Source organism: Zalophus californianus, chromosome 10, assembly GCF_009762305.2.
Source record: "Zalophus californianus isolate mZalCal1 chromosome 10, mZalCal1.pri.v2, whole genome shotgun sequence".
Classification (NCBI taxonomy): Eukaryota; Metazoa; Chordata; class Mammalia; order Carnivora; family Otariidae; genus Zalophus; species Zalophus californianus.
In genome coordinates this window covers 43,891,119-45,044,551 of record NC_045604.1, presented here as the reverse complement: position 1 = coordinate 45,044,551, position 1,153,433 = coordinate 43,891,119, and the positions used below count along the sequence as shown (strand labels likewise).

At 41.9% G+C, this 1,153,433-nt stretch overlaps 10 protein-coding genes and 2 long non-coding RNA genes across 53 annotated transcripts; 6 read left to right on the top strand and 6 right to left on the bottom strand.

Annotated features, from left to right (window-relative positions):
• Positions 1-79,634: 79,634 nt before the first annotated feature.
• On the bottom strand, positions 79,635-236,037 carry TSEN15 (tRNA splicing endonuclease subunit 15). Of its 5 annotated transcripts, XM_035722476.1 has the most exons (7): positions 235,701-236,037; positions 233,492-233,573; positions 233,084-233,219; positions 209,423-209,547; positions 90,432-90,522; positions 85,054-85,352; positions 79,635-83,675 (listed from the first exon to the last, which is right to left on the bottom strand). In XM_035722476.1, exons 1-7 carry the CDS (start codon positions 235,833-235,835, stop codon positions 83,653-83,655), a joined length of 891 nt encoding a protein of 296 aa, XP_035578369.1. In that variant the 5' UTR covers positions 235,836-236,037; the 3' UTR covers positions 79,635-83,652. The 5 variants fall into 5 exon arrangements, with proteins under 5 accessions (XP_035578369.1, XP_027468810.1, XP_027468808.1 ...); XM_027613009.2 differs by lacking the exons at positions 79,635-83,675; positions 85,054-85,352; positions 90,432-90,522 and adding exons at positions 145,344-146,066; positions 149,479-149,554 and having other exon boundaries at positions 235,701-236,001; XM_027613007.2 differs by lacking the exons at positions 79,635-83,675; positions 85,054-85,352; positions 90,432-90,522 and adding exons at positions 145,344-146,101; positions 149,479-149,554 and having other exon boundaries at positions 235,701-236,000.
• Positions 151,865-193,759, top strand: LOC113933170. 6 transcript variants are annotated; one of them, XR_003523263.2, is made up of 7 exons: positions 151,865-151,903; positions 180,735-180,798; positions 180,907-180,986; positions 184,496-184,589; positions 185,131-185,250; positions 186,998-187,184; positions 193,528-193,759. It is a non-coding gene; the product is annotated as an uncharacterized LOC113933170 (long non-coding RNA). The 6 variants fall into 6 exon arrangements; XR_003523264.2 differs by having other exon boundaries at positions 184,368-184,589; positions 186,998-187,150; XR_003523261.2 differs by having other exon boundaries at positions 184,368-184,589.
• A 10,378-nt stretch (positions 236,038-246,415) lies between the features above and the next one.
• On the top strand, positions 246,416-352,804 carry COLGALT2 (collagen beta(1-O)galactosyltransferase 2). The gene is made up of 12 exons (XM_027613716.2): positions 246,416-246,722; positions 305,136-305,246; positions 307,920-308,037; positions 310,503-310,637; positions 314,553-314,757; positions 320,092-320,211; positions 330,901-330,977; positions 335,190-335,296; positions 343,204-343,336; positions 344,441-344,568; positions 348,153-348,359; positions 349,925-352,804. Exons 1-12 carry the CDS (start codon positions 246,460-246,462, stop codon positions 350,199-350,201), a joined length of 1,881 nt encoding a protein of 626 aa, XP_027469517.1. The 5' UTR covers positions 246,416-246,459; the 3' UTR covers positions 350,202-352,804.
• Positions 352,805-358,281: 5,477 nt separating this feature from the next.
• On the bottom strand, positions 358,282-604,753 carry RGL1 (ral guanine nucleotide dissociation stimulator like 1). 5 transcript variants are annotated; one of them, XM_027610452.2, is made up of 19 exons: positions 604,612-604,753; positions 519,920-520,083; positions 481,597-481,707; positions 444,686-444,894; positions 421,959-422,036; positions 405,599-405,783; positions 400,700-400,824; positions 399,092-399,307; positions 395,502-395,605; positions 392,149-392,233; positions 386,077-386,166; positions 383,262-383,348; positions 381,896-381,928; positions 379,793-379,914; positions 377,163-377,252; positions 371,849-372,035; positions 367,540-367,794; positions 363,465-363,579; positions 358,282-360,738 (listed from the first exon to the last, which is right to left on the bottom strand). In XM_027610452.2, the coding sequence occupies exons 2-19, from the start codon at positions 520,049-520,051 to the stop codon at positions 360,551-360,553; spliced, it is 2,412 nt and encodes an 803-aa protein (XP_027466253.1). In that variant the 5' UTR covers positions 520,052-520,083; positions 604,612-604,753; the 3' UTR covers positions 358,282-360,550. The 5 variants fall into 5 exon arrangements, with proteins under 5 accessions (XP_027466253.1, XP_027466255.1, XP_027466252.1 ...); XM_027610454.2 differs by lacking the exon at positions 604,612-604,753 and adding an exon at positions 552,494-552,513; XM_027610451.2 differs by lacking the exon at positions 604,612-604,753 and adding an exon at positions 525,667-525,819.
• On the bottom strand, positions 499,928-501,991 carry LOC113932057. Its single transcript, XR_003522951.1, has 3 exons — positions 501,925-501,991; positions 501,316-501,463; positions 499,928-500,053 (listed from the first exon to the last, which is right to left on the bottom strand). It is a non-coding gene; the product is annotated as an uncharacterized LOC113932057 (long non-coding RNA).
• On the top strand, positions 589,274-595,861 carry APOBEC4 (apolipoprotein B mRNA editing enzyme catalytic polypeptide like 4). 2 transcript variants are annotated; one of them, XM_027610457.2, is made up of 3 exons: positions 589,274-589,497; positions 593,168-593,222; positions 593,553-595,861. In XM_027610457.2, exon 3 carries the CDS (start codon positions 593,583-593,585, stop codon positions 594,687-594,689), a length of 1,107 nt encoding a protein of 368 aa, XP_027466258.1. In that variant the 5' UTR covers positions 589,274-589,497; positions 593,168-593,222; positions 593,553-593,582; the 3' UTR covers positions 594,690-595,861. The 2 variants fall into 2 exon arrangements, with proteins under 2 accessions (XP_027466258.1, XP_027466257.1); XM_027610456.2 differs by lacking the exon at positions 593,168-593,222.
• A 490-nt stretch (positions 604,754-605,243) lies between the features above and the next one.
• Positions 605,244-613,391, top strand: ARPC5 (actin related protein 2/3 complex subunit 5). Of its 4 annotated transcripts, none has more exons than XM_027612010.2 (6): positions 605,244-605,523; positions 607,160-607,316; positions 607,771-607,838; positions 607,950-608,020; positions 610,047-610,223; positions 612,007-613,391. In XM_027612010.2, the coding sequence occupies exons 1-6, from the start codon at positions 605,505-605,507 to the stop codon at positions 612,067-612,069; spliced, it is 555 nt and encodes a 184-aa protein (XP_027467811.1). In that variant the 5' UTR covers positions 605,244-605,504; the 3' UTR covers positions 612,070-613,391. The 4 variants fall into 4 exon arrangements, with proteins under 4 accessions (XP_027467811.1, XP_027467812.1, XP_027467815.1 ...); XM_027612011.2 differs by having other exon boundaries at positions 605,245-605,523; positions 607,227-607,316; XM_027612014.2 differs by lacking the exon at positions 607,160-607,316 and having other exon boundaries at positions 605,247-605,523.
• A 27,811-nt stretch (positions 613,392-641,202) lies between these two features.
• Positions 641,203-672,367, top strand: NCF2 (neutrophil cytosolic factor 2). 2 transcript variants are annotated; one of them, XM_027610325.2, is made up of 15 exons: positions 641,203-641,581; positions 643,208-643,290; positions 649,922-650,030; positions 654,199-654,333; positions 654,997-655,104; positions 656,184-656,243; positions 657,554-657,597; positions 659,044-659,185; positions 659,416-659,484; positions 660,469-660,544; positions 662,247-662,272; positions 662,894-663,045; positions 663,162-663,273; positions 667,617-667,794; positions 670,305-672,367. In XM_027610325.2, exons 1-15 carry the CDS (start codon positions 641,408-641,410, stop codon positions 670,415-670,417), a joined length of 1,581 nt encoding a protein of 526 aa, XP_027466126.1. In that variant the 5' UTR covers positions 641,203-641,407; the 3' UTR covers positions 670,418-672,367. The 2 variants fall into 2 exon arrangements, with proteins under 2 accessions (XP_027466126.1, XP_027466125.1); XM_027610324.2 differs by lacking the exons at positions 641,203-641,581; positions 643,208-643,290 and adding exons at positions 647,830-647,887; positions 649,420-649,642.
• Positions 671,835-756,763, bottom strand: SMG7 (SMG7 nonsense mediated mRNA decay factor). 11 transcript variants are annotated; one of them, XM_027610310.2, is made up of 25 exons: positions 756,540-756,659; positions 726,589-726,662; positions 726,176-726,314; positions 710,895-710,926; positions 708,486-708,603; positions 706,651-706,783; positions 697,975-698,146; positions 696,697-696,768; positions 695,730-695,880; positions 695,208-695,343; positions 691,079-691,241; positions 690,370-690,526; positions 689,227-689,297; positions 687,937-687,997; positions 685,103-685,222; positions 683,822-684,248; positions 681,676-681,820; positions 680,811-681,190; positions 679,814-680,185; positions 678,892-679,041; positions 676,868-676,948; positions 676,211-676,370; positions 675,136-675,306; positions 674,871-675,016; positions 671,835-674,258 (listed from the first exon to the last, which is right to left on the bottom strand). In XM_027610310.2, exons 1-25 carry the CDS (start codon positions 756,566-756,568, stop codon positions 674,145-674,147), a joined length of 3,774 nt encoding a protein of 1,257 aa, XP_027466111.1. In that variant the 5' UTR covers positions 756,569-756,659; the 3' UTR covers positions 671,835-674,144. The 11 variants fall into 11 exon arrangements, with proteins under 11 accessions (XP_027466111.1, XP_027466112.1, XP_027466114.1 ...); XM_027610311.2 differs by having other exon boundaries at positions 680,811-681,100; XM_027610313.2 differs by having other exon boundaries at positions 683,960-684,248.
• On the top strand, positions 756,567-963,574 carry NMNAT2 (nicotinamide nucleotide adenylyltransferase 2). 12 transcript variants are annotated; one of them, XM_027610335.2, is made up of 14 exons: positions 756,567-756,704; positions 759,273-759,401; positions 781,322-781,979; positions 795,530-795,675; positions 906,374-906,462; positions 907,264-907,331; positions 909,360-909,438; positions 912,180-912,306; positions 913,733-913,813; positions 915,020-915,064; positions 919,226-919,302; positions 931,979-932,080; positions 932,253-932,320; positions 934,629-942,837. In XM_027610335.2, exons 4-14 carry the CDS (start codon positions 795,591-795,593, stop codon positions 934,729-934,731), a joined length of 924 nt encoding a protein of 307 aa, XP_027466136.1. In that variant the 5' UTR covers positions 756,567-756,704; positions 759,273-759,401; positions 781,322-781,979; positions 795,530-795,590; the 3' UTR covers positions 934,732-942,837. The 12 variants fall into 12 exon arrangements, 11 of the variants coding, with proteins under 11 accessions (XP_027466136.1, XP_027466133.1, XP_027466138.1 ...); XM_027610332.2 differs by lacking the exon at positions 756,567-756,704 and adding an exon at positions 757,413-757,498; XM_027610337.2 differs by lacking the exon at positions 756,567-756,704 and adding an exon at positions 757,655-757,993 and having other exon boundaries at positions 781,722-781,979.
• Positions 942,968-997,905, bottom strand: LAMC2 (laminin subunit gamma 2). Of its 2 annotated transcripts, XM_027610322.2 has the most exons (24): positions 997,633-997,905; positions 996,810-997,014; positions 978,652-978,840; positions 970,438-970,573; positions 967,081-967,179; positions 964,548-964,684; positions 963,428-963,550; positions 962,405-962,594; positions 961,206-961,318; positions 960,036-960,254; positions 959,238-959,420; positions 958,057-958,302; positions 955,725-955,870; positions 954,543-954,699; positions 954,053-954,258; positions 952,484-952,563; positions 951,244-951,393; positions 950,600-950,744; positions 949,740-949,889; positions 949,075-949,189; positions 947,930-948,129; positions 946,517-946,675; positions 946,324-946,423; positions 942,968-943,466 (listed from the first exon to the last, which is right to left on the bottom strand). In XM_027610322.2, the coding sequence occupies exons 2-24, from the start codon at positions 996,886-996,888 to the stop codon at positions 943,213-943,215; spliced, it is 3,576 nt and encodes a 1,191-aa protein (XP_027466123.1). In that variant the 5' UTR covers positions 996,889-997,014; positions 997,633-997,905; the 3' UTR covers positions 942,968-943,212. The 2 variants fall into 2 exon arrangements, with proteins under 2 accessions (XP_027466123.1, XP_027466124.1); XM_027610323.2 differs by lacking the exon at positions 997,633-997,905 and having other exon boundaries at positions 996,810-997,065.
• A 30,599-nt stretch (positions 997,906-1,028,504) lies between these two features.
• LAMC1 (laminin subunit gamma 1) lies at positions 1,028,505-1,152,854 on the bottom strand. 2 transcript variants are annotated; one of them, XM_027610543.2, is made up of 28 exons: positions 1,151,969-1,152,383; positions 1,071,838-1,072,142; positions 1,067,039-1,067,169; positions 1,064,946-1,065,112; positions 1,062,334-1,062,522; positions 1,061,401-1,061,518; positions 1,060,722-1,060,820; positions 1,060,458-1,060,594; positions 1,059,514-1,059,636; positions 1,059,233-1,059,422; positions 1,058,814-1,058,926; positions 1,056,594-1,056,815; positions 1,056,283-1,056,471; positions 1,050,481-1,050,726; positions 1,049,989-1,050,142; positions 1,049,240-1,049,382; positions 1,047,832-1,048,010; positions 1,046,573-1,046,729; positions 1,042,895-1,043,100; positions 1,042,376-1,042,455; positions 1,040,668-1,040,805; positions 1,040,001-1,040,145; positions 1,038,766-1,038,915; positions 1,038,391-1,038,505; positions 1,037,205-1,037,404; positions 1,035,690-1,035,848; positions 1,033,382-1,033,481; positions 1,028,505-1,031,550 (listed from the first exon to the last, which is right to left on the bottom strand). In XM_027610543.2, the coding sequence occupies exons 1-28, from the start codon at positions 1,152,381-1,152,383 to the stop codon at positions 1,031,294-1,031,296; spliced, it is 4,827 nt and encodes a 1,608-aa protein (XP_027466344.2). In that variant the 3' UTR covers positions 1,028,505-1,031,293. The 2 variants fall into 2 exon arrangements, with proteins under 2 accessions (XP_027466344.2, XP_027466345.2); XM_027610544.2 differs by lacking the exon at positions 1,033,382-1,033,481 and having other exon boundaries at positions 1,031,379-1,031,550; positions 1,151,969-1,152,854.
• Between the last annotated feature and the right edge of the window lie 579 nt (positions 1,152,855-1,153,433).

Sequence of the window (1,153,433 nt, the reverse complement as noted above, 5' to 3'; positions counted from 1 at the left end):
CCATGATAATCTCCCTAGTTGACTAGCTGATTAGCAAATTTAACTCCATCTGCATCTTTAATTCTTCTTTGCCATGTATCATAACATAGTCACAGACACCAGGGATTAAGACAGGAACATCTTTGGGAGTCATTATTCTGCCTACCATACATAGTAAGTGTTATATAAGTGTTAGCCTTTCTTGGTATTATTATCACTATTATTACTAAAGATCCTTAGACAGAGTTAAAGACTTGCATTCAAATCCTGGCTTTTCCACTTACCAGATGGGTGGTCTTGGGCAAGTTCATCCTTTTTTGGGAATTTCCATTTTCTTAGCTGTGAAATTTCAGACATTGTATCAGCCATCTTCACAGAACTGTTTGTGACAACAATTGAGACAGGGTAAGTGAGGGCTGTATTTACTACCAAAGCAAACACATCTATTTCCAATTAAAACAGTAAATTAAACACACCAAATCATCTTATCGCCCTATGGGAGCCCCACTAAAGTGAAGTAAAGGAATCAAAATGTGAGCAAAAAATGCCAGCATTTGTTGATAGAGGGGTCAGTGAAGCCATGACCTATGTCCTAGCAGAAAGAACACTGCTGAGAAATGCACTCACTTGCCCGGCAGGCCTCTGGGGAGGGGAAGGCTGAGAGGCACCAGCTATACAAGGTGGGGATGAAGCCCCAGGCTAGAAATAAGAGGATTGGTGGAAAATCTGTTAGACTCCTAAGCCTTTCTCAGGACAGTTTATTCCCTAGAGACATGGAATCAGAGTGGTATATGGTGCCGAGCAAAGGAAATAGTTATCATTGGAACACTTGAAGGGCCCCAGATCCGTATATTAGCCCCACCCCCACTCCACATAGGAATACAAAGGTAAAGAAGTTTCCTCTGCAGAAACCAAGTGTTCCCAGAGAAAAGACTTTAAGATACTGACATATAAGTTTCCCTCATAAGAGTGCCAACTGGCCTGATCACTGTGCAATAATATGAACTTCCAGCCAAATTTTTAGTGCCTTGCTCCTGAACATCAACAGACAGTCAAGGATCATAGATATTTGATGGAAGTCTTCAACATGAAGGGCAGAGAAGAAAACAAATAAAGAAGAAAGAGCTTGGATGAAACAGAAGAGGCAGGGAGCCGAATAAAACTGAAAATAATCGTACATTCTCAGAGAAAGAAGATACTGCATTGATTAGGAAGAACGAGATACTGCAAAAACACAAAGTCAAAGAACAAAAAGTTCTTGCATATTCAAAATATAATTGCTAAAAATAGAACTAAACTCTTACCTACTATAATTGGAAAGCAATAGATAATGTCAAAATTTATAAACCAGTAGATGCCAGTACACTATAAGCATGTTATTTGGAAATATGCAGCAAATATCTAAATAATCAGTTACCTAAAAACCAAAGGTTTAACTGGAAGCTTTTGGACTAGAGAACTGGGAGTTACAGATCAGTGGAGCAGAGCTCAGCTACTCTATTACACTTCGACTTTAAAGATTTTTACTTCCATTTGTCTTTTTAAAAAATTTATTATGGTAAATTGCACATCACATAAAATTTACCATTAACAATATTTACTACATTCACAAAGTTGTGCAACCATCACCATTATCTCATCCCCAGAATATTTTCGTCAATCCAAAAGGAAATCTTGTAACCCATTAAGCAGTCATTCCCTACTCCTCACTCCTCTCAGCCCCTGGCAATCACGAATCTACTTCTTGTCTCTATGAATTTGTGGACTCTGGATATTTCATATAAATGGAATCGAACAATATATGGCTTTTTGTAAGTTGCTTCTTTCAATTAGTGTAATGATTTAAATGTTCATCCACACTGTAGCACATATTAGTACTTCATTTCTTTTTATGACTGAATACTATTCCATTGTATGGATATACCACATTGTGCTCATCCATTCATCAGCTGATGGACATTTGGGTTTGTTTCCACCTTTTAGCTATTGTGAATAACACTGCTGTGAACATTTTGTGCAGGTATTTGTTTGAACACCTGTTTGCAGTACTTTAGCATATACGCCCAGAAGTGGAATTCCTGGGTCATTTGGCAATTCCAGGTTTAACTTGATGTGAACCCACCAACATTTTCCACAGTGGCTGCACCATTTTACATTCCAACCAGCGATGTCCAAGCAGTCCGATTTCTTTACCTTCTCCCCCATACTTGTCCATTTGTCTTTTATAGAATTAAAAACTTATGGAACTCTTAATAGAGCTAAAAACTATATGTATGTAGCAATGTGATAAATCAGAATTATTAAAATAAAACCAAAAGATATCATTAATAAGAGCCATAAAGATGAGAGAAAAATTGGGGGACTATCAGAGCCTTACCAGGCATATTAATTCCCTGTTGCTGCTATAACAAATCACCACAATCTTCAAGGCTTAATCCAATAGAAATTTATTCTCTGCAGGTCAGAAGTATGAAATGGGTCTAAAATCAAGGGGTTGTTAAGGCTGTGTTCCTTTCTAGAGGTTCTGGGGAGAACCCATTTTCTTGCCTTGACTTCCTTGTCTACTTCTAGAGATTGTCAGCATCTCTTAACTGTGGTCCCTTCCTCCATATATGGAGGCAGCAGTGCAGTATCTTCTCTCTTCTCTGACCTCTGTTTCCATCCTCATATCTCCTTTCTCTGAGTCTGGTCGTCCTGCCCCCTCCTTACAGGTACTCTGTGGTTATATAAGGCTCATGAATCAACCAGGATAATTTCCCCATGTCAAAATCCTTGCCTTAATCACATCTGCAAAATCACTTTTGCCATGTAAGGTTCCATATTTACAGGTTCTGGGCATTTGGATGTGGGCATCTTTGGAAGGATCTTATTCAGCCTACCACACCACGAAAACCACTGTAGACTAAGGTCTTCCTCATGGAGAAGCAGAAAGAAAGGGTTCTGTCAAGTAGAAAGTGGCAAAGTGACTTGGAGAAGTGTTCAACCTTCCAAACTTTACTTTTTTTTTTCAACCTTCCAAGCTTTATTTTTCTGTTTTGTAAAGGGATAAACATGCTATCTAATGTACATGTTGAGCAGATAAAATAAGAAAAGTACACGCCTATGCTACTCAAATTTCCACCAAGCACTCTTAATGCTCTTAGCAGGCTACAGGCAAAGCTCACAGCTGCAAATTTTAGGCATGACATTTCTTTGAAGTCTCATGTTTTATCTGAGAAATTCATGTGAATTATGCATTATATTTAATAACAGATGTGTTTGTTTTAATACAAAGTAACATTTTAAATGTCTCACCAGCAGGAACAATAAATGGATGCTCTTTATTCTTTGATCTTGTATACCCCCTGTCACATCTTGGATTATCTCTGTTTGAAAAACAACATTATATAAAAGAAAGCACATTGTAAGCTATAAGGAGCAACAACAACTCATATTATTAGATTCAAATATCAAGTATTGAGAGCATCATATCGGTCTCAGCTCCACATAGTGAATCTTAGGAGATGAAGGGCAATTTTTTTCCCCAAAAGTTAGGCAAAGTAGAACTCTACAAAATGTATGATTCCTAGAATTTACCTTTTATTAATACAGAAGGACCTATTCTTGAGGGAATAGGTGAAAGACCTACTGCAGTAGGTTTTTTCAGTTTGACTGTCAGAGAGGTGTATAGGGGTTAGTATCAAGAAGAAATATGTAAAGGGAGATAAATGCCAATGTATGTGAGTTTGAGAGATACTGGGGTGCTATGCCCCATAATCTCCATAAGCCTCTTAAACATCATTCTTAGAGATGGCCAACTGATGTTTTCTTAATCTTCTTTGGAAATTTGTGCACCTTCAATTTTCCCTCTCCAAATCACTACTCTCTAAAAATTCCAGTGCCATCATTTTTTTAAATTTTATTTTAAAGATTTAATTAACTTATTTATTTAGAGAAAGAGAAAGACAGAACACGCGAGCAGGGAGAGGGACAGAGGGAGAGGAAGAGAGAACCCCAAGCAGAAGGTGCTGAGTGCGTGGAGCCCGAGATGGGGCTCTATCCTACGACCCCAAGATCACGACCTGAGCCGAAACCAAGATTTGGATGTTTAACTGACTGAGACACCCAGGTGCCCCTCCAGTGCCTTCCTTTTTAAATCAATAAGATCAGTATTCACAAGGGCACTATGACAAGAGGATCTGGGATCCCCAAGACCTCTTGCATAATGGCAAAGAATTGAGTAATGAGGACTGCTGGACGCCCTTCCAGAGAGCTGTGGGACTGGTGTGTATTTTCTTCATTCAGTCTTAAAGTGGCCTTGGATCTGGTCACCCGATTAGCCAGGAAAACAAGTGAAAAGGAGCAGATTCCATCAGGGAACCCAGAAATCATTTCCATAATGAACATCACTGGAGGAATATCTCATCTGCTTACAACTTCTTTTATCTCTTTTATTTCTATTAGAGAGTATAATAAGGACTTGGAACATGGCCCCTTCTCAAGAAATCCTTAAAGAAAACAACCCCCCCGCACCACCCGACAGTTAGAAAATGCACAGTAATGTTGTTCTTAGAAGGATATTGTTTTAACACATTAAAGGATAGAGCTACATCACAACAATTGCATCTTTTATTGAGAAAATTACTATCTAATTTTGGCAAATAGATGAGCTGGATAATATTCTAAAATGTGTAGTCAGGGTTTAAATGGCTGAAAAATTGAAGTCTAATGAGGATTTGTTACTGGAGGAGAGGAGGAGCTTGGACAGTGCACACAGAATTGCTAACGGGACAGTGTCAAAACAAGCATTCATGAGGGCTGATTGAGAATCCACAGAATAAAACAAGCAGACACGGCCTTTGTGAGTTCCTGTGATTAAGCAGCTATAGGGTAGTCGGGTCTGCGAGGCAAAGGCTGCTTAAGAAGGCGAAAATGAGTAGCTTACAGCAGGAATTTAAAAATATTATTCCTGCCAAATAACCCTCTGATTATTTTTCAAAACACAAAAAATGTTGCATGTTTTGATTCGTGCTATGTGGGAAAATAAATCCCAATTCTTTTGCCTTCTACTGTGTAATAAATTATCAGTTTGCTTTTGCTTCTTTTTGGTAAAATGAACAAGTCCTAAAATGCTCCGAACTCCATTCTGATTCAAACTCTGTTCTCCAGCAAAATAAACTCGTTTACTCTCTGTCCTCCAATAACCCGACCAGTGCTCTATTTTTATGTCTGAGTCCTAAAATAAATTCAGCTCTCAATTTGAATTTTCCTCACCTTGTCCGTGTTCTAAGTAAACATGGTGATGTCTGCGTTTGGTTCACTAGTCACAGAACAATTCCCACCAACTGGTGACTCCTTTGAGCTTCACTTTGGGTTTCCATTATTCATACATCAAATTGCTTCTAGGAGTATGACACTCTGGACGTGATAGGAAGGCCAAGTGAAAAATATTTAGCAGTGTCACATGACAAGGCCACTTAGACAAAAGGACTTTGTCCATGTGACTTCACACGATGGAAAATCATGAACTTTTTCTCACCCTGTGAGTGGCATTGTGCCAGAGTAAACTTAGAAGCTACCCTCTGGCTTGCTTCTGGAAATCTTTTCAGTTCTGATAAGTGGAGTTCTTATACTAAAATATAAATTAACATTTGGAAGAACTCAGTTATTTTCCATGGAATAAAACTATATGAGCTCGTAAATCTTGTTCAAGAACACCAGCTTCTTAGAGACTGGAAATTTCACTCATTACTAACATTTTATTTGTTTATGGGGCATGTTTTCCACATATGGAAACACATGTAAAAGATAAGAGCATTATAAAGCAATAAGTGGAAAAAAACAAGAGAGTAGATTTAAATTCATTGTTCATTTAAGTGAATGTTGTTCTTTCAGAAAACAACCTTTTTCATTTAAAAAATGTATTTCTGGAGCCCCCATTGCATGCTCTGAACTGCACCGGGTGTTAAAGGAGAAATCAGGGGACTCCTACAACATAGATTCTACTTTCAAGATTAGTTTTGTAGAAAAAGGCAGTGTAGGGGCGCCTGGGTGGCTCAGTTGGTTAAGTGGCTGCCTTCAGCTCAGGTCATGATCTCAGGGTCCTGGGACTGAGTCCCGCATCAGGCTTCCCTGCTCAGTGAGGAGTCTGCTTCTCCCTCTGCCCCTCCCCCTGTTCATGCTCCCCCACCCCATATGAATAGATAAAATCTTAAAAAAAAAAGGCAGTGTAATAAAAATAAGAAAAAAACTGGCAACCTGCAGTTAAATTTAGTACATACCAGACATTTTATATACTTTGTCTTTTATCTTCACAATCTTGCAAAGATATTATCCTTCTCAATTTATTAAGTAAGGACAAATGGTTTGAGAAGGTGAACTAACTTCCCTGAGGTCACTTAGCTGGTAAGTTGCCAAAGCAGGATTCACATTCAGATGTTTCTAGCTTTAGAGAACCAAGTGCTTTTCACTGTGCCCAACCACCCCTATTTCTGGCATACCACTTTGTTTCCTAGAATGAGTCACTCAATCATTTCATGTATTAGTTTCCTAGACTTTGTCTTTCTTTTTTTTATTACGTTATGTTAATCACCATACATTACATCATCAGTTTTTTTTTTAAAGATTTATTTATTTATTTGAGAGAGCGAGAATGAGAGAGAGAGTACACGAGAGGGGTGAGGGCCAGAGGGAGAAGCAGGCTCCTCGCCGAGCAGGGAGCCCGATGTGGGACTCGGCAGGGAGCCCGATGTGGGACTCGATCCCGGGACTCCGGGATCATGACCCGAGCCGAAGGCAGTTGCTTAACCAACTGAGCCACCCAGGCGCCCACATCATCAGTTTTTGATGTAGTGTTCCATGATTCATTGTTTGCGTAATGAAGAGGTTTCTTTTCCTATAGTGGACATAGATTCTTTTTTTTTTTTTTAATATTTTATTTGACAGAGAGAGAGAGCACAAGCAGGGGGGAGTGGGAGAAGGAGAAGCAGGCTCCCCGCTGAGCAGGGAGCCCGACGCAGAGTTCCATCCCAGGACCCTGGGATCCCGATCTGAGCCAAAGGCAGATGCTTAACCGACTGAGCCACCCAGGTGCCCCAAGTAGACATAGATTCTATTGTTTCTAGACTAACCCATGAAGCACTGAGAGACCAATACCAGATGGGATGTCTAGGTGGGCTCCCCAGCCTCCACACTCAGGACCAGGGCCATTAGTAAAGGGAACTCACAAATTCTTGGTAAATGAATTAATGTGTGAGAGGCATGCAGAATTACTCAGTTTTCCAGAAGGGTTAATGAATTTGCCCTGAGCTACCCATTACCATCTGGTTCTCTTAGGAAAACTCTCTTAGACCTCTATGTGTGACAGAGGGGCTGACTGACGGTACCTTGTGTGACTGTGAATGTCATTCCTCTAGGGGTAAGGCTTAGCCTGGTGCCAGCCTGTTGATGGCCATGTTCTAGCCAACTTAGCTGAAGGATATGTGGGTGAGCATCACCACTCCGTAGCATAAAGTACTGCTGTTCATGCTATCACAAGAGCTATAGTCTACTCAGTGAGAAAATGGCAGAGGGGAATGAGATGTGGAATAGTTTGTCCTTTAGGATTCCCACAATGCAAAATAATACTTAAGGATGGAAATCACAAACCCTTACACACAAAAGCAAATTGGGGCACCTGGGTGGCTCCGTTGGCTCCACGCTAAGTGGGGAGTCTGTTTGAGATTCTCCCTCGCCCTCTGCCCCTCCCCCAGCACATGCATGCTCTCTTCTTCTCCCTTTCTCTCTAAAATAAATAAATAAATCTTAAAAAAACCCAAAAGCAAATTATTTATGTTGATGAATCATAATATAAGTGAAAAGTAGTTATTCAAGGCAATATTTAAATACAGCCATGAAGGAAACAGATCCAAACCCTGCCCTCATGGAGCTTACACTGTAGTGGTAAAAGATAGATAATAAAGAGCAACAAAAAAAAGAATTTTTTCAAAATATAAGGTCAGTTATCTCAGCGTATTACTTACTTCACCCACGGTTTTGAAAGCCTCTTCCATCATTATCAAGTTACCCTATGCTACGTGTAAGGGTACAAATGAAATATCCATTCTGCTTCCTGGTGCTATGTGCCTATTTCTGCCTACACTCTGGATTACTATATAACTTTAGAGTAAAATCTGATGTGTGTTATAGCAAGACTCCCAAATCATTTTTCTACAAAAGTAGCTTAGCTATCTTTATTCCATGTTCCTCAATATAAATTTCAGGGTCAGTTTGTCAGATCCCACAAACACTCCCTGTTGGGTTTTGATCAGAACTGCATTGTGTTTATAGACTAATTTGGAAAACAACGCTATCTCTATGATAACATTTTCACCCAGGATAATGGTAAATTTCTCTAACATCTTTCATTATATTTTTATAATGTTCTTCATAAGTTCTTGCACATCTTTTATTGGATTTTTTCTTTCTAACTTTTGATGATGTTGATGTTGATGTTATTTATTGTGAAACTACTTTTTCTAAGTGTTTATCACTACTATGTAGGAATGTGATTTTTAAAAAATATTGATTTTTTTTAAACTAACTAACTTTGCTGAATTCAAATATTAATTCTGATACTTTTGGAGCAGATTCTCTGGGATTTTCTATGTTGATAATCATATCATCTTAGAGCAGTGCTTCATTCCTGGGGGTGATTTTGTTCACAAGGGGACAGTTGGGCATGTCTGGAGACAGTTTTGGTTGTCACAACTGGGGATGTCAAAAATTCTATAATCATCTCCTCCCTAATTATTTGGTGAAGTCCTATTGTATATCAGGTCCTATTTGAGGAGCTGAGTATTCAATGGTATTCAAAACAAATATGTTCCTATCCACTGCAAACTCAGGGCCTAGTTTATACCTTGCATGCATTCATGGAAATACAGAAAGTACAGAAAGTAATTATATAATAGACCAAAATAAAAATGGACAATGTTCTGAAGGACAGAAGTTGTATAAAATACACTTTTACCACTATTAATAATAAATGTCTAAACAAACAACCCCTTGCCAATCAGAGATCATGTGTCCTTACATGCTTTATATACACACACACACACACATATATATATATATGTTAAAGATTTTATTTATTTATTTGACAGAGAGAGAGCACAAGCAGGGGGAGTGGCAGGCAGAGGGAGAAGCAGGCTCCCCGCTGAGCCAAAATCAAGAGTCAGACGCTTAACTGACTGAGCCACCCAGGAATCCCTCTAATTTTTAATTGTCATAAAAATCATAACAACAAAATGCAGTGTTTGGAATGCGCTATGAACTTGTAAAATGGTCACTATTGCTATTACTAATACCGATAATAAAACCTAACAAAAATAGGATAAAAAGAAATGAACTAATATATTTTAAAATTCTCAATGATTTAACAACCAACTGAACTAGAAAAAAATCTGAAAAGAATAATCCATCACCCCAAGTAGAAAATATCAGTTTGGTTTAATATTAGAACATTTATTGTTATCATATCATATTGATTGGTCAAAAAGAAAAATCATATGATCATTAAATTTTGAAAGGCATTGATAAAGTATTACAGTGATTTCTAAAGGGAAAAAAATCTTTTTGTTACTTATAATTGAAGATTAATTCCTTAACACATTAAAGAATATTTTACACTGACAGCTTATATCATTATTTATTGTGAAAATACCAATACAGACATTTCTATTAACATCAGGAATAAAACAAGAATGTCTGCTATCTTTCCTATTATTTAATATTATTTTATAAGTTTTGGTCACAGCAGAAAGCAGAAATAAGAAGTGTGGTTACTGGAAAAGAGAAAACAAAGTTATCATTTTTTTGCAGATGATATGATCATATGCCTAGAAAAACCCTAGAGAATCAGCTAAAAAATAATTAAAAGTGAGCTCAGCAAGATGAACGAACATAAGAATCAGTGGACTTTAAACACACCAGCCACAGTCAGAAGATATAATGAGAAAAAAAAAAATCTCTTTTGCAATAGTAACAGAAATATAAAACACCTAGAAATATAAGTTTAATAAGAAATGTGTCAGGCCTTTGTGAAAAATACTGCAGAACTATACCAAGAAACATAAAATAAGACTTTAATCAAAGGAAGGCATGCAGTGTGTCTGTCAGGACTGTTATAGATTTATCAATTTTAAACACATCAATTTTTAGGTTTAATGCAATCCAATACACTTTCAATGGAATTTTTCTTTGGGAGCTTTGCTAGAGGAATAAACATATGAGAATAGCAGAAGAAAATTTGGAAAGGAAAGCTAACGAGGAGGGGTGAAGTTGTTCTACCAAACAGAAGATATATTGCAAAGCTGCAGTAAGGAGTGGTACTCTCAGGAGTGGGATCAACAAAAGAGAATAGCCCTCAACCAAGAAATCACCCTATTAGGCACCATGGGTTGAGAAACCATAAAGGTGATATTACAAAGCAAAAGAAAGGATGGATTACCCAATAAATGGGATGTGGGAAATAGCAAGCTGGACCCTTACCTCGTGCCATATGTCACACCTGGTAATCAATTCCAGCCATATCTGTATAATACAGTTGCACATAAAACAACACAAAGACTGGAAGAAAACAAGGATTACTCTCAGAAGAAGGACCTTCAGAACAAAGAAAAGATGAATAGATTCGATGACAGGACGTTTTTAACATTGGATATTGAAACTATCATTTCTTAAACTGAAAAGAAAATACCATAGAAAACATGAAGTGACAAACGTGGAGAAATGGTGGCCACTGATGGCAGGCAAAGAGTTGGCAATATTTGTGTTCAGTTTTTATAAAGCTGTAAGGAAAATACTAGCACTTCTACAGGAAAAAAAAAGTGGATAAAAGGGCATAGGCAATTTATGGAGGAATTACAAATGGTTACTAAAAAGGAGAAAGTTAAATGTCCTTAATATTCTAACAAATCTAAGCATCACCTCTCATCTATTTAATTGTCAAGTCAGGGCTAGAGAGGGTCGGGAAGCAGACAGTGTCAGGTAATCTGGGTGGGGGGAGTCTCCCATGTTGCCATCTTCCTGGGAAGGTATTCAGTGGTATGTTTCAGGAGTCTCGAAGCCCCTGGTCATTACCCAGGGATTCTGCTAGAATTCTGTCATTACAAATGAGAAAGAGGGGTACCTGGCTGGCTCAGTTAGTAGAGCATGTGACAGTTGATCTTGGGGTTGTGAGTTCGAGCCCCATGTCGGGTATTGAGATTACATAAAAATAAGATCTTAAAAAACAGAAATGAAAAAGAGATGTGGACAATGCTTTTGGCACAGGAATGTTCTTTATATTCTATTTATCATATCAAAAACTGGAAAGAAATTAAATGAGAAATTCTATTGGAATGGTTAGACTATGGTACATTGATGGTTCTGAAAAAATTCTCATTTTGAAGAACTTTAATGATATGGTAATGTTTGCAACATAATTTTTAAGTTAAAGTACAGAACTCAAAAGTGCATCCTAGAGAGGTTGTCTCTAGAATTTAGGGTAGGGTATTTTTGTTGGAATCCTTATTTGCATTTTTAATACTTGAATGTTTCTACAATAAGGTGCATTGCTTCCAGAATCAAAAAAAAATAGTGTATGTGGGTCTAGATGTATTTAAGATGCAATGTGTGTACTCAGTCAGGATGCTCTTCAAGAAATTAACTGAACTTTGAAAATTGGAAGTGGACTTCATTGGCATTTCAGGATGTTTTCTATTTTATTTTGAAATAAACACTCTTTTCCCTCTCTCTCCAGACTTGTTCTGCTTTCTCCAAGAAACATGATCCTATGTGCAGCCCTTTATACTTATCCCCTCATTTTTGTCTTTAAGAGAGAGGAATATATTTAAGTTTGGCTTTTCCTTTTTACAAGTTTATTAAAAGATTTTGAGATTTCACTTGGCTAAAAATGAAAAGATGTTAGAGAAAAAAACCATACTTTGTTGCCTAGGTAGCAGGAATGCTAACGCTATCAAATATAAGATTTCTAAATAAACCTAGGCCTAAATTAAAGTGGTATTTCCAGATGGTTAAAGAGTTAAAACGACACGGAGAGAGCTAAAGGGTAGAATCAGGTAGGGACTTGGAAGGAGGAAGTGCCGAGCAGATATTCACATGAGAGCAGTTCACATGAGATGGCAAACACGGGGATAATCTTCACTGGAGCATCTTGGGAACATATTTTGTTAATTTTCAGACTTTTACAAATTTCTATAATAAATAGAAAAAAGTGACAGATATAGGAAGATACAAAGATAAAAAATCATCACCAACAACCCTATCTTCTGTTTATGTGGGGTTACTTCCAATTTCTCTTCTCTCTTTCTCTTTCCACAACCTCCCCACACACATAATTTTTTGAAATTGTTTACTTGTGACTCTAAATAAAATTCTGTATCTCAAGTGCTTTTCAGAACGAACTCTTTGGGTGTCCATTTACTTCTGCAATCTCTCATCTGAGTCTCCCGGTACATGGCTAGCTGCCCTAAATCAACCACTCAGCCTACAGTGAGGTCTTGACAGTCGACAAGCCCTAGACATGCAGAGGGAGGTTTATAGACTCTTCCCTCCTTTCTTGAATATGAAGCAGAGATTTATTTAACAAATATTAATTTATTTATTTTAAAAGATTTATTTATTTATTTTAGAGAGAGAGAGAGAATGCAGGGGGAAGGGGCAGAGGGAGAGGGAGAGAGAGAATCTCAAACAGACTCCCTGTGGAGTGTGGAGCCTGAAGCAGGGCTCAATACCAAGACCCTGAGATCATGACCTGAGCCAAAATCAAGAGTCGAAGGCTTACCCGGCTGAGCCACACAAGCACCACTACCCCCTTTTTTTTTTAGATTTATTTATTTATTTTAGACAGAGAGCATGAGCAGGAGGGGTGGCGGGGGGGAGAGAGAATCTCAAGTAGACTCCTCGCTGAGGGCAGAGCTGGTCACAAGGCTTGATCCCATCACCCTGAGCTCACGACCTGAGCTGAAACCAAGAGTCTGAAGCTCAACCAACTGTGCCAGTCAGGTGCCCCAACAAATATTTATTAAATACTTACTAGGAGCCAGATGGAGTTCTGGGCATACGATGGTGAACAAAACAGACCTAAATCCCTGTCCTCTTGAAGCTTACATTCTAGTGATGGAGGAGGGGAAAAAAAAATAAGTGAATTATTCAGTGTTTAAGAGATTGATAGGTGCTCTGAACAAAAATAAAGTAAGGAAGGAAGAGAGAATGAGTGCTGGGGCATATCTACAACTTCCGCTAGGTGGTCAAGGAAGGTCTCACTCAGATGATGATATTTGTACAAAGATACTAGATAATCACTATAAATTAAATAGTGAAATATATAAATTCCTATAAAAAAAGAACCTACTGAATGACAAGGAGGCTAAGTGAATGTTTGTACCCACCTAGACATACCTGTGAGAAATCTGGGATGTGAGATAATAGAGTTTCCAGGCGTGGGAGTAGGATTGGAAGGTGGGGGGAGGGTCATATACAAATGGATGAGATCTAGATTGGCATCAACTTTTTCAACAGTAATAGTGAATACTAAAAGAAAATGGATCAATATCTTTGTAGTGTGAGAGAAAATGTTTTCAATCTAGAATATAATGTTCAGCCACATAATCAGTCCACTAATAAAACATATTCAGATATACCAGTGCATTGAAAATCTACTTCCCCATGCATTCTTTTCAGGAAGTTACCTGAAGATGAGCTCTTCAATAAATTGAGGGTATAAGCTAAGGAAGAGTATAGATGGAAAAATAAGTTTAGGTAGATCCAACAGAGGAAATAAAAATAAGTATTGTATTAATCAGAGTCTTCCAGAAAAACAGACCCAGTGGGATATATCTATACATCTAGAGATTTATTGTGTGGTATTCGCTCACCCAATTATGAAGGCTGAGAAGTCCCACAATCTGTAAGCTGGAGAACCATGAGAGCTGGAGGTGTTATCTGAAGGCCTGAGAACCAGGAGCACCGAGGGCAGGTTAGATGTCCCATATCCAGCAGTCAGGCAGAGGGAAGGGCCATCCAAACTTCCTCTGCCTTTTTGTTCTATTCAGGCCCTCAGTGGGTTGGATAAGGCCCACCCAAAAGGGGGAGGACTATCTGTTTTTCTCAATTCACCAATTCAAATGCTAATTTCTTCTAGAAACACCCTCATAGACACACCCAGAAATAATGTTTACTCAGATATCTGGATATCCCATGGCCCAGCCAAGCTGACACATAAAACTAATCATCACAACTACTTAGGGAAAAAGAGCGATAAGAGGTAAATTATGGACTTGCTTCAGCAGAAAGGCGATAACTAATCTAATACTAATGTTGATCAGTCAAGAAATAATGGAAATACATAAGCAGAGAGATCATGGTAACCATCTCCACCAATGACGTTTGTGATGATCTTGTCAATGGAAACTTTAGAGCAATGTTTCACCATCCAACTGGCTGTCAGTAGTGAAGCGCTAGGTGAAGAAGCAGAACACAGGAGAGGGATGAAGCAAATATTGCAGACGGGATATCGGGGCTAGATGGTTTGAAGTTAAGTAGAACAGAATTTCCTGAACTGAAAGGGAGAGTACTTACCAAAACCTTTTCTCGAGAGTGTGGGGCCTAGGAAAGGAAAGAGGGCTTAAGGGCATTTTCCCTGTGAGACCATCGTGCTGATGTGAATATAGAAAAGATAAAATAGCAGGCACCTGGGTGGCTCAGTCGTTAAGGGTCTGCCTTTGGCTCAGGTCGTGATCTTGAGTCCTGGGATCGAGCCCCGCATCAGGCTCCCTGCTCAGCAGGAAGCCTGCTTCTCCCTCTCCCACTCCCCCTGCCTGTGTTCCCTCTCTCCTGTCTCTCTCTGTGTCAAATAAATAAATAAAATCTTAAAAAAAAAAAGAAAGAAAAGATAAAATACCCTCATACATTATTTTGCTTGTAGTTTAAATTTACACAATACCGCGAAAGCTAATGTATCAATATTTCCCTCATTAATTCAAGATTTTTTATGCCCACTATCTATCAGTCACTATTGGACCGCTAGAACAATAAAAAAAAAAACAAAACTTCTCTTCCAGTAAAGATAAAAGTAATCATGTGAGGGACTCTGGTGAGGGGAGATAGGCATATAATGATTAAATTCTATAAAGTGTTACAGATGCTGGGACAGAAATATGTTCAGGGTTCAAAAAAGACACCAAGAAAGAAATGGTCCATGTCTTGTTTGTGGGGAAGGAAAATTCAGGACTAACTGGCTGATAGTTGTCCTGCCTTGAAAAAGAGCTCACCTCCATGTGTTTGAAAATACAGACTATGGACTCTGAGAAACAAACTGAGGGTTCTAGAGGGGAGCAGGAGCAGGGTGGGGGGATGGGTTAGCCCAGTGATGGGTATTGAGCAGGGCACATATTGAATGGAGCGCTGAGTGTTATATGCAAACAATGAATCATGGAACACTACATCAAAAACTAATGATGTGATGTATGGTGATTAACATAACATAATAAAATTAAAATAAAATAAAATAAAATAAAATAAAATAAAATAAAATAAAAAAGAAAATACAGTTACTCTCTTATGACTCCACCCAAAGAGAGTAATCTTAAACAAGGAAAAGGAGTAAGCAAAATCAAATCAAAGCAAAGCAAAACAAACGAAAACCTTTTCGGTGAATCAGCTTTAAAAATAGCCTATAGCACTTATCCTCAAATCAATCCCCCGTATTGAATAACCCTTGAGCTCGTGCAGTTTCTTCATCAGTGTATTGGAGATAATAATGCCTATTCTAAGGATTATGGTGAGAATTAGAAATAATATACGTATAGTTCTTAGCATATAATTGATACTCCGTGAAAGTTTCTGGGATGATGATGATGGAAATGTATCTATAAATCAGCAGTGGTGCCGACGTGTCAAGAGTGAACTTGGCATTCTATGTAAGGGCCTTGCAGGGAATCACAGAAGCTGGGAAGGCTAGAGCTGGCATGGGTCTTAGGGACGGAGCCCATCTTTCTTCTTTTTAAAAAAAAAAATTATTTTATTTATTTATTGTGGGGGGAGGGGCAGAGGGAGAGGATCTCAAGCAGATTTTGAGTTGAGCATGGAGACCAATGCGGGGCTCAATCTCAGGACCCTGAGATCATGACCTAAGCCGAAACCAAGAGTCAGACGCTCAACCAACTAACCTACCCAGGTCCCCCGAGACCAGTCCATCTTGTGTGTGTGTGTGTATGTGAAACTGAGAGACACAGAAGTTAAATAATTTGCCAGAGAAATCTGCATGAATCCTCAGAACATTACATTCAAGACCTTGAACAAAGACGTATGTGTTCTGAGGCAAGAAATGCTAGTGAATTTGAGAGCCCTTCACTTTTTCCAAATTATTTAAATAATGTGTCAGCAGAGTCCTGTTTACAAATCACAGACACAATGTATTTTGGGAATCTTTTATCTTCCTTTGAAATGAGTTATTGACCCATCAGTCATGTGTCAATTGTGTTACGAGCTAAATTCAGAATAATCAAAACTCGCATCTTGGGGTATAAGCACTGCCTGGATCAAAGTGCTGTTTTCCTCCTTTTTAGCATTAGGTCTTAGTTTTAGGCCATTTCCTACCGTGTTTCTATAATCGACTATGTCCCGCAGTTGGTGAGGGCTTCACGGAGACAGCAGTGATCTAATAGAACTTTAAAAAGGAAAACATTATAAATTTTACTATTACCTTTCCTTTTGTCATACCTGACAAAGAGGGAAGAAATGAACTTCAGTCACTATGAATGGGGGTCGACATAACTCATGGGGATAGCTGTGATCTCTTCACTGCAGTACTGCAGTCAACGGGAGGAAGCGATGAATAAATGTTGGCCCAGCTCACGCATCCCTTCGGCCTTTCTCTCAGCCTGTGTCCCCTTCAAGAGGAATTCTGCCTCTCTTATTTGTACTTCCTTTCTCCAAAGTGCTAAAAATACAGGAGTTTCCATTCTTTGAACTTCAGTTTCTTCCACTCTAAAATGGAGGATAGTAATATCTTTATTAGTGGTTTGCTGGGGTAATTTAATTAATCTAAATAGTAAAAGCGATTGGATCTATCTATCCATCTATGACAAATACTACTTTCCTTCCTGCCCCTCCTTCCCTGCTTCCGTCCTCCCTCCTTTATTCCTTCTTTTTTTCCCCTTCTTCCTCCCTTTCTCTCCCTTTCTTTCCTCCACCTTCATGCTGCCCAAATGCATTAATCCCACCCCCAGGATCCCGAAATGATCATGAGTCACACAAGCCATAGTCCCTACTCTTATTGGGCTACATCTTCCATTTTGTAAACTGCAAGAGAAGGGGCACCTGGGTGAGTCAGTTGGTTAACTGTCTGCCTTTGGCTCAGGTCATGATCCCAGAGTCCTGGGATCGAGTCCCACATCGGGCTCCCTGCTCCGCAGGGAGTCTGCTTCTCCCTCTCCCTCTGCCTCTCCCCTCGGCTTGTGCATTATTTATTTGACAGAGAGAGACACAGCGAGAGAGGGAACACAAGCAGGGGGAGTGGGAGAGGGAGAAGCAGGCTTCCTGCGGAACAGGGAGCCTGATGTGGGGCTCCATCCCAGGACTCTGGGATCATGACCTGAGCCGAAGGCAGACGCTTAACGGCTGAGTCACCCAGGTGCCCCAATAAATAAAATCTTTTAAAAGAAAACTGCAAGAGAAGCAACTGTTTAGAGGCTTGGACCAAGACCCTTCCATCTCTAAAATTCTACAATTCTTTTTTTATGGCACCAAAATATCCGGTGTTAATTGTAGGTGTGTTTCTAGGGACAGTTTGGTTATAAAAATTTTTGCTTTGGAATTTGGGATTTAAACAGCTTCTGATCAGAATCATTCATTCTACTTTTTTAAAAAAGAATTCAAAATCTGCCTAGGTGGGAAAGAGCACACATTTCCAATGGTGATTTTTCACATTGTTCTGAAGGCAAGAAACTTAGATTTCTATTTCTTCATTTTCTAAAAAGAAGGATGGATGTTCCATGCACACTTTTTACCTACGGTGGATTTGGGGTTGAAATAATTCTTCAAAAAGATATATGTCTTGAGAACTAGCCCGGAAGTTTGATGTAAGTGGATTGTATTTGTACCAGATTTTTCATTAGTTCAGCTGCCCATTAAACTACACGGTATTGCTCTATGGTATTTAGTGTTTCATTATTCTTTTCCTCCTAAGAGTTGGGGACTTAGAGTTATGAAACAGAATGAACAAAAAAGGGAGGCTTTCTTTGGAATATTTTTGAAGTAGAAAATTATTTAGTTAGGTTAATACTGTGTTTCTTTGCACCTATTGCAGGGACAGGATATGGACTCAAATATATCATGACAGCAAGAGATGTATCATGAGCATGGGAAATGAAAATGGGGTGTTAAGAAGAAAAAAATTTTCCTCTCCCCTTCAAGCTTGTCTAAGAATTAAATCCACATGAGACAGATTAACGGGAGAAAATCACATTTAATTACGTACATATGGGCAATTCAAATAAACATGAAGGACTCCAAAGACAGGCAAAATGAAATATGTATGTCATTCTGGACTAAGGAGAAGGGAGTAGGGGCTTGGGGCTTCAAAGAGAAGGGAGACAATTCACAGGAAAAATGGAACGAGTAAATGTTTGGTGATCAAATGTTTGTTTTGGGCCCTCCAGAGACAATGGGACACAGAGGGGAGTTTTAACAAACAGCCTTCGCTAAGTTCCTCCCTGTCTACCACACCTAATTCCTAGTAAACTGTGGTTATCTGTGGTGACGGCTCCCTTCCTCCAACAGGTACTCTCTCTAAATTCTTTTTGGCAGTTACGGGGAAAGGTCAAAAAGAAAAACTTCTCGAGTCTTCTGTTTCTTAAAAATAATCAGCCTACAATAATCCACATGCCAAAGAGTCACATTTTGGGGTGGCCAGTGGGGGACAAAAGACACAGGTGAAGGAAAACAGATTCTTTCCTAACCTAACCTTTCCTAATGCTCAACCATCAACATCCAAGCTTCGCATTGGGAAGAATTTAAAACTCACAGTAAATATTATTTACCTTCTCCTCACACTGGGTGGTGGCCTAACCTAATGTCAGGATGAAAGCTGGGGTTTCAGGTTCGGGTTTGACCTTTTGCTGCTTAAATGATACAGAGGAAGGAAAAGATAATAAGCAAAAAGTGCTGGATGATAGACAGGAAAACGTGAGGAGAAGGTGCTGGGGGAGATAATGCTTTGTCCACCTGGCGCTAAGTTTTCCTTGGGGGTCCTCTGTTCCTCAACCTCAAACCCCAGAAGGAGCTTCTGATGGAAGATGGTCTCAGTTATATTTTTGCCCAATCGTCTATACAATCAAAATGATCTGTCCAGATGAATATATGAGCAAAAGGTGCTATGTACATACGACAGAACAGTATTCAGTGACACCCGCCACAACATGGAGGAACCTTGAGGACATTATGCTGAGTGAATTAAGCCAGTCACAGAAGGATACATACTGTATGATTCCACTTTCATGAGGTACCTAGAGGAGTCCAATTCTTAGAGACAGAGAGGAGGATGGCGGTTGCCAGGGGCTGCAGGAGGAGGAAATGGGGACTTAGTGTTTAATAGGTACAGAGGTCTTGTTTGGAAAGATGAAAATGTTCCAGGGATGGATGGTGGTGACCATTGTGTAACAATGTGAATGTTACTGTTGAATGGTACACTGAAAAACTGTTAGAGTAGTAAATTTTATGTTGTGTGAGTTTTACCACAATTAAAATACTAATACTAGTAATATATTACCTGTCCAGGCCAGAAAGAGTAGCAATGGAGAAACGTGCTTTACAGAAATAAGCTGCCTCCAGATGAACTCACACAAGGAAGTGAAGGGAAAGAGAATCACTTTTACTGTAAAAGGTTCCTGCTATTTCAAATATTGTGTTCTTGTTACCTCACTCAGCAAAAACTCTGGAGGGCAAATGTCATTAGGAAACCAAGCAAGGCTCAGAGGTTAGTAGCCTGCCCCTGCTTCTAGCCTGGGGGTGGGCCACATAAGGAATTTGATGCCAAGCCGGTGTCCGTGACAAAGCCCACACTCTATTTTGCACTGCACTTTTTTTAAAGGGCTAGTTTTCACCAAGTTTGAAATACTGAAGATCATAACTCCATATGTAGGAACATTTAAGAAAATGCAAACATTGCTCGAGTGTGGGAAGAGAATGCAGGAAGAAAGGATCCCTAACAAAATAAGAGAGATGGATAATCTATGGCAGCATAAGAAAGTCCCTGTTAACTTCTAGAGATCATTTTGGGTTTCTTACCTCTCTTGACTTTGGAATTTGAAAGCTCAATAGCACATATGCCTACCGCTTTCCTAATCTGGCAAAAGGTGAAACAGGAGATCGAGCCAGCATTTTCTGGATGTTCTAAGGATAATGGGGGGGGTTGGCATTAGTTTTGATTTTAGAGGGAAAAGAGGACCAATTCAAAGAAAAGACAGCAGAGCTCAAAATTGAATTAAAAACTTAGGGATGAGGCCTCACCTTAATATCAGCTATCTTCCCAATGGTCTTAATAAAATGAGTAAATGTTCTGTGATAGAAAGAGCACCAACACTGGAATCATAGAATGAGATTTGTCTGTCATTCGATATTTTCCAGTTATATCTCTTTGAACTCCTCCCTTAACTTCTGTGAACCTCAGTTTCCTAATACATAAAATGGGAATAATAATGCCTAATTTGCAAGATTGTTGAAGGACCGAATTACATTAAAGAAGATGATTATTCCTGAAGTGGTTGGCACATTTTGACTTAATATGAAGTGGTGGATGATTCAGTAGGAAAAAGATAATTATTTTTCAAGCCATTAGTCTTCTGTGTGTCAAAATAAAGGTAAGCAAGTTCAACACTCTCAGATCCCAAATAAAGCTACTGGTAAGGAAGGGAAATGTTTAATAATAAAAGAAAAATTAAACCTTCCCATGCTTTGAGGTGAAAAGGTAACCTGAAGAATATTAACACCAAATGGAGACCCAATGAACAAAATTAGGCAGTGTCTGGCCATCATGTTGCCCTTAGGCTGGTTATTCTAAAACTCTCCCCATCTAAAATCTTTAGGAGAATTGATGGGTATTTATAAGAGATACTTCATAGTACAAATATTTTATTTATTAGCATTCCACATGCATAGCGAAAGGAATAGTTCACTTGACTTGAGCCAAGGAGTCACTGGGCAGATTCAGAACACATCAGTTAAAAGTGAGATTAATAATTAAAATATAAAGCCACCATTTCTTTTTAAGATACAATCATTGCCTTCAGTGGAGTGAAAATTCTCCAAGCAACTGGCTTTTCCAGTCTCATTAATTGCTTTTCAGTAAATGAGGGTGGTTTAAAAAAACTAGTTTTGAACTCCCGGTCGGAGCTAGTCAGTCAGTGTCACTGGGCTTAAGTGAGCCAGAGAATGGAAAAGTTGATGTATTTTTAAAATTTTTCATTATTATTAAAATGTTCTCTGTCTGTATTCCTAATTTGCACATGGGCACTAAGATAGGCAGAATTGCAGATTCCATCCAGCATGACAGCGATCTTCCACGTGGCTAATTACCCGTCTTACTTCACAGAGTGGGAATCATGGCTGGGAAGAAAATAATAACAAACCTGTAGCGAACTGGGAAAACAGTACGAGTTCCGTACATGCGTAGCTGTTAGCATGCTCACAATCATGGAACTCATTTGCTGTTTACTGGCAATATGTTTTGTTAGACTGCCCTCTTAGAAGGTGGCAATGTTACAGAGTATTTTAAGTGTGGGACAAAGCTGGCTTGCCAGCATTTTTAAGAAAGAAGAAGCCATCCTGTGTCCTGCTTATTCATACGACAATTCAGACACATTGGATCTCTGGGTTAGAAAGTCCGTTAACATGCCTAAGAGAAAAAAAAGAGCAGAAGAATTTATTTTTTTCTCCTTTGTCAATGAACATTTAGCATTGATGCCAATCATAGGGACTAAATACAACGGTGGCAACTGTGCTTCTCTGTGGATTATGGGGAAATCGTGATTTACTTCTTTACTGTTAACAGCCATTTGAGATCATCTGGAAATCTGATAATTTTTGGCTGGCTATTTTTCATGAAAATATCTTAGTCATTTTCAGTTTTGATATTCATACTGCCTAGGAGTCAGAGGGAGGGAAGCAAGCCAAAAATAAAAATTATGGACACTTTTCCCCCCTTGTCTAATTTTAATATGTCAAAATGTTCCTGATAAAATCAGGTCCGTCTCTCTTTTCCTCACTCTCTGCCTGCTTCATGCCCGAGATGGGTGATAGCAGTTCAGGACCTGAGCTGAATGTGACATCTTAATTTTATCACCCGAGTCTTTTGGAATCTGCTGACTGCCAAAATTCCAGTGATGATTTGGCATGTGTTAAAAAGCCACTAAATAAGGAAATAATTTTATCTTACTTCTTATCCTCCCTTTTTGCTCAACTGGCTACTTCACTGCTGGTTCGGTCTTCTGTTCCATTCTAAGACCCAAGAGCCACACCTTGACCCCACCTCTCTGGGATCTCATTCCCTTCTCTGGTTCATTTTACATTTAAACAGACCTCAATGAATCCCCTTCTACATTTCTGGAAGAATGTATTTTTAACTAGATGCCAAATGATGAAAACTAATGTCACCAGCTTTTTTTTTTTCTACCATTAACTGCTCGTTCCTTATTGTAGTTTGATATTGTTATTCAACTACTGTAAATAAATGCTAATTAACAAAATGTCAATTGACTTTCAAAGCAGCTGCAGATGGCTTTTACTTTTCAAGAAACAGTTTCATCTTTATCAGCAACAGATGAAGAACCACCATATCTGACAACACAGTGATCCATTATGGCTCCAACATATGCATTTTAAATTCGGCTCAATACAATGTCTACTGAATGATATATTTTAACTGATTTAATAATGCCTAATGGGATTGTAATAAATGGGCCTCATTGGGTGGATTCTAAATGTAGTTAAAAGATATTTTTTAAAGGAGTCACAAAAGAAAGGGAGAGATAGCGATGGGCATATGAACAGATTTACATAGAATCGTCACATATTTTCTTCATTTTGAAAAAAAAGTGTAGGCTCGAAAGGACCAAGAAATTATTGGGGCCAAATAAATGTTTGCAGATTAAATAAGAAAATTCCATTTCTGAACAGCGGGGAGAACCTCACTAAATTAGAGAAATTTAGAAATTAGTAGAGATTAACCTGAAACTTGAAAACACAGATGAAGGAAATGTGTCTTTCCAGACATTGGACTAGAAGCCCACACCACAGGTAACATATCATGGCCACATTCTCTTACTTGAAGGTCTGGGCATATTCAGAAGTATGATCTGGATAGGCTTAGGGCTAAAGTAATGAAGCCATAAGACATTTAAGTAGTATTGGAAGAAGATTCTTATGTATCTGAGATGGGATCTAGAGCCAAATTTTTCTTGTACCTGACAAAAGAGAAAGATGAAAGCAGAGCAATAAAAATTTTGTGTTTCTATTATAGGAAGCATATCCTACTTCTCGTTATGACGCAGTGTCTCACAGACCAAGTCTCCTGTTGAAGACACCTAGAAAATCCATATAAAACACAAAAGACACATTTTTATAAGGTATCAAAGAGCAGCCAAAATGTCTAGGACTTAAAGGGTCAAGATCCAAGAAAGAGAGAAGCTTATTGAGGTGAGTCTAATATTCTTTGTGCCACATTCAGGAAATTTGACAATTTTTCCCATGGAAGGAAATGCTGAGGCTTGGACAGATGATGGATGCTAAGAGGCAGAGATTTCATCAGAGCTGTGAGTGGTCTCACACAGCTAGAGGGACACAAATTGGAGTTGCAGGGCTGCTGAAGCAGACAGGTCCTAAGGAGTCAAGAACTCAGAGAGAAGAGGTGTAGAGGCTTTCATCTGGAAGCATTTGTTAAATTCTTAAGGTGCATAGGCAGGAGGAGAAGACGTCAAGCAGAAAGCATGTGAAAAGCCAAAAAGAGTTTGAGGCAGTGTCATGAGGGTGAGGCGATAAAAACTGGAGCCTAGGATTTGCCAAGGAGGAGGATCTCTAGGAAATACCCCAGGGTTTTGGTTGCTATGCCAGAGGTATACTAAATCTTACAAAGATGACAAATTGCTTGAATCATCCCACTCTCTGGAGTTTTCTACAGCTGTCTGCCAGAGGATAGGATAAATCTCCTCTGGAGAAGCATGACATCATCCTGAACCTCTACAGTTTTCCATAAGTAGTTGTTATACATTCAATAAAATATTACTAGACATACCAAGAAATAGAATAAAAAACAAAACCAACAATAGAAGCAGATCCATAGTTAACTTAGGTATTAGGTTTAGGAGACAGAAATTAAAAAATAAAAAAAGCTGATTAATATGTTCGAGAAAAATAGATGTCAAAAGGGAGAATTCTACCAGAAAACTGAAGTCTGTAAAAGCATCAAATGGAACTTCTACAACTAAAGAATGTAATAACTGAAATTAAGATCTCAATAAAAGGTTTAACTGCATATTGGACCCAAAAAAGGAGGATGTGTTAACTGGATGATAGGTCAGTTAAAATATTCAGATTGAAGTACAGAGAGGAAAAGTATGAAGAATGCAGAAGTTCACATAAACAATATACGGAACATGGAGGAAAGATACAACATGCATATAATTGGAGTCACAGAAAGCCTGGAGAGAGATAATAGTGCAGAAGCAATATTTGAAAAAATGATAGCTGAGATCTTTTCCAAAATTAATGAAATATATCAAAGAAACATTATAAACTCCAAGCTAGATAAATAAAAAGGAACCACAATTAAGCTCATAACTGTAAAATTTCTGCAAACCAAAGTCTTAAAGGCATCCAGAGAAAATAGACACATTACTTTTAAGGGAGTATGAATCAGACTGATAGCTATTTTATCAAAAGAGAAATAAAAGGCAGAAGGCAATGCAACAACATCTTTAAAGTGCTGAAAGAAAAACAAAAACAAAAACAAAAATGTCACACTGGAATTATTTATCCAGCGAAAATCCCCTTCGAATGTATAAGTGAAATAAACATTTTCTAGACAAACTCAAGCAGCGAATTCATCACCGGGAGACCTGCACTGAGAGAAATGTTGAAGGGAATCCTTCAGACAGGAGGCAAGTTATTTCAGAAATCCAAGGACGAATGAAGAACAACAGAATGAATAGATGGTAAATCTAATGTGTATTGGTAGTTTTGCAGGGCTTAAAATATATGGAGAATTAAAATTCGTGAAAACCATAACAGAAAATTAGGACAGATGTTTCAATTGGACCATAGTCTATCATAGGAAGCAAAAAAAGGAAAAAAATCCTATTGAATTGGTCAAGTCTTTAGAATCCATATGAAGGCATCTGGGCAGTGGTCAATCACTGTGAAGTTAGTTATAAAAGGGGTTGAGGGACCTTGGGAGCTACAAGGAATATCAGGCTAAGGGCAGCATCAGGGCTGTTTGAGGAATATGATTGTGCAGCCCTCTCTCTGAGCAGTGGGGCTACCAGTGGAACTAATGTTCTCATGTAGAGATTTTTACTTTATTCATTCATTTATTTATTTATTAGATTTATTTATTTATTTTAGCGATAGAGAGTGAGCCAGAGCGCTTAGGGTGGATGTGGGGGAGGGGCAGAGGGAGAGAGAGAATCCCCAGCAGACTCCCTGCGACCACAGACCCCACATAGGACTGGATCCCATGACCTTGAGATCATGACCCGAGCCTATATCAAGAGTCAGACACTCAACTGACTGAGCCACCCAGGCACCCCATCATGTAAAGACTTTTAAATAGTTTTAGATGAAGAAATATATTAATTAGCAGTTTTTTCATTGTTTCCCCCCCCTCCTTATTCTCAACTCTGTTCATATTTGGTTATTAAACACAAGGGCCCTTTGATCAGTAGCAGACTGTTCTTCCTTCACTTCATTATCTACAGCAAACTGAAACTCAGGGTAAGAACTTGAATTCCTCTGTGGCAGATCAAGTGAATTTGGTCACAAGATCAAAATTCCTAGATAGGACAAAGACATCAATGTCTTGGTGGCCTGGTGAGGAATTTGTAGTTAGGAGGCAGAATGTGGCACCAAAACGGGACTGAAAATTGTCAGTTTGAAGTGAGTAAGAGAAGGTGAATTTTCCTCTCTCCCTTAGCAATACAAACACCTATGACCACAAAGTCGGCCAAGATTGAAAAGTTTGTGGGACTTTGGGTTCCAAAGAGATATAGTTATCACTTTGGGATACTTACTAATAGGGGGATATTGGGCACCTCTTTTCAAAAAAATGGGGTTGCTAATATCTCACGATTTCCTTCGGTGTGTCGAGTCTGCTGTTAAAAACTTCTATTAAGTTTTAAATTCTGGTTATTTCATTTTCCCTTTTTATAAGTTCATTGGTTCTTTAAAGAAAAATTTAGAGTCATTTTTTTTTTATGGCTTTCTGCTCTCAAGCCTGTTCTTTTTTTCCCCCCTTTAAGAATAGTAAACACTCTTGTTCTGTAACCTATATCTGATAATTCTACTAGCTAAATATTTGCAAATCTGTTCTAGTTGACATCATGTTACTTTGTTGAATTGGGCACCTAATTTTCTTGACTCTATGCTAGGCCCTTGTGCTTGGAAAATCATTCATAGGAGTAATTTGAGGCCCAGGATGAATTTTATGTACCTTCCTCCGGAAAGAATTAATACTTGTTTCTGAAAGATGTTTGAAGGAACAACCACCTTAAACCAAAGTTCAAGGTTTGAGGGTCCTTGCCCCACCTGCTTATTTGCAAGAAAGCCACTTCACTTCTGGCTCTTTTTTACCCTACGGGTTATTTCTTTGAGGTTCAACTTTATTGTAGGGGTGATTTATTGGTAGACTTTGTGGCTCATACAGCCTCTAGGCTTTGATTTCTGTGAAATCACCTATGAAGTCACCAAAATGAAAGTTCCATTTTGCCAGGATCAGCAAATAGTATCAGGGCAAAAGTTGCTTCTGTGCTTCCTTGATAATTTCCTTCCATTTGGGTCTGGTAGTTCCTTTCTAACGTATTAGTTTTCGGATGCTTTTAGGCAGATGCTTTTTGAATTATACTTAGCATTTTTGGTTGTTTTTAGTGGGATGGTTGGTCTGGATAACGTACCTGCTTATTCCCAGAAACTTAAAATCCAAAATAAAAAATTATCTGCAATATGATGATATTATCTCACAGAATTCACAGTTCAAGTAGATAATATGCACCTTATAAGCTGAAAATAGCTGTTAAATTGTCAGTTATTATTATTGTTAGAAAGTGGAAGAAATAGACCCAATTATTATGTGTTGGCTACCATCTTATGTGGGGAATGTGTCATCCCCTCAGAATGACTTTGGTTTTGCAAGCTCCCGCTAACTGTTTAGCCTAAGAAGAAAATGTATTAAGACTTTACTACAGAGCAGAGATCAGCAAACCATGACCTAGGAGTCAAATCTGGTCTGTGGCCTATTGTTATTTATAAATAAAGTTTTATTAGAACACAGACACACTCATCCATTTGCATATCTGTCTTTGTGTCACAAGGACAGAGATGAATAGTTGAAGCAGAGCCTGCATGGCCCACAAAACATGCAATACTTAGACTTTGGCCCCCAGCAGGAAAAGTTCGCCAGACGTATTTGAGTTTGCTAGGAGGTCTGCCTGATCAGTTTACATGCTGGGAGCGGCAACACTACCCACTTCTTTTCTGCATTTTCTCCATGCAATTTTAATTCCTGGAAGCTTGGACTCAATATGATAGAGTTTTCAGTCACACTGAGAAATTTACATAGAAAAGCCTACAAAAGAGCAAGGTATCTTCCAATACGTAACACAGAGATGAAATCATTCCTCTTAAACAGTTCAGAAAAAGAATTTGTTTTCCTTGCATAGGCATTAGTTCACTTAGTTTCTGCTTCTTGAGAAAATGCATTTTCCTCTTCATTTCTAAAGTTAAATTCTTTGTTTGTTTGTTTTTTTCAGGAACCTGTACTTCTCCGGGCTATGTTGTGTAGAGAAGGCTTAGAGGGAATTTACAAGGAGCAAGGGAAGACAAAGAGAGGCAGGCACAGAGCATCTGTGATGGAGTGGATTTTAGCAGGAGCTCAGCCCTCCGTGGGGCAGGGGGAACCAGCAGGGGTTTCCACCAAAGAGCACTCTACCCTTTGAGACAGTTCCTGCTTCTCAGGAGTGAGAGGAGAGACCTTAGCGTAAAAAAAAATCAAAGAAAAAGAAACTGGAAGGGGCAGTTCTATCCAAAGCCAGGCCTCGCGTTGCTTTTTTTCTCAGCACCAGCTCAAAGGAACAGATTCCCTGGTCCTGTGTATGATGTCAGTTAGGCCACTGCTTCGGGCCCCAACTGCGCGCAGGTTTTCTATACATAGAGGTGATATCATGCACGCTGTCGGTGTTAAGGCTGCATCACCGTCTCTATGCAGGATTTCGGTTTAACAGCGAATCGCCACAGAGTGGAGATGACCAGGTTGAGACGCATCTTTCTGAGCTGAATCAGGAGTCTTGGAAAACGCACTACCCCCTGGTGAAAGGGTTTGCGTTGCTAGAGCAAAAACAACGAACACAGTAGTTCCCGCCCCCCGCCCCCCCCCCCCCCCCCCCCCCGGGACCCAGGGTCCTGTTGGACAGATGCCTTTCAAGATGTGGAGGAGAGAGAGTATCCTAGGCAGTGGACTCAGAAGGGAGGAATAGAGAAATAATGAAATCAATTCTTTATAGAGAATCAGCTGCCTTACATGCAGGCCACTTTATTAAGCCATCTGAAATTCCCTGGGGATTTGGAGCTGGCTTTCTTCCTGCTGATGAGTCTGTAACTCTGTGACAATGAACTGTAATGGCTTGGAGACAGACCCTTCTAAATCACCGCCGGGTCCCGGCGCTGCCAAAGCCGCCTGCACCTGGGTGGCTGGCTAACAGCACCCCCATTTTATTCCACTTTCCGTGCGGAATCCACTGTCCTCTGTCTTCGCCGGAGAGCCAAGACCGGCTCTAAATTCCCTTCTGTGATGGGGAGTGGCAGGAAAGGAGAGGCTGCAGCCCCCGAGGGGCGGGCGGGGGGTGGCCACGTGGGAAAAGCGAAGGGGCTCTCTTCTCCAGGATCCGGACACAAAAAGCCCCTCTGTTCCCGACCACCTGGGCACACCAGGCTCGTTCTGTGGGAATCCGAGGCTTGCCCAGGCAGTCAGAGGGCCCAGGAGCGTCCGAGAAGGGAGTTCCTATGCGGCCATCCCCGGTGGTGCCGGGTGGGAACTGTGTGAGTTCGCTGGTAATTTTCCGGGCGCTCAGCAGGCACCGCGGTGCCCCTCACACAGGCGCGAGCACAGTGGCCACGTGGCCGGGGAGCCAGATGGGCTCTATTCTGGGCAAAGGCGGACAAGGGACCACAGAGTCGGGATTTGCTGAACTCTTTGCCTTGCTGCTGGCCCTCTAGCTTCCCAAGCTGGATTTACCTTTCAGTGATCCCCAGAGGGAGGGCACATCCCCGCAGGTCCCCTGGAAGCTGTAGACTGGCTGATTTGCACCCTTCTTGTGCATATTTTTATGTGGGCTGGGAAAACAGATGGCGCCATCCAAGTTGCTGAAAACCCAGCTGGTTGCTGCACTAGAATGACCTGAGTTTGGGGATCTGAGTTTTCCCTGCCAGGGCCCTGGGCAAGTTGGGAAATGTGCCTTTCTGAATTGAGCACAGACAGATGAGGCCTGAATCACTGCATCCCACCCTCTCCTGTGTGCTCTGGGGAGCCCAGGAATGGTGACATTAAACACAACACATTACACCCAGCACCCCTGCTCCCTTACAGCCTTTGTTTGAATTGGGCGGGTTAAAAATTAATTTTAAAATAACAAACCCACGATAGAGTCATTTTCCTTTCTTTTCCCCTTTTTATTCATTTTTTATTTTTTTAAAAAGATTTTATTTATTTATTTAACAAGAGAGACACAGCGAGAGAGGGAACACAAGCAAGGGGGAATGGGAGGGGGAGAAGCAGGCTTCCCGCCGAGCAGGGAGCCCAATGCGGGGCTCGATCCCAGGAGCCTGAGACCATGACCTGAGCCGAAGGCAGACGCTTAACTACTGAGCCACCCAGGAGCTCCTCTTTCCCGCATTTTAAACCAAATCTGCACCCCTGCCCCCCATTTCTAGGTAAGGATGACATAGACTTTCATAAAAGAAATTCAGAAATCATTTCAGTCCAACCTTTACTGAGCACCTATTTTATTCCAGGCATGATGGTAGGTGCTGGAAATACAAAACTGAATAATACGTGGCCTCTATAATCGGAGAGCTCACAGTCTAGCTAGAAGAAGAGATACGTGTGAAAAGAAGACATCTATTAAAAAAAGAAGACAGAAGCACTGTCATAGGAGTAGGTAGGGAGTGGCATGAACACATAAGGAGGGATTAGCAGGACCAGCCCTGCAGTGGTGACACATGGGGGCAAGTAGGACTTTGGGGCAGATGTAGGGAGAGTTGCAGCTGTGAAATGTGGAGGTCGGACCCCGCGGGCTGGTACGGCATCCAGTGTTCCCAGCTCATCCTATCTAACTAACCTCCATCTATGCCGGTGGTGACCTCTGCGCCCATGATCCTGGAGAGGGTGACCCCTTCTCAGCTTCAGGGGTGGATCCCAATCCGTCTAAGATAATCATGGACGTCACATTCCTGTGTAGGTTGCATTGAGAAATGGGTATATGACTAAACTGTGGCCAATGACACATGACGTCTCCTGTGGTGTATCTCGGAAAAGCTTCCTTCCTCCTAAGAATACAACACTTGAAGACTGGGCTCCCCCTCTCTTCCCACAGATGTCGCCTTGTCTCCGCTAAGCAAAGGGAAGATGTTCCCCAGGGGAGAGATGTGGGGTTCAAGTGCAGCCAGAGCAGGAAGCACCACTTTGAAGTAGCCAGAAATACCTGCCAGAGGGCCTTGGAGGCATCAGGGGTTCTGCTTCCTAGGGTGGGTGATGGGGTTATCCCCGTAGTCATGGCCATGGCTCAGCAGCAAGGAAGCATCTTGACTCAAGCTGACCTTGTGCTGGGATAAAAAAAAAAAAAAAAAAAAAATGGTGCAGGCAGGTGAGATGGCGCAACTCTAAACACAGAGGTGGCTCCTTGTTAGCAAAGACTGTGCCCGAATGCGACCTTCTATGGAAATCCTGAAGCTGCACATCAGCCTTTTCCACCACTTCTGTTATAATCACGCACCATTAAAATATGTAAGGTGCTTGGTGTAGTACCACCTACACAGCAAGTGCTCCGTGCATGTCAGCTACCAGCACAGATCGCAAAGGGGCCTTTCTGGACGGCGAGGATAGCAGAATAATTTATACAAATAATCCCGGGGGCTCCGTCTCCCCTTCTCTGCCTGTTAGGAAGTCGGTTTGCCTCGCTGCATTGTTACTTCATTTATAACACTTGTCTTCTCTCCATCAGTTCTTCCTCTAACCGCTGGGCCAACTGGAGTGGTGTCTTGCCTGCGGGGCCCCGGCTGCTGGCTGCACTTGGCCTTCCTGGTCCAAATCCACAAGTTTAGTTTGCCGATCACACAAAGTGCGAACCTTTTGGCTTGGTGTCTGGGCCTCTTTGCTTTCGGTTACACAGGAAACCAGGGTTGGCCAAACCTCCAAGGTTTCAGATGGGCCTTCTGTTCAGATAAGCTTCCAAGGATGTTTCTGCTTGGGAACAGTAAGCGCTCAAGTTCTTTCCTGGGTTTCAACTTGTGCCTCTGTGACATACCAACAGATTTAGAACTGACGTTATAATTGGAGTGAAAATGCCCACATGTGACTTGAATTAAACAGATCTCCGTGGATCAGAGATGCAAGGCTAACTAATCTCAGGGTGTTAAGCTGAAATTCTCTGAGAGGCACCAAACAATCTACTTTGTCAGAGATAAGTCTTTGGCCTCTGGGCTTATTTTTAATTGAGTTCAGTTTTGCTTTGGGATACAGAAGTGGTTTCCTTAGCATCTTAAAGCGGCCGCACAGTCAGGTGGGGAGATTTGCTTTGGGTCGTTCTGCCCTGAGTTCAAATCCCTGCTCTGTCCCTTATCAAGTGGGGCCAAGTGATTTCATTTCTCTGATCCTCAGTTTCTAGTACCTTTCTCATAGGATCACTGTGAGGACTATAATTAGATATGTGTCAAATGCCCAGAACATAATACATGCTCAATAAGTGGTAGGTATTGTTTCTAGGTCCCCATGGAGGGGAGATTGCTATTGTACAAATTTATTTTATGAGTTCAGAAAAAATTCATGATAATAAAAATAATGAAATCTGGAATGGAGAACTGACTATATGCTAGGCTTTCCTCTACACATTTACATGTTATGACTCATTGAATCCTCATAACACTCTTTTAAAAAAAATGATTTTATTTATTTATTTGTGAGAAAGAGTGAGTGAGAAAGAGAGCACACAAGCAGGGGCAGAGGGAGAAGGAGAAGCAGGCTCCCTGCTGAGCAGGGAGCCCAACACGGGGCTCGATCCCAGGACCCTAAGATCACGACCTGAACCGAAGGCAGATGCTTAATTGACTGACCACCTCATAGCACTCTTTATTGTCCCTGTTTTATAGATGAGGAAACTCAGGCACTAAGAGTTAGAAATGGTGCCTCTATAATGATTATTCAAAATACGCCTTAGTAGACCACTTGATGGGCCAGTTTGCTCAAGAGAACAAATTTTTTCAGACGTTCTCATTATACTTGATTCTCTCTGGATCTTTCGAATTGGTTACCCAGTCTTAAGAATTTCCCAGCGTCCCCTAGAAGCAATACGTTAGGGAGAAGTTCTTTCAAGCATCGCTAAAGTTACTATTATTGAGTTTTTCAGCTCAGTTTGGAAGAATGAACATAGTCTTGGAGAAAGGAATTTCCTATTTACCTTTGCAATATATTCAGCTTTATCAAAAGGCACAAGAAAAGAAACTAATATTCAAAAAACCTAACTATAAACAAATCAACAAAGAGAGAATCTCTGTCACCATTCAGCGTTTGTCCCTTTTGGAAACAGGGCAGGTACCCTAGGCAGACATGGAGATCTCTTCATTCAGGTTCAGATTCACTGAAATGTGTGAAGTCACAGTATCTGTGAGGATTTGTTCAGTGAACGATCTTGAGCACCTACATTGTGCGCACAACATTGTGTCCACCTACGATGTGCACAACATTGAAAGGTTCAGTGATTGTAGAGAAAGAGTATGTGTGTTTGGTCAGATTGGAACTTGAAGGATTCTAAAGTGAGGCATTTTCAGCCAAGAAACCAAAATTCAAGATTCAAGAATGCTCAGTTAGGGGTGCCTGGGTGGCTCAGTTGGTTAAGTGTCTGCCTTTGGCTCAGGTCATGGTCTCAGGGTCTTGGGATCGAGTCCCGCATTAGGCTCCCTGCTCAGTGGGTTCTGCTTCTCCCTCTTCCTCTGCCAACCCCACCCCCCTACCCCCCTGGCTCATGCTCTCTCTCTCAAAAAAAGAAAAAAAAAATCTTAAGAAAAAAAAAAAAAAAGAATGTCCAATTCCAAGAAGCCCCATGCATCCAGACTCTCGGGGCTGGCCCTCTCCAGAACATGAGCCAGAGTTATCTCTCATCCATTCTTCTGCCTCTCCTTGTCCTACTGGAGTCCTTCAATTTTGTTTTCACTTTATCAATTATCTGAAAAATGGCTCTCAAAATATAATTCATGGGACTCCAATTGGTAAGACTAGTTCCTTAAAGTTTAATGTGTTTATGCTTAAAATTGGACAGTAACAATTGCTTATTTTATCCCATGCTTTCAAATCCCATGCAAGTGGCTCCTTTTAGCATTATTACTCTCCTGCACCATTTTCCTCATTCCCCAATACTCTGCAAGGTCCTCCCTCTTCCTGCCAAAGTATCTTGTATCAAGGTCCTGATTCTGGGAACACTTCCATAAACCATAGCTGAAATAAATTAAAACATTTTTTGCTATTATAATGTTACTCTATTCTCCCCATCAATGTAGCTGAGGTGCTGAAATGCTTTTGAAGGTGAGCTGTTGCTTGGTAGCATCCTTTCTCCTTCAAATCTGCCTGAGGTTAGAAACCACTAAGAGCAAGCGGTCTAATAACCCCCACCTGCCAAGATTGTCTTGGGTAACTGTAATCAAGTGGGCTTCTGTGAAATGCCACAGGAGAGGTGTGATGCATTTATCACTAATTGGGTCGTTCTAGTCGATATGTGGGACTAGCTGGCATTGTTTATGGCTCAGATGAGCACATTTTAATGATCCAAAGAAAATGAACACAAATTGCCACTGCCAGTAAATATTAATTTTAATAACTAAGTGCAAATGGAATTTTTGGTGAAAATGAATTCCTTTGATTGCAGCCTGCCACATTTACTTTTACTGTAGTGAGCACTCTTGCTAAAGGTCGAAAGAACCATTCCTGTTGGAGATGAAAGCCACCTTTCACCTCCAATCCACTCTGGAAGGTGTGAGTGTATCCTGGGTAGGGCTCTAGACATCCAATGTCCCAAACAAGAATATATCCCATCCTAGCCAGGAAACCCCAGAGATCCGCATCCTCAAAAACATGACAGTTGCTTCTATGACAACATTGGAAACATGCAAATAGTTTGCAGTTAGCAAAATCCCACATGGTAGAGAGCAAACTCCTGGCTGAGATGTTTGACAGGATTCAGTTTTACTTGACATATTTCTTTCAAGTTTAGCTTTTCAAGCAAAAAAGGAAATTGGTTGCCTGAGGTCAAGCTTTTCCTTCTCCAACATCCTAAAGGGAATTATCTGCAAGAATTTGCTACCAGGACTTTGTTCAAAAACTCTCAATGCCTTCTTTTTTTCCACAAAAAGTCCAACCCCTTGAGGCCTGCGCAACCTGGTACCAATGAACCTTTCTTCCTTCCATATGTTCTGCTACTCCTTCCCTTTTCCTAATACCATATGCTCCAACTAAATGATACGTAACTGACTTCACTGGGTTGTTTCCTTTCCTATCCCATCAACGTACCCACACCCCTCCCAGCCCACTCTCTCCAGCCTGCCAGCTGGGTGGCTCTGTTCATATCCTTTGTCAGCAGATGATGCCCTCCCCTCTATTGCATGCCTCATATCCTGCCTGTCCTCAAGCTCATCTCAGTATCATCTCTCAAGGACGTCTACCCCCACCGCTCGCATCCCCACTTACCTCTTCCTTCCCTGGTTTCCTTCTACATTAGCTTCTACCATGACTGCTCAGCGTTCCCTAAACATCACATATGTTTTAGTGTCTTCTCCCCAACCTGACTGTAAGCTCTTGAGACAATGTATAATAGTTCTTTTGTACTTCTCACTTTGTTGGAGAAGTACATCCTTGTTGGCTGGGTGGAGCAAGAAGGAGAGTAGCAAGTAGATTTAGGGTAAGCAGTTGGGATGGGCTCAGACAATGAATTAAAGAAGCATTTTAGGGAAAAAACAAATGCAAATAGGGAGCCATTATAGATTCTTTTGTTTTAATTTAATTTTATTTATATTCAATTAATTAACATATAGTGCAGTATTAGCTTCAGAGGTAGAGTTCAATGATTCAGTTGATTGCCGCACCCAGTGCTCATTACATCACATGCCCTTCTTACTGCCCGTCCCCTAGTTACCCCATCCACCTCCCCTACAGCAATCCTCAGTTTGTTTCCTATACTTAAGAGTCTCTTATGGTTTGTTGTTTGGCATTGCTTTGCCGTTCTCCCGTAGGTGCGGGATGACGGATGGGGCACAATCTACAGCATCGTGCTGGCAAACAGATTACAAAACCTATTATGCCAATCATCAGTACCCATTTAGTGCCTCTGGTTCTCAGCTCTATTCAACTTTCGGCTTGTTTCATTTTTTCCCTCTCTTCCCCCATGATCCTCTGCCTTGTTTCTCAAATTCCACATATGCGGGAAATCATATGATAATTGTCCTTTTCTAATTGACTTACTTTATTCAGCATAATAGCCTCTAGTTCCATACCATAATAGATTCTTGAGCAAGTGAAGGCAAAAGCAAGCCCTTCCCTCTATGGAGATTAGTGTGGAAGCAGATTGCAAAATTGGGTGGCGGTCAGAGACCACCAACGGCAAGATGAGGAGGTGGCCAATAGTGCCTTGTAAGAGGCAGGAAGGAGGTCAAGGCCTAGGATGGCAGGGGACCACGTGCAGACTTGAGAATGACCACAAGAAGAAAGGACTCCCTATGGGAAGTAAATGGAGGAAGCATCATTTTAGCTGGGGAAATTTTGTAGCAAAGAAGAGTGACTTGTTTTTTCTTTAGGGGATACTGAGAAATAGTCTTTCTCAGAACATAATGTTTTGGGAGGATGTCTGGACAATTATCTATTAAGTATATATTGATCAAAGCTTATCAAGTGTCTCTAACCTATGTTCTGTGAATTCAGAAGTAAATAAGCACAATTTCTGTCCGCAAGGAGTCCAAACTTAGTGGAACTCAATGTGGTCATAGGGAGGAGCAGTAGATATTGTCAGGACACTGAGGTTCTAAAGAAGGCCTTCTGAAGGAGGTGCCTTGAAGGATGACCAGGAGATGATGAGGCAAAGAGGGTGGTTGTCAACGAACCCTCCAGGTTGAGGCAGAAGCTTGAACAAAGTTGAATAGAGCTGAGAACCAGAGGCACTAAATGGGTACTGATGATTGGCATAATAGGTTTTGTAATCTGTTTGCCAGCACGATGCTGTAGATTGTGCCCCATCCGTCATCCCGCACCTACGGGAGAACGGCAAAGCAATGCCAAACAACAACAACAACAACAACAAAACTCAAGTATAAGTGGAAGCAAAGAATCCAGCTCTGAAATTTGTCATAAACAGTGAAAGAGATTGCTGTTTATCTCTTCTCCAATTGATCTTGAACTATTTAATGACGTTTATACAGACAAGGTGAAAACATCTGACAGTGAGAATACATATGTGAGCCCTTTGTTTGACAGATGAGGGAGGGCAGGAAAACTGTACTTGGAAATGAATTTCTGTAAATCTATACTACAGCCAGTAGCTCCTATGGAAATGAAAATTGATTTAATGTTACTCCCTTTCCAGGTTCCAAATAAATTACCCAAATACCATCTAAGCGTCTTGTGGGTTAAAATTTTCAGGGGCACAATGGAGGATTGCCCATCAGTTAACAGAAACATACTGAACTCCGACCAGGTGCTGTGACAAAATCACATGGGTTGAGGCAATTGTAATAGAGTAAATGAACGTCAAGACTGATTGCAACCAATTTTTTGGCCGACAACTCATTGAGGGCAGATGTTCCTTGGTTACATCAGATAATCAAAGCTAATGAAAGGACATTGCATAAAACATGCTTATCATAGGCGTGAACAAGCCTATCATCTCGACAAGAAGAGGGTTTTCCAAGGAGAGTGATCTATGTTAGGAACATGGTATTTGTAAGCTGCAGTTTTTCTGTTCTTTCATGATTCTTCTGATGTTTTGTGTGTTTTAAGTCGATTTGCTACTGGAAGCATATAAGTGGTTCATGGTACAGTCTATAGCATAAGGAAATTCCTCCTGAAAGCCCAGAGATCCCAATTTGATTCGTCTCGGATGAGGTCTGGACATCAGTATTTTTTAAAAACCTCCCCAGCTGGTTGCAAAATGCAGCCAGGGTTGAGAACCAGTTCTGACCAAGAGCACTGCTGGAAGGTAGACATTTGCACCTGGGGTGTTAGCCTTACAGCTGAAATCCGTGGGGCCATTCCTGGGCTCCCACACTCCATGCACCCTGACCCCTTGCGCCTGAACCAGGCCGAGTCACTCACAACCAGGCAGTGATGAATGGGAGCCATGGCGTCTAGAGTTCTGTTTTCCAACCATTAGCTCAGATTGCTCCGCATGTCTTCTACTCTTGCTCCCAATCTGTGGTTCCTCCAGGGAAAAGGTGCAGGGTGGAGAGACTGGGGGTGGGACACTGAGGCTAGTACTCTCAGTTGCAAGTCACCCTTTGGGGCTTTTTTGGAGACATGCTGACTGCAGCCGGCTGGCAGCCTCTAAAGAAGCATCGTCACTGGAAGGGGAAGCTTTTCTGTAGGTACTTCTCCCCTCCCATTTTTTAAAAAGATTTTATTTATTTATTAGTGAGAGAGAGCACAAGTGGGGAGGAGAGGGAGAAGCAGGCTCCCCACAAGCGGGGAGCCCGATGCAGGGCTCGATTCCAGGACCCAGGATCATGACCTGAGCCGAAGGAGGACGCTTAACCGACTGAGCCACCGAGGCGCACTCCGCTCCCATTATCACATGGGTCTCATGCCCTCAGGTGAGTAGTAGCCAGTGCCTGCAGGTACGGATGACTGGCATCTCTTTGGGAGCAGATAAATTCACATTCCCATCCCCCCTGCTCCAAGTGGAAGAAGCAAGTTTTCATGGCAGCATGGATGGCGCAGGGGGGAAAGGGCTCCAGGTGGGAGAATCAGCTTATAATTTCTGAAGATGGAGACCTGAAGTATCATTTAAACACAAACTTTAAAGGTTGGTTTTATTTATTTTTCTGAATTCTGCTCTGTTTGGAAAAAGCTTTCTACTGCACTGCTTTTGCTTCAGCAAAATATCTTAGTCTTCAGTCTCAGCCTTTTTTTCCCCCTTCTTCTTTTTTTTCTTTTTTTTTAAGATTTTATTTATTTATTAGAGAGAGAGAGCATGATGGGGGTAGGCAGAGGGAGAGGGAGACACAGGCTTCCCACTGAGCAAGGAGCCCGATGCTGGCTCAATCCCAGGACCCTGGGATCATGACCTGAGCCGAAGGCAGACGCTTAACGACTGAGCCACCCAGGCGCCCCTTTTTTCTCTTATTCTGTCTCACTTAAGGAAAACAGAGATTCTTAATAGGTGGGCATAGAATTAAAATGAGTGACAAAGTTACTGCCTAGTTTCCTCTCCTTCTGGATTATAAAAATACTGTGAGGCCCCAGGAGACCTGATGACTCAGCTAAGCCTCCATCCTCATTTTACAGACCAGGGAATGGAGCTCCTGAGAGTTGCAGTGACTCGTCTAAAGTCACACAGGTAGTGGGTGCCAGACCCGTCTCCTTTAACCTCCCTTCATAGGTTTTATTTTCCAGCCCTTCGATCATCTTGACAACTTTCCTCTGAAGCCTGTCCAAAATCTACTGCCCTTCTCAGTGCAGCTCCTGGAATTAGACACATGACCCCGGAAGGGCTGATTTTATCTGAGTATAAAGAGAAGATTGCTCTGGTGTTCCCACATTCGAGGTATGCATTCCAATACCTCACTTGCTCCAGTGGTTATTTCTGACGATGACCCTCTGGTCTATTTCCGACGTGCTTGAGCACACTCTCCCCTCATGTGTCTCGAGGCTGGTTTTCTGCCCTAAGTGTAACGATGCCCTTATTGAGTCACACTGTGGAAATGATAAAACCTCAGATGTTCAAAACAGCTTTCTTTTTGGAAACACAAAGCACCTTTCTGAGACTACCAGCCTCCTTGATGCTTCTGGAAGGGAAGGTACACTGCCAAATTCCTACTTTGTGAACAGACAGATTGAAGCCTAAAGTTTAATTGATTTAACCTCAATCATCTATGGAGATGGATGAAAATTATTCTGGAAATTATTCTGCATGTATCCTATTGTCTTGTACTTGCTCACCAGTCTCTCCCGCTGCCCCCCTCCTCCCCGCTCCAGGGTCCAGACTGGCAGCTGCAGCCTGCAGGGTTGCGTGCGATGATGGTCCGTGCATGTTTGTGGAATGCATGCATGCCCCAGGAAGGCCCCTCTGCAGGCCTCTGCCCCCACCTCTGGGTGCCACAAGTCTGCTTTCCTGCGTGTGTCCCAGGGGAACAGAAAAGCATTCCCTGTGTGGAGCTTGTGGGTTCTGCTGACGAGTTTGGATTCTGCTTCATCCATAAGCCCATGAATCCGACTGATTCTCCCAGGGAGCAGCCGTCTCTGACATTTAGAGCTGATGCCCGTCCCCATTGTCGCATGTCAAAGGGTCATGGGATAGATATTAAGCAACTGTGACCACTGTGGGGAGTGGGGAGTAAATGGCCACGGAGCTGACTCCAAGCATTGGAGGATTTCGGCTCCCAGCCAAGCTGCCTTGGAGAAAGGACATGTCCAATCAGTGCTTCTTGACGATTGTGACTATAATCTCTTCATTGCCTCCCTCGAAACCCTCTGAGGAAGGCTCCTGTCTGCAGCAGTTTCTCTTGCTTCATAAAGTCTAAACCAGACTGCTGAGGACACAGCATTCTAAACACCGAGCTCTCTTGGGATGGTGCCCAGAGCGAGGTTCTGAGAACACACAGTATTTCTATAATCCCTGGGGTGAAGCTACTGATGGAAGCAGCCGAGGTGAAGTCTCAGCTTGGGGCTGTGATTCCTCAGCCTCTGTCCTCTCCCTTCCAGCAGGGCTATAAGTAAAGCCAGCGGCCAGCCCTCTGGAGCTCCTCCTCAAAGGGACAGGTGGCCATTATTGTTGGCCAAGGACTGCTGTAAATTTACATGTGAGAAGATAATGTCACTAAAATAATCCTGTGCCTGGCTGACCTTCATTGAGCAATTGTGATGAGCTGGGCTTAGCATGAGGGTTATTTGATTTAATGCAACCCTATCGAGTGGGTACTTTTATATCTGAGTCACAGATGAAGAGGGTACGTGAATTTCCCAGTGTCACACAGTTGAATAAACAGCAGAATTGGGAATTCTACCCTGTATAGACCAGGTGTCCACAGGCCATCCTGTTTCCATGTCATGGCACAGCCCCTCCGATGGTTGGCAAGGTAGCCTTGGGGGGATCAGGTCTAAAGGAATCACCAAGGTGGCAGGATGGAAAGGGAGCAGAATCAAGAGTTCACATAGGGAAAACTGGAAAGGTACCATGAAAGCTTTATCCAACAGACGAATCTCCCATGTGGTGACACGATACTCATGAAGCTTCTTTTTTTTTTTTTAAAGATTTTATTTATTTATTTGAGAGAGAGAATGAGAGAGAGAGAGGAGCACATGAGAGGGGGGAGGGTCAGAGGGAGAAGCAGACTCCCCGCTGAGCAGGGAACCCGATGTGGGACTTGATCCCGGGACTCCAGGATCATGACCTGAGCCAAAGGCAGTCGCTTAACCAACTGAGCCACCCAGGCACGCACTCATGAAGCTTCTTAAGCAAAAATGTTTCCTTGGGGAAGCCCAGGGGTGGGGGCACGGCCCTGGAAGGCGTTCCAGGAATTTAAGATGCATGGGTGTATGCATGCGTGCACACGCACACACACACGCGCGCGCACACACACACACACACACACACTCAACATGAAACAGAGTTCACTGACATCAAAGGCACAGACAGCTTTCTCTTCCCTTCTGTTTTCTGGATTTCTAGCAATTTGCAATGTGTCCAGACAGAATTCAACAGACTGAAATTGCAAGAGGAAAGTCAGTGGCAAGACTCAGAGAGGAAGTTTCAAATGAGAAACTCTTTGCCTTCTACCTGGAAAGTTCAAGAGAAAAACAAAGTCTTTTCTTCCAAGCCATTTGAGCCAAAAGGAGAGCCAGTGAAGAACGAGGCAACATGAAATATTGGATCTGAGAAAGGATTTTTCAGCTGCAGTCACACCACCACTGACTCCCTCCGCCTCGGAGCTGACCACATCTTCCCTGGCTCCCACTGCAGCTTCTCGACTCTGTGTAAGCAAGTCCTGCAATATTTTCTTGGACCGATTTGTTACTATTCAGTCTCCCCCTTTTAAACCACAAGCTGCCTAAGGGGTGAGATTTTACCTCCCATCCTTCACCTGGTGACTACAGACATGAAAACTTCGCAGTCATTTGCAGTCATTTGTAGACCTTGTTGATTTTTGCTTTGTTTTGTTTTGTTGTTGGCCTTTTATCGACCAAGCCGGACAGAACATTCTGCTTCTTCCTCTACCTGAAATCTATATTTCAGTATCATGAACTTGAACTGATGTGGACCTAGAAGGTTTTCCTTCAAGGTGGTCAGGAAATGAGCCCAGGCTTGGAGGTCAGACAGTGCTTGGTTTGGGTTTAATTCCTGGCTCTGCCACTCAAAGTTTACTTGATTTTTCCACCCTTCAGTTTCTTGTTCATAAAATGGGAATTCCAGGAACCTCAGAGGACTATTGCAAGGTACAGTATTATTATGAACACAATATAATCATAATGATTCTTTAAAAATATACATTAGACATGTCACCTGTCTGCTCAAATCTGTGAAGTATTTATTATTTCACTCAGAATAAAAATTAAACTCTTTCCATTGACCTACAAGGCCATGCAGGATCTGGCCCCCATTACTACTCTCCTCTGCCCTGCCATGCTGGCCTCCTTTGACCCCCAAACACTCCGAGCACCCATTTTCTTAAGGCCTTTCCATTGGCTGTTCCTTCGGCATGGAGCCGCCTTCTCCAAGATACCCATGCAGCCCATATCTTCAACTGTTTCAGGTGTCACCTTCTCCTCAGGGAGGCCTACCACCATCACCTCCTGATTTAAAATTGCAAACTGACCCTTATACCCATAGTCCTGATCCACTGTGCTTTGATCTATTTTTTTCCAAAGCACTTTTCCCCTTCTAACATACTCTCTACTTCCCTATGTGTGTGTGTGTATTGTCTGGGGGTCTCCAGTGCCACTCTTGCCCCCAAATATGGCTTCATGGGGGTCAGGATTTATGTGTGCTTTGTGCACTGATGTGTCCCAAGTGCCTAGAACAGTTCCTGGCACACAGTGCTCAGCAAATGATTTTTGAATGAATAATGTTTGAGTAAAGATAGGATGGTGCCAGGCACACCGAAAATCTCAATAATGGAAGCCATCATCACTACCACGACCATGGTAATTGTCGTGATCAACCTCATCCTCATCACTAAAAGAGTGAAGGTATATAATGCATCTAGCACAGGGCTGATACACCGTAAGTACTTGTAAGTATTATTTCCTTTTCTCTTCTCTTTTGTGGCTTTTTATGTAGTTCCCTTTTAATGGAGGACCCCCGGGACATAGTTGTAAAGCAAAACCAACTACCCAGACCACAGAGAAGTGTCACGGGGAGCTATTTACAGAAAACTTTGGAACTGTTGATTATTACTATTATTAGCTGAGCATCAAAATTGAATTTCTGTGACTTTGCATTCTCTAGATCATGATTCTCTATATTAAGCACATATCCTGCTACTTTTTCTAGAAATAATGAAGAAGGAGATGGAGGAGAAGGAGAAGTAAAAAATACATTTTTGTTTTCATACTGTCTGGGTTTATACATATACCAGGGGGAAATATATCTGTAGAAAAAGAAAATTAAATTATCAGTTTATAGTTAAGCATTCTTTAGAAAGTTCTAGAAGCATAAAAATCATAGACGTTTTCATGCTAGTGGCTAGAAATATCAAGCTATAGATGCTTTAAGCCAGAGAAATATCAACTCTTTGTTTTATAATGTTTTTTCTCTTTCCTATGTCAGTGTAAAGGGGATTAATTCCAATGTTAGGCATGTGCTGATGTGCTAACTCTGCCTGATGGTAGTTAGCATAAAATACAGGAATGACACCTTGTTTTCCCTGCCTCTTGGAAATTGCAGAGGATGCCCAGAATGCAGAGATCTTGGGTAAACAGGCATCATCAGGATGAGTTCCCATTAGTTGTCAAATGCAATGTTCACTTTAGGCTGGAAATGGACCCCCATTGCCCTTCCTTCCTTAAAACTCCAGACATTAGTGTATGGCTCGCTCCTCCTTACAGTTTCATATAGCATATTACTTATCTTCCCCCCCCCCCCAAATCAAGCAATTGTTGAATGCTGCATGGAACACTGTTGATGGAATTGTCTTCACTGTCAGCCTCGTGTTGTGCTATTCTGTTTTTCTGTAAAATGCTTTTACAAGAAGCCATGTTTATCATGTCACATTAGAAAATCAAATGGCTCGTTTAGAAATTCTAGACTTCTTTGGTTGGAAATCATACCCAGATGCCAACTCTTTCATCGCGCCAATAAATGTATCTTTCTACATAAAATGTGAATTATCCTAATTTCCGACCTGCCAACCTTTCCCCCAATTTAGGGGATGTCCAGGGTTGATATCCAAGTGATAGCCAAGTATATTTTTTAGGGGTGGTTTCCTGGGCACAAAGCTAGGGTGGGATTCATACCCATGTTGAAGTACAGTCCAAGTTTGAATGGTAAACAAATGCAAACATTAGTCCTAAAGGTCAGAGGCAGGGCTGAAGTTAGGATCCTACAGCCAGGAGTGGGACGTACATGGAACTACAGTGAACCAAGGACAATGGTGTGGCCTGGAGCATAATTATCTCAGAAGCTAGAGACTGCAAAAGCTAGTGAGTGAGTGGGTTAATCTATCCCAAGGTGTCAGAAGCAAGGCAGAGGTGAAAGGTAAGCCTATTGAGCAGTGCTTAAGACTGAGAATGGACAGTTTTTAGGTTTTTTTTTTTTCAAATAGAACGTATTGAACACCACAGAAAATGGATTAAAGATTTAAATGTAAGACCTGAAACTCCTGGAAGAAAACATTAGGGAAAAACTTCTTGGCAATGATTTCTTTGGATATGATGCCAAAAGCACAGACAATGAAAGCAAAACTAAACAAGTGGGACTAAGTTAAACTAAAACGTTTCTGCACAGCAAACAATGTAACAGAGTAAAGAGGCAACCTATGGAAAGGGAGAAAATATTTGCAAGCCACATATCGATAAGAAGTTAATAATCAAAATATATAAGGAACTCCTCTGATTCAAAAGCATCAAACAAATAACTTGATTTGAAAATGAGCCAAGGATTTGAATAGACATTTTTCCAAAGAAGACATAAGTGACCAAGAGGTAAATGAAAAGACATTTAACATCACTAATCATCAGGGAAATACCAACCAATGCCTCAGTGAGGTATTACCTCATACCTGTCAGGATGGCTACTATCAAAAAAACAAAAGATAACAAGTTTATGAAGATGTGGAAAAAAAGAACCTTTGTACGTTGTTGGTGGGAATGTGAAATGGTACAGCCACTCTGGAAAACATGGATGTCCCTAAAAAAATTAAAATAAAATAGCATATGATCCAGAAATCCCATTTCTGAGTATTTATCCCAAAGGATTGAAATCCGGATCTAAAGAGATACTTGCATTCCCCTATTCATTCCAGTGTTACTTTCGAAGGCCAAGAAGTGGAAACAACCTAAGCGTCCATCAACAGATGAAGGCACAAAAAAAATGTGGTCTATACACACAAAGGAGTATTATTCAGCCTTAAAAATGAAGGAAATTCTGCCACGCGCAACAGCAAGAATGTACTTTGAGGACATTATGGTAAGTGAAATACACCAATCACAGAAGGAAAAATACTGTATGATTCCACTTATATGAGATGTCTAAAATAGTCAAACATGTAGAAACAAAGAGTACAATGCCAACTGCTCAAGCTGGGGGGAGGTAGGAGAGGAGAGTTGCTATTCAATGCATATAAAGTTTTAGCTATACAAGATAATTGAGGGATCTGTTGTATAACACGATGCCTCTAGTTAACAATCCTATATTTTACCTTTAAAGATTTGTTAAGAGGGAAGATCTCATATTAAGTCTTCTTACCACCATAAAAAATCTTTACTGATTTTCTCATCACACCTGCATGATCTTTATAGAAAATTTGGAAAATATTTTAGGCAAAACAAAGAAAACACAAATCATCCACAATTCTATCAGTAATTCCAATCACCAGAGAAGGCCACACCTACCACTTGAAAAATGATATATTTCTAGACAGCAGCATCATACTGATTATCATCATGGTTTCTTGAACACTTACTACGCGGAGAACACTGATTTAATGGCTTTACATGTAATTATTTCATTCAATTCTGAAAACACTCCTGTGAGGTAGGAACTTTTATTAACACCATTTTGCACGTGAGGAAACAGGCAGAGTTTAGGAAACATTATAACACTGCCCAGCTAATAAATGGTGGAGTCAGGAATCAGAACGAGATTGACTCTAGTGTACCCACATCAAAAAATCTAATTTTAGAATAAACGTATTTCATAAATCAAAAAATGTAAAAAAAGTATATAATAAAAGGTTTCACTCCCACCTCTGTCCCCATCTGTCCCATGCCTGCACTGTCATAGGTAACCACTTTTATCCGTTTTTGGAGTACCGTCAAGTGTTTCTTATGCAAATATGAACAAATACAAATACATTCTTTATTTTGTTTGTTTTTGCTTTGCTTTTTTCAAAAATAGACTTTATTTTGAAGAGCAGTTTCTCTTCTCAGAGAAGATCTCCCTGTCTCCCCTAAGTGATAATGCTTCCCTCTCTTGCTCATTCTCATAGCTCCTTAGACCTTGACTTTGTATGACCTACAATCCCTAATTCATATGATGATCTGTCTGCCATTGTTCCATGATGGCAGTGACCTTATTAATGACGTCTATCTTATTCCACCATATCCTTGGCACCCAGCCCAAGGATTTAAAGCAGTAAGTAATTGATAAATATTTGTAGAGTGAATGAACTTCAGATCACTAGGCAACTGTCTCCTTGTTCTTCAGATCAATTCCATCTGTCAAAAAAATGTTTAAAATTTTTAAAGTCTTGCTTGCATTAAGTCAGGTTTGAGAAAAAGCAAACTCCTCAGTTGGCTCTGGATCAGGAGACATGACACTTTCAGACAGACAAGTGAAGCATTAGCAACTGGAGTCAAGACAGCATCAGCTTGTACGTTTTCCAGAGACCCTTAGAGTGGCCATCAATGGAAACAGTACCTGGGCACTAGTCAGCCTTAGTTTCTAAACATCTCTTGCATACCAGTCCCTTGTCCATGTCTCAGCTCTGGTCTACAGATTGGGATCGCTACTTTATATCCTGGCATTATGATTGCAAATCTCTGGTAACTTCTGAAGGAATGAGTTGAGGGGAGTGAATACGCATGGTATGGCCAAATGGACTGGTGACAGAAAAGTTTAGGAGGAAAAACAACTGGAATTTCGCCTCCACATAACTATAGTCTTCCCAGGAGAGAGAGAGGAGTCACATATTCAGGTCTTGGGCAAATCCGAACCTTCTCATCAACAGCTGAATGCAAAGCTGTAACTATCGTGACAAGCAATCCTTGCTGAGCTCTGGGCAATGTCCAAAGGAATTCCACAGAGAAAATGGATGGCATTTGTTGTTATCAAAGTTCATGTTTCCGAATATTAGGGAAAAAAGAGATCACAAAAGATACTGCCAGATCTCCTCTGCCGATGTTCTGTATAAACTTATTTATTCTGATGCTGGACCAATGGCATGGTCTTTTTCCAAACACTTTTTCTTTCACATAACAGAAAATGACTCATGAACTACTCCAGAAGAGTTCAATGATTCGGTTTAATTACTTCTCCAGGGGCATGAGGAGAAGCTCAGCTAAAGAAAGATGGTTTTCTGTAAGAGAGCAAGCATGCATATTACCGCCTCTCCCCCAGAGGCCCTGAACCACAGAAGAGGGAAAAGGAAACCCTTGTTCCTTTCTGTCTCCTATTCGGCATCCATATTTCAAGGATTAAGAAGCTACTTCTTATTAGAGCTCCAGAGGGTCGGGGAACTTCAAATGAAATCAGATTCGATGTTGACAGGGTGTTTCCCCCCAGGAAGATCATTTCAAAATGTACAAGACTTCCTTGGCTCTGCCTTTCCTTCCCTAGCACAGGTCTATAGAATACATATTATGTGACATGCAATGAGGTTTTTATAACCCATTTGTTATTACCTATTTGTATATGTAGCTTAAGCTATTGAGAGTCCTGTCTGTGTTAGGCACAGGTAGAGGCAGCTTATGGGTGTGATGAGAGCGTAGATTTGGGAGGGCGGGCAGACGTGCGTCACCTCCCACCCTGGGAACATGGGCCACTTCCATAGCCTTTGGGAGATTTAGTGTTTCCATCTGTAAAACTGGATTGTTTGGGGGGCGCCTGGGTGGCTCAGTTGGTTAAGTATCGGCCTTCTGCTCAGATCTTGGTCCCCATGATCCCAGGGTCTGGGATGGAGCACGTGTTGGGCTCCCTGCTCAGTGGGGGAGTCTGCTTCTCCCTCTCCCTCTGCCCCTCTCCCCACCCTCCTCCCCACCCTCCTCCCCACCACCTCCTCCCCACCACCTCCTCTCCACTCGTGCTTTCTCGAGCATACACTCTCTCTCTCAAATAAATAAATTAAAATCTTAAAAAAAAAACCCAAATTGGATTGTTTGTATGGATTAAATAAAACAATGGATATAAAGTGTTTACCAGCCTACCTGGCATATAATCAGCAGCTATTCTTACTGTTAGTATTATGAGGCATTGAAGAGAAGACATGCCCCGCCGCCAGTGGCAACAATGCAAAAATCCAGTGGCAAGATGAGCCTGGGCCAGTATGAGGGTAACTAGAAGTACAAGGTCCTGCACAATCCCTGCCGCCGATTCTTGGAGTGAGGTAGCAGCATATCTTGCCACAAAGTCTGAAATTTTTATGCCGTAGCAGATGGAATAGGATCAACATTTTATATCCTATTGCTATTTTATCTCAACTCTTGGAATTATTAAAAATTTTGCCTCCTCTGGAAACTTGGGCAGGGGTTACACCTAGCCTCCTTCCTCACTCTGTGTTGATGGCATCTTTTTTTCTAATTAATTTCAGTTAACTGCAATGTGATTTGAGCCCACTAGGTCACTATATTAGGTAAAATGCATTCTGTTAGATGTATTGGGCGTTATAAGAATAAGCACAATATGTTAGGAGAGGTGTGAGAAGGTAGTACATTCATAAAGAAGGATAGGATGCTCTGTCAGTTCTAGTCTTCTGGGAAGATAAAGCCAGGATAAAGTAAAAACCATAAGAGATATACTGGGGATTCATGCCTATGAAAGATAAAGGGGAGAGGGAACAGGAGTAGGTAAAGAGTTTTTAGTCTGTGATGCAGGTCTAATAGCTTTGAAAGGAGAAAGGAGGAGCTTCAGACTGCAGGGTAATCTGAGAATGTCTCAGCCAGCCCCCTGGGTTATTTCCAGTTGACAGAATTGACCAGACTCTTGGGTCCCCACCTTGCTCAGTCATCACCTGGGAGCTCCCAGTGAGGGAAGATTCGGGGTGGTTGCTGTGGTGGCTTCCAAAGCTACTGCACGTGAGGCTTTCAGTCAACACTACTTCCAGCAGGTTCTGCTCCGAGACAGATGGGAGAGATACACTCCCATAGCTGCCCTCCCCGGGGTCCACAAAACGGAACAATTGGAGAAGAAAGAGCTCTCAGAGATTAAGTGACATTCAATCGAAGGATTGAAAATTCAAGTTGAGAAAATCTCTCAAAATGTAGAGTAGGTCAAAGAAACAGAAAATACAAAATATATAAAATTTTAAAACGCGACCTTCGAATAGTAATCCAGGAAAGCCATTGTTTATTAATAACAGCTTCAGAAAAGGGGAGGAGAGGTAAGAAAGGAAATTATATTCCAAATTTCTAGAACTGAAAACTACGTAGAGTCCTCAGCACAACGAAGCCTGGATGCATTCTCATAAAATCGCCGACACTGAAAAGAGAACATCCTCCAAAGCTTTCAGAGAGATACAACAGTTCACACGTGAGGGGATGAGAATCAGACTGTCATCAGACTTCTAGAGAGTCTGGCTGGACGCTACAACACAAAAGATGCAGTGCTTGGAAGATGTTAAAGAAAATTACCTTCATCCCCAAATTCTGGCCAATAGTGAGAGAAGATTTCAGCATGAAAGCACTTAGAAAATGTAACTTGCAAACAATTTGTCTTAGTTCCTGGAGGATGTACTGCAGCATAATTGGAATAAAAAAGAAAAAGAAAGACATAGGATTCAAGAAACAGTCAATCCAACCAAGTCAAAGGATGAAGGGAATTTTCAGGGTGACATTTGTAGCAGATCTAGAACCTCAGTCCCAACTAGAGCAAGAGGCCAGATGGGACCAGAAGGGAAGTCTCAATGGAATCAAATATGAGATTAAAAATGGCAGTAACTGAGAATATTAATAAAAGGCTGAAATGCCAGCCTCTTATCACATGAGAGAGGGCAAAAAAGACTCTGAGAGAGTTTGCAGCAAGATGGCGGAGGAGTAGGAGACCTAGATTTCATCTGGTCTCAGGAATTCAGCTGAATAGGGATCAAACCATTCTGAACACCTACGAACTCAACAGGAGATCGAAGAGGAGAGTAGCAACAACTCTCTGAACAGAGAAGCAACCACTTACTGGAAGGTAGGATGTGTGGAGAAGTGAATCCAAGGCGATATTCGGGAGGATAGACGGCGGGGGAGGGGGCCTCCGCTGGCCACTTCTGGCAAGTGATAGAGCCGCAGAGCACAAAATCGGACCTTTAAGAAGTCGGCTCTGCTGAGGGATGTCGCTGCAGTGGCTAAGCAGGGGGTGGAATCCTCCCAGAACAGTGTGGTCTCAGGACCCTCGGGGTCACAGAAAGACCGGGGGTGCCTGAGTGTGGCAGAGCTCCCAGGTATCGGAGCAGGGAAGCCAGCTGCAGAGACGGAGCCGAGGCGCGGGCTCTCAGCTTGGGGTGACCATAAACTGTGATCCGCGGCCCAGTCGGGCCACTGCTCCTCCAGCAGGGACCCAACAAGCGGCAGATCCAGGGAGACTCCCCTTCCTCCCCCAGGAGGAGCGGCGCAGGAACGCACCGCAGGGATCTGCTGGGTTTGGAGACTCCACACGGGGTCGGGTGCCAGAGATAGCAACGCTTGGTCACAGGCCGGGTGAGCACGGAGTGCGGCCTGAGACCAGGGAGATGGGAGTGACTGCTTTTCTCTGGGGGCGCACTGAGGAGCGGGGCCCCGAGTTCTCAGCTCCTCTGGGTGGAGATTGGGAGGCCACCATTTTTGCCCTGGTCCTCCAAAGCTGTACCGAGAGCTTGCAGGGAACAAAAGCTCCTGAGAGCAAACCAGAGCAGCTTCCTTAGCCCGGACCGACAAGGGCAGGGCAATTCAGCCTCCAGCAAAGACATTTGGGAACCACGGCAACAGGCCCCTCCCCCAGAAGATCAGCACGAACAGCCAGCAAGCCAAGACCAAGTTTACCAATCAAGGAGAATGGGAGAACTCCAGCGCTAGGGGAATACTGCACATAGAATTCATGGCTTTTTTTTACCATGATTCATTAGTTCATCAAAGTTAATTTTTGTTGACTGTTTTTTTTTATTTTTCTTTTTCCCTTTTCAACCAACATCTTATCAATCCCTTTTTTAAAAAAAAACACATTTTTTATTTTTCATTTTTAGAGTCATATTTTATCCCTTCATAGTAGTTACGCTTATTTTTGGCATATATATATATATATATATATAAGTTGTTCTCTCTTTAAAATTTTGAGATACAGTTTCTTCTAACAGATCAAAATATACCCTAAATCACTAGTGTATGGCTTTGTTCTAGTCTCCTGCCTGATCACATTCTCTCCCTTTTTCCTTTTTTTTTCTCTTAAATTTTCTTTCTTTTTTCAAACAACTTCTTATCTTATCAAGTCCTTTTATAAAATCTTTTATAATTTTCATCTTTACAGTCATCTTCCATCCCTTCATTGTATCAACCCTTATTTTGTACATATATGTCTTTCTTCCTTTAAAATTTTAGGAGGCACTTTTTTCTAACAGACCAAAATACGCCCAAAATCTAGTGTGTGGCACTGATCTATGCACTAGCCTGATCATATTTGATCATATTCTGCTTTTTTTGTATTGTTCTGTTTTTGTTTTTATCTTTTTTTCTTTTTTTCTCTCTTTCTTTTTTCTTTCTTTCCCTTTCTTTTCCCCTCGTTTCAGGTCTTTTCTGATTTGTATACAGTATATTTGCTGGGGACATTGTAACCCTGTTAGCATTTTGTTCTCTCATTCATCTATTCTCCTCTGGACAAAATGACAAGACGAAAAAAATCACCTCAGCAAAAAGAACAAGAGGTAGTACCGTCAGCCAGGGACCTACTCAATACAGACATTAGTACGATATCGGACCTAGAGTTCAGAAGCATGACTTTAAAGATACTACCTGGGCTTGAAAAAAGCGTGGAAGTTATTAGAGAAACGCTTTCTGGAGAAATAAAGAACTAAAATCTAACCAAGTCGAAATCAAAAAGGCTATTGATGAGGTGCAATCAAAAATGGGGGCACTAAATGCTAGGATAAATGAGGCAGAAGAGAGAATCAGTGATATAGAAGACCAAATGATGGAAAATAAAGAGGCTGAGAAAAAGAGAGAGAAACAACTACAGGATCACGAGGGCAGAATTCGAGAGATAAGTGATACAATAAGACGAAACAACATTAGAATAATTGGGATCCCAGAAGAAGAAGAGAGAGAGAGAGAGGGGCAGAAGGTATATTGGAGCAAATAATAGCAGAGAACTTCCCTAATGTGAGGGAGGAAACAGGCATCAAAATCCAGGAGGCACAGAGAACCCCTCTCAAAATCAATAATAATAGGTCAACACCCCGACATCTAATAGTAAAACTTACGAGTCTCAGAGACAAAGAGAAAATCCTGAAAGCAGCTCGGGAGAAGAGATATGTAACCTACAATGGTAGAAACATTAGATTGGCAACAGATCTATCCACAGAGACTTGGCAGGCCAGAAAGGACTGGCAAGATATCTTCAGAGCACTAAACGAGAAAAATATGCAGCCAAGAATACTATATCCAGCTAGGCTGTCATTGAAAATAGAAGGAGAGATAAAAAGCTTCCAGAACAAACAAAAACTAAAGGAATTTGCAAACACGAAACCAGCCCTCCAAGAAATATTGAAAGGGGTCCTCTAAGCAAAGAGAGAGCCTAAAAGCAGCAAAGATCAGAAAGGAACACAGACAACATACAGTTAACAGTCACCTTACAGGCGATACAATGGCACTAAATTCATACCTTTCAATAGTTACCCTGAATGTAAATGGGCTAAATGACCCAATCAAAAGACACAGGCTATCAGATTGGATTATGAAACAAGACCCATCAATATGCTGTCTGCAAGAGACTCATTTTAGACCCAAAGACACCCCCAGATTGAAAGTGAGGGGGTGGAAAACCATTTACCATGCTAATGGACACCAAAAGAAAGCTGGGGTGGCAATCCTTATATCAGACAAACTAGATTTTAAAACAAAGACTGTAGGGGCGCCTGGGTGGCTCAGTTGGTTAAGCGACTGCCTTCGGCTCAGGTCATGATCCTGGAGTCCCGGGATCGAGCCCCACATCGGGCTCCCTGCTCACCAGGGAGTCTGCTTCTCCCTCTGACCCTCCCCCCTCTCGTGTTCTCTCTCTCATTCTCTCTCTCTCTCTCTCTCAAATAAATAAATAAAATCTTAAAAAAAATAAAAAAATAAAATAAAACAAAGACTGTAATAAGAGATGAGGAAGGACACTATATCCTACTTAAAGGGTCTCTCCAACAAGAAGATCTAACAATTGTAAGTATCTATGCCCCCAACATGGGAGCAGCCAATTATATAAGGCAATTAATAAAAAAAGTGAAGAAACACATTGACAACAATACAATAATAGTGGGGGACTTTAACACCTCCCTCACTGAAATGGACAGATCATCTAAGCAAAAGATCAACAAGGAAATAAAGACTTTAAATGACACACTGGACCAAATGGACTTCACAGACATATTCAGAACATTCCATCCCAAAGCAACGGAATACACATTCTTCTCTAGTGCCCATGGAACATTCTCCAGAATTGATCACATCCTAGGTCACAAATCAGGTCTCAACCGGTACCAAAAGATTGGGATCATTCCCTGCATATTTTCAGACCACAATGCTTTGAAACTAGAACTCAATCACAAGAGGAAAGTCGGAAAGAACTCAAATACATGGAGGCTAAAGAGCATCCTACTAAAGAATGAATGGGTCAACCAGGAAATTAAAGAAGAATTAAAAAAATTCATGGAAACCAATGAAAATGAAAACACAACTGTTCAAAATCTTTGGGATACAGCAAAGGCAGTCCTGAGAGGAAAGTATATAGCAATACAAGCCTTTCTCAAGAAACAAGAAAGGTCTCAAATACACAACCTAACCCTACACCTAAAGGAGCTGGAGAAAGAACAGCAAATAAAGCCTAAACCCAGCAGGAGAAGAGAAATAATAAAGATCAGAGCAGAAATCAATGAACTAGAAACAAAAAGAACAGTAGAACAGATCAACGAAACTAGGAGCTGGTTCTTTGAAAGAATTCACAAGATTGATAAACCCCTGGCCAGACTGATCAAAAAGAAAAGAGAAATGACCCAAATCAACAAAATCATGAATGAAAGAGGAGAGATCACAACCAACACCAAAGAAATACAAACAATTATAAGAACATATTATGAGCAACTCTATGCCAGCAAATTAGATAACCTGGAAGAAATGGGTGCATTCCTAGAGACGTATCAACTACCAAAATTGAACCAGGAAGAAATAGAAAACCTGAACAGACCTATAACCACTAAGGAAATTGAAGCAGTCATCAAAAATCTCCCAAGAAACAAAAGCCCAGGGCCAGGTGGCTTCCCAGGGGAATTCTATCAGACATTTAAAGAAGAATTAATACCTATTCTCCTGAAACTGTTCCAAAAAATAGAAATGGAAGGAAACCTTCCAAACTCATTTTATGAGGCCAGCATTACCTTGATCCCAAAACCAGACAAAGACCCCATCAAAAAGGAGAATTACAGACCAATATCCTTGATGAACATGGATGCAAAAATTCTCACCAAAATACTAGCCAATAGGATCCCACAGTACATTAAAAGGATTATTCACCACGACCAAGTGGGATTTATCCCTGGGCTGCAAGGCTGGTTCAACATCTGCAAATCAATCAACGTGATACAATACATTAACAAAAGAAAGAACAAGAATCATATGATCCTCTCAATAGATGCAGAAAAAGCATTTGACAAAGTACAGCATCCTTTCTTGATCAAAACTCTTCAGAGTATAGGGTTAGAGGGTACATACCTCAATATCATAAAAGCCATCTATGAAAAACCTACAGCGAATATCATTCCCAATGGGGAAAAGCTGAGAGCTTTTCCCCTAAGGTCAGGAACGCGGCAGCGATGTCCACTCTCACCACTGCTATTCAACATTGTATTAGAAGTCCTAGCCACAGCAATCAGACCACAAAAAGAAATCAAAGGCATCCAAATCGGCAAAGAGGAAGTCAAACTCTCACTCTTTGCAGATGATATGATACTGTATGTGGAAAACCCAAAAGACTCCACCCCAAAACTGCTAGAACTCATACAGGAATTCAGTAAAGTAGCAGGATATAAAATCAATGCACAGAAATCAGTGGCATTCCTATACACCAACAACAAGACAGAAGAGAGACAAATCAAGGAGTCGATCCCATTTACAATTGCACCCAAAACCATAAGATACCTAGGAATAAATTTAACCAAAGAGGCAAATGATCTGTACTCAGAAAACTATAAAATACTCATGAAAGAAATTGAAGAAGACACAAAGAAATGGAAAAACGTTCCATGCTCATGGATTGGGAGAACCAACATTGTGAAGATGTCAATGCTACCTAGAGTAATCTACACATTCAATGCAATCCCCATCAAAATACCATCCACTTTTTTCAAAGAAATGGAACAAATAATCCTAAAATTTGTATGGAACCAGAAGAGACCCCGAATAGCCAGAGGGGTATTGAAAAAGAAAAGCAAAGCTGGCGGCATCACAATTCCGGACTTCCAGGTCTATTACAAAGCTGTCATCATCAAGACAGTATGGTACTGGCACAAAAACAGACACGTAGATCAATGGAACAGAATCGAGAGCCCAGAAATGGACCCTCAACTCTATGGTCAACTTATCTTTGACAAAGCAGGAAAGAATGTCCAATGGAAAAAAGACAGTCTCTTCAACAATGGTGTTGGGAAAATTGGACAGCCACATGCAGAAGAATGAAACTGGACCATTTCCTTACACCACACACAAAAATAGACTCCAAATGGTTGAAAGACCTAAACGTGAGACAGGAGTCGATCAACATCCTAAAGGAGAACACAGGTAGCAACCTCTTCGACCTCAGCCGCAGCAACTTCTTCCTAGAAACATCGCCAAAGGCACGGGAAGCCAGGGCAAAAATGAACTATTGGGATTTCATCAAGATAAAAAACTTTTGCACAGCAAAAGAAACAGTCCACAAAACCAAAAGACAACCGACAGAATGGGAGAAAATATTTGCAAATGACAGATCAGATAAAGGGCTAGTATCCAAAATCTATAAAGAACTTATCAAACTCAACACCCAAAGAACAAATAATCCAATCAAGAAATGGGCAGAAGACATGAACAGACATTTTCCCAAAGAAGACATCCAAATGGCCAACAGGCACATGAAAAAGTGCTCAACATCGCTCGGCATCAGGGAAATCCAAATCAAAACCTCAATGAGATACCACCTCACATCCGTCAGAATGGCTAAAATTAACAAGTCAGGCAACGACAGATGTTGGCGGGGGTGTGGAGAAAGGGGAACCCTCCTACACTGTTGGTGGGAATGCAAGCTGGTGCAATCACTCTGGAAAACAGTATGGAGGTTCCTCAAACAGTTGAAATTAGAGCTACCATTCGATCCAGCAATTGCACTAGTGGGTATTTACCACAAAGATACAAACGTAGGGACCTGAAGGGGTAAGTGCACCCCAATGTTTATAGCAGCAATGTCCACAATAGCCAAACTGTGGAAAGAGCCAAGATGTCCATCGACAGATGAATGGATAAAGAAGAAGTGGTATATATACACAATGGAATATTATGCAGCCATCAAAAGGAATGAGATCTTGCCATTTGCAACGACGTGGTTGGAACTGGAGGGTGTTATGCTGAGTGATAAGTCAATCAGAGAAAGACATGTATCATATGACCTCACTGATATGAGGAATTCTGAATCTCAGGAAACAAACTGGGTGTTACTGGAGTGGTGAGGGGTGGGAGGGATGGGGTGGCTGGGTGATAGGCATTGGGGAGGGTATGTGCTATGGTGAGCGCTGTGAATTGTGCAAGACTGTTGAATGACAGATCTGTACTTCTGAAACAAATAACGCAACATATTTTAAGAAAAAAGAAAAAGAAGAAGATAACAGGAGAGGAAGAATGAAAGGGAGTAAGTCAGAGGGGGAGATGAAGCATGAGAGAGGATATACTCTGAAAAACAAACTGAGGGTTCTAGAGGGGAGGAGGGTAGGGGGATGGGTTAGCCTGGTGATGGGTATTAAAGAGGGCACATTCTGCATGGAGCACTGGGTGTTATGAACAAACAATGAATTATGGAACACTACATCAAAAACTAATGATGTAATGTATGGTGATTAACATAACAATAAAAAAATTTAAAAAGAAAAAAAAAGACTCTGAGAAAAACAAAGACTATAAGAGAAGTGGGGCTCAATAAGAGGCAATCCAAAATGTGGTGTCTATTTAAGCAAATGACGTGGCAGAAAAAGGGAAATCTTTTTGGCTTTGACCCTAGGAAGAGCCTCTTTAAAGTGGCTCCCCCCTGGCACTATAAAACCTAAAGAAATGAAAAGTAATCCTCACATACCACCTTGCCAAGCAGCAGACAATATTTACATTTTATATGAATGTAAACACTATTTATTCATTTTTAAATTTCAGAGTCAATCCATAAACAAAGCAGGAATATTGGTGACTTTTCAGGGCAAAATGTAATTATTAATGAGTATTTGATCATGTAAAATAATAGCTGAGAAGGGGAAGTGGGGTGGGGGACACATTCAGAGGAAGGACGAGGCTATTTTCCAAATTGGAATGACACAGTAGAAAATCAATGGAAACAAATAATTTAATCGTATTATTTCATGTTACAAAAGTATCTAATGGAAGAAATAAAAATAAGATGAATATTAAATATTGGAAAGAGGATGCGAAAGAAGAGGCTAATATGAGGTGAATTTTCGTTTCTTATGTGTTAATTAATCACGATTATAAATGATAATAAGAATATAGAGTTATAATGATAATAACTACACTTGTGGAAATAACTAGCTAAAGAATTAAATACAGAAGCAGCAGAGATGAAAATATATCAAGAGGTGGCTGGGGAAATATCAAGTCTTCTGAATTCTTTATTATTTGATTTTTACCACATACAATCATTATTTCAACAAAAACTAAAATTAAAAACAAAAGAAATCCTTAAATCTTGTAGTGTTTAAGGCAATCGTGGTTGCCATAGCAACATATTATATCATGTAGATGTCAAACACTTTAGGTTCTCTGTCCCTTCAGTGGGGCGGAAGATTGTGTAACTCATGGGTTCACTTCTTCCCCTGCTGCATGCACCCCCCTCCTTCCCCTGCTCTATCCCTCTGCCCCCTGGCACTGCTCCCCACCATGTTCCAGATGGACAAGAAAATTGGCACATTTCTTAAGGAGACAAAAATATAGTAGTCACCATTTTGAACTTCCTGTCATAATTAAATTATTATTTCATGTCCTAAATAAAAATGTGCCGACATTGGCATATTGTGAGCATTAAATCTATAAGTGACAAAACAATTAGAAGAGTATTCTGTACTCACTGACCTGGACATCATCCAGGTCTCAAGCCCGTTTCTTATTTAGTCCTCTCTTCAGGCTTTTCAAGGCTCGGGAAAAAAATGTATAGTTTTTAATCTCATTTTTGGGTCAGTAGTCAACCTGGTTAGGGAAATGGCTGTCATTGCTAACATCATCATCGTAGCACATAAGAACAGCTTCTCTGTCATTCAGAAGAAGGGCACCTTGCTCCTAATTTCCTTCTACAGCATAAAATGGTTGGATCCCAGAAAATCTAGAGTATGAGCTTACACCTGTGCAATGGGGCCACTTGAAGCATGACTAGCACAATGACAGATATCCTTTCCATATAGCTTGACTTTTACACGTTTGTAGGAGCCAGAAAGAAAATCCTTTGCCACACCCCCTACCAAGATTTAATCTATGAGAAGGATACTAGCCATTTTCTTTTGGTCTGCTATTGAGGGGTGTGTCTATGTGTCATGTATCATGGGAGGCAATTTGCTTGTATTATCTCATTTAATTTTCACAATAATCCTGGAAGGCAAGAACCATTATTAGAGCTGTTTTTTCAAACATGAGACTGAGACTTCAGGGAATCAAATAGGTATTAAGTGATGAAATCAGGATTTAAATCCTGTGTGCCAGTTCCAAATTCTAGACTGAAAAAGAACATCTGGTCTACTGTAAGCTTATGGTTGAAGATTATCTTCATTCTCTTGCTATGTATTAATATAAAAGCTCTTTACCTCAGAGATACTTTATCAAATATACTATTCTTCTCTGTTTATATCATCTTGTTTCATTCCTATAGGCTCATCCTTTAACAAATTTTTTTAGTAGAACTGACCAAAATAACTTCATAGGCTTGCTTGCTACCATCGTGTTTTTTTGTTTGTTTATTTTACATTTAAGCTGTTGAGCTTGAAAGCACTTTTTTAAAAGATTTTATTTATTTATTTTTGAGAGAGAGAGAGAGAGAGCACAAGTGGGGGAAAGGCAGAGGGAGAAGCAGATTCTCTACTGAGTGGGGAGCCTGATGCCAGACTCCAACCCAGGACTCTGGGATCATGACCTGAGCTGACGCTTAACCTACTGAGCCACCCAGGGGCCCACTACCATTGTTTTGTGCACTGAGACTATCTCCCCTCTGCCCTTTTCTAGCATTTTGTTAACCATTAATTTTACATCACAAAACTTCAACCAGAATCTGCCTTCATCTACAGCTAACGCATTTCTTTGGAAGGGAAGGACTAATTCCAAACCATCATATCTGTTAAGTGATTTAAAGCATTTTTCTCCCATATGAATTACCTAAAAATCTGTCTGTATTGGATAAAATTCTCAGAACACTTCTAAAACGTAAGTTAAAATTTTGCATCACTTCCAAAATACTGAAGTTTTAACTTTTTAAATAATTGAGCAAGAAACAAAATGGCAAATTATAAACACAACGTGTTGGTTTTATAGCAATTTCATATTCATTGATAATGTATGAATATTTAAAAAGTGGAATTTTATATAATCTGCATTTTAACATATAGTAACAATAATATATCCAATGAGTAGATGTAGAAACGGTGCCATTCCATTAAGAGATTAAATATTGAGTGGCAGGAGAAGATGTGTAGTTGGGTGTATTTTGTGTGAGTGAACTTGACTACCCTGAGGTCTGCTATTAAATAAGGGGGAAAAGGCAAATAACATGTCATTTGTGTGTCTAAATTTTTCATTTGTGGTCCAGTTTATTCTTTTGCAGGAAGGAACAGAAATTGGATTTCTATGAATAAAAATATAAAGACTAAAGGCATGAAAATGAGATAGAAAATAAATTAGGATGTTTGAAGTGTTATCTTGACTAAGTATTATCTCTAGTTTTGTAAGTCAACTTTATTTAGAAAAAATTTGCACACAATAAGATGTACACATTTTAAGTATACAACATGATGAGTTTTGACAAATGAGTACAGCCATCAGACACCCTCATGGTCAACCCATAGAATATCATTCTAAAAGTTCTCTTGCGATTCTTTCCAGTCAAACTTCTCTCTCCAGTCCCAGACCCAGGGAAGCACTGGTATGTTTTTCAACAGTATGCATTAGATTTGTCTTTTCACACATCATACCCGGTAGTTTGACTATAATGTGTCTACACATCACATGTGTCTACATATGGTTTTCTTTATATGCTTAATAATCAATATACTACTTGGAATTGACTATGCTTCTGGGATCTGTAAGTCAATGTTAATCATCAAATCTAGGAAAATTTGAACCATTACTTTTACACAATGTTTTTATGTATCTTCTTCACTTTCTTTTCTTTCTAGCATTTCAATTACACAAAAGTCAGAATGTTTTACAATATCCTACATATCCCTGAGACTTGGTTTTTCTTTACATTTTTACTTAATGTTCTTAATATTTGATATATGCTATTAATCTGTCTTCAAGCTCACTGATTATTTTTTCTGTCATTTCCATTCAGCTATGAATACTTTCCAGTGAACTTTTCATTTAAGTTGTACATTTTAGTTCTAGATTTTTTATGTTTTTTAGAAATAGTTTTCACTCCTCTGTTGAGATTCTCTATCTGATAGCTCATTAAGACCATATTATATTTTAAATCTTTGAAAATATTTATGATTGCTGCATTAAATCTTTGCAAATCAAATATTTGGACTTGTAGTCAATTTTTCTTTTCTTTTCCTTTTTTGGGCAGGAGGGCAGAGAGAGTGGGGAAGATAGAATCTTTTTTTTTAAGATTTTATTTATTTATTTGAGAGAGAGAGAGGGAGAGAGCATGCAAGCTGGGAGGAGGCAGGGAGAGGGAGATGCAGACTCCCCACTGAGCAGGGAGCTTGATGCAGGGCTCGATCTTAGGACCCTGGGATCATGACTTGAGCCGAAGGCAGACGTTTAACCCACTGAGGCACCCAGGCACCCCGGGAAAAGAAAATATTAAGCAGGCTCCACACCCAGTGTGGAGCCCAATGCAGGGCTCCATCTCACAACCCTGAGATCACGATGTGAGCCAAAATCAAGAGTTGGGTACTTAACCAATTGAGCCACCCCAGGCGTCCCTCAATTTTTATTTTCTATAATCTTCCTTCGAAGAGTGTTGAGTTTTGTTCCAGGAGGTGATTTAATTGCTAGCTGAGCACCTTGAATTTATGTAGACTTGTTTTATGCTTTGTTATGGTAGATATATAGTAAGTGCTGGTGTTCACTAAGATGCCATAATCTGGGTAGAGTCAACTTCCTGACTCTGATGACTCTACAGATCTTAAGTCTTGTTTTTAGGTTTTATTAGGGTGTGCCTATTGTAGGCTTTGCTATATCACGGTCCTTACTCCTAAAGCATGTCTCAGGTGTTTCTCGTGTCTCAGCTGGGTACCCAGAGTGTTAATGAGGTCTCTACTGTCTGGCTGGGCTGGACACTAATATTTCCCAGCTTCATCCCTAACATGCCTTTCGCCCACTCTCATAGCAACCACTCTCTGGTAAACCTAGTGTGCTCTTACCCAGAACATGCACAGCCCAGTCCTTAGCCACGGTCTCATGAAGAATCCTCTCTCAGACTACTGAGTCTCATTTCTACGCAGCTTCTCCCTACCTAGTAGCCTGTTGTGTTTGGTTTTTTTTTTCTATTTTTATTCTAAAAATCCTAACCAGTTCAACATCTCCAAACTCTGAAATCATCCCCAGGCAGGGAGATGACAATTGTCGGGATCACCTGGTGAATTTTCCTGGTTTCAAGGATCACAGACTTGTGTTGTCTATTGCCCAATGCTTGAAAACCGTTGCTTATGCATTTTGTACAGTTTTATAGTTGTTTATGGAAGGAAGGCTAATGCCATACCTGTTGTTCCATCATGGCTCAAGTCTTATCTACAGTTTTAAAGAGCTACCTAATGATATCTGAGATCCATTAATAAGAGCCTCTGAGGGGCCCCTGGGTGGCTCTGTTGGTTAAACATCTGCCTTCGGCTCAGGTCATGATCCCAGGGTCCTGGGATCAAGCCCCGCATTGGGCTCCCTGCTCAGCGGGAAGCCTGCTTTTCCCTCTCCCTCTCCCCCTGCTTGTGTTCCCTCTCTCACTGTGTCTCTCTCTGTCAAATAAATAAATAAAATCTTAAAAAAAAAAAGAACCTCTGAGGTTTTATGGTGATATTCAGGAGAATGAAAAAGGAAGGTGTAATAACTGAATTTAAAAAAAAAGAAATGAGAGTCAAATTATGGACCAGAAAATCATGAGGCCTCTTAAAATGTGCATTATATTTCTGTCTTATCTGTGTATCTTTTTTGAAACAAGCATCCTCTCTCCACTTCCTGGGTTAGGAATGGTTTTCAATTATGGTGCCAGCCTAACCACTCCCTGTCACAAATGTGGGCATGTTTGTCCAGGCTGAGCCAATCAAAATGTTGCACACTAGACCTCAGTGATTGGTGCAGGCATGAGCACCTAAATAGTGTCAGAATATTTCCTGAGCTTAACACATGCATATTGTTAGAGAGATGTTCTCTTTCTGTTGGGGTTGCTACCTGGTAAACTTTGAGCTGGATCTCTTGATAACTTGTCCACCCAAAGGATAGTGTCTGTATAATAGACATTTGTCTGTCTTGGACTGCTCAGCATCCAAACCCTCTTCCAATTTAAAATCTCTATTGTGTGACCCTTAGTAGGCGGCTGCATCCTTTCACCCACCCTAGTAACCAAACATTCTCTCTCTTTGCCCTCTGGAAGCTATGATTCAACCAATCAGACTGAGTCTCGTCAATCCAAGTCTTCTACCCAAGACCGCAGATATGAGGGTTGTGATGTAAAGATGGAGAGAGAGAGTTGGGACCATTTGTACGGCAGTAGAGGAGTAGAAAATGTGAGGAGAGTAGTTAAGTGTCCAGTGATGGCGCTTCAGATGTATTTGGAGATCCGGGCGTGGCCCTGGCAGGAGCATAAGCTTCCTGGGCCATTTCTTGGGCATGAACTTGGTGGTGCTCAGAGCTGTCTGGGAACCCTTAGGTGTTTGCTTGCTTTTCTATTCCTGGTTCTCAAGCCCTCCTGATGATCCTGTAAGCTGCCCAATAGCCTTCTGTAAATTCCTTTTTTGTTAACGTGTGTTTGGCAGATGGCTAGTTGTCCCTCAAAATGTGAGTGTAAGTAGCTGGAGAAAGTTAGATGGAGATTATATATATATATATATATATATATATATATATATATATATGTATACGATGTACGTACACATATATATGTGTGGCGTGTATATATATCTGTATACGATGTACGTACACATATATGTGTGTGGCGTGTATATATATCTGTATACAATGTACGTACACATATATGTGTGTGGCGTGTATATATATCTGTATATGATGCACGTACATATATATATATGGTGGAGGAAGAAAAGGAGAGAAGGAGGAAAGGAATGAGAGAGAGAGAAAAGAGGAAAACTTTTGCTTTTGACTTTCCATTATTGCTTACTGCTTAAATATTTCAGAATAATAAGCATGTATCTTTCTTAACCTTTTTAGAAAAAAATCAAGTGAAGAAGTTTACCTTGACCTCAATTATCCAGACTTCAGTTGCTGTGTGTCTAAAAATGCCCTTGTTATTTCTTTACCAGGGAAATTATTCTACAGATAAATGCAATGCAGAGCCTTGGAGGACAGTTCTTCCCAAACTTCACTTTGAAAAAGAGAGCAACTGCTCTCTGTGAGGTCCTTCCTTCCAGACACTTCAGAGGTAAGGATTTATAGACTTCTGTGTTCCGAGGAAGGAGAAAGAATTTCTTCTACATTGAGTTTTCTTTGGAAGGCTTTCCCATTTGCAAAAATGCTCTTTCCTCTACAACTCTGTGTTTCTCTCTCTCTCTCTCTCACAAGAAATTTCTCCACTGTGCAGAAAGCTCTTTTCCCAGAGCCAGTATTTAGCCAAGCTGGTGGTTTTGTCTGTTTGGTTGGTAATTTTTTCATGCACCTGGCATGTGAGGGACCAATGCACACATATTGGTTTCTTTGCTCTCCCTCCTATTTGGACCTATACCTGCATTTTTGTTATTGGAAAAATGGTGTGATGTGTCTGGGTAAGCACTGACAAGATGAAAAGTGATACAGAACCTATATACACTGCCAGACTAACATTTTGTCCAGGATGTGAGGCTGACCACCACTATGTTTATTCATAAAGTCCTGGTGAAATGACAGGAAAGTTATGATTCCTTTATGGCTAAACCCTTTGCGTCAGTGCTGTTGTCATTGCTGTGACTAAATGAAATCCTCCCTGGTCCATATATTTTTGTGTATATATGGTACCTCTTGATTTTTATTAGCTGTACATGCACCTATTCTATAGTATAATTTCATAGGTAGGACTTCCTTCAGGCCTTGCAGCTCCAAAATATTTCCCCATAAATTCCACCTGTAGATTAATTTGGACTAAACTAGCTATTTGAAAATACACATGCCTTGCTCCATTTCTCCTTCAGTAAGAATTATTTAACTAAATAATATGTGTGTATAGTCTGCCTCTGCAGACCAGTTATGTACCTTTCTCCACCTGCTTCATGTCCTGAGACCCTGATTTTTATTGTCCACATCAACCCGCTCCTTTGCCTTCTGGACTGGGGAGGTTTTGTCAATGGGCAGTGCTGGGAGGAGATCGAAGAGTGGAAGGAGAGGTTAGGGTATTTGTTCTCCTGCTTCTTTCCTCCTGGGTCATCATTTGGCACTGGCTGTGTTTTCACCTAAGGCCACAGTCCTCACCCGGTTCTAGTAACTGCTTCCTCCAATCCTTGATCCTTTCTGCTATTATTGTCTTTAAGGTGTTTCATTATCCCTTGCTGGTTTCCTTTAACCCTGCCCACATCTTTGTAAATTGCCCCGTCATTAAATGTTTTCCAATCATCCCGTTTGAATGTGCCATGTGTTTTTTGGCAGGACCCAGACTGATGCAGTAATCCCACTATGAATGGCTTCAAGAAATAGATCTCCAAAATTGTATATTGGGATTGTATTGTGTCGTAGGCAGAATGATGTCCTCCCCCAAGTGTCCACATCTTAATCCCTGGAATCCATATGAATATGTTATGTGGTAAAAGGGAATTAAGGTTGCAGGTAGAATTAAGGTTGCTTATTAGCTGACCTCAAGATAGGAAGATTATTCTGGATTATTCAGGTGGACCCAATGTAATCACAAGGGTCCTTAAAGTGGAAGAGAAAGGCAGAAGAATCAGTGTCAGAGTGGTGTAAGGTAAGAAAGACTGACCAACCATTTCTGATTTTGAACATGGAAGGGGGTCGTGAGCCATGAAAAGCAGGCAACCTCTGGAAATGGAAAAGTCAAGGAAACAGATCCTCTCCTAGAGTCTTCAGTAAGAATACAGCCCTGCTGATACCTTGATTTTAGCCCAGTGAGACCTGTGTGATTTTTGACCTACAGAGCTGTAAGATAATAAATATGCATTGTTTCAAGTCGGTAAGTTCATGGTAATTTGTTACAGTAGCAATTGGAAACTGATACAGATTGCTAACATATGTGATGAGAACATAGAACTTTCTTGATGTGGGAAAATGGAATATGCATAATCCATAGTATGTTATTCAAATTATTACTAGTAACAGAGATTGGGATGCAGTGCAGGTGGAGGGCAAGGTATTGAAAAATCAATTAGCTATGGTCATTAGGTGAAACGATGACTGGAAATTTTTAAGACAGTGGTGTGAGTTGGCTTTTTCTGTCAGTCCTAAATAAAGTTCACAGAGAAAGGTGCTGATTCGAAGTCTAGTCAGGGAACAAGTAGAAAATTAGAAAAGCTCTTAGCTGCTTTGAAAATGGTGCTTACCCTCTTTAGTACATGTTTGTTATAAGTAAGGATCAATCTAGAGTCTGGCAGTTGCAACATCAGTGTCTGATTTATTAAGGAGCAGAGGAGGGAAAGGGACCTTGAGACATAGGATGGGAACATTGGGGTAGGTGCAGACAAGACTAGGAACTTTGAACGCCAAACTGTCTTAAAACTTTCTTGTGTATAAGCACCCTGATCCAGTTGAGAGGTGGTAGATGAAAGAAGCTATGCTTCTCAACTTAGTCCTCACGTTAGCCTCAGAACCAGGACTGTGCAACTATGTTTTATGTTAGTCATTTTTCCTCTACTTTATTTCTCTGCAACCTTATAATACAGGCACTGGCAGTGGCTAACATCTTAGGTTTAGGTGGGAGTTTGAATTCATATCACCTATAATGAATGGTAGCTGTGGGTCCTCTGAATTGACAACACCATTTTTTTTAAAGATTCACTTATTCATTTTATGAGAGAGAGAGCAGGGAGAGGGGCAGAGGGAGAGAGAGAGAGAGAGAGGCAGAGAAGAAGACTCCTTGCTGAGCACAGAGCCTGACGTGGGGTTCGATCCCAGGACCCCAAGATCATGACCTGAACTGAAATCAAGAGTCAGACGCTTAACTGACTGGGCCACTGGGTGCCCCACAGGTTTTTTTTTTTTTTTTGTACCCAGATAAAAGGATGCTGAGGTGAAATGTGTCTCAAGGTGAAAGTGTGTCTCCACTTTTCTCCACCCTGCATTGTGTCCTGAGAAGCTTACCTGTATGGATGGCATCAACCAGGCTTCCTTGTCCTCTGCCTTCTGGCTAGGTTTGGCCAATTCAAGGCACTGGCAGGAGATTAGGAGGTTAGTTGGGAGGGAAAAGACAGGGTATTTCCTCTCCTGGCTCCCTCCTTGCAGGGTTACAGTTGACTGTGTCAGGCACAGCCCTTATTTTAGAAGAATAGCTAGAGATCCCAGCCTGTGCTGGACAGCCATTCTCCACAGCTTGCTCTTGTTTCTAGCCCTGGGGTCCTTCAACCTAACCCTTTCTGGGTTTCCTTAAACTTGCCCTTATTTTTCTAAATAATCCCTTCATCAATCTCTTCAAATACCCCCTTTTCTTTTGCTGGAACCCTCACTGATACCATCATCATCATTGCTATCATCATCAGAGCACTTATTATGTCCCCACCACTGTGCCCAAACACTTCACATGAATTAGCTTATTTTATCCCTACTGCAACTCTATGATGTACATGACTATTGTTACTCCATTTTAGAGATGAGGAAATTGACATTTAGAAATTGGTACACAGCTTTCCCAAACTTACCTAGCCTGATAAGATTGGAATCCGGTCTGCAGCAGTTGAGAGAGCATGGCAGAATAAGTATAGAAGACAGGTTTTGGAGTCAGAGAGACCTGGTGACAAGTATCAAATGGGGACCTGAGCCAAAAACACGTAATTCCTCTGAGCTTAGGTTTCCTTATTTCCTAAATGAGAACTACATTGCCTCTGCTAGTTAGGGTTTTTTGTTTGCAAGCAACAGAAACAACATTAGCCAATCAAAATGACAGGATTCCAGAGAGTTCTAAAAGTAGTAACATTTAATGAACCCTTCTTCAAGGCTTCCATGTTGTCAGTTCCAACAATTTTCTATCCATGGCTGACTGCTCAAGACTCAAATTCCCTGAAGAAGCTACTGATCTGGCCTTGCCCATGCTACTTTCCACACGGTAGGGATATGTCATCACATCTGCATTCAGTGATGGAGCGTTAGTGTCTTTAGGATAACTGGTGTGTTTTTACCTGAAAATGGGGTAAGGGATGCTGTGAAGACAAAAAGGAAATGAACACTATAAAACGTGGTTTCATGCATGCTACAAAAAGTAAAGAAGGTAATTTAGGCAAAGAACTTGACACAGGAATCAGGTCTTTCTCTTCCCTCCCGGCTGAGCATTCAGAAAAGAGGCATTTAATTGTAGTGAGAGAAATGATATTGAATAGAATTTATCCTTCACTGGCTGTTTCTATTGTCTACCTCCTGATAGTCTCTCACTGCAACTATCTGATGTTAACTTCCCTCTTATTCTGCGCAGTGACTGCCAACTTCATCCCATAATGCCTGTGTTTATACAGATTTCTCCCCATTGCTTATGGGCATCTTCCAACGGTCTGTCCATGACCTAACTTGCTAATCTGATTCAGCTCATTGTTGAACATCCTATTTTTTCTCCAGTTACATTTTGAAGAATTTCGAACATATACAAAAATTGAAAGAATCAGAGAGTGAGCACCCATAAACATGCCACCTAGATTCTACCATTAATCTTTTAGGTTATTTGCTTTATGGCATATCTATCCAGCTGTCTGTTTGCTCATGCATCCATTCAAACTCCCATTTGACAACATTGTATCTTAATGGATTAATAAAGATTTTTTTTTTACAATGAACCGAAATCTCTTATATCAATGTTAGCAAAGACCTACTGACAGAGGTCTCAGCAACATCTAGGGGTTGGGCCAGTTTGTCATGGTTAATGCTTTGAATAGAAGAGGTTTTTAAAGCATTTGTTTCTCACAAAATGTAACCATCTGTTCTTTTTGACAGGTTCCTTGACTTCTATCATTTCTAACTGTGTCTCTAAAATAGATTTTTCAGAGAACTGCTTTTGGAATGACTGGGGAAGTGTTCTTAGGAAGAATTCACTGACTGAAGTGAGCCAAAACCAAAAGACTATGTGGATGGAGCATTTCCTAGATAATAATAGGTTTAATAATTTAATAATAATAATAATATAATTTAATAATAATAATAGGTTTTGAAAAATGTCTGAACTCTGTTTCACAATTAACCACAGAGATTTTCATATCTGATCACCAAATCCTAGAGGAGTCAAAGACCCTAAGAGGGATAGTCCCAATCTTGAGCATCAGATAAACATCCCAACTCCTGAGGGCTATTGAAATACCAAGATAATTTACACACCCCACATTGCATTCCATTCTTTTTTTTTTTAAAAGAGATTATATTTATTTATTTGAGAGAGAGAGCGCACACAAGTGGGAGTAGGGGCAGAGGGAGAGGAACAAGCAGACTCCCTGCTGAGCAGGGAGCCCAAAGAGAACCTGGGCTCCATCCCAGGACCTTGGGATCATGACCTGAGCTGAAGGCAGATGCTTAACCGACTGAGCCACATAGGCACCCCTGCATTCTATTCTTATTGACTAGATTTCACTGAGAGATTTGTGGTTTTCATTCAAGCTCCTGAATTCAAAATTCAAACATCTGGATTCTTGTTGAATTGCTTACTTATTGAAAGGAGATGTTGAGCCAGTGCTGGTCAAATTTTTGATGCAAAGGTAATAAAGTGGAAAACACATAACATAGCCATTTTTGAAGTGTAAACACAAGTCAGTTCACATTTAAGTCTAAAATATGGAATGTCTATTCCTGGGGCACCTGGGTGGCTCAGTCGTTAAGCGTCTGCCTTCAGCTCAGGTCATGATCCCAGGATCCTGGGATCAAGCCCCGCATCGGGCTCCCTGCTCAGGGGGAAGCCTGCTTCCCCCTCCCCCACTCTCCCTGCTTGTGTTCCTGCTCTGGCTATCTCTCTCTCTGTCAAATAAATAAATAAAATATTTAAAATAAAATAAAATATGGAATGTCTACTCTTGGTGTCATTTGTCTGTGTTCCAGCATGATGGGTGAGTAGAGGTGGAAGAGTGTGTTTGGGGAGTTCTAAGGTGGAATTAGCAGGTAGCTGGGGAAAACTTGCTGAGAAGAAAGGAGTTGGAGGAATAATCCTGCCAGTAGGGGAGAGAGGGCTATACTGTACTGCAAAGAATATTGGAACATAAACAGAATCTTGGGATGTGTCAAAGAAGAAGAAATAAAGATGAAAAGGGGGTGACATAGGCGAGAAGAGCAAGCAATAGCTAAATGAGTGAATACAGACTGAATGGAGAAGAGACATCTCTGAGTTTAGCTGAGGAATTCTCAAGTAACCAGGTATGATATGATAAGGCCTGGCCTGGGGTGATAGGATATACTAAAAAAGAAATGAGTACGATGGGCAGGTAAAATACCCCCAGAGAAGCTGATGCAACCCAGAGCCCCAGGGATGAGTTTCTACACGTTTAAGCCCATCAGCAGAGCCCATCAGCCTGACCCTAGTCAACTTAGACATGGCTACATAGTCTTCATTAAAATGCTTGGAAAGAAAAGTACTCTCTCCTGGTTGGTGTGCTGTGTGGACTTAAAGTTTGGGATCGCTGCAGCCATGTTGATACCATGAGGGAAGACAGCCTTATGATGACGCTTACCCATGGAAGGCAGAAAAATCAGGTCATCGAGGACAACATTGAGCCACTGAATCAACCTCCTCTGAAATTCAAACAATCCCAGGATTTAACAAATTCAATCTCATCATTGAATAGCTACAAATTGATACTGGTGTTGGTGTAGTCCAGAAGGCATCACTAACAAAGTTAATAGTGCAAATTTTACATCCTTCTTGGAAAATAATCTCCTACCACATCCTCTGGCACATAGAAAATGTTCAGTTAAAATATAAATGGAGGGCAAAAATCTCATTTCACCCAATATATATTGTTGCGAAAAACCAAAGTTAAAAGTGAAGGTAAGATACCATGTTTGTGGTAGCAAGGGAGAGTGTTGGGCGGGAGTGGGGGGTTGTGGCCATGTGCAGGTAAGGAGGAATTAAAGAGAAAAATTATATATGATATAGTTTTCCCATTCACCCTCTGTAACAGAGATAAAGCAGGTTCCTACCTACCTGAGGAGGTAGGAACAGTGATCAGTAAACAGGTTTTCTCACATTTTCTCAGCTGCTCTTTCAGATTCTTTCTATTCTTGATGGCCAGCAATTCGCAAGATGAGGAAGATAGTATACTTCTCTTCTAATTTTTCAGGGCAGAGGGAACTACCTAAAAAAGGAAATTAATATTCAATAGTGGAGTATGGGAGCTCAGTTCTGACGGTGACTTTTCTAAGGAACCGAGGTATACCCAAATAATCTCTCTCTACCTTTGGTAACTGTGCCCCCTTCTCCAAAGCAGGGATGATAAACTAATAAAATCTTGCTGAGATGCTTGGAAAATTTGCAAAATGCAAACTACTTGAGAAATATTCAGATACTAACTGGGTAGAGAAAAGAAATTTCACCCTAGAGGAAGTAAAAACAGCATTTTCCCTAATTTTTATTTCCAAGGTTTGTGTGTAAGGCTAGCCTTTGTCAGTGAGTGACACCCTGGGGCCCTTTCCCTAATGACCCTAAACAAATTTCAGAGATCAAACAGAGCATCATTCTGGCTAATAAACAAGGTCATAAAGAGAATACACCAGTTTCCAAGCTACTGTTGTGTGGGGGAAGATTTATTCGTTATGAACCAAACACATTAACTTTTATGGTGGCTGATTTCCTTCTGAGAGCAGTCATGTATCCCATTTATCAAGGCTGTGTGTAACTTGAGATGTGTGTGTTTTATTGCTGGGAGACAGGGAGTTAATAAATATGATGCAAATTAAAGAGAGGCTCACCTATGGGGAGGAATAAATGAGATGAACAGAGTGATTAAAGAAAGAAAGCGTCTTACTCAAACTGAGTACTGAGGCAAGATTCCCTAAGAGCTACAAAGAGGGATGGGTGCTAATAGCAGAAAGGACAGAGATTAGCTACCAAGTAAATACTTGGTGTCTTCTAGAGCTGAGCCTGGAAGCATAGAGAGGCTGAGGCTATCATTAAAGCAATGTATGCATAAAGTACATAAAGAGGTGAATGAGAGAGTCTCTGCCCTCCTGAGATTTACACTCTAGGAAGATTTATACTCTTAGGAAGACAGATTATGTACATAGAAAGATGCTATAGCATGCCCAATATCGACACATTAGGGCTAAAGGAGTTACAGTCCTAATGTTGCGGGAGCTCGGAGGATTGCTGTAGGCTTGAGTAGTCAGGGAGAAGGAGGCGGGTTTGAGTTGGGCTTTGTAGATAGAGTAGTTCTGAATGGTTGGGTGGTGAAAATGTGTGTGAGGGGGAAGTCAGAAAGTAGAGGGGAAAGACAGATGAGATGGCCCCCTGCATAGTCTGGGACATCTATAGACCCCTCATCCTTCCTTTTCAAGCAACAATACTGTATTTAAAGGAAGATGATCTGAATGAATAAAAAGAACAAGCGCCAAGGAGGTCTCCTAGAGATCCATAAAAGGAACAATTCTACTGTAGTTCTGGCTTTCTGTTATTTATATGTATATATTTGCTATATCAATGCAGAAGTTATGAAAAAAAGAAAAATGTAGACTCTAATCATAATCATGATGGTAACTGACTAAAATTCAAGAGCAATTCTTCCCAGGAATTTAAGAATAGCAGGTACATCATCATCTGAGACTCGAATTCGCTTCAGGCACAAAGTCAAATATTATAAAAAAATTTTTCTGGACATGTACTCTGGTCAGAAATTACATTAAGGAATTAGATATTAAGCTCCAGGCAAATCCATTCACATGTCAACCTTTGTGGTCATCTGTCATATTGCCAACATGGACCTTAACATCACCGTGTGGACAGAAGGGAAAAAATTTTAATATGGGAAATGATGAGTACATCCTCTATAAGTATCAAAGATCTCAGAGACCTTTCCTGGAATCACTGAATGATTTCCATCTTCTTAGTGAGCAATACCTCTTTAGGAAGTCAGTAGTTGATGTCATCTGGACTGTAGAGTCCTATTAAAGAAGAGTTCAACTCTTTTAAATAATAATGCTCTCATTGCTTGAAATATTCAAGCCATGTGTACAAAGCTTATGTCATGATATTATCCCTTTAATTTCTTCCCTTACCCATAGCAATTTCCCCTAACCTCCCATCCTGGAGAATGACACCACCAACTATCCAGGGACCTAAGCCAATAACCTAGATTCATATGTTTTTTCCTCACTGCAATTCCTGCTTCTTTCATTTTCACTCCCTTAGCATTTCTCCTGTCTGTGTCCGCCACCCTATCCCTACTACCGCCATTAATCAGATTCTCACCATTGCACAACTGGAATAGTACAGCAGTCTCCTAACTGGCCTCCTTTGCTTTTCTATAACCTATTTTCCATAGTGAATCAGGAGTTATCATTCAAAAGTACAATTCTGTTAATGGTACTCCCATAGGTTAAATCTTTCAGTACATAGAAAAGTCTCATGATCTGACCCCTGCTTACTTCATGAACCTTATCTCTTATCTTACATCCCATTTCTTTTTTTTCATTTTTTTATTATTATGTTATGTTAATCACCATATATTACATCATTAGTTTTTGATGTAGTGTTCCATGATTTATTGTTTGCATATAACACCCAGTGCTCCATGCAGAACGTGCCCTCCTTAATACCCATCACCAGGTTAACACATCCCCCCACCCCCCTCCCCTCTAGAACCCTCAGTTTGTTTTTCAGAGTCCATTGTCTTTCATGGTTCGTCTACCCCTCCGATTTCCCCCCCTTCATTCTTCCCTTCCTGCAATCTGTTTCCTTTTTTTTTTTAACATATAATGTATTATTTGTTTCAGAGGTACAGGTCTGTGATTCAACAATCTTACACAATTCACAGCGCTCACAATAGCACATACCATCCCCAATGTCTATCACCCAGCCACCCCATCCCTCCCACCCCCCACCACTCCAGCAACACTCAGTTTGTTTCCTGAGGTTAAGAATTCCTCATATCAGTGAGATCATACGATACATGTCTTTCTCTGATTGACTTATTTCGCTCAGCATAACACCCTCCAGTTCCATCCATGTCGTTGCAAATGGCAAGATTTTGTTCCTTTTGATGGCTGAATAATATTCCATTGTGTGTGTGTGTGTGTGTGTGTGTGTGTGTGTGTGTGTGTATACACACACACCACATCTTCATTATCCATTTATCTGTCAATGGACATCTTGGCTCTTTCCACAGTTTGGCTATTGTGGACATTGCTGCTATAAACATTGGGGTGCACTTACCCCTTCGGATCCCTACATTTGTATCTTTGGGGTAAATACCCAGTAGTGCAATTGCTGGATCATATGATAGCTCTATTTTCAAATTTTTGAGGAACCTCCATACTGTTTTCCAGAGTGGCTGCACCAGCTTGCATTCCCACCAATAGTGTAGGAGGGTTCCCCTTTCTCCGCATCCCGGCCAACATCTGTCATTTCCCGACTTGTTAATTTTAGCCATTCTGACTGGTGTGAGGTGGTATCTCATTGAGGTTTTGATTTGGATTTACCTGATGCCGAGTGATGCTGAGCACTTTTTCATGTGTCTTTTGGCCATTTGGACATCTTCTTTGGAAAAATGTCAGTTCATGTCTTCTGCCCATTTCTTGATTGGATCATTTGTTCTTTGGGTGTTGAGTTTGATAAGTTCTTTATAGATTTTGGATACTAACCCTTTATCTGATATGTCATTTGCAAATATTTTCTCCCATTCTGTAGGTTGTCTTTTGGTTTTGTGGACTGTTTCTTTTGCTGTGCAAAAGCTTTTTATCTTGATGAAGTCTCAATAGTTCATTTTTGCCCTTGCTTCCCTTGCCTTTGGTGATGTTTCTAGGAAGAAGTTGCTGCGGCTGAGGTCGAAGAGGTTGCTGCCTGTGTTCTCCTTTAGGATTGTGATGGACTCCTGTCTCACGTTTAGGTCTTTCAACCATTTTGAGTCTATTTTTGTGTGTGGTGTAAGGAAATGGTCCAGTTTCATTCTTCTGCATGTGGCTGTCCGATTTTCCCAACACCATTTGTTGAAGAGGCTGCTTTTTTCCACTGGACATTCTTTCCTGCTTCGTCGAAGATTAGTTGACCATGGAGTTGAGGGTCAACTTCTGGGCTCTCTCTTCTGTTCCATTGATCTGTGTGTCTGTTTTTGTGCCAGTACAATACTGTCTCGATGATTACGCTTTGTAATAGAGCTTGAAGTCTGGAATTGTGATGCCGCCAGCTTTGCTTTTCTTTTTCAACATTCCTCTGGCTATTCGGGGTCTTTTCTGGTTCCATACAAATTTTGGGATTATTTGTTCCATTTCTTTGAAAAAAGGTGATGGTATTTTGATGGGGATTGCATTGAATGTGTAGATTGCTCTAGGTAGCATTGACATCTTCACAATATTTGTTCTTCCAGTCCATGAGCATGGAACGTTTTCCCATTTCTTTGTGTCTTCCTCAATTTCTTTCATGAGTGTTTTATAGTTTTCTGAGTACAGATTCTTTGCCTCTTTGATTAGATTTATTCCTAGGTATCTTATGGTTTTGGGTGCATTTGTAAATGGGATCGACTCCTTAATTTCTCTTTCTTCTGTCTTGTTTCTTATGTCCCATTTCTTATCCCACAGTCCAGCCAGGCTGAATTGTCTTTATGATCTCTGAATGCATCCCACTCCTATGTTGAGGCTGTTCTTGTATGGAATATTCCCTTCAGTGACCATGTCCACCTGGTCAACAAAGCCCTATTCTCTTTCAGATTTATTTATTGGGGATGCCTGGGTGGCTCAGTCAGTTAAGTGTCTGCTTTTGGCTCTGGTCATGATCCCAGAGTCCTGGGATCGAGCCCCATGTTGGACTCCCTGCTCAGTGGGGAGTCTGCTTCTCCCTCCCCCTCTGTTTCACACCCTACTCTAAATAAATAAATATTTATTTATTTGAGAGAGAGAGAGAGAGACAGTGAGCATGAGTAGGGGGAGGAGCAAAGACATAGGGAGAGAGAGAATCCACAAGTAGACTCCCTGATGAGTGCAGAGCCCAATGCGGGGCTCGTTGATCCCAGGACCCTGAGATCATGATCTGAGCCAAAATCAAGAGTCAGCCACTCAACTGACTGAGCCAACCAGGCACCCCAACAAAGCATACTTTTGAAGGCTCAGCTGAAGAATGATCTAGGAAGTCTTTCCTGTCCATTCCTTTAAAAGGAATCACTTCTAAATAGTGCTCCCCTTAAGCCTGCACAGTCCTCTGGTATCACCTAAACCCATTGTGCTTTCTGGCTTCCATGTCTGTCTTCCCTTTTAGGCTGAAGATGAGGGATGATGATGCCATATTTATTCTTGTTTGTATTCATATTTGTACTGCCAACTGGTTCCAAATTAGGCTCTGCCAAAGAGAGCCCTAGAAAGAAGTTGCAAGACTGGAGGAGGAAGAAGGGACTTGCTCCTTCCTCTCTGCCACTTTTTGGCTTCTTGTCTGCTTCCTGTTCCCGTGAGCAGCACTCCAGCAATACTTCCTTGCCTTCCTGAAGAAGCAGCTTAATACCATTTGCAATTTCTCCAACTCTTGCAGAACCAGCCTCATTGTGTCCTTTAAAGGGATCCAGCTTGAGCCAGGAACCCCTTCTTGGAGGTCTGGGTTCCAGTCCCCAAGAAATCCTTCCCCAAGCCTCCAAGTTTGAATAATTCCAATTTCTTTCCCTTTTCTCCCAGGCTTGGAGGTGGGAGCCGCTTCCTGCAGTTGCTTCCTCCATGGTAGTGTAGAGTTCTCTGTTTTACTTTTAGTGATCTAGTTAACAGCCATATCTGGTTAACAATTCCTTATATTAAGTTTACTGTGTGGTTTCCTTTTTTTTAATTTTTTTTAAAGATTTTATTTATTTATTTGACAGAGAGAGACACAGCGAGAGAGGGAACACAAGCAGGGGGAGTGGGAGAGGGAGAAGCAGGCTCCCCGCGGAACAGGGAGCCCGATGTGGGGCTCGACCCCAGGACCCCAGGATCACGACCTGAGCCAAAGGCAGACGCTCAACCAGCTGAGCCACCCAGCCCTGTGGTTTCCATTTTTGACTGCACCCTGACTGACACAGTTACTGAACCAAAGAACTCCTTTAGTGTGAGGGTGTCTAATTCAGATTTCTTCCCATAACAATACCAATGAAGTAAAAAAGATTTTATAAAATATGGAGCCATCACAAAAACCTTAACTCCAGGGATGCCTGGCTGGCTCAGTCGGCAGAGCATGCAACTCCTGATCTTGGAGTCATGAGTTCGAACCCCACATTGGAGGTAGACATTACTTAAAAAAATCAAATCTTAAGAAAAAAAGCTTACCTTCAAAACATGCAATGAATTAGTAATGTTTTTTCAGGTAGCTTTATTCAGTACACCTTTAATCTCTAGGTCTTAAATTTGACATTATTGTTTCAGAGAACACCTGGCTAATTCATATTGGTCACTTCCCACAGGGCCTAGACCAAAATCTTGTGACTAGTCGCACCCTGGACCAACCATGCTCTTTCTTCTCATTGCAACCCCATGATGACTGAGCCTATCATCTTGAGCATCTGAACATATTCTCTACTGGTTTGTCATTTGTATATGTGTTCTGCCCTTTCCTCTCCCAGCCTGAGAGCAGGATTATTTCATCTGTTTCTGTGAATCCCCCAAAGCTCGGTAAATGTTATATAAACAAACACATGAAGGAATGAAGTGAATAATCAGCAAAGGGAAAATCCATTTGCATTCAGTTACCACTTTTTATTGATTGAAAGACCTTGAGCAAAATAGCAATTGATAAAGATTGCTGATTCATCTTTCACCAGCATAATGTATGATCCCAGTTTCTCGTGAGTGCTCCTGACTGCTTTAAAATTGTTATTTGGATCTAGATCTCTTCTAGGAAACATTATTTTAATTTCTATTAATAGTGACAGGGGAGGTCATAGCCAGAAGAATATGAGCTGGAGTCAGAAAAAATTAGATATAGATTCTGAATCTGCCACCTGTTTGAGCTTGGGGATAAGTTACTTAAGCTCTTAGAGCCTCAATATCTTCTTCTGTAAATTGGAGTAATAATAATAATAATAATAATCACCTATTCATTGTTTTATGCCAGATATGTTCTAAGTGTCATACATATATTAACTAATTTAATCCTTATGACAACTCCATGAGGTATTTACTATTATTACCCCCATTTTACAGACAAGAAGACAGATCTCAGACAGGTTGAATAGTTTGTCTAAGATCATCCAGCTAGGAATTCTTGGAGCCCAGTCTGGCTCCAGAGCCCAGCTTCTTAACCGTCTGCTCTCTTGCCTCTTTCCTTTCGTGATTACCAGGAATCCCATTCAGTGAGCTAATATACGTTGAGGGCATGGCCCATATACGTGCTGCATAAATCGTGCTATTCTTATACCCTGGAAGGGAAGTCAGAAAGAGCTTGGATTCAGGAGTGTAGGTTCAGATTAGATTTACCATTGAAATGACCTGGCTGGTATGAACTATTATTTTTGTTAGGAACAATTTGGCCAAAGCCTTGGCCTCAAATAGTAGCAGAACATTTTCCTACCATCCTCAGTGGTCAACGTGGTGAAAGGTATGTAGTTCTGTAATGTTTATTCTGTGTTCCGTTGCTAAGGAAAAGGTGATGTAGTCATATCCTACGGCAAGAGGCAACAGCTGAGCCACGTGAAGGCGTTGTCCTGAGCGAGCCTTCTCTAAACTAGCACTCTAAGCTAGCAGAGCCTTTCCCCAGCTCTGTCCCCTCCCAGCACCTCTCATTGCTTAGCATCATAAACTTGTTTATGATGTCTGTCCTCCCACCAAAATGTAGGCTCCATAGAGTCCGAACTTGATCTGTTTGGGTCCCTGCTCCATGATCTTTGCCCAAACCAGCGTCCCGCTGAGAGGGGGTCCCCAGTCCCTGTTGCACAAACCATGGGCAGTGTCTTCAGTACCAGTTTTCCAGCAAATACAGGACGATGCTTCATACACATACCCGTTCCTGACAGGGCTTGAGGACATGATCTTAAAATGTACCTAAGAGCAAGCAGGTCCAAAGACAGTGCAGAACTAGAGCTCGGATCTCCTTTGGCGCTGGAGTGAGGTTGTGGTTCTGGAAGGGACTGCCAGACAGGAGCTCTCAGAGGGCAGATCTGAGGGAAACATGCAGGTGGTGCTGATGTTGGCACCTCGAATAAGTCCAATTCGAGAATTCCTCTCAGAATTTAGTGCCAGGGAAAATGTCTCTCTCAAACAACAACGAGGACTCCATAACTCTGTGATGTACTATTTTGCTTTGGCTGCTTGGAAGCTGAGGACCCACCTTAATGCTCAGAAGTAATAGTGAGAATGGCTTACGCCACAGATTTAATATCGCTCTCTGATACAGATTTGATATTTATTATGTTTAATATAATAAATAATAAATATTTACCATGTGTTATTTCTTAAGCTTAACATAATAAGTAATAGATTTGATATATATGATCTATGCCTTCTGATATGGATGCAATCTGGTTTTATTTTAATAAATTGATTATATATTTGTCTTATTGGAAAGAACTTCAAATTTACAAAGTAGGATATAAATGTAGGTACCGACATAAAAAGGAAGCCAGAGGAATCCTGAAGCAAACCAGGCATAGCAGGTCAGGATGGTGACCCTGGAAGAAACTTCCCATTCCTAGTCCCCTGCCTGGCATGTACTTTTAACCCTTGCCGCGACCCTGCCCTGCCCTCCAATCTTGTCCCTCACTCTGGAATGGCAAGGAATGTTCCCACCCAGCACATTTCTCTCCTTCTACCTCTTTTTCTATGTCACCGGTACCAGCCACACATCCAGCAAATCTGATCCTGGGCTCTTCCATTTTACCTTCTTCGGGACTCCCCACTGCTCAGCAGAGAACAAGTCACTGAGCCAAGTAAACTCTTCAGCCACTTTCCATGTCATGTCCCTCTCCACAATGATGTTTGTTTACGTGATTCTGTTTATAAAAATGGACTGAATATCTCCTACCTGCCTGGCACCGTGTCCTGGGCTTATGGAACAGTGAGGCTTAGCTCTCTCTGGGAAGTCCCCTTGACGCCCTTGAGTTAATTGCTTCTCCATGGATCCTGCCTTGTGTACCCTGTGTATTCTTTGATTATTTTGCTCCAATCCACACTGTCGGACAGGGACTTGCTAAGGTTTACTCTTTATTTCCAAATTGTGTGTTCATGGAAAGCAGGAGAGATTACTCATTTGTCTCCATGATTCCAGAATATAGGAGCAGGCACACAGTGGGTGCTGATAAACATATATGTGTGTATCGAATAATTTTTTAACTGAGGAAATTAAAGGCGCAAGAAAACCTACTCAGGACAGTACCTCTCACACAGTATATACTCACTAAATGTTTGTGTATTAGAAGAGAACATGAGGGCCAGAGATACCCAGTAACTAAGGGCAGGGTGGTGAAGGGGATGCATGAGAATATACATGTGTGGGAATCCCATGTTTTGGAAGAACAGTGACTGAGCTTTTGAATGTGTGTATTTAGTTTTTGATTCAATAAGTGTTTCTTAAACATCAACTATAAATAGGAAAGCTGACTGGGCAGCTGGGGTTGGAGCGACAACGAAAACATGATTCGGACTCGTGAATTGCATTCCAAGCGTGGATTCTGGAACCAGATGAACCCTGGTCCCATCTCGGCTCCACCGATTACCAACCACGTACTTTGGGCAAGTTACTTACCCTTTCCAAACCTTGGTTTCCTGAATGAAATAAGAATAAAAATTACCTAATTCACAGGTTTTATAAGTTTGAAATGAGACAATTCATGTGGTATGTAAGGTACATAGAAAGGATACCACAAATAAGTGTTTGCGGTCAGTACCAATAACCAAATAAGAGAGCAAAGCTAGGCCCCAGATTTAGCTTCTAATTCACAGAAAGAGCCACATTAACTTTTCAGGCAAGTATAGAGATGTTTACCAAACACCACGATGTTTAAGTTGAACCATATGAAGTAATCAATAGCCAACTGGTTTTTGACTGAGTAAGTCGGTAATATCTTTTTATGGCCCAATATTTCCTGGATGGTCCAGTCGGTCACAGGCCATGCACAGGCACATTACTTAATTTCCTCCGTCGGCTCCGACCTCTTTCCTCTCAGCCAACTTGTTCATTTATGCTTGTTTACAATGCATGCCCTGCTCTCTTCCAGAAAGGACCTGGGGAGGCTCCACTCCCATAGCCACGAGGTGGGCTGTGTCCTGTGTCGTTCATTCAGCCATTAATCACACTCCGCCCTGTGACAAATCCTCCGTTACCTTGAACGGTTATGTAACTCTGGTACTGGTTTTGGCTTTTGCAGGCCAAAAGCTGTTAATGGGGAGAGAGAACAACTTGGCCGCTTTCGAAGCTGACTGGAGAAGGTACCCGGTGTGTTGCAGGGCACTGGCGGCAGGAGCTGGGACCAGGAGCAGGTGAGGGGGAGACGTCAAGAGCTGTCACCAGCATCCAGACAATGGCCCGTGGAAGAAAAAGGACTTATTCTCTTCAACTTCAAGATGTAAAGGGGTGGGATCAACCCAGAGGGTCTTGAGCAGGAGGGTGGGAGGTGCCTCACCTCTTGTAAGAAGTAAAGAGAGCCTTTGTTCAAGACTGATGTCCAGGAGACAGCCCGACAGATCAATGGAAAATGGAATCTAAACAGCGAGCTGCCCAAGGGGATATGGCATGTGTGAAAGGCGGAAAACGAGTGGATCAGAAGATGCTGCATGTTTTCTAGTTTGCAGACTGTTGATCCCAGGCTGCTCTGCGCATACATCCTTGTTCTCAGGGTGGTGGGCACACCTCCCTGCCCCGCCAGTCCCAGGGGCTACGGAACAGGGGAGCTCCGGCCCAGGAAACTGCATGTGGCAGCACCAAGGCAGGGGGCGGGGGTGACCAGGAGGGCTGGCTGGAGGGAGGCGAGATGATCTTACTGATTCATTTTCAGGGTCTGAGCCTAGAACCTGCCTCTCAAATCTTGCCCAAACCTCCTTTTTAGCTACTGTCTTCACAGCCACACCCGGCCCCTGGCTTCAAAATGCTACATATGCTCCCCCTCATTAATATGTGATGCCGCGTCTCACACTTTCGGGGCTGTCTCTCTGTAGAGTGAAAGGCAGATGACAAGGGAGCTTTTTGTCTTTCATATGCCATCTAGATTGTGACATGCCCCAGTGGACAATCCAGGCGGCAGTGGGTCTCTCCCTTCGGTGCGAGATGTGACATGTGTCAGAAAAGTGAGCTGGCTCCCTCTTCAAAAGCTTGCTTCTTGCCCAGTGTCTGGGAGAGTGACCAGGTGGCTCACTTTGTCTGCTGGGCGAACAAAGGTGAGGCAGATCCACTCCCTTCCCCCAGCTAACCCCAAAGCAACAGCCCTTCTCAGCAGGGGAACTGGGTATGAAAGATCTGGGCCTCCTGGTCTCAGCCCAACACCCAATTTAAACTGTGGCCTTAAGCCAGTTACCAAAGCCCTCTATGCCTCTGCTTCCCCAGTTGTACAATAGCAGTCCTGATGTTTATAAGTAGTCCTGGGCAAGAGTTAATAAAATGAATGGTGATTATACATCAGTCAATATTAATCGAAGCTGATGACGATGATGGTTTTGCAAGCATAAAAGTGCCCTCGGAAGGAAAGGACTGCCTGATTCTTCTGAGTGATTTCCAGAACGTTGGGCTGGCTCCCAGATAATATTATGGAACTGTTACACAAAGAAGCTGGTTTTTGCACTTTATCCTCTTAGCTCATCCTGCTTTATTTGTATTTAGATGGCTGTCTAAGGGGAGGCCATCAATATCTTGTTAATTACAACCGGGAAAAAGGTGTCTCTGTGTCAGGGTATGTCTGTCTGTGGCATCAGTATCTTGGCAACATCAGCATGGCCCCCAACCGGGATGTCAGGGGGTTGGGCTGCATACATCCCACTGGGGAATACAGTGGATCATTAACAGACCAGGAGCTTCCCAGTCCAAGATTCTAGTAAACCCCAGAAGTTGGAATGCAGGCTTTGACAATATATGCTCCTTGAGGAGAGAAACATGGGCAAGAAGTTCAAAGCCTTTTGTCCCTAGTTTTTTGTTTTGTTTTGTTCTTTTTGAGTTCAAGAAAGTCTGCTGCTGAATTTAAATTAAAGAATTTTTTCCAAGGCTGAAGTTACTTATGCACTCAGGAATCTTTCACTGAGCATGTTCTGTGCACTGTGAGCACCTCTCCTGAGCGCTGGAGTTGTTAAGGATGAGAAAAACACGATGCCTGAATGCAAGGAGCTTACAGTCCCGTCACGAGGATTGACAGAGGTCGACAATCTTAGTACCGGGCGGCAGGTGCTGTGGAGAGGTTAAGTCCGGTGTGCGGCGGGAGACGGACGAGAGGCATCCAGATGCAGTAGGAGGAATGACTCCTCACCAAAGATCACCAGGCAGCTCCATGTGGTTAACTCGTCTCTCTCCTGAGACCTAAGAGAGTGAGAATTAATTACAACCAATGATTATCATGAAATCAGATTGTGAGTATAAACCTGCCATGATGTTGGAAAGGGGAAAAGTGCCTTCAGACAAGAGACTTCACAAAGCAATGGAAGGAAGAAAGTGGATACAGAAGGGATACTGGGGAATTAGGGTGGAGGACCTGGGTGCCCAGAGCACCGAAGGGGGGGCGGTGAGAGAGGGGATCGAGCGGGAGGACATGACTGAGAAGAGAGGTTCAGAAAGGCTCAGAAGTTAAGACTCAGGCCTGACAGAACTGAGCCAGCAGGAAACAGGAGGGTTCACCTGAAGTCTTTATGAGAGAGACTCTTTATGAGACCACCCTACTCCCCTCCAGCATATTCAGCAACTGAGTATCCATCTCTAAAATAAATGAGAGTGTCCTTCAAAGCCCTGCATGGCCCCAGAGAGCAGACCTGCACCTTCTAGCATTTAGAAGTCTGTCCAAGGAAAGTGGGGCCTTCTACCCCAACACCTCATGCGGTGGTTCTTGGCAGTGAGTATTTTGCCCCGCAGGGGACATTTGGTAGTGCCTGGAGAAGATTTTTGGGTGTCTGGGTGGACAACAAACTTGGAGGATGTGCTCAGCAGGCCAGGGGTGCTGCTAAACACCCTGCAATGCACAGGAGAGAGCCACACCACAAGGGATGACCTGGCCCAAAATGCCACCAGTGCTGAGTTTGAGACACCCTGCTCAGACATAAAGCCCTCCAGCTTATCAACCCCGCACAGTGCTCCATCACCATTTCCGCAACATCCCATTTCAGACACCAAAGGTCAACTTAACCCAGTGCCTGACCGGTGCTAGGTGCTGTGAGAGATGCATCATGGCAGATCCAGGAGCCTGTCATTGGGAGCAGGGTGGTGTGGGGTATCTCAGTGTTGCTTGTAAAACTCTGAGACTATCCAACCAACTGTTTTAAAAAAGAAGGAAGAGAAAGCATGAGAATCAGGAAAGAGCAAAGGAACAGAGCTCCTGTTGCATGCTATGCATGACAATGGGGACCCTTGGATGGCTACTGGGGGCAGCTGGGGCAAAGAGCAGGAGGAGGAGACTTTCGGCTCTCCAAGGAGACCATTCTACGGATGAGAAGTCAGGATCAGAAGCCAGGAGTTCACCCGGAATTACAAGCCAGAAATGGGGAAGGCAATCGCGCTCACAGACTCCAGGACAACAGCACGGATTTCACGTGGTTGAGAGATGAGACATCGAAGAACCGGGAAGCCAGGGCGGATTGGCCTGGGGACGGCATGGTGCTTTGGCTGAGAGAGCCCGATGCATTGCCAGGTACCGGGCTCACAATGGAGCAATGCCTTCAGGTGGCAACTGGGTGCTTGTGGTGCTCACCTCCGCCCCATCTTGGCCTCTTTTGCTTCTTATATGTCCAGTGCCTGGTGCAGCAATCAGAGGACAGGAGAGAGGATGTCTCCACAGGCCATGCGGTGACGTGAGTGCATCTAGGAGAGGTGAATTCAGAGCTGGTGGGAAAGTGGAATGCTGGCTTGGGTTGGAAGCGGGCCATTCCTTGTGCTGGTTCCTGCCAATGGGTCCGAGGACGGCCCTGTAAATCCAGCCCCGCATGGCAGTGCGTTTCGACTGCACAAACCTCCTTTTGATGACAAGTCACCCTGCAGGTGCTTTTGGTTCTGTAGAAATAAAGCAAGAAAGAAGAGTGAAAATACCTCTAGGGGAGTTTTCAGGGAAGGCCTGGAGGTATTCTGGGACAACAAAAGTGAAGTTCTCATGATCAACAAAATACCAGAGCCACCTTCCAGTCTTCATTTTTATCATCACTGAGGAGTTACTCATTCTCCAAGTGTATTTCATGGATGTCTGAAATAGAATCAAGTGTGAACATCTCAGGAAATCTCCCTTATTCATGGTGTACATCTAGCCAAGCGGGTGATGAGAAGGTTGAATGGCCAAGAATTTGGGCTGGAGCTGGTCTAGCTTCTATGGTGCTTATAGGGTACAAAATGCTGATCTATTCTGGAAACATAATTAAACGGCAACATGATTTGCCATTTTAAAAAACACTTTTGGCCTAATTTTTGTCAGAACCAGAAATAAAAACCCTCCCATACCAAAAAAGTAGGAGAAGGAACTGCATGTTATTTAAGTGCTGGGCACTGTCCTAAGGACTTTCTTTGTTCTGGTATTTAATCCTGAGAACAGCCGTTTGAGGTAATATTACTATGCTACTTTACAGATAAACCAAGGTTCTAAGATATCGCTATAATAACCGAATGCGGCTTTATTAATTATTAAGCCTTCTATGTCAGGGACTGAGCTATGCTCTGGGAGAAATAGACAAAATGCCACAGTGTCTCCCCTGTCTGTAGGATATGGATATGTTCACTGTCAGTTACATACTAGAAAGAGTATAATGGAAGTGAGAGCTCCTGGGATCTGCCCAAAGGAGTCAGGGACAATGTGACACCAAGTGACTCTTGAAGGAATAGGGATTTTCTAGTCCTTCTGCCTTCCCGATGCCTTTCTCCTGTCCTATTGAAAAATGGTATCTTCAATTTCCATAGGAACTCCCTGCAAGCTAATTAGAGTCCAGCTTTAAATTTCAAATAGGTAGAGCTTGATAATTCTCTGATGCATGCCAGTGTCTACTTCCTGTTGGTAGAATTCCATAGCCCAGCAAGAACCTTTTGCAGATCCTCCAGAAAGACTGATGAAATAGCTTACCAGCTAGATGTCACCACTCTTTCTTTTTATAATACTACATGGGGCAACTGAGCCACCAATCTCTTCCACTTGCCCTACTGTTGTCACTTTGGGGCAAAAGTGCTCTCTGCCCCTTGGCTGGTGTTCTCAGATCAGCCTTGGCCAGCTTGCCACTGGCCTTGTCTGAGCCTGCTCACTGGAGTCGATTTCTGGAAGACAGGAAGAGAGGCTAATGTCAGTGGAGACCTGCATAGTTCATGATGGGAGAACCTCTGAACCAGAAATGCTATGATTTCTCCAGTAATCAGCATTTCTTTTCAAACATGAGTGGAAGTTGAAAAGAGAAGTCGGGGCTGGATGTGAGAAAGCAGATTTTCATCCTGGATGTTGCATGGTGGTGATTGCTTCCATCACAGAGCCAGGTCACTGTGCCATTATTAGCCAGAAGAATATTTATTATCATGATACATGTCAAAGCATCCTCATTCCATTGGATTACTTTGAATAAAATGTTTGTTCAGGGACTCCGGGGTGGCTCACTTGGTTAAGCGCCTGACTCTTGGTTTTGGCTCAGGTCTAGGTCACAATCTCATGGGTTGTGGGATTGAGCCCCAGGTCGGGCTCCGAGCTCAGCCGGGAGTCTGCTCGAAAGGTTCTCTCCGTCTACCCTTCCCAACAGGTGCATGTGTGCACTTGCTCTCTCTCTAAAATAAATAAATAAATCTTAAAAAAAAAGTCAAATAAAATGTTAGTTCACTGTATGTGCTCTAACTTCTTTTAAAGACTTTTAGTCAAGCATTATTGGTGAAGAAGTCAGTGCAAGGGCGCAAGCTGTGTGGTTAAGGTGGCTCATGGACTTTAGCTCTATAGAAATAAGAAAAAGCTGAAACCCCTTTAGCTTGCCTGGAGACCTTACAGAATATTCATGGAATGGGTTCATAATAGGCAATGTAGTTCATTTTAATTAGGATCCCACAATCCTAGAAATTAAGTTGAAAAAGAGCTATTAGGTCATCTGGCCTATCACCTTCCCTATTCCCTCCTCAATGCAGGATTGTTCCCTGGGGTCTGCTTGGAAATGCATGGTTCAGTCTAAATTTAAATGACTGCAAAACTATGAGGTTTATGTCATTCCCCTTGGGAAACTATTACACAGTCTAATGGATTTCACCATGAATTTTTTTTCCCCAGAGATTCAGCCCAAATTTCTCTTTGCTTGAGTTTGTCACATTTTTTTCTCATTATACACTCAGATTCAGAAAAACCACAAAAACGACAGTAAGAATGATCAAATCTATTTTCTACTCTTTAGTGATAAAGATGGGAATGTCGGCCCAGAGCACTTTCTCAGTTTCACATTTGTAGGTGAGCTGGGACATTACTAACCTTTTTTAACCATGTCAGATACTCTCCTTTCCTCATAAAAGGAATCCACAGACTCACCAGGGTGATGACAATTTTGAGTTCCAGTGGCAGTGGTGCATTTGACATGATTCTCACCACCCTGCCTTGTCCAATCCGCCATATAGAAATGAGGATATATTTGCGAAGATTTGAGATGCTCTCTGTATCTTATTGAACAAAGAAAATCATTCTGGCTTTTGGGGGCTGGAACTTAAGACTCTACCTTTATTAGCACCATTACCAACCAATTAAGCTACCATATTACATTTCCTTGGATGATACCCAGAGAATCTTAGAACTGCAAGCTGGCTAGGTGAATAAAGAGGTATAAATCTTCATGTCATGTATTTCACATATGTTGATATGCACGTACAGAGAGAAGTCACAGCACCAGGAGAAACAGCAGTAGGACTGCAAGAGGAAACACCCCTACGCTCACAACCCTTTATTTATAAAGGAGAATCGAGTCACCTGCATGGTGGGACTGTGACTCATTAAAACACCTTAAGGGGCGCCTGGGTGGCTCAGTTGGTTAAGCGACTGCCTTCGGCTCAGGTCATGATCCTGGAGTCCCGGGATCGAGTCCCACATCGGGCTCCCTGCTCAGCAGGGAGTCTGCTTCTCCCTCTGACCCTCTTCCCTCTTGTGCTCTCTGTCTCTCATTCTCTCCCTCTCAAATAAATAAATAAAATCTTTAAAAAAATAATAAAAATAAAACACCTTAATTAAAGAGACAGGCCTCCCTGGTGAGTTTACTTCCTTGGGTTTGTTTTTGATTATTATTATTATTACTATAATATGAGAAAGACAGCAATGCCCTAATCTAAGAGAGGATCATTCTTCTGAGTCCCCCACCATGCTGGAGAAACACTAATGAATTCAGAGCACAGCCAGGACTGATTTGCAAGCAGTGGCCCCTAAAGGTAATCCCCCCAAATTATTATAGTAGCTGGCAACTCAGGCTGAGTGACAGGGATGGGAGGAAAATGACTCTCCCCGTGTGATTTAATGACAGAAGAGGCAGAGTGAACATATGACCAGGACTCGATTTCTAAGGATAGGCCCCTTTATCCATTCATTTTTCCCATCTTCATTGACTTTATGTCCTCCTGGAGCCAGGCATTGTGGTAGGTACTAGGGATCATTGTCCTGGGCTGTTGGAAGGAGGGGGCAGGTCATACATTAGCACTTGAGTGGCAAATAGTTATGCTTCATCTTCCTGTACGTTGGAAGTAAAAGCCAGTTTAGAAGGGCCTGGGCGGCTCAGTCGGTTAGGCAGCTGCCTTCGGCTCAGGTCATGATCCCAGGGTCCTGGGATCGAGCCCCGCATCGGGCTCCCTGCTCAGTGGGGAGTCTGCTTCTCCCTCCCCCTGCTCTTGTGTTCTCTCTTGCTCTCTCTCCCTCTCAAATAAATAAATAAAATCTTCTAAAAAAAATGTTTAAAAGGCCAATTTAAAATCTTTTAAATGGACACAAAATCCTGCAAAGATGTACAAAGTGAGAGAAAATAACATAATGAACACTTGCATGTCCACTATCTAACTTTATCAAATCTGAACATTTTGACTTATCTACTTTAGATTTTTTAAAAGATTTTATTTATTTATTTGACAGAGAGAGAGCACAAGCGGGGGGGGGGGTGGCAGGCAGAGGGAGAGGGATGTTTTAGTTGTTGTTCTCTAGTCTATTGGTCTATTTTTCTATTTCTGCACCAGTACCATCTCTCTTCATTGCTGTAACACTATAAGAAAACTTGATATTTGGCAAGGCAAGTTTCCTAATTTTTTTTTCCCAAACTACCTCTCTTGATCCTTTGTCCTGTGCTCTTCCATATAAATTTTTAAGATCAGCCCGTCAAATGCCATCAGGCAATGAATAGACTAGACCCATAACTCGATTCATCTAAGCTAGTTTATTTTCGCTCTGACTGCTATTACTGTACTAAGCAATAAAGAAACGTCAGACATAACTCTAAGTGCTCTGTATACATTTACTCATTTAAACCTCACACAACCCTATGAGGTAGGTACTAATTATTACTCCCTTGTTCTAGTTAAAGGGACTGGTGATTGATGGTATTAGGTAATCTGGCCAAGGTCCCCGGGATATTATGAGGCATAGCCAGAGCCCACCCGTTAAACTCATTCTGATCATATGCCAGGCCTTACCTGGACATTCAAACGCTTAAAAATCATTTTGCACTTACTGACAATGCAAGCAAATTAAAATTAGTGTCTTTTTTATTTTACCAAAGAAGAAACTAAAGCGTAGACCAGGTACATGATTTGTCTGGTAGCCTATATGATGTCCATTTACAGAATGCAACTTACATCCTCTGACTTCCCCACGTGGGGAAACCCTTTCCTCTCCTACCTTCTGTTCCTGCCCACCAGCTCCCGCCACTGTGCCTTCCAGGCCAGACACCTGGAATGCACCAGCAAGAGGCTACAGAGAAATCCTTGTCCCCATTGCCTGCTCATTAACCCTCAGTGGCCCGTGGCACTGAGCAAGTGGAAATGAACTCCAAAGATGAAATGGCTTCATCAACCTGTGGTTTCTGGGATGCTTCGGGAAACTTTCATTTCATTTTGAAAAACCAGTAGTGATGTGGGAGTGGAGACCGACATAACAGAGATCTCTCTTACCTGTGACAGTGCTTGCCAAATGACAGAGCATGCACATTTTGAAGGAAATGCGTGAAGGAGGCAGGCAACGTTGGCATCAATGAGGGCAAGTCTGGAGGAGCAGATTACACGAGAAGTCATTAAATAAGACAACATTGGTCAGGCACTTATGAAGGGAGCCAAAGAGAAAAATATGTCAGAAAGAGATACTCCTCAGCCCAGGCTGCTGGTCAGAGGACAGACTCTCTCATCAGCAGCTTTCCATATAAACTTGACTTGGCCACCACCTGCTGCTCAGTGACTCAAGCAAGTCCCTCCAGACAGCCTGGATGTCTCTGTTCCCTTCTCACGAGAGGAGGCCCAGGGGGGCTTTTATTAAGGTAAGGAAATCAATGTGGTCTGGAAGAAAGAGCATAAGCAGCTCCAGGGGGGGTCTTGCCCTGCCAGGGTTATGGGGGACACCTAACCTTTTGAAGCCTGCAAGTGAGGAGGGCAATGAAGGAGAGTCACAAAAATAAACCAAGTGTACTTTGGGTTCGTCCAAGGACAGTTTGTATGCCTGAGATCTTGATCTCCTCCCACATTTTCTTTCACTGTCTTCTACTGCAAACAAGTTTGGGCAAGTCACGTCATTTCTACACATGTCAGTCCTTCATCACTACAGTAGATGACAGTTCTGCCGGCCCTAACGTGGGGCAGCCCGTGTGCAGGCTACCGTCAGGCACTATGATGTCAGCACCTACAGCCATTAGAGGAAGGTGAGGACCAGAAGTGGGATCAGCTGGGGCTCTCCGGTGGTCGCAGCTCCTCTCCCACAGCTGCAGGGACTGGAGAAAGATTGTAAGCCAGTCCCACACCTCAGAGGAATTACAAGGCTGGCCAGAGGCTTCTCCAAGGAGCCTGGCCCGGCCCCGCCCTCGGGAATGAGCCTGTTTCCTACTGGTTTTGATATTAATGAGGTAATTATTGTGTGTGCTTATGCACCTGTGCCTTATTCTCAGCCTCTCTGCATTTCTTCTCCAAGCAATGTGCTTTCCTTCTGCCCTTAACTTCTTCCAGCAGGAGGAGATTAAAAGGGACGGGGAAGAAAAGAAGGTTTTCTTTTCTTTAATTTTAGCTTTAACTTCCGGCTTTTATCTCTGGTCATATGTATAGTCTTAGCCACCATAATAGTAGCCACTATTTACTTTACTGTTTGAGTACCTACTCAGATCTCGGAGAATCAAATGAAGTTTCAGGGGCGCCTGGAAGGCTCAGTCGTGAAGCGTCTGCTTTCGGCTCAGGTCATGATCCCAGGGTCCTGGGATCGAGCCCCACATCGGGCTCCCTGCTCAGAGGGGAGCCTGCTTCACCCTTTCCCATTCCCCCTGCTTGTGTTCCCTCTCTCGCTGTATCTTTATCTGTCAAATAAATAAATAAAATCTTTTTTAAAAAATGAAGTTTCAAACCATTCTCACATGTACCTTGCTCTTCCAGATAATCTATGCGCAAGTGAGACCCCATAGGCCTATGGTTCTATAAGCAGCACTATGCCCCAGTAAGCAAATGGGGAGTCCTCCCAAGGGCAGTAGGCATCGAGCTGGTGTTCTTTGAGCTCTGCACATAGTAGGAGCTGTGGCCACGTGACAGGTTGCCTATGAAGCAACAGCCAGAGCCAAGGTGGTGAATAGTGATTTACTCGGTTACTGAGCCAGGAATTATTTGGCGTTAGCTATGTGCAAGGAGCGCTGTAAAGCAAGAAATGAAGATGTACTAGATGAGATCCCTTCCCTCAAGGACTTTCCTCACTGGTAGTGGAGATCACACATGCGTGTGCACACACGCAAAAAGGTAACCAGACACCCTAGACTATGATGTCTTACAAGTGACACAAACCAAGTGCCCTAGGCCTGAAGAGGGGAGAGAAGTCAGGGACAGCACCCTGGAGGAGTGAGGACCTTTAGGCCCTAAGAAAAAGGATTCAGAGCTGACAGTTGACAGTAAGGGACACAAATCAAAGAAAGATGACTAGAATACAGGATTCCCAAAGCAGAGGGGTAAGACTAGAAATAGGTTAAGAGAAATGGCTTGTAGGCTGGGTTAGATTATGAGTTTATCAGGTAGGTAATAAGGAGTCACTGGAAAATCTCAAGGAAGAGAAGTCACACAGTGTAGGGCCTTTGTTGAGGGCTTGGGGAAGAGAGAAAGCCATCCATCAGAGACGACTATAAAAGAAACAGATGTTTAGAAAGATATACTATCTAAGAGTCCAGGGTAAAGAGGGAATACAGCTGTGGCAGGAGGATTCCTGGTGTGTCTGAAGCCAAAGTGAGGTAGAAGGGCTACTGTGGGAACCGACTAGAAAGGAGGGAAATGGGAATTGGGGGCAAACAGAAGGGATTTTCCCTGTAGCATAGGGGAGAAGCCTGCCCCTCACAGGCCCAGGAGATTGACCCCTGGAGGAGAAGACAGGACTCAGAATGAAAGGTCTGACTCTGCTGGCTCTGCGGGTTCTTGGCAGTGTGGCCTCGTCAAGCACGGAAACCAGGGGGGAGGCTTGGCTTTCTCACACCCAAGATGGCGGTTATCACTCCCAAACATTAGGAATGGTGAATTGCTTTCCTCGTGTGGGGCTGAGGGGGCGAGGTGCCAGGTACTGGCTACATGCTGAAGGGGCGTCAGGGCGCACAGCTCTGGTTTGTGCCAAAAAAAAAAAAAGTGACCAGAAACGCTGAGTGGAGGTTGCCTGGGCAGGAATCTGTCCAATGGGAGCACTTCTGTTTCCTGTGGGTAGGAAATGGGCCCTGTCACTGAACAGGAAGAGAAGCGGGGAGTCAGATGATGCTTGATTGTTGGGTGGAGGACCAGCATACTGAATGTGGTGCTTTGAGGAACGCTTTGTCCTCAGGCCTCACCCTGAGAAAAATTTACAGTCAAATGTACAATCATTCCAAAGCAAGAACCATGCCCATGGCCTGCCTGCCCTCTAATCCTGAGCAACTGACATGGCATTCCCAAATCCTTGAGGATTCTGGAGGTCATGTGCCCCAGGAGACCCCCAGGATCTTGGCAGTAGAGGAAATCCAACCAGTGACCCAGCTTCTGCCCCAAACCAGCATCTCCTGAAAGAGGATGTGCCAGTTAGCACCAGGCGCTCGGTTTAGGTCCCTGTCCTTCAGAGTTTTCTGGCCACCCACGGGACATAATATAGAGATGCCATCCAGATAGGTAAAAATGCCCTTCATGTCCAAAAGGATGACCTAGAGTCATAACGGACAACACAGTCCAAAATTACTGAATGATACCAAACTATTCAAATTATAACTCCTGGAATTTAACTTTGCATGCCATGGATATTTCAAACTAATATGGTACATATGCAAATTCTTAAATAAGAAAACTACCATGCCTACCAGCAGATGGTTCAGAGAATGACCAGGTTAATCAAGAATTAAAAGGGGCTGGTGAATATTGACATTATAAACTGAAAATGTAAATTAGAAGCAATGCCGTGGGCCAAAGGAGGCAGAAGGTAGATATATATGGAAGTAGATAATTAGGTTTTGGCTACTTCTAAGAAATCAGCACAGGCCAGATCTCATTAAAACTGACACCGTTAGACTGGAAATCTGTGTATTAGCAAAATTATTCAAAAGCCCCTGGTTGGCCCCTTTTTGTGTAAGGCAATGGACAGATTGCTGGTGGTCTAGACTGGATGATAAACTGACTCTTCCTCAGTTCTCTCCTTAACAAGATGACAAATCTCTGCCTACTGACTCAGTCTGCACATCTGTCAAATGGGGATAGTAATGCCTGACCTGCCTCCTAATGCAGGAAAAAAATGAGAAAATGCTATCACATCACTACAAACCTAGTAAAAACTAGCATTCATTCTCATGTAGTACTGACAAAGCATTTCCAAATAGTTCAGACCATTTGATCCTCACAATAAAGCAGTGGGTAAGACTCTTTCAGATGCTAGACACCCTTTATATAACAAGTATTTTGCAATGTCCTCTTTAGTATTACAAAGTGAAATTAACTGAAAATACAACTTCAATACATATGGTTTTTAAAAAGATAATTTTCTAATAAAAGGAAAACGATTCATTAAATGTGCGTTCAGGAACTCAACCCAGTTCTTCTGAGGGCACTGCCATTATATTTCCAGAATCTTCTGAAGTTATTTTTTAAATTAAAGACAATTAAAATTAATGTTTAAGAATTCCCTAAGGCTACAATTTTTCTCTTCTCAGAAAATAGGATGATACTGCTTTTTCATCATGGTACCTTTTTCTAGCAAGCCTGGTCTGGCTATATCAGGCACTTCTACTATAGTGACAAATAACCCCCCAACTCTCAGTTGCTTACAGCTGACTTACTCATGTCACTGAAGGTTGTGGGTTGGCTGCTATTTTATACAATGTCTGGCTCAGCTCCAACCTGTAAATCAGCTGCTGGTCTGCACCACGTGTCCTCCTACTGCGATCCAGGCTGATGGATCACGGGCTATGTTATTCCCATGGCAGAGGGAAAGAGGCAGACAACCGGGGATAACCCACAATGCCTCTTAAGAGCATCTGTTTCAATAATCTGCTCATAGTCACAGGGCAATGGTTCCGAGACGTCTAATCCTCTTATAGGAAAATGGAGGTGAATAATTACAAGCTGCAAAGCAATCTTTCATAACTGATCAGATCCATTACGATACCCCAGGCAGTCCTACTAACAGACTTGAGTTGGCACATAGAAACACTGGCTTGCCATCTTTCTTGAGACCAGGCGTCACAGATTCAACCATTCATGAGAAGTGGTAGAAACTGTGGCAAAGAGGCCTTACCTCACTGAAAAGCGCAGCCCCTGTCAGCCCCAGTATGATGTGCAAATGAAAGCCTGAGTCCTCTGATTTCTTAAGAAAAGTCAGAAAATCTGCTGTTTATGTAAAACCTCCTATTTTAAAAAAATTTTGGCAATTATTTTCATTTTTTTAAAAAACAGCACGACTTGCAGGCCAAACAAAACAACCCAAATCCAAATTTGGACCACAACTTCAAAGTTTTCATACTCTGCTTTAGGGAAGTTTTGAGGATATGACCAACTGGGCAGGGGCACTGCTGTCCCAGTGAGGAGGTGAACAGATTTTTTTCTGACGTGTTTCAATGACTCAGAGAGAGTCAGTGCTCAACCCGGCCCAGAATCCCTCAGACTCCATTAATTGACTCAGGACTCGGGTCACGGTCTTAGTCATGGCCTTTAGTTTTCCTGTCCTGGGCTTGGCTCTCTGAGCTGTGCCATCTCCCCAGAGACACCTTTCAGGCTGATTGACTTAAAAATTAGAGCTCAGATGGCAAAAGAAGAGGGGAATAATAGGGCGAGAGATTGCACTCATTTGCCTCTTTAAATTTTAATACGGAGTGCGATTTGTTAACAAGGGGGAGGTCCCGAGGTAGTGAGGGGCATCAATAATTCAGCAGAGGCTGTCAAGCTGCAAATAGCCCCACAGTGCCCAGCTGAGGCTACTGTTTGTGACACTGGCCACCTTTTCGAGCTCTAAGAGAAAGGGTCAGGTTCCCATCATCCAGCCCATTCCAGTCCTGTCTTTTCCTGTCTCCCAATCCCTAATGAAACTGGAGACCACTCTACTAGAGGCTGTGACCATGTACAGACCCTGAGGCTAACAGTCCATAATGCTAAACTGATCGCAGTTTAAACACAAAAATCCCCTAAGCACAATGTTGGATGCAGGAGCTCCCCTTTGGTAGGATCTGTAGTGTTCATGCTACCTCCCAATCCCACGCATTTCGTGCCCAGGGTTTAATAGATCCCTATTCCCCCAACCCCAAAGTGAACGTCTCTCCTTCCTGTTGGCCAGATCTCATTTCTCTCCTTCTTCAAAACCAAACTCAAAACTCACCTGGACCTGGCCACTGACTTTCCTGGATGATGGCACCCCTGGCCAGGGCAGAGGGACATAATGGGTCCCAGCCTAAGATATTGGAACATTTAGGCCTGGAATCACATAAATCCTTATGCCCCCTCCCACCAACATGTATGACTTTGGGCAAATTTCTAAAGACTTTGAGCTTCAGCTTTTTCATCTTTAAAACAAGGATAAAAATACCTATCTCATTTAAGGATCAGATAAGATATCACATGTAAATTTATTATGATTATCATTACAACTTACTGGATGTATGTACAACTTTCAGTTGTCTCCTTCCTTACCCTCTCCATGCTGTCATTTAAGGCCCGATGTCCCATGGGTGAGACTGGGCATCTTTATGCAAAAGCACCAATGACTCAACTTCTGTTTTTGATCATGAGGAGGAGAAATAGATAAAATTAATGCCAGTCAAACGGTACTAGGGACTGCCTCGGGCTTTTGTCCTAGAAAAGTGGGTGATAACCAAACTCATAGTGTCCATAAACTCAGCTTTCTTTGGAAGGCCCACCAAATGTCAGTCCCAAAGGGCATTTAGCAATGTCAAGAAGGCAATAATTTCCTATCACTGTTGCTGGGCAGACACGAAGCTTTGGATCCTATAGAGCCTCTTCACATAGCAAGATGGGTCCAATAACGTGGAGAGAGCAGGAAAGGGGGCAAATGTTAACCCAGTGGGTTCTGCTTAATGTACCACATTGGCTGGGATGGATTTCATAAAACATTAGCAGTTGATGCTATTAGCCAGCAGTAGGTCTGGGAAATGCTGCTCAATATTTTTTCCATTTCTGAGTTAAAGAGAGAGCTGAGAGAATAATACCGTAATCAGGAAAGCTTTGCTCTTGGCAAAGGGCATATCTTCTCCCCCATTGTTGTTTGGTCACTCGCTCGAGAACAAGAAACAGAAGCAGGGCTGGGGATGAGAGTGGAGCAGAGGGAAGCATTTGTTCTTTGGAGAAAGGTAAAAATGTTAGTCTAGATTTTTAATGATTTGCTCTTCTATCTTACAATTCCCTTTGGCTAATTTAATGCTTCAGTAAAGTGTGAGGTCCCTGTATCACTTGGAGAAGTGGTGTCATGTAGAATAAAGGTATGGAAAAGTATCGGAGAATTTTCTTCTCCCCTGCTCACACCTTCACTGGTCCGTTGGTCAAGGAAGCAGAATCTTATCCCCTGGTCCAGGATTTCCAGGTAGTGAACGTCAGTGAGGGGAATGGCAGCCAGTAGCAGGCCAGGGAGTGGCAGTTAGAAATATCAGGAAGTGGACAATGAGCCCTCTTGTTTCCTAACACATACGTGGGAAGATAAGGAACACAGAGAATAAGGGTTGTCAGGAAGAAAGGGCTGATGTTGGGGTTATACATTCATAGTCATATATAGAAGACCAACATATGAAGGATAAAATAAGCATGATTTTATACTTTAAATATGATTTTTACTTCTCCCTGTAAAGTTTTCTGTATCCAGAAAGATCTCTACTGGCCTGTCACAGTGCCTACAATTCCATTATTAAGTTGAATTTTTTAGTTTACAAAGAACTTCCACTTGGAAAAAAAACTACATATTGCCTTTGACTTATGACAAATATGGGTGGATTTCTCAGTCCGTCCAGTGTGTCCATTCCCCTGCCACTCGTTCATTGTCTCTCTTGCCATCCTTGCTAGGTTAGTATAACAGCTTCCTTCCTCACTGGCTTCCCTGCCTCTGATCATGCTCCCTTTGAGCTTCTTCTCCACAGCACAGCCCAAATGGTCTCTACTAAAGGCTAGTCCATATCTCACCCACCTGCTTCAAACCTCAAAGGCTTTTTAGTGATTTCAGGAAAAACACTAAACTGAACAATATGGGTTGCAACAGTCCCTGCTACCTCTCCAGATCACTCATCATCACCCCCATTCTGTGAACTGTTTGCAGCCCCAGCTCTTGTCCCCAAGTCTCCATATCTGTGGTTCTGTCTGCCCAGTGTGCTCTTCCTATTCTCCTACCTCCCCTGAACAAGCCCAATGAATCCTCCTGGTCTGGATATGGGGCTCCTCCCACAGATTCCTGTGGGATTCTGCACAAATTCGATCACAGCTTAGGTTGCTTTCTTGTTGTTATGGCTGTCTCATTGTCCATATCTCCATTTAGACTGTATATTCCTTGAATGAAGCATTTGCTTATTTCTCTCCAGCATCTATGTATGACATAAGGTTGTTCACAGTAAATAATTTTTGGATGAGTAAAGGCATTGCTATAATAAGAAAATTAATGCTCAGTGGAATGTGAGGCTTACTCAGCATCACTCAAGCTATTTTATTACTTGAGTCAGGCCATCATCTGTAGTTTTTCTAGTTAAGATATTAATCTTTTCTTCCTAAACAAGACACAAAACCCATAGCCATGAAGGAATTGTTTGTCTACATGACAGAAGATACCGTAATTGGAGTTAACATAGTTGTGAAGGATTGGAAGAAAATATTTGCAGCATATATAAAAGGCAAAGATTAAAAGCCTCAATATCTAAAAAGCACCTATGTCAATAAGAAAGAATATCATCAACCTCGTATAGAAATAAGGACAGATAAATATTCCACTTGTAAATAAGGAAGAAAGCATGTAAAAAGATTCTCAAGCTCAAGAACAAAGAGATAGTAATTTTTCACCCAACTAAATTACTAAAAATGAAGAAGATTGATGAAATCCAGTGATGGTGGTGGTATTAGGAAATGGGCTTTCTCTTATACTAGTGATAAAATTGTAAATTGAAACACTTTCCTAAAATTTTATTTAATTTTTTTTGGTTGGAGCCATTTTCATTATCCATCAAAATGTATTTATTTATTAATTTGTTTAAAAGATTTTGTTTATTTAAGAGCGAGAGAGAAAGAGTGTGCGTGTAAGTGGGGGGAGGGGCAGAGGGAGAGGAACAAGCAGGCTCCCCACTGAGCAGGGAGCCCAACATGGGGTTCCATCCCAGGGCCCTGAGATCATGATCTGAGCTGAAGTCAGTTGCTAACCAACTGAGCCACCCAGGTGCCCCAACCATCAAAATATAAATACATATTCCCTAGGGCCCAGTATAATGGTTTTCTGTGGCTCCTGTTTTAAATTACTACCAATTTAGTTACTTAAAGCAACATAAATTTTTTATCTTTCATTTCTGTAGTTCAGAAGAATGAAATGAGTTTCACTGACCTAAAATCAAGGTATTGGCAGGATTCCACTCCTTTCTGGAGTCGTGAGGGGAGGATCTGTTTGGTTCTTGTCCTTTCCAACTTCTAGAGAGCACCCACATTCTTTGGCTTGTGGACCTCTTCCTCCATCTTCAAAGCCAGGAACTACAGGCATAGCCCTTCTCACACAGAGATCTCTCTCGTTCTGTCTTTTGACCCTTCTTCTACTTTTAAGGACACACAACATTACAGCAGGCCCGCTTCAGATTAAGAATTTTAATTCTATCTGGGGCACCTGACTGGCTCACTTGGTTAACTGGCCCACTCTTGGTTTCAACTCAGGTCATGATCTCAGGGTTCTGGGATTGAGTCCTGTGTTGGGTTCCATGCTCAGCTGGGAGTCTGCCTGAGGATTCTCTCTCTTTACCTCTGCCCCTCCGCCCACTTGCACTCTCTCAAATAAATAAATAAGTCTTAAAAAAAAAAAGAATCTTAATTCCATCTGCAACATTAGTTTCCCTTTGCCCTGCAACCTAACATATTCACAGGCTCCAGGGTTTAGGAGATTAGACATTTTGGAGAGGAAGGACATTATTCTACCTACCACTCCAAGAAATTCCTCTTTTAGGGATATACCCTAGAGAAATACACACACATGTGCCCAAGAATGTATGATCCAAAAATTTATATTGAAATGATATTTCTAATGGTAAAAAAAAAAGGAAAAAACCCAACTATCCATCAAAAGTAGAATAATTGCATAAATCCCATGTGATGGTTAATTTCAGTTGTTAACTTGACTGGGTCATGGGTACCCAGATATTTGGTCAAACAGTATTTAAAGTGTCTCTGTGAGAGTGTTTTTGAATGCAATTAACGTTTTAATTGATAGAATGAGGGAAGCAGGTAGTCCTCCCTAATGTGCATGGCCCTCATCCAATCACTTGAAAGTCTGACTAGAACAAAAAGGCTCACTTTCGCCCTAGTAAAGGAGAATTCTTGCCCGATGGCCTTCTAACTAGGACATAGATTTTTCCCTGTCTCTGGACTCACACTAACACATCAGCTCTTCTTGGGGCTCGAGCCTACAGGCCTTCAGACTGGAACTAAACCATTGGTTCTCCTGAGTCTCCCGCATGCTAACTCACCCTCAAGATCTTGGGACTTTCCAGCCTCCACTATCACGTGAACTACTTCCTTATAATAAACCTCTCCCCTCCCCAACCAGGTCTCTAATACATACACTGTCCTGGTTCTGTTTCTCTAGAGAATTCTGGCTAAAAATCCTATAAAAAAAACATGCAGCCATAAGAAATAAGAAGGCAGAGCTTTGTGCACCAATGTAGAAGGATTTTCATGGGATAGAGTTCCGTGCAAAAGGGAAATGTTTAATATGATCTTATTTGTATAAAAATTGAAAGAGACTTTTATAAATATATAAACGCATACATCTCTCTATCTAAATGCATAGAAAAGGACTGAAAGCTGCATATTGGACTCATAACAATGCTTATCTCTGAGACTGGGAGTCGGATGGGGACCTGGTGGTGAAAGGGGCTTTTGTGTATACTTATTTCAACTATTTGAATCTCTTACAATGAGAAAGTATATACAACTTATTTGTGTGATTTTAAAAAACCAAGGCAATCAAAACTCAAAAAATTCATTCAACTCTGTATAGGAGAATTCTTCCCAGCTGATCAAATTGAAAAGAAATTGGCTTAAAAGCTTCAATACCAATAAATTTACAAGAAGGAAGTTTTCTTTCTAGTGACTGGAATACCCGTATCTCATATCAAGAGAATATTTTTCTAATAAAAAAACATGTTAAGAAGCCAAATTAGTGAACAGAAGGGACGTGTTAAGCATGAAATTGGAGCACAGAAAGTCAGATGTCCTTGAGGGATGTTCTATCTTAGCTGAGGTTTTAACTCCAATGAATTACCCAACTGACCCTAACACTTGGGCCTCTAGGCACAGTCTCTCTTTCTGATAATAGCTGTCTCTCTCTGCTCTCAAGAGTCACTTGAGAATTCCTGGCAAACTCTCACTCTCCCACTGTCATTTTGAGAATCAACATTAGACCCACCTTTCCTATTTGCACACAGCACTGCACCATGTCCACTCTCTTTCTTAACAGATTCTACCGGACGATCTTCCATCGCTTTTGCTGCTTTTAGTTTCCCGGCAGTAGACAGGTCATTTGCGTGCCCCCAGTGAACAAAGAATAGAATGGGTAACTTCATTTTCTGCTAAACAACTGTCTCCATTCATGGTGGGGCTTTTTCTTGGCCTTCCCAACCTTGTCTCTAGATCTATGTTTCCAACTTACTTTGGGAAACTGAACTTCTATTGACTCAACTGAATCATCTTCCTGGTGACAAGCCAGACCTTAGGTAATGTCATGTCTCTTTGCCATACTTGTTCGTTTATTTCTTTTTATCTAAGACAAGGAAATTGGGGCTACTGCTATCCCCAATAGGAAATAACACTCAATTTTTGCCACCTTGCAGCACCATTGAGAGGTTACAATGAGGAAACATTTACCCACTCGGTGAAAGTTTGTTGAGGTCCTTTCCTCTGCTCAACTCCATGCTTGGTTCTGGGGATGCAAAAAAGAATAAGACAGTCCCTGCCTTCATAGTGCTCCCAGTCTTGTGGGAAAGACACAAAATGATAAATGGTAACATACGGTGTTCTGTTATACCCTGGAGGGGGTAGGGTTAAGTAAGACTTGGGGAGATAACTCTTGAGCAGAACCTTGAAGAAAGAGCAGGAAATAGGCCAGGGTGAGAAAGCCATTCAAGACCAAAAGGACAGCGTGTGAAAGACAAGGAAGCAGGGACAGACTGGCAAGAGTTTGATCAGACATAGAGTACGGCAGATCAAAGATAGCCCTAAATTCTTTGACACTCTCCATAGAGGCAGGGTTCCATTTGAATCTGGGTGGGCCCTGTGACTGCTTGACCAATAGAAGTAACGCTGTGCCAGTTTTCAGGCCCAGGCCCTAAGAGACCAGCATACTCCACTTCCTGTCTCTTGAAATACTGTTAGAACCCAGCCACCACACTGCACTGGGAGGAACCCAAAGGAGTCCTCTATGGAGAGGAACTGAGGCTCCCTGGTCAAGTGCCCTGGGTAAGCAACCTGCTGACCACCAGCACCATCTTGCCAGCCAGGTAGTGAGTCATCTTGGAAATGGATCCAGTCCAGGTATAGCAGGTTTGGTGAGTAGAGAGAGGGAGGGCAGGCATCGGAGGGGAATAATAAGTTCAGACTGGGACCGATTGAGCTTGAAGGGCAGTGGGCTATCCTGGTAGAGATAGATGGTGTAGTTGGACATATAGATCTAAAGCTGAAGAGAGCGCCTGGACTAGAGCTAGAGATTTACAAACGATTATTGGTGGAAGGAGAATGTGTGATCACGGATACAAACTCTTATGGGAAATACGCACAGTGAGAAGAGCAGAGGGTTCCAAGGGGACCATCACACCGAAGGGGTATGCAGAAAAAAAAAAAGAAAAAAGAAAAAAATCAATGAAGAACCCTCAAGAGTAGGGAAGTGGTGCAAAAAGTTCACTCTTTCTACTCCAGAGGAGCAGCGCCGCTGGTCAGCAAGGAGAGGTTTCGGGGAGCAACCCAGGTTCTTGCTTCATACTGAACAGGAATCCACTACCGGCAAGCCTCCAGGACGGGCAAGCTTTGGCTCCCTGGGCCCTGCTTTATTACTGAAACTGGGAGCATTACAACCAGCAAGGCAATCCCTAGTTTCCCCTTACAAAGGCGGCAGGGCTTCTCCCCATCCCGGAGCCCACGGAGACTGCCCTTCGGGAAAAGGACAAGAAACCCCGATGTGCGTTGGTGTTCTGCCTCTGAGCCAGACGTGGGAAAAGCCTCTTCCATTTTGTGTGGAGCTTTTCTTCTTGGAGCTGCACACCTAAACAGATGGGGGAGCCGTGGTTTTACTGATGCAGCGGAACAGTAACCGCAGGAAAGAGTGGATGAATATTTCATGGGCGCCCGTGGCAGTTAATAAATCATGAGGTGCTACAGATGAGTGCGTCGTTCATTCCACCCTGGACGATGGTTGCTCAGCTCTAGTCAAGTGGAACCTCCTTTTCTGGCATTGTCCAATCCGTCCTGAGTGTTGCGGGGAAGCTGGTGCGTCATTTCTTTGGGCCTTGATTTCTCAATTCGGTATATAGAAAGGATGGCCAGCCATTCCATTTTTAGCCAACTAGATGGATATGATGTAGGGGGAATTCAGAGAAAATTAACTTAGGAATCAGATTTGGTTTCTGGTCCCAGGTCTGCTAGCTATGTGACACTGGACAATATATTTAATCTCTCTGAACGATAGGTTCCTATCTCTAAAATAAAGGAACGGGTGGATGGGTCGTCTTGAGGTTTCGTGTCAGTTTTCTGATTTTCTGAAACAATGGGTTTCTTGAAGTAATAGTTACTGACTCATGATGTTGAGTGATTGTTTCATAAGTAATTACTGATACAAGTGTGTGTGCTGTGTGCTTTGCGCGAAAGGAGCATTGACCCGCCTTCTGCATCTAGAGACGAGTACTCATGCCTAACTTTTTGTTTTTTAATGTTGATCATTGATTTCCAATCTATTAGGATAGAAACCCACTGTAAGCAGCTGATATGCCTAACTTTTTAAAAAGACAAGAAAAGCCCAAACACAGACCTACTCAATAATGAGCTTTGGAAACAGTGTCATTTGGCCAGACTCAATATTGGAGGTCCATTTATTTATCTATTGATGATTTAAAACTTCATATCCAAAAGTTAATTTTAGCTGAGTACACCGGTAATGAAAACAGCAACATCTGGTCACATAAACCGAAGTTTCAGCATTGTTAAAATTGCCAGTTTTAGTAACAAAAATAATACCACCGCTATTGAATGTTTACTCTGTGCTAACCCTTACATAGAGTATTTTACAAACATTATTCTAGTTATTTCTCATTAGTCCCCAAATAATGGCACACCAATGCGAAAATTGGGCTGAGAAAGATGAATTTCCTGGCTCAAGATCACCCAATTAGTGAGTGACTGAGATGAGATTCAAACCCTAGGCTGACTGCTTGCAAATACGCTATTATTGTAACAATACATCATAGCTAAAATTTACTTTGCATTTACTATGAACTAGAAAGTAATCAGCTCACCCATCTGGATAATCCCCATCTTTCATCTTCTTTGAGCTATTCTGCAACCCTGTACGTTGCAGGATAATAATGCAAATGATGCTCACCTATAGAAATGCAAATAAATTGATTATTGCCCAGTGGGTGGGCACATCTTGCATCTCTTAGTAAATTCATTTCTGAAGTCTTTCCCCCCTATTTCTATGTGGTTCTTGGAACTCCTTAAAGCAGCAGAAATACCTTCTTGGTTCCCTCATTTATTAAATTAAGCACAATATTTGACATGTCTTCATTTTCTATTTGTACTTTTTAAAATACTCTTTAACAATATATTACACGCACTCACAGGATCCTCAGAGGGGGAGAGAGTGACACAGTTCTGCAATGCCGCTGCGGCTGGTGTGAGCAGAGCGGGAGATGAGAGGCCTGGGACACCTCCTCAACCTTTTCTGCCCTCCTAGGAGGTGGTGGTGGGGACTGTTGCTAACCAGGCTGCTTGCAATCAGTGGCTTGGCTGCTCTCTGGGCGGCCTGTCTGATGATGGTGCCCACACCTTTCATTGTGGCCAGAGCATCACCTAGTACCGCCTCCTACCCTGCAGGTCCTTTGTAGGGTCTTTCCATGGTCTTCCAGAGCCCTGCTCTCTCCAAGGGCACTAAGGACAAGGAAAGTAGAGACTGAAGGACAGAATCACCCAGCTTCCTGGGACCATCCCTTTTCTTTTCCATAAATTGCCTTTCAGATTTAAAGATCATGAAGCCCCACATCAGGAGCCTAGGACTGTGGACTATCACAATCAAATCACCACAGCAGTGTTTCTCATACTGCGTGCCATGGAACGCTGGTGCTCCACAAACAGTCTGCAGAAGTGAGTAAATGGGAAGATACTTTCAAGTCTTATGATTAATAATTATTTTATCATGACAGTGAAAAACAGTGAAGGAATTTTATTTCCTTACCTTTCGAGATCAAATTACTTATTTTTTTTCACCATATATTACTCTGGGGTTTTTGTTGTTATCCTAACAGAATAAAGAGTTTTTAAAGAGAAACACTTTAGGGCGCCTGGGTGGCTCAGTTGGTTAAGCGACTGCCTTCGGCTCAGGTCATGATCCCGGCGTCCTGGGATCGAGTCCCACATCGGGCTTCCCCTTCTCTGTGGGGAGCCTGCTTCTCCCTCTGCCTCTGCCTGCCACTCCCCCTGCTTGTGCTCACTCTGTCTCTCTCTCTATGTCAAATAAATAAATAAAATCTTTAAAGAGAAACACTTTATAACCCTATGCATAAAAATATTATCAGCTGGTGTTTTGTGATATCAAAACCTTAAGAAATGCTCTGTTACAGACCAGGCGGCACTTTGTCATGTAATAGAGAAGGTATAAAAGTATAAGACTTCTGAGAAGAAATGGAGCTCTTTTTAGCAGCACAAAAGTTGTATATCCTTCTCTCCTTTCAGTTTGGGAACCATAAAAACATTCCTGCTCCTGTCCTCACCACAGGACAGACTAGAGTGGGAACACCACATGCCCCTTATCAGCAGGCTGCTGCAATTCATTGACAATAGGTTTTGGGTTTTTGTGTTTTTTTAAGATTTTATGTATTTATTTTTGAGAGAGAGAGAGAGAGAAAGAGAGAATGCTCAAGCAGGGGTAGGGGCAGAGGCAGAAGGAGAAGCAGACTCCCCACTGAGCAGGGAGCCTGATGCGGAGCTCGATCCCAGGACTCCAGGATCAAGACCTTGAGCCAAAGACAGATACTTAACCAACTGAGCTACCCAGGCGCCCGGCAATGGATTTAGTAAAAAAAAAAAAATGATGTTCCAACCAGATCTTGGAAACGTTGAAAACAGTTGCTGAAGATACTGTTCTCAAAACCAGAACTTTGAACAATTGTAAACAGGAAGATAGACTTCTCTGCAGTTGGCATTTAAATCCTGAAACAGGAGAATCACCATTCCGGTGCAAATCAGCTTGGAAACAGAAGAGAAGGCACAAAAGGAACGGACTCTTGAATGTTGGCCATCTTTAAGAATCTGGAATGAGTCCTCTGTCTCTGTTATATGCTCTCTTTCTAGGATTTTAAGTCACTCCCTAGACTTCAACCACCTTCTGTATGAAACGGAATTCCCCTCCAATCTCCAGCCCAGATTGTTTGCCTTCATGGCAACCCTGCAGGGCAGCGGTTTGGATGTCATTCAGACATTAATATTTTTCTTTTATCCTCCCCAACCAGTTCTTCCCCTTACATTCTGTGTTTTGGAGAATGACACCATCATCCACTAAAAACATGGGAATCATTCACTCCGTTACTAAATCTCACTTATTCTACTTCCAAGTATGTCTCCAGTGTCTCCCTTCCTCTTCACCTCCACTTGCCTTTATATGCGATCAGAGCCTCCTAAGCTGTTGCTTGGTTCCTGAAAGTTCATTTTCACTGGCTTCCCTGCTGTACACTGCTTTTTAGTGAATTCTCACCAATGGCAGATCAACCTCTCTGCGGTGTAGATTTGATAATGATAATGTCACTCGCCTTGTGGCTTCCCATTGCTTTTAAGATGGTGTATTTCATGATCCGAACCCAGTTTGCCAGCTTAACCTCATATTTTGCCAACTTTCCATTCTACCATAAATTATACTTCAGCCACACTAAATTGCTTGCAGATCCCCAAATATGATATGTCCTCTCTCATGCCTATGGCCCTTTATCATTCTACTTTCTCTGCCCCCCTGCACTCCCCTAGCCACTCAGCTATCTCCTTCCTCCGGAAAGCCTTCCCTGAACCTCCCAGTCAGCTTTAAGTGCCCCCTCATGTCCCCTCTACCAAAGCCCTTCACACACTCTACTGGAATTGCCCATATGGAGGGAAAGCATTTAGGAAAAAACCTGTACTTCTTTCCCTCATGTTCTCTGATAGCCTTGTTCTTTCCCCATTTAGAGCAGAGGGGCAGTCTATACTCACTACCCTCCAGAGTTAGGCTGTTCAATAAAAAATTCAAAGAGCAGGAAATGAGTTAATATAGCTTTTTGAGTTTCCCAAAATAGACCCAAGTTGGCAGTTCATGGCTTAAAGGAGAATATTTTTAAGAATCAAAGGCCTAGGTCTTCAATGTTTCACAGCACAAAGGTGTTTTTTCCCCTAAACAACTGATTTGGAAGATCCTGTGGACCAGAGCTAGAGAAAAGGGAGGTAGGAGCGAGAGACAGCAAGCCATGGGTACGTGACACTGAGGTCGCATGAGGGTGGGCTGAGGTGCCCAAGGAGAGGCTACGGGAGAGGTGGCCCAGGAGGGTAGGAGAGCACGGAGAGTTTCACTTCATATATCCAGGAAGGGAACCCAATTGCTGGGAATGGGTTGGTGAAGGGGCCTCTCAGTGGGAAATGGTAACTGGAAATCAGGCAGGAGCCCACATATCACCACTGATGCCCACGTGCTAGACAATGATGCTCCTTCCACTGATGTAGAACTCGTGGGATCTGAATGCAGCCCCAGGGAGGAAGGCAAGAGGGAAGCCCTGAACTGTCTGTGACTGTGCATTGACCAAGAGTAAACTTCTCACTACAAATACAGTGAGGGGTCAAGATAGAAATGAAATGGGATTAGAGAAAAAAAGCTAACAATTTTTGCTATCCTGAATTTATGGCCCAGGACTCCCACCTGTGGCACCTATTTAAAAGGCAGCTCTTGGGGTGCCTGGGTGGCTCAGCTGGTTAAGCATCTGCCTTTGGCTCAGGTCATGATCCCGGGGTCCTGGGATCGAGTCCCAGCATCGGGCTCCTTGCTCAGTGGGGAGCCTGCTTCTCCCTCTGCCTGCCCCTCCCCCTGCTTGTGCTCTCTCTCTCTCTGATAGATAAATAGATAGATAGATAAATAAATAAATAAATAAATAAATAAATAAATAAATAAATAAATGGCAGCTCTCCACTTGTCTGGAGATTCGCCGGGGACAGGAACCAGTTACATTCATCTTTGTAACCTCAGTCTGGGCAGAGAGTAGAGACTCAGTAAATGTTGGTCAAGTGGAAAAAATGAATGAATGAGCAAACCTGGATGATGAAGGATGAGGATCTGGACAGAAGGAGGTAGAGTCATTTCGCTTGGTCTGATGTGATGTCCTTTAACGGAACTGGAGTAGAATATCAAACAAATGGTATATTATCTGAGTTTTGTCTATTAAGTTTGTTCAAATTAGCTATTAATGAGTTCTTTTGTTCTAATTATTTTTCCACATATAATGTGCATTTAATCCTTCTCATTTAATCCTCTTATGGACATTATTATGACAACTAAATTGAAGATTTGTTTTATTGTCCACTTGTTACTCTAAAAAGTATTTACTCTAAAATACTTCAGCGTAAGTAATATAAGTGTGAGTGTTGGCATTAATCTGTATGCTAGGGGTACCTGACTAACATTCCTAATCTGGGATAAACTGCCAAGAGGTGCTTAGTTAAAATTTTAAAAGGCCCACTCAGGAGTCCACACTCCAGAGAACTATGAGTACTTTAACTATCTCTATCTCCATCTGTAGTCAAGGGGTTACTCATTAGCATAAGTGGAGTTAGAAGTAACTTTTCAAAGATGATGTGAATAGTGTTCAGTATATGTGAACTATCGAGGTACAGACAACCCCACTTGGGCGTGAAGCTGTCTCGCTCAGCAGCCCAGTACCTCTCAGCATGATGCCACAACCTAGAAGTCCCCTTCGGCCCTGTGTCCCATCTCTTACGGGAGGATGTATTGTCTGATTCTGACTAGATGGCTAGACGATCCTCCCTAAAGAATACTGCTGTATCTGCCATGAGTGAAATTGTCACGAAAAGGAACCAGCAGAGGGAAGGAGGGAGGGAGCCAATAAGAGCGTATTGTGTGACTCTGTGTTTGTGTGCTAATAAATGTTTATGTTTGTGTTGTAGCATTTGGTCTGAAGTTTGCTTTCCTTGTAACTTACCACTTGGTAGCAAGTTTGTTGGGAACAAGACCTAGACCCTTCTTCTACCTTCAGTCACAGGAGGTTACCATTATTTGTTAAAAGAACCCAACAGTTGCGAATGACTGAATTGGTTTAGTTGACAACACAGCACCTAATACAATGCACATTATCAATGCTTTTTCCTGATAATATTTTCGTTTTCTGTAAAGATATAGATACACACAGATATCACAACTAAAAAATTCCCATATTATTTCTCTTCTTAATATCCTCTTATATTTTCATAGCATGGCTGACCCTTGGATATGTCATCCACTGGAATATCACTGCACTCCTCATTCAAATTGTTTTCTGGCTTGAGACTTTATATTTACCTTTGATTGAGCCCACTACAATATCTCACTAGGATCAAGCCCTCATCATTAAATGTTTGCTGGCTGGAACGTCAAACAAGATAGATGAACGACTCTTGTTGGTATCAGAGTCTTCCTCATTGCAAAGTTTTATTACCCACTGGGATCACAGCTAACACCTACCAGAGAGAAAGGGAAAGACAGTATTGTCACGAGGTGGTAGACCTAGGTCCAAAGTAATTGGGGGCAGAATTACAGAACAGATGCCGTGTGACCATCAGTTGGAGAGAGAGAGAGAGCAGACTCTGCTCTGATCACTGGGTAGACAGCCGACTAAGAGAAGTATTGCTTAGCTTTGCTGGGAGTAAGGAGAGCACCATGGAGAAGGGATGGGTATCCCAGGAGAGCATCTTTGTAACGAGTAGGTTTTTTCACCTGGTAGCCGCATCTGTCAATAAAATATGAGGTTGCAGTATTACTGTTCTACTCACCACAAGTCTGTGCAGAAAGCCTGACAGTTTGTCATCACTGGACTGCTGTTGCAAGTCCCTGAAGAAGGCAGAATAGGCCCCAAGAGAACAAATCTGGCTGCAGAGGCCCGCATGGAGGCCCAGAAAGAGAGGAGGTAAGGCATAGCTCAGTCACAAGTCACTGGACAGCCAGCAGCTGGTGCAAGGCATTGCTTTGATTAAAGCCATTTGGGTTACAAACCTACCCAGCCTGTCTTAAGAAAAGGAGGCAATTCGTGGAAAAGCTCACAGTGGGAATTTGAGCCAGGCTGTAAGAGAGAACCAGGAATGGCTGTTCCGATAAGCAGCCGTTCTTTCCGTTTACCCACAGTCCCATGGTCGTTCATGCGGGATTGCTGGTTCCTGCCCACGAGCCTCACTATTCACTCTTGCATTCGATTCATCTCCCCAAATTGAGTGTGCTTTGCTTTCTCAAACACAGTGGTAGGGGCTGGACACAGACTGTCACACCCTGGGAGAGATGTTAAAAAGCAAAGATGAGCCCTGACAGTGGGGGCTCAACTCTCGACCTAAGTCACTCTGTGGATCATTCAAACCCCATCCCCTCCCTAATCACTACCACCCATACCACCAAACACGCCACTGAGCAGTCATTCTAGAACAGCATTTCCTGCATTTGCCAGATCATCACAGTCACCTGGGGATACATATTAAAAGTACACCTCCTCTAGCTCCTCCCTGGAAATTGTGGGGTGGGGCCCAGGAACCTCTATTTTTATTATGCATCCCCAGATGCTTAATATGGAATTAAACCATTCCATAATCAGGCAAACTTGAGGACTGCACTGGAGCAGTTCCAGAATTTTATTTAGTTAGCATCAGAATAAACTGGGTGCTTATTACAATGCAGATTCTTCCCCCAGAACCCCCACAAAAGAGTATACTTCAAAAGCTCTGGGGTGGGACTCTAGGCCTCTGCAATTTAATAAACACTCCTAAGTGATTCTGATAAAGGGGTTCCTTGGCTACACTTTGAGAAGCATTATTTTAGAAACCCCATCTAGTTTCAGACTTTCAGCCTACAGCCAGTATGATCTGGGAGTGGCCCTTTTCCCTTCCCATTCTGTAATGGAAGGACTTTGGCCCTTGGGGGAATCCCAGAGCCCTAGAACCAAAACCACTGGGCTGGACAGAGAGTCCGCAGAAGGGTCACAGAAGTAAGGCACAGCATTAAAGGTAGATCTCACACTTAAACAAAAGACACAAAAAGCTACATTTAAATCAGAGGTGGGTAAACCAACCTTTATAAATACTCTAATAAGAAGACTAACATAGTGAGCCCTTACTGTGCGCTAAGTGCTTGAGCTATGCTATCTCATTTAATACTTGCAACAATTTTAATTTGTATTTTCGAGAGGATAATAAACTCATTCAAACACAGAGCAAGTAAGTGGCAGAGCCTGGTCTCAAATCTCGGTCTTGTTGAAGTCAAAGAACATGGTTTTAACTGCCATGATGCACCGTGGCTGGGGACATGGATTACTTCTGAAGTCAAGACAAAGAAATCCACAAATGTGAAGTTATATACACCACAGAGGATGATGGATTAATAAAAGGGACCCTGAATTTGATCACAAAATCCTTTTGTGGTAAAAACTAATAATAATAGGGGCGCCTGGGTGGCTAAGTCGTTGGGCATCTGCCTTCAGTTCGGGTCCTGATCCCAGAGTCCTAGGATCGAGCCCCGCATCGGGCTCCCTGCTCAGCGGGAGGCCTGCTTCTCCCTCTCCCACTCCCCCTGCTTGTGTTCCTGCTCTCGCTATCTCTCTCTCTATGTCAAATAAATAAATAAAATCTTAAAAAATAATAGTAATAATAATCCATCCCCATAATTTGCCAATTTTGTAAGCTCAGATTTTAATAAGTGGTGTTTTATTAAAAGTACACACCTGTATGGTCTCGGAGGGCCCCAGAGCTCCCCCAAAGTGCAAATAATTGAAAGACGCGGAAATTATGTAAGAGCAAACCAGCGAAGGATCTGAGAAGAAACAATTTGCCGTTCCCGCGGAAACACAATAAGCCAGACAGCTGTTGCGGCCGCGGTGGGCCCTCCGCCTTCCTGGAGCGCACCTGCTTGGTCGTTCCTCCCGCAGCGCCCGCTCTGTCCGCACCACAGCCCATGCCGCTCCCCCAGGTGCCACGGCGGCGCCCCAAAGCCGCAGGGCTCAGGGCTGTGTCCCACCCCCCACCGCCCCATCCGCCCGGTCCCGCGCAGCGTTTGCAGTAGCTGCACGAGGCCTCGGGGGCAGCAAGAGGAGGCAGCACCTGACCTCTAGTTTAGCTCACAAGTGCTAAAGGCACGGTTCGAGATCCTCATCTTGGAAGCAGAGTCCTTTAAGATATAAACGTAGAGGGGGCTGTCAGGGGTGGAAGAACAAACAAGGCCGCAAAGTGTGCCGGCTGGAGGACAAAGGCGCGCTGTAAATTAGATGTGTCTCCAGCTCCACTTCTGGCCCTGCCCTCCCTCCCTCCCCCCCCGCCCCCCTCGCCCCCCTCCCCCTGCCTGCCCGGCAGGTCCTAGTCGCAGAGAGGACTGTGGATCCCTGGAAAAGCCCCTTCGTGCGTTTTTGGTCCAATCGGATCAGAAGCACAGAGGAGAAACAACGAAGTGCTCCCTGGAGCAGCGGGTTTCCTTCAACTCTCTGACAATGGGTGACGAGAATGATAGCATACAAGTCATCCCTAAACCACAGATAACCCCAAACCTCCCTACTGTCAGGGGACAGCCTGAATAATGGTTTCCTAAGCAGCTGGCCTCTCTGGTTCTTTCATTAAGTCACTCTATTAACAAGGATTTATGCGCCACCAACTGTAAACGCAGCACTGAATTGAGTAAGAATCAGAAATACAAAAGCTGGGTATGCCTGCAAGAATGTGTTTAGAGGAGAAGGTCCTATAATAATTAGGGGACAAGGCACAGCAGTAGGATTTGAGTGATACCTTGCAGAGAACTAAAGATACTGGCTTTTCCTTCAGAAAAAGAAAAAAAAAAAAGATTAAGACGGACCAGAGGTATCAAGGGAATCTTCATTGGTGGAGGCAGGCCCTGAACTTATTAGGATTTGGAGAGCAAGAGAAAAAAGGGTGGAGGACATTCCAGTAGCGGAGAACAGGGTGAAAGGCATCTATCTCTTCTTTCCAGGCCAGTTCAGATCTGACTTGCTTCTTGCATCTTCCACCATGAGGGATGTGAAGATTAAAACCTCCAGATTTCTTTGAGTCTTCAGAGAAAACAAGCCTGGTATATGCACAGTTACCTAAACATCAATGGGATTACATTACATCGACTGCAATTAAAGTATTATAGACTTTTAAAAAAGATATGGAACAGCATAGAATTTAGAAAGCTAGCCACCAAATACCTTTCACCTTTCTCTTTGCTTGGATACATTTAAAATATTAACTTCTAGAGGAAATAATTAATTGGGTTGATAAGAGGAAAAATGCCTTTCTATACGTGGTGGTTTATTTCCTCTGCACTGTCTCAACCACACAGCTGCATTTAGAGCAGATACATGAGACTCCACTATAATTATACACATTCCTAACCTGCCATTTTTATGAACATTTGAAACATCAAAAGTGGAGCTGCAAAGATCATTGGCATCCTATTTGATTTTAAAGAAGCAGTATTCCATGATGTTAGGTGAAAGCTATATTGAAACCTTACACCTGCTTGCAAATAGAATTTTAAGTGGCAATTTGGCTTCTAGGTAGCGTATTATGACTTATAAAATAATCTTTTTTCTTTCATAGGGAACACAAGGCCACAATCAATGCCAAGTCTCTTCCCCAGAATTGCTTGGCAGTGTTCCCAGAGGTTCCAACAGCCTTATAGCAGAAGCTTTCCAATCTATTTGCTAGGTGGTGCTTTAATTTTTTTCTTTCAGTTTAATAACTTGCAATATGTCCCATCCTTCCTGGTATCATTGGACAATAGTGTTTTCAACTCTCCCTTAATGTCTTATTTTCCCCGACCTGAGGTCTTTCTAAGATTGACCTCGTTATTCGAGACTGTTACACTCTTTGGTGCCACGTAGTTCTATTAATCCATCCAACAGGCAAATCAAGTGCTAGTAGATTCAGCTTCCACTTAAAAGGTGTTCTCTAGCCCGCAAGTTTCTCAAGATATTAATAAATATTCGATGAACTAAAGGTTCTGTTGTCAAATAAATGAAGGAAAGTCTGCAGACCCTCTATAGTCTCTATCTGGGGATTTATAATGCCCATTATCTGGGAAAAACTTAGAGAAATCAAGCAGGAAATCTATTTTGGTTAAGAAAAACTGATTGGATTACAGAATCCATTCCTTTTCTCTTTCTTTCTCCCTCTCTTTCTTTCCTTCTTTCTTTCTATAAGATCCCTAGAACATAATAGTTATAACAACAATAATAATAATAACAGCTAACTTTTATAGCTATTTCTATCCCTTTAATGATTATCCTAGAAATTTTAGCATGCATAATTAACAGAGTTTAATATTACCAGTTTTACTCTTCTTTGGAACCATCTAAGAATCAGAATGTTTCAAGCCAATCATCACCCTCCCTAAGTTATGTGTTATTCTCTCTTGATATGTAGACTCACATTAGACATTAATTTTGCCATTGTACATAGTCAATATTTATGCTTTCCATTTTCATGTATCATAGATCTTCCTTCTGATGCGATATACCTTCATTGGAAGTTTCTTTTGGTAGTAAACTTTTTGGGCTTGTGTCTGAATATGTCTTTATTTTGCCTTTATTTTTGGAAGATAGTATCATTAAATACAGTTGACCCTTGAAAACCATAGGAGTTAGGGATGTTGACAGTTGAAAATCTGGGTATAACTTTTGACTACCCCCAGACTTAACTACTAAATACCCTACTGTTGACCAGAAGCCTTACCAATAACACAAACAGTTGGTTAACACATGTTCTGTAGGTTATATGTATTATATACTCTATTCTTATGATAAAGAAAGCCAGAGAGAAGAAAATGTTATTAAAACCATAAGGAAAATACATTTAAGGTACTCTACTGTAAAAAAACGGTAACTAAATAGACACATGTGTTCCAACCCATGTTGTCTAAGGATTAACTATATAGAATTCTAGGTTGAAACTTATTTTCTGACAGTACTTTGAAAATCTATTTTCAATTCTTTTGGGTTCCACTCTTGTTTCTGAGAAGTCAGCTATCAGTCATCCCTCCTTTTTTTTTTTTCCCTGTTTGCTGCTTCTATTATCTTCTCTGTGTTTTCATTGTTTTGAATTTGTCACTCGGGTGTATTTGTTTTTGCTTATGGTGTTTGGCACTTTGGGGAACTTCCTTGGTTTGAGGTTTGGTGTTCTTAATCCCCTCTGGAAAACACTCAGTCATTGTGTCTTTTAATATCGTGTGTCCCCCATTATTATTTCTTCTTGGAACTCAGATTATATGTATGTTAGGCCTGCTGACTCTTCCCTCCATGTTTCTTAATATCTTTTTCATATTTTCCTTTGCTTTTTCTCTGTCCCACATTATGTGTAACTTCTTCAGTTTTACCTTCCAAATCACTAATTGTTTCTTTAACTGTGTTTAATATAATGTTAAATCAATTCATCCAGATTCTACTTTCAGTTATTATAATTTTCATTTCTGTAGATTCTTCCCAGATGCTTTTTTATTTTTTTTTAAGATTTTATTTATTTATTTGAGATTAGGAAGACTCTGCACAAGGAGGCAGAGTGCCAGGCAGAGGGAAAGGGAGAAGCAAACTCCCCACCAAGCAGGGAGCCTAACGTGGGGCTCAATCCCAGGACCCTGGGACCATGACCCAAGCCGAAGGCAGCCACTTAACTGACTGAGCCACCCAGGTGCCTCAGAATGCTTTTTTCTAATTCTATTTCTTTATATATGTTAATTTATACATATTTATTTATTATTATATATTTGGTATCTGATAATTATAATATCAGTTTTTGCAAGTCTGATTCTGTGGTTTGTTATTTTTGTTGAATCTCATTTATGGTTGTGTATTTCCTATGTGTGCAGTAATATTTTGGTGAGTGCATGGAACATGGAACCTTAACTATGGGATTTCTTTGAGGTTTGGTTGGGTTAAAACAGAAAACCACAAACCCAAAATGGAATCAGTTATGCTAGGCCAAGTCACCAACTGGGGCTTAATACCTAATCCAATCGCAGTTTTGATCTCCCCCAGAAATGTAGTCTTAACCAGTCAGTCAGGAATTTTCTGGTCAGCAGCAATGAGGTAATCTGTCACATGGATCCCCTCTAGCCACCCCCAAAAGATGAGGTAATCCATTTAACAACACTCCTTTCCCCCTAAGGGAAGGTGACCTTGCCTGAAACAATCCTTTCTTTTCTTTTTCTAATTGTTCTGCCCCATTTCTGCCTATAAAATCTTTCCATGTTTGTACAGCTCCCCAGACCTCCCCTCTACTTGTTAGATGGGATGTTGTTCAATGCATGAATCAACTAATAAACCAATTATATCTTTAAAATGTTCTCAGTTGAATTTTTGTCCCTTAATAATTATAAAATTTGCTCCCTCAAAGAGGATTTGTTCATTTCTAGCAGACACGGACACTTGCCCTACCAAATATGATACTTGTCATAAAGCTATAGTAATTAAGAAGATGTGGTGTTGGCACAGGGATAGACAAATAGAGCTTAGAAACAGACATTCACATTTATGGAAAGTTGACATATGATAGACACTAACTAGCATTGCAGACACTAACTAGGCAAAATACTGTCTATGCAATAATGATGCATGATAATAAAGAAAAAGAGATCCAAATGGGATTACATCGGAAAATTTACCCTAACCACATCTAGCTTTTGATGAGGAGAAAGTTAAGAGAGCTAAAGTAAACAGCAATCATTCTTACATTGAGAACCATCTATTGGTTTCAGGATCGGTATGAACCCAAATTGTATGTGAAAAGCTTACATGTATATGCATTAAAAAATTGTAGAAAAAATAAAGATTACATATGCAAAAAGTTTTAAACTGATTTCTAGTAATCAAAACTGGTAGTGGTAATATTAGCACTGCTTTTCTGTGACTGTTATGTATGTCATATGAAATAGAGCAAATGAATAGTTGTGGGATGTTCTAATTGTATTTTCCCCTGTATTTTTGAGAACCAGAATTCTCAGTGTGGAAGAAAGGAGATAGAGATGTAATACAGAAGAGGTTAAATACAAAACCTGTGTTTCTGAATTTAATTGGAAATACCAGAATAAATAGCATAAACTCCCTTCCTTCCTTCCTTCCTTCCTTCCTTCCTTCCTTCCCTTTTTCTTTCCTCTTTTCTCTTTCTTTCTTTCTTTCTTTTTTCTTTTTCTCTTTCTTTTTCTTTTTCTTTCTTTCTTTCTTTCTTTCTTTTTCTTTCTTTCTTTCTTTTCTTTCTTTCTTTCTTTTTTCTTCTTTCTTTCTTTCTTTCTCTTTCTTTCTTTCTCTTTCTTTCTTTCTTTCTTTCTTTCTTTCTTTTCTCTTTTTTTCTTCTTTCTTTCTTTCTTCTTTCTTTTCTTCTTTCTTTCTTTCTTTCTTTCTTTCTTTCTTTTCTATCTAATCTATTCACTGAAAATGCCTAGAAGCAATGACCAACCAGTAACATCTTTCATACCTGTATTCAGATTGTAGTCTTGAAATGTCATTTCATATTTTTAAAAAACCCAGTATTTCATGAAGAAATGGTTGACTCTAGGTATGGGGCAGGAAGTTAATAAGACTAAACCTGGAACATCTTGAAATACCAGGTATCAAAAAAGCAAAGACCACTAGGGTTATGTCAAAATGACTGGGAAGCCAACGTAAAGAGGCTCCCACTTCATTCCATTCCATTGCATTCCATTCCTACATCCTAGCACAATTTGAATTTCAAGAAGGATATGAATTGCAATGTACTGGAACCATTAAATGTTTTAAGTCCCTGGTGGCATTTTTGAATAATAAGCAACTTACAGATTAAATAAAAGGAAAGACTCAAACACTTATCCTTGCTTTTCCTTAAGAACTGTATCATTGGAACACTAAATAGCAGATGAAGAGAAGCTTCTCTTTATAAAAATATTCTGGTCAGTAAAATGATAAAATTAGGACATCACCATTTTGCTAACATTATAAAAGAACAATAACTAGACATTTGGGGTCTATTGATGAAAAAACATGCCATCCTTTGATTCCAAAGAAATCAAATCTGAGTCTGACCAAGCCCCTGGATCTAGCTTCTAATTTGCAAGAAATATATGGGTCATGTTGAACTGGACCCTGAGTAGGATCAGCAAAATCCACTGTAGGAAACTGCAATTCAAATGGCCTAGTTTCTTCAAGAGATGGATGGAGGAGCAGTAACCTGTAGATTAAAAGGCACTCAAAACACATAACAAGTTTAAAAAGGAGTCATACAGTATGTATATGTTTTGTGTTTTGCTTCTTTCCTTCAGAATAATGTTCCTGAGATTCATTCTATTCTGCTGTGTATCAAAAGTTCATTTTTGTTTATTACTGAGTAGTCCATTGTGTAAATATATTACAATTTGTTTATCCATTCACTTATTGATGGACATTTTGGGTTGTTTCCAAGTTTTGGCTACATAAATAAAGTTACCATGAAAATCTGTGTACATTTTATACAGTTGTGTATATTGTGGGATATGTTTTCATTTCTCTTAGGGAAGTACCTAGAATTGTTGGTTTGTGTGTATGGTAAGTGTATATTGAACTTTATAAGAAACTGCCAAACTGTTTTCCAAAGGGTCATGTCACTTTACTTTCTCACCAGCAATATATTAGAATTACAATTGCTCCACATTTGCACCAATATTTGTCAGTATTTTTGGTCATTTTATGGGTTTGTAGTGGTATAAAATTGTGGTTTTAATTTTAATTTCCCTATTTTTCAATTAATGTTAAGCATTTTTTCATGGGCTTATTGAGCATTCTTCCATTGTGTGTGTGTGTGTGTACTGATTGATATGAGAGAGTTCTTTGTCTATTCAGGAAAGTTCTTTGTGTATTCTGGATATAAGTCTTATGTCAGATAAGTGTATTGTAAATATTTTCTCCCTGTTTGTGGCTTGTCTTTTCATTTTCTTGAAGGTGTCTTTGAAAGAGCAGAAGTTTTTTATTTTGATAAAGTCCAATTGATCACTTTTTTCATTTAGGGTTTATGCTTTTTTTTTGAATGAAGAAATCTTTGACTATCTGAAAGCCATGAAGATGGTTGCCTATATTTCCTCCTAAAAAGTTTTTTCTTGTTATCCTTTTAATATCTGAAGGTATGCAGTGATGCCTTCTCCTGTTACTGACATTAGTAATTTGTGGTTTCTTTCTTTTTTAATCTTAATAATTCTGGTAAGAGGTTTATCAATTTTATTGATTAAAGAAATTGCTTTGATCTCATTGACTGTTTTCTAATTTTTTTCTATGTTCTATAACATTTTCAATTTACTCTTCTTTTTCTAGATTTTTACATTGGAAGCTTAAATAATGATTTTAGTCCTTTCCTCTTTTTAAATATAAGCTTTTAAAGCTATGAATTTCCCTCTAAGAGTGTTTTGCACACTAAACAGCTAAGTGTTTTAGCTTTGTCTCTCAACTTTTGACATGTTGCACTTTCATTGTTATTCAGTTCTAAATATTTTCTGAATTCTCTTGTGGTTTCTTCTCTGACCATGGGTTATTTAGAAATGCTTATTTAATTTCCAACTATCCAGATACTTTCTTTTTATTATTTATGATTTAATTCCCATTATAGACAGAGAACATGGTTTTTTTATTTCTATTTTTTTAATTTATTGAGATTTACTTTATGCCCCAGAAAATAGCTTATTTTAGTGAATGTTCCAGAAACACTAGAAAAGAATGTGAATTCTGCTGTTAGGTGGAGTGTTCTATAAATGTTGATTAGGCCAAGTTGGTTGACAAAGTTGCTCAAGGCTTTAATATCTTTGTTAATTTTTTATATACTTGCTGTGTCAATTACTGAGAGAGAAAAATTGAAATCTCCAACCATACTTATGGATTTTCCTATTTCAATTTTAGTTTGGTCAACTTTTGCTTCATGTATTTGGAACTCGATTTTTGGGTGTAAATACATTAAGACTGTTATATCTGCATGGTAAATTGACTCATCATAAAATAGTTCCCCTTTATCCCTAGTAATATTTTTATTCCAAAGTCTACTTTGGCTTTGTTTTATTAGTTTTTGCATGGCATAACTTTTCTTCCATCATTTTATTATTTTATAACAGCTTTATTGAGATATAATTCATATATCATACAATTAACTCATTTTAAAATGTATAATTCAATAGTTTTTAGCATGTTCACAGCTGTGCAAGCATCACCACAACTGATTTTAGAACATTTTCACCACCTTGAAAAGAAACCATATATCCTTTAGCAGTCATTCCCCATATTTCCCACCCTATTCATCCAGCCCTTGGCAAACACTAATCTACTTTCTGTTTCTGCAGATTTTCCTATTCTGAACATTTCATAGAAATAGAATAATACAATATGTAGCCTTTTGTGTCTGCCTTATATTCTCAAGGTTCATTCATGTTGTAGATTGTATCAGTATTTTATTCCTTTTAATCATTAAATATTCTACTATATGGATTTACCACATTTTATTTATACGTTCATTATTTGATGGATATTTTGAGTTGTTTTAGCTATTGTGAATAATGTTATGAGTACTTATGTACAAGTTTTTGTGTGGATATATGTTTTCATTTCTCTTGGATATATACCTAGAGTTGTTGAGTCACACGATAATTCCATGTTTAACATTTTGAGGAACTGCCATATTGTTTTCCAAAGTGGCTTCAGCATTTTACATTTCCACCAGCAGCATATAAGGGTTCTAATTTCTCCACATTCTTATCAACTTTTTATTGTCTTTTTAATTCTCACCATGCTAATGGGTGTGAAGTAATACCTCACTGTGGTTTTGATTTGCACTTCCATGATGGCTAATGATGTTGGGCATCTTTTCATGTGCTTAATGGCCATTTGTATATCTTCTTTGGAAAAATGTCTATTCAGATCCCTTCCCACTTTAAAAACGGGTTATCTTTCAAATATTGAGTTGTAACAGTTTATATAGCCTAAATACAAGTCCCTTATAAGAGACACAATTTACAAATAATTTGTCCCATACCATGGATTGTCTTTCACATTTGATGGTATCCTTTGAAGCAAAAAGATTTAATTTTGATGATGTCCAACTGATCTATTTTTTCTTTTGTTGCTTGTGTCAAATCTTCCATTATTTACCTTTAATGTATCTGTGTCCTTACATGTAACATGGGTTTCTTATAGATAGTGTATGATTGGATCTTGCATCTTTATTCAGTCTGAGAATTTGTCTTTTAATTGGAGTATTTGGACAATTTACATTTAATTCAATTTTCAGTATATTTGGGTTTAAAACTATATAGTTGTTATTTTTTTACTCATTCTATCTGCTATCTATTTTCTCTTTGCCTTTTTGGGTTTAATTCATTATGTTTTAGCATTGACTTTTATCTCTATTAACAATTTAGCCTATAAATTTTATTTTATTTATTTACTATCTTATTACCTATACTTAAAAGAAAAATTGGTTGCCCTAGGGTTTATGACATACATATTTAATTTATCAAAACTGCCTTCAAAGAATATTATATTAATTGACATATAAGACTCTTACATTATGTTTCCACTTCCCTCCTCCTTTCTTTGATGCCCTTATTGCCATTTGTTTTATTTGTACATCTGTTATAAAGCATAGAACACATTATTATTATTATTACTGTAAAAGGTTAATGATATTTTAAAGAAATTTAAAAATAAGAAAATAATTTTTTATATTTATCTACATATTTATTATTACTGATCCTCTTAATTCTTTTAAATAAATTCACATTTCCATCTTGTGTCATTGTCTCCTGTTGGAGCAACTTTTCTTCTTTTTTTTAATTTTATTTATTCATTTATTCATTTATTTTAGAGAGAGAGAACGAGCATGAATGGGGGAAGGGCAGAGGGAGAGGGAGAAAGAGAATCTCAAGCAGACCCCAGGCAGAGCCTAGAGCCCAGTGAAGGGCTTGATCTCATAGCCCTGAGAGCATGACTGAGCCAAAATCAAGAGTTGGATGCCCAACCTACTGAGCCACCCAAGTGCCCCTTTTTCTAACTTTCTTATAATGTAGTTCTCTTGATGATTAATTGTCACAACTTTTATCTAAAAAAAAAAGACTATATTTTGAAGAATATTTTAGTTACATATGGATTTCTAGGTTGACAATATTTTCCCCCTTTTAGTATTTTAAAGATGCCAGTTCATTGTCTTCTGGTTTACCTAGTTTCTGACCACAGGGATTAATAATTCTTAGCTTTGTTTCTCTATATAGACTATCTTTTCACTGGCAGCTGCTAAAATATTTTTCTTTATCACTAGTTTTCAGCACTTTATGATGTGTCTTATGTCACTCTGTATGTGGGGGTGATATCTTGTGTGAGGTCATTTGAACTTCTTGGATCTGTGGAAATCTTCTTGGATCAAATTGGAAATGTTTCTGCCATTGATTCTTCCAATATATTTGCTTTTCTTACCTTTCTCTCCTTATTTTGTGATTCCTATTACATGTACTTGGAATTCTTGATACTGTCTCACAGGTCACTAAGCTTTTGTTCATTTTTTAAAGTTATTTTTCCCTCTACATCATTTTGGATAGATTATATTGCTATATCTTCAAAGTCATTAGTTTTTTTCTTCTGCAAGGTAAAATTTATTGTTAATCCTATCCAGTGGTTTTTTTCATTTCAAACATTTAATTTTTCCATTCCTGAAGTTCATTCTAATTTATTCTTTTTTATATTTTCCCTCTCTCTTCTTACATGTTCATGTCTTTCTTCATATTCTTGAACATTATATTAATAACTGTTCTATCATCTGTTACTTCCAACATTTCTGTAATTTCTGAATCTGTTTCTATTGATTGTTTTTTTTCCTGGTTAGAGATCACATTTGCCTCCTTCTTATTATATCTAGTTAAGGAAAACTTATTTGCTCTGGACATTGTAGATCATGCATTGTTGAGAGTCTGGGTTCTGTTGTGTTCTTTTAAAGAGGGTTGGGTTTTGTATTCATAGATGCTTATGTCACTCTCAAATCAAAGTAATCTTCCTGAGGACTGTTTTTGAGCTTTTCTAATTACTGCTAAAATAGTTTTCACTCCTGGAATAGTTTAGTCCTACTTCTAAGGTGTGACTTTTCAAGACTGACTACTAACTGTCCCGAGTGATCTCCCGTGATTCTCCACCATGGATGATCAAGTTTGAAAACCTTCATCTCTGTGCAAGCTGACAACTCCTTAGCATTCTTTGAACAGTTTGTGCAATTTCAGTCTGTGCATGTGTAGCCCAGTACTTACCAAAGATTCGAAGGAATCTTTATACAGATTTCTGGAGTTTTTGGGTTTTCTCCCCCAAAGCTTCCTCATTCCTGAATATGTTAATAAAATTCAATAAATTAAATTCATAAACAATCATTATTTCTTAAAAGTACCCTATTACAAACAATGAATCTGATTATCATTCAAATGATAACATGCATGACTATGTTATTCATATTGATAATTTACATATATTTAAGTCAATAACATAAGTGAAGAAATGAAATATTATTTCTTTGGTATTTACCAACTGAGAAGTGATTTTATTATTATCCAAATGATAAAATACATTACCAGTCTCAGCCTTGCCATATCACTTCATATAGCTCAGTGACAATTTTTAGGTGGCAGCAGCAGCTGTTAGCTCAGAAATTCTGCAGCTCCGAATATTTGCTCTCTTTAAGAGCAAATGTAGGCTCAAGCCATTCCAGGTAGCAAAATATGCCCCTATCTCAGTTTGGATTCCCCCAAATCAGAATCTGAGTAAAGAAATTTCAGTACAAGTAATTTATTTGGGAAGTGATTCTAGGAAGAAAATTGTGGGGGTAGGAAAATGACATAAAAGGGATAAAGCCAATAAATTGTGAGTTAATGAATTGTGGGTGGCTGGGGCTTAATATTTCTGGGGATATTATAAGGAAATGGATGGAATACACCTGAGAACTGTCCCTGTAAGGGAACAAAAACCTGAATTCTTTATTTACTTACTTCCATTCCTCATTGGTTGAGGGCAGCTCCTGGAGCATTGGCTCCCAGCATTGTTGGCCTGCTCCAGTGCTTACAGCATCAGGGAACATGGCTAAGCTTTGTCCTAAAGCTAGACAATGCTCTCAGGCGGAGCCACCGGAATCCACCAAAAGTGTGTGGGAACCACTGGTAGGTGACATTCAGGGTGGATGAAGGGGATATGGGTGGGGTATCATCAGGGCTCCCCCTTTCCTTGGAAACAGGAAACTCATTCAAATCTCCTTTTCTGTTTCCCTTAATCAAGCATAACCACATCAAACACCAAAAAAGAAGAAGGGTAATATAAGTCACTGATGGACACTTTGACCCTGAACAACACTATCAGGTAAGGAGAGAGACAAAACAGTTACTAACAGTTGCTGAATGGGCAAAGGTTAAAAGAAATAGCCTGTAAGCAAACCAAACTTTTGGCCTCTTCAGCAGATTCTTTCCTTTAACCTTCTGTTCATCTTGCATAAGGTTTGTGGTGCAGCTGGGTCTCCATGGCAGTCAGACTCATGGCTATTGTATTTATATTAGCAGTGGGTATACGTAGTATGCTTTTTTAAGGAAGGGACATAGCCCTTAAGTCTGTTCCCAGAGAATAGTTGTGGCCATTGTTCTCTCAGCTCTTCATGTTTTGCCCCAAGGGATGTGAAGTTGATGGGGAGGGGGAAGACTTCCTATAGCATACAGGTGGCACAAAGACTAGTCAAGCCAATGGCCATTATGATCAACTTATTTTAATGCCTGAAAGGATCCTGTCCAAACTAAAGCAATATAGTCATCCTTTTATCATTAATTTTAATTTTTAGATGAAATCTTAAAGAAATAGTATCAGTATAAATCCATATGAAGGCAGAATCAGGGACTCCAGGAAGAATAATTTCATGGATACATTCACCTTCACCATATCTAAGTCCTGAAGTTTTTTGATAGGAGAGATACCTTTATTTTTCCAATGAGAAATAAGTCTTAATTATAAGTAGGCCTGCAGGGGTGCCTGGGAGGCTCAGTCGTTAAGTGTCTGCCTTCAGCTCAGGTCATGGTCCCGGGGTCCTGGGATCAAGCCCCACATTGGGCTCCCTGCTTCGTGGGGAGCCTGCTTCTCCCTCTCCTACTCCCCCTGCTTGTGTTCCCTCTCGCTATCTCTCTCTGTCAAATAAATAAATAAAAATCTTAAAAAAAAATAAGTAGGCCTGCAATAAGTAACAGTCTGATTTAACTTCATTCATTCATTCATTCATTCATTCATTCATTCAATAATGTCAAGCATTGTTTGAGGTGCTGGGGATATTATAGTGAACAAAATAACCAAAATCCCTGACTTCTTGTGGCTCATAATTAATTGGGGGAGACCAACAATAAATAACTAAATGTAATAATCAAGGATTATAATCACTAAGGCTTAAAATAAATCAAGATATAGGGTATCAGGAATACATAAATGCTGTGTTGTTATTTATAGTAGATGGTTTATCTAATAAGGTGAGTTTTGAGCACAGCAAAAATTAAGTAAAGTAAGAGTGGATGCCAGTCATGCACATATCTGGGGAAGAGTGTTCCAGACTGAGAGATAGCACATGCAAAGACCCTGAGGTAGGGATATGACTCAATTCAAGAACAGCAAACAAAGCAAGTGAGCTAAGAGAAGTTATAGGAGAGAGAGGTCAGAGAGATATTTGGGTGGGGTTAAAACACTTGCAAAGCACATAGAGCCTATGAACCGGTGAAGGAATTTGATCATTGCTCTGAGTGACATATGAAGCCATTGAAGAATTTTTACTTATACTTTTAAAAGAGCCCTCTACCTGTTGCAGGGAAGTAGGGTTGGAATCCCAGAGCAATTCAGATACCATTAAAACAATCCAGGCAAGATGGTAGAGTCTTGGACCAGATCAGTGCAATAATTGTGAAGATGGTAAGAAGGCATTGAATTGTAGATGTAGTTGATAGTAGAGCCACAGAATTTGTTCAAATGAATATGGGGTAAAGAGAAGAATCAAGGATGATTTCAAGATTCTTAACTTAAGCAACTGGAAGGATGGAGTTGCCATTTACGGATGTGGGGAGGACTGTGGGCAAAACAAGTTTGATAGGAGAAATCACACCTTTGGCTTTGGTCATGTATGTTTGAAATGTCACTTAGATATATATCCAAGTGGAAATGTCAAGTAGATAACTAACTATACATGTCTGGACTTCTGGGACAAAGTCCTGACTGGACATATAAATTCAGACATCATATTTAAAGTCATGTAACTAAAAGGAATCACCAAGGGAGTGAGTGTAGTTATGGAAGAGAAGAGGTCCTATAACCAAATCCTGGGCTTAGAGTTAGGGAAAAGAGAAGGAACCAATAAAAGAGACAGTGAAGTAGCAACCATTGAGATAGAAGGAAATTCAAGAGAGAATAGTGCACCAGAAACCAAAGGAAGAAAAGATTTCCAAGGAGGAAGGGAGATAGAGAGATCACTTATATCAAATGCTGCTGATGGGACAAACAAGAGGAAGATGGAGAACTGAACATTGGATTTGATATCAGTATCATTTGGATGTCTGTGGTCTTGACAATTAAGGGGTAAATGACTAACACAGGATCTTTTCCTGAAAATGGATTTCTTTATTAAAAAAAGAGAGAGAGAGAATTGAGCACTTGAAATGGAGTGAAGAGGAAGAAGATAAAGAATTATGAAGAAGGAAGTTTGAAGACAAATACAACAAACTTCAATAACTATATGCAAGTTCCCTCACCTCCCTTGGCCTTAATACTGAGAAGTGCCCAATGAGAGAGTTAGTCTCTATCTTCAGATTTCTCTTCTGAATAATGGGAATATTGATTATACCCACCTTATAGGGTTATGCTTGGGATTCAATGAGTAAAAGTATATGAATTATTAGAATACTTCCTGGACATAGTAAGTTCTTAATAAATGTTTGCTATAATCATTGTATTATCATCATGTTTAATATTCTTGTTTTCCCTTTAGCTTGGAAATTTCATGACTCTATGTCATCATTATCATCTTGTTAGAACTAACCACCCCTGACAGCTAGTTCTAGTTTTGTATGCCATGTAGGGCGGATTTGCTTCCTGCCCAAATATTACTCATGGCTTTCTTGTTGTCTTCTCAGTGAGAGTCAATTATAGATCAGAGTAAAGTAAGTTAAAAAAAAAAAAGGAGTTGGGATACTTTTCCCTTGGATGAGAGGTCCTTTATTGATAACCATGGATTCGTAGATACAACAGGCTTTAATGTTACGGTTTTAATCTTAGGTCCACTTGGCTTGAGATAAAACATTCTCTTGGAAAACTGGTTCCTGCATTTGCTGTGGCTTTGGAAATGGCTGCTCTCCACAGTTTATATTTTTTTGCCTGGTTGTTTCTGAAGTGTTTACACTGCCCTCTCCAGCTAAAATTGCTGGGCTGACTTTATTTCATCTGGACTTTATATTACACCATGATGATTAATCCACTTGGTCCGTGCCAAAATCAGCTAGCATCTAAGTACCACTTGTAGTTTCCACATCCAATGAAGTAATTCATCCCAGCCTGGAGTTTGTACTTGATAAATGTCTAATCCTTGTCTACAGTATACCTGGGACCTTTGGCATAACATCATGATGGTGAGAAATTTTTAAAGTTAATTTCTTGCTCTCTTTCCCCCTCTCTCCATTTTTCAAATTTGAGGGAAGGTCTTTATGGATGTGGGACTGGTATTGATAAAACTCACAGCAAAAGAAAGGGCCAAGAGAAGGTGATGATTTAGCTGGTTTCTCACTGAATTTGATCTGTCTTCCCTCCCTGAGGCAAGGATGGTAACAGGCAGCTGCCCTTTGCCAAGGCACACAGTCAGGTGAGTGCTGCTACAGAGCAGGGAATGGGTAGGAACCTTTGGCTTCCACTGACCTGGTTCTTCAGGACACTGTCCAGACTCTTTGAGGAGTGTGTGTGTGTGTGTGTGTGTGTGTGTGTGTGTGTGTGTGTTGTGGTATCTTTATTTGTATTTTCTAGATGTGGAAATGAGGTTCACAGAGAACTATGTGAGGAGTCACACAACCAGTAGGTAGTAAAGTCAGGATTTGTACTCAGGTCAGCCTAATTCCGAAGTCTATGTTCTTATTAAACCCTATTCCCTACTGCCTCCTGACTCAATCTTACTTGTTTAAGTGTACAAGTAAGTGGGGTTTAGTATATTGAAGAGTTGTGCCAACATTGCCACAATCAATTTTACAATATTTTCATTGCCAAATAGAGACTGTGTATCTTTTATCCAACACCCCTAAACCTACTATTCTGCCAACCCTAGGCAACCACTAACCTACTTTCTGTCTGCAGATTTGCTTATTCTGAACATTTCATATAAATGGAATCATACAATATTGGTCTTTTGTGGCTGGTTTTTTTAATTAGCATAATTTTTAAATAAAGACAATTTTTTACGAGCAGTTTTAGGTTCAGAGAAAGATTAAGAGTTCAATACAGAAAATTCCCATGTACTCCCAGCCCCTACAAATAAAAGCCTTCCCCATTACCAATATCCCCCACCAGATTGGTACATTTGTTACAACTAATAAACCTACACTGACACGGCATAATCACCCCAAGTCCATATTTACATTAGGATTCACTCTCAATGTTATTCATTCCCTGGGTTTAAACAAACGTATAATGACATACATCCATCATAATAGTATCATACAGAGTATTTTCAGTGCCCCATTTATTCATCCCTCCCTCCCTGCCCCCCCCCCCGATCTTTTCACTGTCTCCATAATTTTACCTTTTTCAGAAAGGTAAAATAGTTGCCATACAGCATATTGCCTTTTCAGATTGGCTTCTTTCACTTAGTAATATCATTTGTTTCCTTCATGTCTTTTCATGGCTGGATAGGTTGTTTCCTTTTAGCGCTGGGTAATACCTATTGTCTAGATGTACCACAGTTTATTTACCCATTCATCTACTGAAGAACATCTTTGTTGCTTCCAAGTTTGGGCAATGATGAATAAAGATGCTATAAACATCTGTGCACAGGGTTTTCTGTGGACAAAAATTTTTAACTCCTTTAGGTAAATACCAAGAAGCATGATTGCTGGATCATATGGTAAGAGTGTGTTTAGTTTCATAAGAGACTGCCAAACTGTCTTCCAAAGTGACTGTACCATTTTGCACTCACAGCAATGAATGAGAATTTCTGTTGCTCTATATTCTTGTCTGCATTTGGTGTCGTCCGTGTTCTGGATTTTGGTCATTTTAATAGGTATGCAGTGGTATCTCATTGTTGTTTTAATTTTCATTTCCCTAATAATATATGATGTGGAGCATCTTTTCATGTATGTATTTGCTAGCTGTATATCATCTTTGGTGAGGTGTCTGTTAAAGTCTTTGGCCATTTTTTTAATCTGGTTGTTAGTTTTCTTATTGTTGAGTTTAAAGAGTTCCTTGCATATTTCAGATAACCGTTCTTTATCAGGCATGTCTTTGCAAATATTTTCTCCCAGGCTATGGTTTGTCTTCTAATTCCCATGACATCGTCTTTCACAGAGGACAAGTATTTAATTTTAATGAAGTCCAGCTTATCAATTATTTGTTTCATAGATCATGCCTTTGGTGTTGTATCTAAAAAGTCCTTGCCATACCCAAGATGATCTAGGTTTTCTCCAGTTGTATTCTAGTTGTATAGTTTTGTATTCTACATTTGGGTCTCTGGTCTATTCTGAATTAATTTTTTTGTGAAGAGTGTAAGGTCTGTGTCTAGATTTATTTTTTTGCCTGTGGATATCCAGTTGGTCCAGCACCATTTGTTGGAAAGACTATCTTTTACTATATTGCTTTTACTCCTTTGCCAAACATCAGTTAACTGTATCTATTTGGATATATTGATGGACTTTCTATTCTGTTGCATTGATCTATTTGTGCTTTCACCAATACCGCACTGTCTTGGTTATTGTAGCTTCATAGTGAATCCTGAAGTTGGGTAGTGTCAGTCCTCTGACTTTCTTCTTTTCCTTCAATATCATGTTGGCTATTCTGAGTTTTTTACCTCTCTCTATAATTTTATTTTTTTTTGTGATTTTATTTATTTGAGAGAGAGAAAGCTAGAGAGATCACAGAGGGAGAGGGAGAAGCAGATTCACTGCGGACTGAGCAGAGAGCCCAATGTGGGCTCAATCTCAGGACTGTGAGATCATGACCTGAGCCAAATGCAGCCGCTTAACTGATTGAGCCACCCAGTAGCCCCTCTCTCTATAAATTTTAGAATCAGTTTATCCATATCCACAAGACAACTTGCTGGGATTTTGATTTGGATTGTATTGAATTTATATGTCAGGTTGGGAAGAACTGACATCTTGATAATACTGAATATTTCTACATTAGTTTATAAACTAAATTAGTTTATTTAGTTCTTTGATTTCATTCATCAGAGTTTTGTAGTTTCCTCATAAAGATCTTGTCCAGTTTTCTTAGATTTATACCTAAGTATTCATTTTTGGGAGTGCCAATAAAAATGGTTATGTTTTTAATTTCAAATTCCACTTGTAATTTCTGGTATATAGAAAAGTCATTGACTTTTTAATATTAACTTTGTATCCTAAAGCCTGCTATAAGCATTTATTAGCTCTAGGAGTTTTTTTTTTCTTATTGGTTCTTTCTGATTTTCTACATAGATAATCATGTCATCTGCAGACAAAGACAGTTTTATTTCGTCCTTCCCAATGTTTATACCTTTTATTTTTTTCTTGTCTTATTACATTAATTAGGAATTCCAGTACAATGTTTAAAAGCAGTAGTGAGAGGAAACTTCCTTACCTTGTTCTTTTTTTTAAATTCAAATTCTAGGTAGGTGACATAGAGTTCAATATTGGTTTCAGTAGTAGAGTTCAATGGTTCATCGGATACATATGATACCCAGTGCTCATCTTAACAAGTGCCCTCCTTAATACCCATCACCCACCTATCTTCCTTAGCACCAATCACCCATCTATCTTCCTTACCTGATTCTGATTTTTGTGGGAAAGCTTCATTTATCACCATTAAATAGGATGTTAACTGTAGGGTTTTTTTGTAGATACTCTTTATCAAGCTGAGGAAGTTCCTCTCTATTTCTAGTTTCCCAAGCATTTTTATCACAAGTGGGTACTGGATTTTGTCAAATGCTTTTCTGCATCTATTGACATGATCATGCAATTTTCCTTCTTTAGCTTCTTGATATGATGGATTACATTAATTCATTTTTAAATGGTGAACCAGCCTTACATACTTGGATAAATCCTACTTGTTCATGGTATATAATTCTTTTTTATACATTGTTAAACTCTCTAAATTTTGTTGAGGATTTTTCCATCTATGTTCATGAGAAATACTGTAGTTTTCTTTTTCTTGTAATCGCTTTGATTTTGGAATTAGGGTTACAGTGGCCTAATAGAATGAGGTAATAAGTATTCCCTTTGCTTCTATTCTCCGAAAGAGATTGTAGAAAATTGGCATAATTTCTTCCTTAAATGTTTGGTAGAATTCACCAGTGAGTCCATCTGGTTAAATAAGTATCCCAGAACACAGAGCAAGAAAGCAGAGAAGTGAATTATGAGAATGAAAAAATATGGAGAAGTAATATAAAAGAGCATAAATCTACTCAGTACGATTTTTAAAAGGTCAATAATTTATCAAAAAAAAATAATGGAGGAAATTTTTCCATAGCTGAAGACAAATAAGAATCTTATGAATGGAGGCACCTATAAGGTACCCAGCACAATTAATATAAAAAAGTTCACACTTAAATATATCTTTGTAAAATGTCTTAAGCCAAGGCTAAAGATAATAATACTTCATGATTATGTGGTGGTGAGTGAGCAGGGCAAGTTAGACTTGCTGGAGTAAAACATGGTGGCTTCAAGCTTTTCCATTGGGATAAGAGAGAAACATCTTCAAAGTTCTGATAGAAATTGTTTTTGAACAATTCTATAACCACTAAAACTGTCAATGAATGGAGAGTAAGATGGTAAAAATAAAGTCCTTATCTGAATATGATGCTTCTTGAAATAATGATTTGAGAATTTATTCCAGCAGGATAAAGGGAGCAGTTCAAATAACAATTGACCAGCTGCTTAATACAAGGCAAAACTGGAAAAAAAAAAAAAAACACAAAAATTCATGCAATAAAAAACAAAACCCAACCCCCCGCCGAAAATGATATTGAAAAGCAGGATTCAAAAGTTAGCAACCCAGATAAGGTGAGCAAATGAGGAGGCCCTGGAAAGAATAGCTTCAAGAAGAAATAAATTTTCTCTAAAGTGCTGCAGAGTGTAGATTATTATTTTAGTGAGAAAGTGAAGGCATATGATAAGAATACATTATAAAAATTCAGTACCCTGCTTCCTCTACTTCCTCCTTCCTCCTCCCAGCTTACATATGTGCATTTCTTTTTCTATCAGCACAGGTAAAATGAAATAGTTTCATCACTTTTACTCTGAGTCCACATACACATTAAAATGTAAGCTCGTGAAGGCAGGGATTTTTTTTCTCTGTTCTCTTCATTGATATATTCCCTAGCACTTAACACAGTGCTGGTGCAGCATATCAATCAATATACATATTTTTTTATTTGAATAGAATAAAATTGTATGATCAATAGTATTCACTTAATTAAATATTATAAATTCTGGCTATTTTTAGACTTAACAAACAGCCAAAACACAGAAAAATTAATTCTATCAGAAAAAATAAATTCTATGAATTTTGACAATGTAAATTAACTATATGATGAACTGAAGCTGTGACACCGGGGATGGCCATGAGAGAAGGAGGGAAGGGGGGGGAGGGGGCTATTCAATCTCTCATTATCTTAGAGGGAAGTCATGAGATCCTGCCTAAAATCGATGGATCGAGAAATGGAGGGTTGAATATATTGGATGTATCTAAAGGAACAATAAAAAATAAAATATATCTGGCAGTGGTTGTTGAAGGAAAGTATAAATGAGCCAAGATCCTCATCTTTCATAAGGGGGTCCATCAGCTGTACTTTGACACATCAAAACTAAAGGGATAATAAATTATTGTTGTGAGGTTTGCTTCAGAAGGATTAAACATAGAAAACTTTTAAGCTGTTACTTCTGGGGAAAGCCACTGAGAAAAACCTTTTTTAAAAAAAATAATTACTCTCTAGTACCAATTGAATTTTTATTGCCATGTGACCATATTTTAAAAGTGATATTTTTAATTTAAAAATAGTTTCTAGAAAAGAGAAGAATTTTTAGGACAGAAAAAATGATCCAACTGTTTGCAATTACATACTGTCTACCAGCAAGGACCATCAAACATTTTGCAAACATTATCTGATGGTGAGTGTCAGAATCTACATTTGCCAGATGGAGGCATTCAGACAAAGATGGAAGTGACTTACCCATTTCCAGTGCATCTGTGACCAGCCAGTGATAAAACCCAGGCTTCCCGGATTTGGAGGCCAAAGATAGATTTGGATTGATTTCTTCTTGAAAAAACCACCACATATTAGTGTGAGGATAGTTAAGGAAGAAATCCAAACTAATAGATGGCACACTCTGTGTTTAGGGCTTGGAAAATGCCTGTAGTTTTTCCATCTGATAATCTGGTGCCAAAATGCACATTGCCTGTCAAGAAAAAGGCCAGTGCTTCTCTGAAGCACCTGATGGGAATATATATCATTTCAAGAAGTTGTGCCTGCAAAGATTAAAAAATCACCATCACTGTAACAACTGCAATTAATTTTTAAATCTCACTGTATATATAAAGATTTTCTGCCATTTTGTGGCTACTTAGGAAAACTATATATGGTTAATTAGCCTGATGACTAATTGTGATGATTCTGCCATATGCCTCTATTATTAGTTCAGACTACCAACACAGGTGGAAAGGAGGAAAAATATTTGACTGATCTGGATCATTTTACTTATTGATTTTACTCTTAATGTGAATTTTAAAATACATATTTATTTATTTGCCTGGCATCCCATTTAATTAAAACACTGGAAGTGAGAGAAGGGAAGCCATTAAATGGTCAGAGTAGATTCCTCTTGTTTGGTCAGTACAAACCCTCTTCCAACCTACTCCTAAAACTACACACAAACTCTTTTGAAAACTGGTCTATATCAGATGATACTGGCCCAGTGGCCAAAATGAGTACTGGATCAAAGCAGCTGCAGAATTTCCATGAGAATTTGAAAGAGGGAGTTGTGAGAGCCAGACTCAATTTGGCAGTTTTTTGAGAAAAGGAGAGCTGTTTAAGGTCGGGAGCTATTGGCGGCCATATTTTCTAGTGTGTGGTTGGGAACAGAGGAAGAGAAGAAAAGTCAATGTACAGAGAGGAGCAGAGGTGAGAGATGAATATAGTGGACCATGCATTAACCTTTTTTGTATTGTGGTAGAATATGTGTAATGTAGAGTTTACCATTGGAATTCTTTTTTCTTTTTTTTTAGAGAGAGTGTGTGCTTGTGCATGGGCATCTGAGAGGGGGAGGGGCAGAGAGCAAGGGAGAGAGAGAATCCCAAGCAGGCTCCAAACTCAGTGTGGAGCCCAACACAGGGCTCGATGTCCCAATTCTGAGATCATGACCAGAGCCAGAATCAAGAGTTAGACGCTCAACCGACTGAGACATCCAGGCGCCACCATTGTAATCCTTTTTGAATGTACAATTCAGTGGGCATTAAGTACATTACATTGTTGTATTGTTGTACAATCATCACCACCATCCATCTCCAGAACTTTTTCATTGTCCCAAACTGAAACACTGTACCCATTAAACAATACTTCTCCATTTCCCCCATACTCCCAGCCTTTCATAAATACTCTTCTGTATTCTTTCTCTATGAATCTGACTATTCTGGGAATTAATCATTCTTACCAGGGTACCGTTGAAACCTGCATCAGCAATTTATTGTCTCTCAGAGCCCATACAGGATCCGCAATAATGGATGGAATTCCTTTAAGCATTTCTCCTCTACAAAGAGCACCTGTTGAGCTTTCTCAGTAGAAGGTACTAGAGGGATAATACAGGAGGAAGGGACCTCCTGCTGGTTCTGGCAGCCACACTATCAGCTGGTGGTACTCTGGTCCAGCCACAGGCCCAGAACTCATGGTCCCTTGGTGACTTTACAACCTCAGTCTGGCCAGTGATCATCTTCCTGTTGTCTTCTTGACATGGACACCATATATTGCAGGTCTCCTGTCTGCAGTGGCACCCTATCTCTCTGCATGCCCATGTGCCAGACCACTGGCTGCAGTTGAAGTTCTATGCCCCAGAAAATTGCTTCCTGCTTGCCCACAGATTGCAGACCAGCTCTGGTCTGGGCAAATCTCTCTGCCATCCAGTGGTTGCAATCCCAGCCTTGGGAAAGGGGGGGGGTCCTTTTTATATCTGTACCTCCTTGGGTACTCTCCCTCAGCCCTAGGGTGCCATATAGAGTTCTCTTTTTTTTAATAAGTGTTCTTTTATCAAAAATTTAAAAATACTCATATTAAACTTCCCTTATTTAAGTCACGGTATTGTTTCTGCCTGATGTTTACATCTGACAGATATAAACCAGGATAGTTCTACACAAACTCGAGTGTGTGGTTGCCTTCTCTAGAGATGGGAGGGAAAGTCCTGACTGCATTTGAAAATCTGGCGCTAGTTTTTTCTGAAGTCTATTATCTACCTCCTAACTACTATCTTCCTGAGACCAAATTTGTTTCTTAAAATAAATTCTAGCTTTGTCTTTAAGAGAGCTTAAGTGTGCTTCTGTTACTTGAAACCAAGAAAGTTATCACTGATAAAAATGTAGTTTCACATTCCTTCAAATATGGCTCAGTAAAAGGGATAGAGGGATAAAAAAAAGACTACTCTAAAGGCAGAAAAAATAGAGGAAGGAAGACTATGCCGAGGATTAACATGACAGCAAATTCTCAATTGAGCTTGATGTTGATGTTAGGTTCTGTGACTCACCTCTCTTGTCACCACTGGGGAACTCACCCAAAGGGAGCTAAATGGGGTACTGGCCCAGTGATTCTGAAGGCAAAAGAACATGGCTGAAGTCAAGTGAAGCCTCCGACTCCCACTGCAACCAGACTTTGGGATCTGCTCACCCAGTGTGTATCTGAGAGTTGGCTGGGAAGAGCCAAGACAAGTTCACTCACCAGGCAGCTGTAAGGACCAGGGCTGTCTCACACCCTTAACTACCAGAGGGTAGAGTAGGAGCCCACTAGCTGGGAGCACACTTCCGGTGAAGGGAACATTCTGGACTGGTTTTTGCTCAGGAAAGTCCCTCCCCCATTAGTAAAGCATGTCTTAGTAAATGTCAGACTTTTGCCAATCACATTTGCCATTTTTGTCAGAAGGAGTGAGCAATGAGGAGGAGAGAGACAGGTAAAACTCCCTCCTCTGCATTTCTCCTCATATGAAGAAACTACCAAAATGTTAATGGTAATTCCCTCCTCCATAAGCCAAGATGGGAATTTAGGGAGACAAAAGGAATACAAAGGTCCTTCCTTCCAATAGTTACTTTTCCTTTACCTATCCAATAAGGTTTGTTTTTTTAAATAGAAGTCAGCACAGTATTTGATGAATCATACTAATGAATTATACTAATTCATAAATTATGCTATCACATAGAATCATTTTTATCTTTCAAAGTGCCTTTTTTCACAGCAAAAAAAAAAAAAAAAAGTCATACATCAACCCTCGACAGAGTGTGCAACTTGAGATGCTTTTGCTATGAATGGAGTGAATCTATGTGGATCTATCCACCCTCTTTCATCTAGAAGTACACAGTTGGACAAGATATAGTCTGCCTTTTCAGAAGTGGGGCACTTCCACTCATACTGTGCTTCTCTTGGCTTTGCCTTGGAGAAAGATAATGAAGTTTGACTCCGACCAATCAGAATGGATTGTGAAACAAGAATGGGTGTTACGACCAATCAGAACAGATGCTGCAGCGAAGGGCAGGGATGCTGGCTGGAAACGGTTGATCAGGCTCTATGGTATGTTCCACGTGGATACAGCGCCGAATCTGTGAGAATCCAAGTCTCAGATGGTAGAAAGGACTGCAGGAGAGCCCCTACTGTTCTCACTGAAGTCGTATCTTCATTGGTCTAAATTCATTGCATCTAAAGATACTGAAAAAGAAAATCCTGCCAGGCAGTTAGGGATTTACCAAGAATATTTTCCCTGAAACCTACTCTTCTCATAGCTTTAATCATATCAGTACGTTGCAACATAGTTTTTCTAGTTACTCTGGCCAAAGCTCTGGAGTCAACCATCTCTCATCTTTTTACCCTAATATCCCACATTAGCATGGTCAGCAAATCCTGGTCATTCCACCTTCAGAATATGCCCATTATCTGACTATTTCTCAACACTACTATTACTATTTTCCAGGCCATGCCACCACTGTTTTTTGCCTGCGTGGCTGCTGTAGTCTCCTCACTGTCTGCTTCCCCACTTCGGTCTATTCTTAACCTGACGGCCAGAGTGATTCCATTAAAATAGAAGTTAGGTGGTGTTACTCTTCTCCTGGAAACCTTCCAGTGACTTCTCATCTCATAGTAAAAGCCAAAGGACTTACACTGGCCTGCAAAGCCCTACACTATCTAGATTCCCATTACCTTTCTGACTTTATCTCCCACTAGCTCAATGTGGTAGATTCATGACAAAAAACTGGTCCTAATTTTCCACCTTTCACTATATTCACAACCTTTGCAGTGTGACTTTGAGAGTCTCCCCATAAAGAAGTGGAGTTTCTTCTCCATCCCTGGAAACTAAGCTGGTCTCATGAATTGCTTTGGTCAATAAAAATGTGGTATAAGTGCCATTGTTTCCGTTCTAAACCCAGACCTTAAGAGGACTTGTGTGTACTCTCCCTCCTCCCCATCTCCTCTCTCTCTCTTTCACTCTCCTTCTCTTCTCCTCTCTCTTTCTTTCTTTCTCTTTTTCCTTTCTCTCCTCTCCCTCCATACTCCCGCTATGACATGAGAACAGAACATCATCCTACTAGAGGATGTGAGGCACAGAAGCATATGGAGCAGAGCTAAGTCAACCCAGCTGTCTTATTCAAGCCTGAGACATGTGAAAGAGTGCAGGCAAAGTCAGCAAAATTGTGCCGACTTCAGCTGACTGCACAGGTATGAGTGAGCCCTCACAAGCTTAGCTCATCTCAACAGAACCACTCAGATGATCTTTAGACTCATGAGTAAAACTAAATGCTATTGTGTACCACTGAGGTTGCCTGTTACTCACCATTCTTGTGGGATAGATGACTGATATATTCCCCTTCCCCATTCTTCTCCAGCCATAATAGCCCTCCAGAAAACGCCAGTCACATTCGTACCTCAGAGGCTGTGTACATGCTGTTCCCTCTGGCTAGAATCCTCTTCTCTGACCCACCTCACTCCCAAGAGCCACAAGTCTTGATCCCAAACCTCTTTCAGATCTTTTCTTGAATGTTGCCTCCTTAGTGAGGTCTTGCATAACATATATAACTCAATCTTCTTCTAACACATCCTATTCTTCCTTTTCAACATTAACTTCCTCCTTAGCATTTGTCACTAAATATATTATACATATTCCTTATCTTTCTTGCTTATTGTCTAACTCCCTCACAAGCACCTTGGAAGCAGGGACTTGGGCCTGTTTTTATTTGCTACTATATTCCCACGCCTAGAATAGTGCCTGGCACATAAAAATAAAACAACACACGTATTTATCAAAGAAGCAAATGAATGAATGTGAATTCTCCCTGGAATGGTAGAGGTGACCAAACAATGGTTTAAAATTTTTAAAAACTGGCAAAAGTAAAAATCCCTGAATTGGATTTGTGTTATTTAACTTTTCTTCTTCTCCACCACCATGACCCTAGTCATAGCCACCCTGAGTTCTGTCTGGATTGCTGCAATTGCTTCCCATATTTTTACAGGTGAGAAAACTGAAGCTCAAAAGACCTGCTTTTGTCCAAGGCTACATGGTACCTGGTGAAGAGCAGTGACTAAGGTGCACTCGAGGCTTTGGACTTAATAGTTTAATTAAGCTAATACTTTATTAGCTTGTGTCCTTGGTCAAGTCCTAGAACTTCTCAGTGCTTCATTTTCTGCAATAAAAAAAAAAATGGAACTAGTAGCGTTCCCACTCCATACAATCCATCACAGCCAGGGTGGTCTTTTTAAAGAGAAAACCTGATTGAGACTGAAATCCTTAGTATTGCCGAACAGGACCTGCAAGATCTAGCTCCTCCCTACCTTTCCAGCTTCAACTCATACATGTTCTTCTCATTCTCCTTGCTGGCTTACCAGTCCTAAGGTTTCTTAACATTGCCCTGACCCTTCCTGCCTCAGGACCTTTCCGTAAACTGTTCTGGCTCCCTGGGAATGTTCTACATCATCCCTTGGCCTAGTTAACCCCTAAATGAGATTCCCCAGGGAAGGGGCTATGAAGAATAGAGGCTAAGAACGCAGCATTTCCTCAGGAAAGCCGCCCTGATTCAGTGCTTTTTCTTTAAGGCACACAATACAGTTGATAATGGTAAGTTTGTGTAACTTGTTTAACGTCTGCTTTTCCCAACATACTGTAAACTCAGTGAGGACCTAAACTTTTCACCAGGTCATTTGGCGAAGTTTGGCCTCAGATCCAGATAAGCCCTTCGTAGTTGAGAGACTGGCAGTGTCAAACAGGAAACCCATGAAGAAAAGATCTTTTTCATAATGAGTTGAGTCTTCCAGGAAAAGCTCAGTCCCAATGACATTTTTGTTCCTTTCTAAAGCCACAAAGGGCTATAAACCTCTCCTCTCCATGACCACCACCAGTCCATTAGCAGTAGAAGCTGGAGAGAATATTTACATTCTACGGGGTTTGTATTGAAGAACGGCACCTCTTGTCATTCTTGCATTGTCATGATTTATGCAATGGAGTATTGCTTTAGAGGACAGCCATTAGCAACAGAAATGAGCACAGCAGAAACAGCAGAAGCAGTAATGATCAACTCTAGCTAGGATTTTAGTCTTCTAGTGCTGTGAACGAATCGCCACAAACCCTAAGTAGATTAAAGCAAAACGAGTTTATTATCTTACAGTTTTGTGGATCAGGAGTCTGAGCACAGCTTCTCTGGATCCCGGCTCACGGTCTCACAAGGCTGTAGGTGGGATTGGGCTGCAGTTCTTACCTGAGACTTGAGGCCCTCATCTGAGCTTGTCCAGAGTGTTGGAAGAATTCTGTTCCTTGTGGCTGCAGGAATGAGTTCCCCATTTTCTTGCTAGCCGTGGGCTGGGAGTCATGCTCAGCTTTCGGAGGCCACTGGCTTTCCTTGCCACATGGTCCCCATAGGCCATTCACAACATGGATGTTGATATTTTTCAAGGCCAGCTGGAACGCACTTTTCTGACTTCTTCCCTGGGACCAGCAGAGAAAGCTCTCTGCTTTTAAAGGGCTGACCTGACCAGGTCAGGTCCACTCTGATAAGCTCCCTTCTGCCCCTATAACATAACATAATCATGGGGGGTGATACCTTATCATATTCAGAGGTCCCACTGTACTCGAGGGGATTATACAGGGGGGGTCACACGGGGGGGATCCTGCCTACTTCAGGCAGCAAGGACAGCTGATAGTAATAACAAAACACTACTGAGTATTCATGGCCAGCACTGTGCTAAGTGCTTCACAGCATTTAACATTTAAAACCACCTATGAGGTAAGTTCTATTACTTTCCTTGTTTTATAGGTGAAGAAACTGATGCTCAGAGGCCGGCTGACTTTGTCCAATTTCACACAATCTGTAAGAAGCGTAACCTACATTTTGAACTCTGGTCTTTCTGAGTCCAGAACCCATTCTTATCCACTTTACCTCATGGAACCTGGTTCTCCGTAACCAGTAGAATGATGATTATCACTGTTTTATGGCTGTAAACACTGATAGTCCTGCCCACACCTCAGGAAATAGTTCCTCATAACAAATGTTCTTAATTAACCTTTAATTAATTAAAATGTGTCACCCATATCCTATGAAGAACCCTAACTGATAATTACTTTAAACTCTTAATGGAATTATTGACTCAGGAATAAACTGGTGGTAAGGGCTTTAGGCATATGGTTATTGGGGCACTGGACACTTGTATAGTATTGCCAAAATAACACCACACTGTTTACCTCCTAGCCACAAGGATGAAAACTTCATGCCTCAAGGGAAGGATAAGACTGCCCTTTGCTTTAAGTGGTCAATGCTAGGTCAATCGGAACATACTTATGACAAAATGCAGTACGAAGTTCACATCTCCTATGATACAAGCTAGCTAACAAGGCTTAGCCTGAATTCATTATGCCTTTGTGTTTCACTTCCAGTTTATAAGAAAAAAGTGGGCTAGAGAAATAAGCTAAATAATACCACAGAGAAGCAACTAGCCAAATCCAGAAGTTGGGATGTTTTATAGATAATTGCCCAAATCCATTTAACAAGCATGATATCATGTCTATGCTTGGCAAAAGAGCTTAAGAAATACCCATGCAATGATAATGATATATATCCATGCCTGAATTGGTCCCTAATTGGACAAACCAGCTAGAAAGGACATTTGGGGGATGATTTAGGTAGACCAGGTATTAGATAAGATGTACTGACATGGAAAGTTTCAGATTATTCACCTAAAAAAGAAAGCAGTTACAAAATAGTTTGTGACAACTAAAAAAATTGTATTTTTCTCATTTTGGAAAAGATGTAAAAATACATTAAAAATTCTGGAAGGATATACAGTAAGATTAACACTGGTAATCTCTAGTTGGTGGAACTAGTGTTTTTATTTTATTTTTGTTTACCTGCACATGTGATGCTTTGTAATTATAAGAGATTTTTAATTTAATAAGAAGGGAAGAAAGTCATCAGTATATAAGTTTTAGCCGAAGCCGTGGGAGTAAATGAGATTCCCCAGGGAAGGGGCTATGAAGAGTAAGTGGGCTAAGATCGTAGCATTTCAGAAACGTCAAAATTTCAGAGAGAAGACTGGGGAAGGAGAGCTGCTCAGAGACTGAGGAGGAGCCATGAGGGAACAGAAGAAGCAGGGAGGCCAGGGAAGGAGAGTGTTTCCAGAAGGAAGGGATAGGCAGCTGTATCAAATGCTAAGGATGGGCAAGCAGGAGGAGGTGTAAGAGGCCACCGACTTCAGTCAAGGCATGTGGAGGAATAAGGAATGAGAGATGGTTTGTTTTTTTTTTTTAAAGATTTTATTTATTTGACAGAGAGAGAGACAGCGAGAGAGGGAACACAAGCAGGGGGAGTGGGAGAGGGAGAAGCAGGCCTCCCGCCGAGCAGGGAGCCCGATGCGGGGCTCGATCCCAGAACCCCGGAATCATGACCTGAGCCGAAGGCAGACGCTTCACGACTGAGCTACCCAGGCGCCCCGAGAGATGGTTCTTGTAAGGAGTTGGTAATGTGGGGAGAGACACAAGACAGTAACCAGAGGGAAGCAACAGTGCCCATAGTTCCGGGTAAAGGAACCAACCCCCCCCCCCGCCCCCCCACTCCTTTATCCGGAGAGAGTGGCGTCCCCTGGCGGATGAAAAGGGAAGGCTCTATGAGGCAGGCAGAGGGAAGAGTTGGAGGCCAGTGGGAATGAAGAAATTGAAAACCCAAGAGGAGAAGGATCATTTATGGCAATGATGCCCAGGTGACAGAGGAGGGAACCAGGCAGAGAGCAGTGGAGGCCGATGAGCCTGTGTGGGACTGAGGCGGGCTTCCCTTGAATCAGAGTGAACATTCAGGAGCCAGGACCCAAACCAGGCAACTCTCAGCTTCTGTTCAAGTCACCAAACTGGTGATGATTAAGTTATAAATATAGTTGGAAAGCAGATTTTCCAAGGGGCGGTGTGCTGGCTTTGGAGTTCTGCAAAGCCCCATTAGCAGGCACCAGATCATGTGGGCCTCACACATTATTGGGGCAGGAGGCTGCCAACAGGATGGGATTTGAGGGGTGGCCGAAGGCCCATCACCCTGGGAATATCTCCCAAGGGTTCTTCCTTAATGACAGGTGGTGTGATGAAGTGAATAGACAGTGCGAGATCTGGGGACCGCAGACGAGTTTACTGTCCATCCCCTCTGTCACGTATACTTTTTGACAGTTTGACTTGTTTCAGTGAACATTTATCAAATACCCACAGGGTGAAAAGGGCACTGTTTTCTGTACAGCCCACGACATTTCATTTGATCCAGAATCTATTTGGAGAAGGGGCTGGAATATTCTGGGGCTGTGCCTGCAATAATATACCACAGTTCTTGTGTGCCTGGGTCAGAGAACGGCCTCCCTGAAAAACATAAGCCTGAAGGAAGAACAAAGGTGCAATCTTCAGTCTGATCATTTCCTTTCCCTCTCTGTACTCTCTTTCCATTGCCCCATCACTCGATCAGAAAGTCCGTGTCTTCTGACCCCTTCTGCCCCACCCAGTCCTGCCCTGGTGCTGCTGACCACAACAGCAAACTGTCCCCGGGTCAGCAGGTCTCAGATGTGCATGCAACACTCCAAACTGGGGCTTCACAGAGACCACAGCCGTCTTCCAGGGGATCCGGCAGCTGCTCAGGTCGGGCAGCTCAGAGTGCATTAATCAAATGTTGTTATTCCCCACCGCTCTGCTTGCTGTGTCAGTTAGATCTGGGACAAGCTGATGGTCAGAGGGTTTTCTCCCCGGTGCCTGTTTGTAGACACTCATCTTTCCAATTTATCCTTCAGGCAACACTTTGTAGGACAAGAGCGGCATCCCCCGTTTCCCTCACAGCTTTAGGAGCTCTGGGGCTTTGCACAAATGTGTGCCAAGTGGAGAGACTCCAGCCAAGAGAGAAGAGAGGGAAGGAAAATTGCAACGGCAGGGCAAGCTGAAAGGTGCAGGGCCATTAATTACAGCTCAGTGGGACAGGGGAAGGAAACAGCAACTCAGAGGGGAGCTCCAGAGCAAAAGCAAACAGGAAGGTTTTAATGAGAAAGTCCCTGAGAGGAAATGACTCAATGGTTTGGAAAGAGTGGGCTCCAGCGGGGCTGGAGGCAACACGTGGATAGCCCCATCCAGAGGGAAGGAGGGGAGTCAGCCCGGGGAGGGGAGGGGCACCTCGGAGGGGCGGGACTTTCTTTTTGGCGCCAAGACAAAGCAGCTCGCCTCACTGTTCACTCAGGGTTTTTGCCCCACATGCCCCTGGAATGGGGGCTGGAGAAGGGAGTCTCAGGGCTGTTCCATCTACTGCAAGGTTGAGAAAAGCATCTTGACTGTCCATATGGGAGGGGAGGTTGAGATTGCGAGGTCAGGGATCTGTTTGGAGAAGGGGCTAGGATATCCTGGGGCCGCGCTGCAATGAAGGGCGCACAACAGCATTTCCAGGACCTGGAACAGAGAACGGCCTCCCTAAAAAAAATGCCGATAGAAGAACCAGGACCATCACGTGATAGATTTGGTGTGTGCATCACAGAGAGAAGCATTTTCTGATTCAAAAATCCCAGGGCATGGCATACAAGAAAACTTTTTTCTGCTTTCTGAATTTTTGTACTTGGAATGCCTTAAAATGGTATAAAATGCAATCAGACTGATCATAAATGTAAAAAATGGATTTATTACAAATTATAACATTGTACGAAATTGGAAGTGTCCTGGAGAATCTGGCATGAATGCACACTTTTTGTTTGTTTTAAAGATTTTATTTATTTATTTGACAGAGAGAGACACAGCGAGAGAGGGAACACAAGCGGGGGGAGTGGGAGAGGGAGAAGCAGGCCTCCTGCGGAGCAGGGTGCCCGATGCAGGGCTCGATCCCAGGACCCTGAGATCATGACCTGAGCTGAAGGCAGATGCTTAACGACTGAGCCACCCAGGAGCCCCTGCACTCTGTGTTTTGAACTGAAGCCTATCTGAGCAGAGCTAAGGAAAAAAACTCTTTATATATCATGAATTTGTTAGTTTCTTCATGAATCAGGAGTTGGGGGGAAGGGAAGGGGGAGAACAACTTCCCTTCTGCAGCGTGGGGGTGTGGACGGAGAGGCTAATGTCCCTCTGGATACTGGGGCCAGGGACCTAGACTTGAGCCCTTGCTCTTCACCATCCTAGTTGTGTCCCAGGCAAATCTGGGGTCCCTGATTTGCAAAGCCAGGACAGGACTGAGCCCACCAGGGGGCTGTGAGAACTCCAGCCATTCCACTGGGCACCTAGTCCAGTATCTGGCATGGCTGGGGCATGTATAAATATCAGCTCCTTGCCTCCCTCCACCCCACCTCCGCGATGCATGGAAGGATGCCCCAGCTTTGGAAGGGGCCTGTCTCTGAAAACACCTTGCAATGTAGCAGACATCTGGGGACTCCTTCAGAAGCACTCCTTCTCTCAGGCAAGATGGTGAGGAGAGAACACCGCGCAAGTCATGCTGTCGGCTGCCCGGTGCCCACCACAAACCAGCAATGGCCTGGGCTTCTCACTGGCTGGAAAACAGCACGGAGAGGAAGCAGCAGAGAGTCTGGGAGGAAACAAAGTCTCCTGTTCAATGAGGGGCAATAAAAGGGGGGGAATGTGAACCCAACGGAACTGCAGAGTGCCCCTGGGGCATTCTATCTGACCCCCGGAGCAGCCTGCCCAGAAAGAATGTGCGAACCTCAATTAAGTTACAAATGATCACGAGGAACTTGCAGCCTTCACTGATCCAGCAGGCAGCTCTTTTCAGCAACTTAAAAGGGCATTTAAAAGCCACTCACCAAGGCGCTCCTACAAGGGGGGTGGGGGAGGACTTGTCATTTCCACCCAAACCCAGCTTTCGGTGCTGTCACTTCTGCATACCCGGACTTTTTCTAAAAAGGTCTTGTCTTTGAAATTTCATCATTTACACCACTTGCTTCAGTGATTCTGAACTTGGCATGCTGCTCCATGATTTTGCTTCTTTCTGAATCACATGCTTTTACCTACATTACTTAGTGGGGCTTGGAGTCCAGCCTCAGAATGAGGTTGCCAATGCCTCCCCTTCCTTTCCCAAGGCTAGCCAGTGACACATGTTGTCAGAAACTTTCTCTTCCTCCAAGTCTCTTTTTCTAATTCTAGATAATCCTTGAAGAAAGATCCCAGGCTGGGCCATGACTACCTAAGAGTTGAAAACAATTGAGATGACTACCTATTTGGGCATCTACTCTATGCCAGGTATGATGGGGGGGGTTCCAAGGTGAGGACCCCTAGCTTCTACTCTAAAGGGCCTTGCTGCCTATAGGGGAACAATATATAGGGTCAGTGGGGAGACCAACTGCTACAGGCTATGAGTAGAGGCAGACTGGCACAACGCAAACAGGTCACTGTTCTTTTATTCATTCAAAACATATTTGTTGAGTACCTACTATGTGCTAGAAACTTTTTGATACTCTGGGGATACCATAGGAACAAGAATGTGGGGTCTGAGGTCAGATAGCCCTGAATCAAAGCCCTGCCTCCGATGCAAATAATTGTGTTTTAGGCAAGTTTCTTTTTTTTATATGTCTTTTTTAAATTATTTATTTATTTATTTGAGAGCGCGTGCAAGAGAGAGCATGAGCGAGGGGAAGGGGCCGAGGGAGAGGGAGAAGTAGGCTCCCTGTGGAGGAAAGAGCCCAAAGCAGGACTCAATCCTAGGACCCCAAGATCATGACCTGAGCCGAAGGCAGACGCTTAACCGACTGAGCTGCCCGGGTGCCCCTTATGCAAGTTTCTTAAACTAAGCTCACTGAGTTCCAGATTTCTCGTCTTAAAAATGGAATCACAATAACAATGATATTATTTATAGAGTTCTTAAGAAATTGAGAAGCAGTTATGGTAGATACTCAATAAATGTTGGTGACTGTTCTAGAAGAGATGAATAAATACGTCTAATGTTTAGATATGCGAGTGGGGGAGGTAAAGACAATTAGCTTGATTTCTTTCTGGATATGAGAAAATGCACAAGGGGGAGAGATGAAGCTGTCTACAGACAGAGGCGGGATTCCACACCCACCTGTGCTTGCAGCCGTGTTTCCTCAAGGATTCACAGATTTTCTAAGAGCATGTTTTAATTTTTTATCTTCAAATTAAGTGTTGATTATTTCATATAGATATATGCATACATATGTATACATAATACATATATATTCTTACAAGCTTATATATTTCGAGTTATCTAAATGTCGAATCCAATCACTGAGTGATTTCAGCCACATTTGTGTTTGTGATCACGTTAATGCCAAGTGAAGTTGCTTTATTTATTTTCTCCTAATGAGGAGAGAATAGAGGTTGGGTTAATGTATAAATGCGTTTGTATTTGCTGAAAGCTGAAAGAAAGCTGAAAGAAAGCAGCCAGGCACATTTTATCGGAAGGATGGAAGGTTTAGAAGTAGTTTGAATTGAGGAAAGCCGAGCATGAGAGGTTGTCCGTGCCTGGCCGGTGGTAATGTCAATGGGCTGATCTGGAAAGAGCCTGGGTTTGGACAGTGTACCACATTGTGTGATGAAGAGAGATAGGGTTTTAGCAAAACAATCTCATGTCACATTTCATTCCTATTATTTTAATTTTACTGGTTTTGTACATTTTACTGGTTTTTTTGGTGTTTGAATCAGAAATTTGTTTTAGTGTTTATTAAGCATTAAAGTAAAATGGATTAATACTGGGTGTTTTATTGTACAAGTTTAAATGGATAAAGAAGATGCGGTATATATATATACAATGGAATATTATGCAGCCATCAAAAGGAACGAAATCTTGCCATTTGCAACAACGTGGATGGAACTAGAGGGTATTATGCTAAGCAAAATAAGTCAATCAGAGAAAGACATGTATCATATGATCTCACTGATCTGAGGAATTCTTAATCTCAGGAAACAAACTGAGGGTTGGTGGAGTGGGAGGGGGTGGGAGGGATGGGGTGGCTGGGTGATAGACATTGGGGAGGGTATGTGCTATGGTGGGCGCTGTGAATTGCGTAAGACTGATGAGTCACAGACCTGTACCTCTGAAACAAATAGTACATTATATGTTAAAAAAAAAAAAGAGAGAGAGAAGCTAGTAGGAAGGGAAAAATGAAGGGGGGGATATTGGAGGGGGAGACGAACCATGAGAGACTATGGACTCTGAGAAACCAACTGAGGGTTTTAGAGGGGAGGGGGCGGGGGGATGGGTTAGCCCTATGATGGGTATTAAGGAGGGCACGTTCTGCATGGAGCACTGGGTGTTATACGCAAACAATGAATCATGAAACACTACATCAAAAACTAATGATGTAATATATGGTGACTAACATAATAAAATAAAATTTAAAAAATAACATATTAATAAAAATAATTTAAGCCTAACCAAGAACTCTGCTAGATGTCTTCAAGGCAGGGCATGTCCCAGGTACAAGAGCGGGCTGCTGGAACTCCAGCCTGGGTGTGGGGGAAGGGCTGACGGGAAATGCCACTTTTCCAGGATACGGCTTGTGGCCACAGATTCCTGGGAACTATAAGCAGGTTCCAGGAAGTGTGATCACAGAGGAGTTTGGAAGCGTTCAAAAGAGCACGTGTTACTGAGAACAGATCTTCTTTTCCCAACTTTCTCCTGCTTAACCTCCTGGCTCACAGAGACCGTGATCACGTCCTATTGCTTCTCTCGACTTGATTCACTTATTCAACAAGCAGCCAATCTGCCATGTGTCAGCTCCTGCACTAGCAGAGGGATAAGCATGAGCATGATGGGCTCAGTCCTTGCCCCCAAGGAACCAGCACTGGCGTGGACCATTGTATTTCAACTCTACTCTCAACTTTGCACCCTTTTGCACAGACTAGCTCTTTAGAATCCTGCACAGAATTCCCACCCCGACTTTTTGCAAACAAACCATCAAGCTTCCTTTGATTTGTTCAACCATATACCTGGAAGGGGACATGGATCCGGTGTGTCATTTTCTCCAGACATTTTCTCGGTTCTGTCTGATTCTAGGCCAGGAACCTGCAAAAAGCGAGAACTCTGGAATTAGGGAGCCATGGATTGGGAGGGTGCAGTGCCTCACAGCGGTGGATCAGTCTTTCCAAGGGATTTCGGGCAAGAGCAAGTGTTAGGGAGCATTAGTAGAGGCAGCGCGTAAGAGGGCATGATTGGATAGGAAGCTGGGCATTTCCTGATAAAGCAAGTAGGTCTTCTTTTCTTTCTTTCTTTTTTTAAGATTTTATTTATTTATTTGACAGAGAGAGACACAGCGAGAGAGGGAACACAAGCAGGGGGAGTCGGAGAGGGAGAAGCAGGCTTCCTGCCAAGCAGGGAACCTGAGGTGGGGCTTGATCCAGGATCCTGGGATCCTGACCTGAGCTGAAGGCAGGTGCTTAACCAGCTGAGCCACCCAGGCATCCCCAGGTCTTATTTTCTAGGGTAAGGTAAGCTAGCTGAAGTTTAGTTGGGGGATTGTAATGGTGTTAAGTTTCCTTGACAAGTGCTTCCCGTAACTGCAGGCTGACTTAGGTTCAGATTTGTGATGTGGGCAGGGCCAGTGAGGTGGCCTCCATTTCATGGGTCCCGATATACTCATTAGTTTTACCACATCTTAGGTTGAGTTCTTTAGAAGCAGAGTCTGAGGCAAAGTTCTGGGGACATGTGATTTATTGATTTAATCAGGAAAAACTTGGAACTGAAGAAGGGAAGCAGAAAAGTGAAGGGAAGAGTGGAGCAAGGCTATGGTCTCAAAAAAAGCCAGACTTGATCCATAGAAGACTCTGGGGCATAAGTGGTATCACAGATATATTCCCACCATGAGGCGTGAGGGCCAGACTTCTGCAGGTTGGGAAGGTGTGTGTGTGTGTGTGTGTGTGTGTGTACGTGTTGTGGAAGCATGACCTCACAGCTGGGGCATCTCCCATCAACTGTAAGGGTACTGTCTAGAGAAAAGGGATGCTGTGAGCTGTTAGCATACTGCTGCTGTAGGATGGACGCACCAGTCCAGTAACAGGGATCTGGGTGGGACACCAAATGAATCCATCACACAAAGGTTCAAATGCAGGGTTCACCATCACAAGTTAGCATGCCCATTATATGAGGTGATTGGGAAAAGTACCCGGTACAGTAACTGTCCTTTCTTCTCCCTTCAGGCATTAAGAGGCAGAAGTTCTTGACAGATGGGGCCAATCCAAAAATCTACCGGATTCATACCCTGGCTTGGGGAGAAAATAAACCCATCACTGAAACCTTTTTCCTCTGCACCTCCATCCCCAACCACATGGAGGAATCCAACCTGCACCTGGTCTCCTGCTCACCCAGGGCCTTGGCTATTGTCATTGCCCCTAAAGAATTAGTGTCTTTCCTGTCTACAAATCAGTCCTTTTGATACCTTTGAGCAGTGAAGTGTTTTGCAAACTGTAGTCCATTAAGCTCTAGGTTAATGGAAGTTAGGGAATGAAGGTTGTGGAAGGCAGAATACTGTCACGCCTAAGGATGTCCACACCCTAATTCCTGGAACCTATGACTGTGTTGACTTACATGGCAAATGGAATGTTGCAGATGTGACTAAGAGTACAGACCTTGAGATGAGGAGATTATCCTTGATTATCCAAGTGGGTCTAATCTAACACATGAGTCCTTATGTTGAGCATTTCCTTGGCTGTGGTCCAAGAGAGATAAGACAGAAGAAGAAGGAGGAAAGGTTCAAAGTTTGAGAGGGATTCAACCCATCACTGCAGACATTGAAGATAAGAGAAGAGCCCAGGAGCCAAGGAATTCAGGCAGCCTGTAGAAGCTGGGAATGCCCCTCAGCCATCAAGGAAATGGAAATCTCACTCCTGTAACCACAAGGAATTCAATTCTACCAAGAATGGGAATGACTAGGAAGTAGATAGATCCTCTCACTGAACCTAGAGAAGGGAACACGGCCATGCTGACAACTTCATCTTATCCTGGTGAGACCCACATCAAACTTCTGATCTACAGACTATATAATAATACCTTTGTGTTGTTTAAGCTGTTAAGTTTGTGATAATTTGTTACAGCAACAATAGAAAACTAATACGGAGGTCTTGATCAAATTAATTTGGGAAATGGTGCTATAGATTACAGAACAGCCTACTCATCTTGTTATGAGAGAATCATAGTAAAAACAAAACCGATAACAAAACATTAATTGAATCAAATAGCGGATTACTTGTTCACTACAAAGGCAGAGGCTGACGCTATCCTGATTCATAATTCTGTGTTCTGATAGCATCACATGTTGTGTGCAAATAGAGGGCTGCTGCAGACCCACAGCATCACGTTCCGTTGTCATAGTTACTCTCTGAAAAAAAAGATGCCCTGACAAAGACCAGATTGGCTGCGGTAAGTGGTGGGAAGGTACCCTGAGGGTGGCCAGATGCTTCTACATTCATGTCAGAGACATTTTTCTGAAATTTGTATTCATCAGCTCTGCCCTCAATGGAAACATGGTCATTTACATTTAGAAAACAGGAAGCCTATATTAATGATGGAGAGAATCTGACAAATCTGAGAATTTGTCCTTCCATCCTAACACTTGGGGAAACAAATACCAACAAAAACAAGGTTTTGAAATGTATTTTGCCTCAAATTAAGCACAACTACTAACAACTTCTTGTACTACATTTTCTACCCTTCTCGAACTCAATCCTTACACTCCAGCTACATTGGGCTTCCTGTTTGAATACACCAAGCTTATCCCTCTGCAGGGACTTTATACCTGCTCTTCCCTCAGCCTGGATTGCCCTTCCTCCAGATGTTTGCATGCTTTACTCCCTACCTCCGTTCATTCAGGCCTCTGCTCAAATGTTCCCACCTCAAAGAGGTCTTCCCTAAGTACTTTATCTTAAAATAGACACTCTCTCCAATATTGTCAGTGTCCTTTCTAACTTTGTAGTTCCTAATGGCATTTCTGTATTTGAGTAGCTGGTCATTGTCTCCCTACCAGAGTGTAACCTACATGAAAGCCAGGACCTTGCCTCTTACTCACTGTGTATCCCCAGTTTCTGGCTCATGGTGAGTACCCAAGGAGGTTCAACATTTGTTGACTGTATGAAGGAATTTCTTGGCATCTTGGTTCTCCACTGCCATGCTAACTCTCTAGCACTCAAATACTAGCTACCCAACCTTGCCCAATTTCTTCCAAACCCAAGTTCTTCCCCTAGTCCAATGCAGATGGTATGGAAGATTGTATATTTCAAAGATAGTCACCATAATGTATATCCCATTTCACGTGCCCCTCTTATAAATTGATGTCGATACTTCTTTGAGGAGTGTGTCTATGTTCTCTCCTCTTGAATCTAGGCTGGTCTGTGACTATTATGGGACTACAACTGGACACCATGTGACTTCTAAGGCTAGGTGTGTAGCCACTTTCTTTCAACCTTCATGCTAGGGTGATTAGGTGAAACATACTTATCTTCAGGAATAGTGCTTAGAAAAGTGTGTGTGTGTACATATATATATCAAGATTTTCCTATTATCATAATTCAGAATTCACTTAGATTTAGCCACTCTGAAGATTAATAAGTTACCCAGGACAGCTGGATTAATGAGCTTCACCCCAATGTCTGTCTTCTCAGTCCTAGTCCCATGCCAGTCCCTGGTGGTAGTTCCTTTCCCAGCAGCCCTTGTCAGACGAAAGACAGGTTCTGTGCATCTCCAGTCAAACTCACCTCTGCAGCTGGGGCAACCTCTCCTAAGGCTGCTCAGCTGCTTCTGCCAACCAGTACTTACTCAAGGCAGGGGCAAGTCCCAGGCCCCATTACCTCACTGGGCTGTTGCTGGCCCAATTTGGGGGTGGGTATTTAGTCACAGTGGGTGAGTAACAAACTTGTGGTCAGAACCCCTCAAATGCAGTTAAGCATTGAGTCTGGAAAATAAGATGGAGATGGAAATATATGCAAAAAAATCCAATGTCTATGGCTTGGGGGAGAAAACAGGGAGACTGGCTGGGTAGGGCACATAGAATGGGTCAGCATGATGGTAATAGTTATGATCCTGAGGTCTGGTTTCAGGTGGGCCTGAGTTCTAAATCTGACTCTACAAGTCCCTCAGCCTCTCTAAGCCTCAGTTTCCTTAGCTGTGAAGTGGAACTAGGACTAGAACTGTCCTCATAGGGATGTCATATGGACAAAACAAATGGTGCATGTGCAAGCGAGCTGAAAACTGGCACACGGGAAGCCCTCAGTGAACAGGAGCCCTTGTCTTTCACAGACACAGATCCACAAGGCCGTAAGGGTCTATGCAGTAATTTATGGAGCCAGAGTGGGGAGCTCTGAAATGGGCGAGGCCATCACATTGCCTCAGGGATGCTAGGGAAGAGTCTTGGGCCTTTTATAGTCCTTTTCCCCCTCGTGCCAGGACTTCCACCACCCCCTCTGCAGTTGCCACCCTTGGATGACTTTTGAGCCACTAAAAAGTGTGGGCCCCTGGGACTAACACCCTGGGAAAACACTGCCTCCATCCTCTCCCCTAGCTCATGTGAAGGTTGGCTGAAGGGCCAACTCACAACACTTAACATAAACACCAGAAAATCCACTTAATGCCCTTGGTTTCCCACGAACTAGTGGTGGAACAGTGGCATTTGCACAAAACGGCTTGTACTAAAATAGGCAGCTTGAAATATTCCTGGCAGATGGGGCTAAATATAGACACAGTGACAGATTGGCCCCATAGCTCTTCCCCTGAGCGTTAAGAACGTGCTGGAGCAAGAAGCTTCTCTTTTCCGGAAGACTGTGGCAACAGCCCCAGGATCTCACCCTGCCAGGGAGCTGCGAAGGTGTAGAGAAGGGAGGTAGCTCTGAGAGCGAACACCAGCCCCATGGTAAGAGGTTCCCACATGCCACAAGTGCTGGGATGAAGAAAAGGGTGCAGATATGGTCTGATGAACCGGAATTTATTTATTAGACCTTCTGAAGGATCAACTACTCCTCCAAGAGGTGTCTTTCATGAGCAAAAATTTGCTGAATGAAAGAAGAAGCAGGGGTGCCTGGGTGGCTCAGTTGGTTAAGCGACTGCCTTCGGCTCAGGTCATGATCCTGGAGTCCCAGGATCGAGTCCCGCATCGGGCTCCCTGCTCAGCAGGGAGTCTGCTTCTCCCTCTGACCCTCCCCCCCTCATGTGCTCTCTCTCTCTCAAATAAATAAATAAAATATTTAAAAAATAAAAAGGAAGAAAGAAGAAGCAGTATAATACAATGGTTAAGAGTGGAGGTTTGGGGGTTCACAGTGCTCAGGCTTGAACCCTGGTTTTGCTCCTTACTAGCTATAGGAGCTTGGCCAATTTTCTTAACCTTCTGGTGCCTCAGTTTTTTGTTTTTTTTTTTAATCTGCAGAATGGGATAATAATACTCTCCATCTCATGTCAAGATTAAATAACCTAATGTATGTAAAGGCCATGCACAAAGTCTGGTACCAAGTAACTGCTGTGTGGATGGGAGCCATTTTATTCAGCAGACTAGGAAGGAGAGAGAGGTACCTAAAATGGCTGAACAGTGTTAAGGTTTGGAGGTGTTAAGAAACAAAGCTCAACTGAGTAAATTTTAAAGATCTTACTGGCTTTATTCAAGGATTCATGAAATAGGCAGCATCCCATCTAGCAGATAGGAAGGAGCTCCAAGGAGCTGTACAAAATGAAAGGTGCTTACAGGCAGAAGGGAGCAGGACTAGTTAGCAAAATGGTTGTGGTCAGGTCACCTTTCTTTTTACTTTTGTTCCTTTCTGTTGCAAAAGTTAATGTGTATCATCAAAACAGCTTCTTAAGGGGAATGATTAAGAACCAGTGCTCCACAATGGCACCTCCTTAAGTTTTTCAAAATTGTCAATGGCCAGATGTTCAAAAATAATAATTGGAAGTATCATCTGCAGCTTGGTTACCATTTCACCCAATTTAAAAAAAAATTATTTTATTTAAAAAAAAATTTTTTTTAAAGATTTTATTTATTTATTTGAGAGAGAGAGTGAGTGAGAGCATGGGAGACAGTCAGAGGGAGAGGGAGAAGCAGACTCCCTGCCAAGCAGGGACCCCGATGCGGGGCTCAATCCCAGGACCCTGAGATCATGACTTGAGCAGAAAGCAGCCACTTAACTGACTGAGCCACCCAGGTGCCCCCCCAAAAATATATTTTAAGGTCACCTTTCTTTAGGGGATGGCAGGGAACTATCAGGCAGATTAGCCCACTCATGCTGACTGGGTAATTCCAGATTGAGTGGTTTAAGATTCCATTCTGGGGAGAGGCTAATTAAGTAGTAATTCTGGGTTTGGTGATGTGGGGCTTAGCATAAGTGACTCCATTTTGAGCCTACTGTCTCTTTTTAACAGAGGAATACTTTGGATAAGAACGACAGCAGAATTAAAAATAAAGTCAGGTTGCAAATTCTTTTAATAGTTTCTATATCCACTGAGATTATATTTGGAATGGGCATTACTATAAATAGCTACCCAGTGGAAAGTGATCACTCAGTGGGTAAGGTGTTGGTGTGTGAGAGACTGGCTTCCATGGGAGAGAGGAGATGTTGAGAAAGGGCTCCGTCATCATCTTAAAAGGGAAGGCAAATCTCTCTCTTCATAACTGATAAGGACTGGGACTTTGAACATTGTGAAATTTGCTAACTGACTTCCATACAAACATTTAAAAACCAGGAGGATTTTCTCTTAGACTGTAATGACAGCATATGCCAGTCTGTGGCAGGTGAAAGTAAGGGGCCTAGAAGATGGTCCTGTGTTCTGGTTCTGTTTCTGCTGCATGTTGGGCTCTGTTGTAGCTATGTGCCTGGTTTCTCTCTATCCAATTTTGTTCACTTCAAAATCTGGAGTTAGAATTTCTCAGTATTTTTTCCTCTGTGTGCTGCTAGGACCATGTCTCACAGGCCAAGAGAAATGTTGGCTTTTGAATTGTCCTTGCAAGAGTAGAATACTCCCAACAGCCTAAGTACTCCCCCCTGGAGTTAGAGGATTCTTTTCTAGAGGGTTTTCTCAGTGGGGGATTATAGTAACAACCACCTCTGCAGGAGAATTATGGGACTATATTCAGGGCTCTGGATCCAGAAATAATAGGCCAGTGCATGTTCTCATGGTACAGACTTACCTATATCCTTACATCCTATATTAGTTAAAGTAGGCTAACTGCAGGGGCAGACAAGCCCCAACATTTCAGAGGCTTAGAAGAGTGGAAACTTATTTCTCTCAAACAAAGCCCATTGGCATTGAGATGGGGAAGAGTAAGCGTGGGATTTCTTTGCTCCATACAGTTCTTAGCAGGCTAACAGAGGCCCTGCAATTTTCAACTTGTGGTTTTCAAGCTTGCTTGGGTGTCATTATCCAGCTAACAGAGAAGGTGCATGGAGAGCCATGGTGGGACGTTCTCATGGGTCAAGCCTAGAAGAGGTGTATGCTGCATTACTTCCACTCACATTCCCTTGACTAGAACATAGTCACATGACCATATAGCCTGCAAAGGAGGCTGAGAAGCGCAGTCTATCTGTGTGCCCATGGAGGAGAGGAAGATCAGGAAATGTTGGTGATCGGTGAGCACTGTGTCACACTTCTTAAAGCCAATTCAAAAGACCAAGAGACCTTTTGAAGCAACATTTTGAAGAAATCATAGAACTTTGTTTTCTAATTCTCTGTGGTGTTTTCACTCAATTTTTGAATTAGATTTCTTAAATAATTCCTTCTAATCTACATCTCTTCCTAGTAAGTCATTTTTTAAAAGATTTATTTATTTATTTTAGAGAGAGAGAGAGAGAGAGAGAGCATGTGTGCAAGAGAGGGAGAGCAGGGGTAGATGCAGAGGGAAAGGAAGAGAGAGAATCTCCAGCAAACTCTGCACTGAGCATGGAGCCTGACTTGGGGCTCAATCTTATGACCCTAAGATCAATCAAGAGTCGGATGCTTAACTGACCAGGCACCCCTATTAAGTCTTACAGTCAAAGAACATCCCAGCTTCCCTACAATAAAAGTGGAGCTGATCTGTCTCTCACAGTCTAAGTTTCCTTGTGAGCGGCATGGTGAATGAGTACTTTCTTTGAAGAAGAAAACACTGCTATTCTTTAAAAGAAAGCTTGTTTCCCTCAATGTAAGACTCAGAGTATTGCACATGGCATCATTGCTGGGGTTTTAGTAGAAACTGCTATGAATATTCCTGCAATGCTGTTTGAACCTGTTGTATCAATAGGCTGCCAAAGAGCCTAGTAGACAAAGGAAAAAAAGAAAAGGAGAGAACACTTTCATTTACGAGAGGCCCAGTCCCGTAATGACCATGTAATAGGCTCCACAGGGTTTACCTAGGACCTGCCAGATGCTTTCCTCATTCATACTAAAGTAAGTGACATGCACAAATATCATGACATTTTTATGTTCAGAGAATTCTCTTACCTTTATGATCATTTATAAAGCCATTAAAATTTCTCCAATATTAATGAAACTAAATCATACTTCTAAGGCTTTAAAGCCCTATCACAAAACTCCATTATGGTTGAAAATTGCAATAATATTGTTGAATGTACAGTCTACTGCTATAGTAAGATATGTATATAATAAAATTTAATAGACACTCTACCCTGTGCATACTTCTATTTGACACCTCTTACACTCTACTACATTTAAGTTTCTCACTAAATTTTTTTATATAGACGAATAGTTCTAAAACTTTTTTGTGCTTCATAATCACACAGAGAGTTTGTGGAAGCCCCTGGAAACTACCCTGGACCTGCTGAATATGAGGGGTGAGATTGGGGCAGATGTATTTTTAACCAGTTTGCCAGGTGGTTCTGATGCACACCAAAGCTGGAGAAAAATGCCTGGTGTGTCTTAACACTTCCAGCATCTGGCATATAGTAGGCACTAAATACATATTTAGTGGATGGAGGAGTGAGTGGATGAACCCAATAAAATAGTACTCTTACAAAGAAACTTGTTACCGAGTCTAAAGCAATAAAATAAAAATTCATTGAGAATTTACTGCCACAAACATTAAACACAAAAGTGAGAAATAATTTGATTCCTAGGAATGGTGCACTAATAATTCAACTTCATTTGTACAATCCTTGTTTGCCATGCTTCACTGATATCAAGTATTCAGATTACTCCTAGAATGCCAAAGTCGTAGATGGATAATAGGGCCATCAGGAAAGGCTATTTCACACTTAAAGAGGGACACAAGAATTAGAGTACTTTTGATGAAAACACAGCATCTTAATAACACAAAACTTCATCCTTCCAGTGTTCTAGATACCTCTGGCTGAACTTCTTATCAAGTGTCAAGAACAATTTCAAGATCATCCACTTGATGAGAATTTCCAATTAAATGACAGACACTTTACTAAGACTTAGGCTTCCCCAAAGCAAGTTGTGTCATGAGAATGGTAAGTTTTCAGAGAGCTGACAAATACTTTCCTGTATATAATATCCTCCCACCTTTCCTCCTCCCTCTCTGGACACTCCTCTTTCTTTTCAGGCTCATTGTCCTCTACTCAGCCATTAAGAGTTAAATTCCTCAAAGTTTTGACCTAGGCACTCTCCTCCTCCCATTCTCTAGGGCATATTATCTATTCCTACAGCTTTAATTATAACGTATTTATACATGGTCCCCAAACTGGTGTTTCCAGCCCAGACCTCTCCTCTGAGCTCCAGTTCGTTACACAGACCTTATAAGAGCAGTCTACAAAACTTAGGCCTAACTTTAAATGAGTAGAAGAAAAAAATCAGTCAATCTATTTTGCACTGATTAAGCATATAGACATGTAAAGTATCTAATATGCCAGATACACATGAAACGTATCATATGCCAAGCACTCAATAAATATTACACACCGGGTTTTTTTTTCTTTCTGATTTTGTTGTATAATATAGCCCTCCAAAGCAGGATAAACATAAAAGTTCAAAGCTACCTCAGGTGTACATCCGAGGAGATACTGTCAATCATGCATAAGATGGAATGATATTTGGCTGGGATCCTGACCACCCCATCTTGGACCAGCCACCCACCTCTCTCACGTTCAGGAAGGAAACCTACATGTAGGAGAAAACCATTCTGTTTATTACTCTGAAGTTTTAGCCCCACCTTGCCCTCTCCACTCGGGAATTAACCCCCAATGAGCTACACAGGGTTGAGCTACACAGGGCCACCTGATGTCAGTGGGATTCCTTTGCCTGGAGAAGGAAGCCAAATAGCCAGGATCAAAATCAAGCACAGTGGCCTATTTCCTCAACACCTACATGTAATCTTGGTTCTCGAGTGCCTACCAATTTTATGACTAGAAAATGCAAGGAAGGATAAATCCAAAGGAAAACATATGGGGAGAGGGAGAGTCTCCACTTGTGGCCAAAAGCATGGGTACCCCTTACATCTCCCACCCTTTGCCCTGAATCTATCTCAGTATTCCCATTGGCATTGACCCATTTCAGATCTCCACCAGATGGTGGGGATGAGTTTTGCACTTGCCCAAGAGAATAGGGGGTGCCTTTTATTTTGTAATGTCTTTATTCATCCAACAAATATTTGTGTGTGACCAATATGTGTTAGGCACCACTAAAGGTGTCAGAAACACAGCAGTGATGAAAAATGGCAAAAATCCCTGCCATCATGGCACCTATATATTCTAGCATATAAGTAAAATATATACTAGATCAGATGATGGTAAGTCCTATGGAGAAAAATAAAACAGGGAGGGTGGACAGGGAGTGTAAGCTATTACAACAACCTAAGCAAGAGATGATGGTGTTCAAAAATGGTAGTTGGAGATTTTAATACTCCACTCTCAATAATTGATAGAACAATTAGACAGAAAATCAGCAAGCATATAGAAAATGTAAATAACACTTGACCTCGCTGGTATTTATAAAACATTCCACCCAATGACAGCAGAACAGACATTCTTTTCAAACACACATGGAACATTCTCCAGAATGGACCGTATGTTAGACTGTATGTTAGGACATAAAACAAGTTTCAATAAATTTAAAAGGTTTGAAATAATACAAAGTGTGTTCTCTAGCTATGCAATTAAATTAGAAATCAACAACAGAAGGAAATTGGGGGGGTAGTTAGCAAATACTTGGAAATTAAAGAAAACTCTTTTTAATAACTCATTTGTCAAACAAAAACACCAGAAGGAAATTTTAAAAATATTTTGAGCTGAATGAAAATGAAAAGTCAACATATAAAAATTTATGGGATGTAGTTAATGCAGTGATTAGAGGGAAATATATAGCTATAAATGCCTGCATTATAACAGAATAAAGATCTTGAATCAATTACTTAAACATCCACCATAAGAAACGAGAAATAGAGGGATTAACTAAATCCAAATATTTAGAAAACAGTGAAGTAGAAAACAGAAAAATAATAGAAAAAAATGAATGAAACCAAAAATTGGTTCTTTGAAAAGATCAACAAAATTGATAAATCTTTGCCTAGACTGACCAAGAAATAGGATGAGAAGACAAGAATTATCAAAAATCAGAAAAACAGAGGAACAATTTTTACCACCATCCCTACAAAAAAATGAAAGGATTATAAGTGACTATGATGAACCACTTTGTATCAAATCAGACAACTTATGTGAAATGGACAAATTTCTAGAAAGAGACAAAGTACCTAAACTAACTCAAGAAGGAATAGAAAATCTGAATAGAATATTAAAAATTGAATTAGTAATTTAAAATCTTCCCACATATACATCTATATCTATACATATCTTTACATATACATATAGATATATAATGGAATATTAGTCATCAAAAAGAAGGAAATTTTGCCATTTGCAATGACGTGGATGGAACTAGAGAGTATTATGCTAAGTGAAATAAGTCAGTCAGAGAAAGACAAATACCATATGACTTCACTCATGAGGAATTTAAGAAACAAAACAGATGAACACAGGGGAAGGGAAGGAAAAATAAAATAAGAGGAAAACAGAGAGGGAGACAAACCGTAAGAGACTCTTAACTATAGGAAACAAACTGAGGGTTGTTGGAAGGGAAGTGGATGATGGGCATTAAGGGGGATGGCACGTGATGTAATGAGCACTGGGTGTTATATGCAACTTATGAATTACTAAATTCTACCCCTGAAACTAATAATACAGTATATGTTAACTAAATTGAATTTAAATAAAAATTTTTTAAAAATCTTCCTACAATGACAAAGTTAGGTTGAAATGGATTCGTTGGTAAATTCTACAAAATATTTTTAAAAAGAAATAATTCTAATGATTTACAAATACTGAAAACAGAGGATAAGAAAACACTTCCAAACACATACTATGAGCCTGGTTTACCCTGATATAAAAGTCAGGCAAAGATATTTCAAGCAAAGAAGCCCACAGACCACTATCTCTCATGAAAATAGATGCAAAAATCCTTAGAATTTTAACAAAGTGAGTCCAGGAACGTATAAAAAGAATTATAAGCCCTCACCAAGTAGAATTTATATAAGGTTGGCTTAGCGTTCAAAAATCAATTTATGTACTATGCCACATTAATAGAATAAAGGACAAAACCCACAGGATCATATCTGTAGGTGCAGAAAAAGCGATAGATCAACGTATTGATAAAAACAATAACTGTGCTTTTTTTCCTCCACCATGGATGTTACTGCAGATCTCTGTTTCTTAGGAAATTCTGGGAAAATATAAAGAGAATATTTGCATTCAAATACCATGAAGACCCTTGGCATGAAGGCCCCCAGCTCTATCACTGGGGTCCTCAGACGTGAAGCTGAGTAAGCTAGCACTCAAAATGCAGTAAGTTCTCCTTGGACTCTGATATGAGTCTCTTGACTGAAGTCCAGAAGGTGGATCTAATTGAAGGAGGCTGAAACAATGTTTGCAGGAGGACTGCAGAGTCCTCTGAAGGGGTGGGGGGTGAGGAAAGATACATTACTTTTTATAAATCATGACAGGGTAACTCAGTCGGTCCAGGGCATCTCACTCACAGCCAAATCCTCATCTAGGCCCCCAAGTCCTTGGGGCCTTCTATGATTTGTCCTCATGATCTCTTAGGCCTCATTCCTTAATATTTCGCCCCTCTCTCTCCTCCAGCCACACCGTCCTCCTCGGTATTCCCTTAACCCACCAACATGCCCTGCCTCAGGGCATCTGCATTGGCTGTTTCCCCTCCTTGGAATGTTCTGACCCCCAATATCCATTAACCTAAACTCTCTCACTTTCTTCAGGATTTGACTCAAAAAACCACCATTTCAGTAGAACTTCTCTGCTGACCCCATTTAAAACTGTATTCCTGTAACTCCTCCAGTCTCCCTTCCCTGCTTTATTTTTGTAATACTATTTACCATCAACTGACATACGAGGCATTTTCCTTTGTTATCTTTTTAATCGTCTATCTTTAGTGGATAATCTGTCTAGAGACTGTCTTTAGAATCTTTAGAATATAAGAATATATTCTTAACCCTTTAGAATGCAAGTTCCACGAGGGCAGATATTTTTGCCCTGTTGATTCATAGCCATTCACCCAGAGTCTGTGACAGTATCTGTCATTCAACAGGCCCTCAATAAGTACCTGTTGCAAGAATGAGCAGTTGACAAGCAGAGGACAGAAAGCAGTGGTGCTCAAGCCAGGGCACTTACAGTGTTGCCCTAGAGGCCCTTTGACCTGAGTCACTTTCTACACCCAGGGAGCTCTGCTCGCTCACACCCCCATGCCAACCCCATCAGCAACACCTCACATCTCATGCCAGTGTGTTTCAATAAGTGACTCCGATCTCCAATCCTCTGGAGACCAGACAATATTTTCACCTTATCTTAACATCTTGTGAAAGCTCAGTCTTGAAACAAGTTGGTTAAGAGCACCTCCTGGGAGTCACACCATTCACTCAACTCCTGCTATGCTGATGGTTTTTATTTTTGTTTTATACTTTGTCTTTAGAACTGTGCTCTGTTCTTTTGCCTTTCTGACTGAAAGAATGAAGTGTCTCTCACTTGCCATCTTTTAAGAATCCAGCAACCAAAAGCATGACAACTGTATTTTTTAAACCCATGTGTTAGCAGGAGAATGGTTTTCTTGTCTCCTTATGGCATTGCGTTGCCCCACGTGCTCCCATAGTTGTGGTGTTTACAACTACACCCAGCCTGACAGCTCACTGTGTAACAGCCCTGATATGGATCTGGGGCCTGCTGGGGGACCACCTACAATGTCAAGCTCTTTGCCTACCCCACAGACTCCCAGAGTGTGTAAAAATCTTTGGAGACTGGTTTCCCATTAATTTTTTTTTAAGGCAAGAAAAAGAAAAATAGAACAATCCTAATGTAAAATCCTACAAACCCTATTTCCGTCCCATCAGCAACATGCAGCTTTTTATCTTTTCATTTGCTGCATACACTACCCCCTCCCCCCACTCTCCGCCCCCCCCCCCCCCCCCCCCCCCCGCCACATGTTCATTTTTTCGCTTGCTTGTTTGGAGCTAGTTTCCAGTCCCAAATGTTGGAGTTGGATTCTACATTCAATTTATTAGTGTCACTGCAGAAGCCACACATCTTCCTGAGCTCATTCATCATTCCTCCTCCTCTCTCTGCCTTGCGTTAAATATGCAAGGTCTCATTACAGGCAGAGCTGGTTTGGTCTGCAAAAGGAAATAAAGGAAAGATCGCAGGAATACAATGTTAAGACAATCTGCCTTGGACTCAGTCGTTCATTTTCCATGTAGCCAGAAAATTTGTAGTAAGTTACTAACTAATTTGTGAAGGTCCCCATTAGTAAGTTACTAACTAATTTGTGGAGGTGCTTCACAAATGCTAAGATACAAAACTCTTTACCTTCAAGGAATTTCCTGGCAGGTAGGGGACATGAGAGAGAGATGAAAGAAACAGATAATAGGCACCCGAGTGCATCGGGGATTCCAGAGAGCGTAAGATCACTTCAGCTGGTCTACTGAGGGGAGGTCTCATGGAGACAGTGGTTTGGTGGTGGCATTTGAACTGGGACTTGCAGGATAAATAAGGCTTTGAAAGACAGAGAAAGGGGGGCGACTTAGTGGCTCAGTTGGTTAAGCATCTGTCTTTGGCTCAGGTCATGAAGCCTGGGTCCTGGGATTGAGCCCTGCTTCGGGCTCCCTGCTCAGCGGGGAGCCTGCTTCTCCCTCTGCCTCTGCTCCCCCTGTTTGTGCTCTCTCGCTCTCTCTCTCTGTCAAATAAATAAGTAAAATCTTAAAAAGATAAAAGAAAAGCAGAGAAAGGAAGGAAAAGGAGAAGGAGTTTTAAGAGGAGGGAGCAGTATGAACAAAACCATGGAAGCAGAAAGGCTTAAATTGTGTTTGAGAATGATAAAGTTAATTTGTATATGGGGACCCAAAAAAGGAGGCCATTCCAGTGGCCCTGCCCACATCACCAATCTAAACCTAAGTCAGCCTGCACTTAAGGGAAACACCTGTCAAGGAAACCTAACATACACCAATCACCAATACTGAGTCGGAACTCAGTTTTAGCTAGCTTACCTTGCCCTAGAAAAGAAAACCTGGTGGTCTTATCAGGGAATCTCCGAACTCCTAGCCAACCATGCCCTGTTTCTGAGTCACCTCTTCTAATGCTCTGTAACACCTGCTCTTGCCCAAAATCTCTTGGGAAGAGTGTCCCACTGCTTGTGAGGCATTGCATGACCCCATCCATGGACTGTTTTCCCTCGGATAAAGGACATCCAACTCATTCCTAAGTTGTTTTTGTCTTGTCATTTGGCAAGGACAGGACATCATCAAGACCAGAGGCTACTTCATTTGAAGTACCCAGAAAACAGCAACAACATAGATTCCCGCATCTCACCCAGAGAGTCTGCAGGAATGCTCTTCCCGCTTCTCTCTGTAGGACTAGCTCCTTTTCATCCTTTGACTCTCAGGTTCTATGTCACCTCCTCAAAAGAGACTTTCTCTGACCATCTATCTGCAAGTGGACTCCTTCCTGCCAATGTTCTCTCTCTCTCAGTGTCCCTTCTTTTAAGTCATAACATGTATCAGAGTTTAGAGTCATTATGTTGATACATTTACTTGCCTGTCTCTAACAGTTGCATCTAAAGTTTCTTTTCTTTTTTTTTTTTAAGGATTTTATTTATTTATTTGAGAGAGACCACGAGCAGGTAGAGGGGGAGAGGGAGAAGCAGACTCCTCACTGAGCAGGGAGCCCAATGTGGGACTCGATCCCAGAACCCTGGGATCATGACCTGAGCCAAAGGCAGATGCTTAAGTGACTGTGCCACCCAGCACCCACATCTAAAGTTTCTGATGACAGAGACCATATCTGTTTGCTTGATGCCTGGAAAATAGTAGGAGCTTAATTAATATTCATTGGTTGAATGAATGAAAAGCCAGGGCTGCATCATGACTTTCAAGATCCTTAGGTACTTTTTGCTTTCATTGGCTCATTCCTCCATAGAATATATTTCAAATTATGTTTTATAACTGCGTTGGTATAAATATGAATATAATCCAAGCTGGAAAATATTTTTTGCTGTTCTGATTTGAAAGAAATGAAAATATTTCCATGTAGATGAAAATATTTTATGGACCCCAAAAAGTACTGTGGGCCTCCTGTGCCCAATGGATAAGTCAACCCTGTGAACAGTGGAGCATTTTTTTTAAAGATTTTATTTATTTATTTGACAGAGAGATAGAACACAAGTAGGCAAAGTGGCAGGCAGAGGGCGAAGGAGAAGCAGACTCCCCACTGAGCAGGGAGCTCCACACAGGGCTTTATCCCAGGACCCTGGGATCATGACCTGAGCCAAAGGCAGACGCTCAACCAACTGAGCCACCCAGGTGCCCCTAGCAGAGCATTTTTAAAGGATTATTAGGTAGCAAGTCTAGACAAATAATATGGAATATGATTATGGAAGGTCTTGTACATCTGACTTTGAATTTTATACATTTGAGCTTTATTTAGTAGGTATGATATTGTACTTTATAATAGGAAATATATATTTGGTCTTCCTCCATGTTTCTGACACAGGGCTCCTAAAACCCTTGCAATTTCCTAAGTGATGAACACAACAAAGGTATTTTTATTATGTTGATAAGGTAACTTTAAGAAAGCCCCACATATCCAAAAGGTAAGGTTGTGGTGCCAGAGGAGCCAACCACAAGATTAGAAGGTTGGAACTTCCCATCCCAACCTCCTCCAGAGAGGGGAGAGGGGCCAGAGACTGAGTTCAATTGCCAAAGGCCAATAATTTAATCAGTCACGACAATGTAATGAAGTCCCCATAAAAAACTGGAAGGATGGGGTTCAGAGAACCTACAGGTTGATGAACCAGAACACTTCCAAGTGCCAGCGTCTGGCCCCAAACTCCAGAAGGACTGAGGTTCCTTTGTTCAGGAACTTGTACTTTGTTTCTCTTCATCTGGCTGTTGACTGGTATCCTTTAACATCTTTTGTAATAAACTGGTAATCTAGTGAGTAAACCGGTTTCCTGAGTTTTGTAAGCTGCTCTAGCAAATTAATCAAAGGCAAGCTGGAAGTCATGGGAACCTCTTATTTATAGCCAGTCTGTCAGAAGTATAAGTGAAAATCTGGATGTGGAGTTGGCGTCTGAAGTGGAGAGCAGTCTTGAGGGACTGAGTCCTCAACCTGTGGAGTCTGATGCTGCTCTGGGTAGACAGTGTCAGAAATGAGTTGAATTGTAGGACACCCAGTTGTTGTCAGAGAATTCTTGGTGGTGTGGGTAAAAAAATCCCCCGCCCCCTACACACACACACACACACACACACACACACACACACACACACACACACACACTAGAATTGAGAGCAGAATCTTTTAGTAGGCAATAAAAATCATGAGAGATTCTGAGCTAAAGAATAATATCGTTTCAATCTCCCAGAGCCATGGTAAGAAAAAGCCAGAGGATGAACAAAGGAAGGAGACATTAGTCAGGAAGGTTCCAGAATGTGGTCCAGACTCCATAAGGTGGAAAGGAATCTGAACTGTGGTACTGATAGTGGTGGTAGTATTGGATAAATAAAAGCAGAGCTGGGAGAACTTGTGAACTTCTCTCAGAGCCAACTAGGGATGGTACATTCAAAGGTGGCTGTGATTCTGAGCCTAGCCTGGAGAATGGTGTGATCCTGAACAGAAAGAGTGTCATCCAGAGAAGACAGTCTTGGTGGGAAACATGATGGGTTTGCTTTGGGACATATTTTGGAGATGGGATGCTGGCAGACGAATCAAATGGAACTTAGCAGTCAAACAGAAATGTAGGTCTGGAACTCTGGAGCTCCACATTTTTAAAAAATCCTCAGCCAACTTCAATGTTATTAAAATCATAGTATAAGAATAATGAACTCAGAAAAGAGCATTTCTAACCAACCATTCAAATATGGTGTCCTCTTTGGGCTGGCTGATTTGTCCCTGTCACTAGGCCCAGTTAGGGGGTCCCTCAAGTCTCCTGCCTCTTTGTTCTTCTTAGCCAAGGAAATGAAATTCTAATGAGTTCTATTATAACAGAGAATAAATTCAGTGAGTTCACCCTTATTCTAAATCGACTCTAATTAAAAGAGCTAACTGACCGTAGATGGTTAGCATTATATTTTTAATTAGTAGAGGCTTAAAAACTCCTATTTCTATAAACCTGTCAGGCAAGTATGAGTCCTGCAGCATTTCAATAGGATCCTGCCAAAGAAAAAGTTGGTTGGGAGAAGGGCAACTTCTTCATTAGAGGCTGGGCCCTATGAACAAAGCTGGACTGATGGGGCTTCATGATCCCCAGTCTCAATGTCTGCATCCTGTGAAAGAGACTCCAGGGCAAGCGATTTCACCCAAGTTCCCTTCCTACCCTAACTTACCAGGCTGGCATGAACTTTTAATCAAGCAGTAAGGAGTGATGGCTTCCCTCTGGGTGGGATTTGAGCAATCTGTCCTTTCCTGGAAAGTTCTTCTGAGATACTAACATTTTTACATTTTACCATGAACCCAGGATGTGATATCACAGGTCTTCTTAAGCAATCTGTGCCTCTGTTACCCTATTTGTAAAGTGGAGGAAATATTGTACATCTCATGGGATCGTGGTAAAGGTTCAGTGAGTTACTTTATATGCAACACTTTATGTCTTATGGTAATTTATGTATAAGAGACTGCCTGGTTCATAGTAAGTGGTCAATAAATATTAGCTTTTTTTAAAAGATCTTATTTATTTATTTCAGGGAGAGAGAGCATGCCTGCACTTAAGCGGGGGGAAGGGCAGAGGGAGAGGGAGAGAGAGAGAATCTTAATCAGGCTCCATGTTCAGAGTGGAGCCTGACTCAGGGCTTGATCCCATGACCCTGAGATCATGACCTGAGCCAAAATCAAGAGTTGGCTGCTCAACCAACTGAGGCACCCAGGCACTCCATACATGTTAGCTTTTTAATTTTGATCACAGTAGCTCTCTTCTCTTCTACTGCATTTCCCCCCTAAAAATAGAAATTGTACATATGTGCATCAAAGTCACTTAAGTGTTTGTTTGAATGCAGAGTCCTGGGCACCACCCAAGACCAATGAAATAGTGATCTCTAGGAATGGAGCCCAGAAATCTGCTTTTGAACAAATTTTCTAAGAGATTTTAGTGTTCCTGGAGCTTGAGACCCACTAGTCTGCTGGGTTTACAGGAAATACAGGTGAAATTTCTGCCTTGGGCCTCCATGTCCTGCTGCCTGGATCAGCTACAGAATGTATTTTTTCATCATCTAGAAAACCCAAGACCTGAGATGTGCTGAATTTCTCGAGGCATGGTGGAGCCTGGGTCGGGATAAGGTCAACAAGATCACTCTAAAGAATACCTGATTCCTGCTCCACCCTTCAGTCTTGTTCCAGAAATCTACCTCATGATCTGTTATGATCAATTCCCAGCCTGCAGCTGCTGGAGGGAGCCACCCATAACCATTAGTTTTCCTAGAAGGAGGTCTGTTTAGGGAGCCTGGTGATGCTTTGAATACATCTGTTGCCACATCAATCAAGGCTTATGCACAACATACATGACTCCGGCTGCCTCCTGGCTGTATGTCCTCTGATTCCCTGGCATGTCAGTGTAGGAGATGATTAATTTTGAACCACAAGCTCACTGGATGTGCCATTCAAATTTGACCCCACTGAGCAACCCTACCCCACAACAGCTATTGCAGGCCTCATACTTGAAATATGAGAATCTTGCCATATCATCATGGCAAACATAATACAATAAGAAGGACAATAAGTCCTTCTGTTTCTATAGGATTTTATGGTTAGTTATCAAAGAACTTCCACAGCCATTACCTAGCATGCCCTTACAATGGGGGTTAGCAAAAAATAGGAGTCCTTTCCCCTCAAGGAGTTTGTGATTTACCTAAACTCACCTAACAGATTGGAGGCTAACAGGACGGGTGATCTCCATGCTCTGCCCCCTGGCATGGGTTTGTCCTGCTAACCCACACTGCCTCCAGCCATTGTAGTCCCAGGGTAGAGAGGCGGTAAGAGCACTAGCTTTGGGGTCACATTCGAATTCTTGAGTCCATCACTCACTAGCTGTGTGACCTTGAGAAAATCTACTTCGTGGGGGTGAGAGAGGGGTAAAATGTAAAGCACTGTGCCTGGCACACAGTGCAATGCTCCATAGTTGTTTTATGTCATATGTTTTATGTTTTATTAAAACTGTAGATATCCCTGACAGTCAGTAATGGTGGTTTTGATTAAAATGGCAATGATTTTGTCTTCTCTCCTACATACCCTTTTTGAGTTAGAGGACAAAATAGTTATTATATTCCATTTTTCTTTTTCTTTCTTTCTTTCTTTCTTTCTTTCGTTCGTTCGTTCTTTTCTTTTTTTGCTCTGATAAAACAGAGAAACCTTTTGGGACTTATTCTCCAGTTTTCAAAAACTTTAGACTAACTTACTATTATGTGATATTATGTTTGACTCAGGGAATAAATTTTTTTTTCCCCAGAGAACTGAACTTAAACTTTTATCCCAAATCCAATGAGTTCAGCTACTCTGCTTTGTTCCATTAACTTTTTGACCAATGTTAAAAGTAAATGCTTAAGAGACACACTGGATCAAATCAGCGGGTGAGCTATGATCAGGCAAGAAAAAGATGTTTGTTTCCCTGAGGTCTGATTGATTTGGTGATTTGGTCCCTGACCAATTTCTAAACAACATCTCGAAACTCGGAATGAAATATTAAATAAAGAAATAAATTAAAAGGTTGACACTCAGGGAACCATCTGCCTTGGATGATAGAATTATCACTGTGAGTTAATTACAGTCAGAGAGGTTTTATGCCTTTTCTCACAACCACTTCCCGCTAACAATTCCATTCACTGCCACACCTTACACTTTTCTGTTCCACACACAGCACCCTCCAGGAACGTCATCGGCCCTGGGGGAGACTGCAAAGCGACAGAGATGAATGAGCTACCTGTCAGGCTAAGGGCCATGGAGGTTCTGAGTGCAGAACAAATCCCTGACACAGGCTCCACCTGAGGGGATAAAGCATATTAAGGCAACAGCCTGTATTCTCTCTAATTCTAATGAGGATGGTCCTCTTCCCACCTGCCCCTGCCTCTCCCCTGCAACTCCCAGAAGCTGCTGGAACCAGGGGAATTTGCTCACCTCCAGACAAACGAAAGCATGAGACAACAGAAGACTGGGAACATCAGAGCAGCCATCTGACATGCAGAGAAGTGACCCGCGAGGGGAATGGAACCCAAGAAAATAACTCATAAGAAAACAAAAAGGTTCCCAGCAGCACTATTTTTAAGGGGGAAAAAAAAAACCCATAAAGAACTAAAAACCATGCCAGTGTGTAGAAGGGCCAGAAATATCCTGGTGGAACAGCATACAGCTATTAAACATAACAAGTTTAAGGACTACAAACACGTAGAAATGTTTATATAGAATGGTACAAAGTGGAGAGTCACAACTAACAATGTCAAAATTAATTTATAGGACTGCATTTAAGTGCTGACCATGGCTATAAAAAAAATTCACAACCCAAGAGATTAGAATCTTTATGAGTTTATCCTTATCTCAACTTAAACAGATCGCACAACTCTATGACTGCATTTCTTTAGTAAGTTCATTTTCCCAGTCTTGTTAACTGCTCTGTATTTCCTCCACTAGGCTCAAACTTCCCAGCTCTCTCGTAAGAGAATCCTAGGAGGCATCTGTGACTTTTGTTCTGCCTGCCCGTATTTGGCAACATGATCCTTCTTTCCTGTGTTCCAGCTTTAGTGGCCTCTTGGTCTTTGAATTTGCTAAGTGCTCTCCTTTCTCAAGGGTTTCCCTTATGTTCTTCCTGCTGCCTTGAAGGCCCTTGTCAGTCAACTCAACCAAGTATCATATTTAAGTACCTCCGCTATTATCCTCACTCATGGCCGTATACCCTTCTTCCTCACAACACCTAGTACACTTTGCATTTGCATGATTATTGGTTTACAGTGTCCCCCTCCCCTAAATAGACTGTCAGGTCCATGAGGAATAATATCTGAACTGTTCATGATCGTCTATCTATCTAGCCCAACACAGCACCTGGTGCCCAGGTTCCTTGTCTCATAAAACTTGGCTGAATGAATGAATAGGTTGGATGAATGGGTGAATGAATGAAATGATGTGAATATAATGTAATATTCATTAGGTTTTATTTTTTCCACAAAAATAACCACATGGTGTAGATTCCTGAATAATACTTTGCTCTCATTTTAGTATTTTCTATTTTTCAAAGCATTTGCACATACAATAATAAGATTTTTGATTTCATAGAACCCTATGAGGTAGACGTTATTCCAGGTTCACGTTTGAGAACATGGAGGTTCTGAGAAATTAAGTAATTGGCCCAAGCCAACCTAAGAGGTAGAGAGAGGTCTAGAATCCAGACCTGCTAGATTCAGGCCAAGGATTTGGACCCTCTGTGGCTCCACGTATGTCACAGTGTCCACTGTAAGGCACACTGGGAGCACTGGAGGGCTGGCAGGTGCAGAGGCACCATCTTCATAGGTCTTTGCTGCTCAGGAATGATGGGAGGTGCTAGTGCTCCAGTTTGGGGAGAGGGTCCTGGCCCCAACCAGGTGGGATTGGAATGGCGAGCCAGTGGGCTGTGAGCCTCAGATGTGGCTGTCAGGTCACTGGATCACATGCAACCTCCAGTTGTTCAATGCTTCCCTGTCCTTGTTCCTCGGGCAATCATATCAAACTATTGATTAATGATCACTGCACAGGTGGTTTCATAGTCACTAAACTCAGAGGCAACACAACAGCATGGATAGAGCATGGGCCTGGGTTGAATGCCAAAGGTGCGGTCAGAAAAGTCGAGTCGCCCAGAGAAGTTAGAGAGCCAACATGTATATGTCAACACCGGCTGTCACTCTGGCAAAGACATGACCCTATTATCATATTGTTTGTCTTGTCTGAATATTTACAAAAATATAAGCTCAAAGGGCAGAGATGTGGTGGGAGAGGGAGGAAGGTATAAGAAGACGAGTAAGCAAACGAAGGCCTAATGCTAAGGCAGAAAGTCCTTCCTCCTGCCATATGCCTTCAGTGCACACTTGTCATCATTTCCACTCGTGCATCCTGTTTGAGCCCTCACTTCTTCAGCCCTTGGCCACAGCAGCTTTCCATAAAGAGCTTGATGACAGCTGTGCCTATTGGGAAAACCAAAGCCTCATTTTTCTCTCTTCAGAAGTATCTAAGGATGGTGATACGTGCCACCACTTAACAAGGCAGAGTAGTAAGACCAGCAGTGTTGAGGCTGGTGATTTCTTCCCTTACGCAGAATGCCGTACCTCCAGAATTTTTTAATTCCTGCAGCTGCCTCTAGGCAAACGGCAGGTGTTACCTGATGTTGACTGCACAGGACCAAGGCTGAGAGTCACCCCAAAGAACAACTAAAGCAAATTAGGAGTTGAATGCTCATTGCCTCTCTTAAAGCTTTTTGTATTATCAAATTACTATTTTTTTTCGCATTATGCTTTTGTATTACTAAAAGAATGACATGGTTGTTATTAATAACATAATTACTTGAGGGGACCCTGTAAGATTAAAACAAATCCAGTAATGAAAATAGCTACCATTTTTAACACCTTGTCTCTGTTACATTTTTCATTTCTCACAATAACCCTTTTTACTAGTAAGGACAATGAGATTTGGGATGCTAAAATAGACTTAACCCAGTAGGGAGTGGAGTTGGAAGTCAGGATTGTCTCTTTGCAACTGTGTTATTAAGTAGCTGTGTGGCGTTAGGTAAGTCACTTTACCTCTCTGGCCTTCTCTTTCCTTCCTAGAGAAAGGAAGAGTGAGTTAGACTTAGAGATGGTGCAGGTCCCTTCTTGCTCTGAGTGTTGTTCCGTGTTGAATTTTATTGCTTTCCTTCATCAGTGATGGTTCTAGTTCTTGTTTGGGGTTTTTGTTTGTTTTTGTTTTTCTTAATCCACATAACTTTCTCATCATCCTACTCTCAACCTGTCACTCAGAGAGTTTCCCTGACCAATCCTGCTAAAATAGCCTGTCCACCCTCCTCCACTCTTTATTACAAATCCTAAACACCTCAGCATGGTATACACAGTCACCATAACTTAGCCCCCATTTTCTCTATCAGAACCCAGAAAATGATCAACAAATCTTTGTTGATTGACTTAATGAATATATCCAATGTGTTACAAATTCTTTGGATTCTGCCACAGAAAACTCTAGTTCTGTGCTGTTCAATGTGGCTGTTCACAGGTGGCTATTTAAATTTAAATTAATTAAAATTAAAATTTCAGTCCCTTAGTCTCACTAGCCACATTTCAAGTACTCAAGAGCCACATGTGGTTAGTGGCTAGTGTAAGGGACTAGTGGCGAACAGAACACTTCTATCACTGCAGAGAGTTCTACTGGACGGTGCTGGTCTAAATACTGGCCCTTCCTCTTTAACCCCACTGAGGTCCTTCACCCGGATTCTTAGGTCTCAGCCTCTTAATGGGGCTGACTAGCCCTTGCTAGTCCATTTTCTACTCTGCCTTATTCATTGAGTTCACTGATTCATGCAGCAGATATTTAGGGAGGACCTTCTACATGCCAAGTCTCCGCAGTAGACTGAGCGGCGCACCAGTCAGACCTAGTCCTGACTCAGTGAACTTCCAGTCTAGATACTGAGTGTGTCAGTCCCATGCTCAAAAGCCATTGTTGGGTCCTCTTAGCAAAGCACCTTATAGTGTTTCCAGAGTGCTGGGCTCTGGAGGGTACAACAGAGAGAGTCCACTCTACTCTCAGGAAGGGGCTAACCGAAACAACAGTTCGTGTGCGTGTGTGCGTGTGTGTGTGTGTGTGTGTGTGTGTGTGTAGGGCCTGGACCCCGTGAGGTGCGCTTGTAACTTCTGGCCCCTGAGGTGGGTCTCAGAGGCACACTGGAGGGTGGAGGGTGGAGGGCCTCCTCGTGCCCTGCGGTTTCCTCCCCCTCACCTCTCCTTCACCTTCTGTAGCCAGCGCTGTGTCCCATCGCTTTACCCCTGTTCCCTGTCCTCTGCCTGCCCAGTCCTGCCTCGGTACTGTTGCACAGCCTCTCCCTCAGTGGGGTTTCCTCTCTCGTTCTTTTCACCTGGTGAATTCTCATCCATCCTTTAAAGCCCACTTCGTGTCCCTCTCCATGAACTCTTTCCCAGCAACCCCAGAGGAGTCAGGGGTCCTTTTCCCTGTGTGCCCATAGCTACCTGTTGTTAAATCTCGTACAGCACTTACATTTAACCCTGACCAGCTATTTATATATGCCTCCCTCCAGCTGACCAGAATTCCTCCAGATGAAGGACTTCTTACTCATCCTCAAAGCTCCAGGGCCTGAAATATAAGAGGCCCCTAGTAAATGATTTGGGACAGATGATTAACAAACGAATAAATGAGTGAATAAATGTATGAATATTATGAAAGTGCTTGGCCTGTCTGCACTGGTTCTAGAACTTCTAGAGCTTCTATGGTCTAAATAAAAAGACCATAACCGTCTACTTACTCTTATCAAAGAGAAAATGTTACCTTTCCTAACATTCTTATTTTTAACCTACTCTAAATGTCCCTTTGCCTTTTTTCCATAGGGTAGGTTTTTTTTTTTTTCTTTTCTGTCCCCACAAGCTTCCCTTTGTGGTTAACCAAAGCTTAAGGATCAAATGCTTCCATTCTAAATCCATGTGTCCCGGCGTCTCTTTCTTCTGATTGGAGATGGCGTTGTGCTACTTATTGGCTCCTCCTTACTTGCTATCAAAACTGCTGTATGCAAAATACACAACTTCTTCAATAAACATTACACCACTAGGTGAGTGTTTCAATAACTAATCGGAAGCAGGTCTAACGTTCCTTGATTTTTCCCGAACCTTTAAGAACACAGTAAAACCAAAGAGAAAAATTCATGAAATATTTCCACAGAGGTTCCCTTCCCTGGGTGTGACCCTTGATTCACCCGACCAGTTTGTTACTTCCGTGGTTCTTCAGAGGAGAGGAAAAGGTGTCCCCTAAAACCCCTCAACAAGCCAGTTTGACACATGAAATATTGATCAACCCATTCAACTGCCTCACAAATTTTCTGAGATTCAAATCTGCTTTTCTTGCTATGTCAGGATATTTTAAGTAAGAAGATTAATCTCCCTCACATCTGCTTCTCCAAATGACTCTGCTGACACATCATCCTGAGAAGGGAACCTGGCTGTCTTTACCAAAAGTATACAGCCCCAGCTTCTTGCTTTCCCCAGTGGTTGGAGCTCCATGCCTCTTATTATAGGCTAAGGAAGAAAAACTAGGTTGGGATACGTCTATAATCACCATTCCTGAGAATTACTTCTGTTAAATTTGCTAGTGTCAATCACACAAGAACAGTATTTCATCACTAGAAAATCCTAGTTGCTGAAATCTTTTTAGTAACTTAATCAGCAATACTCAGACCCTAAGCCACATCTAGCTCTTGCAACACCCAAGATTTTGTTACAATCCCCAGACTTTTTAGATTATTTTCTGGTAAGCTCCTGTTCTGATTTTAGAAATGATTCAATAACGTGCATAGCTGTGATCAAGTTTACATAAAAGGTGTTGGGTATGCGTGTGTGCGTGTGTGCATGTGTGTGTGATATCCTCAGGGTTTCAGCAGGTATTAAACCACAACCAGGTGAGGGAGTTTTTGTTAAAAAAATAAAGGCTTGCCAAAAGCTCAGGACTTCCCAGCTTTTGAGGTCTCTTCTTTTATGACTCCATATTAACTATATGTGTGGCTCATGTGACAGCAAGTGTGAAATGACTTAATAAACAACCCTGGGCTGTTGCACTTCCTATGAGTATTTGATGGCAGTGGTTGTCTTAGTCTGTTGGAATTGCTATAAAAGCATACCATAGACTGGTTGGTTTATAAACAACAGAAATGTATTTTTCATAGTTCTGAAGGCTGGGAGTCTGAGACTGGGGTGCCAGCGTGGTTGGGTCCTCTTCTGGGTTGTAGACTTCTCCTCACATGGTGGAAAAAGCAGAGAAAGGAAGCAAGCTCTTTCATGACTCTCAACAGTTCCATCCTCATGACCCCATCTCATTCCAAATACCTCCCAAAGGCCTCATCTCCTAATACCATGACGTGGAAGGGTAGGGTTTCAACATAGGAATTTTGGCGAGGGGAAGGACACAACATTCAGTCTTTAACAGCACTTGGCTACTCAATAGCCTTTTCCCTCCGTCCTTGCACACAAATTCCACTTCCAGTATGGAAGCCAGTAACCCTCCCAGCTGCATTACCGGCCGCACAGGCATGTGACCCTATCCTGACCCATGATACTAAGGGGAAATTTGCTAGGGGGTATATTTTTTGGAAAAGTTTTCCTCCCTATTTAAAAAAAGGAGGGAACTCCAAGGGGATGAGCTTTCTCCTTGTCTTCCTTTGGATGTTGTAGTGTGAAGACAAAGAATAACAGATAAGTCAATCTGGAATCTCATTAACCTTGTTACTGTATTCGTCATGCTCAAAAAACAGATACCTCCTTGTTTAAGCTGGCAGTTAGTTAGATATTCTGTTTACTGAATCTGATGACTCCAATAGACTACGGTGTTACAAAGACTGTTCTATGGCACGTGGCAGGGAATCCATATTTAGCTGCAGTTTATTCTTCCCTTCACCAGCAAAAAAGTGTTTATTATTTTTTTCCTCACTACACAGAAGACCAAAGAAAGAATATAAGGAGCAGGGCACCAAGACATAAAGAACATCTAGTGCTGGGCTTGGAAAAACACAGGAGCATCAGCAAATAAGCTGGCAAACCAACAAAGTAAATAGTATTCTGCCATGCATTAGAAAGAATCAAATTCTCCTTTGTAGAGAAAGGTTGTATATAAAGGGAAGATTGGATAAGAGCATAAACAAAAACTTATCAAACTCAACACCCAAAGAACAAATAATCCAATCAAGAAATGGGCAGAAGACATGAACAGACATTTTTCCAAAGAAGACATCCAAATGGCCAACAGACACATTAAAAAAAGTGCTCAACATTGCTCGGCATCAGGGAAATCCAAATCAAAACCTCAAAGAGATACCACCTCACACCAGTCAGAATGGCTAAAATTAACAAGTCAGGAAACGACAGATGTTGGCGGGGATGCGGAGAAAGGGGAACCCTCCTACACTGTTGGTGGGAATGCAAGCTGGTGCAACCACTCTGGAAAACAGTATGGAGGTTCCTCAAACAGTTGAAAATAGAGCTACCATTCGATCCAGCAATTGCACTACTGGGTATTTACCACAAAGATACAAATGTAGGGATCCGAAGGGGTACGTGCACCCCAATGTTTATAGCAGCAATGTCCACAATAGCCAAACTGTGGAAAGAGCCCAGATGTCCATCGACAGATGAATGGATAAAGAAGTGGTATATATACACAATGGAATATTATGCAGCCATCAAAAGGAATGAGATCTTGCCATTTGCAACGACGTGGATGGAACTGGAGGGTGTTATGCTGAGTGAAATAAGTCAATCAGAGAAAGACATGTATCATATGACCTCACTGATATGAGGAATTCTTAATCTCAGGAAACAAACTGAGGGTTGCTGAGTGGTGGGGGGTGGGAGGGATGGGGTGGCTGGGTGATAGACATTGGGTAGGGTATGTGCTATGGTGAGTGCTGTGAATTGTGCAAGACTGTTGAATCACAGATCTGTACTTCTGAAACAAATAATGCAAGATATGTTAAGAAAAAAGAAAAAGAAGAAGATAGCAGGAGAGGAAGAATGAAGGGGAGTAAGTCGGAGGGGGAGACGAACCATGAGAGACGATGGACTCTGAAAAACAAACTGAGGGTTCTAGAGGGGAGGAGGGTGAGGGGATGGGTTAGCCTGGTGATGGGTATTAAGGAGGGCACGTTCTGCGTGGAGCACTGGGTGTTATGCACAAACAATGAATCATGGAACACTACATCAAGAACTAATGATGTAATGTATGGTGATTAACATAAGAATAAAAAAATTAAAAAAAAAGAGCATAAACAAAGACTGAAGACTCTGGAGATGGAAGGGTCCAGAAGCAAGAAGGCAGTAACTCAGGGGAGACCAGAGTAGGACACCAGCAGTGTAAGCTAAGAAGAGGATCAATGAAATCCAGAAAAAGAGAAACTTAAAGGTTTACCTCAGAACACTGTCTTCTCTCAACTAAGCTCTTTGGGTTTCAGTAATTCTCAACTAAGTTTTTGCTTTTCTTGTAAAGACCCAAAGTAAAGTGCCCCGCAACATACTGCTATAGATAGATACCAGGTATGTGTGGGGTCTGCTTTGATTGTTGGAATAAAGATTCTGGTACTCTATTATCAGATTTTTCTATCCAGGTGAACCTTTTTCTGGCAGTATTTTAAGTTAGATATTTATTAAGCACTTGTGTTAGCTGGTGGTATGACAGCCACCTCCAGAGATGGTTAAACAGGCACAGCCAAGGAAGGGAAGATGGCCCCATCTGTCCACTAACAACGCTGGCAGCCCCAAGAGAGAGGTCCAGGCATGGGGCAATCTGTCACATCCCAGCTATGGGTGTCCCGTGGTACTTTTAACAGGAACCAAAGTGCTACACTAGTCAACTGGCCCCTAAGAATGGGACTCCTTGACCTGAGGCAACTAGAATTAAACCACTTCACCAGAAAAGAAAAAATGGATTCCTTGATATGGCCTACGCCCTTCCTCACATTCACATGCCAGTTTCTTTAAAAAGGGAACCTCAAGTTCCTAACACGAAATTGATCCTAATGTTTTGTAAAAAATCATGTGAAAACACAAACAAACAAAAAAAACAACCCTCAGAACTATGAATGAATGTGTATGAAAGTCCTCATACACTGAAGCCCATGTGAAATATGGCTGATCCAACCCATCAGGAAATAGTGAGTCTTCCCACAGGGCCCAGTTTGCTTTAGAGCTAAAGATGGAACTAGAAACTCCAATTCATATCATCTGATTCTGATCAAGGGCAGAGTCTTTCGGCCATTCTCTCAGCATTCAAAAACTGTGGTGTTATTCCCTCGATAGCACACAAACCCCCCATGAGTCGCAGAGTCCCAGTGGGGATGTAAGTGTTTGCCTCTGGTGAAAATGGGATTTTCCATGGAAAATGTGACACAAACACTACCTTTCAGATCTCAAATGAATCAGGTTTTATACCAGAAAGACTTTTCCCATTAAAACTGTACTTTGGAGAATTGGCTTTCAAAGGGCCTGTGGGCTTCCTGATGGTCCCCTCGGGACTTCCTGGGGCCCCATGGCCTGTTCTGTTCTGTTCAAGTTTAAAAAGGGGAAAAATGCAGAACAGTGGGAAGAGTATGGAGTTGTGGAGTCAGATCTGGGTTGAAATTTGGAGGCTGCTGCTTCCTCATTATATGATATTGGACCAATTAACTAATTTTTCTGAGTACCTACCATAGGGGGTTGATGTGAAACAGTACATGTCATGTACCTAAGAAAACATAAAGGATCATCGTGTTAAAGCAGACTCATAAAAATAGAGATCTTACCTAGTATCAAGCTTTGCTACTAACTTCAGGGCAGGAAGCAATCACAAAGCTCAGGTAAAGCAGCCAATGGTCTGGAACTAATGCAGCTCCCTAGGCCTTTCATGCCACAGCAAGATATTCTCTTGCCCGGATTCACAGAAAATCTCTGAGCCACGTATGTGGCCACATCACCTACACATCAAGTTTCCTCCCATTATATTCAGGTAGTTACATAATTTACTTCACCTTTTCCCAGGACCTGTGCCCAATACATCCATGGATTCCAAGTTTGCTGCAAACGAGCAACCCAGGCAGGCCAGGTACCTCCTTCTACAAGCATTTCATAGATAAGAACCCTACACTAGCAAATATCATTAGTGTGTTCACATGAAGATTTGATTGTTACCTTCCTTCTTTCTTTCCCATAGGCTTCCCCCTGGTAAAAGGAGAGAGGATGGATTGCAGGCTTATTACTAAACATTTCTTGCCCAGCACCTAACCCAGACTGGTACGTGACAGGTAGTAGCTTTTATCACATCATTTAAAATAATAACTATAACATGACTATGCTTATCCTTCCATTTCTGCCTGACTTTCCAGGTCTTGCATGATTCAGCCTCTCTATTTTCTGCCACTACTCATCTAGGTCTCCTTTCCCCAACTGATACAATTCTCATCTATGCCTTTTCTGCTCTCTCTCTTTTAAGACTTTGTTTATTTATTTGACAGAGAGTGAGAAAGCATAAGCAGGAGGAAGGACAGAGGGAGAGGGAGAGGAAGAAGCAGACTCCCCGCTGAGCAGGGAGTTCCATACAGGACTGGATCCCAGGACCCTGGGATCATGATCTGAGCTGAAGGCAGACACTTAACCAACTGAGCCACCAGTGACCCCTGCCTTTTCTCCTCTTCTTCTATTCCACTGTTCTACCCGCCTCTCAAGGACAGTTATGTGCCCCTCCCTCCTGGAAAACCTCCATGCCCACTTCTGCCCTCTGATTTTGCCCTCTCTACCATCTATAATCCATGTTCTAACACTGAACCTGGAGCGTCTTATATCATACTATTTCTTACTAGTGCATGTGTGACAGTGTTCTTTCTCCAAATAGCTTATAAATCCTATTAGAGCTGAGAACTCTAACTTCATCTGAGTCACTTATACCAGGAAGCATCCCTTGATCTACCTCCCCAGCAGACATGGTCTCCCTGGTACTGCCCTCAACAGCACCCCACTTACCATATTAAGATGCTATCATAATTTCTTGTAATTTCTGATTTCATTGTTGCCTCTTTTTATGAGCAACAAGCTTCAGGAAGACAGGGTCATGCCTCTCTTGCTCACTATTTTTTTTTCTCTTGCTAACTCATATCCCAATATTGTATCCCTAGATACAATACCTGCCAAAGAGTAGATAATTAATAAATATTTTTTAAAGAAATAGGTTTTCTAGTAGTACAACTGGTAGAGCAAGGAAGCCTGTTAATTTAGACACTGAACACATTGAGCATCTACTCTGGGTACTTGGGATGCACAGACAAACAGGATTTCGGTCACCTGATCTCTGGACTGGGCAAGTTTGAGTGAACTTCTTTATTATCATTATCTGGGGTGTCCAGATATGTACAAAATAGCCATGCAGATATAATCAAAGCCGGATCCCATCAGTGAAGCCTGATGAGTTAATGGGATGAAAGGAGAAAACCAAAGGCATGTATTTCCGAAGGGGTATGAATGGTTTCCAGAAGACTTCCTGCTTCTGCTGGCCCTTCTTCCTCCCCAAATGGCCTTTATATAAGATTTACTACTGACCCCTATTCATGTGAAAATCTTATAGCAATCCTTAAACTGAGCTTTAATTAGTAGCTAGTAGATCTCTCTCCTGCCCTTCATCTCCCGTTCCTTGTGAGCAGTACTACATTTGGGTAGGCATATGCTAGGACACCTTTCTGGAAACTTATTTTTAGAATGACACAGTCTGAACAGCATTCCAACTTGTTCATAACAGATTTCGGCCACCAGCATAACAAATTCAAAGCTACATGCTAATTCACTACAATGTTCAAACCGTATCATAGTATGTATGGTATTTAATTTTATCCATCTTAATATCACCCTATATAATAAAAGACATCATAGTGTCATTGCTTTTCTTAAGTCAGCGCACTTCTCATGGGTTTAATGCAAGGTCAGTCCATTCCCCAATCTTCTGAAAAACAAGGGAGACAATGATTTCAGTGTTGATTAGTTGTATCTTATAAATGTTAAAGAGAAACTCTGGTAGACCAATCTCTGAACTCCTTCTGGGAAGAGGGCTTGGAATTATGAAATAGAGGCAGCTGTTCATATATGATATTTTCTCAAGCTGGTGATTTTCTTTCTTCCTTCCCTCCCCTCCTCCCTTCCTCCCTCCCTCCCTTCCTTCCTTCCATGCTCCCTTGGCCAAATGATTATGTAGGACAGCTCAAGATGAGAAAGGTTCTTCCACTCAGGCTTTCACCTACTGATGCTACCTTCCTAGTGCCCAACCTAAACTTGTCTGCAATCTACACCAACATTACCAGCTGCCTTCATCCATACATCAAAAAGATTGATTCTCTCAAAAACCACCTGCTGACTGCTTCTTTTTGGTCATTACATCTTCCCTCCCACTAATGCTCCTCTCTTTTTCTTTCCTCCTGGAAGGTCACTCTATATCCTTTGGTACGCTCTTCAAAGACTTTCTCTGTGCTCTGTCCTCCTCTGTGGCCATGTGTTAGGAATGAGTTCTCTGCTCTCCCACTAAATGGGAGCTCTTTGAAGGCAGGATCTGTGTCTCATTTGCCTTAGCATTCCCACTGCCTTTAAAAGGGTCTGGAACCTGGTGAGTGTTGAGTAAATGTTTGGATTTAATGAATACATTGAATTAACATTGAATCAAAGAACAACTGGGAGAGACAAAAAGAAGTGAGTTTAATGATCCATATTTTAGCACTTCATTCATCTGGGACAGAGGAATAAATGGCAAGAAATCTTCTAGGCAACAACATCTTACCCTGTGAAGGCAGTTTGACGGAGAGGCAGTAACAGTAAAGGACAATAGAAGTTTCGACCGTGCCTTATGTAGTCTCTGAGGACAGGTGGACAACACTGATTTAAAGAGAAACTTGAGGGAAAAAACGACAAAAGAATCCATCCCTTCAACTGCTTTCAATTAAGCCAATGTAACCCCCTTCCGATTTATCAGAAGTCACATTTTTTTCGCTCTTTCTACACCATTTAGAACTCTGACCAATGATTCCAGATGGTTCTGCTTTCCCAAATAGATTTCAGTACCATCTCCAACACAATAATTTGGATTGAAAATGAAAACAAAAAGAACTGCAATTGCTTGAGTGGCCTCTTCTTCCCCTGCCCCATCTGCTTCTAGGAGGTCTGAGGCCCAGAAGCCCGCCTGCAGGGGCCTGACAGAGGTATCGTGAAGGAATGCAAACAACATTCAGAAAACAGAACCTCAGAGTTTTGGTGAAAGAATGGAGTTTCGGGAGGTCCCTCTCCCTGATGTGCCCATGAATCAGAGTTAGCTGGACTTTGAAAAAGCCATTATTACTTAAGGCCTACTTGAAGTAAAATCTGTCTTGTACTGTAAACTCAACCCTGCAATTCTTAACACCGACCAGCCTGGCCTGTTTCCAGACAGCAGAGCCTAAACTACAGAGAGGGGGGAACAGACACAATTGTCTTATTTTATTAGTGCCCCTTGGCGCACGGTCCTGGCCTCAGATATTCCCTCAGCTCATCCTCAGGATGCAGACATTTGCCTGACGGATAAGTAGTTGGCATCAGCACATAAAGCTCCTCAGAGGAAAGATACAGTCCTATTATTTGACACAAGTTATTATGCCTTTTACACAGAAACAGGATTGGAAAATTTCAGCGAGTGCTGTTTGCCTTCTTTCAATGTCCTCGAGTTCTCCTCAGAAGCTTAAAGTGGATTTTCAGACTTTTGGTATCAGGATTTCCAGATTCTCTTTCTCTTCTAGTAAGGCAGGTATTCTTATTCGAGGCGATAATAATGACAAGAGCTGCTCTTCATGAATCTACCCCTGTGTCGGGTTCTGCGGCAAAGCCCTTCACGTGAGTTACCTCTGTATTAGTCTGCTAGGGTTTCCATAACAAAAGCCACGGCCTGGGTGGCTTAAGCAACAGAAACCAATTTTCTGATACTTTTGGCAGCTAGAAGTCTAAGACCAAGGTGCCAGAAAATCTGGTATCCTGTGAGGCTTTTCTTCCTGGCTTGCTGTGTCCTCACAAGGCTTTTCCTCTTTGCCCAGGAGAGAGAAAGAGACCTCTGGTGTCTCTTCCTCTTTTTGTAAAGACACCAGTCCTATTGGATTAAGTCCTCACCATACAACCTCGTTTTAACTTGATTATCTCCTTATAGGCCCTGACTTCAGATGCAGTCATACTGGGGGTTAGAGCTTCAGGATATGAATTTTGGGTGGAGGGGGGGTACACAATTCAGTTCGTAACCACCTCACTGAGCCCTTACTCCAAGCTCAGGAAGTCAGGGGAATTCTCTACTTTTTATTACTGAGTAAACTGGGAGTTAAGTAATTTGTCCAAAGTCTCACTGCCGATAAATATCTTGGTGATGGTGCTGTTTCTTTTCTTATAGGAGAAGTGGTGATACGGAGAGCTCATTGGTATGAATGCAGGCTCGCTCATACAAAAGTCAGAAAGGAACTCACAGGCGAAAAGGAGAGCAGAGGACTGGACTCATGGCAGTTCTACTCAGGTGGGTCCCTTGTGCTGAAGCTCTGGGGACACAGACAAGAAGACATAGTCACTGTCTTCCCGGAGCTCACTGTCTCAGCAGCACTGAATGGAGTCTTCTTTCCCAGGCCCTGATCTGCATAAAACTAGGAAACAAGAAAATGTCCCCTTGGACCCCTTCCTTCTCTGAGAGACCCTTCTGGGTCCCCCTTTGGTGTCACTCTCCCTAGAGGCTCCCCTTTGTGTCCATCTGCCACATGGTAGCTAGCACCACAGTTTACCTAGGGTCTTCACTGGTGGTGACTCATTTCTTAATGGTTCTTCCTTTACTTTCACTCCTGTCCAGAGCTTTTTTTTTCCTTCCAGGAAAACATCTTTGTTCCAGTCCCATTCCCTAGAGGCAAGCCTCTCAGCTAGGAAAGGAAAGAATTGTCATAGCTCATTTTTTCATCCCCCTGGGTAGTGTACTGACATTTTACTGGTGGTCTCTGGAGAACTGGGGACGTACAACACACATCTCAGGCACCACAGTGGGGATTTTTTGAGGGTAGGCAGGTCTGTCTGTAGACATTAAACCCATAGTGAGTGGGACGTCATGCATCCATCTTGGGCTTTTCACAAATAAGGCTGTTCCTGCTACTGCACAGAACTCTGCTGAAGGGTATGTCATAGACCCTGTCAATGCTTCACTCATATGGCTTAGACCTCACATTTCAGAATGAGGAAGGCCATGCTGCTTCTGGGTGCCGGCCAAGGACATCCCTGGGAGTAACCCTCAATCAATGACTCTCCAGAGAGGGCGTATAAATACCTCAGCTCCCTCATCCCTGGGTGGGGGATCATTCTGAGGCATGGGTTTTATACTGTGACCTCACATTTCCCTGTGGAGTTTCGGTCACTCACTGTGGGAAATAGCACAGGAACATACCTATTACTGGCTGTCTTCCCTTCTCCAGATTACTTCTCCACTACCAAATGGCAGATGGTGTTTCCTGTGTTTCACAGATCAGCTACTTGCACTAAAATCCGTTTTTTATTGTCAGCTTCTGGAGAGACCCAAATGGAGACAGGAGTGCAGCTGGACAGTGTGCAGGACTGGCTCTCTCGTCATGCCATGTGGTTGGCCGCCCTCCACTCTTCCCCGCTCTGCATGGCTACAGAAAGAGCATGGAAAGCCCACACCAGAGCTGGTCTGCCTGTTGAGATGTTTGCAGAGGGCAGTCCCAGATTATGGTGTTTTCTTAACCATACACCCTAATTCTCTGAGTGGAATCTTAACTAGGGTTGGTTTTGCCAGGGCATGTACAGGGCTCTGGGAATTAATCTGTTTCAACAGAATGCATGGGATTTGTAGTCAGAAATTCCTTATTTGGATTCCAGCTCTACCATATATGAGCTATGTGGCTAAACTTCTCTATACCTTAGTTTCCTCATCCATAAAATGGAATAATAATTACTCTCTCAAAGGACTGTTCCAAGGATGACAGTCATAGCTAGTAAGGTTCCAAGAGGCTTACATGAAGTTAAGGTAACTCAAAATAACCTTAGGAGGGTGTATCACAGATCCCTTATCCAAAACCCTTGGACCCTGATGAGTTTTGGAATTCAGAATTCAGGTTTAATAAAGATAACAGGGTAGATGTAATATATATGGCAGGACCCCCATCAGGGGCTGAGGGAGTTCCCTAGACTCAATATTTCTGCACCAAAAATAGGAAGATCTATAGTGCGTGGTAACACTCATGGAAAGTATCATTTTGGAATTGCAGATAAAGGTTATGTCGCAGAGAAGTTAAGCAACTTTTTAACTTCAAGATCACACACTAGGATTCGAACCCCAAGGACTAGTGCCAGAGTCCCTGCTCTAACCATTACACAGCACTGCCTCCAGCAATGAGACCCTCTTACCAGAATGAATGAAGGTAATAAGGGACTTGTATCTGATTCATAAGAAAGGTGAGAGCTGCTTTTTATTAATATCATAAATAAATTTATATAGATTATTTCTCCCAGAAACAAAATTAAAGATGTGGTCACATTTGAAACATTAATACTATAAAATATCAGCCTACAAAAAATAATAGCTACCATTTCTTGAAAATGTACTGAGTATATATAGTCATTTTCTTTAACCCTCATAAGAACCGTAGAGACAGGTTTTTTTTAGTATCACCCATTTTCTAGATGAAGTTGAGTAGCTTACCCAAGGTCACCCTGAAATAAGTGTGGGGCAGGAGATCCAATCTGGGTCTGCTGATGCCTTTCAAACTCATTTTCATCTTTTTGAAATATGAGGGTTCATATTTGGTCTGTGGGGTAGGACACTGCCCTGCCTCCAGTGGGCAGGTATATGCTGCTGACCATCACTGTGTAGTCTGCTGAAGGTCACAGGAGAGCTAGCATCCAAAGCATCGACTACCTTGGACTTGCTACCTTGAAGGTCTTGCAGTGATTGACTTCTGCTTTGGAAAGTGCCACAGCTCAATATAATTTCTTTCTGCTGCCTACTCTCGCCACTTTGACAAAAGAACAGTACCTAGTGTTCACTAGAAGATGCAAGGGAATTGATTGGAAAGAAAATTTTATCTTATTCCAGTCCTGTCCATAGTGTTGTACCATTCTATATTTAGATAAATGCTCTGCGCCGCCAAAGAGACAATAAAAACAAGCTGAAAAGGTACTAGGCTCATGCCGGGAAACAATAAGAAGCTGAAAGTTCTCATTGTTTGCCCAGAGAATGACTATTTAAAAAACAACAGATAATCAAAACAAGCTGTCTCTGCAAACACTGCTTTAACGTCTGGGCGGTATCATACTGGCAAGTCAGTTGAAGAAGGAGGAGAGCAGGGTCCTCTTATGCCTTTATAAAAATGAGGCTGTAAGAGGGGAACCTATTCAAGTCTCAGCCCGGACTACTTGTAAAGTTAGGGAAGAAAGTCAATAGAGAAGTCACAGGCTGGCTGGAGGGACACCCTCTATGCTACTACCCCACAGACCAAATATGAACCCTCATATTTCAAAAAGATGAAAATGAGTTTGAAAGACAACTGAGGTTCATTCATTCATGAGTCTGAGGACTTGACAGGTAACCAAGGTCCAAGCCCCCCTTTCCCCTTGAGAACTCTACTCTGGGTTCTCCTAGAAGGTTGTAATTCTTCCATTATTTAAAGGAACATGTTTCAATCATTGACTGTCTTCCACCACAGTTATTTGTACACATCTACTTCTTCTTCTTCCTTTTTTTAAAGTAAATTACAAACTCTTTGAGGGTAGAGAACAATCCCTAGTTATTTTATAACCTCTATGGAAGCTAACATAGCATCTACTAAACAGATTTTTAAGTGGAACTCTGTTGCTCGAAGCCTTTTTCAGGCGTATCTTCTACTAGTTGGGGTCAATAAGTAGTTTTCTTTTCTGGTCCCGTGAAGTATCACATTTCTGGACTCTACCTAGTCTCTTTCATTTCTATTCTCAAACAAACCAAATCTTGCCTGAGCAGATCTGTCTTGTTATACCTTGCTAAACACAATAAGTGACAACCAGCCTCTGGGGACAAAAAGCTTCTCCAGCACTTGGCCTGCTTTTAAATTATCACCAGCAACAGATTTGCCAAATGCTTTGCTATCATTTCCATGGGTCTCCACCTTCCCAGCCTTCCAGATCAGTGTCTGAGCCACGTACCATCCAACTGGAGGCAATGCAACATATTTTAGGTTTCTCTTCCATTAACCCCTCACCTCAAAGTGCCAATTTCTAAATTTACTAGATATAATAAACAAACCCTGGGATTTCAGGGACCTAACACAAAATAAGCTTGTTTCTTCCAACACAGGTGTTGCTGGTGACAGAGATGGTGGCGAAGGCACGCCCTCTTCTAAAATTCTTACCCCAAGAGTGACACACGGCAGTCATGTTCCATGGTTTCCATGTCACAAGTCCACACTTAGATGCAAGAACAGGCTGGTGGCTGTTATTGCCACCAGAGTCTAATAATCATCACAGCTAGAATATATTCTGCATCTTCATTTTGTAAATTGTGTACTTTAATTATTTCATAAAATATACACAACAACCCTAAAAAGTAGGAATTATCATCACTTTTTTAGAAATAAAAAAGTACATAATATATATATCAATCACTAAACCTCAGTGACTATATATATATATACATACACACACTGGGGCTCAGAGAGGATAAATAACTTGCTCAAAGTCACATAGCAAACGGCAGGTCAAACGTGAATGCAGACTTGTATGACTCTCAAGCTCCTTTCCCTTCTTTTGTATCATGTAGCAAGAAATACACAGATCTGTTTTGAGACTGGTCAGTGGAAAGGATTAGGGTCAATGACTCAAGCTGGACTTTGAAAGGTAAGCATTTGACCAGCCAGAGAGGAATTAAGACTGGAGAATGGCACTCCTGGTTGAAGCAATATTATGTGCAAAGGTACTGAGGCCTGAATGAACATGGTATGTCTGTGGAAGATATATCTTAGAAATAATTACGATGTTTAGATGGCATTTACCCAAGGGTCCTAGAAATACCCAAATCATGTCCTAAACCTTAGTTACCCCTCTCCCAAATACCACTGAGGGAGCTATCTACCTACAGAACAAAGGTAAAGGAAAGCGAAGTAAGTGTCCTATTCTCAGCTGAAGTCGGGCTCCTATGCCATTTATCCATCCACCTATTGATGCAGAGCCTTTGTAAGCTAGGCTTAGAGCACAAGGCTGAGAGCTCAGAGCAGGAACACTTTTTCTCCCCATAAGCCCAAACCCAACTTCAAGATTTCACCACCCCTCATCTACCATAAATGGAGATAGAAATGTTTGATGATTCGAGGTGGGAGCCAAAACTTGGCTGGCTATGTCCCAAGCAGGAAGGCCCTGTCCTTCTCCCCATTTATGCCACATGGAAGCAGAAAGGAGAGCTAGGTCTAGTAACTGCTTCTGCAGCACAGGTGAAAAAGGTACAGGAGGAGAGAACGATACTCTTTGTACATAACCCTTGTGTTTAAATGAACTGTACTAAGGTATAATTTACATAAAATAATATACACTTGTTTTAAGTGTAAGTTTGGCAAATTTTGAAACTCTAACTGCACATGTAGTAACCTCCACCACAATCAAGATAGAGATCGCTTCTGTCACCCACTGCTGCCCCCAAATTCCTTCATGCTTTTTTTGTATTCCACGCCTACCATCCCAAGCTCTAAGCAGTCGTGGATATATTTTCAGTCACCATAGATTAGATTTGGCTCTTCTAGGAGTTCACATAAATTGAATCATATAGTATCAACTCTTTGGGCTCTGACTTTTGTTCAACAGAATGTTTTGTGTGTCATTCATGTTCTTGTGTATATCATAATTTTTGTTCCTTATTGCTGAGTACTAGTCCATTGTATGGATATACTACTGTTCATTTGTCTATTCCCCTACTGATGAACATTCAAGTTGTTTCCAGGTTTTGCTTATTAAGAATAAAACTTCTATGAATACCTGTGTATAAGTCTTTGTGTAGACAATGTGCACAATCTTTTAATGAACAGTCCATGATCTTTTAATGGACCTATGGGCAAACATGGTCCAGTGTCCTAGAATCTCACCAATCTATAGCAACTCTGTCCATAGGTAGGAAAGAGGGAAGAAGAATAAGGAGGTGATGAGAGAGCATCGCCTCTCTTCTACAAACCTAAGGCACATAGCTCCATAATATCCATGGGTAATGCATAATAAATCCATTTAACCCATGTATTTCTCTCCCATTTTCCCTCACTGGTTTTCCTCTTGTATTTTCTATTTTACTTCATTCTTCAATTTTTATAAAGAAATGTTTAGTTTTGAGCACTGGAAAAAGTAACATTTTTCCATCATAAGACCTAATACTCTCATAAATGACTTTAATGTTTCATTTTGTTATTAAATACAGATCTGCTTTAAATTATCTTCCAGCTTATTAGAAGAATCATCACCAAAATATGTCCAATTGCATATTTAACTACTCCTGTCTCATCCCAATTCTGAGGCCTGAATCTGCCGGGGGGATATATCATTTTCCATGTGGTCTGCCATTTTAGGTCCCAGAAGAATGAAGTTTCTCAATACCTCCTGTAGGTCTGTCCACCTTCCAAATATGAAATTAATCAACAAATAAGGTCTGACCCATTGTAGAAAGGGAATAAAAACAAAGAAGCAAGCAAACAAACAGAAACAATCCACACAAACAATGGTGGTTACAGTAGGAAACATAAGTAGAAAAATATAAGAAAGCATGATATATAATGATATAAAGCATTCAGACCAATGTCAAAAATTGGTGGACTGTGGGCTGGGAGCCCACAGACATATTTGGTTTGGTTTGCAGCATTTAAATAAAATTTTTCCAATATTTAAAAGTCAGAAAACGTCACAAAAAAATTCACATGCACAAAAAGATCAGAATATCTGGCAACTAGACTCTTGTTGCCACTTCACAAAAATCTCCTAGCAATGAGTGGCAGCAACTCCCTTTGGCTGAGCCCACTGTGCGTGCTCTGCATTCACTTCACTTCTCTAGATGATCTGCGTGACCCCTGCAGGCATTTCAGTTTGCAACCCCTGCACTAAGGCATCATTTCTAGTAATGAAGAGGAAGTGGTTGGACACACTTCACTCACAGGATAGGTTCTATCAGAGGTGGAGACAACCACATTCCAGGACAGGAATTCTTAACTTCTGATGCCTAATCTGGATACTTTCTCCTCCTCGATTCCCCATCCCCCAACACAATGTGCAGGCAGAGGGGCCCCTTTCCCTCCTCTAAGATGACTCCTTGGTGTGGCTCCCATAGCATCTCCCCTGCTCCCAAGCAACTGGGTCATCAGGCTAGGAAAGCAGGCCTCCCAGACTGGTGCCCACTGCTCAGAGGCCTATACCTGTGGTGCTTCTGCTCCTTCCTCCTCAGCTAATTCTGCCTCCACAATGAGCAACTGAGAGACTGGAACTCTCCAAAGTGCTCTGTAGTTTCATAGTGATGTTACATAGAAGGAAGAAGCTCAGTGATGATTCTACTTGAAGCTGGGATTTTTCTGCTAAGCTCCGTATTTACCTATCTAGTTCTCTATGAGAGATCTCTCTCTCTCCTGCACAATTATCTCAATCAAAACTTTTCCAAATCTACATATGTAATCTTCCCTTGCCATCTTCCCAGGGCAAAATATATTGTGTCCTGTATTTCCTTTTTATATCCTGTCAATCACCCAAGCCTTGGAATCATTCTAGGTTTCTCTCTCTTCTGACCTCCTACTTCCCAACATCTAAGTGATCACTGAACCAAGTACAAACCCACCTCCTTGCTTTCTATCTTACTTACATCTTCTCTTCTCCATCTTCATTGTAACGAGCCTCGTTCAAACTCTCACACAGAATATTCCAACAGTCTCTTAGGCCAGTCATGCCTGCTCATTCCTCCAGGTCCTAAACACAGGTAGCCAGAGTGATTTTTAAAATAGAAGTCTGATCATACTACTCTTCAGCTTAAGGCTTTTATTGGGCCCATCATTTGCATATTGGATTGTGCCCAAGGTTCTTTCTCAGTGACCTGTTTCTGGCCTAGCTCTCTAGACTTAAACTGTCCAATATGGTGACCACTAGCCACATGTTGCTACCGAGCACCTGAAACAGTGCTAATCCAAAGTAAAGGGTGCTATAAGTTTAAAATGCACATCAGATTCCAAGGGGTTAGTAGAGAGAAAAAAGAATATAAAATATCTCATTAATAACTTTTATATTGAGTATATGTAAAATGAGAATATTTTGCCTATATTGGACTAACAACATATTAAAATTAATTGTACCTGTTTCTTTTTACATCTTCCAATGTGGCTACTAGAAAACTTAAGATTACATTGTGGCTCACATTACCTTCTAGATATTTTGCTCACCACATCCTCCTACCCTTCATCTTTTCCACCCTGTACTCTGCTAAACATCAGGCATGCTAGATGACTAACAAAGCAGGCCACAGTATTCTATCTTTCTATTCTTATACAGTTCACTTCAAATGAAAATTAGAAAGCCCTTGAACTATCACACCCCATTCTACCTGTGGTGGTTGAAAAATATATCCACAGTCTCCTTTCAGAAGGTAGACTCTAATTTTCCTCCCCTGCAGTATGGTCTGTACTTAGTGACATGTTTCTGTGAATGAATAGAAGAAAGCTGAAGTGTCATGTATATCATAAAAGGCATTCTCTCTCCTCCACTCTCTCTCTCCCTCTCCTTCTTTCTCTCTCTCTGTCTCTGTCTCTATCTCTCTCAGATCATTCACTCAGGAAGCCAGCTGCCACATTGTAGAGAAAATCAAATAGGCATATGGAGAGTTCCATGCAACAAGGTACTGAGGCCTCCTGCCAATCATCTTGGATGCCCCAGCCAGTCCCGGTCAAGCCTTCAGACGACCAAAGTTCCAGCCAGCGTCTTTAAGATAACTTCATGAGAGATGCTGAGCCAGAGCCACCCAGCTAAGCAGGTCCCAAATTTCTAAATCACAGAAACTGTAAGATAATAAATGTTACATGTCTTAAGCAGATGAGTTGTGGAATAATTTGTTACACAGCGATAAATAACTAGTATACTACGCGTGCCCCACATCCCCTCCCCACTCCCACATTAGAACAGGAAAATAAGAGAGAAGTTGCTAAAAGCCCAAACTTATGCTTCACTTACTTAGATTTCGTTCAAAATCATCCCCTCTATGAAGCCTTTCCTAAAAAACCCCAGCCAATTCTCTATGTCTATACTTATTTTTTTTATTTAGAAAATTTTGTGTACATTTTGAACTCAGGGTCTTAAAGACATATTTCAGTTTGTAAATTAACTTTTTAAAAATATTTTTTTCTGAATATAAAAGGGATATATACATGTGGTAGAATTTTTGCAATATTCTTTTTTTTCAATTTTTTTTTTAAGATTTTATTTATTTATTTGACAGAGAGAGAGAGAGAGAGAGAGCACAAGTAGGCAGGCAGGCAGGCAGAGGCAGAGGGAGAAGCAGGCTCCCCGCCGAGCAGGGAGCCCGATGTGGGGCTCGATCCCAGGACCCTGGGACCACGACCCGAGCCGAAGGCAGACGCTTAACCGACTGAGCCACCCAGGCGCCCCGAATTTTTGCAATATTCTGAAGAGAATCTAAATTAGCTAAAATGTGACCTTACTGAGGAAGACATTATTAATATTTTTAATATCCATATTTGCATACATATTTTATATAGATAAGATTATTTTGCATATGCAGTTTTTTATCCTCTTTTTCTCATGCAATGATTTCATCTCTCAGTTCCATGACCACCTCATTTTAGCTACTGACTCCGTGATCAAGCTCTAGTTTGAATCCTTGCTACTGAAAGTGTGGTTCACAGAACCAGCTACACTGGCAACACCTGAGAGCTTATTAGAAATGCAGAATATAGGGCAGAGCAAGATGGCAGAGGGGTAGGAGACCTGGATTTCATCTGGTCTCAGGAATTCAGCTGAATAGGGATCAAACCATTCTGAACACCTTCGAACTCAACAGGAGATCGAAGAAAAGAATAGCAACAACTCTCCGAACAGAGAAGCGACCACTTACTGGAAGGTAGGACGTGCGGAGAAGTGAATCCGAGGCGATATTCGGGAGGATAGACAGCAGGGCAGGGGGCCTCCGTCAGCCGCTTCTGGCAAGTGATAGAGCCGCGGAGCATAAAATCGGAACTTTGAGAAGTTGGCTCCGCTGAGGGACGTCGCTCGAGTGGCTAAGCTGAGGGTGGAACCCTCGCGGGACAGTGTGTTCTCAGGACCCTCGGGGTCACAGAAACACCGGGGGTGCCTGAGTGTGGCAGAGCTCCCAGGTATCGGAGCAGGGAAGCCGGCTGCCGAGACGGAGCCGAGGCACGGGCTCTCAGCTTGGGGTTGCCATAAACCATGATCCGCGGCCCAGTCAGGCCACTGCTCCTCCAGCAGGGACCCAACAAGTGGCAGATCCGGGGAGACTCTCCTTCCTCCCCCCGGGGAGGAGCGGTGCAGGAGCACACCGCAGGGATCTGCTGGGTTTGGAGACTCCACACGGGGTCGGGTGCCAGAGATAGAAAACACTCAGTCACAGGCCGGGTGAGCATGGAGTGCAGCTGGAGACGGGGGAGACGGGAGTGATTGACTGCTTTTCTCTGGGGGCGCACTGAGGAAGGGGGCCCCGAGTCCTCGGCTCCTCTGGGTGGAGATTGGGAGGCCACCATTTTCACTCTCATCCTCCAAAGCTGTACTGAGAACTTGCAGGGAACAAAAGTTCCCGAGAGCAAACCCGAGCAGATTGCTTAGCCCAGACCGACAAGGGCAGGGCAATTCCGCCTCTGGCAAAGACATTTGGGAACCACGGCAACAGGCCCCTCCCCCAGAAGATCAGCAGGAATAGCCAGCCAAGACCAAGTTTACCGATGAAGGAGAACGGGAGAACTCCAGCGCTAGGGGAATACTGCTCATAGAATTCATGGCTTTTTTACCATGATTCATTAGTTTTTCAAAGTTAATTTTTTTAACTGTTTTTTTTTTTTAATTTTTCTTTTTCCCTTTTTCAACCAATATCTTATCAATCCCTTTTTAAAAAAAAAATTTTTATTTTTCATTTTTAGAGTCATATTCTATCCCTTCATAGTAGTTACCCATATTTTTGGTATATATATATATATATATATAAGTTGTTCTCTCTTTAAAATTTTGAGATAGTTTCTTCTAACAGATCAAAATGTACCCTAAATCACTAGTGTATGGCTTTGTTCTAGTCTCCTGCCTGATCACATTCTCTCCCTTTTTTTTTAAAATCTTCTTTCTTTTTTCAAACAACTTCTTATCAATTCCTTTTATAAAATATTTTATAATTTTCATCTTTACAGTCATCTTCCAACCCTTCATTGCATCAACCCTTATTTTGTACATATATAAGTCTTTCTCTCTTTAAAATTTTAGGAGGCACTTTCTTCTAACAGACCAAAATACACCCAAAATCTAGTGTGTGGCACAGACCTGTGCACTAGCCTGATCATATTTGATCATATTCTGTTTTTTTTGTTTTGTTCTGTTTTTGTTTGTTTTTATCTTTTTCTTTTTTTTTTCCTCTTTCTTTCCCTTTCTTTTCCCCTGGTTTCAGGTTTTTTCTGATTTGTTTAGAGTAAACTTGCTGGGGACATTGTTAACCTGTTAGCATTTTGTTCTCTCATTCATCTATTCTCCTCTGGACAAAATGACAAGACAAATAAAATCACCTCAGCAAAAAGAACAAAAGGTAGTACTGTCTGCCAGGGATCTACTCAATACGGACATTAGTACGATGTCAGACCTAGAGTTCAGAATCATGATTTTAAAGATACTAGCTGGACTTGAAAAAAGCATGGAAGTTATTAGAGACACCCTTCCTGAAGAAATAAAAGAACTAAAATCTAACCAAACCAAAATCAAAAAGGCTATTAATGAGGTACAATCAAAAATGGGGGCACTAACTACTAGGATAAATGAGGCAGAAGAGAGAATCAGCGATACAGAAGACCAAATGATGGAAAATAAAGAAGCTGAGAAAAAGAGAGATAAACAACTACTGGATCACGAGGGCAGAATTTGAGAGATAAGCGATACGATAAGACGAAACAACATTAGAATAATTGGGATCCCAGAAGAAGAAGAAAGAGAGAGAGAGGCAGAAGGTATATTGGAGCAAATTATAGCAGAGAACTTCCCTAATGTGGGGAAGGAAACAGGCATCAAAATCCAGGAGGCACAGAGAACCCCTCTCAAAATCAATAATAATAGGTCAACACCCAAAACTTACGAGTCTCAGAGACAAAGAGAAAATCTTGAAAGCAGCTCGGGAGAAGAGATATGTAACCTATAATGGTAGAAACATTAGATTGGCAACAGACCTATCCACAGAGACCTGGCAGGCCAGAAAGGACTGGCATGGTATCTTCAGAGCACTAAACGAGAAAAATATGCAGCCAAGAATACTATATCCAGCTAGGCTGTCATTGAAAATTGAAGGAGAGATAAAAAGCTTCCAGGACAAACAAAAACTAAAGGAATTTGCAAACATGAAACCAGCCCTCCAAGAAATATTGAAAGGGGTCCTCTAAGCAAAGAGAGAGCCTAAAAGCAGCATAGACCAAAAGGAACACAGACAATATACAGTAACAGTCACCTTACAGGCAATACAATGGCACTAAATTCATACCTTTCAATAGTTACCCTGAATGTAAATGGGCTAAATGCCCCAATCAAAAGATACAGGCTATCAGATTGGATTAAAAAACAAGACCCATCAATATGCTGTCTGCAAGTGACTCATTTTAGACCCAAAGACACCCGCACATTGAAAGTGAGGGAGTGGAAAACCATTTACCATGCTAATGGACACCAAAAGAAGCTGGGGTGGCAATCCTTCTATCAGACAAATTAGATTTTAAAACAAAGACTGTAATAAGAGATGAGGAAGGACACTATATCCTACTTAAAGGGTCTATCCAACAAGAAGATCTAACAATTATAAATATCTATGCCCCTAACATGGGAGCAGCCAATTACATAAGGCAATTAATAATAAAAGCAAAGAAACACATTGACAACAATACAATAATAGTGGGGGATTTTAACATCCCCCCTCACTGAAATGGACAGATCATCTAAGCAAAAGATCAACAAGGAAATAAAGACTTTAAATGACACACTGGACCAAATGGACTTCATAGACACACTCAGAACATTCCATCCCAAAGCAACGGAATACACATTCTTCTCTAGTGCCCATGGAACATTCTCCAGAAGAGATCACATCCTAGGTCACAAATCAGGTCTCAACCACTACCAAAAGATTGGGATTATTCCCTGCATATTTTCAGACCACAGTGCTTTGAAACTAGAACTCAATCACAAGAGGAAAGTCAGAAAGAACTCAAATACATGGAGGCTAAAGAGCATCCTACTAAAGAATGAATGGGTCAACCAGGAAATTAAAGAAGAATTAAAAAAATTCATGGAAACCAATGAAAATGAAAACACAACTGTTCAAAATCTTTGGGACACAGCCAAGGCAGTCCTAAGAGGAAAGTATATAGCAATACAAGCCTTTCTCAAGAAACAAGAAAGGTCTCAAATACATAACCTAACCCTACACCTAAAGGAGCTGGAGAAAAAACAGCAAATAAAGCCTAAACCCAGCAGGAGAAGAGAAAAAATAAAGATCAGAGCAGAAATCAAAGATATAGAAACCAAAAGAACAGTAGAACAGATCAACGAAACTAGGAGCTGGTTCTTTGAAAGAATTCACAGGATTGATAAACTCCCAGCCAGACTTATCAAAAAGAAAAGAGAAATGACCCAAATCAACAAAATCATGAATGAAAGAGGAGAGATCACAACCAACACCAAAGAAATACAAACAATTAGAAGAACATATAATGAGCAAGTATATGCCAGCAAATTAGATAACCTGGGAGAAATGGGTGCATTCCTAGAGAGGTATCAACTACCAAAATTGAACCAGGAAGAAATAGAAAACCTGAACAGACCTATAACCACTAAGGAAATCGAAGCAGTCATCAAAAATCTCCCAAGAAACAAAAGCCCAGGGCCAGATGGCTTCCCAGGGGAATTCTATCAGACATTTAAAGAAGAATTAATACCTATTCTCCTGAAACTGTTCCAAAAAATAGAAATGGAAGGAAAACTTCTGAACTCATTTTATGAGGCCAGCATTACCTTGATCCCAAAACCAGACAAAGACCCCATCAAAAAGGAGAATTACAGACCAATATCCTTGATGAACATGGATGCAAAAATTCTCACCAAAATACTAGCCAGTAGGATCCAACAGTACATTAAAAGGATTATTCACCACGACCAAGTGGGATTTATCCCTGGGCTGCAAGGTTGGTTCAACATCCGCAAATCAATCAACGTGATACAATATTATTAACAAAAGAAAGAACAAGAATCATATGATCCTCTCAATAGATGCAGAAAAAGCATTTGACAAAGTACAGCATCCTTTCTTGATCAAAACTCTTCAGAGTATAGGGATAGAGGGTACATACCTCAATATCATAAAAGCCATCTATGAAAAACCTACAGTGAATATCATTCTCAATAGGGAAAAGGTGAGAGCTTTCCCCCTAAGGTCAGGAACGCGGCAGGGACGTCCACTATCACCACTGCTATTCAACATAGCATTAGAAGTCCTAGCCACAGCAGTCAGACAACAAAAAGAAATCAAAGGCATCCAAATCGGCAAAGAGGAAGTCAAACTCTCACTCTTTGCAGATGATATGATACTGTATGTGGAAAACCCAAAAGACTCCACCCCAAAACTGCTAGAACTCATACAGTAAAGTGGCAGGATATAAAATCAATGCACAGAAATCAGTGGCATTCCTATACACCAACAAGACAGAAGAGAGAAATTAAGGAGTCAATCTCATTTACAATTGCAGCCAAAACCATAAGATACATAGGAATAAATCTAACCAAAGAGGCAAAGGATCTGTACTCAGAAAACTATAAAATACTCATGAAAGAAATTGAAGAAGACACAAAGAAATGGAAAAACGTTCCCTGCTCATGGATTGGAAGAACAAACATTGTGAAGATGTCAATGTTACTTAGAGCAATCTACACATTCAATGCCATCTGCATCAAAATACCATCCACTTTTTTCAAAGAAATGTAACAAATAATCCTAAAATTTGTATGGAACCAGAAGAGACCCCGAATAGCCAGAGGAATGTTGAAAAAGAAAAGCAAAGCTGGCGGCATCACAATTCCGGACTTCCAGCTCTATTACAAAGCTGTCATCATCAAGACAGTATGGTACTGGCACAAAAACAGACACATAGATCAATGGAACAGAATAGAGAGCCCAGAAATGGACCCTCAACTCGATGGTCAACTCATCTTTGACAAAGCAGGAAAGAATGTCCAATGGAAAAAAGACAGTCTCTTCAACAAATGATGTTGGGAAAATTGGACAGCCACATGCAGAAGAATGAAACTGGACCATTTCCTTAGACCACACACAAAAAAAAGACTCCAAATGGTTGAAAGACCTAAACGTGAGACAGGAGTCTATCACAATCCTAAAGGAGAACACAGGCAGCAACCTCTTTGACCTCAGCCGCAGCAACTTCTTCCTAGAAACATCGCCAAAGGCAAGGGAAGCAAGGGCAAAAATGAACTATTGGGATTTTATCAAGATAAAAAGCTTTTGCACAGCAAAAGAAAGAGTCCACAAAACCAAAAGACAACTGACAGAATGGGAGAAAATATTTGCAAATGACATATCAGATAAAGGGCTAGTATCCAAAAATCTATAAAGAACTTATCAAACTCAACACCCAAAGAACAAATAATCCAATCAAGAAATGGGCAGAAGACATGAACAGACATTTTTCCAAAGAAGACATCCAAATGGCCAATAGACACATGAAAAAGTGCTCAACATCGCTCGGCATCAGGGAAATCCAAATCGAAACCTCAATGAGATACCACCTCACACCAGTCAGAATGGCTAAAATTAACAAGTCAGGAAATGACAGATGTTGGCCGGGATGCGGAGAAAGGGGAACCCTCCTACACTGTTGGTGGGAATGCAAGCTGGTGCAACCACTCTGGAAAACAGTATGGAGGTTCCTCAAACAGTTGAAAATAGAGCTACTATACAATCCAGCAATTGCACTACTGGGTATTTACCCCAAAGATACAAATGCAGGGATCTGAAGGGGTACGTGCACCCCAATGTTTATAGCAGCAATGTCCACAATAGCCAAACTGTGGAAAGAGCCAAGATGTCCATCGACAGATGAATGGATAAAGAAGAAGTGGTATATATACACAATGGAATATTATGCAGCCATCAAAAGGAATGAGATCTTGCCATTTGCAATGACGTGGTTGGAACTGGAGGGTGTTATGCTGAGTGAAATAAGTCAATCAGAGAAAGACATGTATCAAATGACCTCACTGATATGAGGAATTCTGAATCTCAGGAAACAAACTGAAGGTTGCTGGAGTAGTGGGGGGGTGGGAGGGATGGGGTGGCTGGGTGATAGACATTGGGTAGGGTATGTGCTATGGTGAGCGTTGTGAATTGTGCAAGAATGTTGAATCACAGATCTGTACTTCTGAAACAAATAATGCAATATATGTTAAGAAAAAAAAAAGAAGAAGAAGATAGCAGGAGGGGAAGAATGAAGGGGGGTAAATCGGAGGGGGAGATGAACCATGAGAGATGATGGACACTGAAAAACAAACTGAGGGTTCTAGAGGGGAGGGGGGTGGGGGGATGGGTTAGCCTGATGATGGGTATTAAAGAGGGCACGTTCTGCATAGAGCACTGGGTGTTATGCACAAACAATGAATCATGGAACACTACATGAAAAACTAATGATGTAATGTATGGTGATTAACATAACAATAAAAAAATTTAAAAAGAAGTTAACCAAAAAAAAAGAAAAGAAAAGAAAAGAAATGCAGAATCTACAGCGCCTGGGTGGCTCAGACGGTTAAGCGTCTGGCTTTGGCTGGGGTCATGATCCCAGGGTCCTGGGATTGAGCCCCGCATCGGGCTTCCTGCTCCGTGGGGAGCCTACTTCTCCCTCTGCCTGCCGCTCCCCCCTGCTTATGCTCTTTCTCTCTTTCTCAAAAATAAATGAAATCTTAAAAAAAAAAAAAAAGAAATGCAGAATCTAAGATGCCACTCATCATGCTTTCACTTCAGGACACTTGCACGTGCTGTTCCCTTTGTATACAAGGGGCTAATCCTCCAGTTATTTACATGTCTCACTCCTTCACTGGATTCTGGTCTCTGCTCCAATGTCGTGTGCAGAAAAAAGCCATTCCTGACCAGCCTACCTGGAGTTGCATTCTCATTGCACCCTGTTCCCTTACCCTGTTTTACTTTCTTCAAGTATTATCATCACTTGACATTATTTTTATGTATTCATTTTTTTTTATTTCCTTCCACAAATATTTTTGGAACCCCACTCTGTGTCAGGCAATATTCTAAGCTCTGGGAATACAGAAGAGAACAAAATAAAACCCCATACATCCTCCACTCTAAAGTAAGCAAGCATGCTATACAGATACAAGTTGTTACTATTTCATGTTTCTTTACTTATTCATTCCTTCAAGAAGAGGCCCAATACTCACCATCAACAGAAGGCTCCATGCCAGGTTCCATGACTTAAACCCACCCTGAACAGTACAGCTTCTATTTAGAGGGTATTTTTCAATGTGCTTTTGTGCCGTGTTGAGCTAAGTTTAACTTGGTTGTTTTTACTCCCCATGAATTGTCCCAATACAGCTCCCCTGCAGTGGAAACTTCCCCTACTTGATGTAAGCTTCCAACTACATAGCTAATCTTACTCTTGTGCAATTATTTGAATTCAAAGGGTTTCCCAAAATGGGACCAAAAAATTTTATTGTCGTTGTCATCATCATCATCATCATCATCATCATCAATCATCATCATCATCACCACCAGCAGCTATAGCAGCAGCAGGGTTAGGCCTGGTAACATTTTCAAAGGGCAGAGTTTATCTTTGGTGACCTCCCACTTAATCTCGCACCTTCTTTCTACCCTCCTGTACATCTGGGTTCCATTTCTTGGAGGCCTGGCTCTCAGCTGGTTATCATATATTCCCTCCTAACGTGGCAGTGTGCCCCTCAACAGGAAGGGCTTGGAGACTGCAAAGGGAAGGGAATACCAGGCTCCATTATCCCCCACAAGCACTTCAATGTGTGAGGAAAACACAACCTAGAAGGACATACTCTGTCCATCATTTTCCAGAAGAGAAACTGAGGCTCAAGGAAATTATATAACTCTCCCACATCGCCCTGAATGGTCTAAAGTCAAAGCTCTGCCTTCCAATCCCGAGCCTCAAAAATTCAAAGGAGCACATTTCTGATGATGGATTATCAAAGCCCAGGATGAAAGGAGTTTTTTCAAAACCAGGGGGAGGTGGGAGAGAGTGACGAAGGAGTTCATGAAAAGGGAGGCCCACCAAAGTGCAGAGACAGACTCTATCTCAGGGAGTGCCTGCAGTAACTTCTTCATTTTGCAGAAGTGGAATAGCAAGGTCCCATGGGGGTGAATTACACTCATTTAAACCTGAAGGATTAAGATGAGAACCTGCAGTCCAGGAAAAGCATACCTACATGATTATATTTACAGGAACCACATTTTCTAATAGGGGATGAGAGAAGAGATGACCAATTTTTGCCCATTTATAAAATCACAGTATCCCCTCTGTAGTCATTAAGAGAAGTATAATCACCATAATTTTATAGTTGAGTTGGGAATTACCATTTCTAAGCAGAATTTCTAAATTTAGCAGTGTTCACATGTCTTCGTTTCCCCCCAAAATTATTAGATAAATAAAAATGAATAGCTTTAGCATAGAACAGAATGTGTAATAAAATACTAAGTAAGCTTTTCAGGCAGATATACTTTTGTTTAGAAATCCCTGTCTTGATTTCTCAAAATTACTAAGGCAAAGGATCAAAATATAATAGATCTCATAGCATAAGCACGTTTACAAGAGCATACAGCATGGGATGAGGTCTCTCTGGTGGCCCAAGGAACTTAGGGCTCCTCTTTCTACGTGCGGTTGACAGGGCAGAGAGGCAGCCAATCTGTGTCCTGTCCTGCTAATGGCAAGAATATGACAGGGTGAGGAGTGGTTTGTCTCTGAGCATTTGAATGCTATCCAATAAAACATTTACTGAGCTCCTACTCTGTGCCAAGTACTGCAGCACTGATAGGTAGGATGGAGTTTGATGGGTAAAATAAGATGTACACTCAGAAAATTAGATAGTTCCTGTGAGTATAAATATGCATGTTAATGTTAATTAACACCTTCTGTTTGTGACTGTCACAGGATAATATTTTGATATATTAAATGGTATGTTTTCCCTTCTTGGTTATTCTTGTTACCTGTGAACTGTTTCCCATACAGGATTTCTTGGCATGCTGCCTCAGGGATGGGATTATACTCCAGAACAAAAGAGGCAAATTCTTGCCTTTTGAATTTCAAAACCTGAAATCTTGGCAAAAACAATATGTTTGGAAGAAAAATAGATCTGGAAATGGTTATAGTTTTTCTACCCCTAAGGTAAGATGAAACTAGGGGGAAATTGCAGGAAGAGGGGAGAGCAAAAGCAGAAGAGCTAGACAACTGAATGGGTCACTAAGCAGAGACCTGTGTTCTGTTCCCTGCACCCTGTCCCATCGGGCTGAGTTCCTGGGGGCAGAGGAGACACAATAGATACTCTAGGTAATTGTGCCAATTCCCTCATCCCTGTGAGGGGAATTTGTGGCCAGCACCCAGCCTCTCACCTCTGGCTGCTGCCTCCAGGCTCAGGTAAAGCCTCACAGACCCTAGGCCCTTAGGGTCACTTACCCCACATTCGGGGAAGTCAGCAGAGAAGAGAGCCTGGCTGAGAAAGCGTGTCTAGATGAAGAGGACCCAAGGAAGCCTGAAAGTTACCCCACTTGCCCACGGAGTTCAGGGATAGAACCAAATATTTTCCAAGCGCCCAAGAGGAGTATCTGAAAGAAACTCAGAGCTGGGAGATCTTGTGGCCAGGGACTGGGAAGACACACTGGTGACTTGTATGGAACACAGTCACTGCGGCATGATGCTCCATTCAGTAGATGCCAGCAAGGACTGGTGAGAAACCCTAAGGACTGGTATCTACCCCCCAATTTTCTCTCCCCATCCCATGCTCATGTACCCTGACAGCCCCCTACATCTATCCAAATAGTTCAGGTTCATGATCCCACTAGATAATTCTCCATCCCAGAAAAGAAGCCCCCTGGGTTCTTTCTCACAAACCCAGCCCCATCCATTTACCCATGTTTAGCTAGCTTCCTTCAGAAATAGTCTCACAGGGTTCAACTACACCCCCTACACTGTAAGCACACGTGCTCTTTTTTTTTTTTTCATTCTTAGGAACTAAAGAAAAGACCAGGCAACATATTCTGTGTAACAACCCGTGGAAGAGGATAAGGGTAGGTCTACAGTGATCCTAGGTTCCTGATAACATACCATATCTCCCTTCTTAGCTCAGATACTAAATCCAGAACCTGAGCAGAAGAGTGGGGAAAAGTTTGTCTTCCAAGCTCTCCCCTCCTTGCCAGTCTCCTAAGTTGGCCCTTTTCCCACTTTGGGTGTGCCTAGCACCCTGTCCTTCTTGCAATGTCCTCTATCTTCCCACTGTAACCTGAAACTCATTCACATTAAAGTCAGACTCAGAACAGCTTGAGGTTTAATGCCCCCCCCCCGCCCCTTTTCCACAGCTAATCAGCTGTTAAGCCGACCTCCTTGCTATCTCTCCTCTCCTTCCTCTTATCTGGAAATGCTGTTCTCTATTTCTTCTTCTCAGTCCAGGAACATGGTACAATTTGTACTTCCTCTCCTTCTTAAAGTTGATCATGGCCAGCCATATGACTTGCTTTGGCTGAGAGAAGTTGGGCAGGGGTGATATATGTTGCTTTTGGTGGAAGTATCTAGTTGCAGTATGTGACACTACCACACTTTTTTCTTCCTGCCACTGGACCTGACCACATTCCAGATGGCAGAGGCTCTGTTGACTTGATTCCCAGAGCAAGGACTCTAAAGTCTATGTACAATGGATTTGTAATGTGAGCAAGAAATAAACATTTGTTAAACTAATTCACTGGTTATTACAGCATGTCATCAAGAGGACATGACCACTGGTTGACCCAAGAGCTGGACCCAAGGTAATCGGAGGCTCCTCACCCTCTCCCTTATCCTTGGCATGTACACTCTGCCCACCATTCCCACAGTGGGAGTCATTTTCAAGGAGGCGACTTTGAGAGAGCAATGTGTTATTGAAACTATCTGAACGGTAGATGTGACTGAATCAAGTTCAGGCCTCTACAGAAATGTCTATGATTCTGGCAGGGTGGGTGGGGAGACCTACTCATCTTGCAGCCACCCAAGATAAGCCCTATATTTAAGTTCCCTTGCTTATTAAAACTGCCATTTACCAATCTGGAGTGGTCTGTCTCTCTTTTGTTTTCTCCCTACCCCCTGTGGATGGGGCCAGTTTCAGATTTCTCCCAGGGAAATTCTTGGGTTGTGAACCAACAGCATCATAATCTAGTGCATCCTAATATATCTAGGCTACTGGTGGGGTTCAAGCTCTCATCACTTCTCACCTGAGCTCTAACACACGCTAGTCAAAGTGTGGTCTGCACAGGCTATCAATCCACAAAATATTGCCAACCTGCAATGAAGTAAGTACAAAAACTGAGAATAAACATTTAGAAATTCTTTTAACAATTTATCAGATTAATTTTATCTGTTGAGTCTAATAATAAAATATTTGGGCTTATAGTCTCTTCAAATCTTAGTATTGTGCCTTACCCCATGGGGTGCTATAAAACTGTCAAATTAAATTGGATCAAAGTTTCATGTTTAAGAAGTAGAATTATGGTAGGATTTCAAGCAACAGCAAGCAGGACTAGGGGGATATTTAGGGTGTAAGACCCTTTCTCATCGAGTGTGAAACCATCATTTAAAAGTTCCTAGAGTCTAAGCTTTGTGCCAGCACAAAATTTAGCTCCAACAAGCAGGGAACCTTCCTGAGCTCTTTCTCTCTCTCCCTTAACATGAAACGTAATTTTAAGTTTGTCGGCATAAAAGCATGGACATGAATGTATTTGGTCTTTGGAATAAAACTTTGTAAATATATTGCCTATGAATACGGTTTCCCAAACTATCTACAAACAGCTTGACATTTTCACACATTTGTTCAAGAGTACAAGAAGTTAATCTAACTGATCCCTACCTAAATCACTTCCCAACTCCCTCCAGGACTAACTGGAGCTACCTTTTTCTTCCCAAAGGTTCTTTGATGTTAATATATTTCCCTGCACCATACGTGGTATGGTATCCTGAAAAGAACAGTGAGCTAGGTGTTGGGAGACCTGGTTCTAGCCCTCATTATCCACTCACCTGCTACTACACGAAGCCATTGCTTAACGACTTGGTGTGCTAATTTCTCCATCTATTAAATGAGGATAATAAGTTAATAATAACAAGTACATGATATCAGCTCTACACAATGGTAACTCAGCATTCATAGATAACACTGCCTTGAAATGCTCTCAAATTATCTCATACACATAGTTTTTCTCCTTTCTAGCCAGACAGTAAGTCCTGAGAGAAGCATTGTATAATATTGCTTTGTATGCTTCCAGTGTTCAGTCCTTTGGGACAAATATACATACCATGATTGTTTGAAAACAGTTTAATTTACCAAAAGTTGTTGAACCCCTTTACCACCAAGTAAAATGCATGAACTTCATAAACATACACTGCATGACAGGTGCTCCTCACTCACATTGACACCCTTTTAGAGTTCTGGTTAAGGAGAGTTGTATTGCTTATCTGAGTTCCTTGAGGGCACAGGTCATATCTCATTAACCTTTGTATCCCGCATTTACCTTAGTCATGCAAGCACACAGAAGGAGCCCAGCAATGTCTGCAAATAATTAATAAATGTATGAAGTGAACTTTACTTAAATACTTCCTAATACTACCTCCATTCAGTCACCCAGAAACCTAAAAAGCCAATCTTTGTTTGATTTTGGTTAAGTTGGTTTTTAATTTTGCAGAATCATCTAAGCATTTTATGAGTACACCTCCCCAGTAAGTCCCATGATTTTTCTCTCCTCTTTCCTTTGTAAGCACAAGCAGTTCTTATTCAAAGATCATTAAAAGGATTAGGCTGCAGGAGTGAGAGTGGTAAGGACCGGAATAGCTATTGGTCTGAAAGAAAGGAAAATGGTACTAATTGTTCAGATACAACGTCATTCTGCACATTAAACATAAATACGGCAGCTGAATAAAGAGCTTCTATAGAGAGCTCTAGGCTCTGGCAGGAACACTGGGCTGCACCAGTAAAAGGCCTCCTGCTAGGGCCGCAGTGGAAAATGTGACCTCAGAGAGGAATTCAGAACAGAAAAGGCTTAGAACAAGATGACACACCATGAAGTTTTGGTTAAGTCATTTGGTTCCAGGCATATAAAAGTTTTCAGTTAAAAAATAATGCAGACTACATGAACTTTGTCAGAGATGGCTATTCTCAGTAGAGCTTAGAATTCCAAAGTGCCTCTGCCCTCGTGTTCTTCACAAGAGCTCGATACCATTTAGGAACACATTCATCTAGAAAGGCCCGGAGGCCTGGGAAGCAAAATAGGTTAGTCAGGACTCCTGAGACCTAGATCACCCATTGTTCCACTGAGCCCTTCCAGCGCAGAGGGGACACTGACTAAGGACTCCAAAAAGCAAAGGCAAAGACAGCGCTAGAGAGAAGTCAGCAATGTCCTTCCCCCCTTCCTGCTCCCACCCAGAGAGGGCTCCTGTTATGGGAAAAGCCTGTGTTTATGACGGCAGCAATCTATGTCTTTCACCACCGGTATGTAGCCAGTTCAGCGTTTCAGAGCTGGGGATTCTTGCTATGGAATAGGATCCCGAAGTTTAGTAAGTTAGGCTTTTGCAAGAAAAAAAATGGAATACATCATTTCATATGGTTATGAACAAAACCACAGTCTAGAAAAAACACCCATCCCACCGACCCTTGCCCCAAACAAGCTTTTATTGTTAAATATAGATCTATATTTTGAGCAAAGCATGAATCAAGCCACATATTTAATGTCAGTAAAGTATAATTTTAGAGGCATGCCAGAAAGGAGAAGGGGGGATGTTAGCACATAAAACTTATTTATATTTTTATTTATGCCTATTTCCCACAGATTGAAAATAAATTTTCAAGAGCACCACTTCTCAAGCTAACCAACCTACTCCTTGAGTCTGAAAATTTGGTGCTTATTTAGCACTGCCCTCTGGTGTCCAAATGGATCACTTTAGTTTGCCTTGAGGCAAAGAGTAAAAGCTACTATGCAATTAAACAAGTCTACAATCTACATTCATTCATTCACTAAACATTTATTGAGAGTCTAGTGTGTGTGAATTTGTGGAAGGTGGTGGGATACACAGATGTAAGTAAAGACTTGGTTCCTTGCTGTGTTCTTAAGCGGCCCACAGTCTAACGAGAGACAAAATTAACTGCAATTCCACAGTTACTTGATCATACAAGAGAAATCACTTTACCTATTATTGAGACAGTCACAGCTGGCTTGCCTCCCTTTCCAAACTGTTCTGGACCATTATTCATATTAACAGGTATCGGGCTGGCTTTGGGCCGAATAGCTTTGGTGAAGTACACAAGGAACATTCTGAAACAGAGGAGATACCCCAGGACATACAATGAGATGGAGGCCTAATTTTAAGGATTTCTGTGGGAACGCTCTTTTTGAGTCAACTCCAGAAGATACTTCTGGTCTTGTAGTTACCTAGGGGCTCACTGGTCACCAGATCAGACATACAAATCTAATGTTCATTAAGTCTTAAATTTCTTTCTGAAAATGCAGACTGTTTTTCTCGCACTGTGATAAAAAGCTTCAAAAGGAATCAAATGGCAGAGACCCCAAGAATTGATCATAAATTGTTTTAGGATCCTTAGGTCTGCAAAGTGCCAACCAGAGTCACAGAAACACACATTGTTCTGAATGGGTACATCTTCAGACCTTCTGAGAAAGCAGAGGGAGTCCAAAGGAATTGCCAAGATGTTCCATCAAGAATAAAAGTGAAATTCAAATATCAGCAAAGGAAAGGAGTCAAAAACTACTGCAGACCGAGAATGATGCTTTACACCATTTTATAATGTTCTTACTTTTTCCCATTTTTCCATTCTTGGTTCCTGTTGTTTTCTAGAGTAGTTAGCCTTGACTTGCTTCTAACCAATAGGACATGGCAAAAGTGACAGGATTACCTGACTACATTGCTTAAGATTATGAGATCCATCTTGCTGAAACTGTCTCCCTTGCTGGCTTTGAGGAAGCAACCAGTTGTGCTGGCAAGGCCCGTGTGGCAAAGAGTGGAAGGGTGGCCTCTTGCCAACAGCCCCCTAGAAACTGAGACCATCAGTCCAACAGCCCACAGGGCATTGAAAGCTTCAAACAACCACATGAGGGAGGAAGGTGACCCTTGCCCAGACAAGTCTCAGTGGAGACTGGCTTGACTGAAGCCAACTTTGAGATATTAAATGTGTGTTGCTATAGTTGCTAAGTTTGTGGTAATATTATGCAATGACAGAAACTAATATAGATCTCAAGATATTTTTTTAATTTTAAAACATTATTATAAAAGTAATACAAATAAAGAAAAAATACACTAAATACTAAAGAAAGACAAAGTCATCCATTTATTGCTCTGCCACCCTATTATAAGAACAGTTAGTAATTTATTTTGTCACCCTTTTATTATATACTTGGTGTGTTATTTATAGCCATGAACTTACCCATTCACACACTTTCATATCTTGCTTTTTTAATTATTTTCTCATGTTTTTCATTTATTCATTACTAATTTTTAATGAGTACATAATGTACCATTCATTGGCTATCTATATGTGTTTATTAACTATTTCCTTATACCAGGGATTGGCAAACTATGGCCCTGCATTTGTAAATAAAGTTTTATTAGAACACAGCCATGCCCATTTATTTACATATTGTCCATGGTTATTTTTGTACTACAAATGGCACATTTGAGAAGTTTTAAGAGAGACTGTATGGTTTGCGAAGCCTAAAATATTTCTTTTCTGCCCTTTACAGAAAAAGTTTGGTGACCCCTTCCTAAAACTTTTAAGTGATTATTATTTTGGCTATTACAATTAATGTCACTTGGAATCTTTGTGCATATAATTTTTTATACTTTAGGCAACATAACTGGGAGGTATTAACAAAAGTGGAATAACTGGGTCTACTTAATAAAGATGTCTTTAAAGCTGACACCGTTTCTCACCATCTCACATAATATTCTAACCATGATATAATAAGGGTGGTGGTAATAAGAATGGAAAGGAAGGCCCCGTACTTCCTTTACTTAGGTAGGAAGTAACTCATTGGTAGCACTCCTCTGGTCCCTATTAGTCTGACAGGGATGTAATTTTATACTCTGGATGAGCATATCTTTACTTTTGACTTAAAGTCAACAGTAAATGCCACATAAAAACCAATAGAAAGAAAACTGTTACTTTCTATTGGGGATTTAAAAGGAGACTGAGCAAACTCTCCAAGTGTCCAGGTATCTATGAAACACCACCGCAGGCTAGCTGTAGTGGCCAAAAGGCACTGAGAGGGTTGAATTAGAGAAAGGTAAGTCTCAACAATGTGTTAGCAGTGGCAGCAATGAACAATGAGGCAGCTATGAGTGGCAGATGACAGAAGAAACACACGTGTTCCACCCCTCTGAACACATCCTAAGCATCAACTTGTATTTAACTGTAATTAAACTGTCTCCAGGTAAGAAAGTTCTAGAGCAACTACCCTATATTTATCAACAAAAAAATTCTTCTATCTGGGAAAGTTTTATTCTTCAAAAAGAAAAACTTATGGAATAGGACCAGCTAAGTCAACCCTAACCACCTCTTGAGATAAAAGATGAACCAGGCTGACGGATCTCAAATCCACTCTCACAGTAAGCTTCAGGAAGTATAGGTGTCATCTTCTAAGGGAAATATTCTGCAACACACACAAAAAAAAAAAAAAAAAAAAAAGATCAGGATGGACTTTTCCCCCAATATTAAATAAGGTAATTTAAAAGCAAAATCAGAAAGATATTTAATGTAATTATCCCAAATACACCAACAAAGTATATAAGGAAATCATACATAACACATTTATTTTATTAAAAGGTTCCTGTCAAACTGTCAACCAATTTAACATTTTCTAAAGAAGTGTTCTTTTGGCTAAAGTTATTATAAGCCTTCACATTCCACCTCAGTTAATTCTCAAACAATATCAAGAATTTATGAAGTACTCTGGGAGACTATGAAATTCTCCAAAGAGTAAAAAAAAAAGTCTAATTATTTCTGTAGAAACTAGGAACATATTACTTTAAACAAAACAGCCAAGTTTCTGAGGTGTGAAAATCAGGTCATAATTTTCTTAAATTTTCATATGGCAAAGGAAGCTAAATGGCTTGATTTGCACTTAAAATCATGTTATCATTTTCCTCTTTTTTTTAACTGTTTGCTGATAGTTGCCTCAAAACTGACCTGAGGGTCTGGCAGCATAAATCCATCAGTAAGTTTATAATAGACTATTGTGGAATCGGACTCCACTATGGCCAAAGTAAAAGACATTGGCAAATCTGGATCACCTTGCAATTTTCGAGATGCCTTCAAGATCTCCCTTATCCTGAAAATAAAGCCACAGTACATTTAGGATTCACAGTCACTCAATTAATAATAAGATCAAACACTGTAAAATCTTGGGGAAGAGGTAGGTAATAACATTATATCCATAATACTGACTAAGGAAATGTCTGAAGGCTCAAATATAAACATCTAAAGTTGTCTCATATAGAAAATCCTGCAAATAAGAGCCATCTACTGACTTTCAGTCCTCTTTTGGATTTACCCATCTCTCCTGATATCACACATGATAGAATCAGACTGTATTCAGGAACCTCCAGAATGGTGTACTAACAGTGTTCAGTGCACCTATGGTCTATGGATCCTGAGTATTCATTTTCCAACTTGGTATCATAGAGTGGAACAATATGGTATTCAGATTTGCTTCAAAAAAAATAGATAATAAACATTTCCATGTTTCTACATGGTGTTCATCATTACTATCTTTAAATGGCTATATATTATCCATTGAGTCAAAATTTACCCAATCATTCCCCTATTCCTATAGAGTTCTCTCAGGCCTTTCGTGGGGAGAAGGGCACTAATAAAGATGTGATGATGATTCTTCTGTAGGTAATTGTTTCTGTTCGGTCTTTCCAAGGTCGGAATTATTAGATATGAGTATAGATATTTTTATGGCTTTCAATATGTATTCTGATACTTAGTAGAAGCTAAGAGAAAAATGTAGAGAGAAAACTTTTTCTTGTAAAGTTATATATCAAGCATCAATGTTATAAAGGGTTTCAGTTTGCTTGTTATGGAAAATAATCTACCAAATCTAGTATCTCCTAGATACTTCAAAGTGCTATTAGCTTTTGTTTACCAGAAACTAAAAATCCTTATTACCTACGCAATAAAGCTTGTGTTCAGTAATTCGGTAAAATGTAACCTCCAGAGGAGCGTTCTTAAAAAGGCAAATAAAAAATGATGGATGGAGCTAGAGCATATAATGCTAAGTGAAATAAGTCAGAGAAGGGTGCCTGGGTGGCTCAGAGGGTTGTGTCTGCCTTCGGCTCAGGTCATGATCTCCAGGTCCTGGGACTGAGCCCCAAGTTGGGCTCCCAGCTCAGCAGGGAGTCTGCTTCACCCTCTGCCTCTCCTCCTGCTTGTGCTCTCTCTGTTTCTCTCTCTTTCTCAAATGAATAAGTAAAATCTTTATTAAAAAAATAAGTCAGGGGCACCTGGGTGGCTCAGTCGTTGAGCGTCTGCCTTCGGCTCAGGTCATGGTCCCAGGGTCCTGGGATCGAGCCCCGCATCGGGCTCCCCGCTCCGCGGGAAGCCTGCTTCTCCCTCTCCCACTCCCCCTGCTTGTGTTCCCTCTCTCACTGTGTCTCTCTCTGTCAAATAAATGAATAAAATCTTTAAAAAAAAAAAAATAAGTCAGTCAGAGAAAGAAATACCACATGATTTCACTCATATGTGGAATTTAAGAAACAAAACAAACAAGCAAAGGAAAAAAGAGAGAGACAGAGAGACAAACCAAGAAACAGACTTTAAATTATAGAGAACTATGGTTACCAGAGGGGAGGGGTTGGGGGTGGGTTACATAGGTGATAGGGATTAAGGCATGCACTTGCTGTGGTGAGCGCTGGGTGTTGTATGGAAATGTTGAATCACTGTATTATACACCTGAAACTAATATAACACTGTATGTTAACTAACTGAAATTAAAATAAAACACTTAAAAAAAATAATTTTCTTTAAATATCCCTAGCTGGCAGAGTATGACAAGGATGGGACACAGATGGAAGGAAAAAAACCTATTGAGGCAACTTTTACACAGTTCCCATTTCTTAAGATATGATATTGTTTAAATCAGAAACATACATGTGTGTGCGTGCGTACATGTGTAGTTTTTTCCAAGGTAAACTGGGAATTCTAGCCCATATACTCAACTTTAGGATAGAAATTTCCACCTCATTCATATTTGTTTCCAGAGTTCTTTAATATAAACAGCAAAACACTTTCAAATTTACTTAAAACACCCATGTGGGAAACTAATATTTGAAAATTAGCTCAGAGTTGTAAAAGGGGTTTTGTCTTCAGAGTTGAGGGAAACCCTGTCAAAAATGAAATGGAACTTCCCATCTCAGAGCCCCTATTTGGTTGTGTGTGGGGGAAAACTACCAGTGAATTTTCTCAGTAATTACATAATAAAATAGTTTATCTGCTTCTGTTACTGAAAGCACACTAAGGAAAGCTTACAAAGATTCTTGTTCAGGATCGCTTCTGGTCTATTTTTAACATATGTTTAAAGTAATGCCATCAAGACCTCTTGTTTGTTTCTTTTATGGGACACTGATAAACTCCTAAAAATGTTTACTTTGCCTTTAAGTCAACAGACTGCACTTTCTCAATCTAACAGCAAGAACACAACAAAAGGTTCCAAAGCTCTACTTTAAAAATCACACACAACTGTAAAGATGCTGAGAACAATGAGGTACCACTAAAATACTATAATCTCACTTAACTTCTAACAAGCTTACAGCTTGAAGTTTTAATTCAGAAACCACATGTAAAATTTTTTAAAGCTCAGTTCTTTGGAAATATTTGGTAGCGATGCTTCATCACATAAATCTAAAATAACTTAAGATAATAAAATTATTTATAGTTCATATTTGATAAAAATCCATATATGAAAAACATAACCTATGTATTCATAAGAAGTTCAGGTTCTCAAGTTTATTACATTTCAAAGGAAAAACCTAAAGAAAGAAATCAGTAATAATCATAATTGCTGATCAGCAGTAAGGAAGTTAATGTTTATAACAGGTTTTCCTGCTCATAACTGTTCAGAGAGGACCTCAACATACTGAACACAGAGTAATTCCGAAGTTTAATAAAGCTCACTTGAAAAAGCCTGCGGCAAACACATAGGTAACATTATCTGGCTACTACCCTCCCTCCAAGCTATATAATGCCTTCCATAAATCTTAGCATTCATTTTTTTGTGATGATCCTGTAACAGAGACTAAGTAATCTCTGAAGATTGGTACAGAGGACAAGCAAGTTGAAAACATTATTTTTAACTTAAATGTTGTTAAAATAAAATGCATCATGGGTTAAAATTCAACCCACAGAAAGCAGTATCTCCTGTCCTCTTCCATATGGCCAAACTGGTACATACTGTAGACTTAGCAATGAATGAAACACTTCTTGATCTGCCTCATTATGATATACTGGAACAGCACATCATAATGTAACTCTGAACACAATGCAAAGTGAAATTGGTGCCCAAGGTACCAAAGAAGCCTTACTCATCCACAGGCTCAATCCTAAAGAAGAGTTTCAAGGATAATAGACCACTTCCTTGGGAATCATGCCAATGCCTTCCTAGTTTAAAAAAAAAAAAAAAAAATCAAGGCAGCTAAAGTTCCAGGGTTGGATTAGTGAATAATTAAGTGCCTGTGTGGCCATTCACCCCAGTGGGAAGCCATTCTGCCAAAATAAACTGTAAGCTTTTTTTTTTTTTTTGAGGCTGTGTCAGTTGCAAGACACTGCTGGAATTGGGGGTTTCACCAGCCTCAGATTTCCAACGGAGGTAGTATGAGGACACACATTTTGATATGCAGGGAGACCAAATGACAGAAATTATTTTACCAGTTATTAGACTTCAGGCCTCAAATAAAATAATGGTCACTAAATGCATTTGTAATAAAGAATATACCTTTGGAGAAAAGAAATATTTTTTGATTACAGGAAAATAATGGAGTATCTTTCAAAAAAAATATGTAGCACTTCAGGATCAAATCTTGTAACTAAGAACATCTTTAAAAATGTCCTAAAAAGAAAATTCAATTAGTTCTGGTAATTCTTTACTCCACCATTAATGTAAGGAAAAAGAAGGGTTGAAAGGTGGCTGGAGGGAGAGGTGGGGAGGATATACACGAAAAAGAATTTAACTAAAAGGTAAGGAGGCTATTCATAGCCTTGGCGGAGTGCCTCTTCAGACCTGTGAGTGTTCTCTATCTGCAGATGCATATATAGTTACAGCGTAAAGAGTGGGAGATAGTAATAAATCTTGCAAGTGGATAGATTCTGCAGACATCCTAATTTTCTTTTGGAAACTCTTGGAAGGTTGCTCGTAGCATATCCTTATGTTCTTTAAAATGTTATTTAGCAAGTTTCTGCTGTAAGAACTGAGCAGTCTAAGAGAGTTCATTCATTCAACAAATACTTATTTAAGACCAAGTACTAGGTACCGAGCTAGACACTGGGACAATAGCAATAAAAAGAGCAAAGTTCCTGCTTTCATGGAGGTTATTTTCTAGTGGAGGAAGGAAGATAGGAAACAATCAAAGACAACCAAATATATAAAATATTGAGCAGCAATAAATGTGGTAAGTGTTATAAAGGAGGACTACTTCATAGGCTGTGATTGTACAGGGAGTGAGATGATAGTAGCTTACACCGGAGTAATGACAGTATAGCAGAAGTGGTGAGAAATGGTAGATTTTGGATATATTTTTAAGAAAGAACTGCCAGAATTTGTTGATGTATTAATTTGGGGTATGAGAACTGGATGGACTAAAATTAATAAGAGATTATATACCAAGGTTACAGGATACAAACTTAATATACAAAAGTCAAGTGCTTTCTTATATACCAGCAATGAACAATTGTAATTTGAAATAAAAAGGACAACACCATTTACATTTGCATAAAAAAATGATATACTTAGACATAAACCTAGCAAAAATATGTACAGGATCTGTATAAGGAAAACTAGAAAACTCTGATGAAAAAAAATCAAAGGAGATCTCAATAAATAGAGAGATAGTCCATGATCCTGGATAGGAAGGCTCACTATTATTACGATGCCAATTCTTCCCAATGAGATCTACAGATTAAGCACAATCCCAAAGCTCTAACAAGTTATTTTGTGGATATGGACAAACTGATTCTAAAGTTTTTTATATGGAAAGGCAAAAGACCCAGAATAACACAATAGGGGAGAAGAACAAAGTGAGAGGACTGACATTACCTGACTTCCAGACTTATAAAGCTAAAGTATTAAGACCATGTGGTACTGGTGAAGGAAAAGACAAACAGGTTAATGGACTAGAATAGAGAGCCCAGAACTGACCCACACAAAAATAGTCAACTGATCTTTGACAAAGGAGCAAAAGCCGGTCAATAGAGAAAGAATAGTCTTTTCAACGAATGGTGCTGGAACAACCAAATTATCAACATAGAAAAAAAAATGAATCTAGACATACTCCTTACACTTTTCACCAAAATTAACTCAAAGATGATCACAGATATAATTGTAAAACACTAAACCATAAAACTTTTAGAAGACAACATGGCAGAGAATCTAAGTGACCTTGGGTTTGGTGATGAGTTTTTAGATACAACACCAAAAGTGTGATCCACAAAAGAAAAAATTATTTAGTTGGACTCTATTAAAATTAAAAACTTCTGTTCTGCAAAAGACACTATGAAGAGAATAAAAAGATAAGCCACAGTGGGGGAGAAAATATTTGCAAAACACATATTTGATAAAAGGACTTGTATCCAAAATACATAAACCCTTAAAACTCAACAAAAAGAAAAAAAAAAGCTCAAATAAAAAATGGGCAAAAGATCTGAACAGTCACCTCACCAAAAAAGATATACAGATGGCACATAAACATACGAAAAGATACTCAATATCATATGTCATTAGGAAACTGCAAATTAAAAAATTAGATACTGCTTATGTACCTATTAGCATAGCTAAAACTCAAAAAACTAACAATGCATGGTGATGAGGATGCACATTGCTAAGTGGAAGAAGCCAAGGCAACATACTATATGATGTCAACTATGTAACATTCTGGAAGAGGCAAAACTATATAGAAAGTTAAAAGTTCAGGGGCTACTGGGGGTTCAGGGTAGGGGAAAAGGGATGAATACATGGAGCATAGGGGATTTTTAGGGTGGTGAAACTATTCTGTGTTTCATGGTGGATACATGACATTATGAATTTGTCAAAATCAAGAGAATTATACAATAAAGAATGAACCCTAATGTAAACTACAGGCTTTAAGATAATGTATCAATATTGGTTCATTAATTATAACAAATGTACCACACTAATGCAAGATGTTAATAATAACACTAATAAACACTAAAAAACAGTGTTGGGCTGGGGCTCATATGGGAAATCTTTGTACTATCTGCTCAATTGTTCCATAAATCTAAAATTATTTTCAAAAATAAAGTCTACCTATACAGAAAATGACTCCAAGGGTTTTGGCCTGAGTTTCAGAATGAATAGAGTTGCCATTGGTTGACATGGGGAAAACTGCAGAAGGACCAGTTTAGGGTGCAAATCCAGAGTTCTTCTTAGATATGTTAGTTTAAGATACCTTTTAGATTCCAGTGGAGGGATCAAATAGGCAGTCAAATATGAGTCTTAGGTTCAAGAAGAGGCTGAGGTAGAGACATAAATTTGGGGGTCCTCAATATATCAATGATATTTAAAACCATGGAACCAGATGAGGCTGTCTAGGGAGTATGAAGAATAGAAAAAAGCTCAGAGATCTGTGCCCCAGCGAACTTTAACATTTAGAGGCTAGAAACCTGAAAATGTTCAGCAAAGGAAGCAGAGAAATGGGAAGTGCTGGAGAGTGGCTTAACCTTCTCAAATCCCCAAGTTATGCTCTTGCACTAATAGGTGATCATTTCCTACATTCTCAGACTTGTGTATTTATTTCTCTCAGTCTTGAGAGAAACCGGACACAAGCAATTACAATTACAATTATGTGAATTCTCATTCACATAATTTCCCCACCTTTGTTTCAGAATATACCTGTGTCCCTCAAAGACATCCAAGCGGCAAAGCTCTTCCTCTTTCTCTATCTTTGAATTCCTTAATCCATTACGCCTCTCCTGATCTATTACTGCCTACCAGACAGTGGTTACTTTTCTCATATTCTCTGTCTCTCCTTCCCCATTCTCCTGGTCCCATCTCTCTCTCCCTCTCTCCCTCTCTTTCTTTCTCTCTCACACACACACACGCACATGCACACCTTGTTCTAGGGCTTTCTCACCAGTTGCATGCAGGTACTCCCTCTGCCATTACTAATACCCAGTCATAATGAACCATTTGCAACTTTCAGGCTCTCTCAGCCCTCAATATCTTGCTCATGATATTACTTCTGTCAGGAACATCCATTCCCATCCCCATTCTATATGGAATGCCTACAGATATTTCAAACAACTTGTCCTGCAGGAAGATTTCTCAGTCTCCCCCGCCTCTCACACTACCAGCCAAGGTCGGATCTCCCCCCTCTGCAGTTTTCCTCAGTGCTCTGTACCTATCCCTTGTTCCATTTATCACACTAGACATAAATGCCTGTCCATCTGAGCTCTAGACTGTGAGCATCATGGGGGCGAGGACTGTGATACTTTGTACCCCTTAAGTCTGGTACACAACAGGCACCCAATAAATGAATGGGAAACCTAGAATATATTGAAGTAATCTGCAATTTGCCTTTTTATCTACCTCTAAAACCAAAACATGCTTCTACTTTGCCTCGAGATAGTCTATATATATTCATTATATTTAATGCTTAAATAAAAAGCATAATTATATACATTTTTAACATTTTTACTGAAAGGCATATTATTTTGGTGTAAGAACAATAAATAAAATTTTAATTTTCCCTACACATCTCAGTGTTTTAAAATATGGGTTCTCTTTATTCTCCCTATAAGAACACTGATAGAACATATTTAAAGATAAACAATTAGTCCATTTTTATTATCTGGGTTAATGCTGTGATAACACATGAACAGCTAATATTTTAAAAGTAATCATGTTCTTTAAAAAGGGAAAATTACTATTAATAGTTTTTAAACAGAATAGTAAAAGCTACATTAGTTCTGACAAAGGAAAAAGAACTGCAGTTTTTTTGATTCAACATAGGAAGAAGGGAGAGTATATTCTTTTGAAAACAATGGTGTAGGAAACAGGTTGATATGGCTTAATAAGCTGAGCATCAGATTTTAAAAATTAGACTCACATGTGGAATTCAAGAAAGAAAACAGATGAACATATGGGAAGGGGGAAAAGAAAAAAAGGAGAAAGGGAAATAAGCCATAAGTGACTTTTTTTTTTTTTAAGATTTTATTTATTTGTCAGAGAGACAGAGAGAGCACAAGCAGGGGGAGGCAGGCAGAGGGAGAAGCAGGCTCCCCGCTGAGCAGGGAGCCCAATGTGGGACTCAATCCCAGGACCTGAGCCGAAGGCAGACACTTAACTGACTGAGCCACCCAGGCAACCTGCCATAAGTGACTATTAAGGACAGAGAACAAAAGGGTTGCTGGAGGGGGGTGGCTGGGGCTGGGCTAGATGGGTGATGGGTATTAAGGAGGGAACTTGTGATGAGCACTGAGAGTTGTATATGATTGTAAGTAATTGAATTCTACTCCTGAAACCAATATTGTACTGTATGTTCACTAAAAAATTTAAATTAAAAAAAATCACAGACTAGGAATCCTAACTTTGGTTGTGACACTCATTTCTATATGTAATGAACTGTTTTCAATTCTCTTACCACATAAATTAGCCTTAACTGTAGAATCATGAAACCAAATGACTAAAGTTCTTAGACCGTTGCCTTACAGCTGCTGAACTAGCAGATGACCAATTTGGTATACAGAATGTTGAAGCCTTTTTCTAAGTTTCTAAAGTAATATTCAGATTGGAAGGTGCAAAGAAAGAGAACATTCAGAAAAAATTTCTCTCAGATAAAAAGGCTGAGGGCACCCATTTTCAAGAGGTTCTCAATCACCACAAATCAAAATAAATGCTATTAATTTGCGGGAGTGGGAGGATAAAACAGCCGCTGGAGAAGCTCCATCCTCACACAAGCTATCCACTGTCCTCTAGCACCAAGAGAGGACTGTTTATAATTTAATCAGGTCTCAAAAGGGTGAATAATTCATTCATATTACTAAGCAAGGAATTATGATCCTTTGTAACACAGGAGATTTATAGATCGTTTCAAAAAACAGTATCTTAACTGTCCATGGATTTCATAATTGCACAAAAACTTCACTTAGCTTTTTTTGAAACTTGTAACATCTATAAACACAGATAAGCTTAAAATGTGGTAACTGTGGTTTTAATTTTCAGCACATCTTTCACATTTTACTGAAGAAACTAAATTGACAATGAAACTGAGAGATGACGTAGGCTCTATTAGAAAAAAACCTTCATAGTTAAAAAACAGAAAAACGGAGGTGCCTGGCTGGCTCAGTGAGTAGAGCATGTGACTCTTGATGTCAGGGTTGTGAGTTCAAGCCCCATATTGGGCACAGAGATTACTTAAAATAAATAAATAAATAAATAAATAAATAAATAAATAAATAAATAAATAAATAAAATTTTCCTCATAATTTGCTATGTGTCCTCGTGTGAGTTAGTTAAGATATTTTCCTATTTACAACTACCTGTAATACTATTACAGAAACCTGTAATACTATTATCCTAACTTTGTTATAATATACTTCTCCCATTTAGGGACATTGAACAAATATCAATGGCCAAAAAGAAGCTAATCAAACTATCTGAACATAAATCTGACTTCATCTGCTACCTTAGCACTGAAAAAGGCCTCTGGCTTTCATTAAGATTCTTCTGGTTGTCTCATCTTTAAATTCATCAGATCTCTTTGACCTCAATGAATTTATTATATGATTTTATATCATTGCTGTGTCTGGGGAAACTGTACTCGTAACATTTACTGTCATTTACCAAACTTGCTACATGGATTCCTAGATTCACTTTAGTAAGAAATAATCTAGAGTACTCTCCATATGCATATCCCATCCAAATATATAACTTAATATAGTATTTTAAAATGTAAGCTAAAAATTTTACATTAGCTTTAAGAAGTATTTTTAGATGAGAGAAAAATTTAGATGAGAGAAAACATTTCCCTTCAAGAAAAACAAACAACCTCCTACTCCATCAGCATAATTTTCCTCCTAGATAGTCATATGTGGGCTCTCTACCAATTCTATTCTCCCACTGGAGATCAGCAATTAGTATTAAATCAATATTTTCAAAAGGGACTATTATACACAAGACCTTCTGAGACTTGAAATATATGTCAAAGTGTTTTAAATAAGAACATATATTATGTATAACCGCTTTACAGATATCACCAGTCCCAAACCGCACTTTTGCTCAAAGTAATGCATTCACTCACTTCCATTCAAATACACACTCATCCTACACTCTTGCCAGAAACTATGTAAATTAAACCAGGTCCAAAGCCTGGAAAAACAGGAGGGAAATGGATACAAAAATTGTTTAGGCATTCTTAGAAATTCACACAGATATATCATTACATGCTGACTAGAACTGTTACCTCTTTAGGAGTCAACAAACATAAACACATCATAAAATAAATAATGGAAAAAATAAGCCATGTGAATACATATGCTACTTGGCTACTCAGTAGTCAAGCAGCAAGGTAGCTACTGAAGTGACTATAAGAGATAGAGGGAGATTGTTTATTGTCATCACTGGGGAAATATTTTATAGCTAAGTTGTAGTTACCTACGTAAATGATACAGAGTTTAGTGCAGTTTTACAAACAACAGACTCCAAAATTTAGGACTTAAATAAAGGAGACAGCTATTATGCCTCACATGCTGTATGTCTTTTGTAAACAACATGAGCTCTCACGCCCAGCAAATTACGAATTCCTCTGGCTCTCCTGCTTTGTATACTACCCAGATTCCTTAGTAATAAAAATGTTATTTAATATTTTTGAGGGATACAAAGCATTAAAACACACACACACACACACACACACACACACACACACACACCATATATCAAGTAACTAAGCAGCATACAACAGGATAGTGATTTACTACTGGTGTGTTCAGGTAGATTGTGCAGTGTGTGACAGGTAATGTGTTTCTAACAATAAAGTACCAAAGTTGGCAGATTATGTTTTAATATAAAATTAATATTCCCTATATCATCATTCTCATCCACTCACATTCCACCATGCTTTCCTGAGTGAGAGTCAAATGGGAAAGTCAGCACCAAGAGGTTCTGGGAACAATATATGACCAAAGCCTATAATATTAATACTATGCATCTATGCTGTAGTCCAAGGGAAGTGAACTGGAATCATGAGTCAGAACAATAGTGATAACAAAGGTTAAAACCACCAGTAAATGCTAGGCATTAAGTATCAATAGTTACCAAGATTACACAGAGAGAGGTAATCAGACATTATATGCCTACTGATCAAAGAACAGACCACCAGCTACTTGATGGTCTTACTAATGTGATCAAATTAAATCTATCAACCCTCTGGTTCCAGCTGCCAATGTGCAGAAAAGGCAGAGGACAGAGAAACGTCTTGCAGTGCACCATGAATGAGCAGTTGGCAAACCGAGACTATGGGAGAGGATGCAGGTCAAATGGCCCAGGTTCTTTAACAGGAAAACTGTAAAGAAAAGAAAGGGATAGAGGCAGAACCCATACATCAGGGGTTAGTAAACTACTGGTCTGTGAGCCAAATCTGAACTGCCCTCTATTTTTTATAAATGAAGTTATAAGAACACAGCCACACCCATGTGTTTGCATATTGTCTACGGCTGCTTTCACACTAACACGGCAGAGCTGAGTTATTACAGAGACAAAATAGCCTGTAAAACCAAAAATAGTTGCTATCCAGAGCTTTATGGAAAAGGTTTGCCAATCTCTACTGCAGATTAATGGAGATTTATAAGATATAACAAAAAAATTTTTTAATGGGCAAAATTTGTGACACAAATAACTCTACAAATTATTTGTAGAGATAAAGCTGATTTTAAATTTTATATGGAAAATAAAAGGACCTAGTATAGCCCCCCCAAAAAAACTCTGAAAAAGTTGGAGGACTTATATTACCTGATTTCAAGTCTTCCTAACAAAGTTATAGTCAAGATAGTATGACACTGACAGAAGGTTAGACGCATAGATCAAGAGTATAGACTAGAGTCCAGAAATAGACGTACACACAGGGTCAAGTGATTTTCAATAGAGGTGCTGCAGCAATTAAATCACGCTGGAACTACTGGACATGCATTTGCAAAAAGAAAAAAAGGAAAAAGAATCTTAAACCTCTTAGCTCATACCGTATATAAAGTTCAACTCAAATTAATCACAGGCCTAAAAGTAAAAACTAGAACTATAAAATGTTGAAAAGAAAATGTAGGAGAAAATTTTATGACTGTGGATTAAGCACACATTTCTTACATAGAATACAAAAACTACAAACTGTAAAAGAAAAAATGATAAATTGAACATCAATCAAAATTAAAACCTTCTGTTCTTCCAAAGAAATTAAGACAAGTCATAGACTGGAAGAAAATATTTTCAAAAGAATACTTGATAAAGGAATTGTATCTAGAACACATAAAGAACTCTTACAATTTATGAAGAATACAAATAACACAATCTTTAAAATATAAGCAATAGATCTGAACTGATCCTTGACCAAATAAGAGCTATGGGTGGCAAATATGTACATCAAAAGTTGCTCAACATCATTAGTCATTAGGGAAATACAAATTTAAAGCCACAATGAGATATCTCTACATACTTAACCGAATGACTGAAATTAAATAAACTGATAATCCAAAATGTTGCCAAGTTGTGGAGCAACTAGAACTTCTATACTTTGCTGGTGGGCACAGAAAATAGCACAGTAGCTTTGGAAGATATCTGGCAGTTTCTTATAAAGTTAAAAATACATTTATCATATGAACTAGTTAGTAATTCAGTGCCTAAATATTCACTCAGGAGAACTGCAGGCATATGTCTACACAAAGACCTAAAGAGAATGTTTATAGCTTTCATCCATGAAAGCCAAAAACCAGAAACAATCCAAATATCCAACAACTGGTGATTGGTTAAACAAACTTTGGCACGTCCACACAATGTAATACTACTCAGCAATAAAAAGGGGCACGCTACTGATACATGCAACAACATGGAATAATCTCCAAAGCATCATGCTAAGGGATAGAAGCATGACACAAAGGCTATGATTCTATCGATATGACACTCTGGAAAAGATAAAACTATAGGAATTAATGACAGAGGAGCATGAGGGAAGTTTTGGGGGAATTGTGTATTGGTTACATGACTATATACATTTATTAAAAACTCACATGTCTGTTTCCCTAACATGAGTGATTTTTACTGTATATAAGTTTTACCTCAATAAGCCTGACTTAACAAAAAAAGGCACAACTGGGGTATCTGGGTGGCTCAGTCGGTTAAGTGTCTGACTTTGGCTCAGGTCATAATTTTGGGGTCCTGGGATCGAGCCCCACATCGGGCTCCCTGCTCAGCAGGGAATCTGCTTCTCCCTCTGCCCCTCTCCCCTGCTCATGCTCTCTCTCTCTCAAATAAATAAAATCTTTTTTTCTTAAGATTTTATTTGTTTATTTGAGAGAAAGCGTGAGAGAGAGAGAGAGAGTGCATGAGAGGGGGAAGGGGTAGAGGGTAGAGGGAGAAGAAGCTCCACGGAGCAGGGAGCCCAATGCAGGACTCAATCTCAGAACCCTGGGATCATGACCCCAAGCAGAAGGCAGACAATCAACTGAGCCACACAGGCGCCCCTCAAATAAATAAAATCTTAAAAAAAAAGACACAACTAAATTACAGAGAAACACAAGGAAATTATTACTATAAAAGTATGAATAACAGCTACTTTTGTGGGAAAGAGAGGGTTATGCTTGGAACAAAGCACATGGAAGGGGCTTGGGGATGACTGGAAAACTTCTATTTCTTGACTTGATGGTAGTTACTAGGATTCAAGATGTTTACCATATAACTCAATCTATACATTTTTGTTGTGTGGTTTTCTGTATCTGGTTTTATTTTACAATAAAAGATTTAAGACAAGAAACATGTTGGCAAGGATGTGGAGAAAAGGGAACCCTTGTGCACTGCTGGGAAGGTAAATTGGTGTAGCTAGTATGGAAGATAGTATGGAGGTTCCTCAAAAAATTAAAAATAGAATTACCCTATGATTCAGTAATTCCACTACTGGGTATTTAGCCAAAGAAAATGAAAATACTAATTCAAAAAGATATATGTACCCCTATGTTTAATGCAGCATTATTTATAATAGCCAAGATATGGAGGCAACCCAAGTGTCCACCAATAGATGATGGATAAAGATGTAGGGGGTGTGTGTGTATGTGTGTGCATATATAATATACATGATGGAACATTATTCAGCTATAAAAAAGAACGAAATCTTGGTATTCATAACAATATGGGTGAACCTAGAATATATTAAGCTAAATGAAATAAGCCAGAAAACGATAAATATCATGATTTCACTTAAATGTGCAATCTAAAAAACAAAACAACAAACAAATAAACATAAGCCCAGAAATAGACTTATAAATAGAGGACAAACTGGTGGTTGCCAGAGAGAGGGGGGTGGGGAGATGTGTGAAATAGGTGAAGGGGATTAAGGGGTACAAATTTCCAGTAATAAAATAAATAAATCATCGGGAATGAAAATATAGTCAACATAGAGAATATAAGTCAACAATATTATAATTACTTTGTATGGTGACACATGCTAACTACACTTACCGTGGTGAACATTTTGTAATGTATATAACTCTCGAATCACAATGTTATACCCCTGAAACTTAAATAATACCGTATATTAACTATACATCAATAAAAAAAGATATTAAAAACACCAATAGAAATAGAAAGAAAGAAACAGAACTCTAATAGCAATGAGACTTTGTTATCTACTATGAGACTGATGCAGCTCACTTAATCCCGCATAATCTTCTGGAAACAGCAGAGTATAAATAAAGGTACATTTTTAACCTCAGCTTTTTACATGTGAAATTAGATAAAAGAAATACCCTATAAACCATTCAGAATTTTAGTGCTGATGAAATGAGAGTACACTTAGGAATGTACTTTGAAACACTGTAACATTGACTACAAATGCAAAATACTCTTACAACCCCAGGGAATCATCTACAGTATCACTCTCCCGCCTAAAGCCTTTCAGTGACACCATCCACATAGCAGCAATTTTTAGTGTTCTTTGTGGAAAGCCAGGACTCAATAAACATGCTTCAGGGACAGGGAATTGTGTATACTGCACAGACTGTGCCTTGCATGGGAGTGCCTGGTGCGAGTGGGTCTGAAATCCCGCTTGTGCAGCTTGCCACGGCTTCAACCCGGAGAAGAGACTTTTTTGTCTCTTTCTACTTCACTCAAGGTACTCTCTGACCTAGCTGTACCCCTATTCCAAGATTCCACCGTAAGCTAATACCTTCTTTTTGTCACACAATAACAATGTAAACTGTCTGAAAAGCTTCTGCATAATTAAGACAAACCACGAATGAGCACATTTTATATTTCTATTTCCCTGATTATACATGGATTTGAGCCGTTTGAGATCCTTTTCTGTGAATTGCCTGTTTCTGTCCATGTTTTTTGTTGGGTTGTTTTTCCTTGAGTCACAGAAGTTATGTATATACTAGGAATTAATCTTTGTCAGTTATAGGTCAGTAAATCTCTTCTCCTACTCTATGAAAACTTACATATTGTGAGACTATAAACTGATAACTATTCATTGAGCAATTTAGTAAGAACCAGTAAAGAGGAAGGTGTAGATGCTTGAAGTCCCAGCCATTCCACCTCTAGACTTCCACCCTGGAGAAGCTGTCATACATGAGAACAAAGATATACTTACAAGGTTATTCATTACAGTATAATTTTTAATAGCAAAACATTGAAATCAGTGATGGCCTTCATGATCACGGTAACATTTCCCACCTCACTTCCCATCCTTCCCTATTTCCTCATGAGTTCTATATACTCATTTATTCATTAGCTGCCTTACCCAACATTATAAAGCACCTGCTCTGAACTAGACACCATACTTATAGGCAGGCAATCATGCTTAACTACTTGCAGTTGTCCTGCTAAAACAGTCTCCTACCACCTACAGGAGATTTTTCCTGTCCTTCCTCTGGGTCTTGCTGCAACCTTCTATAAAGTACTTATCAGTACTCCATTGTCCTTTTTATTCAACTACCTAACAATCAAGTAAGTGGAGGCAGTCCCAAATTACACAGTTACTGAGTCTCAGAACAAAGGGAAATTCTGTTTTTATTAGATCCCATCCAACAATTACCAAAAAATGAAATAAAATTTATTTTCCAAGCCAACATTTAGTACCAGAACACTATTTTCAAGAGGCTGCCTTAAATACCATATGATCTCATTTATACCTGGAATCCTAAAAAAAAAAAAAAAAAAAAGTGTTCATAGATACAGAGAACAGATTGCTGGCTGTCAAAGGCAGGAGGTGGGGAGTGGACAAAATGGGTTGAAGGAGGCAAAAGGCGCAAACTTCCAGTTATAAAATAAATAAATTATAGGAATATAATGTATAGCACAGCAACTACAGTTAATAACACTGTATTGCACATATGAAAGTGATTAAGAAAGTAGATCTTAAAAGCTCTCACCACAAGAAAACAAATTCGGTAACGACGTATGGTGACAGATCTTAACTAGGCTTCTCGTGATGATCATTTCACAATATATACAAATACCAAATCATTTTATTGTACACCTGAAACCTAATATAATGTCATATGTCACTGATACCAAAAAAGGGAGTTGTCTCGATCAACATGGTATCCCCACACTTAGATCATTGCCTGACACATGATAGTCACTCAATAATATTTGGTAAGTAAAGACTAAAAAGCCTCAACAATATTATCTGAGAAAAAAATGCTGTTTAAAAGTGAACACAGTGATTTATTTTTGTAGATGATTTATTACTGAATAAAGTAAGCTGTTAGCTTTCTTATATAAAACATTCTATTTATTCATTTAGTTATTTATTTGGTGAACTAGCCTCACAAAGTCCTACCCAAATACTTTTAGGACATGAATTTCTTCCCTATGCAAGGCTGCCAAAGATTCAAAGTCAACCATTTTCTTCTCTGTGTTACTAATGAAGGAAAATTCCTACATTACAAACAAATGTCTGAAATCATATATCTGTTAGATATATAACATTTTATATACAAAATATGCATGGAGGCAAAAATAGATAAAAGTATGCCTACTACCTAAAAATATCACTCCTGTTAAAGACTGAGGAATGAAATTAAATACACACTTTCTCATTCACACACACACACACACACAATTTATTTGTTAAAAAGTTATTTGCATACTTTGAGTTGAGAAAATTTTATGCCATAAATGGCATAATAAATCTACTGGGTATTGGGCCTCATTTGTGCTATTTTCTATATTATTATTCCACTGCATAATATAATTATGAATATTTATATAAAAAGCAAGATACAAAGATATAAGCCCTCTGAGTTATTAAATGCAAGAGGGTAAAAATGGCTTACTAATTTATCCTCCCAACTAATTCTATTTAAAGAGGAAAACAAGCTTTATGTAATAAGGCTGGAAAATCAATAATCGCCAATTGGAAAAAACTAGAAAGTAATAGGACTTAAATTTCTACCTCTAGACTTATGAATCATTTTGATTCAAATAGACTACCAATTTTATTTTTTAGGATTAAATTCAGGTTAATTCCAAATGGTAGTTCCTATTCCCAACAAATATTATAACAATAGTAGTAAACTGGTATGATATTTGTGGCAGTAACTAAAAGACACAAAGGGGGAGTTTTAATGAATGAATTATTAAGTCTTCTAGACATAGAGAGGCTTGGAACTCATGCTAGTAAAAAACAGAAAGTATCAGTGATCAAATTTGATGTCAACTCTATCCACTATTTGTGATTCTGAAACACAGAAAAATCTCACAGTAAAGAGCCTCTCAGAGTATGACTAGCCTGATATATCGAAAAAAAAATTCTTATAATGAATTATACAAAACTGTACCAAAAATACTAACAGAAATCTAAAAATTAGTTTAATATAGTTTTATGGAATACACTATTGAAAATAATGAATTATGGGGCGCCTGGGTGGCTCATTCGTTAAGGGTCTGCCTTCGGCTCAGGTCATGATCCCAGGGTCCTGGGGTCAAGCCCTGCATCGGGCTCCCTGCTCCACGGGAAGCCTGCTTCTCCCTCTCCCACTCCCCCTGCTTGTGTTCCCTCTCTCACTGTGTCTCTGTCTGTCAAATAAATAAATTAAAAAAAAAAAAATCTTAAAAAAAAAAAAGAACGAATTATGGTAGCTTTGATTTGGAGAGGATCTTACATATTATCCACTGACAATCTAAATCCCTCAATGAAGGACAAAGAAACTGAAACCCAGAGAAATTAGGTGTGTCACCAATCATCAAACAAAATGTTAAGTGTCAGTGCCAAGATCAGAACCCAGGTCTTAAGGCTTCAGCCCAGTGCTCTTTTACTTCAATCACAGTAAATGAGAAAAACAAAGGTATTCATTAAAGCCCTTCATGTTGGAATTTAAGGTACTCTGCTCTCTTCTAATACGCATTTACCCATCCAAATATAGCTCTGTTTTCATCTGTCCTTTCTTAACTGCCTCACAATCTCAGAAGTCGAGATCCTCCTCCTTTAGCTCAATATTAATCTTTTCAACTATCTTCTGGAATCCACCCCTCCCCATCTCTCAAGAATCTTGCTCCATCAATAGTTACTTTTACTCCTCTATTTTCAGCCATTCTAAATGACAGTTCACAGGGCAGCTGGCTTTCCTCAGAACAAGCAAGTGAGAGACAGTACCCAAGACAGAAGCCATAGTCTTTTGTAATGTCAACTTAAAAGGAACATCCCATCATTTTTGCCTCATTTTATTTGTTAAAAGCAAGTCAGCAAGTACAGACTACACTCAAGGAAAGGGAATTATACAAGGGTGGGACTACCAGAAGGCTGGAGTCCAAGAAGCCATCTTAGAGGCTGCCTGCTACAGCTTCAAAGAAGAAAAGCAGAAAAGATGACTTGATAGCCAGATACCAGGGGTATCAGGACTTCTTGTGAAGCAGGAATTAAGAAAATGTGATAGTGGCACAAGGATAGATATATTGACTAATGGAATATAAAGAGAGCTCAGAAGCAAGTCAGTGCACAGATGGAGCTTTGGAAAATGACAGAGGTGATATGCCACATAATGAGGAAAAAGGAGACTATTCAGCAAATGGAAGTAGAAAAAAATGATTATCCACATGAAAACAAGGTCCCTAACCTTCTTCTCACAACATGAAAAAAAAAAACTTTAAAACTCTTAGTGAAAATATAGGTGAGTTTTCCTTAGACCTTTTGATAGGAAATATTTCTTAACCTAGACACAAAGACATTGATTATAAAAATGTATAGATATGATTATATTCAAATTAAAAACTATTATTCATCAAAAAGTACTTGAAAACAGATTTAAGAACTGGGAAACATAACCAAAAGGATTATTGTCAAGAATATATAAAGAACTCCTACAAGTCAATGAGAAAACTGCAAACAATCCAATAGGCAAAGGATATGAATAGAAATTTCTCAAGAGAGGAAACGATAAATATATAAAGAAATGTTCAATATATCAGAGATCAGAAAAATACAAATTAAGACCACCATGAGATAACCTATTCAACTGACAAAAATTTCAAAGTCTTACAGTACTAAATGTCAGAGACAATACAACTTCAAGAGATCTTGTTTACACTGCAAGTGGAAAGTAAAGTGAGGCAACCACTTTGGAAAATAGTTTGAAATTATCCCCTCAAGTCAAACATTAGCAACTCTCCATCAACAGGAAAGCAGATGTGAAAACTAGGGTACAATCATGCGATGGAATATGATATGGCAGCCAAAACCAAATACACAATGGACTAACCTCAGCAATATAATACTGAGTGTATAGAGTCAGTGTCAAAAGATTATATGCTCTTTATAAAGTTAAAAAGATCTAAAATTAAACAATTCCAATGAATATGGACAGTGGAAGCAAAGGAGGGGACCCATATAGTTAGATATAAGTTACTGCCAAGAATCTAGTTGTGTTTTGTGAGGTTGATTTGTAGAATGTGTCATGAAATAAAGATATGTTTAATCCAATTCTGTGTAGCGAAGATTTTTTTAAAAAGATCCCATGAACTGCATGACACTTTCTTTGATTTCAACTTGCATATGAAGCACACTCTTCACCACTATCTATAGCAAATATAATTTGTATCAATTATTATGGTACATCTTAAAATACCTGTGTTTCAAGTACAATGGTCTTGCCTCCTTATAAGAATGAAAACATTTTCTGTTTCCTTGATGTAGTATTTCTATCATATCTATTCCTTCTCTGAAAAGAATACTGACAATACAGTAAGTGCTAAATACTTGTTAAATGCTCGTATTTAACTTATTCTCAAATAACCAAGAGTAAAGCTATGATCCCTGTACCCTATATTCCTTTAAAAATATATTACTGCCCCGAATTAAATGATCCCCAGTGGAAAGGAAGTAACATGTTGAAGACCAAAATCACGTGCCCACCTGTTATGGCTGAGGGAAGCCCTGATGGGTGTAGGCACCACCGTCTGTAACCCTTCTCCTTCTATCTCTGTACCGACAAGGCAGATGAGCTGGAGATCTGGTAATCCAACACAATTTACTTCATGCCAACTTTTACCTAAAAGTGCATCATTGAATGGACAATGTTTATCAAAATAAAAGATAAAATTCTAAATTTCTACCGAATACTCCGCTGAGCAAACATCACCCAGAATATTATCTTCTCTTCACTTTCCTAGTATTTTCTGTTACCCAGTAATTCCCAAGGTAAATGAAGAAATTACAAAACAGACAAAATTAACAGAAAATGCTTAAGATACCATATCCCAACCCAACTCCCCATTCCCCCACCAAAGCCCCAACAACAGAACAATAAAATAAACAACTTACTCTCCATGAGGTCCAGGTAAACCAAGAATGCTATGTAAACTTGGCTGGCATCTCCTATATCTAATTCCATCATTTCTAAATACTGGAAATCAAAATGTAATTGTCAGAGAAGGAAGAATCTCTTAATATTTTCTTTCACTCAATCAACAACTACTCATTAAATATATATATATATATATATATATATGTAGAAGACTCTCTTCTAGGTACTGTGGGAGTTAGAAAGCAATTAATACCTGATCCCCATCTCTAAAAACATGAGACAACAAGTCAGAGGAGCTCTACTCGGATGGCTTGGTTGGTCAATGTTTTATGGCAGAGGTGGATACAGATTGGGCCCTGAATGGCAGATATGATTTGAGTAAATACAGAAGGCTGGGTAACAGTGTGAGTAATCACACATAGGTGGGAATACACACATATTCAAGGACCTATAAAGAAATCTATCTGCCAGGAGTAAAGACATATTTTAATAGGATTTCTACTGCAGCACATTACCGAGAGCCACTATTTCCAAGGTCTCTGTTTGCCTGTGAAGAAAGTCCGCTAAAAAACTACTCCCGACTTCTTTCAGACTTGCTGGTCAGCACTGGAGAACATTCTTCAGTGGACTACCTCTGCAAGGGAAGCCTGAGGTTTTCCAGCTATCCCAGTGACTCAGTGGGTAAGCAGGCCTAATGCAGAGGTGAGGCATTAGCCGACCTGCATGGGTACAGACCTGCGGTCATATTCTCCCACTAGCTTCATCATTAAGTATGGACAGGTGCAGGAGAACGGGGTATTATTAGTTGTAGTGTGAAGAGGTTCACACTACAAATGTGTTTGAAAATGACACTGAAAGTAATTGATAACTAGAGACCAGGTTGCAAGGTCTTGATAGTCAAGCTGAAAGTCTGAATTTTACCCATAAAGAAACACTGAGGATTTCTAAGCATGAGAATAATGAAATTAATGTTGCATACTATATATGTTATATTTTATATATATATACATTATATAGTGCTTACTATATGTCAAATGTTTTACAAATATTAACTGATTTAATCCTGTAACAACCCTCTAAGGTAAGTACTATTATTATCCCTATTTTACAGATGAGGAAACTAAGGAACAAAGAGATTTTTTTAAACTTGCAAAAAAAAAAAAAAGAACCCACAAAGCTAGTGACCTAACAGGGTTGTCAAACTCAAGCAGTCTACTTAAAGTCTCACGCAGAACTATTGGGTTCAGGCTACTTAATGGTGTTCTAGTTCTTTTTTATGGCACCGAGTAACATATCCATGCTTGTTTTTCTCACCTTGACGGGTAATGAGGAGATAGAGGAGGAGAATAAAATCAAAAAAGAAAACATGAAAAGGGATTGGCTCTTTTCAGACTTACATCTTCGAAATTTTTCTTTTCTTGACTGTTTTTAGATAATGATCTATGAAATACTGCTTCGCAGCAGACGACTGCAACCGTATTAAAATAACTAGACCAGTCTCTGAGATTCCTACAAAACCCCCATCTCCATTCACTGTCCATTCATTGCTGGGGACATTACTGGTCCAAGGCAGCAATTTGCCAAGCAGAAGCAAGCAAAGGAACTATACCTCTTTGCTGCTGTACAAAAAAACCCAAAAAGCAAACAAACAAAAAACACCCAAATGTCTGCTTTGGAGAAGAACCTATTCAAACTTTACAAGAAATGAGAAAAGTCAGGAAATTGCACTTCGGCAAAATCACAACGCACACTCTGGGCTCAAGGCTAAGTGCAAATGTGGCTGTGCTTAAGCCTTGATCTTTTTATCTAACCGAGGCCCGCAAGCTGTTTTTTGCTGTGGGTACTGTGGTTACTTGGTTACTGCGAGGATTAAAGGAGACCATGCCTTAGACAGCAAAACTCAGAAATTGGTGCAACGGTTATTATTGGGCTCTGCCTGGGGAGGCGCTCGGTTTAATGTCCTGCTCTGGAAAGGATTGGATGGGTGTGTGTGTCCGGGGCTGGGGTGGGGGGTGGGGGTGTCAGAACAATAGTTCACCTCATCTAAACAAACAAAACCAAGACTGCTCGCCACGGGCGGTGTGCACGCGGGTCCCCTTCCGTGAGGTTCGCGCGCAAACTCTGCGACCCGGCCCCGCAGGGACGCGAGGGCCGAGGAGACGGCGGCGGCCTTCCACCTGGGGAAGGGCCCCGGTTCGGCGCCCTGCTCCTTTCGCGCCTTCTGACCTTTGGGTGGGTGCCCATCCAGGCGTCCTCCGGGGCCCATGAGTGGGCGCCGCCGCCGCCGCCGCCGCCGAGAACGCCGCCCGGGCCCAGACCGCTGCAACCCGGGGTGGGCTCGGAATCGCCGCGCTCCGCCATGCCGGGCAGGGCGGCGAGCGGGTGGTGCCGGACGAGCCGGTGTTGCACCGCGGCCCGCGCCCGGCCAGAAGCAGGGGCACGCGCGTCCGGGTTCCGCTGCCCCCGCGCGCGCCGCCTGCGTGCCGAGGGCCGCACACACCCGGAGGAAAGCGAGAGGAGCTCCTCCCTCTGGCAGACATAGCTAGAACCTGAGCCCACACGCTCCAGTTTCGCTCGGCGTTTATTCACATCTGGGCGGACACCAGGGGAAAGAAAGTTCGAGTACCCTTAGCTCAGAAGCCCTCAATGCTCCTCCCATCGGTGCTGTTTGCAGCCCCGTTGAGAGAGTGGGAAATACTGAAGGCCTCTGGGCCATCAGCCTTGACTCCGGGTCTCCAATTCCTGGTAACAAGAAAAGCCTCGTTCCGTTCCCTGTCAGGTGAGTTTTCAAGTGTGGAAGTCGATGAGATCTCTGTAGAAGAAAGTGGAAAGAAGAAAGACCAGACTGCCGAGAACCATGTTTTTAGGCCGGGCCCACGTTTCAGGATTAGAGGAGAAAGAGTAAACACGACTTATTGAATGAGCGGTCAGAAAAGTAAGATGCAAACCCTCGTGAGCATGTGACCTGGAAACCAAGGAGGCGGAGTTTCAGAGAGGCAGAGTAGGACATTTGAAGCATTTATGCAATAGAATCCAGAACCTCTACAACTTATTCATAAAATCCAAGCTATGATTCAAAATGTCGAGAAAATGGGTCACATTTTTTTTTTAGTTTGACCCTGAAACCGACCGATAAGGATTTTGAACTATTTTAACACTCCTCAATAAAGTAAAACAAAATATGTTTTGAGTAGTTGAAAATCTCAGGAGACAAAAATCTCATGAGAGAAAAAGAAAAAAGAGCAAACGGAAATTCTGAAAGATTAAAATTTCAGAAATAAAAAAACAAACTTCACTGGGTGGATTTAACAGCCAAATGGAAATTACAGAGGAAAAATTAAGTGAATTTGAAGGTAGAGTAATCAAGAAATCATCCAAGATAAACAACAAACAGAAAAATCATTTTAAAAAATGGATAGAACCTCAGAGACCTGCTGCATGACATCAAACAATCCAACATACATGTAAATGGAATACCAGAAGGAGAAAAAATACCAGTAGGAAAAAAAATTGAAGAAATAAAAAATTGCCCCAGATTTGATGAAAGAGAAACTTGCAGGTACAAAATGCTACATGAATAACAAGCAAAAGAAACATGGCGAAGTCCCCACTGAAGTCAACTTGTTAAAAGCCACATGAAAAGTTTGAATGCATGGGGGGGGGGGGAGGAAGTATGGGAGGGAAAAAGAAAAAAGAAAGCAGTGCCTTCCATACAGGGAAAGGAAGTGCATCTATTCTTGATGTGAGGGAAAACCACACATGAAGATTCGTAAATTGCCCCAGAATGTATTTCATTTGAATGAAGCCGTTAAACTTTATTTCCACAAAGCAGCTGCTAACCCCCAAAGAAGAAAAGGACACTGAAATTAGTAGGCTCCCTGAAGCACTGAACAGTGACACTAATTCAAGTAATTAGAAGTAAATAAATCTCTCTGACTCCTAAAGTTCCCAATGAGTTCCAGTGATGGTATTTATAGAAGCATTAACATTTTGTTCCTAATATGAGTAGAGGGGAAATTTTATAAATCAGTAAGGAGATCCAGTGGAATTAGGTACATGTGAACAAGGCTCAAACATCTTCAGGGGAAGGTGTTTCCCTTCAGCTTAAGCTTAAGGGAAAAGGGGAGTTAAGGAATCCAGAAGAATGCAGAAAGAACCATAGACTAAAAAAGCAACAGGCTAATGCTACCCTTTGGCAAATAAATGAAGTTCTATACCCTAGAAAAAGCATGATACATTTAAGCATGATTCTGACTTTTAATGTCATTGTCCAGTACAAAGAGTTGAAGACTGAAAGTGGACAGTATCTTGGCTTCCATTTTAAACAATAAAAACATAAATAATTCTTGGTGATTGGGAGTGCCTAAGACAGAAACCAAAGGATTTGGGGAAACTTAAACTTAGTGTTTAAAGTATAGACTCAAAATGAATATTGTGGCCATCTAGAGTGAAATCCACCAGAGAACTGGTTAGAGTTTTGGCTTCTCACAGACTGAAGAATTTCTCCTTTTATAAATGCTTCAATAGTTCACTATTTTAGAGAAATTAAGTGGTTAGGAAGAAGCTAGGTAAATAACAACAAATAAAATTCTTGAGTATACTGAATGAGATAGAAATTCAATGTAATCTGGCACTTGCTCTACTGATTTCCCATTTTGATATCTGAGCCAGACCATTTTATTCCTATTTAAAAAAAAAAAGCCTTTAATGTCTAGGCAGAGACATTTTAATTCAACTAGAGTCTCAAGGGAAAAAATGAACTTTGAATTGTGATGTGAATTTTTAGTGTTTTAAAAAGAAAAAGCTTCTTACACAGCATCGTATAAGACAATGATCTCAAGCTGAAAAATGGAGGCTAGCATTCTGGATCAGCTTTTAATACACTGGTTGTAAGAATGCTCATACATATTTTGTTCCTTCTTTTGCACATAAAGCATACAATTTTCCCATTCTCTGTATTTTGAGGAGAATATGTGAGATGTTTATACCTTTAGTAAAATATTTAGAATGTTATATTTTATCATTCATGTGTATGAGCATATATGAGGAACTGCTATCATATAGAAAAGAATTTAGAATGATCCAAAATATTATCCCCAGTTTCTCATAAATTTAAGAGTACAATCTAAACCCCTCACTTACAAAATCAGGATATAGTATATTTATTTTTAAAATACTCCTTCCATTTGGAACAAAAACAACAATAAAAATAAGGTACCAAGGATAAAGAGGAGCAACACTTTATAAGTGTTATTGAAGATCATTAGAGAAGACCTAAATAAATGGACAGACATACTATACTTCTGGAGAGAAAAATTCAGTATTGTAAAGGTGGTAATTCCCCCTAAATTAGTCTATAAATTCTAACAACTCTAATCACAATTCCAACAGGGATTTCCCTAATATCTGATAAGCTGATTCTGAAATGGGGCATAAAGGGGTCAATAATAATGAAGACCCTTCTGATGAACAAGTAGAGGGAACTTATTATAAAGGCCTATAATTAAGAGTATGCGATATTGGTACAGATATGTGATAGATAAACCAATGGAACCAAATACAGAGTCATACAAATATGGACAGAGATGATGTTGTAGATGTGGGGAGAAGTTGAAGAACTATATATATATATATTTGGATTCCTAATTGCACTATAAACAAAATCAATTCCGGATATCTTAAAGGCTTAAAGTGAAATCCAAATAAGTGAAGATTTTAGGAGGAAATGTAAAAGAATTTTTACAAACCCCCAAGATAGAAAAGAATTTCCTAAGTAAAACACAAAAAATAACAACTATATGAAAAACGTTTGCTACATTTGACTATATTTCAATTAAGAATTTCTGACACAAAGATAGTGTGGGGGAAAAAAGCCATCGACTTGGAGAAGGCATCTGTGATACATAAGTGAAAGAAAGGATTCACATCCAGAATATATAAAGAACTCCTAAAAACCAATTAAGAAATGAAACAAAACACTCTATAGAAAAAAAATGAGAATAAATTTAAAAAGGATATAAATGGCTAGCAAACATGAATTGGTACTCAACTATAATGGTGGAAGGAGAAAGTGTAAATTGAGACAGGAGGATACCATAAAATACTCATGAGATTGGTAACAAAAGCCAAGAGTTGGCCAAAATGTAGAGCAAAGGAAAGATGCACAAATCCTATGATTTGGTGATCCTACGCCCTCATACGTAGCCTAGAGTGGTATTTTTCAAATGGAGGGCCAGGATCCTTAGAGGTTGTGAAATAAATTGAGTGACTTGGGCCCAGTTTTTAAAAAAGAATTATTTGAAATAGAAGAGAAAGTATCAGTGTACATTGCATGTGGTTAGAATAACTAAGTATTGCTTTAGGAACACTTTGTTTCAGTTATATATTTGTACTATACCATGATATCCAGTGGATTTCTCCCTGAAGGTTATGGTAAAAAAAAATTATCTTCTGTGGACCAGGAGACTTTACAAGAATATTTATGGAAGTATTCGTTGGAATAGAAAAAACTAAGACAACCCAAATATCTATCGAAGTAGAATAGATACATCTATTATTGTGTAATCATATAACATATTACTGTGTGAAAATAATGAGCCCTAGCTTCAGTCAAGAACTTGGATGAATATCAAAAAACCCTGATGTACAGTCAAAAATATGAGTCACAGAATAATATATAAAATATGATTTGATTTACATAAAATTCAAATACAACTTGTACATGGATGTTCACAGCAGCATTATTCGTGATAACCCAAAAGCAGAAACAACCCAAAGGTCCATTATTTGATGACTATATAAATAAAATGTAGTTTGTCCATACGATGGAATATCATTCAGCAAGGAAAAGGAATGAAGTACTGATATGTGTGTTAGAACATGGATGGACCTTGAAAACAAATGCTAAGAATAATGTTTTCATTAATAGAAGACAGTCACAAAGGACCGCATGTTATATAATTCCATTTATATGAAATGTCTAGAATAGGCAAATCTATAGGGACAGAGTAGAGTAGCTGTTTCCTAGGGCTAGGGTTAGCTGTTCCTAGAGCTAGGAAATGGGGATTGACTGCTAATAAATATGAGATTTCTTTTGGGGGTGATGAAAATGTTCTAAAATTAATGATGATGATGTTGCATAACTCTGTAAGTACACTAAAAGCCATTGGATTGCATACTTTAAGTAGGAAAAAAAATTCAAAGGTGGGCAACACTAATACATAGTTAGGAGGTGTTTTAGCCAGGGTTATCCAGAGGAACAGAATCGATAGGATGTACGTGTGCATGTATACACACACGCGCACACACACACACACACACACGAGAGAGACTCAGAGACAGAGAGAGAGATATTAAGGAGCTGGCTCATGCAATTGTGGGGACTGGCAAATCCAAAATTCGTAGGGCAGGCTGGCAGCCATGATACCCAGAGAAGAGTCGATGCTGCAGTCTTGAGTTCAAAGGCAGCCTGGAGATTGAGTTATTTCCTTCTCAGGAGACCTCAGTCTTTTCTCTTAAGGCCTTCAACTGATTGAATGAGGGCCACTACACTATGAAAGGTAATCTGTTTTACTCAAAGTTTACTGATTTGATTATTAGTCGCATCTAAAAAAACATCTCACAGCAACATCTAGATTGGTTTGACCTAAGTACTGGGTACCTCAGCCTAGCCAAATTGACACATAAAATTTACCATCACTGGAGAGTGATGGTAAATAAAATTTATATTAAGAGACTGATTAATTAAGAGACTGATTAATACAAAATTCAGTCTAGTGCTTGTCTCTGGGGAGTAGAGCAGAGTATTGTGACAGGAAGGGATACCCAGAGGGTGTGAAAGTTGAAGGTTCATGTTCTGTTTCTCAAGATGGGTGCTGGGTACATGGACTTTGACTTTATTTGTAGTATTTAAATATATATTAAATAGATAAGGTATATATTCCATGTTTATTAAATATTTTATTTTAGGCTTTGTCTAAGAATTAGATTAAAAGGGATAATAAGTTGGTAATTTCTGTATATAGAATATGTAAACAGCTGCAGATATGTAGTCTTAAGTAATACTTGGCTTTGTAAATGTGAAAAGGCACCAAAAGCAATTCTCCGTCCAAAAAACATCCCATCTCTGTCTCTAGATATGTATTCACATTTGCTATCAACATGAGTGTTGAATTTCCCTAGCAGGATTGAGAACAAACCCACAGTTAAAACACCCAAATTGAAAAGGCCATATTAAAATTATCCCAAAATGTTTAACAGTGGTTGTGGTGGGTAGTGGATTTGTGATAGTTTTTTTTTTCTTTTTCCACTTTCAACATATTTTTTTTCCTGTTAGTAAAATAGATTTCAATAAATCACTGAATTTGGAGCCATTGGCATAGAAGGACTAAATCCACCCTACACGTTCATGTTAAAATATGCCTGCCAATGTACTTAGCTTGTTTTAAATGTCCCTTCCTGTTTCCTTCCATCCCTCCCTCTATTCCTGCCTTCTCTCTCCCCCTTCTCTTCTCCTTCCTTCCCTCCCTCCTTCCCTTCTTCCCTCCCCCCTTCCTCACTCGCTCCCTTCCTTCCTTCTTTATTGCCCTATCTAAAACATCCACTACAATATTGAATGGAAATGCTGAGTTAGGACATTCTTGTTCATGATCTTAGGAGGAAAACTATCGTTCTTTCACCATTAAGTATGATGTTAGGTGTAGGGTTTTTGCATATGGCCTTTATCAGGCTGAGTGAGTTCCCTTTTATTCCTGCATGACCAAGACTGCATTTTGGATTTTGCAAAATTCTTTTGATTGATTTTTAAAATGTTAAACCAACCTTGCATTAAGATCTATTCTATTGGCAACTTTCAAGTGTATAATATGGTATTCTTAACTGTAGTCACCATGTTGTACATTACATCCCCAGAACTTATTCATCTTATAAACAGAAGGTTGTACCCTTTGATCACCTTCACCCATTCCCCCCCTCAATCCCCCAATCCTGGCAACCACCATTCTACTCTCTGTTTCTGTGAGATTGGCTTTTTTAGATTCCACATATAACTATATAACAGATTTCTCTGTTTGATTTATTTCTCTTAGCATAATGCCCTCAAAGTTCACCCATGTTGTCACAAATGAAGGGATTTCCTTCTCTTTACATATGTATATTTCATGCATATATATATATATATATATATACATACATACATATATATGCCGCATTTTCTTTATCCATTCATCCTCCAACAGACACTTAGGTTTTCATGTCTTGGCTACTGTAGATAATGGTGCAATGACTATGTGGGTGCAGGTATGTTTTTGAGACTGCCATTTCATTTCCTTCACATCTAAAACCAGAAGTGGAAACAATGGATCATATGATCTACTTTTAATTTTTTGAGAAATCTCCATATTGTTTTCCATAATGGCTATCTCAATTTACATTCCCACCAACAGTGTACAAAGTGTTTCCTTTTCTCCACATTGTTGACAGCATTTGTTACCTATTATCTTTTTGATTATAGTCCTTCAAATAGGTGTGAGGTGATATGTCATTGTGGTTTTGATTTGTATTTCCCTGATGATGCTGAGCACCTTTTCATGTACCTGTTGGCCATTTGTATATCTTCTTTGGGAAAATGTCTATTCAGGTCTTTGCCCATTTAAAAATAGGATTATTTGTGTACTATTGAGTTGCATGAGTTCCTTGTGTATTTTGGATATTAACCCCCTTATCAGATATATGGTTTGGAAATATTTTCTCTATTCCACAGGTTGTCTTTCATCTTGTTGATCATTTCTTTTGCAGTATAGAGGCATTTTAATTTAAGGTACTCCCACTCGTTTATTTTTCCTTTTGTTGCCTGTGCCTTTGGTATCATACTGAAAAAAATCATTATCAAGACCAATGTCAAGGAGCTTTCTCCTGCATTTTCTTGTAGGAATTATATAGTTCCAGATCTTACATTTAAGTCTTCACTTGTTTCATGTTAATTTTTCAAGTGGTGTAAGGGTCCAGTTTTATTCTTTTGTGTGCAAATATCTAGTTTTCCCAATACCATTTATTGAAGAGGTGATCTTTTTCCATTGAGCATTCATGGCTCCTTTGTCAAATACTAGTTGAATATACATGGATTTATTTCTGGGCTCTCAATTCTGTTCTATTGGTCTCTGTGTCTTTTACGCCAGTAGCTTACCCTTTTAACTATTATAGCTTTGTAATATAGTTTGAAACTAGGAAGTGTGATGCCTCCATCTTTGTTCTTTCTCAAGATTATTTTGGTTATTCAGGGTCTTTTGTTGTTCCATATGAATTTTAGGATTTTTTTTCTTTTTCTCTAAAATTGTCACTGAAATCTTGATAGGAACAGCATGGAATCTATAGATGGTTTTGATTAGTATGGACATTTTAACAATATTAAAGTCATCCAATCCATGAACATGGGATATATTTCCATTTATTTTTGTCATCTTCAATTTCTTTCATCAATAGTTTTCAATGTACAGATCTTTCACTTCATTAAATTTATTCCCAGACATTTTATTGTTTTTGATGTCACTGAAGATTGGATTATTTTATTTTTTTCAGGTAGTTTGTTGTTAGTGTATATAAAGGCGACTTATTTTTGCATATTGATTTTGTATCTTGTAATTTTACTGAATTCATTAGTTAGCTCAATGAGTAATAGAGTTTTGCAAAGTTTGTGTAATCTGTTGTGGAATCTACTTCTGCACCAAGCTTTGTCTGCAGACTAATTAAATCTACACTACATTTCACATATATAAACTACTGTTTCCATATTTTATATCTGTTCTTATGATTAGTAAAATACACATTCTGTGAATGTGTATTCACAGAATGTGTATTTTACAAATCTGCCACAATCAGGGAAAATCTCATTTTCTTTGCCATGCCATAACTAATTAACAGGTTCTTTTTGTAATCAGCAAGGTTTCAGAAAACTTTGTGATCAGCAAGCTCAGAAAACTGAATACACCCAGCAGTACTAAGCTCCAGGAATGCCAGCAACTGTCCATCAATCCCATCTCACTCCAGGGAAGGGGCACTGTCCAAAAGTCCCTGTGGCCTATATGCAGGATAGCAATAGCAGTTTCCAAAGAAGGATGGAGGAGAAGGAAATGTGTGTAGGCCACTGGATATAAAAGTTTAAATGTCAGAGAAGAGGTTAGAGCAGGAGACATAGATTTGGAAGATGCAATTATGCTGAGAGACCATATGGTGCTAGAAGAGTAGCACATTGTGAAGGGGCACCCAGTGAAGGGGCGCAAACACAAGTAGAAACAGGTCCAGGAAGGTGAGAACCGAAGAGAGGTCACTGAATCTTCCAACGCTGAGGTCATCTGTGGCTTTGCCCGAACAGCCTCTGTGAAGAAGTAGAAGTGGGAGATGAAGAAGTGGATAAAGCTTTTTGAAGGAGCTTGGCCAAGACAGAGGGGATTGCTAGAAGGAGATACAGGATTAAAACAACATTTTTTTTTTTTTATTCAAGGATAGGAGAGGACTAAGTTTTTAGCTTGACGGGAGGAGCTGGTGGAGAGGGACCAGTTGTAGATTTGGTAGAGAGTAGAGATAAATGATGGAGCAAAGCAAAGTCATGGACGAGAATGGAGAGGATGGGGATGTTAGGAATAGGTGCCTGCAGGTAAGGAGGGCACTGGTAGGGATATTAGAGACAAGGCTGTTGAGGGAGTTCAGTAAAGGAGGTGATATTCTTCTGAGGAGGTGAGGGGGTGGGAGGAGAGTAAGGAAGCCTTCTAATAGTTGCAGAGAAGGAGGGACACAAGAAGTAAAAATCTGTGGGACAGGGCTGAGGGCGAACTGGGGTTGAAGGTCATGAATGTGCAGTGGTACCAACCCATCCTGTATATAGAGAGATCAAAGGCTACACAACCCCACAAAGAAGGAACTCCAGATTTCATTCCTAGCTTTCCTGTGTTATGTTCAAGAGTAAAGATCCTGTGGCAGCGTATCCTAGCAATTTCATTTTATGTGCTAATTGTGTTCTTCTTTCAGCACTTCTTCTCTTCTTCCTTATCTCTTTCTCTCTCTCCTACTCCAACACCTATGAATTTTCCCTGTATTTGGGTTACTCTTTGTTAGTTTGGGTCATTAAGGAAAAATAAAACCATTTAGATGAAACCTGTCTTTTATGACATCCTGTCAGGAAGCTCAGGACCTTAGGGGGGAAAGGGAGAGGAGTAGGGCTTCAGAACAATGTCCCATCAGGGGCTTCCCCTTAATTGCAAGGGTTCTGTCTATCTCTCAAATTCTCCAAGTCTCCAAGCTTGGTGTAATGGGGGTCTACTCAGTCAAGGATGAACTTCAAGAGAAACTGAGTGTATAGGCAAATGCAAACACTCTGCCTTTGTGGAAGTTTAAAAAAAATGTTTACCGTGGTAATGGACAGCTGGGTGACTTTCCATTTTAGAACTCTACCCGTCTAGTCAATAGGTGCGTTATGCAAAACTGGATACATTGCATCACTGTGAAGGACTTCAGACTGCGGTTTGCAAAAGCAGAATAAATTTTCTCGGAGTTGCACCGTTATGTACACACACACACACACACACACACACACACACTCACACGCCCATTGGCAGCGACGGCCACACCTCACGGCTCCGGGGGGAAGCCACAGACCTCAGCTGTACGAGCTGAGCCTGGACTAGAGGAACTTTCCGCGGGACTCAGGACGCACAGCCTTCTCCCCCCCGCCCCCAACATACACACACACGCGGCTGTCGGCGAGCGGGAGCTCCAGGCGAGCGCGGCGGCGGCAGGTCCTCGGGGCGCCCCCGCGTCAGGGCCTGGGCAGTGCGGCGGCCGCGGCGGCGGCGGGAGGCTCCCGGGCCGCAGGGCCCGGTGCCAGTGTGCGCGCGCCAGCCGGCCCCGGCAGCCGCGTCCCCCGTCCGGCCCTCGCAGCCCGCCTCTGCGCCCTCGGGCCGCCAGTCTCCCGCCGCGCGCCGCGGCCCCGAACATGGCTGCGCGCCGCGCAGCCACCCTTGCCTGCTCGCTGCTGCTCCTGTCCGCCGCTCTGCTCCGCGGCGGCTGCCGGGCGCGCTTTGCCGCGGAGCCCGACTCGGAGCACGACGAAGAGGAGCCGGAGGTTTTCCCCGAGTCGCCGGTTCAGAGACCCACGGTGCTAGTGGCCATCCTCGCCCGCAACGCTGCGCACGCGCTGCCTCACTTCCTCGGCTGCCTGGAGCGGCTGGACTACCCTAAAAGCAGGATGGCCATCTGGTGAGCGCGCGAAGCTGCGGCCGCCGGGCCCCGGAGCGTGGGGCACGCGCCGAGCGCGGTGCGCACACCTCCGGCCGCCCGCGCCGCTCCGGGGCGGATGAGATCCCGAGGTCGTGTTGGGGAAGGACGCGTGGGGCTGGGTGCGCCTGCGGTGCCAATGGGGATGGCCAGCCCGCCCCGAGCTCCGGGGTGTGCGTGGGGATGTGGATCGGGGTGGCCTTGTCCCTTTCCCCGATAGGGGCTTGTGGGCACCCCGCAAGAGGGCTAGCGGCGCCCCTTTCCAACTCGCGAGGTTTCCTTTTTCCCGCCTCGTACCCCTAGCCCTGGGGAGAGGGAATAGGGGTGCCCATCGCCGCCTAGTCGTCCAGACGCGGCGGGAAGCCTCATTGTGGCCGGCAAGGGGGCTCCGGAGTGGCTAGGCGGCGTGGCTTCCCGGTGTCCAGCTCCTGCTCTCTCACCTCGGAGGCTAGAACAGTGGCTCCTGGTTCACCCGAGGACGGTGGGGTGGGAGCTCGGGGGTGGAGAGGGGATATGGACTCAGAGTTTGAGGTTAGGTGGGGCCCACGGTGTCTTCCCAACCGCGCCGCCACGGTGGGCCTGTTGCCTCCGCCTGCTCCGGGCTGTCCGCGCCTGTGCATCCTCCTGGGGCTCATTCCTCGCCGCAGCTGCAAACCACGCGGGGTGCCCTGGGGGGTACTGTGTCCTGGGCACGGAGCTGCCTTGGAGAAGGCAGACAGTTTTGTTGCCCCGGGATGGAGCCCCGCGCCTGGGACTGTGTTTGTTGCGGGGAGGGCTAGGACATCAGTGCGAGTGGCTGCCCGCACCAACTTTTAGAACTCGGTCTAGTCTCGCACCTTTTAGAAACGCGGGCATCAGAGGGCGAGACGTTGGTAGTCAGGGGAGCCCCGCTAAAAGGCCTGAGGAGGAGGAGGAGGTGGACGCTGGCCTCGGGAGACAGGCAGCCGGGAACGTGGACAAGAAGACTCTGGTCCTCCGAGGAAGACAGAGCCCAGGTCAGTCCGGAGCAGTTTCTATCTTGCGTTGATAAAGGGAGCCATCCTCAGACAAGACACATCCTTAAAGCTGCGGCTGGGCAGAAAGAGAGAAGGGAGGATAAAGCAGTAGCTGGAATTGGCAGCCTGACGGTAGCTGGTGGGAGAGGTGCGGAGGTGAGAAAGCAAACAGGAGATACAGTGCAGCGCTGTGCTATACACTGCTTTACTATTACCCTGTTATACGTGCCGGCTGCCACGGAGAAGGGCACGGCGTGTGCAAAGGGAGAACGGGTGCAGCCAGGTTTTAAACCAGAAGGAAGAAGGATTTTTTTTTAACCACTTCAATACCAAAGAAGATTTCACAAATGTCAGTTCTTAGATGCTTTCTTCAAGAGAGATGTTTTACAACATGGTCTTGGTCTTTATGCACTGTTTGGTTTTAAAGAACATTGTTTGGTTTTAATTTACTATAGGAAATTAGTGAAGGCTGAAGCAGGTAGGAGGGGCACAGGTTTTGCTACCTAACGTATAGGTATATATATATATAACTCTTCTAGCATGGGGTGAACTTTTAAAAGGGATACGAGGATCCCTATTTTACAAATGAAGCAACTGCGACTTCCATCAGTTCAATAACTCCCTTAAAGTCACAGAATTAATAAATGGTAAAACTGGAATTGGAACTCAAGTTTGTCCCTAAAGTCTACCCCACAAAAATAGTGGTGGCAACATGATATAAACAAAATTTATATAAACCTACAGGCTACAAATTAGGAGGCAAGTGGTTTGTCACTAGCTTGATATGTGGCTTTGGGCCAGTTGCTTGGGGTCCATAGACATCAGTTTCCTCATCAGTAAAATGAAGGAATTGGAAGAAATGATTTCCAAAATTCTTTCCAGGTCTTAAATTCCATGGATTCTGTGATATCAAAATGAAGCAGCAATGATTGTGCATCCTAAGTCCTCTGGATGTTCCATATTTTGTGGATGTTGATGTTCTTTTCAGATGGCTAGTATTCCAATGCTTCACTGAGTTTTGGGATCTATTTTCCCTTAACCTTGTTAATAGTCCATGTAACTGTACCTTGTCTCTTATGGCCAGTGTTGCAAAGTTAAGGAAAAAACCCAAAGTTTGAATAAGCCTTGGGCAACCACTGCATTAGCCACTAAAGACTCTTCTTTGAATTCTGGTTTAGAAATCTTATATCATTTATTAGGTAATAATAAACAAAAGGGCAGTTTCAAAATGGTCCTCTACAGCTCTCAAAGTACTTTCATTAACTATGTCATCTCATTTGATCCTTACTACCATTCTGTAAATAAATAAACTTATTTCCATTTTATAGAAGAAGACATTGTATCTAAAGTAACTGACTTAAAGGCACCTGGGTGGCTCAGTCGTTAAGTGTCTGCCTTCGGCTCAGGTCATGATCCCAGGGTCCTGGGATCGAGCCCCGCACTGGGCTTCCTCCTCAGCCGGAAGCTTGCTTCTCCCGCTCCCACTCCCCCTGCTTGCGTTCCCTCTCCCCCTTGTCTCTCTCTGTCAAACAAATAAATAAAATCTTTAAAAAAATAAAGTAACTGACTTAAGATTACACTTATTTATCAATTTCACAAATACTTAATAATAAGAGCCCACAGTTATTCTAAGCACTTTACATTCACTATCAGGTATGTATTGTGATCATACCCTTTTACAGATGAGAAAACTGAGGTACAGAGAGGTTCTGCAAGCACACACTCCTAATGACCAGCTTTTGTGAGATCGAGGCACTATGCCAGGTTCCAGCTGAAATAAAGTTGAGTAAGGTGTGGCTTTTCACAGACAAATATAGCTCCTTTTACTGGGCAGTGTAAGGTGATCTGAATGGCATGTATAGGGTTTAGGGGAGTGACAAAGGACTTCTAGATCAGATTGCATGGTCTTGGAAGCCTCCTTGAGGAGAGTTGACACTTAGTTGGAACCCAGTTATGCAAGACAAATAGGAATCTACTAAAACCTGGGAAGTAAGGAGGGTTCCAGGAAGAGGGAACAGTGAGGGAGGAAAAAAAGACACTGGGACATTAACCACAGTTTCCTGTCAGGACAATAAAGCAGGTGGCAGGTTTATTGAGTGCAAATCTCCAAACTCATTGCATTGTACCACCGAAGTTGCTAACTTTGAGACTGGCGCTAGGCGAGTATTTGGCTGTGAAGGTTATGGGATATTACCCACCAGGAGGAAGCGGTAACTCAATTTAGGATGCTACAAGGAGCTTCTGCCAACTACTTCCTTTTAGTCTCACAGTTGAAAGCTCTATTCAACATTCTGAGATGCCAAACTGACTAGTATCCACTCTGCAAAGCCGGCATACACTAATGTCAAAGATGGTCAGTGTCAAAAATGGTGTTAGCTACCCAGAACTTTACACAAAGAACCAGGTGGTATATAGAATCTGGGCTGCTAGCTTCCATTTAATCTTATCTCCCAAGCTCTGTGCACACTCAACTTTCTCATTCATCTACTTACCTTTATCACTGGCTAGTGATAAAGGTATCAGAGGAACATCTGATAAGACTTCTTTCCTGTACGAGTGAGAGGTGTGGTTCATTGAACACATTCAGACTTCCTGTTGCTGTAATTTTTTTTGCCCACTGAAAGTTCTGGACCATATTTGCAGGCAGTACCAATAAATTGTCCCGAAAACTTTGACTGTCAGAGACTGAGTACAGTTATCTCAGTTAGCATTAAGTTTATTTGGATTGGATTGAATTAAGGAAAGTTTATGTTTTAGAGATATTTTGTACTAGGCAAAGAGAAAACATGTCACGTGTACCTGTCTGATCTCAAAACCCCCATCAAGCAAACTGTTTTCCTTCAAATATAATAACAATAATAAGGAACTAATGTTCCTCGTGTTCTAATTAAAACCTGCACTGAGTTGATGGGAATCACTGCTGTGCCGAGATGAAGAGAACTGTTTGGCATGTGGCGTGTGGCATATGCACTGCAGTGGGTGCACTTTACTTCAATGGAGCCATGAACGGTGGCCTTAGCGACGGAGGGAAGGCTGACCTCACCCCCCTTCCCAAACCTATGATTAAGGGGAGGAGTGCCAAGTTGCCATGATAATGAAAAATGGAGCAGGACACAAGGAAAAACATTTGACCCAAAAGACGCATTCAGTTTGTCTCGTGGAGCCTGTGGGAAGACAGTGGGGACTCAGAGTCTGTGCCATCATAAGGCAGTAACTGCCATGTAATTACACAAAGATTTGGGCATTACATTTGGGAGGTTTGAAAAGTAGCATACTACACTGGAAACCATTGTATGGCTTTCTAAATCAGGAGATGGTTTTCTGTTGACATCGACATTAACATTGGTGGGCTTCTGCTTGTTCTGGGGTGTCGATCCCCATATTTTGCACACTACTTCATCGCTGCAGTGTTTGGGGGATTACCTTGGATTATTCTCCACTTCTTGATGCTCAACAAGTCGCATTTTGGTGAATGATTAACTAGACACACTAATATAAGTGTGTTTGTAAAATGTTTCAAACTACTACTAGTGATAGTTTTCAGCACCAGCAAGAACAGTGTTACATTTTATCATTACAGTCTTGACATTCAATGCTTATGTTATCCCTATGGGTAGAAGTTTCAGCTCCTTGGCGAAAAACTAGATGATACTTTGGTTCCCTTCTCTCCATTAGTCTGTTTTCATCACTTTTCCACCTTCTTTTTCTTATTTTTTTTCCCCAGCCTGGTGGTTTAGTAGTACCGGGGAGGGGAGTATCCAAGCTTATAGTCAGGTATGCTAAGGTTTGAATATCCTGTGTGATTGTGGGCACATCAGTGAACCTCTAACCAAGCCTACCTTCTTCATCTGGAAATAACCAATTACAACAGCTACCTCCAAGATTTTTTTTTAACAAGTTTTTAAACAAGTGAAATAATGTATGGACTATGTCTTTCACGTAAATGTTAATAAATAGACAATAGTTGCTATTTCCTATCCATCTTTTCCTTTTGGCCCCATCTCCTTCACCTTTCTCTTTCTAAATGAAGATTTTCAAAACAATATATTCGCAAGGCACTCTCTCTTCCTTCCAACAAAACAAATTATTAGCAGAATGAAAACTAACATTCATTTACTAATGAAAACTAAACACTTTGATAAGATAACTAATTTAACCCTGACAACAACCCTGGGCAAGAGATGCTATGACTCTCCTCACTTTACACAGAAGGAAACTGAGGCACAAGGAATTTCAATAACTTGCCTAAGGTCACAAGGCTAGTGCATGGTGGAGCAAGGATGTGACCCAAGCAGCTAATGTCCCAGACTGAGTACAGATGGTCTGTTTAAGATCAAGAAAGGACCAATTAGTTCTAGTTTTTGCTTCTGTCAGTTGACCCAACTTAGGAAGATAAGAGTGCCAGTGTTTCTTCCAAACAAGAATGGCCCCTTCTGCTTGAATGACACAAGGGACTCAGTGGTTCCCTTCCGCTGTCTTGATAATTTCATCACTTAGCTTAGCCACTTTGTAGTTACCGAACTCGGCTTTATGTTGGTGGATTTCATAGGTACAGAGTGAGACTAAATATACGAATTGTACATAAATACAGATCACTTGCTATGATCACAGCTACATAGCAAAAGAAAGAAATTTATCCAGTGTTGTTGGTAGCAAATGAATAAGGCAGCACTATTCATAGGCACGATGGCTGCAGCATCTTGGGTTCGTACTGGTAAAACAGGTTCAGTTTTTTAGCCTTTTTAATTAGTGGTCTTAGACTTAGTTGACCTTTAAACTCAACCTTCTTCCAAATGGTTGGAGAAAACTATCATCTTCCCACCCTCCAATTTCAAAACATGATTGGGCCTCAGGATTATGTATTTCCTTTGAGTAAAAACTGAAATGACTGATAAGAGGATGCCTAAATTCCCCTGGTTCTATTTTATTAATTGATGTCCATGGATGGGGAAACCAAAATATAGGGCAATTAAAGGATTTTCCCCTAGCATATTATACAGTGAATAAGTCGTGGGATGAGATAACAGATTTCTAGATTTTAAACCCAGGGTGGCTGTTTAATGTTGATTTTTTTTTTTTAGATTTTATTTATTTATTTATTTATTTATTTATTTATTTATTTAGCACAAGTTGGGGGAGTGGCAGAGGGAGAGGAAAGAGAATTTCAAGGAGACTCCACGTTGAGCATGGCGCCCGACGCGGGACTCAATCTCACGACCCTGAGATCATGACCTGAGCCGAAATCAAGAGTCGGGTGCTTAACCGACTGAGCCGTGCAGGCGCCTCTTGATTACTTTATGACAAATATAACTCAGGGTTTAAGGCACATGCCAGTTATTCTAATCAGGGTTTGGTTTTTACAGGTTTGTCTTCAGCGACTTTCTCTAGGTGATTCTACCCCTGAGCTTCTTTGTGGCTCCAGGTACATAAGCAGGCTTCTTGTGGCCCTCTCCCTTGACTGTCTCTGGTGGTCGTAGGAATGAACAATGGAAGCTTTGTAACCAGGGAGGCTGCTGGTTGTGCCTGGGCCCCTTTTCCAACACTTAAGGGTACACATGGGTCGTATCACTGTGTGGAACTGTCTTCAAGTCTTTGGCACAGTATAGTAGAACCATTATAAGGCTTACATAGGGACAATAGTAGGACTATTCTAAGGCTTGTTTCTGCACATTTCTTTAAATAATTTAACAACAGAGTATACAGTTGAGATAATGTCTGAAAAAAATTGATTAGGGGCACCTGGGTGGTGCAGTCAGTTAAGTATCTGACTCTTGGATTTGGCTCAGGTCATGATCTCAGGGTCATGGGATCGAGCCCTGAGTGGGGCTCTGTGATCAACGTGGAGTCTGCTTAAGACTCTCTTTCTCCCTCTCCTTCAGCCCCTCCCTCCTCAAATAAATAATCTTTAAAAAAAATTGATTAGCCTATAATATGGTTGTTTGTCCTGTTCCCCAGTTACAATATTCTGAAGACGGTTCACTATATGTGTTTAAATCATAGCTATTATTCATCAGGAATTACAACATGTGTCTACTGTATATGTCTTGACTTCTTATTCTCAAAGGAGTAACTTGTTCATTTAACTACACTTACAGTGTGAACATATCAAAAATTGCTGATTTAAAAAATTCTGAAATCCCTTAGGGGCCTTGTAGATTTATTTAATAGTGATTTAATTATTTTAAGAACTTTCCTGATGTTTTTCTCTTTTCAACTGAAACAATAATATCCTCCTATAATAAAGATTCAAACAGGATGACTAGAAACATGATAAAAAGTAAATCTCCCGTCTACTCTATGCCACCTGCCAGAGACAACCAATGTTAACAGTTTCTTGTACATTCTTCTAGAAACTTTCTGTGCATGTACATATATTCTTTTAATGTCAACCCAAATAGGAGTGTTTTATATATCCTGTTCTGCATAAGTTTTAAAATCTCTGTTTCTAATCCCAGCTTTTTAAAACTCTGCCAGCCCACCTATACTCATGCCCTGGGTGGCTCAGTAAAAACCAGTTTAACACAACACCCATTTCAGGTAGTTACTCTGAACACTTCCTTAATTACACTCATCCTATTCTCTTCTCCTTGTGTCTCTGACCCCAGAAAATCTGGCCCTGAGCCCATTTAAAAACAAAACAACACTTTTTAAATGAAGTATAATATGCATCCCAAAAGTGCTTATATCATAAATGTATAACTGGATAACTTTTCGCAAACTGAACAAAACTGTGTAATCAGCACCTGCCTCTCCAGGCCTACATTTGTACACAACAGTGATTGTTGGGGCCGCGTAGCCACTGTCCCTTGGCCTTTGTCCAGCAGTCACGTCCCCATCAGGCCCATCCTTTGTGCAGTTATGATTACCCCTCCACTGTCCGGCTGTTTGACGTGGCTTGCCTGGCCCTTGTAGAAATTTGGGTGGTGACCCTTGCTCAGATGCTTCAGGAGCCCTAAGACTCAAGCTTTCTAGAATGAGCAGGCCCGGCAAGCTGCCAGTGAATGACCTAGTGGTAAAAGATCATATTACTTTCCCCTCAGCTCTCCATTCTGCTGGTGGAAAAGCTGTGTGTTAATGTTCATAAAAGTAAAAAAGAATCCCATTATAGGTAATAATTGAAAAGCCACGTGGAATATAAATAGAGTGGCTGTAATTAATTCACTGGAACATGCTGCCGTTCAGATCCTTGAAAATGCAGCGTTTGTGGTTGGTGGCATTAGCCAAGTCTCTTGCATGAATTAAACCTTAGGTCTGTCTGGAGGGCATTTCTTTTCCTCTCTAGGAGCACCATACAGTAATCTTTTCAGACTTAGACTTCCAATAATAACTTCATGACATCCTGCCAGGGCTGAACTTAGGACTTCCTAACACATCTCATTTAATTGAGGCAACAATTGTTATTATTTTAGTTGTTTGTCAAATTCATCAAGCTGAGGACTGTCCCTGACTTGTTGGTTTAGCCGGTGGGATTTCTTCCTCTGCAAACGTAATAAAAAATAACCCCTTCCACCCCTCAGCATTTCTGATTAATGTTTCAAGACCCCTTAGAAGATGTGCATTTTGGAAATACAAATAACAATGTAAGTAATGATCCTGGACTGCATATGCCCTAGGAATATGGCAGAAGGCTGAGTGTGGGGTTGGGTCTGCTGTTAAAGCATTCTCATGAGTACCTGCTTTAAGTGATAAATTGGCTGCATTGGAAGAATTCTTTACCCTCTAGGTTGAAGTACTTAAATGTCTATTGAAGGACTTGTCAGGCTTATCGGTGGCAACTTTCACCACTTTGGTTGTTGCCATGGTCTCAATGTTTGTGCCCCTCCCCCCTGTCCTGCCTCAAAATTCATGTGTTGAAATCCTAACCCCCAAAGATGATGGTATTAGGAAGTGGGGCCTATGGGAGGTGCATAAGTCATATGGGTGGAGCTCTCATGAATAGGATTAGTGCCCTTGGAATAAGGGGCTCCAGAGAGATTCCTTACCCTTCTACCATGTGAGGACACAGAGAGAAGACTGCATCCTGAAAGAGGGTCTTTGCCAGAACCTGACCATGCTGGTATCCTGATCTTGGACTTGTAGCTCCCAGAGCAGTGAAAAACCTGTTGTTTATAAGCCACCCAGTCTGTGGTATGTTCTTATAGCAGCTTAAGTCTGTTAGAACAGACAAAGACAGCAGTTAAGCCCAAGAAAACCAAGACAGGTAGCTAAAAGTGCCTACATTTGAGACAACAGGGAAGTAGCACTCTTTTTTTCCATTCCCCATTCTTTCTCAAAGAGTGATCGTATATATTTTGGAGGTGGGGAGGGGAGTGGGCTATAGCAAGCTTCCTATTCTCGTAGGACTAGAGATGATTCTGAGACGGGGGATATAATGAAGGTACATTGATCGGCATTTTCCCTAAAAAGTCATGTTAAGTGAGAAACTGCTGCATTTCAGGGTCTTAGGAAAGGCAAAATTTTCTGGAGACTAAGACTGGAACTTAAATTCCTGGGATATCTGTGAGAAATGTGGACATCTGGGGCTGTGGCGTTTCCAACACAGAGTCCCTTGCTGGACCACTGGACTGCTTTTTAGTTTCTTGGTTTCCAGCCAGCCCCATAATCTGTTCAAGCTCCACACACCACAGTGATTATGGTTGAGACCCGCCAAGATAGTGGAAAGTTACTGCCAAGTGGAATCAGGATTTTTCATGTCATCACCACACCATTGAACAGTAAGCTTAATGCAGCCCCCACATTACTGCATTCCCTCAGCTGGAAGCATGGGGTAAGGGAGGGGGCGCTGGGAGAGCATTCAGACAGTCAGACCGTGTCTGGGGTTTCAGATGGATTCTGTGGAGTTGGCATGGAAGGCTTGAAACAGTCAGCACACTAAAATATTTTAGAAAATTATAAATCTTTTTGCCTTTTCTGTCTTCCTAGACTTTAAGATGAATTGGGCACATTGATTTCCATCCTAGAAATTTTTTCTTTATTGAGATAAACTATGAATTTGTAAAGCAATGGACTAAAAATTATTATGCACATTCTTTTATTTATTTGGCCATCACCGATTGTCTATGTGGATGAATCCAGGCGATCAGGTTGAAATTAGTAGTTGAGGTGGCCTAAAAGTGACTCACCTCCATTGGTCAAGTTCATTGGCCATAGGTGGACATGGCCCTCATCACTGTCCTGTGGACCTTTTGGTTTAAGGCTGCTGGGCTTCAACTAGTGGTTCCTAAATACTAACTAGTTCAGGGCCACAACACCTAGGACATTTATTAGTTACATGGACTTCTCGGCTCCTTTTCAACCGCATTCAATCAGATGGCCTGTGGGAGTGGCCTGGGAATTTGTATCTTAAACATGTATATGAATGATTTGGATGCACCTGTGGATTTAGGAATTACAAGGGCTGAACTCCCAGAAGACCCTGGGAGGAGTGGAGGCACTCTCAGGAAAGGTCTGAAGGCTGTGTATCCATCTAAGGTACAGGCCATAGGATTTTCAGAACTCGGAAAGTTGGCGTACTGTGGGCTCTTCAAAACTCGGGATCCAGATGCTTAAGCAATCAAGGAATGCCAAAGGGTTTTCTTATTAAGAGAAGTAGTAAGGTACAGGATTACAAGGGATAGGCTCTGCCAGGCATGCATCCTTTGTGTTTTTTATTGAGTCAAGTGCATGTGCTCTCCATCCTTCCAACAGTGGCTATTTTTAAACAAGTTATGTTTTGTTTTGTGTTTTAAAGGCGGTGCGCCACGCTGCCCACTCTATGGAGTGCCTTGCACTGGGGCTCAGTATAAAATGACACTCCTTCAAACCCTTCTCTTTGTTCAGTGTATTTCACATCTTGAGCTCATCAAGCATTTAGTTTCATAGAAGAAAAGACATCCAGTGATGAACATCTCTTAATAGAGTGGAGGGAAATCAAATCAGTGCGTTTCTTTTAAATAAAAAGTGGTCATTTGAACCACTTCAGTCCTCATATTCCAAAGGCTTGGTTCCTTTGTTGTTTGTAATTAGTTTTCTTACCTTTGATTTTCTCTTTGGCATGTCATGAAAACCTCCTCCCTTCATTTGTGAAAAATATAAACAATCTATTAAATTAGCCTAGCTTCTAGTAGTTGGCAGTTCGGCTTTAATTATATGATATTATAAAGTCCCTAAGCCCCAGGTCTTCACTACTTATGAAATAAAAATCTAACTTTTTGGGAATTCACACCGTTCTAGTCTGCTGTACAAAGGATTGTTCTGAGTTGGTTGCTGCTACGCCAAGTTATGTTCTAACTTGGTAGAGTTGCGTTTCCTCAAGTGCATGTGCAGGCAGCCTTCTCTGGGATAGATCACAACTCAGTTGCTAAATGTCCCGCTGTTCCACATCCTAATTTTACTGTGTTCTTTTGGTGACAGGTCTGTGAAATATTCCATAGCAAAAGTTCTCAAATTATGCATCCATTTTTCTCTTTTAGTCCTTTTTCTTCCCAAGGATGTGAGCTGTGTTCTACCGTTTAGTGCCTCCCACCGAGAAATAACAGTTATCTGGGGAGGAAGGTGTGGCCTGGTGTACCTGGGTGTCTCCAGGACAGTTGCCCCTAGCCAAGAGCAGCCGCGTCCATTTTTCCCCACGGTGTGCAAATATCATCCTTTCGTTCTTTTTGTTGTCTCGTGAAAGGGCTGGAGGCATTGCCTATGCTGTATCATTTTGTACAAGCTCTTTATTCTCTCTGGGCCTCAGTTTCCTCTCCTATAACAAAAGAGGAACATGCTAGAGTTGAGCTTCTCAAATGTGGCTGCTTATTCGAATCATTTGATGAGGTTTGGAAAGACACTGATGCCGGCCTCCCCTCCCCCAGACCATTCAAGTCTGAATTTCTGGGGTAGGATCAGGGCAAGTGACATATTTAAAAACTTCCCAAGGGGCACAACTGTGCTCAGCCTTGAGAACTTTGGATGAGATGTTCTCTGGAGTGCCTGCCCGATCTGACAGTAGTATGCCCTTCATGGGGGTGACCATATCCGGAGAACATTCATGAATTGTAACGCTGCACAACTGGTGTTTCCTGGACCCTCTGCCTAAGCTCAGATCTTTTTGGAGTGGCCTAAAAAGAAAAAATCTCCATCTTCTCAGAAGCTCATTGTACTTCACCCTATTGTATAGTGTGCCCAAAGGTGTTCACTGAGAATGTGGTCTCTGGCAGAAGACGGGTACAGGGATGACAGAATTGCCAAGGGATAGCGACAAGAGGGCTGGCTTTGCAGGGGCACGTACCGGAGCTTCTCACGAAGGGACTGCATGCACCAGGTGCAGAGACAGCCGCAGCGCAGGGCTTCCTGCCCGTGGTGTACAGATGCTGCCCCTTGGCTAAGGAAGCTGCATATATCAAGGCTTCTAAGCACATCTTGCCAAGCTCCGGCCACTCAGGATTCCTTCCCGCAGTATGTGTTTTGGTGTGTTGCCCGGCCTTGCTTTTTAGGCGTTCTGTTTCATACTGGTGCAGAGCTTCTAATCATCTCTGGGTATTAAATTTCTGATGCTACTTTTAATGGCTTTGGATTTTCGCTTCTTTTGTTTCTCGATTTGCATAAACAGTGCCGCCTTTGTTCTGTGATCTTGACTCAGCTTCAAAGCCTCGTCTGGGCACCAAAGACACACTGGATCCTCATTTCTTAGGCATTAGATTGCAGCAGCGCCAGCAGGTGCCTGAAGGTTACAGCCCCACTTCTGGGCCAGTCTTCTGTCTCCCAAAGAAGATTAGATTCTGCCAAGTCCCCTTCGATAATGGTGCTGAATCTTAATAGCTTTTCCTAAGGCCTGTGCCAATCCTGGTGAACTGAAGGAGAAGTGCTGGCATTTGAAGAGGAAAGGACAGGAACTCACCAAGATGGACTGGACTCCCCTTCCCCATGAAAGGCAGGTTATTAAGGGTCCCTCTGGGAAGCATGGAAGCCCAAGCTCACTGGTCAGCCTTAGCTGATGTTGGCATGGTAAAGGCCAACCCTTACTTTCCTGTGCATCTTATCAAAATAAAGACAGTAATTGGACTCTCAGTTATCCGTGATGGGATTATCTATATGTTGGATATACCGAGGCCAGCTTTTGGTAACAGGTCAGTTTGGTACAATCCACCAGCACACCCATGAGCTGCGTCTCTCTCTGTGCTGCCCAAGAGTTGTGTGTTTAGACAACAGAGAGTAATTTGTATCTCAGTTCAGAAAATAAGTTGGAAGGTATTCTGGCACATTCCACACAGGGCATTTCAGTAGCAGTTGTATCTGGCCTCTTAGCTGTTTGCTTTTTTGTGCCCTCTGTGCCCTGCTCTGCCATATTTTCAGATTTTCTTGAATTCTTTGCCTTGCCTTGGTCTCTTCATCTATACAATAAGTGCTGGATAGCTTGATCTTGAAAAGCTTTTCTAGCCACAGCATGCTAGGTATTTGTAGTTCTACCACTGACACCATGTAAAATGAAGTAACTTCCTCTGTTGCCGAGTTATTGGGGATGCCCCTTGGGCCTTCATCTCTTTATTTGTACTTATATTTTACTTATTCAGTAGTTTTGACTTATCCATGTCTCATATCCTTGGTGCACAGACTAATGGTTCATCGCTACATGAAATTATAAAATTAAAAAAAAAATGTTTGCCCTTTGTGATGGCTAATTTTATATGTCAACTTGGCTGGGCCAGAGTGCCTGGATAGGTGGTCAGACATTATTCTGGATGTTTCCAAGAGGCTGTTTTTAGAGATTTATGTCTAAATCAGTGAACTTTGTGTAAAAGTTGCTTTTCAGTTGCCTTCCATAATGTGGGTGGACCTCATCCAATCAGTTGAAGGTATGACTAAAACAAAAGACTGACTATCTCGACCAAGAAGGAATTTTGCTTGCTATTAAACTGACTTTGGCCTTGAACTGCAACATCAGCTCCTCCCTGAATCTCCAGTCTGCTGGCCCACCACACGGACTTTGAACTTGCCAATCTCCACAATTGCCGGGAATTGTGAGCCAGTTCTGTAAAATCTCTCTCTCATATATATATATATATATATATATATATATATATATATATATGAGCATTGACTAATATAACCTCTAATTTGAAAGAAAATACCGTCTCTTTATGAACAACAGCCAAAATAAGGGCTGTGATGAGAAAGAAAGGAACCCAGAAAATTATGTCAGAAGAGATCGTTCCTAACCTGAAACACCGGGAAAATCAGTACCATGGACGCTTGGGGTGGAGTATTTGTGGTACAAGTATCCATATAGCAAATGGTTCATTAAACTTGACTTTCCTCATGCCTGCAAAAATAAGTGTAAGTCTGCCCTAGAAGGTCCCCTGGGTTTTGGAAAAGGCGAAAATGGGAGTTTGCCGTTTGCCGTCGTGATGGGAAACAATATATGTTTATTTTTGCAGAAGCTTCTGGCCAGCCTCCGAATTGTATGTTTTGCTCCGTCTGTCATGTGAGGAAAGTAGCTTGCATGCACAATTTGGACATTGGGAGAACCTACCGGTTGGAGGCCAAGTTTCACCAGGCTACTGGATTATTGCATGGAAGTGTTAGCTCTTCCCCAGGGAGAGGCTTTACCGCACAGTGGTGTCCTTATATGGTAGAGATGCTGAAGATTGGTCTGAATTGATGCCTTGCGAGGCCAGGAACATGAGTGCCCAGAAAAGGCGCCTGTAATGTGAAGCCGGGTGGGGCCGTGTCCTTCCCTGCCGCTGCTAGAGTGTGGGGGCTCCAGAATAAGTGAGGGGAGTGGACACAGGGGAGATGGAATCCCTTGTCTCCTGATTTTGATTTTATGTGCTACGGAAAGATAAAACCAAGAAGGCAACAATTTTTTTTTCCCAAAGAGCCTTCCCATTGGTGATTCTTTGACTTAACATTCTTGGGGTTCAGTCTCTAAAATTGAACTCTTTTTGGAGCTGTAACCAGCAAATAAAAAAGCAAAGCCTTCCACTGGATCAGAATTATCTTAATAAAGCACAGCTCTTTGGCTATTTCTGTCAGCTCTCTCTGATTTTGGCTACTAGCTAGCTGCCTTGGTTCCCTACAATCCAACGCCAGATGTCTTGAGCCTCTGAAGTAGACACGTCTCTCCTAGGATACCTTAGTTAACACTGGGGCTCAGGCCCAGTAGCATAAAATGCCCTAATGAGCTTTTCTTCTGATATAACAGTAAATGTGCTTTTAAGGGACAGAGGGTCAAACAATTTCTGCCCTGAAGTCAAGTGGATTTTGAAGCTTTTCCTCTCCTCTATGTAATAAGGTATCTGAGATTTGGTGGCTTCCACTGACCTGTATATCAGCCATCAAGTTTTAGAAAATAAATTGCACTGACATTCTGTAGCTTTGAACTAGAAAGCAAATAGTTTCCCTAAAAGGAACACTTGATCTTTTGGATGTGCAAGGAGCAGAAGATAAATAAACCATAGTCTGGGTTTCACCTTCTGAAACCATTTCTCTGTAGCAGATTTTTGGAGTTCTCATTCTAATTAAACCACACCGCTTTTACTCCTACTCTTACTCATGTGGTGAATTTCATTCCATTTTCTCTTTTCCAGTTCTTTCCTTTTTATTTTTTCAAAGAGGCATTTTTCTAGGTAGGTTTTTGTTAATTTATTGATGGATTGCTCTTGTTTATTTATGGATAGAGTTGGCAGTACTAGAAACTCAGGTATCTTATAATTAGGAGAAGCTATTCTTCATATCACCCTGTAAAAAAATGATTAGTACTTAACAGAATCCAGACAGGTTTATTCTTGTTTTGAGCAACTTTAAAAAAAATATCGTTTGCCTTCCTTGGCCTTTGATCCCTGAAAAGACCAAGGTTACACATGGCTACAGTCTGTAGTTAATTTCACCCTGGGTGGTAAAATAATACACTATGGTTTCCAGACCCCTGGACAATCAGCTGTTAACCAGTGAGCTCATTTTTGGTAGAAGAATCGCATATGTCATTGTCTCAGAAGAGACATGGGCTGCAGATCCTGTCTGGGGACCTGCTTCCAAAGACTTGTTTGAACTGTTCCCAGCTTAATTTGAACTTGGCCTTCCTTTTGCTTTTATATTTCAAAGAGCTTGAGGGCTGCACATCCACAACTAAATAGACAGTAAAACAAAAACCCAGTAACCTGTTGTGAAACGAAAAGTGAGAGGGACAACAGTTGTTATTTTATGATTCTTTTCATTTAATTCTGTCACTGAGAAGAAATTCATACTTTCTTCAGGCTCCATAGAAAAGTAGAAAACGGTGATTGTGTCTTTAAAAGTATTTTTAAAATTGAAGTCTTATGTAAAAATGAGGTGCATATCCATGAGGTGCATGGATATTTTCTTGCCTTACCTTAAAAGCCTGCTTTTTTTTTAAGATTTTATTTTTTTTGAGAGAGAGAATGAGCAGGAGCGGGGAGGAGGGGCAGAAGGAGAGGGAGAAGCAGAATCCCTGCTGAGCAGGGAGCCCAGCGTGGGACTTGATCCCAGGACCCTGGGATCATGACCTGAGCTGAAGGCAGATGCTTAACCAACTGGGCCACCCAGGCACTCCTAAAGGCCTGTTTTTTTTAATAGTAAACTGTAACCAGCAAGATGGTAACCAAGCTCCATGATGGCCCCAAATGATCCTTGCCTCCTGGTGGTCAACCCTTTAGTAGTCTTCTCCCATGCTAAACCATGTGACCAAAAGTACAGGTGGTAGTGAGTGTTGAGCATTGCCTTTTCTGCCATCATCTCATGGATTGCTTGCTCCATGCCATGAGGACACTGAAAGAGTCCCAAGGAGAAGACTATGGGAGGAGGAGCTAAGGCCCGTAACCAACAGCCAGCACCACCTTGCTGCCATGTGAGTGATCTACCTAGGAAGTGGATCTTCCAGCCCAGTCTGGCTTTCAGATGACATCTAAGTAGGAACTCCTGAGAGACTCCAAGCAAGAATATCATAAACTCCTGACCCACACAGTCTAAGAACACAATGAACATCATTGTCGAAGGTGCTGGGTGTGCAGATAGAGATCCTGCTCCCATGGAGCTTGTGTTGTACTGGGGGACAGTGATGATAAACAAGTACATAAAGAAACAAGATGATTTCAAAAGATAGGTGTTAAGGAGAAAGTAAAACAGGGTAATGGGGTATATGTGAAGACTTGGATAGGAGATATAGGATACTTCATATATAAGGTGGTGAGAAGGGCTTGTGGGGAAGGTGATATTTGAGCCGAGTTCTGAATGATGGGGAGCTACCTTGTCAAGATGGTGGAGAGGAGAGAAAGGGAAACAGTCAGGTTTCTTTCTTTCTTTCTTTCTTTTAAAAAGATTTTATTTATTTGTTGGACAGAGAGAGAGACAGCAAGAGAGGGGACACAAGCAGGGGGAGTGGGAGAGGGAGAAACAGGCTTCCCTAAGAGCAAGGAGCCTGATGTGGGGCTCGATCCCAGGACCCTGGGATCATGACCTGAGCCAAAGGCAGATGCTTAACGACTGAGCCACCCATGTGCCCCACCAGTCAGGTTTCTAAGAAAAGATTTCACTTGTTGAAAGAGAGCCAAGAAGGCTGGTATAGCTAGTCTATTTTGGACAGATGTCCATTTTGCCTTCTGAATGATGCTCCATTCTTCTTTGAGCTTCTTCTTGGGGGAAATATGGTCAGTTTTCAATATCATCAACAAACGTAGAACATGTTTTTATTTTAATTCTTACGGATCCATTTAACTACATAGTTGAAGTGCCACTAGTTAGTAGAAATAAGTATTATTTGTACTACTAGCCTTTGAGTGTTGTCAAAGGTCAGTAAATTAGAATGTCAGCGAATTCCTTACTTTAGCATCCTCTGCATCCTGATTTCACGGTGGAATGTTCTCAAAAGACTTTTTGTCCCCTCTGTTGTCATCAGTGGAAATGCCATCCATTAACAGGATTCAGAGGGCCAGTACTCATAAAAAATTAAAGTGCTTTACTTGAAAATAACAAAATAAAACTAAACAAAACATGCAATTCTTACAATAAATGAGGACATTTTACACAGCCATCCAAAGAGTCTAAAAAACAAGTGAGTGCTGGACATCATCAGATCTGCATTCATCTCTTACAGCGTAGGTTCGGGGTGTTGAAAGGACCTGCTAACATTACATTACTTAGTTTTAGGTGAATTATTTGCTGTACTTTAATTTGTTTTCTTCAGGCATGAAGCAAAAATTTGCAAAAATATGGATCAATGTTCTAGATCTCACTCTCCATCTTTCCACAGAAATCATTTGAACACAGTCCACTTTTGATAGCCCTGGTCCCTTAGTTGACATCATAGTACATCTCATCTTGATTAAAAAGAACATTTCTCAGATTAGCTCTGGGCTAAACAGAGCAATTTGTTTTGGGTTTGCTTCAGTTTACGCTTAATTTCTGAGTTTCAACTGTGGGATGTTAAGTCCTTAACAACTCTTCTGTCAGTTTCAATTGTTGGAGGCTTTGACTTCTTTATCTCGTAAGTGAGGAATGAGATCACCAAACATAAAGAATGTGAATTAAAAACAATCTGCTTTGGTTGAATATTTATTTTCTTTTTAATCTTCTACTTTGTCAATTAATGTAACCGAAAACTTTGTGAGGCCCAAGTACAAAGGGTACTGATGACTGATTTAAAAAGAAAAGCCCCATAAACCAATATTCAAATTATGTTTCCTGCATAAACCCATTAGTTCTGTCCTGGGGAAAAGTCTCAATGAGTAATTATTTCAGACCAGTGAGCTCATAGTTGTCTGCTTGGCAATGCTCAGCTCTGGTTCCTTCATGAAAAATAAGATGACTGCCAGGATTTTTCTGTCTCATACCTGAGCCCTCACAAATGCTGCTTTTCACCCCTCACGATTTAGATTCTTTAGGTCAGTGACATTTTCTCCACCTTCATATGGTGCAACTGAAAAGCGAGTTGATACTGAGAAGCCACAAATCAGAATAGAGAAAAATGACTCATTTATTTTCAAAGGGAGGGGCATATTCGCAGGGACTATAAGAAAGGATCCTAGTCATTCAAATTCAAGTGTTCACATTCAAGATGTTTCAAAAACTAATCTCTAATAAAATAATAATTGTAGTCTGGTTTGCTTTAAGCAGATGTATGTTTCCACAATGATCCCTATTTTTTAAAAGCTTCCCCTACTCCCCTACTTTTGGCATTTTTACTGCTTGCAACTGGCAGAAAATACTTCTTCCTTCTCAATGTATTCTGATCCCTGCTGTCTGGAGCATCTTCCAGAATACTAATTTATGACTTTGAAAGATCACATATTTATTTTTGTAAGGGCCTCCATGTCAAATTTTGCTCTAAAATATCTTAGGTCTTCTCGATTAAATATTTTTGTGTGCGTAATTGCATGTATATTTTAGCAAACATCTACAGTTTTAAGGTATGGCAAAGAATGTGTGTAGTCTGAAAAAGGTTGGTACTATTCCTTGATTTTATTAGCAATAAAAAGATTCCTATGAATGAAATCGTTGTTAAGATTTGTTTTACCTTTTGTTTACTTTGCTTCTGAAGGTATTTTGAAACCTTGATTTCTGGGAATGGAAACTTGATATGCTTCCTAGGGAAGGCAATATAACACACCATTTAGAATAATTAATACTAGAAAAGATATATCCTTCTTCCCCTTATAACACAATAGTGCAACAAATCACCCATCCCCCAGGTCAGACATAGTGAGATGGGAAGGAGGGGTGTTCAGTTTGTATGAGTTAAATCTCTAAAAATATGATTTTTTTTAAATTTATTTTTAAGTAATCTCTACACCCAACGTGGGGCTCGAACTTATAACCCTGAGATCAAGAATCACAGGCTCCACCGACTGAGCCAGCCAGATGCCCCTCAACATATTATTTTTAAAAGTAGTTTCATTGTTTCCAGATATACTTGGTAATTTAGGATAATGCTCTTGCTATCCCTGGAGAATCATTTTTAATTAATATATGACAGTTGTGTCTGCTTAATGTCTTTATTGTTGGTATATGAATGATTTTTCTAAAGAGTTAATTATATTGTATAGTACTCTGCACTCTAATACCCTTCACTTAATAATGAGAGCTAATATTTATTGGATACTTACTGTGTACCAAGTAAATAAATAAATAAGTAAATAAATTCATGTAGAGATCACAACAACCGCGTTAGACACCTATTGTTATTAGTGGCCTCATCTGACCAAGGGAAAATGAAGTCCAGACAAATTAAGATTTTTCATCTGATCAATGGCAGAGCCACGACCTGACCCAGGCCCAGATGCGGGTTGACTGTGGAGCTAATGAAGCTTGAACTCCAGTCCCCCTGCTAGGGGGCCCATTGCAATGTATTCAACAGCTGTTTTGGTAAAACGTGCAAAAGGAAAACAGGTTATCAGCAATTGGCTAAGACCACTCAGCCAGTTTCCCCTCCAGCACACTTGCTCTTATTTTGAGTGGTATTGGAGTGGCGTTGGGTGCTCCTGGGATCTGGTTAAGGGGAAGCTGACTTGGGGATACATTTAGTTTGGGGTTAGGGGAATAATGTGGTTCGGAGTCACTTCCACATATATATTTTCTTGCCCTTATGGTCTACTTGACACACAGGTGAAGAACCAAAGGCTCTATTGTGCCGCCGGTATCAGAAGGAAGCGAGGTTTGGAGGAGAAACAATGATTGAAACTTGTCTCTAGAAACTACTTCCCATCATCAGACGTGAACACTTCTTAAAGAATGATTTAGTTCTCATTAGCTGCTGGGAAAACTAGACTTCTCTTCTATCAGAAACATTTGTGATAATGCAGTGAATAGAATTGAATATAATTGGAAACCTATGGGACACTCCTTTTTTTCTTTTTCACATGAAATAGACTATATCAGAATCGCTGTGTCTGAAGGGCGCAAACCTCTGGTAGTGTGTCTCAGGACACACCTGGGTTCTGCAGGGCAGCGAGCTCGCATTGTGTTCCAGCAGACCTAATGCATCTGGATCAGACAAAGTCTGGCTATTCCAGTTGAAATGGCACACAAAAATGTCACACAGGTAGTAAAATGGCTTGAGAGTTTTCTAAACTATTAATAATAAAAAGCAAATTGCAATCAATTTTGGTTGAGGAAAGACCAAATTATATTTGTATTCTCTCTATATGAAGAGCTGTAGTAAAATAATTGTCCTATGAAGAGGTATGATTTACATATAGAGAGTGTGTAAACAAAAATCTAAGAAGGTATATTTATAGAAGTATGTTAGGTAGTTAGTTAATAAAATATTTTTCTGAATTTTGGACATTCATGGCATTTCTTAGCTCTTGAAAATTTTTCTTAGTTAATTATAACTATACCTTAATTACTAATTATATTTATATAGTAATTTATATTTATTTATATTTAATTATATTTTAATAATTATAATTAGTTACAAAACAATTTATTAATTTGTTATAATTATTTGGATTGTTATCTTATTATAAATAAATATTCAATAAGATATTTAATATTCAATATAAATAAGTATTACATAAAATTTAATATTAATTTTACATCTGGAACTTTAGATTCCTTTTTTTTTTAAGTAAATTCTGCCCCCAACGTGGCGTTCAAACTCACGACCCTCAGATTAAGAGTCGCATGCTGTACCGACTGAGCCAGGCAAGCACCCACCCCTATATTTTTTTCTTAAAATGAGTTCCCCCAAGTTATATAAGCTTCAGGCCCCACAAAACTTTGATATAACCCTAAGTCCTTAGATTTCAAACCCAACTCCTGCCCTCCTGCAGCACCCAGCCACTGGAATGGTACGTAGTCCCTTTAAAACCTTGTTTTTACTTTTAATTGTCTCACAAACCAGCTGTTCTTTCAATTAAAGTTTCATGGTAGTGCTTTCTGAATTAATGAAGTCTATCCTTATTTAACATTTAAAAAAATAGCATCCCCAAATTTGTAGTTATAAGTAGCATTTTAACACCCGGACTCATTTCCCACAATAAAATGCTTTGAAAACATTCTGTACAGCTGCTTTTGCCACACTGAAGGGCAATTCTTAGCACAACACGCCCACCCCAGGCTGGCTATATAATTCCCTCCTGGATCTTTGTTTTAATTCAATGAATGATATAAATTTTAGTGACTGATAATTTATAATCACAGTGGAAATTTTTAAATCATTTTGACTCTGAGATAAATTTAGTAATTAAGGGTCACTTAGTCCATAAAAAAACCTATTTTGTCATAATTTATTAACTTTGTATGGCCTCAGAAACCACCATGTACCTATAAATAATGCTCCATGACAGTTTGAGGCTTGGAATAAAAATTCATTTTCATAACATCACCTTTGACATTTTACGTTTTTCAGCATATTCCCTAGAGTTAACAGTGACTGTCAAGAAATTATAATGAGTTAGAATTTCCAATATGCCTGAATTCCACACACCTCTCTGATGTCCACAGCTGGGACTTTAGGAGCTCTTCATAGTTTCACGCATATAGCCTTTTATTTAGTTTACCAAATCCTTCTCTACACCTCTCAGGAGGTGCCCTGTGAACTCTGGCTTGTCACCTGCTGCAGAAGCATCCCTTCTTCTGATCAGCCACGTGGTTCCCTCTGCAGCTTCTTTCCTAATCTGCCATGTAATGACTTCATGACCCAGGGCCAGGGATCTGCCATGTGGATCTCTGAACCAGGAATGTTCCATATGGACCTCTGCAGGGAAAGTGAGCAAATAGTCTGCGTTTCACCAAATTAGAAGTCATGCAAACACATGGAGGTATTTTTTTTTATTATTATTCATTCACCAAAGATATCAAGAATCTTTCCAATGGCAGGCACCAAGCTCTTAGAAAGTGAGAAAATACTGCCTCTCTCCCCCCTCTGGCAGCTCAGCATCACACACAAAAAAAAGCATAGTGGGTTCAGGAACAAGGCAGCATTCTGAGAGCTCGGCGGGGCATTGAGACAAAGCTGGAGGAGTTGGCTATGGCTCCACTGTAAGAGCCATACAGAAAAGTAATCGGATTACATGTGTATTTACCCTACATCTACATAGAATTTCCCCTTTATAATGAGTCCTCAGTTCTCACTCTGCCGTGTCCTCTGCAATCTTTGTCCTCTTTGACACCTCACTGATCATTGTACTTGCTACCAAAGCCCTTTGGTCGTCAGTTCCTTCTAACCTGGACCAATTGCAGATACCCTAGATGCCTTTGTCTTTTTGTTCCACCCATCTAGAAAATGCCCAATCCCAGGTCAGCCCTCCTGCAGTCTCTACGTTGGGGCACTGTGCACCCCCCATCCCTCGACACACACTCATGCTAACTCTGCCACAGAGGTTGAGCTCTCTGCCTTCAGGTGGCCCCTCAGCTGCCTAGGGATCCTTTGTTTCCCCAGGTTTTCTGGTTCTCTTCCCCACTTTTCTAAGGCTCCTTACTTCATCATCTCCACTGCCATTTTCAGCAGATCACCTTGCTTCTGAATTCATCAAGAATAGGGAAGCCACTCAATGACAATTATTTCCATTTCCTTGCCTCCTCTAATCTTGTTGTTGTTTTTTTTTTATTATTATGTTCAGTTAGCCAACATATAATACATCATTGGTTTTTGATGTAGGGTTCAACGATTCATTAATTGCATATAACACCCAGTGCTCATCACAACACGTGGCCTCCTTAATACCCATCCCCCGGTTTCCCCATCCCTCCACCCCCCTCCCTTCTGTAACCCTCAGTTTGTTTCCTGGAGTCCAGAGTCTCTCATGGTTTGTCTCCCTTTCTGATTTCTTCCCATTCAGTTCTCCCTCCCTTCCCCTGTGGTCCCCCACACTATTCCTTATGTTCCACATATGAGTGAAACCATATGATAATTGTCTCTCTCTGCTTGACTTATTTCACTTAGCATCATCTTATTTTGATGGAAGAGAGATTCCCTCTTGTCTAAAGTCAGCTTCTCAATTTCTACCCTGGATCCCATCCTCTTGCTTGAGTCTCTCCTCCCAGTAGCTTTTGCCTCATCTTCTTCCCTTTAACTGAGCATTAATTTGACAGCTGTTTATCACTTGTCATGTGTTAGACCTGAGGATACTAGAGTATCAGCCCTCAAGGACTTAGAGTTAAACTTTCTGAGAGGATGGTCTGCATTGGCCACTTTTGCATTCTCTCTTGACATTCATTCCTCTTCTGGTTTCCACAGTTGGCACTCCATGGAAAATTTCCTTGCCAAGATCACCAGCAATCCCTGTCATTCAATCCAGTGGCACTTTTGCAACCTATCTACAGCGATCTTTCTGTTGCATTTAATCATGTGGACCACACTTTACTTTTCTACAACAGTGTCTTCGGTCGGATCCATAATTCCTCTCTCTTAATTTTCTTTTTGTTGCCTTCTTTTTGACTTACTTCTTTCTCTTTGCATGTTTCTTAAAAAGTGGTGTTCCCCAGGGATCTAGATGTGACACTCTCAATGAACAACCTCACTGGTCTTGTCCATTCCTGTATTTTCAGTTACCATGTATGTGCCCACGACTCCTGATTCTTTATTCTATCCCTGATCGTTTCTCCTGCACTCTAGACCTAGTACCCTCCTTGACATCCTCATGTGAATGGTCCATAGATTCCTCTAGTTTGTAAGTCTCACGCTTAACTCACTGCCTTCTCCTATCTTTTCTCAGTCAGCTCCAGATCCCGTGTTCCCATCACCGAGCACCCATTTGCCCAAAATGGAAACATAGAGCTTTCATCACCATTCACATAAAGTTATTACTTAAATTCTCTCAGTCTTTCTTCCTAATCCTCTAGTTTTTTGCTTTTTTCTGTCCTGTCTGTCACTTCCTTAGTTCAAGTCACATCATCTCCCATGTCCTAATGGATTGCTCTGCCCTCACTTGCAACCCCCTAGACATCCATTACCCACACTGAACGTGACATGATCTTTCTCTAGATAAAATTTGGCCATGCTACTCCCAAACCTTCAGTGGCTTTGGAGGGTAAAATCTGTATATCTTGAAATGGCATTCAAGGCCCCTCAAGATAGGGGGATTCTGATAGCTTCTCCAGCCCCAATCTTCTCCACTCCTCCCTAATGCCCCAGGGTGTAATCACATGGAACAGCCTTCCAGGAGACCACAACTCCTCCTGGCTTCTAGGTCTTTGTAAATGCCCTTTGCTAGATCCAGTCTGCCTCTCTCCACTCTTACTTGCCTATTTGTCAAGGGTTGTAACAGACCTTACTCTAATAGGTCCTCCCACGGACTGAAATCTGGGCAAGACCTCATTTGTGTGGTCTCATGCATCTCCCAGAGCATTCTTGTAACAGTTTTTGATTACCTGTATGCTTTTTGTATCTGCCCCCTAGGTTCAGTGTCTTGAGAATAGGGCTTGTCCTGACACTTTTTATTGTATCCCAGGATTCTGGCATTGAGGTACCTAGTAGGAAGGGACCTAATTAATATTTGAGAAAGGGTAAATAAGGTATTTTAATAGATTCTTACATCAATACCCTTTTCATTTATATTTAAAGATAAAACTAAGGTCCCCAAAGACAACCAACAGTTTCCTCCCAGTTTCTCAGGGGCCTATCTGGTTACAAAGTCAGGACCCAAACTGAGAATTTAATGCTTTTTTTTCCCAGAAGCAGGGGAATTGAAATTCTCTTCTGTGGGATCCTTTCCCTTATTTTGTTTATTTGATAATGAGAATAGATGCATTTTGAAGAGCACTGAGAGGATACATTTCACATTTATTAGAATCCCACATCCACACTGAAAACCTATAGTTTCTTTATCACGATACCAAGTTCAACAAACACAAACTGGTTCATTGTTTCAAAGAATGAGCCACATTCATTATGAAAATTAAATTATGAAAATTAAATTCAATCTTTTTTTCTCCCTCTTAAGAAAAAGGATCTTGAAATGTGACCCACTGTTGTGTTTTCATTTGGTTTTAGTGGAAAACAGTTTTCTCCTCCAATAATCCTAGATGCTGTGGGATACCACACACACAGTTTGATTCAGATTTAGTGACTGCCAAAACGTTCATTAAGGAGCTTCTTTTTTTTTTTTTTTTTTTTTTCTGGTTAGAAGTTTCTGTACTCTGTATTTGCAGGTAACCTTTTACAGTGTTTTTAAATATGTATAAGTACATTTGCATAACAATGCTTGTAAGGATAGTAGATTAAAAAATCATTTGCACTCACCATCCTAAAGAAGGAGGAAGCAGAAATGCTGTAGGGCTGTGGATACCCGGTGGGCTGGCCGAAGCAGAGATCTTGGGAAATCTCTACTCTCTTTCTTCCCTTTGCTGTTCTATTTTAATTTCTTCTTTTTGGGATTGAAGAGTCTGAGAAATGCGTTCTCAGCAGGGCATGAGGAAGGACAAAGAAATACCATTCTTTTCCGTCTTTTTCCGTATATTCTTCTTGGAGATAACAATATCCTGAATTATAAGAAATTATTTTATAATAAAAGCCAGTGCAAGTGCAGAGAATTTGTATGATTTGCATTTCCTGCCAAACCATATTGGTCACATTTATTATGGTTTATATAACAGTTTGGGAACATATTAGTCAATAGATCAGACTTTGGCCCACTTGTGCCTCACATAGAGATTTTTTTTTTAAAGATTTTATTTATTTATTTGAGAGAGAGAGAATGAGAGACAGAGAGCACGAGAGGGAAGAGGGTCAGAGGGAGAAGCAGACTCCCCGCTGAGCAGGGAGCCTGACGTGGGACTCGATCCTGGGACTCCAGGATCATGACCTGAGCTGAAACCAACTGAGCCACCCAGGCGCCCTCACATAGAGATTTTATACATAGGGTTGACACACTCTAAATGTGAGACAAGACAGATGGTGAAGGCAACCGCATAATGCTCGTAACTACATAATTACATTGAGAGCAAAAGGGAAGTTGAAGATTGTGACACCTCAGCCCCTGACCATATATCAAATATCATGACAGCTAATTGGAACAAACTGGTTTTGCACATACTGGCTGGCCCTTTAATAAGAATTAGTAGTAGAGATGAAGGCTGCTTGGGTTTCTGGGTAGCAGATAGTAGCAAAGAGGAGAAAGGACTTCAGCACACAGGTTTGAAAATAACTGGAGGTTGGCATGACTCTAGAATGAGCTGGAAAGAGACAGGAGATTGTGAACAGCAAAATGATTGTCAGTCCACTATCTCTTTCTGGATAATTTCTCTTTCCCAGTTAAATCATCAGAGAACTATGTTGGAGAAGGGATGCAGAAATGAAAGCTTGACTGGTCCAGATTCCTGCTTTCATTAAATCAGCTCCCAAAACAAACCATGTGGCCAGCACTTGCATAACTAACATTCACTTAGAAGTGTTCACACTGTCTGGTGTGTTCAACTCGAGGTCGAGACATGCACTAAAGAGGGAGATGAAATATGAATGTTATTGTCCTGGCCAGGTTTTGAATTGTTCCTTGAAAAGGCTCAACAACCCTTGGATTTCCAGTAGCTTCCGCAATAGGTTGCTGCCATGGGTAATTATATGTCAAGTAATGGCTTTCTCCCAACTCACAGCCCTTTGCTGAGCTGCTGCATGGTGCCACCAAAAATTAAAAACAGAGTTTCCTTCCCACTAGCCTGTTGTATTTGCTTATGCTGGCTGTAGGGCACCATCAGCTCCCTGCTCAGTGGCTGTGATCCCTCTCCTGGGAGCTGATGATCATTTGTTTCGGTTGCCCAAAATCTGGCCAGGAGTGCCACTGTGACAGGTGGCCAGTACTTTTGGAGCAAAGGCTGACTCAAGTCCAGAGTCTTTCCTCCATGAGTTGGTCAAAAGCAGGGTATTTGGCAACTTTAGGCTCAGGTTTTTAGTTGCTCTGCAATTTCCTTTCTGTCCTTACAATAATCACTGTTCTGATGGACTACAGAACATGAGTAAGAGTGGAATGAATATAAATTATGTCCAAAAATTAGGGAGAGGAGTCATATTTTAAAATACCATGGTATGAGGTGCCTGGGTACATTAGTCGGTTAAGCGTCTGACTCTTGATTTCAGCTCATGTCATGATTTCAGAGTTGTGAGATCAAGCCCTAAGTTGGGCTCTGCACTAGGCATGGAGCCTTGTTTAAGATTCTCTCTCTCCCTCTCCCTTTGGCCCTCCCTGCTCCGTCTCTAAAAATAATAATGATAATAAATAAAATACCATAGTAATCACAAATTTTAAATGTAAGCCAAAATCTTTTTTGTTTTTAACTCTCTCTGTCTCTGTTGACTTCTTGAATTATCACTATCAGTGCTCTGGATGTTCAATGATTTGAAAAAATAGTGTCATCTCCAGTCAACTGTATGAATATAATTCCCGAGATGATCTACTTGTAACTCTCCTTTGGAAATCCAAAAGAAGCAAAGGGGCACCTGGGTGGCCCAGTTGGTTAAATGTCCAACTCTTGATTTTGGCTCAGGTCATGATCTCATGGGTTGTGCGATTGAGTCCTGCATCAGGCTCCATGCTTAGCAGGGAGTCTGCTTGATAAATAAATCTTTAAAAAATAAAATGAAGTAAAATCCAAAAGAAGCACAAAGACTTATGTCTAGAGGAAGGAATAGAGATTAATATGAAGGGCAGAGTACAAAACAAGTATATAAAATTTGAAGAGTTGCCATTTACAACCCAGCATTGTGAAGCTTCTGGAATAATTGGCCAAATGTAATGCATATGTCTGAGAAAGACCAAAATAAGAATCATACATCGGTTAATTTACTGATACCTCACCTATTTCCAAAAAGGATTTGCAGGGAATTATGTTAATTATGAAAATGTCAATCTCTTAATAAAATGTAATTTGAAAAAATGCTGCAACAGAGGGAAATTTTATTGATCTTAATTCTCATTTAATGAATCATGTTTAATGTTGACAAATTCCTCTCTGATCTTGACTTCTTCATTCAGGTTCATTTCTCAAGATCTGGAGATTAATGTGTTGGAACTCCTAACAGCAGAGTTTGCAACTTTACTTGCCTATAGCTCTTATTAGATTTTTTTCTCTCAGCTTAAGACTCGAGTTCTCTTTAATTGTACTATAACCTTATAAATATAGACAAAAAATTTCTTGTGAATTATCTATTTTTTACTTTTTATTTTGAAATAATTTGAAACATTACAGGAAAGTTATAAGAATAATACAAAGAACTCTCATATACCAACATTTTATTATATCTGCATTGTCATTCTCTCTCTGTGTGTATACGTATTTTTATTTTTTATACTATTTGAGATTGCCTACCTCCTTTACCTCAAAATACTTGTGTATTTTTCCTAGGAACAAGAATATTTTCTTGTATATCTGCAGGTTAGTTATCAAATGTGGGAAATTTAACATCATACAATTCTTTAATCTGCAATCTACATTTCAATTTCATGGATTGGTCTGCTCGTGTCTTTCATAGAATTTTCTGTCTTTTTTTTTAAATTTTAGAACATGATTGTTTTTTGCATTTAGCCATTCTCTTAGCCCCCTTTAATCTGAATAAATATTTAATATCAGCCTCTCTTTTTCTTTCATATCTTTGACATTTAAAAATATATATAGGCCAGTAATTTACAAAATGTCTCCCCCTTTAGTTTCTCTGATGTTTCCTCATGGTTAGCTTCTTCTGGCCATGCATTTTGGGTTGCAGTAGTGCATAAGTCATGTGTCTTCACTATCTATCTGGAGGCTGATGACTGCTCCTTTCTGCTGATGTTACTTTTGATCTTTTGGTTGACAGGTTTCCAATTTCTTCATTTATAGTAGTATTTTCCTTTTGAAATTAATAAGTAAGTTGTCTTCTTGGATTTTAAGTCCCTGGTCAACATGAAGCATTCTGTGTTCCCCCAGTGTACCTCCAGTGCTGAGCATGAGACCTGGCGATAGTGGGTCTAGAATGTTTGTTGGGTAAAATGGATATGAGCATGTATTTCTACTTTAGTCATTCTGAGAGTTTTTTTTTTTTTAAGATAAAGGGGTTAACTTTTGGTAAAGGAAAGATTAAAGAAGACTCTCAGGGTAGGGCTCTTTTCAAAATATTTGTTGGAGGGCCCTAGGTCTCACCTGAGGAACCCGGGAGTCTATGGCCACTGTAATCCAGTTTCACAGAACTCTACACCAAATGGAGCTGTGGTCTTGAATCTCAGAGAAGCTGCAATCCCCAGGAAACATGCCCCTGGTTCTAATTCTTCTTCAAAGAACGACAACATATAAGGAAGGAATGACACATTAATAAGAAAAGACATGATTCGTTGCAAGTATAAAATATTAAAAAATTGTTGAGTATGCTGATAATGTTAAAATATGGTGTTTCATCAAATCTAAGCTATGCCATCACTTCATGTATTACAGAGAAAGAAAAAGCTGCAAGCCAAACTATTACATAATTTTTCTTATCACCTAAAATTTTTATGTTAGGATTACTCAAAGAGCTCTTTTAGAGTTACTTATACATAAATGTTTGTCTCTGTGAACACATAAAAAGGAAAATATAAGAGGAAAAATATAAGAGGAAAAACATAAGAGAAACAAATACAAATATGAGAGAATCACTTTTGTCTCGGAGTTATGGCGGTCTGTGTGTTCACACATGCTATTATTCTCTGTGCCATCAGGAGTTTGGGGCTGCAACTTTGCAGAAAGTGTGCTCTGCTTTTGGTTACAGGATTTTCTTCCAAGCCACATACACCTGGCCTGCTCATTTTAATGCTGCCTCTGTCGATCTTACCAGAATATGTTAGGATCCGGGACTCACGGGGCGCTTGGGTGGCTCAGTCATTAAGTGTCTGCCTTCGGATCAGGTCATGATCCCAGGGTCCTGGGACTGAGCCCCGCATCGGGCTCCCTGCTCAGCAGGAAGCCTGCTTCTCCCTCTCCCACTCCCCCTGCTTGTGTTCCCTCCCTCGCTGTGTCTCTCTCTGTAAAATAAATAAATAAAATCTTTAAAAAAAAAGATCCGGGACTCACATTTCTTCCCCAAGTGGTCCCCAGAAGTGCTTTGAGGAATGGTAGTCAGCCAATCCTAAAGTCAGAACGAACAGCCACATTCACTCATCATGGGTAGGTACGAAGTTGTGATTGTTGTTCGGTATAGACGGACTAGCCGGCAGATTCCAGCTGTTGTAGGATGCGGCGGAGAAACAGAGTTTTAGAATCGTTGAGGTGCAACTTGTGGATCATGAGTTTAAAAGTAACTTGCAGAACTAAAACAATAATAATCATGCAAAGCATGCGGATGTGAAATCAGGCTTAGGCCCTCTTACACTTTTTTCTCAGTAGTGTAAATTTTTCCCCTCTGGAGGATGGTTTAATGATGTGTATAAATAGCCTTGATTGTGTTGGTGTCCTTTGCCCTCATAATCTTATTTTTTGAGCTCTATTCTAAGACAATAACAAGAGATGCAGTTAAAGATTTATGAGCCAAATATTCATTCCATCATTATTTTTAAAAAACGTAAAATTGGAAACGTTCAACATATGGGAACAGAATAAAGTAATGTTTTTAGAGAATTTTTAACAAAATGAACAAGAGTCCCCTAAAAGATACAGAACTGTACATATAGTATGTTCCCAATTTTGTTTAACCATATGTTAGAAGGGTAGAGACAGATAGCAGGATAGGGAAAGAAACTGGTGCCAACATGGTTTCTTTTCAATAACTCAGACAGCATGGGAAGGCCTTCCACCCTCTTATATGCCCCTAAACCCTTCCCAAGTTCCCCTGATGGCAGCAACAGATTACAGTCCCCACTGGCTTCTTTGGCTTTCTCTTATGCAGTGACTTTCTCATTCATCCATAACTTGTGGTTTCTTCCTCAAACATGTTGTAATGGATGCTGCACTTGGCCCATGGTTGTCTACTGTCACTTGCTGGGAATTTAGGTATGGCTGGACTCATCTGGAGAACTTGTGAGATAAGTGTCTTAGTCAGCTTGCGTTGTCATAACAAATTACCACAGACTGGGTGGCTTCAACAACGAACATTTATTTCTGTGTTTGGAAGTCTTAGAGTCTGTGAAGTCCAAGATCAAGGCTCCAGGAGACTCTCTGTCTGATGAGGACCTGCTTCCTGGCTTGTAGATGGCTCATTGTATCTTCAGATGGTAGAGAGCAGATAGCAGGAACAAGCTCTTAGGTCTTTTCTTATAAGAGAAAAGAAGGCTCCACCCTCATGAGCTGATTACCTCCTGGGGATCCCAGCTCCTAATACTATCACACTGGGGGTTAGAATGTCAACATATGAATTTGGGGATGGAAGGGACACAGACATTCAGTCCATGATAACAGGCCTCACGGAGGAGAGGTCCGATGATTTACACCAGGGCTGAGGAGTCTCCTGGGAAGTAACTCAAGTTATATCGGCATCCAGGGACCAGATCTGCATGGCATGCAGCGGCTGGGTGGGGTGGAGGTAGTGAGGCACAGTGTGGGTGGGATGTGCAGGAGGCTGAGAAAACTTCCAGAAGAAAAGTTATTATATCAAACTTGTTCCAGGCAGGAGGGGTAGCTGGGGGGCAATTCTGAGTATAACTGGGTGGCTCTTTTTCAAATCTGTAGTCAGCCCAGATCCCAGAGACCTGTCTGGGCCTCAGAGACCACATTCTATAATGCACTGGAGAAGAAGCAGCACCACTTTGGAGCCCACTCACCAGGAATATCCCCACTCCTGGTCATCCTACCACCGACGAAGGAGTGCAATGGTAGGGGTGTGATGAAGCACCTAGGAGAGATTAAGACAAGCAGCTCACATGGGGTGATGGGGTCAGGGGGACCTCAGCAGGAACTGGAGGTCCTGTGTGAGAAGGTGAAGAATAAAGTAGGGCAATTTGGACACTTGACACTTATTGATGGGTTTATGTCGATAGACTGGGAAAGCCTGGAGAAGTTTGAGGATTCCTTGCTATTCATTCATTCATTCATTCATTCATTCATCAGCAAATGTTTCTGGAGCCCTTGCTCTGTGCTACTCTGCATTGGGTTATTGGTCTGTCCTGGTTACAGTTAGCCGAGGGTAAACGGGCACCTGCTGAGCATTTTTGTAGCAACTTTGCTCCAACATTCCATCAGTTAAGAACTTCAATTGCTCTGCTTTATGATTTCTATTCATATTTCCTGGTACCGTTTGGAATAAATTCTCCGAGTTACTGGTTACATCCCACTCACTTTCTCCATTAACTTTACAGTTTAGTAAAGTGGATAGGTAAGGGTTTTCTTTTTCTGTCATTACCAGGTTTCAGGACACTTGTATGAATTCCAAGATGCATGCTTTCCTGTAATAAGTGGGGGAGAGTGACTGACAGCCTTCCCCAGAGATGAGATTCTCTTCTGAATGCCAATGCCTGCCTTGGCATGACTGGATAGGGGTTCAAGACTCTGGCTAGCTTGCTGTTTTGAAGACATAAAGAGAAAGTTGTAATCAACATGCACCTTAATCTATATTAAAATAATGTCATTTTAGATCCTGGGCACCGAGTTAAATGATGGTAATTTTTTAAATTAATAATTTATTGTTGAAAAGAAAATACTGATGAATGTGTTATGTTGAAATACTGTAGTTGCTAAAGTTGGTAACATGTTATCTAATTTTAAAAGCTTAGAATATTATCTTCATCTTCCATTTTTTTAAATTCAATTATTTAATATATAATGTATTATTAGTTTCAGAAGTAGAGGTCAGTGATTTATCAGTCTTGTATAACACCCAGTGCTCATTACATCGCGTGCCCTCCTTAATGTCCATCACCCAGTTACCCCATCCCCCCACCCACCTCCCCTCCAGCAACCCTCAGTTTGTTTCCCACGATTAAGAGTCTCTTGGGGCACCTGGGTGGCTCAGTCGTTAAGCATCTGCCTTCGGCTCAGGTCACGGTCCCAGGGTCCTGGGATCGAGCCCTGCATCAGGCTCCCTGCTCAGCGGGAAGCCTGCTTCTCCCTCTCCCCTCCCACTCCCCCTGCTTGTGTTCCCTCTCTTGCTGTGTCTGTCTGTCAAATAAATAAATATATAAAATCTTTAAAAAAAAAAAGAGTCTCTTATGGTTTGTCTCCCTCTCTGATTTTGTCTTGTTTCATTTTTTTCCTCTCTTCCCCTATGATCCTCTGTTTTGTTTCTTAATTTCCACATATGAGTGAGATCATATGATCATTGTGTTTCTCTGACTTATTTCGCTTAGCATAATACCCTCTAGTTCCATCCATGTAGTTGCAGATGGCAAGATCTCTTTTTTTTTTTTTTTGATGGCTGAGTATTATCTTTGTCATCTTTGGACTTTTTAGCACATGTGCTCAATGGAATTTAGGCTTTTAGAATCATGTTGCTAGTTGGAACTGGCAGACCTGCTTGTTTATGTCTCATACATCTTCCTAACAAATGTCCTTTTTTCATACATACTAGAAAAATTCAACAATACTGCTCATGTAAAAGAGAAATTACAGTGGTATGAAAAAGCATACAGTGAAAACTAAGTCTTTTCCCTTCTCTAGATCTCCTGTCTCATCTCCAAGAACAACTGAGGTTAATGGCTTTATTGTGTGGTCTTCCTAAATTTTTTATACACATAAAAACTATGTTATTTCTGTGCAATAGACCACCCCAAACTTAGTGACATAAAAAGACAACAATTTCACTGGGCTCGTCAATTGCATGGTCCACATACTCATAAAGGGCATAGCAGGGATGACTTCTCTGCTCCACGATATCTGGATCCTTAGCTCAAAAGACCTGAATGCTAGGGGCCTGGAATCATCTGAAGGCTCGTTTACTCCCATGTCTGGTCCCTGGAAAGGGCAGACTTGGAAGACGGACTGCTAAGCAGAGCACCTACCTCTCCACGTGGCCTGGGTTCCTCACAGCAGGGCAGTCTTTACATGGCAACTTTGGAGTCTGGGCTTGAGTCTTTTGGTCTACAAGGAACAAGCTGCCTCACCTTTCCTACTAAGCCTTGGGAGTCACATAGTGTCGCTTTTGCTGTCCAGATTCAAGAGGAGGAAACCAGCCCCCATCTCTTGATGGGAGGAATGTCACATCAGGAGATGGGAAACAATGTTGTGGCTGTCTTTGGGAAACACAGTATATCATCTTTCTCCCCCCAAATAGGAATTCATTCCATTTGGAGATTATTCCATATAGATCTCTCAGGCTAACTGCTGCACAGTAATACACTGCTTGAGTACAAATCACTTACTTATCCAGTCACCTGCTGTTGAACTTTTAGTTTGTTTCCAGTTTTTTGATATCACAAACAATGATGCAATAGATATTTTTGATTGTATCTTTTATGCACATCTCCCAGCACATTTTTTGGGTATATTTTTAGAAGAGGGGTTGCTAGGTCAAAGAAATGTGAAATTTTAATTTTGGTAGATATGAGGCTTAGTTCTTTGCATTGTGATTAGGCTTGGTTGAGTGTGATTAAAAAAAAAAAAACCTCAAAATAATAACTACCTTAAACACACTAGAAAATTCTTCTTCCCCCATAAAGGAGTTTGGAAATAAAAGAGCCCCAGGCCAGTATGGTGTTTCTGTGGTATCATTAGGAACCCAGTCTTCTTCCAACTCTCTGCTCTGAATCCCCACTTTGATTTGAATCAAAGATAAATATGTCTTTTGTCTTCCTAATTCTAAGTGGCTGCTCTCCACCACATCCGAGTTCTAGGCCGCAGGATGGACTAATGAAGGAAGAAAGGTGACCCACTTCCCTTCCTTTAAGATCACTTCGTGGAAATCATGTGCAACATTTCTTATATATCATTAGCCCAAACTTATACATACACAGGTACATGATTGGGGAGAGTGTCTCCTTTTATCCGAGTGGTGATGTGCCCAGATACAACCGCAGTTCTTATTACTAGGGAAGAAGGGGAGAATGGAGAGTGGAGAGCAGGTACCTAGCAACTTATATCATTTCATTATATGTGTCCTCTTTGATTCTCACAAAGGCATAGTTATTATTATGCCACTTTTTCAGTGGAGGGAGCTGGAGCTCAGAAATGGCCAGAAACTTGCACAGGGTCTGAAAGATAGGAAAAAGAATTCAGACTTAAGTCCTTTTTCTACTATGCCAAACTGGAATAGGACTTCAGGTTACAAACTCAGCATTTACTCTGCATGTTCTAAAATACTACCGCTCGGGTCACCAGAACGGCTCAGTTGGTTAAGGGTCCGACTCCTGATTTCCACTCAGGTCATGATCTCAGGGTCATGAGATCAAGCCCCGCAGTGGGCTCCACGCTCAGTGGGGAGTCTTCTTGAGATTCTCTCTCCCTCTGCCTCTGCCCCTCCCCCCCTGCTCTCTCTCTCTCTCTCTCTCTCAAAATAAATAAAATCTTAAAAAAAAAAAAAAACTATTACTGCTCTTCTCTGAGATCCCAATAAGGTGATTTGGTTTTGTTTTGTTTTTGTGGTGTTTGCATTGTGTGCAAAGATGAACTTTATCACAATGATTGTTCTTTTAGTGGAAAATTCTCTTTCTGCCGCTACAAAGCAACAACAGCCTAGAATAGCCCCTCTGGCACCTTGGTTTCAGATCTCCCAGCCCGCTGCTCCTCACACAGTGAATCCTTTCATAAAGAAAAGCTGAGTCACGAAAGGGAATGCAGATGGCCACAAGCTTATTTACAGGCCTGGAGTCCAAGCCAGGTTTCTCCTCACAGCCTGCAGTGGCCCTCACCTGACAGCCGTCCACCGCAGGCCAAGCGGACCCTGCTTGCTGTTGGTCTCAGGCTCACAAACACGGCTGTGAGTAGGAACACCGCCAGTGGGAGCCCAGGACAGCCGTGCACTGAGCACTGGGCGTCCATCCCAGGCTCCTGGTGGATCAGTGTTTGCTTTCTGTAGCAGTGAAATGGGAAAATCACAGTCTTCAAAATAGAGTGTAGAGGAGAAAAGAGGAGCCCATAGGGTAGCACAGTTAGACGGTTTCAATTTTGTCGTTCCAAATCTCTAATTGGAAGAACCTTATAAAGAAATGAAGTTTTGTGCCAGAGAAGTATAAAGCCCAAACCTGCACACCTGTGAGGTATTCTTGACTGTAACTAAGGGTTTCGACTTCTGACTTGACCTAAGAAGATTATAATGACTTTGAGATTCAGGGGAAAGAAGATTCTGGAGCAGGGCGTTTCATGGGATTTTACAGATGAGACAGAATATTTCTATATGATTCTAGCAGACTTTCCTAATAACAAAGAGACTCATATGCCAAGTTCAATAATAATTTTAAAAATACATGAATTGCATTGGCCTATAATGGAAGTGTTTTGGAAAAGTGTGATTCTCTGACTATATAAAATGTAAAATAGGGATGTATTAGTCATTTCTAGAAATAAATGATGCTTTAGGTTAGAAATACAGAGTAAGTACAGTGTAAGGGTGAGTTAATAAACTGGAAAACAGAGTTGAAGAATTACCCTGAATCAGTATACAAAGTCAGAGAGATGGAAAATATGAAAGAGAGGCTTAGATGTATGCAGGAAAGGATGAGATTTAATATATGTTTGTTGGAATTCCAGAAGTAGATTTTTAAAAGAATAGGGGAGAGGCAATATTTGGATAGAAAATGGCTGAGAATTTTCCAGAATCTGTAAAAGACACCAATCTTCAGATTCAGATTCCAGTGAATCCCAACCAAAATAAATAAAAAGAAATGCACAGTTTGATATATCATAGTTAAACTGCCAAATATAGTTTTAAAAAAGATGAGACCTTAAAAACAGCACAGAGAAAAGATAGAGTACTAAAAAAGAACAGCACACTACAGCTGACTTTTCAAGAGTGAAAATCAAAGCCAGAATAACATCTTTAAGGTGCTAAAATAAAACCGCCATCCTAGATTTCTTTACCTATCAAAGCTTCCTTTCAGCAAGAAGCATCAATGGAAACATTTTCAGACAAACAAAAATTAAGAGAATTTACTATCAGTATCCATTTGCTAAAGAAGCATCTAAATGAATGTAATTCAAGAAGAAAGAAAATAGTACCAGATACAGATAGACACAGAAAGCAATGGTGAGCAAGGATAATGTTAAACATGCAGGTGAATTTTAATAAATTATTTTATAAAATGATAACAATAATGCCTAACTTAGAGGATTAAAAATCAAGCTAGATCTAAAATATAATATTACAGTTACATTTAGTTTGGGATGTAGAGTGATTAGAGTTAAATCATTCTAACCTCCTAATATTGGTTTGCAGAGAGTAAAAATGTTTATTACATTTTAAGCTTATTAGGTCAGATACCTATATTCTAATTTCTAACTATGTAACCACTAACTATTGGAAGAGAAATAATGAAATGAGTGGAAAATAGTTCAATCTAAAGTAAGTCAGGGGAGCAAAATTGGGAGGAAAAAAAAGAACAAAAAACAAAACAAAACAAAATTACCATAGCGGCAGAACACATATGCTTTCTCAGACGCATATGGAATATTGACAAAAATTAAACATGTTAATGCTAAATAGCAAGCTTCAAAAAATTTAAAAGAACTGGTATCATACAAACCACATTCTCAGATTATAGCACAACTAGACAGATATCAACAACCAAAAGATGACTCAAAACTTGCCATATATTTTGAAAATAAAAATTACAATTGTAGATAACTCATGAGTTAAGGAAGAAATAATAATGGAAATTTAGAAGACATTGAGGATGAGCACTACTAAATAAGCTAATTAGCGAATTTAAGACACTAAGGAAAAACAAAACAAAACAAAATAAAGCCAATGAGAGATGAAGGAAGAAAGTAATGCATGTAAAGACAGAAATTAATCAAATTGAAACTGAAGATATAATAAAGAGGATAAATAAATCCAATATATGATTTTCCAAAGAGATTAATACAATCAACAAAATTGGGCAGGACTGATTATACAAAAAGTATAGGAAATGAAAAAGAATATATAAATAATGATGCAACTAATATTAACAACATAAAAGAGTGTTAAGAACTAAAAGCAACTTTGTACTAATAAATTTGAGAAATTAGGTAAGATATTAAAAAATCTTAGGAAAAAATAACAATTATGACTCATGAAAAAAGAGAACTCAATAAAGATATTAATTTTCTTCAAACTGATCTATAGATTTAATGCAATTCTTTTTTTTTTTTTATTTGACAGAGAGAGACACAGCGAGAGAGGGAACACAAGCAGGGGGAGTGGGAGATGGAGAAGCAGGCTTCCCGCTGAGCAGGGAGCCCGATGCAGGGCTCGATCCCAGGACCCTGAGATCATGATCTGAGCTGAAAGCAGACGCTTAACGACTGAGCCACCCAGACGCCCCAGATTTAATGCAATTCTAATCAAAGTCCTAAGAGGATTTTTCATGAACTTTGACAAGCTGATTATAAGATTTATTTGAAAGAGCAAAAGACCGGGAATATCTAAGTCATTCCTAAAGCAAAAGATAAATAGTGGAGGGGGGCATTTTAATCAAAAGTCCCCATAAAAATAGTGGGAAAATATTTTACAACTGACAGAGGAATAGTATTGAGAACAAATAAAGAATACTTATGAGTTAATAAGAAAAATCAAAAAACCCAATAGAAAAATGGGCAAATAACATGAACAAATACCCACAAAAAAGAAAATATAAATGACCACAAAGATATGAAACATTGTACTACCTGATCAGTAATAAAGGAAATGGAGATAAATACCACAGTAAAATATCCTTTCTTGCCAGTCAGGTTAGCCAAAATGTTAAGGCCTGACAATACCAAGTATTGCTGGGAATGTACAACAAGAGCTTACATATCCTGCTGATGATCAGTGCAACTACTTTGAAGACAACTTGGTGTTCCCTAGTGACGTTGACCATTCTCAGACCTCTGGCCCAGGAATTCCACTCCCAACTTCACTATTGTTTCTGTCCGTCAGAGGATACATACAACCAAGGTCATAGCAGCATTGTTCTAATATCAAAAATCTGGAAACACCCTAAATGTGCATTGACATTCAAATAGATCACTATAGTAGAGCATTGACAATGAATTAACTATAGATATAAACATCAACATGTCTGAATTTTAAAGTCAAAGAGAAGACCACAGAAAACACATATTGCATGAGTCTATATAAAGTTCAATAATAGTCCAAACTATTCTTTGTTTAGTATTACATACATTTGTAGTGAAACTGTAAAGTAAAATAATTAATAACCAAAAATTCAGACTAGAGATAAAGGAATAACTAGGGAAGGAACATCAGGGACTTCAAGGATATTGATAATGCTTTCCCTCTTTCAAAGGTGAGGTGTACATGGGTACATTTCCTATTCTTTTAAACATATGTTGTATTCACTCTTGTATGATATCACTTACAGTAAAAAATATGACAATTTATAATTTTTTACCTCTATATAATGCTGTCCAATGAACATTTTTGTCTTACATTTATCTTACATTTATCTTCATAGTACCTCTGTTAAGAAAAGACAGTTTTATTGTACAAACAATAAATTTGAGTTGTAAATTTATTTGCTTGAAATTCCATACTAGGTTGGCTGGGGGCAGATGCCAAGCCTCTTGTTCTATGGAGATGTTTCTGTGACTTGCCATCTTCCCATGCCATGAATTCATTTGTTCATTGATTTGCTCAGCTATTCACTCACTCACTTAATATGTACAGCCCCCCTTCTTGATTCGGGCACTGTACTATTGAAATTCATGGTACTATTTATCAAGGGGATAAAGCTCAAGAATGTAAAAAACTTAAATAGTTAATATTTTGATTATCTGAGAGGCAGTGGCTTCTGGCTACATATTCACCCCATTTCCAATAGTCATCTCTTTCAGCCTACACAGTATTTTCTTTCTTCAGTATCACGGACACCTGCTGTGTGTCCAAAGCCAACCTTCACTTTGTCACAGCAGGTATTTCTCACTTGAGAGAGAACTGCAGTCTCCTCCACTCAATACCCTTGCCTGTGTTTAAAGAAAGCCAGTGCACTGAGGTTCGAAGGCAGATAAGCAGCATGTCAGCTCGCAGGTCCTCATCTCCAGACAGGCAAGCCTTTGTTCACAAGGTGGAGAATTTACTGAGCCTGCAGGAATGTCATAACATTTATTTTTGTCTCCAGAGAGATAGCTTGGTTGAAAATATCTTTCCCTTTATGGGACTTCAGGATCCTGTGTATCGAGCTACGTCTTTGTATTGCATTCTCACAGAGTTTTCTCTTCACTTGTCTCATTGGTCCTGATTTTTGGGCCTCTTTATTGAACATGGAAACCCAATCACTATCTATACCTATAATCACCTGATTATTAGATGGACTTTCCCAGCTTCTAGTGGCTTCTAAACATTATCTTACATCCCCTTCCTCATATAGTTTTTCTTTTGTTATCCCAAAGGGATCACAGAAGTCTCTCATGGGCCTGGCACTGTATTAGGCATTGGAATGTCAAACTAGTTAGGATAAGGCTGAAAAATAGTACTAAAATATTAAAAATAAAAGAACAGATTTGCATAATGAGATAACTGAGAGATAAATAGTTTTTAAAAAACCCAGTACATCTGAAAAATTAAAAACTTACATCTATCGGAGCTGAGATTGAAGATTAAGGATGAGGAATAAGAAGTAAGAAATTAGGAGTAAAGAAAAAATAAAAAGGGTTAAAGTTTCTTGCGACATAAGCTTGGAAATGTTATATGTTCAAAAAAGGTGACCATTGATGTTATACATTAGTGTTATTATTTTTCTCCATTCTCTTTCTTTTTATTAAGTTCATTCTTTCCATTTGTCATTTCTTAGTCTTTACAACAAGACAGACGAGGAAGCAAAGGCTTAGACATGTCAGGTAATTGAGCCAGGATTAAACAGCTGAAGGAGTCTAGAACCTACCTCAGTTACACAGGCTTCTAGGTACAACGGAATCCTTCTGCACACAGTGTACTCAGATATACTTGATTTTATTTTCTAGATTTTAAAATTCTGATCTCATATCAAATTCTTGATTTTATGCTAGGTATTTTATTACTCCTGTCCTTTAGATCTTATCACAAGGAGATCTCTACACCCACTGTTTTTGGAAAATTCACCTTTAATTTATGGGTTACTTATGCCAGAATCCTGGGTCCATCACTTACTAGCTCTGTGACTGATTTCTCATCCATAAGGTGGAAAGAATACCTACTTTCTAGGGTATTGTGAAGATTAAATGAGAAAATATGTGTGATTCATTTTAGCAAATCTTGAGTCCTACATTGTATTAAAGATCTTCTGTTAGGTCTTCATATAGATAGTAGCCCTGTTCCTCTCAGGCTCTGCTCTAATCCTCTACCAAAGGAACTTGGGACAGTGAGTTTGAATCTCATTCTGGTAATGCGTGATTCCCTCTGGTAATGTCTCCTATGTGGGAATGAAAATGAGAATTTCACCAGTGACATGTTATGAGATGGTTTACAGAAGTAACTGAAAAATTGGTCAGGAGGCTCTGGAGAAATGAACTCTGAACATTGGATATCATTGACTTCCTTCCCATGTACCTCCAGAAGAACATGGCGGCAACTAAAGACTAAAGCCTGCCTGAGACATGGTCTGACCTGAGGCTGAGGAAGGAAGGGCAGTAAGAGTTGCCTTTGGCCTGCTTGGTCCTGGGGAAGCCATTGTACCCTCTTTGAGGTCTGAAAGGGAAGTTGTCACCTTTTCCCTGCATCGGTTGGAACTAGACTCTATAAGGTTGAGTGCCAAGTCCTTTTGCTGGATTTCTAATTTGGCTCGAAGGACACACCCTGATGGAAGCCAGGAAGAATGACTCGCCTGTTGCAATATTTACCATCGACCACAATTACATCTGCTTGAACATCTGCCCTCGCCAAATGTCTCCTGGGTGCTGCCTTCAAAGCAGCTGCTCACATTCCCCACTTCCTCCCAGACAGGTTATTGGGCTCCCCCAGAGCCTCCCGAGAGCTCAGTACCAAACAGCATCTGACTCCTGCCTGTTTCTGGGGCCCACTTGAAAGTCGAGCTTTCTGGATATGGATTATAAAACAGGAAGTGCCCCAAAAGGTATTTCCCAATACTGTCTGATTATGTGTTTCATTTTTACAGGTAGATTATCCAAGTTTTAAATATTTAGTGATTAAAAAGGAGGGTGGAGACAGCAATCTTGCGTTCAATTATTCACTTAGCAGCACGTGACTCCATGCTGACAACACATGCCATCCTGGGCTTCCCATTACAATGATGAGCAAAGACAAACAAACATATTCTTGCCCTGCACGGCTCATAGACCAGAAGGGGAGAAACACATCACTCAATACCGTAGAAATAAATACAGAATTGCAGCTCTGATAAGTACTCAGAATAAGAGGTACATGGTATGAAAAGAACTTAGAGCCAGGGGATTTGACCCATGTGGGGAGATAGGGAGGTTGTAGCACCTTGCAAATCTAAGATCCAGGGTCCCAGCCCTACCTTCCAGAGTCAACAGATGAAATTTGGGGTGGGTTTTTTTAAAAAGCGAGTGTCTCAGTCATCCTTTCCCTCAACCCCACTTCTCCACTCATAGAAAGGGAAAAAAAGACCCTTATGGTGACCTATTAGAGCAGAGATAACCAAGGGAACACAAAGTTTTGGGAAACATTACAGAAATCAATCAGTTATTGTTAAGTGCCCTTTGCTCTTTGAGACATTATTCAAAATTATGGGCGCCGGGTTAGGTATGTTTGTTCCCGAGGCACGAAGACAAGAGGACCCGTGACCCATGGGGGCTCTAAAATAATGTTAAGTATCCTGCGACTGCAGCAGTTTTACTAATGACATAAAGCTTGTCGCTATGTCTAGCACTTTGAAGACAAGATTGCAATTTACTCCTCACCTTCTTTAAAATATTTCCTTCTGTCTTAAATTTCATTCCAGAAATATGATCTCAAATCCAGACTCTTAGAATAGGGATTAACAAGACAATCATCTGAGGCCCAGTGTCTGCCTTCAAGCCTGGTTCTGACTCTTCCTGCCCTCTGAGAACTTGGGGCCTGATGTGTCCCCTTTATGGGCCTGAGTGTCCTCACTTTATAATGGGGTTAAGAAGAGCGTTACGTCATTGGGTTGTGGTGAAGAGTTGGTGAGATGTTACAATGCAAGGGTCCCTGTCTGGGGCCCGACAGGCATGTGGGCTCAGGTGTTTGCCCTTGCTGCCCATCTCTGTGGAAGTATGGTGAGAAAGCAAGGTAGTAGGAAAACATGCACATCCTGTGTATTGGTGCATGTTCACCTCGTCCGGAGCATGTTACAAAGCCACACAGACCCTTGGAAATGTTAGGAGCACAGAATGTTCCTTCTCTCCAACAGTAATTTTCCATAATAAAGATGGGGGAAAAATACCATCCAAATAGCCTCCTGTTTGCCTCTGACAGCATGAATAAGAGGAAAAGAACTCAGAACTCCTAAAAAATATTTCTTAGGACTCTACGATTAGCATGAGTGTGAGTATAAAATATGAACCTGGATCTAACACCTGCTAAACATGGTCCCTGCCCCCACATCCCTTTAAAGAAACCGCAAATGAAGTGATGTGGGGACGCCAGACTTAACACTGTTCAAAGCAGGTAAGTTCAAGGCAAACATTTTCTCTCTCCTTCTGAGCTGCCTGGAGTGTTATTCCTGGACCCAAGACAACAGCTATCGGGTAACCATGATGGACCGGACAGAGATTTTCGTCAGCTAGAGCCAAGTTCTCATTCTAAGTGACTCTGTGGGAAAACAGCCTTGAATTCGATTTGCAAGTTGGACACTTTCTGACTTTGTTCATGTTCCTAGCCCAATTTTTTCAATGGGGAAACAAGTACTATAGCAGGAAGAAGTTTGATGACTTTGGGGAAAAAAATCAAAATGCTTTATATGGGTTTAGTATTATGCTGTTACATTTGCTGCTTGTTTTGCTTCAGGAGTAGACCCTTGTTTTTATTTTGTCATCCATTTCTGCAGGTATTTATTTACTCACTTCATCATTCGACAAGCACATGCTAAATGCTTACTATGTACTGGGCACAGTTTTGGAGTGGGAAATTTGGACACATGGACTGAGAAGTATAAATGAACTTTTGAAGAAAACGGGTCAGAATGTTAGAAATCACACTTTTCCCAGAAAACCCATTATATATGGCAGCAGAATGAAGTGGGTCAGTGCTTCACATGTATTTTGAGCATTCCCTTTGAGGAATTCAAAGAATAGATTCTATAGCATCTGTCTGTAGATGCTAAAGGTATTACCTGTCACAATGTGGCAAAATATATTATTTCAGAGAATTATTCACCCGTTTATTTTTTTTAAGCGGGGCAAGATGCTGGGGACCCAGAAAAGTGGGACACACATCTTCATTGCTCCTCCCTTTCCCAAGGGACAGTTAAGTCATCCCTAGCCTTTTGCAACCATGTCACCCCTTTGACCTATAAGGTGTAGACCAACAAAATTGCACGTAGCTCTGAGAACACGGCATGCTGTGTTCGCATGCTTTTCTGCCTCCACACATATTATTCCTTCTTCTGGAATGCTCTATATACCTTCCACATCCTTATAAATATCTGCTCATTCTTCAGATTTCACTTCAGCCTTCTCAGCCTTCGACCTTCCACATCTTGCCAGCCACACTCTCCTCTCTGGCACTTGCCCACCTTGTTATGTATCCACTGTCTCAAACATCACATCAAATTACAATGATTTCTTTATATACCTGTATTTTCTTTTAAACGATGAGGAACTAGGAGCACCTTAACATCAGTGACAAAGTGTTGTTTTCCAGAAGGTGCCATGATGCCTGGCACAGACGAGATGCATAGGAGATGCACAGGTGTCTATCAAAATGAGAGAGGCATGCAGGGGTCTTCTAGTTCTTCTGAGGTTAGAAGTTTGCTGAGAAAGGAACCATTCAACAGATAATTGTTGAACACATACTATGTCCTAGGCACTCTTTTAAGTGCTGGGGATAGAGTGATGAACAGAGCAAATATCCTAGCTGTCATGGAGCTTACAATGTACTCCTTAAGTTGGATGGTCACATGCTATTCCTAGGGAAGAGGAGGAAGGCTGATACAGAGACAATTAGCAGTCATTGTCATACTATTCTTTCATGTTCTCTGTATGTAAATGGCGGATGTATTTTTATTCTTAAAAAACGGTATACTGTGGTAGTTCTGGTTTGTTCGCCTTAAATGCGTGTGTTGAATTTTGTTGTGTGCATCTTTAAGAGCCTATTCAACAGGCTGTCTAATTTCTTATTTGCAGATGTGTGTGTGCGCATGTATGTGCGTGCATGTGTGCATGTGTGTGTTGGGGACAGCTAGGGAAAGGCCAGCTTTCAAAGAAAGTGTTCTTTTTTTTTTTTTAAAGATTTTATTTATTTATTTGAGAGAGAGAGAGAATGAGAGATAGAAAGCACGAGAGGGAAGAGGGTCAGAGGGAGAAGCAGACTCCCCGCTGAGCAGGAAGCCCGACGCGGGACTCGATCCTGGGACTCCAGGATCATGACCTGAGCCGAAGGCAGTCGCTTAACCAACTGAGCCACCCAGGCGCCCTTTCAAAGAAAGTGTTCTTGAAAGCTCCTTCCCATGCCGCCAACTCTTCACAATAACTCGCTGAGCTAGGTATGTACAACAGGTGTTATTATTCCATTTTACAGATGGAAAAACAAGGTACAGAGGGTTCAAGTAAATTCATTCAGATTATAGAGCTAGTTGGCAGAAGAGCCATGTCTCCTGACTTCATACTTTTTTACTTCATTAAGAATGTGGTTAAGGGGCGCCTGGGTGGCTCAGTCGTTAAGCATGTGCCTTCAGCTCAAGTCATGATCCCAGGGTCCTGGGATCGAGCCCTGCATCGGGCTCCCTGCTCGGTGGGAAGCCTGCTTCTCCCTCTCCCACTCCCCCCCGTTTGTGTTCCCTCTCTCGCTGTGTCCTTCTCTGTCAAATAAATAAATAAAATCTTAAAAAAAAAAAAAAGAATGTGGTTAGTCACTCAGGAAACGACACATGTTGGCAAGGATGGGGAGAAAGGGGAACTCTCTTACGCTGTTGGTGGGAGTGCAAGCAGGACTCTGGAAAACAGTATGGAGGTTCCTCAAAAAATTGAAAATAGGGGTACCGTATGACCCAGCAATTGCTCTACTAGGTATTTACCCCCAAAATACAAATGTAGTGATCCGAAGGGGTACATGCACCCCAATGTTTAAAGCAGCAATGTCCACAATAGCCAAACTATGGAAAGAGCCCAGATGCCCATCGGCAGATGAATGGGTAAAGAAGATGTGGTATATATACACAATGGAATATTACTCAGCCATCAAAAGGAATGAAATCTTGCCATTTGCAACGACATGGTTGGAACTAGAGGGTATTATGCTAAGCAAAATAAGTCAGTCAGAGAAATAATTATCGTATGGTCTCACTGGTATGTGGAATTTAAGAAACAAAACAGAGGATCATAGGGGAAGAGAGGAAAAAATAAAACAAGACGAAACCAGAGAGGGAGACAAACCATAAGAGACTCTTAATGATAGGAAACAAACTGAGGGCTGCTGGAGGGGAGGGGGGTGGGGGAATGGGGTAACTGGGTGATAGACATTAAGGAGGGCACGGGATGTAATGAGCACTGGGTGTTATATACAACTGATGAATCTATTAGTTTCAGAATACATCTGAAAATTATAAGACACTCTATGTTAACTGAATTTAAATAAAAAATATACATATTAAAAAAACTGAAAAAGAAATAATGTGGTTAGTCAAATAGTAGTGTCAAGTAACTCAGAATCAATGGGTGACTAAAGTATTTACTGTCATTTTTAAGTACAGTGAAAAGCCTACAGAAACAAATGAACCAAACTAAACCTTTCTGTGTAGAACATGACCACTTCTTTCAGCTTTCTCCTGATTCTCCACTCGAACGACCACTTTGCCTTCACATTTCGAGCCCAGTTCAGCCAGCTTTCCTTTCCACACAGACAGTGGCTCCAAGGGCGAGGTCCTCCATAGTGCTTCATTTAGCAAGCCCAGTCCTCGGGCTGTGACTTTCTCTGTGGTCACACTGGCCCCCGTTCATCATGACCTCATGGCTCATGGGTTCTGTGTTTTGCCAGGGCATCGCCCTGCCAGGCCCGACAGTTGACTGTTTACATTGGTGGCACCTGCCCTGCTCATCTGCTGAGACCCGACACTTCTTGCATACTTGCCCCTGCCCCCACATTCCTGTGTCACATCGGCTCATGTCACCTGAAATAAATATATATGGATACAGGAGAGTAAAGGTCCCTCTTGGCTGCATTGGAACAAAAACTGAGAATTTCAGAAATGGAAAAAAATACATATCAGAGATGAAGTATAAGTGAAAAGAGAATAAGCTTTGGGAGAAAGTCTCTGAGCCTCAGATTCCTTCTCTGTAAAATGAGAATAATAGTACCTTCTTTGAGAATTACCATAAGGATTAGAGTTGTATATGTAAAATGCCCAGCTTGTGCCTGTGACAGAGTGTAGTCCATAAATGGTAGAGAATAAAATAAAAGATATTTTCTTCATTTTCCATAATATTTTAAATGTAGGCAGCAATCCCAAGGAAAATGAAAATATAGGTCCACACAAAAACTCGTCCATGAATGTTCATAACAGCAGTATTCATAATAAATAAAAAGTAAAAACAGCCCAAACGTCCATTAAATAATGGATGGATAAACACACTGTGGTGTATCCATACCATGGAGTATTATTCAGACATAAAAATAAAGGAATTGCTGATACATGCTGCAACATGAACCCTGAAAGCATGCTGAGTGAAACAGTCAGACATGAAAGGCCACAAAATGGTATGATTTCATTTATATGCAATGTCCAGAAAAGGCAAATTCACAGAGACAAGAAGTGGAACTGTGGTTACCAGGGGCTAGAGCGGGGAAGAATGCAAAGCGATTTCTTTTGGGGGTGCTGAAAATGCTCTGAAATTAGATCATGGCGATGGCTGTGCAACTCTGTGAATATACTAAAAAACACTGACTTGTATGCTTTAACTGGGTGAATGTTAGATATATGAATTATATCTCAGTAAAGTTATTATTTAAAAAAAAATTGGGCAATAAGTATGCCTTCGTTGCTATGCAAAGAGAGGTTCTGTGTGGTGTTTGTGTCAAGCGCAGCCTATGCTCACTCCATGCTGGCTGTTTTCTGCTTCTATTTCTATTTGAATCCGAGAATTATTTAGACCTTGCCCAACCTGTGCATGTTTGTTTTTCCTTTTTCATTGAAAATGCTTTCATTGTTTGTGAAAGCAAGGCAGTGACATTGCTATCCTCCCAGCCATGTTTGAAATATTTAATTACTGAACTATGTGCCCCGAGTGTGAACAGATGGATGGACTGTGGCTATTAAGAGCTGACATAATGTGGCCTTTGTGTCAGGTCCCTGGTTTCCAGAGATCCCTTGTCAGGCCGGAACGTGTTCACAGCATTTCAGCCTAACAGTTCTTATAGGATATTAACAGACCTTTATCTCTAAAATCTGGATATCTGACTTCTCTTGAAACAACAGAAAAATCTAGCCTTTCTAGACACACATTCTAACATGGCAACAATCTGATGGAGCCTGCAGGTGTTCCTTCTCATACATACATGGTCCCTTTCACTCCTTGACGTTATCTGTGTTCAGCCTTTGTAGGCATTTGGGTTGGATTGGGGAAAGTTTTCTTGAATTCTTCATTCATTCATTTATTCACCAGGCCCATGGTTAGTGCCTGTTTTACACAGTCAACTCTCTTAGGTGCTGGATGCTCCTATCCTCAGGGAAGAGAATCTGGTAAATGGAGAGAGACAGAAAAATGCAATGCCGGAAGTATGGGTAGAGAATCAATGTGTAATTAGAGATTTCAGGCATCCCATCCAGCCTGAGGTGTTTGGGGGGTGGAGAGCCTTAGGGCTCCCGGAGAATGTGTCCCTAGATCCTGTGTGTCTTCTCTTTAGTATCAGGACTCCAGTTGTTGTCTATGCAGGAATATATTCCACTGGTAATTCCATTTCTTTAGGACACACCCACATAACAAAAAACTCAACAGATCTGGAAAATCCAGCAAAGAAGAGAAAAAAGGAAATGAGGAGTGGGTAAAAAGAGCAGGGTGAAGAAAAAACAAAGGGCAAAGGGGAAGAAACACAGGAAAAAGAGTATTTACACAAACGAGAAACATCTTTATCTTGTCTCAGACACTGCCGCTGATATTTGCACAGAATTCCAGGAGTTTTGACTCCAAGGAAAATGATGCTGAAGCGAACCTCAACAAAGCGTGGTGACAGATGTTAGCTGCATTTGTGGTGAGCACAGCATAACGTGTAGAGCTGTTGAATCACTGTGTCAAACCAATGTAACATTGTGTGCCAACTCTACTTCAGTTAAGAACAAAAGCTCATAGGGAACTAATGGATCTTCCTGTTTTCTTGCTTTGTTTCCTGCTGGAACAAGTCCATCCTTTCATTCAGAGATGATCACTCTGGTCCTATTGATTAATTTCCTTGACAAGACAGAGAATTCCTTCCAATCCGACAGGCGTACTTCCACTCTCTGTGGGTGAGCGTGCTGGGGGAGTTTGCACTAGGGTTGGGATGGGCATCTGAGGCCTGAAAGGAAATGTCTAGGCTCTAAGATCCACCATTTGCATGACTTGAGCAAGTCATAGCCTTTCATCCTCAGTTTTCTCTTCTATATGATGGAGAGATAAAAATAATGCTACCTGGGCTAATTATAGGGTTCAACATGGGATAGTGCATGACACACAGGTGAGGGGTTCTTGACATTGAGAGAGGCAAACCATACCTCAGAATCAAAAGTGTCAAGGAATGGCTCTTCTGTAATGTTTAATTAAGTTCCTCTTCACTTTAATACGATGGTATTGGGCTTTTGAATTAACTTTTAACTGGTCAATTGGCAATTTTTACCATTTCTCTTTCCTACCCGTTAGGAATGAAATTGATTCATCGATTGATTTCATTTCCAGAAACAGGTTTTTTTTTTTTTACATCACTCTTACCCAGTCTTCAGATGTGTAATGCCTATGATTGTTTCTGGGATAAAAATGGGACTTATCGAGGAGGGATTTTGAGGGAGTAGAAACATTTATTTTGTTGGTGAGGAGGGTTTCGTGAGAAGTGAGTTTTCCTGATTTCTTAGTTCATTAGGAAGAATCGCTACTGATTGACTTGGTGAGACCTAGGAAAAGGCTTTTGTTGGGAGAAATCCCCAGCCCCCCAGTCCATGTCCATATCCTTAACCGTATCCAGATCTAGTTTTCACCCAGCAGACAGATTCTAAATCTTTAAACAACTCTACACAGTAACCAAGAAGCAAGAATCCATCAGCATATTTTGCCAAGTGGCTAAGCATATCTCTTTCCCTTGGCAGAGCAGTTGCTGGTGAGGCTTTCCTGAGAGCAGAGACTGAGGTGGTAGGACTTGATGACATAAGCTTTCTTGAAGAAAATTTCATTAGTTGCTTCAAAAAGGGAACCTTATTTTTAGGTGGGAGCTCTTTATGTTCTACACTGGTGAGTCTTTCCTTGAGGCAGTTAAGAGGGTAGTTCAGTTTTTGAAGTCCCAAGTTGGAAAATTCACTTTTGCCAACTTACTAGTCATGGCGTGAATCGTCGAGGTGATGACTAACCTTGCTATTCATTCCATCACTGTTCCCGTGAGCCTCTGGGGTTTGTATTTTGCAGGTTCTGGGGCAGCAAAGAGCAGGCACTGCTCAGTGTTGCCTTCATCCTGGCCCACTGATTGCAGTCCTGTTGTTCTATCTCATCAGAAGTCTAGGCTTTCTGGGGTGCAGGGAAGCTGAGAACAATCCCAGAAGGTCAGGGCAGATGGAAGTAATCAGGAGTACTGTGTCCTCAACATCTGTGTTTCACCTGCTGAGAGAGCGAATCTGCATCTTTACCATGGCTCAGGTGGCGCCACGCTCACTGATGTTGAGTTTAGCCCTCACAAGCTCAGGACTTGTGGTAAAAATAAATGAGTCAGTTCTAATTATTTCAAGTTGGCTGTTAGTGTAAGAGCCAAGACTGAGGAATGAAAACTGACCTTCTGGAACAAGGAGAAATGTCAGTGTGTGTAGCCATTGCCAGAGAAATCGCAATGTTTCTTTTTTGACACAGCCAAGTAGTAAAATTGTATCATCCCGCAGACATGTTTATTTATTAGTCTGCTCTATGAGCTCTCACTTTTCCCTGTTAACAGTGACAGTGCACTTGCTGGCCCCGGGGGACTTCCTTCACCAAGGAGATGCCCTGCACTCTGCTGTTGATTGCATTTGCAGTATGTGTTTATCTCTGTCCTAATGTGACTTTGAATCTGAGACTCAAGGGCCTTTGCTGATGGGCACAGCTAGAGGAGAGGGGACGGGACCTAGAAGCAGAATCCGAGAGAAAGTGGATGGGCAGGCAGCATTATGGTGAGTAATGGCCCAAACATTCCTCTGAGGCCACGTGGATGTCGCACTTGTGTCTACCAGCTCTTCCATTTCAAATACTAGCTCCAGAGACAGCCAGGAAGTACCGATGCACAGAGAGGGGACTGATCACGAGCACTGTGGGCATATTGGGGCGACAGCTCTGCCAAAGGTGGAGGGAGACCTGCTGGTGGCTTGGTGCTTTTTAGAGGTAAAGGGAAGCCACTGTCGAATCACGGCCTTAAAAGAAGATTAATTATGTGAGGACTGGCTTGGCTCAAGAGCTGAGTGCACCTTGCTGTCTTATCCCAAGCCAGAGAGCCCCAGGGAAGCGAGGGAGGGGCTTGTTGTTTTAAGCGCACCTGCACTCAGCTGGGAGCATTGTGGCAAATATCAACAGGCTTCGCTTCCAGGGAGCGTGTTCTTCCAGCTAGTGCCTGCTTGTGTTTCCACGAGTTTGACTAGCCACTGGCAGTCCCATGCAGATCACCTCTGCAGATGTCTCCTCACATCATTTGTTTTCTTCAAGGACCCCCTGAGCGACGTCTGTTACCTTGGCGGGTGCCTTTCCTGGTCTGATGGGAGAAGCAAGCCGACCCGAGGCTCTTTTTCTGTGGGACTGGAAAGAGTTTTCAGTTGGGAGAGATGCCTCGACTTTCCCTGAAGGGGGTCACACATTCTGACTCCTCATCTTCTTACCTTGATGGAAAAATCCTCGTCCGCTGCAGCGTTGTCTGTGTCTAGTTCCTTACGGAGACTCTCAACAGGATAGGCATCACACTGTTGCATTGTGCTGCAGGGCTCTGAAAATAGCGCCGCTAACTCAAGCCTCCTGTTTCCTCCCGGGACCTCACATCTGTGCCTTTGCTATCTCTCTGTCCAACCCTCCGACTAGACCAGCGCCCTCGGGCTATTGTGATGGAGTATTCAAACAGAAACACTTTTTTTTTTTTTTTTTGCCCGGGTTGGGGGGGTCGGTCAGAGGGATGAAAAAGACAGCAGTTAGAAGTGTCTACCTGGATTTCTGTTTATTTGCCTGGGCCAGGGGAGTGGAGGGGCGGGACAGTTGGTCTGGAGCGGGGAATGCAAGTCTTCCTCAGTGGGCTGGTGGGGTCAACACGGCTCTCCCTCTGGGACAGTGCAGGAGATTGACGCTGCACATCAAACACCGGTGTCCGTGGACCTCCGACCACAGCTGGAGGATTTGTGCATTTCCCAGGAAGCCTGAGAACAAAGAGCATCTTAACAATTTGGGGAAGTAACGGAATAGGAAACTGTTTTCACTCCATAAGGAGAGTATTTTAAATCTGTGCTTCTGTTTTTAATTAGACACCTTTGTCTTTGCGTACACTCAAGCAGCTCATTTCTGAGGATGTTTGTGAATAGTGGATCCTTAAACAGACTTTGGAGTTGTTTAGTCTGGACAGCAGGAAAATAAATTTCATACAGTGAGACCGACTTTGTTAAAAGTCAGAAAGGCATCAATGCAGGGAGGGCAAAGAGAATGTAAGTCCTGCGTAATGAAGAACCAGAAACCAAGGAAAGAAGTAGATGCTGTGGCAATTCTCCTACACTTTACAGTAATTTGGGAATAATGTATAATTCCCATAATTTTTAGCTAATACTGCAATCAAGATATTTTTTATTTTGTTTTGTTTTAATTTACTCGTGCTCATAATATGTTGAGCAAAGACTCATGGCCATTTGAGCTGATTCTCAGTTTCAGGAATTGCTCTATATATGCTTCCTACAGTGAGATGAGTGGTTTGACCCTCAAAGTGCCCTTCAGGGCTACTTCGCTGGACATGGGTGGCTGGTGGCCATGAGTCACAGTGGATGTGATTGTCACTAACATTCTTCACTTCTCAGTATAATCACAGCTAGATGGAGCCCGTGACCCTCTCCCACATTGCTTTCTGGCCCACTTCCCTTCCTCCTTATGTTACCCCATTTTTGTCCATAGGTGCTCACCTGGTGTCCCTCAACACCAGCTGCACACTATTACTGCTTTCTCTCTCCAGGTAGTGGAATTTCTGGTGGGCCTGTGGGTCTCCTCCCTTCTAGACCTTGTTCTGAAGGGAGGAGCTGATTCTAATCTGATTTCCAGAAGAGACTTGAAAGTAGATCAAGGGGCGCCCGGGTGACTCAGTTGGTTAAGTCTCCAACTCTTGATTTCGGCTCAGGTCATGATCTCAGGGTCGTGAGATCAAGCTCGGTATCGAGCCCTGCATTGGGCTCCTTGCTCAGCGTGGAGTCTGCTTGAGATTCTCTCTCCCTCTCTCCCTCCCACTCATGCTCTCTCTCTCTCTCTTTCTCTCTAAGATAAATAAATAAATCCTAGAAAGAAAGAAAGATCAAATTGGCAATTGGCATCAGATCCTGATCTTCTATTTTTTGGAATAATATTTTCAATAAGGCTAGTTTTAGTTCAAATATACATTTTATTAAATAAGATTTTCGAATATTAGGCCTATACTTCTATCCCCCATTTTTCTATACGCTATGACATAAGTTACATAGTTTCGAGTTACTTGGTGTTTTATAGAAATTTACTCTCTATGTAACATGGGGCTCCACTCTGCTTTGCTTAACTATTTTTTTCTCTTGAACATTTCTTAATATTCTCTTCCTTAAAGATTTTGTTACTTTTGGCAGAGCAGTGACTTCCAAAAGCTCAAATAGGAAGAACAAAAGCCATCACAGATTGGATTTAACAAAATCGTATTGACTGAAATTGCCGATATAGGGAAGAAGCAACCACTGTTCACATCTCTTCATTTGCTCTTGCCAAGGCCATGTTCCCAGGGAACCACTACTGTTGAGGATGGCTCTGGCTTCTCCTTCCAGGAGGGACTGCTAAATTGCTCATAAATTCTAAGCATTTTTACTCCCTTTTAAGAGTCTCAGGCACCTCTGTCTTTCCATGACTCCTGTTTACTGTCCCTTTCTTCCCTTCTTCCCTTCCTTTCTTCCTTCCTGTTTTAATTTTATTCAGTGTGGTTTTTAAAAATCAGGAATAGATGTTGAATTTTATTAAAGGCCTTTTTAGCATTTACAGAAGTAATTATATGATTTTTCTTCAGGTCTGTTAATATATGTGAATTATATTAATGGATTTCCTTTTATAATGAACAATCCTAGTCTATGCTATGTAATATTTTCTTAATAGGATTTTGGATTCTGTTTGCTAATATTATATTGAGGATTTTTGCAGCATATTCATTAAAAGATATTGGTCTGTAGTTGTGTGTGTGTCTTCTTCAGGTTTAGATATTAATATTGTACTTGCATTATTAAAAGAACTTGGAATTTTCATTTGTTTCTCCTACGCTCTGGAGAGCAAGCTACATAGCACTGGAATTACGTAGTCTACTAAGATATCTGGTAGAATTCCCCTGTGAAACCATCTGGGCTTAATATTTTCTTTTTTCTCTTTCTTCATTTCTTTCTTGCTAATTGTTCTGTTTAAGTTTTATATCTCTACTGAAGTCAATTTTGCTAACATGCATCTTCTTAGGAAATCCTCCATTATATCCAGTTTTCGAATTTACTTTTCATTGAGTTGTGCAAGGTAATTAAATAATTTCTTTCCTACCAATCATATTCCCTGCATCCTTGTCAGTTCTTATTTTACATATCTGTGTTGTCTCGATAGATTAATAAATGGTTGCTTTGTTGGTTTTCCTCAACAAAAGCAAAATTTTAGGGGAGTTTGCTGGGAGGATGGGTGAAATGGCTGACGGGGATTAAGAGAACACATATCACAATGAGCACCGAGTAAAGTAGTGTTGAATCACAATATTGTACACCTGAAACTAACATAACATTGTATGTTAATTATACTGGCGTTGTACAAAAATAAAAAAATTTTTTAAAAAGCAAAATTTTAATTTATTAGTTCTATCCTTTTTCTGTTTTATGCTTCTGGACTTTCTTCCTTTATTATTTTTTTCTTTATGCTTGTTTGTTTTGTTGCTCTTTTCCTAGCTTCCTAGCAGGAATTTAACTCACTTATTTTTATTAATTGAAGGGTATAAAACTGAATTTTTCTGTGATCATTGCTTTAATTGTATCTAAAAATTCTGACACATAGTGTTTCCACGATTTATTTTTAGAATTTCTGAAATTGATTTGTATTTCTTCTTTCACTCAATAGTTGTTTAATAGAGAATTCTTACTGGAATTTTTTGTTTTTTTATTTTATTACCAATTTCTAGTTTTATTGCTTTATTATCACAGAATGTTGTTTATATTCTTTCAATTTTGTGGAGGCTTTCTGTGTAGTATAATTGTTGGTCAATTGTTGTGAAGGTTCCACTTGAACATGAGAAAAAAGCATATCCTTTCTCGCTGTGTTCTTTTTTTTAAACTCTTTTTTTTATGTTATGTTAATCACCATACATTACAACATTAGTTTTTGATGCAGTGTTCCATGATTCATTGTTTGCTTATAACACCCAGTGCTCCATTCAGTACGTGCCCTCTTTAATACCCAGATCCTCTGTATATTTACTTCCTCCCATTTCACCATCGTCACTGAAAGTGGTATGGTATGTGACTCTTCATCTTGGGGTTGTAAGTTGGAGCCCAATGGGGTGTAGAGATTACTTAAAAAATAAAATCTTGGGCTCCTGGGTGGCTCAGATGGTTAAGCATCTGCCTTTGGCTCAGGTCATGATCCCAGGGTCCTGGGATCGAGTTCTGCATCAGGTTCCCTGCTCCTTGGGAGCCTGCTTCTCCCTCTGCCTCTCTCTCTCTCTCTGTCTCTCATGAATAAATAAATAAATTAATTAAAAAAATAAAATACTTAAAAAAGTGGTATGCTAACATCTCTTATTATTGGTGTTTCTGTTTTTCCTTGCAATTTCCATCCTTTCCATTATATCAAGGGTTGACAAACTACAGCCTGTAGATCTATTGCTTATTCTTATACATAAAGCTTTATTGGGATACAGCAATGCACATTTATTTACATATTGTTTGTGGCTGTGTTCCTGCTACAAAGGCTGAGTTAAGTAGTTGCAACAGAGAGGGTATGGCCTGCAAGCCTGAAATATTTACTGTCTTGCTCTTAAAGAAAATTTGCCAACCCCTGTACTATATGAAGGTATGTGAAATGTTAACATTTATTGTGTCTTTGATGTGAATTGTGTCCTTTAGCATTATAAAGTATTGCTTTTTGTCATGGCCACAATTCTACCTTATTTGATGTCAGGATTATAACTCTTGCTTTCTTTCTCTTTCCCAATTAACTGATATGTCTCTTCATTTTTAGTGTTCTGAATTACTTTGTTTTAGATATGTATCTTATATACAGCATGAGCTTGCTTTGCGATACAATTTGAAAATATTTTCTAATAAGTGAGTTAAGCTCCTTTATAAGTAGATCAATCTGTTAAACTTTTACAGTAGAAACCAGTTTTGTATACATTATTTGAAGACTTTTGAAGGTACTCTAGTTTGTATAAGTAATGGTAACATTAATCCAAAATAGGTAAAGATAACTTAGCTTTTTGAGTTTTATATTGGAAACTGTTGCTTTTCCCCCTGGAGTGTGTGTGATGACAGTACCACTGATTAGCAATTTTGTTGTGATCTGAAAAGAAACTTGAAAGGAAAATGCAACTGAATTATTGCTTAAATTGATGGTAGTTGTCAGGGAAGTTAAAAGGCAGAGTTTACATCTTGGATAACTAAATATTAAGCCAAATAGAAAAATTTCCAAAAAAAGATTAGTTAGCTTACTCTTAATTCATTTTCTGCTTATACAGTTTTAGTACAACCACTTATTGATTCTGCTATTGGCTGAGCCCTGTTTTAAGGATCTAATGACACAAAAATGATTTTAAGCAGTATCTCTCACTTCAGGAATCTGTTGTCTAGTTTGGACCATGAGGGATTCATTTTCATATGTACATTTTTTTTTTCTTCTCAGAACTGGCCATTCTCCTTTCAATTAATCTGGGGTCTTTGGGATGTCTCCCTCTTTCTTTGGATGGCAACTGAGCTATATTGTACTTTCTCTCATGCAGGGCAGCCACTGATCACAATGTGGATAATACAACAGAAATACTCAGGGAGTGGTTGAAAAATGTACAGAGATTCTATCACTATGTCGAGTGGAGGCCTATGGATGAACCAGAGTGAGTAGTAAGACAACATTTTGTGAACTTCATTTATCCCCCTTCCCTTAACCAGTTTTCCAGCCATTCAGGTGTCTAATCTTGGAGGCCCATATGACTTCTTGGTTATCTCTGTATCTAGTAAGTTATAAGGACCTGCCTTGTAACTGCCTCTCTTCCTCTTTACTCCTGCAGCCACCAGCCAAGTCAATAAATAACAAATAAATTGCCACAGTATATATTTAAAAATATTGATATTATTTATTCATATTTTGAGTATAAGTCTTTCATATTTGGTGGAGCATAGTGAAAAGTTTGCATACTTTTTATATATACTATGCTATTTTACTTATCGTATTTTTATCATCATTCCATAGCAATAGTTAAGGGGTTTCTTCATTATTTCTATGACTGCATAGTATCCATTATATGGATGTACCATAATCATAATGAGTAGTCAATTCCCTACTGATGGGCATTTAGGTTACTTCTTCTCTTAACCATAGCAATTTCTTAGTTACTTCCATCTTCAAGATCATCCTACGTACCATACTGTCAAATCAACTTACCTAAAATGCTAATGACATGGTTTAATTTCTCTGTTAAAAGGACTCCAGTGACTCTCCAGTACCCACAGAACAAAGTTCAAATAATTCAGACTTAAACACTTTTTAAAAATTCCATGAACTTAACACCAGCAGTTATGCACCCATATCTCTTGCTTCTTCCCAAAAGAAAACTGCTTTGTCTAGAATGTACCTTTTACTTTCAACCCCAAGCTGTTACCCATGCAGGTTTGTTCTCCAGGAAGGCCCTTTCTGTCTTTGTAACCAGCTCATATGCCAAACCCCACCTACTACAGAAAGCTGTTCCTAATCATTCAAGCTCCAAAGATCTACCTTTCTCGCAACACTTGTATTGCTTATTTCCTACATCATCCTTTTTGACATAGCAATACACGTAACTAACTTTGTTAATTAACTGTGTAATTTATGCATTTCTTCGAAGTGATTTTTGGGTTCTTTGGCAGAGGTTACAGTATACAAATACTTCATATTTTCCTCCAGTGCTATGTTCTTGGCAGGCACTAAATTAATACTTGTTGCATGAACAAATGAGCAAATGACAACATGAATAAGTGTATTTAAAATGGACTATTGTAAATGTTCCCAAGGCTATTGCAATTCTAGCTTAAGAAATTGTAGAAGTAGAATAAATTGAGTTGCCTGAATTTTTGCCCAGGATAAATCATTTGTTGAAAGCCAAATTTGTATAATAATAATAATAAATGCCATTCCAGAACAGATTTTTTTAGTCTCTTTATATATAATAGTTTTGTTATATATGTATATACATATATATTTCAAATCCCAGCATATGGTCCATATATCAAGCAAAATTTAACAATGAAATTTGAACACTATAAAAGATTTTGAATGCTTTTTTTGGAGTCTCTTATAATGGAATTGGGCCTAACTAGAACAGTCAAAAAGATTATGTACCTACCTTGTATCCTGGTAATTTTCTCTGTGCCCAAATCTTGACTAAATATATTATATGCCAAGGTCAGTGTGAAAAATGTTAGTGAAGGCATTTTGGGGGCAATATATTGAGAAAAACAGGACTCCACTGATTTTCACTGAAGCAATAATTAGAAAGACATCTTAGAGAGCCCCGGTTCAGGACATAGTTTTATTAATCTTATTTATATAATTATATTTTCATAATTATACAAGTATATATAGGTACTGTTAACACAGCTAGAAGAATTTGAAATGATGGCTCCTGAGACAGTATCAACACCCACACCAGCTGGAAGCTTTCAGAAGGGTTCTCGAGGGTATGCCAACCCACTTGCTAATGTTGCCACGTGAGAGTCCGGCCCTGGCTGTTTCGTAGATGTTGATAGAGATTCCAATGACATTATGCATCCACTCCATGATCTCACTCTACCTGGGATAAATCAGTGTGTTAGGCTCTGTGGAATCCTTTACTGATACTTGATCAAGTGAATTTAACCTTTGGTTTTTTTCCTGGGAAACTCATATTTTTATGCTGCAAAATTTTTAAATTTATTTGATGGCAGAATATATTTTTTAAAGGTTTTATTTATTTATTTGAGAGAGAGAATGAGAGAGAGAGCAGGAGAGGGGGGAAGGTCAGAGGGAGAAGCAGACTCCCCACTGAGCAGGGAGCCCGAAGCGGGACTCGATCCTGGGACTCCAGGATCATGACCTGAGCCGAAGGCAGTCGCTTAACCAACTGAGCCACCCAGGCGCCCCTGATGGCAGAGTATATTAAAAAGTGCTTAGGAACATGAACTTTGGGGATTTAAATTCTAACTGTGCCGCTTATTAACGTGTAGCATTAGGCAAATGACTTAACCACTCTGCACCAATTTCCTCATCTGTGAAATGGAGAATATTAACCTTGTAAGGACTCCATAGGTTCTTCTTAGAAGCCACTGAAATATTTCATTTAAGGATTCTTGTGTACTGTAAGCCACGTTACTTAATCTCTGCTTCCTTATCTGTAATATGAGGAAGATGATAACAATAATAGTACCCACGCCCTAGGGTTGTTGGAAGTTGAAATGAGTTAGTGCATATAAACATTTAGGACAGAGCCTGGAATATATAGGCACTCAATAATTATAAGCTATTATTGTTATTATTACTATTATTATTATTTTAGATCTTACCCTGATGAAATTGGACCAAAGCATTGGCCAGGCTCCCGTTTTGCCCATGTGATGAAACTACGGCAGGCGGCCCTTCGAACTGCGAGGGAAAAATGGTCAGACTATATTCTGGTAAAAAAAAGATGTTTGATTTCTTGACAACTGTTATCTAGAATGTGTCCAAATCAACTGTCCAAAACTTAAGACTGTGGGAGCTATTAAAAAACCCTTTTGTTTGAGAACCAGCTCCCCCACCACTTTTTCTATGTGGGGCTTGAACTCACAACCCTGAGATCAACACCTGTCAAGACCTGAGCTGAGATCAAGAGTTGGAGTCTTCAAAAAAAAACAAAAAAAACAAAAACAAAAACAAAAAAACAGTTGGAGACTTAATGACTGAGCCACCAAGGAGCCTCTCCTCTACTTTTTAATAAACACACAAGGAAAAACTTGGGGAACTTAATATTGGGGTACCTGGATTTCATCTCAAACCACTCTTGACATGCATTTTCAGTGAGCAAGTGAATAAACTCCTGGATTATTTGATCTCTTTCATGTAATAAGGATAAGAAATCTGAATCCTTTCAGTTCATAGGGAATGCACGGGAAGTTTCTTTTTTGTTTTTTTAAAGATTTATTCATTTATTTTAGAGAAAGGAGGGGCAAAGGGAGAGAATCTTCAAGCAGACTCCCCACTGAGCATGGAACCCAATGAGGGGCTCAGTCTCACAACCCATGAGATCATGACCTGAGCCAAAACCAAGAGTCAGAGGCTTAGCTGACTGAGCCACCCAGGCGCATGCCCCCTTTTTTTAAAGATTTATTAGGGAAGATTCTTAATAACTCTTTAGAAATTTTTTTCAGATATAAGAAAATAATTATATAAAAAAGGATTCAAATTAACAGCTCTGAAACTCCATTCCCTTTTGTTCCTCAGTGATCTGGGGGACTGTCATCTCTCTTTTTTTTAAGAGACAATGGATTATTACTTAACAGTAAATAGCATGTCTACCAGCATGCTTGTGGCACTTCCCCTGACCCCCACTTCTCACACGGGTGATGTCATGGGCTGAGATGGATGCTCTGTATCCAGCGGTTTTGTATCACAGCTGAGGAACCCAGAGCTCAGGGAACGTACTGCTTTTATAGCAAGCAGTCAGCATACCTGCTCTTTCTCTGGAAAATATGTTACCTCATCTTTCAAGGTTACCAGCTTCACAAACAACCCTGAGAAATGGCCCAGTTAAAGGAGCAGTTGAGACCTTGCAGCCCTGGCAGGGGAATGGCATCTCTTGCTTGGCTTCTTGATTGCTCCTAATTATGCTAGGTTCTCATGGAGAATTTCTCTCTGTGGAGAGGTTCCATCACTTTTCTTAGAACTTTCAGAATGGTCCAGAAAAATGCTGGACTCAATGACTAGGAACCAGTGTTATCTTCTGTCCTTGTCCTCCAGGAACCTAACTTAATTGGAAAGGAGGACAGCTTCCTAGGCGGCAAGTTGCTACAGTCCGCATTTCCCTTCTGAAAGTTGACAGGCGCTTTTTTTCTTTGCAAGTTTATGGGAATCAAGTTCTCCATCTGTAGCTCCCAAAATCCATTTAATTCTTTTGGTGGGCATTTTCCAGTACAATCCTAGAAATAATACCAATAAAGCAAAGACAATATGGTTTCATTAGACTTGTCAATATCTGCTCTCCATCACTAAACTCTGATTCCTAAAAGGAATACTTTTGACCTACGGCCATCCCCAGCCCATAACCACGACAAAAATCAACCCAATAATTTATCTCATGCACCTGTCCAATACAAATAATTTCATATACGTTTTCAAGTTGATGATATTTAACATGATAAAGCTGTTTAAATGTCATTGAAGCATACAAATACTGAGTCCCAAATTTTTGGATAAACAGATTGACTATCATAAGAATGAAAGCTTCTGATTATTTATGTGTGTGTGGTAAAATATACATAACATAAAACCTACCATTTTAATTTTTTAAGTGTACAGTTCAGTGAGATTATTTATTTTATATAATACAATCTATTGTTAAACTATCCCTATACTTGAATCAGTGTTAACATGGACTTCTGCTAAGAGAGGGATAAGCTTCATGGGTTGATATAATGTATGTTCAACACAAATTCTACTTGTAACATTAAAATGGCATTGATAGATCTGTTTTGGGCCATTTTGGCATTACTATGGACAACCTAAATAAGTCTGTTCGTTTGTACCTAGGCTGGGCACTCAATGAGTGTTTTTGGATGATTCTTTAAGAGCTCTTGGGAGCTGTTAGTGGTTAATAACCACTAACCAAGGTGTGGCTTGGGTGCTGGTTGAGTGTGTACCCAGTATGGCAATATCGATTTATTGCTTGGTGCCTTATGCAGAGCTAGACATGTGGAAGTGAGTCTAAATGTATTTTGCCCAAATGAATGCCATCTGGCTTCAGCAAGTTTCAATAAGGAGAACATAAATAACTGGTTCCATGTCTCATGGGCAAGTTTCTGTGATCCTTCAGAAGTGCTGGGTTAGTCTTGAACCCAATACAGAAAAGTACTCTTTCACCCGACATTATCTTTTGTTTTCCTAGTTCATAGATGTCGACAACTTCCTGACTAATCCACAGACCCTCAATCTAATGATTGCAGAAAACAAAACCATTGTGGCACCCATGCTGGAGTCTCGGGGCCTGTACTCTAATTTCTGGTGCGGAATCACACCTCAGGCAAGTCTTCTGGCTGATGGATTAAGGCTATGGGTTTTAACAAGGCAGCCCTTATGTCAGCCATGGCCCCATTCACCTTTTTCCTTACTTCCTCCCTTGAAATGTGCGTGTCATGGTGTTACAGGAGTAAGCATGTTCAGGAAAGGAGAAAAATCCATATCTAATGCATAATCCAATGAGTTCTTTTATATTAATGAATTATGAAGAAAATATTCTAGTGAGCTTAGCCTTAGAAGCTTTAACTTAACCAATAAAGCTTACTGATATTTGTATTTTGTTCCTCTCTGATTCTGAGATTTTTTTTAAAAAAAGGACTTTTTGGTATTAAAACATAAGAACACTATAGAAAAATTTGGAAATGGAAAAAAGTAAAAAGAAAAAATTATGTGACTCCCCACGACTCTAACATCATGGATAACAGCATGTTGTTAGTAACTATATCATCAAGTGGCTATAATGCAAATTACTTACCTTTTTCTTAGTTTAAAATTATTCAAGTTGCTTGCAACTTTTAACTATTATAATGCCCATGATGGTTAATGTACATTTTTCTGTATTTAATATTATGACCTTAGGATAGCTTCTTAGAAGTAGAATTACTGAGTCAAAGAGTATACATATTTTAATGACCTTTGATATATGTTGCCAAATTTATTTCCAAAGACATCTAATAATCAGAGCTGCTATGGTAGCTGGCTCTTACAAAATTCAAGTGAAAAACAAAATTTTAAATTTCCATCATCTCTTTTCCGTTGTAAAAATCTTCGAAGTCTAGAACTCTGTTACAGTGAATACTTCTGGCTGATTGTATTTTTAATTCTCCAGCTAATAAATTAGATAAATTAAAGAGATAAACTGATCAGTGTAGTATCAATATGGAATAAAGCTGTGCTAAGGGGAAAAAATGTCTCATGCTCAAAGGTCTAAATTTTGAGTCCCTCTTTTATATTTGGTTTTGTTTTGGATGCAGAATGAGTCCAGTGGTGTGCTGATAAATGTTTAATAACTGGCTCTCCATGGGGGGAAAAACCCTGATTGGTCTCATTTGCCAGCTTTAATAGTGTAGGTACTCTCGCCATGTAAACAACTTAAATGCTGTCGAACTGAGGGAAAGTTGAGTAATTGCAGTGTAGCCACTTGGTGATATAATGACAAAAAATATACAAAGCTACCGTCTGTGGTATTTTAGAATGGTGGGAATTAACATGATTTTTTTTAACAGATTTTAAGCTACCAAAATGTCAACTGGCTTGCAAAATTTCTGAAAATTTAACAAACAGTAGCTTTAGCACACTGCTGGATGAGCCATTCCTCTTTGGTTACAATTTTTTTCCTGCAGTTCTGAGAGATCTTGAATGCATGTTATCCACCTCTCTTTTAAGGAGACATTAAGTTCATATTTACAAAAGACATTCAGTTCCTTGGGGAGAGAATGTTTTATTAAGTTCATTTAAATTCATACACTCTCAGTTAGTAATCTGCAGTGTTTCAGATGATAGAATCCACTCGAGGGCTGTTTTTAATGAGTTATGCGTTGACATCAGGAAAAAGGCTGGATTACCCTAGTAACTACAGCCTCTAGGTTTTTATTATCTCCTTATTTGCTTCAGTCATTAAAAGCAAACAGGAGAAATGTGCTCACTTATTTTGCACAGTAAAATAGAGAGCAACTTAGGGGCAATTCTAATTTTTTCTATCTTTTTTTTTGGCTTTCTACCATTCTTAGTCAGGCTTCTGCTAGGGTAGGAACAGAAACAGCCAATGACTTCATAAACTAAAAGCAGGCCCTGGTTTCCAGAGACTTTAAACACATCCAAAACAAAATGACCCTGGTGTTGTCTGGCCAAGAACAGGAATTATTTATTATCAACAACATTCATTTTTTTTTTTGTCAAAAAAGATCCATCTGTCATCTGCCTGTCTGCAGAAGGCATATTCATTCTCTCTCTCTCTCTCTCTCTCCCTCTTTCTCTCTCATTTTCTCACCTTCCTTCTGCTCACCCTCAGGATATTCAATGATTCATCATCATGAGTTTTGCAAACTTCTCATTCTGAGAATATTGTTCCTAAGTAGTCTAGAACTTTGTATTTGACATGCGTTCTTAGGCAGTCCTTCAAAGAACCAGTGTTTCCTTTATCCCTTGGAAGAATGCTCATAAATTGAAGGATGTTAAGCAATCCTTGAGTGAAAGGGTAATAGAACACTGTAGCAATAATACTACCTCATATAATGAATTACAGTTGTCAAAGTATCTTCATAGACCTTATCACATGTGATCCATTCTACAATCCCATGAGATAGACGCATCAGCTGTTATCCCATTTTTCAGGAGAAGAAAGTCAGCTTAAAGCCGTTAAGCATGGGCTGAGATCAAACAGTTAAAGGAAGGTTAAGATGACTCTAACACTCACATCTTTTAAGTTCTTAATTTGTGATCCTTCTACGTTATTACACGGTCAGTGTTAGGGTGAGCTCAGCCAGAACACCTACCTGGGCCCTGAAGGAAGTGTCAGAGAAATAGAAGAGGCTGCAGTGCCTAATGTGTGGTCACTGACATCACAACATAAAATGTGACCATAAAATAAGGTGACTGATCAATAAACATGGGAGAAGTTCTCTGTCCACTGAGTATTCTGCCCTTCAGGGTGCTGGCTCACACCCATTCCATGAGCCTGCTGTCACCTAGAACATTTTTGGAAATGCATTTCAAAGCTTCCACATACATTTAACATCTTCATACATACATCATGCATCTTCTTTTCTGGAACAGATTTGAGCTTTGGCAGTAGTCAGGTTATAATTGGTGCCCCTGGAGTGTAAGCTCCAGTGGATTCCATACTTCGTGAGGGCTAAGGCTGGGGATGCTTATTTACTGCTGAGTCTCCAGCATCTAAACACAGTGCCTGGGATATAGCAAGCACTCAGTAGATGTTTTTTGAATGAACAGTTAAGTTTGGGGGCAGGGGGAAGCTGGGTTATTCCAAACCAGTGTGTTCAAAACCACAGAGTAAGGAGGTTGGTTGTCCTGTGTGCTCATCCAGAAAGAACTTTCTAAAGGAGAATCCCCAAAAGAGTGTGGAGCAGTGGGGGCACCTTCACCAGAATATTGAATAAGTAGCTGCACTGAAGGACCCTCTTTGTATGTTTAAGTACTACAGATTTCATTAAAAATATTAGCCAGATAATGTAGTAATTTTAGTATTAGCCAGTATATTTTTATGCTTTCTTAGTGCTAGGCACTATTCTAAGCATTTTTCAGATTTTACCTTACCTAATTTTTTCACGCAACCCCATGGAGTAGACCGTGCCGTCATTCCTGGTTTACAGATGAGGGAATAGGCACAGCAAAGTTGAGTCACCTGACAGGTACTTCCAGACAATTAGTTGCTGAGATAGAATTTGAATTTGGGCAGCCAGACACCAGAACCTGTGCTTTTAACTTCTCTGCTTCACCACCTCTTAATACTTTTCTTCACATTCAATCACACATCAATATAAAATATACTTTTATGAGATCATTAAACCCAGAGATAGGCTGAAACCAAAATTATTTCTTATTTTATTTTATTTTATTATGTTATGTTAGTCACCATACAGTACATCATTAGTTTTTGATGTAGTGTTCCATGATTCATTGTTTGCGTATAATACCCAGTGCTCCATGCAATACACGCCCTCCTTAATACTAAAATTATTTGTGATAACAGGACCCTTTAAGTGTTATTTTTCTATGCAAATAGCATTTCTTGAGCTCTGCTGGAAATTCTTAGACCAAGATAAGAATAGCGGAAGTGACTTTGCTTGGGGACTTCTCCTCAACTGGCGGTGGCTTAGAAGGAGGGAGCCTAGCCCAAGACTGGGAAGGATAAAGGCCTCAGATCAGAGAACAAAGCCCACCTATTTCTCTTTTCCAGGGCTTCTATAAACGCACCCCAGACTACCTTCAGATCAGAGAATGGAAGCGGATGGGCTGCTTTCCCGTTCCCATGGTTCACTCCACCTTCCTAATTGACCTCAGGAAGGAGGCCTCTGACAAGCTGATGTTCTATCCCCCGCACCAGGACTATACCTGGACCTTTGATGACATCATCGTCTTTGCCTTCTCCAGCAGGCAAGCAGGTACTGGTTGTGTTCAGTTGTCCTGTCACCATGGAAACACTGCAAATAACCAGGTCCTCTGTTTTGTGCATCTTCGTATAAAACAGACCTATATAAACCTGTTCTTTCAGGTAGTATTAGAGACAATTGTTTGCAATTCAGGACCCTCTGTTTCTGTCCCTGTGAACATCAATGACCCAGAGCCAGGGCTGGCCCCTCCTCAGAAATCCACTCTCCATTTTTTGAGTGCTGGGGAGACCGTGCAGGTGGTAGCCGCCATGAGCAGGTGATTGCTTCTCTGTGGTGCTGCTGCATCATTTTGTTCACTATAGGAATTTTTTATTAATGGGAAACTGTGACAGAAGCCCAAAACAACATTGGCAAAGACCCCAGACTTTAAAAATAGAAGTTTATCTCTTCTTAAAAAAGTCTGAGCTGGCAGAGTGACACTGTTCCCCAAAGTTTTCAGAGCCCCTGGCTCCTTCTCTGTTGCTTCCTCATCCTCCATGAGTATTGTCCCTAATTGGATGACCCAAGACATCTCATCAGTATGGATGCATTCTAGCCAATGAGTAAATGCTGGAGAGGGAAGGGCACTCCTTCATTTTAGGACTTGAACATGTCACTTCCATGCATATCCCCTTAGCCAGAATTTAGTCACAGGTCAACTCGTAGCTGGAAGCAGGGCTCAAAATGTGCTCTTTATTCTCTGCAGTCTAGAGCCCCAGTTCTCTTACTCTAAAGGAGGAGGGGACAGATCTAGGGAGGCAACCAGCAGTCTCTGCCACAGTCCCCATGCAAGGAAAGGCAGAGCCAGAGCCTTTCAAGAACCACTGGGAAGTGTTTCCGGTGGGGCCCGTAGGCTTTTTGAGGAAGACGAGTCAGTAGGAGGGTAAGTGATTTCTCTTGTGTCACCTTGCACATGCCATCAGGGAGGCTTTCATTCACTATGGCAACTCAGCAGGAAGATACATGACATTCCTAAAGCAAAGCTGTATTCTCAAGATCATTCAGACCTTCCTGAGAGAAGTCAGGTCCCATTATCCATGAGCCAGAAACATGTCATTTCACCACTAGCAAAAGTGAGCTCAGAAACCAGGCACATGGTGAATAAACTCATGTGGCCGTATACATAGTGGAGCTGAGACCAGGCAGCTGAGGCAAGTTGCTGGCAGGTGAGAATGTTAATACAAACTCAAGGTACAGCTCACACAGCAGGCCATCTCTAAAGCCATTGGTGTCCCACTCATCAGTTGTAGACTTGGTAGGAATGAGAATATTTGGTGGAAATATGGAAGGCTGATTATTTTTCCTTGCTGCTAGAGCCATTTAGACCCTTGGGCCAGGTGTAGGCATTCTTGAGCCCCATGTCAGGGCAAAAGCAGGGTTCCTATCCTCATCTGGATTGGGAGTTTCTTTTAACTCGGTCTGTGATTTGCTCTGACTTCTCCAGGATGAGAAGCAGACTCGGGACCTTGTCATTCCTTTGGGTCGTGCCAGTCCCTTTGCTTCCGAGCCTGCAGTAAGGATGTTCCAAGAAAGTGAACTATTCACAATTATGGTAATTGTCCTTGCCTAACAGAGTCCTCTCTGATAGTCAGTGCATAAGGTATTATTGTGACCCATGCACTCAATTATTAGAATATATTTTTTTAAACGAAGAACTGGATTTGGGGCTGGAAGAGTGACACAGGCTGGATAGGAATTTTTCAGCTCTGTCCTTTCCTTGGCCTGTTCACTCAGACTTCATTTTTTATGGGTCAGACTCCCATAGGCTTTCCCAGGACATTGCAAACAGACGGATAGGCCCAAAGCTGTTTGGTGATTCAACTGGGGAGAGAAGAGGTAGAAAAGAAAGGAGAGGGAATCAATATTCTAGGCCTTGCCTTCCTGCCTGGCATCGTGTTAGGTTCCGTGTTACTTGGAGAGATAAGGTCTTTGCATGTGGAAATGTGAGTAGTAGTTGTGAAGCAGGGAAAGCTGAGGGTCACACCGGTGGTATAAACCATGCACCCATCAGGGGGCAAGCAGGAAAGAATCACTGTCATTTGGGGAAAATGAAAGAGCTTTTCTAAGAGCCCTGTGGCTCCAAGGTGGCACTTGAACTTCTCTTGAAGTATTTCCAGGAGAGACAAGAATGAGCCTGGGAGCCCTGTGCAGCCCATGGAAGATTTGGAGATCCAAAGCAAAGCATTCCCCTTCTCCCTTGATGAAAGATGATTTGCGTTCTCTTGTTCTCACTCTGTGAATCTCCCTAGCTGTGTTTCCTCCACTGAAGCATCATTTGTTAAATGTCCAACAGGCAATTAAGGGTCTGCAGATACCCGGCAGGACCGTCTCACCGCAGACCTTGATCCTTAACCTTTCACCTCGGACTCCAGTCATTGCCACATGAGGGTTGATGAGTGAGAGGGGCAATCCAAGTGTGCTGGCGCACTGGGGTGTGGCTGCTGAGCTAGCCCCCGAGGAGAACACAGGGTCATAGGCGAGTCTCTGAGGCTATAATGAAGCCAAGGTCAGGAGTTCACTTCCCATTGTGGCCAGGGGTGTCGGCTCTGTATCCACAGGAGCCATCTCTGGCGCCGGCCAGTCATCTTCCGAATGTCTGCTGTTGAGTCAAAAAAGGCAAGCAATGTGGGTGACGGGCAGGCAGATCTGCCTCCTACATGGCACTGGTAGTAATCAAAGTGCCTCCCATGTGTGAGAATGGCAACTCCGAGTTATTACTGGTTCTGAGACTTGGCTTTGGAACCCTGGGCAGATAAGAAAATACTTGGCTTTGGCTCTTTAGGGACAAAGGTTTCATGCTAATGACTTACTGTGTGACCTTGGACAAGTCCTAGCCCTCCTGAATCTGATTTGTCATCATCAAGGATAAAAATAAGCATATCAATTTGCCTTGTTAAGGTACTATGTGAGAACAAGGAAATGTCGGATATTTTCACAAGACAAGTACAGAGCTTTGAGGTATAGTTTCATTTACCAATCTTTTCCAAAGGGAAAGAAAACTGTTTTCTCCAGAAGTAGGTTTCATTGAGAGTACCAGTTTCCTTTATAGATTTTAACTAATGATCAACACATTTCCTTTTAAAATGTTTATGTTTTTAACAAATTATCCATGTACGTAGTTGAAAGAGTTCAAAGAGTCCTCCAAGATTTATTATAAAATTAGAAGTCCCCTACACATCACCCCCTTGTACCTCATTTCCCTCTTCTAGAAGACAAACACTTTTAACTCTAACAGATGATGGTAGACGTGTAATATTATATCCGTGCTTCTAAATAATATGCTCGTGTTGCTACTTCTTGATTCTCTGGTTTTGCTTGAGGCATTATCTATTGAGTGTCCACTGCGGAAGATGAGGAGTTAGCTCTCTCCCCTCCCTTTGCTCCGTCAGTGCAAACACGGTCTTCCCAATACCCTGCCCTCTTGATAGAATTACATGGTGATTTAAGATAGATCATGGCCAGTGCTTTTGTTGTTCGAGTTATACGAACCTAATTCCAGGCTGAGCCACTTATAGACTATGGTTAGTTTGCTTTCCATATTCAACTTAAAAATGCCCCCCCTTTTTTTTTGCTTAGTTTTATTACTCCAAATACAATCTCAAACTAAGCCCTAGTTGTCTAAAACCTCTCTTAGAATAGTCCAATTTTTCAGATGTTCTTTTTGCACGTTTGTGAAGCTGTCTCTCCTGGAGCCTTCCGATGTACTTGCATCTGAGTGGTGCCACACCTATTGACCCCAAACCGGGATGCCCTTCTCCTCCCTCCCTCCCGCCCACATGGACACCCCTGTCAATTATGTCTCAGGTCTCCCTTGTTTTCTGTGATCCGCCCCCTCCTCTTCTCCTTCCCCTTACTCCTCCCCCTTCTCTTTCTCCTGCGTCATCCAGTCACTTTTTGAGAAAGTGCCATGGTAAGTAAATACTTATGACCTTGCATGTGTGAAAATGCCTTTCTTGTCCCTCCACACATGATGGACACTTTGGCTAAGTCTCATCTCCCCTTTTTACTGAAGCTTTGGAAAGGTGAATGGTAAAATGATTTACCTAATTACGATCGAGAGGCAACTGAAACATGAAATCACTTTCCTTCCATTTTCTGATCGCATCATGACTTTGCAAGAGGCTACGTTTTGGTTCGAAGTTCTGCTGAAGGATCGTGTAGGCAAACAGCAGAGTTAGTGAGTTCACTTGGTCAAGCAAGAGAAGGGACAGCGCATGCTGGACCAGCCCTGGTTTGAGCCAGATTCAGCAAAAGGAGGATAAAGGCCCTTTTCTTTCCCCAGCTCTTCTCTGTTAATGCCGTGAGACAGCTTCACCTGATTTGGCAGGTGATAGAGCTGACTGGAGGAAATTTCATCTGCACAACATAGAGAAGTCACTCTGCAGGTAATTCTGTCTCTGGAAAGCATAGATGAGTACAGCAATTAACCAGTCAGAAGCTTGGACCCATGGACCAGTGCTTGGCAGACTCATCCTTTTCATTAGGATTAATTCATTAATCCTATAAATTAATCCCATTAATTTCATTAATCTTTTCTTTAGGTGGGACTGTCAATTGTTGGATCTCTATGAGACCATCTGATTCCTATAGTCCTAGCTGTCTGGTTAAACAGAGATGCTGTACAACTCTTGGAGTTAGCCATCTGGGGCCTGGAAACCCAGTGTTGAATTCAAGAGGACGGGGCATTTTTCTGGTATTGTCACACTGAAGGTTCTTACCAGGACTTGAAATGCAGACTCTTTTGTCCCTTTATGAATCTGTTATACAAGTTTCACGTCTGTTGCTTGACTCCAAATTCATGCCTGCTAAGAGAAGAAATAAAACCATGGAGAGCCATGGAGAATTCTAAATTTCCTTTGTTTTTTGTTCTCCCTATGCCTAGATTTAGCTTTAATAATCTGTCAGCCTCACAGGATTTTCCTGTTTGCTTTCATATCAAATGTGCATTTTATTCCTCATTTTCTTGTTATTTCCTGTAGGCGGATTACAGTGTTCCACTCTGTTCTCTGGAATGGGAATTCCTTGCCTCCTTTTGATTCCTTCAAGCCTTTAGTGTTCATTTCAGACCACGAGTATGCTTTTTCTTTGGAAAGAAAAAAAATCAATTTCCTCTGAGCTGAAGAATGGCCCACGGTTTTTATTAGCCCCCAACGCTGTGTTAAATTTTCTTAATAAAGAGCATTTTTGAGGTCTACAGACAGCGTCTGAAACAACTACTGTTCGGTTTCAGTGCCAAACTCAGCTTCAGCCACGGTCCAAGCATTTTTTTTTTCCCTTAGTTGTCTATAGGGAACCAAGAACTATGTTTTCTGATTGGTTGCTTTTGTTGCTCTCTTGGGTCCTCAGGCATCCAGATGTACCTCTGCAACCGAGAGCACTATGGCTACCTGCCCATCCCCCTGAAGCCCCATCAGACCCTGCAGGAGGACATCGAGAACCTCATCCATGTGCAGATAGAAGCGATGAGTGAGTGATCCCGGAGCCTCTAGTTCCCTTGCCACCGTGACCATACCAGCCACTCCTCCCCTCTCCCAGGACTGAGATCTCACAGCCACCGGTCTGCCTTGGCTGAAACATTCATTTGTTCATTCATTCTTAAACTTCTCCTATGCGACATACCAATATGGCAAGGTCTGCCCTTAGGGAGCTTCCGATCCAGGTGCCGAAGCTGGATACACAGTAAATACATCTCACATAAGGTCATAAGGGCTAGAATGGTGTTTTGTGGTGTGGACTTAAACTCTAAACTTTTACTGCTTTCTAATTATATGATTTTCGTAAAGCAGTCTAACCTTAGTTGTGAAATGGAGATAAAACCTTAGGGCTGGGGGCAAATTCTCCATGATATATATCAGAAGTCCAATAACAATAATTATGATTTCAACTTAATAATAACTTATCATGTAACAGATACTAGGCTAAGCATTTTTTGTCCATAGTCTCATTAATCCTTACAACACTCAATGAAAGGGTTTTTATTATCCCCATATCACAGATGAAGAAGTGCAGTGTCAGCAACTTGCCCTAGATCACTTTGCTAAACAAATGACAGCTTGGGACTTGAACCAGTCTTGCAATCTGCAAAGCTCATGTCCTTAAACACGGCATCCTTATTGCCTCTGTGTCTAGCATGAAGTCAGAATTGGTAAATGCTCAATAATTGGTCACCATACTAATTATGGTGTATAATGTGCAGTGGTGGCTAAAGGAGAAGGTAATGGATAAACCCTGCCCAAGGAAGGATGTTGGAAATGGCTTCCCAAAGGACGAAATATTTACACTTCATTTTCACGCAGCATCTGAGAAATTCTGTTATTTGTCACGGGAGTGTAGGATGTGTGTGTGGGGGGCAGTGGGGATGACTGGGGAGGCACAGCAGGAAGTGAGGCTGGAAAGTGGGCAGGAGCCCAGCCAGAAGGACCTCTGATGTATATAAGAAGGTGTTTGGACTTTTTCTGAAAGGAGAGGGAACTCTTAAAGAGATTTTTAGCAGAGAAATGTCTGATTGAAATCTGGATTTAGACGGTTTCTCTCACGGTAAGAGAAGTATGGCTGGAGTAGGGTGGGGCAGGGGATGGTTGGGCTCAGGCCAGAGGTGAAGAGGACATTTTGGACATTACATGGTAAACTAGGCAAGAGATGGTGAGGATCCGAGCTAGGGCAGGACCAGGGAGAATGGAGAGGAAGGAAGAGATTAAGAGAAACTCGTGACATAGGCTTGAAGGGACTCAGCCAAGAATCTGTGGCTGAACAAAAGGGAAGCAGAGAAAAACTTCTAAGTTCTGACTTGAGTGCTTTGGAATCACTGTAGGAGCTTTAAATGGTATAGAGCACTCAGAATAAAGGGGACGTTTGCAAGGAAAAGTCATGAGTTCATTTTTAGACCCACTGAATTGCCTGCGAATATCTATTTCTTGCTCCCCACCTTCAGACAGTAAATGCCTTGTTCATCATATTTGTCTCAAAGTATAGTCCTTTGCCTGTCACCTAGTAGGCACCCAGTAAATATTTGTTGAATAATTGAATGAATAAATGAGTGAATTGAGTTTAGGTTGAAATGTCTAGTGAAGAGATGGAGAGATGAATCTATCAAGCCTAAAGATGTTGAGTTGAGATTCCATCAACAAGATAATGTGACATCCCAGAATTTCAATAAAACAGGAGTGTGAGATGTGGAAGGAACTTCAATTAAGATAAAGACTGGAGATCCAATGGGTTTTTCAGCTAATGCCCATAACAAGGATGGTTTCAAAAAGGCTGAATCAGAATTCAAAGTGTTTGAGAAGTAACTAAGAAGCAAGGAAATAGAGAAAAAGGAGAGTTTTTTTTTTTTTTTAAAGAAACATGGTTGGGACCCGATAGTAAGAAAGACAATAATAATTTAAAAGATTCATCTGAAGATTCCTTTAAATAGCAGGCTCTCCTACTGTATTTATATAAGCTTCTTTTTGCAAACTATCAGTCAGCTCAATATACCCGGAGCATATCAGTGGTGCTGAGTAAAGTACGTCCACAGACTATACTTGGGATGAGGAGAGGAGCACTCCTACCATCACAAGCTTTGCATGCTGATGTGCATGATAGTTTGTAAGCCATCCAATCTTTCCTCATCTCAGTGTCCCTGGGTTTGAAAAAAGCAACAAGAGATACTATTGCTCTCTAAGTATATAGAGAATAATAGGGATAATGAACAAAAATTCCAGCCTTCCATGGAGGGGGGGATGAGAATTGAATAGGGAGCTGGTTCATTGTGACAGTATTTCTTGAACCAGCCCTTAGGAATTTCTTTTGTGAATTTCTTTAATACATACTGTTTCTGCCTATTGTCTATGTTCTAGACAAGGGCAGTATCTTACTGCCTTTTATCCCAAGCACCTAGGACAGTGCATGATATATGGTTGCTACCAAACAAATAGTTGCTGAATGTATGACAAAACAAGTGAAAGAATGAGTAAGGGAAAACATGAAAACTGTATTGCAAAGAGCACTGAACCTGAATCCAAAATAATGAATTTCAACCCAAGCTCTGTCACTTAGGAAGGGGGAATTCACCTCTTGGAGCTTTAGTTCCTTTATCTGTGGAGTAAGGATAATAGCACTTATTTTGCAGGGATAGGAGAGGCAAATAAAATAATGGACATCAACTCCATAAAATATTGAAGGATTGTGGTTATTAGGACTCAGTTTGACCCTTGGTAATGTGCGTCCCCTTATCACCCCTGTTTCATTGCCATCAGACTTGACTCCAAGTAGATGGCAGCTCAGAGAGGGATGGTGAGAACCTTGCCTTCTCTTGTTTCCCCACATAGAACGGAGAGCACAGAAGCTTCCCTGTACATAGAAGCACACACATTGTCAATAAAGTTTTTAATTATTATAAATTACAATCATGCACAACACCATGCGATGTAAGTAGAATTCATCTGAAAAGAACCTATAATTTATAGCTGTCATTATTGATCTCCCAATGCATACCAAGTCTAATGTTAGGTACTTTATATACGCCATTTTATTATTCCATTTACCTTCTTTAGTTATAATTTTGTTAAAATTTCAGATTCTGAATTTTAAAAAATAGAACATAATTGGAGTAAGAAAAATGATTAGAAAAATAAACCTTTGAGGGTAATAATGCAGAAATACAGACTGGAGGCCACTGTAGGATTAAGAAAAGGATAATCATGAAATCATATCTGTCAAGTGTCCTCAGGAAAGATAAGCCAGATATTAAAACATTTGGCACAGCATCTGGAATCTGGCTGCTATTAGACTATCCCAATTGCAGCATTAGAACAAGAATTATATCTATGTACAAACATTGAATGCCTTCCTACAATCTATGAGTCACTCTATGAAGGATTCAAAACATTTTACAACCAATTCTCTGTTTTGGGTTTATCTATTTAACTGGAGACACAGGACAACCATTAAAAGATGCCAATAGTTCAGTACAGTGCTTTGTAAGAGGAGCACATATAAGAGCAGTTGGAGTTTGGAATTGGGAGAAATTGCTGTGGGCAGGTGTGTTCTAGGAGAGTCCACCAAGCCCTGGTGGTTCTCAAGCTGGGCTTTGCTAGAAGTTTAAACAGAAGGAGTGATACAGTGAGGGCACTATAGGCAGAGGAAACAGACTGAGCAAAGATATCATCCAAAAAGCATTCTCACCCTGGAAGAGAGTTGGCTTTGAATAGTAGAAGTAAATAAAATTTGAGGGTTAGGGTGGCTTAATTGTTGTGGCCCTTGAATTGCCCAGCTAAGGCAGAATGCCCACCCTGAAAGCAGTAAGGAAGCAAGGAAAATTTTAGAAGAGAGAGTCAGGCTGTTAAGTACTGATTAAACACTTACTATATTCCATGGATCGTTCAAGATGCTGGAGATAAAACAGTGAGCGAAATCAGCAGGAGCTTCACCCTCAAGGAATTTATATTCCAACACAGAGAGATAGACAATCTACTGAGGGAACAGCCACATGAATACTTGGGGGAAGAGTGTTCCAAGTAGAAAGACCTACAGGGGTGCCTGGGTGGCTCAGTCGGTTAAGTGTCTGACTCTTGATCTAAGCTCAGGTCTTGATCTCAGGGTCATGAGTTCAAGCCCTGCATTGGGCTCCACACTGGGCAGGGAGCCTACTTAAAACATAACAAAACAAAACAAAACAACAACAACAACAAAAAACCCCAAAAAACTACAAAGGTTGTTAGGAGAAACTGTGATGATCCACGAACAGCAGGCCAATGTGGTCAGAGTACAGAGGAGTTGAGTAGAAGGAGTTGAGGTCGTGAAGGAAGATGTGTCCGGATCAAGCAGAGCCTTGCGGCCACAGCAAAGAATTCAGATTTTATTTTAAGAGTAATGGGATAACATGTGGAGTGGGGTGGGGGGAGTGGCATGATGTGATGTATGCATTTAGAAAGATTACTCAGTCTGTGGTGTGGACATTTGAGTATAGGAGGAGCAGTTCCTCTCTCTTGGTGAGAGAAGATGGTGGTTGGGATGCAAGATGTAGCAGGGAGGTGATGAGAAGCCGATGGAGTTAGGATATATTTTGTTGGTAGAGCCAACAGGACTTACAGAGACCTGGATGCAGCCAACAAAGGAAAGGAAGGAATCCAGGTGACACCAGGATTTGGGCCTGGGATACCCTTTAATGAAATAGGAAAAGATTTGGGGAGGGAAGTTTTGGTCATGTAAGCTTATGATATTTTTAAAATATCTCAGTGAAGAAGTTAAGAGATATTTGGATATGAGTCTGGAGTTCAGGGACGATACTCCAGCTGGAGACAGACATTTGAAAGTCATCAGCATTAAAAGGACATTTGAAGTCATGGAACAGCGTGAACTTGTTTAGTAGAAGATCATAGAAAGAGAAGAGGGGAGGGAACAGAACAGATCCCTGGGGGAGACAAACAGCCAAGAAGCTGGAAGGAAAAATTGAGAAGTGTCTCAGGAAGGAGCCAGCTGTGGCTGAGAAGTCCAGTGACATGAAGATAGGGAATTTAACATTGGTTCTGTCAAGAGAAAGATCTGTGACGACCTTGACAAGAGCTACTACGGTGCAATAATGGGGACACAAGCCCACTGGAGTAGACCAAAGGGAGGCCCATGGGGAGATGAGAAAGTGGAAGCTTGTTGCGATGGGGATAGAGAAGTAGGGTGGTGGCTGAAAGGGAATGAGAGATCAAAGGAGAAGTTGTTTTGTGTTGTTTTTTAGCATATTCATATACTAACAAGATTTTAGCATTTTCATATACTGACAAGAAAGATTCAGTATATGAGGAGAACCAGATGATGTAGAAGAGAAGGAGGCAGTTGTGAGGCTGAAGTCCTTGAGAAAACAAGAGGCGTTGTAACCTAAGACAGTATTGGAGAAGTTGTCCGAGGTGGGAACAGAGAGGCTTCTTCCCCCCCACCGAGCAGATGGGAATGCAGAATGTGTAGGTACAGATGCAGCTGGGTTTGTGGACTTGAGGTGGAAGGAAAAGGCAGGTCTACTTTGACTATTTTTTTTTATGAGGTATGTAGTCCATCAGCTTGAGAGAGATGCTGGAGGTGTCAGGAAAGAGGACAAGGCATAAAACAGATTGCTCGGAGAGTGGGAAAGTAAATTTACTATGGAAGCATAACTGCATCATTTGGCAGTGTCGAGTGCCAAAGTGACATCTGTGGTTGTAATTTTAAAGTGATTCAGTCAACACAATTGTGTGAATTTCTCTTGCAGTATTCTTGGGGCTAAGTGGATAATCAACTTTAAGCAGGATTGGGATTTTACCAAGCAAGATCAGTGGAAGCAGATCAAGAGTCTTTACAGGGGGGTGGTTAGAGTGCTAGCCCAAGAAATCTAGGTTCGGTACCAATGGACACAAGGACATGAAAGAGGTGATGGAGACAGACATGGTAGTGGGCCACTGAAAGAATGATTGTTAGTACAGGACCTAGAAGCCCCGTCGTCAGGTGGATCACCGTGTGGATGCTAAAGTTTTAAGAATGATGGCAGGAACAACGAGATTATGAGCCAAAGGCTGTCATCATCAGTGGCTGAGGGGGGCGTGGCTAGGGGGCAGAGGGTGCTAACATACACTTCAAAGAAGCTGGGGGTTTTGAGGGTTGAAAGGGAAACAGTTTGGGAGTGAATTGGAGGAGATAAGAAAAATCAGCTACTACCCTGACAGGTGAAAGAGAAGCAGTGTCCTCCAAGGAAAGCCAAATTTTAGTTAAAATACAAAGGTAAAGAGACATTCAGAGAAAGTAAGAGACTAAAAATGTCAAAGAGTTGATGAATTACAGACTGGAGTGTCAGAGAGCAGAGTGAGGAGCTGGGGTGGGGTGGGAGAAGGGGTGTAGCACCAGTTAAGGTGCACAGGCAGCACTCTGCCCATCATTCTACATGTATTTACTCACTTCATATGTTAGGAGCTGTACAAAAAATTTGAGAATGTGCTTTCTGTACAGAAAATTGGGGGATGGATGACAGGAGGCTAGATCTTGTCAAGGTGAAAGAAGTCAATGGGTTATATAAAAGGCATGAGGGGATTGGTCTTGCAGGTCAGGGCATGAGGTGATGGGAGATCTCACGTGCCCTTCTTGGTAACAACATTCTGGAGCCATAGAATGTCATGTAAAGATTATTAAGATTATTGGACATGAAGTCGGAAGGTCCAATAATATTACCAATCACTCACTATTGGATCTTGGCACCAATGACTCCCTATTTGACCTTGGGCAAGTCTACATCTGGGTAGGTCTCAATTTCTTCATCTATAAAAACAACCGAAAGATAAATGAAGACAAATGATGTCATGAATATGAAAGCACTTAACAAATTGCAAAGTGTTGAGTGTGACTGTTGTGGTCAAGACCAGCACTGTGCTTGAAGAAGAAGATTATTTTGACAATAGTGTGCATAACGAGTTAGAATGAAGCAAGACCAAGTGCATGAGAGTTTGAAAAATATTAAAACAGCCCAAGCATGGGGGCACCTGGGTGGCTCAGTCGGTTAAGCGTCTGACTCTTGATTTTGGCTCAGGTCATGATCTCAGGGTCATGAGATTGAGCCGAGCATTGGGCTCTGTGCTGAATGTGGAGCCTGCTTAAGATTCTCTCTCCCTCTCCCTCTGCCCCTCCCCACCAGCTCATGCCTCTCTCTCTTAAATTAATTAATTAATTAATAAAATTTAAAAAAAACCCTGCCCAATCATGGTGAGTGAGGATCTGAGCTAGGGTGGTGGCTACAGAAATCCAAGGAGTTCAGGACAACCTCAGGATTATGATTAAATGATTATGATTTAGTTAGGATTTAGTACAAGCATGATCTCTCAAATATTTTGGGGGGCATGACTGAGCTGGCGCATTGTGCACTGCTGGATAGTGTGTGCTCCAGTGTAGACTACAGATAAAGCAACAAGTGATGGTCACCCAGGAGCAACGACTTAGCTAACTGAGCTTCTGTGAATTCAGCCCAGTTGCCAAGACCAACTTGATGCCAATGGCTACGCTACCAAGGACCAGCTTTGGGGGCAGGCCGAGTGGGGGTAAAGGGTTCAGGAGTCAGACTTAGGTTCAAGTACCAGCTCGGTCAGCTCTGTGACCTTGGGCAAGTTGTTGAAGCCTTTGTTTCTTTATCTGTAAAAATGGAGACACTCATACTTATCCCATGGTACATGTCGTGAAAATTAAGTAACTGTGATTATGTATGTCAAGAGTGTAACCCAGAGTTCAGTGAATAATAAGATCTCTATCATAGTAGTTGTGATTATTATTCCTAGGTCTTGAAACTATCCAGTAGCCAGTAAAACATATTGTCTCAATGGGTGTGGCACAGTGAGGGGCTATGTCTAGGGAGGGATTCAATGAGGGGCTGATAAATTATGAACGATGGAGTCAGAAATGACCCCAACCAAAGCTGGGATATACCTGACCTTCAACTCTGATGAGGCAAAGACACATCCCTTCTCCTTGCACAGTAAATTTCTTAGGTCTAACTTGTATCATTCCCTGTCTTTCCCAGTGGCTTTGCTCTGTCCTTGGGGACAAAACCCAGACATATTTCTCATATTTTTGCTCAATGGTGGCTTTCAGAAGCCAGCTACTTGTGGCTTGTGGGGGACACTTGTCCTGTGATTGCAATGACTGCCCATGTTTGATGGAAGCAAAATGGCTAAAAGCAGTCTCTTTGGCTGAAATGTTAAAGCCACGCAGGCCATGTGAGTGCCAAACAGAGACCAACAGTGTGAAAAGGGGAACTCAAAATATAACCCCCTCCCAACTCCAAGACCCAAGGAGGGAGAGCCAGACAGCTCCTCAAACAACATTATAAACAAAAAGGAGTTTGTATGCTAAGTTTCTTTCTCTCAAAAGCCTAACTCTGTACCTGGTGGCTCTTCCATCAATATTTGTTGATTTAAAAAAAAAATTAATGAGGAGTGGGGTGGAGCAGAAAGGAGCAAAATATTCTGGGCTTCTAATGGAAACAGAAACACATGCACTGTGTATTCACAGAAATGTGACCATAGGGGTCAGGCTTGAAGGAATGAGACCAACTCTTGTGTTCGGCTTAGGAAACCAGTCTCACTACCTTCTAGAACTTCACATCATTCGATCGTAAGTGAAACTGGATGTCATGGTTTCTCTTTAATATCCCAGGGAAGGGTAAGTTAAACAAATAGTACTCTTTGGACAGTATCTCAGTCAGAAGGATGAAAAGGTTATGCTGGGATGTCAAATAGTGATAAAATCTAGCTGGCTTAAGATGTCCATCGACAGATGAATGGATAAAGAAGATGTGGTATATATACACAATGGAATATTATGCAGCCATCAAAAGGAATGAGATCTTGCCATTTGCAATGACATGGATGGAACTGGAGGGTGTTATGCTTAGTGAAATAAGTCAATCAGAGAAAGACATGTATCATATGACCTCACTGATATGAGGAATTCTTAATCTCAGGAAACAAACTGAGGGTTGCTGGAGTGGTCGGGGGTGGGAGGGATGGGGTGGCTGGGTGATAGACATTGGGGAGGGTATGTGCTACGGTGAGCACTGTGAATTGTGTAAGACTGTTGAATCACAGATCTGTACTTCTGAAACAAATAACGCAACATATTTTAAGAAAAAAGAAAAAGAAGAAGATAGCAGGAGAGGAAGAATGAAGGGGAGTAAGTCAGAGGGGGAGACGAACCAGGAGAGATGATGGACTCTGAAAAACAAACTGAGGGTTCTAGAGGGGAGGGGGGTGGGGGGATGGGTTAGCCTGGTGATGGGTATTAAGGAGGGCACGTTCTGCATGGAGCACTGGGTGTTATGAACAAACAATGAATCATGGAACAGTACACCAAAACAAATGATGTAATATATGGTGATTAACATAACAATAAAAAATTTTTTAAAAAATCTAGCTGGCTTCCTACAGCAATGGCATATTTCTTGCAATTCAAAGTCCACAGTGGTCCCGGCATCCTTCTGGGCAGCTGTCTTCCCAATACTGGCACATCATTCTAGGCTGCTTCAAATATGCGGCTTCTCCATTATCAACATCTGCTGTGACCGTTGTGGTGGGCAAGGGTGGGAATGGAAGGAGGGCTTGGAGAGCTGAGCAGTAGCAGTTCACAAGGCCATGACCAACTTCAAGGGTGAGGAAGTGATTCCTCTCATCTGCCTGGACTGGAGGAGATGGGTAATGCTGAATAGTGGTGATGGCCACCACCAACAGTTCCTCAAACCACCCAAGTTACCAGCTCTCACTGTGTTTTCTTTGTGTTACCCCTTTAAGGAAAACCAAATGAGTACTTTGGATTTGCAATTCCAAAAATCTTCAAGACCTTTCCAGATTCTCCACTCAGCATTACTTCCGAACTTTCAAATGTATAGTTTGTAAAGAAAACTTTTTTTTCGAGTATGAAATAAATGAAACTTTTATTACTTAAGATGCAGTGTGCCTCCCATCTGGAAATTTACCTGTTAGCCCTGTACCAAGTTTTGGGATGTGGACTGGCCCTTAAAAGCAAGTTCCTGTTAAAATAAAGGACCTTTGCATACCTGTAGCTAAACCTGCCTGAATGGGATAAAAATAGTCCCAGACTAGTCCCCTTTAAAATATACAGAGAAAGCATTATTTAGAAGAAGTCTGGCCTACTTCTGAGGTCTTTCATTATGAGCCACAGTAAGTAATAGCTTAAAAGTTACTGAGTTTTTACTATGTCAATTTACTGGTGGTGAGTGCTTTGCATGCAGGTCTCATTTAAATTTCACAACACCCCCAAGAGATACACTTTTATTATCCTGATTTTACACATGAAGAGACGGGCTTGGAGAGGTCACTTAACTCTTCCAGACCTTCCCAGACCAAGGTTTGGACCCAGATCATCTGACTCCAGAGCCTTCACTCTTAACCGGCATCCTAGACTGACTCTCATCTCCTCTGAAAATAAGTCTTAAGGGAAATGGAGTGAATACTGCAGTCTGCGTATGAACAAGCATTCTGGAAGCCCTGGCCATCAGGGTTCTTGTGTATCCGCTCAGTCCTGGAGAACTGCTGAGCAGTTATCCCCTGCCCCAGACATCCAGACTGTGTTCCTAGACATCAGGTGTGTGGATGGAATTCTGTTCCCTGAGCCTTTCACTAACAAAGCACTCTGTGTGTTTCTTGTGTCTTCCAGTTGACGGTCCTCCAGTGGAACCCTCCCAGTTTGTTTCAGTTGTCCCTAAATATCCAGACAAGATGGGATTTGATGAGGTAGGAAAGGTGCCTGTGTGTGCACATGCACACACGTGCACGTATGCGGCATGCTTACGTGTTTATATTGGAGTGTGAGCCTGATCTTACATCGGACAGTCAGCAAAACTGGGTTGGCTGCTGAAAAGGCACCGAGGTCTTGGGAAAACAACTCAATTTGTGTCATGTCTCAGCTTTCTTATCTTAAAAAAGGAGCATTTGGGGTGCTTGGCCGGCTCAGTCAGTGGAGCATGCGACTCTTGGACTCGGGGTCATGAGTTCAAGCCTCATGTTGGGTGTGGAGCCTACTTAAAAAAGTAGAAATAAAAATAAAGGATAAAAAAATGAGAATCACATGTACCTGAAACTAACACGATATTGTGTGTCAACTATATTCAAATAAATAATTTTTTTAAAAGGTAAAAGGTAAAAACAAATTAATCATTGGGTTAGAAAGAAGTTAGTATTTAATCATGAGTGAATTTTGTGTTTTCTAGGAGCAGATGCTGCTATATTTTGTAAACCTTCCTATAAAGATTCAAGGGTAAAGAAGATAATGTTTTAAGATTTTATTTATTTATTTGAGAGAAAGAGAGAATGAGAGATAGACAGCACGAGAGGGAAGAGGGTCAGAGGGAGAAGCAGACTCCCCGCCGAGCAGGGAGCCCGATGTGGGACTCGATCCCGGGACTCCAGGATCATGACCTGAGCCGAAGGCAGTCGCTCAACCAACTGAGCCACCCAGGCACCCAAGAAGATAATGTTTTAAGCATTAGAGGACCTTAACTTTATTCTGAGTGGATAGAAACCATTCTGGAACAGTCTGTGCTTTCTTTTCTCTGTGCTGTTCTTCCATGGAAAAAAGCTGAGGGCAGGGTTGAGAGGAAAAAGAAAAAGAGGAAAAAGGAAACCTGTTGTAAAATTCTGCCTTTCAGTGGACAAGAACTTCATAATAGCACTCCAAGGGCCATATTTAATATAAAGTTTTGATTGCGTGAAGAAGGAAGCAAGAATATAAAGAAATACCTCTCTTGGTAATATACACAACAGCTACTTGGGAGTGGCCGAAGTGTGACTCCAAGTCACTGAATCCTTTGCGGGTCCCTTATGTCGTGTAGCTGCTGATCAGTACTCAAGACTCTGGTGATCTAAAGGGTAGGATGGTGCCTCAGGAATCCACACACTGAGATAGAACTTTTCCATGGGTTCTGGGTATGTTACAGGCCAGGTTTTGCGCTGTGTGCTCTTGCCATCGCTCCAGTGAAAGAAAAAGCCTTGCTTATCATTCTGTGCTGGGTCACGCATGTCCCCAGGTATAGCCATCTAAAAGCTCCTGGGATGGGCATTGGTATTTCTTTTAAAAAATTGATGTGAATCTGGGCTTCAGGAATGGGAAAGAGTATTTCATGAATACTAAATAGAAAGAGTTAGCAGCTATGATGCTGTTTCCACAGAGGGCAGAATGAGAAGAGATGATTTTTTTTTTTTTAAAGATTTTATTTATTTATTCGAGAGAGAGAGAATGAGAGATAGAGAGCATGAGAGGGGGGAGGGTCAGAGGGAGAAGCAGACTCCCTGCTGAGCAGGGAGCCCGATGTGGGACTCGATCCCGGGACTCCAGGATCATGACCCGAGCCGAAGGCAGTCGCTTAACCAACTGAGCCACCCAGGCGCCCGAGAAGAGATGATTTTAATGTGGAAGAGAGGAATTAGAATAAAGAGCAAATAATTTTTAAAAACAACTGGGGCTGCGGAAAAGTTTGGTCCACACCACGCACTGTCCCAACTTCCACATCTTACTAACGCTGTCCTTCCCTGCAACCCTCATCAGCCTTCAGTTCTCCAGGTGAAAGAACACAAGTATCTTCACATAGATTCATTTTTCTGGTTAAACACATTCCTATGGGGACCAAGCCGAAGGAAATCAAATGGGGCAAAACCAGGATCTTCTAGCTCTGGTCTTCCATTTGGATGGGGGTGTAAGGACTGGGTCACCCTAGAAGTCTTTTGGAAAATGCCAACTCTAGGAGGTGATACAGGTGCAGGAAATAATTACCCTGGGCTCTAGAACAGAGATAAGATGGTGGAAAAAGGGATTTTCACCGGCCTTTCTCATTCTCCCAGAACTCCCTGACCTTGTTGGTAGTGTCTGGGCTGCATTTGGCTCTGTGGCTCTTTCTCTGTTTACTATTCACTAAGTATGAGCAAGCTGTCTGTGTTTTTCCTTATGGTTACAATTTTCACTGCACTTGTCCTGGCAGAAGCTGGGACTGAATTATTATTTACAAAAGTCTTCCCAGACTAGAGGTCTCTGGTTTGAGGGGACTTTTTGTTGTATTTCTGTTCATTTGGGGGGGGGGGTTGATTTGGGTTTGTTTTTGTTCTCCTGGAATGACCTCGGGCAGCTCCATGTACACACAGGAGGAAATGCCCCTTCCTTTCCATATCTTTTAAAATTGTGGGATGAAACATGGCCCATCACACTGTGATCCTAAACAGGAAGAATGTGAAATGTAAAAGAACACAACCCATTAAGTTATGAAGTCCCAAGTAACAAGGCAAGTACAGTCACCACAGAAATTATGTTTAAAAAAAAATACTCAGGTAATCAAGAGAAGTAATGAAATCATGATGCACCGAATTCACTTTGCCCTAAATTAGGTGGATAATTTCTTTCAAGAGGACATCTTGTTTTCCCATCATTTTCTTTGCTCAAAGCTTTACACATGGATGGAAGTGAGAATATTTTGGAAGGAAGGGTTGAAATTTTAGTGTAGCTTTTGATCCAGTAAAACATAGAACATTAGTGACGATTACATTCAGGATGACTGTGAACCAAAGCTTCATCTCCAGTAAAGTCTGAACGCCAGGCTGGTTACAAGACATAGTTTCTTCTTTATTCTAGGCATGGCATAAAGCAAGCTTTATCTAAACCACATATCATAGGCATTTTAATCTGTGTTGTACTTGCGAGATGAAATTGTTCAACGCCCCCTTTAATGAACAAGCGAACTGGACCCTGAAGCATTCACTGTCTTCCTCAAAGTCATCTGGTGGTTAAGTCAGGATGAAGCCAATGTCATTCAGCTTATTCCTATGGGTTTCTCCTTTTCCATGCTACGTGTCATCAGTATTTCTTGCTGGCAGCTGAAGTCTCGTACCTTAGAGGACTAATTTAATGTTCAGAGCGAGTTTGTTACTGCTTGTAGCAAAAGGACCTTGGGAATACACATATTTACCTGTTAACAGTGTTCATGAGTCTTGAGGTATTTCTGTGGCTCCTTAAATCTGAGAGTAGTCAGGACTGTCTCACTCTCCATAACTCCCTGCCATGGCTTCATGATATGTATGTGTTTAGGGCAGCCATCAGGAATGTAGGGGCTAAGATGAGGGACTAAAGATGGACCCAACCCCCTTGGGCAGGAATCTGGATGCATATTCTTGGGGACTTCATGGACTAGTATGATGTGGAAATGATGCTTTTCCATTTCTCCCTTCCATCAAAGGGCTGACTCCAAAGGTAGGGTCCCTTCTCTTTACTTCTTTCAGAGAAATTCCCTTATCTCTAGGGAAGTTGAACAATTCTGGTCAAGAAGCTCTTAACATTGAGACCTTGATAATTCTGTTTGGAACCTTTGGAAATGCAAGGAATGTGTTAAGACTAGATTTTTCTCATTCCTTGAATTACTTTATTAGAGTGGATATGAACTTTAAGAATAGCTAATATTTAGAACCCATGAGATAGGACCAGTATCAACCCAGTTTTACAGATGAGGAAACTGAGGCATGGGAATTGGGCCAAGGCAGACACTTAGTAAATAACAGTCAGGATGTAGACTTAGGTCAGCTGACAAATCTAACACACTTGCCCAATTGCCTCCTACCTCGGAGTCTTCTATTTGGGGTTTAATTCACACTTGGCCTCCTGAAGGGTAATTTTTTTGAACTTTCCTATCTCAAGAACACGGCAAACCTGTCCACCAACAAGCGTCAGAGAAACAAAGAGAGGGTGAAGTCACCACAGATGGTTCAGTTTTGAAAGTCATTCTGTTTGAATTAATATCATTTGACTTGATATGAAATATAAACAGATCTTCACCACGGTTTTCCCTATTTTCTTCCACTCCTTATTCTAATTAAAACTTTGGTCCTTACATTTACTTAACTTTTCAAACAGCCTAAAGTAAGACTTGAATAATCTGTGTTTCTTTTCCTTTTTTCTTTCTGTGTTAGATTTTCATGATCAACCTCAAGCGCAGAAAGGACAGGCGGGACCGGATGTTACGCACCCTGTACGAGCAAGAGATTGAGGTCAAGATTGTCGAGGCTGTGGATGGAAAGTGGGTTGGGTTTTTTCTTGAATCCTTGCAGATATGGCTGGAGTGGGGAGATGCCCTCTCTGACAGAGGGTTAGTGCTCAGCAGGAGGAATCTAGAGTCATTAGAAGATGGACACATTGTTACAATGGCCACATGCAGCCTACTTTGGGAAAAGCTTTATGAATGATAGCAGCATTTAAATTAATTTCACCATGTAGAGTAGGCCGGAAATCCACTCACCATCCAGCGAACTCTGGCCTTCATTATGCTGAAGGCTCACAGTGGAAGTGATTTTCCCCTTTCTCTGGGGGTTTTTGCAATGGTTGTGGTGGTTTCCAGCTTTCCAACGTGTACTGGAAGGAATGCATTTAGAGTTGCATTTAGAGCCTGATTTAGAGCAAAGTGGCCAAACTTGGGCCACCTGAGGAGAATAAGTGAGGAAAAATGCATAACCATCTGTATATCCTGTTGTGTGAGATCTTACCATAGCCTGCCTGGGCTGATCACCTTTCCCAAGAATATGGCAGGAAAATCCCACAGGGAACTTCGTTGAATTCCTTCAAGAGTTTTGCTATAGCTGTTGTTTATTATTTTGCTTTCCTTTACCCTTTTATTTGACACTTTATTTCAAGGCATAGATTTTTGCAAAACCTACAGTTCCATGTTTTTTGTTAGTTTGGAATGTGAATGGTTCTAAGGAGTATGGCTAGAAGCTATTGTGAAGCTTCTTATGACTTTTAGAGCATTTAATCAGAGTTTCTCAAAATGTGGCCTGGACACCCATGTCAGGTCTCCAGGGTTAAGAGAGAGCAGCTTCCTGAGTCCCAGCCCAGGGCTGCTGAATCAGGACCTGGGAATCTGAACTTGAGAAGCCTCAAGGTGATTCTTAGGTAAGGTTGCCACATAAAATATAGGACACTCAGTTAAATTCATCCCAAACATTGCATGGGCTTACACTAAGAAATTATTCATTGTTTATATGAAATTTAAATTTGACTGGATGGTCCATGTTTTACTTGCTAAATCTGGCAACATTTTCTTTGGTGCATGAGAGTTTGGGAACCACTGCTTCAAATACCTGAGAGCCCAAATTTTATTTATAGGCCACATGGACCAGGGGAAACTAGTTGAATTGTAAGAGTTCTTTATTTGTTCCTCATACAAGTCTCTTGTCAGATACAAAATTTGCAAATATTTTCTCCTATGTGTTGTCTTTTCAATTCATAATGGCATCCATTGCAAAACAAGTTTTTTATTTTGATGAAGCCCAATATACATTTTTGTTGTTGCTTCCACTTTTGGTGTTATATCTAAGAATCCATTGCCAAATCCAAAGTCACAAAAACTTATTTCTATCTTTTCTTCTAAGAGTTTTATAGTTCTGCCTCATAGAGCTCTCTTCACATTCAATTTTTGCTCCATTTTGAGTTAATATTTTATATGGTGTGAGATAGGGATTCAGATTCCTTCTTTTGCACATAGTTTGGGTCTCTTAGCACTATTTGTTAAAAAGACTATTCTGCCCCAACTGCCCCCGTTAAACTGTCATCACCCTTCTCAAAATCAATTGACTATAAATATAAGGGTTGATTTCTAGACTCTCAGTTGGATTCCACTGATGTATTATGTCAATCCTTATGTCATACCACACTATCATTTGACTGTAACTTTATATGTAAGAAAGTCTGAGTCCTTTAACTTTCTTATTCTTTTTCAAGATGGTTTAGGCTATTCTAGATCCCTTGCATTTCCATATGAATTTTAGCATCAGCTTGTCATTTTACACAAAGAAAAGATAGCTGGGATTTTTATTGGAATTGCATTGAATCTGTGGATCAGCTGGGGGGACCATTTCTATCATAATAACTTGAAGTCTTCTGGTTCATGATCATGAGATATCTTTCCATTTATTTAGATCTTTAATTCTTTGAATGATTTTTTATAGTTTTTAGTATGTAGAAGTCTTGTGTTTCTTTTGTTAAATTTATTCCTAAGTATTTTACTCTTTTTGGTGTTATGGTAAATGAAGTTGTTTCTCTAATTTCATTTTTAGATTGCTCACTGCTAAGTATATAGAAATAGAATTGATTTTTACATATTGATCTTATATTCTGCATCCTTGCTGAACTCACTTACTAGTTCCAACCCAGTGTGTGTTTGTGTGTGTGTGTGTGTGTGTGTGTGTGTGTGTGTGTGTGTATTCCTCCTCAGGATTTTTATATACAAGACTATGTCATCTGCAAATGTAGATAGTGTTACTTCCTCTTTTCTAATCTGAATATCATTTACTTATTTTGTTTGCCTAATTTCTCTGGTTAGATCCTCAAGTAAATGTTGAACAGAAATAGTGTGGACATCCTTGTCTTGCTCCTGATATTAGGGGAAGCACTCAATCTTTCACCATTAAGTATGATATTAGTGTGTGGTGGGTTTTCATAGTTGGCCTTTCCTGAATAGAAGAAGTTCTCTTTTATTCCTATTTAATGGAGTGCTTTTATCGTGAAAGGGTGTTGGTGTCTTTGTCAGTTTGGGTTGCTTTAACAAATTACCATAGGCTAGGGGCTTAAAAACAAACATTTATTTCTCATAGTTCTGGAGGCTGAGAAGTCCAGGAGCAGGGTGCCAGTGTGGTTGGATTCTGGCGAGAGGCCCCTTTTATGATTTGTAGATGCTATTTTCTTGCTGTTCCCTTAACACAGCCAAGAGAAGAGAGAGAAGAAGCACCCTCTCCCATGTCTCTTTTTATAAAGGCACTAATCTCATTTATGAGAGTTTCACCATCATGACTTGGGGCCCTACCTCCTAATACCATCAACTTATGAACTTGGGGTGAATATAAACATTCAATCCGTATATAGTTGGATTTTGTCAAATGCTTTTTCTGTGCCTATTGAGATGATTGTGTAGCCATGTGATCTTTTTGTCTATTGATACGCTGTATTATATTGATTGATTTTCACATGGGAAACAAGTCTGACAATCCTGAATAAATCCCATTTGATCATGGTGTATAATCGTTTTGATATGTTGCTGAATTCTGTTTGCTAGTATTTTCTTGAGAATTTTGGGTCTATATTAATAAAGGATATTGGTCTATAGTTTTCTTGTGATGTCTTTTTCTAGTTTTGGTATCAGGATAATACTAGCTTCATTGAATGAGTTGGGAAATGTTCCTACCTCTTCTGTCTTTTGGAAAAGTTTGTGAAAGATTTGTGTTAATTCTTTAGATGCTTGGCAAAATTCCCCAAAGAAGCTAACTGATTATGGGTCTTTCTTTGTGGGAAATTTTATTACTAACTCAACTGCTTTACTTGTTATAGGTGTATTCAGAATGTCTATTCCTTTTTGAGTCATCGATTTGTAATTTTCTAACAATTCATCAGTTTTTTTCTAGGTTATCTAAGTTGTTGGCATACAATTGTTCATAGTATTATCTTATAATCCTTTATATTTCCCTAAGGTCAATAAGAGTCTGCCCACTCTTTCATTCCTTTTTTTAAATAATTTGAGTCTACCTTTTTTTTTTCTTCTTGATCAGCTTAGCTAAAGGTTTATCAGTTTTGTTGATCTTTTCAAAGAACCAACTCTTTGGTTTTGTTGATTTTTTTCTATCGTTTGTCTATTCTCTATTTCACTTATTTCCACTCTAGTCCTAATTTTTTCCTTCTGCTTGCTTTGGGTTTACTTTGCCTTCCTTTTTCTCATTTCTTAAAATGGAAGATCAGATTATTCATTTGAGGTATTCTTTTTTAATATAGGCATTTATGACCATAGCTAACCTTCCCAAGTACTACACTAAGTGCATCCTGTAAGTTTTGGTATGCCTTGTTTTCATTTTCATTCATCTCTAACTATTGTCTCGTTTCTTTTGTGATTTCTTCTTTGACCCATTAGCTATTTGGGAGTGTGTTGTTTAATTTCACATATTTGTGAATTTTCCAAATTTCCGATTGTTATTGATTTTTAATTAATTCCATTGTGGTCAGAGAACATGCCTTATATGATTACTGAGGCTTAATTTATGATCTATACAGTTTTTATGGTTTAACACAAGGTTTTTCTTAGAGAATGTTGCATGTGAACTTGAGAAGAATGTGTATTTTGCTGCTATTGGGTGTAATGTTCTATAGTATCTGTCAGGTCTAGTTGGTTTGTGGTGTTGTTCAAGTCTTCTGTTTCTTTGTTGTTCTTCTGCCTTGTTGTTCTACCCATTATTTATAGTGCCTTATTAAAGTCTCCCAGTATTATTATTATTATTATTAAAGATTTTATTTATTTATTTGAGAGAGAGAATGAGAGACAGAGAGCACGAGAGGGAAGAGGGTCAGAGGGAGAAGCAGACCCCCCGCTGAGCAAGGAGCCTGATGTGGGACTCGATCCTGGGACTCTAGGATCATGACCTGAGCCGAAGGCAGTCGCTCAACCAACTGAGCCACCCAGGCGCCCCAGTCTCCCAGTATTAGTGTTAAATAGTCTCTTTCTTTTCAGTTTCTCAGTTTTTGCTTCATGTTTTTGCTCTGGTGTAAGGTGCATGTATAATTACAATTTTTGTCTTTCTGATGGGTTGATTTTTTATTAATCTTTATCTCTAATAATTGCTTTTGTTTAAAAGTTTACTTTGTCAAATATTAATATAGCTCCTTCAACTCTCTTGTGGCTACTGGTTATATCCTTTTTCATCCTTTCACTTTAAACCTATTTGTGTCTTTGAATCTAGTCTGTCTCTTGTAGACAGCACATAGTTGAATCATGTTCCTAAAAACTCATTCTGCTAAGCTCTGCCTTTGATTGTAGGGTTTAATTCATTCATATTTAGTGTAATTACTGATAGGGTAGGATTTAGGTCTGCCAGTCTCCATTTGTTTTCTATATGTCTTACGTCTTTTTTGTCACTCTGTTCTTCATTATTGCCTTCTTGTATTAAAAAGATACCTTCTACTCTATCATTTTAATTCTCTTGTTTCTTTTACTATATATTTTTAGTTATTTTCTCAGTGACTGTCATGGAGATTACAATTACCATTTCAATGTATAGCAATCTGGTTTATATTAATACAAACCTCCTATAAGAAAACATATGGGTTAAGGTCCTCAACGTTATTTGTGCCAATGTTTGTTTTTTTTTTTTTGGATTTGACACCAAAAGCAAAAATAAACAAGTGGGACTACATAGTAAAAGAAATTATCGACAAAATGAAAAGGCAACCTACCTAATGGGAGAAAATATTTGCAAATCATATACCTGATAAGGGGCTAATTTCCACAATATATAAAGACTCATACAACTCAATGAAGACTCATACAACAACAAAACCCAAATGACTTGATTTAAAAAATGGGCAAAGGATCTAAGTAGACATTTTTCTAAAGAAGACATTCTTTGGACAACAGGTACATTAAAGGGTAGACGACAGGCACATTAAAAGGTACTAAACCTCACTAATTACCAGGGGAAGGCAAAGCCAAACCACAGTGAGATATCACCTCATATTTTCAGAGTGGCAATTATCAAAAAGACGAGAAATAACAAGTGGTGACAAAGATGTAACGAAAGGGGAACACTGATATACTGTTGATAGGAATGTGAATTGGTGCAGGCACTATGGAAAACAGTATGGAGGTTCCTCAAAAAATTAAAAATAGAACTACCCTATGACCCAGCAGCTCCACTTTTGGGGATTTATCCAAAGAAAATGAAAAAACAACCTCAAAAAAGAAAAAAACATATGTACCCCCATGTTTCTTGCAGCAGTATTTACAATAGCCAACCTAAGAGTCCTATCAGTGGATGAATGGATAAAAAAGATGTGGTGTTGCAGCCATCAAAAGGAAGGAGATCTTGCCATTTGCAACGACGTGGATGGAACCAGAGGGTGTTATGCTGAGTGAAATAAGTCAATCAGAGAAAGACATGTATCAAATGACCTCACTGATATGAGGAATTCTTAATCTCAGGAAACAAACTGAGGGTTGCTGGACTAGGGGTGGGGTGGGAGGGATGGGGTGGCTGGGTGATAGACATTGGGGAGGGTATGTGCTATGGTGAGTGCTGTGAATTGTGCAAGACTGTTGAATCACAGATCTGTACCTCTGAAACAAATAATGCAATATATGTTAAGAAAAAAAAGAAGAAGAAGAAGATAGCAGGAGGGGAAGAATGAAGGGGAGTAAATCGGAGGGGGAGATGAACCATGAGAGACGATGGACTCTGAAAAACAAACTGAGGGTTCTAGAGGGGAGGGGGGTGGGGGGATGGGTTAGCCTGGTGATGGGTATTAAAGAGGGCACGTTCTGCGTGGAGCACTGGGTGTTATGCACAAACAATGAATCATGGAACACTACATCAAAAACTAATGATGTAATGTATGGTGATTAACATAACAATAAAAAAATTTTGAAAAAGATGTGGTGTATATAAATATATACAATGAAATATTCATCCATTAAAAAAGGAAGTCCTGCCATTTGTAAGAACATAGATGGCTTTTGAGGGCATTATGCTAAGTGAAATAGGTCAGACAGAAAAAGACAAATACCAGATGGTCTCATTTATAAGTGGAATCTAAAGAGAAAAAAACCCCAAATTCATAGATACAGAAAACAGAGGTGATTGCCAGGGGCAGTGTTGGAAGGTGGGTAACATGGATGAAGGGAGGTGAGTCGATACAAACTTCCAGTTATAAAATAAATAAGTCGTGGGGCTGTTGTGCACAGCATGGTGACTGCAGTTAACAACACTGCGTTGCTTATTTGAATGTTGCTAAGAGAGTAGGTCTTAAAAGTTCTCATCACGGGAAAAAAATTTTTTAACTATGTGGGGTGACGGATGTTAACTAGACCTAGTGCGGTGATCATTCCATAATATATACAAATATCAAGTCAATATATATCTGAAACTAATATAATGTTATATGTCAATTATATCTTGATTAAAAGAACCAATTGAGTGTCAGTGGTCTACAAAAGCTTAGCTTCTATACTGCTTCATTCCTTTCACCATCCTTTGTTCTATTGTTGTCAAACAATTTACTTCTTTCTATATTACATGCCCTTTAACAGAGACTTACAATTAGTGCTTTACACAGCTATAATTTAAATCAGAAAATTTAAAGAGAAAAAAAGAGTTATCAATGAAAAACATTTATACTGTCATTTATATCTACCTATGCAGTCACATGTCCCCATGCTCTTTATTTCTTTATATGGATTTATGTCACTCTCTAATTTCTTTCATATCGGCCTTAGAACTCCCTTTGGTGTTTCTTGTAGAGTGGATCTGCTAGTGACAAATGCTGTTTGTTTATGTGGAAATATTTTAATTTCTCCTTTATTTTTGAAGGATAGTTTGACGAGATATAGAATTTTTGGTTGACAGTGTTTTTCAGGGTAGCACTTTGAATATGTCAACCCACTGCCTTCTGGCCTCCATGGTTTCTGAGAATCAGCTGTTAATCTTGTTGAGAATACTTTGTATGTAGGGAGTCACTTCTCTCTTTCTGCTCACAAGATCGTCTCTGCTAGTTTTGTTCTTACCTTCAAAAAAAAAAAAATTAGGTCCAAAGGAAAGACATGCCCACGTACACAGTTCTTCCTATCCCCATCCCCTCCAGTATTTAATGCTATTAGCCACTTGTCCTTCGTTAGGAAAATACTTTTTCAAAGCTGTCAAAAAACTGGTAATACTTAGAAATACGTTGGCAATTGTGAGGGATATAACCAAGTATAAGACATCCTCTTGTCTTTGGCAAGCTTGTAATGCTGCCATGACACGTTAACCCTGAGGGGCTCCTAAGAGCTGATGGGAAACCTGAGAAGTCTTCCTCAATGCGCAGAAGGGCTTTGAGGAACATCCAGGACTCTCTCTTTCTGGCTTCTGTAGGGGGAACATCTCAACTTGTTAATTTTCAGACATGTTCTCTGTCTTGCAGAGCACTCAACACAAGTCAGCTGAAGGCCCTGAATATTGAAATGCTGCCTGGATATCGAGATCCCTACTCCTCTAGGCCTCTCACCAGGGGTGAAATCGGCTGCTTTCTCAGCCACTACTCTGTCTGGAAAGAGGTAAATAATGCTTGTTTTAGATATGCGGTTTTATAATAAGGAGGAAGGAAAGTGGGACTTTGTAGGTGAATTACAGCCAGATAGTGAAGCCGTAACTGTTCTGGAAGTATGCTTGGAAGTTTCTGTTGCCTCGTGTCTCCCTCTGACACAAGGCCAGCAACAAACAGGGAGAGGGAGCCTTGTTGCCGCTTGAGATGATAACGGGAAGATACCCATGTTCAGGAGGCCACACTCCTTTTGATGTATCCTTATCCTTAGTAGGAATGCCTTGTATTGTATGTATCTAGCATGTCATCATTTATTAAACGATTTCATACAAGAAGTCACACAGATCGTATGAAGTGGGTCAGGATGCATGGGTTCATTTTATCCAAGAGAAAATGAGTAAATATCTTGTCTAGGTAAGAAGGGGCAAAGCCAGGACTTGAACCCATGGCTTAGATGGAGGGAGGCATTGGAGTGTGGGGCTCTTGATTAAGGGTCAGTTCCCACAAGAAAAGAGAAAGTCCCTAAAGAAGGACCCCTTGATTGCCTTCCCTCTTTGAACGACCCAGTCTATGCCTATGTTTTTTCTTTAAACTTTAGGTGAAATGTAATAGAGACATACAAAATTAAATAAATCGTAAAATACAGGCCAATGAAATTTCACAAATGAAATAAAAATACAGCCGTGTCAACCAGCACCCAGCTCAAGAAACAGGTTACCAGCACCCCAGAAGCACGTGCTCCATATTTCCTTCTAGGGGACAGTCCCCAAGGGTAATCACCATCTTGACTTCTAACAGCACAGAATAGTTTTTTCTGCTTTTGTACTTTTGTTCGTATGAATGGAACCATAGGGTATTGAGGTATATAGCCTCTCAGGATTACATTCGGGAGATTCACCCATAACATTGCATTTAATTGTAGATCGTACATCCTCACTGCTGAAAATATATCCCAGTTTATTTATCCACTCTACCACTGATGACGTTTGCTTGGACTCCAGTTATGAGCTATTACATACTGTGCTACTATACTCTTGACTTTTTAATGTCTATTCACCTAATAAAAAGTAGGTATTGGACTTCTCATAAGGTCTCTTCCCACTGATGATCTTTACAGGTGATTGACCGAGAGCTGGAGAAGACTCTGGTTATTGAGGATGATGTGCGCTTTGAACATCAGTTTAAGAAGAAGCTGATGAAGCTGATGGATGACATTGACCAGGCTCAGCTGGATTGGGAACTGATGTGAGTGGCAAGACAAGTTTATCCCAGAGCACTGAGAGGACTCAGTCCTGTTCAAGGGGCAACAAGCTCCACCTCCCCAGCTGATAGGAGATAGAGCTCGTGCTTCCACTTTGCCAACTTTCTCTCCATAAATGTTCCCACAAACAAGAAGTGAGTGGAGGACAGGCCCTGGTTTCTGCATCTATATACTCTGTGGGCTGAGAAAGAAACGGTGGGAGATTCTTGGTGAGACCTGGAGCCTGCCTGCTGGTCAGGGGTCTTCAGCCTGAGCGCTCACGTGGGAGCACAGCAGAAATCCCACGAGTGAAGCAACAGGTGCATGGAGAGGTGTGAAGAGAGAGGGGGAGGCATTCATTCAAGGGCAAGAGTCCTGTGTTACACTTGAGAGCAGGTTTCCTCTGTAGCCTCTGAGAGTATGGGGGCTGAAGGTCAGCATGAGAGTGCCTCTCTTGGGAAGGGAAGTGTGCAAAGGCTTACCAGGGTAATGCTGGTTCTGAATTGACATTTAGTTAATGGTCTGGTAGCTGTCTCTGGGAATTAAATGTCTCTCTGTCTCTCTCTCTCTGTTTCTCTCTCTCTCTCTCCCCTTCTTCCTCTCCTTCCCCCTCCCTCCCTCCGCCTCGTGCTGTCTCCCCCTCCCTCCCTCTGTCTCTCACCCCCCTCTCTCATTTTCTTTTTAAACCAAATGACACTTTTTACTTCTCTCCAGTGAGGCAGAAAGTTCCCAAGCATTATGTACACTGCCCAGCTGCGTGTCGAAGGCAATTTCATCAAATCAGAGCCTGTTCCTTTGGAGTGGCTGCAGCAGACAAGCTGTCCCTACTCCTCCCATCCTCGGAGGGAAACTTAACTATGGGCCCAAGTGGAATACTTGTTCTCTCAGAAAACATACCATTCTGAGCCCAAAAGAAACCTAGTAGTGACTCAACTAATCCATGGGGAAGAGACCCAGAAATCAGTATGGTGTAATAAAAAGAGACTGGCTCCCTGTCAGATGTCAGCCCTGTGATTAGATTCTGCACTGTCCCTTAGGATCCTTGCCTGTTCCTATAAGCCTCCAGAAGTCCCCACACCTCAGTCTGAGTCTGTAGCTCTGCAGCCTGTGGCTACGCCTCACGGGCATGGAGCCTGGAAGCCATTTTGTGCTCACATGACCTGCAAAGACAACTTTCACTTAAGCCTCGGAATCAGAGGACTGGGCTTGGGAAGTCTAAGACTTATGATTGACGCATGTCCTTGTCCACTTGTGGCTCAGCTGGTGCATTTCTTGGGACAAGGAACCAACAGATTTGGGGCGCCTGGGTGGCTCAGTCGTTAAGCGTCTGCCTTCCGCTCAGGTCATGGTCCCAGGGTCCTGGGATCGAGCCCCGCATCGGGCTCCTTGCTCGGCAGGGAGCCTGCTTCTCCCTCTCCCTCTGCCCCTGCCCCCGCTTGTGCTCTCTCTCTCTCTCTCTCTGACAAATAAATAAATAAATAATCTCAAAAAAAAAAAAAAATGACAGAGCCAAGAAAGCAGAATGATTGGATAAGGATATGGGTACAAGGAATGATAGGGATACAAAACAAAAATCTTTTCTAAATTTCACAGACTGATCAAGGGAAAATATGCCATTAATATCAATTATATACTATTCAAGAATGACAGTGGTCTCAAATTTTTGTCTTTCTTTCTTTCTTTCTTTCTTGAGACAGAAAGAGCATGCAAGCCATTTGGGGTGGTAGAGAGAGAGGGAGAGAGAGAATCTTAAGCAGACTCTGCACTGAGCACGAAGCCCAACACGGGGCTCGATCTCACAACACTGAGATCCTGACCTGAGCTGAAATCAAGAGTCGGACACCTATCTGACTAAGCCACTCAGGCGCCCCTTCCCTATCTCTTTCTAAAACGAACAAAAACAAATGTTACTGAAACTCAAACATGAAAGCTGATAAGCTGTCCATGGCTGCTATGTTACATTTCTCCAGAAAAGGAAATAGTAAATGGGAAGAGTAGAACAAACCATTGGAGTGCTGTCCAACAGTAACATAACATGAGCCACATACATCATTTGAAATTTTGTAGTGATCCCATTCAAATGGTAAAAAATACATTAGGAGAATTTAATAATACATTTTATTTACCCCAATGTCTCTGAATCTTATTACTTTAATATGTAATCAATATTTAAAAACTGTTAATGAGATAGTCTACATTGTTTTTTGTTTTTATTTTTGTTTGAAAACTTTTTCATTTTTTGTTTGTTTGTTTAGAGGGAGAGAGAGAGAGAGAGAGAGGCAGAGGGAGAGGGCAAAAGAGAATCTCAAGCAGGCTCCACGCCCAGTGCGGAGCCCAGCATGGGGCTGGGTCTCAGGACCCTGAGATCATGACCTGAGCCAGAACCAAGAGTCCGACACTTAACCGACTGAGCCTCTCGGTGCCCCTTTTCTACCATCTTTAACATCCAGTGTGTATTTTATGCTCACAACACGTCTAAGTCTAGATGCTGTTTTCAGCCGCTGCAATAGACTGCAGTCCTACCGAAACAACGGTGTTTAATGGAAAAAATATTTTACACATCTTCAATTTTATTTTAAAATTTCAATTTGAACTATGTAAAATGAACCCGTTGAGTACAAACTCCGGTCCTGTCACTCTAGCCACTTGTCAAAGGCTCAGTGGGAGTTTCTCTTCCACTTGATGGTACCTGAGAGAAATTCAGACGCTTTAGTCTGAAGGGACGGTGGCTGAGAGGATCTGTGTTTGGTGTCCTGAGAAGGTGAACAACGACTCATGCCACCAATCCTGAGATGTCTTGACAAGAGCAGTCCTTTAAATGTTGAAAGAGAGAGTCTTAAGGCAAAACAGAGGAAGGCAGGGCTTTACCCCCAGGCAGGAAGCCCTCACCTCCTCAGCTTGCTCCAGGCAGGTGGAAAGCAAGTGGGGTCCAGACAAAAGTGACGGATCACAGGTCTGTGAGTAGACTGTGGGGAAGCTGGAATGGCTGTTGCAGAAGCTCTTCGAGAAGGCCAGGTGCTTTTCTCAGAGCAAAATGAGGGCGGAGCTAGGTGCATGTGAGGAAGAGAAAGCCAGGCAGGCTTTGTCACTCACTCTTCCCAGGAAGGACCCACTTGGGGCCCCTGGGGTTCCCGGGTCTTTGACTGTAGACTGTGTCTTCCCCACAGTGTTTTCTGTCCTGTGTTTACCGTCAGCATCTGGAGAGCTATCCGGAGACCATCGAAGGCTGAAACTCTAGGGATCTCACCTCTGAGCCCTTTTTGTCCACTTCCAACCTCTGTAAACACATACTGTCTTTGGGAAATGATCGGAAGGATCTTTTAGTCTCTCTAGAGTTTAACTTCCAGGCTGGAGCACAGTGCTAGGCAAGAGCAGTTGGGATGTTGGTAGATGGAGCCAGGAAAATGGCCCCCCTCATGGCAGGTGCCAGTCATTGCTGGGGATGGGACGCATGTTGTGGTGATACTTTTGATGTAAGACACAGTTGGTCCCAGCGTTCAAAAGTATCCACAAACCTGTGCTCTGCTCTGTTCTTCCGGATGTCTAATATTCAAATTGGAATTTTGCTCCTCCATCCGCTTCCTTCTAGTTATATTGGCAGGAAGAGGATGCAGGTGAAAGAGCCCGAGAAAGCGGTACCCAATGTGGGAAATCTGGTCGAAGCTGACTACTCCTATTGGACGCTGGGCTATGTCATCTCTCTGGAAGGAGCACAGAAGCTGGTTGGAGCCGATCCCTTTGGGAAGATGCTGCCAGTGGATGAGTTCCTGCCCATCATGTACAACAAGCATCCTGTGTGAGTCTCCCCACACTGCCTGCCCTTTGAGGGCTCACCCCACTCATATATCGTGCTCCTCAGATTCTCGGTAGTGCGTGGTATTTTCTAAAGCATGCCCTGCTTTCCTAAATGATCTTTCCATAATCACAACTCAGAGAGGCTGACTGGAGTGACTATCCCCTTGTACAGATGGGGAAGCCGAGGCTGAAAGGGCGAGTCTTGCGTGGCAGCCCTCTGTAATACCCCGTGTGTAGTTTACCTGGACATAATATGCTCGGTCCTCTCCTTGTTTTGATCTTCTTATTTCCAAAAACTCATACACCTGAAGGTGAAGGTCATCTTCCTGAGCACCTTCAAGTGTTCAGTTCATTTCTTAGTCCGCTGTGTGTACTTGTTGGGCAGGCAGGGGTCCCCCTCCCTGCAGAGCTTACGGTCTGGTCGGGAATTCAGACTCACGAACGGTCCTCGTGATGTACTTACTGTGAGACTGCAGCCACAGAGGTGCGTTAGAAGCTCGGGGAGGGTGGAGGTGGCCCCTGAGCAGGGTATCTATGGAAGAAGGCAGTGTGATGCTCAGGGCTCCCCTTACGCAGGAGCTTACTCTGACCTAGCGTTGTTTGAAGGGTGTGGAGATGGGTGGTTTACGAGTCAGTCTCCCCACTAACCTGTGAGCCCACTGAGGCAGGAACAGTCTCACATCCCTGTGTCCTGAGAACCTAGTCCCAACTCTACCCATAATAGCTGCTCAGTCAATGGGTCCTAAATTCATTAATGGAGGAGGAGACCAGATTCTAACCTCGGCTCCTTCTCTCAGTTGCTGGGTGATCTCCTTACTAGCTGGGCCTCATTTTAGTGGTTGAGAATTCCTATCCTGCATCTGGCTCATTTGGTCTCCCGGCCTCAGCAAAGACGGATCTCCTCACCCTCTTTGATAGAGCTGACTGTATATCCGTGTCCTAGTAGGAACATGGAGGTCAACCATCATCCCTGTAACAGAAAGGAAACTAACAGGCACGGTGCACTGAGTGAGCTCAGAGCCAAGCAGATGTCACCTCGTGTGATCTGCACAGGAGCCCCGGGGGGGGGGGGGGGCGAGTTGTCCTCCCCTTTACACTCATGGGGAGCTGGGGTGCAGGGCCAAGCCGGCCTGCCTCCAAGCCTGCACAGTGTGACTGTGTAGACTGCTGTTCAGATCTCAACTAATTTATTCATCCAAGAACAGGGCATCTTCCACAAAGTGATCACATTGCCCTCTCGTGATGGTCCAACAGAGCTTAAGTGTCAGCTTTTAGAGTAAGACCTGAAATTCATGTTTTAAACAAGTCCAACCAAATACAACAGAAATATCCTGACCTTTCTCTTCGTATGTTTGTTTAGATCATCTGAAAGCTTGTAATGAAACTGTTACTGTGTTTGTAGACTAAACTTTTCCCCAAAGGACACAACTTTAAAAATCATCAAAGGCCCCCATGGCAATGTAAGAGAGGACCAGCAGGGCCCCTCTGCTCCCCCCCCCGCCACCCCCGGTCCCCGTTCGCTAAACGCCCTACCTCCTCACACACCTGCACTCCTCTTGTTTGCAGAGCTGAGTACAAGGAGTATTATGAATCCAGGGACCTGAAGGCCTTCTCCGCCGAACCCTTGCTCATCTACCCCACACACTACACAGGCCAGCCGGGGTATCTGAGTGACACGGAGACCTCGACCATCTGGGACAATGAGACAGTGGCCACCGACTGGGACAGGACCCATTCCTGGAAGTCCCGGAAGCAAGGTCACATCCACCGCAACGCCAAGAACACAGAGGCCCTGCCGTCACCAACCTCCCTGGACGCTGTGCCTTCGAGGGATGAGCTATGAAGGCTCCGTGGGGGATTCACCACCCTTGAATTTTCTAACGGGCTATTTGTCTGTTTGCTCCAGCTTCTTCTAGTGGTCACAGTCCTCTAACCAAAGTGGTCTACTGTGATTGAGCAAAATTAATATATTCTTGACAGGGGAGGATAAGAAGGAAACTTAACCTAAATTTCCTAAGATGGCTAGAAGATAGGCTTTATGGCAACCATCGAGATAAACTTCAATCCAGACACCTAGCCCTTCAGTCTTTATTCGTGTGATACTGCTTCCTACATTAAGGATGAACAGTATGGCCCAGAGACTCATCCCTGAGAAAGGCAGTCACATCAATAAATGGGCAGGCAGGGCAGTCGAACCAACTGGACCACATCCGTTGGTCTCGTGTGACCTTGAAAACTTGTGTATGTAACAAGTTTGCGGGGGGGGGGGGGGTTAAATCATTTAAAAGCAAATTAATTGGGCTTTGGTTTAAAGGAACTCTCTCAGGAGCCAGAGTGACCTGTTCACCTTAGTCTTTGTCATCCAATAGGGATCCAGTATTTGGGTCTGTCTGAGACTTGGCCTTTGACGATCATGGCAACTGAAGGGCTCCTAAAGAGGCGTCAAGTTTGCCATGCGGGTAGAGTTTAGTAGATATTTGAAGGTTTGTGTAGATATTTGAGGAAAAAAAGAACTCAGACTTTGGCCTTGTATTGTGGTCACTTGAGTTAGGATGCTCTATTTATGAAGATAAATTTAATATATAAAGGGGTTCGGGCTGGTGTCTAAATTGTGTCCCAGGGGGCTCTGTGCTGCTGCGACATGTCACGCTCTCCCCTCCACGCCTGAGCCTGGGAACGAACTGGGAGTGTGAGTTTTATGAGTCACTGTTAGGAGGCAGAGCACATTTTCAGGCCAGCAACTGGCCTTGCCTGGGTTTTTCGTTCTATTTTGAATTATTTATTCTACAAAATGTGGGGAAAATGTAAGATAAGGCAGAGAAACAGATTTTTCAAGCTTTCATAGCACCCTGGGGAGTAGTGAGTGTGCAATCTGGTTCTCCTGCATTTCCCAGCCTGGCTCTTGCAGGGAGGCCTATGGAGTGGGAGATTCTCACCATCTGGAAACAAATGCTTTTCCATTTCAGTATACGTGCTGCCGAAGCGAGCACAATGCTTTTCCGTTTCAGATGACAGACTTGATCAGAAACAATGGACTGATCCACTGATTTAGGCCAACATCCAGGGAAGCTCTCAGAGTCAGCGCCCTGGGCAGATGACCTCCCCGCTTTCCTCACAGAGTGATTTTCTGGAAAGTGCAGTGTTGGGCTACATATTCTCTGCCAGTTCCACAATCTGTGTTCCTCAGATATCTCATGATGGTTTGCCTCAGGTTTGTGTTCGCCCGCCTGCACGCAGTCAGACTTTGCCTCCAGAAATACCCTCCCCACACATTCCTCCCTGAGCTTCACACTTTGGGGCAGAGCCCATGGGCAGGGTTGCTGCGTGAACGCAGCTCAGTGCTCCCTGGTGAGGGCCCCCAGGCTGCGGGACAACAAGGCAGCTCGCCTTCCACAGAACACCAGCCTCAGCCTTCCTGCTTGACTTATCGTTGATACTCTTCCACACCGACTAGTAAGCAACGAGGCTGAGGAGGGGGATCTCAGCCGACCTCAGTCTTCACTGCTTAGACATACCTGTCAGAGCCTGACTCATTTTTTTTTTCTAGAAAAACAGAAAGAGCATCTGGGGAGCTAGTGAAAAACCCTTGGGTGGTCCCTAAGGTTTCCTTGGGTATTTTGTATTTTGTTTGCATATTTGAGTGCGTGCCAGTGTGCCTGACTTTCACGATATATTTTTTTAATAGGGTGGGAGGTGGTCGGGAGATTGGGAGTGGAGAAAGATTGAGTTGACTTTTGTGTGGTTTTGTTTAATAGAGAACTTTTTGTTTTCCTTTTGCTGTCAGCTGGTCTGATGGGTTTATGAATTCTCATTCTTAAAAGATATTGGTCTTAAATTCTAGAATTTTAGATTAGGACTGTTCTACTGTGAATAAAGTTCTGGCTCTGTTAGCCCAGCCTTTGCTTCCGCCTGCTCGGGTCTGGGATCCCAAGCAGTGCTCTTTCGTTGTGAACATTGTGCTCTGCACACACCTGCATTTGTTTTTAAAAAATCGTCTCTTCAACAATCCTAGGGTTCCTTGACCTCATTATTCTTCCTGCGTCCCCTCCAGTCTTAAGTCAAGACATTTGACCTTTGCAGCATCAGAGGCCTTTGCCTCCGCCATGGCACCTGCTCTTTGCCTCTGGAAGTTAAACATGGTCTGGAATCCCGATCTGGATCCCTCTCTGGATCTCGGGATCCAAGGTGGGATCTTCTGGACGATGAGCCTGACTTCAGCAGTGCTGGTGCTGCTGAGTGTGGACTGAGCACCTACGATTTGCAGAGGATACACTCCCCGGCCCTGCTTTGGGTTCCCTGGGCCCTTCTGCAGGAACTCTGGAGGATGAGAAAGAGCCGGCATCCCAGCATCCTACATTGCCTATCATGCCGTGTCATTTCAGGGAGGGGAAATGATAAACTACTTGCCTTCTAGAGATCTTTGTGAAAAATTAAAAAAAAAAAATAGCTCAACACTGTGATTATTTACTGGTTCTGCCAACACTAACCAATGGCCAACGCTGCTGGACCTTCCCGGACCTTGGCACTGGACCAAGGACGTCAGAGGCCAGAGATGACCATCAGTGCTGCTCAGCCCCATGGCAGACAAGAAAAGATGGTCACCGACCTTCCTGTTCGGTGGGAGTTGTTTTAGACTGCTGGGGGAGAGGTGGGTAAGCGGAAAAACTTTCTAGGCTGGAGAAACATAGGAGTCCCCAGTGGGAGGGTGGTAAGGGAGGGCCCATCTTGTAGTTTTGTGCTATAGGTCAGTCTAACCATTCATCGAAAGATACCAGCTTGTCCAAGGCCAAAGAACCTGATCCTGGGGCAAAAAAAAAAAAAAAAAAAAAGAGAGAGAGAGAGAGAAAATCCATGTTGGCCTCTGTGACCCCTCAAATTTCAGATCAAGCTTCCCCCAAACCAAGTGTGAGCACTGCCTTGTTTCAGGCCCTGTGCTGGGCACCAAGAATCTCAGAGGACGAGGAAAGATCCCCACTGCTGGGGGCGTCCACACGCCGGTGGAGCAGCCATGCAAGCAGGAATCAGGAAACCCGCTTCTGCCCAGGAACACTGTTGGGGCAGCTTTGCTGGGAAGGTGGCCGGGAAGGTGACAGTTGTGTTGGCTGTGGGGGTGTGAATGGGCATTTAGAGAGGAGGGTTGGGTCTGCTTTCTAGGCACTGCGAAGGTGTGGGGCTAGGAAGGGGCCTGCTGGGGAGCGATGGGAGACTGGAGGTTCTGAGAAGTCGGGGATGTGTTGGGGTAGGCGACAGGAAACAAGTTGAGACCCGGTCACAATGGCAAGGTACGTCAGCTACCCTCCCTTCCGGGGTTATCATCTGTTATGAATACAGAGGCCATTGTTTCTGGGGGAATTCTAGATTTGGTTACTTTCCTGACAAACAGTGCCGCGGTTTCCAGGAAAACGCTGGTGCCTAAAACAAGAGAAGTTCCCTTTCAGCTACAGACTCGGGGATCTTTTCCCTTACAGTGAAATAAGTGTAAAATAAAGGTGAGTTTTCCCAAGAGGTTCCTACAATGTGCTTTTGAGACATTCTCCCCAAGTAAACGGAGTAGTAGAGAAATGATCCAGAAGTTATATCCATGAACGGAGCGCCTGGGTGGCTCGGTCGGTGGTCGAGCACCCGACTCTTGATCTCGCTCCGTTCTTGATCTCAGGGTTGTGAGTTCGAGCCCCACGTTGGGCCCTGTGCTGGGCACGGAGCCAACTTCAAAAAAAAAAATGATATCCACGATTGACAAGAGATCAATTCATTGAGGAGTTAACTGACGACAAGGTGCAAATCAAAATGAGGCTGGTCATTCCATAAGAAAGTAGTCATGGGTGACGGGAAAAAAAGAATAGGCAGCTTTGGAGAGAATCATTATGCCCATGTTGTATGTTTTGGGGTGAGGTTTATTATTTTACAGAGAACCTTCCCTCCAGGGCGTTCGGATTAAATGTGGCAGAGGGAGGAGGGCCAGGAGAGGGCCGTCGCCTGTGAGGGGGTCTGTCCGTGCGCAGGCTGAGGGCGGCCTCGGGTCCGCGCCGGGCAGTGAGACCAAGCTGAAGAGTCTGACGCGTGGTGGCCCGGAAGTCCTTTCTGGCTGGTTGGAAAAGAGAGAAAGCACACTTTGTCACACCCCCAGAGTGTGAAGGCACCGTGGAAAAGCCTCGCCCGCGGCTGGTCTGGGGAGAGGCTGACTGCGCGCAGCGCGCGGGGGCCGGCGGCCATGATGGTGGCCCCCTGGCTGCTGCGCGCTCCCGGGGGGAGCGACCCGCTGGTGTAAAGCCGCCCTGTCTGAGCTGAGGGTCCCTCCCGGGAAAGAGCTGGGCTGCCACACAGAGCGGGCGGGGGCTCCCGTGAGGGCCTCCACCGGATTCCTTCTGCGGTTGGGGGACACTTTTCTCACCAGGAGGCCCGCTCCCTGCTCCTCCGTCCGCCCTCCTCTGCGCTCCCCTGGGGAAGGGGCCCTCTGTGCCCATGGCCCTGGTCAGGGACGATTTCCACGCACAAGGAGGTGCTGCTGTTCCACAGGCACGGGGGGCGAGGTGGGGGGCAACGGGCCTCCGGCCTTTTCCTCTGGTTCCTCGGCAGGCCCTTCAGCTCAGCAAATCCTCTGTCGCTGTGAGCACCGGGCGCTCCACTCGAACCCTCTCCTGTATGATTTTCCCCTCCGGGTCCCTCCCTACTTCTCCTGGCAGGTGCCCCGGCCTCACTCCCTCTGCTGCAGGGCCTGAACTTGTCTTTTGCTCCCCTGTCCTCGCACCTCTCTCCTGGGCTCTGTGTGCCAGGGCCTGGAAGCCACCTCTGCCCGCTGCCCTCAAATTCCCGGCCACCCCCCCCTCCCAACACACTCCCCTCTGCACAGGGCTTCCTCCCTGGGGCCAGTCTGAACAGTAATAGCCCCTTCAAGTCTTCACAGTCAGGGCTGGTGGTTTCCAAGGCAACTAAGACCCTGCAGATCACACCATCAACATTCAGACATCTCAACTCCTGCCAGGGGGCACGGTGGGGGCTTCTCTAAACTGCCAGTTGTACTTTGGGAAGAGGACACGTTGTCGTCGATTATTTTCTAAGCTTCTCTGAAGACCAGAGAGAGGGTGCTATCCATTACACTCTGAAAATCAAGTCCCCCCCCCACCCCAAGCAAGAACCCAGATGTCTGTCCAGTCTCCCCTAGGATGGGAAACAGCAGGGGAGCCCCCCCTCTGGACCAGCGGGGGTGGAAGCTGGCCCCAGAATTGCTCCAACGTGAGATTTTATGAAAACGCCCATTCCAGAGGGAGCCAAGCTGAAGAAACTACAGGGAGGGACATAAAAATAAACCCAGCAAATTAAAAATAAAGACAAAACCAATGCTCAGAGGCAATTCTTCGTTCTTTCCACCCTTTTTGTGGGCAGATGGGAAAATGGCTTTGGGTGGGTGCAGCTCAGCCGGTGTCACCCAAGCGACCTGTTTCTTTTCTAACATCTAACGTTTTTCATCTCTGTCTCTCTCTCTCACACAGAGCCCAATCCACAATGGCTCGGCAGGACCAACCCCAGATCCACAAAATCTCACATATTGATTATTAGCTGATCAAACTTGATTCCTTGATGACATTTTGCTGGAGGCTTGCGTGTCAGATATTGTATAAACAAGGATCACAAATATATGTCTGGGGGTGAGCTAACAGTCTCATTTAGAATGCTTCTCCCATTTTGAAAATGGTGTCTTGATTTTTTTTAAATGGCTGCAGCAATCCAGAAGTTTATTCACTTTTTTAAAAAATTTGATTTACTGGTACCCTTTGTGTAAGAAATTGGAACTGTACCACAAACTGTTGCTTTGGGATTAAACAATGGTGGGAATAAAAATGATTGTTTCTGAGAAGCCTAAGATAAAGGACTTGGGTACTGATAACTGGCTTACAGAGAGGCTGAGCCCGGTTCCAGTGCTCCTGGATGGCACCCAAGCCCTGGTCACATCCACTCCTCCTCTAACTCCTCATCCAGTTGGCGCTTTTTGCAGGAGGCTCTTCCCCTGCACCCACCCCATCCCCCAGTTGTGGGGGGGGGGGGTGCAGCGCAAGTTCATGGATCAGCAATGGATCCCAGTCATAGCTGGGGATCAAACTTTCAATGTCATCCTGATCCTTACGGCTTTGCTTCCTCAGCTGTGAGATGGAATAACGCCCAGGAAAACAGGTAGCAGTGCTCTGAGCAGCCGCAGGACGTTCCTTGGAGACTTTAAAGAAACAACCAGGTGTCCATCGAACCAAGGCAGCTTGTGTGAATTCTCATCCTCAGAAGGCTGGGAATGGAGCCAACAGACTCACACTCCACGCATTCTCTTCCGTTCTATGAGACTGTGAAGGAATATCTGTCAAGAGAGCCTCCTGGATTCGGTGCCCAGCCCAGTGTGACATGCACACAGCGGGGTTCTGATAATTCAGAGCTTTGCCCCCTAACCTTGGGCGACTGACTTGACTGCTCTGGGCCTCAGCCCCCATATCTGTAGTCTGAGGGGATTGACTACAATTTATAAGATGGCTTCCAACTCTTAAGGAAATGTCAAATTCACTGGATTCCTCAAACTGTTAGATAAGTGAATTGCTTCCTCAGTTTTCTGGGTAGGGATGCTGAGAAACCACACCAAATCCTGGATTTCAAAATCTGAGCCTATAAGAATTAAATTTGCCTGGCTTCTATTTCATCTCAGATGAAAGAGATGGAAGAGTGGCAAGATGGATGCTGCCCGGCTCCTGGAGCCACTGTGAGGGCACAGTCCCTACGGAGAGCTGCCCGATTTGCATTACACCATGACGGGACAAAGCATAAAACTGTCGTTAAGTTACTGAGGTTTCATGGTTTTTTACTTCAGCTCAACCAAACCTAGCCTAACCCATCCCCTCTTCCAGAAGTATTTTGTTCTCAGATTCTAGCGGAAACAGCAGTGCAAAGGACGATGGAAGTAACTTCTCATCGTGGAACCTGGGGTACCTGCTGCAACCAGTGCCACTGCAGGAGCATCTGTAGAACAAGAGGATTGGCATCAGGGAACCTTCTTGATGCCACAGGTATCAGGGATGGAGCAACACTGTCTGCCTCCTCATGGTCTTGTGCTGCGTGATGTATTTGAAAAGGCTCCAAAGAAGGAAGTTTTAAGACACTATGTCTTTGGGCAGAAAGTAACTAAGCCCAGCTTCTAGAGGCAAAACAAGGAGACCAGTTTTCTAGAATGATCTTAAAAAATATGATCTTAAAATGATCTTAAAAAAAATGATCTTAAAAAAATAGTCACCTAGTGCCAGAGACAGAAATCCCATTTCTTTTTCTGGTCCCACCCCATATTATCAATGATTGAAACACCTCGTTGGCTCTCTCCAAAATCCCACAAGGGTCCAGAAAATTTGAGGATTTGGATCCATTTAAGAATCCAGTGGACAATAATTCTGTAAACTCTTTGGAAATATGATGAAATGACAATAATGCGCCTCTGTCGAGGGGAGTTGGACTGGTTCTGATTGTCTTCTGGGAAAACTTCTTTCCTCCCTTCATAGAGGCTCTCCTGGCTTCTAGAGCACCACGAATGGTTTCAAGAATTACACAGATGGTAGCAATTGCAGACCAGGGAAAAGGCTGTCGGAAAGGAGGCAAAGTACTACCTTGGATCCTAAGTTCAGGTTTTTCTTTAAGTGTCTCCCACCACATGACTCCTAAGCACGGCAATCTGGCAAGGCATCATACCGGATTGCAGTTTCCTAAGGATGTCACTCTCTCCCCCAAATGCTCGTGACATCACCAGTGGAGAGGATCCCCTCCTAACTCCACTGGCTGTCCCTCTGCTCCCCCCGAGCCATAGTGGGCTTGCGACAAGCTTACGGACACATCTGGATTCCAGAACCACCCCATGAATACTCCGAATACGAACTCAGAATGCACCTGATGAATACTCCAGATACAATCCCTTTGGGTCCGGCAGCACATGCCAACCAAGTCCCAAACCAGTTTATTAGTTTAACCAAAAGGTAAACAGACGATGGAGATGCAGAAAGACAAGCATGCGAGCAGCTAAAAGCATTACCCAGCTGTCCACCAGGAAACAAATTTAAGACATTGAAAGTGGCATTAAATAAATGAGGCTATGTTTTATCTACGTGGAATTTCCACTGTCTTTAAAAAAGGAAAATATATATATATATATATTTTTACATTGCAGTATATAAATCTAGACTCTACATATACAGTACAATACACAGGGCGAGCACATAGGCGCAACACCTAGGTCTTTGCAGCCACACCCTAAACCAGGCCAAGGGTCCTATATTTTGTGACCCGCAAACCAAGAAATTCAGGCTGAGGATACATTTACTTCAATCTCCATGATGTCTAGCACTCTGGCCATCTCTCCTCCAAGCACAGAAGTACAAATCGGACGAGGCTTGCAAACTGAAGAAAGTGCTTTTTGACCAGCTGAAACCTAGTCCATCTTCTAATGCACAGTCTCCTAGATCTCCTAGAAAGACCTAAAGGAAATGCGAGGCCTTCCTGGCTCATTCTTTGGTCCACTGCCACACATCTCTAAACTTTCCCTGGTGTTTCTTGCAGATTTCATATGGCTATTTACATGACATAAATCTCACGTAACCTTGGGGAGCTGTCTTAACAGGATTAGGAAAAAGGAAGAAAAAAAGCTTCATGTTACAATCTATACTTCGTATCTGGGTTGGTTCTTTTTATTTTTGGAATAAAAACTGGTATTTTGAGAATTTTTTTTTTCTTAAAAAGGACATTCTGAAAGTGCTTCTTACACATGTCGATATCCCACATTATGGCTTTTTAGTTCAAACCCCCAGCACAGCTCAGATTTGGAAGAGAGAGGGTGATGGTGTTCCTAGAGACAAAAACGTCATTTAACAGTAACACTGTGACAGCAATGGGGACCTGAAAAAAAAAAATGTTATTGATTCCATCTGGAAGAAATGTACCTCATTAGAAAGGATTTAGATGATATACGTAGCCCCATTTCTTTCCCCGTGACTAGGCACAGTAATGCTATAGAAGTTAGTAAGTTAAACAGGACGCTGCTATGAGCAGGGAACATCTTCCAAGGGGCTACTGACAGAGCGCTCGCTGTTCAGAAAGCTTTCACAGGCTCAAAATGATCCAACAGAGTCCATTGCAGTAGGAATTTCTACACCTGAGGAACAAATTGCACGTAACAGAGAGGTACTAGGATCCAGATGGCAACAGACTCCAGACATACAGTTTTACATGCAAAAGGCGGCGATCAGAAATGGCAACGAAGTAGTGGCATTCCGAGACAGCTAAGAGTCCAAACGAGTCACCATTCTTTTGTGCTTTCTTTTCCGGCTGAGAAGCTACCAAAGAGCATGGCTACTTGCGCCGTAATGATTGTGGTCTGTTCGTTGGGGGGGGCCGGGGGAACAGAAACACAATGCCAGAAATCAAAATGGGCTTGTGTTGACTCCAGAGGTGTCATGATGGCTGGACCGGCGGGTCAGATGGGCCTCCGAAGCTCCTCGTCGCCCTCCCTCCCTGGGGTCGCAGAAAGTGGCAGATGCGGGCAGAGGTCGAAAGCCCACTGGCTCATCCAAACCCTTTCGGAAGCGGCCTTTCATTCAGCCGTGGCTGTTCCGGCCTCTGCAGCGCAGGTGTTCTGGTGGCACTTGATGGAGAAGGGAATTCTTCCCCTTTATAAACGTGGTTGGACTTCTTATAATACTGGCACAAAGGACACTCTGTATTCCTAGGATTGATTCCATTTATTTGGAAGGTAGGAGACTCGGTTTTCAGTTCTTTCTATTTCCCTGTAAAAAGTGACCTCAACATCCCAGGCCATTGTGCAAATTCCTTTTTCCATAGTCCAGAATATCCCATAAGTCCCTCATATATTTATACATATATACACATACATCCCTAATATGTGTATACATATATATATATATATTTATAAAAGTGGATAGTTTTGCATTTCAGTCTCAAATAGGTCAAAGAGAATCAGTGAAACATTCAACCATTCCTTGTCAAACTCACCCCCGATTTTCCCACAATGCCTATCTTGGTGCCTTGCACACCATAGGTACTCAGTAAGTATCTGTTGACTTCACCAATGATCCTCTAACACTGGATGGTCGTTGCAATCACCACGGCCTGCTCTCAGCCCCACGCTGCGTTGGGCTAGTGAGGGGCCACCGGTCCCTCCGTTCAGAGGGTGATTTTGCTGTGCCTGTTGTTCCAGCAGCCCCGTTTAGCTGTCCTGGGCAGTGTCAAGCTGGTCCGGCTACGCAATTTCACTTGTTCTTCCATGGAGTTCTTTTTGCGCAAAATGAAGTCAAAGTTCACTTGGCTGTTCATGGCATAAAAGACGTTGGCCGAGTCCGGGATCACGAGTTCTAAAAGAGATCAGGAGAGAGAAGGCAGTCAGCTGGTGTAGGTCAGCCCAGCACTGACCGTGGCAGGTGGAGATTTTGCCCAGCCACAAGGCAGGGACTCTGGTCCCGTGTCCCTGGGATGTGAACGGAACCAGGCAATGACTACCACCCCCAAAGCTGGCTCGCTCGACTCCTCAATCCCAATTTTAAAAAATGAAGGGCAAATACGACCTTAGAAATTTGACCCATGAACTAAATGTCCAATTGCAGACTATTCTAGCTAGAAGAAAGTGCAGCGGAAAACAAAGGCCAAGCGACATGAAATGATACTCCCAGCATCGCAGCCAGGCAATGGCAGAACCGGGACTCCAACCCAGGTGTCCTTCCTCCCACGGTCCACTTGCTACTCCAGCATGCAGCCTTTCTCAGATACTGAGAGACTCCAGTGACATGGAGGAGAAAAGAAAAATCTACAGGTTTTTCCAGAACTTTCTACTTGGAATATTGAAATATTTTTTGAAGTAATCCCAAATCAAACCAGTTTAATACTGAACACCATCCAAATAAGAATGTGTATATCTGTTAACATTTAAAGTGTATCTACTTCAGTGATTCCCAACCAGATAGCCACAATTTCTGAACAAGGACAATGCAAGTATAAGATGAAATCATCAGGCAAAGTTATTTTAATTCATTTTTACATTTTTAAAAGAAGGTATATACTACTTAGCACTCAGGGGTAATGGGTATCTAAGGAAACCAAACAGGGGATAAAAGAGGGGAGATGGGCAAGTCTACATCGGTGGCAGTGGAGAGTGGGGGGGGCCAGCAGCAGAGGCATCTGCTTGCAGGTTCAGTGAGGCTGATGTTAACTTCAAACACGGACATTCTATGGCAGGACTGATGCAATCAGGTTCTCAGTGACTCTAGTACATTTTGCACAAATGTTCCACAAAGAATAACTCCCTTAAAGTGTGCCCAATCTCCTGCCCACATATTTCTGGGTAAGTAATAATTCACCTCACAGCTAAATGTCACTTAGCACACCTCCAAAGTACTTGTGGGCACCTTATTTCTTGTTATCCTCACAACCACCCTGTGATGTATGAAGCTCTAGTAGGGTACTGCCTCCTTTTCACTGAGGCCCAAGGCCCGAGGAGGTCAAGCAGCCCACCTAAGACCACCCAAGTGGTGAAGAAAGCTGGGCCCAGACTACACCTCGGGGCTCCTGGTTCTTCAGAATCACCGGCCTCCCCTTAGCGTTGTTTTGTGGGCAACATGGTCAAACTCAAGAGACTACACTTTAGGCCTAGAATTTTAACTATAACGACAATAAAAGATATAACTGACAGGGGTTTGCCCCTCAACCGAGGGCTCAGCTGAACGAATGAGCAAACTCCCAAGAGGTAATTGAAAAATAATTTCCTCAGGGGCTACAGCTTTTCGTCTCTAGGAAAAGATACAGCCACTCTTCTCTGGGCCCAAGTTACAGCCCTGGCTGATCTGTTGGCCAAATGGAGTGTGAAGAGCTGCTCCCTTCCCGTATCCCCAACTTATATAATCCTTCTTTTCATGATAGGGTGGCTGCTTGTTGGTGAATAGCCTTATTAAGATGCTTGAATTGGTTAGTGTTGGGTCTGTCGGCAGATAGGGTTGGCCTCAGTCAACAATTGTCCTGGGAAAGAGACTTAGTGTGACTGAGTTTCTGTGATGTGACAGGGTCCAGAGAAGTCACCTACCAGCCTGTCTCCTCCTCTCAACAAATACAATCCCAATTCAAACCAGCAAAATATAGATACATTTTGGGTATTTTCCCAGTGTTTCCATAAAAGGAATTTCTGCAAAGAGTGGGTTCCTAGGCATCCTGAAGTACGATCGCCAGTTCTTTGCCTCAGTAATTGTGAGGTAAAGAGTCTTCAGATTCTAGGAGCACCTGGGTGGCTCTCCCTGATCAGCGGGGAGCCTGCTTCTCCCTCTCCCTCTCCCTCTCTCTCGCTCAAATAAATAAATAAAATCTTTAAAAAAAAAAAGAGTCTTCAGATTCTGGAGTTAGAAGCTTTTGCTACTTGAAGATCAATCACGAATAAAGATAAACTGAAAGATGAACCTAGAAGCCTCTCGCACATGATTCACTGAAAAAAATGAGAAATTATTACAAGGACCGCTATGTTTCAGATGCACATACAACTTAGACATTATTATTGGGTAAAGAAGGTGCAAGGCCATCTGCAAAGACCCAATAGAACCACCTCCCCCCGACCTTCTGACACAGGGAGAGATCTCTTCCTAGAAGAATGCGTGATACACAGTTTACAGAGAATGGGCAGGAGGGTGCTCAGCAAAACTGTAGAAAAACGAGGGTTGTGGCGGGGGTAGCTTGAGATGCTTCACTCTACGAGTGAGGTGATGGCATGGATCCCCCACACAACACCACTCTTGCACAATTAAAAACCCCTACTTGGTTCCATAAAAAAGCCAAAAAACACAGAAAGGGACGCCTGGGTGGCTCAGTTGGTTAAGCGTCTGCCTTCGGCTCAGGTCATGGTCCCAGGGTCCTGGGATTGAGCCCCACATCAGGCTCCCTGCTCAGCGGGGAGCCTGCTCCCTCTCCCTCTGCCCCTCCCTTGTGCTCTCTCTCTCAAATAAATAAATAGAATCTTAAAAAAAAAAAACCCACAAAGACATTGCGTTCATTTTCTAACTTCTAAAACCAGGGTAACCTGCCACAAGCAGCAGCACGTACCCACCTTTGCCCTCCGAGATGACCTGCACCAGCTCATACTCCTCGGCTGGGTCTGAGTCCAGATTGTGCTTCAGCATTGCCCTCTGGATCACGGCAGGGGTTTTGTCCTGGCTTGTCAACTGGAAAGACAACGGATGGGTCTCTAAGTAGTTCACCTCATGTTTCCTGAAAGAGTTCTCTCAACCCTCCCATTTTTGCTGCCTTGTGCCTTCTTGGGAGTAATGGGCCAGTGGAATGAGAACAGGACCAGGAGCCAGAACTCCTGGGTTCTAGTTCTGGTTCCACCCTTAGTAGGCAAATGATGATGGGCTACCTACTCTCTCAGATCAAGTGTCTTCTCTTAGTAAAATAGAACGTGTGCCTTGCCTATGTCCTCCACATGGGTTGAGGTTCCAGTGTGGGGGGAAAAAGAGGAGGGTATGGTGAGAAATGCATAGGATTTTGGTCCTGGGCCAAAATTAGCCTTACCTGTTGAGCACTGGTCACAACCTGTGGGTTAGAAATGCTCACAGTTCTGCAGACTGACCATTTCAAAAAGCACAAGGGTCTCCAAGACCCAACAATCTCGCTCATAGGTATTTACCAAGAGAAATGAAAACCCGTGTCCACAAAAGGACTTCTACTACAGAAATGTTCACAGCAGATTCGTTCGTAACAGCCCCAAACTGGAATCAATCCAAATCTCCCTCAACAGGGGAGAAGAGGGGAATGGACAACAGACTATAATACATCCCTGACAGAATACAACTTAGCCATTATAAACTAAGAACTGACATATGCAACAACGTGGATGGATCGCAAAAGCATCATGTTGAGCAAAAAAAAAAAAAAAAAAGACCCAAAAGATTACATGCTGCAGGAGTCTATTTGAAAAACAGGCCACACTCATCTATAGTGTTAGCAAACTAACAGCAAACCTTAACCTTCATTAAGGTTAAGGGGGGAACTGATTGGAAGGGGCACAGGGAATTTTGAGGGGGGGATGAAAAATGTTCTTTATTAGATTTGGGGTGAGAGTTACACAGATATAATAGAACTAACCACTTAAGATCTGTGTATGTAATGTATGTAAATTAGGCTTCAATAAAAATCAGCTTCTAAATGTTTAAGAAGAATAAATCTAACATTTTGTTAGTGCAAGTAAAGGCCCTCCTCACCTCCAATTCTGACTTTCTCCTCTTGATCCCTGCACATCAGCCAACTATTTGGAGGATGCTCAGGGCAAGGGGAAAAGAAGGCTGACTTTTATGCCATCTCTGATTTCTTTACATTAGAAAGAATGCAAAAGAAAACACAGATTATTGTTCTCATCAGGGGATAAGAAGACAGAGGAAGGAGGAAAAGGAAGAACGACCTCCAAGAAACTGTCCTCGAGGGCCCGAAGGTGACAGGGCCTAGATGTCTCCCTTTGGTCTGGAGCAGCAGTTGGCGTTTGTGATTCAGTAAACAACATGCATTACAATGGGGTCCTTGTAAGCATGTTGCAAGCAGGGGTCCTTGTAAGCAACCAAGACCTTGTTCATTTGTCTATTACCTAAACATCTGGCGTATTCATTTCCAAGGGAGAAACAGATGCACACAAAATTCGGAAAGAGGAAATATGTGTTTTGAGAGTCTAAAGAAAATACTCCCACAGCCGGATCAAAGCGGACCGGAAGCATGAAGCTAAAGAGAAAGGATCCCACTCCGGGGATGTCTGTTGGGCTGAGGTGACTCATGTTAGGCGAAGTTGTCAACTTTAAACTTACCTAAGGAGAAAGCCAGGCAACCCTTATTTTCTTGACCTTAAGCTTCCCCAGGTGTGTCCAATCGAGGTGGGATATGGCCAAGGGCTTTCCTGGGGTGTTTATTCCTCTGTCCCATCAAAGGGACAGTGCAGTGGAGGATCACAATTAGCATCAACAGCTCACATACGGAACCAGCACCGTCCAGTAGAGAGACATAATGAAAGCCTCGTTTCTAATTCTAAGTGTCTATATTAAGGTTTGTTGTTAGTTTTCTAACACTATAGATGAGTGTGTCCTGAGCCATATTAAAAAAGTATTTTTAGAAGGGAAATCAATTTTAATATTTTATTTAATCCCATACATCCAAACTATTATTTCAGCATATAATCCAGACAAAAATTGCCAATGAGAAATTCTTTCTTTTGTACTAAGTCTTCAAAATCTGGTGTATATTTTACACTCAGGGCACATCTCAATTTGGACTACTCCCACTTTAAATGCTCAACTGCCACAAGTGGCTAGTGGCTACTGTACGGATGGCGCAGTATCAAGTGACGCTGGGGTATCACCTTCATGGACCTTAAATACAGAAGGCAAGGAATTCCCTGTGCCTCTTCCCTGAGCTTCACTTCTAATCCCACAGGTTAGTTTCGCCTGTTTTTGAAAGGAAAGACTCCTGCGGCATGTAATACTTTGTCTGGGTTCTTTAGCTCAATATGGTGTTTTAGAGATCCATCCCCATAGCCGCACGTGTCAGACGTGGGACTTGCTTCTCTGGTCGGCACATGTAAGAGAAGCCATGTGAGGAAGCCCCACGGAGAACGCAATAATAACATCGATGACACGGGTTCCTGGTGGTTCTCCCACCTCTCTCTCGCTCCCTGTGTGGCCCTGTCCACCCAATGGGCCAGATGACTCCCTCCCAGTATTTAACCCCAGAACCAGCCTGGCACCAACAGGGCTTCTGCCCATCTATCAGACAATGTCCCACCGGTCCCTCCAATTTCAGCACCCTCAAACCCCCCTTTTCCAGTAGTTCATACCTCACTTAATAGGACCACCAACCACCAAGCTGCCTGGACAGCCTTCAGCTTTCCCTCTTCCTCATCCCCCATCACAGTAACATGAAGTTGATGACTAAACTAATGGATTCTACAGTTATACCTCACAAAAATCTTTCAAAAATCCATCTTGTCTCCAGCCACATGACCGTCATTCAAGCCCTTATCATCCTCCACAAGGACTATGATAACAGCTTCTTATCTCGCTTCCTCACTTCCAATCTACCCCCACACCCCAGCACCATCTCCACAATGTCAGCTACTTTTTCCAGTGAACAAATCTGATGACAACTTAAAAGCCTTCAACGAGACGCTATTGCCTGTAGGACATAAACTCCTTCATGAGGGCTGCAGGCCCTTTACAATCTGGTCCGACTTCTAGTAGAGAATTCAGTACATTTTCAATAATGCTTTATGATCTCCCTTTTGATTGTTAAGCTCCTCAAAGACAGAAATGCCCCACTCATCTCCCCACCACAGAGCCTGGCCCAGTGACTCGCACACAACTAATGTTCAAGAAATATTTTGATTTGATGAATGACATAGGAAAGCTTTCCTTTGGAATGTGAGAAGACAGTGAGTGCCTCCATATTACTTATGTCATATTCAGAGCTGAGCTTATAAGCTCTCAGTGCATCCCCCAAGAAGGCGAGTGATGAAAATGAGGGAAGACAGAGAATTAGCTGTCAATGAGAACCTGTTCTTTAATACGTGACATGTCCTATAAACAAAGGAGTCTCTTCCTGTGACGACACCCCCAAGGTTACTACCAGGAGAGGCTCTGAATGCACTCCAAAAAGCTTGCCATTAATCCAAACATTTTTGAGATTGTGTCACAAACACGGTTTTTACAAGAAGCGCAAAAAGGTCAGTCTTGTGAACTCAAACCGCACTTCCAGTTCGATCATTCACCTTACTAAGTTTGATTCCAAATGACGAAAGGAGAAAAATGTGGGAGTACGGAGGTGACTGCTGAGAATGCATGGGAATTCACGATAAACGCAGACATGGGATACCCCAGGGAGACTGCCGATGCAGGAGTGGCATCTTCCCTGGAATACATTTCTACACTCATTCAAATTGATCGTTTTGAAAAAAGCAACACTGACCAGGATGAGTAAGTTTTAGTAAATTTTAAGATGTGAAAATTGTATCTTATGGGCACTGCTGGTATGAAGATTTTTTTTTTTAATATATATAAATCCATTACTGGCGTCTACCCAGGGAGCTTGGGTGTGTATTCATTCTGGGCGAATGCATAAGCATTCGGGTGTGGGTCCGAGTGCCTTACCATGATGCTCTTGTACATGTTCCCGTTGTTGTCCTCGACACTGATGCGGATTATGCAGGTGTCTTCATTCTGTTGGTTGTAAACAGGAGGCAGCACTGTCGAGGTAATGGATGTCACAGAGACGGAGCGCTTGTGGATTTTAGGGTTGTTGTTGCAGGATGGAGGGGAGGAGAGGGGGTTCATTAAGGACGACATCCCTGAGGAAGTTGTGTCCATGGAATGGATAGAGGAACATGATGAGGAAGACTCAGAGAGCTGAAACAGTAAACATACCCCAGAAGAAAACATTAGTGTTAGAACCTTGGCCAATGGGGTGCCTCATGACTGTCAAAGCAGAGGTACATGCTAACTGAGGTGAATAAACGTCCATTACTTCCTCCCTAACAGCCCACAGCACACACGGATCTTGTCCCTGGTGCAAGCACCCTTTTGGCAGATGCTTATTAGCGACTCTGCACTTGCCCTGGTCCCTCGCATCCAGGTCTCACAATTCCCCGGTTTTTAGCTGCTTTTAAGGAAGTGGCCAGCAGATGGCAGCAAATACCAGAAACTAGAGGCAATATGGACTCCGTGAGGAAGTCGGAGGCTTCAGGGCTGGAGGAAAGCCTTACTTACCAACAGTTTATCCAGTCCTACTGCCCTGAGTGGGAACGCTGCTTAACAAGCCCAACCAAGATCATTCCCATCCTGACTCCACTTCACAATCAGATTATGTAGCAGGAGAGAAATGTCTGTACTTTTAGAAGCTTCTAAGATAAGGACCACAGATTATACAGCTCTGCATGGACTATTAGTCCTAGAAAGGCTCCTGCGTATCACCCAGCCCCAGTGGCACTCTACAGCTGAGGAACCTGAGGCCAAAGAAAAAACTGTCGGCAGCATCACCATGACACGCTCCCAAGTTCCCTGACTCCCACGGCCAGGTTCACAGGGTGAGCACCTAGCCAAGGCTCAGTCGAAAGTTGATGGGAAGTGGTAAATGAACACAGTACATCACTACCTTGGTGGCAGTTAGCACTGTGATGTTTGTGATGAGCTTTCATATATCTCATCTCATGTTGCTCTCACAACTGTCTTGTGAACAAAATACAGAGCATGATAAAAAGGGAAAAAAGACTCTTCAGAGAAATAGAGTGACTTGCCCAAAGGGAACACAGCCTTTAAGCAGGTTCCATTACTTTCTACATTTGCTTCTAGAACCAACTATATGCATTTTCACGTCCTATATCAAGGACAATTAAGGAATGAGGTGCTATAGTTAATGTGTTTTCCGATTAACTACATAGTTACCATAAACAATATAAAATTCATTACCAAAGAAATAGGAGGCCCAAAACTCAGCAGGTTGTGTTAAAAAAAAAAAAAAGTCATTAAATGGAATCATTTGAAATATCAATTCTTGCTGTTGAAAATTACAAATAATTTCTCAGAGTGTGTGAAGCTAAATTATACCACATTAATCCTATCAAATATTTTGGAAGTCATTTAAAAAATAAATAACTTACAAATGTCTCTCATACCTGTCTGCCTTTCCATGGAAACAGAACAGAAATTTAGCATTCTGATTCTCTAGCTTCCAAGTAAAATGGAGTTTACTCTATTTTATGTCCTATAGACCTCTTCCTATGGCATAACTGTACAGGAAATTCCACTGTATGATTAGTTTAATTAGAACCAGCAAGCTGATTTGACCTCCCTAACTGTGGCTCTATCACAGTACGGTTTAGTAACATTTTTGGTCTATTTTTACAAGTGAATCAACTTTGTGGCTCAATTTGGGGGCCGATGGTGCAGTTTTAATAGCATCACTTTGCTTGAAGGTGTGCCACACAGTAGCAAAGATGGTCCATTTTCCAATTATTGGTTCAATTCTTTCACCTCCTTTTTCTCTATATAAATCTTTCTCCCTCTGTTACATTTTCCCTAATTTTAATGACTTTTATGATTAAGATAAACTGTTGTAGATATGGGTTATAGCAGCTTTAAATGGATCACCTGATGAAGCCCAGTTCTTACTGAGAATTTACTATGAGAAGCAAGTGTAAAAATAAATGTTTAGAGGGCACCTGGACGGCTCAGTCCTTAAGCGTCTGCCTTTGGCTCAGGTCATGATCCCGGGGTCCTGGGATCAAGTCCTACATCAGGCTCCCTGCTCAGCGGGGAGTGTGCTTCTCCCTCTCCCTCTGCCCCACCCCCTGATTGTGCTCTCTCTCTCTCTCTCTCTCTAATAAATAAATAAAACCTTTTAAAAACAGAAAGAAAATAAATATTTAGAAATCATGATCAGGGGGTTGAAGAAAAAGGAATGCAAAGTCTACTTCACTGAAAAGAGCAACCCCTGGGGAAGGCACGGGAGGATCCAGGGTAGAGGGAGACTAGGGAGGTCATCCAGGTCCCACTATGCAGTGAGCAAGGGGAACTGAAGCCTCTCCAGTTGACATTCAGGAAGACTGTAGCCCAGCAACTACTTGCATCCAAGTCAATGAGATTCAGCTTTAAACCTAGAGAAATTCCTGACTCTGAAAGGTTCATCAGAAGAATAAAAATTCATGACTTGTGTAAGAAATTGAAGCACCCGTGTGATAAGGGAGGAGACAAAAAGGATACAGCAAGGGGTGTGCAAATGACACGCACTGGGCTTCTGGGTAGTTTTCAAAGGCTCGATCGGGACCTGCGCACACATCCAATGCACCGACAGCTGTGAGGGTGAGTTCATCCCTCCCTGGACAGGGAGGAATCCCCCAAGGTGTGTGCATGACCTCTATTGTCACTTGTGTACGATGTCTACAATCAGAAAAGGGGGCTACAAAGCATAAGAACCTGTCAACAGGTGAATAATGAGACTTCACTCCAGATTTTAAACAAATTCAATGCTGCATGTCGAGTCACAGAGAATGACTCTATCGCTGGTTTAGGAAATATGCCTGAGAAAACAGCGAACAGACTCATAGGTGTTTGCAGAGCTTTTCCTTCAATGTTTGGAGGATGTGTCTCTGGATTTCCAAGTAGAAAGGTAAGAAATCCAGCAGGGGCAGCACCTGAGACATCTCAGCCTGGTGACTCCTGAGTAAGATGTTGTCCGTCCTGGGTCGGCTACACTATGACAAGGTCACTTGAGGGTTTCCATACTGCTGTTGTTTGTAACACAATGTGAAACGGTACACCGATCCCCTGACAGAATGGCAGATACAAACAAAATGGAGGAATTCTTCCCAACACTCCACCTCATTGGCCTACGCATAAGCTAAGGGGCCAACAGTCACTCACACAGAAAGTCTGGCTGGCCAAAAATCTCCCCCAAATGGTGCAAATTCTAGTCACGTCACAGTTGACATCTCTGACCCAAGCTTCTGGACCAACAGACTGAAGCAGATGTATACAGAAGATTAAGACAAATCTTGTTTCCTTGTTATTTCTTTATGAAACCATGGAACATGGAAACTTTCTATAGGAATGGGAATTCTTTTATCATCCCTCATCACTTTCTCTTTTTGGGGACATGGCAGATTGTATAATTGCTACCAATTCTTGATTCTCCTCAGCATCCATGCCCTTTGCCCTGTGACTCCACAGTTCCTCCCATTGTAAGGAGTTCCCTGTCTCATTTATTTAGATGAGATTTGGCCACATGATTTGCTTTGGGCAATGGAATGTTGGTGGGTATGACTGAAGTAGAGGCTTGATACATACTTGTGGGGTTGGGCTTGCTCTCCTGCTCATTTGTCTTAGCATACTAACAGCATGGCCTGGGGAGCCTCATTACTCCGAGAAGAATGAGAGGCAGGGAGAGCACACTTGGACCAAATCCATGGCCTAGGGCCAAGCCCAACCCACATCAACCAACCTATAGATGCATGAGAGAGAATAAGTGGTTGTTGTTTTAAGTCACTGAGTTTAGGAGTGGTTTGCTATGTAAGATTACTGGATAAAAGCGTGGCAAAGACAAGGTATGACACCAAGAGGTTGACACATCTCTGCCTCTTGACTTTTCACTCCTTCTAAGAAAATCCAACGCCTCCTAAATAAAGCATACCTCATGTTACAGGCCACAACCCTTCAGTCACCATTGGATGTGGGTCCAGAACAATATTTTCAAGGCCAGATGAATAAACCAACATGCTCATTATTTTTAGACCTGTCTCTATAAATAACAGGTCCCCAGACTGGACTCTGCTTTGACAGCTCTTATAAACATGACTTTCAAAACACCGTAGAGTGATAAACTTGAAAACAGACATTCTCGTGTGGCAAACACTAAATTATGTCAGGTGTCTATATTAGGAATTATGGGAAGGGAATAAGCATATACCTTTTTTTGAGGCTCATCAGGTGTGTCCATGGGCGTGATAGAGCCCTCCTCAGCCTCTGAGTGGTTTGACTCGCAGGATGACACACTGACAGAGTCCATGCTTTCGCCAGAGCTCCCACTGGCAGTGGACTTGGGCTGCTCTTTGGTGGGAGTGCTACTGGTAATGATGTCCGACCCCAGAAACAGTCTGCAAGAAACATAATGCCAGGCATTTGGGCTCTTACAAATCTGGAATCCATGATTAAGCGAATGTTTTGTGTTAATTAGCCCCTTAGCTGCTTTGTCAATCTTGCATGCCCTGTCATCATTGGACAGTGTTTCCTATAAAGTATCTCACAGATCATAGTAAACATCTTATCCAAACAGGCAATTTCCAACCTCAAAGAACACACAAGATTGCTTAGCTGAATGAGAGGCCATAGTAATCTGAGGTCCTTCTAGATCAACAGTTCTTTATTTTTTAACATGCTATAGACCACTTTGGCAGGATCAAAATACCATCGCTGCATCCCCTATCACTTCCCACCATAAAATGAACTATGAATGAGGCTAAGGAAGAAGGCTGGCTCTGCTCTGGTCAAGAAACCAAAGAGAAGGGGCGCCTGGGTGGCTCAGTCGTTAAGCGTCTGCCTTCGGCTCAGGTCATGATCTCAGGGTCCTGGGATCAAGCCCCACATCGGGCTCCCTGCTCAGTGAGAAGCCTGCTTCTCCCTCTCCCACTCCCCCTGCTTGTGTTCCTCTCTCGCTGTCTCTCTCTCTGTCAAATAAATAAATAAATAATCTTAAAAAAAAAAAAAAAAAGAAACCAAAGAGGACAACTTCTGTTTCCAAACATCTGGTGAACTACAGGAAGCTAAACCACTTCACTATAAAACAACTAGAAAAGAAACATTTAAAACTCTTCTTTAAAGTTGAGCTTGCAAGACAGTAAGGAAAATCCCTACAGGCCATAAATGAACAGGGAACTGAAAACCAGAAGCAACATGAGCTAATTCTGCAGCTGCTCTGGATGCGGATTGGGAAGTACAGATCTTGGTAAACGAGGGACAAGGGTTTTAACACAGATACAGACCCAAAGATGAGGGCTTCTGTTTATGGTGCGATGCTGAAACCGAAACCCCTTATACAGAGCCAAGACCCTCAAAGGGCTATACATGTATAAGAAGATGGGCTAGAAAAATATCTTCCTACTGGCACAGGAAGACAACAAGGAAGCTTATCTGCCTTGGCCGGCACTTGGGTGAAAGGAAAATGTCTCCCCTGAAATCATGTGTGATCTTGGCCAGCATCTCACTCAGATTCGCTACCAATGTGACCTAGGAACTAGGAACTCTCAGACCAGTAATACTCCTGTGCAAACTAGAATTAAAAACAAAACAAAACAAAACCCAAAAACTTTCTGGAGGAATCTACCTTCAAACCAGGATGTAGAAGATTTTCTGATAAAGATGAGCTCATAATATAAAATTACAAAATATACACAAGGAAATATCCCACCCAAAGGGAGTTAAACAAGCATAACAAATAGCAGGTTTAGACTCCTGAGAATTTCAGAACTTCTGACCTACAATAAGACTTATCAGAGAGAAACTAATAATTTAGTCATTAATTTGACAAATATTTGAGGGTCTACCATGGGCCAGGCTATAAAATAAATATGCTTAAGATATTAAAGACATAAGAAAGGAAATTGAAAACAGAAGTTAAGAACAAGATATCCTGACAAAATAACAGGAAGACAGTTTGAAAAAAAAAAATCACTTCTGGAGTGAAAAATGTAGTGATTTAAATGAAAAACTCAGTGGAAGGATTAAATAACTGTTGAAGAGAAAAACTGTGAACAAGATGATAGATCTGAAGAAAAACTTCAGAAATCAGCATCAAAATATAAAGACATGAAAATAAGAAAGGTTAAAAGACATGGAGATTGGAATAAGAAACGCTGACATGTGTGTAAGAAGAGTTCCAAGAGAAGACAATTGAGAGAATGGAAGAGTGACCTTATCTAAGGAGATGGTGGCTGAGAAGATTCCAGAACTAATGAACTGCATGAATCCTCAGACCCAGGAACCACGTCTTGAATAGGATAAATAAGACTCAATCCTCACTTCAACTGTCTAACAGGATATCAAAGACAAAAGTAGTTCTTAAAAGCAACAAGGTGGGGGGCATAAAACAAAGGAACAGTAAATAAACAGATACCAGACATCTCAAAAGCAACAACAGAAATCAGAAGACAGGGAATAATGTCTTCAAAGTGCTGAGTGTAAAGAACGGTCCTCCTTGAATTCTATACCCAGCTAAAAGAACTCTGAGAGTGAGCACAAAATAAAGACATTCTCAGACACAGATGGAGAGGGTTTACATTAACAGACGACAGGGAGAGGAGTAAAAGGAGGGAAGGGTAAGATGCAAGAAGGAAAGGCATGTAAAGAAACTAGCAAATGCAGCCAACCCCAAACAAGCACTGACTGTATAAAATAACAATAGTAGCAACAATGAGCTTGATTTTTCATTAAATATTTCAGGCATTATCCCTCAAGTTCCAAGACCTGAAGCATATCTTTGTTCTGCCTCATCTCCACCCCCCGCCCCTCCCCACCTCTTGCCCGTTTTCCATGTCGTCTCCTTTCTGGGACCTCCAGGCACTAATGAGGATAGAGGGAAAGAGCTAAACTCTGATCACAATTCACAGGAGAAAAAATAATGCCACTGTTGTACTGCTCCATAAATTCTGAGGAGTAGACTGCTGAAGGCTGTGGACTCATGGTCCTCAGCCCATCATCTGAGAATCTAGCTTAGAATGAAATTGTTCAAAGACTAAATAAGGTTCTTCCAATTGTATAACTCTATGAGGTCAGTTCTGCTTTGTAAAGGTTAATTCTAGCTCAATACTAGGCATCTCTGACCTTCAGACCAAGCATGGTCTTTCCCAAAGGCCCCCAAATTCTTTCCAATTCTTTGGAAAATGGGTCATTAAATGTGGGGAGAGCAAAAAGTACATTTGCCACATTTTTAAAAATGCTAAGACGATAAAATATTTTGGAAATCAACAGGTATACAAACACCCTTATATGTACAAGAAATACGATGGGTGACATTGGAGCCTGTTTTATTCATGATAAACGTTCAAACTCAACTGCAGATACCAAAGGTTAAATTCAAGCATCTCGGCAAGATTTCACCAAGGAGAGACATGTCCTCAATTTCGACCACACTTTATGCAGGGCACTGAGCCCTGATGATCCCGCTTCTCCTGGATTTCATGGGACTGTCCCTGCAGAGTTTGTGCATGAGCCAGAGTTGGCGCAGAGAGAGCACCCAGCACAATACAGATGGATGGCTGGGTTGGAGAGGGGTAGTGGGAAGCAGTTATATAAAAACTCATCTGCAGTGGCTACTGCCTAAGAACAGGGAAGAAAAAGCAAGAGGGCAAAGTAGTAGCACTTAGGATTGTATCTACCTGTGCAGAATTCTGACTGCCATAGCAGGTCCAGAAATTTCCAATTATTTCTGATGCAGATGACCATCAGGATGCCTGGCATTCCTTGACTCACCTTGCAGGGAGCCTGATTCCCTGTATAGCTGTCAATCTTACCAGCTGACAAGGCTTGGTCAGGCCCTTGGGTCATCTCAAAAGAGAGTTCATTCTCCTCCATAATTGCCATGATGAAAAGATAGCAAGATACTATGGAAAATTCTATAGAGGTCAATCTACAAGCTCATAAATCTACTGTGCAGGAGGGCCAAATTAGGCATCTGAACAGAGAGAGGTGTGGCAAGAGGTCAAGATTACCTTTAAAATGCTTTCTACAAAATCACATGTCCCAACCTCATCTTCAAATGTCACCTGATGTCAGGTGGAAGCCTGAGCAGTTTCTGTTAGTGGGAATATGGCAATATCTAAGTCCCTCTCCCTTGTCTTCCTTCCCTCCCTCTTCTCCCTCCTCCACTTTTTACCTACTGCTCCATCTTTCCTTCCTCTCTCCCTTCAGAAAGCATTTTTCCCCACAGGCAATATGGCAAAAAAGTTACAACCTGGGCTCTACAGCCAAATCTTGGGTTTGAATCCAGATCTTCCAGTAACTAACACACTACTTCCCCTGTCTGTGCCTTACTTTGCTGATTTATAAAGTCAGTATAAGAGTAGGAACTACCACTTAGGTTATTTTGTGGATTGGATGAGAAATACATGTATTGTTCTTAAAACAGTGTTGGCACATGGCTCAATGTATTCATTCAATAAATATTTATTAATTATCTACCATGTGCCAGGCACCATTCTAGGTCCTGGGGATATAGCAATGAGCAAAAACCAGACATACATGCCTGCCTTCATGGAGTTTGCATTCTAGATAATAAAGAGACACACACAACATATAGTATGTCATGTGGAGGTAAAGGCAATGGAGAAATGCAAACCAGGTACAGGTGAGAGAGGATGCTATGGGCAGGTAAGGCGGATACGTTATAGTAGCAAATAAGGTGGTTGGGGGAAGGCTCACTGAGAAGGTGACATTTCAACAAACATCTGAAGGGAGTGAGGAGTAAGTCCTCGGGCCACCTGGGGACCAGTGTTCTAAGCAGAAGGAATGGCACACCGAGCACGTTCAGCAAGGTCTGGGTGGCTGGAATGCAGACTACAGCGAGCCAGGAAAAATAAGGACAGACAGGCATGGGACGGGCAGGCAGGCCTGGGATGACACTGCAGTTCCCGAAGAGTCTTGAGGGCCCCGGTAAGGACTCCTGATTTTACTCAAAGGGAGGCAGGTATTATGAAGTTAGCTGTGGAGTGTATCTTGCACGCCTAGCACCGAGTGGGGCATACAGCCACGAGTATCATGGACAAGGTTCCTGCTCTCTGGTGGCGAATGTTCTACCATGGGAAAGAGCCAGCGTGACTGAGAGGGATGGGGGCAGGCAGCAGCATCAGAGAGGGTGCTCTCTCAGGAGGTGACACCGGTGCCCACACCTGAAGGAGCCAGCCACAGAGAAAGAGCATGTCAGGCCAAAGAAATATCCCGTGCAAAGGCCCTGAGGCAGAAACAAGCCTGGTGTGGTTGGTGGATGGCTACCAGGTGGGCGTGGCTGGATCCTGGTGAACAAGGGGCAAGGCTGGATGGGCGGAAGGTGGTCAAGAAGGTTGGGGAAGATCATGAAAGTCCTCCTAAGCTAGGACAAGGAATCAGGGTGCTATATTCAAATAAACCATCGGAGGCCTTTAAGCAAGGAGGTATAATCCTATAATCCGGTGTACGTTTTAAGAGACTACCAGGCTATTTGGTGGAGAAAGGATCAAGGAGGCAACACTCACAGGCTGAGCCTCTTCACCATGCTCTTCCGAGGCTTGGGCGACGTGGCGCCGGCTTCAGCAGCTGCTTCGATCTCACAGGACAGGGCGTAGCTGGGGAAGAGGAGGGGGGTGTGGTGAGGCCAGAGCTGGAGAACTGAAGAACGGGTTGAAATTCACATGACTTGCCAATTTTGTTTTAGAGGAAGTCTCCGATGGTTCAAAGTAAAGATGCATGTACCATGTTGTTCCATCACCAGTATCAGAGGGGATGGACTCAATGACCAGATTTTACAAATTTACATGTGCACCTCCTGCTCTAATCCCCGTCCTGGCCTGAGGACTGAGGCCCTTTAGTGCTGTGTGCCTCAAAGAGGGACTTGTGCGCTTTGGCAGCATCGAAGGCCGACTCCACTCTGTTTCCTGATCATTCTCACCCCACTACTGAGCCAGGGGGAGAATTATTTCTTGTCTGCTACTTCCCCCCATTACTCTGTGTGTGTGCACACGTGCCCAACTTTTTATCTAAGAGAAATGAAAGAAGAGACTTTTGCAAACTATCTAATCTCTAGTGAATAGACATTGGCAGTTATATTATTGGTAAAGATATTTGAATATGATTTTTAATTGTCAAAACACCCTAAATTTAAAAGGCTCCAAATTCAGACATCTATATGCCAGGCAGACAGAACTTCCATAAGCACAAACGGGATTTATATCTGACTTGAAATGTCTTTTATGAAAGCTTGTAGCTCTAACTTGTAGATGTATTTGGCTCTGGATAGGTGCAGAAGGGTGAGTGCAGTAAATAGTAGCTTAGTAATTTGTTAATTACATGTACTTTTTTTTAAACCTAAAGATGTATCTAGATATTTGCTCATGTGTGGGCATTCACTGATAAAGGAATTTTTCAAATATCAACTTAAGCTCTAGAGGTGGTTGTAAATAGGAAGGAAAAATGGGATATATTTAGCAAGATTCCTCTAATCATTAAAAAGTCAATTAATACAATTGACAAAAAGTTCATTATTACAGCTGATATTGTGAGCTTAGACTTTCTGATCCATATCACCAGCCATGGTATGTATGTTCCATATGTGAGAAGGATGAACACATAGAGAGAAATTAACTCATATACACTGATCATCAGACCAGAAATGTAAGGTGAGGCAGTAACTGCTTTATTTTCTACATGGCAAAGAAAAAAATCTTCACCAACAAAGGAGTACTGAATCACATGTTTTGTTTAATGTAACAGGACCAATCTACTCTGGGATAAAAAAAAAAAGGACCTCAGAAATCATCTATCTTCCAAATGAGGGTACCGAGGCTTACAGAGGTTATACGATTTGCTCAACATCATACGACCACCTTGAGAGCTTAGGTTGTAGGGTCAAGAAGATCAGAATTTAAATCCAAGCTCTATCACTGACTAGAGTCAGTTATTCTCTGAATCTCAATTTCCTCATTGGCAAAATACTTATTTTGCTGTCGATTTTGCTCTCCCTGCTGATAAACTTTCAAGGAAATCCCCTGGTCCATGGCAGGGGTTAGCAAATATTTTCTGTAAAGGACCAGATGGCAAATATTTTAGGCTTTGCAGACTATATGGTCTCTCTTCCAACTACTTAACTGCCTTTAAAGCATGAAAGCAACCATAAATAAGACGTAAATGAATGGGCTGTATTCCAATAAAACTTTATTTATGGATACTAAAACTTGAATGTCAAATAACTATTCCATGTTATAATCTCCCTTTCTTTTTTGCCCCCCAACCATTTAAAAATATAAAAATATGTGGTGGGCTGGATAGGGCCTGCAGACTCTAATCTGCTGGACTACAGGGTAAAGACTACACCCCCGCTGGGTGGACATTCAAGGCACTGGAGTTAACGTGCTTTTCCGTGCTCGTCAACTATGATTTTGAAACCTGTCCCTTGTGTCCTAGCCACAACAGAGTTCTCACTGTTCTTCCAAATGCCAGCCATGTCAGGCCACTAAGCCTTTGTTCACGTTCTTCCCTCTGTCTAGAATGTTCTCTTCCAGTTCTCCTGGTGAGATCTTAGCTCTCCTTCACAGCCTAGTCCAAACGTTCACACCTTTCCGATGATCTTCCCTACCTCCCCCCATCCTTGACCAAATTGCTCCCGCCCGTAGATCCTGCAGCACTTCAGCTACCCGCCAGATTTCAGTTCTTCATGAATCTGTCTCTCCTTCCCAACTGAAAGCTCCCTGGAAAGCTGGTCCCAATGAGCAAAAATGACAAACACGGTGACGATGGAGGCAGTAGCGGTGGTGATGAGGAGGACAATGATGATCGGCACTTGAACAGTGCTTTTCCAAATACAATTTCATTTAATCCTCACAAACACTTTATGGATAAGCATCCTGAAGATCAGGAAGAATCAGTGACTTGTTCAAGGTTACAAAGATAAAAAAAAAAAAAATGGTAGAGCAAGAATCTGAAAGCACATGTTCTGATGCCATCCATCCACCTCTCCTGCTATACCATTATCCTCTGAAAACTGAGGTTATAGAATCTACTAGCTGCTCACTAAATAGTTGCTGAAAAAATGGCCCAATGAGGAAAATGGAGGTAGTATTCTTCTCACCAACATCGAAGCTCCACCCTGATGGACAATATGAGCACCTACCTCTCCTCCTCTGTTAGGAGCTGCTGCCTCTGGAACCACTGGATGAACTTTGGGTCTGGTGTCATACAATAGCTGTTGCAGGCAGATTGCAAGAGCTTTATTTGAGCAATCACTTCAAATTCCTACAGCAGACAGAACACCAAAAAGAAAGTAAATAATAAGGCCGACCCAATATATCTCTTTTCAACATGAATTCACACCACATTAGGAAATACAATGGAGAAAACCATCTAGGATGACTCTGAAGTCCTGCCTTTCTTAGGAATAAAAGAACTGAATAACTCTTATAAATTCTAACTCTGAATCCCTGTCTTTGTATGCTTAATTGTCAATTCCCACCCCCCCTTGAAAAAGCAAATTGATATAACTAAAACAGGCTAGCAGAGCAACCCAAACTCGTTATTACCTAAAGCCATAGTGGCTCCATTTTTCTCTTTTAGGTTTTCATTCTAGGGATAGAAAACTTATTTTTTAAAGTTGTGTACTTTTAAAGTATATTTTCAATTTCCATTTCTATTTCTTAAAAGAGAGAGAAAAAAATTAAGTCAGGAGGCTCCTAAGTTCCCCATTGCCATCTTCTTCAACCCTTACCCTTCAGTAAATTAAGTTTTGGTAGGGTTGAATATCTAAACAATCCAGGGCCTCATAAACTTGAATGTTTGGATTTCCCAAATCCTTGGGTTTTTACTACTCCAGTAAATCCTTTAACTAAATCTTTTAAAGCTCACAAGAGAAGCAAGTATATAATTATGTCCAAAATTATTTATACTTCTTTAGATGTTTCAATAAAGTTTTTTTTTTAAGTCAGCAAAGGGTATAAGCCTTAGCTTTAGGTTTTATACTCAAATTTTCCAGAAGTTTAACATGCTAGGCTTAAAAGGAAAGAGAGAGGCATCCAGGGTGATTCTGAAGTTAAAGGACAAAGATGGGTAACTCTGGAGGCCAGTAAGTGAATTTGTTTTATTGTTACAGGACGTGAAAGAAGAAACTCAACAACAGGCAGGTTCTGTGGGTATCAACTTCCCATCCAACAACCTCAGCTCTTGGTCTCAATAACCTCAAGGAATATTTATCATCATGCTAAAGTGTACTCTACCAGGGACAGAAGGTTTACATTTGTCTATTTCTCTATGTTAACATGAGCTCAGCCTGGTTGGCTCCTGAAGGTTTGGTTTTAACCCAATTTCATTTCCTCCTGGAAGTTTCTCTGACCCCACAAGTTGGGGACTGATGCCCTTCCTACGTCTTCCTATGCTATCCACGACTTCTGCTCACAAGACCTTATCAGTTGTGTTAGAACTGCTGACTTATTTGTCTACCTTCCTCCTGGACTGTGAAGTTTATGAGGGCAGGGAGTGCTGGGTTTTCTCTGCAGCAACCCCCAAACCTATCAGAGTGCTTGGCCCATGTGAGGTAACGCCATCAATTTTTGGGGAGTAAAAGAATGAAAGAACGACGGACTGAGTAAGCTTCCTTAGTCATAAGTGTTATGAGGTGAAGGCATTCCTTTGTTCACTCATTTTCCTTTGCATCATTTATCTATTTAAACACACCATTTTTACACTAAAACCATAGCAAATTTTCAAAGCTCTGTTTTCTCTTTTTTTTTTTAGTGCTACGCAAAGCCATCCACTATTCTCTCCACAGAAAAATTCACCCCTTCCCATGCTGACAGGAAAGGAAGAGAGTTATCGACATGTCACAGTGAACACCTTTCCTTTCTTCACCATCTTTAACTCTTCCATATGTCATTTACTCTTTCGAAACCCCTTCTCTTTCATAGGATGAACCGGCTGTTGCCCAGGCTGATTATAAAGAAGAGATGAGGAAGGGTGAGGAAAGAAATGTGGGCCTTGCAGCAGCATGACTGGGTCTGGGGGCCAGCTTCTGCACCTGGGAATTGAGGAAGATAAAACCTACTTCACAGCACTCTGGGGGAGTAATACACAGGACTGGACAAGGTACAGTCGTATATGGTAAGTGTTTGATAAATGCAAATTCTTTGTTTTTTTGCCTCTACAAAAAAAGGCTTAAGTCCCTGCTTCTCTTTTTTCATGCCCAAATGAAGTAAAATGGAACACTGCAGCCAAGGCCTCTACTCACCCTTCTCCTTTTCTCAAAGTTTATCAGTCCACCCTGAAAGAAATTCAATTAAAAAAATAGTGAGAAACCAAGCTACTTTGAAATACGGCCCTGTATTGTTCTATGAATCATTAAAATAGATCACAGGGATGATAAAGTCACAATGATCAATGACACTACAATTATGGCTACTGTGTAGGAAGAGACGCACCATTTGCTTCAAGAAAAACATTCTTTGAATTCTAATAGGGACAGGACAGGCATACAGCCTTCTTATAAAATGTCCAAAACCAACTAAAATAGTAATGATAAGGAAGTTACAATTCAGAATCCAAATACATTTGTAGAGCCAATACGGGCAAAAGCTTGAGTAAATAGTCCATTACACTTTATTTCTTGACCCAAAGCAACAAAAACTAGATGGTCATTGACTCATACTGGAATCCAAATTGTTAATGGTTTATTAAAAGGGAAGTCACTTCTACATATAGCTTCGTGAAAAGTTACGTTTCAATTCTTCATCCCCCAGCTCCTGTTCTCAGTAGGCTGAATATAACTTCTAAATCATCAGTCACTCCCCAAAAAATTCCCCAGTGCTAATGAGTGTTTCCTGAGATAAGCTGAGGCAGAGGACATGAAGAGACAGAGCTCAGGAAATGCAAAATAAATGCACATGCCCACAACATCATGACGAGCTTGGAGGTAGGTACACACAGAACCACCACCAGGCCTGCTAACTCTGATAGAGTAGAAGCAGACTCATCACATGTGAGAACAAGGGAGGGGACAGAAACTTAGATTTACAAGCAATCCTTAAATCTCACTTCAAATGTCAAATTTCTTCTCCACTTAATATTTTATTACAGCTACTAACAAGTAGCTTAACTTTCACTTCTCTTCCCCCTGAGAGAGAAAGAATGCACACACGAGAGAAAACACAAGAGCACCTCAGGGCAGGTAATTATATGAAAAAAGAAAAGAACAATTAAAAATCCACAAATTTGACCACCTCCCTACCCCACCAAGTAGAATATTAGGGCATATCAACCCCTCAGCCCTACCTGCCCAAATGCTACTCAAAATCAAGGTCGTTCTCAAACCCACTCCTTCTGTAAGGCCCTGCCATCACCCCCCCCCCGCATATGGGACGGATGGTGACCTCCCCTCATCTCTCACTGCATTTCTGTCTGAATTCCTAGTATTTCCACAGTCACTGCCGGCCTCGATACATAGCTTCCACTGGCTTGTGAGTCACTTCCGGTGTTACTCTGCTTTGTATTCCTCACAGCACCTAACACAGTGCCGCGTTCATAATGGGCCCTCAACAGACACTAATAAAGTGAAATTCTCTCTTGGGTATCCAAGTCACCACATCCAAACAACTCACCTCAATATAGTCCTGAAGAGCAGTGTCGAGCATGGTGAGGTCAGTCAGGAAGGTGCCCAAGTAGGGCACAGTCCCCTGCATCACACCCTGAAGAGCAAGCACAGCAAAACGGTCTTTGTTGTTACTAAAAAGTGGAAGGGTTTCAGGAGCCTCCACGCTGGAGCAAATGCGCCTATTGTTGGCTAAATTTGGCAAAGTGACCGTTCATAGATGAAGGCAGCAATCGTTGGCCAGATAAGCCCTGACAGCATTCAGAGAAAATGAAGGACCATTGAAGACCATTATTGTTAACCTCCATGAATGAAATTTTTAAAGATTTTTAAAAAGGATGGGAATTATTATCACCTAATCTTTTTTTTTTTTAAGATTTTATTTATTTATTTGACAGAGAGAGACACAGCGAGAGAGGGAACACAAGCAGGGGGAGTGGGAGAGGGAGAAGCAGACTTCCTGCGGAGCAGGGAGCCCAATGCGGGGCTCGATCCCAGGACCCCGGGATCGTGACCTGAGCCGAAGGCAGATGCTTAACAACTGAGCCACCCAGGCACCCCTCTAACTTTCCAAAGTTAGGAAAACAAGCCTCAAAGGCCAGGAGATCATACAAGTATGCTCAAGAGTGTTCACAGAGGATTCGTATTTTGCTTAGGCTGTTTCAAGGGATGGCTTTTCTCTTTCAGAGTGTGTGGATACTCCTGGGGGTCTGGAATGGCTTCACCATTGGTAAAGGAGGGCAACTGTACATTGAGGAAGAGTGTATACCACAAGAGCATGGGGTGTTACTATGAAAATGGTCTCTTGGGGGGCACCTGGGCGGCTCAGTCAGTTAAGCATCTGCCTTCAGCTCAGGTCATGATCCCAGGGTCCTGGGATCGAGTCCCGCACTGGGCTCCCTGCTCAGTGGGGAGCCTGCTTCTCCCTCTCCCCCTGCTTGTTCTCTCTCTCTCTCTCAAATAAATAAATAAAATCCTTTTAAAAAATGGGCTAGACTTTGTGGCTCACTTCCAAAGGATAGAAGCGGGAAAGGGAAAAATGGTAACTTTAAAGTGGAAAGTCTGGCAAAATACTACTTTAACTAAGTGATGAAGGTTAATATCACCAGTGACTCTTTGATGGGATGTGACGAGAATGGCACTTCATTTCTGTGATATCCTTCCCCCAAATCCATAATCTCAGCCTATTCACTAGAAAACAACAGACGCACTGTGATTGTGGGACATTCTAAAGATACCCAGGACGGTATTCCAGAAGACTGTCAAGGTAAGGAGCAACAAGGAAGGCTGAGCTCTCACAGAGCAGAGAGGCCTGGGGAGACAGGACAGCATCTTACAGCATGGTCCCCTGACCTGGCTCCTGGAGCAGAAAGAGCGTCCTCATGCAAAAGTGGTGAAATCCCAATCAAGTCTGGATTTCAGTTCACAGTTCACACCAGCACTGAGGTGTTGGTGCCTCGGGCTTGACAGATGGGCCATGGCCAGAGAGGGTGTTGACAATGGGGGACACAGGCTGAGGGCTTCAGGGAAACTCCGTGTACTATCTGGAACTTATCCGTAAACTCAGAGTAAAAAGTCTATTTTTTTTTTTAATTGTCCCTTGGAAATGAAGACAGAATCACTTCAACTGCAGGTATACGCAGTATTAATCTCATGAAATTTCCTTTGAGATCATCTCAATTCTCCGTAAGGCCGCTGAGGCACTAACTTCCATGGATACCTTCTCCTCACTTCCATTCAGGCACTTAGGATATTCTGGAAGAAAACACAGCCCCAGCCAAGGCAGGACCAGGTTGCTCCATGGGAGGCCAGCTGTCTCCTTGGCCAGAACTAACTGGAGAGGTTCACGCCGAGGACTCTCTCTCAGGCACAGTTCGTCCTTCCCTGTTATGTGCACAAGGTCTCATCCTGAACTAAAATAATCTTTTTTTAGCAGCTATTTTTAACTTATCTTTGAACAACTAAAAAAAAGTCTGAAATGCTGTGAAATGTTTCATAGGCTTTATGGTACAGACGAGTCCTATCATTCAAACACAACATTTCTGATTTATGTCCAGCCTTCCAAAGAAGGAGAAAATCCTCCCAAAGCAGGGATGAGACGACCTAGAGGTTGTCAGTTTCTTAATCTCCTCTCTCTCTGGTTTTCCCTCTTCCATGCTAAAAGGAGAGTTTTTAAAATAAAGCTTTAAGATAAAGCTAAAGATGGTAACTATCTTTCAGTCTTAAGGAAGGAGGTACGGTATTCCTTTGAGTATTGAAAAACTAGAAAAAGGTTTGGCTAGTCCTTGGGATTAGTATGGAAAGCTGGAAAATGGAGAGAGGGCTTGGAACAAATGAAAAGATCTGCCAGTACACAGACTAAGTCCTCCTGGGAGCAGACGCTCTTTCCTCGGCACCCATGTGCTAGGGCACCAGGTGTCCAAAGTTGACTACAGTAGGCATTCCTGTTGGGGAACCGAAGCCCAGGAGGTCTCAAGGCCAAGGTAGCAGCAGCTTCTAAGTGCAGGAGTGGATGGAGGAAGACAGCAAGAGGGAGGAAGTCTACCTCCTGCAGACTTTTCTCCTTACCTCTAGAGGAAAAAATGTTCCAGAGAACGCTATGCTTTGCAAGTGTAAGGGTTTATTTCCCACTGGGTCAAATGGGAGTGATAATATGTCTCCTACAGACCTCCCAGGGCTGTGGAGAATAAATAAAGGATGGAGAGCATTCCTGGAAGCAGGGGTGCCCTGCAGATCAAAGGTGCTGGGGCCATGCAGGAGCCCCACCACCCACACAGGGCTGCTTTCTGATGGGTCCTGAGGGAAGACTGAGGGCCGGTACATACCATATCCTTCTGGAGCTGAAGCCTCCTCTGGGTCCGCTTCTGGTTTTCTTTCACACTGCTGTCCAGGTTTGCAAACTTTGAGGTTCCTTCCTAAGAAACAGAAGCACACACAGAGGAGGGCAATGGAGAGTGGCAGCAGAAGGAAGAGAAGGGGCACAAAGCTTCTGGTCCGGAACCTCTGCACAATGGCCTGCATGCCGTGCAAAAGCAAGAGGCCTCCAGCAGGCTCTGGGCTGAATTATGTCAATGTTCAGCCGGCTTGTCGCGAGCGGTCTATGTGCAATAAGGTCTGGTGGCCTCGGGTGATCCCAATATCCCCCCTGCTTTGTAAGAAGAACCCCTGATTTGTGGTTCAAATCAATGGTCAATACCAGGCCCGAAGTTCCCAGAACCGAGGCAATTTTTTGCATATCCTACATTTCACTGGGACTAATCACATGCCCCGGAAATGAAGATCTCTTCCTCAGTACATTTTGTGATTTCTTGCTCTTTGCCTGAAACACATGTGCCAGCATTCTGTGAAAGAAACGGGATTCTTTCTGTGGTTATTTCTTAGCTAAATGAAACTTTTGTACCGGAAGTTTTCTGAGGAAGCCCCGTATCGTGGAGCAGCACTAACCTATGAAAGCCAGACCTTCGCCTATTTTTTCTCCCCCATTTTCCTCCCCCCAACCTATCCTCCTGAGTTGCTTTTCTCAGGTCTGGAACTCTTACAAGTCAATCCTTCCTCCTGGGGCCTGGGGACGGATGGCTACCCTTCCTCGGCTCCTGTCTGTTGTCACAACAAACTCTTCCACGATGGTGACTAAACTCCAGTCTGCTGACTGAACACAGTGCTTTGGGGTTTTGTGGTTTCAGGGTCTTTTGAGTTCTCATTTTCCAGGAACTGTATGAATGGGAGGCAAATTTCACAATTTGGTCGGGGACAAGTGCTCCGGTAGCTTTTCCTTGGTCAGTCTTCCTGGGGTTTATGTTACCACGGCCTGTGACCTTCCCTGATCACACAGAGCAGCGGCGTCTTCTGCAGACTTGGCCTTCCCGATGTCAGCGAGGCACCAAGATCTCCTAGCATTCACCAGCCCTCACCTGGGTCCAGAGCCCACAGTGACTCATGATCTATTTTAATTCTCCCTATCACAAATGATGATAAGGAGCAGTACTGTTTAGCCACCTCCTGCATACAGCTTTTCCTGGGCATGAATGAAAGCTGCCTAAAATGTTCCATTTCCCAAGCAAGGGGGTGGTGAGTCCTCCCAAATTCTTGAGAATTTGCTTGGAGTGAGCAATCACTTCTGTCTGACTTGAAGGCAAGTGTCCATCCCTTCCCTGTGTGGGTCCCTCTGGTCCCCTTCCAGCTTCTCAATCACTGGAAGAGGTATCATGTGTGGAAGTTGTGGAAGGCAGCCCTCAAATTCTTAAGAAGGATTTCTGACAAGTTAAAAGGCTCCCGAGAGCCACAGAATAGCAGAGGCAGAAAGGAAGAGCACTTGGGACAGCCTCCCTGCTGGCAGGGAGGGTGAAGACCTGAGGTGAGAGCTCGCAGACTTGCGGATTTCATGACTTCATGATTTCAAGAGAGTTAGACTCTGCTCCTCGCTGGGTCACGGAAGAGATGGCTAGTGCAACTTCTTCCAGATAAGGTGTCAACCGAAAACCTACTATTTGCCACATCCAGTGGTACCCATTTTCCCTTCTTGGCCCTAAATCTTCTGCTCTGTTCTCACACCACCGATCCCTTGAAACCCCTTGGAACTTTTCACAGGTTTGCTGATGGTATCACACTGGTTCCTTCCTTCTGACTCCTTTGCTGGCCACACTCATGCTCCTAGTGTCTCTTCATTCTGCCAAAGTCACCTTCTTGTTTTTTGCTATAACTGGGTCTTTGGAAACGTCATCCTTAATGATTGCCTATGTTTGGATGAATTCCAAATGGCTCCCTCTCCCTCCATCAACCTCCTGCTCCCCTCCTATATCTTTCCCCTTCTCTCTCTCTCTCTCCTCCCTCTCTCTCTCTCTCCTTCCTCTCTCTCTCTCTCCTTCCTCTCTCTCTCCTTCCTCTCTCTCTCTCTCTCCTTCCTCTCTCTCTCTCTCCCTCATTCCTCTCTCTCTCTCCCTCCTTCCTCTCTCTCTCTCCCCCTCCTTCCTCTCTCTCTCCCTCCTCCCTCTCTCTCTCCCTCCTCCCTCTCTCTCTCTCCTTCCTCTCCCTCCTTCCTCTCTCTCTCCCTCCCTCCTCCCTCTCTCTCTCTCCTTCCTCTCTCTCCTTCCTCTCTCTCTCCTTCCTCTCTCTCTCTCTCCTTCCTCCCTCTCTCTCTCCTTCCTCCCTCTCTCTCTCCTTCCTCCCTCTCTCTCTCCTTCCTCTCTCTCTCTCTCTCCTTCCTCTCTCTCTCTCTCCCTCCTTCCTCTCTCTCTCTCTCCCTCCTCCCTCTCTCTCCCTCCTCCCTCTCTCTCTCTCCTTCCTCTCCCTCCTTCCTCTCTCTCTCCCTCCCTCCTCCCTCTCTCTCTCTCCTTCCTCTCTCTCCTTCCTCTCTCTCTCCTTCCTCTCTCTCTCTCTCCTTCCTCTCTCTCTCTCTCCTTCCTCCCTCTCTCTCTCCTTCCTCTCTCTCTCTCTCTCCTTCCTCTCTCTCCCTCCTTCCTCTCTCTCTCTCTCCTTCCTCTCTCTCTCTCTCCTTCCTCTCTCTCTCTCCTTCCTCTCTCTCTCCTTCCTCTCTCTCTCCTTCCTCTCTCTCTCTCTCCTTCCTCTCTCTCTCCTTCCTCTCTCTCTCTCCTTCCTCTCTCTCTCTCTCCTTCCTCTCTCTCTCTCTCCTTCCTCTCTCTCTCTCCTTCCTCTCTCTCTCTCTCCTTCCTCTCTCTCTCTCTCCTTCCTCTCTCTCTCTCTCTCCTTCCTCTCTCTCTCCTTCCTCTCTCTCTCCTTCCTCTCTCTCTCTCTCCTTCCTCTCTCTCTCTCTCCTTCCTCTCTCTCTCTCCTTCCTCTCTCTCTCTCCTTCCTCTCTCTCTCTCTCTCCTTCCTCTCTCTCTCTCTCTCCTTCCTCTCTCTCTCTCTCCTTCCTCTCTCTCTCTAGTGAAAATTCCTCACTTGAGGCCCATCTATTCTCCACCTCCATGAGTTCAGCCGCCTCATCCATCCTGCTCCTGGGCCTTGGGTGTATGCAGCCACTGGATTCTTCTCAGTCAGTGTTGGGTACTTTATTGCTCAGAAGTTAGTGGTAGCGATCCGAATGGGCCTTCAGAGTCCTAACAGTCCTGCTCCAACCGCGACTTGAGTATGTTTCAGAGCTTCACTACACGTACGTTTTCACCAGAGCCAAATTCCTGGGCCTTTCTCACAGTTTTTATGTAATTCCACCAGGGAGAGTTCTCATCCAAGAGTCGCAAGAACCAGGACAATCTGGTGGCAGTCTGCTTTTCTGCTGCTTTAAAATTTATGGACTCTACAATTCAACCGCTCGGAGTGATCTAAGTTCATCATCACAGGTTTCAGATAATCTTTGAGAAAAATAAAAACAATTTTTTCCCCAACAGTTACAATGAAAACCTTAGATTCTTTTTTTTTTTTAGATTTTTGTTAATTATTATGTTGCCTCAGCCAGAATATCATAGAGGTGGAACATTACATCTACCCGGAAATGAAGGAGAAGACCAGTCTTTAAGACTAAGATTACCCAACTGTAAATCAGTGTGAGTCCAGGAATGCCATATTAGAAACAGAGGCCTGCAATTTTTCTCTGTGGTTCTTTTGAGAACATAACTACCTTGATTCCTTTTTTTTTTTTTACAACCATGCTGAGAATTAACACTCAGACTTATATACTTCATATGAAGAATGATCAACAAAGGTGACTGGAAAGGGACCTACATATACATACGGCCTGCCCAAAACACATCACACCATTGTAATGATAATGCACAGACCACAGGAATTCATAGCCAAGTTTTTCATTTCTTTGGGATTGGAGCCATGTAGAAGAAATTTAACTTAGAGCACAAGGGCCAACTTCTACATTTAAGAAAGGTTTACGGGACCTTTAATGTCTAGATATGGCTTTGCTTCTAAGGTTTTGGCCAGAACACCGCCACCAGGCAATGGGCTGCACGGCACTGAATTTATCTATGTTGGAAGGATGACTCAGAGCTATTGGGATTTGAATGTGTGGCTCCAGTTAGTCTAGCTTTGTATTCCTGACAGGGAGACGACTAAGCCATCTCCTTCCAGCCAGATGAGTTTCCATTTAAAGTCTGCAAATCCAGGGGGACATGAAGCAGGGAGTAACACGATCTCAGCAAGCACTGGTTAGTGTGCAGCTAATCAGGTAGGCCAAATCCGGAGCTGGACATCAGCACAAACTGCCTTGTTCCTATCACTGACTCCAAGAAGGACCAAGAGTAGGCAGCTTCTCAAAGTCACATGAGTCCGAAGGCCCACCAATTCATGCAGTTGTACAGAGTTTCTGAACATTTGCTGCATCCCAGGCACTGTGTCAGGCATTAAGGATAGAACAGTGACAAAAAGGACCCAGTTCCTGCCTGCAAGAGGCTTGCAGGCCAGCAGGGAGACAGGCTGGGTCCCCGGCAGAGCCCATGATGAGAGAGACATGCAGGAAGAGCAGGACTTAGGAGGACAACCGTCAGGAAGACCATAACAGATGCCCTTACAGGAATGACTAATCTAACAGGTGTTAGGTGGATGCCCTTTCGTAGGGACGCCACCTCCACTGGACTTTCATCCCTCCTCCAAGTGTGTGCTCTGAGCTTGTGTATGTAGCCCATACTTTACTCACTTTGATTTGTTATGCATACTTTGGCTTCGTGTGCACACAGCATGCCAAATACTAAAAACACATTTGCATAGGGCTTTCAAATATTTTATCTTAGTCAATCTTCAAATTAATTCTGTGAAGTCAGTGGACTAAATACTATTATCTCTACAGATAATACAGTCTCTTATGCAGAGAAAGAGACTAACGACAAGGATCATACCCTCTAACTGCCCAGTTCAGGGCTATGGTAGTGCATACCCTATGATTTTATAATTGTCTACTTCTCTACCTGGCCCCCATGAGATGCGATCTCTTTCAGATCTGAGACTGCCTTCAGTGTGGTTGCACCTCGGACACCCAGCACATCGCGAACGCTCAATCAACTGTTGTTCAGTTACTGATTTACCTTCTCTGTGAAGTTTTCTCTGCTCTATCCTGCCCCCTACTACCAAGTGGCCAGAAGAAACAGTTTCATGCCTCTGTGATGAAAGCACAGGCTTTAGAGTCTCACCAGGTAAGGTTCACATACTAATGACCTACCAGGCGCGTGACTTACGACACAGGGCTTACCTCTCTGAGTCTTGGCTATCTGCAAAACAAGGATGATAAAATCTACTTTATAGAAAGGTTGTGATGATCACATCTGGCCTATGTGCCCCTCTGATGACCATTCACAACCTGTTATTTGTACCTTTATTTGACTACTTATTCTCAGTTAGTGCCTCCATCCACCAGCCAGAGGGTGAATTCTTGAAAACAGGTTCTGGGTTAGTCGCCTTCATATTCCTAGAGGCCGCTCCAGTGCTTTACGGATATTGGACATTCAACAAATGTCTGGGGAAATGAAATCAACCGAGCTATACTTCTACCTTCTACAGTTCTAAAGTCAGCACTCACTTGGCATTCACTAAATATTGCTGATGAGCCCGTGCAACTTGGTCCAAATACAGGATATGGAATTGTGGGCTTGGCCTCTGTCACTCTAGAAGATGTTCTGCTGAGAAGGAATATTCCAGGGCCTCTCACCCACCTTGCCACCAGCACTTGGTGTCCGCAGAGCGGCTCGTTAAAGAGATACACTCGTGAGCACAAGTTTCACAATCTGGTTGTGTAACTGTGAAGCTCCGGAGCTGGACATTCAGTTTTCTCAGCCTCGAGCTTCTTTGATTTGCCAGCAAAAACAAAAATGCTGCCTTCTAGTCGCTGCAGGCTTTCTCCTGGGACTGCAGGAATGTGGGGAGCCCTCAAGCCACTCTCCCCTTGAAGGGATTCCAGAGCTATCCGCAATGCGGCCCGGTGCCCCCACCAAGAGCCTCACCTTCATCAGAAGTTCCCGGCTGGTCAAATGGTTGTTATGGTCGGAGAAGATATCTGAAAGTTCTTCAAACATCAGCATCCGGTCCCTGGGAGAGGGATGAAGAAAACATTCACAAATAAAGAGTCAGTGAAAGGCCCACACCTTCAGCCCTGCTGCCCTCCGTTACCTGTGGCTACAGAGGGATTGGACTGATCTCAGGAGCAGAGAGGAAGCCAATGACTTTGTTCATGCAGCTTTTTTTTTTTTTTAAGATTTTATTTATTTAGTTGACAGAGAGAGACACAGCGAGAGAGGGAACACAAGCAGAGAGAGGGGGAGAAGGAGAAACAGGCTCCCCGCTGAGCAGGGAGCCCGATGCGGGGCTTGATCCCAGGACCCTGGGATCACAACCTGAGCTGAAGGCAGATGCTTAACGACTGAGCCACCCAGGCGTTCCTCTTTTTTTTTTTTAAAGGTACACACAGTCACCTATGTGAAGAGGGGGGTTTTCCTAACCACCTATGTTATAATCATAAATAAGATTGCTAAATTGGGGCATCAAGTTGTTCAAATGGGACATGTTCTTTAAAAAAAATCTGTCTTAGCAATACACACACAGCCCCGTGGGGACCGAGAAATCATGCTGGCCAGTTCCCTCATTTAGAGATGAAGATGCCAGGGTCAGGGATTTGCTGACATTTCCATCGCTAAGTTTTGAGCATGGCAGGTGTAGAAGCCAAATTTCCTGAGTCACAGGCCAGTGCTCTCAAATCAGAGTCAGATTAGATGGCAGCTGAACGGGCTCTGGTCAGGGGCGGGGGGTTCAAATCCCCACTCTGCCCCTCCCTCCCCAAGGGCTCTTGGGCCCTTTGCTTAACCATCCTGAGCTTCCATTTTCTTACCTATACAAGGAACATCCTAGGAGTCCCCTTGAGGGACCGCAGTGAAGGTCAGCAGGATCATATATATAAAGTGGCTACTCTGCCCTCTCTCTTCCAGAGGCCCTGTCCCTCTCCACGGGCCTCAGGCTTTTCTCCCCAGCCCTCTAGGGTTACTGAGTGGAGGACTCCAGAGGCAGAGAATTGACGGGGCCATATCATTCCCCAGTCAGCATGTCATGATCACGGGAAAGCCATTATTAACTTATTTGTTTTATAATGAGGGTAATATTATTCTTGTCATAAAGAAAACCACTAAAGCTATTTGTATTTTGGAAAAAATAATTAAGAACTTAATTACACGTGGGCCTAAATAAAGAGAAATAAATAGACGTCTTCTCTGTCCACTGAAAAGTGATTAGCATTAAGGATTACAGGGAAAGTGATAACCAAATAAGGTATCCTAACTCTGTCCCTTGAATTTAGCAATGAAAACTATGGAAAGCTGATATGAAAGCATCTTCTCATGACATTTCTGCAGCATCCCTGCTAAAACATGAACCGACCAACTAAGAAACAAACCAGACACCCACACTGTACAGAATGAGGCTTTGAGGTTTGTTTTGAGGTGAAATCATTTAAAAAGCCAGCTGGAAGAATGGGTCTCATATGGTAACCAAGAGATTAAGATACAACTCCACTCATTTTTTTTTATTTGTGTTTTAACCTCAAATTTGCTGTGGAAGAAATCTTTGTCTGGCTAACTGACTTTCCACGGTATGCTATTTATCAACCACCAAAGAAAGATAGGATTACCTTTCATTGCAATCAGAGAAGGTTGCAATCAAGCACAGGAGCTATTTCAGCACCTGAGCCCCCTTTGATTTTATTTTGATACCATGACCAGGGAGTACTGATGAGGGGAAGGAGAGGGGCCCGTGCTATTGAGGATGAGGACTCTGTATGCATCTGATTTTCCCGAGGCCTATCATCTCATGATTTTATATGACCCATCTCTTTCATAAGATTTATATGCAAAGGAAAACCAATCAACTAATCTTTCTTTCACATACAGAGTCAGTTGGATTATTCAAACTTATGAAGAGAAGAAAGAACCTAAGGAGTAAGTGGTGATCAAAAAAATTTCACTGGACTTTGGAAAGCCCATCTACCAGGTTTTCTCCTGGTAGATAACAGTGTTGTAAACAGAGCATGAGCTTTGGCGTCTCCAAGTGCCTATGGCTTCTCCGGCTCTGTAACACCAGGCATTACGATCAGCCACTTCGATTTTTTTCTACTGACTCATCAAAGCCTTATGTAATAAATAATTTGACTTCCCCCAAGTAGCCTTTCTTCTGATTGGGAATAGGAGCCCACTGGTATGTGTGAGTACTCTGGCACTTATTTTTCAGCATAAACTTACGAAATTCTGGTATACCGATCTGGGTCTCTTGCAAGTTTGGATAGTGTCGGTCCCTTAGGGCTTAATCAGCTCTAAGTAAACTGATGAAACCGAATGCCTAGACCTTCCACTCCTAAGGACTAAAGCCACCAATCCCACAAAGGCAGGCCTGCCTGGGGAGCCAGCTGGCTCCCCTCCTGGCTGAAACTGACTATACCGCATACAGTATAGACTGTAAACAGTTTACACATTCTTCCCCGATACAGCCTGACTTTTTGATTAAAGCTCAAACCCAGGTAGACCTGTTGAATGTAATTGGCCTAGTGTGTAGCCATGACACATTCCCCAGCTTCTAAATCTGTACTGATAGGGAACCAGAGCTGCCTCCTCATTCACCTTTCCCTCCTCTGCAAAAAGTTCTCTGGTCTACAAGGGAAGCTCTGGAACTAGGGGAAGAAAGAGAGTAAAATAATAAGGACAATAAATTGTTAACTGTTCCAAAGCTTCCACCAAGAAGTATGAAAAACAATATAAAATGAAAACAGTATAAAAAAATACAAAATGAAAAACTATATGAAATGTGGCCAGTTGATAACTTTAGTCAGGTGCCTAGGAAGGAACACTTGGCGGTTTTGAATATCACTCAGATGGCTTTTAACACGCTGAAACAGAAGCGAACTGAATAGATTCTTGCTGAACAGCAAGAACTAATGTCCTATCTACGCACACGATCCCTCACATCTTGGCACAGCTTAGGGCTTTGGAATGTGGCTGAGAAATAACCAGAAGGAATAGCAAACTGCTATAACTTCATCACTCCACAAACTTACCCCTCGGAATCTAGATCATAAGCACATCCTTAAAATCATCCCCAAAGCCAATAACTTGGCTTCGACACACTTTGTCTGTGGCAGCCCCTCTCAAAACTCATTAATGATTCCATGTAAAGAGCACCCTGCCTGGGACACACAGAGGCTTTCAAACACGTTTCTCTAGTTATGTAATATGAGCTTTGAAGGCAAGGACCCGCACCCTTGATACAGCGACCAGTCGCCCCAGCCAAAGAAAGCAGGGCAGGACACTTGGGAACTTACTTGGGGACGGCGGCCCAGGTCTTTTTTAACCTATAGATGGAATTGGACTGCAGTGCAGAAATGATGGCCCTCAAGGAGGAAAAATTCTTCAGGATCCTACATTCCTGTGCGGAGAGTGATTAAAACATAAAAGGCATTTAAATCTCAATAATACAGTGAGCTGGTGGTTTCCTGTTTTAGAGGTACCACAGCTGCTATGAATTCTTACCACTAAATAGGCAGCTGTATAAATACTGAACATCAAAAAGTGGCTCCTTACTCCCACCCCAGTCACTGAAACACTTTATAGGTTTTGGCACCATATGCTTGTTTTTCTCCCTTTAATATATTTTTTGCGTTGTTGTTACAGTTTTATGGTTTCCAGCTTTCCCAGTAAAACATGAATGGAGGTGAGTCTGCAGTGCTGTGCTCGGAAGAGCAAGTTTGCTTCTGCAGAAAGCACACAGATGCCCTAAAAACACACGTGAACCATCACTGTATCCTTCAGACAGCCTCTGTGAGGTCAGGTGGTATCGAACGTCTCATGGCCAACCTTTGCCCAGAGAGGTGTATATAACTTGGCAATAAAAACTCACCACGAGTTGAACTTTGGCTTTTATGCTCTTTGCCAAGAGGGAATATTTTTATACACATTCGTTTGGTTTCAAATTGGCTTGGGCCACGATCATAAACATTCAGAAACACCTTGGTTCCCTCGGTGTTTCCAAAATAACTTGGGCTTTTAAAATAAAATTTGCTTTGGCAGCATTTGAGAAAACAAAATAGAAAGAGAACAGGAAATATTCTGGATGGCATTTTCTGGGTAAGGAGAAAAGCTCTCTGATCCTGAAATTGAAGCTACCGCACGGAGTCTACAGCCTCAGCAGCCAGTGACCCTGGAGTCAACATCCTGCTGATGAATGGCGGGGACAGTGGAACAGTAAGGGAGAGAGCCCCAGTCTTGGCAACATGGGGAGAGTGGGCTATGCCTTATGTCAAAGGAGATGTTTCAATATACAGGCATTTGGGAGTGTAATATATCCACTGAGTACACTGTGTGAGCACGGGTTTGGCTTTGTGCAGAACATCTGAAGCAAGAGATGCCAGGGTGGTTGGGCATAAATGCACATTGCTTCTAAGGTCACTTCATGAAGTCATGCTAATCCTGAATAGGAAGGAAAAACAGCCCTCTCTAACTTAGCTTGCCAAAATCTGGCTACTTAAAACTATGCCAAACAAACAAACAAACCTCCAAACATTTTTTTCTTAGAGTCAGTGCCAAAGTATTTTACAAAAGTCATGCCCACTCTTTTTAAATTTCTCAATGCTCTCCCCTTACTTGAGAAGAGCGAGCAAGCGAGAAAGAGAGAGAGAGCACTCTGAAATAAGGTCAGTCTGGAAACCCAAGCCCACGAGAGCATGGTTCAACAAAGGTTCAGAATCCAAAAGTCATGTTCCAAAAATCAAGAAACTTGCAATAAATAAAGGAACTCAGGCACAGATACTTCATACAAATTGTAATAGACATATGGAACACATTATCCAGAAAGAGGCTTCAGTTAAGGGTTTAAAGGAGTACAAGAGACATTTGGCCCCATTTCCAGAAAGGGAGGTATCTTCCAGGAGATGCAAAAGTAAAATAAAAACATAGCAGCCAGGCCAGTCCAAGATAATATGATCACATTAGGTCACAAACATTTTCTGTGCAAAATTTTTATCGTTTTTCAAATATCCTCTCGATAGAAATTAACTGTGATTAATGCAGGAAAAGTAAAATAAATCTTGGCAGGAAACCACCTATGAGTTTCATTATTTTATTAAATTACTCCACACAATTTCAAGGGACACGACATGCTCAATATTAGGAAACTACATTGCCAAGAACAAGGACCCCTGGCTTTTAAGCATGTGCTATGGGATTTGGAATAGACCTCAAATTGTTCAACTTGTATTTCTTATTATCACATAAATGCACAATTTATATTTAATTCGGACCAAAAGTCATGGTTTGAGCCACATCGTCAAACACACAAATGCTGTATTCTCGCTATAGATTTTCTAAGCAGATGAATGGATTAAAGGATATAGCATTTATGGCAAAAAATATATATTTTTTTCTTATCATTTTAAGAAGACAGAAATTCCATGCTCTGTTCCACTCTATCAGAACTTCTTTTGTAGCTCTTGAGAAATAAGCTCAATTCAGAATAGGAGAAATCTAAGTTGTAAGATAGTATTTTCCTACTTTTTTATATACTAAAACATCTGTGGTAACAGACCACCTAACAATTCAAAATAAGGCAAATTTCCTAGCACAATTATGGCCCTGCTCTTTAATTAAAGACAACAAAAGAGAATGTTAAAGAGAGGGAGAGAGGGAGAGAGAGAGAAGAGTGTGTGTGTGAAAATTTAAGCACTATGCCCTGAACATGAGGGCTTAATGAAAGAAATACACATTAGCATAGAAAGCAAAATGGGTTTTGGTTGAGGGCTGACCCATATAAACCAGAACACTGACTAATAAGAGATTTACATAATACTTATGTTTCAAAGTCGTTAATTACATAGCTCTTGCTGATGTAATTTCTTCTGCCTACAAAAAAAAAAAATCTTACCCAATCTTCAAATACCAAAAATTATATCTAGTATTCAAAGCTAAATCCAAATGTCATCCTATCTGTGAAGCCTTCCTTGACCCCCCCAGTCAGAAGTGAGTTCTCCCTCCTCCACAGCTGTAGCTTATCTCATGGGGCCCCACTCCTCTTTTGCTTCAGCTGAGATCATTCCAGTCTATCTTAACTTTCTTATTTGACTATAGGCTCCTGTAAGACCACATTGATTGTGCTTATCCTAATGATGTCCCCAAAGTACATAAAACTGTAGCTCACGTGCATTTAAGAGCTCATGAATTACCTGGTGACCAAGTGACTGAATACTGTTCACCTTTTCTGAATCATGAAGATGCTGATTAGTGAAGGTCATACAGTATGTAAGCGGCTGACCCAAGAGACCAGACTGACACTCAGCAGAATGTAACCAGGCCTAGAAATAAACTCTGTCCCTCCAACTTCGGATAGAAGGCCCTCCTGATAAGCCCCAGATCAATGTGAAATCTGTGCATCTCAGTCCTTTGGAAAAGAGATTCAGGATTCTGAGAACGTACCAGCTCTTTCTATCGGTAGAAGATATAATGCTTCCGGGTGCTGGAAGGGTACTTAGGTAGGTAATCATTCTGCATTGAAGAGTAGTCTAACACTCAGACTATCATCAAGTTCTATTTACTGAACATGGGCACAACTGACTCAGTTTGTGAAAATAAGGGGAAAAGCAGATGGATGTCCTACCCTGGAGACACAGCAGTGTGCAGGCCCATGAGCAGAAAGAAGTGTGCAAGGGACCAACTTTCTTTAAAGAGCAAAAATAAGCTAAGTTAAAAAGGCAATTTTTCTTCTTACTTTGGAGGAACAACAATAACAGCAACAAAAACCCAGTGGTCCCTCACATATGGTCATTTGATTGCCTTGCAAAACGCATAGACCCCTTTAAACAGAGAGATGGAGTGGTCTCCAATATCTACTAAATACAAAGAATATTTTTAAAAAGACAATTACATGAGCAATGTTAATCCACTTCTCAATGACTTTGGCTCTCTGCTGAGTTTTGAGTTCTTTGCCCCCCAGGATGGTACTGACAACGCATTTGGTGAGCGTGTTAAACTGAGAGATGGTAGCACGGATCGTAGGAGCCAAATGTTTGTTTTCCTTCTTATCCCTTCGAGACCAAATGCAGCCCAGGCAGTGGTGAGGCACTACTTTCTTGAATAGTTGCTAGAACAAAAGAGAAACGGACTTTCAGGACACAGACATTTCATATGGCAAAGCACATCATCTGGGTCATCTGTGAATTAGTATTTTGTAAATGGACAAACAACCCTTTTCTACTTGACTTGCCTCATCGTGTCTATTTCAATGGACAAAAGTAAATAATTAATATGTTAACTGGTCAGAAAAGCCCACATTTTCCTTCTAAATCTGCTCGACTGCACAAACGGAACACAATGACCAAAAGAAAATTTTAAATGACCGACCACATTTTGACTTTTCTATCTCGAATGACAGGTACAAATCTATACAGTGGTCGAGAGGGTTTTGACCTCAGAATCATATCGAGGGTATGTTCTGGGCACTCACGATCATGAATTGAGTACAATGCATATGGATGCCCAGTGACCACCTGACGGGTGATCCAAAGAAGGACAGGGCATGTGGCGTTACCATCAATGTGTTCTACAGGATTTCTAAAATGAAGAAAGTAAGCATATAAAAGCCAATACCATTCAACGTCACAGAGTAAAAGGAAGAAAGGAAGTTACAGCCTGGTTTCCAGGTCTTTGCCTAAAAGTCATCACCAATGAGGTTTCCTATCTTTCTTTGATGCTGTCAATTGTGGAACAAAATCAAAGCAAATTCGCTGACCAAATCTGATTCTCATCTGTATGACAATTCAATACAAGGGTTTGTATGAAAGAGAACATCAGGATTTACTTTACATAGACTCTCTGATTTGCTTCTGATAATTTATTTGCATGCTCCCTAGATGGAAACTCTGTCACTTTCTATGCTGCTTTCTTCAAAGTGGTAAGTACAGAAGAGCTAAAACCATCATGATAATTTATAATAGCCCTCTTTTCTTTAACTGGTATTTACCAGCTAACATTGCGCTAAGACACGTGACCAATGTCGTCAACTATGCATGGCTAACAAACATATTCAAAAGTACAGGAAACACACATAGACATGAACTGCCAGAGTCACATGTGGATTCAGTGAACTTATTTTATCCTAATTTATACTTTGACCGCTTTACAACCTTCCAAATAAACAGTTCAGATCTTGAAATATTTATGAGTCTGCAGGGAGAGAAATACCCATGGAACAGGGTGGATTTTGTTTCATGAGAATTAGAATTCTTATTTCCCTCTGCGTATGGAGTGCCAAGGAAAAAGCACCTTCACCCAGAATTGCAAGAAGAGCTTGGGCCTGAATTATTCAGATGATTGATTCAAGTCACATCTTCATTCTGCATTTACAGGCACGGCCTCTCTCAAGGATCACAAAAGACTTAAATCACACACCCCCACTGGCCTCCCCAGGCCACCAGTACTGTCAGTCCCCACATTTTAAGTGGAAGCCCATCTAGGGCACAGAGAGAAGACCTACTGCATCCATATAGGTCAGCTGCTCTGCCACGAGATCCTCTGGGAAGCACGTGAATTCTGCAGGCCCTCCACCTTCCAGTTCCTCTTCCTCTTCCAGGCTGAAGAAGATGGTGCTAGGAAACCCATCTGTTCACAGATGGAAAAAAAAATAGCATTTTGGTGCCACTGTTTATGATCTTGTTAGTAGAGTTAAACTGCACTTCCTTCATTTAGAAAGAAGAGGGCTAACCCTTCAGAAAACCCACAGGGGGAAATGCTAAGCACAATGAATCTGAGTGAAATGGAGGTCTGCTTAATCTCTGTACGTTCTTTATTAAGTTCAGAGGCCTCATGTTATCCCTTTGATAAGCCAGATTCTTAGGCCAGGGACACAGCCAGATGAGGCAAAGTCTAGAGAAGCAAAGTTGGGCTACATTCTGGGGGTTTCCCTCATCTTGGGCTCTCTCATACTCTCTGCTCAGCTTAAGGACTCATCAAGCCACTTCCTAAGCCCCAACTATGCAATTCGTAATTACTGGCCAATTATAACCAGAAGCCTGGAAAGACCGGGCATAAAAGCAGGCCAGGCTTTGGGGCGTAGAATGGGCCATGTTGGTGTCAGAAATGCTGATGAAGTCCTCAGAATTCTAAGACAGTTCTTAGAATTCTCAAGATGTTTGGAGTAGCTTTCAGTTTCCCACCTAAAGTTATGTGTGAAGCAGAACAGCCTGAAACTAAATTCACCTGAGCCTTATTATAGATAAGGTCCTCAATTCGGCAATTACACAGGACACAGACTGAAGAAGTGAGGAAAAAAATCACTATAATAACTATTTGGATTCCAAATCAAAAGCTGAAGGACTCAGCCCATGGATTAGGAACTCCAGACTCCATTCTGAAAGACTATTTAACTGGATGAAGTCGAACTTGAACCCCAGCCTCCCTTCCCTGGAACCTTTCCTGATTCCTGGGTGGTTTTCCAACCTCATCCCCCACCTCATCCCCTTCACACTCCTTGCTCTCCTGTCAAATCTGTTCTCAAAAAAACAAAAACAAAAAACCCAGCTGCATGACTTATTTCACTTAGCATAATCTCCTCCAGTCCCATCCATGTTGATATAAAAGTTGGGTATTTATCCTTTCTGATGGCTGAGTACTCTTCCATTGTATATATGGACCACATCTTCTTTATCCATTCATCTGTTGAAGGGCATCTCGGCTCTTTCCATAGTTTGGCTATTGCAGACATTGCTGCTATGAACATTGGGGTGCATATGACCCTTCTTTTCACTACATCTGTGTCTTTGGGGTAAATACCCAGTAGTGCAGTTGCTGGGTCATAGGGTAGCTCTATTTTTAATTTTTTGAGGAACCTCCACACTGTTTTCCAAAGTGGCTGTACCAACTTGCATTCCCACTAACAGTGTAAGAGGGTTCCCCTTTCTCCACAACCTCTCCAAAATTTGTTGTTTCTTGCCTTGTCAATTTTTGCTATTCTAACTGGTGCAAGGTATCTCAATGTGATTTTGATTTGAATTTCCCTGATGGCTAATGATGATGAACATTTTTTCATGTGTCTGTCAGCCATTTGTATGTTTTCTTTTGAGAAGTGTCTCTTCATGTGTCTTCTGCCCATTTTTTGACTTGATTATGTTTTGGGTGTTGAGTTTGAGAAGTTCTTTATAGATCTTGGAAATCAGCGCTTTGCTTGTAGTGTTATTTGCAAATATCTTCTCCCATTCTATGGGTTGCCTCTTTGTTTTATTAACTGTTTCCTTTGCTGTGCAGAAGCTTTTTATCTTCATGAAGTCACAAAAGTTCATTTTTGCTTTTGTTTCACTAGCCTTTGGAGATGTATCTTGAAAGAAGTTGCTGTGGCCAATGTCAAAGAGGTTACTGCCTATGTTCTCCTCTAGGATTTTGATGGATTCCTGTCTCACATTGAGGTCTTTCATCCATTTTGAGTTTATCTTTGTGTATGGTTTTAGAGAATGGCCAAGTTTCATTCTTCTGTATATAGCTGTCCAATTCTCCCAGCACCATTTATTGAAGAGACTGTCTTTTTTCCACTGCATATTTTTTCCTGCTTTGTCGAAGATTATTTGACCATAGAGTTGAGGGTCCATATCTGGGCTCTCAATTATCATATGGTTTCACTTATTTGTGGCACATAAAGAATAGCATGGAGGACACTAGGAGAAGGGAGGGGAAAATGAAGGGGGGGGAATCGGAGGGGGAGACGAACCATGAGAGACTGTGGACTCTGAGAGACAAACTGAGGGTTCTAGAGGGGAGGTGGGTAGGGGGATGAGTTAGCCTGGTGATGGGTATTAAGGAGGGCACGTTCTGCATGGAGCACTGGGTGTTATACGAAAACAATGAATCATGGATCACCACATCAAAAACTAATGATGTATTGTATGGTGACTAACATAACATAATAAAATAAAATTTAAAAAAAATCTAGCTGCATTCAGTTATATCTTATCTTGGCAGAAATGTAAATCAGTGTGTTACTACTCCTGCAGGATATTTACATTTTAAGCTTTTTCTCTTTTTCTTTGTAGAAGAAGACTTTTACACATCCTGGGTCAAGTTGGGGGTGGCCTTTTCTTTTTCTTGGTTTCCCAGGGGAAAGGGGTGCTGAGAGTGGACATTACATCACTCCCCCTATCAGAGCACCACGTGGGGACTTGCCAACTCCGGGGTTAGGCATGGGATTTAAGGGTGCCCCCCCGCAACAATCCCCTCCCTACCACAGGCAAGCTGAAGATGCTGATGCTAGCGGGCTTGGGTTATGACTGGAGGAGGTAGGAGGAATCACTGCCTGTCTCCAGAGTCTGAAACACAAACAGGCACGAGCTCAGGAGAGCTAAAACCCTATGACTTCACCATCCTGCCTCCAAGCAACTCTGGGGGTACTCTTCAATTCAGTGGAGGATGAAGAAATTTGAAATCCCAAACAAAGCTCCAGAATGGGCCTCCCATCCCTCTTGTTAGCTACTATGTCAATCTATCCCAGTAGCTCTGGAATGCAGAGGCTGACCCACTTCAGCCAAAGAGGATGTGTGGTAAGGTCAGATCCTCTCACTCAGCCAACAAACACTCACAGTGACCCATATGTGCCCAGGATGTTGCTGTGGGTGAAGATTACGTGGTCCTGTCTCTCCGGGGCCTAAGCCATGCCTTCACTGTTTCTGCTTTTGGCTCCTTCCCAGAGGTAAGGGAAGTAAAAACTCGAAGCAAAATTTTACTATTGGAAAACAATGTAGGTGAACTTTTGCTTTTGCCAGCATGAAATTGGGCAAAACACGCCCATGAGAACCAAGCTCCTAAAAGTCCTTTTTCAATAACGACCCCTGGACTTCATAAACAGAGAGTTTAGAGCTTTCTTGATTAAAATTTTCCAAACTCAGGAAAAATCCATTTTCGAGCACTGCCTAAAAGCCTTTCCAAAGTCAGGCAATCTCCCTCTCCCCTGCCTCAGCCTGCCAAATGAGCTCTGCCTTCCAGTCGCTGGGTCGGAAACAATGAACGACTGGTCCCACCGGTTCCCCAATTAGGCCCGGAGCCAGGGGCAGCCCCAGTGGGGAGAGCTGGGCTCTCACACAGCATTTTCCACTCCGGCTCAGAGACAGGCGGGGAGGCCCTGAAGGGAGTGGAGGTCCGGCAGCTGGAGGAGTGCCCTTGGTATTCCAACATTCCCGGCAGATGAAGTCATCTGAGATACAGAGTACTTGGCAGTCGGCTTCTCAGGATGCGATTGCATGTTCCCCCGGCTCTGATCCCCCAAACGTAAAACAATTCCACAGGTACTGTTTGGAATGTAAGGTTATTTTCTTTGGCACTGATACAGCTTCCCTTATCGGTCGTGAGGAACCGCTTCCTTTCCCTCACTGAGGAAATCGGGCGTCACTTCAGGGAAATGCCTGTCAAAAGCTCCAAGTGGGTCAGCCGCCATGGCAACCATCAGCCAGCAAGCCAGCGAGGGGATAAATCGTCAGGCTGAAAGCCTGTCCTAACCTCACTCTGACTTTCTTCAAAGATTTCAAGCGGCCCACGACCTGCAGTTGGTGGCCCTTCCTCTGTCCTTGAAAACAGGCAGTCAGTTCCTCCAATAGGAAAAAACAGCCACAGAAACTTCCTCTGACAAGACAAGGCCACTGGCGAGCTCAGTGACAGTAATGTCTTCCAGCTTGACAGAGAAACACCTTTTTGGGGCTTTTTGAACTTTTCTGAGGGCAGGAGCACAACTGGATTTAATTCTTTGCCTGCTCAATGGGGGTGGTGGTGAGGGGTTTCCATTCATTAGACAGAGGAGCCAGGAGACAGATAATAAAAAGCTAAATCAAGTTCAGCGTGGGACATGTTGACAAGAGAAGGTAAAAGATCCTCTTTATGGTATTAGAAGAAACTGAAGGAAATCACTTCGCTTCTCAGAGTCAGTTTCCTCTTCTATAAAGTGAGAGCACCAGACTAGGTGGTCTTAAAAATCTCCTTGGCTCTAGAAGGCTGAGGCTCTGTAATTAGCACTTTGATAAACTTTAGAATTTTTATCCACCACCAATCCCCTAGCAGCTTGTCTCTCTGAGACAAACCGAGGTCATTCATCAAGTATAGGGAGAACAGTCTGGGGCGGCTGGGTAGCTCTGTTGGTTAAACCTCCAACTCTTGGTTTTGGCTCAGGTCATGATCTCAGGGTCGTGAAATCGAGCCCCACGTCAGGCTGTGCGCTCAGTGAGGAGTCTGCTTGAGATTCTCTCTCCCTCTCCCCTTCCCTCCTGCACTCTCTCTCTCTCCCTCTCTCTCCAACAACTAAATAAATTTTAAAAAAAGAAAAAGTATAGGGAGAACCTATCTTCAACATGGAGCCTGCAGAATCAGAATCTAGCTTGTTCTCTGGAACCAAGCAAGTACTCACTGTCAGTTTCCACTTCTTGCTTGTGAAACTGCTCAAGAAGATTTTGTGCCCTTCTCTCTGGATCAGAGCCTGGCATCATCCGTTTGAGATAATCCAGCAGTTTCTGTAAGCAAGGGAAGTGAGGGGGCTCCCGGAAGTCCTCTGCACACTGGTCAAGCCAGGCCCTCAGGATGGAGGCGATGGCACTGAGAAATAGAAAGGGAGAGTCACTGCACCCAACTGGCTGTGGGGACTCAAAACAGGGCCTGGACACCATGGCCTCACCCAGAACACTCCACAGGACTTGGGGTCAACAGAGAATTCATTCCAAATTCCTGGCAATGTCAGTGAAGTTAAAGTGCTAGAAAACAAGCTGGTTACATTTTTATTGTTTTAAGTGGTGGCTGTATAGCACGGGAGAGACTGATAAGTTCCAAAAAGACAAAGGACCATCAACTTATCAACTTTGGAAAAACCCGCACAGGGGGGGAAAAAAGGGCACGTGGAAGAAGATTTAGTGAGTCCCGAAGCAACTTCAAAGCAATCTGTGACAGTGAGATTATGGGTTTCCAATTCTGGCTTCACTCAAATCAGAGACCACAAAATCAACTGGACCGACATTTTAGAAAATCACTGACAGTGGGCCCGAAATCGGTCTACTGACAGGAAGTACCTATGTTGGGAAAAGATAAAAGCACTGATTTAATTTTACAAAGATTCCCAGGGGTTCAGCCTAAGTGCCAAAAAACGTCCTCCCCCAATTATCCTTCTGCTTCTCGAATTACAAGAGGAGAATCTGTGGGAGAAACAGCACCTCTTAGAGAAGTAGGTCTTTGAAAGGTAAGGGAGAAAACATGGAGATGCAAAGCCCCCGTGGAGGGGATTCCCTCCGATGGCTCAGCAGGGTCTGTGTCAGGTGAGACAGGGGCCGGGGCACGAGGAGCCATGGCCACCACCCCCCCGCCCCCACGCTACTAATAACACGACTGTGCTGTCTTTAGGTGAGGGGCAGCCCCTCATCCAGGGGAAGCAACAGCTGACTGGCAAAAAGGATAAAAAGTCTTGAGTGCTGTGATTCTACGCTTCACCTTCAAAGAGGACGTGCTGGGCTGTGTCTGCCAGGAAGGACAGTACTTTGCCTCTTTACTGACCAGCCACCCCCATGGCTAAGGCAAATGCACTGATGCTGGCTGCAGGTGGTGGGGGCTATAAATTAATCCACATGTTAGTGACAGTGACGGGACACTTCGTATTAGCTGAAGACCCCACTGACCAAAATTTTTCAGCTGACAAAAAAATATGTTAGCACCTTTAGAAATGATCATTTAAGTATACTTCAAACAAATTGTTTACTTAGTTAACAAACTATAAAGAGACCACAAGGTAATATTATCCGTCGATGTGGACCTGCAGGCTGGGCTTTCGCAGGCATGTCTAAATTCTACACGTCCCAATTTCCTACCACGGAGCAAGACTACAATCCAGCCATACATACAACTAAAGCCAATTCAAGGCTTAACTTCTGGAAGTAGAGTGCAAACAAAAGAAAAATAAATTTACTGTTTTCACCGCTATGGATATTGTTGCTTTACCAATGAGGACATGAAGGTGTCTGGAACTTTAATATTTACATGCGTACGTCGGAAGTAGGTGACATAAAGCCATCAAATAAATGCTGGAATTTAAAGCCACAGAAATGATTAAAATATGCTCTAAATCTTTAGTACAGATTAAATAAATTAAATAAAAAGCCAAGCAAAAGTTTCCCTTCCTTCTAAAAAGTTCGAAGAAATTAATATGAGCTCTGGGATTAAATGAAAACCTAAGTGAAATGAACAGGCTTCTAGTCAGTGGACCTGCGATTCTTGGTTTGCCGTTGCTTCATCTGTTCCATGGATATGCCTGTGTCCCCCCGCCATTCATATGGTGAAACCCTCCCCCCCGCCAAAATTGATGGACTTCTACTTTCTGACAGCCCACACAAAGCATTCATTATTTCTCCTTTCTTCACAAAAAACAAGTATCATGAATTAAAGAAGAAAATGAAGTGGCATTCTGATATGTCATTTTTCTAAGGAATGGGACTATTTTCCTACGAATTCTTTCTCTTCTTGGCTGACAAGCACCGAGCCCAGAACCGGGTTAGGCACACAGGTGGGTTCATAACCTGGAAGGCAGGAAAACCTGACATTTGCCTCTGTCACATTGATTCTTACATACACTTTTGTCCTTCTCAAAAGAAGGGTGAATTGATTTCATGAGTAGAACTACTCATTTAATATTTAATACTTCAGTGAGAGGATACTCTTCCAACGATACTGATGGAAGAACAGTCATGGAGGGATGATAATGCACATCAATCAATAAAAGTAAAAAGAGCTTCCACCTAACAACAAGAACAGCAACGCAATGACCCTAGTGACTCCTCGGTTTCATGACTTGAAAGAAAACCGAGGCAGAAATCCAGAATCACAGGTAAAAGACAGATAGGAAAAGATATTAATATATCATTGCCTTCTTGGCCTCCCATAATTGTTAATTTTAAAATTACAAAGCTGATTCTTTATTGCAAAAAAGTAAATATTACAAATGTATACAAACTAAAACAGCAAAATACCTATGTCCTCTTCATTCTAATCCCATTTCCATGACTACCTATCAGCAGTTTGGAGTATATCCTTCTAGACTTTTCAACAGATATGTATATATACTTAAATAAGTATGCTATGTATGTATAAGCCAACATGGATTTTTTTTCCCCACTGAATAGTATGAAACCGACACCTCTCCATTGGAGATCTAACTTACTGTTTCCCAGAGTTACATATACTATTCCACTGCATGGACACACCATCATTAATGTAAGCATTCTTCTACTAGTGTGCAAATATTCAAGTTATTTTCATGTTCTCACAATCACAAACAATCACAAAATATGCATCCTTGTTTACATCTCTGAATACTTATGCATTTCTATGGGACACATTATTTAGAGCTTATTCTCATGGAAGTTGCAGCCTGGAAGGGCTAGGGGAGTTCTGAAGAGGGACTTGAGTCCAGATTCGACTTGCCTTTAGGTACACATTTCGTCCTCCTCAGTCTGATGTTTTTAACTAGCGCTGGTAATCTATTCCTTCTACCCTTTGTGACAGTGCCCTCCCCACAGCTTAGCCTAAGAGGACTTCGAAAGTTCACTATAGACCCAGACACTGACTTGGTTAGAAAAAGCAATTTCACAGAAAAGAGGAATGAAGCGGGGGAGGAAGAAGGAAGAGAAGAAGGGAAGGAAACACACAAACAGCACAACACAAGGCAGACACCTGCCCTCGTATCAGCAGGGTGGTTATCAGCATGCCAGGAAGGGAGGTTTTCTGGGAAGACCTGGACATGTGCCCAAAGCTCACGGTAGCTTTATGTTTACCAGTCCTGGGAGGAAACTTCCCGTTCCTGATAGGCTATAAAGCAGATAAAATGTGAAACATTTAATATTTCAAAAAGGAAAGCAACATCACAAATCATGGCAGCCAACAGGATTGCTGGCCAACGCCTTTCCATCTCACCCTTCATGGCTCCACCCCAAAGATGGAACTTATGTCCCAACCAGAACTGGTTGTTTGGGAGAATGTAAAGAACCTCCATACTGAAGGGAAATCTGGTTTAAAATCACAAACTTACAGGAAAGGTGCGACTATTAAGCTAGAGAAGCTACTTGGCTCTGCACCAGAACAAGGAAGGAGGATGAAGGAGGAAAACCAGCTGGGATGGGTCCCAGTTGTGCCACCTGTGAACAAAGGGAGTTGGCCAGGTCCCTCAACCTCTACTGACCCCCACCTGGAGGAGACACGCAGTAATACCTGCCTGCAGCTCCCTGACACCGTTCAGTGCTTTCACCCCACAGCATGGCAATACGGGCATTTCCAGGTTCCTACAGAGAAACCTAACTGTTGGCAGTCTTTTTTTTTTTTTTAAGATTTTATTTATTTATTCATGAGAGACAGAGAGAGAGAGAGAGAGAGGCAGAGGGAGAAGCAGGCTCCCAAGGAGCAGGGAGCCCAATGCGGGACTCGATCCCAGGACCCTGGGATCATGACCTGAGCCGAAGGCAGACGCTCAACCATCGGAGCCACCCAGGCGCCCTAACTGTTGGCGGTCTTAAAACTACTTGCCATAAATCACAAAAGGAAGGGACTGAAAAAGGTAAAAGGGCTCAGTGAAAATCAATCAGCACTCATGGACATCACTCAGAGAATCCTCTAACACAGAAAAGATGACATGGAATCCACACCGTGGTACACCACGTGTGGCCCCAGTCCTGCTGCAGGAAGAGTCATTGGAAACAGACTATGCACATGTGCGCACCCCCCCCCCCCGCCCCACGTAAGACAACCTTGTCGGGACAGATCAACTCAGGGACCCCAAACTCTAATACAAACCACAAGACGTGCTTCTTGAATGACTTGTGAAGACTGAAGAAGTACTTTGTGATACCGAGTGGAAAGATCGCGATTGTGACATAATCTAAACCCAGTAAGGAGGAAAGGCCATGAGCTCCTTTTCTGAAGTCATCTTTAATGCGTTACAGAGCAACACCCCCTCGGTCCCAAGTAAGCATGCTGGGTGGGTGGCCAGGGGCAGGAGCCCAAACTGATAGTCGAGGGGGTGACCAGGATTGCTTTTTCTACCTCAGGCAGTCCTGGCCACCCTCTCCAACCTACCACGATGGTCTGTAAGGGACAGGAAGACATGCTCAGACATCCATGCATGAAACTGAAGGACACAGCGTCTAAGGCTTTTACTTCTAAGGAAACAGACCCGTGGGGAGATTTAATTCACTAATTACACTCACAGTATTTGAGTGCACTTTGTTTTCCATATTCACAAAAACCACGTATGTGAACAACATCACAATAGGGAATCCCACAGAAGGATTTAGGAAACAATGGTCAGGTGAGATCTCAGGTACAAGGAAGAGTTACTGGGGTGAAGACTGTGGCAACAGCGTGAGCAAAGATCCTGAGGTGAGAGAGGGCAAAACAGTTTCAGGGGATGTACAGAAGACCTGTTTAAAGAACAGGAAGGGAGGGGAGGAATGCAGCACAGTGAGATTTGCTATACTCATTTCTCAGCCAAAGAGAAATCACACTTAGTAATACCTGGCTTCCTGGAAAATATGAGACAGATGCCTTTGCTGAGAGGGACAAGGAACCAGTACTGAGAGCCACCATGGGGACCTTCAGTGCAGAGTAACTGGGCTGCCTGAGGTGAGCGTCTAGGCTGCCAGGATGCTCAAACCACAGATTTTTAAATACATACAGGGATTTGAATGCACAGGTACTAAATCATATTAAAATCTCATTGGTAGTAAAATATTCTCTAATTGGTCAAAGGCTTAATAAATTTTCAAAATATGAAGTCATCTCTCCCATGATGTGTAACCTCCAAGCCAAGAAATAGGATTATTAGGACAAAAATAATAACTCTGTCCATTTAGAGCTCTTTTCTCTCCCCAGAAATCCGAGATAATTTATTGTTACTTAATAAGACATGGAACCATTTTTTTCAAAGGCAGCAAAATGTTTTTTTCTATGTTTGGATATTCTCCAAAAACTGGATCTTTTCCTACTATAGATAAAAGATAAGAAAATCCATGTGGAGGGTGGGCCTCTGAATCAACGTGGCAGGTGACAGCGCCAAGCCCTGAGGGTGGGAGCCAATGGCGCCTTGCTCTTCAGGGAAAGAAAGGAAAGTGACCTTGACACTGACTCTAAGCTAGACACCCCCCCTCCCGCCTTGTTCTCCTAGTCACTGAGGGGATTTTCCTTTTCAGAGAAGGCTGCCAGATAGAGGCTGCCTCGGAGACCCCTAGCAAGATGGTTTCCCTGACAAGAAAGAACAAAGGAAGGTACAGAGAATTTGTTTCCCTTTGTTTTTCTGAAAAAGCCTGGAAGAGACGGAAACGTGACTACCTGGACTTGTCAAGGTCATCTTGCAATGCTTTCTTGTATTTTCCATTGTGCATTTTTGGTGCAGAGGCTGAGCAGGGATTAGAAGGCTGGGAGGGAAAGTGAAAGAGGAATGCTGAGAGGCTCAGGGAAATCAAGGCAAACAGGGCCAGATTCAGAGCTAAGCAGCGGGCAAGTACAGGGCACAGAAGCCAGCGAGAGGCCAGGAGGCAGTGCAAGAGAAAAAGCTCCAAGGTGAGGAGGAGGAGAAGGAAGACTGTGATAGGGAGGACACCCAGAAATACCCAGTAAATATGGGTGGGGAAGGCCCCAGAGGAGGAGGAGAGGAGCCCGAAACCAATTATCCAAAGTCAGGAGTGTTTACACACCTGTCTTTTATTCCCAAACTAGATGTGCAGGCCCTGGCATCTGAAGGCAGATTTACAGAAACTGAAGAGAATTACTGTGTACAGACCTAACCCCGTATCACCAAACCTTACTCAGTGTGTCAGTGTCTGCGCTCCATTAGAAAAGGGAAAAAAAAAAACTAAGAGGGCTCTGAAATGCCTGCTTTTTCATGAGCAGCTCAGCCAATGTGGCTAAACAGTCTCTGGAGGGCCTAACGGGGGCCCCGGTTCGGTGGCTCATTAGCTGCGAGCTAGCCTCTGTATGCCTCAGCTTCCTCACCTATAAAATGGGTACAATAATGGATGCCTCCTCATAGGATCGTGAGGCCAAGAGCTAATTATGCGAAGTATTTAGAAGAGTTCCTAGGACATAGTGAGTCCTCAAAAAATATTAGCTATTTTTATTGTTTTAAAACAGAAGAATGGCAGTCTATTAGACTAAGGACTAGATAAGCACCATATTCTAGTTGATAAAGTTGTTTCCTACCGGGTACAAGTCAACAACTCTGATACTGCCATCCAAGTATCCTGAAACTGAACAACTAAGCAAATGCATGGCAGATGGTGGATGCCACTTTTCTCGCTGTTGCAGAGGGAATTTACAAATAAGCAAAGGGAACAGGCTAAAACCGTCTATGCGGTCATGGATTAGGGTTGGAGACATCAGTAGGAACTCGTGTTTAACATAATATTGATACAGATGGTTATACATAAATATTCCTAGATGTGTGTATTTACATAATTAGTGTAAACATAAATCTCCTAGCCCTATCAGCTGAGAGGGCTAAAAAGAAATGACATCCTAGCACCCAGATCCTGGTTTCCGATACTATTCTGCAATGAAAAGAACCAGGTCTCCTTGAAGAAATGGCTGATTCTAGGACTGGGGCAAGAAACATACAAGCTGAGCCTGGAGCACCTTTTCGTGCCAGAAGGTAAGAAGGGCTTGAACAACTGCACACACCCACAATTATAGAGATGCCTATCAAAGTGACATACGAGTCAATCAAAAGAGCTCCCAATGGCCCAAACTGGAACAATCTGAGCAACAAATAAACTAGCATTGTATTATGACCCACAGCATAAAAAAAATTTACTCACGGAGTCTAAACTGATAAAAATGTTTAAATAAATAAATGGGGGAAACAAATCTCCCATGCAGAAGTTTTCCAAATACATTGATTAGATACCTTACCCTCACAGAGGGGGAGAATAATCCCTACTCTTTAATTGGGGGTTATGCACTGTGACTTCCTTCCAAACAATATAGTATGGGAAGATGTTTTCCATGGAGAAATCTGAAAACTACTACTCCAGCCAGGTGATCAAGACCAATGACAGTCATAAATCATATTGATAGTATGGACCCTTGATAGCATGTGATGAGAATGACATTCTACCTCTGTAATAGTCCTCTCAAAAACTCGTAAATTCAGTCTAATTATGAGAAAAATAGTCTAGTTATGAGAAAAATTCCAACAAAGGGGTATCCTATAATACATCTGACTTCAAAACCATAAAGGTCATGGAAACCCAGAAGAGTCTGAGAAACTGTCACAGCCAAGAGGAGCGTAGGTTGATAAGACAGTTCAATGTAATATGGTATCCTGAGTGGAATCCTGGAACAGAAAAAGGACATGAGGTAAAAAGTAGGGAAATGTGAATAAACTCCGGATTTCAGTTAATAATGTGTCATACTGGTTCATTAATTGTAAGAAATGTACTATAGTCACATAAGAACAGTAAGGGAATCTATGAGGAAGGCATATGGGAACTCTGCTGTATTATCTGTTCAGTTTTTACATAAATCTAAAACTGTTCTGAAAAACATCTTTCTTTTTTTTTAAAGATTTCATTTATTTATTTGACAGAGACAGAGATAGCGAGAGCAGGAACACAAGCAGCGGGAGTGGGAGAGGGAGAGCAGGCTTCCTACCGAGTAGGGAGCCCGATGTGGGACTCGATCCCAGGACCCCCGGATCATGACCTGAGCTGAAGGCAGACGCTTAATGACTGAGCCACCCAGGCGCCCTCCGGGGGCCTCTTAAGCGGGGCGCCTGGGTGGCTCAGTCGGTTAAGCGTCTGCCTTCGGCTCAGGTCATGATCTCGGGGTCCTGGGATAGAGCCGTACATCCAGCTCCCAGCTTAGTGGGGAGCTGCTTCTCCCTCTCCCTCTGTCCCTCTCCCTGCTCATGCTATCTCTCTTTCAAATAAATAAATAAAACCTTAAAAAAAAAAAAAAGAAAAGAAAAACCTCTTACTTTTAAGAAAAAAGCATGAACAGGAGAGTCTGACTTCAGTTCTTAAGAGAAATCGTCTCCTTTTTATCACAGGGGAAGAAGCAGAGGACACAGAGTGTAGAGGGCAAGGCGTGGGTTGAAATCCCAGCTTTCCCTTATTCCCTGTGTGACCTTGGACATGCTCCTTAACCTTTCTCTGTCTCAGACCCCTCATGTGTAAGAGAGGAGTAAGAATACATAGGGTTATTATGGGAATAATAAAAGGATATACACAGGGACTATCCCTACTAAGCATCCATGAATTCTAGCTCTTGCTGTTGGAAAGGGACACTGCCACTCCCACCCCAATTATTTCTCAGGGACCTCTGCAGCTCCGTATTCTCCAATTCCTCACTGTCTGAGGCGGGTGTTTTTGTTATAAATGGGCCTCGAATGAAAAAACTGCTGAGGCCTTCTCCATTTTTCACCATTAGAATGGAGTAAGTTGGTAAATTGGTAAGGAAAGACGCAACAAGGCCCCAAGAGCAGGAAGCAGGCACTCAGATCCATGGGCCCGACCCGTCTAATCTTCCTTCTTCTTTCCTCATATCCTGCAACCCATCTCCTTCCCCAGGAAACAAGCCTAACTTCCCCATTTCTAACAGCTGTCTGGGGACCTGGCTCAGGCTGTTCATTCAGTAATAAAGCCAGGCAAAACAACATAGGATAAAGTAAATAATCCCAAATTAGAAAATGTCAGGATGCTAACACACTAAAACACTAATCACAATGGTGATAATATGCCTCAGCTCTTCATGGACTTCTAGCTGCAACCAGATTACTGTGATCTAGGCATATGTGAGCTGGAAAGGCACCTGAGATCCCGATGCTCTTCTGAAATGGCAGGCCCAAGAGCAAAGTGGTGAGAAGCCCAGGTCTGGGACCTGAGTTCAAATACCAGAGCTCACTTAACCAGCTGGTTGACATTAGTCAAAGTATGTAACTTTTCTGGAGCTTCCATTTACACACCGATAAAATGAGGACAATAGCTCACAGCAAATCTGCGATGGTAAAGGAAGATACAAGGCCCCTCGCAGAAGGGGTCGTGCTAGTAAGCACACCATACACTGCGGCCAGGGGTAGTGGCCAGGCTGGTGATGGCGGTATCATCACTGTCATCCCCTGCCAGGCTGCAGGGTCAGTCAATGACGGGGTCTGATCGAGATGCCTGTTTGCCTTTCTCTAACACTTCGAGAACTCCAAGAGATTCTTAAGTGACTGATTTTTCTTCTTTCTGAACCACTGATCATCGACATTGTTTTACTCCTCCTGAATTTTCAGAAAACTAATTTCTGCTTTGGGGACCTACTCTCTTCCCAAATTTTGATTCAAGATTTCAATTTTGCTTCAAGATTTCATTGACTTTTAAAACGTCAATTTCTACTTTTCTTTGTCCAGTATGGATATTTTAAAGACAATACCAGGATCTTTAATGTAGTGTATTATTTCTCCATTTCTTCTTTATTCTCACGCTACTTTAACTTTTTAAAAATACTCCTTTCACTGTATAGCCTTTCATTCTTTTAAATTTCAAGTTTTAAATCTTATTTTTGCTCTGTTCTTTACCCCTTTCTTTGCCCCATTTTTGTTAAAATAGCCAAATTAATTTCCACTGCCTTCTTAGGGTATTTGAGTTTGCTGGAAGGAATATTGATTGCAAACTCTCTCGGAAGATTTTTTTAGTACTTTCCACTGTAAAGTTTCTCGGGCATCAAGGAATCACAGCCAGGCTTCTTTAACTCATCTCCCTTTTCTTTAAAGTGGTTCCAATGTCTTGGATTACTACTATTCATGTGATTCTTTACTGGACTAAAATCTGGTGTCACTATTTACAACTTCTGGGAAAAGAGTACAAGAATGGCATTCATATCGTCTGAATATGCAGAGATGAAAGCAGAATGATTTCAACAGTTTAAAGCACTGCGGTGGCAAAGAGTTTGAGAAGACAAAACACAGCGCTCCAGAAGGGAAGTGCAGAGAGTCAAAAAAAGAAAAGGAAACAGAACTATTTCAGTATTATAATAATAGTCATTAAAGGAAAGAAAAAAGTGTCATTTCCTGAGGAGTCTTAAACCTCTTTAAATAAAGCATATTACATAGATAGATAGATAGATAGATAGATAGATATTCTAATTTCAGATCCATCCCAGAGAATGAAGATTCACCGTGTCAAGTTTCCATATGGTTAATATCCCTTCTTTACGTTCTCTTCACTTCTGAATTCAATGATTGTAATAAATCTGCACAAGGGAAAGCTTCCTTTCCCATCTGGTTCTGATTTTTTTATTCTAAATAGACAGCGTTTTATCATATAAAAGTGTCAGCAACAAGGAGGAAAAGGGCACAGGTAGGACAGATGTGGGCAGAAATGTTGTTTCCTGTCACAGGAAGTGAGTGTCCTGATTTCCAAATAGTGGCAAGTTTAGGGATTGTAGAAATAAACATTGGATGCCTTATTATATACAACAGTCCAGCGCTAACATCAGAAATCACTGTGCGGCAGATTCCAACACCTAGAAGCCTTGGAAGTTGCCTTCCTCGCAACGGAAGGAATTCGTGTTTTGGCTAGATGACTTTAAAGGCCCCCAATATTGCACAAAGCCCGAACTGGGCACACTCGGGCCTGGAATTACAAGTGGGAGTCACAGCACAATCTGACACTTTTTGAAATTCATGAAGAACACTAGTCAGTTGCAGTCCAAGACACCAGAAGCCAATCTTTCATCTCGACGGTTCCATCTGTACTTCCCCATTTCTCTTTCTTCTAAGTTCTTTTATCCTCTGAAAGGTTGATTAGATCCATATTTAGAAATACAGGGAAGACTGTTATCTTGGGATTTGGGACCCTGTATGAAACGTAAGCCCTGCTCTAACGCTTTACGTTAAAAACTGAAAAGCCAAAAGAGAGTTGAGGATTTTTCCGTTCGGGGTTAAACCTCGCAGTAATTCTGCCCCCCCCCAACCCACACCACTCCCCATCTGCAAAACTGCAGGCATCTGCCCTAAAACAGGATGTTTACTTCTTAGAAAGTTACATTCCTGCCGTCGGTTTCCCACCTGAAATCACAAGAACACAGATTCACAGCAAAAGAAAACAATAGGCATTTTGCACCCCAACCCCCCATTTCGACCCCACAATACAAAGCTTTAGCTCATCTCTGTACTGAGAAGCACAGTGAGCAGCTGTGATGTCACGATTAATAACGAGCAAGTCAAAGAAGCTGTCTGTTTTGTTTTCCTATTTTATCAAAACTGGTGGCACAGCCCCTCCGACTGAAAAAAGCAGTCAAGGGCACCTCTCAAAAATTCAATATAGTATTTGGGCCATACTCTGTTTCTTTCTTTCTTTTTTTTAGCATTTGATTTATTTCACAGAGAGGGCGAGAACGAGAGAGCATGAGTGGGGGGGGAGGGGCAGAGGGAGAAGGAGACTCCCCTCTGGGCAGGGAGCTCTCAACGCAGGGCTCCATCCCAGGACTCTGGGATCAGGACCTGAGCCGAGGGCAGACCTTAACCAACTGAGCCATCCAGGTGCCCCAGTATCTCCATTTCTGATTTTCATTCTCACTTTTGGAGAGATGAAAACTAAACAAGTTTTATCCCAGCGGTCATTAAACTTGAAAGGACGCCAGGGATCCTACATTCTGAGCACTCATTTTTCAGGTCAAGAAACTGAAAGTGAGAGAGAGATGAAGTGACCAGGTCATATGGCTGGGAAGTGACAGTGACTGGTGAGGGACTCGAATCTGAGTTCTCCAGGCTCCTTATCCAGGGCCCTTCACCTTCTCTGAGGCCGGCTCCTGGGCGACCTCTGCATTGGATTCACCTCATTCGAAGATGGGATATGAATAAATAAATAAATCCCCAAATACGCATGGTCCTATTTTTATAGACTTCTAGATATTCATAAGTAAAGAGCTTGCACTTGAGGACTGCAGTCCTCACCATGTAGCAGAGCTTCTTACCTGCGCACTATTGATATTTAGAGGCAGCGCATTCTTTGTTGGAGGGCGGTGTTTTGCGCACTGTAGACTGTTTCACAACGATCCTGGCCTCTACCTACCAGATATCAATAGCATCCCCCCACCAAGTTAAGACAAAAATTTCTCCAGATGTTGCCAAAATCCTCTGCGGACAAAACCAGCCCACTGAGAACGGCCATAGAGCCATATCTCCTACACATGCACCAGCCATCAGGAAGCCTTCGGTCATGGCTTCATGTCAGAGGCCAGAGCTCTGGGATGGTGGAGGAATTCTCCATATGTTACAGATGGAATGAAGAAGGTGCTACCCTGATTTCCTCTCAGAAAGACAGAGCAGTGACCCTAACCAGCCACAGAAATGATTAGGAGAAGGGTAACTTCCAAAAGAGAGAGCAAAAAGATAATGGTGAAATGAGATGAAAAATAATAAAAGGAGAAATGGGGGGAGGGTGGGGAGGAAGCAGTACGAAAGAAGGAAAATGCAAGGAAGAAAGAGGTCAGCTGAGAGAAGGGATTTTAGCATTCCAGTATTTGTAGGACAGAGTGGCCCATTATAAGATAAAGTGGCGTATTTTCATCAGGCATAAATTTTTTAAAAGGCAAGTCAGTCTGAGGAAAAGGGTCAAGTACTTTCTACCAATTCATTGTGAGGCTTTAGGAAAGGACCATTGTCCCCAGATGATGGACCCCCTCAGGGGAGTTCTATGTGAAGCTCTTTGTTAAGGACTCATACGCTTAAAACTGGAAAGCCCTTTAAAACAGCTTATCCTGGAGTTTCACCCACATTACACTGTTCCCGGTGTACAATGAAGTTGAATAAAGTTTTATAATAGGACTTTAAAATAATGAGCATGATTCTTCACATCCAGGGTACAAACTAATTTTCTTTAACGTGCGACTTCCCAGAAACCTACTTAATCTCAAAACACCCCCTGGGAAACAGAAAAGCTCTGGATATTTTTCAGACTGTTACTCTCCCTGGAGTGTTCAGGTGGCTAGTTGAATGGCAGCTCCAAATCTGACTCAATTCCAAAATTTGTGGAGAACAACACACTTATTTCTGAATCTGGTCACAGGGGGAGGTTACATGTGACAAGGTGGCCACTCAGGTCTCCTTTCGTATATGCTTTAAAGGACTAATTCTAAAAAGGTTCTTTTCAAAAAATTATTATTTCAGTAAGTTTTCGGGGATAAACACAATTAACAACAAAACCTCTCTAGTCCTATGATTCTCAAACCCTTAAGGTGCATAAGAATCACTCACGGATCTTACTGAAATGCAGGTTTTAATCTAGGTCTGTGGTGAGGCCTGATATTCTGCATTTCTAATACGCTCCCTGGTGGTGCTGATGCTCCTGGTCTGTGTACCACAGTCTAAGTAGGAAGTCTGTAAGTCTATTCCATCCCCCCACACCACCTATTTGATGATACTGTTTCCGTCCTACAAAAACTTTTCAGGGCTGACTGTCTACTGCTTACCAGGGAAGGTCCTTATTCTCTTGGGAAAATGAACCCCCTTCGAAATAGCTTCGGCTCTACAGCTCCCCTCGACCTGGTACATATGCCATCATGAAGCGGCCACACCCAGTCCGTGTTGTTCCCAAATATATTTCCCCAATATGGTCCCACCGTTCCCCCTGCTTGGGTGGCTCTACCACCAAAATCTTCACCCTCCTTCAGGACCTACCTGAAATGTCAACTCCTCCAAGAAGCCCCCCCAAGCCCTCTAAGAATAAAGGTATTTGTTCGCTCACCACACGCCTTGCATTTGACATTCAAATATCTATATTGGTGTGTCTGGTTTTCTGGAAGGTTATGGTCCATCCAATAAAATAATAAAACTGCCTCACTCAGGACTTAAAAAGATACTCAATTTTCTAACCTTCATATCCCTGGCTTCTGAAGAAAGGATTCCATCAGTCAATCCTCTGAGGAGTTAAAATATTCCACAGGATTAACTGCCTGGACTTTTGGCCCCAAGATGAATATTTAGTAAGAGAACTTTCAAGGACCCTGGCATATATCCCATTGACTCAAGAACATCACTCCTAGAGTGGCCTGCACCCCTACATCATGGATTATTCTTCAGTGTCTCCTAGATTATTCTCATCAGATTAAACCATCACCCAGGTTTAACAAACACATACAAAATGAAAAAAACCCTCCTTTGTCCCAGATCATCCTCTAGCCCATTTCTCTTCTCTTACAGCAAAACTCCTCCAAACTTCTGTCTTCTCCTGACCCAGACCTCCATCCACCAAAACTACATCTGTCAAGGGGACCAAAGACCACCGTGTTGCAAAAGCAGTAGTCTCTTCCCAGGCTCCTCTCACTTGATGTAAGAGCAGTGTTAGACATGGTTGGTCACGTCCCCCCAAAACTCCTTCACTTGACTTCTGGACACAACTTCTTCTTTCTTCTTGTTCCCCGCTAGCTCCTCTGTTCCAACCTCCTCTTGCTGGACCCTCTACTTTCCTAATCTGAACACTGGAAGGAACCAAGGCTCAGTCTTTGGACCTTCCTCTTCTCTATAGCCTTGTTCCCACGGGGGGCACACCCAGCCCCATAGCTTTAAATACCATGTCTAAACTAAGGATGCCCAGATTTATGCCTCCCAACCAGACTGCTCCCTGAACTCTAGACTCAGCCAATTGTCTCAAAGTGAGTATGTCTACGATGAAATAACTGACACATGCTCCCTACCATACCTGCTCCTCCTCACCAGTCTTTCTTATCTCACAAAACCAAGGTTCTGTTCTATCAGTTGCTCACACCACAACCCTTGGAGGTGCCCGTGCCTCCTCTTTTCCTCTCATATGCCCCAAGCACTTCATCAGTACAACCTGCCAGCAATACCTTCAAGATCTCCGCAGCTCTTCCTACTACAAGTTACTCCTACTTTTACTACTATCACTACCACCAAAACCAACACCACCACCATCACCATTATTACCATCATCTCCTCCTCCTCCTCCTCCAGTTCATGCTCCCAGAATCCCTTGCCTGGGTCTTTGTAAGGGTCCTGACCAGGCTCCTTGCTGCCACTCTTGCCCCCCATCCCACTGCCAGAGTCTATTTTCCACATAGAGCTAGAGCAAGCCTTTTGAAATATAAATCAGGCCATAGCACTGCTCTCCTCAAAATCTTCTAAATGCTTCTTATCTTCCTTAGAATAAAATTTAACACCCTGCCCAAGGCCTTCAAGTCCTCATGTGATCTGGGACCTATATGACCTTACAGATCTCATCCTCTAGCACTTGTCACTTCATGTGCTCTGCTCCAGTCTCATTCACTCATCTGCCTCACAGCTTTGTCCACATTTTTCCTGCTTGGATATTCACCAAGCCCGGCCTGTACCCCATTCAGCACTCTGCTGCAATGTCACCAGATCAGAAAGCCCGTTCCTGGCACCCTATGTGAATCAAACTCTCCATCAGGATCTAGCCCCCTTGCCCTACTTCATTCTTCCTTTGTGTGGATTCTTTGTGTCTCTGCTAAAATCCAAACTTCTTAAGAGCTGAGACTTATTTATTTTGTTCATAGTTGTTTCCCTTAGCACAGGGCCTGGCACATGGTAGGTGCCTGATACATTTTTACTGGATGAATAAATGACTATCACTGGATAGTCAAAAAATAATTCTATGATTTTACACATTATGGGGGAAAATAACAACATAAAAAGGAATTTTTAAAAACTCTACTAAATTACATCCCTTTAGGATAATAAGTCTTGACTGAGAGATTGTAATGCATAGGAAAGGCACACTTACTTCCTGATCACCGTCTTAGACTCTGATGAACTTGGGCTTCCATCTTCTTCACAGTTTGGGCTTGTCAGGTTTCCATACCTTTACAAATAAAAACAAACAAACAAACAAACAAAAAAAAAACAACAACCCCAGTCAGTGGTGTGGGAAAGCAACTCTATTCCATTTCAAACATGAGATAACAGTTTCTACTTCTCAGCAGTAATTAAGGAAAGAAATATTTATGAAGTAGCATCAAAAAGTGATATTGTGTGATATTAACTTAATGGATATATGGATAGTCTTAAACAAAAAAGGGATTTCACAATGAATCACACTACTTAAACTAACTCTTAAACTTTCTCTTAAGAGTTAGCATTTTTTTGGAATCCTTTAGATGAAATTAGGCTTTTCCTCTTAGCAGGAGGATGGGGTATTACATGATGCAAAGATGGCAGATCCCTCACGGACTGGAGCGCCCAAAGCTATACCACTGCCCCTCTGCTCTGTCTCCTGAAGGAAGCATGGCCGTGTGTGGGTAGCTTTCACACTTGCACCAACGTAAGCACACAAGGACAGCTCCATGCTCTGTGATGAGGCTGGTCTCCGCGGGGATAAGTCCATTAGGAGAAGGGTTATGGAAGCCATTTTGGACCCTCAAGGAATGACTGAGACAAGGACTGAAGAACAGGATTTGTATGCTACGAGGAGAGAGGCTGTGGGGACATGGAGGCCGACAACTGGGCAAGGGGACACAGGGGGACGACTTTTTAGAAAGCGATAGGTGCTTAAATTTTTAAATGTGTCTCATTGTAAACTCAAAATTTACTAAACAATCAGTCCCTAATTGCAGTTAGCTGTTTTTCCAACTCCATATGTAAGCAAGCTTATTGCATACAAATATATCACATTTTGTTTGGTCCCAACAGTACACTTTAAATTCTTGAGAAGATGGCTTTTTATTAACTTATAATGAATGCCCTGACGATTTCTGCAGTTTCTCCTCCCCTCAGTGAAGAATCCCGAGATTCCTTGGTGTTTCACAAGCTGGTACTCTGTCCCAAAGTGTTGATAATAGAAATTCTATAATTGGTGGGTTTACATTTTTAAAGAGAACACTTTTGTCTTCTACTAATGGGATTAAAGGCCCCAGTACCCTTATGTTCCTTGTTCCTAGGATTTACAAATCCTTTTAGAAATAAAAGCCCACCATCTGGTTTGACTGAATGCCAGCCCGTCTGGTCTCCCTACCACCCTATCCCCGTAGTTTCCAGTCTGCACCCTGCGGCATTAGCCCCCCTCCCCTCCACCTGCTCCTCTCTCGAGCTCATCAGCCTTATGGACTTCTTGGCCTCTCAAACCTATTTTCCACTGGCCTCCACCCTCCCTATTCCTCTCCATTCTGTCTGCACCTGTTATTTAGAGGGCTTCCAGGGCCACCCTTTGCTTTTCCTGAGATAAGAACTTAGTCAGATTAAGATTTATTCAGCCCCATGTGAGCAAGGCAGGGATGCAAAATGAGATTTCTCCTAAACAAACAAGAGTTTTTGGCTCTCTCCCTGGCCACCATCATAGTCAACCATGTCTCCCTCTTCTCTCACAACAGGCTTTGTGGTTTATGTAAGCAGGAAAGATTAGGGCAGGTGCAGTGGAGAGTGGGGCTCTGGGAGAGCCGCGGTACCTTCCACCTATCTGACGAGACAGAGCCATAAACTCTTCTCCTGCCAGCCCTCAGCAACTAAATGTGGGACCTAATCTTTGTTTTTGTCATATTCCGTGTTAGTTCATTAATTCTCTCTGGTTATCCAGGAAATACGGCACCTTTTATCGCCCAACTGGAAGCTGGGAAAGATATGCGCCTGATATTTTTCTTTTTTAGACGTGTTTCTACTAAAAATCTCCTGGTCTTCCTCTTCCTTGTCTTCACTTCAGCTTCTCAGACTCTACTGCTCTTTCTCTACATTTTTCAGACTCCGGAGCTGAGCTGCTGGTTGGGATGACACGAGCACCTATCCCAGGTCCCCTCCAAGAATGGGATGCCACAGAAGGAGTCAGGTGCTGTCAAGACGGACTAAGCAACTTATACTGGTGAATGATGTTCGCTCTCATTAATTAATCTGGTACCATCTGCTCAGAACATGTGCTCAGAAGACCCCATGCATACTTCTCTCAGCCGCCAGAGTTGTCTACAGAGTCCTAATCAGGACCAGAATGACTGGTTGACGATACTCTGGAGACCAGTGAGGACCATCAAGAAGAAGGCAAGGGATGTCTGGTAGCGTGCGCTACGCTCCGGGTGCTCAGGCTGGTCTCCACCCAACCCACCAAGAAATCCTTTTGGCTCTGCCTTTATGACATACCCTGAATCCAAACCCTTCTCATCACTTCTACCCTCGCTCAAACTACCACCACCTTTAGTCTAGATCAATGCAATAGCCACCTAACTAGTCTCCTGGCTTCAGCTCAGCGCGATCCTGGGCGATGTAAATCCCACCACGTCACTGCTGGGCGCAGAACCCTCCCATGGCTCCCGTTCCACTCTGAAGAAAGGCCAAAGTCATACCTGCCTCATGAGGCCCTAAAGGACTTGCTCTGATACCTCTGACCAAGTCTCCCACGCCCACTCAGTCTCCCTCAGCCTCACTGGCCCCCCTTGCTGCTCCACCCACACCTGGGCATCCTCCTGGCTCAGAATCTCTGCGCTCCTCTCTCTGCCCCTGCGAGCAGCACCTCCCTTGGCTCCTGTGGGGCTCTGCTCAAATGGCACTTTCTCAGCGAGGCCTCCCTTGTCCAACCTATGTAAGACCAACACTCACGACACTGTTTTATTTTCCTCCACAGCCTTTAGCACCTTCTCATATACGGTCTTATTTAGTTACTGTGTTCATTGTCCATTGGAACATAAACTCCATGAGAACAAGATTCCTGTCTCTTTTGCGCACCCAGTAGGCATGCTGATGGCTTCTTGTTTGGGGGCAAATGAATGGCCTGGTGGGGTTCCCTAAGCAGACATGAAGAGACTTCTCAACTACGAGGCTCGGATCTGTTGTTGCAAGGGCACCATCTGGCTTTTTGCTTATACAAGTGTCTTAACCTGTCTGTGCCTTCATTCCTAAAGTCTAGGATCATAAAAAAGCTTTAGGATAGCTGTGATCCAAAAATCTAAAACCAAAATGCAAAAGAAATAAAGTTTTAAGATCTTAAAGCTGAGATCTTGGAGGTATAAGCAATATGGAATGGCAAAAACCCAAAATGTATATACGGTTTTACAAAGGAGACCTTCAGAAGCAAGATAAAATTAAAGAGCCTGTAACCCTCTGGAATTTCATGGGGAGGGGATGATTATTTACCCCTGCACTTTTCTAATCATTAGAGAGAATTAATGCCTTACAGAAAAGAAACTAGACGAGCACTGGAATTAAGAACTCTTTAATGTTCAAGCTAGGTCAGTTGAGAGTTAGTTTTACTAGATTAAGAGCATTTCTTTGATGTTTCCTGGACCCTCTCATAGCTTCCCATCAAAAACCAAAGTCAAGTTCAATTCATTTACTCCAGGGGAGTAAATAAAAAGGGGGTGTGTGTTTAATTAATGGCAGTAGAATAGCTACAGACGAACCTGTCAACAATGTCACCCCCTATTTCTGCAAAGTCTCCCCAGGATTTAAGATCAAAGCGTCAATCTCTTAAGAAGGCTTGCCAATGAGAAACTGGCCTTCTTTAAATGGTAACTCATAAAACTTAAAATACAAATTGTCAGAATGACTTTGGACATGGTTTCCCATGTATCACAAGGCAAAGGAAAGATTTACAGATGCCTCTTAAAGTACAGTCTTAAGCAATTATTTGCTGCGGCCTAAAAATTACTAGAAAAAGAAAAACAAAACCATGTTTAAATGGTTGCTGATATTTTAACAGGAAACAGTTTTTTCCAGAGGGGACAGATATTATTGTTGGGAGCCTATCTGGGCAAATGAAATGTTTAATATGTGTTTGAAGGGAGGACAGGAGTATTTGCGGTTCAAAGAAATCCTAAGATAAAGCTGTCCTCAGGGACAGTCTTTCTGGTTCAGGGACACTTTCGAACTTTTGCTCCCTAATGGAAAAGGGAGTAATACCAGACCAGGATGGGGGTAATCCTGAGGAACTTTTCAGGCTCCACTTGATTCCAGCAAGTGATCCAATAACAATAGCATATAATAATTACTGAGTGCAGACCACATGCCAGGTCCTGCGCTAAGCACTTTATATGGATGGTTTCATTGAATTCTCAAATTAATCCTATGTGATATTATTATTCATATTTTACAAATGAGAAAATGAGGCCCAGAGAGCTGAGGTAATTTGCCTTCGAAGACACAGCTAATACGTGGAACAGAGATTGGAATCATGACAGTCGGACTCTAGAGCCCAGTCTCCAAGTCACTACCAGATCACATGAGCTTGAGTTATTTTATTAATTTTATGTCCTCCGATGCACTAGATTATAACTTCTTTGAGGTCAGAAACCTTATTCTTTGCATTCATTTACCCAATCCTTCATCCTTTTACGCATTTAGTCCCCATTCAAGGAATATTTGTTAAGGCCTATGTTCAGGTACTGTTCTTGGCATTGGGGATACGGGCTGTGAACAAACCAAAGGCCCTGTTTTCAGGGAGCGGACACTGTAGTGGGGGGAGGTAGACGATAAAATAATAATTAGTTAATATATACCAAGTCAGAGAGTGAAAAGTGCAATGGAGAAAAATAAAGCAGGTAGGGATGATCAGACATGGCTCCCTCACACAAGGTTATTCAGACAAGGCCCGAGGTGAACGTGCCCATGATGTAACATCCTCCAGAAGGTGAGGGAGTGGGCTCTACAGATCTCTAAAGAGTCTTCCACGCAGAGGGGGGAGCCATGGCAGAGGCCGTAGCCCAGTGGCAGAATAGTGTGCTTGAGAAGCATCAAGAACGCCACGACGGAAGTAAAGGGAAGGCAGGAGATGGGGTGCAGAGGTGACAGGGACCATTCAGGAGGCTTGATAGGCCATGGTGAGGACTTTGGTTTCATTCTCTTATCTTGCTCACTGCTATATCCCCTGAGGCAGCAATGGAGCCCGCTCTTAGGGGACACTCAATAAACATTTGCTAAATGAATGAACTAATACCATCTCCTGTGGAAAGAAAGGAAAGGCTGGGGAGGAAGGAGAAGGGAGGAAGTCACTGACTGGGGATAGATGAAAGAACACAGAGGAAGAAGCAAAGGGAAGCGAGACCTCACATGAAGCTGCTGACTCCAGGACCTCTGGGAGTCTCTGTTCCTCTAATAAACCCCAGCCCGTGAACACACAAGGCGGTTTTCTTTAACTGACCCATGGGAACACAGATCAGGTATGAGGAAAATGTTCAGAAGCTGACCTTGACTCAGGAGGATACGGGTGAAAGAGCCGGCAGATGTCTGGAACACCAAGGAAGCTTTGATTACGACTGGGGATCGTATCCCACAGATCAGTAAGAGGGATGTTTTTAATCACTCTAAATAATATCCTTCAGAGCAGGCACTCTCCACCCAAGTCTGACCTCAGAACTGGGTCACTGCCACCAAGTCTACCTTGGAAAGGTCTTGTTACCACCATGGAGCTGGTTATTCAAGGAGAAAACAAAGGTCAAAGACTCTCTGTTCTCTTGCAAGGGGCCAGTGATGCTAAGCATGGAATGTGCTTTCCAGTCATAAGAGCTGGTTCTCCAGGCACTTTTACCATGATGAGAAAAACCTAGAAGACCCAGAAAGAGCTACCGTCCTCCCCTCTAGGCCTTTGCTGGGAAGGGCCCTCCATCTTTGATGCTCTTCCATTCTCCACATTACCACCATGGTATCCCTGACAGTTAAGGCACCATTAAAGCAAAGAGTACCTAGTCTTTCTGTTGCACTTCACAGTTTCAAAATGTTTCACAGTTATAAAATTTTCCTTGAGAAGAATACCTTCACCCCTTGCCCCAACCCACAACTGTCTGAAGAGGAGACCAAAAGGACAAAGGTCTTACAACCCCTGTTCTTCCAGAGAAAGAAAACCAAAAGGTCTCTCTTGCTATAACTTGCTTCCATCCAACTTTAGAATTATTCCCTAAGTATGATGGGTTTCACACCCTTGCTGTAAGGTTTCTTCTATTTTCCTCTCCAAGTCCTGGTCATCCATTTCTCTTCTTTGGTCCATTTTTCCCCCATCACAGCTCAGTGGCTCATCAGTATTTCCTCCTTCCACTTCTAGTGTGTAGCAACTGCAAACAATCAACTGCAAATACATCTGGGTAGTATCCTACAGTGGCCGCGGCCACAGTGAAAGACAACAGAAGAAATGTGGTTACATCTGGGGTGGCGAGCAGGCAACACTCGGACAACCACAGAGTCTGTTATCCCCCCTAACAGGGGGGATATTCATTCCTACCCACAATGAATATGAGGGTAGGACTGTGGTTTCCTATCATTCATTTTTAGGATTCCTTTTCTCCCCTATGCCTACAAAAACTCAATAGAGCATCAATTTATATGTCATTCTCAAGGGCTAAGTTCTCTCCTGCACACAGAGACACACACACACACACACACACACACACACACACACACACACACACACGTAAAAAAAGGCAAATGTCAAGTAAGAGAAAAGTGATAAACTAAAACTAACTAAAAAACAGTCCTTTAACTTTGATTCAGACACACCTTTTTTAAACCATTTAATTTACTTTAATGAAATTAATGAATTTAATTTCCAGAACCATACTTATCTGCCCCATCATGATATAAGGTAGGAGCAGGGCCTTCCTCTGACTCATAATGGCCACCTATGTGTTGTGTCCCATCGTCCATGCTAGAGAGCCTATGCCTGGAGGGTCCTTGGATGAACCAATGGGAGTCTAGGAATCCCAAGCAGTATGCAAAATTTGATGATGTGCTTTTTTTCTATATGGCTGATCCATAGTTTCTAGCAAATTCCTAAAGGGGCTTGTGATCAAGCCCTCCCACCACCTGCTGGAAAATGGCCAAGACCACTTCTTTAGATTATCAAAGCTGAACTGAAACTGGAATACATTCCAGTTACTCTTCAGGATATATGTACCTTGCCTTTCAGTTTTTCTGTCAGTTTTGTTTTGTGGTTTCCAAACAAATGCACATTAAAAAAACAACCCCTGCTGAGCAATTTGGTATTCTTTTCTACAAAAGAAGGATAATTGCATGTCCTCTCTCCCTTTGTCAAGTGAAATGAGAAAGAAAGAAAAAAAGAAAAGAAGGAAGGAAGAAAAGCTACTTCACAGAAACATTTTTATCTCATCTCAAGAGAATACAGCTAGCCCAGTTATAACCTGAGGTGAAGTCTTCAACAGCATCCCTTCAGGGTCTACTTCTCAGAACCATCACTACCAGCCCAGAAAGCTAGGGTTCTACAGTCACCACAGTTCCCACAGAGAATTCCCACAGTGCTTCTGGGTGAAAGTTAGGTCCATTTGGCAAACATGAACAAGGATTTACCAAAGACTGCCAACCCAGCAAGGAAGAGAACTTACTTTCATTTCCCCTCAAGTTATTATGGTTGGGCATAATTCTTAAACTGTACCAAATGAAATTTTTCTCGTTAACCTAAAGCAGTGGTGTCATCACACAGACAGAAGAGTAACAGTGTTTGTCTTGTTGAGGCTAAGCCCTGTCCTGTCTCCTGCCATGCTTCCCAGGGCTGAGTGAGCCATGGGTGCTCAGGGCATGATGTTCTGGACAGAACAAAGGTGAAGGTGAATCAACACCTGACCTTCAGCTTCCTTGAGCTGCCTAGGAGCATCAGATTTTGGAGTCAATCTCCCTGACGAGAATTCTCTGTTTTTATCAAATTGTGAACTTCTCCAACAGACCAAAAATTTTATTGATGTTGTATTCGTTTTCTATTGCTGCCATAACAATTACAGACTCAGTGGCTTAAACAACACAAATTTATTCTTTTATAGTTGCATAGGTCAGAAGTCCAACACATGGTATCAGCATGACTGTGTTCCTTTCTAGAGGTTCTAGGAGAGAATCCATTTAATTGCTTTTCCTAGCTTCTAGAGGCTGCCCATACTTGACCTATTGTCCCCTTCTTACATCTTCAAAGTCAGCCACACAGCATCTCTCTGATCCTGTTTCCATCCTCACCTCTTTTTCTCTGATTCTCTTTCACCTCCACCTTTCACTGTCTCTTGCTGAGAGACAGCAAGAGAGAGAGAGAGAGAGAGAGAGAGAGAGAGAGAGAGAGAGAGCACAGGCAGGGGGAGTGGCAGGCAGAGGGAGAGAGAGAAGCAGGCTCCTTGCTGAGCCAGGAGCCTGACACGGGGCTCAATCCCAGGACCCTGGGATCATGACTTGAGCTGAAGACAGATGCTTAACCAACTGAGCCACCCAGATGCCCTTCCACCTTTCACTTTTAAGGACCCTTGTGATTACATTGAACCCACTCAGATAATCCACGATAATCTCCTTATTTTAAGGTCAGCTAATTAGCAACCTTAATTCTGCTTTGCCTGGAACCCAGCATATTCATATTCCAGGGATTAATACTGGACATCTTGGGGGGGGCATTATTCTGCCTGCCATGGATGGTTATGTAAGTTATTATAGATGTTATATCTTTTATCATTTTATGAGCTAAACTGTTTTTCTCCACCTGATAAAGCATGAACCAGCAAGAGCATGGGGCCTTTCATGAGGACATGCCTTATAAAAGTTTTTCAATGCTTTTTCAAAACTTTTATAAAAGTTTTCAATGCTCTTTTCAATGTTAGAAACACTGATACCAAAAGATTCTCACAGCCCTTGTCATAATCCTCTTTTCTATCAGCAAATATTTTTATCTTCCTAATAGTCACAGTAAATAAGATATGAGTCCAATTTATCTTTCAACAAACTGCCTTTTTTTTTCCTAAACCCATAACATCTACACCATCCAAGGGTTTTCTTGCCTGTGGGGTCATCAACACTCAAACCTAGAGAAAATCTATTTAAACTCATCTGATATAAAACAATTCTAAGAAATAGCTTTCATTTTTTAAGAAATTCTCACTCTAGCGGGATATCCAGTATGTCTGTATTTTAAGCTGGAAAAGGAAACAAAGGAATGTTATGATTTCCTGAAAGCTTTCCCACTATATGAACGTGATGAGCATCCTGGAGCCAAATGACCAATAAATCTCAACTTTTTCATGGATTCTCGGATAAAAGACTCAATAAGTGAACCACTCTATTTGTTTCCACTTGATTTTGTAGTGAGTTGGAGAGGGGAATTACTAAAATAAATGAAGAGAATGGTACATCATTATTTTGACAAACTTTTCTATGTAAGTGACAGAAGTTAGATATAAGTAAATTTCAGAAGCAAAAGTGTAGGAAAAATCACATTATGAGTTTAATAATAACATTTAATACACATGTTACTACTGTGAGAGACCAGCAACTGGAGTTGACTTATGGTTACCACTGTAAGATGCTATGAGGCCCTAGTCTAAAGAGGTTAGATTCCAGTATCTGCTCAGAGTTCTTTGTTCATAACCCTCTGTCCTTGGACCTGAAAGAACAGAGGGAAGATATTAGAAACTCTGCCTCCCACTAAAAGAAAAGGAAGTAATGAAATCTTATGAGCAATGCATACAAGCACAAATCTAGGAAAACTGGGCAAGTGCATAGTTCCATTTCAGAACTAAATTTCAGAATTATTTTAAAATGAGGTTTAATATCTCAAAAAATCTCAAAATGCTTACCCAGCTCCTCATGCTAAGAAAGCATTTGAGAGCTGAATGTATTTGTGTTATGAGCTTTTGAAAGGATGTTTACTATGACCACCTCACAGTTCCCAGGGGCAACAAAGATTTTTTTGAAAAGTGTACATTCACTCAAAAAATGAGAAGAAAGCCACAAAGAGGTAGAAAATATTTTCAAAAGACATATATTATAAAGATTTTTATCCAAAATATACAAACTCTCCTAAAATTCAACAGTAAGAAATTGAACAACATGATTAAAAAATGGGCAGAAAAGAACTTCCAGTTTTCAGTCCAGCAGGAGCTTACAAGTAACCACTCCATCCTCACAAGTGAAAAGCTGACTAAACTGGAAAATGAACAACTATTCTTAGATCCATCAGAAAAGTGAGTTCACAGGGCAAACCACTGCTCCTCATAACTGAAGAGCAGACAGGCAGATAAAAGAATCACAACTTGTCAGAGCAGAAATTCCATGGAAACCAGTGCCAGGGTAGGAAAACCTGAACTGTAATTATTGAATTGCTGGAGGCTCAGTGAGGACAAGACTGAGAAAAACTACAGGGGGACCCAGTCACAGATGTACTGCCACACTTTTGTGAGTTTTACCTGTAGGAGACTGACCAGGTTCCCACAGTAAATATCAGAGAAAAATCTCCTGGTACAGGGGCACCTGGGTGGATCAGTCAGTTAAGCATCTGGCTTCAGTTCAGGTCATGATCTTGGGGTCCTGGCATCAAGCCCCATATCAGGCTCCCTGCTCAGTGGGGAGTCTGCTTCTCCCTCTCCCTCTACCCCCTCCCCCACGATCATGCTCTCTCTCTCTCTCTGTCAAATAAATAAATAAAATCTTAAAAAAAAATGTCTCCTGGTACTTCGAGCAAGGGAAGGTGAAAAGGAACCATCTTGAAATACACCAGAGTATTCTGTTCTTCTTAAGAACACCTGCTCTCAAGACAAGCTATTTTACCAGAGCTTAATCTACCCAGGGAAAGGAAAATGCTGCTCTAGCCTTTTCTAGCCTTCCATGTGGGGGAAGGGAAATACCCATCTTGAGGCCCATCCTGGCCATCCTTTCACTAAGGGAGAGGGGGGAGAAAAAACAACTAAGAAACACTGGTGAAGTTCACAGTCCAGGGGCACAGGTTCACCATTAGATTGAAACCTAATCATAGGATTACAGAAAGCTTCCCTTCCCCCTACATTTCAAGTACATCAGGAAAGACCAATTTCCTTTTACTGGGTACATAATATCCATCTTTCATCAAAATGTTACAAGACAAGCTAAAAAGCAAAACAAAACAAAACAAAACAACCAAACACATTGTGAAGAAACTGGACAAGCATCAGAACCAGAGTCAGATATAGCAGGAATGGCAGAAATAGCAGATTGGGAATTTTTTAAAACTATGATTAACTTGTTAAGGAAAAAGTAGACCATATACAAGGATAGATAATATAAGCAGAGAAATGGAAATAAAGGATAAGAAAGAAATGCTAGAAATCAAAAATATTGTAACAGAAATGAAGAATGCCTTTTAGGGACCCATTAGTAGATTCTGTAGAGAAAGAATCTCTACACTTGAGAATATGAAAATAGATACTTCTAAAACTGAGACACAAACAAACAAACACAAATACACAAAAACAAATTAAAAATCCTCCCCAAAAGAACAGAATATTAAGCATTATGGGACAATTACAAAAGGTATAACATATGTGTAAATGGGAATACCAGAAGGAGAGAAAACAGAAACAATATCTAAGGAATAAAAAAGAAAAAATGAATGAGAATTTCCCCAAATTAATGTCAGACACAAAACCACAAATTCAAGAAGCTCAAAAAACACCAAGAAAGATAAATGCCCAAAGCACTACACCGTGGCATATCATGTTCAAACTTCAGAAAGTCAAAAACAGAAAAAAAAACTTGAAAAAAGTCACAGCGAACAAAACAAAACAAGAACACCTTACCTATAAAGAGCAAAAATCAGAATTATATCCAAGTTCTCAGAAGCTATGCAGGCGAGAAGAGAGTGAAATGCAATACCTAAAATGTTGAGAGAAAAACCCACCAACCTGGAATTCTGTACTCTTCAAAACTATCCTTCAAAAGTGAAGGAGAAATAAAGACTTTCTCAAATGAACAAAAACAAAAATCAAGGGAATTTTTAGCCAGTAGAACTGCCTTGGAAGAAAGGTTTAAAAAAGTTCCTCAGAGAGAAGGAATATGAGATAGGTCAGAAATCGTATCTACATAAAATTCACACAAGAATAAACAGACAATCTGAATAGGCCTATATTTGTTAAAGAAGGTTATTGATCAATAATCAATAACCTTCCAAAACAGAAATACTAGGTCCAGATGGGATCCCTGGTAAGTTCTACCAAACATTTAAGGAAGAAATTATACTGATTCTCTACAACGTCTTTCAAAGGTAGGATCAGAGGGACTACTTCCTAACTCATTCTATAAGGCAAGTATTAACCTAATACCAAAACCAGAGAAAGACATTATAAGAAAACTACAGACCAATATCTCTCATGAATATAGATGCAAAAACTCTCAAAAGAAAAAAACAAATTGAATCCAACAATGTAAACAAAGAATTATACACCATAAACAAGTTGGATTTATTCCAAGTATACAAAACGGGTTCAACATTTGAAAATCAGTTCATGTAATCCATAACATCAATAGTTAATGAAGAAAAATCACATGATCATATCAATAGATACAGAAAAGGTATATGACAAAATCAAACACTCATTCATGATAAAACTCTCAACAGACCAGGAATAGGGAAAAATTTCCTCAACTTGATAAATAACATCTACAAAAATCTACAGGTAATATCATACTTAACAATGAGAAACTCAAAGCTTTCCCACTCACATCAGGAACAAGGCAAGATGTCCCCTCTCACCACTGCATTTAAACATTGTTTTGGAAATCCTAGCTAATACAAAAAGCAAAAACAAAAAACAAGAAAAGGAAATAAAGGGAAAACAGATTGAGAAGAAGGAAATAAAACCATCTTGGTTTGCAGATAACATGATTATCTATGTGGAAAATCTGAAAAAAAACATCAACCAAAAACTCTGGGAACTAATAAGTGATTACAGTAAGATTGCAGAATACAAGGTTAACATACAAAAGTTAATTGCTTTCCTATATACTAGCAATGAGCAAGTGGAATTTGAAATAAAAAACACATAAACCCTTCACATTAGCACCGGCCCCAAAATGAAATATTATGTATAAATCTAAAAAAAATGTAAAAGATTTATATGAGCTAAACTATGAAACCCTTATGAAAGATATCAAAGAAGAACTAAATAGAGAAATGTTCCATGTTCATGGATAGGAAGACTCAATATTGTCAAAATGTCAGTTCTCAACTTGATCTATAAATTCAATGCACGCTCAACCAAAATCCCAGCAAGTTATTTTGTGGACATTGACAAATGGATTTTAAAGTTTATTTGGAGAGGCAAAAGACCCAGAATAACCAACTCAATTTTGAAAGAGAACAAAGTCATAGGATTGATGCTACCTGATTTCAAGACTTGCTGTATAAGGCTACAGTAATCAAGACTGTATGGTAATGGTGAAAACAGATAAACAGATCAATGGAGCAGAAGAGAGAATCCAAAAATAGACCCACATGAATACAGTCAACTGATCTTCGACAAAGGAGCAAAAGCAATACAATGGAGCTGTAGTCTTTTCAACAAATGATGAGTGATAGAACAACTGAATATTCACATGCAAAAAAATGAAATCTAGATACAGACCTTATACCTTTCACAAAATTCAACTCAACAGACCTAAATGTAAAACATGAAACTATAAAACTTCTAGACGATAACATAGGAGAAGACTTAGATGATCTTGGGTATGTCCTTTTCTTTTTTTTTTTTTTTAAGATTCTATTTGTAAGTAATCTCTGTACCTAATGTGGGGCTCAAACCCACAATCCCTAGAGATCAAGAGTTGCATGCTCCACTGACTGAGACAGCTAGGTGCCGCAACAATGTCCTTTTAAATTCAACAGCAAAGGCACAAATCATGATAGAAAATATTGATAAGCTGGATGTCATTAAAATTAAAAACTTCTGCACTGCAAAAGACAATGTTAAGAAATGAGAAGACAAGCCAGAGACTTGGAGAAAACATTTGCAAAACTCATATCTGATAAAGGACTGTTATCCAAAATGTACAAAGAACTCTAAAAACTCAACAATAAGAAAACAAACAACACAATTAAAAAATGGGCAAAAGACCTAAATAGACACGTTGCCAAAGAAGATACACAGATGAGAAATAAGCACATGAAAAGATATCATATGTCATTATGGAACTGCAAATCTAAAATACAATGAGATACCATTACACACCTATCAGAATGGTCAAAATCTACAACACTGACGATACCAAATACTGACAAGGATGTGGAGCAACAGGAACTCTTGTTGACTGGGGTGGGAATGCATCCACTTTGAAAGACAGTTTAGCAATTTCTTATAAAACTAAACACACTCTTCCCCCATGATCCAGCATCTTTGCTCCTCGATATTTACCCAAAGGAGCCAAAAACTTAGATCCACACAAAAACCTATAGATGGGTGTTTATAGCACTTTTATTTTATTTTATTATTTAATTGCCAAAACTTAGAAACAACCAAGATACCTGCCCTTTAGTAGCTGAATAAATAGACTGTGGTACATTCAGACAATGGAATTTATTTGGCACTAAAAAGAAATGAGCTATTAAGCCATGAAAAGACAGTGGAGGAGCCTTAATTTCATGCTACTAAGTGAAAGAAGCCAATCTGAAATGGCTACATACTGAATGATTCCAACCATGTGACATTCTGGAAAAGGCAAAACTATGGGGGCAGTAAAAAAATCAGTGATTGCCAGGGATTGGGGTGGGGAGAGGGAGAGATGAATAGGCAGAGCACAGAGGATTTTTAGGGCAGTGTTACTATTCTGTATGATACTATAATGATGGATACATGTCATTATACATTCGTCTGAACCCACAGAATGTACAATACCAAGTGTGAACCCTAATTTAACTACGGACCTTGGTTGATAATGACATGTCTGTCAATGACTGTAACAAATGTACCACTCTAGTGCGGGATGTTGATAGTGGGGGCATGTGTGGGGGAAGGAGGTATGTGGGAACTCGCGGTACTTCCCACAATTTTGCTATGAATCTTAAATTCTATAAAAAAAAGTCTTTCTTTTTAAAGTACATATTGAGCCTTCACTGCCTTGACAGTAATGGTACAAGTCTTTAGATTTATTTGTCTGTCCCACTAAATGGAGGCAGACGCTGGGTAATATTTACGGTTGTACCTTCCAATGTGAGTGCTCATAATAGGCATGAATAATATATAAACCATTATTTATCCATCGGACAGATAGTTCCTAAGCACCTACTGCCAGATACCATTCCTAAGGATACAGCCATGAACAGGATAGGCATGGTCACTAAGTGGGGGAATAGGGGAGACAGTCAAGAAATAAGCAAGATAAATAAAAAAGGGAATTTCCAATAGTAGAAAGTTCCATGAAGAAAGAAAAACTAACAGTAATTTCCTAAGCACTTAATATTTGCCAGCCACTATACTAAGAACTTTATATTATCAAGCTTAAACCTCATAATAACTCTGTAAATGTTAGGGTTATTTTTCATTCTAACATTATAGATACGGAAACTGAAGCTAGTAAGATAAAGTAACTTGCCCAATGTTGCAGAGCAAGTAAGAAGTGCAAAACTGGAATCAAATTCATTTTCTCACTCCTGAGCTCATGCTCTAAACCATTACATTCTATTCATTACATGAATCTCATGACTAAAAGAAAGACAGGAAAACTGCTTTTCCCATAAATATCGTAAAACTCTGAAAGGAAACAGAAGCATATTTGGCACTTATGACAAAGTCTATGGAAATAAATAAAACATTTTCAAGCTTTATATTAAGTTTTTAATTCCAGTTAGTTAACATACAGTGTTATAGTAGTTTAAGGTGTACGATATAGTGACTCATCACTTCCATACAACACCCTGTGCTCGTCCCAAGTGCACGCCTTCATTCCCACCACCTATTTCACCCATCACCCCACCCCCGCCCCTCTGGTAACCATCAATTTGTTCTCTACAATTAAGTCTGTATCTGGATTTGTCTCTCTCTCTCATTTTCTCCCTTTGTTTTGTTTCTCAAATTTTACATATGAGTGAAATCATATGGTATGTGTCTTTCTCTGACTGACTTATCTTGTCAAGCTTTATAGTTGATCGACTCTTGCCTGTGCTGTGGAGGAACTGGTTTCACTCAGCAAGGTCAGCTCCATTCTTGCTGGTTATTGGTACAGCATCTTTTACATAGGAAGGTGTTACTACTCCAGGTGTCATAATGTATGGGTTTAAGATTACTATCTCCATAGTGGTAATATATTTGCATAAATCCTCCCAAGCTTTCTCATTTACTATACCCCTGTCCTCCAAGAAGGGTCCTCGTTGGGAAGTAGCAGATTCAGGTCAGTGGATTTGGCCTGAGCACATCAAATAAACAGAAATACTCTAGACACTCAAGACACTCAGACCCAAGAGTGACTTTGATGGTCCATGACCTATTTAACCACCCTACTTTGCTGGCCAACATCCAGTTTTGTTTGGGTAATATCCATCTCCCAAATCCTCTCTTAAGGATTAAACTTAACTAAGAAGTAAAAGAACTGAGAAAGAACTCTGTCTGTCTCTGTCATAGAATCTAGTTCTTATGTCCCAAGGATTGTACAAATTTTGATTATATACATTTATTTGTATGGTGATTTAATGTTACTTTTCCCCCATTAGCTATTAAATATGAAGAGTACAGGAGTCATGAACAGTTTGTCCACCATTATATACACAGCACCTTGTGCAGTAAAGTACATGGTACATATGAAACATCTGGTAACTATCATTTGAACAGATGAACAAATAGGAATATTGATGTCCAAGTGAATTGCTCACAACTACATGAAGAGAGTAATGTAGTTTCCAAGGAAAGTCCATTGAGTATAGCTGAGGGGGATCCCCAAATCACCCTTTCTTTTAAAATGGCAATAACAGATCATGGAAAGTAATATGGTATGCTTGGAAAAAGATTCCAACTCAGAAAGAGGTAAGTTTTAATTCCAGCTCTGACACTTAATGATTCAATGTTTCTGAGCCTCAATTTTCTTATCTGTAAACAGGGAAGTAATGTAATGATAAATAAACTGAGATGAAGTCTGTGAAAATGCATGGCAAGAAAACATAGAAAGAAGAGATAAGTTCAGAGACCCCCTGAATTAGTCTCCTCTCTGTGACCTAAGCAAGCAAATTTAAGTCAGATTGGTCTTGAAGTAAAATGTATATGGATGCCTTTAACCTTTATCCTCTCCAAAAGTCCTCCACTGGGAGAATTCACTTGAAATGAAGGGGTATCTTTTGTTGATTTCACAAAAGATAAAAAAAAACAGATGTGCTCGGTTCTTTCCAAACTGTGAACTGAGTGTCAACAGTGCCTTAGCAAAAGTTTCTGGAGACACATTCACCCCTATTCTGCTTGTCCCTGGCATTCTGATTACTTTTGATATGAAGGATATGGATCAGAGAAAGACAGAATGATCAAGAAATGGCCCAAAAGTAGCTAATATGACAGGTGTCTGAAGAAAAATCTAGGTATGTGTATAAACATTTCATGGTCCTCAGGGAAGATCACTAGTTGAAGTAGGTTTCGCCCTACATTTGAGGTTGGGTATTTTCAATGGGACCTAACTCCCTTACTTTTTTTTAATGGTATGGTGGGAAGAATATATGTTTAAGTGGAATGTATGTTTGAAGTTAAGAGAAAATAAATTCTCAAAGCATTAACACAAACAGCTGAGCCACAATTCAAAACTTTCTCTTAGGTTAAAAGGATGTCAGCGAGCCCTAGAATTAACTGAGGCATGGTGACAAGCACAGAAAACAGGATTCCTGGTGAACCTCTGATAACCCCAAGCAAGAGAAAAAGCAAACACATGGAATTAGCTATATATGACTTCAAACCACTGTCTATTGGTGAGACACAAAGACTCATATTAGCAGAATGAAAAAACTTTATAAAAAGATTTTTTTTTAAACCACATAAAGTTCCATATAAGAAAAGTCACAGGATTGGAAGTTTTAAGGAAAATCAAAGCTTGACTTCAAATAAGCTTTCCTCAACAACAAAAAACAAATAAGCTTTCCTCTGGGGGTAAATAAAGACCGCAGCATCTGCCTTCAATCCATTCTTGACTGGTTAGGATTAGCACATCCTATAATAACTCCTCAGTGTTGATTTCACAAAAGATAAGCAATCTACTATCAAGAAACCAAGAGAAATCATAAAAAAGTTACATCAGAGACTCACAAACAACCCTACCACGATTTACTAACAAGAAAAGAGTATATAAAATTTATCTTCAGAGAAGGTAAGTTTGTGCAATTTAATTACTTACCTCCCAATTACAGACATTAAAACTCCCAACAAGCAATTTAAGAACCCAGTGTTCCACAGTATCTGCATTTTGGTTAAAATTAAACAAAGATTAACATCTGGCCACAAGACCTAAGTGAGTAGGAAATGGGAGAAAGAAATATTCATGTTGGAGTTTGTACATACATGGACAAATCAAATTTCCACAGAGGAAGCAAAATAAATGAGATTTACTTCTCCAAATTTCTACAGAACATGTTAGAGTTTCATTTTTACACCATCTGAAGTGGTTGCCTACTTGTTTTATGAGTGTAAGCCTTATCTTTTGCAGTAAAATATTAAGTTCTCGGGGTAGATTCAGGTTTTTGCAGAGCATATGGAATTTGAAGGGCCCTCTCTAAGAAAAAGAATACAAAATTGTGAATACAAATTATGTAAGAGAGTATTGCAAGTAAGTGAATGACCCTGGAGGTTAAGTACCAACAGCTTCACAGTAAATTCACCACAAGGGTGAGAACCAACCAAGTCTTGTATTTCTGTTTCTTACAAATGCTGTCTTGCAGAGTACTGGGTATTTTATAGGCATTCAGTGCTTGTTGATTCCACTCATTCCAGAGGCAAGCAAAGGATAGGACTAGGAGATGAAATTTAAGGCCAAGCATGGCCCATCCAAACAGGTCAAGATAAATCTTAACTCTTTTGTTCAGTTATACCTTAAATGATAGTTTGAACTAAATTAAATTTGAATTCTGAATTCAAATTATGAATTTGAATTCATGCTGATTGTGTTATTTATTAACTGTCATCCAGTTAATCTTTTAAAAATCCAAAAATGTGTATCTCCTATAATAGAACAAAGAGAAGATTTTAAAAATCATCAGATAAAAGCTGGATGTACATGAGTCACAGACTAAACACTCTAGTTCCTGTGTGTATGTCCACTACTTAGGATGAACAGCTGGATTCATGTGCACTCCTTTACTGACTGTGGACATCTGTGGCCTATTATCAGTAGAGTTGCCCCATAAGTAGAAGAGGTTGCCAATTCCAAAGGAAAACTTGTAGGAGTTTTTGATGGGCTGACCTATTTCCCCATATACTGTTGGCCAACCGTATACTGCATATACGGTATCCTTTATATACACATGAAATAGCAAAAAGAAAAGTCATATAATTATCCAAGTTCTACTTATAGGTGTGAGATACTATACAAGCAAACAAACCATGAAAGAAATGACTCACTAATCCCACAGGTTCATACTCCAAGCTTAACATTTTAAGTGCTGCCATGCAAAAAACTACAGAACTTTCTATCTATGCTGAAGTCCAGAGTTATCCTTTCCAGATCAATGCACGATAAAGGATAGACAGACATTTTGTCAATGTTCCTGAATATGAACATATGAATAACCATCAGTCCAAATGATGTTACTCTGCCTTGCATCTACTGAGGAAAATATCTTGAGAAGAACTCACTGTTATCAATAACCTTAATCACACTGGAATAGAGCTTTATTATTAAAGGCCTTACTTAAGACTGATAGATATGACTGCATAAAAAATTGCTTTAAATGTCTCCATGAAAAATATTAATAAACAACTTTTATTTTTTTAATATTTATTTATTTGAGAGAGAGAGAGTACATGAGTGAGCGTGGGAGGGAAGGGCAGAGGGAGAAAGAAACTTAAACAGACTCTGAGAACCAAGAGTCCAACACCCAACCCAGGTGACCCATTAATAAGCAACTCTTAAAACCAAGGGACAGGGTCGCCTGGGTAGCTCAATCAGTTAAGCATCTGCCTTCGGCTCAGGTCACGATCCCGAGGTCCTGTGATCTAGCTCTGCGTCGGGCTCCCTGCTCAGCAGGAAATCTGCTTGCTTTTCCCTCTAACTCGCCTCCCTGCTCCCCAACCCCTCCTCTGCTTATGCTCTATCTCTCTCTTTCTCTTAAATAAATAAATGAATAAATGAATTAATAAATAAAATAAATGAATTAATAAATATAATAAATAAAACCAAGGGACAAATTAGGAAAAATATTTCTAACATATGATAGGCAAAAAACAAATTTCATAATATTAAAGAATTATAATCAGATGATCAATAATCAGATGACAATATTTCAAAACAAAAATAAGAAAAGGATATGAACAGACATAAACAGAAAACACAAATGCCCAGTATATGTTTTAAAGATGCTAAACCTCATTCACAAATATAAGAAACATAAACTTAAAAGCAATGAGCTATTTTTCAATGGACAGATCATGATAGAGATGGTTTCAATGGCAGAGGTGAAAACATCCATAGTTCACAAGGGTGTGGGGAAAGCGAAGGAACAGGCAACTCTCATTGTCTGTGACAGGAATGTGGCTGATACAGCCTTCTGGAGGGTGATTTAGCAACACCTTTCACATTTTAAAATGTTTATATATTTTGTCCCATTGATCACTCTTCTGTGAAATTATCCTACAGAATTCTCAAAGATACATATTCAAAGATACTCTTTGCAGCATTGTTTAAAAATTTAAAAAATAAATTAAAAAACTAGAGAGAGCTTAACTGTCCATCCATAGAATAATCTATTCAATAAATACTATAAGGCCACTAAAAAGAATATGGTAATCCATCTATATGTGATTTTGAAATAACAGTATCTTACATTTCTTGAGCTTTCAATATGCCAGCCACTATTCTAAGCTTTTTGCACATGTTAATTCTCTTAATGAATAAAAAGTCTCTAAGATGGGGTGCCTGGGTGGCTCAGTCATTTGAGCATCGGACTCTTGGTTTTGGCTCAGGAATGATCTCAGGGTCATGAGATTGAGCTCCACATTGGTCTCTGGGCTCATCGGGGAGTCTGCTTGAGATTCTCTCCCTCTCCTTCTGCCCCTCCCCTGACATGTGCTCTCTAATAAAATAAATAAATCTTTAAAAAAAAATCTCCAAGACAGGTAAGTAAAAAAACAAAACAAAACAAATTTGCAGAACAGACTGTGTACTATGATTCTATTTATATCATATAAAAATATTTTTGACAAATATCAAATAGGAACAAATATTATACATATTTATATAAGGATATGTGTGTGTGTATATATGTATATATGCCCAGAAAAATTGGGGAAGAATACAAAAGGAATGGTCTACAGTGATTACCTAGGAGGAGTGGGACGTGGGGGAAAAGAAGATGTTTACTTTCATAATTTTCTGAATTGTTTGAAATTTTCACTATATATATATATATATATATGGATTACTTCTTTTTTTAAAGATTTTATTTATTTATTTGAGAGAGAGAGACAGACATAGTGACAGAGATAGCGAGAGAGAGCACGAGCAGGGGGAAAGGGACAGAGAGAGAGGGAGAAGACACGGGGTTTGATCCCAGGACCCTGGGATCATGACTTGACCAAAGGCAGACGCTTAACCAACTGAGCCACCCAAGGGCCTCTATTACTTCTATTTTTAAAATGTTAATACGTGTTATCTGCCTAACTAGATTATGGTCTATTTAATTTTTTCTTTCTACTTCTACAATTTTTTTAAAAAACCTAATAAAAGATATCTGGGAAAATGTAGCAATATGAGAAAACATGAATGTTTCTTTTTATACCCTTCTATGAGCACATGAGCGTATAATACTTTCAAAATTTTTTTAAAACCTAGCTAAAAGTCAGCATTCAACTACTCCAACAAAAACATCCTATCTCATTTCCTTTCTTATGCAGGAAACCCCAGAATATAAGGATTTAGATGAGAACTCTCATGTCTCTAGAACAATTGTCTGAATCATGACTTTCTTCCTCCCAGTATCGTCAATTTAATAATAACTTATTAAAAGGCCAAACTTAATTATAAATAAAGCAAAAATGAGGGGGAAAATACAATTATCGGTGTGAATTATAATATACACTGCTCTGCTATGTGTAACATGTGACTTAACAACATAATCTGAGGATAATATTTATGTGCATGTCCCTAAAGCAGTCGATGCGCAATAATTGTTAATAATATCATCACCATCATCATTGAAGCTACCATCCATTAGCTTCTTCCTACGGGTCTAATACTGAACTCCATGCTTCACATATATTAGCATATTTAATTCTCCCAGCAACCCCATAAGATTCCTGGTTACTGATTATTTACTAGAATAATATCAAATTATTAACATATGGAGAAAATTTTAGGGTGGCAAATAGTAACTGAAACCTACACGCAACTGAGTCTAGATTTACAGCATGTACTCCTAAATATTTTATAGATTTTTTATAAGGTATTTCTACCAGAAATAAACCATAAAGTGGGTCCTGAATGGCCTTCGTGCCACTTGTTCCAAAAGCTATTCCTTCCAGTTAATCCTTTCTCACGCATCCCACTCGGCATATTGAGCACAGGTGAATCCGAAACGCACGCCTTCCCTCTGCAGAAAGCCTTTCTCGTGTTTCTTTCATCTCACAAACTCCGTTAGAGTCTTACCTGTCCAGCAGCAGTTCGAGCACCTCTTTAGTGGAGGCAAAGCCTCTGTACGTTGACAGGAAGATGCTGATATAGGTAAAGTCATTGTCTCCAAAAGCCGTCAGCAGGTTCTCCACCAGCTTCTCCAAGGTGCCGGCTTTGATGGTCCTGATCTTACAGGTTTCATACTGACTGACTGTATGTCCTGGAGGCAGCTGGTCCCCTTCAACCTGTACAATGAATTCATGATTAGGATCAGGCGAAATGGCTCCCCAAGGTAAAACCGAGAATACTGAAACAATTGAAACACAACCTGTCACGTTTTCCCTGCTTTTATTTCATTTCCCTACGAGCCATGTAAGGCAATTCTCTCACCTGTGAGTGTAGCAGACCGAGGTGGTGGCGGGGGTGAGGGGGGTGTTACTTTACTTCATGGTGCTTACACTTGCTTCTACTTGATCCCCTGTCAAGAACCCGGTTGCCGGCCTAGAGAGGATGTTTCCCGTTGACCCCAGAATCAAGCTCAGCAGAAGTTAATCGATCATTTCCTTTGTATTGTTCCATGGAAAGCTGTCAAACTCATTCTTTTTTTTTTTATTTTATTTTATTATGTTATGTTAATCACCATACATTACACCATTAGTTTTTGATGTAGTGTTCCATGATTCATTGATGTCAAACTCATTCTTAAAGACAGCTCCTATGGCGGTGTGCTGGAGCTGACACATATTGGCTTTGAAGAGGTGACTGTTAGGCTTTTAGGATTTGTGTGAGCCAGCTGACACTGTTACTAGGCTGAAAGACCAGCCTTGGTAGGAGTATGATCCCCATGGAAATCTCTGGAGATCTAACCATGGTCTGATATTCTTCAACCCACAAGAAGCAACAGCCTTCCTGATTCAGTATCATCGGCAATCAAGGGAATTGACCCAGAAGTGGCTGGACCAAGGAGCCCTGGGCTAATCTCTGGGGAGTGGTGGAAAGGGTGGGTGGGTATATGACCCCTGCCTCCTGGAGACTTGCAATGAATAAGAAAAGACATGGGCTCCTGAGAAGTAGCTATCACAGGAGAACGACACTGTGGATGGCATTGGCAGGTATAACCGCACCTTGGGAGACATAAAACTTACCAACTGATTATGGATAAGATACGCAAAGCTTAAAATTGAGTCTGAGGGAAGAGAATTAAACTGAAGAAAAATAGGAATGTACCTTACCTCCTGCCATAAATCTCTGCCTCACAAATTCTATAGAGATGCAATTTTCAGCTTATCTTGTCCTTCACACGCACGAAGACGACCTACTGAGAGGATCTCTTTCTAAAGCAAACCATCACTGTCAGTGAGGCAAACAATCACCAGGTGGTTTTTCACAACAGTAAGTTTGAATTGTTGCATATCAGATTTTCCTAAACTGAAATAGCCAGAAATAGCCAGACGTGTGAAAATCGAGGAAGAGGAGCAAAGAAGAGAGAACCGATCTTTAAATGATGACCCTGCACTCACGAAGCCTCACGTTTGCTTTTCTTCACCTGGCCTGTCAGATGTTCAACCACTGGAAGGAAATTAACTGGCAAGACTGCTTCCAGTAGGACCAAAGTGGTGGCTATCACTTTCAGAAAAGGGTGAGGGTAGCTCAACGTCATGATGTCTAAGTGCTAACGGGAATGAATAGTAAGACTCCACCTTCCACAGCGAATGACTTTATTTCTTTATTTCCTTCTGGAAGGATACTTTGACTTTACTAAGGGGAGGGATCTGGTTCAGGCAAAACACCAAACATTTCTGTAGGCCTCTTTGGCCTGCTGACTCAGATCATGGCCTAACAACTGTCCTTTATCACTCTATACGTAGTTTTAAAACAGGCCTAATAGTATCCGTCTGTCCTCCCAGGAGTGTCAATCCACTTTAAGCAGAAACAATAAATGGAAAGGATATACGGCTTCAAAGTCTAATTACTTTTTTACTAGTTAGCACAGTGTTGCCCTACATGGGTGCTGTAAACACGAGTTCTAAAACAAAAGGTCCTGTGGCCAAGTTTGGGAACTCCAGAGTAAAACAAAGTCAAATACATTTCTTTACTGCAGATTTGTCTTTAACATGCTAACGTGTTATGAAACTCTAAGAGACGGATGTGATACATGATCCTTCCAAATGGACTTCCCTTTATTCTCACGGCATCTTGCAGACCATCAGAATGAACATATTTTGGAAAATGTTAGCTTAGTAAGTCACTGTAGTGCATTTAAGCCATATTTCACTTCTGCCACTTTTCGCTTAAAAAAAAGACATGATGACATACAATAATGTTAATTTTTATGTTCCAACATCCCTATCCATTTGACCTCTTTCTTAATACCAAAATGTAGGGATGTTTTCTATGTTTTACTTTGTCACTTCAAAAGAGCTGGTTCCAGAAAAATGATCAGCCTGATAATATTAAAAAGTGTTAAAAAACATGCTTCGATGTCAAATGTTAACATCAACATTGAAAGGCATGGCTTCTCATTCTTGAGGGATATTCAAGCTCTAATTCTAAATCAAGTTTCTTTACCTTGTGACACTGTTTCCTTACCAAACAGTCTTGTAATTTGAGGGTTCTTATTTTACTCACCACGTAAATCCCGCTTTAAATCTTTTCTTCATTGAAAGCAAAAACGACTTAAAAGAACTAATTTTTCCCTGAGCACCGATGTAGCCAAAAATTCAAACACAGAGAAAAAATACTTGTCAAAGGACCTGATGAAGGGGGTCCCCTTTCCTGCCAGAAAGCAGATTTGGCAGGAAGCCAAGTCCCTCCCTCGGGAATGGAGTCCTGCTACTCATTAACCCAGTCACTTCCTTTGGTCCTCCTTTTCCTCTGGAAAAAAGGATCTCTATACGCATGCCTGATCCCCATACCTCCCTCTAATGGTTTTTGTTCCTCAGTGTTTGCATCTGTACATTAGGAAGAACCATGTTTGACCTAACAGAATAGCTCATAAAATACTTTGATTATTTAGATGTTAAGAATTATTCTCTAAGTGCGATGAGTGAGCATGAATGACAATATCAAATGAACTACGGGAATTGCTCTGGTACCTACAATCATTCTCACAAAAATTCACAATGCGTGTTAAGGTGTCAGAGCACTCGCTTCATGTCATGTTCTGCACATTTGCTAAGCACCCTAATATCAACTTGCTAGAGCAGAGGGAAGGTTTCTGAAGACAAGTTCTAATTTACCAACCCTCAAACAGAGTACATTTTTGTGAAACAGAAATTTTGAAATTATCTGCTTATTCCTGGAATTACATGGAAATAAAATTATACAAAACTGAAACAGAAAACCTAAATCTGCTGTATGATTCACACTGGAGAAGCTAAAATCTTCGTTTAATTTTTGCAGCAAAATATCCACTAGCTACAGGACCCTTTCAAGAGACTTTAGGATCTGTTTTTATATATAATATCTCAATACCTTTGAATTCTAGTTTAAAAGGAAAGTGGGGGAGGCAAGGGGAGAGATTTGGCAGACAAGTGTTTAATAACCCAGACTCGGAGAGGAATACATGGAGGGCTGAGCCTGCCCTCTGGGTTAGCACACTAACAGGAAACAGCTCAATCTGGATCTAATCAGAGACCATCATTTTACTGACAAGATCATGATACGGAGGCCACAAAAATGTTTCAGGATTTTTTTTTATGGTGGTGGGGGGGGACAGCAATCTCTTTGCCATTAGAATTCAGTGTTTCCTGAGAGAACATGTCTGACTCCTATGGGGTAAATATCTAAAACTCTGCCCAACTGTCCTAGCTGAGGAATTTCCATAATTATCCATTTGGCACGAGGAGGACGGGAGAAAAGACATGGAGAAAGACTCTTTCACCTTCTAAAAACATAAACTGTTAACAACTTGGGTGTTTCTAACTTGGAAAAAAAAAAATGTCCTTCAATCAAAATAATACTTCAGTCATCTGATACTTTAATAGGGGACATGCTAAGTAAACAATCTCATTAAACTGGAGACAGTACTTCTCCAAGCCATGCTCAACCTTCAGTACATCAGTTCTGGGGCATCCTGGCCTCAGAAGGAATGTCAACTGCGAGTCCTTTTCCAGTCATAACTCTCTAACAAAATCTAAAACCCACATCCCGGGTTTTACAGATTTTAAGAAGGTACACACTGCTAATTCTACATTCAGCCCAGAGCACCAAGGGGTACATGTAATATTCTCTTTTCAAAACAGTGCACCATCCAGCCACACGAAATGCTGCACAAATAGGCTCTGACCATCTGTCTAGACTGCCCAGATATATATAGATTAAATGTCCTTGCCATGCAAAGGAAAACACGCATGTAGGTAATGGTACACAGCACAGTGTTACGGCAAGGCCCGTGCACGTGAGTATTGTGAGCTATGCACACATAAGACATTCAGAGATGTAAGGCACAGTCTGTACACAAAAGTGTACAAAAGTCTGCAAGTAATGTCAAGCTCAGTGTGAGCTTCTGCATTGTGTGAACTACTTCAGACGTGAACTCATTTTTTTTTTTGGCTAGGTTAAGGTTGCCAGGATGCTCAGTTAAATTTTAATTTCAAATAACTAATGAATAACAGGATACTTGTAGTATTTAGGACCAACTCATACTAAAACGTTATTTGTTGTGTATATGAATTTCAAATTCAACCTGGCATCCTGTATCTTTAACTTTATTTGGGAAGGCTAAGCTAAGTGCATACAGGGAGGAAAACATGGATCTCTCTTTTATTTATTTAGCCACATATAAACTAACAGTGCTATGTGCCAGGCACTGTACAAGGGAATAGAAACAAAAAGGTAAAGAGCATGCAGTTCTGACACCAGGGTTGCTTGGTCTAATGGAGGAAACAGACACAAAGAAACCATAATGATGCAAAGTGAGTTAAAAAAAAAAAACAAAAACAAAAAACACAGAGCAGAGATAGATAGGCAGATTCATGGAAGAACCAGGAGGGACCCAGCCTAAATGTGGCATCAGAAAAGACATCCTATGTAGGGGATGCTTGCACCAGCTTTTAAGTTATGAGTAGGAGTTAACAATGTTGGGGAGGATGTAGCAGAGACACCAGAACAAACAAAGGCATTGAGAAAAGAGGTGTGACAGTGGTGGGGGAGAGCAGGAAGATGATAGAGTGCTTACAGGAGCAATAAGACCAAAGGAATGGACAGCTCAGCCAAAGAGTCAGCAGGGAACTACCTGATAATAGAGGATGCTGGTCAAAGCGTAAAAAGCTTAGACACCATTTCCTATAGTTTCCAGCGTGGTCAGAGAAATCACAGTGTGGAGGGCAGATCTGATGGGAAGTTTTAAAGTTGAGAAAATCAGTAAGAAAGTTGTTGATACTCCAGGTGAGCAATTGTAAGGGCCTTAACTTGCGTAACGATGACAGGGGTAGGGAAAGGGGTGGGGGCAGGGGGGTATATTTAGGGGATACTCAGGAATTGTCAAGACTTGCTGAAGAGCTGGACACAGAGGATGAAGATGAGGGAAAAGAATCAGGAACACTTCCCTGATTTTTAGTGTGGATGACCGGGACGATAACAGCACCACCCATATGAAAGAAAATTGAGGAAGTGAAGCCAGATTTTTCTGGAGCAGAGGTATTGAATTCCACCTTAGAGACATAGAACTTGAAGTATCTTTGGGATTTTCCAATAGTACAGTCCAACAGGCAGTTAGAGTCTCAAAGCTGGGCACAGGGGTCTAAGACGGAAATATGTAGACATTACGTCAATTAAAATGGCTTCACTGTCCCAAGCAGACTGTGTGGAACAGGAAGAATAGAGGACTGAGGATGGCATCTGGAAGAAGACCAAAATTCAGCAGGTCCCAAGGGCAGAGATGGCAAGCACCAGAAGAAGTACCTGCACACGTGACAAATGTACACATCGCCTGATCTCTGGTAACATTTCTGGGTAGAGAACTCAGAAGTCTTCACTGGCATATTTATACACATGCCAACATAACCTTCCATCTAATTATGCAAACACACAAGGTCCAGCCAGTGGTGTGCTGGAACCGGCGTGCCCCGCTTGCAAGAGCCAACTGTGCACACCCCTTCTAAGTTCTACGTTAATGACATGGCGTTGGTATTGTGAATTCAGTCATCCTGGAAAGATTTACACATAGAAATTGGCAGATTGGGTACAAATCGGGGCATTTGTTCTGGAGAGCTGATTTATCAGCATGCCACTGCCCAGGAGTCCTTCCCAGATGATGTCAATGGTAAATGCAGTAGAGACCCTCACACTGGTTGAACATTTTTCTCTGTGTTGTCACTGTGATTTCTGACCTCAGGGAAGGTAGAAATTCTGCCTCTGAACTAAGAAAAAAGTAGGTATGTGAAGGAAGAAGAGGTAGAGGAGCATGTCCATGACACATGAATGTGCCCTAAAAACAATGACAAGATCCCCAAGAGTTGACTTTACTTGAAGCCACATGTCACAATGTGGTCAGGCTTCTATGATGAGTACCCTCCATCCTCAGGAAAATGCTGAGAGCTGTAACAACAAACAAAGGCTGTTGTTTTATCACACAGAATCCCCAGATCCCGCCACCATCCTGTCTCAGCAGGGCTCCTTAGATTCCCCCCTTCAGAGTCCAGGAACTCTCCTGGGGGAAACAGGAAGTTGTGTTTTCCATCGCCTAAAAACAGTAGTCCTCCTGGCTGTGAAGCTGCTCAATCCAATGTTAACCCATCACAGACTCCATCTTCCCTGACGCAAGTCCCTAGGTCTGACATGCTGGTCCTCTTGGGAGGATTCCAAAGTCTTTACAGAGACAGATTCAAAAAGCAAATGGATGTCAGGGAGTTTGCTACATTGGCTACGTTTTCCAAAAAGATCATTTCACTTTTATATGCTACTTTTGTGCTTAAAACTCAGAATGCTATGATTAAGATGTTTTGAATTAACCTGGGCTCCATCCCCATTTCTGAGGCCAAGTTACTATGGAGTCTAGGACAACAACTTAAGGCCTCAATATCTTGCCCATCTACCTTACAAAATTTAGAAATCACGCGTTACTTTGAGAAGTTCAAGGATTTAGAGCTGCATGAGGAGAGGGAGGTCTGAACTAAACTAGTCTGCTGCATTTACCAAATCATATCACAAATCATCACAGTTTAGTATCCAGAATAAACTTGCAAAATGTATAATTTCCGCCTTTCTCTCTCGTTCAGAGCCTCAAATGCCCAAGGTCATCATATTCTGAGGTCACAAGTTAACAGGTGCCCTGGCTTTCTGAAACTCGTTCTGTTTTTGTGCAGTCCAGCCAACCTCTGTCTGGAAAGGTCAGTAGGGGGTAGTGAGCTTCCGTGTGACCTAATATTCTCTGTGAATGAAGCCGGCTATGAATGGAAAAGCTTCCCCACAGCTCAGAAGCTTTCCCAGCCCCCCATAAAGCCCACAGACAGTTCCATGGGGCTTTATCTCCTTCTCAGGCTTAAAGGGCTCCTTCACCAATCCTTGGGGCGTGAGGGGAAGGGGTGGATGGCAGGGGTTGGCGACTGCCTGATGTTTCCGAACATAGTCCTGAGTTTGATTCTTACTCTATGCACCACATTAAGGAACCCCTGCCCCTCCCCTATGGGATTAGTTCCGTTTTAAGCAGAGTAAACATTTCTTTCCCACTGTTATTATCCCCTTTATAATGATAAAGCCTAAAAATCAAAGCCCCATTATCAAAATGCCAGTAAATCATTACTCCCCCTGGATTTCCGAATTCAAGTAATGACTGTCTAACTCGGTTCTTCTCCCCTCCAAAACTAAATCTTTAAAGTCTATGCGGGGCGCCTGGGTGGCTCAGTCGTTGGGTGTCTGCCTTCGGCTCGGGTCATGATCCCAGGGTCCTGGGATCGGGCCCCGTGTCGGGCTCCCTGCTTGGCAGGGAGCTGCTTCTCCCTCTCCCACTTGCCCTGCTTGTGTTCCCTCTCTCGCTGTCTCTCTCTGTCAAATAAATAAACAAAATCTTTAAAAAAAAAAAAGTCTATGTGGACTTACAAATTCAAAGGTAAAGCTTAACTTTACTGTTCCCACAAAGCTCTAGAACATAGAGCCTCTGGCAAATACCGTAGTCCTCAGAGCTGCATTTGACACAGGTGATATTCCTAGGTCATGGATTTGTAGACATGGCCACCTACAGAGCAAGCAGGTGTCTTTCAACATACTATCAGGTGATCAAATCTAGGGCAAGGTGGGAAGAACCATTTAGTTTATCTTGAGTACATCTCTCTGAAAGATATACTGAAATAAATGGGCTTTTTTTCTCAGGAGATTTGCCTCCTCATAATCTGTAAACCGATTCTAAGGAAACCATCCTCATGCCCTAAAGGAAAAGGAAGAGAAGAGAGGGTTAATAGATATTTATTGGGCACTCGTGGGTCAGATGCTCAATCTTTACAATAATTCTCCGGTACGAGAATTATTCTCATTTTACTAAAGGAACCTGAGGTTTGGAGAGGTCTGGCCCAAAGTTACCCAGCCCATTAGCACAATGAACAGAGTCAGGATATAAAACCAGCCCTGTCTCTCTATAGAGGGTGTTGTGTTAAAACACAAAGCAACACAGTATGCAGTATTCCATGTCCATATTTGTATACCCAGGACCATCAGGACTATCAAGAGCCCAGAATCTCCATACTTCATACGTTGTCGTAAGAAAGATAAAATGAGAACAGATCTGAAGGCCTGTTGAACAGTTACAAGAACTACTCAGGATTCTACAGATAAAAGAAAATATTGTATGTTATACTAAAATCCTCTTTCCAATTTTTCCCCTACCTCAATTACTTTCACCAAAAGTTAGGTCTTACTGCATCAAAGGCTTTGTAGTAGTATGCCTCCTACCTCCTGACACTGACCGAAAGCTTTAACAGCTAAGGGGGGAAAGCATTGTTTTTGGGCTAAACACCCTCTCTGGAGGAAAACAAAAATCCCCCATCCCCCTCATTATTACAGTTTCTTAAATGAGTAAATTAAGCCTCAGAAAGACAAATGACTTCACCCAAGAGCTCAAAAGAAGCCAGGAAAATAATGTTAGTAAGCTGTTTGAGAAGCTACTGGATAATAGCCTAAGAACCCATGGGGGATACTAATGTGCTCCTCTGATTTCCAGATTATTAATTAATTTTCCTACCTGCTAGGTTTATAAATCTCTCTAGCCAAGAGATCATTTCCTTCTATCTTTAGAAAGAAAGGAAAATGAAAGTAGAATGACAATATGATTGACTACGGGATTTAGCCCAAGTGGCAGGTTTGTAAATGCTGACACTTAATAAAAATAAAGGAGAAGGTAGAGTATAGAAAGGACTGATAGCTGGCAAAACATAGATCCAATTTCTCAAACGAACAGAAACTAAAAAAGCAACCATTCTGTTCAATAGATTTAGTGTGTCAAAAATATATGTAAAAAGACAGGCATGTCAATCATAAAGAAAATATTTATCTTCCTAATAATATGCTCATCATTCCCATGGGTCATGACCCATTCTTGATATCAAGTCAGTAAAAACAGTATTAAAAGAACTTCCACTGTGCAAAGAACCCAAATGAGGTGCTAAGGGAATCTACAAAGGAAATAAAGGACTGTATTCTTTAAAAACCTAACAGTGGAGATTATATCATTTATATATCAATTTATATATCAATTTATCAATCATTGATAAATATGATTTATCATGTTCATGATATCATGATATCATGATATCATATCAAATATCATGATGATATTTATCATATTCACATGATAAATATCAATCATTTATATATCAATTATATATCATATCATATATGAATGTGAATCTTCTCATTTGATGGCATGTAAGGGAAGGGATGTACAGAACTTAAGGCTAGGGCATATTTTTATTAAATAATGCCAGGTAAATAACAGGGGCCTTACAGTGAGAATTTCAGATAAAGCCCTCTTGAGTCGATGGTAAAGAAGGAGAATCAATGGTAAGGAAGAAGAGCAGGGGGTGGGGGAAATCCCACAGAACTAGACTGTTTCTAGTTCCAGTTCAGTTAATCATCGAGTACTTGTCAGTGCCTTCTATTTCTCTCAGCGGTAGGCTAGAATAACTCTTTTTAACTTGGTTGTGTTTGATAGTTCCTAAATACACTTGAGTGGATTCATTCATTCAACAAGTATTTGTTGAGTCCCTACTATGTGGCTGCTGGAAGCCAGAAGTAAAAACAGAACCAGACAGACAGGATGCCAACTCACACAGAAAAATCCACCTCCCCTACAACTAAAGGAGAAGAAAGTGATTTATGAGCCATCACTGACTGGACCTGGGCTTGCTCTAATGGAGTCCATCCCCTAGCATCAGAGTCTTCAAGTTACCTGATCCTGAGAGTTTTATGCTGCTCCACTAGAAATACCATAGAGAGATATGGTTGATTTTATTATCACATGAAAATAGAAGCTCTGAATACAGAGAAAGAAACTCTTTCTAATACCATATATATATATATATATATATGCTTACTATATATAGTAACTAATATATAATATGTATAAGTAACTAATATATATATTTATATACTTGTAAACTTATATACATATAAGTTTACTATATACAGTAATTGCAGATGGAACCATTGACCAAACTGAAGTAAACAGAGAGAGTTCTTGGCCATAGCTTCTCCATGACACCCCCAGCAGTGCTATGGTAACACAACAATAAAATGTCCTATTCATTTGTATAGGTCAAATCAGTTTTACTTTCAAGCCCAAAGATACTACTCCATTTCACAAAGTTAATAAATCAGACAATATGTTTGGAAAGGGTACTAAAGTTTTAGTTACAGTAGTTTGAGTTTCTGAATATAAAATACTTGAATATTTTTTTGTGTGAATAATGTCACTAAGAACAATGTACACTTGGGGATTTATTTCTCTGTTTCCTTGAACACACTAAACAGTTTCAAAAGAATCACTTGGAGTGCTGGCAAAATCACTGATTCCTGAGCCCGTATTTGCAGAGACTTTGATCAGTCGACCTAGAATAAAGCCAAGGGATCTGCATTTTAGCCAGCATCCCCAGGGATTCTAAATGCATAAGATTCCTTGATTACCCTTTGAGGAATCCTGTGCTTGACAATGCTAAAAGGGAGATGAGTAAGTTCTACTGATGGGATAAAGGAGAAGCTGATTAATATAAGCTTAGACAAAGCCATGGGATTTCTCTTAGTCTCAGGGTCCTCATCTGTCAACTGGGAATAATGTTACCTTTACCTTCCTTAACTCATCTTGATGTTGTGCGGATGATCCGAAAAAAAAAAAAATGTGGGATGCACTTTGAACTGCTTGAGATAAAAGAGCTATATAATAAACCAAGCTATTAACACTCATGTCAATGACCTGAGATGCTCTCAAGCAAACCATGTGATCTTTCTGACATGTTTATGCTCTGAAATTCAATGGACCTTCCTACACGAAGGGAAGGTACTAAGACTTGCCTATAGATTTTACTTCTGCCCTCAGTATTCTTCCACCTGGTCGTCAATCCTATGAAAATGCTCCCACACTTCCCTCCTGCAGTCTCCCTATAGAACGGGCACCACTCATTCCCTCCTGGAACTCTCTGCCCCTTTAGTTTATGAACATCCCTTTCTCAACAACAACAACTAATAATTTTAAGCACGCTTTATGTATCCCATAATAACCTTACAAAGCAGATACATTTATTATCACCATTTTACAGATATTTTACAGACAACTGAGGCCGAGAAAGACTAAGTGACTTCTCCCAGGGCACACAGCTAAAAGGTGGCCAAAGCCAGGAGTAAATCTAGGTGGTCTGGACCCAGAGTCACACTTTACCAGAATTCTAGCTCATCTCCCTCAAGGCTCTCCTTCCATACTACAGGCTGATCACTGGTTCCTCATCCTTCACTTACCATCAAGAGGGAAACATTTCTAACATCCAGCCTCTTCTTAGTCTGCATAATCTTTTCAGTCGTCTCATACATATATCCCTACAGTTTTGCCTAACATAAGTTATATTAACCTCCAGATCTTTATCTCGAGTTCTTACTTTCCTTTGAACTTTTCTTCTTCTTCTGGATAATCCATTAGGAACTCTAATTCAACATGTGCAAAGAGAAACTCATTTAATTCCTCTAAAATTTCACCCCTTCTCTAGCCTCTGACTTAGCCTTGACTTAGTCAAGGTACAAGTCATAAAACTGCCAATCATCCTTGTCTCCACCTTATCTTCCCCTCGACTCCAAAATCCAACCTGTCCCATTCCCTAAACTGCTCCCCATGACCATTAAGGCATGGTCTTGCCTTAATTTAGACCTCATTTCTTAATCGGGTAGTGTAACAAGCACTGAACGACGCTTGCTTGCCTCCAGTCTTGCCAAAATGTTCTTTCTAAAGCACAAATTCTACTCTTAGAATAAAGTCCAAGTATTCACTAAAGCCAAACATGCCTATCCTATGATTCAGCAATTCCATTCCTAGGTATATTCCCAAAAGAAATGATTGTGTATGTCCACCAAGAGACAGACAGAAACATCTGTGGTAGTCACACGTTTTCCATAGTATGTTGTCAGCATTTCGTTACTTCCAGGCATCCTCCAGTAGACTGTGAAATCTTTAAAGGCAAAGACTAGTCATATTTGTATTTATATCTCCAGAAATTAGCCTATAACCACATCAACAAGCACTTCATGAGTATTAAATGAATGTTTTTAAGATAGGAATGAGTTTTTTATCTAACAAATTTAACATTATGTTCCCTAAACCAACTTTGATTACTCCAAATTCAGTCAAATAAAAAAGTCTGTACATATAAATAAGAAAAGTGTGTACATACACAGCAAAAGTATGTAATGTTTGATCATCACCTCTTAGCTGGACTGCTAAAGCAAATGCCTTTTTAAAATTGTTCTTATGGCATCCACAGTGATCTTTTTTTTTAAGGACTTTATTTTTAAGTAATCTCTACGCCCAACTCAGGGCTGGAACTTACAACCCCAAGATCAAAAGTCATATGCTCTACCACCTGAGCCAGCCAGGGTCCCACCACAGTGATCTCTTAAAAACACAAATCAGATCATGTCACTCCCCTGCTTAAAATCTCTCACTGGCTTCCCATAATACTTGGAATAATATGCAGATTTCCGTCATGGCCCACAAGGCCCCTCTGCCTACCTCCTTGACCTCACCACCAAAACCATCTCCTTCCCTCTCTAAGCCCCAGACACATGTCTTTCAGTTCTCAAAACACAGCAAGCTCATTCACACTAATGGGCTCTGCATTTGCCCCTCTGCCTAAAATGCTACTCGGCCTGACTTTCTTATGGTGGATCCTTCCTCTCATTTACTTCTTTTGAGCTGGAGTACCTCCTCAGTGTCATGCGACCCATCTTCCTCCGCTAGACCAGATCATGTGATCTACGTTAATTTCTTAACAGCACTGACTTGTTTATTTGTTTACTCTCTGTCAACTCCACAACAGCAGAGCCCTTTATCTATCTTGTTCACTCATGTATCGCTGGCGTACAGAATGATGTTCAACAATGATTGCATGTTTGTAGTAATGAGTGAAAAACTAATTAATGCAATTAAGTTGCAGATGACTTAGAAATCTGAATTAAAGGCTTAGTAAACTCCAAAGATGTACCAAAACATACAAAACTCTGTCCTCTGAACTAAAAATCTTAGGTAAAAACAAAGATCTCTTCATAGCAGGTGAGAACCTTGGTGAATTTATCAAAATAACTATTCTGGGCTTTTTTTGAATCTCAATTCCATACCTGATTATCATGATTTTAAAAATTACTAAAATCATGGATTTTTTTTTTCTCCAGAATCCCTTTCCCATCAAGATTGAGATGCTGAATCAAACTACATGGAACAAGGATCTCTCATTCTCTGAGACTGACATTGCCTTCATTGTTCTATTAGATATAAAAGCCATTGAGCCAATTGCTTGCTTTGAAAACAGAGAGTGGGAATATGCACTTGTTTTCATTTCTTACAGCTCCAAGTGGGAGTATCAGAAAATGAATACACAAACTCATCAACCAGCTACATGATATAATACACTGTAAAAAGTTTACATGTGGGGTGTTGGACAACCAAGAAGCTTCCAATACTTCCTGCCTGAAAGACATGGTATAAAGTAAGTAAGGATTTCATTTGAAGTCTTTTAACTTCCCCTTTCTCCCATGCCAGGTTTTAAGCCTTAAACACTAAGACCATTGTCTGAGGTCTCTATTTATAATAATTTTTATTACTGAAACAAGTAAGTGTTCTAAACATCTCATTCTAGAATGCTAAGCGAGGATGGTTTCCACCTTATAACAAAGTCCATTTGCAACCCCAGTCATTAAACTTAAGTGCAGGTCTAGAGCAGAGTTTCTTTACCACAAATCCCACTTTCATTCATTTATTCAAAAGTACTTGAGCTTGCCATATGTTCATGGTACTATTAAAAGACACCACGGATACAGAAATGAACACAGACATGGTCCCTATCCTCACGAAGCCACCATTCAAGCAAAGACAAATATTAAACAGATGATTCAGCAGTTTGCTATCTAATGACAGTAGAGATCATTGCTTCCCCAAAGAGGTGCTAAAAGAACATAAGAGAATGGGGTCAGATTTTGTCACAGTGATCGGGGAAAGTTTCTCGGAGGAAACAGAGACTAGGACAATTGGTAGGTGTTCACCTGGTAAAGGTGAGAGAGAACAATTTCAGGTGAGGGAACTGCAGGTGCAAATGACATGAAGCAGGAAGAAACTGGGCATACCACAAGGCTAGAGAGAAGGCGATGTGGTCAAAGGAGAGTGAACCACAGTGGCAAGAGATAAGCTTAGCCAGAAAAATTCTGATCCTTAACCGAGTATCAGTGGAAAGCCACTAAAAGGTTTTAGGCAGTAAGTACACCATGATCAAATGTGACATGGGTCTACATGAAGAACAAACTGTAGCAAAGCAAGAATGGATTCAGTTAGAAGACTACTACTAGAGAAGGCAAGTTTCTCAAAATGTGGACCATGGTCCGCCGGCATCAGAACCACCTGGGGAACATGTTAAAAGCAGATTCATGGACACAACCTCCAAGCTACTAAATCCAAATCCTTGTAACTGGGGAATCTGCAGTAAGTCCCAGATTATTATAAGAAACATTAATAATTAAAAAGCACAGTAACAACACCAGAGGAATTCCAATGACCATTAAATGAAATAAACCATGATTGGAGTAAAATAATCTGCTTTTACTTAGGCACGAATTCCCTCTTCTTAAAATTTTGGTGTTACTACTCTCCTCTCCAACTCCCTTTCTTCCTTACCCTAGCAAGGGACCAATTTTATCCTTTTTCCACTGTCATCAGCTGACATTAGCTTTATTCAAAGTAGAGGCATACATATACTGACTTTGAAATGTTTCTGACTGAAGCAGATCAGAGCAAGTGAACACTTAACATTAACTATCCAAGTTCAATTCTGACTAGAAAAATTCAGATTGTGAACACTCTTATCTTTTGTTTGTGTGACCCTTTTTTTCTTCTTTTTTTAAAGATTTTATTTGTTTATTTATTTGAGAGGGGGGAGAGAGAGAGAGAAAGCACAAGCGCAAGTAGGGGGAGGGGCAGAGGAAGAAGGAGAGAAACTCCAGCAGACTCCCTGCTCAGTGCAGACCCCAACGACCCTGAGATCATGACCTGAGCTGAAATCAAGAGTCAGACGTGATGTGTGGCCCTTTCTAATACCAAGGCTCTTTTAGACACACACATTTGATCCCCCACAACAACCCCAATTTAAAGATGAGGGCACTGAGGCTCAAAGGTCTAAGTAACTTACCCAGTCACATTGCTTGTAACTGACAGAATCCAGAGTCAAGCCCAGAACCCCTGTACTCCAAAGCCACACTGAAGGAGCAACGCCAGATGGCTCCAGTAGGTGAGACCCCCATCTGCTCCCTGAAGGTCCCCCACGCACCCTGCATTTAACATACGGCAAATAGTGAGAGCCTACTCGATGTCAGGTGCTGCGAATGAATCACAGACTCTCAGGTCCTACACTCAACAGCAAGTCCAAATTCCCTCTGTGAGTTATTGGGAGGGAAAAGACACCAGTGTGGGCAAACTAGGACATGGCTGATCCATGTCAGTACAGCTACTTCAAGGCAAATATTTGGACTTCATTTTATTAGGAGAGCAGTCACGATGGGAGATTATATGTAACTGTCTTCATCGAACAAAATATAAAACTTTTCTTGTCAACGAGGTGTAATGCTCATGTCGTCAGTGGTAACCGTATGTTTGGATTTTCAAAAATGCATTCTCCTCTCCCATTAAAAAAAAAAAAAAGCTACAACATTTTCCTTTCCAGGAATGTGATTTAACTTCATAGCTAAGCTAATAATCACTAGCTGCTTATTCTCGGGAACAAAGGAAGTCCTGTCTCCACAAGTGGACACCATGGTCCTGAATGTGAGATGGGTTAAGGATCTGGCTGAGGGTGACCATTACCTTATGTAATGCGCCCAGCTATGTGGATGCCCGCCATGATGCCATGCTGCCATGTCACTTGAATAAAAGTGGGGGCAGGGGGCTTCCCCTTCCCCTCGAACCACTCTCCTCGCTCGCTTCCAGAACTTGTAAGGTTGAAAAACTTTAAATTAGACAGATCCCGGGAAACGTGTGTAAATGGTTATTGTGTCCAAAGTAAATAACGCACAAGGGGAATCAGAAAGAAATGCTTCTTCAAGGACTAACAGGCAACTTGGAAGAGGGTTACAAGTGCAGGCAGCGGCCAGGCTAGGATTGGACTGAAGAGCTATGCTTTGTAGCTATGTCTTAATTGGAGAGGAAATAGAGCATTTTTCAAACCGACCCGCGGGATTTGATGGGCACCTAGCAGGTAGTGAGAAGTCCACACTCATTCATTTTGCCAAGAAAGCATGAGAGGTAGCCCCCACAGACTCCTCCGCAGCCGCAGCCTCTCGCTAATTCCACACCTCTGGTCAAAGGCCTCTGAGACTAGGAAGGAAGGAACCTGTCATATTTATTTCGGGCGGAGCTGGAAGGAAGTTGTTCGGGGTTTGAATGTGGAAAAGGAAAAATCCAATCTTTAAGAAGGCAGTATAGCTGGCCTTCGAACAAGACAGGCCTGAGCTGTGGCGGGTCCACTTCTGCGCAGAACTCTTTGATTAATACAACACCATAAATGATTTTCCTAATATGCTTTTCTTTTCTCTAGCTTACTTTATTAGAAGAATATGATATATAATACAGATGACATATAAAATATGCGCTATCCACTGTTTATGTTATCGGCAAGGCTTCCAGTCAACAGTAGGCTGTAAGTAGTTAAGTTTTGGGAGAGTCAAAAGTTATACACAGATTTTCAGCTCTGTGGGTGGTCAACGCCCTTAACCCCTGTTGCTGTTCAAGGGTCAGCTGAACATTTAAATCACATAATAGCAATCCTACATGGGGAAATGTAATGTTCAACACAGAAGGAACTGTTTTCCCAATGAGGGGCCTTTTAAACACTAGTATTTTAAAAGCTTTATTTATTTGCCGGGAATGTTTCTGAAATGTGTTATTTTTCGGCCTTCAGAAGTAGAATGTCCTAAGCATAATTTAACCTTTCATTCATAGCTCAGCAGGCCACCAATGCTGCAAGGGACTAGAGCATCTGCCCCCGGAGACACTGACCTAGAGATTAGGGCTTATTCCAAACTAAATGATCCCAAATACCTACACCTTCCTAGTTCACATGCATGTATAATCATCTTTACTTTCTTACATTCATTTATTCAACAAATACATGTTGTGTCTTCTACCTGCGAGGTGCTGTTCTAGACTCTGGGAAGGCAGCAGGGGGAGAAACAAGCAACACCCAATGCATGGAACCTGCATTCTAATGCAGGAGAGAGGCAGAGAGGCAATCAATCAATAACAAATAAAAGGGTATACTAGACAGTTGTTAAGAGGCAAGACGGGATCCACGACAGGGGTGGGGGTGCAATTTAAATGAGTAATTAGAGAAGGCCTCACTGAGAGGTGACATCTGAACAACCTACCACTGGGATAGTTTTCGTCTTATGAGCACGTCTGCCTCACTCTCTTCAAATGTGCCACATCTACTCAACTGTAAACAAAAACCTTCATTATGACTATATATAAATAAGCCAACTTTGCTAAGGAATTAACATGGTATGTATTAAGAATGATGGACCTTCCCCCAGAGTGAGCTATTTGGGTTACTCAAAGAACTTTTTCATTAACTTTCAGTTTTTAAATCTGCTCTGGAAAGCTGAAATAACCAAAAGCAAGAGGATGTTACTCTTGTTTCTTAGGGTACATAAGCCTCCAAACATCTGAAAACGTTGGCCTCCCCTGTATCCTATGATAACCAACTAGCCTGCTTCTCCCCCTTACCTCTCTAACTGTGCTTTTTCTGCCCCCTGGACTAACCGCTCTCCACCTTCTTGCCTCCTGAGTGTGCATTATGCAGGCTTGGCCCTCAGCCTCCTTCCATTTTCCATATCACTCTTTCTTACTGCTTCACTCACCTACGTGTGAATGGTACCCAAACGCATCTCTCTGATCCCGAATCTCTTCCAATCAGAAAACTGCCCCATCATGCCATGTCTGAACTTGAAATCAGCATGCCCTACCAGCACCACAAAGAAGTTCTTCCTCCCAGCATCCCTGTTTCTGCTAATGACACAACTATTCTCTCAGAACCGTCTCTGAATCCCTTTCTCACTGTACAAGCAGGTACCATGGCTAGGTTTGTATCTGCTCTGCTGACTGAAGGAAGTAAAAACAGCTATTATTCCAGAAACGATCGTGATCACTAATGAAAAGTGATTGCTGAAGAATGCATAGAAACCTTGGGAAAAAGGGATTCTGTTCTCCTAGAAGTGTCAGAGAGCTGGCCCAGGTGTTAGGAGAAGAATACTTTTTCAAAGTCAGCATTAGACGTTTACTCTAACAGGGAAGAGGATTCAAGAAAGGTAGGACAAATATTCCAAATATGAAATAAAAGCAAGCAACTAAAGAGGTCAAGGATTTCCAAGTGATTGGAGGTAGAAAGAAGGCCCCGTGCTTAAAGCTATCTACTTAGGGTAGCACAGATCGAAAAGCATGGCCCCGTGAAAAGATAACAGTCATAATGAACTGAGTCTTGTGAAAATGGTAAGGTCAAGTAAAAGAGCTTTTTTCAGCTGTATTGGGAGCAAGAATGAGGAAGGAGGCTCATTGCTGATGGGAGTTAATGCTAACTGATAACAGAGAAAAGAGAACTACTTCACTCCTCTTATGCGTCTATCTTCACTATCAAGGAAAATAATCTGCAAACTGGAAAGGGTAGGACCAACATGGTAAAGAGGAAACTAGAGCCCAAGATAGAGAAGGTGATAATAAGAAAGCACTTAGTTAGCCCTTTAAGTAATTTTGTGTCTCCAGAGCCAGATAAGCAATCTGAAAAGGCACTGAAAGATCCAGCAGATGTGATCATAATATTAATGAGTGGAATCTTCACAGAAGCACAGAATCATAGAAGTGTCTGAAGACTGGCAACAAGAAAACACACCAATTTTCAGACAGAAATTAAGGTAGACTGGAAACAATGGACTGGTTGGCCTGCCAACCATTGTTGCCAATATCCCAGATGGTTTATAAGCCACGATCGCAAGGAGCAAACATAAATTATGAGGAAAAAATCATATCAAACTAACTTTTCATCTTGTTCTGACCCTAGGCAAGTAACATGGAATGCTCCAGACATATTCACAGACTCAAAACACCATTCCACCAGCTTTCCCCTTAGATCTTTATAAATACGATGGAGCTCTATGAGTTGAACAAATGTAGAGTTGGCTAGATGTGTATCCAAACCAAATAGTCAAGAGATGCTAACTGGGGAAGCAATGTGAACTCTGAAGCATTGCTAGGAGTGGAGAATGTCTCCAGAAAGAGAACATGGTTTTGTCTTTGGCCATGTTGATTAACTCATGTTAACAAATGACATAGGTAATTATACAAAATTGCCAGTATTCAACCATTTTTAACTTTATAAACACGGCAATCTCATTTGGTTTGACCTAATGCAAGATTACATGTGATGTCACAAGAGAAGTAGAGTGTGCTGGAGTTCAGAAAAGGATAATTTACCACCATTTGGGCGACTGGAGTGGATTCACGGGAGCAGTGGCATGTGAGCTGGGATTTAAACAGAAGAATATTTGGGGAAAGGAAGGCATTTCAGACAGAGGCAACAGTGGGGGGAAAAAGACTCCAGGGCAGGGAAGTAGCCTTGTTAGGTTAAAGCAGGGAGCACGTAAAGGTGGGACCCAGGAAATAACATTAGAGGGGGGGTTAGAACTAGACCTTAAAGACCCTCCAATCCACCGCGATCAGTGCTCTAAAATTCTGTGATTTTTCCCACAAAGGCCAAGCGCAAATATTTGGCACCTAATATGGGCTCAAATTTAAATGAACAACTGAATGAATGAATGAATGAATGGACTGATCTGTGATAAGTACAGAACAACAAGAGGTCGACATAAACACAGTTCCTTACTGCCAACTCAGACGGTTGTTGGAATCACAGTACTTTCCGTCTTGAAGGTCATTTCATCTAACTCCCTCAAAATTTCTGGGTGACTAAGCAACAGGACTGGAAATACTCAAGCAAAATAAAGGCAAAAGGCTGCCTGGCCCTCCGCCAGTTCCTACGGTAATCTAATTCACCAGGGCAAAAATCTCCAAAAAAGATTTCGGTTCAATAACTCCTAAGTATTGTGCTTTTGGTCTTTCCTGAAAGTGATGCCATCTAAGTCGACAAGTTTCAGAAACAAATGTTTGGTGGCTTTTGTGGGCAACTGTTTTTAAAACATCAAGCACGGCTAAGGTATAATTTTAAAGAATCTGGCTCCAGGAGAAAACGCTGAAGCATTAGTCACGTGTCTTACATTTCTTCCTCTTGCCTGCCAGATTTTTTTTTTTTAATTAAGAAAGGAAAAATGGGTCAGCCCCAAAGAATTTTTACAACTTTCAGAATAAATACAAGGCCCATGCAACCCCATAAACTTCATTTTTGGAGCCTTTTCCCCACTCCTCTCTCTGTGGCTTTCGGGGTCCTTTATTTAGAACCCAGGCACAGACAGCGCCCTGGTAACTGCCCCCCCTCCATCTTGTGTACTGTAAGGACATGTTTTCTCTCAGGAGGGAAGAGGACTGGTGTGGTCCTAGATTACAGTACAGCCTCTTCTGATTTCAACAGGACATGGTGGGTGGAAGATCTACGGGCCAAAGAGAAACTTGCCCAACCCAGCTTGGCTCCAAGGTCATTAAGAAACCACCCTGCTTCTTAGAAAGTATCACCACCCACCAAGGAGACCATTTTGAGGAAGTTTCTAGAAGAAACGAATCAGACAAAGCCACTCCCTACTCCAGGGACACTTTAGTGCTGGGCAACACAGGTCCTGACGTCAGATGGCAGAATGGCAGCCGTCCTTGGTTGACCCTTCCCTCTGGGCTGGTCCTGCTACGGCTTTTAGATGAGATTTATTCTGATGCTCGGTCTGGTTTAGTTGAAAAGTTCTAGAAGAGCTTCCACCAACCAGACCTGAAATCTATATGGTATTCATGGTACCAACCTGTCCTCTTACAGAGCAGACCAGGCCTCCTGGTAATGCTTTAAATTAAGCTGGACCACCCTAGAACAGTGATTTTCAACCTTTTTAATGACAATTCATAGCAAAAAGAAAAGATACGTTTTACAAGTGACTCAGTAAACACATGCACGTATTTAAAACAAGAAGTTTCAGGGTGCCTGGGTGGCTCAGACGGTTAAGCGTCTGCCTTCGGCTCAGGTCGTGATCCCAGGGTCCTGGGATCGAGTCCCGCATCAGGCTCCCTGCTCCTTGGGAGCCTGCTTCTCCCTCTGCTTCTCTCTCTCTCTCTCTCTCTCTCCCTCTGTCTCTCATGAATGAATAAATAAAAAATCTTTAAAAAATAAAATAAAATAAAATAAACAAGAAGTTTCAGAATAATACCATTCTGATATTTTCTATTCCATTCTGTTCCAATTTTAAAATACCAATTTTTGACCCACTGAATTTATTTGCAGAACACACTATTAAACTACATCCTGCATTTTTAAATGCGAGGCCCTAGAACAACTGACCGATAGAAATATGCCAGTCACAATATGTAATTTTAAATTTGCTAGTAGCCACATTTGAAAAAAAGTAAAAAGAAACAGATGAAATGAATTTTAACAATATATTTTATTTAATTCATTACATCAAAATATTACGATTTCAACATGTGATCACTACAGAAACTCACTGAGCTATTTTACATGATGGGTTTGCATGCACAGAGCATTTCAATTTGGACTAGCCACATGTCCAAATGCCCAAGAGGCACATGTGGCTAGTAGCTACCATATTGAATAGTGTAGCCCTGGAGAGTTCTGGTCCCACACCCAGAGCAGAGCACACAATGGTGTTCAGCCGAAGAAAGGGGTGCGTTCCACTCCTCACATGCCCTCATCTCATTGTACTATCAGGCTCCTCATAAAAGCTCCACAGTCCTGATAAAGGATAGGAGATTTCACAGGAAAAAGGACAGAATTGAAGCTCATTAACCAATAACAGATAGGCACTATCACCTTGAAACTCCTCAAACACAAAGTCCAAATGCAGTCTTTTGTGACATGAGAAATACAACAAATGTCACAAAAGATTCAAACTTGAAAGTAACTTCTAGAGAATTTGTTCTGAAAAATATATCTTGCTGATTACAAAACTGAATAAATGGCAAGACTGCAACTATGTGGATGAAGACTAGAAGATAAAGAGCCAACGTATAAACAACTGTGTTATACGGTAGGATTATGATCCTTTTAAAAAAATATATGGATAATGTTGTTGCATCACTTTTTTAAGAATAACTTTAAGAATATTGCTTAAAAAGGTCTTCCTTCTGTCCAAAGCAAACATAGATGCCATCGAATCCCTATACACAGAAAAAGGTGAGGAAAGCATGCTCTATAAAAAGGCAAGAAAGATCAGAAGCAGTCAGAAAATTTGCTCTTGCCAGAGCCAATGACACCAGCAGAGTCGGAATGAAAACACCTAACAACAGCTAGAACCCTGAAAACTTCCAGCATAGGCTTTGCATTTTGCATGAAGCAGAAATTCAAGAGTTAAGAATGTAAGACCACAGAGAAGAAGAAAGTTGGAGAGGGTAAGAGAGCAAAGGGAGCTGAGTTTTACTTGTGAACACTGAAAAGTATACAGATAATATGTTTATAGAATAACATATAATTTACTTCACATATTTTTCCCTTTTTGCCAGTGAATCCTGGTAAGGAACAGCACATACCCCGAGAGAGTGCCCTACACAACAAGCCTGCCACAAAGATCTCAGACAGCCTTCATCATGATGTGCATAACCCTAGTGGTCATGTGCGTGGAGGGTGTCAGATCCTTTTACAAAAATGTGTTGCACAGAGCATAGCCAAATCGGCTTGACACTGGGTCGATGCAAGCTTGAAGCAAATTGGAACCATCAGATTAAGATATAATAAGATATGTGAAAACCCCAAGTAAAACAACTTTGAAATCCAAAGAGAAATTACGTTCCCAAAAGTCTATATTTGACCCGTGACTCAAACCTATATGTCACCACAAAACTTAGGGATTAACTCTAAATACCACGTCATCCCATCTATAGAGGTCACCATCACAGTTAAGTCAAGTTTTGTAAGATTGTGAAATGTGTCCATCAAACAATGATAACAAAAATGAGGCAAAAGCAGCATCTTCCTTTTTCGTTGTGTCATTTGGGGACATATAAATTAGAAATTAAATCTAGCTTACTTATTTCATATTTTCCTTTTTGTTTCAAAATATAAGATTTACAATATCACCAAATGGCAAAAAAATAAAAAAGAAGTCATAAAGATACGTGTTTTATAATAGAGATAAGGCCAAACAATTTATAAGGTGCTTACTGGGTACCGAGTGTGGCTCAGACATGGTCCCAGGGGATGGGAGTACAAAGATTGATTCAACGGGGTCCCCACCCCCGAAGCACACAAAGGAACAGGGCAGAGAGGAAAAAAATAAATAAAAGGATATGTTGTGATAAGTGCTATAAGAGAGCTTTTGGTAAAGTGCTAAGGAGACCCAGATGAAAGGGTAATTATCCCAGAAGAGGGATCAGGAAGGGTAGAAGAGTAAAGATGACATTTGAGCTGGGACTTGAAAGGTAAGTGGGAGTTCATCAGTCAGTCAATCAGGGAACAGAAAGCACTACAGGCTGATTCAGTGGCAGAAGCAGTGACAGGAGGGTGACAGAGCTGCTCAGAAACACGGACGTCGCTAGGGATAATGAAATCTACAAGCCTGGATTCTCCAGGAGGGATACAGCTAGTTCTTTTCTTGGAGATATATCCACATAGGGAGCTGGGGCGACAAATGGAAGGAAATCTTTTCACCCTTCATCAACCCTGTTGCTGGAACTCTCAGCGAAACAGGGAGCTCAGGTTAGGACTGGGGGCTGCTATCAGAGCTACTGCTCACCTGCACTTTTTGGCCCAGCCATCTAAAGTTGCACACAGGATAAACCCTCAAGCAGACCCTCATCTGTGGACGGTCTAGGTCAACATTGGGTAGAAAGTCATTTTTGTAAAGAATATCATAATCCTCCAACTCTAACCAAAGAATGTTCATAAAGAAACATTTTCATCAACTTTAACTCCCTGAGAAACGCTTCTGTGGGAGCGCAACGACCGCCGATCCCTCTGGGATGCCCACACCAGCGAGCTGGAAGAACGCTGCTTCCTGGGGTTCCCCTGATCGTGCAGTCACTGCTTTGCACGTAGATGAATATTAAACTTGCACCTCGAAGTCAGTGCCCAAGAGTTCCTTCTCCTTGAGCACCACACACAGAGTCAGCAGATGTGGGGAGAAGTCAGAGTTTGTCAGTGACACTTAACGTGAACAAAGCACTTGCTCAGCATCTTTGTACAAGAGATTTAATTTTCATTTAGAGCTCTGAGTACAAGGGTCAGTTAGTCCATAAGTCAGCTGAGAATGGGTGCTAATAACAGGGAATGGGTGCAGGGGTTCGAGTGCCTTGAGAGAGGAGGAAAGGATCTTCAGATGCTCAGGGGGAACTCTATATGAATAGAAGGAAGGTCAGCTTCATGTGCAAGCGGCCAGAGACCCTGGAGACTATTTTTAATCCCGAAGAAGGACAGGAAGGAACAGGAACAACAATAAAAAAGGAACTCACCCAGGAGACATGGAAAGCAAGAAGGAAGTAACAGTAACAAGCAAATGGAAAGGAAGTGAGAAAACAAGATCTGAAAACTAAAATTGTATTCCTAACAGGGAAGCCAGGAACGCTGTAGGAAAAGGCTGAAAGAGGAGAAAAACAGAAAGTAACAATAGGACTACTCAGAGGAAGTATTTTAAATGCCTAATCTTATGAGGGTCAGTGTGGGTCGGCTGGTAACATTCTTGCCTCTGGCATTAGGTCATGAGTTCAAGTCCCACATCAGGATTTGGCCTCAAACCAAGCTTTGATTTTCCAGCAGCTCTGGAAGGCTGGAAGCATTTTCCATTCCTTGGTGCATTAACTTTACCACCCTGCTCTCCACCAAATTAAAAGTACCAGAAAGAAAGGGAGAATCAAAGAAAACTAACAGCCATTATCTCAAAAAAAAAAAAAAAATCATACTGGAGAGAGTAAGGAAAGAAAGAGAAAAGTTTTCATTTTCATATGTAAAATATTCACTGCATTTGTCTTTAGACTCCTGTGAATATGGGGTATTTATTTCCCCACATCCGAACTATAGAGAGAAGCCCTGTCTACGTTTTCAATGCACCTACAAATCCAGGAATATCAATGGTGGTAGCAGAGGAAACACTACTCCTTGCTGAACATGAAGATATCATTAAGTAAACAGCAAGTGGGGAGAAAAAAACACAGAAAAGAGTCTCTCTGGGATGAGGGAAGAAAAGGAGGACTAATGAACAGACCATATGCCCATCGAACACTTAGGCAGTGAGGAAAGAGAGAAAAAAAAATGACTTTAGGTTAAATAACAACAAGAAGACTACCCTTATATTTGTATAATTATTTACATATTAAAAAGTACTTTTATACATTAACTCAGATGATCCTGACAAAACCTACAGGCAGAAAGAAAAGCAGGTATTTGCCCCACGTCAGAGGTAAGGAAAGTGAAGATTTACTCTCTGAAAGTCACAACCTCAGGAGCAATTCAGCTCATTCCTAGTTTGGGGCTCAAGTACTACATTAGCTAATCGACGTGCGGTACAGTGGGAAATTTTTATCTTTATTTGAACTTCTGAAGTTGAATCGGAACTTGAAATTCACGGGGCAAGCACAGTTTGCTAACATCCTAAGTTATGCCCAACAAAGAATGATCAGCATAATGTTTACCAATGTAGAAAAGTGGTTTCCTACCCTCCTGTTCTTTCAGTCAGAAATAGCAAATATAATTTTTAAGTAGTAAAATATTTTTAAGGCATTAAAATAAGCACACCAACCAATTAACTATATAGGAAAACTGGAGGAATTTAAAATGCAAAATATTGGAGCCCAAGTGATAATTGCCCTTCACTGTACAGGCAGCCAGACGAAGAAAACACAATAGATATTGCTTCTAATAAACAAGGATTACCAAACACCGCCGTGGTCCTTCCTCCCAGATGTGCAAAAGGAGAAAGTGATGTCAGGAACATGCCTTAAAGCCTTGCTAATGCTGCTTCTTACACAATCTGGTTTATATACAACCCCAGGCTTTGGGGGACTCGGGTAGGAAAGGCACCCACGCTTCTACAAGGTTCCACGGCAGGGTTCAAAAGAGGGCCCCGACAGTGAGGTCCCAATGAGAGCCCCACCCTCAGAGGGCATCCCATAACCTAGGCACCGTGCCAAGCGCCTTATATACACGACTCATTCATTCCTCACAGTCCTTCTGTCAAGAAGGCACTGCTGGTGTCCTCTCTACGAGTGCAAGGATCGTCACGTCACAGCTCAAGCCCACACTGCTCACACGTGGCACAGACGAGTTCTGAATTCAGGTCAGCCTGGCTCCAGAGCCCGGGCTCTCTCTTTTCCTTTGTTAACTGAAGTACAGTTGACATACAATATTGTGTCAGCCTCAGGTGTACAACACCGTGATTCGACAATTCTGTACATTTCAAAAATGCTCACCACAAAAAGCGTAGTGACCGTCTGTTACCCATACAAAGTTTTTACAATATGACTGACTAGTGGCTCTTCAGCAGTGCCCTACGACCTCCCTCAACCTGAGCTCCTGCTGAAAACACCCGTGAGAAGGAAGAGCGACCAGAAGGTGCCAGGTCCTGCCAAGGCTCCAACTGAGGAGAAAGAACCAGGTGCTAACCCCCCAGCCGGGCCTTGATGGCTCTGGGCCTTGTTCATACTTGGCTAAGTCATTTTTAAAATAGATATGCTCATCATGCTGTGCTGCGGGGAGGAGGCAACGTGGGGATAGAAGATGGCAAATGTTTTCCATGTGCTCCACAAACTAACAAAATGCTTCCGATTTCCTGAATTTTCTATTCAGGAGTGTCCGTTATCTCCATAAATAATTTCAAGTGTTGGTATTTTAATTGCAAAAGTCATGACTGTAAAGTATTTTAAGCCAACATCTAATCCAGTTTTGATTATTTTTACTTATATCCATTAAACGTTCTTCTGTTAGATAAAAACCGTCCCCGTTATTCTAGCCTCGTCACCAGCAGCGACAGAAGTTATGGGCCTGAGAAGGGCACATAACCAGGGGAAAGTGCTAGCAAGAGGGTTGCAAGGAGCCTCAGCTGATGCTACCGACCAAAGACATTCTACTTTTAGCAGAAAGGGTTTGCTTTTGCTTTTCCACAGCTTTCTCTAGAATTATGAAACTGGAAGGACTCAGCCTTGGCTTCGCTTTTATAAGAGAGGAGAATGGATATTTAAATCAGCAGGAAACGAAATAAAGGAAAAAGTTGAATTGCTCAATTCTTTGCTGAAAGGAGCAAACAAACAGAAAAACGTCTGGGAAAGTTTACATGGGACAAGATTAACTGTGTGGAAACGAATTCAAATGAATGGCCTACAGATGGCACCAGCAATTAAATGGGAGAAAATGTAGGGTAATGAGTCTGTGAGGATGGAAAAATATATAGAACCACTGACAACACACGATCTCACCCCCAACTACCACTGTTATTAGTCTTAGAAGTCACATACTGCAGGCCATAAGGGAGAACATGGCCTGGTGGAACCAAGTGAGGCAGGAACCCCAGCCACCAGAACCCGATCCGTACGTGGCCACATCCGTGGAAAGGCACAGGTATTTCTACCATGGTCAAGCCGAAAGGATCAGCAAGAGATGACGTGACTCTCTCCTTACCAGACTGACTGAGCTTCCTCCAAGGCAGAGTCTTCAACCTCATGTTGGAAGCTTGCCCTACCTTTATTCCTTCCTCCTTCTCTCTGTCTTTACTCTTTTTTTAAACTGAAGGCAGTTCCTAGACAGTGCAAGTTAATCACAAAAACGGCACAATTAAGAGAAAACAAGCAACACATGACAAAGGCAGGCTTTGAATAATTATATAGAAGAGGCCAAGGAGTGACATTCCAAAGATGTGGGAAATCCTAAAACGTTAAATGTGAAAAGACATCTTAATGTAGGCCGTGTGTGTGTGTGTGTGTGTGTGTGTGTGTGTGTGTGTGTAAGAGAGAAAGAGAGATTTTTTTTCTTGTACGTGAGTGGAATTCGCAATCAGACTGAGCCTCCAAGAGCAGTAATGCAGGGAACCAGGACAAACTGTCAGAGACGGGTTAAAGTCAACGAGGAGGGAGAGGAAAAAGGCCAAGACACCCAACCATAAAATTTCTTGTGTCTCTAACATGACAATTATAAATTTAACTGCTGTTGTCTAAAATACAGCTCTATAATCATAGTCCTGTGGGTCCCATGTTTCCTCTCTCTCTCTCTGTGGCCTACAGATTTAATTTGTTTAGTTTGTAGGGAAACAGAAGACTTAGAAAGAAAGAGAGAGAGAGAAAGGAAGAAAGCACCAGCTCTTCAAAGTTCTCTGGACTCTGAGAACCACGCACGGCTTGCTGCCTTGCTCACTGTGAGCCCGAGATCTTGTCTCTGGACATGACCTATCAGGCACGCCTGGGTCTGGTTATTCTGCAGGGCCTTCTGACAGGAAAGAAGGCATCTGCTAGCATATACACAGAGGAAGCCTGACCAGAAGTCCCCAGAACATCTCACCCAGTGAACAGAGGGTGACGTGGATCCCAGAAAGCCCAGTTTTTGACAAGCTCTTTGAAGCCAGGGTGGCTAAGATCCTCGCCTGTCAGGTCTCCCATCCCCCACTCCCACCCTCTGTTCTGCTGCCATTCAGGCCCTTGTCCCTTTCCTCACTTCGCCTCCACATTAGCCTCCTCCCCCTCCCACGTCCCAGTCTGGCTGTCCTTCAGAGTACGTCCACCCCCCAGGTGTCAGTCGTCTTGCTAAAATGCAGATCTGGCCATGCCACTCTGCTTAAAGCCCTCCCGTGACTACCTAGCATTCAGGATGGGGCGAACCCCATAGCTTGGCGCAGGATGGAGCTCAACTCTGCAGATAGCCACACCCATCAGCAACGCAGACATGAGCTAGCTGACTCAAACACAGATGAAAGACTCCCAGGGACATGACTGAGCCTTTCTCGCTAGCCTCCTTTCCTGTCACCTTCCCACCAGGCGTCCTTCCCTCTTCCCCACTCTGAGCCCCACACAGTGCTCTCACCTCTGGCCTCCATGCTTTCCCTCACCCTGCACTGACTGGAATGCCTGCCTCCAATGCCCACATTTCCTTTAACTCCAGCTCTTTACGAAAGAGCCCTCTCTTCCATGCAGCCTTCCTGGAGTGCCCACTCCCCACCTCCCATCTGATTTATGTGCCCTCCTCCAGGGTTCCCCTAGCACACAAATGTCTCACATGGCACTAATCATACTTACCTCAATATGCTGTAATCAGTTTACGTTTCTGTCTCCCCTACTCCCTGGAAGTTCCTCCAGAATGAGTTGTGTTTTGTTTCAGTTTGGATTCCCAAGACTTAACATGGTACTTGATGCAGGTTTTTGATGAATAAAGGAATGCTATCGAAGGCAAGGTTAGCTGACTCAAACACAGATGACAGAATCATACAAACAGACAAGCAACAGCAGTGAGGAAGTTCATACTGGACGTGTTTACTAGCAAAGGGCCCAGAAACTGCCAAAAACTCCAGACTCCAAATCACTCTGGAGATAGCCACACCCATCAGCAACCCAGACATGAGCTAGCTGGACTTTTCCAGTGGAATGAAGCAACCTTTGGTATCTTCCCCCCATTTAACCAAAACTTCCCTTACTCTGTTTACAGAAATTTTTTTTTCATATCATGAGATATGATACCATGGTATACCATGGCAGAAATTTTGTCTTACTAATTTTAGCTTACTATTGTATACTTTAACATAAAATGTGTAAGACAGTCACTGTAAGATTCTGATTATGTAGGAGGGGGATGTGTAAAAGGAACATATACCAGGGACAAAGGAAACTGAAATAAGGACAGGGGTATGACAAATTCCAGCAAGGCACTCAAGGAGAAAAGCACAGCATTTACCATATTGCTCTCCTTTTCTTTTTCTAAATTGAAAACGTCAAGAAACTTTCTCTTTATAATTTCACAGAAATAAGAACAAAATATGTTTGTAAGACTAACCTAACAGAATGTATACCTTAAGTATAAGGAGTTAATGTACCTCTTACATTAGTATGATTATGTATTTGACAGGGGTAGATGTGTATTTGGAACTCAGCTGAGTAGTCCCCTGAATTGCTGAACTGAACTGGATATTCTTAATTGCAGGCTGAATCCCCCTGACCCAGATCCCAACAGATTTTAAAAACAATGAAAGGATCCAACATCATAACGATATCTCGGGCACTTGAAACTGACAACATTTTCTTGATTGGGCAGGCTACCATATTAGTGGATTATTTCAGAAACATGTTCCCAAGGTCAAAAGGAAAAAGATCAGTTGATTCGGCTACAGATGGCTGCTAAATTTTGAAATTTACTTTCTAAAGCCTAAATTCAACACTCTGACAGACAGGAATAATGCAACCCAAGGGCCTGTTTTCCTAGATGAAAACAAGGATGACCAACTGTAAACTTAGGGCTCCTCTAGGGCTTAGCTCCTTACAATTCTAGAATCCCGCTCCTGAGCTTTCCAACCACACATAGTTGTAATGCTTGCCAACACTTTTTAACTCATGCATTGCCTTTCTTTCAATATTCAGCAGTAAGACAAGTACAGTGGGGTCTCTTGCTTTTAAAAGGTACCGGGGAAGTGTATAGCTAATTCACTGCTGTGATTTTTGTTCCTTAAAATGAATAATCACTACCTTTGTTTGTGCCCCGCTCTGTTCTAGAAAGAATGCAGGATGGCTATAATCATTACCTAATTGATTTTTCTTGCTCCTACACACCCCTTCTCTTCTTTGTAAGCTAACATCTTCATGCTGATTGTGTTTTAAATGAGGAGCAACCACACATTCATATGTATCAAGACAATATTAGGGTCCGAAAAAGGGAAGAAGTTCGGTCTATTCATTCAACAAATACCAAGTTTCTGCCAACTAGATGGCCACAGTTCCCACTTCACCAAGTTTACAGTCTAGTGAGGGATAGAAGCAAATGACCAGACAATTACAACAGAGTGAGCTAAATGCATGACAGAGAAATAGAGAATACTTCTGGAACCTGCCGAAGGGGCATCTCCTCCAGACTTGGGAGATCAGAGAACCTTCCCGTAAGTGAAGTTAGCTGAAAACTTGAGGAACCGTAGGCTATTTGAGGGTAATATGATAGCAACACCACCAAAACACCAGATAGAGTCAGTCCAAATAGTTTATCCCAGTGAGAGTCAACTTCTTGATCCAGATGTGACAAGTGGTCATCCTGCTGCTGCACCCAGACGACTCACGGACTGGCCACAATTCATCCCAAACACTAGGTTCTATAACAGGATTCCAGTTCCCTTTATTTCTAAATATATTCTGCTTTCTCCTGTCCTAGTTCACTGTCTTTACCAGCCTCTCAACAATCAAGCATTTCCAACTCAACCCAACAAGGGCCTATGTGGGAGACAGGGTGATAGATAAAGGACACAGGGAAGGGAGGAACTGGGGCCCCACCTCAAGAACCACATAACCACAGAAGCATAAAACTGAGAAAAGCCATGTGACCACCCACTGACCGTACCACTCCCCGCAAACTTTGCTGAGGTGCCCTAGCACTACCAATCCTGCTTGCGAAACAAATATCCCCACTTTGAACTTATCTTAGGTTGGACACATTTCTCGGTACCCAGCATCTGTCATATTCTAAAGACAGCAGACTGGGCTCTGGACACCAGAGCCCCTTCCCTAACAGCTGGATTCTCATCCTCTGTCCATTTGAGTATTCTTCCTAAAATGGTACATTTCCTGTGTCCAGAGAATACGGATGTTTTCTTAAATCATTTCTACCTATCACTATCAATATAAAACCACAACACTGACACCAAAGAAAAATAACAAGTTTTGACCATTTGCTCTTCCAGAAATCACTGGACATTCTACAAGCTGATTGAATGGTTGGATGGAATTACTTGCTAATGTCCCTTCCAATCCGGAGACTTTATGATCCTACGACATAATTGCAGCCATTTCTCCTTGAGGGCTATAGCTAGGAAAAAATATCCCAGTGTAAGAAGTTATTGTAGAGGGAGAATCGGGTCAGCATTTCAATAATACTTGGCTTTTCGAAGTTGTCCAACATAACCTCACTGGTAACAGGCAAAGCCGCAGCTGCACAGAGAAGTAAATGCAGCCTGGGCCATACTCAGTTGTATATTTTACAACCAAAGGCGGGGGGGCGGGGGGGGTTTACTTCAAAAGATCAATGAAACATAAAATTGAACAAACAAATAATAAAAAAAAAGAATGTTCTAAATGTTTTGGATTGTATGATACTTTCCGTCTAAGGATGTGTAATTATTTTTGCTATCCTTTCCAAACTGAATCTTAATTACGTTTTGAGATCCGAGTAGCAGAAAATTCAAAACTTGTGCTCAGTCTTTAAGGCATTTTTGAAAAAGCCTTATAGATATGTAGCAAGAGCTACGCCCAACCTCATGCACTAGAGAACCACATACATCTCTTTGGTGCTCCACACTTCACACATCCAAGAGTTTCTCACTAAGATACATATCTTCTACCACCTCACACCCGTCAGAATGGCTAAAATTAACAAGTCAGGGAACGACAGATGTTGGCGGGGATGTGGAGAAAGGGGAACCCTCCTACACTGTTGGTGGGAGTGCAAGCTGGTGCAACCCCTCTGGAAAACAGTATGGAGGTTCCTCAAACAGTTGAAATTAGAGCTACCATTCGATCCAGCAATTGCACTACTGGGTATTTACCACAAAGATACAAATGTAGGGACCCGAAGGGGTACGTGTACCCCAATGTTTATAGCAGCAATGTCCACCATAGCCAAACTGTGGAAAGAGCCAAGATGCCCATCGACAGATGAATGGATAAAGAAGATGTGGTATATATACACAATGGAATATTATGCAGCCATCAAAAGGAATGAGATCTTGCCATTTGCAACGACGTGGATGGAACTGGAGGGTGTTATGCTGAGTGAAATAAGTCAATCAGAGAAAGACATGTATCACATGACCTCACTGATATGAGGAATTCTTAATCTCAGGAAAGAAACTGAGTGTTACTGGAGTGGTTGGGGGTGGGAGGGATGGGGTGGCTGGGTGATAGACATTGGGGAGGGTATGTGCTACGGTGAGCGCTGTGAATTGTGCAAGACTGTTGAATCACAGATCTGTACTTCTGAAACAAATAACGCAACATATTTTAAGAAAAAAGAAAAAGAAGAAGATAACAGGAGAGGAAGAAAAGGGGAGTATGTCAGAGGGGGAGACGAACCATGAGAGATGATGGACTCTGAAAAACAAACTGAGGGTTCTGGAGGGGAGGGGGGTGGGGGGATGGGTTAGCCTGGTGATGGGTATTGAGGAGGGCACGTTCTGCATGGAGCACTGGGTGTTATGAACAAACAATGAATCATGGAACACTGCACCAAAAACTAATGATGTAATATATGGTGATTAACATAACAATAAAAAATTAAAAAAAAAAAAGATACATATCTTCACAACAAGTGTCTCAACTTGTGGTTCAAACTATCATTCAGAGCATCAAGAAGAGAAAGTCCCATCACTCAAGTCCTGCACCAGGTGTCGCATCTAGGCAAAAAGTATGCCATATGCACCTTTGGTCTTCTGAGCCAATGTTCTCTTCCACTCTCATAGGAAACAGCCAGAAGGTTCCAGGCAGTTCCTGACTGCAAGGAACTTACCAAGTGGGTTCGAATCCAACCTCTACCACTTCCTAGCTGTGTGACCCTGGCAAGCAATTTAACCTCTCTAGGCATTAATTTCTTTATGTGTTGGGGGGGGGGAGAGATCATCACAACACCACCTTCCTCATAAGATTACTGACATATTTCAGTAATACCCTCACCTCACCTCAATCTCTAGTTCACTCTAAAACTGGTTGCTCTGGAGAATTTTGAAAGGGCTACTGGAATGTAGGAAAACAAATACGGAGAAGCCACTCGGTCCTAAAAAGAAGGGTTTTGTAATTACTATGGCTCAATTGGTTGAGTCACATTTAATTAAGTCTGGAATTTCCAAGGACAAAAAAACCAGAGCTTCCCAACAGGACACCTAAGACAAGAAAACAGTGGGATCAGAGCTGGAAAGTTCCTAAGAACAAGCTGTTGAGGGCTGGGGTGGTAGCTGGAAATCACACTTTGTTGCCCTGGAGGGGAAGGGGCAGATTCTTCTACCAACCAGAAGAAATCTTTTCACGTTGTCCTCCCTCTCAGTATCTCAGTACTACTGCTAACTCCAGGGTGAACCAGCTCTTAACTGTATAAATCTGAGAATGCTGAGTGGGGGAGAGAAGAGAAGCAGAGTCCAGCGAACAGAACGGTCAGTGAGAATCATGAAATAACTGTGAACATCTCAATGAACCACACTTTGTGGGTTTGGGGCCTACAGAGTTAACCCCTCCATTTCCCCATAACTTCTTCATTCATGGCTGTTGTGTTGGCTGAAAACTAAAACTGTCACCCAAGCAACATCAGTCTCCTCAGAAAGAGAGAAACAACCCAGCATCAGGAAATACGATGACCCTTTCCAAGGCAGCTGGTTTAGAACTTGTGAATCATTGTGAAACACCAAGACAGGCCAAACCACATCAATACCACATGTAAATAAAATGCATATACACAACCACCCAAAACAAAGAGATGACTCATCAGAACTCTAGTTCTTCCTTCCTTCCTTCCCTATCAGGTCTGCTGAGGATGCACCTAATGCATCTGAAAGTCATACTCTGAGTAAGGTACCTGCTTGATAAGTGAAGGCCTCCGGTTTTCAAAAAAGATTCCTACCTTTCCAGGCCACAACCGCAGATGTCACTAACAGGTGACTGCCCTAGTGGGTGGTACCTCGGCCCAAAGTACAGAGCAGGAAAGGCCTGAGTTGAGGCAGCTGGGGAAGCCCAGAGCAGTGAAGGCCTGTGTCAGCAGACCAGCGAACCCACAGCAGAGAAGATCCCTGCTGCGGCCCATCCTGCCTGAAACTCAGGGGACTTACAAGTTACATGTTGCCTCTAGTCTCCATGTGAGGCCCTGGGCAGTTTTGTTTCCTGTCCGCCTTCACACCCTCCCTTTGAATGCTGCTCAAGCACTGAATTCTGTGAGACGCAAAGCCAGTGAAGATCGAATGCAAGTGCATAATCTTCATTGCCCTCCAGTCCGTCCCCTGTGAAGCCTGAGTGTGGCTCGAATGAGGCCAGATGAAACCACACTCCAACCCCTCTCTTCGGCCCACCCTGATCTTCTTTCTCAAGGCTTTCTGGGTCACCTCTCACTGCTCTGAGGATTACTTCTATCTCCAGATTGAGAATTCCTTTGTTCTTCCACAGGCTGGTATCTGCCCGAGGAGTGATCCTGTCACTAAGCTTTCCATTTCTCCCTGGGATGTGTTGAAGGAGCCATTAGGTGGTAACAGATAACTCACATGATCCCAACCAAGATTTCAGAACCTTGGTGGAAAAAGTCTTGCTTACGGAAGCAGTGTTTCCCCAAAGACCTAGCACTCTGTGCCCACTACACATGAAATCGTGGGCACGACACCTGCATTTGTCTCCTCATGGGCTGCAGAGAGGAGGTAACAGTGGGAAATCTGCCACCACCTCCCCCCAGTAGGAAGATAGGCAGAGCCGGAATGGTCTGTCCCCTGAGCATTCTGGGTACTTGGTGAAGGTACAGGAGGAGAGGGGCTGGTCAGCATCAGTAGGGGGAGGACAGGGAGAGAAAAGGGTGCCATCTGGGCCAAACTGCTTATGGCTCTTGTCTAACAGAGTGATGCTTTCTGGTCCTGTTACTGCGTGTCACTTTCTGCCACGCCACCCCTACTCTATTTGCCAAAGACCTCAAGATGTTTCTAAGAGGTTCTGAATTATTGACAAACCGAGGGAAGATGCTTTGGAAAACATTAAGTACAAAAACAGACCTGTACAGCTAGTGCAAACACTTGGTCCTTGGCATTTTCCTTTTTAAGGCCAAAAGAGAAGGAGAAGGAGAAGACGAAGAAGAAGAAGAGCCTGCCTCTGCTAAATAATGATGATATTCACAGAACAACAGACACTGCAGCTCCAAAGTTTGCGTCTCTCCGGCTTTACTCACCCCTAGCCATCTTGCTCCTTTATTGGCAGCCTGTTGAATCTGGACTCTTTTGAGGGTGACATGGTACACAGCGCCTTCCTCTACCTCTTCACCCCAGTCCTGAATCGAGCTCTGCCAGGGGATGGGATAAAGAGAAAGAAAAAGAGTATTTTTTTTTCCTCTCTGCTAACCACAATCTATCCCAGCTGCTTTACTGCTTACACCAGCACTCAGGGCACAAGATGGGCTGTTCAAAATAAATATTACAATCAGAGCAATACAAGACACATTGCGATAGAGGGAATGCTGAAATTTTCTTGGCTCCCAGTCCTTTCCTGTGGTATCAGGATCCCCGGACTTTTCCATGTAGTTCTTTTTCCTAGACTCACTCACATATTTTAGGTTTTGTTTTGCTTTTTTTTTTTTTTCTTTTATAGTCTTTTCTCCCCCCTCCCCTTAAGACACTGTGATTTAGTCCTGGTTTAATTCCCCCCCCCATAAGTGAAAGGAAAAATAATTCGTTGGTAGAAAAAGTTGGTACTACTTTCATAATGGCTCAGTTATTTGAGCATACTACATTTTAAACTCAGGCGCAAACAAGTGTTTAAAATGCCAAGAGTCCTCTCTCCTTTGGAAGTGAAATGCTTCCCGTGTCTTTTTCTCCTCTTGCTGCGTTGGGACCCAAAGAGTGAGCGCGGTCGGGGGTAGAAAGTTTTTATTTCCGTAAAATAATCTGGCAAGTGCAAAAAAACCAAACCAAACCAAAACAAAAAAAAGCAACACAGCATCATGCAACTTCAAGTAAGACGCGTGCGGCGACCCCCTGGATTTCCACGTCCCCAGCTAAACCTGAAGTTGTGTTAAAGAGCCACTGGGACGCAGAGGCGCTCCCGGGGCCACCCCGGCTAACAGTTCTCGGTCCTGAAAAGTTTTCCCGTCCCCACAAACAGCTGCCCCAGGCACACCAAAGGCTACTGGCGAGAAAGTAGGTGCGATGAGAGGGAGAAGACACGCCGAGAGGAAGGCATACAAAGCAGAGCGAGAAAGCCTCAGCTCCCGAGCAGGGGATCGGATGGCTGCGTTCGCTCCGAGTGAGTCCAAAACACGCCCAGAGAAAGCGGGAGAAGAGTCCCCACCAGAAAAGCCTCGGGAGAAGGCAGAGCTCTCGTTACCATTTTAGCTTGCCAAAGCAATTTCATTCTCAGGTTTCTCTCCGGTCCGCGGCCGCGGCATGGTGCGCCCTGCTCCGGGGCCCACGCAGTGTCCGCCGGCGCGGCCGCCGCGCCCCCAGCCCACCGCCCGCGCAGCCGCCGCGCCCCGAGCGAGCACAGACCCGCGCGCTGCCCCCGCCGCCGCCGCCGGTGCGCGCGACTCGGGCCACAAAGGGAGCGCGGCGAGCGAGGGCGCCGCAGACTCCTCCCCGCGCCGCTCCGCCGCTCCGTGATGTCAGGCTTTCCTGTTTGTGCTCCGAGCACACTCGCTTTCTCGAATCCCATGCATAAAGTGAGCATGCAATAGTTTCAGCAGCTCCGAAGGCGATCGGGAAACAACCCTTTCAAGGTGCTCGGGTTTCCTGGATGGGCACCAAAGTGCCAAAAAGGGACCGGGTGCGGTCGCGTGGCGGCTGGGGGGCGAGGGGGGCGGGGGAGAATCCAAGTGTGTGTCCTCTTCCTTTGCTAAGAGATAAAGGGGGAGGGGGCAGTGCCAAAAGGATGGGAGGAGAGGGTCAGGAAAACTTTTGTTACCTCCTGAATTTAGATTAAATCAGAGCTGCCCCGAAGACAGGAGCAGTACTCCAAGCCAGGAAGTTTTTCATTAGGACAAAAAAGAAATGGTCGGAGGATATTCCAAAACCCATGCCCAGGGGCTGTACCCGGTCCTGCATCAGCATGCTGCCAAGAGGAAATTGCTCTGGACTTTTTTCTACCACCCATTATGATAAGGCTCATCCATAGTAACTGGCCACTGTGGGTGGGAAGGGGCCAAAGCAGGAAAGGGTTTTGCTGAGACTGACAGCGTGGAAAGTGGGCCATCAGTGGCCCCAGAGGTTCTGTGAGTCTTTGTGAGACAGCCATGGGTTGAGCTTTCCTACTGAAGGGACACAGTGGAATCACAACAGCAAGGAAAGAGCCCTTCATGAGGAGATTGCTGGAGGGAGTTTTGTCATAACAGAAAGATCTGCTACCAGGACAAAAGATTATAACATCTTTTAGATCCGATTTTAATAAATCAACAGCACGATACCAGATGATAATGTATTCAAACTTTGGCACATGACAGAATGCCACACCAATTACGAGAAACCTTAGAGTTCATGTCTGTAGTACTATTCCCCCTAACTGGATTCAGTCACCTTTAACTTTGTCTTTAAAGCCCTCTCACTAATTGCCATGCTAAGGCATAAGGCTAGGATTTGGTTCATAATAAATGTATCATGAGCTGAAAAGCTGGAGAATCATGTGTACTGATGTTCCCAGGAGAGCAGAATAAATGACAGCGAGGACACATCAAGGAGAAACAAAAGGATTTTGGACACTTGAGAACATCTTGAAGTCACTCAGCCAAGTTTCTCTCAGATAACCAGAATCTACGCAGCTCAGTAACTGTGGAAAGAGTGCATGCTCTTTTTATAAAACCCAAGTGGTTGTTTCTATAACTTAAAAAAAGTAAAAGCACATAGACTAGATCCTCCTGTGATCACCAGGACAGAGTGTGCCTAGTGTCTAGAGGAAAATCATGCAGAGGCCCTACCCCCCTCCTCCTTAAGCCATCCCCAGGTCCCCTGGCTCATTCTAGAGGACCTACCTATTCAGGGATCTCAAAAGATCACAAGATGCACCTGAGGAGAGTTAAGCAACCCATAAGATTAACTTCACCACTACTTTAACCCAATTTGGGGCTATCCATTTCGAGATGACTGAAAATTTTTCACTTCAGGGGTATCAAGCAGTTTCTCAGCCCCGCCCCACACAGGAAGCCTTCGGAGACAGAGCAGCTTATAACTCACAAGGCCCCGCTCAGGTTTCAGATCTCATCACCCTCTTTTCTACTCCATCAATTCCCTGGCGGGCCACCTGGTATATAAAGGAAAAACAAGTTTCAAGGCAAGTGGATCCAGCTTCAAATCCACACTTAAATTAAGAGTGAACTTAAGGGTGGGGCGCCTGGGCAGCCCAGTCGGTTGGGCCTCTAACTCTTGGTTTCCACTCTGGTAGTGGCCTCAGGGTCTTGGGATAGAGCCCCACATCAGGCTCGTGCTCAACTCAGAGTCTGCTTGGGATTCTCTCTCTCCTCTCCCCAACCCCCTCTCGCTCTCTCTTGCTTTCTCTCACACTCTCTCTCTCTCAAAGAAATAAATCTTTTTAAAAAAGAGTGAACTGGGTGCCTGGGTGGCTCAGATGGTTAAGCGTCTGCCTTCGGCTCAGGTCATGATCCCAGGGTCCTGGGATCGAGTCCCGCATCGGGCTCCCTGCTCCTTGGGAGCCTGCTTCTCCCTCTGCTTCTCTCTCCCTCTCTCTCTCCCTCTGTCTCTCTCATGAATAAATGAATAAAATCTTTAAAAAAAAAAAATAAATAAAAAAAAATAAAATAAAATAAAAAAGAGTGAACTTGGGTGCTACCTCCCTGAGCCTTAGTTTCCTCATCTGTAAAATGGGACAAACATCTATCTATTAAAGTTTGAAGAAGGATTAAATGAAAACTGTATGCAAATTATCACATGGTAAGAGATCAAAAAAAGTTCCATTCCCGTATCATTGCACTTCTCCCAAACTGTATTTTCCCAGACTCACTGAAAAGTTGTGTATGTATGCAATGTGGGGAAATCTGAAATCATGTCTTCTTACTAAATTACATTATAATTTCAGAGAGGTTTTCCAAGAATAACTTTGTATTTATACCTGATGGTGTGTATGTGATTTTGTTCAGTGCTGAGGCACAAAAAAAAAAAAAAAAAAAAAGTCTGGTTATACTAGGTAGTGCAATCAAGCATTGCATTTTACAATTTTTTAAAATATTCATTTAAAAATATTTCACCTGTAGGCAGCTCAGACAGTATTACCTTATTACACATACCTTTGGGTTAAAATACTCCTGGCCAGTATGTGGGAAGGATAAACCAGTAAGCCATTTATAATTAAGTGTGAATTTATTTACCAGATTACCTTGCCCATGACCTAGCATGGTCCTAAGAGGACAGGTCAAGTTTTATATGTTGATTTTGCATCCTGCAACTTTAATAAATTCACTTATTAGTTCTAACAATTTACTTGTGGACACAAATAAATGGAAAGACACCTGGTGTTCATGGATTTGAAGGCTTAATATTGTTAAAATATCCATGCTTACCGCAAGCAATCTACAGATTCAATGCAATTCCTAACAAAATCACAATAGCATTTTTTACAGAAATAGAAAAAAAAATCCTAAAATTCATATGGAACCACAAAGGATACTGAAAAGCCAAAGCAATCTTAAAAAAGAACAAAGTTGTAAGTGTCCCAGTTTCTGATTTCAAAACATATTACTAAGCTATAGTAATTAAAACAGTGTGGAACTGGCATAATGACAGAGAAATAATAAAACAATGGAACCTAATAACCCAGAAATAAACCCAAACATATATAGTCAACTGCTCTTTGACAAGGGTGCCAAGAATACACAATGGGAAAGGGACGGTCTCTTCAACAAATGGTACTGGGAAAACTGGATATCCACCAAATTCCTAGAATACATAGGGGAAAAGCTTCATGACACCGGTCATGGCAATGAGTTTATGGCTATGACACCACAAGCATAGGCAACAAAAGCGAAAATAGATGAGCAAGACTAGATCAAGCTAAAAAGCTTCTACACAGCAAAGGAAACAATCAACAGAGTTAAAAGGCAACATACCAAATGGGAGAAAATATCTGCAAACGACATATCAGATAAGGAGTTAATATCCATAACATATAAGGAATTTCTACAACTCAATAGAAAAGAAAAGATATGCAAAACAAACAAATAAAATAACCAAATTTTAAAAAGGGGCACAGAGGGCGCCTGGGTGGCTCAGTTGGTTAAGCGACTGCCTTCGGCTCAGGTCATGATCCTGGAGTCCCGGGATCGAGTCCCGCATCGGGCTCCCTGCTCAGCGGGGAGTCTGCTTCTCCCTCTGACCCTCTTCCCTCTCGTGCTCTCTATCTCTCATTCTCTCTCTCTCAAATAAATAAATAAAATCTTTTAAAAAATTTTTTAAAAAAAGAAAGGGGCACAGAATGAATAAACATTTCTCCAAAGAAGAGATACAAATGGCCAACAGGTACATGAAAAGATGCTTCACTGTGCCTAATCATCAGGGAGTTGGAAATCAAAACCACAATAAGAGATCACCTCACACCTGTAAGGATGGCCATTATTCAAACAAACAAAGAAAAAAGTGTTAGCTAAGATATGGAGGGGAGGGAAACCTTGTATACTGGTGGTAGGAATATAAATTGGCTCAGCCATTATGGAAAAGAGTTCCGAGTTTCCCTGATAAACTAAAAATAGAACTACCTCATGATCCAGCAATCCCACCTCTGCATATTCATCCAAAACAACTGAACTAAGGATCTGGAAGAGGTATTTGCATTTCCATGACCAAATTGCAGCACTATTCATAATAGCCAAGATGTGGAAGCAACCTAACTGTCCATCAGTGGATGAACAAATAAAGGAAATGTGATATGGACACACCTACTATGGAATTTTATTCATCTTTAAAAAAGAAGGAAATCCTGTAATATGCCTACTATATGGATGGACCTCGAGAGCATAATGCTAAGTGAAAGAAGCCAGTCACAGAAGGACAAACACTGCTTCACTTATGTGAGGTATCTAAAGTAGTCCAACTCATAGAAGCAGAAAGTACATGGGGTGCCTGGGTGGCTCAGTCGGTTAAGCATCTGCCTTCGGCTCAGGTCATGATCCCATGGTCCTGCTCAGTGGGGAGCCTGCTTCTTCTGCTTGCAGCTCCCCCTGCTTGTGCACGTTCTCTCTCTCTCTCTCTGACAAATAAATAAATAAAATCTAAAAAAAAAAGAAAGAAAGAATGTAGAGTGGTGGTTGTCAGGGGCTGGGGGAAGGGCAAAATAGGGAGCTGCTGTTCAATGTGTATAAAGTTTCAGTTATTCAAGATGAAAAAGTTCTGGAGAACTACTAGACAGCATTGTGCTTATAGCTAACATTATGTGCTGTGCACTTAAAAATTTGATGTCAGGAGAGAAGCAAAGATCAATCCTCAAAACATAGGATATTGCTAGAGATTGTTTCATATTGCCATATTTGGTGGTCACTGATAAGTCGGTAGCAATACAAGGATCCTAGGATTTCACAGGAAAGAGGACAGATATATGGAAGAACCCCAAATTGGAGGGAAAAACTTTCTTACTTTACAGTTTCACCAGAGCCAATAAAGAGATAGCTGGTTAAGAGCAGACATAAGCAGCTGATTTAAGAGAATCTACCTACAAGTGGAAATATGTAGTTTATATATTCCCTCCATGTATTTATCTATTCACTGGCCTCTCTTCCTAGATTTTATTCTACCTCTCTGGCTGCAAGAAAAAGTAAATACACAAAAACTATAGTAGAGTGTACTTATGTAGGCAGCATGACATGGAGTAATACTTATGTGCCTGGGTGAGTGAGGGGACATCTGGCATCTGAAAGCCAGAGTTTGAATCTCAGTTCTAGAAGCCTTCCAACCAAGGGACTGACCTTCACTTCTCACAGCCTGAGTGTCCTCATCTGTTCCCCTTCAAGCTTATCAGGAGTGTTAAATAAACTATTATATAAAGCACCAAATCGAGTTCTTGGAATATAAGAGGCCTTGAGTAAAAATGTATCTCCTTCCCTCCCTAACCCCCACACTCTTTCCCAGCATGTTCTTTGCATGTTTGGTTGTTTACTTGGATAATAAATTGTACTGCATGACAGAAAAATAAGGACAGTGCAGGTATAACAGACATTGTGCTTGGAAATAAATACTTAGAAACTTGTCTGGAAAATGGCAACATTAGTGTGAGATGGTAAGATATGGGAAGGCCTTGGTTTTGTCCTCAAACTCAATGCTGGACTGTAAGGTCTTAGGCCCAGTCAAAACTTTAGAGGAAAACAGTCCTAGGAGAGCAGTAAGAATAACAGCAACAACAAATATGTGAAAAAAACTAAAAAGCAAGAGGTGAGGATTCTCCTTCCACACGTTAGCAGCGCTGAGTGCATATCACCTCTACTTGCCCATGGCCCTTACCTAAACAGATGAGTTTGAAAACTTTTCTCGCTTTGAGTGAAACCAACAATGGCCCTTTTGCAATATTTTATTTATAAACTATATCTTCAGCAATTTGTAATTCCCTAAAACTTTTTGGTGGAGGACGTAAGGAAATAAATCTGTTAATTCTTAACCCCTTTCCTCCAACAATATCAATGTATTGTCAAACTGCAAATGACCGAATCCTTTCAACCTCCCTATGAAACACTTCTTCCTAGTCTTAAGTCTTGCAGGCTGGATGGTTCCTCAATGAACCTTCCATATTCGGCCTCCCACGATCAGCTTTGCATCCCACCATGGTTGCTCCCAGGTCTGCTAACTGGGATTGCCCCCATTCACCTCCTCTTTGCTTGAACTTTCGATCTTGCTTTGCAAAGGGTAAAGAACCAGCCATGCTTGGTCAAAGATGACTTGCTTCCATTTTCTGAGGGCCCAAAATGTTTTTACTAATTATCATAGAGATACTACAAATTAAAAATTCTCAGTGCTCTGTTATTAGGTTCTCTTATTTAGGCAAGCAAATTACAAGCCAATTTTAGATGGACCTATTAGAGCTAAAGAAGAGCCTGCCACAGGGGGTAGAAAATGAAGACAGAAGAAACATAAACAAACAGCAGGACAGATGGTAGGCCAAAGGCAAAGGACTCCTCTGGCCATGATGGCTAATATTTTCAACTAATAGTTTACCAATTACTGGCATTTACTCTTAATTGATGCTGATGATACTTGCCTGAGGAAGAAGTTAGTTATTAGAATACTATTTGTAACTTGGGCTAATGAGCATTATTACCTCATCTAATTATAGATTTCTGTAAAAGAAAAAAGACAGAGATTTATTCAGATGGTTGAAAAGATCAAAACATCCAACAGTCATCTCAGACATGATGCCAGGTCTGTGTGATTTATAATAAAACCTTCTGCAAAGTGGAGGATGGGTGACCTGATGCCATGAAGGGCTTTGACCAAGATTCTGGGTGGAGCTGGGAGGAGGGCAATTAGCCAAATCATATCCTGTTTTAGGGCTAAAGGAACAACCTTTTTCTATTATAATGGTACTGAAGTGGTACTGAAAGCTCAAATGAACCAGAACTGCTAGAACATTGTGACTAAGAGTGATGGCTCCAGTCAGAAATACCTAGATGTGAGTCCTAGATCCCTCACTCCTCTCTGAAGCAAGATCTTTCATATCCCTAAACCCACACAAAATAGGAATACAAACACATTCCTCACTGGCCCACACTGAGAATTAAATGAGATGATACACATCAAGCCTTTAGCACAGTATCCAGCACCAAGGTAAAATCTCAGTGAATGTTGTCTGTTGTTGGTTTTGGTCGGATCAACAATTTGCAGAAGCTAAGAGAGACTGCCTATATTAAAACTCAGACACATATATCAAGTAACTCAAGATTTTGCAGCTTGAAGCCAAAAATTCATGTTGCAGTGAACCCAGAAAGAACTGTAAGCCCCACAAACTGTTCAGTCAATGAGCAACATTTACTGAGTTGCTACAAAGCACAGAAAGATACTGTGTCTGGTATTCTTGCCCACCTCATTCCACCTCCATACAGTGACCAGAGTGGTATTTTCAAATCACCATAGCATCCCCTCCTATTCTTAAATCCCTCCAATGGCTCACCATTGCTAAGGATAAAAACCTAAATCCTTTTCATATCCCACAGGGCCTTGCCCAGGTTGGCCCCTGCCTACCTCTCCAGGCTCCTTTCACTCAATTCTATATACATTCTCTGAGCTCCAGCAACCCTGGTCTTTTTGCAATGTCTTCACTACATCTGGCCCCTGTCCATTGCAGAGCCTTTCCACCTGTGATTCTCCTTCTTGGGACACCCCTCCCTCTTCTCCTCTCCCAACTGGGTTCAATCCCCCATTTATGTGCTCTCCTGGCACCATGATCTTCTCTTTGTAACTCCACCACAGTCATAACTTTACATTTCATTGTGTGATTCTTTGATAAATATATGTTTCCCCCAAACTCTATGAGGGCAGGGGCAATTTATTTTTTTCTCTTCATGGTTCTCTAGCACCTCCCACAGTGCGTAGCACATGGGAGATGCTCAATAAATAACTATGATCGATTGATAGGTACAGACACATAAAGCCATGCTGTAAATTCAGTAAGTGCTTTGTAATTGTTGAGTGATATAAATAAATCTTAGATGTTGTCTCTACCTTAAGGTTGTTTGTACTCTAAAAGCAAGGAAAGGACATCAGGGGAGAAACTGGAAAACGACTCCATAAAGCCACAGGTCAGCAAGTCCAGATTAAGACAACAGGGCCAACAGAGCAATGTGTCACTGAGAGGACATGACCACCTCCATCAGGAGGCACACAATCCTAAAGGACTTGCAGGTCATTACAGTCTTTATTGAGATTGTGTTGACCATGACCTTTGAGGAAAAAGAGAAACATGGACTCGGAGGAAGAAAAGACAGACTTTCAGCAGGAGAGATGGCAGGCAAGTCAGAGGATGGTATTTGGTTGGAGAAGAGGCTCATATAGTCGGATAAAGTAGCTGGATGGCAGAGATTCTGGAATTTTTCTTAAAAGGAAATCGAAATGATAAAACAGAAGGTGAACAAGATGATTATAATACTTGTCCATAGGTTGGTCAGAGGGGGACAGCATAGAGACAGAGCGATCTGACAGAAAACAATACAATAAAGTACATGCATGCCAAACAATTAACACCCAGGCTGAGACAAGGGTTTTGAACTAAAGAAAGGAATTGGGGTGACATTTTGGAAAAATAAATGTCACAACTTAATGACAGGCAGCATGTTGCAAGTAAATGAGAGGGGAAAGCAAAGTTTTAAGACTGGGATTGACAAGGGGACATGGAAATAAAGAGAAATAAATAATAAAGGACTCCGCTTTCGGGAGGAAATATCAGCTCAGTTCTGGGGAGAAAGAAAAAGATATTGAAGAGTGATAGGAAGGAAAGATAAACACTAGCCGCAAGTGGTTGCAAGTTACTATGTATATGGGAAGTTGTTCAAGACCATGAATTCCCATGATTCCTCCTGAGTGGAAGAGAAGCAGAGTCTACACAGTCTCAAGATGTGCCCACAACTGGACACCAAACAAAAATAACCAGAGAGGAAAGCAAGAGGGAAAGAGGAAAAAAGAGAGCTTAGGTTATGGAAACTAATGCTGAAGGAAAGCTCACTGTGATTAAAAATTCTCAAATACACTCAAGTCAGTCTTGGAATACAGTCAATGGACTTTAGAATGCTTCAAATGACACGTGATTTATCTCCTGTCATTATCACAAGACGTTACACATATTTGAAGAGGATTTTCCCTGTTTAAAAACATATAAATTTTTTTTCTAAATTATCACCGGTCATTCTATTCTGTGACACTCTTCAATAAAATGTAACCAAAGTTAATTGAAAGTCTTAGTGTGGTCAGTTACATAACACTAGAATTGCTGAATAGCTTAAATGCGGTGTTTTCCCAGAAATATTTGTCTGTTGGATGAAACCAAGAATGGAAAGTTTCTGCCTTAAAGGAGAACTTTTGAGAAGGTGGAAAGGAAAGAAAAACATATATAACGGAAGTATCACTTTAACAATAATTAACCAGTATGCTGCAAACAGGGAACTACTCCCACAGAAACACACAAGAACACAAAGAAAAGTGAATTTTACCACTTTGGAGAGCTGACTGTGGATTGCACATCAATTATCTAATGTCTTTTTAAAAAAACAGAAAATATCTCATATATTGCCTTTGCCAGGAATAAATTTAGACAGATCTTTGGTTCTTGTTATTTGCCTGTTAATGCTGGCAGAATCAACTCATGCTAACCCATACTGATCCTGTTTTGTCTAAGACATGAGGTAAGGTTTATAGGATGGAATTGTGTTTAGTTTGGGGCAGGAGATGGGGTGGAGTCATTACCTTGGTTTATTCAGGATCTTCTAGATAGGCAAATAGCTACTGCTCTAGAAATCTGCATATAGCCCTCACTCCTTTTCCTTCAACGATAACGTGCATGCATGTGTGTGCGTGTGTGTGTATGTGCACACGCACACGTGTGCTGTAGGAGGCAGAATTGATAGGCTGGCCTTCATCTTGAACCTTAATCATAGAAGATAATGACTGCTCCAAAATAACATAAAGGCACTGTAAAGAAATGACAGAGCAATTATAAGTTACATGGCAACCTTATAACAAAGTAATATATTTTTGCTTTATAGCCAAATAAGTCATATATTTTACATTATTCAAAGGAATTTCTCTCCTGTAACTTGCCAGGATGCCATCCTATGAAATTAGCACATCCAGTGCCACAGGAAACCACACCACCCTTGGTTGAAGGCTGCATGACCTTAGCATGAAGGCCAGCTGGCGTTCTTGGCATACATGCCCAACTTCTGCTCAGTTTTTGGTCTTCCCCACCTGAAAAGGCTTGCAGGGAAAGTGGGGATTGGGCAAGCGGTGAGACATTCCTCAATTGGATTAGTTCTATAAATCTACACCAGACTCAAACTGCCCCAAGAGGGTACAGAAGGCCCTAGAATCAGTTCCAGGTACTGACAAGAGATTAAATTCACTGTTAGTGTAGAATCCAAGGATTCCAGGACAAAAGTGGACCTCCCAGTACGTTGTCACAACAGGGAACCCTGTGGACAGGGGCGTCATCCTAGGAGGGGGAGCAACAAAACAGAAAAAGCCTGGCTCTATTATCTCATAGAACAAAGTTACCAGACCAGTCCTGGACTGCCTATCTCTGGACTGTTTTGCAAGAGAGAAAGAGAATTCCTTCTTGTTTCAAGTGTTATAAATTTGGTGCTCTGTTACAAGCAGCCCAACCTATATCCCAATTAATATACCTATGAAATAGAACAGAAATCAGTAAAGGTAAGAGAGTTATTTAGCTAGAGGCTAGAGCATTCTAAGCAATTCTAAGATTTACTGTGATATACTCTGATTCAAAAATTGTTCTGGGTTCTGAAAGGGATTCCTTTACCTATTTATTAACTCATTCATGAAACAAATATTTACAAAGCATCTACTATATATCAGGCACTATGCTAGGTAGGCATTGTAGAAATAGCTTTCAACAAGACAGTTGCAGTATCTGCCTCATGGTGCTAATGGATTGAAGGGAGAAACTGACAAAGCATGTACATTACGGTATGATAAATGCCAACAGAAAGATTGTTATTGGGAGGTACAGACTGTGCCTATAGGATTCAGGGAATTATTCCCAGAGAAAATGGTCTCTAAGGCAAGATCTGAAAGCCGAGATGGAATTAGAAGAGGAAAGGGGTGGGGAGGGGGTGGAGGAGAGAGCCATCCAGGCAGAGGGAACAGAATAAGAGAAGGCCCCAGACTTAGAGGAATCACAGATCAAGCAGAATCCTAGGCGTGGCCCTAGTTCACAAAACATGCCAAATAAGCTGTTCATTTTTCCTAAAAAAGAAGTAGTGCTATATCTTCACTCTGTGAACACTAATTCATCGAAATAGTATAATATACCAACTGGATGTATGTCTCTTGGAAACACAAGGCATGCTTTTGTTTTATTTTATGTAATCCAATAATCACTCAAATAATCCTCTGTAAAGGGTCAGGTAAATAAATAACTATTTTAATGATTTTACCAGAGCGCATACTAGGTGTACAGCACTGAATTACACATACTGGCCCTGCATCTAAAGTAAGGGAGGCCAACAAGCAAATGAACAAAGTAAGCAGGCAAGAGGGAAGGGTGTGACTATGGCCTTCTATGGAACCATCCAGACTCAATTCCAAGTCAGAATGCTAGTGTTGCAGGTTGTCCCACTTAGAACAACCATCTCGGGACACCGCAGGTGAGAGTCTGGCACGTGTCTGGGTGCAAGAATACAGGCTAGATGGAAGGGCCTCTTCCAAGTCCCACCTTGGAAAGACTCAGTGTTAGTGCTATACCCGACCAGGGAATGGGAGAGAAGACCAGACAATAAGTTCTCTTTTGAGGGGGAAAAAGGCAACTTTAGATATTAAAGGCTGTGAGCCTCCTAAAGACTTCAGGTAGGAATAGAATTTCCAGGCGGTGGGGAAGGGGTTTAGGGAAGCAGGGTAGACAGGAAGAAGAGAGCAATGCAAACAGAGGGAAAGGCATGAGCCCAAGCTTAGAGGTCAAATGGAAGGTCATCATAGACCAGACAAAGAGGAGGCCGCCTGGCCTAGCCACACTGCCAGAGCACAGGTCCCCATTGCACCTCCTGCTCACTCTCTCACCAGGGCATTCCCTGAGTCATACTGTGGAAATGGGTCACTTCACGTAGTGTAGACTATCCAAGTTCCTCTGTACTAGGGTGGTTTACTTGAGGTTTACATGCCTCGGGGTAGGTCAAGATTACGTACAATTTAGTCACCACACCATGACTATCACCTATTTGAAGGCATAGATATTTTTGCATTGGTAATTGGCTTTTTGTCACTGCAGTTTACAAAGTGATTTTACACATATTTGTTTCCTTAATCCTCACAACCCCCCAAATAGAGGTACTAGCTCCATTTTATAACCTAAGAAAATGAAATGTCAAGACCACAAAGACAATGTAAATGCAAGAGCTGTGTCTTAAATCCAAGTCTTTTGACTCCAAAAATCCTGTTGCTTTCAAAAGAATACACTTTTACACTTCTTGTGATGAGCACTGAGTATTGTATAGAATTGTAGATCACCACACTGTACACCTGAAACATAACACCGTGTGTTAACTACACTGGAATTAAAATTTTTAAAAATAATAAAATAAAGTAAGAATACACTTTTGTTCTTAGAACATTTGTTTGCCTCTTTGCTGTTGCTTATATTATTTAGGACTTTTGGCACCTGATAAAGTTCAGCAGTTCTTCATACCCATTAGTAATTAGAGGTGCATTCACACCTGTTGCCTGCACTCAAGATTTACGTCCTTACTGGCTCTTTCATGAGTGTCTCATCCTTTTCATTCCTGGTACCACTGTCTTGGTTCAGGATCATACTGCCTGGCATGATGGCCCCATTTCTTCATTCATACAGCCCCATTTCTTCATTCATACAATCATGCAGGTAGCTGCTGTAGCCCAGGTACTGTGTGAGGTGCTGGGCATGCGGTGGGGATCAACCCAGAGTCCCTGCTTTCGAAGAACATAATTCTGGGGAGGACAGAGGCAGGTCAATCAGACCTTACCGAGAATGTGAGAAGGCTATAATGTAGCACATGGTGGGGCCCCCTAGCATCAAGGAGAGGCATCTATTCTAGAGTCAAGGAGTCGGGGAGGCCTAAAGCTGAGAATTTAATGGGAAGGAAGCAAAAGTTAGCCAATGAGAAGGGGGAGAAATGCTCAGTTCAGGAAGAGGAGTGGCATGAATGCTGAAGAGAACAGTAATTTCACAGATGGAACTCAATATGGTTTGATCTGCCCAAAGGATGAGTGCAGTGAGGAGGGGTAGTTGAGAGATGAGGTCAGCATCAGATGACAAGAGCTTGGGAGCCACGTTGAAGAGTCTGGACTTGATCCTGGGGGCCATGGAGACCATCGAAAGGTTCCACACAGCAGAGTTACACGAGAAGACTTGTATTTTAAAAAGATCTGGACTGTGATAGGGAGAAGGGATTCAAGGGACACTGCCCCCATAGAAATATAATGTGAGTCACTTACATAATTTCAACTTTTCTAGAAGCCACATTAAAAATGTAAAAAGAAACAGGCAAAATGAGGATTGTATTATTTAACTTAATATACTAATTTGAACACAATGGTTTATTTAACCTGCAGCCTTAGAAAGAGGTGTGGAGAGAAGTGAACACACTGGAGAAGTATTTGGAGAAGAGGAAGAGAAGAAATTTGTGACGGTAAGGACTCATTTAATTCATTTTGCACACTAGCCTCAAATGAATCTTCCTGAAATACAGCTCTAATTAAGATACCCACTTGTTTTCACTTTTCCATTCTTCACCTTTCGCCTACCAAGGAAAGCCCCAACTCCTTAGCCAGCAGTGGACCCTGCCTTTCCTCCAGCATCTGCACTGTCCCCTCCCCACTGCTGGGCCTCTTCGCTCCCACCTGCAGACCCCACATCGAAGAGCAGTCATAACCTTATGCAGAAGGAATGAGAAGCCCTCCGCTCAGCACCCTGGAATGGAACGAGCCACTCCTACTGCTAGGCAGGCCCCCCGTTCCACGTCTGACTCCTGGCTTGGAAATCTGCCTGGTCCCTCTAGGGTGGGGGCCCTGCTTCTTGCTTTCCATTCCACTCTTTCCTCCTTCCAGAGCTTGGAAGTTTGCCTGTAAACCTGAGCATAGCAACTGGAGCCTTCCAAAGACCAACACACTTTCTTATTCCCTCACCCTCGATTACATTTCTCCATGCCACCTGTTCCTACATTTCTCAGTACCAGCACCTCCCAACCTGCAGATTTGTCACCTACCTTGCTATTCTAGCTCTCCCTGCCTAGGTGACTGCATGTCATCTGTTGCCATATCCCCCTGCCTGTCCCTTCCAATGGTGCGTCTTTCAGCCTAGACTCCCTCTCGGCTCCTGCCCCAGCCCTGGGGGCAGATCCAGTCTCTGCCAGTTTGCCATCTTTTGCAGTGAACCAGGCTATTTCCAACAAGGTTGTGAGCTGTGACCATTGACATTCAAGGCCTTGAATTGATGGCACTACATCTCCAAGTACCTGCCACAAATATATATATATATATTATTTCCTCTTTTATTTTGATAAATGCCAGTTGAAAGGGGGGAAGGGAAGAGTGGGAGTGAAAATCTCCATGTTTTTTTTTTTAATTATGTTCAGTTAGCCAGCATATAGTACATCATTAGTTTTTCATGTAGTGTTCAATGATTCATCAGTTACGTATAACACCCACTGCTCATCACAACACGTGCCCTCCTTAATACCATCACCCTGTTACCCCCTCCTCCCACCCCCCTCCCTTATGTAACCCTCAGTTTGTTTCCTGGGGTCCATAGTCTCTCATGGTTCATTTCCCTCTCTGCTTTCTCCCCCTTCAGATTTCCCTCCCTTCCCCTATGGTCCTCTGTGCCATTGCTTATGTTCCACACATGAGTGAAACCATACGATAATTGTCTTTCTCTGCTTGACTTACTTCACTTAGCATAATCCCCTCCAGTTCCATCCATGTTGATGCAAATGGTGGGTATTCATCCTTCCTGACGGCTGAATAATATTCCATTGTGTATCTGAACCACATCTTCTTTATCCATTCATCTGTTGAAGGACATCTTGGCTCCTTCCACAGTTTGGCTATGGTGGACATTGCGGCTATGAACATTGGGGTGCAGGTTCCCCTTCTTTTCACTACATCTGTATCTTTGGGGTAAATACCTAGTAGTGCCATTGCTGGAAACATCTTTCTCACTACACTTGTGTGCCCTTTCTTCCAGTCAAAACAATCTAATTGTTGTTTGTTACTTGCACCTCCCCCTTACAATACCTCCCTGATATATTCCTGCCAACCGCCCAGCCTGGAAAGGGCCTTCTCCCATTCCATCCCCATTTACTGAGGCATTCTTAATAAATATTAAGCCCAAAAATATGACAATCATAATCTACTGCCCACCCTGACTGGAAATTACATCTTCCTCCTCTGAACTGCTGCAGCTCATTATTTGGACTTCGATTACAGATTTTATCGCATTCCTACTTGTTTTAAATGTCTTATCTCTCTAAGGCTATAAATAAACATCATGGGAATAAGATCCATGTCTGATTACTTAGCAAAGGAAAACAGCTAGGAGAGAGGGGAAGAGTGAAAGAGAGATTTGGCTTAATTTGGCAAAATGAATAATGGTCCATCAAGGGTTGGAGCTGAACAAGCTCATACTTTCAAGTGCCTGCTTAGCATCCTTAATCAAATCATTCCTGAAACATAGGGGATGAGGGCCCCTGTCCCTACAGACTTTAAGGAAATTCACTGAGAGTCCCTTAGCTAATAATATTATTCTCTATATATGTTCCTTATTTTCTTCCCTTTTGCCTCTCTTCTTGGACTGATTACTTTCCATCTCCCCTCTATCCCTCCTTCCCTCTTTCATTCTCTCTCTCTCTCTCTCTCCCTCTCCCCCACCCCAAGTTTCCATGGCTTCCCAAAACAGATTGAATAAATCCAATCACCCAGTTTCTATTCCTTCAGTCCTTCCTTCGGGCACTGACTGGGTCCACAAGTGTGATTAAGGAGGCACAGCAGTTTCCCCACTGTGTCAACAAGGCAACTCAAGGACCTAGGGAACACAGCTACACCCTCCCCGGGCTATATTTTAAAAATTCAACGGTAGGAAAACCAGACGGACAAGTGGGTGTTCCCGTTTATGATTAAGGTGGGCCAACTGGCCTCTTGTTCCCTGTATAGCAGTGCATCTATACATGGAGATCCTACTGTCTTCTTATTTTGCCAGGGTCTATGCCACAGTGTGATGGGAATGAGTTAAGCAGACTGAACATCATTATTTGTACTCATTTTCCAGTTTTCCTCCTCGGAACTCCAGATACTTTAGAAAATATGACAACAATCTCACCAAATCCCTGTATGCAATGAGAGCACATTTCCAACAAAAATAAGGTAATTATAATCTACCCACCACAATGTCTGTACTACCTGCATTATTCTCTAATATTGAACATCTGAGTGGCTTTCATGTCTCATTTTCCTGTTCCACTGTAAAAATACAAAGTGTCAAATCCTAGGCCATGGTCAGGATTCCTATGATGCTAGACAGACATCAAAATATCAGGTTTTATGAAGAAGCATTTAACTATGATTAAACATGCTTCAAAGTGCTTTCGAGTGCTTAATCATTCCTCCCTGCTTCCCCATCTGGGTGATGAGTTCCATTTCCCCGTTGAAGCTATAGGCACTGAGTTTCCTTTAGAAGCATCAAAGAAGATTCTCTCTTGCCCCTTGATAGGGGGAGCAGAGTTGGTGATAACCTCTCAAAATGCCATGTGCCTGGGTTGACGTGAAATGGCCAAGCCTTATTTTCCAGATGCTTTGCTGGAATTGAAGCCCTGGTGTCCTTTGCGGCAGGTACTTGGAGATGTAGTGCCATCAATGGAGAGTCCTCATAATTAGAACCCATATCCTTCTCTGGCCCAGCACATTCTTAAGGTGTAGGACAAGAATTACTCTACTGATAGGCTTCAGAGCTGGATGGATCCTCTAGGGGAGGGGTGGGGAAGAGAGATGACATGAGCATCATTACTTTATGTATCCGATGTCCAGAAGCTAAAACATAGAGAGCACTTTAAGAATAGAAACAGAAACCAGCTACACAAGTCTGAGAAAACATTATTTTTCTTTCTACCCAAAATAGATATTTATCATCTTGAGAGTATGAGCAGGCTTAACCTCTTTAGAGCATAATTTGGCAATACTTATCAATATTAAAAATATATATTCCCTTTGAACAAGTAATGTCACTGCTAGGAATTTATCCTGTGGATATCTCAGGAATATTTCAACAAAACATATGGACAAGGATGGTCACCGAAGTGTTATTCGTCATGGTTTTAAAAATACATCAAAATGTCCATCAATACGAGGACTGGTTAGATAAAAAAGGCACATCCATACAATGGATTACTACGGACTGGTTAAAAGAATGGGATGGATCTGTGTGTGCCAATATGGAAAAATTTCTAAGATACATCATTAAGGAGAAAAAGCCAGCTATAGAACAGTGTGTATATATATTTAAGTGATCCCTTATGTGTTAGTAAACACACACATATGTAGAGATGGGCACGTAGTTGGTTACATTCAGGCAGAAATGGTTAGCTGCGGTTAACTTAGGAAAAGGCTTTGAGATGGGGTGGAGAGATGGCTTCCTGGGGTAGGGGACCATTCGGGAGAGAGATCAGAGACCAGTTTGGGTTGCTTATTTGTACCCCCCACTATTAAAAATATAATAAATATTCTATTATTATTTTACAGGGTTTCTAAATTCACATCTTCAATAGCAATTGGGTGTGTGGCCAATGAGGGCAGGAAAAAGAGACTGTCGGCAGGGCGATCGATAATACCCTAGCCAGCTGACCTGAAGAGGAAGCTCTCTAGTCCACACAGAGGAGGAAGCTGGCCCCTGCAGAAAGTGTTCACTGTGTGTTAGAGTGGAGGGGAAGTGGAAAGAAGAAGAGTAATCATTGCCCCATCTGGATTTTTCATTGAATTTCATTTTTTCTTATTGTACTTTAGAAAAGGGACTCTGGTTAAGAGGAACTAGCCCTTGCCCGAGAATATGAGGGACCAAAATGTTGTCCCAGCTCTACTGAAAGAGTCAGAAGGAGCACTCTCATCCCCCTTCCCCACCCCACTGGCCAATCAGAAGGCTAGAAGGGAGGTGTTAGGAGAGAATATTGACGAAGCTACTTAGCAATAGGCCTTAAAGGAGGAGGAATATAAACCAGCCTCAGAGAACAGACCTTCAAGAGCTGCTGTAGCTACGGAACAGCATGACTCCTTTTCCGGGGCCTGGGAAAATCTTTGGCTTCTGTATATGGTCTGGAGGTTCTATTTATCAATCCATTCCATGGTCCCTGTTGGTGTGGTACACACAATTGTCTATCCCAGCTGCGTGAAGAGATAAGGCAAGACGAAGGCTCAAAAGAGTCTACTGCACAGAAAGTCTCACCTGTCACACAATGTTTGTTTGTCACACACATGGAGGTTTTCTATTGGTCAAAACCCACCTCAGTGGCTTTCATTCTGGAGCAAGTTCATCAACATTTGTCTGAGTAAAATATCCACTGGCACTGGCCTAGACACAAATCCTACAAAATAGCCCAACTCTAGCATTATTTTCTACCTGATGCTGACCCCAGGATAAGCACAGAATTTTCCCCTTTTCTCCCTCAACCATCCAGCCAATTCATCGTTAGGGCAGAAAAGGGGGGATCAGCAACATGACAAGCCTTTTTGGATAACTTCCAAATGCTGGAATTTCTTCAGGGAAGTGATCTTTCCCCCAGGGCAGGTTACTTCAGCTAGTTACAGCACAGGGCTAATGAGGCCAAGGTGATGAGCTTATTTACCCTGAAGGCCAACTAGCTTTGATCTGTTTCACGGCCACTTCTGTATCCCTCAACCCAAACAGCTGTTTCAAAAATGGATGCCCCTGATAGCAAGGAGTACTGGTCCAAAGTAAAATAGATGTGTTAGTTCAAATTTTCATGCTCCTGGAAAAACAACACAAAACATATTAAAAATGTTAAAATGACATCACCTAGTATTTGTTCCAAAGAGATCACGAGTAATAACACCAAGCAGACTTCAATGACCTGCACAACTGCTAGACTGGTCATCAGATAGAAAAGAGCGACATATTCAGAGAGATCCCATTTCTTCTTAAGAAGGCTATCCTACTAACTATGAGCCCATTTTCCACTAAGATAATTCTTTAAAGAAAATTATTTCTTGGGGCACCTGGGTGGCTCAGTGGATTAAGTGTCTGACTTCAGCTCAGGTCATGATCTCAGGGTTCTGGGATCAAGCCCCATAGCTGGGATCCCCACTCAGTGGGGAGTCAGCTTCTCCCTCTCCTTCTGCCCCTCCCCCCCAGCACATGCTCGCTCTCTCTCTCTCTCAAATAAATCAAAATATCTTTTAAAAAAAAGAAAGAAAATTATTTCTTTTAGTATGTTTTTTTTAAAGATTTATTTATTTATTTGAGAGAGAGAATGAGATAGAGAGAGAGAACATGAGAGGGGGGAGGGTCAGAGGGAGAAGCAGGCTCCCTGCTGAGCAGGGAGCCCGATGTGGGACTCAATCCCGGGACTCCAGGATCATGACCTGAGCCGAAGGCAGTCGCTTAACCAACTGAGCCACCCAGGCACCCCTTCTTTTAGTATGTTAAGAATATGCTACTTCTTTACAGGTATTCCCCCAGGGAGGACACTGGAACCAAACTCTATGCCCTTTATAACTCACTAAGTATTTTATGTAAAAACTAAACCAGATGAACATTTTAGTCACTATTTGGTCTGAGCATTTTTCATGCTAATTAGAAACTGATTCTTTTCTTCTATAAATTGATAGTTCTTCAAATTACCCCAGTCCTCCCCTCACAAATATGTTCTTTCACCCACATACTATACATAAAATACCTTCTTTTTTTTTTTTTTTTCTAGCTGGGTCACAGAACCCAACGCTGATACCTTTCCAGCATTCATAAAAAGAAACAAACTTACAAATGATCTTTCCTCACACTTTTATCTATCTCCTTGTTTTTGAAGTTTCCAATGAAATCCAAAGTCATATGAAGACCCAGAATTCACCTTGGGGACTATCTCGAACACTCACGTAGACCCAGAATTAGCCTTGGGGGCCATTTGACATACCTTGACATCTGAACACATCTGCAACTGGAAGCTCTCTGATCTCAAGATAATCAAAGTTTGCAATACCACAAATAAGAATCTGCACTTTGAATCCCTGATTCCAGAAAATGGGCGGCTACACTGCTCCCTTACTAGTATGAGTCTGTCCACTAGGGGAGGAAGGAGTTTTGCCTTCTCTGTTCCTCTCACAGCCACCTACAGATGTCCCCTGAAAGACGGAGAAAAGAGCATACAGGAGGCTCTCGGATCCACAGGGCCCGGTGTATAATTCTGCCAGGAGGCTAGAATAGGACCTTCTTTTTCGAACACTCCTCCACCTATCACTGCTCATTTGTCTTCAGAGGCACTGAAGCCAGGCCTCGGTGAAGGATACAGATAATTCTCTGGAGGTTGAGCCTATTTTTAATGATCTAAGAAAGTATGTCACCCTGCTCAGATTTATGTTGACCATGTATATCCTTATTCAAAATCTGAGACATGGTTGAACTAGAGATGACATACATCAAATCAGACTGTGGACAGAGAACCTGGGCTGTCGAATTTGTACCCTCTTCCCATTCTAGAATTTCTATTCTTCCTAATCTCTTTCAAGAATCTCTCCCAGTTTGGGACGCCTGGGTGGCTCAGTCAGTTAGGTATCTGCCTTTGGCTCAGGTCATGATCCCCGGGTCCTGTGATCGAGTCTCACATCGAGCTCCTTGCTCAGTGGGGAGCCTGCTTCTCCCTTTCCCTCTGCCACTCCCCCTGCTTGTGCCCTCTCTTTCACTCTCTCTATCAAATAAGTAAATAAATAAATAAATAAATAAATAAATAAATAAAATCTTTAAAAAAAAATCTCTCCCAGCTCTTCATAGGCTGTCAAGTTACCCCACAGTTCCTCTGTTTACCCTCCTAAAGGACTGGAACATTATATATAGAATAAGGTGCCCCCAAATCTCTCCAAACCATGAAGATATGAACATCATTTTATTTAATAAACTTTACAGACTATGTGGTTCCTCCCCCTTACTACTGGTTTATGAGGGCCCTAGGAAAACCACCATTCTTTTAATGTCTTCCCTCTCCTGTTTATCTTCGATATCCCCCACTCCTCCCTCCCTAGCTTTTCCCTTCTTCTCTGTCCTACAGTACAGAGCCCCTTTTCTTTACTATTAAATCCTAAACACAGGCTCTGCCAATAACCCTGAGCTATTGCTGTATCATGCTGATTTGCACCAGCTGTGCTTTATGGTGGTTAACCCCATACTTATAACAGGGTCTCCTTAGATCTTCCTCTGAGAACAAGATTCCACATATACATCTAAAAGTCATAACTAGTGGGGTGGAAACTGAGCCAAGAATAAACAGATTCTGCTTTGAACTACTGATCACATTAAATAAGAAAAAAAAAAATGCAACTGGAGGAAAGAAAAATGCTACCCAGAGTTGTAGCTGAAAGACTTTTCTTGGACACGTATAACAAACCATAAAGATGATCTACTCCTTCAAACATCCCACTTCTAAATTTAATGTTATTTCTCTCAATATTAATGAGGGAAAGAGGCAGGTCAGGGCAGAGAGTGAAGGAAGGGAAGACTGTCATCATGAAGAATTCAAGTGACAATAAAAAGTATACTCCCAAATTAAAATAGAGTAGCCAGGAGCTTTATCGTGTAACTAGAGTTTGCAAAGCTTAGGATGTTTGAGAATCTCATACAATTGTGGAAAACCAAGTGCAGGGAGCAACCATTGGGAATTAGAGGATAATGATGTTATTTTCCAACTTTGGGAAAATCACAATCTCAGATCATCAGTTTTCCTATCAACTCCCTCCCTGAGGAGTCACTGGCAAGGTCACCAGCTGGTTTGTGTATACTGAATTGTCTGGCCCGTTTATTTTCCATTATGAAACCATGTGTAATGGTCCTGTGTTTGAACATGATCAGATATTGTGAATGACTGTCATTAGAATGTAATCACCCTTCTTCATCTCTGCCCCAGTGCAACTGTGTTCCAGACTCTCCAAACCAAAAGCTATTTGTCCGAGCTCCATAGGATAATGGATAAATGCTATTGGTTTTGTTAAAGAAAAATCTTGCAGATTGTAAAGTTGTTTATTGGTTTCAAAAACTCTAGTTAACCTCAAGATCAGGGACACAAACATTGATCCATCTGATGCAAGAGGATACCAGCAGGCTACGAAAAATATGAAAGAGTTAACTTTTTATTATAAAGCTCATCTGCTTACACGTTAGGTTCCCAAAGGCTACCTTCGAGTCTGTTTTTCTGTTAAGTCTAAGAGGGCATTAAATAAGCCACTGCCAGTAATCTGTTGATGGCAGGCAGAAACGTACTGCAGCTCAGGACAGCCTCAGTCCATCAGTGAAAGTTGTTAAGTTGAAAATATGTAAGAAACAGAACTTCCATACTCATTTTATTCATCGGAAGTAGTTAGAGTAGGTTTCTGTCCACTAAAAATAGCAAGCAACATGATTTCAGGCTCCCCAGAAAACACAGCTTCCATCAACTTGAAGCACTGAATTATCAGTTCCTAAGTACCAACAGTATTAGCACAAAAACGAGAGTCCACCAACAGGGGCAGACAAAGGTCTTGATATTTTGGTGGGCGAACTCTCCCTAAGAAACATGAAACTTCTCCGGCCCTTCATGATCTGCCCTCCTTTCAAGACTCATCTCCCCCTACACCTTCCACTTTGAAGCCTGTCTTCCACCCATATTGAACTATCTTCATTCCCCATCCCTCTAGGCATTACGCCTTGGCACATGCTTTTCCCCCCGCATGTGCCAAGGACTTCCCTCCCTACCCACATCTCTTGGTGTCGTTCACCCTGTTCATTCTCCAGGTCTTATCCTATACATCACGTCCTCCCACACATCACTAATCACCCTCAGCTTTTCCTCACCTCCCAAAATTCAGGTAAAAATGTGACTCATATGTGCTGCCTTACAACCTTGTATTTCCTTTAACTGCCCTGATCACATGTGTGATGCCTTTATGTTTGTTTGTTTTAATCTGTATTCCTTGCTGGACTGTAAGCTCCACGAGGCAGGGGTTGTATCACTCCTGTTCCTAGTAGTTACTCAACAAATATTGACTGCGAAATGACTCAATTTCACTCTTCTATATTTACTACGGTAGAAATGGATTTATTTTAGATGATTTATTTAATGATATCTGTCATTTGATTTATTTTTATTTATTTACTTTTGACACATTTAATTTTTAGAATTGTAAAACATACACAGAAACACAAACATATATAATCATGTTCATTATTACCATTATCTATAATTGACAGATGTTAATAGTTTTGCATATTACTTTCACTCTATTCAAGACTTTTCAAAGGGCCAAAACTCCAGTGGTTTTGGGATCAATCCTGTTAACTAAAGAGAGAAAAATGGAAATAATATTATTAAGCACTTGCTATGGGCCAATCATTGTCCTACATGGTTCATATACACTGCATACCTAACCTTCCCCAAAAGAATATTATTATCCACACTTTACAGACCAAGAAACGGAAGCTTAGAGGATTAACTACTGCCCGGGATAACAGATCTAGTAAACATCACTCCCATGTTCAAACAAATTCTAGCTAAATCCAAAATCCATGGAGGCTTTCCCCTTTATGGCCTACATCCTCAAATCCTATCATGTCTGGAAGGAACTTGCACTTTTTGAGTGAGAAATATACTTTCACATATGTTATGTATCCACTCATTGAAAAATATCAATTAAGGGCTGACTATGGGTCATGTCCGTTATCTCATAAATGCGCAGAAAATTAAGTTAACCAGGGCACTGTATTCACAAGCATTCTGGTTAATTTAGCTAAAGAATAAGAATTAAGTGGTACTCAGAAAACTATAAAATACTCATGAAAGAAATTGAGGAAGACACAAAGAAATGGAAAAACGTTCCATGCTCATGGATTGCAAGAACAAACATTGTGAAGATGTCAATGCTACCTAGAGCAATCTACACATTCAATGCAATCCCCATCAAAATGGGGACAAAATCATCCAGTTTTTTCAAAGAAATGGAACAAATAATCCTAAAATTTGTATGGAACCAGAAGAGATCCTGAATAGCCAGAGGAATGTTGAAAAAGAAAAGCAAAGCTGGCAGCATCACAATTCCAGACTTCCAGCTCTATTACAAAGCTGTCATCATCAAGACAGTATGGTACTGGCACAAAAACAGACACATAGATCAAAGGAACAGAATAGAGAGCCCAGAAATGGACCCTCAACTCTATGGTCAACTAATCTTTGACAAAGCAGGAAAGAATGTCCAATGGAAAAAAGACAGTCTCTTCAACAAATGGTGTTGGGAAAATTGGAAAGCCACATGCAGAAGAATGAAACTGGACCACTTCCTTACACCACACACAAAAATAGACTCCAAATGGTTGAAAGACCTAAACATGAGACAGGAGTTCATCAAAATCCTAAAGGAGAACACAGGCAGCAACCTCTTCGACCTCAGCCACAGCAACTTCTTCCTAGAAACATCGCCAAAGGAAAGGGAAGCCAGGGCAAAAATGAACTATTGGGATTTCATCAAGATAAAAAGCTTTTGCACAGCAAAAGAAACAGTCCACAAAACCAAAAGACAACCGACAGAATGGGAGAAAATATTTGCAAATGACATATCAGATAAAGGGCTAGTATCCAAAATCTATAAAGAACTTATCAAACTCAACACCCAAAGAACAAATAATCCAATCAAGAAATGGGCAGACGACATGAACAGACATTTTTCCAAAGAAGACATCCAAATGGCCAACAGACACATGAGAAAGTGCTCAACATTGCTCGGCATCAGGGGAATCCAAATCAAAACCTCAATGAGATACCACCTCACACCCGTCAGAATGGCTAAAATTAACAAGTCAGGAAACGGCAGATGTTGGCGGGGATGTGGAGAAAGGGGAACCCTCCTCCACTGTTGGTGGGAGTGCAAGCTGGTGCAACCACTCTGGAAAACAGTATGGAGGTTCCTCAAACAGTTGAAAATAGAGCTACCATACGATCCAGCAATTGCACTACTGGGTATTTACCCCAAAGATATGAATGTAGGGATTCAAAGGGGTACATGCACCCCAATGTTTATAGCAGCAATGTCCACAATAGCCAAACTGTGGAAAGAGCCAAGATGTCCATCAACAGATGAATGGATAAAGAAGATGTGGTATATATACACAATGGAATATTACGCAGCCATCAAGAGGAATGAGATCTTGCCATTTGCAACGACGTGGATGGAACTGGAGGGTGTTATGCTGAGTGAAATAAGTCAATCAGAGAAAGACATGTATCATATGACCTCACTGATCCGAGGAATTCTTAATCTCAGGAAACAAAACTGAGGGTTGCTGGAGTGGTGGGGGTGTGGGAGGGATGGGGTGGCTGGGTGATAGACATTGGGGAGGGTATGTGCTACAGTGAGCGCTGTGAATTGTGCAAGACTGTTGAATCACAGATCTGTACTTCTGAAACAAATAATGCAACATATGTTAAGAGAAAAAAAGAAGAAGAAGATGGCAGGAGGGGAAGAATGAAGGGGAGTAAATCAGAGGGGGAGATGAACCACGAGAGACATGATGGACTTTGAAAAACAAACTGAGGGTTCTAGAGGGGAGGGGGGTGGGGGGATGGGTTAGCCTGGTGGTGGGTATTAAGGAGGGCACGTTCTACGTGGAGCACTGGGTGTTATGCACAAACAATGAATCATGGAACACTACATCAAAAACTAATGATGTAATGTATGGTGATTAACATAATAAAAAATTTAAATAAAATAAAATAAAAGAATTAAGTGGTGGGCTAATGCCATGAATGTTTGTCCACCGCAAAAGAAACATGCAACCATGGAAGCAATGAGAAAATAGCATCAAAAGACCCAGCTGGTTAAGGATGACAAATGGACAAGCTACATTCTGACTAGATTGGCCCCTGAAGGTTTCTCAGGTCCTACAATGACTACAATGTTGCAGTTGTGGTATGAAAAGATTTTACAAGGTGACTAGATATTTAAGTGTCATATTGAAAAACAGGCTGTCACTTATGATTTCTACAGTATCCTGTGTTTTTGTTTTCACAGTTAAAAAAAAAAAGTGAAACCGAGGGGTGAACAATTTGGCTCTTTTCTCCATAGATCTCAGCTCTCAGTTCAAATCCTGATGGTTGTTTAATGGTCACTCCTGTGTGGCTCTATAGTTCAAGTCTGATCTAGTTAAGTTTCTACATCTTCTTCCTTGCAGCCCCTGCCTCCTTTCAGAAAAGAGGTGACACCTTGATCCCCGCCCAAAAGGGGTGGCGTGTCCTTGTATGTATACTTTGTATCGAGGGGCTTGCTACATTTCTTCCAAGAAGTCCTGCGCATTTGGGAATCATTCACTTTCTGTGACCGTATTGTCAGCAGTTTGCATTTCTCGTAGTAAATTATAATACTTCTGGACTCCCATTTGAGATCCTAGTTCTGTCTTGCTTTCACAGATCTACCACCTTCAGTTATTCCTTAAAAATAACTTCTCCTCCTACCTTGAGAGGGCAGGATTCTTCCATCACAATGTTTCGAGTCTCGGCCATGTTTAGCTCTCGGCCATTTTTAGCTCCCTTGATCAACATTTTTACTTTGAAACAATTGAGATTTGTTTTCACCCAGCATTCATCCTACTTAAAATGAAAGTTTTGAGGCAACAATGAGTTAGTTTGTAAGCACGATTTGACCATAAGGGTAAATAAGAGTGGGTGGAGAGGTTATTCTGCTTACTGAGGACTCTTTTCATCAGGCAATTTTTGCTTTTCTCGTCACTCTATGTTTACTATACACATATGTTGTTGATTTCTCAGAAATCCAATAAAATTGTAATGGTTCCTCTTAGGGGCAATACAAGCCACAAAGAAAACATACAGTTCTGGGCCTTGGGTCTGCCCTTTTATGATGTCAGAGAAAACACCACTAAACCGCCCCCCCAATTCTGTCACTTGAGTGTTCTCAGGTGCTCTTATCAACATATGAAAATGTCTGTTTATCTGTCTGTTCCTTTGTTCGTTCATTCATTCATTCATTCATTCAACAAACACCTCAATAGTGTAGTGATATAACTTTGAATAAGACAGACATAGTTCCTCGTCTTGGGAGCTCATAGTACACTCGAAAAGATGATAAAATAAGCATTTACCATATAATGTGATAAATATACACAAAGAAGACACAAAATGCTTTTCAAAAAAAAAAAAAGAGTAAGGGGGAAATGACAAGGGCACATAACATAGCGTGTAGAGATCAAGGAAAATTTCCAGAGTCTGAGTGATGAGTAAATGTTAGCTAAGGAAGGTGAAGGAAGGGCATCCTAAACAGAACAGCATGGTATGCAGACACTGGGGCTACTGACACGGGAGTGCAATTTTTTAAGAATGCTAACCCTTGGGGCGCCTGGGTGGCTCAGTCAGTTGAGCCTCCAAATCATGATTTTGGCTCAGGTCATGGTCTCATGGGTCTTGAGATTGAGCCTGGCGTAGGGATCTCCACTCATCGGGGAGTCTGCTTAGGACTCTCTCCCTCTGCCCCTCCCTCACTCATACACTCACGCTCTCGATCTCTCTCTCTCTCTAAAATAGATGGATAAATCTTTTTTAAAAGAGGGGGGGAAAAGAATGCCAACCCTTTCCAAACAGCAATGCCCACCCCTCCCCCAATCTTTACCTCACTGAAATTTTCTTCATCTATCAAATTTCCTGAGATTCCTAGATCAGGGTTTCCCATTATGTAAATCAGGTGAATTTCTCAGATGCCAGGTCATAGAGGAAAAGTTTGTAGTGAAGATTTTCAACTATTTCCTCTCCTGGGCCCCTGAGAAAGGATGGGTCTTTAACATAGCTACTCACTGCTGTGGGAAGACATGCAACCTCTCCCAAATACCCTGCATTTGTAATCCAAGAACAAATGTAAATAATGTCATTTCTTCCTCACATGTACCCCCTTGAAGGGGAGACAAGCTTAAAGGACTGAAGACACCTCCTTTCCCTTTCATGGGAATGATTTCCCTTTGTAAGCTCTTCTCCCCCATCCCCTGCCCCTTTACTGCCTCATGCCATGCTTTTCCTGACATAATGGGGGTTTCAAGGGAACAAAAAGAGATCCTGAGGTTTACAGTGAACATACTGTGGAAAACAATGGGCTGAAACAGAACTGCTTTGCAAGCTTTTTCTTGGAGACTTAACATCCCCTTGAATGCAAGCCCCATGAATGAATGAATGACTTCCAGGCCCTCAAGAAACTTGTGTTCTTTTTTTCTTCCTTCCTTCCTTCCTTCCTTCCTTCCTTCTTTCCTTCTTTCCTTCCTTCCTTCCTTCCTTCCTTCCTTCCTTCCTTCCTTCCTTCCTTCCTCCCTCCCTCCCTCCCTTCCTCCCTTCCTTCCTTCCTTTTATCCTAAGTTTACCTGGCATCTCCTTTACTCTCTGTATCAAAATATAAAGAAATGTTGATGTCTGGTATGGTAAAGGCAGGGTTTATTCTTAGAACTAGGAACCAAACAGAGCAGGCTAAATTGATTACAAAAGTCTAAGATATATCAATCCTGTCTTATTTTATCCTCTAGAAGGGTTTGCCGTCCCATTCAAATCATCACCTGAGCCACCTGAATCAGCAGCCAGCATAACACAAGGTTTAGAACCCAGCCCATCCACTCTGATGCATGCACACCGCCCCTGAGGAGCAAGCAAGCACACTGCTAACGTGTCACCCTACCTCACACACAGGGTAAAGGGGGAGTAGAGTTGAGTGGTTCTGAAACACCCACATTTGGCCACCACACAAAAATCATTTGTGTATCTCAACACAGTGTTGTTTAGTTGGGGTTGACTGTCTTCCTGCCTGAGAGATTCTCTGTAGGAACTTTAGTGAGGGTAGTCTCATTACAGTCAGGCATTTGTGTCCATCAGTTCAAATTCTATTTAAAACATAGAAAGGATCCTAGAGTGTGGGGCCTTCCAGAAGGTAGGGGAAATCCTAAATTCAGATAGCAGGGATTAAAAGCAGCTGCTGTACAATGGATAGGCCAATATGGTGTACCATTTTGTACTCTTCCCTTGTCACAGATTTGTTCAACAATAATAAAAGTCTACATCTATTGCTTATTATGTAGAAGGCACCGTTCTGAGCACTTTACACATTATAACTCAATGAATTCTCACAACAACCCTATTAGTATATCATTTTTATAGATGAGGAAAACTGAAGTACAGAGAGGTTAAGAAATTTGACAAGTTCACAGAGCAATTCTGGTTCCAGAGTCCATGTTCTTAGTTGCTCTGTATATTTTCTATATTCAATAAATATCTATCAAGTACCTACTATGTGCCAAACACTGTGAACATTATTGGACATATACAGATAAATAGGACAGAGGCCTTGAGGAGCTTACATTCTAGTTTGGGAGACAGCAATATATAAAGATACAAGTCCCACTCATGTGATGAGTCTTATAAGATAGATAAGCAGTGGTATTATGAGATCACACAATGTGGTCACTAACCCTGACCAGAGGGGTCAAGGATGTCTTCTTTGAAGAGGTGGTATACAAGCACCTTTTCACATCAACACTGAAATGTAACCATAATGAAAGATCTGATATCCAGAAAATTCCCCTTTGGTTTAGAGAGTGAAACTTATTAAAAATGTCAGGCCATAACTCAAATGGTCTTACACTGGGATTCTGGTGACAAGAGCCAATGGATAAAAATAAGAAGATATAAAGTTGGCCGACTGGAGCTAGAGAGACTCCCTGATGACAAGTGTGTGCCCCGTGGTAATAGCAGACTGGTGAGCAGTGTCTCATGGGCATAGGAAAACACTGTGATTCTGGCAGGTTTTAATGTCCAAGGAAGCAACAAGAGTTCAGGAAATGGGTGAAAATATCCAGGTCCCAAACAATCAGACTGTTCACAACTGGACCCCAATCAACAGCTTAGGGGATGTGGAGCAGAGTTCAGCCATGCAGAAAAGAGAGCTACAGAGAGTTTAGCAGAGTTTTAGGGCTCCATTTAAATAGGACAGAGTTAAGGGGAGGGTGTTTCCATGAGATACTGGGGTACTATATGAGAGAGCTGAGATGGAAGTCTAGTCACACACGCTGGAACAACGCTTTGAGGAATAGAAGAAAGTTGTGACTCGGTGGGCACATTGGTGTTTACTCATACCAGACACTGCAGAGCCAAGCTCTATGAAAGCAAAACTGGTACCATTTATCAAGCTAAGGGTCCTGCCCTGGCCAGGATTAGTTAAAGTTTGGGCAAGGAAACCAAATGTAGAATCAGATTGATTTAAATAATTTTGGCAGACAACTTTGTGAGGAAATAAGAGTATAAAAATGAAGAGAGACAAACCTGAGTTTGAACGTTACTCTGCCACTTACCAGCTATGTATCTTTGGGTATGTGCCTTAGCCTCTAATCTTCAAAATCCTGATGAAAACTATACCTTTGGCTGTGACAAATATATTGATGAATATGAAAGTGCCAACTAAATACAGTCCTTGACCCAGAGAAGGTGCTCAATAAATGATTTTTTCCCTCACTTACAGACCCCAGTTGAATATTAGTCTCAAAATTCCATTTCTCACTACTGATGATACATCTACTTTACTCATTTCATGATGAGAGTGATTTAATCTCCAAAGCATGCATGATGAACACATTACTATTTCTTCCTCCAAGAATGTGATGTTACAATGTGGGGCCCCATTCCTGGGCTGAATAGACAGGAAGAGGTCATATGTCCAGTCTCCATACAGGCATTCACTAGTTTAATTTCACACAGAGAGCATCTCTGTTCCATTGTCTTGTTTGCTTATCTTGGCAGCCTCCTCACAAATGTAAAACACTGAACACATATAAGTCCAGTGGCATGGCAGATGACTCAATGCAAATTCAATCAGCAATGACAAAAAAAAAAAGTCACCACCAATAAGTGCTATCTTATGATGAATCAAATGAATCACCTTTGTACAATATTGGTGGATGTAACAACTTAGAGAAACAACATATTAGTGTAAAATAATGACTATATGATTACATAAAAACTATAAAAATGTTTGGCAATCAATCATCAGGTTTTTATTTCAACCTGTGTCCAGCAGTATGCCCATGCTTTGGGTTTATAGTGGAGTAGAACTAAAACTAAGGAATATGATCTCAAGGACAGAGGGTCTAGTTGAAGAGAGAGAATTCCCATCCCGAATAATTCCCCATTGAGCACTGACTACCACAATGTAGATGGAAAAGAAAGAGACCAAAGTGGGCTAGAAGGTTTTGAAGTGTTCAAGTAACATTTCTTTTTTTTTTTTTAAAGATGTTATTTATTCATTCCAGACACAGAGATACAGAGAGAGAGGGAGAGCAGGAGCCGGGGGAGAGGCAGAGGGAGAAGCAGGCTCCCCACTGAGGCAGGAGCTGGACGTGGGGCTCGATCCCAGGACCCTGGGATCATGACCCAAGCCGAAGGCAGATGCTTAACCATCTGAGCCACCCAGGTGCCCCTCGAGTAACATTTCTAAAAAACAAATCCAACCATATCACTAGCCCCACCTAAAACCCTACATTGATTCCTCAAGACCCACAGGATAATTTCTGAAATTCTGGGTAGAACACATAAGACTTTTCATTATTTGGTTCCTCTCAGCTTCATCTCTTGCCATTCCTTTTCTGCTATAAATACTCCAAACTGCAGAACATTCTCTCTAATATACCTTTACACAGTTTTCCCTCTTCCAGGAATATTTGTTCTCTCATTCTTCTTCCAAAATCCCATTTGCTGGGCTAATGTTTGCTTTTCCTTTAAGAATGAACTCAAGTGTTAGACTATTATGTGATTAAGAAATCAACTTTTATTGTGTTAAGCCACTCAAATTTTTTACTATATTTGAGACAGCTTTAGTATTACTTTAACTAATATAGATTATTACTTTAAATGACACAGGGACTAACAGACAAAACAGGGGACTGGCTCAAGAGAGAGAATCTACAGGGAATCCCCACTGCATAAAACTAGGACCCCCCCCCAAAATGTTATTCCCTCTGCATTAAGATGAACCAAGAATGACATGCCCTCCACAACAATACCAGGAAAGCTGCTTATCTTAAAATATGGTGCTGAACAGGAGCAGGGGTGAGTTGGGAAGGGAGGAGTCAATTCTCCTTGGAACTAATTATCACAAATACACCCATCCACAGGCTTTCAGCCTGTATTCAGATTGAGTAGTCTGAAAAACTTCAAGCTAAGAATTTACTTTAAAGTGACTTCCAGTTAGTAGTGCTCCCAGAAGTAAATGCAAATTTTCAACAGAGAAAGCTCCCTTCATTCCAAGAAAAATGAACCCACAGTCAAAAATCATAAAACCACAAAGAAACAAAACATCATGTGCAAAAGGCAACAGAAAGAACAGATAGCAAAACAAGATCCACAGTTATTAGAATTGCCAACTCAGAATATAAGACTATTATATTTAATATTGTTGAGAAACACTCCTCCATGAGTCTCTCTTGTTTCTGTATGTCTTGATTTCTGTGCCAAAAGATCAAGGCCTGGCTGATCTTTACCCAGATCATTTTTCAGGCCTGTGTTTGCAGCCTATTGTTAACTTTAAAGGATAAGGTAATATCTTCCATTAGGAGAAAGTGCAGGCTTACTTACTTTACTGTCTACTATAAACTGGAAAGTTTCCCAAAGTCAGTGATCCTTTCCTGTGCAGGCAGGTATCTAGGCCCTGGAGGAACTGTGACATAAGGAACCAATAAAAACATGCTGACACTCTGGCTACTATTTCTCCTGTCTCTGAGACAAAGGAATCTCATGTCTTCCTTCAGTATCTATAACTTTGGCAAGCTAACTTGCAAATAGCATAAGATCTCATAGCCTTCACAGTTCTTGACAAATTGTCTTCAAAAATAAAAAATAGGAATAGAAAGCAAGACATTAAAAAATGACTAGAAAATAAAGAACAAAACAGAACTTCTAGAAGTAAAAAATAGAATAATTGAAATTTAAAACTCAATGGTTGGGTTAAAGAGCAGATTAAATAGAACCGAAGAAAGAATTGGTGAATTGTAAAAGAGATCTAAAATTAATCAAAATACAACACAGAGAGGAAAAAGCAACTCCAAAAGAGAGGTTAAGGGACATAAGCAAAGAGTGTGAAAAACAAACATAAATCTTGTTGGAGTTATAGAAGTAAAATGAAGCAAAAGCAATTATTTGAAAAGAAAATTACAGAGATGTTTCCAGACTGATGGAAGACAGCATTCATATATTTAGGAAGCCCTATGAATTCCAAGAGGTTAAATAAAAAGAAAACCACACCTCAACACAGAAGAATGAAACTACAAAACAGCAAAATTGTAGAGAAGATCTAGCTAGTTAGAAAAGACATTATATCCAAAGGAATAAAAAAATTAGACTTTTAGCTAGTTTACAACAAAAACAATGGAAGGCAGAGAACAATGGAATATTTTTAATGTACTGAAAGAAAGTAACCTAGAAAGTAACCCATCTACACTATCATTCTAAGAGTAGGCTCAAAATAAAGGCATCTTCAGACAAAAAGAAAAAAGAAAAGAAAGAATCTTGCTCTAGTTAGACCCTCAGAAAAGTAATTCTAAAAAGAGAGAGAGAGATTATCTAAGATGGAGTGATATATATTAAGAATTGATTAGTAAAGAATGAGATTTTATTTTATGCCAACTAGATTGAAAAAATTAAGAAATCTGACAATTACAAAAGTTGACAAGGATGTAGAATAAGATAAATGTTATGCACTGCTGGTGGGAGTGTAAATTGGTACTGTTTTGGAAGGCAATACAGCAATAACATGCAGAACATAACTTGCACATACCCAACTACAAAATTTACCTAATAGGTATTAACCTAGAAAGATTCTTACGCATGGAACACTTATACCAGGGCACAGACATGTATAAGGATGTTCTTAGCAGATTGCTCATAATGTCAAAAAACTAAATAATTAAAATGTCCATGAACATAAATATGAATAAATAAATCATGGCATAACCACATAATGGCATATTATTCAACAGTAAAAATTAATGAATTACTACTAAAAATCTTAGAAACATGTTGAGTGAAAGAAGTGAGTCACCAAAGAAATCAGGTCTATGTCATACATATAAGACGAAATAACTAGTTTATTTAACTAAACAATATTGTTCGGGGATACATACATATTCTATAAAAACTTTTAAAAAGGTAAAGAATGATCAAACACAGACTTCAAGAAAATGGTTAACTTTGCAGGGAAAGGAGCCAAGGGGATAGGATGTGGAAGAGTCCACATATGTATTCAACAAATTGGCAAAGTTGTAGTTCTTAAGTTCTCTGTGAACTCACAAGTATCTGTTTTAATATTATACTCTATAACTTACATGTATGTTATTTTGTAGATATCAAATACAATGTAAAGAAATTAACATTTAACAAAAAAGAAAAGGAAAAGAAAAAATTTCCTTGATCTTAGTTAACGAAAATCTTACAGCAAAGACATATAGGATAAAATACTGGTGAAATAGTGAGGGTGAACTATTGAGGCATGCCCGTTAAAGTCAATAATTAGACAAGATATTCACCGAATATCATAAAGATGTTGATACTCCCGAAATTAATCAACAAACGTATTTCAATCCCAATCAGATTTCCAGCAGACTTTGCTTTTCCTTTGCATTCACGGAACCTAACAAGCTCATCCTAAATTCATATCAAAAATATAAGTTCCAAAAACAGCCAAAACAATTTTGAAGAGCAGTAATTCAGTGGAGAGACATGTCCAATTAGATATCCATGTTTCCTTTAAAGCTAAAACAGTTGAGGGAGTATTACATCAACAGAGAGGGTATGTAAAGAAATATGATACATGAGAACATTACCAACTAAAGAAGAAATTATGGACATTCAAAAATGGTGCTGGGATAATTGATTATCCATATGGGAAAATTCATGTTAAAACAATAAGATCCCACTTCAAAACAATCAGATCAGCCAATATTTAAAGGTCTGACAAAATCAGTAACTGATGAAGATACAGAGCAGGGGGAATTCTCATATGCCGCTAGTGGGGATATAAACTCATGTCCTCATCTTGGAAACCAATCTGATAATAACTAGTAAAACTGAAGGTTTTCATACTTTATAATCCAGCAGGCCACTTCCAGGTGTCTATGCTAAAGAAATGTACTACACCACCTTGTACTGAAAAAAACCTAAAAGTTAATAAGAGAACAGATAAACAAACTTGATTCAATCAACAGAATATAAAGAACAGTAAAATATGAATAAGCTAGAACTACACGTATCAACCACAGAAAACAGATAAGGTAGAAACCAAATGTTAAAAAAAAAGGAAGCTATAGAAGCAGATATATAGTATAAAACTTATACAAAATTGAAAAGATATAAATCAATACTATATATTGGATATGTGGATAACAGGTATGTACCATACATATTGAAATATGCATAAGAATGGTGAATGCCTAATTCAGGAAAGGGATAATCTGGGGGAAAGAGGGAGAATAAAATTGGGTGGCAGAACCAGCACAAGGGTGAGGCAAGCAAGGCACTTCAAAATATAAGGATGCATTAACTCTCAAGTTCGTGCAAATGCAGAACATAAATCTAAGAGTGAGTGCTTCCTTAAATTTTGTGCCCTCGGAACCTCACTTATCTGACCCGAGTCTTGGTCCTATTAGATGGGTTATGTAGAGACTTCAGCTGCTCTCTGTGGAGTTTTATTCCTTTAAAAAAAAAAAAGCTGTTGGGCAAGTATCCCTACAGAGAGGGTTTACATTTGCTTGGGCAGTATTCTCATGTTTAAGACTGCACTTGTTAAGTTACTTTCTTGAACTGGAATTGTCACAACATGTGGATATTAGGCATTTGGACTCCAAACACAAGTGCTGTGAGGACTTGCTATAATGATCGCTCATGGAAGATTCTTTTTCTCTTTACAGAATAACCAGGAAAAAGACATGTGACTGAGCTTGGCAGTGAGCCCCCCCTCTCCCATGGCTTTGCAACTTGAGCAGATACATGTAAGAATAAAGAGAGGGTGGGGGAAAGATTAGAATTTATACCAGGAATAGTGCCCTGAGCAGTTCTAACTGACTTGGCTCCTGTCTTCTTTCCAAGCCTAGTTTTCAAAGCGTCCCATCAATTCTGTGAGCCTCCCAACATCCTCCAGTAATTTCCCATTTAGCTCAAATTAGTCAGAATCAATTTCTGTTCCTGGAAACCAAAGAGCCCTAATGATACACTGAGCCTCATGCTGTCAAACAATGAATCTATATAATTCCACTTGTTATGATTGATCCTTAGGAGTTAACTTTCTCACCATGATTTTCTTTCCCACTTAGGATTGGCAGGATTCTACAAGGAGAATGTCTACCTGTATGTTTTCAGCCCTACCTGTCAGTGCCACCTCTTTTGGCTAAATCACTGTGGAATTATTAATGTCCAAGGAATACACTCCTAACTTACTGTTCTCCATTCATGGTTGGCCCCTGAATTAAAAATTTGCCAAGCTGGCCTGTGGTGCTCACTACACTAAGAACTAGAGTCTCAAGTCAAAGAAAATCCATCATTGTACCAACTGAGTCATTTAGAGTTGTCTTACCTCCTCTGTCTTTAAAACTTCCCATATCCGAGCATGATCTTCCACCAACCAGTGTCCTGTGCTCTCTACCTTGTTGGAAAGTTTGAATTTAGACACCACTTGCATCGGCTCTCCCACAGGTTTATCCTCCATCTTGAAAGAGCCAGACAGGAGGCATTACGGATCTGTGAGGAAGAATAAAGTGTGATCCAGGTTAAAACATTAATTACCATAAAAAAAAGATATGAAAGCAAATTCTCATGCTTTATTTGTGGATAATGAGACCACTGAGGAAGGTATCACAACAGACATCAACTTTCATGGCCCCTTTTTATATTTTAAATATTCATTATTGTTATTTTAATGCAGGCTTCTGAAGGCAGGGGTGCATTCTGATGAGGTGATAGAAATTTTACAGCAAAGGAAGAAGCATCATCTGCCTATTATGCCTATTTGTCACTTTGCTCTGGCTCCCTCAGGAGGCGAGATGGAAATGGGTGCATGTAAGAGAAGCCTGAGTCAAGTTTCTTCCTATTTCCATGCCATGTGTTGCATGTGGAAGAAGTACTGGCGTCAGGAGTCTTCCTCTTCAAACACCTATTGGGTACTTGTTTATTCGAGGCTCCATGCTAGGCATACACAAATCATTTGGTAGTTTGGCTCTGAACCTTAAGAAGTATAATGTCTCGGGCAGAAAGGGTTGTAAACAAGTAATCACAATATGGTATATTACTGCATTGTGTGCTCAATGCCACAATCATCATTTTTTTCAAACTGCAATGGAAACACAGAAAAATAGTCCCTAAGACATTTATTAGCTGCGTTACTTTCCTGAGCCTTAGTTTCAGCAGCAGTTGCTGTAAAGACAATATTTTAGAGTTGATACCAATTCTATAGAGTCTACTTCCTTGACATCTTTCCCATCCGCCCCTGGCTGGTTTGAAATCACATGGTGCCTGCTCCGCACCATCTTGTCCTAAGGAATCTCCTTGCCTCCATTCAAGTCCACCTGAATCTATCCTTCTCAGGGTAATTTTTTTTTTAAAGTAAATCTGATAATGATGTCCCATCTACCTAAAACTTTCCCTAGAGAATAAAATCCTAACTCCTCAAAATGGCAACCACGGCCCTCCCTTCCTCCACCATACCCTGCTGCCTCCTCAGCCACCGGTTCAGCCTTCTGAAGGTACATATGCATCTCAAATACATCCAGTACCTTTAGGCTTTGTTTGTGACATATTCTCCTACCCCCTACTCCAAGGGAATAAAGCCCCCCTCCTCCTTTGTTACTCCCTCTAGATACTCTGGAAAGATGTCTATTGTGCCACCTGTAACACTTCATTATATTTATTTGCTTTCAACTCTATTTCCACCTTCCGGTCTTTTAAGAATCTTGACACTAGAGATGGCATCATATACAGAGTAAGTACTAAATAAATGTTTGATGAATTAGTTAACCCAGTAAATCATGAGAATCTGGTGAAAATGGGGCAGCAGATCCAATATATTCAAATAACAGATGTAAAAGTCAAATTACCTCTTCTCTTTTGCCTTTTTATTGATTTATTTAGTGGGCTGTAAGGTCTTCATGAGAAAAAGCCAAGTCTAACGTTCATCATGCATCCCCAAGCAGCTAATTGCTCCTTAGTTAACAACAGACTAGTTTTCATGGAAATGTCTTCAAGGAATGGAGCACATCTGCAAAAAAGCAGGTCTTATGCTCACATAACCTACTGCCCAAGTAAAAGTAAACAGAAATGAGTATTGATAAGCCGAGCAGCGTTGGTTGGTCAGAGGATTTGAGAAAAGCCTCCTTCGGCAGCAGACTTCCTTCTCTGCCTCACGCGCTCCATCTGGAAACCGTGGAGAGAAAGCCATCTGCTTGCAGAGAGCCATGATGAGGAAACTGCTAACCAAAACCACCCCGCAGTCCCTACACACATGCAGCACTGAATACAATCCTACTAGGAAGCAGGAAACAAAACCTTCATAATTAATGAACAAAGTTCATGTGAGAGGATATGCTAATAAATGATGCTGACACATACAGGCAAGGAAATAAACAAAGCAAAGTCATGTGGAGGTTTCAGTCCAAAAAAAGGAAATTAAAATAAACAGGCACAATGGAAACCCGCCAGATTAGTAGGGAAGGAAATTCCATCATTGTTATTGGAGATAATACTGTAAACAACAAATAATAAATCAAAACAAAGTGGAAAAACTACAGAAAAGGGTTTGGGTTCTATCCTCTGCCAATCAGGGAAACCTAACTGGACAAAACAGGCAAACTACAAAATCTCAGCGCAAACAATGGAACATCTGTAAGTGTAATGTATCCCGGTGACCCCATGGCTTTCACTCCACTGCTGCCCACAGCTGCTTTCTCATTGCTACAGTGCGGGTGAGAGTTGGCAAATTTTCAGTATTGGAGACTGAACTCTAGTGTGTACTGACTTCCCACAGATTGTTCCTTGCCCTGTTTGGGAAGAAGATGCAATTGAATGAGTTGTAAACCATTACAAGGTCCTTGGGCACTAAGGATGGAAGCAGAGAGATAGCCAGCTCCTAGGACACCCTTCAAGCATTTTGAGATCCTCCACCCCATCTGAGACTTGAGGTCTTTTCACCCATCCTCAGTACCTCTCCTCACTCGCACACACAAAAACCATATTTGCAACATATATTGAGCTCTCATTGCATACCAGCCACCGTGCTAAGATTTTCCACATTATCTCTACACCATACAATGACCCTGTAAGGTAGACTTCACCATTTTACAGCTATGACAAATTAGATGCAAGGCAGCTAAGTAACTTTAATACGCTGCTGGAAAGTAGTAGAGGTCCCAAGTTTATGCTTTCTCTCCTATGTCAGGTCAGCAGAACTTCGACCCCACACCCCCGACCCCATCACTGGTAGAATGAGACCACCCTCTCCTGCTCTCTCCCCCATGGATTAGAGTTAAAGTGTTAGTGTCTTAGCCAACTGGCCCAGTAGTGCCCACTTGAGAGGTGGTCACGTCTGATGAGTACACAGGGAAGAGAGGGATAGATACAGAGAGGGAAACATGCTGGGAAAATAGATCATTCCTTTTCCTTTTTATTCCCATCTCAACTTCTTTTTTTTTTCTGTGTTTTTTTTTTTAAAGTACTCTCTACCCCAATGTGGGGCTTGAACTCACAGCCCCGAGATCAAGAGTCCCATGCTCCACTGACTGAGCCAGCCAGGTGCCCCACCCACATCTCAACTTCTGACCAGGGCAGCCCTTATAGGTGTGACCTGCACAGCCACACAGCATCGCATGCTCAGAAGGGCCCCAGGTTTGGTTGACTGCTCTATCATTGTCTTGAACTTCTTAATTTTTGCACAAAAAACCCTACATTTTATTTTGCACTGGGCCCCCAAATTATATAGCCAATCCTGCTGCTGACCCACGTTTTTCCTCTTCAAATCTAAAGTTCTACTCCATACCTTCTTTAAACAATTCATACATTTATTTATAGGTTTCTCATTTCCCTAAAATGAGCTAGAAGTCTATATAGTGGGGTCATTTTTTGTTAGAATTAAAACAAGAGGCATATGTAGTCTTTCTTCTACCTCTGATACACTGCATATCTTAGAGTTGAACTCCTGCCTTCTTTCTTAAAACATGTGGTCAAGGCTTACAAGCCAACTTCCAAGCATATACCACTAATAGCAGCCCATTCAATGAATAAGATGAGATCACTAAGGCAGAATCTTCAATCCCACTTAATAATTGGTCTAAGATATCATAAGCCTATGAGCTTTTTTTGGGAATCAGTTTTGAAGAACTGTCATCCTAAAATACCTAATACCCAAAACAAAACAAAACATCTCCTAGATGGTGAGATCACCCTTAAGTTAGAGGTGGGGTAGAGAAAAGAACCTGTATGTAGAGAAAGGCAAATATCTGATCAGAGAACACAGAAGCAAAATTTAGCTCAAAATTGTAAAAAGAAAATTGCTGGAGAAATGCCTTTTCCAATTGTAAAAGGGTCATGACTGTATACTGTCTCTACTTCATGAAATAGAAAAGTAAAATAAGAACAGGGAAGACAAGTCTGTTGGAATGGAAGACAGATGCTTTCGCTTGACAACGAGAAACAATCTGCAGATGAGAAAAGCCATGTGAGGGTTCTTAAGATCACTTTGCTTCAAATCCTAGAGCCCTAACATTCCCACGAAAGCTTAAAGGTTTATGTTTTTTTTTTTCAGTTTGGTTAAATCCAAAGACCATCTTTTCTTCTTCTTCTTCTTCTTTCTTCTTTCTTCTTCTTCTTCTTCTTCTTCTTCTTCTTCTTCTTCTTCTTCTTCTTCTTCTTCTTCTTCTTCTTCTTCTTCTTCTTCTTCTTCTTCTTCTTCTTCTTCTTCTTCTTCTTCTTCTTCTTCTTCTTCTTCTTCTTCTTCTTCTTCTTCTTCTTCTTCTTCTTCTTCTTCTTCTTCTTCTTCTTCTTCTTCTTCTTCTTCTTCTTCTTCTTCTTCTTCTTCTTCTTCTTCTTCTTCTTCTTCTTCTTCTTCTTCTTCTTCTTCTTCTTCTTCTTCTTCTTCTTCTTCTTCTTCTTCTTCTTCTTCTTCTTCTTCTTCTTCTTCTTCTTCTTCTTCTTCTTCTTCTTCTTCTTCTTCTTCTTCTTCTTCTTCTTCTTTCTTCTTCTTCTTTCTTCTTCTTCTTCTTTCTTCTTCTTCTTCTTTCTTCTTCTTCTTCTTTCTTCTTCTTCTTCTTCTTCCTTCTTCTTCTTCTTCTTCTTCTTCTTCTTCTTCTTCTTCTTCTTCTTCTTCCTCTTCCTCTTCTTCCTCTTCCTCCTCCTCCTCCTCCTCCTTCTTCTTCTTCTTCTTATTCCTCCTATTTCTTCTTCTTCTTCTTCTTCTTCTTCTTCTTCTTCTTCTTCTTCTTCTTCTTCTTCTCTCTTCTTCTCCTTCTTCTCCTCCTTCTTCTTCTTCTTTTTAAGAGGGAGAGAGAGAGAGCACAAGAGTGGGCCAGTGGGGGAGGGACAGAGGGAGAGGGAGAGAGAGAATCCTAAGCAGGCTCCACGCCCAGCCGAGGAGCCTGATGCCGCATGAGCCTAAATCAAGAGTCGGAAGCTTAACCGACTCAGCCACCAAGGCGACCCAGGGGCTAATCTTAAAAACGTAAGTATTAAGTGATAATCTAAGAACATAAACATTTGACATTACTAGTGTCTGTTCCTGTGATTTGATAAAAATTATCTATAATTCTCATGAATGCAACCTTTTTGAAGCATGGCTTTAAAAATAAGTGCTAGGGCACAATTTCACTGAAATCTGTATTTATTTTATTAATCCCCATGTTGGCCTTGGTTTGATAAGTCAATCTTCACTTTATTGAATTTGACTTTCCCTTCTATCTTAGTAAATAATATATAAGACGTCCCTCTGTATCATTATCTTTTTTCCCTCCCTCTCCCCTTTCCATTTTTTCATAAGGAAATATTCAGAACCTATTTAATATTCAGAACCTTACTGGGATGGTTTGGTATTTCTAGCCTTTGTCTAGTAAAGCCATGCTTCTCTTCTGACCCTACAGATTCCATCGTATGCACTGATAATACAGCATTTCTATTTGATTCCCTTACATATACACTCTTGATTCTGCCTAAAAAAAAAAAAAAAAAAACTTTTTATTTTTTACCTCAACTCAGATTTCTTCTCATCTTGAAAATGTCTGGTATTTGCCCTGTTCCGGTCTTTTCCCACGATTACTAGTGTTTCTGCCATTTCTTTCCTCTTACCTTTTCTCATCCTCATTCTGCTTCCTAATGAGCTCAGCTTCTGTGCAGATGAGACAGGCTTCCTTGCCTCTGGTTATCTTCAACTCTTTCACCCGAATGTCTATGTATCAAGAACAGTCTTTGCATTTTAGTTTTATTCACAGGGTTGAGAATGGCATGGTACAGAGAGCACTGGAATACCAGTCAGAAGACCTGGGTTCAAATCATAAGACTGCAGTAAGTTCTCTATGTAACGCTTGGGCAAACCATTTCACTGTTCTCAGCCTCAGGTTCCTCATCTTTAATATGAATAAATAGACCATAACACCGCTAAGCCCCTTACAGATATAATAAAATAAAGTACTCACCTCTCCCCGCCAAACATAGAAAGCAAAACTAATGCGCACTGAAGTATTTTTCTAGTAGAACTGAGGGATTTATATTACCAAACACAACAGTAAAAAGCTGTGATCTCTATGGGTCCCTCACATATTGTACTTATTCCCAAATGATGCATGCATTCACGACTCAAAAGTCAAACAGTAGGAAATTATGATAGCCCCTTGGCATTCATGGATTGAACACCTGAGTTGTGACTCTTCAGGAACAATTCAAAATTCTCTAATGTGTAAATCTGCAGAGGCTTTGTAAGGCTGGTGTTTGGATGAGCTCAATGATCCTTAGCATCCAAATCCTGGTTCGGGGGTAGACATCTCTAATCATGATTGCTACTGTAGTATTCATAAACTGGGGCATCCAAGGAGGTCTGAAGATACAGCCTTCCCAGTTTTGGGGAGCATCATAGTGGTCTCTTCCTTCTGAAAACAGAGACAGAAGCAGCTGTCCAGAATCTAAGATTTCTGCGCAGAAATGGAGACTGGAGCACGGACAGACACCAGACAGGAAGAACTCCAGGGAGTCGTGGCATAGATTTCTAGCACTGAGCAGCTTTCCTCCTGGAAAAGCAAGCATGTCAGATTGCTTCAGAGCAATACCAAAAAGTCGGTTGTGTTTGAAGTGACAGTTGATGTCAACATATTAGGAGGGAAACAGATCGTCATTTTCTCCTCCTCTTTGGAAACCCACCAGCATTCTAGTCTCTATAAGGCAATTTACTTAGAGTCTGCATATTGGTTTCTTTTGCTCCTTTCGATTTACTCTGGCCTCCCCCGCTGGACTGCCAGGTCTTTGAGAGACTGAACCCAAACGTATCCTATTCCTTCAATATTTTAAAAAGCTCAATCACCCTTTAAAAAAAATGATTTTATTTTCCTTCCACTAAAAAAAAAAAAAAAAATACTTCACTGGAATAACAGTTTAAGCATTTACTATTATGATGTATTTTGGAACAAATGTCAATCATTGGGCAACCATTTTCAAAGGAATTTTAATTATGTCCCATCTTACTGACCACGGAGCAAGCAAGGTTGCACAATAGAGGCTATGGAATCAGAATGACTTTCTCTGAGAGCAACTGTCTCCAGTTAAATGTAGAACATGGAAGGAATACAAGACATTCCTGCTTCATTCGAGTTGATAGTTTTTAAAGGCTGGTCCATCTGCACTGCAGACTTTATGCGCTACCAACCCCCCGCCCACCCCACCCCACCAATGATAGTACTTGGCAGAAGTTTTTAATAATAACTCAAAAAAAGAAAAACCCAGACTGAGTTTGTACTACCCTTGTGAACCTCCCTGGAGAAATGTTGCTCTTTGCTCAGCAATTCCTGCTCAGCACAGAAAGCCAACACAAGGAAAACAGCTGGGCTCCCCTCCTGGTCCCCCGATCAGAGTGGGCAGTCTGGAAACAGATCTGCAAAAGCAGACGTGGGGGAGGGAAAGGGAGGATACCTAAACGGAATAGAGCCCGAGATCAGGAAGAATCCTTCAGCGTTGTTAAGAGAGACAGAAAGAATTCTAAGGGACTGAATTTTTTTTTATAGTCTGCATTTTTATTACAATAAAAAGCTCAGCAATTCTGTTGCTTGAAAAGCTAAGGAGGAGATGAAACCGTAAATCACATGACCATCCCAGGCTCAAATGTTTCACAATTCTGTGGACTCCAGCTTTAACTGGCTGAATGAGGGCAAAATGCAAAAACCATCAGGGGAGCATCACACAGTTCAATAATCACAGGCTAATCTTTATCTTCAAGTTGAAGGAAGTCAAGCTGACTCAGGTCCGAGTCATTCTTTAGGTACCAACAATAATCACAGCAATGCCGTGGCAAGGTAGCATTCACAGTGCCAGGCGCTGGACTTGCCCATCACGAGCATCAGTGCATCCTCTCAGCAGCCAAGGAAAAGCTCAGATTAAGAGAGATGAAGGAACAAGCCTAGAGTTTCTGTCAAGCCCTCCGGACCCCAGAGCTGGGTCTTTACTGAGACACATGCTGCTGCACCGTAATCGCCTGTGTTCCACTTACAAAATAGCAACATGTCAATGGTGAAAAATCTGAATTCACAGGAATCTGAGCTCTTGAAAGGATTCGGAGGTGGGCTTCTCATAAGAGCAATGCCAAAAGCTGAAAATATTACATTGAGGGAAGGAAGTCTGTCGAGTTTATCAGTTAATGCACAAGATCATTTTAACTAACTTCCAAGGAGACTGGCCTTTCCACATCTCGGGTTAAAGAGCAGTCTGTTCTCAATCTTTTACTTGACTAAAAACAGAAGTCTAATCTACTTAATTACAGTCACTTTACTAGGCTATAGGATAACAGCAGGTCCTGGGGGGTGGCGGGGATCTCTTAAGAAAACACTTCTGGGAGAAGCATGGACAGTGACCTGGCACTAGGCCAATCCTTATTCTCTTTCTTAGTCTCTAAGCAGCAAGGACACCATGACTTTTCCAAATACAATATATTCTTCCCCCCCATATATTCTTTTTTTTTAAAGATTTTATTTATTTATTTGAGAGAGAGAGAGAGCACGAGAGGGGAGAGGGTCAGAGGGAGAAGCAGACCCCCCGCTGAGCAGGGAGCCCGACGTGGGACTCGATCCCGGGACTCCGGGATCATGACCTGAGCCGAAGGCAGTCGCTTAACCAACTGAGCCACCCAGGCGCCCCCCCCCCCCATATATTCTTAATTACAACTCTTCTTTCATTAGATCAGATAACATCTTGCCCCACATGAATGACTCTGATTAGTTTCATATAGTAATGATTAAATCTCGTTGGTACTGCTAAATACCCAGACACCAATTTGCTAGGCTAACTAGATACAGGAAGCTTTATAATGAGGGCAGCACCTTCATTTTCATCTAACTATGTTGTTTCTTCCCTGATCTTGACCTCTAAAAGCATAAATGCCTGTAAGTGAGGCTAAGGCCGAAGGAACGGGTCCAATATTCATCCAGCATGGGGGAGGGAGGGATCTCTGTGCATTGTGTTAGGGAGACTTCTCCCATTGGCTCACATTGTTCACTTTCTTCTCAGCTTTTTTGGTCTGTACCCACAATATAACATGGTAAACTTATCCCATATGGGATCAAAAACTCAATGACCCAAATGGACCCAGAAACATTAAAGAGACAATGAAATGGAAGAGAAACCCCTAGAGATGCTGCTTCCTGACTCTTGACTCTTGCACAGATCTAGTGGGCTTGTCGCCTGGTGATCGGCGTGTCCTGAGGGAACGCAACAAAAGGTCTGAGCCATTATCTTCTGGAATTCCAAGAAACCCTCCCAAAGGCTTGAGCTTGCTGTGGCATAATGACATTTTTATCAGGAAAGGCAGTGATGTTGGTCATGTTTCATGTACACTGGAAAAGATGCACAATCATTATTTTCAAAAATTTTTATTCAATATGTTCAACTGTTTTCAGTCTTTTAGTGAACTCAGTGAGGACGCTCAACTTCTCTGTTTCTTCCATGTTTGTTTTGTCTCATGTCAAGCTCTGTACCCATGTGCCATAGATGAATGGTCCTACATTTGTGGGTATGTGTATTGGTTTCGAAGCTGCTATAGAATTTACCCTCCATAGTCACACTAAGGATAAAACCCTCACATTATTTTGGAGTGAACCAAAAGATCTGAAGCCTAAATGAGACAAACCTAAAACCAAATTCTATTCCCAAATCCCAAACAAATTTCCAAAACATGTCTGAAAACTGCTTTGCATAGCAAGAGTCAGGAGTGTTTTCAACTCAGCTTATGGGGAAGGCCTTGCTGGGATAGATTAAATAGTTACTGAAGTTGAGCCTACTTTTTCTTTAAAATTGCAACCATTCCCAGCAGAGCCAAGCCTGGATTTCTCATCAGGCCTTCAGAACAGCACCAGCCATCCGTCACCGACTTTTCAAAGGCTGCACTAAATGCCTTGCGTACCTCTGCCGGGTTTCTGCGTTTGGTCCGAGGTTACATTTTCACTAAGGCCAAGGAAGGGTTAGAGCTTTGACAGATGTGGTCGTGGTCTGATTGGCCCATTTTATCTGCCCTTTTACAGACACATACGGTCTTTCAGAGCCAAATTTGTGAAATGTCTCCATTTTGAGAGCAGTAAATGAGGGTTGGATGGAATGTGGGGCTTGAGAACTCTGTTCGGTATGGTTCTAGTTTCAGAGGCACTGAATCCACCACGGAATCTGTCTGAGGAGAAATAGGGTCATTTCCTTCTGTGTCACTGTTCCATTCCAAATGGGTTGTAGTTTCTTTTCTCTTCTATTTTTCCCTTCTTAAACTTTCATAGGACTTTCCACTTCCCCTGGTGTTTGCATTGACCACAGCTTGACCTTGCTATTTCCAATAAACCAAAGTAGAAACTGAATGAGATGGTGTCTTGGATTCAGACCTCTTAGCATGATAGCAATTGTGCAAATATACCACTCAGCATCCTCGATTTCCTAGCTGAGGGGTTGATGGGCCCATGTGACTTACCACAGCAAGTGGCAACTTCCAGGGAATACGATGGTCAGGTTGCTTCGACCCCACTCAGCACCGCGCTATGCGCAGGAGGGAAGGGAAGTCCGCAGCATTTTACTTGGCTAGAGCCGAATCATTGGGCCAGGTGTATATGAGGCAGGGACACCAAAGATCAATAAACCTAGGAACTCCTTTTACCGGCCTACATGCTTGCAGTTCTGAATCCAAATCACTGCGGAGGTCCGTAATCACAGGAAGAGAAAAAGAAAGATCTCAAAAGGATAGGATACATTTCACAGATATATCTCCAAATGATAGGATAAGTGTTAGATATGCGCAAGTGCATTACAGTGAGAGCTCTGTGTGCCAACTATTAATTCCCCATTAGAAGACACTGAAGCTCCGCAGAGTTAAGTGAACTGCCCAGTATCACACAGCAGAATGCAAATTTGAAAACAGATCTGTCTGACTCCGAACACAGCTGCCCTTTCCATTCTGTCATGGCGTTTCCCAAATTTCACAGAATTGCGGCCACATTAACTTTTAGCTTTGTAACTTTAATGCTTAAAGAGAAACACTAGCTCTTGCCCTCAGGTTGCAGGGGAAAAGCCAAGAGGGTTATTAGAATTTGTTTCCTTATCTATGCTTCCTTATCTGCCAAAGCTGAGAGTCAGCTTCTTCCTCCCTCCTTTCGAGTCCCCTCTGCCGCCTCTTCCACTTTCTCGGGGGCCGAACATGCTCCCCAGCCCTGCCCTTCCAGACTTAAACAACTATTTCCCTATTTTTAAAAGTGGCAGAAAACAGAAGCAAAAAATTGACTTTGTCATTTCTTTCACTTCTCATTCACATATGTAAATTTTTGCTACAAAAGTATGGTGATCTGTAGTCCAAGTTGTTGTTGGTTTTTTTTTTTTTTTTTTTAAGACTCTCTTTAAAACAACATATGGAACCTATTACAGTACTCACTGACTTCTTCACTTTTGCTTCTGCTCCGGAGGGTGATGGGTTTATGATTTACAGCTCAAGTGAATGCAGTTCTTGGGTTCATTGCCCCAATTTGATTGCAGTTGACATTGATTCTGGATACCAGAGAGATTTTAATTGTTAACTTTATTGTAGACTGAAAAGTGATTTACAAGCTAGTGAAGCTTAAGCTGGCTCAGAATCTCAATTTCTATATGCTCAGTCCATTTCTGCATTGCAGTCTGGACCACAAGAAAATATGGGGTTTTCTTCTTTTATTCTTTTGTGTGCCCTAAAAAGGAATCTCAAGCTAGTTACTTTATAGCTATAACATCACAAGAAGAATGAAGTATGGTGAAATCAGTCCAAATAATTTTCAGGTCTTCGTTGAGAACTAAGTGCATTGATTAAGTCGGCCTAGAAATCTGTCAACAGGCTGCCTGGGTGAAGGTTGATTAGCTCTCTCTCTCCTTCTGTCTCCCTGCCATAGACCTCCAGAGTTGTTTAGATTTTACTCCAGTTCCTACTGGACCAATTCGTCAAGAATAAGTGCTGTATTCTCCAAGTTAGAAGCTGGCAACGCTAGCCTTCCATGAATAACGGGCTGTCATAGCTGGTCTCACGTAACCAAAAAGGAAATTGAAATAGAAAGGCAGGACTTTGCATACACTCAAGCAGCACATTCGCAGGGACATCCATTTTAAATATAAGAGTCCCCGATGTTTTAGTCTGAGCCACTGAGCCAATCTAACACACTCTCCGTTTCTCCACCTTTATCTTGGGGAGTGGTAGTGAAGTCAATAAACTTCTTCACGATCCTCTTTGCTGGGCCAGACCATGGGCACACTTTCCTCTGGGTCCAGCTTGGGACTTCCAGTGGAGAGCCCCTGTCTCTTGGTCTTAGCCAGTGTGTAAGGGGGAAGTTACTTTGTATCACAGGCCAAACGGTTAAAATCTTGCTTCATTTGAATTACAATGACCTTCGAGGGCTATCTATGCACCATGGATGTTAAGAAAGCTTCGCCTGGGTGGCTGAGTCGTTAAGCGTCTGCCTTCGGCTCGGATCATGATCCCAGGGTCCTGGGATCGAGCCCTGCATCGGGCTCCCTGCTCCGCGGGAAGCCTGCTTCTCCCTCTCCCCCCCGCCCCCGCTTGTGTTCCCTCTCTCGCTGTGTCTCTCTCTGTCAAATAAATAAATAAAATCTTAAAAAAAAAAAAAGAAAAAAGAAACTTTCGCAAGTGTTGCTCCCAGTGGGTAATGACCTGTATACCTGTTCCAAAAAAAACAAAAAACAAAACAAAACAAAACAAAACAAAAAACAAAAACGAAAAACAAAAACGATGCAGAAAGAAAGGAAAGACGGGTCAGTGAGACTCCCCCCAGGGGAGAAAACTCCGCGTGTCTCTCCTCCACAGAGCTGCGGGCAGGTCCCAGGGCGTCCAAAGTGGGCTGAACACACCCACCCCACCTATTACCCAGGACCATGTACTCACGTGCAGGGAAAAATAACGACTTTGATTTATATGTTTATCCCATCTCATCTCTTTTTTCCATTTTGTATATGTTTTATAATATTTCTAAATGTTAGAATAATACTGCATGTATGCAATTTATAAGTAATGGTCTATCTCCTGAAGGACGCTCAAAAATATTGTACTGAGTAGACTACTCCACCAAAACACCTTCAAAATTACTGCCTTCCACAAATAAAGCATCCACTTCCATACCTCTTAACTCACTACCGAAACTTTCTCTTCCTCATGAAGCGCCTATCTCTACCAATGACAATACCATCCACCCAAATACCTGAGCTAGCAATCCCAGAGTCATCCTCAAATGCTCCATATCCAAGGGGTCACCAAATCCTACTGACTACTTCTTTGAGGCATCTCAGGCTACAGCCTCCTCTATATGCCAGCCACCCTCCTTGACGTATACTTCCATTATCTCCGGGTTGAACCAGTCAAGGAGCCAAGTTACTAGACTCTCTGCACCTTGACTCTTCCTGGTCATTCTCCATACTGTCACCAGAGTAGTTTTCCTAAAACTCTTTTTTAGAAAATTGCCCTACTTAGGAACTTGCAATAGGAATGCACCAATAGGAGAGAGTTCAAGGCTCCTGTTCCAGTCTGTCATATGGCTGTACCCTGACCTTCAAGTCCTATCTTCACCTTGGCCCAACCCCAGTTCCCTACTCTCTCATATCACTGTTCTCCAAATAGGGCCCTTTCATACCTTTGTTATGTGGTAACTTCCACTCAGAATATTCCACGCCCCTACCCCACCCCCCGTCCCCTTCTCTTTGTCTTCGTTACAGCAGCTGAATCTATATCCTCCTAATATAATGTTTTTAATTGTTCGGCATACACATGCCTGACACTGTGATACATTATTCATGGCACGCTGTTTTGATATAGAGAGTAAGTAGCAGAGCCATGATTCCAATCTCTCTCTTGTTCTAAGGTACATGATTTTAACTACTAGGCATTAAATTTAAAGCAAATGTAAATATCACCCCCAAACCCACTGGGGAGAGTTAATGACTCTCCCTGTGTAAGTTGTTCATAGTTTTATCACAGCATACAATACTGTATTTTAGTTTGTACCCTAGGAGACTGAGCTCTTAGAGGCCAAGGACTATTTGTACTCCCCTTCATATGTTGAGTACCTAGTACATGCTGGCCCATATGAGGGGCTCAATAAATATTTGTTGAATAAATCAACTTACAAATCTTAGGTCCCTCCTCAATCCTTATTTTTCCCCCCTCAATCCACTATGCCCTATCACAGCTTATATAAATGCAAAAGTCACAGGAATGTCTGACACAGTACTCAATGCAGAAAAAGGCTTTATACAATGATGAAATTGTCAACACCATTATAAAGTTTCCCTACAAGACCTTGTCCTCAAAAACAGAGCAACCACTACACACAAGAACAGTTTTAATGAGGTATAATTTACATGTCTCATGTTAAAGATGTATTCTATGATTTTTGACAAATGTATATACCCCATTATTCCAAAATCAAAAATATAGAACATTTCCCTCACCACAAAAGGTCATTCCTTTAGGCCTTTCCCAAGCTGATCTCACCCCATCACTGTACCCAGGCAACCACAGATCTGCCTTCTGTAAATACATGGTACATTTTTCTTTTGGAGTTTCATGTCATTGAATATCATACAATATCTACACCTTTTTAACTGACTTCTTTCCCTTAGCATACCTATTTTGAGACTGATCCACATTGTTGCAGTCTAAGTAGTTCCTTCACTTATACTGCTGAATAATATACTGTTCAATATTTTATTTATACCTTTACCTGTCGGTGGACATCTGTTTTGTTTCCAGTTTGGGTTACCTTAGATAAAAGTCGAGGAACATTTGTGTACAATCTTTTTGTGGTCATATGCCTTCATGTCTCTTAAATACCTAAGTGTGGAATTGTTTGATCATGGGGTAAGTATGTGTTTAACTTTATGAGAAATTGTTAAAATTCTTTTCCAAAGTGGTTATAAAATTTTATATTCCCATCAGCAGTGTATGAGAGTTCCACTTGCATCATAACCTCACCAACAATTGGCATTGTCAGTCATTTTAATTTTCTTCACTCTAATGTTCTTTTTTTCTTTTTTGAGAGAGAGAGAGAGAGAGAGAGAGCTCAGTGGGGAGGGGCAGAGAGAGTCTTAAGCAGACTCCGCACTGAGCACAGAGCCTAACAAGGGGCTCGATCCTACAATCCTGAGATCACAACCTGAGCTGGAACTAAGAGTCACACGCTCATCTGATTGCACCACCCAGGTGATCCCACTTTAATGTCCTAATGGACATACAGTAATATCACATTTGTGATTTTAATGTTCTTTCCCTAATGATAAGTGATATTGAGCATCTTTTCATGGATGTACTGGCTGCCTGTATATCTCCTTTGGTAAAGAGTTTATTCAAATTTGTCCATTTTTAGAGACTTTTTATTGATTCTATTCGCAAATTTTAAGAGTTCTTTATATATTCTGGAAAGCAGTCCTTTGTCAGATATATATATTGATAATATTTCCTCCCAGTCTGAAGTTTGCTTTTACATTTTCTTACCCTGTCTTATGAGCAGCAGAAATTTTCAATTTTGATGTAGCCCAATTCAAACGTTTTATGTTTAAACTTTTTGTGTCCTAAGAAATCTTTGCCTACACAAAGGTTACAAAGTTTCTTCTAGAAGTTTTACAGTTCTGGCATTTACATTTAGGATTATGATCCAGTTCAAGTTAATCTTTGTGTGTGATAAAGAGTTGAGGTTCATATTTTTTATATTGATAATAAGTTGGCTTCAGACCGTTTGTTGAAAAAGTAATCCTTTCTGTATTGAATTACCTTGGCATCTTTGTTGAAAATCAGTTGACCATACATACATACATGGGTTTATTTTTGAACTCTCTGTTGTGTTTCATTGATCTATGTACCTGAATTTATACCAATAGCACACCATCTTGATTAACTGCAGCTTCGTAGTAAGTGTCAAAATCAGTAAGTGTAAATCCTCTAACTTTATTCTTTTGCAAAACTGTTTTGGTTATTCTAGACATTTAAATTTTCAAACAAGTTCTAGAACGAGCTTGGAAATTTCTACAGGAAAGCTTGCTAGAATTTTTATTGAGATCTCATTGAATCTATAACTCAACTTGAGAGAAGTAACATTTTAATAATACTGATTCAATAGCAATACTGACTTTATTGGGATTTCATTGAATCTAGAAATCAATTTGGAGAGAACTGAAATTATAACAATACTAAGTCTTCTCAGCTGTAAACATAGTAAATCAATTCACCTAGGTTTTCTTTAATTTCTCATAGAAATATCTCTAGTTCTCAGGGTAGAGCTTTCATGTATTTCATGTTTTGGGGATGCTATTGCAAATGATATTGTCTTATTTTTTATTCCAATTTCTATTTGTTTATTGCTAACATACAGAAATGCAACTGATTTTTGCATATTGATTTTGTATCCTGAGATCTTTCTAAAATTATTATTAGTTCTAGCAGGTTTTTTTTGTAGATAGTGAGGATTTGCAGCATGCTTGATCATGTCATCTGTGAATAGAGATGATTTTACTCATAGCTTTCTAATTTGTATACCCTTTATTTCTTTTCCTTGTCTTACTGTACTGGTGAGAATGTCCAGTAGAATTTTGATTAGAAGTGAAGAGAGTGAATGAACATCCTTGTCTTGTTCCTGAGCTTAGGGCAAAATCATTCAAGTCCACCAGTGATATGTCAGTAATAGTTTGTAGTTTTTTGTCTTTTTTTTTTAAGATTTTATTTATTTATTCATGAGAGACAGAGAGAGAGAGAGAGAGGCAGAGGGAGAAGCAGGCTCCCAAGGAGCAGGGAGCCCGATGCGGGACTCAATCCCAGGACCCTGGGATCATGACCTGAGCCGAAGGCAGACGCTTAACCATCTGAGCCACCCAGGCGCCCAGTTTGTAGTTTTTTTTAAACAGCTTTATTGAGATATAATTCACATGCCACAAAATTCAACCATTTAAAGTACACAATTCAGTGGCTTTGGTATATTCATAGAGGTGTGCAGTCATCAGCCTTCTATCATATTGTGGAGGTTCCCTTCTATTCCTGGTTTGATGGGAAATTATTATTATGAATGGATGTTGATTTTTTCCAAAAGCTTTTCTTGCTTCAATCAAAATGATCATATAGCTTTTCTCCTCTATTGTAGTAATAAGATGAACTACATTAATTACTTTTTATTGTTAATCAACCTTATATTCCTGGGACAAGCACTATTTAATCATGATATATTATGCTTTTTATATATTTCATTTTTGGTTTACTAATATTTTGCTAAAGATTTATGATTCATTCATTCATTTTTTTTTTTTTAAGATTTTATTTGAGAGAGAGAGAGTGTGCCAGAAAGTGGCAAAGGGAGAGACAGAAACAGACTCCCACTGAGCAGGGAGCCTGATGTGGGGCTCAATCCCAGGACCCTGGGATCATGACCTGAGCTGAAGGCAGGCGCTTAACCAGCTGAGCCACCCAGGCACCCCTTGTGATTCATTTTCATGAGGGATGTTGGGCTGTAGTTTTCTTATAATATTTTTGTCTGACACTGGTATCAGGATAACGCAGGCCTCATAAAATAAGATGAGAAGTGTTTCTCCTACTATATTCTCAAAACAAGTTTATGTAGGATTGGTGGTTTTTCTACCTTGAGTGGTTTTTTTTTTTAAAGATTTATTTATTTGTTTTAGAGAGAGAGAAAGAGAGAGAAAGAGAGCATAAGCTGCAGGGAAGAGGGTGAGAGCAACCAAGAGTCAGATACTTAACCGATTGCACCACCCAGGCTCCTGTATTCCTTGAGTGTTTGAGGCAATTCACCAGTTAAGGCATCTGGGCCCACAAATTTCTTTGTGGGAAGGTTTCTAATTGTGAATTAATGTCTTTAATTGATATTTAGATTTATTGATTTCTGAAATAGAATAGAATATAAATTCTTTCAAGGAATTTGTGTATTTCATACAGGTTGCAGAGTTCACTGGCATCAAGTTGTTTGTAACACTCCATTGGTTACCCTTTCAATGTGTGTAGAATCTTAGAGATAGCCCCCTTTTCATTACTGATATTGGTAATATATGTATCCTTTTTGTTTCTTGATTAATACAATTAGAGGTTTATTTATTATTTTGGTCTTTTCAAAGAATCAGCTTTTGATTTCATTGATGTTCTTTATTATCTTTCTGTGTTCTACTTCATTGATTTATTATTTGTTCCCTACTGATTTGGGGTTTAATTTTCTCCTGTATTTCTAGCTTAAGGTTGAAGCTTAGACTGATGCATGTAGAGATTTATCCTTTTGTAATATAAGCTTTAAACCTATACATTTCCCTTTAAATTGCATTTCACAAATTTTGGTAATGTGAGTTTTCTTTACATTCAACCCAAAATATTTCCAACTTTTGTGTAATTTCTTCTTTGAACTATACATCATTTAGAACTATGCTGCTTAATTTCCAAATGTTTTGGGATTTTTGGGGGGTATCTTTCTATTACTTATTTCTAATTTAATTTATTGTGATCAGGGAACATACTACATATGATTTCAATCATTTAAAATTCCTGGAGAGGGACACCTGGGTGGCTCAGTCAGTTAAGCATTTGCCTTTGGTTCAGGTCATGATCCCAGGGTCCTGGGATCAAGCCCCCGCCCATGTCAGGCTCCCTGCTCAGCGGGGAGTCTGCTTTTCCCTTTCCCTCTGCCTGCTGCTCCCTCTGCTTGTGTGCTCTCTCTCTCTGTCAAATAAATAAATAAAATCGTTCAAGATAAATAAATAAATAAATAAATACAATTCCTGGAGACTTTTTAATGACTAAGCATGTGGTCTATCTTGGTAGATGTTCCCTAGATATTAGAAAAGAATCTGTATTTTGCACTTGCTGCGTGGAATGTTCTATAAATGTCGATTAGTCCACGCTGATTGAAATGTCATTTAAATCTTCCATATCCCTATTTATTTTCTGTCTGCTTGTTCTACCAATTACTGAAAAGAGTGCTGAAAACTGCAACTATAATTGTAGATTTCTCTTTTCCTCTTTACAGATCTGTTGGTGCTTCAAACATTTTGAAGTCAGTTAATAGGTGCATACATATTTAGAATTGCTATGCTTTCTTGATTTACTGACCCCTATATCATTGTGTAATATCCGTGTTTATTCCTGGTAATATTCCTATTCTGAATTCTACCTTTTCTATTAATTTAGTTAAAACACATTTATCTTTTCCCAACCTCTCCCTTTTAATTTGTATCTTTATATACAGACAGAAAAATTTTTCTGATTTTATTATGTTACGTTAGTCACCATACATTACATCATTAGTTTTTGATGTAGTGTTCCATGATTCACTGTTTGCGTATAACACCCAGTGCTCCATGCGGTACGTGCCCTCCTTAATACCCATCACCAGGCTAGCCCATCCCCCCACCCCCCTCCCGTCTAGAACCCTCAGTTTGTTTCTCAGAGTCCACAGTCTCTCACAGTTCGTATAGACATAAATTTTTACAGACCACATACAATCGGGGTTTTTACAATCTAATCTAACAACCTCTAGCTTTTTGGTGCAGAGTTTAAACCATTTAAATTTAATGAAATTATTGACAGGGTTGTGTTTAAACCTACCATCTTGCCATTGTTTAGCTATTTATCTCATCTATTCTTTGTTTTTCTCCCTATTTTCCTGCTTTCTTTTTGATTGAGTACTTTTTAAATTCCATTTTATCACAACTATTGGTTTGTTTAACTATATCTCTTAATTTCTAAAGGTTCATCTAGGATTTACAATATGCATCTTTATCTTATATCTGTCTATCTTAAAATAATATTATGCTGCTTCACATACAATGTGAGAATACTGGGATAATATACCTCCATTTCCCTATCTTGTCCTTTATGCTATTGTTGTCATTCATTTTGTTTTTTCCTATGTTGTAAATCCCTCAATATATTATTATTATTGGTTTAAGCAGCCAATTATCTTTTAAGAAATTTTAAAATAATGAGAAAAGTTCTTCCTCATGTTTTCAGAGCTCTTTATTCCTTTATGTAGATCCACATTTTCTGCAGGTATCATTTTCCTTCTACCTGAAGAACTATAGATTTTGTAGTGCAGGTCTGCTGGCCACAAACTCCCATAGCTTTTTTTGTCTGAAAAAAGCTTTTATTTTTCTTCATGTTTTAAAGGTATTTTCACTGAGTCTAGAATTCTAGGTTGACAAACTTTTATCTAGCACTTTAAGGATATACTACTATCTTCTGACTTGCATAGTTTCTGAAGAAAAGTCTATTGTAATTTTGACCTTTTGTTCCTCTGCATATGTCCATCCCTTTTTTCCCCTCTATCTACCTTTAAGATTTTTCTCAGAAACACTAGCTTTCTGTGGTTTGATTATGAGGTTCTTGGTGTGTGGTTTTTGTCGTATGTATTTAGCTTATGTATGTTTGCTGAGTTCCTTCAATCTGAGTTTATATTTTTCAAAAAATTTGGAAAATCTTTGGTCATTATTTCTTTAGATATTATTTCTGTTCTCTTTTTCTCTCTCTCCTACTTCTAAAGATTCTAGCTACATGTTAGTCAATTTGATATCTCCCCACAGGTCTATTTTTCTTAATTCTTTTGTCTCTTTGTGTTAGCTTCATTTTGGATATATCCTATTGTTATGCTGTCAAAAGGTTCTATTGTTTTATCATCAACTTTCATTTATCTTTTTTTTAATGTCATGTCTGTTCTATTGTTAATCCCTTTATCAAGTAATATTTTCATTTCAGATAAAAAGTCCCCTTTAGTTTCTTTGTATGTTTTCCTTTTCTCATCTCATCCTGTCCATATTTTCAATTTAATAATTGATCCTAATGAGTGTATTTATAATACCTATTTTCATGTTTTTGTCTGCTAGTTTTATTATCCCTGTCATCTCTAAGCTTGTTGATATTGACTGATTTTCTCTCCTGGCTTTGGGTCACATTTTCCTACTTTTTTTGCATGTCTTACAATTTTTTCTTAGATGCTAAACATTGTAAATTTTGCACCATTAAGTGCTAGGTTTTGTTTAACTCCTTTAAAAAATGTTGGACATTGCTCTGACAGGAAATTAAGTCTCTTGTGGGTTAGTTTGATTCTCCTCATGCTTATTTTTAAGATTTTTAGTGTGGATCTAGGTTATTCTTTACTCTAGGGCTATTTTAGTCCCCCACTAATGTTCAAGCTTTACAAGGTCTCTATTAAATATTCTACATGTGGAATGAGATCTCTCTCTCTCTCTCTTTCATGTTGGTAAAAACTTAAATTATTCTTGGTCTTGTTTGACCTTTAGAATTGTTCAGCTTACATACACCTAAAAATTTTTTCTTTGCCAGAAGTTTCACCCTACATTTGTACAAATTTGTATTTAGTCAAAGACTCAAGGGGACCCATGTGCAGATTTCTGATGCTCTTTCTTAGCATAGCTCCCTCCCTTCTAGTATTCTGTCTCATAAAGTCTGGCTATCTCAACCCACCCGAAATCTAATCTCTGTCTTCTCAATTCTGCAAAATGCAGGGTTCTGTTTGGTAGTTTTTGTCAACACTTCATCTGATAGTATTCAACTACCTGGTGTTTTTTGCTCTTGGGAAATTTTTCTGACCATCAGTCCCAATTTCTCTGATATTTCATCATCATTGCTGGTCTTCTCTCCATGTACCCTGCCTCTTCTCTTTTTGGCTGTTTCCACTTCTCTGAAATGTAAAGATAGTTTTCATACTAGGGTCCTAAATAGAAGATCTCCTATGACACTAGATGTCTTGCTAGAAAACAGACTTCTCCTTCAAGACTCATAATAATCAAGAAAAAATATTCTACACTGTCTTTATTTTTATTGGAGATGGAGATTCTTCTTCTAATCCTCCATGCCCCACACTCCTTCAACAAGACCATCACTGCCACTACTATACAGCTAGTCCCAGCCTGCACATAGGTTAATATACAAACTTTTTTTATAACACTGGTTGATTAGAATGTGAAATGCATTTTCTAGACATGTTAGAGACTTTTTGAGATGCTTTGTTATATGTTAGAGATTCTGTGCAGCATCCATACCAATTCAGGGAGAAATCTTTTTAAAGAGAAAAGAGCTAAGCATGTTCTCAGCCACCTTAATTGCTGTGGATTCCATTCCACCTGTCCTCTGTTTCCCACAAATATTGAGGACCTGCCTCATAAGCATGAAAACCATGGTAGTCCTGGATTTGGTGGCATCTCCAAAAAAGTGGCATCTCAGCAAATTGCTAGCCAGTTGTTCCACCAGTTGGCTGAAGGGCAAAAGCACAAGCCAGATTTTCCACTGATTCGACTCAACATCCCTGCCATACTCAATGAACTTCATGCAGTGCTATAGGCTTCTTGGTGCTTAGCATCTGATTGCCCTGAGGATGCAGAGCTTATTTATTGCACTGCTGTCTCAGAAGCTTGAAAGAAATCCCCTGCCAGAGTAATCGGGTATCATCATGGGGAGGAAACCCTCATCATGCTTCTAATTCAAAAATCTCATTATTGAGTATTGAACATGTGTTGCCTCATACAATCTCCACAAACCTGCAAAGCAGGTATTTGTACTCACACTTTTCATTATGGAAAGTAAACTTTAGAAAGATTAAGTACAGTACCCGAGGTCACATAAAAGGTTGTAGTGATAGAGCGAAAATTCAAGCCTAGGTTCATCTAACAGCCAAACATGTTCTTAATTACAGGGTTAGTTCACTAAGTCCAAATTGGGCTTTTCACAGGTAGAACTTTCCAACATCCATGATCCTTTCAAGTTAAATTATAAACTCTCAAAAAAGAACGGGTGAAAGACCGGGTAAACCAGGAATAAAACTAATCCTGCCATTTAAAATTCATTCTGGTTTCATAGTATCATCATTTTTCTTCTTTTATTTAGTTGAGGTATAATTGACATATAACATTATATTAGTTTCAGGTGTACAATATTTGTATATATTGCAAAATGATCATCAAATAAGTCTAATTAACATGTCACCATGCATAGTTTGTGTGTGTGTGATGAGAACTTTTAAGATCAACTCTCCTAGCAACCCTCAGATATAAAATACAGTATTATTAACTACAGTCACCATGCTGTACACTACATCCCCATGACTTATTTATTTTATAACTGGAAGTTTGTAACTTTTGACCTTCTTCACCCATTTCACCCACCCCCAGGCCCCTGCCTCTCACAACCACCAATCTGTCATCTGTATCTATGTATTTAGATCCCACATATAAGTGGAATCATATGGTATTTGTTCTTCTCTGTTTGACTTATTTCACTTATTAACATAATGTCCTCAGGGTCTATCCATGTTGTTACAAATGGCAAGATTTCCTGCTTTTTATGACTAAATAATATTCCACTCTATCTCTCTCTCTCTCTTTCACACACGCACATATATAAACATTCTTTATTTATTCATCCATTAATGATGGACACTTATGTTGTTTCCATATGTTGGCTATTGTAAATAATGCTACAAAGAATATGGGGTGCGGACGCCTGGGTGGCTCAGTAGGTTGAGCGACTGCCTTCGGCTCAGGTCATGATCCTGGAGTCCCGGGATCGAGTCCCCGCATCGGGCTCCCTGCTCAGCAGGGAGTCTGCTTCTCCCTCTGACCCTCCCCCCTCTCATGTGCTCTCTCTCCCTCTCTCTCTCAGTCTCACTCTCTCAAATAAATAAATAAAATCTTTAAAAAAAAGAATATGGGGTGCATATATCTTTTTAAGTTAGTATTTTCATTTTCTTCAGATAAATGCCCAGAGGTTCTATTTTTAATTGTTAGAGGAACCTCAAACAAATTGGCTGTACCAATTTACATTCCCACTGACAGTACAAGAGGGTTCCCCTTTCTCCACATCCTCACCAACAGTTGTTATTTCTTGTCTTTTTGATAATAACTATTCTAACAGGTATGGAGTGATATCTCATTATGGTTTCGATTTGCATTTCCCTGATCATTAGTGATGTTGAGCATCTTTTCATGTGCTTGTTCACCACCTGTATGTCTTCTTTGCAAAAATGTCTATTTAGATCCTCTGTCCATTTTTAAATCAGATTTTTTTGTGCTATTGAGTTGTATGAGTTCTTTATATATTTTGATATTAATCTTTTATCAGATATATGATTTGCAAATATCATCTCCCATTCAGTATGTTGTCTTTTCATTAAAGGTAACATTAAATGGACCAAAGAATGGGGTGGGAGGGACAAGCTGAGAAAGCTGAGAAAATTGCAGGCAAGGTAGCTGGGTGGAGAAAGTTCATTCTGAAGAGAGGTAACAACATGTGTAAGGTGCACAAATTAGAGAGTATCACACATTTGGATAACGGTATGCTGTCCAAAGGTTGGGTTGCTGAGTGGTAGAGGGAAGAAGGTAAGATTGGTATATGCAGATATGCAGAGGCTGGAAGGGAAAGCAAACATCATATGTTTGCTGACATATGATGGAGTTTGAAATTTATGCTTATTTAGTGTCAGGGAGACAAATTTGAAGCTATTAAAATGGGCAGGGGTAAAATGAGCATTTGTAAAGCAGTAGAAATGGAAATGAGAGAAGAGAACCAAGAACTATACAAACCAAAGAGATTGACACAGCATGGGTGTTTTGGATTTGCAGGTCAGAAAGAGACAGAGGAAGCAGGAAACTGTAATTCCTGCTGAATGACTGGGATTACAGGACAAGAACCAGGCTTCAGGGGAAGATGATGAACTGAATTCGGACATGCTGAGTATGAGCAGCCTGTAGCTACTCCAGCTGGAAATAAAGATGTGGCATCAGGAAAAAAGTCAGGTCTAGAGAACTGGGGTAAGGGGACACCGATTTGATGTCCAACTCAACTGCCAACTCAACCTCTTCACTTGGACATCTCAGCTTTTTAATTTCCTTCCTAAACTTCCTCCTCCTCTTGTGTCCTCTGTTGTAGACAGTTACGCTGCCACCCATTCAGAGCTCTGTCCAGACCATCCTTGACACCTCTGCCTTGCTTGGTACCCACATCCAATCAATCACTGAGTCCGGCTCTGTCATTGCAACATATGTCTTGAAAGTCTCAAACACTTTCCTATGCTGCACCTTCCTATTCCCAAAGCAAGGCACCTTTCACTCTTACCAAGACTGTTTCTTCCTTAGAATCACTACATAAACTCCTATTTCCTCCCTATCCAATCCGTTCTCCACACACTAGGTCCTGGGAATATTACATAAGCAAAACAGTCACAGTCCCTGACTTGAAGGGCCTTCAAATGAAGGAAGGGAGATTGCCAATTAAATACTTGTAATACGGACACATCAGTAGTATGATGGGGGAAATGAACAGCTGAAGCAAACTGATCCTTTGCCAGAAGAAGGCAACCCCAGGATGCAATCTTGGCATGTTGGCAGTACCTCTGGGTCAGTTCTTACAGGGGCATATGTGGTTTGGGGCCAGTGGGATTGAAACAGAAGAATGGCAACAAAGCTTGTGTTTGAAGTGGGAGTACCAGGGGGCATGAAAGATTTTATTTCAGGGCACACATGTTTGTGCGGGTGCCAGAGGTAAAGGAGTTGATTTTTCTGGGGTAAATTTTTTATGAGCCACACACAGGCAAGCTCTGTACTTGCAAGTATTTTCTTTTTACTCTTATATTTTGGTATTAAGTTTTCCATTGATGATTTTTAAGGGCCTTGCTGTATCTCCCTGGTGATTTATCAGCTGTATTTTTCCCTTCATTTCACATTTTCTCTTCTGCTATATATCTTAGTGAATCTTTCCTTTTGCTTCTGGTAGACTCTATTTTTTTAAGGCGAATTTTTCTACCATACTTTATATTCATCCTCCAGTTTCTTTTCTTACCCCTTCCCCGAGGCTATTCTAAATCTTCTCTTCTTTTAACACCATCTTCATTCAGCTTCTCCTCTCTCCACCCTGCCAGACCCTGTGAGCTGGCTTGTAACGTCTCCTTCCCTTTGCAAACATTTACTTCTTCTCTAATAACACTGGGTGTGTCGCATAAAGCCCCCCTCCCCAGCCTTAAAAGAGACAAAGAAAAACAAAAGATAAAGCCACACAGGGGCATGAGGAGATAAAGCCATCAGCTTCTTCCCCAGGGAGAGGCTACTCTCCTGGTGATTGTATCTCATTATGCCCTAGAGAGGGATCCATGTGCACTGAAGAAGAGAGAAGGAAAAAATCTAATTTCCTTGGACTTCTCTCCTCACTTTTAAGGAGTAGAGACCACAGGTAGTCAGAGCCAGGCCAGCAGACGTGCAGGCCCTCTTGGCAAGTGTCTCAACATATGTTCTGCTTGGACTGTCGAACAATAAATACCGACTACTGGGCCAGCAGCACTAGCATTTAGAATAGAAACACAATATGGTCTTTGAGCTCAGAGCTTGGGGTAAAGCAGAGAAGCACATATCATCACAGAGGCAGTATCGTATATCAATAAAAGAATATGTTTTAGAATTATGAAGACTTGGTTATAATCGCAGCTCCATCATTACAAGCCCTACCTTTTCCAGCTGAGTGATTTTCAATATGTTATTCAACCCTTTGAGCATCAGCCTCCATATCAGTAAAACAGGAAAAATAATAACTTGCATTGGATCGTGACACATGAAGCAATTAGGAAAGAACTGCATGAATGGTAGGGTTTGCCTCCAGGTGCTGCTACCCCGGATCAGCAGAGAACTAGGTGCGATGGTATGCCTTTCAGCTTGCTGGGCAACCATATGAGAGTTGGACCAGCCCTACCTAGTTGATAGTAAAGCTATAATATTGATAATATATTGAGTCCTTGTTCTAAGCTAAGCACTTTACATGCATGATTCACTTAAACTTCAAATTTTCCTCTATGCAAGGAACGTACTGTTTTGTTTTTGGTTTTTGGTTTTAAAGATTTTATCTATTTGTTATTTATTTGAGAGAGAGAGAGAAAGAGAGAGCACGGGGGAGGAGTAGAGGGAGAGGGACAAGCCAGCTCCAATGCTGAGCGTGGAGACTGAGGTGGGGCTCAATCCCCCGACCTTGAGATCATGACCTGAGCCGAAACCAAGAGTTGGATGTTCAACCGACTGAGCCACCCAGGCGCCCCCAGGAAGGTACTGTTTTATAGATGCAGACACTGCGGCTTACAGAACTGACTTTTTATTTCTACAACCAGAATAGTGGATCCACGATTCCAACCCCAGTGGCCTAAATTCAAAGCCCATATTCTAAGCCACTAGCCAAGGGTCTTAAAATTCTTTGCTCATGTATACCTCAAAAAATCATGATAAACTATTTTGCCACTTATACATTTTATTTCTTTAAGATTTTATTTATTTATTTGAGAGAGAGAGTGAGCAAGAGAGAGCGAAGGAGAGAGCACACGAGCAGAGGGAGACTCCCCTGCTGAGCAGGGAGCCCGATGCAGGGCTCGATCTCGATCCCAGGACCCTGGGATCAGGACCTCAGCCGAAGGCAGACACTTAACTGAGCCACCCAGGCGCCCTGCCACTTATACATTTTAAATTGATATAAAAATATTTCATTGTAAATTTAAATAGTTTCAGATGATGTAATATCTGGTACATGGTAAGTTTAGAAATATTTGAAATATTTTAAAATAAAACTGAGATCACTCTTTTAAATGTATCCAGTGGAATGTAAATACCACAGCAATTTGATCCTCAACAGCATCCATTTAAAATATATGTGCACAAGATCCTCTTTAATGGAAAGAAGCTGTGCTCTCCTTCCCACTGCTCCTTCCCTGCAACTGGAAGGATACATCTGTTCAAAAACAGAGACCACATCTTCTGTACATGTACCAAATGTCACCTCCTCTGAGACGCTTTCCTGGACGGACCACCCTGTTTACTTCTTCATAGTACCTATCATGACTTGAAATTGTCTTGCACATTTACTAATGTATTCATTTACATTCTGCCTCCCCCAATGGAAGATTCATCCATGAAAGCAGAGTCTGTCTCAATTATCACTATATCTCAAGCACATAATTGTTCCTTTATCTCCTTGAAATTGTGTTTGTTTCACCTTTGCAACAGAGTTTTATCTTAATGTAAAATAGTTTTAAATTTCAAATTATTTTGTATATAAATAAAATATAAATTTTATTTCTGTGACTACAAGGTTATACGTTAAATAATATATTCTTAGTTGTCTTTACAATGATTAATAGTATATCATTGATCAAAAGAACATAAATTCATGCATATTTTTATTAAACATATAAAGTAAAATTTTTATTAGAAATGTATCTCCTACTGAGATAGATGGAGGAAGCATGTTTAATATCTTGAATATAAGTGATGCCAATTATTTCAAAAAACCACTTTGGTGCCCTTGACGTTTTTCCACTTGGAACAGTGAGCTACGCAAGAATCAGCATGAGTAAGCAAGAGACCTTCCTTTATAAGAGGAAGAAGGGAGAACTAATATTAGACACTTTAACTGTAGATATTCTTCGATCAGTTTTAAGAACATATAAACATTAAAAGTTATAGATAACTGATTCCCTTAAAACTGTAACACCTCACTCCTTGGAAAATCTTCATGCATGCTGGGGGGCACACACATCCCAGTTAGAAGATCCCTGTGACACAGTGAACTGCCTCCCAAAGATCAAAGCCAAGAGTGCTCCATGAAGAATATCCCAGTATAGGATCAAATGAGCCCCTGAACTTGGCTGCCAGCTTCGCCAGGATGGAAGTTCAGCATGAGAGAAGTTCTGCTGCATTAAGCCAGGATCTTCACTGCATCCAGCCAAAGAACTAGCTGCCTTCCCATGGAATAAGACTGTTTTGTTTTGTTTTGTTTTAAAGCAATAGGAAGCCATAGACTTTTTTTCTTTTCTTTTCTTTTTTAAGATTTTATTTATTTATTTGACAGAAAGAGACAGCGAGAGAGGGAACACAGACTTCTAAAGCAAAAAGATACTGTGGATGTCAACTGTTTAACTCTCCCGTTACAGATAAGAAAAGATTACCAGCCAGTTACTAGGAAAGCCAGTACCGGAATACAGATCTGATCTTGGTACAGTGTGTGACAGAAGGCTGGAAATGTACGTCCCTCCATCTATTGTGTGGGGTCTCTCACCAGAGACTACATTTCCCAGACCCCTAGCGATTAGGTGCCGCCATGTAACAGAGTCCGGCAAAGGAATTTGATGAAAACGCTGTGTGCCATTCCCAGCTCCTAGCCCATCTCATAAAATCCTCCCATGTGGCACTTTCCCATGCTCTTTTCTCTTCCAACTGGCTGCAATGGAGACAACCCCTAGGTTGACCTCAGGAGCTGAATATTGCAGATGAAAGAGACTCTTTGAACTGGGGTCCCTGCTGACTTGTTAATTTCCCCAGTACTTTCTTATGAACAAGAAATAAACTTCTGTCATGCTTGTGCCATTATACATTTTGGAATCCATTTGTTATAACAGCCTACACAAGGTTTTATATAGCATTCCACCCTTCCTTTCCTTTAGTCTGATGAGTAACTTCAACCTGTCTTAAAATGTAAGAATGTAAAAGTTCCAGTATATGGAGATAACAGTTTGGTCCATGAGCTAAAGGTTGTATGGAAGAACTGGTAAAATAGTAGCAGTTCTTAGCTTTGCGGTGTTGAAATGTGCAAATAAAGTGTTAATCACACCCAGCCCCTAATCAGGTAAGATGCTAGTGATGTCAGAGCAGCCTGAGTAACAAGGCTTACACCGCAGAGAAGGAGAGTCCTGCGGTCTCCAGTGGTCCCCCCCACCACACTCTGCTGAGAGCTGCACATGTGAAAATCTCTAAATCAGCTCACAGTCCAAGGGGTACAGGGGGGAGAGGGGGTGAAAAGCTGGTAAATTAAATCTTCAAAGTCAAACATTAGTAAAAAGAACAGGATAAAGTATAGAATCTCCAGAATTGGGGACCTAGGAGGAATCTCAGAGGTTGCCCAAATGTTAGGGAACCTGGACTGGATCGCCCGAAGTTAGAACCAAGCGGCACTCGGAGATCTTGGAGGACAGGAGGTTTATTTAAAGCCGCGAGCTCAGAAGAGAGCGATCTCCAAAGGTCTGAGCCCCGAGCACAGACAGAGGGGGTAATTTATACACTTCTACTTCCGCATACTTGGCACTTTGGCGCGTGGGAAGCGGAGCAGGAAGAAGAACCCGGAAGAGCCCCGGGGCAGGTACTGGGACTCCCTTGCTGGCTCGGTGGGCCACCTTAGAACACAGATTTTTCCCTATCACAAATACCTTCTCTTCACAGTGAGACCCAGAAGGAGGAACTGAGCGGTAACTTTCGGGTAGTACGATGCAGATCAGGGTTCAGATGTGTCTCTGCCAATCCTTGGCTGTATGACTTCAATTTAGGTAGGCTTCTTAAACTTTCTAAGCCTCAGTTTCCTCCTTCTTAAGATAAGAATAAACATGCCCACTTAGCAAAGGCGGTAATTAGGATTAAACGAGATAAAAAGTGGATAACATAGCAGTGGCCCAATAAATGTTGGTTTCTTTCCTGCAACAAAATCAGAATCCAAACCCAAGCTTCCTGACGCCGCCCCAGTTCGGTCCCTTCCCAACCCTACCAGACTGCCTCCAACTCCTAATCCCCAGCTTTTCAAGTCTCACTGAGGCCCACGAGGCTCTTCCAGGTGGCCTGGGGGCTGGGTAGTACAAATATAAAAACTGTTAGCATCTGTACTCTTGTTTCTGGTTTTAATCAATCATTTGACATATAGTTATTAAAAAAACGTAAGAGACATTGGCTCCCTGCGGCTTATAACAGTATTGCGGAATAAACTTAGCGCCAGTCGGGGCTTCCATCTTTACCCTGGTTCCTATAACGTCCCTGCTCTGTGTCCCTTGGGCTTTGGCTTCCTCAGGTGGAAACCCAGGGGCATAAATTACATAACTAAGCTAAGATTATTATTGATTCTAAAATTTTATTTGTTCATTGATGTCTCATCAAATGCTTCATCTTGCCTTAACTCTGGAGTGTAGTTCTTGTCACTGTGATTTTGCAGCATTGTTTCCGTGTATGCCAACAAAGCAGAAGGAGGTGGGGAATGGGTTTTTTATCTGATCTTTTATACTGAGGTGGTCCTCAACTTGAAAAAGAGTAAGGTAAACCACCTTTCAGACACTGTACATGGCCATCAGAAAGTTGAACTGCATTATTCTCTGGCACGGGATTGAATGTGACTCAGATACCAAAAAAAGGAAAAACCCAGGAGTTAGGTTAAGTTAAACATCGCAGGGACATCTGTATGAAATAATAAATGAAGCAAGGAAAGAAATGAATGTCTGCCCAAAAAGAGGAAAAATCCCCCACCCATGATATGCATTCATTAAAGGAATATTTACAGAAAGGGGGAGAGAAACTTTGGGTAGTGTTTTCACAGAAAATCACCATGGTGGAAACAAATGCCCTATTTCTTGTGGCCTAAGATGTTTGTACTTATGACACCCACGCAGGGAACCCCAAAGGGTAAGGACTAACCAAGACCCAGAAGTCACTCCCAGTCGTGGGCCATATGCCTTTTTTGATTGGTTCATTCATTAAACATTTATTGAGCACCTTCTATATACCAGGCTCAGGTCCAGGGCCTGGGGATCCATTGGTGAATAAAATATACAGAATCCCTGCACTCATTTAAATCACATTCTAGTGACTAATTTCCCTCTGGTCCTGGAATGTGTAAGATAATGTTTTCATCAAAAGGGTCATTTAAAAATGGGGCCCTATGCTTCTAGATTTATAAAAAAAAAAAAAAAGAAAAGGCAATAAAGTATCTTTTGAAAACCTCCATCCATCCCACTGGCATCCAATCATCAAAGGTAAAGGAAGGCCATGCAGGTCATCACTGTGCTGCAGACTGTTCATGTCAACTGATAAAAATGACCTCCTCCTAGCTGGGCTGCTTAGCTGGGACAAATATCTCTAATGCTGGGAACCTGGGATCTTTCATAATTTGCAGTAAAAAAATCAAGGTTCAACAAGGATTTCCCAATTTTTTCCTTTTATAAGAATTCCACAAAACACTTCTTTATGATAGCATCAGAAAACTTGATTTCCACAATGTTATTTGACCTTAGGAACCGGGATTCAGGTGCATATCAGACCCCCACTGGCCTTGCTACCAACCAACAACCACAACAGTGAAACATAAACTAAACTATTATAAGACTTACAGTGTTGGCTTCCTTGTCCAAAAAACCAGGTCATCCTCGTAAAATGTGTTTTATACCAAGCCTCAGAAACCAGTGAAGAATGTGGCCCACTGGTAATCAGAGTGAGTAAGTAGGAATTGTTCACATGAATACATGTGCATGCACACACACTCACTCACTCAAGCACACGTGGAGAGTTCCAAAACCACAGTGTTAAATCACCAGCAGGAGTTATTGCAGCTAAACTAAAAAAAAAAAAAAAAAAAAAATGAACCACTTACAACCCAAGGCTATCCTTCTAGGCACTGACGTCTCTCTCCCGTAAGAGTTGACAATGGCAGGCTGTCAAGTGAATACTTCACGGCCTCCTCCCGCTGTCTCAGGCCTCACACTGCAGCTTTACAAAGATAAAATAATAACTGTGTGTCAGTCAGGCCTTCTTAAACTAGCTCTGTGCAATGTCTGTTAAAGCCCCTCCTAAGCCAGTTCCTGCCAGGAAATGGCCACTACCCAAGGAGAGGCTGATAGCCCAAGTATAGCTCCAGACTCGGTCTCTTGGTAAGTATTTTTTCTCATTTCCACAACTCTCCAAATTTGGAAAATACTTTATGATCGCTTTAATTACATGACTTAGGATACTTTAATCCTCAGAAAAGCCCTGACAAGTAAATCTGAACTGATATTCTGGTTTTAGAGATGGGAAAACCGACTTACACAAGACCACACAGCATTTCACATCTGTGACTAACCATTTAGTTCATGGATAAAGTGGCTTGTAACAGTATCTATTTGCTATCAGAGATGTCAATTATGAATGTCTTCTGCTTCTCCTCTGTTCCCATCTCCCTCCTCCACTTATTCCCAGAGTTCTGGGAACACCGTAGATACTTGAGAGATACCTAATGAGTGACCTGAGAAAGCCCCTCAGGGCAAAGCTCAAGATGGTTGTTGAATCCACTGAGCATCACAGGTTCAACTGAACAGTAGAGCAGGATTCCCCAGATAATTATAAAAGAACGTGTAATGGATTCCCTTCCAAGGCTTGCCAAGGGGAAGTCTAAGGAGCCCCTAGACTATCACCATTAAACCTTAGTAACCATATGAGGGAGTTGGAGAGACCCAGTAAGAAGGGTCTCTAATATTTCACTCCTCTCTGTGGTTTTCCTGTCATTCCTACACACACACACCCTACATGCCCATTTAGTACAGTAGGGGATAAGGGTAGTTTAGAGGGCTCCCAGAAAACTGCTCACTGAGGCTGGGAGTGACTGCATACCCCACTGACAATGTTCACTGAACTGCATCCAGAGACAGTTCAGGGGAGAAACTGATGGCCATTCCCTGGAATATGGGTGTCTGTGGACATAGAGCCTGGGCCTGCATCCCACTGAAGAGTTCGACTGGAGCCAAACTAAAAAAGCAGAGAGCAGAGAGAGGGCGGCAGGCTACACTCTCAACATGAAGATGTTTGAGTTTCCTAGCATCCAAGTGGGCATTGCAAAACATGCCCAGGCTTGAGACATATGGAAGGGAGCTCTGTCTAAAAGGGCTGACTCAGTAATAGATTGTATGGGGTAAACCTCCAGGAGCAGGAGCACAGGAGGAAGTCAAAGAACAATGAAGCAGAGTCGTCCCTGATGAAAGGCCTCCAAGGAACCCAGGAGAGTGGCCCACAGAGAGATGATGTATGTAAACATGTCACACAGACAGAACAGCAAGGACCAAGAAAGAGCTGGATAAGCAGCATCCAGATACACAAAAGGACTTTTGTCCCTTTCCTTCTAGTTGTCCACCTCCACCACTGATCCTAGAAAAGACCCAGAAAAAACAGGAGATGGAAAAATGAAGTGGAAGAACACATTACTGAAGGCAACAGGGGTGCGGGGGGAGGGGCAGGAAACTGTTCCTTGCCTCAATTCCCATTGACTTGTGTCCATTTAATAAACCTGGTTGCACAGTAGGTTAAGGTAGATCTTGAGGCCTTTCCTGATAGACCATGCCCCATCCATTTCTCCCAATCACATGATATGGGGTGAGGAAACACTGTAGGGAAATGGAGCACACCTTCTTTTCTCTCACAAACCTCAGCAGCACTTCAAAATTGAGGGTTTACACAAATAATCAAGTGACCTCCAAGTTCAGTTCCAGGCCAGCTCTTATATTAAATTACTTTAAGGCTTCAGAGAACTGAAAATCATCCTTTCTTCATCGAAACACTGGGAACCGCTGGTTTAGTGGATTGGCAGTCCCCAAAACTAAAGCCTGGAATCTGTTCAACAAATCTCTATGTGGCGTCAGGGGCTGCCCCTGATTCATCCAGATCTTAATTTCCCCATCTGTTGCCTAAGAGCCTTTAAACCTGCTCTCTGTCCATTTTCCTGGGACGTGGAAAGACTTCATATGAGACCTGTGCTAATAGTATTAGACAGATGTTCCCAATTTAGTACTAGAAAGCTGAAATCTGGACATAATCCTCCCCTCAAGGGCTGGACCCGGAGGTACTAACTTGACAAAGCCACCACCATAGGCTTTGCAATGACTTTCTTGCCATATGGCTGCTCCTAATGATTGAAAAGGCCAGTGGTAGGCGATGGGAGTTTGGTTTATAAGGGGACTTAACTGGGTGGGTAATTTCCTCTTACTTTGTACAGGTCTGAGCAGGTTCGGGGTGGGAGTGAGGAGAGGGATCAGAACACAGAATTAGCCTGGCTGCAGCCACTAAGAGAATTGGTATTGCCCCATGAATAAGTGGAGGTTCAGTCTGGCAGGCAAAGCACCACATCCAGTCTACAACGGTCCAGATGGCAAGGGCAAAGGCAAACAAAATGAGGTAGCACTGTCTCAACAGGTGGGCACAACACATCAGAGAGATGGGAGGCAGACACTCCAGAGAAAGTGCAGGATGCGACCATAAGCTTCAAGTAAGTCTCTCAACAGATGATAGAGCCCAAGCTTCAGGTGGGAATTTGGGACAGATCTTTAGGCTCTGGGAAATGGAAAATTAAGAACAAGGAAGGAACAGATGAATAAGCAGGTAAATTGGAACCAAGATGGAGGAATTAAGATAGAAAGCCAGTTATAAAAAATAAAGTACGGGGATTGCATGTGAGAACAAAGCAAACATTCAGATGTTCAGACGAGGGCTAAAGGGCAGAGGCAGACAATAGCAGTGAGGGACATGAAGCCAGGTAAGCCTGCACATCAAATCTAGTGGGGAGAGGAGGCACCCTGGATAGGAAAAACCGGGTTGGGCCTAACACAATTTACGTCAGACTTGAGGAGAATATTAAGAGAATGGAACAGTACTAAAATCAATGGCCTTTTCTCATTATATCCCCTCCTTGCTCCATTCAGAATAAAGTATGTTGATCAATACAGAAAGATGGGCTCTCTAGAATACTCCTTAGGGACTTTGTAAGGTGGGCATTGAAATAAAACGTGGAATTATAGTCCAAGTCCATGGCCTGGAGCAATTTTGGAACAGGCCCTAGATGCAGTACCATAGATGAGGGTACAATATAGTTTCAAGGATACTTAATCAGTCTGGAGCCCTGGCATTCAAATAATGAAAATGGGGGCACCTGGGTGGCTCAGTTGTTAAGCGTCTGCCTTCGGCTCAGGTCATGATCCCAGGGTCCTGGGATCGAGCCCCGGATCGGGCTCCCTGCTCGGCAGGAGGCCCACTGCTCCCTCTCCCACTCCCCCTGCTTGTGTTCCCTCTCTCACTGTCTCTCCCTCTCTCTCTCTCTGTCAAAATAAATAAATAAAATCTTTAAAAAAAAACAAATAATGAAAATGAATTTTAAACTATCATTCAGGGCAAATCATACCAACACGTGAGGGGAAACACACTGAGTGAACCTGTTAAGTTCTGGGCTATTGACCCTGGAGTGAGTGTGTTAGATGACCAGGCCACCTTGCCCCAGAAGTATTGGTACCATTGGCCAGATATCACAGCTCACAGTATCCAAAAATGGGCACACAACATATATGATGAATAAGAAGGCTAAAATCCTTACAATTCAACCAAATAAGGGTATGGATGTTATAGTTCTTCCTATTTCCAAGCAAGGCAACAGTACAAATATCTCAGATAAGACAAATTTTTGTGAGAAACCACAGCTGGGAAAGGCTGACTGGGGACTCCAAACTAGTCAGGATGATGAGGAGGGAACAGGAAGAAAACTAACAACGGCCAGTGAGGTGGGAAGAAAGCCAGCAGAGAGGAGAAGACCTGGAAGCTAAGAGAAGGAGAGAGTAATCTGGGGGAGCGAATGCAGCTGATCTTTTGTGCTACTAAAGATCCTCCCTGAGTTCACTCAAATATAGCATTGCTGCCCTTGCGCATGGATTCTATCAGTCACTTTACAGGAAAACAGACATCGTTTCCTGCTTCTACAAAGGAAGAAATTTAGCCCAGGGAATTCCTCACAAAAGTGAACAAGGAACTGAGTCCTCCACAGTTCCTTATATAGGAGTAGAATCCAGGGATGAGCAACAGCTCCAAGACCTGAGAGAGAAAAGGAGAAGTTCGAGCTTACCAGAACCCAGCAGCTGGGCTAACAGGAGTGCCCTAGTAAATGTTTAACAATGGCTATTGGGGGAAAGCCCCCACGTGTAAGGTTTGCAATTTCTGAGGTGGAAATACTCCCATCGTGGCTTATTTTAAGTCATCAACACGATATCAGTAAACATTAAGTTGGGAAAAAATGAACAGCATTGTCCCTCATGAGCTGGTATGAGCTGGCTCCTGCAAAACACCAGGCTGAACTCACATGATAGGGGCTGCCGCCATGGCAATGGACTCAGCTGCTGCTGCCCATGGAGCTCACAGAAGCAGAGAGGGAGGAGGAAAATGTTGGCTTCTCCCTCCCGCTTCCCTCCATCATCTACTAGTCGCTCCTCTTGGCTCAACCCAGACAGAAGGATGCCCAAGGAGAAGCTCCCCTCCCCCAACAACACAGAGTGGAGAAGGTAGATATAATAAAATTTGCAGAAGACTGGATGTAAGGTGTGATAGAAAGAGACAAGGTCAGAGATGACTCTAAAATGTAGAGCCTGATGGATGACAACTATGGTGGACCAGCTTTGGGGAGAAGGATCAGCTTTTGTATTTAAACATGCTAAGTTTGGATGTCAGTTAGAAATTTAAGACAAGATGTTGAATAGATGTTGGATTGAAGAATCTACCTTGTGCTCTACCCAGTAGAGTTCTGGGCTGGAGATATCAATCAGAGAGAGAAGACCTGGAAGCTAAGAGAAGGAGAGAGTGATCTGGGGGAGCGAATGCAGCTGATGGGTCCCCTGAGGTGGGCTCTGAGAACTTTGGGACAGACATGGAGGTCTAGGAACCTTGACAATGCCGTTTCAATAGCTTGCATTGTATTGGGTTTAAGAGAGAATGGGAAGAGTGAGCCTTCTTAGGTTAGAGTTATATGGTGACTAAAATTGGACCAGAAACTTCCTATCAATCATCTTTCAAACTTCTGGGTCAATCGGATTGGAGATTATTCTGAGTCAGCTTAACTGTTAAGAAAATTATGCCCAATGGCAAGAATTTATCTCTTAGAATTTTTTCAATGTGGGGCAATCAACAAAACTTAAAAATATATCCAGATATTGAGGCTCTGACTGACTACATAAATCCAGATTTCAAATATTTGTGTTCATCATAAATAGTCTGTTGGTGTTACTGGTTAACTAGAAAATAGGTAGTGATTAGAAAACTGCACTTATAAATTTATACTAAAAATAGAACCTATGGCTTAACGTATTGGGCTTTCACCTAAGTTCCATTTACCAAAAATATTTAAGAATCCAATGCAATCCGATCATTCCTATTGTTTTAAACTTCATTACACACATTATATATAATATAATATGTTATTTTATTATATATTTCAAGTGGTTGAGAGCTTCAACCCCTTGAAAGCTGGCAGCTAACAGTATAAAATTTACTGCCCTACAGTTCTTATGATCCAGTGGTTTGCACAATCACATAAATTCTCTGAGCCCTCATTTCTTTTCCTGGAGACCCAGAATGGTAATGCTGGAAGCATTCATTAAATAGGCTTTAAAAGTGCTAGCAAACACAGTTTCTCAGTAGTGAGAGTACATGATACATTAAGACTGAGCTGACTGGACCAACTGGGAAGTTTGGGACGTTTACTCACCTAGACGGATGGCTCAGCTGACTCAAGCAAATGGAACAAAAAGGACCCAAAATAATAGAAAGTGGAACTATAACATGCAGAGCTCCTGTAAAGGCCTCTCTGGCGTGCTTGCTGTTGAGCCAGTGCTCCCTGCGGTGGGGGTATGGGGGGGGGGGGGTGCCATCGGCATGATGTCATATCTGAAAAGGCAGCCTCCACACACATACTCTGTCACGCACACCTTCATTTACATGGCTTCAACTCCTCCCCACTTAGATCATCCAAAAACTTTGGTGATGGGGGCATGGATACTTGAGATTCTGTGGCCTACTTTGCTTTTCGTTTTCCAGGCTTTCTGAAAACAGCTGCAGAAATACCCAGACCTTTGGGAAAGAGGCTGATCTTACCGCATTTCCAGCCAGACTGCAAGCTGAGAGAAGTGGAAATATATTACAAGCCTATTTTCCTGAAATCCCCGTCAGAACTGCTCCAGCAATTTCTTGGCTTTCCACATGACCTCAAAACAGGACAAGCTCCTCTTCCAAATCCATCTGCTTTTTTAACTTTAGCTCTAGCCTACATTTAAATATTCAGTTAAGTCAGGTACAATAGCCCCACAGTCCTAGTGGTACCCCAATTTGCAAATCTGAGTTATTATGGGACCGGGGGATATATAAATCAGATGGTGAATGCAAATCGCAAACCTCATACCCAGAGATTCGACTCCAAGAAATCTATTACCAGCAACACACTACAATATATTTTCAGACTAGCTAAAAGACAAATGCTTTATATCAAAATGATCTTAAGCAAGGATTATGGTTAGGGTTGGCAAATGTCAAGAATTTCAGTTGACATTATCTCATAGCTAGCATTTTAAAATCCAGAACGACTTAGGGAACAATGGAAGGAAAAAGAGATTACCAATGTTTCATGTAAAGAATATGAATCGAGAACTTCAAACTAATCTTTCATTCACTCAGTCTGGAATTAGCAGACTCAGGAGGCTGTTGTACACAGCACCGCCCAGCCCCCTACCACCTGTGTGGAGCTATGCGCACACCACAGCCCAGCACACAGCGCTCTCCTGGGAACTCCTGCATCGAAAAATTCACACAGCCAGTACTCTTAGAAAGAAACATTAACCTTTCCCTTCCCAAGGGATACAAAACTTTCTCCTTTGGTCCCTCATGCAGAGCTGTTTCCTGGGCAAATGACCGGAGGAACACCCACTCAGAAAACCAGAAATCAGATTGCCAAGGAATTGAGAAGCTAAAGTGACAGTATTGAGGGAAGAGGCCATGTGTTCTAAGCGTTGCCTTAATAGTCCTTCAAAATCTGTAGAAGACTGGTTCAAATTTGGTTCAGACCCGAGACACAAAGTTATTCTTTCAAAGGAATAGAAAGCTAACTTCGGACAGGTGTCATCCTGGGATATCCAGCCCAAAGAACACTAAAAGGTCAAGATCACCTCTGGCTACTTCTGGCCTGTGCCCAGCTGCTGGAGCCTGGCTCCATTCTAACACAAACCATAGGCTCAGCTCCAGAACAACACTTAATGTTGTCAGAACTAGGGAGGCCTACAGGTTATGTCGGATATCACAAATGTGTTCTGGAGAGCAGCAGGCTTCTAGTTTTGGTTTTATTCTGGCTCAGCTGTCCAGGATTGGAGCAGAACTGGACAGATCAGCTTCTCATCCCCCTTCATTTCATGTCCCTTCCATGTAATCTAGGATGCCACTTCATCATGTCAGAATTTAACTCCAGAAAGATTGGAAGGGAGGGAGGGAGGGAGGAAGGGAAGGAGGAAGGGAGGGAGGAGGGAGGGAAGGAAGGAGGTAGCGAGAAAGGTCTATTTAAAAAGAGACAGATAAAAGAAATCTTAGTAAATCAAATAATTTTCAGCTTCCATATAACAATCTTGAAGGGTGCACTTCTCCAACCTAAAGAGCTAAGAAACATACAAATCATACACATTTAGGACCTCTGCTTTCCCATGGCCTTCTGAGACTATTTTGGTGTACTTTTCTCCATCATTTGTCTCTTATATAATAAAAGATCTTTTTATTTCCCTGTAGGCATATTGTGCTCTATTTTGTATTTTTTAAATTATCATGCAGTAAAATGGACTTTTTGTGGTATACAGTTCTATGAATTTTAACACAAACACAGATTTGTGTAAACACCACCACCATCAGGATATGGAATAAAACCATGACCCCAAAAACTTCCTGGGCCTATCCCTTTGCAGTAAGACTGTCTCCCTACTCCTAACCTCAGCAACCACTGATCTGTTCTTCACAAATAGATCATTAATAGTTACTTTGTTCCAGGGAGCCTGGGTGGCTCAGTCAGTTGGGAGTCTGACTCTTGATTTCAGCTCAGGTCTTGATCTCAGAGTTGTGAGATCAAGCCCCATGTTGGGCTCTGTTGGGGTCCCCACTGGGCATGGAGCCTGCCTAAGATTCTCTCTCTCCCTCTGCCCCCTCTCCCCACCACTTGCACACATGCTCTCCCTCTCTCTCAAAAAAAAAAAAAAAAAAATTTCTTTGTCCCACATTCCCAAAATAGAAACGCTATCGTTTATAGCTTGAAAGTTAAGCATCTTGTTATGGTAGTTATTTTAACTCATATAAAAATTTATTCAAGATAAAATATAAATTTATGTTAATAAGCATGAAACTAAAAAAGGTGAACCATCTGAAACTACACCTTTAATTCTAGCCAACATCAACCTGGGAACAGGCAGTCCAGAAAACCAACCCTGTTCACTGTTCACAGAGGCCTGGAGCTTCTCTCACTCCCCTGGGAACCTTCCTTCACCCTGCTCTTGACCGCCCTTTAACCAGCCTCAATTCAGAACTGACAACGTGTCTGGTTGATCTAGTTCTGACCCACTCCTCCCCCTTGGACTCCTGCACACTCTGCACTTCTGGATTCTCTAATTACTTCACCTGGGCCAACCTGCCACCTTCGAGCCCAAGTCCCATGGATGGCCCACGAGGCCAACACACTCTCTTGGTCCAACCTGGTCAATGAGCAAGGGGCAAGCTCTGAAGACACTACATTCTCCAGCTTGTAGTGCAGTCATCTGAAATGTTGCATATACATATGTACCATGTATATGACTTTTTAAAAAATATAAGATATTAAGAACTAAAAAAGCATATTATATAATATATATTACATAATATATACTGTATATATGTCATATTACAATACATATGATATATTGTCATATATAATAACACCATATTAAATATATATTAAATTATGATTCTAACACTGTATATACATGTATATACATATAATTATCAGATTCAAAAAATGAGATTAGACCACATAGAAATGATAATACATTTTGAACATCTGCTAAAGTGGCACTTGATGCTGAATCTTAATGGGCATAACACTCTATTTCTTATAAAATTATATGATCTGAGAATTTACATCTTTCTTAATACTTGACTTTAAGGCTATTAAAATCCAACATTATTAAGTTAACACTGGTTATGCATTTTTTTAGGTTTATAAACTTAAACCAAAACGTTTCCAGCATCATCAAATTGCTCGGCTCTTCCAATTAAACTGAATTCCATATAAAAATACGGCTTACTGATGTTTGATACAACTGAGGTTTTTATGTCCACACCCTCTCTCAACATTACTATCTTCTTTAACCATAATTAATTTCCTAAAAGAAAGAATTACAGAAACATCCCCTGTTGCATTATTTGTTTGTATAAATGTACAGCTTCTTTGCTCCTCAACTAATGAGCTCTTGTCAGTCCCATAAACCAATGATATAAAATACTTCTTCATTGCACTCCTTTTCAGAACAAGCCAAAAAACAAATAAGTAGACTTATTCTTCTCATCTGACACTTTCCTTCCCCATTAACTCACACTTACAGCATATAGAGCTATCACTTCAAAGCATGTTTCTAATAGTGAAATGCTCACTAAACCAGAATGGAAATCCATCATTCCTGTTGGTGAAATGTTAATTTGTTAACTTCCAGTTGGCAATGGGCTGATAAAGGATTTCATTATGAAAGTTTTCTATTTATATTGAGCATCTAATATTAAAAGAACCCGCCTCTATGGCAAATAACCAAGTCAAGTTCATTATGTTCAATTTTTAGTATGAAATACTGATTTTTAGATATAAGTTCTTAAATTCAAAAGGTTAAATAAGATAATCCTTAACAACAATTTTACTTGATTAAAGACACCAACAAATAAAAGAAAATAAATCCCAAGTCCTATAGAATTGTCTGCCTTGGAATGTAGTATTTTTTCATTTGGATACCAATAGGATAAATTTTCATTCACGTCTAGTAGAGCGCAATTGACGCTTGAACAATGTGGGGATTGGGGCGCCGATCCCTGCTCAGTCAAAAATCTGTGCATAACTTGTGATTCCCCCAAAACTTACCTACTCTTAGCCTACTGTTGACCAGAAGCCTTACCAATAACATAAACAGTCAATTCACACATATTTTGTAGGTTATATGTATTAAATACTGTATTCTTACAGTAGAGTAAGCTAGAGAAAAGAAAATGTTAATAAGAAAATCATAAGGGAGAATAAATACATTTCCAGCACTGTACTATAAAAATTCCCCATACAAGTGGACCCACACAGTTCAAACCCATGTTGTTCAGGGTCAAATGTATTTTCTTTCTCCGAAATCAGTGGCATTGGCTCCAGAATTCTGGCCTTCATTGCTTAGATGATCTCTTTTGGTAATAAGTTAAAGATGCCTCATGGTTACTGACACATTTTCGGGGAAAGATCATTAATATTAATACCTATATTGTTATTTTGCCTTTTAAAGGATTAGCCTAAATCTCCTTCCTCTCTCTCTCTTTCTTTTCCCTCCCCAGTCCCTGAATTCTTCTTTTTTTCTCTCTATAAGACCTCCTGAAGGGACAAATCATTAAAATGTTACCTATTTTTGATTAAAATTACAAAATTTAGCATTCTTTTAAAATTCTACATCTACATTTTTAAAAGCTGAACTCTATCCACAGAAAACTGTCCATATACATATACAAACAACAGTTTGCAAATAACTCCAGGGCTTCAAAGTCGCTCTAAAGCCTATCCGTGGGTGCACAGAGGGTCTTTAGTCCTCAGAGTAAACCCTGTTCCAAGCTGATTCTCACAAGTCAACCATTCAACTCTGGCCCAGGGCTTGCCATCTCCTCAGTCCTTCCTTTGGTCAATACTGCTGAGCCCAAATTAACTTGTGTGTCTCCTATGAAGCCTTCCCCAACTCCTTCAATTCAACTCCACTTTCTGCCTTTCCAGGCTTCCTGATACCCACAGAGTCAAGTCTTAAAATTTAGCATTCAATTTCCCTCTAGATAATTATATATATTCAATTTCCCTCTAGATAAGGGAAGTTATACCTCAAAATCGAATTGGTAAGTCCCTGAAAGCAGATACATATACCTGACATTTCTGCAGCTCCCTCCACAGCACTTGGCCCAGTGCCAGTGAATATTTACTGAATGATCAACGCACTCATCTAACTCATCCTCTAGGTAGCTTCTGTCCCATCACCGTTACTTGACCCAAGGAGGATGAGGCCAAGACCCACATTTTTTTTAAGATTTATTTTACTTATTTTATTTTTTTAATTCTTTTTTTTAAGGATTTTATTTATTTATTTGACAGAGAGAGAGAGAGGGAGAGCGCAAGCGGGGGAGCAGCAGAGGGAGAGGGAGAAGCAGACTCCCCGCTGAGCAGGGAACCTGATGTGGGACTTGATCCCAGGACCCTGGGATCATGACCTGAGCTGAAGCCAGACTCTGAACCAACTGAGCCATCCAGGTGCCCCTATTTTACTTATTTTAGAGAGAGACAAAGAATGAGAGAGAGATTGGTGGGAGGGGTGGTGGGAGAGGGAGAAGGAGAAAAATCTCAAGCGGACTCCCTGCTGAGTGTGGAGCCTGACTCCGGGCTCAGTCTCAGCACTCTGAGATCATGACCTGAGCTGAAATCAAGAACCAGATGCTTAGCGGACTGAGCCATCCAGGCACCCTAGGACCCACATCTTTTTGAGCAAAATCTGGGTTATACAGAGCTCAGTGGCTATCACACTACACGATTTTGTTCATCAGTTAGCAATCATTTATGGCGTTCCCACTATGTGTCAGGCACTAAGCGAGGCTCTGGAAATACAAAAGTGACGGAATGTAAGCAGATGAACTATGGTATGCTACATGCAGTAATGGGTGCACAAGGTACCAGGGAAAGAGGAGCAGGCAACTATCTATCTAGAGGTGTCAGTAAAGTTGTTACTGAGAACAGGATGCTTGAAATGGAAGTTGAAAGAATCAGTATGAGATGAACTACAATGGGAAAGACATCTCAGGAGGGTAAGAGCAAATGCAAAGGCCAAAAGCATGGAAATAACATGTCTCTTTAATCCCCTCCTCAACTCTCCCTCGTTGGCCCCGGAATGAGTCCACATTTCAATAAGGCCAACTCATCTCACCTTTCAGATTCTTTGCCTGAAAAGGGATTTATTTTTAAAGATGGACTAAGGTGCATTGCCTAGCAAATTTGAATTTCACAATACTAAGTAAATTTTGTATTTTGGACTTGGAAATCCAACCCAAGTCCAAATTATAGATTTGTAATGACATACATGTGACTGACTCAACACTCATTTTATTAGGATCCATATTTTTACAGAGAGGATTTTTAATACAATTTTAATTATAATGATCTGTCTGCCTTCAAGGGATAAAATAACATCAAGAAAAAAATGGTTTTAAGTTATTTATTCAACTTTTCCATTCCTGTATCATTTACTTCTCCAAGTGCGTTTCAGTTTCTCTGTCTGCTGGCTTTATAAACCTCTCTTTGGGCTTTAACAACCATGGAATCACTTTTACTGTGAAGTTTAATATCCTGCTTTAAAATCCAAATATGATTCACATATTGCATCTTCAGTATTTTTCTAAAACAAAACAATCTGCTTGAACTTAAAAAAAAAACTACTTTTCTCCAGAACACTTAAAAACATGCCTTCCAATATCTGGAAATAGGACTCATTTAATAACACAGGCAATAAACTGCTTCAGGCTCACTTTCCTGCCTTGTACTCTAAAAAGAAAGATTAGTAACACTGCTAAACTAATTTTATTTTAAAAATACTAATGATATTAAAATGCATCGATAGTCTGGCTTTAAAAAAAAAAGAGGAAAGAAAGAAAAAAGTCAAGAAGAAATGGTTGCAGAGGTGCCATTCCTGGCACTTAGTACTTTTTCAGAGACCTGAGCCTGTAATTGCTTTTAAAGACATGAGAGCCTTCATTCTCTCTCCCCCAATATATCCAAAGCAGACTTCATATCTGAGATCCTAGAGGATGCACACAAATTTATAATAAAGACACAAAGCCTCACTGATGGTGTTACACAAAAGGTGCTTTTATGGTTGTTACTAATCTCAGATACACAATAAACAATCAACTAAATAAGCAAGCAGAAATTTCCTAGGAAAGTCACTTAAAATTATTTTGAGTTGTTTCACAAAACTCTGAGTTCAGATCTTCATTGGCCTCTTCATTGCCATTAGAGCTCTAGGACCCCAACGTTGAAAACAATAAGACAATGAAGACCTGGATCCTCATATGAGAAGGGTAATGATCCTCATCATGACAGTCAGGATGATACATTACATTTGTATCATGCTTTAATACCTAAAAGAATTCTTTCCCCAGATTCACCTCATGTGTTCATCCTAAACCTCCAACAGAGATAACAAACCTAGGTTCCAGAAGTGACATGCCCAAGGACATAAGGCCGGCTAGTGGCAAGAGTAGAATCAAAGCCCAGAACTTGCTGGTACAAAACAATCTTTTCCATTGCACCAGATATAGAATGACCAATCAATCTCTTTCCCCATCTTTCCCTCATTTTGTTTTGCATTTCTTAATAGACTCATTGATTGCTTTTAAATATAGTATTTCAGGATCCTCAGACCTTCATTTTGAGTTTCCAGTTTTAAAAATGTACTAATCAGCCCAATATCGATTTCCTCTTTATTCACAGTTAACCTTACTGGAAGAAGGGCAGTCTAAAGCAAATAACGATGTTCTGCATTCACTTCTCTTTTTCCTCTTTTACATCACTGTTGGAGCACATAATGAGTGCCTCTCTCAACCAGTAAAATTTCTTCCCATTCATTTATTGGGCCAGGCCTCTCCCAGAAAACACCATAATTGGTTTCCTTTTCAGGTTTCCACAGAAAACCTCTCAGAAAGATTGCAGGGACCACAGGATGCAAGCAACAAGGCCCAAATGATACCATATATTTAAGAGTATAAGACTCTAACATCAATTTCAAAAACACATTATGAAGTAAAAGTCTTTCCATTCTTTCAACACTTTACAAAAAGAGCCCTAAGAAAACCAGCCACAGAGTAATTTTTCTTGAATCCGCAACCACTGAAAGAACAGCAGATTTCTTCCTTTCATTCATTCATTGGTTGGGTCACTCATGCATTCATTCAACAAGGAGTTTCATATTGCCAGTGGTGCTCTAGGCCCCAGGGTTTCAGTGGAAACCAGCCAAGTTTCTTCCTTGTAGAGCTTACATTCTAGAGGTAGTAAGAAAGGCAATAAACCCATAAACAAATAATATCATATATTGTTAAGTATAATGAAAAAATAAAACCAGGTCATGGGGAACAGAGTGGAAGCAGGGAAAGCAGCTGAGAAGTGATTATGGGAGCCCAGGTAAGAGATGAAAGTAGGCCGATGAAAAATAGTTAGATTAACATTTGCTGATAAATTTGATGTCAAGTTTGAAGAAGAGAGAAGTTGAGGATTATTCCAAGATTTTTGCATGAGTTGCTTACCAGTGGTGCCTTGGCTAAGATGGAAAAGATCTAGAGAGAAACAGGATAAGGGGAGGAACAGCAAGGATCCTCTTTATTGGTGAGACAAGTTTGAGGTGCCACTGAAGTGGAGATGTTATTTAAAAAATTAAAAGACAGTTGAGGGTCACCTGGGTGGCTCAGTAGGTTAAGCGTCCAACTCTTGGTTTCAGTTCAGGTCATGACCTTGGTGTCATGAGATCAAGCCCCACATCAGTCTCTGTGCTTAGTGCAGAGTCTGCTTATCTCTCTCCATCCTCCCTCTGCTCCTCCCCCTGCTCTCTCTCTCTCTCTCTCTCTCTCTCAAATAAAGTCTTTAAAAAAAAAGACAATTGAATATACAAGTATAAAGCTCAGAGGAGAACTCAGGGTTAGAAATACAAATTTGAGAATCAACAGAATTCAGATAGCACTTAAAGTCATGGGACCAGATGAGTTCACCTCAGGATATGTGTAATCAGAAGGGGTTCAAATCATTACCTAACTTGGGCAAAGTCTTTAACCTTTCTACAACCTTTCTATGCAGGATCAATATATATCTGAACGTGTTAGGAAATCTGCATAGCACTACATAAATACATGCTGTCATCAAGCTCCCAAGAAATTAACACCATAGAAAGAAAGAAACAGTAAAACCAGGAATGAAAATATAAATTTCCTGACCATGGTAATAAGTGACCGGTTACCTTAGCAGAGGAGCAAAACCAATTGCCAGCAAATTCCCTGAAGAAAATGCCACAGAGGAAGATAAATATAGGGTGTCCCTACCTCTGGCCCACTGGAAAGAGAAAAGATTTTCAGTAACAAATGTAGCAACTGAAAATAGTATGCTGTGAATATTTTTATAGTCAGTATTTAATAGTGAATATTTCCAGGCACTGATTAATTCTTAGAATTTTATCATTATTACTCTCATAATTAGAAAAAGAAAGCCACAAAAGGGTAATATAATAAAGAATTATGATTTCTGAAAACAATATTGATTTGGCATGACATATATAACTAATAGGGAAAAAATAGCAACTTGTGGATTATTTTCTAGAAGCTCCAATGTGGAAGTTGGAATCACCAAGTGACTGATAAACTGACCTGGATGATGTTCTTGCTAAACTCTAATGTGTGTTGGTGAGGTTACAAGTACTGAGGTTTTAAAGTATAATTATTCTAGAAATTTCAAAGATCCCATACATTTACCTAGCCTATTATAAACTTAAAAAGTTAGACTTTCTTTTTCTTATTGAATGCATTGACATGTGTTAACTGCTGGAAAGAATTTTTTTTTAAAGATTTTATTTATTTATTTGACAGAAAGAGAGATAGGGAGAGCAGGAACAGAAGCAGGGGGAGTGGGAGAGGGAGAAGCAGGCTCCCTGCTGAGCAGGGAGCCCGATGCGGGGCTCGATCCTAGAACCCTGTGATCATGACCTGAGCCGAAGGTAGACGCTCAACGACTGAGCCACCCAGGCGCCCCTGGAAAGAGTTTTTAAAAGTAGCAGACAAATTAAGTATCACAAAACTACTGTATTGCCATACAATAAGTAGAGAGGAAGCAAGATTATTATCTGATCACATTCTTGCCACGTTTTTGCTTATTTTATCTAATTGCCCTATGTATCTTATAGATTTATCCAATTTAACCTATCACACAAGGTTTTATTAGAATACCTAAAGAGTTGCTGCAACAGAAAAGATTTCGTATAGTCTTTCTGAAATTATAACTACTGTTTTTAATGTTACTGTGTGTTTTAAAAAATTTAACACTAAGGAGACCTTGGAGGAAACCATAGTCTTTGCCATGTTTGTACTAAACAGAAAACCCCTTCTGATTATATACAGCTAAAATCTCCACCTGGGGAGAAACACGTTTTACAATGCTATGTAAGTCATTGAACATAGAGTAGAAGTTAGTCTCTCACGTCCCCTGCTGGTGCTTCCAATTGTAATTCAAGGTAGCAAGCACTAGATGGCATTGCTGATTCATAACTAGGCAACTGATGGCTTTTTTTCCCATGTTTTAGGCTGAACTTGAAAATCTTTGTTATGAAAAAAGTTAAAGTTCTTGAGTAACTAAAGAAATTTTAAATATTTCAAACATGGAAAAAAAAACCCTCCAAGCCAATTTAGGGTGTTCTCTTCTTGACAGTATTATACCTTTCCTTAATTGCTATTACCCTAAATTGCATTCTCTACATGAGGTTTTTAAATATATAACGACCTATAAATATAAATATAAAAATACTGAAATCAAACATTGGTGTACTTTCAGGTCATAATTATAACTTAAGTGGAAAGAAATAAGGTTTTCCAAAGGAAAAAACTCAGTCTTCGGCTCTGCTAAAGCAACTTGCCACTAACATCCTAAGGGCAGGAGGGGCAAGGAGGAAACAAATTATGGGTTTGGGTCTTCACCTCTATGGTGTGCTTAGGACTCATTTATAAAGGCTCTTCTGTCCACTTTGGGACTGAAGTCTCCTGGTCTTTCCACGTAAAAACCAGCCGTGTCAATATGGCAAGTACCCCACCCCCAGCAGTTTCTGGAACTATTTGGGCTTATAAAGGGGGGCTGACAGCGACACTGAGAAGTCTCTTGCCTCACCCTTGCAAACGCTCTGCTCTATTCCTCCTGTGGGTCCCACAAGTAGCCAGTGCCAGGACTGAAATTCACCAAGCTAACAAAACTTCTCCAAGAGGGAAAGTCTTAAAAAGTAATCTTGTTCTTTCAAACATGACATTTTTTTTTAAGAATCTCGCTCTTTAAAAAAGAGATACAAAGTAGCTTCTCAACTCACCAACAATAAAATAAATACAAGTGGGGTGCCTGGGTGGCTCAGTTGGTTAAGCGACTGCCTTCAGCTCAGGTCATGATCCTGGAGTCCCGGGATCGAGTCCTGCGTCGGGCTCCCTGCTCAGTGAGGAGCCTGCTTCTCCCTCTAACCCTCCCCCCTCTCATGTACTCTCTCTCTCATTCTCACTCTCTCAAAATAAATAAATAAATCTTTAAAAAAATAAAAATAAATAAAATAAATACAAGTAATAGAGAAAATTTCTTAAAGCTAACATGGAGACTGCCATTCGCCAATTCATTCATTTACTCAATTAATGTGGCAATGTGCCATGAATGGTACTCAGAGCAAATAATGTGGCAGTGAACAGAAAAGAGTCGGGTCTCTGTCTTTACAGAGCCTCCGGTTCAGTAGTAACATAATGTTAGTAATATAGAAATAATTGCTTTAATGTTGCTAATAAGCCAATCACCTCAAAGCCTTTTAGAAAGTAAGCCTGATATGAACTAATGAAAATGAAACTTACTGATCATGTATCACAGGAGGGAAGAATGTGAATCTATGGAGAGAAAATAATTCAAAAGAACCTATTTTGGTCTTTGGCATACCAGTCTATTTCACAGAAAGCAAACTGTGTTTCACTGCCTAGGAGGTCACACAGAGCTGCTTATTCATTTTTATTCATTTTTATTCATTTTTATGAAGAAAAGCAAATGAATAGACATTGTGGATGCTTAGACAGTTTTCCTTAGATTATTTCCCCTTTCCTCCCAAAGTTCCACCTCATCTACTTTAATAGCTTCATCTTTGTGGAAGTAAAATATCTTAAGTAAGGACTATGAGTCATCAACAAAATTATAAATTACAAATGCAAATTTAATTTTATCACATTAGAAGAAAGTCTTCCAGCATTGCCTGGGTGGCTCAGTCGGCTGGGCATCCAACTCTTGATTTTTGGCTCAGATCGTGATCCCAGGGTCATGAGATCAAGCCCTGCCTTGGGCTCTGTGCTGGGCATGGAGGCTGCTTGAGATTCTCTCTCTCCAACTGAGCCCCCTGTCGGGCTCCATGCTCAGCAAGTAGTCTGCTTAAAGACTCTCTCTCCCTCTCCCTGTGCCCCTCCCCCTCTCTCTTCCTCTGAAGAAGAAGAAGAAGAAGAAGAAGAAGAAGAAGAAGAAGAAGAAGAAGAAAAGAAGAAAAGAAGGAAGAAGAAGAAGGAGAAGAAAAAGAAGAAAGTCTTCCATTGTAGAAGGCTATTTGATCAAGAATCTCTGTCCAAATTTTAGTCCTGAAGGTACCCCAGTCTCCAGTTATCCTGACATTACAGACTGGGTTCAAGTTCCTGCTTTACACCTTACTACCTGTGTGACTTTGCTTTCCTCATCTCTCAAACAGAGGTAATAGTTATGTGGTGGTGATACAACCTGACTAAGGGAGATATGCCCGTAAAATGCTTACAACAATGCTTTGCACAGAGTAAGTACTTGATAAATAGCCATTGTTAAAAACAACCAAATTTCAGTGAAGAATTTCATTAATATATTCATTAGAGGGATCGGAAACCAAAGATGAGTCAGATTTTAAGAGAGCATCTAGCTTCTCTAAAGAAGCTTTAATCTCCTGGCTTGGCCGAACTACATTGTAGGATATGGAAAGAATTTAGCAAATGAAATCACTGGGCCAGCAGTGGGTATCTTTAAGGAATCTTAGCAAATGAGAGGCAGTGGTTAAATGAAAGAAAGTCCCAATTTTCAAAATAACAGAGAATGCAAGTTCTGCAAACTACAGAGCTGTTGACCACAACAACACTCTAGAATAGACCATTAAAATATATGGTCACTTAAAGAATGCTACAGGGCCGCCATTAGCAATGAGTTAGTCTAAACCATTTCCTTGCTCTCACAGCAGACTAATAAATCTAGAAAATATTAGAGATACGGTATAGCAAGAAAAAGCCTTTGGCAGTAGGCTTATACTATCCTTTGGACAAGAAGAAATACAGATTGAGTGATAATACAGATTCATTGTTAAATGATTGCCAAATGCTACTTTTAAGGGATACATATTTTTAATCCAGAAGGAAGTATCTAGTGACCAGTCCCAGGGCTTTATGTAAATCCTATTCTGGTAACCCCAATTTACTTAGATTAAGACCGAAAGCAACCTTCAAAAAACATCAGTTCCCTAGGAGAAGGAATTTGTCGGCTGGTTCCCTGCTCCATCCCTGGCTCTTAGAACAGGACCTGGTGTCCCGTAGAAGTTCATTAAATACTTGTTGAATGAATAAAAAAATGTGTAAATAATGGAAAGATGAGAGAATGAATAAATACTCTGAATAACTTAATCAGAATCCAAAATGTCTTCACAGGACAGAATAATGGGTCAAATGAAACCCAGGTAATTTCCCAGAGTGAGCACAGGCTAGCCTTGAGAGTCAGGTGGACTCTGTTTTCAATCTTGATTCTGCCACTTGTCAAGGAGGGAAGGAGTTTGTGGGCAGAGAACTGAGGCAAAGTTCCAGAGGGAAAAAAAAGTAAGATCCTCCACGTAAGTCCAAAATTGATCAAGTACTTAGAGAAGATATGGTTTTTAGCTGGGGAGGGGGGATATAACTGGAGAAATTCCAACTACAAAAATATAGTTCGGAATAATCAAACATGAGTTTCTATCTGGGCCACATTTGACAGTAAAAGGAGACACTGTTAATTACGCGAGGACAACAGGTGCAAAGTGGGGTTGCCCTTGGCAAACCAGGACACATGATTACACTATTTATAGGATACACCAAAAGCTCTAGAAATTTGAGTTGATGAAAAGTTAAGTGGATCAACAATTTGCTGTAACTGGTTTAGAAATATATTTGTTCACTAAGTGCTTACCATATGCCTGGCACTGTTCTAAATCCACTACATGTATTAGCTCATTGGATACTCACAAAAGTATTCTAAAGTCTTATTATCCTACATACCATGAAAAAACTGAGGCACAAGAGTTTAAATAACTTGCCCAAAGTTAACTACTCAGCTTACCCCAAGGCTTACACTAACTGAACAGACAGACTCCAAAACCAGTCGCCCCTGAGTCTGTGCATTTAACCATTACAACATACAGCCTCAGGCTGCAATGAAATGCACTGAATTGCATTCTGCTAACCAGGCAAAGAATAGTCCTGCTTGCTTCTGTTTCAATCAGAGTTACAGCTAGAAACATGGCTTTGATTTCAAGGTCCACACCAACTAGGTACGCTAGGGTGTATTAAGGAAGGCAAGGATATGTGAGACCATGATACCCAGGGATGAGCAAAAGGAACTGTTCAGCTTAGAGAAGAAGAGACTTGGCGTGGCATGAGAACAGCTCAACTACATGGATGGTCATGGGGAAGAAAAGTCAGACTCTATTCAGCAGTTTTCAGACTTTTTTTTAATCATTGAGATTCAGTTCACCTATGTAGTTAATTATATGATTAAATAACTTAATTATGTAATCGAGACAAAGGTTTCATGAAAACCTTACTACTTACGATACACTCTGATATTTTCTATTCTATTCTACTTCCGTTCTACTCTATTTCTTCTTCTTCTCTTTCTTATTCTCTCTCTTTTTTTAAAGATTTTATTTATTTATTTGACAGAGAGAGACACACACAGGGAGAGAGGGAACACAAGCAGGGGGAGTGGGAGAGGGAGAAGCAGGCTTCCCGCTGAGCAGGGATCCCGATGCGGGGCTCGATCCCAGGACCCTGTGTTCATGACCTGAGCCGAAGGCAGATGCTTAACGACTGAGCCACCCAGGCGCCCCTTTCTTAATCTCTTTTAATGCTGGCCATGTCCAACTAAAATTATTCTACAACTCCCGGAATTCAGCCTAAAATTTGAAAAATACTGCTCTATATGCTTCCAAAAAGAGAAACTAAAAAGTGGCAGATGGATGTTACAGAAAAGTACCTTCCAAGTCAACAAAACAATAACTACGTAACTGTCAGGGCTGTTCAAAGTTGCGATGGGCTACTTCAGAACAGAGGGAGTTCCCTCTCACTGGAGGTAATGTAGGTATCTATCCCATCATAGACTGTGGGTAGAATAGAAAAGATTCAAAATATTAGTTAAACAGCTGAAATAAAAGAACATGAAGTTTTCTTTCCAAACCCAAAATCTCATTATTCTAAATCACATTTTTGTAATAAAAATAATACTTTCCCTTCAACAGTACCCATTTTCCAAAATATTTAGGTATGTTCCAACCTACCAAGACATATGGAAAGAAGGAAGATTGGAAGGAAGAAAAGGAAAGAAGGAGGTGAGGAGGAATGGGAGAAAAGAAAAAAGGGAACAAAGAGAGTGAAAGAAAGAAAACCATGTAGAATTTAAGTGTTTCCTACATAAATTAAAGAAGTTTGCCTTCAAAATGAATTCTAAGCCCCACTTCCCCAATTCCAACAAAAATGTAAATTGGGTTCATCTAGAGTACAAGATTCCTGAGTACCCTGCATGAGAAAAAGAAATAAAAAAGACATCTGAAAATCACTCCAGGCTCTATAATGAGCTCTGATGGTTTTCTTTTAGATCATTCTGGATGATCAGATCAGAACAGAGGAGCTGAGACTGACTCAGGACTTGATGTGTGAAATAGCTTTCCACAGGATTTGGCCAATCCTTTTTGACAAGTATACACATCGCAACAATCTTCAAAGGCAACTTCTGGAAGAGCCTCGTAACTCCTTTTGAAGATACTGCCAAGAAAAGCAAGACAGAAAGTATGAAAAGAAATCTAAATAAGGACAAAATGATTGAAAGAAGGACACCAACGTGAAGCCCAATGGATACAACCAATAAAGATTAAACATTCTACTAGACTACTGACCAACCATTCAACTCATAATTTCTGTGGACTTGTTATGAGCACATAGTGCTCTCTTGCCACCAGATACCTTGTTTCATCTTCAAAGCCATTGTCCATAATCCAAGGCTAACAATACTGGCACAGAGCTAGGGGTTGTTCTCTGAGTAAGACGGATGTCTTGGTGGTAATCTTGCCAGGGCTCCCTAAAAGAAATAAGAAAGCCCAAATTGGGGTAAATGATCCATCCAATACTGCCAGGAGTTCTCTGGATGCTTTTTGCCAAACTCAATTTCCTTACAAGGTTTCAGAGCAAAAGAGTACATGGACTAGAACAGCCACAATTCAACCACAGCTGGCTGTGTTTGGTATACAAGGAGATGGCTACTCGTGAATTAAACAAATAAGATTAAATCAAAGGGTAACCTCAACTGTAAACTCCTTCTTCTGACAAAATGAGTAATTCAGTATTTATCTTCAATTAATACTATGGGTACATATATTATCAACATGTAATAGAGTGTCTTCGGAATTTACACACTCAATAAATTAAGTGTTTTAAAAATGAAGTGGAAAGTTAGAAGCTTTTTGTTAAGACCATCTGGACATCTTAGAATTCTGAATCCTGAGTTGGACCCATTCCCACGTTGCTATAAACTATGCTACAAACTCTCAAATCAGGAATAGAGTCCTTTGTAGAAAGATGAGTCCAGGAAATAAACTGAAACCAGACTTCAGATTGGCAAGTCAGTGAAGACAGAGACTTGGAAACAGAAGAAAAAGACATAATTCAGGTAGGTTGGAATTCAAACATGCTGGGACCTTGGCAACACAGGCCAGCTGGAGCAAGATGAAGCCAAAATCAGGCCAGGCACAGTCTAGGGAAACACATATAAGCTCCAGAGGTTTGTCACCAGGTGGACACTTGCAAAACCAATGTATCATGTCCAAAGACACAGCAAATTCCCTCTTGATTCAGACAGACACTGTGAACAGGAGGATGAACTGAAGGACAGGGCATGGCCATGTAGGTATAGACTCATAGTCATAGTAAAACTTCTATTTCCAGTAATATTGTGATCTAAGTACACAGAAAAATCTAGAATTGTTGGATAAAATAAAACAAAGATTCTAAATGCACAAGGAAGTCTAAAGGCTCAAGGAAGTAAGGTAAATTATAGAACCGAGCAAGGGAAGAACATAAATATAGATATATTACACTGACTGTCCAGAGACTATTTGTCTCTGGTTGGATGCTGATAAGCAATGAGTTTGGAGTTTTATAGCCATATAGAAATAGATGATAAAGCCTTAGGTTTGCTTAATGTGAAGAAGTGGAACAGAGCCCCTCCCTGCCCCCATAAGCTCTCAAAGGGCTGCTTTCTCAATAAAAAGAGATGACAAGGAACCTCTCTATCTCAGCATAGACTCTCCAGTATCCCCAAACACAAGGTTCAAATTTATTTACCTAACCAAGGCAGGAGGAAGAAACATTTTCAAACTCATTTTATGAGGCCAGCACTACCCTGATATCAAAGAAAGACAAGGACACTACAAGAAAAAAAAATTACAGGCCAATATCCCTGATGAACATAAATGTGAATATTCATAACAAAATACTAGCAAACTGAATTCAAGAGCACATTAAAAGGGTCATACACCATGATCAAGTGGGATTTATCCCTGGAATGTAAGAATACTTCAACATACATAGATCAATGTGATACACCACATTAACAAAATAAAGAATAAAAATGAGGGGCATCTGGGTGGCTCAGTCAGTTAAGCATCTACCTTCGGGGTCCTGGGATCAAGCCCCACATTGGGCTCTCTGCTTACTGGGGAGCCTGCTTCTCCCTCTCCCTCTGCCTGCCACTCTGCCTACTTGTGCTCTCTATCAAATAAACAAATAGAATCTTAATAAATAATAATAAAAATTATATGATCATCTCAACAAATGCAGAAAGGCATTTGACAAAATTCAACATCCTTTCATGATAAGTCCTCAACAAATTAGGTATAGAAGAATACATCTCAACAAAATAAAGTCCACATACGACAAATCCACAGCTAACATCATACTCAGTGGTGAAATTTAAAGCCTTTCCTCTAAGATCAGAAAGAAGACAAGCTTGCCCACTCTCACCACTTCTATTCAACATAGCTCTGCAAATTCTAGACACAGCAATTAAGCAAGAAAAAGAAATAAAAGGCATCTACATTAGAAATGAAGAAGTAAAATTATCTCTGTTTGCAGAAGACATAATGTTATATGTAAAAAACCCTAAAGACTCCACCAAAAAAAAAAAAAAAAATCTGTTAGAACTAAGAAATGAATTCAGTAAAGCTGCAGGATCAACATGCAAAATCAACATACAAAAGCCATTTGCATTTCTATACACTAACAACAAGCTATCTGAATAAAATTAAGAAAGCAACCTCATTTAAAATAGCATCAAAAACAATAAAATACTTAGGAATAAATTTATTTATTTATTTTTAAGTCGGCTCCATGCCCAACATGGAGCCCAATGTGGGGCTTGAACTCACAACCCTGAGATCAAGATCTGAGCTGAAATCAATACTCAAATACTGAACTGACTGAGCCAGCCAGGCGCCCCTACTTAGGAATAAATTTAACCAAAAAGGTGAAAGACCTGTACACTGTAAACTATAAGACATTGTTTGATTAAAGAAAATGAAGAAAACACAAATAAACGGATACTCTGTGTTCTTGCACTGGAAAAATTAATCTTGTTAAAATGTCCATACTACCCAAAGTGCTCTACAAATTCAATGCAGTCCCTATCAAAATTCCAAAACATGTTGCACAGAAATAGAAAAAACTATTCCTAAAATTTACATGAAACCACAAAGACTCTGAATAACCAAAGCAATCTTGTGAAAGAAGAATAAAGCTGGAGGCATCACACTTCTTGATTTTAATCTAAATTACAAAGCTATAGTAATCAAAAGGGTATGGTATTGGTACAGAGACCAATGGAACCGAATAAAAACCCTAGAAATTAGCCTATGTATATACAGTCAAGTAATCTTTGCCAAGGGCACCAAAACACACAAAGGGGAAGGACAGTCTCTTCAACAAATGGTGTTGGGAAAACTAGAGAGCCACATGAAACAGGATCACTATCTTACTCTACTCATAAAAGTTAACTTGAGATGGATTCAAGACTTAAATGTAAACCTGAAACCATTAAACCCCTAAAAGAAAACATAGGGGAAAAACTCCTTGACATCGGCCTTAGCAATGATTTTTTTGGATAAGACACCAAAAGCACAGGCAACAAAAGCTAAAATAAATAAGTGGGACTACAACAAACTAAAAGGTTTCTGTACAGCAAAAGCAACAATCAATAAATTAAAAAGGTACCTACAGCATGGGAGAAATTATTCACAAACTATATACCTGACAAAGAGTTAATATCCAAAATATATAAAGAATGCATAGAATTCTATAGCATAAAAGCATATAATCCAACTTAATAATGGAGAAAAGATCTAAAGAGACATTTTTCCAAAAACAAACAAATGACTAATAAGTACATGAAAAGGTGTTCAGTATCACTAATCATCAGGGAAATGCAAATCAAAACCACTTTAAAATATGACCTCACACCTTTAAGATAGCTATTCTCAAAAAGACAAAAGACAACAAATGTTGATAAGCATGGGGAGAAAAGGGAATCCTTTTGCGCTGTTGGTGGAAATGTTAACTGGTGTATCCATTATGGGAATGTATTGGTGGGAATGCAAACTGGTACAGCCATTATAGAAAACAGTATAGCAATTCCTCAAGAAATTAAAAATAGAACTACCACATGATCCAGCAATCCCATTCCTGGATATATATCAAAACAAACAAGCAGACAAAGCCCAAAATCAGTATCTTGAAGAGATATCTGCACTCCCAGGTTCACTGCAGCATTATTTACAATAGCCAAGATATGGAAACAACTTAATGTCCATCAATAGATAAACGGATAAAAAAAAACATGGAGTATATATTCAATGGTATATTATTCAGCCATTAAAAAAAGGAAATACTGCCATTTGCCAACAATATGAATGGAACTTGAGGGCATCATGCTAAGTGAAATAAGCCAAAGACCAACACTGTATGGTATTACTTATATGTGGAATCTTTTTTAAAAAAGAAAAGAAAGGAAAGAAAAACCTGATTTCATAGAAATAGAATAAAATGGTAGTTACCAAGGACTAGGGGTAGGGGTAAATGGGAAGATGTAGGCCAAAGGGCACAAACTTTTAGTTATAAGATGAATAAGTTCTGAGGATCTAATGTACAGCATGGTTACCATAGTTAATAATATAGTATTGTTATATGTTATTTGCATACTTATATTCTTGAAAGTTGCTGAAAGTAGGCCTTAAGCATTCTTGCCACAAAAACAAACAAATAAACAAAACCCCAGAGTTAACTATGTTAGTTGATGAATGTGTTAGTTACCTTGATCTTGGTAACCATTCCACAATGCATATGTATATAAAATCATCACATTTTACACTTTAAATATATACAATTTTATTTGTCAATTATTCCTCAATGAAGTTGTGGGGAAAATCCAAAAGCAAATAACAAAAATAATCAAATTGGCTTTGTTGATACTCTATATTTAAAATGTTTTTCTACTGTTAAAAAAATTTTTTTATACTACCTATATAGTTCAGGAACCCAGAGATGAGAAATTGATATTAAAGTGATCCAGGGCTAGAAACACACTTCTAGTGCCTATAAAAATTAAAGGCAAATTCTTCTGGAGCAGTGGTTCTCAACCATAACTGGGGAGAGTTTTTTTTTCTTTCTTTCTTTCTTTTTTTCTTTTTTAATGACCGTGGAACTTTAAAAACACTAATGTGTAAGTCTCATACTCGTAGTATCTGAGTTAACTGGTCTGGGGTTCAAGCTGCCATTCTAACTTTTAAAGTCTCACTAGGTGATGCTAACGTGCAGCAAAGATTGAGAACCACTGCTGTGGAGCATATCTTTAGTGCAGACCACACAGGATCCCCACCAAGCATGACTTAAAAACAAAATTTTACAACACCCAAAGGAACAATTCACCATAAGCAAGAGTAGGCAGAAATAACAAAAAGCACAGTTAAATTCCCAAGAACATTAGATAATAGAATTATCTGTTACAGACTACATAATAAGAACATTTAAAATAATTAAAGATTAAAAAATATGAAAATGGAAAAAAATACAGACACTAAATATATATATTCAGTGACTTAAAAAAACAACTCAATTGTGGATTAAACAGCAAATTGACAGATGTGTAGAGAAAAGTGGAGAACTAGATGATCGATCTGGAGAAAGTACCTAGAATGTGGGATTGACAGATGAATAATAGGAATGACAGCAGAAAACTAAGAGTCATGTAAGAAGGTTCAACATATACCTTATCAATGTTCCAAAAGAAGAGAAAAGAGAGACTAGAGGAGACAAATATTTCAAGAGATAATGGTTGAGTATTTTCCAGAACTAATGAAAAATAAGAATCACCAAATTTGGATTTCAAGCAGGATAAAGAAAACTAAATCCACACCTCAACATGTCATATTAAAACTATAAAACATGAAAGGCAAGGAATTGTGTTAAAAGAAAAGGTAATATTTACAACGAAACAATTAGACTGACAACAGATTTCTTGACAGGATTACTTAGAGGATTTTCAGAGCTAACCATATCCTCTCCATACTGAGTCTATGGCCATAATATTTTCTCTCAGCTTCCACATACTCTCGTCCTCACTGAAGGATGAGATTGGACTGAGCTCAGCTCAGCATTATCAGTGACTTCATTTGGAAGAGACTGGTATAAGAGGAGTTGAAAGCAGTGAGAAGTTAAATATCAAATTTCTTGATAAGCATGGTGCTCTTGGAGATTTATTGGGGGTTGATTATGCAAATGAAGAAACAGAAGTACTACAGAATCCCATCCCCTGTTTACTCCTATCCTGTCAAATGACAAGCTTAAGAGAAACCAGTCTTTCAGAATTGCTATGACAAATACTTGCTTTCACTGACAATAGCAAGTGTTGTCAAGGAGGTAGAGTAACTGGAATGCTCATATGTTGCTAGTGGGAAAATAAATTAATAAACTACTTTGGAAATCAGTTTGGCAATTCTTTGAAAGTTGAGATGCATTTACCATACAACCCAGCAATTCCATACTTAAGTGTTTGTCCAAGAGGAATAGAAACACATCCACACAAAGACTTGGACGTGAATGTCCAGAGTACTGTTTTCATAAGAGCCCCAAACTAGAAGCAACACAAATGTCCATCAACAGATGAATAAATTATAGCATATCTGCATAATGGAATTTTACTCAATATTAAAAACTAACAAGCTACTGGTATACACAATCACATAGATGAATCTCAAAAACATTATGCTGAGCAACAAGTGAAGGACACCAGAATTCATATTTTATGATTCCATGTATGTGAAACTTGGGGAAAAAACATATCTAATTGATAGTAACAGCAAAAAGATAATGCTTCCCTAGAGCCATTAAGGAGGGTGATTGATGGGGAAGGAAGGGACCCAGGGAAAATTTGGGGTTGATGTAAATGTTTTATATTTTTAATGTAACGGTGGTAACATGAGTATATCCATATGTCAAAACTCATATAACTGCACACACAGAATGGGTGCATTTTATTATATAAATTATACCTCGATGAAGTTGGTTTAAAAAAAAACCTTTCTTTCCTCCTGCAGAAACGTATTATCTCACCATGACAGTTTTCCTATGTTTGCCTGTCTTTCTTGACTGCATCATTTTCTCGCTTTTGAAATTTAATTTTTCCCACTTATTTTAAGACTAGGTCATAAATTTGAAATTATTTTCTTTTTGCTCAAAATGTAGGACATGATGGAGGGATTATGGTATCAACAAAAGAGTTTTCAAGTGTTCTGGGTTCAAATCCCAGCTCTACCAGTTTCTTTCTTTATTTATTTTTTTTTTAAAGATTTTATTTATTTATTTGACAGAGAGAGACAGTGAGAGAGGGAACACAAGCAGGTGGAGTGGAGAGGGAGAAGCAGGCTTCCCGGCTGAGCAGGAAGCCCGACGCGGGGCTCGATCCCAGGACCCTGGGATCATGACCTGAGCCGAAGGCAGACGCTTAACGACTGAGCCACCCAGGCGCCCCCCAGCTCTACCAGTTTCTAACTATGTTATCTTAGCATTAGACATTTTGAACGTCAGTTTTGTTATCTGTAAAATGGAAATTGTAATGCTACGCACCTCTTAGGGATGTAAGGCATGTAAACTTTTTGGCACAAAGGAGGCATTCAGTAAATGTCCTTCTCTGTTCAACAAATGATATTTTCATTTAAATTCTTTATCATTTATATTATAAGATAGCCAGAGGAATTAACTTAAATAAAATGTAGTGAACTTAGTTAAATAGAATCACTACCTAATAGTGGCTTAAGTGAAATGGAAGAAGTGCACGAAAGCAGTGTCACTTAAAGCTGAATCTGTGAACCAGGGCGCATCCATAAACTGTTACCAATGTCAACAAGGTAAGTACATTAATCGAGAGTATGTATTTAGAAACTTTTATAGAAATTTGAAATGAGGGCCGCCTGGGTGGCTTAGTTGTTAGGCATCTGCCTTCGGCTCAGGTCATGATCCCGGGGTCCTGGGATCGAGCCCCGCGTCCGGCTCCCTGCTCTGCAGGAAGCCTGCTTCTCCTTCTCCCACTCCCCCTGCTTGTGTTCCTTCTCTCGCTTTGTCTCTGTCAAATAAATAAATAAATTTTTTAAAAAAAAAAAGAAATTTGATATGACCCTGTGTGATTTATATGAGAAAAGTGATTTAAAGTTTAAATCTTGCATGGGAGAAAGTTCTAGGATAGTTGCTCAGATTGAGGAGCTTGAGCCAGAATGCAAAACCACACACTATTTCCTTCACTGAGAAAACCTTACTATGAAAAAAAAGTCAGCCGAACTAATCATTGTGCTTAGTGACAAAGTAAAAACTATGAATTACATAAAGCCTAATGCATTACATTTGAAATCATTATGTTTAAGTGATAATATGGAAGTTGGTCATAAACAACTGCTTTACATGTTAGGTACTATGGTTACTTAGGGAAAAAGTTCTGTAGCGAATGTTGGAACCGTTGAATAAACTCTCAGAATTACTGCTGGATAAGAAACCAGTTTGGGCCCAACCTTTTAAAGATAAAGTATATTAGGCAGTCATATTTGCCTATTTGTCTGAAATCTTTGATATGTTAATAATCTTAGTATTTCCAAACAAGGAAGAAATTCAACATGTTTTCCAATAGCAGATGACTGAAAAGTCAAAATAAATATTAGAAGTGTGGAAGAACAGAGTTTCCAGAGATGGCTATGTCATGTTTCATAATTTTAACAACTATTATCAATGCAATAGATAATAATTTTGATAGAGAATTCTATGCATAAGAATTTCATGGAACCATAAACTAGTCCTTTCATTGAAAGATAACTTAAATTTAATATAACTACAGGATAAATTGTTGTAACTGGCTACTGATGAATTCTGAAAATAGAGTATCACTTGCTTTATTTTTTGAAACTGTTAAAAATGAATACCTTGAGCTTGTGAAATTGCTTTAAAGTCTCTTCCTCTATTCCTATCAGCATACCTCTTACAATTGGCCTTCCCTATTCTAATGCTATCAAAACAAACACAGAATCCATTTGGATATATGTTATATCCTGCAAATAGTGTTATCATCAATTGGACCTAGATTCAATGGAATAACAAGCAGAAGCAAGTTGGTTGGTCACAATAAAAATCTTATAAGTTGATATAAATGATAAACTCTACATAAACTGCATATAGAGGACACTGAATATAGATATATCCTTCAGAAACTTTTTGTTAATATAATTGTAGAATATAATAACAGCAACAGTGATTCTCTATACTAGTCATCTATACATAATACTTTCAATAAACAACATGTATAGTTTTGTTAATTCTTTTTTCTTTTTTTCTATGTTATGTTTGTTCTGTTTATATTTACATAATGACAGACATAGAGACAGATGGGACAAAAATAATATAAAACCACACACATACAGTCAAGTGATCTTTGATAAGTGCCAAAGTGCCAAGACTACACAATAGGGAAAGAACAGTCTCTTCAACAAATGGTGGTCAGAAAACTGGATATCCACAGGCAAAAGAATGAAATTGGACCCTTAACCTACACTGCACGCACGCACACACACACACACACACACAACTCCAAATGGATTAAAAATTTAAACATAAGACCTGAAACCACAAAACTCCTAGAAGAAAACACACAGGAAAGCTTTGTAACACTGGTCTGAGCAATGATTTTTTGAATATGACATCAAAATCACAAGCAACAAAAGCAAAAATAGACGAGTGTTCCATTTACATTTATTGAAATGTGATTTAAAACTTCTATATCTTTTGATCTGTTTATATCTTAGTCATTTGTAAAATGAGCTTATGATGTCTATGTATTTTTTTGTTCATGTTTCTATAAAATCACTTTCACTGAATACAAAATGATCAGTGTATGATGGTTCGTAAACTTAAATTGGTCCTTCCCCACAGACGGTTGGAAACCTTTTTTAGAGCACCTGCACAGATTCTGGGAGTAAAGATGGTGCCTTCACCCTGCACTTTGCCTCAGCTTAAGTTGTAGGAGTTACCTCTGATTCTAAACATTTGTTGGTATTTACCTGGGACAATGGGAGAAACCAACATGGAGGAATTCTGCAAATGTGTGGATTTAGCAAATGAATTGTGGTCCAACAGAAAGTTTCCTGCTGGTAAGACTATGCTGCCACCCTGTGGCCTTTCCGTTAATGATCCCAAGCTAGGACATCCATCCTTCGCTTTTTTGTCTTCTTTTCCTCTCAACCCTAACACTTCCCTTGTCGCATCTTTCCTACCTAATTCCTTAATGAGCCCCATGAAATCTACTGAATTTTCTGCTCTCCTTTATTTCATGCTTGCTTTTTTTCTTCAGTTTAGGTAGTTTCTTACTGCTACATGAATGTGGGCATTATTATTCAGTGTCAACCAAACTGCTATGAAAGCAGTGAATTATATAATTAATTGGGCATGTACCTTCAAATAAAAGTAAACAAAAATAGCAATAAAATATGTTATTAAAGTTACCTTACAGGCAGCAACTAGCAACACACAAGCCATCTTAGATATATCCCAAATTGGGATTCCAGAACACAGATTAGAAAAAATATTTTGGGGTGTTAAACTGAGTAAAGGTCTTTAAAAAAAAAAAAATATATATATATATATATACATACATATATATATCAGTATAAGAGAGTTTTGCCTTTGTAAAGCTTTTTCATTATAATGTCATATTACTTTGATAGAGATAATATTCATTGTAACTCATCTGGGTGAAGATGAAGCATGGCAAGGTAACAAAGGAAGACAGAAGAAAGGAGTCTGTTTGGGGAAATAGCTGTTTCTTCAAAGTTCCTCCCTTCCTGTACATGTCAATTTAGCAATAAGAATTGTGAGCAGGAACCACATGATCAAGGTTCTTCATTTCCTTGTGGCTAAATTCTGTTTTAAAAATCATTTTGTGGGGCGCCTGGGTGGCTCAGTTGGTTGGGTGACTGCCTTCGGCTCAGGCATGATCCTGGAGTCCCTGGATCAAGTCCCGCATCAGTGGGGAGTCTGCTTCTCCCTCTGACCCTCTTCCCTCTCGTGCTCTCTGTCTCTCATTCTCTCTCTCTCAAATAAATAAAATCTTTAAAAAAAATAAAAATAAAAAAATCATTTTGTGTGGGTGCCTGGATGGCTCAGTCAGTTGAGCATCTGCCTTTGGCTCAGGTCATGATCTCAGGGTCCTGGATCAAGCCCTTCTCCACGCTCAGCGGGGAGTCTGTTTCTCCCTCTCCCTCTGCCCCTCCCCCTGCTCATGGGCTCACTCCCCCCTCCGAAATAAAATAAATAAAATTTTAAAAATCATTATGTGCAACCTAAATGAAGCTTTGCAGAGTTGATCTTGCTTTGGAATTTTCCTACACCTAAGAAATGTAAAAAAGTGGTGGCTCATGCAAAACAATAAAATTGGACCTTTATCTCACACCATATACAAAAACCAATACAAATTAAAGACAAAAGTAAAAGCTGAAATTGTAAAACTACTAAAAGAAAACATGAGGAAAAGGTTCTTGACATTGGTTGTGGTGATTAATTTTTGAATATGACACAAAAAGTATAGGCATCGAAAGCAAAAATAAGGGTGCCTGGGTGGCTCAGTCAGTTAAGCATCTGACTCTTGGTTTTGGCTCAGGTCATGATCTCAGAGTTGTGGGATTGCGCCCCACATAGGGTTCTGCACTCAGCGCCAGTCTCCTTAAGACTCTCTGCCTCTCCCTCTCCATCTGCCCCTCCCCTGCTCTCACTCTCTCTCTCTCCCTCTAAATTAATAAATAAAATCTTTAAAAAAAAAAAGCAAAAATAGGGGTACTTGGGTGGCTCGGTCAGCTGCCTTCAGCTCAGGTCATGATCCCAGTGTCCTGGGATGGAGCCCCACATAGGGCTCCTTGCTCCACAGGGAGCCTGCTTCTCCCTCTCCCTCTGCCCCTCCCCCCATCCCACTTGTGCTCGATTTCTCTCTCTCTCTCTCTCTCAAATAAATAAAATCTTTTTTAAAAAAAGCAAAAATAGATAAATGGAACTATGTGATACTAAAAAGCTTCTGCACAGCTAAAGAAACTTAATCAACAAAGCGTAGAGGCAACCTACAGATGGTGGAAAGCATTTGCAAACAATATATCTGATGAGGGGCTAATATCCAGAATATATAAGGCATGTGTGTAATAGCAAAAAGAAAAATAATCTGATTTTAAAAAGGGCAAAGGACCTGAACAGACATTTCTCAAAAGACATACAAACAGCCAACAGGTATATGAAAAGGTGTTCAAACATCTCTAATCATTAGGGAAATGTGAATCCAAACCACAATGAGATTATCACCTTACACTTGTTTGGATGGCTATTATCAAAAAGACAAAAGATAATGAGAGTTGGTGATGGCACAGCAAAGGGAGCTGTTAGTCCGAATGTAAATTGGTAGAGCCATTATGGAAAACAATATGGCGTTCCTCAAGAAATTAAAAATAAAACTACCACGTGATCTGGCAATCCCACTTCTGGGTATTTATCCAAAAGAACTGGAATCAAAGAGATGATTATCTCAAAGAGATGGTATTTGCACTCCCATTTTCATTGCAGTATTATTCACAATAGTCAAGATATGGAAACAACCTAAATGTCCATAGACAGATGAATGAATAAAGGAGATGTGGTATATACATAAAATGATATATTATTCAGCCTCAAAAAAAAAAAAAAATCCTGGCATTTGCCACAGCATGGATGAACCTCAAGGACATTATATTATATGAAATAAACCCGAAACAGAAAGACACATATTGCCTAATTTTATTTATATGTGGAATCTAAAATACACTCATGGAAGCATAGTTGATTGCCAGGGGTTGGGGCAAGGGGAAATGGAGTAATGTTGGTCAACAGGTACACAGTTTCAGTTATGCAAGATGACTAAATTCTGGACAGCACAGCAACTACAGTGAACAATACCATGTTGTATACTTGAAATTTGCTAAGAGGGCAGATCTTAAATGTTCTCACACAAACCCCCCAAAAAGATAACTATATGTGGTTATAGATATATTAATTACCTTAATTGCTGTAACCATTTCACAATGTATAAATATATCAAAAGATCAAGCTGTACACCCTAAATATACACAATTTTTATTTGTCAATTAAACCTCAGTAGAGCTGTTTTTTAAAACTGGTGACTACCTGGGACTGCCTATCCCTGAAATGACCCTAAAATGCAATTGGTAAATATGCTAGTGGATAGAAGCTCATTTTTAAAGGAATATTTTCTTTAATATTTATTTATTTATTTGAGAGAGAGAGAGAGAGAGCCTGGGAAAAGGGCAGAGGGAGAAGGAGAGAGAGAATCTTGAGCAGGCTCCATACTCAGTGCACAGCCTGACACAGCTGGATCCCAGGACCTGGAGATCATGACCTGAGCGGAAATCCAGAGTCAGATGCTTAACCAACTGAGCCAACCGGACGCCCCTTAAGGGAACATTTTTAAATCGGATGCCATTTATTAATGTTAAATAAAAGATGAAATCTTGGTCTTATATTTACAAGTTCATTGAGTTAGGAGATGCTAGGAAAATGGAGGCAAGAAGTGAGGACGACAAGGCATGATCAGTGGCAAATGGTGGGGAAGGGACCAATCATGAGCACTCACGGAAGCAAGCATGAAAGAAAATGTAACTGAAAAGTAACTAGTTGGTGAATACACCTGAGACCCTTAAAAGGCAAAGATTAACATGAAACATCTAATCCAGGAGTCCCCTCGAGGAGAAAGGATGTTTGCTGTTGTGGAGACTGGAAGTTTGACTGAGAAACTAGTTAAGAGTACTAAGGCTGCTGCAGGAAGCCTTCTAGGTGCTCCCCCTGTCCCTGAAGTGCTATTTTCAGCATAGTAAATGTGCTTAAGAACTTTCGGGTGGTAACTAATGGAAATACACAGTAGTGACCACCACTTGCTCCTTCGAGTGGCCTGAGGAAGAGGAAAGAGGGAATAATCGGGAGTGAGCACAAACAATGAATCGACCATAGACATGTCCAATGTCCTAGGAGATGATGTGGAGTTGAAGGCGGCAAGGGAACGGAGTGGAGAAGGCAGAGTGGCTCTTCTGTTAGCTACAGACAAGGGGCCACAACTAATCCAGGGGGAGGGTTTGCCTGAAACTGGAGGGAAACAGATACATACCAATAGCTAGAGTCTCCCAGGAACCCAGATTTCGACAAACTGAAGAGCTCTCCCTTCAGGGGCTGTGGAAATATTAGTAGAAAGTGCCTCCCTTGGGGGAGATCAAGTCTCTGCTCCCTTTCATAGGTGCCTCCCTCTCCCAGAAGGGCAAACCTCCTAAGAAAGGTTCCTGGTGCCTCCACAGGCAACAGAACCAATGAATCGTGTCCACATACCAGGCCTGGCACCTGTTCTAGATCAGGACAAAGACGCTGAGGAGCAGGACCTCAGAGCTTGATTCTTACAGCCAGAGGGAGAAAAACCCCAACATGTCCACTTAAATAGTCAAATAGTATGCTTTCATCCAGACTGGAATATGCATTCATGTATATTTTCATCTTCAGAACAGGTGGTTGGAAATGCAAATAAAGTAATAAGTGTCACAGCCGTATCCTAGCAGTAGCTACTTTGCAAACGTTACCATGGCACCAATTCAACAGTGTTCTTAGAGGCAGCCACACCTCAACAAGGTCTTTCTAACTTGGGACAGCAAAGTTCAAAGGAAATAAGGGACACAAACTGCGGAAGAGTCCCAAACCAATTCGGGAGGTGAAGCTTTCAGCACGACTGGCCTCTGAAGCCCCTTGAAACAGGGCATGGTACTTAAAGGAGGAAAAAAAGGGAACTGGCCATCTTGTAGAACACCTGGAATGTGATCCAAGTCTGGAGACAAAATGATGGTAATTATAACTGTTAACATTTGTTTTTAGCTGCTAACAGATTGTGCACAGATTGGGAAGGGCAAACTCCATTTTCCAACTACTCCAGTGCAAACTGTGCTTTACCAGTACTCACTAAATCCTAGCTGGGGGTGAAAAGAGAGCAGATTGTCCTCATGTATGCCTCATTTATGTTAAAGGAAGAAAGGCTGTCGTCCCAGGGCTGCAGGCCAGGGGCTACTCACAACCGGAAGCAAGGAGCCGGGTTCTGTAGATCTCTGCTTCTTACTGCTAGTAGATCTGCTCTACTGAGGGCAGCACACCTTTCCCCAAGCACAGCCAAAGCACAGGGGAAAGGACAAGGTTGTAGGCACACAGGACGCTGGGGAGACAAGTCTCAGCCAACCTGGCCTGTGAACCAACTAAGATTCCCCGAGGTAGGCCCTGGGCTGAACAGGGCATGCCACTTGCCTGGGTAGGGGCAGAATGAAAGGGCAGATAAGCAAAAGTGAATGATACAAGAGAGTCTGTGATCAATGGTAAAGTGATGATATAAACCACAAATTCTCTAAGAGTTCAAAGCGGGCGGGAGGTCTTTCCTGCTTCCCCTTCAGATGAAGGTGATCAAAGAATAGTCTCTGAGAGGCCCTCTGAAAAAGTGGAAGCTTCACCAATGGGGGACCACAGCCGACTGACAGTGAAAAGCCATAAGCAAGAATGAACCTCCAGAGCTCCCTCCATGACCTATGGAGGCCACTAGTCCTCAAGATCTCCTTAGAGACAGTAAGGGTGTATCCTTCCCAGCTAAAATAGGAGACGGGGTGCAAAGAGAGGAGTACTTAGGAAAACAGTCAGGACTTACCATACTGCCTTTATTTTGAAAGACACAAAGACTTCTGCTTCCCATAGGGTAATGGGGGGACCATTAATATAGTTAACTCCATCCATCCACCCCCCTCCCAAAAAACAGAAAGGCAGAAAAAGGCCTCATGGTACGGCTTCCGTAACATTTCAGTCAAATCATGGGGGACTCAAAATTGCAACTTGAGTAGTCACTTGGATATCAGGTGTGCCACCCAACAGCTGACCACATCCAGGACTCAAGATTGAAAGGCAAGTGAGACTCTGGGTTTGGTTTCAGCAAGTTTTGATATTCCGAGAGATCTATCTAGTCTGATGAGTAGGGCTGAAAGAGTAGGAAATCCAGGGAGAAAACAATGCCTGGGATCAAGCCTGAGATGGTGTGAGGCTCCAAGTAATGGATTCATTGCCAAAGGTGAAGCAGGAAAGTGCAGGACCCAGAGAAAAAGATAGGCAAGGTCTGGGAAGCCTCGGGGCATGAATTCAGTCACATCAGGAAAATGCAGAACTAAGGAAGACACTGAGGCAAACACCTGATCCTATGGACTAAATTGACATGACAGAGGTTAGGAGAAACCTGGAATGGGATGGGTTTGTGGTGTCCAGAATTACTGCAGAGATATCAGCCATTAGGAGAATGGTGACATGAGTAAAGTCACATTCCCTCTATAGCAGGACTGAGGCTCCTAAAATATTTTCTGCCCAGGACAGGTTAGCAAAGGAACTCTGCAGGTTTCAGCTGTACCAAATACAGCAGGGACAGAGGTGATCAGGGTTGAGGAAGAAAGAAGCTGATCAAAGTGCTTCCATATGAAAGGCTGTAATAAATATTCCTGTACGACAAATTAGATTTTGGAAAGTGAGAAATATATTTTGTTTTGTTTTGTAATGGTCAGTTTATCTCTCTTAAATTTTCTACTTTATCTGTGTTGTTGCCTGGACAAAGAGTTAAATGTAAAAGATAAAACCGTACATACTAGAAAAAAATATGGGGAATACTTAACTCTTTGATGGGGGAGTCTTTTCTAAATACAACAGTAAAAAATAAATCTTAAGGACAAAGATGAGACCATATAAAAATGTAAAAATCGGTATAATTAAAAATGCCATCAGCATAATTAAATGGCTTCATAAACCAGGTAAAATACTTGCAAAAATTATGACAGCTAATCTTCTTAATACATAAAGAGTTCTTGCAAATCAGTAAGGAAAACCTCAACAAAGCACGGGGCGGGGGGGGGGGGTGGGGGCGGAGGGGAAGAGATAAGGGATCAAACATTTCCCAGAAGAATAAATATTACAGACCGATAAGCATGTGAAAATGTGTTCAACCTCACTAGGAATTGAAAAGGTCCAAATTATAGCCACAAAGGGATACCGATGCTCACTTCTCAAATGGGCAAAGGAGGTGATAAACATCACTGGGAGAGAATGAGATAGAATTGGGACACCTTTCTAAGAAGCAATCTGACAGGGGCGCCTGGGTGGCTCAGTCGTTAAGTGTCTTTGGCTCAGGTCATGATCCCAGGGTCCTGGGATCGGGCCCCGCATGGAGCCCTGCATGGAGCCCTGCATGGAGCCCTGCATTGGGCTCCCTTGCTCTGTGGGAAGCCTCCTTCTCCCTCTCCCACTCCCCCTGCTTGTATTCCCTCTCTTGCTGTGTCTCTCTCTTGTCAAATAATAAATAAAATCTTTAAAAAAAAAAAAAACCAATCCAACCAAGTTTGAGCTAATAATACAATTTTTTAGTGATCTACATTAAAAGAAAAAAATACAAATTTATTTATAGAAATGCTCATCAAAGCATTATTTATAATAATAAAAAGAGGCAAGAACCTGAATATTTGATTACATATTTGTTGCATAATAAAATACTAATTAGCCATGAATATTGTTTTTTGAAGAATTTTTAATAACATGGGGAAATACTCATGACCTAATACTAAGTGAGAAGCGAAGTATAAAACATGATTTTATTATGTTGTACATAACAAACACACATAGCAAAAAGACTAGAGGGAAGAGACATGTTAACAGTTATGGGAACGTAAAGTGAAATAAACCGGTATGAGTTTTTATTTTTCCCTTTATGTATTAGTATTTTTAAAAAATATCCTACAAGAAATACATAATACTTGAATAATAAAAAGTTATTTAAAAATGTTCTTAAAATGATATTAGAATGCCCTGGTTGCTGCTTGGGAACAATGATAACTGAGTAATTTTTGTTTAAAGGAAAAAGAAATCACTACTTAAAGACCTCAACTTTTGTGGTTTAACATCCCAGAAACTATTTATTTGAAATAAACTAAAGAACCATATGTGCTTTCCAGAATGGTAAAGTTTCCAAAATGTTCTAACAAGACCCACCACTGGAAATAAAACTCTCAAATAGCAAAGTGTCCACGACCCAAAGAAAACTCAAGTGGCATTCCTACAAGAAGTCTCCACCATTAACCATGATCCTTTTCCCAAAAGGATAATTACCTCCAATTTACTGCCACTGATCTGAAGAAATAGCTGATTTTAAATGCAAGCACACTCAAAACCTATGCAGATAATTAGATAATATCATTCAGAAAAGGGACAAAGAAAGAACAAGAACATTACAAACAAAATTGCAAAATCTCCCCTTGTTTGTTTAGACTTTCAAAAACAAGAATCATTTAGATAATCCTGGGATTTGTACTATCACTATTAAGGGCTAATCTTTATTGAGTCCTTAATATGAGTTAGGCACATAATAAAGCATTTTATATGTATTCCATTGTTCAATCCTCAAGATAATCTTCAGAGGCAGCTAGGTACTATTCTTATCCTCCTTTTACAGACAAGGAAGCTGTGACGCCCAGATTTTAAACAACTTGCAGAAAGTCACTGAGCTGGTAAGTGGCAGGGCCCAGATTTGAAACAAGGTAGTCTGTTTCCAGAACCTGCTCTGTTAACCCATTTGCTGTAGTACCCCACAATCTGTGAAAGAGGTAAAGGTGCATTATGCCTTTCTTTTTCCGTCTCCTCCCCACGCCCCAAGAGTCTCAATTGAAGAAAGATGAATCCTAAGCTTTCTAGTCTATGCGTATATATCACTGTCTTTTACAAAGATGCTATAGTGATTGTGCGACCTCCTTTAAAGAAGAGTATGGTTCAATAAATTAATGCATTTTCTTTAGTTTTTCTTGCGCTGGTTTTACGTATAATTTCTCTCCCTTGTCTAGGGTTGCAGCTAGAAGACCATAAAACTAGCAATGGAGCCCTTATATGAAGAATACCTAGCAAATCATGGAACAATAGTAAAACCTTATTACTGGCTAAGCTTCTCTCTAGATTGCTCGAACTGTCCTTACCATATTCGGACAGGTGAAGAAGCAAGAGTTCCCTATACAGAATTTTATCAGATTTTTGGATTCCCTTATGGGCCAGTGTATCCTCAAACAAAGCACCTCACATTTTATGAACTAAAAACTTCTTCTGGAAGCCTGGTGCAAAAGGGCCATGCTAGCAGTTGCACTGGGAATAATACCCACCCAGAATCAATGCTATTCGAGATGAAAGGTTATTTTGACTTAGCCCTACACAATAACAATGCTATCAGGCATATCATTCTGTATTCCAATAACTCCCCGTGTAATGAAGCCAACCACTGCTGCATCAGCAAAATGTACAATTTCTTAATAATGTATCCAGACGTTACTCTCAGCATTTACTTTTCTCAGCTCTATCATACTGAGACCGAATTTCCTGCCTCAGCGTGGAACCGGGAGGCTCTCCGGAGCCTGGCCAGTTTCTGGCCACAGGTTACTCTGAGCCCAATAAGTGGAGGAATTTGGCATTTTCTCCTCAACAGCTTTGTGAGCGGTGTCTCAGGATCAACTGTTTTCCAGCCCATCTTAACAGGGAGAGCACTGGCTGATAGGCACAACGCATATGAGATCAAAGCCATAACGGGAGTGAAACCTTACTTTACCGATGTTCTTCCCCAGACCAAAGAGAATCAGAACATAAAAGCTCAGGCGGCTTTAGAGAGCTACCCCTTAAACAAGGTCTTTCCTGGACAGTCTTTGCAAGTGACAAGTGGACGACCGCAACCCAATCTGACCCCAGACCTCAGGGTTCCTGTCATTTTTGTGCTGGTGCCTTTCAGAGACCTACCACCAATCCACGTGAGTCAAAACCCACATAAGCCCCAGAATATCGTGAGGCACTTAAATATGCCTCAAATGTCATTCCAGGAAACCAAAGACCTCGGAAGGCCTCCCATTGGAATGCAAGTCGAGAGAATGGAAATCACGGAGCAGCCTGCAAGGAGCAAAGAGATGGATGAAAGGAAGAAGAAGAAGAAAGGAAAAAAATAAAATCTATTATTTCTACAATGTGAGACCAAACAACTACCAGAGGACTAATTCGATAACAAACAAAAATCTGGAAACTTTCTCTCTTCGGTCTGATCCAAGATGGGAGATGAACGGATACATTAAAAGCAAAACCTGAATTACTTGCTATCTCAACTATTATAAAGCTACACTACTTTTAACATAATCCAAGATGTTTCCATAAGCAACTTGACCTCTCTCCTTTATTTTGAAAATGACAGTATCAAAATGGAGCCATTAGTACCTTGCTAATATTTTGGTGTGGAAAAGGAAATGTCATTATTCTAGTCTACCCACATCATCTTTCCACCAAAAAAACCCATGGACTAAACAGCTTCCTAAACTGGTTTCAGTATAAAAATTTACTGTAAAATTGGAAAACAGCCTGCAGTTACTGACATTAAGTGCTGTCTGCAAAAGCAAACCGGTGATTTTCCATTAATTGTTAATCATGGAAAGAAGATTTTGGCAGCCCATTTTTTTTCTAAAGTGGTTCAAAGTAGTTCTGTGTGAAAAAAAAAAAGCTATTTTGCTAATTGATTATATACAGCTACAAAAATTGATTTTTGAAACCTAGTCACCAACTCAATGTGATTTTCCCAGCTCAGATCTCTCCTTCCTGAGCAGACGATAGAGGCAGGAGGATACATGAGACCCTGCAAAGGCTCCTTCCATCACACACCATATAAAATCCAAGCTGCTCTTACTGGCTGTCAAGGCTCCTCCTTTACCTTCCAGTTGCCTAGTCTCATCAGCAAGATTGTAAGTTCCCACAGGCCAAGCACTGTCTCTCTCCCTCTTTGGTTTTCCCTTAGAATCTAGCCAAGTATCCAGGCAAAATGTGGGTAGCAAGGTTGTGAATCTACATCTCAATAACCTTACCAATCACTGTTTCCCAACACTCCATACCCATTCCAACAAAGGGCTTGCTTAACCATCCTGCAATGGACATCATTTTTTTGTTGTTGTTAGCATCCATTCCCCCTTCTTCTGGTATAGCTCCCCAATGCATAACTTGTTTTACTTCCTTTTTTTCAAACCTTTTCTCTTTTCAGCAATGTATATTTATACCATCTCTTAAAATCTTGCTTGAAACACACTTCTAGGAAGTGCTCCTTGAATAACCATCTGAGCATGTACATTAAAGCACTTTGTGTTTAATTCACTTACATTTGCTGCCTCACTTTCCTCTTAGAAATATGTAAAAATATATTACAAGAAAAATGTATATCCATTTGTAACTTGCTACTAAATTTTTTCTTTAAAAAAAAGATTTATTTATTTTTAGAGAGAGAGAGCATGCACTGTGGGGAGGGGCAGAGGGAGAGAGAACCTTGAACAGACTTCCTGCTGAGCAGGGAGCCTAATGTGGGCTCCATCTCACAAACTTGAGATCATGACATGAGCCAAAATCAAGAGTTGGATGCTCAACAAACTGAGCCACCCAGGCACCCCAATTTCTTAATGTATGTAAAAAGTAATGCTAAGCTAATAAGATAGTTTTGCCATTAAAAAAAGCTTAAAGCAGATGGGATAACTGGGTGATGGACATTGGGGAGGGTATGTGTTGTAATGAGCACTGGGTATTATATAAGACTGATGAATCACAGACCTGTAACCCTGAAACAAATAATAGAGTAAATGTTAAGTAACTGAATTTAAATTAAAAGAGGAAAAAAATTTTTTTAATTAAAAATAAAAAGCTTAAAGCACACAGTACTCCATCTCAAAGGAGGAAGAAGAAAAGAAAGAAAAGAAAAATGTTTAGAAATTTCTATTGTGATTAAAATAAACATCACTAAAATTTTTAAAAGAATATTCTACTGTTAACATGAAAAATTTTATAGAATTATTGGAATATAATTACGTTGTAGTATACAGTAATTATTATTTTAAAAAGTACTGAAGTTTATTATTAGATCATGAAGTCATATGTCTACAATTTTGGATGTAGAGTCAAAAAAAAAAAAAAAAAAGACCCAATGCGACAAATTCAGCATCTCTATCCAGGTGGGCAACTGAGCTAAGAGCACTGGCAAATCTGAGTGGTTTGGAGAAACAGCTCTGAAGCTTCTGCCAGGTTGGCTGGTGATGTCCTGCAGCAGTTGGGAAGGATCTGCCCACCTTATAGGCTTCTTTAAAAAAAAGAAAAAAGTAGATTCAAACAGTTGCCATGAAATCTATCTACAAAGTAGTCAAAAAGACGTAACAGTCAGGCTACAAAGAATTCAGTTAAAAACATAGTCTGAAGGGGCGCCTGGGTGCCTCAGTCAGTTAAGAGTCCAACTCATGATTTCAGCTCAGGTCATGATCTCAGGTTCCTGGGATCAAGCCCCAACTTGGGCTCCATACTCAGCAGGGAGTCTGCTTGGGATTCTTTTTCTCTCTCCCTCTGGCCCTCCCCCCACTCGCTCTCTCTCCCCCTCTCTCTCTAAAAATAAATAAATAAATCTTTAAAAAAAAACATTAAAAAAAAAACCATAGTCTGAAATCTAAGATGAATTTGTATTTCACTGGTATATAACAAAGGGAGAAATGTTGCCTGAACTACAGGAAACAAAAGTGCCTTTTGGCAGTTAAATTTTTGTACTTGTTAGACATGTCTGGAGCTAGGAAGAATGTCACTGACAGGTCATGAGTCCCTGGCCAATACAGTCAAGCCTTCAAAAGACTGTTGAGAGAACATAAAGATATAAGGCCCTAGGTATGTTGTCTCTCTTTCCCCTTTGCTAAAACAAGAGATAAGACTAGCTCATAATAAGGTCATAATAAGCTCATAATAGTCCTTTCAGCTCTATCCGTTCTAAGATGGCTTGGATCAGTACAATAGATACATGGAGCAAGCTTTTACAGTGCAGTGACCACACTTCTTACTCACCACACAATGGATTCTTGGTCACATCAGGCTGGCCCAGGGACTTAGGGAAGAGTAAAAGTTGGAATTTTCCACTCTCTTCAGCAAACTGGCATTAGTGATAGTGAAGAATTATCCCTGCTGCCGCACTTATGGAAATTCCAATAAAGAAAACACAAGCCAATAAATTAAGCAGCTAGTGGTGTGGTGATCTAAAAGAGGCAAGGGGTATGTCCCAAGAAACTGATGAGGGTAAAGGAAGGGGAACTCTACCTTTATGAATCTACCATGATGCGGGTTTGGCTCTCAGTTTTGTAGGTTCAACTACCTACTTAGTCAATACAGAGAGAATGAACCTATTAACCAGGGCAGACCTGGATTAATAAAGCTCCCAAGATTGACGTACAAATGGAAGGCTGTGTACTGATTTCCAGTAAGACTTACAACGGGATATGCAACTAGATAATTCAATTGATCTCGCCTCTACAGCCTCTCCATGCAGAGAAACTACCTGAGAAGCCAAATTATAATCAGAAGGTTGCTTTGTGGATTAGGGGAGTTCATTATTTGAATCAAATGTTTAGTGCTATCACACTCTGCTTACCAGGGACACTGTGCCTGAAATGGTGGGCTCTGCCCATGGGCACCTGACCCCCGGACAGTGTTTAAGTGGGCAGAGACTACAGGAGACCACAGAAACCTTTATAACCAACTCCTGTCATGACTAGTATAGATTCTCTATAGATGTTAATGTTTTATCAAGCTACCATCTAATCCTTCGGGCCTGGGAGTAAAACCTATCTCTTTAAACAGCTGTTACATACCTTTTTTGATTCAAAGCACATGAAATCCAAAAAGTTCAGCTCAAACAATATCATGTGATGCATTTTATTTCCAAAGGTTTTAAGGAAAACTACATGGTAACTTACACTAATTAAAAATAATATTATGACTGCCTAACATTTAGTGAGAACTATATGTCAGGCATTTTCTAAACAGTTACATGTATTAACTCATTTAATGTTCCCCATAATCCTATGAGGTAGGTATTATTATATCTATTTTCAAATGAGGAAATTGCAGCACAGAGAACTCATGTAGTAAAGGCTGAGCTAAGATCAAACCCAGGAGCTCTAGCTCAGATTCCCAGTTCTTAATCACTATGCTTTAATGGCTCTCAAAATAGCAACAACATGGACTCACTACAAAGCCTGGGAAAATCAATATCCATTTTTACCCACACTGAGGCCTTTCTGTAGTTCTGCTTAGACTATTGCATCAATAGGCATCCTGTAGACTATGGGAGCTAGGGAGGCTGGGTGGGCTGGGCGGGAGAACTTAAGCAGCTCTAGATTCCAGAGTTTTGGCACCCTCCTCATCCCCTACTGTTTTAGCTTGTTTTAGCTAGAGCCTCATACCAAACACACATCCTGAGATTACCTTAACTTGATGTCTCTGACTCTCAGGGATGTACCAAATCACAGACCTGAGGCAATGGAACATTGCTTTATTACTCTATTTAGTTAATTAAGTGGAATTGTTGCCTCAAAAAATTAAAAAGAGAATTATGTGATCCAGCAATTCTGCTTCTGAGTATATAACCAAAAGAACTGAAAATGGGGTCTCAGATATCTGTATACCCATATTCATAGCAACATTATTCATAATAGCCATAAGTAATCCAAGTGTCCATCGATAGATGAATGGATGTAGAATATACATACAATGGAATACTATTTGGCCTTAAAAAAGAACAACATCCTGACACATGCTAGAGTTGTGAATGAATCTTGAGGAAATCAAACTAAGTGAAATAAGCCAGCCACAAAACAAAACAAAAAAAACAAGTACTGTATGAATCCACTAATATGTGGTACCTAGAGCTATCAAATTTATAGAGACAGAAAGTAAAATGGTTGTCTTTGGGGGCTGGGGAGAGGAGTGGGGAATGGGAAGTTATTGTATAATGGGTACAGGGTCTCAGATCTGCAAGATAAAAATAGGTCTAGATATGGATAATAGGGATGGTTGTACAATAATGCGAACGTAATATTACTTAAAGGTACACTTAAAAATGGTTAAGACAGTAAATTGTATGTTATGTGTATTTTGCTACGACTTAAAAAAATTAAGTGGAATTATTCATCAACACCTACTGATCTCTTCATATACTAAAAAAAGTGACATTTTTTGTGATAGACTAAATATTAGGTAACAGGCTCTATGTCTAGTCTCAAAATACTGAGATAAGGTGGGGAAAGCTCACAAGTACCTGAAAAACAAATGTCTTTTAAAAAATCATTACAATAAGACTTTTTAAGGTCACAGTTCATTTCAAGCTATGAAAAGCCCTGTGTAGGTTTATGTGGACGCTGGTACTTAGTTATATCCTTATTTTTAGCACAAAGGTAAGCAGTACATTTGGGAATAATGAGAAAGACTTACTGAGCAGAGAGTGGTGATTAAAAGCACAAGCTTTGGAATGTGACATACCTAATTACCATACCAGTCTGCCATATGCTAGTTGAGTATCATTAGCTGAGTTACATAACCTCTCTCTGTCTTTGTTTCCTCATCCATAAAATGGACACACTAACTCCTAAGCCCTAGAGCTACTCTGATGATTAAATAATGTAAATAAAGAGATTGTTTACCAAGTCTAACACAAAACAAACATCAAGCAGTTGCTATTATTAATAAAATATTAATAGAATAAGGATAGACAGTAGAAAAATAGGAATTGCAAGATCTTTCAAATTTAATCAAAACTATAAATTTTATTTTCTATAAGAAGTAAAGATCTATTACTAGCATTTGTAACAATAAGGTTGGGGGAAGAAAAAAAGTTTGATTTTAATATTTTGCTTAAAGCAACAAGAGAAGCAATAAGTCCATGGTCATGCAAGATACTAAAATAATCGTAAGAAAATATTTTGTGCAACTTTTTGCCAAAAAATTGGCAATCTAGATAGAATGCATGATCTATTATGAAAATATAAATTCTAAAATTGATTCAAAAAGAGAAAAATCAAACAAGTCCAGATAATTTTGCAAGCATATTTTATAACTCTCGAAAAAATAGCATGGAAATTTTCAAACTTTTCCAGAGCATAGGAAAGAAGGTGGAAATCTCAATTCATCTTACAAAGCTATACTAATCCTAATATCAAAACTGAATAGAGATGGCACAAAGAAATACTATGGGTCAATCTCACTTATACATATTGATTCTGAAATCGCATAAAGAAAATAAACTAATCCAATCTATCAATTAATTAAAATAGTAACCACAATCTATTCTAGAAATGTGGGAATGGTTCAGTGCAAAAATATATATATAAATAGGGGCGCCTGCGTGGACCAGTCAGTTAAGCGTCTGCCTTCCAGCTCAGGTCATGATCCCAGGGTCCTGGGATCAAGCCCCTCATGGAGCCCCGCATCAGGCTCCCTGCAGGGATCCAACTTCTCTCTCTCCCTCTGCCCCTCCCAACCACCCCCCCATGCTTGCTCTCTCTCAAATAAATAAATAAAATCTTTAAAATATACATATATAATTCATTATATTTGTAAATTAAAAGATGAAAAATAATATGGTTTTTGTTACTAGGTCCCTCAAAAAAAAGCATTTGATAATTTCAGCAGTCATTCCTAAATATCCTAAAACAATAGGAAATATAAACCGGTAAAATACCAACACCATTTCCATTAAAATAGAAACAAAAAAGAGATGCCTAATATCACCCAGTTTTTCAACACTGCTTTTGATAGTCCAACTAATGCAATAAGACAAAAAAAATAAATGAAAGTGATATAAATATTAGAAAAGAAAATGTAAGTTATCCTTATCTCAAATATTGTGATTATATACTATGACAAGAAATGCAACCTTAAAAAAACTGTTAGCATTAATTAATAAGAGATCCCAGCAATGGGAAAGAATACAGAATAAATAAATTCTTAAATCCATAGCTTCTCTTTATATTATCATAAGCAGGTAAAAAAAATAAATAAAAGAGTACCATTCAAAACAATGTTTAACAAACAAGGTTTATTGTTTCATTTAGCACTAAATGTTTTCCCTGAGACAAGAGTACAGATTAAAAATTTTTAATCTTAGAAGCACTAACATATAAATAAATACAGGTCCCATTGTAAAATAGTTCACCCTAACTACCCTACCTTAGTGTGTAATCATAAAGTTATATAAAGCTAAAATAAATCACAAAGCAAAAACTGAAAGTTTGGAAGGCTGGTGGTTCAACACAGAGCCAGTTCATTTGGATATTATGTACAAGCATGAGACCATACTATAGTCTAGGTAACATGCTAAAAAATCACTTTCTATTGTAGTAATTATATTGCTAGAGAACGGTGGTATTACATCACCACTACCAGAACTGAACCTTACTTATTTATTTTATATTTATAACACATGTCTGATATATTTGATTAACACTGGCCTCGTTTCCATTTTATTGCTGTGGGATTCAATGTCTTCATTTGTTAAGTATTTAGTGGCAAAGCTGGGTAAAAGAAGCATATGGTAGGTGGAGTACTCAGCTTAAAATATCTGAAAGACCTATTATAAAATAGTTTTATCAAAATACTTTCTAATTAAAAAGATCCTTCACTCTTTGCATTATCACAGATAATAAAAAGGAGCTGCATACTATCACATAGCATTAACCTTGAGAAAATTCAGATTTAGTCTTACTTTAGTATTCAACCAAACCAGGTTATCTGCACAGTAAATAAGATGTCTTAAAACCTTATGGATCCATTATTCCAGGGATAAACACTCATTTGGAAAATTAAATAGAATAATATTACCTAAAATGAATTAAGTACTATGATTAACATAAAAAATTTGTAATTTGCAAAAAAGTGGAATAATGTGTATTATCTAATTAAAACATAATTAAGGACAGGTTTACACACACACACACACACACACACACACATTTCCCTAAAGCTTTATAGATTTAACTGTTAGCTGATTGGGGTGGGGAGGAAATTAATGTGTCCATTAAGAAATACTTATTTAGAAATTTCTAAATATGATTGCAAAATTGTCAGATTATTAATTCATTGGATAGAAATGTTTTGTATACTTACTATATACTAGGTACTTATCATTGTGAGACAATAAAAAATACCGCATTGGAAAAGGACCTTTTTGACATTATTACATCTCAAATGTATTATGCATTATGCAACTGAGAATTAATTATATTTAACACATTCAACATATAGAACAAAATTCTGAGTAATCAAATCAATTATACCCTTGAGCAACTCGATTTTTTAAATTCCTCTTATTATTCCCTTAAGTTGATTTCTACCCCCAGGATTCTTTCCCAGTTCTAAAATAAGAGAATAGAGACATTTCCTAAATAAGACCTAATACAAAAGAAGAGAAATGTAAGAGAAGGGATACATTAGTCTTAAATCCTTGTTTCTGTTTGTTCTCAATAGCACTTCCAATGTTCAATTTTCTCTTCAAAGAAAATCTTGATTTAGAAGAACAAAAGAGTACAATCATCTTTAACATCAAAAAAAATGTTTAGCTCTTACCAAAGTTAGCAAAAGATTGAAACTGAGGAAGAAATATTAAAATAAATTTTTATTGTACCTTATATAATCCCATTCACCATGGTAATGGTCTGATACTTTGGTATAATGACTTTTTAAAATATTACCAACAGGTAGAAAATTTTCCTTTGCTCTACGAAAACAAAACGTGGGGGAGTTTTTATCATGTTTCTGCTCATAACTTGAATCTTAATTTAAAGAAATGTCACTTCCACCACCTAAATGATATATTTTCTAGAAGGGTGATTTAATTGAGAAGAGAAAAATGCCATATTGCTTCTTCCTTCCAAGAAGAAAGGATGTATTCCATTCCTGTGAACTTTCTGTCTCTCCATATATATATATGTATACATATGTATACATGTCAATGTAGATATAAATATACATATATACATATGTATGCATATCTGTCCAACAAATGTTTGATTTTGAGATCTCTCTTCCTATTCTTACTGATTCATTATGCTCACTGTGACTTTCAAACTGTCTGCCTTTCACATTTTATTCATTCATCAGTGAATAATTGAGTACCTGAATGTACTGAGTACTGCCTGCATGCTTAGCATTATATCAGATGTAAAGGAACATACAAAATAAATATAAGATGAGTCTTTGCCCTCCAGAATCTTCTGATCCCTTCCAGGAGCAAGACAAAACCATTAAGTAATTCATAAGACTAGTGCCAAAATCAATGGTGCAGGTAACATGCATTTTACATTTACGTAGAATTTTAGAGCTTCAGAACACTTTCCTGTACTTAATCCTCAGAACAATCTTGTGAAGTACACATTATTAGCTCCACTTTAGCAATGAGGAACCTGAAATTCAGAATTTTAAGTGGCATGCCCCAGTCAAATGATTTACAAGTGGAAGTCAAGACTTGAGCCAGGGTTTTCTGACTCTTAAGTCCAGTGCTCTTTTCAATACAGCACAGGAAACCAAGGATGGGGTATTAACAGGGCAACAACCGGCTTTCTGCTAGAGGTGGAATTGAAGTAGACCTGATAGGATGTCAGAAAAACATAAAGCTATCTGAGCAGCGTCCAGCTGAATGTCCAAAATAATTTTATTCTGCAAATATTTGTACTTCAGGGTTATACACACAGCACCACTACCATTTCTTCAGTGTTAGTGCCTTTACCTCCTCAGTAAGAGCTTTGCTCTCAGAAATGAGGATGTCAAATGTAACGAAAAGCTGGCCTAGCAGGATCATAAAAATCTTAAGTCACAAATATAAATCTTAAAGATCTGGTTTCTACTAATCCTCACACGTTTTGTTTCCCCACAGCACCAGAGAGCGTAACTCGCCCCTATCCTTTTCTAGCATTCTGGCTCCAAACAGCCACTTATTTTAAGATGTCAGTGACTGACCCTACCCCAAATTCCACAGGTTCGCCCCAGTTTTGTCACCCCAGCCCCTGCCCAGAACCTCCCCCTCCCTCCCAGTGGATATGATACCTAGTTCAGGCTCTGCAGGTGCCGTCGGGATGCTGTCACACAGCACTGACAGGTAAGATATGACCTTTCGACTCCGTCCTTGGGGACCTCCCGCTAGCCGCGCAGCGCAGTTCCAACCCCGGAAAGGGGGCTCCCGGCTCAGGAACGCAGCCACCGGCAGCGCACGGTCCGAAGTGATGTCTCTGACAACTAGAACGACACTGGGCGCCCGGGCGCGCATCACTCCGCCCCATACTCCTGCCAACTGCAGGGGACTTGGTCCGGCAGCCGGTCCATCCCACCTCAGAGGCAAGTCCGGGCCAGCCGGACCTCACGCAGGACCCCGAGGACAGGTCGCTGGCAGCAGCGGCGGCAGCAAAAGCCACCCGCCCCCAGTGCCCATAGCCGCCAACCTAAGACCCCCCTTGGCTGGACCGCAGAGAAGCGTTGCTATGGAAACCCCCTGGGGATCACGTGACACCCTCGGACGACCAATTGCCTCTCACCTCTGCCCGCGGCACCGCTTTCGGCCCTCCCTCCGGCCCCGCCCCCTCCCGCCCCCGCCTCCTTCGCCCAGCCCCGCCCCTTTCCTGCGGAGAGCCCGCGCCTGCGCATTGCGTCCAGCGCGCTCCCTCCCTGGCGCGCGCTCCCCGGGGGCGGTGTAGGCTAGAGAAGAGCATGAAGCTGAGGAGGAAGGAGCGCCGCCTGCGCGCAGGCCCAGAAGCGCCCGAGCCCCGGCTGCCGGCGACGCCCCAGAGCGGAAGAGGGAAGTGAAGGCGCCAGGCTGCGGGTTCCTGGTGGGCTACGCTTACCGAGGTAGAAGCAGCAACCGAGAGGAGGCTTTTGCCACCGGTCCGGATCGGGGATGTCGAAGAACACCGTGTCGTCGGCCCGGTTCCGGAAGGTGGACGTGGATGAGTACGACGAGAACAAGTTCGTAGACGAGGAAGACGGGGGCGATGGGCAGGCCGGGCCTGACGAAGGCGAGGTGGACTCCTGCCTGCGGCAATATCCTTGCGTCTGCCGGCCTCCCTTCCCCACCCGCTCTCCTCCCGGGACCCCCCTCCGGCCCCGGGGCGGGGGCGCGGAGCTGCCCCCAGCGGCCCATGACTTAAATCTGTCTCTCTGGGGTCCCCCACTCTTGAGACGGCAAGGGACACTCCCATTTCTAACCGAGTCGCCCCGAGAACCCAGGGTCCCGCCTCGGAAACTTGCCCTTCCCGGCGCGCCTCTCCCGCCCCGATTCCTCAGGTTGCGGCCGGAGTTGCTGCCTCCGGGAACTGGCGGGGCGGACCGCGCCCTCGCGGCGCGGGGGGAGGCATCTGGTGCTGCGCTCTGGCTCTCGGGGGGCGCTTAAGTTGTCCTCCCCAGGACGGCGATTGCCGGAGTCACCTCGGCTCCAGAAATTTGTGATTGGGAGGAGCAGCTGCTTCTGTTTTAGCGGTTGGGTTTTGGCAGGGTTAGGAGAGTTTATTCCTTGCTGGGAGGGATGGGGCGGTTTGCATAATTGAGGCCCTCTGTCTGCCCTTTTAGCCCCTGGGCCTTTTTAAAAAAAAAATCACTATTTAAAGGGAAAGGAATTTGGCAAGATAAAGGTTGCAAGATAGAGAATTTGTTAACCGGGGGAAAGGGAGTGTGTACAAAAAACTAACTCCCAAGAAGGAAGCTTGTAGGCTTTTACCTGCTAAGCGGGGGACAATGGAAAGAAGACAGGGATTGCATATGGAGAATCCCTGGAAATATTTAAAGTAAACCCCAGTGAATAAAATAGACGATGAGTCATTTGTACAAAGCAGAATCATTTTTGTAATTCTGAAATCGTTTCCATTTCAGTTAAAATGTGGCTGTCAGTTCCTGGGTTTTGTTTTTGCATATTTGAATATTCATAAATTCGAGTGAGCATTTGCATCACATCTTTTTTAGAAAAATGTAAATGTTGGAACGACTAATGCTGTAGTTTTAGAGATTCTCAGTTACTGAATTCACTCAGTTCTAATTATTCTTGAATGTATTCATAAGGTAAGGAAGACTCTTTAAACCCTTTCCTCATCAATGTCCTATTAAAGTATAATGGGGAAATATGAAAGTATTGGTTGTCACTACATCTAGTCTTAAAGGCACCTAAAATACAGCACTAAACATTTATCAGCATACAGATGTTTCTTTGATTGCCACAACTTTCACAGTCAGCTGTTGCTGTTTTGCATTATTTAAATACTTAAACGCTTTAGGTCTTAAAAATGAGCCAGTCTGCAAAAGGCATGCTTTCCTAGAAGTTCGTTAACCCTTGAAAATAACAGCTTACCACCAACCATAGGGGATTTTTGTTTTGGGGTTTTTTTTTTTGGTCAGACCTTTTTTCCTTTTTCTTTTTCAAGCATAAGCAATGAATATTATTCTGTCTGAAAACATTCTTTGTGATGGATAAATGATGTTTTGTGAACTAACTTTAGGTTGGTGGGTGATGACTCTTAACTGGTACTGCTGTATCCATATAATGGATCTGCTTTTTAATCACTTTATCTTAAAATAAAAAGATAATTGTCTCTTCTTCTCTTGTTGCAACCAGAAGAGACAAGCTCTGGGTCAGGCACTACAGATGGAGGAACAAGTGAACTCTGTGGTTTTCCTTTTAGGGGAATGACTGTATATTCTGACAGTCTGATTGGCCTTCCGTGTCTCGTACTTGCTAACGCACTGGTGCTTTCAAAGACTAAATTTAATAGGTATGACCTAAAACAGTTTTAATAACCTTTATGAAATATAAGAGAAAATGTGCAAAACAGAAAAATTAAGCTTCTACCTGAATGTCATTATTACATCTTTTGTAATGCCTCTTTTCATTAATATTGAGAGATTGCTGATGTGTATCATTTAGAGTGCTAGAATAGTCACCAGCGTTTTCTGCCATCATTCAATTCATACACAGTATAATTCTAGCAAAAGTTTGGTCTTTGTTTTTCCAGTTAGAATCACATAAAAACACATTTTGGTTGAGGATATGCTGTTTCATTTTGGGACCTAATAATTCTGAGGTACATAAATTTTTTTTAAAATATTACTGGATAATGTTTGCACATGTGTCTTACTGGAAAATAAAAGGCTGTCAAAGTATTCATGTAGTAATTAGAGCCAGACAAGAACTGATCTTTGCCTTAATATGTTCCCCTGTGTTTTCAGGATTTTACATTTGATTGACATCATTGAAACCAACATACTGTTTTCCAATATTGAGCATAGTGACTATGGTAATTTTTCTTTCTGTGTATAAAATCAAGTCTTAAGAACCAATGATACCTGGTAAACAATGCTTTCCTGAGAGCTGCCCTATGCCGCTATCCCCTTAACCTCCATCACAGGAAACATGACAGCTGCCCTCCAGGCAGCTCTGAAAAATCCCCCTATCAACACCAAGAGTCAGGCGGTGAAGGTAAGTCAGACACACAGTGATCTCTGCTGGCGTCTTAGCTTTCTTACCAAAATCCTCTGAAGTATGAAAGCAACAAATATTTTAACCATTTCTTGTCTTTGATGTGGACGAGCTTACTATGTAGTTTGATAGGTAAAAATTTACATGTTAAAAATAGCACTCTAATACTGAGTTATGAATATAAGAGAGATCATTTTGGTGTGTTTAATGGAGGCAGGCGGGTTGAATTTAAACAAAGGCCTGAAGAATAAACAAAACTTGTACAAAATAAACAAAATTCTATTTGGTTGCTCTTTAGAAATCTTTCTAAATTATGCAAGTATTAAATGTTTATAGAAAACTCGAAGAAGTGAGGGGACAAAAAGTGTAGTCAGTCATCATCCCACTGCCCGGAGGCAACCGGTTATTACTTTCGGGTGTTGCTGTATGCTTATAGAGCTTTTGTATTAGTTGTGTTGTGTTTTGGGGGGGGGTTGTTTGGTTTTTTTTTTTTAATAAAAATGGAGTTTTATAACTGGCTTTTTTTTTTTTACAACGTACATGAACATCTTTCCTTAAGTTTAATTCTATAAGCAATCTATTTTTAATGGCTGCATATACATATGCTGCAGTTTACATATAACTAGTCTCCTTTTGTCATATATTTAGATGATTGACCTTTTGTTGTTGCAAACGGTACCGAAATGAACAATTTTGGATAAATTGTTCATTTTTTCCTTTGAATGAATTCCCAGAAGTGAATAGATGGGTTTTCGAATGCATATTTTTTAAGGCTTTTGGTACAAGCGGTATTGCCAGATTGCCCTTCAGAAAAACATGACCAACATTCCCTGCAGCAGTCTTTCCAGAAATTCTGGAGAACATATTTACTAATTATTTAAAATGAAGCCTAGAGCTCTGGACCCATTGTCTGTAGCAGCCCTAAGGATCTCTTTAATTGAATACTAGTAATAATTTAGGTAAATGCATAATAATTATCTAGGCAACAATGAGAGGAAACATTTTCTTTGGTTTTTGAAAGTGGCGAGGGACGTCATTGAAATTTCAATTTTACCACCTTCTGCTTTTATATGGGTGAGTTTTTATCACAGTTTGTGGGTGGGAAGTTATAGCTGTGTTTGTTAAGAATATTTTTCTAAATTGGGTCTTAAATCCATGGCCTTTAAACTGAAAACAACAATAGGTGGTAGAAACATTCTGTAAACTCCAGATCGGTAGGAATGCCAAAGATACCACTCTTTTCTTGAAAAGGCGAAGTGAAATTGTTGAAGGGGTAAACTAAGTGTTCTCTTTGCTTGGCTTCATGGGTGAAAAAATAACTTTGCTCTTGGAACAGCCTTTTATCAAAGGAAAAAACTCGGAAGTGAAGATCACTATATCTTATATCTTGATGGTAGATATAAAACTTAAAATAAGTCTTAAAAGCTTATAATTTTTGAAGGATGGTTCAGGGTAGAACTGCACTTCATTTTTTCTTTGTCTTCAGGGTTTTTTTGAGGTCAAGAAGTAAAATTTAAATACTGATTTAAGAAAATTGTCAAGTTATCACATCTGTTTGTAAGCAGATCCCTTCAGCTCTCCTTCAAACATGTCAAGAATCTGTCCCCCCACACTGCTCGCGTGCTAGGCAAAGCCAGCCTGTGTTATTGCAAGTCCCTTCCAGACTGGTCTCCCGGCTTCTGCCTCGTTCCCTGCCCCCGCACCAGCCCCACTTCAGCTTATTCTCAACATGGCAGCCAAAAGGATCCCATTAAAATACAAGCCAGATTATATCACTGTTCTCAAAACCTTCCAACACCTTCTCATTTTTCTTAATGAGAGCCAGAGTCGTCGCAGCGGCCTGTGGGGCTTGCGCGGTCTTTCCTCCCACGGCCTTTCTGGCCCGTCCTCGTCCGCCATACCGCCCTGGCGCCCCGGGGGGCTTCGTATCCTTCAGGTCCTAAATGTCACCTCCTCAGGGTGGCCTTTCTAGAACAACCACTCCACACCCATACGTCTAAATGTTCTGTTCTTCCTTTATCCCCAGGATCGAGCCGGCAGCATTGTCTTGAAGGTGCTCATTTCTTTTAAAGCGAATGATATTGAAAAGGCAGTTCAGTCCCTGGACAAGAATGGTGTGGATCTTCTCATGAAGTATATTTATAAAGGCTTCGAGAGCCCCTCCGACAATAGCAGTGCTGTGTTACTGCAATGGCATGAAAAGGTAAGTTATGTTCTCTCACCTAAACAATTATTTCAATTTCTTGGCTGTACATCTTTAACGCATGAAAATGAACGTTTAGATTTATCCTCACTAACCTTGATCTTAAGAGATTCTGATTTGCAGCACACGTTCAGTGATGAAAACACACACCAAAGGGAGTAAAACTCGTCTCGGTCAAGTGACTTGATGGCTCATACACTGTCAAATAGAGAGAGCTAATTTTTATGGACAGGATAACCAGACCTCACTGTTTTCCCAAGATGGCCCCAGTTTATGCCTGTTGTCCCAATGTAATTATGACTAGTTCCCTTTCACTCTCCAGTACCAGTTGGAGAATAATGTATATGGTCATCCTATTCAGGAACACTTTCCATTTGTCAGTCACTGTACCATTAGTTGGTGTTTCATTAGGCCTCATAATGACCCTACAAGGTATATAAACATCTTTATCATCCTCAATGTGGAGATGAAGAGCCTACTTAAAAACCTAAGCAACCTGGTTCCTGTCCAGTCTCAGGATCATAGCAGACATTGGTGGAGCACTTACTGTATTCCAAGCACTCTCGCAAGCACTTTATAAATATTAACTCCTTTAATCCTCATAAAAATACCAGGAGGAGAAGCTTGCTATCATTCCTCTTTTGGTGGATGGGGAAACTGAGGCCCACGTTAAGTCTTCATTGCTTCCTAACATCAGTCACCAGTTTTTGCCAGTCTGTCTGCTAAACAATTCTCAGCCATGCACACAGATACCCTTCTGATGCAGCTCTTTGCAGCCTCTCTCCCAGTCTGTTGCTGTAACTTGCTACACGGGCCTCCAGCTACCAGTTCCGTCCCCTTCGAATCTGTTCTCCACCCAATCGCCAGAACGCTCTCTTAAATCCAGATCTACCCTGTCAGTCACCTGCAGAATGAAGCCCAAGTTCCCAAGTCTAGCCACTCCTCTCCTACGTTGTTCTTCTCCCCCGTGCTCCAGCAGTGAGCAGCATAATAGTATGCTCTCCCAGAACACACCGTACAGTTCCACACCTCTCGACCTTTGCACAGGATTTTCTGTCTGCCTGAGTGCCTCCTCACCCCAGTGCACACCTCTGTCATTGCATACATTATATTAACAGGCTCTCCTTATATATCTGCCCCTTCCCGGTAGACCAGAAGGTGTATATCCCTGGCATCTAGCACGGTACCCAATACACAAAAGTATTCAGTAAGTAAGCCAGAGCTTTCAATTCCTGATTTGAATTGTACTCAGGACTCGCAGTTTTTGAAGGTAAAGTCAAAATTAAAGTTTCTAGTTCTTAGCTATCAAATAATACATTCTTAGCTTGGGGTGGGGGGGAATAAAAAGAATCTGACAAACTGGCTAATCTAAATGGAACTTAGTTGGGTAGTTGATCCCAGTTTGAATTTCTTCCTGACAGTGCTAAGAAGAGAGCAAAATCAAAGTCCTAAATTGACATGTGAGCACCCGTTTTAGGCAAGCACATGCTGTAAATCCTTAAGAACATCCCATAATGTGAAAACAACATACTAGAACGTCAGCTAGTGTCTCACTGGCATGTGGGTGCACGAGGCAGGGACTCCAAAGGTGGTGTGGGTCGCTGTGTCCCCAGTACCAAGAACAGTGCCTGGCACGTGATCGGTGTTCAAGAGATGTTTATGAAAATTAATGAATCCAAAGCCGATAGCTGCACACATTCCTCCTTTAAGAAGAATGTTTTACTTGGTATAAGAAATGACTCTTTATGATTCCATCAGCATTTACATTTTTGTTCGTTTTTAGGCACTTGCTGCTGGAGGAGTCGGGTCCATTGTTCGGGTCCTGACCGCAAGGAAAACCGTGTAGTCGGCGGGAACTGGACAGCCCATGGGTGTGGGAGTTGCTGGTACAAAGACCAAAACAACCAAATGCCACTGCTGCCCTTCGGGTAGCATCTGTTTCTCTCAGCTTTGCCTTCTTGCTTCCTTTTTCATATCCGTAAAGAGCAAAATCACATATCAGTTTTCCTTTCATGAAAATTGGGATAATAGAGAGGAAATGTTTATGAACAGGAGGGTTTCATGCTCTCAAAAATGATTTTGGTGTATACCTGTCTGTATATAGTATAATTTGCCTTCAAGTTTAAATGTGCAATTTTAACCCCTATCAGCTGGTTGGGGTTTTGTTTCGTTTTGCTTTTTTTTTTTTTGGAAGTGTTTTGTTTTGTTTTGTTTTTGACTAATAGAAATTTGATCAGAATTTGAGGCCAGTTTCCTAACTCATTCCTAGCCAGGAAATGATCTTTATAAAAAATATATTTGAGAAACTGGCAGCTATTAACATTGCAAAACTGGACCATAATTCCCTTATTTAAGCAAAATGTGTTTCTGGAACAAGTGGTGGGTGAACAGCGCTCCCAAGTTCCAGCTCTGTTTCTGCTTACCTCCAGATCATGTGAGTTTAAGTACGCTTTTTCCTCTCTGCATCCAATAATCATGGCCTCTTGATTTCTTTGTGGTCTCCAGGGTCCAGAGCAAGGAGTCTTGCTCTACAAAAATGTATCTATGAAATGCCAGAGCCTGTTTGGCACGAGCATAAAACTTTGTTCTAATAATATGACCCAATTTGGGGAAACTACTCCAAATGAGAGAAGACGGGGAAACAATGATGAAGTTCAAACTCTGGGCAGCCTCTGAATGAAACGCTATTTTCTTTAGAAATACAATAGCTGCCTTAGACATTATGAGGTATATGACTAGTGTTTAATGTGCCCTATAAATGTCTTCAGCGTTCTTCAGGGTAATTAGGATCTTAAAAGATTTGGTTCAGATCCAGACACATACACATTCCGTATTTTAGCTCAGTGGTTTTCAAAAAAGGAAAATGCCACACAGCAAAAAGTGTTTACTTTGGTGGACAAACCAGATTGGTTCTCAAAAAATGACCGGTGCTTATAAAAAGTTATCATTCAATAACTCCAAAACAAACCACCTGAATGCATATGACCAAGAGGGAAATCAGCCTGTGTTTAGTATTTACATTGGACACCAGTTTCGTAATCACTGTCGTACGTAAAAACTGGTGGAGAAATTCTGTAACCTCTTTGCTGTTTTTGATACCTGCGTTTTGTTTTGTTTTGTAAAAATGATAAAAGTTCGGAAAATAAAATGTCAGTGTTGAATAATTTATTTTTCTAACTCTTATTTTAATACTTACGAACGTGTGGTTAATTAAGAGAGAAGATTCCCTGTTTTCCCGGCAGGTTATGGTACTCTTGACAAGAAGTAATTTGGTACAGAAGGTTTCTAAAACTCCTTTATTCACATATAAAGGAGGGGAGTAAAGGAGAGTCATGGATGAAGGCAGGGCACCGCCGGAGCCTTTGGAATGAATGATTCCATAGCCCTCCAGACGCCAGCTGAGCACCCGAGTATCACTGCCCAAAGACCGAAACTAGAATGTGCCGAGTAGCGTAGCAGCTGTGGTCCATTACCCCCAGCCCGTACACCCTTTCTCACAGCGCAGCCTTTCTTGTCTCCACACCGGCCCCAATTAGATTCCTGCTTTAAAGCCTTAGAAACCGAACGGGCAATTCAGAGGGTGGTGAGTTAAGAGAAGAAACGAAACAATAGGTAGTCGAGTAGGTACAGCATAACCCCTTACAAACTTGAAAACAAAAGTGATATTGCAGTACTTCTTAAGGTCATTTTCATGACTATCATGTTGTTGGAGAAAGTTCTGGAGTTCCATATTGTATAGTCCCCAAAACGGGTGTGTGCGCGATCTGCCAGCCTATCAGGCTTCACTTGGAGAGAGTAAAATATGTAACCCTTAGGGCAGCATAGGGACTGACTCAGAGCGGATGCCGGCTGGAAACCCCTGGCTTCCCTGATTCCTCTGGGCTGTGAGCCCCGGTGGTGCCGACCATGCGTGGACTGGCCGGGGGTGGGGGGTGGGCTGTCAGGATGATCGCAGAAAACAGATAGAGATGCTAAGGGGCACTTTGGCACAAAAGCAGTTCCTTCCCTTCCATTCCCTTCTACTTGAGTCTCTGGGGTTTTTTGTTTCATTGTAGCCATTTTCGTTTGTTTTGCTCTTACCATTTTTAAAGGGAGGGAAATGGCACACATCCCCTTTCTTGGTCATTAGGTGACTGCACCATGTAGGCGGCAGTCACACTCGATAGTGTGCTGATGTCTTAAGGAAACTCAGCGACATACATGTGCAATCAATCTGTAGATGGTGCAAATTAACCGAGATTTATTTTTTAAGCGTTTACTGTGTGCCCAAGGATCATGAAAGACATAATAGAAGAGTAATAGTAATAACTTCACTCATAAGAAACAGGTATGAATAATTTTATCCTCTAAATATTTTTGAGCCTTTCTTAAAATGCCAGTTGTGTTTAGAGAGTTCATTTCGAAGGAGTCTATTAACACTGAAACATCAGTAATCCTGCCTGGGTCCATGTGGTGCAGAGTTACATGAGCTTTATAAAAGAAATGAAACCTAACCCAGATAGTTAGAACACAAATAGCCGGAAACCGAAGGCATAGTACCCCCAGCATACCATGGCTTTTAATTTCCAAAGCAAGATTCTGAGTGAGAGTAAGTGAATTAAGACAAAAAAGCCACCGTCTATTGAGTACTTAGGATGTGTCCGACCCCTCGTATATTTTATCTTAAGAACTGAAGCTTAGAGAATATATATAAGATCCCATGGTTTGTAGGGGCCAGAATGAGAATTCCAACCCCTGTCTGCCTGACTCCAAGGTGATACCACACTTTTCTCTCAAGTCTGGTGCTTGGGGACTACAGATATTTCCAGGACAGATGAGGACTGGGGCTTTCTCTAGAAATCTCGGCCCTGGATGCATGGGTGCTATTGTTGAGAGGAAAAACCCACTCGGGAGCCCTTCAGAGAGGTGAGAGTTGACAGGTGCCGAGGTCAGAAGAAGATCGGAAGAGGTATACCCAGCAGCAAACAGAGCATAGCTCTTTCTTCACTGTGACTTTTACTTGCCTTTTGATGATTTTTAAAGTTGTGAGGTTAGAGTTCAACCCTCATAACATGCCTAACTCCACTAGAAAAGAGAAAAGTGGCTGAGGGCTTCTCAAAGCATGTAATTTCTCTATGTCTTGCTCTTTAGGCAGTTTTTTGGTTTTGGGGGGTTTTTTTTGGTTTTCTTTTTGGGGGGGTGGGCAGAGGGAGAGGAAGTGAGAGGATCTTAAGCGGGTTGCATGCTCAGCTCAGCGCAGAGCCCGAGGAAGGGCGGGGCTCAATCTCACGACCCTGAGATCATGACCTGAGCCGAAATCGAGTCGGACACTTAACAAACTGAGCCACCCACGCACCCCACTCTTCATGCAGTATTTTCAATATGTTCTCTGTTTTCCATGTTTTCACAGATGATGTATTTTAACTAATAAACTTCTATTTTAATTGGTTTTGTCCTAATTCCACTTAACAAGAACCAGAGCCTCAATCCCTCATTACATTAGCCAAGCTCAATACATTGTTGGTCATAACTAAAAATTATTTTCCTAATTGAATTCCTCAGAGTCACTTTGGTCACCTCCACTGTAATTGGCCGGTGCCCCATTTTGGAGGTACCCCAAATTGGCAGCTTATCTCTGAGGAGGATCCCAGAGTTGCCCTCATTCTGATTTCAAAGTCAGTTGAGGATTAGAGTTTTTGCAGGAGAAATCCTGGGGGATGGGACATCTCCCAGGTAACTCTGGGCTTGAGGAAATCCGAATCAAAATCATAAACCTGTGTGGATAAGGAACCAAGTCACCGCTTACCAGGCTCGATGCCAACAACCGACTCCACCACGTTCTTCGCACGTGGCCCCACCACACGGGGGTGGGTTGGTATGGGTCTGGAGAAACTCTAACTGCTGTTGTCTACCTGTCCCCTTCCCACTCCTTGTTGGCATTTTCCTGCTCTGCTTTCCTTCCCTGAATCATTTTCTCTCTTCATTCCTGCAGCTGCGGCCTTCCCGCCCTCTCTCCTCTCTCTACTCCTCGGGCCTCCTTCCCTCCGGCCCCGGCGCTCAGACTCATTGCTGCTGATTAAATATGTGGCGCTGCAGATTGGTTCAAGTAAGGCCCTCCCACGATTCTCCACCTGACTCAAAATGTTTAAACGGCTTCTTTCTAAACCACAAAAATGCTGGGTTTTATTTCCATAGGTTGCTTTGGACAGCAATTGGGCAAATAACCCAAAATCTCAGACTTGACTTTTAAAAACATTTTTCCCCCTTTAGATTTACAAGTAATTTCACCTTAGAGACAAAAAAAAAAAAAAAAAAAGTACAAAAGAGCACCAAGGTGACTGGGGATGGGAAGATGAGCCCAATAAAGAAATCAAATTGGCTCAGAGAGGGGTGCCCAACAACAAGGCTGCTTCTGTCCATAGTCCTGCCATGGGCCTTCCCCCCACCCCATCTCCACCTCAACCCAGTATCACTGATAGAGGAATATGTGAAAACCCCAGTTTCAAAATGTCCTGTGTGCTAGAATGCAGGTGCCTGTTGAGCCGGTCTGGGACACACAGAGGTACCGCATAGCATCTGCCTCAAGGGGGTGCTACTTGCCCACGGTGATGAGCCAACCACAAGCCACGTGGGATGGCGCTTCCCCTCATTTGTTTTCCTTCATTTATGTTACTTGGATGTTTAAGTAATAAACACAAATTTTCTGTGTTTACATCTCTTATTTCTCTAGGAAACAGTTCCCTAAAGGCTGTCTACATGAAAGACAAATTGAAGAGTATGCGGCTCCTGAATCCCACTGTCCAGCGTTCTAAGACTCCCATATTTTTCAGCCCAGCATTTAGCTCATGCTCTGGAGGAGACACCCTCTTGAACTTTCTACCAGACTGTGCAACCTTTCTGAAATCACAGCTGTGTCTTACTCATTCTCTGCAATCCCTTGACATAGTCAGTGCTCACCATTGCACCATATTTGCATCATATTCATTAAGCATCAATATGCTCACATGGATTGAGCAGAGTCATCTAAAATATCCTGAGTTATTTTTTTATTAAGATTTTACTTATTTGAGAGAGAGAGAATGAGAGAAAGACAGCATGAGCAGGATGAGGGGCAGAGGGAGAAGCAGACTCCCTGTTGAGCAGGGATCCTGAGGTGGGGCTCGATTCAGGGACTTGGGAAACATGACCTGAGCCGAAGGCAGATGCTTAACGACTGAGCCACCCAGGCGCCCAAAAGATACCATGAGTTATATGCACAGGTTCTGGGGTGCCTGGATAAAAGACCATATTCAGGGGCATATAGTGTGCGGCTTTGCGAGTCACCAGAGACAGTGGCTGAGGGACAGAATTCCAGCTCACATCTGGCCGGCAGTGGCATCCAGGGAGTTTAAATGGAACAGCTTTCATTATTCTGTGGCATCACCTTTAAGGTCAGAGATGTGTCCCAACACTTTTTGTTTCCCTTAAAGGTAAATAAAGGTGGTTTCTGATCTTTTGCAATTACAAACAATGCTACAAAAAATCATTCCTGACTCTATTTTGAATTTTCTACTGTCAACCATAAAAGGACAATACCACTGAGTAACACTGTGCTTCCTTTCGTTTATCCAAAAATTGAATCAAGATTGCAGATGTACCTCTAAGTTAAGATTTTCTTCAGTTTGATGACTGAGTATTCATTGACCTATGATTTTATAATTTTATTCATGTTCATTTTTGTTCATTTTTTTAAAGATTTTATTTATTTATTTGACACAGAGAGAGAGAAAATGAGAGAGGGAACACAAGCAGGGGGAGCGAGAGAGGGAGAAGCAGGCTTCCCGCGGAGCAGGGAGCCCAATACGGGTCTCGATCCCAGGACCCTGGGACCATGACCCCAGCTGAAGATAGATGCTTAACGACTGAGCCACCCAGGTGTCCCTGTTCATTTATTTTCAAGTAAGTAATTCGTTCATATGGTTCAACATTCAAAAGGCAAGAAAGATGTGCTGTGGTCATTTCCCTCCCATCCCAGATTCCCTTTTAATAATCAACTAAATTATGAAATTCTTGGCCATCCTCTGGATAGTGTATGCAGTCCCAAGCAAATACCTGTATAATATGTCTCCCTTTGTTCACATAAATACTAGCCTGGCATACATACTGTTCTATGCCTTGCTTTTTCATTACAGTATATTTTGGCAATAATTTCCTATCAGTACATAAAGAACTTCCTTATTTTGTGTGTGTGACTGCATAATTTTCTACTGTATAAATACATGTACCATAACTTACCTAGCTATTTCCCTATTGATTTAGGTGGTTTCTGATCTTTGGCAATTACAAACAATGCTACAATAAATAACACTGTACACACCAAAAGCCATTCCACAATGGTCAAGCCTATTTATAGATAATTTCCAAAAGTGGAATTTTAGGTCCAAACATGTATAATTTTGATAGATATTGGAGGCTAGATTGCCTTCTTTAGAAGTCCTATCCATTACACTTCCTCTGCAATGTAGGAGAATGCTTGTTTTCTCACCTCTTTACCTTCCCTATGTGCTTGTCATCAAACATTTTTTTAAGATTTATTTATTTGAGAGAGAGAGAGAGAGAGTGTGTGTGTGTGTGTGTGTGTGTGTGTGTGTGTGAGCTGGGGTAGGGGCAGCGGGAGAGAATCCTCAGACAGTCTCCCTGCTGAGCACAAGGCTGAGAGAGAGAGAGAGAGAGAGAGAGAGATGCGCGAGGGCTCCATCCCAGGACCCTGAGATCATGACCTGAGCCCAAAGAGTCAGACACTTAACTGACTGAACCACTCAGGTGCCCCATCAAACATTTTTATATTTGCAAATCTGTAGGATTAAAAAATGGTATGATACGTATATTTGCATTTCTTGTCATGTAAGTTGGGTTGAGCATCTTTTCATGGATTTAAGAGCCAATTTTCTTTCCTGTACTTCTGTGTTTCTATGTTTCTTGCCCTCTTGATCATTTTTTTCTAATTGATTTGTAGGAGCTCACAGGGATGTAAGCCTTTGTTTGTAATAGGAATGTTAAATATTTTCTCACACTTTTGTCTTTTGACTTTATGATGGTTTTTACTGTGAAGAAAAATGTTATTTTCTTTTTATATAATTGAGTTTATCTATCTTTTCTTTTATGGATTCAAGTCATACCTTCAGGTTTCCCAGCTCCAAAATTTAAAAATAAAAATATCCCAAATTTCCCTTTGTTGTTTCTATGATCTTAAATTTTAGATTTTTTTTAGTTTCAAAGCATTGATTTTTTTTTTCTTCTCAACAATTACTGTTCCAAATGGAAGGATCCTAATGATCAATTTGCCCTTGTGCAGAAAGCCCACATAGCTCCTCAATGACTAGTTTGATTGTCTTTCTCAGGACTTGAGGGTATTTTTCTGAAGAGATAAGCTAAAACTACCCAGAGTATTTCGCACGCTGTCATCCAATCAAATATCTACACTCCAGGGGCTCCTTAGAGTATGTAAGACACAATCCTTATCTTTCAGAAGCTATATTCTAGGGATTGGACACCATAAGCAGCCTGCAACTCTACAGGAAACAAGCTAGAATAGAGAAAGGAATAAAGTCAGGTAGAATATCAGATGGGGAGCAGTTACCGCTCCAAGAGTGAATGTTAAGGAAAAGCTGCAAGAATATAATCTTTTCACCAGTCTTGCAGGCTATATAAGAGTTTGCCAGATAGACACAAACAGAAAGGAAATGCCAGGCAGACGGAACAGCACAATATCAGAAATCACCCAATCAGCATTCCAGAATCTTGTTCATTCTTGGTATTAAGTCAAGTTAATTAACTGATACCATTGTACCACCAAATGATTGAGTACTGGTTCCAAATTTTCTTGGTCCTCAGATAAAAAGCAAAAGATTTCCTTAACTTATATGTAATTCCCAGTGTTGATTCTAGCCAGAAGGAAAACATCTGCCACTGAGACAAAGCCACTTATAAATGACATGGTACAGCTGTTGGGTCCGGAAGTATATTTGCAAGGCACATGCTGCTTGATGGTGACTCTGGAGTGCTGTGCTGAGTAGGACATGTCGGGAGCCAGCAGGAAGGCAGACCATGATAATTAGTGAGGTCTGCAGTGGGTTTTAGAGGGGTAGAATGACAGCACACATGCTATCCAATTACATTCAATACCTGAGTTATTTGGCCCTGACCTTTATCTATAGCCTCATCCCCAACTAAAAGTAGGGGATGTCTCAGAGCACAAGGGGTCCCCATTCATGCCCGCGCAGTCCTGTTCTCAGGGGGTGCCACTCATAGGAACTGTGTAAATGGTACTCCTTGGTGCTGTTCAACATAATAGTGACTGAAGTTCTGCTTAACTTTACATGCTCACCACCTAAAACGCATGCCTGCATTTACTGTAGGTCTGCTCCATTCTTCATTTTATTACCATCCAGATTCCTCTCCTTCACCAGTGACACGACAAAATATGTTCATCAGAAGCCCCTGAAGTTTTCCATCTTGAAGTTCAGACACCCAGACAAAAACTGACTTCTCTTTTTCATTTCCACTTCCAAAGTCCCAGGCAAGGATTCTGATTGGCCCAGCTTGAGTCAAGAACCAACTTCTGGACCAATCAACTGTGAGGAGTAAGATGGGTCACACTTTACTAATATGGAAACTTTTGTTGTAACTCAAGTTTTTAGAAACAGGGGATTCTTATTTCACAAACTTATAAATGTCTATTTCATATATAGATTCTTCTAGGGCAGGGTCCATGGATTATTGATCTTTGGTCAGTTTATAAAACTTGTATGTAATTGGGTCCTTCATATATTTCATTGAAGAACCAGGCACCTTTTGTTGAATGATGAATGAATGAATGATTATAGATATTATTGTCTCCATTTTTTTATTTTTTTATTTTTTTTTAAGATTTTATTTATTTATTTGTCAGAAAGCATGAGGGAGAGCATGAGCAGGGGGAGGAGGAGGGTCAGAGGGAGGAGCAGACTCCCTGTCGAGCAAGGAGCCCGATGTGGGACTTGATCCCAGCACTCTAGGATCATGACCTGACCCAAAGGCAGATGCTTAACTGACTGAGCCACCCAGGCATCCCTATTGTCTCCATTTTAATGAGGTTATCTCAGATAATTACATTGCCTGGAGAAATATAAACATTATAGTGATCAATTAGAATTTTGGTGTCTGGTTATATTCCACTACATGAAGGACTACAAATGGAGTCTTACAAGAGATGTAGGTGATATGGCATAATAAAATAAACTTTTACTTTGGAACAAACAGACCCAGCAAGCTCTATAGTCTTTGTCAAGTTGCTTTACCTTTCTGAGCCTGTATATTCATCTGTAAAGTGAAAATAATGTCATCTATAGCACAAAGTTGTTATGGAACATAAACCCATAAAGAATGTCAAATGTCTGGCATATCAAATTTTCAAGAAATATTGGTTATATTTCCTTTTTGTACTAATTGTCTTCGTTGGAGTTGTTTCTCAATTTCCCAGCCATCTTATATGTCTGCATGTCATCCTATTTGACTCTACCATTGTTTATTTTGTTAGCAGGTAGACTCTGAGAGACCAAGCATTATGTCTCTATCAATTACTCTCTTAAAGAATACTAAGAAGGCTGACTGTGCTTTGGAATTGTAAGGACACCGTTTGATGGTGACAAGTGCCTGGATTACCAAGACAACCTTCAACAGGTACCACACAGACACCCTCCATTCTGTCTCTACATGGCCAGATTTTTTCAAATCAACGATTTGAAATTCTAAATCATATTATATCTCTCTATTTCTTAAAAGGCTTCAGATGTTTCCCATTGCTCTTAGTACAAAACCCAAACTCCTTAGTGTGGCCATAAAACTCTATGTGGGTTGGCCTCTGTCTCCTTAGTCTCTGAGCCTCAGCCACAGGGGCCTCCCCTCAGTGCCTCCGCATGCTCCCTCAGCACAGGGCCTTGGTACACACTGCTTCTTCTGCCCGGATGCTCTTCTCCTCTCCCTCCCAGTCACCTAACTGCTCATTTAGTGTGCTTCCTCAGGAAAATCTTTCCAAATCTTATCTAAATTATGTCCCCCTCACAGCCAAGAGTAGCTATAGTCCTTTTCCTGTGTAGCACTTGGCACTCTGGTAACTTACATTTATTTATCTGATTATTTGATTATCTGTATCACTACTAAATAAATGGTCTGCTCCAAAAAAACAGGCACTGTGTCTGCTTTTGCTCACGACACTTCTCCCACGTCTAGTACAACTAGATGATGTATTGCAGATGTACAGAAAATATTGGTTGAAGAAATGCATGTTGTACAATAAAAATGACCAAAAACATATTGCTTATTGCTCTATAACAAAGTAGCTTCAAGCAACAAGAATCGTTTATTACCTCTCACAGTTTTTGTGGGTCAGGAATTTGGTGGTGGCTTCCTGAGTATCTTTTGTGTTGAGTCTTTCATGACGTTGTAGTCAGAGATCAGTGGGGGCTACAGTCATCTGAAGGCTTGTCTGAGGCTGGAGATCTTCCCAAGAGCCTGGAAGTTTCTGCTGGTTCTTGAGAAGAAGCCTCAGTTCTCCACGCGGGCCTCTCCACAGGGTTTCTTGAGCATCCTCAAGACATGGCAGCTGGCTTCTACCAGAGAAAACTATACAAGTCTGCAACTTTATGGCTTAACATTGGAAGTCATGGACAGTCACGTGTGCAGTATTCTGCTGGTCACACAGGTCAGCTCTGATTCGTGGTAGGACTACACAAAGGCATGAAAACCAGCAGGCATGGATAACTGGAAGCCATCTTGGAGACTGGCTACTACAAATGCCTCTGTTTAACTCTTGCATTTTCAGACTCTTGACGTATGGAAAACATTTGTACAAAGAAGGTAGGGCATCCTTCCCTGAGGCTTCTCTACCTCTCCTAGACTTATACTGGGTTTCCAAATCCAGAAGTTCTAGTGAAAGTCTCAAAAAAACAACCTTCTCATACAGAGTTAATTAACAAGTTACTGTTCCCCAAAGACTGCCCCAGTCAAGTGACCAGGTCACATTTTTTTTTCCTATTCTATCACTTATCTACTGCTTCATAACAAATTGCCACAAAACTTGGAGGCTTAAAACAACACACATTTATCATCTCACAGTTGCTATGGGTCAAGAATTTGGGCATAACTTAGCTGTGCCCTCTGGCCCAGGGTCTCTCTCAGAGCTGTGATGACGGTGTGGGGCAGGAACTACACTCATCTCAAGGTTCAGCTAAGGCTGGATCACTTTTGCACCAGTGGTTAGACTAAGGGCCTCAGTTTCTCCCCGGCTGTTCACCAGAGGCTGCCCTCTCAGCCACATGGCCTCTTACTAGTGTAGCTCACAACGAGGCAGCTGACTTCATCAAAGTTAGCAAGGGAGAGGAAGTGAGGGAATGCTAGTAAGATGGAAATCACAGCCTTTTGTTACCTGATCTTGGAAGTAACAGCCCATCACTTTTGAAGTAACATCCCCACTGTCTCTCTCTCTCTCCCTCTCTCTTTTTTTTAAGTGTTTTTAGTTTACTTATTTATTTTATTTCTAAATTTTTAATTTTTTTCCTTTCTTTTAGTTTTTTTTCTTTTTCTTATTTTATTTGCTGTTTTCTCCTCATTCAAAGCAAAAAACCCCGGATTAATTCTCAGCTGATTCTGGTTCTGACTCTGCTTCCTCTCTCTGTGCTAGCTAGTTCCATTTTGCATTCAAGGAAGGGGGCTTACACAAGGGTGTGAATACTAGGAAGTGGGGAACATTGAGGCCCCATGACTTCCTACCACCCCCAGTAACCTCCCTGAGTTAGGGAGGGTCTCTCTGCTTACCACAGACTTCCACGGAGCATTCCACCCCGGTTTTACTATTTCTCTCCCTTTTGGGACCCACTCTATAGATAGCCTAACCTAGGATTTCTGGAAGCAGTCATGGGAAAAATTTTCTATATTCCCACCAATTCCAAGAATTTGTCTCTTTTTAAAGAGAACAAACAAAAAACTCTATAGTTTTTCTGATTTCAAAACTAACAAAAGCTTGGGGTGCCTTGCTGGCTCAGGCGATAGAGTATACTTCTCTTGATCTTGGGGTTATGAGTTCGAGCCCCACATGTGGTGTCAAGTTTACTTAAAATAAAAAATTAAAAAAAATTTTTTTAAAGTAACACAAACTCATTGTAAGATTCTGACAATACCAAAATATAAAACTATAAATAAAAATTCCCTAGCCTTCCTCCCACATCTCAGAGATAACTTACCAATGTTAATATTGTGGTATACACTTCTATCCCTTTTTCCAATATATGTGCTAATATCATATTCTTACTAATTTACCAAAAAGGTATCAAATGCTTCTTTAGGTTTTTGTTTTGCTTTGTGTTGTTTTATTTAACAGGGTAGTTTGGCCATCTTTTAATATGGGGACATGATCTACAGCATTCTATTCCTATACACATATAGCATAATCTATTTAATAATCCCTTATGGGTAGTCACTTAGATTTAAAAAAAAAAAAAAAAAAAACATACCTGGGGCACCTGGGTGGCTCAGTCATTAAGCATCTGCCTTCGGCTCAGGTCATGATCCCAGGGTCCTGGGATCAAGCCCTGCATCGGGCTCCCTGCTCAGCAGGAAGCCTGCTTCCCCCTCTCCCACTCCCCCTGCTTGTGTTCCTGCTCTCGCTATCTCTCTCTCTCTCAAATACATAAATAAAATCTTAAAAAAAAAAATTCTTACCTGTTATAAACGTTGCTGCAATGCGTGTATACGTGTGTATGGGAAGGAGTGTATTTGCACATTTTCGTATTTCAGCAGAACAGGTTTCTAGAAGTGGAATGCTGAATCAAAGGATATTACAAGTGTATTACAAAATGTTGTTCAGAAAGGTTATCCCAATTTCAACTTTTCTAAAACTGATGATATTTGTCAGAGTAAAGTCCCTGGAGGAACAGGTCTATTGCCTTTCAAGGGGATCCAAGACCCTGTTAATTGTGGAAATAGCTAAAAAGCAGTAGAGGCAGAACTCCTCTGTCAAGGACCAGGGCTGCAACAACAATAACAAAAAAACCCCGGATTAATTCTCAGCTGATTCTGGTTCTGACTCTGCTTCCTCTCTCTGTGCTAGTAGTTGACCAAGCAATGAGGCTGTGTGGGCCTCACCCACATAGCTGAGCCCGCATCACATGCAGGGTGACCCTGAGATGCCCCCACAAGACCCAGCTCACCTGGAGCAGACATTCATGTGACTGGTTCACTAATTAGCCTCCCATCGGAGGCTTATTAGAGGACAACCGGTGGTGGAGGGGACCCTGCTGGGCCTCTGGGTTGGGAAGGTTCCTTGATAGAGCCTTCCTGACCCAGCCACCTGAGCTGGGCTGGGAAGAGCAGAGGAATTCAAGGCCAGAAACACCTATAAACAGCTAGCACCCAAAGTCAGACCATTTTGTGCACAAATTCAGGCTCTCTTTGTCCTAGTTACAAGATGGAACTCATGATCTCCCACAAAATGGAAGCTCTCTGGTGGTGATGACAGGGGTGTGTAACACAGGGAATAATTCACAGAGCCGTACACTTCAGTGTGTGCATTTTACTACATGTAAATTATACTTCAAAAGAGAGGAGGGAGGGAGGGATCATAGAAGAGAAAAAAGGGAAGAGAAGGGAAAGGAGGGTCCGGAGGGGACAGGGTCCCACAGGGCGTCCCATCACCGCCCAAGCACACCTCTTCCCGGGATGATGAGAGAACAAAGGACCTGTAGACCTTCTGGCCTGTGTTCCAGCCTGTACCAAGTGAGCCACTAGTGTTGGCCCCGCGCCCTTTGCTCAACAATGGTGCGTCCATTGTTAATAGTCAATAGTACAAGAGATGGGAGTAACAGAGAAAGAGCGTCTGCACAATAACAACATTTGGTGATGTAATATTGAGAAGTATTACTGGATGATTCCTCTCCTCACCCTCCCTTTGACTTGGTGACCTTTCCCCCGTTCCTGTGGAGAAACAAGAGGCTGCCATTTATCCCATACGAGGCTTATCATGGTGGAGCCAGAGAAGAGAGCACAGGTTGTTGGCTTTTAAATTCAGAAGGAGTCCTCCAACGTAACACTGAAGATAGATGGAGGAATGGAGAATGTTGGCCAAGCCAGTCTCCTGTACTGTCCACCCCGCTTCTTCCAACCGCCCTCTTCCCTGCTGCCCCCTCCCCACCCCTGAGAAGATAAAAAAGGGAGAGAGCCAGTCTGGATGGGGGACTCATGGGAGAGGCGCTGAAGGCCATGGTCTCTCATAAGTTGTTAGCTTCAAAGGGAGAAAAAAATGGCCACCAGGAAAGTTTGGGAATTTCAGAGTAAGGGAACAGGAGTGGGTTTAAATCTGAAGTGTCTGTGTATGCTTGGAACAGAGTAAGATTGTTTTCTGCCACCAGAAAAAAAAGAGAGAACTAAAAATAAAGAGTTGGAAAAAAATGCAGACTTTTTTTTTTTTTTTTGCTTGTCTGTATTAGTGGGAAAATGCACATTTGCCACAAAAGCACAATTCTCTGGAGTGGATGTTTTTGCTTGTGTTCTGCATCACTCTTATCACAAAGATGCATTTTCCAAGCCTAGAAATCACATATGTGACCTAACTGGGACAGCCAAGAAAGAAAAAAAAGAGAGAGAAAGAGAGAATGTTATGGCTCAGCTCTTGTCATCTGGAGATTTTCATCCAGAGTGTCAGCTCAGACACTGAATGGGAAAAGAGAAGGCACTAGATTTCCCCTCTAACCTTGCCAAGAAAAAAAAACTGTTTCCCAGGCCTCTGTGCCCAGGCCTGCCCTAATTTGTTTCCCAAGTTAGGAAAAGAAAACCACATGATGAGACTCATTTCACAGCCATTTGTATTTCCCCACCCCTGAATGTGACTCAGCAGATCCCCAAGGGCTGGGTGAGGGAGGGAAGGTCCAGTGTGTTTAACCACTACCACCTGATGGCCTGCTATGGCACAAGCAGAAAGAGATGCTATGAACAAAGGCTTCCTCAAGCCTGGATCCATGACCTGGACACCTGCACCAATTCCCTCCCTTCTCTCCCCACTCCCAGCCCCACTTTGGCCTCCCCCCAGAAGGGGAAAGAAATGCTCCCCTTGTTCACTCTGGGCATGAGTGATTCGGTTCTAACAGCTGAGCCCTGGGATCAATTGGCCAAAGGTAACAGGTGGGTTGGCTTTTTTTTTAAGTTTCCAGAAAGCAAATGAATCTAAGATGAGATGCTATGGTTTTAGCTCCCCAAATGGGTGCCTGGTGAACGGAAGCATGGAGTAATCAGCTGAAGTGCAGAAACCCCAATGTGGGTGCTTAAATGGTTGGGAAATAGTTTCTAAAGCAAGAGCAATTATGATAACCAATCAAATTCTGGCTCCAGATTTAGCAAACCAGACCCAGAAGAGTGGTTTAAGGTCTAGACAGGTGTTACAGTTTCACACATTGCAAGATGCACTGAAAATCTTATCAAAAGCCAGGTGGCTGAAAGACAGCCAAAAAAGAAAAAGGAATCCCTTTGGTTCACCCAAGATGGCGCACTGGGAAAGCCAATCTGCTGGAACACTTTAATTTGGGAAGAAGGCAAAATTCATTTGAATGTATATGTTCAAAGTCCTAAGAATTTAAGTATAAGTCTTTTTCACCTTCTGGAAATGGTGTCTGGTCCACACAAGAGAGAGCTGATTTTCCTATGGCCTGGTATTGGCCCTGATTGTCTTACCCCAGCTCTTCATAATGTCTCCAACCGCATGGAAGTGTTTTCAGGACAAGGATCTTGACCTCGCCTCTGTTTGCAGAGCCCCCAGAGTGTGCAGACTGAGGGCTTTGTAATTATGTGAGGACAACTTAATTAAGCTTGACATCAACCCTGGATTTCAGTTCTCCTCTTCCTTTTCTCAGGTAAGACAACAAGTGTGAAGACGGATAAGAACATGAATATAACGTAGTTTAGAAGACAGTGAGTTCTGAGATACAGCATTGTGACTTTTTGCCTGAACAGAATGAAAGGGAATTGCTGGACCCTGAAGAGCTAAATTTAAAATATGCACATTTGACAATAGCAAATGACAATAGCAAAGAGCCAATTTGTTTTAATCATTTGCCTAGAACTGAGCAGAAAGCATCTGATTTTTAAAGCTACTTCATGGTCAGCTAAACACATTTGTTATTCCTCAGAACTCTGTTTTGAGGTTAAAAAAAAAAAAAGCCCTCTGCAAAATGACACTTCCTTGTTTGTGGACTGTTGGGTGCTCTGCCTCAGGCCTGGTAAGCGGGGCCCTGCTGGGTTTCCGGGTCTTCCGGCTGCACCCAGGTTGCTATAGAGATCTTTGGAGCAGAATCCAGAGTGAGCAGTTGTCGGAGGAGTCTCGGCTTGAGGCTGGAAAACAGCTCACTGGGAGCCTCAGCAGACAACATGGATTTTTCCAGAATTAAAATGAAAGCCCGAGGGAGCAAAGATTCACCTGCTTCTTCCCCAGGCAGAGAAAATTTGGTTGTTCATGAGCACGGTCTTCATGTGACGTTAGCAAATGACCTCAGCTGTCCTTTATTTGTCGCTTTGCAAATGGACTCGGGAAAGCTAGGGCTCACCAAATCCGGATCCCCCCAGCAGGGGCCATCCGCTCCCCAGCCCACCTTTCTGTCAAGGTGCCCCAGCCTGAGCCAAAGAAGATTTCTGAGACTGCTTGGGTGGCCCTGTGGGATTCCAGAAGTTACCTGGGCCCAGGGCCATGACAAAGGGGAGGGAGAGCCTGCAGCCCTGCCTCCCTTCAGCTCAAATGTGCTCCAGGTTCAGCTCCAGGCCCTAGCACCACTGCTGACAAAAGAACAACATGCGACTGGGCCAGGGGTTCCAAATGCCAACTATCTCAGTTTTTTAAAGTTCTGGCTGTTTTTGTATTTATTTTGATATTTATTTACTTTGATAGAAACTTGTTTGAGGTCACAGGGGGAGGTAACATGTCTAGTTTATTTAAGCTTTCAAAAAGTTAGGAGGGCAGGGCACCTGGGTGGCTCAGTTGGTTAAGCGACTGCCTTCGGCTCAGGTCATGATCCTGGAGTCCCGGGATCGAGTCCCACGTCGGGCTCCCCTGCTCAGCGGGGAGTCTGCTTCTCCCTCTGACCCTCTTCCCTCTCGTGCTCTCTATCTCTCATTCTCTCTCTCTCTCAGATAAATAAATAAAATCTTTAAAAAAAAAAAAAAGTTAGGAGGGCAAAGCCGTGCTGCAGGATGCCCCAGCCCAGCCTTGTGCCAATGGAGGCCCCCACCTCTCCCAGGACCCCCTGACCCCACTGCAGAGGTCCCGCCTTACTCCCCTCTGCCCTCGGACCCTTCGGGCCCAGCTGTTTCTTACACAGCTTGCTTCTCCCATGATCAGTTCCACACCGGGGAGACTCAATTTTTGATGGACTGACAGGTCCAAGACCAGTGATTTTAAAGCAGGAAATGATAGCTTTCGTATTCGTGGCAGTGAAGGGCTTGAGTCTATCAGATCACAGGCCAGGATTTTAGGAGACCTCTAAAGGTCAAATCATTCATTCCCTGCCTCAAAGCAGGAGAGCACCAGTCCTAAAACCAAAGGTCCCTGTTTTGTTTGCTTTTTAATTTAAAAGTTTGCAGGGACGCCCTGGTGGCCTCAGTTGGCTGAATGTCTGACTCTTGATTTTGGCTCAGGTCATGATCTCTAGGTTGTGGGATCAAGGCCTATGTCAAGCTCTGCACTCAGCGGGGAATCTGCTTAAGTTTCTCTCCCTCTGTCCCTTCCCCCACTGGTGCACTGGTGTGAGCTCTCTCTAAAATAAATAAATAAATCTTAAAAAAAAAAAAAAGCTTATAGCTGTAATATCGTTAACATGCTTTGGATTCTGGGCAAGAAAAAAATTTGCCAGAGCATAACCGGAATAGGTGGCATGCCTCTGAGGTGGCAACTTCCCTTGCCCTCTTCCTTACAGAGCACGAATTGGCTTTGGAGTCAGACAGACACTAGGTTTAATCCAGATCATTTATGAGCTCTGTAACCTCGAACATGTCACTTAAGCTAAGACTCGGCTTCTTTCACTATCCATGGGGGTTTGTAAGGAGTAAATGAAATGAGGCACATCAAGTATTTAAAGCTTTCTTGGTACACAGTAAGCTCCGCAGAGAGGAACGGATGTTGTTATAGTTAGTGGTCTGCCCTCCTCCTATCCCCTCAAGGATCCCCAGCCTCTGCAACTACAGCAATTGGATACATAATGGTCCTCAGGGTAAAGCTTGCAAGTATGGACTTGAGCTCATCTTTGGAGAGCCACAATGGCAAATAGGCAATAACACTGGGCTGCGGGGCCAGGGAGGTTGTAAGAGGAGGGGCTGGGCCATCCTGCTCCTTTTTGAGGACAGTCTGAGAACTCTATACTCCCAGTGCGTCATTGGTTTCAGTCCTCTGGTCCCTAACCTTCTCTAAGATAAAGTGGAAACCTGGGCGGACCCCCTGTACTCCTCACTTACGTACACTTACTGGGGGAGGCCTTTTACTGGTTTGCGGTCATCATTACTTCCCTTCCTTCCGCATCCTTTGAGACATGTCTGCCATCTAAACTTTGTGTCCACAGGAGGGGAAGTGCATGTGGAAAATGTCTGGAAACCATTTGCCTCAGATCTCAACCCTTGGCAACCCTTGAGAAGACCTGAGTCCCTGCTACCTGATGCCGACCCCTTCTCGGGGACCCAGCCATTTCTTTGGCTTATTTGGTGAACTTGGTGAAAATGAGTAGAGGGGTAGCCTCATTTAGCTGCTCAGTTTTGCTCAGGAAGAAGGCTGCTAGAGTTTATGCAGAAAGGAGAAGAAAAGCATTTCATCAGTAGAAAGGTGTTGCTACAGACTGACCAAGGTTTCAGAAAGACTACTGAGCCTGCATGGGGTTCAAGACCAGAAGGAAGACATAGAGGCGAAGGGGTGAGGGCTGCAGTCCAAGGACACTCTCCCTTCCCCCTGTGCCATTCCCACCGGCTGGGAACATCACACCCACTACAGGTGGGGCTCCCCTTCTTCCTTTTCAGAGTGCCTCCCCCTTTATTCCCTCACCTCCCACTGTCTCCTCAGCTCCTCATGACCTGACTTCTGCCTCCCCATGCACTGCCCAGCTCTGCTGACACCCCAACCTTGGCCTCCAGCCTCCGTCACCCCTCAGCAGCATCCCACGCTGCTCACCTCCCTCCTTGAAGAGTTCCATCTTCTGACGTGTGTGTCGGCATCACCCTTGCTCCTCTCTTCTCTCTGAACACTTTTTTTTTTTTTGAAGATTTTATTTATTTATTTGTCAGAGAGACAAAGCACAAGCAGGAGGAGAAACAGAGGGAGAGGGAGAAGCAGGCTCCCCGCCAAGCAGAGAGCCTGATGTGGGGCTCGATCCCAGGACTCTGGGATCATGACCTGAGCCGAAGGCAGATGCTTAGACTGAGCCACCCAGTTGCCCCTCTCTGAACACTTTCTTACCAACCTTCCTCAGCTCCACCTGCCTTAACTAGGAATTCCCTAAAGTTCAGTCTTGGTTTTCTTAAGGCCATTATCAGCCCATCTCAGCCTTAGGCTCTGGAGAGACAATACGATCAGAAGCATCATTTGAGAGTGATTTGTATAAAGCCGTGGGAGTGCAGGAGATTGCCACCCCATTTCCTCCACTTCCGTGCGGCAGCCTCGCAGCCTCTCCGGCTGGAAACACCAGGGGCTCCTTTATCTTTGATGCCTCCCTCTCCCTTATCTCCCCGTGCAAGACCACATCGCCTTTGGCATTGCTTCACACCCTTCCTGTCTTCCGGCAGCTGCCTCAATATTATTATTTCTTGCCTGAAACATTGCAGTAACTTCTTAATACGCTTCCTTGCCCTGCTGGGAACCACTACTCCAGCCTTCAGAACACCTTATTTCCCCATCTTCCTTCCAGGATTCTATGCTCCAATGGATAGGGATGGAAGGAGGGGGCAAGAGAAGGTCTGGAAGACCCTTGGCCATAAGGAATAGATGCCTCACTTATAGCTTGTAAGCGGACAATCCAAAGAGGGAGAGAAGGAAGTATGAAGAACTCTATTTCATGGAAAATCGCAATAAATTCTAACGCAGGAAGTCCAGTGTTTTGTGTCAAAGGGAACTTCCATAGCAATAACCCTGGACAGAGGGTCATGCATGTTATGGCTTTAATTGCATCTCAGTGTAATAAACCATTCTGCAGAGTTTTTACGTGCTAGGAATTCTGAGGGGTAAACGGCTACAGAGCCGGGAGTAGGCAAATCAGAAGCTGAGAGAAACTTGCTCAGAGCTGGGACAGAAGTGGAATTGAGTATCCAAGGGTCCGGCTGAGGAGGTGGAGCCCAGCGTGCTGTGAGAGTTTGGCTCCAGTCCTCCTGGAGTAGGAGGGTGGGAATGCCAGAACAGAGGATCAGCACCCCACGAAGCAAACAAAGACTCTTCATTCTTTTCTCATAAATTTGGAAATCCAAAAGAACCCACTGCATATTAGCCGCTGCTTGGCGCTTTCATATGACATTCCATTTCAGTCTCCGGACAAACGAGCAAGTTAGGCACTGTTCTTATAACCATTTTGCAGAGGAAGAAGCAGAGGCTCTTGAGAACTGGAGGGATTTATGAAAGTTTGCTGAGGTCGGACATGACAGACCCAGGATTTGAATCCAGGATTTCTGACCCCACAATGTTTTCTTGGTTAAAACATAGGATAAGAGAGGGCCTTAAGTGCTTCCACAGAACTCAGGGGCATGCGTGGGAACAGAAGTCACTGAGCCACCTCCAAATCCTGACTCTAACTAGTTAAGGCCCCCTGGAAAACCAGGGAGAACCTGGAACAAGGCTCCCAAAGGCTCTCCCTTAGAGTGATGCTATGTCTGTGATAGATGTAGGACTATGACAGAATGGGTAAGCAGAAGGGCCCCAGACCACAGCGCAGGTGGCCCAATTAGCCTCATAGGTGGTACCCAAGGAGTGGGCTTTCAGGAGTAATAGGGTCTGTTGGGTAGCAGTACGAGGGAGGAGACCATGCATACCTGACATTATATACAGGACTGGTTACAGAATTTGCAGAGTCCTCTGCAAAATGAAAATGTGGCCTCTTGTTCAGAATTACTAAGAATTTCAAAATGGTGGCAGCAGGGAATGAAACCAAGCATGGGGACCTTCTAAGCCTGGGACTCCTGGCTGCCATTATATATATATATATATTTTGGTCTAGAGGAGGAGTGTTGAAAGGGAGAGGTGCCAGGCAGAACCAAGATTCTGACTTCCCCCAATTCATTCCAAATAGCTGAATTATAATAAACACCATGCTACAAGTAGGTTCTATGTTCCAAGCACATGACTATATTATTACTCCTACTTTCCCACATGGGAACTATGAGGTTGCAAGAGGCTATAAGACCCACAGCCAGCTGGAGGAAAGTCAACATTCAAACCCAGGTTTCTGGACTCCAAAGCTCTCCCTTCTTCTGCACATTTTCTCCACCTTCAAACCCTGCATAAAATGGAGATTTTAGGAGCTTCGAGCAGGGAAGATGAAAGTTCCATACTAGATCAGCGTTTCTCAAACTCTGGCTCTACATATATATCACTTTCAAATTTTAGTGATATTTTCTTTTTTTTTTTAAAGATTTTATTCATTTATTTGAGAGAGAGAGAATGAGAGATAGAGAGCATGAGAGGGAAGAGGGTCAGAGGGAGAAGCAGACTCCCCGCCGAGCAGGGAGCCCGATGTGGGACTCGATCCCGGGACTCCAGGATCATGACCTGAGCCGAAGGCAGTCGCTTAACCAACTGAGCCACCCAGGCATCCCATCAAATTTTAGTGATATTTTCAATTCATCTATGCTGTCATTTACTTAGTATTTTTCTTCCATTAATTCACTTAAGAATGTTTAGCCTCATTATAAAATACAGTAACTGAAATTGTGTTTGGTATGCTGCTATACATTTTTGCGAATACACATGAAAATAAAAAACACTCCCACCTATTCCACTTCTATAAGTTTATCTTATGAGTATGTTGTGAAAGGACATCCATTGTGACATTGTTATGATGGCATATAATTGGAAACAACCTGTCCCTCAACAGAAAACTGGTTATGTGAAGAAAAACTATATAGCCATAAACAAAGAAGGAGGAAGCTCTCTATGCCCAGAGAAGGAACTCGTGTTAAGAGAAAGAGCAAGGTGCAGAATTGTATACCAAATGGTGTGTGCCTAAAAGGGGAGGAGGTCTACATTTGCATATGCCCAAAATCTCTTCTGAGAGAAGAATGCCAACACACTAATGCAAATGGTTCTTATTGGGTGGGAAGAGTTTGGCCATGATGGGAAGAAAATTGTCCACGTTTATTAATTCTTAAAAAATATTTTGTTTATTTATTTGAGAGAGAGAGGAGCAGAAGGGAGAGGGACAAGCAGACTCTGAGCTGAGCACGGAGCCCGACACGAGGCTTGATTGCACGTCCCTGAGATAATGACCTGAGCTGAAATCAAGAGAAGAGTTGGACACTTAACTGACTGAGCCACCCAGCCGCTCCCACCACATTTGTTAATTTTGAACTATGTGAATGTATTATTTATCCAAAAAAATTAAATGAATTAAAATAATACAACAGTTATGATAGAAATGTTCATCTACATACTGCCTAAAATCATCTTGTGAGCCATCAATGGTATGTGTTCAACTCTGCACCCCAGTGCTCACATGCGTGGGTGTGCACGGTCAAGCAGGTGAAAGTCCTGGATAAGGTAGGCCAACCCTAGAGATAAGAAGGAAGTGGAAGAAGCCTATCATTAAGAACGGCTCTTTAGACTTATTATCTGCTCACGGAGTCCATGTTGCTGACTACCCCGAAGCCCAGAAAAGAATCTGAGCCCCCAAGAAAAGGGGCTGTGTCCTTTTCTGAAGAATGCATGAGCTATGTCTGCTTTGGCAGATGAGCTGTGACCAGATGAGAAAAAGGAGTGAAATAAGGACCTTCCAGTATCTTCTCATCTCAGTGAAGAGTTCTGAGGAAAGAGATGTGCACACCAGCCAGGTCAGGATGGGAGACCTGGATGACAGACAATGGAAGATAGAAGAGGATGTGTGCAAATACGTTCTGAATTAGAAAGTTGGTGCCAATCTCCCACAATGGTCAACAGAGAGATTACTCAGGTCTCTGTGTGAGTCGTTGAGTCAAGAACCATCTGACACAGAGTTGGTTGCACTTCTGTTAATGCAGCCTACAATTTCATTTGGCAACCACATGATTCTGTTGACTCATATTGAGTTTAAAGTCAACCCAAATGCTTAGGTTTTTTCCAAGACATTGTTCTTAAGTGTGGTCTTCTACCCATCTTTGGACAGTTGAGTTCTTTCTTTTTTAAAGATTTATGTATTTATTTGAGAGAGCGCACACGGGGGATGGGGCAGAGTGAGAGGTAAAGAATCTCAAGCAGATTCCCTGCTGAACATGGGACTCAATCCCACCACCCTGAGATCATGACCTGAGCTGGAATCAAGAGTTGGTCACCTAACCGACTGAGCTACCCAAGCACTCCTGGACAGTTGCGTTCTTAAACTCTGGAGTAAATCTTTACATTTATTCCTATCAAATTTCAACTTGTGTAAATCAGTGTAAGTCAGGCAATATTTTAATCTGGATTCTGTTATTTTACATGTTAACTCTCTCTCTCCAAGGTTTGAGTCATTTGCAAATCTGATGGAAGTTTTTTACTAAAAGGTTAAAGAAACAAGTTGTCATTGATAATTCAAGAAGGCTCTATGGGCATAATATTTAGCCAAATAAATCATGTAAATTGTTTTGTCTTAGAAATACCTTGGCCAAATATATTTCTGATATTTGTCTATGGCACTTTTCCACTAATTAGGAAAGTCTTCTCAAAAAAGGGAGAGTTTGCTTTCACCTGACTTTCTTTATAAGCTCAGGCTAGTTCCTAAAGGTCCCAGCTCCCTTTTTGTTTTTAAGTGCCTCTGTTTAATAATCTATATTTTAGAATTCTTTCCAAGGATCAGCTGGTAAATCTTTGATGTTGTTTTTAGAATTCACACCTTTTGGAAATCTAGAACCACACTTACCCATCCATCCTAGCTTTCTAGCATCTATCCTGGTCTTTGCCATGTTTCAGTTGGTGACAAGGTTTTAGGGATCATATTTGCAAAATCTTTTGGTTCCTGGGATTTAGTGAATCTGAAATTGATAACTGGAATTTATTTAAAGCAGCTATCAGCTTTCTCACTGTCCTTTGTCTGGGTCTTCATTCTCTGTGTAACTCAGGAACGAAGTAGAAGCTGAGGAGTTCTTTTTCTCTTTGATATCTGTTAACGTGATGCCATCTGCACCAAGCAGTGACCCTCCCTGCTCTTCCTCAGACACCAAGGAGCTCTTTGTGTTGTCCCTAGTATTTTTTGCAGCCTCAGCTCACTCTGGGTTTCAGCTTCCTCTGCTCTTTGCACAGCATTTAGACTTGTCTTTGGCCAAGAGCCATGTCCTCCATCACTTGTGCATGTCTAGCCTCTGAGAGAGTTCCCCAGCAGAGTCTCAGTGCCTCTCCATTTCTCTTATCACTGGGATCCCTGATTACTATGTGGTTATGTTTGTTTCTGAACATCTCCCATCTCTCATTACAATTGATTGTTTTAGAGTCTTGGGCCATGTGTGCACATCTATTTTTTGTTTTTTATTTGCCCAGTCTCTCTTTTTTTGACATACAACAAAACTAACTAGAGCAAACCTAAGCCAACACTGACATTTATTATAAGGGCCTATCAATGTCTCCTAGGGGCTAAAGGCAGGAATTTGAGGGGGGCTCAGGAAATCCTGGAATCAGTGGCTGGAAAGTCACTGGGTTTCACTGTCTCTGTCTGTTGTCTCTGATTCTCACTGGGCATCTGCTTCATTCTTTTTCTATGCAGACTGGTTTCCTCTGCTTTCCTGGACCTCATAGCAGAATATCATAGACCCACAGCTATTAAGTCCACATGTCTGTGTCCAGCTCCCCAAAGAGAAGAGCCTGCTATCTCTCAGTCTTAAATTCCAATCCACAGGAGATGGAACCTAACTGGTCCGGTTTGTCAGACACCCACTACAATCCAACCAGCCAGAAATCATGTTGTTCAAATGTGGCCACAGGGCCTACTCTCCTGCTATGGATTAGATGGGGCAGTTCCTAGAGAAGCAGGGGGAGGAACACAACCTAATAAGTGTCTACTCTTTACTCACTCATTCATTCAGCAAATATTTATCATATGTCCAGACGCTGTTTTAGTTGTTAGGGACACTACAGGGAAAGCAAGAGAATCTTTAAAAATTCTACTCTGCTAAATGCAAGGTACATTTCTAACTCTTCTGTACATCCCCATTGTTTGTATTATGACATGGTCCATTTCTACTTCTTCTATATTAGTAACTGTCTTGTTTAGAGTGGAATTTTCCCTTGGATACCCACTGACTTGGAATCTGCATGGTTGGGGGTAATACGCTGAGGAAACACAAAATGAATTATCCCTTCCTAGAGGGAAAGGCCCTGGAGTATTAAGCCTGTCCAAGGAAAATACAAACCACATCTCTCTGGCTTTGTGGCTAGATCACATTTGCTGGATGGGTTCTATGGGGAGAAGACACTGGATTGAAAAAGCCAATTGCATTCAGTTGGGCCTCACCTAATCAGACAGGTCCTTTAAAAGAGAATCTAGTGGTCAGAGATTCAATGAAGCAGACACCCTCTCTCCATTTCTGCCTTGAGGAAGCAAGGATCATGTGTTCTACAGCTGCAGTCCTGCCAATAACATGAAGGAGTTTGGAAGAACATCCTTCCCCAGTCAAGCCTTCAGATAAGAATGCAGCCTGGCCTACACCCTGATCTCAGCTTTGTGAGGCCCTGAGCAGAGGACCCAGCTAAGTCATGCCCACACTCTACACCCATGAAAACTGTGAGAGAGTAAATGTGTGTTATTTCAAGCCACTAAATTTGTTATGCAGCAATAGAAAACTAATATGATGGTAGATTAGACAGGACTATCTTATGATGTGTTCTTGGAGAAGGAAGACTTTTCACACTGAGGCTTTCAACTAGCATTTCTGGACAATGGGATCCATGCTGGGTATTCTGTATGCTCTCTGTGAAATCCAGGCGAAGTTTATACATAATACATGAGGTCTCCCTGCCCACTTCCTGGCTGTCAGCCAGGTGCCCCTCTGTTAGAATGTTTAAAACTATAACAGAAAACCCCCTTCAAGTGACTTGAACAACAAATATATTAATTACCTCACTGAACAAGAAGGAGCTCACCAACATCATTGAAGATCCAGGGTTTGTTTTGTTTTGTTTTAGTTCTCCATCTCCTTTTCCTCAAGATTCTGGCTTGTACAATCTCAGCTGGCTTTCCTCATGGTCACAAGAAAGCTGCCACTGTTCTAGGCACATCTTCACAGTACTGTCTAGGCGAGAAACAACAACTGGTTCTTCCCATGTGACTTTTTATTATTATTATTATTATTCTTAGTGAGAGGAGAAAAAAATCTTTCCCAGAAACCCTTCATAGACTTCCCCTAATGTCTTATTAACCAGAACTGTATCTCAGGCTTGTGTCTAAACCACTCCCTGGGACAGTGTTGGGGGCTTACCTTCCCTGAAGCACATGGCTTCAGGAGAGCAGAGACTTGAACAAAAGTGGGGTTCTACCAAAAGGAAGAAGGGGAATGAAGAGCAGCTGAAAAGGCAGGCCATCCACTAACAGTATCAATAACTGTTGTAATTAAAGATGATAGTAATGATTGTCTCCAGATTGGGCCACAGAAACGATCTCACAGATGATATGCAGTTACAAATTGGGACAAACACCACGACCCGTGGCACCTGTCTGGCTCAGTCGGTAGAACATGCGACTCTTGATCTCAGGGTCGTGAGCTCAGACCCCACATTGGGTGTAGAGCTTACTTAAAAAACAAAGAAACAAAGACAAAACCACACCATGACCAGAGAGAACCGATGGCTGTGAGACATCGTAGGGTGATCATAGCGAGGTCATGGTCAAGAAAGGCCATTCAGAGGAAGTGAAAGATGAATAAGAACCAGCAGGCAGAGAGTTGGGGGAAGATCATTCCAGGCAGAGGGAACGGGCCTGGCTCATTGGAGAACCCAGGAAGGAAATGGGGCTGGGGGAGAGGATGGGAGGAGGAAAAATGGCACAGAAAGGGCATGCGGCAGCCTGCGGAGTCCTGTCTGCAGCATGAGACGGAGTCTGCTTTGTCTTCTAAGAGCAACCCGAAGGCACTTGAAGGTTTCAAAACAGGCGCGTGATCCAACTTGTGTTTTAAAACCCCAGTCTGGCTGCAGGATGCAGAATGGAAAGAGGGAATGAGGCGGGTGAGGAGTGACAGTGGCTTGGCAACCAGAGGGTGGAGGAGAAGAGGACAGAGCTGAGTATGACAGCATGGCTGGCGTCCTGGGTCTACAAGGTTGGGGCAGTCCCAGGACCTTCCCCCGGAAGTGTACGGTCTGTTTGAGGGGCTAAGATGCACCTGCACACACAGAACTCTACTTTGGGGGAGAGTGACCAAGTGCCCCATGGGAGAAGAAGGCGAGATCACAGTTTGGGGGCTTTCAGGTGAGCCCGATTTCCCGGTGGCTTCTGAAGGGGGGTGATCTTGGAGCATGCACTGTGCAAGGTGGGTTCGAAGGTGCAGACATGAAAAAGGCAGCCCAGGGGGAGGAAGCAGCTTGGGCCAAAGCAAAGAGGCAGGAAATGCAGACGTAGAGGGAGGGGAACAGGGAACAGAGTTTGCAGGGCTTTGTGGAGGGACAGTCTGGAAAATAAGGCTAGAAAAGCCATGGGGGTCAGCTCAAGGACAGTTCTGTGTGGCCAGTTAGGACGATAAAATAAAAAAATAAGGAACAACAGCAGCAGTTTAAATAAAAATCTAGCTTAGCTCCAAAACCACTTGGTTTTCCTAGGAATAGTCAGCATGCTAATCAAGTTTTGATTATTCATTCACTGGATGGAGTCACAGTATCGCTTTCTAGCATCACTGTCACCTGTGGGTCATTTGCCAATGATTTCTAAATTCTTTTTGGGACAGCCCTTCACCCTTTATTGAGTATTGGTTCTGGGGATCCTAGAATGAGAAGACGTGGGCCCGGCTCTCAGGGGATCTTAAGAGTTGAGCAGATGAAGAAATAAATTGCCACAAATACAACCCAAGTGGTAGGGAAGAGGTGGCCCAAAGGAGGGAAAAAGTCTCCTTAGTGGCTGGAGCGTGGTGCTAGGTTTCAGAGAGGCGGGGACATTTCCCTGGGCCTTACGGATGTGGAGGGGTTTGCCAGGCAAAGAAGCAAGGTGGGAAGGGCTTCCAAACACAGGGGATGGATGATCTGTGTAGACACACGCGAGCCTTCTGGATTCTCACATCCTCGGGCCTACAAGCCCTATGGCATCATATCTGCCTCCTAATTTTGACATTTGCAGGACATTGGTCGCCTCTGAGCTGCCTAAGTGTTCATAAAAGTTATCTCAGTTCCAGATGGACACCCAAGACCATCCTGTATCAGCAATGTGTTAATTGCTCATTTTACCTCCAGATTAAAAAAAACAAACAAACAAAAAAAAAAACCTCTATCCAGATAGTCTATGAGGTAATGAGAAAGTGAGCAGGGAATTCATGTAAGACTGGAAAGAACTAGCCTCTCCTCCAACACCCTCACTTAATGAGTGCGTGGAAATGGAGGCCCAAGAAGGCGCATCCACCTGCCAAGGTTGCCCTGAGCCTGGGGGCAGAGACCTGACCAAAAGCTGCCCCAAAGCGGAGGTGAGGGGGTGGGGGGGGTTGATGTCAGAGGACAGCTGGGTGACAGAGCAGAAGCGTTTTGGGGAAGTGACCCATCTCAGGCAGCATCTGATGTACTTCCTCCCCCCACACTCCGCCCCCCAGCCACCCGCCCTCTTTGTCTCTTTCCTTTTCTCTCACACGGTAGGGTTGTGCGTCAGTTGCCAAAAGGTGGGGACATTTCCTGAGCCTTTGCAACACTGAGAAGTTGTCTTAAGGGAGGTTGGACCCCACTCTGAGCATCAGGCTTGGAAAGTGCAGGCCCAGCTGGGCACAGCCCTGCCGAGGGAGACACCTGTTCGCCCTCCCCCTGGGTCCTGGCAGCCTCCCGGCCCCCAAGCGTGCGCCTGACCATGTCCCTGGCCGAGGCCATCAGCCTCTGGAATGAAGGGGTGCTGGCAGCCGACAAGAAGGACTGGAAGGGAGCCCTGGATGCCTTCACTGCGGTCCAGGACCCCCACTCCAGGATTTGCTTCAACATCGGCTGCATGCAGACAATCCTGGAAAACATGCCTGAGGCAGAGAAGGTGAGTGGCGGTGCCTCTCCCCGGAGCCTCCTCCTCTATGCCTTTGTCATTAGTGGGTCTCCACCCAGGCTGCGCTTTAGAAACCTCTCAGGAGCTTTCAAAGAACAAAAGTTGCCCAGGCCCCACCCCCAGGGATCCTGATTGAATCGGCTTGGGGAGGGGCCTGAGCAGCCCTCGGTTTTTTACAAGCTCCCCAGGTGGTTCTGGGGGCACTGTCTGGGAACCATGTGCTCTTTTCTTCTCCATCTATTCAATTCAAATCATTCTGGAATCATTCTTTAGCACCTTTATGAAGACTCCCCTCATTATGCTTTCTTCTATGAACTCCTGCTGGCTACAGGATCTCCATCTCACTGCTGCACACCTATTAGAAAGCCCCTTTTGGGTCTTTCAGGGAAATTTCCTATGCGTGAGCTCTGCCTGCCCTAGCGATCAAGAGGAGGCACTTTAAGAAAAATAGGTTTCCTCTCATGGGACAATGCGGATCAATTAGGCAGGGCACTTTTTTTTAGGATTCTGCGGCTGGCACAAGGAAGTCATACCGTGATTGATTAATGATGTCTGTCAAGGGCACACTGTGGGGTGTCTCGGCATCTCTTTCAAATATTTTCTCTCTCTCATAGTCCCTAGTATGGGGCTGAGCCCTCTCCGTGATCACTTTTTGGATGGGTGAGGGTAAGCCGGACAGGGTTTGGAGTTTGGGAGCAGAAGATCGAAGATCAGATCCCAGCTCTGTCTGTCTCTGGACCTGGGTCTCTGGCAAGTCACGAAGACTTTTGGCCCTCAGTTTCCTGAGGGGGACAAACATCATGAGGGTGAGGTGAGGCACCAACTAGTAGATGCTGTGTCAGTTCACACCGCTGTGTAGATGTCAGTTCTTATTCCCCCCTCTTGACTGCCAGTCTCTGCAAGGGGGTGTGGACAGATGACTGACTCCCCAGCATCCTGGCCGTGGCCGTGACCAGCCAGTGAGCAAAGACAGAAGAGAGAAGCCACTTGGAATACGGTCCAAGCAGGTGGTCCATGTCGGGCCCCAGGGTGGGCAGACGGGAGCAGGCGAGGGCCTCACGTCTGGCGGGAGGAGGACCGCAGTCCCCACCTCCCCCCAGAGGCGGAGGGAATAGCACCCCAGATTCCGGGGGCTGCTGGACACAGAGTGCACACTGTCGGGCGGGAGAGATGGGCCAAGCACGGCAGCCAGTCTGGGCACAGCTTTGCCGTCGCCTCCCTCGAGCTGTGAGAGATTTGTCCTCACGTTCCTCTACTTCTGGCTCTCAGTCACTGAGCCTTTCTTTGGTTCCCTGCATCGGGCCTTACTGCCGGCATTTTATATGCGTTCTGGTTATTATTCTAATTGCATGATATTCATTTACTAAATCAATATAATACTGTATATAGCATTTTAATTGTTTTCCTGTGTCGTTACTTTCATGATTTTAATCCGGTCAGTAATCTTGAAAGGCAGGTACTAACCCCTCCCTCTTACAGAGGTGCCTGACCTCTGAGTCTCTTGTCACCTTCAAGACACCCATCCTTCTCGTGCCCCTTTTTGCCTCTCCCTCTGGGCTTATCTCGCCTTCCTCACTGCCTGGCTCCTGGACCACGTCTGGACCCTTCTCTCCACAGGCCTTCACGAAAAGCATTAACCGAGACAAGCACTTGGCGGTGGCCTACTTCCAAAGAGGGATGCTCTATTACCACATGGAGAAGTAAGCGATCCAGCGTTGCGCAAGCTGGGGAAGTTTGGAGAGAAGCCCGGAACGGGGTCTTGCTGCTGCTAGGCTTGGTGTTTGTGAAGTATCTTTCCAGCTTCTGTTGGGAAGTGTGACTGACCTTCTCTGGGCGGGGGGCGGGGCGGGGGGGGGTTATGCAATAAGTCAGCACGAGGCAGAAGCCCTCCCCAGGGAAGGAGAGAGGGAAGGCAGACCTGCCACCCAGTTAGAAATTAGTGGGGTCATAGCACACAGAGAGCCTACGGAACCACCACAGGCCTTCCCTTCAGCTGGTGTGGGGCCTCCCCAGCATCCCTGATGGGTCATAGCTTGGACAGTGCCAGTTGTCAACATTTTGGCCTTCAAGGGAACACCCGTGAGGGTCTTCTGCTGGAAAGAGTGAGCTATCACACTATGAGGATTAGCAGGAAACCACATCAAGACCGTCCTTCATTCCTACAGGATGTGTTTTCAAAAGTCTGCTTTAATCCATTCGGTAAAATATAATTTAGCCACCAGAATGAAAACTACAACCTATTAACATTCTATGTATGAGGATATACCAATCCAGATAAATAAGTGGCATATATATTAATACGGAAAAAAGTTCATAGTAGATGTTAAATTTAAAACACAGATTTCAAAACAGTGTGTATAACACAATCCCATTTCTGTTTCACAGACTGGTCTGGAAGGCCACAGGCCAAAACGTTGCCAGTAGTTCTTTCTGGGTGGTGATGTTATAGGGATTTCAATTGTCCTCCATCAGCTGATCTGTATTTTCTGGTGTGTTTACAGTCAACATGAAATCATTAGTAAAAAAAACAAAGAAATAGAAAATGAAAGTAAATCTCAATTCCCACTCCTCGCCCACCCCCCCCAATACCCCCAAAAGAGACATACAAATAACAAAGGAAAAATATGCTAAGCATTGATTTAAAATGTCTTAGGGGATGGCAAACTTCCCTTTGTAGAAATGGTTCCATTAGTGGGCACAAGTTCTAGGGAAGGAGAATTTGGCTCAGCCTAAAGAAAAACTTTCAAACAGTGAAAATGGTGGTGGGGGCATGGTGTGGGTGGTGTTGTGTGTGTGTGTGTGTGTGAGAGAGAGAGAGAGAGAGAGAGAGAGAATGAGAGAGCATGAGCAGCGGGGCGTTGATGGAGCAGAGGGGAGATGGCAGAGAGCATCCGGGCACTGGGGAGGGACAAGACTCTCATCCTGTGCAGTCTTGAGAGGCTTGGATCCCAGGGTCTAGTCAGAAACAGCCTGGAAAGCTGCTGAGCTCAGCTGTTGCTAGGGACAACCACAAGAAGCTCAGAGGACTTGCAGGATGTAGATGCAATCACCTGAATGAGGAAGGGCAGGAATGAAGTCTTCCCAGAGAAAACCCACAGACACAGAGGCCATCTAGGGAGAGAAAGCCAGGGATCGCGGGAAGCTATATACAAGCATTTACCTTTTGGTGGCGTCCTGCCTCTCTCTCCCTTCTTAACATTATTCTCCTTCTCCTTCCCCCTTCCCTCATCGTTACATTCTCCAGATGGATGGAATATGCAGGGAGGCCTGAGCACCAAACCTCCAGCTGATCTTAAATCTCAAAAGACAAGCTCTAAGGCCATCCTTTAGTTAGCTCTAACAGCCTGTGATGGGGGGAAACAACTGACGAAGAGGGAAGGCTCCCAGAAGACATTTCTACAGAAAAAGGCCCACAAGTCCCAGAACCTGAAAGGCTCAGATTTTGAACGAAGCAGACAGATCTTAGAATGATCTAGGAATGAGACCTAGGATTCAACTGGATTGTGGTTGATAATAGTTAAATCTGAGAGAAAAATCTACCAAAGCTCATCTTCAACTCAGCAACTGTCTATTGAGGGAATAATATAAATGAGGCACAATTCTCGACTCTGAACTGCCTATTTGTCTCTTGCTCATCCATACGCATTTGTGTCCCCACCTGCCAAGGCTCTGCTCTTTCTTTTCCCCTTTAGTCACAACAGCAGTGGTTGGGTTTTTGGGGGTTTTTTTCAGACTTATTTTGTTTGAGAGAGAGTGAGCATGTGTGCAAGAGCACGGGGAGGGGCAGAGGGAGAGAGAGGATCTCAAGCCGACTCCCCACTGAGTGCAGAGCTCCACTCGGGGCTCAGTCCCAGGACCCTGAGATCATGACCTGAGCCAAAATCAAGAGAGGAGTCAGACACTTCACGGACTGAGCCACCCACGGGCCCCAGCCGTGGTTGTTTAATGGCAAAATGTATGGGCAGTCTTTCCAGAAGGAGCACACACAAGCACATACACCCTTCTACGTACAATTTCAGGGGGTTCAGTGTCCACTGAAAATCCATACATGAGCCCTGAGGGATCTCACCCTCTCCCATAGCATTGACCCCCACCTGTAGCCAGCCAGCTGCTAAATCTCTCCCTGGTATCAACCCAGAATGTCTCTTTTCCCAAACCTTGTCAAGTTGACCTCTCATATTCTTAAATCCACCCATTTTTCTCCACCAGCCCTGCCCTGGTCTAGACCCTCCTTTTCACCAGCACTATTGAAATCACTTCCAAACTGTTTTTCCAGTCCCCAGTCTTATCTTATTCCAGAGTGAGCTTCTTTAAAAAAAAACCAAAAAAAAATGTGATCCACTTAAGAACTTCCAGTGGATCCCAGGACTATAGGATAGAGTTCCCTGGGCTGTTCCTATGTGGTCCAGCAGCTGACTACCCGCTCACTCATCCTCCATGCATTTGCCCTAGGGCGGCGACCACTGTCTTCTGTGCCTTTTAAAATAATACATCTACTCTGTGACAGGTGTTGGCTTATGTATTTGTCTCCTTGACTACTCTGTTTCTTCAGAGAAGAAATCTTTAGTTATTCACTCTTATATTTCTGTGTCTAATCTAGTAGTTAATAAGTGCTTATTGAATTAATTAAACAAATTAAACAAAAGCAAGCAAAATACACCCTCTACTTGAAGGAACTTACAAATTAAAAGGGGGAAACAGGTCACAAATGCTAGGAACTATTGTGCAAGGCAGAAAGGGGCAAGTGCTAGGAGAGATTATTTTGAAATAAGTGCCGTTGGGGACGCAGGAAGATTACTTCTTAATGAGGGGGCTAGGGATCCCTCCGGATCGCAGTGGGGCTTGTTTAGAGTGACGATGTGCTGCGTGCTTTTCCTCTCAGCTCCCCCCTTCACGTGTTGTTGTGCGGCGCTCCCATCATTGTGAAGTTCCACAGGACAAAGTTCTGGTGCATTTCTGAGAAGGCAGGTGGGGCCTCAGTGCTGACTAAGACGGACTCTCACCTGTGTGACCCAGCCTTGTCCTTTGAAAGGGGAAGGGAGCTCTACGTGGTGGCCGTTCCGATTCTGGGCCTCAGGAGTCTTAGGGCCAGGAGAGGAACGGCAAACCCTCTAGACGGACCTGGCCCCCGGAGGCAACACGGCAAATCCTCTCTCTGCTGTCTTTGCAACAGCAAAGGGCCTGAGCCCCAGGCCCGTCTTGGAGGGGTCTGACATTTTGACTTCCTTCAGCTTGCCAGAACTTTCCAGTGTCCTGGACACAGGCTCGTGAGCAGCAGGATTCTGGACTGCGGGGGCACTGGTGGGGCAGGAACAATCGACAGCAGTGATTACTGAGAAACCTCTACAGGGAGTACTGCAGAGATGGGGATTATACACCCTCTGGGGCTCAGAGCCCTTACCTGGAGGAATGGGGTCTCTGGGCCCAGGGCAGCCAGGGGGTCCAGGGGGTGTGTGGGGGCAAGTGTCACGGGGGTGGGGGGCGTGGTATGTGAAGAAAGCACTCCCACCCCTGCCCAGCAGAACCCGCAGGAAGCTGCCAGCATCCCGGCCTCCTAGGGGAGGCTGTGGGCTCCAAATGGCACCATAGAGAACTTTCGGAGAAGGGCTGGAGGGTGGCGGGGGCTGCCGCTGCACAGCCCACCCGCACGCCGCCCGGCTGAATGCGACTTGGGAATCTCACACTGAGCTTATTCAGAGCCTGTACAATGGGGAGCAGAGCTGTGTGTCAAAGCCGATGCCCCGGGGGTGCAGCTCCAGGTAAACAAGGGAGGGGGCAGAAGGCGGTCAGGGCAATGCTTTAAATCAGACATTTAGCAGGGGGCCCCCCCACCCGTTTCTTAACACAAAGTGAGCACTTTGAATAATTCCTCAACTCTTTCTCTCTCCCTCCCAGGGGGTCCAGATCTTTAGAACCTGATGGAGGGGAAAATTCTGAGGATTTTGTTAGGCTGGCTCATTACCAGGTAGATACAGGCAGTGTTACTTCGTAGCTAAAATTCACCTGCTCAGCCAGCTGGCCAGGGAGGAGGCCACATGTGAGGGCGAATGCTGACATGTGAGGGTGAATGCTGACTGTGCTCCGAGCCTGGCCTCTGAGGACCTTCGGCTACCTCCCGGGCAGGCGGTGGAACACAGTGGAAATCGCATCTGCCCGAGGAACGGGACACCTGCGTTTCCGTCTGCCCCTCCTTCTGGGCTCTGTGAATCGGAGTCAAGTCACCCAATCTCCCAGCTTAGAAAGGAGGAACGGTGATGCCTACTCTCTCCCCATTCTCGGCAGTGTCTGTAAGCACAGGTAAATGACTTGACGTGTTTCTTGCTCCTTAAGGAGCGGCCCACATGTTCTTAACAGGTTTTACAATCATCTGTCTTAACAACAAGGATGTGGTTAGAGAAAGCCACTCTCCTGTTTCAGATCCAGCCTGTCTTCTTCCATCACTGCTAAAGCAACTGACTTCACAGCAACGGTGACAGAATAGCTAGCTTCTGCCCCAGCCGCCCTGGGCACGCGTTCTCAGGATGGTCAGGCCAGCCCACCCTGCTGGTCAGCCCGTTGAGATCGCGCTTCCAGCTGCGACGACGACCGTGGGGTTTTATCTCTAGATAATACCTAATTCACTGTAGGGTGTTATGCACATAATAAATGATTGGTGTATGAATTTAGTCGCCAGAATTTTAGAGCTAAAATAATAAAAATAATAGTAAATTACTGTGTGTGCCAAGCACAGTCCTGAGCACCTGGACGCTTCATCTCACTTAGTTCTTACAGCCCCAGGAGGCATGTGCTACCATTTACTCTCTAGTTGTAAAGATGAGGAAACAGACACAGACAAATTCAGTAACTTTCTCTCTGTCACCAGATCGGACGTGGCAGAGCTAGGACTCAGGTCCAGGGGTTTTGACTCCAGAAATTAGATCTGGGACCACATACTAGCGACTGCCTCCTATTATGGGCTCCTCAAACGCGATATGCTCCTCGTACATGATACGCTCCTGTTATTGACATGGAACCTGAGGCCGGGAAAGTACTTTGCCAGGGTCTCCCGGTGAAGAGCAGAGCTGGTGGATCTGGTCCCCTTCTCTCGGTCCCCTGTCCTGGGGTGCAGGCGTGCACCGCCAGCCCGTGTCCAAATTCCAGGCTTGCCTCCAAGAGAAGCTGCACGTGGCAGCTCTAGGTCAGCCAGTGGCCTCGGCACCTTCATTTCTGTGGCCCAGGTGGAACCACGGCCAGACAGCGAAATTTGTTCCTGCCACGCCAGGGAGCTGAGGAGGTGGGGGCAGCTTGATTTTCGAGTGTCCCACCCCCTGCAGTCCAGCAGCAGCTCTCTCCCACCAGGGCCTCTGTGGAGGTCAAGGGCGGGCCCAGGAGACCTGGCCCAGGTCCTGCCCACATCCCAGCCCCATGTGTGTCACGAAGCCAGTGACAGCAGCCCTGTACACCTTGCCCCAGCCGGCACAATGCCAATCCAACAAAGCAAAAGGGCAGTGCCAGGAGCAGTGTTAGAGATGCCATCTGGCTTAATTGGTGGTTTCTTTCTTCTGTTTTGCAAAGTGTGTGGAGGGGGAGGGCGGGGGAGGAGGCGAAGAAGACCATGAAACCAAGAGCAGAGTTGGACTCAAAAGAAGCCGAAGCAGGGGCGCCTGGGTGGTTCAGTCGGTTAAGCAACTGCCTTCGGCTCAGGTCATGATCCTGGAGTCCCGGGATCAAGTCCCACATTGGGCTCCCTGCTCAGCAGGGAGTCTGCTTCTCCTTCTGACCCTCCTCCCTCTCATGTTCTTTGTCTCTCATTCTTTCTCTCTCAAATAAATAAATAAAATCTTTAAAAGAAGAAGAAGAAGCCGAAGGAGAAAGCTCCGGGAAGGAGGGTGCTGTCTTCGGCTCTGGAAGGGTTCCCCGGAGCTGGGTCAGGCTAGCCTGGCCTGACGGTGGGGAGCAAGGAGTGAGCAGTGCTCCAAATCGCTCCACAGGGCCTTGGGGGCAGCAGGTGCTGGCTCAGCTGGGAGCTCTCAGGAGAGGACGAGAGCTCTACTGGGAAGTGAAGTCAGAAAGGTAGGAGTTCGAGGCTGTCCACAGAAAGTACCCGTGGTGGCCTGAGTCTGGGGGGAGGAACCCCAGGGGCGCTGGGTTGCACGCCCCCCGCCCCGGGTGCCGCTCACACGGAGTACAATAGAGTACTGGGGCTCAGCCTTGGCAAAGAGCCAGAGCAGGCCAAAAGGGATCGGAAGGCTTCTTGTCTCAGTAAGACAGGTCGGGGAAGGGAAGCACATTCTATCCCGCATTTGCACCTCTCTGCCCTGGCCTGTGGTCTCATCGCCCTCTGTCCCGCAGATACGATGCAGCTATTAAAGACCTTAAAGAGGCCTTGACTCAGCTTCGAGGGAACCAGCTGATAGACTACAAGATCCTGGGACTACAGTTCAAGCTGTTTGCCTGTGAGGTAAGGAGGAAGGGCCCAGCCGGGGCAGGAACGCACGGAGGCTGAGGGGACAGCTGACCTTTCGGATGCACAGCGATCTGCTGACATCTCTGGGAGCTTGGAAAGGGCTCCTGTGCCTCAGGACTCAGAGTTCCCCTTAAGAAAAGACTCAGATCAATAACTACAGGCTCATTCCAGAGTCTGCAGTTCCTGGGGGCATGCATTTTATTTATTTCAGGGTTCAAAGGACCGCTTGGAAATGAGCTTGTTGGGCTCTCTGAAGGGAGGCTGGACCCGACTGTGCTGGCCTGTGAAAGTATTCATAATGACTTGCATAGTTCCGGTTGACAAGCTATTTGCTCAGCATTATACTAACAAATCCAAAATCATGGGTTCACCATCCATGCCAGACCCGCCGTAACCCTGCTCCATTCCTGAGTTACAGACCACGCTCTTTGCTATTCACTTCGTGTGCTTGGTTGATACCCAAAGAAAGAGTGAGGGTAATTTGGCACCATTCTGTCCTCCCTAGTTCAAAGAACAGCTCAAAGCACACATTTAGGGAAGGTTTCCATAGAAGGATAACTGACTTTCTCTATTACCAAAAGGGAGAAACATGACTGGCGCTGACTTCACAGGCTTGTGGGCTTTTTCCAACCAACACTCCCCATCCCCCGTCCTAAGCTCCAAATATACACCACTAGCTTGAAAAACGAAAAGCCCTGCAAATATCATGGATCTTTATTTAGAAGAATTGCTGATAAAAAGGTCCCCTTGCTTTAGTTTCTCAGGCAGGAGAAAGTCAAGCGTTCCCAGGGTTGCTCAGGGCTAATAATAGAGTCCACAGCTGCCCAGGCCCCTGGGGACAAGTGCCCCCATCCAGCCCTGCAGCGGGCTAGCAACTTGCTTCACTTCTCACTGTCCCGGGAAATGAGGCTTTGGGAATTTCAGGGGACTGGTTGACATTTGGCCAGCTTCTAGAGAGAGGTTTCTCGACCATGCCACTACTGATATGCTGGACTAGATAACTTTTTGTTATAGGGGACTGTTCTGTGCACCCCAGATGCCCGTAGCAACCCCCCCAGCCACATGACAACCTATAATATCTCTAGACATTGCCAGTCACCCCCACCCCCACAGCGAGAACCACTTACACAGACTAAAGGGTTATGGGGACCAAGTAGCTCTAGAAAAAGGATCATAAAACATTGGCACCCAAGCACAATCCCATGGGAGAAATTTTCCCCTGTGGTTGGAGTTGAACTGACTCGGGGACGGGAAATACTGGCTTTCTGGGCCTCTCTGCAGGTGAAGCTGGGGTTTTCACGGTCTAAGGCCCTAAGGGCCCCATGAGACCCTCAGTCATTTTCCTACGTATAACGCCACCCCTCTCTTCCCCCCAGGGTACAACCCTGGCTTCTGAGAAATCACACCATCCTTTTTGAAGAGTCTTAGGCTTTTCCAGTCATGGAGTCACAAAAGCCTGTTGTGGGAAAAGGTCTTAAGAAAAGGGAGGAGAGAACCCAATAGGAATGTTTAAGGACCTGAGTTCTCCTTCCTTCCGGCGCACGTGGCCAGGGCTGGGCCGGGCCGACCAAGCATGTACGCAAAAGGCTCAGAAACAGCCTGGGAAGGGAATCTAGACCTCTGCTTCTGGGCTTGCTCCTGTGCCATCACCCAGCATCAGCCACTCACTCCATGGAACCACAGTCCTGCCACGCGTCTGTACTTGCCTTGATAAACTATTCTTTTTATCTGGCTGGGGCCCTGAACCAAATTGTGGATGTAGGTGGCAGACTATTATAATAGAGAAGAAGTGTATCGGTTATCCATTGTCGAATACCAAATTACTCTAAAATGCAGTGGCTTAAAATAATACCATTTATTATCTCACATATTCTGGGGTCAGGAATCCAAAAGTGGCTTAGCTGGGGGGTTCTGGCTCATAGGCTCTCAAGGGCTTGTACTCAAGATGTCAGCCTGGGCTGCCATCATCTGAAAGCTTGACTGGGGCTGGGGAGTCTACTTCTAAGCTGATTTATGGGTCTGGCAAGGTAGTGTTACTTGTTGGCCGGAGGCCTCCATTCTTTGCCACATGAAGCTCTCCATAATACTGTCTGAGTCTTGTCAGGACATGGCAGCTGGCCTCCCCAGAGAACCTAATGATCCAAGAAAAAGTAATACAGAGGACCAAGGTGTTTTATAACTTAGCCTCAAATGCCACAGCCCCTCATTTCCATAACATCTTATTGGCTATCCATGTCAGCTCCATTGGATGTGGGAGGGAACAGGGGCGTGAGGGCCAAGGAGTGAGAATCACTGGGGGCCATCTTGGAAGCTGGCTGTCACAACAGCAGAGACTTTAGAATCAGGCAGACAGGTATCAAATCCCAGCCAAACACTTAGCTGTTGTGTGATCGTAGGTGAGTTATATGTCATTTCTGAGCCTCAGACTCCTCATCATCTGTAGAAGGACTGAGTACTTACCTCATACACACTCGTTAATAACTCCATGTATTTTATGATGTCAGGCAGCAGAGGTCCAGGGGTCCACAAGACAAGGTGTCAGCACCCAGAAGCTCATGGTTACGGGTAATGTGAGGTGGGGAGGTCAGGACAAGGCAATTGCAATGGAAACACCATGGAAGCACAGAAGTGAAGCCTCAGCTTACCTGGTAGGGGGTGGGGGTTAGAGACCATGCAGATAAAGTGGCCCATAATAGGTGGCCAGTGGGCGGCCTCGGTGAGGATGTGGATGAGGAAGACAATGAGAACGACAGTGACACCACCTCCAACAGGCAGCACCGATTTCCAGGAGCACACCGTCCTTCATAGTTTTAGCCTTTCGATTATAAACACAAAGTGTCCCCAGATGGCTTTCTTCTGCAAAAGTCTTCCCTGAAACCATGCAGGCGGCCCTTGGGGGATGAAAGCCCTTCTTTGCTCCGCCGCCCAGCAAGCCCCAACACAGTATGGCAAGTAACAGTCATGGTAGTAGTAAATACGTGTTGAATACCCGCCCTGTGCCAAGCAAACCCCAACTTGGTGCTTGATATGAATTATTTCATTTATTTCTTAGAACAATCTGGAAGCAGGCAACGGTTCCTGCCACCATTTTACAGTGAAGCTGAGGCCACCTATTAGACAGAGCCCAGGGATCCCCAGGCCCTTCACCCCTGCGGTGCACAGCCTCCACCAGGGAGAGAAAGCCAACAACCCCCTTCCCTACTAGGCCTCAGCTGACCAACTGTATCTCTTCTCTGAGGTTCTGGAGAAGCAGCCCCACACACCCCGGGCATCAGGCTGTGACTCCTATAACTTACATCTGAGAAAAGCTTGCAGCAGCTCCAGGCTATTCAGCTCATTCTCCACACAGGGTGCTGGGGCCCCTGCACTGTCGTGAGAAAGAAGGAAAGTCAACCCTTTTTGTTAGCTGTCATCCTGATCTTCTTCCGGTCGCCATTGCCTTCCCATCTTTGCTTGAGAATCTTTTTACTTCACTTAGTCAAGTCATTTGTGTGTGTGTGTGTGTGTGTTTTATCTTGCCGATGCATCCAAAAGATTATTTGATTCTCTGAATAAGTTGTAAGGCATAATGATAAAGCAGACGCTCATGAACCTACCACCCAACTCGAGACCTGGGAAATCGTGATTCTTGACGAATGTGCTGTTCTCGCTTGTCCCCGGGGAAGTGCTGCCCTGGGTTTGTGCCGAGTCCCTTTCTAGCCTCACTGCACCTTGGCCCGCAGAGTTTCCTCCTGCCCCTGGAACTATACCATGGTCTCATTACCTGTAACCATGCTCCAGGCAAGGTTCTGCTGCGGCTGCTGGTGCAGGCTGAGGCATCTGGAACCTTCTCTCCCCCCACCCTGCACCTGTCTGGTCTTTCAGCCGAGGCTTGGTGGCAGCCAACACAAGAGTTTTTGTCCCCTCCTGACCTATTCGGTTGTTGAAAGAATAACGCACATGATGTTGGATTTCTGCATCACGTGATGTTTTCCTAACGCCGTGTGCGCTGGGCGTAACTTGGTAACGCGATTGATGATGTTACATTTGAGATATTCCCGGGAAAGCTGAGGAAGGGAGGGATGTCAGCGGGCAACGTCTCAGGAGCAGACAGGGGAGCGCTTCCCTGGTGCCTAGATCTGGAGCAGCCTCAAGTTTTGTGTTGTGGCCTGTGCTTTTCTAGGTGTTATATAATGTTGCTTTCATGTACGCCAAGAAGGAGGAGTGGAAACAGGCAGAAGAACACTTAGCTTTGGCTATGAGCATGAAGTCTGAGCCGAGACATACTAAAATTGACAAAGCCATGGAATGTGTTTGGGTGAGTGCACTGATGACGGGGGGGGGCGGCGGCCAGAGGGTCCCTGCTGGAGTTCTCTTTGTTTCGGTGGATTGAGAAACGGTGGACGTGGTGCTTATACTTTCTCCAAGCTCTGGGTAACACCGATTCTGGGGTATAGTTCCATGTTCGGATCTTGAGTCTGACAGTGCTGAGTCCAGGGGCCTCTGTGGTGGCGCTGGGAGGGTGCAGGGAGCAGGGCACCGGAGGCTGGATCCCAGCACGGGGCGGGGGGGGTGTGTGTGGCAGAGGCTGTGCCTGCTTGCCCACCTCAGAGTCCTCGCCGCCAGCCCCAGGATGGCACTGTCGCCGGCCTTGCTTGGACCCCGGCCACCTCGTGGTCGTGGTGCCACCTGTGCTGAGTGCCCACCCTGCCTGAGCCACGTGGAGAGGGGGAGGGGCAGCCCCCAGGGAGTAACAGGGACAGCTGTCCACACAGCCTCTCAGGGTAAGGCAATATTGAAACCAAGTATTCCCACCTTAGACCCTTGGAAATAATCACAAGTGCAGTCTTTGCACATGTAGAAAACCTGCTTTTGTGAGGTCATCTCAGTGAACCTTTGCATCCATTCAGAGAGGGAGGTGGGACGCACATCATGACCCCCGTTTTGCAGGTAAGAAAACGCCATGCCCTCTGTGTTACAGAAACAGAAGCTGTATGAGCCAGTGGTGATCCCTGTGGGCAGGCTGTTTCGGCCAAACGAGAGGCAAGTGGCTCAGCTGGCCAAGAAGGATTACCTGGGCAAGGCGACAGTAAGTGGTCTCCGTCAGCTTCCCCAGAGGCTCCTATGTGGGCCCTGCGCAGACGAGGGTGGGGACCGACTCTGGGGACGGGGGCACCCCCCCCTTGCAGTGCTGTCCTGGGACGGCAGCCCGGGACTGTTGGCAGCGTGGAGCTCTCGCTGAGGGGTGGGCAAAGGCTCCTAGCTTTTTGTCTCTGGCTCCTCTCGTTGCTCCCTTCCTGCCTGACCCTGGGTGACAGCCACAGGGTTAGTGGCGGATGCTGAGTCCAGGGGACTGAGCCGGTGGGGAGAAAACACAGCTACAGGGCACTCAGTAAATGGGGAGAAAACATGTTAGAGAAACGGACGGGCACGGCATTCTCCTGGCTTGCTGCTCTTTCTAGCCCCACTGCCACAGACCTCTGATTAGACTCTTTTGTAAACTGGACTCTTTTAAATCCAGGTCTGAACTCCTCTCAGGGATGATCCAGAGTGAGCCTGCAGCCCCTTTCCAAAACTGCACTTGACTTTGACACATCCGTAGGGCTAACACTGCCCACTGACTGGGTGGCTGGCAGAACAGCAGAGTTCAAGAGCACCTAGGTCAGGGGAAACACCCCAAAGCCCATCAGCGGATGAGTGGATAAACATGTGATGTAGCCATACAGTGACATGACCATTAAAAGCAATAAAGTACGGGGGCGCCTGGGTGGCTCGGACCATTAAACGTCTGACTCTTGATTTCAGCTCAGGTCCTGATCTCAGGAGTGTGAGATCGAGCCCCATGTCGGGCTCTGCCTCTCTCTCTCTCTCTCTCCCTCTGCCCCTCCCCCCATCTGTCTTCCTCTAAAAAAATGGGGGGGGGGGGGACAAAAAGAGAGAGAGCCTGCCAGGTTAGCAGCAGAGCTGGGCAGGTACTGGTTCCTTGAGTTTCTGGAACTTCTAACCCAGAGGGTCAGCAATCCATCCCTTAGCCACCGTCCACCTCTGGGACCGCGCTCCCATAAGAATGGATCCGGGGTGCGAGAAAGGGGGGAGTCTTGGGGAAGGCCAGGAAGCATGGGGAAACAGTGCTGGCAGAGCCCTCACACGTTCCTTCCTCGATTTCAGGTGGTGGCATCTGTGGTGGATCAAGACAGTTTCTCGGGGTTTGCTCCTCTGCAGCCACAGGTGAGGCAGGTCCTGTCCTCCCCGGATCCAGGTCTCCAGAGCTCTCTGGGAAATATCCAACTGGGGAGAGTATTTGTGCTGAGCTGCCTCATTTTAAGGGCTCCTTCAGCTGACCTCTCGGTGCTGCTGACAGTGTCTGCCTGGCCATTCTGGGTCAAAGGTTCCACGACTGTTGGGAGAAAAAGGCAGTTTTAGGCGTAACCTCCAGTTCCCAGAAACCAACCCTCCTGCTTCCTCCAAAATGCCAGTCTTCATTCCTCTGCTGTTGACGAGAGCTTCTGTTGACGTTCTCTCCTGAAGCCTGGCCTAGTCTCTCAGGAAACTGGAACACAAGCTATGGAAGGCGTTTGGATGAGGCCTCCGTGGGGCCTGACCATGTGCAGGGGATCCCCTTGGGAACACGATGGGTGCCCCCAGTGAGCCGTTGCTCTGCCCGGCCTGGGCTCAGAGAGATGCTTCCAGGCAGACTGGGTGCCAGTAGGTCTAGAAACATGAAGGCATTTCCCTCCTTGTGAGGGGAAGAAGGTAAGCCAGGCTGAGGAAAATCCGAGCGCCGTTGCCCACACACTGGCTGTGCAGGCGAGGGGCTTGTGAGCGTGGCACCCCCTCCAGGCTGCACACAGCAGCGCCCACAGCCTCCCAGGGGCAGTGACGGTGGCTAGCCCAGAATGGGACCGACACCGGGCTCTGGAGGGTGAGGGGAGCCAAGGAGGATCAAGAGATTCAGGATCCTTTGCTTTGTGTCTTCACAATGAAGCTGAAGAAAACCCTTGGGGAGGACCCCCCCACCCACCTCAGGGCCTCAGAGCAGCCGGTGACTCCAAAAGGTGGAAGCAGCCCAGATCAGTGGACTCCATGACTTTTGGTGTAGAGCAGGGAACACACCGAAAGGAGATTTATGCCTGGTCAGGGGACGTTGAGTGGGTTTTAAATACCCACAAGTGTCACGTGATACAGCAGACATTAATTATAGAACAGAGCTTTTGGAAACTGTCCTAGGAAAGGGACAGCGCTCAAGGTCAAAAGCACCCTCGTGATGCCATGTGGCTCTGTGACAGCGAAAATTCTCCGGACACCAGGACTGGCTCAAGATGAACTGCTGTGCTAGTGACACCTGGCCCCGGGGAGCTGGTGGGAGAGGTTATTTTCCAGCAGGTAGTCAGGGTACGAGGTGCCCTCTCCCTCGACAGCACTCCCATGGAGCTTGACAGGCATTCTTTGATTTTCGGGTCTGGGAGAAGCTCAAATTACCATTAACACTCTGTTCTCTCCCCCACTCCTTCCCTTCATTCCTCCTGAATGTTCAATAGGCCGCTGAACCTCCACCCAGACCCAAAACCCCGGAGATCTTCAGGTAAGTTCGATTTAGGGCAGGAGGCAGAATATCTGCGCTCCAAGCCTGAACTATGGCAATAATGGGGGTGAAGAAGATGAAGCTGGGGTCAGGGGCTGAGTCCTGGGGAATGTAGCCTTGTTGGTGGGCTCTCCTTGTTTTCAAGGTTAGAGTGGAGTAATGGAGGGAGGATGGGAGTCTTGACTATGGTAGGATTGATCACAGGGGTCCCCAGGTCCCCGGGCACAGCCACCCACACACGGTGGTCACCTCTGAAGGGCAGCGGTGTCCGTGGAACGTCGCCCCTCTGACCAGAGGCTGGAGCACAGTTTCGCCCTGACTGTAGCCTCTTCAGAAGAAGGGGAGGCCAGAGCTTTCTGGAGCCGAGTGAGCAAAGTGGGAAGCTAGACGGTGTGTCCTTTCCTGAGGGGGTGTTTTTCACTCCCTCTGGACACATGGTCTCTGGAAAAGTGAGAGGAACAAGTCAAGCAAAGGAAGCCATTCTTCTAGAAGATGGGAAGCCAAGAATGACACAACTTGCAGCTTTCTTAAGAATGTCTTCTAAGCAAGGAAGCAAGCCCAGATCCCCCACCCAATACAGAAGTTTTTTTTAAAAAATGAAAAAAGTACCACAGCAACTATAAAAATGAGGGGGCTGATGAGCTCATTGCTAACTCTGCCTGCTGGAGGAGTCTGTCTCCCCCACGCAAATAGCCCGTTGTTTGGAAACAGAGAGCAGGGCTGAGGGGAAGGGGAGAGAGCCGGGGTGAGAGGGAGCCCCCCCGCCCCCCCCACCCCCAGGCCAGAGAGGTACCTCAGGCAGCCCCGAAGCCAGCCCTGCAGCCGCACATTCCAAGGAGGCACAGACTGCACGCCAGAGCCTCCAAGGGCAAAGTAGGTCTGGAGGAAATGGTAAAGGGACAATGACATGTCCCACAGCTGGCTGGCCTCAGGACCCCTTTACACATCCCCCCACTCCCCACAGCTGGCCTCTGGCTCTTCACCCACTTCCAGCTGTGTGCCCACCCCCAGGTGACTTGGCCGCCCCGCCGCCCAACTCCCCCTTCCCAGCCCTGAGAAGCTGGCTCTCCCCCCTCCCCGTGTGTTCCCCTTGCCACACGAGCCCGATCCCCCCCACCCCCACCCCAGCCCAGACTTGAGAGCTGGCCCCGCACAGCCAGCTAGCTTCCTCCTGAGAGGGGAAGGGAGGGCCGGAGGGCTCGGCCTGGGTGTCTTGTGTGCTTCTGTCTTTCCTTCCCGTCCTGCCGCCTGCGTGGTTATGGAGCGTGTTCACACACAGCTTCCTGCCTGGTCCCCCTCAGATCCCAGAGGCAGCTAGATGCCGAGCTGGAGGGTGCCCGGAGCAGGTCTCCTGGCCCAGGGCCACCGTCGCTTGTCCCGCGGTGCCACGGGCGGGATGCGATCCTGGCCAGAGAGAGGACGGACTCTCGCGTCTATCCCCCGCAGGGCTCTGGAAGGGGAAGCTCACCGTGTGCTGTTTGGGTTTGTGCCTGAGACGCCAGAGGAGCTGCAGGTCATGCCAGGGAACATCGTCTTTGTCTTAAAGAAAGGCAACGATAACTGGGCAACAGTCTTATTCAACGGGCAGGTATTCGGAGGACCAGGGGGTGGGGGTTTTGGCCACGGGATCCTGGCAGCAAATGGCAAAGCTTTCTGAGGAGCAGCACTTGCCACCTCATTCGCAGACCAGCTGCCCCCCTTCATCTGTACGGCCACCCCTGCCCCACGTCCCTGGGCTGTTGGGTGGTACGGGTCCGCCGAGGCCCGATGAGTGCAAACTTGTCTTCGCCTTTCCAATTCCGCGATGCTGCGCCGTAGAAGGGGCTCGTTCCCTGCAACTACCTTGAGCCGGTGGAGCTGCGGATCCAAGCTCAGCAGCAGCCCCAGGTAACGTAGTGCCAAGGCCTGACCCCTTCCCGCCCGCCTCTGTCCCACCACAGATAGGCCTCTCCGGGGGGCGGGGGGGGGGGGGCGGGGAACAGGCCATGTGGGCAAGGTGAGGGAGGGACACTAGTCCTGAGTCCACCTGGGGTTGGCACCAGCCGCCCAGAGCCCAGCTGAACCTGGGGAGGAAGGAGAGCCCCCAGATGTGCTGAGTGGAGGCGTCTGAGGGACCTGTTGGGCCCACCCACCCCATCTCTCTGATTCCTCCTGGTCAGCGGTGACTTGGGACCCAAAGCCTGTAGTATAAGAAGGCTAGGTCTTCCCGGAAATGTCCTCTTCACCTAGAAGAACAGTCAATGTGTTGGCGGGTGATGTGCCATTAACAAAGAGAAATCCGCTTTAGAGCCTGGAATCAGAGTAGGCCTTGCCCTCTGCGGCCCCATCCTCACTCCTCGGAGGCCGGCCCTTCTGCTGGTGGTCTTTGTTGGACCTGAGCTGCCGTGCAGAGGACTGGCAGTGTCTGACCTGTCTCTCTGGACCCTGGGCAACCAGCTGTCCTCGGGGGGCTTGGCCCTCCCTGCTCCGACTTTCTCTACACAGATGACTTGAAATGTTTTAAATGCCATACCAATGAGCAGTGGACTTTTCCTTTGAAGGGGCAAGATGTGAAGCGAGAGGGTGAGCTGAGACAAGACTCAGGGTCCTCCCTCAGCTCCAGCAGACTTCCAATGTGGCTAAAAGGGGTGTTAGGCAGCAAGGGCCTTTTAGGTGGGGCTTAAGGTTCTTGTTTCTACTGTGATTTGTTCCCACCAGGCCAACCCTGCCTCCCCTTTAACCAGCACTTTCCTTAGTCTCCCCTAAATGTCACCACCACTCCAACTTTTAGGAAACCATTTGCCCCTGGCTCCTTTTCATGAGGCCCCCCTCCCCCACTCCTACTTAAAAACTTGTCTGAATGAAGGCTCTCACCATCTCTGTCACCTCCAGGAGGAAGCCTCCCCAGAGTCTGATATCCCAGCTCCTCCCAGTTCCAGCGCCCCTGGAAGACCCCAGTTGCCACCCGGTTGGTGTCCCTGGAACAACACCCTTGGCCTGGGTGCAGGAAAGCTCCCAGCTGCTTCCTCACAGAGCATTGCTCTCCCAGCCTTCTAGGAGATTCTGGTTTCTGCTCCTCCCAGCATGCCGCTCAGCTTATGAGCCCACAGCCCCAGGGCCCCTCTCTCCAGCACCACCCACCCACCCAAAACATAGGAAATAGATGCCCTTTCTACCTACCTACTCCAGAAAACCCACGGGGCGTGGGTAAATGTAACTGGTTTCTGGGGGGCAGTGAGTGTTCCAACTCAAGTAGACACCAGACCCCTCCGTCATGAGGTACAGAAACCATGTCCCGGGAGGAAAGGTTGAAGTCATTGCACACGTTTACTTCAGAGGGGGACAGAGTGGCTCTTTTCAAATGTCCAAGGAGCTCTATCTGGAAACAAAACTGCTCTGCAGAGCCCTGAGGGATAGACCATGAACCGAGGGCAGATGTCAAAGGACATTCTCCTGATGTTTGGAGAGGGTTGCCTTGGGAAGTAAGGGGCTCTTGGTCACGAATGCAGTTTAAGCTGATTCTGGATAAGTGCTCAGTAGGGACGCATTGAAGAGGTAGTTTGTCCAGATCCTAGATCCATGATTGTTAGGCCTCCCAGAACACCAGAAACCTTTGAGATGCTCCCCACACCTCCATTTTTATTTTGAAAACTGTCAAACCTACAGATTGAAAGTTGAAAGTGTAGTACAATAAATGCCAGAGTACCTTTCACCTAAATTCACCAACTGTTAACATTTTGTACCAAGGACTTGCCCTGCTCCCCCTCCCTCTCCTCTGAGCCACTTGAAAGGAACTTACAGATTCATGACCCTTTGCCCTACACTTGAGCATTATCTCCTATTCTCCTGCATAACCACAACACAGTTGTTACATCTAGGACATTGAACGTTAATATAATATTATAGAGTGTATATTTCATATTCACATTTTTCCAGTTACCCCTCAAAACATCCTCGATAGCTTTGTTTTTACCTTTTCTGTCTAGGGGCCCATCAAGGATCACATATTAACCTAGGAGAATTTTCTGAATATAGATTCCTAGGCCTTTGATTCTGATTCTTCAGGATTGGAATTGGGCCTCAGAATCTGTATTTCTAGAAAAAAACCTTCCAAGTGATTCTAATGATTAGCTGGGTATGAGATCAGTGGCCTTTTGTTCCATTGTGCACCCTCTATAGTGAGTATCTTTATGCAGACTTCTCTTACGTAAATTAGGTGCATACAGTCATATTAATATATTATGCACATTAGGAAACATGCACAAAAATAAAGGACAAGGGAAAAATAAGTGGTTCTAACATTGCTCCTTGTGGCCCTGGTTCATCTTGCACTCCCTGCATTCATTGCTCAGAGCCCACTGGTTTAGCTGGACTTTGGGGTCCCTGCTCACCCCATGCACTGCTGGGGTGTGATGGTCCTTTGATACTTGCCCGTATGCTCCCCCTGAGCCAGGCGCTGGGTTCGTCTGTGTGTTTGTGCTTTGCCTGGCACATTTCCCCTGAGTGCGATTTCCCCTACAGTTTATTAAAGTTAAGAATCACCCCAGAGATTTAAAGGTAAGAAGTTGGGTGTCCTGTTCTAAGAGGTTTCCTTCTGTGGAAGCCAGGGGCTGGCCAGGAGTGCTTATTCATCGTCTTCTTTTGTTTTACTTCCTATCTTCTCCGTTTAGGTCAAAAAGAGAAAGAAGAGCCCAAGGTAAGCTTTATCCTTGTACTATTTCTTTTTTCTTTTTAAAGATTTTTATTTATTTATTTGACAGAGAGAGGCACAGCGAGAGAGGGAACACAAGCAGGGGGAGTGGGAGAGGGAGAAGCAGATTTCCTGCCGAGCAGGGAGCCCGATGCGGGGCTCGATCCCAGGACCCCGGGATCATGACCTGAGCCGAAGGCAGACGCTTAACGACTGAGCCACCCAGGCGCCCCCCTTGTACTCTTTCAAGTGGTAGAGAAAGTAAAAGCTGAGGCTCTCCACCATGAGCATGTGTCCCTGGGTTATAGAAGGAGTCCAGAGGAAGGGTGGGCCAGTTACCACCATACACACAGTCCACGGGCTAGGCCCCCCCACAATGACTTTCCCCACCCCCGTGCACACATTTCCTACTGGCCTAGAGCGTGTGGGCCACCTCTTCTGGCTCCGTAGGAATTCCTATCCAGGCAGGAGTGGGGCTACGGGCCCTCTGAAAGCCCCTTTCCGTTACTGTGAAACCAGTTAGCCCTTGGCCTCTCCCTGCTGCACAGAACACTCCCCCTGATCTAGGATGGGGTTAAGAGGAGGCCGCAGACTCTAATGAGCCCCCTCTGCTTCCCCTTCCCTCAGGAAGTAAAGCTCAGCGTTCCCATGCCCTACACACTCAAGGTGCACTACAAGTACACGGTGGTCATGGAGACTCAGCCCGGGCTCCCCTATAGCCAGGTCCGGGACATGGTGTCTAAGAAACTGGAGCTCTTGCCAGAACACACTAAGCTGAGGTGAGTCCATGAAGGTAGCGGGGCTACACCTGGAGACCTGGTGCCGGCCCAGAGGGGAGAAGGCAATGGTTTTGTACTGATGTTCTCTGGCTTGGTTCTTACTCGTCTCTCCCCAGCTATCGGCCTCCAGACAGCAATGAGCTGGTGCCCCTTTCAGAAGATAACATGAAGGCTGCCTGGGGCCACGTGAAAAACTACAGCCTGACTCTGTGGTGTGAGAACACAGTGGTGAGTGCAGTGAGGGCACCTAAGGTCCTGTGTCTATTGGGCCACTTCCTCAACAACAGTCCAGCGTTTACCGTGCTCAGTCCATGAGCTTGGCACTGTGCTTGGTGTTGAGGATCCGGTGAGTCACGAGATCTGCGTCCCTTTGCCCTGCACCCCGGGGGCAGCCAGGAGAGGGCTCCCCGCAAGGGAAGAGCAGGGCCGACAACACACAGAAGCCTCCCAGTCCCTTCTGTCTGCCGCCACACCTAACCGTTCCAAGGGTAGGCCCATTGCTATCAAGCAAGGTTGGAATGAAATCCTAGCTTGAGGCTGAGCTCCTAGCCATTCTTCACTGTTCGTTCCCATGGGGAAGAACACGCGAGAGTGGAAAAGAGTAGTGAGCATTTATTTCATGGGGAGATGATTTGGATTACAACATCCCACTAATAGCCAGCATTTGTTGAGAGCTTCCCCCGTGCCAGGTCCCGGGCTAAGTGCACGCTGCATATTCATTCTTACAGGCCCCACAACTCTGTGAGGTATTGTTAGCCCGTTTCACAGTTTAGGTAATAAGGCAAAGAGAGGTCAGCTTGACCAAGATTACACAGCAGGTCGGTAGTGGAACCGGGGCCCAGCGAGTATTTTGATTCCAGGGCCTGTATTCTTGAACCCCTTTCTAGACCTCAGAGCCCAGAACAGAGTTAACTGACTGGCCAGTAAGAGTAAAGGGAGTTAGGGGCAAAGTTAGAGGCTAGAAGTAGTAGCTACACATTAACATTCTTGACTTTGTCCCTTTATCTCCAAGGGAAAAGTTGCCATTTCTTTTTGTTGTTGAGGTTAATTCCCTCCCACAACCATGGCTCCTGAAAACTATCCATCTGCATTCTGTCAACATACCGATGTATGATTTTTCACCGTTTATGTAATTTCTTATAAATGCATCATATAAATGGATCGTACAATATATATATTCACGTGAATTCACATGATCCATTTATATGAAATTGATGGACTATTAAAAGTTTACATGTACAGTATATATTTAGATATATAAAAATATTATATAAGTATATATTATATAAATATAACTGTATATATAAACTTTTAATAGCCCATCAATTTCATATAAATGGAACATTCCTGTGAATATATATACTGTACATATAAACCTTTGTTATAATAGTACATTTCAATATATATTTTTCCATTTTTATATATATTTTTGTGTTATAATAGTCCCATTTCTTTTGACCGCTAATGGTATCCCTAAACGGTATTCCACAATATGAATACTGCAATTTGTTTATTGATTTACCTGTTCGTGGACATCTGGATTGTTTCCAGTGTTTGTCTAGTGACATTTATTCTTCAACAAACACTTGCTGAGCACTTACTGCTCTCTTGACAGGCACTGGCAATATAAACACTAACAAGACACAGGCTCTTCTTGGGGGAAAGACAAGGGCGGACATGATTACAGAGCATGTGTTAAGAACTGATGGAGACACACAAATGGTGTACTGTGTTTTATAAGCACAAGGGAGGGTGTCTCACCCAAAAATGCTGAAGGAAGGTGGGACAAGTCAGGAGTCAAATAGTCTTCCTAGAGAGAATGATGCTGAAATTGTCTTGAAGTGTAGCCTTAAAATGGTAAATAGAAATTAGCAAGGTGGAGGAGGTTAGGGTGACTTATATAGAGGTGGAGGTTAGGGTGACTTATATAGATGGAAGAGCAGAGGGAAGACCCTACAAGTTGGCAGGGGTGGCAGACACAAAGAGACAGTCTGGAAGGCAACAGGGCCACATCATGGAAGGCCTTGCACACTGCTGCACTCAGATGAGGTTGTGAGCCGGGTAGAAAATACGATGAATGATTGCTTGGGATGGATGATTCAGGGACCTATGAGCAAGGCAGCAGGCTCTGGGAGGCTGGCCAGCCAGCGGGCTTTCTTCGAGTGCTCAGCAGCCCATCCAGTCCTGACACTGGGGAGTCACAGGACACAATCAAGGAGATTGCAGTCTCCGCTGACTAAAGCCGTTGTCAGCTGGGGCCCCTCTGACACCTTCAGTTCTCCCGTTTCCTGCTTTAGCATGTTTAGACTGTGGGGGCATCTACAGTTACATCAGTAAGGGGTATAAAATTCCACAGGTCCTACGTGAACCTTTTGGAGAGCTACTATTTTTCACCTCTGAATGGATGTTGAGATCATGGAAATGAGCACACTGGCAAAGCTCTTCCACACCATCTAGGCCTGGGGCCGTGGGCCCTGTGGGGCGGGGTCCCTCTAAACCCTCAACCCCACAGCTGGGCAAGGGCTTGTGCTCACTTAAGGAAGGGTCTCTTTGGCAGATTCTCAATGATGTCAGATACATGTTTGCTGGGAAAGAAAAATGAGTGGGAGAGGAATGTAAAGAGCGTGGGCCTGGAGGAAGGCCCTGTGGTAAGCCCCAGGTTGGTGGTATCTAAGGGTTCAGAAAATTGCGTTCAGGAAGTACGGCCCCTGGACTCACTGGCGCCCCAGGACCCTGGGTGGGGGATGGGGTAGAATAGGTAACCAGCGCAAGGGGTCCTGTGGAAGTCTGAAAGGTCATCCTAAGGTTTTCGATGGTCTATGTTGGGACTAATCCTTTCAGTATTGTCTTAAAAGGATTCTGCCTAGCAGTTCTCTAAATCTGAATTACTTCCCTTAAAAGACTTACTGTTTTTAATTATTGTTATTTTTTTAAATATTTTATTTATTTATTCATGACAGACAGAGGGAGAGAGAGAGAGAAGCAGAGGGAGAAGCAGGCTCCCAAGGAGCAGGGAGCCCGATGTGGGACTCGATCCCAGGACCCTGGGATCGTGACCTGAGCTGAAGGCAGACGCTTAACCATCTGAGCCACTTTGTTCTTTGAAGAGAGCTTCAGTCTAATTAGTGGCTGTACGTGGCTAACTCTCCCCAGATTCCCAACACAGTCTTTTTGGGACTCAATCCAGCTTCAGAGGTCATTGCCGAGCATTCTTTATTACTACCCCCTACTCTTGGAGGCAGCAAGTCAGGATGTTCTCATTCACTTACTAGAAGAGCAGGAAAATGAACGATCATTTATTAAGCATCTACTCTATGCAGGCTTACCATTAATCAAGTTTAAACCTATGTATGTATATATTTAGTACTCTGAGAGTTTAATAATTGTCAGCTAGGGGCCCTTGGGTGGTGCAGTTAATTAAGCGTACGACTCTTGGTTTTGGCTGGGGTTGCCATCTCAGGGTCATGGGATGGAGCCCTGTGTCATGCTCTGCACGCTGGCTCAGCATGCAGCTTGCTGAGGATTCTCTGCCTCTCCATCTTTCTCTGCCCCTCCTCCTGCTCACATGCACACATGCGTGCTTTCTCTCCAATAAATAAAATCTAAAAAAAATAATTGTCAGCTATTACTATTCTACATCATATCATTTCATTCTTCTAGCCTCTATTTCAGGTGAGGAAACTGAAGTTCACAGAGGCTACCCCACTTGCTCAGGGACACACAGCCAGTGAGCAGTGGAGCTGGGATACAAACCCAGGCCTTTAGACTCCTTACAACCATTTCCACCTCACTGTACTGCCTTCCAATAAAAGGGATCTGCCAGGGCTGGAACAAGCGACATTAGGAAGTGAGAACTTTGAACACTCAGAACAGCTCTTACCCTCGCGGGGTTTCTAACGCGGGTTTGTTAAATCCCATGATTCACATCCCTAGAAACTGTACCCTTCTTCTTTTCAATATTTGTGGATGAAAAATGACCACAATGGTAACTAAGATGTGTAGTTACAAATATCAGAAAGCAAGGCCTTTTTTCATGGCCTTAGAAAGACGGTATGGCGCTCTGCAGGGTTTTTCAAACTTTAGCAGGTATGAGACTCACCTAGAGGGCTTGTTAAAATGCAGATTGCTGGGCCCCACATGCAGCGAGTTTATTATTCAGTAGGTTTCTAACGAGGTCCCTAGTATTGTGGGTGCTGGGGAGAGGGTGTTGGATTCAGAGTTAGAAACCCAGGTTTGACTTTGGGTTCTGTCGCTTACTTGTGACTCCGTCTCTGTTTTTCCACCTGCAAAGAAGTAACAGTAGTACCTATTCTACCTTTTTCAGGATTACTGTAAGGTTTCTGTAAGATTTTAAGACTATCTATGGTCCTGCAGACCTTTTGGGTTCATTTATCCAACCGTCCTGTATTCCTAAAGTACACATTAGGTCTATGCTAGGGACTGATCACAGACTTGGCCTTTGTGAGTTTATATCCCAGGTGCTACATTGACATTTCACAGATTCCTTTAGTGATGCTCAACGTTCACTGGCCAAAAAGTTGAGGAAACTAACAGGCCTTTTATTATTTCAGGGTGACCAAGGCTTTCCAGATGAACCCAAGGAAAGTGAAAAATCTGAAGCTAAAAACCAGACAACAGAACCTCAGCTTAAGGAAGGAGGCCAAGTGGTAGCACTCTTCAGTTACGAAGCCACCCAGCCGGAAGACCTGGAGTTTCAGGAAGGGGACATAATCCAGATTATATCAATGGGTAAGTACTACTCCTGGATCATAGAAACTAATTTCCATGTGAGCAGCAATAAGTTCAAGGGAAGAGAGGGAGAAATATTAATAACCTACAAGCCAAACTTTAGCCAGTGGTTTCAATCTCCTTCCTAGCTTTCAGCTGGAGGGAGCAGAACAGAGGGCTCAGCCTTTCCATCTGTTTCTCCAATGGGCAGGGAAGCAACAAATGACAGACTCAGCTGACGTTTTGATCATTAAAAATAGCTGTGTTTTGGAAGGCATGCATTCTCGTTCCCAGAGTAAGCCAACTGGAAGGTGGCTGGCATCATTTTGCCTTTGCACCAAGCCATAGGATACTTTCCTATAAACCCCAGTTCTCTGAACTGATGTACTTTTTGAAGATGAGGGAAGGAGTGCATAAATTTTGCCTTAAAAGAAGCTACTCGACATTGCTTTGTGTCTCTGGTGACCTTCCTCATCCTGTTAGTAATCAAACACACTACAAATTGAAACAGTATTTTAAGTAGAGTTCTAATTTAGTGCTTCTCAAACTTCAGTATGCCCAAGCACCGGTTCGAAAGTTAAATAAAATTCACAGGCCCAGCAACCAGAGATTCTGATTCAGGTCTGGGGTGGGGCCTCAAATTTGCATTTCTAACAGGCTTCCAGTGTGATGCTGATCTTCTGACAGAGAGAAGCACTAATTCTTTTTTTTTTTTAAAGATTTTATTTTTATTTATTCGAGAGAGAGAGAGAGAGAGAGAATGAAAGATAGAGAGCACGAGAGGGAAGAGGGTCAGAGGGAGAAGCAGACTCCCTGCTGAGCAGGGAGCCCGATGTGGGACTCAATCCCGGGACTCCAGGATCATGACCTGAGCCGAAGGCAGTCGCTTAACGAACTGAGCCACCCAGGCGCCCGAGAAGCACTAATTCTAACTCACAGTTTGACATAATCTTATTTCTCTACTTCAAAACAAGAGTCCCATCAAAAGCTTTGTTCAGGGGCACCTGGTTGGCTCAGTCGGGTAAGCGTCTGCCTTCCACTCAGGCCATGATCCTGGGTTCCTGGGATTGAGGCCCGCACTGGGCTCCCTGCTCAGTGAGGAGTCTGCTTCTCCCTCTCCCCCGCTCATGCTCTAATAAATAAAATCTTAAAAAAAAAAAAAAAAGCGTTGTTCAAACAGCAGAAACGTGCATTAGCAATGCAGAGTAGTGAAAACAAATTCCATTACCATCCAAAAGATGAAGAAATGAGATTTTAAAGTTAATGGGGGTAGAGAGTATACAATTGTCTGGCAATTAACTAAAAATATGAGTAATGAAATAAAGAAGCAGGGTACCCTGGCAGTGCCTGTCTTCTGACAGGGGTCAGTAGGGCTTAGTAACTCCCAGCACCATTTTTTAAGTGTCAATATCAACCAACCAGCTACACTGTCCCCTTTGTTTGGGGATGGGTGGGATGAGATAAAAACTAGAACACACATAGAAAAACCTTCTGGATAGATGTGGAGAGAAAAAAGGTGGCATATTCCTTTTGTGTCTGACTCTTGATTTCAACTCAGATCATGATCTCAGGGTCCTGGGATCTAGCCCTGTCTCGGGGCTCCATGCTCTGCAGGGAGTCTCCTAGATTTCTCTCCCTCCCCCACCCCCCTCCCCCGGCTCATGCTCTCTTTCTAAATCAATCTTAAAAAGAAAAAAATCGTAAGGAAAATACTTTTACAGCACTGTGCTGTAACAAAGGATCTGTATGTAAGTGGATCCTCACAGTTCAAACTTGTGTTGTTCAAAGATCAACTATTTTTTTAATTTGAGAGTGAACAGGGGTAGGTGCAGAGGGAGAGGAGAGAATCTTTTTTTTTTAAAGATTGTATTTATTTATTTGTGAGAGAACGAGAGAGAGAGCACAAGCAGGGGGAGTGACAGGCAGAGGGAGTCTGATGTGGGACTTGATTCCAGGGTCCTGGGATCATGACCTAAACCAAAGGCAAACGCTTAAAGAACTAAGCCACCCAGGTGTCCCGGAGAGAGAGAATTTTAAGCAGGCTCCATGTTCAGCGCAGAGCCCAACACAAGGCTCTATCTCACAACCCTGAGATTATGACCTGAGCTGCAATCAAGAGTTGGATGCTTAACCGACTGAGCCACCCATGTGCCCCAAAGATTAAGGTATTTAATTAATGGCATGTAGTCAGAATAAAGATTACTAACAGTGATCAGGTAAAACTGTTATAAAAAAAATCCTATCTCAAGATTTATTCAATTTCTTTCACCTTTTTTTTTTGTTCTGGCAGTTTTTTTGAAAAATCTAATTGGTTTTCTGTATTTTACTCCTCCGTTATATATTAAGACAGAAATCAGTAAGATGGTGGAAGTCGTATGTTCACTTTTCCCTCAAATCACTTTCCGATATGGACTTTTCCCTGTTATCACAATTGGGGGTGAAGGACTGCCAAAGATCTGTGTGGCATATCCAGATGAGATAATTCTCCCATATTGGTTTTAAAAATTGATGTATACGTTTCTTTTTATCAGTGAATGAAGACTGGCTGGAAGGAGAGTGCAAAGGGAAGATTGGCATTTTCCCCAAAGCGTTTGTTGAAGAACATGCAACTACAGATTCGGAAAGCTCTCCTAGAGGAGTCTAGGATGTTCCATAACCTACAAAGTTGGAGAAAAGTAACTATAATCATTTGTGAGGTTTAAGCATGCCCCTGCAGTACACTGTAGGGAGACATCACTGTTTGGAAGTGTTAACTAGTCCACTTTTCCCACTGAAAATTTAACCCATCACACAATGATGGGAGAACTTATCATGATGATGACCCTGGCGGGTGGGATGGAGTGAGTGAGTGGAAGTATCTGGAAGGACATGAAGGGGTCTTCTAGGGTACTGATAATGTTTCTTGCTCGGAGTGCTGGCTACCCAAATGTGTTCACTTTGTAAAAGTTCACTGAGCTGTACGCTTACTATTGGTGCACTTCTGGTACCTCAATAAAAACTTACAAAAAACAAGACACCGAGTACAGGCCCAAGGCTGAAGTGTTAAGTACCCCTATTCCGGTACCACGACAGTCACAGACTCCTCGAGCCTGAAGTAAATTTACAGGTAATTCAGATGGCAGACACACACAAAAATAACTTTCCTCTATTGTAAGTCTCATTGCTTAAACAGAACCTAGACTTAGTTTTCAATTCCATAGAGAATTAAAATACTAGAATCCCACCCCTTCATGCCTTCTCAGGAATACTGAGTATGTGATGTAAAGAAGCCCCATTCAGGAAGCCACTTGGTCAGGACTATCCTTTTTGTTAGTTAACGTTTTATAATATGGACTATGCTAATATACATGAGAGAATGCTATGGTTTTATTTTGGTTATCACTTAACCAAATGGCTTGATTTTTTAGGGTTAACTTGGGGTTAAATACTAGACCTTAGAACCTTGCCTTCATTTCCCTCCCTCTCTCCTCCTTGTACAGTATGTATGGCTTTGTAACCACTCAAGTGTGCAGGTGCTTGTGAAAAGCAGTTAGGAAATGATGTGTAGATGCAATCAACACAGAAGTGATAGGCTTGCTGACCAGAGTGAACACACAAACCGGCAGGCCGTGGCACTGACCTCCAACCCGCCGCTGCAGGCCCGGCAGGCTACCACTGGAAATTTTGGACACAATTCAAAGAAACGCAACCTCAAAGCTAAGAACACTAATTACCGTTGGGGCTAATCAGACTTCATGATGTTTATAGACCAGAAAGAGAAACCATCTCTGCACTGTCCCACTGACAGTAAAAATAGGGATAAAAATGGAGGGTTGTTAACTTCTTTGCATAAGCCCATCTTTATTCATTAGATAAAATAATTTTGACAGTTTCTTTCACCCATCCCTTTCTATAATAATGCACACTGGTTTGGAATGCTACTGAAAGCATAAATAACCCTGAAGCATATTCAATTTCTGACCATCTCTGATTTCCCCTAGATGACTTCTAAGTAGTTTAAACACTTGTTTTTCTAAGTAGGATATTCTTTTAGGTTAGAAAAGAAACAACGTACACACAGATCTGGTTGGAGAGAACATGGTTTAATTAAAGGCAAAGCTGATTTCAGCAGCTGCAGGTCTTGCACAGACAGACCGAAACAGAACAAAACAAAAAACAAAACAAAACAAAAAAAACACAAGAGAACGTTTACTACACAAAACCAGTTTCTGATGAAGATTCTCCCCTCCCTCCTCATTACTCCACATTGAGGATGATAAGGCGAGGAACCCCGCCCCAAGAGTCAGAAAACATTCCAAACACCAAATTCTCATGCAGAAACAGGGCTGTAGATGGGATGTGGGCAGTACCGGGAGTGAGACAGTGAACCTGGCCAGCTCGCCTAGGGTGCAAGAATCAGGGACAGCTCAAACACTGGAATGTTGCAGCTGCCTGAATGCAGAGCTCAAACACACAAAGTGGGTCAAGGTAGTGGGGAAGGAGGCTTGGAAGGGAGGGGATGGGAGAGGGGCGGACACAGGGAAGGGGCTGGAGAGAAGCACAAAGGGTTTCATATTGCCATTGGGTGGGGGGGCTTCACCCTTTCACACCTTTCCAAAAAACAACAACAACAAAACAAAAACAAAAAACCCCAAACACCATGTCAAACTTAAAGAGCAATAATGTAAGCATACGGGGCTCCAACCACTGTCTCTGAAGAGCAATGAGCATTAATCTCACCCCTTCCATTGCTGGGGTTGCCCAGACTCGAGTGACAACCGGGGCTCCTGGATGTGCTTTGCTCTGCAGCTGTCTTCCAGTTTGTAAGTCCCACACTGACTCCACACACTCACACACACTCCCCCTCCCCCAGGGAGAGCAGCTGGGTGCGCGCACCCGCGTGTGTGTACACACACACACACACACACACACACACACACCTCCCAGAAACAGACCTTACCACTAGCACAGCAATTGGACATTTAGATTGTTTCCATAATTTCCCCTTAAAATATTACTTTTCAGGAACTAACAGAAATGCTGTCCTTCTGTTTCTACACAAGAAAATTTTCAGTCCTCTTTCCTTCTAATAAATACCAAATAAAAGTTTATTTTCTTCTCTTTCGCCTTTTCCAGAACGGACTTCATTGTGTTTTCTTCTGTGCATGATGCACACGCGTCCGTGTTGCCTTGAATTTCACTCTGAAAGTGGAGGTCGGGAGGCGCAGCTGGGCAGGGGCCTGGCCCGTCGTGCGCTATGCAGACGCCGCTGCTTCCTTCCTCCTCAGACTGTCTTTTGGGCCCCAACTTCTGGACCCCATGCTGTTGCTTCTTGGCGAGATGTTGTACACATTAGGAATAGAAACAATTACTGGCAGACAGCATAGGGTGGGAAAGGCATGGAGGTAGGGACAAGAGATGGGTGGTAAGCAGGATGGGGGTCACAGAAACCAATCAAACAAAAAATAACCACACTGAAAGCTTCTACCTATTAAAATGTGTCAGGCCACGAGTGGACCAGCCTGCCTTCTGTGAGACTGCTTGCTATGCTACTGTAAAATGTACAGGAATCAAAAACATTAATTTAAAATCCTACAGCAGTCATCTGCCAGTCCAGCCCAGCACCACCACCCACACTGCATCCTTGACTGGGGCTCGAGCACCTACAGAGTGAAGGGCATTTCCTGCTGGAGTCTCCAGGCCAGAGGAGGGCCTGCCAGAACCTTCTGAGTGAAAGTTGAGGCCTTGGACTCTCCCTCATGGAACACGCCCACTGGCTGAAGAGGTCAGCTTCCCCATCCTGTCACCACCAACCTCTCGCAGGAGCAGTGAACAGGGCGGCTTTCCTTGCTGCACACTGACTAGAAGAAGCACATCTGTGTGTGGAAGAATTCAGTGTGATATTTTACTACTGAGAGTAATAACAATAATAAAAGATGTTCAGGAATAATTTCAACTACATTCTCAGTCAGCAAAGCAATCATTAATGGATTCCTATTTTATTCCCCAAAGAGGAAAAAAGGACTGAGAAGTTCCCGTTGGCTTCTCCCATCTGCCTCCCCTTCTCAGCTTTCACTTCCCTTGTGGCTGGGGACATGCACGATGGAGAAGGTGAGAGGCGGTGATATCAGGTAACTGAGTGAGACAAAGAGCAGTTCCTCTCTCCCTCCGGAAGGCCCCAGGGGGACGGAGAGTTCCTGATGGTTTTGTTCTTTTTGTTGCACTGCAGACATTTCGTGCACACTCAGCGCGCCGGTGGAACGCTTACACCCTCTCGACAGCAAGAAACAGAAAAGAGGGCTGCCACCTGCAGGGAACTGTATGGGCCAGTCCTGCAAACCCAACATGCCATGGTTTATGGAGCCTTCATTCCCAGGGTTGCCACTTCGGCCTCAGTGTGGAGGGTTCATGGTGCCTTGTCCCCGCTGCTGTTTCTGCTTCTGCTGCATTAACAGCTGCTCCAGAGCGGAAGGTCCAGGGTGCATCATGGAACTGGACCAGATAGACTGAAAAACAGCCCAAAGCTTGTCAGCAGGGGTCAAATGCCTAGATGTCTGAAAGGGATCTGCTTCTCAATCCTCACCAAATATAAAGGCATATATGTCCCAAGATCCCTGCCCCCTAAAAAACCCAGCTATTAGACAAAGTTGTTGTAAGACTGTCTTCAAGACCAGTTAGTTCCCACTAAGATTATTTTAAACCAAAAAAGGTGAAATACTTTTTACTAAAACTCAGGGCCACGTGGGACCACAAAATATTTACTATAAAGATTTTAGGCAAACAAAACATCTCTAAAATTAGATACCCGTCTTTTATTTGGTCACAAAAGGCTTAAATCAAACATTCCAAAATGACTCAGAATTGTCTTAACCTTACAATGCAATTAAAAGCTTTGTTTCTGTCCCCCTTGAAGATAACTGCTTTATCACTAGTGAGTTCACAAATTTAAAAAACAAAATTCCTATTCAATCTTATAAGGCAGACCATGTTTCTAGGACTTCACTAGATATGTGCTATGAATCGATCGACTCTAAGGGCCTAAGGAATAAGCCTGGCTATTTATAGGAACAAAAGCAGAACGACATCTCTTGTGGTTCTTGTTCCTAAGACCTACTCACCTTTAGGCTTTCCATGAGGACAGCAGAGGAATCCTCCATGGAGGGGCCGTGGCCTGCCCAGGTGCCACTTGGAGTGCTGGCTGGATGCCAACTGCTCTCAGAGGATGATGTCGCTGAGAGATAGTCAATGCCAAACCCACCCATGGCTAAGGATGCAAAGAGATATGAAGAATTCAAGATGTTCTGTCATTGCCAAACACCAAACACCAGAGAAGGACAGAGTAAGTGATTTCACTTTCACTAGGCCCTGAAGTCTGGACCTCACCTGGCTTATCAGTCTTCCACCGATCTGCAGTTCTCCTATCCCTGTTATCTGGAGTTCCAATGGGTCCAAAGTTGGAGAATGGAAGAGAATTATGGTTGTGTGTTGGAGGGGAGCTTGGCAGGCTGCTTGGGTTAGAGGAATGAGGAGATTGGCTGGCTGGTGTTGAATGATCTATTAAATCGCAACAACACAAGACATTAATAGATGTTTCACAAACAAACCAAGAACTGAAGTTTCCTATAGATCTGCTCACTTAAATTCTACTAAGTGAATTTACTTACACAAAGTAATCATGCAGCTTTGGGAGAAAGGCAGAATAAGGGCCCCCAAAGGGACTCTGCCAGATGCGCTAGTCTTACTGCACATATCTAAGGCATGTCCTTGCTTTAAAAAAAAAAAAAGCAAAACCAGACAATTCTGGGCATGCACTATTTTGGCATTGCTGTTTCAGGTAAGTATCTACTGGTCTTCTCTACTAGAAAGAGAATTGCCTAATCTTAGGAATTACTATTAAATCAAACTCCATTTATAAAATAGGGATTAAAAAAAAATCTCTATTTTAAAAAGTGTAACTTTTCCTGCAAAGAATGAGTATCTACAAACAAAATGAAAGAACAGCTGGAAATCTTAAGACAGAACCCACATTTTTCTCTCTTACAACTCTGCTGGTTATTGAGGATGTAAAAAAGCTTTTTTTTTTTTTTAAAGATTTTATTTATTTGAGAGAGAGAATGAGATAGAGAGAGAGAGCATGAGGGGGAGAGGGTCAGAGGGAGAAGCAGACTCCCTGCTGAGCAGGGAGCCCGATGCGGGACTCGATCCTGGGACTCCAGGATCATGACCTGAGCCGAAGGCAGTCGCTTAACCAACTGAGCCACCCAGGCGCCCCTGTAAAAAAGTTTTTTTTAGTGGCACTTATCATGTGAACTGGCTCATCAGGTTTTTTTCCTATTTTCTTTCAGAAACTACTTTAAAAAAAAAACTACCATATTTATAATCACAAAATCATACTAATTCATCATCAATCTGAGTGAACAGGAAATGCAAGGTCTGTAATTTAAAGACTAGTCAATACCTGAACTGGCAGGAAGTGATGGAGACCAGGGGGTCCCTTCAAAGAGGGAGTACAGTGATGTCTCCTGGGGGGCGAGCGAAGGATTAAGTTCTGTTTTGGAGCTGGTTGTCAGGTTTTTCCCATAGACCTCATTGAACACACTGTTATTTGGGTATCTTTCCTGAAAGACAATGACAACCAAGTTATAAACTCACTCCAAGGAAAGAGATTTAAGAAAATGTAATGTTCATGTTCTCGGATGCTTAAGCATCTTAAGTGTATCACGCTTTTCTTAACAAGACAAACTTTTGAAGGCTTTTATTTCAGTTTCTTTTGGTTTTCCTGTTAAATTCATTTTCCCTTAATTTGCTTTCCCTCACTCTTTATTTTCTCTTTCTATGTAAACCACCCAGATTTAGAAGTATGAATAGTTCACTTGGCTGAACGGCAGAGCCCTAAGGATTTCCATATTAATGAGAAGTTAAAGGGTTCAAACTTTTAACATACAAGTATCTCATATAACCGAATCAGAGGGACAGAGGATAAAATAAAACGTCTGGAAGACACCAATATATGGAAGAGAAAGGAAGAGAAAAATAGGGGTATGGAAATAAAATGGGAAAGGATATACTAGCCCACTATAAAAGCACAAAGCAGGATTCTTCACCGTCTACCCACCTGATTGAGAGAGAATCCGGTGAGGGACAAGAAAGAGGAGGAATGGGACATGAGTTCCGAGGGCTTCTCCAACAAGGATTTCTTCACAGTCCCGGAAAAAAAGGTAGTTAAATTATGCCTTCCATTTTCTTAATATTAATCTTTAAGATACTATACAATCAAAGTAGAAGACCACCATTTAAGCATACTTGTACATACCCATCACGTACAATGTAATGAATAAGGCTTTGAAGATGTGAATTAAATGTTAATACCATGACACCAGCTAAGTGCAAGTCAGACACAGTGCTCCTGGATCAATACTTCTCATCTAGCACAGATACCCTGGTAGGGACCAGGGACCCTGGAAAATGGCAGTTCTGAGTGATTTACTAGCAGGAACCTTCAGGAATACCCTTATTAAGAGTTGCATTTAAAATACTCTCAAAACAAAATGCTGAGCTGATGTGGCAGTTTTTTCCCCCAATTTTTAAAACACTCACATTAATGACTTAAAGCCTTTCAAATCCATTTGACAATGGAACTGGTTTTGTCAACATGGTTCCTAAGCAGCTCTATTTGTGGTATATATTAAAATAGTTGCTGAAGTTGAACCTAACATTTACTGGCCTTAAGAAAATTACCAGGAAAAAAAGCTGAATCTCTGAAGCTCACTGTCACTGAGTAGTTGGGTCAACAAAGCATTTACTAAACACCTACTACATGCAAAGCACTTTCACACACATTATATCATTAACAATGTTAAATACAGAAAGGATTACAGTTAAGGTTTTTTTTGTAAACATAAAAAAAAAACCCCTAAACCACTCCCCTCCCCGCCCACTGTCCCACCCAGACGGAGGAGGAGGGGCAAGCACTGCAGGAAGTCAGGGAGGAGGAAAGGAGTGGACAGATGCTCCTGGGGCCCTCAAGCCCTCAAGCCACACCAGTAGAGAAGGGGCAAGAAAGGCAAACACAGGGAGCCAACAGTTTCACAGTTAGGTTTTCCACAACCCTGAGGTGCTGTCACTGTGCTCTCGTAGTTTAAGTTTCTAGGGGATCTTTTAGTTCTCTAACTTGGGTGAAAAAGTGGGACGTCTCTCTGGCCACTCACCCAGGCAAATTCTGATGGAACTTCAAGTGCCAGGGATGGCAGCTTCTGTCATGAGAGCCATACAGTTTTACTTCTCCTAATTCTAATCTTATGGATGTTTTTTTTTTGTCTCATACTTATGAAAAAGAAACAGCAAAAAAGTAAAATTCAGAATTGTTTTATGTTTTGTTAAGATGGAGTGAAGGGAGGGGGGAAACTTCACAGCATATGTCTTTTCATGTTCCCCCACCTCAGCAAAATATTATATAAATATTGACGAGAATACAAAACGGCCATCCTCTGAAATGCAGAGTGATTTCCAGAGGACTATTTTTAAAAGACACCACTAATCAATACTTAAGACTTTATTTCATGTCATCCTAGTTATTTATCTCTGTATTCACTCACCTACGGCACTCCAACAATGTTTATAAATAGAATTCTTTTCATTTTTACTCATTCTGTTTATGAATCTTGCTCTGAATTTAGATCCGGGCTCTCAGTTACCCAAACAGAAAAGAGCCACATACCGTTCAATAATGTCACTAAGAAATCTAGAATGTATTTCATTTCATATTTTGAGTACATGAAGAAAAATCCACTGCTCCTGAGCAAGATCAAACGATCTTTGAAATTCCTGGGTTTAGATGGAAGTGCCACCTAAAAAGTAAGTTAATTTGCCAGGTTTGCATCCTGTGTGACCAGCCCTGAAGGATGCTTCTGGATAACACATATAACAAAGCTATGACTCTGAGCTTTACAACTGTGGCGTCAGAAATGTTTTCCCATGTTCTACTACCATTTGACGGTTAGTCTGGGCAGTAAGGAAATAAATGGTACAATTCTGTAAAGAAGGAAAGCTCCAGAAAAAAGAAATCATCTATTTCAAGGACTCCAAAATCTCAGGAAAGAAGCTGGGGTTAGAGCAAGAGGAATTATGTCAAATACATACAAAGAGGTTCCGTCCAGGAAGAGAGGCGAGAGGCCCCAGCAGAGCTGGGTAAAGATCAGGAGGGTTAGAAAAAATCAGCTCTTCCTCTTCCTCCAAGGCAGCCAGACTCTTTAACAGGTCCGGAGGAAGCAGAGGGGAGCTCTTGGGGTCCTAGTGACAGAAAGGATCACAGTGAGATGCAATAAGGCATGACAAAAGCACAAAGGAGTAAGTAGCATGATTAAGGGGATAAAAGCAACTCAAGTCAAGGAGAAGAATTACCGCAGACAGTATTAAGCAAAGAAGAAAAGGCTCTGAAACACAAGTAAAGTGACACAAGGACAAGGGCGCAAAAGATCAAGACAACAAAAGCAGCAAGAAACACTGACAAACATGGAACCGAACATAAGAGGTTAATGCGGCCTGTGAGTAAAACAATGCGGTGCAGCAAAGGGGTTATTAGCATATCCTGGGCTAACAGAGAAACAGCTCTTTTAAAAAATTATAGACACACCTGTTTCTCATGAATAAAGAGAGAAAGGAAGGGGAACTCCACTATCAAAGATAACTGGCTGACTTTGTTCCTCTCAGAAAGCAATTTGTTTCAATACGCAGTAAACCTATTTTTAAACTTAGATGATTCAGCCCAACTGAGAGGAGCTTTGTTTCAGAATTCTCTAACATGCTGTGATAGAGATTTCCGCACCATCTCTCTGCCAGGCCATCACAGTTCCACATCAGTAACGGGATTCCTCAGCTCCCCCAGATCCAATCGGGCTGTGCAATTGTGAGGAGGAGGCCAAGAGCCACACCAGTTAGTCAGCAGCACGCTGTAGCACTAATGGGTCAGAGTGGCCTTTATAAACGTCTACTTGAGAAATTCAAAAGATATGCAGCCCCGGACCTCTCTCCGCTGTGCCTGGTGACAGGAAAGGACACACACCTCAAATGGCATCCTGGGCACAGGATCCTGCTCTGGACGGAAGACTCCTGGTGACCGTTTGCCTCTGCGGTCCATATTTGCTGGCTGTGCCATTACAGCTCTGTTATCGGCCATGCTGTAAGAAGAATCCCAGTAGAATTCCGGGACCTTGACTTCTGAGGGATTATGGTTATATGGCTCCATGGGAAAAGGCTTCATTTTTTTCTCTAGAGGCTGCTGCTGCATTACAGGAGGTTGCAGTGACGGCTCAAACAGTTTTATGGGGTCTTGGGACTGAAGGTAGTAGGGCTGTTTCACAGGCATAATTTTCCCTAATGGGCCTTGAACCTGAGGGGGATTCCACAGCTGTTTGGAGGCATCTGCCTGTTGATACTGAAAAATCAGAGATGCTTGTCATCAGGACTAGGATAAAATGCAATGTTACATTCAATACTCAGGAAATCAAAGAACGAACTTGAGAGATTTTACAACCAATGGAAGTCAGCAGTCCTTTACCCTTTAGGTTTTTCAATACATAGAGCTCTCTGGGAATAGATGATGGGCACGGAACTCACGTTCCCTTTCGATTCAATTATTTATGAGATTTAATGAACAAATGAGTGTGTGTGTGTGTTCCCCCTTCCTGCCTCAAGTGCCGTGGGGTTGACAACAGTTTTAAGAATGGTGTCCTATCCTTAACACCTCATCAAGATTATGATTCTATTTCCCCTCTGCAGTTAATGTTCAAATAGGAGAGAATTATTTATACAAAGTCCTTTGTACAACGCTGACAAGAAGTAGCAGCAAAGAATGGTACTTAAGATCTATTATCCTTTACAAGAGAAAGGAACACATTTGAAATTGCCTCAACAGCAAAGAGAATATTTTTGCATTCCCATAATCCTTACAAAGCAAAAGCATCTGAAAGCTTAACCAGTATTTCTAATGAATCAAACACTGAATAATTTCAGCCTTCCCTCCTCATTTCAGCCGCACAGTACACACAACTGTAACTTACCTGCTGGAATCCAGAGTGGTGAGGAGGGCTTTTTCCCAAAGCCGGCACAGCTTTTGTGGGGGATTGTTGCTGAGCTAGAGCTTGAACCTGCAACTGGCTTGTAGACTGTGCTGTTGGCTGAGCTGGTAAAGATGTAAGGGGTTGCTGGGAAGGTGGCTGTGGTTGTTGAGGTCCCTGGTTCATTGGCCCTGGTCCAGAGGGCCGTTGCTGGCTGTAAGGAATGTGGGACTGTTTCCCAGCTTGCACCTGGTTTCCTGCTGGAGAGTGAGCTGTAGGCTGAAGAAAGGTTCCTGGGACAGAAACACCAGCTGGGAAGGTGTAACCTGAGCCCATAGAAAATGCCACAGGAGGGGGAATAACGTATGTGGGGGGCGGGAACCCTTCAAAATAGAAGAACACAGCAGCTTTAGTTCTAAAGGCACTTAGCAAAAGACAAAAATAAGTCATCTGAGGGGGACATGGGGTAGGGTAGAGAGGAGGTCCTCTAATAAATTATAAAAAACAGGGAGCAACCATCAAGTGAGACTGATCAAGCATCAATCTTTAACTTGATTTCAAGAATTAAATTAGAGTAGTGGCTGCTATTTCTATCCACTGAAGCAACTGGAGTATTCCAAAGGTGGTTTCTTAACGCCAAGTTTAGTGATGGGAATTCTGCCATGATAACAAACATGCATTTGTATATAAACTAGAGAACTGGCTCAAAAATAACTTCATAAGCATTAGAGAAAAGAGAACTTCCTTCTACCTTTTAACATTACGGTTTAGTAATATAACTCCAGTAGACTGTAAATTATTCAATTAACAAGCAGAAACTCATACACAGATGAGATTAAGTAGAACAAAGTATAAAATGTGTATTTACCTGGCCGGCTGGGAAGAGGAGGGAAGGCTCCAGGGTGATGAATGGGGATGAACTGGGAATTACTTGCTTGACTTGGGGTTTGAGTTACAGGTGTTTTCCTGGCTTCAGACACTGGAGTCTTTCTTAGTTCTGTCTGGGATTTTACCTATGACCAACAGAAGCAAAACTATAATAATCTGAAACTCAAATGTGTCAGAAAGAAGCACCTACTCTAAGAACCCCATTATGTCCACACAAAAAAAAGCTTATGAAGGTATTTAAATTTACCTAAATTAAAAATGGGAAAATCAAAATAAATTATTTAATTGTCAATAAAAGATATAAGGGCTTAGTTTTACTAGCGTAACTATTTTCCTTTCACAAGATCATAAAAATACTAAATACGGAAAGGACCTGAGAGTTCATCTGTTTTACAAATGAGACACGTCTCGCCAACAGGTTAAAAAACTTGCCTATAATTTCTTTTTTTTAAAGATTTTATTTATTTGACAGAGAGAGACACAGCGAGAGAGGGAACACAAGCAAGGGGAGTGGGAAAGGGAGAAGCAGGCAACCTGATGCGGGGCTCGATACCAGGACCCTGGGACCATGACCTGAGCTGAAGGCAGATGCTTAATGACTGAGCCACCCAGGTGCCCCGAAACTTGCCTGTAATCTTATACCACCTATTATGGACCCCAGCGCCCTTTATACTTGAATTCATTAAACAACATACATGAATTATGAATTAATAACGATGATTATTAACCCACAGGGGAGATACTTTGGCCCTCAGTTTAATTTCATCTGGGCAGCCTTAAGCATACCAGTCAGGTATCCACCTGCAAGGCTGACACCCCTTTAGAATAAATAAGGATACTTTCAGCAGTAAGGAGCAGGCCCCTAGATCCTACACAATGAGCTACAGAGAATATGATGTCATATGGGTTGCTCAAAATGAAGGAAAACAGGTGACATTTACAGAGACCTTAGGATGAGGTACAGAGAGTGGTAATATACTGACTCCTGCCAGGCTTTCTTTAATCATCTAGAAGCAGATTTAAGAGGGAAGAGAGACCAGAAAGGAGACTTTCAGTCTGGCCCTTGTTGGGAGGCAGTTGCAGAGAACGGAGGCAGAGCAGGCAGGAAAATACTGGACTCATCCTTAAAACACTGGCCCTTTGGCTTTATAGTTCATTTGGTTTGTTCTTTGCTTTTCCCCAGCACCTCTCTCTCCCCATGCCTTTTCTCAATTTCTACCATGTTTTTCTCTGTTTCTCCCCCTACTATTAATCTTAAAATGTAACTATTATGTTATTTTTCTGTTTCCCAAAAAAACTCTGTAGGTGAAATACCCTGAAGGCACTATTAATTTGCAAGCAGACTTCAATAAGGGTCCTCATGCCTACTGCAAACAAATACATTTGCTAAAATGTGCTAACAAATCAAATGGCTACTTAGGTCTTTGTTCAAACATATATGGTATAAATGAAACCAGCACAGAGCAAAGACCTTTTCTGTTTATATGTAATCGTCTGTATCTCTTTGGAAAGGTTTAAGAAAAACAAAGTCACAAATAATTGAGCAGTGTTTACCTTTTCCCAGCAAGAGACTTAAATTCTTATTTTACAAATTCCCATGAGTCAGGATAACACTGAAGTAATACAATGCTACTGGCTGGGACAGGTATAAATGCCAAGAAAAAGAGCCTTGTCTTTTTCCAAGAATATCGTTTATTTCTTATAGTGAACTAAAAAAAAACAAAAAATTATAAGCCTTAATATATTCTTGGTTCTATTGGATCTATAAAAGACCCCAAATTTCCCAATAGAACATTAACAAATGGCAGTTACACTTTCCAAAGAAAACAGAACTCTTCACGTAGTTAATAGGTCTGCAACTGGTCATTTCAAACCACTTCAATTGGAGAGGATTGATAAAAATGTCAAATCAGGTTGAGTTTTTTTTTTTTTACTCACATTACAATTTCCAAGAACTGATGGAGTAGCCACCTACCATAGCTCTTACGTGACCTTACTGTGTGGCATTCAAAGAACGCATTCAAGCTTCCAGAAGAGCCAATTCTCAAGGCTTTAGGAACAAAATGAAAATCTTGCCTTTTGTGTGAGCCTTCCTCTACCTGCATTATAGTTTAAATACAGCTTACCTGCACTGCCACACTCTGCTTTCCTGTTTCCTGTAACTTTTCTAAGATGCATTTCTTGGTTTCTGTTTTCCTCTTGCTGTTGTCCTTCTTTCCATCATTCTTAGTTACAGTAATTCCTTTGCTACAGTCCCTTCTCACCTCTTTGGGAGGAAAACTTCTTCCTTGGTCTCTGTTCACTTCTCGCGGCTTAATGTTCTCTTTGAAGGTGACCATTGGTTTCTCTCCTGGGTCACAGTTGTTGCTTAGATTACGGCCCGTGGACAGCACTGATTTTAGTCCTGGGTTCCCATCCGAAGCCAGTGACTCTATCATGGATGGTTCTTGCAGAATGAGGTTCTCTTTGGCTTCACTGGGGTCTTCCAGTATTAACTCTGGGATTTCTGTGATAAACAACAATTTCCCTACCTCATTTTCACACTGAATCAGCCTAAAAAAGTAAAAATAAATCCATATATGAAAACCATTAACCTAAAAAACACTAACAATGGAACTGAGTCTGGACCCAACAGTCAGTACATCCCCGGTCCCAAAGACTTGAAAACAGTCGGGTATCACAGTATAACATATCTATTTTTATATAACCTAAAAAGTGTTACAGAAAAATTTAGATTCTCATAATTGCTTAGCATCCCCACAACACATTCCCATGCCCTTTTAATGTCTTCTACTAATTACAGCTACATTTACTGAGCATGTCTTAAGTACAAGGCACTAGACTAGGCCCTTGAAGTGGCAATCTGTAATTCCTCATTTATAGGTGTAAAAACTAGAGCTCAGAAGGACTAAGTTCATTCAAACATGCAACCATTTAAGTGCTTACAGTAGCCTGAATATAGAAATTAATATGAGGATTGAGAGAAATTAATATGAAACAGTTACTGACTTTGGGAAGGTTATAATCAACTGGGGAGATCCTAAGGACACACACCTAGGGAAGTGGCAGAACTAGAAACTTAACTGACTCTGAGCTGTCCTAACTGAAACTGACCACCACGCCCGTCAATACAAATCACCATAATCATGAACATACCATTTAGTTAGATTTGCACAGATGTTTATAAATTAGGACAGAAGCTCATGATTAACAAGGGAGACAAAGCCTATTTCTCTACACTAGGCAGTGTAATAGGGAGAACAGAGATTAAATGGAGTATACTTAGGATCACCAGGGTAATTTGATATTGTGTTACCAACATTTTAACTGAAGAGTTTATAATCAATAGCATTATGCCAGAGCCTGAAACACATGTGAGGTGTGTAAGTGTATCTGATGAGAAATACCTTGGCTGATTATCGGCGATCCATTTGCCTATAGAGATCAAGCGCTGCTGCCGTATTTGTCGTTGCTGACCTTCTTTGTCTCCTGTAATACCCTGGTGGCCTTTGGAAAAATCCAAGTTCCTAAAATTGATATAAGCAAATTATCCAAAATTAAACTTTGAAAGATATTTCACAGGCAACCAAGTTCACCTATTTAACTGCAATGGTTTCAGATTTTTCTATACAGGCTAGCTACTTGATGTAATCAACTGCATTTCAATATAAGCTCCCAAAGATTTGAAGTACAATGAAACAAAGCAAAAAAGACAACCTGCAAATTCATTACATTAACATACTTTTACTTAAATTTTTCTTTCTAAATGAGGAGCTCAAATAAATCACAGTATTTTATTAGGAAAGATAATTTTACTGTAAAAGTTTTCATTAACACTTACCTTGTATTCTGTGTAATTTGTTTGAAATGACCATTGAAATGCTAGGGGTCTCTAAGTATGCCTATTCTAACAAACTGCTAATCTATGCACTTTAGGTGGCCCTAAATCAGAAAAATGTATACATATCACCAAGTATATCGAGCAAAAATCTCATTGACATTAGAAAGGTAAATCAACCTGAAAAAAATAAGGATTTTTCAGATTTCTCCCCATTAAATGCAGTATTTTTTTAAAAAGTATCTAAACATTGCCAGGTAGTAGGCTAGATGCCGAATACACAAAAATAAATGAGAAAGAGAAATAGTCTCCATCATAAAGATGAAATAAGGGACTATGAATCAATTTGATGAGTATTACAATAAAAACTATGCAAAGAATAAGCATAGTAATAATAGGAGGGCTTGTTCCTTCTGATAAGCTCTGAAAAGGCTTCACAGAGTGTTACCGGAGCTAGGCTTTGACAGGTGTGGCAAGTACATACAGGTTGGTAAGGGAAGGGCAGAAGAGGAAAACGGACTGTTCCAGGCATAGCATAAACAAAGTCTTGGAGGAATAAAAATAGTTACTCAAGAATAGGACACAGTGGATGTATAGTATGTTAAGTATTAGGGGAAAGGAGGGTGGAGGTGGCAGAAAATATGGTTGAAAAATCAAGCACTTGGACATGAAGCTAAAAAAGATAGTGGAGGGCGCCTGGGTGGCTCAGTTGGTTAAGCGACTGCCTTGGGCTCAGGTCATGATCCTGGAGTCCTGGGATTGAGTCCCACATCAGGTTCCCTGCTTGGCGGGGAGTCTGCTTCTCCCTCTGACCCTCCCCTCTCTCATGTGCTCTCTCTCTCTCATTCTCTCTCTCAAATAAATAAAATCTTTAAAAAAAATAAAATAAAAAAATAAAAATAAAAAAGATATTGGAACTACTGGGGGTGATTGAATTGAAGTCTTTTTTATCAGTAATGGGACATTAACAGGTCTATATTTAAAATATAATTATGGAAGCATGGCAGAAATGACCTAAAGAAGGAGAGGGACTCTTAGTAGGGAGGTTGGTTAGGAAGTTTTTTATACTCCAGGTTAATGGTGACAAAACCCTGAAACTAAACGGAAATAAATGGGAGGAGTTGGATCTAAAAGGCATTTTAAACACAGATTTACAAAGACTTGGTGAGAAAGATTAATGGAAATAAGGATTTTTCTTTTTTTTTTTTTTAGAGTTCATGTAGGTGGTTAATGGCACACAGATAAATATAGAAAGATCATTTTTTGCTGACCAGATAGGAAAATAAGAGCCCTTTTGGGTCACACTGAAGTTTGAAATGTGTAAGAGATATCAGATGGTTAAAATAGGAGTCCAAACTCCAAAAAAAAAGTCAGAACTGAAAATTTTGGACTTACTATCCAAGAGATGAAAGCTCAAGACAAAAGGATGGATCTGATCACCAGGGAGAATGCAGAAGGTGGGAAGGGAAGGGTAGGAAAGACCTCTGGAGGATAATACTCTGAGGCATGTGGTACAGAAGAAAGTGAAAGAGATGGAATATGATGGCAGAGCTGAGAAAAAGGAGGCTTCATGAAGGAATGGGATCAATAGACTCAATGCCAGAGAAAACTGAACAGGATGAAAATTACAAAGTCAATGGAGTTGGTCACCAGGAAGGCACTAATAGTTTAAGTTGCAGGAGGCTGAGAAATGACTGGGAGTGAAGCAGGGTCACACACTAACTACCCTTTTAAGAAGTCTGATGATGAAGAGAAAGGGCAACATCAGAGAAAAATGGGGTTGTGAATTCTTTTAAAAAGAAAAGGTATACCTGAATGTTACTAGGCTACTAAAACGAAGTAACTGGTTGTTAAAAAAATAAAAAGATACTGGAAATACAACAGAGAGAGGGTAACAGGTAGGGGGGCAAGAAGGGGTAGGATCAAGGACACAGATGAAAGAGTTACACTTGAAAAGGAATAAAGTTATTCCTCTGAAAGGAGGAGAAGAGACAAGAATGACTATAAAAACAAACTATTTTATCATCTTTATTGATATGAAAAATGTCAAGCAATATCCTTTGGTTTACATTTAGTTTCCATTTTTGAGACTTCCCCTCTAATTTCAACAAAGTATAAAACTATTAAAAAAAAATCCAGTGTATAAATCACTTGGGAGAAGCAATTTTCTTTTTCTTTCCTTTCCCCCATATTTGTAAAAGCACTTAGTACTGTATTACACAGCAGGTAAACACATGACATATACAAATCCATTTCATATCAAAAACTTCTGCTTTTAGTTGCTGTTAGGAAAATAAGACAAAGTTGGGATAAATCAAAGGTTCTTCTACACCCAAGCCTGATTTCCCATTTTAATACTGTAATCACTGGTAATGAAATAAACCTCATTCGGCTGCCACCTACCTGAAAGAAGGTCTCAAAGCCAAGAATCCTTGTAACTCAAACTCCTCTGGAAGTGGTGTAGCTACAGAAAGGCAGAAAGCAAGATTTGTAAACATTTTAATTTAAAAACTGTTAATCAGCAGAATGTTGTCCACTAAATGAAGAAAATTACAATCTTCTATACAGAAAAAAAAAAACGCTATCTATAATGCTCAGAGTTCTCTGCTCTTCTCTACAGTAATCCTGGTAACAGAATTCATTTATCAAATTCCTGCAGGTTGCCTCTGGGCCCTTGGCACTGTCCCCTACTACTTACCCACTACTCAATGCTAAGGAGGATGGAGCCGATGGGACCTTTTTTCCCTAGCAGCCTTAAAAATTCATAGCCTCAGATCCAGTAATCCCATTGTTTAGATTATCTCCTTGTTACTCAAAGTGTTGAATAACAACACCAACATCACCCAGGAGCTTGTAAGAAACGCAGAATCTTAGGCACTATCCCAAACCTACTGAATCATAAACTGCATTTTAACAAAATCCCAGGTGATGCATTTGCAAATTAACGCTTGAGAAGCACTGATCTGATAGGAGTAAAATAATCAGAAAGGAGTCAACTATAGATTGTTCAGTACAGAATTATTTATAATGGGGAAAATTTTAAAGCAAATAGACAATGATTAAATACATGATGGCATATCCACAGGGCAGAATTATCATGCTGCCAGTAAAAATCATGTTTCAAAATGTTTAAATGGCAAAGGAAAATGCTAGCAATATAATGTTAACTTTAAAAAGCAGGCCCGAAGCTGTATCAGATATCAATCACAGGCAGGTGTATGTACACATAAGAAAAATGTCCCAAGAAATACACTATCATGTGAATAGCACAAAGTATCTTTGTATGAGAGAACCATGGGTTACTCCTGTTCTTAATGTTTGAATGTCCCAGATGTTCTATAATAAGCAGGTATTACTTTAACAGAGTAATGCTGTTCACATTAGTTCCTTTAAAAAAAAAATAGTAAGAATGAGGAGGAAGGGAAGAAGACAGAAAGAATTTAAAGGTATTGCACTCTTGGGACTCCTATTCAAATGTAGCTAAATAGGAGAATATGCTGCTGGAAGAACTGGAAGAACATTACCTCTACTTCCATCCTCTTATAATCATGATGAGTATAGAGTTCGAAGTCACTTCTGAGATACTGAACTTAAAGTCAAACACTTAACAAAAGCCTGTTTTTTCTTTGGCCTTAAGCCTAGTATTAGTGATACAGAACAATGTCAACAATATAACATTAAGGTAGCCCTTACCATTAGTACTTGAAAGATCCTCTTCATGGGGATGGAAACTATTTAGAAGAGAAATTAGCCAGGGCCAAATGCTGTAAATTAAAGAGACATTTCAGACTTTGTTTAAAACAGAGAAAACCAGAACACCAATAAGCCATGACAATGTTATCTAAGGGCCTAGACGTTATGTATTTTTCCCCTGGCTTCAGCATTTTAAAGGCTGTATGATTTCCTAAAACCTATTTTCAAAGATGTCTAGATAAAAGATACACAAGAAGGGTCAAATTTGTACAACAGAGACCTACTACTGTAGATCATTTCCCAGGCTCTTAATTTAACAATTAGTGAAAATAATTTGTTAGTTTTAAACACTGATACTTGATACTTACTGAGAACACACTGACTAGAGAAACAACATACTATGTTTTGATAGAGCTGTCACATTCATTATCAGTTATGGAACCCACTGCTAGTTCTTAATCTGTGACAGGGTCTGGGTACACCATAGACAAATTACATTCTCTATTCCAGAATATGCCTTTTTCTTTATGATACAAAAAAAATCCACATATTGTTAAAATATCAAGGTAAACTGAAAGCTTTCATTTGTCACCGTAAAATCAAAAGCTCCTAAGAAACATCAGAATTATTCTGAGTAGAGATTACAGAGAAAACGGTGAGAGCCAAAATAATTTCCAACCTTCTATGCTCAAAACAAGCAAATACAACTCAAATCGGGTGTTACTCTAGGGTAGTATCAACAGTATCAAACAGAAATAATGGAAAAAGTAAAAAATCACTTCTCTTCAACTTCTAAACAGAAAACTGGAGCATATTGTAATAGGTAAGAAACAAAGTGGTTTTACTTCAATTTCACCTTGAAATGTGAAAAATGCTTTTTCCCCATGATGGCAGCCGGGGGGGGGGGGGGGGGGGGGGACAAACAGGGAGCCAGAAATCCTTAAGATTGTGCCTCACATGAGAAATTCAAACAAATAAATGAAAAGCACACAAAGATGTCTTCAGTTCAATTTCCAGAGAGTAGGTGGAAAATACAAAGTCTTCCATTGTTCAAATGCTGTGTTTTAGGAAGCAGTTTCTACACATCTATGAATATCAAACAAACAAAGCACATAAGCTAGTATGAAATTATAAGACACTTACTACTGTCTTTCATCCACCACTGCCTCCTGAAAGACCCTGGGTCTGAGTCTCAGCCAGTCCATGGAGACCTTGACTGCAGGAAGGGGATAGGCATTGTAGGACTCCTCCTGAGACTTGTTCTGGAGAGGGCACTTGCACAGGATGCCAAGAAAAGACACTTAAAGAAAAAAATGTATTTAGAAAGCATAAGATATTTGAAACTATGTACCAGTCCAAATTAAACTATCATTATGAGCCTTATGCTGTAGCCTACTTAACACAAATACCTCATAGCTTTTTTCTAAAAAGGCATTTTTCCCCATGTTAAAAATGTTACAGGGGTGCCTGGGTGGCTCAGTCGTTAAGCGTCTGCCTTCAGCTCAGGTCATGATCCCAGGGTCCTGGGATAGAGCCCCGCATCGGGCTCCCTGCTCAGCGGGGGAGCTGCCTTCTCTCCCTCTCCCTCTGCTGCTCCCCCTGCTTGTGCGCTCTCTCTCTCTCTCTCTCTCTCTCTGTCAAATAAGTAAATGAAATCTTAAATAAAAGATGTTACAGATACAGTTGATGAGGGGAATGTGAGTAGATAAAAGGATAGAACTTGGGATTTAGGCCTCCTGATTCAATAGTAGGACATATAGGACACATTTTCATATGTCACTAGTACTCTGTTACAATGATGAAAATGCCTAGATTATGCTTTCTGAAGAAGAGTAAATGATTTAATACTTACTAAAGAGGGCCAGCAACTGTGTCCAACACAGCTGCTCATCTTGGCTGTAACTATGCTGCTCCGTTTCATTGCTAAAGTCACGAAGGTGATGAAGTTGAAACAGGTTAATGACAGTGACATGAACTAACTGCTGAGAGTTGAAAGCTTTTTGGAATAGCAGCCTCTGTAAAAGACAAGAGAAATACTGCATACATTATCAAGAACAGAAGCCACTTTCCACACAAGAATTAAACTGGTGGTCTGCATTTAGCCACATGACTAACAGAGCTATGGATGAGTAAATGTCTCCACCCTTAATCCCAGGATTTTTAATCGAGTCTGAGGGGGTCTGATGTTTCTCATACTGACTCTTTGCCTTGAAAAGAATTAGCCCAGACACCACAGAGCTCTTTGAGCTGTTTTTCACAATACTTTTCCCTGAGACACTGCATATTTTTTAATATGATGAGGAAAAAGTTTTGGGCATCAGTTAATAAATGTATACATCTTAATCCATCAGAAGTGGTTTTCTAAGAAATGCATACATAGTAAAATATTAAGTTGGAACCAATGACTAGAAAGAAGATGTACACAGTAAAAAGGAAAATTTCAAACTAAAAGACTAAAAAATGTTTTTGAACTGTTGGTCATACGTAAATAAGTTATACATAAAGTATGACTTCCAAAATTTGTCATAAAGTTTACTCTTTCAAAGGCTTGACACAGTTAAAGAAACTTACTTATAAATGAGGTAGATAGCAAGAACCTACTTTGGAACACAGGGTAAATAATATACTAGAACAATAATGTGTTATAGGCAACTTCTACAAATTATAACACTGACATTTTCCCCTTTTAGAAAAGCACATGCATGATCTTCATCATTAAATTTCTTTTACTTAATAACTACGTGTTGTTCATAGCAACCTGCTAACCAGGTTATTATAAGAAAGAAATCACTTACTATGCTCTCAGCTGTGGCCTCAACTTAATCACCCTTCTACCTTAGCATTTGCAGTAATTTTAGCTTATTCCCATATAAAATATTTTTCAAACGCAAGTCCTAACCAACTGATAGCTACTAGAGATGATATCCTGGCTTCACCCTACACTTAACCTAGAGCCAACCTCCTTCCCTCTCAGGAAATGGATACAAGTGGGGATTCACTGTCACTAGCCTTACGGTGGGAAACAGATAACCTTAATTACAGTTCTACCAGCAGTGAGGAGATCCTACCATCTCAGAAATTTAGAGCTGCCTTTGTCCAGCTCCAAAGATTTTTTTTTTCTATTTATATAAAGAATCTGAAATATCCAGAGTAAGTTTTATGATTCTATTAGCAAGGTCTTTTACATTATCATGGCAGAAAAGTACAATTCAATTCCACTTAAACTACTCTCTCTCTCAGCCTCCTTGCCATCTGCCATTCCAGTATATACATCTAGAATGCTTATTCCTTTTCCAAAGGCATCAAGCATTTTTCTTTCCTTTCTTTTGTAAAACATCCTGAAATTGTATCTCTTCTTCAGATTTCTCCCATAGAAGTTCTCCTTCAATCTCTACATCCAACCTTTTAAATAAACTGACCATTTACACAAATACATAATACTGGCATAAAATGAGAATATTAGCTTGTATTTTTCAAAAAGCATTTTTTCCTTATGAGTAAAATTTAACAATGTATCTACTAATCCATGGGCATTTTATTTTAGATGGCAATACCCAATAGAAGACAATCACAGCCCTTTAAGGGACTGTCTAGTGTATGCACAGAAGCATTAATGCATGAGTGCAGCCTAAGTACTAGCAAATGATAATGTAAAATTTCACGAAAGCACAGACTTTGTCTTGTTCTCCCTTCTGTCTCCAAGAGCCTAGAAAAGTGTACGGTACACAGTAGGTACTCAATAAGTACTTAGTGAAGGCATAACCCACACCTTTGTAAGTAAATGTGTAACTATTTGGTTGTAATTTCATAAAATTTAGACTGCACTGTAGTAAGTAAAGGCCTCACCAGGAACAAAATCAGATTGGAATTGACACACTGTTACTCAAAGACATTTTCAAGAGCCCTTGAAGAATATACTGAGCTAATACCATGAAAAAATAGCACACAGTCTCATTTCCTAAACCCCAGGCCTTAAATATTTCAATAAACCTCAACCTAGGAGCTAATGATTTCTAGTTAGACACACTGAAGTTTACATGTAGATGATACTAATCATCTACATACGCTTTAGAAACACTTGAATATTTGCTCAACTATGCTAAAATTTCATTCCAACAATGTTCTTCTGATGTTTCAGAAATGAGTAAAGTTTAAAATAGATCTGCCTCATACTATGTTTAACTTCAGAGTGTTGGAATGATACTTCAAAGTCTATTTACAACTGCCCACATAAACCCCCCACAACTTTATATACAGAAATACATATTTGAGGGGCACCTGGGTGGCTCAGTCAGTCTTTAAGTGTGGGACTCTTGGTTTTGGCTCAGATCATGATCTCAGGGTCCTGAGATTGAGCCCCAAACTGGGCTCCAGCCTCAGTTGCTCAGGGTGGAGCCGCTTGTCCCTGCCCCTCCCCTCAGCTCAAGTGCATGCATGTTCTCTCTCAAATAAATACATAAAATCTTTAAAAATATATATATATATTTGAAGAGAATATCAGTGTTTGAGGTTGAATCGAATGCAAAATGACTAGATTCTAGACCAGAATAACTTACATAGAGAAGATTTCATTAAGGTAGGATCCCTCTCTCTCCCCACTTAGGGAGTATATCTTTCATAGACACAGAGCCAGGAGCAATCTCAAGAGGTCATCTGGTCCAATCCCCTGCTATTTTACAGAACTGTACCTAAACCATCCAAGAAAGATGGCTGTCAACCTGACTTTTAAGTCCTCAAAAGAGAGAATCCCCAGCAACCCCCTACAGATCTCTTTTTTAAGATTTAAGATTTAATTTCAGTTCTGACCTCAGAAAAGACAAAGATAATTTATTTTAAAATAATCCTTCATATATCTGAACACTTAAAATAAAACTATTTAGATTTGTTTGTTCTGTCCAGGCAGAAGAGCTTAGGACATAAAAATTAGCTGTTCCTTTCATGCACCCGACTCTATAAATCATGGGCTAAAAGTTTAAATAGGCCACCAAAAGAAGCAGAAAACAACAGGGGACTCTAAAGCTTATTTTAAAACAAACTATTTCTCTTATAGTTATTTAGTACAATCTCTTATACATAAAAAGTGTCAACTGCCAAAATGATTATCTGTAAAAACTACTTCACGTTGACTATATTTGGTTAATTTATGTCTCTTAAGTATCTAAGTTCTACAATCTCTGGAATGTGTTACTTTTATAATACTTATAAAACTGTAAGGCAGTTATAGACAATTCCCCAAGTGTTTAGATACCCAGGAATAACCAAGTAATATAAAATGTTCTTTAGACGGTCTTGTTCGCTATTGATCCCAGTGGCTAAAACAGTGACTGACACAACAGGCAGTCAAATATTTGTTGAATAAATGAATTAAAAATAAAGTTAATATTTAATCTTGACTCCTGCCATATTTTACATATTATACTACATCTAAACTGTTAATATACTAATAAAAGATTATTTTCATATGAACAAAGGTTACTTAATTTTATCTCCTTACACAAATTAGTAAAATACAGTCCTGTTGAATGAAATTCTTATTCCTTTCCTTTGAACTACCACAAATCCCAATGGATCAAAACACAGTGAGAATAAAGAACTAGGTTTACAGAATGGAAATATTATAAAGTAAGTATCAGAAGCCTACCTAAGGATATAAAAACCATCAAAAGTAGTACTTTCAAAACTGAGAAAGAAAGGTGCTTGATTTGAGAAGGAAGGAAGGAGGAGTTGTTTTTTCCCACTTTGGTACCTTCTGCCAAATGGCAGCTACTTAGTGAAAACACTGCTGCGATGTTTCTCTAAAGACGGTATCTCTGTTTAAATCGAGGGGATGCTATATGCAAGAATTCCATATGCTTCAAATTTAATTTTACCCAACAGTTCACAGTTAAATAATGACATAAAAACTAGGAAGTCAGCTTCCCCCAAATCTTATGCTTCCTGAATCAGACAAGACAAAAAATGCTTTATTTTTAAAATCTAACCTTAAACTGTTCTTCCAATTTCTCTCGAAGAGGGCTCAACTTTTCCAAGCTCTTACTCAGGTACACATGACCGTGGAATTTAATAAAGGCCTTGATGAAGTCAGAAACACCCCATTTGGTTTTCACCTCATCCCGGCTGAAATGAAAGAAAAGAAAAATTTTCATGAATCTTAAGCAGCAAAATGGCTAACACCTCTTAACAGAGGTTTCAGTCTGCAAAAACACATTATTTGAGCACCTGATACACAAGGAGAGGATTCTGCATCTAACTTTTCATCTGCAACACACTCAGATGAGTCATCAGTATTCAGCAGCCTGTACTCCTCTACTAGGAACAGATCAGATGCAGACTGCTTGAAACCCAAGCAACGACTACATGCAAAACTATTAAAATATATGGGTGTTTTTAGAAATTAGGCAAACAGAAGCGAAACACAAGTAACTATTAGTTCTTGCATGCCCAAATTTGACAGGTGAAGGCTACCAGATTACACCAACTCCTCTTGGAAAAGTCAACCCTACCTTTCCAGTGCTTTAGAAAGTGCTTTTTGTAGATTAGTGGAGGCAGCTGGGAAAGGAAACTTCACAGCGATGCTTCTGCAGTAGTAGAAAATTGTGGTCAGATGGTCTCCTTTGGAAGAAGCTAAGATAGCCAACTGATTATAAGGCTGACCTAGAGGAGAAAGTGAAGATTCTAAAGTCACCCAAGATGCACAATCTTGCCATCAGAATGCAGATGATCAATTTTTAAACCGTTAAATTAATAATGGGGTGTATTTTATAAAGTAAATCTCATGATTACCTCATTACAAATGGGCATAATTTAAAATAGCACACCCCACCACAGCACAACTATGTTTAGGTTAAGCACGTAATAAGGGAAGAGAGCACTATTAAGTTTAAAGAAGACTTTAGAAAGGGCTAGACAGCAAATCTTTTTGGCTTTTTGGGCCTAAGAGTCTCTATGGCCACTGCAGCAGGAAAGCAGCCATGGCCAATAGGAAACCGTGAGTACACTGCCACCCCTGCTTCAAAGGGGCTCCTTTCAGAATCAAGAATTTCAATGTGGCTTAACACAAGAATCACTGCTAATTCCGATTCTGAGGTCATCAAAAGACAAAAGCCCTGTCTTTTAGGTAATAAAAAAATAAATTTTCTAGTAAGGAAATGGTAGTATTAAGAGATAATTATTCTATAAGTAATTAAGGAAGCCAGAGTTGTTAAAACAATTTTAGATCACATTAGGAGATAGTCTATTTATACTGGTTTACTGACAATAATCTTATTTAAAAAAATTCATTTCTGGTTATATAGAATATACATTTAAAAGAGTATGACCACAACTCCAAATCAATCAATACCAAATCCCCAAAACTCAATACCAAAACCCCGAAATCTTTTGCTTTCATAAAACCTGGAAGATGAGCCTTGAGTTATTTTCTGTATTGTTATAAAGTCATCCACAAGTTGACATAAGAGGCCCACTCACCATTAGAGGGGACAAGCTGAGCTGCATGCCTATAGTAGGATTCTGCCTGACTGGTCTGGTTTCTGTATCGAGCTGAGAGGAGAAAAAAGATAATTTAGTTTAAAAACAAGCAAACTAACGAAAAAATAACTAGTAGGGTAATATTTCCAAAGCAACTATAGTTTTCAGTTCTAAAGATAATAAACACATTAAAATTAATTTAAGATAATTAAAGACAGAAAATACTTTAAAACAAATTAACTATAGGATTATGTGTGAAGTGTCCATCTGGCCTTCCCTATTTGGGACATTCAGCATGTAACCAATGTTAAAGCTTACCTAGCCCCCATTTTCAGGTCCTCCAGTGTCATGCATCACCAGCTCCCACTATGGACTATGCTGGTGACCTGGAGCCGGCCCACAAGAAGGGGTGAGTTATATGGCACTTAAAAACAAAACAAAACAAAAAACACTATACAATATGATCTGAAAGTTATGTATTTCTTCAATATCTTATAAAGTGATTTTGAAAGATGTCTCATACCTACTGCAATATTAAGTATGTGTGTGTACAGGAACACTAAAAGCAAAAACAACCTAAATACACTACTCACTGAATCTCCGTGCAGAACTTGGTGCTTACTTTGATGTGATCCCTCATGGAGGTCAATGATTTATGACATCAAGAAATCTAAAATCTTTGAACTTAAAGCAGTGATGTTCTTCATTCCTTGTTATTTTAGGACAGTTGAAACATAATCCTATAGTTAATTTGTTTTACAACCTTTTTAGGTTAGCCTTAAAGGGATGAACAAGGATAAGTTACAGAATACTCCCAGATAAAATATATAAAATAGAAATACAAATTTAACTGTAAAAAGGAAACAATTTAAAAAGAAGTTTTAATACACTGATAGGAAGGAAAGAAGACAATCTAGCTTCAGAAGGAGTAACTTATAAACCCTGCAATTCCAAGAGTACAGACTTCTAATTTAGAAAATATTATGGCACCACTTTGAAAAATTTAGCTTTATTTACATTTTTGCTATTCATTTGCCTACACCTGCATGAGTCTGAATAAAACTTAAATCTTAACATGAAAGCTGACACCTTCAAGATCCTTTGCCAATCCCAAAATTTTGAGAAAATTTAAGTTCTTTAATATCCATTTTACAGTTTCCTCTTATAACTATCTAAATTGTGTGTGCATGCTCAGTTTGAAGGAAAAGAGTTTCCTTCTATGACTACTCCAAAGAAAAAGATGACTATATTAGCGATTCCTTCACACCAAAGGCTCACCAATGTCTCCAAGGTGGACGAGGCAGTGCTGGCAGATATAGGAACAGGAGCTAGACTGTGGCTTCACTATGGCGCTGGTATGCGTCTGTTTATTGCTGATAATTCCCAATTGGGAAGACTTCACACGGCATGGTAAATCTACATTAAACACTGTACATAGTTCTTGTAATAACTACAAGGAAAACATGAACAAAATTTAGTGATAAGTCAGAACTGGTATGTCAGAAGTGATCTAACAGTAAAGTTTGTATACTTTAACATGTGTACCTGATATCATATACAATTGAGACCTGAGCAAAGACTCAAAGAAAACAGGATCAGATAACTGGTTACATTTATTATAAATCATATCTTTTAAATTCTGAAGTATTAGAGCAATCTAGAATGTGCATCTAAAAGGAACAGAGGGGGGACACCTGGGTGTCTCAGTCGGTTAAGCATCTGACTTGATTTTGGGTCAGGTCATTATCTCAGGGTCTTGGGATCAAGCCCATGAGTTGGGCTCCACACTCAGCAGGGAGTCTGCTTCTCTCCCTCTGTCCCTCCCTCTTTCTCTCAAATAAATAAGATCTTTAAAATAATAAAAATAAATAAATAAATAAGTAGAAGGAACAGCAGGGCACCTTGGTGGCTCAGTTAGTTAAGTATCTGGCTCTTGATTTTGACCCACGCAGTGATCTCAATGGTCCTGAGATGGGCCCAGTGGTGGGCCCGGCCCTCAGCAGGGAGTCCGCTTGGGATTCTCTCTCTCTCTCTCTCTCTCTCTCTGTCCCACCCCCCTTCTAAAATAATGAATAAATAAATCTTTAAAAAAATAAAAGGAACAGAAACATTATTTAAAAAGACTTCACCTAAATAGGGTATTCATTCACATTCAACAAGCAATTCCGAGAAATCATCTATCTAGTATTCCTCTTAGGAACACATAAAAACCAGGGCTCTTGGGTGGCACAGTCGGTTAAGCGACCGACTCTTAGTTTCAGCTCAGGTAGTGATCTCAAGGTCATGAGACTCAGGTAGTGATCTCAAGGTCATGAGATCGAGCCCCACCTCAGGCTCCTCACTCAATGAAGAGTATGCTAGAGATTCTCTCTCCCTCTCTCTGCCCCTCCCGCTTATGCTTACCCACTCTACCTCCCTCTCTCTCTCTCAAATAAATAATCTTAAACACACACACACACACACACACAAAACACTAAAGATTGGGTGGTTACAAATATGACTTAAATGCAAGCCAACATATTTGTCAGACTTTAGGAATTCCTTGAGATAGACAGACAGATTGACAGATTGATTTTTTAAGTAGGTTCCATGCCCAAAATGGGGCTTGAGCTCACAATCCTGATATCAAGACCTGAGCTAAGATTAAGAGTCTGACGCTTAACCAACTGAGCCACCCAGGTGCCCCCTTGAAATTTATTTTCTTAAGCCCTAGGTCAGTTCATATCTTTGCATACATAACAGATCTGATGGTATTACAGATCTGGAAGGGACTTCTGACATTATATAGACCACCCATTTTTTCCTCCTTTCTCCTTTCATCTATTAAAGGTACCTCCTCCTGGTCAGAACTAACTCCTCTGTCTGAGCATACCTATTTCATTCCTGTCTGCCTCCTGCCTATCATCCTCTCACTCTTAAATTTACTTTCAGCTTCTCATGCTTCTTTGCTGTGACCTACAAATATCAAGCATCATCTACAGAAAACAATAATAAAACCCCCAAACCAAAACACTCTCCCCCTTGACCTTAGATTCCTTCTCCAGCAAACTTCTAATGTCTCTTCACCTTCTTACCAAAACTCCTTCAAAGTAAAAGCTATCCGCTTTCTCAATTCCTATTCACTCCTTAATCCATTATGATCTGCCTTCTACACAAACTCTTTTCCCATCCCACCACCTACCACCACTCTACTGAAACTGTTGTCCATATGACAACCAGTTATCTAATAAGCAAATACAATGGACACTTTTCAGTCATCATCTTATTGGACCTCTTTGTTGCATTTAAAACAGTTGACCTTATGGCTGATCACTGAGCTTTGCTAGTTGTTTTGTTTTGTCTTACCAATCATTCCTTTTCAGTCCCCTTTATTCAAAGGCTTTCCCCCCCCGCCACCTTGCTCCCCAAGGGTTTCATTCTTGGCCTCCACAGAGTTCTTTGCATTCTACTCTCATTTATTCAAATATTTACTTACAAATATATTCATTCAAATATTTGGTTACCATGGTAAGCAACAGAGATAAGAAAATCTACCTTCTTAAAGAACTCACAGCCAAATGAGCAAGACAGGTAAATAAAGTGGGGGTGGGGAAGGGAAGGGGCAGAGAGCGGCAAGTGATATCAAACATGATAGCTAGCACAAGCCAACAGAATAATCTACATCTATAGTCAATATTATTTCTTAGGTTATTTGATACATTTGTCTCACTTATCCTTGTGATAAACTAGTAACAATATAGTATATGTAGTTATAAAGCTCCATTTTTTCAGATGAGGATATGAAAGCAACAGAAATATCATGGGATTTGACTAAAGATACAGAATTAGAAATACCTTGATTCTATCACCACCCTTTCTAACATGTGCAGAATTCAAAATATAAAATAAGACATCCTCAGGACCCCACTCAGGATCTGAAATGTCCCACCTTTTTCCTAAGTTAAAAACCACTTTCATAACCAAATACAAGTTCTGTATACCCTTTCTTACCTAAGCATACACATTATCTGTTTCAGCTTTACTTACACCTATACATTTGTGATGGGCAAGAAATTTGCTGACATCAAATTAGGTAAACAAGTTAAAGCCCAGAATGGTTAGAGTCAGGAAATATAAAAGGCAAGAAATAACAGGAGAGGAACAAAAAATGGAAGAAACAAAACAAAACAAAAACAAAAACAAAACCCCCACACCCAAACCATATGATTGCAGAAGATGACAAGAAACATGACAGATGGTGGAGAATGGAGTTCAGTAGCTACTGAAAGGACAGACTGGAAAATTAGGCAAGACTGAACATCTATCAAGAAGAAAAAAGAATGCTCATGAAAAGTAAATCAAACATGGCTGGAGCATCATGTGTAATGTCTCCAATAAAATTTTTGCCTGAACTCAGGGGCTGTAGATGAAGATACCAGAAAAGTTCCTGCTGACTCAAAGATTCTGGGTGAGGATGTCTAGTGGGTTTAGAGGCAGAAACAAGGTGGCACTGAAGAAGAGAAAGAGATGTTTCATAAGTTGAGAACTATTTTTGGCAATTATTCTGTGAAAACTCTGTATTAAACTATTCCACTGCTCCTTAGCTCTTCACCCTATGCCAAGAATGGAGAACAAATGATGAAGGTACAGAATACCACCTTTTAAATTACTACAGAAACTTAATAATACTTTCCTTTTGGCTCTCACTTTTTTAGAGTAACAACTGTTTGTTCGGTTCTTTCATGTTTTCAAAAAACCTATAGCAGAAATGTTACATCTTTACTTTGGGAATTTCGTTCTGGCTTGAGGTACTATGCTTTAAATGGCTCACAAAATGACAGCTAAGAAGTAAAAACCATCTTCACAGAAAATATAACTTAGGATGACATGTATCAGTCTCTTCTCAATCCACTTCAATTAGATTTCTATCCCCACCACTTTACCAAAGTCACATTGCATCAAATCTAAGATACCATAAATTATAAGATGAACTATTATTTATCACAACATTGAGAAAAAACACTGCCAACTGAACAGTGACTTACAATCTTTTGTGAACTTATCCCTGTTTTAGAGATGTTAAAATATGAAAAATATTTTGGAAATGAAGAAATACAGTTATATTTGTTAATGTCACCAGTGACTTCCGTGTTGTCAAATCTAATTGGTCACTTTTTAATCATCTTACTTGACTTCTCAGTAGCACTCAACAAAGTTGATCACTTTTACTCCTTACTGAAATGCTTCTCTCTTGGCTTCTAAGTCACCAATGTCTGATTTTCAACTCTTGCAATGGTGGCTCCACTTGTGCTAACCTGTTCTCACCTAGTCCTGTGGTTTTTAAAATTTATTTATTTAGTTAGTTGGTTAGTTTCAGAGGTAGAATTTAGTGACTCATCAGTTGCATATAACATCCAGTGCTCAATTACATCATGTGTCCTCCTTAATGCCCATCACCCAGTTACCCATCCCCAACCTCCCAACCCCTCCAGCAACCTGTTTGTTTCCTAGAGTTCAGCATCTCTTATAGTTCGCCTCCCTCTCAATTTTCATCTTACTTTATTTTTCCTTCCCTTCCCCTATGTTCCTGTTTTGTTTCTTAAATTCCACATATCGGTGAAATTATATCGTATCTGTTTTTCTCTGACTTATTTCGCTTAGCATAATACCCTCTAGTTCCATCCATGTCGTTGCAAATGGCAAGATATCATTCTTTTTGATAGCTGAGTAGTATTCCATTGTATATATATATGCCACAACTTCTTTACCCATTCATCTGTCAATGGGCATCTGGCTCTTTCCATATTTTGGCTACTGTAGACATTGTTGCTATAAACACTGGGGTGCATGTGCCCCTTCAAATCACTATGTTTGTTAGTCCTGTGGTTTTAAATACCAAACACTAATGTCAGACTAAGTCAGGGTTCTTTATTGTAATCATAAAATTTACTCCAGCCCTGACCTTTGCACTGAGTTCCAAGTTTGTTTATCTAATTTCCTATCTGACACCTGCACTGAGATCTCAAATAGCCTATCTCATTTAACACAAACATAGCTGCTTTCTCTACAGTACTCCCCATCTCAATAAATGGAACAACCAGTCATCTAGCTGCTCAATCTGATAACTCAAGTCACCTGATAATTTTTCCCCTACCCTGATTTCACATATCCAATCTGGTCCATCAGCAAGTCTACTGGCTATTCTTCAAAAATCCATCAATTGTTTTCCATTACAGGGGCATCCTAATTAGCTTCCATTCCTGAACCCCACTAATTCATCCTCCATACAACAGCCAGGATAATCTTTTAAAAATGCAAGCTTTATTATGTTACTCCCTAGACTCCTTTCCAATGGCCTACAACTACACTTAAAGATTAAAATTCAAAACTTATATTGGCCTGTAAGGTTGTACAATGATCTGGACTTGGTCTATTCCCTCAATCTGGTGGCTTAATCTGCACTGCATGTAATCCAGAAAAATGTATAAAACATTACTGTTAGTAACACCATTAACTGTTTCAATGATCAAACTAAGACAACATAAAAATGCAAGTAAAAAGTCCTATTAAGGCTAATATCTGAAAAAGTTTATTAACGCTCATTCTACCATTATTGTAATTGTTCAACCACTGCCTAAAGAAAGCAGGTGAAGAAAAATCATTGACTATAAAACTTGGAAAAAATAAATTTCAAAATTAGATCACTCATATATTTTCCTTATAAAATAATTTGAATGATTTTATTATTCCTCTGCCCATAATTTTTTTTTTATAAATACCATGCTCCCTCAATAAAAATGATGATTCTTGCTTTCCTTCCTTGCAGATTTGGTTCATCAATGTGCAATTAAAACTTTGGAAATGTGTTACATATGTATCACATCTTAAAAAAGGTCAAGAATCATGTTTCAAAGTGACAAAACAAACTATACAATGGCTATTATAAAAATGCATCGCAACATGGGGATGCCTTCCCTCACCCCCAACCAGCGCCCCTACTTGGAGCCCCTACTCCTCCGCCTACTTCAGCTGTGTTCATTCACAATTCCAGGTTCTACTGCATAGGGAGGGGAAGGAAAACAGATCTGAATCAGAATTAGACTGGAGTTTTAAACCTAGACTAGGTTTCAAAAACGGAAAGGCAACCAGAATGTTACGGAATCTTTCTAAGAAGTTATGATGGAAATCTGGAACTCGACAAAGCATAGCTGAAAGTAGTGATGGGGGAGGGAGGGACGATTATATGGTCAGGGTTATGAGTAATATTCCATTGTATATACATATGTACTTCTTTACCCATTCATCTGTCAATGGGCATCTGGCTCTGAGACTTCTCAACATACTGAGTCAAACTGTATACATAATTTTATATGCTTTTTCACCCAATACAATTTTTTCATCATCTTAAAAAATCTTCATAAATATCACTTATAATAGTTTCATAAATTTCCATTTTACAGATATGCCATAATTTATTTAATCATTATGCTATTGTAAGATATCAAGTGTTATTTTCAAATTTTATGATTTAAATTATAATTTTACATATAAGTATTATTGTCCTTATTAAATACTCACTGATCTACGGACAAAGAAAAAAACTATATTACAAAAAAAAAAACAACAAACCTGGTAACGTTAGGAAGCTCTAAATAAAATGAAAAAACAAAAGAAGAAACTGGAGATATTTGCCAAAAATAATAGAAAAGAATATCTTTCATGTATAAAGAGCTCAGAAAAATCACCATGGAAAAAATAGGGTCCAAACAATGAACAGGAAATGTAAATAGATGATTTATATAAAATACAAGTATCTAATAAAATATGAATAACAGTTCAACACTAGTAACCCAGACTTTAAATTTTAAATGAAAAATTATTTTCCATTTATTAAATAGGAGTTATTCACTTATTCATTTACTTTTACTGAGAACACTTAACGCTAGCAAGCATGCATCAACACAGACACTTGCATGGTGGAAATACAATACTGCTGATGGAAATACAAAAATATAAATGATAATCTTTTGGTAAAACAATGTGTATCAACAGTTTTAAAATTTCATTCATCCAGTGAAGAACTGTCATCATGAAATAATCCAATATTAGAGAAAATGCTTTATATACAAGGATGTTTATCAAACTGTTTAACAATACAAGGGAAAATTTACATTATGTTTATAAAGCAGATATAAGACTGGATATGTACAACTATGTACAAAATTACTAAAACACCAGAAGGATATATACTAAAGTAGTAATTTATCCTGAATGGGAGAATTAATTAAAAAATACTTTATTTTTGTGTAATTTCCAAGTTTCTTGAAATTAGTATGCATTATTTTTATAATCAGAAAGCAAAAAGAGTATCTATTAACGTAGCCATCTCTTCATTTAGACTGGATGTTCCCTTAAAGGAAAAAGACTCTTTTCCCTCCATATCCTCAGTATCTGTATTGTACCTTACAAATAGTAGGCTTTCTTTAATTTTTTTTTTTAGATTTTTATTTATTCATTTGAGAAAGAAAGAGACAGGAGTACAAGCAAGGGGAGAGGCAGAGGAAGAAGGAGAAGCAGACTCCCTGCTACTGGGAGCCGGACATGGGGCTCGATCCCAGGACCTGGAGATCGTGACCTGAGCTGAAGGCAGATGCTTAACCATCTGAGTCACCCAGGCACCCCAAAATAGTAGGCTTTTAAAAGCCACTTGTGGAATTAATTAATCTCTAACATCTGCTTTAAGGACTATTTAGTGGCATACCACAATCCCTCTCTCCAGAAGTATCGACTGCTACTGTTAGAAGTTGGCATCCATTTGAAAATGAATTTTGAGAATAAGAACCATACTTGAGTTCTTTCAATAATGAACTGTGAAGAATGTTTTAGTTTAAGTAAAACAAATAATCTCTATATGATGATGGCTGGCTATGGGACAACTTCCAACACAAAGTCTTTTCTTTTCCTTTGTTCAAAGAGATGATATAACCAAAATGGAGCCAAAATACAGGTAGCAATGATCAAGAAGCAACACAGAGAGAATGGCCAAACATTAATCCAAGATCTTCAAAACCTCATCTCATAAATTATACACATTTTGTTAATTATGAATGCTACTACAAATGGATAAGATGAAATTTTCTAAAAGATTCTGCTTAAAGAAAATTCACTGTTCAAAAGATTTATTGTTTTGCTTTGTTTTTTTAAAAAAAGATTTTATTTACTTGAGTGAGAGAATGAGTGATGGGGAAGGGGAGAGACAGTGAGAAGCAAACTTCCCACCGAGCAGGAAGAGCTATGTGGGGCTCAGTCCCAGGACCCCGAGATCATGACCTGAGCCAAAGGCAGACACTTAACTGACTGAGCCACCTAGGCACCCTGAAGATTTATTTATTCTTTTACCTTGCCTGACTTAGAAGCTATAGCAGGATGTAACCAAGAACAAGGTAAGTCTCTGAGGATAAATAATGGCTTATTATTAAAATGGAGAAAAATCTACTCCATTTCTTAAGTAGCTTAATAGCATTTAAAGCCCCAGATAAATTCTACTGAACACATAATACTATGAAAACTCACTTGATTATCACAAATTTTGACGATTTCTTGCCTGGTACAACACAGCTGTGACTTTCATAATGATTATACCCATATGCATAAATTCACATTTGTTCTAATACCATTTATAACTGACTACTTCCGCTGTTTCACTAAGACATGGTGTTTCTACTCATTACCTTTTTTCTACTCACACAATTATACCTCCAACCTTTAAGCCAAAACGTCAACCTTTTTCAGTTGAATCTTTATTGTTTGAAAGGTCTTACGGTAAACAATTTGGGATTCATGTGAGATTATAGGTGATCAACTCCTGGATGGCACACATAGTGGTAACAAAAAGCGTTTATATGAACAACAAGACATGTACAAAGAACATTCACAACTATTTCTAGAAGAATTGGTATACAATGCAGAACTCACCTGAGTATAGAAGCCACTAGCTGCCTCTAGGAACAGAGAAAGGTTTGCCTGAACTTCACTCCGATTCGGGTTTGCTCGATTCTTTGCCTGGCCTTGTAGTGTTGTGATCTGATTCTTAAAGGCATGATTCCAGCTGAAAACAAAATGTAATTCTATTTGGTATAGCAGTGACTCACTGGGCAGACACTGGTCCCCCTGAGAACAAGAAAGAACTGTTTGTTATAACTAGACAGTAAACCTGCATTAAAGTTATTCACTTATTTAAATAACTTTATGCTCCTCTTTGAGCAAGACTAGACATGCAGTAGAATCCAACTGACCTTAGTAAACACTTACCAAATGTTCAAATAATCAGACTGTGGCTTCAGTTATTAATCTTTTAGAGCTACTAGAGTTAGAGCCTATTTAGGAATCCCAGTACAAAAACAGAACTACAGTGGCAAGACCAAAGTAAAAGTAAGCTATTAATGAACCGCCATGTATTATGTGAAGAAATAATTCTTTTTGAAAATTCTTTTTAAAAATGTTAAGCCATATCTCTTATTTCCATAAAATCTATTTCCCACAGTACTCTGTTCTAATTCTATTTAATACTTTTATTTCTCTTGGGGTTAATATTTTCTTGAGAGCTTGAAATATAAGCTCATTTTTTGACATTTCAATTCTGGCTATTTAAAATAGGAAAAAATACAATGCTGAAATATGGCATACCAAAATCCTATTATAAAATGTCTTTCATTAATCAAGTTGTATAGAGACTCATTTTAAATTCAGTTACGGTGAAATACGGTCATTCCTTAACCTGTAAACCACAGAGGGAAGATGAACTAGGATGGAGGGGGGCTGTTACTGCCTTGATGAAAGGAAGCAAACACAGACAAAAGGTCGACAACCTACCTGGAAGTACTAATTCTTTATCAATGTCAACTGTGAGACTCAAGAGCACTGGGTGTTTTTAATGGTATATGAGGACAATCACTCCCTCAGCATTTTTGATGACATTTTATCCGTGATCTAATATCATGGAAATGGATTTTAAGTGGCTGTGATTAAGCTCTTTTATTACTAGAACTCCTAAAAAATATAAAGTATCTAAGAAAGGTGTAAAAGATAGGAAAAACTAATTTTCACCACAACCTAGGGTAATAGCCATTACTAAATAGAATATTCTTAACTGATTTTTAATTTTCCATCAGCCTAATATCCCTGTTCCAATTTATAAGGCAAGGCCTTCCACAAAAGGCATTTATTTACTCACTTGGGAATCTGGTCATCTGTCATTTCACCTCTCATAGAAAGAACAAGTGGAATAGCCTAAATATACAAAATCTTTCTTTAGTCTTATTAAGGGGGAAAAAAAAGGAAATACCTACTTATTTTATAAAAGGAAGAACTTCCCTTACAATGCAAACATATTTTCCTTTGGGAGAAATTCATAGAATCACATTTACCAAAGAAGATTTATCTAAAGCTTACTATTGAACTTCTTTTTTTAGTCATGGCTTAAATGCAGGACTGAACACATACAGAGAATCCAAACACCATTTCTTAGTACTTGAAATATATATAGATTTGTTTTTATGATATGCCCTAAAGAGACCTTAAAAACATTCAACTCCAAGCATTTCTCCTCTTGCCACCCAAGACTATCTGAAGTAATACCAATGGTCAAATGTTTTGTTCAAAAAACCCACAGGTGTAAGGATTTTTTTTTTTTCCACTGAAAGAGCTTACTATGAGATAGGCTAAGAAGAAATAACCAAATTGTTCTTTTCTATCCTAAAGTCTTGGTGATATCTTGATCTTACAGGGACATCCCAAATGATAATACTTACAGATCCTGTTCTACTTTCTTGTCTAAAGCGTATTCCAAATCAGTAACTAGCATTTTCTGGTACAGGTCCTGCAGAGCCTGCCTGGATGTCCAGACCTCAGCTGGACCCAGCTTAGAATCTGAGTAACAAAACAAAGACAAAACAGTAGATAGATAGAAAAAACAGATAGTTAAAATCATTATACCACACCAATGACTCCTTCCGTGTCCATTTCCCAAAGCAAACACCCGCTTTAAGTAGATACCATAGATTGCTGCAGTAGTTTTATACTACTACATTTTCAAATGATTTTCACCTTTTGGCTAATGACTAAATCTGGTTTGAAATGTTTCTGCATTTGTCTTTTAGCTTTGAAATAACACCATAACATGAAATGACATGAATGGTGCACCCTTTGCTTTAGTTTGGACTTCTATGTATTCATGTCATAGGAAGTCCTATGCCTCAGAAGTCACCCCATTTAAAATGACAGACTGCCAAGATGGTCTGTTTACTCTCATAACTGTATCTCTTTGTCCAAAGCAGTTTTCTTTTTCTTTTGAATCATTCTCACAACTGTCCTTACAGAATCTTCATGTCTGCTCACAATCCTGCAGTTGTTTGCACATTCTGCTGTTATTCATACTCTCTATATGTCAACCCAATAAAGCCAAAAACAGTGTGGGTTATTTTAATGATTGGTAAATTGCTTGCCAAGAAATTCTGTGTGCAATCCACACTTGTCATTTAATGTAAATGACAATTCATAGCAGACATTGATTAAACTGCTCAAGAGGCCAAATGAGAGATTGGGTGCAAGATGAAAGGAAGTCAGGCTATGACTAAATGTAATACTCAATTGGCTATTACTGTCTGCCAGAGTCCTACAAGACACATTAGCTCCTCCGATTACTAGGTTTATGAGTGCAATAATTGATGGTGAGCTGCCTCAATAGAAGAACCGGATACCAGACTTTTCAATTAGGCTTCTGGTTACATTTAATATTTTGCTGCAGCACAATGGCATAGTTTTTACTCTTCTTTAAGTCTGCAAATAGAATCTCCTGGATATCTGAATTAATCCTCACAAGAGTTTGCTGGCTACAAAAAAACAGGGTGTAGTATCAGCTTCTTGGTCCCTTATTAGGTTTTTAATGACTAAATAAACAGATTTATAGATTTATTCAATCTTGTTTTGATTCATCGATGGCAGGGAAAGGACTATAGAGGATCATTAACTCTGATCTATTAGACAGACTATCATTTAAATTACTTAATATCCTAGTTAATGTTCTTGGGCAGTCAAATGTTCCTTATAAAAGCCAAACTAAGCCTACTTACTGAGGGTATTCAATACTTAAAAAAAAGTAAAAGGTATAGCTAGCTTAATATTGCTCCACATATAACTTTTGTCACATAATGCATATTATGCCCAACAGGACAATACAAAAGCATAATACAGTAGCTTAGAGCTGACACTGATCTCCATAGTGTGGAAGATGGTAACAGTCACATTAATAATGGGAAGTACTGATATTACTTAATATGGTATTAAGTAAACCTGTTAAAAAGTGCTTTTAGCTTTTTCTTTTCCTTTAACAGAGGATAATGACACTACCCATAAATTCTTAAAACATTAGTATCAACATTTACATTAACATTAGACCGCAATGTTGAGAAAAAGACATCTAAAGACCCTATTTCTTCGTGATTATAAATTTTGGCCAGAATACTCGCTGTAACAGTTTAACTCTTCTTTAAGGATTTCACTTCAGAAATAAAGTTCTTAAAAATTAGAATGAAATCCATTTCTCTTTTTACATTTTAGGACAGCATATGCTGCTATAGAGAGCATACTGATCACTACAAATCATTGTCATATATTTCCCAATTTTGAAAAGCTGATCATCTGCTTCTTCTAGTGACTTCCAGTCATTCTTTCAAAAACACCTTGGTTCTTTTTTCAAAACAAAAAAGGTAAGGGAGAAAAGAAAGGTGGCAAGGCAGCTCACTCAATTTCAAGGACTTTTAGTAGGGTTTTCCTACAAATATTTTTTCTCAAGGTCTATTTACTCCTCAAATTTGGGGAATTATAAACGGGAAGACATGAACCTAAAACTAAGGTATTTTTGTTTATATGTATATGAATTCTCTTTTCTATGTCTTAAATTGATGATAAATAGTCCATAACAATTAAATGATTATATGCATTAAATTAGGTAGTACTTAATTCAATGTAGCACAGACTATATAAAATTCCTGATCATCTAAGTAAGAATTCAAAGTTCAAAAAGAGTAATTATTAAAAGCAAATAGTAAGTTATCATTCCTTTTGGCAACTAGGATGGTCCAACAAGCAATAAAGATGAGACCCTTCCCTTAATTTAATGGTATAAAATAAGTGTGAAAAACAAATGAGCCAGCCAGTACCTGTCATGTCAGCCTTCAGGACTTCTGCCTGCCTAAAAAAAGGGAAAAAAGAACATCGATTAGAAACAAACTAGGCCTACTCGACATAAATAACACTGAAAGTTAAAAGTTAAGTGAAATCATATACTACATAAAGATGTATAGCACCTCCATATGTGAGGGTAGCACAAGGTCTTGGCAAACTGATGCCATTACTTAAAAGTATACAGGTTCACCATGAATTCTATGAGTAGAGCTCACATTCTTCCTGTTTTCCTCCAAAACTGATATTTAAGATAACATTAAATGACATTCATTAAACAAAAAATTTTCCCTCAATGCAGCCAGGAAATCCTATGTTTCTCAATTCACGAGCCACTGTAACTATCTCAAACCCCCACTCTCCTCAGATGTTGATTTCTGACTTCTTCATAAGGCTAGCCCCATATCTCAGCAAAAACAATGCCCAGCTGCCAAACCCTACATTCACACAACCCTCTTCTTTCTCCTGTGACAACACTGGAGGCACTGCATCTCTTATTTAAGACCAGTAATTCCACTTAGGTAGGTTCTTTCTGGACTTCCTTTATTAAGGACTTCTGCTCCTTTAATTATTCCCTCCCTCTTTCAGTAATTTTGAAAACTTCCCTCTCTAGTGGATCCTTCCTTTTCTTCAGTATCTTAAACATGCCCAAGTCTTTCACAGGTTTTTAAAAACCATCTTTCTGTCCTAGATTATCCTCCTCTTGCTGCTGCTTCTTTTCTCTCTCTCAAATTCTTCAAGAAGTCCAAAACTGAACTCGTGACCCACTGCCATTCTGGGTTCTCTTTCTAGTGTTTTTACCTTCCCAAATGTATCACTGCTTTCTAGTTGTGAAAGGCAGATACCTGGAAGTCACCCATGACAACGTTCTCCCAAAACCCTGGTAATCTATCACCTCCAGATAAATCTACCAACTAAATATATCTTGAATCTGTTGATTTACCTTTACTTCTTCTTCAGCTCCTCTTACTCAAGTTCTGAACCATCTCTTCCCTGGACTAATGCAAAGCCACCAAAATTGTTTTCTCCATTTCACTCCTGCCCTATTTCATACTATTTTCTCTGCTGCTATCTGAGGGACCTTTTAAAAATACAAATCTGAGGGGTGCCAGGGTGGCTCAGTTGGTTAAGTGTTCATGATCTGAGGGTCATAGGATCAAGCCTCACCTTGCGCTCTGTGCTAGGTGTGAACCCTACTTCAGATTCTTGCTCTCCCTCTGCCCTTCCACCACCTCTAATAAAAAAATAAATAAAAATACGAATCTGATCTTACCAACTGCCCAATTAAAACACTTTAATGATTTCCCACTGCTCTTAGGGTAAAAACTATAATCTTTACTAAAGTGTCCTACAGGGTTCCCTGCACTCTAAAAACTAAGAGTCTACACTCTGCTTCTACCATTACTCTCTTCTCTCCTTGATCTCTGTGCTCCAGTTACTGGACTTCCAGTTTCTGCAATGTGCTTTGCTCCCTTCACACTCAGGCCTTTGTAAAGAAGAATCCCTTCCCTAGGAATATCTACCTCCGCCCCCTTTGGTTAATTACGATTCACCCTTTGTCTCAGTCAGAGACATTACTTTCTCAAGAAATCTCACTTGATAGATGAAGGATATTCCTATTTTATGTTCTCAAAGCACTCATTTTTTCCTTCATAGTACATATCACAGACTTTAAGAATGCTCATCATCACAATCTATTAGCACATGCACCTAGCATACAGGAGATATCCAATAAATATCTTTTAAGTGAAGAAAGGAGAAAGGATACATCATGTTCATATACTCTAAAAAGTATATAAACTTATGAGATTTCCATCTTTTTTTTTTTTTAGATTTTATGTATTTGAGAGAGAGAGAGAGAGCACAAGCAGGGGGAGGGCCGGAGGAAAAGCAGACTCCCTGCTGGGCAGGAAGCTGGACGTGGGACTCGATCCCAGGACTCTGGGATCATGATCTGAGCCGAAGTCAGAGGCTTAACTAACTGAGTCACCAGGCACCCTGAGATTTCCACGTCTAAAAACAAAATATGACATAAAAGCTAGAGAATATTCAGAGATTCTAAAATTTTTACTGTAAATGTTATGTACTTAACATCAGCTGTGAATTTTAGTTTCATCAAAACGTAAGGCAAACCTTTTCATTTTCTTAGCTTTTAAAAATATATATTTTTTACTTTTTTTAAAGATTTTATTTATTTATTTGACAGAGAGAAAGAGACAGTGAGAGAGGGAACACAAGCAAGGGCAGTGGTAGAGGGAGAAGCAGGGTTCCCACTGAGCAAGGGAGCCCAATGTGGGGCTTGATCCCATGACCCTGGGATTATGACCTGAGCTGAAGGCATACGCTGAATGACTGAGCCACACAGGCGTCCCTAAAAAATGTATTTTTTTAAATTAAGCTTTCAAACAACAGAATAACAGGGTGTTATGAGAACTACCAGTATAAATAAAAAATATAAATAAACAGCTATACTTTATCCTGTAACATCACTTCAAATCCCATTATTCAACATAACCTAGATTCACTGTTTACTTTGGGTGTTACACTTTTGCCATTAAAATAAACCAACAAACAAACAACTTTCACAGAGTTTGTTGGCTTATGTCTCTTAAGATCGTAAAATTTAATAAAAAGTACCATATATCCTGCAGAAGATGTTACACACAAACCTAATATCAACCACAAATCAAAAACCAGTAATACCCAAAGAAGAAAAGGAATCCAAGTATACTAGAAAAAAGCCAGCAAACCATGAAAGACAGCAAGAGAAGGATCAGAGGAAAAAACTACAAAAACAACCATAAAATAAGCAACAAAATGGCAATATATATCTACCAGTAACTACTTTGAATGTAAATAAATTAAATATTCCCAACAAAAGACACAGGGTAACAGAGTGAATAAAAAAAACAAGACCCATCTATTTGCTGCTTATAAGAGAGACTCATTTCAGACCTGAAGACACCTGCAGATTGGAAGTGCAGGGATGGAGAAACATTTATCACACAGATGGATGCCAAAGAAAACCATGGTAGCAATACTTGTATCAAACAAAACAAGGACTATAACAAGAGACAAAGAATGACACTATATAATAATAAAAGGGACAATCCAACAAGATGTAACAACTGTTAATTATTTATACACCCAACATGGGATTACCCCCATACATAAAACAGTTAATAGCAAACATAAAGCAATTAATAGTAATACAATAATAGTAGGGGACTTTAACACTTACATCAAGAGACAAATCATTCAACCAAAAAATCAACAAAGAAAGAGTGTTCTGAATGACCCACTGGACCAGATGGATTTAACAGATACATTCAGAACATTTCACCCTAAAATAGCAGAATACACATTATTTTCAAGTGCACATGGAACATGCTCCAAAACAGATCACATATTAGGCCATAAAACAAGTCTCAACAAATTCAAAAAGATCGAAGTCATACCATGCATCTTTCTGACCACAACGCTATGAAACTAGAAAACAACCACAAGAAAAAATCTGGAAGAGCACAAATACATGGAGGTTAAATAACATGCTACTAAACGATGAATGGGTCAATCAAGAAATCAAAGAAGAAATTAAAAAATTACCTGGAAACAAATGAAAATGAAAATACAATGGTCCCAAATCTTTGGGATACAGCAAAAGCAGTCCTAAGAGGGAAGTTTATAGTAATACAGGACTACTTCAAGAACAAGAAAAATCTCAAACAAACAACCTAACCTTACACTTACAGGATCCAGCAAAAGAACAAAACTCAAAACCAGCAGAAGGAAGGAAGTAATAAAGATTAAAGCAGAAGTGAATACATATAGAAACTAAAAGAAAATAACAGAACAGACCAACAAAACCAGGAGCTGGTTCTGTGAAAAGATCAACAAAATTGATAAACCTCTAGCTAGACTCATCAAAAAAGGAGAGAGAGAGAGGGCTCATATAAACAAAATCACTAATGAAAAGAGAGAAATAACACCACAGAAATACAATTGTAAGATATTATGAAAAATTATATGCCAATAAATTGGACAACCTAGAAGTAATGGTTAAATTCCTGGAAACATATCACCTACCAAAACTGAAGCGGGAAGAAACAGAAAATTTGAACAGACCGAGATTACTAGCAAAGAAACTGAATCAATAATAAAAAAAAAAAAAACCCAACAAACAAAAGTCCAGGACCAGACAGCAGCTTCACAGGGGAATTCTACCAAACATTTGAAGAGTTAATACCTATTCTTCTCAAACTATTCCAAGGAAAACTTCCCAAATTTGTTCTATTTGAAACCTCCAAATTCATTCATTCTATTCATTCCTGTCAAAACCAGATAAAGACACACAAAAAAGAGAACTACAGGCCAATATCTTTGATGAATATAGATGCAACAATCCTCAACAAAATACTAGTGAAACCAAATCCAACAATACATTAAAAAAATCATTCATCACAATCAAGTGGGATTTATTCTTGGGATGCAAGGGTGGTTCAATATTCACAAATCAATTAATATGATACGTCACATCAATAAGAAAAAGGATAAATACCATATGATCATTTCAACAGATGCAGAAAAAGCATTTGACCAAGTACAACATCCATTCATGATAAAAACACTCAACAAAGTAGGTTGAGAGGGAACATACCTCAACATAATAAAGGCCATATAGTAAAAACCCACAGTGAACAACATATTCAATGGGAAAACAAATGAGAGCCTTTCCCCTAAGGTCAGGAACAAGACAAGGACGTCCACTCTCACCACGTTTATTCAATATAGGACTGGAAGTCCTAGCCACAGCAATCAAACAACAAAAAGAAATAAAAGGCATCCACACTGGTAAGGAAGAAGTAAAACTCTCATTGTTTGCAGATGACATAATACTATATATAGAAAACCCTAAAGACTCCACCAAAAAACTACTAGAACTGATGAATGAATTCATTAAAGTCTCAGGATATAAAGTCAATATATGGAAATGTTTTATTTCTGTGCACTAATAATGAAGCAGGAAAAAAAAGAGAAATTAAGAAAACAACCCCATTTACAACTGCACCAAAAATAATAAAATACCTACAAATAAACTTAACCAAAGAGGTGAAAAACCTGTACTCTGAAAACTATCAAACACGAATGAAAGAAATTGAAGATGACACAAAGAAATGTAAAGACATTCCATGTTCATGGATTGGAAGAAGAAATATTGTTAAAATGTTTGTACTACCCAAAGCAATTTACACATTTAATGCAATCCCTATCAAAATACCAACAGTATTTTTCATAGAACTAGAACAATCCTAAAATTGGTATGGAACCACAAAAGACCCCAAATAGCCAAAGCAATCTTGAAAAAGAAAAACAAAACTGGAGGTATCAAAATTACAGATTTCAAGATATACTACAAAGCTGCAGTAATCAAACAGCATGGTACTGGCACAAAAACAGACACATATCAATAGAAAAGAACAGAAAACCCAGAAATAAACCCACAATTATATGGTCAATTAATCTTCAACAAAGAAGGAAAGAATATACAACAGGAAAAAAAGAGTCTCTCTTCAACAGTGTTGGGAGCTGGACCACTTCCTAACACCACACACAAAAATGAATTCAAAACAAAGACCTAAATGTGAGACCTAAAACAATAAAAATCCTAGAAGATGGCACAGGCAGTAATTTCTCTGACATCGGCCACAGCAACAGTTTTCTAGATATAGCTCCTGAAGTGAGGGAAATAAAAGCAAAAATAAACTATTGGTACTATATCAAAATAAAAACCTTCTGCACAGCGAAGGAAATGATCAACAAAACTAAAAGACAACCTCCTGAATGGAAGAAGGTATTTGCAAATATCATATCTAACAGACGGTTAGTATCCAAAATATATAGAGAACTTATACAACACCCAAAAAACAAATCATCCAATTAAAAAATGGGTAGAAGACATGAACAGACATTTCTTCAAAGAAGACATATACATGGCCATCAGACACATGAAAAAATGCTCAATATCACTCCTCATTAGGGAAATGCAAATCAAAACCACAATGAGATATTACCTCACATGTTTCAGAATGGCTAAAATAAAAAACACAAGAAATAACAAGTGATGGCAACAATGTGGAGAAAAAGGAACCCTCTTGCACTGTTGGTGGTAATGCAAACTGGTGCAGTCACTGTAGAAAACAATATGGAGGTTCCTCAAAAAGTTAAAAATAAAAGAACTACCCTATGATCCAGTAACTGCACTGGGTGTTTATCCAAAAAATACAAAAACGCTAATTCAAAGGGATATATGTACCCTCTGTATATTACAACATTATTTATGAAAGCCAAATTATGGAGGCAGTCCAGGTGTCCTTTGATAGATGAATGGAGAGAGAAGATGTGGCATAATATAATATATAAAGGAATATTATTCAGCCATAAAAAAGAATGAAATCTTACCATTTGCAACAACATGGATGGAGCTAGAGTGTATAATGCTAAGCAAAATAAGTGAGTCATAGAAAGACAAATACCGTATGATTTCACTCACATGTGGAATTTGAGAAACAAAGCAAATGAGCAAAGAAAAAAAAAGAGGAAGACAAACTAAGAAACAGACTGTTAACTATAGAGAACTGATGGTCACCAGAGGGGAGGTGGGTGGGGGGATGGGTGAAATAGGTGATAGGGGTTAAGAATACACTTATGATGAGCACTGAGTAATGTATAGAGGTGTTGAATCACTATATTGTATACCTGAAATGAATGTTAACAATCTATGTTAACTATACCGGACTTAAAATAAAAACTTAAAAAAAAAGAAGAATGCCATGTATCAGATCCTATCCATGTCAAAACAACACACCCCTCCAAAAAAAAAAATCCTGCTGGAGCATTATTTATGAACCTTATACTGAGAAAGCCAGTGCTAATTATGCATCTTTACTAGACTCAACTCCCTGAGCTGCAAAGTTACAAAGAATATATTTTACTATGCTCCCACATATTAGTTAAAAAATTCATACAAGTATATACAAGATATCTTATACTTAGAATCATGTTTCTAAAGGTTGTTTTCTCATTCCAAGCAAGATTTGGTTATAAAAATGAACAAATATCATTTCAGTATGCTAACATCAGCCTAATGAGGATACCAACTTCCTGTCAAAGATTTTATTGGGCATATAATAGGAACCATTTACAAATAATCTGCTTCCCCTACAGGCTGTCAGTAAGAGAAGATAATGTACGTCTAATAATGTCTCATGTAAGTCTAGCAAATTCTGCAGCAGGCTTCCACTGATAAACAAAGATCAAAATTTTACTTTATATTTTTACATACCATAATCTAAGAATTTTTAGAAAAACTAAAACTTCAAGCACTAACAAAAGTGCAAAAATGTCATAAAACCTATCTGACATATATGTTAAAGCATTCTGAAATTCGAGGAGTTTTGATTCCTCAGTATGACAAGAGTAGAGGTGCTCATTCTCTGCACTGTTCATTCTCTCCTAGATTCTGAGAGAGACACATTCATGATGAAAATAATCTTGCTAAATTGAACTGATGTAAAGATAACTAAATGGAAAACATAACAACCTGAGGATATCTATCTAGTATTATTCCTCTTCTATAAACAAGGAAATTGAAGCTCTGAAATGTGAAGTAATTTGTCCACAGTCACAAAGCAATTAGGTACAATTAAGTACAAACTTAGTTCTTTCTGACTCCAAAGTCCAGTCATTTCTACTTCTTTCAAATTAGAATAAAAAAAAAATTGTGACTTAAAAAGCTAACACAGATTCTGTCAACTAAACACTAACATTTAAGTCACCTAGCCTAAATTAAAAGATTTGCTCAAATAGAAAATAAATTCTACCTGAGATTTTTATCAAAAAGACCACAAGAAGTAAAATTCATATTCTAGTACAGTGGTCAGCCTATGGGTGAAATTCCTTCCTTCACTCTGAATCTATGTTCATAAATAAATTTTACTGTAACACAGTCAAGCCCCTTCATTTATATACTGTCTATGGCTGCTTTCTGCTACAAGGGCAGAGCTGAGTAGTTGAGACAACGACCACATGGCCCACCAAGCCTCAAATATTTATTATCTGGTCCTTTACAGCAAACTTTGCCTCTCCTGCTCTAGGAGTACTTGGTCAAAAAATGAGAAGGTAAGTAGCCATAAGTTCCCTAACCAAACAGTTTTCCCATATGGGAACCATCAATAATAGTTTCCTCAGAGTAAAGATCTATTTTTATTAATGTAGTAATCTTACCATAAAGAGAACTATATTAAAAAAATACAGTGTCATGTAACAAACAGTGAAATTAACTATGTGTAAGCCATGCTGTTTTTTTGATGGACTTAATCTATAAATGGTTTAAAAGCCTGTTAGGGTTATATACTATTATCTACTAATGTTTCCTTTTTCCTGTGTACCAAAAATACCCATTTAGACAGGTGAGAGGGTTAAACTGAGAATTATCAACTCACAAGAAGACGAATCCCTAACCCCCACTACACAATTTCCTTTTGCTTTTCGTCTTTTTTTGGGGGGGCGGGCAGAGGGAGAGAGAGAATCTTAAGTAGGCTCCAAGTCCAACACGCAGAGCCTGACACGGTTCAATCCCACGACCCTGAGATCATGACCTGAGCTGAAGTCAAGAGTAGGACGCTTAACTGACTGAGCCACCCACGTGCTCCACAATTTTCTTTCTTTTAATAGTGTATAATATACAGGAAACCAAATCAATAGATACGTGATCTTACAGCAACTGCTTTCATAAATATTAGTGCATAATTGGCTGATTATTTCATAAAGAAAAACTACTACACCTCAACTGACCTATTGTTTTGTTAAAGACCAATAATGTTAAAGTTTAATCTTATAGTTTATAGCCAATACTTATATAAAGAGAGAGTTTTTAAATGTTTTCTCTTGGTAGAAGATTTTGGCAACATGAGTTCCTTTTTATTCTTACTTTAAGCTGAAGGAATTAATGAAAACAATGAATGAACCAAGAATTCAAAAATGAAAAAACATCATGCCTTCAATAATAAAATAGCACTATTAAATAGTTACAAAATATAAGCTTTCAGAATATTAAACACATTGTGTCACTTCTTTAAAAAGAGAAATTGAGCACTTCTATCAAGCAATAAAAAAGAAAAAGTCATTAAAAGGCTGAATAAAATCTGAAACATTCAGTGATAAACAATGCATTGAAAGCTAACAACCTGAAACAATATTCTTGGAGACAACATGATCATCAAAATCTATAAATATATCCAATGTATTCTAATGCACTAGGTACTGAATAGCCAATACTATATACAGTACTTACTACTGTCAGACACTGTTCTAAGGGCTTTATAGAAATTATTTAATCCCTCTTATGAACTATTATTACCCCCACTTTATAGACAAAGAAACCAATGGAAATAGAGGTTAAGTAACACATCCTAGGTCATCAAGTTAGTAAGTAGTAAAGGTAGCATTTGAGCTCTTCAAATCAATTTGGTTCCAGAGCCTAACTCCTAACCATAACATCATAGTTCCTCTTATACAAGACAGCAAGAAAAAAAAAATCTGGAATGTTTGATAGTAATAACCCACAGAACTAGGGCTTTCAATATTTAAATATTTTGCAATAATTTTTTATAATGTCATTAGAGAAAAAATACTAAAATTAATGTTTATCTTCTTTAACAATTACCTTTATTATAAACAGCACTTAAATAACAATGCAAGGTAACATACATAATCTTTCTTAAGAACACACATTAAGGGGCGCCTGGGTGGCTCAGTCATTAAGCGTCTGCCTTCGGCTGAGGTCATAGTCCCAGGGTCCTGGGATCGAGCCCCGCATCGGGCTCCCTGCTCCACGGGAGGCCTGCTTCTCCCTCTCCCACTCCCCCTGCTTGTGTTCCCTCTCTCGCTGTGTCGCTCTCTGTCAAATAAATAAATTAAAAAAAAAAAAAGAACACACATTAAGATTTGTGGTTTAGAATATAAGATATCTCCAAGGGTCCCGGGTGGCTCAGTCAGTTAAGCATCTGACTCTTCATTTCAGCTCAGGTCATGATCTCAGGGTCCTAGGATCAAGCCCCCGCAGGGAGTCTGCTAGAGATTCTCTCTCCCCTCTCTCTCTCTCTCTAAAATGAATAAATCTTTAAAAAATTAAATAAATAAAATAAAAGGTATCTCCAAAACAGGGGCAGACACAATGGAAGATTCCTTCTACCTGAACTTCCAAGCCTGTTTCTTCTATGAGCAGAACACAGGAAAATAAGCCAACATCTTCTAAACTCAGAGTTGCTAAAGAAAGGTGAGTCATGAATCAGCCTCTTCTGTTCCGGGAGGTGAAGCTAGAAATTTTTTTTTTTTTGGAAATTTAAATAAAAGCCATAGCAGGTTTTATGTCAAGTTAATTTGTTTACCCATTTTCGTAGAGTACTAAGGAGTACTTGGGATAATAAAAGTATTCATCAATTATAATCATAAATATAATAACCTAATCATAATTATTTCTGCAAAACAGTAGGCCAGATACTGTAAGGTGACTGTGAGCCTACACATGCATGCACAGAAATACACAATCTATAGATCTCTAAGACATCACCAAGTCTCATGGTATTAATAAAAAATCAATCAATCAATCATATAGCTCTACTGTTGAATTTCACATAGAAAAGAACACTTAGAGAAGATGCTGCTCCTGAAGGAGCTCTTCTCAGTAAGAGATAACAAAAACACTAATATGCTTTCTCTCTATGGCACTTTACAGTTGGTCATGAATTTTCAAGTCTCCTAACATTAACCAATGCTCTATATTACAACATTTATTCTACAGTTTCTATTATTTGAAAATGTGTATCTAGTTTTACTAAGGGATAGCCCTGGTCTGGAAATAGCAAAGTTAAGAAGGAATTCTTCTACCAGGCAGAAACAGTGGCACAACAATAAAAGCTAAGCTAAGTCAGTGAAGGAGGGAGACTGGAACATAAAATATTAGGTAAAAAGCCACAGGAGATGAGCCGAGAACCAAGGCAGACGGCAGATTGTGAGAGCCTGCATGACACATTAAAGAGCTCAGATTCTATCTTTTAAGTAATACGAAACCAGTGCTGAGTTTTAAGCAGTAGCACAGCATTGTCAGAATTTCATTTTTAAAAGATTACAACAACATGCATGAAAAATGAATTTTAAAAGGGCAAGACTGGAAGGGAGGAAGTGACAATACAGATGGAGAGAAAAACCTAGATTCAAGAAATACCTGGAAGTAAAATCAGCAGAAGAAAAGCTAAAGCACAGAAAACAGTCCAAATCATTCCCAGTTTGTTAGCTTGGATAGCTGGGTATATGAGAAAATACAGGGTAGAAGCAGGAACTTAGCAGTAAGTGTCAAGCAGAGGAGCCATCAAGACTAGGGATACAGTTCTGGAATGACCAGAACATCGATGATAGTTAAAAACATAAGAGAAAATGTCATTGCCCAAATGGCAGAAGGGAGAAGCTAGCTTTCAATGATCATTTTTTTCTGAGTATAGGTGACACACAATGTTAGTTTCAGGTGTACAACACAGTGATTCAACAACTCTATTTGTTATGCTATGCTCACTACAAGTGTACCTACTATCTGTCATTATATAACACTGTTGCAATACCACTGACCAGATTCCCTATGCTGTACCTTTTATTCCTGTGACTTAGTCATTCCATTACTGGAAGCCTGTATCTCTCTCTCCCCTTCACCCATTTTGCCTGTTCCCCCATCCCCTTTTCTTCTGGCAACCATCTATTTATAGGTCTGATTCTGCTTTTTGTTTATTCATTTGTTTTTTTTTGGATTCCACATGTAAGTGAAATCACATGGTTCCTGGTTCCTCAAAAACTGAAAATAGAAATACTACATAATCCAATTCCTACTGAGTATGTACCCAAAGAAAATTAAAACACTAATTCAAAAAGATATATGTAACCTATGTTTATTGCATCATTATTTACAATAGCCAAGATATGGAAGCAACCCAAGTGTCCATCCATAGATGAATGGATAAAGAAAATGTGGCATGTATTTACAATGGAATATCATGCAGCCATAAAAGGGGATGAGATCTTACTGTCTCCAACAACATGGATTGACCTAGAGATATCATGCTAAGTGAAGTGAAGTCAGAGAGAGAAAGACCTATGCTCATTTTTTAAGGGGCAGATAACTACAAGGACTGGAAAGTGGCTTGGATTTGATGAAATAAGGGTAAACGATAGCCCTGCCAGAAAAGAGACAATGTCAAATTGCAGGGGAGTAGGGAACAAATAAGAAAGAGAAGTTCACGGACACCTGGGTGGCTCAGATGTTTAAGGGTCCCACTCTTGATCTTGGCTCAGGTCATGATCTCAGGGTCATGAGATTGAGCCCAAGTCAGGCTCCACGCTGAGTGTGGAGTCTGCTTAAGATGCTCTCTCTCCCTCTGCCCCTCGTCCTGCTCGCACGGGCTCTCTCTCCCTTTCTCAAAAAAAAAAAAAAAGAGAAAACCTTAGGCCAATTAAAATGTTAGGCAGTGAGGAAAAAGGGAAGAGGGCAATGATAAAGAGAAGTTTCCTTTTTATAATGGTAGAGACTTAAACATGTTTAAAATGAAGAAATGAAGCTACTAGGAGAATGGAATAGGTTGAAGACTTAAAATGAGAACAAAACTGACAGAGCATGGTTCTGGAAGATATGGAAGGAAATGAGAATGTGATTAGTAAGACAGGACTGCCTTTGAAAAAGAGGCAGGATGAAATTGGGGGGAGGTAAGGTTAGATGGAAATGTGCTGGAAGAATCTGGGAGTAGTGTGGGGTGAAGAGATATCAAGAGAATTCACAGCTACACTCACTGCATTACCTTCAGAGATAAAGTAGGAGATCAGATATGAATGTAGGAGGTAGATAAACTGAAGAGAATGGTGAATATCAGAGATAATTACAAAATGAATAGGAAAGGGAGCCAAAGACAAAGAAAATAACTGAGAAAAAGTTATGCAAGCCATATAGATTAGACACAATGGAAAAATTAATATGAAAATATAGCTAGCCTTAATGACGGCAGGTCCTACTTACTTTTACGGAACTCAAGATAAAGTGGAAGATACAAAGACATACAGATGATTTCAATACGTTATGGCTGAGTACAAGGATAAAGATACATGCTCACAGTTCAACTAGAGAAAGAGAAGAGCCCATGGGAATGAGGGAGAAGATAGTGTTCAGGGTTGTATCCCTAACACCTAAAATAATGCTTGGTATATGGTAGCTGTTCACTAAAATTTTGTTGAATTAATGAATGGTAAAATGTACATCATACAAGAGGCAATTTTTGCAATGAAAAGTGATACAGAATAAAAAAGGTCTGAATGTGGGTTTCCTATATATTAGTAGTGGTATGCTGGCACTTCTTTCCAAAAAACTTCAATTTCCTCATCTGTAAAACAGGGAAACAAACTCCCTTTCAGAGTTGCTATGAGAAATAAACAGACAACCAGTAAGTTACATAAAAGAACCTAAGTGAAAACTCCAAGAGGGAAGGCTGTAATCCAATTATAAAACCAACACTTTTGTGACCACCAAACTACTTTTGCTAATCTGGTTCCTGACACAGGATCCTTTCTGAAGCAGAACACGAGGTTGAAGAAGACAACATTCCAAGATGGGGGTCAAAAATCCTGTCATCTACTACCATATAATGCTAAAGGACAATAGAAAGAGAAACTGTTTACACGTCATGATGACCAAGTTCTTAGTATGTACAGAAAATGAAACCAGAGGTAGATACGTCAAAGTTGCAAAACAGTTTCTTTTTTGCTTTTCTCCAAACAGTAGTTTTGATTACATAACTTAAACACATTTTAAATATTGGACCTGATAACAGATCAGGCAAATTAAAAAATACAGACACGTTATGATAATTAATTATAGACTCTAAACTCCTCTGTTAAGAAATAACTAAGAGCCTAATGAAAATAGTTTGATCAGTTAGTATTTGCTAGGTCCTGTTTACATGCTTTCATATTTTATTAAATCTTTAATTCACACAACAAATCTATCAGGTAAGTAGTAAGTGTATCCCCATTTTGCTGCAAGGAAATAGGGGCACAGAGTTGCTAAATAACTTGCCCAAAATCACACAACTAGGAGGTGGCAGAGCTTAGGTTCCACCTATAGTCTGGTTCCAGAGATCTTAAGCACTGTACAGTAAAACAAATCTTCTGGAATGGCCTGGCTATAGGTGTCACTGTCATGGTATCAACTTCTAGGGGCAACTATCACTTCTCATTTAAAAGCCACATCTCTGATGAACAAACAATGAATCATGGAACACTGCACCAAAAACTAATGATGTAATATATGGTGATTAACATAACAATAAAAAATTAAAAAAAAAAAGCCACATCTCTGAGATCAGACGCCCTCACCCATTCTGTCATTATAACTGTTATTACAAACTGCTGTGACAACAGTTTCTAACTCACCATGTGGTTAGAGAGGGTTTCTTTTTTTTTTTTTAAAGATTTTATTTATTTATTTGAGAGAGAGAGAGAGAATGAGAGATAGAGAGCACGAGAGGGAAGAGGGTCAGAGGGAGAAGCAGACTCCCTGCTGAGCAGGGAGCCCGATGTGGGACTCGATCCCGGGACTCCAGGATCATGACCTGAGCCGAAGGCAGTCGCTTAACCAACTGAGCCACCCAGGCGCCCTAGAGAGGGTTTCTCTGGCATGCAATCATATACCTATTTCTATAGGCATCTGGGAGGCTGGACTGTATCCATGCAGACAGAGAGAACTAAGTAAAAGCTGATGCTCCCTGCACGAAAATGAATTGTTATATATGTAACCCAAAACACAGGAATTTTCATATTAAAGGACAATCTATAAGATGGATCACATGTCCCTATGCTTATTATGAATATTCAGAGACCTGATATTATATAAACATAAAAATGTCTTAGATTTGTCAGTAAATATTTTAAAAATTTCCTTCAACTACAAGATATAAATGCTCATGACAAAATAAACATATGCCAAAGTTCTCATGAAGCCACATAAGTAAAAAAACATCTTAGCATTCCCATCTCCCATCCTGGCCAATAGCAAACGCTTCACAAAGTCTCTAACTCTTCCATTAGTGCTCATAGAATATGCATACTTTAACATACATCTCTAAAAGGAATACAAACATGTAGAAATCCCTTGTAATTTTTATCCTACCTAATATTACTTGATTTCAGATGCTCCTCTGATTTCAAGTTTCCGGTCCTCATCTGGGACTTAAATGAAACGTTTTCTCCCACAATGACTATCTGCAAGAACATCCAATTTCTCATAAGGTAGAATGGTTTAAGACATTCTAGACAGAGGAGAGGAGGAAAATATGAGTTAACCCACAGTAACAGAGAACTCCTTTGAAAAAAATTAAATTATTTTCTCTTTATTTGAAATGATTTAATGTCAAAGACAAATGAAAAATACTTTTTTTCTTTCTGTACTGTTTCTTAGAATACACATTTTAAAATGCTGTTTTGTATATTTCTAACATTCTAGTTTTAGATCAAAATATTATCTAATTACCCTCTCTCTCTGAAAGCTGACTGATCTCTATAAGGCAAACAAATACCAGTTACCCAGCAGGGTTCTTGCAGTTCCAAGGTGAGAGTGCCCTGTAGAACACAGGAGCAGATGGTTGGTCCAAACTAGACTGTTAATCAACAGAAAAACATGTAAAGCAGTTAAACCACAATTAAAGGTGGTATGAATGATGTTTAAATTCTAAGATCAGCTAAAAATGTCAGGTTTTAGATCTTTATTCACTCACTGAATGATTTAGTAATGTCTATGTGTGAGATACTGTGTGAAGGACTGGGTATACAATGATGACCAAAACAAATATGGCCCCTGCCATAGATTTAAAATTTAATGTGGACAGAGATCCACAAGGAAGGAGGAGGCAATAAAGGGTAGTGGTTAAAAGCATGGGTGTGTGTGTCACACTGTCTGCATTTAATGGCATGCTGGGAGTAAGTCAAGCCACAGAAAAAAAGCAAAATTTCTTAGGGACATCAATTTAACTCAGAGATTTGAACAAAGTTAAGTTAATATTATTGGCTGCTGCTAATTGCTTACAATTACAATTACAATGTGGCACAGTATGTGCTAAATGTTCTATATGCGTGATCTCAAAGAATGGGAGTATAATGTAATAGTTAAGCGTCTTGTATTCAGACTGTGCATTCAAACCAAGTTCTGCCAACAACTAGCTGTGTAACCTTACAAAAATCACTTCTCTAAGCCCCGGTTTTGTTAGAAGTAAGAAGGAAATAAATAAATGTACCTACCTCATTGAGATGTTTTGAGGATTAAATGAGGTAATAGAAATAAAGCACTTAGGACTGTTCCTCAGTAAGCCCTCAAAAAATATTAGCTATTTTGTCATTGTTATCATTATAGTTATTAGTCCTCCCAACAATCCTAAGATGTAAGTGCTATTATTCTCATTCTATAAATTAAGAAATTGAGGCTAAGAACTCACACTAATCAATTCTAGAATAAAAGACAAAGTTATAATATTTAACAATAAAACACCAGTCTTAAGAGAAATTTCAAACATGCAGGAGGTCCATGTGGACTTTGTTCCCTTACTTTGAAAGCATGTATTCAATCTCCAGTGACCTTAGTTGTACTTTAGCGGAAGACTGAGAAAATACCACATGATAAAACCCAAGCTCCTTAGCATTGCATGTGAAGTCCCACAGCTCCCCACTTTATACTTATGACCTAATAAAACTAAATTACTTTTAGTTCTTAGCTATTTTGTTCCTATCTTTATTCATGCTCTTTCACTCAACCTGGAAGGCCCTCCTTCTTCCCTCCTTGTCTGGTTAACCCCTTCTCTCATTTAAAACTCAGGAACCTCTATATGAGGGCTTTGGCTTGGCCAAGCACTCCCAGTGCATCTTAATGCCGTCGTCTATCTCAGCACTCAGCACTATGATGAAGTTATTTCCTCCACTAGAGACTGTCCTGTGCAAATTTGTATATCCGGTGTCTAACTAGTTATGCCTGCCAGACTAAAGTGTATCAAGTAAATTTCTGTTAATCTGGACTACACAGTCTCTCAAAAGGCCAAGACACTAAAAATTCAAAGTTTCTCAAAACTGAGAATAGCCTCCAAAGTCTTCCAGGAAAATAATTTTAAAGGTTTTTTTAATCTGATAACCAGGAATAACATACTTCCTTCTAAGTTCAGAAAATCTACCATTTCATAAACAGTTTAGAGAACTCCATGATCATTTACTTGGCTATCTGAAATTCAGATTGTTTTCTGCACACTGGGATCTATATAGTACTTACAATACACTACAGGTTTCTACAGAAATACAAAATCTGAGGGGCGCCTGGGTGGCTCAGTTGGTTAAGCATCTGACTTTTGATTTCTGCTCAGGTCATGATCTCAGTGTCCTGGGATCAAGCCCAGAGTCAGGCTCTGTGCTCAGCAGGGAGTTTGCTTGTCCCTCTGCCCCTCCCCTTGTTCGTGCCTATGTGTGCTCTCTCTCAAATAAATAAATAAAATCTTAAAAAAGAAAAAGAAATATAAAATTTGAAATCTCAACAGAATATGGATAAATACAATAACCCAAGTGAGTTAAACAAGAAATTTAGATTAAGGCTAACTGAATTTCAATTAAAAATAAATAAATTTAGATTAAACCAACAATTGGAAGGCTATTTCCCCTTCACCTCAATTTTTACATTAGATGAGGTATGCCAAAACAATGGTTTTCGACTCTACTGAACCCAGTGCCTTTGGAGAAAAAAAATGCATTCTATGTAACAACTCTGTACCTTCTGGAAATAAAATACAAGATAATATTATACTATTTATTTAACACAGTAAAAATGAAAACTAAATGCCTTTTAGGTTAAAAAAAGGGAAAAATAAAGGAAAGCAATTTTTAAAAAAGATTTATTTATTTGAGAGAAAGAGCATGAGTGGGAGGGGGAGTGGGAGGGGGAGATGAAGAGGGAGACAGAACCTCAAGCCGACTCAGCACTGAGCGTAGAGCCCGACGCAGGACTTCATCTCACAACACTGAGATCACAATCTGAGCTGAAACTGAGAGGACACTCAATGGACTATGACACCCAGGTGCCCAAAAGAAAAACAATTTTTAATAAAATTAGCATCTGAATATATAAATGATCAGGTAAGACTACCTTTGAAGATATAATAAAGTAAATGCCTGCACGTACTTATAATGGTAAGATAAGGTTAACAGAATTCCAAAGGCCGAAAAATGAAAGCCAAAATGAGAAGACACTAGAATTAAAATAAATATTGATGTAATAACAGACCAGATTAATTGGAAATGGCAATAAGAGAAAAAAATGACATAAGGGCAACAAGACAAGACAAAGTACAGAGGAGATTTGAAGAAAACAAGTATGTGACTATATGCTTTGATAGGTGACATGGAACAAAAATTAGATTTTAAAAAAAGAGTAAACGGGCACCTGGGTGGCTCAGTCGTTGACAGTCTGCCTTTGGCTTGGGTCATGATCCCGGGGTCCTGGGATCCAGTCCCACATCAATCCTGCTTCTCCCTCTGCCTGCCACTTCCCCCTGCTTGTGCTCTCTCCCTCTGTCTGACAAATAAATAAAATTAAAAAAAAAAGAATCTATAAATTATTATAGTACATATAGTACTCTCTACTTCTAGGTGGTCTCTGAAATTAAAAAATAAAAGATATACAAAGGTCAAATCTGGTTTTTCTACCAAAAAAACGTTATTTAGCCCACAACTTCCAGAGGTCAGTTTTACCTAGTCATGTTCCTTCTTTATTATTTTCCTATCTGACTGAAGAAAGGGGTGGTATATTAAAATCAATTTAACTTGGATAGAGATCACGGAGGGCATATGGAAGACTCTTATATTAATGGCCCCCAATGAATCACACACCACCTGGCATCTGCACCCTTATTAATTCCCTTCAGATATTGACCCCTAGGCTGGCCATGTGACTTATTCTGGCCAACTGGACTTCACCAAATGTGACAGAAACAGGCTTGATAAGCACTTGTGCATTTGAGCCTGCCCTTTTGCTAACACCATCACCATGTTATGAAGCCAAGGGCAACAGACCACCAGTTTTCCCACCTATCACAGTCATCTCAGTTGAGGGTCCAGACATTTGAGTGAGGTTGTCTTGGACCATTCTGGTCAGGTTGACCCACTGGCTGAGTTATCCAACTTGACCTAGATGGTCTGAAACATGAGAAAACTTTGGAGATTTTGAGCAAAGAGATGACATGATCTAATCTAGATTTTAACAGGTTCAACCTAGCTGCTATATTGAGAATTAACTGGCTTGGTCCAGTAGGCAGCACAAAGATGGCTGTCATCAGACTCTAACCAACAACATTTGTTGCGTGAAGGAAAAAAAAAAGAGAGAGAGAGAGAGAGGGAAAATAAAAAATGATTCCTGGCCAGCTAGAACAGCGGATTTGCCATTTACTAATGAAAGGAAGATGATACAAGTAGGTATATGGAGAAGAGTCCATTTTGGGACAACAGTGCTTGGCACATAGTAGTATATAAGCTCTTGCTATTGTTTTTGATAACGATGGTAATTTTGAGATGATTATTATATATCCAAGGGAATGACCGGATAGGTAGTTAGAATCTGGGGTTTCAAGGAAAGGTTTGGACTACAGATATTCATTTGGGAGTCATCAGCATACAGGCATACCTTGTTTTTATTGTGCTTTGCTTTACTGTGCTTCACAGATAATTGCGTTTTTTAAAACAGAAGGTCTGTGGCAACCCTGTGTCCAGCCAGTCTATTTGCACCATTTCTCCAACAGCATTTGCTCACTTCATGTCTCTGTGTCACATTTTGGTTAATTCTCACAGTATTTCAAACTTTTTCATAATATTATTATTATACTTGTTATGATGTTCTGTGATCAGTGATCTTGGATGTTATTGCAATTGTTCTGGTGGCACCACAAAGCATTCCCATATAAGACAGCAAACTTAATCAACAAATGTTGTGTGTGTTCTGACTGCTCCACCAACTGGCCACTCCCCCATCTCTCTCCCTCTCCTTGGGTCACCCTATTCCCTGAGACGCAGTATTGAAATTAGGCCAGTTAATAACTCTTCAACAGCCTCTAAGTGTTCAAGTGAAAAGAGTAGCATGTCTCTTACTTTAAATCAAAAGCTAGAAATGATTAAGCTTAGTGAGGAAGGCAGAATGAAAGCCTAGATAGGCCAAAAAGCAAGGCCTCTTGCACAAAACAGCCAACCTGTACACTCAAAGAAAAAAGTTCTTTGAAGGAAATGAAAAGTGCTGCTCCAGTGAACACACAAATGATAAAGCAAAAGAGTCTTACTGCTGATGTGGAGAAAGTCTGAGCGGTCTAAATATATCAGGCCAGCCACAAACTTCCCCAACCCAAAACCTAATCCAGAGCAAGGTCTTAAATCTCTTCAATTCTATGCAGGCTGAGAGAGGTGAGGAAGCTGAGGAAGAAAATCTGAAAGCTAGCAGAGGTTGGTTCATGAGGTTTAAGAAAAGAAGCCAACTCCATAAAATAGAAGTACAAGGTGAAGCAGCAGATGCTGATATAGAAGCTGCACTAACTTATCCAGATGATCTAGCTAAGATAATTCGTGAAGGTGGCTAAACAACAGACTTTCCATGTAGACAAAACAGCCTTATATTGGAAGAAAATGCCATCTAGGACTTTCATAGCTAGAGGAGAAGTTAATGCCTGGCTTCAAATCTTCAAAGTACAGGCTGACTCTCTTACTAAGGGACAATCCAACTTGTAACTAAGTTGAAGCCAATGCTCATTTCCCATTCCAAAAACCCTAGGGCCCTTAAGAACTATGCTAAATCTACTCTGCCTGTGTGCTCTATGAATGGAACACCAAAGCCTGGATACAGCACATCTGTTTACAACATGGTTTACTGATATTTTAAACCCACTGTTGAGACCTACGGCTCAGAAAGAAAGATTCCTCTCAAAATATTACTGCTTGTTGATAATACACCTGGTCACCCAAGAACTCCGATGGAAATGGACAAGATTAATGTTGTTTTCATGCCTGTTGACACAACATCTTTTCTGTAGCCCATGGATCAAAGAGTAATTTCAATTTTCAAGACTTTGTATTTAAAAATTACATTTCAGGGGCACCTGGGTGGCTCAGTCAGTTAAGTGTCTGCCTTTAGTCAGGTCACGATCCCAGAGTCCTGGGATCAAGCCCCACATCGGGCTCCCTGCTCCTCGGGGAGCCTGCTTCTCCCTCTCCCTCTGCCGCTCCCCCTGCTTGTGCTCTCTCACACTAAGAAATAAATAAAATCTTAAAAGAAATAAAAAATGTGTTTCATAATAAGGCTATAGCTGCCACTGATGGTGATTCCTCTGATGGGAATTACTATCTGGGCAAAGTCAACTGAAAACCTTCTGGAAAGGACTCCCAAACCTAGATGCGATTAAGGCAGTTGAGATTCATCTGAAGAGGTCAAAATATCAACATTAACAGCAATTTGGAAGAAGCTGATTCCAACCCTCATGGATGACTTTGAGGAGCTCAAGACTTCAGTGGAGGAAGTGACTGCAGATGTGGTGGAAATAGAATAAGAATTAGAAGTAGAGCCTGAAGATGTGAGTGAATCGCTATAACGCACTGATAAAGCTTGAATGGATGTGGAGTTGGTTCTTACAGATAGATGAGCAAAGAAAGTAGTTTCACGAGATGGGCCCTACTCCTGGTGAAGACTGCTGAAATGACAACAAATGATTTAGAATATTACATACACTTAGCTGATAAAGCAACGGCAGAGTTTGAGAGGATGGACTCCCAATTTTGGAAGAAGTTCTACTGTAGATAAAATGCCATCAAACAGCATCACATGCCACAGAGAAATCATTTGGAAAGGAAGAGTCAGTTGATGTGGTAAACTTCATTGCCTCATTTTTTAAAAATTGCCAACCCCAACCTTCAGCAACCACAACCCTGATCAGTCAGCAGCCATCAACATCAAGGGAGGATACTCTACTAGCAAAACAATTACGACTCACTGAAAGCTCAGATGATGGTTAGTATTTTTCAGCAACAAAGTGTTTTTTAATTAAGGTGTACACATTGGTTTTTTAGACATAATGCTATTGCACACTTAATAAACTATAGCATAGTGTATGTATAACTTTTATATGCACTGGGAAACCAAAAAATTCATTTGACTTGCTTTATTGCAATATTCACTTTATTGTGGTGGTCTGGAACTGAACCCACAGTATCTCTTGAGGTATGCCTGAGAGGCCAAAGCTGAGAAGGGAACAGAAAAGTAAATAGACTGAGAACTAACAGCCAGAGAGTTAGGAGGAAAATGTGTATGTTTGTTTAAGATTTTAAGTAATCTTTATACCCAGTGTGAGACTCAAACTTACAATACTGAGATCAAGACTCGCATGCTCTACAGACTGAGTCAGCCAGGTGCCCCAGAAGGAAAATTTGTTGAATGTGGTGTCCTAGAAGCCAAATGAAGAAAGAGCTTCAAGAAGGGGACAGAATCAATAAGTGCTGCTGATGCATCAGGTAAAATGAGGCCCGAGAACTGACTATTCGACTTAGTAATGTGGAAGCCACTGAGGATCTTGTTAAGAACAATTTTGGTGGAGAAGTGGAGGCATAAGCCTATGGTTTGACTTCAACAGAAAATAGGAAAGGAACTGAAACTAAAACCGAATTTAGGCATCTTTATCAAGGAAAGAGAGGCAGTAGCTGGAGGGAGCTATGAGGGTCAAAAGAGTTTTTAAGATGGGATACATAAAATGTTTTTAATGGGATGGAATGGGATAAACATGGGAAAAACTCAAGGAAGAAAAGCAAAAGGATGAAAACAGTCTCATGAATGCCATAAGGGGCTTGTTTAAATACTGCACCTTTAAAAGGAAAAAAAGTCCTTGAGTGAAAGAATAAAATTTAAAGTGAATATACGGAGAAGGAAAAATAAGCTATTAATTATTGGGGACCCACAAAATAACAAGTGACTCACATAAACCATTCTCAATTTAATTTTCATAGCAATCTGTGATAACTACTATATAACTACTATTTTTCCTCCCCCCCCTTTTTTTTTCTCTTAAGAGTGTGAGCATGGCGTGGAGGGGCAGGGAATGGGAGGGGATGGGCAGAGGGAGAGAGAATCTTAAGCAGGCTCCACGCCCAGCACAGAGCCCAAGGCAGGGATGGATCTCATGACCCTGGGATCACGACCTGAGCCCAAATCAAGAGTCAGATGCTTAAGTGACTGAGCCACCCAGGCGCCCCTATTTTTCCAATTTATAAATAAGGCTCAGAGATTGTAGGAAACTTGCCCAAGATCACAAAGATAGTATGTGCTAGGACTGGGATTCAAATCCAGGTATATCAGAATTCCAGATCCTAACCTTCTATTCATTATTCCAAGATTCATGACAGACTTCAATTTTCAGTCTATGGCCATACCACCCTGAACGCGCCCAATCTCGTCAGAAAACAAATAAAAGCTAACTTTAAAAAGATCAATATAATTCTCCCCAAACGGATCTATAGTTAGAACACAATTCCAATCAAAACCCTAGCAGGCTGTTTTTGGTAGAAACTGACAGGTTGGCTTTAAAATTTATCTGGAAATGGAAGAACCTAGAATAACCAAAACAATGTTGAAAAAGAGTAAATTTGGGAGGACTTACACTACCAGATTTCAAAATTTACTTTAGTGCGGTGATAATCAGAACAGTATAGTATTGGTATGGAATAGATACACAGATCAATGGAACAGAACAGAGCACAGCAACGGACTCATTACTCATGTGTATGAGCACATGCACATGGACGTGTCTGTGTGCAGTCAAGTGATGTTCAACCAAAGTGTCCAGGCAACGCAATAGGGAAAAAATGTTTTCAATGGTGGTGCTGGAATAACTGGAGATAAAAATTTAAAAACGAACAAATTAACCTTAAATGATACAACACAGCACACACAAAAATTAATTCAAAATGGATCACAGACCTAAATCTATAAAATTTCTAGGAGAAAATCTTCACTGCCCCAGGGCAAATAAAGAATTCCATAAAGGCAAGTTTCAATAAAAGAAAAAGTAAACTGATGATAAATTCGATTCATTTAAATTTAAAACTCCTGCTCCTCAAAATAATTAAGTGAAAAAGCAAGCCACACTGGGATATATGTGTGTGTATACAAACACAAAGGAATTACACAGAAAAAATATAAAGAGAACTCAATAATAAAGCAATACAATTTTAAAAATGGGCTAGGGGCGCCTGGGTGGCTCAGTTGGTTAAGTGTCTGCCTTCGGCTCAGGTCATGACCCAGAGTGCTGGGACTAAGCCCCATGTCGGGCTCTCTGCTTGGCGGGGAGCCTGCTTCTCCTTCTCCCTGTGCCTGCCTCTCTGCCTACTTATGCTCTCTCTCTGTCAAATAAATAAATAAAATCTTTAAAAAAATAAAAAATGAAAATGGGCTAATGATTTAAACACTATAAAAGAAGATACACAAATGGCCCATAAGCACATGAAAAGAACCTTGCCATTTACAACAACATGGATGGATCTAGAGAGTATAATGCGAAATGAAGTAAGTCAGAGAAAGACAAATACCATGTGATTTCACTCTTATGTGGAATTTAAGAAACAAAATAAATGAACAAAGAAAAAAAGAGAGAAATAAAAAACCAGACTATTATCTATAGAGAACAAACTGATGGTCAACAGTGGGGAGGTAGATGGGAGGATGGGGGGGGGAAGAATGGAACTTGACTTTATTATCATCTGTTATCTGTCCCCTCAGGATCTCACCTGATACCCATACACCTCTATCATTACTTCCGAGCTTGTGGATTTAAGTGTCACCATTATTGAAGACAACTACCAAATCAATCATTTCCAACCCAGCTCACACTATGTCCCCATTCCAACTGCCTATTTGGCATCTCTGCACGAACATTTATTAAATATTCCCTTCAACCCCCATACCTTTATTACCTATTTCCATGAAAAGTGCTACCTTTTCCCCACGGCCAACTTCAATATTACCCTCCCTCTCTCCCTTCATATGTAATCAGTAAGCAAAATCCCATTAATTAAATTCATGTATTATCTCTCAAAGATGCTTCTCAGTATCCTGATTCAGACTTTCATGGCCTTTCACATGGATTTTGGCAGTTTTCTCAAATGGTTTCCATGACTTTACTTGCATGAAGTTCCCAAATACAGGATACCAAGTAATCCTAAACATATCAATTTCCAGACTTCTCTCTGCTTCCACTTATATAGGGTTGCAAAGTCATTAAGAATCAAACACCTAATCATCAGGGAAATGCAAATCAAAACCACAATGAAATATCACCTCACACCTGTCAGAATGGCTAAAATCAAAAACACAAGAAACAAGAAGTGTTGATGAAGATGTGGAGAAGAGGAACTCTCAGGCAACTGTTGGTGGGGATGCAAACTGGTGCAGCTACTGTGGAAAACAGTATGGAGGTTCCTCAAAAATAGAATTACCACATGATCCAATAATTCCACCACTAGGTATTTACCCAAAGAATATTAAAACACTAATCAAAAAGATATATGCACCTCTATGTTTACTGCAGCATGATTTAAAACAGCCAAATTACAGAAACAGTCCAAGTGTCCACTGATAGATGAATGGAGAAAGAAGTGGTGTATGTGTGTGTGTGTGTGTGTGTGTGTGTATATATATAATACACACAATGGAATATTACTCAGCCATAAAAAAGAATGGAAACTTGCCATTTACAAAAACATTAATTTCCCTTTATCCATAAAATTCAAACTAAGCAGCCTGTTTGTCAGTATCCCCCAATTTAGCTTCCAACCTTACCTCCTTAAACCTCCCCTTCATGAACTATGCTCAGATGCTTCTGACTCTTCTTGTGTCTTTTTTTTTTAATATAAAAAATTATATTTTCTCTGCCTGGAATATCCTTCTCCAGTTCACCACAAAATTCTCCCTAGTTTAGGGAGATGATATGCCCTTCATAAAACCCTCTAAGACATTTTTGTGACGTCAACCCTTCACTTCATATCTATTATGGCACATATTACATCCTAACATGTTATTTCTTCAATTAATCTCTGGAAGTGTAATTCATACTATAACCCCAAAACTGCCTGGAAGAGTACTTTATTTTCTAGTCTTCCCTGAATAAATATGTTGAATGAATGTAGTTAACTAAGATATTATTTATATATTTTAAAAGTATAAAATAAAAACCTCAAGACTACAAATATGTACACAAAAAAATTTTTAACAGTAAAAATCCTTTGATGGAAACTCCTTATGGTCTATACTACTACTGGCCAATAGAAGAAATCTAATATGAGTCACATATTTACCATATGTAACCTATTTCTTTTGACTTACAAAAGAGAAAATAATGTATTTTTAATCTAACATATCTAAAACATTAGCATTTCAACATGTAGTCAATATAAATATTATTGAAGATTTCAAATTCTTTTTCATGCTAAGTTGTCCAAATGTGTATGTTTCACAATTATAGCACCTGTCAATTAAGTAGCTAATTTTTCATCAGAAATATTTGATCTGAATTTAGATTTCATAAAATTTACTGTTGAAGGCCATACCTTCATAACAAATTTACAAATTGTCTGACAACTCAATCAAGCATAAATTCTTACAACTTAATTAAAAAAAAACACCTTAATTATAGAGGTGCCTGGGTGGCTCAACTGGTTAAGTGTATGACTCTTGATTTTGGCTCAGGTCATGATCTCAGGGTCGTGAGACTGAGCCACTGTGTTAGGCTCCTGCTGGGAGTAGAGTCTGCTTAAGAGTCTCTCTCTCCCCCCACCCCAACCTCTGACCCTCCCCACCCCACCTCCCTCTCTAAAAAAAAAAATCCTTAAATATAATACAGTTCCTCAGTCACACCAGTCACATGTCAAGTGCTCAATAACCACAGGTGGCTAGTAGTTACTATACAGGGCCATGCAGGTATAAACCACTCATGAGAGGATCAATTATTTTAGCAATATGAAAGAGAAATATCACAAAAGACTTTTAACTCCTAAAACTATTAAGATTTTAGCAGGGGAAAAACCCTCCAGAGCAACCACTTTGCTTAATAATAGAAGTAGCTGTAAAACATTTTATACCAATAATGTCTTAATATTTCAGGCCTGCTATATTTTAGACACTATTCTAGCAGCTGGGATATAGCAGTGAAGAAAGTACACAAGGTTCCTGCTATGAAGGAATTTACATTTTGCATTAGGGGTTGTGGGAGGAGACAAAAAGCAAATCCATACATAATCTAGTGGGGTTACAGTGTGAAACTGACTGGGTATCAGTCTGGGGAAGACTCCCTGAGAAAAGTTAGATCCATGCATAGGAGTGTGAGGCCCCTTCCCCCCATTGTTCCATTTGCCCTCCCTTATGCAGCACAAGCTGAAAAATGCAACAAGAATCAGACAAGGCCCAGTCCAGGGCAGACCATCTAGCCTTTTTAGTATCCTAATATGACATAGTACTTAGTACCCCTAGGCTCTTTATGTTGCATTGAATAGAATTAAATATTACACACACATAAAAAAAGAATATAACCCCTTCAAACTTTGCTGTTTGACCCTCTGGTCTCTCTGAGCTTCAATTTCCTATATGAAAAGTTAGAGTTAATTATGCTTATTTTGCAGTGTGAGTTATCGGTAAAACATATAATACATGTGAATGGATGCTGTGAATTCTAAAGCTTTATATGAAAAAGAAAAACTTACCAGGGGTATTAAAAAAAGAGCTTATTTCATTCTGGGCAACCCCTTCAGGTCCCCTCCCTTCTTGGGAGCTTTGTACTCTCACTTTGAAATTGCTCAATAAACCTTGCTTTGCTGCCCCGCCCCCCCAGCAAAATTCATTTTTCTTGATTGACCCTCATACAAAAAACATGCCACACCACTGGGACAGACCTGGACTGACTAATTCAGTAGCCACTAGCCACAGGCGCATTTGACATGTGGTTAGTAGGACTGACATTTTAAATTTAATTTCATTTAAATGAAATTAAATTTAAACAGCTACATATGCCTAATGGCTACCATTCTGGACAGCACAGGTATGTATCAATACCACTGTTACTGATAACCTACTAGAATGAAAGAGGAAAGCCTCAAAACCTGCCTACCTTCCACGTCACCATTCAAAAGAAAGGTACAGCTGACAGCAATTTTTGATAAGCAGATGAGAGAATGAAATGGAAATGAAAATGAAAAGCTTTCACAAAACAGAGTTGGCTTCCTATCAGGTAAGGTATGACAGAAATAGCACTGATTTATGTTAGAGTACTGGCACATGCACATAGCTTTCCATTCCTCCTCTGGCTGCCCTCAGAACTGAAACAGACATATCTCTTATTCATCTGTGCATCTCTGATACACAATTTATCAAATGAATAGAATCCCATTACCAATGACTCTCCACTGTACTTACATGCTCTCTCTGGCTGGCATTCTTCTTTGAAGCCCAGCATCTTAATTTCCCCTCCTATTTTTAAGAAATCCCCCAACTTGTAAGGCAGAAGCAATTTCCACTACAGATTTACCAGCCTCCCTTGCAGCTAGAGTGCATATAGATGAATCAGACTTATCAATGAGTACACCAACACCACATGTAAATGACAGCTAGTGAGAGAAGAGGTACTGCAGCAAATCCACCCTGGACAGCGAGAGCAACTAAATACGATTTCCAATATCAGTGGTCCTTGCATGTAAAGTGTGGGTCAGGGATATAAATTACGGAGAGATCAGGTCCTACAAAGGAGTGTCTTCACAGGCTGAATTTTAAGGTTGTATACTCCAGGCTATATAGCTGTCGTGCCAGTCAGAATAAAAGCCTCCCCAAAATCTCATATCCTAATCCCCACAACCTGTGAATATGTTACCTAACACTGTAAAAGGGATTTACATTAACTCAGATGTGATTAAGGATTTTTTTTTTTAAGATTTTATTTATTTATTTGACAGAGACACACAGCGAGAGAGGGACACAAGCAGGGGGAGAGGAGAGGGAGAAGCAGGCTTCCCGCCGAGCAGGGAGCCCGATGTGGGGCTCGATCTCAGAACCGTGGGATCATGACCTGAGCTGAAAGCAGCCGCTTAACGACCAAGCCATCCAGGCGCCCGTGGATGTGATTAAGGATTCTGAGAAGAGATTATTCTGGATTACCTGGGTGTGCCAGTATAACCACAAGGATTCTTACAAGTAGAAGAAGGAAGAGGCAGGAGGGTCAGAAGAGATGTGATGAAGGAAGCGAAGGGCACAATGACAGGATTACTAGTTTTTTGAAGCTGGAAGATGGCCATAAACCAAGGAATGTGAGCAGCCTCAAAAGCTAGAAAAAGCAAGGAAAGGGATTCTCCCCTATAACCTTCAGAAGGAAGGACACCTAAATTTTAGCTTAGTGGGGCCCATTTCAAACTTCTGATCTCTAGAACAGTAAGATAATAATTTGTGTTGTTTTAAGTCACCAATTTTATGGTAATTTGTAACAGGAGCTGTTGAACCTAAGTCTCTAGCCCTTTCATACATAAATAAGCCAGTTGTTTCTCTTGCTCACATAACTGATATACTCCCCTAATTCTCCCACCCTTAAGCCTATATAATCTACTAGCATTTCTTTTTTTTTCTTAATTTATTTATTTGAGAGAGAGAGAGAGAGAACACACACAAGTGGGGGGGAGGGGCAGAGGGAGAAGAAGAGGGAGAGAAAGAGTGAGAGAGAGAGAGAAAAGCAGAAAATCTCAAGCAGACTCCACACTGAGCACGGAGCCCGAGACACAAGGGCTTGATCTCACCACCCTGAGAACATGACCTGAGCCGAATGCAAGAGTTGGACACTTAATCGACTAAGCCACCCAGGTGCCCCCATTAGCATTTCTTAAAAAGACAATGACACAGTTTTTCCTTCTTTTCATTGCCTAAATCAAGTGTGCCTAGTTTTGTTTACATCACAATGGAGAATAATACTAATTATTCAGACTTTACCATCTCTTGAAGACTGAGATATGTCAACCATTCTGAGAAATTAATATATTTCAAAATATCTGCAATAGGGGTACCTGGGTGGCTCAGTTGTTGAGCGTCTGCCTTCGGCTCAGGTCATGATCCCAGGGTCCTAGGATCGAGCCCCGCATCGGGCTCCCTAGTCAGCGGGAAGCCTACTTCTCCCTCTCCCACTCCCCCTGCTTGTGTTCCCTCTCTCGCTGTGTCTCTCTCTGTCAAATAAATAAAATCTTAAAAAAAAAATGTCTGCAATAAATATGATCTCATACATTACTGGTCAACATTTACCGACTGTCAGTATTGCTCTAAAGTTGTACCAAGATAGGGGCACCTGGGTGGTTCAGTCGGTTAAGCGTCTGCCTTCCGCTCAGGCCCTGATCCCAGGGTCCTGGAATGGAGGCCCATGTCTGGCTCCCTGCTTAGCAGGGAGTCCGCCTCTCCCTCTTCTCGCCCCGCCCCCCGCTCATGCTCACTCGCACGCTCTCTCCCTTACTCTCTCTCTCTGAAATAAATAAAATCTAAAAAATAAATAAAATCAAGTTGTACTAAGATAATTGAGAAAGACCTCCCCTCAAATGCTAACATGGGAATAAAATGGTGAACAAACACAAAATAATGTAACCAATGAAAGAGTACTGAGAATAAAGAGGAACATCTGGTCATTTATCTGACAAAATTCTAAGATGATTCAAAGAAAGACTTTTCTGGAAGAAGGAACTTTTCAAGGACAACTTTTTCATGTGAAGTCACATGAAAAGAAGCTAAGACTGTGAGATAAGTAGAGGAAGGTTGTCCTTTTTCTAGAGTTAACCTGAGTCTTACTTTCTCAGGATCAGCTGTGTTTAAGCAGGAAAATGGAAAATTAAAAGATGTCAGGCCATGTATGAAAGCTTTAAAAATTTGTTACTTTTAAAGAGTCACACTGAATTTTCCTTCTGAAGCAACTTATTACCTAAGATTTGAATTTCATACATGTAAAATTCTATTCCTTAATGTCAGAAGCTGATACCTGAACACCTCGGTGTAATAAGTCAACCAAGGCAGTAAGGAAAAGGCAATCTTAATCTTCTGTACTTAAATTATAAAACTGGCAAGTCATCCTCCACTTGTCCTATTAGCCCAGGTGGGTCAGAACTGTTTTTCCCCGTAGTAGTTAGTTCTCGATATTCCCAAAGGTTCTGGGAAATATACTGTATTTAAGTAGCAATACTGAAGGCAGAAACTGCAAGAAGAACAGCTAAGAGAGAACAGCAGGCCAACTAGTCAGTAAGAGAGTTCAAAGCAGTCTAAGTTAATTCATTACAAATATAAAAGAAAAATAATCTCCCCCTTCTCTTTCCCTTAATAAGTTTCCTGGCAAGATTACCCTGCCCTCTCCCTTATTATTCTACAAAAAATAAATGCATTAGGAAGCTTGAGATTGATGAGAAAAGTTTGTTCAGATCATATATACTACATATATATTTATGCATATTAAATGTTTTACAGAAATATATTATCTAATAACGAATATATATACAAAAATACAATCTAAAAATCCTAAAATCCTAAGCAAATAAGAATATAAAACTATAAAGGAAGAGTCCATATGATGTATGGTGAAAAGCATTCTGGAGCCTGAATCCTGCCTGGTTCAGCTACTTTATGCATGACACGGGGCTTAACTATTCTGCTTCTCTGCTTTTCTATAAAATGAAGTCAACAGTATACCCCTCACAGGGGTACTCCCTCGGTACTGGTGAGGATACAAGAAAACAGGTAGTTTTAAACACTGTTAGGGCGGGAATAAACAGTATGAACTTTCTGGTAGGATCTACTATGTATTATTAGTTCCCTTTTGTTGCTGTAACAAATTACCACAAATTTAGTGGCTTAAAATGACACAAAATATTATCTTACAGGTCTGAAAGTCAGAAGCCTAAATGGGTCCCAGTAGGCTAAAATCAAGGTGTCAGCACAATGGTGTTGCTTTCTGGAGACGTGAGGGTTTTGGCTTTACCTAGGTCTCAAGGCTGCCTGCATTCCTTGGCCTGTGATCTTATTCCAGCAAAATGCTCTTTCCAGTCAATCCTTCTATCTCCCTTTTCCATACTTAGAGGATCCTTGTGATTACGTTGGGCCCACCAAATAAGCCCTGATAATCTCTTCATTTTAAACTCAGCTGATTAGAAACCTTAATTCCCCCTTGCCATGTTAACATAACATATTCACAGGCTCCAGGGATCAGGATGTAGACATATCCTGGGGGTCAGGGTGGGGCGGGGTGCTATTCTGCCTACTACACCTAACAAATGATTTTTAAATGTGCACACCCTGTCACTCAAATAAGCGTACACAAGGGTATGTGTATATGACGATGTTCATTATAGCACTTTTTAAAATAATAATAAAGTACTGGAAATAACACAAATTTTCACTTTTAGGAAATCAGTTTAGAAAGCTATGGCATTCCCATACAACAGAGCAGTATGCTTATGTTTCCAATGATGCTGTAGATATATAATTACAAACATGTCTTTAATAAAATGTTAAGTGAAAAAAAGCCAGATCACAAAAACAAATGATATAGTCCAATCCCAGTTATTGAACAATATGCATACACACAAATATATGAGTACATGAATATGTTACCATACATATAAAAAATAACTGGAAGACAACACAACTCTGGATGGTAGGATAACCATACATTCCTGTGTGCCTGGAACAGTCCAGATTTATGCCTGTTGTCCCAGCAATGATTTGCACTCTCTTTCATGATCACAGGATCATTCTTAAAATTTTCTGGGGTTTGTTTTGTTCATTTCAAACAAGTACTTTCCTGGATGCTAAAAGTGGCAAGAATCAAATCTACATTACCATTTGAAATTTTTAAAAATTAAAGTAGCTTAGGAAATATGCTTTTTAATATGTGAATGTGCAACCACTAATTGTGAGCCATCTAAATTACATACATTATACCATTTGACAGCATCGATGGCAAACGCAGACACCAAAAGAGAAACTTCATTTTTAAGAGCACTGCCCAAGTATGTGCAGTGGACAAAGAGGGAGCAGACGAAAGTCAATCCCAGCTCTGCCACTAATTAGGTACTTTAAGTATTTATTGTTCTCCTTCTCTAATATGTCAATTGAGCAAGCTATACAAAGTTATTGTATACAGTGGCTTAAGAAGACAATTATATAAAAGTATTTTGAAAAGTACAAAGCACTAATAAAATTTAAGATAGTACCCTTGAGGAATAAAGTAGTCCACTTCACAGTAAAGATCACTCAACTACTCTATAGCCAGTAAGACACAATTTGCTCCTACCCAATTCAAAAACTACCTTAGCAAGTTCATAAGTTAAATATTGATACACTCAGAAATGCAGAAAATGAATACAATGCATAAATTAGGCTCTTTACTATGCTGTTTTATATACACATTTTCTCATGTAATTCTAAGAATTCTATCATTTTCATTTTATAGAAAGGAAAATACAGAGTAGAAAAGTAAAACTAGAGAGATTCAAGGTTACATTGCCATGTGCAGCAGAGATGGGATCTGAACTCAGGACAATCTAAACACAAATTAGGCCAGTCTTAATTTAAAGGCTTTTGCTCATTCAACACCACCCTGCTTTCTCAGGATACCAAAAAGATCCTTGAGTATGAGTTACAAACAACCTAATCAATAAAATTTTTTAAATTAGAAAGCAATTAATTAACATTTGCTTTTCCTTTCCTATTATAAACCACAAGTTATGACCAACATGCCTTAACATTTGAGTTATGCTTCTTAAAATGTTCTGACCTTTTTCCATTAAAAAACAAAACAAAGCAAAAGTAACGATTATTTCAGGCAAACAAATATTATTATCTTAATTATTTAAAATAAGCAGAGTTTAGGGGCGCCTGGGTGGCTCAGTGGTAAAGCGTCTGCCTTCGGCTCAGGTCATGATCCCAGGGTCTTGGGATCGAGCCCCGCATCTGACTCCCTGCTCCCCGGGAAGCCTGCTTCTCCCTCTCCCACTCCCCCTGCTTGTGTTCTCTCTCTGGCTGTGTCTCTGTCAAATAAATAAATAAAATCTTTAAAAAATAAAATAAAATAAGCAGAGTTTAAGAAATACGTATTTTACAGACTTAGATATTAAAATACAAAAATTTCACTGTAAAATATCTTATGAACTATACAGGTGCACATGCACAAAATTTTGTGGATGCCCTTTTTATATTCAAATTCGTCCTGTGATAGTTCTTTTAACACTATGCTTTTTATCTTTTCCAACCAGCAATAAAAAAATTTTCAAAGAAGCATACATTTTAACTCATTTCTTCTTTGAATATCATCTTCTAATTGCATTTTACTCTGATTATCTTTCTACCAATATCTCATCACTGCATAGTATCTCACCTGACAAAAACTAAATAATAATTCATGACCTACCTAAGACAGAGTATTAGTAAAACACATTCTAATACACTGTGACCCAACTAACAGCACTGAAATGCTAGGCTTTTGGGAAGAGGAAGGAAGGAAAACGTACTCAACTTATGTGTTCAGTGAACCTGTGAAGTTTTAGGAAACAGACTGAGAATATTAACACATTAAATACAGCAGCTCCTTAAATATAATAGATTTTAGAACCATGCTTCTCACTTAAGACTGACATTACAGAAAGCAAAATGCCATCAAGAGAAAAATGCCATCAAGAACTCTGAGAACAAAATATTAATCATCGAAAAGGATCTCAAATGTACTGTTTTCTTTATGAAAGACTTAAAAAGGTTGAATCCAAAGAGACTTCACTAACTTAAGGTTCTGTTTTTCTCCCCTTTCTTCCCTCACCTCCACCTCTATTCCATATCTGGACTCAAGAGGTGAAGATTCTAGAAAATCAGTCCTATCAACCCAATTATTTTCAGAATTACATGTATTCACTACAACTTTCATCTAAACATAATAATTTAATAATGTTCCAAATAACTAATTTTTAGCTAAGATGAAGTTACTTTCAAAGCTAAGGAAAGGAAATTTAAATCTATGTATCTCGGGCGCCTGGGTGGCTCAGTTGGTTAAGCTACTGCCTTCGGCTCAGGTCATGATCCTGGAGTCCCGGGATCAAGTCCCACATCGGGCTCCCTGCTTGGCAGGGAGTCTGCTTCTCCCCCTGACCCTCTTCCCTCTCGTGCTATCTCCCATTCTCTCTCTCTCAAGTAAATAAATAAAATCTTTAAAAAAAAAATCTTTATGTATCTCAAAGGAAGGACTGTAGGCATTATATAAGTATCTTTCTCTTGTGTCTCCCTATTCTAGTAGGAATGTGTACAACAAACATCAGCCATTCAAATATAAATTGCTCCCGTAAGATTAACAATGAGATTTGAGATAGGGCTATTAACAATCTCATGTAACTTATACACCATAACCTGACTGACAGTCCGATCTGATCACAGTGTTTACATCAACCAAACTCTCAAACATTTCTAATAACAAACTTTTTAGAGTTCTCAAACACACAGCCCCCAGGCGTTTATTTACTCATTTTGTTCCTCTGCCTACTACATTTTCCCTTCTTTCTTCACCTCATTAATCCTACTCATCCTTTAAGACTGAGCTCAGAGATTCAACTCAGGAAGCTTTCTCTGAACTCCCCTGTCAATCAAAGTTCCACTTCCCTCAGTATACTCTGGCATCCTTGAAAATACTTAACATAGTATTTACCATATTATATGAAAATACCTGTGTAACATCCATCTCCCCCAGGAGACCACTATCCTAAGGAACAAAAATCAGTTCATTCATTCTTATATTCTCAGGGCCTAGCACTATCATCCATACGTATTCCATAAATGTTTTTGCAAAAACAAAACAAGAAAGCATAAAAACTTTATTGAACACTCATTATGTACATTGTATTTTTAAAAATGCTGAGACATGGTCTCTATCATGCTCAGTCTAGCTGCAGAGATAATTCACTTATATAATAAAAGAGATCATTACAAATTTAAGAAATTATACATACCAAATGACTAAGAGAAAGGAAATATTACAAAGTTCAAAGAATGCAGAAATCACCAGAGTAGAGAAGTCTTCACAGAGAAGGTGAGGCTTAAGATAGTGCAGGACGGTACTTCCTACAGGGAAAATGGCCTGGGAAGAGAGATTAAAGCAGGAATGGATAAATCATGTTTAGAAGGCAAAGAGTGAATTACTCTGGCTGGCACTGTGAGTTCTTATGAAAATATAACAAGATATCATGTGGCAGAAGTAGATAAGGGTCATTTTATGGAAGGCCCAGAATGCCAGACTAAGGAGTTTAAACATGGTAAATCGACATACAAATGCTTTGCAGGAATGTTAATGCAGGAGCAATGTAAAAGATCAACTGGCAGGGGGACAGGGTGCAGTGTGAAAGAGAACCAAAATTTGCTAAACATACGTAAATCTTTATTGTTTTGTTTAACACCGACAACTTTATGAGATCAATGTTCCATTTAACAAGAAAGAAATCAAGACCCAGAGATGTTGTTAGTTCAAAAAGAGAGACTAGTGGGCGATGTTTAAAAACCCAAAGTCAACACTTTCTTCTTGCTACTTGCAAGAGCTGTAGGCAAGATATCAGGTAGACTATTTCAACAGCAGGGCCATAAAGCTGACAGTGCCAGACATGAAAAAGAAGAGGAAACAGGAAGGCATCATTTCCAAAAGTGGTTTAGGTGTGGAATAGTCTGAGGACACTGGGAGAACTCAAAGATGACTGCCAAGACTTTAAACCTGGATGGGAGGATGGGGAGTGGCAGCACCAAAGAGCAAAATGAGGAAACGTGAGGGATAGGGTGAGAAGAGAAGAATGAGAATTAACCAGTTTACCTTTAAGAGTGTTGACTTTGCTATGACAGAAAGACTTCTAAAATTAGGAATGTCCAGAAGGTAGCTATGCAAAATTACCAGATTAGTCAATGCCAGAGGCTAATTTCCAGGCACTATCTATAACTAAAGCTTACATAGTGTACTTACTATGTGCCAGAACCATACCAAGTACTTTGCAAGTTAACTCGCTTGATCATTATAACTCATGAGATAAAGATTATTATCATCACCACTTTTCAGATCTGGAAACTGTGGCACAGAAAGCTTAAGGAGCTTGTCCAAGGTCACATAGCCAGTAAGTGGTAGAGCTGTGATTTGAATCCAGGCAATTCTGCCCCAGGGACCATACTCTAAACTACTATACTCAACTGTACTTTGTTATGTATTATTTTATGTTTATGCCTATTCCATTAAATAGTTTATAAACTCTCTGAATGGACACATGATATCTGATACATGTATCTCCCCAGGACTTAACACAGTGATTTGTACTAAGTAAACATTTAACAGATTTTAAACGACAACGATGTGGTGACAGCGAAGGGATGTGGTATCTGAGGAAAAGAACCACTGAAAGAAGAGAAAAAAGAGGAATAGGGCATGCATTTCTTCTTGCCACTGATGGGGCAAGGCAAACCAGGAAAACAAAATAAAAGGGTAGGATATTCAGAATCATGGAATCTCAGTGCTAAAAACAACAGACTTCAAGAACTCCCCTAAGGCCCCTGTGTATAAGCCATAGCATCTATGAACTATGTGGTAATTAGGTACTTGTTTGTAGGGCCTGGTAAAACTGCTTGACAATGGATCCTCTTTTTATCCCCAGGGACGTGGGATATAGACCCTGGCCCAAACTGAATGTTTATTTGTGGGATGGATGAATGGATGCATATGAGACGGACGCAGAGAGACAGAGACAAAGGAAAACAAAAGTGTCAGTGTAAGTGAGAAAGAAAAACAATCAGTGGATGAATTTGGGCATCAGTTCTTTGGCACCTGTGGAAATACCAATTCCAATAAGGTGCTAAGGAAAAATATCTGGATTATAAAGGATTAAGGAAAAGCAGATGGTATAGAAAAGTAAAAACAAACTATAGGGCAAACTTGAAATTGTTAGCCATAAGATATTTCAGTAAGGAAGGACAGAATCTAAAGGGAAAACAGGAACAGGAAAGGAATGTTAAGAGAAAACTGAGAGTGGTCCACAAAAGACTATTAGGGGGAATATTTAAATAGACTAAAATAATAAACAAGGTGCCTGGGTGGCTCAGTCCTTAAGCATCTGCCTTCGGCTCAGGTCATGATCCCAGGGTCCTGGGATTGAGCCCTACATTGGGCTCCCTGCTCGGCAGGAAGCCTGCTTCTCCCTCTCCCACTGCTTGTGTTCCCTCTCTCGCTCTCTGTCAAAAAATAACTTAAAAAATCTTTTAAAAATAAATAAATAAATAAATAAATAATAAACTAAAAGAGGAGACACAAAAGAATACTGAAATAAGGTTCTGGAGAAATGGTCTATGATCAAGCACACAGGAAAAGGGATCCTTCAGGACTCTAACCAAACTGCCTTTCCCCTTCAGCTGTCTACAGCAGCCATCACGTATTCAAACCACCACTTCTACATCTCTACTTCTCAGCCCATAACCTATCTTATCTAAGAAAAACTTAGAAAGGCCTGGCTAGAATGCTAATGTCATGTATTAGAGAGTAAATGAAATGTTTAAAAATTTATTTGGAGTAAAGGAGCTATGAGATGTTCTTCCTGCCTGAGATGTCAATTTTTCTAATACCACTTTTAAAAGTCCCAACCATCTTTCAAAACCCAGACTAAATCTCACCTCCTCCAAGATACCTTCTTCACCCCACCTCCACCTCTGTTCGAAGAAAGTTCTTCCTCCCTATATTTACATAGTACCTCTGTTTCTCTATCATAGCACTTTCTAGTTCATTCGCTCTTACAGTTACTTAAATGTCTTTCTCCAGTATCTTTTGAGTTTTCCACAGGCAAAGCCCCTATAATTGTGCTCTGCACATAGTATTAACTACCAATAAAATGAAACAGACTTTAAAAAATACATTTAAAATAGGTACAAGTTTTCACCAAGTCAAAACATGGTAACTATTACACCTAAGAGAAAATAGCTAAGAGAAGCCTAAGAAGTAATCTACAGCTTGAAGAAGGAGAAAATAAGAAAAAGAATTTATGCTGTGCATGTATGATATAACCTTCCTATTTATATTTTCTAAATCAGTGGTTCTCAACTGAGAGTGGATATGCACTCATAAGGAACATTTGGCAATGTGTGGAAATATTTCTGGTTGTCAAAAATGGAGGTGAATGATACTGTCATTTAGTGGGTAGAAGCCAAGGATGCTACTAAACATCCTATGATTAACAGGACTGCTCCCCACAACAAAGAACTGTCTGACCCAAAATGTCAGTAAGTTCCATGGTTAAGAAACCCTGCTCTAAATGAAGCAAAGAAGAAAAAAAACTCAAACAAAACTGCTACCTAGTCTACTTGAGACTCCTAAAGTTTTCTTGAACAATTTCTTAAACATCTACTCTTCCTACTGACTAAAAATTGGGTCTAAAGCAGTGAAAACTACTATCCTAAGAAGCTCCACTTACATGTTAAGGAGAAAGGAACTGGTTACAAGTTCTCACTTACCTTGTGACATGGTTGCCAAAACTCCATCCCTCTAACTGCTGATTAGCCCTATTCTTAGTTACAATCTCCTAGACCACTAATAAGTCCATCCACAACAATTCAACAACTAAATTAAAATACAGCTTGATTATAAAATTTAAATGACATGTGATGACCACCTGCCAAAATACCCACATACAGATGACCAATCCACTATCCAAAAGACATGTGCTTAATAATTTATTCTCTGAACAAGATCAATCAAGTAAATGAACCCACCTAAACTTTCAGGCATTCATTCATGCCACTAAAACTAAAAATCTGAAAGGCTAGACAGGATTAGGGATGTAGTTAGAGGCTGCAAACAATATTAATCCACTATAAAACAAACTAGCCCTTTTAAAGTCGGAACCACCCTCTACCCCAAAATTGCCTCGAGAAACTTGTTACACTAGTGAGTCCAGATCTTACTAGAGCACCTTAAAAAAACAAAACAAAAGCTCAGAAGTTGTCTCATCTACCACAAAGGTAGAACATAGCGGCTGTTAGAAAGCAATGAAACATAGTCTAGGACAGGAAGTATACATTTTGAATCCAACTGAAACCACAAGGGAAGCAGAAATTAACTGCCAAAATAATTTAGCCAGTCAATATTCAAGCAGGTAAAATGCTATTAAAACCATTATAACAAAAAAACAGAGTTATAAGCCTCAAGAGAGAGTAATTTTTTTCCCCAACAATTTTGCCATGTATGGCTTATTTTCTGGGACCAAAGCTATTTTATTTTAAATCCTGCGCAGGGACCGGGGGAAGGACTTCTTAACCATGTGAATTAGAATCAGCATGTACTATAGGATTCGTGTGTGTGTGTGCGTGCGTGCGTGCGTGCGTGCGTGTGCGCGCGGATTTCTTTTTTTAATACGATTTCATATTATGCTATAGAATTTCTTGAAGCTTCTAGAGACAGTGAATGCCCAGCCCAGAATTACCAGAATCTTCCAGAACCTATTTAGTATACATATTCCTACCAAACCGCTCCCACTAACTTCCCTGTTCCTCTCCTCAGGCTAGGATAAAAGGCTCTGTTTGCTACTTTATTCAGCCTCATCTCCACCTTTTATCTCCCTGTATCCCAAGATTTACAGTGACACATTTTATCTTAACAAGTTACTGGATATTTTAATTAATATATAAATGATAATCATTTTTCTGCTGTCTCAGAAAACCATCCTGTAGCTGTTACATTATTTCTACCTCTGGCAACAAAATTTCTGACAAAGAAGTGTGCCACTGGAATGCAGCCTCTTTGTTAATAGAAGTATCATGCAAAAAAAAAAAAAATTCTAACAAAACAATTTGTAGATGTTTCTTGTAAGGGGTCTAATACCAGGGATCAACTTAAAGTGGATCTCCCTGAAAAACCTATAGCACAGAATGCAATTAAAGCAAAAAGACAAGAGTAGGGAAGGAAGAAGAGGAGAAAAGTTGGAAGGAGTACAGAGCACCGACTGCTGCCTCCCACGACAGCAGCAGATGTCATTCAGTGGCACCTGTGCCACCTTTTTTAACAGGATTTGACCTATTTGACTGTATAGGCTATGATTATTCTATTTTCTCAACTTTTCAAACAACTTTGATTATGTCTTCCCTATATGGTACTTCAATACTTTCTCCACGCTTGCTTTTCCAACTTTCATATGTTAATTCCCATATTTCTATTCCCTAAAATACCGTTGTTTTTTTTTTATTGATTTTGTTTATTTATTTGACAGAGAGAGGGAACACAAGCAGGGGGAGAGGGAGAAGCAGGCCCCCCGCCGAGCAGGGAGCCCCATGCAGGGCTTGATCCCAGGACCCTGGGATCATGACCTGAGCCGAAGGCAGCCGCTTAACGACTGAGCCACCCAGGCGCCCCTAAAATATAAATAAAAAATAAAGCATGATATACATCACCTTCTATTTCATCCATGGATTATCCTTACCCTTCTCCCACCCCTTATTAAATGAACGATATCCAATATACCCTTTTCTTCTACTCGAGGTGTCAAAGTCTTTAAGATCTTTCCATTTTGTCATAAATTGAAAGAGAAAACACTGAAATTTTCTTCAATTTGAGTAATAAATTTCCAACGATATTCAGTCTAGGACCCTCATATTTAAGACCATTTCTTATGTTTATAAAATGTAGCAAAGTATTCTCAATTTATTCATTTGGATAGGAGTCTTGTCAATCTATTTAAAAATATGACACTTCTCAAAAAAACTAAAAAGACACTTCTCAAAAAAAAAAAAAAGTCCATCATCCTGTCTTGCCTAGAACATCACCTTCTTTCCCAAGCAGAAGATAGGTTTTCTTTCCTTTCATCTCTGCTCTATTTCTACAACTCAAGAGTAATTCAGTCCACTTGATTTTGAATTCCTTCTATATTCATCTTACTGATGCTTTTTACTTCATAACCTCACACCTCACTCTTCTGAAACTGCCATCTTACTCCCTGGTTTGCCACCACCCCACCACTTCAATGCCAGACACCCCAGCTCATTTACTCTAACAAATTAATTCAGCTGATACAATGCTAATTTTCATCTACACAAAAAGATCTGTAGCTATGCAGTTTAAAAATTGCCCAGTCATGGTCTTATACCATTGAGAAAGGTAGGCAACAAAACTTTCCTCAAAGTCAAGGTCACAAAGAATAATTGCTATACCCCAAACCCCAAGGGGTATAGGTGTTCAGCAATACCTAGCATCCTTCCCAAGTTGTCTAAAAATCAAATGTTCGGTTTCCTACAAAGAAAAGTGAACATGATGCTTCCCTGAAGACATTCTCTAGCCTCCTGACAGCGGACTTTAAATAGAATGATTATCTGAAGGAAAAGGGAAATCTGGGTTGGTGCAAGTCTTTATTACCCCTTACCCTCTAAGTCCCGGACTACTATTAGCCCTAAGACTCGCTTTATTTACTTAGAATAGATGTGCAAGACTGAGAAAAGACTGGCTCCCAGGAATCCTTAAGGGACTCCAGGTCCTATGTCTGTTCAATTTTGCTTACTCAACTTCAGCTGGAAAATATAAGTTATTTAAACATGGTTTTCATTGTTAATCTTTTCTCCCTTCTTCAAAGAGCTCAAATCATCTCAAGTGGTCTACCCGTGATTCCACAACCTAAGGATAAGTCTTCCCTATTATGCTGATTTTGCAAAATATAAAACACATTAACACAGAAGCCTCTCAAAGCCAACCAATCTTCCCATTAAAATTATCACCACTCTCCCAGTCTGCTTTTTATACCTTTCTATTACACCACCTTATTTCTGGTCCTAACTGCCCATTACTACATTACACAGATTCACCTCCCTAATACCTATCAATGAACATGTGAATGCTCTTCTAAACAAAGCACCTCAGATTCTCCACTGTTCATCCATTTTAACTATAAACTACAGATCATGATTTAAGACCCTCTCAAATATGGGCACCTTACCTAATAGGCTTTCCTTGATCACCCTGTCTGTATAAAACAAGATATCCATACCTTGCCTTTTCCTCCTAATGGTCACCATCTGACAAACTTATCTGTTCATATGTTTATTGATTGCATAATTCTACCAGAATATGTCTTCCTATGTTTACTCTTTTGTTCACCATTGTATCCTCAACACCTACAAGAGTAACTGGTATATACTTAGCTCTCAATACATATTTGTGGAAAGAATGGATGAACCCAGACATGTCACACGGTATGGCTGATACGGAGTTAGAAGACCTACCGAGCTTCCACATACCAGCTATATGGTCCTCAACAATTTTTACTTCTTTGTGCTATACTTTCTTCATCTGTAAAAGGAAGAGGTCGAACTTCATCTATAAAAAAATCTATATAAGTTTTTCCAGCTGCATCACCCTATATTCTTGTTTAACTAGACTAGACATCTTCCCTGGCCCCTATCCTTCCTATCTTCATATCTCTGCTCAGTTTCCTTCCATTGGATTCCCCATTCTCAATCCACACCTGTCAGAATTTTGCTTATCCCTAAAGGTTCATTTTAAGTGCCATTTTCTCCCTGCACCCTAACAATCTGTAAACTCTGTAATTAGAGGGTGGAGTTCTTTTCTATTCTCAGCAGTTGGGACAATACCTCCCATATAGGTGATCAACAAAATGACTGATGAATCATGAGTGTATGAATGAGCAAATGAACAAAGGAAGCTTTTCCTGATTTCCCCCAACTGCTCAGGTAATATTCTGCCTTTAGACTCTTAATACACTTGGCATCTTTTTGATACCTGTCATACTTTACTCTGTGCTATTATTAATTTACTTGCCTAATAAACTAAACTGCAAATTCCTTAAAATTAAGTACTAGCCTAATGAGTCCCATAAGCTCCCTCTACAACATCTACCATAGATCTTTCCCACAGTTTTATTAAGTTCATCTGATATGTTAAACAATAAAAGGATAATAATGGAGAAAAAGGACTGTGATAGATAACATTCCGACTACCCTATAGTCATTGAGCACACACGTTGTGTGGATCCTGTCACTGTTAAACTCGGGCATTCAACCATAATTCAAAGATCTCATCACTACTCTCTCCTTTCCACACTCGGCCTAATGAAACTATTACTACTTTCATAAGTAGAATAGCCACTCACTCTCCTATATCATTTACTACCTACCTTCTCTTGTAATATGCATAAAGCCAATCACACATCAATACTTTCACTTCACTAAACAGCTAAAGTGATTTTTCTGCTCATTTCAGACTTCTGCCCCATCCAATCCCCTCCTCTACAAGGTATGAAACCATTTTTTTAAAAGATCTTCCCATAAGCCTGCCTTAGTTCTGCTCCTGAAAGACAAAAAGGATCCCTTTTAAGGTCCTCCTTCCCCTTTTCTAAAAAGTAGCAACTCTCCAATTAATCTCAGGCTCTAACAACCTTAAATTTCTCTGCCATCAAGATTTCGACCCTCTTTTACCTCTACCTCCAAGCTCTTAATCTGCTTCCATGGAACGTTCCTGGCTGCACAATCGCTGGTGTCTTTCCATTCAATATGCTCTCACCATCACATACTTGGATCCAAAGTATCTATCTTACCCTTCCTAAAATGTTTATCAGTCGCTCCCTTTACACCACCCCAGACACACATCACATACTCGCACAGAGAGCTCTGTATCCATGCGTCACTCTACCACCGACATACAAGCTCCTTACACCACTCTTAATGAATGCACACGACTCTCAGAATGGTATCTTCCGACTACACTAATTCTAACTCAGTTTCTTCTGGGGAACCCAACACCGTCCATAGTACCTCCCTCTTTCCTCACTTCCTCATCCATTCCCCCCTCTTTATGCTCCCACCCCCACCCCGCCAACTAACTACAGATGTCATTTTTCCTGAGCACTTTCAACCCGAGAATAAAGAACAAACTCGGGTTCCCAGCGGTCTCCCTCTCCTCTATTCCTCCGTCCTCGCCCCCCTCCCCCAGGTGTGCAGACTTCCACCTCGTCCTCTCCCCATGCATTGCCCCAACCAATCCCACACCACACAACGTTACCCCCACCACCGGGATCAGACTCCACACCCACCTCCACTCGGGGTCGCCGCCGCCGCCGCCGCCCCCCGCCCCCCGCCCCCGAGCCTGCGACCCCGGGGGCGCGCGCGCACACACACACATTCTCACGCTTCCCTAACCTCCTTCCCGGCACCAGGACTAGCTGGCTAGCTGGAACTCAGCCCGGCCCGCGGGGGCTAGGCAATCGAAGAGTGTGCCCGCCCCGCCCCCTCCCGCGGATCCCCTCGCAGCCCCCGCCTCCCCGCCGGGAAAGGAGAGGACACAGCAACTCCCCCGCCACCCCGACACACCACCTCTGTGTCTGTTGCTCCGTACCCCAACCCTCGACCACCTCCCCCCACGTACAGGGGCGACCTCTGCACTCACCGGAGATACTGCGCGCTCTGCAGGCTCATCCTCCGCCGCCGCGTCTTCCCGCGAAGCCTCTGTGGGTCTCAGGCTCCTCGAAGCGGCCCCGCGGCCCCGCGGGTGCTGGCGGCCGCCGCCATCTTCCTCTCCTCCGGCTCCTCCTCGCTCGGCGGGGGGGTGGGGGTGAGTGAGGCGAGGGGGAGGGAGCGGGGAAAGCTGCTCTCGCGGCTGCTCTGGCCCGTGGGGCGCAGGGACACTCCGACCCGGGAGGGGGGAGGGGGAGGGAGAAGGGAAGGGGGCGGGGGGAAAGAGGAGGGAGAAGCAGAGGAAGGAAGTGGGGGTCCCTCTCGCGAGATCTCAGTAGCGCCCGTCCCTTCGGGGGACTTCTGCCTTTCTGTAGCGCTCCCTCTTGGGATCGGCTAGCTGTGAGGCGCCTCTGCGGCTGCTGAGCGCCCTGCTGGAGGCGTTTGGCGGCTTCCGGCCAATCCACCCCGCTCCCGCGCGAGGGGGCAACCCCAGCTTCACCGGGAACATCGAGCCCAAATCAACCAGGAGTTACACTCAAAGTCTTCCCCCGTCTTTCCACTCCACCCGATTTCTCTCTTCCTTTTTCCACTCCTCCACTCTTCCCTACCGGAAACACTGCCCCTTCCTCCTACAGTTCCGCCCGCCAGTCCCTCAACGCTAGTCTTCCCTCGAGCCCCAGAGAGTGACGCTAAGGACCCCCTCCCCCTTTCTGGGGCCCCTCCTCCTGCACGCCTGGAGACTGTTGAAGGGGATGGGGTGGAGCCCAGAGAGGAAGAGAAAGGAAACCAATCGGATTGGATAAGCAGCTGCCATGGCAACTGGAGGCTGTGGTTGTATTGTCATAGTAACCAATGTGTGCGGACTGGGGGACCCTCCCTTGGCGAATGGATTCCCGGGAAAGTGCCCAGGGTTCCCCCTTGGCTTCCTTTCCGTCTAAAAGTCTCCCCCAGGTTGGGAATCCGAGTGATCTCCTGGGCGGTGAAGTTCATTTCCTCTTCCCTTTCCCCTTCCCGCAACAATGGGGGGACCCCGAGGCATTCACCGTGGCCTTTTCCACCCGCCTGCGGGCGGGAACCACCTCCAGTTTCCTCTCAGTGCGGGGCGTGGAGAGGGCCGGGCCTGCGAGGAAGACGCCGGGCCTGAAGGCTGGCGAGCTGCGGACTGGAGCGTGGAGGGCGAGGCGGCCGGGCGAGGTGGCGGTGCGAAGCTGTGAGGCTGGCGAGGGGTTTCCCCAGGACTGCCTCGGGCTCGGAGAGGCGGGATCCCGCCAGGACGGGGTCCCTGAGGGAGGAGAACGGCACACGACGACCCAGATTCCTCTCCTGCCGGGCAGGGACCTCAGACTTTTCCTGGCGGGTCGACCCCTTACCGAAATCCCCCAACTGCCGCCCACACACGCCCTTGGCGGCGACCGAGCCACCTCCTGCTGCGGGGAGGCCGCCAGAGTGAGTGTGGGAACACATCTTAGGAGACTTGACAAGTGTGGTTTTCCAGCATTTAGAGCCAGGGACGTGGTGAGACGCCCACGACTGCCATCCGTCTCAGAGGCACCCCCCAGTGGGGGTCCCACTTGATTGTTAAAGGCCGACCTCTGAATTCCTCCCTCTGCAGACTTCTCTGATGGGTCCACAGTGTTTTAGAACTTGTCACTCTGTATCTTTGGGGTCTGAGAGGAAAACGTTGTGTGAAACAGTAGCGACAAGAACCTAGATACTGGCGCGAACTACCTATGAAAGGAACCTAGGAAAAGGGTTTTCATTCTTAGAACAAATCTTTTTGAAAATATTAGGTATATTTCGTGTCAGGTTTGGGGCTAAAAACCAGAAATAAAGAATGGGGTCAATAATACTATGGAGTGTGAGAAGTAGCTGGAGAAATGGTCATTCTCACGGTCTAAAGGACTTGTTTGACATTTTACAAATTACATTTTCAATTTGTATTGTGACGTCCATTACGTAACAGTACCCAAGTACTTTAGGATGTATAACTTATAACCCACCCCCGGAATGCAGCCCTCACTAGGCTGTTTCCATGCTAGGTAAAGAGGCACTTTTCAAGATCCTTCCCTGAGACCACACCTATTACAAGACTAGACCAATGTCTATTTGGAACATCACGTATACGTTTGGAGGAAACGAAAGTACAGGCTACTCTGAAATAAATCCGAAGAATAGATTATCATTAACGAAACAGAACTTGAACTATGCCCTGCGCCTCCTGTTGCCACAGCCTACTGTGATGTGGTGTGAAGCATGGGGATTGCAGCTGTACAATGCCCCCTGTCATCCCTTACTGCACCAACGCGCCACCCACTCACGGAATAGAGAGCCACCTAGTGAAAGATTGTCCTCATCTCTGGTGTAGGTACTTCTTTTCCTTCAACTTTAGAGCCCAAGGATGGAGATTACTACCACATATTACCTAAAATACCCTACATCTCTTTCCTGAAATGTATTAGATCTTTAAAAAAGATTTTAGCCAGAATAAAAAATTTATGTCAGGTAAAATAGTTACTCCCTTAGTAATCATCACAATAACACCTTTTATGTCTGTGGCTTATAGCTCCAATAAACAGTATTTGAGCATATGTCATGATACTCCTGACAAGGGATCTAGGAGAGTATTACTGTCTTCTTATTTCAGAAATAAGGAAACTGGGATCAGAAAGATGAATCCTTTTGTTTTTTTTTAATAAGCATTTACTAAACATTTATTATATTTCAGGCACTGTCCAGGTTACTGTGGATACCATGATGAAGACGACGTCCCTGTCTTGGAGAAACCCACCTTCTGATAGAGATAGAGAGAGTGGAGAAGTGATAAGAATGCAGTATGGTGGGTACAGTAATTAAGGTAAGAACAAAGTATTTTAGGGACACAGAAATATAAATAACCTTTATATTTTATAGCAGTTTTCCTAAGAATTTTATAGAATTCTTCAATAGCTTTACAATGTCCCTACAAACTAGATAGGATAGTAACATCAATGTCATTCCTGAAAATAACTTTTGAAAATCAATAAAACTCAGAAAACCTGGAATTTACATATTGGTTAATGTACATTTTCCAATCTCACCTCTTTCTACTGCCCCCATCAAGAGTTGTAGAATACAAGCATCCGTATGCAATAACTTTTATTCACTTTTTTCCCCTGCAGATATAAATTACATCTAAACCAAAAGAAATTAATGAGAAACTCTTACTTTGTCTAATCCTACCAGGTTTTTTTTATTAACAATATAATATATTATTTGTTTCAGGGGTACAAGTCTGTGATTCAACAGTCTTACACAATTCACAGCACTCACCATAGTACATACCCTCCCCAATATCCATCACACAGCCACCCCATCCCTCCCACCCCCCACCTCTCCAGTAACCCTCAGTTTGTTTCCTGAGATTAAGAATTCCTCATATCAGTGAGAGCATATGATACTTGTCTTTCTCTGATTGACTTATTTCGCTTAGCATAATACCCAATGGCAAGATTTCATTTTTTGATGGCTGCATAATATTCCATTACACACACACACACACACACACACACACACACACACACACCCCACATCTTCTTTATCCATTCATCTATTGATGGACATCTAGGCTCTTTCCATAGTTTGGCTATTGTGGACATTGCTGCTGTAAACATTGGGGTGCATGTGCCCCTTCAGAACACTACATTTGTATCTTTGGGGTAAATACCCAGTAGTGCAATTGCTGGGTTGTAGGGTAGCTCTATTTTCAACTTTTTGAGGAACCTCCGTACTGTTTTCCAGAGAGGCTGCACCAGCTTGCATTCCCACCAACAGTGTGGGAGGGTTCCCCTTTCTCTGCATCCTCGCCAACATCTGCCGTTGCCTGACTTGTTCATTTTAGCCATTCTGACTGGTGTGAGGTGGTATCTTATTGAGGTTTTGATTTGTATTTCCCTGATGCCAAGTGATGTTGAGCTCTTTTTCATGTGTTTGTCAGCCATTTGGATGTCTTCTCTGCAGAAATGTCTGTTCATGTCTTCTGCCCATGTCTTGATTGGATTGTTTGTTCTTTGGGTATGGAGTTTGATAAGTTCTTTATAGATTTTGGAAACTAGCCCTTTATCTGACAGGTCATTTGCAAATATTTCCCATTCTGTCGGTTTTCTTTTGGTTTTTTTGACTGTTTCCTTTGCTGTGTAAAAGCTTTTTATCTTGATGAAGTCCCAGTAGTTCTTTTTTTTTTTTTTAAAGATTTTATTTATTTATTCACGAGAGACAGAGGGAGAGAGAGAAGCAGAGGGAGAAACAGGCTCCCAAGGAGCAGGGAGCCTGATGCGGGACTCGATCCCAGGACCCTGGGATCATGACCTGAGCCGAAGGCAGATGCTTAACCATCTGAGCCACCCAGGCGCCCGTCCCAGTAGTTCATTTTTAATCCTACCTGATTTTAAGGGTTTTTTTGTTTGTGCCTAAGTGATTTTGTGGAAAGATCATAAGCTAGCAGACCTGAGTGTGCATTCCAGCTCTGCCCTCCCAGTCTCTAACTAGACTTCAGTTTCTTCCTTGACCAATGTGAAAACATTACCTGTTACAGGATTCCTGTAAACTTTAATGATGATATATGTGACTAAGTATACATGACATATAACCCTGGCACTTGATAAATGTTAATTTTCTTTTTGCCCTCTTATTCAGTGCTAGAAGATAAATTTCTTTATCCATGACTCTGATCACAGAAAAGAATATAATATCGGGGGGGCACCTGGATGGCTCGGTGGTTTAAGCGTCTGCCTTTGCTTCAGGTCATGGTCCCAGGGTCCTAGGATTGAGCCCCGCATTGGGAGCCTGCTTCTCCCTCTCCCTCTGCCACTCCCCCTGCTTGTGCACTCACACACGCTGTCTCTGTCAAATAAAATCTTTAACAACAACAAAAAAAAACAAAAACAAAAAGAATACAATATCAGGATGTTTTGAGTCAAATTCTGGAGAGTTGAAACTTTTAAAAAACTTTTTATCACTAAAAATAGCCTAATATGGGGTGCCTCGGTGGCTCAGTTGGTTAGGTATCTGCCTTCGGCTCAGGTCATGATCCTGGAGTCCTGGGATCGAGCCAGGCATTGGGCTCTCTGCTCCCCAGGGAGCCTGCTTCTCCCTCTCCCCCTCATCCTGCTTGTTCTCCCTCTCTCTCTCTCATTCTGTCAAATAAATAAATAAAATCTTAAAAAAAAATTTGCCTAACATAACTGCATTTTGGCCCAAGTGAACAGTGTCCAGTTTTCAACCAGACAGCAACTGCTTGCTGACAAGCTACTCTTAACATTCCTACCAAATTTACCCAGAGCTTTGGTAACCTGATAATTAATACATAGGAAGCCTCCTCCCTTTTTTATGATAACAGACATCTTATCTGACCCATGAAACCATAACAAGCACTAATTTATTTTAATATTTAGCCTACATATTCTGAATGATTCCAAATCATGTACACAATTAGGTATTTACTACATGTGTTTCTATTTTGATGAGTAGAATGTATTCAAGTATACGATGTGTATGAAGCCAGTCCGTGCTATCTTCAGTACCGCACCTCAGGTCATGGAGCTAGATGATTCAACCAAAAGAATGATTCATTCTCTTCAAATAGTGAGTCAAATACAAATTGACATTTAAACTCAGGTCTCCTGTTGCTCAAGATTGCTTAGGCCGAGGGTCAGCAGCCTTTCTCAAGCAGTTTGCCAAGTATATATTCATTTACTCCTGAGCAGGAGTCACTGAGCCTGAAGAACAGTCAGAAAGCCTTGCAGCCCAAGATCCTAGAGAAGAAACTTGTGGTTTTGGAGGCAGTGAGGTAACAGAGAATGGTAGTCAGAGCTCATTCTCCTTCTCCATTCTCCTAATATTTACTAAGGGAAACCTTGTTAATCTTCAAGAACTTCTCCCAATTCCCAATTAGAAAATACCTCTGGGAAAGAACCACACTTTAAAATCTTATCTGCTAATTTAATGGATACAGACCATCTGGAGAAGACAAGAAAGGCTCATAGGGAAAACTGAAAAGTATTTAAAATAAAAAAAAGAAAATTAAAACGTTAGCCTCTTAACAGTCTATATTGTCCAAGGGCCTTATAACACTGTTCGTGTTCTCTTTGTTACTTCAAGGACAATACTCTGATGCCATCTTGGTGTCCCTAGTGTGAAATCAGTATGTTTCATCTCAAAATCTGTTGTATTATCCAGAAGCTGCCATTTTTTTTCCTTAAAACACCCAACTAAAAGAAAAAAAATCTTTTAATATTTTAGAGTCTGCACTTTTCTAATTTCTATAGGATAGACTGTTTTTGAGAATAGAGAATGTGATACGATATTCTTGGTCATCTGCTCTTCTTCAAAACCCTGGGACACCACATGTGCACACACACACGCGCGCGCGCATGCACATGCACACCTTCCTCTCCCTGTCTTTATTATTTTACCACCTCTATTTGCAATTCAAGTTAAAATATGATATAGATGTAAAGCAAAGAAGCTCAGGATGTAAGTCTGTCACTTCAAGATATACTAAGGATACATACCCAAGGACTGTTCTGCTTTGCTTAACTATTCTAAGGTCTTTTCCAGTCTCAGAAAAATTATATATATCAGAAATCTAGATAGTTTGTTTTTTTGAATACAAAAGTATATTAAGAAGAATAAAAATTCTTAATATCATTGGATTACTAAATATAAGAGCACATTCCAGAACAAATTAAATAGTCAGTTAATATATTTTTGTATTCTACATTTTAGTCATATTAAGCTTTTTAAAAACTTTTATTTCCCGGCTGAAGTTCTCCATTAGTTTTTCAGTACCCTTAGAATAAAGTTTCCAATCCTTGAGATGACCTATGTGATCTAGTCCTTGCCTGCCTTTTCTCCAACATTTCCTACATCACCACTCTTGCCACACTGACCTCCTCTTGGGTCCTTCGGGAGGTAGCCTTCTTTCCTACGCAGAGACTTGACACAAGCTGTTCCCTTATTTCTCCCAGACCACTCTTCTCCTTCTCATGTTTTCAAGCCTAAACTTGAACTTCTTTGGAAAAATCATCTCTACCCACCCCCACCCCCAATCAGGCTGGATTAGCTACATCTATTACATATTCCCCCTGTACCCTTCCCTTCTTCATGGCATTTGTCATATTCATTATTCTTTTTGTTCAATGTCTGTTACCTCCAACTGGCTGTAAGCTCTGTAAGGGCAGACACAGGGACTGTTTTGCTCACTCCCCTAATAGGGTGCCTGATACAAGGGGTGCTCAATAAATGCTTGTTGAATCAATCTTAGGGAAAAAAGATAGAAATAAAAAATAGAAAAATAGAAATTTGGACCATGACTTATGTTCCTAACTATGGAACATAAAAGTAATCCCTAAGCAATAAGAAAAGAACTTCACTGGGCCTTCAACCCATCTGGGGAATTGAAATCTGCTGTGATATTTAATAAGATGAAAGTTTTAATTAAATGACATTTACTTAGGCAATGAGTAAAGAGCATACTTACACAATTATGGATAACTCATCAATTATCTCACAGCAATGTAGGAAAAAAGTCTTCAATATCCAAATCATTTTTATTTAACTTTTATGGTTTCTGATTTGAGAATAGGGAAAGTAGTCAACCCTGTTATTGTGTGGCAAAATAAAAAAACACTGCTGGATGGCAAGAGAGAAAAGAAGCTATTAGCCAGTTGGTAAATAAGAAAGAAAAATTAGATTTAAAAATTCAGAAAGAAAATGGAATCAGAGTATAGAATGGAAAACTCAGTGATCTTTGTATCTCTCACCAGAAAAGTGTCTATAAATTTCTGGCATTATTACTGTTTTTTTTTTTCCTCCTGTAATGGGATAGGGCTAAATAAATTGAGTATAAGTTTGTTAAGGAAAGGGCCACATGCAATTTCACAGTAAATGGTACATTTAAACTGTTTCTGGAGGCAGATTCTCCAAGTTCAGTTAGAGAGTGTATGTATCCTACCTAGCAGTACTGGGCACTTTGTAGGCACTCAACAGGTGGTGCTGCTGTTATTATGCATAGAGGGTGAATCAGAGCTTCACTCACTCAACTTCGTACTCTAATTAACGTAGGTTAGACTTGTTTTTTAAAAAAAACGAACACAAATGTAGAATCACATTTGTAGAGAGAAAAGTACTAGCACACTGCCTCTAAATCATATGACCAGTTGTATCATATGACCAAGTATAAATTGCCAGCAGGGAAAACAGCTTTCATCTACTTACAGAGGATGTCTCAGTTCATTAGCAGTTTTATGTTGGAATGAGATGAGATCCAAGATCTGTCAAAGCTGAAGAGGATAAGGAGGCTCATAAGGAGCAAAACCAACTGCTTGTGCTTTCCCCTGCCCTCTTTCAAACTGACATCTCTGGAAAGGCTCTCTGGCGCACTCTCTCACTCTCTCAACCATTGGCTGTAAGCTTTCTATTGTACACATCCCCTCCCCCAAGTGATCCAGTTCTTTGTCCAAGAGAACATGCATCGTTTTAGTTCTTTAACAGTGTTCCTGTGGTGGGATCAAGCCTATAGTGCAGCCAAATATTAGAATGCCAATATTTCCAAAATGTAGGCAGCAGTGACCTAGATGTACAGGAGGTTATTAGCTGGAGAAAGAAGTTGAAATTAATTTTCTATAAGCCAAATTTTACCATTAAAGCAAAGTAGGAATCTTAGGTAAAGTTATGAATTTAGGGTCTATGAGGAATGTTCAACTGATGATCAGTTCTTATCTTTCACTGCCCTTTCAAGACAAACCTGAATTTAAACCAGTACTTTACTTCTGGAAAACTTAATCTGGATATATCCTGATACTAAGGCAAAAGCTTGGTACGTTATGGCTCCTCTAGAATTTTAGTATTTAGTTATTTATTCTTTCATTCATTTAAACTTCAAAAACATATTGAGGGTCCTCCTAGGTGGCTCAGTCGCTTAAGCGTCTGCCTTTAGCTCAGGTCATGACCTCAGGGTCCTGGGATCGAGCCGTGTCAGGCTCCCTGTTCTGCAGGGTGTCTGCTTCTCCCTCTGCTTCTCCCTCTGCCTGCAGCTCCCCCTGCTTGTGTGCTCTCACTCTCTCTCTCTCTCTTTCTCTCAAATAAGAAAAACAAACAAACAAACACCATATTGAGAATTTTCTGTGTGTTGGATCATATGCCTATCACTGGGGTAGAGATGGTGAACAATACAGTCTTGCTGTCAGAGTTTAAAGGACAATTAAGGAAAGGGGCAGTTATATTACAGAATAATAATCTGTGGTAGAGATCTTTGGAACCATTCTACCATGAGATCAAGTGCAGGCATCCAATCAGATAATCCACTTAAGTGTCTCAGTCAACTACAAAGTCCCTCAGAATGAGATTTTGCAGAGTTTACTGTTTCAAGTTCTGTTACTTAGCAGGAAAAGTAATATATACAGTTCACCTGTCCAGAAAAGTGATGGAAAGCTATAGCCAAAAGCATTTTAGACGAAAATATACCTGAAAGATATAAGACTGTGTATATGAAGCATAACTACAAAATAGAATTGCATAGCAAAATGGTCAGAAATACAGTAAAATTCTAATAGCAAGTATTTCTGTGAGGCGAACTATTTATGGGTGGCTTTTATTTCTTGTATTTTTCAACATCTCCCACCAACCAGAGAGTAAAGTAGATTAGATTGAGTGGCTGTTGTTGCAGTTATTGTTAGGAGTTTCATTTTTCATCGTTGTTTTTAAAGAACGACCAAGCTATCCACCACATTACAGGAATTTAAAAGTAACATTGGAAATTGAAAAAGAGATAAATGAAAGGATAAATGTAATAGCTTCTCGTCCTTGTGATTGGAAAAGAGATCTTATTATCCGCAATTCCTTAGTCATTTCCTAAGCCTCGCCTTAATGTACTATCAGGCGCTGATACTTTCATACAAACAAAAACTGATGGGGGCGGTCGTCTTTGAATGTGTCATCACTGACCCCCTTTGGTAATTTTGGGTCTGGTGGGAACCATCTCTGCCTGAGAAAGATGGAATGCCCTAGATGGAATTCACAAAAGAATCATTTTAAGTAATAAAAATCCAAAATTAAACCTTCACTTAACCCTTCTGCCTTCTTTTACCTTTAGATTACTCTTCTCTTCCCTCCACTGTAGGTCACACCTCTGACCCCTCCCAGTTATATAACCACCGCATTTCCTCATTTCTCTGGAATGTCACCAGTCAGGAATCTCAGCTTTTGTGCTTTTTTTTTTTTCCCCTCTATTCATGGGTTAGAAAGAAAAAGAGAGGCTGGAAAACTGAATTGAGAAAGAAGCAAGAGTAGGGAAAGAGAAAAAGAAAAAAGAAGACCCTAACGTCTGGAGGAAGAGGAAGAATTGATGGATGAGCAAAGAAGTACACGGCCTAGTGGTAGAAATAGGTCTTAGACACCTTCCTATTAGAATCTACTTTCCATGAGCGATATTAAGAAGAGATTAGATCCGCAGTCTGTCTTAAAAACAGGAAAGGGACTTGGTGACCTCTAGGATATACTTACAGACTCAACAATCTCTCTTCTGAGTGGGACATGACTGGTCTTGCTACCTATAACCAGTGACAGTTGGACATGATTCCATATAATGATCCAAGTCAAGGAGGGTGGTATACACCTTAAGAAATTGTATGTTGTCATTTTAAAGACTGATATTCTCCAAAACAAAAAGTATCATCTGAATTTGGCCTGTCAGTACGAGTTGGAATATCACCCTACTTGAAAACACCATCTAAAACAAAACAATACAGGGGAACCTGGGTGGCATGTGACTCTTGATTTTGGCTTAGGTCGTGATCTCAGGGTCATGAGATGGAGCCCCGCATCAGGCTCTGTGCTCAGCATCGAGTCGGCTTGAGATTCTCTCCCTCTCCCTCTATCCCTCTCCCCCATGAGCACACGCTCTCTCTCTCTCAAATAAATAAAATCTTTTAAAAAATAATAAATTTTAAAATATTAAAATAAATAAAACAAAACAATACAAAACATTAGAGTTCAGACAGTTGTTAAACTACTATATACTCTGCAGAAATTCCTTTTTTACCTCTCAGGGAACTGAGATCACAAGTAACCTTTTTTTTTTTATTATTCTTTCAAAAACTTTATGTTCCGTTGGGCAATATGAATCATATTTTCTTTACTGAAACTATTTTTTTTTACCTTGAATCTAATGATTTTTTTTTTAATTTTACTACCTAACCTCATCTTTGATTCATTGTATCGCTATGGCTCTAGTGATGTTAATAATGGTTGGCTATAAGCATTCCTTAAATGGAAATACAATAACAAAGACTTGGCCACTTACTGGATGTGAGGGAGGGAGGGGGAGAAATCAAGGAGACTCCCAGGTTTCTGCTTGGGAAACTGAGTGGAAATAGAAAACTTAAGAAATCAGCTGGAGAGATGGATGGATGTGAAGATAAGAATTTGTTTTAGACACGTTAAACTTCATTTGTCTGGGGTTGAAAAAGTCTTGTTTATCTGGAGAACTTAGGAGAAATCTGAGCCAGTTGTAGATTAGGAGTCATCAGCATGCAAATGGTAATTGAAGTTACTTGAGGGCTTTCAAAAAGCTTCCTACGAAAATGAGAGAGCTAGGAGAGGTTTTGTCTTATAAAGTGGTAAAAGACTTAAGCAAGAAAGGATCCAGGATAGAAAACTATGAGATAAGAGAGGCCAAGCAGACAGGAGCATGGCTTCTGAAGAAATTGGAGAAGACAGATTTTCAGGACACAAGGGCAGAAAGGGGAAATTTCTTTTCTGGTAGAATAATAATGAGATTGTAATTATGGTGTTTGCCTCCCACTACCCTCACCCCTATCTCTTTTATCTCATGCCCCTATAGATTTCAAAGCTTCAGGTTACAAAATCACATAGACTGCAAAGTCCAGGACAAAGACTGATGATTTAAGACTAAGGCTCTCAGCACCAGAATATATAAAAAAAATTCCTCTAATTGCGTACAGAAAATCAGAGAGAAGAACAAAAAACAAGAAGACTTTGTACTCTCCCTCCCACCTGAAACCAGAAGCCCTGAGGAGATTTATAGATACTCTAAATCATTTTCTGGTGTTTGAGAATAGAATAAAAACCTCAATCCCCATTACCATACAAAGCCAAAGAAAGTAGCAAGACTACAATGGCACAGGAAAATAGTTAAAATGGTATTGTGAGCTCATGCTTTGAATTTCTACATCTTCTCCAAAAACTTCAATCATAAAAACATTTTATCTTAAATTAAAAGACATCTCTGGGTTCATTAACAAGATAATTATCTCTGGACATTAGGATTAAATGATCAACACAACTGGGTTAGTGAGTCTAGAGCTGTGGCTCTGAAGTGGGTCTGAAAGCAGGTAGAAGTTGGCTAGGACTTTGAATCCTTCAGAGTAATGGAGAGCAATGGCACCCTATACAGAGTATGCCCCTTTAAGTCAGACAGTGAAACTGGGATTTGGGAAAAGCTGTGACCTGCACCCTGAGCTAGAGTTTAAAAAACAAAATGAACAAATGAATAAACATACTACCTGCTGCTAGTGGAAGGCAGAAAAATCAAGACTTGTGCAGTCTGCCTTATTCTTAAATTATAGCTTAGCTAGATATAGAAATCTATGATGCCAGTTATTTTCCTCTCAATGCTTTGGAGATATTGCCATAGTGGCCTCTGGTATTTGTTGTTATTGATGAAAATTCTGGCATCTAATTGTCATTCTTTTATGGGTAATCTGTGTTTTCTCTTTGGTGGCTTTTGAAATTTTCTCTTTATCCTCAATGTTAGGCATCTTCACTATAGTGCATCTAGGTATGAATTTTATTTTCATTGTTTTGTACCTAATATGTGCTTTCATTTCAAGAACTTTAGAAAATTCTGTTTAATCTCCCCAAATATTACTTCCACCATTCTTTTTATTCTCTCTTTCTGACATCGCTAATTATGTGCATCCTTAATGTATTCTGTCTACATGTTGCTGTGTAACAAATCACTCCAAAACATAGTGGCATGAAACATTAACCATTTTATTATACTTAGAGGTTCTTTATGATAGGAATTCAGGGATAGCTTGACTTGGCTTCATGATATTCAGGGTGTCAGCTGAAAAGATTTGAACAGCTGGTAGTCATGTGAATGACTAGGGTTTTTTGTTTTTGTTTTTGTTTTCACTCCTATGTCTAGGCTACAGTGACAAAGGCTGGACTCTACTGGAACTGTAGATTGGAGTACCTACACATGACTTCTCTGTGTGGTTTAGGTTTCCTCACATCATAGTAGCCATCTTTCATCTGTGAAAAATGAATATATGTTTATGTTTGTAAACATAGAATATCATGGAAGGATATTTAAGAAATCAGTAATAGTGATTGCCCTTGGAGAAGAAAATGGGATCACTGAGGGACAGAAAAAGGACAGAAACATAGGTCTAATAATTACTCTTTTGTGCTCTTTGCATTTTATATCATGTGAATGCATTACCTGTTAAAAATTAAAAACAAAAAATCCCCAGCCATGCAGATAGCCATTTATTTATTCATTAAATGTAAATGTAAATAGACACTCCCCCATGCTTGATGTTACATATGAAACACTGCACCAGCAATTCTAGGACTATTGAAAAGAAATACACCACACGGTCAAGCATGGCTTCTTCACTTTTTTTTTTAAGTAAGCTCCACACCCAGCACAGACCCTAATGCAGGGTCTGAACTCAGGACTCTGAGATGAAGACCTGAGCTGAGAGCAAGAGTCAGACACTTAACCAACTGAGCCACCCAGGTGCCCCAAGCAGGACTCCTTCAAGTAGAGCATCATCCTACAGATTGAATCCCCTTCACATAAAGACAAGAAGTGACTCTCAGGTGGTACAATCTGTGGATCATTAAGATCCATCTAACTCAAAACATTTCCTCCTGCTAACTTGCTCCAGTTCTGAAAACCCCTACCTTGAACTTTCTTATTTAGGGTAAAGGCATATTTTCAGCAAGCCCCTGTTATGCTGCACATATGTAACCTGGCTAACCTGGTAACAAGATGAGTTTGTTCACAGGTTCTCTTTGGCAGAAAATTAACAGGAATAAGGTTGGTTTTGGTGGGAGGAAATTAAAAAACTCTGATGCATGCAACCCTACCAAGGATCACACCCTTGAGATTTGCCACATGAGAGTTCCTGCGTAGTAACAGGCATAATGAAAGAACTGAGTATTTGGGAGAAATTGAGAAAAGCATGCAGCTTTATGGAGTGCCAAATACAAACCTCACCTAGTTTTCATGAAACAATGTCTGGCTGTATAATAGGGTGAAGCCCTACTTGGAAATTACAGGAAGGTCAAAAGTCATAGTAATTGAGTATAGGTTTACAATAGACTTATATCCCTCAGTATTTTTTTTAAGCTGTAAGAGTAATATAACCTGTTATAAAATGCTTTCATATACATCATCTACCCCAATATTAATCAATGTATGTCTTGAATAATGCTAGCCTCTTTGGATCTTTATAGATGTTGTTAACATAATGTATTTCATGATTAAATAAGTTTTAGCAACAGTAGTTTAAGCAGGATTTTTTTCTCTTCGTGAGACTTCTCAGAGCCTATAACATGCAAGTATGTAGTTCTCCCAAAGAAAAAAAATATTATGCAATGTGCTCAAAATTATCTTCCCACAGAACCCTTTTTTAAAATCATAGCACACGTTATGGACTAATGTTATATAGGATACTTGGGAAGAGCTGATCCTTTCTACTTTTCTCCTGGTCTCTGTTTCTATCCTGCTAATCACCTCATTCTTGTCTAACCTTACCCTCTCCTGAATCATTACACATCCTCCATTATGATGTTCATACTTGGAAAATGGTGATGACATCAAAAGTAATGATGACCTTCATGCAAGGTCTTCCTTACCACTTGTTACCATATCCCTGGCATGAGTACCAGGGATACCCTGCATTTTCTGAAGCAATTGCAATCTGTAGCAAGACTCAGAGAGATCCGTGCCAAATAGGAGCAGACCTGAATGCAGTATCTCCCTGTCAGTGTAATCCTGTCTTTCCGGTGTCATGATGCTCTCTGTAATCCAGTCTTGCCTTCTCTTAGGCCTCAAAAATTGGGTCTAGGGCTTGGCCTTATGCCTCTCTGAAGCAATAATAGTGGCTTTTCTACCTTTCCATGCTTGATTCTACTAAATTCCAAATTCTTTAAAGCTAAAATTAAATTTCATTAGAGTTAGAAACCAGGCCATTAGAATGCTACCCATCTCTGGCCAACATTACCCTCCAAGGGTAGTAGGGAGCAGTAGATTGTGGCACCACTTATTATGCTTCTCAAGACAGTCTGATTATATATTAGTAAAACCAAACTAGGGCTTACTCCAGCCATAATGTTCATCTGAACATCTCATCTCCTTCAAAAGAATAATCACAAATCCATCTTTAAAGAGCTTTGAAAGATCATTTATTTTCACTGAAGTCTTGAAGAAGTAGCAAAGTAGTGAATCACACCACATAACTAGAACTTAGTTAAAATCCTTATTTATTTCCTCAAAGCCCCATACCACAAAGCGGCTGCTGTCCGAATAGCCCTTCTTTGCTTTTCAATCACTCCCTCATCTCTCGCTACCCTACTTCCTCTGTCCCCTTCCCCTTCCTTCCATAGCTTCTCCACTGTGAGTAATTTCTTATCTTTTTAAAAAATTAATGTAAATCTCTTTAGCTTCTCCAGTTCTTTCTAGTCCCTTATCACCCTTTTTCCCCATTACTTTCCCCCACTTACCCCATCAACTCAACAAGAAAGCTGGGAGAGAGCAAGTGGAGGGAATAGTCTTACATGTTATACTCTTTCTCTGGTATATACATATATAATATGTAACACATATGTATATCATGTATATAATATGTTATATAACATGTCCAGCAAGGCCTCAGTGTAACAGTCCTTGCCCCTTACAGTCTGTCCTGTAAAATTGTTAGATTAATGCACCAGTCAGGTATTTTTTTCTGAATTCCAATAACTAGTTCTCTTAAAAGTTCATGCCCTTTACTCAGTTCCAGAGCATAACAAATGGTGTTCTAAGAAGTTCTCAAAAAATTGTGTAAACTTGTGTAATTGTGTAATTGAGCTGTGTGAGATTGAAACAAATGGACAAAATATCCAGGTATTGGTCATTCATATGAATAAAGCTGCCTATCACCCTCTGCTCAGACGGTCTGAGCTCACACGGGAAGACCCTTTTATGTCTTACTTGTGCTAAGCGAGATAAGGAAACCATTGAGTAGGAACTGGGTCATCTGCCTCCCACTGCTTATCACAGTCATCAGAGCAGATTTCTTAGCTTAGAGTTTCGTGTCTTTTAAATGGATTCCGTGTTCTCTTTTCTTCTCTACAAACCAGGACTTTGCTAATCATCTCACCTTCAAGCAAGTTTATATTTCATGTGTGTGTAGGTTTGTGTGATATTTCTCAGCTTATTTTTTGACTTGCATATCTAATCATTTACTGGACAAATACTTCATATATAAACTATGTAAAAACACATATCCAGGCTGAGTTTAAGATTTTAGAATCAGAAGAATTTCAGAGAAACTGAACTTGAAAAAGAATAGAAAATGTCAGCATATACTCCCCAATCCTCCTGCTGCTTGATCTTGGTCAGAGTGAAATCAGGATTCAGTGGTGAAGACCACATCCTGTTACCATGGAAATTATTGTACTGTCACAAATTTAGTACTGTGACTTCATGGTGGAGAGGAACAGATGGTCTGGAAAAGAATGGAGGCCTAGGGTTAGCAAAATTGTTTGGTGAATAAGCCATCTTAGATCCCTTCTGGAAGTAGGTAAGAACATAAATAATAAGCAACAACTACTTCACTGGAGCTTTACAAAAGCCACGAAGCAAGGAGTTTAGCTAGGGTAAAACTACAAAGGTCTTTTCCAATGAGAGAAAAACAAACATTTTACTGTAGGATGAAGCACAGGTAGGAATACAATACAGCTGACAATAAGTCCATACTCCAAAGCTACCCCTTCACTCTTCACCAGTCTCTCACCTGATCACTGTTGAAGTAATATCGAGAGCCCTCAGGACCAGTAGTGAAGCCCACATTTGCCACACTTTCACACTGTCCCATTTTTAGGTATTTCTGGCTTTGGTGTTGATTTGATTCCTGCATCCCAGGTCATAGACTTCCAAACAACAGCAAGAACACAGGCCTGGGTAGCGGGGCAGTCAGGTTACAGCCTGCTCAGGGGCTGTATATAGCGAGTTCATCTTGCCTGAGTGGTCACAGCCCACATCCAGTTCTTGCCCAGCCAGGTTGACACTCTGAAAACCAGTCTCCACAGATTGGACAATAAAACCAAAGTATCCCAGCAACTCAAAAATTGGCTAAGTTCTAATTTTTAGAACTGTCTGCCTAGTAACTTTCCATCATGATACTGTTCATTTAAAGGGCAATGAAATTTCCCAAGCTTATGAATGCCACTAAAATCACTCATCCTTAAAAACACACTTTATTTAGAGTAGAAGCAATGAGAGATTTCCTAGCATTATCACCCTCTGGGGATGATTATCAAGTAAATTAACTGAGAGAAGCTAACAGCTAACAACTAGTGTGTGCTAGCTGAAATGCTTAAAAAATGTGTCGGTTTTTTTTTTTTTTTAAATAACTTTAGATTTTTGGGGCACCTGGGTGGCTCAGTCGTTAAGCATCTGCCTTCGGCTCAGGTCATGGTCCCAGGGTCCTGGAATCAAGTCCTGCGTTGGGCTCCCTGCTTTGCGGGAATCCTGCTTCTCCCTTTCCTACCCACCCTGCTTGTGTTCCCTCTTTTGCTGTGTCTCTCTCTGTCAAATAAATAAATAAAATCTTAAAATAAACAAACAAACAAATAAATAAATAACTCTAGATTTACAGGAGAGTTGCAAATACAGTACAGAGAGCTCAAGGATATCCATCATCCAGCTACCCCTAATGTTAACCTGTCATATAGCCACAGTACAAGATTGACACTGTGAAACTAACATTGGTATAATACTATTAACTAAACTACAGACTTCACTCTGATTTCACCAGTTTTTCCATTAATGACCTTTTTTGGCTCTGAGATCCAGTCCATGTTACATTTAGTCATTGCATCTAAGTCCCCTTCAATCCATGATAGTTTCTCTGTCTTTCCTTGTTGTTCATGACCTTGACAATTTTGAAGAAGACTGGTCAGATATTTTGTAGAACATCCCCAAATTGAGGTTTTTCTGATATTTTCTCATGACTAGACTGAGCTTATGGATTTGAGGAAATGACATCACAGAGGCGAAGTGCCCTTTTCATCACATCGTATCAGGGGTACATGAGATCAATATGACTTATTACTGATGATGTTAACTTTGGTCATTTGGTTAAAATGGGGTCTGCCAGGCTTCTCTACTGTCAAGTTACTATTTTTCTCTTTCCATGCTGTTTGTAAGAACAAATCAGTAAGTCCAATCCACGTTTAAGGAAAAAGGAATTAAGCTTCACTTTCCAGAAAGATGATTATCAAAGAATTTGTGGGCACATAAACATTTCAGCCATCACAATAACTAATAAATATTTTTTGGTGAGATACTTTGAGGCTGTGCAAATATTCTAATTTTAGGGGATCTTAACTGCAGCAGTTATCACTGTGGTGTGCTGATGGTTATTTTCAATATCCCTGATTCCTTCTACATTTATTATCTGAAGTTCTTCTCTAAGAAAGATTTGGTTCCTGCCACACACACTCTACCACCACTAATTTCTTTATTTGTTTGTTTTCCTCACATATTTATATCAATATAGACTCATTGATATTTATTTTATTCTTTGAATTATAATCCAATGTTGTAATTACTTATTTTGTTGTTTGGATTGTTCCATTTTGGGCCTTGGGAATAGTTTTAGGTTGGCTCCTGTGTCCTTTTGATATGCCCTGTACAGGAAGGAGTTGGGTCAGAGGCTGCTCTGGTCAGAAGGGTCTGCCTGCAAGGTTGTCCTTGGGTGGCATCTGGGAACTTGGCTTGTGAAAAGTTCCCCACCCTGATAAGAAAAGTTCTCTACACTGCCAAGGTTGTTTTGCCCACTAAGGCACTGAACACCTGCTTCCTTCTGAGATACTGGGGTTTTGGTAGTTGCCAGGCAAAGAATGCCAACACTACTAGTCCCCAGTAAAAACCCTACACTCTGAGTCTCAAATGGACTTCCCTGGGAGAAACATTTAAACACATGCCACTGCATTTTCACTACCAAAAAAGCGGGCACACCTGGTTTGCCCCCTCCTGGGTCGGGAGGGAAAGTCTGTGGATAGATTTCTCTAGATTCTGCCTAATGTGCCTTTCCCCCTTAATAGTCTGCTGTGTAACTTTACTGTGTCACTGTAATAGGTTTTAGCCATTAGTACAACCAACTCCTGTGAGTTCTTCTGCTAGCATAGCACTGCATTTGGTAGTGGTCTTGGATACCTCCCAATAAGCCCTATCCCCCGCTTCCTCCTTCCCTCCCCCTTTCCCTCCCTCCCTTCCTCCATTTATTTATTAGTACTTCCTTTCTTTGTGGCACTACAAGAAGTTTCAGACTTGTATTTTCCTTGTCCTAGTCATACACAGAATCAGCCATTTCTTCAAGGAACCTTCGTTTCTTTTATTGGAGAATGATACTTAGAAAACAAAGTCTAGGCACTCATTGCTAATGCGGTATCCATGCTTCTAGGCCCTTTGGGCAAATGGACAAGGAAATGTATGTATGTTTGCTGAACCATATATACACACAAATTAATACTTATTTCTATGTCTGTCTACTTGTGACAACACACACATAGTGAATTCCTACTGGTATTATCAACTTTAACCTAGAACCACAGGGTTCTAGGTTAGCCTTCTCTGCTTGTTTGTAACTTCTTTCTTTGACAGTGAGAAACCTAGCTTCCATTAGCTACAATTTATTTACGTATTTGTTCAACCCTAGTATACATGCAAAGTAGTTTCAGAATTGCTGATTTATACCCCTGTGAGAACAAATTCACCAACTTACACCCCTTATAGTAAAGCAGCTTTTGCTTTAGCCTTACAGTGACCAGTCAAAACACATTTCCAAAGTTACTTAGGTCAGCACCTTTCCCCTCATCCATGTCTGATAGATAGGTTATTTGTAAGAGATAGATTTGTTAGTCTGCATTCTATCCTGGGATTCTCCCACATCCTCATGGATTTTTAAAATTTGCATACAGTATATTTCACTTTTAGTTTTATAATAAATTACACCTTGTTAGAATAAGTGTACCATTCTGTGGGTGTTGACAAGTGCAGGCAGTCATGTATCTACCACCACAGTACCATACAGAACATCTCCATTACCTAAAATCTACCTTGTGCCACCTCTTTGCAGTTAACCTCTTCCCAATTCCTGGCAACCACTGATCTGGGTTTTCCGTCTCTATAGTATTGCCTTTTTGCAGAAGGCCACGTAAATAGAATCATACAGTAGTCTTTTCAGTTTGGCTGCTTTCACTTAGCAAATGCATTTAAGATTCATCTTTGTTGTTGTGTGAATCCAGAGTTCATATTTTTTAAATTGCCGAGTAGTATTCCACTGTGTGGCTATATTACAATTTGTTAATCTCTTCACCTCCTGAGTACATCTCAGTGGCTTCTAGTTTTTGGTGATTATCAGTAAAGCTTCTGTAAATATTCACTTATAGATTTCTGTATATACAAGTTTTCAGTTCACTTTCATAATTACCTAGGACTCAGATTGCTGCCCCATATGATAAATGTGTTTAACTTTGTTGAGAAACTGCCAAAGTAGCTGTACCATTTTGTATTTCCACAAGCAATGACTGAGAGTGGTTGCTGCACCGCATATTGACCAGCATTTGGAATTGTCAATTAAAAAAATTTTTTAGCCATTGTAATGGAGGTATCCATTACAGTTTTCATTTGCATTTCCCTAATGATTAATGACTTAGAGCATATTTTTTTTAAAGATTTTATTTATTTATTTGAGAGAGAGAATGAGAGATAGAGAGCACGAGAGGGAAGAGGGTCAGAGGGAGAAGCAGACTCCCTGCTGAGCAGGGAGCCCGATGTGGGACTGGATCCCGGGACTCCAGGATCATGACCTGAGCCGAAGGCAGTCGCTTAACCAACTGAGCCACCCTTTTTTTCTCCATTTGTATGTTTTCTTGGGAAAAGTATCTCTTTTTTTTTTAATTGCGTTAAAAAACCCAAAAATAACTGCCGACACTACTAGTCCCCAATAAAAACCCTACACTCAGCTCTTGCTGAGTTATAAGAGTTCTTTATATTCTGGCTACAAGTCCTTTATTGGACATATGATTTGTAAATATTTTCTCCACCTCTATAGTTTGTCATTCCTTTAACCTTTTTTTTTTCAAAATCAAACTTTCTTAATTTCAGTAAGTCCAATTTATTAATTTTTTCCTTTTATGGATTGTGCTTATGGTGTCATATCTAAAAACTAGTTACCAAACCCAAGATGATGCAAATTTCTGTATTTTCTTTTGAAAACTTGGTAGTTCTACATTTTGCATTCAGGTATATGATCCAGTTTGAGTTGATTTTTGCATAAGGTGTGAAACATGTGTTAAAGTTATTTTTTCCTTTTTTTTCTGCGTATGTATGTTGAAATGTTTTAGCTCCATTTGTTGGAAAGATTATACTTTCTCCATTGAATTGACTTTGCACCTTGTCCAAAATCAGTTGACTGTACTTTGGTGAATCTATTTCAGGGTTTTTCTGCTTCATTGATCTATGTGTCTTTCCCTTTGCCAATTCCATACTATTTTGATTACTATAACTTTATAGTAACTATTAAATTGAGTAGTATGACTCCCCTCTCTCCATTATATGCTTTATATAAATATACTTATATATTTATACATATATTTATTTTTGTTTATATATAATGTTTTTATATATAATATATAAATGTAAACATATACAAATGTATATTTATATATAAATGTATAGGTAAATATATTTATATATATTATGTATCATATATATTTTTCCCTGGTCTAGTTCTAACATCTCTCATATCTGAGTTTACTTATGATTTGTGCTTTTGTCTATTCACCTGCTAACCTAGATGTCTTAAATGTGTTATCTCAAAGTTTTCAAATGCATCTATGAGTTCAAAGAGGATTTTTAAAAATGTTGTGTCTATATTTTATGATCATCTAATATGAGATTATTCTGGATCTTGTCATACAGTGTTAGTCCTCATGTTTGTTTCTAGCTGAGTTTGTACCAGTGAATATCTAAAGTAACAGCATATAGTATTTAATGAGTGGAAAAGCTTGTCAGACTCCTGTAAATTTGCTTGTCTTGAAGTCAAAATGACAATAATTTTCCTGCATATACTGCTATAGTTATGTTGATTAGTTTTACCAGTTGTGTAGACAAAACTAAGCTTTTGCAGTATAATAATAACTGGAAAGATATTTTCATAGAAAAATACTGTGGCTTAAGTTATTTAATAACTTGAAATTTGGGGTAAACATGATGAGATGACTTAGAACCAGCTAATGAATAGTGGCTGACCTAGTATGTAAATTTCTTATTTGTATCAAATGAAAGTCAAATTATGTCATGCTAACTTTCTTTCTCATGCAAAAGAAGTGCCTCTAGTAGTTTAAATGGAGGAGTAGGAGAATTAATCTGCACCATAACAGTTTCGTACTGCAAATGGTTATATTGCTTCAATATTGTCTTTGTCAACCCAATTTTAACAGATTATTAGCAGAAGCATGGTAGTATGAACTTAAAAAAGAATTTTGTATTAACTAGTATTTTTCCCAGAATTGTATTTTGGGGTGCACTGTTGAATAATGGACAGTTTAATGTTGGATTTGGAGTTAAAAACAAATTCACTGTTTAAAATGGAATGCAGTGCTCACTTCGGCAGCACATATAATAAAATGGAATGCAATAGCAGTAACAACAGCCCAAATTTTAGCCACTCAGTCAAAAATCAAATTAAGTCAACAAGTGACAGAAAGCAGAAAGAACTCTCATTGCCCTCTCCTCCTTATTTGGAATTAGCAACTTCAACCTTAGTCCTTTGAGCAGAAGCAGCCCTACCGTGTATCTCATAAGGGAGCAATTGGTGATCAATAATGGGACCAGGACACCTGGCAAAGGAAGTGGGACCTAAAATCCATCTAGAGGAAGAAGCATCTTTTCTAATTTACGCAGAGATGTCAAATGGGGTAATGGTGCCCTAGCTGATGAATCCTTTCCTTTGCCAAGTTTGTTGTATTAGTCAGGATACATATAGCTGCAAGTCACAGAGCATGTAACAAAGAATGCCTTAAGTAATTAACACATTTATCTGGAGATAGATGGTTCCCAGGGTTGGGAAGTAGCTCGATGATGGCATTAAAGATTTTTTTTTTTTTAATCTTTCCACTCTGACATCCTTGAGTGTTGAATATTTATCCTTGGATGGTCATCTCATGGTAACAAAATTGCTGTTACAGCTCCAAGACCGCATCTTCATACAATTATATTGAACCCCCATCTCTGTTTTTATCAGAAATAAAAATTATTCACAGAAGTAAATCCATCCTCCCACCCCAGCCAACTTCCCTTCATGTATTATTGGGCAGAAGTGGGTCACATAGCTACACTGGCTTTAAAGAGAGGTGGGAATGACTGCCTGAACAACAGAAGAGAGTTGGCAACCAACAGTATCTACCACACCCGTAAAAGAAAAGGCTCTTTTTTACTTTCTGTTTCGAAGGCAAGCTCCAAATCTAGTAAGCAAAAAGCATCTCAACCACCCTTTTATTTGACTGGGATGTTTTCATGAGTCACTGTGTATCTCAATACTGTCGCATTCATTCAGACTAAGTAGAAAGAAGATAAATCTTACTTAGTTTGACATTTAAAAAGTTATAGAATAATTTTAATAACTTGTGCGTCTATCACTTTAAACTGCATCTTCTCAGTAAAAATTGGGCTAGTTGGTGAAGGCCAAGAATGAATCCTTCAGACGAAGCTTTAAGGAATGAACATTCTTTGTATACAAATGGATCTACCAAGCTTCTTAAACACTTTTTTTCTGCAACCCTGTTTAGCATATATATTTTTTGTGTATGCTGGATGGAGGAGTGGTCGATCAAGGGAGCAACTAAAGGAAATTTAGGCAAATTAACACAATACTGGCTTTCAATTTAGTTTCCTAAATTATGAAGAATCTTGTTATGTAGGGAAATCCTATTTGTGACTTTCTTTCTCTAAAACAAGAAATCCATCAATAGACAAATAACCACCCCCTAATTACCTCTTTACATGTAAACATGGATTTACATATACATGGATCCTCCTCCTAGAAAGTTTGGCTAATATATAGTATACGTTTCTGCCTTGATTTCCCTTAGTTATATTATTTTCAACAGTATCTACATCTCTCATAACAAAAATTTCCAGGGAAACTCTTGTTTTTATGCTCTCTAAGCAAGACACTTCCCTCTCCCCACACACATACCTCAAACAAATATACCAAACCCCACTTTATACTTAGAAAAGGTCCATCTTAAAAAAGAAAGAAAGAAAGAAAGATAAGAAAAAAGTCCATCTTACCCAAAATTGCTTATTTTTTTCTTAAAGGAGCTTTTAGGAAAAGGTGTGAGCAACCTTCATTCTTCCCCCTCTGAATTCCATTCCCAAGATTGAGATTTGGGTCATTCTCAAGTGAAAAGTACTTTCTTTTCTTTCAGTGTTCTGGGTTTGCTGAAGAGCACAAGGTTAAGAGAAGAGAGAACAACATGTCGCAGCCTCCAAGGCAGTTTCTTATTCATTGCATTGTGCAACTGCCTCCTCTTCAATTGCATACTTCATTTTAATCCACATTATGGTTCCTGCATTTTTCCAGAGAGGTTAAGAAAGCAAAAGACCCATCATTATACAAAGTTTGATTACTTCAAAGAATCCTTTTGGTGCCATTTAGATGAGGAAATGAACCCTTTACTATTTGCAAATAACATTTCCTCTACTGTGATGAATTTGCTCAAATCATCTTGGAGACCACCTCAACACATGGATAGCCTTGAGTTGGGGGCCTACAGGAAGATTCTAGAGCATTTTTACCAAAACCAGCCTGTGCTTTCCTTCTGTCAGGAAGTCTTCCTTAAAAGAGATGTCCCCTGGGATTAAGAGATCTTCGAACTAGGAGAATGATCAAAGACCAGCTGAGCCAGAAAACTTTCAAAGTCTCACAGCTGAAGGGGAAGGGAGACCTCAGCAGAGATGGGCTGGTGTGGGAGGAAGCAGAGCAAAGGTGCTGGTGATCACAGGCAGTGAGTGCTGTCTTACCTATGCCATATATCACTGGAATTCCAACTCCGGGGACTCTGGCTGGCAGTCGCTTCTGGACAGGTTGGTGTGCTCAGCCTTTAGCTGGAAATGTCACTGGGCTACAAAGTGGGCTGGCATAGCCTTCTGTCTTCGTCTAGGCTAGATATCATGTTTGAGAGCCAAAAGACCCTTACCTCCTTCATTGTCCTGCAGTTGATATAGGAAGGTGCATACCCCCACCCACAGTCTCCCTTCACAAAGGCAGCTTGAAGCCTTGAAACAGGAGTGGACCCTGGACTCTGACAGCACTGGTTCAAATCCTGACTCTGCCATGTGTAGTGCAAATCATTTGACTCCCCTGACCCATTTCTCATTTGGAAAATTGTGATCACAACGCCTGCCCACCTCTAACCCCCTCCACACACCCAGGTTTAGAGTAAAAAGTCAGAAAACATGACTTTTAAACTCACCTCAAAATTTCCTTTCCTCCCTTCACTTAAAAACTAAAGGTGTGGAGAGTGAGAAGAGCTCCCATCCAGAGGGATGGCAGGAGAAAAATTTTAGCCTGTGTAGGCTGATGGACGTGTGCACAAGGGCAGTTCAAAAGAACAACATTAATTACAAGCAGCCATAAAGGTGAATCATAAAATGCACCCTCCCCACCTTTACAAAGTGAAATCTCAGACCTCCCAGAGCTTGGGACCTCTAAGTACATCTTTACACCTTTAGTTCAAATAGCTACATGGCCATCTGTCAGCATTAAAACTGAGGGTGAATTGGATGTGTTCATTAACTTGGTTGTAGTAATCATTTTACAATATGTACATATATCAAATCACGTTAACCTAAAATATACACAATTTTATTTGTTAATTCTATCTCAATAAAGCTTGGTGGGGGAAGGCTGAGAGTGTATTTTTATGGACTTCTAATGTTCTGTAATGTCCTTGCACTTTGCTTTCTAGAGTGCATCTACCAGTAATTTAGGAAAATGTCTACGCACAAATACCCGTGTACGGTAGCTCTCAGTCCCAGATCTCTCCTTCTTTGAGTCCGCTTTAGATCCTCCTCCCTGACAGACAGTTGCAGACAAGGTGAGTTCCTCCCTTCCTGCTTTCATTTTCTCTTCTACCCAAGGCAGTTAGAAGCCCAGCTAACCCGAGAGTGACCATTGCCTGTATTTGCTGAGATAGGGGCTAGTCTAGGGCAAATGCCACCAGACCTGGCAAAAGTGGGGGAAGCTCTATAGTCTCCCTAAGACAGTATTTCCTCTTCCCCATAAATTCCAAGGTCAGGGTCAGATGCATCTGTGTTTTATCATGGTGCCAGTCAACCCAGGGATGGAGGGCTATCTTCCTTTCACCAGACACTAAAGTGTCCTCCAGATAGAAGAAATAAATCATGGAACCAACTCCTTTTGGTTCCCCTGGATGACTGTTTATTCATCCTTCCCTCTCCCAGGCTACTTCTGAGCAGCTCTTTGTGTATCCAACTGCCCTCATGGAAATCGCTCTCTCTGTCTCCCAGCAGGACCCCTTGCTTCTCTGTACCTTAAAGTAAGATTGACCCATGTGACAGGAAGTGTGAGAGCCGAGGGGGAAATGAGTGGGAAGTGGACACAAACACCAGGGCTCCTCCGTGTCCCATTCACCGTAAGTCACAATAGGAGCAACCAAAGGGTGTTCTGCCTGTTTGTTTCTTTGTTTGTTTTTTAACAATTTTATTTATTTGTAAAGTAAGCTCCACGCCCAGTGTGGGGCTTGAACTCATGACCCTGAGATCAAGAGTCACATGCTCTCCCAACCAAGCCAGCCAGGCGCCCCAAGGGTGTTCTGCCTTCTGTGTTACCTTACAACCAAAACTTAGTCTCTAACTTCACCCCATTGCCTTTTTCCATGATGAGTAATAAGAAGTCAGTCAGATGTTTAAGTGCAAGAATGACTTTACTACAATATGGGAACATTAAGCCAAGACTACCTATGAAATGCCAAAATTTACCTACCCAGTAGAGAGACTGAATACACTTTGTTTCTTGGTCCCATAGCCAGGCTATTCAGGTTCTACCTCCTAGGAACTAGTGGCTAAGAAAGAAGAAAGAGGTACCTTCTAGTCTTGAGAAAGGCAAGGATTTTTACGAGTAGGCTCTGCAGTCTTTGTGTTCAGATTTAAAATACCATGTCTGTCCTCCTTGATGGTCTGAAATCCTCAATTCTCCCTTATTCTCAAGCCAAACAAATTTCTGTAGCCAGCAGCCTGGAGGTTCTGATCTGGACACTTACTAGATACAACCTTGAGGAAGTCACTTAAACTTCCTGAACCTTGCTTTCTTTCCTCATAGGAAAATCCAGAACAGGGCCTGTAAACGCTTAGCTCACAGGATCATTCATTGTAAGGATCCAATAGAATAACATATGTGAGAGCACTGTGTGTCCTAGATGGCTCTACACATGTAAGCAATTATTGGATCAAATCCTTAATAATAATATAACATATTAATTACAATTGTGCTGATAGTCCCTTGTGGAACCCTGGGGTCCTCCACTCATCTTTCTTTTTCTCTTTCCCCAGTCATTATCTATCATTCTGCTTGATTCATCCTTCCCAAGTTCTCCCTTCCCCTACTCATGAAATACACATGCACAAAACCTATAATTGTTTCACCCATTATTCTAACTCCTGTCAATCAGTTTCTTTTTCATTGCATATTTACATTTCCAAAATAACCGCATTTACATATAATTTTCTCTTGCTCGCACAAAAAGTGGGTACAGCTAGATACGGCATTTAAGGGGGTGTGTCCGATTTCAATTCAGGAAACAGAAACAAGTGTAGGTATTTTAAGCAGAAAGGGATTAAAAACAAGAAATTCAGTGCTTATGAAATTCACAGGAAGAGCTAAACAAGGGGAAGTTAGGGGCCACCACTGGGGTCTAGATTTTTTTTTTTTTAAGATATTTTTTATTTATTTCACAGAGAGATAGAGAGTACAAGGAGACAGAGCGGCAGGCAGAGGGAAAGGGAGAAGCAGGCTGCTGAGCAGGGAGCCCGATGCGGGGCTCGATCCCAGGACCCTGGGATCGTGACCTGAGCCAAAGGCAGCCGCTTAACCAACTGAGCCACCCAGGTGCCCCTGGGGTCTAGATTTTAAGGGCACAGCACAACAGCTGTAGTCCAGAGGTCAGCCGCCAAACTGCCTCTCAGTACCCATGATTTCAGTGACTAGAATCTGGGGACTACTGGAACGTGGGTTCTGGCTTCGAACTCATATCAAGTGTTGCTTAGCAGCAAGAGCAAGAGCAAGGTGGCCTTCACCTCACCACTGCCTTCCAAATCTCATGCAAGGACATTGCCCTGGCAGAATTTAATTAGTATCCAGAAATCTAGTTGCAGGGCGCCTGGGTGGCTCACTTGGTTAAGCAACTGCCTTCGGCTCAGGTCATGATCCTGGAGTCCCGGGATTGAGTCCCGCATCGGGCTCCCCGCTCAGCAGGGAGTCTGCTTCTCCCTCTGACCTCCCCCCTCTCATGTGCTCTCTCTCTCTCTCTCATTCTCGCTCTCTCAAGTGAATAAATAAAATCTTATTAAAAAAAAGAAATCTAGTTGCAAAGGAGTCTGAGAAATGTCATTTCTGACTTTCTAGGGCCTAAAGTTCAGGAATGTACATACAGGGCTTTGGGAATGGATGCCTACTTCCATCTGACGACAACCTGCTCAAGACAGTGACTTTATACTCCTTACAGAGTGAACAACACCATGGTGGCCTAAAAGAGAGTTTGAGGGGAGGGGGGAAGAAAAGGGGCACAGATCTTATAGTTGCAGCCTTTACAAATACCTGTGGGGATTTATTTGGGGCAGGCCTCTTGGTTTTTAAGACACATAACTCAGATTAAGAGTAAAAAATTATGCAGAGAGTGGAGTCGGCCACAAGCAAAAAGGATTCCACATTTGCTATGTGCCACGCTGTGATAGATAACTGGGGACAGAACAGTGAACAACACAGAAGCTGTTCCTGTTGAAAGATAGGATATTAGAAATGTCTGGTTGACTGCCCAGGTTCAAAGCCTACCTCCACCACTTATTAGCTGTCTGGCTTGAACAACTTCTCCAAGTTCCAGTTTCCTCTCTTGTGTAAGCTAGATGTAATCAAAGAACCTACTTAATTGAGAGATAGTAAAAATACAATGAGATAACGCGTGTAGAGTGCTAAGCATATTGCCTGGTACATCATCATAGGGTCTAAATAAATGTTGATGAAGGGTATAAGCAAATCAAAAGGCAATTACAGTACAGGACACTGTAATAATGCAATGATGCAAGAAAAGAGCACATATGAGGAGAGGCATTAACTCAGGCCTAGGGGGCTCACTGAAAGCTCAGGAAGTAAATTCTGGGTTGGCATTTACTGTCTAGGAGAAAGCATTCTATATTTGATGACTAAAGGAAGTTCAGTGTGGCTGGAGCAGAGGAAGTGGAGTGAGGTTAGAAGGCAATTAGCCAGATCATGAGGGGACTTACAAGACTTTTAAGAGTTTGAATTTTGGGGCACCTGGGAGCCTCGGTCAGTTAAGCAGCTGCCTTCGGCTCAGGTCATGATCTCAGGGTCCTGGGATTGAGCCTGGGTGTGGGGCTCCCTGTCAGCAGGGAGTCTGCTAGTCCCTCTCCCTCTGCTCCCCCACCCCTTGCCCCACTTGTGCTCTCTCCGTCTCTCGAATAAGTAAGTAAGATCTTAAAAAAAAAAAAAAGTTTGAATTTCATTTTGAGGGCACTGGGAAGTCATTGAAGGATTCAAAGCAGAGTGATACGACCTGATTTATATTTTAGAAAAAATCCCTTTGGCTGGAATATGGAAAATGTTTAGAGGAGGGAACGATTACTGGCAGGAAATCCAGCCAGAATTTTTTGGATTAACTAAAGAGAGAGAAAAAGGTGGTCTGACCCTGGGAAGTAGCAGAAAGATAAAGAAAAATGGAACAGTTCTCGAGATATTTAAGAAGAATTGGCTGGAAGGTAAGGTATGCATTTTCCCCCCACTATTCTCCTCCTTCCTTGGCTTTCTTTATTAATTTCAATTAGGAAACAAAAACCTTTAACAAATTTATCTTCTTAGGTAACAGATCATATAGTGGCCTCCAGAAGCATATGCCCCATGTTAGTTAACATAGTAAAGATGTTCATATTGCAAATTTCAGGTCATGTGGAAAAAAAGATGAAGCAGGGACTAAATTTACATCTGGCTTTTGCTTTGGTGTGTTTGGGGTAGTAAAATTGGGACAGTGCCCTCTTACAACTCCAACTGAGTAAATGGGCAGAGGCAGACCTATTTTTGGCCCCTGGTGAGTGGACCAAGATAGTTAACATGACTCAAACTGAGCTAATAGAATTCCATCTTAACAGTTTGTACCAAGACACAGAAACTGAGGCCCGTGGATGTTGGGAATTGGAAGTCATGTATAGTCTGTGCCATAGTTTGGCCCATGAAAATCCAAATCATTTTTACAGAGTAGCAGGAACCAAGAACCTTTCAGAGAACCTGGTGTAGAGAGAGAAGGATGATGCCGATGCCTGGCACAGACAACAGATCGTGTGGAGGAAGTGGGTGGGGGGAGGGGTGGAGAGAGGGACACAAACTGAAGGAATTTAAAGCTTCTGGGTGTCAGGCAAGGACATCTTAGAGAGTATCTAGTTCTCATCCTCAAAAGAGTATTTCCAACACTCTCTTCAATTCTTGAAAGCTCCTGCACGAACTTCCTGGATTCATCTAGGACTATGTTTACCTTGGCATGCTTTGCTCCTTTCCCACCAGCTTCTACCTTCCCACCAATCAGTAAGTCTCAGCTTACCCCCTACAAGAAATTGGAGTTCTGAATATTAACAAGACATGTTCAGTCAAATTATTGAATTTGAGGTCTATACTATATGTTTTCTTCGTATAGCAACGTTGGGGACATAATTTTGCCAAGCTTCTCTACCGTGTTCTAGAACAATCTTGCCCAGCCAAGCAGTTTGAATGGAGTTGGCCTCCTTCCTGTTTCCCTTCCCCCTTTGAACCCAGCATGGGCAAATGACCCAGGTTTGGCCAATTAGAATACTTCTCTTTCTTTTTTTTTTTTTTAAAGATTTTATTTATTTATTCATGAGAGAGAGAGAGAGAGAGAAGCAGAGGGAGAAGCAGGCTCCCAAGGAGCAGGGAGCCCAATGTGGGACTCGATCCCAGGACCCCGGGATCGTGACCTGAGCCGAAGGCAGACGCCCAACCATCTGAGCCACCCAGGCGCCCTAGAATACTTCTCTTTCTAATCACAGTGACTGATTAGGAATGGGCACAAGATCAATGCCAGATAATTAGTCTTCCTTAAGACTTCACTGGCATTCCTGGGAAGGATGTGCCCTCTTAATGGGATTATGATCTGTAAGGACAATGTCATTTGAGGCTGCCAGCAGCCACCTTTCTGTGATATGAAGAGCACCCATCTGAAAATAGAGCAATCACAAAGGAAAGTAAACAGGGATGGTAAGAGAAAGAAATGGAGTCGTGATGATATTATTCCAACTCTTAGATACAGCTTTCCCTAAAGCTAGGTCTACTTTTTAGCTTTCTGTTATGTATATGATATATTCTGATGTTTTGGTATCTTTAAAACCTTCTTTTTCTGGGGAGAGACTGCCCTTCCCTGAGCTAGCCAATTCTTAGAGATAGCAAAGGGCCCAACAAAGGGCATGCCTTTGATAGGCAAACTAATCCAGAGTCAAACATCCTCTATCTGGCCCCTAGACTCCAGGAGGTAATATTCTCTGCCTTCATCATCCTAGGGTCAAGTACTAGGCAGGCTAGGGACCACACCTATAGCCCAAAGCCCTCCAAAATTATTCAGATTAGACTATCCTACACTGCTTACTCTACCCTGCCTTGCCTTTTCTGTGGAAATAAAGGCCCATGGCCTAAGCTCTCTCCTCACTCCTATCTTCCGCGTCCTAACCATCCTGATGTTTTTCCCTGTGGCCCTGCATGACATGTCATGCCTCCTGTCTCTAAGGACCTGTGAGGATAATAAACTTTGCTTTCCTGGGCCTCTCCTATGTCTCCTCTTATGACCCTACCTGGCTGACCATCTCGTAAATGACTACAAAACAACTTCCTACTCACAGAGATCAATAAATGCTCTCTTTGGCGTATGCTGGTTTGAATAGGGTTTCTGTTATGGATTTCTGAAATAGTCCTTGTATAGTAATACAAGCAACTTATAAAATCTAAAAATGTACAGCTACCAACCTTGAGCCACCTCAACTCCACTAAAAAAATGAATACAGGTTGTGAAGATTGAAACTTAACAGGTCCAAGTGGTGCATATTTTTCTTATGCCTCTTTTTCTTCTGAAATCAGTGTCGGCAAGTTGTGAGAGTAGCTCAGCCATACCACTGTTATTTTCTGCAATTCCTAGGTTTGGGGAATCGTGGGACTGAAATTCTAGGTCGATCTGACTTAACCAAATTGTGAGTTATTGACATAACGGGAAAAAATATTTTGTATTTTAAGTTGCCTATTCTTTATTTAACACTCCCTTGAGGCAAATGTGCTTTCCATTTGAATGATGTAAAAGAGAGAAGCAGAGATATTCTCAGATGTCATTTCAGGGAATACTTACCTATTTTTTTCTTTTTTCTTTCTTTCTTTCTTCTTTTTTTTTTTTTTTTTTTTGAGGGAAAGAAAGCACGAGCAGGTGGAGGGGCAGAGGGAGAGGGAAGAGAGAGAATCTCAAGCAGAATCTATGCTCAGCACAGAGCATAGAGTGGGGCTCCATCTCAAGACCCTGATATCATGCCCTGAGCCAAAATCAAGAGTCAGATGCACTGACCCAGGTGCCCCAATACTTATCCTTCTTTTTCTTTTTTTTTAAAGATTTTATTTATTTATTTATTTATTTATTTATTTATTTATTTATTTATTTATTTATCTGACAGAGAGAGAGCGGCAGGCAGAGGGAGAGGGAGAAGCAGGCTCCCCGAGGAGCAGAGAGCCTGACGCGGGGCTTGACCCCAGGGCCCCAGGATCATGACCTGAGCTGAAGGCAGACGCTTAACAGACTGAGCCACCCAGGCGCCCCAATACTTATCCTTCCTAATGATACTTCTTTCTAAGTCTGCTAGAACTAATTTTTCTATCTCCTTTTGCTGCTCTGGGGCAAACCTTATAAGTTGTGAGATCTTGAGTCTCAAGATGAAAATAATGATTTATATGCTCCTCTCCTTGCCCCTCCATCTGAAAGAAGCCATGATGAATAAATCAGCAAATATCTGAGCTGGCTGAAGAAATTTACTGTTAAAGGTATCCAATGCTTATTGGTTATAAAGACCTGTGGTGCCAGCAGTATTACTATGTTTGTAATTGATAACCAGGCTTTAAATTTTGGAAACATTTTTCATTTGTGAAATAGGATTTGAATGATTAGAGAAATTATAAGTCTGACTGAGGTTTTGGGGATTTAGAGCTAGAAGAAGGAATCTTGATCTAGGGACATTTTTCACTTCATGGATGTAAAAATACTTGCTTGTGGAGAAGATGGGGAGAGTAATGCCATTCACTTTAGCTGTATCCCTGAAGATGTTTATCTTGAAGAAAAGTGGAGAAAGCAAAGGAGAGAGAATTGTACAAATGTTGAGGCCTGTAGAGAATCCCAAAGAGTTCTCTCAGAATAATACTTTTACAAGGAAAACATAAAATAAATATTCACTCTCTGACTTTATGATGAGAACTAAAGGAGCCACACCAAGTGTGTGCCTTTTTGCTCTTCCTAAAAAGAATGACCCCTAATATTACCTTGGAACCAGCTTTATAAACATGGAATGGATTCCCCCTCATCGGTGATGTAAATGGATGATTAATCTGGACTAGGTGAATAAGGAGAGAAGGGAATATGCATACCCACTGTGCTAGACTTACATGGGCACATTTCAAATCAGACTCATAGATACTTATGCCTGCCCATCAGAACAGATATTTACAGCAGAGAACGTTCTGGATTGGACTGTCCGTCTTGAGCCATTTGGAAACCAAACTGGCTAGAGCAGATTGCAAGATTTAGGCTGTGGGAGAATGACTCTGGTTCCTTTTCAGCCTAAAGCAATTACCCAGCTGTTGGGAAGTTGAAATATTGGACCAAATTATATTACCTAAGTTAAAATAAGCACTCCTGAGAATAGATGACTACATATACTAAGGTACATGTATTATGCAAGAGTTGGTATTCCCATTTCTATATCTCATGAACCAGCCTTGGAATCTTCCCTGAAAATAAATCGATGTTAGTATCTTTTTGGCTATTTGTTTTTGTTGGTTAATATATACACTACTAGCACATTTCCAAAGTTATTACCCTCTAAGATTAGTACTTCCAGAAATCTTCCTGACAAAGCCGTCAATAGAAACAACTGAACACTTAAAAAACAATAAGTGTTTTGTAGGTAACAACTATGGAGTTTGACCAAAAGCTGACACTATGCTTTTTAAAAAGTCAGTGACTCACACATGGTGTTATTTGATCCATTTAGCACCCCCTTAAAGTACACAGAGCACATTGACAAAATAGAATCAGCAATAAATCACTTGTCCAAAGCCAAACAATTAGAAGGGGGAGAACCAGGACTTGCTCTCCATGGTTTTGTTTTGTTTTGTTTTTAATTCTTATTTATTTATTTTTAAGTAGGCTCTCTGCCCAAAATGGGGCTTGAACTCACGACCCTGAGATCAAGGGTCATGTGCTCTACTGACTGAGCCATCCAGGCACCCTTCTCCATGTTTTTATATTCCAATTCCAGAGCCCTCTTTGGGGATGCAGAAATTAGATACAAGCATAAGGAAAATCACAAGAGACAATTAGAATCACAACCAATTAATCAAATAGAATTTAAACTATCTCTTAAGACATAACCTACAATACTGAAAATATTTATTGCACTGTACAACACATTCATGTTTCACTGTTACCCTCTGGGCATTGGGCTGATGAAAAGATTTTTCATCTTAATTCATCAGTAAATATTTACTGACCACTATTGTGTATGGGAAGCCTGAGTCGAATCTTTTCTCTTTCTTTTTACTAAAATTAACTTGTAGCATTGAGTGAGCGTCCAGTCATTCCAGCAAGTTAACAATGAATTTTCCTCTCTACCTTTCCATTTTTCCTGGATAAAGAAAAGAAAACCTAAAAATGTGGTAAGGCAATTCTCAGTCTGTTCTTCATGTCTCTGCTAAGAAGTTCCATTCTCTCACTTATAAAATAGGTATCACTTATTGACCATCTACTATATGCTACATATTCTACATCCATTATTGGTAATCTTCACATCTCTGTGGCTTAGGGGGTATAGTTACCCTCATTTTTACGAATGTGGTTAGTATAGCATAGCAGTGAAACACAATGAGATAGTAGCCTTGGATCAAGAACAGGTCCTTCGATCAAAAGCTACCAGAGTTTGAATCTGGCTCCATACAAACTAGTTTTAGGAACTTGGACCACTTATGTCATTTCTTTGTTCTCCTTTATGCCCATCTCTAAAATGGGATAAATTATATGAACTTATTGGAGTTATATGAACTCACAATTAGAGTTATTATAGAGTTAATAAATTAACATCTGTAAACAGCTTATAGTACCTGGGCTTCTAGTGGTACTCAATGAACCTTAGCCACCATTATTAATTTGGTGTGCCCCAAGGCTGAATCTGAGGGACTCTTTTCTTCTTCATATATCTGTTACTCCCTAGATGACCTCATTTAATCCTATGGTTTTAATAAAACTATACTGATGACTCCAGAATTCGTATCTCCTGCCAAACCGGTACTTTTCAAGTGTAAGTCAGCTCATGTCACTTCTCCACTCAGAACCCTCCAGCGACTTCCTATCTCTCTGAAAAAGTCAAAGCCCTAGCCAGGGCCTAGGAGGCCCTATGTGTCGTCCTACTTTTCTAATCTGTCTCCTACCAATTTTCCCTTTCTTTCTTTTCTCCAGCAATACACGTATTCTTTTGAACATTCCCTAACACTCTTGCTCCTCACACTCTTTGCAACTGCTGTTCTGCGTGTATATTCTTCCCCAGTCAAGCAACATATGCCTTCACTTGCTTCAGGTCCCCTGCTCACATACCATCTTAACTGAGATGCCATCCCTAATCACCTTATATAAAGGAGGATTTCCCTTTCCTTTTCTTCTTACCCCGCTTTATTTTTCATTGTGGTATCTATTGCCATTGTGTTTATTCATTTTTCTATGGTCCGTTTTCCCCTCTAGCATTCGAACTCCATTAAAGTAGGGACTTTGTTTTATTCACAGTCCCTAAAGCAAGTGTGTGGCACATGGCAGACACTCCATAAATATTTATTGGTTAAGTATAATTATGCTAATTGCCCAGCTAGTGTCAAGAGTTTCATACCCAAGTCAGCTTCCCTTCAATATCTCTTGCTCTTTCTTGCTCACTAACCTGCATCCCATGCCAGGGAAGACATAAACCCCATTAAAGTATACATCAATTCAAAGGCCTTTTGTATCTGAACTAGAAATCTTGTGCATATTAGGGTTGATTTGCTATTCAGCATAATTTAGCAAATATTTACTGCACAAATATTTACTGCACAAATATTTATGTGATCTTGGATAAGAAACAACAACCAACCCACTAATATAGGGTAGCAATTTATTCAAGAATCCCGAAGCCTGGGAAAGGTAAATATTTGTACTTGTGGATCTCTAAGTTCAGAATTATTGTGTACACCTAAAATTAATACAACGTTATATGTCAATTATACCTCAAATTTTTTAAAGGCTGTTAAAAAATAAGAATTAATAGGTATCACAATAGAACACTTGGTTATCCCTCAAACTTTCTTTCCCCATTTTCTCAATCTCAGTCCACTCCTTTGTTTAAGCCAAATTTCTAGACATTTTCTTAGATTTCTTTTTACCTCACCCTACACATCCAATCCTTGTGCAAAGACCATAAATTCTATCTGCCAGACTTGTCCTGAGAACATCTGCTTCTCATCAACTTCACCTTTATAAACCCTAGTCCAAGGACAACTCCACTTAGCCTAGGCTACCAGCAAAATTTCCTTAATGCTTGGGGTGCCTGGGTGGCTGTTGGCTAATTGTCTGCCTTTAGCTCAGATCATGGTCCTGGATCCCTGGGATGGAGCCCTGTGTCCAGCTCAGCGCGTGGACACTGCTTCTCCCCCTGCCTCTCCCCTCTGCTTGTTCACTCTCTCAAATAAATAAATAAAATTAAAAAAAAAAAAGAATTCCCTAAATGCTTGCCTTGCCCTCCCACTTTTTGCCTACCAACCAGACTGATCTTATAAAAGTGTAAGTTACTCATCACTCCCCTGCTTAAAAGCTTCAGTGGTTTCCTTTTGTTACTCCTCTCTAAATTATTCCACTTAGAAAAAAATCCCAACCCTATCCTAGCCTCCAAGGCCCACTCCATTCTGTCCTCAAGGACAGTCCAATCTTGTCTCCTAGCGTTTTCCCCTTATTCATGCGTTCTAGTTATGCTGGTCTTCTTTAACATCTATGAGCACAATAAAATCTTGTCTGTCCCAAAATATGTGTACCAGCAGTTCCTTGTCATTTAGGTTGCAGTTCCAGTGTCATCTCCCTGGAGAGACCTTCCCTGACTACTGGATTTAAAGTGCCCCCCCTCCCCATTCACCTTTTGTTCTGCCAGAGAGTGAATGGCATTCACTGGTGGGGCACTGCGCAATCGCCGTCTAATATTTTCCTCCTCTGCTTATCACCTCCCTCCTCCAGGAGAATGTAAACTCGAAGAAGAGGAGGACTTTGCTTTATCAGCAGGGTTTATAACAGGGCCTCACACATAGTGAGCACTCAAGAAACACTTGTTGAATGGGTAAATCTTTGTCTCAACTTTGACAGCTTATGTGGGATCACAGTAGTTTCCTAGTACAGCTTTAGTAACTCTGCCCCATACGTGTTCTCTGCATTGCTTCAACCCATAAAAAGGTCCATTATTCCAGAGGAGGGATTCAGAAATAAGGATTCCCCGTTTCTTGGCAACCACTAGGTGAAGATCTGGACTCAGTTCAGCAGTTCAAAATCATCAGATTAGGGGGAAAAGAAAAACAGAAATTAGTATTCCTGACATAAACCATTGTCATTTCTCACTTAAAACTTTTAGGAAGAAAAAAAAAACCCAGTTCTTAAGATCAAACACTTTTGGAGTTGAAAATGTTAGAGAAAGTAGATGTGGACAGAAAAATGTTAGCGCGTGGGAGGAAAAGTCAGAAGGAGGTAAAAGAAGGAGCTCACACCATGCTGTGAGTATCATGGTTCTGGGCTTGGGTACCATGTCTTGCCTTGTACATAAATATTAAGCAAGAGCGTGATGGAGTGAAGTGGGTGGGGGCGAGGAAAGGCAGGAGTGGGAGACCAGGACGAGAGACGTGAAAAAGGCTAAAAAGAAAAGAGAAGGACGAAGCAGAGCCATACAAAAGCAGCCTCGGATGCTGCCGGAGCTGCAAGCGTTAAGGGGAGGCGGGGAGTGACGCGGTTTGCGTCTGGAGCGGCTCCTTGGAGTCCACAGCATCCACCGCCAGAGCCTCGCCTTCCTTTCTCCCTCTGCAGACATATCGAGACACAAAAAAAGAGGCGACCCCTGGACCAGCGCGAGGGACCCACCCGCACGATGACCGAGACCACCAAGACCCACGTAATCTTGCTTGCCTGCGGCAGCTTCAATCCCATCACCAAAGGGCACATTCAGATGTTCGGTGAGTCCTCCCGCCCACCCCCGGAGGCAGCTTCCGCCTCTCTCCTTCCCCGGCACCTGTATTTTCCAGGGCGACTGAACAGTAAGGCGTGTGCCCCTCTGGAGGGATGCGCCGGCTCATCCCCCTGGTGGGAGATCAGCCCCTCTATTCGGGCTCCTGAGAAGGGACGTGGACTGCGCTTCCTAGGCGTCACTTGCTCCGGCCAGACCCGGCTCACTGGGGACCAAGGGGTGGGGGAGGGGAGGGGCTGGAGGTGACTGTGGGTTTGGGCCGGGTGGGAGGTCGAGGTTCCAGGACTGGGGTACGGTGGTGTGGTAGTTTGTCCACTTGGCTGCTGAGGATTGGGGTGGGGTTAGAGGTTGGGTCGCGGAGAAGGGAAAGGGGGTTGGAGATAACGTGCTGTTTGTTTAGGATGGGTGGAAAGCTCGAAGGAGTTAAATGATGTATATGCCTTGGAGACACAAACACACTCACACACACAACACACCATTGGCAGGGCTGGGGCTTCGAAGAGATTAATTTAGGGTTTGGCTAATGGTTCAGGGCGGCCCAGGGGCGAATGTTTGAGGGTTGTGGACCGTGTATTGCCCTCGCGAGGTGGATGGCTGAGTGAAGCGGGTGAGGGGCTGGCCAGCCTGGGCTTGGCTGCCGGGACCCGCTGCCCAGGAAGGGGAGGGGGCGGGGCGGCCGCTGCGGGCAGCCCTTTTCAAGCCGGTGTTGATGGATCCGGGCCCAAGTTGGCTGAGGCTCTGCCGAGGGCGGCGATGGCACCTGGAAGGCTTGCGGCGTGCGAGTGTGTGTATGAGTGTGAATGTGTGTGTGTGTGTGTGTGCGCGTGTGCGTGTGCGCGCGCGCGCGCGCGCGAGTTGGGGCGGGGAGGGGCGCGCATCATTGCGCGTTTGTTTCTTGGAGGCTTTGGGGCGTGGAGAGAAAGGGAGTGAGCGGTGGCTCCCAGCTGCTGGTTTGGGATTCAGCAGGGGCAAGGGACATTTGGTCGATGCCTGTCGGAGATCTCGGGCCACCGGTGGACGCGGCTTCCCTGCTGCTTCGGTAGGACCCAACGGCACGGGGGCGTGCGCGTTTAGACCCTGAGGGAGGGACGCGGAGGTCACTTTAGAAGCAGGCATAGAGTAGAGGTTAGAAGTTGGGGGTGCTTTTTTTCTGGCACTGCAGGAAACGAGAAGAGGAGAGAGTGGGCTGGAGATGGATGAGAGACGGGTGGGAGGCCCTGCGCGGGCCTGTCAGCAAGGCGCTATCCAGAGGCGGCGGTGCTGAAGCGCAGGGCGCGCGGGAGCTGGCTTTGGACACACGTGTTTACCCGGAGCCGGAGGATTGCGTGAGCCCTTCTAGGGCTTTTTAATGAAAGCCACATCATATCGGTAAAGACTGGGCGAGGTGGCTTTGACTAAAAATACTCTTCTCTGAAACCTAAAAGGTGCGTTGAACTGGGCCCGCTTATTAAAAACCTCATGAAAAGAATATAGAACTACTTTGAGCTGAGGGCAGATTCAGGTAGGCACATTTATAGGATACAAGGAGGGAGATTGAGAGGTAGCCATCCTTTCCTCACCATCCCTTCAGCTTTTAAAAGTGTCTTATTAGGAGCTAGTGCTAACCTACCTACTAAATAAAGACTTTTGTTTAAGCATCAGAGTAGACCAGAGCATCTCATCATTTATCTAAGGGAATATCAGTGCCCTAGGAACACTTTACTTTCACTGATGCCATTACCCAGGTCCTGCTTTTCTTCTCTGTTCATATTTCCTTTAGCCATTTTATGTGACTGTACTTTATTCCTCTCCATTGCCAGGGCAGGATTGGGCTTTCCTCTGGAACTCCTTGGCTCTAGAAGTCTTTTTTTTTTTTTAAGATTTTATTTATTTATTTGAGAGACAGAGAATGAGAGATAGAGAGCACGAGAGGGAAGAGGGTCAGAGGGAGAAGCAGACCCCCTGCTGAGCAGGGAGCCCAATGCGGGACTCAATCCCGGGACTCCAGGATCATGACCTGAGCCGAAGGCAGTCGCTTAACCAACGGAGCCACCCAGGCGCCCACTCTAGAAATCTTTAGTGAGCCAGCAGGTACTCCTTTTTTCGTGGGGCTAAAATAGTCAATTCCACTTGTTTTGGATTGCAAGAGGGGTAGATTTAAATCAAGAACTGAGGATTCTGTTTTGCAGCTGAAAACAGTTTGCTAACAGTGATAAAGGCTTTTGTTAAGTCGATGCTGACCTGCCAATTCTCCATGAGTTTAGAGGATAGAATATGTGGAAATAGGTATGGATTACAGCAAGCAGGTTTAGACATGGAAGAGGTGAAAGTAGACTTTCTGACAGTAGTGACTATTTTCTTGGTATTGGAACTGAGGAATAAGAGAGAATATCTGTCAACAAAGCCTTATGAGCGTCCATTAGTTATGTGTAATCTGAAGAGCAACATGAAAAGAGGATATGGTATGCTCACTGTAGCCTTAAGGAGCTTATAACCTAATGAAGGATTTAGCACAGATACATATGAAAAGGAAACAAGAACAAGAACACAAAATACATATTAAACTATTCTTTGTAGAATTTCTTATGGGCATCTTTGAGCTCATGATAATTTTGTGATTTACTTCTGTAGTTTCTGGTTTACAGAGCCTTTTCATCTTACTTATTTCTAATAGCAAGCTTACCAGAAAGTCATCATTATCTCCATTTTACAAATAAGAAACTGATGTTCAGAGGTGAAGTGACTTTAAGAGGCTTAGGTGACATGAAGAGTGGGTGGCAGAGTTGAGACTTGAAGCCCACATTCTTGATTCCTCTTACAGAGTACTTTGCCCTGTACTATGTGCAGGAAAAGTACTCACTGATCTGACTGCATAATTCCATAAACTCTATTTCCTTCAAACGTAGACTAACAGAGATTTGAATTAAATTGGTCATCAACTAAATGAGATTCCTAAATATGCATTTTAAGAGCTTTTTTCGGTCTCTAATGAAAGCAGTTATCCACGAACTATTTTCTCCTTTTAAATGGCTTTTTAAATCTTCTCCACAACAGTACAGAAATAATTCAATAAAGTTATCAAACTTTCTTTAAGGTGCCTGAAATTTGTAATTGAATTTTTTTTAAAGACCTGAATAGGACTTTGAAATTAGACATCTTTAACAAAGTTACTGTATTTTGAAATCCAATTGCTTACCAAAGGAAAAAGAGATGTGTCATTCAAAACTAAAAACTCATTCTTCATCTCTGAAAAGTAGTACTTGTACAGTTCTCAATATTTGTAAAATATTTTAGAATGAGCATTTCCTTTTACTTTGAAGAAATGGAAGTTGATATTATTCCTAATTGTGGCTATAGAAACACATAGAAAAATTTAATGTTTGTGATGGAGGTATTTGACAGTTATATACTTAATTATAGCTAAAATATTTTCAAGGATGAGTAAATTTTTGGCAAAATAAACTCATAAACTAACAGTGTTTTATTTCGTGGTCTGCCTTATTGCATAAGAGACTAACATGACACTAGGTTTTTTTAACACATTCAATCTTAGTTATTGAGTATGTAGAGATTATATTTCAGTATAACTTTCTTCGCTTTTATATTGCTGTGTTTGTCAATAAATTCACCCCTCAGAAATAAGATAATAAGTTTAAATAGAAAAGTAAAAAAGGACTGATCAGATAAGTTTTGCCATAAAAAATAAAGGAATTGAAGGACTTGATCACAGCAGAAATGTATTCTGTTTTTTGATGATTGCAAAATAACTGGATTTTCCAGTTTTTCTACTTCAAAATATTTTTACTTTGAACGAGTGGGTCTTTTGAAAAGAGACACGATCCAATTCTGTCCCACCTCAAGGGTAATGAAGAGGGTTTTTTATTTATTGTGGAACTGGAAATGTAGCCCCTATTGCTACAACGAGAAATCATAAGAAAAATGAATTTGAGTTTCTATTAATATAGAGAACTGTCAGAAATCAAGAAAGTATTTAATATACTTGAAATGCCTGTAAAAAAAAAAGAGCATTAAACACAAAGTGATACTTTATACTTTTGGCACCGTTATCTTATTTGATCCTACCCTGCAAGTTAAACTGGATAATATTATCATCTCCTTTTTACAAAGGACAAAGCAGAGGTACAGGTGTAAGTCACTTGGTCAAGGTCATATGCAAAAGTCAAGATAAAACTAGTTTTCTGATATCTAGACTCTCTCTCTCATTCAGGATACCTCTTTATTCCTTTAATTGCAACAACACCTATAAAAGGAGGAGTCACCTGAACTTAGTTGTTAACAAAGGGTGATGAGAACTTTGTGAATTTTTGTCCTTGGTAACACAGGCCACCAACAAAATATATTCAACAAAGGTATCTATTCCCAACATCTTATACTATAACAAGGAAAAGCTATTTCTTTTCTTAGTACTCATATATTTTCCATATGATCGTGTTGCTAGAACACTTTTTTCCACCACTCCCATACCTCCTCCTTCCTCCCCACTCTTCTGTTACCACAACTAACACCTACTAATACTTCAGATTTTAGCTTCAATGGTACCTCCTCAGGAAGCCTCCACTGACTTCTAAATTAAGTATGGTTACCCTGACATTTGATCCCACATCACCTTATACTTTCCATGCCATAACTCTCATCTCATTATGTGCTTAATGACTATTTTGCATGCTAGACCTTAAGCTCTTTTAGAACAGAAACCATGCCTGGTTTCATTATTGATTTATTTCCTAGTATCTAGCATGGAGTAAGCTTTCTGTAATAGTATAATATAAATCATAGTTGCAAGTAGCAAGTCTTTGCTCCATCATAGTTGTTGAGTAAATAAAAAATAAATGAGTCTATAGAATCTTGTTCCAGGTAGAGGAATCAACCATGTACAAGGGCTGGGGTGGTGAGGCAGAGATATGACATATTAGAACAAAGGATAGTTCAAGGAGAAGGGGAGTAAGAGATAATACTGGAAAGGTAGATGGAAGTCTGATCAATTATGAAGGCTTGTAAGTCATGTTAAGGAATTTAAATTTTATCCCAATGACAATGAAAAAACATTGCATGGTTTTTAAAGTAAAGGAATGTCATAATTATATCTCTGAAGTTATGAATTAATCAAATTTTGAATATAGATTGAGGAAGGGCAAAAATAAAAATGTAGTGACCAGCTAGGCACCTATTTCAGCAATACAGAGCTCAAGTAAGGGAAGATAGTCACCTCATCCAGATTGGTGGTGTTTGGGATGGAGAGTGAGTGTATTTGAAAATATCTGAGCTGTAAAAGGGATGCTTAATTTGGTGACTTGATGGGTGGGTGGTGGCAAAGAAGACCAGGGTAACTCTCAGGTTTCTGTCCAAGGTAGATGAATAAAGAACACTGAAGAGAAGCAGGTTTAGGGTTGGTGGGGAAAGTGAAGATTATACTTACTCTAAGATTTTGGAAATATGTGTTCTAACCAAGCACTGATGCAAAAAAAGGAAATACTTAAATTCAAAGGTCTTTGTAGCTGGGACATTTGAATCTTCTAATAAAAGCTCCCAGTAGGTTCTAGTTGGGTTATTCAAAGTTCCTCATATGAGAATGATACTGAAATTCATCAGCATTATGGAAGTAAAAAGATAAAAAGGGGTGTGCTGCCTTTTTTAAAAGTATGAATTTGGAGAAAATCAAGGTCCTAAAATTGACTCTTTTTTAATACTATGGTTGTGAAATTGGGAATAGTTGATACAGTTCAAAAGACCATTCTAGAACTTGCCCGACACTGATGATGACTGTAATATATTTTCAGGTGGATTTGGGCATTCTAACTCATTGATAAGTTAAAAGTCCACTAATGAAAACTCATGGATCAATCATGGTAGTTTCACGGGCAGGAGCTGTGTCTGCTCATGACATGAGAATAAGGCCTAAAAAAGAAAATTTGGACATTTTTATTCACATGAACAGGTGTTGATTAACGTCCTCCTGCTGAACTTATTAACTGAGCCTCATGTGGAACAGGGTAGCTATGAGAGACAAATATCCCATCTGGAATTCATCCCAAACCAAGGAATACAATAAAACCAAGAGTGTTGATGTTCTAACAATTTTGAAATGAAGAAATATTCATTTCCAGTTTCTCTTCTCTTTTTGTTTTACTTGATTTTATTCTACGTGTCTAAGCATTTTATTAGAAGATATGCTTAGACCTATCAGAATTAGAGGTTCATATGCCTTTTAAGAAAAAGTTTGAATATTACTTAGTAGGAACATCCTTTAAAATATGAATGCCTGGGTGGCTCAGTCAGTTAAGCGTCTGCCTTCGGCTCAGGTCATGATCCCGGAGTCCTTGGATCGAGTCCCGTATCGGGCTCCCTGCTTAGTGGGAGTCTGCTTCTCCCTCTGACCCTCCTCTTTCTCTCTCTAATAAATAAAAATCTTTAAAAAATATAAAAAATATTAGGAATCTCAAGAGAAACATTTCTATACACATTTCCAATGTTAGACCAAGGCAAATGAACAGCCTAGAAGTGTGGAGGCAAACTAAAAAACAAAACCGGCTAACCCTCAAGTTTGGACCCCTCTGTTTCAGAGATATCTTCAGAGATGAGAGGAACATGCAAAGCTGGATGGATTATCTGTATTTTCTGTTATTTTTCTATTGATAGGCAATCGTTGTGAAAGTAGTATATGGATGACTGGGAAAGAGAATGAAAACCCACTTCTTTAAAAAGATTTTATTTATTTATTTGAGAGAGAGAAAGCACAAGAGGGGTGGGAAGGGGAGAAGGCAGAGGGAGGGAGAGAAGCAGACTCCCCACTGAGCAGGGAGCCATGATACACGGCTTGATCCCAGGATCCCACGGTCATGACCTGAACCAATGCAGACGTTTAACCGATGGAGCCACCTTGGAGCCCCATACCTGCTTTTAAAAGTGTTTCTTTAAAGCGCACCTGGCAGGCCCAATGAGTAGAGCATATCACTCTTAATCTCAGGGTTGTAAATTCAAGCCCTACATTGGGTGTAGAAATTACTTTAAAATAAAATCTTAAAAATAAGTGTTTCTTTAGAAAAGATTCAAGTGTAAATTTAATAATATCACCACAGATACAGTGTTCTGAATGTAGTGATTGTTTAATCAGTATTTAATGACACTGTAAAATATACACTTTCTAGTAAAGTTCTTGTTCATTTTTTTAAATTTATTTGAGAGAGAGAGAGGGAAAGGACAAATGGGGGGAGGGGCAGAGGGAAGCAGGAGAAGCAGACTCCCCACTGAGCAAGGAGCCCAATGCGGGGCTCCATCCCAGGACCCTGAGATCATGACCTGAGCCTAAGGCAGACACTTAACTTACTGAACCACCCAGGCACCCCTCTTGTTCATTTTTTAAATTTTCAAATCATCCTGAATTGCTCAGGAAGATCCTAAGGACACAAAGAAATGCATTAAATATTTTTTCAACACCACCTTTTTAATTTTTTTTTCAATACCACCTTTTTAAAAACAATGTTTAGGGGCACCTGGGTGGCTCAGTCGTTAAGTGTCTGCCTTCAACTCAGGTCACGATCCCAGGGTCCTGGGATCGAGCTCCGCATCAGGATCCCCGCTCAGTGGGAAACCTGCTTCTCTCTCTCCCACTCCCTCTGCTTGTGTTCCCTCTCTCGCTGTGTCTCTCTCTGTCAAATAAATAAATAAAATCTTTTTAAAAAAGTAAAAAAATAAAAACAATATTCAACACACAGAATTTTGATTAAACAAGGCATTTAAAATAATTCCTGGGGCGCTTGGGTGGCTCAGTCATTAAGTGTCTGCCTTCAGCTCAGGTCATGATCCCAGGGTCCTGGGATTGAGCCCCACATCGGGCTCCCTGCTCGGCGGGAAGCCTGCTTCTCCCTCTCCCACTCCCTCTGCTTGAGTCCCCTCTCTTGCTCTCTCTCTCTGTCAAATAAATAAAATATTTTTTAAAAAATTCCTAAAGATTCGATGTAACAGACTAAGAACTGGGATATAGGAATTTATTTGATAGAGAATTACATAATTTATGGGCATGTTCCATATTTCAACATATGTAAATGTAACATTAGTTTACAAGGAAGGAAGTTTTCCATTGCCAGAGGTTTTCCCATTATAAGCATTCCATTGCAAGGAACGAATTTGCTTTTTTTGGATACAGTTTGGCAGATAGCCTCAGAAGTATTCTAGCCCAAAACAAAGTTCCATGGTTTGACCAAGGCCATCCCTCTGACATTGGCATCTTCCCTCCACCTCTTGTACTGGACAATATCTCCATGATCTATGAACTCTGCAGCAAAGGCAAATATTATAACCACCACCAGCATCATCATCTTCCACATTATCATTTTAATAGTGGAGCTACCTTCTTTGGGCTTCTGTAAACTCTACTACCATTAAACTGTTTCCTGTTAAATTTATTGCACAATTCTTTTTATTCTGGACAAGTAAGCCATTCAGGATAATTGATGTAATTCTGGGGACAAAGGGGTAGGAGGAAGAGGTAGAAAAGAGCAAGACTTAGAGGCTAACCCATGGAAGTGGTGGCAGCTTAAATAGCACTCTTTTTTCCTACTTTCTTCTGCATCATGTTACCACCACGTGGATAGCCATGCTGCTATATGTTGACCTCATTTATTTTTTTTTTAAGATTTTATTTATTTGACAGAGAGAGACAGCGAGAGCAGGAACACAAGCAGGGGGAGTGGGAGAGGGAGAAGCAGGCTTCCCGCTGAGCAGGGAGCCAGATGTGGGACTCGATCCCAGGACCCTGGGATCATGACCTGAGCCGAAGGCAGACGCTTAACGACTGAGCCACCCAGGCACTCATGTTGACCTCATTTAACATTTACCAATCAGTAGGAAAAGGATGAGTGAAGTATAGCCCCTAGATAAGACTGAATGCATATGGTTTTGTTCTTGTTCCAGTTGGTTAGGTCATAAACCTTGAACTTTCTTGATCCTTCTCTCTTTGCACACCCCATCTGTGTCACCAAATGATTTTGGATCTATCTTCAAAATACAAGTAGGACCAACTACTTTTCCACATCTACAACCCTGGTATAAGCCACTGGTATCTTTCACCTGCATTATTTCAATAGCTTCTTAACTGATCTCCCTGCTTCTACCCTTGGCCCCAATACTCAGTTCTCAACAAAAATAGCCAAAGCAATCCTTTCTAAAAGTAAGCCAGATCTAACTCAGATCATGTTGCTCCTTTGCTCAAAATTCTCCAATGGCTCTCTATCTCATTCAAGGTCAATGTCATTAAAATGGCCAGAAGGTCTCCATGATTTGCAACCTTTCCCCCTCACCCCCCCTACAGCAACACACTCTTTTCACCTCATTCTTAGCCAACCTTACTGACCTCCTTGCTTCAACCTTAAGAGTCTTCATGCTGAATGTTCTCTCTGCCTAGAATACCCTTCCCCCACATATTCCCATGTCAAATTCACCCTCCTCAAGGTTTTTGCCCAAATGTTACTTTCTCATTGTCTACTTTGCAGATCCTATTCCCCTGATCACATAATTTGAATTGTAGCTCACCCTTTCCCAGTCCCCCTTATTCTGCTCTTCTTACACCTTTCCCCTTACTTCTTATTACCTTTTATTTTATTTTTTTAAGATTTTATTTATTTATTTGACAGAGAGAGAGAGAGAGACAGCAAGAGAGGGGACACAAGCAAGGGGAGTGGGAGAGGGAGAAGAAGGCTACCAACTGTGCAGGGAGCCCGATGCGGGGCTCGGTCCCAGGACCCTGGGATCATGACCTGAGCTGAAGGCAGACGCTTAAAGACTGAGCCACCCAGGCACCCCACCTCTTATTACCTTTTAACAAAGCATGTTATTTCCTTATTTGTCAGGTTTGTTATTTAATGTCCCCAGCTAGAATGTGAGCTCTTCAAGGGCAGGGATCTTCATTTACTCTGCTTACTAATGTATCTCAGGCTCCTAAGAGTGCCTGGCACATAAGAGATGCTCAATAAATATCTGTTGAATGAATGAATGAATGAAATGTTAGAATTACCTACCATCCTCACCTCAAGTCTATATTCTTTTTGTGGCAGGAAGGGCAGAGAGTCATGAGAGGACTCAGGCGCAGTTGATTCATTCAACAGCGGCTTAATGAGTTATGCATGTGCCTCAGGCACCATGCTAGGCCTCAGGGATATGAAAATTAAAGGCACTCTTTCCCATGCCCCAGGAAAATCATCTTCCATACAGGAGATAAACAAGCTAAACATAGCAGTTCAAGTCGCAAGCGAGAATGAGGTTGAGTGGGAGCACAGAGGAAGAAGACGTGGTGGGAAGGCCATCAGAGCAGGTATCAGTGAGAGTGAGCTTGAAAGTAGGAGCTGCCCAGTGCACAGGATGGAGAATGGCATTCTGGGCTGAGAGCAGGATATGTGTAAAGGCATTTATTTATTTATTTATGATTTTATTTATTTATTTGTCAGAGAGAGAGAGAGCACAAGCAGGGGGAGCAGAGGCAGAGGGAGAAGCAGGCTCCCCACTGAGCCCCACTGAGCAGGGAGCCTGATGCAGGACTCCATCCCAGGACCTTGGGATCATGACCTGAGCTGAAGGCAGATGCTTACCTGACTGAGCTACCCAGGTGTCCCTGTGTAAAGGCTTTTAAAAACAGGGCATATTGAGGAATCTCCAAGGAGCTTGCTCGATGACTGAATGTGGCTAGGGACAGGGAAGGGCAGGAGATGAGACAGCCAGAAAACAGGGTTGGGTGGAGAGGGGAGAGGGCAGTTCCAAAGAGTTCAGACTTTACGCAGCACTTTTAGTGAGCCCCTGAAGGGTGATGGGCAAGGGAATACATTTCACATGTGGGGCCTTGCATCCCGAATGTCAATGTCCCTGTCACTGTGATTTTTTTCTGTTTTGAAGTTATCTCTGTATCATTCTTTGAAATAAGGAGGGCTTTTCTTTTTTTAAAAGATGATTCTATTGATTAATTAATTAATTAATTTATTTATTATTTTCCAAAATGGAACCATTGTCTATTGCACAAGCCATATCTACTGAAGGAATAAATAAGTGAAAAAAAAAAATACTACTACTGTACAGCCCACCCAAACAACCCACCTCTTCCCTGATTGGGGAAGTTGTTCTCACCTACCTTCTAAATGTATGTCTTCTGTACATCAATGGGATGGCCTCTCATTGTTCAAATACTCTCAGATTTGGTGAACTCAATTCACCCTAGTTTGATCTTCCATAATTTTGTAGAATTTGGATCATGTGTTTGTTCTCTTATCCACAGGCTTAATTGTCAGAAGAGTAAGGGCCATAGAGATCTTTTTCCTTGACACTTGTTTTTAGCTCATATCCTTTTAGGAGGTCTCGAACAAGTATATTTCAGCTCTTGCTATAAAACTATGGGTTTCCATGACTTTGAAACTTAGTATTATATCTTTTTAAATCCTCAAATAAGTGACATTCCAGTGGGGGGCTGGGTTTCCCAATGCTTTATTCTTCAACATTTCCCAACTCTTCATCTTGGTACCCACAGTGAGGTGGAATACTCATTCCATGCAGCACTGAGATTAAACTACATCAATAACTCTTCATATTGCTTTTGAAATATTTATGTACTCATAAATATTTAGCAGCATGTGGTTCATCACATGAACTACAAGATATTTAGGCAAATGTTTTTTGTTGTTGTTAACTTAGAGACTGCTACCCATTATAAATTGAGAAAGACAATAAAATAGGATACATATAAATTTAAGCCATAATTGCTTCATTTACCAGGAACCAATCTGCCTAAGCACAGTTTAAAAATTATTTACTTGTTATGCCCTGGGAATCAAAATTTATAGATAACATATGATTTGCCCATGCTTTGAATAATGTTGAGAAAGAGTGGGTAAATTTCTCAGTTTTTCCTCTTGCTTCATTATTTCTCTCTATATGGACATTAATAAACTGAGTTGCTATTGATTTGGGAATATACTTAGTCTCCTTTAGCCTTTGTTTTCTCCTCTGTAAATAGAGTGATTAGATAACCCACGGGTCAGCAAGCTATAGCCTGCTGGCCAAGTGTGGCTTACAAGCTAAGAATGGCTTTTATATTTTTAAATGGTTGAAAAAATGCAAAAGAAGAATAATACTTTTATGAAATTCAAATTTTATCATTTATAAATAAAATTTTAATGGCGTCCAGCCACACTCATCCACGTGTGTATTGTCTATGGCTACTTTCACACTACAGCAGCAAACTTGAGCAATTGCCATAGAAACCTTATGAACTGCAAAGCCGAAATTGTTTACTGTCTGGCTGTTTACAGAAGTTTGCCCATCCCTGATATAACCTACCTCTGGGGGTTGGAATGGGGAGTAAATCTAAAGGTTTCCAAAAATATAAAGTGCAGTTGAAGTGCATTACCCGAAGGAACCCTTTAATGAACAATTTTCAGTCTAAACTACATTTCCAAAAAGACTTGTTTAAGCAGTAAATGTAGTTTCAATTTCATAATCGTAATTTTTCTAGCTGACTGAGTAAATGATTGTGTTCACAATGGGGACGATTTTCTGGTGTCTGGACATTGATTAGCCCCTCTGGCTACTGTCAGACATTTATTTGCTGTTGAACGTTCGATGTATTTTTCCAGAACATCCTTTTCCCGATTCACAGTTACCTCCTTCTTTAAATCTAATATTTTATATACTTTATAGTTGAGGATTTTAAAAGATTAGCACATCAATGGCATCAGGCTTTTGCAGGCTGCTCTTGCAGTCACATCTCGTTTTTTCTGCAGCATCTCACCTCCCTGTGAACTCTGACAGCACTTGCTTTGTACCTCTCTTATAGCACTTAGCACATTGTTCTGTGGGGTGTAGCTATTTCTGTGCATGTTTCATATTCTCTATCAGATTTAGATGTAGGCCCTTGCCAGGGTCATATGGCATTTTGTATTTGCTAAGGTGCCCAGCACGGTGTTCTAGGCACATGGAAGGTGCTATAAATATTTACCAAATAACTGAAAGATTGAACTGTTAGGAATATTTAGAATTCTCTGAGATAAGATAGGTGATCAGAAATCAGACAAGAAGTTGGGAACCAGCAAATACGGGAAAACAGAAATTCAAGTATGACAGAGTCAGGAAACGGGACAAATAACAAACACTCAGGGACTTCAAAATTGAAATGGTTGTACCAAGATGAGAAGGCTCATGTATCCTTGTGGAATCCTACCCCATTGTATAGCCTTTCCAGATCTCCGCAGTGGGCAGGTCATTTTGGGGAGCTTTTAAGTATGTAACTTGGCAGGAGTGAAAAATGTAGGGTCAAGGATGAAAGTGAATCCTGAAACCGTCCCCTAGATGCTTTAGTCAGATGCATGGTACATCTAGGAATGTTTTCTCAGTGAGGTCAGTAGGTTGGAGGATGGCAGAGGAGTTAAGTTTTATTCTTATTTATTCACAGTTTGAAACATGTTTTAGGCACAAGCCACCTGGCAAAGGAAGATTTGTGTATTGTTTACTTCAAACAAACAAAATGAACCGAAAGCCTGGTTTGTCGATTGTTAAGTTTTCATCCTCAGAAATCACAGAATCTCCATTTGAAGGAGAGTTCAAAAATCATGCAGATACTCAGTATTGAAATCCCCTTTAAAACATCTTCACAAGTGTTTGTCCAAACTCTGTTTGAGATCGTCCCAGAATGCACTATTGTCCAAAGCAGCCAAATAGTGCTTGGCACAATTTTATTTTTTTCAACCTTGTTCCTCCTATTAGGCTGACATTGACCTTCCTGAGACTTTCCTATGTTAGTAGTTCTTTTCCTAGTTTTTTTCCCTGGGAATCATGGAAGAGGTCTAATCTGTCTCCCACTTGTGAGACATCGTAATAGCTGAAGACAGCTCTTCTGTCCTCACCAGGCTTCTCTTTAGGCTAAAAAGCTCTAGTTCCTTCCGCTGGGCATCCGTTACTATTTCTAGTCTTCATACCACCGTGGCTTATCTTCTTTGATCATAACTTCATTGTCTGTATTCCTCTTTAAATGTTATATCCAGTTCATGATGCAGCATTCTAATGTGGCCTGATATGCACTATCTTATCTATTATTGGACTTAGCTTTCTGGACATTCCCTTTATTTATGGCACTCTTTTCTCTCTCTTTCTCATTAAATCAGGTAAGGCAAGCTATTGCTACCTGTATGCTAAAATGTCCTGACATTCTGAATAATCAATCAATTTGGTGGACTGAGCTGCTAAACTAGTCCAATTTATTTAAAGATCTGTCTGGTTAAAAACAAACAAACAAACAAAAACCTGACTGGCATATTGTCAAGATGTAGTATCTTCTGGAACTTTGCAGGTCATTGCACATGCTAAGCTGTGTTAGATGTCAACCCTACACTGGGAGTAACATGTTGCCTTTAGGATAAGAAACTTTGCAGATTCCCAGACAGGGCTGAGACCAGAAGTCTCTGAATTCTTGAATTATCAAGTTTCTTGATATTTCATTGCAGGGTATGTTATTTTTTTTAATGGGTTCTGTTGAGAGTTCCAAATAAACTCTCCTCCATGTTTAAAAGTCCTGGTTTGGGGACTGAAGTCTGAACTTTCTTCCTATCTTGTCTATTTCTCCCCTTCATGGTTATGCCATTGGCACTGCCCTATTCCCAGGGCTCCCATAAGAGTGGCAGAAATGCTCTTGTTCCCAGCAATGGTGACTTTGTCACAGTAGAGGTGCGCAGTGTCACAATTAACTGGGCAGGTGGAATTGAAAAACAAATAGCAAAAAGGTCATTTTTCTTACAGAAATTTCCAAACATGCAAAAGTAAACAATGATACCCGCAAAGTACTGTCATCCAACTTCAATAATTATCAATTCTTTGCCAATCTTGATTCATTGATACCCCAACCCACCTATATTCTTTTGAAGCAAATCCCAGACATCCTGTTGTTTCAAGGTGAGATCCGTTCACCTAGTACATAATTGCTTCTCTGTCTATATGACCTCCCTCAACAGACTAGATCTTTTTCCTCCTTCATGTTTGTTTGCTTGACAGTTCAAGTTGCAGATGGGCAAGTAGGGGGACAATGTCTAATTTCCATTTTGAACAGACATGATAATGCTTCCACCCCAGTCAACAGCAAGTGACACTTTATCATTGGCATTGCCTTTATAGCAAGGCTTTTAATGGCTTTTCCCATCTTTCTCACATGTGGGGCCTGGAAGGCTCTCCTCCAGAGTTGAACTCCCACAGAACACAATGGGCCATTCTTCCATGACATACAATGTTCAGCTCTTTATCCCTTGTCATTCAAAGCCATAAATGTCTGTGTTAGAAGATGTTCCTACATGAGTGGGCCCCAACCTTGGGGCTCTGAACAACCAGGGCTTCTCATAAATCAGAAGAGAGGTCTGGGAACTGTTTCCAGAGAGGATATACATTCACCCTCAATCTGGTACAGGCTAAGCATCATGTTTCCCGGCTTTTGCTTATATTGTTATCAGTTTGGTGAGGTAAGCTCATGCTGATCAGGAGTCCTGCTTGGTAGTTATGGATGTCATTGATGGAAAAAAAAAAAAGACAGGGGGAATTTTTTTCTTCCACTTCTTCATAAGAGGAGGGAAATAATTGACCAAATTCTGTTCCGTGACAATTTTGCTCCTGGGATAGCATTTGAATTCTGGGCTTCTGTTTGGCCTGCCTTTAACCTCTGTAGAAAATTAAAATAAAATCCTTCTTATTGGTGCCTTAATCCTTCCCTTGCTGTTTTAAATCAACTTTTCAAAGTATATTGTCATGCAGTTTTGTTATCATTTGCATTTAAATGTAGTGAATAAAGAACTCCCTGCTGAATCCCTTGGGAAATGTTGAAGCCCAAAATCCCAGTTTACCGGGTAAATCAAGCAGCTCTGAATATTCATAAAAGAGGCTTGAATGACTTCTCCAGATGGAATTTGCTCTTCCGGCCTGCACTCTTTTTGTTAAGATTGGTTCTTCCTGGTTTCACTTGTGGTTGTATGGAGCTCTGACCATGGACAGGGAAGGAATGCTGGGGTGCTGGTAAGGACAGTTTCCAGACTGGGGCCTCTCATCATGGCCATGAGGGTCCTCTAATGTGTTTTTCTGGCAGTGCTCTCCTTCACTTGCTCCCATCCCCCATGTAGTACAACCCACAGTCATTTACACATATCCATTTCTTTTAGATGCAAAATAGGTTTATTTTAGCCTATTGTGATAAAATTTTTTGTTGTTGTTTTTTAAAACATTGTGCTTGAAAAGGCTGGGAAGGGAAAAAGGAGTAAAATGAATGGCTGATGAGGAATTGTTTTATTGTCTGACAGTGGCTTTGGGGTAAAATCTGAACTTTGGAAATTAAAAGGATGGGGAAGAAAAAGAAAATCCAACTTGTCAATGAGGTAATCTCTCAGCTTCCTTTCTCCTTCCTTCCCCTTAGGCTTGAACTATCCCCAGAGGTTTCATGACCAAAGGCCTTTGTGGGAAATGAAACTGCTTACAGATACTCTCCCTGGCCTGGAGAAGCCAGGAGAGAGTGGCATGACATTCCTAACACCAGGCAATTTTTCTGGTTGGTCCATGTTGTGACCAACCCTCTTCATCCTCTCCAATAAATAATCACTATAAACTAACATGACCTAACCTTTATTGGTTTATTGAGCACTTCCTTTTTGCCAGGCATTGTTTTAATGCTCTTCTTATCTTATCTCATTTAATCCTTACAACAATCCTATTTTTTAAGGCTTTATTTATTTATTAAGAGAGAGAGAGAGAGTGCACATCTGCAAGCAGGGGTGAGGGTGGGGAAGGGACAGAGGGAGAGGGAGAGAGAGAATCTCAAGCAGACTCTCCACTGAGCGTGGAGCCCCACCCAGGGCTCAGCCTCCAGAATCTGAGATCATGACCTGAGCTGAAATCAAGAGTCCAACCCGTTTAACTGACTGAGCCACCCTTTACAACAATCCTATTATCATTCCTATTCAGCTAATGATCAGAGAGGTTAGGTAACGTGTGTCAAGCCACACAACAAATACATAGTGGGCAAATGTGTAGACCCAGATGCTCTGACTCTGGTCACTGTTTTAAGTGCTGCAAGATGCTGCCTTGCTCATTTGTTGGGTGAGAAGGGATGCTGAGCACTGTATTAGGGGCTGTGACAATGCAGAAATGGGCTAGGCCTCATCTGACACTTGCATCTACCAAGTGGGCCAGTGCCAGGGTTCATGTGCAGAGAGGCCGGCGCTGCTCTGGGGATCCTGCCCATGGCAGCCAAGTGTGGATTCTGCAGCACATCAAGGAGACCTGTGGACAAGTCCAGAGGACAGAAAAAAGAGCAAAAAGAAGGGCTCAGCCCAGAACCAGGAGACACTGGAGGGAGATAGAAGATTGGGAGCATTCAAGAAGGGCCCTGGGTGATGATTATGAACAGAGTGAAATAGCCATACTCACCTTTCTGCTAATTTAAAGGCACAGGGTCAGAGTGGACAGATAGAAATATAAAATTCTCTCCTTTTACATTGTAGTTGGCAAAAGTGTTCACATAACTATTCAGGAAACTCCCTCCCCTCACACTCTGTAAAATGAGTGTAATAATACCTACCTTACTGGGCTATTATGAGCATTAAATGAAGTGAAGTGAATATATTATAGGACCACCTTCTTTGACTGCCTAGCTTTCACTGTGGGCCCCAAGTGCCTTATTTCACCCCTTGCAAAATGACAGATCCTGCCCCTAAGGACTGAATGATGTAGATTTTACTCCATATTTTACAAAGAGATAGAAGGGTTACAGTGTAAATCACCAACAATTTCTAAAATGTCACACAAAATTCTAGGGGGGCGGAAATTTGGTTCTTTCCCTTATGGTAGCAGGTTCATCTCCCTTCTGCCAGCAACTGCCCCGCCCCCCATCCCCATGTCCTTCCCACAAAATGCCCTTGTTTCCTCCCCACCCATCCGGCTCTTAGCTTCCGTGGCTCAGCTGTCCCTCCATCATCTTTCCAACCTCTCAATCCCTTGGCCAGCCAGCCTACCCCGCTCAGTAAACAAAAGCCATTCATCATATTCTGCCCAGCTCCACGCATGTCCCAGCCATGTATAAAGATTATAAAGCCTGTCACATACAGAGTTTTTAACAAACTAGCTGGCCTCCAGTAAGCGATGGATAAATGTGGGTAGTACTAGCAATTGCTTCAGTGTCTTTCCCGTGATGTCTTTTTTTTTCCTTGAAAAAAAATGGGGTTTATTGATTTTTAAACTGCAAATAGTCGTAACAAAAAGTTTTTTTTTCTTTTAAATAAATTCACACAAAGAAAGAGAAATAGAAGGCAGCAGTAGTGACCAGCAAGAGGAATAATAATTACATTCATCTTAATGTGTGTGCCAGTTCTGTTTGCATTAACATTGGAAAACTCCAAACCTGGAATCCAGAACCTCAAATCTGCAATCGTCATATCTTGAGATGGGCACGTTTTCCCGTGATGTCTTGCCGGGGCCAACACGCAGTCAGGCCAGAGATCTACTTGCCAATATTAGTGGGGGATTTGGGAAACGACAGAAAGGCAAAGGAGGGTGGGTGATGACATCAGTGGATGCTGTGAGAGGACTAAGATTTCAAGAGAGGCCTGCAGAAGTGTGGACGTTGCCAGTGAGCATCCAGAAGTCACCAGGGAGGCAGCCTCCTGTCCAGCACGATTTGCCCTTCTCCTTTTTGTAATCACTAGTGGCTTACCTGTCAGTGAGAATAGAGCAAGTGTCCCTGCTGGGCAGAGCACCTCATTTAGATGAGAGCCCTTGGTAGATCCTGCAGGGTGAGGATCTGTGCCCCTGGTCTCCCCGCAGAACACTTAGCTTTTGCTGCTGCTGGAAAGATCTAGGGCCAACAGTCAGGTGACTTCTCATCCTCTGGGAAGGCTGGCAAGAGAACCAGGATTTGGGACCAGATTTTTGTGCCTGTCCTCACCCCATCACCCACTGGAACTAATGGTGACTTAGGGTAGAGAGAATCTCTGTAGAATGGAACATAATCAGATTTGCAGTTGGAATGACCTTCAGAGGTCATTCAGTCACTTATTGGATACTTTTCATGACAGAGAGCTCATTTCCAGTCTGTTTCATTGCTGGCAACTTTATTTATTAGAAAGCTCTTCTGTCATGAGCAAAATCAATGTTCTTATAACTTAGGGCTGTTTGTCCTAGTGCTGTCTTCTGAAACTGCCAACCAGGCTCCGTTTAGCTTTAAGATCACCACAGTGACCTAGCATCTAGATTGGTAATCTTGCACATCTTCGTAATTCAAATGTATAATTTTGTAGGATCTCCACCCAACAGTTTGAAGCACAGTCCACCCCCCTGCCAGAAGAAGGATTTGTGGGTAACATGTTAATGAGTTATTGCTGGGTATCTCTAATGATAGATCATCTGCTCTGCTCCCCATCAACCTCAATCCCTTTCTCCTTCAAAGAGCTATCACCCCCTGACATATTTTAGGGGGTGTTTAGTTGTTTACTTGTTTATTGACATCTCCGTGAGAACATAACCTTGTCCTGGTCTGTATTGGCCTGTACTGTATGCCCAGTTTTTAGAACAGTGTTGGAACTTAGGAAGGATTCAATATTTGTGGGAATAAATCAAGAGCCAAATCAGGATAGTGAAGGTCCCAGATCCTGTCAGTACTCATTTGAGCAATCTGGCAAAGGACAAATTGTCTCTTTCAAGACTGACTGCTATAGAAGCAATAGTCCTAATCCTGGACTCAGGGCACTTGGGTTCATTCCAGTTTTGTACTCATTGGCTGGGTGACCCTTAAGCTGATATTTTACTGCTCTAGGGCTTCTCCTCCTCATCTGTAAAGTGGGATTGACATTTTCTGCTTTGTTCAATTTCAGAGTTGTCCTGAGGATGAAATACAACTATATGTGAGAAATAATTCTATAAACTGGAAGGCTCTATATAAATATGAGTTATTACTGTTATGGTTATTATGATTGAAGATGTATAATCTTCATATAGCAAAAGTATATTTAGTATGAGAATGAATTTATCTGATTCTTGAGATGAATTAATTTCTGGAGCAGCTAGGGATCATACGATTTCTAGAGATGCTCTTTATGATTTTGCTTACCAACATCCTATCCTCACTACCAATACTTATTTAAGTGCTTACTAGGTGTAAACAATTTGTCCAGTTGCTGGAGGTACATCAGAGAATAAAACAGATAAAAATCCCTGCTTTCATGACATTTACAGTCTAGAGGAGGCAGAAAGACAATAAACAAAATAAATAATTATCTAGTGTGTTAGGTTAATAAGTGCCATGGAGGGCAACAGAGGGGAAAAAAAAAAAAAGCACAACAGAGAAATAAGGAGTACCAGGGATGGGGACTGCAATTTTAAAGGGTGGTCAGTGGAGATCTCACTAGATGGTGACATTTAAGCCAAGACTTGAAGGAGGTAAGGGATTCAGCAGTATGGATGCTGGGGGCAGAGCATTCCAGGCAGAGGGAACAGCAAGTACAAAGGTCCTGAGGTGAGTGCTTCTCTCAAATGCCCAAGAGAAAAATAAGGAAACCAGTGTGTCTGGAGTGGGGAGAGATGGAGTGGTAGATGAGGTTAGAAAGATAATGGGTGGCCAGATTGTATAGGGTCATAAAGGACATTTTCAGGACTTTGGATTTTACTCCAAGGGAAAAGGGGAGCCATTTGAAGGTCTGGAAGAGAAGTGTAACATCATCTGACTTCACTGAATTATTCTGACTGCAATGATGAGACTAAACCATCAGGGATGAAAAGAGAAACAGGAAAACCAGTTATATAGTTACTCCTAGTAATCTAGAAAAGAAATTATGGTAGTTTGCACCAAGGAAGTAAAGGTGGGAAGATGTAATAAAATTCTAGATGTATTTTGTAGCAAGTTCCAATAGGATTTATTAATGGCTCTGTTTTGGTGAGAAAAAGGAATCAAGGATGAACCAAGGTATTTGCCGTGAGCCACTGGAAGAATGGAATTGCTATTAATGCGGTGCGACTGTGGGAAGAGCAGATTTGGGAGGGACTATCAGGGGCTCAGCCTTGGACATGTTACTTCTAATTCAAATGAAAATGTTGAGTAAGCATATACCACCAGGAGCCCAAGATACAAGTAAATAAATAACTTGAAAGTCATCAGCACATAGTTGGTATTTAAAGCCACGAGACTGATAATACTGAGGGAGTGAGTGTCCCCAGGGCAGAGGTCAAGGACTGAGTACTATGGCACTGCAGTGTTTAGGGACTGGGGACATGGTGGAGGGCGTGGGTTGTGTGGGGAAGAGGCAGCTACACTGACTTTGAAAGACAATCAGTGAAGCTGATGCAAGCATGCTTTGAAGGCGCACACACGAGTTGTCTTTCCACAATGTCAGTTTTATTCAATCATAAAGCAAGGTTGAAGCAGGTTCAGGATTCTAAACTCATTGACATTGACATTTTGCTACGCATTTAACTTGGCTTCATTCACGTCACACAATGCAAAGCACAATACAAAGTCACACAACCAACAAGATACAACAAAGGGTAGAAGTTAATGAACCAAATGTGATGTCAGCCCGTGAGTACAGGTGAGATAAGGCCATGGTCCAGGTCAGCTCCTGACATGTGCAGCTTATTTTGTTCAAGCAGTAGAGAATCTCGGTTATATTCAGAGGTCAGTTGGGCAGAGCATTTGGTGGCAGTTGCGTTTTTGATGTGGTCAGATGTGAAAGGGTCAATGTCTAGAAAGTCTACCATTTGCTACAAAAGTTCTCCCCTTTTAAAGGAGTTTAACCAGCCTTGGACTTTTGCAGGCTTCCTCTGGCTCTGCTGGTATCAGTCCTGGGTACTGTCAGCCTGTGCTGGTTCTGGTGATATTTGGTCTTAGCTGTAATGCCCTTGGCTGCTTATAACATTGTTTGACATAAGTCACTGCTTGACAGGAGTGACTCCATCTTGCCCTCTACAGAGGCAGAGGGAAATCAGGACACTGTGAGGTGCTGGAAGCCAAGTGAAGCTGGTGCTTCAAAGGGGGGCAAGATGAAGCACATCAAACATTGATGAGAGGTCAACAAATATGAGCTCTGAGAACTGACTGTTGGTGTCTCAAAGCAAAGACCATTGAAGACTTTGACAAGAGCAGATTTGCTGGAGTGGTGGGGGCAGCAGCTGGATGGAGTGACCATAACAAAGGAAGAGGAGAGTAATTGGAGAGAGCAAATTTAGGTACTCTTTTGAGGAGTGTTGCTTTAGAAGGGAGCAGAGAAAGAGGGTATGGCTGGAGGGAGACATGAGTCAAAAGAACGTCTTTGTTTTTTATTATTTTTGAGATGGAAGAAATAACATCATGTCTGTATACTGATGAGAATCATCCAATGGATATGGAAAAACCAATAACACAAGAAAGAGAGGAGAGAAATCTTGAAAGAAGGTTCTTGATTAGGTGAGAGGGTTGGGTCAAGGCAAAATGGTAGAGTTGGCCTTGCCTAGGGGCACTGAAAATTGACTTGTAGGAGAAGAGAAAGCAGGGAATAGGGAGTCACATGCAGGAAGGTGGATAGATATGCTGGTGGAAGTGTGCAAAGATTCTCTTCTGAGAGTTCCTACTTTCCCAGTGAAATAGGGAGAAAGGTCATCAGGTGAGAGTGAGGACGGGGGAGCAAGCACTGGGGTTTGAGAAGAGAAGAGAAAAACGCAATAGGAGCAGAGATGGAACATGAATGATGTGGGGCAGGTGTTTCTCTAAGGGTTTTGGCGCTGCCCTTGTGTGAGAGGAGCTCAGTGCTGCTCTCTGCTGCAAAATATTAGCTGCCCCATCCCTCCTTCAAGATTTCTTGGCCAGGTTTTTATCAATTTTTAGGCATAAGTTTTGAAATTAAAACTCACTTGTGATTCACTCAAATGATTCTAGGTTGTGGGAGCTATCAGAACTGTCACAGTCTTTTCGAAAATTGACTTCATAAAAAGAAAAAAGGGAAAATGTTATGCTCTGACCCAAGCTGACCTTCAAAATGTTCCAGATTTATGCAGCATACATGGCTTAACTTTTCCTTTACATCATTAGTTAGGGTGTCAATCCTGGCCTGGGAGAGGAATTCTTTATTTCTTTTGTTTCAGATAAATGTGCTATCCTTTGCATTTCTCCCTGCCAAAGTGACTTTGGTTGATCTGGCCAGGCATCCCTAGCCTGAGTTATTTTATCTTTTTAAAAATTCTAAATGCTCCCTTGAATCACCACCTTTTAGACAGCAGCCAAGAGTCTCTTCAATTTTGGTTTTAAGTATAATTTGTGTAACTACCATTAGAATCAAACAGCTAACAAGTATTCGTAAGGCAACTATGATGTACCAGCCGGGAAATCATAGTGTGCAATGACAGCTCTTCCATTCTTGGCATTAACGATATGCCAATGAAAGCAGGATAGGATGCCTTTTCAGGCTCAGCCACCTCATAATAAGGAAACTGAGGACTGAGGGAGTGCTGACAAGATCGGGGTGGGAAGATGACCTTGGCATGTGACATTTTCTCACCAGAAACACTAAAGCATATTCATTTTGGTCATTGAGATCTGCACGTCTCCCTCTCATTGCTGGCTGGTACCAGGGGTGCGTTTGAGTCGCTGTTTTCATAGTGATGAACGTCACCTCTGATTTATAAGCAACACACACAGAGAAGGCAGCAATATTCCACCACCTTCTCTCACCACTGCTGCCCACAGGAACCACCCTGTGTGGTGGTTGCCCTCTGTCCCTGGGACCACCGCAACAGTGTTCTAAATAGTGATGAGTTTCTATGCATGGTTCTATAAAACCTCAACTCTCCTTGGTTCATGGGTCCTTTTGGACCGTTGAGAGTTTACTTCAAGGACAGAAAGAGAAGTAACATTTTCTTTAATACCTACTCTGCACCAGGTGCTTTTGTCTATTTTGTCCCATTTAATTCTTACAGTGGCCCTGTAGAGTTGGTTTTATCCCCATGTTTACAAGCTGTGATGACCAAGGTGGTGAAGAGGTTATGTAATTTGATCGAGGTTGCACAGCTATAAAATCGAAAAACTTGGGTTCAAATTCAGGTCTTGGTGCGTGTGACAGAAAAAAAATAATAAAGAAATTTGAAAAACAGAAAAATGATTTTTAATTTCCATATTTCCTTCTGAGGAGCATGGATTCCAAGGGGCCACAGGTGTGAGGAGCTACCCTGAAGACCCCGTATTGTTCAGGGCCAAGGGGAGCACAGAGATCCAGGAGGAAGAACAGCTGGGGACCTGCAGTGCCCGAGGGAGGCAGCGTGAGAGGGGTAGAGGGATGGCCAGCTGACAGGCCAGGAGCCTGCTGTGCACAGAGATGCCCAGTGGAAATTTAGGAAGGAGCAAAATGCTGTGCTCTGTGTGAGGTTGCTTCTCTCCTCCATCTCCCAACCCCCCTCCAGCAAAACCCTTCCTTTTCCTTGTGCTTCGTGACATGCACTTGCTTCGGGGTAATGGAATAGTATTGATACACTAACTCAGGGTTGGCTGGCATGAATAAAGGCTGCCCACAAGGGTCTGGTGAGCATTTTCAAAGTCTATTCTTTTTCAAATATTCACTTCATGAATATTTACTGAGTTCCTTCTCTGTGCCAGGCTTTGTTTTATGGTGCCAAAAATACAGTGATAAACAAGAATGAAGTCTCTGCCCTTATGTAGCTTGTACAGTAGTTGGGGGAGACAGACAATAAAAAGCGAACGAGGAAGTGTTATATGGGAAAAAATACAACAGAGAAATTATTTTTAAAGTGTTGGGTAGAAATCTTCCTGAAAATTTTTTTTTAAAGATTTTAAAGATTCTATTAATTGGACAGAAAGAGACAGCGAGAGAGGGATCACAAGCAGGGGGAGTGCGAGAGGGAGAAGCAGGCTTCCCACAGAGCAGGGAGCCCGATGTGGGGCTCGATCCCAGGACCCTGAGATTATGACCTGAGCCGAAGGCAGACGCCCAACAACTGAGCCACCCAGGTGCCCCATTCCTGAAATATTTTTAACACGTGTCTGCTTTATGAAGTGAGAACTGAAAATCGAGAAGTAATGGTTTATGACATTTGTGTAACAAAGTTTTATTGATTAATTACCATGCCCAAAGTCCAGCTCTAGATCCTATAGTAAGTGGATTGAACGTGGATTCTCAAGGACCATCTGGTTAATAGGGGAGATGAGATGGGTTTGTTAGTAACTTCAAAGGTGATGAGGTAGTCAAACTGCTATAAACTTTCCAATGCAGTTGGCAGGAGTGCATTTCTTTAGGATCCGGAAATTGGTTGAGAGTGGGAGAAAGCCTTCCGTAGACTCCACTCTGGGCCTTCACGTTGCTATAGCCCTGCCTTTTTAATGCGCGACCTTTGCTTCACCCAAATAAACATGTGCGCCTCTGTGTCTCCCAGTTTACAGGCCTGTCTCCCTGCCCACAGCTGGTCTCTTTTTTCTGGTACTCTTGACTAAGGTAGAAAAGCATAATGATCGAGTGCATGGTTTCTCAGCTCTGTCACACTTAGAGCTGTGTCCCCAGGCCGTAGTCTCCTTATCTGTAAACTGTGGATAACATTGCACCTGCTTTGTGGGGTTTTCGTGAAAATCAAATTAATTAATTTATGTAAAGTAATTAGAAGAGCTCCTGGCACATAGCAAATTTTGAGTTAGATTTAGCAATTGTTATTCCGGTGTTATCTAAGTGTTCATTCTTATTATTTAAACTGACCTCATGTACCCTCAAGACCACCCTGCACCTCCCGAGCAGAGAGGCCACCAGTGCTGAGCCCTTGGCACTTGAGATTTTCAGAAAGGAGGTCTACTTTCCCTTGAGACATATGAAACCACAATGCAGTGGTATTTGAGATGGACCTTGGAGATGGGGAAGATGTAGGTATTTGGGAATGGCAGAGAAGGAGGGGGAAAGCTATCCTATACTCAGAAGAGAACTCCAGGAGCAAAAGAACAGAAGCCAGGCATATTGGGAGGCACTGATGCACTGAGGGAGATGATTTGCCCGAAGACTGAATGCATGAGGTCAAGACCAAGAGATAGGTGTGGAAACATTAGTGGACAAATTGTGGAGGCACATGAACATTAAGGTTGTTGGTGTTAGACTTTACCTTACAGGCAAACAGGGAACTATTGTGGATTTTTAGGAAGCCACATTTATTCTCTACTATAATGTAGGTGTGTAGGTGTAAGGACTGTTTACCCCAACTTTAAATAACCCAAAGCTACTGTAATTTTTTGAGTTATTCATTTTTTCCCCACTAGTTTTATCTATTAGATTCTCCCCAGGGATTGGTCAAGAAAACCTAAGTGAATTAATTACCTACAATACATATTCCAAATCAAGGGTATTCCATACTTTCTCAGTAAGAGGTTGTAAAAAATATGGGTGCCTGGGTGGTTAAGCGCCTGCCTTTGGCTCAGGTCATGATCACCCTCTACCTTTCCCCCCCCAGTCCCCCACTCGTGATCTCTCTCTCTCATTCTCTCTCAAATAAATACATAAAATAAAATCTTAAAAAAAAAAAGAAGTTGTAAAAAATAGATAGGAGTTTTCCATACATAAACCCTTAGGGCGATAGATGACATTTAAAACAACATTTAATTCATGTATTTATTTACTCTTGCATATTTAACATTATATACCATATGAAATAGTATATTCATTTATAAATATTGCCTGTCTTCATGCATATTTCATCAGTTTTATTCAAACTCATCACGGGCATTCAAACTCATCAACCTCCATGTCTTTGTCACTGCTAAGTGAATTTTAGAATCGTCTAGTAGTTTTCCAGACCACGATATCTTCATGTTTGTGTAAGTGGTTTGATATAAAGCCCTTTTTGCATCTGTGTATAATAAAATTTTATCCTAAGCTACAAGTGTCCATTTGCATAACATAAGGGCAGTTTTGATTTTTCATTTTTCCTAGCTGCTCATAATTTCCATGACATAGCTAATACTGTATTGCTTTTTTTTATTGGTAAAGAATTTTTAATTTAGTGCAAAATTTTGACACAATAAGGTCAACTAAAAAAGGCAGGATACATAACTATATAAATATAGTATGACCTCAGCTATGAAAAAATGCCCAAAACAGTTATATTTCTTTAAGAGGTAATTTTTAAAAAGCTTACATACAATATCCAACCCGGTTATCACGAAGTTATAACCCCAGAACGAACGATTAGATGTGTATTAAATTTCTTTGCCTTGCTTTTTACCAATTTCATCAAATGTTTTCTGCAAGCACCCAAACTTAGCATAGACTGTGGTTGTTTTGGGTGAAATAACTTCCCCTAATACATAACTGTTCGAAATAAAATAATTGAAGGGGTGCCTCAAAATATTAGAGATTTTGTAAAGATTTATACATAAGATAGCTTTCTCTCTCTTTTTTTTTTAAGATTTTATTTATTTATTTGAGAGAGAGAGAACAAGCCAGGGGAGAGGCAGAGGGAGAGAGAAGCAGGCTCCCCGCTGAGCAGGGAGACCAACGTGGGGCTCGATCCCAGGACCCCGCAATCATGACCTGAGCCAAAGGCAGACGCTTAACCAACTGAGCCACCCAGGTGCCCAAGCTTTCTCTTTCCTAAGGATATTTTCGACACTGTATGTTTGGACATATATGGTCTCTTCTCTCCCATTGATAATGTTTGGTCTTGTGATCCCTTTGCTCACAGATTTTTTTCTTTCTTTCTTTCTTTTTTTTTTAAAAACCCCAGCTCTTTATTTTTTTAAAGATTTTATTTATTCATTTGAGACACAGAGATACAGAAAGAGAGAGAGAGAGCATGAACAGGGAGAGAGGCAGAGGGAGAGGGAGAAGCAGGCTCCCCGCTGAGCAGGGAGCCTGATGCGGGGCTCGATCCCAGGACCCTGGGATCATGACCTGAGCCAAAGGCAGACGCTTAACCATCTGAGCCACCCAGGCACCCCCAGATTTTTTTCTAAGTGGGTATAGTTTTTGCTTAAAAGATAGTCCTTTAGGAAACAAAATGCTACAGCAGAGTTAAACAAAATCCAAAAAGTTTCAGTTCCCTAGAACAGTCCTCACAGTGGGCATCAGGTTTGTGTCTTCCTTCCCAGAGCTTCCCTGACATAATGGCTCGGTGCCTTCCTTCTGTCCTCTCAGCACCCAGGACTTAACTCCTCCGGGCGCCCATCATTGGCTTCAGATACACCCATTGACTTGTCTGGGTCTCTAGACACTAGTTGTCTTGAGGGCAGAGACTGTCTTGTTCACGACCTCAGTCCCTGGCCTAATGCCTGAAGGCATAAATAATGTCACACAACTTCCTGTGATAGAGGATCATTCCAGTATCTTAGAGAGTTGGTTCAAATTTCAGATGATGCCATATGCAGACTTTAATGTTTGTTGTTTCCAACTATGTGCACACATTCAGACAGTTCCCATCTGTCGTCTAAATGTCTGGGTGGCCAAATCTCATACACGGGGTGATAAATGGAGGACAGGCAGGGCCTGCATCTTCAATGTAGAGGCTTCTCTGAAAAAAAAAAATCCAGGCTCAGCCTGTGTGTTTACATCACAGGGTGCTGGTTTGGGGCCCGGCCACACCCCTGTCTTCACAGAAGATGTGTCCATTCAGCCTGTGTGTAGACCAGTCATCTGCTTTGAGTTTGTTTTATCTCAACTAGACCTTCGCCTGCCTCCTTCCAAGGTTGCCTTCCCTAGGTGTATTTTTAGATGGTTAGATAGTTGGTGGATGCTTTTCCAGGAATTTCTGCCATCCGTGGGTTGTAGGCCATTGGTTCAGCCAACCTCCGCCATCCATTGCTCCCGGTTTCCACACATGCAAGCACATTCACGCACATAGATAGCCAGGGGCTACGATTCTCACAGGATATTTGTTGCATGGACTTCTTGCTGCTGTGGTCTTGGTCACAGTTTATATACTGTGTCCTGCCCGGTGCTCTGCTCTGTCGGACCTCATGACTGGCAGGGTACCAAATACATACCATAGACGTTCATCTTTAGTGCCTTCCTTTGCATTTCTGTTATTCTCAGCCAGGAATGTCAGCGCTTTCTGCCTCAAGGCAGTGAGAGACACTCACTCTCTGGGTGGGGATGTGATTTGGGGAATTCTTACAGAGTCCAGAGCATCAACATTAGGGCATAATGGCACAGAGCCCGGACTCTAGAATCAGATGCCTGGGTTTGAATATTGATTCTGCCATTGACCAGCTATGTGATCTGGAGCAAGACTCTTAGTCTCTCTGTGCCTCCATTCTCTCATTGTTGACTGGTGACATAATAGTTCCTACTCCTAGGAATTCTCTGAGGGGCTTAGAACAATACCTCATACAGAGTAATGGTTAACTTTATTTTATTTTTAAAGATTTTATTTATTTGAGAGAGAGAGCGAGCACATGAAAGGGGGGAGGGTCAGGGGAGAAGCAGACTCCTTGCTGAGCAGGGAGCCTGATGCGGGACTCGATCCCGGGACTCCAGGATCATGACCTGAGCCAAAGGCAGTCGCTTAACCAACTGAGCTACCCAGGCGCCCCAGTAACGGTTAATTTTAAGTGTGAGTTACTATCATCTCATCTACTTATTTTTTATCGAGCTAAAATAGTAGCTGTTATTATTATAGATGATACTGGCTCTGGTCAACCGGAAAGGAACTGACGGCCATGACCAGCCCAAATTGGGTTATCCTTCCCCAGCCCCCTCCCCTGCACAGTAGGGCTTAGTCTCTTGCTGGTAACTTTGTACTTTCTCTGCTTGCAGAGGTTGGGAAAGGGAATACCAGGGCCTGTCAATCTTCCATCCAGAACAGGAATCATGTGAATGCCTGTCCCCCTGGTTATTTACATAGTCAATTTCTTTCTCACTCATCCTTACAACTAATCCTTTGACCCCATTTCATCTCCCTCTCATTCTTCCTAATGGTTGGCCCAGGTTCTCCTTGGAGAGAAGGAGCGTTCTCCTGGACCGTTAAAGAAGCTTCCCCACCATCTTCTCCACCTCTAGTTCCAACATTCCCATCCAGTCCTCACACTGCTTCCAGAGTGATCTTTCTAAAACAAGTCTCATTACGTTTCTTCTCTGCCGAAAGCCTTCAGTGGCTCCCTATTACCTGCACAATCATGTAAGAAGACACCACTTGGCTTTCAGAACCTCCTACAACATGGCTATAGGCTCACCTCCCCAAGCTCCTTTCCTGTGCACCTTCTACTCCAGCCAGAAGGAACCAATCCCTGTATCTCTGCTTCCTTCTTTTACTCCAGATATTTCCTTTTCCAAATGACTTCTCCCGCTACTTCTAACTGTTGAATTTCCATCTTTAAAATTTAGGATGGGGGACGCCTGGGCTGCTCAGTCAATTAAGCGTCTGCCTTCGGCTCAGGTCATGATCCCAGGGTCCTGGGAAAGAGTCCCGCATCAGGCTCCCTGCTCAGCGGGGAGCCTGCTTCTCCCTCTCCTTCTGCTGCTCCCCCTGCTTGTGTGAGTGCCCTCTCTCTCTCTCTGACAAATAAATAAATAAAAATCTTAAAAATAAATAAATAAAATTTAAGATGAGATATTAGTTTTTAAAAATGAGACTTTTCCCCCAAGATCCCCCACCCCCCAGCACACTACCCCTCCAGTCAGAATTTTTTTTTAAAAGATTTTATTTATTTGATTTTTTTTTTTAAAGATTATTTATTCATGAGAGACAGGGAGAGAGAGAGAGAGAAGCAGAGGGAGAAGCAGGCTCCCAAGGAGCAGGGAGCCCGATGCGGGACTCGATCCCAGGACCCCGGGATCATGACCTGAGCCGAAGGCAGACGCTTAACCACCTGAGCCACCCAGGCGCCCCAGAATTTTTTATCCTCTCTCATACTACCAGTAATTTGTTTATATCTCTGTGATAATGCTTAACACGGACTGCCTTGGGATATTCATTTTTACCTTTACTTATTTCAAAACTGTTTTCAGATGGCTAACAAAAATGACATGGTAATATTTGTCAAAACTCATTGAATTGTACACTTAAGATGGGTTTATTTTATCGCATGCAAATTATACCTCAATAAAATTGATTTTAAGAGAAAAATACGGTAAAAGCAAAGGAGAATAAAAATAAACACATGGGAAATTAAAATGAGGGGAAATAAGGATGGAAAAATAAAATAAATCTGGGGTAAAATTAGTATAAACATGCAGGCCATAAATTTCCATGGGCTAAAAATTTGCCTCTGATTACATTTCCCAGCAGCCAAAGGAAATAGGGAATTATGACCAGAGAAATAGAGATTTTCCTAGTTCCGAAACTTGAGCAAAATCTTTCTCATGGTTTCTTATGAAGAGAACGCTATGATCTAAAGGAAAGCTTTCTCAAGAATAACCCTATGTTAAGCCCAATAAGGAGTTATATAGGATCGTTTCTTAAAACATCTCTCAGTTTAAGTTGCTGGCAGAACATCAAAGTGCAATTAAGAAAACAGTCCCATAAGGGACTAAAATAGTGCAGTTCAAATGCACAGCTTTCTAATGGTTTGGCTAGATTAAGAAATAAAATTTAAAATAACTACAGAAATGGATGGATTGCTTATCCATCAAGAAATCCTTTGAATTAATATGAATATATCATAGTATATCTTTTCTTAATATTTGAGAGTGGTTAAAACTATAGTTTGTGGGGCACCTGGGTGGCTCAGCTGTTGGACGTCTGCCTTCGGCTCAGGACATGATCCCAGGGTCCTGGGATCGAGCCCCGCATCGGGCTCCCTGCTCAGCAGGGAGTCTGCTTCTCCCTCTCCCACTCCCCCTGCTTGTGTTCCCTCTCTCGCTGTCAAATAAATAAATAAAATCTTTATAAAAAACAAAACAAAACTGTAGTTTGTGACTTCTGTTATCAATCAAGGACAGATCTTTGTTTTTAAAGCTGTGTTGTTAGCTGCATACACATTTGTGATTGTTATGTCTTTGTGTTGAATTGAACCTTATATCATTATGTCATGTCTCTTTTTATCCCTGATAATATTCCTTGGCCTGAAGTCTACTTCATGTGAAGTTGATATAGCTACCCCAGCTTTCTTTTAGTTAGTGTTTGCACAATTCTTCTTTATCCTCTTACTTTTAACCTATGTTTTTATATTTTATATTTATATTTTATATTTTAATATATTTTAGGTGGGGTTCTTGAAAATGGTATAGAATTGGGTCTTTAAAAAAAAATCCAGTCTGACAATATCTTTTAACTGGTATATTTACATCACTCACATTTTTTTTTATTTTTTATTTTTTTTAAGATTTTATTTTTAAGTAATCTCTACACCTACTGTGGGGCTCAAACTCACAACCCTGAGATCAAAAGTTGCATGCTGTACTGACTGAGCCAGGCAGGCACCCCTATATCACTCACATTTAAGGTGATTATTGATATAGTTAGATTAAAACCATGTTACCAAATTACCATCTTTTTTTTTTTTTTAAGATTTTATTTATCTGACAGAGACACAGCGAGAGAGGGAACACAAGCAGGGGGAGTGGGAGAGGGAGAAGCAGGCTTCCCGCCGAGCAGGGAGCCCGATGTGGGGCTCGATGTGGGGCTCGATACTAGGACCCTGGGATCATGACCTGAGCCGAAGGCAGACGCTTAACGACTGAGCCACCCAGGCACCCCACCGAATTGCCATCTTGCTTCTTGATTTCTACTTGTTCCAATTGTTCTTTGCTTATATATTTTTTTCTACCTTCTTTAGGTTTAATTAGAATTTTTTCTGCAATTCTCTTTTTATTTCCTCTCTTGACTTATATATACTAGTGATTGTCCTGGGGCTTATAATACATATTTTAAAATAATCTAAGTCTACCTTAAAATAATATTATACCACTTCAAGTGAAATATAAAGACCTGGGGCGCCTGGGTGGCTCAGTCATTAAGCGTCTGCCTTTGGCTCAGGTCATGATCCCAGGGTCCTGGTTCTCCCTCTCCCTCTCCCCCTGCTTGTGTTCCCTCTCTCGCTGTGTCTCTCTCTGTCAAATAAATAAATAAAATCTTAAAAAAAAAGAAAAGAAATATAAAACCTTATAACAGTATATTACCAATTCTTTCTTCCCATCCTTTGTGCCATTGTTGTTATATATTTCACTTTTGCCTATACTACAAACATCATAGCAACACATTGTTACTTTTTTTTTTTTTTTGCTTTAAACAGTCAGATATCTTTTAGGACAACTAAAAATGGGAAAAAATCTGTTCTTCCTTTTTCATTTCTGTGTGTTGATTCAAATTTCTTTTCTTCTTCTTTTTTTCTTTTAGATTTTACTTTTAAGTAATCTCTGCACCCAATGTGGGGCTTGAGGTCACAACTCCAAGATCAAGATTTGCATGCTGTACCGACTGAGCCAGTCAGGGGCCCCTATACATTAAAATTTCTGACCTATATTTCTTCTGCCTGAAGAACTTCTTTTAACATTTCTTGTAGAGTAGGTCTGCTAGTAGTGAATTCCCTAAGTTGTTTATCTGAGGAAGTCTTTATTTCTCCCTCACTGTTGAGAGCTATTTCTGCTGGGGATAGAATTAAGAATTGGTTTTTGGATGTGGGGGTTTTGTTTGTTTGTTTGGTTGGTTGGTTTGGTTTGTTGTTTTTGTTGTTTTGCTTTCTGCACTTTCATAATAGCACTCCATTGTCTTCTTGCTTAAATGTACAATAAGAGTGTTTTAACTCTTAGCCTTGTTCCTGTGTAGGTAATGAGATAATGTGTCTTCCCTGGGTGACTTAAAGATTTTCTGTTTGGGCTTTCTGGGTCTGTTATGATTTGGTGTGTCTCACTGATGTGGAAAATTCTTGGCCATTATTTCTTCAAATATTTCTTTTGTCCATTCTTTCTCTTTTTTGGATTCCATATACACATATATTTAATACTGTGTATTTAATATTGTCTCACATCCCTCAGATTCTCTAGTCTGTTTTTTTGTTTTTGTTTTTATTCTTTTTCCTTGTTTCAGTTTTGGTAATTTCTCTGACCTATTTTCAAGTTCACTCATTTACTGATTCTTCCTTCAGCTATGTCCAATCTACTGATGAACCCATTGATAATATTCTTTATCTTTGTTCCTGTGTTTTTTATTTCTGGTATTTTCATTGGATTCTTTCTTATAGTTTTTCAACTCTGATGAAGTTATCTATCTGATTTTCCATGTTGTTTGCTTTTTCCATTAGAGCATTTAACATGTGAATTATAGTTATTTTAAATTCCTAACCTGATAACTCCAACGTCTGTATCAGTTATGAATCTGATTCTAATGATTGCTTTTTCTCTTTTGGCTTTTTTTTTTTTTTTTTTGCCTTTTTGTATGCTTTGTAATTTTTTTTGGAAAGTCAGATGTGTTGTATAATACAGTAAATAATGAGGTTAGTTCATATTTTTTTATGCTTGACAATGAACACACCTTTCCTTTTGGTTGACCTGTAGGGTAGGGAGTTAATGTTAGCCTACTCAGAAGTTAGGTGTGGTTTGAAGTTAGCCTGGCTTTGTTGTTGCTGTGGTTAACTCTTAGTGCACCAAAGGCTTCAAATCCCTCTAATAACTTCTGTTTATGGTTTGGACTATTTTGTGAGTTTTTTGTCAGCGTCTGTTCTCTGCTTGACTTTTAATCTTCCTGCTTGGATTTGGGTCTCCCTTTGTATTACTACAGAGAGAATCTGCCTTTTGTATCTCTCCTAGCTATATTCCAGTTTTGTTTTTTACTTGATGCTTGTTAGTGTGGAGAAGGTGGGTGTGTGGGGGCCATTCTCTGATGTCCTGATTAAGCCTCAGCTGTAGGCAGGTACTATCCATCTGGGGACGCAAGGCAACAGCTTTCTCAAGTGTTCTTACTCCTCCTCCAGATGTAATGCTTCCACCAGCATGCATTTCTGCCCCTCTACCAGAGGTAGAGTTTTCCCTTTTTTTCCTATTCCCTTACCCCAAGTTCTGTGAGTTTCCACCAGTGCTCTGACACAATTGTTTTGCTGCCCTTCCTGCTCAATATCTTCTTCCTTAGAGAAGACAAGGGAGGTAGAATTTCAGCAGTGGTTGTTGTTCTCCCTCAGCCAGTACCATGAGAGGAGCTTTCTCCCTAATCTTCTCTGGAAGACCTTAGTGGGATTCCTAGAAAAAAGAATTTATAAGGGAAACTTTATTTTTGATAGTCAACTGAGCAGAATTGGAGTCCTCCTATGAAAGTTAAAGATTCCAAATAGTTCTTAGGCCCTTAGAGATTGCCACTCTACCTCAGCGTGGAAAGGGCTGCTGGGGCTCCTGTAGACAGGCCATGATATTTATTAGAAAATATCTTCCAAGGTTCATCTTCACTCTAACCACCACGCAGTCAAATGCATCTTCAAGATCATAAAGTTCTAAATGGGGAACAGTGGGTTCCATGTTTGGATTTCATGGCACAGTAAAATTAAAACAACAACAAAAAATCATTAAGAGGATCAACATCAGGTTCTCAACTTCTTATTTTTCAGACCAAAAAGCACTCATTTTGCTATCACATCATTTCAGTATGAAAGAACATTTAATATCACTCTCCTCCTCAAACTACAAATGATGTAGTCTTGGAATAGTGACCAATCCTTCACTTGGAATGAATTTAACCCTTTGAAAAACTCGGTAAGGTGAGCTTAACTTTTTATCTTTATCATGATAGATCAATGGATGCTTATGGACCAGCACAAGCCCTCGCCTAGTGCTCATGGGCTTGCTGCAGAGCTTACCTGCCTTTTCATGTAGTTCTGTTTTCTGTATTTTTGTTGTGACCTCCTGGAAAGCAGGATCATGTCACATTCACATTTGTTTCTCTAACTTGACCCCCAAATGTAGCCTATGTAATAGGTATTCAGCTAATGATAATGATTAATATTAATATTAATTATTAATACCATAATATATGTGTATATACATATATGGTGCTATATATGTATGTGTGTATATACATTGCTAATAAATGTTAGGTGAGCTGGACTGAAATCTTGTCATGCCCTCTCTAGCACTTAGATCCTCTTCCAGTACCTCCCTAAGCCCACCTGGAAGGATGCAATATTTACTTTTATTTCTTTTCATCTTTTTTTTTTTAAGATTTTATTTATTTATTTGAGAGAGAGAGAATGAGAGAGAGAGAAAGCACATGAGATGGGGGGAGGGTCAGAGGGAGAAGCAGGCTCCCCGCCGAGCAGGGAGCCCGATGCGGGACTCGATCCAGGCACTCCGGGATCATGACCTGAGCCGAAGGCAGTCGCTCAACCAACTGAGCCACCCAGGCGCCCTATTTCTTTTCATCTTAATGGCATTTAGTGAGTGCCCACTTTGAGCAAGGAGGTTTTTTTTTTTTTTAGATGCTGTAGGAGATAAAAGGATAAACAAGAATTTTGCCCTTAAGTGGTTTATAATTATTATGTACAGAGGTAGTTAAAATACTAAGCAGAGTGTGATCAATGACCTAATTATGAGTACAGAGAGCCACGGGAACAGTGAAGAAAATGTTCATGTGCCCATTTACTCATAAATACTCTGAGTGGCTGCTTTGTTTTGGACTTAAGGTGGAGGGAGGAGAATAAGCATGAGTTTTGCTTTGATGGATGGTTGCAAAGAAATAATAGGATGAAGGTGTAAAGAAATAACAGATGTGGACAGAGCATGGTTGGGCAAGGAGCTCAGAGAGGGGAACAGCTACTTCTTCCTGGGGATGAGGGAATGGCAGGCGGTCAGAGAAGTGATTAATGTTGACTTGGGGAAATCTGGAAACGTTTCATAATGTTAGTGGCACTCGAGCTGTCCTTGAGGCTGGACAGAACTTGGACCTCTGGTTATAGAGGAGGGGAGTTGGTCCCCCAGAAACAGCCTGGGCAGAGGCACAGGGTGGGACAACTATAGGTCAGGATCAGGAAATACAAAGTCATGACACAGGGAACAAGGTGTATGGAGTGGAGGGAATGGGGCCTAGAAGGTATGACTGGAGAGGTTGGCCAGACAGAATTAGAGTGTGGCTGGCAGGGAGCAGGTGCTTAATAAATACTTGTCAAATGATTGGTTAAGAGAATATCAGCATCAGACATGGGTTGTTGTTGTTTTGTTTGCTTATTTATTGCAGTAGCTAATGGTGATGAATTTTAAATAGGGAAGTGGTATGACCATGTTATGATGGCAGCTCTGTGGAGGACACAAGAGAGAGAAGGCCAGCCATGGGCGGGATCGGAGTTAGGAAACCCTGGTGATTGTCCTAAGTTGTCCTCCCTGCCCCCAGTCCTGGAAGGCCTGATTCTCTGCCTCTGTGAAAACCTAGGCTGGAACACTTCCCTCTTTTGAAATGTTTATGGGTCAAGGAATGTAGGGCTCAAGTTAAATGCAGGGTATGCTTAAACACACACTGGGAACATCAACACACATCCTATTCCCAGGGAGGGGGCTAAGGATCTCCTGGTTGCATTTGTGTCAGGGTTGGTCTGGCTCCCGGGGAGGACCTGGGGAGGTGACATGTAGCATGACTGTCGGCCCTGACATCTGTACGAGCCTCTAAGTGTCCTAGGCTTGATGATTCTCCCCTTCCTGCCTCCTAGAGGGAAGATGGAAAGCCATCTGATGTTCCTTTCTTAGCACTCCTCATCTATTCCGTATTGACATCAATAAACAATAAAATCACAGGATTCAGATTAAGTAAATCTATTTTCCTTGCATGTGGTACAACATAGTTTGAAAATAAAAAAACAAATCAAATGCTCTGAAAGCAAAACTAATGCAAATTAAGGTCTAGAGAAATCCATCAGCATCTGAGCATTTATTTTGCTTTCCTCTCCCCTTTAAATTAAACTAACACGATTTTCCAAAGCTCAGATGTGAATCACAGCCCCTTCTGGAATGAATGATTATGACTCTGGCCTAGTTTAAACAGATGATCCCCCACAAGTGTGGGGAGAGAGGCTCTTCTCCATGGGGTAGGAGGTGCTCAGACCTTGGCCTCTTGTGGGCAAACTGCCAGATGTAGAATTGCCCAGGTGAGGTAACCTGAAGCCAGGGGAGTGCAAACAGACCCACGCAGAGTCTACCTTTCTTTTTGATGAACCCATCACTTGTGCTTTCTTTAATTTTGTGAATGCTTCTCATTAAATTTTTTAGTGGTACTACAGTGTATAGAGAACTGGTTCAGACCCTCATCCCCAGATGTGTGACCTTGGGAAGGTTACTTAAATTCTCTGAACTGCAGTTTCCATCCTTATGATTTTGGGACAATAATACCCAGCACCTGGAGTATTGCACAGGGTTATATGATATAATACATGAAATGTATTTAGCAAAGTGGCACATAGTGAGCGCTTAACAAAAGATAGCTTTTCCTTATTATTAATAAAGAGTAAAGTTCAACTATCTTGAAGGAGAAGGCAGAAGTCTTAGAGTAATCACGGATCCTTATTCCCTGGCTTTCTGTAGTGTGGAGTTTATTTCTCAGTCATCACTGTTGCTGCTTCTGCCTTATCTCTGTCTTTCTGGTTTGCTAAGCATCTCTCTCCTAATTTGTTACACCAGCCAACGCCCAGCAGCCTGGTTCCTTGAGAAGCATGTCTTTGTTACCTGTTTCAAATGTCTCGTGAACTGCCCCTTATTTCTCTGGAGAAGCAGGCAGAGCATTCATAGCTAACCTTTTGTTTCTTTAATCTCGCAGTTCCTTGCATAGGAGAGAAGAAATTGGGGAAGCCCAGCTCCCTCTTTCCTTGCCCTCCAGCCACCAGCAAACTCAGCAGAGCTCAAAACACCACAGAGTTTCGGGCCTTTTCGGCTCCTTGGATTTATGGTTTCAGGAAGTTTGTCTCATGCTCCAGGTGGCTGAAGGCATCAGTCAAAATCAATCTCTCTCTCTTTCTCTCCACCTTCTGCTCCCCCCACCCCCAACCACCACCCTGTGGAAGGCATGGGGGAAAATCCATCCTAAAATATTTTTCCAGGCAGGTTTGCTCTTCCTAAGTAAAAACACGTCCTAGGCACTGCAGTCAGGTGCCCCACACTTGCTCACCTGCTGATCCAGAGGATATTTACCGAGCACCCCCTGCGTGCCTGCACCCCATGACGCTCTGGGCATCCGTGGAGAGCATACTGGGCTCTGCAGGAGCTGTCCAGCCTGCCTGCTGGCGGAGGCATGGAAGTTCAGGCAGGGATTTGGCCTTTCAGAGCATCAGGATTATTGTGAGCTCTCCAGCACCCTGTTGTTCTAGTTTTCCAGCCAATACTTGAGATGCAAGAGGCGGCACGTATTTTTCTGGGGATGTTATTTCATTCTCCCAGGATTAACAAGTCCCAACCACTCCTTCCCCTCAACCATACCTCTTCCCCTTCATTCTCCTCTCCCCAGCACACTTGCTAAATTCAGCGTTGTCTCGGAGGGTTTTCAGTTTTCTCTCTGCAGAAGGTAAAGTGGAAAAGGAAGGGGACGGGAGCTCACAATGACTGGGTTTCTGCTCCGGGTCAGGAACTGCGCCTGCCTGATGATTTACTGTTCCTGGAACCCAGGTCTGTCTGAAGCCCAAAGTCAGAATCTTGCAGCTACAGCCCCTGCGCGGGGCGGGGAATGCATGCGCGCACGTAATGGGCGGTGCTAGGCAAGGCTTAAAGTGAGCACTACGGATCTTCCCAGTTTCTTTTTCCCCCCCCCCGAGTCCTTGACCTGGAGAGTCTGGCCACTCTTCTGCTTCAGCTCAGAGCGCAGCCGTGTGTCTTGGACAGACGGGGCATTAAGGACAAAAGGTCTCTGGCTGTCTCCCCAGAGGGATTTCTATTTCCTTTCACATGGCTTCATGGGTTCCACAGCCAGAATGCCCAAGTTCTAATCCCAGCTCTTCTGTTTGCTGGCTGTGTTACCTTAGGCCAAGTACTTAAACTCTCTGTGCTTCAGTTTCCTTTTTTACAAAGAAAGTAATAATAAGAATACTATCCTCATTCCTAGAGTAGTCAAATTCATAGAGACAGAAAGTGGGGGCGGTGGAAGGATGGAATGGGGAGTTATTGTTTAATGGGTACAGACTCTCAGTTTGGGAAGATGAAAAAGTTCTGAAAATGGATGGTGGTGATATTTGCACAACAATGTGAGTATCCTCTTTTTTTTTAAAGATTTTTATTTATTTATTTGAGAGAGAGATAGTGACAGAGGTAGTGAGAGAGAGTATGAGCAGGGAGGAGAGGGAGAAGCAGGCTCCCCACTGGGCAGGAAGCTAGATGCAGGACTCGAACCCAGGACCCTGGGATCATGACCTGAGCCAAAGGCAGACTCTCAACCGACCAAGCCACCCAGACACCCCAATGTGAGTATCCTTAATGCCACTGAACTGTACACTTAAAAATGGTTACAGTGGTAAGTTTTATTTTATGTATATTTTACCACAACAGTAAAAAAAAAAAAAAAAAGAGGGGTGCCTGGCTGGCTCAGTGGGTAGAGCATGTGACTCTTGACGGTAGCACATGCGACTCTTGATCTCAGGGTCATGAGTTCAAGCCCCACGATGGGTGTATTGCTTATATTAAAAAAAATTGTTTTTAATGCAAAAAAAAAGAGTATCTTCCTCAGAGGATTTGGGGGAAGCTTGAATGAGATAATGCATTTAGAACAGAGCCATTGTAAATGCTCCATAAACAGGAGCTCTTTTGGGCTCCAACCTTGCCTTTTCCAGGGAAATCCTTGAAGCCAGGGGCACAGCTCTGTAGCACACACCTGTCTCTTGGCTCAGCGTTGCATGAGCAGGGGGTTTCACAGTCACCTTCTAGAGCAGCTTCCTGTGCGTGATTCAGTAGCTGCCAGGATGGGCTGGTGACTGTGCATTTTAATGGAAGAGCTCTCACTGCCCATGTCAAGCACCGAAGTTATAAATGGAACACTGCTTGCTAAATCACCCCATTTTACACATACTCACTCCATGAGTTGCCAGCTCTGACGTGTGGCTGAATTTGGTGGTTAAAGTAGAACAAAAGAATTATGAACCCACTGAGGACAACATCCAGTTAAATGGCATCAACACAGTATGTCTGAGAAGAGAATGGTGTTTCAATGTTTTCACTGGCCTTGCCCACAAATCTTTATGGCAGGTCAACAGGGGAGGGGGGAGGCAAAGTTCTTAGAGTTCAGATCAGGAAACAGCTAGTAAGGTATTATGGAACTGAGGAGGGAAAGAAGACACACACAGTAGAACACCCCTGTGTCATGCTGGATTTGGGGACAGGAGCTCCTTCAGACTTCCTGCATGCAATTCTCCCCAGACACCACAGCTCAGTCCAGACCAATAACATTTATTGTCTGGTGTATAGAACTCAGTAAGGGGCAGACAACCTGAGCCAGGGCGGGGGGGGCAGTAAGGAGAAAACACTCCCTGGTCCTTGTGTCCTTGTTTGGGCTCCCGAAGATCCTTCCTAAATCACTGTAGCCATGAGGCTTACCTGATTCTGAACCCAGAGGACCCTGCCACCTGCGCAGACAGCTTCCCAACGCCCTTCTAGCTCAGGACACTAAGACTTACTGTGTCTTGTAGCGCTTCCCAGCCCCTCTATGGTGAAAGACCAAGTTGGTATTTTGATTCACTTTTTAAAAAATTTCCAATCCACTGTCGGTAGATAAAAGTACAGTTAAGATGAATTACTGAACTTATTTAATAAATAAATGAAGAAATAATTTGGAAAAACAAAGAAACAAAGAGATACAAAATACAAGACCACTTTTTTAAAATTACTATAGCCAGGGGCGCCTGGGTGTCTCAGTTGGTTAAGCGACTGCCTTCGGCTCAGGTCATGATCCTGGAGTCCTGGGATCGAGTCTCGCATTGGGCTCCCCGCTCAGCGGGGAGTCTGCCTCTCCCTCTGACCCTCTTCCCTCTCGTGCTCTCTCTCACTCCTTCTCTCAAATAAATAAATAAAATCTTTAATTAAGAAAAATAAATAAAATTATTATAGCCAGCAGACATTTGCCTACTCAAATTGCTATGAAAGTTTCTAGATAGTTGCTCTCCATTTTGGTGCTTATTGTGTAACAGATCAGTAACAAAATGGCTGTGCCCGCACACTGGTCAGGGGACCCCATTTTGAATGGCATTGTTCTAAATCGCTGGCCTCCAGAATGGTATGCCAAGACAATCCATTGGGGTATAGGAAAAAATATTGCCAGCCTCTTTATATGCATCTTCTTCTGATTTTTACTCTTGTGTATATTTTTAACATATGTAACACAATTGTAAAATAAGACACCTGCACTTTATAAGCAAAAAAAAATATGGCAAGTTGTGCTCAGAATCTTTTTACTGATTTATGTGATCAAAAACACTTGAAGTCTACTCCCCTCAACTACTCATGTGAAAGTTACTGATATCCCTCTTTGGGGCATTGCTTGTCCTGCATTGGGCTTCTATTATTTAAAATTTCATATATTTATGCCTGTCCTAAAATTATAAATTCTCTGAGGGCAGGAACTATGACTTATTTATGTTTATTAAGCTGAGAAAAGCGTGAATGGGATTCCAGTCGGTGTACTGGGATACAGGAATATAAACATGACTAGGAATTGGTCTCCTTTCTCTGGGATGTACATGTCTAAGTTGAGGACGGAGACCTTACAAATTAATAATTGCTTCTGGTGTAACATGTGCAATTGAGTTAGCATGCATCAGTAACAAACTCGAGCCATAAAGAGTGGATAACTCCATTGGGGATGGTTCTCAGAAACCATCCAGAAGAACTGATACCTGAGAAGATATTGAGGGATAACCAAGCTTTGCATGGCTAGCAGGGGGAGGATATTTTCGGTAATATTAGCATGCGAAAAGGCATAGAGGTGACCTCTGTGCCTTCACCCATGAGGATAGCTCTTTAAAAAAATAGAAGATAACAAGTGTTGGCGAGGATGTGGAGAAATTGAAACCCTTTTGCACTGTTGGTAGGAATGTAAAATGGTGCGGCCACTATTACAAACAATATCGTGGTTCCTCAAAAATTAAACATAGAATTACTGTATGATCCAGCCGTTCCACTTCTGGGTTTATACTCCAAGGAAATCAAAAGCAGAAACTGAAACAGATATTTTACACCCATATTCATAGAAGCATTATTCACAATAACCAAAGGTGTAAACAGCCAAAGCATCCATTGATAGATAAATGGATAAACAAAATGTGGTCTATATATACAGTGGACTATTATTCAGCCTTAAAAAGGAAGGCAGTCCTAACATATGCTGCCACATGGATGAACCTTGAGGACATCATGCTGAGTGAAAGAAGCCAGTTACAAAAGGACATATATTGTATGATTCCACTTATATGAGATACCTAGAAGAGTCAAAATTATAGATAGAGAGTGGAATGGGGTTACTAGGGGTGGGAGGTAGAGGGAATGGGGAGTTGTTATTTAATGGGTACAGAGTTCCAGTTGGGGAAATGAAAAAATTCTGGAGACAGGTGGTGGTGATGGTTGCACAACAACGTGAATGTATTTAAAGCCACTGAACTGTACACTTAAAAAATGGTTAAAATGATGAATCTTACATTTTATATATCTTACCACAATTTTTAAAAAAAGCATAAAGTAACAAATGACCCAGTGTATTCAAAGCGTGGCATTTCTGCACTTGACTATGGCTGGACCATAAGCTGTGAGGAGGGGAGGGAGGAGACGTGGGAGGTGCTCATGTTCCTTCCAGCTTAGAACGAAACAACATGATTCTTCTACCCTGCATTCCTCTCTAGCTGCTCCCTCCCTTCTCTCCCTCCCTGGACTGCCAGGTTTCATATCCTTACCTCTCTGCAACTACTTCACCACCACACATAACCACACTCACTGAAGACTGGACATGGCCCCTCACCTTCCCTGAAGGCTCTCAATGGCTTATTGGGTGCTAAGTCCCGTGGACTCTTCAGTCTTCTCGACACTCTTGACCACATGCTTCTTGTTGAAACTCTACTCTCCTTACATTTTTTTTAGTGTCCCTCCTCTGATTTTCCTCCTATCTACTCCTAGTTCCATCTCAGTTTCTTTTGCTGGCTTCTCTTTCTTCTCTTGTCTCTTCATGAGGATCTTTCCCCAGGGTTCCATCTTGGGTTCCCACCTCATGTTTTGTAGCCTCCTTTTGCTGGCTCTCATTTCCTCCTGCTATTGTTTACATATCAGTGACTCCCAAATTGATGTCTCTATTCCAGGTCTCTCATCTTAGCATAAGACCTGGATATTCATCTTTTAACTGTCCCTCTGTCTGCTCGCTCTCAGTGTATCAATGGCATCAGCATCTTGCCTGTACGCTCATCACACTCTTCCCCTCTCTCACCTCTGGCATCTCTTTTGTTCATATCTGTCCAATTCTACCTCTTTTCCGTGTCTCAAATGCATTTCCTTTCAATATTAATAATGATAATACTTTTTATAAGGCTACTATTTTCCACCACTGTGTGCTCTTATTGATCTTGGAGTCTCCAAGCTAGCAGAGTACTGAGCCTGCTGCATAGTACTAAGATTAATAAGTAATGATGATGAGAATATCTAATTCTAATACGGTGCTCAATATGTGCCAGGCCCTGTTCGAAGCACTTCACATATAATACTTCACTTAATTCTAACAAGTATCCGAGGAGGTAGATCATTCTTTTTCTATCATTCCATTATCCTTTTTTTTTATTTTTTTTAGATTTCATTTATTTATTTGACAGAGAGAGAGAGAGAGAGAGAGAGTGCACACAAGCAGGGGAAGTGGCAGGCAGAGGGAGAGGGAGAAGCAGGCTCCCTGTTGAGCAGGGAGCCCAATGCGGGGCTTGATCCCAGGACCCTGGGATCATGACCTGAGCCGAAGGCAGACACTTAACAGACTGAGCCACCCAGGTGCCCCTCATTCCATTATTCTTTTTACGGATGAAAAACGGAGGCACAGAGAGGTTAAGCAACTTGCCCAAGGTCCACAGCTTATAGAGGCTCAATGTTGAATGAATGAATGAATGAAAACACAAATGGGAGAATAAATGTCCAAGGCCAGAAAGAGGAGCTGAGTTGCATAGTAATAAGTTGTGCCATGTATATAGTTGGTAGATTGAAAGCCATTTCTTGGGTTTCTTTCTAAGGAGGTGCTAAATGTTTGTTTTGGCAGTTGTAGTTTGACCCAGGGTATAGTAGTACATCAGAGAAAATAAGAATTTGATATATGTGATCAAGATAAATAAGGGGACAAAACATTCTTGATGGAGAGGGAAAGGAAATTGGTTGGTCCAAGGTCTGAGTTCAGTTGGAGGCATGAGTCAGGGGTGGTTTATCTACAGTCTGTGCCTGTAGATTGATACTGGCATCCTGCCTCATCCAGCCCTTGCTACACAAACACCGTGACCAGTGTCCCCCAGGGAGCCCTCTACCTGGGATTTAAATAGCACAGCATCCTAGGCATCTATGGGGGCTGCTGCTGGCCACCTGTCTAGATTTCATAATCTAGAAAAATTGTGCTGCCGGACCTGTTTGCTGTCTTCCCCAGTTCTTAAACCTCCCTGAGCTTCCTTTCTGTTTTCAGAGGGCTCTGTGCTGTGGTTCTGCCCTGACCATTGAGAAAGAAAAGCAATGAAAAGGGTCCTTCTCCCTCCTTTGTTGTCCTCTACAACCAAATAAACATCAAAACACCTCCATTTTTCCTGCTATTCCTGTTTTCTTCCTTTCTCCCAGCTAAAAATAAACGCATGAATAAACTGCCCACTCTGACAGACTGTCAGAACTATAAGGCATCTTCAAGACCTGCTGGTTCAACGTCTTCGTTTTAAATATGAGCAAACAGAAATCCAGAGAAGGTTGAGGATCCTGTCGTGGGACACGGTTTAGATGAAAACCCTTGTCAGGGGACATGGGAGATAGAAAGCATTCTCCCTTTGCCCAAATTCCTCCCCGCAGCTTCTACTTATGTGACAAAATTACACTGTAAATTGATTTTAATACTTTACTGTGATTTCTCCTTTAATTTCTATTTAGAAAAATAACTTTAAAAATCTATCATATTTCATTTCTTCTCTGCTGGTTGCCTTCTCCAGAGTAAGCCTGGACATAGAAAAATGAAAGCATGTGTATGTTTTTCTCTCTTCCCTTCTAGTGGCTATATGCAAATGGAGGGATTGCCATAGGATACCCGAGGAAAGGTGAAACTTCAGGGTCTAATATTTTTGCAAGCCTACCATGTGTGCTCCCATGATGAAAATCACTTTAGGGCAGTCATTGAAATACAATGTTATTAGTAAATATTGTTTATGTACCCATTTTTCCACCATATGATGAGCTCTTTGAAGGCATAGACTATGTCATCTTCCCTTTTGTGTTCCCACTACATAGCACAATGTCTTGCACATAGTACATGCTCAATAAATGATTGCAGGATTATGGCTGAATGGAGTTATCAGTCTGGCCCCTCATTCAGGGCTTAGATTCCCCCTTTTATAGAGAATACTACTTAGATATTAAATGACCCTCAAGCTGAGCTGTAGTGCAAAGCCAGCACATGAAAGCAGGAGGCAGAAAGTTGTTTGTATGCACATGGAAGAAGCCAGACAAAGGCTTGGAGCAGGAGACTAAACTTACTAGGTTGTCCATCAGGAACTTAAACAGCCTATCCATTCATTAGAGAAGGAATAAATGATAGGCCTTGTGCATTACCAGACTGTTAATAAGCAGGAGCCAGACTTGCTTTTATGGAAAGCCAGACTCTGAATGTCATGTTACCCTGCCCTCTCAAGCCACCCATTCTTAAAGTCTTGCTATTCAAAACTGTGAAGATTGTAAAGCGTACTGGTCTTAGAATAAGGGGTTACAATCCCTCTTTTATAACTGTCTCTGTCCTCCTTTTTTTAAGGCTGCCAAGATGGTTTATATTTGCTCAGATGATCTCATGCAGAGATCAGCCGGGCCATATCACCCCTCACCCAAAAGGAGAGGCATTGTTGTGTGTATGTGTGTGTGTTGGGGGGGGGGGGCCTCATAATAAACTCACTGACCTCTTCACATTGAAGGCCTTGCCTTTTGGACTTCAGTCCACTCCATTTGCCATGTTGAAATTGGTCCACCAGGGTCAAACCCATCTTCCTAAGGGAAAGCATGTCTACAGCAAGGGTGGGGTGATGAGAGAGTCTAACACATTTTTTAGTGTCTATTGGGTACTCCACTCTGTGCTTGATGCTCTTGCATCTCATCTGTTCCTCATAATAGCCCTGGAAGAGAGGTTTGACCTCTTTTTTACGGATAATAAAGCTAAGGTTCAGAGAAATAAAAGAGTCTTACTTGAGGACACATAGTTAAGTGGTGGAGCTAGAATCAAATACAGGTCAAATACAGGTAAACCTGTGATCCTTCCAAGATACCATTCATTCAACAGCTGTTATGAAAATATCTGAGGTCAACAAATAACCCAATTTTAAAAATGGGCAAAGGGTTTGAACAGACATTTTTTCAAAGAAGTTATGCAAATGTCCAATAAGCACATGAAAAGAAGCTCAACGTTATTAGTCATTAGGGAAATGTAAATCAGAACCACAATGAAATACAATTTCACACTCACTAGAATGGTTATAATAAAAAATACTGGTGAAGAGATGGAGAAATTGAAACTCTTGTTACATCACTGGTGAGACTGTAAAATGGTACCACTGCTTTGGAAAACAGTTTGTCATTTCTTCAAGAAATTAAACATTGAATTACCATATTATACTAACAATACCATTCCTAGGTATATACCCAAGAGAATTGAAAAACATATGTCCAGGGGTGCCTAGGTAGCTCAGTCGGTTAAGCATCCCACTCTTGATTTTGGCTCAGGTCATGATCTCAGGGCTGTGGGATCCAGCCCAGCATCGGGCTCCGCACTCAGTGGGGAGTCTGCTTGAGATTCTCTTTCTCCATCTCCCTCTGCCCCTCCCCCCACTAACTCTCTCTCTCTCTCTCTAAAATAAATAAATAAAATCTTTAAAAAAAGAAAAAGAGAAAACATATGTCCGCCCAACAACTTGTACCTGCATGTTTATAGCAGCATTATTTATAAGAGACAAAAGGTGAGAACAACCCCAAATATCCATCCAATAACAAATACATAAATAAATTGTGGTATATCTATATAACAGAATATTATTCAGCCATAAAAAATGAAGTACACTTCAAAAATAAGGGTGAATTTTATCATACTGACACATGCTACAACATGAATCAACCTTGAAAACAGGATACTAAGTGAAAGAAGCCAGTTGCAAAAGACCACATACTGTATAATTCCTTTCATATGAAATGTCCAAAACAGGCAAATCCACAGATAGGAGGTAGTGGTTGCCAGGGGCTGGGAGGAGGGAGGAATGGCCAGTGACTGCTAGGAAGTACGAAATTTCTCTTCTGGGTGATAAAAGGGTTCTAGAATTAGATAGTGATGGTGAGTGCACCACTCTGTGAAGACACTAAAAACCACTTAATTGTACACTTTAAAAATAAGGGTGAATTTCATCATATGTAAATTGAATCTCAATAAAGCCGTTATAAAGTATATATGTGAGGCCAGAGGGTTGGTTTAGCTAGTGTCAGGTAACCATACTTGGGAAAAACACTAACTCACTGGGCACATGCTACCAAGATTTAGGATTTAACAATAAAATGATCTATAGAATGCTTGTAGGGAGTGTTTATCCATGACAGGATTGGAAATGGAAGATCTTGATAAACAACCAAAAAGATGAAAGAATGTCCCTTTTGGTTCTGGTGTGAGATACATCACTCATTACAATAATATATCTCACAGAGATTAAGGTGCTAGGAGTATACAGTCAATGGGAGACACAGTCCATCTTTTATAATACAATAGTAAAAGAAAGTAAAGGTAAATGTAGTGCTAGGACCACTATTGCTACTTTCATTTGTTCATTTGTTAAAAAGTACTTATCCAACATCTGGGATGTGTTTCAGGTACTTTGCTATTTATGTTAGAATTTATCACGTTTATTATTCACAGACATCTCATAAAGTATTAGTCTCCCATTTTACAGATGAGAAAACTGAGACTCAGAGAGGTTAAGAAAACTACACAAAGGTACATAGCTAGTGAGTAATAGAGACAGAATTTGCACCAAGATTTGTCTGACTCCAGAGCTAAGAGCCAGAGGATTGGGTTAGAGAGTAGACAACAAGCAGTGGCTGGCCCATCTATGGACAACATTCGGATGGGAAGGTTGAGCACAGTGGTGGAGTGAGTAATGTCTAGCCCAGACCCTGGAGTCAAATGCCTGGGTTTGAATCTTGCCTCTGCCATCTCATGGGGATGGTGTACAGATTTAATAAGTTTTGAATGCAAAAATGCTTACAAAAGTGTTTGGCACATTGTGAATATTCATGTGCAGAGCATTTATTATTATTATTATTATTATTATTATTATTGCCACTTCTGCACACATGCATGGTCATGGTTCTGAGGTTAGGGACTATCGCTAAAAGGGTAGAAAAGCTTCTCACAGATTTACAGTCGAAACAAGGGTTATCTCTGGGGAGAGGGCTTAAGAGAGGAGGAGTGCAAAGAAAGAGGAAAGATGTTCTCACTCTCCCTTATTTGTATATTTTGAATTTTTTACAATCATGTATTACTTTTTAAAGGCAAAGAAAAATAGCTGATAATAATGCTTTTACCAATAAAAGAATACTTGTACAACAAAACAAAACAAACCCAAGGACATCTGTATTTATTTTGATTCTCGGGAAACCCAGAAAGTCAGTCTTCTATATGCAACTCACAGACCAGAGTCTTTGCAGTGAAGGGCACAGTGCCAAATTTAGAGATTCATTACCTTGCTCCTTCAGCTTCTTTTCCATTATGGGCAAATCTGCTGTAATTTGATCTTGATAGATGACCTGGCAGGTGTTTCTAGACCTCAGCTCTGCAGGGTCCCCTTTCTGATTCCATCTTGCCAGGTACTCCCCGGATGGGTGATATTTTCAAGAGTCTACCAGCAGGGCCTTCCTCTAGGAGATGTGATGGGGACACTTATTTGTGAATGTGGAGTCTGAAAATGTTAGTCATGAGTGGGATCCGGGGCTCAGGAGAGGAAGGAAGAAGAAGAGGCGAGCAGTGACGTCTTCCCAGATGTGAAAAGACAAGCTATGTCCATCATTTCACCCCAGGGAGCAAAGATTGGCTGTGCATCTTTCATCTTACCTCTCCTCAAATTTTTCATGTCAGCCCTACCAGGCTGTTTTTCCTTGGTTGAAACTTGGCTTTCTTATTTGTGAAATGGGCTTCATATTTCCTATTTGCCAAGGGTTTTTGGAAATCAAGTTAGCTTTGCCCTGAAATGTATCATACAAGCTTCTGGGAGCAAAGCAGAAATGATACAGAAATAAGGAGAGGAAAGTGGGGTGACTCGTCATTGGTCTGTCTCTCTACAGGAAGAATAAGTAGAGGATTTAAACTTAACAGCCCATCAGAAAAGAGCCCAAAACCAGCAAACCTTCAGTGTTTTACACTTAACTTTACACAAGGATAAGGATATGCTTGGGACAGACAATAAGGATACAGGAAAAAAGCTGCTAGAATGTTATAAGCAAAAACACGGTCATTATCCTGCAGGTCTCTCTGCAGGAAGATTAACTAGAAAAAAATTATAATCCAGGCTAAAGTTCACAGAATAAATGCCTTCCAGTGCTTCCTGCCTTTAAACCACACCCGTATCCTACCTCTACTGGACTCTGTCTCACACATCTCTCCTTTGCCCCTCTCCCACAGCTGAGCCAGATCTTGGCAAGCGGATAGGAAGGAGATGGCCCCAAGGGATGTGTTCCCACCAGCCTTGAGCTGACTCCATCTCCATCCCTTACAAATGACTCAGATGCCCTCTGTCCTGTTCTCCCATACTTGGAAAAAGATTTGCCCAGTGCAGCGTCACACAGAGGAAGGACAGAGTTCAGAACTCACATGGCTCAAAATATAAAGTGAGCCCAGAAATTAAGAAACAAAGACAACTGGCATCAGCTTCCCAGGGCTGTTCTTCTCTTCTCATCCCAGAGCAACCAGACAGTAAAGATGGGATGAGCTGTCATTTCGACTGACAAATCTGGTGGTTCACATACTGCTATGCTTTCTTCTCCTGGCTATCTATTGGGTGGGAGATGAGGAAAAGAGGGGATTTCTGTTTCCAGAGAGTCCTTTGTCTCCTTATGGAAAGGTTCCTAATGGCAGTACTATATGTGTGTTATAAAGAAGTTCTTAGTTCCTGACATAATCTGTTGGTAGTGTGGCACTGAGGAGGCCTGAAGGAACCGGGAGATGCCCTACCCCCCACTCCAAAAAAGAAAGGATTACATTTTTGGAAATGTAACAGAATTATTTAAATTACATAATAAAATTGATTATAGAATGAAATCAGTTTTGTATGTTCTGTAATTGGTATTTTAAAGTCACACCCTTTAAAAGAAAAATCAAGATAGAACATTTTATGAGTATATTTGAACAACTAAACAAATAATGACACTTTAATTGTACCATCTTTGCCCAGCTGTTCTCTGCTAGCCTGCTTGCACAAGCGTTGTTCATAGGAACACCTGCAAGTTTTGTATGTGAGGCATGCACATTCCCGCTCTGCTTCAGTCAGGGACTGACCTGTTCCTTTTATATTCAAGTAAATCAAGCTCCTCCCTTCTACTCCCAATCCTTAAGCATTTTGTTCATGCTATCCCATTAAATCTTATTTTGATTATGTGATGCCTCCTTTCAGGAAGAAGGGATGGGACCCTTTCAAAGAGAAGTCAAATGATACAATGGAGGGGCGCCTGGGTGGCTCATTCGGTTAAGCGTCTGACTTCGGCTCAGGTCATGATCTTAGGGTCCTTTGATCGAGCCCCACAGCAGGCTCCCTGCTCAGTGGAGAGTATGCTTCTCTCTCTCTCTCTCTCTCTCTCCCTCTCTCCCTCTGCCCCTCCCCCCACTTGTGTGCATGTGCACGCTCTCTTTCTCTCTCTCAAATAAATAAATAAAATATTTTTAAAAAATGATAAAATGAAAGGAATCAGAACATTTTATAATGGGAAAAGTCTTCTGAGACCACTTTATCTAATCCTCTTGTTTTACAATTGAGGAAATTGGGGACCAACAAGGTAAGTCATTTGCCCAATGTTACACAGAGCAACTGGTGGAGACACCAGAGGCCACTCCCCTTCCCCTACGTCATCAGGATGCTTCTACCTTCGGATCATTCATGCAGCATAGCCTGAGTGAATTAGGAGAGGTCTGGAAGGGGGCAGGCACCAGCTTTAGTGTGTGCCCTGGACCTTTCAATGTGCTGCCATCCAGAAAGGAGGAGCAGACGTGAGAGGGCAGGAAAAGAGGACAGTTGCACACTCTTGGCATGCCGGAAGATTCTGGAAATGGTTTAGACTCAGCATGTTAGGAAAAAACTGAAATCGTCAGACCAAGGGATGAGGGAGGATAAGTCATAAGGCACGTATACCCCACCGTTCTCTCTGGGAGCTGCCACACCCCCTTCTGCTCGGGCTTGCTTCCAGGTCTCTGGTCTGTCACTCAGCTCAAGATGTTGCAAATGTGTTTGCAGCATTTTCACCTTTGCACCTTTGCTCGAGCCCTCCCTCCATCCTCTCCACCCTCTGTGGCCCAGCTGGTCCTGGTCTTCATGGTCTTCAGGGCACCCCTGAAATATTCTGTTGAATTTGATGCCTCTTTTCCCTGAGCTACTTGGCTATAGTACCTGGGTTCTGCCATAGGTTATGTTACTGCACTTTTTCTGATCCTCAGTAAAATCCTCCACACACTGCCCACCCCTCCCCACCATAACTATCCCATGTAATCAATTATAAGCTTTTTGAGGACAAATGTGTGTCTTACTAATTTTTATATTATCCATAGCACATGGCACAGACCCAGACCACTGTGGGTACCGAAATTGAATAGAATATTGGCTGTGAATTGTAACAGTAGACCTGATTGTGTTAGTGAAATGTTGTTTGGATTTTAGAGGCTTATTTTCTGACAAACACAGTTTAATCTAGAAAAATCCATCTTCCACCATCATAAATAGCCCCTGGCAGCACAAAGGAATTTTAGCACCTTTCAAAGGTGAACATTTCTCACTTCCTTGCTAGTTAACTCTACTTGTTTATATACTGTGAACACAGTCCCAACCACTTGACTCAAGCCCACGATTTATCCAGTTGGTCTTATCTCTGGCCTGTTGTTAGTGGGGTCCATGGTCTAATGGGAGTCAGATCTGAGACAAGTTTGAACAAAAGATTTGAGACGCAGGACAAATGCACAGGGTGATGATGCTACGTTTTTGCACTCTGTAATTTAGTAGGTACATGCTAAACTACACACTTGGCCGAGTGGCATGCTGGGCACTCCCTGGCATTGCTGAGTGGAAAGCCTTTGGTGCCAACAAGCTGCTCAGATGCACCCAGTAGGCTGGCTCTTTGCCCCAGAAGTGGCTCAGAGAGTCCGTGGCTCTCTCTGATGGGGAATAGTATAGTATAATGGTTAAGAACCAGCTGTATCTCTCTCTGTCAAAAAAAAAAAAAAAAAAAAAGAACCAGGAGTGTTTTGACAGAACTAGGTTAAGTCCTGGTTCCACCCACTACTAAAGGAGTGATGTAAAATAAGATACTTGATCTCTTTAAGGCTCATTTAAAAAAATATGTGAAGTGGAGTAATAGCCCACTTCATGGCATTGTTTTGAGGATTACATGGAATTGGGCAGTGCTCAGTACCTGCCAGCTATTGGGAGTTGGCTATTCCCATGTGCTTAGTAATAGATGCCCAGCCTCTCTGGCAGCAGTCCTCCATTAATTCTGGCTTTTAAGCAGGAAGTGCTGTTCTCAGAAGGCTAAGCTGCACCCACTCTACCCTCAGTGCAGCCCTGAGATTTCCAGAAGAAGGATTTCAAAGGTAGAGAGAATAATGGTACAACTCTGTTTGTCCAAAACCTTTCCTCTTGGGGCACCTGGGTGGCTCAGTCAATTAAGTGTCTGCCTTCGGCTCAGGTCATGATCTTGGGGTCTTGGGATCGAGTCCCCGGTTGGACTTCCTGCTCAGTGGGGAGTTTGCTCCTTCCTCTGTGTTCTCCCTCTCTCTCCCTCAAATAAATAAATAAAATCTTAAAAAAAAAACAACAACAACACAAAATACCGTTTCTCAAGTGTCTAAGGCTGGGAGGGGGCAGCAGATCTACTGTCTCTACATCAGGGGCTCCATGAGTTAGAATAACAGCAAAACCTATATGGCCCAGAAACATACTGTGAGCAGAATCTGGGCTGGGACCTGACTAGAGGGTTAGCCATTAAAGTCTGTGGAGCAGAGCAAGCTTCAGGAGCCCATGCCAGGGCTACATTTCTGATCTTGGCCACAGTAACATCTCTCCCAATGAACCCATGTGATGCACATTTATTAATTCATTCACTCAACAAAATCTTATTAAGTGCCTGCTCTGTGCCAACCACTGACCTCATGGAGTTTTCATTCAAGTTGGAGAGACAGGTGTCAATCAGTTTGCCACAGGAGTAGCAATATAGCACTGGTTCTCAAACCTTAGTGTGTGGGACGCCTGGGTGGCTCAGTCTGTTAAGCGTCTGCCTCCAGCTCAGGTCATGATCCTGGGGTCCCGGGATCGAGTCCCATGTCAGCCTCCCAGACTCAGTGGTGAGTCTGTTTCTCCCTTTCCTTCTGCCCCTCCCCCTGCTTGTGCTCTCTCTCTCTCTCTCTCTCTCTGTCAAAAAAATAAATGAATAAATAAATAAATAAAATCTTCAAAAAAAAAAAAACACCTTAGTGTGCATCAGAATCCTCTGAAAGATTTGTCAAAACAGTTTCTGATTCAGGAGGTCTGGAGTGGGGCCCAACATTTGCGTTCTTAATGAATTTCCAGGCGATGCTGGTCTAGGAGCCACACTTGGAGAACCACTAATGTATAATAACAAACTGTGATAGGTTCTGTGGGGCAAAAATATAGAGGGTCTGGAGAGTGTATCAGAGGGTCCTAACTCAGATCAGAAGAGTCTTAGAAGTCCTCTCTGAAGAAATGGCATTTAAACTGAAATCTGAACAAGTGGGAAAGAGTGGGGGGGTGGGGAAGAACAAAGGAGCTGTGAGTAGGAAGGGAGCGTGGTGAGTTGGAGAAGGGAGGCCAGTGTGGTGGGACCATGGTGGGTGGGGGGGGCAGCCGTTCAGACAAAGTCACAGGGACAAGAGTCAGATCATCAGGATCTTGCAGATGAGCAGAAGGGTTGTGGTTTATGTGTTAAGCACGGTGGGCAGCCTTTGTTGAGCAGAAAAGTGACATGTTCTGATTTATAGTTTTAAGATTTAACTTAGTGCCACTGTATGAAAGATGGATTGGATAAAAGGAAAAAAATGGTAGTAAGAGACTGGTGAGGAGACTGTTATAGAAGTCCAGGCCAAAAACAACAACAACAAAAATGGTGGCTTGGACATCGATGGCACCTGTAGGGATTGAGGGAAATAGGTAAATCCGGGATATTGTTTGGAGGTAATATGGCTAAAATTTGGTGATGGGTTGGATGTGGGAGAGAGGAAAAGAAAACAGTTAAGGATGACTACAGGTAAGTAGGATGAAATTATAGCAGCGGGATGGATCTGATGATCTTCCTGAGAAAGTGATGAAAATTTTGTGTACGCATCCACTGACAGTCTTTATTTGATCTTACCTCTCATCTTTCTTCCCCCTTTCCCCTCATCTCTTTGCCATCAAGCCAGGCTTGATGCCATCTGCCATTTCTTTGGGCTAATTAAGCTATTTGCTGTGGCAGTAGACTATCTGAAGATGAGGGCAAGACTCTAGTAAGTTTGATCAAAACCTGTGGGCATTGGTTCCCAATCTGACAAACACAATGGGGAGAAAGGATTGTCCACATACACAGATGCTGTATCCCTTTCAAGCTCTTCTGTAAAACTCTTAAAACACTCATCGGAGAAAGCTTAATATTGTCATCCTTATTTCCTTGGGGCAACACTGAACCATGGAGCAAAATGCCTTGCTGTCTGCCAGAGAGGGAAGGAAGCCAATTCCAGAGTGGAGGTTTGGAGCTTCCTGGCTCCCAGGTATCTCAGCAGAGCCTCTTACTCAAGCAAGCAGAAGTAGGTCATGAGCTGCAATTAGGGACAGGAACAGGATGCTTCCAGCTGGAGGTTTGAATACCAGTGAGTCAAAGTAGAGGTTCCCATGGCAATGGTAATACCATCTCTTTTTTTGAGACCAGCAACCTAGCAATATGGGGGTGAGTCAACTGCTACTTTGAAAACCTGTTGTATTTCTCCACTTTCATGCCTCAGATTGGAAATATCTGTGATGACTTGGTTCACAGGCATTTGATAGAATTTCAGATGGTTTTCCACATGGTGATGCAGTCTTAGGAGAGAAGCTCCGTCTCATAATATGCCTTCCCCCTTGTCCACTGCACCATCCCCAGGGAATGATAGACTTTAGGACTCCAATCGTATGAGATTTTTAACTAGCTTAAAAGTCTTTCTCAGGGCATTACAACATTTTCCAACTTTTCTGATTTTGAGAAATATCAAGAAGGGAAGGATGAATGGAAAAGATCCTGCTGTTTCCTAAGGATCTCTGAGAACATTTGCTCTGGCTCTTCTGTCTCTTTAGGAGGTTGTGTTCAGAAAAAGATGGCCAGGCCTCCTCATCTGGTCAGATTGCATGCCCAGGCCATACAGGCACCCTCAGGCTCTTCTCAGGATGAGTCAGACAAGTCTTGAATCACAGACTATCAGAGCTGGAGAGGGCTTCAGTCAGAAAGGGGTGAGCATGGAACTAATTGAGACTTTAAGACTTCATTCAGGTGAGGTCTCTCATAGTGCAGGACCTTGGTGTGGTCACTGTGTTCCTGAGACCAGCCATTTGTTTTATAGGTCCGGGTTTCATAGACTGACTCATAATAACCAGGTTTGCCATAAATTGACATATAAACTGAAATGTCTCTATATAAATTTTATAATGGAGGATATCCCATTTCAGAGACCAGATTTCTCAGGTCTCTTATCCAGTGTCAGAGTATTTGGGAGATAGAACTGATAATCAGGAGCTTACTTAGCGATTAAAACTTTAGAGCAAAGTGAAGTGGATGACCTTGAATGATCTTTCATTTGGGACAGGAACCCCTGCTGAAGTATCCCTGCCCAACAACACACACTTTTGGGTTATAGCAGAATGTTCACATGCCCCTGAGCTTGCCGTTCTCTTCCTAGGACAGCCTTGGGAAAGTAAATACTGATCAGTTCTGCTCTTTTTGGCATAACCCTGTCAATAACATATTATATTTCACTGGGTTTCAGCTATCTCAATGCTAAAACCATTTTCAATTATGTCCACTCGAATCACACCCTGATCACCTTGTCTCCTGATTTATTGATTTTCTCTTTGGATGGGTTGACTGTTAATAGTGTCCCTTTCCAAGGGTACCCGATTTCTATATTTTTACAGGGAGCCCACTAGAGCCTCCTCCAGGACTGTAGAAGGACCAACAGTTCTTCCAATCCAACACTTTAAAACACAAACTCCCCTGGGGTGCCTGGGTGAGTCAGTTAAGCATCGACTCGTGATTTCGGCTCAGGTCATGATCTCAGGGTTGTAAGATAGAGCCCCACATTGGGTTCTTGGCTCAGAGGGGAGTCTGCTTGAGATTCTCTCTCTCTCTCCCTCTGCTCCTCCCTCCCCCCACTCTCTCTCTCAAATAATAAATAAATAAATCTTTAAAACACAAATTCCCAATGCCATATCCCTGGCCCACCTTGACTTGAATACTGCCAACATTGCAGAACTTACCACCCTCTGAGGGCTTAGTTTTTTCAACAAAGACCCTAGGCTGAAAAGGGTGAACCAATGAGAAGATATTGCCAATGTTCTGTGTGTCTAGCACCTGGATGAGGTTTATGGATGAGGTTTTTTTTCTCAAGGTGCCTCAAGGGATATAAGAGAAGAGTAAATGACATCAGGAATGGGTAGCTGGCCTGTTTCAAAAGTTCCACAGAGAAGGAGGGTCCAGACCTTCACAGACTTGGCAGTTTGTGTCCTCAGCATCCTTGGAGCTCATTCTATCACTTAGAACGACTCCTATCTATCCAGGACTCTAGATGTTTGCTATTTTGATGGAGAAAGCTGAACCCTGGGGCTCATGAAGGGAATAGCCTGCTACTAGGGCCCCATGAGGCTTGTCCGAGTATCTGAAAAATCCCACCATAGTTTCGGACCCTTATTTAGTTATAGCATTGTCTCCAGAAGGTTCCTTTTATAATGCAAATCATTTTACATGAAATCAGTAACAGATAATGACATAAGTGGCTGAGCAAAGAATAAAACCCTCCCCTCCCCCCCAAATGGGCCCCAGGTGCAGGAGCACTGATTTAGAGTATGGGGCACTCTTCTAAAGGGGAAAACGGAAATTTTGAATGGTGATTGGTTGGCTGCCTAACAGTGAGGGGACATGGCTCCCAAGGACCCCTATTCCCACCCCAACCCTCAAAACAAGAGTCCACAGTGAGATTCATTGCTATTTTTTGCTGACCCAATTCTGGAACTGGGGAATTTTCCCTCCAAATTTATCTCGAACTCAGTAAACTAGCTTATTGTTCAAATCCCAGCTGTACCACTTAATAGCTTTGTGATCTTATATATGGTACTTAATTTATCTGAGCCTTAGTTCACTCAGCTGTAAAAAAGAGAAAATAATACCCACCCAGAAGGACTGCTTGTGGAAGATTAAATGAAATTACATGTAATGTGTGGCATGTGGTAGACATGCAGTAAATGGAAATAATTGTTTCTCCTACTCTTGTCGCAGCTCCCTTTAATGCATCCATAAAGAATTCCTTCTCCGTTTCCAAGAGTCTTGTCCAGATGTACAATCGTTCACTCCAGGAGCTGAATTGCAATCAAGCCCAGTAACAAACGTGAATCTGAACAAATTAGCGTTGGCCTTGGGAAGTCAGACATGTATATTCTTTACTAAGGATAACTTACGAACTTTGAGCTATAAAATGGTGGTAATAAAAGGAGGGTCCCATTATTTCCTTCTGTCTCCCTTCTCCCCTTTATTCCCTCTTCCCTTATCATCAAGACCTTCAAACTGCAGGATATCTTTGAATGGGTTTATCTCAATTTTCCCTCCAAAACTGACCAAGGCTGACGAGGACAGTTCCCTGATCTCAGTTGGTGAGGAGAAAAGGGGACTCCTTTGTCCTCCTGGACACTCTAGGTCATGGCTCTTGCTTGGTGGGTGAAGGAGGGGAAAGAAGGAGGACCCTGACAATCATGTTATTCAATGTATTTATTGATAGCACTTACCATCCTCTGTAGTTATGCCCCTTGGAATGGGAGCTCCATGTGGGACTGTGTGTATCCCATATACTTTTATGTGTTCGGTGTTTGCACAGTGCCTGGTGCAGAGCAGGGATTTGATAAATGTACAGCAAATGAAGGCATGAAAGTGTATGATTGTGGCCTGGTGGGGCAGGGTCACAAAGCAAATGTGGAAAATTGCTGAGCTTAGGAGCCTCCAGCTACACTCTGCCAATTCCAGCAAGGGGACCTCCTATTTTTTTTCCCCCCCTAAAGATTTATTTATTTATTTATTTGAGGGAAAGAGAGGGAGAGCACGGGGCGGGGGAGCTGAGGGAAGAGGGAGAGAAAGAGTCCCAAGCAGACTCCACACTGAGCGCAGAGCCCCACTTGGGGCTCAATCCCAGGACCCTGAGATCACAGACCTGAGCTGAAATCAAGAATCAGACGCTTAACTGACTGAGACACCCAGGTGCCCCGGGGGCCTCCTATTTTGGACTGAGACCGCATCTCTCGCAAGTTCAGCATTGGGATGGCTTCTGTGTCTTCCTCCCTGGAAGTGTAAGCCTCTAGGTTCTCCCCATCTCACCTCACCCACCCCAGGCTCCCAGTCTGCAGGGCCAAGATACGTTTTCCAGCAGGAAATCGGTATTGGCTGAATTTACGTTTGCAACTTTGGAAATCTCATGTCCTCTTCCCACCACCCAGATAGGAAGTTTCTCCCCCGGCTTTTACATTCTGGGCCCAGGCCACCCACGGCTGCAGTGGATTTTAGGTATATTATTTTCTGCTCCTCTGAGTGCCAACAGCACACTCAGCACTAGACACAAACATGCAACGACACAGTTCTCGCCTGCCCCAGAGGCTTGCTGGGTAAGTTAAACAGACAATAAAATGCTGACTTCAAAAATGTCAGAGGAGAAGGCATGTAAAATTCTCAGCGGGGGCTGGAAAGAGAATGCTTTTAAAGTGTTTTCATTTCTTTCTCTTCCCTTGTCTTCAGCTTCGGAGCCATCCTGCCCCTTCTTCTCAGTCTATGACCATTTAAGGATGACTGGTCCTTTTGTGAGCAGGCAGAGAGTTTGAGCTGTTGGCCCTGAGTGTGGACAGTGGCTCCCAGGCTCCCCCCGGGCTGCCTGAAAGAGCAGAGGCACCTAAACTGGGCAGTGAACATTTCCAAGCCTGCTTTCAAGTCTACCGTGCAGAATGGTGTTCTAAGTTGATGATTCTGGATTACAAACCGGCAGAGCTCTGTCCTTTGGGGGAAGCATACTCCACATGCCAGGTTTCACTTGAGCTATTTCTGAATACCAGAAACCAGAGCCCAGGTCAGTGCAGATCAGGAAGCAGCTGGGCCGGGGCCCATGGGTCAGAGTCCACCTGGCGGGGGTTTCATGGGTGACGCTCTCACTGCTTGCCTTGGTCTTTGCAACAGATGTCCCCAGGGCAGCGTGAGTCCTCCCCTGTGTTCATACTGGCATTCCTTTCTCCTGGCAAGGACCTAACCTGCGTCATCAGCTCTCCTAAGCAGACAGGAGGCGAAACTGTAATGACTTCCAAGGATTCACTTCCTGGTCTTCTGCGGAGGCTGTCTTTTCGAGGAAAAGTTGTGCTCGTTGGCCAACGAAAGGATCAGGACTCAAGATAGGGAATTTAATAGGTCTGGCATCAAGATCTCATCAAAACCTATGGCCTCAGAAAGCATAGTAGCTTCCTTGTGCCTGGAATGTGTGGCAGGAACAAGTGAAGAAGAACAGTTTTGGGTTTTGTTTTGTTAAAGCAAAAAGACCCTGCTGAGATGCCCATTATCGTGCATGTACCATGAAAGAGCCTTTGTTCCAGCAAATCTCCAAACATGGTCCGGGCTGCAAGGCTGGTCTGGTGCATTAGGCAAAACACAGACATTTGCTCTCTCATTCTCCCTTCATCTCCCTCTTTTATTTTGTTTCCGGGACATTCACATCAGTACACAGGTCTTAACAGCAAAGAACATAAATGGTCTTCGTAACTAATATTTTTTTGCACTTAATGCTGCCCCTTGTCCGCAGGGGAGCTACCTGGATGGACATTTATAGTGAGAGGGATAGAAATGATTTAACAGCACTCACTCACTCAGCTTTGCCAGAATAAATTATTTCCACTCTCCCTGCTGCCTATGCATGCACTTACATACTCGTGCATGCACGTGCACACACACACACACACACACACACACACACACACACACACAAAGACCAAACCAACCATGTTGCTTATTATTTCAAGGGACTGAAAAACCTCTAAAATATGTCTTTGCTGGGTTGTCACCGTTTTTACTAACCGTCAGGCTCGATGGAAAAGGAGAGAATGTATCACCCATGTTGGGAAAATAAGGAGGGCATTTTATAGTCAGGTCCTATCTTTTAAAGAGAGACAGGTGAGTGCCTCTTTTCAAAACGGGGCAGCGGGTGGGGAGGGGAGCTATAGCAGGAATTCTCTTGGGAACGATTTTCAATGTACGTGTTCTCATTCATTCCTCCCACCCTGAGTTGCTGTTGAACCTATAGCTGCGTTTCTGAGAGTGGTGGCATCTCTGAGTGCTGGCATAAAAATAAAAATGTTGAAGTCAACTGATCTAAAGGAACAGGATGGTTTGGGGCCCACCTAACTGGTGGAGAATAGCAGCACTGAAGAACAAATAGTTTCCATTCAAAGATCTGTGATGGAATGGGAACCCCTGCTAGATGCTGCACAGTTGTATTGATCTTCAAAGAACGGTGCTGTTGCAGTCATTCATATGGTCAAAAATATTTTTGAAAATTCCGATGTCCTAGCACCATGCTAAGTGCCTCAAAGACACAAAGCTATAATTAATAACAGCATTTTCAGAATGTATTTTCCTACAGATTAGGAAATTTTCCATATAATAATTTATTTAATTTAGTCCTCTCAACAGTCCCATGAGAGAGGTATTATTTCATTTTATAGATTATGAACCAGGAGTTTGTGCTCTACAGCAAGGACAGAACACTCACAGGAGAAAGTAATAAAATGCCATAGGAGAAGCTACAAAGGATATGCTATAGTAGTTTGTAAGAAGGAAAGGTCAGTTCCAACCAGGAAGATCAAGGAAAGCTTCATGGAGGAGGTAGCATCTGAGTGGACTAAAGGAAGTCCATCTTCTGCTGTGCTGGAGTTCTTCAGTGACGGGGGCGGGGGGGGGGTTAGGAGGGTGGGGGGGCAGATGAAAGTGCCGTTGGTTTAGTTTTACTAATGGCAGGTAGTGGTCATATTGTATGGAAAATCTATTTCATTTCCATTAGGTTTGTATGGAGGTCAAGAGAGAATCACATCTTACTTCTGAGATCTGTTTTTTTATTTAAGCAAGTGAGGGGAGGGGCAGAGGGAGAGAATCTCAAGCAGGCTACTCGCTGAGCGTGGAGCCCAGGCAGGGAAGCGGGTTTGATCTCAGGACCCATGAGATCATGACCTGAGCTCAAATCACGAGTCAGATGCTTAACTGACTGAGCCACCCAGGTATAATACCTCTGAGATCTATTTTGATGTCAGGGTCACAGATGTTGGCTCTCAATGAGACCATGAATTGCTCACAATTTGGGCTGCTGAGTAGGTTGAGTTAATGAGGATTAGGTTCTCAGCTAATTCATTTTCTACCTACCGTAACACAATGGTCCTTAATCCAGGGCAGTTTGTTCACCCAGGGAAACTTGGACTTTTTTCCTTGTGGGTAGAGCCCAGAGATGCTGCTAAACATCTGTTAAAAGGCAAAATTCAACTGACTAATTTAAAGATCCAATTCGCTTTATTCAACAATTCATGAATTGGGCAACATCCCATCTAATGGACAGTTGTACAAAATGGAAGGATATTATAGGCAGAAACGGGGGCAGGACAAGGAGGTTATTAGCAAAAGAAAAGAAAGGATTGTAACATGGAAGGTCAAGGGGAGGAGCAGGGGGTCTTATCATGCAGATGACCTCACTAGTGCTGGTCAGGAAATTCTAGACTGATTGGTTTAAGATTCCACTCCTGAGATAGGCTGGAAGTGCAGTTGAGTTAGGGATTAAGTCTTAGTGAAGTTTAGCAAAGATGACTCCCTTTTGGTTTCTTTTTAGCATATCTTACAATGCACAGGCCAGCCCCCACCATGAAGAATTATCTGGTCCAACATGTCAACAGTTCTTCAGCCGAGAAAGCTTACGTTAATGCACTAACTTATTATTCATAAAGCACCTACTTAAGTGCCACCTCTAAGCACGGAGCTGAGGATATGAAGATGAAAGGCAAATTTATGCTATCAAATTTCTGACAGTGTTGTGAGGAGACAGACATGCTCAATGATACAGAAATAAGATGTATGTTATCATGGGGGTACATATGAAAACCAGCATGAACAATGGAAAAGAAACCCAGCATGGTGGTTGAAAAGCAGTTTCTTGTTTTGTTTTGTTTTGTTTTGTTTTTCTCTAAGATTTTATTTATTTATTTGTCCGAGAGAGAGAGAGAGAGAGAGAGAGAGAGAGTGCACAAGCAGGGGGAGTGGCAAGCAGAGGGAGAAGCAGACTCCCCGCTGAGCAAGGAGCCCGATGTGGGACTCGATTCCAGGACCCTGGGATCATGACCTGAGCCAAAGGCAGATGCTTAACGTATTGAGTCACCCAGGCATCCTGAAAAGCAGTCTCTTTGGAGTTGGTCAGCCTTAGATTTGAGTTCCTAGTGATGGAAAGATGTTAGGGTTGGCCAATGGCCAAGAAAGAATCCTTGAGGTGCCCTTGGTGAAGAAGGTGGTTTTAGTAAAGCACAGGAATAGGACCCGCGGGCAGAAAGAGCTGCAAGGGCATCATGAGGAGTGGCCCATTATATACTTTCAAGTTGGGAGGGGGTTAGGGATAGCATAAGTCGCTAAGGAATTTTGGAAGCAAGGTTTCCAGGACCTTGAGGGGGCTAGCTACTGTTAGGAAAAGATCATTTATTACTGGCTAATAAAACCTGAGTCATGAGACCCTTCAGATATATATCTGTGGGCCATATGCTTGGGGGATGATTCCCAACATGTATCTTGGGGGGTTTAGAGATAAAAGAAGTTTCCAAAGGAATTTATATATGTTAAAGTAGACTTACAGGATCCTGGGGGTCGGGCTTAGATTGCCTTTTGCCCTTAGCAAAGTATCGACATGGAGGCAGCTGAGTCCCTAGAGGAATGTCACTCTGCCTGTTTCAAGGACTTGTCAGTGGGCTCTAGGTAGTAAGGATATTTAATTTTTCTTTTGCCTTTGTTTCCACATCACTAGTTCAATTCTTACTGCATCACCTGGGGCAAATTACTGAACCCCCATAAATCTCGATTTCCTCACCTACGATACAGATAATTATGCTGACCTTATTGTTTGTGTGAGGATGAAATGAACTTCGCACAGTGCTGACACATAATAATTGATCAAGAAATGGCAACTAACGCCAATGATGAAGACAGTGCTGTTGCTGATAATGATGATGTTTGCCTGCCTGAAGATTTGGGAAAGCTTTGCAGAGTAGCATTTCATCTGAGGCTTGAAGGATGAGTAGAAGTTTTCTAGGTAAGCAACAAGAGGACATTTTGGACACAGAGAAAACATCATGGGCAAAGACTCTGAGAGAGATTATATCATGACTTGTTTGAAGAACTACAAATAGCTCAGTACTGCTCAAGTTAACAGAAAGTAGGGGTGTTGGCTGAGACTGGGGTTAGAAGCTAGCAGGGTAAGAGGCTGGACAGGTAGGTGAGGCCCCATCATGAAGTACCTTTTTTTCAATGCCAAAGAGCTCAGCTTTTGCACTATAAATTCGGAGGAGCCACTGGAATATTTAAAATGGGAGAGTGACAAGATCAGACTTAGGAATTAGGAAAAATAAATCACTTTCTGAAGTTTGTAGGGTAGATTAGAAGGGACCAATAGACATATAAGGAGACTTTTGCAAAAACCCAGGAGGGAGATACAATAGAACTAATGCTTTATCTCAAAGCATAATTCCATTCATTTTGGTAAATTTTATTGAGCATTTACTAAGTTCTTGGTGATTGGAATACCACGATGAAAAATACAAAATCCCTGATATCACAGAGACTGCCTTCTAGTGGAATAGACCTAGAATAAACAAGAAAACAAGTGAAGGGCGCCTGGTCGGGCGGGGGGGCGTAGTAGGTTGAGCATCTGACTCTTGATTTCAGCTCAGGTCATGATCTCAGGGTCATGGGATCGAGCCCCGCTTTGGGCTGTGCGCTCAGTAGGGAGTCTGCTTAAAGATTCTCTCCCTCTGCCCCTCCCCTACTTGTGAACTCTCTCTCTCTCTCTCTCAAATAAATAAATGAATCTTAAAAAAAAAAGAAAGAAATATCTTAAAGATGTGCCCTTCAGAGCGTTAACGCACCAATAAGGATGTGCACTATGTGTCAGGGTGGTTTCGATCTTCCTCCAGCCTTTTTCATAAAGGATTATCTGAAGCTGTCTTCAGGGGCTGTAAGTGCAAGCCTAAGAAGGATGGAGCCACAAAGGTGAGATTTTCTGGCAGTGTGGATGGTTTCTCAACCAGAGACACTGCTTTGCAGGTTTGGGCACAGCAGGGGTGGCAGGCAGGGGCCCTAGGCAACAGAATGGGGCAGCAGAGAGGAGAGGAAGGAAGAGAAAACAATCCTGGAGATGCAACTGGTCTGTAAGAAGCTCCCTCCACCAAAATTCAGAGATGGGATTCTACCCCATGTAATGTCTTTGGGGCAAACCATTCAAAAGAATTGGAGCTTGGTTTCCATCAATTAATTTGGTAATTGTGTGTCCAGACAAAAAGCACTTTAACAAAATTGAGGGAATGTAAGTATATTGATATATTTTCCAGTGGGCTTCTGAGATGACTTTTTTCCTCTGAGTACTCTTAATGGAAATCAATCTTAAATGCATGAGTCTGGAAAGTAATCTGAATTGAAGGGAACAGTTTGTCATATTTAACAACAGTCAATGTTTATCGGATGCCTACCACGTATGGTGATTTGTCCCAAAGCACTTCACTTATCCCATTTGAAAATATTATGTTTGCCATTTCAGAACCGGGGCAACTAAGTGGTAGGTACATAATAGAGACCCTGAATTCCTGGAATCTTGAAGTGAGCCACAGTGAAATGCCTTCTTCTGACTCACAGCATTCAGTCCTACCAACTTGAGCAGTCCGGTGTACCAGAGGGGAAAGGGCTGAGGGTTCGGAGTTAACAGAGCTGGGATCGAGTTCTAGCTCAGCTGTCCATTAACTGCATGACCTTGGGGAAGTCACTTAGCCTGACAGAACCCATTTTCTCATGCAGTAAAATGAGGACAAGTATTGCCTTCGCCCACAGTTTGTCATCAGCATCTAATGAAATAACACATGTGGGGCCTTTGTGAACGACAGCCTTCCCCAGGTGAAGGATATTATCCCAATAACCATGACCTGCCCTCAGTAAAAATCCAGGTGGTTAGGTAGGGCTTCTGGGTGACAATTATTTGGCTGCTCTGCCATTAGGCCACATGCTGGATGCTGTAATTAAACCAACCACATGGCAGATCATCCTTGGGTTGTGCTTCTTCAGCCCAGGTTGGCAGGCCGGGAAGGGCAAACACCTCCCAGCATCCAGGCAGGTATCGTCACACCTAAGTCAAGGAGGTATTTGGAAAAAGTTCCCAGTCTGGCTGTCCACGAGAAGCAGCTAAGCAGAGGACAGTGTCAGGATCCAAATGACCCATCGGTACCAGCCAGCTATGTGTGTTTGAGGATGTGCCTTCTGGGGGAGCCAGGGTGAGAGGCTGGGTTTGCTCTTCAGCATTTTGGCCCCCTGCAGGGAGGCAGCATCCGGGAAGGGAGAAGCCAGGGAGTCTGATCTTCTGGCCCAAGGTCCCTTGCAAGGCTGGTTGGCAGTGGACCTTAAGGAGGGTGATGGGACCAGGCTCTGTGCTCATTGCAACCATTCTAATCAGCCTAACTGGCTCTTTTGATGGTCAAGGGGACCATTCCTCTTTCACGTGTTTGGGTTTTCAGGGTGCTGATCCTTAACAACAGTACTGGCCCCACCTCCCTGTGTGTGCCAGGCATTAATGAATGTTTCCAACCCGCCTCTCTTCCCCCCTATCCCAGCACACATGGCCCTGTCAGAGCCTCACCGGGCCACCCAGAAGGCAGAGATAAAGGTGCTGTCTCAAAAGCAATGTCACTTTCCTGGTCCACAGCGTACCTCTCTGGTTGCCAGGACAGTTACCAAAAATGCATTGTGTGACAACTGAGATGATCCACGCCAAGTGCTTAGAACAGTGCCCAGCACACAGGCAGTGTTTAGTTAATATTAGTCATCATTATTACCTTTCTCACAATACGTTATGAAGAAGTATTGTTAGTAACTCAACTTTAAGCAGGAGGAAATTGGAGCTCAGAGAAGATGGATCTCTTCCCAGGCAGCTTCATTCAGCTTGTGAATGATGTCCTCAGGACTCGAACTCAGGATTCCTCTGAGTTGCGCTTCCTCCCACCCTGACTCTGTCCCAAAATGCTGAAAGGGACTAAAGCAGTGTTGTCCAAACACTTACTCTGGGCATCAATCCCTGAGGACTTAAAACTGTGATCTCAGGGACTGGAGCTGCTGTGTCTACCCTAATAGGACATGTGTACCCAGGGGAGCCCTTGTGGAGGGACTGGGGTGGGGGAGAGGGGCTCCTGGCAGGACCCTGTGCCCTCAGCCAACAGTGAAATAGAGGCGCTTGGCTCTGATGCCCTGAGACATTTCCATCTCTCTTCCCAGCCCTGCCCGCCCTGCCCCACTTCACCCCAGTTGTTAGCCTGAGACTGATAGGCCATCTCCAAAATAGGTTGCCTGGCCAAATTCCCCCATGAGGGGCAGTTTCTAGTTGCTTCTTACCATAACCCAAGGCCACATTGTTCATAGAACTGTCATGGTCAGCTGCCCTCCTCCACAGCCCCCGGAAGCCATGTGCTGCTTCCTAAGTCACCAGTGAGTAAGAGTGCCCCATGAGGGCAGCTGTATAGAGGCAATTTTTCAGATGGATGGAGTGCACTCAGGAGACCCGGGTTCTACATTTAGCTTTTCCATTTACCAACCTGGGCAACAGTAATAACAAACACTAAGACGGCATTGACAAAACGGCCTTTCAAACCCTGTTTCGTTTAATTCTCGTAAGACCGTGTGAACGATCAGGACAGATTCTCTGATTTCCATTTTACAGAAGAGAACCTGAGGTGTGGTTAAGAGCCTGATGGAGATTGGGCCTCTCATAGGTGAAAATCAGGGCACGAACCTAAGATCTTAGTAGCAGTCCCAATGGTATGGCCACATTGTCACTTCTCTCCCTTCTCCCCATACCCCATACAAACACACACACAATGAACTTCCAAGTTTCACATGTGAAGTTCAAGTTTGCAATAAACGAGCTCTGAGGTCCCTTCTAGCTCAAACAGCATCGAATCTTTCAGCTTTCTGATGCGCCCTTATTCCGTTTATGATACTTGTACCAAGGCTGTGATCTTTCAGTCCTGTTCCCACTCGTCTAGCTGTATCCTGTAACACTGCCGTTCTTATAGCTCATGGAATATACTTTCTTCAGGGAGGGGACCTATTTGCAACCAATAATAAGAGAATTACTAGTTTATTCCTTAGACTGCACTAGCAAATAAAGAAACCTCCCTAGAAGGGTGTGGGCATTCGAGCAGCCCGGTACTTGGGCATTAAACCTCTGAGGGCAGCTCAGCCTCTCTCCATAAAGAAGCCTGGTCTGCAACATCTTCTAGCATCATCTATGAGGCATTTAGACCTCTGGAAAATGGCAGTAATAGTGCAAATGGATCGAGAGTATTGATGGCTCAAGGTATCTAAGTGATTAAGAATTTAAAAATGGAGCAGGAAATGATTGTTGCCAACAAAAAGAAGCTTCAGCTGAATCCTTGGTCCATTACTCTTGAAAGAATAATTAAAATAGCCCACAAACTGATAGTGATTCTCCATTATAGATGCTATTCAAATATATGGTCTTTTTTGCTGCAGAGAGGAGGTGGTTAAGATTATTATTAGTAAGGACACCTAAATTCAGGACCTAGTTTTTAACAAATTACTTAACCATTTTATGTCTCAGGGTTTTATTTATAAAAAGCTATGTTATAATAATAACACTAAATAACATGTCAAATAGGGATGTGAGGATTTTAAAGTAAAAAAAATTATAATTAGTATTTTTTCCTTATTTCCTTCCCACCATTATCTCATTTTCTCTGTCATTGTGGAAATGCTTTCTTCCCCATTCTTTTCAGTTTTGAAAACTGAGGTAAAATCTATACAGAGCGGCAAGCTCCCATCTTAAATGTACAATTCAGTAAATTTCGATGAATAAATATGCCCGTGTAACCAACTCCCCAGTGAAGATATAGACCATTAACCCCAACCAAGAAAGTGTCCTCATGCCCCCATCCATGCAGCCCTTACCCCTCCCAGACAGCTAATTTTTCTGATTTTTGTCATCGTCGATTAGTTTTGCATTCTTGAACTTCACATAAATGGAATTACACTGTGTATGTTGCTTTGCGTTTGGCTTTCTTTGCTCAACATAATGTTACTGAGATTTATTTGTGCTCTAGAGACTAACAAAGTTTATCCTTTTTGGACTGCAGAGTAGTATTCGATTCTAAGAGTCTACCAAAATTTGTTTATCCCATCTGTTGACGAACATTTGGGCTGTTTCTGGTTTGGGGCTATTGTGAACACAGCTGCTATAAGCCTTCTTGTAGAAGTATTTTTGTGGACATAATGCTTTCATTTCTCTTTGGTAAGTATTTAGGAGTAAAATTGCAGAGTCGTATGGTAACTGTTTAACTTTGTAGAGAACTACCTCATAGTTTCTCAAAATGGCTGCCATTTTACAAGCCCACCAGTTCCAGTTCTTCCACATCCCCACCAACATTTGGCTTTGCCAGTTTTTTTAACTGTAGGTCTTCAAACTGGTATAAAGTGGTGGAAAATATAACCAATGAGAGAAACTGGGTGAAAGAAGACATGGGACCCCTTTCTACTGTCTTTGCAACTTCCTGTGAATCTAGCATTATTTTCAAAACAAAAAGGTTTAAAAATACATTGTTTTTTTCAAAAAACAGGTGTGAAGTGGTATTTCCTTATAGTTTTATTTTGCATTTCTTGGATTCCTAATGATGTTGACTACTTCTTCATGTGGATCTCGGTCCCTCATCTATCTTCTTTTGTGAAGTGTGCGTTCAAGTTTTCATACATTTTCCTTTAACTGGGTTGTTTGTCTTCTTATTATTGAGTGGTAGGAGTTGTTTACATATTCTAGATATAAGTCCTCAGTTACATATGTTGCAAATGTTTTCTCCAGTTGGTTGCTTGCCTGTTTATTTTCTTTAAAGTATCTTTTGGGGGCCTGGGTGGCTCAGTGGGTTGAACCTCTGAGTTTTCTCAGGTCATAATCCCAGAGTCCTGGGATCTAGCCCCACATTGGGCTCCTACTCAGCAGGGAGTCTTCTTCTCCCTCTGCCCCTCTCCCCACCCCCACCCTCCTCTGGTGCTCTCTCTCTCTCAGAGAAATAAAATCTTAAAAAAAAAATAAAGTATCTTTTGATAAGCACAACTTTTAAATTTTGTTGGAAGTTAATTTATCACTTTTTCTTTTATAGTTAATACTTTTTTTTTTTAGATTTTATTTATTTATTTGACAGAGAGAGACACAGCGAGAAAAGGGACACAAGCAGGGGGAGTGGGAGAGGGAGAAGCAGGCTTCCTGCAGAGCAGGGAGCCCGATGTGGGGCTCAGTCCCAGGACCCTGGGATCATGACCTGAGCCAAAGGCAGACACTTAACGACTGAGCCACCCAGGCGCCCCAGTTAATACTTTTTCTGTCCTTAGAAAGCTTTGCCTATATTCCAAGGTCACAAATTCATTATCTAATATTTCTTCTAGAAGCTTTGTGGTTTTAGCTTTTGTATTTAGATAAATGTGCTATGCTTATCTAAAACTAATATTTGTGAATGTTGTGGATAGGAGTTGAAGTTCTGGTGGGGTTTTCCCCATACATTTATCTAGTTGTTTCAGCACCAATTGTTGAAAAGACTTCTTTCCCCATTGATCTTTTATTGCAAATCAATTGACCGTATGTGTATGGGTCTCAGGAAAACCTTTTAGTCAGATTGGATCTCCTGGATTGATCTTCTACCTTCTTTTTCTCTCTTATTTTTCTTTGTCTTCATGGTTTACTTTATGTGATTTCTTCAACCTAATCTTCCAACTTTTCTTAGAATTTTAATTTTTGGTTTTAGTGTTTTCAGTTGGCAAGAGTCTCTTTGTGTTCTCGTATTTGCTATCTCAACTCCTTCATTTCTGTGTTCAAATGTTACTTTCTTAGTGAGGTCTTCTGTGGTCATTGTGTTTAAATTCATGTAATCTCCCTGCTAGCTCTGCCTAACTCCCTTCCCTGCTGTATTTTTTTCTCTCCATAGAATTTACCATCAGCTGGCATGCTATAGTTTACCTATTTTTGTTTGTTATCTATCTCTCTCCACTAGAATGAAAGCTCCCTGAAGGCAGAGTTGTTTAAATGTGTTCTATATTAGTGCTACTGCTGTTTCTAGAACCTAGACTAGTGCTGTGCACAGTTAGGCAAGGAAAAATCTACCAAATGAACTAATGGTTGGGTCTGTTATAGCATTTTCTTCTTATTTCATGGATGCAAAATCTTATCTCTCTGAGGATATTATAATATCTTTGAATTTTTTTTTCTATTTTCTGCATTTCCTCTGTTTCTCTGAGTTTCCTCTCCCAACCCCCATTGTTAATTTTCATTTTCCTCCTTTATGTTGGATGTTTTCTTCAAGTGACTGGTGATCCTTGACTGTTCATTCACAAACTGGGCCTTCCGGAATCAGAGATGGAGCTTGTTGACTAGTGGGTTTATGGACATGTAAGGGTGGCTCCACCAATATCCATCCATGTTTTCTCTTGAGCCACTCAGTTTCCCCAAAGAGGAGTCCTCGATCTTCTGCTTGAAGAACATCAACTAGCCTGCTAGTGTTTTGGAAGCCTCATGGGAAAGGAAGCTGTGGATCTCACTGTTTAGCATGCAGACTTCGATTTAATCCCCTTGTGTTCCAGAAAGCACTTCCCCTCTGCCCTTCACTTTGGCTTGTTTCTCGGAGTCTAGAACCTCTTAGGGTTATTTGCTCCAGAGGAAAATATTCCCATTTCCTGCCAGGATCAGAGAAGGGCAACAAACACATTCCATGGAGGAGGTCAGAGAGTGTGGGGGTCTAATGGCCCTTTTTACCAATTTTTACCTATTCTGTGTTCACCTCCATACTTTGTAAGGTAATGGTGCCTCAGATCCCCACTCTTAGATTCAGTCATGCAAATTAGCTTTGGGCATTTATGTTTGACTTTCTCCACTCTGCTCTGTCAATTACTACTCATGCATCTGTTTTTCACCTTCCAAAGATAATGTGGATATCTTTTGTCTGGTGTTACCTCCCATCCCATTTTCTTTGTCTTTAACATTTTACTTTTTTATTCCTTTACTTTCATTTTAATGGGTTGTGTTTTTGTTTTTACCTTGTTTTGTTTTTGACAGAGTGTGAGTGGGGAAGGGCAGAGGGAGAGGGAAAAAGAGAGAATCTTAAGCAGGCTTCATGCCCAGTGCAGACCCCGATGCAGGGCTCAATCCCATGACCCTGAGATCATGACCTGAGCCGAAATCAAGAGTCAGGATGCTCATCTGACTGAGCCACCCAGCTGCTCCCCTTTTAGTGGGGTTTTAAGAGAGTAGAAATAGATGCATATGTTCAGTCTACCGTGTGCAACAGAAGTCTGCTGTAAGGACTAAATGAAAAGTGAAGGGGACAGTGACTCATAATGTTGACAGTTACCATATTTAATCCAGTCCCCCAGCTTGATTCTGAATCGAGTCCAGTAGGCTTAGATTTGATCATGGCACTGCTCTAGTAACACCACAGTGCTGATCCTGGTTAAAAACCCAACAAACAGAAGTTCACTGTACTGATTTAGGGAGGCATTAAAGTCTGTTGCCAGGGAATAAGTTTGGTATTAGAGGAAATCACATAAATTCAGGGAGCAATTTCTGACTAGGCTTTAGTTCTTTCCAGAAGCAGATTTCATAGAGTTCAGGGGCTTAGCTGTGGAAGTCTCTGCCTCCTACATCCTTATAAACCTCTTCATCTCTTAAGAACAGCCTGTGCACAGAGGACAGGCAGGCTTCTTATAGTCACAGATTATTTATCCAACAAACATTAGTAAGTGTCTATAATGTGCCAGGCACTGGCTAGGCTGGGGATTAAAAAATAAGTTAAACCCCGTCCTAACTTCTGAGATCCTATAATCTTGTTGAAAAAAACAGAAAAATAATAAAATGAAATAAATGATCTTACTTAGGGTTAACTATGAAAAGAGGCATGCTTGAAGTAGCATGGGAGCACAGTGAAAGGTATGATCAAGTTCATCCTGGAATACAAGGGGAGGCTTCCAGAGGAATATATGTGTTGTCCCTCTGGGAAGCATTTTTTTTCCCCAAGCTTCAGGAAAGCATTATACAGGTGGGAGAAATGTCCATCCTAAGGAGACAAGCCGTGCTGTAACTGAAGATGATCTGATCAGAAACATCTTCAAGCTTGGTGCAGCAAAAAAACCTATGGATCAGAAAAAGAGTCCTTCAACCCTGAAGCACCTCACCACAGAAAAGGGCATGGAGGTGATGACTGTGGTGGTGGCTCATTCACATTTTACATGAACGAGTGAAGGACTATCTCCTTTCCATCTGCATCTGTAGCCAGAGATGTAGATTTTCCAGGACATAGGGATGAATTGAGAAGGGTAGAGTAAGACAAGACCATGTGGTTTCTATCAGACATTTCTATTTGGACTTCTGGGTGGTTGGTACTGCTGTTAACAGAAATGGGATCTAATAAGGAGGAGGAAACCTGTTGTGTTGGTAGTTGTTATTTCGGTTGTGGTTGTTTGGTGACCTTTCACAGAAGCCCAGTAAAATGAGGATAACAGGATAGTAGCATGAATTAAATGAGGGGGCCTCTGTAAAGTGCTTGGTAAATTATATTAACTATTGATAACTATTATTAATCAATATGGTAAGGAGTTGGGAGACCTGGTTGAATCATGCTTTTGTGATAATCTAATCCCAACCTGTGCTCTAGTTCCTGAATTCTCTCCACTTAGGACAATATCATGTGACCTCTTCCTGACCCATTGACTATAGCAAACAGGAAGTGGGCCCAGAGCCTCTCCATTGGAGCCTCCCAAACACCAGTGCTCGGTCTCCATGGCTGTTTGAGTGGGACCCAAGGTTCTAGTGTTCTTGTGCTCACCTCAGTGGCCCACTCTGGGGCCTATGATAAGAGCAGGCACAAATAGGCTCTTGGGTGTGTTGTGGGGCCCTAAGGCCTGAGAGCTGCTGCCTATGGTGGCAAAGTTGGAGCTGAAGAGAATGGCTTGCTCTAGCTGGGGCTCAGCAAATCTCGACATGAGCTCGTGTCTGTGCATTGGGGAATAGAGACAAATACCTTCCCCTTGAGGAGGCTGCGCAGAAGGCCACAGAAGGTCTCCCCTGACATTTGTTAACCAGATTGCCCAGGTGACCATTGGGGGTGGGGTAGGCGGAGACACCTAAGCTGCTTGTCCTTCCAGCACACCTCTAAGAAAGGCTCTGGGCCCTGCACATCCCCAGGACAGTATTGTGTGAAGGCTAACCCCAATCTGCGTGGCATAGTCACGTAATACATTGCTCTGAGTGTGGTGGGAAGAAACTTTTGATAAGCGCATCCGCTGGAGGGGATCTTTCCCAGCATCCTCTTCATTCAGTGAGGAAAAGCCATCATGCACATTTCTCAAAGCCTCTGGACTCGCATTTATCATTTCCTCCTTCCAGCTTTCACACCTCTGGGAACAGTTAAATTGTACCGGTGGATCCCTGAGATAGCTGGAGAGAACAAATTCACAGCCAGAAATGACAGAATTAATGGCAGGAGAGGGAAGCATGAGCCATAGATGCTCTGTGAAGAAAGCCAAGAGGAATGCCATGTCTCAGGCTTACCTAGAAACGGTTTGGGTCATGGGGAAGTCAAATCGCTTAATGAGTATACTTGCTTCCTATTCCTGCTGTAAGAAATTGCCACAAATTGATGGTTTTAAACAATATAAAGGTATTAGCTTACAACTCTGGAGGTCAGAGGTTGAAAATCAGTCAGGTGGGCTGCTTTCTCTTCTGCAGCCTCTAGGGAAGAATCTGTTTTCCTGTCCAATCCATCTTCGAGAAACTGCCACATCCCTTGGCTCATGGCGTCCCATTACTTCGACCTCTGCTTTCCTCCTTTCCCGACTCTGATCCTCTTGCCTCCCTCTTGTAAGGATCCTTATGTTACCTTAGGTCTACCCAAATTATCCAGGATAATTTCCCCATCTCAAGATCCTTAACTTAATGACACCTGCAAAGTCCTTTTGGCCATGTGAGGTGACATATTCACAGGTTCTGGCAATTAGGATGTAGACGTCTTTGGGGGATCATTATTCTGCCTACCACGGTAGAGATGACCTTCTCAACCCACTCCCAATTTGAACGTTCTTTTGGCCAAAGGGCCTATCTTTGGGTCTATCTGGAGATTTGTTCAGTAACACCTCTGAGTGATGGGGTAATCCAGCTCCGAATACCCCCTGGAGGGTTCTCTGGGCATTGGGCTCCTCCTAGGTTTTATTCTTCCCTCAAAAGAATTTCGAACAGCTGGGTGGAGTCCTTTTCTGTGGGATTTTTAGTGGGGGCCAGAGGCGTCCCAGCTCTGTGCCGGCATTGCCTGGTGACACGGACATCACAGCCTTGCCCAGCCATAAGACCAAGGGCCACCTCCCTGGATAGTGATCTCGTTTGCCATTACCCTGTGGCTCCCGACAGGCAGATGGCCATCACTGTTGCAAACAAAGTGAGGGGAAATGTGCAGAGGTTTTAAAGGCCATGAAGCCAGCAGGGAAGGTGGGAGGGCAGGGTGCCCAGACCTGCGTGAAGCTGGGAGAATTCCAGGGTGAGTTTGGATCCCCAGAGAAAGGGTTACATCCAAGGAAGTCATGGAATTTCTTTCTGGTCCAGCGTAGCTTAAAAGTGACTCTGGAGTGGCCCTCCTGGGCTTAGCTAGCATGTCTTTCAGGCAGGCTCAAAGGCAAGCAAGTGTCTTTTTGACTTTTTGAATTTCTTTCCCCATCTGGTGCAGGGCTGGCTGGTGACAGGATCTGATTGCACTTCACTTCCATCCTACGTCCTCATGTGGATCCCAAAGCTCATTTCAAGTCTTTTCTTCATGGTCGTTGCCCTCAGTTTCCCCTCCCTTTGGTCCTGGCCTGCATGACTAGCACTTTAATTTATTCAGGATTTGGTGCCTTTTACACTGAGCGTGCTCAGTGATTAATACCATATCCTGCTTCTTACCATTTAACTCTGCTATACCTCCTGGGTTATGGTGTCCCCCCAAAGACAGTCAGATAAGATAAAGTTGTCTGGAAAAAAAAAAAATCCCTTGCTGGTGAGATCAGATAATATGGAAAGGAGTAGGGTTAACTTTGTGAATCTGGGCCCTGCATTCAAATTCTAGAAAAGGCCCACTGGCCCTTTGTTTGCAGTCCCATAATGTTCTCTAACAGAAAGCCCAACTCCTGGCTGGGAGGCCTGTGTAATGTTTTGGCAGAGTTCTCCTCAGAGAACACAGGTTCCATTTGGAGTTTGTAAAAGAGGTGCAGAGCTGGGCCTGCTACTGGCAAGAGAGCCGCCTGGGTGAGTGGGAGGCAGAGTGTGCCCCCCTCCCTGGCAGGGGGAGCCCTGAGTTGTCAGCAGTGTGCATCTGGCCCTCTGAAGAGGCTGAGGCAGGAAGGGCCAACAGAGAGAGCAGGGAGCCCTTCAGAAAGGGAGGGAGCTCAAAAAGAAAGCCTGGCGGCTTTTCATGATGGGGAGAAGGTGTTCACAATCCAGTCTCCCCAGTTCCCTTGGCCCACCCTGGGGCAAACCTGCCTCTGCTTCCTTCAGGGGATATCTGCTCTCCTTTCATCTGGTTTGGGCAGCAGGGTCTCCGACCAGCAGCTCCCCCTCCAGCTCCCTCTCCTCCTCCCCTTCATCCTTCCGCATGGCCTTCCTGCTCCCCTCTTCCCCAGCTGTGAGCTGCAAACAGGCTCTGGCAACCCTCCACCCAGCCCCCTGCCCCAGCATGTTTTATGACAACAGCTGTGGTCTGCATCTGCCCTCTTTCCTTCCTGAGTGCTCAGCGCACTGCTGCCCCCCCCCGCCCCCCGCCGCCCCCACCAACTCCACCCCAATTTGCTTCTGTTCTGTCACTGGAATTGCCATGAGGGGTTCAGGGTGGAGGGGACCCCAGCTGAGTCTCAGGCTGAGTCTCTGCCTGAAAATCTGGCGTGGACCTCTAACAAACCTGGGGAAGTGAGAGGGAGGGGGAGAGAGAGAGAGCATCTTAGAAAGGGAAGGAAACAGAGGAGGTTCCACATTTCTGAGAGGTTGAATGAAGATCTGAAGATGTTGGAATTCTTTAGACAGAGCTCAGAGAGCTCTGAGCCCTGCATATTTTACTCTAGACCTCTGTTCTGGTTTGGATTTATCCTTAAAAATGCAGGTTGGCCAAAAAACTCCAAACCCCACATGTTTGGGGGTTAATAAGAAATGCCTCAGTTGGGGGCGCCTGGGTGGTTCAGTCAGTTAAGCGTCTGCCTTTGGCTCAGGTCATGATCTCAGGGTCCTGGGATCGAGCCCCGTGTCGGGCTCCCTGCTCATTGAGGAGTCTCCTTCTCCCTCTCTCTCTGTGATCTCTCTTGCTCTCACTCTCTCTCAGATAAATAAGTAAAAATCTAAAAAAAAAAAAAAAAAAGAAGAAGAAGAAAAGAAAGAAATGCCTCATTTGTTTTGGAGTGCCTTTTGTGACCCAGCTCTCTATTTCCAGAGCGGGCGGCAGGCTGACACAGACTTCAGGAAGCACCCACAGCCTCCTCCAGCAGGAGCCTCTGAAACCCTCTCCTCCCACCAGGTCCTGCTTTCAGAGGTGGAGGGACTTGGCCAGTGAGCCTGCGGTCCCACTGCCACCAGCAATGTTCTCAAGGGCACCACTAGCTACAGTGCTGTCAGAAAGAATATGGAGCCTTCCTGAGGAGGGAGGTGGTAGGTGAGGTGATGGGCTACATGTTGAGGTAGCCCAAGCCACAAGCCAGCATCCTTCCTACCCCCCTTCCTGTGGGTCTCCACCTGGCTGCTTTTGTAACCCAGCCCCTAGTGGTGAGGGACTCTGTCCACCTGATGTCCCAGGATGGCTCGACCCCCCCAGGCACCTCATCAGACTTCGGGTCTCCAGAGGCTGCTGGGTTGTATTTAACAAACACACATATAGCGCGGACTGCATGTGCCAAGCACTGTTCAATGTATTTTATTCACATTAATTATAATAACGCTGAAACAAACCTATGCGACAGATACTGTTTTTAGCTCCCATTTTACAGACAAAACGGCTGAGGCATAAAGGGGTTAAGTAGCTGGCCAGAGCCAGTGCAGCTGGGGAGGGGTGGAGCTGGGATTTGAACCTGGGCACTCTGGAAGCAGATCCATGCTGTTAATCACTGGTTCTGCTGCCACTCACGCTGGTTCCCTTTGTCTCCCTGCTCCGTGCCCAGCCTCCGTGCTTTGGGTGGGAAGAGGAGTTGGATAGAATGAGTAGAAGACAGCCTGGAGGTCAGTAAACCTGGTTCTAGTCTGGGTTCTGTCACTATCTGGCCAGGTGTCCCTGTGCACGTAGCTTGAATGCTCTGCACCCCAGTTCCATATCTTTAGCTAGCTGACTCCTATACCACTCTACCCCTGAAGACTTGCAAGGCCCCGTAGAGCGCTCAGCTCTGCTTGGGCCAAGCCATCCCTGCAGCTGCCTGGAACTCACTTTGGGGATCCCCAGAGGAAGATGGAGGGAGGGAGGAAGGCAAACACACTTGGCAGGAAGGCAGTGGCGGGGGGAGGGGGGCAGCCTCCTTTGGAAAGATGGACAGCTTAATGAGGCTCTGACAATGTCCCTCTGTGAGGGGGACAGTAAGGGTTTGGATAATGATCTTAACGGGGAGATCCTCTTATGATTATGATCCCCATGATGATGACCATGGTTATCATATAGGGCTGTGCCCCACCAGCCAAAGGCTAACTCAAGTAGCTCTCCCACGCAGGCAGTAACAGATAGATTTCAGCTACTCCTTAATGACTTGGAGACGTGTACACTTTAATTGCATTTAAATGGACCATTTTACCTAATTAAGAGTCAGGATCAGAGAGTTAAAAATTGAAGTGTCCTATTTCCTCAATGCTAAGATGCATGCTTTTCATGTTGAACATTTCTAAAATTGGAATGTCATACAAACTTATTTTTAATGTAGTGTTTTTCCCCCAAGACACACACACACACACACACACACACACACACACACACACGAATTATTGAATGCTTGTGGTGCATGTTAAAATTAAAGAAATTTAATAGCATTATTGTTGCTTTAGTCTATGTTGGTGGTGGGGACAGAAATCACTTCAGCAAGAAGAGGGAATTTATTATAACAATCATGAACCCCTGTGGGCAAGAAGGGGCCTCAGGGAGGCTAGAAACTCAAATTTGGAACAGTGGGGATTCCTTGAAGTATATTCATCTCTCATCTTTGCCTCTTCTGTGTACCTGATTCATCATTCACTCATTCTGCTGACTTGCAACCTCTGTACCTCAAAATTCACAGTGTAAGATGGCTAACCACAGCCTCACAGAAGGACCAAATCCTTCCCATCTCCATGTTTTTCTGTCTCTCTTTCCTCCAGTCCTAATACCAGGGGGAAAATTCTTCTTTGTCCTTCTAGTCCAATCAACTGTGAGTGGAGTGGAGAACAGGGCCACATTTTTCAAGATGGCTGCCAGCTTGTCTCTGTGGGTTCTCAGGTCGGTATAGGGAGACACTGTAAATTGGACATTCCTTAAGTTCTCCCCACAGGAGGCAGAAGTTTACTATGGTGGAACATCATTCCAGTGGCACTATGTGTTGGAGCTGGGAAGGACTGTAGGCCAGGCACTGGGAGACAAGTCACTTAGACTAGAATCGGAAGTAGTGCAGGCTCTGATGACAAATATTGTGGGCAGATCAGCAATGGCCATGCTGGCTCACTCGGGACTACCCAGGGCTTTGCACAGATCTCCATCACCCTCAGAAGGACTAGAGGACAGAGGGACCATTGCCCAAGAACATCTGAGGAGTGGCGGGGACCCAGTGACCCAGTCCCCCTGAGAGATGGTGAATCACAGAAAAGAACTCTTCTATATTTTTTTAAAGATTTTATTTATTCATTTGACAGAGAGAGACAGTGAGAGAGGGAACACAAGCAGGGGGAGTGGGAGAGGGAGAAGCAGGCTTCCTGCTAAGCAGGGAGCCCGATGCGGGACTTGATCCTGGGACTCCAGGATCATGACCTGAGCCAAATGCAGACACTTAATGACTGAGCCACCCAGGCACCCCAGAGAAGAACTCTTCTAGAAAGGCTCATTGACCTTTAGATTAGCACCACAGAGGTAACAAGGGGGACTGCATGTAAATATGGCCCATTTGGCTTGCTGGATTGTTGATTCTTATGCCAACACATCTCCATAATTTGCTGTGTGAACGGAGATAAACTATCTCACCAATTTCTGTTTCTACTTTCCTATTAAAGAAAAAACAAAACAAAACCATGAGCACTGCTGGGAAGTGGGAACGGTGGCAGCCATCCCAACCCTTTTACTCTTGTGTGGTATGACTGGAGACTGATTCCATTCATCTCCTTATCCTGGTTCTCACCCAGTCTTCTCCCATCCACCTGGTTATCCAAGCCCTTCCCTAAGCCCCAGAGCCAAACCCTCAGCTACCCTGGTAATTCTTCCTCCAATGTGTATCTTGAGTCTAACCTCTTCCCACTTCCCTTGTCAACTCTCAACCTCTTCTGTGGCAATAGTGCTCCTCTAGCTTCTCAATCCATTCTCCTTACAGCCCAGAGTGCTTTCCTAAAACCTAAGTGAGACCATGTCACTTTCTCAAATCCCCTCAATGACATACGCCCAACATGATCTGTTGCCTGTGGAACCCCTCAGTGATGCTAGACTTTTCATGTTCTGGAACACACCTGTCTTAGTCTTTGCTCATGCTGTTGCCTCCACTTGGAATGCTAAACCTCTAAATCTCTGCCCCTGGATCCTCCTCCTCATTCATACCTCAAATGAAAATTATTTTTTCCAACCTATCTTCCCTGACAACCATTATCTAAGTAACTCTCTTCCCCTGTTCCACATGTTCCTGATTATTTCATTCTGTTCATTACCTAATTATTTCATTCTGTTCATGTTTCTCAATTTGCATTTATGTGTATACTTCAAAATAAATACCAGTCTTCTCTGACTCCCTCCTTCAGGTTGTAAGCTCCAAGCGGACAGGGATATATCCCTTTGGCCCACCTCTGACCATTAGCACCCAGGCAGGGTACCCAAGATATAGCAGGTGCTCAATAAATATTTATTTACTTCTTTTGTGAGCACCTATGATATGCGAAGAATTGTACTATGTGATGGGCCAATAGTGATGAAATAAAACAGACTGCCCACATAGAGCTGATGGTTGTAACACATGATTAACTACTATTTGAGTATGGGGGGGAGGTAATGGTTCTTTTAATATCCAAACCACACTGCAATTGCATTAAGAAACTCAAAATAATAGCAACAGACTGATCTGGCTTGCTCCACTGGGGAAATAATAGAAGGTGAAAGGTTTTATTTAAAGTAGCTCCAGCCCTGGTGTAATACTTTGCGCCTATTTAGACATATTCTTTAGAGGTTTCTGATGCATTTTCCCCAAACCATCAAGCATTAAATTAGCTTAAAGAAAGCCATAAAGATTGCCCTGAGTCTCTTAAAGAACATGACACTTTCATTTTTCCATTTTACTCATGCAGATAAATGTATGTATCTCTCCAGAGTATTTATGGATTTTAATCCTTTTACGAGGTGACTGTGTTTGCATTCAGTTGAAAGAGAGGGAATAAAATCCTTTTACCTACACCGAGGAAGAAATTGAATATGGAATGGAGCTGGCTGAGGTAGGGAAAGAGCACTGGCTAGGGTTTGGGAAGCTCAGATGCTGGGGTCAGTCCTACCACAAAGTTAACTGGTGAGTCAGATCATCTCATGGGGCATCAAGTTTCTCACCTGGAGAGTCAAGGGACTGGACTTACTTAGGTGTCCTGATCTACTGGGGGCAAGAGATCAGGATGGATGGATGATGGTGAAATGGGAGACCCTGGGCGAGCGGCCCCTAATCATCTGCTCTGTACCCAGAGAGAGGACTTGGTGTGACTTCTGGCTCCTGGGTAACCCCAAGGATTTCTCTGTTGGACCACAGTCATTGAACCCACATTTACTCTGCCCACATTGAACCACACTGACACTCTACTGGGTGGGTTCTGGGGGGTCCAGAGATTCAGTCATTCAATAAATATTTATCAAGTGCCTACTACTCACACTACCAGGAACTAGGTACATAATGGTGATGGAAGGAAAGTCTAAGTTCCTACCTTCAGGGAGTTTAAGCCTGGGGGAGACAGGTAGCAAGCCAAAGAGAAAGAAAAAAGTACAGTGAAGTGTTAGAAGGATGGAAGCGAGGGGCAGAGATGGAGGATGATGCAGAAAAGCACTTAGAAAGGGGTCAGAGAAGACTTTCCAGAGAAGGTGGCATTCATCTGAAGGATCTAAAAGGAGGAAGGGAGAGCTTGTTCAAAGGCAGGAAAAGGCTTACAGTGTGGAGGAACTCAAGGAAAGCCAGGGAAGGTGGCCTTCAGTGGTCCAGGAAGAGGCTTGAAATAAGGGTAGTGAAGAAGGCAGAAGTCAGACCACAGGGCCTTCTGGGTCAAAGTAAGCAGTTTGGATTTGGATTTTGAGTTAAGGCAAATAGTATGACTGGATTTACGTGTCACCGGTGTGAGAATCCCCACTTTGAACAGTACTGTGTACAGACATTTAATTTTGTGTATTTCCCTATGACAAAACTCAGCTAATTAGAGTCCATTTGCCCTTGTCAGGGCAGATGACACGGTAGGTTCTGGTACTCTTTTTTAATACCCTCTCAGCAATTTCAGAATTCCTTCCTCCCTTTTCCTTCTCCCTTTCTCCCTGGATTTGCTCAAAATTCCAAGGGGCATATGTATCTTTCTGATGTTGAAGGAAGGGCACCTGACCCACACTCGTCCTCTGCTAGCATCTGCTGTTTTAATGTAGCTTGGCATTTGTTCTCATGCCCTGGGCAACATGAATTAACTTCTCTAGGGGTCTCCCCTTCCAAGTTCTGCCTTCATCTCTGCCCTTACTGCTCTGCCTCCTCTCAGGTCCCCAGTTTGGTCACCCCAGTCAGAAGCTTCTGACTTTGGGACCCCTTGCACATTTTATGATGATCCCCCATCAAGCCCCCAAGCTAACCTTTGTCCCACAGGCATTGATCCAATCTCCCCACCCTACAGGAAGCAAAGATAATGGGGTGGGGCGGGGGGGGGGGGTAGATGTCAGGAAGGTAGTATCTCAGTCCCTTTCTCTGCCTATATCTGCTCATTTACATTAACTGTGCATCCCTTGCTGGTGCTGAAATTTTTGTTCAGAGTTGCTGAGGGTTAGTGGGGTCAAGTTCCTTCCATTCTCAGATTCTCAAACTTTTCCAATTTGGACTCCATGCCACAGTCATGAGGGAGTGGGGCAGCAGTGAGCCAGGTTCCAGCCTCAGTTGAAATGCTCTCCCTTTTCTGGGGTGCCTGGGTGGCTCCGTTGTTAAGCGTCTGCCTTTGGCTCAGGTCGTGATCTCAGGGTCCTGGGATCGAGCCCCGCATCGGGCTCCCTGCTCAGCGGGAAGCCTGCTTCTCCCTCTCCCACTCCCCCTGCTTGTGTTCCCTCTCTCGCTGTGTCTGTCAAATAAATCAATAAAATCTTTAAAAAAAAAAGAGAGAGAAAGAAATGCTCTTCCTTTCCAATCTCATTCTCCTCTAAGCTCCACTCCCCGGTCATCTAGAGAAGAGTGTCACTTGGAGGATGGTGGTGGCAGTGAAGCTGGAAAGAAGCTGGTGGGGTTTAGAGGCTGTTGATGGATCAGATGGGGGTGGGGAGGTTATGGGAGAGGAAGAAACCAAGGATACCTTCCTGGATGCTGGCTTTAGCAACTAGGCCCTGGGTAGAGAGCAGGGCAGGGAGGGAGTAAGCAGTTGGGGAGTGGATTTGGGGATGGATATCAAGAATCTAGTTTTGTATGTTTCAAGTTTGAGATATTCGTGGGAGACATCCTAGCAAGAGATGTCAAGCAGATCATTTGATTTCTGAGATTAAAGCTCAGGGGAGAGGTCTGCAAGGTGATGGAAATTTGGGAGTGGTCAGCAGACAGATGGTATTTAAAATCATGGGAATGGACCTTAAGTAGTCTCAAGTGTTCAGGTGGGGCTTAGGGCTTTGCTGTGTGGTCCTGAAAATTTCACCTCATGATTTGAGTAAGAAGAGCTTAGGCTCCAGATGGCTGTCCCAGAGGCCCTGAGGACCCAGGTGGTAGGTCAGTGATCCCCTGACAGCTGCAGCTACCCCCTGTGCAGGCTCTGTTAGTCTGGTGATATGTGGGAGCTCCCAGCTGGGGACAGAGGTTGCGACAGGCCCAGCTTGTGAGGAGTCAGGGTGGGAGGAAGGAGAGGTCTGGCCATCTGGATGCGGTGGGCGGAGCAGGATATTTCCAGTCAAGAAGGAGCTGTCCTTGCCCTAAATGGCTGTGATTACTCCTGGAACCTCCAGGCAGGTGCAGCATACCACAGGGAAGAAGGAGGATTCAAGGCCCCCTGTGCTCAGGTCTAAGGAGAGCCTGGGACCATACACCTGAACATGTTCTCTCCCTCAAGGGTCTCACGGGCAGATGATACTATAATCCCTCACATTTGTACCCCTTATGAACCCATAAACCTACGTAATATAGTCTCAGAGGGTGTCATAATCTGGAAAGTCAGTTTAGCATTCACTCGAAATTTAAAAATTATTCCATCTTTACTGTCAAGGATGTTAAAGGCACTCAAATGCATAGTCCCAGTAATGTTAATTAAAATCTTATCTCTTTTTCTATTCATATGATTTACACACCACAGAGGCTCAGGCACCACCACTGACAAACCTGGCTCTCCCTCCCTCATAAATAAACTCTCTTCTGTGCCAGCCTCTCTGGATGCCTCCTCCCCTGCCCTGCTCTCTCCCTTAGCCCTTTATTATGGATGTGTCTGGCCTCTGTCCTAGGAGGAAAGCATGCACCCTTTTTGAAAGCGGGGAAGGAGTTTTAGGGACGGAGGTTGAAATGACAGGACTCTTTTTGGTGGGAAGGAGGAATGGACATTTTTGTTTCATCGCACACTTACAGGTCGACTGACACTTCCATGCTCTCCTTCCAACTTCCCAACAACCTTGCAGGATAGTTGGTCGCATTAATCTGACTTTATAGAGAAGGAAACGAAGACTCACCCAGAGCCATGTAGCTTTAAAAAGGCAGGGAGAGAACAGGAACTTCTTGCCAGCATGAAGGGGGCTGAGATGGGGGTGTGCCAACGAGAGAAATGGAGAGAGATGGTTTCTCTCTACCCGCTCCTCTCCTTTCTCCCCCCTCTGCTCACCAATCTCCCTCATTCCCTTTCGGCAGTGAGGACAGAGCAGTTCCACTCCTTGGTCAGGAAATTAGTTGAGAAACAAGGAACTGGGGCCTGTCTGGCTCCGATCTGTTTCTTTTTCTGTAATACAGTGAAGAGGTTAGGTGACTTTGGATCAAATTCCATGAGTGTTGGTGTAACCCACACAAAGCATAGCTGCCTGGTGACCCAGTCCCAAAATGGTGATGTACTCAGAGAAACAATCTTTGGATAGCCAAAAAGTCATTCACAAAGAAATTCTAATCTCTGCTCAAACCTCTCAAAGAACACCAAAAGGATATTCTCAAAATAGAGCAACACTTAAAAAAAAAAAAAAACTCTCTCCCCATGTACATTTTGAATACAACTACCTCAAGTACTGTCACCTCCCTCCACACTCCCCAAAACGGCCCCTGCGCCCAGAAGGTTCGCATCCTTCTTGTCTTCTCATCTCACTCGGGATCTATTTATTTCTCTTCCACCGACAACTCAGAGTTACTTTCCAGAGGAAATCAATCCACCCACTGTGGTTTTTCTCAACTACCCCAATTCGTCACTGAAGACTGTGCTACCCCAGAGCTCCCTCCAGAGGCAGTGAAGGGGAAAGGGGAAAGGATAGAGCTGCATCAGTTTCCTGTCACACTGGGATGAGTCCAGGAAAATAGGAATCCTTGTGTTCCTGGCCCTCAGCGCCGTGCACTGGCACTTAGTAGGTACTCAGCATTGGTGGGACGGATGTAATCAGGGCAGATTTGTTTAGGAGAGTCAACTAAAGCCCAGAGCCATCAACCAGCGTCCAGTGGAGTCAACACTGGGGAAGTCTGACTTCTACTTCAGTGACGTTTCCACCGCGGCAGTCCTGGGGGGTCTCCTGCGGGGTGCGCACACACGTGTGTCCCCCGTGCCAGGGCTTCTGAGTCCAGACCTCGTGTGATTCCTGACTCTGCCACCTTAAACTGGGCTTAAAGATACCACCCCCAATTCAGCTGGTGTGATGATGAAAAGTAACAAAAAGATGATGGGATGCGCATGCTCTCTGACCCCCCAGCGGATTTTGGAAGTCTGGCTGGGCGGAAGCGGAAGTCAGCTGCTCCGGCTCCCCCCCCCCCCCCAGGCGGCAAGGACTTCGGACTTTCCCAGGGTGGTGCCACGTCCTAGTGCCCTCTCCTCCCGGCCCAGTCAAGCGGATACAGCCCCACAAGTTCCTCCCCCACCACCCCCTTCGGGGGATTTCCTTTCTCAGGGAGGACAAGATGACCTCACTCTGGTACCGGAATTCCAAGACCCAGCAGGAATAAATCCTCCCCAGCTGACCTAGCTTCCAAAGACCGAGCTCACTCAATTCCTCCTTTCCTGTGGGCATCCCCTCCGCAACATCGCACCTACCCCCCCGAGCCAAGCCGGGAGCCGGCTCCAAAGGCAGGCCCTGTTTTCTTCATCTGGCCTGGGCTTGTCTCCAACAGACTAGGCGACGGCCCGTAAACAGGCCCGAGAGCTCCAGGACCGAGGCCCAGAAGAGGCCCAGTGCAGCCCAAGGGAGAGGAGCTGGGGGCCCAAGCTCTGCGGCTGGGGGCGGGGTGGGGGGGTGGGCAGTGAGGCAGAGACCCGGCTGGGCCAGGCGCCGGTGCCCGGGGTGAGAGGCCCCCTCCCCCGCCTCCGACAGTGGGATTCCGAGCTTCCCTCTGTCAGTAAAAGACTTAGGAACTCTGAAGTCTGTAGCACAGTGTCCAGTACATAAAAAGCGCTCAGAGTGTTGACCATATCGCAACTTCTGACGCTACTGGATTTGTCTTATTTACGCGTCTCTCCCTCACACTGGGGGACTCCTCCCTATCTGCGGTGCTTCCTACAGGATCCAGCTCACAGCTGCTGCGAACTAAAAAAAAATTTTTTAGTTTGGACCCGAGGCAGAATTTTTTGAAGAGCTCCTGTCATTAGCCTGGGTGGGGACCTGTCTCTTGACTAGTGACAAAAACCCTTCAGTTACTGGCCTTGGGCTGGGGGGGGATCATGAATCCCTGTCCAGCACTATAGGTTAGCTTCGGCAGTCTCTGGGCCCTCACCCCTCTGTCAGTAAAGTGAGGGGGAAACTGAGTCAACTCTAAAGGGTTTTTCCGCTTGCAGAGACAGAATGGGTGACTTGACTGCATAGAGGACCAGGGCTCAGGCCCAGAGTGGGGCAGGGGGTGTGGGGAGGGGGGCTGAGATATAGCAGGGTAAAGCTGGGCCTCCCCTCTGGGATGGAAGGGCTGACCTGCCTGGTCACACTGCCTTGAGGCTGCCGCTTTTCGAGGTCTTACCTGAGGGCTCCAGTCTAGAAGGATTTACCCTACCTCGACAGAGACTGCTGAAATATTTTATTTATTTATTTATTTATTTATTTATTTATTTATTTATTTATTTATTCACCCACCCTGTCTATCCAAAGGGGGAGAGTGAGGGATTTTTTTTTTTTTTTAAGATTTATTTATTTCAGAGAGAAAGAGTGTGTGTGTGTGCACGAGCAGGAGGGAGAAGCAGGGAGTTCCACTCGGGCTCGATCCCATGACCCTCAGATCATAACCTGAGCTGAAACCAAGAGTCTGATGCTGAACCGACCGAGCCCCCCAGGCACCCCTGAAATGATCATTTTAGAGTGGCTCCTTTGGAGAGGCAGGCTGAGGGTTAAAATGTAGTATGTTATTAGACCTGGACTAGGTAACGTTTATTAAACATACACAGGCCTAGTGATTAGTGGTGTCGGGATACTAAGTAACATCTGGCGGAGAGCAGGAGGGGAGCCCTGAGGTCTGGAACATGGAGCATGCCAGGGCTGCTGAATGAGAGCTCCAAAATGCAGAGAAGGGGCCAAGCGCTGCTGGCAAACACCTCAGTTTCCTCAAGTGGGAAGAAGGGGAATCAGAGAAGGGCCTGTTTCCAACATATTTTGCCTAGTATGCAATATTCCTGTGAGTATCGGTCTGCTTTCAACCGCTCCCTCATTCAGTGTTCTGTTGAGTATCAGTAATATTTAAGATGCTTGCTAAGGGCTGGGGGTGGAGTGGGGAAGGCAGCAAGCTGCGTTAGACACAGCCCTCCCTCCAGAACACTCCTGGACAGCCCACCAGGAGCCCGTGCCTGGGTCAGCTCAGAGGCCTGGGACACCCAGTGGGCTGGCCGGCCCTGGCTCTGGGGCCAGGGCTCCTGCCACCTAAAAGAAAATCTGGGATTGTTGTTTGGCTTAGCACATGATCTCAGATACAGAGAGAAGATGAGTCAGAAAGAATGTGTGTGGAGAACGAATCCTCTCCCTTTTCAAGCTAGAGAGCCTGCAGGGGAGAGAAGAACTGGCCCCTCCCCGCTTCGCTGCCCATCCTACCAAGTGGCCACTGATGGCAGGGAGAAGTCAGGGAGACAGCCCGCCCCCTGCCCCGCTCCCCCTGCCCAGGTGACATAGACACAGAGCCCTACCACCCACTCCTTCCTCATTGTTCACATGGCTCTCTGACCTGTGTCAAAATAAATTCCAGATCCCAGGAGAGAAGTTTCCTGGAAATGCAAGCACATGGGGTTGGGGAGTGGATCTGGGCCTATGAGGTCCCCACCATTTCTTTCATTTTTTTTAAGACTTTTTAGATTTATTTTTTAGAGAAAGAGAGTGGGGAAAGAGCAGAGGGAGAGAGAAACTTAAGCAGACTCTGCACTGAGCACGGGTCTCACAAACCTGAGATCATGACCTGAGCTGAAACCAAGAGTCAGACACTTAAACCACCCCGGCGCCCCTTCCCCATTTCTGAAGAAAGCTGCCTCACTGCCCCAAGCACCCCAATCTGTAGATGCTGTCAGGATAGGCACAGACTGAGCCCAAGAAGAGAAATACAGGCTGATCCCTCCCACAGGGTGGTGGTTTACGTCAATGGTCATCAAGGAGAAAAAAAACATCTTCAAATCAAAAATGAAAGACCGGTTACTCTGAATTTGGTGGTTTGCTCAGTCTGTGGGGCACTCTGACATTTCAAAAGCAGTTTGGACATGATGTCTTTAATTTGGGTTGAATCAAACATACACCCCCATACATACAACACACATTCTGTGTAGACTGTACCCCCTAACGGAGTGTTGGACTAGTCACTACACATGTTACTGAACATGCATGATGTGCATTTGTGTTCACCAAGGTGGAAGTGCTGTGCCATTGGGAGACTTGGGACTTATTCTTTATTTTGTTAAAACAGTTGAGATATAAATGAACTCTTTAAAAAGTAAATACGGGGTAGGGAGTGTTCCTGGGTGGCTTAGTTGCTTAAGCACCTGACTCGATCTCAGGGTTATGTGTTCAAGCCCAATGTTGGGCTCCACGCCTAGCATGGAGCCCACTTAAATAAACAAACAAACCAATAAAATTAAAGCAAGTACAGAAGTATTTTATTTCGATCAGTATGTCTGCCCCACGTGATTTCAGAATCGCCATCATAGTACGATTGATAGTCCCATTGAATATGCTCTTCTTATTCTTTTTTAAATAATCATTACCATCTTTTTGTTGAGGTAAACCAATCTTCTAGATAACAAGAGAAAAAATAATTGGTTGGCGCATATTCAGAAGAAGTGTGAATGTAAATTTTTTTGACCTAATTATTATTTTATCTCTTGAAGTCCATATGAGGTAATGTTAGGAAATTAATTCACAACACTTTTTTTTTAACAAGTACTATATTTGTATGTGAAAAATTCACCTCCAGACTGGTAATTCTAGTTTTCAAGGTACCTGCACTTTTACACATACATGTGCTGTAATTCAGCACAAAGCTGTACGCATCGTGAGTGCTCATGCGTATTACCTAATGTCTAAGTCATAAGGAGGGGCCAGGTCCTGGAGATGCAAAGAAGAGTAAAGCACAGTCCTTTGCCAGGTGTTACCAAGCTGGGGAAGGGCATTCGAGGAAGAAGGAACGCATGGGTGAAGGCGCCAGGGGTGTGTGTGCAAGAATCCATGTCTCTGGGGGAAAAGGGCATGCTTGAGGCTGTGTCGGAGGCACAGGAGAGAGCCTCAGGGTTCAGATTTAAAGGGGTCTGCTTGGGAGTTTGGGCCTTATCCTAAAGGTTGTTAGGCCATCCAAGATGCTGTGGAAGGTTTGAACGCATGGTAGAGGGTAAGTAGGTGCCCCTGGAGACAAGCAGAAGATTCCACATGGGACACACTGAAGGCTGCTTGACTTTCAGCTGCAACTGCTCTTGGCAGAGGCTGTCTCACACATGTGAGGCCTAAGACTGTGGCTCAGCAAAAGCCACCCTGTTTCCAGTAGCTACACACCTGGCAGGTCCCTGGATAGAAAACCCAGCTACAGCTGGCGCCAAACCACACTTTCTGCTTCCAGGCGCTTCTTCCAGCCTTTGTACTTTGGAGCTGCCCATCGATGGTAGTTAGTGATTAGTTGATATGTGCTGTTGTCATTGGATATTTTTCTTGGGGCGCCTCGGTGGCTCAGTTGGTTAAGCATCTGACTCTTGGTTTTGGCTCAGGTCACACTCTCAGGGTAGTGAGATCGAGCTCCAAGTTAGGCTCGGTGCTCAGCAGAGTCTGCTTGAGATTCTCTCTTTTCCTCCCCCTCCACCCCTCCCCGTGCTTGCTTGCTCTCGCTCTCTCAAAATAAATAAACAAAATCTTTATAAATAAATAAATAAATAAAAGGTATATTTCTCAAAAAGAAATGCTTGAAAGTGGAAATAGCTAAACATCTTGTGAAAGTGCCAGCAACATAGTAAGTATATTTTAAACATTAGTTTTCTTTTTTTCTTCCTAACCAAATACCCATTATCCATGCCTAGGGAAAGAAAGTACAGCTGGTTGACCCAAATGCTCAGAAGTCAGGTATCTCCCTGTCTTCATTGGTAAATACTCAAATCACCACCCTGTTGCTTAGGAAGAGATGTGATCTTACGCACGCTAGGTTCTTTGTGGTTGTCCTACTTTATTCATTATTTATTTATTTATTTAGCTTTTATTTATTTATTTGTCAGAGAGAGAGAGAGCACAGGGAAAAGCAGACTCCCCGCTGAGCAGGGAGCCCGATGCGGGATTCAATCCCAGGACCCTGGGATTATGACCTGAACCGAAGGCAGACATTTAACCAATTGAGCCACCCAGGCGTCCCGTGGTTGTCCTACTTTAAAGCACAGGTATTTTAGTAATCTTACAAGAAATGGAGTTTTGTTCTTTTCTATTCTGTAGTATGCTTATAAATCTCTACATCTGTCATGGTTTCATTGAACAGGATACTGATGTGGGTGGGTGGGAAGGGGACCTGGCAGGGAGAGAAAGCATTTAGGGAGATTGCACATTTGATACCAGCTCTGCCAACGAAAACTGGAGGACTGGACTTCATCGAAAAGGGCACTGGCTGGAGGAGTACTGGAGAATAATAATCCTTTATAATCACAAGGAAATGAGAAGTGAAAAGAAAAGGAGACAGTAGCGAACATGAGGACTATTAGTATTGCTTCACACATGGGTGAAACCTGTCCCTGCATAGACTTACTTGGTGACTTGGTTCATTTGGTCGTTCCCAGAGACCTAGGAAAGAGAGATGAGCATTTTCCCCATTTTACAGATGGAGAAATTGAGACTTAAGAAGATGTCCAAAATCACACTGCTGGCAAGTAGTGGGGCCAGGATTTGAACCCAGATATACCAGGAGATCCTTGGAAAATCCTATTCTGCTGGTACAGACTTTTAAATCATTTGACATTCACTCAGCTATTCTTCAATTGGAAAAGGACGAACTTCATAAACTGTCACTAATATGCCCTTTTGTTGGGAAATACATACACAAAAGTATTTAGGAGCCAAAAGGCCGCTTACTATCCAATAGTTTAAAAAGTAATAATAATGTGAATATAGGGAAAGCAAAATGATAAAGCAAATGTAGTAAGATATTAACAAGTAGGGAATTGGGGTGAATGGTATGGTATATGGGAGTTGGGGTAAATGGTATGGTATATGGGAGTTTGGCAACTTGCTTCTAAATCTGAAATTATGTAAAAATAAAAATATTTTTTAAAGGAACACGAACCTGTGACTAATGTGCTTAGAAAAAGTGATTCTCTGCCTTTTCCTATGTCAGAGTGTGCTGCCAAATGTCTAAATCTGTTTGATTAAATTGTGTAGAACTCCAGGATGTGGGGGGTGTGTGTGTGTGTGTGTGTGTGTGTGTGTGTGTGTCTGTGTGTCTGTGTGTCTGTGTGTGTAGGGGGCCAGAAGTGTGAACGTCTTGCACAACTATCTTACTCTGTTCGGAGCAGCCGCTCACTTCTCAGGTTCTGCATGAGTAAAGTAGTAACTATATCTCATGGCTCTTATCATCAGGTTATAAAACAGACCCTCCTGTCCCCTGACCTGAGAGGCAGGAGGCAGATCCTTCCAGGGAGCTTGGCCAGAAACAAGCCTCTCTGTTCACTCCTGCCAAGACCGTGCAAACAGGTCCCTACCATTTGAACTTCCAGAAGGAAAAACAAGAAAATCTTTACAGCAGAGTGCCAAGAAACAAGTGCAATTTTTTTTACCTGATTATTATATAATATTACTTTGGGCCTAAAAAATAGACCGCTGAGAAATCCTTTCACTGTTGTTTGTCTGAATTATTCCCTCACAGCTTTTCATAAGGAACATGAATTAAGTAGGGCCTAAGAGGAGAAAGGGTCTCCCTTGATTTCTGGCCAAGGATTCCCTAAATCGCTCAGTCTGCTCGTTCCAAAATCCTGTGCATTTTCACTACTGTGCGCAAAAACCATTCATTCTAACGGGTGCCTGGGTGGCTCAGATGGTTAAGCGTCTGCCTTCAGCTCGGGTCATGATCCCAGGGTCCTGGGATCGAGTCCTGCATCAGGCTCCCTGCAGGGAGCCTGCTTCTCCCTCTCCTGCTCCCCCTATTTGTGCTCTCTCTCTCTCTCTCTGTCAAATAAATAAATAAAATATTTTTAAAAAAATTCATTCATTCTGTCAGCTCAGGGGATTTTTGAAGCTTAGATGCGTGACTCCAGAGGCTATAAAAGCAAAGGGAAGGGAGCAGATAGAGAGGAAGGCAGGTGAGCAGGAACTTGTCCAGATTACCGTCCTTCACTCAAGCAGAGGCAAGTCTCGCTGTGTAGCCTCTTGCTAGGAGCACAAACCGTGGGACTCGTCTTTTACAACCCTGCTGGATCTCTTGGAAATCCTTTCATCGTGTGGAGCTTTTTGTCATAATGGTATTTGACTTGGTTACTTTCCCCAGTAACAGTCCCTTGTGCTAGAAGGGGTGGGAAGGTGGACTCTGAAATCCCAGCGCCCTTGTTTTTCTTCTCTTGGGGCTATAATTCTTCCACCTATGTTAGCATTATTCGTTTCCATTTTACCTTTCAGACGGAGGCCTTGTTTTATTTATCTGGAACCTAGTTTCTCAATCTGGGCACTGTTGGACCAGATAATTCTTCGTTATGGAGGCTGTCCTGAGCATTGTAGGATGTTAAGCAGCATCCTGGCCGTTACCAGCTAAAAGCCGGTAGCAACCCCCTTCCAACAGCAACAACCAAAATTGTCTCCAGACTTGCCAAGTGTCCCCCAGAGAGCAAAATCAACCCAGTTGCGAGCTGATCTAGAACTTCCTTAAGAATAGGGGTCTTCCTCTTCTTCTTGGGAAACCAGAAGAAGCTAAAGGCATTTGATTCAGCTTGGGCTGATGGAGCGAAGAGAAACAATTGTGACCTGAGGGGTAAGGCATTCTGGAAGACACGGTTTGTGGTATTACTCCAGGTGCTAGATTTAAAGTCTTAGGACTGTGTCATATTCTGCACCGGCTGTTCACACAGGAGTTTTTGAGAGCAGTCTCAGGATCAGGGCAGTACAGAAAGCAGACCCAGAGATAGTAAGATCCAGATTGCCAGGCCAAGGTCTTTGAATAATTAGAAATACGGCATCTTAAGAATGTTAGGGAGTGTCCATCTGGGCCCTGCCCAGGTTGGCTGCAGATTTACCTGCTCATGGCAGTCTCTCTCTTTGCTCTGTAATTAGCACTGCCCTCCCGGTAGAAGGTCACAAAGCTCATCTTGTATATTCCAAGAGCAGCGCTGTGGACCGCCCAGGGTGAATTTCCATGAGTCTTCAGGTGTCCACCCTACATTTTCAGGAAAGTGCTGAGAAGGTTCATCTAAGAAAAAATACTTGCTGGGCCTAAAATCAGGATGAGAATATCAAGTCTGGTCTTCTAGGGGGCACTGTAACTTCAGCTAAAAAAAAAAAGGAATGCTTAAACACATGCATGATACACCTTAAAAGCACGAGAATATGGGACTTACTGGTTACTTAGGAATTTTGCACAGGTTTTCATAACTCTTGGGGTCTGCTTTCAACTCTTGGGTTTGGGAGAGCAGTATTGCTACTCATTTCATAAACTAACAATATTATATCCAGGTTGTTGAATACATAGCCATGTTCTGGGGAAGGGATTTGACCAAGTCAAATATGGTCCTCACAAATAATCTTCATAATTAATCAGCTATCACAAAACTTAATTCTACTGTAATATTACTCTCTCCTTCTTGTAGGCCTTCCTACTTTTTAAAATAATGTCTTAGTTATCCAACACTTTGAAAGATGCCAATCGATTACTGTAGCTCCTTCAGAGGTAAATGATGGCCATTTGCAAGTTCATGACCATCATGTCTTTCCTGGACTCATGGATCACCTAAGTGGTTTCATTCCCTCCGTTCTTGCTCCCCCTCAACTCATTTTCCACCCAAGAGACAAATGTACTTTCAAATTTTTGAAAATTGCAAAATAGTCAAAATTTCAAATTTCAAACATTTCAAAAAATATTGTTCTCCTGTTACAACCTTCCAAGGGCTTAAAATAAAATCCTAAACTTCTTCCCTGCTCCCAAGGCCCTTCAGGGTTGGTCTCCCTCCTGCCTCCCTGACTTCAGCACCAGCTTGGCTCTTCTGCCTTTGGGACTTTGTACCCACTGCACCCCATGACCTGCCACACTCTCCCTCCTGATCTTTGTGTGGCTGATGCCCTGTCATTCACGTCTCTGCCTCCATGTCACCTCCACAGAGAAGCCCACCCACAACCACCTAGTCTCCACCCTCTCTGCCCATTTTATTTTCTTCACTGCTCTTATTATCACTATCTGAAATAATTTTACATGCATGTAGTTTTAGTCAAATGTCACCATACTATACGTAGTATTCTGTGACTTGATTTTTTTTTTCAAAATCCGTTGTTGACTTTTTTTTTAACAATGTGTCTTAGAGACCTTCCCATGTCAGACTGAATAAGCCTAGTCCATTCTTTTTAATGGCTATGTAATATTCCTTTAGGTGTACGTACCATAATTTGTCTGATGGCTGCCACATTTATTTCTGATTTTTCACTATTACAAACGATGCTGAAGTGAACCATCCTTTTGGACACACTTCTGTGCACATGCGCGGATTTTTTCTGTACTAAAGATCCCTGGAAGTGAAATTGCCAGGTCAAAGGTTATGCCCATTTGTCATTTTGATAGATGCTCACTGCCACATTGCTTTCCTAAAAGGCAATCAATTTATACTCCCACCGATGGTGTGTTAGAGTACACACTTCCCTCATTCTCACTGACACTAATTAGTATCATTTTTAAAAAAATGTTGCCTTAAAGGATATCCAACAGAGGTATCGGCTTTCACATCATGAGCCTGAAGGCCATTTTAGGATCGTTTCCCGCTGGTGTCCCTTGGAGTCATGCCTCCAGGTCAGCTTGGGGAGAAGAAGCGAAAGCCTCTGTGAGCTCTGAAAGCTCCCGAAGACAAATAAATGAAGCCTCTGAAAGCTGTCTCATCCATCGCCGCAGAAAGGCCCTCTGTCCAGCTGCCAGCGGAGTGCGATCAATAACCTGGAGAGCCGTGGGCCAGCCTGACATTTCCGGCATGCAGCATTCTCCCCCATCCATCATCCAAACCATCCTGGCCGCTCAGCTCCGATTGAACAGAGCCGAAATCTGCCCAAGTGCAGCAGGCCCCCACCCCCAGTCTTGGCTTCTCTGGCATTGCTCAGAACCCTTTGTTTGGTTGCACCGAAGGACGGGAGATCAGGGTCTGGGAATAGGCAGACACTCGGTCTCCAGAAACGGCTGCTCAAGCCCAGAGGGCCACATCCGCTATCTACCGGAGGGCAGGACCAGCAGCTGCAAGCACCACGAGAAATGACTCACCGGGGACACCAAAAGCATTAGGAGCAAAGGAAGCTTTCTGATACTTGATGCCCCCACAATGGCAAGCTGTCAATTTTTTAAAAAAGAGTTTTTCAATTTTTCCTGTCCCACCTTCACTTTTGTAATAAGAAAAAACCTCCATTTTCCACCTCCCTGCGTAGGGAAAAACTCAGTTCTTTCCTACTAGGAGTCTCTTCCCTGGGTGTCTCCTTTACTCCTTGTGCAAAATGCTCGCACTTCGGACATTTCTGGTCACCTGTCGTGCGGAGGTTTTTCCCCAAGACAATCAATCCTCTGTGACACCAGCTGGGTGCCCTACAATTTAACTCAATTCTGACAGTATCTACCCGGAGACAGGTAAGGGCTCAGTCTCACAAATGTGGCCCCTCACCCCTTACTCACACACACACACACCTGAGGAGCCAGGAGCAAGCCCAGGTTTGTCACCTGTGCTTTTGAGCAACTGGCTATAGATCAGAGGTCCTAAAGATCCCTCCTTGAGTTTGATTAATTTGCTAGAGTGGCTTACAGAATTCAGGGAAACACTTACCTCTATTTGCCAGCTTTTTTTTTTATTATTATGTTATGTTAGTCACCATACATTACATCATTAGTTTTTGATATAGTGTTCCATGATTCATTGTTTGCGTATAACACCCAGTGCTCCATGCAGTACGTGCCCTCTTTAATACCCATCACCAGGCTAACCCATCCCCCCACCCCCCTCCTCCCTAGAACCCTCAGTTTGTTTCTCAGAGTCCATCTATTTACCAGCTTATTAAAGGATATGGTAAAGGATACAGAAGAAGAGACAGGGTGAGGTCTGGGAGGATCCCAAGCTTAGGAGCTTCTGTCCCTATGGAGTCCAGATGTGTCACCCTCCCCTTGTTGTGTTCAAAGCTCTCTGAACCCCCTACTATTGGGATTTTATGGAGGCTTCTTCACATCAGCATGATTAAATATTAACTCCATTTCCAGCCCCCCTCTTCCCTCTCTGGCGGATCGAAGGGTAGGAAGAGAGGGCTAAAAATTCCAAGCTTCTGATCATGGTTTGGTCTTTCTGGTGACCAGCTCCCATCCAGGAGCACCAAGAGTCATCTCATTTAGAACAAAAGACACTGCTATCATGCAGGAAATTCCAAGGGATGTTGGAACTCTATGTCAGGAATGGGGCTCAAAGACCAATTTTCAGAACAATAGATGCATCCAGTACTCTTATCACTTAGGAATCTGCAAGGGTTTTAGGAGCTCTGTGCCAGGAACCAGGGGCAGAGACCAATATATATATTTTCCATTATCTCATAACCTTCCTCTCCAAAGGAATTGTTGAACTTCTCCAAGAAAGAAAAGTATGGATGGCCAATGTCTCCTGGGTGCTGGTGTTATGCTGCTTTTCACGTCTGTTACTTCACAACCCTGTGAAGTTGGATCATATTATCTCTAGTTTAAAGATGTGTCAGCAGCCAGAGCATTTGGGTAACTAACCCAAGGTCACCCAGCTAGTCATGCCTGGAGCAGGATTTGAACCTAGACTTAGGTTGCCAACGAGGTGGGCTGTGACTTAATTTCAGGAATTTCAAAGGCTTGATTTTGGTAGTTCGTAGGTTATTGTACACTTCTTTACTTACAGATTTCTTCAAAGAGAAAATTCTGAAATACCAATGAAATTACTTTAAAACCATGTCCTTTCTGCAACTGTGAACCAGTCCAACGCATGATACATTTTCTTTGAGCTGATTTCCTCTCTACACTTCTGCAGGAGTTGGTACTTGTTCTTTGGTTCAGTGCATGCAAAACAAGATGGAGTGACTCACGGGTTCCCTGGGCACGCTGATTCAAGCGATGGGTAGGGTGACAACGGTATTAGCTTCCTGCTGCTACTGCAATCAGCTACCACAAACTTGTTGGTTCGAAGCAATACACATTTATTATCTTATACTTCTGAAAGTCCTAAAACTATTATCTTATAGTTCCTGGAAGCTCTAGGGGAGATCTGCTTCCTTTCCTCTCCCGGCTTCCAGAGGACAGGTACGTTCCTTGTCACAAGGTCCCTTCCTCCAACTTCAAACCCCTCAATGCTCTCTGCTTCCATTGTCACATCTCTGAGTCTGACCCTCCTGCATTCTCTCTGTGATCACATCGGACCCACCTGGAGCATCCAGGATCATCTCCTCATCTTGAGATGAGGTCTTTAATCTAAGTCACACCTGCAAAGTCCTTCTTGCCACATTCAGGTGACATATTTCCAGGTTCCAGGGATTAGGACCTGGACTTCTTTGGAGGGCTGTCGTTCAGCACACCACACTTCTCATCTCAGTTTGCAGGGGACTATGAGCACTAACAGGTTGTGGAAACTTCAGTGTTGAAAGTAGGAAAGTTCCAGGCAAGCCTGGAGAGTTGGTTGCCCCTAGCCGGGGGCGCCCTTGATGCAGGAAGATACTTCTACTGATTCTTGGGAAAGTGGAGAGGGAAGATGAGCACACGTAAGAAAGTTGGAAGGGAAACAGTGTTTTCCCAATCACATTCTTAGGGGGAAAGCAACTTCTAACCTTTAAGCAGTCTGGTCCTGTGTGCTCCCTGCAGGAGAGCCTCAGCAGGACCACATCCTTCCAAAAGGGAGCCTTCTCTGCCTGATGTTCCCCACTTGTTTTACGAGACAAAAGCAAAGCAATTTCCTAGATAAACTACTTCAGAGCCTGAATTATCCCTAAATAAGAAACCTGTATGGTGAACTTGTATTCAGAAAGGTTAATGGTTCATCCAGTGTGAAATAACAGACGTGTGGTTAAAAATAGAGCTAGATTCCATGCCCGTGACAGACTCATCACTAATGTGAAGCCACGGTGGGGTGTTTTGTTTTGTTTTTTTTTAACATCACGTGTGCTCTTCTGTCTTTATACCTTTCCCCACACTTTCCCCTCTCCCCCCCGCCAAACCCACACAGTTATATTTAGTATTACAGGCTGTGGGTTTGTAAAATAATTTTCCCATGTGTTTATGAGTCTTACTGAAGGGGAAACCAGTTCATGCTGTCTTTTTACATATATATTTAGCTTTCTCTTTCTGGAGAAATAAATAGAAAAAAAAAATCGTTTTCAATAACGGGTGAATTCCCAGAAGCGTGGTTTGGAAAGAGCGAGGGACAGGGATCTGGGGAGCTTTTCCAGTGGAGAGGATTCAGATGGAGAGGCCAAACTTCGAAGGTGGCACGGAGCTGCTGGGACACATGAGAGGTTCACCCCAGCACGGTCTGTCAGAAGTGACGGTTGTGGAACTGACGGTCATAAATCATTTCCTAGCGGTGAAGACGAAGGGACACACATTCTCCCAAGCTAGAGGTCGCGGAGCAAATAGGATGAGCAGTAATGAGAGAGGAACTGTGCTACCCAGACAAATGGATGAAAACCCAGGAACTAGAGGAAATCCAGGCATGCAGGGGGTTCTGGGAAGCATTTGTTGCCTTCTCTGGCGAATTAAGACAACCCGAGGTGCGTGCACCGGAGATGGGGGCAGATGGGGGCAGATGGGTGCAGATGGGGGCAGATGGGGGCAGATGGTGGGAGTAGACAGATGGTCGAGAGAACCAGACTCTCTGCGTCCAGGGGAGCTTCTCGGGGTTTGCTGGGCTGCTCTGCGCATGAGTCTGGCCAGGGGCTTCAGTCTGACCCCCACATGCATCCACACCCAGCCCACATCTTCTTCTGGTCAGCCCCTGGCCATAGAGACCGCGCGGAAGAACACGCCAGATTGGGGCACCCTATCATCGCCTTGGGAAATGTAGCTTTCCTGAGTCAGAGAGACAGGAGTAAGCAGGCGAAGAGCACAAGCTGTGCTCTCATAATCCCAAGAGGCTCCCTATTTCACTGCTTCTCGGGTAGTTAAGAGTCCTGGGTGTGTAGGAGAGGAGAGACCATTGCATGGGTGAACGTGCATCTTCCCCACCAGCTTTGCTGAGGGATGGTGGCAAGCATTTGTAGATGGCTGGCTGGGGGCAGGGCTGGCCAGCTCCTGAAAAGGGCTAAACCAGTTGCTCCTCATGGAGACTAAGTCCATAACTAGCCTGCACTTATTATAGGGGGCCGCAGCCCACTCAGCTAGTGGTGGTCCGGTGGGGTCCCATGGTCTCACTCATGGATCAAGGTCAGGGACCATACTCCTTTTCACACTTGCTTCAGATTCAAGTGGGAAGCTCACTTGAACACTTATGGCTTAGGCTGGACATCTCGAAGAGAGAGGACCTGGTATGATTGACTATTTCACCCACCCAGGGAAACATGATCACCCAGCACGCTGCTTCCCGAACACATTGGGACTGGAGGGTCTAGGAGTAGGAGGAGATCCAGGAAGGTGCTCCAGGGTGAGACACCCTCCGTGACAAGGCATGGAAATGGTACCATTGCTTCTCAAGCAAAGAAAGCCAAGCCATAGAGCTCAGTGGAATCTGGAGTTTCCATTCCTGACTCAGTCCATCTGCTCACATCCCCTGGAATGAGTTTCTTCCTTCTGTTTTTATTTATTTTTTTAAAGATTTTATTTATTTATTTGAGAGAGAGATAGAGAGAGAAAGAGCACGAGCAGTGGGGAGAAGGAGAAGCAGGCTCCCTGATGAGTCGGGAGCGTGACATGGGGCTCAGTCCCAGGACCCTGGGATCATGACCTGAGCCGAAGACAGACACTTAACTGACTGAGACACCCAGGGGCCCCATATTCCTTCTGTTTTAAAATGTGTGTTTTACTGTGAGGCAAAGCCAACAGGTCCAGAGTCGAACGTTACTGAAAAGGTAGTGATACTCACAGATCCCAACAGAGGACATGCTGTGCTTCGGGGCCGGGCGGGGGGGGGGGGGGGGGGGGGGGCACATGGGGAAGCACCAGTCAGGAGGGTGAGAGAGTTGGGGAAACAGGGGCCAGAGACTTTATTGTGGTTACTGCAGGGAGGAAGCCAGGAGGAAGGGTAATCAGGCTTATGATTGGCTAGTCTGATTAATTTCTGTGGCTCTGTGACATATAAGCTGTCCCTAGGTGTCTGGTACCTGGCCCTGGGGTGATTAGGGCAGGTGGATAGTGGCGCTGAGCATGAGCGCCACACCGAGCGGGTAGTTGAGGGTAAGGGCTCTGGATTGGTTAGTTTGCATTTGAACGGCCTGCTCTAGGGTGAGTTGTTTACTATCTCTAGGAACTGGCTAACCCTGGGAGGGCTGGCCCCTCCAGGGTCAGCAAGGCCCCAAATGTCAGCCTCAGAAAACAGAAAAATAAAAAGACAGTTAATACACCTTCCTCTTCTCTGCTCCCAGGACCCAGCTCAAGTCTCATCTGTTCTAGGAAAGCTTCCCAGGCTACTCTGTCCCATTGGGATCACTCCCTCCCCCTGAAGTCCTATAGCACGGAATGGTGCTGCTTTTCAGCTTTGTGTCCGTTATCTAAGCAGAGAGTGCTGTGTCCCTCTGTCAAAAATTCACGATCCTTGGAAGTGGGGACTGTGTCTTTTACTTCTCTGTGTCCCCCACAGCACCTGGCACAGAGCCTTGAACGTAATAAATGCTCACTAAATTTTTGTTAAGGAATGCCCAAGGTTCAGTGTGGTAGGCCACCGGGATGGTTCCTTTAAAAGAAAAACCATTTTCAACCCCTGGGCAGGAATAACCCTGCTTGGTTCCTTCCTTTATTATCCAATAAACATTCTAAAATTTAGGATGTTTACAAATCCAGATCACCTTTGTGAAATTCACAAACAAGGAAAATTCAGGCAGCTCTAGCTGTGAATACAACTCAGAAAGGGTCATTTCTAATTGCAGCTGAAAAGGAAAAATTGTGTTAGTATCGATGCCCTGACCACACTGTTTCCTCCATTAACTCTCTGGAAGAGGAGAGTAGATTACACACATCAGCTGGTTTCACTGAGTAGCCAGGAGGCAGACGAGACATGTCTGTCTCGTGAATTACAGTTAATGGACAAATCATCTGTGTTGTGTCCGTGCATGGCTGGTGGGTCTAGCATAGGCTGTCAGGAGTGGAGATTTACCTGGCTCAAAGTGGCCTGGAATGAGTTGTGAGAAACATGGATCATCAGGGTGTTGAGGAGGGCAAGGACACGGCAATGCCACCAGTGGCCTTGGGCTCTTCCTCTGTGACTACGGGAGCAAGGAGGGTAGACCAGATGGAGGACAGGTTGGACCTGAGTGTAAAATGTTAGAGGGATTTGGCTTGTTCCTGGGGCAGAGCTGAGGGACAAAAACAGACTACATCTTGGGAAGCGTGGCATGAAATTAAATTCCAGGGCCCTAGCTATTGCTCTACCAGTGGACTACCTGCCAATGTCCAGAAATGCCCTCATCATGCCAAGTGGAGGTGGTGGTGGAGTTGGGGAGGGAGCAGAGCTTCTTTTGTGGGTACCCTAATGTTGCAGGGGCTGCACCCCCTGTCTTTAGTCCCTTGCTGTTCAAAATATAGTCTATAGACCAGCAGCACTGGTCTCATTTGGGAGCTGGTTAAGAAATGCTGACTCTCAGGCAGGGCTGGGAGTAGTATGAGGCCCAAGGGGATAACTCCCTCTGGGGCAAAATTTAAGGGAGCACCCCTAAACTCGGTAATGGAGATAAATAGCATTTTTTAAAAAGGAAAAATTAATGCAAAAAAAATCTATGATGAGCAAAGTAAAATAATTTTAAATGAAGACAGGATCTGACCCTGCACTTGAATGATTCTACCCCTCTCACCTCACCCTAATCTTGGTCCTGATCTCAGGCCCCACCCAGACCATTGGTGGGAGACCATCTGCATTCTAACAAGATCCTCAGAGGATTCACGTGCACATCAAAGTTTGAGAAACATTGCTTCGGACAAGACCTCCCAAGCCATAACAACCCCAAATCTTGGAATCCAGACAGCAACAAAAATGGAAAAGGATGAGCAGACATTTCAGAAGTTCCAGAAGCATCCAGTGCCACGAGTTTGCTTGTTATTTACTTGGATATGCACACTACCACCTTAAAATTGTACAGTGTTCTGTAGTTTGCTGTAAACTTTTTAAAAAATGTTTTATTTTGAAATGATATATTCATAGGAAGTTGCAAAGATAGAACAGAGAGTTCCCATGTGCCTAACTTAACCCAGTTTACCCTGTTGGTTACATTTTATGTATCTACAGTACAATATGGAAGTGAGGATATTGACATTGGTATAAAGTGGATGTATAGTTATATGCCATTGTATCACATGTGTAGATTCATGTAACCAACACAATTAGGCTACAGAACTAGTCTATTACCTCAAGGATCTCCCTGGAGCTATAGCTTTATAGTCACACCACCTCCCTGCCCTGCCCCCACCCCTATCCTTAACACTTGGCCATCACTAATCTGTATCATTGCTGAGAAGGTTATGTGATTGGGATCATACAGTATTCAACCTTTTGAGATTGGTTTTCACACAGCATGATGATCTGGAGATCCATCCAAATTGTTTGCATGAACTGTTAGTTTGTTCCTCTTTATTGGTAAGTAGAAGTATTCCAGGGTATGGATGTACCACTGTTTGTCTAACAATTTACCTATTGCAGGACATTTCATTCATTTCCTAAAGTTGGATACTAAAAATAAAGCTGATATGAATACTCATGTACAAGTTTTTATGTAGACATGTTTTTATTTCTGTTGGAAAAAAAAACACCCAGGAGTACCATTCTGGGTTATGTGATAAAGCATATGTTTAGTTTTTTAAGAAACTACCAAACTATTTTTCAGAGGAGCTTGCTGTTTGACATTTCCACCAGCAGTGTAGGAGAAATCCAGTTTCTCCACACCCTTGTCGGCTATTGGTATCGTCATTATTTTTTCTTTTAGCCATTCTGATTGGTGAATTAGTGATAGCTCTTCACGGTCTTAATTTACATTCCCCTGATGCTTAGTGCTACTGAACATCATTTCCTAAGCTTATCTGCCATCCTTATTTGTCCTCTTTGGTGACATGTCTCTTCCTGTCTTTTGCCCATTTTCTAATTGGATCCTTAGGGGTTTTTTTGTTTTGTTTTTTGTTTTTACTGTTGAGCTTTGAGGGTCCTTTTTATATTCTAGATATGAGGCCTCAGATATGTGGATCACAGATACTTGCACCCCGTCTGTAACTCATTTTTTCATCTGCTTAACAGGGTCTTTCGAGAGCAAAAGTTTTAAATTTTGTGAAAGTCCAGTTTATTGGGTTTTTTCTTTTGTGCATTGTGTTTTTAGTGTCATATCAGAGTCTTCACCAAGCCCTGCGCCCAGAGATTTTCTGCCATAGTTTCATCTAAAATTCATATTTTACACAAGTTAAATCTATGATCCATTTTGCATTAATTTTCTATAGGGTAAGAGATTTAAGTTGACTTAGGTTTTTTTGTTGTTGTTGTTTATTTTTGTCTATGGCCATCCAGTTGCTCCAACTCCATTCGTTGAAAAGACTATCCTTCCTTTATTGAATTATTTTTGCACCTTTGTCAAAATGCAGTTGGCCATTCATATGTGGGGCTATTTCTAGGCTCTATTCTGTTTCATTGATTCAAGTGTCTGCCTCTCTGCCAATACCTCACAGTCTTGATTACTATAGCTATATAAAATTTGGAGAGATTGATTTCCCCACTTTCTTTTTTCCCACTTTCTTATATTTTAAAAAAAGTTTTAACTATTCTTGTTCCTTCTATATCAATTTTAGAATTATTTTGTCTGTATTTATATCAAAAAAATCTTGCTGGAATTTTGATAGGAAGTGCATTAAATTTATATATTGGTTTGGAGATCATTAATATCTTACTATGTTGTATCTTCTAATTCATAAACATGGTGTGTTTCTACATTTATTTACATCTTCCTTGATTTCTTTTTATCAGCATATTGTAGTTTTTAGCATACAAATTCTGTATATGTTTTATTATATTTATACCTAAGTATTTCATTTTTTTCTGAGTTATAAGTGGTCTTGTATTTTTAATTTCAGTTTCCACGTGTTTGTTGCTAGCACATAAAAATACGAATGATTTGGGGCACCTGGGTGGCTCAGTCAGTTAAGTGTCTGCCTTATGTGTCAGCTCAGGTCATAATCTTGGGGTCCTGGAATGGAGCCCCGCATCGGGGTAGTGAACTATCCCTTCTGTGAATTTTTTTCGCCCCAGCTCAGAGCATATCACTTCCCTGTTTAACAGCCTTCAGTGATTCTCTGTTGTCTATACTTCTTAACTTTACGGTCGTTGTCTATGTATGTCTAGGGTTCTCAAACTTCAGAGAAGAGAAGAATCACCTGGTGACACTAATTGAAAATGTAGACTCTTAAGTCCCAGCCCCAGAGATTTTGACTCAGTAACTCTGGACTGAGACCTCGGAATCTGCATTTTAATAACCTCCTGCTGGTTATTCCAGTGCAAGAGGTCCACAGAATCCATGTTGGCCAAACAGCGATCTCAGGCATACAGGTCATAGTCCTCTGAGGACTATGAGGTTCGATTCCAACTTGCTTAGTCAATAGTACCCCTTCCTCACCCTCACCCCTACCAGGCCTCCAGACCTACAGACCAGCATAGTGGGTAAGACTAAACCAGTTGGCAAGTGCTCTTTGGAAAGGCAAAATTAATCTCTCCTGTCCCTTTTCCCCCATTTCAATGTAGCACAGAGTTGTTCAAACTATAGGTTGCCACACAGTAATAGGTTTTGACCAACTTTTTATTTAAATTTATGATTCCCGGAATAGAATACATGGAAAATATCAGTGTGCATTGGGTTAAGGGTATTGTAAAACATTTGTTTCAGCTAATTATACCTATACGTAGGTATGTATTTTGTCAGGATATAAAATTTCTTTCTTTTTTTTTTTTTAAAGATTTTATTTATTTATTTGACAGAGAGATAGAGAGCACAAGTAGGCAGAGTGGCAGGCAGAGGGAGAGGGAGAAGCAGGCTCTCTGCTGAGCAGGGAGCTGGACATGGGGCTCGATCCCAGGACCCTGGGATCATGACCTGAGCTGAAGGCAGCCGCTTAACCGACTGAGCCACCCAGGCGCCCCAGGATATAAAATTTATTTCTTACTGTGGGTTGTACTCTAACAACACTGAAAGCCATAGCTAGAGAACTGACCTCTCATGAGATCCATCAGTATAGCTTTCTGTGTCTCCAACATTGTGAACCTTTGGAGAATAATAAACAAAGCCATCTTCCTCCTCTTATTCCTCTAGGATGCATCATAGTGTTTTGTGCTCAACAACTGAATTGATTTGATTACATCATCCCAGTCATGCCTCTTCTGGGTTTAACTACTTCAGATCAAGTATCCTCTTTTAGGGTACAGGTTTGGGGTTATTCCTTTCAGAAATTGCCTCTTGTAAGGCCCCTGGGTGGCTCATCAGTTAAGCATCTGCCTTCAACTCAGGTCATGATCTTGGGGTCCTGGGATGGAGCCCTGTGTCGGGATCCCTGATCAGTGGGGAGTCTGCTGCTCCCTCTCCCTCTGCCCCTCGCTTCACCCCCGTTCATGCTCTCTCTCCCTCAAATAAATAAATAAAATCTTAAAAAAGAAAAAGAAACTGGCTCTTTGTGAGAGAGTGAACCTTGGAGCATTGCCAGAAGTGGCTCCTCACCTTGGCCAGAAGCAAAGGGTAACATTTTCTAAGGTGATGAGTTTCTTTGGGACAACGTATTTCATTCTGGAAATTCTGGAGTGTGGTCTGAGGAATGGAGCGGGTGGCTCTCTGGCCTGAGATAGCCCGGTGAAAGGACACTCTAGAAGGGCAAGAGTAGGAAAGGTAGCTACATGAGCCTTCTAGGTGAGCATGTGTTAAACATCCGTTGGTCAATAAATGAGTCACTATGAAGGTGCTCAAGAACCCAAGAAGTGTTCAGCATGGGTGACAGACTGAACCACATTTGGATCACAGCTTCGTTTTCTTAGGGCAGCAGTGTTTCAAATGGCAATATGTCCAGTCAAGGGTGTTTGAATGCAAATCATTTTATAATGAGAGCTTGCTTCTCACATGTATGTTAACTGCACGTCTCCTTTAGCTGTGAGTTGGGGACCTCCTACCTATGGCAAAAATCTCTGGCTTTGAAGAACTCAGTGCAGAAGAGGAGTGAAGGCATAAATTTTCAGAAACAGTTTCCCAGCCAGGCCCCTTGAACTGGATGCACAGGGGGCTAGCAGAGCAGTAAATCCAGCCAAGGGGGGTGTTGGACAGAGCAGGCATGCTGGACCAAGGTAGAGGTGAGGTAGAGCGGAGTTTCCAAAGAAAAGCTTGGGTATGTGGAGAGTAAGGAGAGGCCACTTTTTAGAGGATGGGGGAGGAAGGAAGCTCTGACTTATTGAGCAGAGACTTGGTGACAGCTAAGGGCCAGATGTAAATGATCTCAATGAAGACTGGGGTATGAAGGGCCAAGAGAAGAGAGGGGAGGTATGGAGTTTATCCAAATATCAAAAGGGTTGGTTTTGTTTTTTTTTTAACAAGGTTTTCAGTTTGTCCTTGGCCTCAAAATAAGACTTCTTGAAAACAAGTAAAGTAATATCACTCTTTAAAAGAGCAGAGGTGACACACCTTATTAGAACGGCTAAAATCCAAAAAACCTGACAATACCCCATGCTAGCGAGGATGTGGAGTGACAAGAACACTCATCCGTTGCTTGTGGGAATGCAAAATGGAACGATCATGTTGGAAGCCAATTTGGCAGTTTCTTCCAAAATCAAATGTACTCTCAGCCTCTGAGCCAGCCATCACACTCCTAGATGTTGACACAACCGAGTTGCAAACTATGTCCACGAGAAAACCTGCACAGGAATGTTATATCAATTTGATTCATAAATCATGAAAACTGGAAGCAGCCAAGATGTCATTCAGTTGGTGAATGGATAAACAAATGGTACAAATGGATGAAGAAATTGTGATACATCCAGACAACGGAATGTTATTCAGCAATTTAAAAAAAAATGAGTTATCAAGCCACAAAACTACATGGAGGCACCTTAAATGCATACTGTTAAGTGAAAGAAGCCAGTCTGAAGAGGCTACGTAGTGTATGATCCCAGCTTACCTGGTATTTTGAAAAGGCAAAACTAGAGAAATTGTAGAAAGATTTGTGCTTACCAACGTCTGTGGCCAGGGAGAGGGATGAATAGGGGGAGCACAGTGGATTTTGAGTGTGGGGAAACTATTCTCAACACAACTGCAATGGTCATACATATCATACATACATTTGTCATTCATCAAAACCCATAGATTGTACAACACAGTGTCTCTTTATGGGAAGTATGGCCTATAGTTAATCAATAATAATGTGTCAGTATGGACTCATCAAGTGAAAAAATGAACCACACTAATGCATGGTATTAATCATAGGGAAAACGGTGTCCAGGGGAGATAGGAAGGTGGGGGCTGAGTATATAGAACTCTGTAGTATCTGCTCCATTGTTCTTTAAACCGAAAACTGTGCTCAAAAATAAAGCCTATTAATTATTTTTTTAAGAAATGAAGAGATTTCACATTGAAAGAAAAAGAAAAGGCAATGTGATGAGAATTATTTTTCAATGTTAAGAGAGCCAGCAAGGAAGTCCTGGGAACTTGCTTGTAAACTACACATCCAGCCTTGCTACCCAAGACCCTCTTCACGAACAGAATCCCTCACCTATGACAGAAATCCACACCACATCTCCTCAGGGGTACAAGCTCAGGCTCAGTTGGGTTTGCACACTGAACCCCCTTGGAAGGGAGAACCAAAATTTTCATCCCCTTCCTAGTTTTCTGAATTGTCTCATGGAAGTGACAATGGGCTTGTCTGGTAAATTTGAAAAAGCAGCCTCATGAATTCCTTCCAAAGGAAGAAAAGCTTTTCTGTGACTGAACTTTTCTCAGTCAACGATAATGATGGCTTTCCTGTTAATTCTCCCTAATTATGTAAAAGGCCTTTTAAATTTGTTTCGGTGGTTCTTCTCTTCTGAGATGAGGCAATCAGCCCACCTTTCATATTATAAGAAGGTGGTGGCCGCTGCTTCTTCTTCCTCTGGTTCTTCTTCCTTTTAAGTCACTCCTCCATTTTGGAGTTTCTGCAAGTGATCATAGACGTAAATTCCAATCTGTCCCTCAAATGGCTTTCAGTGAGATGCTTGTTCTAAATCCCTCTAAGCTACCGACTTGTCCAGCAGAGGACCTTTTAAACTGGATTAATCCCCTTGAGTTCTAAATCCTTTTTCTTTGGGGGCCAGAATCTCATCCCATAACCTTCTGAATGGCCAACATAACTTTGAAAGTTGGCACTTTGCATGTAAATGGCGAGAAAGCTGTAAGGCAATAAGCCTTGCAGCAGGGAACGTATTGATTTCAACGATCACCTTTAATCCACACCTTTCCCCTTTATAATGTGTGGTTTTCTTCTCTTAATTAGAAAGAGCCAGGGATTATCTGCACAAAACCGGAAGGTTTATTGTGATTGGTGGGATTGTCTCTCCCGTCCACGACTCCTACGGAAAACAGGTGGGTTGGTCCTTTGCCTCTCTGCTCCTGTACCCTCCCTTTCTGACCCGATGGCTCCTCCTCGGGCACAGCTGCCCCACAGCCATCTGCTACACTCCCTGGAAACACAAACGCCCGATAGCGGGCGTCCTGCTCCCGGCTCTGGAGCACAGTCCGACGTGAGCGGGTGGGTGCTGGGCAGCAACCGGGAGGAGCCCGTGCCCGGGGCCGGGCCGCTCGCAGCGCCAAGCGGTCGGGGCTCATCAGCAGCGGCGCACGCACACCCGCTGAGGGCCGAGCGGGACTTGGCGCGGATGCCACACTGGCAGCCGGTTACGGATCTTTCCCGGATTTTAGGAGGAAAAGGCCCATGCCTCTTACGACCTGATTTAAAATTCCTGTTCTTGCCGCTCCCTCCCTGCCACACGAAAGGGAAAGTCTAGGAGCCCTCCCCGCGTGTCCATCCCCCTCCTTCCCCAGCTACCCGTGGTTGGGCTCCGGGGAGGTTGCCGACCCAGCAGCTCGAGCCTCGAGACAAAGCACCGTTTGCAGGGTTAAAAGTCTCGTCTCTGCGCTGGGCACGCGTTGGCTGCTTCCTCCGAGAGGCCCACCTCCGGACCCTGTCGCGAGTGGCACATCCGCGCCCTCCGTCCCTTTCTTTCCCCTCCGCCGCTTCATGTGTGTGTGCGTGGCAGGTGCACACGCAGGGAGGCCACACCCTCATTCCCGGCGCTCTTGAATATGGAGCGGGCTTGGGGTGGGGTCTCCAGGAGGCTGTGGGGAGCGCAGCGAGCCTCCCACTGATGCTCTGTTGCTCCCCAGGGTCTTGTGTCGAGCCGGCACCGCCTCATCATGTGTCAGCTGGCCGTCCAGAACTCCGATTGGATCAGGTAGGGCTGGCCAGGCTATTGCCACCGGTACGGGTGGCCTGCGACTCACTGGGGGTGAGTGGAGGAAGAGGAATGCCCTCAGCCATCTGGATCCCACAGGGGTGGGGAGACCGGAACAGATGTTAGTCCCTTGCAGGCAATAATTATCCAAACCTTGGGAGGTGGCCCAACTGATAGCTTTAGTTTATAACCGGGCCATACGGTCCGGCAGACTGAAGAGGGAAGCATCAGTGTTTCTTCTGCTCTGGGACTTTTGGATCCAGGAGTTTTCCTGGAGCATCATTGGATTTGGGGTGAGGCCTGGCCAGGAAATCCGAAATGCCTCTCCACTTTCCTCCCCAGTTACTTCCTGTGAACTCGCACTTCCTTTTAAGGAATGTACCCTGGCCTTCCTTATTTCCCATTCCTGAACTCAGGCTTCCTGGGGCTCCATGCTGCCTGGGGGAGCGCTCACTGCCTTTCCCTCAGACTCTGGGCACCGTCCTCACTAAGATGGCAGCCACCCTTACGCACAGAGCTCGCAGTGTAATTAAAGCATCTTCCACTAATTATGCTAATTATGCTCCCCCAAGTTCCTACAGTTATAATTTGCATGAGAAAATGGTGTTTTAAAAAAAATAATGGCACACCATTTGTACTGTAATTTCCCCCCACGGAAAAATAAGCAGCACCAGAGGGTGCTGGGAAGTGAAGGGAAGCTGACCTCACAATGAGGGAGAAGAGATGGGGTTCGCGCGAAGGAGAGCAGTGAAGGGAGGCGACAATGATAATTAAATAGTGATCCCAGCTGGTTGTGAGTAGTGATTTGTGTGAGAAACACTTGCCCTTTATCGACTTTCTCATCCCCCTAAGATACAGGTAGACAGCTGCTTTTTCGCTGGTGACAAATAGGCCCAGAGAAGTCAAGGGGTTTGAGTGTGAACAGCACATCCATGGTCACGTCAGGGATAGAAACAAGGCCTTGTAACATTGTGGCTCAGGACCTCCTGGGGAAAATGGGGTCCACTGGGGGAAAACGTGGGGCAGGAGGTTGTTCCTGCTTGGATGTGACTGGAAGATTCTGAAAGAATTGCTTCATTCATTCATTGAATATTTACCCAGCGCCCCCTGCCCACTCTGCACTGCTCCAGGCACTTGGGCAAGGTCAGAATTCCAGGAATTGAGGTCACTAGGGAGGCCCAGGTAGCTCTAGAGTTAGAGGCTTGGCCCCTGGCCCCGGGGGAGCCTGCCTAGCCCAGTCTATCTGTTTCAGACAGGTGGGTGGTGGTCAGAGATACAGGGAGCCTGACGCACAAGCTGACTCTCAAGGGTTTTCAGTCATTGAGCTCTTACCTCTGGGAAGCTTAGGTGTGTGTTCAAGGTGGAAGGTGGGCAGGGAATGCTCAACGGCTAAGAAAATGTTTGAGAAATCTCCCAATTTAGCAGCTCATTAAGTTGCAATTAAGCCCGAGCACTGCATCGGTCTGGGCTAGCTCCCTGCTCATTTCACATCCTCGTGTACAGGAGGGGCTGACCAGGGTGCAGGGCTGTGCCCTTTAGTCTGACTGGCACGCCCCTCCCCCCCCATGCCACAAGGCCCCCCACTGCACAGATATTCAGATATCTGCAGCCACCACTCAATGAGGGCCTGGCTTTTAATCCTTATCCCAATCCTGGAGGGCCTAGAGTGGAATTTCCATCTTGTGGGGAAGCACAAGAGTGAGACTCTGTACTAAGCACTTTGTTTATAAAACTCATCGAGCCCTTCTAATAACCCCACAAGAGAGTTACGGAGTCATTTTACAGGTGGGGAAAGTGAGCACCAAAAGACAACATCACTTTCCCAGAGCCCCATACTCCTCTCATTTTTACAGAGGGGAAACTGAGGTGTAGGAAGGTGTTTCAAGCCCACGTTTGATCTGATTTGGGATCTAAGGACACGGCGTGAGCCGTTGTGCTAAGCTCCCTGAGCTCCGGTCTCTGGAAGGAGCCACTAAGGAAAGAGTGTGAGAATGGAAACCGAGGGAAGCCTCTTTCTGGTTATGTTAGGGTGGACCCATGGGAGTGCTATCAGGACACCTGGCAGACCACGTGCAGCGTGCTGGAGCACCATCGGGACCTCATGAAGGTGAGCTGGGCCACAGCAGAGGGGTGGGTGGCCCCCGAAAGCCAGGCAGGCCCGGTAAGGGTGCTGCTGGCCTACTGACCTGGTTCAGTTTCCTGCTTCTCAGCCAGCTGTGGGAGACCAGGCCCTGAGCAGCAGGAAGGAGGACAGCCGATTAGTAACCCGAGTCGTACTGGAGGCTGCCCCCCGGCCTTGCTCCGCCTGCTCAGTATGACTCGGGTGGTTTTCATATTCTGGCAGCAAATCCAGGGTGGGATTAAGGAGAGACTTCAGAAAGTGAGGAGGGAAGGAGACCTGGCCAAGGAAGGCAGGAGCACAGAGGAGCGCTGGGAGGAGGTGCCATCAGCCGGGTGCTCCTGCCCCATCTGTTTTAGGGCTGAGGCACCTCACCCCTGCCAGTCACCGTCCCTTTGCTCACTCTCATTCCTCCTCACATGAGTTCCAAGGCAGTGCTCTGGTCCTTGTTATATGAGTGGATAAAAAGAGGCCCAGAGAGGTGAGCCCATCTATCTGAGGACACACAGCCATTGCTTAGTGAACACAGATGGGAGCACATGGCCTGTGCCCAGGTGGTCGCGACCAAAGAGCAGGTTGCCACACCAGCCAGCAGCACTGGCCAGAGTGTGCGGAAAGCGTGCTTCCCAGATCAACACCAACACATGGATCTCCACAGTGACGGCATGAAGAGCGGTGCCAGCCAGAGCAAGAAGCCTGACCGCCCAAGACAAGAGGCCGTGGGTCCTGCCCACCCCCACTGACCCTGTCCTGGTGCCCTTGTCAGCCGCCATCGGCAGTCTGGATGGCATTGTTCTGACACATGCAGAGCCTCCGTGCATCTGTTTTCTGTCAGTGGGTGTCAGAGTCTGCTCCTTGGGGACCTGTCAGCATCACGCTCACCAACCGGGCAGCTGTGCTTGATTTGAATAGAGTAGGGGTTTCAGGCTCCTGCCCAGCCAAGGAGTCGAGAAGAAGAGGAAGAGGGAGGGCTCTAGCTGGCTGTTGCTTCATCTGCTAGGTTTGTCCCCCTCGGAATTGAAGACAGTGCACATCCCTTCCTTCCGTTTTCAGAATCCTTCACACACATCCTGAGTCTTTCCTGGTCCCCTTGAAAGGACTCTGCCACAGGATGGCACTCACTTGCTCTCTGTGCTGGTCTCAACAACAGCAGTAATAAAAGGCATCCCATCCCATCTTACTGTATCAGTCAGGATAGGCTAAGGTACACTGTGGTAACAAGCATCCTTACAATCTTGGTGACTTCACGTCAGTTTATTTCTCACGCTACGTGTCAGCTAGGGGTCAGCCAGGGGCCTGTGCTCCTTCTGATTATACAGCATCCTCAGGCTCCATGATGGAAAGGAGGAATCAGGGGCCCTGCATACATGCCTGAGCCCTGCCTATACCAGCCATGTGGCCTAGCCGCTGTTTTGCTTCTAAATGCCTGGGCTTCCCAAACCCTCCCTCTGTTACTCATGCCCAGAGGCAGGAGTCTGGGCCAGAGCAGCTCAGCCAGGAGCCCCAGCCATTGCAGTGACAGGCACAGGCCAATAGAGAATGTTCTCTACCTAGAACAAGTCCCATGGGACCCATGACGTGGTCAGCGGGAGGAAGCAATTCCTCAGCTACAGGACCAGTTACTTAGTGAGAATGTGGCATTTTCTTTTCTGGAGGTGAAATAATAATAAGAAAGGAGGCAGGCTGCCCCTTCCACTCCACCAGCCACCGCTGGTCACGAGGATCGTGGCAGCCCTTCGGCTTGGGGTCCTCTGGCAGCCGGACTCAGGAATCCAGAAAGAGTGGTGCACAGGGGTGGGACACTGGCTTTCAGGGAAGGGAAAGCTGAACGGATTGAAAAATCCATCCTTTGTTTCTCTGTTGCCCCGGAGTGGGCTCTCCCACCCACAGCAGAGAAGGGGGGTGGCTTCTGGGTCAGCTGGGAAGAACGCAGCCTTATCAGCTCTGTGCTTTCTGCGGCCTCAGAGGAAAACTGCAGGCCAGATAACGCAGCACAATGGATCATACACATAGAATTTCCGCTTGGCTCTGGAATGTGTATCCACACCAGCCAGCAGGCGCAAGAGTACCCAGCACCCCACCCCCTCTTCCTGCCACACCAACACATCCTGCTCGGCCGGCACCACTCTCGGCGTAGGCCCTGTCGTTGGCATCTCTGGCCTGGGGAGGTGGCAGGTGGTGATAGTGCCTCGTGTTCATATGACCTTTGCCAAGCGTTACACAGCCCTTCTGCGGACATGACCTCCTGTGAGCCCCGTGAAGCAGGCAGGGAGGGCAGGTATGCACGTTACACAGAAGGTTACAATATCGGCGGCCAGGGGCCACATACTCTATAGGCAAATGCTTTGCAAACACTCACATGTGTAATCCGACCACAACCCAGGAAGGCAGCTATGTGGCCTGTCCGTGTTACACTCCTGAGCTGAGGTTCAAGAAAAGGTAACTCTCCAAGGTCATGCAGCCAGAGGGAGGCAGAGCTCAAACTTGAACCAGGGTCTGTGCAACACTACATCCCATGCTTTTCCAGCCCTGAGCTAGCGGTCTTGCCTCCTGCCGGCCACATGCAGCCACGTGGTACAGCTGGATCTAGAACCCGCCCCTGCCACCACCTCAGCTGCAAATGGCTTAACCGTGTTAGATGAACGGATGAGCATTTGAAAATAACTAGGAATGCTTTTTATAAGTCACTTGGCTAATGACACTGACCTTGCACCTCTCCCTTTCCCCAGCGGGTGACTGGCTGCATCCTCTCCAATGTCAACACGCCCTCCATGACGCCTGTGGTCGGACAGCCCCAAAATGAGACCCCCCAGCCCATTTACCAGAACAGCAATGTGTCCAGCAAGCCCACTGCAGGTAGGGGGACACCGGTGTGGACCCGTGGTTCTCAAACCTCAGAATCAACTGGAGGGCTTGTTAAAATCCAGATTGCTAGGCCCTTCCCCAGAATGTGATTTAGTAGGTCTGGGAGAGGGGAGGAAAATTTGCATTTTTAACAAGGTGACACTGATGCTCTGGTCCTTAAAATAGAGCATCAAAGAGAAGCAGTCACAATGAGAGAGAGACAGGGTTGATGGTGTGCATTTTTTCCTATATTTATAAGTTTATAATTCTAAATTATATTTATAAATTACATTTATAATTGCCTTCCTGGGAATTAAAGATACGAAAGGCAGCATTTTTCTCTGCCTCTTCCAAGGGAGTTGAGGATCTTGTCCAAGGTCACACACTGAAGCGTTGGTGTCAGGACTCGGAGTCAAACCCAGGCATCTGCATTCAGAATCCCACATGTTCAACCACCTCTTCAGTGGCAGAGAGCAAGGGCTCCAACATTTACTCAACACCGAGTCCTGTGTGCCCATACAATGCCCAGTGTTTTACATGATTTCGTATTTTACGCAGTAATTCTGTGATAAAGATATTATGTTCCCATTTACAAGGAGAAAACTGAAATTCAGAGAGGGTAAGTGATTTGCCTAAGGTCACACAGCTCAAAAGTAGAAGAGTCAGAATTCATGTTCAGGACTATTTGAATCCAAGGTCCATGTTTTTTCCAACATTTTTTTTTTATCAACCCATTGCAAGAGACAGATCCTGGTATTACTTTTCAAGCCTAGAGACCATAAGCTATAAGGTTATTAGTCTGTTCTAAACAGGGTGAGTCACAAAGTCTCATATAGCTACAAGTGGGGGCTCAGAAAAGTTTTCTGGATTAGAGCCCAGGGAGGTCATCAAAAACCAGATCCCTCTCAGCCAAAGCAGGCTGTCTGATTATTATAAAGTCCATCTTCATGGGAAGGAATGAAGGCTAAGGCTCATATTAAAAAATGAAAAAAGCGAATATGTCTTTTAAATGCAAAATCTGAGCCAACTTATGGTGTGCAAACATACCTGCATAATGCATATTTTTTTAAGTGGAGGAAAATAAATAATATGCCAATGTGTTAGTGGTGGCTGTCTGCCAGGATGGGATTATGGGTGCTTTTTATTTTCCTCTTTATATATTTTCCTCATCTACATTTTCCATTTTTTGACAGTATAATAAACACGAGCAGAACATATATTCCAGTCTATGGCTCACAATGCTTGTGCCTTGGACTGTGAACGGGAAGGAATGTTTGCTGTCATATTTCTGTTCTTTCTCTCCACCCTCCTGCCTCCCATTACCCCCACCCCTGCCCCCCTCCAGGGCAACCCTATTGTTTAAGTGGCCCAAATGCTGGGCTGTAAGTTGTGAGTGGTTCTCTCCCTCTGTCCCTGTCTGTCTTGCTCTCTCCCCTAGCCAAGATCTTGGGGAAGGTGGGAGAAAGCCTAAGCCGGATCTGCTGTGTCCGCCCACCAGTGGAGCGCTTCACCTTTGTGGGTAAGGGAGCATTCATTCATTCAGCAAACACCTCCCAGCACCTTCTGTGGGATGACTGTTGATAGAGCAACGATGGAGAGAAAACAGAAGCAAGCAGGAATGTCCCTAGGCTCGCAGGGCCCAGCGGTGTGACCCGCCTGGCCTGGGGCTGCTGAGACCTCAGGATGGTGATGTGCTCATTCCCCACCCCCACCCCCACCGCCCCACCCTCCCACACAGAATGAGGCCACATGCCTAAGAGTTTTCAGGAGCCCAGAATCCTCCCTCGGGTCCTCCCAGCTCTGGCGGCGTCTGCCTCACTGCTGATAGGCTACCAACACCCATGCTCTTTCCTTAATTCCCTGTTTCTGGCTCTTCCCTCAAGGACTCTGCATGGATGAGAATATCCAAGTCACTGGGGCTCTTTCAGGATCCCCCAGTTCAACTCTTCAGAAGAGCTGAAGGTCTAGACCTCATTCCTTTGACGCTTTGAGGCTGACTTCTGCCATTCCTGAGATTTCTGAAAATTCCGCCAATTTTCCAAAAGGCACTAAGAGGGGTGGCAGAGGGGGAGAGGGGACGGGGGACCAAGATGGCGGCTCTGTGGTTTCTGTGCACACCGTGGACCCCCGTGCCGGCATTGCACAGTTCAGAGCACAGGCCAAGGCCTCTGTCTCCTCCTCTTTCACGGGCTCCTGCTGTATCTGCCGTCTCAACACGCTCAGCTTGTTCTTTGAACCAGGCAATGCCTAAGGAGAGAGGGCCACCTCCTTGTGACTCTAAGAGCTGTTTCCTTAGGTTTAGAGGACACTGCTTTTGTGGACTACCTCCCTAAAGTACAGAAAGAAACAGAAGGTGCTCAGCATGAATGTGTGTGTGTGTGTGTGTGTGTGTGTGTGTGTGTGTGTGTGTGTGTGTGTGTGTGTGTGTGTGTGTGTGTGTGTGTGTGTTCGTCATCGGCTTCCCAGCAAAGCTGTCTAATTCTTAAAGGCCCAGAAATGTGAATTCCTGCCGTGGAGCATGAGGAGACGCTCCCTCTCCATTTTAGGCTGGACTGCTCTCCATTCACTGTACTCAGATGCTCTCTGTGCAGGGCGGCAATGACCCCCTACCCCCATGCGCTCCACCCCATCGCTCTCACTCCGGAGGAGGCCCCTGGGCCCACCGCGTGTTGGGTGGCAGTCAGTCAGGCCCCTCATGCTTTCTCCGCCCCTCTTTCCTCCCTAGATGAGAACGCCAATCTGGGCACGGTGATGAGGTACGAGGAGATCGGTAAGTGGCCGGAAAAGTGGGGACACTTGGGGCTTTCTGCCTCTACCGGGGGCAGAGGAGGGCAGGGGAGAGGCTTGGAGCCCCTGGGTTGTGTTTGCAACAGGGTCTACTCTCAGGACGGTGGCTTCCAAACTAGAGCAGATTCTCAGTCATCTCCCACCTGCCCAGTTCCTGGGAGGTAGGACGGCTTGGTAATGTTCCCTTCGGAGCCTCCCCTCCCTCCCCTCCGGAGTCCCGCAGAACCCTGGGGAGCAAACCAGAAAACTGGGTTCTTCCCGAGGTTCCAGAGCGGGTGAGAGACACAAGTGTGCGAAGCTGGGGAAAGAACAGACAGCTGTCAGAATGGAGCTGGAGTTGGTACCGTACCAGGTGACCAGGAGGGTCAGTGACAACTGGAACGCTTGGAGCTCTAGCACGAGGGGCAGCCTGGTGTCCAGCAGACACGCCCAATCCGCAATCCCAGCTGCAGAAATACTCCAGGCCATCCGTTTCCTGCTGTGCCTCCGTGGAGGGCTGGCGGGCAAGTGTGTGTGCTGGGATCCTGGGAGCAGAGGACTGTACCCGGAGCCTCAGGCTCTCTCCCAGGAGGCCAGGCGGATGTGACATCACTTCAAGGAGTGTCTCTGGGCCCTGTCCTGTGATCTGAGGAGCCATGGTGTACCTGAGTCGGCGCCTACTGTTTTGTTAGAACCCTTTCTAAAACTTTCAGGAAGTATGCAAACTGGTTGTCAAATGCAGCCAATACGAAAAATTACATTATATTAAACAACAGTTAAGTACATTGTATTAACAACAAAGATCCCGAGTCCTCCAAACTCCTCACTTCTGAATTATGTTCCTGTGTTTTATTTTATTTTATTTAGAGATTTTATTTTATTTATTTGAGAGAGAGAGCACATGAGAGCGGGGAGGATCAGAGGGAGAAGCAGACTCCCCGCTGAGCAGCAGGGAGCCCGATGCGGGACTCGATCCCGGGACTCCGGGATCATGACCTGAGCGGAAGGCAGACGCTTAACCAACTGAACCACCCAGGCACCCTGTTCCTGTATTTTAATGTCCTTTATTTACCCGCCCTGCACCATCTTAAGGCCACAAAAAGCAGCTACGTGGCTTCCTGGTTGCTCCCCCAAAACGAGGCAGAAGCATTGGGCTCCAGGTTCCCCAGCTCCCAAAAACCCCAAGGGCCAGGAAGAGCAAGCCCTGAACTCCCATGTCCTTCAGTTCCACACCTGGCCCCGGAACTGCGCTCCCTGGGAGGTCTTCTTGAGCAGCCCAGCTCAGAGCAGTCTTTAGACTTGCAACTGTATTCAATGTCGATTTCTCCATTTCTTGCGTTCCTTGTTCCAGAAAGCTTTATCATGGCAAGCTTCAGCCGTGACCTTGTTTTCGTTCTGGGCTCACAGGGCCACTGTGTGAGGCCATACCTGCGGGAGCGCCCCCGCCCACAGAGAGGCAGGCTGATGAGGGTTTGCAGTTTGCTGCCAGGCCAGCACCCTCAAGTTCCTCATCTCTCCGCTGCCTGGTGAGGGGCAGGGCTAGCCTGACCCCATCTTATTCTTCTTTCCAAGAAAGGAAAGCTGGGCGGCCACAGCTGTCAGGATCGATTCGTGGCCTGGTGTGGTCCAGCTGGCCATGGCCTCAGGGGGCAGCGGGAGCTGGAAAGGGCCCTGGGGCCGGAGCTTCACAGAGCCAGGATTCCTGGGAGGGGAGTGTGGTGGGACAGCACTGGTTCTGCCTCCTGGCTCTGGATCCCTGGATGGGGGTGAACCCGGGAAGTGGGTGAACCGGGGAAGGAGGTGGACCGCAGAGCAGGTGGAAAGAAGCTGCCTTGCTTCCAGACTGTGTGCTGGGAGGCCCTCTGGCTCACGAGTCCCCTTCTTGAAATCCCCTTGCACCTCGCGAGAAGGAAAAAGCCATGTTCTCCTAGCTCAGCTAGCACCTATGGCTCCGTTTCCATGTTCTTAAGCCACTGTCTGCTCCTGGGGGGTGCCCCAGACCGAAGGCTTTCTGGGCGGGAAATGCTAGCGTTAGTCTCCGGCAACAAACCACGAGAGATCGCTGCTGCCCTCCAGCGGCCATGCATGGGATCCCAAGCTCCGCTAGGGCTTCTGGTCTGTGACAAATGCGTCTGTTCTGGTCCCACAAGAAAAGGTGGAGAACTCACTCTTTACCTTTCTGTGCTTTGGCTTAAAAAAAACAAAAAAAAAAAACAAAAAAAAAACAGCATTGTACTTGAGTGGGAAAGGGAGTTCCTGGCTTGGAAATGGAAAAGAGATTTATTTTCATGGCTGTAGAGCAGGCTTTCTCAACCATGGACCATTGACATTTGGAAATAAGCGATTCTGTGTCGTGGGGGCTGCCGTGTATGTGCCTTGCAGGATGTTCACCAGCATTCCTGCCCTCCACGCCTCTCTCCCTGGTCTTGACAACCAGAAATGTCTCCAGGCATTGCCAAATTCAGGAGGCAAAACGGCCCCCCACTGAGAGCCACTGACATAGAGAAAGCCAGGGGCCCGGCACATCCTCTGGACAATGCCACCTGACTGAAATTTTAGGCGATCAGAGTTACCATACAGAGTTACAGATGATCTCTTTCCACAGAAAGAGAACTCTGAGCCCTGGGTGGTTCCAAGTGGGGTGTTGGGGGGCAGTAGGATCCCAGGAAGGAGGCCAGTGTGGCTCCTCTCAGCCATACGAAGACTTGGTTCATCTCCACAGACGGGGAGTTGGGCCAGAAGTCCCCCGGCATAACATGGAAGGAGGGAGACACCGCTCCCCCCAGGACCCCCGGGCTGCAAAAGCAAAGGCCATGAGGGCCAGCAGAGCCATCCCAGACTGCGCAGAAGGCTCTTAGACTGCTTGCCTGCACGGCCTCTGTGGGCAGCTGGTCTGTGGTTCACTTATTCATTACATCCTGAGCACCTACCATGGGCAGGTCATTCTGCCAGGCCCAGGGGATAGAAAGATAAATTAAGGTCCCTGCCCCTAAGTAGATCTTTGGGCTACAGTATGGCATGGAGGAGAGGGGAGGCTGCAGGAGTATTTAGGAACAAAGACCACAGCGCTCCACGAGGCTCCCTGAGGACAGGATGCCCGGGGGCAGGGGGGGGGCGGGGGGGGAGACAATGAGATACTGACACCGTCGTCAGCCCAGCGGCCTTCCGTACCATCTGGAGATTCCCGCAGCAGGGACAAGGTCACCGTCTGTAAGTCCTTGTCAGGTCCCCAAGCGAGCTGTCGCATCTCAGGCAGGCAGACCTAACCGCCATCTCTCAGCCTCGGTGCAGGGTGGCGGTGGTCTCTGGAAGGCTCGGAGCTGGGCTGTCTCTCTCACCGTTTCAGACAAGATGCCCACAGCCTCTCGCCGGAGGGGCCAGGATGCCTGGGAACCAAACGCTCCACACTGAGTCACACCCCGGCAGGGGTCTCTCCCCACGTGGTCCTGAGAATCCCAGAATCCTTTTTTCCCCCATTGCTCCGTTGTAGTAAGTCAGTCACTTTGCTGCCTGTCTGGAGGGGCTTCGCTGGGATGATGCAGAGTGGGCTGGAAGGGAAGGAAAACAACGGACAAGCAGGAAGTGCACCTGGGATGGGGGTGGGGTTGCTTCTCAAGCTCTTTGCTGAGGACGGTGGCCCCGGAAAGAGAGGACATCCGATTAACTCAGTTACTGCATGGGGACACTCGGTGTACCCCCAGACCCCCCAGCATGTCCGCATTTGTGATGAAAGACAAAGCCTGGATAATGGACAGCAGCAGGAGGGGCCAAACTCTGTTGGCGCTTGAGTTTGATACGGAGCAGAAGAGAGAGCCCCTCAGACCTTAGACAAGTCACATAGCCGGCTCCGTCTCTCGGAGGATGCGCAGCCATCCTGGTTTAGCATGGAAGGACCTGTGTCCCCAGAAACCCCTCGGTACCAGGCAAACCAAGACCCTCCCTGAATGAGTAATTCCTCACACAGGGGACAAGAGTGGTCTGTAAATGAGCCGGGCAGGCAAAGGTGTCTACACCGCACACACCATGGTGCAGGGGAGCCTGGAGGACGTGGGTGTTGGAGCCCCGGGAATTGGCGACTTCTGTATTTATCAGCGGCGAGGCTGAGAGTTGAATGTTTTCCAGGTCTCCACTCATCCCTGTGCCAACTTTGTTCCCTCCCCCCCAGAGCTGCGGATCTTGCTGCTGTGTGGCAGTGACCTGCTGGAATCCTTCTGCATCCCCGGGCTCTGGAATGAGGCGGATGTGAGTAGCAAGGTCCCTATAGCACCACGCACAGCTGCCATGGGGAGGATGGGGAGGGGGTGCTTGGTTTCGGCCTCTGCTCTTCCCTCCCCCCCACTGCCTCCCTCCCCAACCCGCGGGTCTCATCTCCTGTGAGCTTCCAGGAGGACAGTCCATTCTTGTCACTATGGAAGAAAATGCTCACCTATCCCAAGCTTTAGTTCTGACTGCGTTTTTACACTCACTCCTACTCGGGCTTGCTCCTGTAAAGCCCCTGGGGAAAAAAGCAACCCGAGTCATAGAATACCTTCTCCAAGTAGTACTTGGAGTGTATGTGTGTGGCAGAGGCAGTAGGTGGGGGAGGGAGGGATTTTTTAAAAAAAGCCTTGGCCCTTTTGAGATTATGTGTGTTTTGTTTTCCTTTGATTCCTTTTGAAGAGGTAGTAAATACCACCTTAGAATTCCCTCAACAAGAAAAAAGGGGTCAGGAGGGGGGGAGGTGTTCATGGCAAAAGGTCAGTAGAATCCTTCTAGCAATTGACTGGGGATAGAGGGAAACAGGAAGTTAAACTTATACCACTTAGAAGCTCAATGGACATCCTTTGTTGCCAGATCTGATGGTGATGGTCTTAAACCAGCTCTTTCATAAGTTACTCACTCTTGGTCTGTACATTCATTCTTGCTCTTTCATTAATTCATTCCTTGGATAGCCTGAGCTATTGCTAGTTCCCAATTCCATAGACCCCCCCCTTTTTAAAAAGATTTTATTTATTTGAGAGAAAGAGTGAGCAAGAGAGAGAGCACAAAAGGGGGTGGGGGGGAGAGGCAGAGAGAGAAAAGCAGACTCCCCTGCTAAGCAGGGTCCCCAATGCAGGGCTCGATCTCAGGACCCTGGGATCACGACACGAGCCGAAGGCAGGCACTTAACCAACTGAGCCACCCCCCCGCCCCAATTCCATAGCCCTATGCCAGTTGGGTTCTCAAGGCAGCAATTCCAGACCTAGTGCTTTTTTAATTAACTTGCTGTGAGACCCCATGCAAATCATTCAACTCTCTGGGCATCAGTTTGTTTCCAGTTTTATTGAGATATAATTGATATGTAACATGGTATTAGTTTAAGGTGTACAACACAATGATTTGAGATATGTATATATTGCAAAATATTATCACAAATTTAGTTAACATCTCTTCACATAGTACAACTTGGTTGCGCTTTTAAAAATCTATGGCATGTTATCTATCACATTCTGTCATTTACAAAAATAGGTAAAACAGTCTGTTCCCCCAAGTATTGGGTGGCAAGACATATACATGTGAAAATTTTTTTCATGTACATATATGTACGTTTCTGGAGAGAGAGAGAAACCTTCAGGATCAGATTCCAGATTCCAGCTTTATTCCAACACAGCTCATGACAAAATCTATTTTGAGCCTCAGTTTATCCCGTCTCTAAAATGGGTGTAATAATAGTGCCTATCGCATAGGATTTGGGGAAAATGAAATGAGATTGTGTACGTGAAGTGCCCAGCCTAGTGCCCGACACACAGTTACGTACAACAAATGTTCATAAGCGAATTTACTTCAACACACTCATGGACATACACACTGATATTCCAGGTGAAGCGTGTGAGTGCTAACGTGCTGTGGGAGGACGAAGAGGGGAGGGAGAGTTTCCCGGAGGTGAATTATACTGAGTAGGGCTTTCATCTCCACCCCTGGACCATTTCTTGCAGGTGAAATTCTAAATCTCCTTTCGGTCTGGATGAAATGGCTTCATTAACTTTTACTTTCTTCTCTAATTTCACATGGTGCTGTGAAAGTAGACAATAATGTGGCCAAAACTGTGTACAAGATCTAGGTGCTGAAACGGCAGCACAGGTTAAGACAAAAAATAAGAGCAACCAATAGCTGTTGATTTACTGGGAATGTGACAGAGAAAGGGGGAGCAAGACCCTCATTTATTCAGCTGTGTTCCCCCTTGGTTGGTTACTCTGAAGATCCAGAGCATCCTGCCTGGCTACCTGAGGTAGAGGGGGAAAAAAAAAAATCAAGGAGCTGTTTCCTTACATAACGAGTGTGAATCTCAACCCACAAAAGAGGTGTGCTAGAAATATCACCTTTGATTTATTTAAATCAAATTAAAATTCAAGTCCAAATCTATTCCACAGGGCTGATGGGAAGTTAGTCTCAATTATTACACTACTGACTAGCAGAACCTGAAAGGCTTCTGTGGGCCCTGAACGTGAACATTAGTTCATCAGGACGCCTTCCCTGTCTGGACATTCGTGGTCACTTGGAGGTGGTGGGGTTCTGCAGGGCTCCTGGCCCAGTCTGGAAGCCCAGCGCTGGACCCCACCCACCAATGATCATCAGGACTCATTTTCTTCTGAGGTTTTGCCCCGAGGGTGCTGCCTGGGAGGGAGGAGAGGGTGGTTTTCACAGATCTCTAGCTTCTATCTCTAGGAGGGGGAGTCGGGCGGGGGAGGGGGGATGGCGTGGGGGAGGCAGAGCATGCAGAACCTCCTCATTCTCTTCTAAAGGTATCCTCCCTATTTTCTCTCATCCTAGATATCTAGTGAAATCTCTTCAGTGAGCTTAAAGCCGCTGACTGCAAAGCATTATTTTCTGCCCTGCAAATTAGAGAGCAGGGTCTGGTAAAGGGTCTGGTTCTCTGCTAGAAATAGGGTTGGGCTGGGCAGAGGGGGCTGTAGGGAGCGCACAACTAGTTAGTAACTCCGAGGATTATTCCACTGTCCTTGTTCGGGGATGGTTGGGTCTCAGGGTCTAGAAAAGGAAGGTCTTACTTTAAAGACTGGGTACAGTGTGAATCCTGCTTATTCTACTAGAAAATTCTACCATCTGGAGTTTGCCTGGAAGGGCTCCATTTTAGGGTCTTCAGTTCCTAACCATGAGATAAGGTAAGGTATATGAGACCTATTTCTGTCCCGCGTTTCTTCATTAGCTGGTGTCCCAAGTGATACTTGTTGGCCACAGACCTCTGTTTAGTGACCATGAGCGCAAACCCCCGAATCTGCCCATGACTGGGGACAGGAGGTGGGCAGAAGAGCCAAGCCCCTTGGGAAGGTCACAGGCCCTGGCTCCACACCCCAGCCTCCCATGTTCTTCAGAATCCTCAGGATTCTGACGGCAGGAGAGAAACCACAGGTCTGGGGAGAAATGGGAGTCTCTCCACCCTTCTGTAAAGAAAACTCAAAGCGCTCAATGAAGCAGCTTTGCCCCCAGCTGGGCTGGGAAGCAGCTGAGTTGGTCTGTCCCACAGCGGGCTTCCTCCAGCATGGTCACAAATTCTCCAGAGTCCATCTAGCTCTTGCAGTTGGGACTCCTGAAGCAGTGCTCTCCATCCAGAAGTCTAATCCCACAGCCAAAGGAACAAACCCACCTCCTAACTCATCCCTTGGGCATTTCCTATTAGGCACAAAGATCCATTAGCCCACAGTGAATTCTGACCTCCTCTGACCAATGACACACCCTTCCCCTTACATTCCAGGGGGAGAAAATTCCATACATATTCATCAAGTTTTCTCCTTGGGATACAAAGGAGCTGCTTGTGTGGCCTGGCGGTTGGCTTTTTCATTCTTGATTCCTGAGAGAATTCAAGATCCAGGCTCCTGGGCTAGCCTTGGAGATCAGCACCCCGGAGTGAGGGGTCGGGTGGAGGCCAGCCCTTCCCATCCCTGGGTTTTTATTACAGAGTCGGTCTCCCCTAGGGGACCTGATCTTTGCTGTGCCGCATCCTGGCACCGGCACCAAAGCAGGTATCCAAGCATGGAGCAGGATCTATGGGAAGTCAAGGCCAGAGGATAAAGGGTCAGCCATGAGCACATATCTGTGAAGCAGGAAGCTGTTACACTCACTCCCCTCCCCCAAATAAAATCAGTTGTCTTGGGCTCTTAGGCTGTCAGCTGCTTTGTCCATCATATTATAATGGAAGGCAGTCTGGCAAATTAATTCTGATTCAAGCATTCTTTCCTTCAATCAATCTTTCAACTAATACTGAGTTTTAGACCCCAGTATGAATATAAGCACGTTATCTGTCCTTAAGGCACTTGCAGTCTAAAAATACATTAGTTTTTTATATTGCATGAAATAAAATTGTAAAGTCTAGAAGAGTTCCTGAAACTAGTAAGCGCTCAATAAATGTGGGCTGTTATTCATCTATTGGTTTTAAAAGATTCGTTGAGTACCTACCAAGTGCCAGACATTGCTCTAGGGCTTGAATGAGCAGAGAAAACAAAACAGACAAAGCTTCTCATTGTGTGCACTTTACTTTCTAGGGAGGGGAGAGAGAGAGACAATAAACACTTTGATGTTTCTCCTGGATTAGCTCAGTTAACCCCCTGCACACTCCTGGGAAGTGAAATTGCACGAGTCTTCAGATCCCTAATCCATAAAAGACAGTGAGAAGGATGAGAAATATATATATATATTTCATAGCAGGCTGCAAGAGGGGAGCACTTGAGCTGGGCTTTGAGTAATGGGCAGGATTGGGTTAAGTGGGTGGAAAGAGATGGGCTTTTGGGGTTGAGAGAAGGCTGTAAAGGATCTAATGGTGGGAACAAGAGCTTCTGAGGAGATGGTTCTGGCTAGTTGAAATAGATGGCTTATCTTGGTCTTTATTTGAGAAGCTTTTGACTTTTCAGCAAACAGGCAAAATCATTACGTTTAATGATTAAATGTATTAGCTGCTTTCAAATGGCATTTGCATTTTAAATGAGCAAGGGGCAATAATTAACCAAAAGGAATGAAAATCTAAAGGTGGAACATTAGGCACCAGAGATGAGCAGGTAAGGAAAATTGTGTTTTCTTTTTCTTTCTTTTTGTACTTCTTGAAACCTAGCATTCCACAGGCTGGCTCTAATTGGCTGTACCCTACATTTTTCCAGCCAACCAGCCATGGGCTAACTGCTTCCTACATCCACCAGGGATGAGAAAACAACCAAAGAAAATAAACAGAGGAAGAGCCTGGGGCACTAGCCACTCCAGAAGAAATCCCAGGGCTCCGGGACTCATAGAGCAAAGACAAACATTTGGTCTTTCAGGCTCAGATGGTTTTTATCAGACGGTCCAACCCCGCCAGGAAGCCCGATGGACACTTCCACCCCAGGGGATTAGGCCCCCACACTGATAAAACCAATGTCAAGTTTACAGGCTCTAGGGAAGGAGGCTTAGCTCCTATCATGGAAGATTCTGGTTCTCATGTGAAAGATACTGTTGGTTTGGTTTTCAAGCTTTTGACTTGAGTCTGGAATCTCTTGCCTTCTCACAACCCCCTGTCAAATTGGAAATGGGAATGGGGATAATTTCCTCTGGGAAACCCCTCTGAAGGATCATTCATTTATTTGCACTTAAGAGAGCCATTCGGGAAATGCCTTCCCACTTTCTCAACCCTGATCATACTAACCTCTTGCCCTGCTTTCCCTCCAGAGAGGAACAGAGGCCAAAACAAGGGTGGAGAATTCTTTTGCCGAAATGGGTGGGGCATATTTCAGAAACCCCTAACCCACTATGTGGCTTCTGCGGGACACCATTACTTGCATCTTTTGCAACCCTGGTTAAAGAATACAAAATTATGTACTCCAGGGGGCGATGTAGAGTAATGAACGGAGGAAGCCCATGATAAACCTGGAGAAAAAATAAGAATATATTTTCAAACCAAAAAAGTTTCAAGTCACTAAAATGTGAGTCTTAAGAAATGGATCTTGAAGAGGTTTGACGTGGCAGAAAGAGCTTTTAAAGCTGAGCAGAGTGGGTTCAAATCCACTAACTAGCTGCTATATCTCACTGAGTCTTGATTTCCCCATCTATAAATGGAGAACTCAGGCACAAATCTCAGAAGACCATTGTTGTAAGGATTAAGCGTAGTAATCAGTAAACTCCCAGCACTGTGCTTGGCACATAACAGATAGCTTAATACCTCTTGTTTCCCTCCTTACTGACAGTCCCTTGTCTATCGCTGAACATCCTCATCTGGAGAAGAAACACAAGTGGGCTCAAGTCATTCAAGTTTGGGGGAGATAGTCAGGATTCTGAATCCTCATTTCAGAAGGATCCTACAGAGGATCCACTTACGCTTGCCTGGGCAAATCAATGTAAATTGGATCCTGTTGTCAATGGAAGTCAAACCTTCTGTTTAAAACACTCTAATGACTTCTGTTTGCAATTGGAATGAAACACCATCTTTGATCTGGTCCTTGTCTATTTTTCCTACTTCTCTGTGCTTCAGTCCTACCTATTTTGTTTTTTGTGTTTTTTTTAATATGTTTTCCTACCTCAGGGCCTTTGCACTAGCTGTGGCCTAACTAGGAGTGCTCTTACCCCAGATATCCCTATGTCTGGGCCCTTCTTGTCATTTTGGTTTCAACTTAAAGGTCATTGTGTTTTATATTCAATACTGTACTTAATTCCACCTCGTGTATTCTTATTTACATTTTTGTTTATGGTCTCTCCCTCCTGGAAGGTAAGCTCTATGAGTATACTAGATTTACCTGTCTTATTTGGCAACACCAGGAGAGTGCCCCTTTTACCATATACACGACATAAAAGTTTGTGGAATGAAAGAGTACCTCCTCCTTGGTTGGAGGAGCTTAGCCCATAAGAGAATTTAAGTCTACCATGAGATGTGGCCCAAACTTTTACAAGTTACCCATAAGACATTAGCCACTACAAGGTATTAGCCACTTAATATAGTAACCTGCCCTCATCCTTCATAGCAATAGATACACTTGAAATCATTAATCATTTGTTTAATGCCTCCTCCTAGGTAGTGATTGATCCAAGAGATGAAGCCCTCTGTCCCTGGTGCCCAGGAAAGTACTTGGCTAAGAGCACAGAGCATCCCCAACCCAAAGCATCCCTCTAATCCAACAGTGCAGATCTTGAAATTCAGCCTCCTGGAAAGATGATGAGAACTTCACATTCCTTCCAGATTTGCCGCCTGGGTCCTCATGAGTGTTCTCTCTCCCAAGGCCAAGTTGCTTCCTGCCTCAACGTGTCTCATATCCTTCCTTCAGATTCCCCACATTTGGGGAAGCAGAGTCCACCCCCTCCCACTTCCTCTCCCCATCCCCACCCCTGCCTCCCCTGGGGAGCTTTTGACCAGAGGATGAAAAGATATGATCAAAATGCTGTGCCTGTGAGCAGGAAGTTGAAACAGGATGAATGTCATAGACCCCCCCCCCCCCCCACCTCAGGCATGACCGGCCAGAGCTCAACTGAGAGGGCCACTATATGCTGGGCGGGCCTGGGGGGTAGGAGAAGACTCTACCCTGATCTTGCTAACTGTGGCAGGGTAGTATGGGGTCACATTGGTCAGCATCAGGAAAGGGACTTGCCGAGCAGAACAGCTCTGCTACCTTGGCTACTCACCCACCTCCCTACTCCCGAGGTGGAGAACTCTTCATGAACATGCAGGAGACATGGGCCCCCCTCACTCTGGAATAACAGCTCCATCCCAGGGGTCTGGGCACACTCCTGCAGTCTCCATGAGCAGGGAGAGCCTGAGCACCCTCTGTTTCCTGGGGTCAGATGTCCGCCCCAACCCCCTGCCCCCCACTCCCCAGGGCACAGAGTGACGTGCTTGTCCTCGTTTTTGCTGGAATCTTCAGAGGTGCTTGTCGCATGAGTATCTCATTTTGACCTCATCCTAAACCAAGCCAGAGAATTAGCAGCTTAGGCAACTGCCCAGGCGATTTGAAACGTCAATTCCCCAGGGGTTGGCGCACATCGGAAGGATTAGGGAGCTTTGTAAAGAGAGAGGCTCCAGCCCATCCTGGACATGTTGGATCAAAACCCCTGGGGTGAGGTCTGGGGGCTCTACTTCTGTCATTGGTTTTAAAGCTGCCCCGGGTGCTTCTGCCCACCAATCAGATCAAATGTGGGAACCTGCAAAAGTAAGCTCACCCTTACTTATCATAGGACCTGAGAGTCTATCTTTTGAGTAATTTCTTTGGGCCTCCCAGAGTTCCCATGAGGTACTGTGGGCTCGTCGCCAGGTCCTGAGACAGAGTTTTTCAGCTAATGGCTCGACCTCAGCTGCCAGACAAGACTCTGCAGGAATCTACTTTTTCAACAGCACCTATTAAGCATGTATGAGGTGGCAGGTCCTTCTCCTCTGGGGACACAGTGGTAAACCAAACACACAAAGCTCCCTGTCCTCATGGAGGTTACCTTTATAGAAGAGAGAGAAAGAGACAAAAATCAGGTGGAACAAAGAAAATATATAAGGTATTAGATGGGCATAAAGGCTAAGGAGGAGCGGCGAACCCAGGAAGGGGCAGGGACGGTGCAGGTGTGGATAGCGTGTGGGGCTGCGTGCATGGCCACACAAGTTGAAATAGCCTGGTCTCACTGAGAAGGTGACGTTTAAGTGAAGACTTTCGAGCCAAGGAGCAGCACAATCTATTTTAATACTCTCGGTCTGGCTGTTGGGAATAGACTGAAAAAAAGGCAAGAGAAACACAAGGAGACCAGAGTAATCCAAGTGAGAGGTGATGGGGATGAAGTAATTTTCTGTTGCTGAAGATTGGTGGCTTAAGGCCACACACAGGGGCGCTTGGGTGGCTCAGTTGGTTAAGGTTCTGACTCTTGGTTTCAGCTCAGGTCATGATCTCAGGGACGTAAGATCGAGCCCTGCACAGGGCTCCGTGTTCAGCACGGAGTCTGCTCAAGATTCTCTCTCCCTCTGCCTTTCCCTCCCCCTTTGCCCCTCCCCCTGCTCTCTCGCTCTCTGTCTCTCTCTCAAATAAATAAAATCTTAAAACAACAACACACACAAACACATTTATTCTCTTACACTTCTGGAAGCCAGAGATCCAAAATGGGTTTCACTGGGCCAAAACCAAGTTGTTGGCAAGGCCACATTCCCTCCAGAGGCTCCAGGGGAGAATCTGTGTCCTCGCCTTCTCCAGCTTCTAGAGCTGCATCACTTGCCTTCCTTGGCTTATGACCCCTTCTTTCCATCTTCAAGGCCAACAGTGGAGCATCTTCAAATCCCTCTCTGCTCTGTCTTTACATTATCTTCTCTCTTCTGTGTTAAATCTCCCTCTGCCTCCCTCTTGTAAGGACACTTGTTATTACCTTAGGGCTCACCTAGATTATGTAGGATAATTTCAAGATCCTTTGCTTAATCACATCTGCATATATGTTGCCATATAAGGTAACATTCACAGGTCCCACAGATTAGGACCTGGTTATCTTTGGGGGCCGTTATTTAACCTACCAAAGGAGGCTTGGACCAGCAGAGACTTGATGGAAATGGTGAAAAATGAGCAGATTCTTGGATTTGTTTTGAAGCTGGAATCAATTGGGTACCTTTTAGGTAGAATGTGGGATGTGAGAGAAAGGGAGGAGTCCAGGAAAATTCCAAGGCTTTGACCTGAGTAATTGTGAGAAGAGAGTTTCCATTTCCTGAAATGAAAAAGACTATAGGAAGACTATAGGAAAAGCATTTTGCGGGGTATGAGGATTGGCTGATTTACTCACTGATTGATGTCAGAGGGTTTGGGTGCCCATGGACATTTTAGATTTGGGATGCCCCACTAAATAGACATATTGAAAAGGCTGCTGGATATATGAGTTTGAAGTTCAGGAGAGAAGTTATGCCCCAGGTATTAATTTGGGAGCTTCGGTGTGTCTCTAATGCTTTGAAATTGAGTGAAATCATTAAGAGTGAGTATAGTTAGAAAAAAGAAGAGGTCCAAGGATTGAGGCAGCCTGGGGGACTCCAATGGGTCAAGGTTAGGGACATGAGAAAGAACCAGCTCAAGAAGACCCAAAATTGCAGCTGCTGAGGTAGGAGGAAACCAAGAGAGGGTGGTCTCCTGGGGGCCAGGCAAAGACAGGAAACAGGGTTTGGGGGTGGGGGTGGGAAGGACGGCTAAGTCCCTGCACAAGATGGATACGTATGGGACGGAGGGCACACCTTACCAACTCTAGCACATGGCATCTCTCCCCACCCCCAGACGTACACCCACACAAATACCCTCGAGCATGAAAATCAAGGCCGGTGTCCTAGGGTCTGGGCAAAGGAGCAGAAAAGATCTGCAGTCTCTGACCCGAACTCCCACGGACGTGCAGCTTGGATGTGGTTAAGCTGTATGTCTTGTCCTGTAGACCCTGTCTCCCTCACTCTATCTGCGATTGCCAGGGGGCAAGTCTGTCACCTGTTTCTGGAAGAAGAAAACATCTCAGGCAGCAAGGTCTCCATCTGCTTGCCACCCACTGAGCCACCTGGCACTGTTACTGATTGAGTGCTCAGATCATTAGCTCCTGAGTGGGAAGCAACAGCTGTACTAATGTCACCCATAGGGTGTCACCATAGGGTGACATCCCCCGCGAGGCCGGACTCCTGGCGGAACCGTTGTTTTCAGGCTTTCACTGAGAATGCTCACCTTAAATAGCCCCCTTAGTTCATTCATCGTTTATGGGAACATCTACGAAGTCCTCAGAATCAAACTGAGGGCAGATCCTACATTACACCATGTACACCAGGTATCTTGAGTCATCTACCGAGAGAGGCAGTTGAGGAATGTTCGTGGATACCAGCTTGGATAGATTCCCTCCCCTCCCCCTTCCCCCTCCCGTCCTCTCCTCTCCTCCCCCTTCTCTTTTCTCTTTCTCCAGCCTACCACTTCCCCCCGAGTTTTAAGCAGCACTTAGACCCCTGGTCCTCCAGCTGGTTGCATATTGGAATCACCTGGGAGATTTTAAAAAACTATTGATGCCTGAGTTCCATTCTCCAAGATTCTGATTTTCACTGCTCTTAGCTGTGAGTTGGGCTTTGACAGTGTTAAAAGCTCCTCAGGTGATTCTCATGTGCAGCCGAATTTGAGAACCAGTGCCTCGGGTTACCTTCTGAGCAGTGAATCCCAGTGCAATATTCTAAAGCTGTGGAGGAGGAGTGGCTCTACCTCCAACTCCTTGCCCGGCCTCTCCCTAACATTCCTGGCTTATAGGACAAATGCTTGGTGCCTGTTTGCCCCACCTGAGCACCACCGACAGATGCAGCATGAGGTATAATGCTCTGTCTCTTCCAAATGGCATGATTCAATGGGGACTCTGATATTCTATACCTGGCTTCTAACTTCTCTCCACAGCTTCCCTCCCAGGGCACCTTCAGCCACCTTTCTGTGTCAGCAACATCAGAGTTCCAGCTGCAACTCTAGCCTCAGTTGTAAGCAATGGGAGAAGTAGGGGAAAGGTGGCTGGAAATACCCAAGGGCATGTGCACACATGCTCGGGCGCACACATAATCAATGAATCTGACTGCGAAGTGGAATTCTGCTTCTCCGTATCGAAATTGTCTGATAGAGAAGAGGTAGCCACAGTGCTCCCTAATGTCTCTTTCTGTGGTACTTACTAGGAGGAAAAACCTGGGTCCCCTGCCACCAGAGCGGGTCTTACACAATGAGCTGCCCTGCTTAGAAGCAACCTGTCTCCCCCCTCCCTTCTCTCCGCATTTGGGATTCTTAATTGGCAAGATCCAAATAGTAATATGCCCGGGCGAGATCCAAGTCTATTAAATGCCATAACTTTCAAGCTTTTTGAAAATAAAAATTGGCACGAGTTCTCAGAAAGCAACTTGGTAATAGGCCTTAAGACTTTGAAATCTGTTCAGTGTATATCCTTTCATCTAATCATTTTACTTCTTATCCTAAGGAAATAGTCAGAGATGTGGCAAAAGGTTTATATATAAAGATCTTCAACAAAGTGTTATGTATACTTGCAAAAAATCAGAAGTAACTGTACACATTCTATAATACAAGATTGGTTTAATATATCATGTATATCATAGTACAGACAATGAAATAATCAGACTGTTAAAACTTAATTTTTTCAAGTAATTTTTAACAATGTGAAAAAATGCTCACAATATAATGCTAAATAAAAAATACAGATAAAATGATTATTTTTTCAGGGTAATCCAATCGTAGGTATATACACTTATTTATAAAGAAGGAAACACTGGACAGAACACACTATGATAAGAGTAGTTATCCAGATTGTGTGGTTGTGATTGATTTTTTTTCCCTGAATTTCCCAAGCTTGTACTGTGTGTATAACCAGAAAAAGTAATTTTTTTTCATGAGAAGGTTTCATTTCTCATTAGGGCAGCAAGCGTTTCTCAGAGGCTGACCTCAGATGTGACCCCATAGTGATCTTTCGATCCCTGCCTGTGGGCACACGGGCGTTCCAAGCCCTTCCATGCTCTTCATCACCCTTGAGTCCCCAGCAGCTTTGACATGGGTGAGCCAGGGAGCATTCAGCCCTTCTCAGTAGTCCGGCTGGGAGCTGGGGTACACTTGCTGGGCAACGGGACCTGTGTCGCCTTTGAGGGTGTCTACCATGTAAGGACTATGTGTCATTCCGATTACTCTTCAGCATAATGAACTCAATGGGAGCCTCAGGAATTGAAGATGCCCAGACATGCAGCAGTACATTTATTCATTCAGTCTAGAGGTATTTATTAAGCATCTTCTGTGGTGCCAGGCAAAGTTCCCACTCATTCCACTAACACCGTTACAGGTTGTTACTTGAAAGAGCTGACTGGTAGGGTTGAGAAGGCAAGCTTAGGACCAGAGCTTGGGGTTCCACATGGAAGATCATTCCACCTGCTAAGTAGTTGCTTAGTAGGGGTTGGAGTCATGGATGCACCAAACGATGCTCTCTGTTTTTTCAGATGGAGGTGATCGTCGGGGACTTTGGGATTGTGGTGGTGCCCCGGGACGCAGCTGACACAGACCGAATCATGAATCACTCCTCAATACTCCGCAAATACAAAGTGAGTCCTCCATCTCTTTGCTGCTCTAGCTCTGTGGTGTGTTCCTTCTCTGAGGGGCCTGTGGGGTGGTGGGGGGAGGTGGTAGGGGCTAGCAGTGGTAGGGAAGAGTGAGGGCACCCGAGGAGTTTAAGCGTGAGGGGAGGGCAACCTGCTTTCTTTGCTCTGTCCCCAGAATAACATTATGGTGGTGAAGGATGACGTCAACCATCCCATGTCTGTTGTCAGCTCAACCAAGAGCAGGTACGTTTGACAAACAGCCAGAGGGACCTTGGTCAAATGGGCTTACAAGTTTTAATACAACTGACTCTTACCATTTGCTGACACCTGCTGCCTGGTATTTAGCCTTCTTTGGGGACCTCATGTATTTGTCCCCAGTTATCTACTTTTTTTTTGAGAGAGAGAGAGAGAGTGCACAAGCAGGGGTGGGGTGGTGAGGGGCAGGGGGAGAGGGAGAGAGAATCTTAAGCAGGTTCCACACCCAGTACAGAGCCCAACATGGGGCTCGATCTCACAACCCTGAAATCACGACCTGAGCCGAAATCAAGAGTCAGACGTTCAACTGACTGAGCCACCCAGGCGCCCCCTCAGTCATTTACTTTTAAAGGGGGGGGGGGTGGGTCATCAGCTAGTTTTAGCTGGTTCTTGGGAGGAAGAGGATGTTTTTAGTTTGAGACTCTTTAGTTCGAGGTGTTTATTGTATTAATGAGAGTATAGGCTAAGCTGCCATAACAAAAAGAGCCCAAATAGTCATAGTTTAAATAAGAGAAATGTTTATTTCCCTCTTACTGAAGTCAAAAGAGATCGAATCTCTGACCTCTTTCACGTGAAGCCTCTTATCTGTGGGTCCCCAGCTGCTGCCGTGACCGCTGGAAAGGGCAGGAGCTTTGTCTTTTAAAAGGTGACTCATTGTTGTACACATCACCCCCCTCCTGCACCCCATGGGCTCAGCCCCAGTCGCGCGGCCATGCCTTGCCGCAAGGGAGGCTGGCACATGGACTTTATGTGCCCAGCTTAAACTCAGGAGGTTCTATTCCTAAACAGAAGGAGAGAATGGATGCTGGGGACCAGGTAACAGTTGCCACCACAAGCTGCAACTGGAAGTGTCCAGTGGAATGGTGAGGTATATGAATATAGAGGTCTGGAAGTGGAATAGAACCGAAAGCCATGAGCACATAGCTGTAAATTCTGTGAAGAGTATGGCTGAGCTCACAGGGAGAGTCAATAAGAAGAGAAGCATTTAAAAGAAGGCTAAGGAGCCCTCAGAGACCACCAGCAGGGCTGGCCCAAGAACCAAGGCAAGAGAGGGCACAAAGATGGAGAGCATTGTCATCTCTGTCACATATTTCAGAAAAATCAGATGGGCCCAGCATTTTTAAAGGTCTACTGGACTTCCTCCCTGGAAGGTGATTATGTACACACTTCAAAGAGTAGGACAGCATCAAACTGTGAGGTGAGAGCTGAAACCCAATGACAAGGGCCAATGAGGGGAGAGGAGAAGGGTTTGATTCCAAACATGGCTGCACAATAAAACTACCCCACCAGCTTACATAAGCACACAAATTCCCGTGTCCCCTTGAATCCCACTGAATCAGAATCCATGGTGGATGGGCCTAGGAATCTGCTTCCTGGGTGATTCTGATCAAGCTGGGATTGGCATTTGGAAACTACAGATACAGATCACTTTTCCAGAAGCCTCCCTGTGAACTGTGCAGGGAGGCACTTAGGGACCTAGCTTGCTTGCAAGATCAAGACAGCGTATGCATTGAAGAGGCAGTGAGCCAGCCTCTGAAGAGGTCTCACAGGGCAGGAGTCAGCTGCCTTTTAGAATCTACATTTCTGGAGGAGTATGTGCATTTTTTACAAATAGCTTCGTGGGGCCTGACATTCCCAAGACCATCATATGAGCAGAGAATGGGAAGCAGCCAGACCAAGGCTGGAGCACAACTGTGAAGAAACCAAAGCGCCTCACTGGAACTCTTTCGTACCTGGTAGTGCCTTCCTCCTTCCTCCCTGCCTCAGAGGAGGTCACCTTCTCCTGTGTCAGGGCTCCCGTAGGAAGGAAAAGAAGTGGTCCCTCAGGAGATTCACTTTCATGAGACCATGCTGCAGAGAAACACGAAGGAAAAAAAAATAACAGGCAACACATTTAAATACCTACTGTGTGTTTGGGCTATTCTAAAGGCTTTGCATGACTCATTTAATCCTTGTATTTTTATTTTTTAAATCCTTTTAATAACTGAAGGAGATGGACCCAAATATTCCCCTCATTTTTACAGAGGAGAAAACTGAAGAACAGAGGGGCTTAAATAACTTGCTTAAGGCCCCTGTGCTAGGAAATGGCAGAGCCAGGATGGAATGGAGTCACCAGACTGGGGGAGGAATTCTGGGGCAGGCGAGCTTTTCCCAAGAGGGAAGCCATTTATGGAGCCTAAGCAAAGGCAGAGACGGGGGTGTTGGGTAAACCCTTCCCCTGAAAGAGAGTGGGCAGGCCCGTCCTTCGGCCTTGGTCAAGGAAGGTGTCATCTGACCACCGTCTCTTCTCCTCCAGGCTGGCCCTGCAGCATGGGGACGGCCATGTGGTGGATTACCTGTCCCAGCCGGTCATCGACTACATTCTCAAGAGCCAGCTCTACATCAACGCCTCGGGCTAGCAGCCACACGGCCGCACGCTCCACTCTGCCCTCGTCCTCCGCCAACACACTGGCCCCTCCGGGCTCTGTCAGTCCCCCCGTTTTTCTCCTGCCTCTCTGTTTCTCCATCTCCTCATCTTGACTGTTCTCCCCACTTGCTGACTCAACCCTCCACAGTGTGGGGGACCTGCAGAGAACCACAGCATACCCTCTTCAGCAGTCATCTTTGGACAGACTTTCCTCTAGTCTCCGGGTTGGGGGTGGGTGAGGGAACGGGGGTGGGAGTTGGGGGAAGCGCAGTCCCTGGAGACGTGCTGGTGTCTGTCTCCCAGCATGCTCTAGAGAGCGGCTCCGGCGCCCGTCCTCCCAGCATGCTCTGGGGAGGCGGCTCTGGCTCTCGCCTTCCCAGCATGCCCTTTACCACGAAGGGCTATTTTTTTCCTTCTTTTCTTTTCTTTTTTTTTCTTTCTTCTCTTGTTTTTTTGTGTTTTTTGTTTTGTTTTGTTTTGTTTTGTTGCTGTTGTTGTTCTTCACTCCTCATAGAATTTGGATGAAATCTGTGTCCGTGGTTCTTTACGTTTGTAGTCTTGATGCATTCCTGTGGTGTTAACTTCCCATTTGATAGGATAGCGTAGCCAGCCTCAGCGTGAGAGCCACACCCAGTAAAGAAGGCCAAGCCGCCTCCACCTGCCCAACACCCCCCACCTGCCCACTCACGCCCCACAAACCCCCACACACAGCAGCTGCCGACTAGGCTGAGGACTGAGGCTTTCAGGTTCCAAAACCTGGGAGGGAGGTGTGGGAAAAGTAGGGTTTCTCAGAAGAATTTGTGTCCATTTCCTTAATTTCAGAAGACCATTGTCCCGATGCTCTGGGCCTGTGATCACACAGATCCAGTCCATCCTCATGTCCTGGTGGCATCTGTATGTGGTTCCTCCTTTGGGTTGTGACTAATGGCAGAGTGGGTTCCCTGTCAGCCCAGCATTTCCAAGGAACCTTCAGGTCACCACCCAAGCCCTTGGAGGTCCTACCTAGCCACATTCCTGCATCTGAGAAGAATCACCCATTCAAGGCCAAATCCTAATAATGCAGCCATTTCTGAAATAAAACATGCTAGGAATTCACTCAACCCTAGAGATCGTTGCTAATTGGAATTATTTCTTGCCTGTTTGGCTGGGAAATTTTTCTGTCATGATGTAAGTCCAAGATGACCAAGGAGAGAGAGGCTTGTTGCCCTGAAGGGAATTGATGGTTCTCACCCACTCTTGCTGCGGTGCCTGAGGTTAGTTTCTTCTTGAGACACAGTACCTCAGTCTTGTTTCTGGAGCTGGTCATATCTCCTGCAGAGCCCAGAACCACAGTCATTGCCTAAAGAATTCTGTCTGGCAGGGGAGTGGGTTCACAGAACAGAGATCATGGTTGGGAGGGCACTAAATTGTTTCATCCTTTTTCTAATTTCTTACCTTCCTCCGCTGTTCCTGGAAACAGTTCTGACAGACTGTTCTAGTTGTTCAGGTCTCACTCATGCCCTGTTTTGAGAGCCAAAAGGAAATTATTCTCTTATGCTCTGTGTCTCTCATCTAGTCCCTGGCTCTTGGGCTTTTGGTTGTCTTCATGGAATAGGTCCCGGAGCAACAGGATATTTTTATCAAAATCTAGTACCAGTTATGGCCCAGGAGGGGTGGGGTGAGACCTGACATCGGGGACGCCATTCTTCAGTACACATTTCACGTCTGTGACAGTCTTCCATAGCCTCCAGGAAAAGGAACTGGATTCAACAGAAGAGCATGTTCAAGTAGCAACCAGGAGGGTATTATTCCTTTTGGATTATGGAAATAATCTCCAGAGGAGGGAATGAAGAACCTATTCTTGGGTCTCAGTGTTTGGTTAAAGATCATGGAATCATAAATGAAAAAAAAAAAAAAAACAAAACTTCAGAGATTAGTTGATTCAACATTCTTCTTTAAACGATGAGGGAACAGAGATCCACTGGATTAAATGGCTGGTCCAAGGTTACACAGCAAGTGTAGAGCCTGGCAAAAGGGTATTATTTCCCTGACCCTTAGGGCATCGTACCGCATGATCTCTGTCCCCCAGTTCCCCATAATACTGACCAGGTAACGTGGTCTTCTACTCTTTTCAGCCTTTACCTGGCATCTTTCTCTTAAATTATGTCTCACCCAGGGGCTCCTGTAGATGGCATTGCATATGCCAGTCTTGAGGGAGGAGGGGTGTGATGGGGAGGAAGGCCATAGCTAGGTTTCCCTCAGAAATCAAGAGATCTCAGCAGCTTAGAGAAAAATCCCATATAGTGACCCTCTGAATCCAAGAAAGGATGCTTTATGGAAGGCTAGGAAAGACCTCGAGTGCTCAAGATGACACCGGAGAAAGAGAGAGAGACAGAGAGACAGAGGAGCCTTTGGGCAAAGCAGTCCTAAGCCAGGAAAAGAAAAGAGGGAACCGGATTCCCTAGGGGAACGTGACCTTCTCAAGAATGTGAAGTTTATCTACGGTTAGAGTTTATTATGAGGATCTACGTGAGCAGATCCAAGAGAAACCACACATCTTTTGTCTCTTTGATGCACCCCATTACTCTGCTGGGTTCTGTGGTCAGGCTGCATTTAGTCCACAGCCCATGAGAGGGAACCAGGCTGGCTGTATACAGTTGGTGTGGGGGTGGGAAGGTGCACAGGAAGGAAAAGAATAGGGTCATTAGAAGATGTCTGGCATGAAATGGGGCAGATCTTATCTTGGTGGATCACAGGGATTGTATTAAAATAGCTTTCCTTAAATATAAGAAAAAGTGAATTTCCTTTTGGGTAGAATTGTCCATTCCCCAACCTGCGCCATTCTTCATTTGCTAGGGGGGAGGGTAGAGCCCCCTCTCTCAGTCCAGGGCAGGACATTGTGGCTGTGATCCTGCAAAGGGTAGTGCCAGAAAGATTCAGAGTCTGAAGTAGTGCCCTAGGTGCCATGAGGATGACCTCTAGTCCCTGACTTCCCCTCTGGGGTCCCCCTTCTTCCTCCAAAGGCCAACCCAAGGCTGGCATGGCTCTGAGATTGGGAGAAAGGCATGGGCTGCAATGGTCACGTTAAGAGGGGCCAGGAGCCTCATTTCCTGCCTGCCAATGAAAAACATCTCTCCCGCTCTTCTGAAAGTGGCTGATATGAGTAAGAACAGGCAGGAGGGAAACCCTTTGTGCCATTGACTCTTCCTCAAAGAATGGCCCTCTGGGGAGCCCTGTGCTGCTACCCAACAGGCTACCCGGTACCTCATTTGCCACCCCCTCCCCCAGGCAGTCTCTGGGGCCTTCTTGCTTTCATTTTCCTTGAATGTACATAGGAACAGGGGAGGAAAGTCTCTTACTGAAGTGCCTGAAACCCAGAGCTAGAGCTTCTAGAGACGCTCTTCTTCCATCTCCACTTCTGAAACTTCCCAGCGTTTTCTGGTCTCATACTTCAGCTTCTCAGAAAGAATAGAACTTGCTGTTCTAATTAGGTAGAAAGTGAGACTCAGTAATCAAACTGCAGCAAAAGGCAGAGAATTATAGGGAGACATGACTGTGTTTTAACAACCCAAATCTACTCTTTCAAACTGCTATAAACACACACTTTAGGGGACTAAGAGAGAGAAGCATGTTATTGTATTCCATTCATCAAAAGAGTGATACAAAAATAAATCCGTAGAATATGAAAAGCTCGGGATCTCTCCCAAGGTACCGCAGGAAGGCTTACAGAGGTGAGATGGGGAGGATGGAAACAGGGACTGATTTTGTAGCTCTTCCAATTAGGATACCCGAGGAATAGCATTGTGGTGAAGGAGCCCACGCTCTCTGTCAGATTCATCCGGTCTACACCTTTCTAGAGCTGCCCAGTGAACTCAATTCTTCATGTGGTTTCTTGGTCATGTCAGTTTGGGTGTCCTATTAGCCTGTTCTAGTTACTTGGGAATGCGCTACACTCTTTCCCTTCAGTCTAGCCCAGGTCCAGAACTCAGTTTGATCCAAACAGTCTCAAGGATTGGCAAGGGGAGGGGGGAAGCTTTTTTTTAAATCACTTTTGGTCACTGAATCTACCATTTTAAGAGTAAGATTTGCTTTATGAAAATCAATTCATTAATAAAAACTACATTGAAGTTGCAACACCATTTCATAGTGAAATATTTTGAGTAAAATTTTGTTGCTAGCATAGTCATGGACAAAAGTTTTATCAGCAAAATGTTTGAATTACGTTAATAAATAAGACATGCTACTAGTCCTGTGTCTGTCCAGAATCTTCTCTGCGAGTTGCAGAATTAATCAATTTTTTGTCATAGTCTTACTCGGCGGGAGCCAACAGTTGCAAAAATGTTCTTAGAGCAGATTTTCTGCCTGGTTTAGCTGATGCCACATGTGTGATATGACACTATATACAGCCACACCCAAGAATCATAGGTAGGGAAGAATAATTAGCAAATTTGTGAACTGTGCCTAAGAATTTTCAATTGAGAAAAATAGATTCAATTTTCATAGAACCTACCTAATCTTCATAGTCTCCTATTGGTTAGCTTTGGCTCCCTAATGAAATTAGTTCTTTATGAAGCAAAAATGTATTTGTAAAAACTAAATTTGCATAACTCACTTTTGGTATAAAAGATCTTAAGTAAGACAAATCATTAAACTCACAGTTTTGGCAGTGTAAAAAGCAAAAAAAATGAATAATTTGTTAATTGCTTAGTTCTGCTCTAGTAGTTATTTCATTTGTAGTTGTGACATGCTTTGTGTGTTGGTATAGATCCAAATGGTGGCTGTCATTAGCTAGTATCGGTCGTGATTCAGATGGTAAAATAGCAATTCCCCTTTAGGCCCCTCATTTAGGGCTTAGCCACTTGTTTGTCAGATTAGCGGTGCTTTTAAAAAAAAATCACTTTGGTTCTTACTATGTGTTTTGTTGTTATTGTTTAAGATTGGAATTAGTTAGCTTTGTGCGTGTCCATCTGGGTTCGGTGGCCCATCGTAATGATGCTTGATATGCCTTGTAAATTGATTACTTGTGTTTACGTTTGCTATTTTGGCCACAAACCTAAACACTTTTTTTCTCTGTCCTGAGAGTATGTAATGTTGAAAGTTTGTTTAAAATTGGGCATAAACACTGGTTTAATTTGCTAACTTACATTAACTTATAAAATATATGTACTATGAATTAATATACATGTACATACACACTTCTTCCCTTATGACCCATAAGTAAGCTTCAGGTCTTGGAATTTCTTGGAAAGTTCCATGTAGCCCATAGAATAAAGAAAGCAGAAAAAAAAAACCAAAAACCTAATCTCTATTTTCCAGGTGGCAAAATTGAGCCACAGCAAGAATCCACAGCGCTCCCATGACCATGCAAAAACATTGAAAGAAGACATAATAAATATATCCCAGTCCTTGAGCCTCGTTCCAAACATTGGACATTACTGAGTATCTTCTTCCCCTTTTCCCTGGCCTCCCAAGAGTACTGACAAGAAACCACATCCTGGGATAAAATCAGAAATACATCTGCTTAGAAGCCATAGCCTATGGGCAGGTTCATTCCTACCCCCCTCTCTAAACAGAAATCCCTATGAGTCAAAGTAGATGATGATATGCATAATGGCCTCCCAGCAGCACAATTAATCAGAAAGCTCTCAGGGGAGAAGTACAAAGGAGTTTTCAATACCAGTTAGAAATACTGATGAGAACCAGGAAGGACAGCTCTCTTAACTTGACAGAGAGGGACAAGACTGGCAACAGAGGCTAAGTCCTGAGTAGGTTATCTCTCAGCCGCACACCCCTTCTCTCTTCTTAGGGATAATTTGTCGGGTCCTCAAAGATGAGGGAATCATGTCCATACCCAGGGGAGTCATATGAGTCACTTTTCCACTTCCCATCTCTATTCAGAGATCATCTCCCATTTATCAGGGAAGACATTCTATGACCTTCTTAACAGTTTATTCCATTGAGGAATCCCTTTATGATCGCATGCTATTAACTAATGGAATCCCTCATCAAGTTCCCTAGAACATATGCTGCTTAATCTCATACCTGGCAGAGACAGACGCTGATCACTAGCTACGCATTCTAATGAATTATCCCTTTTCATAGAGTAGGATTGTCACTGAGACATGGCTTCTTACCAAGGGGCTATATTTCCCAGACCCCTTGCAAGTCAGATGTGGTCATAAAACTGGGTTCTGGACCATGGAACGTGAGAGAAAGTGACGTGCATCCCCTCCCAAGCCTGGCCCAAGGAAACCTTCCAGGTGTCTCCCACTTCCATGTCTTTTTCCCTTTCTAATCACTGGGATGGAAATGATTCCCAGGGCAACCTTAGAAGTCACATGTTGTAAATGGCAACGTTCTGGAATGACCATGCGGAGGGTCACCCTACCGACTTTCTCCACATCTGTTATGAGAGCAAGAAAAATGTCTCCTGTGTTTGAGTAATGTACATTTTTAGGCCTATGTGACATAGTAGTTAATCTAATCTAATTAATACATATACATTACCTGGGCACTAGTTGTTAATTACAGTGAGAGATTTATAGGACATGTGATTGAGTATGCCCAAGACAGGATTATAAATTCACTTCTACAGAAGGTAAAGCAAAGTGATCAGACCTCTCAGAATTTGTGGGGTTAATGTGGACAGGAACAGAATCTTTTCCTCAGCCACTTGGCTAGATGGCCAATTCAGGATCTTAATTTATTAGATTTTTATCTATTAAAAAGCATGACAATGTACAACAGACTATTGATTTTACCTTAATTTCATAGCCGAAGAAAAAAAGACAAAAATATTAATTAAAACCCCACCCTGTTCAGGTTGTTCCAGAAATAAATCCTTCTTTATGCTGAGGAGACAGCACCAATTAACTCTATAATTATAAAGTGCTCGAATGGTTGCAAAGGGCAAAACAAGATGTTCAGAAAAATGTGAACTCTAGGACTCATTGCTATTTCTGGGGCATTTTAGTTTCCATTGCTTTGGTACCTCCATCTTAGATGAGTTTGACAAGTTAGAAACTGACCACAGCCATCTAAGAATTATTCTTTATTCAAAAACACATCCATGAAAAGCCAAGGAAGTACAAAGGCGAGTCTGCACCAACATCTTCCAAGACGAGATGGAAGCATCTCTGGTCTTTCCAGCAATTCCCACTGGTGTAATCATGACTCAACAGTCTGTTGCAATCAGGTGTGGAAAGGGGAGGAGTGACAGCTAGAATGCAAAGAAGTGTGCACAACCCAGAGCCATCTCGGCTTTGCCAAAACCCAAGCGCCCCCCTGGGAGTGTCTTGCAACATATGTTCTGTTGAGAAGTGAGGTTGCAAACCAGGGGGTTATTGCAATAAAAACCACTTGTGATGAACAAGAGTTGTACGTTTAAATTTATTTTTTTAATGTTTGTCTTCCTTACTAGACAATCAACTCTGTGAGAGCAGAGACTACGTCACCACTGTACCCCCGCCCCTGACACACAGGAGGTACTCAATAAATATATGTTGTAAGGATGAATGGATGGATGGATGGAAGGATGGAGTCTACCCAGCTCCAGTGTGAGTAGGAACATTCTCTGCTATAGGCAGAGAGAGTGAGAAAATAAAACACACAGACACATACAATTTTTAGCATTTGAAAAGTGGGATTGGATAAGGACTAATAAATCTTCTAGGTAATTGTACTTCTTTCAATGCCCAAGCTATATTTTTCTATCACTTTGAAACCCAAATTTAAATACCTTCCCAAAGTTTGTTTTGCTGGTCGGAAATGCTTTAATAAAAGTGTAGTCTCTAACTAGTCATGGCATCACTGGAGAAAGGATGTCACTTCCAGGCCCCAGAAGAACTCAAAGGTGGCAGGACCCAAGCAGGCACCATGGCTCCAAATGGACCAGCCTTACAGCCTCTCACTCCACCACTGTTCACTTCTTCCAGCTTGAAAGTGGAACACATGTTGACAAACTGGGTGGTAAGTGGGAGGAACTCTGGTCAACAAGAAGCTTGCACTGGACACTATAAAGCAATAGTATTTCACTGGCCACAGTGTGACTGGACTTCACTCTCTGTTCAGACATTGAGAAGAATTTTCTGGGTGGGCAAAGTACAAAAAAAAAAAAAAATTCCGTTGGTCACATTACCCAAAAAATAAGCTGACTCTAGCCTAGCAGCATCTGTCCATACTCCAGGACTCAGGCTGTGACTCTCCTGAGGCAAACACCTGGCCGTGCAGCTTGTCCTTCCATCCAGTCTACCCTTTGGGGTCCAGGCCCTTGGCCAGTCTCATACCCAATGCTATCCACCTCATTGCCCAAGTAGTATCACACTGGTGTAACAAGACATTTATCTGGCCAAGATCTCAGGGATGGGGTCAGGTTCAGTGGACCTGAGCATGCCCATTTAAGATGTTCAAATGTCTCCATCCCACCCCATTCACACGAGATGGCTCCTGAGTTATGCATCCCAAGAACCTCAGTTGGGAACTCTCTAGAGCAGATTCACTGTTGCTCAAGAGCCTGGGTATTGTAGCAGCCTGGAGGCAGGTTGTCCCTGATGTTCTCCAGGTTCTTCACATCAGCTAGAATCCCATCTATGCTCATCTCCAGCACATGGAGGTGGCCCTGCTGCCGACGTGCTCTCTCTTCCAGCTCTGACATCAAGGGCCTCAGCTGGCTGTTGATCTGAGTCTTGGCCCGGAAGAGCTTCTGCTCCAATAAGATCAGCTTCTCTTCATCCACACTGCCAGGCTGACCTATTTGAGGGAATGAGAAAAGAGTTAATATAGAAGAGCTGTGGTTAGATCTCCTTGAACACACGTGGGCCCTCTAGACCCTTAACTAGTTCCTGTTTCCACCTGCCCAGAGGAAATGGTATGCCGTGCTTATTCTAGGGGTGTCTGGCTGCCTCAGGCGGTGGAGCATGTGACTCTTGATCTCAGGGTTGTGAGTTCAAGCCCCACGGGTGGTATGGAGTTTACTTAAAATAAAAAACTTTAAACTAAAAAAAATAATAATAAAAGGCTTATTTTACACTGGGATATTTTACATTTGGACCACAATATAATATAGATAATATAGAAAATGTTCCAAGAGCTCTAGCCTAGTTACTAGTTTTGAACAGCCCAGTTCAAACCTCTGAGCAGTATAGTTAAGAAATAGGAAGCTTGGATTTCTCCTTTCACGTTGGGGCCAACAGTTCATGCTCTGAACGGATGAAGGCTGAAGGTCACTGGAGACTGAGTACTGTCCAAGGTGCCTGCCCCACACAGCTCACCCTCGGATCAGGACCAACTCCAAATTATGTTTACTGAACTACCCTTAGGAAATAACCTTGCTATTTTCCATTAGAAGACCTTTAGAAACTGGCTGGGCTTTTGGGTTTATAGAGGCCAAGGTATGCTTTGCTATTTGGGGGATAGATTCCAGCTGTTTGGAAATGATGTAAGACTTCATTCTGGCCTGAGACAGTGGGAATCTGGCTAGATACTCGTTTATTTCCCATATGAAATGTAGTCTTATTTGTTCAGGTATGTTTTACCCACACACAATCTAAAACTAATGTCAGCACGAAGGGCACCTGGCCAAACCTGTTTGATGTGCATAGGGTCTGGGTGGCCTTTGGTCAATTCAAACTCAAGGTCAGGTTGCCTCCCACATCGTAGCTGTGGTGATAGCATTTGCCTGCCCGAGTTTATTGTGCCTGGGGTGATGACATCGTGACTGGTCCAGGACTCCAGGGAGCAAACAGGAGAAACAACACCATAACAAAAATGCAGATCCAGTGGATCGGTCCTTCACTGAGGAGCGGGGGAGATTTCCAGCATTCGGGGTCTATGACATGCCGAGAACGTTAAGTAAGCTTGGGAACAAAACCACCATGTCCACAGAGAGGCAGTACAAACTGCTGAAAAAAGGGGCAGGAGCATTGGCAACAAAGAGATCTCACTTTGAATCCCACCTCCACAGTTTATGTGATCCATGGGACCCTATCAACCCCTCTGAGCCTCAGTTTACTGCTCTGTGAGATAAAATAATAAAAGAAATAAAACCTGTCTCATAGGACCTTTAAAAGACTTAAGTGATATTGCACCAGAGAACACCTGGCAGAGTGCCTGACACCTAGTAAATGTTTAATAATCCCCACCAACTTCTTTCCCCCACGCTCTCATTTTCTCTTGAAAGGCCCTATTTGTTTCATTACCTTTTTCAGAACACTGAACAAAGCTGCTAAAAGCTCCACTGGGGAGTTGGGGTTTTTGGGGTTTTTTTTTTACCCTTAGAGGGTCTTTACTCTTTGGGGCTCACTGGACCACAAAGCAGACTCATTAGTATAACAACACAGACAATATTGATCTTCCAGGGTAAGTGAGGATGGTAGTCCACAGAAAAATCAGATTTTAAAATTCTTCAGCTAGGGCGCCTGGGTGGCTCAGTTGGTTAAGTGTCTGCCTTCGGCTCAGGTCATGGTCCCAGCGTCCTGGGACCAAGCCCCATGTCAGGGTCCCTGCTCAGCGGGAGTCGGCTTCTCCCTCTGCCTCTGCCCCTCCCCTTGCTTGTGCGCTCTCTCTCAAAATAAATAAATAAATAAAAATCTTTCAAAAAAATAGTAAAGTTGTTCTACTGAACCTAAAATGTAGAACCAAGCCTTTTCCGGAATGTGGCTGGAATCTGTGACTGAATCCTTTGTTCCCTATCTGCAGCAGTCTACGCTTGATAAAACAGGCCGAATGAGGGTTTGCTATCAGTTTTACCAATCCTAAATGTTAATCCTCATCAGTTTTTTTTTGTGGGGGAGGGATTCTGTGGGTAAATCTGAATTCTTGCCACCCTGTGCCATCAAATCTATTTTACTTGAAAATTTTGCAGTATCTCATGTACCTACTACCTTTACATTTCTTCTGGGCTATCAACCCCAGGTCCCACAACTGGTTATATCAGGGTATAACTGCAGGCTAGGGACAAACAGCAGAATCGACAAGTGACTCTTGACTTCACAGGCTGGGAGAACTCCCCTCTCACCATTTCTACTGCCTCAGAGCTCAGGCTCTGTCATCTCCCTCCTCGATTCCCTCCGCCATTTCCAAAGTGGTCTCACCCTGCCTTTTGTCTAACCAAGGCTGCTCCACTCACTTGTGTAACTCCACTTAGTGATCTTTCTGAATCTATGGTGATGATGTTATTCCTCTGCCCACAACTGCCCACAAGCTTCTCAGGACCAAGGTCAGAATCCTTAGCAGGACTGTCAAACTGTCCAGTCTTCTCTTGAGCCGTGAAGTTTGAATACTGCCTCCACAGTTTACTATGGGATCAGTGAGACATGATTAACCTCTTTGTGCTTCAATATACCTTCCCTAAATACACCCAGATCTTTGAGCTACAGACTTTCACCTCCAAGGGCAATAGGAACTCAGTGACCCATCTTTAGATGGTAAAATAGAGTCCAGAAAATGTAAAGTTGTGTGCCCAAAGTATCTGGGCTTAGAAATAAAACAAATTTCTGATACCCTTAAGGGTACTCTTAAGGCTTCCATTTATCAGGGCTAGGTCTAGCTCGTCTTCTGAGAGCAGCCCTGGAGCATGGGGCTGGAAGCTTGTGGATATTCCACATACTTATTAGGTGTAGGATGCCGTCCAATGAGTTGAGTGTGTCTTGGATCGTAGCTCCAGCATTCTTGGCTCTGTTATCAACTCTTTGGGCTTCTGTAATTACCTGAAGAAAAAGAAATACAAAGCAGTCTTGAAAGGGTGTCTCTCATACTGGCAGGTTTACAGGAATCTCCCATGGAGAACGATGGGAACTGACCATCTGCACTGCGTCCATATCCAGGTCAAACTCTTGCTCCTTTCTGGCCAGCTCTCCTTCCACTTCCCTCACCTCACTCTTCAGTGTGGCCAGTCCCTTCTCCATGGCCAAGGCTCCATCTGCTGTCACATTGGCTCCCAAGTTCAGGCTTCCTATCTCCTGGGAAAAGAAAGGGAGCCAGGGCCGGGAGGAGAGAGAGGGGTGAGGCACAAAAACGTCCCAGGGACAAAAAGAGAAAAACAGCTGCAGCCAGACCCTGCTGGAGTAAGTTAGATGAACAACAAGAGTCAGACTTGGAGACACACCCTTCTCCAAGCTCTGCTTCCAACAAATTAATTCGGGGGTATGTCTGTAGGGACTAGGAGGGTCAGCAGTGAGACACTGGGTCCCTCTCAGGTCAACGCTCACCAAAAAGTGAACGCAATAAAAACGATTTGGGAAAACCCAGAGGGTGAGAAATTCACATCATTTCCTGTCGTAGCTCTTTGCTGCCACAGTCGTTTGAGCAACTTTACTGGGATCCTTGAGACAGCTGAGTTCAAGGCGCAGAGAATGAAAATGGGCAACAGCTGTGGCTCTTGTTTTTATTAGGACAAAGTTTATCAATATCTTTACCCATAAGCTGTTATTAAACATCAAATTGCAGGTATCTCTGTGCTAAAAGCCATATAAAGAGAGCCACATGAAACTGGTCTCCACCCTCAAGGGACTTAAAATTAGAAATTATTCTTGCAAATTACCAAGTGGTCCAAGAGTGAGGTCAAATAGTCCAGATCCTAAGAGTTTCCTCTGGGCTTTCTAGAGTTGCATAAGCTTTTTAGAAGTCATGCCTAAATGAGCACTAAGGCGCTCTCTTCCAGCCGAGAAGCACAACTTCTACTACAGCATTTCCCATACGGGTTGTGTATCTACTCTATCTCCCCCCATTACACGGAATGCTCTTTGAAGAGAAGGAGTGAGAGTCACCACCAGAAGCTAGGAATAAGCAGGCAAGGTTTCTACCCAAGAGCCTCCAAGGGACTGTGACTCTGCTGACATCTTGATTTCTACTTCTAGCCTCCAGAACTGTGAGAGAATAAACTTCTGTTGTCTTAAGCCATCCAGCCTGTGGTACTTTGTTACAGCAGCTCTAGGACACTAATACAAGAGTTGATACAAAAACCCAAACTTGGATGGTTCTTCTCATGGTATTGTCCAAAAGGGGAGCGGAAAATTTAGGTTCTAGCTCTCGGTCAGTGAAAGCCTTGTGACTCAACCAACAAAAGGGGGCACATAAGTGGCTCTGGGGCTGCCACGGACCACGACAGCCCTCTGAGATCTAGGGGCCAAAACGAGCCCAATGCTCTCTCTCTTCCCACACGACCCTTGCGTTTGGGGCTGCACATGCCAACCTGCATTTCGATTTCTCTTTACCTGTTCTATCTTGTCAGTGATCTCCAGGGCCTCCCTGGCTGTGGTCTTGGCCCTCTGGGTGTCGGCAGCAGCACCGCCCAGGGCTGTTTCTGCTTGCTTGGTCTTGTCACTGGCATCTGCGACCTTCTGGCTGATGTAGGAGAGTCTCTCCATGGCCTCTTCTGCTTCTGCTTTTCTGTCTTCAACCTGCAAGTCAAACTCTGAAATGAAGACAAGAAAACAAAAGTGACTTGTGAAACATAACAAATGAAATTGAATGGGGCTGAAGTTTTTAAGAAAAATCCCAGGAAGAGGGTTATTACTGCCTGGGGGCAAGAGTGTGGGAAGTTGTGGCTGTTACCGCCCTTTCTTATCCAGCAGAAAGCCGCTTAAAGGAGGCACTGAAAGGGCCATGATTAGGCCGTTGCTTAGAGAAACTGACAATCAGCCTGCCCTGGGTTCCCACCACTGCAAGAGTATTAAGACCCCAAAGTAGACCAGAAATAGATGAAATCTCTGAAGCCCAAAGTTTCAAGCCAGAGCCTTAAACCCGAAGCTGCCAATGATGAGAATTGGAGGTTGAACAGAATGGGTAGAGAGGTTCTTTCTGTGAAGAAAATCCCAAGACTTGAGAAATGTTTCTTTTTGTTCTTTACTGAAGAAACCTGAAATTATAAACCAAATCTCTACAAGGCACAAACCCAGATTTCCTGGGATCCAGGTGCTGTGACAGTTTGCTCTATCATCACCACAAAGCAACCACATGGATTATATATTGGAATCAACCAGGCTACAAAAGAAAAGGGAAAAATATCGGTGTTGTAGTAGGATGTTGGATCTGTGAAGGACCTTAGAGATCCTTCTTTCTTTAAAGAAGAGGATGTTAGGGTCTGGAAAGGCTGTGACTTGCCTATGGTCACACAGTCTGCTCAGAGCCGTCATGCAGCCCAGCCAAGCTCGGAACTCAAGCCTTCTGACATCTAGTTAAATTCTTTCCACTACATCAAATATTAATACAATTTCTTACTTTAGGAAGGTATTTATTAAGTGTCTGTTAATATCCCAATGTACCTATAATTTAGAGAGATACACAGGGACTCAAAATAAATCAAAGTTGTGGTTATTCCTTTAACATACTCAAGTGACCTGGACCATGAAATGCTTACCTCTGAGGTTCTTTAGGATGTTCTCAACCTCATAAAAAGTGGCATTGCCCATACTTAGTGCTTCTTGGGCTCTGCTTTTAGCAAGGTTGGCACGGGAAAGCAGCTGATCTGATGTCTGTAAACCAGCAGACAGAATAAGATTAGAGTAAATGTAACATACACCTAGAAGGAGCATTCCGACCAGCAGAATCACTTGGACATATTTCTCTTTGTGACAACTGAGTGCTGTGATTCACCAGAAAGTCTAGGGGTGCTGTCGCAAAGCCCTCCACGATCTGGGACAGAGCAAACTTTATAAACCAACGACACATCCTATATAGGGAACAGTCTCAAACGCCAGTCCACTATCAAGGACAAGTACAGTTTTGCAAATCATAATTTTATACTCTAGATACTTCCTAAAGCCAAGCTAGTAGAAAAAGCTGGACCAAAATTGAACTCAGGAGGTCTGAGTCCTATTCCTAGGTTTGAGGGCCGATTCAGTGGGTAGAACAGAACTAATTACATCAAGCTGTCTGTATCTCAGTTACTCCATCTACAAGCAGTGGTACCATGACCTTCAGAGAGTTTCCTAGGGTTGCATATTTATGGCCTCTTGCCATATTTATTCATATGGGAGGCATCCAGTACCTGTTGGTTGAGTGAATGAGTTAATAAAAGGATACCTGTCTCCCATTCTTTCCATTCTGTAAGAGCTGCTGGGTTTCTTCTTCCCAGTTTCCCAGACTGCTTTGCACATGCTTGAACTCATCCATACGCCTAGTCACCAGGCTTGAGAGAGAGTCAGTTTTTTGTTTGATCCTCTTCACTTCTACCTGTGGGCCCAAAGACATGAAGGAGTCTGACTTTCCGCCCACCAGTCGCCACACCAGCCTTCTTAGGAGCTTGAAAACAACAGCAATCCAGACACAAAGTTTAATAGAAATGAAGCAAAATGCCTAATGATAGTCAGGTGGCAGTTTCCCCAAGCATCAAACAGGTCTTGTCTCTCTCTCTCTCTCTCTTTTTAAAATTTACCTGTTGGTTTATACATGCGTGGAAACACTTTTATGGGAATCACTGTGTAGCGCTTTTTGCGTAGGTAGAAAGCTAAATCTTCTTAATGTAATACATTTGTAATAGTTAAAGGAATCAATGACAGAAACAATGTAAAACTTCTGAGAAAAACAAAAGTCTTCTGAATGGCTGTACATAGAAACGTACTATAGTTTGGACCCAAATGTAAATAGCAAGCTTTATCTCTAATAATTTCCCACAAGTTTCAGTAGTCCCCAAAACTAAGGAGGAGATATAAAATTGTTATCCACTCATAGGTTCAGGATGTGGGCTAAGGCTTTCTCAGAGGCAAAGACTGGAGTTTAAGAACAAGGAAATTGTTAACAAGAAGGATATTCTTCCTAATCAAACACAAGAAAGGTCCCTGTGGAGGAAAAGCTGAATGACCAAACCATGGTATGGAACCCCCAGAGAAGCAAGCACCATGGCCCTTCTTCTGTCCACCAAGCACATCAGTACATGCCCTCACCTGAAAAGACTGATCATTGACTCCTGGCAGCTGAGACACAGAATTGAGAAGGCGAAGACTATGCTGATAAGACCTTTCTGCTTCAGTGTCAGTCTGAGGGGCCTCCCCCAACAGCTGCTGGGCCAGGGACTTGGCTTTCTCCAACCTGCAGGGTGGGGAGAAAGAGAACTTTGAGGACTCACTCTTTTTATTAAAAGCATTCATCTTGTTGTGTCAAAAGTATGCAGTTGGAGTTATCAGAAGAACCGAATGAGGTGATGTGACAGATACGCGTCCCTCTCCACAATCTAAACATAAGCCTTAACGTTTATACAGGTTGGGTTGGAAGAATTCAGCCCAAGTTTCCCAAGTCTTGATAATATATTCTTTTTATCTCCCCCATGTCGTCAGATGCATTTACTCAACCACCACAACTTCTCCAAGCATTGCAATCTTTCCGTCAAAACACAAGTTTTACTTAATCAGTCTTTTCTGATTCTCCAGACATAAAGGCATGTCCCTTCCCCCAAATTAACGCTCTCATTCTCTTGTCCCTTAGGAGTAATATCTTTTAATGAAGCACCGATGCCCCTCGACCGTGGTTTGCACTACACCCTGGAAGGATGCGGATAATCTTGGCCCAGGTGAGGACCCGTCGAACATACTTTCCCATAAGCCCTTGCACCGCAGAGCCGTCCGGGCTGCCCCCGCCGCCTCCTTCCTGCAGGGCCTTGTGTGCCAGGGACAGTGCTTGTTTGGAATAGTCCTCGGTTTCCCTTACCAGCTGCTCCATGTTACTGGCTGACCCAACATGGCTGAAAGGATTAAAAACAAAGAATTGGAGTTTTCATTGCAAGGGGCTTCCTTTAAGTCTTTTATTGGAAGGAAGGGAGAGGAGTAAGGGAACTGGTTTGTCTAGAAAAGCCAAACAGAATCAACCGAGATTAGACGGAATTAGAGGATCTGTCAGGAAGCAGGAGGTGTTCTGGAGATGGAGCTCATGTCTTAGACCCTAGCTGGTGATCTTTTCCGTTTATGGCGTAACCAGGGCAGCAGGGTGTGGGGCGGGGAGACGGGTGCGAGCAGTCTCAGGGGGATAAAGTACCGCATTTATAAGCTGTTTTGTGCAGGAAGAAACACCTAGGTCTTATTTCATCCAGGACCCACCCCTCTCCCCTCACTTTTGCTTTTATTCTACATTGGGTCTACCACTAGAGGGGACAGAGCCTGCCAATAAAATCCCCCAAATGCTTACAAAGTGATAAAAACAAACAACAACAACAAACAAGCTCAGCAGGCAGTTTATGCTACAAAACACAAATCAACCTCCTTCACTGACTGAATTCCATCTGGGATTAGCAGAGCCTGCTACCCTGCTGAGCACTCTGCTAGGAGCAAACCTCTTTAACACGGTAGGATTTACAGTCAGGCAAGGACTAGGGAGCAGCCTGTTATCCCTGGGGTCCTGCAGAGCCGGTTTTGGGGAGGAGGTTCCCTCTCTGCAGTCTTGGCTCCCACAGGCTAGCAAACAACTCGTTGCTACTTGTTCCCAGGCTTGATGTGGGAGCCTGGGAGTCCCTCAAAGCTGCAGAACGTTCTTTTCCAAAGGCTGATTCATTTCACGGGGCCCGAAAAAGCACATCTGACACACACCAGAGCCATACTGTGAGTCATAGAAAAATCTGGGGTAAAAAACACCCCCACCCCCAACACTTGCCAAATGACCATGCCCAGTGGCCACCTACACAGGCTAAAAGCCAAGAGGTTTAAAAAAATGGCTTCAAGGCAAGGAAAGGGCTGCAAAGGTGCCGAGAGGTAATGAATATATTGCTTAGGTCCTGAATACCCTACCGTCTTGTTCAAGTCTGGCCTTGCACAGGTAGTCCGAAGCAGGGGCCCGCTTACCTGTCTGCCAATCTTGTGGCCTCCTCGGCCAGGCTTTTAAAACCATTTGGCCCCACGTAGTGCTCTGAGGAAGGAATGTTCTGTGGAAAAAGGAGAATTGGTTAAAGCTTTGCACTCAGCCCGGGAGCCTAAGTAGGTTCTGCATCTGTCCTGTTAGAACTAGTTGTCATTAGCCACAGAGCATTCTACACCCTGACACATCAAAAGTCCCTAGTCACCATGATCATTACATTTAAAAAAAAAAGTATAGACAAGAATAAAGTAGAAATCCAGGGCTCCTGGGTGGCTCAGTTAAGCGTCTGACTCTTGATTTCAGCTCAGGTCATGACCTCAGGGTTGTGAGATTGAGCCCCGCATTGGGCTCCCTGCTCTGCGGGGAGTCTGCTTGAGATTCTTTTCCTGTCCCTCTCCCTCAGCCCCTCCTCTGCTTGCTCGCTCTCTCGAATAAATAAATCTTAAAAAAAAAGAGAATAAAGTGGAAATCCAATTTAAAAAAACTGTAAATAGAAATAGATTCATTTAAGAATATATATATGTTAATAGTATTTTCATATGTATTTAAAGTCAACAGACTATATACCAAGTTTCAATGATGGTTCTTTTTTTTTTTAAAGATTTTATTTATTTTATTATTTGAGAGAGAGAGAATGAGAGACAGAGAGCTCGAGAGGGAAGAGGGTCAGAAGGAGAAGCAGACTCCCCGCTGAGCAGGGAGCCCGATGCGGGACTCGATCCCGGGACTCCAGGATCATGACCTGAGCCTAAGGCAGTCGCTTAACCAACTGAGCCACCCAGGCGCCCTCAGTGATGGTTATTTCTTAATAATGGGATCATAGGGGATTTTTATTTATTTTCTAAATTTTCTACAATAAATATTATTTTTGTAATAAGGGGAAAAAATCAGTACACATTATTCTTTAAATCCTTCGTTTTGCCAGCATAAAACCTGATTATCTTCCAGGATCCTTTATTCATTTTCTACCCACCCACCTACACTACTGTCACCATCACCTTCTTTGCTGAGAAAGAGAGGAGGGCCCATTCAAATCTCTCCCTCCTATCACACTACAAACTACATCGTTAAGAAAATCACGTTGGCAACAATTTTTTCCCCTTTCCAGAATCCTGTCTTCACTGGATTCCTTCCTTCTCCCCACCATTCCTCCCGTTTCATTTGTTCATGAAATGGACATTCACTCATTCATTCCTTCATTCATTCATGCGGCAAACATGTATCACAGCCACACACTGTGCTGGGGGCTGAGAATGCAAACATGAGCAAAACTAAATCCTGCCCACTAGGAGCTAACCAGCTAGGAGGTGTGCAGCAAGAAGGGAGAGGAGAGAGGGCCAACATGAGGTTATGGTTAGCAAGAAATGAGCTAGAAAGAACATACAGGCAGTAAAATGGGAAACTGCAGGAAGCCCAAGAACACAAAGAACAGGTACGCCTGTTTCAAGGAAGAGAAGTTCAGCTCTCTACCGGGTAGACCGAAGAGTGTGAGAGACGGCGGGTGGGTGCCCCGATATGGCAGTGATCCTCACTACCCTGAACCCAGCGACACCTACAGTGTTTCTCAGGGAGGCCTCGCTCTCCTCCAGGCTCAGGTGCATCTGGGTGACCAGTCTGTGAGTATCCTGAGCTCGGTCCTGATACTGACTGCCCAGGGCCCGGAGTCTTTCCATAGTCGTCTTGAGGTCATTGAGGCGGTTCCAGTAGCCAGTCTCTTCGCTCCTTGCCTTGACCAACTGGAGACTGAGAGATTTACTAGCACCTGGTGCCAACAAGGAAGAGGAGGTTGAGCACTTCTGGAGTCAGCACAGAGAAACAGGACATGAGGGAGGGTTGAAGAGTGACTTTGACTGGCTAATGGCAAAATGGTAAAAACCCAATAAATGAACGCATGCAGCCACTCTCTTATCACCATCATTCAGGTCCCAGGAGATCGCAGACAGTCCTTTTCTCTCTCCAAGTGCTGGACAGAGACACCCACCGAGCTGATACCCGACAGAAGATTATACATTCCCTTCTGTCTAAAGGGCAATTGGCCTTCATCACCTTCTGAAATCTGGGCTTCTCTCAGAATGTCCTGAAGGGCCTGCTCAGCCTGTTGCATCCTGCCTTCCAGCTCTGTGTCAGGCACCACTCTGCCACCACCCTGAGCCCTTGAAACCAGGGCCTCCAGGCTCTGGAGCTGCTGCATAAACTGGTCCATCTGAAACCACACAGGAAAGAGGATCAGACTGTGGGGATCACAGTCCAATACCAGGTACTCAGGGGAGAACAGCTAAAAGCCCAGAAATGCTTGGCATGTCATGGTAGTTAAAGATGCTAGAGCCTAGAGTTTGAGTCCTGGCCCCACTACTCATTAGCTGTCAGTGTGACCTTGGGCAAGTCACTTTCATTACCCATTAGATGGGGATAATAATAATATCTCATAGTTATTACTTGGACGAAGTGAGTTAGTATTTGGATAGTGCTTGGAACACTGTCTGGAACAAAGAAAGTGCTATAGAGGGCAGGTTAAATAGAAAAGTTAACAAAAAAAACAAGTTGAGTTTGTTCTACCTTTGGGGCTCTGTTTGGGCCTTTTCTTCCTTCGCCCTTGACCCCAACAAAATAATAATAACTAACAACAACATCAATTTCATTCTTCTCTGGAATGTGAATGAGAAATTTCTGGAGGCCATTCTTGTTTGAGCAGCCTTGACACCTTCTAGACTCCTCAAATCTACATATTTACGTTTTTCTTCGTTTGTTTTACAAAGACATCTCTTGGAAAAAATCCAGCTAGGAAGTGGCATGTTATAAGTGGAAAGAGTACTGAACTGAGCAAAGTCTCCAAACATTTGCAATTTTTCAGTCACGTGGCCAGGTGGAACCAAGAATCAGGGAACTTTGGGTGGGACTCTTGGTTCCACCTGGCCATGTGACTGAAAAATTGCAAATGTTTGGAGACTTTGCTCAGTGACTGACTTTAGAATGTCTTCTCTTGCAGATTGACTAAGTCATCAAGAGTCCCAAATCAGACAGTATCTTCAAAAGGGATCTTGAAAATGGTGTATATAAGAGCACAAACCTGAAGCATTATTACTTCTATATGGAAGTTTTTAAAGAAAGAAATAGTAATCTCCACCCTCATCGCCAGGAGACTAAGAGGGTCCTAGATTTGTGACAGACCCACCCAGTGGACACCTAACGATTTTACTCATGGGGGTGAGGGCTGGGCGGCATGCACACCTGAATCTTCACTTGATTATAGCAAGCTGGACAGCTGGTTAGTGCTGCATGCTCACAGGTGAGGCCGCCAAATCCCGGCTTGCAAACACAGCTGCCATCATTTCTACATTCCCCAGGCTCTGAGCCCGCTGGGTTGCAGTTGCAAGCTAGAGACAAAAGACAGACAAACAGAAAGCATTCATATCAAGCTAATTCTAGAAACTGGAGGGTATGGCAAAGATAAAAGGAAGAAGTTCAAGTGACCAATGGCAAAGTCACTGCACACTGTGCTAGATTCGTCTCTCGCCTGTGCCTCTAAGCACATTTCTTTTTTTTTAATTTTTTATTGTTATGTTAATCACCATATATTACATCATTAGTTTTTGATGTATCTAAGCACATTTCTAATATAGATAGATCTTAGGAATCATCTAGAAGTTGTTTGGTGTGGGTGTGGATAAAGAGATCCTACAACAGTCCACCCTTTCCGGTGGCACTTACTCTTTTTTTCCTCCCATTAAATTGTGAGCCTGTTAGATATTCTGTAGGCACTCTAGCTTTGCTCAAAAGGGGAATAACATGTCTTCTGGGCCTATTACATGCCAGATGTAATCTGTATCTATTTTACAGATGAGGACTATGAGCTCAGAGAGGTTGAGTAATCTATCCTAGGTCACACAGCAAGTAAATGGTAAACCGGAATGAGAGCTTGGAAAGAGGCATTGCTCTTTTCTTTTTGCTCTGCTGCCTTTGATGTAGGAAATGCAGTAAAAAAAAAAAAAAGCAGTACCTTTATTCATTCATACTGATTGTGTACCTACCACGTGCCACACTGTTCTAGGAGCTGAGGATATACCAGTGGGTGAGACACCGCACTAAGGGAGTTACGGTGATTCTCTGGGTTGCCCTATGGCGCTCACAAAACACTTGGCACACGGTAATATGATCACATATCTAAGTATACTGTCATTATTTGCTTACATACTTGTGTGTCTTCCTTATTAGCATATGATCTCTTTGGGGGCTGGAACTGACTTATGACCTCAGTATGTAGCTGCACATTGGGTCCATGGTAGTAGGTGCTTGACAACAGATGGTAGAGTGAAGAAATGTGTGGTCTAAAGCCAGTGAAGTCTCTATTAATAGCACCTTGTAACTGGTATTTATCCTTTACAGTGTACCTTCTCAGATTCGATTTCATTTTATATTTGCAACCACTTTGAGTTAAATATTATTCATCCGTATGAAGACACTGACGCTCAGAGAGATCAATTGGCATAACCAGTGTAATACAATAGATATGGTAAAAAACTAGACTTGAACTCAGTACTGCTCATAGCATGTGGGCTCTTTCCTTATCAGGGGGTACTTTCTAACACATCAGAGCTAACCCACAGGTTGGGGTTAGGGCAGGTGGGATTTGTGTTCCTGGGTGGAAGGCCCAGGTTAAACAGAGGTCCCCGGGCATTTCCAGGGCTGGGGATTCTGGGGTGAGTGGGAGGTGCTGGGCTCCCTGCAGACCTCCTGGGGAACCAGGAGCCCTCCCATCTGGGTGCCCAGAGGCCCTCTCTGGCTCTGTTATAATAAACAAGCCCCTGAATTCTGGGCACCAGGGCTAGTCTGGGACCTTTGTGACTGAGGGGTGAGTCTGTGGGGCAGGCCAGCATCCTAGAACTGAACTTGAACTTGCCTAGAACTAAACTTGCCTCCTGAAAATAACATGTACAGAAGCTTGATAGAAGGGTCGAGCGAGAAGACTGATGTATACATTTACACTTTGATCCGAAGCAGCCCTAAGGAATGCGCCCTGATAGCGGTAGGCTGAAGCCAAGTCTCATTAGTAGAACTTGGAACTGTTACCTTTGTCTACATCAATTACACTGATTTCCTGAGAGGGTCTTTTAAACTGCTGCCCACCCCCCCACCCCCACCCCCCTGCCGCATGTGTTCAGGCTTAGTCTCAAGTCGTTTCCTGCTGTCCTGGAACGAGCTTGGCAGCACTCCTGCCAAGCCTTGGAATGAGGCATATGGCCTGGCCCCATTCCATCTCCTCTTCCACTCAGGAATGTAAACTCGACCCTTTTCTCTTCTCCCGCCCAGCTTTAACCCATTCAACATCCTCCAGCTCTGTCCTCCAGAAGCCTGCTGCAGGGGTCTTAAGGCCTTTGACAGGTGAGAGGTCCAGACTGTTCGTAGGCCAGTTGGTCAGAGAAACCAAAGCGGCCTACTCTTATTGCTGCTGGCCTCGCTGATCGGTAGTTCTCACATGTGTGCAAGCCAGTGAGCTTACACGTACCCACGTGCGTGCGCACCCCCCCGCAACCGGACAACCTGTCTGGGGATGCAGTCCTACCTCGACACTTGTCCGCCGGGTTGGGAGCCAACGGGTCCCCAAAGTAGCCTGCTTTGCACTGGTCGCAGTGGACACCTGCTGTGTTGTGGATGCACTTCAGACACCTGCCTGTCAGGCGGTCGCAGTTCCCAGAGGCACTGGGGTCCACGTTGTTGTTGCACTGACAGGGCTGACAAGGCCTCACTGGGCCACGTTCCCCAAAGGGGTCCCCAAAGTATCCATCGGCACAGAGCTCACAGCGGGCTCCTGGAAGGAACAAATGCCCAAGCCTGAGTGGTCATCTGCTGGCAGCAAGACCAGTCGCCCTTCCAGAAGAGCTTCCCACCCTGGACCCCAGAACAGTAGCCTCAGGGGTAGGTGCTCAGGGCAAGAGCTGAGCTCTTTCGCTCCACGGTGGTCCCCGATGTTAGAACACAGCAGCCCTGCTAGGAGGCTTCCTGCCAGTTAACTAGGTGGTCGGGGAAAAGTCAGATTTATAGCAATACCACTGAGGCTGTCGCTGAAGAATTAACTTTTTTCAGATGGGCCAGCAGAGGGATGTGCCTTTATTCTTTTATTTATTTATTTTTTTAATTAATCTCCACACCCAACGTGGGGCTCGAACCCACAACCCCGAGACCCAGCGTCGCATGCCCTACCGACTGAGCCAGCCAGGCGCCCCAGGAGAGAGATGTGACAAACTAAGTTTCCCTTCTGTTCCCTGGTTCATCGTGTAAAGCTTAGTTAAACCACGTATTTCGGGGCGCCTGGGTGGTTCAGTCGATTAAGCATCTGCCTTTGGCTCAGGTCATGATCTCAGTCTTGGGATTGAGTCCCGAGTCGGGCTTCTTGCTTAGTAGGGAGGCTGCTCCTTCCTTTCCTCCCCACTCATGCTCTCTCTCACTATCTCTATATGTCTCTCTCTCTCAAATAAATAAGTAAAATCTTTAAAATAAACCACATATTTCATCTGAAAACTTCATCTCCTAATGACAAACCTAAAACAACATTAACCATACGTACATCCCCTATAAACCATGCCCTGCCCTTCCTCCATCCACCCTTTGGGCGCATTCTTATCTTTAGAATGAGCCCTTCTACAGTAACCCTAAGTAATTATAATCCCCTAGAGACTGCTTGGAATAGCAGCCATTCACGGGAATTCATGGTGCCCGTGCGGGGGCAGCAGTGCGGGGCCTTACCCGTGACCCCCTGGGGACAGTTATTGCACACCACCTCCTCTGTCTCTGGCATGACAGAGCAGCTGAACCCGTTGTGGCAGGGACACGGCTTGCAGCTGCGGGGGTCGTGTGGGTCGTTGTAGAAACCGATGGGGCAGTCGGCGCACTCGATGTCAAGGTTTTCATCCCCTGAATAACAGTCTCCTGGGAGGCAGAGGAAGAAGGGAGGGCAGAGAAACGAGCAGGGTAAAACAATACACTTCCTGTGATATGGGTGATGCGTGGGAGGCAGAGCTCTGGAACCAAAACTTTCCTTTCTGAAGCTTTCCCCGAAGTGTCTGAGCACCGGCATTCACCTTTGCCCTAGTACCAACTCTAAACCTGGCCACGACCCTGACTCTTACGTGGCTCCCCCATGCTCAGTAGACCTAGCTTCCTTTCCCACCCATAATGTAACACGCCCCCCCCCCATGGCCTGACACCATTTGTCCGCACATTCATTCAGGCCCTGACATTGCTTTTGATCTCTCCAAACAATTGAAACTTGACACCAACGACACCCCCAGCACTGAACCATGACAGCCGTCTCCTGTAACCTGGTACCTTTCCCACACCCTCGCGGCATGTTCCATAATGAAAAGGATTGAGTGTAATAAAGCACCATGTCCATCTTCTCTGACTCCAGCCCTACCTTCCTAATCCTTTCCTGTCTCCGAAATGAGTGCAGGCAGAGTCTTCCTTACACAGCTGTCTCTTGCACGGGAGACCCCAGTCACCTGACCACCCCCGGCCACCTGGGCCAGGTGTCCTTTCACGCACCTGTGTCTGGATCGCAGGCTCCTCCCCCCTGGCAGTTACAGGGAATACAGGTGCCAAAAGGTCCCAGTCTGGCAGAATCTCTTTTGTAGCCGGAAGCACAATCCTGGCAGAACTGGCCCTTGTAGCCAACGGGACACACGCACTGTTCGACCCAGGGAGCTGGGGCTCCGGAGATGGGGCGGGCTGAAATCAGGGTCACATTGTCGAGGTACCCAGTGCCTGCCATTCGGAGATCGGGTTAGAAAGAGCAAGTGGTGAGGTCGAAAGATCTAAAGGCAGGCCTCTCTTTGGATTTTATTTTTCTTAACTCGCTAACAAAGACAGGTGGCGTTCACTCACTATGCCCTGGGTAGACGTACCGCCATCCGTCCTGACTGACGCACAGGCTGTGGTGTCAGGAAAGGCAGGGTTTAAATTTTGGCTCCACCCTCGCTAGCTGTGCGAATTGGGCAAGTCACACACAACTTGCTACCATGGTGTTTCCTCAAGTGTGGAAGAGAAGTAACAGTGGTAGGGACCTCCCGTGTTGGTTATGAAATGAAATGAGACAATGCATATATTATAATGTGCCTGGCTCGAAGTAAAGATTCAATAAAATTGTTAACAAACACCTTTTCTACGTGCTGTTTGATTCGCTTCGTTAGTGATGTGGAAATTAGGCATGCCAGCGAGCGATGCTTCCTGTTTATGTAAGTGCTAAAAAGCTCAAGGAACTCACATTTACAGAATTCCAGGTGGGATCGGAGTCCCCCCATGTGAAGTTCAATAAAAGGAGTTAACAGAGTACAGGTGATGTCTGAACACGGTAGCACCGAGTATAATCCCCAAGGAGCAGCAACTCAAGGAACAGAGGGCTGAGTTGTAGATGCCATTTCCTAGCTAAGGGGATAAGCCCATTTGTTGTAGATTATCTTCTTCAAATAATCAGCTTTCATCTAAATTTGGAGACTCTTAAGCAAAGGAGCATCATTCACTCTTCATTGGGGTTAACTTCTTTTTAGAGGAACATTACTTTTAACAACTTCTAGAGTATAAGAATTTAGACCCAATCGGAGACCCTCCATCAAAACCACCAAGTAGTTTACCTACTTGTTTGGAGACTGTCACCACCTCAGGAAGCTGAGACAAACTCAAACCTAAGAGAGAAATTAATTTTCCTTCCTCACTTACTGTATTCTCCATAAGTAGCTCGGATCCGCAGGGCTGTGAGGTTACGCAGTAACCTCCGATACTCGAAGTAACTCAGCTGGGGGCTCCAATTACTGTTTGGACGTTCATTTAATCTGAGGGATTTAAAGCCCAAAGCTTAAAAATACAACTCTTATCAAGTCTTATAATTTGTATACACGATATAAATTATATGCCCAAGAAGGTGGGAACCGCTAAACCCCTTCATGGCCCTGCCTAGAGGGGGATGAAGGATGGGTAGCTGCATCCTTGTAGGCTTAAACTTGGAGTTTGCTCTCTCTGCAGGGAGCATGAACCCCACAGGAAGTGATGGAGGGCATCCCAGTGCAAGAAGCACAGCCCCAGGGGTCATGGCTTCCAGTGCTGGCCTGAGTCCTCAGAGACCACTTTCTATTCCTGGCCACACAAAACGTAATATCAGGAACATCGCTGAGTTCAAGAAGCTCTGACCCTCAAGAGAGCTACCATTAATTTTTGGGTTTGTTGTTTAAATGGTTGGTTAACTGAGCACATTTCACTTACTCTTTTCAAAAGTCAGCTTTCACGTTCTACGTTGGACACGTCCAATACTTCTTCATTTAGCATGATGATATCTCATAGCATCATATCATCATCGCCTGCACAGGTCTTTCAAATGTTGTTCTGTTTTTTACTGGAATCCTTCCAGGAACAACCCAACTTCTTTTCTTTAGTTCACTGACCTCACTTCTCACTGTATTCCTCTCCCCCACTCCACACTTCACTCATGCTTAACTACTTAGAATTTCCTAACGCACAAAACGTCCTCAAGCGTGATTATTTCCCCTGCCTTGCTCACCTTCCCCGCCCTCCCCTTTCTATCCTTAGAAAACTGTTCTTCACTTGTCATGTTTTCTTGGGAAGCTTCCCTTGATCGCTCCCATGTGGGTTACTTATGCCTCCTCTGTGTGTTCAAAATACCTATGCCCACCTTGCCTATCTTGTCACTTAACAAGCCACACTGTAATATTCTGTTTATTTTTTTCTCCCATTGGCCTGTCAAGGGCCTGAGGGCAGGAAGCACATACTGTTTCTGTACATAACACCATGTCTGGTTACATGAAAGGTGCACAGAAAAGCTTGTTAAAAGAACGAATGATCGAATGCATGAACAAAGGATGTGGACTTCAGTCACCTGACCCACTTGTAGTCACTCTTTTTACCTGAACGTGTAAGTCTTGGTGATCCCACAAGGCAGCGTCTTGCCCAGAGGCATCAACGGACCTGTGACCCGTAGACCAGCACCTTCCAGGATCACATCGTGGGCGGATGCGTGTCTGCCTCCCCTGTCCACACGGTAGTCAAAAGACAGGGTTTGCCCATAGCTCACCTGTTGATTCCCAAGAAATTTGGCTGTGAAATAGAATTTGAAAAGACTGAGATCAGTGTGAAACTGGAGAAGTAAATGAGCTAGCAAGTTTGCATTAATGTTGGTGATTTCTGTTGGAGTCCTGTGTCATCAATGTACCACTATGCCCCCAACCACCCTTCCAGAAGAAGCAGTTCGTGGATGTGGCCATCCTGCCACTGGCTACGAAGGAGAGTTAGTGACTGACATGTTAAAAGGGCCATGTTGTAAGACAATTCCATGTATTAGATGATTCACAGCATGGCCCTGTGAATACCTGGGATATAAAGGTCCCAGGTATGTTGGGAATAGTACCATTTGTTACATAATGCTTTATAGTTCACAGACTTCATTATGTTTGATGTTAATAATCCTTGGAGGAATTATTATCCCCACTTAACACCTGCGAGAACTGAAATTTGGAAAGGTTAAGAGGACAACTTACCTGAACACCACATAGTAGCTAATGAAATGAACTACTAATACTTATGTTTTTAATGTACAAGTGGTTAAAACTGAGAAAACCTTATTTTCACTTTTCTGCTTCTCAGTAGATCCACAGATGTGACCTCTGTCTCTCTTTCTTGTCTTGATGGAAAACCTAGAAACTTCCCATTTGACGAAAGTAGGAACCTCAGCCAGGGACTGTCTGCCTGGATACACAGTCCTGTTCTATCGTATCATGACTTTGTCAATAGGGCTGAAGCCCCAACTGTCTTCTGGAGATACTGCTTTTCTGAGCACCAGGTGATATGGTTTTCACATTTGCTAACTCCATTTTTCTCTCCTGACTTCTAGGCTTATAGGTTGGCTTCTATAAGAAAAATACTGTACATACCAGGAGCGACAAAATAGACGGGGTCTGATCGTCGTGCTGAGCTGAACACGTCCCGATGATGCTGGGACCACTGGAGCTTTGCAGGAGACCCATTTCTTTGGATAGCCTTCCAGCCATCAACATCTGGAATGCAAATAAAACCACTCTGCATTTGACAGACAAACCTCATCGTCTATTGAGCTAAATAAGGCAACACTTGATTGCCAAAAAGTCTTAGAGGTGAATAGCTCGTGGGGTTTTTTTAATAGTTCCACATTCGTGTGCAGTCCTTAAAATGTCCTATGCTCCACTCCACTTGGGTCTCAACTTCACCTGCTCCCACCCCACACCAGCTCTGACTTCTTTGCATCTGATTCTCATAATAAGAGAGCATGTTTTCATCTGCCTGTAGAGTTCATACTTTTATTTTATTTACATGCCTGTTTAGGGTCTGGCCTTTGTGAGTGGAGAGGGTCCAGTATGTTCCAACAGAAACTCAAAGTTGAAATCATGTCACTCTCCTAGATTTTTATGGGGTTTTGCTTGATAACTAATTTCACATATATTAACTCATGGAAAGTATGTGAAAACAGTATTTTTTTTTAAAAGATTTATTTATTTTAGAGAGATTGAGCACATGTGAATGGGAGGAGGGGCAGAGGGCGAGAATCTTTCAAGCAGAGTTGTAGGGTCAATCCCACGACCCATGGGATCATGACCTGAGCTGAAACCAAGAATTGGATGTTCAACCGACTGAGCCACCCAGGCGCCCCCGAAAGCAGTATTATTAATGAGTGTGAATTCCAGGAAGACTCACACAAGCCCCCCCTCAATCCAAATGAAAGACTCTTTTGTGGTTTTAAAATACATGGAGGTGGGAAGTGCAGGGAGATGAAAATCTGGTCTCTTTTTAGTTATTCTTTTAAGTTATTCATATACCAGTATGAGTCAGCTGTGCAGCTATGACTTTTTTAAGACATTGGGATCTGCCTTATTGCCCAGACAAAATAATGTCCTTTAAAAGCCAGAAGAGAGTTGCTAAAGACTATGCAAAGGTCCCGAGCTGGGACGAGGAGGTTGTCTGTAAGCATAAAGCTCTATACAATGTTAAAAACAAAGTTCTAGAAACAGAACACTTTACCTTGAGAGAAAGTAGAGGTGATTTTATGGACACTGTAGTCTCCAGAGCTGTGGCAGTTGGCTGAATGCCCATAGCAAAAACACTGGGTACAGCCCTCAGGATTTCCCCCATCCAGGTGGTAATAACCTGGTCGACACCTGTGGCAGCATTTTAGCGATCAGGACATTGTTAGAAGTTACTTCTGATTTCACATAGAGAATATGATGACTGATCTTTTCTACTTTCCCTCCTGCCTGGCCCTATTAATTCCCAGAACTGGGAAATACTAACTTACACATACCATCCCCACTCCCGACGGGATGGATAGTCACAGCCCCACTGAGAGAGCATGAACGCTCACTTTTCTGTCCCTGTGGTAGAGCACAATCACACTGGACTTGGTGGCCTGGGAACTTAGTGATTTCCCCATCCCTGGTGAGGAACTGAATGGAGGTCACATGAGCGGGACAAGAAGGGTTGGGGCAGGGGGGCTGTGGAGCTGGCCCTGTCTTCGAGCACGTGTTTAATGGGGGCAAAGAGTGGGAGGTGGGGCCAGGAAAGGAAAGACAAATGTCCCGGCCCCAGCACCTGCGCAGCTGTACGGACCCGCACGAGAACACTAACTGCTGCCCACCATCTCTGCCCCTTATATCCCTGCTCTGTCCACGGGGGAAGAGTTGGGGGGGGGGTATGACAAAGAAGGATGGCTGGAGGCTCCCTACAAAAGCAAAATGTAGGCTGGCGTCCCACCCGCCAGGGGCTTGTCTGAGGACCACAGCTACCAGGCAAGTCGCAGATGTTGGGGTCACAGAAAAGAAAGAAAAGCCAGGGAGGAGTTGTTTTTCTCCGTTCAAGTGAATTACATCCTTCTTCACGAAATAATAATAGTTTCAATGATCATTTATTTAGCGCTGATGCTATGCCAGGCACTTTGTGTATGTTCTCCAATTTACTCCTTGGTACAACCCTATGAGATAGGAGTTGTCATTTCCAATTTCTATTTATTTATTTATTTATTTATATTTATTTATATTTATTATTTATTTTATTTATTTATTTATGAGAATGCGAGAGCGAGCACTCCCAATTTCCAATTTTCTTAGAAAAAGACACCCAGGCCAGAGAGGTTAAGAAACTTGTTCGAGGTCATAGAGCTGGTAAGTGACTGAGACAAGATTTTCAGACCAGGTCCATCTGCCTCTAAGTCATGTGGTCTAATCCACTGCCCCCTACGAGGGGGTCTGTTTATTGTGCAAAATTATAGAAAAGCAGATTAACTGTGAACAGTAAATGCTTCAGAGAACAGCTGTATATAAATAAGCATTGTTTTTTTTCTCTACAGAGCAAGGGCTTAAAAAAAAAATCATTATGGTTTCTTTGGAGGAAACCTGCAGATTAAAAGGGATTAAAAATCAAGGAAGGAAGAGGGGGAGGGGCCCAGAAAGCGAGGGGAGGGAATGAAAAAAAGAAGGGAGGGGAGGAACTAAAGGAAATCAGGCAAAACTCTACGACAGTGTTGAGGGATGTAACCGGGTAATGAATTATGAAGAAAAGTAAGGAAGTGATTATACAGAGGTCAGAACAGTGGTCACTTCTTGAAAGGAAGGAGGGTGTTGCCATTGAGATGGCACATTTTTAGTGAAGGTCTATTTCTTAGAAAAGGTGGTGCTGACAACATTTGTTTTATGTAGTTTTCTGTTTCTGTGTGACACTTGGAAATGAAAAACCTTTTCAAAAAGTGACTCCTCTTTTAACACGGAAGCTGTGGTCCCCTCCCTCCACTGCAGCAGCAAAGAACCCCCTGGAAACACAAGCTGGGAATGCATCTGGTATTTTCTCTGCCCAAGTATAAGTGATTGTCAGGATGCCAAAGGACTGCTTTCTTACTTTTAAGGAAACGAGGAGAATGCCTTTACCTCTGCGCCCAGCCTCCCAGCTATTGTAGGGGAGGGAAGCGTTTTAAGTCTGAGCAATTTGTCCTTAAGGACTGTCCTCAAGCAGCAATGGAGGGTGGATCACTGCTTCCTGCGCCACCTGCCCCAGCATGGCCCGGGGCCCAAAGGGCTCTTACCGCTCCTCCCGGCTCATGTGTGTGCATGCAAGCACCATCCCATCCCTGGGCGTTTCCTTTGCTGCACATGATGGTTATATATGGCCATGTTTCCTCTTACAAGCATTTTCCCAACATGCTTAATTAGGCCAGGACTTTTCTGGGACCAAGCTGAATCAGGTGACCTCATCGTCGCAAGCCACCTTGTATGGGAGCACCTGGGATTCGGAGTCAGCTGGCAAGGGGACTCCCTGGGGCCCTGGGCCTCTGCCACCTTGTAAACAAAGAGAGGGGGCCCCGCAAAAGCATGGGGTCCAGGGAGATTTGGGGGGGCTCAGCTGTATTTTTTTAAAAAGCTAGGATTTTGAGGCCAGCGGGCAGGACAGAGGTCGTCTCTATTTGTTACGTGTCCCTTTTCCACAACTTCACTCAGAGGATGAATTCTCATGCTAGCTGCCAAGAGGCTCTCCCTGCTGTGTCCGTGGGGCCACAGTTCACACGGACCTGTCACAGCGCTCTCCGGTGACAGCTGGTTTGCAGACACAGCGGCCCTCGTCACAGGGCCCCAAGATACCAGCTGGGTCACAGTCACACGTGGAGTCTCTGGGAAAGAAGACAAAGCAAAGTAGGGATGTGTCTCCAAATGCTTCCCGGCTAGCCACATAAAGATCAAGTGCTTCTAAGCAAATGTCACCAACTTGAGTAAATCCTTCGTCTTCGCCGAGGCCCCTCTCGGCTCCCCTTGTCCACGCTCATCCCTCCCAGGCCCTTTAAGGACTCAGTTGTCTAGGCTCACGGTACTCTGAGGGTGACAGTTGGTCCATGAACTGCCTGCCACCTACCCTCAGGCAGAAGAGGGGCTGGCACCAGAATGTGAGCCAAATCCATCACTAAACGGTTCGGTTTGGTTTGGTTTTAGTTTGGTTGACTGTTTGGTTCAGTTGCCTTTTTTTTTTTTAATTTATCATTTGCTTCTCTATTGTTTAATTCATTGATGACTGCTTTCATTGTGATGGGAGTCCATCTACTTGCTATTTTCGTTTATTTAGTTCTTTCTTTTCGTAACACTTCTATCAAGACACAATTCAGGGGCACCTGGGTGGCTTAGTCAATTAAGTGTCTGCTTTCAGCTCAGGTCACCATCCCGGGGTCCTAGGATTCAGTCCCGCATTGGGGTCCCCACTCAGCAGGGAGTCTGCTTCTCCCTCTCCCTCTGCCCCTCCCCACTCCTCATGCTCTCTCTCTCAAATAGATAAATCAAACCTTTAAAAAAAATTAAAAATGTTAAAAAGACACAATTCACATACCATACAATTCACCCATTTAAAATGTACAATTTGCTGGTTTTTAGTAGATTCTCAGAGTAGTAGAATTTAGTAGAGTTTAGTAGATTCCTCAACCATCCCAATCAATTGTAGACCATTTTCAACCCTCCAAAAAGAAGCTCTGTGCCCCTAGCTATCACCCTCCCTTTCCCCCCCTAGCCCTAGGCAACCACTAATGTACTTGCTGTGTCTACAGATCTGCCTATTTGGAACATTTTCTGTAAATGGAATCGTACCATCTGTGACCTTTTGTGTTTGGCTTCTTTCATTTCGTGTGTTTTCAAGCTTCATCCGATGTTATACTTCATCCGTGTATCAATAATTCATTTTCTTATGGTTGAATAAAATTCCATCATATGGATAGACTACATTTTGCTTATCCATTCAACAGCTGATAGACATTTGGGTTGTTTCCACTTTTGTAGCTATTGTGAATAATGCCGCTAGGAGCATTTGTGTATATGTTTCTATGCAGAAATGTATGTTTTCATATTTCTTGAGTGTATTCCTAGGAGTGGAATTGTTGAGTTTGGCTGATTTGTTGTTGTTGTTGTTGTTGGTTTTGGTTGCAAGACTTTCTCAATGAGGGAATCCATCAGTGTTTCCATTATTTAGTTTTGGTACAATTTCTTAGTGCTCTGGCTAATGACTAGTATCTCTCAGATGGGCACACAGTCATAGGCATCTATCTCATGGGTCTAAAACCAAATCCGTCTTTTCCCTACTGTTCGCCCCTCCTCTGACTGCCCTTTAACCCCATCCAAATCCTACCCAAACCTGGATGGGCTCCTCCTCCCTCTCACATTTCTCGTCCATTCAGAGTCCCGAGCTGTCAGGCTCCCTGAAGACCCCTTTCCCAGCCCTCCTCTTTCACCTGTGGGGCTCCCCTCTTGTCCTAGCCCCTCCACATGACTCATCTGGACGCTTTGACAAACATTAGGCACTATCTACTGGTTGCAAAGCACTGAGGATGCTAAGAAATAGGATCCTGGTCTCTAGGAGTCTCCAGGCAGGGCAGAAACGTGAACAATGATGGCAGCGAAGCCTAAGGCCAGGTGGAACCAGGTGGCGGGGGGCCCCTTCTGTGTGCCTCTCCCCACTCTGGGCACTGGGGTTGCAGTATGAACAAGACAAAGCCAACACGGGGCTTTCGTTCTGGTGGGAGAGGCAGTCAAACAAGATATGTGAAGTAACATCAGTCAGAACGTGGAGGGGTGGGGACTGGTCAGGGAAGGCCTCTGTGGGGAGTGGATGAGGTGGGGTTGGAGCCCATGAGGCTCTCTGTGGCCCCGTAGGAACCAGGAGTGCTCAAGACCAGGGCCGAGGTCCCTTGCCTTGGCTCCTTTGAAGAAGGGAAGGCAGGCTCGTAGGACCGAGTGCAGGGGGCCAGGGGGGAGAGAGAAATGCAGTGGGCGTCCACTGCTGGGGGTGCAGAGGGCGGAGGGTCTTGCAGAGCCCTGCTGGCCTGCAAAAGAAGTCTCCGTCTCATTCTGAGAGGACAGGGAGCTACTGGAGGGTTGCAAGCAGAGAAGTGATATGATCTACTTCATGTTTTAGAAGCATTTCCAAAGGCACACCCAGTCGAAGGAAGGGTCTCTGAAGACAATCTAAAAGGGGACGGGGAAGCCTGGAAGAGAACAATCTGTGCAGAGGCCCAAGGGTGAGAGAACTTGGGACAGTGGTAGCCAGGCCGGCGCCAACATGGAGGGCAAGGGGCTGGAAAAGGGGGCACCGGGAAGTGATCTTCTGCGGGCACCTTCTAGCTAACGGCTTTCCTGCAGAGCTCCCTTTCCCCTAAGCCATCCCAGTACCTGCCAGCTCTGCATCCCTTTGATTGCTTATGTGATTTATAATGTATGTTCCATCATCTTCCAGGAGAGAATTTTTTTTTTTTTTTTTGAGAGAGAGAGCATGCACACGAGCAAGTGGAGGGGCAGAAGGAGAGGGAGAGACAGAATCTCAAGCAGACTCTACACCTAGCTCAAGCCCAACACGGTGCTCAATCTCACAACCCTGAGATCATGACCTGAGCCGAAATCAAGAGTGGGACACCTAACCGACTGAGCCACCCAGGTGCCACTCTTCCTGGAAAGAATATGACGTGCGATAGAGAATGCTTCAAACTAAAAGGTAATAAAACTGTGCAGAAAAGTTTTTCTAGTCCAAATTCATTTGGGTCAAAATGGGTCCCAGGTAAGAATCTGGAGTGCGCTTTACCTCCATCCTCGTTCATCTAAAGCAGGGCAATCATCTGGGTGAAGAATGTAGGTTTCTGGGCCTGAATATTAGGTCCACCCCCACCAGTAATATTGGGTAAACTTAACCCCTCGGTGTGTACATTTTTTATCTTCCACATGAGTGTGACACTAATCCTAACTTCTGAGGCTTACTGTAAGGATTAAATGGCATAACCCACGTGAAGTCCCCAAACAGCACTTGGCACACAGTTGGTGCTCAGTAACAGAAGTGGCCACGGATGTTAATGTCATTGTCATCCCTCATGGCAGAAGCTGCAGTGGGGCGTGCAGGTGCTTACAGTAGCCTTTGGTCTCGGGTGCACCCGGCGTCAGTGAGTGTGTGGAAGCCTGGCAGACATCGGTCACACCTGTCTCCTGTCACACCCGGCTTGCAGCTGCACCGTCCAGAGTTGTCACATCCAGCGCTAAGAGAACCTATAACACATGAGGTGGGGAGAAGGAAAGACGAAAAGGAAGTATTTAGTTTATAGGGCATTAGGAAACAACTGAAACCCCATGGGAGCTCACAGCCAGGCGTGGCTTCTTCCGGCAAAGAAATGGAAGTTACTCCTGGAAGCATTTGTATTTCTCTATCAAACATTAAGTAGTATGTCAGCCACTGCTTTTTAAAAGAAGGTTGTTGAATCCTTGAGATCTCAAGAAGAGGGACAGTTTGGGAATGACCGCATCAGCCTCCTCGAAGACAGTTAGTATGAGAAAGCGAGCAACATTTTCTCTTATTTCTGGCAGGCAAAAGCCATCTTTTAAGGGCCAGTGTGATTTTATTTATTTATTTATTTGTTTATTTATTTATTTACTTAGAGTATGAAAAGGCCTCCTAACCAGAAATATCTCTACCTACCTGGAGTAGTGGACATTCTCGCCCTTGGGGCATCACCCCTTCCCTGTGCATCTCACCCGGTTTAGTGCATAGAGCACTTGTCCTGTGATTGATTCTGTATAGACATGCTCTTACTTGTTAGTGGGCCCTCTTGGATTGCGAGTTGATGAAAGAAAAGAAGTGCTCAGGTTAGCAAATGCGCCCCTCCAGAACCCAGCCTCTTTATCAGACTGCCTCGCCCTCCCCCACCCCAGTTCAAGTCTGTCCTCTCTCCCTGGACCCTGCCTCCCACTCTCTTCCCTGCCTCCATCCTCACCTCCCTTCCCTCCTTTCATGCTGCTTTAACGATGGAATTCAGATTACTCAGCTGTTTCGTTCTCTGGTGGCTCCCCACTATAAGCAGAAGAAAATGCAAACTCTGTATCGTGGCCCACAGGACTTGACCTCTCCCAGCACATCGCCTACTCTCCTTCACTCCGTTCCAGCTCCCAGCTCCCCCAGCCTTTGTGTAAAATGTGCCAAATGGCTTCTCTCCTCCAGGTATCTGCCCTTGCTGCTCCCCCAGCTTGGAAGGCTCCTTCCCCAGAACTTCCCCCTAATTGGCCCATCCTCAGCTGTCAGGTCCTGATTTAATATTTCTTCTCTAGGGAAATCTCCTCTGACTCCCAAATCCCAAATAGCCATCTTGCAGTTCTGCTTACTCAGGATGACCTCAGCTTATGTTCCTTGCTCTGTCCCCAGGGCCCCAGTGCAGAACCCAACCCAAAGAGGATGCCCAGAAATCTGTTGGATGAAGGCACGTATGCCAAGAAAGAGGTCAGGGTTGTTGGGACAGAGTCAGAGGGGGAGCAAAAGATGAGCAGGAAGGTGGTGAGAGGTGTACCTCACCTACTTTGCAATCTCCCTGTGCTGGCAGAATTATCAAATAATCCACGTATCTCAACTAACCACGATAACCAGGCCACCCATAATCGATAAAGCCAACAGAACACTAATCAGTTGCTCCTTTCTTTGTAATCAGTTATTCTGTGAGTTTTTGATTCACTAGTAGATACAATTCCAATCAATAAAGATTTTGGCTCTATGCTAATATAAAGGCTTTCTGCCACATGTGGAACCTGAAATTAGCCACATTCACAGAGTCAGTGAAAGACGCCATGTCAACTTTGCAAGGCTTGAAGGGGCCCTCGGTGATAATGGTATAAACTACATTTTTTGAGTACCTACCACATGTGAGACACTGAGTTCAGTGCTTTATATATATTAGGAAATGCTATCTCCTAGTGAAATAAGAGCTGACAGAAGAATAACAGATCCATTTGTGGGTAACAGGGAAGTATCAGAGGCTCAGGAACTACAGACCCACAGTTCAGAAAGGCATCTCTAGGGCCATCTGCAGGATGCCGGAAGGGAACACCATTCCTCGGGAAAGGCATCCTCCTGTGACAGGATGCCCTGGATTGGAGGAGTCTGGGTGAGAAGAGGAGGAGGGAATCACTGAGAGAGCCATGTGGATGCAGAATGAACAGACTTCCCCTCTTCAGAAATAGACACTGAGGGGGTGGGGATCACATGATGACACCAAGGTCTCAACGTGCACCACTAGGAGCAATGGGAGGCTATTTACCAAAGAGAAGGGGAAAGAAGGAGCAAGATCTTAGGTTGAAGCACCAAGAGAAGATCATGAGTTTAGTTTTGGACATTGTGAACTTGAGTTTCTGGTGGCATATTAAGGTGGAAATGTTCACCTGGAGCTCAAGAAAGAGGCTGGGGGTGAGGATCTAGGAGCCTTCAGCACACAGGCCGAGTAGGAAACCAGAGCAGGTGTAAGATCACTCTGAGGGTAGATAGAGAGAGGAGGGGAGGAGCCTCAGACACAAATGGAACCCCATTAATTAAGGGGCCTTTCATAATCAAAGCAGAAAGAAGTCTCAGGACACTGGAAGCCAAGGGAGCAGAGTACTGAGGGTCAAGAGAGCAGGAGAGTGGGAGTTTCAGGACCTAAGGCAAGAGAATATTTGATGAGATGAGCATGAAGAGAGGCTTCCTGGGCTGCCAAGCACAGACCTCCACGCTCCTGACCTACAAGCAGGCAGCCGACAGAGCTAAGAAGGAAAATTTCTGAATTATGCTCTGATAAGTAACATTCAACAGAAGATATCTCTCTTTAATACAACCCACTTGTTTTTTTTTTATAACACAAATGGGTGTCAATCTGGGACTCAGAAACCCATTTTTTTCCCATTCCAATTAATGGAAATTATGCTTTCAACCCAAGAAAATTCTCCCTACAGTTTTTCAGAAATGAATTCTTCTTAGAAAATGGAAAAGATTGTACTTGGCTTTTGGGTTTGGCCCACATAGACCAAAATGGTTACCCTGCAAAACACCCTTCTGAGAGAAATCCATAATCCTCTCATGAAAATAGGCATTCTGTGTTGAGAAAAGTTTGGGAAATGGTAACCCCTTGATCCCGCAGAGATTTATAACATAATAATACCTTCAGCATGGATCTTGTTTAAATTTTAATGGCAGTATTTCTAAACATTATTTGACATTCTTACAGGCCACATCTATTATTATCTTGAGGAACATTGTATTCTACAGGACATTATCTAGAGAATCCTGCTCTAAAAGCTGGAGGGTCAAAGAGCCCAGACTTTGAAATCCAAGAAATCTCCCTTCAACACCAGCTCTGCCACTTAGCTGTGTGTCTTGGGCAAACGGCTTACTCATCAGTTCTTTTAAGGGAGGGTAACCACCTATGCCTTGTGGAGCTGTTGCAAGACTTTGGACTAAAATAAATAAAGTGCCTCATTCGGTGTCTCACACGTCACGGGCGTTCAAAGAATGTAGTTGGCACTGCTCCCTCCGGCCTCCTTCAAACCTTGCAAAGTGAACACGGAGACATGCACAGGTCCTTACGGTGAGCATGACCACTTTATGTCACATTCCAAAACTTCCAAACTAATGGCACTGGGTTTTCAAACTCTCTTGTTAAAATAAAAACACCTGTCCCAACTCCTCCTTCGTGAGCTACTCTTAGGGATTGTGAACAAGTGGGCTGAAAAAACAGAAAACAGCTTCCTGTTTCAGTTTTGTGTCCCGATAAGCTCTTTTAGGGCTTCTATAGATATGGTCTATGTGCATCTGAGGGCTCAGGAAGGTATGCTAAAATGAGTACTATTTACAAATTAGGGGCACCTGGGTGGCTCAGTCGGTTAAGTGTCCAAGACTCTTAGTTTCGGCTCAGGTCATAATCGCAGGGTTGTGAGATGGAGCCCCGTGTCGGGCTCTGTGCTTGGCGCAGAGTCTGCTTGTCTCTCTCCTTCCTCCTCTGCCCCTCCCCCTCCTCACCCGCTTTCTCTCTCTCTCTCTCAAATAAATAAATAAAACCTTTACAAAATTAAAATAAAATAAATAAAAATTAAAACAAAAAGAGGATATGTCCTTTTGGGAACCCTTTAAATACATATCTACACTTGAATTTTAAAGTAACATTATTATATTTTTATAATATTATATAATATAAATATATAATTATAGTTAATAATGATAAATTATTATTTAAGATTGTTTCAAATAATTACCCAAATGTTATAGTCTGAGTAATTCAGGGTCATAGATATGTAAAAAATAATAAAATTAAGAGAAGAAGTCCAATATCACTGATGTCCATACAGGTCTCAAGAACGTAGGCGTCCTGGGAGGAAAACCACACAAATACACACAGTGAATTTCAAAATATTTGCAAAAGGTTCTCAGGATTTACACATGTGCTTACAAGAGTTGAAGATAACTCAGCCCTGTGGCTGAACCCACAAAGTCATCCCTTAAAAATAAGCCTGGCTGCTGTATCTATGAGAAATTGATGTGAAATCCAAAATCTGTGACCACTTTGGGGATTATTAATGCTGTTGGCTTCATTCACCATACATGGACTGACTGCATTTTTTGCTAAGATGTATTCTTTGGCATTTCAGATTGCATATACAACAAATTCCCTTGAAAGTGATAAATCTCTCTCGGCTGATTGGGAGACTGAGAAGTCACACAGGGAATTAAACTTGCATCACCGGGCTAGTAATCTGGGCAGCCAGCATGTAGTGGGAGATGGCACAGGGTGGGAACGGTCTCTGTCCCTGACATGCCACTCAGCCTGGCAGCTCAGGCTCGGGAGCTTCACTTCTTCACCTCTAGAATGGTGGGTGGAGCGTGTTAACACATACAGGTTGTCAAGTTGCTACGACTACTGAAGAAGGCATAGTATATGGAAATATGCTGGAAAAAATAGAATGCATTAGCCAGATCTTAGGAAATAATATCCATGAAGTTTTTCCTGGACATCTAATTGTCTGCTGTTGGGGATAAAAGGACACCATTCTGATGCTTTTTACTTTCAGGTGGAAGGAGTAAGAGGGAACGGTCCTCCACCAGAGCCCTGGGTTACAACTTTAGCCCTTGCAATGGCGTGTTGTGAAGACTAGAGGCCATTTATCCACTCCTCCAGGGCTCCGTTTCCCCACTATTTAAAAAATACTGAAAAATTCACCGCCAATTTCTGGATATTAATAAAAAAATAAAATGTTAATAAATAGTTTTAGACCAAAGATATGGCCTCTACAGGCTTCCTTCTAAAATGGAATGTGATTTTTTAAAAAGCCAATGTTCCAGGAAATTGCAACACTGATCTCTGTCCTAATAATAAAAACTCCATCAACTCCAATTTATTGAGTTGTCTACCATGTGCTTAACAAACCTCATGTGATCCTCACATGCTCTTGTGATACAAAGAGCGTGGGGTTGGGGACCCTTTACCGATGGGGACACTGGGGCAGCAAGAGGAGAAGGGACATGCCCAGAGTGACACAGTGGAAGTGCCCAGGCTTGAACATAGGCTGTCTGGCTCCCAAAGCCACTACTAGTCTCTACATTATGATCTTGGACATCAGCGCACCTGGGGCTGGCACCCTCTCTGCCACTGAGCTCTATAAATCCTTCGACAGTTTCCTTCATCTCCCTCTCTCAGCCCCTGCTACCTCATTTGTACAATGGAACTAATAATAGCACCTGTTTCATATGGTGATTTGTGAAGGTTCCTTCCCGGATGAAAGCATCTAGAAAAGTCCTGGCACACAGTAAGCGAGTAATGCATGTTAGTTATCATTTCATAAGCTAGAAATCATTGTTGGACTCCACCACTTCCTACCAAGCTGTTCACACTGAGCCTGGAATGTCTGTGGCCCGAAGGAAAAGAAAAAGCCAGGCTCGTGGATGCCAGGCGAGCAATGGACTATGCAATGAAGAAGAGACGGTGTGGCAAATCCTTCATCACCATCTCTCTGCTAAGCAGCAGGCTCCTTGTCTACTCTAAGACTAATAACTTTGTCTTTGGGCCAGGCTTTCCAGCTAAGCTAATTAAATTTCTAATTACATTCTCACTGATCATTTTGCTGGGACGACCCACTCCAGTGACTCACAGTGAAGCCGCGTAACCTAAAGGGATATGGGCTCTTCAGGAGGATTGAAAGCCCACTAAAATGGAGTCATTTTCCTTTTAATTTTTCTTTACGAAGTTCTTTGATTCACAGGGACAGCTGCTAAGTCCAAAAGATTCTGGATGCTGACTCTATAACCCAAAGCTGAGCAAATCCGACTCAAACCACACCGTAACAGCAACTGGAGAATTTGGAAGTGCTTGCTGGGATTTGGGTCTCTATCACCATGGGGCCATCCAACACCCTCTACAAGCAGCTCATGGCTGGACCAAACCTGACCATTTTTAGATTCTTTCAGCTGCTGCTGTGTCTTCGTTCCACAGAGCTACACTGAGTCATTGCCACGCACTTTGGCTATGCTCTTTAAGTTGATTAATATTTATCATATCACACTATTAAACGCTTTCTAACAAAGAGGAGAAACATACTGCCAAGAAAGAGAATACACAAATAACATAGTTTAAAAAAAAACTCAACTTATTTAACAACTACTTGTCTCTCCCTCTCTATATGTACTTTTTTTTTTTAAGATTTTATTTATTTGACACAGAGAGAGAGAGCACAAGTAGGCAGAGAAGCAGGCAGAGGGAGAGGGAGAAGCAGGCTCTCCATGAGCAGGGAGCCCGAAGTAGTACTCGATCCCAGGACCCTGGGATCACACTCCGAGCCGAAGGCAGACGCTTAACCAACTGAGCCACCCAGGTGCCCCTATATATCGTAACTTGTCTTTGCTGTCCATGATGAATACAGCACAAAGTGTGCATCTGTGTGTGCAAGAATTACCCACAGTTGTGTGAACATAGCACTGGGTGACATATTTAAAAAAACCAGACCAAAACACAACAAAAAAAAAGAGCCCTGCTATCAACCAGTCCCCCTGTAGGTGCTTCCTATTTATTGATTCTATTTTCTCTTGTTAACAACTGTGTTTGTGAAAGACTTTAATCTGCCTCTTAATTGGGCTGTCTCTTGGACCAGTACCACTTTCTATTGCTAGCACCTACCATAGCCCCAGAAACAGATCTTTCTATCCCTTATTTTTTGAGAGGTTGGTCAAAGGCATAGTTGTGGATACGGGGAACTATCACCAGAAGCGTAGAAGCTTCCTTTGTCCCTAGGTCAAACTGTCATCTGCCGGGAAACTTAATCATGTGCCTCTTGCGACTAGAATTCAAGCCAACGTGTCCTAAAGACTCCAGCTGGTTCCTACAACCCAGACTTAAGAAAAACAGGTTTCCTTTCAGCTTGAAATTGGTAAGACACTACCACCACCAAGTGCCTAGTAGATTCCCAGTTGTTCTAGATGTTGAACACCACTCTCTTGGCCTGCTGGCTTCTCGCTTCTCCCTTCCCCCCTCCCCCCCTCCTTGCCATTTTCCCAACTACTTTTTTTTTTAGTATAGCTGACACACAATCTTACATTGGTTGCAGGCGTATAACACAATGATTCGACATCTCTATAGGTTAATGCTGTGCACCCCCCAGGTGTAGCTGCTATCTTGCACCCTAGGATGCTATCACAATATCACGACTACATTCCCATGCTGTACCTTTCATGCCCGTGATTCCCTCGCTCCATCACTGGAAGCCTGTATCTCTCACTCCTCTTCGCCCATGTCGCCCACCCCCCCCATTCCCCTCCCTTCCAGAGAGGGTCAGTTTGTTCTCTGTATTTATAGGTCTGCTTCTGCATTTTTTAAAAGGCTTATTTATTTATTTAAGTAATCTCCACACCCAACATGGGGCTTGAACTCATGACCCCACGATCAAGAGCCACATGCTCGAGGCGCCTGAGTGGCTCAGTCGTTAAGCGCCTGCCTTCGGCTCAAGTCATGATCCCAGGGTCCTGGGATCGAGCCCCGCATCGGGCTCCCTGCTCAGCGGGAAGCCTGCTTCTCCCTCTCCCACTCCCCCTGCTTGTGTTCCTGTTCTTGCTGTCTCTCTCTCTGTCGAATAAATAAAAAAAATCCTAAAAAAAAAAAAAGCCACATGCTCTTCTGACTGAGTCAGCCAGGTGCCCCTGATTCTGCTCTTTGTATGTTTATTCATTTGTGGGGTTTTGTTGCTGTTGTCGTTCACTTACGAGTGAAATGATACGGGATTTGTCTTTCTTGGTCTGACTTATTCCACTTAGCGTACTACCCTCTTGGCGCAGCACATCGTCCCACACATACCTTTGGTGTGACAGCTGCAGGGCAAGCAGCGGTCCCTCTCCCTCTGTCGGTAGAACCCGTGCTGGCACCGCTCACAGTGAGGGCCATCCGTGTGGTCATTGCAGTTGAGACAGCGGAATCCGCTCCCCGTCTGTCTGTGAAGCTCGGGATCAAAGACGCACTGCCTGGACTTCCCGTTGCAGTCACACACTGGGGGGGTGGGGGGAGACATCACTAGTAAAAAGCTCAGAGACAATACTATTGTTATTAATAGAAACTAGGCATGGGGTACCAAACACTCATGCCAACGACTTGGAGTTAGGTAAGGATGAAATGGGACGCGGACTGTGAGCGTCCTTGTCCAACCTAAAGAAAGTGGGAGCTCCACGGGGGCAGGGTGGGGATGCTATCAGACAGAACATGAGCTCAAAGTGGCCCGACTGTCCCATTCCGCAAGAGACACCAACAATCTCACATGAGGTATTTTTATGTAAAAATTCCCGATTTACATATTTGCAAGGAGTTCATTTTTAAAACCCTGTGCAACCCCCTAGAACAAGCCTATGGGCTAAAGAAGACCTGAGGACCACCAGCGTGTGTGCCCTGGCACAACTGTCTAACAGCTGATGGTGTCATCTGTCCCTCCAGTGATGGTCAAGGCTGAGGAGCTAATATGAGTGTCTGGACAGGTATCTCTCTCCACCCCTCACTGTGCCTTGGGTGGCCCTCCCAAAGCCAGGTGTCAAAAAGAATCATAGCCCCATGAAGAATACATTTTCCCAAGTGTCCAGGAAAGTTCACCCGTTGATGTTCCAGAGACACTCCTAGAGTGACATCTCCATGGGGGACCTAAAAGCCAGTGAGGTAACATGTGGAAATACTCAGCGTCGTTCCTGGTGCAGGGCAGACCCTCAAAAATTGTTTCAGTCACAGCTGAGAAGAGAAAGATGATAAACCTTGAGGTTAAAAGAATCGGATCCAATAAATACCTGTTCTACTGTTTTCTTGGGCAAATCCCTTCAACTCTCTGAACCTCTTTTCTTTTATAAATGTGGAAGGCATTCCCTGCCTCCCTGGATTGTTGAGAGGATCTCACTGAGAAAAGAACATCCAGTCCTTCACATCTGCTACTTCACTCACACAAGACAGGGAGACAGGCACTGCCTCAGAGGAGAAAAATGCCATTCAGAAAGGTTAAGTAACTTGACCCAGTGGAGAGCTGGGGTTTGAACCTGTGTCTGATGCCAAAACCCACTTTCTTTCCACCAGGCACACTGGACCTGCTTAGGGCCACAATTCACGTAGCGCACGGACAGAAAGAGTTGACAAATGGGACAACAACGCGCTCCGAGCAGCTGTCCTGCGCGGGCCGTGTCAGGCTCTGAAGGCACAAAGATGGTGAAGTAAACCCATGAGCTTCCTACTCGACTTCCTTACCACACACGCTTCCTACAACTCGCTCTCTAATCTGGGGAAAGTGAACTAGCATCTCTCCAGAGCCCACTCCATTTCTAGCACTTCCCATGCCTCAGCTCGGTTACTTCTCACAACACTTCAACACGGGCTTTACTGTCCCCATTGACTGGATAAAGAAACTAAAGCTCAGAGAGCATGGATATATTGCTTCAAGTCACATGGCTAAATGGCAACCATATCATTTGCTCCTAGGTCTGTCCAACCACAAAGGCCTCCCCTTCCCATTTTACCCCTGCGTCTCAAGAATCTGGTTACCACTGGGCATGGAGGCATTCCTTCTAGAAATCCCTCACACAGGCTTCTCAGTCCCTACTCAAATCTCTCCACTGACAGCACTGGTTATTATAAATTATTTTTTTAATAAATTATAATTTTTTTGGAATTTTAAATCTGCCTCCCTCCCTGTAATTTTTACTATGTGTTCTTGTTCGTCCCTGGAAAACACACACAGACACACACACAGACACACACACACCTACTCTCTTCTCCATTTACTTATTCTATATCAGACATTGTTTTACAAGCACGGGAGCAGCCGAACCTTTGACTGTCTGAAGACAGTGACAGCATTTCCCTCTTTAGCCTTCTCTCCTTCTGGTTACACTGGAGACCTATCACCCCCAGGTCTTTCAGCCACTTCCCGTGTCATGATTTCTAGATTCTTTCTGACTGTCCTCCAAGGAACATACTCTAATTTCCCATGTCTTTCTTGAAATGGCCAGACTTTATAACAGTACACCAAGGGTGGTTTGAACAGCTCAGCTTGCAACACAACTGGATGCTATAATTCCAGGGACGCAATTTAACATTTCATTAAACTCACAGCATACTAAGTTTGCACTCAATTCAGGCTCCCTGGTCTTTTTTGCCGAACTGGTGCCAAGCCAAATCTTTCCCAACGAATGCTTGTGTAACTGACTTTTTGGATCCCGAACAGATGTACCACACAGCTGTCATGCGCTGTGAAATCACCGAGTACATCGTTAGGCACGTACAAGAGCTAAATCCGGCAGCCAACGACCCTTGTGAGGTTACCCAGCTGGATGGCACCATGTGCCAGGGCCCTTTCCCGCTCTGGATGCCTTTTGAGGACAATCTCCAAACCATCATGACATTTTCATTGTGCCTCTCTTCACCCTGAACAAACTCTTTGCCAAGTTTATAGTTTATAATAGTTAACTTGATAAGGATAGCTCATGAAATACTTATTCAGAGCAATATTTTTAAAAATAGACAACCTGATTATCATCTAGCTTTTAATACCTCCCTCCCCATCTGTCCTTTCTCCTTTTGGGCTCACTCTGGGGGAAAAAAACAAAACAAACCACACCTGTGTTCTTCCTTTAAATCTGCAGCCTTCTGTGGAGGGGCATGACACTTCCAGCCAGGGAGGTCAGCAGCTAGCAGCTCCACTCTGGAACTCGCCCATGGCTGAATTCCCCTCCTCTGCCCACCTGAGTTTCCATGAAAGCCCATGGTTGTGCTGACTGGAGTGAGGGACGCCTAGGCCATGTGTCCAGGAGTGTATCGGCCTCCTGGGCCCATATGATGTGAGCACTTCATGAGGACAGTCCCCAGCCTCGCCTGCAGGACTTTGAGGTTTCCAAGCTGCACCGAGTTCAGCACTTAGCCAAACTGCACTTTGTTTAATATTGACTCTACGAGGGGCGCCTGGGTGGCTCAGTCGGTTAAGCGTCTGCCTTCGGGCTCAGGTCATGATCCCAGGGTCCTGGGATTGAGCCCTGCGTCGGGCTCCTTGCTAAGCAGGAGCCTGCTTCTCCCTCTGCCTCTCTCCCTGCTTGTGCTCTCTCTCTCTCTGTGTGTGTGTCAAATAAATAAATAAAATCTTTAAAAAAAATATTGACTCTTCAGAGCATTCACACCTGGAGGAGGAGGAGAGCAGAGAGTTTGTTCCTTTTGCATGGGATGACCCCTTTTGTCACTGATGCATTTGAAACAAGATCTTTCTCAAGTCATCTCCTGAATTTAGACTAACTTCCCTAAAACTAATTATTACTCACGCTCATTGCTGCGGGGATAAAAGAATCTTTTTATTTCAAATTCCAGAATATTCTTGCAATTGGCTCCCTAAAATGGGCCTCATACTGCTTGAGCCTGGTCCTTTTTATTCTGTGACCGATTTCTGCCTTGCCACGGGCCCGGGCACTCTGTCTGCAGAAGGGCACTGCCACGCCGGGAGCGAGGATGCAGGGGGCAGTGGGGACTCTGCCAGAAGGGCTCTCGGGGAAGCAGCCCACCACAGCCACGCGGGGAAGCTGCCCACTGTGGTTGGCACTTCCACGTAGGTTTCCAAAGAAGACAGAAATCTGGCTTTGTGTATGACATCTACTGATTTTTAAAATGGGGGCGCAACAAATTTTTTTTAAATTTCTGTTTGCAATAAAGCTGTGTCCAAGGGCAAATCTTTGCACTTGACTCTGCTCTTCTAACAGGCAGAAAACATGGTCATGCTTTAGAAAAGGGAGAAATGGGGCCCTCGTCTAATGGAACAGTGGCTTGGTCATAGTGGGTATCTGATGTTTTTTGTTGTTGCTGTTGTTTGGGTTTTTTTTTTTTTTTAAGATTTTATTTATTTATTTGAGAGAGAGAAAGAGAGAAAGCACAAAGGGTGAAGAGGGGCAGAGGGAGAGGGAGAAGCAGGCTCCCCAGTGAGCAGGGAGCCCGATGTGAGGCTTGATCCCAGGACCCCGGGATCATGACCTGAGCTGAAGGCAGATGTTTAACCGACTGAGCCACCCAGGCACCCTATCCGGTATTTTTTTAATGAACAAATGAATGAATGTTCTCTTGAACTTCAGGAAATCCCTAGATGTGTTTTGACCCCTGAAAGGACTCCATGTGTCCCCACATGTCTGGACCTGCCTTAAAAATACAAATACTAATATCTGGCAGTCTCTCTCTTCTCTATTCCTTGAAAGGATGATTTTCTCCACAGCAGCTCAGTCCAGAAAACAACCTTTCTTGGTAACTTGTAATACAATGCTTTATTTAGGTTAATAGACCTAAATATAAGCCTTGGCTACATTTTCAAACAGGAAGAAATTCTTAAAATGTTTATTATACTTTCCTTCTTTTATATTTAGCCTTGTTCAATTTCATGTCTAGAACTTCCTTTTCATTTTTATCTTATAATCTACTTGCTATCCTTCCAAATTTCATAAATAGGCTGTCTAGTTTCCATCAGGGAATCTTGACACAAAGACAAGTGATGGCAGTATAAAGACGGGAGTCTTGGACATTTCCTGGGTTGCCTGGGAAGCGTTTATCAAGGGTCCATTCACTCGACAAATACATATGGAGCATCTAGTATGTGCCAGGTGCTGTTCCAGGTACTGGGGATATAGCGGTAAACAAAACCAATCGCTGTCCCAGCCCTCATGGAGTTTTCATGTGAGCCAGGGGGAAAGAAAATAAACAAGGTAAGTAATACAGAGAGAATATTGGGATAGTGAGATTTGTTAAGGAGAAATACATAAAGCAGTGAAAGGAAATAGGAAATTGCAAGGGGAGGGGGTAAGTGAGGAGGAAGGAAAGGTTGAAAGTGCCATCAGCTGGTTTACTATCTTTTTTAAGATTTTTTTTTAAGTAATCTCTACACCCAACTTGGGGCTTGAACCCACAACCCTGAGATCAAGAGTCACAGGCTCCTCTGACCGAGCCAGCCAGGCACCCCTGGTTTACTATTTTATTTCACTTGTGATGCTGGTCTATTCATGAGCTTTATCCATTTATCTACTAGACATGATGTTTTTCTTATAAATTATGAATTATTTACCTAACAAATGTATCAAACTATTCCTCTCTCATTTTGTTACATATGTTCTTTACCCCTCCTGACAAATCTCCTTTGTCTCCTAAGTACCTCACTGATAGATTTTGCTTTACCAATTCTTACTCCTTTTTCCCCTTCCTTCTGTCCTTGGTCACTTAGATGTACATTTATTTTATTCATTTAATAAATACCACTTCCCATCTGACAGGGAGGCTGCACTTGGATCCCGGGACTTCATGAACCAGCATGATTTCAAAAAAGGGAGATGCCAATGTTTTATTTTGTCAAATAAGAGATTAAATATGTATACATTTAATCAATATATTGGGCTTTCTCAAACACCCATTGCATTGTCCACATTTTCCTCATTTCACCATGGACAGGCATGGGTCTGGGGCCCGGCGTTCACTTATCACTGCAGCGGAAAAAAACAGAAACAAGTCACTCTGGGACCCTGAACAGACCCAAAGCCTTCAGAATCAAGACGGGCAGTTTTTTTCTCTCTCTTTCAGTGAACTCAGTACCACCGGTGCCAGGTCCCATCCACGGTCTTATTTGACTATTCCTTTGTACTGCGCTTTTCCAAGCTAGGGACATCTCTGCAAGCTTTTGTCCTTTCCTGTCTCGGTGCCCTCACTCCATCTCCCCCCCCAAATCCTGGTCTCTGTCAGCCACGGGTCTCTCCACAGCTAAAGGAATGAGGTTCATCAAGTTGACCTTCTTAGAGAAGCCCGCCGGGCAGCCCGCCACAGGCTGACCCACCCGCCACCACCCACACACCCCCAGACACAGATCCGAGAGGCAGGCAGCCCTCTGCAAACAATGGAGCAAGGTGTGCAGAACCCCTCAGGCTCACTTCACAACACTCCCACCCTCACTCCAACACACAGCTCCAACAAACAGGTCGAGACAGGAAGCACGGGGCAAAGGCTGTTTCCAAGCTGCATCCTTAGGAGAATGAAAGGAAACCGAAACTACTTCCTTCCTAGGGTTGTACTGTGGCAAATCCTTGGACTAATCAGCATCAGTGGTGGCCATTCCTCAAAACCTCATTTTAAATTTCCCATAGAAAACACTCTAAGCAGTTATGAGGAATTGTAACAACTTGGCATTAATATGATCGTTTGTGTATAAGCAGATCTTCTTTCTATTGCTCTAAACTTAAAAACATGCTCTGCTTTTCACCAATGTGACCTAACAATTTATGGGATCATCATGCTTTTTAGTGCTCTAACAAGTAACGACAAATTTAAAAATTCAAAGCTCCTTTCAAAACCCTGCAGATTTGGCGCTGCTGACCTCTCCAACTTTCTCTCATTCCTCTTTGTCTTTCTCTCTCTCTCTGGGCTCCAACACACAGACTCTTGCATGAATTCTGGAAAGCACCACCTTCCTCCCACTGCAGGCCTCTAGGCTTGCTATATCCTTTGCCAGGAGCGCTACCTGCTCCCACCGTCCCTAAATCCACACAGCAACCCAGTGATCTTTTTAAGAACATAAATGAGGTGGTGTAGGGCCCGTGCTGATGGCCCTTTTACAGCTTCTCCCTCCTCTGAATGCCCACAGGACTTCGTCCTCACCTCTGGCCTGGCATTTATCACTTTCTGCCCCATGCCTTCACTATTTGCCTACAGGACTTACTTCCTCTATAGCCTTTTCCACGTTTGTATCCCCACCGTACCTAACCGAGGCGTGGGACTGTGTCGGGTGGGAAGGCAGGCAGGCAGGCAGGTGGACTCTAAGAAAAGCCAAAAAGCACCTGAAAATCTCCCAGGAGTCCAGGGACCCCGTATGAAAATTTCTCAACACAATACACCAAATTTCCATTGTCTACACATATGGTATTCAGCGTAAATTTAAAACGCTACTGTTTCAACCAAAAACAAAACAAAACAAAACAAAACAAAACAAAACAAAACAAAAAAACTGCATGGTGCGATGGAAACAGAAAGAACTGCGAGAGGAAGGTGATAGTTTCAGTTAGAAGGAGCATCTGAGATTTTGAGGTTTGCTCTCACACCAGAGGAACTAGTTCCGCGTCCCGACAGCCTGCGCACCGGTGGTGGTTCGGAAGCCGGGAGCTGAGCTGACGCCCGGCCTGCGCCCGCCGACTCAAAAGGCAGCAAGGCCAGAGCGAGGGGGGCGGGAGGGGCTGGGGGGAGGCCGGCCGAGAGCGTGAGATCAGCTTGCAGGGGTCGGGCAGCCTTGACAGGCAGTGAACTTGGCCCACGCGCGGGACGACCTCAGGGGCTAGGAATCCGGGCGTCATGTTTGAACCTGGCACTGCGTGCCGGCCACCCTGGCCGCAGCTCTGCCGCCCTCGCCTCCCTTCGGGGCTCACGCGCGCATGCTGACTCGGTGACACGCAGCACGTTTGTAAAGTAAGTCCCCTGGGATCGCCCGCCGAGCTTGTGCGGAGATGGCACTCCATTCTCTTCCTTATTTAGAGGAAAGGTGCGTGCCCTTGCTAGGATTTTGTGCCCCTCGTTCCCTTTCGGAGACACCAAATCTTTTTCTGTCCTTCCCTTCTGAAATTGTCTTCCCTGAGACACTATAAGGCCGTCCTATCAGGTTTCCTCTTGGTTTCTGACCTTGTCCCCCACTCCCACTCAAGTCTTTGTGGCTCCTCTCCTTACACTAACTCTAAATGTTGGGGTTGCTCCAGGCTCAGTCCTGAACCTCCACCACGCCTCACCCTGGAACTCTCTTACCCCAGCCAAGGGCTTGGATAACCGTGAGAGATGCTGACCAGGGCGCCAAGGTCGTTCCTGGCCCAGACTTCATTCTCACCTTCAGACTAGCCACCTACTTTAGGTTTCCAGCTGGTGGCCTCACCAAGCTCTTTACACAGAACATGTTTAAAACCAAACTCATAGTTGTCATCCCTTCAAGTCAAAAGGCTGGAAGCTGTCCTTATAGGTTCTCCATCCTTACTTGTCCATGTTCTATGCAATACCAAATTCTTTTTTTTTTTTAAGATTTTATTTATTTATTTGACACAGAGAGAAAGCGAGCACAAGCAGGGGGAGTGGCAGGCAAAGGGAGAAGCAGGCTCCTGGCTGAGCAAGGAGCCTGATGTGGGACTCCATCCCAGGACCCTGAACTGAAGGCAGACGCTTAAAAACTGAGTCACCCAGGTGCCCTGCAACACCAAATTCTACTGATATAACCCACTACATAGCTCAAGCCCATCTATGTCCAAAATAGCCCTTCTAGCGCAAACCCTTATCACCCCTTGCCTAAAAGACTTCCTAACTGAATTCCCTACAACTTCTCTTGCCTCTATCCAGCAGTCAGAACACCTTTCCAAAATACAAATTCCACCAATACGTCTCTGCTTACAGCTCTCCAGTACCTTTCCTTTGCTTTTAGGATGAAGAGCAGAATTCCTTAACATTGCTACAAAGACTTACATGGTTTAATCCTACCTACTTTTCCAGCCTAATTTCATAAACACTTCCCACTGGGACATCTTCACCTCACTCCCATTCATTTCATTTATACCTCATTTTATATCTTTACTTCCTCTGCTTCTTAAAATTCTTGATTTGTAAAGGAAAAGCATCATGGTGGGGAGAGGCGATGTGGGCTAACATGGCAACCACCATCCTCCCTTTGGTTTTTTCAAAGCAGTTACACTAAAAATTCAACCTTCATTTGTCCTATTGAATATTATTCCCTTCCTCTGAGTCAAAGAACTGGCCTCCCGTAAACTGACAACACTTTTATGCTCAAAGATAGCAACCGTCACCTCTGTGAAGTCAAGTCAGTTGTAATGAGGTTCAGCAGGAAGTCCAAATGTAAAGCATTAGACTGAAAGTGATGAATAAAATTAATGTTGAGAATAGTATACTCACATTAAAAAAAAAAACCCAAAACCTGGCAAATGTTTATCTTCAGAACAAAAGCAATTATTGAAAGTGTCCTTTAAGTAGCAATCGAATGTATTTTTTGTTATTTTTACAAATATGCAAATTGCACATTACTTACAAACCCTAAAGCAAGATACACCTGACATCCATCAGTTAGGCAGATACCAAAGGCATTGGTAGCTATCATCCTAGTTGCCAAAATCGAAGTCTCTAAACCAGAGATACTCAAGATGACAAGGTGAGTATTTTTATTTTATTATACTTACATGTGATGATGAAAATGCTCATAAGTATTTTCTAGTTTTAAAACCTCCTTCATGAGATTTTTCTTTCCAAGATTTAATATGTCTCTCAGGTTGGGTGAGAGTCTGAAGATTTCTTTATTTAAACTAATCTTGAAATATTATGGTTTAATGTGTGAATGTCTGCTTCCAGCTTCATCTTTTTAAGGCATGTCACAATATGTGTTCTAATTAAAATTTAAAACTGAAATGGCACTTCCCTCACTAAAGAGTTTTTAAACTGAATTCAGTTTTTCTCTCACATTTTTCACAGCTGCCTTTTTTTTTTTAAATAAATGGTGGCATATTCTTTTTTTTTATTTTTAAAGATTTTATTTATTTATTTGAGAGAGTGAGAGAGAGAGAGAGAGAGAGAGAGAGAGCACATGAGAGCGGGGAGAGTCAGAGGGAGAAGCAGACTCCCCACTGAGCAGGGAGCCTGATGCGGGACTCGATCCTGGGACTCCAGGATCATGACCTGAGCCGAAGGCAGTCACTTAACCAACTGAGCCACCCAGGCGCCCTGCCTTTTTTTTTTTTTAAGATTTATTTATTTGAGAGAGAGAGCACGAGCTGGGGGTGAGGGGCAGAGGGAGACGGAGAAGCAGACTCCCCGCAGAGCAGGGAACCCGATGCGGGACTCGATCCCAGGACCCCAGGATCATGACCTGAGCCAAAGGCAGACGCTTGACAGACTGAGCCACCCAGGCGCCCCACACTCTTAATAGTCTAAAGTCATCAAGGGTCAATGAAATTCCCCACATTTTCATTTTGAATGATTACAGCTTAATAGGAGTCACCTAGTTTCACTAAGAGTTCATAGCACATTATGTTACAACCTAGATTTGGAAACGGCCCATGTGGACTGCAGACACTTGGCCTGATGATAAGGCCTACACCAGGAGACCACATCTGGAGATGCCTTCCCCGAATGCCCCACCAGGGCCCAGGCAGACAGCAGGGAGAGGGAAAGAAAGTCCCAGCCAACAGGGAGGTTGGGGACACCAGTTGTCCTCTAACCAGCAAAGGAGTGGAGGGTAAAGGAGGAGGCTGATGGCTCAGTCTGAGTGAGTTCAAAGGTGAAAGTGAAGAGAAGATTAGCACACAAGATACAGAAGAGTTTCTCCTTTTCTTACACCTGGCACCTGTAAGGGCTCTACGCCAAGACAGCTGGTGTCAGCTACAGGATGGAGACTCATCAGTGAGTGTACATGCTAAGGCTTCCACATGCAAATATTCAACACCCCCACATCCTTCTGACCACACAAATAGCGATTTCTGTATTTCTATGAAATCATCTATAAAGAAACGTTTCAATATAGAAAGCATATTTAACTAACTTCAAAGAGTATGGTATTCACCGAGCATTTTCTATATGACTCAACAAAAGGTATCCTGAGACCTTTTAAGAGGAGCTGAAATAAAGAAAATTAGAGTGTTCAGGACAGCTAGAGGTGACATGAAGCAATGAGGACCAAAGGGGGAAAAATGTGTATAAGGAGTCTGGGTAAAGAAAAGCTAAAAAGGAAATTCTGATTTGTATTGAACTGCTTTTCGGAGTACATATTAAATGTGGTTTTTCAATCATTTAAATTTATATTTTGTTGGCTCTTTTAAAAAAAGTTACCAAATAAATACTTCCTCTTTAAACCTTAGACTGCTTTTAGGAACAATGTATTTCTGTACAAGGAGATTAGCCATAGATTTTCTGCTGTTCCTACAGCCCTTCACAAAGATATACCCATGTAGGTATGTGCATGCTTACTGTGCCCCATTATAGTTCTCAGTTTGACAAAAGAACAATGGTAATTCACGTACAATTACAATGTTGGGACAATATGTATGGAGTACCTTTATAGCATCTTCCTTAGAGATTCTTTTCTGAAAGAAACTCCATTTGAAAATTGTAGATTAAAACCGTACTGCTTAAAGTCAGAAGAATGAATCAAATGGTCTTTTAGGGGCCCAACCATTATTTATATATTCATAAGAAGAAGTAACAAATATTCCAAGAAGAGATTGGGCCACGAAGCCTCCACTAGGGAGTGGGTGCCATGTGTCTTGCATCTCAGCTGGACAAATGCACTGCTCCTCTACCATCTCCTCCCACGCCAGGTCAGCCATGGCCTCACCTCTTTGCCCGTGGACCTCAGCACATGAACGTCCCCTCCTACCATGAACCGCCCCCTCCCATGAGGCAAGAGCAGAAGCTTTGGGTTACTGTTGGACCCAGTGCCATTGCAAAGTAGACCAGTCTGTCTGCGATGAGAATTGATCTTTCAACATTCGGAATCCCCTTTTACCAAAAGCAAAAGGGGTGATAATTTGAAATAGTAGTAGTAAGTAAGTGTAAAACTTACATGGTCAATGTTCTGGCCATGGAACTGTCCTGATCCTGAAAGACTCTAAAACTCATGGAGAGACCAATGGTCTCCAACAAGGAGAGAAAAATAGCCTCTGGACACAAATATGCATATATAGAGTCAAAATGTCAACAGTTATTGGAGAACAACGACTAGTAAAACAAAAAGGCTTATCACTCTCCCTCAACTGTCCTTTTATTATTTTTTAACTGAGCCACCTGGTCAATTCCAAGCTGCATGAAAATCTGACAACAAAGTTGAACAAAAAAGAAAAAGAGAGAGAGAGAAAACTTAGTCATTTAAAAACTGTTCTCTTGTCAATGCCCCCACAAACTAGAGTTTGTGTTTGGTTTTAACCTGTGGTCCCCTGACATTTTTGAAGGAAAGGCCACTACAGTGAGTCACAGACACAAACAGAGACATCTGAATAGACAGGACACAGAAGTCCCTACTAGAGACACTGGGATGTTCTTATCATAATAGATCAAGATTCCACCAAGTCTAGAAATTAATTTATACGAAAAAATTTTAAGAAGAATTAGAAATAAGCCAAGAAGCTGTCTTGTTAAAGAACATTAAACTAGCAACTGAAATCTGGTCCCATTACGCAGTGCGTGGCTCTGGTCAGGGCAATCACTGTTCTGTGCCTCAATTTGCCCATCTACAAAGGAGGATTACACATGTTAGAGCCCAGCTCTGTGATAACGAAGAGATCACAATGCAAATTCTCCGTTCCTTTACCTGGGGCCCGGGTATCATGTTCCTCATCTACAAAATGAGAGGCTGGTGTCAAGAACCTCTAAGGACCACTCTCATTTAGGACCATGATGCTGTAGGATGAGAAAAAAGTGGGGCAATGTGCCTTTTTAAAAATTTTTTTATTGTTATGTTAATCACCATACATTACATCATTAGTTTTTGATGTTGTGTTCCATGATTCATTGTTTGTGCATAACACCCCGTGCTCCACGCAGAACATGCCTTCTTTAATACCCATCACCAGGCTAACCCATCCCCCCACCCGAAATGTGCTTTTTTTTTTTTTTGGTTTTTTGTTTTCGAAATGTGCCTTTTTGTAAGAAATGTCCCACCTACATGCAGCTAAAGATTTGAGTAACTTTTCCAGTGTTTAAATTAGTGTGGGAAATGGCTGGGCTGCAATTTAATATTTTTTAGAATGTGAATATTGACAACAATGAATACAAATAAAATCTGGAAAAGAAGCAGGTTGGAATTCTGTGAATGGTCGACCAGCCTGAAGAAGGCCAGGATGCGTATACCTTTAGCCAGGTGATCTCCATCTCTCCTCTGATACAGCAGAAGGGAAAGACTTGATTGAGCCCTTCCATTGATCAGTGTTGGAGGAAGCACCATGCTCTTCTTCTTTCATAATTGTGACATAAGGAAGCACATGTTTGTTGGGGAGGCACATATTTAGACACACAGTCACCCACAGAAACAGAAGAGACTTCGCTTTGGGCCTTGGATATGATTCAAATATTGCATCATGTACCTGGGGGTTATTATATTAGTACACAGCCCAGTAATGATTCAGTAATCCGCTAGGCCTAATTTGTGACTAAATTAGAGTCTTCTATAATCTATGGCACTCCTATTTCTATACTGGTCTGTAACAGATGATTCAAGACTTGTCATTGGAAATTTCTTTAGGAAAAAAAAAGTCTATATATAGTTGAACCACTAAGGACTTAAATGGGAAAAATATTCCCAAAATTGCCTCAACAGCTGCATTCCATGCTCCTGACTTTCCTGTCAGCACGGGTCACAAACCAATATTCTTCCTCAGCTCCCTGGACCAGTCGAGCTAAGCCAATGTCTGCCCCCAGCTCAGGACACCAGAATTTAAGCCTTCATAGGAATTTCCAGCATATACTCCAACCCAGTTCTATACTCCTGTTTATTGCACATACTTGAACATAATAAGGTGGAGGTTTTTATTTTTCCGGGGCGGGGTGGGGGGAAGTCTTTTCCAAAATCTCCCCTGGTATGGGGCACTTTCTCAATTGCTTTTATTGTTAAAATATTATTTGGGGAACACACATTAATTTGACATGACGTCAATCAATGTTTTGGATATTTATCAGTAAGAAAGAAGAAATTGTGTTGAACACAATTCTCATTCTCATACTTGTTCATTATCTCACAATGGTGAGTGCCAAAAGTTGTCATAAATAAACCTTTCAAGATGTTTATGCTGTGAAGATTACAATGTGCGTTGAAGGATAATGTTTAATCTTTGGGACAATTTGAAAATGGTGCACTTTCCAGTGACAGCATCAAAAGCAGACTCAAATCGAGCTATATCTCAAGCCACCCATGTCCGAAGTGAAGGAGAAACTGTATTCAAGTTGCATTCGGTGCTAAAGGTGGAGTTTGAATGTAATTAGTTCATGAAATGTGGATTTACAAATTAATACTTGTAAGTTATTATTTTATAAATTATGTGACTTTAAGTGGGTTTGTGAATTAATATGCTAAATTAAGCATAAAAAAACATGTGACCACTGCATGTACACTGCTAAATGTTTTCATAATCTGGTTGGCCAAACCCTTTTTTTGGTGGGGGATGGGAGAAATTCTCCTATTGAGAAGTGGGAGACCAGGTTCTGTGAGGATCCTCTTATATCTGGGTATGTTCTAGAGAGCAACAGACTTGACGAATCTGTATGTGATGCGATCTGGTGGTTGACAAAAGGCAAGGATAAGAAATGCTATGAAAACTGACTTTGGAATTCCAACCTGCTTTGGGTCCTTTGTCAGGAATTCCATTTGTTTCATTGGGTAAGACCGGGGATTCATTTCAGCCTGAGCAGGAGGGCTCCTCATCACCTTTCTTGGGCTAATGCAAGGAACCTCTTCAAAAATTTTACCACTTAAAACTCAGAAGGCAATATATTGACATTCAGCCCTGGCGAGGCAGTTAGTTATAGTAATACTGAACACAGAGCGAGAGCTTCCTAGGCACTGTGCAAAGTGCTTTACAGGTAATGATCACACAATTTATTTTCCTCATTTCAGAGATCAGGAACTTACATAACAGGGGAAGTAGCTTGTCTAAACCCCAACAAATGGGAAATGACAGAGCTAGGATTTGAACCCAGGCCTGCACCTGTTTGCATCATGCTGTACCATTTCCACAGTTTAAAGTAGCAGAATCCATCAGAGAGTCTCAACCTTTCCAGGGGTCCCTTCCACTATCCACAGCACCTCTTTTCCCATATCAGGCCATGGGAGAAATCCAGATTAGTGTTCTATCATCATCTTGGATTCTGAGCTCATCATTCTAGAACGATTGCTTCAAAACTTAGCTGATGGCTGGATCCAGCCGTATCATTTTAGTCCTCATTCTTTGTGTCGTCACATTTTTATATCTAAACACCATTTATTATACCCACCTAGTTACAGCTCTCCCTTGGGCTAGCAAAGCACTCCTCCTCAATAATGTGCTCCTGTCGAGATTCCTCTAACCTCGATGCCCCAGTAATCTCATGTATTGTTTTCTCAGGGCTTTGTTTTCCACATTTGGGCTCCTCATTTTATATTTCAGACTGTTCTAAACTTCAAAATCATAGCTCCAGCTCTTCACCAGGACTGTTGGGCATCTCCCCTTGTGTCTCTGCTTCAACAGACCCCCACAGGAACTCACCCCTTCCTCTTCCTCCACCACCCAGCCTCGCTCCCAAAACCGACCCTTCCCTTAGCGTTCTCATTTCCTTTCATGGCATCACTGTCTCACCATCGCACTCACTGGAGCCTCAGACCCGTCTTGGCCTCTTCTTTACTTCTCGTGCTTTCCCCTTACTTGTATCCCTAACACATGTGCATTGGATCACCAAATTCTTTCAACTTTACCTTCTAAATAAATGTCCTGTAATCTGTTTCCATTTTGCTGTTTCCACCACCACAATGAAAGCCATCATCATCTCTCCTTTGGATTATTACAATGGCCACTTGTTGCCCCCTCCTAGCTCAACTCCATCCTCTAAGGACCTCAGTGAGGGACTTTTCTAAGACACGAATCTGACCGTGCCCACCCCCTGGTTATAAACCATCCGCAACTCTTGTTGACCTCTGGGGCACTATCCTAACTGCACAGCCTGGCATATAAGGCTCCTCACAACCAGGTTCTTGGCTCTATTTCTAGTCTCATCCCTATCTACTTCTTGCCCCTTCTCCAGTCGTGTGATCTACGTGAACTGTGATCCCGACCAATGGAGTTATGTGCCATATTCTCTCACACCAATGGCGAGCTCCTGAAGGGAAGTCCTTATCTTGCTTAGTGATCTTTTCAGATCCAAGTTCACTATTTATACCTGCACTGTTGGCTTCAGACTTTTTAAAGAAATGTGGTTCCAGGATTTTAAGGCACTTCACAATAATTCCTCATCCTTTCAACAACTCTGCAAGGTGGCATAGTACTACTGTTCCCATGTAACAGGCAAAGAAGAAGATTCCAAGAAGCTGAGAAGCCTGAATGATTACTAATAAGAAATTAGTAAGTGGGTCAGCCAAAATTTGAAGCCAGGTCAGGCTGACTCTAAAGCCTGTGTTTTAGCTGAGACCAGCCCTGCAAGTCTCACTAATGATATCTAACACCGCAATTTCACCTTCAAGAGAACAACTGGGAAGCAATGTCATTGCTTTAGGCTCTCATAGGTGCAGCCCACAGGATGCCCAGAGGCAGGTCACTTTGGGAAGTGGCAAGTCCCATACTTTAGTTGAGCTTACACTGCATCCCAGCATCCCGTGAACAGAAGAGCATGGGTGCTCTATGAAGCCCTTTGAGGAGGGAGCCTAATATCTTAAGCAGCCCATCTCCAAGGAAGGGGAAAGTCTAGAAAGGAGACTGAACACAGCTTCTGACTTACTGGTCTAGATGGAATACTCAGAGCTTGTCTATCCTGGAGAGGTACAAGTCAAGCTCTGTCCTCCCGAGTCTGATTTTATTAAACAATTGATCACATCCTACATATTTATTTCTGTTATCCAATGCTAACACAACACACCTATACTCAACTATAGCCAATGGGCAAATTGCTTCAATAATTACCCATTACGTAAAACATATGTACTAGCTCCTTTATTACTTTTACAATGTGGTCCCAAAAGCTCCAGCCTAAGAACTCCCGGATCAAGTGCAAGATGTATATCTGCCAATAGCTGGTGTGTGGCTTTCTGCAAACCCATTTCTGTGTTTTCATATTCTAAGCCATGGGGTACAGTAGTTGATCCAGAAGCAGTCCCTTTGAATTCTAATATTCGGAGACTCTTCTTACTTTTAGGATGTTTCTCACTAGGTTAACTCTAAGGGAACCTAACCTACATGATTATTTTCATAAATGACTTAACATGGTAGTCAGGGATGATAGGTTGGAAATTAATTCCAAGGAAAAAAAAGGACTGTATCAATGCATTCAAACACATGCTAAAGTATCCATGCCATTCAAACATAATTCAGGCCAGCCATTTAGGGAAAGTTTAAGATAATTCTGTCCCTACGTGAACATTATCTCATGTTCATGCATTCACATGTGTGAAAATGACTCTTGGACCTATTGAAATGAGTATTGAAATGCCATCAGGTGCAGGAAGCAATATAAATATGAAAAATCAGGGTAATGAGACAAGCAGATATTATCGCTAAAACTAAGTGACAAGGAAAACACCCGATACATGTTGTCATAGCTGACACATGCCTATAGCAAACGGTTGCTAGGTTCTCAGCAAGTTTTGTTTACATGAGTGAGTTGAACTTCTCAGGACAGGACAGCCTCTGGATCCCTGAGCTCAGATCAAATGATCTATGACAGAGGTGCCCCAAAAATGCCTATTGAATGAATATTATGTGAGAATACCCTTAAGAAGTAACATTATGCAAAAGTGAGGCATCACCAAGGCTCAGTTTCCATCCCAAAGACGAACCGAGAATTCCAGAAGGATTATTAGAGGAGCTCCTTTTCCATCTTTGTGGTGTTCACAGTCACAGAAAACATTCCCACCCAAATCCCGTCCACGAAAACACATTATGGGAAAAGAATTTATATGCCAACATATTGCTGATGATATTCCTGATCAAACAGGGGCCCACTGACCCAAAACGCAATCAAGAAGGAACATTTTTAAAGGAAGAAAAATCCTGGTTTGGCACAACCTACTGGCTTCACCTTTGAAACACGGACAGCTGTATATAATATTGGTCTTCTGTTAAACCCCATCTCCGGAGAAGCCCCGGATGCGGGAGAAGGAGGGCGCTCTAAAGAAGTTCTCGACACAGTGGGAATCCTCGGAGGTGCGCTCAGCCAGCAGAGGCTGCAGAGCAAGGCCAGTTACCAGCCCAGGGCTGCAACGTTTCCTCCGGGGGAAGCCGACTCACCTTCCCTCCTGGAGGTGGCCGGGGCTGCAGGCAGGAGGAGCGCCAGGCAGAGGCCGCAGCTCAGCCAGGGCGCAGGCATGGCCGGGGCCGCGGGTCCGTCCGCCGCCGAGGGGTCGCTGCGCGCTTCTCGCCGCTGGTAGCTTTCACTCTGCGCTCCGCTCTGCCTTCCCTCTCCTTGATCAGGTGGTTTTATCGACTCTTCTACCTGACTCAGTCCGGACAGGAAGAGAGCCTGTGTTTCAGGGTGTGACTCACCTGTGAATAAGGAGGACCCAGCCCTCTGGAGGCAGACAAACACACACGGCACACACCGCGCTGCAAAAGCGCTCACCCCAGCCGCCGGGCGCCCCCCTCTCGCGGCAAGAAGGTTGCACACCTGGCCCGGGCCAAGGGTGTGGTGCGGAGGCTGCGGCCCCGGGATCCTGCTGGAGGAATGTGCCACGTTCCCCACAGCCCTCTTTCTCTCCCGGGGTGGTCCGCGGCCCGATTCACAGAGGTAGCCAGCCGGCAGCCTGCCCCTTCCTCAAACTGGGAGCCGCAGTCTCAAGTGCGCAAACTCAGAAACCACTCGGACCCTGATCAGCTCTGGTCTAAAGGACCGCAAGGAAAACAGGCCCGTCGGAGAGTCGTTAACAGGGTGCCTTCCACCCTCTGGCCTACCCTTCACCACTCTGGGAAGTACGGCAGCCCTCCCCCACCCCTCCCCCACCCCCGCTCTGCTAACACTTCTTTCCTTCCCTCCCCGTCACCAGGCTGGACCGAGGGCTCCTCTCCTGGGACCCCCTAACTTCCTGATCACCTGGCTAGCAACTCACGAACTCACCTGTTGACTGGCTGGCCTCCCTACGAAGGCTAGGTGTCACTCTCTATTCCCCCCGTCTAGTGCAGTCGCTGGCTCACCGTCAGTGCTCAGTAAATGTTCAGCTCAATAGAACAAAGAGGAGGACTCAGATTTCATATTCCTTTTACATCTTAGAACGTTTTTCCCACACAGTTCTCTGTGGGCCCACAGAAAATGTTTGACAAGACTAACAGTGAGTGTCATCCAAGTCCATTGTGCTAAGTGAAGGGAGTGATAACCAGGAAACTGCAAATTTTGCTGTATCCTACATCGTCTTTATCCCTAAGGAGGCTGGTGGCAATAATGTAGAAGCCTCTGTCAAACAGAAGGCTTTGGTTCCTACTAGAGACTTAAGAATTACCAGAGAGGAGGGCGTCTGGGTGGCTCAGTGGGTTAAGCTCCCAACTCTTGATTTCAGCTCAGGTCATGACCTCCTGTGGGGTGGTGGGATGGAGCTAGCTTTGGGCTCCACTCTCAACATGGAGTCTGCCTGACCCTCTCCCTCTGCTCCTGCCCCTGCTTATGCTCTCTCTCTCCCTCTCTTTCTCTAAAATAAGTAAATAAAATCTTTTAAAAATTAATTAACTAAATAAAAATCACCAGAGGTTTATATGTACTCAGTATATATGCACAATCTGTCCAAAACAAACCCTCTCCTACTTTTCATCATCAAGGCCTGCAAAGGCTTTCAATAAATTGCTGTTCACTGAGTCAGTGAATGAATGTTCTCTAGAGAGTTCTATAGAACATAAGGCAACAAACAATACAACAGAATATACATGATTATGTGTCAAAAGGTGTAAGAATTTCCGTTTATGCATGTAACTGAGAGCAGTATGGGCTGGTTGGGATAGCTAGGGAGGGTTTTGTAGAAAACATGGACCATGAACTAGGAGTTTGGGAAAAATCAGGATCTAAACACAGCACCAAAGAACCACAGGGGGACAGTTTACTGCCAACTGGCTACCATCTACTCTAAAATCTCCAGCAACCAAAAAACAAGGAATAGAAAGGAAACTCCCATTTTTCTCATCCCAAGCTTCTACTCTTCTCTTCTACTCTGTTCAGGATTCAAACAAATAACATAAAGATTCTTCTCTCTCAAAACACATGGTGTCCAATTACTGCTACAGTTTCAGTTCCTGGAGACCAGGTATCTATAATTTTCCCACCTGGTAACTAGTAGAGTTGTAGAGGCTGTAATTGTAGAGGCTAAAATCATGTCCCTGGGTTCCTGAGCCTGCATTTGTACCCATCAGTGTTGTGCAATCCTCCACAATCCTGCAAGAACAAGGAACAGAGCCCTGCAAAATAAAGTCTTGGGTGTAAATTTCATTTTAGTGCAGATTATTATAGCTTATTTTATATATACAAATATATATTTTTTCACCTACCATCATTTTTGGATAGTGATAGGAATAAAAGTCATCACACATATAGTACCTACTATTTGTAACCGCTGTTGTAAATCCTTTATACATAACAACACATTAACGTTTGAAACGATATTACGGGATAGGTGTACTCTTAATTTCCCATTTTACAGATGAGAAAACAGAGGCATGGTGGAATGGTCAAGTAACATGCTCAAAGTTGCACTTCTTAGTAAGTGGCAAAGCCAAGATTCAAAACTAGGCAATCTTGTTCCAGACTTTATGGGTCAGATGAAAAAGCCCCATAAAAAGGACAAATTCACAATACTGAATGAATTCGATATGCAGCCAGTGGTTATTCATCCACATTCACAACAACGCAACCAGACTGTGGACAATTGGCCCGCATCAATACAGCCAAGTCACAATGACTCTGAACAACTATTTCTGATATTCCTAACCTGTTAGCTTTGAAAGGCCCCCCAGAGGTCACTTGGACCTGGGGTAGAAAATAGGCAGCTGGGCCCTGGGCAGCAGGCCAACCGGCAGCCTCTTTGATGTGAACGTACACGTCAGTGTTTCTCCTTTCCTTCCCCTTCTCATTGCCTTCTTCTGGGCCTCTCCACACATCTCAACAACCTGTCTGGCTCAGGCTGGAGATGTCTGCTCTGGCTCAATCTCTTACCTTGCTCAGGGACAACATCAATCCCCTTTGCCAATTTGAGGATTTTTCTGTAGTGTTCTACTGGTCAAAAGTCAAGGTTCTTGAAGGTTCTTGAATTCCCTGGACCAGATCCTGGCTTGACCTCTCTTCAAGGAAGTTTGTTTAGTTTTCTCTAAGCCTCAGTTTCTTCATCTGTAAAATGGGGGTAATGATAGAACAGTTACCTGGTAGGGATGCTGGGAAAATTAAATGCATTAATGACCTATCTAGTGCTCAGGGAAGTACCAGACCTATTATATTCACTATACAAGTTAGCTATAATAGTAATAATAGTTGTTGTTGCTATTATTATCACTAAGCACCATCAGTTTTCCCTTATTATAATTACTAACAAATACCATATGAGAAAGATGGGGGTTTTGCTTCAATCCTTCTACTAACTGACAATTCAATAGTAATTTCAGACTTCTGTGAAACTCTTGGTCTAATCCAGGTTCCTATCCAGACTGCCAACATTTACTTGGAAATTGTTAATTAATTTGTATTTTTGCTACATATCTTGAAATTTCCTTCACTTCGGATCTTCCTGCCTAATGTTTTAAGATTTTTGCATTTAGAACTTCATTTTAATTAAGGGGTAGGAAGATCTTATATTTCAGGGAAAATGGAACGGTAAGATGGATTTAAAGAATTCTACAATTAACTTCAGTGAACACATGCTTTTCGAAAAGCTAGTGAAAGTCTATTTGCTTTTCCATGTGACCCAAATAAATCTTTCTTTTCCAAATTCAGACAAAAATCATTAGGTACTACTCCCCAATAAAAAAAGAATGAACCACTGACACATACAGAACATGGATGAATCTCAAGGCCCTGCGATAGGTGAACAAAGCCAGACAACAAAAGACCAAATTCTAAATAATTCCATTTATATGAATTCTAGAAAAGGTGAAACTACAAGGAAAGAACATACCAGTGGCTGGCAGGGTTAGGGGACCGAGCACAATGGGGCCTGAGGCTCATTTGGGGGGATGAAAGAAATATTTTGAAATACAATAATGGTCAAGAGCAATCAAATTTTAAAAAAGCAATCGAATTGTACACTTAAAATAGGCAAATTTGATTATGTATAAATTATACCTCAATAAAACTGGTATAAAAAATAAGAGAAAATCTCAAAAACTCGATATGATAAGTGTGTGATGCTATTCAGTTCAAATGTGCAAACGCAGACCTAGGACTAGAAACACACCACTGTCTGCACAGGTTGTGGCAAAGTCAAGGCAGAGTCCAGCCCTAGCACCCCACTGGTTCTCAGAAGCTCTAAAGAGTGCCAGGCAGAAACACTACCCAGGAGTGGCAGGGGGACCCCTCTTGCTGGAAACCTCTCTGTTGGGGCAATTTATGAAAGGTAAGAGATGCCATTCTGAAATGTTTGCTTGGAAGGCACAAATTTCAACCCCCAGCTGGACATGTTCTAGGAAGTGAGCATGTGCATTGTCCTCGTCTCGCCCCCCACTCCCCCAAGTGGCCATGTCCATCTAGAAGCCCTGGTATCAGTGGGGATGATGTTCATTCCACACAGTTCTCCGGTTGCAAAGCTGGGAAGGTGCTGGGGCATTTCCTGGGGGCGTGGCCGGGAAGGCTGAGGCCATGGAAGTCCCCGGGGCCATTGTTTTATTTGCAGCTCAGTCAACACCCAGGGGACTTTTCTTTTTACGGTGCTATGTAAATCCCTCCACGGAACTGTCATTTCTCCACCCCCAACCTCCCAAATAGAATTGCAAGTGACATGTTGATTTTTGCCTTGCGTTCCATCATTACCTTAGCTCACTTTCAGGAGGAATGTCTGGCATGTCACCCACTTTCAAACTCACTTATGATAAAAACTGAAGCACGGCCTGTTCACATGCTGGCAACAGACTGGACTGTGGGACTTGATTCCCTGCCCCGAATCTCCCCAGATAGTTCTAATGATGTCAGCATGTGCAGACAAATTTTAAATGTAAAATACAGCAATCAAGAGGTAAAAAAAATCCCAAAAAACACAAAACACCCAACTCTCCTTTGTTCTTAATTGATAAAGGACAATGTCCATAAATGGAAGTGGTTCAGTGTTCTCTGGGCCATCTGGGTAAATTCTCGAAGGTTGGCCAGACTCCAGAAAACAATGCTCTCTGAAGCAAGCACTCTGGCTGAAGTGGCAGGCTTCCATTTTATGCAGAAACATATATAGCATTCCCACAGTTCGCTTTCAGGGAGCCGGAGAAGCCAAGCCAAAGCTCAAGTAATGCCTTTTCCTTTTTAAGGGCAGATGATCCTTTTTTTCTGTGGCTGCCTGGTGGTACACCTAGGCGGGGAATGTGCTGGGAAATGAACAGCTCCACGCAAAGCATGATTTCATTTGCATCTCTCTTTTTTTGGTGTAGTTATTGCAGACAGAAATATTCCAATCGAGCCTTTGTTTACCAATACGACAAATGGGGAAGAGCAGAGAGAAGGGGGACACATGCTCAGAACATAGAAGAAATGACAGGGTGAAAGATTCTGGGAACTTTAGATTGAAGGGTGTGTCCGCTGCTGTGTTCCCTTAGTCTGAAATGTGGGCACCCACCCATCTGTGAAATGTCTGATTCTTAGATTAAATGCGCTGCCCACAGTTCCTCAGCCACACTAATCCTTGATCTATAGATATTTGGAGTTGAATGAGAGGTGAAGGAGCCCGCACAGTGAAAGTTCTCACCTGGGTTGCACTGGTGGAGGTCCAGGGTTGTAGGCATGAAAAGACAGGCTGGAAGGGAGAGGGGGCCACCCTGAGATCAGAGCTCCTCACCCATATGCCTTCCCAAAGGAAGAAATGCCCAGGAAACAGTGTTTCTAAACATGCTTCTTAATTTCAATCTGGAACTTTTCCACCTTTAAATTTTAAAGTCTGAAAAACCCTAGATCAGTTAGAGTCGAATTCTTTGTCTTTAGATAGGAAATTTTGGACACATTTTAAACATCTAATGTGGGGCACCTGGGTGGTGTAGTCAGCTAAGCAACTGGCTCTAGATTTAGGCTCAGGTTGTGATCTCAAGGTCGTGGGATCGAGCCCTGCATTGGGTTCCATGTTCAGTGGGAAGTTTGCCTGAGTTTCTCTCCCTCTCCCTCTCCCTCTCCCCCTCCTCCTGCTCTCTCTCGCTCAAATAAATAAACAAATCTTAAAAAAAAATGCATAAACATCTAATAATAATTTTGACAACCAGGGTACTTGCAGTGAGGCTGTACCGCGTATTCTGCACACGCCCAGCTCCGCGCAGGGAGCCTTGCAGGGGGTTAGGAACTCACTCATCACCACCACCCTCTGCAGCAGGTGCTGTTATTATCCTCATTTTGAGGTTACTCAGGCTCCCTCACAATCCATGCCAATTCCACTCTCTAGAGTAATTATTCAGCTACAAGATAAAAACAAATTAAGCCTCTCACTAAATAAACACACACTTCTCCACTTCAAAAAAAAAGTTGAAAAAAAAAGTTGAGTTGGATCTTTAAAAAAAATAAAATGCCTAGTCCTTATAACATATACTATATTCTACAGGACTCCTCTCCTGCAGATCAGCAAGAAACATTTATTAGGGGTGCATTTTCCTGTTCCCATTACCTTTTGTAATTCGTCAGTGAACAATGACTTCAGATTCTTACGCAACATCCTTTTACATCATCCAGCCAGGTTTTGATGCTTTCCTCTTGGTCTGATACCTTAATCCAGTAGAAGAGCTCTTTTATTAGTATCTTAGTTCTTAAACTCCTTACAATAATTGGAAATTATTTTCAGCTTCGTCTGAGTCTGAGCGGTCTGAAAGAGCTTCAGAATTTAGTGGCTATCTCCAGGTTACACAGAAATCCCCAAACATTCCCGGGTGGGTCTTTTGCAGGAAGCCTGTGGATTGGATTCGACTTTGGTTACAAGGTGGAACTGTCAGACCATGGCAATTATGGAGAGAGCTACCAATAATCACTGAGAAGTCCAGAGATACTCCTCACTAGCCTAAATATTTCCACAGCCTCAGTATGTCTGCTTAGATTCAGGAAGAGAATTAATGCACTGATTCAGATAACTTAAACCAAAATGACACATTTCCCTCAATTATCTGTTTATTTTAGGTGAATATACTTTATATATTATATATAATATATGAGTTATTTAGACAATTGTTTCAATGTTCTGCTGTTTATTATATGAGTACACAGCAAAACAAGATTTAATTGCCATTGCTTTATCAAGCTGTTAATGCCTTTGCTACTTTCTTATCTCAGGGCCCTCTATTCATATAACCTTTGGAAGTAATTTAGAAAATCTCAGCCAAAGCAGAGTATGGCTACTTGGTTTGGCAGCAGAATTGTTTATGTAGAAACAGATACATTTTATGTGCCTTTGGTAAACTTAACATGGATTATATCTTCGCTAAAAATTCTACACATATGTGCACAGACATGAATATATATTACTTGAGCTCTAGATAGAAAAATCTTTTGAAAAGAATTGTTGAATCACAACATCGTATATTGAAACTAATATAATACTGTATGTTAACTATACTGGAATTAAAATTAACTACTTCATAAAAAATCTTCTGAGTAAAATTTTAGGACTTTTGTTGGTCGGTTTGCTTGTTAGGTTTTAATCTTATAGTCAATATTTTCTAAGGAAAGGGCAATTCTAAATCTTCTGACTCTTCAGGGCCTGATAGAAAACCTGTCTTGAAGTCACTGTCCCAATGTTATCCACAGACTAATTCTTACCTCTTGAAATTTTCTGAAGAATTCTTATTAACTTTATAAATTTATACTAATAAAAATTAACTTAATGAGCTTCCTTTCAGGACCAGATCTTGTCTAACCAGTCAAGCACGAAGTTGATTTTCCCACTGGACCACAGACAGAGCCAAAAGAGTGATAACGTATCAAGTGTCATGTTGATGACAGTCAATGTCCCCTTACGCAGAACTACGCTGTATTCCATGACACTAACTTAAATGTTTAGGAAAACAATCCAAAATATCCTCAGATTTTCTTATTAACATATTATGGAATTTTTATCCATAAAGTTCACCAACTCTTTCTTTTAAATAGCTGTCTTTTCTTGATCTGCTATAGAAGATGGACTTTCTTTTATTTTCTTAAGAAGACCTCTTAATCATTCCTGGTTCTAATACTTTAGGATTTGCTAAACAAGAGTAGATTTCAACCATTCCCCAATCTCTTATGACTTTATAAGCTTGATCTATATGTCCCTTTGCCTTTCTAGCAGAAAAATCCATTTTTAGACTCATCTAGTGTCCTGCCCTGGTGATGATTTTGGTTGCTCTCCTTAGAATGTTTCCAAGCTTCCCCACGTATGTCTTGACCAAGAGAGACCAGGTTGTAAAACTTCTTACGTTTGGAAGTAGCTCAGCCTGTGCACTGGTGGCATGCGATTTTGGATGGAGGGCCCTGTGCCGGGCATCTTGTAGGGTTAGGCCCAGCCCAGAGAGGTCCAGCAGAGGAGATGTGTAGGGGGTCAGGAATAGTAGAGCACTGAAAGCCCACACAGAACTTCTATTGCCAAGCCATGCACACTAGTCTGCATGCATCCAGAGGAAGGAAATCTCTTCCTTACTTTGTCTACCCAGAGGGGCTCCTTTTAGCCATCAGCAGTAAATGAGAACCAAAGGATCAGTCTACATGAATTCTTGATTTTGTCCTTGATGTGAAGCTGGTAATTCAGATACCATCATTTAGTTATTCTTTTTTTTTTTTTAAGATTTATTTATTTATTTGTGTGAGAGAGAGAGAGAGAGCATGAGGAGGGTGGGAAAGGGAGAGGGAGAGGGAGAGAAACTCAAGCAGACTCCACGCTGAGCACGGAGCCTGACACAGAGCTCGATCCCACGACCCTGAGATCACAACCTGAGCCCAAACTGAGAGTTGGACGTTCAACTGACTGCGCCACCCAGGCACCCTAGCATTTAGTTATTCTAATTTGGATTATTTTTCCTTAAATATAATAATTAACATGAGTTTTCCACTGAATTTCACGTTTTACCTTTCTGCTTATTCCAGTTCTTGCGAACTTTTCCAAAAAGTTTCTTTTCGCTGCACTGATTTGACATTTAGCACCAACCTCAGCGAAATACCTTTTGGAAGATTAAACCATGTATTATGTCCTCCAGGTAATTTACAATCATTTTAGAAAACATTGCTTACCACACCAATCTTGGGAGGATATTGCTCTTAGCATGTTTTCCTCCATCCAAAAAAACCTGCCCATTCTTCTCTTCTAAGCAGGTTCCCTATCATAACGAAATATGACATCTGGTTCTAAGGTAATGAAACTTTAAAATAATTTCTGGTATGGAACTTTAGTAACTCTCTTGAACATCCACAAAAAACTATAATATGTCTAACTTGTCTTTCAACTCATTTACCCTCCCAAAGAGCCATCCCGGTGTGATCTGTTACTCCTTTTCCAGAGTAGCTTGCTCGCCCACCTTTCTTAAAGATTCTATCAGCTTGACTCCCTTGTCTGTGCTCCTTAAGGCAGTGCTACCCAGTGGAAATGTCTACAGATGTTCTATATTGGTGCTTCCTAATGAGATAGCCACTAACCACATGGGTCTACTGAGCATTTGAAATGAGTGCAAATGAGGAATGAAAATTTTAATTTATTTAATTTTGTTTAAGTGTAAATAGCCACATGTGGTTAGGGCTACCATATTGGGCAGCGCAGGTCCAAGGCCTTTTTATCTCTCTGACTTATTTTATTTTTTTAAAGATTTTATTTATTTATTTGACAGAGAGAGAGCACAAGCAGGGAAGCAGCAGAGGGAGAGGGAGAAGTAGGCTCCCCAATGTGGGGCTCAATCCCAGGACCCTGGGATCATGACCTGAGCCAAAGGCAGATGCTTAACCGACTGAGCCACCTAGGCACCTGTCTCTCCTTTTAAAATGGACATCTCACTAAGTACCTCCTTCACTGTGGTCACTTGTAACTAAGTTAGTGAGTAGATAAAATTACTTCTGATGGGAAAAAAATTTTTTGAAGGTAGACACTTATGATTTATTGTTGGACTTTTACATTTTTACCCAACAGAAATTCTATCTTATGTGTTATCTAACATTTTCTGACCCTGCATTTCTATTGGCAAATATCATTTTTATATTAATAAAATCTTGTAAACTAGATGCCTGGAAATGGGATATAAGTTCCTTGCTCTGACTTTAAACTTCACCGTCTTATGCCAAAAATTTGGAAAGTTGCCCGTTTTGTTTTTCATTTTCTTACTTATTGTAAAGTATTCACTTTGCTATATTCAAAGGGTATTCACGAGAAGCAAAATACTGAGCATTTGTTAAATGTAAAAAAAAAAAAGTATTTTAAATTCCTTTCCCAGAACATGCTTGAAATCTTACTCAGATGCTGTAATCACCTACAAATGGAATTTATCTTCAAAAACTCTCATCATAATGCAGATTTTGATTTTATGATTTGATCTTTTTAAAGAAAATAATATGACACAAGAAGAGGAAAGAAGTGCTTGTAATCTGTCTTTCCAGTGACCCTAGACTAAACTCTTAATATTAAAGTCTGACAATTTTATTTGAGATAATTTTTATAGAGAATCCTTTACCACAATATTTTGCTGTGCTCATTCTTTTGCTTACTTGTTCAATGAATTTCTTTGAGTATCTCCTCTGAGCCAGACATGGTGGTAGGCACTTGATAAATCATACAGCTCCACTCTACATAATCTCTGGAGAAAGGCTAAGACAGGTGTTATGAAACACACTTCCTTAGGCATGAAGGGACCAAATGAAAAATATGATCGTGGGGTAGAGTTTCCTGGTACAACAAGCTGCACTGGAAAAGAACAATGAATTAATCCCTTGGTTCTGTCATCAATGGCCATTCAACAACTTGTTACATCAGCTTAATGAAGAGTAGGAATTCATCAGGTTTGCTGTCTTGGTATTCCTGGCGATATTTAGGTTTGTCGGGAATCTGCAAGCTCGTGACATCGACAATCCCCATCTTTCTCAGAATAAAACCCAGTGTCCATCTGGGGCCTCTAAGGTCATAAACGACGTGCCCCATCCATCTCTGCTCTGACCACACGGCCCTTCCGCTGTTTCTCAAACAAGAAAGTATGCTCTGTCTCAGAGCCGGTCCCACCTGAGGGTGAAAATGACCATGATCAGGGGCACCTGGGTGGCTCAGTCAGTTGATTGCCTGCCTTCAGCTCAGGTCATGATCCCAGGGTCTTGGGATCGGATCCCGCGACGGTCTCCTTGCTTGGCGGAGAGCCTGCTTCTCCCGCTGCCTGCCACTCCCCCAGCTTCTGCTTGCTTGCTCTTTCACAAATAAACATATAAAATATATTTAAAAAAACAAAAAAGAAAAGAAAATGACCACAATCAGATGCCACCTCCCACCTCTGCCCACTCGGCGTCTATGCCTGACTCTGCTTTGTGTGTCTTCCTAACACTTCTCACCACCCCACATCAGACATTCACGATTAACTGTCTCTCCTTCCAGAACATAAGCTTCAGCACAGCCGTGACTCTTGTAACAAGGCCTAGAACCCTCACTGCCCGGTCCTCAGTACGCCCTCAGTAGTATCTTTTTTAACGAATGAGTAATGCATGTTTAGTACTTATTTTTGCAAGACTGAATTCACTTACCTTTCTATACCTCAGTTTAAATATTAATGTGGTGAGGAACATTATCTAATCTAAATTGCCCCTTAACAATGTTAGGAAGATGACTAACTACATTAATACTATACAGATTGGAACTGCTTGGGAAAAAAAAACAATTCTAAAACTTAAGTTCTCTTGTTTTATAAAAGTAATTGGGTAGACCCTAAAGCCATAAATTCACACAAATAAGAGAGACTACAATGAATATAGAACAATGGTCTATAACTATAATAAGAACGGCAAAAGGAACATTAAACTTCTAAATGAGATGCTGTTTATGAAAAATACTTTTTTTCATGTTACAAGTGGTTATTTATTATTGTTGTTTTTGATAAGCTCTTTTCATTAAGGTCCAAGGTTCTAGATTATCTTCATTATTCCAGTTTTAGATGTGCATTTGAAAAGTACTTTCTTATGCTTAGAGCTTGAAGGTGCCAAACGGAAGAGACCTGTGCTTAAGACCAAGGGTGTGAGTGGACACTTTGTGCTCAAGGTATTTGGTGAAGGTCTTTCGTGACCTTGTCCAGGTCTTCCGTGACCTTGTCCAGAGGTCAAGAGACCACAGAGAAAGTATCCTCCAACCCAGATATTCCATAAATTAAAGGTCATTTAATCCAACCTTCCCTGCCCCCTGGAAGACCCACACTCATCAACCTAGGCAATTAAAAAGAGCCATTTCATTTCCTATTTTTCACAATTATTTATAATGATGGAAAGGAAATTTTATAGAAACAGGTATCAACTCTTTTTAGCATTTGTAACCTTTGAAAGTCATAAACTTACTTTAAAATTTTCCATCAGATAGGATGCATTTAGCTGCAAGTAGTAGAAATCCCAACTCAAAGTGATTTTTACAATAAGCAAATTTATCGGCTCAAATAATTGAAAATCCAGAGGTTGGAGGGGAAACAGGGTTAAATTATCCTATGGTCCAGTGGCCATCAAGAATCCAAGTTCTATCTTTCTCTTCTGTTATTCAGAATCCACTTCATCTGAACACTGGTTCCCTTCATAGTTGTAGACTGGTTGCCAGTAACAATCAGGATTATTGATCTCTCTCCCCAAGACTTCAAACAAAAATCTTTCCCCTTCCTGATTGGGCTGATTTAGGTCCTGTGCGTATCTCTCAATCAGTAACTATCACCAGGAAAATAGTTTATGCGGATTGGATTAAGCTTGGGTACCCTATCTGGCAAAATGGGTAGGAAAACTATGATTGGCTTAGGCCAGAAGTCAGCAAATTAGGGCTGTGGGCCAAGTCCTACCCACCAGCTGTTTCTGGGAAGTTTTGTTAGAACACAAACTCTTCCCCTACATTTTATCCATGGCGACACCTGCACCACAACCGAGTTCTGTGGTTGCTAACAGAGACCATATGGTCCATCAATCCTCAAGTATTTACAATCTGGCCTTTTAAGAGAAAGTTTGCCAACCCCTGGCTTGGGTCCACATGAACCCACTTTGTAGCTAACTCTAATCCCCTAAATCATGATGTTACAGGAGAGAAAGTTGGGCTCAATTGGACCAATATAAGTCCCTCACATGTAAACCTAGTCGGTTTTTTCCTCCCTGTTCTTTCCTGGGCAGAGCGGAAAAAGAAATGAACACACCAGCTTCAGAATGAAAGCCTTAGTTTGGAGGGTGATTGACTTACCCTCATTCTTTTCTTCCAGATTGATTGGTATCAGTTCCTTACATTGATCTGTGTTCCAACCTTGGCGGTGTGTTTTGTTTTGTTTTGTTTTTATGAATTGTCTGCTAGTTATTTGTTAATTCCGTGAAACCAGACTACTCAAACCTTCTGCCAGATCTTCAACCCACCAACAGCGGTTAGAGGAATTCCCCCAGAGTCCTGCTGTGCTCCCAGGAGAAATCTCCCTCAAATTGTTCAGCAATGCCTGGTCAGTCACAGGAAGAACCATTCCTGCGCATGCTCACATCACGGTTTTCCAGGTAAGCCATTTCCTGTCAAAACAACAATCTGACCTTTCTGATGCCATATATATATATATAGATAGATGATAGATACCTTTATCTATGTCTATATCTTTTCTTGTTTACTTCTATTAGGATAAGAGCAACACAAGTCCACTGTGGAAACATTAGAAAACAGATAACCGAAGGGGGAAAAAAAGAAAACTTGTCACCACACCATGCCCCAGGGAACTCATAAAACAAACAGCAATCTCCCCTCCAAGTGACCTAAACCAGCTTTGACTTTTCCAGCAGGAAGTCATGATGGAATATTTTACATTTAGCTCCCTATATTTATGAAATTACTGAATGGGTCTATTCTTTTACTAGCCTTTCCAAGGGTCTTTACTAAATTGTGAACTTCATACCCATTTAAGGAAATGTCTGGGAAAGGGCAGAGTTTGAGAAGCTGCCATTTCAAATTACTCTCTCAAAGCCTTATACACATCTTTTGCAAACATGAAAGAGAGCCTACTTCTCTTCGTTTGGGCTGGCACATACAATTTCACCTTATTTTGTAAATAAAAGGGAGTCAACCTTTCTGAAATATAGGGTTGGGAAAGTATGCTCAGCTTCATAAATCCTCCTTTAGGCACACCTGTGGGTTTACTAGTGCTCATTATAGAAACCACTTGAAAATGCCCGAAGGTTGGATTGTTTCCAAAACATCAGATGGGTACCACACTTGGGTTTAGGGCTAGAGTAGACTAGAGGATGGGATTCAGGCTCACTGCAAGTCCCTGTGGGGATCTGAGTGTGGGATCGGGGCCAATGCTGTAATTAGAAACCAGGCATTACTTCAGAGAGTGGTGCTTTCCCACCCTGCTCATGGCACCTGCCCCGCCTCCATTATTTCTCTACCAAGTCTACACAGTACAGCCAACACCATGGGTCATCATAAAATTGGCCCTTCGTCAACTAAGGAGAATTCCTGCTGGAGAGAATAGGAGCCCCTGAATGCCTGGAAGAGAAGGGGTGAAGGAGATTGAGGAGTACACAGTTGAGAGAGGTGCAAGAACACTGGCTCTGGGGCCCAGACAGTCTGGAGTTTTAATCCCAGCTCCACCCTTCCAGGCAGAGTGATCTTGGGCCCTTCCATTCTCTAGGTGTCATTTTCTGCCTGGATAAAAGAATAATAACAACAGCCCCTGCTTACTTCATAGTGTTGGCTGCTGTGAAGGTAAAGGGCAATTAATGAGCTAAATACTTAGCACAGCACTGGTTAGTATTAGTTCTTATCCTTATGAAGGGAAAGGGCCCAGAATGGGGAAGCCGGGATCCTGGGAACATACTTCTCTTCACAGCATAGTCTGAATGGTGGAGTCCATGTTTACAGGGTTCCAACTGCCCAGGACTGCCCAATTTGTGATGAGACTTTCTGCATCAGACTGTGTGAGAGCAGTGTGTTCACCTCTCATTCAAGTAATTTTTAAATAGATTTTATTTTTAGAAAAGCTATAGATTTATAGAAAACTTAAATATAGAGTACAGAGAATTCCCATATACCCCATATTCCATTTCCCCGATTACATCTTACATTAGCATCTTACATACACAAATACTGTGTATTTGCCACAATAAAGCAATATTGATACATATCTTAGAGATTTCCTTAGGTTTTTTTTTAACTTTAATTTTAATTTTTTTTTTTTACCTAATGTCCTTTTCCTATTCCAGGATCCCATCCAGGATACCACGTTCTACTTAGTTGTTGTGTCTCCTTTGGCTCCTCTTGGCTGTGACAATTTCTCAGACAGTCCCTGTTTTTTGATGACCTTGCTAGTTTTGAGTGCTGGTCACATGTTCTGTAGAATGTTCCTCAGTTGGGATTTGTCTGATATTTTTCTCATGATTAGACTGGGGATATGGGTTTTGGGGAGGAAGACCACAGTGGTAAGTACCATTTTCATTTCATCCTATCAAGGATACATACTATCAGCATGACATCACTGTTGACATTGACCTTAGTCACCTGGCTGAGGCAGTTTTGCCAGGTTTCTCCACCATAAAGTTACTCTTTACCCCCTTTCCATACTGTATTCTTCAGAAGTCACTCCCTGCTGCCCCACAGCTAAGGAGTGGGAGTTACCCTCCACTTCCTCAAGGGCAGAATAGCTACATAAATTGTTTAGACTTCTTCTCTATGGGAGATTTGTTTTTTCCCCTCAAGTATTCTAGGCCAGTCTTTGCTTGAATGAATTGTTTAGTGTTTACAAAGCACCCCTGAAAAATAGTCTAAAGCCAACTTCCCCCAAATTGGTTTCTTTAAAACTTACCACTTTCTATAATTAAGGATTAATATTTGGAGTGTTTTCAAGCTGGGCATGGAGGAAATATGAAAAAACAATTTCTAAAACCTGACTTAATCTTCTAGTTCAGTGTCACAAATGCCAGCCAGTTCTGGAATTAGCAATTTCTTGCTAAACCTATACAGAAAGGCCTGAAAATGAATAAGGAATTAAAAATAAAACAAGTGGGATGGTCAAAACCAATATGAATGAATAGCTGTGAGCCAAGTGGAAAAGCATCCTTTGGCAAGTTTAAACTGGTTACCTCAGCATGTCCCGAGAATGTGCTTCTAATGTTCCAGGCCATTAGGCTCCTTTTGTAGGTATGAATCCTGCCCCTCCTCAAAAAGGAAGCTAGCTCTATGCCTCTCCTAAAACATACATCTTTAGATTGATCGAGCATTAACATGCTCTTAAATATCTCTCTCACACACACACACCACCACCACCACCACCACCACCACCAAACTATTTGAGAATAAATTCCATGCCTACGAATTAAAATAATTGGAATAATTGGCTGGGTAGCTGAAAATCCACTTGAACTTTTCCATAGAAAGACTTCTTGTAAAACGGAAAAGGTGATGTTTGGGGTTGTTCATTTGAAAGAAAATGGGGAAAGAGTATTGTTGGATCAGCCTATAATCTTTCTACATCTGTTCAGCCCCCATTATTTTTTTTAAGAGAATTTTTTTTCTCTGAAAGCAATTCAGAATTTGCTTTCAAAGCATAGGCTTATGGAAATAGGTAAGTGTTTGCTCACCTCTCGGAAGTTTACCTCAAGACAGAGAGGACCCTAATGTGCTCACTGGGTTCCTCGCCCCCCGCTTAGGTCGGGTACAGCTCTTGTCACAGCATTCCAGGGTTCTGACAATCCCTTGGCAAACCCACCCATAGCATGGTGTGTAGAAGCATTCGTCCCCCAGTGGCCTTGGCCCCCGTTCCTGTCTTCTGCTCTGCTTTCACCAGCGCCAAGGACAGGCCTTCATTTCGATCTGTTATCTCAGGCCATTAAAATGACAGAAGGAAAATGGCTTTGAACAGCTCCTGTGTATCATCATGAAGATTCTTAAAATGAATTATCCTGGCCAGTTCAGAGCCTCCTTAACCCCCCCACTTCCTATAAAGACAGCAAATGGAGAATCCTTGATTAAATAGAGAGTTCAGGAAAGAAGATGTTGGGGTTGGATATGGTTTCTGGCTAACGAGACCCTTGCTAACAGACTTCCCTAAGGTATAGCATTTCATTTTCCGACTGAGGCATTCATGCCTTCATTTAACAAGCCAGATGTCCTCTCTGTGTCACCCAAATTGTCTAAAGCATGATTAATACAATCTTTTTTTTAAAAGATTTTATTTATCAAGGCGCCTGGGTGGCTCAGTCATTAGGCGTCTGCCTTTGGCTCGGGTCGTGATCCCAGGGTCCTGGGATCGAGCCCCACATTGGGCTCCCTGCTCCGCGGGAAGCCTGCTTCTCTCTTAAAAAAAAAAAAAAGATTTTATTTATCTATTTATTTGAGAGAGAGAGAGAGAGCAACCCCAAGTGGGGGGAGGAGCAGAGGAAGAAGGACGAGCAGACTCCATGCTGGGCATGGAGCCCAATGTGGGTTTGAACCCACAACCCTGAGACATGGACCTCAGCTGAAATCAAGAGTCCAGTGCTTAACTGACTGTACCACCCAGGCACCCCTACTACAATCCTTCTTGAAGAGTTTGGATCTGGTTCCTTCCTAACCACCATTTTTACTCTTTAGCACTACAGTTAACACAGACAATGTAAGCCAAATTTTGACTCAACCCTTTGATCTCACTTGGAAATTTTGGATAGTTCTTTGTCTCTTTAATATCTTTTTTCGGTGAGATAATTCATATGAGCTTATATTCTTGAAGTTTTTTTTTGTTTTTGTTTTGTTTTTTCAGTGAACTCAGTTGCTGGGGAAAAAAAACATTCAAATTAAGGGTTCTGATTTAGGTTTTCTGGGTACTGGTTTTCAAATTCTTTGCCTTGTGGGGTATACTTAAAAGAAGGCCAATTTGCAGAATGCACATGGCAACCACAAAGGGAACTACGGTAATCTGCTATTTGGTTAGAATCAATAAAATATCCCTTCTTAAACCACTGGCTTTACAGAAATTACTCAAGTATAATTCATCAACCCCAAGTATGTATGGTAATCTTCACTGGGGATTCAAAGCCATCCTTTCCTATCAGGGATTCTCGTCAAATGTCCTAGTCATGTGTCTGTGGGCAGGATGCAGAGAGTCAGGGCATTGATGAGTCACCATGGGTCATTCATGGACTATGGCTGCCAGTGAACAAAGATGTCATTCAGTTTCATTTGAGAAATAAAACAACGTTTTGGACAATTTATTGAGGTGGCTTCAACTGGGACAGGGTTGAAAATGTGAGAAAAGTGTGACTGCTTCACCAAATACACTCTCTAGTAAAACACACCCTGCTCAGTTACTCACGCCTGGGATCACATCTAGATGTTGCCATTCCCAGTAACTGTACCTCTTCCAGAACTGCGCGCCCCGCCCCCCGATTTCTAATCACCACCTCTGAGTTGGGAAGCTCAGTCTGTCCAGTGCCCTGACTTTAATGATACCTCAGCCCCTGCAATCCACTGACCTGACCATCTTTGTACTTGTCCCACCTCGCTATCCCAGGGCTTCCCACCCATTTCCCACCTCCCCCCCCTTCAGGGTCCCATTAGAATCCCAGGCTTAAGGTACTGCCATAGATCGAATTCATGCTCATTAACCTCAAGGGGCTTCTGAGCAATTAGACCGCATTTCCCTAGTCCATTGGTTCTCCTAATTCTCCTTGAAGACTATTCCATCCTTTCCCCTTTCTTCAATCCTCTCACATCTCTTCCCTCATGTCACTCTCTGCCAATGACCTATTTCCTAAGACTGAGAAAATAGAAGCACTTGGCAGAGCACCTCTCCCACAGGCTCTTACTGCCACATCCAACGACCTGCCCTCCTTCCCACCTCCCCACCCCCGGTACATACCCCACCTATGACCCACAGGAAGGCTCAGCCCTTATCCTACTCAGGGAGAGCACTCCACCTCCTAGAGAAGGATTCTTCACTCTCTCTCCTGCATTGTTGTTTTTTCTTCCTTTTCTGAATTTTTCTCATCCTAAAAAACAAAAACTCCCTTCAACTGTTATACTTTAGCTTCTGCCCTATTTCTCTGTTCCCTTTTAGAGTTGCCTCCCTTATGGACAACAAAAGAGTAGTCTGTGCTTGCGCTCTTCAGTTCCTCACCTCCTGGTCTCTCTTGAAACTGCTGCTGTTAGATCCCACGACGCCTCTCCAACCACTGCAATCAGGCCTTTGCCTCCACACTCCACTGAGCTGGCCTCTACAAGGTCTATAAGGACCTCCATGCTGTAAAACTCAATGGCTAATTCTCTGCCTACCTCTTCTGGGTTCTATCAGCATCATTGGTCAGAATTGATCATTCCTTTCTCCTTAAAACACTTGTCTTGGTTTCCAGGACATTATGTGCATCTCTCTTACCTGGGGACATAGAAGTGCCCTCTTAATGGAGGGGAAGCCACCCAACGCTCAGGCCTTGGACCTCATCACTTTATTGTCTCTATTCACTTCCTTGGTTTTCTCAGCTAGTCTCACAGCTTTAAGCATATCTGCCGACGACTTTCAAATTTATATCTTTAGCTTGCTTGCACAGCATCCCTGAACTCTTAAGATCATGTTCAACTGCCTAATTGAAATCTACATTTGGATGGGTAATTAACATCTCAGCTGTAATATAAAGCTGAGCTCCTGATATTCTGCCCCTTATACCTCTTCTGCCTCAGTCTTCCCTATATGGAAAGGCCTGAAAATGAGTGAGGAATAAAAATAAAACCAGTGGCATGTTCTGTCCAAGCACCTTAAAGTCATTCTTGACTCTTTTTCTCACCGCTCACTCTACCTTCAGATCATGATAGGAATTGGACCACTTCTCATCACCTCCATTATGATCACCTTAATACAAACCCCCTCATCTTTCGCTTAGATTATTGTGATAGCCTCCTGTCTCATCTCCTTCCTTTTGCCTCTGCCCACCTTTAGTCTAAACACAACTGCCAGGCTCCTCCTATTATAGTATAATTCAGATCTCATCATGCCTTATTATAAAAGCTCCTAGGTACTCCACCAACTTCTGAGTTGAAGCCAAAGTCCCTGTAATGGCATCAGTCTCACATGGTGTGTCCCACTCCCCACCCCGACCCACCCATCACCTCACTGTCTTCCTTCTCACTCACCCTCAGCCACATGGCTGGTTCCATTCTGGAGCTTTTGCAATCTCTTGTGTCCCTACCTGGAATGTGCTTTCTCCAGATATCTGTGTGGTTCTGGGTTTACTCAGATGCTATCTTCTTTGTGGGGCTTTCTCCACTATCTTGTATCAAATTTCAAGGCCCTCCCCATCCCCCAAGCCCCTTCTTTCCCCCTTTCCTGCTTTGTTTTTCTCCTTAGAACTTTCTGCCCCCCTAGACATTGGGGCCACATAGAGGCATTATAATGTGGCGGTTGGGATACAGGTAGGACTTAGTCAGTTTGCCTGAGTTCGAGGCCTGGCTTGTTACTTAGCCGGTAGTCAAGATAGAATCTCTCAAGGCGCCTGGGTGGCTCAGTCGTTAAGTGTCTGCCTTTGGCTCAGGTCATGATCCCAGGGTCCTGAGATCAAGCCCTGCATCGGGCTCCCTGCTCGGTGGGAAGCCTGCTTCTCCCTCTTCCACTCCCCCTGCTTGTGTTCCCTCTCTTGCTGTGTCTCTTTCTGTCAAATAAATAAAAATCTTAAAAAAAAAAAGATAGAATCTCTCTATTCTTAATTTTTGTCGTCTACAAAATGGTAATAATAAATAGCATCCACCTCATCAGGGTATAGGCATAATATTTATAAAGTTCTTAGACCCGCACCTGGAATATATTAAGTGCTACACAACTGGCTAATATTTACATATTTTATTCATCTTTTGTTTATTATGTCTCCCTAACTAGAACATAAGTCCCATAGGAGCAGGGGTCTTTGTTTATTTTGTACACTGCTCTATCCTCACCACCGTGGGCAGGGCCTCACACGGAGCTGGTTCTCAGTAGATAGGTGTAGAAAGACAGATCACTATGAAGTTTCTTAGATACTTAGGAGTCAGTAAATAAAACTTGTCTAAAATTTGCTTGATATAATGATGCCCATATGAATAAAAACTAGAGTTCCTCTATTGCAGATATTGATGTGGGCCTAGGTAATTTGTGTAAATCATTCACAGGTGGCGAGCCTCTTTCCTAGGTTCCTTAAGAAAGTCACAGAGTAGACTCTCAGTGTACTAGGTGGGCTTGCCTCGGTTCTATTTCAGTAATAAATATCAGAAATCCTTTTCCTTTGATGAAAGTAACTGAGGTCTTCTAGTCCTTCATTCAGTGTTTTCTAATCAGAATATTCTTCAATGTGCCACTTAAGAGAGCAAAAATCCACAGGTTACTCCGGAGTCCCCAGTGAGATGGACTTCCTAAATGAAGGACACTATTATTATTCTGCACCAGCTCACAGGCTCCAGAAATATAGACTCAGAAGGGTAAGCTTGAGTTCAGATCTTTAGAGGGCCTGGCTGGCTGAGTTGGTAGAGCATGCAACTCTTGGCCTTGGGGTTGTAAGTTCAAGTCCCATGTTGGGTATAGAGATTACTTAAAAATAAATAAACAAATTTTTTCAAAAGAATTCAGATTCTTTTGGTGGGGGCAGTGGGGGGAGGGACTGTGAAATCGGCGAAGGGCATTAAGAATACACTTACCCCGATAAGCACTTAATATAACACTCTGTGTTAACTGGAACTTTTAAAAAAAGAGTTCAGCTCTTTCAACACATTGAAATAGCACTGTTTTTGTTGTTGTTGCTGTTTGTCTTGTTTTAAGAAAAAGCAAGTAGCATCAAGTCCTGGCTGAAACATCAGGGTCTGTGTCTTCGCTGTCCCGAGTTTATGCTCTATTCAGCACGGTGCATGCTTAGAGCAGGCTTGGGCCACAAAGCATCTCAAAATGACTCCAGTCCTTGAGACGGTCTCTGGTGTGCAATTTCCTGAGGATAGGAGTGGTCCTATTTTAACAAGTGATCTTTAAAAATTGAGTTTTGCCTCTTCCATGTTTGAGATTAAGAGGTTTAATGATCAAGATTTGGAAGGCTCTGCCCAGTCAAGCCATTCACCATTGCTCCGGTGAATGCATGCCTCCGGGCGCTCTTTCTTCCTCCGACAAAAGTCTGATTCTGTAGCCTCTGGGCATGGTCTGTACAGCCTGGCACTCCCCTCTGAGCCGCACCCACTGTCGTCATGCAGTGAGCACACCAAACAGGTTCTCCTGACCAGACGGCGGCTGAGGTGTCTGCCGTGGAAGGGAAGTACAGTCATGCTCCCACCTGATGACACAGTGACATAAAGGAAGCAACTCGCTGAAAATAAATATAGTCACAGCACGGAGGTGCCATGTGGAAGTAATGGAGCTCATGGGCCCCTTTCCGGCTCCACACTTACTTTTGCATTTGTGATCTTATATATATATATATTTTTTAAAGATTTTATTTATTTATTTGAGAGAGAGAGAGTGAGAGAGAGAGAGAGCACATGAGAGGGGAGAGGGTCAGAGGGAGAGCAGGGAGCTGAGCAGGGAGCCCGATGCGGCACTCGATCCCGGGACTCTAGGATCATGACCTGAGCCGAAGGCAGTCGCTTAACCAACTGAGCCACCCAGGCGCCTGATCTTATATATTTTTTAAAAGACGGCCCCAAGTTGCACAAGCTTCCAACCCCACAAAAACTTAATTTACCTGATTATACTAAATTTTGTATTTTTTTTACATACTTACCCATTGACTTGAACAATTCTGTGGGGTTGTGACAGCCCCATTTATAGAAAAAATAGGCAGGGTTGAGAGACTTAGTTAAGGGTACACAGTTAACTTGTCCATAAATTGTGGCCACTCAGTGGGGTCTGAGGTTTTAAACTGAACTTCTTTGGATGTATTTAAGGTATATTTGTTGCTTTACCTAATTTCAAATGCATCTCCCACATTAAATGACTTGTCTCTCTTTTATTTCATGCTTGTGGAAACGTTCAGAACAAGCTTGCCAAATTCATAGCATTAGATGATAATTATGAATCATAGAAAGTCTAGTCTCTCCCATGATCTTTTGGCCTGTTCACATCTAGTGGATAGAAATTATTATTTAGAAGATCTTGTGAAAAGTAGAGAAATCAATTGGAAACAAAAATACTTATATTAAAAATTTTTAAATAGATTTGTCAGTCTTCACCTACTTTTTAAAAAGGCTTTTGTATTACATAAGATGAATGTCTTGATTAATTAACCAATTTGATGTTTATGTAGTTAGAGTTTTTAGCATAAGTTTTAAGCACAGAGAAGAGTTAATATTGTTTGTCTCTAACACTGTAATTAGCACATATTCTGAACATTCTTCCCAATTCAAAGAGCTACCCAGCAAGGGTAGCTGAGAGTAAAAATAATGCCTGGTTGAGTCCAACACACAGACACATAAGTTATAACTGTTGAGAACCAATACACAGCACTCTAATTCTCTGGCCAGCATCAGAATCCCCTGGAGGGGGCTTGTTAAAACACAGATTACCCTCTTACCCCTCCGCCCCTGAATTTCTGATTCAGTAGGTCTTAGGTGGTATCGAGAATATGCATTTCTAAGAAGTTAACAGGTGAGGCAGACGTTGCTGGCTCTAGGACTTCACTTTGAGTACAATTGCTCTAGGAGAACTCCTGAGTCCACAATCCTATGTGAATACAAACTTTATTTTATTACATATTCAACCCTCACCAAACTCAGCACAAAGGCACAAAAAAGTCCACAATAGTTTTTGCCAGCCATTCTTTAGAATATGATTAGACACTAATAAACTATCAATAGTTCGGTAACTACTCTTTTTGATCTCAACATGGCGAGATCTTTCTCGTTTGGGCTCTGATTAATAACTGGGCACTTCTGTAGAGCCTCAATAAACAGTGAGAGTTTGAAATAATGAAATAATTTGCTATGTCATTGGTCTTATGAGATGACAGTCAACAATAATCAATCAAAAACTGGAACATGGAAACTGAGCACATGGAGCCTAAGAGTTCTCCCTGTGATTAGAGACTACAGTGCTGGGTTCCAGAACATCTTCAATACAGAGAACAGTGGATGGGAGGAAAACTCAACCACTCAGTTGCGTATCATCGAATTCGCTGTCCGCCTTTTCAAATCTGGATCAATGTCCCTGAGCCCATTTCCCACACCATATTCTCTTCAACACAGCCAAAAATTATACCTTTTCATACAAATATAACTTGTCCTTCACAGACTTAGCAAAAAGAACAGTCCTTAGCATTTATTTATTTTAGTGAATAAATCAATATACTAATATCAATATATAATGTTCCTATGCATCTGTTTACCAACATGTTCACATATCCCTATTTAAAGAGATATGTTTTCCTCTTTTTTTTTTTTTTTTTTTTACTATTTCTTATGTTTTGTTTTTTGCTGCCTCCCCTACTTAAATAGATTTCTCAAAGTAGGAAAAATACCCTTTGTCACAGTGTAAAACGCATGGGTACTGGTGCCAGGTAGGCTGCAAAAGCAATGAGTGCTCCAAAAATATTTGTCAATAATACATAAAATAGGCCATGCTCCCTAAAGCCAAGTAGCCTAATAAACAATTTGCTCAAAATTCAGCATCATCTTTGAGAGTTTTTCATCAATTTGAGTGACCCATTTTTGTTGTTGCTGGCTCTTGGCGTTTGGGGAATTAATGAAACCTAATTTTGCTCCTTGGAGGAGTGGCTGGTTCCAGGATTATGGCACAGAAAATACAAGATGAGCCTGAAATGTCTTGATGTGCCAAAAGTAAGATAACACTCAAAGAATGAGGGAAATTATCAAAAGATCACAGGGGTCAGCTTTGAGCTACCCCACGGCTAAATAAGGGACATTTAAAGATCAAAATAAATATCAAGAACAACCTATTGTAACTTATTAAATAAGAGAGGAATCCATAAATCTAATATGAAGATCTAACATAAAAAGTGGGACAGAAGGAAAAACTACCTCTCAGAATAATGCCAACTAATATATATATATATAAAGAATGATGGAATTAGAGAATCTCCCTTTGGCAGCCTCATCAATGGATGCTAAAACTAGTGGGTAAAAGTGTAAGGAGTAACAGGATATTTATATAGTTTCAAAGTATGTCCTCATAAGACACTTACTAATTACAAAGGGCTACCGAGTAACTTCACAATGGAGAAATCTGGGAGGCACCACCCCAATCAGCTGTCAAAGTGAGCACTGTCAGCAGTGACTTATGTGCCTCCTGTTACTATGTACTGAAGGGAATTCAGCATCACTTCTGCGATCTCGCTGTCAAAGTGCACAACCTGAATCCAATCAAGAGAAAACATCAAAGGAACCAAAGTGAAGAACATGCTACAAAATAACTGTCTATTTTCTTAAAATGTCAACATCAGAAAATACAAAGGAAGACTCAGGAACTGCTCCAGAGTAAAGGAAATAAAAGAGACATGACAACTGAACACATAGTTTCAGATTTTCTCTTTTTTAAAAAGATATTACTGGGACAAATGGTATATTAGTTTTCTATGGCTGCACAACAAGTGACCTCAAATTTAGTGGCTTAAAACAATACAGCTTTATTCTCTTTTATTTCTGTAGGTTAGAAGTCTGACAGGGATCTTCCTGGGTTAAACTCAAAAGTGTCAGCAGGGCTGTGTTCCCCCTCTGGAGGGTCTAGGGGAGAATCTCTTCCCCTGCCTCTTGCAGATTTTTGAGGCTGCCCACATTCCTTGGCTCCTGCCTCCCACTCCATCTTTAAGCCCCAAATGGCAGGCTGAGTCCCCAACTCATTGCATCACCCTGACCTCCTTTTCTGCCTCCCTCCTCCAATTATAAGAATCCTTATGATTATGTTGGCCTACCCAGGTAACCCAGGATAATCTACTTTAAGATTGGCTGATTCACAACCTTAATGATATCAGAAACCTTAATTCCCCTTTGTCGTGCAACCTAACACATTCACAGGTTCTGGGGATTAGGCTGTGGACATCTTTGCAGGGACCATTATTCTGCCTACCACAAATGGTACAATCTGAATAATGGCCGTGGATAAGATAATCATATTGTATCAATGGTAGTTTCCTGATTTTGACAATTGTGCTGTAGTTATGTAAGAAAGTTCCCCGTCTTTAGGAAATATACATTGAAGTATTTATGGGTAGAGGGCATCATGTCTGCAACTTAAAACATTTCTCTCTTTTTCTCTATGCAGAGAGCAAGAGTGAGAGCAGAGAAAAAGCAAATGTGATAAAATGTTAACATTTGAGGAATCTGAGGAAAGAGTATTGAAGAACTTTTTATGCTATTCTTACAATTTTTCTGTAGGTCTGAAATGATGTAATAAAAATTTTTAAATGTAATCTTTATAAATTTTCTATTTCTAATAAATACTTAAATTTGTGGCATATTGTTATGAATGACATGTTCATTCTAATGGATCTTTTAAAAATCTCTTTTGAAACTTTCAGGACATTTTAGCAAGTTGTTTAATGACATTACTTGCAGTTAATTAGGAACACATTATACATCGGGCAGTCTTGATTGTATTACGAAAGTAAAATCAACTATCCACACTCCGGTTGTCCCATAGCTTGGGTATTAATGCTGAGTATTTTTCATTTTGCTTTAAAATTCAGTATTACTGGGCGCCTGGGTGGCTCAGTTGGTTAAGCGACTGCCTTCGGCTCGGGTCATGATCCTGGAGTCCCGTGATCGAGTCCTGCATCGGGCTCCCTGCTCAGCAGGGAGTCTGCTTCTCCCTCTGACCCTCCCCCGCATGCTCTATCTCATTCTCTCTCTCAAATAAATAAATAAAATCTTTTAAAAAAATTTTAAAAAAATAAACTTCAGTATTATTTTATTTTTTATTTATTTATATATATATATATATATATATATTTTTTTTTTTTTTTTTTTGACAGAGAGACACAGTGAGAGAGGGAACGCAAGCAGGGAGAGCGGGAGAGGGAGAGGCAGGCTTCCCGCCAAGCAGGAGCCCGATGCAGGGCTCGATCCCAGGACCCTGGGATCATGACCTGAGCCGAAGGCAGGCGCCCAACGACTGAGCCACCCAGGCGCCCCATGTATTACTTCAGTATTACTTTAAAAATGGGGTCTCAAAAAAGGTTTTTTAAAAGCAGGCAAAAGACTATAGTTAAGTCTTCTACCAATAGTAGTTTCTTAGTTTTGATAAATGTACCATGCTTATATCAGATGTTAACATGAGAGGAAGCTAGGTAAGCCAGCTCTATGCTCCTTATCCCTGATCCTAAGTAAGGGAAGAGAAAGAGAGGGAAAAACCACAGGCAACGAGAGGGGGTGAGCTGTGTAGGGTATATGGCCCAGATGCTGAAACACAATTCCATTCCATGTAATAATTCTGCCACTAACTGGTTCCTTAATATTGGGCAAATTACTAATATATTTAAATCCTGCCTTGATCTCTCCAAAAAAGGGATTTGAGGAACCTTATTATAAAGTACATGTACATAATAGGAAAATGGATCAAAATCATGAGAGAATATGGCAATATGCTAAAATAGTGATTAGGGTGATGGGGCAGCAAGCCATGGTTGCATCTCATTGGCCAAACGAAGATCCTCAATAAATCAGGGGCAAATGAAAGAAAATAATCATGAAGGTACCTTTAAAAACATAGTATATGGTGCAAAATATCTTGATGGCGTTAGTCCTTCCCCAGTCCTTCAGAAATGTAAGGAGGGCAACCTGTCTGAAATCTATGTGGCAAAACCCATCTCTCTGGCCAGGTCTGAGCCTCTGTCTCAGCCCCACCGAGACAGCGCAGATAGCAAACTGTCTGAGGCAAGAGGGATGAGCAAGTTGTAACACAAACTTCTCTGACCCTGCTAAACATGTAATCACTGAAATCACAGTTGTTTCTCCTGAGACTTTATCTTGGACGCTGGCTCAGCAACCCAGGAACGTGTAATCCACACTAGGACAGCACATCTTCTCCAGACATTTCTGCTCATGGCTGGACTTGAGCTTACTCGGCACTAACCTCAACTTAGAAACCATGCTCAGGAGGAAAAAACTGCCCATGCAAAGTACGGGGATCAACTGACAACAGAGGAAAAATCGGATCCTACATCCTGGAAGGCAAGCACAGAATATTCAGAAAGGAGTTGCAGTAGAAATTCTTTTTTTTTTTTAAATATTTTTATTTATTTATTTTTGAGAGAGAGGAGCACAGAGGGAGAGGGAGAAGCAGGCTCCCCACTGAGCAGGGAGCCTGACATGGGGACTCGATCCCAGGACCCTGAGATCATGAGCTGAGCCAAAGGCAGATGCTTAACCGACTGAGACACTCAGGCGCCCCTGCATTAGAAATTCTTAACACTAGTTGCTATGGCACACAATTTGATGATTGCACTTACTTATTTTTTTTTAAAGATTTTATTTATTTTAGACAGAAATAAAGAGAGGGAGTTGGGGGAGGAGCAGAGGGAGAGGGATAAGCAGACTCTGTGCTGAGCGCAGAGCCCAGTGGGGGGCTCGATTCCAGGACCCTGGGATCGTGACTTGAGCCAAAATCAAGAGTCAGATGCTTAGCTGACTGAGCTGCCCTGGCGCTCCTGATGGTTGCATTTAGTTACTGAAATGACAAAGGATCTCAGTACAAGTACAGAAACCACAGGCTCAAAAGCAACAGTCTGAAGTTCAAGTAGAATTTTTGGTTACTAGTCATGGTGAAAAAGGATTATGGGAGGATAGAGAGGTGTCCTCAAAGGTATGACCAGGCACATTTCAGAGAATCAGTTAAATTGACATACTCATGGGAACAATGCTGTATCCGAGGGTTACATTCTTGATCCCCTTGATCAAGAATGTAACCCTGGGGTTACATTCCTGCAGGGGGCTCCATCCCAGGACTCTGGGATCATGACCTGAGCCGAAGGCAGATGCTTAAGGGCATGATCAAGGGCCTGATGTTCAACTTCTTATAGAAATAAATACAAACTATAGTGAATTCATCACAAGCAATCCATGCATGGCCTATATTACAAGGCTCTCCAAGGCACCCGGGCGAACAGGATGAAACACTAACCAAGCTGTTGAAATTTACCAGGCCCATTCCCAGGAGTTAGGTAAAGAGAAAGGGAACTAATGTTATAATGTGGGCCAGGAGCCAGAGGTATCTACAGAAGGGGCTGTGGGTAAAACTGGCAGACACACGTGCAGTGCTGGGAGCAGCTAGTGTGAGGCTGGGATGCAGAGGAGCGGGCCTTGCAGACCGGATCACACCAGCCAGTTGCAGCTTGCAGAGCTATGTGTGGTGTGTGGGTGCTGTGCCGTTTGGGGAAAGACAGAGGTTTTGCTTCTCTTCCTGCAAATCCCTCCTTCGGTGGGAGTACTGAGAGAGCAGAACAATGCTGAAAGCAGGGGACAGAGGGCATTAACAAGCATCCATAAGCCTCCCTTTCTGCTCATGCAGGGGGAAAGTAACAGAAATGGGAGAATAGGCAAATGAGAAAGGTTGATTTTACCTTTAGACCATTTAGAAAACCCAGTGACCACTTCCTGTATGCCTCCTAGCCCTGAGGATGTGGACAGAAATAGACCGGATCTTGGGGAGTAGAAGGGAGGTTGGGGGGAAAGGTCGGTGAGAGACACCTGATCAATAAACATGTGTCAAAGCTAGAAGCCAGTACAAGGCTGGGGGGGTGGTGGACACAAGGAAGGACTGACCAATGTCAACAGAGCAGGTGACACCTTGACCTCAGGCTTTCCTGTAATGGAAAGGAGAAAGAACACCATGGAGAAGAGTTAAAGAAATGACATGTTATAACAACACTGGAAATGTTGAGGTTTCTCTTATTTGAATTCCCAACCAGGAACTTCTTAGCTTTTATTTGACTTCTGCTAAATATTTCTTCTTAAGCATGTCATTTTTAAAAAAAGATTTTATTTACTTATCTGAGAGAGAAAGAGACAGAACACGTGCAGGGTAGGGGCAGAGGGAGAGGGAGAAGCAGGCTCCCCACTGAGCAGGGAGCCTGCAGGGGGCTCCATCCCAGGACTCTGGGATCATGACCTGAGCCGAAGGCAGATGCTTAACCGACTGAGCCACTGAGGCGCCCTGCATATAATTAATTTCTATTTAGAATATCATTTGTGGAGAGCAGATATAATCATCATGGGGGACTCAGCACAAATATAAGGCACTCTTGCTAATAACTTCTGAAACACTGGAGCCTCTGATAGATTATTTACTAGGAAGTTTCTTTTCACTCCAGTGACTAATACCTACTTCATTTAAACCTGCTTAGTGTGAACAGGCAAAATTACCTGCTATGTACAACTGTCTTGTTTCTGGTCCCATAAGCTAAGGGCCTGGAAAGAGGTGATCTTTCATTGGGATGGGTCCTTCCTCACCCTACGAAGCAGGTGCCATCTGCCTTTCTACTTGGTGGCTCTCCTGGGTGCCAGAGGTCTTCTTCAGCATTCCATTTTGAGCTTAGTGAAGTAGGGCTGGTGAATTCAGATTTATCAGGGGGCTAAAAATGCTTACTTTAAGGAGTAAGCCTTTGGGGATATTTTGAATCAGATTATACCGATACCAACTTTGGAGAAACTGCTGACCCTGAACTAACAAAAGGAATAGGAGCAAGTTTTTAAAATCCCACTCATCACTTGGACACAGTAACTAGAAAGTTGTGTTTGCGTTTGAATCAGGTCCTACAAACAGGTTAAGAACAGGGTATGCGTGAAAGCGAGGAACTAGTGCCCTCTAAAGCTCTCTCTGAGCAAGTCCAATTGAGGAGAGTTCAGGTTCTTCACAGGTGTCATAGTTACAAGGATTGAGAAGATCAGGAAGGTGGCAGGTCATCCGCAGGGACTCAGGGCTATGAACAGAGCACCGAAGAGGAAACCAAAGCCTTCCTGCTGTCTCTGTATCTGAAACTCTTCACCTGGCCTCAGGTTACTCCCGTGGGGTCAACCCTCCAGATGGGGTGAGGCACAGATGAGCTACTTCTGGCCTGTCGGCTCAGCACATCACTTACTTTTTCCCCTCTCTTCCCTTATGTTTGAGAGTGGTTTTCATCACCTCAAGAGACCCCCTTTAGCTGAAGTTATGGGCATATTTAAAGGTAGAAAGACAACTTTTTATATACAGCTGCTAATTTAAGAAGCCCAAATAATTTTAAAATCGTCTTCAGGTGTCACTAAGCAGGCATTAATCATACCCCAAGGGATCCAGTACATGGCAGCCCTCAGACCCGCGCCTGTTTTTGTAAATAGTTGTGTCGGACTCATTTGTTTACACATTGTCCGGGCTGCTTTCAGGCTGCAAGAGCAAAGTCGGTGTAACAGAGACCACAGGGCATGTGAAGCCTACAATATGTACAGTCTAGCTCTTTACAGAAAAAGTCTGCCTACCTCTGGACCACACCAAAGTATCCCCATCTGAGAAGGGGAAAAAAAATATGTATATATATATATGTGTGTGTGTATTATTTGTATGTATTATATACACACATACACACATATATACATACACACACACACACACTTACAGCATGTACCTGCACACATATTGGACTGTTCTCAAGGAAATAAGTCACCCAAAGAAGGTATTATGAGCAGCTTTCTCTTCATTGTACCTTTCAAAACATCCTCTGTCCCCAGTACCACACTCAGGCCACACCAAATATAAAGGGTTACAAATATTCAGATTTTATTATAAATAAAATACTGTTTTTTTTTTAACATAAAAAAAAGGCCAAGTGTTGCATTTTATTCACCACCCTGGAGAGCGAGACTGTAGAGATTAAGGCAAACAGCTAAGGTGAAGGCACATATCAAAGGGCCACCCTGGGGATTACAAGGAAGAATTCTGGAGAGCAGCTGGATACGCGCCCCCCGCGACCCCCAGCATTCTTCAGCAGCCACCCTGTCAATTTTATTACATGAAATTCAGGTAACTAGAACTATACAATAAAATAATGCATATTGCAGGAGTGTAATGAAGGTATTGTCTTATAAGGAGCTTTTTATTTTAAAAATAAAATTCTGTTTAAAAATATACTACACAGATGGAGAAGGAGAAAAGCAACCAAACCAAACCAAACAAAAAAACTCCAAATTTCACTGCGGCCTACGACTGACTGGTGTGAGGCTGACCCACGGGCTAGAGGGACAACTATCCCGGCAGTCGATCTACAGTCCTTGTCCTGTGACCTTGAACAAAACGTCTCTGTTAGGAGGTGGCCACTTACCACGAGGAACTAGCTAGGAGACGCTGATGTGAAAACTTGGCAGGAACGAGCCTGGCCTCTGGCAACAGTAGAAGCGGCCGAGGGAAAGCCAGGGGTATGCCAAGTCAAAGCCTATGGAGCCGACTCTGGTATGCAAGCAGGCGGCAAGGGGAGACCCCGATGCATGGCCACCCCCACTCTGTCTGTACTCCATCCCTGGTGCCCTCTGAGTGCTCAGTGATCACACACTCCCTTCTCAAATGGACCCCATCCATAGCTCCAACTGTTGGAAAGGGCATTTCTAGCTCATTCCCGGTTAGGCCCACATTGATGCTGAAGATGCCGTTCAGCAAAATATCTTCATCCCGCCACCTCCTGTTGACCTAACATGCCTGCTCAGGAGCGGGCCTCAGGAACATCAGGCTGCAGTTTCGGGGGGCCGGGCCTGCAGTGGAGGAGGGTGGGAGGCATCCCTGCGGAGCGGCTGGGTGTGGAGGGAAGCGGGTGGACATTGGCGCTACAGAATGAACATGCTGCAGACACAAGGCACAGGGCAGAGCGACGGGGGACAGGAGCAAGGCAAAGGACTGCAGATGGAAGGGAAGGAGGTATACAGACACATTGTGCCAGTGAAGGGGGAAAATGAAGAAGTGAACAGACAGTGCCATTCTAGAAATAGGACCAAGTATATTTACATAAATTCCTTACTCTATAATCATGATAAACAACAACAAAAAAAAACATTCACACAAAAATATAAATTTGAAATAATTAATAGCACCAGTGTGTCAGATAATAGTTTCTTTCCCCCCGCTACGCAAAGTACAAAGTTGCATAGTGTTAAAGGCAATATATATGAATCTCAAAGGTGGGTTGGTAGGAGGAAGGCGTTGTGGGGCAGAGAATCTTCACACTGTGATCTTGAAAGAAAACCACAGAGCTGAGGATCCAAAGTTGAGAAGCCAGCTAGGCAAGTCCACCTACGGGTCTTCCCTCTGCACTGAGAGGGAAGGTTTCGAACGGGTTTCAATCACAAAGTGCAGGATCTAGATGGTGCTCACGGCAGCTGTGTGAACTACGGAGTGTAGGGATTTGCCACCAGGATTTGGCAGGCGTGTAGAGGGACCCTAGAAGATGGGAACATCAGAAGATAACTGAGGATAAGGGTCAGAAGTGTCATCTCTCCCCAGTGGAAGAAAAAAATGGACATACGGGATGCTGACAATACAAGTTGCATCTGAGTTGTATCCCTCTGCGAGGAAAGACTAGGGCAAGGCGGCTTGTTTCTTGTTTGTCAAGATCTTAGGGATCGACTGCTCTCTACCAGATAACAGCACTAGTTCCAAGACTAACACACTAAAAAAGCTCTAGGAATTAGTTTGATTTTGGAAAAAAAACAAAACAAACTTTAGTGGTTATCATATCCCTATTTCTTCTGTATAAATTCCATTTATAGGAATATCAGAAGACGTCTATTGGTGAGTGCAAGCTGCCCATCCAGATTTATCAGCTGCCCAAAGATCTGAAAAAAAGTGTATCTTCCTAGTCAATTATTAACATATGAGAAAATGTTCAGCCTACTTCTGCAGCCTCATTCTCCTGGAGACTGTCAGGAATAATTGCAGCCTTACCCGTGGATGGCTCAGTGTCCTATACTCAAAATAGTTAAAGCAACTGACGATGGCTCTTGACGTTCTAAGTGACCAATATCTTTGGCACAGGACGTTTATTTCCTTTTTCGTAAAAGGAGGAGGGGTGGTAGATGTAGGTGCACTTTCTTTATCAACAGACTGGATATCCTGGCCATCACAACGCTGCTACTAGTAGCCAAACTTTTCCTTCATAGAAACAAGAGTACTGAGACCGAGGAGGTTCTGCCGGTATCCATGAGAAAAGGGAGGGCCACTTGCTCAGCCCCGGCAGACAATGGTTCTCACGAAGTGTTTACACCACTGTACGATCACGTAAGATGCCACGTCCTCACGCGACTCAGAAGGGAAAGTGTGGGTAAGGGAGTGCCTTCCGTGGAAGAGAGACTATCAGATAAAACCCTTTGTTCCTGATTCATGATGTCTGACTTGCTTCTCTTTAAGCTTTGTGAATTTTCCTGGTTCAAAAGGACAGTGGTGGAGAGCAGCAGAGAAGTGGGGGTCTGAAAAAATGTAATCTGTGTGTTAAGGCACTCTATAGCCTCACAACGGCTCCCCGGTTGGGGGGTGCTGCCTTCCAGCCCTAAAAGATGACTCTAGGGCTTTTCGATGGACGGGGTGTTGAAGCAGCCAGATGGTAAGGTCTTCTTGATGTCTTCCAGGTTGCGAATGTCCTTCATGATCTCCTCGATATCTCTGTTATAGTCCATGATGGCGGCCTCCTGCTTCCTGGCTTCATTCTCCAGATCAGACACTTTCCTGTCCAGATCACTGACTTTCATTTCATCTTTGGCTTTGTTCAGGGTGCCTTCGATCTCATTGAGCTTGTTCAGGTCCACTGTGTCCAGCTGCCCTGTAGAGTCAGAAAGGACACAGGAGGAAACAGATGCACCCAGTAAGAATCATCACATCGCTCCGCAAGCACCTCCACTAGCCCCCCCTTTTAAAAAAAGATTTTACTTATTTATTTGACAGAAAGAGACACAACGAGAGAGGGAACACAAGCAGGGGGAGTGGGAGAGGGAGAAGCAGGCTTCCCGCCGAGCAGTGAGCCCGATGCGGGGCTCCGCATCATGACCTGAGCCGAAGGCAGATGCTTCACCCACTGAGCCACCCAAGCGCCCCTCCACTAGCCTTTCTTATAAATGAAGCCCAGCAGCTGCCGCTATGCAGTGGTGGCCTGCAAACGGGACTTGTAGATCGTTCATGTCGTGCAAGGGCATGAACAATACAGACCAAGTATAAACATGGACCTAACTCGACGAGGACAGGTCAGAGCATATAATGGATACTGGGCTGGATGTTTTCTCTGAGGAAACAATTTTTGTGAGATGTTGTCTAAATACACAGCTGCCGTGCTTGAGACCTTAAGCCTCACCTGAGGTTTTGAAGGTCATCTGGTAACGTTTGATACCATTTTCATGTTTATGTATGTAATCTGTATGTCATTTTAATGCCATCTAATGAACATACAAATCTTCAGGCTAGAACTCTAAGCCCTCGGCTCTCTAGCTTCCAGGGAGGCTGGGTTGGTTCTGGGGAGTCCTGTCCTGCTTTCAGGAGTTAGACTCTATTTGGAGGCCTCCTATGGAAAATGGCCAGGGATGAAAATGCTGGAATAATTCCAGCAAAAGCTTCACTTTAAAATTAGCAAGAAAAGGAGGTTCTTCTGGAAAGAATTGCTTCCATAGTTAATGAAAGCAGACAGCCACACAGAGCTCAACACTTTATGTACACTGTACTTTGTGAGATTAAATTCTCACAAGACCATATTCTGCCAGTGATTCTCAGATGTTAAGTAATTTGCCCAAGTTTGCACAGTTTACAAGGCAACAAAACAAAGATTCCAACCCAAGCCTGACTAACTTTAAAATCCAGCCCTTTCTGCCACAAAAAGCTACCTCTTCTAGCTCCTTTCATTTTAAAACCCATCTGACAGCACATAATTTATTATTCTTGATATTTGAGACAGATAAAAAATATATCCTCCCCCACCCTCCAAAACAAAACAAAACAAAACAAAAAAACCACCCCAAACAAAACACTGAACAAACCTTCAAGGCTAAATTAAAGCAAAATGTCTTGCCACAAAGCCGTACGGGCTGGGGTATGACCACTTTATAATGGAGGCTGGCGACAAAAGTACATCTGTCCTGTAACGAAGCCTGCTCCCTATCACCCTGGATTAAAAGAGCATTTCAACATGCTTGAATTTCCTTGAAAAATCAAGCTTATTCTCTTTTTCAAGAACTGTCACCTCATCAGATTCTCCTTTTAATTAGCAAATGAAAAGAATTCCAGGCAGTGAAGTTGTCACCAGCTTAAAGTGTTCTTTCACTCTAGCACTGAAATCCTTCACTTTAAATTCTCTAAAGACACTCTGCCAAGCAGGATGAGCTCAGAATAATCACCGTTCAGTGTATCATAACCATCGACCACAAGTAAGCCACCCTCGCTGGCAGCCTGTCTTCCTAATTTTATAAGTCCTTGGACCGCGGTCAGATTCCAGGACTCAGATCATATGCCATGGAAGGACCTCGTAGCTGAGTTAATATGACCTCGAGTCCTGATTCGGTTCACACAACAGTCCCGCTGTACTATCCGCTTTTGCGTCGACTGCATCAGACCACAAAGGCAGCACAAAGGATCCGGGGGTGGCTGACAATGACTCCACAGCCACTTACCCAGCTGCTCCAGGAGCTCATTAATCAGGTGCAGGAGGCTGGTAACGGAGTTTTTGGCCTTTCTGGCATTGATCTCGGCTTCCTGAGCAGCCTGCGAAGCCTGTACCGGGAAAAGGACAGATGATACCAGCAGTCCTGACGGTATGTTTTCATGTTCTTGAAATATTTTTCCCCCCAGTCAGCCAACAAGTCCAATTTTCAGATGCTTCCTCTTTCCTAACTTGTGAAATTACAATCTCTCACTGTAGGGGTTTTGTTTTGTTTTGTTTTGTTTTGGTCTTTCAGAGTATCTTCATGGTGAAATGTTGCTATTTTTAATTCATGGAACAGACACGAGTAGGCAGTCCACATGCCTACACTGACTGGAGCTGTATTTCAAAAAGACCCTTTCCTCACTTTCTCACTCAAGAATACATGGAAGTGGACTCGTAACCAAATTCATCGAGCAGAAACAAGTTATTTTTAAGGACGAGTATAAAACTACATTTTAGAACCAAACTATGTCCTTCAGGACACTCTTAGAGACTTGATTACTAGAAATGTCCTATTCTCGGAAAAGTTTCATACTCAAGTGACACCTTCTGTAACACACTCTCCCCCTGCAAACGCACACGCACACGCACACATGTGGCAATACGGTTTACATTTTGTAAATCAACCAAAGGTAAATGTATTTGGGAAAATTCCATGAAACCTGAACAAATACCCTGTGCGTGAGTCACGGGAAATGACAATGGAAGAGGAAGCGTCTGAATATCAGAAAACAGATGCCCTCACAAATAAAATCCAGTCAGGATATAAACAAGCAGCTTTGAGCTCCCTACCACAAAACTGTTTTTCCTAGTGTTTGGCTCAAGACACCGTAACATTTTTGGATAGAAAATAAGATTTTTTTAAAAAAAGAAAATGCACGAGGGAAAAACCCTTCACAAATAAATGATCAATCTCTATTGAAATCACAGCGCTGACAGGCTTTTCTGCACACGTCCTAGGACGGGGTAAGTGACTTCGCGATGGCCTACAGAGAGCAATGCTACCGCGGGTAATCTGTAGGCTCCAGCCTCCTCTTCCAGGACAACCATAAGCCTTTACTCTTTTGGTGAAAAAAGTTACGTGACAGACTCAAACAATACCAGCTCAATGCTGTGTCTTTCAGGACTGACGTAAATACAAATGGGATGGGGTGCGTGCTGGTGCTCTGTGTTTGTTAGAAGTTATTTACCAAAAAGAACAAAAGATGGATCTTCTTCCACTCTTTGAATGGAAACCATACGCTTTTCTTGAAGCTCATCAAGAATATAACCTTTTCCTTCTTTCCACAGGCTCTAAATGCAATGTTTCTACAACTATATTAAAAAGGAAATGCAGAGACCCTCAGCACATATGAGAAATGCGTATTTTTTGCTATATGGGAATTTCCAACTGAGCCATACCTTGCTATAGAAAACTGAGATAGTCCAAAATAAAAGTCAAAAAGCATACTAAAATAAGGTGTTTGCACAGGGATGCTTCCTGTTATCACTTCCCTGGAGTCTTCTTTAGGTAAACAGGGTTACTATTTCTCCTTTCTGTCCCAGGGTGAAAATGAGCCAGGTAAAAGGCCTGTTTTCAGCAGGAGTGGAAAAAGGGTCCCTCACTTGGACAATTAAACAAGTTCATTACTGTGACTGTAATCAGACTGAACTGCCAAGTTATGTTTCCACTGTGACTCCACTGAAGTCTTTTGAAAGCAAAGTATAGCATACCATAGGAAAATGCACCCTTGTTCTTTCTTGGGCCATGCATTCCTGTCAATTTTGTCACCCACAGTGTTGTGTATACACATCATCACAAAAGGTAAAAAAAAAAAATTAAATTAGATGTAAGTTTGGTATGTTTTTGTCATCTTCAAAAATGAAACACAAGAAACTGGTGTTTGCCTCTAGAAAGTAAGTTGCTGAGGTAACAAGAGTAGGAAGGAAATTAATTTTTCATCGTATTCCTTTTTATTCCTTTTTTATTTATACCATGTATGACTCACCCATCCAAAAATACAAATGCACACTTTTCAATGTCCCAAAATTTCAATGTGTAAAAGAATGTTTTGCTTTAACTGAGAGAAACTTTGGGACAGGACAATTGTGCAACAACCCCACAAGAGACCCAAATTCTTTGTCTTCTATGTAAGTTACTAACCCGATTCTTGGCCAGAAAGCACAATGAAAAACAGAAGTCAGTATGAAAGAAACTCTTCTTAACAAGATGGCGATCTTTATCATTAAACACCCTTCACTTTCTGCCCACAAGCAAATAGGCCAAAACTGCTTACCATCCCTGCCATCATCATATCCTGGTCAGCATCCTCTTGTTTTTTCTTCAGCTCCTTTTCTGCTTCCTGTAGTTGTTTCAACATATTATTCACCTCGTTATCCAGGTCTGTAACTTCTGCAAAAGTCCTTTCGGCTTCTGCCTTGGTGCTGGTAGCGTTCTAGGCACATGATAAAGAACGGCTAGTGAAAAAAAGCTTTCCTCTTTCTAAAGTATGCTCCCAAATTTTCAATAATCTGTAGAATGGTTTGAAAATATAATCCAGAAAAAAGAGGGAAGGAAATTATACCATACGTTGACTTAGGGTATCATTTATTTGGGTTCCAAATAACAGTAAGGAAAGAAAAGCTAGTGTTACCGCCTAACCTAATAGCATTTTATAAAATACTTCCATTTGTATCCTCTTATTTATCCTTAATACTTCCTGTTCTATCATTGCCATTTTTAGTTGAGGTCACATGGCTAGCAAATGATAAAACATTTAAACGGTGTACACTTTCCACCACATCATATTGATTATAGACTCTTTGACTTGGATACATTTTCAATTCAAATGTAGTAGCCCTGTTCTACTTGGCAGTTCATCACAATGTACAAAAAAACCCCACGATCCTGATGTAGGAGTATTTTATAAAACAGACTTAATCCAAAACCAACTGTTCTAAACAAACTAAAAAATGTATGTGATTCTTGAACACATTCTTTTAGAATCCATTCTAGTCTCTCTTTTAAATAAAATAAACAGACTGACTTTTAAGTAGGAAATAAACAGACTGACTTTTAAGTAGGAAAAAGCCAGCTTAAAGAAATTAAGATGATTTTTTTTTTTTAAGATGATTGTAGAAAGGGGATGGACGCCTGGGTGGCTCAGTTGGTTAAAGCATCTGACTTCGGCTCAGGTCATGATCTCAGGGTCCTGGGATGGAGCCCTGCATCAGGCTCCCTGCTCAGCGGGGAGTCTGCTTCTCCTTCTGCCCCTCCCCTGCTCAGGCTCTGTCTCCATCTCCAATAAATAAATAAAATCTTAAAAAAAAAAAAAAGATGAGTAGGAAGAATCCTAGCAGTGGCAGCTAAATAAAGTAGGGCTCCGACATAAAATATGCTCGAAAGAGGGGCCTGAGAGTTGTATTGACCTGGCACTCTACGTAAGATTGAAAAAACATCAGCTATCCATGTCAAAGAACTGTGTTTACTTGAGAAGAGTCTGATTTTCTTGTGCAAAGCGCTCTATGGGCCCAGGAAGCCATCCTCCTCCTCACCACAGAGACCCTGCCGCCAAGACAACAGTAGAAATGTTCAAGGGCCCTTTCAATGACTTCAATGATTCGCCCTCTTCAGTCAATGTACTTACCTACTCTAAATGCCCAGTAAAAAAGGAACAAGGACAGCTTAAGGATAATCTTACCTGAGTTGAGGAAGAAGTCTACGAGGGCTTTTAGGGATGGGGAAAGAAACTGGAAAACGACTAGAGAAACACAGGAGCAAAGAGTGCTGGGGAGCAGAGCAGAGCACACACCTTCTGGACAGCGCTGGCGATCCTCTCCGCCTCGTGGGCCTTGCTCTTGGCCTCGGCGGCGTCGGCGGCAGCACTGCCCAGAGCCAGCTGCGCCTCCCTTGTCTTGTCATTGGCTTCTATTATGGTCTGGTTGATGGCAGGGATTCTACTTAAAGCCTCCTCTGCAGCAGTCTTGTTATCGTTCACTCGCCTATCGAAATCTACAATAAAGCAGGTGCATTTGAGCTCGACTCTCAGCAAGCCAAAAGGGAACCTGTCAGGGAGCGGCAACGGGCCTTTGTTTTAATGAGCAGTGAAAGTCGGGAGAGAAAAATGAAAAACAGCACGGACAGCCTTAGAAGAAGGAAGCGTACAGCTTTAGAGTCTTATGAATGAACATGTTTCTGCAAAGAAGTTTATTTTTGTGCAAAGCACGGAGTACGCCATTACTACCACAGCAACCAGTACTAAAAACTGCAGTTTATTTAGTGTTTACTAGGTGTTAGCTTCTGGGTTCGGAGCTTTTTTATATGCCTGTGAAGCAGGCATTGTATCAGTTTTATACATGAGAACTGAAGACTATGTAGGGAGAGAATTTCCCCCAAGGGTTCACAGAAGTATGAAGTGGATCAGGGATTCTAACCCAAACCCACTGACACCAGGGCCGATATAGTCAACCATTATCTTATAAAGCTTCCATGTTTATGGAACCTACGGGCTATTTTATCAGAGGCAAGTCCAGGACTATCCCGTGAATTGAGCACATTTCTTTTTTCTCTTGGGTGAGGACAGAAGGCACAAGGATTGAGATGCAATTGGCAGAGAAAATGAAAAATAATCTCCATTTAACAACATAAGCCAGCTAAATAGGCATATCTTGATAACATGAGTTACTCTAATATCAGAAAATTTCCTTTTTGTTTTTGGTTTTATTTTCATACTGAGGTATGAAGGGGTAAAATGACCCAAGCTCTCGGATTTTTCTTTGAAATATCTCAGTATAAAAAAAAGTAGGGTGGATGTTGGGGGATGAAGTTAGTGTAGTAAAAATCATTAACTGCTGAATCTGGAGGATAGATTTATGGGATTTGGTATACTCATCTTTCATATGGTTTATGTTCCGAGAATCTCATGGTAAAAATTAAAAAGTAAATCACCTCAGTGAAGAAAGCATAGAAATTTATGCTATCATGTGAATCTTTCATACCCTTCAGGTTGTTGAGAATGTCATTGGCTTCTTGTAAGGTATTTCGTCCCTTTTTAGCAGCTTCTTCCGCAAGAGCCTTGGCGGCATCTGCTCGGGCTAGGAGCTGGTCAGCAGTCTGCAAACACACGGCAGATCAGAGGACAAACCCTCCAAGGTAAATCCCTTCTTTCTCCTAACAGGCCAGGCAGCTCCCAGCTGCCACCTTGACACCTGCCAGCATGGGGCAGCTAGGCCGGGGCGCCCCACAGAAGGCCTTCCTCTGAATTCCTGAGGGCTTGCGGTCCCTGCACTTGTGGTGACGTCACGGACACAGGTCACGCGGCATGGTTTCACATTTTGCCTCAAGAAATGAAGCCACCTGCAAATTAAACCAACCTGCTGTTCAGTCTTTCCCTTCTCCAGAAGCTTCTTGACTTCAAGTTCCTTCCCTCTCATGTCCTCTCGGAGGTCCTCATAATCTTTTAATTTCTGGTCAATCAGACGGTCCAGATCCTCAGCTTCCTTCTTGATTTTATTTGCCTCATTCTGTGAAAAGCAAATAAGGTTGTGACATTTCAGACAAAACAATGAAACCGATGAAAAGGTAGGCTCTGTAACACTTAACACTCAGAGATATTTTTAAAAGAAAAGCACAGGTCAAGATTTCGTGGACTTTTTTTTTTTTAATTGAAGTATCCTTTACACACAGTAAAATGCATAGCACTTAGTGAGATGAGCTTTGACAAATATATTTACCTGTGTAGCCAATACTCCAATCAAGATACAGAATATTTCCACCCCAGGAAATTCCCTTGTGTCTCTTTCCAGTTAATGTCCACACCTACCTTTTCAGCAATGCAGCTGCCACTGGTCTAGTTTTTATCACCGATTAGTTTTGCCTATTCTCAAATTTCAAATATGCAAGATCAGACAGTATGTACGTGTCTGAAGAGACTGAACTAAACCTTGGTGGTAAAAAAATCAAGTCAATGCCTCAGATGTAAAAAGTGAAACTTAATAAATTTCAATATCAATGTAAGAAATAGCATTTATACAGAGCCTGGAATGAGGATTCATGAGTAGAGTACAGATGTAATAAAATCCTACCAAACCTCAAATATTTTAGCTGCCCAGCAGCATCCTGATATAGTTCTTTCATTTAAACCATTTTCTTTTACTTCTCTCTTGTTCTCAACCAGAGAGTGCCTGGGCATAATGGTCTGGGTGTACTCTGCTCTAATAAATACAAATATGTAATAATTTGGATTTACAGTAAAGACTTCGGAGTGATTATTCCTATCACTAAAGTAGTCTTTGCTGTTTAATCTTTATAATCACAGGATTCTTGACCTCACTAAGTGAACATATCTGAAGCAGAACTCGACATTACCAGTGAGTCAGTTGGAGGACGGAGGAGGTCGGTACCAGTGATAGTTGCAGGGCAAGTCAGAATAGCTCTTACCCTGACTGTGAGGGATGTGTGTGTGTGTGCGTGTGCACATGTGTATGTGTCTGAAGGGCGAGGGTGCATACTATGTGTGTGCGCACGTCTGAGGGGTGAGGCTGTGTGTGTGGATGGGTGACGGCAGTGACTGCCAACACCCTGTGCACACAGGCTGTCCAACCCATACCTCCAGAGCTTCCGAGTCCACGGGCGTCAGCTGGGCAACACTAGCATAGATCTCCACCGCTTTATCTCCAGCCCTTTTGGCCTCCTCGTGTACTCGGGCAGCTTGCTTCTCCAGATCCTGTGACATGTTCTTCGCTTGTTCATACCTAAGGAACAAAAGATTTAACGAAAAACTTGGTTGCTTTGGGCATCTTCATGTTAACCACATTCATTCTGGTTCAAATCACTGCAACAGAATTCCCTAAAACCTCAAAGAAAATGCTATTATTTAATACCAACACAGCTTAAATTTAGATTTCATCTCGTCACTTCTATTTATACCATATGATTACTGCATATTTCTGATTTTGGACACCTTTGAAATATGTGTAGCTCAAGTATATTTTCTCTACTGACTCTATGACACTTTTTTCATTTATGCAGAAATTTAAGTATCATGGCTAGTCTTGTTACCTTTGTGTGTAGTTACAGGAACTGGAATGAATAAAACCTCTGCGGCTCTCCAGCCCCTGCTCTAATTACTGCACCATTTCAAAAGCATGATTAACAAAAGAAATCTTACTGCATGAATGCATCCTCTGAATCCAACAACATTTAATTTTTCATTGAACCGGTGCTACTTACAAGAAAAACTGAAGGGCCATAAGCCACTTTTAAATGACACTCACTTTCTATTAAGCTCTTCAATCTCAAGTGCTGTTTGGTTCTCTCCTGCCAGTGTTCTCAAAAGCAGATTATATGCCTCAGTTGATGTATCATTAGCTGTCTTTGCCACTCTTACGATATCATCAGCTTCTTGTTTATGGCTGTATAATGTAAAAGAAAAAATAAGCCACGAAACAGAACTATTTAATAGGGAAAGAGGAAGCATTTAGGTAATGCTTACCTTATTTTATATACATATACTAACATGGACAGAGCTCTATAAATATTGAAAAACTCTTATAAATTTGGAATTTTGCAAACATTTCAGTGGGGCTAAGTTTACAATAGCATTCTACAATCTGAAAAAAAATGGTATTTTCCTATAAAGTTTATAGGGGCAAATGTCTATATTTCTTCAAAAAATTACTTCTAAATAAAATCATTTAAGAATAATTTATCTATAAGACCATGTATGCTAGCAAGAACTCGTCTAGACATAAACATGAACCCCAGACCTAATGTTTAATCTTCACTCTGGTTCAGTTACTACATAGTCTTGAAACAGCCTCCAACTATTCAGACTTCTCACATATAACCTAATTACTGACAGGAAAAGCAGCCTGACACCAAATGGAAAGCAACATGTCAACAGGGAATCCAGCCAAATAATGCAAATTTCAGCTGAGGAACTGCTAAGGTTTTTTCAGCTCTAAAATTTCATATTACAGTGTCACACTGTAGCGTGTGCCCATTCGTTTTCGTTACAATAAAGGTTTCTTTCAAAATTCCTGTATGAAAGACACCAGAATTACTTTAGTTTCAAGACCTAATTTCCTTAGGAGTTTTCTGTATGTTTTCAGCTATCTTCTTTTCATCAGAAAATCCAGCTATGAAACCATGAATGTTCCATGAACTAAATGATACAACTCACCCATTTCCATTTGCAAAAAATAGAAAGAGAGCACATGTTAAAGCAAGAAGCCAAAGTAATTGCTCTAAACAATGAGACTAAAAGTTTAAGGTTGGGCTTACTTAAGAATCCCACACCCATGAGGTCTACTAGCTCCGTTCTGCAATTCATTCAACAAACATTTACTGAGTACTTACTATTATCCCATTGTTTGAGGTATTAGAACTTTAGTAGTAAATGAAACACACAAAAATACCTGCCTTCGTGAAGCCTACATTCTAGCAACTACTTTAACAAATTTTTTCAATTTAATGCTCTCTTACAAGTTTTTCCTAAGAAACTACCTTATACTTAATAATTTTAAAAATCTCAAAAAAAATGAGGAATGAAATGGTCTGTTTTCTTGGGCTGATTTTCAAAGGTACTATGGGTTTGTAAACATTTTCTATTAAAATCTGAGAGTGAAACATTTTTGTTAAAAATTAATTTTAAAAATTAAAAATATAACTAAATTCAACTGAGCTTCTTAGTTATCAACTTTAAGGTTTTGAAATTAAAAATCTAAAAATGTTATGGTTTTCTCTGAGACGTGCAAATATAATTTCCCTCCAAAGCATCATGTTCAAATATTCAAAGTAAATATTCTGATTTCAAAGGAGAGACAAGAAAAGAGTACACACAGCCAATAACGTTTCAGAAAAGAGCCAACTTTACAAAAGTAGGTTATATGTGAAGTGTTTGTGGGTAAAGGAGGGGACAACATGTACACATGTAAGGAAAGTTATAGCTTAACCATTAAGACACAGGGATCTGGAGGTTACCGTTCAGCAAGCTTTCGTGCCTCTTCTGCCAAAAGAGTCATGTTGTTTGGGTCCCCTGTAGACTCTGGCTGAGTGATTGACTGAAGAAGAAATAAAAAGAGCACTAATCTCAAAGGACTGAATTATTTAAATTTAATACAAGTGTCAAAACCAAATTTGTATTAGTGTTATTTAGCAAAAAGAATGTCTCCTTGATTGAAAGATCCTTCACTAATATTTAGCATCCTTGGCTACAGATTACTGTTTCTATTTTCATCAAAGGATAAAGGAAGTTTAAACTGACTAGTGCCATAGAAGGAACAAAGCTAGAGAAAGGACCCAGATGTCCTTTGGTTGTTATCCAATTTGTGATAACTATTTAATGGCAACTTTGAGCAACCTGGCTTTCTTGCTCCATGTTTAGAGACAAAAAGACACAAAGAGTCAATTTAGCTGAAGCATTCTCTGGACAGTAAGAGACTTGCTACAAAGTACCAGGGGACGCCTGCACCCCAACCTCACACCTTCCCAATCACTCACCACGTTGGCAACAGCAATCTTTGCTTTCTCAAGTTCTCGGGTCGCAATTTCAATCAACTGCTCTGTGCTCTCTACCCTGGCACGTGCTTGCTCAGCCAAGTTTCCAGTCTCTTCAATGGTGTTGCGGATATTCTGTAAACGGCTAATTTGGCTGGATAAGGTGTTATTCACTCTCTGGAGGCGGTCCATCAAATTCTGGTCTATATCTGCAATGGCATTGCAGAAGAAAGTCCATAAATTATCTGAAGGGGGGGTACATATCGCACATGAAATCTGAGGCACAACTTTATTCTTCCAAACACAGATCTTTCTGATAAGCTTTCCCTAAGCCCATTGGCAGAACTGGTCAGTCCTTACTGTGCCCAGTAGTACCTCCCCTGTTATATTTATCAGACTGTCTCCAATTGTGTGCCTGTCTGTCCCACTGGACTACCAGCTTCTCTTTCTTACTCATCACTATATCCCCAGTCTTACACAGTGACTGGCAAAGAGGAGACACCCAAGAAATGGCTGAGGAAGGAAAGCTTTGATGTTCCAGCACATGCCAGATTTAATCATAAAAATACAATGTTATTGAAAGAACTATCAGCCCTGACAGCTGGACATTTTTCTAAACTAGGAAAAAATCTAGGTTCAAAATAGATGTTGAAGTACGGAAAATTAAATTCATTTTGTATTTTAAACTAAATACAAGACTAAACACAGACCCTTGCTGCCCCCCACCCCTACCCCCTGGCAGAGCCAGGTAATTTCTTTCATACTGAGTTCTGCTTTTGAATAGTTCTGCAAATTGTTCTTTATTGATTATGCCCATTCAACTTAAATCTCATACCTGGGTCTTAATAAATAAAAAGATAAATATACACCTGTGTAAATATAATTCTGTCATTATTAAAATTCTCATAGGTCATGAGAGTATATTCACATACAAGAACCATTAAGTCCTATTCAAAATCAATCAGTTCTTATTTCAGCAAAATGCTCAGAGTTCGCGTTTAAATTTTCCAAGGAATGTGAAAAAGATGAGAGGTCAAAGTTAGAGATCGATAAAGATGAATATAAGTTTGGAAAATAGCATCTTGTAAGCAGGGCCATCAAATACACATGCAAAGTTGGTGCAGTGAGAAACTCGCCTAACTATACACAGTGGCCCTGCTTGAATGATTAGACAATTCTTTGATAATCTAAAGATTTTTAAGAAAATAACAAAAGACCAAAAAAAAGTTGAAACTGTAGAAACTCATTTAGACCCAAGAAGCATAAGCAGCCACTGAAGTTATGAAAACCCCTTTCCTTTAGACCGTCAGGAATGTAACAGATACCAATCTCTCCAGCCAGCTCTTTAGAGAAACATCAGTAACTGAAAAGAGAATAGATAATCTAACTGGTAGGATCACTTCAAATGCCTTCAAATTGCAAAACCTAATTGCACCATATAATCTCCTTTTAAAGCTGCAGAATAAACACAAGTTTAAACTACAAATAAATACTCAGGGATAGTTTGAAAGGATAAATCATTGTGGAGATACTCTTATTCTTGGCTAGTTTGAACCCAAGTAAGAAAGGTCAGCCAGGAACTCCATGAATCAAGTCTTAGTGGGAGTAGACTTTAACCCTAGCCTCACTATGGTGCTCCCCGAGCTATGAGAAGCTGCAGCCCATTATGTTCCCACCTTTCAAGTGGCTCAAGGGGAGGTACTGACATCCATGGTTTTTGTCAAAGCTTCTGTCCGATGGAATCACCAGCTTGGGTAGAGGAAAGTAGGTGGTCATTATGGCCAAAGGAAGCTAGACGTAGCTGGGGCTGCACCAAGATGAGGAACAGTGCTGGCTGACTTCCCTTTCTGGCCTCTTGACTATTCCCATGTGCTCATGGTGTGGGCACCAGAGCTACGTGCCAGACCCCAGCTCTCAGGTGGACTGAGCAGCACTTAAAGATAACCCCACATTTGATTCTTCAGTGTATATGGCAGGACAGATGTGAATTTGTTGTTACAAGAGAATACATTAGTGGAAAACTGTGTGTCAAAAGGTTTTGCCAACAATTGAACATCCTAAAAAAAACACTAGTGTTGACACAGAACAGGAAACATTTAAATTCTTCTTAATCTGTGTTTAACACTTAAAATGTAACAACAACACAAAAGACAAACACACAACTAAAGTTAATATAAACTACTGACCCCTCATTTTATTTTTCAATTTCTAAAAATTTACCTTATAAAACAATTTCTGATGCTCATATAAAAAATTAAACTGGCCAAAACCAGATGCATCTCATTACTTCCTTCTTCACTTTAATAATTTTATAAAATCAAAATTACATATATTAGGGATATCTACAGTAAGAAATAAGTAATATACTTAATTTCTGTTGACCTATACTCTGACAGGAAGACCTAACTCCAAATGGGTAGATTCATAAACTCAATAAAGAGGTCAATCATTGTGGTCCCAGGTGTCCTAAAGTTAATGAACATTTACTATGAGTGGAAAGCCCCTAAACAAAAGTGACCTCAGCCAGGTTGTGAGTACTTGGATAGAAGGAGCACAGTCTTATTTATCTTCTCATTACTGGTGTTTAGCACAATGCCTGGTATACTATAGGCCCTCAGTCAGTGTAGAAAAGGATTTGTCCAAATTTAGAAAAAAAAGCTTAATTCAGAGTAAGTGATAAAAATAAAATGTTAAAGTGATTTAAGGGGTGCCTGGGTGGCTCCACTGGTTGAGCGTCCAACTCAATTTTGGCTCAAGTCATGACCTGAGGATTGTGAGATTGAGCCCCATGTCAGGCTCCACACTCAGCACGGAGTCTGCTGGAGATTCTCTCTCTCTCCCTCTGTCCTTCCCTCTGCTAGCTTGCTCTTGCTTGCTCTCTCTCAAATAAATAATCTTTTTTAAAAAGTGATTTAAAAAGCATGTTAATAATGTAAAATAACTTCTTCTTACTTTCAAAGTTTCACAAATTCAGGTTCCTTTAAAGTATTTTAAAATAAACTGTTTTCTAAATCTTAAGCCAATTCCTCTGCTTATTATCATCAGTCTCATCGGATAAAGTACAGAGGAGCAACACAATTGCAAAGGACATTAAATATGCATATAATATAAAATATATGCTTTTACATGATGTTATTAGCACATTTGTTCACTTATTAAGCAGAAAATTTCATAAGCAGGCACTAATTCCTAATCTTTCATAAATATCAGGTGTCATATATTTAGTATCTAGCTGTTTGGTCAATACTTGAAGACTACAATTTTTCCTTATGAGGGTCCTTTCTAAGGAAATAAAGCAGTGCGTAAAATAAATTCTCACTCAGTAGACTGACAGAAGAATCCAAGTTCAAATTTTCAACTTAAAATAATGCGCACCCAAAATGCATACCTTTCATGATTTTTAAAAACTGTTTTAAAACACTTTGTAATGGAACAGATTTATACACTTGGAATTTTAGCATTTAATAGTTTCTGATGTGTTGGGAGAATTATTTTTGCTTACTGTATCTTAAAACAAGTTCTTGTATTTTCACATATTGTTTAAAAAAATTCAGATTCTACAAACAGTTTAAAAAATTGAGGAAGAATTTTATAATGCCATACTAAATAACCTTGAACTAGGAGCCATGTCTAGAGACTGAGCCATCTGGCAGAAGTTACCCAGTGTTTTAACATGTTTACCTTTGACATCCTGGGCCTCTCGAAGGAGGTCCATAACTTCTCTCTCCGCGTCCTTTAGTCTGTCCTCAAAGGCTTGATCTGTCACCACCTCTTCCCCAGTTCCAAGGTTTGCTATGAGATTCTCTAATTCCTGGAGTTTCACTCGATGATCAGCAACCTGGACATAATGAAGGAAGAAAAGGGAAAGTTAGCACATATAAACATTCCTGAAGAACTCAGCTGTACTCCCTGCAGGAATGATCATCAAAAGGGTGCTCACTCTATAAATATGTAGGTCTACATACTCCACATATATCTACTTTTAAACAGATAACATAGGTAGTTTTTCTTTATTTCTCTGGCTTCAAGAGAAAAACTATCAAGCCCATTCCTTTGACATTAAACACTACTTGTTGAGGATTCTCTAGTTCTGACCTCTCCCTTGCATTTTAGATTGCTTTCCTGATATCTCCACTCAGCTCTCGGATGGGAATCTCAACTCAACACCCAAGACTGTACTCTTTTCTTCTCTTAAATCTGTTTCCCCTGAGTCATCTCCATTTCAATAAACAATGCCTCCAGCTACCTTAAGCAAAAAACCCAAGAGGCACCCTTGGTGATTCTCTTTCTCTATGCTTGCCCCCTCCCCCGCCAATCACACATACTTACCCAATTCAATCCAGGCTTGCCCTTTTGCCCCATTCCTAACCATCATTCTTCACATAGCAGTCAGAGTGTTCTTCTTAAAATATAAACTGGATTTCCTAGCTGAAAACGCGTCAGCGCATTCATGCTAGATTTGGACTAAAATCTAAATCCCTTACCATGGTTGACATGGTATGTCATGGTATGACAACCTCTCCGGTCTTATCACAAACCACTCCCTCCTCAATCAGGAGGCTCCAGACACGATCCACCTTTGAGACCTTTGTACCCTATATTCCCTTTGCCTGGAATAGCCTACCCATCACTTCTCATTAGGCTTGTTCCCTCTTATTCTTAAGATCTCACCTTAAACCAATGTCCTTAGAGAGGACTTACATAAAGTAGTTCTCCCAGTTATTCTCTGTTTGTATTCTTTCTGGTGCTCATCTCAGTTAGTATGTCTTTATTTAATTTTTATTATTTGTCTCCCAACTGGAACATAAGTCTTTGAGGACAGGGCCATGCCTATCTTGTTCATTATTTGTTCTCTAGAGCTCAGTGCACAGGAAGTACCCATTCAATGTCTACTGAATGAATAAATGAATGAATGAGCGAATGCCCTGTTGACAGCTCACCTTATCCTTCACCAGCCGGTAACATGCTGGACACTCCTGGCAGCCAGGCCAAGACCGATTATAGAAATAGTTCTCTTCACATTGGTCACAGCGATTTCCCACAAAACCCTGTTTACATTCACAGCGACCATCATCTTTGCACTGGAGTGAAAGAGATCCCTCAGGATGACAGTCACAGGCTGCAGAATAAAGTAAGAAGAGTCTATGACAGAGAAAGGAAGGAAGATTGCATTGCCTTTTAACCCACACTGATATCAATAAGCTGATGGTACTCTCATTATACATAGATTTTTTTTGAAAAACAGGCCAAATTATGAGAATTCGAACGGTTAAGTCTGCTCGGTAGAGAAAACAAAAATTTTTAAAGCAAAAGTGATTTTTTTTACATTTTAAAAAACTTTAAAAGATCTTCAGTGAAGATTAGAATCACATTCAGTATATGACAAATATTTCTATAAACAATGTAGTGAAGTTTGAAATACTTTTGCATTATAAGGAAAACATTTTATTATTCCACTAATGAGAATTCAGTTCTGTACTTTTATCTCAGGTTTAATGTCAGTTCTCCTCCTCTTCTGATGTTGGTCTGCCACTAATTTTCTTCTTTTATTATTGTCATTATTAATTTTATTTTATTACATTATGTTAGGCAAAAGTGAGTTTTAATAAAGTACAATGTGCATCATCTCTGAGGGGACACATTTCATGTTACTTAGTAATTATAGAAATTAGTCTATTAAACTAATCAATGCCTTTTTATGCACTTCAAGAACTCTACCTTCAACTCTCTGCTGTTTAATACTTCTTTCACTAAGGAACTAGAAAACCCAAATGCTAATACATATTTTGCATTATTTTATAGTTTGTTTACTTGCTTTGTTCTCTGAACTGGGTCAATGATTTATGCTACATTCCACAGGAGAAATGAAGGAATTCAAAAAGCAAAACACCAAACTGTTCTGAGGCCTAATTCCAGCAAGTGTTTACGCCAAGGAGAAGCAGATGTGTAGATGTAACCGTACCAAAAGGGCCCCAAGGGTGGGAAGCGACTGCAGCCAGTAAGTCAACCACCAAGTAAGTTGTAAACAGAGTCTCTCACTGTCTCATTATCTGCTCTAAGAATGTGATCAATAAAAATGTTTCATTAAGCACAGTGGGAAAGCCCGGTAATCAAAGGGAGACCTTCCTTGGAAAGACAAGAGACTGGAAAAAGCAGAAATACAATCCAAGAAGATGTAAATAAGGTGGCTGCAAAGGAACTAGAGAAGCTCTCCCCCAGTTTTAGAAAAGGAGAATATTCACTGACTGAAGCATCTGTGAGGACTTAGGTCCAGCTCTGACTGTCAAAGTCTGTGGTTCTAACGGGAATTGGGAAAGACTTAAGAGTTCTATGCTCCCAGCTCCTTACGTTTGCAGCCTTCGGGTCCAAACCCAAAGTGGTTGACCTCACAGCGCTCGCAGTGCTGGCCCGTGACGCCAGGCTGGCACTCACATTGGCCAGTGTGGATGTCACACTGTCCATTGGTGGAACCCAATGCGTGGCAGTCGCACCTGAAAGTGAACATACGATGTTTCTCCGGTAAGAAAAATGGACTCTCAGCAAACCTTCCCCCGGCCCCTGGTCAGCACAGAACTGCTGTAATTTGTATGAGAAAACAATCTAAAGGGCTATTAAAACAAAATGTTAAGGGTTATTAAGTGCCTAAGGTTCAAGTAATTTTCATGAGTTCTACTCAGAAACTCTTTTTCTAACCTCACCCACCAACACGGTTAATTCCACTCCTAAAGCCACTACAAAGGGGCTCTCCTCGGTGCTGACCAGCAGGAGCTTTGAAAATAGAAATTCCCAGGCTGCGAGCCTGGAGGGTCTGACTCTGGGAGCCTCAGAAAGCACCTCACGAGATGCCGTGTTTGAAATGTTGCTCGGGCGACTGACGCAGCCAGGGCAGCTTCGTTCTACTCGCCTCTCCCAGTAGCCTCAGTACCACTGTCCGGTACTGCCCCTAAGCATGCTCTGCTCGAGTGAGGCACTCAAATAATTCCTAAACAAAATCAAGGCTACCGTTACGGGTAAGTCATAAAAATCCATCTCTCACAATTAAAAAAAAAAAAAAGGCAAGCACAGAGTGCTTCCAGCAACGGTGCCTGGCGCCTCACCTCTCACAGCCCCGCCCGCTCTGCAGGTTGTAGAATCCAGGCTCACAGGCTCCACAGTCCCGGCCGGTCACATGGGGCAGACATTCACACTGCCCGGTCACAGGGTTACAGCTATTCTGCTGCTTCGAGGTGCCGTGGGGATTGCACGCACAGGCTAGGGTGGGGAGATGGAGACAGCAAGAGATGCGAATCACCCGAGAGAAATACGAAAATGTAAACAATACAAATAGATTCTCCAGACTTTAGGTGAAGTGGCTGGTCTCGAGATATATTAGGGTTAATAAAATATATGATTAAAGTCAATTTCACCTCTTTCTCTTTATTTTCATGTGTCTACAAGAAAACTTAACTTACATGAGTGGTTCACACTACATTTCTATTGAATAGTGCTGTATTAGACCAAACATCTGTAAATATTTAAAGACACCACACGATGAATTTTCAGAATAAATGAGCGCAACAGTGGCAGAACCTGGCCGATGGCTAGATTACCTTTGCATTTGTCTGCTGGATTGGGAGCCAGGGGATTTCCAAAAAATCCATCTTTGCATCGGTCACAGTAAAAGCCAGCAGTGTTATAGATGCATTTCAGGCATTCTCCTGTCAAGCGATTACAATTTCCAACCGCATTGGGGTCGATGTTGTCATTGCATTGACAAAGGCGGCAAAGCCTCACAGGGCCGTGTCTACCCAGAGGGTCTCCAAAGTAGCCATCATCACAGAGCTCACACCTTTTACCTGCACGTGGGACAATCTGATGTTAGGAAAGAAAGACCTCAGACATTCCTGGTGCTGTTGGACACAAACAGTCTGGTTACAAAGAGTCCAGGTGAACCATCAGATGTGAGGCCACGTGTCACAGTGGACAGGGCACCAGCCCAGGAGAGCAGAGGACCTGGGCTGCAGTCCTGGCACTGTGCCAGATCAACGCAGGGACTCTGGGCACATTTCCATGTTGTTATTAGAACGATAGCACCTGTTGTGCCTACTGCACTTCAATTGTCCTGAGGATTAACTGACATCATGCATTAAAAGTGCTTTGTGAACGAGTCAGGCTCAGGGTTTATTAACCTCTTTTGCCCCAAGGGATGGCACATTCATATGTTTGTTTTCGTTTATGATATTAAAAAAGATGAAGTGCCACTCAATACCGTAAGTTTCCTATACAGCAGAGTAAGCAGGACAATCTTCCTAAAAAAGAAAAGACGTGTGCTAATCCTTGTTGGAGCTGTGTCAATTAGGACAGAATCAGAGCATCTTAGAAGAGAACTTAGAGATTGTCATTCGCCTCCAGCTTCTATTATAGCAAAGGGACCAGAGAAGTTAAATAGCTTGCCCACAATCCAACAGCTAGAATCCGGGACTCTTTCCACCATACTCACTGCTCCTCCTCTTTCCTTTTCCACTTTCCCATTATTATTAGCTCAAGTTGGAATCTTGATATCTTTGTAGCTGATAGGGACTGACTTAGCTTAAGCTTTCTGGAGAAATAAAGGTTTGTTCATTTGCTCATTTAATGAACATTTGCTGAGCATCTCTTATACACAGGCACTGTTCTAGGTTGTTAGGATGATGCAGTGAACCAGGTGGACAAGATCTCCAATCTCATGAAGCTTACACTATAGCTGGGGGAGACCAATCCACAGACAATATAAATAAGAAGATTATTTTGGATCAGGATAAGCATAACAAATTAAACAAAACAGAGCAACATGATAGAATGACAGGGTAAGGACTACTTCAGATTGGGTGGTTAGAGAAAGCTCTGTAGAGTGGAGAGATCTGGGATGATGGAAAGACAGGGAAAAAAAACAGTCATGCTAATATCCAAGGGAAGAATGTTACAGAAAAACACAATTAGCTTATGGAAATAGTAAGAGCCAATCTTGTAGGTCACAGTAAAAAATCTGGTTTATATTAAAGTGCAATGAGGTGATATTGAGGGTTTTTAAAGTGATATGCCGGCGCCTGGGTGGCTCAGTTGGTTAAGCGACTGCCTCCGGCTCAGGTCATGATCCTGGAGTCCCGGGATCGAGTCCCGCATCGGGCTCCCTGCTCAGCGGGGAGTCTGCTTCTCCCTCTGACCCTCCCCCCTCTCATATGCTCTCTCTCATTCTCTCTCTCTTTCAAATAAATAAATAAAATCTTAAAAAAAATAAAGTGATATGCCCCGATTTACATTTTTTTTAAAGATTTTATTTGAAAGAAAATGAGTAGGGGGCAGAGGGAGAGGGAGAAGCAGACTCCTTGCTGAGCACAGAACCTTGACGCAGGCTTTCATCCCAGGACCCCAAGATCATGACCTGAACCAAAGTCAGATGCTTAACCGATAGAGCCACCCAGGTGCTCCTGATTTACATTTTAAAAGGATTATCCTGGCTGCTGTGTGAGAATGGACTGCAGGGAGACCAATTAGGAGGCTATTCTAGGTGAGAGACCGCAGTGGTGTGGACCAGGGTGATGAAATGGAGGCGGTGAAACGCAGTCAGATGTGAGATCGAGTCCATCACACATGCTGGCTGACTGCTTCCAGGAAATGAAAGAAAGCAGAATCAAGGACAAGCCCAGGATTTTAGCTTCTAGCTGGAGCAACTAGGTGGATGGTAGTATTTTCCCTGAGATGAACAAGACTGGGGAAGGATAGAGTTGGGGTTGAGAAAAATAAAGAAATCAAAGATTTAGCTTGGATTTGCTTAAATTTGAGATGCCTTTAGCATCTGACTCAAGCAGAAAATTAAATAGACACATTCAAATTAGCAAGACCTGGAGAGAGTTTAATAAAGATACTATCTATACGAGTGTGGGCAGGGTGTAAGCAATCCTGGGGGACAGCGCAGCCCCGGGAGTAGTGACTGTCAGGCTCTATTACCTGGGCCTCAGGGGCTGGGGGGAGCGAGCAGTTAACCGGAACCTCAGGTGAGAAAGGGCTGTTTGGGGAAAGCTAGCATCAGGAGCTGAGAACCTTGATGAAAGTCACTAAGCCACAAGGACCCCCCCCAGAGAAGGGGCCTTGGACTAAATACTCTGCCCCCCCCCTCCTCCCTCTTCCTGCTGCCTGAAAACAAATGGAGGGCCCATGTGATATAGTGCATACAGGTCCCATCGGGGTGGAGAGAAAAGAAGAAAGGATGGGCAGGGGCAAGTGGAAGGCCTCCAGCCCACCAGCCAAGCGGAGACGGCAAGTATAGGTAGCTGGCGCTTGGGAGAGAGCATGGTCGGGACCCAAGACGCAGATTTTTCAGTAGGCACAGAAAGGCTTTTGAAGCTAGATGAGATTTGTTCACCTGAGGGGAGAATACAGATAAAGTTGACACGGAAGTCTCAGGCTGAGAATCAGAAGTGATAAAAGGAGCCTCAAGAGAAGAGGAAAGGAAGGAGACCCAAGAGGGGGCAGGGTCCCCACAGGTGAGAGGAGAAACGTCTGGGGCGGAGCGAGCAGTCACCAGCATCCCACGTTGCTGAGAGACAGGGTCAGAGGAGGACTGAAAACTGACCCCTGCATTTGGCAAATGGAAACCACTGGTGAGGAGAACAGAATCTGTGGCTGAGGGCGGGCCAGAAGAGGAAGAGACAGGGCGCTACGCGGGCCCTTCTTGTCTCTGATGCAGTTACCAGACCCTCACCCGAGATCCTTCTCCAGACCAGGATTAGGACAGCATGCCAGTTTTGCTTTTCATCAGATCACGTAGCCATTCTAGATATGATCTATATTTAAAATGCCTTGAAACCTGTTTTGAATAAAACAATTTTTTTTTTTTTTTTTTAATCTGGTAGAAAACCTAAAACAGAGCTGCATGGGAGCTCATGGAAAGCTTTCACACCAAAGTATCTTCTGGCAACAACAGCTAACCTATTCTTTTGTCTCAGAGTCCAGGATGTAGGTCCAAGTCCTGGATGTGACTTTGGGCAAGTTAGGTACTTTTTTTTTTATTTTTGCCTTAGCTTTCCCTATCATCCCCTCCCAACCCCGGGGGAGGTGTTGTTTCTTCTCCTCTACTCCTCTTACATATTCAGGCATTCCTTTGCCTGAACTAACCACACGGCCTTACAATTACCTGTGTTTCCCTCTATACTTTTAGCCCCGGAAGAGTGGGGACCATCCTTATTCATCTTTGCATTCCCAAAGCCAGGCACTCAAATAAATGTGATGAAAAAAGAGTATCATTATTATTATTATTACCTCAAAAGATCATTTTAAAGATCAAATATGAAGCATACCACGTGTGAAGAGCTCAGGGACTATAGGTAGCTATTCCTATTCTTCAATAGTCTTCTAAATGAGGAACATCTTACCCTCTATCTGCAATCTCTGTTCGTTATCCAAAAAATATTTGCATTCATTCAACAAGCATACGTGCCAGGTGCTATTCTGGGTGTTAGGAATACAAAAGTCAACAGAACAGACAAAAGTCCCTGCTGTCGTGGAGCTTAACAGGGGTTAGGAGGGGGAAGATAGACAACAAACAAATGAATAAATAGAAAAATATGAAGTGGTTAAAACGTGCTATGAAAAAAGGGAAGCAGGATATAGGACTAAAGAGCAATGGCATCATCTTTCACAGGGTCTATGCTGGTTTTCACGTGGACCTCTACACCCTAATTAACATCTGCAAGAAGCACTATAGCTCGTTCCCTTCAAGTCACGTGATGACTAACAAAACAAATATATCTCCCAAGTCTTGTGTGAGAGACATTTGGTTACAGACTAACAGGTTTACAACATTTTGCAAGATCTCCTACAGTACACTCCATCTCTCCATTATGTATCCCAAGTAGTCTCAACTCCCCCATTTGTATTATTCAGCATAGCCATGAGAACATCTCCAATGCTTAACTTAGTTTTAGGCTTGCAGTCTACCCAGTGGAACAACAGAATGGCCAAGGGTTCTCTCATCCACATGTCATATTAAGTACATCTAGGTGCAGATTCTGCAAGGGGGATGCTATATGCTGTGGCAGCAGAGTAAAAAAGGGTCCTAAAAACCTGAGGTAATAGCACAAGGTAAGTGATGTTTCAACCAAACTCCACGGTAAAGATAGGAGTTGAACAAGAACAGGAGGTTTGGGTGGAACAAGGTGGGGTAAAGCATTCTAAAAAAAGAAAACTGTGCATAACAGGACATACAGTCTGGCTGATCTGATGGATTACAAGCAGCCCAGGACGCTGCAGCAGAGACAGCGAAGGCAACAGAGGGTGGTGGGGAACCAGGTCAGAGAACTCCATCTGTGAACCTCTGTTGGGCCACTGTTTTAAAACACACATACACAAAGAAAAGAGTAAAAAAATCTGAAAGTCTACACTAGCTTCTCCTTATTTTCTCAACTACCTTAAGCAAATGATTGAATCTCTCTGTGTTGCAAAGACCTTGTGCTTAGTGTGGGGTCAGTGGAGTAGTAAAGGGAAGATGGGGTATTTTGATGTTTCCCAAGGATTAAAGAGTGTTTTGATGATGTACAAGAGATACAAATTATTAGCTGAGTGGTTTTTCTGTTTCACTTATTTCCAGGCAGCAATATCTTTTGAAGAAAAAGTATGTAACGGAGTCAAGGGTTCTATCAGAAGCCTAGTCAGAACCTCTCCATTACATGGAAGCTAAAGTCAACGGAAAAAGAGGAATGCTCATCAGTGAGCCTTGGTCTCCTTAGTCAGCATGACAGTTCCTTGAATAGCTAGGAAAGATCTAGTTTTATGTTATTAACAAAAAGAAAGAAACTCAGAGAATGGGAACAGATGTCTATCCAAAGCTATAAAAGCATCTTTTCCTTACTAAACGTGATGGGCTCTGATGCACTGAAAGGACTACTGAAAGAACAGAAACAATTTAAAGAATTTACAAATTACCACTTTATATCAAGAATCCCAGAATAGCCCCACAAACTAAAAATCAAGTGTTGGTTCTCATCCTAGGTGGGAGAGCATACGGGGGTTGTCACGAGCTCCTCCAGTGACCAGCCACGCAGCTGGGACAAGTAACTTCATGTCTCGTGCCTCGGTGTTCTTGGCTGGCACATGGGGAAAACAGGAGCACCCACCTCATGGGGTTGTGAGGATTACAGAGGCAGAAGGCGGAGGGTGCTTAGAAAAGTATGTGGCCGTAAATAGGCTGGCCATGTTTTGTATCTGATATGTGTTCTATGAATCCGTAATAAATTTCATACAAGACTTTTGCCTGCTCGGACAACTATAATCACTGAGCCAAACAAACAAACAAAATCTGCAAACCCCCAGGCTCTGTGTCCCGAGGTACTTTTGCCTGGTGGAACGCGGAGAGCAGATGGGAAGAGTGGACTGACCGGTGGTGCCGGCAGGGCAGCTGGTGCACACCACCTCCTGCGTCTTGGGGACAGAGGCACAGCTCGAGCCGCCAGGACACGGGCAGGGCCGACAGTCGGAGGCGGTGCCCGACGTGGAATCTCCGTAGAACCCATCCCCACACTTCTCACAGTGGGGGCCAGCTGTGTTGTCTCTGCAGTCACAAACACCTGTTTGGAGAGTGGGTATGAGAACAAAGGCAGGTGAGCCAGCCGGTAAGACCAGGAGCACTTCCCTGCTCATCCGCTGGAGAGGACTTAGGTCCCGCAGCCCCCCAAGAAGCTCGTCTCACCTGTCTCAGGGTCACAGGTCTTGCTATGTCCGTTGCAGGTACAAAGCACACATGGGCTGTATGGCCCAAGACTCGGAGTTTCTCTTCTGTAACCCGAGAGGCACATCTCACAGAACTGCCCTCCATAGCCCACAGGACAGGTGCAGGACTCCACCCAAGTGGCAGGCACCCCAGGCCCCGGGCGAGCGCTTGTTAGGGTGACATCATCCAAATATCCAGCACCTGCGTGTGGTGTGGATAAGAGAGTCACTGAACTAGCTGTTGTTTTCCAAAAGCTTACAGAAAGTTAATAAAGCTAAAGAGTAATCAGACACAAAATTCCAGAGACAATCAGCTATTAGTTTAACTCATCTATTGGAGGAGATAACTAGAAAATAGCGTTCACGACAGTCATGGGGTACCTGGTGCTAAGTATCTGGAGAGGCGGGATAGCAAACACATCGTTAAACACACACACGACCAGATCTGTTGGATTTTACAGTTGTCTCAATCACCAGTGTGAAAAAGGAAAAGCACTGGACAATATTGTGGGGCAAGAGGAGATCAGAGCGAGAATGTAGGGGACAAGACGAGTTTACGTCTGTAGCCATTAAGCAGTGTTTTCGTTCTTTTGCCACAAAAGCAGTCCCTGACTATAGAGTTCAGGGATAAGAAAGCAAGGAAAACACCTGCTAACAAGCACCACTCATTATACTTTTTTGCCCTGCATAAAATAGGAAAAACTGGTGACCAAGTTTTAATATTCAGGGCTACTTTGGCAAATATGCAATTATTCCAAAGCCAGTATGCCATGTATCACAATGCTTCCCTACTTCTAGAAGAAAATAAAAGCAGAGGAAGCCATAAATTGGCTTAGACCAATGGGTCATCCAACCCAAAAGGGCATGTGATGGCCTCAGCAGGAACATTCCACCAAGTGGCAGTCTTTAATTACATCATCATTATTTTCCTATGTTATGAAATATATATATGCCTTGTATAGAATTCTTAGAAATTGACAACCTCAGGTTGAAGGACATCTCTTCTATGACTACTTTGAACTTAATTACTTTTAATATACTTACGGATTTTGTCAACAGTTAGGTCATGAGATATACCCATTGGCTAATATGCTTCCAATTCTAACCATTCTTAAGTCTCCCATTCTAAAAAGTACTCTTCTTCTAATCTTGTCCCTACTCTTGAATTATAATCCACCTCTTTTCTTCTTACAGCCAAACTTCTTAAAAGAGTAAGCTTTATTTTACTACTTCACCTTCAAATTACTTGTCAAAGCACTGTAGCATAACTTCAGTTTTAACACTTCTTAAAAAAAAAAAAATCACCAATGATTCCTTAGTCCCCCGATCCAAAATCCAATGGCATCATCCTTATAAACCCTTTAATAATTTCTCCTCCTTAAAATTCTTTTTTCTCCCTTGAGTCTCAATGCATGGCCCTTAGATAACTATGTTTCTGGGGTTACACTTTTTCTTTCTATATTTTTTGTCTTATTTCCAAGTTTAAAAATTATTGCCCATAGGTAGTCAACCTTTTGATTCTAGATCTCCAGTACTAATTTATTCCTAAGCCCCAGACCACTATTTCTAACAACTTATAAGATGTTTTCATCTGGATATTCACATAGGCATCTCAAAAACCAACACATCCATGCTGCAGATGCCACTCACAATGCCACACCACCCCTCTGACTCCACCCAAACAGCTTGAGCTTTCTACAGGAAAAGGTCCTTGTTACCAAAAAAAAAAAAAAATATATATATATATATGAAAATAATTTTAAAGGCATACTGAAAACAGCTGTGTTTATCTAACATTATAATGAACCTTCACTCAGGAATTTATAATTTTTCATAATTTAGCCAATAGTTTAAAGGGCTTGATAATTACATAGCAATAAATAAAAAGTAAAGGTTAAGCATGTGAGCCAGTAGAATTACATGTAAGATTCTTAGGCTCTATTTAGATATAAAGTCACCTCATTAGGCTTAGTCATTATAAAACAATGCCATTTATTAATTTTAGCAAATCTTCTCCAGGTCCTTGAAAATGGTTAAACAAATGCGTTATTTTTATACATAATTCACATATAATGAAACAATTCATTCCATTTCTTTAGGATCAGCGCTATAGTATTGGGACTTTAGAGATAAACTTTTGCATTAGTGTGGATCCTTCTACCTAATCATCTTAATGCTCTTGAATTATATCATAACTTACTTCTCTCACTATACGTCCCACGGATTTTGATAGAGGTCAAATTGTTTAGGAGCTTCTGAAATTCAAAAGGGGCAAGAGGAGGCCTCCAAGGGTAATCGGTTGCTTCATGGAGCCTAGGGAGAAAGAAGGGGCCACGTGAACCTCTGTCAGGACAGTTCTGAGTGCTGAGAAAGCATTTCTTAGGCATTTATGCTGCCAACAAGGCAATGCTCTGACAATTTAACCAAGTCAGAAAGGGATCTGTTGGTTTTTAGTACAACTGGAAAGGGTACAGTAAATAAAGGGAAGGCTTCCTTTGCCAAAGTCACCTTTATAACCCAGACGTTTTTCTTCAACAGTTTGAGGCCTGATAAGCTTAGGTAAAGAAACCACTTTTATAACTCTGGTCAACTCAGATTTCACAAAGAAGACTGTCTTACCTGAAGACGTATTTCACAGTGGTCTCACTCGGATAGGAATTGCCCTGAGCGATCAAGGGCACAGACACTCTCAGGCCAGCTCCCTCGAGCACCAGGTCTTCTGCAGAGAGGCGAGTGTCTCGCCTGTCCACCCGAAAGGAGAAGGAGAGGTTCTGACCATAACTCAACACCTGCTTGCCCAAGAACTTCGCTGAAAAGCAGACACAGTAATGTGCAAGAGCGTGAGAAAGAGTGTAAACAGGAGCACTCATCATGGCAGACTGCTGCCCAGCCTTACTTACCCGGAGCAATGAAGTACCGAGGAAAGTAGCTATCCGAGAGGACGGTGATGTCCTGCCTCTCAGAGGACCACTCGAGTGACGCTTCAGAGCCGTCCCTTTGTTCCACCCGCCACCCATCTTCATCTGCAAGAACAGGATGGAAACACAAGGGCCATCACACTGTGAACATCCTGAATTCAGGTCCTCTATACACCACGAAAATATACAGGAAGTCACCAGTAAAGCTTTATTTTACTACTTCACCTTCATTTCTGAATACATGGATCCTAGGGCAGTACCTGTATATGCTGTATCCCTCAAGCTATATTTTAATTTTACATAAATTTATACTACAGTAAATTCTAAAGATGTATGTTTTCATTAAATTAAAAAGTCAAACAGGGGCGCCTGGGTGGCTGAGTCAGGTAAGTGTCTGCCTTCGGCTCAGGTCATGATCCCAGGGTCCTGGGATCAAGCCCGGCATCGGGCTCTCTGCTTGACGGGGAGTCTGCTTTTCCCTCTCACTCTCTGTCTCTGCTTTCTCTCTCTCAAATAAATAAATTAAATCTTAAATAAATAAATAATTAAAAAGCCAAAGAGCCAAACAAAAAAAAATCTTATACATTTAAAAACAAAAATGTTTTTTTGTTTTTAAGTCAAACAGGGGCGCCTGGGTGGCTCAGATGGTTAAGCGTCTGCCTTCGGCTCAGGTCATGATCCCAGGGTCCTGGGATCGGGTCCCGCGTCAGGCTCCCTGCTCCTCGGGAGCCTGCTTCTCCCTCTGCCTCTCTCTCTCTCTCTCTCTGTCTCTCATGAATAAATAAACAAAAAAATCTTTAAAAAAAAAAACAAAAAAACCAAAATGCTGCTACCATCAAAAAATCCTCAAAAAGTTACTCATTTTTTAAAAATACTGTAAGTCCAGTCTTGTAATTCTGGGAGACCGAAGGGAAGGTCCAAATTACCGATCTGAAAGGTAGAGGTTATAGGATAAACACTGTAGCCGACAGCATTTGTACAGACAGAAGAATGCCCGAAGCAGAAGCAGGGTGTGCAACCCTTAGGATTAGATGATTCCAAATTAAAAAATCCAGGTTTGCATCTGAAAAACATAAAGATATAAGTGATTTAAGTGACTTGATATAAGTGACTAAGATATAAGTGAATTTCTTGGACTTGAAATATGAGACCAGAAAAAACACAGCACAGCCACAGAAAGAATGAGCTACCTCTCACAACTGAAGCCTTCAACATTGTCTTTGCAAACACATCTTCCCGTTTCAATGTTGCACTCATCTACGCTGCCAGAAGGATTACAAGAGCATGGCCTGTTGGATGGAAAAAGGAGTAAAACAGAGAAATGAGAAAGAAATTCCACTCTTAAAGTCAATCTTTTGTTTTACATGTTAATACATTAAAAAAAAAAGAATAAATAAAAAAGCAAAAGGAGTCCTAAAGTCAGTTTTGTATCTGGATTTGGTTTCAATCAAGGATATGCCTCTCACATTTCAATACTAAAAACTCTGCTTCATCCCTCTTACAAACCAGTCCTGGACCATCATTACAGCTAGAAGTTCTTTTTTTTTTTTTTTTAGATTTTTTTTTTTTTTTTTGACAGAGAGAATGAGAGACAGAGAGCACGAGAGGGAAGAGGGTCAGAGGGAGAAGCAGACTCCCTGCTGAGCAGGGAGCCTGATGCGGGACTTGATCCCCGGACTCCAGGATCATGACCTGAGCCGAAGGCAGCCGCTTACCCAACTGAGCCACCCAGGTGCCCACAGCTAGAAATTCTTGACAATTACTATGGGGAAAAATGTTTATACTGCTGCAGACGAGCCACAATATCTCTTATTCTGGATCAACTACAGTTAGATTTTGCCCCCTTTCTCTGGTTTTGAAAAGTCTTACCTGCATCCTGCCTCAGTGAGAGAATGATACCCGGGCTGGCAACGGTCACACTTGTCACCCATCACTCCTGGCTTGCAACTACACCTGCCATAGCTATCACACTGTGTGCTGAGAGAACCTAAAATTTAAAGAGCTTGTCAACAACCAGAAATGTCAGTAAATATGTCAAAGAAAAAAAAATGGGTCACTAAAAACAATGCCTGAAACCCAAGATGTATGTCTCTAGATGGTTACAGAGAGAAGAAAGATCAATTTTAAATCTGAATTGTCTCAAAATCATATCCTTTTGAGCCATAACATTTTAACTTTCCGGACACACACCCTGCTCATCAATGTTGAAAAACAAGTCACTCTGCACCCGGTGATCAACCGTACACAAAACCAGTCACTTCTCTGTGGGCAAGCACAGGCTCCTGAAGGCCCATGTCTAGAATTTAAGTATCTACAGGCACAACAAAATAAAGGTCAAACTCCTGAAAGAGGAGAGCAAACTCAGAGCACTTTGTATCTCTGAATGCACACCAACATACTGAGAAAGTTCAGCCCTTCAAGGATCGTAAACTAAACAAAATCATTAACGTGCAAGAACTCATGAAGCAGCTAACCTTTCCCAGTCAAAGTTCAAATGGTCTCTAGGATCGGGCTACTAATTATCTACACAGAACCATTACACAGGCCAAGCCCACACTTATTTATACACACCAGAAAATCATTTGAAAGTTTAACTTGGTTAAACAGAGTGGAGGTGGGGGGTCGGGCAGCTCCTGAGTCATTGGTCAGGAGGACAGTGCACACACTTCCACTCTTCCCCTGAGCAGAGGAACTGAACTCCATGAGTTCAGGCCTAGGAAGCAGAGCTTTGTTTTCTGGCGGGGGTGGGGAGTACCTGTCTTTCAACCCACCAGGCTGATGCTGGCATTGCCTGTCACTTACCCACGGGACTGCAGTGACAGGGAGAGCAGGCTTCGTTGTTCCCAAGGCGGAAGAAATTCTCCCGGCATCTTTCACAGTTGGCGCCATCTGTGTTCCCCTGGCAGTTGGTACAGTGGCCCCCGTGGCCGGTGGACCGGTAAAGTTCAGGGTCAAAGTAGCACTCCTGTGATCGGCCATTACAGTCACAGGCTGTTGGCCAAAACGTACAAGTTACGTCAGACCCATGTTCCTTTGATGAACAGCATTTCAAGAGACTCTAAGCAAACCAAACCGTGACTTCCCATGTCTCTGGGGCACAATGGGTGGTAGGATAAGAACGCCCACTTGACGCATTGTTCATTTGAAAACAAAAACAGGAGGTCAATGAAGGGTTGAGAGAGCCAGGCTATCAGTTAACTGAGAGATGTTCTTATCAAAACCAGTGCCATCATAAAATACGAGGAATTCCTATCCTTAGAAATCTCCAGGTAATTGTTTATACACAAGTGAAAGGCAAGTCAAATTGTAATTTTTCTGAATCTCTATCCTTCATTCTAATACCAACTCCAACAACGGGGTGCCAGTTTATATTCAGGCTTTAATTTACCATAACTTTTCGGGCCCCAGACAGTTGAAATACGTTAAGACACTAACTTTTGAAGTGCCAGATTGCTTGCAAGGCTGGAGTAACCTGACACACATGGGTTAAAATTAGCGCCTCTGTGGAAGGCAGCAGCACTGAAGGGAAATCTAGCTTCACTAGACACATCCATCTCCTGGGGAGCCACAATGCCAACCAGGTCCACCATTAAGTAACTATGTTCCCTGCAGAACACAACTATATTGTAAGAACAAGTATATATAGTTATAGAACTTCTTTTCTTAGAATTATGGATTTCACACAAAGTACCAGCAGTATCTTGAGCACTAAATAGTTTTATTTGATTTCAGATAAACCAAGTTGTTTTAAAAAAAAATGTTTGAATATATATTTTTTCTTTCTTGTCACCTCCCCTTCTTTATAATCAGTTCTTTCATAGTATTATACTTGAAAACTTTTTAGAAACTTGAATCACTGGCACCAATAACTAGAGTCGTGTTAAATAACTTGGAGAGCTCCCTTTCTATTTTCTTCCCTCAAGCCTCCCTAGATTATCCCGAACATCCCACTCACGGCCAAACCCAGCCCATCCCCACCTAACTGTTTTGGTGCTCTGGGACTATGAAGCAGGACAGTCCTCTTGTCTACACTGTCCTAACACACAGGTAAAGCAGATGCTCTGTCTCCTTCACCATCAGCTGGTAAGAGAGAAGGCTGTAATTTTCTCTTCTCCAACCCCAGCATCCTGACAATACTGTAGTACTCTCCCAATCTGCAGAACTTCACTCTTTGAAGTGCTGAAGAGTGCCAAGGCAAGGAGGAAGGCAAACTGATTTAGTTTCTCATCAAAGTCATTTAGAAACAGTATTCAGTTCATTTGCTGGCCCAGGAACATTTTCATGATGTTCCTGGAAAGACTCAAGATACGACCCCATCACTAAGCAAAATACTTTTCAAACACATGTGTACATTTATTGAAATGTCACATCTTAGGGGCATTTCACTGTTTCTGTTAAGACCTTTATCATGTGGCTTCTCATACTAGCTTTTATAGTTCAGTAAAAGAACTGAAGCTCAAGCAAGTGCCTAGGAATTTAGGCGGCTGTACAATTTATCTTCAAATCTGGGATTTGCTAAGAAAAAGGAAAGATAAGAAAATTTGCTCTAGGCAACTAACAGAAATAGTTATGAGTCAAGATACTGGTCATTTCTCAAGGTTTCTGCCAATAACTCCAGTGAGTTCAGAGTGTCTCTCTTATTCTTTTCAAGAGTATATGATAAGAAATATTTATAAGGTCATAAAAATCATAGCTGCTTTAAAAGTTTCTTATTTTTAAGTCCTTGACACAGCATGATTACATAGTTTCATGGTTCCTTTCTCCTGAGGCTTCTTTCTCTATCTGTTCAGAATAAACCAAGCCATGATGAAGGGGTAAAACAATGTGCAATCTTTCTTCTTTTACCCTTTTCTAGAAATACTAGGATCTACTTTTCTTCCCAAAGCCACCCACCTCTGCATGGGAGAAGTAGGAAAGTTCTCCCTGTTGTGCTCTTTAGTGAAATAAGGGAAGAATAACTTTGAGAAATGATCTTCTGAATGGCAGTCTCAGTCTAGAACTCAACACACCCAACACATGTTCATCAATGACCCTGACTGCTTGAGAAAATGAACGTTGGTAGGAAAAGACTTTAATGTGCAGCAAAGACAAAACTAGAGAAACCATATTTTATAGTAGGCTACACTGGCCCAGCACTTAGATCTAAGCGAAGTTCCAAACCTTGGAGATGCTGCTCCCACTCTGGTATGTGTGTTCATGAAGGAAACTGAACAAAATGAACATACTTTTTTATTCATAGCCAACTGCCTTCATCTATGATTTTCCTCTGATGTGCATATAGTTTACCATTCTATGCTCTCCAATTAGAGAAGCAGCACTGCCTTTTACAGTTGTCCTTTCAAGGGGGAACAGAAGGAAGTCAACCATTCCTCTTCCCCACTCTGGAAGTCCTCAAGATAATTCAACAGACTCACGCAGGCATTCGCTGGCACTCTCCGCAGTTGCCCTCCTCCACGGCCGGTCGTTGAAGAAAGGCAGACACTTTTCACAGTCTACCCCGTAAGTATTATGTTTGCAATTACACACCAGCTTGTCAAATTCATTCTTCACACACTCACTTGCATGTCCATTGCATTTACACCTAGGAAGAGAACAGACACCCAAAAATATGAAACGGCCACCAAGTCCCAGAAATGGATGCTGAAAAATGATGTACAAAGAGAACTAAACACAATCCCGAATGTTTTTGGTTTGTTTTTTGATTTTTTTTTTTTTAGTTTGACCATTCAAGACCATAAACTGAGGAGCTAAGCAAAATTAAGTAATGGCAGTTTGAGTTTTCAGGTAGGAAGGAAAATTAAACAAGCAAAAACAAAAACAAAAACCTCCCCAAAATATCTTTATTTAATAGGGGATGGGGCATTAACAAGATAGGAGAAGAAAGTCTCTAGCAATTTCGGAGGCTTCTACAATTTCTGGGATCACTTCCAGAAGTCACCTGTGTGTATCAAGTAGCAGCCAAACGTGTAGGTTAAGCAGAGCGAGGACCCTGAAGTCCAGCTGCGTGGGTTGGGACCTGCCCTGTGACTTACCAATGTCACTTAACCTCTGTGCCTTACCCATAAGATAGGGATGATGACAGTGTGAATTTCATGGGGTTATTGGGAGGATCAAGAAGCTGCTTTATTCACGTGCCTAAGATTGTGCAGGCATACTACAAGTCAAAAATTAGGTCACAGCTGTTATCTGTCATAATGATTTTAAAGTATCCCAATCTGAAGGTAGTAAGAGACAGTCAACACCTCACCACCATATGCAACTCTGGTAGCCTGATACTCCCTCAAGGTTGTTTGGGGCAAGAATCCCCGAAGGAGCCCTAGATGCAGGGACAATCATAAACTAAGGGCTCATGGAAATGCCCATGAATACTTAAACATGCTCTGGTGCCCTGATGTTTCCCTCACTAGCTTCCTTAAAGATAGAATCAGCCACATAGCTCCCACCGCTACTTGGTAAGACATTTCAAACCTTTCCAAAACATCTACAGTAGACCAGGATGAATCAGAAATTCATATCCCCGGCTCTCGTCTTTCTCCCAAGCTCCTATCCTTGACTGGTACACAAGTTCAGATGTCCCCAGTAACCTAAAATTTTACATATCTACAACTAAACTCATCATCTCCCTAAATTAGCTCATCTTCTTCATTTACTTCATTAATACTACCACCATTCTCCAGATTAAACTTTAAAATCATCTTTGACTAAAGTCCTGATAATTCTTGCTTCACAATAAAATCCATCTAAAATGTTCCTTTCTTTCCATTCTTTTGTCACCACCCTAATGTCAGTTATTTGTCACCTAACACGCAGATCACAGCATCATAACAAGAATATAAATTCTCTCGATGGTACTCTACTTTCACCTTGTCTGCAATTAATCTTCCTAACCACTGCTTAGATATCATCGGCCTACTTCAAAAAGTACATGGTTTCTCACTGATTACAGTCTCTGTCAGCTTTCACTCTGTCAACTCCACAAATTCACAGAGGAGATGTTCCTTAAGCTGAGCAGGTCTATAATCTCCCAACCCTACACTTCTGCTCAAGACATGCCTATCCTGCACCCTACTCACACATCCTCCTTCCTTATCCAGGCTTCAAGGCCCCGCTTAGTTTCCATCTGCTTCTCTAGCTTGACAGTTCTGTCTCATTCTCTGATATATGGCCTCTTTTTATCTAAAACATGTGTTTTAATTTTTCACGTGTTCATATATCGCCTGCCCCATTCATCTGTAGGATGCTAGAAGGTCAAGTCCTTCTCAGCAGGTGAATGTCTCATGCTTCCTTGGTGGCTTCAGAGGGCCTGTAGCAGACCTTTGCACTGAGGTGCTCAGTACGAATTCACCAACTGTGCTGATCTGACAAGGTTTTAGAAAACCTAATTACTTTGTTTCCAGGATAATGAGAAGGTCTAACAACATTATTAATGTGGTTGTAAGCAAGTTGCTACACTCACTTCTAAACCATAGCTCCAGTCACTTTCAAAGTTATTTAACAGTCTACTTACCTACCACCCACAGCAAAATCAGAGATTGCATAATAATAGGACTTGAGAACCTTGGGGTCATTAAACACTTCATCTCCAAAAGTGTTCAGGCGATTGAGAGTTACTCTGATGTCAGTGGCAGTTACCCATTCCTGTCAGGAGGAAAAAAAAGAAAAGAAAAGAAAAAAACAGAAATAGGTAAAGGGGCTGAAGATGAGAGACATAAATGTGACAAAATTTTCCAAATTTTTCAAATAGTTAATATATCATGTGACTTATGTCCTCTTCTAGCATTAAATCTGTTATAACGCCCAATGACTCCCTTAAGTTCCTAATATTTGACTCTCCCTTCTTTGATCTAAGTTGTTGTGTCACTACTCAGAGTCCCAAAAAGCAGGAATACTACTCGTTTCTTCACAAGGTTGTTGAGAGGCTTACATGAATACACTTTTAAATGCTTTGCATTCGGGAGGTACTCAATACTTATGTCCCTTCTCTCCAGCCTGTATCCGCACCCCAAATCCAGTCCAAGAAACCAGCGCAGAGCTCATGGAGCACCATGGTGGCATGAGATATGCCGGTCATCGCCTCCGCCTGGCCGTTTTGTACCATCTATCTCTCCCTCCATCCCCGATCTGCTACGGACAGATCTGGGAGAGGCATCCAAGTACAAAGTAATAAATCATGACACGGGCCAGAACCAATCAGATGCAGTTTTTGTCTTGACCTTTCCCATAATTTCACTTTTCTGGGAGGCCTTTCCTGGCCACCCAACCTAGAATTGCTGCCCACCCCAACATCCTATTTCACTTGCCTATTTTATTTATATTGTCTGTTTCCACCACCACAACCCCACCCCCAGCCTGCCACCACCGCCACCACCAAGACTGTAAGCCCCACGAGGGCAGGACTTATTTGTTGATTGCAATTTCCCTGGTGCTTAGCCTACAGTAGGTGCTCAAGTAACATCTGCTGAGCAAATGAACAAATCTGAAGAAACCACAACTGATCAAATTGGTAGGTGTACCATAATGACAGAGGACAAGAATGAAAGTTAACGTTTTCCCCCTAGGTTTTATGAGATCTAAGCCCTTATAATAAATGCCCTTTCACTGAGCTAATTTTAGTCAGATGTTTACATCTGTGGTGGACTGTTAGAATAATGATTCCAATGAATCATGTCTACCAGTGTCCACACCCTGATTCTGGGCTGGGGCATGTGATTTGCTTTTGGCCCAGGGGACATGAGCGAATGTGACACAGGCAGAAGTCTGATAAGCACTTGTGCCCCGGACTTACCCTCTTGGAATACTTCTGCCTTCACTCCAGGAAGCCTAGTCTAGCCTCCTTGAAGCTGTAAGACCACAGAGGGAGAGAAACCCAGCTCCCAGCCGACCTGCCAGTGAGTGAGCCCAAACCAACACAGAATCATGAGAAATAATAAATCGTGGTCATTTCAAATCACTAAGTTTTGGAGATGGCATATGACCCATGACCACCCAAAGATACCATGTAAAGTCCCCTCCTGGGACTGCCTGTCAGCATCACCCATGGAGACGCACCAGGCAAGTGTCTGCAGGCGTCTGTGTTTTCAGAAGGCTCCCTGTGAGACAGGGAGGCACGCCCCTGATTAAGCAGCACGGCCTGAACCATGCCAAACACCTGGCACAGAGAGCAACCTAGAGGGCTCATAAAAGCTAATCCCCGTGAAGCCTCCAAGTATAATTAGAAAGGAGAAGAGATGATGATTCCACTGCATCCAAACTTGGAACTCCAGTAACAGCTCCCACTCATGGCCACAATGCGAGGAATCTTTGAGTCGTCTGTAATGTAAATAGCTCAACATATCTCTGTGTTTAATGCTTATTATATCTCCTTCAAGCTTCATCTTTATCACAGCTCTCCTTGAATAAAAGCTTCTCAAGGGCTGAGTCCAAGTCATTTTTTCCCACAACAGGCATCTTAAAAAGAACAGGCTCTGGAGCCAGACTTTCTAGGTTTTGAATCCCAGTTCTGGGCGCTTAAAACTGGTGATCTGGGTCAAGTTATTGGATCTCTTCTGAGAAATGATGTCGATGCCCCATTTGTAAAATGGGCTTAACAGAAGTATCCACCTGTAGAGTTACTGTGAGGGTTAAATGAGTAAACAGTATAGAGAGTGTGTATATACATCCATAGTAAATACAGCTAATCTATCTAAGGGGCTCAGAACACTGCTTGGCACATTATGGCACATTATATAAGTGCTATAATAAATGCTGATTATTATTATTGTAAATCAGCACATGCTTAGTAATATTCATAAACAGTGAAACCAGGAAGGGTCTCCTCTCCCATCTGGGAGATCACAGCTTCTGGAGAGAGGCACAGGAGGCACTGAGGAGAGACGGTCATATCAGCTAAGCTGCCAAATCAGTTATCATTGTGAAATCAGCTGAAGTCTGATCAGCTAACCCTCCTTGGCAACTGCGTATGAAAACCAGAACTCTTACATCCAGAGACACATAATTAATGTCTTTGCATAACGACAGCAACTGACCAGATCTATTACAGATGCCCATACCATTTCTACCACATTTAGTCTCATGAGTTCCTGTGGAATAAGGAGTAGCAAACATCAGGGGCGCCTGGCTGGCTCAGCTGATAGAGCATGTGACTCCTGATCTCAGGGTCATGAGTTCGAGCCCCACGTCGGGTGTAGAGTTTACTTGAGGGGGCGGCGGGGAAACAGTAGCAAACATCAGAATTCCTACAGCTGGGGGAACTGCTTCAAGACAGGTTGAGGAGGCATCCAGTTGGCAGAGGTGCCAGAACAACACAGTCACACAGGTCACTGCTTTTTCCTGCTGCCCGTACCACTGCCTCAGCAGGATCGTCAAATACAATCACTGGTATAGGAAGAAACTAAGCTAGCAAATGTCTGCTAGTTGATCAACTTTAAAAAATTGTAGATCACATCTCCCCTATACATTCTGTCTTCTGTTTTTTCATCTATCAAAATCAGTTATTCTTTCTACTCATTATTCTGAACACATCTTATTACCATTGCAAGAAACACTTTACTGAAAGGCCTTTGCAAACATACTCATTGCTCACCAGAACCTCAGAGTTTAGCAAGATCAAGATTCACAATCTCCCAGCAAACTCCAGAAATACATTAGAAGGGAAGAACTAGACCCACAGAGAAACATAGTCTCATCTTTTGCCACCATCCAAAACCATATGGCCAAATCAGAAAGAGTCCTTGAATATAATAAACTTCAAGAGAAAGACTGGAAGCCACAAAAGCATAAAGGGGCGCCTGGGTGGCTCAGTTGGTTAAGCATCTGCCTTCGGCTCAGGTCGTGATCTCAGGGTCTTGGGATCGAGCCCCACATCGGGCTCCCCACTGAGCAGGGAGTCTGCTTCTCCCTCTCCCCACTGCTCATGCACGCTCTCTCTCCCTCTAATAAATAAATAAATCTTAAAAAAAAGCATAAAGCCCAGAATAAAGGGACTCCCTATTTCTCCCTACTTAGAAACGACAACAGCATTTCATAAAACATACACAGAGTTTGCAAACCCACATCCAGTCTTTCCTGTCTCAGTGAGTTCATACAGGCAGGCTGCCCCCACTTAGATGTCAACTTCAGCCAAAAGACAGAAGCATCTCCAATTCTGTGTTACAGAAAGATTCCAAATTATGGTGTATGAAGAATATTACATAGAATTTATGAGAAAAAAGAAAACTTTAACTCTTTCTATGCTTAAATGGGGAAAGGTTTCTGTCGTGATGCTCAAGCACTGTACCACGGGTACCTACACTTATATCCTGTCACAAATACCAGTACTGTCAGGTGATGAGAAGGTTTTATGAGTGACAATAGTGCCAGACAAACCCAGTCCACATGTCCTTGCACAATAATGAAGGAAGATGGCATTCCTAAATATCTTGCTTCAATTGGTCCCCTTCTTGAATACTAAAAAACACTTTTCCTTTGGTCAAATAAGGAAGAGATAAAGAAGGTTGTGGAAATAATGGATAGATTCATGGGGTGCCTGGGTGGCTCAGTCAGTTAAGTGACTGCCTTTGGCTCAGGTCATGATCTCAGGGTCCTGGGATCGAGCCCCACATCGAGCTCCCTGCTCGGCAGGGAGTCTGCTCCTCCCTCTCCCCCTACCCCTCCCCACCCCCCGCTCATGCACGCATGCCATGTGCACACATGCGCTCTCCCTCTCTCTCAAATAAAATCTTTTTTTTTTTAAAGATTTTATTTATTTATTCATGAGAGACAGAGAGAGACAGAGAGAGAGAGAGAGAGAGAGAGAGAGAAGCAGGCTCCCCACTGAGCAGGGAGCCCGATGCGGGACTTGATCCCAGGACCCTGGGATCATGACCTGAGCCGAAGGCAGACGCTTAACCATCTGAGCCACCCAGGCGCCCCTCTCTCAAATAAAATCTTAAAAAAAAAAAAAGAAAAAGAAAAGAATGGGTAGATTCAAATACTCTCCTCGAAAGGTCAGAAGCAAAACGTTTCCATTGCAAGTAAAGACACAAGTTAAAACTGTTCAGTTTTTTAAAAAATTTCTAAAATTTATATCCCAGAATACATTGACAGGTACATGAGAACACAAGACCACCACCTGGGTGGCAGGAACAAAGCTACTTTCCTTCACATACTGAGAATATACAGGCGAGCAGAATAAAATCCACCTGGAATCTCCTAGCCATACCCTTACCTCGGAAGTGGGACCACAGGCCCCCATCCAACAATCTTCCTGCCTCCTGTATGCATGTGGGGGAACTAAAGGACTACAAAGCCAGCTTCTGAATGCATTACCTGCAGCACAGGGCTGTTGTCAAAGTTGTAGGCACTGGGCCTTCCTTCTAGAGTTGAGAAGGCCACGTTGCCCCCGGTGAGAGGGGAAATGTCACTGAATTCATCCGTGCACAAGGCCTGCTGCTCGTCCCCTCCTGTCCTGATGAAGCCACGGTTTGCCTTCGAGTAGGTATTCTCGCATGAGCCACTGTAGTACTGGTAAGGAACCCAGGGCCCATCTTCCCGCGTACGCTTGTAAATGGCGAAGCTCTCTGGGCGGCTGGTATGGAACTTGAGGCGCACGTATGTGATGTCAAAAGCTTTTCCTGTGGGACAAACATGAAGTTCGTAAGTCATACGTATGAAGCAAAGAAATTTCCTCTATTCCCAGGTTGCTTTGGAACTTGACAAAGGAAGGATACACCCTAGACGAAGATGGTTCCAGAACCCACAACACACTGGCTGTGTCCAACAGGCGATTCTAAACCTGGAAATAGTGTGCGTTTTCCCACAGAAATGACAGGTTATAGCTGGGTTCTAACTTGGCTCATAAAAGCTTGTTTAAGGTATGCATTGTTGAAATCCCATTTGCCATGAAAAATGGTAGCACTGTACTCACACTATTAAACGAAAATTGCATAAAAAGGTGCATTTATTCTTAGTGCTGGTGCTTCAGCAAAAGTAATTTAATTAAAAAACAGAAAAGAAAATATTTGCTGGCTTTCTAGGTGGGTATTCTGGAAACTTTCAAGGTACTGAAAAACTCACTCTCTTAATGTTACTTCTTGATGCAGAAAGACTATCATGAGCACTATTCTTTTTATTTTATTTTATTATGTTATGCTAATCACCATACATTCCATCATTAGTTTTGGATGTAGTGTTCCATGGTTCATTGTTTGTGCATAACACCCAGTGCTCCATGCAGAACGTGCCCTCTTTAATACCCATCACCAGGCTAACCCATCCCCCCACGCCCCTCCCCTCCAGAACCCTCAGTTTGTTTCTCAGAGTCCACAGTCTCTCATGGTTCGTCTCCCCCTCTGATCTCCCTCGATGAGCACTATTCTACTTATCTACCAAGTGAAGAGAGGAATTTGAGAAGGAGAGAAAAAAAAGGACAGTGATTAAGAGAAGAGGCAGGGAGTAGAGCAGGAATGAAGAAAAATTTCCTCCAGCAGCTGAACAAGGAAAAAAAGAGAGAGAGAGAGAGAAAAGGAGGGGGGGGGGGGTTTAAAGTTCTTTGCATATGTTGAAAGAAGAATATGCAAGATCCGAGCACTGAGCAGGGAAGGGCAGCAAAAGGGAGGAGCCACTCGGGTGCCGGCTCTGGAGGAAGAGCCCCTAGTCAGACAGCTTGCTGGGGCAGCCCGGGCATGGTCTGATGGCTGGGACAGTGTGGCTGCCAGCCAGCATGCCTTCAGGTGGGTCAAAAAGACAAAGTGCAACTGTTTTTAAATCACCTTTCATTCACCAATTGGGTCTTTCCGTCTCTGACAATATTTATTCTCTGCAACTTCTATGCTATAGTGAAGATCACAGACTGGTCAACAAGTATTTGTTGGGCACAACCACATGTTCAGTCCTACGCTATATACGTGGGGGGACAGCATGTGCTGGACATAAAAGGTCCTTGCCCTCAAGGAGCTTCCAGTCTTTCCTCCCCAGGCGAATTGATTCCGCAGGAAGCCCCATACTCGTCCTGTCCCACAAAGTGCCCAGAAGAGGAACTCCCACACCCTGTCAGAAGGGTTGCGGATAGACCTCCGCCATCCTCTTCCTTCCTCGGGCACACCCATCCCTAGGGGAGAAGGAGGGGTGGTCACGTGTGGCCTGGAATCTCCTCAGCTCACTCTCCAGCCGCCTGAGGGCCCCTCTCCTCAATGCAAGACTGCGCATCGGCCCCTGTACCAGGGAGGTCTGCGGCTGTCCTGCCAATAGATGTGGGGCCACGTGGATGAGTCCAGCTGAGCTGGCGAGGTGGGGCAGGGGGAAGAGCAGAAAGCCCACGGAATCATGTGTCCAGGCTCTATTTTTAATCCAATATTATCCACAATAAAACTAATATGATGAGCCATACCTATTTCTTCGGTGGTCCAGATCTTAAAAAAGAGAAGTCTGATTAACTGTCCCCCATATACATGAAACACACTCACACACATACAATTTTGAATACAAAGGTGTGTCGCATGATGGAAAGAGCACAGGACTGGGCACTGTGAGACCTGAGCGCAGGTCCTGGCTCCTTCAGTTACTAGCTGTGTGATTTCCACTCTGCCATTTTCTCCTCTGCAAAAACGAGGGCGATGACCCCTGAGCCACCTACCTCAAAGAGTTGCTGGAAGGTCAAACTAAGATCTTGCATGTACTTAGTTAATTGTAAAACTCTATACAAATATAAGGCATTATTATAATAGAGTTTAGAAGATTACTCCTGAATTAGGATCCTGGATATGTCCACATATAAGGGTCTGATTGTACCAGGGACTATGTACAGTTGCCAAAGAATATTATACAAATCTGGATCTTCTACCTAAGATGCAGTAAAACATTTTGCCTAGACACAGGTTTTGCCAGTTTACACCCCACCTGTTAAAAGAATGAAAATGTAACCTCTATCTCTTTACTGTATCAAAAATGTTAAAATGTTACCCTTGAATGAGGGTATGGACTTATAGTGTCTGTGGCATTCCAGAGACTATCTAAGACATTCTGGAATGGTAAAACAATTGGGTTGTATTCAGCAACAGGTGGTTTGGGATGTTCAAAGGCTTATTCACTAATCTGTGGATTACAGATTACCCCTGCTTTCCTAGTCTGTCTCCATTTCTGACATCTCATTGTTCTTTAACAACTCAACCTGCAGGAGACTGGGTCAAAGGAGAGAAGATAAAATGAAGCAGGGTGTGTTGTGTTCCAGACTAAAATCTGCACCACAGAGCCACATTCTGAAAGAAACCAGCTCAGGTAGCCACTCTCACTGCTGCCACAGACCCAGAGCAATGGGCGGCAGAACATGAGTAAGGAACTTGGCTAGCATTAAACTTTGAAGCAAATTAGTTTGCTGGTGCTGGTCCTACCTCACTAAGCCTTGTTTTCAGAGCTGCCTTTTTCATTTCAACCCACAGTCACAGCTGGAAGAGAAAAAGGGCTCTGTGGCCATCTGCAAAGGAGGCTCACACATTCCACATAATAAGACGGCCACAGGCACTGCCTTCAGAGATCAAGTCAATCCAGTAGTGGATACAGACGACTGCAATTCCATGTGATGAGTGCTTTGACAGGGGAAATGCACAAAGTTTGGGGAGGCACGGAGGAAAGTCACCGAAGCTGGATTTGCGGGGTCAAAAAACATTTTCTAGAAGAGACATCTACGTCCAGGACCCGAGGAATGCAGAGGAATGACCTCAGCAAACAGGGATCAGTTGTCTAGGCAAATGAAACAGCATGTATGAAAAGCCCAGAGAACACAGAGGAGTGATCATTGAGGAGTTAGAGTCACGTAGTATAGCAAGAACTGGAGTGTGGCTGGAGATGGGCTCACCGGGAAGGAGAACAGACCAGGCCTGAGGCCACGTTCAAGAGCAACTTCAGCCTACGGGCAATGGTGAGCCACTGAAGCATTTATATAGGAAATACATGAGCAGATTTGACTTTTATTGCTATTAAGATTTTATTTATTTGAGAGAGAGAGAGAGAGAGAAAGAGACAGGCAGAGACAGAGAGTGTGAGCCAAGGGAGGGGCAGAGGAGGAGGAGGAGAGAGGGAAAGAGAGAGAACCCCAAGTGGACTCCGCACTGAGTGCAAAGCCTGATGACCCTGAGATCATGACCTAGGCCAAAATCAAGAGTTGGACACTTAACCAACTAAGGCACCCAGGGGCCCCCAGATCTGACTTTTAAAAAGATCGCTCTGGCCACTGCCACTGGGTAGAGATGAGGTTGGAAGGGACGGGACTAAAAGTGGAGAGAATAGTTAAGAAGATGCGGCAGGAGTCCTGGAGATGACAGTGGCTGACAGCTGGAATGGAGAGAAATGAGTGGATTTGGGTGAGGTGTAGGAAGTCGGCCTCAGTAGTAACTTGGTAACCGATGGACAGTAAGGGAGAGAGGGGCCACTTCTGAAGCCTCCTCTACTTTTAGTCTATGGACATGTTGTTTCACCGTCAAAGCTTCTTGTCTGGAAGTAAGATGGAAGGATTAAAAATAACTTTCAGTTTCCTAACTTAAAAAAAAGTACATGGAGAGTAGGACCGTCCACTAAAATAGAGGACAGAGGAGGTTAAGCAGGATTGGAGGCTGGGGTGGAGGGCAGGATGGGGAGAGGAGTTCAATTTTGGATATCCTAGTTTTGAGGTATCTGCGGATCATCGAAACAAGAGGAAACGTCTGGTAGGGAGTTGGAGGTGAGTGGTCTGAGAGCCCAAGGGCGATGTCTGAGTTAGATATACAGATTGGCCGGTAGATGGATAATGAAGGTTGGGTATGGTTGAGACTAACGAGGCATGGGTGCTGAGTGAGGAGAAGGCGGACTTTTGAGATCACTCTGAGGGGTGTCAGCATTTAAAGCACAGACAGTAGGTGGTGGGACAGCAGGAGACGCTATGAGGCCAGAGAGGGGACGGCAAGGAAAAGATCAGCATCACAGAAAGCAAGAGAGTTTGAGAAGGAAGTCATCAACGGCGTTAAAATACGCTGAGAGTCATGCAAGGCAATGACTGCCATGTCCACTGGCTTCAAGCCACAAACAGGTCGCTGCTATACTCAGGGAGAGTGGCCCCGTGGGCAGGGTTGGTGGGATGGAAGATGAACGGCAGATATGAGGCAGGGAAGCAGACACAGTGAGCGTAGCCAACGACACTGGACTGAAGGGGACGGGGAAGACAACAGTGGGATGGGACACCGGGTCCAGGAATACTTTTCTTTTTTGTTCTTTGAGAGAGGAGAGAGGAGGTTGTACTACATGCTGTCGTGCCCGAGTCAGCCGGAAGGGGGAAGGCTGGACGTGGAAACAAGGCTGGGCAGTAAGAACGGGATCCTACGCTGGTGAAAGGACTGGCTCCATACAGGAGAAACCCCGCACCCTTGCTTTCCAGCCGGGGGCAAATGCAAGTGACTGAGTAGATTTTGAGGGACGGGAGCTGGAAGAGTTCTGATGACTTCATCCTTTTTGTGCAGTGAAAATCAAAGGTACCTGCTAAGGGGTAGGGGGTGAGAGCAAAGCCAGTGGGGAATATCTGCAGAAAGGGGAGAGACGTCAGAAGAGCCCCTGCAGAGGCCAGCAGAGGAAGCGGACCAGAGGAAAAGGGGGCTTGCTGGGAAGAGACAGGGCAGCCGAGATGAAAGTAGGAGGTCATGACTTTGTGCAGGTGTAGTTTTCTATAGCCCACTTTGCACCCCCTTTAAAATTAAGAGACAAGGGGACTGAAATTACTTCAAGGAACTTAGAATGTAATCTGAATAAATCGGGAAGCCAATACAGAAAATGGAGAAGGGTCAAGTCTTGAGTGATCTATCCACCATCACCTGTATGTAGTCATGGATAATCAAGAACTGGGAAACTAAGGAGCTGGGTTTTATTCCATTAAACAGCTACCAGTTGAGACCTGTCAGGTGTGCTCACTCTCATTCTCTCTCTCCCGCTCCATACCTCCCTACTCTTTATCTATCCATCCTACTAGTTTCACAGTGGACAAAGTAAAAAGATCTAAATGGTAGATAAATAGAAGACAAGACCAGGTCTTCTGATTTCCAGTCCAATGAGAGCCACTCTACTGTTTTTACACTGTGGGAGCATGCGAACGTAGACAGTATGACTTAAAGGTAAAGAGGCCAAGCTAAACAATGAACAAAATCAGCAAGTAGAAGTCTAGAAAGTATTCAGCAACTATACAAATAGAACATCTCCCCCACCCCCCCCGCCTCGCATTCATGAGTATGAAGACTAACCATGGATATACACACCCTCAGGAAAATATTTAGCTTCTGAATATTCTACTGCTTTCCCCCCTCCCCCTGCCACATTCCTTCCATAAACAAAAAGACTCAAGTACAGATGTTTAGAATGAAGCACACGAAATTAACTAATACTTCCTGCTCTGAATCCTTCAGTTCAGGCTGGCCGAGGGAATGAGGGAAGGGGAGGGAGCCATCTGAACAATGAGAATCTAGCCTTTGTTCATTCAGGGCCAAACCAAGGAATTCTGCTTAAGCCTCCTACGTGGTGAAGTATTTCTAATCTGAGTAGGGGAGAAACCCTTCCTGCCTTGGAATTGGATTCAAGAACTGACTACTGGGGAACATAAATGCCTCTCTGTTATGTGCAGCTCAGAAGAATTCCATGAGGATCTTGTGAAACAGCCCCCTTTACAGTGAAGTAATGAATGACAATGGCTATACAGAATTTCACAAAACTTCAAAATGCCCTTCCATGGCCTGAATTCAATGAAGAAAACTAGTTCATTCTAAAGTATCAAATTGGGAATTCACTGATTCACTATTGTTCTCATGCGCTAACTCCTTAGAGTCAGAAAAGGACCACTCTCCTTGAAGTCAAACTTGATCTGAGGAATATAAAACTTGTAATAAGGTTGTAGTACATAAAGTCAATTAGAGATGGTAGACGTTTAGGCTACGCAATGGGGTTCTCCAAACAGTTAACACAAACAGTAGTCGCAGAAAGCAGCGATCTGAAGACGTTTTCATTTTTGTTAGTATAACCGCTGGTTGAAATAAGAGTTCCCAGGACAACATGTACAGCTGCGCACCAGCTGTTATCATTCCATCCCGGCAGACAGATGGTACAAACACCACCTGGCCAATCAAGATGACCCAGGGCCAACTTAATGCTGAATGTGGGATCCTCAAGTAGACGCAGATGGGTAACCAGAAAGCATAAAGAGGAACAGTCACACACAGAATGTGTTGACGTGATGTGGGTACGTGGAGTTCATGCCCACTGCTTGAAAACCCAGTCCTGACTGCCTGCTGAAAAGCTACTTTCTACTGTCCAAAACTCATCCTCAAAATAGATTGTTTTTGGGTCGCCTGGGTGGCTCAGTTGGTCAAGCAACTGCCTTCGGCTCAGGTCATGATCCTGGAGTCCCGGGATGGAGCCCCCCATCAGGCTCCCTGCTCAAGGGGGAGTCTGGTTCTCCCTCTGACCCTCCCTTGCTTTCATGCTCTCTCTCTCTCATTCTCCCTCTCTCTCAAATAAAAATCTTTAAAAAAATAGATGGTTTTAAAAAACGTATTCTCCCATTGCTTTCCCTTAAATGTCAATGCTCCTTTTTTCATACCCTCTCTCTGTCAATCAGCTAAAGGCCAGCAGTGCAAGGGGACAATTCCATACGAAGCACATCTCAATCAGCGCAACTTACGAATGAGGACAAGCAACCCGTATTAGCTTTGTATAAAATAGTCATTTTAAATTGAATTTATTAAAGCAAATGTGACGGAATTTACAATTTGAGAAATGTAACTGAAATTCAAATGACTAAACAAAATGCTTCGATAGTCCAAATTTCCTAAATACATGCAATAAGCACCTCCTATCACACACGACCCACTGTCCTGACAGAAAGACATGATGAGATGAGGGGCGCTGGGACTATGGAGAGTCTCCATCACAAACTGCCATGACGAAATATACAAAGCAGGTGGATAAAGAAGCAGTGAAGATAATCACTTTAAGAGTTAATTTTTTTAAAAAGATTTTACCCATGAGAGAGAGAGAACATAGAGGGAGAGGGAGAAGCAGACTCTCTGCTGAGTGGAGACCCTGCCGTGGGACTCGATCCCAAGACCCCAAGATCATGACCTGAGCCAAAGGCAGAACTTAACCAACTGAGCCATCCAGACACTCTATTTTTTTTTTTTAAGATCTTACCCATTCATTTGAGAGAGAGAGAGACAGATCGCACAGAGGGAGAGTGAGAGGGGGTAGCAGACTCCCTGTTAGAGTTCCTTTAAAAGCTAAAATTCTAGGGGCGCATGGGTGGCTCAGTTGTTAAGCATCTGCCTTTGGCTCAGGTCATGATCCCAGGGTCCTGGGATGGAGCCCCGCATCGGGCTCCTTGCTCAGCAGGAGCCTGCTTCTCCCTCTGCCTGCTGTTCCCCCTGCTTGTGCTCTCTGACAAATAAATAAATCTTAAAAAAAAAAAAAAAAGCTAAAATTCTAGGGGCACCTGGGTGGCTCAGACAGTTAAGCATTCAACTCTCGATTTCGGCTCAGGTCATGATCTCAGGGTTGTGAGATCGAGCCCTGCATCAGGCTCGGTGCTCATCGTGGAGTCTGCTTGAAGTCCTCTCTCCCTTTCCTCTCCCTCTGCCCCACCCCCTGCACTCTAAACAAACAATCAAACAACAAATAAATAAATAAAATCTTCAAAAAAAAAAGGCTAAAAGTCTATACCAAAGCTGTTCATAAAAACAGTGCTATGGCTATAACAATGGAGCTACGGGGGGAAAAAAGCTTTGAGGTTGACTGGCATGATTTTGGGGAAGATAAACCCATAATCTTAGGAAAACTAGATGTTTCCATAAAGTACCAATTTAAGCCAAAGAAGACAGTGCTCTCTTCCTACCACTCCCCCCACAAACTACCCCTGGTGCTATTGCTAAATAAGACCATGGCACCAACCTAGTATAGCAATCCACAAAAAATAAAACCTCCCTGCTTGGATTACCCAACTGCAATACCCCAGAAATGCCATATACTCTTCAGCAAACAGAAGGATCAAAAGTGATTTGGCTTAACACACTAATTAAATACGAGATCATCAGACAGCCACTATATGAACAGAATTCTTAACTGAAGACCAGAATAGCAAACGGTCTTGGAGGGTAATTTCAAATAGGTGCAAATTACTGTGGAAGATAGATATTTTCCATTATTTAGACACAAAATAAACTTATCCTAAATTGTATATTTTATAATTTTATTTGAAACTTTCACCAGAAGAAATAAGATTCCCAATAAGATTCCAAGCCAACAACTGGGCCTATGCTTTATTAACCCAAACCTCATGTTTATAAGACTCAATACCAGCCCTAATTCAGGCTAGTGGGTCACAGGCATGCCTGAAATCCTTGAGCCAAGTTAAAGGAATGAAGCCAGCATTTACTCCCACTCATCCAAGCAGAGGAAAAAAATCCACTCTGCTGAACAACAGAATTCTAACTACAAGGAACTGACTGACATGTGGAATTTAATGGAATCCCATAGAGAAAGTAGTTAATTATAATACTAAGGAAACAAAATAAAGAAATAAAGAAGCAACGAAAATACAAGCTGCAAGGAACCCATACTTAAAAAATGCCTAATTGTTAAGAGATGAAAAAGAAAAAAGACACCATAATTTTATGGGAAGCTATTTCTTGTTCTGTGAGATCCATACACTATTGAAAATTGACTAATTTTTGGCTTTCATCAACAGAAGAGTAAAGAATGGTAGAAGAATAGTGAGAAAATCTGGGAGAGAAAAGATCCTAATATACAGTTACAATGGTGCAATGATAGACTAAGATTGACTCTGGTAAAGCCCTACCCCCCAAAGTCACAGAAAGTTGACCAACAGTGTACTTTTATTTATTCAACAACTATCTGTTAGGTGAATTTAAGTGAAAGTCTACTGAGCTATTTGTAATACTCAGTTCTTCATTTTGCTAGAATGCCTTTTACTTTCTACTTTAATTCCTCATAAACTTGCCCCTTATTCCCCTAGATCATATACTATTTGTATCTGCCCCTCAAAAGAAGAAAAAACTACAGATACCATAAAATATGTTAAATACCAAAATATCTTTCTCAGTTTTCACAATTGCTTAATTTCCTACCACAGGCACTCATTAGGTCAAGGATAATAGCCCAAATGGTCTTGACAACTCCAAGTCCAAATTCTTCCATTCATTCAACAAATATTTACCGAGCCCGTTATGGCACTGGGGCTAGGGCAGAGAATAAGACAGACAAGGTCCCAAAATTGTGGGGCTGACAGCACAGTAGGGAGTGGGGTAAGTATGGGATAAATGACAATCACAAACCAAAACAAAAATGTTATGCATTATGTGCTAAATAACACAGTGAAGAATAAGGTGGAGATGTAAAGCACAAAGAAGGGCCATTTATAAATACACTGTCATCAGAGACCTGGATAAGGGGACATTTGAAGAAGTGAAAGCGGCACGGAGGGAAGAGCATTCTAGGAAGGACAAATGCAAACACCCTGAGGCAGGAGCATGCTGGCAAGTTCTGGGGAATGGTGAGGAGGCCAGTGTGGCAGAACTAAGAGTGAAGAACGAAAGTGTAGGGGACGAGGTCAGAGAAACCGACGGGAGGGAGGGACTGCCAATCAAGTAGGCCTTGTAGGCCATTGTTAAGACTTTGGTTTCTACTTTGAATGAGATGAAAACCCACTGGAGGATTTTGTACAAGGGAGTAACATGACCTGAGTGGTATTTTAAAAGGATCATTCTGGTTGCTTTATTGACAACAGACTATAGAGGCGACCACAGATAGATAACAAGGCTAATGAGGGGCTTTTTGCAATCACCCAGGCACAAGGTAATGGTAGCTTGGTCCAGGCTGGGAGCAGTGAGCAGTGATCAGATTCTGGCCATATTTTGAGGGTAAAGCAAACCAGTTTTTCTGATGGACTGGAGTGTAGGCTGTGGCTGAAGCAACTAGAAAGATAAAGCTGCCATTTATTGAGAAAGATTACAGCAGGAACAGGTGTGGAGATGGAGAGCAAGAAAATGAGGAGTTCAGTTCCGGATATTTCAAGTTTGAGATGCTTATAGAACTTCTAAGTGTTAAGTGTCAAGTTGACAATTAAGATATACAAGTCTGGGTTTCAGGAAGAGCTCCAAGCAGTAGAGAGAAATCTGGAAGTCACCACCATACAGACAGTATTGAAAGCCATAGGGTTATTAGATCAACACACCTAGGGACTAGATACAGATAGAGGAGAGGTACAGAACTGGGTCTGGGGACACACCAACTTTTAGAGGTGGGGGGAGAGAGGGAGGACCCAGCAAAGGAGACTCCAAGAGGAACAGCCACTGAAGCAGAAGAGAATTAACAGAGTAGAATTCCAGAGGTCAAGTTTTAAAAGCTGTTTTAAGAAGAGAATGGTCAACAGAGCCAAATACTCCTGAAAGGCTGAGAAAGATGGAAGACCAAGCATCGGTTACTGGATTTGACAACCTGGAGGTTACTGCTGCCCTTGACGACAGCTGGTGTGGTAGAAAGAAAGGGATGAAAGCTAGAGAGGGAGGGAGGGAGGGAGGGAGAGAGAGGGGGAGAGGGGGGGGGAGAGAGAGAGAGAGAGAGAGAGAGAGAGAGAGAGAGAGAGAGAGAGAGAGTGTGTGTGTGTGTGTGTGTTGACAGGGATTGGAGACAGTGAATAAAGACAATTTTCTAAGTAATTTGGCTATCAAGAAATAAGGTGGTAGATGGAGGAGAGAAGAGGGGGTTCCAGGAGAAACTGCTTTTTAAGGTAGGAAGACAGCATGTGTTAGGTGGATGGGAAGGATCCATGGCAGCAAATGAATTTACACTGAACAGTGAGCCTCTTCCCTGGTGGTGGAGAGAGAGAAGAGTATGAAAGAGACACCCACTTTGGTCCACAGTAAAGTTCTTTGAGACTTCTCAAAGATTTCTCTCAAGAAAGAAGAAATAATGGAATTAACAGGGGTCACTGTGAGTATCTAGATTAAAGAGCTATCTGGTATCCAAACAGTTCAAAACCACAGGAGCTCTGGAAGGCCACTCCCCAGTAGAGCCAGCCCAGGGGTAAGCTTTCCTGCTGCAGTAGTCCCATCATCTGGCCCATGGTAAGGACCAGACTGCCTGTCAGAATCTGTAGAAGTAGAAAACTTCTGAAAAAGTGCAAATTGTTGCGTTTCATCCTCAGAAGTTCCATTTTTATAGGTTCTGGGTGAGTTCCCCAAATCTGTATTTTTAAAAAGCACCCTGGCTGAGTTTTATGTGTAATGACACTGGAGGAATATGGCCCTACTATCGACTCTTCCTCATCTTGGTTCTCCCCCTTCAAAGACTTAGGCAGAAAAAGAGTTCTGAGCTTCGTGCTGCCCTGCAGAATGAACTCAGGCACCCATGAGTGGTGACTCTGATTTTCACAGGTCAGGATTTCAAGGCGAAATTTATTGCAAGCGTTAACTGTGCAGGCAGGAGCGGCGAAGCAGAATCACTGCGGTCCTTCTTAAGACACATTCAGATGTTACACTCACAGAGGTTGCTCACTTCCCCTTCCGGGAGGCCGGGTGATTAGACTAGCTGAACCCAAACTCGCCAACATTTTTCTCCATGCCAGTTTCCTCTGTCAATCAATTTATACCCTCGAGGCCCTATTTCCCGGGCAAGTAGAAATATACTGATTTTTGAGAAATCTCCTGCTTCTGGGGGTTTCACAGTGCTATTCTTTCCATGTAGATACTGGTCAAGATTCCCTGTAAACCAAATTCCCCATCCCCTCTGGGTCCTGTACTTCCTCCTTCCTTCTCTGGACAATTACTAATATTTAATAAAATGATAACAAAACCAACAGCAATTCTCAATGGCAAGAAGCAAATCTGGAAGCAAAGAATTCACTTCTGCTTCAGGACACTCAAAAAGATAAGAAAACGCTTTTTCTTCTTTGTCTAAAAGCCTAGACTTGTTTAATCCTAGTCTGTGTCGGTAATGCTGGCATTTTCAGGGAGGGTGTTATGTTCTGTTGGCTCAAGACCAGTGTAGAAAATATTTACTTTTCAGAGAAGAAATTTCAGGTATTAAAAAAATATATATTTCATATATATGTAACTGTATTGTGGTAATTATATATATATATGTGAAGGGAGGCTTAAGAGCAAAGTACCAGGAGTTCATATTGATATTGGAGAGAGGGAGAGGAGCAGAGAGCCAGAAGGAAAAAAGGGGAGGGAGAGAAAAGGGGGAGATAGAGATTGACTGAGGAAGCATTAAGAACAGTCTAAAAATTCAGACTTGATATTCTGGATTTTCCATACTCTCAGAGCATTCACATCTCATCTGCAGGGAGTGCTTTCCTTTCATTTCAGAAATACTTTGAAGTAACTGATCCCCTCTCCTTCCAGACTCAAGCCTTAGGACACACATTTAGTAGTTTAGAATCTAAGGCTGACAAACTATAGCCTGCAGACTGAATTTAGCTATTTTGTAAACAGTTTTACTGAAACAAAGCCACGCCCATTCATTTGCACTCTGTCTCTGGCTGCTTTGTGGTTATAAGGGCAGAGGTGAGCAATTGTGAGAGAGCATGCAAGGCCTATAATATTCACTATGTGGCCTTGCAAAGAAGACAGTTGCCAATACTGACCTAAGAAATCAAAGACCGTAAGAACAAAGATTACTAAAACATCTTCTACCTCTTGTCTGCAGGGCATACTGTTTTAAAATCTGGTCCAAGCATCTAAATTTTTCCTCTGTTGCCACAAAAAAACAAGCAGAAAGCTTATTCAGAAATTTTACGAGATTAATAACAATTCTAATATAATATGTCTGATACAAGAATTACTTATTACTTCATAGGGGAAAAAAATGCCATCTTCTTCTTTCCTGGCAAATGAACAGGCAAAAAGATCAGCAGTTAAAAGATGAGAGGATGGAAGGACGCCTGGGTGGCTCGGTCGGTTAAGCATCTGCCTTCGGCTCAGGTCGTGATCCCAGGGTCCTGGGGTCGAGTCCCGCATCGGGCTCCTTGCTTGGCAGGAAGCCTGCTTCTCCCTCTCCCACTTCCCCCGCTTGTGTTCCCTCTCTCGCTGACTCTGTCTCTCTCTATCAAATAAATAAAGAAAAAATCTTAAAAAAAAAAAAAGTGGAAAACGCGAGTAGATCCCCTTGAGATCTCTGCGAGAACCTCCCTCCAGTGTCCTCAGGTAGGAATGTGGTCCTTGACACAGGACCTTGTGCTGTGGCTCTTCTGAGCGGATGGATATTTACATCGTGAAAATACTCTGCCAACTGGTACTCTCTCCACAGGTGACTGACTGTGAGCAGATGCCTTCGTGGGATAAGTATGAACGAATACCTTCTTCATTTTTCATTCCTCCACCCTCTTTGCAGAGGAATGGAAACACACGCCCTATACACTATCTTTTAGAAACCAAAGTTTGTGTCCTTCACATCCCTTCATCTCTCATGGGCTGTGCTTGAACTTGCTATTGCGTTCCTTATTAAATTACAGCCCCACCAAATATCTAACATGTATGCAATCTCCCTAGACTATTTGTAAACAATCTTGCACTCCCAGATGCAAGCATCTGCTTATTTTTTCTAAAGAATTAAGCACTGAATATTCTCCAGTATAGCCTCAGTTTAGAAGATTTGATAATCTACCACAACAAGAATCAAAACTTCCAACCAGAAGTCAATCTAAATTACTGGCGTATTTAGTGTTACAGATTAAATAGTTGTGTTCAAATATGCTTTTTTTTTCCTAGTTAAATCACCTTCCCTTTAATGTACATTATAATTCCAGAAACTTGTTTTAAATTCTCTTCAATTAGAAAGTAGTCAAGAGTTTTCAATGTCCCTTTCCAGCGAGAAGAAACTTTTTATGATCACTACTGAAACTGTTTTTATACATTATGTATATACCACATTCAGTGAGGGGATGTCGAAGGCAAGGAGAAGACCATCTGACAAATTATTCACATAGCATGCTTCAGGTAGGTCGGTCAGATTCCTAGTACTTCAAAAACATAAGCCTTTCTTATCTGCTTTCCCTTCTACATTGAGAGCAAACATTTAGCAGTGCTATCAGAAGAAATGTTCTTCAAATCCATCCTTCACCATATTTCAAACAGACAGTACTACAGTTCTCATCCATGGGAGTATTTCACACGTACCACAATGGGACTTGTTCTACCTTTCTATTTACATTCTGGAGGACGGCCAAAGTCCTTTCTAGCTCTCTTTGATCTGATGCCAGAGACTTGGTATCTAACACCCAACTGGAAGAAATTCCCTTAGGAGCTCCAGGACCAAAGAGGAATTGGGAAGGAGTGGGAAAATACCGTATAAACCCATCCTACATCCTATCACTCCCCAGCTTACCAATCTGTGCAAGTTACTTGATGCAGTGCAAATTCCTTAAGCATGTTATTGCAAGGCATCCATAAATCTCAACAACTGTGCTTCGTTTTATGCCTTCAAACCATATCCTAAAACTCTCCAGCATAATCTAACACCTCTACTCCAGCTTTGCCATGGTTTTTATCCATATACCATTTCTCACTTCAGAGTCACCCTCTAGCCTTTACTCCTTCCAAACCCTACCTATCTTTCCAGGTTGAGTTCAGGTACTATGGTCTCCATGACACTTGACACTTGTGTTATCATCTTACTTATCTGAACCCATGGCACCTACTGTCCAAACCACAGAATTCAGTACTTGAGTATTCACTCCTTTGTGTAAGTTTCTTTTACCCTACAAGACAGTAACTTACTCAAAAGCTAAGGAATGTATCTGTACTTTTAGGGTATCCTCTACTATAGTATTTTTCAAGCTTTTCTGACCATGACACACAGTAAAAACAACAGCACAACAACAAAAAAACAGCACCTTATATTGCAATCCCGAACACACACATACACACAGAACTGAAACTCAAATTTGATACTATCTATGATGCAATTTGATATGCTATTCTAGTCTCCATTTGTTATAAAATGCTAGTTACAGTTCACTAAATTGATTTTATGACATAAGGGAGTTGTAACCCACCATCCCTCAGGCACTGTCCTTGACACAAACCAGGTGCCCAATACTTGTTTACTAGATTGACTCATCTTTTACACACAGCAGGTCAGAATTCTATAATGAAATGATGTTTCCTGGACACTGACAAAGTTTAAGATGATGCCTTTTAAGACCTTCTTCCAATTACTTTAAAACCAGGACAATATTTTTCAAAAGAGCCTATCTGTGGCAGCCTTTAACAAGATCAAAGGAAAAAACCCCTTTTCCTAAAGGTAAAAGGCCAGAAATTCCATTCATCAACATGGCATCCTTAAGAGGCTAAACCAATCCTTCCAAAGAAGTTCTTTTTAGCAGCTCTGGTTCCGGAACTTCAACCATGAGCACGTGATAAGCCTTCAGGGTAGTAGCAAGGATTTCCTCTCTGTGGGATGGATGGACTAATGCCCGGTGCTGGAAGTTAGATTTCTACTAAAGAGAAGACATTTGGTTATTTATTGGGAAACTCCGTTCTCTGTAAGTCATGTTCATGGCACTTTTTTCATTGGATTACCAGTACCTGGAATTATCTTTTATTTTTGCATGTTTTGTTTACATGTCCACATACACACACACAGACATGACAGTAACCTTGAGAGGACCAGAAGGTCTTGTCTTATCGTCTGCTACCCCTTCACCTTGAGGTGCATTTTTGTTGTTTTTTTAAAGGGACAGAAATGTCTGACTTGTAAAATAAGCAGCAATCCTATACGAGAAAGACAGTGGCCTAGGTAAGCCTGGTTTGTTGTTTGGTTCTTCATTCACTGACTTACTCATTTCGCAAAAATATGCTAAAACTACTGCATGCCAGGTGGTTGGTTAGACACTGAGGATACAAGAAAGAAATAAGACTCAGTCCTGGCCCTAAAGTAATTCTATATGATCTATAAGGGAAGACACAAATCATTAAAATGCAAAGTGAGAGACATACTATACTAGGGAGTAAAGAGCAACCATACATCTGTTTTTCTCTTCTATAAAATAAAGAGCTTGGCAAGACAAACTTCAAGGTCCAGCTCTAAAAAGTTGCTTGATTCTACAACCTTACCTGTCAGCAATGTTTCTAAGGATACCTCTCTCACCAGGTCTTTTTAATACTTTCTTTTCTTACAGGAACATTCTGGAGGAATGTTAAAAATGCCATAAGAACTGATTTCACAAAGACAAATGACATCAGAGATATGAAATATCAGCTGGTTTCCAATTAACTTCAATTCTATAAAGAACTAAATAATTTTCTGCACCTACACAGTGCTTTTTGCCAATGTTCATACCTCGGTCAAGTCCTATATTCCCAGATGCAGGTGAATGTTTATATTGAATAAACTGCAAAGGATAACAGAAATGAAGGTATAAGATTAAAGGTTTTAAGGTTAAAGCTTTCTAATGAACGAGCACAGCGTTCTCAAATAATTGTTTCCATCTTTGGAGGAGAAAAAGATAACTCTTGGTTTCTACGTCCACAAAAGCTGACGCAGTTCCACTCCAGGCTCTAAACAAATAATCATACATCTTTGTCCACATCTAGCTAGGAGGGACAAACAACACGTCATGTTTTAGATTAAGTTCTTCAGTAGCAAGAAAGAATGGATTTTCTGCTCTTGCTTCCCTCACTTGAAAAAGCAAATGTCTGGATCTCTTTGAAAATTAGCCCAATCTATAAAACACTGGAACTAAACTGAACTCCCACCACTACTTGGCTCCCACATTCTTCCGCAAGCTTGGAACAAAGACCCCATTGACTTCCGCGTGTAGGCGGATTAGAATTGTAATGCGGCCATGCAGCACATTGTTGCACAGTGACTCCATGCTGATAAGTCAAGGAAGCCTTCTCGAGATTTTTCTCCATTTTCCTTCTTTCCTTGGCAATAAAATTTCAAGTGTACCATAACCACAGATGTGTAATTTAGCTTAAAGCAGGCCTGTCGATATATTTCTAAATAGAGAGACAGGCATTACTTCAACTGCCTGTCTATACTGAGTGCTGTTTCCAGCCCTGGTAGAGATCTCATCAAAGACCAGACTAAGTGGACACGTCCTGAAACTCAAACACTCCAAGTTCGTAAATGTCCAGGGAGAACCTAAAATATATATATTAATATAATACAATATAATAGTATACTACTGATAGTATATTAATAATATATAGAACGATGAAAATGGGAAGGAGCTAAGTGGTAAAAACACCAGGAAAGGGACAGCAAGAGGGTGAACCAATTATCCCCAGTTTTCTCCAGAATTTATAGACCAAGTTTATAAACATTTTTTTTAGTGGCACCTCCTTTCTAATTTAATTTCTAAGCACATCCGGAATGCCTGAAGTAATGGAGTATGTAAGGATGAATGTGTACTCCGCCGTCACGAAGTTTACAACCAAGTGGGACCACGAATCAAAGTACAACACAAAGAAGGATGTGCTACGTTTTAGCAAAGGCATCATCAGGGCCAACTGATTCCAAATGGATGATGTCATAAACTTTTAAAAAAGCAGTTATGGACAAATTTTTCTGAATAACTGATAAAATACAAGTGGGTGGTTTTGACACAATAGATCAATATAATATACACCCTTCAACTGCATTTTCTTTCAGTGCTTCTCCTGATGTTTTACTATACGAGTTTTTAGAACATTGACATTGAGTAAAATGCCTGGCATTGTCATTCTTAACACCAGAATAAAAGAAGGGAGCATTGTAAGGAGTCCACAGAGAGAACTTCTATGAATACATGTACAGATAAGGACAGAGCCTAGTTCTACATACCACATATGCCTTAATATAATAAAAAATTTCTCCCCTAAATTATCCTTTCAGAAAGGGAAGAATTGCTTTGTATTCTAGTTCTTACAGAGCTTCCCAGTTACTTCATTTTAGACCACAAATTACTGTGGGGAAATCAAATTAGCTTGAAATGACCTCAAATAATACAAGTTTTGGAAGCTTATAGGACACATAATAGAAGATTCTTGTTGTTTTGTTTTGTTTTTTAAGAGGCAAAGAGATTAACCCAGATTTATGTAATTATCCCTGGGAGGTATGGCTTTAAAATTAAAAGTGCTGAGTACTATAAATAATAAGCCTTTTTAAGAATACTTTATTAGGCAGGGGAATAAGTGGTTATATTGTGAAGATCCCAAATATAAACTAAAAGAAGAAATGGAAAAATGCATACTAATGTTACATGAATCAGTATATATGGCTTAAAATAAAATTTCCAGTGATAGCAATCTTATGCAAATTTTTAAAGTGCACTATCATAAATAATTTATTCATGGAAATGAATATAATATGATCTGGGAAACAATGCTGATGGCTAAAAGGTGACTTTAATAATCACTGATGTCAAAGACGCATGTAAAGAACTGGAATAAAATGGTTCCATAAGGGGGTGCCTGGGTGGCTCAGTCAGTTAAGCATCTGCCTTGGGCTCAGGTCATGATCCCAGGGTCCTAGGATTGAATCCTGCGTCTCAGCAGGAGAGTCAGCTTCTCCCTCTCCCTCTGCCCCTGCTCATGTGCTCTCTTTCTCTCAAATAAATAAAATCTTTAAAAAAAATGGTTCCATAAGATATACAAATGTGGAATTTAATCCTAATTTTTATATATGTTTTTATAACATGTAAGTTAATAATTAAATATTTTAACTAGGCATCTAATTATTTCACCTATTTCCCTAAAATTTTTACATATTCAAGTTGGTACAAACCTGTTTTAAAAATCTTCTCAAAGGGAAAATGAGAAATAGCTTAATACTGGGGGTTGTCTTTTACACATTCATATGGTAAATTTCACATTAAGACTCAAAAGAAACATGATGGTAGTCCAAAGGGGATTCTGTAGGAGAACTGTCCAATATTCAACAGAGCAGTACCCACACCAAAATTTCAGTCCCAGAAGATTCCAGCATAAGTCAGGTAGTATATGGGTGGTAGGCCAGCCACTCGTGCAGGTATGATTCTTACTGTTTCCATGGAGTAGCTATAAGTGACGTCACCCAAGTGGAAGGAGCCCAGCTTGAGACCCTTCCATCTCCTTCCCACTTTATTCCTACTTAAAAAGGAAAATCAACTGTAAAGGCAGATCAATCACCATCAACACCAATATAATGAAAGAGCATCAGTATAGAATCATTATAAAGAAACAGCATGCAATGTACCCTTTATGATAACAATAACATGGGAGGGGGGATTCCTTTTTTTCTCTTATTTGTCTTGTACCAATTCAAAAACTGTGCTTCCTGGGTGGCTCAGTCGGTTAAGTGGCTGCCTTCGGCTCAGGTCATGATCCCAAGGTCCTGGGATGGAGCCCTGCATTGGGCTCCCTGCTCAGCGGGAAGCCTGCTTCTCCCTCCCCCACTCCCCCTGCTTGTGTTCCTGCTCTCACTATCTCTTTCTCTGTCAAATAAATAAATAAAATCTTTTAAAAAAAAAAACTTTGCTTCCTCCAAAGTCCTCTTACCCTTTCAAGTGAAGAGCAAACATGTCGGAAGTCAGTAGCACAGACAGCAGAAATGTGAGCATTTAGCTAACTTTGCATGACCTGTGCTATCCAAAGCCAGAGAGACCTCGCTCCACTGACCGTATCATCAACAGGACAAACGATGATACTGTCCACATCAAGGGTTGGGGTGGGGGAACCTCACCAGGAGGCTATCCTGACTCTAAAGAACACTGTCCAAAGTCACAGTTCTTTCTTCAACTCTCAGCACTAGGATATGGCTGGCACAGATCATAATAAACCCCAGATTTACCCATCTGTTGGAGGTCCAGACATCTGCCTAAAATTCCACAGATATTTTCACCATCAATACTATTATAATGAAAGAACATCAGTGCTATACTCACACTAACAGCATAACTCTATTTCCAACAATGATTCCAAAACAGAAGACAATTTCTCCATGAGCTGTGGTAATCTGGAAAAAGAGGATGTTGGGATGCCCTTTGCCCCTTCGACCATTCTCAGGCCCCTGCATGCACGCACGCATGTGTCACACCCCACAGTCAACACTTTTACCCTGATCCTTCAAACTTCACAGTCCTTTGCCCATATGATATCCTCGCAAGGAAGTCATCAAAAATGCATTTAGTATATCAATCTCTTCAGGAGTAAAAAGAATCACTACTCTTACTCATTGTTGAGGGGAATGCAAAATGGTATAGTCACTTTGGAAGACAGTCTGGCAATTTCTTATAAAATCAAACATACTCTTAACCATAAGATCCAGCAATGGTGCTGCTTGGTATTTAACCAAATAAGGTGAAAACTTAACATCCACACAAAAACCTGCACATGAACGTTTATAGCAGCTTTATTCATAATTACCCAAACTTGGAAGCAAGCGAAATGTCCTTCAACAAGTTAAGTGATTAATAAACTGTGGTACATCCACACAATAGAATATCATATAGGGACAAAAATAAATGAACTATCAAATCATGAAAAGACATGGAGGAAACTTAAATGCATTTTACTAAATGAAATAAAAGACAATCTGAAACGGGTACAGATTGTATGACTCCAACTATGACATTCTGGAAAAGGCAAAACTATGGTGATAGTAAAAAAGTCAGTGGTTACCAGGAATTGGGAGGACAGAGGGATGAATGGGTGGACACAGAGGATGTTTAGGGCAGTAACAGTATTCTGTATGATACTGTAATGGTGGTTACATGTCATTAAACACTGTCCAAACCCACAGAATTTACAGCACCAAGAGTGAACCCCATTGTAAATTATGCACTTTGGGGGATACTAATGTAGTCACTGTTGTTTCATTACTTATAACAGATGTACCACACTGCTGTAGGATGTTGACATGAGAGAAGCTGTGTGTATAGATGGGGGGAAAAGGTACGTGGGGCATCTCTGTACTTTACTTAGAGTTCAATTTTGCTAATCTAAAACAGCTCTAAAAATAAAGTCCACTAATTAAAAAAAGAGCATTACTAAATTTCATTTAAAAGACTTGTTTTAGAAGCCAAATGAACTTTGTTATAGCCTTTCAAAGGCATTTTTCATTCAAAAGTATTAAAATCTTAGAACAATGGACTGCCAAAAAGTTGTCTTACAGCCAGTTTTTTAAAATCCAAATAAATAAAGACAGGGATTGTGTTGATAAAAAAAAAAACCCCACAACTAAAAAATAAAATCTTACCAATCTAACATAAATAACACTAATAAAATCACAGACTAACAACATAAATTTCCCTGTTAACACAGTATCAAAAACACTAGCATCAAACTATAATGGCTGATGTTTAACATACTAACTGCTGGGTCTGGGAAAAACAAACAGGAGGAAACAAAATCTCTGGTCCCCAGAAGGTATGACTCAACTGACTGACTATTAAATGTACTTAGGGGTATTCTCAACACTAACCTCCAAGGCTTCAGTCTAAGAATGTAAGAAGGGAACAGGGAAGCCTTAGCTTCCATAGGAAGGGCCAGGGCAAAGTACTGGGGATGGAGGAAGGTAGGGCTGATCCTCTGAGGACTCCAGGAATAAGCCACATCCCATCCAACCCGCTCAGGAGCTACTGCTAATGCTAAAACAAACGTCCACACCTCCAGATTCTGCCCATGTATATTTCATCACTGTTCAATCTAGTGCTCTCAAAAATGGGTAACCAAAGATAAAAGATACAGCCTAGAAACTGTAGAAACTATGTTGGTATCTTAAACATCACCTGTGGAAAAAATAGCAAGAACAATAAAAAAAACCTTTTTAAAAATATTTTCATGGCACTGTTATTATTCAGTAAGATATCCCCTCATTATAAGAGAACTATAGTAATAAAAAACATTTATATTTCTATTCAATAGAATTCCATGGAATCTGTTATAAAGACTGGTGACACTAGTTGGTTATTTTAAGCAAAATAATCTGATCATCAGCTTTGGAAATTCAGAAATTTAATTTTTATCAGTCCAGCAAATCATTAGGCTCTTGGGAACTGACTTGTGCTAACCAAACTCAACCAAACTGATTTACATACCAGAAACAACTGCATGTTCATTTTTGAGTGAAACAATTTTTTTTTCTTTTTTTTTTTTTGGTCAAAACAATAAAGGCAGGTATCTGGACAGGGCAAGTCCTCACAGAAGACCAAAATTTCGAGATCAATAGGTTGCTTGGTAAGCAGAACACTGGAGCAAATAAATGGGAGTTGAACACTCCCAGGCAACAGTTCTATCAAATTATAGAAAACTGCCCGTCTCTGATGTAGAAATAATTCTCTCTAAAAGTAATCAGACCAGTTATCTAAAATTGGAAGACTCTCCCTCCCAGACAATGGGGCACAGATTAAAATTTTTACCCATTTCTTTTTCAATATTCCTTACATGTCACTAAAGCTTCTTACATTAACTGTATGTCATAATCCCCTTAATCTCACAATGCTGCCTTTAACCATAACATAAAAATGAATCAAAATTACTCCACCTATTACAGGTTTAGCTTTATCATCTTGATTCCAGATTTGGGGATTTGAAGATCTTATCTCATTAACTTGAGTTTTTAGACTTAAGTGCATTTAAAAAAGCAATTAACATACCAATGTGATACATATCTTTCCAGTTAACTCCTTATCTCCAGATGCAGAAATTCACAGGATCCATAACTAGTCAAAAATAACAAATATAGGGCGGCTGGGTGCCTCAGATGGTTAAGCGTCTGCCTTCGGCTCAGGTCATGATTCCAGGGTCCTGGGATCGAGCCCCACATTGGGCTCCTGGCTCAGTCTCTCCCTCTGGCTCTCCCCCTGCTCATGATCTCTCTCTCTCTCTGTACCTGTGTCTCAAATGAATAAATAAAATCTTTAAAAAAAATAACAAATATGATAAAGTTTCTGTTAAGAACATTCTCTCTGAACCAATATCTTTCATCATTTTAATCTGTATCTAAACTACCAAGGAAAAAAGTACACTAAATACACAAACACAAGCAGGCGAACAAAAAGCAAAATACAACTTTTAAAGGTTAAGAAAAAAGCAACATCAGAGTTGAGTAAGTCTAAGAAAGAACTTTATTGCTCCAGACAAGTAAACTCCAAAGAGACAAGAGAGAAAACTATAAGAGCAAGTCAAGACAGGCAATGGTACTAAGAACAGCTTGACAGAACCTGGGAGAGGGTACAGGAAAAGGCATTCTTGCGAACAGTTAGCAATGCCCACAACCATGAGTCTCCCCTGGTCAAAACAACTCAATAGGATTATTTCTGGGATCAGAAATAATTGAAAAAAAAGCTACAGAATTATTCTGCCAGGTACTTCAAAGAAAGCTCCACTTCCCCAAAACTTTCAGCAAGTGTACCTACTTGCATTTTTAGGTCCTTCCTTCCATTCTCTCTAAATTAGAAAGAAGCAACCCTCACTGTTCTCCAGAGTACCTCTTAATTACACTAATTTCCCAAACTCATGAATTCATGAAGGACATCCTTGGCTTTTCAAGCTACTTCAAGAGACTGTAACAAAAGGTCAATCACTAGGTAACAACCAAAATCAACAGGCCCTTCTTTAATTAGTTAGACATAAAGTTAAAATATTTTTGTGTTTAAATATTTATAAGGCATTAAATGGTGGAGAGGGATGTACTGGGGTCTCTAATAGAAAAATTAATTTTTCATTTTTTGCACGTGCACTAATGTTTTGAATGCCAAGTAATTTTCTGTCAAAATTTTTTTGAGCTTCAATAACCAAGGATCAAACCTGTAACATCAATTACAGTACATTCACGTAATGAACTGGTGACGGAGATGGCAGAAAAGTAAGGAAAACAAGTGGAGACTGACTTTGCTGAGATGCGGTCTTAGGAAAGTGTGGTCTAAGTACAGGTCTACAGTGGTCCTGAAGTAAGGATATACTGATGCATGAAGGCTGGTTCTCAACCATCGCAGAATAAGGGAAGAGAGAAAGCAGGTTAAACCCCTCCTGCCTTACTACCCCAAACCCCAGCTCAGTTGCATTGTTACCCTAGGGGGACTGGACAAAACATGGGAAAGGATGATGAACAAATTAATTGTCATTGGACCTGCCACGGAACAAAAAAGAACTACTGCAATGTTTTCTCTTGTGTTTCTCATTCTTCATCAAAACCCCCATGACAGTACTCCTTTAGTCCTTACTGGTAAAAAATAAAAATGACAAAGCTCAGTTAAACAAAATATCCTTCCCTACTCAGAAATAAAGGCAAAGGAAATGGGACTGAAGGCATTAACATGAGGTGTGCCTCACAATCACAAAAAAAGCTTGGATAGCACACAGCCTTTCAAATGGTGAATGGATTCCTCGTTTTCATCCTTCTTTACCATTGTGGAGATATATTTACAGATTCACTGTTGGGAAGCACTTGCCAAGGAAAGAAAATTCTCCCTTTAATAACTATGAGATCTGGTAAAATGACAGAATGAGGTTTTGTGATGCACGGCTTATGACAGCTGCAGAAGTATTTATAGAAACTGGCCAGACACCATGATGTCGAATCCACTGATTTCCTATGTCCCAGTGTGCCAAGAAATTAAGAAATTCTGACTGCACTACCTCCTACCCTTCACCATCCAGGAGGCAGCTGAGAGTCAAAAGCCAAAACATTTCAAGCACCCAGAATTTGAGGATTTGATGTAAAGGAAATGGAAGTTTTCAAAACCCTCCAAGGATGTGAGAATTTTCTATACCAAATGTTTGTTCGTTCCAATCACTGTACTATACAAATTAACACCAAACCTGAAGTAAGCTAACTCTAGAAGTTGTAAATTCCTTATCTCTGGGGAAGGATGAGGGAGGCCAGATCAATGCTGTCCAAAATGAGCAACCAAGACGGTCCACTGGGATGTGTGGGAAGAAAATATTAGAAACTCTATTTACATTTAAGTTTGATCTTATCCTTCTAAACTTTCCATTTACTATACTTGTACATAATATATTACTATAGCATATATGTGTAGCATTTATAAATAAGTCAGTATATATATATTATGTATATATGCCAAGAAATATTTTACTGTGCCTGATCAAAAACAGTGAGAGACCATAATAGGGCCGAGAGCCATTTAGAACCTGTGATTGTAAAGGGACTCAAATACTGGGTAGGACTTTGAGATAATCTGAGAGTTCACTTCCTAACTTTAACATCTTTTCATTCTTGCTCAAATATATCTACAATTCTAATAATCAATTTTTGGAAAATATTTTCCATTAGACAAGAAAAATATAAGCAGTGGACAAACTATTTCAGTACAATTCTTTTAAACTTAAGTGATATTGAAGGTGTGTTTGAATTTAAAAGGAATAAGTTTCCTTTTGTAAAGTGAATGAGATAAAGGTCAATCTGTATATCCAAAGGTAGATAAATGGAATCATCGGTTTCAATTACTTCTATTCGGTTACCTGGTAAGGTTTCATCTTTCATTCTTGCAGCACTGAATAGAGAATTTCCAACATTTTTTTCCTTATAGACTCCAATAAGATTATGAGGTCAGAATGACAAAAACTTTTTCTAACTCATAAAGTGTCAAAATGCTCTGTAACAGAGTAGATGGAAAAGGTGTTCTATGTACAGCTCTTCTTTAGGTAAGTACTTCGCCTCCTCTTCATTAATAAAACATGTGACTCAGGCTCTCTGTTCAAAGTCCCTATGAACTAAGTCTTTCACAACCTGACAGTTCCAGCTTTAAAGGATCCTATAAAGACTGGGGAAATGCTTAGTAAACCATGCCTATGTGGCTTTATATGCTTTTGCCTTCTATGCACAAGAGTGAACCACACACTATATGATAAACTTGTATGGACATACGTAGACAACAGCATTTGTTTTCCACAGGGAAATATCATTCTTGGACTCTGAAAACTCAGCCTTTTCTAAGTTGTAGATTCACAGAGCTTAAGTGACTAAGAGCATAAGAAGTGCAATTAATCACTTTTCTTTATAAAAACACTATATGGGGCAACCGGATGGCTCAGTTGGTTGGGCATCTGACTCTTGGTTTTAGCTCAGGTGATGACCTCAGTGTTGTGGGACTGAGCACTGTGCTGGGCTCTGCACTAAGTGTGGAATCTGCTTGGGATTCTCTCTCCCTCTCTCTGTGCCCTTCCTGTGCGTGCTCTCCCTCTCTCGCTCACTCACTCTCAAATAAATAAAATATTTTAAAAAGATACTATATGAGCAACAGAAATTTATGCATACTCAATAGCGCTAACCTGTAAATCTATGAAAGACACATATGACTAAAGTTACTATGTATCTGACCTGAATAATTTCATGATTAATTTTAATTAAATTTCTCTTTAGAATTTTTCCAGAGAATAGAAACATAAAGAATACTTTTAAACTCATGTTATGAAACTAGTATAACTTTGATACCAAATCAGATAGGGGCAGGATGAATAAGGAAAATTACAGGCCATTATCACTTGTGAATACAGATATAAAACATCCAGTAAATTAAATCCAGCAATATATTTTTCAGTTCTAAAACTGTATGGTTGTTTTCTAATCTATGTCACTTTTTTGTTGTTTCTCATTCCCTAAAGAAATTTTCACACTTATCCTTTTTCTGAGTATATAAAACATAGATGTTCCATAGACCAGTAATTTCAATAACTGAAATTTGTGTGTCTGCTTCTATTATTTTGCTGATTTTCTTTCATTATATCTTGTTTTCTTATATGCCTAGTTATCTTTGACTATGTGCTAGACAACGTACTTTAAAAATGCACACACCCACACGAATAATTTGAGATGCAGTATCTTCCTACAAAATAATGTTCAAGGAGCACCTGGGTGGCTCAGTCACTTAGGCATCCGACTCTTGATTTCGGCTTAGGTCTTCTGAGATCAAGCTCCATCGGTTCTGCGCTGAGTGTGGAGCCTGCTTGGGATTCTCTTTCTCCCTCTGCCCCTCTGCCCACAACTTGCATGCTCTCTCTTAAAAAAAAAAAAAAAAAAAGAATGTTTGTTTATGCCAGGCACCTGGGAGTGGTTCCAAACTGGCTCAATGTGAATCCAAGTTCAAAGATTGAGTGCCCCCTGGATTAGCCAGGTGATGCAAAACTGGCTCTAAATCTGTTTGCAGAATGGTATATTTCTGTTTTCACTTTATCCAAAGAGGAAGGCCTTTTAGGGGCCCAGCTGAACGGTATGGGAGGGTTGTCAGACAGTCTACCTTTGATGGGTCCTGGACTTCGTGTCCCTTGCCCCATGAGGCTACCAAAACCTCTATTTTGTAGCTATAGGTATACCCCACTTTTCAAAAGTTTGTGTTATGCTACTTTGCCTTTACAGAAGACCTACATTAATACATTTTCACTAACCAAAAGAAATTCAGAAAGGATTTTAGCTTTTACGAAAAAAGGCAAAGAACAAAAGTAGCATTCAGCCTCTGTCTTGCAGTGGGCACCCCTGGCAGCTAGAGTGGCACCGCCAAACTCCTTCCCTGGGAACCGCACTCAGTAACTCAGCATCAAGTTGCCAGAGCTTTGAACTGTGTCTGTGAGCATCTGTGCCTTATCTTGATTTATTCTGTGCATCTATTAGCAAGATATGTCCTAAGGTATCAGAAAATCTTGAGAGAAGTTATTTTTTGGGTCTGGGAATGCTCAATTTTTTCATATCAAGTAAGGGTAATTGCTTCTTTGCTTGATGCCATTTCAGCTTAAGAATGGTTTCATAGGAACACTCATTTTCAGATAGCAGAGGAAACCTGTATTTCTTGCAGACTGGAAAATGTGTTCTAGGTTTACTTCTGTGGTTCCTGCCTTTTCCTAGGCTTATACCCAGAAACTCCTATTTTGTTAATACTGTGAGATGATTTTGCCCCTCAGAAAAACTGTGCTAAAAAGCCTGGCTGAACATTACCAGAGGCAAAAGTAAGTCCTCCCTAGTAACATACAAAAAAAGATATTGCATTATGTCCAAGTTGGGCTTATTCGAGAAATACAAGGTTGGTTCAACAATTTTTAAAACATGTTAATGTTTTCAGAAATTAAAGAAAAATTACTGATCACTTCAATAGGCAAAGAAGCACATTTGATTAAATTCAATATTCTTTCATTATAAAAAATTCAAACTAAGAATAAAAGAGAGCTTCTTTAACCTAATAAAGGTATTGAACCAAACCAAACCAAACCAAACAAAAAAGCCTTTAGCATCATCATACTCAATGGCAAGGTGAATTCCATAAAAATACAAAACAAAGATGCCTAACTCCTGGACATCATACTAGAAACCCTAGCCAGCACAAAAGCAAGTTAAAAGTATAAGGATTAGAGGAACATTTACAGCAAATAAGCAAAAAATGCTCAGGCTTTTAAATCAGTGAAATAAAAAATAAAACCACAATGATACCATTCTGTACCCATCTGATTAGTAAAATTAAAGATTCATCAATGTAAAGTATTATTAAATATATGAGCTAGTAGTGAGCTTTCCACTATTCCATTTTCACCCCCAGCTGGGTGTACCGCAATACAACTCTGACATCAACCACTTGGAGTTGGCATTGGACCCCACAGGCTTAAGGTTCAGTCCTCCACAAGATGACGTTACTTCAGATACCAGCTGTTCTTCAGGAGTTCCCAGACCACCCCAACTTCTGACCAACTGGCAATACATTCAGGAGTTCCCCAACCCCTTCAGATTGAATAATTCACTAGAATGACTCACAGAACTCAGGAAGGTGTTATTCTTACAATTACTTACAGGTCAGAAATGGCCAAACGGAGACTCCCATAGAGTAAGATGGGGGTGGGGGAAAATGTAGCACTTCTGTGCACTCTCCTCACGGAATCCAGGACAGTCACCCTCCCAACACATCAGTGTGTTAACCAGGACACTCCACTGAGCCTCAGGACCAGAGTTTTTATTGGGGTTTCATTATATAGGCATGACTGATTAAATCATTGGCCACATGATTGAGCTCAATCCACCAAGAACCAAGGACATTAAAATGTATTCTTCATTATAGCACATGCAGTATTGTCTTAGCTCAGGCTGTTATCATAAAATATCAAAATATTGTTAAAACAACAGACATTTACTTCTCACAGTTCTGGACGCCAGGAAGTCCAAGGTCAAGAACTTCTACCAGCAGATTTAGTTCCTGGTGAGGACCCTCTTCCTGGTTTGCAGAGAGCTTATAAGCCTTCTCCCTGTTTCCTCAATGGCAGAGAGAGGAACAAAGAGCTCTCGTCTCTCTTCCTCTCCTTATAAGGGCACTAATTCTACTATGAGGGCCCCACCCTCAAGACCTCATCTAAACCTAATTCCCTCCCAAAGGCCCCACTTCCAAATACCATCACATTGGGGGCTAGGGCTTCAACATATGAATTTGAGGGGGATACAAACATTCAGTACATAATAAGTATCATTTCAAACAGATTTTGGAAGCTTACACTTAACAATTTTTATGGAAAAACTTTACAAATTTATAAATGTTCATGGTTAAACATTTGGAGTGTATCGAACTCATACAAAAGTTCAGGACTGACTCCTAGGTATCTGATTCATATAAAAATATGTCTATCTCCTCTAGGTTCCTTTATCATATGACCAAAAGAGCATCTTCTAGATTAAACTATACAATTAGTATTGTTAGTGTGACACTGCCTAATACTTTCTTTTTAAGTCCACATATATATTTGATCTTAAAGACTGGTTTAAGGAGTACTCTTCAAACAATAATGAATGAGATAAAGAGAAAGGACATGGAAGGTAATAGGTGAATTTAAAAAGTAAAACTTCAGTTTTAATACTGTTAAAATACCAAGCAATGATGCTACAATAATGTCCTGCTGACTCTGTTCTCTAACCTGCTCTACCCAAAAGTCATCCGTTTATCACACCTACGTCCATTCTCTTACAGCTCTGTTATAATAGTAATGTGGGAAAATTCTCTCCCACCATTTCCTCGATTCAAGTCAGGCATTTGCTCTGGAAGGACCATGCCCATAAAGAAGGGTCTCTGTAAAAGAAATATAGTGTCTAAAAACCAGTGGAACGAGAGACTCTTGGCTGTCAACTCAGGCACTCTAATGAAGCAGAAACATACACACACAGTCAGCCAGGACCAAGTCCCAGAGTCCGAGATAGTCCAAGAGCTGTCTGCAGACCTTACAAGGACCACTTCAAATAAATGTCCCCAAGCCTCACAATCTCTGGAATGTGTTAGTAGTAAGATTTTATCTAAACTCAGACACTCACCATGGTCACATTATCACAGATGGTGCCCCCAACTAACAGATTTCAGAAGGTCAAACTTTAAATAAAGAACTCAGAAAGTCAAATTTTACCTATGTGCTATTATTGTTCTTGGCTCCAAATTAAACAGTTCCTTTAATTCTCAGAGATTTTTATTTTATCTTTTCAAAAGCATAAAAATTCCCCATGTTCACCCAGACAGGTGTGGCCCATAAGTAAGACCAATAACCTTCTACCCTAAATAGACTCCATTCTCATTATTCCTGGTAGTTAGGTGCTATAAAGTTGTTGTGAATACTGACGCATCGCTCCTAGAGGAAATACAGGATTAGACTCTTGCAAGCCTCTAGTCACAATACTTCATCAACAGATCAATATATAAACTTATTTTACATGTTTCTGTTTCAGGATACTTTATTTATTACATATTGTTGATTCATTAACATTAAACTCATGGCCAACTGTGCTCATAAGCTCATGCCTGAACAAAGCTTGTCTAACACAAGTATTTTCTCCCTAAAGCATATCAAAGCCTTCTTGCACTTAGGAACACTAGACACTTGAGGGCCATTTTAGGTAGCAAAATCACCAAGAAAAAGCACAAAAATGAAAAACATGGCACTAAACAAGCCATGAAAAGGACTCTTGTCTACAGTATGAGAACTGAGAAAAAAAGGCAAAGCATCATTTTCTTCAACTTCAGCTGAGGAGCATGTCAACTTTTTCACTGCTCTGCCCACATCCCCAAATAATTGCCAAAGTGTCATGAATATTGATTTTGGGGTTACAAATAAAGTTTAGTGAATAGGTGATTTTGTAAATATCACATCTGAATAATGAAGATGGATTTACAGGGTCTTTGTGTGAATGTCAAACAGCAACATAGTTGTGCTATCTTCCCAATGTCCACAAAGAGAAAAATACAGACTGTACTATCCTTATTATTATTTTAAATTACAGCTGTCTCTGGATAGTTTCAGTTTTTAAGTGAGAAATCCCACAGGATAACAGAACACAGTGTAAAGCATTTTCCTCCACCCACATGTGGACTATACTCACACAATTCCAAGTTACTCATGTCTCTTCTGGCATCAATCACCAACTCGCTAACTTGAACACGCGCGCACGCACGCACACATGCACACACACACTTTTCAAATTTAGAGCCTCGAGAGACATTTCCTGGATCAGCCTTCTGTGGAACAACAACAAAACTGGCTTCCTGACACATAAAACACATTTCCTAAACAGCAATCTTGAAAAGTACTGTTACTTTGAATAGCGACGCAGCAGGTGGCAGGGTGTGATGAAACAGGAAATGAGAACAAATGTCTCCCACACAAACTTGTAGACCACCACAGGGAATAATATATCAGCACACAACCCCACATCTTTATCATCCAACCAGTCATCATCTGTAGGATTCCTCTTCTTTTAACTTACCCCCACTTACTGCTTAGTGACCCTTCCCACCTGTCCCACTATTCTTTACATATTAGCAGAAGAAATTTGCCAAGGGTGACATTATGATGAGAAAGATCCCACTGATTTCAAGTAAAAAAAAAAATTCCTAATGGGGTGCCCGGGTGGCTCAGTTGGTTAAGTGTCTTTTTAGCCCAGGTCATGATCTCAGGGTTGAGACTGAGCCCCACGTCAGGCTCTGTGCTCAGGCAGGAGTCTGCTTCTCTCCTTCTCCCTCTCTCTCTGTCTCTCCCCCTGCTTATGAGTGTGCATGTGTGCACACACACTCTCTAAAAAAATAAATAACTCTTCAAAAAAAAGAAAAAAATTCCTAAATTCCTTTTTAAAAAATCCTAAAACCACATCTCCTTAAGCCCTACATTTAAAAATATAACATTAATATCTCAAGGAACTGTTAAATGTTAAACCCTTTTCCCCTAACCACTTCCAAAAAGTAAGGTTTCCCTAATTACCAACTAAATACAGCACTTATTCTACTTACAGTTATACAAATCTAATAGGAGATTTTACCTCACTACCCCAGAGATCAAAGTGGTCAAATAAATACAAATGGTGGTTATACCCATGAGATCATGATCCAGACAACAAAGGAAGAACACACAGATGTTACCATCACCCACAAAACTGGAGGCATCCCAGGAACATCTGGGCATCCACAAAGCATCTTAGTCATCTAAACTCTATGACAGCCCAGAGTGACGCCTGCAAAGCCATGCCATGGAACCCAACAGAAAGGGCTCAGGTCTGAAGCCCCATCAGAAGCACTGCTCCCTGTCCCTTACTTAAAAACATAGATGTTCTCAGGAGGAAGGAATAGAAAAATCCCAAGCCATCTGCCTCATTTATAGGTGAAGAAATAGCCCAGAGATTAAATGATGTGCTAATATAACTACTGAATAATAGACTGAACTATTTGTGTATTTGCCTCATAAAGGGGTTATGGAAAGATGACTTATTAGGCAGTAAAACTACCCAAGTTTTACAAAATACAAATCTGGCCATTTCATTCCATTGTTCAGATCTTTCAATAATTTCCCAAAGCACCCTGGACTTAAAAAAAGCTCCTTAGTATATGGCATAAAAGATTTTCATGGCCAAGTCTATGCACCTCTTACCTAATCCTACGCTCACTCTATAATCCAGTGCATGCATTCATTCATTAGTTCATTCACTCAATCATTCTTTGATAATGACTTATGAAGAGTCTACTGTGTGCTGGGCACTGTGCCATCCCAAATTACTTAAGGTTATAGATGGTCCCTGACTTAGGGTGGTTCGACTTGTGATTTTTCAACTTTAGGATTGTGTGAAAGCGATACACCTTCAGTAGAAACCATACCTCGAATTTTTATTTTTTGATTTCTTCCCAAGCTAGCAATCTGCAGTATGATGCTCTCTCCTGAGGCTGGGCAGTGACAGCGAGACGCAACTCCCAGGGAGCCATGTGATCTTGAGGTTCATCAACCCATACACTTACAACCGTTCTGTTTTTCACTTTCAGTACAGCATTCAATCAGTTACATGAGATATTTGACATTTTATTATAAAATAGGTTTTGTGTTAAACAATGCTGCCCAACTATAGGCGAGTGTTAAGTGTTGCAAGCACGTTTAAGGAAGGCTAGGCTAAGCTATGATGTTCAGTAGGTTAGGTGTATTAAATGCACTTCTGACTTAGGATATTTTCAACTTACAGTGGGTTTATTGGGATATAACGCACTGTAGGTCGCAGAAGATCTGTACTTAGGCCATTCTCTTTTTGGCTCAGAGCTTTTGCCTATGCTCTTCTACCTGGAATGCCCCCTCCTATCTTCCACTTCTACTTCTAAACATACAAACACAGTAGAACATTGAACTCCATTTAATAATTAGGTTTTATACATCTTTGTGAATAGCTTCCACCTGATTTTTTGAACATGCATTAGCACAAGACTGACAATGAAAGTCCATAGTTATTGTTCCCAGACACATACAAGGCTGCTTTGAAATCTGGCAAGAAAGGCAAGCTAAAATATGCCTATTTGCCAGTGTATAAAGGGACCTAAAACCCTGACAATAGCCTAAAACCACTCACTTGGTTCTCCAGAGGTTGTTGTCATATGCAATATAGTGGGTACAATACAGTTTGTAATGTGAAGGCACACAATTTTAAAATATATAAACCAGAGTTCAACCATAAATTTTAAAAACAAATAAACATTCCCTATACATCCCCTTAAAACAGGAATACTGCAGAGATTTATTTCCCTTGTTGGTTCACCCAGTAACTGATAAGCTTTCTAGTAATCAATTTATCAAAATTTGTTAAGTACAACCCACCATCTGGATATCATCTCCAACACCCCAGGACCACAAGATTAACTACCAGATTCATGGAAGGGGACTCCCTGAAAGAACCTTGTTTTTTGGATTTAAGGAAACTAAGATCTAAAAAGTTCACACCATTAAGTGACACAGTAGAGATTTGAATCCTTGCCCAACACCCCACACAGTACTTTTCCTCAGGTTGCTCTTATTATCAAAACTCATATTTAGAGTTTATGCTAAATTTTGAAACTCCTAAAATGCAGTTTTAAAAACCTTTATACCCTAGGTGTAAGGTATTTGAACAGGTTATCATCAAAGTAGGAAAAGTACAATGTTGAGATCATTATTTCCCTAAAACATTTTTAGTCACCATAATGGCTTTGTGACAATATTTTCCAATTTTGGCTTTCAAAGGACTCTTTCACTTTAGGTAGACTACATTCCCAAAACACCAGGTTAACAAAAACAGACAAAAAATAACAAGTGTCTGATGAGCACATTTCTTTTCCAGTGCCTCCAGTACCTCAAAAAGGAAGAGAAGGGGGCGCCTGGGTGGCTCAGTTGGTTAAGCGACTGCCTTCAGCTCAGGTCACGATCCTGGAGTCCCAGGATCGAGTGCCGCATCGGGCTCCCTGCTCGGCAGGGAGTCTGCTTCTCCCTCTGCCCCTCCCCCCTCTCATGTGTTCTCTCTCTCTCTCTCTCTCTTTCTCTCTCTCAAATAAATAAAATCTTAAAAAAAAAAAAAAGGAAGAGAAGGGAACTTCCTTGATCTAGTAAGGAATCCACAAAAAGCCCTCAGCAAGTATCATATTCAACAGTGAAACATTAAAAGCATTCTCTTACAAGACAAAAATGCCCACTTCACCACCTCCATTCAAAACTCCATTCACAACTCACTACCTTCATTTCCAAGCCTCAGAAATCCTCTGATAGAGTTTCTGTTATGGTATATAATCATCTTCTTTCTTGTGCATGGTCAAGTGAGGAAAAATGGAAAGGACCCAGCATAGACCCCAGCCCACAGCTATGCCCCGACCCAGTGTGGGAAGAGGAGCCCGTCCCTTCAACCCCAGAGTCTTGATTTCCTCAACTAGAAAATGGGGATAAACCATTCCAGTAACAATGCATTTATTGAGATCCTATTAGCGGACAGACAAGATAAATAATGCTTTAAGAAGAACATGTAAACAGATACACTATTGTGAAGAACGATGTCATAGTAAAAGGCATGAAAAGACTTTGGAAAACACAGATAAGAAACCAATTAATTATGTCCTACTTAAATCAGAGGACTGTAGTAAGGATCAAATGAGATGTGTAAAAATTTTTTATAAGTGACAAATCCATCCATAAATATGGGTTACATTATTATTATAATATATAAGCTGGCATCTGTGTTTTGATCTATCTCTTTATTCCCTAGAGTATGTAGGACATGGTAACTGAATTAACTCAGTATTTACTGTGTAAATAAAAAAATGTTCAAAGCCCAAGAAATTTAGATTGATGTTCCAAGTATAATATACCTGGTGAAAACTTCCTGAGAATATGTCTTTTAATTGATACATAATTCATATATTATAAAATTCACCCAAAGTATATAATTCAGTGTTTTTTAGTATACTCACAAGGCTGTGCAATCATCACTATCCAATTCCAGAACATTTTCATCACCCCAAAAAGAAACACCAAACCCACTACCAGCCACTCCCCATTCCTCTTCCTTGTAGCTCCTGGCAAGAATAATCTATTTCCTGTCTCTATAGAGTTGTCTACTCTGAATTTTTCATATATATATGGAATCCTACAATATGTGGCTGTTTGTGTCTGGCTTCTTTCATTAAGCATAATGTTTAGAAGATTCATCCATATTGTAGTGTGTGCATGTATATGTACCTATATATATACATATACATATAATCTGTACCTCATTCCTTGTTATGGTTGAACGGTATTCCACTGTATGGCTAGACCACATTTGTTCATTCATTCAGTTAACGGGCATTTGGGTTGTTTCTATGTTTTGGATATTATGAATAATGCTGCTATGAATATTGTGTACAAATTTTTTTGTGAACTCATGGTTCTCATCCTCTTAGGTATTAAGTCAGGGTTCTCCAGAAACGCCCACCCCCACCCCGAGGAGAGGTATATATGGAAAGAGACATCTATTTTAAGGAATTGGCTCACATGATTATGGAGGCAGACAAGCTCAAACCTACAGGGTGGGCTGGCAAGCTGGAGACCCACAGAAGAGCTGATATGGCAGTTCAAGGCCAAAGACCACCAGGCTGGAGACCCAGGGAAGAGCCAGTGTCACAGTTCAAGTCTGAAGGCTGTCTGCTGGCATAATTCCTTCTTGCTCAAGGGATGTCAGTCTTTTTTCTATTATGGCCTTCAACAATTAGATGAGGTCCACCCACAATATGAAGGGCACTCTGCTTTACTTAAAGCCCATAGATATAAATGTTAGTCTCATCCAAAAAACATCCCCCTGAGAAAGATCCAGAATAATGTCTGGCCAAATATCTGGGATACAATGGCCCAGCAAAGTTGACATATAAATCCAACACACCTAAGAACAGGATTGCTGGGTCATATGATAATTCCATGTTTACCTTGACTGCCAAACTGTTTTCCAAAGCACCATTTTACATTCCCGACAGTAATGCATGAGGGTTCTTCCTCACTTATCCACATCCTCACCAAGACTTGTTGTTAGGTGTTTTTTGTTTTGTTTTTTTTTTAAACTATAGCTACCCTAGTGAGTGTGTAGTATCTCATTGTGGTTTTGATTTGCATTTCCCTAATGATTACTAATGTTGAGCATTACATCTTTTCATGTACTTATTGTTCCTTCACATATCTTCTTGGGAGAGGTGTGTTTTCAAATCCTTTGCACATTTTATAGTTACCTTATTTGTCTTTTTTATTGTTGAGTTGTAAGAGCTTATAAATTTTGAATACCAGATCCTTATCAGATAGATGATTTGTAAATACTGTGTCCCAATCAGTGAGCTATCGTTTTACTTGCTTGATAGTGTCCTTTGAAGCACAACAGTTTTTAATTTTGATCAAGTCCAATTTATGTTTTTTCCTTTGGTTGCTTGTGCTTTAGGTGTCATACCTAACAAACTGATGCCTAACCCAAGGTCACAACGATTTACCCTATGTTTGCTTCTAGGAGTTTTACAATACTTGGGTAAATATAATGAGAAGAATGCTCTGGGTACACAGAAAGGGGAGGCATATCACCCCAAGAGATGTTAGAAAAGGCTTTCTAAAAGTTAAGACTTTCCCCACTAGGCTGAGTTCCTCAAAAGCGTATCTTTAGAACTTCCTGCAGTACCAGGCATATAGTGGTCTTTCAATAAATGTCTACTCTATCAATGAAAGAATGTTCTAAAACTATTTGAGGACCAAGTCTAAAAGAGCATGGATGCAAATACTTCTTTCCACCCCTGCCACTTCCTACTCTCCCTCTGAGAATTAAAAAATACAACTTGGAAACTGCATTTCATTTGTTATTCTTTCTATCATCTGAGGCACAAATATTCAAATGCATCAATATTTCATCCATCTATTTAGCCATCATCCATCCCTACTCTAGTCACCATGACTGAAATATTACTGATTATAATAAATTTCCTATTAGGAACTCTCTTCAATCATCTATTAAGATACCTGCTATTTAGGGGCACCTGGGGGGCTCAGTTAGTTAACCGTCTGACTCTCGGTTTCGGCTCAGGTCGTGATCCCAGGGTCATGAAATCCAGCCTTGCCTTGCTCCACGCTCAGCATGCAGTCTGCCTGAGATTCTCTACCCCTCTATCTCTGCCCTCACACTCCTACTCACGCTCTCTCTCGCTCAAAAAAAAAAAAAAAAAAGATACCTGCTACTTAATGAGAACCTCACTCCACTGTTAAGCTGAGAACATACCTACATCAAAAAGAGCCTCACCTGTGGAAGCCACCTACAACCATCCTCCACAGGCACTATTTCCTAGTGATTCTTTATTTTACAGAAATAACACAGCCCAGTAAGAGCCACCCAACAGAATTAATAGCTAAGTGGCCAATGAGTTGCTCACCTAAAAGGGGAACAAATTAACTTCATTATTAGTTCAGGTTGGTTTGCACTTGCTTTAAAAGGTTTTAACTCTAGAACATTACATAAAGTATGAGAAGAATTGGGGCACCTGGGTGACTCAGTAGGTTAAGCGTCTGCCTTTGGCTCAGGTCATGATCCCAGGGTCCTAGGATGGAGCCCCACATCGGGGTCCCTGCTCAACGGAGAGCCTGGCTCTCACTCTCCCTCTGTCCCTCCCCCCACCCCACCCCACCCCACCCCACCCCCTTGCTCATGCTCTCTCTCTAGCTTGCTTTCCTTCTCTCAATAAATAAAATCTTTTAAAAAAATAAGGCTTTCCGACATATTCTCTAAAAGCAAAAGAAACCATCAGATTGGAAAAGTCTACAAAGTAACAGTAAGTACAAGGCTATGTTAAGTATTGGATAGCATTATGTGGCAACAAATTCTAATTTTTGTTGGTGACTTAAAAGAAAAAAGATGATAAAGATCACCATACAGAGCATATGGGGATTAGAAAAGTTCACTGTGCACTGCTTAGCTATTTGTTTTATAAATACTGGATTTGTGCCAAACGCATTTTTAAATTATTACCCTGGAAATATTTTGTAAATTCACAACTTGGTTTTCAAAAGCTTCCTTACGATTCATTACCTTTAACTGACAGAGCACCTAAAATCACCTATTCAAGTGAAAGCACATAAGGACCGGCACATAACAAGCAACCCACACTCATGCAAGTAAACTAGCAAGGACCCTCAAATCCTTGACTTTTATTGAAACATAAGCTTCTATGACTGACTGAAATTTGCAGCTACTGACATACATAAAGGTATTATCTAAAGCAACTTCCAAAAAGCTATACGGTTTAAATAATTAAAGGTAAAGAACTGGAATATTAAAAGTATAAACTTAAATGTAAACTCATGTCCTGCTTTCTCTTTAGTCAAGAAGAGTCACACAGAGAAACACATTTTTAAATTAATTCTTCATCGCCAGACCATAGTATTTTGGTACATTTCTCATCAGAGGTGACTATCTTAAATATTGAAATATTTCTGAAAACTTCCTAACTAGAAACTTAGAAAGCACAATCACTAAGACTACTTATTCACTGATTCAATGGTAGGGCCCCCAGAGAACGGAGTAGAAACCAATGAACACACTCAGACTCCCGCAAGTCTGAGATGAGGTCCCTAGTCAGTCTCCCTCTACTCCCCCACATGACACCGCCTCCAGCTGAGCATTACTGCCGCACCTGATATAGATCTGATGTTATAGCTCTTGCAAGTGGAAAGCAGGAAAAAGGCTGAGAAGGCCACTTACTGGAAGGTGAGGGGAAGGGTGAGACCAACCAACCAACCAACAAACAAACAAACAAAAACGCTTAAACTTAAATGGAAATCTGATAAAGAACTACATGCGGTGAAAACTTTAGTTCTGCTCGGGATGTCAATCATAACAGCTAACCCTGAGTCCTCACTAGGTGACAGGTGTAAGCACCTTGCAGTGCATTTCAAGTACCTCTTCACTTAATCCTCCTGATAGCTCTTCAAAACCAGTTGTATTAAAAGCCTGAGATGATGGTAGGATTAGAACCCAGGCAGCTGGGCTGTTAGGCCCTCAGAATCTTCCCTCCTCATGCCCCCAACCCGCCCCCCGCCCCGACATCATGAGCCTATTCTGTTTTCTGTTTTCCCCACTCAAATCAAATCAAGAAAGTAAATACTATGATTTAAGCATATTGTAGTTAGTTGCCAAGGAAAACAGAAAAAATATGATTTAAACTCTTTAAAAACCAAGCAAAATCTTAACCACCATGTTGTTTCTATATATAAACTAGTGAACATGCATTGATTTACTGTCAAATAAGCTATTTTTATATTTTGTGGAAAAAAGACAAAGTTAAGAGATGGCTAATAAAAACCTACCAATGGAAAATACCTAACAAAGTATCTCCATGGAGTAAGACTATAAATTATAAAGAACCTTTGAAAATATGTAAAACAGGAAATCTCCTAATTTCACCTGCAGTACTGAAACTTCCCAATAACACTAAAACCAGGTTAAAGTGCACATTAATTAGAAAGTGCACATTAATTAGAAGGAAAACAATGAGGTGGAAAAGCCAATATGGACTTATACTGTCTCTAGAATGCAATGATGTATAAAAAATCAGAAACAACTGAGGTGATGAAAAAAGAGAAAAAAATGAAATGGCATGATTTGTTAGAAATACCACATCCTACCTGCTATAAGTCGTATGGGAGTAAACACATGAGTTCAAATTCCCTTGGGAAAATTATTTTTCTTTGCCATTCTTTCTAACTATAAAAATAGAAATACTGGGCGCCTGGGTGGCTCAGTTGGTTAAGCGACTGCCTTCGGCTCAGGTCATGATCCTGGAGTCCCGGGATCGAGTCCCACATCGGGCTTCCTGCTCGGCAGGGAGTCTGCTTCTCCCTCTGACCCTCTTCCCTCTCGTGCTTTCTATCTCTCATTCTCTCTCTCTCTCTCTCAAATAAATAAATAAAATCTTTAAAAAAAAAAAAGTTTAAAAAAAAATAGAAATACTGATCCATAACCCCTTTTCCTCAAATCTGGAATTTCAAAAGCTCTGTAAACCAGTTTTTGTTCTGTTTTGTTTTGAAGTTAACAGCAAACTCCTTTGGTAGAAAACTCATTTGTAGCAGAATTTGACCTGAATGATGGGGGGGAGGGGCTATTTGTAGTCATTATCCCACTTAACGTGTGAATTTTTCTGTATTTCACCTACAGAAGTAGTCACGTGTTCAATTAAGGCGGACTTGGCCAAAAAGTGCTGACACAGGGGGGAATACATAATATAAAGCATATGCTAAAATATTCTAAACATCCAAAAAGTCATAAATTCTAAAACTATGTTTTGCCCCAAGAGTACTGGATGTGTGACTGTGGACCTATGATAATTGAATACCTACTTCTTGGAGTGGTTTGACTAAACATAAAATACGAGCACAGTGTCTGCACTTAGCAGGTCCTTTTAGAAGTCAGGGGCTGCTGCTAGCCTTCCCGGACTAATCTGAAGAGCACCCATACCCCTCAAACCTTTCTGGTTTGGACTGCTTCTTCATTCTCGCCTCAATGGACTTACTTACCTACCAATGCTAGTACTATCAATGAGTACTAGCTTCTGTCTCCTACCTTAGACTGTAATATCCCAGGTGCTACTTTAATTTAGATGAAAATAATTATACTTTAAGTTCACTTAAGCATCTAAGATTGGGACTACTCAGTACCATGTTTCATAAAAAGAAACCACAATGCAAAAACCATTAAAATGGTAACTTCATCTTCGGCAGTAAAATTTAGCAAAAGATTTTTTTTTTCAAACTCTACTTTCAAGTAAGAAACTGAGTATTACCAGATACTTTCTGTTTAGCCCTTAAGCTCTCAGGAGGTTACCAGGAAACAGAACCTAAGCACATCTTGCATTTTGCTATAGGAAGCTCAGGGTAATGGACTCCAATCCACTTTTCCTGGGAGATTCACCAGAAGCAACAGCTAAAAAGAATTAAGTCTCTTTTTGCCGTTCATTTTATCACAGCAGCACCCATGTGAAGACCCCAATAATGGATCTTTCCAAAGTCCTCTCTGTTATCATATACTCCCAACACTATTAAGATCAATATTGACAAGGGTGCCTGGGTGGCTCAGTTGGTTAAGCGACCTCCTTCAGCTCGGGTCATGATCCCAGGATCAGGTCCCACATCGGGCTCCCCCTGCCCAGCGGGGAGCCTGCTTCTCCCTCTGCCTCTGCCTGCCACTCCCCTTGCTTGTGCGCGCCTGCGCTCTCTCTGTCAAATAAATAAAATCTTTAAAAAAAAATCAATATTGACAAGCTACAGAACACTTAGTACAAAAACTACAGCAGAAAAGAAATGAACAGTTAATACATTTTGCAGTAGTATGGTCAACTTTAGGAGGAGTCACACTATTTTTTTAAAAAACCAAAACAAGGGTATTTTTATAACCTTAAAAATGCACTTATTGGGGTGCCTGGGTGGTTCCGTCAGTTAGGCATCTGCCTTTGGCTCCGGTCATGATCCCAAAGTCCCGGGATCGAGTCCTGTGTCGGGCTCCCTGCTCAGCAGGGAGTCTGCTTCTCCCTCTGACCCTCCGCCCTCTTGTGCGCTCTCTCTCTCTCTCAAATAAATAAAATCTCTAAAAAATGCACTTATTAAATAAAAAAAAAGAATTCCAAACAAAATTGAAGACCTTACAGATCAAAGATTACTTTCTATTTCTGAGCAAAATCCCAGAGTCCATTAATAAGTAAGTCATCAATAGTTAGTAAGGCCCTAGGTAAGAATATGAACTGCTTTAAAGATTTTCTACAAAATATGGTTCCATTTCAATGAACACTAGTATCAAAACAAGAAATTAAGTTTTGGATGTACTCTTAGAATGCACTTAACTGTAACCCATGACACCAGAAAAATTATATACCAGTACCTAAAAACACAATAAGCAACTTACTGTCCCAAGTTCTGTAGCAGATGCTCTTCAGCATACCTCATTAATCTTCAAACAATACTTTGAGGTCATAATGTCACTTATCTTCTTGGTTATTCAAATATACTATTCCTTTTAAAAAATAAAATTGAAAGATGCTGGATTTTGGTTCCTTTTCTTCCTCCTAAACAATACCAAGAGCATGCTCAACAGGACACTTGTGTACCAGGTTACCATATAAAAGATATAAAGGGAAATTAAAAACTTTAAAATGCAAAGAAGTCTATAGTAATAGTCACAATGATAGGTTATCATGTACTGAATGCCACTATAAACCAGTCACTATGCTGGGATTCTTATGAGCATTCTTTCATTGATTTATCAAAGTAGTCTGATGAAGTCACACCTTCTTTTATAAATGGGGGAAGTGGAACTCAACCAAAGTCTCACAAATTGTAACCAGCAGAGCTGGAGTCTGAAACCAAGCTGCTCGGCTACAACCCTTCACTTTTTCAATACCTAATACCTTTCATTCTTCTTGGAGCTCTGGGCTTCCAAAGAAGTTGTCACACCAAACAAAATTTAATGTTTGAATTATTTTTAATGTTTCAAAACTTGTAATTAAAAATACACACTGTAATGGTTAATTTTATGTGTCATCTTGGGTAGACTATGGTGCCCATATGTTTGATCAAACACCGCTCTCAATGTTGCCATGAAGGTATTTTTTAGATGTGAGTAACAGTTAAATCAGTAGATTTGAGGAAAGCAGATGACCCTCCATAACATGGGCGGCCTCATCCAATCAGTTGAAAACATTAAGAACAAAGACTAAAGTTCCCCTAAGATGAAGGAATTTTGCTTCCAAACCCCAACATAGAAATTCTAGCTGAGTTTCCAGCTTTTGGACTCAAGACTGAAATATAAACTCTTATCTGAATTTCTGGCCTGCTGACGGGCCCTATAGATTTTAGGCTTCCCAGTCCCCACAATCATGTGAGCTAATTCCTTAAAATAAATTCATATGTACATATATAATTTATTTATATATACATATACAGAAATGTACTTATGCACATATTGATTTATGCACACATACAGGATACATATATTTATGTGTGTGTATTTATAGGTGTGTTTGTATATACACACACACGTATCTCCTATTGGTTCTGTTTCTCCGAAGAACCCTAACCATACATACACTTAGATGTACTACATATAAAATGTGAACCACCAAATGCACTAACTGATACAGACAAGTTAATTTGTTTTTATGCAGACCTCAGAAAAACTCTTCTCCATGTTTGTGGTATATCTGAACCTATACATGTGTCTTTAATTAGACTGTTTACAGTTCTGCTTTGTCTTCAAGTGAAATTAGTTTTGGGCTTGTCCACTTGTATAAAACTTTATAAGAACACACACGCCCACTGTCCTCGTGTGTCACACTCAAATGCCAGGGAAAGCCTGAGCACAACTGCCTACCCAGTGCCTGCACCTGCCACAGTGTAAGAGTCCATCATACAATAATAAAGAGGTTGCCCACTTTGCTTCATAATACCTTCATACAAATTTAAAGTCTTAGGACTTACTGTCTTACACTTAAACCTGACAATAAAAATGTAAGTACTGTCACTCAAAGTAAATTAATGTATCACAGAATGAGCTATACGAGAGGCAAACATTATCCCAAAAAAAAAAATAGTAGAAACATAACATTGAGTTTGATGGATGAACATGATATTATGTAAAGAAAATTAATAGCATTATCTCATACCACCACCCAGGGAAGATTCTAAGCAAGAGCATCCTTTGCATATGATGAGTTCATTCCATGTCTGAAATTGACAAAACTCTTTACAACAATTCACTTTGATGAGACGCATGTGCCTCTGTCTTGCTTGCCTTTGTAACATGTGAGGCAGATTTACAAGTCGTTACACTGTACTATTTAAAGCAATGATAGGAAAGACCTCAGGAGTAGCATGGCTCCTACAAACACCACTGTTAAAATATGTTCAAGTGGTCAATAATAAGCATTAGATGTCAGCATCTTCCAAAGAATAACGGGCAAAGCCATCAAATTGCACTAAGCCATCTTTGAAATGCTCATTTTCCAAGGTTTCTATACCCATATACAACAATTTCAACTTTTTTTTTTTTTTTTTTTGCATATCTAGGCTTGCTATTTGCTCTGGGGCTATGTGCTGATGCAAAAATTTCTGATGAGATTTTTAAAAATTACTTTTTGAGGGCGCCTGGGTGGCTCAGTGGTTAAGCGTCTGCCTTCAGCTCGGGTCATGATCCCCGAGTCCTGGGATTGAGTCCCACATCGGGCTCCCTGCTCAGTGGGCAGCCTGCTTCTCCCTCTCCCACTCCCCCTGCTTGTGTTCCCTCTCTCGCTGTGTCTCTCTCTGTCAAATACATAAATAAAATCTTTAAAAAAATTACTTTTTAATTGATAAATTCCATATTTAACTATCTCTGAAATAAAACATATATGCATTAACTTGCTTGTCCTGCTGAACAAGCTCTAATCTTACTATAGTAAGGATTGCAGGTAAGTTAGTTTGTACTCAGCACGTAAAACAAAATACATCTGACTATTCCTGAACCTGAGTGAAAAGCTAACAGTTTTCTGATTTAAGTGACCATGAATATCTTAAAATATTATAAGGTATATTCAAAAACTGTTTTCTGCCAAACAATGAATAATGAAACCGGATGTGGAGGAATTCACTAACTCCCTGTCTGCTCCTCGCTGCCCACTGGCCATGAGCTTAACTGATAAGTAATGTGGACATCACTAGGTATGATTAATAATTCAGCTTTAAAACAAAATCTCCTACTATTTCTCCTTCTAGTTTTCTGGATCAGTATAATCAGACACGGCTCTCAAACTGCCAGACAAGCTATTTAAAAAGCAATTCATTTAAAGATCCACATTGTAATTTTTAGTGCTTTTAACAATATTGACACAGGAAAAAATAACCTATTAGAATTATCGCATGACTTCGAATACTTATTTGAACTCTTACGTATCCTATGTATAGGAATAAGTTATGTTTCAGTCTTCAATCACTTTCATCATATAACTCTCAACCTGAAATTTTGTGTGTCAAATAAAATATATGTATATAATAGAACATTATTCTTATCCATTTGATGAATCAGGAATTCGATTTCATTGGATAAAGGGTCCTCTTACTAAGAAAGGTTTGAGAACTGCTGTATTCAAATGTGCATTAACTGGGCATATTCAGAAAGATGTGGTTTTCCTTCTCCACCACTTCCCAGTTATGCACAGTGACACAACTGCCCAAATCCTTCATTTCCCTAGTAAATTATTAATATTTACTTTACCAAGTGATGGGAGCATTCAACATAATGTGTGTGAAGCATCTAGCTCCAAGACTGGGGCTAGGCAGGCACTCATATCTGTTCTCCTTCCCTTTAATATTAAATGAAAATGAGAGGTCAGTTAGATAAGTTATCTTGAAAAAAAGAAAAAGAATTAAGTTATTTTTCAATGTACAAATTCACAGAACCAAACTGACCTCTGATTAGAATTCCATTTGGCATTTTTCATAATCTATAAAAAAAGAAGACCTTACGAGACTATCTCAAACAGAAAACTAAAAAGATATAGGTACCTTAAAAAAAAAGAAAGAAAGAAAAGGGGCACCTGTGTGGCTCAGTTGGTTAAGCATCGGACTCTTGATTTCAGCTCAGGTCATGATCGTGGGGCTTTGAGGTCAAGCCCCATGTAGGGCTCAGCAGGGAGTCTACTTGAGATTCCTTCTCCCTCTCTCTCTCCCTCTGCCCCTCCCCCCACTTTCACTTTCTCGCTCTTTCTCTCAAATAAATAAATAAATCATTAAAGAAATGAAGAAAAATGATAAAGGTACTGTTTTTCAATAAGCACTCTCGTCGACAACCAAACTCAATGTCAGGAAGCCATGCTCTAATAAGACAACTATAGGAACATCTTGTAAAAGCCAAAGAGGACTGACAAATTATTTCCCAAGTTCTCTTCTGGGCCCACAGCCCAGCAGAGATGAACCAGACCAAAACGCAAAAACAAAAAAACAAAACTAAAACAAAAATTACTGAAAGAACTTCTGTTCCTTTTTGAAAAATCAGTAGGGAGTTTCAGATTAAGGTGGTTTTTAGGCACTAATACCAAAAGACCCAACTGGAGATGACTTTACTTTTGAAGGGAGGAAGAGAAAACAACAACTTTGGCAAACCAAAATGTGAGAAATCTTAAAGTGAACTAGCTTGCCAGAATTTTGTGGTTTGTTGTTTTAAATGTCTCTCCTCTTGCCTGATTGGCATCACCCTAATCTCAACTCTTATTGCTGCAATAATTTTACTAGTACCCCAGGATCCAAACCTACCCTCATTCCAAACCATCCAGCCACTAGGCTAATTTTCTCATAACTCTGCTGCGGAACCCTGTTACTCCTCTGACAAAAACCTACAATGGCTCGTTAACACATCTCAATTCTTAACACATCTTAATTCTTCTGCTTCACACTCAAAGCCCTCCAAATGAAGGGATCGTATCTTCTTACCTCTCTTTTACACAAGCCTACTTCTCAACACAAACCCTTTCCAATCAAACTGTCTCATTCTTCCCATCAAAATAACGCTAATTTTGCCGCCTTACCTTTGCTCGTGCTCTTACACCAACTTAGGATAACCCTTAATTAGGATAACTCCCTTCCTTCCTTCCTTTCTTCCTCCCTCCCTCCCTTCATTTAAGCACCTAATGAGCATCTACTATGTGTCTGGCACCAATCTAATGTTAGACATACAAAAATGACTAAGACCTGGTCCTTGTCCTCAGGGAATGTAATGATTATTTAGTGAGTCAGACATGTAAACAAATCATTAGGACAGTTTAGTAATTGCTGTAACACTGTGTACAGGGTACTATGGAAACACAATACAAGTAGTGATTCACCATAAAGGCAGGTGGGACGGAGAGACCATGGTCTAAGAGACTACACAGAAGAAATGGGAATTGAATTAAGTCTTTAAGGATGACTAATGGGGAGTGGTGGGACAAGTTAAAGGGGCAACCGCTACTCAAGAAAAAAATGAAAATGCAGACCACGTTCCAGGAACTAACTGCAAGAGATTCAGCATGACAAAAACACAAGAAGTAAAGCGGGAAAGTACGTTCATGTCAGCCTGCACTTTTAGGTATGTGATGAGGAGCCAAGGATGATTTTTAAGAGTGACATGACCAGGTGTGAAGATTTTAAAGACATGCTCTGAAAGACCCTCCTTTCAAGATCAGTAATGCCTTCTTGTGATGGTTAATTTTATGTGTCGACTTGACTGGGCCACGGGGTGCTCAGATTAAACATGATTTCTAGGTGTGTCTGTGAGGGTGTTTTCCAGAGGAGATTAGCATTTGAATGTGTGGATTCAGTAAAGCTGACTGCCCTCCCTAGTGTAGGTAGGCATCATCCAATTTGCTGAAGGCCTGAACAGAAAACGTCAGAAAAAAGAAGAATTCACCATTTTTGCTTCCTGTCTGCCTGCATGAGTTGAGACATCTGTCTTCTTCTGCCCTTGGACTGGGATCTACACCATCGGCTCCCTGGTTCCCAGCCTCTGGACTCAGACTGGAATTACACCACCAGCTCCCCTGGGTGTCCAGCTTGCAGACAGCAGATCATGGAACTTCTCGGCCTCCATGATAGCATGAGCCAATTCCTCAAATAAATCTCTTTATATGTATATCTGCCATTGGGTCTGTTTCTCTGGAGAGCCCCGACCAATATATCTCCTACTACAACAATGCTCACATTTCTCTCCATGCTTCCCTCCCCCATTAAACTACAAGAACAGTAACAGCTACCATTATGGAACACTTCCTAGGTCCCACGCACTGTGCCAGATACTTCATACCATCATCCCTTACCTAACCACTACATCTTAACGATAAAGGAACTTAGAGAAATTAAGTCTCTTGTCCAAGTATCACACAGCTTGTAAGTGGGAGACGTCATTCAAACCTAACTCCAGATCCTATGGTCTCCATCCACAATGCCACACATACTCCTACCCTGAACTGTGCTCATTTTGTCCTCTCCCTGGTTCCACATCCCTGTGCCCTCTCTTCCCTAACTCATAAATTGCTGCAGGACCTGGGGCCCATGCCCACACCGGCCACAAATTAGGTGTTGCCTTACACTGGGCAAGTCACTTACCCTGTTTGGTTTCCTCGGCTGAAACGAAGAATTAGACCAGGTGGTCTCTCAGATCACTTCCATTTTCTCCCGCCACACACTTGGGGTTAATACAAACCACAAATGCTGGTATCTAACAGGGAAAGTGGGCTGAGAAGGTCTGGGATACTACAGTCCACCATGATATAACTTATTAAAACATCTCTCAAAGCAGGAATCCAAGCCTGAGTTAATAAAATCATCAACAGCGAAGGCTCTCTTTTAGCAGGTTTCTTATTCTCCTAACACAGCCTTCTCTAAGTATAGATGCTTTGCTTGTGAAGGCTTGAATCAGAGGTCACTTCATTACCAGGTGATTCTAAGAAAATCGCAAGATAAGCAACAGGGTAGAGGGAACACAGTGGAAACAATTACCCATGTGAAACTTCCAGTCAACTGAGACACATAACAAAAACAGCTCCTGGGGACACCTGGGTGGCTCAGTCAGTTAAGCGTCTGCCTCTGGCTCAAGTCATGATCCCAGCGTCCTGGGATCAAGCCTGCATTGGGCTCCTTGTCCAGCAGGGAGTCTGCTTCTCCCTCTGCCTCTGCCCTTCCCCCCTGCTTGTGCTCTGTCTCTTGCTTTCTAACAAATAAATCTTTAAAAAAAAAAGTCTCCTGTCACAGTATAGCTATCGTTCAAGAAGATCTTTTGCGACTTTATTCTGAGGAAAGAAAACCGTACATGTTATAAAACAGAACAACATATGGATATTACCTTACTTAAAGAGCCCGCAGAGCTGCGGAGACGGCAGCCCATGGGTCTTACCTTTAACAAACAGGCAGGCAGCTTTTTGTTGGTGGCTTTTTGTGAGGTTTTTCTCCTCCACTAATCACCTTCTTTCACCCTCCAGGGAAACCAAGTAGGTGGGCAAAAATTCCTGGAGGTTTTCTGGGAGGTACTTAGAACACCCACACCCAAAGACATTAAAAATACTTCAAGTCTACATCAACAGTCTTAGGAAAGAATTTGGTTAACAAGAAATACGAGTATGAGTAGAGATAAAATATTTATATATTGAGACATGAGAAAATGTTACAAGAAAATGGGAAATGCATAGGAACTACAAAAGTTAAACCTGAAGTCTTTAACATGTGTTTTCTGATTCATTCACACACCAGACTCCTGAATTACCAAATTCATCACTCTCCACTCCAATGAGTGTTTTCTGGGGACAAAAAAAAAAAAAAAAAAAATCAACTTGGCTCTCTATTAAAAAAACTGCAGAGAAGATACCAGATAAATTCACATCTGCCAGGTAAATTCAAATAACCACAGAGGAGTCTTCACCACAAAAAGGAATGCATTCATTTTTCAAGAAGGAGTCAGACACAAAAACATAGAGAACTGCAAAGCATTTTATTTATTTTTTTCAAAGATTTTACTTATTTATTTGACAGAGAGAGACACAGCAAGAGAGGGAACACAAGCAGGGGGACTGGGAGAGGGAGAAGCAGGCTTCCTGCCGAGCAAGGAACCCGACAGGGGACTGGATCCCAGGACCCTGGGACCATGACCTGAGCCGAAGGCAGACGCTTAACAACTGAGCCACCCAGGTGCCCCCTGCAAACCATTTTAAATTCAGTCGCTCCCAGTATCCCTACACTGTCACTATGAAATGTAACAACTTGACCACTTGCAACCACACAACCAGCCAGGCTTGAGATAAAATCCTTAAATCGCCTCTTTAAGTATACTTCCAAGAATTTACTAAATTTAGAACCAAAATGAAGCAGCCAATAGTGATGAACTCTTGGAAAACTACATCACAGACAAAAAAAAAAAATAAATGCCCTCTCATGTTCAAGAGAAGGCGAGAGGGCCTCTTTTTTAGAAGAGGCAAATATACTCAGTGACATAAACTGACGGTTTATTTTTAGAAAGAGATGAGGTCTGCCATTATTTGCTAAACAAGAGCAAATCCTTCTAAAGGTGACTTTTGGTTATGACTTAGTTACTTCTTAGGTGTTGAACTGCACATAGAAAATATATGCTATGTTTGGTGAAGGCACATAGTTTTATTTAAGAAGAGAAAATAAGAAACACTTCAATAGACTGAATGAGGGTGATTTATATGTGTATTTTCAGCCTCCCAACCCTGCTAGCTTAGGCTGCAGTTCGACAGGTGTTAAAATTGTTCAGTGAATTTCTATACGGTATGGGATGGTCTGGGAAGTTTCCGGAGAGACAGGCAACCTCGTCAAACTGGACATTAACCTGTGTTATAAAATCTGTTTACCCACCAAATATGGCTAAGGGAGTGGTAAGGAATGAGAACTGACCAAAGCAAGTCCCTGGGAGCACCCAGGAAGCTATGAGGTGGACACGGTGGCTCTGAAACAGAAACATACCTGCCTCTACCAAATACCTTCTCTTGGAGAAGCCGAGGTGAGAGCTAGGTGAACACCAATCTGTGTTTCTCTGCATCTGTCTTGTGGGAAAAGAACACCAACAAGCTCATTCGGTCCTCCAGAATCTTCCTTAGCCCCATGGTTTCTTAACAACCCAGAGGCTGGGAGCTCTCCAAAGGCACAGACTCTTTTTTGTAAAGTTCACCGTTCTCAAAGCTTTGCACATAGTAGGTGCTTAGTGATTATTATATTAGTGATTATGATTATCAATGTTTATGTTGTGATTTTTAAAAAAAATTACTCAAACATTATACCTACCACCTAAATAAAATAGGTATCACAGGTATCCTGTGAGCAGGATCAACTCTGAGCACACTCAGAAGAGGATGCATACATAACCTCCTATTTCTGTTGTGTTGTGTGTATGTGTTTTTTCTTTTTTAAATAAGCTCAGAAACTGAGATGGCGCACCCAGTGGTGGAGAGAGCCCTAGTCTAGAAGTGGGAAACTTGATCTTAGGCAACCACTATCTCCCCTGGCCTTCAGTTTCTTCCTCTGTAAAATGAGTGTGGTCGATGAAATGGCTTCTGAGGCCTCTGAGGTACCTTCCAGCTGCCTCTCAGGGCCAGGTCAATGGTACTGGGGAGCTCGTGAGAGAGGGTATGATCCACAAGGTGGGGATGGGAGCAGGAGAGGAGCATCCTCAAGGATGAAGAGGCACCACTTGTCCTACACCCCATCTGGGAAGGTCGTTGTTCATACAAGGAGGCAATGGGGATTAGGAGAGGGAGGAGCTAGAAGATGATGAGAAGCAAGCAGAGGGTGGTAAGGGCTGCACCACTGCTCTGTATTGGCGATTTGATTTAATCCTTACGGTCCCATAAGGGAAGTATTAGGATTCACTTTTTATACCCGAGAAAATGAAGGAATTTTATACCTGAGGAGACTTTCCAAAGGCCCCATGGTAGCAAGCTGCCGAAGCCAGTCTGGAACACGAGCCCATGCTCTCTCCACTGCACCACACTGCCCACTTACAGCGCTGGGCAGCCAGAGCGGGCTGGGCCAATTCCAGTCAAGCCTTGCTAAAGAAAGAAGACTGGAATGTAAAAATATGAAAATATTACTTAATTCCCATCTCCTACACAAGATCTGTTACTGCAACAGTGTCTTTATAATACCTAATACACCTTTTAAGAAATGTCCCCAACTAGAGTCTCACTTTAATTAAGCTCATTAAAAATAATCATCACTGATTGTATTTGTGTTTATGCCAAACACCATGTAAACACTATTAATGCATTTACTTCATTTAATCCTCACATCAATCCTACCAATAGGTGTCATTACCCCACTTTTTCAAATGAGAAAACAGGCTGCAAGGGGTTAAGTCATTCTTAGCAAGTGTCAACAACACAACTCTATCAATCACTAGTAAATGGTTAAAAATACCTACCACCACATTTCACAAACTGGTAAAAAAAAAAAAAGGTAATCAGAAAGAGAACGTGCAAGGTTCGCACTAACCAAAGGAATAAGATGGCAGAAGAAAAGGCAACGCAATAGAACACAAAGAGCAAGAGACCCTGATAACCTGGACCGTTTCCTCATTGGTAGAAGAGGTTAAGTGAAAAAAAAAAATCTCTCAGGTTTGTGGCTCTAGGAGTCCATGAACAGTCAATGTCTTATCCTCTAAATCAGAGCCAAATTTTCTACACTCATTTTTGTGATCTTAGAGCCAATTACGGGGTCTAGCATATGGTTGACACTAAATGTTTAAAAAGCTCAATGTTTATCAAATAAAAGTAAATTTCAAGCTAGGAGAAACTTCAGCATAGATTTACTGTGAGATATACAATGCAGATGAATCTTGTACCCTTAATTAAGCAACCAAGTCCACTGAAATATCAAAAAAGACCTTACTTACCCCATACTTATGTTTCATTGTTAACATAATCCCAGAATATCAATATCCTAGGGGCAGTGGTATAGAATGCCGGAAATGACACTCAAATTTTAGGGATGAGTTACAAGTACTAACAAGCCCCAGAAGTTATAAATAGTACCACCACGTTTTATACAAGGCATTTTATTCCAAGAGGTAGAATCAATCACAGGCCAGTTCAGAGAAGGAGCTCTGCGACCAGACCCCAGGGTACACCTCTGGCTCCCCACAGACAATGTGTGTGGTCTCTTTGTGTCTCAGCTTCCTCTTCTGTAAACTAGGAGAGCTTACCACCCCCATCGGTGTACTCTGAAGGTTAAATTAAAGAAAAGCACTCAACACCATGCATGGCACACAATAACTTTTCAATAAATGTTTGTTAGCTGTTAAGTGTTGGTACTAATAATGAAACTAATGTTATGAATACACCCGAAAATCAACAATTTTAAAATGAAAACTGGAAATGATTAAACTATTTATAGAAAAAATACAAAAACTAAACTACTTTGGTAGGCAGTGCCATTACTCTGAGAGCATTCCTCAAGCTAGTAATGATGCCAAGAAAATAAAAACAGCATTTGAGCAGACTACAGATCCCACCTTATGTTTCCTCCCAATACGAAAATCTACCTTTTACTACCTACATTTTGAATTACAAAAGATCTTTATAAAATGTGACTGTTCTGATCAGATTCATCCACCAATGTGGCCTTTATTTTTAAGATTTTATTTATTTATTTGACAGAGACAGAGACAGCGAGAGCGAGAGCGGGAACACAAACAGGGGGAGAGAGGGAGGGAGAAGCAGGCTTCCCGGCGAGTAGGGAGCCCGATGTGGGGCTCGATCCCAGGACCCTGGAATCATGACCTGAGCCAAAGGCAGACGCTTAACAACTGAGCCACCCAGGCGCCCCAGACGCTTAACAACTGAGCCACCCAGGCACCCCTCAATGTGGCCTTTAAAAATACCAATTCTCTCAGGGAAGCTGATCAACCTCAGAATAAGACCCTTACCATTCAAGCCTTCATTATTTGAATATATTTCAAACAATACAATAGTTTGAAACAAAGTTCCCAGGTCAAAACCAGCATTTAAAAACATTAGAATAGAAAATATCAGAGCATAATATATGAAACAATGGTAAGATTTGTTTTAAGGAATTTGTTTCAGTTATATGTTCTGACTAGGTGGCAGTGGAAAATATGCTTTTTCTAATGGGCTACAGTCAAAAACATCCAGAAAAAACTGATTAAAAATAGACAAGGACACCAAGTTTTTCAAGTTTTTAAGCAAGTTTTTCAAAAAAAAAATCAAACCCTAACAAGAGATTTGATTTACAGCATCCTGGTACCATAAATCCAAACAAATAAATTCAGAAATGACTGATCTTTACCCTCCCTGGACAGGAAGCAGCATCACAGAGAACTCCAGCCAGCCCTACGAAGTACAGAGTACTCATTGTCTAAGTCTCTTGCCTCATTTACCTATGTTTGCATAAGGAAACCCACATGGTCTCAAGACAATAATTCCTTAAGTTTCTAGTCTCTAAACCCCTAAAGAACTTTCACGTACTTTCTTTGAGTAAGAGAGAAAAAAATGCAAATATAGAAAATAATCCAAATACCTTAATGTACACTATTATATATAATGAATGAATAGCCCCTTCCGTGTCTTCAAACTTCTTGTAATCTACTAAGGGATATGAGACAAATACCCAAAAGCCAGGCTGACTGTGCTCAAGGTGAGGGAGGAAGGACACAAGCAGGAAGAATAAAGAAATAAAGATTTTTAAGAAAAAGGAAGCAACTGAAATTAACCTTTTAGAATGAATAGAATACCAGTTGGCACTGTTTGGGAAAGAAAGGATGAGGAGTGGAGAGTGGGGTGCCTCAAGGAAAAGGCATGAAAGCACGGTGAAAATGGAACAGGTAGCTACAGGAGAGGAGAAGGGTGGGAGTTAGGGCTACAGTGCTAGGCCCAGAGTGCCTTGAATAGCAACCAGGGCTTTGGTAGGGAAAGAAAGGGAAGCTTTTTGGTCAAGGAATGGCAGAAACCTTTGGACTGTCTTCTTATGGTTACCCACATTTACGGCTCCCCTTCAGATCATCTTAAAGATTGTTCCCTATCCCTGCCTCCCATGCAGTAGACACAAAAGGATTCGGAACAGAAAAGAGGCTGCTCTCTCGGACACAAGAGTCCTGTGATAGTAAGTTGGTTTGAAACTTTGGCCAAGCTTCAGTTCTCACACAAAAATGCACAGCCTCAGGAGACTTTTGGCTCCTCCCCCACTGCTCTCTAACTAAAGCTCAGGAGAAGTACAGTGCCTACCAAAAGTCCACAGGGCCCTTCTCAAGCAACCATCCTAGGAAGGAATAAAGGTTGACTCCTCCTGGGGAAAAACAGTACAGGCTCTCCAACTCAATACTCTGACTCGGTAACCTCCAATTATCTATGGCTGCACAGCCAGCTACTCCAAAGCTTAGTCACTTACAACTGCCACCATTTTTAGAGCTCATGATTTTGAGAGTCAGCAATTGGGGAAGGGCTCAGCAGGGGGATTCATGTGCTCCGTAGTGTTGACTGAAGTCACCGAGTAGTAGTCAGCTAGCAGCTGAGTTGGTTATGCCTCGATGGGGATGGACAGGAGGCTGGACACAGCTGGGGACACACCACAGTGCCTGTCCATGTCCTCCCAAGCCTGCCAGTCTTAGGGTGGCTGGACCTCGCTACAGCAGTTCAGGCACCCAGAGACCAAGGTGGGAGTGCCACTCTTCTCAAAGGACAAGCCCGAGGCTGGCAAATCATACCTGCTAGTGCATCCTGGGCAAAGCTCAGGCCAGCTCATTCGCAAAGGGAGGAGTGTCAGAGCATGTGATCATCTTCAATCCAAACTCAGAGCTGCCATAATTTACTAACTGCTGAATATTGGGAATTTAAAAACTCAGATGAAGAAAATTCATTTGACTACCTCACATTAGGACTGAATGAAAGGGAATTCTACAGCAATAGATACTCTTAGACCCTGTTACTTAGAGTTTAAGGATGAACCACTAAAGGCCTTAAAAATATGAATGTGTCTCAATTCAATAATTCCATCTTTAAGAATTTAATATAAAAGAACAAGCAGAAAGGCACATAAAGCTAGGTAAACATATCAAATCACTATTTATAATAGTCACAAAGAGGAAGTAATCTATATTTCTACTAAGAAATGGATTAAATATAGACAAAAATGTCTTTTAAAAGAAAATTAAGCAATATAATGAATTTCACACGAAGAGTAAATAGGTAGTAAATCCTACACAGTGTGATTGACAGCAACTCTGAAATCTGATGATAAAGATCAATAAGTAGATAATTTTATGTTCACTGGCAACTCTATTTCCAGCACAGAGGATGCTAAGTGTATCAGGCAAGAATACTGAATTTGAAAGAATAATGCATAGAAGAAACACATGTAAAATGCCACCCACTACAGGTCTAACTTACTATTGATGCCTCCCAAACTCTTTTTATACCCAGGTTAAAAAACAGATAGAAGGGGGCACCTTGGTGGCTCAACTGGTTAGGCGTCTGACTCTTGGTTTTGGCTCAGGTCATGATCTCAGAGTCTTGGGGTCGAGCCCCACGTTGGGTTCCTCACTCAGCATGGAGTCTGCTTGACATTCTCTGCCTCTCCAGCTCCCTCTCCCTCTCCCCCTGCTTGCTCACTCTCTCTAAAATAAATAAATAAAATCTTTAAAAAAAACTGATAGAAAGGGGCACAAGATTGGCTTAGTTGGAAGAGCATGCTACTCTTGATCTCTTGGTCATGAGTTCAAGGCCCACTGGGGGTAGACGTTACTTAAATAGATAAATAAACTTAAAAAAAAAATACATATGTGACACAGAAAAGGTCCAGAATGATTTCCTTTTTTTAATTTTGCTGAGAATGGGACAGTACGATGTTTAAGGAGAAAAGAAATTCCCTCACCAGGAAACAAAAACAAAAATGTACACAATAAATTAAATTCCAAATTAGAAAAAAATAGCTACAAAAATCAAGAATATAGTGTTGACATAACCTTTCAGATAAACTTGAAAACTAAGACTACTTTTGTCACCGTTAAGTACATTTAAAAAAAAAAAGACTGCTGCCACAGTTTATTCTAATACTCTAATTACAGTCAGACCAGTATTAAGGCCTTTCCATGTCTATACATCTCCTCTATATCTAGGGGTGGTGTACATGCTATTCCACCATAGAAAATATCAAGATGATATTCACTGCCGAGACCCATTTAAAGAGTAGTCGTGTACAAAAAAAAAAAAAAGGGTGAGTTATAAGGAAACATGGAGAACCTTCTCCAAATGTAGTTTCTATCACAGGTAGGAAAAAGTAGACTAAAAATATCAGCAAACACTTTTGGAGTATACACTAGGCACAAAGAACTATGTTAATCCTGGAGACATAAACAAATTTAAGATATAGTCCCTGCCTAGCGTGTCTCCAGTTCATGAGACATTACATACACCAAAAGTTAATACAAGTTAGCACTTAGGGAAGTAACACTTGGTATTTTAGAAAGATGGCTTGGCTTCCCTTGCACAAAAGATTGGAGGGGAGAGAAAACATGGAGGGAAGACACAAGTTAGAAGACCACATATGTGAAGATAATGCATCATGGGGACCATTCCCAAGCCTACCAGATTCATGCCTGCTCTTGTGACAAATATTTTGTAATGCCTCCCATTTATCACCCTAAAATGAAATCCATAAATCATATAATCTACAACATATATAACTTCTAAGTGGTATGTGTATGTGTGTAGCCCTAACCATAATATAAAGCAGAGATTAAAAGGAAACACACCCACTTCGATAGATAAAGTCCTGGGGATTACTTCACTAGACGGCAGTAACAAAGCTGTTAAGACACTTGCACCTACTTATAACAAAGAAATTTGCATTTTTAAAAATAGGATTGGATGCCATTCTGTACAAGACATACAGGAAAATGAAGGGGCAGAGGTACAGATGGACATAGCAATAAAACTTGGGAGTCAGAAAAAGTAATGACACACCAGATTTACCCATGTTTTATGATAAAGAGGAATATCACTTTAACTGAGTAGGTATAACATGTCAGGACAAATTAATAGACTGTCAAATGGAGACCATAAGGAAGAATGATATATCTCTGTCAACTTTATCAGCATGTTTCCTTATAAAATATTCACTTAATCTTAACCTGCTTTCATTGCTCCATTAAAAAAAAACAAAACGTTGGCAGAGTAGACATGTTGGTAACTACTCGTGTAGGAAAAGCGCAAAAGCAAATTTCAAAATACCAACTGAATATTATCAACACTTTTCTTTACATTTGACATCTCAGGGAAAAAAAGGCTACGTAAGAATATACAGATATATACACAGAATCACTCTGATTGTGAGTGCCAGAAATGCAGAGTGATCTACACATGAATTGTATGGGCAACCTGAACACCACAAGAGGCACCTGTGGCTGAGGAATGAGTTTCCTAACTGGTGTACTAACTCATGCTAAGCTCAAAAAATATCTATTTACATAGTGGTTGTATTCATGGGAAATTATGTATAATAAAATTATGTAAAAGAAAACTGTGTTTATATATAAAGACAAACTTGTGTTCTAGGCTCAGATATTTATAATCAGGTTTTTTAATAGCACAAATGTCCCGTGAGAAATCCCAAGTTGGGCAGGATTTGGGCAATTCTTTGTTGTATGGGGCTTGCTCTCCTCCCTCCCCCTTCATACTCCCTGCCTCCAGTCCACTAAATGCCCCTAACCAGACAGTACCACACTCCTTTGAAAACCACTTCTGTGGGATTTACAGGTGAATGACACATGGGGCTTATCTATCCCAAGAACTTAAAAGATAAACTCACATTTGACATATTTTTTATTGTACAAGACAATCTTTCCACAAAGTCCCATGGATCTACCATTCTTTGTTTCAAGACCTTTAAATTCAGTCAACTTCTCAGATTTATAAACAATGTCTCAGAGTGTGTTAAGACTTTAAAGAGGGAGAAAGAGCTTAAAGTATATGACCCACATTAACATTATGAAAACCATGAAGACTGGCTAAAACATCTCAGGAGCTTGAGAAATTTATCTGAAAACAAGAATGATTCATTTATGAAGACCAAAGTAAAACCCAGATCCCCTTGTAAGTGCTTCGTAGAGTTGCCACGGACACAGTTTGCTGTGTTCTTCAGGGAGACAAATATACTAGTCAAATCTTCAGTGAATTTTATAAATAGCAATGTTTTTGTTTTTCAAATTACCACTTATCATGCCAAACAGTATGAAGAGCAACTAATTTCATAACTGATATTACCAAAGAGCAATACCTGTGTATGACTACATGTAATATTTTAGAGCTATTTTAATACACTAAAACCTATACCCAAAACATATCTTAAAATGTTTTAACTGCAAAAAGTTGGAAATTAAACCAAAAAAATTTTTTTATTAATACATCTCTTTCCAAAAAAAGGAAGTGAGGCAGCTTACAAAAATAAATATGCAACAAAATAAAAAATAGCCTCTACAATTACAAAAGAATTGTAACCTAAAATAAAAGCATTTCTCATATATCAAATTAGCAAAGCTTTTGTAAAATCATAGTACTTTAAGGGGAATGTTTAACAGGAACTTTGTATATTGTTCTAATTAACAAAGAAAAAATAAAAGAGTTAAGAATTGGTAAAGAGAAACAAAACTGTCATTATTTACAGATGATGATTGCATATAAAAATGAAAGACTCTAAAGACAAATCATTAGCATAAGAGAATTAAACAAGTGGTTATAAGATTAATATACAAACACCAATTACATTTTTATATACCAGCAACAGTTAGAAAAAATAATTTAGAATAAATTTTAAATAGCAACAAAAAATAAAATATACCCAGGAATAAATCTAACAAAACAAGGCAAGGCTCATGGAGAAAGAATTATAAAACATTACTAGAATTCAAAAAGAAGGCCTAAATTATACTATGTTCATGGATAGACTCAATGTCATCAAGATGTCAGTTCAACCCAAAAGAATGTATAAAGTCAATGCCATTTCAATCAAGATCCAAACAGAGGTCAGTGAGGAACTTGACAACCTGATTCTAAAATTTGCATGAGAGAGCAAAGGCCCAAAGACAGCTAGAATATTTGCAAAAAAGAAAAATAAGTTTAAAAGGGACCAGCCCAAGAAATAAAGACAACACTCAAGTGAATTTCAGGTGAATTAAGAACTGAAATGTAAAAGGCAAATTTAATAAAATATAGGAAAGATTTCTTCCATAAGACACATAATTACCAGAGAAAATATTGATATATTTGATCACACTAAAATTAAGAAATTCTGTCTAAAAGATATTACAGAAAAAATAAAAAGACAATACGGACAATATGTAGCTGATAAAGGATTAGTATCCAGAATATATGAGGAATTCTACAAATCAATAAGAAAAATGGTCAAAAAATGTGAAGAGACACTTTCCAGGAGAGGAAATATGAAAGACCAATAAACACATGAAAAGATATTTACCCTTATAAACAAAACCACTATGAAAAACAACTTTCCATCACCAAATAGGTAAAATTTACAAATTCTCACAACACAAATGTGGATCAACAGCCTACTAACCCTGCTAGTGAGCATCTAAACCAGCACAATGACTCTGGAAAACAATTTGCATTATCTCATAAAACTGAAGGTACTCTTTATGACTCACCAACTCAGTGATGGAGATTCTTGCACGAAAACATCACTAGACATGCGTGAGAACGCTCGCAGAACATTACTCATGATAACAACAAAAAGGTCCATCAGCAGGATAATCAATAAATTAGCTCTAGTATAAGCACTTAATAAAATGCCCCCAGGAATGAAAATGAATGAATTACAACTACACTTTGGAAGTGCACTGAGAGAAAAAAACCAAGTTGCAGATGACTATATAGAGTATATCATTTTTATTGTCCAGGGATGATCAAACTCTTTTAAAAGCAGGAGAATAAAACATAAAGTGGAGGGTAGTGGACACCTGGGGTGGGTAAGTTGGATAGACGTGCTCCTAGAGTTACTGATCACTCCACAGAGAAGTTTTCACTTCTATTCTGGATTTCTGTGCACTGAAACAGAATTATCTGCTGCACAATGTAATTATCTATTTTAACTTGTATTTACCTATAAACACAAAACAACACTTCATACTAATCTGCAGCTGACCATATGTATTTCAATACAAAACACAAAAAAACTCCAAAGATGATTCCATTTATCACTGGTGAGTACTTGAGAACCACTAAGACAGGTGACAACAGGATTCCCTACCTAAAGGAATGGTCCTCAGGTTCACTAACAATCAGTATTAAGTATTTAAAAGAGAAGTATTATATTGTAATAACCTTCAAAAGACATGAAGAAGGAATTTAAACACCTACTTTACAGGACTTTATATTTGGTGAAACAGAAACTGTTAAAAAGTCTCAGTCTGAGAAACTCTGGTATTCTAAAAAAAGAAAGGTATTTCACTTGGCATCGTGGATCCTGGAAAGGAAGAGGCTTCTTAAAATGAAACAATTTTGTGGTTGGTTTCAGCTATGTTCCTGTTCTTGAAAGAAAGTTCATCAGAACAAATGGACAGGTCCTCTATTGTTACTGTCCACACAAGATATCTTAAATTTTGAGAAAACAACTCAGTGGTCTTTCTCCAAAGATTAGTAAACATAGCTCTTTCAAACACTCTTCCAAAGCCATGGTTTCCCAAAGAACATTCAAATGCCTATGCGTTCACGAGTCAAGTACCTAGCTCTAAGTTCCTGACCTAATGGTTTAAAATATAGCTCTCCAATGAGCCAATATGAAGAAACAAAATACACATTAAAAAGATTCCAGAACAAGGTGGTATGATCACTGGGTGCTACAATACATACTGTTGTATCATACTTCTAGAATGCTGAAATGAATTTATAGAGAAGGCAATTTCCTTCCAAAAGAAACTGGAATGATAAAACCCAGAGGACAATGGGATATATTTTAGGCATAGGGTGACAGCAAAGGACTCTGAGTAAATAAAGACAATGAGTTTGAGGGAAAAAAAAAAAAGATTTGAATTCAAGGACACCATAATCTTTTAAAAAGCAAAAACCATGCTAGAGAACCCTAAAAGCAAAAGCAGTCATTTATAACCATTTATAACCATTATAACCATCAACATGAGTGATTTTTTTTTTAAGAACTATTTATTTGAGAGACAGAGCGAGCGAGCTCAAGCACAAGCAGGGGGAGTGGGAGAGAGAGAAGCAGCCTCTCATCAGCAGGGAGCCTGGTGCAGGGCTCAATCCCAGGATCCTGAGATCATGACTTGAGCCAAGGCAGACGCTTAACCGACTGAGCCACCCGGGCGCCCCAACATGAGTGATTCTTTAAAGATTCCTAGAGACATCAATTTCTTACTGATTTAAAACACTTGAACAGAAAGAAAAAAGGAGGTAGGTAGACAGGGAGTAAGGACACAGACATTGTGAAAATCATCTGCTTCTGAGAACAAGAAGAATATTGGAGTTAACTTCCAATTCAAAAAGTATCTCAAATGAAATGCTTTAATGTAGCCAGGTTCCTAACAAGACTGCACACAGGCACCAGGAATGAAACTGCATTTTTACACAAAACAATCAAAAACAAAAAATGAACCAATGCCCACAGACGAAAAGAAAGACTTCTGTCTTTAAATTCGTAATTTTTTTGTTAGAATTCACCCACTACTAAATTTCTACTAAATTTCACTACTAAAATTCAACCACTTTTTAAAAATATTTATGTAATGCCATACTTGTACTTCTAAATATTCTTACCATAATTTAATATAATAACCCACCCACTCAAACGGTCTTAGAATAAATCTGTTAAAATTCATCCTTTCAATGAAATAAAAGTTCCTATTAAATGGACCTTATTGACTTATTTAACAAATTTATCATATGCCTATTGTATGCCAAATTTTTACAATCTTTAGTAATCCTATTGTCATTATCTGTAAAAAGTGGTATACTTTATATAATCAAATGTGATGCAAGTCCATAATTTATCTCTGTGATATTACATTCAAAAATCCTAAACAGCATTTTCATAACATCTGACAACAAAACACAAATTGAACTAGTGTGAGGCCATTACAGTCTTTTATCACCCTCAAATGTGAAAACGTTTCATTGTAGAAATACTGAAATTTTTGCTTCAGGTGTTAGTTAATACAGACCCACTTGACAAAATTTACTATGATTCCCCAAGTCAAGTGCCTAGCTCTAAGTTGCTGACCTAATTAGGGGTTAAAACACAGTTCCTGACTTTCGATGAACACATACTGAAGAAAAAGATAAATACACATTTAAAAAGATTCCAGCACAAAAAGGAATGTTCAAATGACCAAAGAGTGGTACAAACAACAGGCACTGTTTTATCATTTCTGGAATTCTCATATCTAAGATACATCTGGATTTTAAAAGAGCTTTTATTAATCCATCACAGCTGAAGGTAAACATACATACATGCTCAGTACTGTCAAGTAAATCAAGACTTAATGATCCTGCATGGGATGTGCTCCTCCAAGATGGAGTGGAGACAGCCCACCAGGTGAAGTAAATTCAGCAGCAACACAGGGAGATCTCAGTACAAGAGGGCACCACGGGAATGAAAACTGGTGACGTCTCAGAATAAAAGAACTCTGCAACGGTGGGGTGTGAAGGCTGCACAGTGGGAAGAGCAGAATGAGGGTGCACCCCCTTTCTTTATGGGTCTTCTCCTGAAGACCTAGAGTATGAGGGTCCACAAAGAGCATGTCTGCTAGTTTCTCTAGATCCTCTAAAGAAGGTGCTTCAGAAAGACCAAAACTTGAGAGAGAAAGGGTGCTGGAGCCGGCAACTATACCAGCGGAGCAGACATGCAGACATGCCAGACCCGTCTGCCAAAATCAGTTCTCCTTCTCTGCGACCACAGCAGATCCGAGACTGGCCACAGGGCCGCCCAGCGGCGCTACATTTTCCAGCCCCCGCGCCCGCTCCCATCCCCCGCCCCCGTATGTATGAGGCGGCCAGGTGACTAAATGCTCTCCGATGGCAGATGAATCAGTATGCTGCTTTCGGGTCTTGGGTCTTAAGAATTACAGGGCCCTTAGGTGGCTCAGTGAGTTAAGCGTCTGACTCTTGATTTCAGCTCAGGTCATGATTTCAGGGTTGTGAGATCCAGCCCCGTGTAGGGATCCGCACTGGGCGTGGAGTTGGCCTGGGATTCTCTCTCTCCCGTTCCCTCTGCCCCTTCCTTCCCATCTCTAAAATTAAAAAATAAATTAAATTAAATCCAAAAAAAAAAAATGAGGCATCCGCCCCTCAGCAGCGTCCTCCCATCAGGAGCACATAAGTGCCTATCACCAAACTTCAACCACACCACACACAAGGACAACACCCTAAGGGACGGCAGATCATGAAGATAAAAGGACCCTGGGTCCCAGGATGTCTGTGTGGATCACTGCTACCCTGCTGCCCACTTACCACAGGACTACCACCCGAGCAAGAAACAAACTTCAATGTTTTTATACTACTTTATCGCTGGTCTCTTTGCTACTGTGCCTCAGTCCTTACCTAACAATGCTGAGGAGGAAGCTACACCACATGCGAACCATCCCACCCCACCTGTCCAATTTCAAGAGCCCTATCTAAAAGGCAAACTCCATCTCAGGATAATCTAAACAAAATTGCCGTTTCTCAGCCTCATCTACAATTTGTGGCCATAGCCTCAGAGAAATAGGAATTCGTTCATTCGGCAAAATTTGAGCCGCCTACTACTATATAAAAGGTAGTATATTCCTCACTAGGGATAAAAAGTCAACGGGAAAAAGAAAGCAAATGGCCGTACTGCATGCTTTTCACCCAGAAGGCAAGCTCCAGGTCATCTTCTCTGCCCTGTCTCCAGCACTTTGTGGTGCCTTTCCCATAACAGGCGCTCAGGAAGTAGCTGTTAGGTGAATGAATTAAGAAATCAATAAATGAGTCCTGTCCCCAATGAACTCAGTCTAATAGGGGAAACAGAAAACAATGTAGTACCTCTTACGTCATGGGCATGCACAATGTTCACGGATTTTTATTTTTTTTAAGATTTTATTTATTTAGGGCGCCTGGGTGGCTCAGTTGGTTGGGCGACTGCCTTCGGCTTGGGTCATGATCCTGGAGTCCCTGGATCGAGTCCCGCGTCGGGCTCCCTGCTCGGCGGGGAGTCTGCTTCTCCCTCTGACCCTCTTCCCTCTCGTGCTCTCTCTCTCAAATAAATAAAATCTTTAAAAAAAAAAGATTTTATTTATTTGACAGATAGAGAGCACAAGTACACAGAGTGGCAGGCAGAGGGAGAGGGAGAAGCAGGCTCTCCACTGAGCAGAGAGCCAGACATGGGGCTCAACCCCAGGACCCCAGGATCATGACCTGAGCCGAAGGCAGCCACTTAACCGACTGAGCCACCCAGGCGCCCCAATGTTCACGGAGTTTTAGAAATGAAAATATCAAACAACTTAATGCAAGTGCCATGGAGGGGCAGGAGGCATTAGAAATCAGCACAGTCTTCCTGGCGAAGCTGAAATTTGCATGAGTTCTGAAGAACAATTAGAAGGTAGCCAAATTAAAAAAAAGGTAAGAGCTCAAGAAAAGATGTGGCACCCATGCTGGGTGAACATGTCTATGATGACTGGTTCCAACGGGACAGTTCCAGTCATACAATGAACACAACTAGTACTCCTTTGAATGCTACCACTTCCCTTAATTAAGTCTACAGCTGAATTCTTTCTCTAGCATTTGCATCACCCCACTTGCCTGTGAGCTGCTGTTCAGATTTAATTTTCATTTTTAATCTAAAAATCAGGACTTACTGGACTCATTCTAAAAAGTCCTCTATCGTATAATCAAGGAATCTCAAGGTTGATAGGAATCAGGAAGGTCACTGGATAAATGTTCTTGGAAGTCACTTACCCTGATCAGCTATGATCAGATCTCCTCTGCAGTCGCATGGGATTTTTATCCTTCTCCTATGGCATGTCTGGTTTTGCCTCATTGTGTATTTGTTGCTGTACCCATCCTTGCTCCCCCACTAGACTGCATGCTCTTCATGCAGCATCCACATTCTTCTTTATCTCATATTCCTCCCGTGCTCAATAATCAAAGGCTTGGCACAACATCATCTTTTCACCCAACCCCGTCAGTTCCGGCAGCCCCTGTCAAGTCCCATTTACTTGTTTCTGGGCGCAGCCCCATCGCTCCTTTCGGTAAAGATGAGATGCTGCACCTTCTTTCCTAGGACCCACAGCCAACCCCACCAGTAGAGCTACCTTCCTGCTTCTAATGCCAATAATGCCACATTACTTCCTTTTTTGCCTCCATTTCTATTTTGGGTTAGGGCTTAATCCTCTAAGCATTAAAAAAAAAAAAAAGGAACAAGTTCCAAATAAACCATCCCATTTGTAGGGTGCAGAATGTCTGTATCTCAGAAATTGTCAGATGTTTCCTGGCAGATGTTTTAAGCCTGGAATCATCAATGGCCTTTCCAGTTCCATCTTTTGTTCCTCTGACAAGGTTACTGTGCTTCCTTGAGACTTCCTGTTTGAATAACCACACACTTGGGCGTTCAAAACTCCCATGTGTTCATTATTCACCATAAAAGGGACCTGAGGAAGTAACCAGGCAGTTGAACACAAAATGATGTATGAACAAAAACAGCTGTGTGTTAGCAGGATGGACAAAAAGACAGCAGGGATCGAGGCACTGCTGTGAATTTCAAAAACAAGGTCTATTTAGTCAGGCATGGTTAAAAGTCTGCTGATTCAGAGCATTAGTGACCCGTTTCATAATTTAAAGTCACTAGAGATGTGAATAAGTCTGTTTTCAGTTACTACTTCCAGAGTCTCAGCCCCACCCCCACCCTTCCCAACAATCTCCCTCTCGTGGGAACAAAGCTGCCTCTCCTTTCTCTCACAGAAAATGGCAATACCAACTCAAAATATTTCATGCAAAAAAATTAATACCTATTTTTTTCCCAAACCAAAAAGCAGATCCCCCCTTCCCCAAGGGACTTTCCTATAAAAACACAGGAAAGCAGAGATACAGGTACACAAAGGAAAACACAAACAGCAGCACAGAAAACAAGCCTACATTCTCCAAACATCTGAAAAGTATGTTAATTTCCAGAATCAGTTCATCTTTTGGTACCGTGAATTCACCATCCATGTCTTGTGCCAGGATATAAGAGCTTTAGTGTACATAAGTTTAAAACCAAATCTTTATTAGAATGGCCATAAACTGAATGACCCCCAATTCCACCAGGAGTTGATGCTCACTTATTTCTTGGCATGTGGCAAGAATGCTGAAAACAGCAGTAAACAAACCAGCTTGAGCCTCTAAAGCAATCCTGATAAGGTAAACAAATTTTATTATAGCTGTATTACAGATGTTCCCAGAAACTTTCACAATCCAGTAGAGTTCTACAAATTTGGTCTTCAGCACACTGTCTATCCCATGAACTTACCTAAAATACTCGCTATAAATTCAACTCTGTAGAGAGCCACCCTAAAAGTTACTCCTAGACACTCAACCCCACAGAACATGATCCTTTTTCCATGAAAGGCAACCATATGACCAAAGCAACTGAAGTACACAATTGTTCTTTTGGTTTCCAACTGCCCTCTCCCCTTACATCCCCAGCCACCCCCCCCCCCCCCCCCCCAAGGATACTTATCTCTACCAGATCATGGTCTGGCATTAAAATGGCAATAATCTAAAAATTTGGTGACACCAAAACAACAGAGGTCAGCAGTCCTATCAGAATAAGGTCCGTGACAAGCAGGAGCCACTGGGGGAGGAACCACAGCACAGAGGTGCAGGTGGACAGACCAACTGCTAAACCAAGGCAACTACACCCTCACATGAAAATCCACATCTATATCGAATCATTTTACATTGCCAAGTTACTCTCATTTATTCCTCAACAGTTTTTGATAATAAAAGGATCTCTGATCTTGAGAACATCTGGGCAGACAGACCATTCTTCCCTCTAATCAGGACTTGTGCTGCCAGAGCCGGAAAATACCACTTCCCAGTCCTGCCAAAGAACAGAAAGCCCTTACAACAAGAGCTGTTCAACTCATTGTCATCTAGATATCACCATCCCCTCTTCAAAGACGGTGAAGCTCTTCTCTTGGAAATAGAATCCTTTCATTCTCCTGGAAGAAAATTGATGGAAAAGCTTTGAGGAAAATACTTATGCTTCTGTATTTTACCAAGTGGCAAAAAAAGAGGGGGTGCATTTTAAGCCCAACATTCAGCCCTCAAATGAAGCAATGGGTACCATCCCACCCAACCGCCCATAAGAAAGGAGCATAACTTTAAACACGATTAGTCACTAAGATGTGATGATGTAGCCACATGTATCACAGAAAACACAATGTGTGCTAAGCAGGTCTATAAAAAATGTAGAAAAAGCAAGATGGCAATTCAGTAATACTTAAAATGTAATCAGTCAACTCACACCTGTAAAGAAAAACCAATCCTACAATCTCGAGTTCAAGAAGTAGGGGATAGTCTGTAGTGAGGCAGCAGCACAACATACAAAATCTAAGCAGGAACTATGACCTCTCCCTCAGCGATCAAGCAAAAAAAACACAAAAATTAGGTATCTAAGAATCCCCTGATTGAACCTTAGCTCAGCATGCTCTGGGGAAACTAAGGAGATATAAATTAAATAAAGGATAGATACACAGAGAAGATACATGAACTAAATAGACAGTTACAGATTTACAAATTACCACATACAGAAATCAAGGTGAAGGGAGTCACTTCAGAGCCTGAAAGAAATCTCCTAGGACTCCTAGGACCACAGTAGTTATATATCAATCAATCCATAAAAGGTTGGTTAGACCTATTTCATTGGCAAACTTGAACAACAAAAAAGCCACCACGCGGGGCGCCTGGGTGGCTCAGTTGGTTAAGCGTCTGCCTTCGGCTCAGGCCCTGATCTCAGAGTCCTGGGATCGAGTCCCATATCGGGCTCCCTGCTCGGCAGGGAGTCTGCTTCTCCCTCTGCCCTCCCCGCCCCATACTCTCTCTCAAATAAATAAAACCTTAAAAAAAAAAAAAAAAAGCCACCATGTAAGAGTTAGAATTTACTTGGAGCAGAATGGAAATGAAATCAAACTTGGAGATGGACCTGGCAGCCTTATCTTTAAGGATGTCAGAAAAAGTAAGCAACTGAACTAAATTCAGCAGTTCTCAACAACCAGAAAAGAGTCATGGATAAGGCAGAAAGGAGATAAGGGGGCACTCCCCTGACCACCCTTCAGGAAATGGGGTATATGGTATACTTTTCCTATCAGTAGACACTGACAAAACCCAGGATCTCATTCAGAAATTCAATAAATTCCTTAGAAATTCCTAGAAGCATTAAGAGCTAAATATTATAAAACTATAGCATAAGTACCCCAAACCTAAAATTCTTCCATTGCCAACAATCCTCTGTTCTTCACAAAAAGTGCAAAGTCCTCTGTAAAAGCAGCAATCCCAATCCAGAGTCCCTCAAGCAGAGGTCTCTCAGAGATCCTACTTTCATTTCACCCCTCAATTAAAGATCTTTCTCTAGTTCTCTATCACTCATGTCTAACATGGTAGACTAGGAAGAGCAGAACCTATCCATGACAAGTCTAGATTCCAACCTAAAGTCAGCATGTCACTAGTGACCTCAGAGAAGTCACTAGTCACCTCACATGATTATTCCATAGGAGCTAACAACAGTTCTCAATTGTTTTTGAGGATTCGAAAAGGTAGGAAGGGGCGTTCTCCATGAAAGGTGATTTACTTTCTTTTGTCCCCTAATTTTCAGGATCCTCGCCTTCTCAGAACCCATCATGCATGTCTTCACTACTCCATGGAAAGCAAACAATGCCTTCACCATTATCCAGTTACTTTTAGATCTTTAAACAACTCACCCTTCCTGCAAAGTCCTTCATTCCATTCTGCTATTTTTCTTCAAGACCCACGAAGCTCTTCCTGGCGAACTTCAATCTACACTCTTCAGTGTCCCAGAATTTCAACTTAATTATTTTTACTATGCTTATATTCTCCCATTGATTCCCTCTGCGTGAATGTTTTTGTCTCATCTCCTCAAACACATTACAAATTACCTGAAGACAGAGTGTTTCAATATCTGTTGTTACCCACCCATCACATATTACAACAGCCCTAAATGAAGGATTTTCCCACCAGGGTCACCTTATTTACAGAAGACCTTTGTCCACTAACTAGATTTACAATCCAATAAGCTCATCTCTTTTTGGTAGGTAGCTCTTTTAATTTACTTGGAAATACTTCACAAAATTTCATAAACTTCTCTAGGAAAGCCACACAATTCAAGCTTCAGACTTACTATTCTGAAAGGCTCACTCAATGAGAGGAAGCCATTACTCAGAACATGTCCAAACGAAAAAAGATGGGGTCTTCACACTATAAGTCATTTATGAAACATTTAGATTTCACCACAGAAATTAAATAATAAGTTATATAAAAACCAGATATTGTAACCAAATCACAACCACGTAGACATTCTTAGAGGATTCTCTAAACCTGCAGCGAAACCCGCAAACCTACGATTTTACCACCTGAAACCACAAAAGCATCAACCAAAACTACTACCTGCTTAAAGGTACGTGAGAAGAGCAAAGACACGTGAGTGCTCTTCCCACACCATTCCCCACACTTCTCTTCCTGAGACTTGCCATGAAGCTCACCTGAAAGCTTTCCTGAAAGAATTCTGCAGGTACTTCAATTAAAACCATCTGTCCACTCACCCAAGAAACATCTGTTAACACCTATTATTGCTAGGGACTGTTGGTAGAGAACAGAAAGACAGTAAGAGAAACAGATCTTAGATGATTAAGCCTCAGATTTCGGGCACTACCATTTTAAGTCAAAATCATACCAGAAACAAACAAAACCACCCGTATATTATTTTGTATAACTGACTGAAAAGTTTAGTTTTTTTTTAATTTGAGGAATTTACACACAATGAAGTACAAAAATATCAAATGTACAGCTCTGAACTTGTACATATCTATACATCTATGTAACCCCCCCAATCAAGACATAGAACATTAAAGTCAGAACTATATAGGAGCTAAAAGACTGGCCATTAACCTTATCTCTGAAAACACTGACAGGCACCTCTGTAGTCACTGTCATGGAGAATCATTTTGGTTAACAGAAACCTTCACGTACTCTGTGATTTATCATCACAAAACAAAATTCACTGAATCCATAACTCTACATAAGACCATTTCCATTTTTTATTTTAAGAATTTAAAAAAAATGTGAAGGAGGCTGATTCTCGATTAATATTTCCAGGAACTTTCAAAACAAAAAGATAACAAAAATCCAAAGAAGATGATATAACAAAAATTCCACGTTGCCTTCCATATAACAGGAAGCGGCCCACATAGTTGGAAACAAAGAGTAAAAGAAGGGAGCCCAGGGAATATAACTCCAAAAGTTTTAAAAGAAATCATGTAAATCCCCTAATTCATCTCCCAGCCTTGCCACAGGGTTCTCCTCCCACAAGAGATCTGAGAGCCCCATTGTCTGAGAAAAAGATAAGTCTGCTTTATTTTAATTCATGAATATGTAGCTTCTAGGGCACCAGGCTGACTGGGCCCAGTTATTTTAGGATGGCCTCCTGGAAGAGCCCATGGAAAGAAAAGCAGATGTACTTAATTAGTGTCCCCACAGTCTGGCACAATACTCTAAAACCTCAGAGACATTTCTATAAATGTGTTTTCTGGTAACCACTTTTAGCGAGCTATCAATTTTAGGCACTAATGAGCAACCATCTAACTTTTATCATTTTATAAGAAAGGAGATGCTTGCAAATCCTAGCAAGGCCCTCTTACAAATCTAAAAGCAAGCAACTTAGGCAAGACAATAGAACCAGCACACAGTCATCTTGGAACTTTACCCTTTGAAACTGACAATTTAAGATAAGGGACAGATTAATCCCTTATTTTTAAAAATGTTCTCAGGAATTTGGGGCAGTAAAAATAAACAAACAGCTCTGCTCTGAGCTTTGACACTTTTCCCTGAAACTCAAACAGAACAGTGGTAGAGCTGTCAATTAGGTACAGCTGGAAACAAGGAACAAGTAAGAAAGCATCTGTTGGTTCTGCACCCATTAACTCTAGACAAGTAAGTGATGACCGTCCATCTGCCTGACGACTATAACGTGGTTCTTCGATAGCCCGCAGGGAAGAGGGAAGGGTCCCTCAGTATGCCTGTCTTCTAATTGTACCCCAATGAATCAAATAAACTAAAAATGATGCCACACACAATAAGCATATAAGATATGTCACTGTAACTTTTCCCCACAACTGCCCTTTAAGATATCCTTGAAGGGGGTATTTTAACAACGGACATGAGTGCAGGTCCATTTCTAAAGAAAACACACACGATATTAACATTAAATTTTCAGAAATACATATTCACTATGAGATTCAAATCTGAGAAGATAGCTTACTCATATAATTTATCTAGATGACTTCAAATCACATAAAAGTCTAATTTTACCCAAAAAAGGACACTCACAGATCTTTCAATTCCATGTCAGTTCTACATCTAACTCAGAACTTTTTTTAAAACTATAGAAATAAAAAAACCATGTACCACATTTAATATTAGCTATTACAGTGGCATATGTCTCAAGAAAATAGAGATGACACACATAAAAACAAACACCAACTCCACAGTATTGCTGAGGACAATTTAAAGTAAGATGCGATGTCTGGGGACTTCTTATAATTCAGGCATTCATGTATTCACTCACTCCACATACATTTATGGAACACTACACCAGACACATTGCTAAGCACTGGAGGTACAAAGACTCTAGCCTCCATCGAAATAAGTGAATGCTCTCTGCTCACACCTTTCACTTACAACTTATTATATAACACTGAATGCACTGGTCTAGGGCGGAAGTCACAAAATGTGTGCTGTAGAGGCCCAGATAATAAATATTTCAGCCTCTGAGAGTCAAGACATACAGTATCTGTTGCGGTAATTCAATCCCTTTATAGCACAGAAGCAGCCATAGACAATAGGTTCATAAATGAAACTCACTGTGTTCCAATGGAACTTTATGGATACCAAAATTTGAATTTCATATGATTTTCATATGTCACAGAATTTCACTCTTCTTCTGATTGTTGAATGAAAAATGTAAAAACATTTGATACAAAAAGAGGTGGCAACCCTGGGCTGGATTTGGCGAGTAGGCTATAATCTGCCTACATCCCAATCTAGAGATACAGGTCTTCACATTTAGGTCACAAGTTCCATGAGGTCAGGGGAATGTCCTATAAATCACTATGCATCCAGGAATTAATATGGTGCTGAGGAATGGCAAGCAATTAACTAATGTTGGTTATACTGAACTGAATTAAAAGACTAAGTTCCTGACTCTGTCTTCGAAGACTTCATGGTCAAGAAGTGGTAAAAGACAAATCAAGAAACATATATTACTGATAAGTGCTGTGGTAGATACCTACAGGGTGGTGTGAGTGGGACACCTAATCCATGCCTGGGAGAAGGATGGAAAGGGTAGAAGACAAACTGGGGAAGAACTCCTGAAGGCGGTGACACCTAGGAGAAGAGTTCCAAACCAAAGAAGCAGCCCTTTGAGCATATAAGATGACAAGAGATAAACCCAGAGGTTAAAACAACAGTCCAGATCCTAAAGTGCCTTGTATATCATGCCAAGGAGTCTGGACTTTATCCTAAAGGTTTGAGGAACCACTGAAGAATTTTAGCTGGGAAATGATATCAACAGATTTGCATTTTAGAACCATCACTCAGTCCAAAGTGTGGCTGCCTGAAGAGAAGGGGCAAAATGGCAGCAGAAAGACCACCAGGTAGTTAGAAAGCTGTTGCGGTAATTCAGGTGAAATTCAATGGAAAGCTAAAATAAGGTAGAGATAAAGGTGAGGATTCAAGAGACACAGTGGCTGGATATAGGAGGTAAGAGTGGCATCTTGGACAGATTGTAGTAAGGATGGGTGGGAAAGAAAGGGGTGCAGTTACAGTTGTCCAGAACTGACCTGCCTCCAGCAGTGGATCCTATCTGCTCTCCACACAGAGTAATCTTACTGATGAGAGCCTATCAAGCCTGGTTATCTTTTATGAGAGACTTGGCAAAAAACTGGTCTAGAGCCTCAGGATTAAACAGTAGTGCATTCATTGAAATATGACTTTGAGTTGGGTAAGACAGTGAAGAATGAATATAGTTTTGGACTTGGCCTTTGGACACCCCAAACCGACCATGTCCAATAAGTATTTAGGACTGGAGTAAGAGCTGGCCTAGAGATACAAGTTTAGAATTTATTAATTTGCAAACAGTAAATAATGCCCTGAGACTAAGAGGAATTCACTCAAGGAAAGTGAGTCCCATGAAAAGGAAAGGAATCCAAAAATATAAGTGAAAAAGAACAGAGGGAAAAGGAGGAAAAGCAAGGGAGTCTGGTATCTCTGAAATCAGTGTGTACATGAACTTGTATTTTAAAGCTGGCCTGGAATACACTAGTCATTCTTTTGAAAGATCTGTTAAAGAAGCTAAGAGTTGCAAGGGTTAGTGCAATAGACTGAGTCAAAAACCTACCTCCACTGTGACTCTTGGCAAATCACCACCTCAGGATCCTCATCTTTGCTTTCACTGAATTGTGGAAGTCTAATCAGTGATAAACTGAAAGTTTCATAAAGTGTAAAATATTATAAAAGCACTCCTGATTTATTATCATTACGACAGCATACGAAAATTCTATCTAAGAGTGTAAACTTCTCAAGACACAATCTTCAATCCTGTATACCTATCAGGTACTGTTACTATGTATTTAGTAGGTATTTAAAAAACGTTTGCAGAATATTTGGCAGTAACATGAGAATGTATGCATGGGGGGGGGGGAGGAGCAAATAGCAAAAGGCATATCCAACTTCCTAAAAGGATTTAGAACTGAAATAGTCAAACCAACCCTCCCACAACTGTGGCCAATGAGAAAATAATGGGGGGGTGCTTATAGTCCCAACTTCTTTCCTAATGTGTAAATTGTTTCTCTGAATGCTTTAGAAACACGGAGAAGGTATTTACAGAAAAAGCCATGAATTGTAGAAAAGGAAAAGAGCCAACAGCAACTTTATAAAACTGTTCAACTACCACTGGCCATTAAAGAAGAGCTCCCTAACTTCTCAAGTTGAAACCTGCAACATGTAAATCAGTCCTTTGTGAGACAAACTAAAATAGTGTCCCCTCGGGGTGTGCAAATACCACAGTGAAGTCACCAGAGTGAACTATTCCCTGACACAGTCAGAACCTACCTTGCAAAGATTGTCCTGGGGAAAAAAATTGCTGTTTGTTTCATTTTAAATATACACTGAAAGGAACAGAATAAAATGCAATATCCTTACATATTATTCTGATTTAGACACACAAAAAGGATATACCTAAAAAGCATTATTTAATTACTGTTCCTAAAGCTTATAGAAGGAGGTTGGAAACAAATCTGGTCTTGGTGTAAATTTTAGGAGTTCCATAAACTTTGACTGAGTTGGTTTATAAGCAGTTTCTTCCTTAATCTAATTGTTTTCAGAAAGGGGGAGAGCTACCTTCCTCTAAGATTCAGACCCAGCCTGCCAAGTTTCCATCCGCAATGACTATCAAGTTAATTAAAAAGGCTGTTTAATAAAAGTCAAATCCTCAGCTACAATCTTACTATCAACTATCCCACTGATACTAATAAAACTTATTATGACTTATTATATAACATGAAAGCCAAACTTTTAAACAGCAGTTGAATAATCCATACAGAAGTTAGGAAAGAAGATCCAGAAGTTGAATGCAAAATAAAACTTTTTAGAACAGGGTGCCTGGCTGAGATTTCTCTCCACAACAGACAGAAAATGCAATTCTTGTTCCCACAGCAACTTGAACTGATTATATCTGAGGATACACTGCACCCTGGATTACTGTATATGGTGCTTAAGACATGGCTGCTTTCAGAATCCACACTGATTTTCCTGGCTTCTGTACAAGTGATGATAATGGTACAATGATCTAATTTGTCCTTGCCATCAGTTAAAATCTGCCTTACTGACCACCCCCTCCAAATGGTAGCAGTTAAAATAATAAAATAATTTTATATATACATATGTATGCATGAAAAGTTTCTGGAAGGCTGCATGAGAAATTGTGAATGGTGGTTTCTTCCAACTTAGCAACTGAAGAGGAAGAGATTCCCTAGTCATTATATGTAACTGTTTTAATTCACCATGTTTTATTTTTACAGTAAAAAAATGACCTATGATTAATGCCAAAACATGTATGTTTCTTGTAACAACGTAAGTGCAGTCTGACTTTGCTTATTTTAAAGTTTACTGCGTTTAAAGTTCAACATCAAAAGGGAGGGGAGAGAAGTGTTGGCTAGCCCTGCTTCTTTCACACTGCTCTCTTGGAGTTTCACAGGCTCTGTAAGGGCAAAGCACAATATGCATCACTTGCTTAAGGGTATGTGAAATTTGAACTGGATGGGAGATTTAATAGATGCACAAACAGTCATGGTACTTGAATTCATGGGAAACAGCGAGCTAGAGCCCATGGAGTAACTCAAGTTAGGAACTGAATATGCTGAACATCAAAATACACAATGATACATAAAGCCCTGCCTATACGTTCTAGATCATAACTTGCAGGTATACATACATCCTTGTCATTAAAAAATAAGTGGGGGGGGAGAAAGAGAGAGAGGAGATACTGAGAGAGGAGAGGGAGAGAGAGATTGAGACATCACCCCCACGACACACAAATCTCCCTCCCCTTTTCCACCTTTTGCACCACACACAACCACTTCTGGGACATCATTTAGGATCCAAGAAAAAGTACAGTAAGTTCTAGTCAGGCTTTTAGAAACTATCTTAAAAGTCTCAAGTAAATGTTTTCACAAGTTAATCACAATACTCATATGGAAACTATTTTAAGTAACTTTTTTTAAACCCATAGTTTTATAAACTTCATTTACCACGAATATTACCAAAAACTGAAGAAGACTTTTTCAGCAAAAACAAGTCCAAGCATTCATTTTTAGGGCACAAAGTCATGTAAGAGTCCTAAGTAGATGGCCTCTGAGATTTCTTTTGACCTTTAAATGACCACAACCCAAAATTAATATATCTGCTCCCCAACAGTAACAACCTAACTTGACTGTTAACTGTCTTATCTTTTACCTTTGTAACAGAGAAATAATCTCTGAGTAATCTACCTACCTCTGCAATCACCTAAAATAACCTTTTGCTACACAGTGCCCACAGCAGAAAACTCAGAAGGCCAAGATTGACAGCCTGACCTTTACCTAAATAACAGATTCGTATTCTGAAATTTTCAGTTGAATCTCAGGCACTTTGAGACATCGAGCAAATGCTTTCACTTTGAAATTTTTAGTATTTGAAAATAGATAAAATAAAACTTTGTGGGCATTCCAAATTCAACACAGAAACTTTAATAAGTCAAAATTTCCACAAAAATAATTGGATATAAATTTCAAAAATAATTTTGGCCAAGTTTAAAAATATAACACCTAAGAGCATATAGTTGTCTAAAGAGTTAGAGTACCCATGAAGTCTTAGAAGACCCTAGGTCTCTTGCTGTGTCTTAGAAAGGCACCTGTTCCAACATACTGTAGGTTCTAGGCATTTCCAATACCTTTAAAACACTGAAGTACAGTTTTCTTCTTCCACCTCTGAAAAACAGGTGCCCCAGAGTTTCACTTTATGAACTTATTTTCCAAAAGTTCATCTTCCTAATAACTTGTCTAGAAACAAAATGGTATTACAAAGGTGCTAAACACTGCTTTTCTAAAACTCCACACACAGTAATTTAACTACTTTTCCAGGTACTTTTGGTAAGTTATACTCTTTCTCTGGAATCTTGACACTTACATAAAGTTTAATGTGCCAGAGAGCAGTGGAAAGAAAAATGCAAAACCATGACCAAAAGAACTATTTGCCTATAAAACATTGCTTTCAAAGACCCTCAAATAATATTAGCCTTATAGAATGATCTGGCTTTGACTGAAGAATGGCTTGGGCCCTATGTTCTCTCTGGAAGTTCATTACTACCAGCTACCAGGAAAATCAATTATTTCAATGCAATGGGGACTGCAGCCCTACAAATCAGATGCCAGTTTCTCACACATATTTTACTCTGTTAAACACAATAATGAATTATTCTGCTTGTTTATATAGTTCAGTGATGAAGAAAAACTTAGACCAAACGTGATTTTTTTACCTTAGGATAAAATGTCCATCCTCATCTACCCCCAGCAACAAAGTTTTCTGTACATCCTTTTCCTGATTTCTAAAAGGTCATTCATACATGTTGCTACACTTGTTTTGAATCAAAGTAAAAGGAAAGACAGTAAGGAGAGCCTTTATACCCAGGGACCAAACTGTGGCCAGAAATTACAGTGAGTGCACACTTTCTTTTGTTTTCTCTGTTCCAGGAGTAGCAGTGAAATAGTTTTGTGGCCCTTAATTAACGCTAAACAACTCTAAAGAACAATAACTTTAAAAGCGAATTTCTATTTTAGTTACAAATAGGCCATACCGGTAGTAAAAGCATTTGCTTCTCTCAAATTCCCTTCACTAGAGACCCTTTGCTCTCTGGCTTATTCAATAGAGCAAACAGCAATCACGCTCAATCCTGGAGAGACAGGCATTTAAACAAGATAAAAGTGCTGAAGGTGGACCTTCCTATCTCTGATCCAAGAACGCTCCATGATGACCCTGAGAGGAGGGAGAAAAGCGAGAATAGGGGTTTCTGATTAACGCTTCCAAAAAAAAGGGGACAAAAAGCCCAAATGGCGAATCATTAAGGAAGCGAAAATCTGGTTAAATTAGAAGAGAAAAGCAAACAAAGATGCTAGCGCGAGGCATCCTGGCCCTCGGCGTAATGTTAAGTGCTAGATCTAGTTTAGAAGTTGGAAAAGGGAGTATCTGTGTGGCCCATGCTGGGGAGCAGAGAGCCAGCATGCGGCTGTTTGGGCCCCGCAGACTGGGCCAGGAGGTGAAGATGGCCAGGGAGCTGGGCTGCTGGCGAGCAGTAGCAGGAACAGGGCTGTCACCGCTTACCCAGGTGCAGCGTGAGGTTGATGGAGTTGGGGTACTGCACCCCGGCCAGCATGGTCTGGCTTTGCCACCAGGTGGTGTCGGCCTGGTTGTTGTAGTCGGTCAAGAAGGCTGCCCCGTGCTGCAGGTGGGGCTGCCCGGCGTCGCACAGGTGACAGGACTTGGTGACCCCGGTCACCCCGGTCTGCACACAGTACTCCTCGGGCGGAGCCCCGCACGTGTTGGTGGCCACCACGGTCACGTTGAAGGCGGCGTTGACGAACTCGGGCATGCAGCGCTGCGACCGCCCGCCCTCGTCCGTGCACTCGTCCATGGCTGCCCGGGCGCAGCCGGCCGCAGCGGCCGCCAGCAGCGCCAACACCGGCCAGAGCCGCCCCCGGGGCCGCAGCGCCGGGGCGGCCGGCTCGCTGCCCCTCATCCCGCCGCCCGCGCGCTGGGCCACGGCGAAGGCAAGGGCGCGGGCGCGTTCCTCTCGCCCAGCGGTGTCCCGGGGAGGCCGCTCCGCGGGCTGAGCCTCGGGGCCCAGGGGCCGGACTCTTGGGGCGGGTGGTGGCGGCGGCTCGTATTGGAGAGACGGGCCAGTGGGCGCCGCTGGCGACGACCGCGCGGCTCGCTGACCACTGCCCGGCTCGTCGCCTCCGCGCCTCCCTCACCCACCCGCGACACAGCCCGCACTCGCCGCCGACCCCCGACTTCCGAGCGCGGGCCCGAGAGCGCGCCCCCGGGGAGGAAGGAGCAGGGGGTGGGGTCGGCAGAGTGGGGTGGGGTCTGGCGGAGGAGAAAGCCTAACCCCGGCCTCCTCTCAACAGCTCCCGCGGCCCCCGTCGCTGTTCCCCCGCCCTCCTCGCGCCGTGGACTGAGCGTCCGCCCGGGGGACTCGTGGCGGCGGGGGCGGCGGCATCAGGCGCTCGGGCCCGCGGCGCGGGATCGGCGGGGGAGGGGCCTTGAGGGGCGCGAGGGGTGGGCGGGGAGTGAGGGAAGGGGTGGGTGGGGGACCCGGGAATGGGAGGGGGAAGAGAGAGGCGGAGGGAGAGCGGGGGAGGGAGGGGCGGCGGGGCGGTGCATGCCGGGAGGGAAGGGGAGGCTGAGGAGAGCCCGCGCACTGGGGTAGTTGGACGCCGGGGTACCCTGGCTCTGCGTCTCCGGAGTACTCCGGTTGGGGGAAGGGGTAATGGAGGGAGCCTTAGAGGGGCGACGCTGGGTCGGTGAGGTCACTTGGAATCGGCCTTTGGGCCCCGCGCCAACCTGGGCCGCGGCAAGGCGGATCTCCGCGCCACCAGGTGTCGGTCGTTGCGTCCACCCGGCCGCGCCCTGGGGCCGGGACCCGAGGGACCGGACGGTGGGAGCTGCCCGCAGGCTCCTCGCCCCCGCCGGCCGCCCCGGGAATGCCCCCTGCTGCGCGGGGCGGGGCTCTAGCCTTTTCCAGGGAGAGGTCCCGGGATGTCCGGGGACCGACATGGTCCCCGGA

What these genes read in the sequence shown, in the direction of transcription:
- ARPC5 (XM_027612010.2), top strand. An exon ending in TATTGAGCATAGTGACTATG is followed by an intron (nt 607,839 to 607,949) that starts GTAATTTTTCTT and finishes CCTCCATCACAG; the next exon opens with GAAACATGACAGCTGCCCTC. An exon ending in CCAAGAGTCAGGCGGTGAAG is followed by an intron (nt 608,021 to 610,046) that starts GTAAGTCAGACA and finishes CTTTATCCCCAG; the next exon opens with GATCGAGCCGGCAGCATTGT.
- COLGALT2 (XM_027613716.2), top strand. Translation starts at nt 246,460, where the DNA reads ATGGCTGCGCGCCGCGCAGCCACCCTTGCCTGCTCGCTGCTGCTCCTG. An exon ending in AATGGTCAGACTATATTCTG is followed by an intron (nt 308,038 to 310,502) that starts GTAAAAAAAAGA and finishes TTGTTTTCCTAG; the next exon opens with TTCATAGATGTCGACAACTT. An exon ending in GGTGCGGAATCACACCTCAG is followed by an intron (nt 310,638 to 314,552) that starts GCAAGTCTTCTG and finishes TCTCTTTTCCAG; the next exon opens with GGCTTCTATAAACGCACCCC.
- SMG7 (XM_027610310.2), bottom strand. Translation starts at nt 756,568, where the DNA reads ATGAGCCTGCAGAGCGCGCAGTATCTCCG. An exon ending in TCAGCTTGTCCCCTCTAATG is followed by an intron (nt 695,881 to 696,696) that starts GTGAGTGGGCCT and finishes TTTCTCCTCTAG; the next exon opens with GTCAGCCTTATAATCAGTTG. An exon ending in ATCACTTCCTGCCAGTTCAG is followed by an intron (nt 675,307 to 676,210) that starts GTATTGACTAGT and finishes GCGATTTAATAG; the next exon opens with ATCATTCAACACCAGCCAGC.
- TSEN15 (XM_035722476.1), bottom strand. Translation starts at nt 235,835, where the DNA reads ATGGCGGAGCGCGGCGATTCCGAGCCCACCCCGGGTTGCAGCGGTCTG. An exon ending in TTTGGCAAGCACTGTCACAG is followed by an intron (nt 85,353 to 90,431) that starts GTAAGAGAGATC and finishes TTATTTCTACAG; the next exon opens with AACCAAAAGCACCTGCAGGG. An exon ending in GAGGCCAAGATGGGGCGGAG is followed by an intron (nt 83,676 to 85,053) that starts GTGAGCACCACA and finishes TCACTCTCTTAG; the next exon opens with GTCTCAGGAGAGAGACGAGT.
- NMNAT2 (XM_027610326.2), top strand. Translation starts at nt 795,134, where the DNA reads ATGTTAGAGAAAGTAGATGTGGACAGAAAAATGTTAGCGCGTGGGAGG. An exon ending in GTCCAGCAAGCCCACTGCAG is followed by an intron (nt 912,307 to 913,732) that starts GTAGGGGGACAC and finishes TCTCTCCCCTAG; the next exon opens with CCAAGATCTTGGGGAAGGTG. An exon ending in GATGAGGTACGAGGAGATCG is followed by an intron (nt 915,065 to 919,225) that starts GTAAGTGGCCGG and finishes CCTCCCCCCCAG; the next exon opens with AGCTGCGGATCTTGCTGCTG.
- LAMC1 (XM_027610543.2), bottom strand. Translation starts at nt 1,152,383, where the DNA reads ATGAGGGGCAGCGAGCCGGCCGCCCCGGCGCTGCGGCCCCGGGGGCGG. An exon ending in GAAGGCTTCAGTTGTGAGAG is followed by an intron (nt 1,060,595 to 1,060,721) that starts GTAGCTCATTCT and finishes TATGTTTTTCAG; the next exon opens with ATGCAAACCTGGATTTTTTA. An exon ending in ACTGTGAAATACGTCTTCAG is followed by an intron (nt 1,058,927 to 1,059,232) that starts GTAAGACAGTCT and finishes CTTTCTCCCTAG; the next exon opens with GCTCCATGAAGCAACCGATT.
- RGL1 (XM_027610452.2), bottom strand. Translation starts at nt 520,051, where the DNA reads ATGGAGGATAAACCTGTGGGAGAGCCGATGCAAGTGGTGTCTAAATTC. An exon ending in GCAAGAAGTGGAAACTGACA is followed by an intron (nt 400,825 to 405,598) that starts GTGAGTACTTGC and finishes ATCTGTGAACAG; the next exon opens with ATGGGTTTCCTAGCACCATC. An exon ending in AGCTGACCTATATGGATGCA is followed by an intron (nt 399,308 to 400,699) that starts GTAGGTCTTCTC and finishes CTTTTGTTCTAG; the next exon opens with CAACTATTCAAGAAAGTAGT.
- LAMC2 (XM_027610322.2), bottom strand. Translation starts at nt 996,888, where the DNA reads ATGCCTGCGCCCTGGCTGAGCTGCGGCCTCTGCCTGGCGCTCCTCCTG. An exon ending in AGCCTGCGATCCAGACACAG is followed by an intron (nt 959,421 to 960,035) that starts GTGCGTGAAAGG and finishes TCTGCCTCCCAG; the next exon opens with GAGACTGTTATTCAGGGGAT. An exon ending in ATGGAAAGAATGGGAGACAG is followed by an intron (nt 949,190 to 949,739) that starts GTATCCTTTTAT and finishes GCTGGTTTACAG; the next exon opens with ACATCAGATCAGCTGCTTTC.
- NCF2 (XM_027610324.2), top strand. Translation starts at nt 647,845, where the DNA reads ATGCCTACTCTCTCCCCATTCTCGGCAGTGTCTGTAAGCACAG. An exon ending in AAAACCCCGGAGATCTTCAG is followed by an intron (nt 657,598 to 659,043) that starts GTAAGTTCGATT and finishes TATCCCCCGCAG; the next exon opens with GGCTCTGGAAGGGGAAGCTC. An exon ending in AAGAGAAAGAAGAGCCCAAG is followed by an intron (nt 662,273 to 662,893) that starts GTAAGCTTTATC and finishes CCCTTCCCTCAG; the next exon opens with GAAGTAAAGCTCAGCGTTCC.
- APOBEC4 (XM_027610456.2), top strand. Translation starts at nt 593,583, where the DNA reads ATGGAGCCCTTATATGAAGAATACCTAGCAAATCATGGAACAATAGTA.